The 1,153,433-nt window shown below is 40.7% G+C and overlaps 6 protein-coding genes, 2 long non-coding RNA genes and 1 pseudogene across 19 annotated transcripts; 6 read left to right on the top strand and 3 right to left on the bottom strand.

Annotated features, from left to right (window-relative positions):
* Positions 1-12,433: 12,433 nt before the first annotated feature.
* On the bottom strand, positions 12,434-165,610 carry LRPPRC (leucine rich pentatricopeptide repeat containing). Of its 3 annotated transcripts, none has more exons than XM_020800523.3 (38): positions 165,395-165,610; positions 148,616-148,818; positions 145,787-145,909; positions 141,450-141,571; positions 141,295-141,353; positions 139,261-139,347; positions 137,994-138,120; positions 136,750-136,894; positions 135,970-136,127; positions 135,030-135,135; positions 134,826-134,933; positions 123,807-123,928; positions 121,592-121,685; positions 117,605-117,674; positions 104,450-104,477; positions 101,180-101,237; positions 99,972-100,078; positions 99,683-99,760; positions 98,901-98,939; positions 95,091-95,186; positions 93,123-93,253; positions 86,974-87,059; positions 85,248-85,455; positions 72,985-73,109; positions 72,050-72,156; positions 62,957-63,025; positions 61,870-61,960; positions 49,087-49,229; positions 48,847-48,937; positions 43,510-43,636; positions 38,682-38,770; positions 29,189-29,393; positions 27,250-27,380; positions 26,514-26,629; positions 23,462-23,536; positions 21,902-21,983; positions 14,480-14,622; positions 12,434-13,168 (listed from the first exon to the last, which is right to left on the bottom strand). In XM_020800523.3, exons 1-38 carry the CDS (start codon positions 165,589-165,591, stop codon positions 13,100-13,102), a joined length of 4,215 nt encoding a protein of 1,404 aa, XP_020656182.3. In that variant the 5' UTR covers positions 165,592-165,610; the 3' UTR covers positions 12,434-13,099. The 3 variants fall into 3 exon arrangements, with proteins under 3 accessions (XP_020656182.3, XP_020656183.3, XP_020656181.3); XM_020800524.3 differs by having other exon boundaries at positions 48,847-48,928; XM_020800522.3 differs by having other exon boundaries at positions 48,847-48,953; positions 49,088-49,229.
* An 82,445-nt stretch (positions 165,611-248,055) lies between these two features.
* PPM1B (protein phosphatase, Mg2+/Mn2+ dependent 1B) lies at positions 248,056-314,933 on the top strand. Of its 5 annotated transcripts, none has more exons than XM_020800535.3 (7): positions 248,060-248,405; positions 274,746-274,887; positions 277,419-278,287; positions 280,310-280,427; positions 302,926-303,037; positions 304,388-304,445; positions 311,500-312,506. In XM_020800535.3, exons 3-7 carry the CDS (start codon positions 277,442-277,444, stop codon positions 311,809-311,811), a joined length of 1,446 nt encoding a protein of 481 aa, XP_020656194.2. In that variant the 5' UTR covers positions 248,060-248,405; positions 274,746-274,887; positions 277,419-277,441; the 3' UTR covers positions 311,812-312,506. The 5 variants fall into 5 exon arrangements, with proteins under 5 accessions (XP_020656196.1, XP_020656194.2, XP_020656195.1 ...); XM_020800536.3 differs by lacking the exon at positions 311,500-312,506 and adding an exon at positions 313,076-314,933 and having other exon boundaries at positions 248,070-248,405; XM_078382907.1 differs by lacking the exons at positions 248,060-248,405; positions 311,500-312,506 and adding exons at positions 248,456-248,551; positions 313,076-314,933.
* A 17,160-nt stretch (positions 314,934-332,093) lies between these two features.
* SLC3A1 (solute carrier family 3 member 1) lies at positions 332,094-357,250 on the top strand. The gene is made up of 10 exons (XM_020800525.3): positions 332,094-332,721; positions 336,566-336,745; positions 338,480-338,634; positions 340,210-340,335; positions 341,634-341,753; positions 342,704-342,828; positions 343,097-343,289; positions 347,394-347,540; positions 355,114-355,230; positions 355,993-357,250. Exons 1-10 carry the CDS (start codon positions 332,295-332,297, stop codon positions 356,431-356,433), a joined length of 2,031 nt encoding a protein of 676 aa, XP_020656184.3. The 5' UTR covers positions 332,094-332,294; the 3' UTR covers positions 356,434-357,250.
* Positions 357,251-357,349: 99 nt separating this feature from the next.
* On the bottom strand, positions 357,350-395,501 carry PREPL (prolyl endopeptidase like). Of its 3 annotated transcripts, none has more exons than XM_072989429.2 (15): positions 395,366-395,501; positions 392,923-393,337; positions 388,725-388,853; positions 386,764-386,833; positions 385,801-386,004; positions 384,417-384,537; positions 378,524-378,740; positions 375,645-375,830; positions 372,384-372,680; positions 371,273-371,448; positions 367,424-367,640; positions 365,037-365,186; positions 363,168-363,294; positions 360,193-360,275; positions 357,350-357,632 (listed from the first exon to the last, which is right to left on the bottom strand). In XM_072989429.2, the coding sequence occupies exons 2-15, from the start codon at positions 393,127-393,129 to the stop codon at positions 357,576-357,578; spliced, it is 2,241 nt and encodes a 746-aa protein (XP_072845530.2). In that variant the 5' UTR covers positions 393,130-393,337; positions 395,366-395,501; the 3' UTR covers positions 357,350-357,575. The 3 variants fall into 3 exon arrangements, 2 of the variants coding, with proteins under 2 accessions (XP_072845530.2, XP_020656186.3); XM_020800527.3 differs by having other exon boundaries at positions 372,384-372,587; XR_012083487.2 differs by lacking the exon at positions 357,350-357,632 and having other exon boundaries at positions 360,228-360,275; positions 363,168-363,269.
* Positions 395,502-396,178: 677 nt separating this feature from the next.
* Positions 396,179-791,160, top strand: CAMKMT (calmodulin-lysine N-methyltransferase). Of its 4 annotated transcripts, XM_020800528.3 has the most exons (11): positions 396,179-396,555; positions 414,515-414,690; positions 424,596-424,660; positions 721,769-721,829; positions 738,788-738,842; positions 739,910-739,973; positions 747,024-747,090; positions 767,712-767,786; positions 773,808-773,871; positions 780,780-780,911; positions 788,767-791,160. In XM_020800528.3, exons 1-11 carry the CDS (start codon positions 396,415-396,417, stop codon positions 788,836-788,838), a joined length of 972 nt encoding a protein of 323 aa, XP_020656187.3. In that variant the 5' UTR covers positions 396,179-396,414; the 3' UTR covers positions 788,839-791,160. The 4 variants fall into 4 exon arrangements, with proteins under 4 accessions (XP_020656187.3, XP_020656188.3, XP_072845561.2 ...); XM_020800529.3 differs by lacking the exons at positions 738,788-738,842; positions 739,910-739,973; positions 747,024-747,090; XM_072989460.2 differs by lacking the exons at positions 721,769-721,829; positions 738,788-738,842; positions 739,910-739,973; ... (3 more) ...; positions 780,780-780,911; positions 788,767-791,160 and adding an exon at positions 434,204-440,018 and having other exon boundaries at positions 396,372-396,555.
* LOC140703380 (U1 spliceosomal RNA) lies at positions 426,479-426,633 on the top strand (annotated as a pseudogene).
* Positions 791,161-841,512: 50,352 nt separating the features above from the next.
* LOC140704340 (uncharacterized) lies at positions 841,513-845,101 on the top strand. The gene is made up of 3 exons (XR_012083480.2): positions 841,513-841,675; positions 842,107-842,221; positions 844,857-845,101. It is a non-coding gene; the product is annotated as an uncharacterized LOC140704340 (long non-coding RNA).
* Positions 845,102-992,352: 147,251 nt separating this feature from the next.
* LOC110082719 (uncharacterized) lies at positions 992,353-1,029,702 on the bottom strand. Its single transcript, XR_013540294.1, has 4 exons — positions 1,029,022-1,029,702; positions 999,976-1,000,048; positions 997,516-997,638; positions 992,353-993,185 (listed from the first exon to the last, which is right to left on the bottom strand). It is a non-coding gene; the product is annotated as an uncharacterized LOC110082719 (long non-coding RNA).
* Positions 1,029,703-1,033,227: 3,525 nt separating this feature from the next.
* On the top strand, positions 1,033,228-1,040,146 carry SIX3 (SIX homeobox 3). Its single transcript, XM_020800521.3, has 2 exons — positions 1,033,228-1,034,678; positions 1,038,244-1,040,146. Exons 1-2 carry the CDS (start codon positions 1,033,846-1,033,848, stop codon positions 1,038,434-1,038,436), a joined length of 1,026 nt encoding a protein of 341 aa, XP_020656180.3. The 5' UTR covers positions 1,033,228-1,033,845; the 3' UTR covers positions 1,038,437-1,040,146.
* Positions 1,040,147-1,153,433: the final 113,287 nt, after the last annotated feature.

Below are 1,153,433 nucleotides of genomic sequence, written 5' to 3'. Positions count from 1 at the left end.
TAAATAGTAAAAGAGAATCAAACAAATACCACACTAAAAATGGTAAACAAAATCAACACCAAAAACATTCAAAGCAACCAGGCACAACACTCCATATAAAAATGTCTCTCAAAGAGCCAATCAGTAAAGGAAAGTCTGAAGGAGAAAGGTCTTTGTCTGCTTGTGGAAGGACAGTAAAGATATGGCCAACTAGGCCTCTTGTGGGAGCGAGTTCCAGAGTCTAGATGTAGCAACAGGGAAGGCCCTCTCATGTGTCCCCACCAAACACAGCTGTGAAGGTGGTGGGACTGAGAGAAAGGCCTCCCCCTGATGATCTTGATATCTAGGCAGGCTCATAAAGGGAGATGCGGTCCTTGAGAAAGCTTGGATCCAAGTCTTTTATGGCTTTATAGGTTAAAAGTCCTGAGGACCATTGTGACGTTCAATCTCATGGCCCCTGCTTGTCTCCCCAAACAGATAGCTCACAAAGGCAAACCAAAACCTCTTGACACACTGCCACCAGTTGATCTCCTTATCAACATACTTTACTTAGAAAAGATGAAGGTCCATTCAGTACTAACTTTTTAAAAGAACTTTTTAAAAGGTTTATTGACTACAGTGGGTTTCTGGAACAATTCATAAACGCAATCTTCAAGTTTCATCAAGCTTCAATATTAACCTTCTATAGTTATTGTCACAATTTACACTCAGACTAATCACTCCTCAGACCCCAAACTATCCTTCTCTCTCAGATGCCCAACACCGACTCTGAGTGACTCCCCTCTCAGGCTATGCCTTTTTAACATTTCTTTTGGCTCCGCCTCTCAACCATATTAGCACAGAACATGAATAATACATGACTCATATTACTTAGCAAGGGTGAACGCTACAACCACCAAGCAGATTTAGGTACAAAATAACAGCTTGGTGAGGAGTAGATATGTCCTTCTGCATAAGCAACAGAATGCCACTAAACAAGAGATATATTCAATACTTATTAAAAAATAGTCACACCTCTAGGACAAAGCCAACAATTAGTCAGTGACTACTGTAGTAGTAGTAGTAGTAGTAGTAGTAGTAGTAGTAGTAGTAGTAGTAGTAGTAGTAATAATAATAATAATAATAATAATAATAATAATAATAATAATAATAATAATAATAATAATAATAATAATAATAATAATAATAATAATAATAATAATGGCCCAAGAAATTGGGGACATTAACATCAAAAGAGGAAGATATGAGGGGGATTCTTTGTCACTACTGCTCTTTAACATCTCACTAATCTCCATGTCAATAATTTTAAATAAAACTGTAGTGGTGTGAAGGTGTAGAGAGAGAGAGTGTGCCGTCCGCAGAGAAGAAAGAGGAAAAAGATGATGAAAAGAAAGAACAGCTGAATAGCAGCGAAAGTAATAAAGAAGAGAGGAAAGGGTTAACAGATAGAGAAGGGGAGGTGAAGGTGGAAGTGTGCTTGGCTGAAGGGGAGTGGGAGGAGTCAGGAGTGACAGTTGGAAGTGGAGAGAGAGGGAAGGAGGGAGTAGTGTGGTTTAGTGCGGTGGTGGAGGAATATGAGAGAAAGAAGAGAGATGAAAAAAGACAGGCATTTGAGAAGGTTCGCACCCAAGGTTTAATAAGAGATTTCCCAAACCTACGAGTGGGCGGACTCTTGCCAGATCCCTCGCCTCATCAATATCCACCGGTGCGTACACCAACCCAAGAGTGGAAAGTGACCGTGGCTCCGTGGAAAGAAGAAGAGCAGCGAGAGCACGGTGGGAAAAGAGGGGAGTTCAAGGAGGGTCCGGATGAGAGGGGGTGGATTGGGCACAAATGCTGTGGGACAATCTGTGCCAAGAGGAGTCCCCCACCCCCTCAATGAGGTTACAAGAAACCCTTTGGGGACCATCACCGTTAACCCCTTGGGACTATGCTCAATGTTTGGAACCTGTTGATGAAGCTTTGTTACCAAGTTGTAAATTGTTGGAACCGTTGAAGGAAGTGCTGGAGAGTGGAAGTGGCAATAAAAGTTCTGTTGTTAAAGTTATAAAGACTCAACCTTTATTATTTCCTGCTGACATGGAGGGGCCGCCTGAGGGGAAAGGCGAACCTTTTGACAAGTGGGCTACCATATTTCAGAACAAGCAGGAAAAGTCAATCATCTCTTATACATGGATGACCTAAAACTACATGCAAAAAGTTCCACGGAGATAGAATCATTGCTAAACACAGTGTGGATAATTAGTGAAGATATCCAAATGAAATTTGGAATTGACAAATGTGCAGCTCTGTCTATAAACCCTGGCAAGAACCAAAAACTAGATGGAATACAGATAAAAAATGGCAAAATTATAAAATCACTCTCAAGTGATTAAAATTACAAATACCTCTGAATACTAGAAACAGATGACATTGTGCACACAAAAGTTAAAGAACTGACAGAAAGGGGATATATCAAAAGACTGCGGAAAACCTTAGAACCAGAATTAAATGGTGGAAATATAATCAAATCCATAAACATACAGGCAGTTGTAGCAGCAGCAGCAGCAGCAGCAACAACAATAATAATGTGTTGTCAAGTCAATTCTGACTTACAGTGTTTTCCAGAAGTGGTTCGCCATTCCCCTTCTTTTGGGACACCCTGGCACTGCACAGCTTGCCCAAGGCCACACAGCCTTATCCTACTCACGGGAGGTGCAGTGGTGGATTAAACACCCACCCTATATCTGAACAACTGAGTCATCCAGCAGCAGCTCTAGAATGCTATTCTGTTAAATATCTTTTAAGTATCAGTTAAATACAGATGCAGAATGTATGCAGTTCCTAATACCTGTATTGCCAATTTTTGTAGCTCTGATGGTGGTGTGATTTCTGAGATCTGCAACTGGGTGAAGTTGCTTGATATTATTCCCAAAGCCCCAATGACTACGGGGACCACAATCAGGCATCAAATTGCCCTGAACCTACACAAAGTACTGAGTAACTTCTCAGCGATAATTAGCCGAGTACCAAGAAGTGAGCTCGGGCCTTGGAGATTCCTTTCTCACAGAGATAAGGCACAGCTCGCATGCCTCCCATTAAATGGACAAAAACCACTCTGTTCTGATTCTGAGCCACTTTCTGAACTCATATTACAGTAACTATGTTGGCAATGAAAAAATTACACTGCAAGAAGACTGAAGTTTAATTTTTTAAATTTAATTATTATTACGGCCGGGGTGACCTGTTCATAAAACATATTAATGGCTAAAATAGACAAACTGCAGTTTAAAAATATACAACCAATTCATAAAACATATTATGCGCCTAAAATAACTGAAGTTAAAATAATAATGCAACGTATTTATTTATTTGATTTATATACCACCCATCTGGCAGCCAAGGCCACTCTGGGCGGTTTACAACAAACAAACAAACAAACAAACAAACAAAACAAAACAAAACAAACAAAAAACCAAAATAGCAAATAGCGACATTAATACAGAGGGGTGAAAAATCAAAAATCATAAAGTGAAGTGAGGGGAAAATTATAATGCAATAAATTATTTAAAAGCATAGAAAAATAACAACACGGAGCATGGTAACATGATAGAAGTTATATTATTGGACACTATTGTATCACGGAGTTGTTTGTTCAGGGAAGGCCTGTCTAAATAGCTAGGATTGTAGTGGCTTTTTGAATGTGCCCGGGGCCAGGTGACAGGGCCAGGTGGACTTCGGGCAGAAGAGAGTTCCATAATTGTGGTGCTACCGCCGAGAAGGCCCGATTTCTAATGGTTGTTTTCCGGGCCTCCCTCGGGGTCAGAACTCTCAGCCACCCTGCCTAGGATGATCTTATAGGGTGAGCAGACCTAACTTAGTTTATAATTATTAAAGTTATTATTATACACCTTAGTTCCTATAAAAATTACTTACAAGCTATTCTTATTATTTTAACTATTCCAACTAGCTTAATCTAAGGTGGCTTTATTTGGCCATCGAAATGTAATTAAAAACTGGAAGGTCAACAATCATCCTGTCCAGCTGTTACAGCCACAGGACTTGTCATTACCCGTGTCCTCAAATGCTGTCCACAGACTAGAAGAGTCAGCTTGAAATGTTGCATTAATTGGTGGCACCTTCTCCGAGGATGTGGAAACAATTGCTCGCTCCACTTTTATAGACAATAGCCTTGCAGGGATTTAGCCGTCTGTCCAAAAGCACATGGTTTCTACAGTGGGTTGAAGTACAAGCACAGAGTCATATGACAATCCTTGCATCAGCAAAGCTGCACCACACTGGGAATCCTTGATAATAAAAAGAGACATAAACATAATATACAGAAGGTATAAAATAAGTCATACGGTCCATGTAGAGAGAAACCTCTCTTTCAAACATTTTATTCCTTCTCCACATAAAATACGTAACTCACATAATGGAGCTTTCCTGCTAGTCAATTTTCAGTCATGCTGTAGCTGTTATTCCAGTTTACTTTAAAGCCCTACAGGGGCTATTGGTATGGAGTTGAAGGCACATCTCCTTCCATGCCCACCTGCTCATAAGATGGCGGATCGACCAGTCCCCTTCTCTTGAGGGCTGCTGCTCTCAGAAGGGAAGCAAGGGGTGACAAAGGGAGGCCATTTTGTTCATGAAACCCCATCTTCATGGAAGGCAGACTTGTCTCTCCTTTGTCATCTTCTGTTTGCCAGGTGAAGACTGCGCAAACTGGTCTTTTAGATACAATTGTGTTGAACTGAATCCTTTCTTAATGCTGTCTTATTGTGGTTCCTCTCTTGTGTTTTATGTGTCTGTAAACCACTCTGCAACCAATTACTACAGAACAGGTAAGTGTAACCGTTTGCATGCACTTTTCATGGCACATTGCATGTTTGCCGGTAAACTATCCATAGCTCTTTAAAAGCCCCAACAAATTATACCTGTACAACTCAGTCCACTAACTGATTAGACAGGGAACTTTTAACCTCTTGTAATGTTTCTTTGTCGTCTTGGCTTAGAGCTTAAAAAGCTGTATTATGGTTTCTACAGCAGACTCTTATCTCAGAGCTATCATGTACAATGTAGTAAAAGAGAACTGGCACAAATGCTGATGGCAGGAAAACCTTCCCCTTCACGCAATGTTGATTTAGAGTGAACAGATCACATTTCATAACAGTACAGAATAGCCTGCAGTGACATATTTCAAATAAAGGTGTCACCCACTGAGCTCCATGTTAGAATCTGTGCCGTTGAATGGAAGGAGGTGAAAGTGCTATTCCATGACCACCTTAGCATCTGATGAAGGATTTTATAACGTGCTGGTTCCAGTTCTCCTTTGTGTGTCAGAATTTTTAAATATCTCTTAATTTGTTTGTAGCTTTAAATCTACAGTCAATCAAATTTTGTTGAATAACCCTTTGCTCTGATATTGTCTTCCTTCACAGTATGTATACTAAGTGATCAAAATAAAGTCTGACAACAAGGTTGGAATGACATGGCCCAAAGCTGCCGAGCCCCAACCCCATCCCTTAAATCCCTCCCCCTCAAATTTGGGTGAAAAAAATATAAACCTAGCTTGTGGAAGCTTCCAGGAAAGGCAGTTCTTTAAAGCAAGGGTCCAGATTTTGTTTTAGTGTATGTGTGTGCATGTGTGGGTATTTTCTGGTGTTTTTCCAAAGCTGGAAGTCAACTTAGTTAATTCTGGTCTCCCCCCCCCCCCCGCCCAATCTTTCTATAAGGCAAAAAAGCCAAGTGTACTGCTTATATATTGCCCCATAGTGTTAAAACACTCTCTGGGTAGTTAAAAAAAAACTTATACAAGCTACATATTCCCCCCCCCCCCCCGCCTGCAAGCTGGGTATTAATTTTACCAACTTCAGGGGGATGGAAGCCTGAGTCACCTTGAGCTCGCTGTCAGATCCGTTGGTATCGAACGCTGATCATGAGCAGAGTTTGGGCTGCAATATTACAGTTTAACCACTGCACCACAAGGCTTTCTATATTTTGGGAGTGGGTACAGTTTAGGGAGGATTCCTGGTAGGCAAAATTGCTCCATGGACCGTGTATGCTTTTGTCCTAGAGGAAAAAGTGGAAAGAACTGAGTTTGCTCAGCTTGGGCAGATGATTAGAAGGACATATGATAGCAGCCTCCAAAATTACTGAAGGGCTGGCCGCACAGATGGAACCAAGCTGGTTTCTGTTTGTCCAAGGGCTGTGAACCATCTTGACTCAGTGGGTTCAGTTACTTTATTTCATTATATTCTGGCCTTCCTAAGAAGACCCTGGGATGGTTAAATACAGACCATATTGAAATAATAATTATAATAAATCAGAACAAAGAGATAAATAGTAGGATGCAAATACAATAAAACACGTATATCGCTTTTTTATCCTCTGAAAACTTGCATCACTATATGTGGTCTTAGCTGGTTTATGATGACAAAACTAAGGGGGGCAGATGTGCTCCAATTTTCCCCTCATAGGACATTCTATAGCTGGGGTGCCACCACTGAGAAAATGCTTCTTAAATTTGGGAAATTGGGGAGAACGTCCAGATTTCATAGCAGCAACACCAAAAATTAAATTCAGACTGTAGAGGGCCTGCTCTCTTAAAGAGCCCAAACAGACAATGTCTGGATGGCCACCTAGCAAGAATTTTATATCAGCAAATTTTCTGCACTGGCAGGTTGGAGTAGTTGACCTTTGAGTTCTCTTTCATCTCTACGATTTTATAAATGGGAAGAGATATGGTAGATACAGTCTTCATCGTAACCTTGCACTGGCTATTAGATGCCTTAGGTTTTTTTTAAAAAAGGCCAGTAGGGTCAGAATTGAAGAGGGTGTCCACCTTGCCACTTTGCCTAAAATCAAGCCTTCTCTATTTCTCTCCCCTGATTTAGTCTCTTAGAGGTGGTGTACAGATTTTCTGCATGCTCAATATATCTTGCCTTTGGCGTTTCAAGCAGACCTCTGTTTTGAATTAGCAAAGTTAACGTATTTCATTTTCTGCAACACAGTTCCCTCTGTGGAATAGATCTGCCAGATGACCTTTAGAAATAAGACTGGTGGCCTTACATAAAGTATTTCAAATGTGACATAGTTCAATTATGGTGATATTATACTGAAATATATTTTCTGGAGCTGCAGTTTGGGAAATGAGAAATGCCTCTGGGTTTAAAATAAGATAAAAACTTAAACAAACTTCTTCATAGAGAGGTTGCTCAAGCCTTGCCTCTGCAGCTAGGCAGGAGTTATATTAATAAATATAAACTGCACACAAGTACTTAGAATAAGTTCAGTAACATCTTGATAGAATTTCACCACTTTCTAAGGCTGCTTACAGGATGAATTTTCTGGACAAACAGCCCAGTTTGTCCACTTGGGAAGTTCCAAGACATTCTGCTTGAACAGATGTCTCTTCAGAACTAACTCTAGGAAAAAACATAAACATAAAAATAAAAAAGATGGCCATGTTAGTCAATAAGAACAAAATCAATCCAAAATTCACTGGTGGGCAATACCCTTCTTGTCTGAAGGAGTGGATGCATCTACAAAAGCTCACATTAAAATATAGCAATTTGTCTTCAAGGTGCCACAATTTTTTGTCTTATTATATTTTTGTTTTGTTTTGGCTTGATATGCTACTACAGACTAACACGGCTACAGTACCTCTTCTAAAACTACCCTTGTGGCACAGTGGTTAAACTTCAGTACTGCAGTGAAGACTCTGCTCACAACCTAAATTTAATCCTGTGTTCAGGTAGCCAGCTCAAGGCTGACTCAATCTTTCATCTTTCTGACATCGGGAAATTGAGTACCCAGGTCACTGGGTGGGTGGCATATGTAACCTGCATAGTTAAATTTTAAACTGCCTAAAGAGTGCTTTAAGCACTATGGGGTGGTATATAAGCAGCACACTTTGCTTTTCCCTTGTTGCTGTTATGTGCCTTTAAGTTGGAACAAACTTATAGCAAACCTAATGGGGTTTTCAATAGTATTTAAGGAGTGGTTCCACATCCCCAGTGAGTTTCCATAACTGGGTTGGGAATTTGATCCCAGGCCTCCTGAGTCCTAGTCTGTCACTCTATCTACTATACCACGTTGAATATCCCAATGCCCTTATTAGAGTTAAAGAGTCATTGACGTGTGCAAGCTTTTGAGTTCTCCAGATCTCTTAATCAGGGTAGGTAAAGGTAAAGGTTCCCCTTGACATTTAGTCCAATCGTGTCTGACTCTAGGGCACGGTGCTCATCTCAAGTTTCCAAGACGTAGAGCTAGCATTTTGTCCATAGACAGTTTCTGTGGTCATGTGGCCAGTGCGACTAGACACGGAATGCTGCTACCTTCCCACCGAGGTGGTACCTATTTATCTACTCGCATTTTAACATGCTTTTGAACTGCTAGGTTGGCAGGAGCTGGGACAAGTGACGGGAGCTTACTCTGCTGCATGGATTCAATCTTATGACAGCTGGTTTTCTGACCTTACAGCACAGAGGCTTCTGCGGTTTAACCCACATCACCAGGTTGTATAAAAAGTATGGGTATGGGACAAAAGGAAAGTACAAAAAACAAAACAAAACAAACAAACAAAAAACAGCCAGATATTGTTGTGGCCATTAGAGCTGCTGTTGAACTTACAGTAGTCTCAAGATGAATATCTCAGGCTGCATGAATGACTGGTAAGTGTGCAGGCGTAATCATCAGACCTAGTAATGAATATATGAATAGAGAAGGAACAAGATTTCCTTGTCCAAAGCCCAGAAGTACAAAACCAAAGCTTGTTAAAATCCTAAGAATGTAATTGTTACTTAAGTCACCATGCCATCCTTCATCAAAAGAAATTCCATAAATAACACAGACAAATGTGAAATTGGGAACAAAAGTGTTTAAATGAGGAAAGAGAGAAACAGGAAGAACAAAGGATAGATATTTAGAACCCTTGCTGGAATCTCATGCTGCATTCAGCAAAATACCAGTTTTAATTGTATTCTATATGGCTGTGGGGAAAAAGCTCAAGTAAAGCATACCAGAGGGGAAAAAATTAGCTTTTCAATTAACAGAAGGGTCTTTGGGTAGATAAATTAAAATAATCAACAACCTCTATTTTACGAATGTGGGATATAATGCTTCTATATGCATGATTTTAAAAAACGGCAAGCAGTGGGCTGATATTGCTGCACACGGATGCCAATAAAGGATGCCAAGGTTTACGTAGCCAAGGGTAGATGGAATGTTGACACCACCACTAGCAGAGTCAAGATGCTCTACCGTAGTGGCTCTGAACTTGGAGTACATGTACTCCCAGGGGTTCGTACCAGGACATTTGGAGTACATGAAAAAAAATTGAATGGCCAAGGCAAAAGAGGCATGTACGTCAACATATTTCTTCCTGCATGTGCACAAAAGAGAGTGAACCAATTGATAATCAAGAAGTATGAAGTAAATCAGTGCTTCCCCCACTTGTCCTCCGCAGGTCTCATGCATCCTGTGGGTCAAGGAGGTGGAGCAAACGGGGGGGGGGGGAGGAAGGGTAAAACCTGCAATGCTTGGCAAACACCATTCCATCCTTTTGCAGCTAGTCAGAAAAGGGAGGCAGCGACAGGATTCTTTATGAGTCAACTGAGGCTATCCTACCATGTAGCTATAATGAAATACAGAACTGGTTAAAAGGAAAATATTGCCGGGAAAAGGGTTAGGGGCAGTAGGAAATGAAGAATATCTAACATGAGATGGATTGACTCCACAGAGGAAGCCACAACTGTTAGTTTGCAAGACCTGAACAGAGCTTACTGGAAAAGACAATGTTGCTGTGAATGAGGGGCCAGTAAGAAGAGATAACAACCTAAGAGGAGAAGCTGCTGGTTTGCAAAATCTGAGCAGAGCTATTAATGACATGATATTTTTGAGGTCATTAATTCATACATCACCACAAAGTGACTTGATGGTACATCTTTGGAGTTTTTTCTCCTTAATTACCAGACAATTGTACAATGACATGATAGATGGAAAGAGAGAAACGATGACAGCATACTGTATAGGCACCAAAATTCTGCTAATAAAATAAATATTGAGTAAGACTATTTTACAGCTTAAATGAGTGAGCTTCTGAATATTTGCTATTGTTTTAAAAATATTTTTACAATCAGACATAGAGTTCCTTTGCCAGCTATAACTGCCTGTTTGTCCAGGAAGGAGTTAAAAATACTCCTGCGAGTCAGCTAATTGTGTCCTGAGTGGCAAGGTAAAAAGGTGAGATCTTCCTTCCTGCTCACAGGCTGAAACAATGTTTCTAACTGTGGAATCTTCATGTTTTTAAGCTTGTTCCACAGTTTATAAGAAAGCAACTGTTTTACCCTTCTGAAAGGAATTTTGAGTATCACTATTTCACCCTCTGCAGCCTGAACGCCTCCCAAATAAAAAAAGCAGCTGGGACCAACCATTCTCTTTCAAGATAAGCAAGATTGATCTTTTTCAAATTATCAGATGCTTTAAATCTGCGGACAAAAAAGATTTCCAATGTCTGCACGGGGAGATATATTAAATCTATACTTTAAAAATAATAACTATCACTGTACTTTCATGTAGCAATAATGTACTGTATGGCTCTCTACTGTTGCCCCATGGCTAAAATTATTTCTCGTCTTGATCCTACAGTGGTCATCAATCTGGAGGCCTAAATGCAATGTGATGCTGGTGCATGTCATGGGACTTTCTCCCCCTCCACCATGCCCACTAAACTTCCCCCAAACCAGCTGTAGGAATGTGTGTCCCAGTCCTCTGAACAAGTTTTCTTGTGGTACTTGTGCCTGCAGAGGGGCTACCCATGAAGCTGATACAGAAGCTTCAGCAGGGCCAGAACACGTCGGCTAGACCATTGATTAAACAGATACCATCACATTTCCCACACTCTGGCCAACTTACACTGGTTACCTGTTAGTTTCCATGCTGGGTTCAAGGTGATGACACAAACATGTAAGGCCCTAAACACCTGGCAGAACACCATCTTCCAGTAAGTTCTGCCAGCCCTATTCGTTCCTCCCAGGCAAGGTGGTTGAGGGCATTGACCCAAGGGGAGGTCTAAAAGACCACCAATTGGGCCTTCTTGGCAGTTGCATCACACATGTGGAATCAACTCCCCTTGATCCTCACCTGGCCCCATCATTGGCCACCTTTAAGAGATCAGTGAAAACCTGGTTATTTAGACAGGCCTTTGAGAATGTCAAAAGAATGCAGAGCACTTACCAACTCCTAAGTCAGAGGTTCTGCCATCCTGATTGCTTTTATTATATGATACTTTTGTGCTGTATTTCTAAGTTTATGTTTCTAATTTATAATGTGTAGTGTGCGTTTTTTCTTTTATATTACTTTCATGTTATTTTATTTTAATTTACTCTTGTTGACTATAGTTTCATTTTCTGTTGCAAACTGTCCAGAGTGAATAAACATGCATTCAAAGGAGCTTTCAATGCAAGTGAAACAGGCCATCCTCAGGTCACGAAAAGAAAAGAAAAAAGAAATCCCGGAAAGAAAAGAAAAAAGAAATCCGTCAGAGAGATAGGAAGAACATTAATGGCCAAATCAAAATTCTGAGAGAAAAAAAGCGAACACGTACTGGTGAACTCTGTAACACAAAAAGGCCTGGACATCAATGGAAGACAACAGTGGTAGATGATTGTGGGATCTTTCCATGGTAAACAAAAACCCCTTCACAACATCCAGCCAAGGAAAGAACACTCTCCAGAAGGCAGGCATATTGTTATCCAAGTCTACCATAAAGAGAAGACTTCATAAAAGTAAATACAGAGAATTCACCACAAGATGCAAACTATTCATACGCCTCAAGAATAGAAAGGCCAGATTAGACATTGCCAAAAAAATCTTTAAAAGCCAGCCCAGTTCTGGAACAGCATTTTTTTTAGACAGATGAAGCTAACCTGTACCAGAATGATGGGAAGAAAAAAGTATGGAGAAGGCTTGGAGCAGCTCATGGTCTGAAACATACCACATCATCTGTAAAAAATGGTGGAGGCAGTGTGTTGGCATGGGCATGCATGACTTCCAATGGCACTGTATCACTAATGTTTATCCATGATGTGACAGAAGCAGCCGGATGAATTCTGAAGTGTTTAGGGATATATTGACTGCTCGGATTCACCCAAATTGACTGGATAGTGCTTCACTTTACAGATGAACAATGACCCAAAACATACTCCAAAATCAACCCAGGAGTTTTTTTATGGCAAAGAAGTGAATATTTTGCTATGGCCAAGTCAATCATCTGATCTTAACCTGCTTGAGCACTCACTTTACTTGCTGTAGACAAAACTGAAGCAGAAAGACCCAAGAAAAAACAACAACTGAAGACGGCAGCAGTAAAGGCTTGGTAAAACATCACAAATGAGGAAACCCAGTGTTTGGTGATGTCCATGCATTCCAGACTTTAAGCAGTCATTGCCTGCAAAGAATTCTCGACAAAGTATTTTTTTAAAAAATGAACATTTTATTTATGATGTGTTAATCTGTCCAAGTACATTTGAGCCCCTGAAATAAGGGGACTGTGTAAGAAAATGGTTGAAATACTTATATGTTTCATAAGATATTTTTGTTCAACGCCTTGAATTAAAGAGGAAAATCTGCACTTCAATTGCATCTCGGTTGTTTAATTTCAAATCCACTGTGGTGACGTGCAGAGCCAGAATTATGAAAATTGTTGTCAGTGTCCAATTATTTATGGACCTAACTGTATGCTAGATTCCATGCTCCCTTATCAGATGCCCAATGCTGGATTGAGCTGCAAATGTTCATTTTCTTCCATTTTTTAAATGAAGATATTCTAATTTTAAAACACATAATTCACTTTTCTTTTGTGAACAGAATGCCTGATTGGCACAGAACTGCAGCTACTCATGGGTGGGAATGCGGATGCAGAGGACAGCAACACGGGTGTGTGGACAATTTGCAAATATCCTTATTTGTAATTAAGCCTTTTCAAACTGCTTCAAGAGATAATTTTATACAAGTCAGTTATTTTACAATGAAAAGTCCTATTTTTAATATTATTTTTCTTCTCTCCACAAATAATACAATATGCAAAAGTCTGTTCACAATTACAACAACATTAACAGCATGTAAAGTATCTAAGAAGTTAATCTTCATCTGATGAGTATTCCTTGCGTTCCTTCTTTATCTTTTCTACATAGAATTTGAAGGACTCCTGCAATGAGGCAAAAAGAGAGTGAGAAAGGAAACAAGCTATGACTTTAATAATATGCCAAACAAATTGGTCTAAACCTTCTTAGTTTAGTCCTGGAAGCACAACACACATAGTGTAACATTTGGAAACAAATTGCCGTAAGTTAAGAAATCAGCAGAGACATTATCTGTTGTGCATGAAGTTATGTAACTTGGTGTGCAACATACAATGCTTATGATGGTTTCTTTACTTGCAGCAGTTTGTTTCTGACAGATATGCTATTTATGCTTGCAGGTATACCTAAGAGGATTTTTTTGGCCTCTGTTGGTCAAATCCTTATCTGCAATAACTCTGCTACTGTACCCATGTTTTCTATCAATTTTCAAAGAAGCAAGGTTTGCTGTTTGGCTCAGGAGATACAAATGTCCACACATCTTGAGGGGAGCCCATCTCTGAGTGGAACAATAATTGGAACAACAGTCGAGACATACCCCATAAACATGAATTTCAGGTATGCAATCTTTTCAATAAACTTTGCCTGACTTTTTTGTCAGCGCTGTGGTATATCTAAATGAAAAGTTAGGCTTTCCTGCTGCCACAGAATGTAATGATCCTTCAAGAATATCACAGATAATCCTAGCTTTAACGGCAAAGCAGTACCTATTACATATACATTAACTTGTCAGCACCTGCTTTTGCAGATCCTCATCCCAAGGTAACACACTGAAGAAGTTATTTTGAGATGTCACCACATTTTTAAAATACATTTGTTCTCCTCAATTAGACAGATTTAGAGAGAGGCCAAGGTTTGTGTTTTTGTTGGCAAAATTAGTAAAGGTAAGTCAATCTGCCTGAGAAAATTAGTTCTCATGTTTTTACATTTTTATCCTACAGATGCTATTGGTGGTGGTGGGAATTCTTACATTTAAACAGCAGCAATTAGCTGAGACCTGAAGCTTTCTGAAGTTAGTAGAAATTGGTTAATTTAAATGGTTGAGATAAAACACTATAAAGATGCTTGAAATTCACACCTGAGCATGGATGCTCAATAATGAAGGCATACTTTAAGCATTTTAGACCCCAGAAGGTTTTCTCCCCCCTCTAGTCAATCAAAAAACTAAATTAAAACAGTGCTGATCATATACTCAGCACTTCAGTTGTATCCTTTGAGGGTTTGCTGTTAAAGCTTAATCCTAGTATAATTAATCATGCCACATTTTTAACACACTCAGAATTGCCTACAGAGGTGTTTCTCTAAGAAAAAAAAACCAACCCACTCCCAGTAAACACTCATGGGGGGTTACAAAAGAAACACTCCCAGTAAACACTCACAGGGGGTATATTGAAAGGAACAGGCTCTCCCACTTCCTGTAGCAAAGCTGCGTAACGTTTCAGGAACAACTCATCAGGCTGGAAGTTCTCCTCTTTCATTTTCTCATATAAAGCTTTTGCTGAAGCCACATCCATATCTTTAGCTGAGGGAAAAAAAGAAAAGGAAACAAAACTTTGCAGGGGAAATTTAATTTTTTTTTCCTGTTGATCAGCACAGTTTATGCCAGAAATGTCTGCAACTGCTCACTGGGCCAAAAATGGGTTGCTCCACAGCAACACCTAGTCATATTGGTAAAGCCATTCCAGACTGAGTAGCTCTGAAGTAGGGCTACAGGCTTTAATCAATTAACTGGAATGATTAAATGAACTAAAGCTATGTAGCAGCAAATTACCTTTGCCTCTCGATTAACTATCAAAGCTGACAAACAAGGACATCAAGACTTTGGATTCTACAGGGCCCTCTCTCCCTCAGCGCTAGTTAGACTAGAATTGGCAATAATGTCAATAATGACACTCGGCAACAAATCAATTATTGGCTGAAAATTTTGTTTACCACTCAGAATATTTAACATCATCATATAGGGATGTTCTGGAACGTGGAAATCCTTCATACTGCAACTAGTAGCCAAACTTAGATTTTCATTAGAGTATGTAAGGCACCTTGGTCTGTCTGTAGCAAGAAGCTTATTAAAGCAGAGATTATTTGATCTTTGTTACCAAACAGATATAGGTTTGCTAGGCACTCTAAACGGCCCTGTTCTGTAAGATCATTTCATCTCCGCCTTTAAATCTCATTTCCCTTGTCCCCGGATCGATTTGGAGGAAATTTGTTTCTCCTTCCAGTTATTATCCTAAAATAGCAGACATTCTGTTTTTCAGTGAGAAATATCTATAGCTTTCCTTCCAGTAACAAGCAGCATTGGCAACTAAAGGAGAAAAAGCTGACTCCAGATATTGGTATTTCAAGACCACCTTGTATGGTATACGAGCATGCCTAGAATTGGAGAACACAGAGGTGCTTGCTCCATATCACACTACAAGATGTTAGATTGGTGGGTGATTCCCTTCTAAAGAACCTCAGTCTGACTCTGTCCTTATTATCTGAAAAAAAAAACCTAGGGTGTTATTCAACCTTTTTAAAAAAATGACTTAGGCCCCCCCCCCATCTAGATGGAGTATGTACAGGTCACACACACACCCAAACTCGGACCTCACCATGTATCGATACTGCTTTATGCAAATAACACTGTAATCTTATCTCAGACAAGACAAGGACTTAAACGATTAATCAACAGACGTGCAGAGCACATATTAAATAATAAACTCCAACTGAATTATAGCAAATCTAAAATCATGCTTTTCACCAAAACTTGGAAATTATTCAGTTGGAAGTTTAAGGGAAATAATACTGAACAGATTAAACCATTTAAATATTTAGGTATACAGTTTTACTACAAACATACCTGGCTTCAGCATCGCAAAGCAGTACAGTGGTGCCTCGCTTAGCGATTGCCTCGTGTAACGATGTATTCGCTTAGCGATGAGGCTTTTGGAGCGATTTTGTGCTCCGTTTAGCGATGTTCTCTATGGGGAAATTTCGCATAGCGATGTTCGGGACCTTGCCTCGCTTAGTGTGACAGTTTAGGTCCCCTGTTTCCCTTAGCGATGTTCCATTTTCGCTATTTTTAAAGTGTCTTAAAATGTTCAAAAACTGTTTTAAATGCTTGGGATCATTAGTGCACCTTGTAAAACCTTTGCAAACTTAATTTGGCTTTGTTCTGACTCTTCGTTGATTTTTGGTGAACCCCCCCATTGGAATGCATTGAACTGTCGGTTTGAGTTCAATGCATTTCAATGGGGGGGGAATTCACCAAAAATTAACGAAGAGTCAGAACAAAGCTAAATTAAGTTTGCAAAAGTTTTACAAGGTGCACTAACGATCCCAAGCATTTAAAACAGTTTTTGAATATTGTAAGACACTTTAAAAATAGCGAAAACGGACATCGCAAAACCATTGAAATGCATTGAATAGGCTTTAATGCATTCCAATGGGGGAAACATTGTTTCGCTTAGCGATGTTTCCTATGGCGATTCTCGCTTAAGGATGGTAATCCGTTCCCATTGGAACGGATTAACCGGTTTTAATGCATTCCTATGGGAAATGGTGTTTTCCCATAGCAATGTTTTTTTTTTGGAACCAATAAACATCGTTAAGCGAGTCACCACTGTATTGAATTTTGCTAGCATGACAGCTCAGGCCATTGCCTATTTTCATTTTAACAGAGGCAATTCTTATGTGCCAGAGGATCTTGAAGTGTTCAATGCCAAAATTATACCACAAGTGCTAAATGCTATCCCCATTTGGATGAGTGCTATGGACTGCTCAGTGGAATGGATGCAAGCCTCATTCCTACGGAAAATCCGTGAAGTGTAGAACGCGAGAGCTTTCCTGACATCTATCATGTACGTGAAGGTCCCATTTCCAAGGGTGAGGAAGGGTCTGGAAAAAATGTAGGCAGCACAATAGGTTAAGACAAGTGGTAATGGGAGACCACTTCAGGAAGAAAAGACATCAGGGTATCTAATAACTTTGTCTTTATAAAATTGCAGATATGGAGGATTGTGACAGAGCATACACAACTTGCAGGCCTGGTGAGCTGATGTAACTGCAATGAGAAAGGCTGTCTCGTAAGCTACATGAGGCCATGGGTTCAAAGGTGGGAGGTCTTGCCAGACAAGTGAGAACCAGTTGGAGAACACTGAGGAGAAGCTGCCTTCGGTCTTTTTCAAGGAGAAAGTTGGGTTAAAAATACTTGAATAAATAAATGAATAAATAAGGTAAGTGACGATCAGGGTAAGTATGCTTGAGGCCTCTGAGAAAGAATTTCAGGTGAGGGTGCTTGAAGAATTGGGAAGTTGAGGAACCCTCGGACTGATGTGCAACAATAGTGGCAAGATAGCCTTTAACTGACGATGAAGAGAGACCCTGTTGTTTCAAATGAAAGAGGAAACTGAGAGCTAAGTGAAGAGAGGGTTAGGTATCAAGCAACCCTTGAAGGTGGTGAAGGACTGAAAACAACGCCATTTGTAGGTTTAAGTGTGAATGGTATGTCTCCTACTTGCAGTTAGGATAGGTTAAATCTCCATGGTATCCTTCAGGCCATTAGATTTAGGCAGTTAAGATCTGAGTGTAAGATTATCCTGGGATAACAGATCTGGGCATTTTGGAAGTCTGACATGAGACAATGACATGTAAAGAAGAGGGGAGAATGTCACCAAGGAGTCAGGAGAATGTCGGATCTCGGTGACCATCCTGTGAATCAGAGGCAAGGGAGGGAAGAGGTAGAGGAGACTATGATCCCAATGGAATAAAAAACTGTCTTGTAGAGACTCAGGATTGCTTCCTGCCTGGGAGCAAAAATCTTTGCATTTCCTGTTCCGATTGGAAGCAAAGTCCACCTGCGGCTTTGGCCATTTGTCACATAGAGGAAGATCAGATGATTCTGCTCCCATTTGTGCATCTGTGAGGCCTTCCTGCTGAGATAGGCCACAGTCTCATTGTCCTGTCCAACCAAATGGATTGTGATTGGAAAAATGTGGTACTCCATGCTCCACCCCAGAAACTGAGGGACAGAAGAAGGTGAATAGAATGGGTTCCTCCTTGCTTGTTTATGTAGCGCATAGCAGTCATGTTGTCGGTACTTGTACTCCTCTCTCTGACAGAGGAGGATGGAATGCTCTGAAGGCCTTGAAGATTGCCAAGAGTTCCAACTTGTTTATGTGCAAGAGGAACTTTATGTGCAGGGGTTGCTGGGGTACAGGCACTCTCTGGGCTGCCAGTGCTGATGTGGAAGAAGCCGCAGATGGAACCTGGGTTGCTGGAACTGACACAAAACGGGGAGTATTATGGAGCATTCCTTGAAGATAATGCAGAAGAGAGAACTATGGAGGGGGTACAAACACTCCTGGCTGCTCCTGTTGAAACGCCTATGGATAAGGCATGTGTAAAAGCTGTGTCAGGTACCACAAAGGCTGACTGAAGCCCAACTGGGCTAATTGCTGAGCCACTTTGACTTGGGGGAGGGTCAATGCCCCAGTTGGGGTTGGAGTCAACAGACCGGAGCCAAAGGCTGAAATGCTGAAGATGAGGTTTGCTGGGGCCACCGAAGATGAAGGATTGAAGTCTGAACTCTGTGCCAGTGGGAAGGGGCACTGGAAAACATCAGATTGAGTCAAAACCAGAGAAATGGACTTGGAAGAATAGATATTGAAGGTCATTAGAATCCTTAGGACATGAAGAAAGAGGGAATGGAGAACAGCAGCTGGAATCTTAAGAGGATTGAGAATGCTGTAGAGGAGAGAAGCTTCTCATTAGATCTGGGATTGACTTAGACCATTCCAGAGAATTACTGAAAGCAGGTGAGGCTGAGTGGGGATAACTGAGACAAATCAAGTCGGCTTGAGGAGTCACAGTGGGAGGCAATGGGGTACAAGATTCTCCTTGAAGTCTGGAAGGCTTCGCAGATTTAGGCTTTTTAGGTTTCTAGGTTTCAGAGTTGGCTTTGAAGAGCCTTTCTTCATCTTTTTAAACGAGTTGTCCAGAGGATTGAGTTGGAGCCGAAGGGTTGCTTGACATCAACTGAATCAGTCTTACCAGGTTTGTTGATGACAGGAGCAGGAGGAGGCCTATCAATAGGAGTAGGATCTTGAGACTGCTGGGAAAGTTGAGGATTGTGTGTTCTTGAGGAGGCTGGATGGAAGATTCTCCCAGAGGTGGGTGTTTAGGCAAAACCTGAGTTCGATCCCAACAGGTTCAGATAAATGGCTCAAGGTTGACTCAGCTTTCCAACCTTCTGAGGTCAGTAAAAATGAGTACCCAGCTTGTGGTGGGGGAGTGTTGTTTGCATAATTATGTTGTAAACTGCCCAGAGAGTACTCCAAGTACTATCTGAATTCACCCCCAAAAGTGTTTTAATTGTTTTAAGAACAACAAATCATATTGTGCTACATTAGATCCACCATTTCCTAGATTTCTGTCCATTAAGCCTCCTTCAGCAAAATATTAGAACATTCTTTTAAAAAATTAAAATATTATTTAAGCACCAATTTTAAAATTAGGTTCAAACAGCAAATGCCAATATGAAACAGTATGGTCTTATATGTCCTAAACTCAACAGATTCAGCCTAATTTCCTTAGGAAAGGAATTCCACAATTAAGATATTGCACTACAGAAAAAGCTCTGTTTTGTTTACTCAGTTCTGGCTGACCTACTCAGTATGTCAGCCAGAACTTTTTAATTGGGATATTCAGTTCAACTTCTAAAAGGAAAATGGAAATTGCAGAAACCAGCAGAAAATTATTCACTGCAGATTTTAGAATCAAATGTGAGTTCCCATTTCTATTGCTGTTTCAAATTTTCTTTCTCTTCTTTTGCATATAAAAATGTGCAAGTTGCTTCTCTAAAAACAAAGCATTCATTTTATGTTCATTATAAGAAAAAGTGTGATTATATATTTTATTAACACAGGGTTAACATTTGTATTTTCATAGTCCACTGGTCCATCTAAGTCAGCATTGTCTCTAGTTACCCAACTGCTGCCCTCCAGGGTCTCCCAAACCCACCTGGAGATGCCTAGGATTATATCTGGGACCTTCTGCATAGAAATAATGGGTTCTCTCACTGACATACAGCCTTTCACTTTTCATTCTTTCCTACAGAGTCTGTGGCAGCAAAAAAAGTCACTACACTTACTCTAGCATTGAGTAACAGAGGCAAGAACTACACAGGTCTTTCTGCAGGCCCTTCAAAAACTGCATTCAGCTGATTTGATTTTTAAAAATGTTCTAGATATCTACCCAATGGGAGTTACTTAATGCTATGTGTAGCAAAAAATAGAAAGCCTATATTCTGCAGAGATGTTTGTTTTAGACTCCACCATTCACCTAGCAAAAACGTCCCACTCACAGCTGTAACTGGATGAGTTGTTTTGTAACTGTGGGAGGTTTCAGAACCTGTAAAAAGTGATGGTTTAATGAAGATATAACAGAAATTGTTAACTTCCCATTTCTTTAAAATAGAAGTATCTATTGTATGAAAAACAAAAAATGAATACTGAGATTATGTTTAATAGACTGCACAGTTAAAAGACATTTTCTTGGTAATGTTTAATTCTTGAAAGAATAACAATGTGAAGGACTTTTTCTCCCCCTGCTCTGGACAGAATATCAGAGCTTCACTTCCTTGCTGAGAAACAGAATTAAAATCTAAATATTCATTGGCCTTGGAAGAAGTATTTTTGTGGTTCCTTTTCCTGGAGGTTCTGGATTCTAACACCTTCAACTTTGATACCTTAACAAAAAAGTCTCATAGAAATGCCACAGAAAAAAAGCACAGGGGGAAAATACCCTTCACTCTAGTGGGTTTGATCCTACTAAAATCAATGGGACTTGAACTGTGACTACCATGCCCTATTTATTCCACGGGACCTATATGAGCAACTGCACGTAAGGGAATTAGACATACAAGAACATCAACAGCTTATAATCGTAATAACAGCAGCAATAAGAGCAGTTTATTCTAAAGCTCCACAGTTCAATACCTAAAAGGTATTCAGAAACTACAGTGGTGCCTCGCTTAGCGATTGCCTTGTTTAACAATGTATTCACTTAGCGATGAGGTTTTTGGAGCGATTTTGCGCTCTGTTTAGCGATGTTCCCTATGGGAAAATTTCGCGTAGCGATGTTCGGGACCTTGCCTCGCTTAGCGATGACAGTTTAGGTCCCCCTGTTTCGCTTAGTGATTTCCTTTTTCCCTATTTTTAAAGTGTCTTAAAATGTTCAAAAACTGTTTTAAATGCTTGGGATCATTAGTGCACCTTGTGAAACCTTTGTAAACTTAATTTGGCTTTGTTCTGACTCTTCGTTAATTTTTGGTGAATTTCCCCCCCATTGGAATGCATTGAACTGTAAACCTACTAGTCCAATTAGCTCAGTGTAGTCCACTCTGCCTTGCTGTGGACCAGATAGAAGAAGTCAGTCTAAGCTCTTTCCCTGACAATGAGCTAAGATGGTCTGCATATAAAGCACATCTTCTAAAACGGATCTTTGGCTTCCTTCCCAGTTTGCTCAAACAATGCTTTCTCTCCACATCATCAGGTACGAGGAAAACCGCATCAGTGTTGCTTATGTAACTTGTCAGGGTCAGGACATCCCGATCTCTTAGAACAATGTATGTCAGATTATCCTGAAAACATCTACCTTCCAAAGATTTCTTAGACAACAGTAAAATTTCAAATTCTCACTTTTTAAATACTGCAGTAATCTCACATCTGTTGCTTCTTAAGAGGCTTTGACAGTGTTTACAGAAGGATCACATAAAATTATTTAGAAGTAAATGTAAAATAAAACATACAGTATCTTACCATAGGATTTCAAGAGGTAAAAGGAAACAATGTTCTTATCCAAATCAGGAACACAATCCACTAACGCCTTGATTTTATGAACCTGCATAAATGGGAGGTACAGACATGAACAAAAAATAGATAGATAGATAGATAGATAGATAGATAGATAGATAGATAGATAGATAGATAGATAGATAGATAGATAGATAGACAGACAGACAGACAGACAGACAGACAGACAGACAGACAGACAGACAGACACTTAAGTAGATTAGGAAAGCATCCAAAGGCCTCTAACTTCCGACAACCATTTACTAACATAACCTTGTACATATTTAGAAAGATAGAGACTCCTACAGAAAAGTATCATGGGAATGCACAGCTCCTACTCCTCCAATGAGGCTTACAAAATAGGATTTCTGAGTGGACAGTGTCCTTAGAAACTTGCTACAGGTTTTTTGTTGTTGCTGGCCTTTCTAAAGCAAGCCTTTGGTTTTCAAGTTTCATGAAACTCGTGGAAACAGGGCAATTACTAGCACTTAAGCGGCATACCATTTACCGAATAAATATTTTATGAATGGTTTTCTAAAATGCAAGTCTTATAAATAACAGAAACGTACCATTTGAGTACAATCTCCCTTCCTGTGTCATATTAAAGAATTCAAACCATCATCTTCTTCATTATCCTCTTTCAGAGGTGGCACCCAGAGAAGGCAGGGCAGGGAAGCTAGGACACTGTCTGTGAGTGGGTGCCCACCAGATGGGGGGCATGCCAAACCACTGAACACCTATTGTGGCAGTAAACAAACCGGGATGAACTGCCAAACTGGCAGTTTATGCCCATCTCAACTTCAAACCTTTCGAATTACATGTGTGTGCATTTGTGCAACAATTTATTTATTGTGTAACATGTCCCAACATTATTTACTATTTTATTTTTGTTTCTCAAGATGTACCGTTTACTTCAGGATAGTAATCTAATAAAGTGAAAAGTAAAGCCAAACAAGAACTGAACTGCTCAATGAATATTTTCTGGAAAATACTGTGCTGCCATGTCTGACGTGTGTCACTTGATGTGTTCGCCTTGTTGCTGCTGACAACAACAAAATAAAATAGAGCAACAACTAACTAGCAAGCGAGTCCACTGGAATTTATTCTCCTTTTTGTTCCTTGTACTGAGAAAGAGCCTTGTGGCGCAGTGGTTAAAACGCTGTACTGCAAGCTAAAAAACTGTGCTCACGACCTGGGGTTCAAATCCCAGGTAGCCGGCTCAAGGTTGACTCAGCCTTCCATCCTTCCGAGGTCGGTAAAATGAGTACCCAGCTTTCAGGGGGGGCAATGTGTAGCCTGTATAATTAAAAATTGTAAACCGCCCGGAGAGTGCTTGTAGCGCTATGGGGCGGTATATAAGTCCAATAAATAAATAAATAAATAAATAAAGTGCAGCATGCTAACACCTCTGGTGAACATTAAATATTATGGGCATAGTGATATCAGGGCATGATCATGTGAAAGTCCTGGAAACATATAAATTTGAGAGAGAGAGAGACAGACAGAGACAGAGAGAGGTTGATATACCTGTCCTGCTTTTTTGGCTGCCTCACGAAGGAAACCAATCAGAATGTTCTTTTGTTCACTTATTGCGCTGCATCTCTTGAAAAGAGAGAAACAAGGCCAAGAAAGATTAAATGAGCAAAAGGAACTGTAGGATCCTTATGTCCAATTTAAAAGTTTCACAATAACCAGTAATATATTATTACCCAAGGCCTCAATAGTCCACCATTTATTAAATACCTATAGAAAGGGAAAAAATTGGAGTGCCAAAGCATTTCTCCCTTGTCTTTTTCTGGCAAATGCCGTCCTTGGCACAATAAACATTAGATTTGCTCAAAAGAGGGTGGAAAATGAACAAACATTTTAACATCCCAAAGAAAAGAGATTTAGGACTGTAAAAGAAAGGCGGTGTGGGGGGGGAACTATTTCTCTCCAATTATTCTGCCAAGCATTCACCAGTGAGCTAAGGATCATAAGGTTAATTATACATTTAATAAGGTGTCAGGGAGATAACTGCTCGTTTCTTTATAAAAATTAAAATGTACAAAGCAAGTTCTCTTTAAAGTATAATTACCTACACTTATGCATACAAAAGGACTGATTTCAATCTCTCTATTTTATAAAAGGCTTTCTCTGCCACAGCCTGCCAGTACTCAAGAGACAAAAGTTAAAACTCAAAAAAGTTTCTGTGACAGGCCCAACAAATCAAGTGTGTGTGTCCTATCTTCAGTACCATGTTTTTTAAAAAAGGCCAGACATTATTTTAGTTTATGCTCAGAAATGTTAGCCTTGAAAACTGTGTGGTGATCCCCGCCCCCGGGAGGGAAAAAGCTTAACATGTCTTGTCAATATTAAAGTCTTAAGGATCAGCAGATGCCACTTGGCAGAGCATGTATACACACAGGCACACAATTATTTTACAGGAAGATACTGGAGACATTTAGGAAGAACCCAACATACATAATGCTAGTCAAGTTTTCGTAGAATTCAAATGAAGTTCATCATCAGAGGTGTCTAGTGACCCGCAAAAGGAAGCCAAGTGGAAATTCCTGAACATCATTCATTCATTCATTCATTCATTCATTCATTCATTGTTCTATTTCTAATTTGCCTTTCAAAAATTACAACTTAATTGCTTGAGAAAGGAAAACTAAAAGTCACCCTCTGAAACATATGGTACAACAGAAAAAAGCAATGCCAATTTAATTCTATACCTGGAAGGGAATGATTCATCATACAATGAAAAATGGCAGAGCCATACTTTTTAACAAATAGTCAGCTATGTTAAGATGCTGGAGAATAGTAATTTCAGAGCTCCTCAGTAAAACAAATATTTGAACCAAAGCAGCATGTATCATATGATTCTGGACCAACAGGAAAAAAAATGCAGAGCTGGGCACTGCATCATACATAATACAACCTTCCTAGTTTCATGGATAGACCAAAAGGGGACTGAAAAATATTTCTAGTGATAAAAAGGGTGGAGAAATTTTATGTTCTGCATGATGCTCCAACCTCCTCAGATTAAAATATCTCAAACCTATGCAAAATATATAAATTTCCAACTCTGTGGAATACAGGTTGCCTATGAACATTTTTTAAAAAAATTTTCAGGGGAAATTAGCACAAAATTCTCTTAACTGCGAATTTTAAAGGGAAACAGCAGCAGAGACATAAAACTACAGGCCACTGGAACACCAGCTCTGCCAGTTAAGAAGCTGGCACGGAACTGAACACATGTTGCTTTAAACAGAGCCTTCCACAGTGCCCTGAGAGGAGATCAGCTATTCCAAGATGATGATATTGTTGAGTTGGGCTGGGGAGAGCAAATGGTTTGAAATTAGTTACCAGCAACACTAGTTTTTATCTTTGTAATTTTTGCTCAGGTTTTTTTTAGTAAAAAATTATGCAATTAAATTCCAGTCTAATATTCCATGGTTTACACTTTCCTCATGTCATGCCATGTGACTTGGCTCTGTCTGTCTTGTTCTACAGTGAACTGAAAGTCCTCCTCTTGAGTTTTTCAGCAGATAGAAAATAAGATTTCAAGACACTGTGACATGTATCAAATCATAGACACTAAAAAAAATATACTTACATGGGAGAAAGAAGAATGCACCAGTCACAGGGAGAAAGTCAGCACTATGTTAAGTACACAACCAAGGTACACTGAGCTGTCCAAGACCTTTTCCTATAACAATTCATATCAGGGATCTCCCAAACGGAGTATTCGTTTTCCTGAATGGGCCTGATTCTGCACTAATGTTACTGGCATCTCTGCTGCCATTTTTTCAACATTTTCCTTATTTTTGTTAGAATAATGACATTTTCCATCCCATCCCATGATTTTCTGTCCCTCCTGAAGAATGTATTATTTTCATCGTTTGTTCCAGGAGGGGCCGCGTTTAGTGCTATGGTGTTTGCATCTGAAGTTCACTTAAGTCAGAGATTCCTGGTCAAATTTACATTCAACCAACTGAACAAACAACTCTAGAACAGAAGCTCCATGAAGTCTTAATGAGGTCTTACATATTTTTAAAAGATTTCCTGAAAAGAGCAATTTTTCAGAGAACCGGCATTTTAAAGTGCAGTTTGGTTAAAAATCTTGGTAAACCCTATGTTTCTTTGTGAACAGCCTTGAGAAGAAAACTTACCCCATCTGGAAGAGCCCTTAGACTAATATAAAACTAGTATTTTCACCTGAACGATTCCAAAAAGGAACATTTGCAGTATAAAACATTTTAAAACACTTAAAAATGAACATTTGCACTTTACATCTGGCAACTAAAATACAAATAATATGGCAATTTAAAAGCTCTAGGTCCGGCGGCTACAATCCTGTTCATTACTGAACCATGTAAGAGGAATGTGTGTGTGTGTTTTCCCCCTCCAGCATGTTCTACCTCATGTGGGGGTGGAAACATTGAGCTCAAAAAAGGCTGCTTGGCAAAGGACAAAAACACACAATTTCTCTTGCACACATGTAAAACATGGATTAGATTCCAGCCAACATGTTCTAGACATTACACCTTTTAAGCCCACACACAAAAGTGTATTTTTCCTGATGTATTATTACCTGTAGAAGATATCTGGCATCTTCCATTCTTCTTCCATTTATATACTCAACGAAAAGATCTGTGGCAGGCCTATAAATTCCAAACTGATTGGCCAATCGTTCAGCCATGGCACTCACTGAAAATATATATATTTGAAACAAGTTAGTCAGTAATGATTGATTTAACACCCCCCCCCCCAAAAAAAGGCCTTATATCCACTAGTAAGATCAATTTGGCTGAAAAGTCCAATGAATAGGACCTAATACCTACTGAACATCCTACCAAGAAATATGCACAAGGCTCCCTTACTTCTTTTATGCAGGTCTTAAATACTATAGCTGGCCTTCACAATAATGTGAAATACTGATCTTCATTTTCCAAACTTTTTATGTTGTTATTTTAAATGTGTAATGTTGCTGTTTTAGTTTACTTGACTTTTGTTCACCTTGAAAGGCAGCATAGAAATATTTTAAATAAATAGATTAATATTTGCGAACTAAGGATTTAAACCTATTAGATAAAGTTCCTATTTAAATGAACACAGATACACTTGATGCCAGCCAACTTGAAAACAGCTACTAGTTTGAGCTTCCCTTGTAACAACCAGTGAAGAATGGAAGATTACCGAACTTGCTTCTCTTCCTCCCTCTTTTTCTAACGGTGTAGGTGAGAACCGACCTATAGGTTATAGTTTACACAAATTAATAACGTTTTTAATTAGCGATTCCTGCAAATTTAATTGTCAAATGAACTTACATCTTTCCAAAGCTGTTTCTGATTTGTTGTCAATTAGTCTTCTATATACAAAGGCAATCGAACTTTTTGCCTGTATCTCTCCAGAAGTAAACAGATGTTCAAGGTATTCTACAGCACCATCAACGTTATTACTGGAAAAGGAAGGGGGAAAATGTTGAACTTATTTTGTTCCTGATGTTAGCACTCCTAAACCAAGGAAGCAGTTGCATCAATGTTTTATTTTAGTAGCACGTTAAAAGTACCCATAACTCCATTCATGCAGATACTGTCACAACACGAAGTGAAACAGATTTATGGCTGACTGGATGAGGTCAGTACTAACACCATTTCTTTTAGGACTGAACTCTGACCTGTTGTATAGTTAAATAAGCTTGACATAAATGTTGCCATTTTTAGCAAAACAAAGATGTCTGCTAGTTAGTTACCTCCAAAATAGTACAAGGGCCAAAAAGGAAACCATCCAGGGATAACATCTAAATAATTAATGCAGAAGAAACGAAAGAGTATTTTTGATAATATTTAATTAAATATTTTCTTGAATTTTTCATAGCTGTCTTTTCTGATGCAAACATGGTGATACCATAATGTGAATATGTGTAACAGCATTGTCTACATGCTTTCTTGTCTGAGTGCAACACAGCACGAGATAGCATTGGGTAAGAAAAGTACTACAGTCATAAGAAATACACTTTATTGTAGGACAAAAGGATTAAAAGGATAAAAGGAGTGACACAACATTTTTTTTCCAGAGAGTGGCGGCAAGACCTTTTTCTAAATGGAAAAACATTTTATACAAGTTCCAGTGCTAAAGGTATTGACAGCTGCCATAGCTTCATGATGTGTTCAGAGTCAGTACTCAATTAAAAGAAGTACCTGAACACCAGACACAGCAGGGTTGAGGGTACTCATCAGTATTTGAAATCAGACAGCATGTATTTGGAAACTGGCTGCTTGGGCTCTTTTTCATTCTCCATAATGTTAACAATGTGGTATTTTAAATTATCTTGCAGCTCTTTGGCAAACATACTCTCATTGGTCCTACATGCTTGGAGCACAGATACCTATAACACATATAACTCTCTTGATTTGCTGAAGGAGATAACGTTTTGTAAGGCTGTGCAGAATCAGAATAAAGCAAAGGGTCAGATATTCTGAGAAATAACGGCTAACGTATATATTGTAGGAGCATACAGTATTAAGATGTATTTCAGGACATTTCCCAAGGAGAAAATGGCAGAGCTTCACATGGAAACAAACAGTATGTCCATTCAAATCCTAAGTCAAAAGTAAATGAAATTCCATTAAACTATTTAATCAAGCTAGAAAGGCATAAGCCATTATAGAAAATAGAAACTACATAAGTGGAACACACTTTCTTGTTTCCAATTTGTATTCATATTCTTTTCAATGGAGGGTTCCAAACATTTCTTTAGAAAAGCAGGCCTTTACTTTCAAAGTCAGTGTGGTTTTGCACATCCAACAAACCTCTTTGTAACTGCAAAAAATCACACATGCATTCTGCAAAATCATAAGGATACAGAGCAAACTGAACACATGTTTAAAGCTTAGCGATGCGGACAGTAAGCCTTTTGTTGGCTTTGAGGAGCTGTGCATTGTCCTATGAATTAGAACACTATAAAGGACTACAGACATCAGCCTGAGTCAAGGCTCTATTTAGGCGGGCAGAATTTGATAAATGTGTATGTTTGACATCATTAGCCTACTCAAAGTTCCCTTATAACCTCCCAGTTTCTGCATTTCATTAAATGGACTCAAGTTTTCATTGTTTCCAAGATAAGAAATCTTAACAGCTCGCAATTCCAGCATTCATTTAACTATCAGAAGGAAAGATTATTGTTATACAAGGTAAAAAAGGTCACCATATCAAATTTCTTACTGCTGGTACAATTGAAAATATATCTACTACAGATCTGCTTACCTGTTGATGTGAGCCAACACTGTGTTACTGACGAAAAGCATAGATGGCAGATTTATAGCTTTATGCAAGTTTTTAATCATCTTTTCAACTGTGCGTATGCTCTCCAGATCCCCCTTCTCAGCCAAAGCTTGAACAAGTTGAGTAACTGACAATGAAGTGGGTACCCCACCACTTTCAACCATCTTCTTGAAAGTCAACATTGCATCTATTCAGAAGAATAAGGGAAAAGAGAAGAAAAAGCCCTTATTCAAAAGAAGGAATCTTGGACCTTGACATATATTATGTCACATAGGCATAGATTTAATTGGTAACATGGAAGAAAGTGGAAAATCTCACAATCTTCCTGCTTGAATTTGCTACAGTTCTTTTGTATGACTTCTTTCAGAAAAGCAATCACATTTGTTGCTTCATCTTTTTCATAGAACTGCAAAGTCAGGAGGAATCCAAAGGGTCACTGAGCCCACCCCCCTGCAGAAGCAGACAGGAGGCTGCCCAAACTCCACTTAAAAACTTTTAGTCAAGGTGAATCCATCACCTCCTGAGACAATCCGTTACACTATTGAAGAGCTCTTACTGACTTTCAAACACTGTTTGAAAGTTTGATTAGTGATGAGAAGAATTTCATTCAGTGTGTTTGTGATAATGTTTGAAAAGTCTGCAAATTTCTTCATTACAAATTAAAAAAAACACACGAATGCCAAGAAAGCAAAATTCATTTATCTCAAATGTTCATTGAGCTCTTCAAAGTCTGGCCTTAAAACTTTGCATATTGAGACTCATCATTTAGCTACACGTAAAGCAAGTACAAACCACTTCTCCCCATGTCAGAAATAGATACACATATTAAGTTTGCAAATGGCTCAAAACTTTGTTCAGTTAATTTTTTTAAAGAACATGCCAAAGTCTGTGCCTTTCTCCATAAACAGGAGAAAATGTGAGACAACAGATTCACCCAAACTTGTTTCTAATAAGCTTTCATGTCTACTTTTGGTGTTCCTTTTGAGAAAAAAAAAATTGAGCAAAATTCACTGTGTATATTATAAGGCAGAATGTGGCAAACTGAAGTCTGGGAGCAGCATTTTTTGGGGGTGCTCCCTGAAAACCGCTTCCATTTTTTAAATCGGTATTTTGTGGAAATCAATAAAATTGATATTTTGTGCATGGGAGCCCACACCACATTCAAAGCAGAAGCAGATCTCCTAGAGGGGAGATTCCTGTATGGTTTTTCCCCCTCAAATATTTTTGCACAAAAGAATCCATTGTACTTGGGCACTCTATGGACTGTAAGAATGGAACTGACTGAATGATTTTTTTTAGCAAAAACTGTGCCTTTTTCCTGCCTGTAATATTACTATAAGCAAAATGTAGGATACATCTATGGCTGAGTTAACAGTCATGTCTGCACACAACAGACCAAAGTTATGGCTTATATGAGCACAATGTTAACAAGTAACAGTCTTGTGCTTATAGCCCACCTGCTCCTACTTTACCCTTCCAACCAGGCTGGGATAGCTTAGTGTCATATCCAAACCCAGCACTATGACTTACTGCAACCAGATAAAGTAGTGCTTACAAGTAAGTTGCAACACCTGGTCTGAAGTTGTTTTATGAGTACTGACTTGTTTAAAGCATTCATTGTTTATTGTCCGGGCACAGTGAGCCATAGTACCAGATTTACATGTAAAGTTAAATTATCCATATCTAGTTTGTTCACTGCCTTCCATACTGGCAATGTGTCTCGGCTGTGTGCACTAACACACTGCTTGTTCATACTGAGGTGCAATAAATCAGACTTCACAGCTTAATGTTCAGTGCAAATATGGCCATTCTTATGATCCTATGAATATAATTTGGTCTTCTGGCTTCTCCTCTACCATCCAATATTCTCTCAGAAGAACAATATATTTGCATTCAGTACTCAGCCTTGCTTGAAATTACACATTTTGCATCTCTTCCATATAGTTCATTACTTTATGGGACTTGCACAATACATATTTTTGAGACTCATGTAGTAAACCTACCATTACAGTGGTGCCTCGCTTAACGATTGCCTCATTTAGCGATGTTTTTGCTTAACGATGGTTTTTAAAAAAGAATTCTATGCATCATTTAACGATGTTTCCTATGGGCAATTTTTGCTTAGCGATTTCGGGACCATGTTTCACATAGCGAATGCATTTTTAGGTCCCCTGTTTCGCTTAACGAAGTCCGTTTTTTCAATTTTAAAAGTATCTTAAAATGTTCAAAAATGTTTTAAATGCTTGGAATCGTTAGTGCACGTTCTAAAACGTGTGCAAACTTTATTTGGCTTTGATCTGACTTTTTGTTAATTTTTTGCGAATTTTTTTCTCCCCCATAGGAAAGCATTGAATCCAACTTTTGACAGCTGTCAAAAGTTGGGTTCCATTGTTTCCTATGGGGGAGGAAAAAATTCTCCACAAATTAACAAAAAGTCAGCAACTGTTTTAAATGCTTGGGTTTGTTAGAGCACCTTCTAAATCGTGTGCAAACGTAGTTTGGCTTTGTTCTGAGTCTTTGTTAATTTTTTGTGAATTTTGTTCTCCCCCATAGGAAACAAAGAGCTGTCAAAAGTTGGGCTCCATTGTTTCCTATGGGGGGGGAATAAAATTCAGACTCAGAACGAAGCCAAACTAAGTTTGCACAGGTTTTGTAGGGTGCTCTAACGAATCCAAGCATGTAAAACAGTTTCTGAGTATTCGTTAATCTATTCTGAATTTTTTTTCTCCCCCATAGGAAACAAAGGAGCTGTCAAAAGTTGGACTCCATTGTTTCCTATGGGGGAGGAAAAAAATCACCACAAATTAACGAAAAGTCAGCAACTGTTTTAAATGCTTAGGTTCGTTAGCGCACCTTCTAAATCGTGGGCAAACTTAGTTTGGCTTTGTTCTGAGTCTTTGTTAATTTTTTGTGAATTTTTTTCTCCCCCATAGGAAAGCATGGAGCTGTCAAATTTTGACAGCTGTCAAAAGTTGGTGGGGGAAAAAATTCAGCAAAAATTAACGAAAAGTCAGATCAAAGCCAAATTAAGTTTGCACCCGTTTTAGAAGGTGCACTAACGATTCCAAGCATTTAAAACAGTTTTTGAACCTTTTAAGACACACTTAAATTTGCAAAAATGGACATCGCAAAACCATTGAAATGCATTGAATAGACTTCAATGCATTCCAATGGAGGAAACATTGTATTGCTTAACGATGTTTCCTATGGGTTTTTTCGCTTAAGGACGGCAATCCGTGCCTAGTGGAATGGATTAACCGGTTTTCAATGCATCTGTATGGGAAAACGCGTTTCACTTAACAATGTTTTCCCATAGCGATGTTTTTTTGGAACCAACTAACATCGTTAAGCGAGGCACCACTGTAGTAAAGGAACTGCAGATAAAACTGCCAATGACATTATGCTTTTGCACAAATCTATGGTTCATCCACACTTGGAATACAATGTACAGTTTGCATCAATGCACCTCAAAATGATACGTGAAAGTAGACATGGTGTAGAAGAGACCATGTAAAAGATCAGAGCCATGTTTAAGGAAAGGTGAAAACATTTGGAAAGCTTCAGCTTAAGGGAAAAAGGCTAGTAAGGGAGGCATGATTCAGGAATTTAAAATTGGGCATAATATAGAAGAAAAGGGCAAGGAGAAGTGTTTCTGCCTTTTTCATATTATCTCTCTTAATCCAAAATACCATTTCCCCGAAAATAAGACCTAGTATCGTTTTTCAGGATGCTCATAATATAAGCCCTACACCTAAAATAAGCCCTAGTTAAGTGAAACCATGCCCTCCACCATTGTGCAGCAACTACAAGATGACATGACTGTATTTGAATAAATGTAGACTGTTGTACATGAAAAAAATCCCCTGAAAATAAGCCCTAATGCGTTTTTTGGAGCAAAAATTAATATAAGACCTTGTCTTATTTTTGGAAAAACACGGTAGCTATGTGGTAGGAGATTCACAAGTGATAAAAGGAAATACTTCCAGTCACAACATATAGTTAAATTATGGAATTTGCTTCTGAAAGATATAGTGATGACTGCTAACTAAAATGAGTTCAAAAAGACACCAGACATATTCACAGAAGAGAAAGCTCTCAATAACTGCTAATTGTGATCCCTTTATATTGCTTCTCCAGGATCAACAGCAACAAGCTTCTGAATTCCAGTTGACAGGGAACAATATAGTGAGGCCTACTGTACTTCATTCCTGGCTATGGGTATTACACAGGCATAATTACTGGCCATGGTAAGAACTGAAGGCTGCTAGGCACTGGACTTGCTAGACTTCTGGTTTGATTTGCAACAGTTATTTTACATAGTAGTCCTTCTGCTATTGTGGTTGCTATGTACTGTAAAGTCACTTGTAACTTACGGCCATTCTAATAGGGTTTTTTTTTAAAGGTATGTGAGATGTTCAAGCAGTTTACCACTGCTATCCCCCGAGTGGGTTTCCAGTGGTCAAGTAGGCATTTAAAGCTGGGTCTGCTGAGTCCTAATTTGATACTCTGTCCACTACATCACTCTGGCTCTCTTTTTTCTGGTTTCACATATCAACAAATAAATCTCTTATATTTCCTTAAATAGACTGTCCTTGGGTATGTACACTGTTATCTTCCATTGCGTATTCAGAGTTTTAAGGCTATGGATATTCTTGATTACATTCCTGATGTCTGGTTTTAAAAGCAGTTCTTAAATCAATGAAAATGGAAACCAAGCTTCCGGGGTTCCCCTTCTCCATTTAACTAAGACCTGGCTAAAAGCCAACATCATTTACAAAGCACTAGAGGGGACCACCATGGCACTTAATGAAATTGACATTGACAACTGTATAAAGCAAAGTGGAAAAAAAGTGGATTAGCACAGAAGACAAACAAGATACTGTAAGATACATGAGAGTCAGAACAATATTTTCAAGTATTATGAATGCTTACTTGTTGGAAATTAGTCTCTATATTTGCAATTATCAATTCTGTATGTGCTCGTGGATTATCAAGTCCTTTTGTACAATTTTTCAGGCACAGTGGGTATATAATAATTTTTATTTTTAATGCTTCAGCAACATGAAACACACATAGGATATGTATTTCATAGGTTATCACCCAAATGAAAGATAGTAAGAATAAATGCCACTTTATTCAAGATAAAATTCTCTTTCTTGATCCAATATAAAGCTACCTCTTGTGCTTTGTCAACATTAGTAGTACTCTAACCAATTCATGAAACAATACTCTATTTGGATCAATAATCAATACTCTATTTGGATTCCAGTTTGCTGAAGACAAAATACCAGTACAAGTAGGGTACTGTCATGCATTTCATTTCTTCAGTTTGCCTCACAACTCTCTTGTCTCTCACTTGTTCTTAGGCTGTTCTTTGTGCATTAAAAAAAAGACTACAGGACAACAGAATCTGAAGGATTTAGATGTTAGGCAGGTGTAGGGAGCTGTTACGGGTTCTAAATTATTTCCTGAAGTGAATCTATGTGCGAAAACTATGAATACAAACTCTTTTCAGCATTATGTTTCTAGCTGAAATCATTTTGTTTCATGCTGATGCACCAGCTTGAATTTATATCTCTTGATGAAATGGAGGGGGGCAGCAGCTCAGAACTTCATGTGACATTCTTGAACTGGACAATATCCTTCATGATGTCAATCCAAACACTGCAAGTGGCCCTATTGGAGTTATTTCCAACATGGACACATATGTGTTCAACCTGCTCCTTCATCTGCTGGGCACCTATCCACTCTTGTAAATTACTTCAAGCTTTAAATTCAGGTTTGTCCATCAACAGAACTCAAAAATGGCTAGATAGCTTATGAATCATGATGCATACCAGATGGAAAGAAAAACTAACAAAGACAAGGATGGAAGACTCAAAGATGCACTCTTATGATCTGGTGTGCTGGAAGAGCAAAGCCTTGGAAAATTCCTTTTTTAAAAATTACAAACAACAGAGACTGGTTGGTGGATTCTGGGAGATCTAGTCCTAAAAGGAATTTTTTTTTCCAGAAGTGTACCAGATTTCCTTACAATGAGCATATGAGAAGCCCCCTGTCAGGGGAAAAATCACAGGAAGCTGAGTAGAAGCCAGACGCAAGCAAACTACAGGTGAAATGCAGGACAGATAAAGCCAAACAAAAGACAAAATAATGCTCAGAGCAAGTTTAAGGCTTAGCACATCAGCTCTAAGCAAAAGATTCTGGCCAGCTCACTGGGATCTTTATGATGATATCAGCCATGAAACCAAAGTCAGCAAAATGTTCAAGAGACTTCAGATAGCTGAGATTCTAAGATACTTCTAAGGAACAGTAGAGCTCATGTTTTGTATATGACTATCCCCTTGCAGCTGGAGTTAACGAGGGCTGGACCATCCACTCACATATCTGCTGGTGGTGGCTCTTCTCATCCTTTCAACTGCTCCCTGAGTGCTGTTCTCTTCCCGGTCATCTAGTCACTCCTGGCAGAGGGAGGGAGGATGAGCCTCCCTGCAACACTGCCGAATGGCTAGCCAAGTGATGCTCCAGAGTAATGGAAATAGAGGGGCCGGCTGCAGATGTGTGAGTGGACTCTCGTTAACTCCTACTGTGCGGGGATATTCGTATACGAATACAGTGGTGCCTCGCTTAACGATTGCCTTGTTTAGCGATGAATTCGCATAACAATGTTTTTTTTAGAAAATAATATGCACCGTATAACGATGTTTCCTATGGGCGATTTTCGCTTAGCGAAGTTTGGGACCATGCTTCGCATAACGAATGCGATTTTAGGTCCCCTGCTTCACTTAACGATGTTTCTTTTTTCAATTTAAAAAGTGTCTTAGAAGGGTCAAAAATGGTTCTAAATGCTTGGATTCATTAGAGGACCCCCTAAGTCATGTGCAAACCTGATTTGGCTTTGATCTGACTTTTCGTTAATTTATGGTTAATTTTTTTTTCGGCCCATAGGAACCAATGGACCTGTCAAAATCTGACAGCTCCAGGCTTTCCTATGGGGGAGAAAACAATTCGCCATAAATTAACGAAAGTTCAGATCAAAGCCAAATCAGGTTTGCACACGACTTAGGGGGTCCTCTAACGAATCCAAGCATTTAGAACAGTTGCTGAGTCTTCATTAATTTTTTGTGAATTTTTTCTTCCCCCATAGGAAATAATGGAGCTGTCAGATTTTGACAGCTGTCAAAAGTTGGGGGGGAAAAATTCACCCTAAATTAACGAAAAGTCAGATCTAAGCCAAATTACATTTGCACCCGTTTTAGAAGGTGCAGAAGCTATTGCAAGCATTTAAAACCATTTTTGCCCCTTGTATGACACATTTAAAATTGCAAAACTTGACTTCGCAAAGCCATTGAAATGTATTGAGTCAGCTTCAATACATTCCAATGGAGGAAACATTGTTTCGCTTAGCGATGTTTCCTATGGGTTTTTTCGTTTAATGACGGCAATCCGTTCCAATTGGAACGGATTAACCATTTTCCAATGCATTCCTATGGGAAATGGTGTTTCGCATAGTGATGGTTTCACATAGCGATGTTTTTTTTGGAACGAATTAACATCGCTATGCGAGGCACCACTGTACCCCCATCTCTACTCATTAGCTATTCCCAACTGCCATATCTGGAGCAGCTCTGTTGTTTCAGAGCACACTGTGTAGGTCTTAGAATATAGGTATAGGTCTTGGAAGCTGCTTCAAGGATAGCACCCAGATTTCATCATGAAGTCTTTTCGAAACGGGTCCTTTGGAATGGAAGCTATTTTAATACCTGTTTGGAGGAGGTTAAAAATGAGTATGAGTGGCAATTCTAAGCTTTTAATGACTTCAGCAGGCAGAAAGAGATGCCAAGCACAACAAAAGCCTGTGTGAGTGAAAAATGAAGTGCCTTGTTAATGATAAAAGAATAAAGGAGGAGGAGATGTTGAAACTGGACCATGATCATCTATCGTATATTGAAAAGCCAATGGGACTTGAAAGTACAAAAGGAAATGTGTAAACAAATACAATGTTTTGTGGCAAGTGGAATACCACATCTCTAACCGAGTTTGGTTTTTTTTTTTGGGGGGGGGAGGGGGTTCCAAGTCAAACATTCTAATTACTGGAATTATGTTGTAAAAGGACTGGATTTGAGTTTATGAAAGGATTTTAGAAAAGGTTCCCAATATGATCTTGATTCCAGGCTGCTAGAATAAATGTCTGAAAGGGAGAATGACAACTTAACAACAAGCAGCAAATTGAGCCGATTAAACACAGAGCTGTGGTACAGTTCTGACTCTAGCTGTGTATTTTATATAGATATTAAAAGCCTTCTTGTATGTGAATGAAACTGGCATTAAGAAAATTCCACTGTTTACATTGTAAAAGGTTCATTGAAAAGACATATATGGATGCGGAAGGTCTGGAAAGCAGTCTTGCTTAGAACACTACCATTTTCTAAAAATGGGCTCCCACATGAAACTGAATAATAAAGAACCGTTTAAAACATATAAATCACATAAGTGCCTCAGTGGTAGAAAGAAAGAAAGAAAGAAAGAAAGAAAGAAAGAAAGAAAGAAAGAAAGAAAGAAAGAAAGAAAGAAAGAAAGAAAGAAAGAAAGAAAGAAAGAAAGAAAGAAAGAAAGAAAACACACATTTTCATTAGCAGCCTTCAACGTTTTCAGAATAAAACCCTCTATGAAATGACCAAATTTTGACAAAAGTGAATCTTCTGTATTGGACTTCACCACAGGTGCTTTGTTCTATGAAAACCACTCATTCTGCAAGGACCATGCACAGCCTCAAAGTTGAAGCCAAACAACATGCACAGAAAACATGGAGGTAGTCCACCCACAAAACTATCCACCACTGCATTCTAAGGCATGTATTTTGCTCAGCTAACACTACTGTTGCCATGCAATGTAAGCTTAAAAACAGCACAAAAGCGCAACCCATGTTTCATTATTGTTGGTATTGCAAACTATTAAAAAGTATTAGATTAAGGTTTTTTAAAATCAATATTATAATCATTTAGTGCACAACTATGCACATTTAACACTCAATTTAACTCACTTGATATCTTGTACTACCAACACAATGTGCAGGAAGAAACTGCTGGGAATTGTTTCAGATGCTCTAAGGTATGTTAATTTCCAAAGCAAAATGACTTGTGCTGTGAATTTTAACACACTTGAAAGCCTGTACTTTCTCTCGTTCTGGAGCACAAATTTTGCATGTCTGAAGAGCTGTGATTCATCTTAAGAAAACCCATCTTGTGTTAAATGGAACGGAAACTGGACTAAGTGGTCAAATGACAAGTACATTCATATTCAAGCTGTATTATAAATGCATGTACAGTAATTTACGTCTCTCAGCTACCACAAAAGGCGCTTGATAAGCAGGTAATTTGCTAAATGGACTCCTTTATCCAAGTATTCGAAGGGCGTTACAAGAAAAATCTGCAGAGGCATTAATGTGACGTAAAGGTCAAGCATTGTGACATACCTTTCAAATAATCCCGCCTAACTTGTGCTATGATGAGGCGGCTGCTGGCAACATCGTTCAGCACGAAGCCCTTGATGTGGGTCTCAGCGCTAAAAGAAGCAGACATTTAGAAAGGAATTACTGACATGCTTCTGATACGATAATAAATGGTTGAGCACCAAGGTGAAATTATAAAAACTACTGTTCGTATGTTAAAAATATTGCTGCAAAATATCGACCTGGAGACAGCTTTTGTGTTATCCTGTCAATGGTTATAGAAGGATAATTTTTTGTGCATTCTGACAGATGACAAAGTTGGAAATGAGCAACAAAAGAAACAAAGTACAAGATTTTTTTAAAACAATCGGTTCAGATTCTTGAATGCTGACATATTAGATGACTAAAATAACTGCATGCCCGGTATTGTTCTGCTGTATCCTAAGCAAGATATATTTTTTCTTCTTTTTAAAACAGTCACCATAATTATAAAATGTAAAACTATTCTTTCTGCAATAAAAAAATGAAACATTTATTTTCAGCACAGTATATTTTAAATATAAACTAAAGGGATATTATGAACCAACACCATATCATTTGGTTGATTTAATTTTCAAATTTCTGTCATCTAGATGCATACAGAGGGTTTTTTTTTAACTCAACGTATTGCCATCACTGCCTTAAAACTAAATTTCATCATTCATCAGTTCTGTATTCCTTTTAAGGCAAACATACACATACACTCCTTCAGAGGTCTGTAGCAGCAATGAGAGCTTGGGTTTAATAATATTGGTTAAAGCTTTTCAAGAAACATACATTCTGAAGAGACTAAATTAAAATCCATTTCTTTTTTTTGTGTGTGTATCTTGAAATGGCTTCAACATCCGTAATGACTTTGCTTTTTTAATATCTCAGGATAACATTACAAGGTTCATTTTCTAGGCTAGAAAATTTTTTCTCTGGCCAGAGCGAGTACAGGACAGCCATTTGCCATATCAACAATCAAGATAAACCACCATGATCATCTTGTGGCTAACAACTGAGCAACCTACCTACTTGAACTTATGAGCTGAGAGGATTGGGAGGTAAGCAGGGTCATTGCTAAATTATTCTCATCAATCCCAAGAAAATCCCTCATTGAGTTCACAATATGACTATCTCCTCAGTCACTTTCAGCCTCTGGGCCCCATAAATGCAGTCACTGGACTCAGGATTTTCTTACTCTCCCAACCAATCCCCTTAATCCCTATATAAGTACTCACTGCTCAGTTCTGCTTTTTTTTTTCTTTGTCCCATCTGTCAAAGCCCTTAAGTCAACAATTCATGCATGAGACTGTAAATTACATATAACAAAGGATTTACTTTCTCCAATCTTCCAATCTTTAGTGTGATTAAATAGATGTTAGCCACTATTACAGAACTAATCCCTCATTCCAATACTACTACATTTCTATTTTAGAGCCATATCTAAAATTCATCAAAGTCCTGCACGAAAGATTCTGGAATGACCAAAATTAAGAGGTTCAGAAAACTTAAATGTTCTTATAATGTTTAGTCGTTTGTTGTTGTCATTTTAATTTGGGTATCAATTCATACTGTTAAAAAAAGCGGGGGGGGGGGAGAGAAAAGAAAAAAAACCTCTATTTTTTACTGATGAACAAGAAGAATGATTCACAACTATTTACTCAATCTACATAGTAAACCAGACAAAGTTACTCCAAAACAATCCCACCCTGGAATTTAATCATTCATCTAGACTATATATTTATTTGTTTTATAATCATAATACTTTGTGTATACTAAATTGAAAACAACAACCCAAATGCCTGATAGCACAATCCTGTCCATGTCTCCCTAGAAGTTAAGTATCATCTTGTTCGGTAGAGTTTTACTCTCTCCCCAACATTTTATTTTCCTTTCTGGAAAGAGCATCAACATATTGCATGGCTGTATTCCATGCAGCCATAGCAGAAAACCTTGATCCTCTGAATGTTCACTAATAAGATCTTTATCTTGAAATTCCTTGAATATACACTTTGCTTCTGTACCCCACAAATTATTAACTTGGTATTAAAAACTGCTGGATAGTTCAGTGGTTTAGGTATACGGTAGGGCAGCCAGGAGCTGGGAATTTGATTGCACATTCTGCCTCCTTGACAGGGACTGGAGTTGATCATCTATTGGTTCCCTCTCAGCTCTGCAGTTATAAGATGATTATTGTTCAAAAACACCAGGCGCGGTCATTCTAATAAATTATAAAAACATTCACTTGTGTTATATAACAGACACAAGTTTTAACCAAAACTCGAAGTACAGTGGTGCCTCGCTTAGCGATCGCTCCGTTGAGTGATGAAATCGCTTTGCGATGGACTTTTGGCCATCGCTGAAGTGATCGCTTAGCGATGGCCCCTATGGCTAAAATTCGCTTTGCGATGATCGCGGGGAAGCGATCATGGCAAAGCGAACTTTTTTAAACAGCTGATCGGCAGTTCCAAAATGGCCGCCGCAAAAACAAAATGGCTGCCGCTGTTTTGCCTCGCTTGAGAGGCACCCAAAATGGCCGCCACTATGGAGGAATTTCGCTTTAAGTTTTTAGCCCACAGGAACGTATTAAACACGTTTTAATACGTTCCTATGGGCTTTTTCATATGGCTTAGCGATGAAATCACTTAGCGATGTTTTTTCCGGAACGGATTAACATCGCTAAGTGAGGCACCACTGTATCTGATAAATATTGGGACAGTATGTATGCTGCTCCTAATACTGCAGTTTTTTGTAGCTCTAATTGAGTTATTTCTGAGATCTGCAACTGCTTATACAGTAGGACTCCCTTATCCACAGGATCAGTATCCACTGATTCACTTATCCACAGTGTAAAAATATTAAAAGAAAACAAAATACAGAAACAACAATTTTCTAATGTATTACCAGAACCGGTCACTAGAGACCATGCTATTAATACTTTTTAGTTAAATATACATAGCATAGTCTCTGGAGCTATCTAGTGGCCAGTTCTGGCAATGCATGTGAAAATATTTTTCCTACTGTAATACTGTGTGAAATTTCTTGATATTGTTTCCAAAGGCCTGATGATTATGGAGACCACTGAAGTGTGTTTCATCCATAAGCCTGACGTTTTGATTGTCAGATCTCTGTATTTTGCTAGTTTTTCTAATTGTTTATTTTCAACTATGGCATTTCCTGGAACAGCAATGTAAATGATCCAGATATTTCTTCATTCTGTTACTATGTCTGACGTGTTATGTTCAAGGTGTCTATCAGTCTGGATCTGGAAATATTATTACTACTATTGTTGTTGGTCTTGCTGTTGCTGATGCTGCTACTACTACTATTATACATCTCTTCTGGTTAATGACCAAACTAGTCCAACACATCTAGGTCGGCCTAAGAATGCACAAGACTATAAAGAAAATGTAATAGGGCCCAGCAAATTCTGTAAACACACCATCAATGCTTTTTGTGTAAAGGAGGGCAGTTTTGTGTTTTCCTTTCTACCTAACAGCCCCACAGAATCACACTATTGTAGACCTGAAAGGGGTGCCAGCTGTTGCACAAAGATTTATATTTGTGTATGCTTCTGCACATCCAGACACAAAAGAAAATTGTTCTTTCTTGATTTTGCACCCATCATCTCTGGTATATACGCCACAATTTTTCTTTGGCTCCTTTCTTTTATGCCCTAAAAGTACAACATATCTGTCTTCTTTTTTAAAATATTAATTAAACTCTGGAAATATGACTAGGTTCAGCAGCTTCATGGCACAGTGGTTAAACTGCAGTACCACGGTGAAAATTCTGCTCACAACCTGCATTAAATCCCAGTAGATTCAGGTAGCCGACTCAAGGTTGAGTCAGCCTTCTATCCTTCCAAGTTTGGTAAACTAAGTACTCAGCTCATGGGGGGAGGGATGTGTAGTTTGCATAATTAAACTGTAAACCACCCAGACAGTATTTTAGGCACTATGGGGCAGTATATAAGCAGAACGCAGGAGGAACAGTTTACACAGAAATAGAACTTCCCATTTTTGCTTATGGTACTTCTACTTATGTATATGATTCTGTCTGTGCCTTCAACAAAAAGCTGTATTTGCAACATTTTATTTTCTGGACTTGGGACCCTGAAGATTATCCAGTCATGAGAAGTAAACATGGCTTGGTTGACTGGTCCATTTGGTACACTGTTAAGTGTACTGAGTACAGTGCTGCCTCGCTTAATAATTACCTCGTTAAACGATGAATCCGCTTGACAATGTTTCAAAGGGCTTTTTTCACTTCCCAACGATCGGTTCCCTGCTTCGGGAACCGATTCTTCGCTTTACGACGATCAGAAAACAGCTGATCGGCAGCTTTCAAAATGGCTGCCCGCTGTTTTAAATGGCTCCCTGCTGTGCTTAGGACGGATTCCTTGCATTACAGGCACCAGAAAATGGCCGTCCTATGGAGGATCTTCGCTGGACGATTAGGTATTTAACCCATTGGAACACATTGAGCGGTTTTAAATGCGTTTCAATGGTTTTTTCCCCTCGCTTGATGACGATTTCGCTCTACAGTGATTTCGCTGGAACGGATTAACGTCATCAAGCGAGGCACCACTGTATATGAATGCACTGTGATGCACATTTAGTTTCAAAATGACCTAAGAATGCCAACCTCTTTTAGAGTCATGACAGAAAGCATGGTGGAAAGACCACTGCATTCTGCTGCTGCTCCTAAGCAAGGCCATTTTTTAAAATAAAATAGAAGATTCACCTGAAATAGAAGTGTGCAATCATTTTTATGCCAGTTAACTTATGAATAGATAAAAAAATTAATGCATGCACCAAAAACTTACATCTTTTGAACTTCCATTGCGTTTTCAAGATAACCATTTCCCAGCAATCCTTTTGTAAGATCGGAATAAACATGACTAGGAAACACAATATTATTCTTGTCTGCGTCTAGTAAAATACTGAATGCCTCTGCAAAGAGAATTTTTTAAAAAGATATTAGCTTCTGCTAAAATGCCGTAGAAAAGGGTTTGTCTCTTTCCACTCCTTTTACAGACAGTAATTGTAACAAATCTATCCCTTTTTAAAATATATTTTTACATTTGAATCCATATTTATGAAAATTTCATCTCAAATGCAATCAATGTTTCTCCTCTGTGTCTTCTAAAACACAGAAATCTTTCTCAAACTTCTAGCAAAGTCACATTTGCAGGGACTACCACCCCTGAGAACTGAAAAGTTATGCCTCCTACATCTACAAAATTGGTCATTTCAAGTTCATTAACAATCTGTTATTGTACCCTCGATTTTGAATATGTACTATATATTATTTTTTTAATGCAATCTTTAATTCTCTGAAAGGGAGTTACAGTGTTTGCCACTGTATCATAGCAGCATTCAGCAAATATTGGCAGTGTTTTCAGTATTGTGAGATCAAATTATTTGGCTACAACAAGATTTACAGAGAAACATACAATTTACAAATATACAGATATCTAACAAGTAAACTAAAACTGCATTTATTTGACTGATTAACAGTTTTATTTCACACATTCACAATAACTGTCAGTTAGTGAAAAGACATTAACCAAAAAGAGAGAGAGAGAGAGACAGAGAGAGAGAGAGACAGAAACAGAGAGAAAGGTAACCATACTTTTCAGTCATTTACTTTTCTGAACAAAATTATGCAGCTATAAACATTATATTGAAACATAATTCCATTATATAATGTACTATACAAATTAATGGTATATGCCTCAAAAGCCTCTCTGCTTATTAATTTCATATAAAGAAGCATCATTTAAAATATTTAAATACACTACAATATGAAAAATCCAATGGGCTGCATGCATGTTTAGTGGAATTCAGCAGCAACTGAAAATTTATGAACAAAACAAAAGAATAAATAAGAAACAAACTGGAAGATCATACAACCACTGACACTCTTATACCTGCACTATGGTACACTTAGAAGCCGAGCATATATTGGCATGCATGACATTACGGAAAATTAAGAATTTATTCAACAATATATTCATAACATGTTGTACTGACAAAGAGATATTGTATAAATTTAAACAATCATCACAATATTTCATGCTTTCTGTTTAAAAATGATGTTTTGGCTAGAGTAATTAAAGGCTGTGGTCTCAGGCACTGGCACTATAATGTGTGATGTGAAAGTTCTGTTGGATAAATTGCAACTACAGTGGTGCCTCGCTTAGCGATCGCTCCGTTGTGCGACGAAATCGCTTAGCGACGGAGTTTTTGCGATCGCAAAAGTGATCGCTTTGAGATGGTCCCTATGGGGTTTTTTCGCTTTGCGATGATTGTGGGGAAGCGATCATGGCAAAGCAACCCTTTTTTAACAGTTGATCGGCGGTTTCAAAATGGCCACTGGGAAAACAAAATGGCCACCCGCTGTGTTCCCTCGCTTTAGAGACAACAAAAATGGCCGCCCCTATGGAGGATCTTCACTTAAAGGTTAGTTTTTAGCCCATAGGAACACATTAATCGCGTTTTAATGCCTTTCTATGGGCTTTTAATATCGCTTAGCGATGAAATCGCCTAGCGACGTTTTTTCCAGAACGGATTAACGTTGCTAAGTGAGGCACCACTGTACAGATGGGCATGATCTGTCTTGCCACCTCTGGGTGCTGTCTCTTAAGTGGGCACCCACCAGAGGAGCTGAGCTGGAAAGTGCTGAACACCTGTTTGTTTGAAGGATGAACCTGTGATTCGTGCCCATCTCTAATTGCAACCTACATATGATTCCTTCAATGAGTTTTTAGCTGGAAGAGACTTTTCTGGACTGGGGCTGAATAATAATCAGTACAGCTGTTTCTCCTCAAAGTCAATAGTTCCTTCTCTACCTCAGATTCTTTACCGTTTTTTTTCAGTCAGGGTCTTAGCATTGGAGTCTATCAGAAATGGACATTTAGAATGTTCTGTCAACTATATAAATAGTCAGTAACGAAGCTAGGTAACCAATTAAGCTAAGTGATGTAACCAGACAATATTTTTACAGAATATGAAGTTTGATTTTATCTAAGAAGAAATGTCATTAAATTTCACTAAATGTCATTAAATAACAATTTAACCTTTCTCATTACCAGAATCTCTGAGTAAATGTATAGAGACAATAAGTGCCAGTTGAGGTGAACTAACAAATAAGAGGTAGTCTACTGAGGAAGACCTCAGGCCAATTTACTCTGCAGTTTCCTGTCTGAACCATTTCATCCACTGCATAATTAGAGGAAGTTTATTGTTTTAAGTCACACTGAATTCCTCACATACTTTGCCCCAAGAGATTTCATACATAATCTGATATTTATGAAATATGAGCTTATGTTATGCTAGTCAAGATGACTAAATTAATTTTTGCTTTAAAAAAGAAGTTAATAGTCTACTGATACCAGGTTGTTATTAGAATGCTTAGATTACCTCATAGAAGAAAAAACTATATTCTTTTACCAGTTAAAAGTCAAGAATAAAGTGAAGCCAACAATCTCAACATCTATCAACAGATTGTCAGCATATGTGCTATGAATACTCATGTGCTTTTTTCAGAGGAACTACTCCAAATAGCAGAAGAAATATGCTTTGCACTATTGTATAATTTAGCCCCTCCAGCAAAACTGGATCACTTTATTAACCTTTCAACTTTATTAACCTTTCAACTCCTCTACTACTGATCAGATGGAGAGGATTTCCATAAAAAAGAACATGGAAACCATGTTCTACTTAAAACCATCAGATTCCATCTTGGCACCTTTTAAGGGAAGACTTGTTACGTGGGACACAAACCTCTGGCAGTACCAGACCTATGTTTGGCAATGCATTTCTATAAGAATGTAGGGCTTAATCTCATGCCTATTTATTAGTTTACTTATTTTTATTTCTGTCCATCTTTCTCCAATATATGGACCCAAAATAGTACACAAAACAATTAATCAACTAAAAAAAAGTACCTAAGTTATAATATTAAAAATTGAATTCAACCTATTATAAACTCATTAGAACTTTTAAAAGCATATAAGAAAAAGGAAAAAAAACCAAAACATAGCATTTCTCACTCTGTGCCTCTTCTTAAGAGGGCCATTAAACTGTCCAAAGCCTGCCTGAATGGAAAGATATTTGCTTGGTGGAGGAAGAACAACAGGGCTGAATTCAGTTTGGCCTTCCTTGGAAAGCTGTTTCACAGGATGGAAACCATCACTGAAAGTGTTGTCTCCCATATCCCCATGAAACATGATTGTTAAGATGGCACAATGCACAAGACATGCCCAAAAGACCTAAAACTCAGGGAAGATCATATGGAGAGATGTTGTCCTGCAGATAAAAACAAAGGCTAACAGACACTGTGTGCCACTGGCAAAGAAGGCCAAAGCAGTAACCCTTCTTTAGAAGTATAACTTTGGGAGAGATATTAGAATGGAGGAATGATGCCCTCTTATCTTTTTATTGACAGATTAAAGACTAGTTTGTTAGCAGAGTGCCAACCTTCCCCTTCCTCACCAATCTGGTCCTTTTATGTAGAACTGAAGATATACAGTGGTGCCCCGCATGACGACGATAATCCGCTTCAGGAAAATCGCTGTATAGTGAAATCGTCGTCATGCGAAAAAAAAAATCCCCATTGGAATGCATTGAAAACCGGTTAATGTGATCCAATGGGGAAATACCTCATTGTCCAGCGAAGATCGCCCATAGAGAACCGCCGATCAGCTGTTTCAAATCACTGTCTTCTGAAGCTTCTGTCCGGAAAACAGCCATTTTGTGAAAGGAGGGAAGCCATTTTGTGAAGGGAAGCCATTTTGCGGAACCGGAAAAATCATAGTTTAGCGAACATACAGTTCGCGGAGCAGAGACCTAATCAATGTAAAGCGGATTTCCCCCACAGGAACCATCATTTTGCGATCGCAATAGCGATCACAAAAAGTCATCGTCAAGCGATTTCATCATTTACCAAGGTAAGCGTCTAGCGGGGCACCACTGTACAATGTTAAAAGCAGAATGGTCAATATGCAGCCATTATTTATGGACAACACTATTTTTACTGCTGTAATAACTTAACACTAAAGGCAGAATCAACACTTGCAATATGAGATGCCTCCCAATCTCAATTAAGTCTGAAATGAATATATCTAAAGTTGCTAGTGAATTTTTTATTGGAGTTGTATCATTCCTATTTAAAAGAGTAACACTGGGTTTTGTTCATTTGTTTTGTATCAAATTGTTTAAAAATTATTCCTTGGGAACATAAGGAATAATTTATGGACATTTCATTAGTTTTAAAAAGAAGAGTACTTTCTCCTGTTTCATTATTACTTCAGGATTTCAAATATTGCTATTGTTAGTGCAGTGGTGCCTCGCATAACGATCGCTCCATATAGCAATGAAATCGCTTAGCAATATTGTTTTTGCGATCGCAAAAGCAATCGCTTTGCGATGTTCCCTATGGGGAAATTTCGCTTTGCTATGATCGCAGGGAAGCGATCATCGCAAAGCCCCCATTTTCGGCCAGCTGATCGGCGGTTTCAAAATGGCCACCCGGTAAACCAAATGGCCACCCGCTGTTTTCAGGCAGATTCCTCGCTTTAGAGGCACCGAAAATGGCGACGCTATGGAGGATCTTTGCTTAAAGGTGAATTTTAAGCCCGTAGAAACGCATTAATGGCGTTTTAATGCGTTTCTATGGGCTTTTTATTTTCGCTTAGCGATGTTATCGCTTAGCAGTGATTTTTTTCTGCACGAATTAACATCGATAAGCGAGGCACCACAGTATTGTAAGCTGTTAGGTGCTGTGGCTTCAGCATTATATCAGAGGCCAGAATCCTATTGGTGCTCATGTAAGGTTTGTGTAACTTATTACAACTAACTGCGGCTAATTGACCCAGGTGCTGAGGTGTGTCTCACCCATGTGCCTGGCAATGTGCCTGATGGTAAAACTGAGATCTGCCCTAGAGCCTCATCAATTATCAACAATTAGTTCTTGCAAATTATGTGGACCTCAAGATGATTTCAGCCAGTATAAATCCACTGTTTTTTTAAAAAAACTGAGATTCTGAAGCATTATTTCATGGAACAGTCATAACACTTTGGGGTACACAGGCAGGCGTTGTGGCTTTTCTGGTAAGAGCAAATAATGTTGAAAAAAGGATTTAAAGAACTTCATTTACCTTTCTCTTTCTTATTCCTGATCAACCTAATTAGTTCTGGACAAAGGTCATCAGGTGCTGCAGTAAGTGATGAAGGTGACATCTGGGTAAGCTCATCAAGAGAAGTCGTAAAGGAAAAACAAGTAGTTTATGTTATTTACCATTATACATACATGCATACAAAGTCCCCCTATGTACCCACTAACTATCCAAAATTTAAGATGGTTCTAATGTACCAGAAAGACACTGAGCTTAATTTACCTCAGGCACATCAAATGGAACTTCCTGGTTATTACTTTTAAGAATATCTGCTAGTAGCCTCAGTGTTCGTTCACGTGGAATAATATTTTCATCCTGCATTTTAGTCCAAACAGCATCAGCCTTTTGCCAGTCATTGTTTTCTTCTGAAGGGGAAAAATGGGGTGGGGGATAAAGGAATTGCATTCACTGATGTTTTCCACAGCAAGCTTTTTTATGCACAAGTAACCAAGAGGGTATTTTTAATTTCAAAATCAAGTGATTTTTGTCCCTACTGCAGAGTGGATATTTGAATATATTTAACATCAAATGGTTATAGTCATTTAAATAAAATTATAACACGTTGAACAAATAGTCTCCCCAGCATAGACCTTATATCTCTTTGGTTACAAGCATAAATTTCAAATGAAAGTCTAAAGAGCTGCCAACTAAAATTCAACCCATAGTAAATTCAGGAGGAGCCTCCAACACCTCAGATGGAGACACAATGGGGCGGGGTGAGATGGTGGAAGTCAGGTTCATGCAATGTGCAAAAACACATTTCTAGTATAAGTTAAATCAGAGATTTAATGGTATATACATTTTTACTACACTAAATCCAGTGTTAGAAATTGAAACTTCCATGGCAATTCTTTGGATGCCCTCCCCCCACCGAGCAAATGTACCACAGTACAATGTCACAACTGAACTCACTGTGCTAAATGATATAAATGGATCCAAAGTTGAAGAAAAAATGCAAGCATTCCTTAAATGTTTCTGCATTGTGTTAAACACTCAAACAACAGAACTGTACCAGTTTTTGTGCTTCTGGCTACTCCACCTTCGGTAGGAGCAGGAAAAAACTTTTTAAAATTGTTTTGTTTTTCTCACGGAGATCAAAGGAAAAGTATACAACAGCCCTCCCAAAGGTAGAAGATACCAGTTCAGATTCCAAGTAATGCAAATGACAGCAAACTTATGGAAGCAACTTTCTTATCCTATTTCTTCTTTCTTGTATCTCCAAAGAGGCCTCTCTGAATTTGGGAGACTGACCATAGCAGTGATGGGTAAGATACAGAGGCTTCCCAGAGAAAGCTGACTAAGAGGCTTACAGAATGCTGCAGCTGGAATTTATATCATTATACTTTTATGTTAAGACCCTGCCAGCTAGAGAGAATTTAGCTCATATTATAGAAGCTGGGGGCAGGGGACTTCTTACAATGCATCATTTTATAAGTATACTGAGAGCAAGCCTAGTTGAATTCAATGGGATTTATTCCCAGATATCTAGAAATCTGCACTATGTCAGTAGATGTTTCCCACTGGCAAGTCCAATAAGTTAGAATGATATTGGGGAAAACTACATCATTAAGGGCAATGGTTCTCCTTCTTGACTTGCTGACTGATGTGCAACTGAGTGCATAGCTGTTTCTGTGGTCTGAGGAAGCTGAGGAGTATGATAAATAACAATAGTGTAAGTAGATTTGCCTGTGTGATTGCCTAACTCAGACCTGGGCAAAGTGCGGCCGAGGGCCACATACGGCCCATGAGCTGCTCCTGTCCGGTCCGCAGACAGTTTTGAACATCAAAACCATTTATAGCTTTTTGTCTGAAGTTGATCAGTTGCTTATCTTTAACATTCCGCAAAAAACCTCTTTAGTATTTATGAAGATTAACAAGTTTAAAATAAAAACAATCATAACATTAATATTTCATTTTATTTTAAAGTAAAGTTGGTTCGGCCCTGAACATAGTTCACATTTTTCACGTGCCCCCCCATAGAAATTAATTGCCCACCCCTGGCCTAACTAGACTGCACGAATCTAGTATTATCCATGATGCTGAAAGGGAATACCTAGACTCCTCCTGTTGCCTTCTACACACATGCAACCACCAGTTGGAAGACAAGATGTTCCTCTTTTGTGACTATACAAATAGGCAAGAACCTTACCACCTTGAACAAGTTTAAATCTCCAGGGCCGGATGAACTGCATCTGAAAGTACTGAAGGAACTGGCTGAAAAACTCTCAGAACCACTATCCATTATTTTCTTGAAATCATGGGAAACGGGTGAAGTGCAGAGGATTAGAGGCTAATGTTGTCCCTATCTTCAAAAAGGGCAACTACAAGCCAGTCAGCCTGGCATCAATCCCAGGCAAAATTCTGGAGCAGATCATAAAGTGGTCATTGTGCAAGCACCTAGAAAACAGTGCAGTAATAACTACAAACAAACATGGATTTGTCAAGAACAAATCCTGCCAAACTAATTTGATCTTGTTTTTTGATCAGGTAACTTCCCTAAAAGACAGAGGGAATGCTGTAGATGTAGTATATCTTGACTTCAGCAAAGCTTTTGACAACGTGCCCCATGATATCATGATTAGCAAGCAACAAGGTGTGGGCTGGATAGATCAAGTGTCAGGTGGATACACAATTAGCTACAGAATCGTACTCAGAGGGTGATGATTAATGGGTCCGTCTCTAACTGGGAGGAGGTAACAAGTGGGGTATCCCAAGTCTCAGTCCAGCGGTGCTCTTTTTATCTCAGTGTTCTTCAATATTTTTATTAATGATTTGGATGAGGGACTGCAGGGAATGCTTGTCAAATTTGCAGATGATACAAAAGTGGAGGAAAAGCTAATATCCTAGAAGACAGAAATAAAGATTCAAAATGACCTTGATAGGATGGAACACTGGGCCGAAAGCAACAGAATGAAATTCAACAGGGATAAGTGTAAAGTACTGTACCTCGGAAAAAGAAACCAATTGCACAATTACAAGATGGGAGATACCTGGCTCAGCAAAACGAGTGAGAAGGATCTTGGAATTGTCGCAGATCACAAGCTAAAGATGAGCCAACAGTGTGATATGGCTATAAAAAAGACAAATGCTATTTTAGGCAGCATTAACAGAAGTATAGTTTCCAAATCCCACAATGTGCTAGCCCCCCTCTATTCAGTACTGGTTAGGCCTCACCTTGAGCATTGTGTCCAGTTCTGGACACCACACTTCAAGAAGGATGCTAAAAAATTGGAAGAAGTTCAGAGGAGGGCGACAAGGATGATCTAGGGCCTGGAAACCAAGCCTTATGAGGAAAGGCTGAAAGCATTGGGCATGTTTAGCTTTGAGAAAAGAAGGCCGAGGAGTGATATGATAACACTTTTCAAATATTTGAAAGAACATCATACAGAGGAGGGGCAAGATGTATTCTCGATCGTCCCAGAGTGCAGGACATGCAACAATGGGCTCAAGTTAAAGGAAGCCAGATTTTGGTTGAATATCAGGAAAAACATCCTAACTGTTAGAGCAGTACGACAGTGGAACCGGTAACCTTGGGAGTTGGTGAGTGTTCCAACACAGAGGCATTCCAGAACAACTTAGATAATCACCTGGCAGATATGCTTTGATTGTATTCCTGCATTAAGCAGGGGGTTGGACGTGATGGCCCTGTGGGCCCCTTCCAACTTCACTTTTCTATGATTCTAAGAACCCTTGGAAAGGAATGTTCCTTCTCATGTGCAGGGCTTACATGTGTGTAACTGATTTGTCACTGCTAGGATGAAGAATGCAATGGCCAGGGAGAATGACACTAAGCTTTTCCCTCTAACCACGCTGACAACATTGGCTACCACAGTGTCTGATTAGGTTAACAAATAACTGCTCTGTGAGGAACTGTCCAACTTTTATTTATTCCTACATTTTTGTTAGGCAGAAACTGAGCCAAACAGATAGATATTCCTCAGGATATAATCCCACCAACTCAAAAGCACAACAACAACAACAAAAGATCTCTTGGGACTGCTGAAAGCAGAAGGATGTTAAGCAGTGTCTCTGGTGATGACAACACTTCTGTCAGGTTCTTAAGAGGTGAGTCTCTTTGTATGATATCTTTTTTGTACTATGTTTAGAGCCTTAAAGGTTAAAAAAAAACAGCACCCTCAACTGAAGCTGAAAGCAAACTGACCCAAGGCAGAATAAGTTAGTGGTTTTCTAAGATGATCTTCATGTCCATAAATTAATGGTTTCATAATCTGATCTCCAAGACCAGGTAAACAAGCTATCGGTTACATTTTAAATCAAGGATGAAAAGTCTGTGATTTCCCAGTTGTTGCCAGATAGAAATTCCCACCATCCCTTACCAGTTGATAGGGTGGCAAAGGTTAATAGGAGTTGCAAGAGGAAAGTACAGTGGAACCTCTACTTACGAACGTCCCTACCTACGAATGATCCAACTTATGAACAGCTCCAGTCACAAAATTTTGCTTCTACTTGCAAACAGAGCTTCAAGATACGAATGGAGAAAACCGTAGGGGAGGCAGGGAAAGCATGAAATTTGAACTTTCTGTTAAGCGTTAGCCAGCAAAGAGACTGTTTGTCTGCAACATCGCTTATCCAAGCGGTTAGAGAGTGGATAGGGAGAGAGTCTTCAGACTGCCTGGTACAGTATTGCCTGATACTGCCTGGTACTGTATTGTACACTGTTTTTTTTTTTTTTTTGCTTTTTTAATTTTTGATTTTTGAATGTTTGACTTTTTTTAAACATAGAGACTGCCTGTTCTAGGTGAGTACACTGTATTTACTGTACTGTACAGGGTTTTTTTGTAGCTTGTTGGGGAGGTAGGGCTAGGTGGGCGGTTATGTTTCTGTGCCCTGATGGGTCTTGCAGTGTGGATTTAAAATGTGAAAAGTAGACTGTAATTTTAAAATGTAAATTTTATTTATTTTTGCATTCTGTGGGTTTGTGTACTGTGACCTCTCTGTTGGTTTAAAATGTGTGGGTTTAAAATGTGACTCCAAAGTCTTTTTTTCTTTGGGGATCTGTTTGCTGTAATAATGGTTGCTGGTTGTTGATGCAGGCAGGCTGTAAAATGCAGTTTAGACTCCACAGTCTTTTTTTCTTAAAATCAGAAAATATTCTGTGAGGGGCTGTGCTGACCGTTGATGTAGGCAGGCTGTAAAATGCAGTTTAGACTTTCTGTGATGAGGAGTTCTGTGCTGGAATAATGCTTGCTGGATTCTGTGGCTTTTTTAAAGGTTTTCTCCTGCCCTTTCTTTAAGCTAAAAGGTTCTTGTTTTTAAAGGTGTTCTGTTTAGAAGGTGTTCCCTCCCTCCCTTCCTGCCCTTTTTTTTACCTAAAAGGTCCTTGGCTTGGCTTTGTTTTGTTTAAGAGCTGCTTGTTTTTAAAGGTGTTCTATTTAGAAGGTGTTCCCTCCCCCCTCCCTCCTTTCCTGCCCTTTTTCTGACCTAAGTTCATCTTAGGTCAAAAAAGGAAATATTTCCCCCTAGTGGCAGAGGACGGATTAATCGGCTTCTACTTGCGAACGGCGCCTCTAGATAAGAACGAAAAACAGCTGGAACGGATTAAATGGTTTTCAATGCTTTCCTATGGGAAATTTTGCTTCTACTTACGAACGTTTCAACTAACGAACCTTTTCTGGGACGGATTAAGTTTGTAAGTAGAGGTTCCGCTGTAATGTTTTCCATCCTTGCTTGAGTCCAACACAAACTTCCAAATTGTCTTTAAGGGCAGTCCCAGATGGAGTACTCTACAATAACCTAACCTGGAAGTGAGTGTGGGGTGAATGAATGACTTATCTTGGAAAAGGTATGGGAAAAGCAACTCCCCAGTTGCAAACATTACTCCGCAGGAGGTGCGCAACACCATCTGACAGAGGCAGGACATCTACCCCCAGATCATCAGGATCTCTGAGCAGCAGGGTTTTTTTTTTTTTTTTAACTGCCTTGAATCAAACTTTGTCCATTGCCCCTATTCATATGAATGGCAAAGCAGTTCAAGATATTTACAACCTTTTCATGATCAGGAGGTAGAACTGAGAGATCGACTACCTCTAATTGACTTCTGTTTTGTACAAAGACCCTGAAGTGTACCAGGTCCAATAAGAAGGAAAGTCAAGAGATAGCAAAAGCTCTCTCCCCTTGCTGAAAATCAAAAGGGTGGGGGATGTAACAACTCCTGCCTTTATTCATCATTAGTCTTCTTGCAATTGATAGAATATACATTTGTTTATAATAATTTCATTTTTGTACAAAAGCACCTAAATTGATAAACAGTGGCAAAACTGAATGTTATTATTCTTATCATAATACAGTATAGTGAAATAACTATGTATCTTCTACATAAGTTGTGAAAAATGGGTAAGAACATAGATTTTTTTGTGTTACAGCAAACAAAGCTGTTTTCCCTTCATCTAAGTAGATGAAATTGGTTGTGTCTTTTCTTGCTGACTGGAGAATTTGCGCAGCAGTGTTTGATAAAATTTATCTTCTTAGATTTCTCTTCTCAGCAGACATGCTGTCAGTGTGAGTAACCAATTGGAGGGAGACAGACTGCTGTAGGGAAGGGAAGGACACCCTCCTACTGAAGGAAGATTGTGTTTTGAAACCCAGTTGCTTTATTACGGTGTACCTGTAAACTGAGAACAATTTTTTAAAAATTGCTGAAAAAAAATGAAATGCAAGAATTGAATGAAGCATACAGTGAACTCGTGAGCCACTTCTCTGTTGAAGGTTCTTTCTGCAAGTAAACAAAGTGGGTACTTGATACTCAGGGTAGACTGAAAACGCCATGCTCCCTAATTCACAATGAAATGTGAAGAAGTCCAACCTAGGCTGCCAAATTGCAATGAAAAAAAATCATCTACCTGTAACTATAAACACGATTCCAAAAAGGTGGCTGTGTGTTTACTGTGGAGAATCATACTGCATATTAAAGTTCTAGTGCTCTTCTTTCAGTTTCTTGGCCTGCGTCCCTCCACACTTTCTAAATCTAACTACATTAGGAGATGCTTTGCCACATTGTCTGAACTGGTGATCTACAGTTAATGTGAACCTTCAAAGTTCAGCTTGCAAACACATTGCATACTGTGGGGATCAAAGAATATTCATAATAAATGACTAAGCGAGCAAACACTTTTCAGATTATGAGGAACTACAGGAGGTGCAAACCAAAACAGGTAGGAAGAAACTCAAACATAAAAATGGAGAGGAGGTCATGGGAAGACCTACTTAAATCACCAAATTATGATAAATTTGAGCTATTAGGTTAAAGGTGTAACCAGGGACCAAAGTCTGTTGTTTTCAAATCTATACATGCCCCTGACAACAGAAGAGTATCTTCTAATCATAGAGGGAACCAGGACTTCATTGAAATACAACTCAGGAACAATGAGCAAGATTCCTCTCCAAGTCAGTATGCGGAAATGAACAAAAAACATGCTACCTCCAACCATATATTGATGAAAATATCTGACAGGATAGTAATTTTTTCAGGCTCTCCTTTCTCTCTCATGTTCCCAGCGCGCGCGCGCGCGCGCGCGCACACACACACACACACACACACACACACACACACACACACACACACACACACACACACACACATATTCCAGAGAATTCTTGAACACTTATCAGGAGGAGGAAGTGATGGTCAAAAACAACACTACATCCAGCATGAGCAGAAATTTGCTGATTTAAAATTTGAATTCCACCCAAGATACTGTGTGAAAATGTTTAGGAAGCACAAGTGTTCCTGTCTGGTTCAGAACTGTACTGGAAAGACACAATACAATTTCTTCCCTGATTTGTTAAAAAAAAATTGTTAAAAAAATCAGTGCCTGATCAAAAGCCACACACTCAAGGACAAACTGTGATTGATGGTAGTACAGTGGTGCCTCGCACAGCGATCGCTCCATATAGCGATGAAATCGCTTTGCGATGGACTTTTTGCCATCGCAAGAGCGATCGCTTTGCGATGGTCCCTATGGGGAAATTTCACTTTGCGATGATTGCAGGGAAGCTATCATCGCAAAGCCCCCATTTTCGGCCAGCTGATCGGCGGTTTCAAAATGGCCGCTGGGTAAACAGAATGGCCACCCGCTGTTTTGACTCGCTTTAGAGGCACCGAAAATGGCCGCCCCTATGGAGGATCTTCGCTTTAAGGTTAGTTTTTAGCCCATAGGAACACATTAATCAGGTTTTAATGCGTTTCTATGGGCTTTTTAGTATCGCTTAGCAATGAAATCGCTTAGCAGCAATTTTTGCTGCACGGATTAACATCGCTAAGTGAGGCATCACTGTATTTAGCCAGGCCCGTTTCAAAATCTATTTGCCATATGGCACATGCGGTTGTGATTCAAGATATATAATTTATAAGCTACCGTATTTTTCGCTCCATAAGTCGGAGTTCCCCCTCCAAAAAAGGGGAGGGAAAAGTGTGTGTGTCTTATGGAGCGGATACTGTCCCCCAGCCCCATTGCTGCCTTCCCAGGCCTCCATAGGCTTGAGAAGGCCCCACCCCATCCTCACCGACACCCTCGGAGCCTTCCCTGGCTTACAAAGCACCAGGCAGCCGACCACTTCTCCTTCCTCACGCCCAGTCCACAGAGTTCTTCTGACCTGCACACCCTACCCAGGGATTTCGGTGACACTTACTCATGAGTAGACCTGCATCTCCTGTGGTGCTTACTCATTAGTAGACCCTTGCCTTCGCCAGCCCTTACTCATGAGTAAGCCTGTGCCTTTGTCAGCCATTACTCATGAGTACATCCACACCTTTGGCCCCACCCTCACTAACAGCCTCCTACCTTCATCGTCACTGCTGAGGTCTTTTGGCCTCGGAGCCATGAATATACAAATGGAGACTGCCTGCCCTGTGCAAAGATGGTGGCTGTGGCTTCATTTAGGGTTGGGAAGCTGCAGCTGCCATCTTTGCAAAGGGCAGGGAGTCTCCATTTCTACATGCGAGGCTCCGAGGCCAGAAGACCTCAGCAGCAGCAATTAAGATAAAAATTATGGTGGCAGAGGGACCCCCGCAGTGCCTTCTGAGGCCTCTGGAGGCTTGGGAAGGAAGCGATGGCAGCGGTGGGGGGGACCCCCAGGAGGCTTCAGACCAGTAAGGTGCTGTTTTTACTTTTTAAAAAAATGTTCTGGGTGGGTTTTGGAGGGTAGGTTTGGGTGGGGGGTATGTTTTTATGTTGTTTTGTTTTTTGGTGAGCTTTTTTTTTGCAGTCCCAGTGTGGGACTTGCACTGTTTATTTATTTAATTGCCCACCCCTGATACAAAGGAATATTTTTCCTATTTTCCTCTACTAAAAATAATGTGCGTCTTATAGTCAGGTGCCTCTTATCGAGCGAGAATATGGTATGTAAACCGCCCAGAATGGCCTGGGTTGCCAGTTGGACGGTACAGAAACCAACCAACCAACCAACCAACCAACCAACCAACCAAAACCAACCAAAACCAACCAAAACCAACCAACCAAAACCAACCAACCAACCAACCAACCAACCAACCACACAACCAACCAATCAAATACAAAAATAAATAAATATACAGTGGTACCTCGCTTGACGACGTTAATTCGTTCCAGCAAAATCGCTGTAGAGCGAAAACATAATAAAGCGAAATAAAAAAGCCCATTGAAACACATTGAAAACCGTTCAATGCATTCCAATGGGCTGAATAACTCACTGTCCAGCGAAGATCCCCCATAGGGGCGGCCATTTTCGCTGCCTGCAAAGCGAGGAATCCGTCCAAAAACAGCAGGGAGCCATTTTGAGCAGCCAGCGGCCATTTTGAAAACCCGATGATCAGCTGTTTTGATCACCGTAATGCGAAGAATCGGTTCCCGAAGCAGGGAACCGATTGTCGCAAAGCAAAAAAACCCATTAAAACATCGTTTTGCGATCGCAAAAACACCATCGTGAAGCGGATTTGTCGATATACGGGGTAATGTTAACTGGGGCATGACTGTAAAGACCAACACCTTTACAGACATGCTTATGTAGGACTAGTTGTTTTGAAAAAAACACAACCTACAAACACTATTCAAGCCCACCACAAAAATACAACATATTTTACGGTCAGCAAAGGACAGAAGGGGCCCCCTCACCACTGCAGGAGTATAACAGATACCTTGCAGTTGTGGCCAGGTATATATTGGAACCACAAAACGAAGCATTCACACCAAAATCAAAGAACATGAGAGACAATGCAGACTAAAACAACCAGAAAAATTGGCAGTAGCTGAACATGTCCTAAAACAAGCTGGACATGAAATTCTATTTCAAAATACTGAAATACTGGACAACACCAGCAATCATTACATTAGACTGCACAGGGAAGCCATTGAAATCCACAAACGCCAGCAGAACTTCAACAAAAAAGAAGAAAGTTTAAAACTCAACAAAGCTTGGCTCCCAGCACTGAAAAATACAGTGTGCAAAAGGTCAATAAACTCTACCCAGCCACAAGGACTGGGGATCACTGCACACAAAAGACCAGCTAATGACACCCATCAATCATAGTGACAGATAATCTCTCCTCCTTATCACAACAATACACCTACAACAAAAACACACCATTATGGTCACCATAATCACCCATCTCCTGAAAAGGGCAAAAGCTGATCCCACAGCAATAAATACTAAACTCCCAAACAAACTGCACCAGAGCACAGAGTGCTACTCCTGTTCTCTGAAGATGCTGGCCACAGGGACTGGCGAAATGTTAGGAAGAACAACCTTCAGAACATGGCTAAAGAGCCCGAAAAACCCACAACAACCACTAGTTGTAGAGTTCTTTGATCTCACATCACATGAAATTGTACTTTTCAAGAATGTTTGGTTAAGTGTGGAGTAGCTGAAGTTTGACATACCAGTACCTGTAAAATCTCCTCTCTCTCAAATGCATGCATGCATGCACTCACTGCATGCTATGAGGCTTTCCATTTTAGGTCATTGTTCTCTGATGCCTAAGGAGTTGCCCATGTAATGGTAAAATTATGAAAGGCTTTTGAAATATTCCTTGGAAAACTTCAAACTTACTTGGCTATGTTCTGGTGAAAGCAATTATGTATGCAGCAAAGAGGAACATTTTTTCAAATCCTTTTGCAGACAACAAAACAAGACAGCACTTCAAAGTAAAGGGAGAAATTACACAGAGGATTCTTGAATTCCTGAGACATGGTTTAGTACTACACAATGATGGGAAATGGCAACTTTCTTTAAAGAACTCCTCAAGAGATAAATACCACCTATGCAGAAGCAAATAAGTGGTTTACAAAAACCTTCAATTATCGTTCAACCAAAGTAAGCTAACTGCAGAATGTTTCCCTATTCAAGTTAACACTTTAAAACTGAAAGAAACAGACTAACTGATAAATTGGAATACAGCTCAAGCACAATGATCAGGATTCAGTATGCTCAAATGACTGGGGGGTGGGGATGCTATCCCAAACTACGTATAAATGGAAATATCTGAGTTCTAGCCAGAAAAATTGAGACCTAAACAACCCACAAAGCGTGTGGAGACAGGAAAAAGAGAAAGGATAATGGAGACATATACAGTTGGAGGTATGTGAAGGTCACAATCTTGAGCAGGAAGAAATAGGAGCCCAAGCATTCAGTAACAGAAATATAGTGCCCTTTAACATGGCAGCAACCAGTGATAAGAAAATGGACTTGCTTTGGCAAAAACAAGAAAGGGATGGTGCTAGTGGTGGTGGCATCTTTAAGACAAGCAGGCATATTTCTGGGTCAGCTTTCATTATTACAACTCAACCTTCAAATGTTAGTGGAACAGCAACCGGCACATGCACCTAATCTACAATAATTGCACTGAAAGCCCTTTTCAGCTTCAAAGCACTCAAAGCTGCCACTGCCCCTTAAAGTAATCTTCAGTCCCAGCTATGGCCTTATTATCAGAGCCACTGCTCAAGCTGCAACAAAGGCAACATCATTAGATTAAACATGTCCTCCCCTTGTCCTGGGTTATAATATGGAAATCAACATGTCTGAAAGGCCATGACCTGTCAAGAGTAATGGTGAAAGTTCCCCATTCCCTCTAAACAAACAAACAAACAAACAAACAAACAAAAAAGCAGCAGCAAATACTATCACACTGTGACAGCCTATGTTTGTTAACTCTGCAGGCTACATCTCTTGGATTCCACACCTCTCAACAATACAATGTGCATGGAAAAAAGTGCCCATTTGGGGAAGACTAAAAAATAAAACAGTCTGAAAGAAGAACACATGCTTGTTTGAAAATCAAGTCTGCAACTGTAGTTCTAAAACAGGCCGAAAACTTATGTAGGATTGCCAGAATGGAGACTTCTGGAGCTGTCTTACCCATGTTTAGGATTTACAACAGAAATGCTTCTCAAAGATCTCCCACCTTCAAAAGGAAGTCAGTGGAGACCACAGAGACCTTCTTATGGACACAGGCAGGGAATACATCCCACATCCTCACCATCTTTTCAGTCTTGTCCAGTTTCAGGCACAGAGCCTGAATGCAGATTTAGGGAAGGGGGTAGGTGATCTCAGCAGGGCTGAAGGCCATTTACCAGATGCAGCCTGAATGACGGTCACAATTCCAAGGTGGGGGATGGAGGTGAACAAAGAAACTAATGTACAATCTTTTTCAATTCTTATTATGTAAAGATGCTAAGAATTGTTTTTGTTAACCAAGAAAAAGATTCAACTAACTAAATAAAACTAAGAAGTGCTCTTGTGCCCTCTAATGGCAAATATTTAAAAGGTCTCTGTAAAATTGGGGGGGGGGGTTGAGGGGCTTGGAGCTCCTAAAAATGGCAAAATTGCCCCCCTCCATGCCAGGTCTTTTTCTTTCTTATAGACAAAAATACAACAAAAATATTTACTTTGACCTGCTCAGATTGTGTCTCAGGAATTTCCTGTTAAAGTAGGATTTTTCCCCTCCTTTTTCAATATATTCAAGTATAACTTACAAAACATTTCAGAATGTAAAACACACGCCATTTTACTTACGGCATGATCTCAACAAATAGTAATACATTTCATCTCTATCACAGTCGAATAGATTTTGAGTCAGTTGTACCATGTTTTCCAGACAGTCAACCTTTAAAAGGAATACAAACAAGCACATTTATATCACAACATTTAAAATCTCTGATTTTTAGACTGCCATATAGTTTTTCCATCTGCTAAAAAACATATATCAGGCTTCTAAAGGGGTGGGGGTGGGGGGTGGAACGACCAAGTAGGAACAAGAGTTGTGACTGTTTAGTATCAATGAGTTTTGCAATATACTGTTATTATAAGAATATATTTCACTAAAATATCAAAAGACTGAATTATGTTATTGGAGAAATTAACCAATTAGTCAACATTTCCTATTAGATCTCCATACTATAACAACCATTAAATTTTCATGTACAGTGGTGCCTCACTAGACAGTTACCCCGCATGATAGTTTTTTTGCTAGACATTGACTTTTTGCGATTGCTATAGTGATTCTCAAAACAGTAATTCTTATGGGGGAATTTCGCTGGACAATGTTTGCTTCGCAAACCGATTTTCGCTAGATGACGATTTTGACAGTTCCCTCTGTGCTTGCAAAACAGGTGTTTTCGGGACCTAAGCTTCGCAAGACAGTGATTTAAACAGCTGATTGGCGGTTCGCAAAGTGGCTTTCCTATGGCCGATCTTCGCTAGACAGCGACGATTGTTCCCCATTGGAACGCATTAAACAGGTTTCAATGCATTCCAATGGGGAAATGCTTTTTCACTAGACAATGATTTCGCTAAACAGTGATTTCAGTGGAACGGATTATTGTCTAGCGAGGCACCACTGTACCTTACATTTGTTCTAACTATATGAAAGATTCAACAGTGTATTTCCACAAGCAAAACTAGGAAGGGGTAATGGACTTCTGCTATGTGGACTGAAAATCTTTCCAAGCAGGTTTTCAGTACTACTGAAGGAAGCAGGAGGAAAGTCTGCTAATATAGATGCAACTCAAAAACAGTTTTTTCCTGGTAAACCCACTTTAACAATATGGCTATATTCTTAGGATATATATTTTACATATAGCAAAATCCGCAATATACATACCAGATTATTTGTAATACACTTCTCTGCAAACCACTGCAAACGGGATGGTTGAGCTCTGAGGCCCTGTGTCTGCAAAACAGGATTCTAATATGAATAACTGCGTACTTGCTTATTTAGAACAAGTCCATGATTTTATAACTCAAATTCCTGGGGAGAGAGCATTAACTGAAATTGCCTACCAATTGGTAATTTTCTAAAATACAGACTCACTTTTTACACTTAACAGGGTTAAAGATGTGTTTGGTGGTTACATGGGAGAAGGCCTTCTCTGTTGCTGTTCTCAGATTCTGGAACTTCCTTCCATAGGAGTCTATGCTGGCCTCATCTTTACAAGTCCTTTCACAAGCAAGAGCTGCCTGAGTGGGATTTTTATATTAATTGTTGTACCTTACTGCTTTGAATGTGATTTGGCATAGCGTAGGTTTTTAATATGTTTTTTTTGCTCTTTTTTAGTATATGTATAGTCACTGTATCTAGTTTAAATACTTTTTTAAAAAAAATGTTTTTTCACCCATTTTGGGTTTTTTATTAAAGGAGAAAGGTGGGGTAATAAAAAATAAATATAAACAAATAAAATAAGTTCTAAAGATAACTATTAAAAAGTCAGGGGCAATAGAGATAGAGAGATATTTAAACATAATAAAAAACCCTACTTTTTTAAAAAAAATTAAAACACAATTTCTATTAAACTACCTTCTCAGTATTAGATATAAATATAAACAAAGCCGAATTTGAAGGCTTTGAATCCTTGACATGGATTCATTAGCTACCAAGATGATCTAAATTAAATTGCTGTCGTCATTTCAGTGATGGAGGGCTGTTGGCATGACCTCCCAGCTGCCAACAATATTAGATGTTGAAGCCTGCAATCCTAGACCCAGACCTAACATCAAATTGTAAGCCCCCAAATACAGCCTATCCACTGGAAGAAATCAACACTTCTTAAATCAACACTAGTTCAAATGAGTAAATGAGTCTACTCTATTTGGAATTAACAACTAGAATTAGCCCATTATAGTAGCACAGGTTAAATTAAATTTTATTATCTTACCTTAATTGAATTTTACAGACTAAACTAGGCTGTGTGACCATTAATTTTTTATTAATGGTTTATTTTATTTATTTATTAGATTTATATACCACCCATCTAGAACATGTCTATACTGGGTGGTAGAGTATCTGAAGACAGTTAGAACTATCTGAAAACAGTTCTTCTAACAGTCTGTACTTTTTCTTCAGCACATAAATTCCCCAAGCTGCAGTAACAGTGATTCAAGAGCTAGGTCAATGCTGGGGGTGTATCCTGATAAAAATGAATTTCATTTGCAATTTAACTACAATAAATTATTTTCCTTTTAGCTTGCTTAATTCTCTTCTTTCCATACACTCAGTTCCAATACTTTCTACTAATCCCCAGCTCTAGCCTGCATATGTGGGCAATTACAGCAATCTTTATAAGAACATTTTTACAATGCAAGTTATTTAGCAATAATTCACAAATGAAACTCCAAATCTACTTTTTCTCTCTGCAGAACAACTTTCATGACAGTCACTTCAAAATAGCCACACCAAACCAAATGGTTTTCATAGAATTTATTGCCTTTTCTCTGAGATTAGTCTTCGGAAAAAGGAATTTTATTTGCTATTCCACTGACCAAAAGGTCTATCTGAGCTTTTCTGGTGTTACGAAAATTAGCTCACCCTGAAGCCAATCTCTACTTGTCTTGGCAAAAGAGTAAGGGGTAATGTTACCCTTCTTATTGTTCTGTTCCAATACCACAAAGAAACACCACAAACACATTCATTTAAAATCTAAACATGTTAAAGAATCAAAAAACAAAAACAGACTCGACAATCAAGAATGTGTCAGACATTGACTATCAGGAACCTATTACAAATTGAAAAACTATGCATCATTCACATTGTCTTCAATTGCATTTTAGAGAACTTGTTAAGCAATCAAACGTTTCTCTCTTCCTTACTCTCTCTCTCTTATACATCCTTTCTTCTTCATGTACCTCACTTTGTATGGTGTAAATCCAATGAATTATCAGAGGCTCAAGAAAGTGACATTAGCCTTTTCAGTAGAAAAGTAGAACATAGTTCTTGCTAACCTATACCTAATAGGACTTCCAACATACAGGAGATATTTAAGGAGTGATTTTACCAGTTCTACACCCACAGTGAGTGTCTGCCTGAGTGGGGATCTGATCACAGGCCTCCTGAGTTCTACACCATCTATCTACTACATCATACTGGATAGGAATGTAATTAGTTATAGAATAAAACAAACAGAGGAACAGACTGTCAACACTAAGATTTTTTTAAAAGAAGCACAATCTTAAAAGAATGTTCTCTGTGTTATTTCTGCTGTCTTCTTTATGAATTAAGCAAGTTGATGACATTTGACTTTTTAGGAGGTCTTCAGTTATGATTAAATGTTCATTTCAGACTATAAGATACAGATTAGTTCTACTGGCATGAGGTTTTGCAATAACAAGACAGGTGGAAAACAAAAATGGAGGAAATAGTGAAACAGCAAGAATCAAAATGGCAATTGGTTAATTTCTCGCCATCTCTTCCCTCCCAGCCACTTTCAGCAGAACACCTTCTGACAAATAGAAAGCCTAATCCTAAAAATGCGCTAAGATGCTTTTAAAATAATCTCATTCTGGTTGCACATCAGGACGCTCAAATCAGGATTTTATGCCAAATGCAGGTAAAGATGAAGTGATTTTCCAGCAGATTCATACCATCAACAGAAACTACTATATGATTTTGTAGAACACACAGCATTGGCACGTGAACTCATACTTGCTTAATATGCAACTATTTTTTCTTTCTAATCTGAACATCTTCCAAACAATTTTAGAAAAGCATGTAAAAGGGAGGGGGGGAAGCAACCAGTGCAAACTAAAGAATTAACATCTTATACAACATGTCCATGGAAATTAAAAGAAAAGATATATGTTGTTACTTGAATCTGTAGATAATCCTCTTTGTGACATGATGAAACTCAAATGTGGCATTCACTTCCAACTTTCAATATCATTGCTGCTCCAAATGCCAATGATCTGAACAGCTTTAAATGCTGAAAACTTTATATAGCAAATCCTCATCTCTTAAGAAATGATTGCTTGAGCTCATCACTTACAAGAACAGCTGAGTTATTCTGTGGATATTCTTGTGTTTCATTTTGAAATTGAGAAGTATTTTCACATACAGTAGGTTCTCAATCATCAAAAGAACATCTAGGTCAGATTAACTAAATCTCCAGGGCTTGCACGATAGTCCATATTTGGGGCTTATCTCCAACCATCTTGCTGTATTTTCAACATTGTGGCTGGTATGACACTGAGACATCTATAATACATTATATTGTATATTAAAATAACTGCTGCAACCTGTAATCCTTTAACAAATTGTGTTATTTTAAAAAGTTATAGGTCACTCAATGAAAATATTAACTATATCAGCCATGCTCCTAGTGCATTTATTAAACAAAAAAAAATCATACTTTGGACATTATTATTATTTTTCTGGGTATGGTAATTTTGCTTTTTAACCCTCTGTGCAGTTTTCTAATTAATGTATAATACCTTACAAAGCATCGACCTGTTCTGGGCGGGTTTTGCAGCATGGTTTTGGGCTGGGTGGTTCTGTTTCTGTGCTGTGATGGGTCTTGGGGGGGTTGTTTGTTTTATGGTATTTTCCCCCATTTCCAATGGGTCTTGGGGGGTTGTCTGTTTTTTGGTATTTTCCCCCCATTTCTGATGTGTCTTCCATGCTTCGCTTGCTTTCTGCTTTGCTTTTTCCTCATTTCCGATATGTCTTGCATGCTTCACTTGTTTTCCGCTTTGCTTTCCCCCCATTTCTGATGTGTCCTGCATTCTTGGCTTGCTTTTCTTCCCCCCCTCTTCAGCCGGAACGGACTAATCGTGTTTCCCATCGGTCTTTCAGTGTGGGTTTTTTGGTGATTTTTTTCTTCGGTCAGAAGGGATTAATTGCATTTCAATGGGAAATGGTGCTTCGACTTACGACCATTTCAAGTTACGACCATCTTCCAGAATGGATTAAATTTGTAAATTGAGGCACCGCTGTACTTCAAGGAATTTATGCAGCAATTGGGATATGTTTCGGCTGTAATAGTAGTTATTGTTTTGATTTACCATGCAGGTTTTATTTTTTCCCCTTTGGATATTTTGGGTTTTGGATCTCACTATTCAAGCCTTGTGAGCTGGGTAGCTGTAGTATTGTTTTAAATGTTGTTAGCTGCCCAGAGTAGTGTCTTGGCACTAGATGGGTAGGGTATAAATGAAATGAAATGAAATAAATAAATAATAGAATGATACAAAGCTTCCCCTCATTTCCTTTATTCAATGCTGCAAATGAAACATTGCTACCACTGGAACAAAAAAACCCACCTCTGCTAAATCCCACTTGATCTCTCTTCTTCATTCTATATTGATTCAGCATTTATTTACTCCATTTACTGCTCACAGTATATATTTACATATTAGTCTATATATCTCTTTTGAACACACATACAAATATACACATCATGTTAATAAATATGTTCCAACCACCCTCTACCCAGCAGGTCACATCAATAATCCTGGAAGCTAAATTTCTTTGGAACATCTATATTAAAATGAAGTCAAATCATACTTAACAAATAAAATAACATCTTGCTACAATAGTCTTATCTCCAACACAAAATTGTATTTCATGATCATTTTATACAGATTCATACAGAAAGCAATCTGGATGAAAGGGTGCAGTAATCTCTCAATCTTAGGGCCCAGAAATATTTTCATGGTTTTTATGGTAGATTAAAAACATTCAAAACCAATAGTGACTAGTATCTTGAAAATTGGCTGGCATTGTAATATGTCACAATGGTGTGCTGAAATCAATGTACTGCTACAATTCATCATATATTTTTCCATTTTTTATCACCAGCTTAAAATAGCTTCCTTATCACCTCTGAGTATCTATAGCTGCTTTATTATCAAGTACCTCTTGAATCCCCTGACCAAATGCACGAGGGGAGCATTTAAGTCATACTGTTCTAGTACTAAATAGATAATATTAGATGTCAGTACCATAGGGCCTTAAAGAAAAAAACCATAAAGGCTGGTAGGTTATTATAGTAACAGTTAAACATAACATTTGTTGTTGTTTAGTTGTTAAGTTGTGTCCGACTCTTCGTGAACCCATGGACTAGAGCACACCAGGCCCTCCTGTCTTCCACTGTCTCCCGGAGTTGGGTCAAATTCATGTTGGTCACTTTAATGACACTGTCCAACCATCTCGTCCTCTGTTGTCCCCTTCTCCTCTTGCCTTCACATTTTCCCAACATCAGGGTCTTTTCCAGGGAGTCTTCTCTTCTCATGAGATGGCCAAAGTATTGGAGCCTCAACTTCATGGTTTGTCCTTCCAGTGAGCACTCAGGGTTGATTTCCTTCAAAATGAATAGGTTTGTTCTCCTTGCAGTCCAGGGGACTCTCAAGAGTCTCCTCCAGTACCACAATTCAAAAGCATCAATTCTTCAGCAGTCAGCCTTCTTTATGGTCCAGTTCTCACTTCCATACATCGCTACTGGAAAAACCATAGCTTTGACTCCACGGACCTTTGTCAGCAAGGTGATGTCTCTGCTTTTTTAAGATGCTGTCTAAGTTTGTCATCGCGGTCCTCCCAAGAAGCAGGCGCCTTTTTAATTTTGTGGCTGCTGTCACCATCTGCAGTGATCATGGAGCCCAAGAAAGTAAAATCTGTCACTGCCTACAAATTTTCCTTCTATTCGCCAGGAGGTGATGGAACCAGTGGCCATGATCTTAGTTTTTTTTATGTTGAGCTTCAGACCGTTTTTGGCGCTCTCCTCCCCCTCATTAAGAGGTTATTTAATTCCTCCTCACTTTCTGCCATCAGAGTGATATCATCTGCATATCTGAGGTTGTTGATATCTTTTCTGGTAACTTTGATTCCGGTTTGGGATTCCTCCAGTCCAGCCTTTTGCATTATGTATTCTGCATATAAGTTAAATAAGCAGGGAGACAATATACAGCCTTGTCGTACTCCTTTCCCAATATTGAACCAGTTGTTCCACATCCAGTTCTAACTGTTGCTTCCTGTCCCACATACAGATTTCTCAGGAGATAGATAAGGTGGTCAGGCACTCCCATTTCTTTAAGAACTTGCCATAGTTTGCTGTGGTCCACACAGTCAAAGGCATCTGCATAGCCATGTGTTCCAATTCAATGGGCATTTAATCATCATCATCATAATTATCATCCCCTCCATGGGCCCAGGCCTTGTTGATATGGAGTTGTGCATTTCAGTGAGGTTGAGAACTATGCTGAAGGGTTTCCCAAGCCAAGCAGGTCTCAACTGAGAAGCCAGGCCAAATGTGTCCACCAACCATCAATTATGATGAAAGAAAATAAACAGGAATCCATATCAGATCAGTCATTGCCTTGGTCAACAAGGATCACATCAGATACTATCGCCCTTGCGCATCTGATGACAATTCTGACTTATGGAGACTCTTTCCAGGGTTTTTCAGATACAGAATACTCAGAAATTGCTTACCATTCTCTTCCTCTGGGGCACCCTGGGACTGTATAGCTTGCCCACAGACTGGCTATACTTCACAGGAAGTACAGTGAGGAATCGAACTCCCAGTCTGAGTTTCTGCAGCCAGATACCTAAACCACTGAGTTATCCAACCAGCTACTGTATTATTCCTCTTGGATGAAGTTTATGAATAAACATGTATCACAGTTGACCAGTTAATGTTCACAAACATGAAACTGCTTGTTCATCTATGGCTATAACACAAACCTGAGACTAACTTGATTAGTGAAATATCACATTCTCCCTCAGCACTTTGTATGGACCTCTGAGATCAACTTCAAAGTCTCCTGTTTGTAAGGAACAGGACCTTCATGCCTATTGCACCTCCTTATGGAATGCTGATCCACATCAAACACATAATGCCCCATTTTTCAGGTTTGCAAGTAGTTTCCAAATATCTATTTGTTTTCAACTATCTCATTTCAAATGAGTACCTTCTTGAATTGCTGTATATATGGTGCTGTTAGAATTATTTTACTGTACTGGCCTAAAACCCAGTTCTAGACACACTAGAGTAGATCTATTAAATAAATAGAAACTGGGCAAGTCAAAACTTACTGAAGTTCAATTAATTCAATGGTTTCACTCTAATTCGGACTGAGACTGGAATTTAGGCAAATGTTTTCACTGGTCTGAATGCCATTTGTGAACAGTATTATTGCTAGTTCTTTTTTATACAATTTTAATGATGTTTCATAGTTCTGAATTAGTATTGATTTCACATGGTGAATCTGTACATTAGAAGATGCTTTCACTAGGCTGGACCCTAGAAGACAACCTAAAAATATTTTAAACAAATGAATAATTTCTGTATGAAAGTAAAATTAAAGAGCTGGAAAGTCACTGAAAATGCATAATCCACATTAAAAATCCAAAATGAGATGCTGTTATAGTTAAGCGAGCCTAAAAAGTCATAATCCAGTGAACATACAAAGGCCAAGCAAGAATGCCAAACGTCTACTTTCTTTCCTGGTTTAGAAACAAGAGTGAGTGTTTCTGGAATTTAAGGGATGTGTGTGTTTTTTTTAGTCATTTGTCATCTTTTGTCACTTCATTGCTTATTTTAAAGTCAAAGGAAAAGGGGTGGTCATTTAGCTACAGACAAGAAAGAATGCTAAAAAACTGTTTACTAAATAAGCAAGTAGAAAATAAAAAATAAAAAAATTTTGGTTGCTTGTTTTTTTTCTTTTAAAAAACACAAGTTAAGAAACATCAGGATAAATTTTACATGTACATCACCCAATGCAAACATCTTAAATATTGGGTATACCTGGTCAGGTGAGTAGGTTTTCTGGGAATGTCTGCACAAGCAACGTTCCCATCTAATTTTCTGTACCTCATGAGTGCGACTCTGCCATCCCCTGCATAGTTCCATAGTGACTGGAACTAAAGGGGCTGAAAACCATAGTTGTGGGTGCGGGGCAGAGTTGTGCACACACACATCTTGGAGGGTGCCTTGTGCACAAGGCAAGAAGAAAAAAATCTGTGCACTGCTAAAACTGGTTTCAACCCCACCTTAGTCTTCTTAATAAACATTTTTGTAGTTTAAAACTAACATTTGCCCAATTAACATAAACATAACATTAAACAGAAATCAAACAAAGCTGTCATACTCCTAGGTATTTCCTTTTAAAATTTCCTTAGTTAAGCAATTAAAAATCAATATATGATTACTTAAAGAGAAACTCTTCCTCTGCTTTCACATTTGAAAAGCTAAGCCTCACTTTTCCAAAAAGATTAATTCTTTCTCTTTCCTCTCACGGCTGAAAAACTGGTCAACCAATACTGAGTTGGTGGGTAAGGAGATGCGCAAGATGCCAGAAGAATATAATCACTATCTGGGAAGGCTCTAAGGCTGCCCTTTTGACTTATCAATTTCAGTAAGCAAAATTTCAATCAAGCCTAGATAAAATATACTAATCCTAAATAGACCAAGTTTGTCACCTACCACTTTCTGTAAGCTGCTTACCATACAGGAAGAAAAGAAATGCTAAATTAAATGCCAAACAGTAGCAGACAGCACTTGTTTGGCTGATTAACTTGTAGACAAGCATTACAAACAAATCTGAGCACAGTCTGCAGCAAATTAAATTCCACTGCTGTAAAGAATAAAGAATTTGTTGAGAAGGAGAATTAGCAACTTTACACCCAGGAATGCCTCTTTAATTTAATTGTTCCACACTGCAAAACAGAACATGCAAATACAATTTGGATATTTAATAATGAAATTGGCAAAGCAAGGAAATAATTTCAATATACTATTAACTGCAAATATGCACAATGAAAAAAGTCTGGCCCAAATTCCCTCCCCCAATGCCCCCATCCCCTTTCCTTATTAGGACTGGATTCTGTTAACATTAATCAGAACAAGTCTAATTAAAGGTTACAAGCTTAAAATATATTCTAATTAAAGCTCTAAATAGCAGCACGATTACAGCACTATAGTTTTAGTCCCACCTCAATGATCTTCTTGGCTTCTTTGTATTTGCCAGTGATCAAGAAAGCAAAGAAGAGTTCGTAGAGCATCATCATTTCACCTCTCTCCTGGCTCATGAAGTCCACAGCTAGAGGAATGAAAAAAACAAACAAACACACATTCAAGTTACCTAGTTGTTGTAGGGTTTTCAGGCTCTTTGGCCGTGTTCTGAAGGATGTTCTTCCTAACGTTCCGTCCTCTGAAGATGCCGGCCACAGAGACTGGTGAAACGTTAGGAAGAACAACCTTCAGAACACGGCCAAAGAGCCCGAGAAACCCACAACAACCATCAAATCCTGCACATGAAAGCCTTCAAGAATTCAAGTTACCAGTTTAGATTAGGGAAAGACATGAGTGAATCCAGTGCCACAGCGGTAAATTATGTACCACTAAAGCTATTTGCTGTAATGTTTTTTGCAGTTCTCTTCATGATGATCTGCATGTACCTTCCTGTAGTGCTTAATGTTACCGAGAACTTGTGCAATATCTGGACCATTGGGGAAATGAGGATTTGTGGGTTTTTTTGTAGTGAAGATGTATGGCTGGGGTGGGGATGGGGTTAATTCTCTACTATAGAAAGAACAACATAGGGTTGGAATTTGAACATCACACACTTTTGTCATGATGGTAAGTAATGCAGCAATTCAAAAACAATATAACTCCACAATCATAGTCTTTACTGTTCATCTTGTCCATGACAGAAAGGGATTATGTGACAACACTATCTTTACTTTTGTTCAGAGTCTTAATAAAGTCCATGAGATTTTCTCAATAACCTAACGCCTAATTTTAGAATATTTTTATTATGCAAGTCCTCAAGACTACAGCATGTTATTTGGTTCTGTGATGACAACAGACTCTGAAGCATAAAATGCACAAAAGGCTTAGGAAAATTTAATTAATGTTAACTACCAACCTTTCTGCAACAATTCCGTATGTCCATTCTCTACTAACTTGCACAAGACTAAATGAAATCTAGGGAATACGCCATAATTCTTATAGCAATCCATCACAGCTTCAAGGGCTGCTGACAAGTCATCCCTGGAAAAAAAATCCATAATGAGTTTTCAGAAGGAATTAAAATGCAGAATACCTCCAAACCTTAAACATTAATTTGAACATCATATTCTTACTTACAACTTCACATTTCCATTCAAAACATAATATGAACATGCCATACATTCCATTTGTTTCCTAACAAGTTTCTTCAAGATCTTAAAAAGACATCTTTACTGTTTTGATAATACAGAAGTTTATTAAACTTAAACTTATTTGTCTGGTAATAAATCATTTCAGAGTTTTAAAAAAATCTTAAGGAAATTATTTAACTATGGATATCATCACTGAAAAGGAATTTGTTAGATGTAAGTATTTATGTCCAGGTAGTGCTTATTCATTATATGGAAGTTTCTTGTGAGCCCTCCACACTAGTGACAAACTAATTCAGATTTAAGTTAATCAAAGTAAGGGCTGTCTAGGTTAGATTATGAGGAGCAATTCATACTGATAACACATGGTAGAAAAGTCATCTAACCTATGTATTTGTTGAATAAATAAAACCATTTACGAATGCTTGTGATTACATGTTTTATGTGGGAATTGAAAACTAGAGTCTAGAGGTAAAGCTTAGCATGCTCAGAAAAAGTCTGATAACAATTTACATGTTAATAACAGTATTAATTGTAGAAGATTTTGAGACAGAAGAACTAATATTAGGCCTTGAAAGAATATTTTATCATGAATTGTGTTTAGCATACATTTACAAGGTTCTATCACCCTGTAAATGTGTGCTAAAAAAGAAGCCCACAGTATTATTTATAGTTTTGCACTAAAAAGATCTGCAAATATCCCCCCCCCCCAAATTATAATATTAAATACAGATACAGGGGACATTTTGAGTTTACTGCAACCTATGTAAAACTGCAAAAAGGAGTCTGGCTTGATGGATCTCTACCTTACCCCTTTACCAAGCCCTGTTTACAGTGCATCTTCTGGCACCCCACAGAGTAGTTTGAATTATTGTCATTTGGGGTGAAGACTAAATTACAGGTTAATTTTAAAACTGCAAGTGGATGATGCAGACTAGATTACTGTCATACAAAAGAAATACTATGGTAGCTACCACAGATGGATATAAAGCTTTTTATAATCAATGTTTTCTTCTGTTCTTGATGCAAGTTGAGTTAACACCCATAGAAAGAGCTTGAGAACAACTTCCAATAATTCTACCCAGGGTGCAATCAAATTTATACATTCATGTTCTCTCTGTTTATGTTCAGATTCTGACAGTGACTCTGAAAGGAGCAACAGTATCTTCCCAGCTGCATTCCCACTGCACTAAATTGACTGTTTAGGTCAAAGCTATCTATAAATGAATGAATAATTGGAATGCCAATCAAACAGACACATTAATAGTGTACAAGCTCAAGAAATATAGCTTCTGAAGATACTTAAGTCTGTGTATGCAAAATCAGAAGCCCATGAAAGATATCATATTTTAAAATTAGCATACAAGAAGATGTGATTGAATGTCTAATCATCTGTAAATGTTTCACAAATCATACCCTCATGTCTTGACCTAGTGTTGTGAGATTGCTAGAATACTACCATGGCTCGTGGTGTCTGTTTTGAACAATGTACAACATCTCGTCTCTTTAAAAATTCTATTACACACAATTTTTTTTTAAAAAAACTCATCAATCACAGTGGAGCAATTCAAGAGATGGATTCAATCCATCAAGAATGTTCTAAGATCTTTCCTGCCTTATCTGCTTCCTATGGCTGTTGCTTGAGTTTTCTTCATAACAGGACCCTCTCAAAGTGACATAGCTCAGCATAAGGGACTTCAAACTAAAGCTGTAGGAAAACTGGTAAAATCTCAGTGCACAAGCAAGTGCCTCCATTCACATATGGAGTGTGCAAAATTGGGTCTGCTACTCTGTCATATTTTAAAGACTTTTGAAGACTTTGGTCTGGGTTTGCCCAATCAACTTCACCTTCCACTGCTTTATATAAAGCAGCAGACCATCTCCTTCAAGTATTTCTTACCTAGCTGGTTGGTTATTCATATTATTCACATGAAAGGCAAATGGTGTATCTTTCAGTGCCTTCTAGTTGGCAATGAATGAGTACAGTAGTACCTCAGTTTACGTACGCCTCTGTTTACTTAATTTCCAGTTTACGAACAGAAATCCATTGAAAATAATGCCTCGGTTTATGTTTTTTTGAGTTTGCGAAGGAAGTTTCCCTGTGCTTGGAAGTTTGTAGCGCCTCTGCCATTCCAATGGCAATCTGCGTTTCAGTTTATGTAATTTCTACATTATGTAATGTTCCGGAGAACGTATTAATTTCATAAACCGAGGTACTACTGTACCTGTGCATGCCTTCAAGAATCCCAGCAGCAACTTGTTAAGTGCCAGTTAGAAGCAACTGAATGTTACACGGTTTGCCTTCTGAATGTGTAACAAAGCAACAGGATTTCAGCCACTGGCAATTTAAATAATCAAGAAGGGTTTTTCTCACACTAAGCTGCTAAGTTAAAGTCAGGACCCCGCATCAGAAATTATTGGGCAGGCTGTCCAAATAAAGTAAAGTCTTATTGACCCCTAATCCAATAAAACAGAAGAGAAACACTTATATCTGCAGTTAAATATAATACAATAATGACATGCTGTCAGTTAATTTCCACTCATGGTGAGCCTTCTCAGAGTCTCCTAGGTAGAGAATTCAGAAGAGGTTTATCATTCCATTCTTCTGGACACACTCTAGAACTGTGCAGCTTGTTCAAAGCTATACAAGCTGGCTTTTCTCCCAGGAGATACGGGAGGTGGAGGCAAAACAAAACTCTCAACCTGTAGCTCTGCAGCCAGGCACTCAAATCACTGAGCTATCCAGCCAGCCTGTTAAATATATAGCCTTCTGAAACTTCAAAGTCCCAACTCTCTAATACAGTGGTGCCTCGCTTAACAATTACCTCATTAAACGACGAATCCGCTTTATGATGGTTTTTTTGCGATCACTACTGCGATCGCAAAATGATGTTCCTATGGAGAAAATTCGCTTCACAACGATCTGCTTCGGGAGCCAATTCTTCGCATTACGATGATTTCCAAACAGCTGATTGGCGGGTCGCAAAATGGCCACCACTGTGCAAAATGGCTCCCCGCTGTTTTTAGGACGGATTCCTCGCTATACAGGCACCAGATAATGGCCACCCTATGGAGGACCTTCGCTGCACGATGAGGTATTTTGCCCATTGGAATGCATTGAATCCGCATTCAATGGGTTTTTTGATTTCGCTTGATGACGATTTCGCTTAACAGCGACTTGAACGGAAAGGATTATCGTCATCAAGCGAGGCACCACTGTATAAGGGCAAACAATTATCCTGTTTTGAAAATGATGTGGAGGCTGTCCTATGTGCAAATTTATTGTGTGAAATATTTCTTCACATAGTTTTTGTATACATTTATGGTTTTGGCCACATAGGCATGATAACTGTTGACGAGAGAAGCTGTTTACGACAAGGATGTCACATGAAGTAACCTTAAAGTTGTAATAGTTCAAGAAATTACAGTGTTGCTGACTGCCAGTCTTTTTCAACAATATTACAAACATAGATACTATTATATCTAATCTATATGCAGGATCTTAGTAAACAGGAATTCAATAGTAAAATCTATGGAAGTAACCCAACACGACGTTCTACTATTGATAACCCCTGTTCGAACCACATACAATTTTTTCTTGTGGGCTCACAAAGTAAATCTTCCTACTCAATTGTGTCTTTTGGGTTTTCAACCAAAGGGCACTATTCTAACTTTAGAAACACAGATATAACAAATCCAACATTTTTGCTATTTCAATGAGAAATATCAAATTAAATGAATCCAGATGGGCACAGCTAGAGTAAGATGCTAATAAATTAAAAAAATTAAACAGAGCTGTGCAAACTATATTTAGCATACTTCAATGTAAGCGATTTTATCTACACTACTGCTGAGGTTTAAAACGGCAACTCAGTAAGCCGTATAAAACTGATTCTATGAAAACAGAACAATTCTACCATCAGCTGTGAAATCTTATTACAGATCAACTGATTTCTACTCCCCTCATAATCTAGCAGACACATTTCTGCAATAGCTCTTAATATATTTAATAAAATAGCCCACATTGGTTATTCAGGAGTCATTCTGATTTTTTTTAAAAAAAGGAAAAGGTACATTCTGAGCAGGAATAAAAAAGCTTTGAGATACCTGTGGAGATTTATATTTTTCCAAGATGGAGGACCAAACTTTTCCACCTTCCCTGTTCCCAGAAACCCTATCGCTCCTATGGGTGACATCATGTCACCTAATGTCTGCAGAGCCTTTCAGCTCCGTTATAGCACACTATAGGACTAACATCAAACCTCCAACCCTGATTTTCCCTCTCTTCTGCTTGCTGATATTGTTATATGCCTTCAAGTTAGAACTCACCCACAATGACCTTAACAGGGTTTCAAAGGTAAACAAGATATTTAAGGCATGTTAATACAGGTACCAGTTTCACACCCGGAGCGAACTTCCATGGCTAAGTGGGTATTCAAACCCAGGCCTCCTAAGTCCCAGTCAGACACACTATCCACTGACACCACACTAGGTATCCCCCTCTTCTCCTTATTGATGTAATATTATGTCTCACAAAGAAATCTGGAGATTTCAAAAGCTTCCACACAATTTTGTGTCTTTTGGGTTGGCTTAACAAAGACAAATAGAGATTTTGCGGGGAGGGAGGTTATGCCCAACACAGCTGCCCTGGTTTTTTATTTTAAAATGTTGTCACTTGTATGTCAGGTGTCTCAGCCATTACTGTATTAGTTCCGACCTTCACATAACATCAATATAGCCTTAATTCAACAACACTGCTTAATTTGGGACTTCTTTCTTTGTGAGACAGTTCAGCAGTTTTATGCATGGAAGCATAGAAGATAGCTCCAGACTCAAAACATGTGCTATTTGCTGAAAGCAAGAAGAAAATGTTACCTACCTATCCTAACCTTGCAAGAAAACAATGTGACTATTCACAAAATTACTATGAGATTTTATCTAATTTTATGAATAAGAAATGGATTTAGCTTTTGACCCTGAATAGCAACAGCCTTACTCTTCTCTTTCACTCATTTTAGCTTTAAGTTACAATAAATCTTCTTGCAAAGAGCGTCACTCTCTCAACCTTAGTCTTTTTTCTCACTGTAAACAACTTTTCCACACCACAGAGCCATCTTGATAAAAGAAAGAAGTAAAATAAGACTCTAAATATTGATTTTAATTGGAATGAAGTGCTTCAGTGTTCTGCATAAAGTGTTAGTGAAGTGGCAATTTACCTAAGGGGTTTACTGATTGAAAAGCTCTCAAACTGAAATCACTAGAGAGAAAGAAATAAAAAGAGGGGGAGGGAAAATGGGGGAAAAGGACTCTAGGAAAAAAAAAACAGAGAATGCCTCAAAAACAAATCCCTCTGCAAATCTGAACCAGACATTAGTATGGAGGGAAATCAATTCAGTAAGGCACAATCAGCTTAAAAAATTATTCTGTTAAGAGAACAGGGCTCTTGAAAGAGCTAAATGTTTTTCCCCCTTGTTCATCAGCTATAACGAGGAATCTTCAAGGAGACTGGTGTTGCAATTACAACTAATCCTCCCCAAAAAATTAACTGTGTTGAAGGCTTTGTAATTTCCCTAGGTACAATTTAGCTGTCACTTACTTTAAAATTTACTCAAACATGCGTTCGGAACAGCACTAACTTCACATGTCAAGTGCTTTCCAGCCAATTGAGTCTAAACTGGAAGTCGGTGTTAAACAACTGAATGATTAGACAAGATAGCTCATTTCCCTGCTCTTTTGTTCAGAATAAAATGCCACATTTACATTATCAGGCTCAACAGGATTTTCTGACAGAGGGAGGAAAAAACCCTAGTGAACATTGTCCGCACTAAACACATGAAGCCTGTCATTTACTAATCATCCTTCAAAATGCAATAGCAGTGAATGTAACTTAATTACGACCCAATGATCCTTGACGAAGAATCATCTTATCACTGTCCTGTTTCCTTAGGGCAAAGGAACCACTTTTGTCCTTAGGCATGGATGATGCAAAATTTCTAATTGCAATAATGGAGTAAGGAAACAAGCCTTCTCTGCTTCAGTAAGAAAAAAAAACAATGGAAGTTTTGGAGGGGAAGAAAACAATCCAAAAATATAGTGGGCCTTTAAAATAAAGGTACAGAACTAGCAGACACTGTATGCAGCAGTCCGAATTTCTGCACAGTATTAAAAAAAGCAGTTGGTTTTTAAAAGATAACTTTTAAGTCTATAATGATTAAACCTCCCGTCCAATTTTAAATTCAAACAGTTTCCATAAGTCTAATCAAGACACTGTGACCTTCTTTTCTCACTGCAACCTCCAAGCAACTCCAGAAATGTGTTCCAGAGAGCTGAAACTGTGTTTGATAGAAATTTATTCCGGACTGTCTTTAGTAGCAGAACTGTTATTATATATGTATATATAAAGAGGACCTTTTGATGGTTGTCTCCAAACACTGAAACACAAGGTTCGAAAAGTTTCAATCGGACAATCAGTTTTGGCAGCTGGCTAACACAGGTTTATTTGGCTAGATATTTTTAATGGTCATACTGTCTGTTTTATAGCTTTGCACTTTTATTGCCTTTCAATTCTTTGTTTCCATGAAATGTGTTTTACTGCATTTCATGTGGCATTAAAGTGGTATGAGAATGTAGATGAATGGCAGTTTAGAAATTTTGAAATAAATAAGAACTGCTCAATAGCTCAGTGGTTCAGGTATCTATCTTTCTGTGGAGCAAGAGGTTGGGAGTCTGATTCACTATTATGCCTCATTGACAGGAGCTGGACTTGATGATCCATAGGATCCCTTCCAGGTCTGCAGTTCTCAGATTATAAAAGAGTGGTTTGCATGTCAGATGAAGACTACGTATACTTATGCACAAATCATCAGTACCAATCTAATTATAGAGGGTGAACCTCGCGGTTAATTCTACCTTACAGTATGGATGTGTGGAAAATCTATTAATACCAGAAGAGTTGAAAGGTGGTGGGGAATCAATATAAAAAAAAATCTTAATAATATCCTGACCACCATTCATCAGACTTCAGAAAGTGTGGGAAGCTGAAATAGGGTCTTTATAATTGCAGAAATTCACACATATTGGATAAAGTAGCACCATAGGAATAAATAAGTGAAACCAATTATAGAAAAGAAAGGCTTCTTTTTTTGTGAACTATAACCTTTCTTTAAAAGTAAAAAAAAAAATTCAATTTCTTAGATATCTTTATCCATGAAAGTCTATGAGCAACTTTTATTTACAATATATCAGCATTAAAATGAAAAACAGAGAAACCCAACAAAAATTAGATACAATTTAGATGCCTTTCCCCAAAGAGATCTGCCTGACTTCCATTTTGGAAACCAGTATATGGCATTTATGAACATCATCAGCAAAATGCTTATTGTTAATAGAAGGCAATACACTGCAGAGGCCCGAAGTGTGCTTGTCATGACACCCAGTTCTTTACCCCTTCATGGAGTCCCTGTTAAGCAGCCCAGAGACAGGAGCAGTGGGTAAACTCTGCCCTTCCTGCAACTTCAGTTAAGTCCCATATTTTATATTCTTCTCACAAGAGCAAATGACAGTCAGACAATTATGCCTCCTTGTGGTGAAGTCTGAAACAATATTCCTGAGTGTAGTATATATAGTGGCCTTTTTACATTTTAGCATGTAAACACAATTCATCAGTTGGGAAGAGGCAATGCAACCAGAAATTACACTAGTTATGTTTCTCTCAGATGAAAAATAAATATTATAATTGAGTCCTCACTTGCACAGAAATCGGCAAATATCTTGACAATATTTAAAAATGAAACTCTGTTTCAATGTATTCTCTCATGTTCCCACAATAAAAAGCTGTTTGTAAAATCCCACCCCAGAGTCTCCTTTACTATGCTTGAATACTGACCGCGTTTTACATATCCCACATTCAAAGACCTGCCAGGTGAGCTTTGTGCAACTGAAACTAGTGCGAGTCAAGACCTATCATCCAACCTATTTTCCACCCAACCCAATATCCAGATAGGTCAATCATCTATAGATAAGATTGTTTTTTCTTAAAGAAAATTGAAGCATATTTTATTAAAAACATTTTTCCTGTTAACAAATAAACCCCCCACTATATGCATTCTTACTGGGCAAAATCCTTTTGGCACATTTATGCTGATATAAATTAGATCTGAGCACCAGAATTAATTAATTTATTAACTGAAATTTATTAATTAATCGCAAGCTTAGTTGCATGTGGCCTTGTGCCTGCTGGGATATAAACAAAGTAAATAAATAGATTTACTCATGTTTTAATGGGAAGGATCACGTAACAGTTATACCAGTGCGCTAGATACGGATTCTGGAATTAATTAAATTTATATTCAGTGAAAGCTTCCTATTCCCTTGTTTCAGGTTCTGAGGCTCCCTATGGCTCCCTTTTGCCTTAGCGAAGCCTTTGGGAGTATTAGGATAATGGTGGTGGGCTTCAATGATCCAAAATTGCCACCGGATCACAGCTGTAAAGATCAGGACTGCTGGTGGCAATCTGGTGGCTACTAAAGGGGAGCCTCACCCTCCAACGTTAAAGATACACCAGCTGTAGTGAGTATGGAACAGTCAAAAATCCCTGGTGCTGACACAACCGCTTTTGTGCTGGTTTATCTGAGATCTCCTGGCACAACCTTTGTGCTGGCTGGGATCAGCCAGAGCAAGAGCCAAAAAAGGGGCAGTTATGCCAGGTCCAAACTCCTATCAACCCAGACTTACAACTGCTGTGGCAACACAAAGTTAGGACAAGGTCAGGATCCCTAGGCTGGGCATGGTTTGGATCCAGCACAGCGTCACCTAGCTTAGAGTCAGCTCAGCCAGCCCTCAGCCATCTTGGCAAGTTTGAATTGCAGTCTCACTCTTCTTGTGGAATTGTACCATCAGAAGGACACCAGATAAATATTTTTAATTTATCTGATAGATGGTATATAAAAAAAAACTTTTCTCATTTTATATTTCATTTTCAGAATGGAAAATAGTTTTCAAAGTATTTACCTGCAAACAAGCGCCTTGCTGTTTTAAGAAACAGTAACAATTTTACACATAGGAAAATACTGGCACAAAGTGCCCAGATTTTATTTTAAAATACTTGATTAGACCCAAAGCACTCTTTCTGTTGCAAAAGGCTATCAGGAAGGATGTGGCTGTTGCTAATTCCATCTTCCATCATACTCATAGCACAAGTAAGGTACTCCAGAGTTTCCTACAATCTTCGAGACAGAATTTTAGTGAGACACCAAAAGTTGCAATGGAAGGGAGGAAAATCAAATCTTCCCCTTCTGTTAGTATTCTATAAATAGGATTCTGCTCAAACATTTGTTGATTCAACCCATTAGTCTAAATTTCCTCACACATTTTGCTCTTGAGGCACGTGAGAGCTGCTGTAATACACTTCTCTACTATGCTATGAAAAAGAGGCCCTCGAATAAAGGAAAAGGGCAAAAAGCAGGGCAAGGATATATGTATTTCTGTTTATGTTTTTGTTTTTCTTGTATATAAACTAAATTATTTTTAATAAAAAATGTAAAAAACAGAACAAGAAATCAGGATTCTCTGATATCCTGTTTTTTCAGACTCTTAACTGGGTGGAATATAAGAGCAGGTGACACCAACAAAGGATTTCAGGAGGCAATCTATATGATTTAGTTGTTAAACTAAAAGCTAAACTAAAAGCTAGGCGGATTGTGTGTTGTGTGTGTGTTTAGTCGTTTAGTCGTGTCCGACTCTTCGTGACCCCATGGACCAGAGCACGCCAGGCCCTCCTGTCTTCTACTGCCTCCCGGAGTTGTGTCAGGTTCATGTTGGTTGCTTCGCAGACACTGTCCAACCATCTCATCCTCGGTCGTCCCCTTCTCCTCTTGCCGTCACACCTTCCTAACATCAGGGTCTTTTCCAGGGAGTCTTTTCTTCTCATCAGATGGCCAAAGTACTGGAGCCTCAGCTTCAGGATCTGTCCTTCCAGTGAGCACTCAGGGTTGATTTCCTTTAGAACTGATAGGTTTGTTCTCCTTGCAGTCCAGGGGATTCTCAAGAGCCTCCTCCAGCACCACAATCCTTCATGGATTGCTGCTCCTTCATGGATTGCTGCTCCTTCATGGATTGCTGCCTTGTCGTGGCGAAGGGGCTTGAGTAACTCAGAGAAGCTATGGGCTATGCCGTGCAGGGACACCCAAGACGGACAGGACATAGTGGAGAGTTCCGACTAAACGCAATCCACCTGGAGTAGGAAATGGCAAGCCACTCCAGTATCTTTGCCAAGAACGCCCCATGATCAGAAACAAAAGGCGGATTATACATGTTAAAACATAATGATCCACATTAATCAGTCTAAAATTATAAACTCAAAATCTGAGAATGAAAAAGCAAAATGGACAGGCATAAAAATATTTCAATTAGCTAGAAATCTGCACATCTGAATCTAATGGTAAGAGTTTTGAACATTAACTTTAAAATGCCAGTACAAACAAAAAAGGTTTTCACTGGGAGCTGAGAGGAATATACTGTCAGTGCCAAGTGTTATCTCCTGAGGGAGGAAATGCTGCTGGGCTACCAACAAAGACAAGTGCACTTCTCTCATAGAAGGAACACAGAGGAAGGCATCTTCTGAATATCTTAATTCACAGGCAGTTAAAATAACAGATAAGCATACACAAAAACATTGCTTGGACTGCTGAGAAGAACCAGTACAAACTGGAAGTTGGTGACAGGTTTGGGTACTGGGCCAATTTGTCCCATCACAAAATTTTTAGGGTGGTTTGTCACCATTTGTTTACTCTGTTTTTAACCTGTAAACTGCTCAGAGTAATGTGTCCACTAATAGGGTGGTATATATGTATGTGTGTACCATATGTTTCCGTTTATAACATGTCCACTTATAAGATGCCCCCTTTTTCTAACCCAAAAACCAGCCTCTGGGCTCAGAATGCTTAGACATTAGGAGTCCCTCTTGAATCTGAGCACTGCCTACAGGCTCCACCTCCAACGAGGTGTGTGTTCCAACTGGTTTGTTCAGCATCAGCTGACATCAGTTCCATAAGGATCGTGATTGAAGGAAGCCTGTTTACAGAGGCAAGTTATGTGCTGTTTTGTTCTCTCCTCAGATATCTCAGCTTACTTCCACTATAAGATGCAGCTCAATTTTTAGTATAATATTTTTAGGAAAAAGTAGCATCTTATACACGGAGAAAACCAGTATGTATGAATAAATATCAATCCTGATTTTAGATATTACTTAGACCATAAAATCTAGTGTCCTGAACTTGCTTTCTTCTCCATCCCCATCTCCTTTTCTTCAAATGTCATGCCTATTAGCTTGTAAACATGAAGATGAAGTCTATCTCACCATTGATACTTATAAAACATTCAAGGAGCTCTGTCCTTCCAAAAAGAGCTGGGTAAAAATGATTGGTTGTTTTGTTGTTGTGCACTGTCAAATTACCTCCAACTCTGATGATCCTAACGGTTTTTTGAGGTACAGGAAATGTCCAAAGAGTGCTTTATTACTGCCACTCCCCAATGACATTCCATGGCCAAGTGGGGATTTGAACTTAACTCTCCTGAATCCCGGTCTGACACTACACTGACTTTCTTTAAAGAAATTGGTTCTCTCCTTAAATATATACAGTAGATGTATTTCTACTCTTATATAAGAACTTCATTTGGGCTTACCTGCCAGTAGACACGCGCATGATTGTACTATACTGGCAGGAAGACTAATCTCCCATGATTCTTCAAGAAGCATTCAGGGCCTTTGTGGATACTGAGTCCTGCTCGAGGCATTCTTGTTAAGAACCCTGTCAACTGATATTCTTGATCACTCTGTATCTGAAAGTGCCCTCTGGATGCCAAAAATGCAGGCACATTTTAAAATCAACTATTAACATACACCCAAAGAACAGCTTGTTATATCTACATTCACAGCACAGCTTTAGCTGAATTTGTTTTAACTGCAAGCACCAAACGTGAACACAGAAATATTTATGCCTCTTTTGTTAAATGAAGAGCTCAATCAACTTACTTTTTTAAGTGAACAGTAATAAGGGGACCACACAATTGTGCAGTAGGCTTCGAGAAACCTAGGGATACAATGGTTTCATGTAGTCGAGTCACACTTTCAACTTCTCCTTGTAGGGCTATACCATTAAGGATGTGGAAAAAGGATACGGCAGTTTCATCTTGCATACGGACATCCTTCTCTTTCATCTCCTTTAAAATGTTAATAGCATCTACAATGAATCACCACAAAAGACTCTTAGGTAATTTTATGTACTGAGAAAACAAACTGCTATTAAAAACAGCATTTGAAAAACCAGCAGGAATGTAAATTCTGGTGTATAATGCCAATTTCAAGTTAATTACTACTTGCATTTCTAAATGAGACTACAATTATGAATCCACAATAGCATGGTTTTATCATTTTGATGCAACTTTGACTACAAATTACAGATAGGAACGGTGTGCCCACTCTGCACTACATAACCCTGTAGAGCCTGCCTATAGCAACAAGATCCTACTAAATAGATGCTTTTATCGTTCAGTGCTAACATCTGCTAAATCACACCATTGTTTCTTCAGCAGATGGCTTGTCACGAGGCCAGATAATAAAGATGTGTTTACACTGTATATACAGCCAGACTAATGGTCTGATACCGATAGGGCCTGTTTGCTGTGTCGATACTAATTAGCCAAGGAGAGCCAATGAAAGCTTTTTAAGAGAGTGCATGTTAAAACATTAGGTTTATTAAGCTTCATTAGGAAGGCAGAAACAAACATTTTGGTATACGGAATAAGAGCATTTTTGGTAATGTTCTTAATTATTGCACAGGCAAAATGTTTTGACCACTTTACATAAAAGCAGGCTCATCTTTTGAAAGTGCCTATTGCAGCATGCTGTGTGCTTCAGAAAAGCAACACAATACTACCTTTTCATTGCATAGGTTGCCAGAATCTAATTTCATCATCTTCTGGGGAGAAAGCTCATTCCAACAAATTTTCATCACACCAGGCCAATTAAAGGAATTAACTATGAATCTTGGGTTTAATAGAATACCAAATTATAACCAGCTAGTCAATGTCAGACTCCTTTTTTCTAATTAATAAAAGCAATCTCATGCAGTTTACAAACTTCATCTGTTATGAAATGCATCCCATTTGCAGCAAGATGTATTAAATGCAACCTGGCTACCAGCAAAAAATGTGTAGAAAATTAGTTCATTAATACCACTATAATATACAGCTGTTGACTTAAAACTTAAAAGTTAATAACAGAGAAGATAAACTTAAGATGCTAATATGACAATCTATTTATTAAAAAGTTAGCGGGTGGGATGTCTTTTTGGAGTGCCGAGACCCTTTACAGGGAGGTTATGTTTATAGGCTTTATGCTCAGACTTCAGACCTTCTTAAGCAAAAACAAAGCCATTAGTCTAGGCACATACGCAATTTGTGCCATAAGTCATGATCTTCAAACTCAATCCAAACAGCAATGCTAATAAAAACTAGCTGCAGAAATGCAAAAAGCACTGAGCTGTGCAAATGTAAATGACAAGCTTGCCAATCCATTAAAACTAATGGCCTACACTGTCCGAGCATCTCTGGTTGAATTCACATGCAAATTTGTATGCAAAATGTTCAAGCACTTTGCAGGACATGATATACCATTAATATCAACCCATATTTTTATTCTAGTGGCAAGATACCTTTATTATAAAGCAAATACACATACTGAAAATAAAAGGGCTTACCATCCACTTGGCCACATTTCGCCAAAACTTTCACCAAGGCTAAGTAGCTCTGTGAGGTCATAACTGCAGATGGGTATTTCTGGGAGCTGAAACACACATACACACACACATATATATACAATGAAATTCATTAACTCATTTGTGCTTCTCATATTGGAATTTATAAGCTCACATATAATTCTATGTTTATTTCTTCTATTCCTATACTGATTGTCTACGAGCAAGATATGCTTAATTCAGGGTGTCTTACTTTTAAGCAGACACATTTACTCTGATTGTGCTGCAAGCATGGATCCAACTCAATGTAAACCATTCTTGTGATGGAGCCCATGACTATTGCTTTCTGCTGCTGTTTGCCTTTTTTTTAAAAAAATGCTACATTTTAAATTCATAAAGTCCTTTCACACAAATTACTTATTGGCACTTCACTTCTTCTGTTTACTGAGCATTACTTGACCTACCTTTCAACTGGTTTTGTGTTAATATTCATTACATAAACATTTAGTATTCATTCATTTGATTTATATACCACCCATCTAACCAATGATCACTCTATAGAATGCTGAAAACATTCTTGGTGCCTGTAAGGGGCAGAGAACTCATAATAAAACACAGTATGTACTGAACTATCAAATGGTCAACTTGGAAATTGACAGGTTAACTATCTGTAACTGTTCTTCGAGTGGACCTCTGTGATTCACATTCTAGGTGATTCGCGCCTGTGCGGAGCCTCACCAGAAGATTCTAGAGCATCTGCGGTAGAAATAAACACATTAAAATATGCCCCTCCCTGCCAAGCATCCCCTTTCAGTTGTGTCAACCACTGCTTAATAGTAAGCAAACAATGGTGTGACAGAGGGGAGGACGGGCAGGATGTGTGAACCACAGAGGTCCACTCGAAGAACTACAATTACAGGTGGGTAACATGTTGTTCTTCTTTGTGGCCTCTGTGAATCACACCCTGGGTGACTAATAAGCTGTCTTACCCAGAGGCAGGGTGTCACGCCAAGGAACAGGCTAGAACAGCACATCCAAAGGCCGCATCAGACTTCTTCCGGAGTTCGAGTCTATAATGACGGATAAAAGTGGATGGCTGTGCCCATGTCTAGTCGCACGTAACCACAGAAACTGTCTACGGACAAATGCTCTACAGCTTGGAGACGGGGATGAGCACCGTACCCTAGAGTTGGACACCACTGGACTAAATGTCAAAGGGAACCTTTATCTTTACCAAATGCCCAAGTTGCAGAGGCGCAGACATCCGGAAGAGGTACACCGTGGAGAAAGGCTGTAGAAGGTGCCACTGCCCTGGTGGAGTGAGGGCGAACCACTCTAGGGGCTGGTTGTCAAGCAAGTTGATAAGCCAAATGAATGGTTGAGGCGACCCATCTGGCTATAGATTCGGAAGTCACCTGATGGCTTTAGTAGGTAGTTAATGGCTTATGAAAAGACAAGGTGATTGTCTAAAGGTGATTGAGTACGTTGGAAATAAAAAGCAAGAGTTCTTCTGACATCCAACATATAGGGTATTTTTTCTTGGTTTGAAAAACGTGATGGAAAAAATGAAGGAAGGACAATCAGCTGGGAAAGATGAAATTGCGAGACAATTTTGGGGAGGAAGGAAATAACCATGAATAACCTCACCTTATCGGGAAAAATTGTAGATAAGGGTAGTCATAGCGTAAAGCTGCCAATTCACTAGCTTGTCGAACTGAGGTGATGGCTACGAGAAAAAGCAGTTTTAAAGGTAAGCAGTCTTAAGTCAGTTGTAGCTAATGGCTCAAAAGGAGCTTTGGTAAGCTGTTTTAAAACAATAGTGACCACTGTGGAGAGCGAGGTCGAGTATTGGGGTAGATATGAGAGAGACCTTTCAGAAAACATTTCATTGTTGAATGTTTGAAGAAGTTTGCTGCTGGAGAATTTGGAGGTTGGTATGATATTACTGAGGAAATGTAGACTCCGTTTTGAGATGAAGAGGCCCTTGGATATGAGATATAGGAGGAAGCAGAGAACAGTGGAAAGTGATGGATTGATGGAGGATGATGGGGAAGATTTGGTAAAGGATTGAAATTTCTTCCATTTGTACAGGTAGCTTTCCTTGTGGATGGTTTTTTGGCATGATGAAGGACGTTCATTAACGAGGGAGAATCCTCCACGCTGCCAGGTGCAGAACAGGTAAGTCCGGGTGTAGAACTTGGGAGTTGTTCTGTGTGAGAAGGTGTGGCAGGTGGGGGAAATGGTGGACGTCTGATGAGAGACTGCAGAGAACTGGGTACCAAGTCTGTCTCAGCCACCAAGGGGCTATAGCGATGGCATTGGTTTTGTCTCATTGTAGCCGTCTAGAGTGGTCCGGTGGTCCAGATAGGCGGGGTATAAGGCAAATCAAATCAGATCAAATCAATCAATCAATAAATATGCCAACTTTGTGGAGAGGGAATGGCAGAAAAGGGCAGGTAAGAGTCTTGGGCCAATGGCCAACAAACCCGTCTCCCTGGGAATGTTTTCCTATTCCTGCTCAGGAGCAATACAGCTGGCATTTTCAATTCGCTCGGGAGGCAAAGAGATCGAGCGTCGGTGTGCCCCATTTCTGGCATAGTTGGCGGAATACTGATTGATATAGTTTCAACTCATGAGCTTGGGCATCTGTACGGCTGAGCGAGTCTGCTAGGTCATTATCTTGACCAGTGATGTGTAAGGCTATGAGACAGATGTGATGTTGCAGACACCACTCCCAGAGGTCAACTGCTAGGTAGAGGAGACCTGGGGAGTGGGTGCTGCCTTGTTTTAGGATGTAGTACATCGCCGCAGTGTTGTCAGTGGCCATCTGTACCATTTTTTCCTATAAGATGATTTCTGAAAGCCTTGCAGGCCTTTATGATGTTTATGTGGAGCAGTTTTTCTCTGTGAGATCATTTGGCATGGACTGTGAGGGATTTGCAATGAGCCCCCCAGCCGGTGCAACTGTCATTGGTAGTGACTTGTATTCACAGAACAGAAAGGTTGTTATGGGATAGAAAGGTTGTTATGCGATGTTACTACTGAAGTTGAGAGGCCAATTCTGGAGTGACTCTTAGGAGAGTGTGGGGAGAGTCTGTTAGTGGATCGAGTAGGGCCAGAAACCAGGATTGGAGAGATCTGATTTTGAGATGCACATGTTGTACAACTGATGTCATAGAGGCCTAGAATTCGTTGCACCATTAAGGTAGGTATCAAGGCATGCAGTGTGAAGCCGCGAAGTAAGGTGAAGAGATTTTGTCTCTTTTCTGCAGGGAGCAACGCGCAAGCTCGTGTGGAGTCTATGAGTGTGCCACCTATGTAATGCATAGTCCTTGTACGTTTTAATGTTCATTTTTGTTCATTGATAGTTAGACCAAGATCGTGAAGAAGGGCGAGGGTGAAACGGGTGTCTCACTGAGCTTTGCAACAGGAGTGTGCTACAAGGAGCCAGTCGTTTATATATGGAAAGACGAGAATGTTTTGAAGTCTGAGGTAGACAGCTACTGGCGCCATGCACTTGGTGAATACTTTCTGAATTGTAAGGCTGAATGGAAGTCTTTTGAACTGATATGCTTGTGATCCAAGTTAGAAACGAAGGAATTTTCTGTGTGCGGGATGTATTTAAATATGAAAGTAAGCATCTCTTAGGTGTATGACGGTGAACCAGTCATTTTTTTCGAAGTAAGGGAAGAACTGATTCTAGAGTAACCATGCAGAATTTTGTGGTGACAATGTACAGTAGTTGTTTAATAATCTTAAATCTAGAATAGGGCAAAGACCCTCATCTTTCTTGGGGACGGTGAAATAGCAAGAGAAAAACCCAGTGGTGTTTTGATAGATGGGTTGTGTGGCGGGCGGAAAAGCATTTATTGTTTAGCAACAGAGAGACCTTCTTGTTGGAAGGCTTGAGCTAGTATCTTTTTATCGTCTGGCAGGGATTCAATAAAGGACATGTTGTCCCAGAGGAAGCACTGGTAAGGTCCCATGGTTCCTTGATAATTCACATGGTGAAGGCTGCGGAAGAGTAAAGCCATCTGCCCATGAAGTCTATTCATTGGCTGTCTTTTATTTGGTGGTATGAGAGATTGTCAGTGTCAAGATCTCGATTGAGAGGCTTCGACAAATATAGAATTTGGAGCTGGTTGTTTTTGGAGGAAAATGGCTCCTGGGTCATGGATTCTATAGAGGTTATCAATCCACTTAGACATGGTATGGGAGGGAGCTGGTTTTGTCCAGGATCTCTGCATAATACTAAGGAGAGATGGCAACATTGGTATGTGTACCGGAATGGTTGAATTTTTAGATATTGGATCAAATAGATGATCGGCTGGTTCTGTCGATGGTCAGTGGATTTGCAGATTAAGGGATTTAGCCATGTGAATCATAAGTTGGGCATAGGTCAGGAAATCCTTTGCCGATGACGGCGGGTCAGTATTGACAATGTCCGACTCTCGAGAGGAAAGTAACACAGATTGAGTCTGCAGCTAAGATCCATGGTCAGAGCCATCGAGGTTGCGTCTGGAGTTGACGGATTGTCGCTCGACTTCGGTGTCAAGAGGCTGAGTTTTATAGTATTGTCGGTTAAGAGTAAAAAAAGATGGAGGCGGCATGTCCATGGACATCTGTCGATGTCGAGGATTGTCGACATCGAAAGATGGTGGTTGAGCATCGACGGACCTCGATTGGTAGGGATGGACCTCGGTGTAGACCTTGGTGTCGTAATGGTGCCAGGGTCAATGACTTAGATTTACCGGAGAACAGGAACTGTGCTGATGTAATGGAATGGAGCGTGTGTCCATGGACCAAGATGAATATCGAGGATTGTCGATATCAGAGCCTGTGATATTGAAATGAAGTTTGCTGATGTGATGGCATAGCAGTAGAATAAACGGACGATGGCGATGCTGAGCATGAAGAGTGATTTCCATCATCTATTGTAGTAGGGGTGCTGTGGCCGGAGGCCAAGCAAGGTAGAAAGGAAAACATCTCTGATGATAATGAGTTTGAGCTAATAGTTTAAAGGAAAAAAAGATTGATAACAGGAAGGAATCAAGAATAAGGTTTCTTTCTCTTCTACTCAAAGAAGCAGAATATGAGTCTCTCAATGCGGTGGTTGAAAGAAACTGAACGGGGATGCTTGGCGCTAAGGTACTTATATGGGTGGGGAGGGGCATATTCTAATGTGTTTACTGCTATCACAGAAGCTCTAGAATCTTCCGATGAGGCTCCGCGCAGGCACGAATCACGCAGGGTGTGATTCACTGTGATTCTGTTGCACATTTACTCTAGCATAAGGAAAATGACATAAAATGCACCAGCAAATTAGTGCTAATTAAAAAGTCCCTGTTTAGAGTCCTCATTATGTGCCAGTTGGGTGGATTGGTGTACAACCTAGAATCTAAGTGAGAATTCATTAATTAGTGGCAATATGTCATTGTGAATCATCATTTCACTTCCCCAGGTTTTTACAACAGGATTTTGCCAACAGTGAAGCTGTGTCCACATGTAAAATTCCTTCTTTTATATAGTGGCTCACACAACATTTAGGCAAAAATAAATAAATAAATAAAATACAAAAAATCCAGAAGGGAATTCTAAAATGTCCATTATTTAAGACAATGTATATACCTTAATATTGCAATAACAATATAAAACTAGGGAGGGTACAAGGAGAAAATGAGGATCCGTAAAGTACTTGGCTCCTTGTTCAACAGGGCATTACAGGTTTTAGCTGGGAGCTAATTTTCACAAGCTAGATATTATCTCTGCAAACGAGACTTTAAAAGGTAATGCTTGTAGACAGGTATTAAAATGTAACATCACTTACAAGCACTGTAATGCCACTGTGTTGCACATGCATTACTCTCCTCAGAAACCAAAACTGAATATCAAGGTGGCTGCTAAAACCATACCAGAAATGGATTTATTAAAATACAATATAAAGCACCAGTAACAAACATGTGTGTTCAAAACTGATTACGTAATCATGACAACTTGTTACAACCAATCTTGAATTTCAGCAAAATATTTTTATCAGGGGAAAAGCTAATTAAAAATGTATGAGGGGGGTTTAATATCCAACCTACTTAATTCAATAAGGTCTGTGTATCAGCATAAATCTCTGTGACATCTTTCAGTGCTGGTGTACTTACAGTTCTTCTTTCAGGTTCATTGCTTCCTCTGCCTTATCATGTCGACAGCATAAACGCATTAAGGAGCAATAGCTACCAACATCTAGGTCCGATTTGAATTTGGCTTTCACTTCAAGAGCTTTTTCTAAATCCTAGAAGTAGCAATAAACAAAAAAATATGAACTAGAAAAGGAAAAGGTGCACAACATTTTGAGTTATTGCATTTGCCGTAAAATTGTCTTTAACTGTAAGCTCTACGATGTTTGTAAAATATTGTTTTCTTCACAATTTTTTAAAAATCCAATAAAGTTAACAAGTGTCTTTAGTTTGTCCAGACAAAAACCCTTGTTACACAGCTTATTGTTCTGGTGGATAATATATTATGAATTCTTTCTCAAAAATATTTTAAGGCTTCTGTTTCGTTTACAATGCCATGGTTTTGCTTTAATTTTCTGGGGAAGAGGGAAGGGAAACCAAGCATCAAACATTCAAACCCAAATAGCTGCTTTTATTTATTTTAAATGTCTTTACCCCACCTTTCTTCTTTTAACATGTTCCAATGGCTGAAATCCTGTTAGGAGAAACTGCATGCAGAAAAGGAACCACACATGCAGTTCACCTTTTTGATAGGAGTCCCTGCTGTACGACCATTTTGCAATCAATGGGCAGACACTCCACCAAAACCTCAGGTAATTTTAGGTACTTTTTTTTCCTAGCAAGATTATGGCCAATGCTTTTAATAGAGTTATGTTTAAGGTTCCACCAGCATGATTTCAGTATCAAATAACAAAAAAGCAGCCAAACCCATTTGCCATCCAAACTTTGGGGATCACCAAACACGAACTGGAAGGTTAACATATGCATGTTTCCTAAAACATCAGGGATGTTATGACAACACTGAACACACAAGCAATCGGGCCCAAGTCAGACAATGGACAACAAATTGCAGGCATACATAGAAGTATGGACTATAGCTGGATGCCTCCTGATGAAGGTAAGAGCCTCGTGGCGCAGTGGTTAAACCGCTGTACTGCAGCCAAAACTGTGCTCACGACCTGGGGTTCAATCCCAGGTAGCCTGCTCAAGGTTGACTCAGCCTTCTATCCTTCCGAGGTCACTAAAATGAGTACCCAGCTTGCTGGGGGGGGGGGCAATGTGTAGCCTGCATAATTAACTTGTAAACTGCCTCTAGAGAGGGTTTGAATCACTATGGGGTGGTATATAAGCAGCACACTTTTTTTATATAAGCAGCACGCTTTTTATCTTAGGAAGTCTTCCTCCAGCAGGAAAATGGAATTTCAATCCCCATATTAACCATCTAGCAGTATATAAATTGCAAATGACTAGGCATGTATCAGTTTCTTGACAATCTAGTTGTAAAATGCCAGACCTGTGGCTTGAATTGACCCTTGGAAGGTATGATACACCTCTTGCAGCTATTACTGTAATTCACTTTGCAGGTAACAATTAGAAGGCCAGAGTGACCCCAAAACATATAATTCAAGAGGCAAATAAAATACTATCCTTTCCCCCCTGCCCCTCCCACATTGCTTTTTGGTACTTTGGAATGATTTACAAAGGTCACAACCACAACCCATGAGACTGTGTACTTCTCTCTTCCATTGGTGCCCTATCTCTAGTATGTTGTTTTCATTGTTGTTTCAACTTATATACTACCCCATAGCACTACAGCACTCTCTGGCTGGTTTACAATATAATTATGCAAACAACAACGTGCCTCCCCTCAAATGGGTACTCATTTTGCTTATCTTGGAAGGATAGAAGGTTGAAACCTTGGGCCAGCTATCTGAACCCAATGGTATCAAATGAAGGTTGTGAGCAGATGTTTGACTGTAGTACTGCAGTTTAACAACTGCACCATGGGCTCATATCCCATGCAACTGCATATGTACATGCAGTAATGTGCAAATGATATGGCATTATTCATATTGATTTCTAGCAATACAACAGAAAACTCTTCTTAGTTACCTCTTCTGAAAACAGAGTCCTTATGAACAATTTCAGGTTTTCTTCAATGGGTTTGTCCTGAGCTTTTAGTTCTTCAAGTTTTTTCAATCTATATACCTATAGTCCAACAAAGTGAGGCAAAAAATAAGATGTCAAAAGAATACATGTTGTCTTTTAGACTATTTAAAAGAGGAGCTAAGTAAAAGTTGTGCAAGAAAAATAGTTGCGCTTCCTTTGTATTTCAGTTTTGCACTCTAGATCAGTGCTTCCCAACACTGGATTCCCAAAGAACTCCCAGATATTCTGGCCAGCACAGCTAATGGTGAACACTTCTGGGAGTTTTAGTTCAGGAACTTGTGGGAACTCAAGGTTACCCATCTGTAATTGCAGTTCTTCAAGTGGACCTCCGTGATTCACACTCTGGGTTATCCGCGCTTGTGCGGAGCCTCATCAGAAGGTTCTAGAACTTCTGTGGTAGCAAAAAATACATTAGAGTAGGCCCCTCCCCCCTGTATAAGTACCTTGGCACCAAGCCACTCCCTTCATTTATGTCAACCGCTGCATTTTGAAGCTGCATGGCGTGACAGAGGGGAGGTCGGGTTGGATGTGTGAATCACAGAGGTCCACTCGAAGAACTACGATTACAGGTGGGTAACCTGTCGTTCTTCTTCGTGGCCTCTGTGAATCACACCCTGGGTGGCTAACAAGCTGTCTTACCCAGAGGCAGGGTGTCATACCAAAGCTAGAACAGCATGTCCAAAGGCCGCATCAGACTTCTACCGGAGGTCGAGTCTATAATGACGGATAAAAGTGGACGGCTGTGCTCATGTGGCAGAAGCGCAGACGTCAGGAAGAGGTATGCCGTGAAGAAATGCAGGAGAGGCTGCCATTGCCCTGGTGGAGTGAGGGTGAATCACCAAGGAGTCCTGCGCAGTCTAAACCCATTTGTGTGGATTCACAGAGGCCACAAAGAAGAACGTGATGTTTGGGTTTGCAGTCATTATGTCTGGTGGTGGTTGGAGGTTGGCGAAACTTAGTTCTTTAATTCTTGAAATAAGGTGTGTAAGATGTTTGTCGTTGAGGCTCACATTGCAATTTTGGGTAGGAGTTGTATGGACGCCTCCATTGGCTATGCTGCGGGTGCTGTTGGTAGGATGGGTAGATGCCCCAACACCTGGCAGCTGATCTTTTCTTCTGAACATTTTCTAAAGTGTCATCAGTTTCAGTATTAGAAAGGCCTACCCCATCAAAAGGGAGGTCCACGATGCGCATGTGTGTATCTTTAGCAAGGCCGGCTGTTCCTCACCAGGAGAAACAACGTAATGCTACAGAGGTAGCCATGGACTTAGCTGTAGCATCGACAGAGTGTCAAGCCGAGAGCATTTGTTGTTTGGCAACAGAGAGGCCTTCCTGTTGAAAGGTCTATGCAAGCAACGTCTTGTCATCTGGTAAGGATTCAACAAAAGTAGACATGTTATCTCAGAGGAAACGTTGGTAAGTCCCCATTGCTCCTTGATAATTAGCGACTTGCATGGTGAATGCTGCCGAGGAGTAAAGCCATCTACCCATGGAGTCAATTCTTCTACTGTCCTTGTTTGGTGGTACGGGGGTTTTTCGATGTCGAGATCAAGAAGCCTCGACAAATATAGAATTTGGAGCTGGTTGTTTCTGAAGGAAAAGGGCTCCTGGGTCATGGACACTATAGAGATTGTCAATCCGTTTTGACATGGTATGGGATGCTGGTTTTGTCCATGAACTATACAGTACTGAAAAGAGAAGGAAGCATTGAAATATGCACTGGGGTAGTCATGTCTTTCGATATTGGGTCATAGAGATGATCGGCTGGTTTTGTTGATGGACGGTGGATCTGGAGATCTGGAGATCCAAAGATTTGGCCATACGGACCATTAGTTGGGTGTAAGTTTGAAAATCCTCCGCCGGAGATGGTGGGTAAGCATTTACAAGGTACGACTTGGTTGAAGTAAATAGTATGGACGTTGTTTGAGGTCTGGATCCTTGATCAGAGTACTCAGGATCACATCGAGAATTGATAAACTGTGATCAACACTGGTGTCGAGAAGTGGAGGGTCATAATATTGATGCCGATGGAGGTGGCATGTCCATGGACGTTTGTCAATGTCAAGAATATCGATATCGACTGATGTTAGTTGAGTGTCCATGGACACCGGTTGGTATAACTGATCTTCGGTGTTAAGGTTGACATTATGGTGATATCGGGCTCAAGGTTTAGGAGCCATTGGGCATCGAGGACCAAGAATTGGTGCGAGGACTAAGTGTGTGTCCATGGACCAGGGTGGATATCGAGGATCAACGATATCTGAGCCTGTGTCTCAGTGATGGAAAAATGGAGGCTGTTGCTGTGAAACACTGGAGTATATAGAAGCTGGAAATGCTGAGCGAAAAGAACGGTCTCCGTTGTCCCGATTGGTAGAGAAATAATGAGAAACTGGAGCCATGAATGCCTCTCGGGTCGAAAAATGATGCTTGACTGTCTTGGGCTTTTTAGAAGCCAGGTAGGGAGCTGACATGTGGGTCCTGTCGATATGGTTGTTTCGACATGGATGGTTGTCAAGATCGAGGTACATCATATAGTACTTCCGCCAAACTAGGTAAATTGCCTGGTTGATAAGCAGCTGCGGATTGCCTAGACGAGCACTGGTCGGGGCAAATGGCTGCCCGATGCAAGTGCTGAACACAGGTCTGAGCCACATGTGATGGAATAGGTGCCTCATACAAATGCTGGAGTTGGTGTAGAGCAGGAGGTTGGGGTGGTTGATCTGATACCACTGAATAAGGCACAGTATCTGGCTATTCTGAGTCAACTCTGTCAGGTGAAACAGCAATGGAAGGGTTGCTGGAGTGAACAGAGTGATGGGAGGCTGGGAAGAGAGGATATTAGGCGATCAACTCGTTTGTCCCATTCCGGTGATTGAGAACAGGGTTGATGTGAGGGAAGTCTATCATCATCAGAAGGTGAGGCAACGGAGATCAACTCGCAGGATTCTGGAGGCTCTTGGGAGATAACTGTAGATGATTTATATTTGTGCTGTTTGGATCTCTTAGGAGGTGATTGCTCTGGAGTTGAAGAGGCTATTGTCGTTTAGTAGTGGATTTCAATGTCGAAGGTTTCGATATCAAATGTTTCAGTTTGTGGTTTTTTGAGGTCTTTGGCCTGAGAGGTGGTCTTACAAGCAGGCTGGTTGAAGGGATTGCTCCCAGAGAGGGAGCTGAAACATTGAAAGGCGAGAGCACTCTGTTTAAAATTTTTACAGTGAGGGCAAGAAGATGTTTGGTGTGCCTCACCAAGCAAAAAAGACACTTAGTGTGACCGTTGGAGTGTGGTATTTTGTTATCACAGACCACGTAGTGTTTAAATGGCCCCAATAGGGCCATGAATAATGTGGAAAAGGATTGTAAAGAAAGATGACACAGTCGTTGTTTGGGGGGGGGAGAAAAAAGAAGAGTTGATTAATGTTTTGATTATATATATAACTAAAAAAAGGAACCAAGAACAAAACTGTTTCACTTTTGTAATTGCAGAAGCAGGAACAAGAGCCTCTCAACGCGATGGTTGAAAGAAACTGAAGGGAGTGGCTTGGTGCCACGGTACTTATACGGGGGGGATGGGGCTTACTCTAATGTATTTTTTTGCTACCGCGGAAGCTCTAGAAGGTTCTGATGAGACTCCGCGCATGCACGGATAACCCAGAGTGTGATTCACAGAGGCCACGAAGAGACTAGATACAGGACCTTGTTTAATGTTTCCCATAACAATTAAAAATAAGAACAAATAGTCGCCAGAACACTTACTTTCCAATCGTCTGTTCTGTGGGTCAATGCTGCTACATCCTAAAATATAATAGATGTGTAAAATGTATTAGAAAAAAATTGACAGATATATTAAAATTTAATTACAAAATTGAACAAATGAATGCTGCAATAAGCATGAGAAGACCTTCCCTTATATTAATGTTTAGAGATTTGAAATTCTCAATCCAAAACAAATATGCTTCTAAATTAAATGAATATGTTTTTATCTATCAATGGCTGAAATCTAGTTGATCTCACTCAACCATAGAAATGGAGATGTCATCACCTCAAAATGTTAGCCTTTATTTTTATTTTTTTAAAACTCCCTATTCCACCCTTTCTGCTTCAGAGGCTCCCTAGGGATCCCTTACGCCCTGTGAAAATCTTTGGGGAGCCTCACAATGGTATCAAGTTTCAATACTGGACTTTAATACTGGAAAACTGCTACTGGCAGGCCTGCTGCTGGATTGGGACTGCAGATACCACTCCAGCAGCGATTTTGCAATATTAAAAGTTTTTCCACTACCAATGTTCTGGAAGGCTTCCCCAGGGTAAAAAGGATCCCTAGGGAGTTTCAGAACCTGAAGGAGAAGGATGAGAAGTTTTAAATTACACTAAAATAAAGATTAACTCTCTTGACTGATTATGCTATTTATACTCAATGGAGTTGTGCAACATCATTTCAGACACAAACGTGTATCTCTTAAGGTAAGCATATATAAGGAAAGTGTACAATTTTTTTTTCACATTCATGAAGGAAAATGTAATTGATCACTCCAGACCTTGATTAATGCATGAACATCGTAGCTGATCAGAAGTTTCTGAATACCTCTGAAGATGTTAGGAGTTATTTCAATGTCCTAAATAAAGACATGGGGAGAAAAAATACACAAGTTTTAAAAAACACAAGCAACAGATAATTTCTGTTAGACAAATTTCAGACATAATTTAAGTCTCTAGCACTTGCATGCCATTGAGAAGTGGTCTGGCTGTACTTAAAAGCTGCAATTTCAAATCTAATAGATACATGTCAGGCAGGACAGGCATTATGTAGCAAAAATGAAATGGTACCATCTCCTTCAGCTGATGGAAGTATTGTCTCAACTGCTCCTCCTTGGCCTGTACCTCTGAGTCACTCATGTTGTCAATCAAGTTATAAAGGAAATAGCCAACACTTTCTGTGGGTGGAAAAAAAATACAAGAGAAAGCATTCTACTAAAATTACTGACACTGTCATGTTATCAAGATTAATTTATAAGAAATCATTTTGGTGTGAGATGTCACCCTGATGAGAGGCTCTGAAATGGCAACAATGATCACTGAGGCATAGAGATTATGTGGTTTGGGAGCACACATCTAACTGGTGACTGAAAGGAATATTAATTATTTTCAAACCCAGTGACAGCTTTTCAGTACAGAATCTTTCTTCAATCTATTTTTTCCCACTGCTATGTGACAGAAGCAGTACTGCCCAAGGCCTCTCCTCTACTCTCCAGCCTGCTACCCCTAAATAGTTGCCATAAATATTTTGTCATTTATTCAAAAGGAAGAAAAGAGAGCCTCCCAAAGTGCTGCATACAAAAGCTCTGTACATTTCACATTATTTACAATGCTTACTGCAGCTAATAAGTGAACACCAGCAGAATAAGGAGGACTAAATGATTTTTAACAAGCAAATCCAATAATCCTGTGGAGACTTGCTTATTAGCCAAGGAAAATCAAGATTAACAAAAGATGCTGTATAGTTAACAGCATTAATTTTTTTGGCACACAAGGATAAAATGTATAGGAACATCAAGAAAAGCTAATGAGCTTTTAATAAGAGAGACACATAATGGCATGCACAGTATTTTTTTTATTTTATTTTTTTCCCCGGAGATCATGTCATTTCCCCCTAAAACTGATACACTTGTGACAGTGTTATGTTGCTCTAAAAGTCTAAAACATTTCAAAAAGCTACTGAAATGTTTTCAATATACAGAAATTTGCCTGCGTTTGCAAAGCATTTTATATTATCAGTGCTGCTACTTCGTCTTTTTTATTTAACATATGAAAGTGAAGTGCATTTTTAATTAAAAAGGATGAAAAGCCCTAATAAAATCTCAGAAGCTCCACAGAATATACCATGATCATCTGGATAAAGATTTTACCCAACCTGTTTTCAAATTTCACTTTCAAAAAGAAGTAATCAGTGTTTACGGTTGTAATCCCTCAAGCCCATCATTACACAGAAGAACGGATTTGCGGGTAAGTTACAATCATAGAAATTGAAACTCTACCAGTTGGTCCTGAAGATGTCTGGCAATAACGTCCATCTTTGTACAACAGTTCTGTTATCTGGTAAGACAGAATAATCGTACATTGCAGCCAAGAGAAGCAAGCAAGGGCAAATGATATCTGAAATTGAATTCTACAAATAATAAAGCACCTCTCTACTAAGGTATTATTCTATGCCGCATCATAGTAAATCGTTTTTTTAAAAGGAATGCTTTTTTTGCAAATGGTTTTTTAAACACACACACACACACACACACACACACACACACACAGTGTGTGTGTGTGTGTGTTGTGTGTCTGTAAAATGATTTACTATGATGTGGTGTATGTATGTATGTATAATACACACAAAAATATATACTGAAGTACAAAAATAAAAAAAAAACCCTCCATGATTCTGTCCGTGTGTCTTGCTCATATTCTTGATGATAAAGGAACCACAGCAATTGTTGACCACTGTTGTTTTGGGGGTGAGTGAAATTAAGGGTGTCTAGCGTTTCTCAGTATTATGTTTCTCTGTATTGTATCAAAAGGATGGTGTTTACATAAGTTGTTTTTAAAAATTATTGTGCAATTCCAACTAGGATCAAGGAGAATGAAGCAGTGGATTTGCTGCCTAGTCTCAATCCACACCAACTGATCCAGACCAGGGTGAAATGTGCAGAACGCCAGTTCTGCCATTTTCCTCCACTGCAAAACTTTCTATTTAAAGCCTAATCCACTGGAAGCAATGGGGAAAATTTGCTAGGTCTGTTTTGGACTTCCATAGTTAAAGGAGCTAGTCAGCTTTCTACCTGCAGAACTTTGCATAAGTGGAAGTGAGTCAGTGGAATAGACAAAGTACCCTCCCATCCCAAAAATTCTTCACCAGCAAGAAAGCACCTCTACTTCATCTTAAAATTCCCCACGAGGTGTTCTGAGAGTCTGAGTGGCTCTTTACCACTACAGTCTTAAACACACTTACTTAGACTCAATTGAAAAGTAGTTATTTGCAAGTAAACATGGAAATTAATACATCCCACATAAGCTATCAGACTTCAGTAAAGATATTAGTGCACTGAGCTAAACAGCTAGGGGGTTTTGACAGCAGGTTTGAAATGTACAAATTTAAAAGAACAGACTGTGATTGTGTTTTTGCTGCCACATTTTTCCCCACAGGTTAATTCTTTCCCTAAAAATATTCCCAACTCATGATTTCCCAAATTAATAAGGTCTGAGTAAAAGAGCTGAAATCCTGTTGCCGTAACTCATGCCACATAAGACTGAGGACTTTGATTCCCGCTGCGCCTCATTGATAGGGGCTGGACTCAGTGATCCATAGGGTCCCTTCCAGCTAGTAGCTGTTTTTTTTTAATAATTAAAGACTGCCCATCCTGCCCCATGGCTTGCATCTTCGGAGCTTTGAAACAGAAACTGGAAATGTTTAATTTCTGTAAAATCACTGCTACTGCTGACGTCATCAGCCTTTTGTAGAATAAATGATCCCAACAGTATTTCAGCCACTGTGTAGGAAGGAAGGTGACCTGCAGGTATTCCAAAACTCCATTCAAATGGTCAGCAATGGCACTGAGGATTTTTTTTCCACCACAAATTGGTACTCTGAATCCATTCCTCTGTACCCTTCAATTATATCTGTTAAAAGGGCATGAGTGTCTCAGAACCTGCATGTGCAGTTCTAACTAGAAAAGAACAGCTACCCCCTAAGTTCATTACCCCTGGGGCTTCTCAGTCTTGCGAATGTTTTACTTTGTGTCATGCTACATTTTAAGGAAAGCTTTATAAAAAGGACAACTGTAGATTTATATTCTCAACTGAACAGCTGGGGGGCTGGGGAGAGCCAGGATCAGTTATAAGTTAGGAAAGACAGAATGGATTAAAGGCTCTGATTTTGTGTGCGCAGAACAAGGAAACAAATCCAGGCACCTGCATTTGAGTGGCTTCTTATGATTTCCATTAAAGAAATAATCACCAGGCAGCTAAAATTCTCTCTTCTCACCTCCTTTTCCAGTGAGATAAAAACACGGTTATGTAAAGTATAGTCTTCCTCTACCCAATGAAACTTTTAAAAGTATTAACAAAAGCAGTAATTAAACCAATTAGCTATATCCACTATTATGCTGGTTGAAAGACAACATCTTTCTCTTTTTCCTGCAGCTGAAAAACCAAGCCAAGAGGATTTCCTAGATGTTCATGGGTGCAGTGTGGAGAGGAAAATTGCACCTTTGCCAGGTCTACTGGATCTTGTCATTTTCACTGTTGGTTCCTTCTCAATAATTGCAACGGAGGACATACAATTCACAACCACATAATAGCAAGCTGCATCAAAGCTACTACTGTGAACTAGGCTGCTGATTAAGTGGCAACATCAGTAAATATTTCAGCAATGACAGATGTGGCCCACTTCTAAACTTAACAAAAAGTTTATTTCAGTAAATGCTACATGTGGACTTGCATCCTCCCTTTGGAGAGGAATAGCTGGGTATCATGTAACGTGATTTGGAAGACACTATAATCCAGAATGAATAAAACACTCAGAAAATAAGAACCATAAACAAAAATGTTAAATATTTTGGCAAACATTATCAGCCCCCCCTCCAAAAAAACAACAACACACACATCAGAATCAACCACCTGGAAAAATAATTCCTGCTTTCAAATACCCAACAAAGATTTTGAGAATAAAAATAGCATATGCTGTTAACACACCCAATGTATGGCTAATATGCAGCATCTTAAATGTGTGTTCTAAATCACACCTGGATATTTGGCATTCATAAAGGAGAATGGTCATTTTACTGCTACCATCTCTCCAGTTCATTCTTTTTAAAATATTAAATATGTGACACAGAAATAAATTTTGAATTCTGAAATTTCATCATTTCTTCATTCAAGGAAAAACACTTTCTGCTTCCATGGGATAGGAGCTGGATCTCACTTTCTATAAGGTACTTCTTTGATGACATGTAGCCAGATGCCAAGCCCTTAATTTTGTGTTTATCAATAAACTAAAGATACACTTTAGCCAAAGAAAAACACATTTAAGGTTTGTGAGGTGGGGGAGAGGGAAGAGCATTTAAACATGTGTTTTTGACTTTCACACTGTGGGTCAGTGAAGGTGCTTTGCTGTAAATGAATGATGGCCAAATTAAAAGTGTACCTGACCAGCTGCAGTACAAACACTCCAAATAAATCACTAGAAAATAAGAGATCCTATTTCTCATAACACCCAAAGCACTTCCAGAATTTATTTCATTTTTACTGTCTTCACTTACCTTGCTCCAAAGAGCTACATCATTGGACCTGTAGAGGGCAGCAGAGGATAAAAAATAAAAGACCAGACAATCTACCGTAATTTAGACATTTCTTTCATAAGAACACTGTATAAGTGAATAGGATAGGACATTTGCATAGGTGAGGAATATTAAGAAGAAATTGTTTTATTTATCTTAGCAGAGTCTGAATTTTTTAAATGTTGCATAAATTGCTACAGAAACTAGTGGTTCCGTTAAGACCCTTACTATCTGAACACATTGCACTTGAGTTCTTGCTTGTGTTTATGCAGACAAGCCTGGAAATGAATGAGCACTTGTAACGCCCATACGTTTAAAAAAAAGGGCAAACATTTGGCTCTTCAGTTCTCTTACTACCAACCACTTTTGAAAGCATTATCGGAACAATAATTTAGAACTAGGACGAATATGATGGTTTCCAAACAACTTGAGTAACAGACTAATGACAGAGAAAATACTGTATTTCTTAACATGCTTATAGCCAGTTCCGTAAAAGCAAGGCATATTCCCATTCCCACTGGAGACTAGAGTGTAAATCTTCCATCTTTCAGTTATTTCCAATCTAGCAGCTATTAGCAAAAAGAAAGAGGGGTACTCTTGTTTTGATTTGCAAAAATATTTAAAGTATTCTGGTTTTAAAACTAAATTATGTATTTTTTATTTGACATGTTCCTGTATAATCTTTTCCTTTAAAAATTGCTACTGATGGATAATTACCATCCATGCATATATGCACCTCTTTCAACACACCTCTTTCAGCCTGTTAGTTTATATTAATCATTTTTTACAACATAAGGTAATTTTGTGTGGGTTAAATACCACCTATGCAGAAATTTAATAGCATTTTCCTTGATTCTCTCAGAGAGATCTCTGTAGCAGACAGCTAGATACTGTAATCCATTCTTCACCTGTTAAATTTCTTTTAGTATCTTTTCCCATATCAAGTTTACAAAATGTCCAGAGGTTTTGCCATGTCGTATTTTATAGGAAGAGAAAGTTAGTTTTTAAATTCATTTTTATAAGACAGTATTACCTTCTCAAAAGTCAAAAACAGTATTACCTTCTCAAAAGTCAATGTTCTGGTGTTTTGTTGCACCATTTCAGGGCTGTTTATATAATGTAGCACTTGGTGTACAGAAAACTATAATTATTTTGAACAAATGCTTTCTTAATTTGTTGTCATGTAATCAGTTTATGGTCATAATACAAATCTTTATGTCTGACTAAATCTGCACCTTTCCAGTCTTTAAATTACCCAAATTTGTCAGGATTGTTTTTAAAAAGGACATGTAAAAGAAATGTAGTAAGTGGGGATATTAAGGGTGCAATATTAGGCATTTGTTTATTAATAGCTGTCTTAAGGAATCATAGAATCATGGAGCTGGAAGGGAGCTATAAGATTATCGAGTCCAACCTCTTGCTCAATGCAGACATGTAAATCAAAGTACATCTGACAGATACTTTAATGTTCTCTTGAATGCCTCCAACACTGCACCGCTCACCACCTCCCATGATAATTGATTCCACTGCCGTACTGCTCTAACAGTTTGGACATTTTTGCTGACCTTCAACCGAAATCTGGCTTCCTATAACTTGAGTTCATGAATAGGTTAGCCATCTTCAAAATATCATTAAATTGTGAGATAAAAAAACAACAATCCACACCTTCTAATATAATTTACACCCATGGTTTCTGGAAAGTCTAATTTAACAGGGAAAGGAAATGCCTCACATGAAAGGCATTGTAATTGATGAAGATGTGGCACACCTAATCCCTCTTCATTAGATGGGCTAAATAGTACTTTATGAGACCCTCCAAATCTTCTCTCTATATTATGGAGTTATCAAAACACTTTCCCATGTCATTAACTCTGTATGGAGAATTTCTATAAAAAATGCTTAGAATAAATAAAAAGCTTTGGAACAATTAACATTTTTATGTCACAATCCTTCCAAGCAATGACATTGAATCTTTCGATCATATCAAAAAGTCTTGTTTTGCTTTTATATATAATGGATTGCAGTTTCATTTTTTCAGTGTTGGCAAATTGTTTTTGGAATAAAGATATCAAGGTGTTTCAGGAATCTGGACTGTACAACAAACCCAGAGTCCATTGCTATAGCTGGTTGGATTTTTAAAATTAAGATTAAAACAGAACCGTTCGGATTTTGTACTATTGATTTGTAATCCTATCTTCTGTTGATCTATTTAAATTGTTTTGTCTCTATTCTAAATGCAGAGGAATTGCCAAGGGTTCTTGAGCAACGGGGGGGGGGGAGGAGTGACAAAGGACATCCCAATCTAGTTCCTCTCTCCAATTTTATTCTTTGTTTCATATTTATTGTAACAGAGTCAAAATAATCTTTGTATAGTTGGATAATTATTTTGGGGAAATGAAAAACCCACATGTATTATAATAAGTAATTGTTCCTTTAAACAAACAAACAAAAAGACATTCTAATCTGTCAAAAAAGGCTTTACACGCACCAAGAGAAATCACAGCTAAAAATCATTTCTTAATCTTACAATGATGGACCACATTGAGAATATGTCAGCTATTTTGTCTGCTGAACCAAATCCAGTTGGTCCAGCTGCACATTGGCTGAAATTCTGTTTATAGTGTAGAATAACTTTTTGTTCCTTCTTCCCTGGTAAATAAACTGCCACTGCTATAATTCGGGGGGGGGGGGCATTCAGTCTTGATACATGCCTGTGTGCACCCCTGAGAATTTTGCCAGAGGTGCACTGTTTACCATGGAGGAATTGATAGAAATATATGCTTTGTTTACAATACAAACAGGATTTTAGCCATTATGTGCTACAATACATTTAAACTTTGCAGGTAAAACTACTGCAAATAGTTAGCATCTTGGTTTATTCAAACTTATAGTATGATTAGATTTCTTGAAGGTTTTTTTTTTCTTGGTTTACATATTAGAACAATACATGAGGCCTTCCAAGACTCCAGAATATCTTCTCCTTTCATGATGCTATTAACCAGCTAAGTCTACTCTAGAGCTAACAAATCTTCAAAAATGTTTATAGAAGTTACCAGTAATCCACCAATGCCAGGAGATGTATTTGTTCTGAACCTTGGTTATAGCTTCTTTAATCTCATCTGCAATTGTATGCCCATTCAATAAGTATGTGTATGTCCGGCTAACTTGCTTAATTGGAATTTGGCTTAAATAACAATCTATTTCTTCCTGAGAACAGTTGACTGACTGATAAAGATTGCTACAGACCATCCTAAATTATTCCCAATTTATTTATTACCGAAAATTACTTTATTCTCTTTAGTTGCTATTGATTTAATTATCTTAATTTAGTAGCTAATAACTTAGAAGTGTAATTTCCAAACTCATGTTTTTGTTGAACATAAAACAAATAAGATGAGATTTTTTTTTCCTAGTGCATCCAGGTCTGCTCTTTTCTGAAGTAAAATCCAAAAGGTTTTAGTTTCCAAATTTTTTAATGTTCCATTTCTTAGTAATATCTTACAATAAGGAATCTCATTTTAGTTTACTTTGTTGGTTAATTACAGCTGTTAGGTAGATGCACATCCCTCTTAATACTGCTGTACAGTTGTCCCAGATAAATCCTGAGATAATGTTTATGCATTGTTAGAAAAATACTTAATTTCAAATTTTATTTTCCCTGCATATTTTTGGGACAGCAGTAATATATTCTTCAGTCTTTGTATGAGGGTTACCAGCTGATGCTGATCAAACTGCACTATTATGCAATGACATGGTCTGAATTTAAGATTTTTTCAACATATTTGGCCATTGTACAGTAATCAAAATAGTTCAGTTTTTAATAGGATTTATGCCTTGGGAAATAATATGTATAATATTTAATTCCAAAATTTAAAAGCTATCAACCAACTCATGTTTTTTCAAATAATTTCAGGAGGTATTTTGATTTACAGTTTAAGTGTATTCTGGTTTTCTAATATATAGATATTCCTCGTTAATTAAATTAGGATCTTCTCAAATAATAATTTATTTTGAACTGAACTGATTCAGTTTGGTTAATATTTTATCCAAAAAGTCATCCCCGTCTTATTTGTCCCATAAATAGGTTCCAGGGTGACACAGATCCTGACAACAAATGTTTAACAAAAATGGAACTGCCCCTTAAATTAATCAAAGCAGTTTCCACCTGGCAGATATAAAAATGTTGACAAAGCTCCCCCCTCCCCCAAGCTTCTGAAGAACCTTTGGCCATGTACTGTTAGTTAAACTAAGGATATTCAAGCCGGGTCTTCTTATGCTTCTATTGATGAGGTTTTTTTCAAAAAAGGAAAACAATATGTACTTTATTTATTTTATATCATTTGTAAGCTGCCTTTCTAATTTCCTTCCTAATCATTGCAGTTATTCAACATCTCTTAATAATTTAATCAAAACACATAAAATTTAATGAATAAAACTTCAGATGGCCATTCCTTTAATATTATATGCCACATCCATTGGTTCAACTATCGTTCGTTCGTTCAGTCGTGTCCGACTCTTTGTGACCTCATGGACCAGAGCACGACAGGCCCTCCTGTCTTCCACTGCCTCCCGGAGTTGGGTCAAATTCATGTTGGTTGCTTCGATGACACTGTCCAACCATCTCATCCTCTGTCGTCCCCTTCTCCTCTTGCCTTCACATTTTCCCAACATCAGGGTCTTTTCCAGGGAGTCTTCTCTTCTCATGAGATGGCCAAAGTATTGGAGCCTCAGCTTCAAGATCTGTGTTTCCAGTGAGCACTCAGGGTTGATTTAATTTAGAATTCATAGATTTGTTCTCCGTGCAGTCCAGGGGACTCTCAAGAGCCTCCTCCAGCACCACAGTTCAAAAGCATCAATTCTTCAGCGGTCAGCTTTCTTTATGGTCCCGCTCTCACTTCCATACGTCACTATAGGAAAAACCATAGCTTTGACTATTCGGACTTTTGTTGGCAAGGTGATGTCTCTGCTTTTTAAGATGCTGTTAAGGTTTGTCATCGCTTTCCTCCCAAGAAGCAGGCGTCTTTTAATTTCGTGGCTGCTCTCTCCATCAGCAGCGATCATGGAGCCCAAGAAAGTAAAATCTGTCACTGCCTCCATATCTTCCCCTTCTATTTCCCAGGAGGTGATGGGACCAGTGGCCATGATCTTATTTTTTTATGTTGAGCTTCAGACCGTTTTTTGCACTCACCTCTTTCACCCTCATTACAAGGTTCCTTAAGTCCTCTTCACTTTCTGCCATCAGAGTGGTATCATCTGCATATCGGAGGTTGTTGATATTTCTTCCGGCAATCTTAATTCCAGTTTGGGATTCCTCCAGTCCAGCCTTTCACATGATGTATTCTGCATATAAGTTAAATAAGCAGGGAGACAATATACAGCCTTGTTGTACTCCTTTCCCAATTTTGAACCAATCAGTTGTTCCATATCCAGTTCTAACTGTTGCTTCCTGTCCCACGTATAGGTTTCTCAGGAGATACATAAGGTGGTCAGGCACTCCCATTTCTTTAAGGACTTCCCACAGTTTGCTGTGGTCCACACGGTCAAAGGCTTTTGCACAGTCAATGAAGCAGAAGTATATGTTTTTCTGGAACTCTCTGGCTTTCTCTATAATCCAGTGCATGTTAGCAATTTGGTCTCTAGTTCCTCTGTCCCTTTGAAATCCAGCTTGTACTTCTGGGAGTTCTCGGTCCACATACTGCTGAAGCCTACTTTGTAGGATTTTGCGCATAACCTTGCTAGTGTGTGAAATGAGTGCAATTCTACGGTAGTTGGAGCATTCCTTGGCACTGCCCTTTTTTGGAATTGGGATGTAGACTGATCTTTTCCAGTCCTCTGGCCACTGTTGAGATTTCCAAACTTGCTGGCATATTGAATGTAGCACCTTAACAGCATCATCTTTTAAAATTTTAAATAGCTCCATTGGAATGCCATCACCTCCACTGGCCTTGTTGTTAGCCATGCTTTCTAAGGCCCACTTGACTTCACTCTCCAGGATGTCTGGCTCAAGGTCAGCAACCACATTATCTGGGTTGTCCGGGATATCCAAATCTTTCTGGTATAATTCCTCTGTGTATTCTTGCCACCTCTTCTTGATGTCTTCTGCTTCTGTTAGGTCCCTCCCATTTTTGTCCTTTATCATGTCCATCTTTGCACAAAATGTTCTTTTAATATCTCCAATTTTCCTGAAAAGATCTCTGGTTTTTCCTTTACTATTATTCTCCTCTATTTCTTTGTATTGTTGATTCAAGAAGGCCCTCTTGTCTCTCCTTGCTATTCTTTGGAAGTCTGCATTCAAGTTTCTGTAACTTTCCCTATCTCCCTTGCATTTTGTTTCCCTTCTCCTCTCTGCTATTTCTAAGGCTTCGTTGGACAGCCACTTTGCTTTCTTGCATTTCCTTTTCTTTGGGATGGTTTTTGTTGCTGCCTCCTGTACAATGTTACGAGCCTCTATCCAAAGTTTTTCAGGCACTCTGTCCACCAAATCGAGTTCCTTAAATCTGTTCTTCACTTCCACTGTGTATTCATAAGGGATTTTGTTTACATTATAACTGACTAGCCCAGTGGTTTTTCCTCCTTTCTTCAGTTTAAGCTTGAATTTAGCTATGAGAAGCTGATGATCAGAGCCACAATCAGCTCCAGGTCTTGTTTTTGCTTGTATTGAGCTTCTCCATTTTTGGCTGCAGAGAATATAATCTACCTGATTTCTGTATTGCCCATCTGGTGATTTCCATATATAGAGTCGCCTCTTGTGTTGTTGGAAAAGAGTGTTTGTGATGACCAGCTTGTTCTCTTGACAAAACTCTATCAGCCTTTGCCCTGCTTCGTTTTGAACCCAGGGCAAACTTTCCTGTTGTTCCTTTTATCTCTTGACTCCCTACTTTAGTATTCCAATCCCCTAAAATGACAAGAACATATTTCTTTGGTGTCAGTTCCAGAAGGTGTTGTAATTCTTCATAAAAGTGGTCAATTTCAGTCTCTTCAGCATTGGTGGTTGGTGCATAAACTTGGATAACTGTGATGTTGAAAGGTCTGCCTTGGATTCGTATTGACATCATTCTATCATTTTTGAGATTATGTCCCATTACAGCTTTTCCCACTCTTTTGTTGACTATGAGGGCTACTCCATTCCTTCTACGGGATTCTTGCCCACAATAGTAGATATGATAATCATCTGAATTGAATTCGTCCATTCCTGTCCATTTCAGTTCACTGACGCCCAGGATGCCAATGTTTATTCTTGCCATCTCCTGTTTGACCACATCCAGCTTCCCAGGTTCATAGATCTTACTTTCCAGGTTCCTATGTAGTATTTTTCTTTGCAGCATCGGACTTTCCTTTCACTTCCAGGCACGTCCACAGCTAAGCGTCCTTTCGGCTTTGGCCCAGCTACTTTATTAGCTGTGGAGCTACTTGTACTTGTCCTCCGCTCTTCCTCAGTAACATGTTGGACGCCATCCGACCTGAAGGGCCCATCGTCTAGTGTCATATCTTTTAGCCTTTTGTTTCTGATCATGGGGCATTCTTGGCAAAGATACTGGAGTGGCATTGCCAATTCCTACTCCAGGTGGATTGCGTCTAGTCGGAACTCTCCACTATGACGTTTCCGTCTTGGGTGTCCCTGCATGGCATAGCCCATTGCGTCCCTGAGTTACTCAAGCCCCTTCGCCATGACAAGGCAGCAATCAGCTTCTATTGTACACCTCCATTATTTGGAAGGTGACCAAATTCATTAATACAATATGAAGACATCCGCTGATCATGTGACCTTTTCATAACATGAATTTCTGGTTATAATATACCTAATTTACATAGCATCTCTTCTAACACAGAAATGCTATTGTCAAGCTAAGTCTCAAGAATTTTGGCCATTGTATTCACAAAACCAATTTTGGCCATTCTTAAGTTAAATTACCATTGACTAAAGCCCAATGAGGCTGGGATGGCAGGCTGCATAGAAGTCCCAAAGATATATGGAACAGGTAGTTCTTTGGGAGACATACTCCACAGAGGCTAATGGGCAGCAAGACTACCCATCCCATGATTCACTGGGGCTCTGCCCTTTTCATCAAAGCCTCCACCAGGCAAGTTCCTCTTTCCTGAAAACCAAATATTGGATGGGAAGCCCATGTATAATGGAGACCTCCTCTGAAACTAATACTTTTGGTGGTCATCCCTCAGAATTCTGCCTGGAAGAATTTCAGTTGAATTTAGGAACTGCAGTCAGGAAAACAAAGAACCCCATGTAGATCTTCCATCTTCTCTACATTTTTATGAATGTGTGCTACAAGTTTCCCCTGTTACAGTGCGCAACAACGTAGTTTTTAAATTATCCTTAGAGCTTTTTCACATTTACTTATCTCAGCATATAGTGCCTCCGGCATATTAATTTGAAAGTGAGCCAAGCAGAAGCTCATAGAGAAAACAAACTGTAGCTTCCTCAGTGATTTTCCAGGGCAAGTTCTGCTATGAACTGACACACAGATGATCTGACATATCAATTCAATGATGTCAAAATAGTTTGCAGGCTGATAGCTATATTTTGAGTGCCACCCTTCCATGGCAGTGTTATTTATCCAAGCAAAACAATGCACTTCACTGAGAAGACTACTTCCTCTGACTTTCTATAAGGTTCTGTCAGCTTAAAATTTCAAACCTGCATTCTAGACCATGTAACACTCTTTGTCTTCCCAAAAGGTTTCACTCTACTGCTTCTTCAACTATTGCTCAGTCTGGAGACATGATGAAACAGCCCTAAACATTTTTGCATCTCAAGGTAAATAATAGTCAATTGATGTATCCTGTATGAAATACTTTTATGTAGTAAAATTATCTCTCACACACATGCATTAATATTCGACAACAGTCATCCTCTTTCACCTGCATGACAAATGTTTTTCTTGCAGCCACCAGAGATTACCATTCAATCATGTCTAGGCATGGGGTTTTCGTAATTTGTAGGCTACAGTTCCCGGAAGTCTGCAGGAATTCCCAGGCTAGTCCTCAGAGGCTTTAAGCAACAACTGAACATCCTGACCAATGTTTTTAAGTTCTTAGGCTAAATTGAGACTACAGCAGCCATTTTCATCTTGTAGAGAAGACAAAGTATATGAGTGTGTGGGGCTAAGCTCTATGGGACCTGCAAGGATTATAGGTCTGTTAGTTTATTTGAGAGGCTTTCTGTGCAGAACCTAATGGGCAGAGACTACCATACTCATAATCCCTTGCTACTCAGACAGAATGCTCACCCATTACTTGTGTATTCTCCACAGGATGAAAATTACTTCTGGCATCTGGACTCACTAGCTCAAGAGCTTGAAAACATGTCAAGACGTTCATTTCTTGATCAAAGCCTCCAGAAGACTGGCTGTGGGAATTCCTGCAGACCTCTATCCTTCCAATATTGCTATCCATGGTACTGATGCCAGTACATCACACAAGAGTCAGCTTATGGAAAGGAAACCACTTTGTCATTAAGTTAAGAAGAAAAAATGGTGGTTTCTGTATGTTCTATTTCTGGGGGAAAACCCACAACAGACTAAGAGATCAATCACTTGCTCTTTTCTGAGATGGGTTTTTGTTTCTATCTGCTACTGCAAAAGGTCAACAGAAAACAAAAACAAAAAGATTCCCCCCCCCCTCCGAAATAAGCCATGACTCTTTGCCACAAGGCTGATACTGCACAATAACAGGTGCCTTTCTAGAACAGCCTTCCCAAACATGTTGTCCTCAAGGCATTTCAGATGAGAACTTCCACCATCCCTGATCATGATGGCTGGGGCTGATGCAAACTGTACACTTCAAAACACTTCAAGGACACCAAGTTGAGGAAGGTTGTTCTAAAGTACATGCAAACTTCTCTATCCCAACTTATCACCACAGGAATAGAAAAAATAAAAAAGAAAGGACTCCTTCTCATGAACAAAGCTTCTGCTGGAAGAACAAACACACTCATCAGCCAGGGAACAGAAACTTGTCATTGAATAGGAGGAAAATTAAAATATGGCAGCCTAGCTAGTTCACATGCTATTTGGGGGACTATGGAACTTTCTGTGACCAGACTGTGTAATTGTCATTTCTTACATTAAACGGAACCCATGCAAATCAATCCTGCCCTTGCAAAATGTTTACCTCATCATTATATGTGAACTGACCAAGTTAGTGCTTAAATTATTTGCCTTTTAAAAAAACAACTGCCTTGAGTCGAAGAAATGCAATATTGTTCTCCAAAAAACTCATCAATGTGTCACAGCAACTGAAGTTCTCTTGCAAGAAAAGTAGCACACTGTAGTGAGGGATATGCTCTGAACTATCAAAGGTAAAAAGCTGCACAAGCATCTAGCTACCTGAATGTGCATCGTTAGGTGTACATGTCAGTTCTCTCATGCTTATCCCTTTGAGAGGTGACATTCTGCATTTAGAAAACATCTCTCAAAACTCCTCCAAGATGATTCATGGAATGGGGAAGTATATTACAAATGAAACACAATTTTAACACATCAACTCAGGTTCTGAAATTTCCAGTGTTTTGGTGGACTCATTTTTAAAGAAAAACCAGGTAATCGGTGCCATAAGTGACTTCGTCGTTTAGTTGTTCAGTCGTGTCCGACTCTTCGTGACCCCATGGACCAGAGCACGCCAGGCCCTCCTATCTTCCACTGCCTCCCGTAGTTGTGTCAAGTTCATGTTGGTTGCTTCAATGACACTGTCCAACCATTTCATCCTCTGTCGCCCCCTTCTCCTCTTGCCTTCACACTTTCCCAACATCAAGGTCTTTTCCAAGGAGTCTTCTTGTCTTATTGTTCAGTAAGTCACTCCATCGCATGGATTTGATCTTACGGCTGCTAGTCTTCTGATCTTGCAGCACAGAGGCTTCTGCGGTTTAACCCACAGCACCACCATATCCCTCTTTTTCATGGTATACATTTTACCAAAAGTGATAGGTCAGAAACAGCTGGATCAGGACTGTACATGACCATACCCTTTCCCAATCATATTGAGCAAATCTTTCAGATGCTGGTTAACAGTTTCAAACATGGGAGTTTCTGTTGAAATATGTAGCAACCCAGGATGCTATGTATGGACTAATTACTAACATGATTCCCTTTAGAAGAGAAAACCTCTCTAAGAAAACTAACTTGTTTATTCACTTGTTCTTAAGAAACCAGCTCTCTTTTCTTCTTGGCATAAAGTGCTCAACCTTCTTTACTTTGAGGCACTTTGTTTTTCAGTTAGTTCCTGCTGTTCCTCCTCCATCTTGCGAGGCAGAAGTTACAGTATGTTGAATTCTCTCCTCAACGAGAGAAAAACTATTTTCTAGCAGACCAAATTATTATTTTTACAATTAATGACCCCATGTCTTTATGTCAAGATTTCGATCCCATAATTTTGTAAGCAAATATTGTTTCTTCTTTTTACTACTGTCTGATTATTTTTGGTGTTCTACTTAGATAAGGGGAATTTCTGGCAAACTTGCTTATAACTATATATAGTTATAAGCATGTTTGCCAGAAATTCCCCTTATCTAAGTAGAACACCAAAAATAATCTGTCAGACAATAGTATATACATCCCAAGAATTCCCCTTATCTAAGTAGATCATCAAAAATAATCAGTTGGACAATATATATCTATGTTTATGTGTATATATACTATACATTTAATATAAAGTATTAATAAGAACTGCCCTGTTTTTTGCTGTGCAACCACACAAAACTCAACAGTTACTAGATATCAGAAAGAACAGTGAAGAAATCTAACAGAAGACACATTGGTGAAATTCTGTTGCATAACTTGGCAATGGCGTAACATGGATTGGGCATCAGAAAAATATAATTTAAAGTCTTGGAAAGTTTCTTATTCCCCCATGCCAGATTTCAGAGCTCCATAGGGCTTCCTTTTGCCCTTAGGAGCCTTGGAACACAGGGGCAACATCCTTTAATAGCCAAAAATCACCACCAGATTGGGATCATCAATCCAGCAGGAATTTTTTTACTATTAAAACCATCAATCCTGAGGCTCCAAAACACTTCCCAGGGTAAAAAGGAGACCCAGGGAGCCTCAAAACCTGAAAGAGTATGTGCAGGAAACTTTCTGTGAGCTTAAATTAAATGTTTCTGGTGACTGGTTACACTGTCAAAAATTTATGCAGACAGGATTTTGCCCCCAAATAGCTCCTCTCTACATACCAAATCCTGAAACTCAACATCAAAAAAACTAAGATCATGGCCACTGGTCCCATCACCTCCTGGGAAATTGAAGGGGAAGATATGGAGGCAGTGACAGATTTTATCTTCCTGGGCTCCATGATCACTGCAGATGGAGACAGCAGCCCTGAAATTAAAAGGCGCCTTCTTCTTGGGAGGAAAGCGATGACAAATCTTGACAGCATCTTGAAAAGCAGAGACATCACCTTGCCAACAAAAGTCCGAATAGTCAAAGCTATGGTTTTTCCTGTCATGATGTATGGAAGTGAGAGCTGGACCATAAAGAAAGCAGACCGCCGAAGAATTGATGCCTTTGAATTGTGGTGCTGGAGGAGGCTCTTGAGAATCCCCTGGACTGCAAGGAGAACAAACCTATCAGTTCTAAAGGAAATCAACCCTGAATGCTCACTTGAAGGACAGATCCTGAAGCTGAGGCTCCAGTACTTTGGCCATCTCATGAGAAGAAAAGAGTCCTTGGAAAAAACCTTGATGTTAGGAAGGTGTGATGGCAAGAGGAGAAGGGGACGACCGAGGATGAGATGGCTGGACAGTGTCTGCGAAGCAACCAACATGAACCTGACACAACTCCGGGAGGCAGTAGAAGACAGGAGGGCCTGGCGTGCTCTGGTCCATGGGGTCACGAAGAGTCGGACACGACTAAACGACTAAACACACAAACACACACATACCAAATCAGAATGTCAGAAGATGGTTTTTCACCTAGCTTCTCCCATAGCATCCCAGCTTACTAAGAGTGTTAAGTCCAACTAAATATGTACAGTATATGTGTGTGTGTCTATATGTTATACATATTACACACAGAGAGAGAGAGAGAGAGAAAGAGAGAGAGAGCTATTTGCCTTACCATGGAACTAACAGCTAGGATTGGAAAATAAAAAGACAATTCAAAGTACAGAAACTTTCCAAACACTTACGCCTTGAATCCCAAGATTAGAGATCTTCTGAATTCTGTGCAATCCATAGCTGGCATATTTGGGGAAGACACTGCAGAATACATAAAATGCCTTAGAATGTGTTAACCCTTGTTTTTCTTGAACACATCTATTAAACAATATCAAATGAAAGTTATTTAAATTGTATCTATTTCTCAAAACAGTCTTTGTAAGTCAACACATTATTTTCCAAAAGCATTTTAAAAATCCAACTATCAATTACTTCCATTCATTCATTAAATAGCTTTGGATTGCAGAACTTGGCAGTTTTTGTCAATAACGGAAGGACGCAGTTACTGCAGACTCAGCGTTTCGCAACGGTGTCACCTAGTAAATTGGTGTCAACTGTGTACATCTGTAAACTGTCGATCACCCCTCAGTAATTTATCTAGCAAACTAAATTCATCAAGCCTATGGAGCCCTAACAAGTGTGTGCAAAAGCTTAAGTGTGGCTCGCAGACTGATGAACAGAAGTGTGGGTGAAGAGCATTTTGGGTTAGTTCAAGCTACTAAGGATCAAAGTTGCTCTGCAACAAGGAGATGAGTGCGTAAGACCGATGTTTCTGTCCAGGAAACCATGGATCGTGACTAGAAACGTGCACACACTTCTGGTTCAGTGATTCATGCTAGTTTGTTTAGGTATTCAGGGTTTCCCAGCCTCGCCTCCACCAGCAAGTACCGACTCAGAGGAGAGGGCACTGGGAAGCGCTGAACACCTGTCTGGCCACTAAACAACCTGACATGAACTGTGAAAATCAGTGGTTCATGCCCATCTCTAATTTTGAAGTTTGGAAAAAGTGATCCAAAACTGATATTAAATGGCTCCAGACACCAGCATTTATACAGGACTTCTAGCAGTTCAAATGCTCAGGCTCCTACCTATCCCAAACACAGGTATTTCAACATGAGCACCGCAGCTCACTCCTCCCAGTGTCAATGCTTTCAAAGCACAGACCACAGGCCGTTAAGTTACATAGACATACAACTCTCACATATTTATTGATGTATGCTTATCTGTTACATCTATATCTCACTTTTCTCTAATAAGCTTGTAGCAGTGAACATAGATCTTTTCCTCTTTATCTTCACAACAATCATGTGAGGTAGGTATGTCTAAGAAAGTGCCAAAGACACCAAGTGAGTTTTATGAGCAAGTCGGAGTTGAACCCAGGTCTGCAGAGTCTCAGTCTGACACTCTAAAACACTGCATTACATTGGTGTACAAACATCCAAGAGTAGACATATTTTCCCAATTATATAAAAAGGATGTCAGACATAGCGGAATAAGGAAGTGATTCTCCATGCAAAATAGTCCTACTGTAGAAAAACAGCTTGTTTCCCATCAAATATTGTCTAACTTTTGTTGATCTTTCTTTTTAAAAAAAAAAAACCAAAGTTTTTTTTTTTAAAATATCTGTTTGGAAGTTTTGTTCATTTAAAATAACAAACCAAAAAAAAAATAAAAAAAAAATCAGGCCATAGTTCCTCTTTGTATGCTCAGCTGCTGCTGACAGTCTGCAACCTGGTTTCCTTAGCAACAAACGAAGTCTGAGAAAATCAAAAGCAGATGACAATGAAGTGGAATGGAATGGTATGATAAAGGGGAAACAGCTGCTCTTCTGCATGCTGTCTTATGTGGCCAGATTCCTTAACTGATGCTTCAGTTTCCAGCTTGTCAGTAACAGAAATCTATACATTAGAAGGGATTGGAAAAAGAATCAATAATCCTTGATAGGAGTCTGCATTAACAGGCTGCCTTATTCCTCACCAGCTGCACAACAAAAGCAAGCTTTAATTAAATCTTTTAATATTGCGCCCCTTAAAAAAAAACCTAGAAGCAGCAAACGCAGCAAACTACACATTCAAAAGGTTAATCTAGACACTAACATTTTAGGAGCTGAGGCTCCACTTAGTTTTGCTTTCAAAAGTGCTATGGGAAGTATGCATTAATGCATCTTCAGATGTAAAGGGGTTTGGACCAGGAAAAATACTTCATAAGCACATTTCTCAAATTCAAATGAAATGACAGAGGTCTCTCTCCACAGTTTATAATCAAAAGAGAATTTTCACTTGAAATACAGGCAAAACATCTCTGATAATGGTCCCAAGACTGTCATGCCCTGAAACATAACTGTGTAGACTCTTTCATGTGTCACACTGGTACAAACTGGTACTACAGCTACCTTGATCATCCTGATAGGAACATGTATATTGAGCTCTCAGTTTCAAAATCTGATAATAAAGGAGCAGAACTGGCCCTAACATCAGGCAGAGTGAGGCAGAAGTTAATTATTTAATATCTAATGTCTTTATTCTTTGCTTTCTTATAAGTAAGATGATGAAAAGATGGCTGTAAGATCTTCTGCCTCGTAAGTCCACAGACTTTGCCAGTTTCTAAGTACTATATGCTTACCATGAGGTGGGGCAACATTTGCTGCTGTGCCTCAGGCAGGAAAACGGCTTGAACAACTCCAAAAAAGATTTGAGTAGGGAAAGAATAACTGTGTATCTGTTGTGCAACATACATGACAAACACTAGGTGCTTTTCTTGAAGCAGGAGTTTTGATTCAAGGTAAGGAACAATATAAACATTTTCTATAACAGTTTCAGGAAATTCATCCATTCATTGTTTACCATGGGCAGAAGCTAATGAAAACATAATTGTGCATAATGTGGAATTCAAACATAATAATGTGGAATTCAAAGTTGAAAATCCTGTAAAAGCACTAGAAGGTTAGGATTTACATTGCTGTACTTAGAACAAAAAAGAATGACCTTGAAATCTGTAGCAACCCCAACAGACACTGAAAATGAGGTGTTTTATTTGCTAGCAAAGCAACACTAGCAACAAAGGTGAATTTATACAAGTGAAAAACATGGTCAATTATTAAAGGAACTTAAAAAAAAAGCCCTTGGGATATGGAATGACTATATGGAAAACTAAGTTTAGTTCAAGTAGGGTAAAACCACTGTCTCAACCTCACAGTTTAATCTGAACACTCTAAATGGGATTCCCAGTGTGGTGTATTGGATAGAATGATAGACTAGGACTCTGAAGAACCAGGTTGGAATTCCCACTTAGCCATGGAAACTCATTGGGGAGTGGAACTCATATAATCACTCCTTAAAGATCTCACTTACCTTGAAAGTCCAATTAGGGTTGTTATAAGTCGTTTCTGACTTAACAGCAAACACACATACACACAAGCTTTATCTTGAAAAGAATACAAACTATATGATTTTGTATTAGTTTTTTTCATGGATGCTTCCACAGGTTAGTTAATGCTAGATTTAACCCTTTCAGAACTGGACAAACATAGAAGCAAAAGATCCATGAATTCAGAGAATATTGATTGTATTTAAATTACAGTAAAAGTTTAGTGCAAATTACATACATCAATAGACACCATCACTCTAAATCTCTACTGATTTATGCTATCATACTTTCTTTTCTATCATTCTTACTTTATGAAAGTCTCATATTCATATTGTCAAGGTAGAAAACTAAATATTAAAATAAGAAGTTCAGACTGATTTCCTGTTTCAAGATCTGATCAAATTCTTACTCGGGTGTGGTTTTATATTCCCTTCATTGAAGTTTAAGAACATTTTAAGATAAATTATATCAGCTGTATTTCTAATATTGTAGAGAAATATGAATACTTCTAATGAGTTTTATATGTCTTAGAAAATTTTTGCAGTGTATCTCCTCCATCTTCCCCCAACACTGTCTTTTCTTATGTATTTATTAGATTTACAAATTCACATCCTCCATTTAGCATATGCTCAGGAGTTCTATTTATAATATGACCATGAAATTGTTATTTATTTCAGTAGCCGGGGTAAACTATTGCTTTGTTTGTAATGCACTGAACAGAACCATCCACAGTCCTTAAGACTAACCTCTACAGAATAACAGTCATAAAAATTCAATACTCTCATAAGAAGTGCAACATTAGGAATACTCACATATTGCTAAAACTTTGTCCAAACGTCCTTCAGTACCTTCATACATGATTTGGCCTAGAGAGAGTTCCTTAACGCCAATAGGACAGCCCATTTCCTATGACAAATCACAATGGTGATGAAGCAAAGGAACACCTGATATATGGATGTATATAAAAATCCAGGTTCAAATTTAGGTGTGGCATTAGCACACCAAACAGACTCTGTCTCCCAGGCAAGCTTTAGTCCTCCAACCTTCTTGCATTAATATCAGTTTACACTGTTCAACCTTAGGAAGTTCTTTCTGCCAGAAGTAATATGAAGCACTATTTTTTTAAAAAAGAACTGCCCTCTTTCTAATCCCATTTAATATGTAGCTGAAGCCACAAAACAATTCTTTCAAACAGGAGATCACTTCCAATTTTCTTGGAAATACAGTCCCAATGCAAACTTTCTAGCTCTTCATGTTAGATCACTGAGAAATGTTAAACTGGCAAGGCCACTTCTAAAATTATGCTTAATATCAGTGTAACTTTACAAAGCCTGCATGAAACTGAATTATGAATTTGTTGCTAAAAAGCATATTAAGCTCAAGACAAAAGGTTTTAATAATGCTGTATTCCAAAACAGACTAGCTTTGTTTTCTTCTTTTCAGCCCAATCATTCGCAAAATGTGGTAGGCCTAAACCCACTGAAACCTAAATCAACAGAAATTAGCCTGTTTAGGTATGTCTAACTCAACAGTATGGTGTACCCCTGACAGTATAAATACAATACGAGTAAAAAAAATCAATAATAATAAATAAATGTACAATGGTAAAATCCAGTACTTTAAACATACAAATTCTTCATCAATGAAGTTCAAATTCTGTGATAAATATGAATTACACAAAACAGCAAATGTATTCATTTTGCATTATGTTCTAAATTCAAAGCTGAGAATGCTGTTAAGGGAGTACAGAGCGGAAGGTCAGTCACATACGTGTTCCTGCCTATGTAGGCTTCTGTTTATGTGCAGAGTCTCACACGGTTTACAAGTGGGCCACACCAGAAAGGGAAAAACTGTGGTATGATTGCACACCATTTCTTTATGCAGGAGTCTGGTCAAAGTAACCCATGCTGTTCTTTAAGGAAAGGAATCTATAGCCCAATCAGGAACTACCTTTATTGGAACTACGCTAAATGTCCAAAACTGTGGATAAAGTTTTGAATCTCACAGGCATGATTTCAGTGTATAAAAAAATGAGGTCAGCTCTCAAGGAAATAAAATAGTACATAATTTTGGTATATAAATTTATGTGGACTACATGGCCAAAGATTTCAAATTATATTCCTAGGCTGTATATAAGGACAGAACTAGCTACAAAGCCGTTACATCTGATTATTACAGCAACCAATTAGGATTTATCTATTTTGGGAAATGTTTGATTTTTTGAAATTCACATATATCCAAAGCATGCATGTAAGGTTTCAGAAATCAAAAAGTGGGTTTAAATCCAGCCAACATCAAAGTGGACAGAAGATAGACTGGCAGATCTCCAGGTAATCTGTAACTGAGCAATAGAAGCTCCCTACTCTTAAGAGTTTAATAACAGGCTTCCTCATTCCCATATTATAAAATCAAGGAAGACTGGAGAAACATAACAGTACAGTTATGCACAAAAGGATGTGAGTCTGAACTCCAGTTCTGCTGCTAAAAACAAACTAGAGACCCAAACATGTTCTCAAAGGCATTTTGTTCTACAGTTATGTCTGCCTTCTTTAACCTGTCTTGTACCTGGCTTTGATTGGTGGACTTGGGAGTTCTAGTGAAGATTATAGTACATTTGCTGCACTAAGTTGTCTATATCAGAAAACTGTGCTATACAAAACTTTCAATGCCAGCTTGCAGCATTATTCAAGGTCTTAAAAGGAAATAATGTACATGTAAGTAAGCCACACTACATTAAATGGAGTTTAGTAGATATAAGGATGCAAGCATTTTCAAAACAATGTTTTGCAGAGAATTTGAAGTCTGCCTCAGATCATCTGTTGCTAAAGAAAAAAGAAACTTAGCAACAGAGGTGCACATCATGGCACTGTTTACAGAAAAAGAAAAGAGGCATTTCTGTTGTTAGACTACAATTCCCATAATTTGTTCTGGGAGAAATAGTCCAATAGCACAAAGCTGCACACCTCTCCTTAGTTGCACACTATGTTTAAACCTGGGCTCTAAAGAATTCAGATTGTCTTAACTCACCTGCAGCCGACGGCCTGCAGAGCTGACATCATCATCAAAATGTGATAAAACATAGTTGCTATATGTGTTCTCATCAGCCACTACATCCATTTCATGCATTACTTTGAGAACCTCAACTGCACCTAAAGGGAAAAAACAGATGATAAGCAACTGCAGCTATTCAGAAGCTCAATTTAGTATTCTAATAAAAGAATCGTTCAAACTATAAATTTTTGTCCTGCTTCAAGGAAAAGGGAACTTAATAGTTTTGCCAGAAGTACTTTTATTTATGTTCTATTTAGCCTTTTATTTCTTGTCCCTCAGTAATCAAGTTCTAAGTTAAGAAATCAGAAGTACTTTCTCTACAATATAAACAAAATTGCAAATCATAAACCACTTACAAACTACAGTGGTGCCTCGCATAACGATTTTAATTGGTTCCCAAAAAAAAACGTTATGTGAAACATCGTTATGCGAAACACCATTTTCCATAGGAATGCATTGGAAACCGGTTAATCCGTTCCAATAGGCACGGATTGCCGTCCTTAAGCGAAAAAACCCATAGGAAACATCGTTAAACGATACAATGTTTCCTCCATTGGAATGTATTGTAGCTGACTCAATACATTTCAATGGCTTTGCGAAGTCAATGTTTGCAAAATTAAGTGTGTCATAAAAGGGTCAAAAATGGTTTTAAATGCTTGGATTAGCTTCTGCACCCTCTAAAACGGATGCAAAAGTTAATTTGGCTTTGATCTGACTTTTCGTTAATTAATGGTGAATTTTTTTCCCCCAACTTTTGACAGCTGTCAAAATCTGACAGCTCCATTATTTCCTATGGGGGAAGAAAAAATTCACAAAAAATTAATGAAGACTCAGCAACTGTTCTAAATTCTTGGGTTCGTTAGAGGACCCCCTAAGTTGTGTGCAAACCTGATTTGGCTTTGATCTGAACTTTCGTTAATTTTTTGTAAATTGTTTTCTCCCCCATAGGAAAGCCTGGAGCTGTCAGATTTTGACAGGTCCATTGGTTCCTATGGGCCAAAAAAAAAAAAATTCACAAAAAATTAACGAAACGTCAGATCAAAGCCAAATCAGGTTTGCACATGACTTAAGGGGTCCTCTAACGAATCCAAGCATTTAGAACCGTTTTGACCCTTCTAAGACACTTTTTTAATTGAAAAAAAAAACATCGTTAAGTGAAGCAGGGGACCTAAAATCGCATTCGTTATGCGAAGCATGGTCCCAAACTTCGCTAAGCGAAAATCACCCATAGGAAACATCGTTATACGGTGCATATTATTTTCTAAAAAAACACATCGTTATGCGAATTCATCGCTAAACGAGGCAATCGTTAAGCGAGGCACCACTGTACAAGGGTTAGAGAAGTATTGTTCTTTCCAAATATAATATTGAGTTAAGATTACAAATAAATAACAAGGATGTTAACCTAATATAAGTGAAATCACATTAACTCATTATTAAAAGAGATTATTAAACCAATGCAGAAAGCACCACACCAGAAAAAATTAATCCAACATCAAGGGAGGAGTCAGAATTCAGAAGCACTGAACTCGGAACACAAAGTCTTTATCCAAGCTGAAATGTACCCAACCTTTCAATCATTTAAAACTAGAATTGTGAAAACTCCACTTGAAACACATGGTGGCCTTGGGGAGAGGGATAAAGACTAAGGACACTTGCCAACTTGTGCTACTATTGAAAGAAAAACACAATACTTCAGAGTATCCAAATGAAAATTCTCATTTGCCTCCATACATTTTAAAAATACAGGCACAGTTTGTTGCTACATCAAAGCAGGATGTTCAAGCCCCCTCGCTCCAGTCATATGTTCTGAAGATCTTGAAAAGACCTGGCCTTCAAAAGTTAAAGGAAAGCAAACTGAAGCAATGAAGTATAAGAATGCCAACCCTCACACTTCTCTGGACATACACAAAACATTATTACCAATAAAACATTTATGGGCCACTTTTCAATAAATTAAAAAAAACAATCAGTAAACAAAACCCAACAAATCTGATTAAGAAAAACAAGTGTGTGTGTATGGGGGGGGAAGCAAGTTAAAAATTATAAAAATTCAAAAGATGATCAACAAAATCATATTACAAAACTTCATATTGATGAAAAGCTTTGGTGAATAAGCAGGTTGTCTCTTTTACATGGAGGTATGTTACTTAGCATAGCAAGTTGCACTATACTACAGTGGATCCTCGACTTATGGAATTAATCCATATTGGAACGGTGGCTGCAGGTCGAAAAGTCTGTAGGTTGAGGCTCTATTGACCTACAATGCATTGAAAACCGATTAATCCATAACTGGCCATTTCTGTTCCATTTTGGGTTTTTTTCCCGGTCTGTAGGTCGATTCTCCGGCTGCAAGTCAAACCTAAATTTTGCAGCCAGAGAAGTCTGTAACTCGAAAAATCTGTAAGTGGAGGCCTCTGTAAGTTGAGGGTCCACTGTAGCTCCACTCAATCAGTGGGAATTGTGTGAGACAACTCCTCCCTAAGATCCATTGGTTCAAATAGGCCTACTCTAGCAGTAACTTATTTTAGTGTAGCAAGTCACAACTAGAGTAGACCGAATGAATCAATGAAACTTAGGGAGGAGTTGAGTCATCCAATTTCCACTGCTCTAGTGCAACTTACTTTGCCAAGTACCAAGGATATTGCTCACTAGTCACTTTCGCTTTTTGAAAAAAGGCGCTCCACACTCTTAGGGTGTGCCCAAAGGAACTCTGACCTCTACCCCCCCCCCGATTAATTCAAACCCTGGCTAGTGTGTTGCTGAACCAAGAAGCAAGCAAAAGAAGAAAGAATTTATAATCGAAAGAGGGCGTCTGAGCCCCTCACTGGAAGTCCAAGGTGCTTCTGTAACTTGAGAACACATTCCATCAATTTCAGCTGGTTTGCCAGTTGCAACAGTTTCTAGACAGTATAGGCACCAGTCTTGACTAAAATAACCCATGCTCCACTAACTGTCACCCCCCCCCAGCTGGACAACTGCCATGTGTTATGCTTGGGGCTGCTCTTCCAAGTAACTCAGAGGGTCAACTGATAGAGAGTATCCTGGTAGGCATCCTTCGGTCTCAAAAGACTATGGTATCGTGCTCTGTATGGAGGACTTGGAACAGCGTCTAGTGTGGCTGAGAAGGCCAATTCGAGAGTGACAATCCCTTCCACACTGAAGACAAATACAATCAGTCCCCTCTCCAGCTCCCTGATTTTGCTGGTTTCGGGACTGCCTCTTTGCCTCAGCCTGCTGAACAAGTGTCTCTTCAAATTGGGAGAGGCCATGCTGTATTGCCTGCCTCCAGAATGAGTTTCCCATCTGTTGAGGTCCATTTCTAAGGCCTTCAGATCCCCCTTGCAGGTATCCTTGTATCGCAGCTGTGGTCTCCCTCTGGGGTGCTTTCCCCGCACTAATTCTCCATACAGGAGATCTTTTGGAATCTGACCATCAGCCATTCTCATGACATGCCCCAGATACAGAGTATGCATGCCAGATTTTTGGCTGGAATGGCTAGGTGTATGCATAATGTGCCAGTTTTCAGAACTTCATCAGCTACCAATTCAAAACACTGCATTTGACATTTATAACTTAAATTGATTGGAACCCAAGTACCTCAAGGAGGATCTCTTTCCATCAAGTCTGCTTGCACATTAACATCCTTGGTGAGGTTCCAATACCGCTATCAAAAGGCAAGAGTTTTCTTTGCAATTATCATCAACATCATCAAAGTACAGAGCTGGAAAGGACTCTATCAATCATTAAGTCCAGCTCCTGTCAAGGAGACACAGAGGGGAATCAAACTCCTAAGCTATCCAACGGTTCTCCAGTTCTCCAATTGTTCACCTTGTCATTTAGCAAGTGTGTGGCTTTAAAAATTAAGAATTTTTAGTTGTTACTGGAGCATTTCTGTGAATGAAATATATCTGACTGTTTCTCGACAAGGATTGCTGTTGTTGTTTACTATACTTTCCAAATTCCTCCAGTCAGCATGTCTAGAAATTATAGCGGCTGTGGGATTCCTGGAAGCAACAGTATAAAACAGTGACCTGTTCAAACCTTGATATTAAGCCTGGTTACAATGAAGAACAGGGATTTAAGAGGTTAAGCATAAGCCCTTACACAAAATTTGGATTTTACAGAGGGGTTTGAATGGAGTAGAGGAGACGTGTTCCTGTAAACAAAATCAGGTCTGGACTGTAACATACATAGGACATTTATCAGTAGAAATGCACTGTGCATTATAAAAAAATCAACATCTGTTAATTTACGGTAACTGCATTATTAGAAATAAAATGATAAACTTCTATAACCATTATTTAAAAGTTACCCCCAAGACACTCTGGATAAGCACTTATCTGCAAAATCCACATAACATGCTGAATTTTATTACATCACATCTAGTTAACTAATTCTGGATTCATGTCAAAACCTATGCAGGTACTGTTATTTCTGTTAGCATAAAAATGATTTGTCAGATGCTGCAGGATATCAGATCTAAGTAGCATATGCTTTCTCCTTTTTTTCCCAAGCTGCCTCACATATTTGTTACTAAAAAAAACACAAAGTTTCCTGAAGTCCCTGTCTTTACCCTGGAGTGCCACCTATGGAAAAGTGACACTTCTATGAATATTTTATGCAGTGCACTATGGTGCAAATAATCAAATGTGAATTCCCTTTGAGCACTTAAAAATACATGCCGGCAAGTCAAACTAAATTAAAGTCGCATCATCTACTCAAGTTTGCCTTAAAACAGAACACTGACTGATTTTGGCTGAAAACTGGCAAATTTATCCAGAAAGAAATAATTACAATATAGTTTTGCTCAATACCTTTCAGATTTTGACAGTCAGCTTATGTTTCAAATTTGTAAAGTGTCAATGTTCTGTAATAAAATACATTTCGCTTGTGATTCTACAATTAAAAAAACCTTTCAGATCCACATTAGGAGAAACATTGGGTTTCAGCGCAGTTACCACAGTGAATAAGGTTTGATATATTCAAAAGACAAGAATCCAAAAGATACAGTAGAAAACATCACAAAACTATACCTGCTGGCCTTACTTTTAAGCAGATACTGTAAGAATTCTGATTTAGAATACTAGTAAGGCAAAGTGCATCACTCCAACAGTGCTTAAAGTTCCAATTACAATTTAATTATGCAGGCTACACATTGCCCTCCTCCTCATGATCTGGGAATTCAGTTTATTGACCCTGGAAGGATGGACGGCTGACTCAACCTTGAGCCAGCTACCTGAGCCTCTTGGGACTGAACTAAGGTCATGAGCAGAGTTTTGACTACAGCACCACAAACATAGTTTAAATGCATATGGTACGAAACATATACTGAACCCAGAAGTGCTGGTTATGAACAAACCTCACAGCTCCCACATGCAGTTACTTTGCTTTTCCTCTCACACAAATCAACCAAGCAAGATTATCTTCAATTAATAGCTGCTTCCTCTTACATCAGCACCAGGAAACTATGGTCAACAGATTCTCAACAAGCCTGTACCTAAAGGCACAACGTGACATCCTGGTTTCTTTGGAAACGCCACAGTTCCCCATGGCAGTTTGGATTCAATGGGAAACTACAGTTTCACCATTTCATTATTTAGACTGTACTTTTTCATGCAAGTGCCAAGGACCACAGGAAGCTGCTGATACCAAATCATCCAGCCCAGTACAGTCAACTTTGACTAGCAGCAGCTCTCCTGAGATTTCAGGCAGGAATTCTTTTCCAGCCTTACCTATAGATCCTTATTATTCTTTGGTGGTTCCCTCATCCAAGTATTAACCAGGACTGACTGTCCTTAGCTTCCTGTATCAGACAAGATCTGTGTGTTCAGTGTGTTTTAAATGAGAATTTCCTGGCTTCTTTTCTAATTCACACAAATGGCAGCTCTGCACAAATGTAGAGGGCTTGCTACTTCAGCCAGGTCACAGACAGTAGCATTCCTCTTTCCTAGTGTATATACTGAGGCTAACTTTCTCTTTAAATACTTTAGCTGTCTGCAGTCACAACTGATCATTTATGTTATGACTTTAACTTTTAAATTGATACATCAGTGAACTCATTAACCAACCCAGGCCAATTGTAATCAATAGATTGGAAAGTTAAGGTCGTTTTAGCTGGGTTATATTTTATTTCACAGTAAGGAAAAATACAAATACAGTGGTGCCTCGCATAGCGAGGTTAATCCGTTCCGGATTAACCTTCGCTCTAGCGAAACATCGCTGAACGGGGCAGGAAAAGCCATTGGAATGCATTAAACATCGTTTAATGCGTTCCAAAAGTCTCCTTTACTCACTGTTCAGCGATGTTCCAGGATGGCCGGCAGCCATTTTTGCGCCCTCCCCTTGCTTAACGAGGGTGCGAAAACGCTGTGCGCGGCCATTTTGGGGCTTCCGGCGGCCATTTTGGACCCGCCGAACAGCTGATTGGCAGGTCGCAAAGCGAAGGTCGGTAAGCGAACCGCTTACCGACCTTCGTAGAGCGAGTTTCGCCCTATCTAAAACTCGTTGAGCGAGTCCGTCCAATGCATTTCAATGAGAGAAAAAACAAAAAATCACCAAAAATTAAGGACGCCTCAGAACAACACCAAATTAAGTTTGCATAGGTTTCAAGAGATGGGCTAACGATTGCAAGCATTTAAAACACTTTTCAAACAGTTTAAGGCACTTTTACAGGAGCGAAAAGGGACATCGGAAAGGGCTCTTTGAGCTCAGTTTCCCTGCTTTTGAAACTCTTTCCGATGTTCGTTCCTGTAAAAGTGCCTTAAACTGTTTGAAACCTGTTTTAAATGCATGGCATTGATAGTCCAGCTTGTGAAACGTATGCAAACTTAATTTGGTGTTTTTCTGAGGCGTCCTTAATTTTTGGTGATTTTTTGTTTTCTCCATTGAAAGCCATTGGACGGTCCATCCAATGGCTTTCAATGGAGAAAACAAAAAATCACCAAAAATTAAGGACGCCTCAGAACAACACCAAATTAAGTTTGCATAGGTTTCAGGAGGTGGGCTAACGATAGCAAGCATTTAAAACACTTTTCAAACAGTTTAAGGCACTTTTACAGGAGCGAAAAGGGACATCGGAAAGGGCTCTTTGAGCTCAGTTTCCCTGCTTTTGAAACTCTTTCCGATGTTCGTTCCTGTAAAAGTGCCTTAAACTGTTTGAAACCTGTTTTAAATGCATGGCATTGATAGTCCAGCTTGTGAAACGTATGCAAACTTAATTTGGTGTTTTTCTGAGGCGTCCTTAATTTTTGGTGATTTTTTGTTTTCTCCATTGAAAGCCATTGGACGGTCCATCCAATGGCTTTCAATGGAGAAAACAAAAAATCACCAAAAATTAAGGACGCCTCAGAACAACACCAAATTAAGTTTGCATAGGTTTCAGGAGGTGGGCTAACGATAGCAAGCATTTAAAACACTTTTCAAACAGTTTAAGGCACTTTTACAGGAGCAAAAAGGGACATCGTTGTGCGAAAATTCCCCATAGGAAACATCGTTGTGTGAGGCGGCAAATTTTTCAGGAAAAGCCATCGTTGTGTGAATTTATCGTTGTGTGAGGCACTCGTTGTGCGAGGCACCACTGTACATTGCTGCTGTGGGTACATCCGAATGTTTTTGGAATACCTGGACTACTTCAGTTGACCTTATTCTAGAGGTACAGAAGCTCACAGCAGCTCACTCCAAAGACCATCCAGCCAATATTCTGGACTTTGTTTTACGGTCATGCACAGCCACTCCAAATTCCTATTTATTCCTAATTTAGCAATTCTTTTTCACAGCAAAACTGAACATTTCTTTCCACTGGAAATACAAATGTAAGCTTCATGCTTACTTATTTAAAACTGCAGATGTAAACTTTATTAAATAAATTTATACAAATACAGAAGGATAAAAAGATCTTGTTGCCTCTTTAAGGATAGATTCATGTGACATCTCCAATGCAATTGAAGTAATATTATGACTGCTGATTATATCTACGAAAGCCCCCCCCCCCTTTTATCTATGACTTACCAAGAGATTCCCCAACTGGGTTTAATAAGGGACACAGAACTGTTAAGAGGAGGGCAAAAAGGGAAAGCCCTACATTTTTAATGACTGAACATCTGTTCCTAACCATTAAATACTCACCTAAATGATTTTTTTTTTGTTTTAATCACTATCTGAGAAAGGCCATCAAGGGTCAGAGAGATTAATCCATATCAATCCTTTAACTGTGTGAGTAAAGACAAATTTCTAATTAAAGAGTCTAGCCTTAGAGTCTAGCAAGGCTAGCCCTCCTGGCCTTAGGAAATGTTTCTCATTTTATGCACAAGGGGTCCGCAGTTCACTTTTAGATCAAACTTATGCCACTAAAGAAAACAGTACTTACACAGTCACATTTTTCCATCTTAAAGACCAGTTCAAAAGTCATAATAAAGTCTTATTTTCTGAAGGTACACAAGTCTGTAACTCCCCCTTACTTTGACAGAAGATTGTTTGGGAAACACACAGACATTATTTTTATACTATAATTAGAAACAGGGTCTACAAACCAAGTCCAAGCTTGTTTTTTCAAGAGCTTCTTGCATAAGACACATTATAGAAAAAGAATTACTTTATTTTATGGGAGGCAGCTGTCTAGTAGGGAATAGCACACTTTCAATTAAGAGTTTCTGCTTCGTATAACTAACCATAGCCCATATACCTCAGTCATTTAATAATTTCCTTCAAAAAACTGGAATGAATAAACAAAATGAACTAGACAACCCAAAAGAAATTGTTCTGCGGAGGCATCCCATAACTATGTGGAAAAGAAACATGGCATTATCTGATGAAACAATACTGTAACTTGTTTAGTGTCTTTTACGTTAATTATATCATTTTAATTATATCATTTTCTTAGTATTTACACATACAAAATAGACCCTGTTGGAATTCAAGGTCTAAGTTTTATTGAAAACAAAAAACAAACATTCATGTTGGCATTTAATATAATTTACACAGATAGTTCCTTTATCTCAAACGTTACTGCTACCTCACTAGCCAAGTAAAATAAAAAACTTGCAAAATTCCCCAGCAATATTTTTGTTAATATAGCATGCTACAGATCCTCCCATTTGCCTGATAAAGTCGTGAGTCTTTCCACTTATAAAAAGAAAAATAATACCGTATTTTTCGCTCCATAAGACGCACCTTTCCATAAGACGCACCAATTTTTTAGGAGAAGAAAACAGGAAAATATAATCTGTTTTCTTCGCTCCATAAGATGCACAGACTTTCCACCCCCCTGTTTTGTGGGAAAAAAGTGAGTCTTATGGTGCAAAAAATACAGTAATTATTCTAGTAGCTTCATGCTGAAAGCGAACTTCTCCATGATTGGAAGGAATCTATTACAATGTGCAATGAATACTGGAACAATATAGGAATAAGAATATTGGATGTTTCTAATGCAGATGACTGATGCTTTTGTAGCTAGAGTTCAAAAAGTTTTTTTAAGTTACTCTGGTAAATGTTTCACATGCACACATCCTTCTATTCATCTAGACTTGGAATATGATTTCCCTGTAAGTGGCCAAAACACTTCTGTGTTTCTCCTTACCCCCATTTTCAGTGAACGACGGCTGGAGTCTTCTGCTACTGAAGGACGTCTGAAAGGAGATTCCAGCACTACGGATGCCACAAATCTCACAACTGCTTGTTTACTCACTCCTCATTTGCCCTTTCCAAGACTCATACAAAAAAAACCACACTTGCTGATTCTACTCATTGCAGGAAGCAGACAATCATTCAGGCATGCAATAAAATACGCAACTGGATGAATGCAGTTACAGTACGTGTAAGCCTTTCAATATTCATATCTGGGGGAAACATAACTTCTCTGAAGTCCAAGCTAAAGTTTGTTTTAGTAAATAACACTGGGTTTTTGTAATACATCAGCAACATTCTGAAATTCAGATGGCACACTAGAAGATTTGCCAATAGTCTTAGACACCTTCAGGGACCTAAAGAGTTAACAAGAACAGAATATTGTTCTATAAAGTCTTTTTTTTAAAGGGGATGGGACACTTTTATTGCCAGAAACAACTAGGGAATACTTGTTTCAGCATTTCTGCTAAACTAGAATGTGACTGTATATTTTAAAATAAAATTGCAACATGAACTGCCTGCTAAAAGCACTTTTTTGTTGTTTGTGCATTTTGTTTGTCACCCAGTGTCACACTAACAACTCTGCATCTCATTCTAAAGCACATTATCTGTGAGATAAGATGAAAAAGACAGTTTTTAATTTCCCCAAGGGGAAAGTACTTCTGTTAAAAGCATCTTTTTATCAGACTACTCTTTCTGAATTACCAGTAATGCAAACCAAAGAATTAGATATTGTACTTTAAAATTTAATATTTGTTCAATTTTTATTCATATCCTATAGACACCCCCATGTGTAACAGGGAAAAGTGTGCTAAACGCTTAAACCTACTTAAGAATCCAAAAGATTGAACATTTCAGTCTTTCAGTCAGTATGCTGTCAGCCCATGATCATTCATTCAACAATGGAGGTTTTTGTGCTGTTATTATTGTAACTAAGCCCACATTTCACTTATCACTGCATAGGAAAAAGAAAAAAGGGTCATTTCTTCTCCATTTTGAGCAAAGTCTGCATGATGTAAACTGACCTTTAAAAGCTTGCTAGATTTCAATATAATCTCACCCAAAATCATTAAGAGATAGATTGTAAAGGATATAGTTTCCTGAAATAACAAGAAACATGGCTATAGCCAAACTAATTCAACTCTCCACAAAGTTCCACTCTTAAGCCAATTTATACTGATGCAAAAAATATGAAAAAAATATGCTGAGGAAACTGCTGCTCTACATACATCACTGACCAGTATTACAATAATGTTTCAATAAGGCTACTTGCATCACACAACAGCTCTCCTCCCCTTGTTAAAATTAATTTCTGGCTGTTGTATTAACCTTCGCATTCACAGCAACCAAGGCTTGATCAAATTAGCTAACCTTGAAGATTTTTTTCTTTCTGGTGCCAAGCCAGCAATGGCCAGAAATAATGGAGTCTGATGGGCAAACCTTCTTCTTTCATAGTCTTCAACAGGGAAAAGGCCTGAGCTGAAAAGATTCAGAAAGATAGAGCATGAGCAAACAGAAGTATAAAGAGAATTAGGAAAATTTTTGAACCAAATTAAGGAAAAAAAGAGAAAATACCAGTTTTATTTGTCTGAAGTGCCCACCGAAGACAAGACTGCAGAGGTGCAGAATGGAGGTTGATTTCTTTCACTTTGTCACAAATATATTTCAACTTAGCTATAGGCTGTTAAGAAACAGAAAGTTTAAAGAATTTCTAACTTCTCACAACTACTGACATTTAACTTACCAATGAGTAAACTGGGTACATTGAACAGTCTTGAGAGGAAGACTGTGTTGCCACTGTTTGGAAGAGTGACCATAAAACCAACACATACAATCCTAACAGTGACAGGGGAGCAAAAATAGGCCCAGGTATAATTAAGTTGACCAAATTCAGGTACCTAAAGGGAAGCACATTAAGAATAATAAAGCTGACACCTGGAAGCTACTGACTAATAAGACTGGACAGTTTCAAAGAGAAAGAAACTGACTGATCTCACATGGGGATCTGGAAGCAGAATATTGAATAAAATAAAGATAGGTGCTAGAAGATGACAAAGACTTTTATCTCTTATAAGCTGGGATATGGGCATCGAGCACTATTTCAGTTGCCACTACAATTCAAGGGAAGGATAGGCAAAGGAAGATAAGGAAAGTATATTAAAAAAAGATAGCCAAAAAAGTTAAGTAGTGGTTTTCAATCCTAGGCAACCTCGATCTTCTTGGACTGCAGCTTCCAAAACCTCTCGCCAGCACAACTAATGGTGAAGGCTAATGGAAGTTGCAGTCCAAGAACACCTGGGTTACCTAGTGTTATACTGAAATTTAACCACTGATTTAGGGTGAAGAGTTTGCTTTAGGAAAGAAACAGAATTCAGACTACATCCAAATGCCCACTGACTGCAAAGTACCCTTTAATCTCCCCACTTCGGCATAGACCTTGTCTGACAATTCTATGATCTTATAACAGGACAATTGTTTTTAAGTCTGTTATACAACCTTTTAGGACTTCACTTACCATATCCAAATTTATACAATGCTGTAGTAAGAAGCCACCATGCTCAATGTTAGTTCCATTCTGGGCATCCAATGATAACCGAAAAAATGGTTTCAGAAGTTGAAAAGCTGTATCTTCCAACTGGTGCGTAATTAAATGGAGACTAAGATTCATACAGTCTACATGTTGGGGTAAAAGTGGATAAAAGGAAATAATATTATTAAGATTCTTTTTTAAAAATCAACTCTTTTTTGCATTAATGTGCAGGACAGAATATATCTCAAAGCACTTGCTATTCTTAAAGATTATTATATGAAAAATGATAGTATAATAACAATAACTAATCACAAATAATTAATACAGATAGTAGTCATCCTGCTTTTTCTTAACGCACTTTATTCTATAAGTGCTCATATGACATTATAAAAATCACAAAGCACTGGTGAGAAAAAATAGATTATTGCACTTTAATATTGACAAGACTAGACAAAGTCAAATTGTAAAGATAAGACACAAATGAGACAAGGTTTTGACAGAGCTTATAAACACATGGTTCATCTCTATACAATTTCAGTAAAAGATTAGGGTGCAACACAAAGGAATGTTACTAAAATAATTTTTTAAAGCTATGTTGGGATAGAAATGTTATGTATATTTCTGTTCTGTGGCTATTACTACTACACAGTGCCCAAGTGTGGTGTATTAAATATGGTGAATAAACATCAGCATTTAAAAAAAATCTTTTAAAAAATAAGTACAAACCAGGAAGCCAGAATTCTGGACATTTTTCTAGAACATTACCTGGAATAAAATGCTCATCGCATCTCATATTCTTCAGAATATTTTCTACATATTGAGGATATCCCGCCTTAGCAAGAGTAAAAATGACATCCATCAAGTCTTTGTCTGTAAGGCAACAGCCATCCTTTGAAAGAGTTTCCAAGGTCTGTACACAGCAAGAGAAAAAACATATAATCTGTATGAAACATACAATAGCATCATGTCTATAAAGAAAGTATTGTACTGACTTTCGTAGATGCACAGGTTTTATATGTGAAAATATGCCATCAGAACATGAAAACCACAACGAATGGGATCTAACATAGGTTTGCTTCACAAGACTATACTTGAGCAGAGTGAACCTGTAATGTATTTTGACAGAAAACTGCACATGCAAGGCAATTCCGGAAACCATTCAGAATAATGGTTTATAATATATGATAGCAGTCACTCTTAAATTCAACATAAAGGCTGGTTATTTCTGTTACAGAAGGGGTATTCAAAAGGTTCTAGACATTAAACAGCCCAAATCATTTTTAAGTGCTGTATTAACTTGGCACAAATATATCTTTTCATCTTTATGGACTTCTCCAGACAGAGAGAAAATGATTTGGAAAGCACCAGCATCACTTCATGTCTGCCATCCATTTGCTCTTAATGGAAGCCTAAAGAATACTGGTTCTGTTGTGGATTAAAATGAACAACTGAACCTGCCACTTTGGTTAGTTGAAGTCTGTAGATTTATAACAGGCAGCTCTCATAAAATCCATGGTAGAAAAAAATAGATTAATCATGACTAGAAAATCAAAGTAACTGGGACATACATTTGGCCATTAAATGATGTGATCTGTGAAAATTACAACTCAGTTCTACAATTTCCCATTGTTTCCAACACTATTCCCAATAAACATTGAGTTTTCTTTTACAGTTTATAGATGTCAAAGACAGATACACAGTTTTTCCAGGAGAGATGACTGTAGGCAGGTCCCAGAGAGATTTGTAGCATTTACAATTGCTATAGTGTAGTGAATAAAGATACTTTAAGGCCAAGAATATCAAGTAGGAAGTCTATGCCTCGCGAAATATACTGTATAGGCAACCTCAGGCAAGTTGTTCTCCTCAGCTTACTACTGAATGCCTACTACTCCAGAATAGCAGCACACTAGAATGACATTAGTTATCAGTTTAGAAAAATGCATGCAAAAACAGTGATATTAATTAAAAGAATACATATATTCCTAGGCAAAATTGTGACTCTACATTACCTTTTCAATTTTATCTATGTCACCTTTCCGGGCATAGGCATTCAACAAGGCAACATATGTATCTGGACCAGGTTCAATTCCAGTACTTTTCATAACAGAAATAATATTTTCTGCATTTTGCATATCTCTGAAATAAGATATATGAAAACGCAACAGTTATTTCAATGTATTGATATTTGAAACACAATTTTATATACAGGCTATGGGATCCATTAAATCTTATTTCATGATTAAAGCTAAACCCTAATCCTAAATGTAAACCAAGAGTCACTTCACTGACCTTCTTCATTCACTTTAATTGCTGTGTAAGAGGAAAACATGAAATATGGCACCTTTGGCAAGTAGCTGAAAGGATAAGAGAAGGGAAGAGCCTGCGAAGAATGGCTTGCCCACGGGTATGCATGTTGTTGCCATTAAGACTTCTGCAAAAGACCCCAATTGCCAAGCTACACACAATGTTAAATTGTACCACTGACTAAAGTCTTTCTGCAAATACAGTGGTGCCCCGCTATACGCTTACCGTGCATGACGTTGGAATCGCTTCATGATGAGTTTTTTGTGATCGCTATTGCGATCGCAAAACAATGGTTCTTATGGGGGAAATCCACATTACGTTGATTAGGAGACTGCTTCGTGAACCGTTTGTTCGCTATATGATGTTTTTTCCGGCTCCGCAAAATGGCTTCCCTCTACAAAATGCCTTTCCTCCCTTCTCAAAATGGCTGCTTTCCGGAAGGAAGCTTCGCCTTACAGCGATTTCAAACAGCTCATCGGTGGTTCTCTATGGGCAATCTTCGCTGGATGATGAGATATTTCCCTATTGGAACGCATTGACCGGTTTTCAATGCATTCCAATAGGAGTGGGGTTTTTTTGCTTGACGACGATATCACTTAACAGTGATTTTCCTGGGATGGATTATCGTCATCAAGCAGGGCACCACTGTACAAGAAGCAGCCATAGGGGCAGTTGGGGCAGGAGAGGCTTTCCTTCTTTAAAAGGTCCCAATATAACTTCCTCTACAACTATTCGAATTCAATCTGTGAGATATTTGTTAGGACCAAACCAGGAAAATAAAAGATTAAAACAAAGCACTTTGACACAAGAATAGTAATCCCAACCTTGGGTAAACCAGGTGTTCTTGGATTGCAACTCTCAGAAACCCTGGCCACTGTTCTACTACATTTTTCTTCACAGACATTCAAAACAGTCACAGTAGTAAGATTAAACAACTACACAAACAGAAAAAGACCAGAAAATATAAATTACCCAGCTCTCGAATGGCCCGTCACAAGAGCACTGAATACAGACTCGGTAATTGGGAGGTCTTTACTTTTCATGAAACTAAGAATATTGCTGCAAAATAAAAAACAAAATGAGTTGTATTTTTCTTCGGGGAAAAAGGTGAGAAAATACACTGCATTTAATCACTAAACTCATACTGTACAAGAAAAGTAGCCTCTTAAACAAGAAATTATGGATAAAATACCGTTTCCCCAAAAATAAGACCTAACCTGAAAATAAGCCCTAGTGCAATTTTCAGGACGCTCGTAATATAAGCCCTACCCCAAAATTAAGCCCCAGTTAAGTGAATGCCCACCCTCCACCCTTGTGCAGCAACCAGAATATGACATTACTATATCTGAATAAAATGTAGATTGTTGTACATGAAAAAAAAACATCCCCTGAAAATAAGCCCTAAAGCATTTTTGGGGCAAAAATTAATATGAAACCCTGTCTTATTTTCAGGGAAACACAGTATTTCTTACAAGATGCTCCTTATAGGTTACTGTAGTTTTCAAATATATATGCAATGGCTACAATTGCACATTACAATAAACCAAGGTTTCACATGACATGCATGTGCAACGGTCAGCCTTGAGCTCACATCCTCACCACTTCCCTCCTCTCATACAGCTAAGATGACAAATTTGAAATTTCCCTACCCCACATTTTCCACAGTGTAAAAACTAGCAAAGTTAGTGTTAGTCAGAGTTTGTCAACCTTGATGACACAGTAACTGTGGTAAACAATAAAATAAAAGACTCCAAACTTCTTCCAGCCAAAGAAGACAGGAGGAGAAGGCATAAGCCCACTATTACTGTGAATTGTTCCTGCCCGTGCATGTTGCACTGAAGCACTGGTTCCCAGTCCTGTGTGTGTGTGTGTGTGTGTGCGCGTGCGTGCGTGCGTGCGTGCGTGCGTGCGTGCGTGGGCATGAAGGGGAGCTCTAAGGGGGAAAAGAGATTATAGAATTTCCTACTGAAAACAAAACGTTTATATCAGTTAAAAATCATTTATTTTCAAACGTCACTCCAAAATTAATTTGAATGATTTCATAGGTTTTAAAGTTTAGTTTTGAATTACTTTTATTTGATGCATATATTTTTCTTATTTGTTTTGTTGGGTGCTTGGAGTGATTGTTTATTTTATTGTAAACCACTTAGAGTAACATCCCACATTAAGTCAGCAGTACTGTATATAATCTTATGGAATATACAAGTAAATAAACTACTCTTTGTATTAAAAGGAGGTTAGATGATAGCAAAGAAGGGATGGGATGGTGTAAGGTTTTCTCAAAACTCAAAAAGATGGTGTGATGTCAAAATGTTTGGGAGGGAACCATTACAATACAATCTGGCTTATTATGTGCAAATTTAGCAAGAACAAAAGACTATCCATCTCCACTAATGGTTATTTAGAAAAGCTGACTACCATTTCAGTAATTGTGCTAAAGGTTCCCACACATGTGGGCGAAGTCGTGTGTGCAAGGGGCAGAACCCCACCCAGCTGGGATGAAAATTAGAGGGAACACTGATTACGCTGAATGTGAAATTAAAGGTCTCTTTCACTTCAAATCAGCAAATTGAACAGTTGGCTTAAATTTGATGTTATGCTTAAAGATAGTAAGATGATAATCCTATACAGCTACCTAGAAATAAGGTACAGTGGGGTCTTGACTTGAGAACTTAATCCGTATTGGAAGGCGGTTCTCAAGTCAAAAAGTCTGTAGGTCAAGTCTCCATTGACCTACAGTGCATTGAAAACCGATTAATCCCGTAACAGGCCGTTTTTGTTCCATTTTGGTTTTTTTCAGGTCTGTAAGTCAATTCTCAGGCTGCAAGTCAAACCTAAATTTTGCGGCCAGAGAAGTCTGTAACTCAAAAAGTCTGTAAGTGGAGCCGTCTGTAAGTCAAGGGTCCACTGTACCCATAATTCTTAGTTCTCAGCAGTCATGCATAGGATTGTGTTATCAGACATACAGGAGCGCTGAAAGATTTATACCTGGATGAAAACAATTACCTGGCACTATCGATATCACCCTTATTGCAACAGGCTGCAATCAGTCTCTGATACGTGACCTGTAAAACAGGAAATATAAGTGAAACTCAAAATTGCTTTTTTTTATTTGTGGTGTGTGCTGGGTGTGGAGAGAGATTCCTTCATGAAATACCTACTCGATTGGGTTGAATATTAGCTTCCTCAATTTTTTTTAAGAATTCAGTTGGAGAGAATTCATGTTCATTCTCAAGGTAAACCTTTAGCAATGCATTATAATGGCTTATATCATAGGTGATACCTGAACAAAATAAAACACAACATTCAGTATAATAAACAGGACAATGACATAAAATAATTCAACACAAACACTACTACTACTACTACTGCTACTACTACTACTACTACGGTGCCTCGACTTACAACTATAATCCATTCCAGAAGATGGAACGTAAGTTGAAATGGTCGTAAGTAGAAGCATTAACGCGATTAATCTGTTCCGGCAAAAAACAACAACCAAAAAATGAAATAAAAATAAAACACTGTCCCTGCCGCTGCCTCCCCCCGCCACTGCATCCCTTTCCCTAACTGTTGGGGTGAAAGAGCTACAAAGAAGCAACCTCTTCGCCACCAACGATTATAAATTTGAATTTCCCACCTTTTCCTGGTCATAAGTGGAAGCTGCGGTTGCAAGTTGAAGCAAAATTTTGCGACTGGAGCTGTTTGTAAGTCGAAATGGTCATAAGTATAGGTGTTCATAAGTCGAGGCACCACTGTACTATTATTATTATTATTATTATTATTATTATTATTATTATTATTATTATTATTATTATTATTATTATTATTATTATTATTATTATTATTATTATTATTATTATTACAGTGGTGCCTCACACAACGATGTTAATTGGTTCCAAAACAATCAACGTTGTGTGAAACATCGTTCTGTGAAACACCATTTCCCATAGGAATGCATTGAAAACCGGTTAATCCGTTCCAATTGGAACGGATTGCCGTCTTTAAGTGAAAAAACCCATAGGAAACATCGTTGAGTGAAACAATGTTTCCTCCATTGGAATGTATTGAAGCCAACTCAATACATTTCAATGGCTTTGCGAAGTCCTTTTTTGCTCCTGTAAAAGTGCCTTACAATGTTTGGAACAGGTTTTAAACGGACATCGGAAAGAGCTTCAAAAGCAGGAAAATGGAGATCAAAGAGCCCTTTCCGATGTCAGTTTTCGCTCATTTAAAAGTGCCTTACAATGTTTGGAACAGGTTTTAAATGCTTGCAATCGTTAGCCCACCTCCTGAACCCTATGCAGACTTAATTTGGTGTTGTTCTGAGTCGTCCTTAATTTTTGGTGATTTTTTGTTTTCCCTATTTAAATGCATTGAACTGTCCATTCAATTGATTTAAATGGGGAAAATAAAAAAATCACCAAAAATTAATGAAGACTCAGAACAAAACCAAATTAAGTTTGCACATGTTTCACAAGGTGCACTATGGAATCCAAGCATTTAAAACAGGTTTCAAACATTTTAAGACACTTTTAAATGAGCAAAAAGGGACATCGTTAAGTGAAATTCCCCCATAGAGAACATCGTTAAACGATGGGGGAAATTCCTCAAAAAACCCATCGCTGTGTGAATTCATCGTTGTATGAAGCAATCGTTGTGCGAGGCACCACTGTATTATTATTATTATTATTATTATTATTATTATTATTATTATTATTATTATTATTATTATTATTATTATTATTATTATTATTATTATTATTAAAAAGCGTGCTGCTTATATACCGCTCCATAGCGCTTCAAGCACTCTATCGGTGGTTTACAAGTGAATTATGCAGGCTACACAGTGCCCCCCCCCAAGTGAGCTGGGTACTCATTTTACCGACCTCGGAAGGATAGAAGGCTGAGTCAACCTTGAGCTGGCTACCTGGGATTGAACCCCAGGTCGTGAGCACAGTTTTGGCTGGAGTACAGCCGTTTAACCACTGTTATTACCAGCTCCCAGGTTAGAGAATGCTCTCCCTTGGGAGATCAGGCTGGCCCCCTCCCTTTTATCCTTCCACCAACAGGTGAAGACCATCTTTTCAGGCAAGTTTTTAACAATCATGATTGAGTACCTGAATGCCATTTTAAAGTTAAGACAGTTTTTAATGTTAGCTTGCTTTTAATTATTCAATAGTATTTTAATTAGCATATAGTTTGTTTTGGTTTTTAATGTTTAATTTATGTTTTTAATTCTATTCCTTTTAATACTGTAAGTCAACTTGGGTCCCTTATTGGGAAAAAGGCAGCCTCTAAATAAAACAAAAAATATTACAACAATATGTGGAAAACAGGGAGTCTGGAATACGCAGTCGTCACAACTAAAAGTCTACCATACATGGTACATTGTATCGTGATACAATTTCCAGATAATGCATCATAACTTATTCAATGCTGCTGGGAAGTACAAACCATTAACTGTAAATTGAACACTTTAGACTCAACCCTGCAAAAGAAAATCTGGGAGATGTGCAATAAGCTTACTTAGGAGAAGGTAAGACTTAGAGACAGGCATGAACCATGTTTCAGCCTGCTTGGTGTGGAACCCACCTCCTCCATGTGATCATTTGTCCAGCTTTTCCTGGGCATCAGCCTGAGACCTTCTGTATGCAAAGCATGTGCTCTGTCATAGAGCTCTGGTCCTGCTGACCAGTACATTACAGAAACAGTTGCAACGACACAAAAAGGCCCAGTCATCTGCCTGATCACATGGCTACTCCTGTGACCACTTTCATGCACAGCTATTTAACCAGGGAAGAGACCGGATCTCTCTATTCTGCTGCAATCACTTTTATGTTTGCATTTATAAACAGGGAAAATGGAAGGGATACCAGCCACTGAGTTATTGAGAAGATGGGTTTGCGCATGTGCGTGGTGCAGCTGCTTTGCGCATGCCAGCACTGGCGTGCAGGCACTTTCTGCATGTGCCCGAGTGTCGGCGTGCAGGCATTCCTGCACATGCACGAAGGGGTAGGCTCATGCCGGTGCTGGCACGCGTGTACGCTCCCCCACCGCTCCGCGCATGCACCCGAGAGAGCGTGTGCATGAGCACGGGGGGTACCCCACCTTCCTAAGAGGCTCAGCCAGTCTGCGGTTTCGAAAAGGTTGGGAACTGCTGCTCTAGATGCTGTTTAACTGCAACACTAACAATTTCTTACAGTGACTATGATGGGTAGCTATGAAAGGAGTTGCAGAAAACAGAATGCTGATGGCTGTGTTTTAATTTATGCTATACCCAAATTGATCTACAAATTTTGGAATGGAAAAATGTGGAATAATAAGTTCCCTCAGTAGCAATAAACAACAAATTAAACAACTTAAGTGAACAAAAATAGGCTTGGTTTTACTATCAATACCCCTAGATGTCAGTATAGCTTTCAAAATCTGAAACCACAGACATCAAAGTGTTGTATATTAGCCAAGAACTAACAAATGCCAGCAAGACATAGAACATAGTGGTACCATAATTCTGATTTTACTTCAATAGACAAACACACTACATGCTAAAAAAAGAGAGACACCTATACAGTGGTGCCTCGACTTATAAACGTCCCAACTTACAACCATTTCGCGTTACGACCAGCTCTGGCTGCAAAATTTTGCTTCGACTTGTTGCCAGAGCTTTGAGTTGAGACCAGAAAAACGCAGGGAAAAAAGGTGGGGAATTCAAATCTGCTAGCCGCTGGTAAATGAAGAGGCTGCTTCTTTGTAGTTCTTTCGCCCCAACAGTTAGAGTGAGTGTGATCAGAGAAGGCTTCAGACTACCTGGTAGGGTAAGGGGCTGCTTTCTGATTTTTAAAAAACTGTTCTGGGTTGGTTTTGCAGGGTGGGTTTGGGCTGGGGGGGTTATATTTCTGTGCTGTGTTGTTGCTTTGTTTTTTGGTGTTTTTTTGTTTGTGTGTTTGGTGATTTATTTATATATTTATTTATTTAGCAGCCCCAACACCTTCTGATGGGGCTTGCTCCATTATTTATTTTTGGATTTTTTAAAGCCCCAGTGCCTTCGGGGCTTGCTCTGTTGTTGTTGTTTCTAATAGCCCCGGCACATTCCGATGGGGCTTGCTCCGTTGTTTATTTTTGGTTTGGTTTTGTTTTTAGGCCCCAGCGCCTTCGGGGCTTGCTCTGTTTATTTTTTCTTTTGTTTTGTTTTGTTGCAGCCCCAGTGCCTTCCAATGGGGCTTGCTCCGTTGTTTATTTTTGCGGTTTTGTGCGGGGGTTTTTTGGCAGCACCAGTGCGTTCCTATGGGGCTTGCAGTGTTTTATTTTTATATTTTTTTGGGGGGGGTATTTTTTTCTTCTGGAATGGATTAATCCTGTTCCAATGCATTTCAATGGGAAATGGTGCTTCGACTTACAATCATTTCGAGTTACGTCCATCTTCTGGAACAGATTATGGTTGTAAGTCGAGGCACCACTGTATGTGTATTTTTCTTAAACCAAAGAGCAGACATACCCAGTTCTTTCAGTTTGGTCCATATGGTATGGGCAAGTTCTGTCCTTTCAGCTGGAGTTTGCTCAGGCAATAACAAACCACAGGTTCTCAACAGCAGCAGCGCCTGGTTTCCACTTGGATTACCTGAATTTTTTGAAAAGAGTTTTGAAAAACAACATAAGCAGATTACTAACATACCATATTTTTCCCTTTATAAGACAACCCAATGTATAAGATGACCCCCCCTTTTCTAAAACCAAATTAGAAAATTTGATCCTTGCCTTTCCCTTCCTTTTGCTAAGCTACGGAACTTAGCAAAAGGAAGGGAAAAGCTCCCTTTGACCGCCACTATTCCTTGCCTTTTGCAAAGCTATGGGGCTTAGGAAAAAAGAAGGGAAGGCTCCCTTCAGGTAAAGGCTGCACAATTGCAGCCCTCTGAGCCTGAAGCCCTTTCATGGCTGCTTTATCCACTTCCTAAGCACCACGGGGCTTAGGAAGTGGGTAATGCAGCTGTGAAAGGGCTGCATGATCGCAGCCCTTTGATCCTGAAGCAGCCATGAAAGGGCTTCAGGATCAAAGGGCTGCAATTGTGCAGCCCTTTCACGGCCGCGTTACCTGAAGGCAGCCTTCCCTTCCTTTTTGCTAAGCCCTGTGGCTTCGCAAAAGGCAGGGAAAACAGTTGTCTGCCGTATATAAAACAACCCTCAATTTTTGGTCTAATAATTTAAGGGAAAAGTGTCTTTTTATATACGGAAAAATATAGTAATGTGGAGACACAACTTCTAAAATCCCAATAAATATAATTTCCGGCTTACATCATTTGTTTCATAAAAAGGGTACCCCACAAAATTACTTGATACTCCATAACCGACAGTTCAATGCATTGCAATGGGGGGGGAGAAAAAAATTCACCAAAAATTAACGAAGACTCAGAACAAAGCCAAATTAAGATTGCACAGGTTTTGCAAGGTGCACTAACGATCCCAAGCATTTAAAACTGTTTTTGAACATTGTAAGACACACTTAAAATTGCAAAAACGGACATCATTAAGTGAAACGGGGACCTAAACTGTCATCGCTAAGCGAGGCAAGGTCCCGAACATCGCTATGCGAAATTTCCCCATTAGGAAACATCTCTAAACGGAGCGCAAAATCGCTCAAAAAAACCCATCGGTAAGCGAATACATCATTAAACGAGGCAATTGCTAAGCGAGGCACCACTGTATCTGCTAGCAATATAACTATGTGCTGACAGAAATGGGACAAAAACCCAAAAATCTGTTACCATGGCTCCTGTAAAATAACCTACGTGTAAATAAGTAAAATTTAATCAAATTAAAATATTATGATAATAAAACCTTTTTAAACCGGAAGCGGGCAAGTTCAATAGAATCAACTTGGACATTTGTTAGATTTTCTTTTGCATACATTTTGGGATAATTACATGCACATAAGTGCTGCACTTATGGAATTTCTCCAGTCACAGTTCTGCCTTGGACTTGGCCACTGCAGGTTTAGTGGGAGTCAGAGACTTCACTGAAAACAACAGCCTATCATCCTGGTCTGACATCCCAGAGGAAGGACAGATTAATAGAAAAAGAAATTCAAAAAAGAGTAAAAAGGTTGTCTTTTTTAAGGAATTTGGAAAGAAGTGAGTTAGGAGACAGAAAATGAGCGTTCCAATGAGAAGAAAGGAACTAAAACTGAAAGTCTCTCTCTCTTTGTGCGCGCGCTCTGCTTTTGTACCACCCCACAGAACTCAAGGCACTCTCTTGTCACTTACAATTTAATTATGAAGGTGACACACTGCCCCCACCCCCTGTGATCTGGGTACTTAATTACTGATCTTGGAAGAATGGAAGGCTGACTCAGCTACCTGAGCCCATCGGGATCAAAATCAATACATTTCAATGGCTTTGCGAAGTCAATTTTTGCAAATTTAAGTGTGTCATAAAAGGGTCAAAAATGGTTTTAAATGCTTGGATTAGCTTCTGCACCCTCTAAAACGGATGCAAAAGTTAATTTGGCTTTGATCTGACTTTTCGTTAATTTAGGGTGAATTTTTCCCCCCAACTTTTGACAGCTGTCAAAATCTGACAGCTCCATTGTTTCCTATGGGGGAAGAAAAAATTCACAATAAATTAACGAAGATTCAGCAACTGTTCTAAATGCTTGGGTTCGTTAGAGGACCCCCTAAGTCATGTGCAAACCTGATTTGGCTTTGATCTGAACTTTCGTTAATTTATGGTGAATTGTTTTCTCCCCCATAGGAAAGCATTTTGACAGGTCCATTGGTTCCTATGGGCCGGAAAAAAAAATTCACCATAAATTAACGAAAAGTCAGATCAAAGCCAAATCAGGTTTGCACATGACTTAGGGGGTCCTCTAACGAATCCAAGCATTTAGAACCGTTTTTGACCCTTCTAAGACACTTTTTAAATTGAAAAAAGAAACATCGTTAAGTGAAGCAGGGGACCTAAAATCGCATTCGTTATGCGAAGCATGGTCCCAAACTTTGCTAAGCGAAAATCGCCCATAGGAAACATCGTTATACGGTGCATATTATTTTCTAAAAAAACACATTGTTATGCGGATTCATCGCTAAACGAGGCACTCATTAAGCGAGGCACCACTGTATTTCCTACACGCACTTTCTAACCCACCTCTTATACAGCTGCCACTTATCAGTAGCTAGGGAGTCATACAGCAGAGATAAGCAAGGCCAGAATATATCAATCCCACTCCCAATAAACAGCCCATTATATATTTCTTTTCAGCACAACCTTCCCTTTGCCTCCTCCTCCCAGATTTGCTCTACAAATTGAAAACAGCAATAAATTAATTCTCTACCTGAACTGCACACCTCACGAAATATCCCTAATACAATATGTTTTGTAATACGCCCTGTTCGTCTGATTGAATTTTCCAGTTTATTCAAAGCCCAATCAAATGGCTGTGCTCTGGTCGCTTGAATAGCTGGGACTGGTTGCTCTTGAGTAACTTCCTTCTTTTCGGTTGCAACTGTAAAAAGTCTTGTTTGGTAGAGTAAATGCCTGCCAAAAAAAAAAAAAAAAAAAAAAAAGAGGAAAATGTCACAGCAAGGAGCAATTACTTTTCACATAATTATGAATGAACACAGATTAATACATTCTTAGAACTAGATACGGAATACTTTACTTTTACTTTTATTAGACTTTTACCCCACCCCCCTAGACAAAGTCTACTCGGGGCGGCTTACATAGATAATAAAACACAACAGTATAACACACATAATAAAATCCTTCAAAACTCAAAATAGAACTGTATATGGAAAAAATGACTGGTTCAAAATTGGGAAAGGAGTACGACAAGGCTGTATATTGCCTCCCTGCTTATTTAACTTATATGCAGAATACATAATGTGAAAGGCAGGACTGGAGGGATCCCAAGGCGGAATTAAGATTGCCAGAAGAAATATCAACAACCTCCGATATGCAGATGATAACACTCTGATGGCAGAAAGTGAGAAGGAATTAAAGAACCTCTTAATGAGGGTGAAAGAGGAGAGTGCCAAAAATGGTCTGAAGCTCAACATCAAAAAAACTGAAATCATGGCCACTGGTCCCATCACCGCCTGGCAAATAGAAAGGGAAGATATAGAGGCAGTGACAGATTTTATTTCTTGGGCTCCATGATCACTGCAGATGATGACCACAGTCTGCTTCTTGGGAGGAAAGCGATGACAAACCTTGACAGCATCTTAAAAAGCAGATACATCACCTTGTTGACAAAGGTCCACATAGTCAAAGCTATGGTTTTTCCAGTAGCGATGTATGGAAGTGAGAACTGGACCACAAAGAAGGCTGACTGCTGAAGAATTAATGCTTCTGAATTGTGGTGCTGGAGGAGGCTCTTGAGAGTCCCCTGGAGTGCAAGGAGAACACACCTATCCATTTTGAAGGAAATCAACCCTGAGTGCTCACTGGAAGGACAAACCATGAAGTTGGGGCTCCAATACTCTGGCCATCTCATGAGAAGACTCCCTGGAAAAGACCCTGATGTTGGGAAAGTGTGAGGGCAGGAGAAGGGGACGACAGAGGATGAGATGGTTGGACAGTGTCAACGAAGCAACCAACATGAATTTGACCAAACTCCGAGAGGCAGTGGAAGACAGGAGGGCTTGGCATGCTCTGGTCCATGGGGTCATGAAGAGTCAGACACGACTTAACAACTAAACAAGAAAATACACTCTATTTGCCTTCCTATCTACAGTGTTAACAGGCAGGAAAATCCCAAAATGCCAGATAACAAATATACAATTATCATCTAACAATAATATTTCCAGAAGGCACCACTGTACAGTATTTAAGTCAACATAAAACTTACCCTTCAAAAATAATGAAAAATACTCTGTAAACATAATAAATGCCATTTTAAAAACAACTGCATAAAAACCAATTAAACTCACCAATTCCTATTTTTAAAGTGCCATTTAATATCAAACTAGTGGATATGAAAGTACAGTATATAAAGGTTTGCATGATGTAAATGCACGAATTAGATGAGGGAGTGCTGGGAATACTTATCAAATTTGCAGATGACACAAAATTGGGTGGAATATCTAATACCATGGAAGATGGGGAAATTTTTAAAAGATTTTGATAGGTTTGAGCATGGGGCTGAAAACAACAGAATGAAATTTAACAGGGATAAGTGTGAAGTTCTACATCAGGGGAGGGAGAACCAAATGCACTACTGCAAGATCAGGGATACTTGGCTGAGTAATATTACAAATGAGACAGATCTTGGAGTTGTTGTAGATCACAACCTGAATATGAGCAAACAGTGTGATGTGGCTGAAAAAAAAGGCTAATGCTATTTTAGGATGCATTAACCAAAGTATAGTCTCCAAATCCTGTGAGGTACGAGTCCTCCTCTATTCAGCACTAGTTAGGTCTCATCTAGAGTACTGTGTCCAGTTAAGGCATGTCAAGGGAATCTGGGTCACCCTTTGCAAAGATGGTGGCTGTGGCTTCCCTGCCCTTAGGGAAGCCACAGCTGCCACCTTTGTAAAGGGCAGCCAGTGTCCCTTGTGCCAGGCTGCGGCAGGAGAGGCTGCCGCAGGAGAGGCTGCCGCAGAAGGCAGTTATGGATGGCGGAAGTGGAGGGTAGGAAGGGGAAGAGGGTGGGAAGGTAGGCCATGAGTTCATCTGTCCGCCTGTTTAGCAGTCTCATGGGCAGAGTGGGAAGGCCATAGGCAGAGAGGAAAGGCTAGCCAATAAAAATGAAGAAATATTCATCCCTTTGTATCCACTGCGGTCTCTGGAATTGATGAATATGAGAAGATAAATACAGTATTAAAAGAATGAGTGATTTTTAACTACAGTAATATCACAATTCATTTTTTAATTCATCCCGATGTCTATTCTTAACTGTTAGAGCAGAACAACGGAACCAATTATCTTGGGAGGTGGTGAATGCTCCAATGCTGGAGGCAGTCAAGAGAAAATTGGACAATCATCTACAGTGGGGTCTTGACTTGAGAACTTAATCCATATTGGAAGGCGGTTCTCAAGTCAAAAAGTTCTCAAGTCAAATCTGCATTTCCCATAGGAATGCATTGAAAACCATTTGATCCGTATCTGCTCTTTTCCGTCCATAGAAACTAATGGGAAGCTGCTATTCTGCCTTTGACCACTACAGGGGATATTTTGTTTCTTTTTTTCTTAGGTCAAGAAAGGTTCAGGGAAGGCAGGGAATATACAGTCCAGGCAGTACCGTACCAGGCAGTCTGAAGACTGTCTCCCAATCCACTCTCTAAACGCTGGGAGGAGTGAGGAAGCAGACAGGCACCCTTTTCACTGGCCAACAGTTAACTGAAAGTTCAAATTTTGCACTTTCCCTGCCTCCCATGTGGTTTTTTTCAGTTCTTAACTCAAATCTAAGTATGTAAGTCAAGTCAATATTTTCCTATGAGAGTGGTTCTTAAGTCAAAATGTTCTTAACTCAAGCCGTTCTTAAATCAAGACCCCACTGTATCAGATATGCTTTGATCTGGATTCCTGCATTGAGCAAGGGGTTGGACTCAATAGCTTTATAGGCCCTTCCAACTCAATTATTCAGTTAATCTATGTGTGCAGGTACGAAATGTTTATAGGATCTCTTATACAGATATACATTTCTTTACGTCTGGGCAGAGAGGTTTAATGTAGGACAGACAATAGAACTAAGTAATTATTCACATTTTCAACATCACAAATGACATAGTGATTTGACTACAGTCGCGCCCCGCTTTATGATTGCCCTGCATTACGACGAAACCGCATTACAATGATGTTTTTGTGATCGCTTTTGCGATCGTAAAACAATGGTCTGAATAGGGGTTTTTTGCTTTGCGATGATAGGTTCCCTGCTTCAGGAACCGATTCTTCGCAAAACGACGATTTTCAGACAACTGATCATCAGTTTCAAAATGGCCGCCGGGTAAATAAAATGGCTCTCCGCTGTTTTCTGCGATGGATTCCTCGCTGCACAGGCACCGAAAATGGCTGCCCTATGGAGGATCTTCACTGGACTGTGAGTTTCCAGCCCACTGGAACACACTGAAGGGGTGCTGGAACGAATTAACGTCGTAATGCGAGGCACCACTGTACAAAATTATACTTGCAAAAGAAAAGATGAGAGAAGGTAGGGAAGGGAAGTCCTACAAAGTCAAAAGTGAAAATGCCAAGAAATACATTAAAAGAAAAATATTAAGGACATCATTTTTCCCCAGAAATATCAGGATATCAATCATATAATTTATTTATGATATGAGTAAGTTCTGTATTGAAGAAAAAATTTATAAAGTAAAAAAGCAAGTTTCTCCCCTTACCTGAGATGGATTAAAAGTTAGCTACTTTGGTTGAAGATTCCTATGGATTTTCATGTAAAACAAGCCAATCATATAATCATTGAATCATTAAATTGGAAGGGGGCTATAAGATCAGAGTTCAATCCCCTGCTTAATGCAGAAATACAAATCAAATGACATCTGTAACGCGATTATTCAAATTTCTCTTGAATCCTTCCAGTATTGGAGCACTCATTGCCTTTTGAGGAAATCGGTGCCATTACCATACTACTCTAACAGGAAGTTTTTCCTGATATTCCACCGAAATCTGACTTCCTGTAGTATGAGCAGATGATTATATGTCCTGCACTCTGGGATGATAGAGAACAGATCCTGCCCCTCCTCTGAATGACAACCTTTCAAGTATTTGAAAAATGCTATATTTCCCCTGCATTAGGACGAAACTGCACGAAACATGCCCAGGTCTTACAGTCTTTCTTCAGTGGGCTCAGTTAAATGGCATTTAGTATATGTGGACACCATACAGCCCTTTAGGTTTTTGCATTTGTTTATTTAAAATATGTAAATCCTACTTTTTTCCTCAAGAGGACCCAAAGAGGCTTACAACATTAAAGCAACATTAAAGCAACATTAAAGCAAACTGTACAAAAACTGGAAGGGAGAAAACTGAAAAACAGGAGCTCTCTCTCTCTCTCTCTCTCACACACACACACACACACACACACACACACAAACACACACACAGCCTCTTTAGGCAGCCAGTTACTAAGAAAAGGCCTGCCTGAAGAGAAAGATATTTGCCTGCAAGTACAAGGACAGCCAAGAGGGGCCAGCATGACCTCCTTTGAGAAGAAGTTCCACAGCTTGGGAGCCGTGGCAGAGGCAGCTTTCTTCTCTTGTCCTCAGGGGAGAACAAAATATGCATCTGTGAGGGGGTCTGGGCAGAGAGAAAGGTCTCTCTTCATGATTTAAAAACCTGAGCAGGCTCATATGGGCAGATACCATCTATTATCAGACAACTACTCTCATTCAATGATGAGGAATTTTAGGTTCCATCAGGTTAAATTCTGCCAACCTTCTATATTTAAGAATGAAATTAAGGAAGCATTTTAAAAAGCCTTCCCAATCTTGCTGCCTTCAAGATATTTTAGAGTACAGTGGTGCCTCCACTTACGACCATAATCCATTCCAGAAGATGGACGTAACTCGAAATGGTCGTAAGTCGAAGCATTCCCATAGGAATGCATTGAAATGCAAGTAATCCCTTCTGGCCGAAGAAAAAATCACAAAAAAAGAAAGAAAAGAAAAGAAAAAGAAAAACCCCACAAGACTCATTGGAAACGCGATTAATCCTTCCAGCCGAGGGGAGAGGGGAGAAAAGCAATCAAGCGTGCAAGACTCATGAGAAATGCACAAAAAACAAACGGAGCAGATCGGAAATGCACAGAAAACAAAGGAAAAAGCAAGGGAAGCATGCAGGACCCATTGGAAATAGGGGGAAAAACCCCAAAAGCAACCAAACCCCCCAAGACCCACTAGAAATGAGGGGGGAACCAAAAAACAAACAAGCCCCCCAAGACCCATCAGAAATGGGGGAAAACCCCAAAAAGCAACCAACCCCCCAAGACCTATCACAGCACAGAAACATACCCCCCAGCTCAATACTACGCTGCAAAAACACCCAGAGGTTTTTAAAAAGCAAAAAACAGCACCTTACCTTACAAGGCAGCCCAAAGCCTCCCTGCACACACACACACACACACACAGAAGCAGAAGGAGGCAGTCCCAATCCTCCTCCGACGACACACACTCTCTAACTGCTGGGGCGAAAGAGCTACAAAGCAGCCTCGTCGCCACCTACAGTTAGAATTTTGAATTTCCTGCCTTTTTCCCCTGACCTTCTTATCTTCGTAAGCTGAAGCTCCGGTCGCAAGTAGAAGCAAAATTTTATGGCCGGAGCTGGTTGTAACTCAAAATGGTCATCAGTAGGGACATTCGTAAGTGGAGGCACCACCGTACTATCACTGCAGAACATGGATCATGTGATGACAGTTAAAATCCAATAAAATTTGGAGGGGAAACAGGAATGAAGCCTTGAAGAGTTGTTGTTGTTAGCCAAACCACTTGGCAGCATTTTCTTCCATTTTACATTAAAGAAAGATTGATATATTGTTGGAATCCAAGAAACTATGGTTGGTATTAACTATAGCTAATGGAAACAAGTCACTGCCAAATCAAGATTTCTGAAGGCTGCTTGCTGCCACATAGGGTCGATTAGATTTAAATCAAACTGATTTAAGCAAATTGATGATTTTTATCCACCGTTTCCACAAACAGAGTTAGTTATTTTAAACTTTGATATGCAGTTTTGGAAGAGGTAGCTGTGTTAGTCTATGCAAGTATATCAGACAAAATCCAAAGAAACAAGACAAAAACATATGGCACCTTAAAGATTAACTATTACATGTTCTTGGACTACAACCCCCAGAAGCCTTCACCACCTCTGCTAGCCAGGATTTCTGGGAGTTGAAGTCCAAGAACATCTGGAGGCCCAAAGTTGGGGCCACTGCCCTAAAGGATCACAATGCTCAGGGCTTGAAAAATCCACTTGTCTACTCGTCTCAAACGAGTGAAAAAATGCTGCTTGATGAGCCACAGCTCCCTCCCTGCCTCCTTACCCTCAGTCAGTCTCTCTCTCTGATCCTGCAGTCCTTCCCTCCCCCTTCCCATTGCAAAAGGAAAAACAGCCCTCTTCTCACAAGAAAAGAGTTCGAGCAGAACATAGATATATAGCTTTGCAGGAGAATGTAGAGTAGTCCCATGCTGGAGAATATGGAGATTCCCTGCTCCCAATTTCAACCGAACGACCTGGCTCCTTAAAAGGCCGGGCACTTTTGCTTTCAGTTTTATTTTTTGCTGGAGACATTCAAAAGAAAGACATTCAAAATACAAGCTTCATGATCCCACAGGCATGCAGGTAATAAAGCAGTCCAAGTCTGAGGGTATATTTATTTTGGGTTTGTACGCATTGTTATGTAGAAAGTGCCTAGTTTAAATTTAAGTTTAAGTTTAAACATAAATTGCAAGGCTATAGTTTGGTCATGCTGACTGGTGAACTTTTGATTGACTGGTGAGACATTCTAAAATGTTTCAAGCCCTGACAATGCTTAAACCCATGTCATCTTGTAAGTATTTTATCAACTGCTGGTGAAAGAACCTCACTATACATAGGCTGGATAGCCTATATTTTGATAGACTTCTAGCAAAGATAGACCTCTTAAACTTGGAAACATTGTTCTCAGCCTGTCTGTGCTTAGCTACAGGTACAAGAATCCCAGGAAACCCCTGCTATGCAGCACTTTCCTATGGGGCCTATCCCATACCTGCAGAGGAAGCGACCCACAAAAATGGATAGAAGATAGCTCTGTAACTCAGCTTTGGACTACTCCCCTCAGCCTCAAAGAGGATCAACTACAAACCTATACAGTGGTTAGTACAGCAGACTTCAAACTTACAGACGCACTTAATCTAATTCAAATTAGGTAATCAAATTAATAAACAAGTATTTGTAATGGCCACTCCTCTAGTCCCTTAGTATACATGCCAAATGATTTCCAGAAATAGAATAAAGTTCTACTATGGCTCTAAATAACATTGATTTTTTTAAATCATAAATATCTAAATCTAGATATTTCCAAAAAGAGTCAAAAGATACATACATACAGTACATATCATGAATTCTGACTGTCACAATTACCAACAGGTAACTATGCTCATCTTGACACAAATAAATGTGCTGCAATAATGGACAGAGCTTCTTGATAAATGCATAGGTGCCTACTTCTCCAGTAGAACCCATACTCTTTAGACAGAAATTCTGTACACACTGCATGCTGCAATGTGTTAGAGGAAGGTGGTTTAGAAATCTAAAGATGCATACCAGCTTCAGTTGCCCACCACCATCACATCTTGCTTGCAAACCACCACACAAACTGCCTTCTCTGGAACAAGGGACTGCAGCCCAGGGGTGCTCCACTTACTTTGCACATTAAAGGTCCCAATATCAATCTGCAATTCGCAGATAGGTCTAAGAAAGAATTCTGCTCGATCCCCGGAAGTGCTGCTGACAGCAAATGTTGACTATACTGTACTAGGTTAATGAGCTGAGCTTTCTATGCTTTCAAAGCAACTTCCATGTGTCTGGACTGCAAATAGCTCCTGACCATTTCGGGCTAGGGTTGATGACAGTTGGTCATCAATGAATTAAGAAGCAATTGCTTTGCATTTATATTCCATGTAGCTGTTATCTTACTACTCTCTGAACGTGTTCAACAGTTTTTCATGCTATTGTTATGTGCTTTCCATTCAAGATGAACAAGTGGCCTAAACTTTGTTGGGACTAGATTAGATTACGTACTTCTCCTTCAAAATTTCAAGCAGCTTGAAAAATTTCAAGCAGCTTAAAAAAACTTTAGTCATGCTTACCAAAATTATTTCCAAGTATGAAGGAAATTATTTTACTTTTCTTTTGTTTAATGGTGGGTAGTTTGAAATCTGATACTCAATTATAGCTTTCACCATGATTTCTCTAAATCAGCACTATTATTTTTAGGACACAAATAATTGGATGTGTAAATAAACTTATTTTAACCTACTGATTTAATACCAGACAATTGTAAGTGATTTTGGCTATTAGGTACATCACAGAAAGGAATGTTAAGCTTTTCTCACCATGTTGGGTGGGATTACCTAAACTGATGATGAAATAAGCCCTACACAGGATACTCATTGAGGTGTAATGGATAGATTGATCGATTAGGACTCTGAAAGCCTGGGTCCAAATCCCTCATAAGCCATGGAAGCTCATTGGGAATGCTGAATTGATAAAACCGCTTCCTAAATACCTAGCTTACCTTGAAAGTACTATTAGGGCCACTTTAAGTCAGCTCCAACTTGATGACAAATAACAACAACAACAAAAAACACCCAAGAAGAGATAGACTTACCTTGAAAAAAATGAGGGCTATGCTAGTAATCTAGACTCTAGACCAGGGGTCTCCAAACTATGGCCCGTGGGCCACATCCAGCCCACCTTGCCGTTTTATCTGGCCCATTCCATTCAGCCCGTGCACCGGGGGCGGTCCAGGCATGGGAAGTGGGCATGCATGTGTGGCGTGTGGCTTGGCAGTGCAGGAGGGCAGGGTGCATGTGCATGTGTGGGGCATGCATGTGTGTGGTAGCGCATACGCGCTCACATTCCTGTTCCTTCAACCCTCAAAAATGTTGAAAATATCCAGTGTGGCCCGCATGATCAAAAATTTGGAGAGTCCTGCTCTAGAGGATGATGCCTGCGCCCTGCCAGCCTATTTTTTTTTAATCAAGCAGACTAGAGATGAACTCACACTTCTTTTGCCACTTGAGTAAATTATATGCAGAAGACATGTTAACAGTGAATAACACTCATTTACCAAAAGGACCAAGCTTTTTCTTGGTACATAAAGAAAGGACTAGTTGTCTACTATACTGAAGAAATCTGCTAAGGCATAAATCAGTTCTAGGATTCTCAAGGCTCTTTCATAGGAACATCTCAAAAAACTTCTTGTAAAACTAAGTTATTCTTTTTCACAGTGGCCTTTTACCCAGCACATTCTCAATTTATTTGATTTTAATGTATTTGCGAAGGCTTTCACAGCCAGGATCTAATGGTTGTTGTGGGTTTTTCGGGCTCTTTGGCCGTGTTCTGAAGGTTGTTCTTCCTAACGCGCTGTTCTCTGAAGATGCCAGCCACAGAGACTGGCAAAACATCAGGAAGAACAACCTTCAGAACACGGCCAAAGAGCCCGAAAAACCCACAACTACCACTATTTGATTTTAGTCCGATAAATAATGTTAGGACACTCTGGGAGAGCTATTTTTTTTTCAACTTAATCCAATTAGTTCATTTGTATTAAAACTTTTTCATCATTACTATTTTTCTCTTTGGTGCTATTTGGGTTTTTTGGGGGCAGGTTAGACTTCTAAATTCCAGAATTCTCATTTCTGGGAGTTCTGCCTGCCAGACTCATACGTAATGCATTCACTTGGAGAAAGGTTGGGCTGGAAGGCTACATGGCCTAGGATAGGCAGATTGCTGTCCTAGCTGCCTGTTAGAAAGAAAGGTTACTTACCTGTAACCATAGTTCTCCGAGTGGTCTCTGTGAATCCACACAAATGGGGTTTCACTGCGCCTGCGCAGGACTCCTCGGAATATTCTAGAGCTTTAAAAGGCATGATTAGTAGGACGCTGCCCCATGGCGCGCATGCTCCACCTGCCCAAAATATATCAGTTCTGGAATGTCCGCTGCTGTTAAGGCTCTGACTCCAACAAGGTCAAGACACCAAGTACAGTGGGGTCTTGACATGAGAACTTAATCCATATTGGAAGATGGTTCTCAAGTCAAAAAGTCTGTAAGTCAAGTCTCCATTGACCTACAGTGCATTGAAAACCGATTAATCCCGTAACAGGCCGTTTTTGTTCCATTTTGTTTTTTTTCTGGTCTGTAAGTCAAATCTCAGTCTGCAAGTCAAACCTAAATTTTGCGGCCAGAGAAGTCTGTAACTCAAAAAGTCTGTAAGTCAAGCCGTCTGTAAGTCAAGGGTCCACTGTAATGGACAGTGGGGAGGATGGGCGGGATATGTGGATTCACATACGACCACTCGAAGAACTATGGTTACAGGTAAGTAACCTCTCTTTCTTCTTCGTGGCCTCTGTGAATGCACACAAATGGGTGACTAGTACGCTCACTCACCGGAAGGAGGGCCGTCACGCCAACAACGAAGTCAGCACAACCCTTCCAAAACTTGCTTCCTTCTTGGCACTGACTTCAAGATGATAATGTGTCACAAAAGTCGAGGGTGTAGACCAAATGGCCGCTTGACAGATGTCAGGGACTTCAACGCCACACAACCAAGTTGTAGAAGTTGCCATAGCTCTCATGGAGTGCGCCTTTAGCACCTCTGGCGGAGTCTTGCCTGCCAAGTCATAAGCTAATAGCAGAGACAATCCACCTCAAGACTGTCTGCAAGGAGGCAGAGAGCCCTTTCGTGGGCCATGGAAGCACACAAAGTCTGGGGGAAGTGCAAAATTCCTTAGTCCTAGAAATATAAAATGCTAAGGCACGCCGAACATTGAGGGAGTGGAGCACGCGCTCAACATCAGAAGAGGGACTTGGAATCAACGTCGGAAGGATTAACAATTGATTAACATGAAAATATGAAATCACCTTGGGAAGAAAGGATACATCTGGATATAATACAATCTTGTCTGGGTAAAATTGAATATAAGACTCATCAGCTCAGAGCGGACAGCTCACTTGCTCAACACACAGAATTTATAGCCACAAAGAATAAAGTCTTGATGGAAAGAAGTTTGAGATGCAAAGAGGCCATGGGCTCAAACAGTGGACGAGCAAGTGCACGGAGAACAACTTGGAGAGACCACTGTGGAAGTGGAGACCATGTAGGTCGCTGCATGTTCCATAAACCTCTCAGAAATCTCTTCAAGGTAGGATGAGAAAATAAACGAGAGGCCTCAGACCCCACAGGCTGATACGAAACTATAGCAGAAATATAAACTTTCAACGTTGAATGAGCCAAACCTTGGTCAAAAAGACAATGAAAGAACTCGAGAAGGGTGTCCAAGGAAACTGGAACTATGGGCAAATTCCATGATGCAGCAAATTTTGTAAAAGCGTTCCACTTATACGAATATAATAACTGAGTAGAGGGCTTCCTAGCCCTATCTAGAACTTCAACCACAGTGGGAGAATTCTCCACGCAGTAAGGTGTAGAGAGTCGAGGTCGGGATGACAAAGTCAACCTTCGTCCTGAGTCAGAAGGGACGGCTGAAGAGGTAATCTCAGGAAGTCACAGCCATGGCTCTGAGAGTGGTGAACCACAGTTGTCGAGGCCACCATGGTGCTACTAGAATGGCATTGGAGTTCAGCTGACGGAGCCCAAGTATTGTTCACTGGAGAAGAGTGGGCGGAAAGAGATAAAGAAGGCTCTTGCCCCAGTCCACCATGAAAGCGTCACTGAGAGATCTCTGCTCTTCCTGCCCGAGAGCAATACCTGCTGCATTTGGAGTTGAACTGAGTGGCAAAGACCTGGTGTCTCCCCATCGACTGCAGAGATGAGAAAATGGCATAATTGAGGGTACACTTGTGGGTTTGGGTGGTAAAACAGCTCAGGCGGTCAGCAACCTCATTCTCTGTAGCCACGTGAAGAGCCACAGGAAAGACACGGTGATCGGAACAGCATTCCCACAGCTGAATCGCTAAATATAGAGGATTCAAAGGATGGGTGCCACCCTGTTTGTTGATATAATACACAGTGATCATATTGTCCATGATGACCTGGACGCCACGACCAGCTATGAGAAATTGGAAAGCTTGGAAGGATTTGATGACAACTCTAGGTGACTGATGTGCAGCAATCTCTCTGAGCTTGACCACAAAGCGTGGATCTCTCGATGACTGCAGTGTGCACCCCATCCTATCTCGCTGGCATCTGTCATGACCTGTACCGTGAACTGGAGAGGTCTGAATGGGCGGCCCACCAGGAGGTGAGGGACAGAAGTCCACCAGGTAAGTTGGCGAGTTAACTCCGGGGTCACCAGTAGACGCTTGGAAGGATGGTGTAGCAGAGGGTCGAACTGGGATAGATACCAGGCCTGTAAGGACCGCATCTTCAGTCTCGCATGTTGGAGTACAGACGTAGTTGAAGCCATCAGACCTAGCAGATGCTGTGTATAGTAAGCGGTGACTGTGGTGCAATGCCGAAAGGGGCGAATGGCTCACCTTAGCTTGAGAATTCTCTCTGGTCCAACATGGCTGGGATGAATGCCAAACTCAATGGGGGGATTTACCTTGGTTAATGTCATCAAAGACAAGGTCATGTTTGGGAGGAGATGGTTGTTCGATATCAAGCTCCAATGATTTGGCCGTGCAAAGGATGAGCTGAGAGTTAGACGTAAAGTCCTCAGGTGGGGTTGGGGGGTGAGCATCTGCAACGTTCAAATCAGGAGTTGGTAAATTTGAAGGAGACTCTCTGGACTCCTCAGAAGGAGAATCATGCTTAGAAACTGTCAACACCAAAGAACCTCCAGAGATGGAGAGAGTTGATGAGTCTGAGAAACAGGAACAAGAGGGGTTGATGCTGGGACCTGACAGGCAGAGCAGGATCCAGCTAAAGAAACAGTCGGGCACAACGTCAAAGCCAACAGCACTGCAGAAGAGTGTGGATGCTTGGATGGAACAGGCTTGTGTCGAGAGGGCTTGTGTCAAGATGGAGCTGGATCGTGATGCGGTACTTCAGCGCTAGACAGACGGTGTTTAGCAGACTTCTTAGACACCGGTACCACTGGACTTGCAATAAGTTCGTAATAAGCTTGTAATAAGTTCGGTGTCGACTCCGAAAAGCAGGCAGCGACGGCAACGGAGAGGACTCGGATGAGGCATAAGTGTACCAAACATGTTTGGGGCGCTCATAACAGTCCTGATTGAATCTCAGATTGAATTCGTCAAAACAGTATTGATGGCAACCACCGTGCTGGTTGAAGTCATAAAGAGGATCTCCATATTCAGGAAAGACATGGCGTCGAGATGGACGCAGAACAAAGATTACCTACAGATACTTGGAGGATGGGGAGATGTAACGCCGCTTTGCTGTCTTCTTCCGCGGAAGGGACTGCGAGACCGCTGCCTCCAAGTTTGAAAGATGGATAACAGTTGCCCACCCAGTTGAAACAGGACTAGAATGGGCAAGGCCAGGCTGGATATGACATCAGCCTCAGGGGGGGGAAGGGGGGAGACAAAAGAAGAGATAACTCACAGGGAAATGTCTGTAAATAAAAAACTTCATTAAGTCCGTGATCCAAGAATCAAAAAATGTTAAGCAGTCCGAAGATGAGAAAACTTTAAGATTGGAATCACAAAATCACTTTAGGAGTCACACAGGAGTCCAATTTCAACAGTGGCTAAAAGGAACTGAGGTATTACGAGTGGGCGGAGCATGCACACCATGGAGCAACGTCCTACTAATCCCATCTTTTTAAGCTCTAGAAAATTCTGAGGAGTCCTGTGCAGGCGCAGTAAAACCCCATTTGTGTGCATTCACAGAGGCCACGAAGAAGGAGATTGCCTTAGTGCTTACTGAAAACTCCTAACCAACTCCAGGACAGCATGGTCTTTGATTCTGATCTTCCTATCCAGTTGAGGATCAGCCCAGCAAGAAGACAACAAATCACATGGGCTACATTATGTGGTTTTATAATGTTGTGCTGTGTATCCCAGAAAAAAATTCAACATTCCTAAAACAATTCCAGGGAACTTCTGACCAGATATCATTGGACTTGTTTCCTAAAGCCTTGGCCAGCCTAAATGATGACAAAGGATAGCGCCAGTAGTTCTTCAACATATGAAAGGATGAAATTTCTCCACCTGCTATCCAAAAATAGGTACCCAGTGTGGTTGCCTGGATAGTGTTAGACTAGGATGCAAAAGACCTGGGTTTGAATTCCTGATTAGTAATGGAAACCTATGGCAGCGAAATTGAAACTGGTAAAACCCACTTACTTTGAAAGCCTATTAAGAGTTGCTATAAGTTAGTTCCAACTTGATGCCCTGTAATATCTTAAAATAGGATACCATGGAGAAGAGCACTGAGGCTACAGTCTTAACACAAGTAACCATATAAACCTATGCTGTTCTCACCTACAGCTTGAAGGGGGGCATTCCCAGAGGGTGGAAGAGAAAACTTACCATTTGATTCTATTGAATGTATGAAGAGTCAACATACACTCAGCTGGGAGTAGGCCAAACTGGATTTTTACATGCATATCCCAACTTTCATCCCATGACCCTCAAGCAATATACAGTTCCTCCCATCATTCTGTTCCCATAACAATCCGGACAAAATATTCCAGGTGAGTTCCATCCAAAGCAGAATAGAGTGGTACTATCACTTCCCTTGATCAAGACATTATACTCCTATTGATAGAACCAAGAATTGCATTGGGTTTCTTGGCACTGCACGAAGACTCCTAGATCCCTTTCACAGGTATTGTTGTTTAGCCAGGTGTCTTCCATCCTTTATCTGTGCAGTTCATTTTTTCTGCCTAGCTGTAAGACCTTACAGTTCTCCCTGCTGAAAATCATTTTGTTAATTTTGGCCCAGGACTCTAATCTGTCGAGGTCATTTTGAATTTTAATCCTGTCCTAGGGAATCAGCAACCCCTGTCAATTTGGTAGCATCTGCAAATTTAATCAACATACGCTCTATTCCTTCATCCTTAGGAACACCTTCCATACCCTTAAAGTGGGCCACTCCTGAAAACTTTGAGGAGAAAAGGTTGTAATCCATCTCTTTTCATTCTTTATACTGAAGGTTGTATGTAGCCCTAGTCATACAACAAAATACATGTATAAGGTATCCTAATGTGAAGAATGGCGATGTAATGTAATTTTACATCTCTAGAGAAAACTTAAATACATAATGTTTCAGAGTATCAGAAGTGTTTCATTAAGGTTTTCATGTTATATAGTTTGAACCATGTCATAGTCACACCTCCAGGCATTTAGCCTGAAGGCAGTCGGTGCATCATGGTCTCTCGCATTTTGAAGAGACACTTGTCCAGCAGGCCGAAGCAAAGAGGCAGTCCCGAAACCAGCAAAATCAGGGAGCTGGCCAGGGGACAGATCTTATTTGTCTTCAGTGTGGAAGGGATTGTAACTCGAATTGGCCTTCTCAGCCACAGTAGACGCTGTTCCAAGTCCTCTATTCAGAGCACATTACTGTAGTCTAGTCTAATAGTCACACTATTTATGATTGTCAAAGAACATATTCCACACTCCATATTTTATTTCAATTTTTCTGGAAAAAACAAACAAAAAATAGCTTTGGAAAAAAACGGGGGGGGGACTCCCCACCCAATTTTTCTGGTTTCTCTCCAGGTCAGCACATATCTAGTGGAGAATGGTAGAAGATCAAGAAGAGGCAAAACAAGCAATTCATCAAATAATGCTGAACTGAGTCATAGGACTTACTCCCCTAGAAAGGAGTGATGCTGGCCAACTTAATCAAGGTCAAAGGAAGTGGCCATAGCCAGGTATGATAGGACTACCAGCAGTTATGATAGCAGTATTCCTCTACCCATCAGGTGCTATAGAGCAAAAGCAGGAAAGCCCTGTTACACTCATGTCCTGCTTGGACAGGAAACATGATCACCACAAGAACATAAGGCTTGGGTGGGCCTTTGATCTCATACCACGTGTCTACTTGACCCCTTAAACACTTAAAACAAAAAGATTAATGAACAGCATACACTGCCAATAAAGACTAGAAGTACTGACTTTAATCTTAACTCCAGCGTGGCTGCGAATACAGGAGAGGAACGAAGGAGGAGAAAAGAGAACACGAAACTGGCCTAATATCTCCCTCCTCTTCTCCCGCTCAAACACCAGCCTCGCACTCCAACTCGGCACCCCACAACGTGGTGCCCAACAGACGCCACGCACTACAACTCCCATAATGCCAAGTCTATGAGAAAAGCCTGGGGACGATGTGAACTGTAGTCCAGCATGCCTTGAGGACTTTAGAAGGGAGGAGGGTAATTCTTCACACGAGTTTATGCTTGGCAACGGGACTGAAGCTAGGCATGAAGCACGGAAGGAAGGAAGCAGGAGGCCCTCGCGACCTTCGTTCTCCTTCTCCATGGACCCCGGCGACTCACGCGTGCCAGGCCGGGGAAGGCTGCTCACCTGGTGTTGCCGCCGCGGGAGGCCGCGGCCTGTGACGAGGAAAGCGGCGCCGGCGACCAGGCAGTGGTCCTGAGGCAGCGCCCCGCTCTCACGTGGAGAAGACACGAGCGGAGCCGGAAAGCCGACCTCAAAAGCCCAGCCATGATTTCTTCCTCCTGCACGCGCCACCGCCGCGCACGCCGGTCAAGGGGGAGCATGTGACCGGGCCGGACCCGACCACTATCAGTAAGGGGGGAAGAGGCGTGGCTAGGCGAGCTGTGTAAAGCCCCGGGGGTCGCTTGGACGAAAGGATGGGCGGTGTGTTCTCTATAAACATAAAGTCCGACATTATATTATTAACTTATTCCAAAAGGAATTTATTCTAGGTTTTGTTTTGGCCTTGGGTATTTAATTTTTTTCCGAAAAAAATCTCCCTCTACACAAGGCAAATGGAACGACCCAAAATATCGGATTTCCTTCGAGGGGCTGAAAGGTGAACGAAGAGACGATGAGGGCCAATTAGAAAACGAACCCGAAGTTTTTCATGTGTTTGTTTTATTACTTAGAAATAAAGACGTTATTTCTTTAATAAAAACACTGTGAGTGTCGTGGAAGAGATATAAATATATCAAAGGCAAAGGAAATTTACGGGCGCCCCTCAGAAACGAAATATATCCTGAAACACTTTTTTCTTCGGGAACATTATTAATCGGCCTCTTCGTCAGCCTCTAGGATCTCAGGAGGAAATCACGTGCGAGAAACGTAACGCCATTCGCTCGCGCATGCGCTTTAGCCCTAGGCTGCGTTTATATTTTTGCGCCTGCGCGTTATGCAGCACTCTATCCTTTAGTAACGGGCTTGTAGTTAGACATGTGGTTAGTTCTTGGCGGTTAGTGAAAGTGGGCTGTCGCAATAGAGAATCTATGTAGCGGACTGGGTCGCTGAACTCTAATTCAGGAAGTCCGGAAAGACTGAAGGAGTCACTAGTTCAAATCTCTCCACGCCCATCAACTCACTAATTAGTCTTAGACAAGCTACATTCTCTGAGCATCAGCTTCTTCCGGAACATGGGGTGCAGGATTGGTGCAAAGATTAGTCATAATGTAGATAAAGTTTTGCTTTTCAGCACTTTGTGAGAAATACAATGTATTGAAGATTTAGCTCCGAATGAGTAAATATATCAGTTTAAATTTATGTTTGCATGAGGAAAACCATGTAAGTTGTGGTAGAAAATCACTTTAACATGATGTTTCCGAACCTGCATTTGATTGGGTGCCTGCTCAGGGAAGCAATCAGAACTTTGTTCATGAGCAATTTGTCACCACATTTGCATGATTTCTGTTAGACAAGCATAAATCGCCCTATTGCATAAATCATACTATGGCAGTCATTAAATTGGACCAATATTGGACATGAACAAGCCTTGCTGAGGGGGAATCGGCATGGCTTCTGTAAGGGTAAGTCTTGCCTCACAAACCTCTTAGAATTCGTTGAAAAGGTCAATAGGCATGTGGATGCAGGCGAACCAGTGGATATTATCTATTTGGATTTTTAGAAGGGGTTTGATGCAATCCTTCACCAAAGGCTGCTGAGAAAACTCCACTGTCAGGGGATAAAAGAACATGTCCTCTTATGGATTGAGAATTGATTGAGAACCAGGAAATGGAGAGTGGTTGTTGATAGGTGATGTTCACAATGGAGAGAGGTGAAAAGCAGTCTGCCCCAAGGATCTGTTTTGGGACCGGTGCTTATAAATTACCCGAAGACAAGGATAAGTAGTGAGGTGGCCAAGTTTGCAGATGACACAAAACTTTTTCTGGATGGTGAAGACAAGAAGGGATTGTGAAGAGCTCCAGAAAGCTGTCTTCAAACTGGGAGAATGGGCAGTAAAATGTCAAATGTGTTTCAATATATGAAAATGTAAAGTAATGCACATTGGGGCAAAAGAATCAAAACTTTAGTTATCAGCTAATGGGTTCTGAACTGTCTGTGATGGATTAGGAAAGAGATCTTGGAATGCTAGTGGACAGCTTGATGAAAGCGTCAACCCAGTGTGCAGCAGCAGTGAAAAAATGATGCTAGGTATCATTAAAAATGGGATTGAAAATAAAACAGCCAATATTATAATGCTCTTGTACAAAAGCCGCACCTGGAGTATTGCACACAGTTCTGGTTGCCACACCTCAAAAAAGATATACAGTAGTGGAAGTGGGAAAGGTGCAGAACAGAGCAACTAAAATGATGACTGGACTGGGCTTTCCTCTTATGAGGAAAGGCTACAGCGTTTGGGGCTTTTTAAAGAAAAGGCGCCTGAGTGGAGACATGATTGAGATGTATAAAATTATGCAGGGGATGGATAAAGTGGGAAGCTCTTTTCCCTCTCATGCAATACTAGAACCAGGGGACATCCACTCCAATTGAGTGTTGGGAGAGTGAGAACACACAAAATAAATTTATTTCAGTGTGTTGTTAGTTTGTGAAACTTTTTGCCACTGGATATGGTGGGGGCATCTGACCTAGATGCCTTTAAAAGGGGATTGGACAGATTCCTCGAGGAAAAGTCCATTGCAGTTTACAAGCCATGATGGAGATGTATAATCTCCAGGCTTAAAAGGAAGGTACTTCAAAATGCCAGATGCAGGGGAGGAGTATCAGGAGACCGGTATCTTGTCTTATGTGCTTCCAGAGGCATCTGATGGGGCCACTGTGAAATGCAGGAAGCTGGATTAGATGGGGCCTTGGCCTGATCCAGCAGAGCTCTTATGTTCTCATGACAGTGAGCACTCAATCCAAAAAGGTCAGCAGCTCTTTTAAGTTCTACATCTTTTGCTGATATTTGTCATCCTTTCAACAGAAGAGGCTCAGATTTGGAACATGGATATCTATGGCATTTGTGTGTAGCTAAAGAACATCAGATCCAGTACTTCTTTCTACAGGCTAAAATGCAGGTGGCAGGTAGGGATCTGTTAGGTTCAGAGGTAGTGTTTGTTTAACAGTTAAGTAAAGCTGTCTGTAGATTGCTCATAGGTAGCAAACATTGGACTATGTCCATCATTTACAATATTATGTGGCTACCAATAGTTTTCCAGGCTGAGGTATCATCTGCTGCCTGGTCCTTTCAGTGATGGGAATTGGAGCTTTCTGCCTACAAAGTGTGTACTTTACCACTAAACTGTGTTACATGTCCAGATTCTCCTTTGACCACCTTTGGAGAGATAGAGGTGACAGATTCTTTTCAAGAGGAATCTGATGATGAAGAACCTATAATTTTAGAAAGTGAAGTGAAAGCTACTGTGAAAGTACTTGTGAGATATAAATCACCAGGGAGAGATGGAATAGCTACAGAACTATTCCAAGCTGCAGAGACTGATTCTGTGAACATCCTAACAGGAATATACCAGCAAATGTGGAAAATGGCCCATAGACTGGAAGCATTAAATATTCATTCCAGTCTCCCAAGAAAGAAGATGCCGAGGAGTGCAATGACTATAGGACCATTTCATTAATTTTTCATGCTACCAAAATAATGCTCAAGTTGTTGCTACAAAATCTTTTATCCTATATGAAGCAAGAAATTACTGATGTTCAAGCTAGATTCCAAATATGAAGAGACACTAGAGATCATGTCACAGTTATAAGCTAGGTAGTGGAGTGCACCAAAGAATTTCAGAAGATTAGCCTGTGCTGTATAGAATACAGCAAAGCCCTTGACTGTGGGGATCATAAGAAGCTAGATACTATTCTGGAATAAATTAGTGTGGCTCAGCACTTGGTTGTTTTGATGTATAAAAGCATGCTGCTTATATATTGCCCCATTGTGCTTAAAGAATTATCTTGGAATTCCCTGATTCTCACACAATTAGAAATGGGTGGACATAATGAGGGTCCAGTCCCCTGGAGCCATACTGTCCACTCACCTTCTGCTGTTACCGTGGGCTCCATGCTCCCTTCCTATCGTTCTGGAGCTTGCGGTCTGCGAGCAACTCCTGGCAGGAGGCAGGAGGATTAGCATTGCTGCAAGGTCGAAGAGTGGCTCACAGACTGCAAGCTCAAGAGGAATAGGAAGGGAGCGCAGAGCCTGCAGCAACTGAAAGGTGAGTGGACAGTCCAGCCGCAGGGGGCTGGGCCCTCATGTCCACCTGTGCATGGGTATTCGTATACAAATATGAATATCCCCATCTCTATTTACAATTTAATTATACAGACTACACATTCCATCCACCCCATGAGCTGGGTACTCATTTTACCAACTTTGGAAGGATGGAAGACTGAACCTTGAGCTGGCTGCCAGAATCTGCTGGGATTGAATGCTGACTGTGAGCAGAGTTTTGACTCTAATACTACAGCTTAAGCACTGCACCATGAGTGTTGTAACCAATATTGTGGGCAAGAAGCTATCATTGGCACAGAAAATGGAGAAACAAAATGCTTTCCCTTAACAAAGGTCTCAAACAAGGCTGTATTTTATTTCCATATTTCACAAGGGTGTGAAAGCTGGATTGTGGAGAAAAATGAAAGGGAAAAATGCTTTGTATGAAATGCAGTACTGAAGGAGAGTTTTGGGAGTACCTTTGACTCCCAGAGAGATAAATAAGTGGGCTCTAAATGGAATCAAAAGTGAAACAGAAGTAACAAACCCGAGACTGTTGTACTTTGGGCGCATGATGAGAAGACGGGACTTGTTGGAAAAGGCAATAATGCTACGAAGATTGAAGGCAGCAGGAAAAGAGGAGAACCTAATATGAGATGGATTGATTCCGTAAAGGAAACCACAGCTTATAAGCACTGAGCAGCGCTGTAGACACCTGGACATTTTACATGTCACTCATTAATAGAGTATCCATAAGTAAGATGGCACATAAAAACAAGCCTCCGTTATGTATCCTCATTTTGTGGGAAGAGCTCCATTCACTACTTCAACTCAAGCCAAATGTTTTGGGCTGGCCCTGTGAGGTAGCCATCCCAGTATTTATTAAGCCCAAGCCTGAAGAGGTCAAATCTGCATATGAATTCCAACAACAGGCATGTTGACAGGGAAAAAAGGGGGGGAAATATGGGAGCACAAATGTCATAGCACTTCGAAAGATTAACAATTTCATTTTAGCATGGGCTTTCATCGATCAAGGTCCACTGCTTCAGACCTTGACCCACAAGGTATTACAGTAAAATAAAAATTGATAGTCTTTAAAGTGGTACATTATTTTATCCTCTTCCCCTGCTCCTCACCCCTTTTCTTTCATCTCCCTGTCAGATAAACTGACACAGCCACCTCTGTAGGAGCTCACCAGCTGATGTCCTTATGACAGCTGTTGCTACAGTGAGCAAACTGAATCAGAGCAGTTTCACTGATGCATAGTCAATCAAAGGTTTCAAAAGACATTTTATTCAAGAACCTCTGGAATCTCTGGAATGCATCATCTCCACGATCCTTTTGGGAGAGGTGTCGCCATCCATTCCATTTATGTATTCTATCTGCACTCTCTCCTTTGCTCTTCATTTCTGGTATGGCTTGGATGCACAGGATGAGGCCACCAGCAATACAGTCCTATGCGCTCATCTCTGAATAATTTGCCTGGCACTATACCAGACTGAAGAAACTGGGAATCGTTGTTGCAGATGACAAAATAAAAGGTGAGACATGTCTTCCAAGAACGGGCAAAACTTAAATACGTACTTCTTTTCTCCACCTCCTTAGCTTTTCAAATCTCTGTTCGCCTGGGTTAACGCCTATGTCTCCCTTCCTCTTTTCCTACCTCTTCTGATTAGATTAGGTTACATTACAATTGGCCATGGGAATGTACTCAGAGGCTGAGCTGGAAACTAGGGAATAGCCCGCAGAAAGTCAGAGGAGGAAAGAAGGAATCTTTATGACATTCCTTCCCGTTAAACCAAGTAGCAATTGACCAAAACATGCTGTTACACGAGGGGCGAAAGACCAAGCCTTTGGTTCTGCCCTCTCCCCCCTCATAGTCCTACATTGTTGTCTCCATTCCCCCATGAGACATTGCTTTTCCTTGACAGTCTCTGTCCCTTGAATCAATTAGGGCTGTCAATCTGGCAGTCCCTGAGGCAGGACACTAGCTGGACATCTTCCATTTTATCCTTTCATTGTCTCACCCTGCCTTTCTCTCTGCCCCTCCCTCCTGCTTCTGTTGCTGTGATCATTTACTTTGTCATGCCTGATTAATTTTTTTTTAAAAAACATTAAAATGTATTTGGAAATAAAAGAAGCAAAAATTAAAGGGCCAAACTTAAATTCAGCATGATGTCATCTGTAGTTGCTTTCTGATACATTTTGAAAATGTATTTTTCTATTAAGAACAAATTAGAAAATGTTCTCTTCCCATTTCTGTAGCAATTAGCAAGCAGCCCAAGATAGATTTATACTGTATACTGTAACTACTGATGTCTACATGTTCAAAGCTGCTGATTAACATGGGCTGAATCCCCCCCTTCCATGTACTGTATACAGATCTCCTCCAAGAGTCAATGTGGGATAGTGGATATAATGTCAGACTAGGATATAGAAGTCTTGGGTTCAAATCTTCACTATAGTAACTCACTGGGGAGTGGCAGTAGCAATAAGCCACACCTTGAACATCTGGTGTGCTTCAAAAGCCCTAAACAAGTTTGGGACCTTCTTCCAATGAGAACTGCCCATCCTACTCACTCATCTCAGGCTGGATGTCTGAGGATGCTGACCCTGAGGAAAACCCTGAGGGAGAAAACTAGGAACTGGGCCTTCTCAGTGGTCGCTCCATGACTCTGGAATCAACTTCCTCCGGATATCCACCTGTCGCTTTGTGGGCAATTTTTAAAAACTTTGCTGTTTCGAGAGGCATTTTATTCAAATTCACCAATGGAACCCAGTGGAACCATTAGTGAGATCATAATACAGCCGTTTAAATTGCTTAAATGTTTATATGCTGTTGTGTTTTACAGTATTTTGTTTTGTTTTTATATTAGTATTGATTTTTGATTAATGTGTATAGTTAGATGTTTTGCCTATTGTTTTGTTTTATGTTGTAAACTGCTCAGAGTGGCCTTTGGTTAGATGGACATGTATGTAAATCAGATAAATAAATATAAAAGCACTATTAGGGTCACTACAAGTCTAAGGGACTTGATTGCACAGTGTGTACACATATGTCTGCTAAGCGCAACCGTGCCTAATTAATCTGGAAACAGCCTTATTCTCCATTACAGGTATTGTGCTAAAACTGTAAGAAACTATAGACTGATCTGAGAACTTGGATTTTGAAATTAATTGTGTGAGAGGGTAAAATGGAGGGGGGGCACTGTGAGTCTGGAGACAGTAGTAAAAATTCTTAACTAGTGGAGGGAGTGCGACGGCTTCCTGGGTAATGATGCGAACAGCCTTCTTTCTCCACCTAGTCCTCCATTGAACATTGCTTTGATATTGTAGAGCAGGGGGTTTAAACTCAATTTACCTGGGGGCCGCTGGAGGTAGAGTCTGGGTGAGGCTGGGCCACATCAGATTTTCTGCCAAGCGGAGCAAGAGCCCGAGGAAGCCGCCCAGGAGTTAGACAGGTGGGCTGGCTGGCAGGCTGCAGTTCTGGATGGAGGGTGCAAGAGGTGCTGTCTTGGGAGAGAGCCAGCGAGCGAGGCAAGGCTTTTTTTTAAAAAAACTCTTGACAGCAGAGGATGTGTGGGCGCTTTGGAGGGGCAGGCAAGGCGAGGGCCACAAACTATAATCTGGGGGGCCGCAAATGGCCCCTGGGCTACATGTTTGAGACCCCTGTTGTAGAGCATATCTCCAAAGGGTTGCTCTGCTGAGGACAAGGAGACAGAAGGTTCCTGTCACTGGGTGCCCTGCTGCCCTTCCTAGAAAGCCTTCTCCACGTTGCAAAATTTAGTAAATTAAACCACTAGAATTAAATTCTGCCAAATTTCCCCTCAGGTTTACTGCCAGAGAAGAAGGCGGGAGACTGAGAGTCAGCCATTTTCAGTCAACCTCAGTGTTTTATAAACACCCTTACTCAGCACAACTTGACACTTGCTCCATCCGCTACCTTCTCTTTTGCGGTAGTACGAGGAGATAAGTATTCATTATTAAACACGAAGCCTTTCCTCCGTCCTAGACCCCCATCCTCCTCTAGACGTCCTGTTCAGCCTTTGGAGCCAAGCCAACCTGCTTGTAAAGAGTGAATCAGAAAGCCGCTGGTCTGAGCTGAAGTCTACTGTGATTCCTGCTGGCACGGCAAAGCTCCCTTTAATTCACAGGGGGCTGGAAAAGCACTGAGATGGCAGAGATTGCTGTGGCAGAAGCAACTGGAAAATGTCCTGAGATTGAAACACAGACATATTAACATCACCCTTGTGGACGCTAATGACTTGCACTTTAAAATGCCAGAGGCTCATCCTGTCAGCTAAAACAAAGAAAAAACACATTTTCAGTCTCCAAAGACCTTAGATCTTTCCAAACTCTTCGGGCAAATTCAGCCATAATGTATTTTTGCAGTAGAACAGGGTAGCTCATGCATGCCACTGGGGGAATCATTGGCCAGAATAGCTGTAGGCGGTATAGTCAGTATAGCTAAATAAAACAGCAGTGGAAAACCTTGGAGAGGTTAAACTAGTAATGGTGCATCCTATAATGCAATGCTATGAAATATAAACAATTTCCAAGCAAGAGGGCATCAATTACAGATACAAACCAGGCAATTCCCTTCGTTTTGTTTTTAATCGCAATGTAAGCGGCCCAGCAATCCGACGGACACAGTATCATAATGCATATTGCCCTGATGGTGACAGATGGTAAGAGTGCCAATTGGTTAAATGGGGGCAGTCCTATATTAAGTCTACTCACAAGTAAGTATCTTCATTTTCAGTTGAGTGAATTCCTAGGTAAGTGCATTTCTAGGATTGCAAATTTAATTTTCAACTGTTTCACCGTAGCCCCAACTGCATATATATACTGTGGATGGGTGGATGGCTATATCACACAGATATCATACACCCAGTCACACACCAGATTGTATACTCTGCACACCTCCTCAATTGGTTGCAATTAACCTGTGGCAATTTACTCAATGTGATTCCTTTTGATGGTGCATACAGTCCCTATAGGATTTTGGCCAGTTCAAGTTGTCTGGAGCATATGTGATCAGAGCTTTAAACATTTCATAATTGTGTCTCAGTACTCAATATCTTCCTTTTCTTCTGGGTGGCCTCCATACCTGGCAATTAGGATGAAATGCAAGGTACCATGAAATGGTCTCAGAAAGGAGGCTTAACTTTCTCTTCTCCCCTCAAACACTTTGATATGTCTGAAGGGCTGGTGGAGAATTGCCTGCAGCCAAATCTGCGGATTCAACTGCAGGCAGTTTCTTGACTGGTCCTTTAAGAGAAACCAAATATTGTCTGTCTCTCTCTCTCTGTCTCTCTCAATTTGCCAATATTCTATAAGTAGTTTGCTTATAAAACCACTTCACAATATTGGAAAGAGCCACAACAAATAGAGTCATTTGAGGATCACACCAAATGGCCTATCATATCTCCACCTGACCCCAAGCAACCCTACTTTGCCCATACTGTACCAGCCTCCTCTGAAAGAGCCAGTATAGATGAGCCCTTATTCATTCACTATTACAATTGCATTCCAAGAAAGAGACTCAGGGTGTCTTATAAGATATCTAAAGACCTAAAATAAAATTCACAATATTAAAAATATTTAAAAGTTGCTTTGAAAACAGAGTATACAGTCTATAGAATAAAACAGGAAAATAAACTAATATTTATAAGCCATTGCACCTTGTATGGATCCAAAGAAGGAGTAGAGGATGACTACAAATTAGATAGAAGGATATTAAAGACCTGTAGGATGGGCATGGGTTTGAACAGAAATTCGTGGAAGCAAAAAAGGGGAGGCCAAATCCTTCACTGGGTGTCAGTGGGTTAATGAAGAAGAACTACCAACCTGTAATTTAGTAAGGCCCAATGTCTTCTTTGCTGGCCTGATCACAAAATGTATTTTAGAATAATGATCCTCAAATGTTCTTGGACTAAAACTCCTAGAAGTCTTCACCATTAGCTGTATTGGCCAGGATTTCTGGGACTTATGGTATAGTCCAAGAACATCTGGGGATCCAAGGTTAGGAAGCACTGCCTTAGAAGATTTCTAAAAACTGATCCATTGGAATAGGTAGATTAATGCAGTCCCGTGTTTCTGAGTTATGGAGCACTTCCTTGCTGTTCTTACAACAGTGCACTTCTGCCCTGTATTTCTTGCTAAGCATTGGCACAAACTTAGTCCAAGGACATTAAGCTACAATACTTATTCACAGAGTAATCTACATAAAACAGAGCACTTCTGATTTTTTAAAAAGCCCTTACTTTCGCTGAATTTGATGACTCTTGAAATTCTGCAATTACCAGTGATCTAGGAAATAGGTATCTCAAGGTCTGTGGCAGAATGCTAACAATTTATAAGAGCAAACATTTTCAGATTTTCATCATCAAGCATTTTATTCTGTTTCAGAGTGAAGGATGAACTCTGCAGTCAAAAGTTATTAGTCCATTGTTGCGCTATGTGGGTGTTAGGTTTTTAAAATGGTGTCACTGGGGTTCAGTCTATTTTTCTGTGTGTCTCATTCAGACCCTTCAGCTAAGCAGGCTTGCAAAAAAAAAACCATATTGAGTTTCCAGCGTGATGGTTTCGAAGGTTTGCTTTATGGGTTGTTTTTTTTTCAAAAAATAATTTTCAAGGCACATTTGCAAGCATAATGGGCATGCTCTTCCTCCCCCTTCCTCGTTTCCCCCCAGTGGAGAGTAAACCTAGGGGGCAAATTGCAAGCAAGCTTGTGAGCTTTCTCTGAGTGGCATCTTCGCCAAAGGGGCAAGCAGCTCAGCACAGCTGCGGGGGGGAAGTGCCAGCTTTTTATACTTGCAAATCACATGTATTTCCAATTAGTGTGGAAGAGTGCTTTTTTCAATATTATACTCTGTGTGAGTATGTTTCGCTTGAATAAAAGAAGCAAGTCACTTAGAAGCTATTCTATTCCAGCAGAGGTGGTGTGTGTTTTTTAATCAACACTTCTGCTGCTAAAATGTTTATTTTCCCACAAATCAATGAATAGGAAATAGAAGAGGTGAGATCATTTTGAATCCTTACTGACAGCTCCATTTTAAAAAAACAACAACAATCACTCAAAGTCAGAAAAGTTATTTTGGCGGGGAATTGTAACTCATAGAGTCCTGCAACCATCAGCTTTCCAAAGCTGCCTAAACCTGGGATGACTCCAGATACAGACTTAATCTTGCAATTGTCCTGCCACAAATATGGCATCCAGATGACACCGTCTTCATAACTCTTCCATGTTTTTCCAAAGATCTGTTAAGAAGAAAAAGAGTCCTGTACAATGCTTTTTGACAGATGACACTAGTAGAAGCCTTGTATCTCAAACCCACCCTTGTTTGGTAACATCAGTCACTCTGAAATTCACAGACACAACGAACATTATTCTCAGAGCTTGAAAAGGTTACTTTGAATGGACTTTTCCAGGTACTACATACAGTTGTTCGTGAAACAACTCTCATCCTTTTTTGGTATGCAGAACAAGCTGTGTAGATCTTTTGATTTAAGCCATATGGTTTGCTTTGCAGATAATGGGGTTATATGACTGTATCATATTATTTATACAGGGAAAATCTCTGTGTGAAACATTTGAGAACTGCTGCTGGTTAAAGGAGACAAAATACCACCCCAGATGGATCAGTGGCTTCGCTCTATAGGAAATAGTTTCACATGTTCAAATAACAACAACAGAACTGCGGAGTGGGAAGAGATCTTATGGATCATTGAGTCGCATCCCTGTCAAGGAGGCAAAGTGGGGAATCAAACTTCCAATTGCAGAATCCACAGCCAGAATGCTTGATTTAGACATTGGATTAAATCCTGTTGCTTAGTGTACTAAATCACACTAGAGTAGGCCAACAGAATCAGTGGGGATTTACTCCTGCATAAATTCCATTAATTACAATGGGCTTACTCCAATTCATTGCTTACGCACTGCGCAAGTTAGAAGCGATTAAAAAGAAATAGAAAACTTTTCTCACTTCCCCTCTGCAGGCAAGTAGGAAGGAAGTGTTCCATTTCTCAAGATTGCAAAACAGGGAGTAGGAGACAGGAGGGTTTTCCCCACTTTCTATTTAAAGGGAAACAATATCCATATAGTAGGCATCCTTCAGTCTCGAAAGACTATGGTATCGTGCTCTGTATGGAGGACTTGGAACAGCGTCTAGTGTGGCTGAGGAGGCCAATTCCAGAGTGACAATCCCTTCCACACTGGAGACAAATCCAATCTGTCCCCTGTCCAGCTCCCTGGTTTTGCTTCCTTTGTGACTTCCTCTTTGCCTCAGCCTGCTGGACAAGGGTCTCTTCAAATTGGGAGAGGCCGTGATGTACTGCCTGCCTCCAGGCTGAACGATCAGATGTCAGAGTTTCCCATCTGTTGAGGTCTATTCCTAAGGCCTTCAGATACCGCTTGCAGATATCCTTGTATCGCAGCTGTGGTCTCCCTCTGGGGCGATTTCCCTGCACTAATTCTCCATACAGGAGATCCTTTGGAATCCGACCATCAGCCATTCTCACAACGTGCCCAAGCCAGCGTAGACGTCGCTGTTTCAGTAATGTATGCATGCTGAAAATTCCAGCTCGTTCTAGGACTACTCTATTTGGAACTCTGTCCCGCCAGGTGATACCAAAAATCCGTCGTAGGCAACGCATATGGAAGGTGTTCAGCTTCCTCTCCTGCCGGGCACAAAGGGTCCAGGACTCGCTGCAGTACAGGAGTGTGCTCAGGACACAGGCTCTATAGACCTGGATCTTGGTATGTGTTGTCAATTTCTTATTGAGCCATACTCTCTTTGTGAGTCTAGAGAACATGATGGCTGCTTTCCCAATGTGTTTATCCAGCTTGACATCTAGAGAGAGGGTGTCAGAGATGGTTGAGCCAAGGTACACAAAGTCATGAACAACCTCGAATTCTTGTCTGGAGATGGTAATAGAGGGAGGTGAGTCCACACCCTGGCCCATGACTTGTGTTTTCTTCAGGCTGATTGTTAGTCCAAAGTCTTGGCAGGCCTTGCTGAAACGATTCATGAGTTGTTGGAGGTCTTCAGCAGAGTGGGCAACAATGGCTGCATCGTCTGCAAAGAGGAAGTCCCGCATGCATTTCAGTTGGACTTTGGTCTTCGCTCTCAATCTAGAGAGATTAAAGAGCTTTCCATCTGATCTAGTCCGGAGATAGACACCTTCTGTTGCAGTTCCAAAGGCATGCTTCAGCATGGCAGCAAAAAAGATCCCAAAAAGTGTTGGTGCGAGGACACAGCCCTGTTTCACTCCGCTTCGGATGTCAAAGGGATCTGATGTTGAGCCGTCAAAAACTACAGTGCCTTTCATTCCATCGTGGAAGGACCTGATGATGTTAAGGAGACGAGGTGGACATCCAATCTTGGGAAGTATTTTGAAAAGGCCATCCCTGCTAACCAAGTCAAATGCTTTTGTAAGGTCTGTGAAGGCCACTACGAGTGGCTGTTGTTGTTCCCTGCATTTCTCCTGCAACTGTCGGAGGGAGAATACCATGTCAGTGGTGGATCTATTTGCTTGAAATCCACACTGTGATTCCGGATAGACTCTGTCTGCAAGCACCTGGAGCCTCTTCAGCACAACACGGGCAAGCAGCTTCCCTACAACGCTAAGAAGAGAGATACCACGGTAGTTATTGCAGTCACCCCTGTCACCTTTGTTCTTGTACAACGTGACAATGTTTGCATCCTTCATGTCCTGTGGTACTCCACCTTCCCTCCAGCAGAGACAAAAGATTTCATACAGTTCGGTGATGATGATCTCCTTACCGCATTTCAGCACTTCAACAGGGATGTTGTCCCTTCCAGGTGCCTTGCCAGAGGTGAGGGAATCCAAGGCCGCATTTATTTCTGCTAGGGTTGGTTCGCTGTCCAGCTCTTCCAAGACAGGCAGGCACTCAATGTTATTTAATGCTTCTTCGGTTACTACATTCTTTCTGGAATATAGCTCGGAGTAGTGCTGCACCCAGCGTTCCATCTGCTGTGCTCAGTCTCTATATCCATATAGAGATTGTGCTAAATGGGGGCTTGCATTGCAGTGTGGTTGAACTGACTGAAAAGGAATGGTAACACATAGAAATAATGAGTAAATGCCAGCAGTGTTGTTTTCCTGCTGTAAATTCCGCACTTCTCTATGTGAAATGAATCTCCAAGAAAATGTAAAGGGATGTGTTGAATTATACACGTTTTGCAGTTCAGATAGAATAATACCATATTTTTAACAGGGCTGTAAAACTGAATTACTCATTGTGTGCTATCAGTTCTGACTTTTCAGAGTTTTCTAGGTAAAGAGTACTTGGAAATAGTTTACCATTCCCTTATTGGGGTGCACTGGGACTGTGCAGGGTGCCCAGGACTACACAAGCTGGCTTTTCCTTAGGGGGCACAGTGGAAAGTTGAATTCCCAACCTCTACTTAACTTGTTGAGCTATCCACCCAGCTAAATCTGAATTACGGTATTTACCTTAAATGTCATACTTAGTCAAGATTTCTGCATTAGCATTAACCTTCATTTATGTCATCCAGTAATGTTGCACTTAAAGCAACAACTTTCAATAGTGAATATGCACGTCTTTACAACTAAGGGTGCAACTACACTGCAGTTTGATTCACAGCCTATATTATATTTGAAATCACAGTCAGTGCTCACAAAGGGGCTACAGATTGGTTTACGTATTCACCCTTCATACCAGATGCAATGCAATTCACATTCCAGTGCACAGCCCGCTGTCTTTTCTTCCTTCCTCTGGTTCCACATCTGCTGATCCTTTTATGGGGCATAAATATGGGAAATAATAATGATGATGACCAGCAATAAGATGAGAAGTGCTAATGTCATATACAGTATGTAAGGATTTTTTTCTTAAAAAAAAAAAAGGAGGACGATCAGGGGAGAGGAAATAATTAGAGGGCATGTTTCTTTGGCCACAAACATCAACTCCAACTGCCTACATCACCAAAACATCACCTACAGATACACATGCCCATTTTTACAAGAATGTATCACAACTAACCACATGGGGGAAAGCCGGTTCAAATTGTCCTGGCTTGAAAAAGCTCCCAAGTGGCTGGGGGAGAAAGCCACTTTGGAAGCAAAAAGGACTCCTGATTTGAATCAGCCTTTGTGTCATGTGGTCAGTAAAAATACTTAAGATTCACCCCTTTTATAAGCAGAACAAATCCCAGGTAATATATCAAGGCAGAGCTGAGGGGAGGATGTAATTGGCAGGTACGCAGATGGAAGACTGCACCCAGCAGTTTCAGTGGTTGTTACCACACCCTTCTAGAACTGGATCCTACATGGTTTTCCATGTAGCACATGTGGGGAGCTTTTGCAGGCCCTTTGTGGCTGCTGGGAATATTCACTGCCAGCCACGGGAATTTTTGACCAGGTCCTAGACTGCCGCTGTTAGGACTCATGTAACAAAAAGTCTCAAGAGTCACCATGCTGGTGCTTTACTCCTTGCTTTGCTGCAAGTAATATGATGGAAACAAGTACATGCAATCACTAGCTCTCTTTGCAGTCCTGAATGCTGAGCCATTAAGCCCTAGTGCCAGCTGGAAGTGAGTAGAAGAGGATGTCCAGGCTTTAAAACCATTTTACTGAGAAATATTAAACTTTCTCCTCCTTCTGTCATCCTGCTGTTTGTCTCCCTGTTTAGCAAGGAAACATAGAAATTCCCTGGGCATTCAGCTGATGCCTTGAGACCTGGCAGTCCTACTTAACACTTGTTGTTGTTGTTGTTAAATATCTGTACAGCACCTTCAAGTGTTGAAAGCACTTCTCATGCATCCATTTAGTTATAACCCTTAACATAACCTATGAATTTAGTCAGTGCTTTTATCTCCCATATTTGGACTGAGGCAGAGGTAGCTTACCTAAGGCCATCTGGTGAGTTAATAGCAGTGGCAAAGCTTCAACTGACATCTATACAATAAGAGGGGATGTTTGTACACAGAAACATTCACTTATGTGATTCTGCATCTGTAGGTCAGATATGGTACAATTCTGCCACTGCATTCACTGTTTGTTTCCATCAGAATTCTGAGAATACCTCACAGCTTGAGATGCTAGGCCAGTAAGAGACAACTCCCCAATGTGGCAGATGTGTGTGTGTGTGTGTGTGTGTGTGTGTGTGTGTGTGTGTGTGTGTGTGTGTGTGTGTGTGTGTGTGTGTGTGTGTGTGCGCGCGTGTGCGTGTGTGTGTGTGTGTGTGTGTGTAGAAATAGCAGCTTCATCTATTTCTTCTGAATTCCCCAGCTGTTTCCTGTCTGCTACACTACCCATCCTGAGCGCTTTAAACTGACATTATAGTGGAGTACAATATCCCCTCACATGTCTTGGAATAAGGTTCAGCCATCAGAATGGCTTCCTTCAGTATATGGAATGAGAAGGGGGCACCATCTTGTTTTTCTGTTTAGGCAGCAAAATGTCATAGGACTGACTTGTTGAGATGGGGTGTTGTGTTATAGGTACTTATAGGTACTTAGCTTGTAACCTTAGGAAAATCATGGGCAAGGCAGCTTGGCAGTCAGCATCCTACTGGTGAAGTGCTGGAACCCTAGTCCTCTTATTTCGCTAACACAGCAACATGGGGGGATTCTGGGTATCATCATCCAAATGTGCAGATTTTCCAGGCTTTCCTGCTCCCTTACTCTATCACTCACCAATTTTATTATGGCCTAAGCATTTGTAGATGAGTTGGATAGCTCATCTGGTTGTGGAGCCAGAGGCTGGCAGTTCAATTCTCCACTGTGTCTCCTCAGGCAGGGGTCCCCAACCTTTTTCACCCCGCAGACCAGCTGGGGAAGGCGGGGCACCCCCTGCGCTTGTGCATATGTGTGAACAAGCACTCTCTCTCTCTTGCACGAATGAGTGTGAGTGTGCTCGTGCACATGCACAAATGGTGGCATGGCATTTGTGTAGTTGTGCTCGTGCACATGAGCAAATGGTGGTGTGGTGCTCACTCGGGCACGCTGGAGCGTGTGCGCAGGCACAAACAGGCTGTGTGGGGGTGAGGGCATGTGGGGGGTGGGGCGGGAGGTCTGTCTTTGCGGCCCCGGTCTGGCTCAGGCCACGGACCGGCACCCCCGTGGACCAGGAGTTGGAGACCTCTGTCCTAAGGAAAGAGCCACTCTGTGTAGCTATGGGCAAGGATGCCCACAGAAGAAGGGAATGGTAAACCATTTCTGTGTATTCTCTATCTAGAAAACCCTGAAAACGATTGCCGTACGTCAGGATTGAATTGATGACATGTAAGTATTATTACTAAGCATTTGTCAACAATGGTCAGAATCCTGTTGGTTTTTTTACACTTACATAAGTGAAAACACAGCAACTGCGACACCTAATTGAAGCTCATTAACAAGGTGCCAGACACATCGCTGATCATGTGGCTGGCTATGTGCCTGACCAGCAACCAGCACCTCATCAACTTGTCATCATGATTTCTGTGTTTTAACTTAGATGTACTTAAAATTGAATTGGATGATTCTCGCCACTGTCCCCTTCGTCAGATGCAAGAAGTCTAATACCTGATGGGGAAAGTTCATGTCATCATAAAATGTGGGCCACAATATTCAGCATGGTTTTGCTGCAGTTGACTAAACCAATTGCCATTGCTGAAACTGTGTACACTGAAAAAATTCAGGAGCTGAAACAACAAGGAATCCTGTGGCAGCTTTTAGACGAATAGGTTTTGTTTGACATGGGCTTTTGTTATGTTTGATATTTTTTGCCAGCACTGTCCCCGTCTTATTTTCTATTGCATGAATGGTCTCTATGCAAAAGAATAAATGGACATAAAATTAACATTAGAAATAGAAACCTTTAGAAAACACTTCAGTCTCCCTGGACACTCTGTCTCTACCCACAGGGTTACCATGCTTAAACAAAAGTTCACACATTTCAAAGAGAAACAGCTGAGCAAGGATACACTAAGAGGTTCAACAATCTGTCTCTTGGTTTAAATAAAGATGGGGGCTTCTTATTTTACAATATATATTCATCAGGTTTTTTTTTTTTCTCTCTCTCTTTCAATGGCCCTTAATGGTTGCTGATTGAATATTAAACTTACCAGACTTAAATTTCCATTACCTTTAATCTTCCTTCCGCCCACACCATTTTATGTAAGGGGTCTGATAAGTTCATCATGGACTGTATATGGGCCTACACTCCATGCTGTCTAAAGAAGTGGGATGCAGTCCATAAAACATCTGCCCAATAAAACTTGTTAGTTATAAAGATACTGCAACATAGATACTTTCGTGAAATTGCTTCCAAATTTCTTCCAGAAGTTAGGCAGTTCTACTGGGTAGTACACTGGCAACCAAAATGTATTGAGAAAAAGCTGATCAACGGCTACTCATGGTGATGGCTGCATGCTTCCTCCTGGGTAAAGCGGCAGCATACTTCTGATTTCTGGTTGTGGAGAAAAGGCTGTTGCCATTATATTCTACATAGAACATAGTTACTACTGAGGAGGAAGACATATTTGGAACTACGGTTGACCCAAAAACAAAATGGTATCCCTCCCCAGTCTACATTCAGAAGCTGACTACCTTGGACAGTGAAAAGGAGATAGCATCTCCCAGCATACCTGAAGATACCAGGCTAGCTTTTAGAGCTGTGTGACAAATGGCCAATTTGGCTCACAATAGACTGAGGGGAGGTCACGGCTATGCTCTAGCAGTGTTCACCTGAGGCAGTGACCTTACTCTGTCCAATGAAAGGGCTGGGTGATTACAGTACTATGCTTGCCCAAGAGACAAAACAAATTATACAATGAAATAAAAATATTTTATATGTCAAATTATTTTCTTCCCCCATCTTTTCTTGCAGTGAAAATGTTACAACAAAAATTACATATAAATATTAGACCCACAGATCTGGAAGGGACCCTATGGCTCATCGAGTCCAGCCCCTGTCAAGGAGGCACAAGTGGGGAATCCCACTCCCAGTCTTTCGAATCACAGATAGATATCTAAACCACTGAGCTATCCAGATGTTCATTTTAACAAATGACAATTTGGTGTCTTGAAGGCATTCAAAATCTACCTTCAAGAGCTTAACAGCTTGGCTGGTCTTGACTATGATGTTACCCTTGGTGTAATAGTCTGTCCATTTTAACCTCAGAATGTCTCTTTCTCGGCCATGTATGTGTATGTCCTTGGGATAACACTCTTTCAAGGTTTCACAAAGGTACACAAATGGCAGTCGTGTCCCTGTAGGTTCTTATCACATATCCCAATAGAGTGACATTTTTAGCATGCTTTTCCAACTTGTTACATTAACAAATTTGCACTGATTTCCTGATCCTGTCATCTAAAGACCACCTTGTCGTAAGACAGTGAACTTTTACAGTATTCTGGAGCTGATGTACTGTCTAATGTCACAAGTGTCTGCTCAAATTACCTCACAAAAGCTTGAGAAGATTCTACATTGTGCTTTCCATTTGAGCTTGATTTGACAGAATCAGTCCCTACGCTAGCTCATGGCACTTATCAGTTAGTCAGCCTTCCTCAGGGAAGAGAATTTAGAGTGCACCATATTCCATTTTCAGATCAAGCCCTGTCCCCTTAGGAATCCGGCTGCTGCATTATTAAACAAGGTGCCATCAGCCATACTACCATGCATAAACATTCACTCAGATAAAAGGCTACATCATTATGTTAACTCTTTTTTTTAATCAGATTCATTCATCTTTCAGTGATCTGAAACAGAACTCTGGGGGGCAAAGGAAAAATCCCCTTCAAGAATATTTCTCTTCAGAGGAGGGACAAGAATCTGATGGAACAACAGCACCCCCCTTTACACATTCACAACCCATATACAATGTCCACCTCAAATGTCCATCACATGAAAGCACCAATATAAATAAATGAAGAAAGACTATTTGGGCTGCATAACTCACTTCAACCTGTGCACTAGGAAAACAAACAAACAAAACCAGCCTTTGAACTTTGGGACAACCTCTTCCCCTTTCCTGAATGTTATTCTTTGCAGGAAAACCCTGGATGTTATTCTCTACATGAAATGAGAAGGTTAGAGGAACCCCCAGGGCTAATCCCTAGGAAAAGGTCTGAGAAAAAAATGGGAACATGAAACCGGGTAAAGTAAAAGAAACAGTTGTGGAACAAGCTTGCCTCCAATGTTAGTGGGGTGATACATCTACTCCAGGTTTTATTCCAGATATCAGAAGTGTGAAACCTATTCTTGGGACATATTTCAGCACTTGGACAGCTCCTGCAAAATTCTAATTAAAGTCTGGAACAGATTAACTACCACACTGGCATTGCAGCCACTAGCTTCCCACTGGTCACAACTAAACAGAAATGCATCATATCCAGAAAGGTCTTTTTCAGGCAAGGTGTGTAACTCACCATATACAGTAGGATAGATTACCCACAGCTCCAAAGATGTCTCTTCCTGGTCTTGCAGATGGTTTCAGATCTATGGGTCAAAAAGCACACCTCCAAATGTCTCTGGGCATAGTGGACCTGGTAGTCCCTCTGTGTGTTTGGAATTGAGAGATTAGTTCCAATATGGTGGAGTGATTAGGTCGCAGTAGATATCAATTCTAGTCTTCACTGAGCTATGAAACTCCCTTGATGAACCTGGGCAAGTCTCTCTCTCTCTCTCTCTGCTTTACCTTACCTACCTCACAAAGCTGTTGTGAGCATATGGAGAGGAGGAGAACCATGCATGCTGCCTTTCTTTCACTGGAAGAAAAGCAGGATATAAATATAATTAATGCATTTTGTATAAGAATATTGATATTGTGTTATCAAAGATTTAATTACGGATAATGTACATATGCATGTATATCATTTGATAGATTATTACTCAGCTGATTGGTTGATGAATATACTGAGGCTCTAGTTTCCAGTCTGTCATTACTGCTTCTCACACACGTATCATGGATTTGAAGTTCCTGTCCTTAAATATTGAACAAGAACTACATTATATCTCTGAGAACTTACTCATAATACCCAAGGCTACCATTAATTTCTTCTGTCCCTTTATTCATTACGTTTATTTCCCTATTTATTGTGTTTATTTCCAATGAATTGACACTGGTTTGTTGGCTTGCTCTTGCTTTATAAGGCAAAGCAAGACATTTAGAAGAACAATCAAACGTAGAATATGTAAAAATTGCTCTTAGGTTCCTCTGGTTTTGAAGAGGGCACAGGCAGATGTCTACTGAGTATACTTACTTACTTTTGTGGGCTGTGGTTCCCAGAATACCTCAATGGCCATGATGACTGTAGTGTTCTAGGACTTACCTTCCCCAAAATAACTTCTTCCACCTTCCCCAGAAGGAGCCCTGCAAACTGTTCTCCTGCCAGCGATCATGCAGTCCTGCAGCTTCTGGCAGCAGCTGCAAGATCACCGTTTGTATTGCATGGTGACTGTAACATAGATGACTGTAACAATGGATTGCAGGCTGGATAACTGCTGCAAGATGGCGGACTACTTCGTGTATCTGGTAGGATGCATCCATTGACGTTGCAATAGCATATGTACTGCCTCTTTCATAGCATTCCTGTTTCATAGCATGAAGCCACAAATGGAGGGACTGAACATCAGTAAAATGGGTCCTTTATTCTACCCTTTCAGTTGCATAAAAGCCACCAGATGAGTTCCTGCTTCACACCTCAAAGGATTCTTAGTAAAATTATTCTCCCCTTCCCCATCTTCTCTGGGTCTACCTGGATCATCTTCGCTTTCATACTCAACAGTGGACTGTAGTCTAGGCAGACCACCCCCATCCTCTTAGGCCACGGGCCACACCAAGCTGGGCTTCAGTCCCTTCTCTGTTTTTGAACCCGAACTTGATATTTTCCCCCTCATAAAATTCCATGTTGGTATAAATATGAAAATGGATTAAATTTTGCTTCCAATTTCCAAACATGTGTACTTCAATGAATATTAAATTGTAGACCCATATCATCATCATTATTTATTTACTCTGTAGAGGGTGGTTTTTTTAATAAATAAATAAATAAATAAATAAAGGGGGGGACTGGAGTTTGCTTTGGAGCGTGAAACTCCAGTGTAATTGAGTTTAGAGTGGTAAAACCACTAAAGAGGCCATGGCCCTAGAGAGTTCCCTGAAACCCACCTGTCAACTGATGTTACATCACAGCTCAAACAAGCCATGCCTTCCTGTTCTTGCACAAGCCTTCTGTGATGGGGGGGGGGGGCAGGGAACTGGAAAAAAAAAGAATAGAAGTTGCTGCAAAGGGTTGGAGGGAGAGGGGGGGGGAAAGAACTCGACAACAGCTGCATGGTGTCAGCAAGAATAATTATCTGAAATTCAGCCTCTGGGGTGCCTGGCTGACTCTTAATTCTGTAAGGTGTCTTTTTTTTATTTTATTTCATTGCATTGTGATGCTGTTAAGCAGAAGAGTAATGGGCTGGATGAAAACTATTTCCCATTGAACCAGAATGAATAGATGAATGAATGAAAGGAAAGGAAAAGGCTTGGTAGAAAAATATGGACGTTGGCAGTATATAAATACAATGGAGGCTATATAGAGAAAAAAAATATTTTATCACAAAAATCTTAATAAAGAGAAAGTGTTAAAAAATGGAACTAATATAGACTGAATTATTTAGTTGCTTGAATTAAATGATTGTTCTGGAAAGACACAAATGGCTTAGGGAATTGGTAGTAATAACCTACAAAGCCTTTTAGATTCAGAAAGCAGATGTGATCCAGTTGTTCTAACCCAGTTAGTTTCAATTCAGTAACTTCTGCTGATGTGATCAGACTTGTAGGTAATCTAGCAATCTGATAACCAGAGATTTTTGCTGTTTTCTGGCAGTGGCTGAATGGAGCACTTAGTGATCTTTTCCTAACACTTGGATCAGGCATGGTCTTAATATAAAGCTGCAATGCTTTAGAGACAGAATCAACTGCCTTGTTTGTTTTGGTTGTAGTTTTATTGATTACATTCTGCTTTCATGCTGGCAACACACAGGGTAGTATATAAATTGAATTAATAAAGAAAATGCTCAAGGCAATCACAGCTTTGACAGAGAGAGCTAAGAGGCTATTGAACAGTACCAAGAGAGCTAATCTCCTTGTTGTATGGTGGTGGGACCTTGAGCTTGCAAGGGTTTTGAGCCAAAGTTGCAGAGGTTTCACCCTCAGCTGGCCTTTCCCTGGAGTCTAGTAGAGAGAATAGAATCTTTGCCATTATCGCCAGTCACTGAACAGAGATAACAGGTGTGTGGGTGGTGATTCTGTTTGCATGATGATTGCTGTTCCAATTAAGACAATGCCTAAAGTGCAGCATGCACTCAGCCAGTGTTTCCAGGAGCTGCTTGAGTGCATGGATAACGTCACTCTGCCTATCTCCTTCCCTGCAAATGAGGAGGAGGAGTCTTTGAATAAAGAACTAACTGGCACTTAACCTGGGACCCATGGTCTAATGTCATCCGGTCCCAAACAGATCCATGTGTGGTTCTATTAAGCCATGGGCGACGGGGTGATTATGGTGATCAGTGTGTTTTTTCTTGTGGGTGTATTGTTGTGAAAAGGGGGAGAAGATCTGTCGCTGTGATTGATGGGTGTTGTTAACTGACCAATCTCCTGAATAGCACAAAAAGTTGATCCCACAGCTATAAATACTCAACTAACCCACAAACTGTACCAGAGCACAGACAGAGTTCTGACTCCTGTCCTCTGAAGATGCCGCCCGCAGAGACTGGCAAAACGTTAGGAAGAAAAACCTTAAGAACATGGCCAAACAGCCCAAAAAACCTACAACGACCAGGAGATTAGTAACTTTAACAGAGCTGAGGCTCTTCACTTGGAAACAGATAGATCTAGGATGTCCCTGTCCATGGTTGTGATTCCCTGTGTCTATGGCTGCTTCCAATGCTAGTACAGTACAGCCATGCCTCTTTACTTTTTCCCCCTTACCAGGTGGCTGTTTTCATTGTCGTTGGTCAAACATGTACAGGATGATGATTCCCTTGTGAATTTTTGCAGCATTTGACTCAGCTGGCCAAGAATAAGACTGTTTCAGCACACCATTGACTAATCCAAGCAAAAGGAAGCCTGGTCTCATGTTAAATTCCAGGACTGCATCGGTGCTAACTAGCAATGGCAGTACTCCTAGTTACACAAACCTTAAGCAAACCCCACCCGTCCAATTTGGCCCATTATAGAGCATGTGCAAAGCAGCAGACCTAGCAAATGAATGGATGACCTGCTCAGACTTTTTCCCTGCTATAATGAGAAATACTGTCTTTTCATTTCATTTCAATAATTATTTCTAAATTTGTATCAGTACATCTGAATTAACATATACTTTTTCTTCTTTGCAAAGCAGGTCCAAGTCTCAAGTCTGAGTCTGAATCTTCAGGTTTGAGTCCCAAGTACAAATATGAATCTTTGGGTCCAAGTGTCAAAGCCCAAGTCTTGAGTTTGAGTCTCGAGTCGTTTGCACCCTGTCAGGAGCTGCATGTGCAGAGAAAGTGGGCCTGGAAGAGAACCTGGGGAGATGCATGCGCATGCGCAGAGACAGCGGGCTGACTTCCCTTCCCAGAGCCAGCCCCTGCCTCTGCACATGCGCCAGCCTATCAGCTGGGTGGTGTATTTGTGGGCAGAGGCAGCAAATGGCTCCTGGAAGGGAAGACGGGTCTGCAGCCTCTGAGGATGGTGATGATGGCAGCAGTGGCAGGGGCAGGTAAGAGGTTCGTCTCTAAAAGGGAATCAAAAACGTAACTCGGAAAAATCAGTCTAAGTCACGAATCGAGTTCGAGTCTTCCCCAAAAATACCCAGATCAGCTTCGAGTCCAGTCGGTGGTGCAACTTAAGTCAGACTCAACAGCAAGTTGTGACTCATGAGTCCTCATCCCTGCAAAGCAGTGCCCTTACTTATCTTTGGTTTGAGGGTGGGTCGGTGGGTGGGTGGGTAGGATGTCCTCTTCTGTGGCCACCCTATCCCAATGGCTCAACACACAGAATGTTAGCCTCCAGATGTGAGGAATGCTACAGTAGGTCTATGCCCAATTGCTCTCAACAAACTATTCTGTTCATCCTGGCAAACTGTGAGATTGTCTGAAGATTTTTCCCCAAAAACTTATTGTTCTTGCAAGTCGCAGCTCAGAGGTGACAAGCTGCCTGCCTAGTCAACTGAAGGAAGCCATTTGATTAGATTTGGCTTCTTTCAAAGCTCTTACCCTGGGGGCCATATTGTTCAGAAAATTGCTCTGACCAGTACGTATCCATCACATTTCTGTTATTATTGTGTGCAAATGAGTCTTCTCCCTTTTTTGATTCTTTTTTTTTAATGTTTAAGTATACTTTGAATTGTTTTGGTAATTACCAGTGGCATGATGAGAAGAAGTGATTATAACATTTACAGCTTTCATGAGGTCGGTTCGCTCAAGGCTACAAAGCTGCTACCTGCCTACAGGAGTTTTTCTGTTGAAGGGCCATCCTGCTGTCCCTCGCTTTGGAATTATGTTGGTCCCAAGTCGCTTGCCAATTGCTCGGAAATGCCAGTGTGACCGTGGAATTCAAGCTTATTGAAAGAACTGAAATGCCCAACAAGGCAACTGCTGAGAGATGAATACACACAACTTCAGTCTGCTCAGGAACTCATTTGAGCTTCCTGCCTTCTCCAAGAAGGGAATGGTGGTTTGTATCTCAATTAGCATCATTGCCTCCCCAGCTTATTTTTGAGAGTCAAGAGACTTACATTGCATACAGCCTGCAGCATCCAATTACGTCTGTCTTCAGGTGCAATCTCAGGAGTGGGTTAGGAGCAATCTTAAATTTTTAAAAAAGTTAAATTTGGGGTTGTTAGTGGTCATTTTAGAGTTCCTACACTTTTTTCTCAGAAAAAAAATCAAGCTGGTATTTCATTACTGCCAGAGATGATAAAAATACAGGCACATACACTTTGCAGGCATTGAAGGGAAAATTGCTCATACATCAAAAGGATCACAGCTACCAGCCTTCTAGAGGGAAATAAGACATTTTTACTTTGAATTCAGTTAGTTTTGAGGTGGGCTTTTTCCCCTTCTAAAGACAAATACTTGTTTGCTCAAAATGTTGATTTGCAGTCCGCGAAAGCTCGGGCTGAAATAAATCTGATAGTTTTTAAAGTGCCCCTACTTCTTTGTTTTTATTTTTGTTATTTAAGCTTGAGAATATCAATCAAAGTTAGCACAGGAACAGGGCCAAGATGATAAGGGGACATATCACTGGACCCGAACTCCTTGATTGTATCTTCTAGAGGCACAGAATACTGTACTTTTGTTACTGTGGTTGCACATTTCTACATATCTAACATTTCTGGGCCCGTTTCAAAATACTGATTTTGGTGTGAGAAGTCCACAATTATTTGGGGCTGGGTTATTTTACTGTCAGCGCCTATGTGAATCTGCCTGTGGTTTGAGATCAGCATATGATGTCCTGCCTCTTGGTCCTCTTTCAGATTTGGTAGACTGCTGTACTAGGTATTACAGGAAGGCTGTTCCCAGTGTTGTTCCCTCTCAAGAGGCATATGGCTGGCCCGTCAGTCTTGCTCCTTGAAAAACGTACTGGTTCCAAAGGGCTTTTAACAGCCAACATTCTATTGCAAAATGTAAGGAGTGTGTGGTGACTGAAGAAGGCACCTCTAGTGGGCTATCTGCCCCCATCCCTTCTCCAGGGGCAAGTGGTGTGGCTTCTGCCTCAGCTGTCATTGGGGATCAAAGAGATCAGAGATCACGATGCACAGGCCCAGGTAGAGGCAGAGATCCAAAAGGAAGGCAGGGGATGAATGCTACCCCTAGAAGGAAGTGGAGAGGACAAGGTGGGGTCTCCTAGGAGAGAACAGGGGATGGGAAACAACCTTGGATGTGGGGATTAAGAAAAGAGCCCTAGAGGAGGTAATATTTGTCATACTGGGATGAAGAAGGGGCCTGGGGCAATGCACACAAGGAGCTGGAGGAGGCATATAATACCGAAGACACCCCTGAACCTGAGGGTGATTGGGAATATTTGCACACAGAGGACCTTTGGATGAGGGTTATAGTAGAGTTGACAGTGTCCAAAGGGGAGGATAAGAGGTTTCAGTGCTTCAGTGTGTGTCGCTGCATGAAGTACGATGGGGATTACAACTAGTGCCAGGTGAACCAGCGCCAACCTGGGTCAGACGCTGGGGAACCTACTCCAACTCAATTGCAAAGCTGGAAAGGAAAAGGCCAAAAGAGCACCAGCATTCTTCCAGCCACTACCAGTGTCACCACCACAGGCATGTAGCCAGCCAGCCAGGTCGGCATCACTGAGTACTGCGCTGTGCCTGCCTCACGGGCGTACTGCCTCACTCCTCCAGGCTTCCAGTTTTGGCTCTTTGTGGCAGTTGCCAGTAAGAGAAACCAAAGACTTTCCCATTCCAGTGCTGTTAACTAGAGGTGTGGAGTGGACAGAGTCTATTTTAGAGTCACTACACCCTCAATTATCAGTTTGAGGTTGCAGAATTTGTTGAGTCCCTCTCGCAAGTTCTAATAAACCCCTTTTTACTTAAACCACCATATGTTGAGCGCATGGATCTGGGCAGAAACGGAAGAGGGGCCACCCATCAACCTTGGCCATATCAGTGGTGCTCACACAAAGTTATGCCTGCAGGAGACAAATGACTTACCTCACAGAACTTTTCACTGTTGATCAACTCATCCGTATGTGGATTTTCGATCATACACCATTCCAATGATTTGGCACACTCCTCAAAATCCAAGTGGGGGGGGGGGTTGTTACTTGCCGGAAAGAAGGTGCAGTGCGTTGTGCTGTTTTCCTTCTTTCTACAGGTATAACTACGCAACAGGATTTTGGACAAAATATACTTTTACTGAACACATTGCTGATTTATGGCTGTGTTGTTGGTGTGAGTCTCCAAAGTATTTTTGCACAAGCCAAATTATATTTTAAAGTGTTTTGTATAGTGAAATTTGAAGTTCTTAATATATTGGCCGGCATCCTTCTGCTAGTCCCAATAAAAAGTAACCCCATTACATTAACTGCTGAATGGTAAGTCACCACTTATGCAAAGCCCATTAAGTCAATGTGTCTACTCTAGCTGTGACCCTCAATTTGTGTAGGCATCATTCAGTTTTGAGAGAGTATGGTAATGTGCTCTGAATAGAGGTCTTGGAACAATGTCTGGTGTGGCTGAGAAGGCCAATTCGAGAGTGACAATCCCTTCCACACTGAAGACAAATACAATCTGTCCCCTGTCCAGCTCCCTGATTTTGCTGGTTTCGGGACTGCCTCTTTGCCTCTGCCTGCTGAACAAGTGTCTCTTCAAATTGGGAGAGGCCATGATGCACCGCTTGCCTCCAGGCTGAATGCTCAGATGTCAAAGTTTCCCATCTGTTGAGGTCCATTCCTAAGGCCTTCAGATCCCGCTTGCAGATATCCTTGTATTGCAGCTGTGATCTCCCTCTGGGGCGCTTTCCCTGCACTAATTCTCCCATACAGGAGATCCTTTGGAATCTGACCGTTCTCACGACGTGCCCAAGCCAACATAGACGTTGCTATTTCAGTAATGTATGCATGCTAAAAAATTCCAGCTCATTCTAGGACTACTCTATTTGGAACTTTGTCCTGCCAGGTGATACCAAAAATGTTTCGGAGACAGCACACATGGAATGTGTTTAGCTTCCTCTCCTGCCATGCACAAAGGGTCCAGGACTCACTGCAGTACAGGAGTGATGCACAATAAGATAATAATTAATAAGTATCTGGTATCAAATAAATTCTACCTCATGGCGCTGCTTGCCAGGATTTTCTAGGCACAATCCCTTTATTCTCTCTGGGAATGTGCAACTTTCCCAAGACTACACAGGCTGGCTCATCTCCTGCAAAGCACAATGAGGAATCAAACTCCTGACTCCACAGTCAGGCATCCAACTGACTGAGCCAGCCAGCCAGCAATAGCAGACTGGCCATTAGATCCTGTTGTAATTCTACATCGTTGCTTACTGTGTTCTGTGGACTTAGCATAAGAAAGCAATATATTTTACATGTATTTTAGTGAGTAAATGAATGCATGGATCTGATATGACATATATGTGAATGCATTGTTTTAATAACATGCACTACTACAGATACAAGTGCCAGAGGCTGGGGTTGGCCCTTGTTTGCTGTGTGGAAGTTGAATGGAAAACATACAGCTGCCAATATGTCATGTGTGAATCATACTATTCAAGGGGCTTCAAAATAGGTACACTTGTCTTTCATTTCTCACATGTCAGGATCTCTTCTGCACCAATGTTCTGAAAACTGGTTTAGGCTGTAGCCCACTGTAGCCCAGCTGTATGTATGTATGTATGTATGTATGTATGTATGTATGTATGTATGTATGTATGTATGTATGTATGTATGTATGTATGTATGTATGTATGTATGTATGTATGTATGTATGTATGTATGTAATTTCTGTGTTGCCTTTCTCCCACTAAAGGTCTCATGAAAGCCCACAATAATGAAAATAAAAGTAAGGTTAAAAGTGCAATAATTGATTAAATAAAACAAAACAAAATTAATGATGTAAAAATCTAGCAAGAACCTTAAAAAACACTCTTAAGTGTGAAATAACCAAGATCTCAAGGGCAGCCTAGCTTTGAAGCCCAGTGAAACATTTTCTAGGATTTGGGGGAAGTCGTGATTGGTTGAGGGGGTATCACCTTCCCCGTTTCATCTGCTTTGTGTGCTAAAGATCCCAAGTTCAGTTCCCAGTGTCTCCAGGAAATATTATTACCTGGCAGCCTGGGAGAGCTGCAGCTGCCAGCCAAGGTGGACAATATTGGGCTAGGTGGGTCAAGGCTCTGACCTGTATAAGGCAATTCCCTTCTGTGTCTTACATTACCTATAAAAATGGATTCCAACAACAAAGGGTTCTGAGATATACATGTACTTCGAAACATATGTACGAGTGTAAGGACAGTGTATGAAAATGTCATGAAATTATAAGAAAAGAGTAAAATATCGAAGTCTCTCTCCCCAACACACACATTCTATCCCTGTACAACAAAATCTACCACTAGATGGCACACTTATCCTCAGAATTACAACTTGGTCCCTTCAAGGCTTTGGATCTGTCTGCTGTTTGCTTTCCTTTTTATACAGTTTTAAGGTGGATGGCAAATGTAGTGTTTGAGCTCGGATGTAGTGTCAAGGTTATGCTGGTTATACTCATTCAAGTCTACATGCATACCAAAAGGTCATTTTGCTGAGGAAGGCACATTGCATGCAAAAACTATAGATTTCACAAGTGCCGCTTAAAAGCACTTTTGTTTCTCTCTCCCACTGTTGGTGTGCATATGTGGAAGGTGCACATGCCATTCTATAGGTGCTTGTATTCAGTTTTTTTAAATTCAACTAAAAACCTTGCAGGAAAGTGAATTTACAAGTGCTTCTCAGTGTTCTTACACCGTCAGTATCACCTATAAACAGATATGCTGTCCATTAAAAACATAGAGTTGTACATTTGCCAACCTAGCAGTTCGAAAGCATGTAAAAATGTGAGTAGATAAATAGGTACCACCAGTGCGCAAAGGATGAATGAAAGAGGGGAGTGGGGTGCTGGAAAGGAAAGAGTGGGATCCTGTGGCTGAAATCCTGTCGCACAACTACACATCCATAACACAAAGCAGAGCACATGTAATATTGACTTAATACCTCAGCAGATGTGTAGTGTTTTCATTAACAATATTACAACTAAATGATTGTGGTAGTTTTTGTACATTTGCTATACTCATTTTATTTATATTTTCTGTCTGTTTATTGTTTATTTGTTTATTGTTAATTGCTTGTTGCCTTCTTTTGGTGTTTATGCAAAGAATTCCCAGATTGGCTACTGTGCAATAACTTGGAGAAAGTCATTGACAGGAACTAAGGTGCTGCAGCCATCAGACTACACTACCTATTGTCTGAACAGGTGTCTTGGACTTGGCTTTGGCTTGTTGAGGCTTGCTGTGTCCCAGATTGCCCTTTCTCTTTATGGATGGTGACTATCATGTTGGCTTGGGCTCAGTACTGGTGCTGCAAGCTCTCATTGTTTTAACCTTTAAATATTGTCTTACAATGTTGTAAGCTGCCTTTGGCCTCAGGGAGAAAGGTGGGGCAAACATCTTTTAAATAAAATAAATAAAAGAATAAACTGACCTTCTGCCTCTGCTCTGGCCACCTCTACTCAAAGTCCTCATCATCTTCTTGCTGGGCTTTGATCCTACAGGAATGTTTGACTGGCTTACGGATGAGGCCAGGTTGATCTGTATTCAAGGAAATGTGTAGGGAGCCATTTTGGTGAGCATGACTCATGGACAGACCACAAGAGAGCAAATCTGGGGGCTTTTATTTTTATTTTTTACAATTGTTACATATTGATCCAGCTTTTCTTCCATATAAGTACAGGGAACATACATGGTTCTCCTCCTTGACTTTAATCTTACAATAGTCATGTAAGGTGAGTTCAACATCTTTGAAGTATTACTTCCTGGGACTATAATTCCCAGAATTCCCCAGCCAGCATGGCCACCAAAAAGTCTGGGTAGATTACACTGAGAGATAGTAGCTAGTCCGAAGTCACTCAATGAGCTGTAAACTCTTTGTTAACCTTTGATTTCTATGAGTCAAACATTACTTGCCCATTCACTGTGATTAACTCTTTCCCTCCTCCTTTGATTTTGCACATGCCGTTACCTTGATGGGTGTCTTTAAAGGGACACAGCAGGCAAATTCATGCTCATGGCTGCTGTAGGTTTCCTGCCCCTTGTGCTTGAAAAAGTTGGATTTTGTTGCAAATGCAACAAAACCAGGACTCTAAACAGCAGAGCAAATGGGAGACAGACAGCCAAATATATATATAATCTATAGATAGATAGATAGATAGATAGATAGATAGATAGATAGATAGATAGATAGATAGATAGATAGATAGATAGATAGATAGATAGATAGATAGATAGATAGATAGATAGATAGATAGATAGATAGATCTCTGAAGCACATCATCACAGCTGACAAGAGAAGACACCCACTGACAGGGTGTACAATAGGAAGTAGTTAGTCACACTAGTTCTTCTCAGTTTAATCGTGGCTTTCCAAAAAACACAGCTTATGGCAATATGTTGAGAAACCGTCTGTCAAATGGAAACACTTTGCAAACCCAAAAAGTAATGAGTGGGCATAATGGCGATTAGATAATCTCAGAATAAAACAGTGCTAGTAATCAAGACTATTGAGACTAGAATTCTCCAGGCTGGGTTGTTCCGTATGTGATGCAGTACAACTCCCATCAGACTGAGCCATTATGACCCAGGGAGGCAGGGAATTAAAAGCACCTGGAAATCACACCTTTGGAAAGACTGATCCAGGGTTTAGATCGCTTCCCTCATTGGATTAGAACTCCCCAGAATCCACTAGCTAGCATGAACAGTTCACTGGAGGATTCTGGGCTTCTACAGTGCAATTTTCTTTCTCTTTTTCCTCAAGCTCTGGGCAGATTTATGCAATAGAAGGGGTTCCCTGGCTTTCCCAACAAAACATTACCTCCACTTTCTGCTTCCTGTAACCACTGATTAGCTTCTGAACTGTGAACCTTTATTTGGTTCTCAACACAAATACTGTACTGTCTTTGTTTGACTAGGACTTCTGCATGCTCGTAATTCTAAACAACTGATCACATCTCAGTTGCCTGAAGCTCTATAGCAGGATCACCTCTAGAAATAGCAGATTGCTCTCTGACTAGTTTCCATTTCTTGAAATAGCTAGTACACAATCGACAAAGAAAAAACACTTAGTAGGCCAGGTTGGTGCTATTCTAAGCAAACTGAACAGACTCCTGTGTTGGCTTTAGGCCGCCATCACTTACTTTTGCCTGCCTTTACCAGCGGCCGTGATTGCTAGGATTGCTTTCACAAGAGGCGTTACAATTGGCTTTGCCTCTTGAGTACATTTAAAAATAACATTTGAGTAAACATAATTTGGCACTTAACGGCATATAACAGTTGATTCAGAAATAAAGGCTGAAATCCTGTTGCTGTGTAATAAGTTGCACTAGAATAGGCATGCTGGGGGTTTGGTGAGTCAGCTCCTTGGCAGGTAAAGGTAAAGGTTCCCCTGACATTTAGTTCAGTTGTGTCCAACTCCAGTAGGAACCAATCAATTCAAATGGGCCCATTCCAGTTGTCACGTCCTTTAGTGTAGTAAATGGCAGTGGCAGCTGGAATAGGCCCATGTGAAGTAATAGTTCTTACCAAGGAGCTGACTCACCAAATCCTTATTGAATCAAGGGACCTACTCTAGTGCTTCTTAGGATTTCAGCCGTTGCTGTTGAACCATATCCACTCTGCAATACCAGCTATTAATCAATGGCCATACAAATACTGTATTTAAATTTATGATTGTGCATGAGGAGGTCCATGTTTCTAGGAAAGTTACTGGGCTGGATGAGACATTGGACTTTGACTGGAAAGATCAGGACCAATATCTTTCCTGGTTCACAAAAAAAACACACATCTTGGCCTGTTTTACATGGGTTTTGTAAGGAAAGGGTAATTCCTACATGCTGTCCTGGAATGTTTGGTGGATCTTGAGGTCTGTTCTAATCTGCAGCATTTTTGATTAGGATGTTTGTGACGGACATGTGATGATATGTCTGTCCACCCTCAAACCTCAGAGAGTGGTTGTTACTTTACTTTAAAACTCAGCTGCCACCAACTTATCCTTAAAAATAATCATAAATGGACAAGTATATCTTTTAAAAACAAAAACTGGTTTATTGATTACAAAAATAAAAATAGTAAATCACTGGTAAAGAATCAGGTAATCAATCACTGTTAAAAAACACTGGCTCACACAGACTATTTCACACTGACAGGCTCTCTAACTCACTAAAACTAACTCTCACTTTAAACTCTCAGCTCAGGCTCTCATTCCAATCTCTCCTCACACACTCTTCACCCTCCTTTTTATACTAGCTCCTCCCCTTAAGTTCCACCCTCTGTCTCACCATAGGCTGATGACTCACTGCCCACATGTGATGATATGTCTGTCCGTTACAATGTTTAACATGGTGGTATGCACTATGTGAGAGCCATTGTAGTGAGATGGATAATGTGTAGGATTAGCACTCAGGAAACCTGGATTCAAATCCCCATTCAGCCATGGAAACTTACTGAGCAGTGGCACTGGTAAAACCACTCTTAAATATCTTAAATGCCTTAAAAATCATACTACTGTAGATAAATCAAAATTGACTTGACAGGATGCAACAAAAATGAACCCCACTATGTAGGAATTCTTCCCCTCTGACAATAGATATGCTGCAATGCCACATGCTGAGGATTTTCTTGTTTTTGCAGGCCTTCAGCAATGTTGTCCAACCTACATTGTATTTCGCCAATACCATGCATTTTGTTTGTTGGTTGTATTTATTGCTTTGTACTGAATACTTGGTCATCATCATATGTACGTGGTGTATAAATATTTGTAAACAAATGAATGATCTAAATAATAACACTTCCAAACGTGATAGCATGTTTCATTGATAGCTGATGTAGCTATACGATTATATATTACTAAACTAGCCTTTCAGCTAGGTTCTTTGTCCTTCCATCCATAGCAGATGAAAATATTGGTTACCATTGCATTTGATATCCCATTGGGCGAGGCTTCCTATTTGAAAACATATGTTTCTTGTACTTTCAGAATTATCTTTCCATTCTGTAGATCTGTCACTTTGTCATTGTTCTGAAACTACAAAGTGGGCCTAGCAACTAATGTTATTTCAGGACCAGAAGGGTACATTTACATCCATTGTCTGGGAAAGTGAAGAGGAGTGTTTATACTTTTTCTTCCGTTATAAATGGAATGTGGAAATGTTGGGGGCAGTAGGTGGAGTATGTAGCTGGAGCTCTAAACCTCTGCTTGTTTTCTGAAAAGTTCAGTTAAATACTAGAGTTTGAGAGGATTTGCTTCTTAAGCTGTTGAAAGAATCTTTCTAACTGCCAATAACCTTCGTTCTTTCATCAACCTATGAATACCGTTGGATGCGTGGCTTAAAAAACCCCTATGCATCAGAGACTGGAACAATTACTTTTTGGGGTAACAACATCCAGAATCTCTGACTATACTGGCTGTTTCTGATATAAGATTTCCAGTAGTCTTTTTATGTTTAAAAAATTTCATGGAAACTAAACATGGAATTTGCCTGACTAATTTGGTAGTGTGAGCCTTGCTACTTTTAATACTTTTAATACTAGAACTAGAATTGTTACTCTACAATAGACTTCCTGGTCCTTCTTATGTTCTAACCCTTACAGGATGAAGAGCCAGGTGGATCTGCTCCATTAAAGCAATGAAGAATCCTGTGGCAACATAAAAAGGAGCAGGTGTGTTAGAGCAGTGGTCCCCAACCTCGGGCCTCCAGATGTTCTTAGACTACAACTCCCAGAAGCCTTCACCTCCACCTCTGCTGGTCAGGATTTCTGGGAGTTGAAGTCCAAGAACATCTGGAGGCCCAAGGTTGGGGACCACTGTATTAGAGCATCGTCAGATATAGCAGGTTAGAATTCACAAAAACTGATTCTTGGTCTTTATGTTGCTCTTGCTCCATTTTTAGCAATATTCTGATTTTAAAATACTGCCTTTAAAAAAATTAGCAAGAAGAAATTAGAGGATAATTACATTCACACACCCCGACACATTTAACCTTGTGTCCGGTGTTGATGGGCAGGCAACGTCTAGACCTCAATGACCCTGCTGTCACTTTTTGTGGCTTTCTATCTTCAACATGACTTGAACAATGTTTCAAACAAAGGAATGTCCTCTCTAAAGTAGGACACCAGACCACTTTCCACTTAGCATGTTCGTATGTACCTTTACCTTACCGGACCAAGTTCAAGGTGATGATGTTGACATTCAAAAACCCTAAAATGGTTTAGGGCCTTGCTACTTGTCTGGTCACCTCTGTCTTAGAATGACCTCCTGTCTGATCTGCACCTCCGAATCCATGATGTTATGGGTGATCACGCCGATGAAAGCTTGGAAATCAACAACTAGGAACTGGGCCCTCTCAGTGGTGGCCACCTCATTGTGGAAGTCTCTCCCAGTTTAAGGTGCAACAAGACCCTTCCTTCCTTGGCTTTAGAAAACAAGTGAAGACATGTGTGTTCACACAGGCATTCCACAGTCTTACTGCTGATTTATTTTATTTCCTTTAATTATGGTGATCCCATTATTTTGGAGTTAATTGTCTATGTTTCGCCACCATCTTCTGTAGCAATTTTTTTGCATAAAGTTAGTATAAAGTTAGTAAAAACAGTTCAGGGCAGGAAAAAATGTCCCAGCCAAAGTAGAGTATTCAAAATCTTTTAAAGGACATCATTGACATAACCAATTATCATCAACTGTATATTTATTCATTTACAATGTCTAAGTTGGCTTGGGTATGTTGTGAGAATGGCCGACAGTTGGATTCCAAAGGATCTCCTATATGGGAGAATTAGTGCAGGGAAATCGCCCCAGAGGGAGACCACGGCTGCGATACAAGGACATCTGCAAGCGGGATCTGAAGGCCTTAGGAATGGACCTCAACAGATGGGAAACCTTGACATCTGAGCATTCAGCCTGGAGCCAGGTGGTGCGGCATGGCATCTCCCATTTCGAAGAGACACTTGTTCAGCAGGCTGAGGCAAAGAGGCAGTCACAAAACCAGCAAAATCAGGGAGCTGGACAGAGGACAGATCGTATTTGTCCTCAGTATGGAAGGGATTGTCACTTTTGAATTGGCCTTCTCAGCCACACCAGACATTGTTCCAAGACCTCTATTCAGAGCTCATTTCCATAGTCTCTTGAGATTGAAGGATGCCTGCACATATTCATTGAAAGGAAGTGCCATAGAGGAGGGCCCACCAATGACAAGGTCCAGTCCCATGCCTATCCATCTAAACAATCTTCATAGCAAGTTCATACGCTGAGGGGCCATGCTGGCTCGGATATTCTGTGAGCTGTGATCTGAAAAAGGGCAAGATTTCTTGTCTTGTTTTAGGGTCCAGATCAAAGTGGTCTACAATGGGCCCAAATTGCCTGGATCTAGCAAAGGGGTACACAAAGTCTGGCCTTTCAGATTTTTTCAGACTGCAGCTCTAGTCAGCTCTAGCTACTATAGCTAGGGGTGAGAAATGTGGGGAGCTGGAGTACAACAACATCTGTAATGGATGGAGTGATGGACTTGGAGATCTGGGTTTGAATCACTGCTCCATCATGGAAACTTGGCGGGGTGGATTTAGAACTGGTAAAACCTCTCCTTAAATATCTTACCTACATTGGAAGGTCCATTAAGGTCACTCTAAGTTAGTTCCAACTTGATGGCACGTAACACAACAGTCTAGTGTCTGAAATAATACCTTACAGTATTAGATACTTTCTCCTTGTATTTTCCAGTGGCTCTTAAAGAAGCTCAGCTTTCCTTTCTAAAAGAGGATGCAGCATGACTTTATATACGGACTCTTTTCTGCCATTCAGAGGTCATATGAAGACCTTTCACTTCATGAACGTCTTTGAATGCTGATGATAAATCTGGTTTTATTTCAGTTTCCTGTGACCTGCCTACTTAGGCCATTGTTCTCAGCTTGTAAGTATATTTTAGATTAACTTGTAAATTAGTTTTAAGTGTCTGATAATGCATCAGTAGTGTTGTAAGTCCCTTCAAGAGCTGCATGGAGCTAGTTTCAGCAGGGGAAAATGTTAAATAAAATAGCACTCTTATGTCCTTGAAAAATTATCCTCTGTATTTCTTACCCATTTCACAAGATAATTTGATTTCTGATGGTTGGATTGTATTGGCGGAGCTTATTCAAAATAAAGAAAAGAAAAATAATTTCAGTGCACCCTATAATTATGACTATAAATGTATTTACTTATAACTGCAATTCTATTTACTTACTTATTTAATCGCTTCGCACTGTCAATGTACACAATGATTCTTCAGGAGCATTATATGGTTCAATACTGTTAAATCCCCCTTCACGGATTGCTGCCTTGTCATGGCAAAGGGGCTTGAGTAATTCAGAGAAGCTATGGGCTACACCGTGCAGGGCCACCCAAGATGGAGAGGTCATAGTGGAGAAATCCGACTAAACGCGATCCATCTGGAGCAGGAACTGGCAAGCCACTCCAGTATCTTTGCCAAGAAAACTCCATAGAAAGAAACAAAAGGCTAAAAGATATGATGCTGGAAGATGAATCCCTCAGGTCAAAAGGTGTCCAACATGCTACTAAGGAAGAGTGGAGGACAAGTACAAGTAGCTCCAGAACTAATGAAGTGGTTGGGCCAAAGTCGAAGGGACGCTCTGCTGCAGACATGCATGGAAGTGAAAGGAAAGTCTGATGCTGCAAAGAAAAATACTGCATAGGAACCTGGAATGTAAGATCTATGAACCTTGGTAAGCTGGATGTGGTCAGACAGGAGATGGCAAGAATAAACATTGACATGGAATAGCCCTCATAGTCACCAAAAGAGTGGGAAAAACTGTACTGGAATGCAATCTCAAAAATGATAAAATGATTTTAATATGAATACAAGGCAGACCTTTCAACATCACAATAATCCATGTTTATGCACCAACCATCGATGCTTGAAGAGGCTGAAATTGACCAATTCTATGAAGACTTACAACGCCTTCTAGAACTGACACCAAGGAAAGATGTTCTTGTCATTACAGGGGACTGGAATACTAAAGTAGGGAGTCAAGAGCTACAAAGAACAACAGGTAAATTTGGCCTTGGAGTTCAAAACGAAGCAGGGCAAAGGCTAATAGAGTTTTCTCAAGAGAACAAGCTGGTCATCACAAACACTCTTTTCCAACAACACAACAGGCAACTCTACACATGGACATCACCAGATGGGCAATACCAAAATCAGATTGATTATGTTCTCTGCAGCAAAGATGAAGAAGCTGTATACAGTCAGCAAAAACAAGACCTGGAGCAGATTGTGGCTCTGATCATCAGCTTCTTATAGCAAAACTCAAGCTTAAACTGAAGAAAGGAGGAAAAACCACTGGGCCACTCAGGTATAATCTAAACAAAATCCCTTATGAATACACAATGGAAGTGAAGAACAGATTTAAGGAACTCAATTGGTGGAAAGAGTGCCTGAAGAATTATGGATGGAGGCCCATAATATTGTACAGGAGGCAGCAACAAAAATCATCCCAAAGAAAAGGAAATGCAAGAAAGCAAAGTGGCTGTCCAACAAGGCCTTAGAAATAGCAGAGAAGAGAAGGGAAGCAAAATGCAAGGGAGATAGGGAAAGTTACAGAAAATTGAATGCAGACTTCCAAAGAATAGCAAGGAGAGACAAGAGGGCCTTCTTAAATGAACAATGCAAAGAAATAGAGGGAAATAACAGAAAAGGAAAAACCAGAGATCTGTTCAGGAAAATTGGAGATATTCGAGGAACATTTCGTGCAAAGATGAACATGATAAAGGACAAAAATGGAAGGGACCTTACAGAAGAAGAAGACATCAAGAAGAGGTGGCAATAATACACAGAGGAATTATAGCAGAAACATCTGGATGTCCCGGACAACCCTAACAATGTAGTTGCTGACCTTGAGCCAGACATCCTGGAGAGTGAAGTCAAGTGGGCCTTAGAAAGCCTGGCTAACAACAAGGCCAGTAGAGGTGATGGCATTCCAATGGAACTATTTAAAATCTTAAAAGATGATACTGTTAAGATGCTACACCCAATAGGCCAAAAAGTCTGGAAAACTTAGCAGTGGCCAGAGGTTTGGAAAAGATCAGTCTACATCCCAATCCCAAAGAATACTCCAACTACTGTACACTTGCACTCATTTCACACCCTAGCAAGGTTATGCTCAAAATCCTACAAGGTAGGCGTCAGCAGTATGTGGACCGAGAACTCCCAGAAGTACAAGCGGGATTCCGAAGGGGCAGAGGAACTCGAGACCAAATTGCTAACAAGCGCTGGATTATGGAGAAAGCCAGAGAGTTCCAGAAAAACATCTACTTCTGCTTCATTGACTATGCAAAAGCCTTTGACTGTGTGGACCACAGCAAACTATGACAAGTCCTTAAAGAAATGGGAGGGCCAGACCACCTTATCTATCTCCTGAGAAACCTATAAGTGGGACAGGAAGCAACGGTTAGAACTGGATATGGAACAACTGATTGGTTCAAAATTGGGAAAGGAGTACAACAAGGCTGTGTATTGTCCCCCAGCTTATTTAACTTATATGCAGAATACATCATGTGAAAGGCTGGACTGGAGGAATCCGAAACCGGAACTAAGATTGCTGGAAGAAATAGCAACAACCTCTGATATGGAGATGATATCACTCTGATGGCAGAAAGTGAGGAAGAACCTCTTAATGAGTGTGAAAGAGGAGAGCACCAAAAATGGTCTCAAGCTTGATATAAAAAAAACCCAAGATCATGGCCACTGGTCCCATCACCTCCTGGCAAATAGAACGGGAAGATATGGAAGCAGTGACAGATTTTACTTTCTTGGGCTCCATGATCACTGCAGATGGTGACAGCAGCCACAGAATTAGAAGATGCCTGCTTCTTGGGAGGAAAGCAGTGAGAAACCTCGACAGCATCTTTAAAAGCAGAGACATCACCTTACTGACAAAGGTCCGCATTGTAAAAGCTGTGGTTTTTTCCAGTAGCGACTTATGGAAGTGAGAGCTGGACCATAAAAAAAGCTGACCACCAAAGAATTGATGCTTTTGGGTTGTGGTGCTGGAGGAGCGTCTTGAGAGTCCCATGGACTGCAAGGAGATCAAACCTATCCATTCTGAAGGGAATCAACCCTGTGTGCTCACTGGAAGGACAGATCCCAAAGCTGAGGCTCCAATATTTTAGCCATCTCATGAGAAGAAAAGACTCCCTGGAAAAGACCCTGATGTTGGGGAAGTGTGGAGGCAAGAGGAGAAGGGGACGACAGAGGACGAGATGGCTAGACAGTATCATTGAAGCTACCAACATGAATTTAACCCAACTCCGGGAGGCAGTGGAAGACAGGAGGGCCTGGCGTGCTCTGGTCCATGGGGTCACAAAGAGTTGGACATGACTTAAAGACTAAACAACAACTGTTAAATAACTCAAATTATGAGTCAAATGTGTTCAGTCATTTGACAGTGTGAAGTGCCATTCACTTTGTAATTAACAGTCAGACCAGGTATTGGTTGTGTTACATTAAATCTTAGTTTTTCTAAATAATAGAACTTGGTTAATAGCGTCCATGTTTGAAGGGACTTTAGAGCTTCTGATTACTCTACACAGGATTATGAATTCTTGTGACCTTAAACCCTCCATTCATGTGATTTCTTTATAATCTGCTAGGGATGTAACTAGCGAATCAAGCAAAACAGGGGGTGGGGGTGGGAACCTAACACCATTGGCACTTCTAAGCTGCACACTTTGTCCTTCAGAGGGATTGTAGCTTTCTTCCAGTACTTCTGGCTGAGGCAGCAGGTTTTTACTACTCAGTCCTTGGTCCCTTATTTCTATATTTAGCCTTGAGGTGAAACTAAGTTGAAAGAGTGGAAATTCAAGGCTTGCAAGTTTATTTCTTTGATCATTTTTGGCTATCCATAGTATTGTTAAACCCAGCAAGGAGCTAGTAAACCTGGCTGAATATCTCTAATGAATGATATACGTGTACAATGCTCTATAACAGTGGTCCCCAACTTTGGGCCTCCAGGTGTTCTTGGATTTCAACTCCCAGAAATTCTGGTCAGCAGAGATTGTGGTGAAGGCTTCTGGGAGTTGTAGTCCAAGAATATCTTGAGGCCCAACATTGAGGACCCATGTTCTATAAGCCTTCCATAGAATCATAGACTTGTGGAGATGTAGAGCTAGAAGGGACCCCAATGGTCATTATGCTGAACCTCCTGCTTAAGCAAGAAGCCTATGGCTAAAGCATCCCTGAGAGGTGGCCATTGAACCTCCGTTTAAAAATCTCCCATAGTCTACCAACTTCTCCTCAAGAGGGGGACGACCTTTTGGAACAGCCCACGAAAAATACCGCCCAGCCTTGCCCCATACATGTTTACAGCGCCGTGAAATCCAGGGAGGCCATGACCTGCCTGTGCATTATAGTAAACCCTATAAACATCAACATCTCTGTAGTCTTTTAACACAACCATTTTAATGTTTTTCTTTTCTCTTCCTATGCACAAACTTTTCTGGGGCAAATATACAACTGTCAGGATTTGTTCCTTTAACTGAACAAGAGGTTGAATTTAATATTGTAGTGAAAATACAAAGTCATGCCTGTAATGTCAAGTCAGTGGATGACTGATAGCATACAGATGGGACAAGCTTAGGTAATGTTTGTCAACCACGTTCAGCTGCTATGTCTGCAGTGATAGGCTGCTCTCACTATTTCAGTAATTGAGTGAGAACAGCACTTGCCGCTCAGTTGTGAGTCTATTGGTCATTACTTTATTTATGTGAATTTTGTGTTGCTCTGAGATATCCATGCCAATATATATATTGCCATGTATATATGTCTGACGAAGTCTAATATATTATGTTATAAGTCTTATTAGAACTCTTTCCATGTGTTTTTCTCATATGTCCATGTATTTGCTCTGCTTATAAAGGGGAGGATTTGAAGCAACCAGATAACAGACTCTGTGTAACTTGTTATCTTGGGCTCCAAGGTTTGTTTTTCCCTAACAGAGTGCTCTTGGAAGGTTCATTATCCAAATCTGACTCCAAGCTTTTGGAGAGGCAAACACCTTATCAAGCCTCTGGAGTTGGATACCCACACCAACAGCAACCTCACAACAACTTCCCCCAAAGTGAATGGCACATCTTGGTTCTGATTCATCTTTATTTCAATGGTGATCGATTGATGTGGTTCTTACTCATCAATACGTAATGTGGCTTGTCATAGGTAAATGTAATACATTCATAGGTATTTCCCCTGATGGAAATACAGCACAACAGAGGTACAGAGTGGTTTCCCATGGTTTGGTGCTCTATGATACAGTGGTGCCTCGCTTAGCGATGTTAATTCATTCCAAAAATATAGCTGCTAAACGAAAACATTGCTAAGCAAAATAAAAAGCCCATAGAAATGCATTAAAACGTGATTAATGCGTTCCTATGGGCTTAAAACTCACCTTTAAGTGGAGATCCTCCATAGCACCGCCATTTCTGGTGCCTCTAAAGCAGGGAATCCATCCCAGAAAACAGCGGGGCAGCCATTTTGTTTATTCGGCGGCCATTTTGAAACCACCGATCAGCTGTGCAAAAATGGGGGCTTTGCGATGATCGCTTCCCTGCGATCATCGCAAAGTGAAAATACCCCACAGGGACCATCGCAAAGTGATCGCTTTTGCGATTGCAAAAAATGCGTTGCAAAGCGATTTCATTGCTATATGGAGCAATCGCTATGCGAGGCACCACTGTATCCGTATAGACGTACAAAGAGCTGAAACCTCCAGTAAGGTCTGCAGCATGAGGTATTTTTCTGACGGGTTCATCTGAAGGAACCCCAAAATGCGGGCTAACTCAGCACCAGCTGAAAAGAAGTAACTTTCAGGGCCTGTGAATCTAACTTTTCCCATGACTGGGTCATAGGTCAGCCATGCTTGTTGCAGATCTATATCTTGTTTTATAGTATCATTCATATTGTTCTTGATCCTTCGTCTCGCATCGCATCGGCGGCGCACCTGTCAAAAGTTATTTTGATAAATGCTAGATATTCTAACTATTCTCTGATTCTGGTATTGTGTGAGAGGGAAGAGAGCTTCTCTCTATCACCTTTATCCACCCCCTGCATAATTTTATATCTCTCAGTCATGTCCCCCCTCAGATGCCTTTTCTCTAAAGAGCTCCAAATGCTGTAGCCTTTTCTCATAAGAGAGGAAAGCCCAGCCCAGTTATGATTTTAGTCACTCTCTTCTGAACCTTTTCCAGTTCCACTATGTCTTTTTTGAGGTGTGGCAACCAAAACTGTACGCATGAATACTTGCAAGTGCAGTCTTCGGAGGAGCAAGAGGTGATCTCCCTGCTTCTGTTTAGGATGGATTTAGCTGTTGTACAAACAGATATTCAGATAGAGCATCATTTCTTAACTTGTGGTCCTCTGGGGGTTGTGATGTCCTCACAGAGGGTCTGCAAAGATTTGAAGAAATGTTATGATCTTTTGCAGTTAAAATTGAGTAAATTGATTAATTAAAGGTATCATAGAACAAAATCTTATTTCCCTTGTTCGTGTAAAACTTAGCTTTTCTCACCTACCACACCCTGTAAAAACAAAAAAAGAGTAAAAATTGATTATGAAAATAACAATTTGATAGCCAATAACTGTTTAATATTTCTGCATGCGGCGAGAACATGCAAGTGAATAATGCTGAGTGGCTGAGAGATGGGATGGGACATTTCTTGATTCTGTGCAGACAGTCAGAAGCATGGAAAGAAAGTCGGAGTCAGTGTCAGCGTGAGTGAGCGTTCGGACAGACTTTATTATTGTGTTTCTTCTTCGATTTCTGCTAGTAAAACCATTTGGCTATTGTCGGGTAAAGTGACTTTTCAATATTATCACAGTGAATTTCATAAAAATAAATTTTGGCTAAGCTTCCAAATGGATTGCTGGCTGAATCTGGAACATAAAAAACCTGATGTTGTTCATAAGAATGCATGCATCATGTTCAAAGCAAAATGAAGCTTCTTCCAGTCATCTTAAAAAGTGTTGCTGTTATAACATGGAATATCTATCAATGAGTCCCTTCATGAGAAACTTTAAATAAATATTTGGTGTACTTTAGGGTTTTAACTCTTAAGTCTCGTTGGTCCGTTGCAACAGAAGATATTTAAAGGGGGCCATGGTAAACAAAAGGTTTAAGAACCACTGAGATAGAGCATAAGGCTATCTTTAGTCAGCATTTTAGCTATGAATCTTGCAGTTCCAGTGACTCATTCATTAGATCCTTCACTGCTCAAGTATTTTATGGGTTATTTAATGCAAGTTGATATTTTTAGCTGTCACATTTATTTTCTTCAAAATTCAAATTGTTTCCTACCATATGCCGTATGCTCAGTGTCCTTTTTAGCCTGTTTCTTTTTAAATAAAGACTGCTGAACCCATGGTTCATGCTGTAGAAGACAGTGCATCAGAAGTACACCCAACATCTGTCTTTGGCAGGCAATGTGAGCAGCTGGCAGCAATGTTCCTTGTTCTCTTTCTGTGTAAATGATACTTGCTGATGCTTGCTTGATCTGTCTCTCACATAGAATTAAAGGAAGGACAAAGTCACTTTCAAATAACAAGTTTGGTCGCAGGGAAGCTCAAAAGCTAACCCCATAAAGCAGTGGTTTCCAACCTTGGGTCCCCAGATGTTCTTCGATTACAACTCCCAGAAATCCTGGCTAGCATGGCTAGTGGTGAAGGCTTCTGGGAATTTTAATCCAAGAACATCTGGGGATCCAAGGTTGGGAGCAACTGCAAAGCCACTTAGAAATTTGCTGTTGGCTGCAATAGGAACAAGAATGGGCATGCCAGAGAGAAATTCCAGTTATAGAACAAGGTGTCTGGGGTTGGGGGAGGATGGCACTTGCCCCAGGCCTGTCCACTGATCTGATAGTCAGGTAGATAGAACTGCAGAGATCTCACAACCATGCAGTCTTGTCTAGGTGCTCTGTTTAGCACTACCAGGCTTTGAATAGGTGTCCTAATGATGGGTACTGAAGACAGAGTAAGATGTACTTCTGGTGTACCATCCATATTTCTGCTCAATAGTTTTCTTGCCTGACCTGATGGGGGTGGTCTGAAAGACTGAAGACTGATGGTTCTGGGGGATTTTCAAGCGCCCACGGTGAAACTCCGTATCTGGAACAGTTCAAGATTTCATGACAACCATAGATCTCAGCTGAGTCCCACACACTACAGAGCACATCTTTGATATGATATTTTATGATGGGTAGAATGACAATAAATTGAACTCTCTTGCCATATTCAGAAAGAATGGAAAGGATGGTGGAGTCATACTATATGCCCAAAAAACATAACCTTCCACAGAAATACAGGAGGATGAGCTTCGTTGCCCCATCGAGAGCATCTGAATTAATATATTGGGGTGAAAAATAAAGGGGATGTGGTAGCTGGAGTCTACTACTGACTGCCCAATCAAGGAGAAGATGAGGATGAAACCTTTGAAAAACAAATAGCAAGAATTTCAAAGAGACACAACGTAGTATTAATGGGCGATTTGAATTATCCTGATATTTGTTGGGAGGCAAATTCTGTCAAATATGGCCCTTCCAAGAAATTCCTGGCTTGCGTTGCTGATAATTTTTCCTACAAAAATGGAGGAATAAATTAGAGGATTAGCTATCCTGGACTTGATTCTAACCAATAGAGATGACTTGGTGGATGCAGTGGCACTAAGTGGAACTGCTGTACTGGAGTTATTAATTTAAAAGGAAGCAAAAGCAGAGTGCAGTCACACATGTATGGTGGATTTTAGGAAAGCTAATTTTGATAAACTCAGGACAATGATAAGTAAGGTCCCATGGCAAGAGATCCTAATAATAAAAGGAGTCCAAGGGTGGGAGTTACTAAAAATGGAAATTCTAAAAGCACAACTACAAACAATTCTGACATGAAAAGAGTGGAAGACAGCAAAGAAAGAAAAAGATCAATGTGGCTTCACAAAAAGCTCAGAGAAGACCTGAAGACAAAAAAAAGGAAACCCAGGGGGAGCAAAAGGAAGGTCAGGTTACAAAGGAACAGTACTGGCAAGCATCAAAGAATTGCTGCAATGGCATTAGGAAGGCAAAAGCTCAGAATGAGCTGTGGTTAGAAAAAGACACAGGTAACATCAAGGGAATATATGACAGTATCAAGCAGACTTTAGGTCCAATACAGAAGAAATCTGCTCCCTTGAAGTGTGCTGCAGGCGTGATCATCCAGGACCAAGCACAGCAGATGGACCGCTGGGTGCAGCACTACTCTGAGCTATATTCTAGAGGGAACAATAGTAACCAAAGAGGCATTAAATAACATTGAGTGCCTGGCTGTCTTGGAAGAGTTGGACAGCAAATCAACTTTAGCAGAAATAAATGTGGCCTTGGATTCCCTGGCCTCCGGCAAGGCACCTGGGAAGGATAACATCCCTGTTGAAATGCTGAAGTGCTGTAAAGACACCATCACCACCGAACCGTATGAAATCTTTCATCTTTGCTGGAAGGAAGGTGGAGTACCACAGGACATGAAGGATGCAAACATCGTCACATTGTATAAGAACAAAGGAGACAGGGGCAACTGCAATAACTACCGTGGCATCTCTCTTCTCAGCATTGTAGGGAAGCTGCTTGCCCGTGTTGTACTGAAGAGACTCCAGGTGCTTGCAGACAGAGTCTATCCAGAATCACAGTGTGGATTTCAGGCTAATAGATCCACCACTGACATGGTATTCTCCCTCAGACATCATCTTTGATGATGCAGCTGTTGTTGCCCACTCTGCTGAAGACCTCCAACAACTCATGAATTGTTTTAGCAAGGCCTGCCAAGACTTTGGACTAACAATCAGCCTGAAGAAAACACAAGCCGTGGGCCAGGGCATGGACTCACCTCCCTCTATTACCTTCTCCACACAACATTGGAGGTTGTTCATGACTTTGTGTACCTTGGCTCAATGATCTCTGACACTCTCTCCCTAGATGTTGAGCTGGATAAACGCATAGGCAAAGCAGCTACCATGTTCTCTAGATTCACAAAGAGAGTATGGCTCAATAAGAAGCTGACGGCATATACCAAGATCCAGGTCTATAGAGCCTGTGTCCTGAGTACACTCCTGTATTGCAGTGAGTCCTGGACCCTTCGTGCATGACAGGAGAGAAAGTTTAACACATTTCATATGCGTTGTCTCCTACGCATTTTTTGTATCACCTGGCAGGACAAAATTCCAAATAGAGTAGTCCTAGAACGAGCTGGAATTTTTAGCATGTATATATTACTGAAACAGTGACGTCTATGTTGGCTTGGGCATGTCGTGAAAATGGCTGACGGTTGGATTCCAAAATATCTCCTGAATGGGAGAATTAGTGCAGGGAATTCGCCCTGGAGGGAGACCACAGCTGCGATACAAGGATATCTGCAAGCGGGATCTGAAGGCCTTAGGAATGGACCTCAACAGATGGGAAACCTTGACATCTGAGCATTCAGCCTGGAGGCAGGCGGTGCATCACGGCCTCTCCCAATTTGAAGAGACACTTGTTCAGCAGGCCGAGGCAAAGAGGCAGTCCCAAAACCAGCCAAATCAGGGAAATGGACAGGGGACATATTGTATTTGGCTTGAGTGTGGAAGGGATTGTCACTCTCGAATTGGCCTTCTCAGCCACACTAGACACTCTTCCAAGTCCTCCATACAGAGCACGTTACCATAGTCTCTTGAGACTGAAGGATGCCTAAACTAGCAAGAGATGCTAAAAACAACAAAAAAGCATTCTTCAGGTAGTAAATGGAAACTGATAACAACAACAAAAGCAGAAGTGCTCAATTCTTCCTTTAGTTCAGTCTCCCCCCCCCCCCAAAAAAAACAGTCTATGACTCTCCGGCAAATGTAAAGTACAAGTGGAGGGGACAAGATTGTAGCTTGAAATTGGTAAAGAAATAGTCAAGGAATATCTTATTATTTTGAATGAGTTCAAATCTCAAGATGAATTTCATCTGAAAGTATTGAAGGAACTGGCATTAGAACTCTCAGAACTCACTGCCTATTTTTCTTTAATTGTGGAGAATGGGTGAAGGAGGATGACTGGAGGAGGGTTAGTATTGGCCCTATCTTCAAAAAAGGAGGCAACTGGGAACTACAAACCAGTCAGCCTGACATCAATCCTAGGGAGAATTCTGAAGCAGATTATAAAGCGATCACTACAAGCACCTTGACAACAATGCAGTAATAACCAGAAGCCAACATGGGTTTGTCATAAACAAATCCTAAACTTATCTCATGTTTGGGTTAAAATTAGTTAACCTCCCTGGTAGAAGGTGGGAATGCTATATGTGTAATATAGATGGATATCAGCAAAACTTTTGCCAAAGTGCTCCATGATGTTCTGATTAGCAAGCTAACAAGGTGCAGGCTGCGTAGAACAACTGTCAGGTGGATACACAGTTGGTTACAGAGTAATTCTCAGAGAGTCCTTATCAATGATTCCATAATGCTAGAAGCAGGAGAGAGTGCACCATATTGCAGTGGCTAGAAGCAGATTCCCTCTTCCTTGAACTACATGCTGTTGCCGCTTTCCCTGATTTTCTGGGAGAGCAGAGGTAATGAAATAGTTATGACTACTGCTTCTATAGCTGCTTGCTTCTTCTTCTGTAGTTAGTACAGCAGCTCCTGCTTCCCTCCATTTTGGTGCTGTGTGTGTCAGTGGAGAGAATGGACTGAATTACTTTGGAGGGAGTCACAGCTCCATAAAGGAACTAGCTCCAGACGTTAGCTTCTTTTGAGGGTACTCCTTTGCCGCACCGCTCTCTTTGTTGCATAAACTTGTGCACCCAGCTTTGATCTGTGAAAAAGTTGGGACCTGGTCCATCTAGAAATACTAAAGCCATCCTGCCAGGTGTTCTCTACCTGACCAACCCAACTCTCCAGAAAGTATCAAGTCTGAAAAGAAAGTAAGTACATTGTGTAATCTGGCTGTAATTCAATGCTCCATGCCCTTTCCAGCAAACAAGGAGAGATCCTGCCCAGTTTGTTGCTTGTTTTGCAAGCCCCAAAGACAGACCTCTCAGTTACCCGTCTTGGCTTGATTCCTAACATTTCCTCTGACTTGGCCAGGAACTGGTCCCTAGCCTAGATTCATAATCCTCCTTTGGTCAGGTGGTGCAATTCATGACCTTGCTTCAGCTAGATGGTGTTATTGGTATGCCCTGCTCCCATCTGTCTTGGTTTCTTTGGGACTTTCCATGTTCGCTAAACCTTATCCTGATTAAGCTATGCAGGTTGGATGCTGACAAGCTGATTCCTTTCACCATATTCGTGTTATGTTAGATGATCTCATGCCTGTTTTCAAGTGCTGTTGGTTCAAATATTTTCCCCACAAACACTTCTTCTGGAGAGTTAGCAGCATTGTTGGTTGATTTGTTTAATGAAAAAGTACAATTTTTGGAATTCACATTTTACAATGGAGAGCATGTCCAGCGATGCAATCAATGTACATAACTCTTGGGACAGGCATCTTTCCAGACCAGCCATCTTCAACCTTATGCCTTCCAACTATGTTAGACTACAACTCCCATGATCTCCAAACAGCATGCCGCCTATCAGGTAAACAGCTGGTTGGATAAGACGTGGCAGCTGAAATAAAGTTCTAAATATCCCATCAGAGGTTAAAACCAGTGCTAGTCCCCAAAGGGGAAGGACCCACTGACATGAATGGGCATTACTAAGAAGCAGCTCTGCAAGTGCCACTCATTTCAGTGGGTCTACTTTAGTTGGGATTAGCATTGGATTGCTTCCCAAGAATTTACAGCCATTAAGAATAAATATTCTGAATCTGGGTCTAGAGTTTGTATTTACCCTACTTAGAGGTGCACTTTCAAATGAACTACTCTTAATGAGCCTGGAACATGTTTGTTTGCTTGTTATTGTAAAAGGATACTTAGATCTCATTAAGAGCTATATTCTGCCAGGTGCTAAGTAGCCTTCCATGGAAAGCACTTCACCCAGACCAAAGTGTGCTCAGGTTTGGGCCCTCAGCTTGTTTGCAGCAATTAGTTCATCTCTTTGATTGAAGTGCTGCTAATTCCCTTCTCTGCTTTGCTGTGTGGGGGGTGCAAGTGGTGCAGTTCCGTATGTGTGCCAGGTTTATGCTCCTAATCATTTCAGTGGCGGCTGCTTCCACCTTTTTACCTTGCCATTCTCCTCTTAAAGCCATTTCAAAAGTATGCTGAACAATGGCAGGAAAACATGCTGGGCTGACTGTTGTGGGAAAGGAGGAAAGAATGCGCCGGAGGACAGTAGGACACTGAACGATGTGTGAAAACGAGAATATGACTAAGTGACTTACTGTTCAAATAGGCTTTCTCCAAATGTGAGTAATCAATTCTGGCACAGTGGGGACGGTTAATGTTACAAAGGGTCTAATCAGAGATTTGTCCAATATCAACTTTCCCACTCAGTAGCTGCCCGAGCCTGAAAAGCATATGCATGAATTTAGTCACAAAGAGTTGAGGTTGGACCACTTTGCGTTTATAGAATGATGTGTGTTCCACATTCACGGTGTCCCTGCCGTGGTGATTGGCCGCGTGGGGAGCAAGTGACTTCTCACTTCTTACAAAGCGCCGCCTGTGAATTTGACCGAATGCGATAGTTTGCCACAGCTGAGATAACGATACTAAATGAATTTCATATTTTATCACACTCTCATTTTGTGTGGAATGTAAAACAATGGTACCTTGTATGTGTTTGCCACAGGGAAAATAAGGCATTCAGGAAAGTCACTTGATTGCTTTCCAAACGAATTCATCTCTCTCATCAAAGTGAGGGAGTGGGGGGGAGAGGGAAAAAGCCAATTGGTTAAATTACTACCAAGGGAGCGAAATTCTGAAGTCTTCAGACTGCCATCCTGGGAATGTTCCACTCCATTGGATATACAGCCAGAGTTTTAATGCTGATGAGCGTTTGCCGCTTCTGTTAACTTTAAAGGAAATCATTAGTGCTTGGCAAGGCTAGAAATCTAAGCTTTTCTTCTGTGGTATTTGAATGGTTATCTTCCAGATTTCTACTCTTCTATTTGGTCATCGCGGCAAAATAATATTTGCTTTGCAATGGCAGAGCTCTGCCCTATGTGAAAGCCCTTGAAATTCCTTGAGTCTTAGTTCTCAGACTGGCAAAGAAGGCTTTGTGATGTGTTCAGCAACATGGGTTTACCCAGAGGTCAGATCGCTTCCTTGTACAGTATTCATTTATTTAATTATGGCTCTCTATCACTTCTTTCACAAGTAATGTCTCCCCGAGGGGCTGTTAGTGAGAGCAAGTGAGCAAGTACCCATTACAGCTCAGCTCAATCTTTGTGGTTGAGGTGAAGGAAGGAGGATTCCTTCAGCTGCCCCATCTCTAGTCAGTGGGACTAAACAGATCTCTTGCTGGTGACCTTACTTCCATGGAAGTGCTGCAAGAATCTTAGCCGCGTGCTTCTCCTAGTTCCTAATTCTTCTATGGCTAGCAGGGGCAGGCTGGACTGATCTTCCCTTTGCCTGATGTTTTTTCTTGAGAAGCAAAGGAGTACAGCGTCCCCTCAGCTGGCCTCTGGCTGATGGCAGTGTGGGTGTTTCTTTTCTTTAATGTTTCCTTCATTTTAAAAAGAACAGAAGTATACATACGCACACGCACACGCACAGAGAGAGAGAGAGAGAGAAGCAAATGCTCTGCAGACTCCTATGCACCCTGGATAGATAATCAGCAAGTGTTTCATTTTTCCCCCTTATTTATTAGTTTCATTTATATCGCACCTTTCTCCCAATGAACTGAAGATAACATGCAGGGTTTCCCATTCCCTATAAGAGCCATGTGAAGTAGATTAGACTGAGAGAGAATGCCTGGTTGAAGGTCATCTTGTGAGTTTCATGACTCAGCAGACCGTAGAGCCTAGATCTCCCAAGCCCCTAGTCCAGTGGTCCCCAACCTTGGGCCTCCAGATGTTCTTGGACTACAACTCCCAGAAGCCTTCACCACCACCTCTGCTGGCCAGGATTTCTGGGAGTTAAAGTTCCAAGAAAATCTGGAGGCCCAAGGTTGGGGACCACTGCCCTAGTCAAAACACTAACCACCGCACCACACTGGGCTCCGATTTACTCTTTATCTGTGGTTGACGTTTCTGCAGTATCAGTAGTCAGGTTTGAATTCTCTGAGAGATGTTTTACAAGTGTATTTTAAAAATTGCCTCTAGTAGTTTATGACCTGTTTCCACAGCAATTGCCTTTCTATAGTTTAGCTGATGGAATCAAGTCCATCCAAGTAGTATCACCATCATTAATTTTTTTAAATTTGAGCATAACTATCTTGAGTACTTGTCAGCACTTTAGAAACATGCAGTTGGAAAGAGTTCTTTCCCCCTTTTGTTGTAACTCTACTGCATTTAACCCTGTAGAAATGTCACCTCCTGACAAAGCTGCTGGTTCTTTCAATTTGTGGTATTCCAGCGCATGTTAGCACTGCCCACACTTGTGTGGTTTGTGGACCACACATTCGGCTATTGGTTCCAGTTACATCAAGTTTTAAAGAGCTTTGCAGGTGTGTGAAGACATGCCCTACACCAGTGGTCCCCAACCTTGCACCTCCAGATGTTCTTGGACTTCAACTCCCAGAAATCCTGGCCAGCAGAGGTGGTGGTGAAGGCTTCTGGGAGTTGTGGCCCAAGAACATCTGGAGGCCCAAGGTTGGGGACCACTGCCCTACATATTTAATTGCTTCATGGACAAATATTCATTTTTGCTGATTGCATTTCAGATTCTTCTCACAACAGCCATCCAGAATTTACTTTAGCTTCTTATTTTGTTCTTACAGACTCCTTTCCAGGACATCATCTGTACATGTCTAATACCACCAAATCAAAAACGTTCATTAGATTACTTTCTGTATGCCCCTTGAATCAAAGAGTTGGCAATTTGAAAATTTGTACCAAAGGAGGATGACAAAGACAGTTGGGGGTCTGGAGCAATAGTTGAGGGAACTGCAAAAGAAAAACCTGAGATATGATTTTATTTATTTAAAATATTTTCCCCTGACTTTCTTCTTAAAATGTACCCATCATTGAAACACAAGCTAAAAACAGTACATATGCAAATGTTGTAAAAAGAATCAAACAAATACCACATTAAAAATGGCAAACAAAATCAACATCAAAAATGCATTCAAAGCAACAAGGCATAACATTCAATTTAAAAACTCCTCCCAGCCATCCAGCCACTAAGGGGAAGCCTGTCTGAAGAGAAAGGTCTTCGTCTGGTTACAATGATGGTGCCAAACTGGCCTCCTATGGGACGGAGTTCCAGAGTTTGGGAGCAGAGACAAAGAATACCCTCTTCTCTGTCCCCACCAAAGGAGCCTGTTAAGGTGATGGGACAGGAGAAAGACCTCCCTTGATGGTCTTTACACCTGGGCAGGTTCAGGGTGAGATACCTTGGACATCTTCAAAAATTTGAGAGACTGTCATATAGAAGATGGAGTAAGTTTGTGTTTTCTGCTCTAGAGAGCAGGATTTAATAGAGTGGTGGTGAACCTTTTTGGGATTGTGTGCCCAAACAGGAAAAAAACAAAACAAAACGGGGGAGTGGCAGAACTGGAAGTGGTGGCGGAAGGGGGAATTCCGGGCATGGAGGTGCCTCGAGACCCCACTCTGGATCAGCTGCCAGCACCAGCTGCTCTGGATCCTGACCTGCCGCCTGTCCAGGTACAAGCACCATGGTTGTAGCACTTGCTCAGGTATGGCTGCAGGGGGGAAGGGGGGAGTAACAATCCAGCGACTTATGGCTCGCGTGCCGGCAGAAAGGGCTCCGTGTGCCAGCTGTGGCATGCGTGCCATAGGTTTGCCATCACTGATCTAATGGGCTCAAATTACAGGAAATGAGATTTCAACTAAACGTTACAAACTCCATGGCGGTAAGAATGATCATGCAATAGAACAGACTGCTTCAGAAGGCAGTAGGCTTGTCTTGGGAAGATTTTAAACCAAGGTTATGCTGCATTGGCAGAGGGATGGGCCACATGACCCTAGAAGTGCTGTCAATTCTGATTCTGAAAAAATTGCATTACAGTGGTGCCTCGCATAGCAACGTTAATCCATGCAGCAAAAATCGCTACTAAGCGATTTTGTCGCTATGCGATTTTAAAAAGCCCATAGAAACACATTAAAACCTGTTTAATGCATTCCTTTGGGTAAAAAACTGACCTTAAAGCGAAGATCCTCCATACGGCAGCCATTTTCGCTGCCTAAGCGAGGAATCCGTGCAAAAACACAGCGGGTGGTCATTTTTTTAACCCGGCTGCCATTTTGGAACTGCCGATCAGCTGTTAAAAAATCATTGCTTTGCGATGATTGGTAAGCGAAACAGGGAACCGATCATCGCAATGCGAAAAAAACCATTTAAAACATCGCAATGCAATTGCTTTTGCGATCGCAAAATCTTCGTCGCTATGCGGTTTCGTCGCTAAACAGAGCGCCCGTTAAGCAAGGCACCACTGTATATGTATACAGCATGGAATATTGGAAATCCATCTGAATTCCTTAAGGGAGTCCACAGGCTTGAGTTTGCAAGAGCTGAGCAAGGCTCTTGAGGACAAGGACATTTTGGAAATCACTCATTCATGAGGTCATCATAAGTCAAGGGAGACTTGATGGCATCCAGCATTAAAATAGTGTGCATGAAACTAAAGCTAATAGACTATAAACGAGTCTTCAAATCAGAATTAATTTTGGCTTTATACATCCAGCTACACCTCTGGATTCCACAGCACCATAAAGCCAAGGATAAAAATTCTGCTACATCCATTAAGACCACTGGTTTTCATTCACTCACCAGCTGGAGATCTCAAGTCCCTCTTGTATAATCCTGAAGCCACACCCCTCTTCCAGTTGCCACAACCCTTCTGCTTCCTCTTGATGAGCCACAAAAGAAAATCTCTTAGGACTGCTCACAGTTGACTACTCCTTTTATTTGAAGATGCACTCAGTGACTTATTCACATGCCTTTTTTTCCTTTTCTTCCTCTTTTGCCCAAGCAAAATGCTTTTATAGAGTCTCAGTGAACTTGATAGCGAGGGCCGAAAAGCAGGGCTGCATGGGGTCATTTCAGAGCTTAGTGGGAAGCGCCAAGTCTAAGAAAGAGAGACGGAAAAAAGATAGCTGCCAGCAGCAGAAAACCAGAATAGTTTGTGCTTCAGCTTCGCCTTGAGGGAGCATCTCACAGGCACCGAAATCCTTTCCACTGCAGTAATCTGTCTTTGTATAATATACTTTTTGATTATGGTCATCAAGTAGTGCATACACAGCCCTCCCGCTTTAGCCTCAGGACTAGCTTATTTTTCTTATCTCCAGATAGGATAATAAGAAAGAGAATACATACACAGAGCTCTCTGGCAAGTTTATTGTACTGAGCCCACTGATATGTCAATCATGCCAGTTGGTTTTGTTATCATTATTTTATTTGTTTAGCTTCCTCACCTAAGGCTATGATCTCATCAGTCTCTCACCCACTGAAGAGGCTTAGACCAGGTCAAGTGTTGGGATGGGAAATTGGCAAGGAAAGTTGAGCAGTGGAGAATGTGGTAGTACTTTTAACAGGAGCGACCCCAACTGCAGCTTGCCTGGCACAGAGAAGGAGCCAGAAGCTCAGATCAGATCAACTATCCCTTGTTCCCACAGTGGGAATAAATATGGAAAAATAATATAAAACTTACTTAAGTCAGTAGCTTTTAAAGAAAAAAATATTAAAAAGTTTTATAAATGATATATAACTCCTACAAAACTAGCCATAATGGATGTTAGGTGAACAAAAAGAATGTTCTTTTTATCGTATGTGGTGATCATGTGGGAAAGCCCAAAAATATTGGGAAAGGGTTGAAATGCTTTTACAAGAGATTTTAGAGATTCCGATAACTGTAACCCCTGTATTTTTTCTTTTAAATATAATTCCGGATTAAGTACACTCAATGGGAAAATATTTAGTTATACGTATTCTGATAGCTGCAAGAATTCTTTTTGCTAAACATTGGAAAGACACGGAGAATCCATCTTAAGAGGAGTTAATATCAAAAATCCTGGATACGGCGGGAAAGGATAAACTATCAGTATGGCTAGACTCAACAAGAAAGATAAAGTATGGAGATCGTTGGCATAAAATCTATGATTAGTTTAGAAATAGAATGCAAATTAATATTTGATATTTGAAAGCCTAAGATTAATTTGGAAATAGAATATGTATTATAAATTAGTTACACTGGAAACTTATGTATCTTTGAAATGTAATAGATAAGAATGAATATTGTAAAATGTTCATGTTGATTTACAACCCCTGTTCAGTCCTCTGTCCCCTATCCCTAACCTATAAAAAAACCCTGTCCCTTCAGAGACAAAATAGAGGCAATGCGATAAAGGAACTAGAGGTGAAGTACAGGTAAAAGGAGATGTTGGCACGTGGTTGGTAAGAAGAGTCACTCTGACTTAGTGGAATAAGTCCAGAAAGTATGCACATGGACTGGGTCTCCTAATTCGTGAGTTCAGCATCTTCTGAAGAATGCAGCCCTATCCTATGTTAGAGGTGGCAAGAATACACAGAGGAATTGTATCAGAAAGATTTGGATATCCCGGACAACCCAGACAATGTAGTTGCTGACCTTGAGCCAGACATCCTGGAGAGTGAAGTCAAGTGGGCCTTAGAAAGCCTGGTTAACAACAAGGCCAGTGGAGGTGATGGCATTCCAGTTGAACTATTTAAAATCTTAAAAGATGATGCTGTTAAGGTGCTACATTCAATATGCCAGCAAGTTTGGAAAACTCAACAGTGGCCAGAGAATTGGAAAAGATAAGTCTACATCCCAATCCCTAAGAAAGGCAGTGCCAAAGAATGCTCCATCTACCGTACAATTGCACTCATTTCACACGCTAGCAAGGTTATGCTCAAAATCCTCCAAGGTAGGCTTCAGCACTATGTGGACCGAGAACTCCCAGAAGTACAAGCTGGATTCCGAAGAGGCAGAGGAACTAGAGACCAAATTGCTAACATGCGCTGGATTATGGAGAAAGCCAGAGAGTTCCAGAAAAATATCTACTTCTGTTTCATTGATTATGCAAAAGCCTTTGACTGTGTGGACCACAGCAAACTATGGCAAGTCCTTAAAGAAATGGGAGTGCCTGACCACCTTATCTATATCCTGAGAAATCTATATGTGGGACAGGAAGCAACAGTTAGAACTGGATATCGAATAACTGATTGGTTCAAAATTGGGAAAGGAGTACGACAAGGCTGTATATTGTCCCCCAGCTTATTTAACGTATATGCAGACTACATCATGCAGAAGCCTGGACTGGAGGAGTCCCAAGCCAGAATTAAGATTGCTGAAAGAAATATCAACAACCTCCGATATGCAGATGATACCACTCTGGTGGCAGAAAGTGAGGAGGAATTAAAGAACCTTGTAATGAGGGTGAAAAAGGAGAGTGCAAAAAATGGCCTGAAACTCAACATCAAAAAACCTAATATCATGGCCACTGGTCCCATCACCTCCTGGCAAATAGAAGGGGAAGATATGGAGGCAGTGACAGATTTTATTTTCTTGGGCTCCATGATTACTGCAGATGGAGACAGCAGCCCCGAAATTAAAAGATGCCTGCTTCTTGGGAGGAAAGCGATGACAAACCTTGACAGCATCCTAAAAAGCAGAGACATCACCTTGCCAACAAAAGTCCGAATAGTCAAAGCTATGGTTTTTCCAGTCGTGATGTATGGAAGTGAGAGCTGGACCGTAAAGAAAGCAGATCGCCGAAGAATTGATGCCTTTGAATTGTGGTGCTCGAGGAGGCTCTTGAGAGTCCCCTGGACTGCAAGGAGAACAAATCCATCGATTTTGAAGGAAATCTACCCTGAGTGCTCACTGGAAGGACAGATCCTGAAGCTGAGGCTCCAGTATTTTGGCCATATCATGAGAAGAGAAGACTCCTTGAAAAAGTCCTTGATGTTAGGAAATGTGACGGCAAGAGGAAAAGGGAACGACAGAGGATGAGATGGCTGGACAGTGTCTGTGAAGCAACCAACATGAATTTGACCAACTCCGGGAGGCAGTGGAAGACAGGAGGGCCTGGCGTGCTCTGGTCCATGGGGTCACGAAGAGTTGGACACGACTAAATGACTAAACGATGAGCACTCTTTGTGTTCATGGAGATTCATGCCCATCAGTATACCTTTCAGGATTTATAGGAATACAGCCCATGTAGTTTCCTGTTACAGTGGACCCTCTACTTAAGGAATTAATCCGTATTGGAATGGTGGCTGCAAGTCGAAAAGTCTGTAAGTCGAATCTCCATTGACCTACAATGCACTGAAAACCGATTAATTCCATAACCAGTGGTTTTTATTCTATTTTTATTCCATTTTGGTTTTTTTCTGGTCTGTAAGTCGATTCTCTGGCTGCAAGTCGAATCTAAATTTTGCAGCCAGAGAAGTCTGTAACTCGAAAAGTCTGTAAGTCGCGCCGTCTGTAAGTCGAGGGTCCACTGTACTAACTTAAAGGTCAGGACAAAGCCGCATGGTCCTCAAAACAATACAAATGCAGGAAGGTATCACTTGTTCCTGCATTTATATTACCCTGAGGATTAAACTTCTCTGCAGCCATTTCAAGAAGGCATATACTGTACTGCATAGGGCCTGGAATAAAAAAAAATATTCTGGAAATTTTAGAATATTTTAAATTTATTTATCTATTTTAAAATATTTTTATCCTGCCTTTCTTCTTAGAAAACACCCAAGGCGGCTTACACCATTAGAAAGACAATATGTAGAAGTTAAAACAGTAGCTATAAGGTAACGGTTCCCCTTAACATTTAGTCCAGTCGTGTCTGACTCTAGGGGGCAGTGCTCATCCCTGTTTCCAAGTCGTAGAGCCAGTGTTTGTCTGAAGACAGTTTCTGTGGTCACGTGGCCAGCGCAACTAGACACAGAACACCGCTACTTTCCCATCGTGGTGGTACCTATTTATCTACTCACATTTGCATGCTTTCGAACTGCTAGGTTGGCAGGAGCTGGGACAAGTGACGGGAGCTCACTCCGTTGCGTGGATTCAGTCTTACAATGGCTGGTCTTCCGACCTTGCAGCACAGAGGCTTCTGCAGTTTAGCCCGCAGCATCACCACATCTGCATTACCGATAGTTAGTTGGGCAGGGACTCATTCCAGGATCAGAACTGGGTTCATCTCCAATCTTGGGTGTAGGCCAACCCAACCCAACATCTTATGATGTTGTACTGATGCAAAAGGAAAACAATTCCTGCCCCCAACACAATGTTTCTCATTTTGATTTCTTCCTACCATGTAGCTGTCACAGGCAAAATCCATTTGTCTGTTTCAAAAAAAGACAGACAGACGTTAAAAAAAGAGATAGTACCGAACGTCTCTATAGATTATATTCCCCAGAATGTGACTGTCATGAAACAGAAGCACTTCTTAGCATCAGCTATACACAGCATGAGAGCCTGATGTGACAAGTGGCAGTCACGAAATTGCACCTGCAGTCAGATTATTATATGCTGGGACACATTTCTGGATACATCCTATTTTTCCGTTTGACCCTCTCTTTAAACCTCACTTTGAATCTGACTCTCCTATAATTGTAGCTCATCCCTTTATCATCGTAATTGAACTGTCCTCTGTCACCTTTCTCTTTCCTCCACATCACCTTACCATGCTGTAACCACTTATCTGCCTGGTGTTTTGAAGGAAAAAGTGGAGGAGGTGTTCTTAGCCTGAAGGGTCCTGATACAGGTGAATGATTAGTTGCTAGGTGAGCAACTTGGTTCCCAACACATAGCTGCCAGTTATCAAAAGTATCACATCCCTTTATCTTCTGGGACTTAATCCGATCAGCAACCAAGATGGCTGAGTCCCAAAGGACAACGTTTTCTCAATTAGTTTTTATCATCCAGGCCCATGTTTGAAAACACTCTTGCAATATGTCCCTTCAAAGCCAACTGGAAGAAAGCTTTTTAGGAAAAAAGTGAGCTACTTCTATAGCCCTATACTGTTTTGTTTTGATTAGACTGAAAGTTTTTAAAAACTAGGCCCCCGTGTGGGCAGCCAAAAAGACATGACAATTCCTTATCTTGAATGAATTCCATAGTTTGAGTGACTGGGAGGGACTTTTCTGAACTGGGATGATTGTCTATCCAGCACTAAGCTTCCAGCCTTTCAATTCAAAGAGAGCCCCACTCTTTGCTGCGTGTCTCTTTTCCTTCTCTTTCATCTGTTGGAGGCAGTTGCTTGTTTGCTATTGATCTGTTCTATTGGTTGCTAAGATGTGTGCAATAAAGGAAGCAGTATACAGTACATACAAAAGTCTATAATTTCAAGCAAGTGTAAGTAAAAATGTTTTTTATTTTTTTCTCCTACAAGTATCTCGGAGTGAGTTATTGAGACTTTAAGTGCCAGTTAATGAGAAAGGGGTGAACTAGCTGGGGAACTTGTAGCTATTCTCCTCTGTAGAGCTCTGTATTTCTACTGGAAGGAAGGAAGGAAAGAAAGAGAGGAAAGAAAATAATTTTACCAAAAGTTCAAAACTGTAAATTGCAACACATAGGTTCTGCTACTAAGCTGTACAAGACATGTAGTTTGCATGACAACCCACATCTGGAACTGTTCTGTGCACAAACACCTGGAAAAGTGCATGTTGGCGTGCCTTATAAGTGAACACCATGGAAAATGGCACTGTGGAGAGACAAGGTGTTCTGTTGCTGTGCTTTGTGCAGATTTCTGCAGGTTCTGTGTATATATACAGCAGTTTGATGTCCTTTAATGTCAAATCCCCAAACGGCTTCTTTACCAACCTCCCTAGTTTCTCCCTAATCCCAGCCCTGCCTGGCTGCCTTGTTATCCAAGCATGTTCAAAAGCCTATCTAACAATGAGCGGTCCCACTCTTATTCCAAATATATCTTTCCACTTTGATTGGCAGTGGTACCTTTTAGCACTTAGGGAATTCCTGCTTGTAGCTACATGTTCTTGGCCTTGTCTGATTCTGAGGCTGAATAACCATGAACAAGCCGGGGCTGCATCTCCTCAAATTTTTATTCCAGGGACTGATTTCGAAAGAGTGTGAAACTGTGCTGATTTTACAGACCTCAAGATGGCACTGCTGGTGAAGGGCTGTCCATTCCACTTGCACATTACATAATCTTGTTTATACAATGACTGGGGTCATTTGAAAGCTAAGATCACACAATGCTAATTTGGCCAATGACTTTCAGCTTCTTCTTCTTCTCCTTCTCCTCCTCCTCCTCCCCACCACTTTTTTTGGCAAATTGCCTCTTTTATGTCCTGATGGAGACTTCTAAAGGAAATGTTTGTGTGTGGATGTGCTGCCAGGGAAGTCTTGCAGTCCGGGAGCGCTCCCTGCAAAATAGCTGGGATTAATATTTGGACTAGTCTCAAATCATGCCTCCCTAGGAATCTGTTGTTTTATTTTCCTGTTCCAGGAGACAATGATATGGGAACACTTGGCCTCAACTCTCCTGTTTTGTCAGTGGGGATTCTTGGCCCAGAACCATCTGATGGATTTTTCCATTCTAAAAGGTCTCTCTCTTGCCCTTGATCCACCTCTCCCATTCATACCAAGGCAGTGTAAGTGAACTGCTTGCTCCTTCTCTGCTGGAGACGAGTTTGCAAAGGAGATAAGATCACACCCAAGTGACTTTGTGCCTCAGCACAATGCATGCGAAAATAAAAAGTTCAGAGTGGTGGAGGCATTGCTACATAATTCATCCCAGTTCTATTTATAACCATTTAAGAAGGAAATGTTTGGACAGTTTGCTTGCAGGAGAAAAACAGTTCTAGAAACAGTTACTTATTAACAGAAACATTGAGACTGACGAGCTTGGATCAGTTCCCTTTTGTGACAACAGCTCCCAGAATTCCTCAGGCAGCATGGCCAGTTGTTGTCCAAACAGGATAAAATGTTTGCAATGCTCATGCGCCAGGAACATTCGGTGGTTGAGACCGAAGTCCTACCACTAGTCTATTATCCAATTCCCCCCTGCGCTTGGTCAGACACCTGTGGCAAGCTCATGAGCACAAACTGAGTGCAACAGCACCTTGTTTCATGTTATTCAGTGACTGGTATAATGAGGCATGTGTGTTGCCTGCCATCAAGTCACATTTGACTTTTAGTGACCCTACCGGGGTTTCCAAAGTAAGGGCGAATTCAGACTGGCACATAGATCAGTATATGGACTGATGTTGGTACAAGTTGGTATGAAAGCAAAGCAAAGTGTACTGCTTACATACCACCCTAAAGCACTCTCTGGACAGTTTACAATTTAATTATGCAGACAACACATTGCTCTCCCCCCCCCCCCCCCGCATTAGCTGGATACTCAATTTACCAACCTTGGAAGGGTGGAAAGCCGAGTCAACCTTGGGCTAACTATCTAGGATAGACCCTAGGTTGTGAGCAGAGTTTGGGCTGCAATACTGCAGTTTAATCACTGTGCCACGAGGTGTCATTTAGCTCGAGGCAAACTAAATGATAGTGTTCACATGGGTTTCTATTTAGATCGATCCATCCAGCTCCTTTAGGAGCTGTCCTTCTCCTTTTCAGGCACATTGCTAAGGCATGTATTGTTTTTGGTACAATTTGGCACAATGTTAATGAGCTCATCATGTAGCCTATGTGGATGGTTAGTTCACACACAAATGGAGCTTTAGGTGGCATTATCAGCGGTGACAACCCTGTGACATAATAGGTGAGCTGTGATACTAAAAGGGATGATGGAGAATGCCCGTCCTCTGTTTTCATCTTTTAAAACACCATTTCCTTAGCTGAGGCAGCACAATTCAATATGCCATTTACTTTGTCAATCAATCAATTAAGGAAAGGCACTGTGTGAATGATGGCCATGAGAAAAGGCAGGGAAGGGGACTATGTCAAGTACAGTATCAACACCGCCTCAGCTGAGGAAAAAGCCTGGGAAAGTGGGGGTTACTACACTTCTGTCTCCCAAAACTTCACTCCAATGTTTCCCCACCAGAAAAACTGCCATGAGCTTGTCCCATCACCACTGTCCTCAGCTGCTGCCTCCTTCTTTGTGAATGAACTGGTTACACCTACCTATAGGCAAACCAAAGTGATCCAAAGACTTGTGTGGAACCTTCTTACAGGAGAATATATCTGTGAAGATTCTGAGTCATCTGGTTGAGTCCTGGCAACCGGACTTCTTTCTTATTAGGTTGAAACATTTCACTACTCATCCAAGTCACTTCTTTAGATTGAGGAAAGTTTGTAGGAGATCCCTGATATATCCTCCCACTTGGTTTCACTTCCCCCTGGTCTGAATAGGCTTGTTAGAGGAGAATAAGCATCTCCAGTGTGAACAGAAGGATCCCTCAAGTGAGAGATAAAATAGATCACACTCAAGATAAGAACCTTTTAAGTGAGAACCAGACAGCTCTAAATTCCTCTGTCTGGATGGGCCCTAAGTGAGATATTTAAGGAGTGGTTTCACCTGTGCCCCCCCCTCCTGACAGTGAGTTTCCATGGCCAGGCAGGGATTCAAACCCCGGTCTCTCAAGTCGTAGTCCCTCACTACATCACAGTGACTACCGCTATTAAGTGGTATACTTTCTCTTGTGTCGGAAAAAATATGCAACTCACCTGATTAGTAGCCACTGATAACCTTTTTCGTTTGTGAAATTTTCTAACCTCTTAAACGTTGGTCATACTAGTAGTCGTCAGTACAGTTTGTGGTACTTAATTTGATAGTTTGTTTTCACTGTATGAAGAATATACAGTGTATATATTTTAAAAACTGTCCTGCATTTCCCACCAATCAGTTTCACTAAATAATCCCAATAAATTAATCAAAGACTATTTTGCCTTCTCTCCTTTATCAAGACCTCACATAATATTATGTATATGGCAGTAGGTGCCAGCCTTGGGTCCTCAGTTAGACTACAATTCCCAAAAATCCTGGCCAACACAGCTAGTGATGAAGGCTTCTAGGACTTTTAGTCCAAGAACATCTGAAGACCCAAGGTTGGAAACCACTGTTATATAGGGGGGAAGAAGAAGAGGGTTGGGGTTCTGAAGAAATGACTGGAGAGGTCTGCAGCAAATCAAAAGGCAGCCTAAGAAGCTCAGCTGCAAGGATGTTTAGTGGAAGTGTTCCAATAACCCTTTCGAACCTACCCCAAGCCCCAATTCCAACCCCAATTCTTATTCCTTGTCTTCTGGGTCTTTTGATTTTTGAGAGGAAAGGTAGCAGCAGACTTGGTGAGAACTCAAACCATCAGGAGAACATTGACTGGGATGTCTGAATGCTCTCAGGAGCAGAGAGATGAACAGGAGGGAGATCTGCCTGGAAGGACAGGAAACAGCCCAGCAGGGAGCAATAAACCAGTGGGAGCCAGAATTGGTAGTGTGTATACAAAACACTCCTCTAGAGCAGTGGTTCTTAACCTTTGTTACTCGGATGCTTTTGAACTGCAACTCCCAGAAACCCCAGTCAGGACAGCTGGTGGTGAAGGCTTCTGGGAGTTGCAGTCCAAAAACACCTGAATAACCCAAGGTTAAGAACCAGTGCTCTAGAGCATGAATGAACAGAGTGCATCCTTCAAGATGTCCCTGGACTGTAATTCCCATTGACCAACATAGCCAATGGTGAAGAATACTGGAAGTTCATCTAGGCCCTTCCTGAACTAGCAGCTTCCTTTGAGACTACTGTTTCGTTGCACTTGTTCTCAGCAGTAGTGACTTCAGTTCTGCCTTCCTTAGTAGTTGTGGGATATTGTGAATAAACATCCACCATTCACGTTTCCTCTTTCTGTTAGATACTCCTTTTGTTTTTCCATATGCAACATATTTTCCAGTTTTTCTGCCCAACAATGGTGCACCATTGCTGAACACAAATTTTCTTTGTTACTGCCAGAATTTGCCTTAAAAAAAAAAAAACCCACCCAAACACAAAACCTCTCTCTTAAATATGGGAAGAACTAGAATTAGACAAACCACCACAGTGAGTGAGCCAGGTATGCTTTTCTTTGTGATAGGCGTCAGAAGATAAACAACAGGAAATACAGTACACATATTTGCACCACCTTTTGGTCTCCTGAGCATTGCAGAATTTAGTACAGAATGTGAGCAGAATGAACTCCAGAGTGGTAGAGAAAATAAAGGCATCGTGACACAAATGTGCTACCATGGGATGGATATATGTGATATTGCTGAAATGCCATCTATGTCTTAAGTGCAATGACCATATTTCTGTGTTTGAGTGCCTTGGAGGGGAAGCTATGCAAGTAAACTCTTTAGCTTTCTGCAGAAAGCATTCAGCTGCAGCACTGGGTGGAATCCGACTGATGCAAGTCCACTTATGAAGAAGGCTTGGCAACAGCTCACAACAGCTGAAATGTAGCAGATGGCTAGATCGGATGATGTAAACAAAAGTTGATTAACCAAGCAATGTACTCTGGTGAATGTCAGAACTTTGGAGGGTGGAAAAAGCTTTTGCTTGGAAGCGTCATGGGAAGTTTAGAGGACACACAAATTAGGAAGGTAGGTGAGAACACGACTGTCTGTCCTAAACAAGACCAGAATAGCAAAAGGAAATTCCTGCCTCCAACCAAATTTAACCAAGTTCAATGATACTTGGTGACTAAACTGGATGGAGATCCTATTTACATAACTCGTGATCTGCCTTGGGTTCCTTAATCAGGGAAGGCAGTGTAGAAATGTAAATAAATAAAAGAAAGAAATAAAACAAATTTCTTATTTTGTTTAAAAACAAGGATGGGTAATAGTGGCCCTTTATAAGATTTTGGTCTTTAGCTTCCATTGACCCTAAGAAGTATACTGATGGTGAGACAATAAGAAAATTGCCATTCAAGAACATCTGAAAGGTTCAAATTGCCCATCTAAGGTTTAAAGCAGTCATGGGGAAACAACTTCAGACTTCCAGCTAGACTGGACTCCAGTTCCCAGAAGCCCCATCTAACACAGTCCAAGGTCAGAGAAAGCAATGCAAAACATTAAGAGAGTAAAAGGTATCAGAGAGAAGGGGCATAGATGAAGGGCGAAACTCTGAGAGTCTGGCTGAAACCCACCAAATTCAGCCCCAAGAACTAATGGTCCCCAATCTTGTTCTATTTCTTTTCTTCTTTTTGCAGAAGTTACTTTCATCGTTGCTTCTAGCTTGCCTTTGCTCTTTGTTCTGAGTTTTGATCAGCTCAGATGGTTTCCCCATCTCAAGATAGAAATGTACTGTATGTTGTAGACAGACCATGTCTGGAAGAGAAAAAAATCATTCAATAATAAAAGTGTCAGGATGGAGTGTAACAGCTGAAGCTTTCCCCCACCTTCCAATGTGCAAATTAGTTTACTCTGGCCAAATTCCTGTTACTTAGCATAGTAAGTCACACTAGAGTGGACTTATTGCATCAAATGGGATTTGGTGAGTCAACTCCTCCAAAGGTTCCATGGATTCAAATGGGCCTATTCCAACCACAACTTACTATGCTAATGTAAGTTGCAGTTAGAGTAGGCCCATTTGAATCCATGGAACTTACAGAGGAGTTGATTTAACAAATCCCTTTTGATCACTTTGTGTTTCTTGAGAATACTCATAAGCAGATACTATTCATCTTTCTTTGGCTTATCCATCTATGGTCATGTGACTTGAAACACCACTCATTTTGATGAGAGGGCAGAAGGTTGGTGAAATATTTTTCCACCTACAAGGCAACGTTATCCACCTTCTAGGCATGTCAGAAAGAGTTCCGTGTTGTAAATATCGATGTACTCACAAGAGAGCAAATGATCACTGTGGCGATCCCCTCTAAAGCCCCTATCCCCTCAGGTCTTCACGAGGTTCTCGCCCTTCTTCTTTCTTCGCTGCCACCAGGTATTGCTGCTTCAATACCATTTAATCAAGGAGACAAGTGTGCTTTTAAAACTTAACTCATTTATTAGATCAGGGACGTTCATATAGGATTATTACTCAATAGGTAAATCACAGGTCACTAATCACTTGCATCTAAGTCAATCCTGCTTTAACTTTAAAACTCTATCAACTCTCTGTTCCATTCAGTGGTCTTACAGGCCTCTGACTCACTCTAAGATTTCTCTTAAGTTCCACACTGTCTCTCACTCACAGAATCTCTCTCCTCATACACCAGCCTTTATATCCAGCCCCCTCCCCCTTGGCACCGCCTTCCATCCACTCATTGGCTCCTTCTCCACTGCTCAGCTGTGATGGACAGGTGAGGGCAGGGCTGTTCGCTACAATCACTTTTAAGGAACAGTACACACCCACTACCACAGTTGTCGGATCACTAAACAGAATCTCATAAATTCTAGACACTTCTAAAGATGTTTCAAGTCACGTGATCATAGATATATAAGTCAAAGAAGGACTCCTTTTTTCATCAGTTAATCACTTCTCAACCAGACACAAAGCAATGGTCAGGGCTGTTTATCAGCAAGTGTGAATGGTAGTGAGCACAAGAGGGCATCCTGTAGCCAGCGGTCCCCAACGTTTTTCAGTCCAGGGACTGGCTGGGGAAGGCGAGGCACCCTCGCGCTTGTTCGCGCATGTGCAAATGAGTGTGCATGTGCATGCTTGCGCTCATGTGCATGCGCAAATGGCAGCGTGACGGTTGTGCAGGCACACACGTACTCATGCACATGCGCAAATGGCAGCGCCAGTGTTTGTGCATGTGCATGAGAGTGCACGCCCGCACAAGCGCCGCACCACCATTTGTGTATGTGCACATGCGCACGTGCAGACGCAAACAACCTTTGCGGGGGTGAGTGCGTGGGCGTGGGTGGGGCAGGAGGTCTGTCTTCGCGGCCTGGTCAGGCGCAGAGTTGACAACCTCTGCTGTAGACCATCTTGACTACTGCCAAAAGTGTTGTCAACATTCTGGCTGCCTTTTGATATGTAACCCTTGCCATCCTTTTTCCTGCTGGCCATACGGACATCATATTGTGCAGCAATATTGGGCCATTTCCTGGCTTTCTGAATCATGGATACAAAAGCACAATATTCCACATTCATAAATGGGAGGGTTTTTTTAAAAAAATAACTGTAAAGGTGGTGATGGGAGGCAAGTGGAACATACTATTCTCCTCCGTTATGCTTCCTAATTTGCATAGCCTTGCTTGAAGGATGTAGTGATCATGCTAGCTGTGTGACAGGAGTGGTGGTATAATGCATCTGGAGGACACCAGATTGTAGAAAACTGCCTCGGAGGATGAGATTTAGCACAGTAAACTTGTCAGTATTACAGGCCTAATAGACAATTTGGCATAAATTGAATTGCATACAGCTTTGAACTATGGGGAGAAGAGAATTTATTTTCTTTTAATCTACAAAAGTAAGAGTTGGATTCAGTGGGCCTGCTCTTGTTGGAAACAGTCTACAGTTTATATAATCTCAGCAGAACTATGAAATGATGTGTGTGAGAAAAAGCCTTGCTATTTTTGAGATGTATAGTTCCACTTGGTTGGCTTCAGCATGCTTAGGGAAACAGCTTGTTTTGGAGCTGTGAATGCAGATTCTGCCTGAGCGGGTGAAGTGTTGCAGAGTTTTGAATTTCTGTTGAAATTCCATTTTTGACACAGTCGAAGTACAAAGACACAGAGAAGAGAATAGCTACAAGTTCCCCAGAGTCCATCCCTTTCTCATTAACTGGTACTTACAGTCTCGATCATTCATTCTGAGACATTTGTAAGAGAAAGAATAACAACCATTTCTTTACAGACTTGTGTATACTGCTTTCTTTACACGTATTTTGCAATCAACGAGACAGATCAACAGCAAACAAACAACTGCCTCCAGTTGATGAAAAAGGGGGGAAGAAATATTCAACAGAGAGACAGGGCCCTCTTTGAGTTCAAAGGCTAGAAGGAATGATTTGTTAGTGCTGGACAAATAAACAATCACCTCATTCCAGAAAAGTTCATCCCAATCAAACAAACTACAGACAGCATGTGAGGCTGCAAATAAAACTCCAATATGAAGTTCTGCAGAAAGGATGTTGTTACAAGTGCTCCTGCTATCTGAGGTAAAAATGGATGTAAGAATCTTCAGGAGAGTTTCTCTTGAGCTTACCATCATCTATGGAGGCCCACTGAGGGGCATGTGAGATAGGGTTTCTCTCATGTTGCTTGCAGATGATGGAATATGAGTACTTAAGAGGTTCTGGAAGTGAAAACAATGTAACTTCTGATTTGGGAACAGAAAAAAATAAAGGTAACTTCCCCCCCTCAAAGGGGAGCTAGAGGGAAGGTGACACAACCTTAAGATAAAGAATAGCAGAGTAAGGTGGCCACCTCAGATATGAGATGTTGGGTAGTGGCAACAACATTTTGATGGAGAAGAACGTTCTCCTCTCAAAACTGAGCAGATGGGGCAGTTATCTGTCTCTTAAAGTCCTATTGTCTTCATGTGTGTTAGAAGGAGCTGCCTTAGTGGGAGAATTAAAGAAAGCTTCCACTGCCTGTCTGGCCAGTTTTTATACATGAAGCATTGCGCTTCACTTTATGGGGGAAAATGTCCAGAGCTGACCCTGTCACTTGCACAATGGCAACTGACCGGACAATTGATACAGTGAGTATTGCCAGAGGCAATAGCAAGTTAATGAGCTCTGTAAGGAATGACGTACAGTATTTATCTTGCACTAATAAATGGCAGGAATAAAATTTGAACAAAATCTGAAAACCAAGACTGCTCATTGTACAACAATCAAAGGTTTAGTCTCTTTCCTCCACCAGTAAAGAGTCTAATTCTTGGATTGTTATACAATGTGCAAAGTGAGAAATATGATGTTCCATGACTGTTACTGGGATTTCTAGCGTGGAATAATGGGCAGAGTAATGAACTAGGACTCTGGAGAAGAGAATTTGAATCTTCATTTAGCCATGGAAACTCCCTGGGGAGTGCAACTGGTAAACCCACTTCTTAAATATTTCACTTACCTTGAAAGCCCTATTACGAAAGCCCTATTAAGTTAGTTCCAGGATGCCTAATTAGGGTCAGCTCCAACTTGCAGGACAGAACACAAACAAACAAAACTGTTATTTTTGTAAGCCATTTCGAGAGCCTTTGGGGCTAAAGAAAAACTAAGAGCATCTATGTCTTAAAAATACTGAGAAATTGTGGAAAGATTGCCATGTTTGAACTGGTTAAAGTTTAGGTGCTGATGCTGCCAGCCTCATGTCGCTTCCTCTTTATACCACCCTGAAGATATTGTTTCCCCAAAATACAAGAGAAAATCTCATGTTTCTGATACATACGGTAGTACAGTATATGTTGGTCCATAGCATGTCAGCTATTTGCTTTCTCTGGTAGCTAAATGTGATTTGTTTCTCCTTACTGTTTACCTGCTCAGAAATTGGTTCAGAATGGAGTTCCAGAGGAAGCATTCCCCCTTGATGTTCTTTTTAGCCTGAATAGTTTTACAGACAAACTAGACAAAAAACTAATTTCACAATGAGAAAGTGATTTCCCCCTAAAATACAGTCCTTCAAAGTTACCATGCTGCACAGTCAACTTGCAGGTAGAGCCCATACTTATTTACCAGTGATCAATCACCACATGAAAACAAGCTAATTTGCAACTTTCAATGCTGGGGATTCTTGGGTTAGGATAAACAAATGAACTTAACTTCTCAAGGGGGGGGATCTGCCTCTGCAGGTGGTCTCACTATATTGCTTGTTTTGATCCATCACAACCACATATAATATTTTTTAAATAATCAGTAATTATTATTCTGATTTTATTTTTTAAGTAATCAGATAATTATTATTCTGATCTCCTTTTTTTTAAAAAAAAAGCATGGTGCATATGTACTTGCACAGTGCCATGCAAAAATAAACCAGGTTTTGCCATTAATTACTGGTCAAATCAACTATTAGCTACTCTGTCCTGCATACAGTTCCTTACACAACTTAATTGTTCTGAGTAAGTGAAGAGATCATTTTAAGTTGAATCTAAATATAAATGATGTTGAGGAGGGGCTCAGAAAAACTTGAGATAAAGGCATTTATGATGATTAGGACAAATGGAGCTTAGTGTAGTGGCTTGGCTTAGTCAAGACTAACTTGAAGACATGGCTATATAAGCAGGCCTTCCCTATAGCCATTACCTAGCCTATCTCTCCTTTTATTTTTTCTCTCTTCCTTTCTTCCTTTCCCATCTTGGACTCTGTGATTAATCTGGATTTTACCTTAGTTTATTTTTATGTCATATGTAGACCGCCCAGAAGTGCTGGTTCATGTGCTGGTGATCTCAAAGAGTGACTACTGTAACACTCTCTACATGGGGCTTTCCTTGAAGATGACTCAGATATGTAGCAGGTGAAGAATGTAGCCGCCAGGCTGGTGTTGGGTGTGAACAAGTTTGATTACATCTCCTTAGTCCTGGCTTGCCTGCATTAGTTTCCTGTTTCTTTCCGGGCCAGGTTTGAGGTTTTGGCTCTTGCCTATAAAGCCCTTAACAGTTTGGGATCTTGTTACTTATCAGAGTGCCTTTCCCTAAGAACATAATGATAATCTTAGAACTGCAGAGCTGGAAGGGATCATTGAGATCCGACCCTGTCAAGGAAGCACAGTGGGAACCTGAACTCCCAACCTCTGGCTCCCCAGTCAGATGCTGAAACCACTGAGCTATCCAGCCGTTCTTCATCAGTCCGCACCAACCAGTCCTCAAAGGCCATGCTCTTATGGGGTGCCACAATGAAAGAGACCAAGAAGACAATATTCAAGTCTTCTTGGTTGTGGCATCATCCTTATGGGCTCCTGGCAGAGCTGTGCCAGGCACCCTTCCTCCCAGCTTTCAAGATGATGCTCAAGACAAGGCTCTTTACAGAAGCTTTTAAGGGCATCCTCTCTTGAGCCACAACACATTTATGTTGCCTGTTTAATTTTAGATTTCAGTTCAATGTTAAATTTATTAGATTAGATTTTTAAAAAAATATATTACTGAAGATCTGTTATTCTAATGTTTGGATTTCTTATTGATTGTAGAGCACCCAGAGTAGTGCCTGGCACTCATCCCAGAGTGCCAGACACGTAATAATGGGCTTAAGCTCCAGGAAACCAGATTTAGGTTGAGTACCAGGGAAAACTTCTTAACTGTTAGAGCAATACAGCAATGGAACCAATTACCTTGGGAGATGGTGAGCGCTCCAACGCTGGAGGCGTTCAAGAGAAAATTAAACAATCATCTCTCAGGTCTCCTTTGATTTGCATTGAGTGGGGAGTTGGACTTGATGGCCTTATAGGGCCTTTCCAACTCAATGATTCCTTGATTCTGTACGAAATGAAATATGAAATAAATAAAAACACAAGTATTTCAGGGTTTTGTGATAGGAATCCATGTGATTGGCCATGCTGACTTGGAGATCTCAACAGATAAATGTATTCATAGTTTTTCAAGCTGTTTTAACATTATACTGTACTTTCATTGGATGTTTCCAAATGCTAGCACTATGTGAAAAGGAGAAAATAAACCCTTCTCTATGAGCTTTCTCAATTTTAGGCACACAATAGAGATTTGTTAAATTATCAGTGGAGAAAGTGAGTACAGACGTTCCCCCCTCCCTTTCATAATTTTAGGACTGGAATACACCCATGAAACAGATTTATTGGCAGAAGACTTTTTCAGGGAGGGAGGGAGGGAGGTACTGGGTCCCTTACTGGGAGAAAGGCAGCCTATAAATAAAATAAACAAACAAGTAAATATATTGGTTTCAATATTCAATATATTGGTTTCATTCAGATATGGTTTAACATAAAATCGTACATGTTCCCCATTATGACTTGCACAAACTTACCTACATTATATTCTAAAAGGTAGGAGAACATACGTAACACTAATTAAGGAGAAAACAAAATAAAGGATGTGGGTTTCTTTCCCCATCTGCTAATACTTATCTGAAATGGTTTTTTTTTGGTTCACTGCACAATATTTGAAGTATGAGCTGGTTGGACCCAAAATAGACTGGACCACCAAAGGGAGGTGTTATGAAATGACATTTTGTAAAAGCCATTCGCTGTTCCATTGCACAGTACCCTGTTGTGTCCTTCATGCCAGTTATTGATCAGAATGTCATACAATGTAGAAAGCCTCTCTTTGAGCCTGAGCTTGGGATGTAATAATAAAGTAGGTCATTGATTACTTGGAAAGTTGACATAGAACTCCTTCAATCAGATCCTGGTGCACTAGCACAGCTTCGCATGGTGGTGGAGAGAAAGAACAGATAACAAATCAGTGATGTGAAAAAAATCCACAAGCACCCAAACATGATTTTCTTAAAAGGTTAGTCTCAATAAAATAACTAGATAAAGGAGAGTGAATGTCATATGAAACTTAACAAGGAAGGGCTTCTGGGTAAAATTGTAAATACAGTAGTACTGAATTGCATACCACTGAAAACTTAGAAGTTATCTTCCCTTGGAAACAGTAATTCTGAAGCATATTTCTTTGGAAGTACATCCCACAGATTTAAGGGTTGTGTGTCTTTCCCTACTTTTGCTTCTTCCAATGGTGTTATAGGGAGACCAACATTTCCATTTCCGTTTTAGATTAATTGGCTTGGGTATAAATCCAAACCCTAAATTTTATTTAATCCCAACTATGGTTAGTATGAATAAATCCATTTTCATCAACTTAGGTTCAAAGTTTGTTTCCTCCCACTAAGGAAAATCAGTGACTCCAACTTTGGGAAGGCTATGAATCCATTTCAAGTTTTAGCCTGGAATGGAAGATGAAATTGTGAAGGATTGCATGGTAAAGTGGGCTCAAAATATAGGTCATAATATAGAATTAAGTGCTTGGTCACAAATTTGGGAACGAAATATTAAAATAACTAAATCTATAAACCTAAAAGAAAAGATATACAAAATGTTTTATAGATGGTATGTAACACGAGAGAAATTAACAAAAATGTATTAAAATGTTTCTAATAAGTGCTGGAAATGTGAAAAGAATGTAGACAGCTTCTATCATATGTGGTGGACATGCAATAGAGCCAAGGACTTTTGGAAAATGATTCATGAAATGATAGAAAAAAATTTAGGGGTTAAAATTGCTTTAACACTAGAAAGCTTCTTACTGAATATATTACCAGATACACTGGAAAAAAACAAGACGTACTTGACCTTACACCTGATAACGGCAGCTAGAATTGTATATGCCAGTAAGTGGAAGATGACAAAGGTGCTGACAAAGAAGGAATTTATTGAGAAGATTTTGGAATTAGCAGAAATTTTGACAGATACACTAAATGACAGACTGGATAATAATAAATGGGAACCTCTTTATACCTGGATGAAATCTACATCAACTTAAGTAGAATATATTAGATTAATACTATGTTAGAGAGTATAAGATAAGATTAAATGAATGGAACATATTGTAATAAATCACTCTGGCTGCAATGGATAGAAACAGAAAAATACAAAATATTTTTTTAAAAAGAAAAGAGAAGAAGATGAACTGAGCGAGGAAGAGGAGGAGAGATGCAGTCAATACACAGGGTATAGACCTCTGCCTGGTGGAGGTGGAAAGACCAACAAGTTGAGGAACCACTGGAGGAGTGGGCATACATACTAAAGGAGGATCTGTGAACTGGAGGGTCCTGAAAGCAGAAGCCAAATGCCTCCACAATGCTGTAGCTCCTTGAAAACCTTTTTGGGGAGAAAGAGAGAGGAGGGAGAAGTGGCGACAAATGCAAGAAAGGAAGAGACTGAAGATGTCTGGTAAGACTGATGCAACCTGGCCCAGTACCCAGCAGAAGACGTGTCAGACTCTTCGTCGTTTAGAGAGGAGAAGGGAAAGGGCAGAGGGAGAGTCATCATGCTTCTCACCATTGTCATTATACAGTATAGACCCTTCTTCCTGTGATCATCCCAGACCAGTTGAGCCACTGGAGCGAGGGTGAAGAAAGTGCCAGGTGAACATTTATCAGGAGCAGGGCTTTGTAAATAGCTAGGAAGGTCCCAGAAAAAGTTGTGAGTTGTTTGAAATTGCCCCAGCTGTTAATCTACTTTTAATTTCAATAAACCCTGTTGCATTTGATAAGAATATGACTCATGTTATGGAACAGAATGTGGACTCCCAGTAAGGCCCGCAGCAAGAGTTGGTGCTCAAAATTTTAGAAGAGTTACTAGAGTGCTGAACCTGAAAGTGGATTCATATCCCCACCCTAACCCTGGACCCTTTAGTCATCAGTCACTACTGCTGCTAACTGTTGTGAAATAAAGTTGTAATGTCTTGACTTTCCATGGATTCAATTAACCAATGTCACTCTCAACTGCTTTCTACAGGAACTCCTTCTACCTTTTGTCCTTCTCTTGGCCAAACATATTTCTCTTCGGCCACACTTGCAGGAAATAAATTGGATGCAGATAAAGGAAGCTTTCAGTGGGAGACGCTGCACTTCTTCTTTCATTTCAATATTATGAAATATTATTAAGTATTTTATGTCATTACTAGCCTATGGATTTTTTAAAATTTCACTTATCTAAACTTGGGTCTCTGCATTGGGTGCGAATGGGGTATATAAACAAAATAAATAAATAATATGTAGCCTCTGTCATAACATTAGTTTTCTGGGTGTAAGAAGGGTACTTAATGACTGCAATGCTACATCACCATATCTATTGCAATAGGTAATTAGCTTAATGGAGCTTATATCTGCATAAACAAGCATGATACCATTATGGGCCAAATTTCATTGTCAGTTTCAACTAAAGCTGACTCATAGAATCAATGGGGCGTACCTAAAGGATGGCTTAACAGGATCCATTCATTCAATAGGTCTGCTCTAGCTAGGATTAACAATTTGCTTTAACCAACCCAAAATAGTATAGAGGACAACTCTATGCAAATCCATGTCTTTGTTGTTGTTGTTGTTGTTGTTGTTGTTGTTGTTGTTGTTGTTGTCAACCTGTCAGTGACTGCTATGAGTAGAGCGTACATTTTGAAAAATATTTTTTAAACAATTCGGTACATAAAATTTGCTTTCATTCCACTGTCTATATCCCATTCTCAGCTGTACAGTACGTATAGCCTATGTTTCACCCCAGCCACTCATGACCAGGATGGGGGCGGGGGTTGTCCCTCTCTGCAATTTTGGGAGGAACCACCCTCATTTCAGTCTATGAGTTGCCCGTGACCCCAGATGTATGTCTGGATTCCTAAATCTTCCCTCCAAGCATTTGAAGAAGTGGACTTTGTGTCCATGAATGTTCATGCTATAATCAGTGTCTATATCTTAGACGTCCCACATGCATCTTTGTTACTTTCTCACATCTCTATTTCTTAAATGTTTCTCAAAATTACAAACATAGGTATCTTTCAGTTACCTAAAATAAACACCTCTAATGCTGTTAGTATGTAGTACTAACCACATTTTATTCCCATCCACCTCAGTGTTGCCTCAACACACCCCAAATAGCATAAGGTACAGCATGAGTCAGCACCTGAAGCAGGCTATATTCCTCATTCACTGTAAAATAGAAGAGGGTATTCTATTTTTATTATCTTACAAAGTCACATAATATGCAGTTAGAACTAGAAGCCAACATAATTTGTCAAGAATAAATCTCGTTTTTTGATTAGGCAAACTCCCTGATAGATGGTGGGAATGCTCTGGATGTAACATATGTTGACTTCAGCAAACCCTTTTACAAAGTGTCCCGTTATATTTTGATTAGCAAGCTAACTAGGTATGAGTTGGAGAGAACAACTATCATGTGAATGCACAGATGGCTACAGAATTGTACTCAAGAGTGCTTATCTATGGCTCCTTCTCAAGCTGGAAAGAGGTAACAAGGGGGGTACCACAAGGCTCAGTTCTGGGTCTGGGTCTGGTACTCGTCAACATTTTCATTAATGACTTGGATGAGGGGGTGCAGAGAATGCTTATCAGATTTGTGGATTACACAAAATTGGGTGGAACAGCTAATACCCTGGAAGACAGAAACAAAATTAGCCGCCCCGAGTGGATGTTGTCTAGAGGGGCGGGGTAGAAATCAAATAAATAAATAAATAAAATTCAAAAAGATTTTAACAGGCTTGAGCACTGGGCTGGAAAAAACAGAATGACATTTAACAGGGATAAGTGCAAAGTCCTACATCTAGGGAAAAAGCACCAAACACTCAATTATGAGGTGGAGGATAATTGGCCCAGTAGTGCTTTGAGTGAGAAGGATCTTGGAAGAGTTGTATAAGCTGAACAGGAGCCAATTGTGTGATGTGGCTGCAAAAAAGGCCATTGCTATTTTAGGCTATATTAATAGAAGTATATCCTCCAAATCCTATAAAGTACTAGTTCGTCTGTATTTGGCCCTGGTTAGGTTTCATCTTGACTACTGTGTCCAGTTTTGGGCATCAAACTTTAAGAAGGATTCTGGCAAACTAGACCAGTTTCAAAGAAGAGCAACAAAGATGATCAGGAGACTGGAAACCAAGCCCCATGAAGAAAGACTGAAAGAACTGGTCATGCTAAGGCTTTAGAAAGAAGATTTGGGGGAGATATGATAGCACTTTTCAACTAACTGAATTATAATCATATAGGGGAGGAACAGGATCTGTTCTCGATCATCCCAAAGTGCAGGACACGTAATAATGGGCTCAAGCCGCAGGAAGTTAGATTTTGGATTAATATCAAGGAAAACCTTTTAATTATTAGAGCAGTATGACAATGGAATGAATTACCTTGGGAGGTGGTGAGCACTCCAATGCTGGAGCCATCTGCCAGATCTGCTTTGATTTGCATTGAGCAAGGGGTTGGAGTTGATGGGTTTATAGGCCCCTTCCAATTCATTTATTCTATGATGTTATGAATATACTATTGTTGTTCTTAAAATGATTTAAGTAAAGTAATAAGTTCCTTTTAATTACTTAATTATAAGTTCATTTTAATTACTTGATTATAAGTTTCTTTTAATTATAAGTAATTTTAATTACTTAATTATAAGTAGTGCATAATAAGTATACACTATTTCAAGCAGGGTATACCATGAACGCAAGATTTTAGTCAAATCATGCAATTAGAACTCTTTTAAAAACACCTTCAATAACAATTAACAGTACAAGTTGTGAGTTACCTACAAACAGCTTCTTCCAAGTTCTCACTCTTTTGTTACTGCTGTTTTTTTTTGTTAGTGTGAGAAAAAGTTTCTCTTTCCAGTGATAGCTGCTGATGGATCTCTTTGAAGATTACATCTGCTTGTGCTCAAATCAACGATCTGTGAAATGCATCTTGACAAAATAACATCAGTAACTGAAGGAAGATAGTGGCGTTGACAATATTTTCACATTATTATCTCACCTTTTACCTTTGGTTTTTGAGCTCTGAAAATGTTCAGCTGATGCGTCTATCTTGCATGTGTCAAATGGACTGCGTATTTGGTTCACTGAAAGGAGCAGCATATGCTGTAGTTTTACAGCATAATGTTATCAGTTGTTTTTGTTGTAGCCTTCCCTATTGATGGAGAACTTCCTTAGGACTTTCTGTTTATTTTAGGTATAAATATGAATTACATTTCTATAGCACAGCTTAAAGCAATCACCATTTTGAAATGCCTTTACAGAGCAGTGCTAAAACACTAGCCTCACTTTTTTCATTACGTTCTTGAAATGTTTTTAATGTTTTAAAATTAATTTACTATGTTCATATCCCACCTTTCTTCATCTTTCTTTAAACTTAGGTATGTATGAGATTTAGAAAAGTGCTTCCACTCCTTGCCTCAGCAGGGGTAGTCGTGCCATTAGACAAAGTACAGTGGGGTCTTGACTTGAGAACTTAATCCGTATTGGAAGGCGGTTCTCAAGTCAAAAAGTTCGCAGGTCAAATCTGCATTTTCCATAGGAATGCATTGAAAACCATTTGATCCGTATCTGCTCTTTTCCGTCCATAGAAACTAATGGGAAGCTGCTATTCCGCCTTCGACCACTAGAGGGGGATATTTTGTTTCTTTTTTTCTTAGGTCAAGAAAGGTTCAGGGAAGGCAGGGAAAATACAGTCCAGGCAGGACAGTACCAGGCAGTCCGAAGACTGTCTCCCAATCTACTCTCTAAACGCTGGGAGGAGTGAGGAAGCAGACAGGCACTCTTTTCACTGGCCAACAGTTAACTGAAAGTTCAAATTTTGCACTTTCCCTGCCTCCCACATGTTTTTTTTTCAGTTCTTAACTCAAATCTAAGTATGTAAGTCAAGTCAATATTTTCCTATGAGAGCAGTTCTTAAGTCAAAATGTTCTTAACTCAAGCCGTTCTTAAGTCAAGACCCCACTGTAAAGCCGCCACCTCAGCACGCCATGACGGTCATGAAAGTGAAGGCAAGAAGCACTCATGGGATTTTCTGCCACAAGTCCCAAAATAACTTGACTTTGGATACTCTGACTTGGCTTAACCTTGACTGGGGTGGGTTATGGGAATGCCATTTGTTGTTATTCCTCAGGCAGCTAAATTGCTTGGACTGGACCTGTATCGGAGCTAAATTTGCTTAGCTTTAGCAAGGGATACATCATGTGCCCTCAGAGTCAGACCATGTTCTGGAAACCTTTTGGCTTAGTCCCTGCGCAAAATGACACAGGAGAGCAATACAAATATCCTGCATTTGTGGGGTGGAGCAAAGGAAAAAAGTGGTGAACAGTGCAGAATTCAGAGGTGACATCCTAGGGCACTCAATTTTAACCCAACACTTTTCAGACTACAACCACCCTCAGACATATCCAACTGGCTAAAGATGATAGGACCTTTAGTGCAATACATCTGTAAGGTACCAAGTTGTGGAAGAGCATACTGTATCCAAAAAGGATAAATCCTGTGCTTGAAATAAGATCACACCTTAGACCATCTTTGTAAAGGGCTCTGAGAAGTATTGTACCTTGACATCAAAACTGAGGATTGCAAAACAGGTGTCTGCTCTGAGCCATATTTCGCAAGACGGTTGGCAGAGCACTCTGCAACAGTGGGAACCTAATAACATGGAAAAGCCTTACTGAAGAGGCCTCACCTAATGGCAGTATGCGCTCTATGGAGGCAGCCTCTGACAGAACTCATTCCCCCATGCACCTTTGTGAGTCACAGAGAATCAGCCTAACTCCCATGCTGCAGAGGGGCACTTTCCGAAATGAAGAAGTGGCACAGGGACACTATGGAGGTAAAGAGGGCTGATTTACCTCCTGCTGGTTTGAGTGCTCCTGACCTAGACACATAATTTGCCCTGGGGGTTCCTCCTACCTACTACATGCCTGGTAGTCCTTGAATTCTGAAAATCCCATCCCTACTCAATAACATAAAAGTTGGGCCAGGGCACACATTGAGATGGGCTCTGCCTTGATGCTGTCCCTGAAAATGCTGTCTTAGAAACTCAGGGTGGACTGGGCGCTTCTCATGGCAATGGGATTTATTTTTGAGAAAGCATGCATAGGGCTGCATCTGAAGTTGGCTTCAGCTCAGAAAAAAAGCATGTGCCAAACAAAAACCTGTCGAAGATGCCATAGGGTTTTGCTTTGCTGCAACCCATTGATAGATTCACACCATGCATAGAGCCTTTTTTTGTTGTTCTGCTGTGCACAAAAACAGCGCAACTCTGATTTCCCTTTCTTACTCGCCTTCCCAATGACAAACATCTGTGTGTCACCTTGAGTCTATGGGCATCTCTACAGATTTTACGTAGTCCTTGGCTCCCGCCTTATTCTTGGGAAGCCCAGAAACGGGATTTCTGTAAGGTCTGAGACACACGCCTATAAAGTGAGAGAAACGACTGAGACGTAACATTTCATCACGCCTCCTTCTTTGACGAAGTGGACTAATCTGTGTCATAATAAGGCTGCAATCTTAGCGGCGGTTAAGTCTCCTTAAACTTGGGAAGCTTATTTCTGAGTAAACAAGCTGAAGAGTAGAGAATGCCACAGGGCGTTTGGAAGCGTTTCCTGGAACGGATTAATACTCGTCGCCTTCCTCTTCGAAATGCACAGGATCAGACCCGCCAGCCAAAGAAACCTCTACCTCCTAAAACACCTTATCTGTCCTAAAGGTAAACAGAGGCCTTTCGTACTTTCCTATTGGTTGCCGATGATGTCATACAGCATAATATACGGGTTTTTTTTCCGCCCACTACCCCCTCTTTCCCGTTCTTGGTAAGTACTTGAGAGAAGGCTGCTCCAATAATTAGCCAATCACAGGGCAGAGAGCTTAGTCTCTTTTTCGGGGAGGGGGGGACGAGTGGTGAGAGCTAGGAGCTCAGTGCTTTTTAAGCACCGCCCTCGTCCTCTTTTATCCTCCCCCCACTTCCCTTAGTTCCTACCAATCGACGTACAAGAGTGACGCCTGCGTCCTTGGCAATTTGAGAATCTAAGGCTGAAGGACGCGGAAGTTGGCGAAGATTGGCAACTTTCTTAACCAATGCTAGGGACAGGGCCGGAGATGGGGATAAGAGGAAGTCTATGCCTGGTAAAAGAAAAAAAAGGAGGGAATAAAGAGGAGGGGAGAAATAAAGTGACATCGAATTCGACCAATTAGGTTCTAAGCTGCATAGCTGCTTTTTTTAAAAAAAATGCGCAGAGGTGAGGAAGGAAACCAGGGTACGTTGGAGTGACAGTTTTATCGACCAATAGAAGTGAAATGTGCACCCAACGGACATTGAGGGGAAACAAGGTGTTCTGTAAGTGGCAAGTAGAAGAGCCAATTGTAATTTAAGAAGCAAGACACTGACATAGAGGGAAGCCAATGGGAAAAATAATTAGGGAGCGAAGCTTTGAATGACTAAGATATTGACCAATGGTTGAAGGCCTTCTTTTTTATGCCGGTAAGACTCGATCTTTAGAGGTTCGAGGAGGGAGGGGGCTATCTTCCCCTCCTCCCACCCGGTGCATTCTGACGTTGCGCGGCAGGGAAGGAGGGAGGGCCCAGTAGCGGCCGCTGGGACGGGGGCTCCCAACATGTCCGTGCTGTTAGCTGCGCTCGGACTGCGAGAGCCGAGGACCGCGAAGGGAAAGGCCGCTGTGTGAGAAGGGGAAGGAGAAGCGGCGGCCGCGGCGGCTCCTTCAGCTTTAGCCTCACCAGGCCCGGCTCCTCAGTGGGGGCTGCCTATCCTGCCTGCCCGGGCACGGGTCTTCTACGCGAGCGAGGGAGTCCTACGGCGCCAGGTACGGGCTCGGGCCGCCTTTTCCGCCTGAGGAAAAGCGCGAGGCGGGGGTTGGGGTGGAGGTGGGGGTGGAGAGGCTGGCGGTGAGGAGGGAGAAGGAGGCCTCCTCAGGCAGGAGGCCTCGAGTGCCTTGAAGGGAGATTTAAGGTGCGGGGAGAAGAGGGCGGGCTGGGTTTGGGCCTGTATTGGCGTTTCGGGCAACGGCGGCGGGGGCTTCGACTTGCTGCGTAGTTTGAATCACCACCATCATCAGCAGGAATGGCTGGATTGGTGCCTGCGTTATAAGAGTTGGAGGGGGAGAGAGAGAGGGAGGGAGGGAGGGAGGGAAGGAAGGAGGGCGGGCGGCGCCGGCACTCTGGCGGCTGGCCGTCGAGGTGGAGGGATGGAAACGGGATGGCCGGGCCGGCTGGTCGTGGGGGGGGGCTTTGGTCTCCTGTCTTAGGGATGATTGCATGGAGTGGAAGGAGGGCCTGCGCTTTGCGGGGGCCTTGGCGTGAGAGATCTGGATGTGGGATGGGCGGCTGAAAGGCAGTCCTAAGGCGGGGGTGGAAAGGAGATTGAGAGGGTAGCAGGAGAATGGGGAGGACAGTAATTATCCGGGTTACTGACGCGGAGGGAGGCCTGACCCGAGGGATGTTTTTTGCACCCAAACACACGCACACCCCTCACCACCACCCCGAGTATTGGGGGCCGGATGTTTTGTCCTTGGCCGCGATCCAAAACTTCTGTGTTGTTTTTTAAGTCTGGCGCTCCCCGTTGTTCTTTTTTAAAGCGATCGTAATAGGTTTGTTACTATCTCAGAACGCCTGACATTTGTGGCTCCTTTGCTGATAAGCTGAAATGGGCAGTTTTCGTGTCCTGTGCTTACTAGAGACTCCAGTGTTTCGTCGGAATAGAGTTCTCCCTTTAGGGCTGATACTGTAACAGTAGTAATCATCATCCTTATCGTCTTAGAATTGTGGACCCTAAGAAACTGTATGTTGAATAACGGCAGTAATGCTGATAGTGATATTGTTTGTGTCGTCTGGAAGTATATCTGGGGACACACAGGACTTCTAGGGGTTTATTGGGTCAGCCATCTCACAATATTGTTGGTATAGAAAGCTTGTACATTTGTGACAAGGGAATTTGCGTTGTGCATGCACACCTGAGTATTCAGCAGAAAAGTTTGAGGATGTAACTTTTATAGGTTAAGTTGATTGTATGCTACGATATCAAGATAGGAATGTGCTTTGTGAATCTTAGGTTTCTTTCCATGAATCTGTGTGTGTCTGCTATGTGGAGTAATGAACTCCACATATATAAGAGCCCTCTTCATTTATCTAGTGAAAGTTCTTACGAGAACAAACTAGTAAGTTTCTTATGTCGCTGTTTATCTTACCCGTGTATGAATGTAAGTTTAACCAGGGACATAGGGCTGAATAAAAGCATGTCAGTGGTGAGCTCCTATTGCCAAAGAGTTGAGTCTGATTAGAATGTATTGGATTTGCTACAGGAAGGCTGAACTAAATAGGTGCAGATTATTTTTTTAAATACTGAGGGGGATCTTCATATGTAGTCTGGTTTCAATGTTGCCCTATGTAAGACCAATAATAGAGATGGAACATCTTGTGACACATGGCTAGTTTCCTGTGATAAATTGTTACTTAACCTGTTTTCCCCCAAATAAAACCTAACCTGAAAATAAGCTCTAGTATGATTTTTCAGGATGCTCATAATATAAGCCCTACCCCAAAAATAAGCCCCAGTTAAGTGAAACCCCGCCCTCCACCATTATGCAGCAACCAGAAGAAGATGACATGACTGTAAAATAAAACATCCCCTGAAAATAAGCCCTAATGCATTTTTGGAGCAAAAATTGATATAAGACCCTGTATTATTTTCAGGGAAACATGGTAGAGGCAAAAAGAAGCATCCTTAATAGTCAACACAAAACTTATCCTAGCATTTACAGAGAATTTGGTTGCATGGGCAGCTTTTTTTTTGTTTGTTTATTTATATTTTGGGGGTGGGGGAGGCCTATTATGAACTCTGGATGGACAGAGCCTCTCTGGCAACACATTCCTTTAAAACAGATGAGCAAGTATGGTCTCATCTTGGAACATTACTCCCATAATTCCTCACCACTGGTTTTGCTTAGCAAAGATGGTCGAGAGTTTCAGGATGAAAATATTTGGAGGGCCCTTTTTCAAGGCACTGACTACTCATTTTACTTGCACATTTTTCTGTAGTGCTGGCAGTTGTGCCATCTCCTACTGCTTGCAGGGGGGCTCTGTTCATACCTATTATGCTATTTTTTAAAAGGGCAGGCTTTGAAATTTCTTGCCATGTGCTATTCAGTATGTGGGGAAATTGTAATTTATCACACATGATCAGCTACTGCTTAAACAGAAACCAGGAGACAAGGCATGGTTTACTTTGCCATGTTGAATTGTCTGTGCTTCCTCGGTGGTCCTATCTCTGTTAACCTGTGTTTTGGAGGCTGTACATAAGTGTGAATCTGGGGAGTGTGAAGTGGCTGGTTGTATGCAGGCAGTAATGCTTTCTACAACTTATCAGCCAAGTTTTAAGAATGGTCTCCCTATTTATCACATAGTTGAATGAAGAGGTTTTGTGGGCTGGTTACATGTCTCAAATCTGCATTCAGATGTGCATGTACAAAACGGTCTTAAACATCTAGGGAACAGATATTTGGTAATGTAACTGATTTAATTTTTCCACAGGTGGACAGAGTGATGCAGCTGATAGCTAAAGTCATTGTGCTGTTATAAAGTAATGGACATGAAAGGTCAGATCCAAACTCATCTCGGATGGTTTTGTGAAAGACTTATTTTCACAGCCTTGTGCTACCTCAGAGGGTTTTTTGTTTTGTTTTGTTTTAAACAGCTTAATCAAATATACTATGGAAATGTCCCATATAGTTTATGTGTAGTTAGGGGCTGTAGAAAATCAGTATTACATTCCTGGTGTATCTGCTACTACTTTTCCCTCAGAGTGGTATAAATATACCAGATGGGCAGGATATAAATCAAATAAATAAATAAATAAATAAATAAATAAATAAATAAATAAATAAATAGATAGTCTTCTATCAGCTGAAATTGGGTGATATTACTGGGTTCATTCATATTTAAGCAGCTGCTTGCTGCAAGCTGCTTATTTCCCCCTTCACTGTCTGTCACTACCGTATTTCCCCGAAAATAAGACAGGGTCTTATATTAAATTTTACTCCAAAAACACATTAGGGCTTATTTTCAGGGGATGTTTTATTTTAAAATCATGTCATCTTCTGGTTGCTGCACAATGGCGAAGGGTGGGGTTTCACTTAACTGCGGCTTATTTTTGGGGTAGGGCTTATATTACGAGCATCCTGAAAAATCATACTAGAGCTTATTTTCAGGTTAGGTCTTATTTTTGGGGAAACAGGGTAGTACTCTGGATTCTAGTCTTAAGGGGACAGGAGAAGCAGTGCATACAGTCATTGCAGTATTGTTCCTTTCTAGAGTGAAAGCAGGACTGCAGAAATATTGTGGGCACCTCAAGTTTCTGAGGAGTGAGCAGTGACTGCAGTGGAAAGGGGAAGAAGGTACTGACATTTGTACCTGGGAAACAGCTGTTGGTAAAAGAAAAATTGTATACTCAATAATCATGTGCTGCCAAGTCAACTCACATGCGTATCATTGCACATGCTCAAAAGTCAAAAATTCACTACAGTCCCCTCCTTTTCCTTTCTGCCCATAAGGTAGAAAGTGTGTAACCCAGTTCTGTATTTATTTAGACCACACTTCCAAGCCCTACATTCCCTTCTCAATACAGTATAGAGCTCAGAGTTCCTGGCTTTCCACCTAATAGTCAGAGACAGACAGAAAGGATCTGTGATGGATTTTTAGTTCATCATTAGGTATGTGTGGTTAACTTGGTTAACATGGTTAACTTAAAACTTCTTGGCTTTTCTTGCTGGGTTGACTACTGCAAAATTGTTGTAAAATATGTGAATGAAATACAATCATAGGTGTATGACATGAGGAACAAAGCCTTTAGATATACAGATGCTCTACAGAAGAAACACTGCTTTCTTGTAATTACAGAGTCATGGTGCTGGTTCTTACCTGTGAAATCCTGAATAGCTTAGGCCCTATTTTAGAAATCTAACTTCTCTTCAATAAGTCCTATGTATGTCTGTTTGTTAAACTAATAAGTACAATAATATGGATATCATTGGAGTATGTGTTTCCCCCCCCTTTGTCTACTCTCTGTATAGCACTTCATTGCTCTGGAGTTCTGGCAAAAGTCAAATACTATGATAATTTGACATTTATACACGTTTTATCTTTAAGTAGGGAGAGACTTAAAATAATTGAAAAGTCTGTGCTTTTTGCCATGAACAAGAATTTTCCCTTAAACTCCCTAAACCTCTGCTCTGGACTGTAGCCTGCAATTATCTCTTCCACCTCATTTTTTTCTTTATTTAGTGGTCAGTGTTAAAGATTAAGCTATTTTAGTTCTGCTTTTGATAAATTTTATGTTAGATATGTATCGTTAAAAAGTACTGTGATTTTTCCAGATCTTTAAAGGCTATGGAAGATATTTATAGTAATCATCAATCTTACCCACTGAAAGCCAGTAAAAGCAGATGGTCAATCACTTGTAAGCATCCCTTGCTTCCTTGGCCTCTCTAGTCCTTTTTTGTCTTTTTTCTTCCTGCTAAACTTGAGTTTGCAGTCTCCTTGATGCAGAGGCTATCTCTTGTTCATATTATTCCAGAATACACAGTATACTTTAGTAGCTTACAGACAACGGTAAATTTTGCAGTGGTTTGAAAAGAAATGAGTCTGTTGGAGGGAAGTTGTATAATTACTGCATGGCATGATACAAGGTAATACTGATAATGAATCTACCAGTGGACAACTTTTTTGTTGTTAATAGTAACTTCACGTCTCTTCTGACTTTCAGCAACCCTTTAAATTAGTGACCTTGAAAAGGCTATCATTTTGTTTATTTAGACAGTTCAACTCTTATTTGGTCTTCCTCCTTTCCTGCTGCCTTCAGCATTTCCCAATATTGTTGTCTTTTCCAGAGAACTTACATGAAGAATTAAATACATCAATTTCGCTCAGTAGTTTCAGGTGACCATTTGTGCTATGGTTAGTAGATGATAAAACTATTGTGTGGTGTCTGTAATCATATGGAACATTTATCTAGGTAGTACAGTGCAGACCTTTTTGTGGTTTGCATTGTTTTGGATCTGTTATTCCAGGTTTCCATGTCTTAATTGTCCCTTCGCCGCTTGGCCAAAGGGAAAACCTAGTTTTCTATATAGTTGCAGACATTCATAACGTGTTTATAAGCAGCCACCCAACAGGAAATTGTCAAGAAGGCTACTTTAAGTGTAGTAGATAGGATGCAAAATGAGATCTGTTGAGAGACATTATTGAAGTGAAATTTGGAAGGTTAGAAAGTACAAGTTGTTCTTCTCTCATTCAGAAAAAAAATTGGATACATCTCAAGAAGCATTTTCAAATCATACGCATAAGCACATAGAAATACTGTATGGCAGAGAAAATTACAGCAAGCATTGTTAGTTACTATTTCATTGATTGTTCTGTTTGAGCTTTTGCAGCATGCTTACAAAGAGGAGTCATGTACAGCTAACTTTACTTACTCCCTTGTTATCAAGATTAACTCCCTTCTCCCACCCCCACTTCCCCACTGTCTTTAGAATTTCATCAATTGTCTTGACAGAAATACTCAACTTGGTCTTAATGAAATTCAAACCTTGTCACTCAGGCAATGTATCCTCTAATTTTGAGCCCCACTGGGCAGGGCTCTGCCTCTCTCACAGCTTCACCACTGCGTGCATGTGCTACTTGCCCCCCCCCCCCCATGCGCTGGGTTCCATTGTGATTGGAACCTAACATGATCACTGCATGGAGGAGGAATACAGCTGTGTGGAGGGAAGCTGAGTCATGCCCTTGTTCATGCGCCTAGCTTATCAGGAACCTTGCACACAGGTATGATACATTTTGCTAACTCCATTGAAATGGAGCTGTGTGGCCACTACAAAATACAAATGCAAGAGCAGGTTATAACTTTAAAGACAATTTAAAAAATGATAACTTTTGGACTTTAAGTTCTGCACACCGGTACATGCCTGACAAAGTGAATGGTCCTGATCCACAAAAGCTAGCAGATTGTATGATTTTTTTAGTGTTCTATTAAAGTGTTGCCTACTCTTGTATTTTTATTTAGGAATTCGAGATTTCCTTAACATAGAAGTTATTGGTATATGTTCAGTGGTTGTAATGTACTTGCAACAGGAGTGGGGGATGTCTAGTCATCCGTATGTAGCTTGGTTAGAATTCCCGTGAGCACTGACTGATATAGGCAAGGGCCTTATAGTGATAATTTGGGAAAGTTGTGTCTAAAAGGTGCTTAGATAAAGTGGAGAGAAAAGAACTGTTGAAAGTTGTGTTGCAGTGGACTGTAACTTAGAATCATAGTAAAGTGAGGTTGTAAGGGGCCTACAAGGCCATCAAGTCTAACCCCCTGCTCTACACAGGAATACAATCAAAGCATATCTGCCAGGTGATTATCCAAGTTTTTCTTGAATGCCTCCAGTGTTGGAGCACTCATCAACTCCCAAGGTAACTGGTTCCACTATCCTACTGCTCTAAACAGTTCGGAAGTTTCCCCTGATATTCAACCAAAATCTGGTTTCCTTTAATTTGAGTCCATTGTTGCATGTCCTGCACTCTGTGATGATGAAGGACAGATCTCGTCCCTCCTCTGTATCACAGCCTTTCAAATATTTGAAAAGTGGTATCATATCACCCCTCGGCCTTCTTTTCTCAAGGCTAAACATGCCCAATTCTTTCAACCTTTCCTCGAAAGGCTTGGTTTCCAGCCCCCAGATCATCCTTGCTGCCCTCCTCTGCACTTGTTCCAGTTTGTTAGCATCCTTCTTGAAGTGTGGTGTCTAGAACTGGACACAGTATTCAAGATGAGGCCTAACCAGTGCTGAATAGAGTGGGGCTAGCATATTGTGGGATTTGGAAACTATACTTAATGCTACCTAAAATAACATTTGCCTTTTATGTAGCCACATCACACTATTAGCTCATATTTAGCTTGTGATTTACAACAGTTCGAAGATTGTTCTCTCCCGTAGTTTTGCTGAGCTAGATATCCCCCATCTTGTAACTGTGCAGTTGGTTTCTTTTTCTGAGGTGCACTAACATGCACTTATCCCTTGTGGCACAGTGGTTAAACTGCTGTACTGCAGCCAAAACTGTGCTCACAACCTGGGGTTCAATCCCAGGTAGCCGGCTCAAGGTTGACTGAGCCTTCTATCCTTGCGAGGTCGGTAAAATGAATACCCAGCTTGCTGGGGAGGCAATGTGTAGCTATTCCACCCAATTTGGTATCTGCAGATTTGACAAGCATTCCCTGCTGTCCCTCATCCAAGTCATTAATAAAAATAATGAAGAGCACCGGGCCCAGGACTGAGGCTTGGGGTACCCTACTTGTTACCTCCTCCCAGTTAGAGAAGGACTCATTAATCACCCTCTGAATATGATTTTGTAGCCAATTGTGTATCCACCTGACACTTGATTTATCCAGCCCACAGCTACCATATTTTTGTGTGTAAAAAACACTTTTTCCTTAAATTATTAGACAAATAAATTGAGGGTTGTTTTATACATGGAAGGCAGCCGCTTTTCCCTCCCTTTTGCAAATGCAAGGGGCTTAGGAAAAAAGGAGGCCTCCCTTCAGGTAAAGCAGCAATGAAAGGCTGCATGATCACAGCCCTTTGATCCTTAAGCCCTTTCATGGCTGCTTTACTCACTTCCTAAGCCCCTTCACTTCGCAAAAGGCAAGGAAAAGTGGTGGTCAAAGGGAGTCCTTTGATCCCTGCATTTCCCTTCCGTTTGCTAAGCTCTGTGGTTTAGCAAAAGGACAGGAAAAGCAGGGATCAAATTTTCTAATTTGCGTTTAGAAAAGGGGGGTGTCGTCTTATACATTGGGTCATCTTATAAATGGAAAAATACGGTAGTTAGCTTGCTAATCAGTATATCCTGGGGCACTTTGTCAAAAGCTTTGCTGAACAAGATGTACTATGTCTACATCATTCCCTCTGTCAGGGAGGTTACACTTTCCTCTGCGCAGCTTTCTTCCTTCTCTATGCATTGATTGTGTTAGGTTCCTGTTGCAACAGAACCCAGCGTGGGATTGGGCGGAGTTGCGCATGCACACTGGGATGAAGCTGAGAGAGAGAGGCGGAGCCCTGCCCAGCGGGGCTGAAAATTAGAGGGGACATTGGAGACAGAGATTGGGTGGCCTCCCTACATCCCCCGAAAATGGGTAAGACTGAGCACACTCAGTGGGCAAAATCATGCTGTATAACTTTCACTGGCATAAACCAGATTGGGCACTGGAAACAGTTACATTAATTCAAAGCTTTCTATCAACCAGGAGTAGCAGCTGCAGTTCTCAGAAATTTAAAACTTCTCTGCTGCCCCTAAAGGTTTCCCTAGGACCAAAGGAATTCCAAGGGAGCCCAAGAACCATCTGGGTGATAATAGGAATTGTTTAATTAACAAAATACAGACACAGCTGATGACATTATCAGGCTTGTGCAGTGTAATTTTAAGTTACTGGATTTCAGCCGATATCGTCTTAGTTGTAGCGCAGAGTATAATGTTCAGCCATCAGTTTGCTAATATGTCTATTATGTATTACATTGAAAGTACAGTGGTACCTCGGTTTACGAACGCCTTGCTTAACGTAATTTTCAGTTTACGAAAATCTGTTGAAAATAATGCCTAGGTTTATGATTTTTTTTCCCGCACTACAAAGCAAGTTTGTATTACGCCTGGGAGGTTTATAGCACCACCCCATGCATGCATTCCTATGGGAAACTGCATTTCAGTTTGCAAATTTTCTCATTATGAAATGTCCTGGAGAATGCATTAAATTCGTAAACCGAGGTACGCCTGTACAACTGTTGCATCCCAAGCCATGGGACCAGTTCAAAGATCTAAAATTTTTCACGTTGCTGCAAACTTTGCTGTCTATGTTGCCAAATAGCTAAATACTATGTATAATTATCCAAGAAGCAAGTACTGCTTAACCCAGTGGTTCTTAACCTTTTTGAAAGAAACGCCCCCTTGAGCCATTGAGGAAGTTATCGCCCCCCTCTTATTTCTTATTATATCTTATTTGTTTGTTTGTTTGTTTATTTAAGACACTTAAATCCAATGACTCCTGAAAACAAAATTCAATTCCAAGATAATGAAATGCCCCCAAAAATTAACATTTAATGATTTACTTGCAAGCGAATTTTAAGACTCAAAAAGAAATATAAAAAGGGCATAAAATGCAGGAACTAAAAATTTCAAGACGAAAACTCTGAAACTAAATTAAGATAGGAGGAAAATACATATTCATGCACATTGTAAAAAGGCTGCAGCCATCTTGACAGGTTTGGCTTGCTCCAGCGCCCCCTACCGCCCCCTTCTGCTCCAGCACCCCCACGCCACCCCTTTTCGTTCTACCGCCCCCCTGAAAAATGAAATCGCCCCCTGGGGGGCATTATCGCCCAGGTTAAGAACCACTGGCTTAACCTATATGTCAGAAATGTGAAAAAAGGAGTTTCTTTTATTTATTCTCTTTGCAAATAACACAAACAATTTTTTTCTAAACAGGTACAAAATATTTGCTGAATTTGTAGCCGAATAGGGTTTTAATTTATAGCCTTTTAAATTATACTTGGAAGTTGTTGATTTACTACTAGGTGCCTCATGTTTCTTTGCTTGAGATTTCAGCAGAGCAAGTCTTTCTTCCAGTCAGAGTGGATTAAAAACCAATGATTTTTAAAAATTACCTTGATTTAAATCACTGTTTTAAAAATGTAGATTGTTAAAAAATTCATTTACATTTTTTAAAAATTGTTTCAAATCCTCCGTGCTTTTGATGGATTGCAGCTGGTTTGGTCTATGTTAACTTAGTGAAAATTTGGCTTCGGGGCCATTTTTCCCTCATGAAGGAATTCTTAAACTTGGTAGTGAAGATCTTGTTGTGATTTCAGCTCAAGACGTTAATGCTGCAAATATGTCAGTAGAACTTGCTTTCTCACCTCTTTGATGTCAGCTCAGTTTGCCATCAGGTGCAATTTCCACACTTCTTGTAGTAGTTGTTTAATGCTATAACTTTAAGCAGCATACTGTATGTTGGTAGCTCTGAGAAGTTGCAAGAGAATCCTTCCTGTTTTGTTACATTTGGCTTCATCATTGCAGTCAGAGTTAGGATGAGTAATGTAAATTAAGTATGTTTCCCTTCTTTAGTTTTAATACATCTAAAGGTCTAGGTTCTGGCCATAACAGTTTTCTCAACCAAGGTTCCCTCTAAGGCAGACTCGACTCCGCCTCCCTTTGTGCTTCTTTCCTCCTCCTCTGCACAGTGATTGTTTTCAGCTCATTTGTTTCCTCTTGCAAGGGAACCCCATGCGAGGGGAAGAGTCATATGAGAGAGAGGCAGAGCCCACCCAGTGGGGCTGAAAATTAGAGGGTACATTGTCCTGAGCTATTCTTACATTTCAAGAACTATTGATGTACATGAGAATAAACCCTACCTGGGTATGCCCATTAGCTCTCCTGGTAATATTTATAGAAAATGTATTCTGTGACTGGGCTTTGAAATTAAAATTGATTCTGAATCTGAGAAAGTTGAAAATAGCTGCTGTGAGTTCTGTATACAGTGTCTTGTTTTCATATCTGGTTGGTTACAGTTTGGGGCCTGTTTTCAGGGGTCTGTAGTAGATCTGTGTTATCTCTTTAATACCCATTTTGAGATGAGTGTTTGGTGGTTTTTTAGGTGTTAACTTCTGAACTAAGGAGCTGTTGTAGTAAAAATGGGTATGATTAATAGCCTAGATGTGGAGAGTGGGTCAAAGTCATTCATGGCCTTGTTGAATTAGAAGGAACATTCTTATTTGTGTTACTGGTTGCTCTCTGTCGGCTGTACTGTATATTGCCCACAGAGCATTTTTTTTAAATTTCAGCATCCCTACCAAATTTAAATGTTTTAAAAGGTTATCAAAATGGCTAGGTTTTCTGATCTAGACATTTTGAACAATTATTCACTGTTTAAAATTGGCTAGGGTTGTTGGGGACCAAGCAAAATTGCACTGTTGAATCCGCAGGTACCAAATAATGGGGGGAGGAGCCTATCTCATGCTTTCCAGCTCCATGAGGTTGTTCCTGCCACAGACTTCAGATATGTGGCCATAGACAAGATCGAAGTTTTAATGATCCCATCACATGCTTATATTTTGTCACTTACTCATCAACTATTTAATGGGACTTGTATCATTGGTTTGTTCCTAAGAGGATAACATTCAGCTTCAGCTGCCTTGTAATTTGATTCCAGCCAGTTTGGATCATGCCATGACTGTGATATCACAGTATCAAAGTGAAGTCCGGAAGCATTGCCATCATTTCGAATTTGGCTTTTAATTCAGGGAGCAAGCTTCAAAAACAGAAACTTGAAAAACTGTCATTTACTTACTTTGTCATTGCATGAAGTACTCAAAGAAATAATGTATGTGCATTGTAACAGAAGTACCACACTGCTTATTGCTAGCTTATCATACTACATAATTACTGTTTGCTGCTATCTATAAATCTTGATTCACTTTTTGGATAAAATAATCAGTGATGTATGCTTTTACTTTCCAATCTGTTTCAAGTTTTATAAAGTACTTTCTCACGAGATGATACAACAGTTGTTTATAGTCAGTGTAGCCCACCCTCTAGCAAAAGCATGAAAGTCTTAATTTGATCAGTAGTCAACAATAACAACCATTAGCAGTCTGAAGTAAAACAATACAGGACTAGTGGTTTAGTGCTGAGTACGTACTCCATACTAACTCTCACTCCCAACATTAGTATAGTAAGAGTGTAGTAGCAGAGACTATCAGAAGTTAGTTTGAAGGATATAAATTCAAGGTTTTCTTTATCTGTGAAACTTTTCCAGTGATCTCAGGCTAGTTATAATTCTTAGCTTAATGTTAGGATATAAGGCATATTGGTGCTATCATGATTCTTGGAGCAAAGCTGAAACGCTGGTAAGACAAACGAGTTCAGCAAAAATACATATTGTGTATATTTAGTTTTCATGAAACATTAAATCTAAGTCCTTGCACGTGCTACCTTATGTGTAAATAAAACTGAAAGCAACTCTTGACTTTTTAAAAAGAGCCTTACATCATTTCTTTATTACAGTGCCAATCTTTGGAGAACTTACTCCATTTAAGGAAGGGATAGGGGAGTGTGTGATGCTTCTGGTGTTGTTGGGGGTGCAGCTCCATGTACTGACTAGGACCTGAGGATAGCTTCTGTCCAGGAACAGTTGGAAGGCTGCTGTGTTTCCACTGTTCCATTAAGCAACAAATACTGTACTAGAAAATAAAAGAGTGCTTCATGTAATTCCTTGACAAAGTGTTGTCTAGGTTTAGTACTTTATTTTTGAGGGGGGTAGAGTGGTTGACAAGTACATGAATGATAACTTTATAAACCTATAAGTTTAACTAATTGTATCATTCCTGTATTGAAGATGAAAGATTGAAGCTAAAGGAGTATGGCTTGCCCGTGGCCCATCTTGTCAGTTCATGGCAGAAAACAGATTTGATCAGCGTTCTTTTGACGTGATGTCATTGAGCTCCTGTGGTACATATCAGAATGTTTCCCTTTCCATAGTGTGTTTTCAGATTGGATAAAAATTAGCATATTGTAGTCATAGGAAAATATAGCAGCCTTTTGGACTGAGCCAGAGCTCTGGTGCATGTACTGTAGTCTTGTTGATATTGACAAGCAATGGTTTCAGATAGTAATTTTTCTGCCTTACTTGAAGATGGCAAGGATTAAATCTAGGTTCATCTGCATTCAAAGCAGGTGTCCTATCACTCAGCTGCAGCCCTACCTGTAGACCAGGGGTCTAGCCAAAGGTCTCTGGGCAGCTTACAACAATTAAAATACAATAAAAAGATAAAACAATTAAAATACAATTTAAAAAGATACTCTAAAAATTGCCATCAGGACCCTCAGTTGATATTATTTCAATTAAAAGCCTTCTGGAACAGTGAAGTTTTGACCTGGTGCCTAAATGTCATCAGCGCCAGATGAATCTCAGTCAAGAGGGCATTCCATAGTTTGGGGGCAGCTGCCGAAAAGGCCCTTTGTCTACAAGCCATCCCTCTTACCTCCTTGAGGGACGGCTCTTTTAAAAGGGCCACCTGGCTAGATCTTAACTGCCAGGTAGGTTCATATGGAAAGAGGCGGTCCTTCAGGTATCCAGGCCCCATGCCATTTAGACTTAATGACTAAACAACAATTTCTACATCTGAAACCCTTAGACAAAATGTATAGCATCTCTTTTTGCTACATTAGTTGCGTGTAGAAGAACTGACCACATTGAACAATATCCGGTTATATTACCATATTTTACCGTGTATACAACCCTCCAATGTATAAAATGACCCCTTAATTTTGACCCTTGATGGAGGCGGAGCAGTTAAGGGCAACTGCCCCTCCACCTCCATCTCCTGCTGCTGCTGTCTCTGCCGCCCGCCCGATTACCTCCTCCAGTGTAACTGCTGACTGCCGGGGCTCACGTCGCTGCCTTGTCCCCTGCCCTAAGGAGATTGTGGGAGGAGGTGGCAGCAGAAAGAGGCGCCTGAGCTCACGCGAATGCCTCTTTGCCTCCACCTTTGCCTCCTCCACCGGAGGGGACAAGGCGGGCGACATGAGCTGGAGGTGAGCCTTGGCAGTCATGTTGGAGGAGGTAATCGGGTGGGCGGGGAAGGTAGCAGCAAGAGGTGGTCCGAGCGCGTGTGAATGCTCCTTTGCCTCCTCCTCGGGGCCACCAGAGGGGACAAGCCATGAGCTCTGGAAGAGGCAATTTGGGCAGCGGCGGCAGGAAGATGTGCTCGAGTGCACCTGCAACTGCTTCTTTCCATGTATAAAATGACACTCAATTTTTCCTCTAATTATTTCAGGAAAAAGTGTCATTTTATACACAGAAAAATATGGTATGTCCCTGATAACATTTCAGCAAACAAGGCTTATAGCATCTTGGCAATATTTCACTTAAAAAGGTTTTCATAAACAGATGTGGTACAGGTCATACTTCAATATGAAAAGAGAATGGAATCCAGTGCCAAGATATGAGAATAATATTCTCCTCTGATTAATCATCACAAACAACTTTCAAACATGTCTTTTTGTTACCTTGCCTTTATTGTAGGGTGGGTAAAAAGAAATGATTTAAAAAAAATTAAATGGATTTAAATCACAATTTAAATAAAAAGAATTGATAAATTTAATTCAAATCATATCTATCCTTTATTGTATTATAGTTCTACTTCTTGGCTGCTGTTGACTGCCACGCTTGTTTCAGTACTCTGTCTAAACTGTAGATACACACTTACCTACTGAGGTTCCATGGAACTTTACATCTGAGTACATATGTCACGTGTTGTGCTGTCTTGGTTTTTTATTCTCTGGTTACTTCCCTAATTTGCTTTCTGTTCAGCTTTCTGCCTGAGAACAAGAAGAGTCCTGCTGGATCAGAACAAAGACGTTTCTTGTTCACAATCCTCTTTCCCACAGTAGCTAACAAGGTGTATATGAGAAACTCACAAGAAAGACATGAGGAAAATAGTCTTTCCTTGCTGTTGCCATATAACTGTTACTCAGAGCCATATTGCTTCTGATATTGAAATAGTATATGGTTGTCATGTATAGGAATCATAGATAACTTCACTCTTCATGAGTTTGCTTAACTTACATTTAGTTCTATCTAATCTAATGGCCCTTACTGCATCTTTCTGTAGCAGATTCTGCAGTAACTGTGCTGTGTAGAAAAATATTTTGCTTTGTCTTTACAGAAGAAAAACAGTACTGGTATAACCCCATTGGGTTAAATTTTAAATATGAATTCCTGAAAGTTAAATATGTTAGGTGTTGTTGTGTGCCAGGTTATATAACTTGTATGTACTGTAGTAGTAAATACTTAGCACATTTTAAAATTTGCAGCAACTCAGAGCTGAAATTCACACCAGTCGGGTTATGCCAGTTGAATCAAGGCACTAGACTGGTGTAACAAGTACACCATAGTGTGAGGGTTCGATTTTTAGCTCTTCGTTCAAATAAATAAGGAAATCTCTTCATTTTAGAAACAGGAGTAAGGTTTATTGGAGTGTTTAACAAATAACCAGTGTCAACAGAGTTATCCCAACATCTTTCTCCTTCTGACAACGGGTCAGTCAGGGGCTTCCATTCTTCATCTAAGAACGGGTCCTTTTCAGCTACTTTCCAGAGACCCAGCCAGTCTATAGACAAATTCAGGTCTACCGCTGGTCCCGCAGGGACATGGTGTCTTCGTCCCAGTCGTCCACCCACCCGGTCTTCCAGGGTGCTCCTGGTAGTCCTTCTGCATTTCCCTCACTCTCCATGTCAACCTCTTTCCTCTCTCTTTCTATCTTCTCCTTTTCCTCTCTCAGTCTTCATCTCCACTCCTTGGCTTCTGCTTTTCCCCAATATGATGGTCTAGGGCAGTGATGGCGAACCTTTTTGAGCTCGAGTGCCCAAACGGAGAAACAAAACCAAATTATTTCTTTCGAAGTTCCAACACTGCAATTAAATCTGAATACTGATGTTTTATTTTAGAAAAAAAAAACAATTCATACAGTTGTCTGAACTGATCATCACCTTTTGTCCTCAAAGAAAAACATAACAGAACTTTCAATGATACAAATATTTCTTTGTTGAAAAATAACAATTAACTCTAGTAAATGGAAACTGAGTAATACAAGCCAGATAATTTATACAAACTTTTAAAATAATTATATGTATGGGTTTTTGATAAGGATACTCGGCATGTTTTTGCACAGTGTGATTTTTGATGTTGTATGCATGCTGATAATTTGCCAAACCTTGGCCCATATGCTGTTAGTTTGAGAGCAACATATGCAGCACCCAGACAACCCAGATAGTGTGGTTGCTGCCCTTGAGACAGAGATCCTGGAGAGTGAAGTGGGCCTTAGAAAGCACAGCTAACAATAAGGCCAGTGGAGGTGATGGCTTTCCAGTTGAACTATTTAAAATCTTAAAAGATGATGCTGTTAAGGTGCTACACTCAATAAACCAACAAGTTTGGAAAACTCAGCAGTGGCCACAGGATAGGAAAAGATTAGTCTGCATCCCAATCCCAAAGAAGGGCAATGCCAAAGAATGCTCCAACTACTGTACAATTGCACTCATTTCCCACGCTAGAAAGGTTATGCTCAAAATCCTCCAAGGTACACTTCAGCAGTATGTGGACCAAGAACTCCCAGAAGTACAAGCTGGATTTCAAAGGGGCAGAGGAACTACAGACCAGATTGCTAACATGCGCTGGATTATGGAGAAAGCCAAAGAATTCCAGAAAAACATCTACTTCTGCTTCATTGACTACGCAAAAGCCTTTGACTGTGTGGACCACAGCAAACTATGGCAAGTTCTTAAAGAAACGAGAGTGCCTGACCACCTTATCCCTCTCCTGAATAATCTATATGTGGGACAGGAAGCAACAGTGAGAACTAGATATAGAAAAATTGATAAGTTCAAAATGGGGAAAGGAGTATGACGAGGCTGTATATTCCCCCCCCCCCCCGGCTTATTTACCTTATATGCATAATACATCATGCAAAAGGCCAGACTGGAGGAATCCCAAGGTGGAATTAAGATTGCCAGAAGAAATATCAGTAACCTCAGATATGCAGACGATGCTGCTCTGATGGCAGAAAGTGAGGAGGAATTAAAGAACCTCTTAACGAGTGTGAAAGAGGAGAGCGCCAAAAATGGTCTGAAGCTTGACATAAAAAAAAACACCTAAGATCGTGGCCACTGGTCCCATCAGCTCCTGGCAAATAGAAGGGGAAGATATGGAGGCAGTGACAGATTTTACCTTCTTGGGCTCCATGATCACTGCAGATGGTGACAGCAGCCATGAAATTAAAAGATGTCTGCTTCTTGGGAGGAAAGCAATGACAGACCTAGACAGCATCTTAAAAAGCAGAGATATCACCTTGCCAACAAAAGTCCGCCTAGTCAAAGCTATGGTTTTTCCAGTAGCGATGTATGGAAGTGAGCGCTGGACCATAAAGAAGGCTGACTGCCGAAGAATTGATGCCTTTGAATTGTGGTGCTGGAGGAGACTCTTGAGAGTCCCCTGGACTGCAAAGAGAACAAATCTATCCATTTTGAAGGAAATCTACCCTGAGCGCTTACTGGAAGGACAGATCCTGAAGATGAGGCTCCAATACTTTGGCCATCTCACGAGAAGAGAAGACTCCCTGGAAAAGACCCTGATGTTGGGAAAGTGTGAAGGCAAGATGAGAAGGGGATGACAGAGGATGAGATGGATGGACAGTGTCATCGAAGCTACCAACATGAATTTAACCCAACTCCGTGAGGCAGTGGAAGACAGGAGGGCCTGGCGTGCTCTGGTCCATGGGGTCACGAAGAGTCGGACACGACTTAGCGGCTAAACAGCAACATTTATAAAGCTTATCAAGTACATTGAAATCCTGGACTAATTTCCTCCAAAGTAAACCACCTCAGAAAAGTGTCTATATATAGGAGTGCAGACTTTTAATGCACATTTTATACACTACATAAAGTGTATACACACATTTTACTTATTTGAATGTAGTGTTGGAAAAGAGTTTTACAGATAGCATGACTTGTCAGAAAAATAAGTAAAGCAAATTAAGTGTGGACTTTCACTACAAGCTAAAGTAACCAAACAATGGTTACTGTACTACAGTGGCATCATAAGAAGACAAGCTCACTCGAAAAGGCAGCAATGCAGGAAAAAGTGCAAAGCAGTAGGAGAAAAAGAAGACTGCACAGGAGATGGATTGATGAACTCAATAAAGAAACCCAGTCTTTTGTTTGTAAGACCTTTTGTTTGGTGTCTCAGTCAAAGTAGGACCAGGAGCAGAAAGACTGGGATTCAGATTTTGGGAATAAACTGTGATACTAATGGTTGTTTTGCGTTTTTCGGGCTATTTGGCTGTGTTCTGAAGGTTGTTCTTCCTAACGCCAGTGATGACGAACCTATTTTCCTACAGCTGATCGGTGGTTTCAAAATGGCCGCCGGGTAAAAAAAAAATGGCTCCCCGCTGTTTTCTGTAGATTTTTCCCTTATAGTGACGTTCTTTCTTACAATTAAGGTTTTTACATTGTTATCCAGCTAAAACAAGCCTTAAAAGTGGCATACTGGTAAAATATATTTTGCCTACAACATATCCTATGGGCTAAATTTGCTGTTGTACAATTTAAAGTATACCCATTTGAATGAATGGTGTTTGTTGTGCATGACAAACTCAAGTGTCATTGCATCTGACAGTTTGGTTTTAGTTAGCTCTGTTGTTGAATTTAGTACTTTGTGATGCATAAATATTTGTTCAGTATTAATGCTAATCAGAATGGTAAATGGCTCTGCTTTCCACTCTGCCTTTCCTATCTTTGATCTTTTAATTTCTGCATTATTTTTCTTGACATTCAGATCATATTGCTGAGTTTTCGCTGGTTCTCTGTTTAGTCTCATATCCCATTTAAATGTAACTAATTTTGGCTTCTCTTTATCTTTCCTTTCTACTTTCCTATTATGTTTCAATCTAAGCTCCTTATTAATGCAGATGTTATCTTGCTGTTATGACCAGTATATTTTGTATGAAAAATGCTTTTCTTCTTACTAGAGTGTTCTACTTGAACATAACTTCTTTTCCATGCTTGCTATTTGTCATTTTAAATCTTAAGCAGGCTAGATTTAAGCCCTTTAACTTATCAACACATTTGTGCTTTATCATTTGGCTAAAATCTGCTTCTGATGTCTTTTGAATTTTGGTGAATAATTGCCACATGAACTTTCTTGATCTTAACACCCAGATAAAGTTTTATCTGGACATGTGTATTTGGCCTAAGCCAAAATACATGCTATTTTCCTATGGGTATAGTGATGTTTAGGAGATTTAAGTCCTTTTCTTTTGTAGTAGTAGTTTTTAGTAGGTTTTATTTATTAGTCTATTTTTTTCACTGCTGCTTTTGTGACTTTTGATCATTGTACATATATGTGTGTGTTAGCATGCTGGTTAGTTGACTCCCTATTTGACTTCTATACCGTCGGGCAATACTGTTCTGGGGATGACAGATTACTTTCTAATTTCCATATGAAGTCATATGTCAGCAAAGTTGTAGTGAGGACAGCTTAGATTAATAACCAAAGACAAACCAAACAGTGTAAGAAATCTTCTTTATATCATTATTTGCTATGCTGGGAGGCACGTACAAAAATTATTTATTTTATTTTATTTTATTTATACCCCGCCTATCTGGTCGATATGACCACTTTAGGCGGCTAGAGCTAAACAACAGAGGCAACCATCAGTGGCAAGGACCATTGTCTGATATGTAATGTAATGTATGTACAAGAATCAGTTTCAAGATGATATCTTTCTTATTTATTTATTTATTTATTTATTTATTTATTTATTTATTTATTTAAGACACTTACATCCAATGACCCCTGAAAATAAAATTCAATTCCAAAAAAATGAAGTGCCCCCAAAAAGTAACATTTAATGATTTAGTTGCAAGCGAATTTTAAGACGCAAAAAGAAATTAAAAAGGGCATAAAAACAAACCGCAATGCAGGAACTAAAAATTTCAAGATGAAAACTCTGAAACTAAATTTTTAGAATATATATTTTAATTGCATTTTAATTATTTTTGCCCTTTTATTTTGCCTTTTTATTGTATTTTAAATGCTGTAAGCCACCCAGAGACCTTCGGGTAGTATGGGCGGCATATAAGTTAAATAAATAAATGAATATAAATAAATTAATTAATTAAGATTGGAGGAAAATATATATTCATGCACATTGTAAAAAGGCTGCAGCCATCTTCACAGGTTTGGCTTGCTCCAGCGCCCCCCTACCGCCCCCTTCTGCTCCAGTGCCCCCACACCGCCCCTTTTCGTTCTACCGCCCCCCTGAAAAATGAAATCGCCCCCTGGGGGCATTATCGTCCACGTTAAGAACCACTGATATACAGCACGAATAAAGATAATCATACATTTTACAATAATGTGTGTGTGTGTGCGTGTGTGTGTGTAGAGGGAGACAGGGATAAATTATTGTAAAACTTTTGAATTATCTTTATTTCTGTAACGTTTAAGTTTTTAAAAACTTCACCTAATGTTTTTGGTCAAACTGCCAAATGTTAATATTAACAGGCTTACCTCTTTTTGGTCAAGTTCAATGTATTTATACTCACATGTAAAGCCCTACACGATTTGGCACCCTGTTACTTAGCAAATTGCCTTTTTCCAAGATGATTCACCCACACCACCAGATCCATTCAGGCAATGCTCCTCGGTCATGCCAAAGGAGGTCAAGAAAACATAAGCTAGAAGCTGAGCCTTCTTGGTGGTGGTGCCTATTCTCTAGAATCAACTCCTGGTTGAGCTGTGTCTGGCCCCCTCCCTGGCCACATTTAAGAGGCTGCTGAAAACAGTGCTCTTTAGAGATGCATTTGAGGGTAGCCTCCTATTATTCTTTTTGTTTCTGCCCTGCTATTCTATTCTTCTCCTTTTTAAGTGCCAAAAAGATGCATTTGATGTGCCCTTCCTTTTTTGGTTTTTACATTATTGTTTAGTTTATTGTTCTGGTTGTTTCTTGGGTTTAATTTTCTTTCACCACCCAGAATAGTGATTATGTACTAATGGGGCAGCATAGAAATACAATGAAATGCAATAATGTACAGTGTTACCTTGGTTTATGAATTTTTCACAATATGAAACATCCCAGAGGACGCATTACATTCATAAACAGAGGCATTATTTTCAATGGGTTTTCATTCGTAAACCGAAAATTACGTTTACCAAGGCATTTGTAAACTGAGGTACTACTGTATGCTTAATTTTTTTGTTAGCTTCTCTGAGGTAAATGTGGGAGGTGGACTACAAACCATTATGTAAATCTGTTCTTTTTCACTCTTTTTAAAAACTAGCATAAGTGACTTGAAAGTTTCCTCTTCTACAGTGCTAATGTAACTTACAATTATTTGTGGAAAATACTCTGTGTATCAGTGAGATGTGATAGAGGAAGGCATTGTACCGGTATGCTCACTGATCTGCGGGACCACAATTTTGTTTCCTTTTAGTTTCTCTTATTTCTATAATTAGAAGTTTGAAGTCCTGGTATTTGGGGACAAGTGTGAAGGAAAAGGTCCTACAATACATTTTATAGCACAGTTAACTTGGCCAGTCTCATGGGATATTATGCTGACTGGTTGCTGTTACCAGGGATACCTAGGATGCAGATTCTAGAAGCCCCTAGAGAGAATAAAAAGACAGTTGTTTAGTTTGGAACATCATTTGCAGAGAGTATAGAAAAAGTTTGGCTCTTCTAACGAGTGAAATGTAGGCAGAATACCATTCCTAGATTAAGTTTTGTTTCCTAGAGAGGAAATAGGAAAAGTTTGTTTCCCCGTAAGACTTGCTTAAAACTGTTGAATAAATGGAAAATGGTGACTCTAGAAAGGAATATAATCTTCTCTTTCCCAGAATTGGATATTAGGGTAAAGAATACTGTACACACACAATTAATCTTAAAGGCAGGGTTGTATATTTGTGTATGTATGCAAGATCTTGGGTGCACAGATGACAGTCAAGAGTTGCTTTGCCTTTTGATTCCACTGATCAGCCTATTTACAGTTTGGCCCTATGTTTTCAGCACAGTAGACAGAGGCAAAACCTAATAGCTAAAATGAAAATCCAGTAGCATATATTGGCAATGTGATCCCCTCCTAATATAGTTATATGAACAATTGATACTTCTTTGTAATATTGAGAATATGTGAAAATTAAAAAACTGCAGTTTTTGTTGTAATAACATTTATAACTTCCTTTAAGATTATAGCTTGCTTGAATTGAATTGTAGAGTAGTAGATTTCAGTTGATAATTACTAAAGTAGTACTACACTGTATTTAATATGTATGGCACCTGTGCTTAGAGAGCAAGTCATAGACCATATTGGGCCACTGAAGATGCCTTGACTGTCTCTTCCAGTGGCAGATTGCAACAGAAGTGGAATGTTGCCATGGTTGCCAGTATCCAGCTCCTCTGTGTAGTTGCCCTCCAGTAAAACTGACTGTAGTTTTAATGTTCAGTTGCTCACATTGGATAGACAGGCAATAAGCCAAAACTCTGACCTTTCGGGTTGGACTTTTGTCAGTTCTGCCAGTGCCTCAAACTTCTGGTGTTGCTTTATGGATCAGCTTATCACTTCTGTGAATCCTAGCAGCTGGAATGGTGTATACAGATTGTTGGGGTATATCAGGAGCACCTAACTTTGGGAACACCTACTTATTTATTTGTTACACTTCTCTCCTTGCTTTGTATTTGGTGAACCCAAAGTAGTGTGCATATCAGTGTGCCTTTCCATTTCCTCAAGACAATCCTATGAGGGGGGTTAGGCAGGAAGAACATAACTCAACCAAGGTTGCCTAGTCAGTTGCATGATGAGACAAGGATTTGAACCTAGGACACCTGATTCCTAATTGTTGTTTAGTCGTGTCCGACTCTTTGTGACCCCATGGACCAGACCACACCAGGCCCTCCTGTCTTCCACTGCATCCAGGAGTTGGGTCAAATTTATGTTGGTAGCTTCAATGACACTGTCCAACCATCTCGTCCTCTGTCGTCCCCTTCTCCTCCTGCCTTCACATTTTCCCAACATCAGGGGTTTTTCCAGGGAATCTTCTCTTCTCATGAGATGGCCAAAGTATTGGAGCCTCATCTTCAGGATCTGTCCTTCCAGTGAGCACTCAGGGTTGATTTCCTTTAGAATGAATTGGTCTGTTCTCCTTGCAGTCCAGGGGATTCTCAAGCGCCTCCTCCAGCACCACAATTCAAAAGCATCAATTCTTCGGCGGTCAGCTTTCTTTATGGTCCAGCTCTCACTTCCATACATCACTACAGGAAAAACCATAGCTTTGACTTTTGTTGGCAAGGTGATGTCTCTGCTTTTTAAGAGGCTGTCGAGGTTTGTCATTGCTTTCCTCCGAAGAAGCAGGTGTCTTTCAGTTTCGTGGCTGCTGTCACCATCTGCAGTGATCATGGAGCCCAGGAAGGTAAAATCTGTCACACTGCCTCTTACTTAATTTTCACACTTCCTGAACTGCAACGAATAGTGAAAAAGCCTTGAGTAGCATTCTTATCTTGAGAAGTACATGTTTATCACAGTTGTAAAGTGTACATGTAAGGAAAGAGGCAATGTGAATGGAAGAATAAGCATATTAATTTTTTGTTAGTTGCAACAGTTGAGTTTTTAAAATAGTAAAATGGAACTGTAATTGGACTGTAATGAAGAATGTAATCCATCATCTTCAGTGTTCAGGATTTTTTAAAGTCTCCAGTCTTTTCAGTACATCCAAATGCGGCAGCATCAATGCTAGTTCAACTTTAAGATGTTAAAGGAACTACAGTAGTACAGTAGCTTATGAATAACCTGCTTTTCTGAACACAGACAACCCTTTGATATTCTTTTGCTAAATATAGAATCTTTAATTTTGTAAATTAATTCTTCTAAGTATCTTGTAGCCTGAGAATACTTTTCTCTGATTTTAGCAGTAATTTATATCATCTTTCACATCGGCTAAGTTAATTTCTCAGTGCTTCAATTGTGTTTCTTATTCTGAAATATAAATTAATTTAAAATACATTTAAGTGCAAGTACAACACAGTCTTATGAAAAATATACATTTAATTCAAAATGTTTGAGATGGCCCTAGTGTAGCATGGCCTAGCTTGTTATGTGTATAATTGTCATTTTGTACAATTGTCAGTCCAGCTCTGTTCATAACACAGCTGCAGAAATACTGTTCTGTGAAAATGAATGTTCTGGTGAGACAAGAGTAGAAAAAAATCATCTCACTGAACTTGATCAGTGGTCAAAATTGCTACATTTGACAAGAGAAAGTGCATAGTTTCCATATTCTTTGTTTTACACTTGTGATTGACTACTTTGAACCTTTGTTTTCATCTTCTTAACAAAACATCTCCTTTTTAAAATAAATATTTGCTTTACTACATACTTTGAACTCTTAAGACTTGCTACTTATTGCTGTTTCTTCACAGTGGGCAGTAGAAGCAGTACTTTATGGAATAATATATGCAAAAACACATTCCTTATCCTGATTAGCTTACAGTTCAAAAATGGAGAAATATGAAAGTCTGGCCAGTTGAGTAAGTCACTTAACTTCAGTATGAGTAAAGAGGATTTGCTTACCCTTGTTTTTTGTTTTGGAAGTTGAGGGACTTTTATAGTATCTAATTGAAAAAGTGGAGTTGAAAAGAAAGTGAGTTTATATTGATCTGGAAAAGTTATTTTAGGAAATTTATTAGCAGTCTTCGTTATTGCATCACTCTATATAGTTACAATAAACCCTACTGTTGTGGCTTATTTTAATTCTCTGACCAGTATCCCTCCCACATAATCATAGTGTAATGGAGTTGGAAAGGGTCTGTAAGGCCACTGGGTTGAACCCCCTGCTCAATGCAGTAATCCAAGTTAAAGTACTGTATACTTGAGAGATGGCTGTCTAACTTCCTCTTGAATTCCTCCAGTGTTGGAGTGCTCACCACCTCCCAAGATAATTGGTTCCAAAGTTGTTCCTGATAATCAGCATAAATCTGGCTTCCTGTAATTTGAGCCTATTTATTATATGTCCTCCACTCTGTAATGATTCAGAATAGATCTTGCCTTTGCTCTGTATGACAACCTTTTAAGTATTTGAATAGCCTTTTCTCATAAGCCTTGGTTTCCTGTCATCCATCCTAGTTGCCTTCTGAACATGTTCTTTCCTATCTTGCTTTCCTTTATGGTAGGATTCCTATATCCACTAGGGATAGATTCCATGATCTGTGGATGCCTGAAACCACAGATATAAGGAAACCCTATATACAGCATACAAGGGCATAGGTCACATGGGGGTTCCCTTGTATGTTGTATTTAGGACTGTGGCAAATCACAGAAAAGTAAAACCATGGATACTGATCCCATAGATACAGGGACCCTACTGTATATCCTTAGGGCCATAGCATTGTTGCCACCTTAGGTATCTCATTTTTTTCTTGTGCCCAATTCATGAAGTACTTTTCCTCCCCTGTCATCCTCTTGGGTGCCCAAGGAGACAAGTCTTAAATCAGTGGTCCCAACCTTGGGCCTCCAGATGTTCTTGGACTACAACTCCCAGAAACCTTCACCACCACCTCTGCTGGCCAGGATTTCTGGGAGTTGAAATGAATAACATTTCCCAGTGACTTCCAGGAGATAGAGGAAAGGTAAGACTCACTAGCTCATGTTCATGCTCACTGTCCGTCCAATGGTTTTCAATGAGAGAAAAAACAAAAAATCACCAAAAATTAACGAAGACTCAGAACAAAGCCAAACTAAGTGTGCATAGGTTTCACAAGGTAGACTAACTATTCCAAGCATTTAAAACTGGTTTCAAACATTTTAAGACACTTTTAAATGAGCAAAACCGGACATCGTTAAGTGACATTCCCCCATAGAGAACATCGTTAAACGATGGGGGAAATTCCTCAAAGAAACCCATCGCAAAGCGAATACATTGTTAAACGAAGCAATCGCTAAGCGAGGCACCACTGTATTTAAAGCTGCCTTTAATAACTATTTCTTTAAAATTTTTATCAATCAATTTTGGATTATTTTACAGGATTATTTATATCTGTGGTTTAATTATTGTCTGTTGAACCGTAGTTTTTATCATATTTTTGTTGTGATGTTGTGACTTTTAACTTTGTGTAAATTGCTCAGAGTAGTGCTTTTAATTAATGGGGCAGTATATAAATTGATTGTTTGAATGAATGAATGAAAATATAAATATATAAACAAGTAAATAAAAATTAGACAGCAAAATTGCTTTATAATGTTGGTTAATTTGTTGAACATAGAGTTCTAGTTATCTCAATGTTTTGTTAACAATAATTTAAAAGCATAAACATTCATATGTGTTTAGGTGGGTGGGTGTGTTTGGGAATATACATAAGAAATATATTATGTTAATATAGTTATAATTTCAATAAATTTGTAGTACAAGAAATTGTATTAATTTGTAAGCATAGAGTGAAAAAAAGTTACCATATTTAATGCTATATTTCTAATCTGCAAATTCCTATGTATTATCTAATTACTACTATTTCTTCTCTTAGGATATTCAAAATCAGAACAAATGTTGCGTCCTGCATTTTCTGAAGACATTCAGACCTAATCTATTCTGAACCTGTGGGCTGAAGGAATGTAAACCCTAAGGTTTTAGATCTGTTCAAAAATTTGCAGACGTGCAGTTGACAGGTAAATACTGCCTATTTGTTAAAGCACTACATAATTGCTCTTTCTTCAAGTGTTTTAATCAAGTGATTTAATCAACTGTAGTTTAAAAGAGATACACAGGAGAAAAGTTGCATTTCCTAAACATTGTAACTGTGTCTATAAACCTTAATCTTCAAGTACTTAAATCATGATAATTGTGGTGCTATTTTTATCGTTTCTGTTGTCACTACAGTCATTAATAAGTCAACAACACAGTTAGTTGGCCTATATATATGCATTAGAATATTGCCCAGCCCTGCTTGGGGGGATATTATGTTAGCCAGGAATAGCTCCCAGTTCTTTCCCAATCTCAAATTGCTTCACAATAAAAATAACAACACGAAGGCATTTCTTGCTTTGTTCTGTGCAGTACGCCTCAGAGCTAGTTGGCAACACATGAGCCTCATTTTCATAATTCCAAAATACAGTTTGTATTTATATGTGAATAAACGTATTGTTTCTAATTTGAATTTTCCAATTGAAAGTAATGCCCAACCTCACAGAGCGATTATGTAAGAGGTCAAATTAAATCGTATGGATTTTTTACATCAGCAGTCTTATCACATGCACATTAATATAACTCACTTATTTAGCAAGCTTTTTGCATTATATCTAAATGATTGACTCTTTTTCCATTACTGATCACAAACCTGCCTCTTAACTGAAGTGGAATTATGGAATTTTGCATTATTTGAGGACCCTTTTTGTAACTACTCTGGTGAACCTCTGGTTTGTAATGGAATCTATTTTATCCTTGGGTTGATCTGGAATAGTTCTGTAACATCCATTATATACCTGAGGATGTTTTTGCACAGGTACCACTTGCATTGTATTGTAGTGATGAATTATACTTATCGCTGTTCTTAAAGGTGACCAGGAATTTTAAACCAGTGCAGAATGTGGCAGCTGTAACTGTAATCAGTACAGTGGTGCCCCGCATAGCGAGGTTAATCCGTTCTGGATTAACCTTCACTATGCGAAAACATCGCTGTACGGGCAAGGAAAGCCTATTGGAACGCATTAAACTTAGTTTAATGCGTTCCAATAAGCGTCCAAACTTACCCCTCCAGCGATGTTTTCGCGTCCGGCGGCCATTTTGGAGCCGCCGATCAGCTGTTCGGCGGCTCCAATCGGCGGCTCCAAAATGGCCACCGGACGCCCCAATCGTCGCAAAGCGAGTGCGGCGATTGGGGCAGATCCGTATAGCGATCCCCAAAAAGGGATCGCTATACGGATTCTTCGTTAAACGGTGCGCTCGTTAAGCGAGGCACCACTGTATCACCATGTAAAATCATATTACACAGATTTGAAGGAGCTACATTGGCCGTCTCCAATGCTTCCAAGTCCAGTTTGAGTTGTTGTTTTTAATGCCATAAATGATTTTGGATACAGGCAACATTTGCTCTTATTTTCTAGAGCACTGTGTGAGAGCTCCGCCCATTGCGTGTGTGGTTCTGCAGTAACTGGAAACAAATGGGTGTTAACACTCGTTCAGCTGCACACACCTGATGGAGTGGCATGTGCCTGCATGGCTTAGAGGGAATGTTGGACACATGTGTTTGATGGAGTGTAGTTCCCCAGAACCCAGTGTCCATTACTGACAGGGGAAATCTCTTCTCCAGGCAAGGACATAAGCCCTCTTAGGTGTGTCTCTTTGCCTGTGGAATGCCTTCCTCCTGAAGCTTTTAGTGGTACCAACATTGCAATTATTTTGGTGCCAACTTCCAACCAATTTGTTTCCCAGGGCATTTTAAAATCGGCTGAGTTGACATGTTTTACTGTTTTTGAGGCTTTACTTTGTTTTGAATATTTTTTTCAAGTTTCATTGCCTTAATTGTTTGCATAGTGTGCTGGTAGCTGTTACCACATTTGAATACTGTTCTGGTAGCTGTAAAGATGAGTTATGGTTTAATTTTTTTAAAACAAAACTTGGTGTTTACATAATGCATTGATCTTTTGGGAAAACAGGTGTTGTCATCGCTGTGTTAACTTGCCCCCCCCCCATAGAAACTTGTTAAAACTGGACATGGAATAACTGTTTTAGACTGCCAGAAGTATAATTTTTAATCCATTATTACTGTACACTCAGATTTGTGTTTGAATCATAGTTCAGTTTGAATGAGACAATTTAAGCATTCAAAAGAATCAAATAGAGTAATCTATGACTATAAGACTATACACCTTGTCTGAAAGTAAGACAAAACATCTTCACCTTTCATATGAAAATTGCCATGAGGAAAAAGAGGTATAAACCTGTTAGCTTTCAATGGTATATGAATTTACTGGGAAAATATCTCTCCTACAATGAGACTAGGTTTCTGAATAGTTACATAATATTATTTTCATATTCTCACAGAGAGGGTGATGACACTTCACATAACAAATCTCTTGGTTATATTATGATACCAAGCCAAGGGAACTCATTGTTTTGGCTGCCTTGAAGCATAGTATTGATTAACTGCTTAGGTTGTTCTTTGCATAGTTTATACTGACCTTCAATTTTTGTTTTGCAGATTTCTGTGTAAATCAAGCAAACATGGGTGCATTTTTGGATAAACCAAAAACTGAGAAGCATAATGCTCATGGGGCAGGAAATGGGTTGCGTTATGGCCTCAGTAGTATGCAAGGATGGAGAGTGGAAATGGAAGATGCTCACACAGCTGTTGTAGGAATTCCCCATGGTTTGGAGGACTGGTCCTTTTTTGCTGTTTATGACGGTCATGCAGGATCTCGTGTGGCAAATTACTGCTCAAACCACTTACTAGAACACATCACTAGCAATGAAGACTTCAGGGGAACAGAACAGCCCGGCTCTGCTCTGGAACCTTCAGTGGAAAATGTAAAGAGTGGAATCAGAACTGGCTTTTTGAAAATTGATGAGTACATGCGCAATTTTTCAGACCTCAGAAATGGCATGGACAGGAGTGGCTCAACAGCAGTGGGAGTTATGATCTCACCTGAACATATTTACTTTATTAACTGTGGAGACTCACGTGCTGTTCTCTATAGGAATGGACAAGTCTGCTTTTCAACACAAGATCACAAGCCTTGTAATCCCAGGGAGAAGGAGAGAATCCAGAATGCAGGAGGGAGTGTCATGATTCGGCGTGTTAATGGCTCGTTAGCAGTTTCCCGGGCTCTAGGGGACTATGACTACAAATGTGTTGATGGCAAAGGCCCAACAGAACAACTTGTTTCTCCAGAACCTGAGGTTTATGAAATTGTAAGAGCAGAAGAGGATGAGTTTATTGTCCTGGCTTGTGATGGAATTTGGGATGTTATGAGCAATGAGGAGCTTTGTGAATTTGTTAAGTCTAGACTTGAAGTATCGGATGATCTGGAAAAAGTGTGCAATTGGGTTGTGGATACTTGTTTACACAAGGTATGTGATTTATTCCATCCAAAAGATGACTGCATATTCTTTAATACTGGCAAAAACTCCATTCTTATGGAATAGTTCTTAATAGAGGAATTAGCTTTTCTCCATTTGTTGCTTCTCTAAAAGAACTTAATAAACAATTAATCTGTCCAAATTTATTCAGTTGCAAACTTGTTAGGAACTCATGCTGCTGTTGAATTTAAGACTGTACATTCTATAAAATTTTTTAAAGAATTTTAGATTTCTAGATCTAATCGTTATTCTCTTGGAAGCTGACTTTGTTCACTAATTTGAAAAAACTTTTAAAAAACTCAAAATCTTAAGTTTGTCTGAAAAGGACAAACTTGCCTGTACCGAAATCCTTTTGTTTAATGTAGTAAGTTGCACTAGACTGGGCCTATGAATCGGTGGGGATTTGAGAGGTAGTGCCTCCATATGTTGTATTTAAATCTCCACTGATTCAGTGGGCCTACTCTAAATATGACTTACTATAACAAGCAACAGGATTTCAGCTTTTGTTTACAGCTAGTAGTTAACTACAGTGATGCCTCGCTTAGCGATGTTAATTGGTTAAAAAAAACATCGCTATGGGGAAACATTGCTAAGCGAAACACCATTTCCCATAGGAATGCATTGAAAACCGGATAATACATTCCAATAGGAACGGATTACCGTCCTTAAGCGAAAATTGCCATAGGAAACATTGCTAAGCGAAACGCGGTTGAATAGGTTTCAATGCATTTCAATGGTTTTAACAGGTCCGTTTTCACTATTTTTAAAGTGTCTTAAAATGTTGAAAAACTATTTAAAATGCTTGGGATCATTAGTGCACCTTGTAAAACCTTTGCAAACTTAATTTGGCTTTGTTCTGAGTCTTCGTTAATTTTTGGTGAATTCCCCCCCCCATTGGAATGCACTGAACTGTAGGTTTGACAGTCTGACAGCACCAAAGGTTTGACAGCACCAAAAACGGACATCGCTAAGCGAAACAGGGACCTAAACTGTCATCGCTAACCGAAGCGAGGTCCTGATCATCGCTATGCGAAATTTCCCCATTGGAAACATCGCTAAACGGAGCGCAAGATCCTAAAAACCTCATCGCTAAGCGAATACATCGTTAAACAAGGCACTCGCTAAGCACCACTGTATTTGCAAATCTAATATTGGTGATTCTGGGTTTTCCCAGAATTTTAACTTCTCAGAAATAGATTTCTCAGTTCAAGATTACTGTTGTTAGTGTCCATGTCTTGCTTTAAAGATGAAGACCTACAGTCGAATTAGTATATTACATAAGCATATAAAAACTGTCATGAGTTTATTTTCAAGCTTTCATCCATTTCCAAGGTAGTGATGAAAATATTATTGCTGGTAAAGCATAAATGTTACAGTGTTTGGCAACAAAATGCTATACTTCAAGTTATGACGTCACTGTAGATATCTGTTGCATACTGAGCCATACAACCCAGCATGCAATAGTGTCCACACTGACTTTGTAACTCACTGTTAGAGGTTGCACCATTTGAATTACGCCAGCAGTCAGATTTGAACCAGTATGTTTAGATCTGTGGTATGGAAGATTGTTGCTGAAAACTTAAATTTTGAATAGGCTAGTGGATTAAAACCAACTTCAGTAATGTGAAGTTTCACATTCTAAAAGATTTTTCCAAACTGAATGCAGAAATATTATGTAGCTATAAAGTTACAAGTTATACTTTGTTTTTTCTTGAAATTTAAACTTTCAAAATACTTTTTAAAAAACAACAATGGGTTGAAGAGCACTTTTAAAAATTCGTGACAGTTAATTGAAGTATATGTTTAGTGCATTAAGTTTTTCCTTTCAGTAAATCATGGGGGCAATGCCTGTTTAGGACCAGTTAGATACTTATGTGATGTCTAATTGTAAAGATCATCTGACCACTACTATGTAGGTTTTGAATATTTGACATTGAGTAACCATGTCGTCTGAGATTGTGGAAAAGAGATACTAAATCTCAAATATGTACTTTTTTTCCTCCCAAAATATAGGGAAGTCGTGATAACATGAGTATTGTTCTAGTTTGCTTTTCAAATGCTCCTAAGGTCTCAGATGAGGCAGTGAAAAGAGATGCAGAATTGGATAAGCACTTGGAATCACGGGTAGAAGGTAAGAGATCGCATTCTGTATTGGATTTTTTTCCCCTAGTTTTACTTGGTCCTCACTCGCTGAGCTGTTACAAAAAATATAAATACATTTAGGCAAAATTAGCACAGAACATTCAGAAACTAAGGGAAATAATATTATTTTTATACTTCATAGTATATCAGTGTATGTGTGCACATGTATGTGTTTATTAGCTGTGGTTCTGATTCTGTGCTATAGGAGCCCGATGCAGCTTAGTGAAATTGGTAATGTCTTTGTCTTCTGAGCACTAAACGTAATGTCTCATTTACACATACTGATGACCTTGTAATGTGCATCTAGACTGATTTGTAATGCAGTATAACCAAGCAAGCAGTCTTCTTATTGCAGTCAGCAATCAGTAGTTGGCACATAAATAATAATTTAAAAGATAATATCCAAACTAGTATGAGATAGCAAAAGATAAAACAGAACACACACACACCAGAATAACATTCTTTGACAGCATTCATGAATAGTTGTACTGTACTAAAATGCCAGCCATGAGAACTAGAGTATAAATAATAAAAGAGTTCTTTGGAAGATTTTGCTTGATACACTGCAAAATTTTGCCATGTACAATAAAGTGCCTGCGTATCTGAGAGAAGATAGAGAACATGGGATGCATCTGATTGTCCAGGGATTATCAACAGAAAAGATTCAATAATTTTTTTCTGTTGTAGTTGTTTAGTCATTAAGTCATGTCTGACTCTTTGTGACCCCATGGACGAGAGCACTTCAGGCCCTCCTGTCTTTCACTGCCTCCCAGAGTTGGGTTAAATTCATGTTGGTAGCTTCGATGACACTATTCAACCATCTGGTCCTCTGTCATCCCCTTCTCATATTGCCTTCACACTTTCCCGACATCAGGGTCTTTTCCAGGGAGTCTTCTTTTCTCATGAGATGGCCAAAGTATTGGAGCCTCAGCTTCAGAATCTGTCCTTCCAGTGAGCGGATAGGTTTGATCTCCTTACAGTCCAGGGGACTCTCAAGAGCCTCCTCCGACACCACAGTTCAAAACCGTGAATTCTTCAGTGGTCAGCCTTCTTTATGGTCCAGCTCTCACATCCATACATCACTACTGGAAAAACCATAGCTTTGACTAGGCGGACCTTTGTCGGCAAGGTGATGTCTGCTTCTTGAGATGTTGTCTACCTTTATCATTGCTTTCCTCCCAAGAATAAGGTGTCTTAATTTCATGGCTGCTGTCACCGTCTGCAGTGGTCATGGAGCCCAAGAAAGTAAAATCTGTCACTGTCTCCATATCTTCCCATTCTATTTGCCAGGAGGTGATGGGACCAGTGGCCATGATCTTGGTTTTTTTTATGTCAAGCTTGAGACCATTTTTGGCTCTCTCCTCTTTCACACTCATTAAGATGTTTCTCCTCACTTTCTGCCATCAGAGTGGTATCATCTCCATATCTGAGGTTGTTGATATTTCTTCTGGCAATCTTAATTCCAGTTTGGGATTCCTCTAATCCAGCCTTTCACATGATGTCTTCTGCATAGGTTAAATAAGCAGGGGGACAATATACACCCTTGTCGTACTCTTTTCCCAATTTTGATCCAGTCAGTTGTTCCATATCCAGTTTTCACTGTTGCTTCCTGTCCCACATACAGATTTCTCAGGATTTCTCCTCCTTATATAGGTAGATAAGATGGTCAGGCACTCCCATTTCTTTAAGAACTCGCCATAGTTTGCTGTGGTCCACACAGTCAAAGGCTTTTGCATAGTCAATGCAGCAGAAGTAGATATTTTTCTGGAACTCTTTGGCTTTCTCCATAATCCAGCGTACGTTAGCACTTTGGTCTCTAGTTCCTCTGCCCCTTTGAAATCTAGCTTGTACTTCTGGGAGTTCTCGGTCCACATACTGCTGAAGCCTACCTTGGAGGATTTTGAGCATAACGTTGCTAGTATGTGAAATGAGTGCAATTGTATGCTTTGGGATTGGGATGTAGACTGAGCTTTTCCAATCCTCTAGCCACTGCTGAGTTTTCCAAATGTGTTGGCATATTGAGTGTAGCACCTTAATGGCATCATATTTTAAGATTTTAAATAGTTCCACTGGAATGCCATCACCTCCACTGGCCTTGTTGTTAGCCATGGCTTCTAAGGCCCACTTGACGTCACTTTCCAGGATGTCTGGCTCAAGGTCAGCAACCACACTATCTGGGTTGTCCAAGACATCCAGATCTTTCTGGTATAATTCCTCTGTGTATTCTTGCTACCTCTTCTTGATATCTTCTGCTTCTGTGAGGTCCCTACCATTTTCCTTTTATCATGTCCATCTTTGCAGAAAAAGGTTCCTTAGTTTAATGTCTCCAATTTCTTGACGAGATCTCTGTTTTTTCCCTTTCTATTCTTTTCCACTATTTCTTTGTACTGTTCATTGAAGAAGGCCCTCTTGTCATTCCTTGCTATTCTTTGGAGGTCTGCATTCCGTTTTCTGTAACCTTCCCTATCTCCCTTGCATTTTGTTTCCCTTCTCTTCTCTGCTATTTGTAAGGCCTTGTTGGACAGCCGCTTTGCTTTCTTTCACTTCCTTTTCTTTGGGATTGTTTTTGTTGCTGCTTCCTGTACAATGTTGCAAACCTCCATCCGTAGTTTTTCAGGCACTCTGTCCACCAAATGTAGTTCCTTAAATCTGTTCTTCACTTCCACTATGTATTCATAACGGATTTGGTTTAGATTATACCTGACTAGCCCAGTGGTTTGCCTCCTTTCTTCAGTTGAGTTTTGTTATAAGAAGCTGATGATCAAAGCCACAATCAGATCCAGGTGTTGTTTTTGCTGACTGTATACAGCTTCTCTGTCCATGTGTAGAGTCGCCTGTTATGTTTTTGGAAAAGAGTTTTTCTGATGACCAGCTTGTTCTCTTGACAAAACTCTATTAGCCTTTGCCCTGCGTCATTTTGAACTCTAAGGCCAAACTTTTCCTGTTTTTCCTTTTATCTATTGACTCCCTACTTTAGCACACTGGTTCTTAACCTTGGGTTACTCAGGAGTTTTGGACTGCAACTCCCAGAAGCCTTAACCACCAGCTGTCTTGACTGGGGTTTCTGGGAGTTGCAGTTCAAAAGCATCCAAGTAACAAAGGTTAGGAACCACTGCTTTAGCATCTTTCTTTGGTGTCAGTTCTAGAAGGTGTAAGTCTTCATAGAATTGGTCAATTTCAGTCTCTTCAGCATCTTTGGTTGGTGCATAAACGTGGATGACTGCGATGTTGAACGGTCTGCATTGGATTCGTATTGAAATCATTCTATCATTTTTGAGATTGTATCTCAGTACAGCTTTTCCCGCTCTTTTGTTGACTATGAGGGCTACTCCATTTCTTTTACAGGATTCTTGCCCACAATAGTAGGTATTATAATTGTCTGGACTGAATTTGCCCATTCCCATCCATTTTAGTTCACTGATGCCCAGGATGTCAATGTTTATTCTTGCCATTTCCTGTTGGATCACATCCAGTTTACCAAGGTTCATAGATCTTACATTCCAGGTTCCTGTGCAGTATTCTTCTTTGCAGCATCAAACTTTCCTTTCACTTCCAGGCGTGTCCACAGCTGAGCGTCCTTTCAGCTTTGGCCGAACCACTTTATTAACTCTGGAGCTACATGTCCTTGTCCTCCACTCTAGTTCAGTAGCGTGTTGGACACCTTCTGACCCGAGGGGCTTATCTTCCAGCGTCATATCTTTTAGCCTTTTGTTTCTTTCCATGGAGTTTTCTTGGCAAAGATACAGTACTGGAGTGGCTTGCCAGTTCCTGCTCCAGGTAGATTGTGTTTAGTCAGAACTCTCCACTATGACGTTTCCGTCTTGGGTGTCCCTGCACAGCATAGCCCATAGCTTCTCTGAAGTACTCAAGCCCCTTCACCACGACAAGGCAGCAATCTGTGAAGGGGATTTATTTTCCTGTACATAGTGATAAAAGAGTCAGTACTTAAGAATGTGGGTTATCCATTCTACCTTTCGAAAGTCATAAAAGTAGTGAAAGCAGATTTTGGGGGTTTTGTTGTTTGTTTTAACCTTATCTCCAAAAGTATAGATGGGAGAGCATTCAAGTGGGCCAGAGAAAAGACCGTTGTGGTGATGTAGAATAGTGTTTGCGTAAGAGTGGTTCTCTTTACAGTATGCAAAATCAAGTAGAGTGTTATTTAAGGCTGTTTCAAAGTCCAATTGGCACTCAGCGTCTAGGATACATTTCTTGAGAACCATGCTGGGTATTTTATATTCGAAAGGGATAAGATAACTCATAGAAAATCCATACTATTAGCATTTCATGCAAAGAGATTACTTCCAGGTGGACTGGTTATCATCCTGTAGGGTTAAGTAATCTAGGCCATTTTGGAGCAAGATTAGCTTCAGCTAAAGATGTAAACCTAGGTTTCAGCTGGAGAGCTGTCCTTGGCACAGAGCAGAATACATTTGGGTTAACTTAGGCATTTACCACATTTTGTCTTGACTACTTGTGCTTGTTACTGATTGAAAACCAAGAGCTTTTGTGAAGTAGAAACTAGCTTAGCAGTGCATTCATTTGTTAACCTGTTGAAAACATATGTAAGATGCGTAAGCTATTCTAGCCCTATTGAGAAACTGCACTGTGTACAAGAAGAGGCTGTCACATGTTATTTTCCAGTTCCTTTATGGGCAGAGCTGTGCGCTAGGGTTTGTCAGTGCTTGTTTCCTTGGAAAAATAAGAATTCATGTTTGTATCTTGCTTTTAGCCCATTTGACATGATTAATTGCAGTACAACTGTGCAGTCAACAATGGATAAAATGTATGGTATAGAAAATTTTCCACAGAAAAATATAGCATCAGAAAATTTTACAGAATCTGCTTTTAGCATTCTTAATCTAGGTTTAAATTTCCCTTTGATTTCCTGGATCTTGTGGAATAGTTTCCGTTTTCTCCTTTTTTGTTGTTTTATTCTGTTTCTTTGTGTTTATCATTTTAGTACTTCTCTTTGTCTCCGCATGATGCATTCTGAAATGGTACATTGTGGATTCTGACCCTATTTTTGTCACCTTTTGCTTTTTTCCTGTCTAGTAATTTCAGATGTTTCTTCCTTCATCTATCTAGTTTGTTTTCTTTTTTAAATAGGAATTTTCTTTTTGCATTTTTCCCTAATAATATCTCTAGTTTCAGTCCACAGTTCTGCTAGTTTGAAATCTGCTAGTAAGAAATATTCATTAGTGGTTTACCATTGCCTTCTTCTGAGCAGAACTTAGAAAAGTTAGCTTGTGTGTCACAGCCAGTGTCTGTGAAAGGTCCTCCACCAATGTCAGCTTCCATTTCTATTGCTGCCCAGTAGCTGCCCTCCAGGAGTTTCTCTGCCTATGTCATCAGTGAAATGATCCATTCTCTTCTCCCAATGGGGCTGTTAATTATGAAGGGGATGGCTGTGCCTTAGACCGGTGTCTCAGCTTTAACTGTTCCACCTTGAGTGACCTTGTTAGGAGTCTAGACTCTATCCTGTGGATAGCATTGCTTTCAGCTTCCCTCACACAAACAAGCCCCTCACCATTTTAATGTGTGCATCCAAGAGAGATTCAACAATTTGCATTTGTTAAGATACTTTAAATTTAGTATTTTTATGCCATCTCTGCTGAAAGCAGATTCTTCTGGAGAACAAGCAAATTTGATCATTACTCATTTTAGCTCTTTTTGATAATTAACATCAAGCAGTATGCCAGTAATATTTTGTGAGTTCTAGCTCTGTGAATAGTTAGCTGAAAGATTAAGAAAGAAAAATGGTACTGTAAAGATTCCTGCGGACAGGGTTACAGAGATGTTACCAGATTTTACACCTTTTGGAGTAGCTTTCTGGAAGATGACGAAGACATTTGCAGTAGATCATGTTTGTTGCAAGGAAGAAGGCAGCACCCACTGCCTGGAATTTCTTGATATGCAGATCCCAGCTCTGCCTGTAGAGGCAGCTCAATTTAATTGTCTGGAGCAGTGGTTCTTAACCTTTTTGAAAGAAACGCCCCCTTGAGCCATTGAGGAAGTTATCATCGCCCCCTCCCTGAGCTGATATCTTACCTACCCACCTACCTACCTACCTTGTCTCCCTCCCCACCCGGGTGCGAGGCAGCGCTTCATGGGGTGAGGATGAGGACCCAAGAGACCTTTTCCTTCCACCCGATCCACACTCAGTGCTCCCATAAAGGAGAAAGGCGAGATGTGGCAGGTAGAAAGAGCTGGATCATCTGACGGCAGCAGCAGCACCAGATCTACTGCCAGCACTGCGGCTGCAGTCACCTTCTCCAGTGCCCCCCTACTGCCCCCTTCTGTTCTTTTGCCCCCACACCACCCCTTTTTGTTCTACCGCCCCCTGAAAAATGAAATCGCCCCCTGGGGGGCATTATTGCCCACGTTAAGAACCACTGGTCTGGAGCATTGAAGTGGAGTTTGTATACAGTGGGGTCTTGACTTACAAACGGTTCTACGTACGAACTTTTCGACTTACGAACCCGCCCGATAGGGAAATATCAGCTCAACATACGAACTTCCCTCGAGTTACGAACAGGAAAAAAGTGCCCCCTCCCTCCCCTTAGAGGCTTCTGGAGGGGAAAAGAGCAGATACGGATTAAATTGTTTTCAATGCATTCCTATGGGAAATGCAGATTCGGCCTACGAACTTTTCGACCTACGAACTGCCTTCCAATACGGATTAAGTTTGTAAGTCGAGACCCCACTGTAATTGTCCTGCTTAGTTTCTTAGAGAATGTATTTTCTGTTTTAGACTAAGCCTTTTTTGATTTATTTCCAATAAAGATAAATTCTTCTTTAAACTGTCCATTGTGGTGTGGAATGCAAAGCTCTTTTTCAAATCTAAGTCCAAAGTGTCTCACTGCTCTCAGCCCAATCTGCCAAGGTGTTTGTACATGCAACATGTACAGCATACCCAGTAACCGTAAACAGTAGAGGGATGGTGACAGAATCCTATCGACAAAGTTCAGGAAGAAATTATCTTCAAAACTGACTTAATTAAGAAAGGGGTCACTGAGTGTTCCCTCTTCCCAGCTTTAATTTGCTTGGAATTTACCAACAAAATCATGACATGGTGGCATAGCGGTGTGTGAAACAGAACTAGGAAGAATTTTGACATTTTGGCTTTTTTTTTCTTTTCTTTTCTTTTTTTCTTTTCTTTCTTTTTTTTTTTGAGGGACCTGTTTGTTCAGCTTTAAATCTATGCTTTTCTTTTTCCTCATTGGGGACAGTGATTCCCTATGTGTGCCCCAGGGGTAAGCATTTTTCAGATGCACATTAGTGGGGGTGGAAGCTTTTGTTGAGGGGCAAGCCCTTTCACAAAAGGGTCCCAGGGATAGTTGTTTTCAGATAAGCCCTGAGGGATGGTTTTGTTTTCCTTTGCCCAAAGCAGCATGTCTAGTGGAGGTTACTCTGCAGGAAAAAGGCTTTGGAATGTTTTGTGCCCTGGTGAGGAGGCTTGCAACACCATTTCACAGGACAGAAGCACCCTTTTGAGTCCTCCTCGGTCCCCGGTAGCTGAGAACTGTTGGAAAGGATAGGGATCTCCCTGTTCAGTTCTTCTTGGTTCCGGGCAACATGAGGTTCCTGGGGGGGGGGGGAAGAGAAGGTATGTTTTTACATTTTTTTTCCCTCTGGAAGAGAGAGAAGGATTTTCATTTTTTGAATTCTCCTTAGTCCCAAGCGTATGTATGTCCTGGAAGGGAAAAAGGGGCTTGCTTTTGATTCCTAGTTCCAAGAGTGTGTTAGCTCTGGCAGGGAGAGAAATCTAAGTCAGAATGCTAGGGACAGCATCAAAATCATGACAGGCACAAGTTTATATCTGTGTAAGGCACTTTGGAATCTAAAATTCTCTTGGCAGCTTAACTTAGTTGCAGAAATTCCGTGTATTTAGTGCCTTCAAGTTATTCTGAAGTTAAAATGGAGTTATAAAGAGCCTGAAACTTGGTTAGCAGCATGATAAATTTTTGTACCACTGCCTTAAAAAGTAAAAATTGAAAATACATTCCTAAACTCCTTAAATATTCAATGAAATTTGCAATATCACATATGAGACGAGCTTGAAAAAATTTAGAGCGTCTCACCAGTCAGTCAAAAATTTCACAAGTCAGCACGACCGGACTATAGCCTTGCAATTTTTGTTTAAACTTAAATTAAAATTTAAACTAGGCGCTTTCTACATAACAAACCCAAAATAAATATACCCTCCGACTTGGGTTGCTTTATTACCTGTGTGCCCGTGGGGTCATGACGCTTGTATTTTGAATGCCTTTCTTTTGAATGCTTCCAGCAAAAATAAAACTGAAAGCAAATGCGCCCAGCCTCTTAAGAAGCCAGGTCGTTTGGTTGAAATTGGGAGCCAGGAATCTCCATATTCTCCAGCATGGACTACTCTACATTCTCCTGCAGAGCTAAATATTTGTGTGCTGCTCAAACTCTCTTCTCACGAGAAGAGGGCTGTTTTCCCTTTTGCAATGGGAAGGGGGAGGGGAGGAATGCAGGATCAGAGGGCGGGGGCTGAGGATAAGGAGGGAGGGATGGAAGCAGCCGTGGTTCCTCAAGCAGTGTTTTTTCACTAGTCACAGACGAGTGGACAGTGGATGTTTCAAGCCTTCATATGACAGAATAATAAAGTCTGTAAATGTGACAGAAAGGATTGACAGAATAGTTCCCTTTTGAAATTAACATGACACATTAACTTCAAAACAATTATGTGCAGGCTCACTTGAGGCAAACATGCACAGGATTTGTTGTTATGTGTGATCAGGTTGCATCTGAATTCCAGCGATCCTATTAGGTATTTGATGTTTTTATGAATGGCTTAGCACTCCTCTCCCATTGAGTTTTCATGAGTAAGTAGGGGTTTTAACCCAGGGCTCCTGTGTCCTAGTCTTGTACTATGTTCAGTATTTTAAACTGGCTTAGTGCATGGAATTCAAGCCCCGAAATGTAGAAACTAAGCAGTCTGTGTTCCAAGATATTAAAGAAGTGTGTATATACCATCCCATTGTTCTGGATCCTTAGATAGTTTCAATAAAACTATTCTTAGGTGGCGTGTGTGTGTTTGTGCTGTCAAGTCAATCCTGACTTCAAGGTTTTGTAGGTGGAGAGTACTCTGAAGTGGTTTACCATTCCCTGGGACTGTGCAGCTTTCCTAAGACCACACAGGCTGGCTCTACTTGCAGGAGGCACAGTACAGTGTGGTCTCGACTTACGAACGGCTCGACATACGAACATTTCGACTTACGAACCGCTCTCATAGGAATATATGGACTCGACTTACGAACTTAGATTCGAGTTATGAACTCTTTTTCCCCGTTTTTTAAAAGCTAAGTCATCTTAGGTCAAAAGGAAAAAAAGAAAAAAATTATCCCCCTCTAGTGGCAGAAGGCGGAATAGCAGCTTCCCATTAGTTTCTAATAGCAGATATGGATTAAATGGTTTTCAGTGCATTCCTATGGGAAATGCAGAGTCGACTTAAGAACTTTTCAACCTGAGAACTGCCTTCCAATACGGATTAAGTTCGTAAATCGAGACCCCACTGTAGAGAATTGAATGCCCAGCCTGTGACTGATACCTAACTTACCAAACTACCTAGCCAGCTGGGTGATTTCTTAGTTTCCCCCCAATTTTTTAACAGTTCTCCAGGCAAAAACTGTATTCTCAAAATAGTTTTTCTTTTAAGGAGCTACATATACTCAGATCTTGGGAATTATATTCAAAGCTTCAGGGGAAAAAGTTGCAGAAAAATGTAGCTAGGAGTTCTCTAACTGAAAGAGTAAAACTGCATTTTTCTCTGTCTGCTCTCCTAAGGCAGGAGACCTAAAGCCTTAGAATGGTGAGAGCATACAGCAAACGCCCAATAATCCAATCAAAGCACTTCAAGAGAGAAGGAATGCTTATTCTCATTGTTCTTTCGCAGTGTTTATAGTCTGTACATGATTTGGATTTTCCTTGCAGTTTCATTGTCTGTTCTTTGAAATTGTTAGATGTGTTAAGAGTTTAAAGTCTGGTTTTGTATTGAATTAAAAGCTTTAATCACTTCTTTGTTCTGTCATTTTAAAAATGGGACCTGTATTTGTTACTGAAAGTTGAAAGTCGTAACAATAAACATATCCTAAAATCAGCTGATATAATTGTAAATTTGTTTCTGTTCAAAAATTTAACTTGCTGCTAAAATGTTTTAAATTATGGTGATAAATGGAACTCTACAGGAAGAGCATTTTCTAAAGTAGTGATTGCCATTGCTAAAAAGACTCATGGGGTTCCTCTTCTGTATTTATTGCCTACTTGGGAATTAAAAAATGGGGCAGAGTTTTGTCATTCACTTGTCGGACGATAGTATATAGATGATATTTTAACTGTCTTTGATTTAGAATGTTTGGGCTTGTGTAGTTTAATTTAGCCAGGTAAGATGGAAAAGGTTAGTGATGCAAATGATTTGATGGAAGAGTGAAAAGATGTAAGGAATATTTTCAGTTTTGCTTCTTCTTTGAAAAAATTGGACTAGGGGTTTGTCTGGATTCTCCTGAAGAAGCTGTTACCCATGGCTATCTGTCCTGTTTAATCCTTGTGTTGGAATGGGGAGAGATTATACAGTGGTGCCTCGCTTAACGTTTGCTTCGTTTAACGTTTTTTTCGCTTAACGTTTATTTTTTCAGAGGCAGATTGTGCTTTGTATAACGTTTTTCCCTATGGGCGATTTTTGCATAGCGTTTTTGGGACCATGCTTCGCTTAACGTTTTTGGTTTTAGGTCCCCTGCTTCGCTTAACGTGTTTTTTGTTTTCAATTTAAAAAGTGTCTTAGAAGGGTCCAAAACGGTTCTAAATGCTTGGATTCGTTATAGGACCCCTTAAGTCATGTGCAAACCTGATTTGGCTTTGATCTGACGTTTCGTTAATTTTTTGTGAATTTTTGTTTTTTGGCCCATAGGAACCAATGGACCTGTCAAAATCTGACAGCTCCATGCTTTCCTATGGGGGAGAAAACAATTTACAAAAAATTAACGAAAGTTCAGATCAAAGCCAAATCAGGTTTGCACACAACTTAGGGGGTCCTCTAACGAACCCAAGAATTTAGAACAGTTGCTGAGTCTTCATTAATTTTTTGTGAATTTTTCTTCCCCCATAGGAAATAATGGAGCTGTCAGATTTTGACAACTGTCAAAAGTTGGGGGAAAAAAATTCACCATTAATTAACGAAAAGTCAGATCAAAGCCAAATTAACTTTTGCATCCGTTTTAGAGGGTGCAGAAGCTAATCCAAGCATTTAAAACCATTTTTGACCCTTTTATGACACACTTAATTTTGCAAAAATTGACTTCGCAAAGCCATTGAAACCTATTGAGTCAGCTACAATACATTCCAATGGAGGATACATTGTATCGTTTAACAATGTTTCCTATGGGTTTTTTCGCTTAAGGACGGCAATCCGTGCCTATTGGAACGGATTAACCGGTTTCCAATGCATCTCTATGGGAAATGGTGTTTCGCATAAAGTTTTTTTCGCATAAGGTTTTTTTTTTTTGGAACCAATTAAAAACGTTATGCGAGGCACCACTGTATTAGCCTGCATTAGGCAGGGCAGTTATTCCCAATTTATTAATCTGAAGGATAGACTCAGGTGATCTCTGATCTTGTGACATAATGTGTGTGTTCAGGACTGGTATGGATTATGTCTTGACTTTATCCACCTACCACCATTATGAAGATACCTCTTTTGCAGTGTAAGATAACATGGTGATGTACACCCTTTGAAGTAAAATGGTCATTTGTGGGCAGTCTAATAGTTTGGATTGTCTGTGCCTGGAGTTTTCAGTTTCTTTTGCTTTTCTTGTTTTCCTGATTGCATGATTGTCAGATCATCACATAAAATTTTAGATTAGGCTTCTTTTAAATGGTCATTGAATCTTCTAAACTAGAAATTCTCAATGCTGTCCTTGCCATTGTCTGAGTTAGCAGTCTTTTGTTATAGTTGTGCTTTTTAATTATCTTTGGGAGGTTCCTGAATTCTCACTGAGTACAAAATAATGTATTTGTTAACTTCATCAATGTGATACCAGAGTTCTGCTCTTTCCTAAGGAATAAGATGAATGGCCATTTCTCCTGATGAACTAGCTCTGTGATGGCGAACCTATGGCACGCGTGCCACATCTGGCACACAAAGCCCTTTCTTCTGGCACGCGTGTGAGTGGTCCACCCACCTCCCTTGTGGAAATAAACCTTTTGAAGTGGCTGTAGCTGGGATTCCCCCTTTCTCTTCCTATTCTGGGTCCTTTAACTTCCTGTCCGTCCCCACGATTCCCCCTGAAACTGCCACTTCCTCTTCCGGTTCTGGTCTTCCGGGCAGCACAGCAGCCACTGGTTTCTTCCCCACCCCCTCATTTTGGGCACTCAAGCCGAAAAAGGTTTGCCTCCACTGAACTAGCTCTTCATGGCAGTTCCCAATTCATGGATTAATTATGATATTTCCTTTAGTATGAATATTGTCTATAGGTTTCAGAACACTGTCTGCATGGCTTTTTAGGTCTGCTGCTATATGAATCATTTAAGCTTTTTATGCAGTTCCCAAACTATAAAACTGTATTAATGCAATGGCTTTTAGTTTTTTTAAGGGCCATGAGTGTCTTGACAGAATCAGCAACAGAAATATCATAAGAAAAAATTCCACTAGAACCAACAGAAAGCTCGAAGTGTAGGAAGTGATGCCCTCTGTGAAGCTTTCTCTATGTTGCATTTCCAGTTTTTTATGAGCTCAGTCAGCAGTCAAGTAGCAATCTTAAATACATCCATTAAGAACAGCAGCAGAAAACTGCTCTGTCATAGGTTAGGTCTGGATACACGGTACATTTCATGCATGGGTCCCCACAGTGTCTAGGCGTTTGCATTACTTCGTCATGCTCTACAGCTGTCCAGGTCCTCTTAATTTTTATTAACCATTTCCTTAAGAAATATCTGTCTGTTGTTAATTACGTTCTGTTCCCTGAGATATTGCTGCTCTTTGTTCAGTTCACTTCAAGCCATGTGATGCTTTTTAAAAGCACCACACATATCCTCGAAGGCTTTCATGGCAGGGATCCGATGGTTGTTGTAGGTTTTTTGTGCTTTTGGCCAAGTTCTGGAGGTTTTTCTTCCTAACGTTTCGCCAGTCTCTGTGGCTGGCATCTTCAGAGGACAGGAGTTAGAACTTTGTCTGTGTTCTGGTGTAGTGTGGGATAGTTTAGTATTTGTAGCTGTGGGATCAGCTTTATCTCCTGAAAAAACAAAAAGCGACCATTCAGTTTTTCTGTTTCCTGTGACAATTGTTTGAGATGTAACATTAACCAAAGAGGCAGTCCCAAAACCATTAACATCAGAGAACTGGACAGGGGACAGATTGTATTTGTCTTCAGTGTGGAAGGGATTGTCACTCTCGAATTGGCCTTCTCAGCCACACTAGACGCTGTTCCAAGACCTCTACTCAGAGCATATTACCATAGCCTCTTGAGACTGAAATATGCCTACAGTGAACATTGGCCTTCTTTAAAGTAAGGGGTGATAGGAGTGAGTGAAGGACACAATTTAGGAGTAAATTATTTTTTGTGTTTGTCTATCCCATGTCTACTATAGTATTATTTTCTTATTATATCCTGTTCGTATATAAAGATTGCATCAGAAATTACTTGAACTTTCTTCCCAAATGTTGCACATGCACAGCTCCCAAAACTGTTCTTTAAATACCTCATATTTTAAAAGTGTGTAGATTCAAAAGGAACATAACTCTGCATGTGTCTACTGTATGTACTCTTAGTATTTTCTTTTAAATTATTTGCTTGCTTTTTCATGTGTGTAGCATCTTCTGAGAGAAGGATATTAAAAAAATAAGATTCAGGATATGCTTTCTCCTTTTGATTGAATCTTAAGGGTTAGTAAGAGTAGTGCATGTCTGATTATAATGCCATTTTACTTAGGCTAAGGCCAAACCTTCAAAATAAATTTTTGCAATTAAGTAATAAGTTAATTCTTTCCCCCAGTGATAGTTATGACTGTTACATTAGTGCTAGGGGGATAATATCATTCCTTCTGAATTGTAAATGTAGCATTTAAGTATATGCAGTTAGGTCCAGGAATAATTGGATACTGACATGTGTTTTGTTATTTCAGCTGTTTTCCAAAATAAATTCAATTTCAGGTAAATAATGAATATGGGCTTAAAGTGCAATCTCTCAGCTTTAATTTGAGGGTGTTCACATCCAAATTGGAGGAAGGGTTTAGGAATAAGAGCTCTTTAATATATAGCTCCCTCTTTTTCAAGGGACCAAAAGTAATTGGACAGATGACTCAAGAGCTGTTTCATGGACAGGGGTGAGCTATTCCTTTTTTATATTCCATTATCATTCAAGCAGTTGATTCCGGGTGTGGCATTCACATTTGGAAGCTGTTGCTGTGAACCCACAACATGCATTCAAAGAACCTCTTGATGCAAGTAAAATGAGCCATCCTTAGGCCACAAAAAGAGAAGGAAAGAAATCCATCAGAGAGACAGGAGGAACAGAAGGAGTGGCCAGATCAACCGTTTGGTACATTCTGAGAAAAAAAGAATACATTGGTGAGCGCTGCAACACAAAAAGGCCTGGATGTCCATGGAAAATAATAGTGGTGGATGATCATAGGATCCTTTCCATGGTAAAGAAAAACCCCTTCACAACATCCAGCCAAGGAAAGAACACTCTCCAGAAGGCAGGCATATTGTTATCCAAGTCTACCATAAAGAGAAGACTTCATAAAAGTAAATACAGAGAGTTCATCACAAGATTCAAACTATTCATAAGCCTCAAGAATAGAAAGGCCACATTAGACTTTGCCAAAAAATGTCTTTAAAAACCAGCCCATTTCTGGAACAGCATTCTTTGGACAGCTGAAACTGTACTAGAACGATGGGAAGAAAAAAAGGATTGAGAAGGCTTGGAACAGCTGATCTGAAGCATACCACATCTGTAAAACACGGTGGAGGCAGTGTGTTGGCATGGGCATGCATGGCTTCCAATGGCACTGTATCACTAATGTTTATTGATGATGTAATAGAAGTCAAAGGCAGCTGGATGAATTCTGAAGTGTATAGGGATATATTGTCTGCTCAGATTCAGCGAAATTCAGCAAAGTTGATTGAGCAGAATGTCACTTTACAGATGGACAATGACTCAAAATATAGTGCAAAAGCAAGTCAGGAGTTTTTTTAAAGCAAAGTATTGAATATTCTGCAATGGCTGAATCAATCACCTGATCTCAATCCAATCGAGCATGCATTTCACTTTCTGAAGACAAAACTTAAGGCAAAAAGATCCACAAACAAACAACAACTGAAGACAGCTGCAGTAAAGACCTGGCAAAGCATCACAAAGAAGGAAACCCAGTGTTTGATTATGTCAGAGTTCCAGACCTCAAGCAGTCATCGCCTGCAAAAAATTCTTGACAAAGTATTAAAAATGAACATTTTATTTATGATTGTGTTAATTTGTCCAGTTACATTTGACCCCCTGAAATAGGGGAGCTGTGTATGAAAATGGTTGCAATTCCTAAATGGTTCATATGATATTTTTGTTCAACACCCTGCATTAAAGATGAAAGTCTGCACTTCAGTTGCATCTTGCTTGTTTCATTTCGAAGCCATGGTAGTGTTGTACAGAATCAGAATTGAAAATCATGTCAGTGTCCAATTATTTCCAGACCTCTCTGTGTGTGTGTGTGTGTGTGTGTGTGTGTGTGTGTGTGTGTGTGTGTGTGTGTGTGTGTGTGTGTTACTAATTTAAAATTGATTATGTACTTAAGTAATTTTCATGTCTATATCACCATGAACAATCCTTTTTCTTGGAGAGAAAAGGATTTGCTGAAGGACTGCACTTGTAAGGAAGGACTGAATTGGAGTTTAAGATACTTCACTCACTCAGAAGTAATTTCTCCTCTTCCAAGTACCATGTTTCCTTGAAAATAAGACCTAGTACAATTTTTCAGGATGCTTGTAATATAACCCCTTCCTGCAAAATAAGCCCCAGTTAAGTGAAACCCCGCCCTCCACCATTGTGTAGAAACCAGAAGAAGATAACATGGCTGTATTTGAATAAATGTAGATTGTTATACATGAAAAAAAAATTAAAACAACCCCCTGAAAACAAGCTCTAATGCGGTTTTGGAGCAAAAATTAATATAAGACCCTGTCTTATTTTTGGGAAAACATTTTTGTAGTAATTACAGTGGTTTAACAGGACTGATACATTGAATACAGTGGTGCCTCGCATTACGTTAATTCGTTCCAGTGAAACCGCTTTAGAACGAAAACGTCGTAATGTGAAAAGAAAAACCCATTGAAACACATTAAAACCCGTTTAATGTGTTCCAAAGGGCTGTAAACTCACCATCCAGCGAAGATCCTCCATAGGGCGGCCATTTTCGCTGCCTGTGCAGCGAGGAATCCGTCCCAGAAAACAGCGGGGGGGGCATTTTGTTTACCCGGTGGCCATTTTGAAACCGCCGATCAGCTGTTGGAAAATCATCATTTTGCGAAGAATCAGTTCCCGAAGCAGGGAACCGATCATCGCAAAGTGAAATTCCCCCATAGGAAACATCGTTTTGCAATCGCAAAAAGTTCATCATAATGCGGTTTCATCGTTAAACGGGGCAATCGTAAAGCGAGGCACCACTGTATAGGGCATGTGGCCAAGGCCTGTTGCCATTCCAAGAGCAAAATAACAATTTAAAACGTGCAAAAAAATTAAAAATAGCATAGCTGTTATATGAGGAAAATTGATATCCACAAAGATCTTGTTTCCAGGCGTCATCCTTTAAACATGGGAAGAATGGAAGATGCTCTATAGTACCTTGCCAACAGATGTTGTCACATACTAGCTAATATTTCCTGCACTAGATGCTAAGTTTTATTGTGTATAATTAAATTTACAGGTGAAGTTTAGACAGAATGCTTTGTGTAGTACACATAATTCAGAAGGAACTGTACATAGGGTAAATTTGGTTACAGCTTTGGGGAAGTAACTTATCTGAGGACAATAGTGTTCAAAATTTAAATGCTAATTAAAAAAAGATAGGTGGAAAACAAAGCTAACGCCACTTTTTAGGTTAGTTCTCCATGACTATTTCAAAAAGCTTGGTTTCCTTCAAGAATGCTTTGACCATATGCTTGCAAGAAGGCAGGTGGGGATTTTATCTACTATTTATCAATACCTGTTCTTAAGTTAGCTTTTAATTTTTGATAGTTTGATATCCTCATTTAATTGTTGAAGTGCATAAATAAGCTGAATGTTTGCAACCACTTTATCTCTGAACTAGTGCAATTGTGTTGGCAGGGGGAGTTGTTTTAGTACTAGCTAACTAAAAATAGGTTCATTAAGGCTTATGGCATGTACATGCCTAAATACATGGACTGGAGCCCTATTGATAATTCACATAAGGTTTTTGTAATTTGCTGTGGTAATTGTGGCTAATTGTTCAGGTGGATCTTGGTTCTGCAGTTGAGTGTGTGGCCAGGCATCTCATCAATTAAACACAGTTACCTGTGACAAATTACGTAAAATTTATGTGGACATCAATATGTTTCTGGCCATGACTAGCTATTTCATATCTTTGCTGTATTGAAGGCCTAACCATGATCAACACAACACTGCATTAGAAACAGTTGTTTCTGTCTAATCATGCTTTGCTTAGTTCTTTGGACTTGTGGCCATATAGGTGATGCTGGTGAACTTGTTACAAAAATCATTTTATAAAGTCTTCTGTACAGTTGTACCTTGACTTACGAACATACCCTCTTACAACCATTTCAAGTTACTACCAGCTCCGGCTGCAAAATTTTGCTTCTATTTGTGAACAGAAAAAGGCAAGGAAAAAAGGTGGGAAATTCAAATTTCTAACTGTAGGTGGCGACGAGGCTGCTTCTTTGTAGCTCTTTCGCCCCACCATTTAGAGAGAGTGTGTCGGAGGAGGCTTGGGACTGCCTCCTTCCGCTTCTGTGTGAGCGTGTGTGTGGGAGGCTTCAGGCTGCCTGTGTTTTGCTTTTTAAAAACTGTTCTGGGTGTTTTTGCAGTGTGATTTTGGGCTGGGGGGTTATGTTTCTGTCCTGTGATGGGTCTTGTGGTTTGTTGGGTTTTTCCCCCATTTCCGCTGGGTCTTAGGGGGTTTGTTTGTTTTTTGGTTCCCCCGCCCCATTTCCGATGGATTTTGGGGGGGGGGTTGGTTGCTTTTTTGTTTTTTCCCCCATTTCCGATGGGTCTTGGGAGGGTTTTTTTAGCTTTCCCCCCATTTTCGATGGGTCTTGGAGGGTTGGGTTGCTTTTTTGGGGGGGCTCCCCATTTCCGATGGGTCCTGCATGCTTCCCTTGCTTTTTACTTTGTTTTCTTTGCATTTCCAACCTGCCCCCTTTGTTCTCTGTGCATTTCCAATCTGCTCCGTTTTTCTGTGCATTTCCAGTGGGTCTTGCATGCTTGAATGCTTTTCTTCCCCCGCACCCTTTAGCCAGAAGGGATTAATTACGTTTCCAATGAGTCTTGCAGTGATTTTTTTTTTTTGGTGATTTTTTTCTTCGGCCGGAACAGATTAATTGCATTCCAGTGCATTCCTATAGGAAATGGTGCTTCGATTTACGACCATTTCGAGTTACATCCATCTTCTGGAACGGATTATGGTCATAGGTCGAGGCACCACTGTATTATATTGTGCCAAAGACATCATTTAGAGAACTCTATTGCGCGTCGTGGAATAATGAACTTTTTACCTCCATGTCTGTGCTGTGCTGTATTTCATACCATAATCCCCACACTGCATTACAAGCAGCAGTTTACTTCAGGAGCTTAAAAGCTTAGTCCATGATGTTGGCTGGGAACTACCATGTTTCCCCGAAAATAAGACAGGGTCTTATATTAATTTTAGCTCGAAAAAATGCATTACAGCTTATTTTCAGGGAGTATTTTTTCCCCTGTACAACCATTACATTTATTCAGGTACAGTCATGCCATCTTCTTGTTGCTGCATAATGGTGGAGGGCGGGGTTTCACTTAACTGGGGTTCCAGTTAAGAGCACCCTGAAAAATTATACTAGGGCTTATTTTCAGGTTAGGTCTTATTTTAGGAGAAACTGGGTATAATAAAATGTACTGTTTGCATCAGTGGAATTCCTTTCTAAGAGGTAACATGTTGAGAAAGTACTATGGGATTCTGTACAGTAGACTGATAAAGGGTCCAAAAATCATTCATTCTTCTGGCAATTTTATATATAGGAGAGGTCATGTATAATGTTATACATTCAGCAAAATAAGTTGCCCATCTTTTTTTTCAATACTATGTGTGCTGCTTTTGATTTTTCCCCCTACAGGAATTACTCAAGTCATTCAATGTCCTGTACGTTGGATGAACTGTAACAACTTTAAATGACACATACATGACAAGAAATGAGAGTTAGAATATTGAAAGAATTTTATTTCAAGAATAGAAGAATATAAAGAAAACAGAAGAGAATGCCGAAGGATACAGCTTTATTTTTCCTTACTCCTTTATTTCATTTTCAGATTTTTCCTGACTCCAATAAATACTCTCACTCTGCCCTTTGATAGATGTCTATTGTTTCCTTAATTAAACAGCTCGAACTTCGGTTAAAAAAAGAGAACAAATTGTGATTTTGCATCATTTTTTACAAGACCGCAAAACATGCTTGTGGGGCAGTATGACTGTTCAGGTTTTCTCTTAATGAGAAATATATAAGAAAACTTATTTAGTGCTCTTGGTTTTTTGCCTAGAAACAAAGTTAGCTGTTAGGAGTTTAAATTTATCCAGCATGTTGAATAAGGAATTCATGTTAGGAAACTTGGAGAGGAAAAGACTGAGTTTTAAAAATCTGAGCACTTACTCTTGGAGAATGTTGGGTAAATGGTATATTCATCCAGATGAAAAACTTAAGTAGAAAATGGTGTAGTATCTCATGCAGAGCAGACAAGCATAATTGGTACATTAGCTCTGCTTGTGGGAGAAGGCTGGTTGACTGGCCCATTTTTAATTTAAATTAGTGTGAGTTGTTTTTTTTTTGTTTTTTTACTTCTCCCATTGTGTACATGAGTGGTTCTTAACCTTTGTTACTCGGATGCTTTTGAACTGCAACTCCCAGAAACCCCAGTCAGGACAGCTGGTGGTGAAGGCTTCTGGGAGTTGCAGTCCAAAACTCCTGAGTAACCCAAGGTTAAGAACCAGTGGTGTTCATAAGCATGTTAACTGCTCTTATTTTCTCTCCCCCCCCCCCCCAGTTTTGAATATACAGATGAGGATTGTAGGGAGAAAACATGACAGTAGAAATGAACAGTTCTTGTTTGATAACACGATTTGTTCCTCTCCTCCCCTTCTGACTTTTAAAGGTTAAGTTGAGCAGAGGTTGATCATGGGAATGGCTATAAAGAAGATGGTTGTTTTACAGAGTCTGTTATGTGATATAACAGGTGTTCCTAGATTCAGAGAAGTGACAGATAGTTTAAGACTTGAAAGGCAATTCTAAAACATATTCTTACACTGAATATATGGAAACTGCCTGAAGCTGTCAGGAACATTGTTAAAGCTTTCTTTTTAGAGCTGATGCAAGATTAGTAACTTTGTTATGTTACAGAAGGAGGTTCCTTTGGAAGGTTAGAGGGGCTTACAGAGATCTAGATGGGTATCATAATGATGCAAATACTTAGATCAAAATAAAGTATGGAAGAGTCACACTATTTGATGAGAAAATAAACTCTGAGAGAAGACTGAAGAAAGAGGGAAAAGAAGAGAAAACATTACTGTATCTGAAAACGTTATGGGGAAGCCTCATTCATCCTGATTGAATTAAATGTCAGGAAAGTTCTCAGGAGGCCACACTCTGTTCGATGGATATAGCCAAAAGTACATATATAGGAACTAGAATGCCAGCATATTGTGCTTTAAACTTTTATTGCTAGTACCTTAAACCATCATGTACAAGCTGAGAAGCCACCACATAAAAGTATCATGAGGAGCGGATGTTTTCATGTGGGCAGGATTCTGCCCCAGACCTGAATGGTCCCTCCCTTTGGTCTAAAAGGATTAAACTATGGAGAACATTCAAGACTGATGAAATTTCAGAGATCAAAAATTCAGAGGTGGAATGAATTCACATGGCAAAATCAAGGTCTGAGAAGTCTCACTGAGTGGGTAACAGCACCAGAAGCTGTGGAAAATTAAAGAACATTATGACAAGTAATTGCTTCAGAAGTGCAGATTTGAAAACATTATAATGCCACATAATTTTAATTTGTGAATGCACCATGTTTTGAGCTGTTAACTTACTAGTATCAGTAATAGAAATACGTTGTTTGTTCATTGGGGAATTAAAATATTAATTTGTGTTTTATATATCAACTTAGACTTCAATTCTAAATGCCTTAAAAAAGAGGGATCCTTGAGAAACACAGTAGGATTTACTTCTGATTTAATATGTGGAATTGTCATTTATCCAATAAGCAATTTCATGTGTCAAATAAAATGGACCTATATGAGGATCAGAATAACTGTAGAATTGATTCTTTATCAACAGTTTGTGACAAATACCTTCCATAAAGAGGTGTTAAAAAGAACATTTTTTACTAATTTTGTTTTATTGCACCAAATATGCATATGTGTATGATAGAGTTTGGGACACAGAATTGCATTACAACTAAATCCTCCATACAGAGCACGTTACCATAGTCTTTAGAGACTGAAGGATGCCTAATGTTCTAAAAATTGTAAAGCTGAATTCTCCAAATGAATCATGGGATGTGACAGTCTTGAAGCTATCCACTTGTGGTCACTCAGTTTCTGTAGCCAGCCATTTTCTAATTTTTAATGTTGCAGAATTATGCTGATTTTGTCTCTCCCCTAAGAACAGTAAAACAAGAATATTTTTTAAATTCTTGTGTCCCTGCTGTCACCAAATATTTTTATATTTGTGATCATGCAATAATATATCTGTGGGTTTGGACATGAGAATCCAGCCTTTCCTTTAGATTAGTGGATCTCTGGCAACTCATTTTAATTTCTAGTAATTTTTTAAGGCTGAGCTTTTCTCACATATATATGAGGCTTATTAAATGCCAAGAGCTGAAAGCAAGGCATGCACAAGTACAATTTCCCAGTAAAGACTGACCCTGTAGAAGTCTTGCTCTTCTCATACTTGTGGTTTAGTGCAAAAACGGTCTTTGCTAGATAATGCTAATATGAGAGGCTGTCTGTCCTTTGTGGGGGAAAAGGGTAATTAAGAGCAATAATGCCTGTTTCAAAACACTGTAAAGAGTGCATCTGTAATTTGTCATCTTGAGACACTGTTATACAAGTAGCGTTTATTGTATGAAATAGGGTGTCTTTTCAGTTTGGGTGCAGGTGTTTTTGTGCCTGATATTCACTTGAAATATGAAATGTGGGGATTTCTTTGATTGCTATTTTTTAAAGTAATTTGAGGGTTTTCTTTTAATTAGAAATTATGGAGAAGTCAGGAGAAGAAGGAATGCCCGATCTTGCTCATGTCATGCGCATTTTGTCTGCAGAGAATATCCCAAACTTACCACCAGGAGGTGGTCTAGCTGGCAAGTAAGTGCAGAACATTAATAAAGCTCTTCATTATAGCTTTGAACAAATGTGCCTTAAGTTTTAACTAAAGCCCTTTCTGTTTTGGGTGAAACATTTATATACAGTGGTGCCTCGCTTAACGATTGCTTTGTACAATGAAAAATTCACTTAACGATGGCTTTTTCAGAGCAATCTTGTGCTTCACTTAACGATTTTCCCTATGGGCGATTTTTGCTTAACGATTTCGGGACCATGCTTCACTTAACAATGACAGTTTTAGGTCGCCTTGTTTCGCTTAACGTTTTTTTTTACAGCCCCGTTTTTGCTATTTTTAAAATATTCTAAAATGTTTAAAAATGTTTAAAATGCTTGGAATCATTAGTGCACCTAATAAAATCTTCGTTAACTTAATTTGGCTTTGTTCTGAGTCTTTTTGAATTTTTTGTGAATTTTTTTCCCCCATTGAAATAGGCTTCAATGATTTCAATGGGTTTCGCTTAATGTTTTTTCCTATGGGGATTTTCGCTTAAGGATGGTAATCCGTTCCAATTGGAACAGATTATCCGGTTTTCAATGCACCTCTATGGGAAATGGTGTTTCGCTTAACGATGTTTTCACATAGCGATGTTTTTTTTGGAACCAATTAAAATTGTTAAGCGAGGCACCACTGTACAGGATTAAATCATGCCTAGCTAAATTATTCAAATGTCTAACTATTGTGCATTTTTCATATTAAAAAGTTAAGCTATCCATGATGCACATATATCTAAATGGATGGTTGGGGGCATGGAACCAGGCTGTGTTTTTTTTCCTTTGCAACTAGTTTCAATCTATAGCATTGGTTGGTAGCTATTGCTGCATCTTATTATTTCTAGCAACTATGCATGCCAGTTGTTGTTTTATCCTGCCCTTTCTCCAAGGAGTCAGAACTGCACTTTAGCTTTATAACTCTATTTAGTGGGTGGAATAAGAGGCAAGAGTGTGAGTACTGAGGCCACCCGGGGAGCTGAAGACTCATTTGGTTCATTCAGCAGAGGGTTTTGATATGTCCTTCCTTTGGAGTGAGTGGCATCACCAGCAGCAACAGATAGACTCTAATTGCTAGGTTTGTGGGTGGTGCTGATTTTGAATTCATAAGGATGATGAGACCAAAGTCCCATCTAGTCCACCATTATACATTCAGGAGATCTACAGGCTGAACAGAATGGCCATAGATGTCTTTTGCTGTTCTTTCTTAAGAGCTGGTTTTAAGTTCTAAGTTTGAAATATGAAGGATCCATGTAGCCCAACTTGACTATATTTAGAATATTAATGTTGATTTAATATATGAAAAGTAGCCTAAAGTACAATTATAATGTTGTCTTTGTTTAGGCGAAATATTATTGAAGCTGTTTATAACAGACTGAACCCACACAGAGAGAATGATGGGGTAAGTTCTACCTTTGATAACTAGCTTTCATAGACAGTGAACATATGTATGCTAATGACAATAGCAGATGCTGTATTTGTGTGTTTGTTTACAAATGGCCTGACCACTTCCACCAATGAAATATTTTAAGGATTAATAAGTCCCTTTTAGATGTCTTTTTCTGGAGACAGTATTAGTATAAGAAATTCTTTTGTTCTTTTTTAAAAACTTAAATGGTAGGAATATGTACCTTTCTTAATCACCTTTATTTGCTTACAATGACATAATTAGATGAAAGTAATAAGCATATTTGTGTGTGTTCTGTCACAGTGGATAAAGAACTTGCAGCCTTTAGGCTGTATGCAACCCACTAGGTAATTGTTTGTGATCTCTGACTCCCTTCCTCCACAACATCCACAGAAATATTTCTGCTTTTGTGAACTGTGAGAGTTTTCCCCCCATGTTTTGCAAGGGCTCCTGTGCTCTTGGAGACTTGCTGTAGCCCTATTATTTGTTTGTTTGTTTGTTTGTTTGTTTGTTTGTTTGTTTGTTTGTTTATTTATTTATTTATTTATTTATTTAACGCTGGCTGCTAGAGGGTACTCAGGGCTTTTTTATTTTCAAAAATCCTTTTCTCTTTCAAACTATTTTAAAAATAAAAAGAGCTAATTCCTCTCCTGGTTCAACCTCTCCTTTGGAAGGTGCAGCCCAGAGGCTTCTGGCAAACTTAACAAATGGCCTTTCACTCCACAGCAATCAGCTACAACCTCTGCACATAGTTTTCGTGCTTGAGTTGCTCCAGTTGTTAGCCCTTTTACGAGATACTCTTCTAATCTTTTATTTCAGTTTTCTGTGTTGTGGGATTTTTTAAGCTTGTCTAACTTGTTAGACAAACAGTATGATATATCTTAATAAAGGAGCCAATGATATAATAAACAGTACTTTTGACTAAAGAAAGTACTCAGGGAAGAGATCTGGGCAAAATATGGCACTACGTTCAATCTCTGAAGTTTGTATAGATACTTAACTTCAGTGTAATGTTTTGATCCAGCTATTTTTATTACTAATATTTTATAGCATATAAAATCTATCCTAAGTATAAGCTATAGCCTATTGCTAGTAGAATTTTAAACATTGTTCTAAAATATCCCTCTTAGATTTTACTGATCATATAACTAGAATACTCTTAGAGACAAGAAGGCAAGTATGTATGTTTTCAAGAAACTACAGGTTTCTTAGTGCTTGAAGCAAAAACAAATTGCATTAAAAACCATAAAATCGATGAGGTTATAATGGAAATCTGCATAGTTCATAATGATTTCCTGCAGCATTGTAAAACATGGGCCTTCAGCTTTGATACATTGTGTAAAATTTGTTGTGGTAGCTGTTTTGATTGGGTTGCATTTTTTTCTTGGATGTTGAGCTAAATTAGACTCTGTATGTATATCCTCCATCAGTTTCATGCTATGTTGTTATAGGAAGTTAAGTTTGACATGTGATAGAAAGTGAACTATGCTTTGAGCTGCAAGTGTTCCATCCCAGAAACTAATCTGCATCAGAGTTGACTTCATCATACTGAATGTTATTTTATTATCAGATTTCATAGGTCTGTTAAACTGTTCCCTGTGTAGAAATGAATGTCAAATTCCTATAAATGCAGAATAGGTTATTAATTAATGAAATGTGTAAAGGGTATACAGTGGTACCTCTACTTATGAACTTAATCCATCCCAGAAGATGTTCGTTAGTTGAAACATTCGTAAGTAGAAGCTCCATTTCCCATAGGAATGCATGGAAAGCCATTTAATCTGTTCTGGCCAAAGGAAAAAATGCCCCCCCCCCCAAAAAAAAGAACACAGCAAGTGCGGTCGGAAGGCACTGAGGCTTTAAGAAGGGGGAAAACACTCCAACGATAAATAGTAAATCCTGCTCCGTTGCTGAGTCATTAAGAAAACAAGCCACCAACAACACAGCAAAGAACCATATCCACCCCAGCCAAAACTCACCAGGAACAGTTTTTTAAAAGGAGAAAACAGCAGCGTACCTCCATGCAGACACACACTCCAAAGCAGGAGGCTCTCCCAAGCCTCCAACTGCAACACACCCTATAACTACCGAAAGAGCTAGAGCACAAAGAAGCAGCCTCGGTGCCACCTACAGTTAGAAATTTGAATTGCCCGCCTTTTTCCCCTGCCTTTTTCTGTTCGTATCTTGAAGCTCCATTCGCAAGTAGAAGCAAAATTTTGCGGCCGGAGCTATTCGTAAGTTGGATTGTTCATAGGTAGGGATGTTCATAAGTAGAGGTTCCACTGTATATAGGCCAGATGGGCGGGGTATAAATCAAATAAATAAATAAATAAATAAATAAATAGATAGATAGATAGATAGATAGATAGATAGATAAATAAATAACGTTTTGGAATTTATGTTCATGTGACCAACTTAATCAAAATGTGAGAAGAATACATGAGCATTAGTTTGTTGCAAAAAGTTCCTAATTATTCAGGAAGGTGCAAGCTGCACAGTCCCAGGGTGACCCCAGAAGAAAGGAGTGGTAAACCATTTCTGAGTATTCTCCTGGAAAACCCTGAAAAAGGGTCTCCATAAGAATTGACTTGAGAGCATGTGGTTATCATTATCTCTTAGTTCTACAGCATTCTTGTTAGAAACACAGAATATAACATATCTGCTCAGAGTTCTCTGGGTTTGTCCTGGTCATTTCCTGCTCTCACATATGTAAGTTGGAGATTACTCCTTTACACTTGCATGAAGGGTTTATTATTTACTCCTTGTGCAAGCAGCATGAAAAGGGTAATTGCACATGGAATTGACTGTTCTCTGTGTAGCTCAGGGTATGTAGAATTCTGGTTTGTGTTTTAAATGGATTTGGAATCTCATATTTTAGTATTAAATAAATTCACTTAAAATCAAATCCCATCATTTCAACTGCACTTTTGAAGGAGCTTTTTAGATTCTTTGCCTTAGTCTTTCTTTTAAATTTTTTTTATTTTCTATAACTATAACATAAAGAAAAACATATACATAAAACATATAAACTCAAATACAATAACTGTGTTCCCCACCACCATGTAAGGGACCTCTTGCCTTCTTCTTCTTCTTCTTTTTCTTCTTCTCCTTCTTCTCCTTCTCCTTCTCCTCCTCCTCCTTCTTCTCCTTCTCCTCCTCCTCCTGCTGCTTAGCACATATTCCAAAAATTTGCCCCATATTTCATAAAAAATATTCTTTTTCAACTCTCCTTTCTTAATCTTTAAATTGCAAGTTAATTTATCATTTATTGCTATATTCCATATTTCTTTGTACCATTCTTCTATTTGCATTCCAGTTTTTAATTTCCTTGCCTAGCAATAATCAGTCTAGCTGCTGTTAATAAATTACTTATCAATTCTTTAGTCATTTAGTCATATTCTACATTCTCATATATTGATAACAAAGCAATCTCAGCATTACATTCTATATCTTTCCCACACATATAGCTTAATTCTTTGAAAATTTGTTTCCAAAATCTTTGCACTTTTTCACATTCCCACCACATATGAAAGTATGTACCAACTTCTTTCTCACATTTCCAACAGACATTCGGATGATTGGCATTAATCTTGTTTAATTTTAACGGTGTTAAATACCTTCTTAAACTAAGTTTAAATTTTTTTCCCTTATTCTTACCAACATAAATCTTGACACCCTCATTTTCCATATCTTCCTCCATTCTTCTTCATTTACTCTTTTTCCAGTGTCTTTGCCTTAGTCTTGAACTGGTGTAGGCAAGAGTTTTCCATTCAATTTTTCAGGTGATGAGGAGTGTTCTGTCATTTTACATCTGTAGTGACACATATTCATGTGAATTGATTTTACCACATTTAGAATGTATGCCTGTATGTTTTGTGTTCGGATAGATACGGAATCCATCAGAAGTGCCAGTTTGTTTGTGCTGTTAGAGGCAAAAGCAACATAGGAGCTATATAGAACCTTCTTTATTTTTATATATTTTTTTTCTAAGCCCAAAAGACCACTGTAAGGCCAATGGTTCATTATTTCTGCAGTGACTGGTGTTGTTTCTTTGAGGGGTTCAAATAGGGTTTTCCTGCCCCCAGAAGATGCTAAAAATTGAACCTAAGATATTCTGCATGCAGAACAAGTGCTCTGTCACTGCAGGGCATATATAACATTTCCTTCTTCTAATGTAGTCTCTGATTTACAAAACAATTTAATGAACCCGTCCAGGCATCCCTGATGCCATATTAGATTGTCTGTTCCAATAAATGGTGTAAACCCAAATTTGAGACATTTATTTCTAATTCATGGAAGCTTGAATTTATAGGTGACATTGTTGTATTCTAACTTTTCTCCCAGTTATTGTAATCAGTGTTCATATGAATACAGTATAATTTGTTCTATAAGCTAAGTTAGAAAACTGGGAGAATGTAAGAGACACAATAAAGGTAAATAAATAGTTTTTTGTAGATCATTCATGTTGAGGAGGTACTTCAGTCTTGTACTGTATTTCTAACTTCAGGGATTCAGGTGAGGAGGTAGTAGCAATATCTTGCTTGTCCTTAGTGGATCAGCTATAGTTTGCCAAGGGAGTCAGCTGTTAAAAGAGCCTAGAATACAGTTGAAACCAAATGCTGTAAGCATTATGTTGTTGTGTTTGCTTTTTCTTCATTCTGTTTTATATCCCTATGGAACAGAGAATATTCCTTTATATTGAGTCAAGTTATTGTACCATATGGTTTCCCAATGTCTCCTTGGAGTGGCTGCAGTTATCCAGAATCTCGCATGACAGTTTTCCTCACTTTTCACCTGGGAACTCCAGGAGTTTATTTTATTTTTTTTTATTTATTTATATACCACCCATCTGGCAGCCCAGGCGGTTTATGTGGTATAATAAAACAGAATATAAAATAAAACAATACAATAACAGGACAAAGTATAAATTAATACAAAATTAAACAATTAAGAATAATATCAGTGAACATTAACATGAAAAATGGAAAAGGAAACGATGGTGGGGTTGAACAATAACTGTTAAATCAATATAAAGTAGAGTCGAATTTTGGGATGTTCTGTCTGCAAAACATATGCTTTATCCCTGTGTTATTGCTTGTTTTGGGCATAATCAGTGTAAGGCTTATATCAGGAGGGAGATAGTGTATAATTAAGTCCCCTAAAATAGGGTACTATAGTGTTTAATGTGCCACTTCCACTGGTTCCACCTGTGGTGGTGGTGGTGGTGGGGGCCCAATGCCAGTTTTCTTTTTAAAAAAATAGTTTTATTTTTAATACTTGAATTAATTGTCAAAATGGTTTTTGAGATACATGGCATATTTTAGGATTTCCCCCTCTACATCCCCCTTCAGAGGCTTCTGAAGGCCAAAGAACACAATTTCAGGTGAGAATTGAAAGCAAGAATGTTACATGGGTGAAGAGTTCAGAATCTTCCCTGTTTTGTTTCCTCCTTAGGGTTTTTTCTCTTCAGCACAGCTATAATACTTCTAACTGCACATTCCTTCTTGCCTTTAAACTCAGTTCTTGGTCTTTTTTGTGGTTTAGTTAGTTTCATGGTGTAACTGCTCATACTATGACTTATCATTGTATTGTTTGCTCCTGATCAGTTTCTATTGTGTTTGTTGTAGGTAGATAGATTTGAAGAGCTAGGTTCAAATCCCTGCTCGGCCTTGGAAGCTCATGGGGGGGGGGGCAGTGGTAAAACTACTTCTGAAATGTCCAATATATCTTAAAAGCCTTGTTGAGGTTACTGTAAATCAGATATGACGTTGCAGCATAAAACACGCACAGCAACATGAATTTCATAGGACATTTAAGCCAGTGTGGAATATCAGCGACTCTGAAGTGGGTCTAGTTTCTGTGGATTGAACCAGTTTATATATTCAATTATTTTAAACTAGGAGTTTAGTGAAAAGCCAGGAAGTTTATATTTAAGCATTTTATTGTGTATCTGACCAAGGAAAGTATAATTCTTATAAAAATACTTCACAGGTTGCCTGTATTTGGTCTCTGCAAAATTACACACGCACCCCATTGTCTCATAATATAATTATATTTAGAGTTCCAGATAAGCAAATATAACATATGAGGAGAGTCATCATTGACCAGAGGCCCTGTCTAGGTCAGCAACTTAGATGCACAGTAACCAGCCATATTTATTAGGAATCTTGCAAGCAAGCTAAAAAGTCATAACCTTTAGCTGTTCTTCTTCCTCAATATCTGGTATATGGTAGTGTACTGCTTCTGTTCTGAAGCTGGTATATTGCCACTGATACATCTATCCCCATAAACATGCCTCATACCCTTTAAAAGCAATCTTGAAGTGTTGTCTGTCGTATGTGGTAGCAAGGTTCCAGTTTCATGTATTGTTTGAAATACTTCCTTTTTTTGTACTGTACCACTTGCCTTTCAGCTTTGTTGGGGCATCTTAAAATCATAATCTGCAGCAAACTGAAATTTAAATGTATCTCCTGGATTCTAGGGATATTGTCTGAAGAGGCTGTATTCACAGTGAAAAGCTTTTTCAGTGACTTCTTATGTATTCTGGATACGCTTCTGTTTGTGGGGAATATTAGCTTGGAATTTGCTGTGAAAGAAATGCCTAGTACTCCTATTAATTAATCTAATTGACAATTTTTCCCATAAAACAGCTGAACAATCAATCATTTTATTTAAGCTTTTCATGGGTTTCTAAAATTGTGTTTTGCTATATACATTATTAATGATCCATAATATAGTTTTACAGACCCAAATTATAAATCATATCCAGTTATCTACATGTAACTATAATAAACACAATTGAGGACCAGCAGTTGGCAGAATATAAAGATCTCGTTCCATATTTTTATTTTTTTCAATGTTTGAAAATGTCCTTTGATTGTTACTGGAGCACTCAAACTCATGTAAAATATTCTTGCAAAGACTCACAAAGATTGGTTGAATTTTTATTTCTAAGTCACAGACTTTTTTTTTCATAACTTGTCGAATGTATTAAATATTTTAGAAATACATTAGTTTACTGATTTTGGGGTCTTGAATTTTAAATAAGGACCCCAACGAAGGCGTGGAAGGTGGAACACAGGGAAAGTTGGTGGAAGCTCTGAGACAAGTGAGAATTACTCATAGGGGGAACTACCGCCACCTTCTGGAGGACATGCTGATTAGTTACAGGCTAGCTAAAATGCAGGGAGAAGGTTGCTCTAATGCTGGCGCAGCTACAGCCTCAACGTCAGACTCCAGTGAAGGAACCAGTGATCAAGTGACAGACTCCAAAGCAGAATGTATGGACCAGCTTGCTGAAATGCAGAATGCTAATGAAGATTCAGAGATGAGAGATGAACATTACGATGAAAAGATGTAACTCCACTTTTTTGCAAAGTTGATTTGATGCTTTATTCATTATGTCTTGGGTCTGTTCATATTTGTTACATCTTACAAGGTTAACTTTTTTCACTTTTATATGTACTGCTATATGCATAAAAGGCATTTTATGTATATATGTGTGCCCGCATGGGAGCTCTTTCTGAGAATATTAGTATTACAATCTCTGACCTGAATAGAATTATCGTTGCTTTTTCTCTGTCCTAGGTATTGGTCAAGATGTTTGAATGCATTTGAGTCACAATGGCATTTGGGTTGGAATGTCATATTGTAAACAGTGATCAGTGACAGTTTTTTTTCTATTGCTTTCATCGTATTTTGCTAGAGCCTAACATTGTCATCCTATTCCAGCATTTACAATTTATTGATTATAACTCACTTTGTTTGATTTAAAATGGTGGTATAAATGCTGCATGTTTGTGTTTGACTTGTGCATAGGTCATATCAGTAACATGTTAGTCTTTTTAGTTAAGATGTGTTAATTTAGTCATTACATATGTGGTACTCATGTTAGATTGTAATTTGGACTATAAAAAAGTTGATTGTACCCAGTTTTCCCAGACTGTATTCAGGATGCATGTATAGCACTATGTATCCAGTGGATGAAATGTACTGACAATTAGTGTTTAGTTCATGAGTTCTTGTTTAAGACCAAATAAAAAAAGTGTGGAATAATCTCAATGCATATTGACTTTATTTGAAGCAGTTTTGGTATTATAAGTGGCCATCAATCAGAGCTGTGATAAATTATTTTAGGAATAATATACATGAATTTTATAACATAATAGTGATCGGAATCTGATAATCAAGTTTGAATTTAGTGCAAAAATTTAATGTATGCAGTCAACATTTAATATCTTTAATAGCTTTTTTACCTTTCAAAGAGCACCATATAAAGAATGAACTATAAGTTTGTAAGCTACAAAAATATGAATAGTTCATGTGTTAACTGTGCCTCTGTGTATGATTGTCACCTCGGTTTCTTTGGTTTTAAATATTTTAAATGATTGGTCAACAGACATGTTTATCAACTTCCTTTGTTTCTGTTTCAGGTTATCTGTATTGTTGTTGGGATGGGAGAGGGAAGTGCTGCTTCTTTTAAGAAAGTGGCCATATGTGGATAGGAATACATTTTTTCATCCCTTTCTGTGCATGTCTCCCCTATGCTGCAATTCAGGACAATATAGATTTTTACTTCTTTAGGTCAGTAGAACACTAACAATTTCTCTCTTCTTTTCCTGTAGGGTGCTGGCGATCTAGAAGATCCGTGGTAGCCTTACAGATCTACTAAAATGCTTTTGAATCTGAAAAATGGGGGAAAAACTTTTAATCAGTTTTCTTCAATACAAGGGAAAAATTCTGGTGGATTTTCAACATTTTGTGAAAAGGGCGGAAAGAAATTATTGGGATTTTCCATCATTTGTTCATATTTGTGTTTTCTGATATTGCCACTCTTAGCATTGCCTGTACTACAGTATTTTTACCAGCCTTGGGCATATTGGTTCCCTCTTTACAGAGCCTGAGCCCTAAAAACCTGAGGAAGGAATAATGCTGGGAGTACATCACTAAATGTACATAAAGTACCATGGGATTCTAGTTGTACTCTGAAGACACACTATGGTTTAACAAAACTTACAGTACCTGCACAGCTGAGTGCAAATAATTGTTATGAGACACTTACTTCACCTTAACAAGATGGAAGGCTTTTGCAGCTCTGGGCTTGAAAGCCATTTCAGTTGGGCAACATGCTATAGGATGTGTATTTTTTTTTTAATTTTCCAGTTTTACCTTTATTACCAGACTGTTAGGTTTTCCCCTGCAGTGTGCAAATTGTGATATGTTGCCTAGTGCTTGCTTAAGATAAAAAGTGTATTTGGCAATAATATAAGGAGATTTTAGTCATCTAAAACCAATAAGAATTTTACGCATGTGTATAAAACACATCCTTAAACTCTTGCTAGAAAAAAAAATCTTTTAAAACCAAACAACTTAATTTATGGTTAGTTGTAATTTGCTTTGACATCTGACACATCGCTGCAAGTTTTTTTAAATGCTGAATATTTGCCTTTATTATAATGTAAATTGTGATTTTGTTCTAAATGTGGTTTTCTATAGATTTTTTCCTTTGATTTCTATCGGCTTAAAAGAGAGGTCTTGTGTAATATGGGTATAATTTTTAATTGTTTGCATTATTTACAAAGTTCAAATTATCACTTTGAGATTACTATAAATACAGCTAAAATTATCTATTTTAAAATTTAAGAAAATATTAGAGATATTTTCATGGGTTCAGTGACCTTTCATTTTATAAGCAATGGGCATGGTACAGAGTGGTACAGAGTGGCCGTCATGTAAGGTACTTGAAGATTCTTAGTTTAATTCTATTTTTGCAATAACCTTATTTTTTTCTTAATTCTTTTGAGTTGTGCATGTATTGAGTCCAGTTAATGCTGAAAGTGGAGAAGAGTAAAGTATTTATCTAAAAAATAAATAAATAAAAGCTATTGGGGAGGGAAACAATGAATGTATCCATCTGTACATGATCTACATGCTGTGGATGCCTTGTAAACATTTTCCTATTTGTTTAAACTGTGTTTCAACCAGGATGTATTTGCCCTTGTGTGTAGTTTAAGCTAACGACAGTCATCAACTGGTTTTGTGTGAAATAAAAGTCATAGTATTTTTCTGTAAGCTCCATCCCACCCCAACACACACACTTGAGTGTAGATCCATGTACACTCTTATGACCTGGTGCTTATAGCCAGTGTTCCCAATCATTTGGTTCATTGTGTATCTGATTTGGGGGGGGGGGAGTCTAGAGAGGATTATTGCCACAATATATTTTATTTATTCATTAGATTTTAGCCTTGTAAGTTAAAAGTGTTTAAATGATAATGTTAACAGGTATTTGTCCCTACTGGGTTTTTCTTTGGGGTTGTTAAATGCTAGGGAATGAAGAATGCAAAATGGTTTATTGTTCAGACTGTCTGCTCTGGTCCAATCCTGTACTGATAGTACCTTCCCAGTATGATATTGTGATGTTTCATACAATACAGTGAACATAACCAACTTGTTATCTTCAATAAAGGATTGCTAAAACAGTGAGAAGCACTATTTTGTGGGAAAGGAGTTAGTGGCAAAATTACTATTTGTTTTTGTAATTGTAAGTGCTGTATTTTGGAATGTATATTCATGTGGTATCTGACCTTAAAGAACTTGGGTCTTTATTGCATTCTTTGATTTCTGATAAGGATTATAGATTGGTAATGCAGTATGTATAAATGGGGAAGGCCTTAAGATTTTTCACTTTAAAATTCACTTGTTCTGGGTCTGTAAAAGAGAAATGCAGGTGTAATAATGAGGTTGTAATCCTTCATAATATGTTGATGCAAGGTGGTAACCCATGACATTCTATAAAATTGCTGTGAATTTTTTCTTTAAATACTGTGGTGTTCTTTAAACTACAGTCTATAAGATTTGTTCTACCCTCAGCAACGTATTTGAAATGAAGAGTTTCTAAATTAGGAGGAGGAAAAAGAGAACTTAATGATTGCCACTACCTGCAGAGTGTTACTGTATACCTTTCACAGAAGATGTGATTGAAAACCTGATTAATGGATCTGGATCCTTTACATCAACATCAAAGTGCAAGTGCCTATATTCATGGTCTAAACTATTGGATGCCAAAGTTAGTCTTTTATGCCTGATGGAAAGCATTGCTTAGCATTCATTCTTGTATATCCTATATCACATGCTACACCTGAAACCATATCTTGTTCCTTTTTTCAAACCACATTAAATAAGTGCTAACATTCTAGCATAACCCCTCTATCTGAAGAAGGTTAGATTATGTTTTGTAACTGTAGGTAATGGCTCAGATCTGTACCATCACATGTGAATATTTTCCCCCCCACTGGGACAAGGTGGTACTGAAGTATGACCTTTGCTGATTCATCCTTCTAAGCTGTTCTGTATAGTCGGAGAATTCTCCTGAACAGAATGGAAAGGATTTACCGGGGCAGGAGCAGAATGGATGAAGATCAACTTTCCCTTCTTCCAGTTGAGGACCTCTGCTGCATCGTCAATGAAGAGAGCCCTTCCTTTTGTAGAAGAGATTTTGGAGCCAATCTAGTAGACTTTAAAGGATGTTGTCAGGATTTATTTGTTCACAAGATACGCAGTATCAAATATTTACCATATTGAAATTGAGCTTCTTTGCCATAATCTTACAACAAGAATGGTCAGAAGACAGGGCATGCAACCTAAATAATGAACAAAGCGAGCTTTGTCTTTCACTGGCTACTGAATGATTTCTAGTTCAAACAATTTAAAATCTTATGCTTAAGTACCATATTGGTTCTAATCCATTAATAATGATTCATAATGGTTCCCCTTAAACTCTTTCTGATAACGCCGCGTAATGCCTAGTTCTGCTTATTTCACACAAAATACTGCCCTATTCCAGGAAGGGGATTCCATTAGACACTTTGATGCGTCTTGGTTTTTCTCTACATATATAAGAGTAAAGTTTGGCTTCCTTTTTGCTGGAATAGCTTTTAACTAGTTTACATCCTGAGAGTAGCTTTCTTGCCACATCAGGGGTTTGTCTTCATCTTATTGGCAGACCGACCCACTGAAACATGATCTTAAGCTAAACTTTAGTTTACTTCCAAAACAGACTTGCCTTCTTAATGCCTGCTACCACTACTGCTTGCTGCATTTGGTTTTAAGCTGCTGCTAACTTGAAGCAGAGACTTGAGGCATAATGAGTCCCTTGATCAAGATTAAGACTGACAAAAAGACCAAAAAAAAAAAAACAAACTTGGTTGGGATAGAGCTTGTTTGTGTTTTACTTGGAAGTAAGGCCCACTGTTTGCAAAAGACAAACTCTTGGAAGTTCTTTAATTTCTATTCTGATTCAAGGTACAGCCACCACACAGGTGTTGCAATGTGATGGCAGATTCAGATACAGACTGGCCAGCATACGCAGTGTTCAGTATCTAGCACCTCACTGTGCAAGTACGGTAGCTTGCTTTTTTCCACCATTCCCATTCATGCAACCCTTTCCTCTTCCCAGGTAACTGCTTTTTGACAACATGGAGATTCATGTGATGCGTTGCCAGTGATTTGGTTTGCCATGAGGAATTGCCTGCAGGGCAGTTTCAGGCAGTGGTAACAGCTGATTGGGATGAAGCCTTCACTTTAAAGTGCTTGCTAACTTCATCCTCTCAGTGGTCTCTGCCCTGCTGCCTTGATTTCCTTCATGTGTTAATAGTGACCAGTACAGGAAACACTGATGAGTAGAGTTGTAGAAAACATTTGGATTGGCTATAGCTTTTTGCATTCTTTAAATTTCAACATCCCTACCATACCTTTCATTTTAAAAGGATAAAAATAAGAATAAACGATGTTATGTCTTTAAGTGACAAGGAAGATTAATGTGAGGTCAATTTTCACATTTAATCTATGTTAATCCTTAAATATAAGGAATTCTATTGACCCAAAGGGATGAGAAATGAGGGCTCGATTTTTAAAAATGTCATGCTGCTTTGTCTGAGTATGTTTCATTTTAGCCTTGTAGAAAACTCATTTATCCCCATCAGTGTTACATTCCCTAACTACTAGCACTGTTTAGCTTCTTCATAGTGTTTACAGCTGCTTTCCTATCTTGTGCTTTTTATGATTGTAAGCACCACCTGAACATCCAGTCTATTTAGTTCTTTTTAAGATCCTGCTTAATTACAAACCCTGTACCCTTCAACATTTAATGAAGCTGTAACATTCTCTGTGATGCTTGGGTTGTCTGTAAATTTTGTGAAACTGGTGCATGTCAGTCTGTTCATAAGTATAAACATTACTTGTATCATAATTGATCCTACTTGGTTTTTATTCATGGTGTTAATTATAAAATGGTTGCATTTTAAGGCTTCTGAAAATTGAAAAGAAAGCAATAGTTGTTTGTCTAACACAATCCCAAGGATCTTACATTTCAGTGTCTGAATTTTACTCAAGTTTCACAGCGTTAAAATGGAATAAAGCTTTTGGCTATTTGGGGTTTCTTGACTTGTTTCAACCATGGAATATATGGTGCTGAATTAAATAGCATCAGGCTATTTAAAAATCCCAGATACCTATTAAATTCAGAATGTTTATAGTGATTTGAAAAAATAAATAATATGACATAGTTCCACTACTTCTGGTTTTCCTTAATGCTGGGAATTATTGCCTCTTTCAAGGTTTTTTTAACTAATTAATGAAAGTGATCAGTATTTGAGGATTGACTGATGTGGGTATTTTTTGTGTGCATTTATCTTGATTAATGACAAATGTTGAGCAAGAGTTGGGCCTACTGTATCTAGGAACTTCATAACTTCTCTGTGAAGAAGTAGGTAGTCCTTTGATCATTGATAAAAAAAATCCTGCTTAATCTAGTTACACTTAAAACATTCTTCAAAGCACCTAACAGTCACTCAAGGTATGTAGTCTAGCATAGTTGGAAACATAAACATAAACAAAATTTATGTCATGTGCATTGACTTTTCCCAGAAATGAACTACAAAAACTTTATATGCATGCTAACACACAAAACTAGGACTGTAAGTATGGTGGTATGGCAATAATTTTAGGAACAGATATGTGAAAACAAGGCTGGGTTCCTTTCTGGATGTCATGGATCTGGAATGCATTTTGGTGTGTTAAAATTTATCAAGAGAAGTATTATTTGAGTACATAGAAGATGAGGTGGCAGCTACATTTGACAGTTTTGGATCAGTGCAGTAGTTTTAATTTGTTATTAAGCTAATGTAGATTTTATAAACTTCTGTGAAATACTTTGTTTGCTGTCATTCCTAAATAAGTATTAGGTGGTAATAGCTATTAACCATAGATATTTTGAACTTCAGATGTAGAAGGGGGTGGGGGGAACCTGCTGTGTAGCAAATTGTGCTGCAGCATCCCTTTTACCTATCAGGTGCAATCTATTCATCTTGTTTTTCAATGGGAAACCCTATAGTCAGACAAATAAAATAAAGTCCTATGTAATTTCAGTACAGTAATAAAAATGCAACTCAATCTTTGGTTCATGATCTACAAACAGTTGCCTAAATGTTTAAATTTCAAGTCAGTATGACAGTTGCAGCGTGTAGGATTGGTACAAAACAAGCTTAAAGGGAGGAAAGGATTGTTTGGGAATAGCATCTGACTAAATTGACGCTAAAACTTGTTGGACCTTGTGTGTAAAGCAAGGCAAGCTAGAACAAAATTCGTGGCATCCATTGTTCAGTATACGCCATCATATAATAGTATATCCTTAGCAAGAATACAAGGAGACTTGAACTACTGTTTATAAAAGGAGTTAATCAATGAAAAAATGGGAAAGAAAGAAAGGCGAAGCAAATCTGTATTAGTCCTAGTGTAATGGATTTTAAGTCTCACCCACCACGTTGCTTTCCACAATCGTATTGGAAAAACTACTAGGATTGAAAAAAAAAAACAGTTGCTATGAATAGTTCATAATTTTAAGCACAAAACAGCTACAACATTAGATCTCATTCACCTAAAATCTTGAATTTGAAATTCTAGCTTTTCTAAAATGAACTACACAAAAAAGATTAGAGGGAAACAAATCTGCTGTCAAAAATGTTTATTTGTTTTAAAAAGCTTGCCATTGTTATTCAGCAAATTCCAGCCTCAATCCCATTTAAGGGTAGAATTTGTCAGACGCTCAGAAGCTTTCTTGAGTGGAAATTGATGTGGGCTTTGCCAAAAAAATAGTGTTGCTTTGTTAATTTGAGATCATTCCTTGAAGTTGGTAAGCATGTTGGGAGTGCTCCAGTTGTCATCATGCGCTGAGGTTCCCAGGAACATCTTATCAAAGTTCCTAACTTTTTGTTTCACCAGTTCTTTTAATGATAAAACATTTAGAATTATTATGGCACAACTGTTGACTATAGTGTGGCCAGACAAGCCCTGTACCCCTCATGAGATGAGTGATGAGCAGATTCTTTCAGTCTATGTATTCAATGTAAAGCGATGCACACCGTAAGATGCTCTTTGATTTGGCTGTGCAATAAAATGTTGGTTGTGACACCTAAGAGAGTAAGTTTAGGTTAAAAACTTGTTGACCAGAATCCTATTGGTGTTCCCTTTTGGCTTAAAGGAAAAGCAGTCTTCTTTGCTTCCTATGGTTTGTTTGTTGTTTTTTTGTTGTTTTGAGAAAATGAGGAATTGGTGGTCTTCCACGATTTCAGCTGGTGCTTTTCAGAACCAGCCATCTCCCAACCTCAGGACCCAGTTGGTTTCTGAAACTACCAGTTGAGAGCACTTTGTTCTGCAAAAGTAGTGGAGGAGTAAAGTTAGGTTGCTGGATAGTGAATCTTCACCAGAAGGCCTGGAGATAACCAGGAATTTCAGCCACACATGTCTGAAGTTCATGTCTGTATCCCATGATGTGACCTGTTGGATGGAGAATTGATGCACACACCCCATGTGATTTCCCACCCCACTATAAAAGAGCTAAACTACTTTTGGAATGCTGATGTGACACCATCCACACCCAAGAGGGAAGCAGTAGATGGCCTTTGGAACCCTGAAGCTTGCAGAAGTATACACAAGCTACAGGAGCAAATTATTTAAGTAGTGTCTTAGTGGGGAAGAAACCTTTGAAAAAAACTAGAACTTTATGTGCTGAATGCCACGCTGAATTTCAGTTTGGTTGTTGGAAGGGGACAAAAATTGAAAACTGGGAGAGGAAGAGGGGGATAGAATATAAGTATGCGGGCCATGAGTAAGTTGGCTGGAACTTTGAACAGGAGCACTTCACACTGCAACATTTTATTGTAGGTTCTACTTCGGTTTCCGATTGCCAAATGCTGCGGAGCAAAAAGTATATGACTACCATCGTTATCGCCTCCTATTTATGAGGTTCCTGAAGGCACCCTACTGCCCACATTTGGAGGACAGCTGGTGGATTAGGTGGAATCAATACAGGCAATGGTTAAGTTCTTTGTTAGTCTTTGTTTTATGTGGCACAACAATTGGTTCTGGAGTGTTTGCAATTATGCAAAAAATTTCCCATAACACCCAGTGTCTTAATCCTGACGCCAGTCTCCAGGCATGTTAAAAATAAATAATACCACTCTTGCACAGTAGTAGATGTTTATGTTTTAGACTGAAAAAGGCACAGTAAAAAAAAGACAAATTCAGCACAATGCTAATCCTTAAAATATATATATTTTAAAAATACAGTTTTGCTTAGTGCCAAAGGAAATCAAAGTAGGCCTTTTCAGAGCAGTCTGGAAACTTGTTCAAAAGTTTGTTAAAATCCCAGTTCCACAATTAGGGTGTGGCTGTTATGATTGAACTATCTTTCCAGTTCCCATCTACTATATTTATAGTGGTGTGAAAGCAATCTACCTTGTCACACTGTGGGGTCATCTGTCTTTATCTACCCAAAGATGAACCGGTGTCAAGATTCCAAGGAAGAAAACCTGTAGCCCAAATACAACTTCTGATGACTCGAGCAAGGGGAGAATTGTGCTAATTGTTGCCTCTTCAGATCTGCTAAGAAAGGCCATTCCAACCCTGTAAAGCTGGAATTGGGTTAAAACTGGTCATAAACAAACCCATACCATTTGATCTTTGTTGCATTATTTGGAAGAGAAATATCATGCTGCTACTTCTCTCAGTTGAGTGGACTCTACACTGTGGTTTGTTGGTGTAGCAGTTGGTTGGAAAGCCCCCAGCTCACAAAGCAGCCGGGTCAGTGAAGAAAGAAAAGAGAAATGAACAACTGTCTATGGGCTTTTATTCTATTCCTCCCCAGAAAAGGGAAGCAGAAGCAGAATGATCTAGGCCAGAAGTGGGCAACTAACTCTAAATTTGGGGGGGGGGCTCCCCTTTACATAAGCCTTTACTATTACCTCTGCTGGCTAGGGTTGATGGACGTTTTAAGTTGAAATATCTGGAGAGCACAGCCTATGGAAAGAGAAAGAAAGCCATCCAGGAGGTTAGGGAAGAAGGAAGTGGAAGCTTGAACATTGCTTACATTTATGGGACTTGCAACAATGTAATGTAGAAGGTTCTTTATTACACACACACACACACACACACACACCGTTTGTCAATCCCACCACTTCACCATGCAAAAGTATTGCCATTTCATGTCTGTGATGATGCTTAATCACCAGTGGGTTGGTATTTTCTACTTCTGCAATCTGGGGTTTCCTGAAGGCTAATGACAGCCATTATTTGTTTGTTTGTTTATTTATGTTTCTATTTTTACCCTGCCCCTCTAGACTCATTTGGGTGGTGTTTTTGCCACATAAGCAATGGCAGCCAAAGCTTGAATGAGAGGAAGGAAGTCCCTGTCCACACAGCAGAGTGCTGCTGTCAGTCTCTGCTGTGCATTTGTTACCTGAGATTCTGGTTTTGATGATTAACCCCCCACAGCTAACATTAAAGTCTATGCTCGAATTTGGTTTTTGATGTGCAGTTATTTGACATAACATTAACAAATGTGTTTATGATAATGTGATAAGCCAACTGAGTATTAGACACAGCCCCTAGAGCTCTCTAAAAATAGTTTCTAAGTAGATGACAGTAAATTACTTACCTAGACAACGGGATACATCTGTCTATATTTTCCTTTGTGTCTCTTCCTTCTCCTTTCCAGCCACACAGTTTTTATATATCTGTGGGCTAGCTTTGATTCAAACATTGGGCTAAATGACCCTTGGGATTTCTTCCATCTTTACACAAGAAGCAAGTTTACCTTAGATCCTAAATTCTCAAATCTTAGGTATCCCCTAACAACTAGTGCAAGCTCCTCTTGTGTATGGGTGCTGCTATTTTAGTGGCATGGTGATGGCCACTTCCAAATCTTGGAAGTAGGACATATAGTATCCTTCCCACCCCTTATGAATGGCACACATGTTTCTCCCTGTTATGATTTTATGTCTGCAACAATCACAACCCTCCATAATTGTTTACGCAGAAGAGAGATTGTAGGTTGTCCAAGGTCACGTAGTGAGTTGATACACCTAGGTATCCCTATTCATAGTCTGGCTATTCCCTGGAGGGCATATCAGGCAGAGGAATAGTTTTTTATATATAGGCAGATAATAGCTTGTGTGTGTGTGATAGAGAGAGAGAGCGATTTTCATTTGAAGTGTTTGTGCTCTGCTGCAACAGAATCAGATACTGCTCCTCTTTGGATAGAGTCTGCAGGCAGCATGAACTGTGGATGTGAGAGAAGTAAGCTCTTGGAGAAGGGTGCAGGAATGCTGCCTGCACCCACTGCAGCACCTTCTACTGAGAAGAGTGGGAGAGGTAGAGGGGGAAAAGGCAGCCTGTTAGGGTTTTGGCAACAGTAAAATATGCAGAGTTATTGAAGACACTTTACCAGTTCTTCTTGTGTTGCAAGACAGTTGTATTTACATGTATTTACAGTTATATACAGGCAGGTATCTTAACAGCACAGCAGGAACTCTTTATACAATCTGACAGCATGCGTGGCAGCAAGTGATAGTGGAGGAAGAGAAAGATACAAAGACACAGTCCACTTATATACATGTACATGGCATATTTTGTCCAATCAGAAAACAGATGACTTCATGCTTTGCACCTGGTCTTCTCCTGGTTTCAAGTCATTACATCATGTCCAGAGTGATTCAGCACTCTCACATCTGTGCACAATGGCAGCTCGTTAATGAAACACATATACAGGTTCAGGCTTATAAAATTTCTATACTCTGACACTAATTTTTTATGCCTGAACATAATACAATCCCAACACATTTACACATTTCTCATGCTTCTGTGTTTTACTCTTTCTGTTTCAGCCATGTAGTGTTGTCTTGCATTACCTTTTATTGCACCATTTGTTTTATTAAAGAACCATATATTTTCTAACTTTCATTTAAACACACATTTATTACCTGTAACCTCTGTGTTCTGTATGCAGCTTTATTTCTGTAAACACCTTGTGTTTTTCCATGTACTCCATTTTCTCATCCAAGGCACCTAGCCATTTTCTCTTTTCAAAAGCAGGAAGTTCCATAACTTCTTTGTAATTTCTGGGTTCAACATAAACATGACAGACTCTCACACCACCCACTACAAATCTCTTGTTTGTCCTTTCAGACCTTCTAGGACCTTGTGTTTCTGTCTCTATCTCTGACTCACTAATCTCACTAATGTGTTTTTCTTCATGTTCTTCGTGTCCTTCATCATCTTCATCTTCACCAGCAGAGGACTTCATGTCTTGCTCATGTGTTTCTGTCTGTCTAAAATGACTTCTTTTTCTGTCATTCAATGGGATATATATTTGTGAATTTGCATGTACCTTGTCCCAGTTCTCTCCCTCATTGAAACTGGCAGACCTGGAAATTACAATGTTTCTGTCACCATCCACAAATCTATACGCTTTTGATCCAGGCTCATAACCCAGGAACCTCATTTTCTTTTTCGCTTTACCTTTTCTCCTTAGCTGCTTTGGCACATGTACCCAAGCGGTACATCCAAACACTCTTAAGTGCTTTAAAGAAGGTTCCTTCCCAAATAACATGAAATATGGGGTCTGATCTATGGTGGATGACCAAATTCTGTTAACTAAAAAATTCGATGTCTTCAACGCCTCCGCCCAGAACCCATGATGCATCCCTGCGTCCGCTAGCAGTGCATCCTTCATTTCCTGGAGCACCCCATTTCTCCTTTCGGCCAAACCATTCTGAAATGGACTATATGGGCTTGTTTTTCTGTGTCTGATTCCTATGCATTCTAGCCACCTTTGGAATTGTGTATTCATGAACTCTGAACCTCTGTCAGACTGCAGTTGCGCCACCTGGTGGCCAAAGCACCGTTCAACTGATTTCAGCCAATTCCTAAATGTCTGGAAGACCTCTGTTTTTGATTTCAGTGTAAAACAATAAAAAAACGTGTATAATCATCCACAATCACCAGTGCAAATTTTGCCCCTCCTAATGAGGGTGGAAATGGCCCTATCAGATCAGCATGTACCAACTCAAATGGCCTGCTTGTCTCTCTGACACTCTGTCTCCCTTTTGTAGCAACATGCGTTTTGCTTTGTTTACAAACTTGGCAATCCAAGTAATTTTTACAATCCTTTATGTTCACACCTCTAGCCATGTTCTGCATTCTCTGCACAGTTTTAAAGTTTACATGACCCAGTCTCCTGTGTAGTAAGTGGATGCAACTGTCATGTTGGGGTTCATTTTTATGTACCATGTGTGTGTCTCTCTGTGTTCTGCTTTTTAACACATATAAATTGTCTTCTTGCTTTGTTCTTGCAATTACTCTGTTATTTTTCTTAATTATACATTCCCCTTTTTCAAACATCACACAAAACCCCTGTCTGTCGAGGGCTGAGACGCTTAAAATATGATAATCGATTGTGGGTGTCAGTAAAACATTACTTATCTCTTCCTTCAGACTGGGAACATACACTTTCCCTTCTGCTTCAACGTCTGCTTTCTGTCCATTTGCCAGCGTCACGCTCCTCAGCTCCATCTTTCCTAGAAAAGAAAACATCTCTACATCATTAGTGAGGTGATTTACGGCTCCCGAGTCTATCAACCACTCAGCTGTGCTTGCTACCTTGGACGCCTTATCTCTTGTTTTGCTAACAAGAGAAATGCCACTCCTGCTGCTTTCAAAGCGTCTGTAAACTGCTGCTTCTCTGCTGTTTGGAAACGTCTCTCCTTTCAAACAGCCTTGTTTCTCTTCACAGTTTTTCAAAAGATGACTCCTGGATCCCCATCGAAAACAGGCTTTGATCATCATGGCACGCCCACGCTGCTCTCTGTCTGTAGCCGGCATCCTTTTTTCCATGCTGCCTTCTGGAACCTGTCTCCGTCTCTCCTGGTCAGCTCCCACGTGGCTTCCTTCAGCAGTTTGGAATCTTTCCTTCCAGTGATCCTCCTCTTGCAAAATTCTACATGTAACATACTCAAGAGACAATTGTGTGTCAGGCAGACTTTCCAAACTTGTAATAAGCATACTAAATTCAGGAGATAAGCTACTCAAAATCAGGTAGACTTTCTGCTCCTCTGGGAAAATAACATTCATTAACTGCAGTTCATTGAACAGTCCCTTAATGGTTTGTAGATGCTTTGAAGCACTCTCCCCAGACTTCATCTGACACTTATACAGCCTTCTGGTTAGGGAAATCTTGGTGCCTGCTGTTTCTCTTAAGTAAATGCTTCTCAATCTGTCCCAGACTGCCTTGGCTGTGGTCAGTCCTTGCACATGCACTAACTGTTCATCTTCAAGGGACAAAATAAGGGTACTCAGAGCCCTCTCATGTTCTTTCTCTTGCTCCTCTGTTAATTGGGCTGGAGGATTATTCACGTAAGACCACAGAGATTCTCTACGTAACAGCATCTCCGCTTTCACTGCCCATGTTCTATAGTTTCTGTCATTCAGCCTGTTTATTGCTAATCCTCCAATGCTTCCTGTGCTGTACGCCATCCTGCCTTCTCTAGCAGTTCTCTGTTTCCTTTCCCCTCCTGGGCTAACAGACGAACTGTCTTCTCCCAAATCTTCTATATCACTGCCACTTTCTCTCTCTTCTTTCATTTATATACTTCACCCACGTTACTCACCTGACTTTATCTGGCTTGCGCAGCACACGTTGCTGGGCCCATAACCTCTGTTAGGGTTTTGGCAACAGTAAAATATGCAGAGTTATTGAAGACACTTTACCAGTTCTTCTTGTGTTGCAAGACAGTTGTATTTACATGTATTTACAGTTATATACAGGCAGGTATCTTAACAGCACAGCAGGAACTCTTTATACAATCTGACAGCATGCGTGGCAGCAAGTGATAGTGGAGGAAGAGAAAGATACAAAGACACAGTCCACTTATATACATGTACATGGCATATTTTGTCCAATCAGAAAACAGATGACTTCATGCTTTGCACCTGGTCTTCTCCTGGTTTCAAGTCATTACATCATGTCCAGAGTGATTCAGCACTCTCACATCTGTGCACAATGGCAGCTCGTTAATGAAACACATATACAGGTTCAGGCTTATAAAATTTCTATACTCTGACACAGCCTACAGCTGTTATGATGAACCCTCAAACAACATCTGTCACCTAGCTGCCTTGCTCAGCACCGACACTGGGAGAGAGTAGCAGACAGCAGTACAGGGTGTGTGTGTGTGTGTGTGCAAAGGAGGTGACAATGGAATCTCTAGTTCAAGGTGGGACATATACGAGTGCACCTCAGACATCTGTTAACGTCTTTGTGTCATCTGGCTAGGGCAGGGAACAAAAAAAGATGGTTGTGACGGACAGATCAGTAACCACTCCTGTCCATCACAATGGGACCCTGATTTATCAGCCAATGGTTGAACAGAAGAGGCGGAACCAAGGAAATATAAGAGAATGGAAGACAGTTAAAGTTCAGTTAGGGATATGAGTTAGACAGATCAGGGACTTCAGTTAGGGATATCAGATAAAGATTTCAGTTAGGGGTGTGTTAGAATTAGAGTTAGAATTTCAGACATTAGAGAAAGAGCTAGATAGTCAAAGTTAGAAGTGTGAATAGTAACAAGTAAATACACAAGTTGATTAAATAGCAAATAAATAAAAAGACATTTCAATGATTGTGATTCTGGGTAAATAAAACACATCTGTAACATTAATAAAAAACATTCAATGGTTGGCAGCTAGTGTCTGAGTGAAATAATTTACATTGTGGATGAAAGAAATCCACTGGTGGCAGTGGAAAAGAGTGAAAATTAAATGTCATGCCTGAAAGGGAACCTGGGTGTGTAGAAGAACAAACAGGGGAACTGGGTGTGTGTGATAATGGTGAAGAAGGAGCTTTTCACACAAAGTGCCAAAGAAGGACATGGATGGCACCAGCACTCAGACTGACACTGTCAGCTTGGGCTTTTGTGGTTGGGAAAGAGATTTATGAAGAGCACCAGACATTGTCTTCCATATCCATCCCATACAACTCCATCATATGCAATGAAGGATTTACCTCGAGGCCCCTTTCTCAGCAAATCTCTCATGTTCAAAGCAGCATTGTGGTTGGTGGGAACTCTCAAGTGCATACTCATATGGCATGGGGGAGGGGGAGGCTGAGGGGGACTCAGGTTGGCATTGTTTCAGTAGCTCCTCCAGCTACACTTTCCCCACCAGTTGCCCAAACTAGTAGTGATGGCATTTTAGCAATTCCTATTAGGAACATGTAGCCAAAATTGGAGCTCCCAGTAAGTCAACAATCTGGAAGTAATTTTAATAGTGTGCAACAGATTCTTGCATGTCTGAGTGCCTGCACTGCAAGAAGGTGATCAAGCATTGGCAGGACATGGACCAACTGCCCAATAGTAGCTTGCTAAGCCACCTGAACAGGGCATTACCGCTGGCAAATGAAGTGGGTACTGTGGGAGCAAGTGGCTTCATTATTATGAAGGATATGAGTCATCAGAGAGCAGATACTGAACCCCCAGCCCAGGGAAGCAGGGAGGTAGATGGACAAACGGCAAGCGACGCGAGGCAGCAAATGCCAGAACCAAATCTCAAGAATAACTTCCAGGCTTCCCTGGAGGAGTTTGGAGAGGTGCAGGAAAAGGCCTTATGCAAATGTAAAAATGCCAGGTTTACTTATTGCCTAGGATAGATGACACCCCTGGGTGACCAGCCGTTCTCTCTGGTGGAGAACTCTGGTTTCCTTAGGTTTGAGGCAGAACTGGCACCTAATTACAAATTGCCATCCTGAGTGACCTTTAATGGTCACTACGGGCGGTGCCAAATTTATATTGGGGTGTTAAGTAACTGGTATAGCAGCAGTTGGCCAGGCACAGGAGGTACATTTTACAAGTGACATCTGGATCAGCCAGGGTGCAAGCCATGCATATGACTCCCTGGCAGGACACTGGTGGGAGGTGGAGGCACCAGGCATAGGACAACAGATGATAGGATACAGGTGGACTCTGAGGCACCTGCTGCAGCAGTGGAGTCTAGCGACAGAGAGAGACAGTGTGTCAGAGACAAAGGGGCAAACATGGTGGCAGCACTGCAGGCTAGGAATATGAAAAGGGTGCAGTGTATGGTCCAAACTGTCAACCTAGTACTTCAGAGTGCTTCGCAAGGTATGGACGACAAACGCATACCTAATATAATTGAGTGTGCCATGAAGGTGGCAAGAGTATTTTCACCATTGCGTCCAGGGCAGGTTGCTCTTGCAAGCAGAGGCAAGAAAAATTGGAATGCACCCCCTAACACAAGATGTGTTGACTCGGTGGATCTCCAGTTTATATCTGTTTGAAAGAGTGGTGAGGCACCATAGGACACTCCTTGATCAGGTACTAGAAACCTCTCTGGGCAGAGAAGAATGGGACACTATGGGCCAAGTGATCTGTGTCCTCTGAATCTTTGAGGGTGCAACGCAGGTCCTTAGCAGCAAGTCAGCCATTCTTAGTCCACAGCTTGGTTGGCACAATGGAAGGCATAATGAGGGGGCAGCCTAGGTGGATGGGGGATTCCATAAAGGGAGAACAGCATTTCCAGCCTGAAGCAGTGGCCCTGGTTAGCAGGCTAAAGGACCTGTTCCACTTTAGATCTGCCTCCTTGTGGAAGAAAGAGGAATATGTTCTAACAAGCCTTTTGTATCCCTGGATTAAACCATCGATGATGGATATTAAGCAGATGCAAGAGTGGAGGAAATGCCAGCCAACTTTTCATCACATGGAGAGCAGCTAGTGAAGCCCTGGCTAGCACTAAGAAGTCACACAGAGCAGCAAGAAACTAGCAATGTTCATAGCACCACAAACAACAGTATCAGCAGTTATATTCCAGAGTCCCAAGTCCTTCAACCATGCAACAACAGGCCAAGCTTTCTGGGGTACTGTCTTGACAGGCATGGCAGGGGTCTGTCCTCCAGAGACAGCACCCCAGAGGAAGGAAATGGCAGAGGCAGAAGTAGAGCCATACATGCAGGCTCCTTGCAAGCCAAAAGAAATTATTTGAAAAGAAGTATTGGAAGAGTGTTCAGGCGATGTAGAGCAGTAGTTCCCAACATAGACTGAACTCCCATCACTTCATCTCTAGCTGTGCTGGCCAGGATTTTGTAGTCCAAGAACATCTGGGGACCCAAGATTGGGCAACACTGGTCTAGAGCTTACTTATTTGCCTTTCTGGTGGTTCATGGTATCCACAAAGCTCTCCTTCCACATCACATTTCAATGAATCATTTTTTTCCTGCTAACTTTCTTATCTGACTAGCTTTCACATTTGTACATTGTAATTGGGAATATCATAGTGCAGATGGCCTTCACCTTGGTCTCCAGTGACGCATTCCAGTGGCACTTTTTCTTAGTTTTTTGTTTGTTTCTTTGTTTTTGCTAATTCCTTCTTGGGCACCCTTTCAAGTCATAATCTGCAGTCCTTTGCTACCCACAAACACCAAATCCACCTTTTACTGGAAATTACTAGGTAGCAACTGGTGGACAACACCTCTTCTCAAGATCTTCAGAAACTCTTGCCAATTCTGGGCTTTCTTGGATAAATAATCTGAGCTCGTAAAGTTTTCTGTGAATCTCTGAAGGCATCTGGTTAGTTAAAATATATAAAAAAAGTATATCTCTGTTTGTAGTAAGCTAACAAATCAATGAACAATCTCTGCCATATTAGATTATTGATGCAGGGAGCCTTTGACAGAGAAGAACATTCAAAAATCTGACACATCTTGCAGTTTTAAGCAGCCCAGTCTGGAATACCACCGCCTCACCTGGTGTCACGTGCACAGCAGTTCTAATTTTCTATTGTGTTTATTACTCAGACCGTGCAAAGGTTGTTTATGTCCTTGAACATTCTGACTGATGTATTAGATCTTTTATGGGTAGCATAAAAACTCACCTGCCAGCAAATGGCTGTTCCTATCTTGCTGATTCTACTTCCCCAAGAAATCCATAACCCTTTGTCTGCCGGAAATGTAAAGCCAATGGACTCAGAGGCCATAATTCTGCACTTACTTAATGGAACCTAAATTCTGCTCCATACCTGGAGCAGATTACTGTTGCAGAATTCTGAGACTAGAAAGGGGGATGTACCACTCCAGGCTGTGAGCAGTTGATTACAGTTTTGAAACCTTTCCATCTATAATTAGTTAATTTAACAAATCCCCAAAATTAGCATGCCAGGAAGTAAGCCAGATACAGCAACATTTATTTGACCTTTATCAGCAGAAGGTTAGATGAGATAACTTTTCAGGTCCTTTGACTCTACCTCCCAGTTTCAACTTGGGTGTGGGGACTAACTCTACTTAAACCACTTTCCTTTGGGGCAAATACTCACGTTGCTGGCCACACTGATCGAACCTAAAGTTCACAGGGAATGGAATAAAAATGATGGGTGGGAGAGATTCATAGATGTGAAGGTACTTCCTGGTTTAACAGTAACCCAGGCCAAATTTGTTTTGAAATGAAATAACTGATTATAGTAACTTCTCTCCTATGCTGAGCTGTATTGTGCCCTTATTTCATCATCATCATTTTGGAACAGTAGGGCTGGAAGAAACTCTATGGATCATTGAGTCCAGCCACTGTCAAGGAGGCACAGTGGGGATTTGAACTCTCAACCTCTGGCTCCACACTCCAGACACCTAAGCTACTGAGCTATCTGTCAGGTATTTAAATATAATCATTTTTTTCTAAGATTGTATTTATGCATATGAATTGGCCTGTGCACCTTTTGTGCTGGCTCAGGTCCTCTTTGTTCATGATCTTTAGCCGCCTAGAGTGGTCCTCACCGACCAGATAGGCGGAGTATAAATAAAATAAAATAAAATAAAATAAAATAAAATAAAATAAAATAAAATAAAATTAAATAAAATTAAATAAATAAATAAATAAATAAATAAATAAATAAATAAATAAATAAATAAATAAATCTTTTCTTTGGAAGGGGTTATGTGCAAGTAGGTACCTTGAGCCAATCATCATCATTGTCTAGCATAATTTTACAACCACAAACATTCAATAGGTGCCAGCTTTGCTTTCTAGGGAGATACAAGAATTGACAGAGGTATTACTTATTGAACCTGTGCCTGCCATAAAAGTGTTAAATATGCAGACAACCTGAGTGGGGGGGGGGGGGGTCAGGCAGCAGGAGAAGCAGTCTTCTCCCACACTCTCCATTCCTGTAGAGCTGTACTTTTTCTTTTGAAGTCTACTCGGAATGAGGTGGATGTTTGTTCTCTTGCAACATTTTGCCTCTCTGCGAAGGGAAGTCTTTTCTTCAAAGGGAATGAAGCACTTGAGACTCCTCACCTCAGTCAGACTTTGGACTGGTTGGTCGGGTTTATTTATAAACCAGGGATTAATGATACCGACTGTAGGCATTTCACTAACCAGGAAGGTATTCTTCCCACCTTCTCCAAGCAGCAGCAACCTTTCTCGAGAGGGAACGAGGCGAGACTGATTGAAAATGGTTGAGAAGGACGATAAAGCTGTCTCTGTGGAGATGAGGGAGAAGGAGGGTCTAGAGAACAATGGTTTTGTTCAGACCGAGGACTCGGATGAAAAGGGAGTGGATGCTACAAGCCAAGAGGAGTTGGCCAAAGCACCTGCTCTTGGCGTGAATCTCGGAACTGTGGAAGAGCTAACTCTACGGCCTTATGCAGGAATGCCCAAAGAGGTCCTACTTCAGTTTTCCAGTCAGGCGCGCTACAAAGTGACGAGAGAGATCCTCTTTTGGCTGATCATTGCCTCCTCTCTGGTGCTTGTGGCAGCCACAGCTGCTATCATCGCCATGTCCCCCAAATGCCTCAGCTGGTGGCAAGCGAGTCCCATTTATCAGATCTATCCTCGGTCATTCAAGGACAGCAACAAGGATGGGAATGGTGACCTCAAAGGTGGGTGTGTGCTTACAACTTTTCCACTGTGATCAGAGTTATTTAGGATTAAGCTTCCTCGCCAGCATTGCCTGAAACAAAATGTGCTAAAAAAAAAAAAAGAAAGAGGCACAATAAAGAGCTTCATGGCACCCTCAAGGCTAACAGGTCTTATTTGGCATTGGCTTCTGTAGGCAGCAGCCCCCATCCTCCGGAGTGCCTCCGATTCTAGCTTTCAGTATACAAAGGTTTATGCCAAATAACACTTGTTAATCTTGCCATTTTTAAAAATGGCATAGACTAACATAGCCACCATCTGGAAAGAGAAGGTATTTTGAAGCTCTCTTGGCTGAAATAAGGGACAAATGTCTCATTCTGCAAGATTCAGTCACCTAGAATAAGACCTTGCAGGAAATGTGATTTAAAATAAGGATAAATAAAACTAAAGATAATTGGGAAAATTCTAGATTTCAATTCTGTCATTAAGCTGTCAACCAGTTATGTAGCAGGCATTGTCAAATGCTGGAAGCAGAAGTCCTGAAATCCTGTGAATGATAATTACCTGACCATTTTTTGGGGTATTATTGGTACTTTTAATTTTGCATGATTCAATAAACAGTTCTGAAATTTGCTTAGATTTACATTCAGGAACAAATTTAACCTTTATTGTAATCTGAGGGGTAGCCCTATAGAAGTAGATAACAATGATGGAAAGAATTTTTAAGATGGAACTAGAGAGGCATGAGTCCTTTCGGCAACTTCAGAAAAGTTAGCTTGTAGTTCCCACCATCCCCAGCCAACCCTCTGAGGATGATGGGAGGTATCGTCCAAAAATCTTCTGGTGAGTGCTGGTTTAGGCAAAGCTTCCTATAAGAATAGAGACACTTGAAGTGGAGTGTTCAAGAAAAGAAAGGGGAACAGGAAAAAACGCTGCCTGAGATTCAGTTATTCTGAGATTCATAATTTTCTTTTACACAATATACCCAAGAAGTAGTGCCTGAGAAAACCATTACGGTGATGTGGATCAGGCAAGAAAACAGGTGAGATTTTGCCCCAAGCAAATCTTTCAATTCTTACCGTATTTCAGTTTTTCAGATTGTTGTGAAAAGCTTCTTCCTGAGCTTTTCGTTCTGGGTGTGAAAGCAAATTTATTTTGAAAAGCATACACTACTTTTCATTCCCAAAATTCCAATGCAATTTACCACACTGAAAGTTCAGACACCTACAATACCATACAATTCAAAATTCTAGTGGGATCGGCTAAACAATGATGAGCAGAGAAACATGTCAGTATAGGTTTTGGTTCACTGTAGTCAATAACCTTCTTTGAGGAATATGTGGATTGGTTGTTGTGGGTTTTTCGGGCTCTTTGGCAGTGTTCTGAAGGTTGTTCTTCCTAACGTTTCGCCAGTCTCTGTGGCCGGCATCTTCAGAGGACAGCACTCTGTGGATGTGGATTTCCCTGTTGTTTGTACAGTAGAATTTAGTCACTCATTGATATATACTCCCCAGTGCAAACCCAATACTGTGCAATAAGTTACAACTAATCCAACTAATCCATGCTGGGGGATGTTCATTCATGGAGCTTTCTGAGACAAGATTTTATTTAAAAAAAAACACATTTGAAAAAAACAGGGAAGAAAAACTGTAAATTGAAGACTATCAGCAAAGCTCTGTTGTTATGTGCCATCAAGAGGCCTCTGACATATGGTGACCTTATGAATGCATGACCTCCAAAATGGGCTGTCATTAACAGACATACCCACCTCTTGTAAACTCAAGGACACGATTTCCTTTCTTAGGTCAATTCATCACATGTTTGGTCTCTTTGCCTGCTGCTTTCAACTTTTCCCAGCATTACTGTCTTTTCCAGCACAGCTCTAGCAAGTTACGTTGGGAACAAAAGAAGTTGCCTTCTCTCTGGCCTATTTAGTTCAGTAAAGCCCATCCTGACAGGCAGTGGCTCTGTAGGATTACAGCTCGGGCTTAGAAATCATGCCTTTTTGATTAGATGGCCCAGAAAACCCCAGCTGCAGTGCAATTCAGTAGCTGAAAACTTTTTCAAGGTTACAGTGCCAGCAAAGGTAAATTATCTGTGTAGCTGTAAATTATGGGGGGGCGGGAATGGCTATCATTTAAATACAAAAGCAGTTTACCTTACCATAGTTGGGAAAACTGTGATCAAGTGACCTGGGCCTGTTCAGACTACTGCCAGATGTTGATAAGCAACATCATGTTCTCTATTCCCCATGAGAAAGAGGAAAAGTGAGTGAGCAAGAGCGAGTGAGTATCTGTTCATTGTTTTTCTATCCACCAGGGCTCCCCGAAACATACAATTGTTAACTTTTTACTACGATAGGATATTTTAGTCTCAAAGAGTCACGTTTTATTGCAGGATTCACAAAGATATGAGTCTCAGACGCAGGGAATTCTGCAACATTGCAAACAGCAGAACTGTGGACTGTGTGCCCAAACTTAGTCCACTGGCCATGTGCAGAGGCATGTCCACTCTGTTTTTCTTCTGTAATTAAAAATGGAGTTTAAAAGCCCTCAACAGCCAGCAAATCTATTGATTTTTACCATGGGATACCTAAGCCAGCAGAACCAAAAAGTTTCCCATGACACTTTTGAGGGTCACCTGGTCTGGTTGGACCAACTCAATGGCCCAATTTCCTTTTGTTTTGTATTTAATTTAATTTATTTATTATGACAAACAAAATAAAAAAAACATAACACATATATAAATATATTAAGAAGAAAAAGACCCCACACAATTATTTATTTATTTATTTATTTACAATATTTTTTAGCCGCACCATTGCCAGTGGCTTCTGGCAATTATAGCCTGTCTAAATCCTTGTGCTCCCCTCACCCCTTAGGACTGTTTACCTTATTCATTTATCAGTTTATATTAAATTACTGAAATTTCCTCCACAGGAAGACATTGGAACTCACTGGGACTAGATATATGCCACAACGTAGGAAATGTGTATTTTGGTGTTTTTTGTTTGTTCTGTTTTACAAACAAAGCATGCTTGGCTTTGGGTGCTCGAATGGATCATAATTACCACCGTGCACACAAACACTGATGTAGGTGTGGGGCATTTTTATGCTCCACAATATGCTGTAGTTTTCTCTGGGGTCAGAAAGTATCCCACAGTTCACACAACTAAAGTCTTCCCACCTAGTGCATGAGGCTTAACATCCAGTTTAAATTGGATTCTGGCGGCATATCTGTTAAAAAAAGAATATGCCTTAAAATATAAGCCTGTGCGTTCTAAAACTGAGCAGACAATTTTGCGGTTGCCCCTTTGTGGAATGGGACCTAATCTATTACTCATTAGTTCCAACCTTGGGTAACCCACATGTTCCTGAACTGCAGTCTCCACAAGCCTTCACTACAAGTCGTGCTGGCTGGGGTTTCTGAGAATTGCAGTCTAAGAACCCCTGGGTTTCCCAAGGTTGGGAACCACTGTCTTAGGTGAACTGTGATCAGAGCAGCTTACTCCACTGGAATATTTGTATTAGTTTCTGAAGAATATATGAGTAGCTCTGGATGAAACAAGGACAACTGGAAGAATAATAGATGGCAGTGATAGAAGATGCAGTCATACAAGCACGAGCAGTTGACATAAAAGAAACTTGAAAAAAGGAGTTTGGTCCTAAAATAAGTCTCCAAAGTTACCGATATATCAAAAGGTAAATGGGCTGAGAAACAAGGTGTTGTTCAAGATCACCATAATGAGCCTCATAAGAAGGGTTTGAATATGGCTTTCGCTCATCTAGTTCTTCTGCTGAATGACATGGACTTTCACACTAGTTTGCTTCTTGCCCCAAACTGTATTTTCCCACCTTTCCTGTCCAGGTATCCAAGAAAAACTGGATCATATCCAATATCTAAACATAAAAACAGTCTGGATTACATCCTTCTACAAATCTGCCTTAAAAGACTTTGGATACGGAATAGAAGATTTTCAAGAAATAGATCCCATGTTTGGAACAATGAAGGATTTTGAAAACCTGGTGGCATCAATCCATGAGAAAGGTTGGCTTTCCTCTAATGGAGCAGGGCCTATCTTTTTATTCATTTATTCATTTATTCATTTATTCGTTTAATCGTTTATTCATTTATTCATTTATTCGTTTATTCGTTCATTCGTTCATTCGTTCGTTTGTTCGTTTGTTTGTTTGTTTGTTTGTTTGTTTATTTATTTATTTATTTATTTATTTATTTATTTATTTATTTATTTATTTATTTATTTATTTATTTATTTATTTATTTATTTATTTATTTTCCAATGTTTGCCCTGCCCATCTAGATTCAGTGAATCTACTCTGGTGGCTTAGAAACAAAATGTAAAACAAACAATATCAAACAACATATCAATGAACAAGATGATAAGACGTAAGGAATTAAGAAATGAAAGAGGGAAAGGCTTGCCTGAAGAACCAAGTCTTCAGCTTGTTCTTAAAAACTCCCAGCAAGGGAGCCAGGCGAATCTCAAGGGGCAAGATGTTCCAGAGGTGAGGGGCCACCGCCGAGAAGGCCCGGCTCCTAGTTCTCTCCTTCTGGGCCTCTCTTGCGGTCAAGCCCCTCAGCTGCCCAGCCTGGCTAGATTGAGTGAATTAGTAGAATAGGTGGCAGCAGGCACTCTTTCAGGTATCGAGATCCTAAACCATTTAGGGCTTTATATGTAACCATTAGTACCTTGAAGTCAATGCGGAAACGAATGGGCAACCAATGTAAGGCCGCCAGAGTGGCGGAAATGTGATGGTATTTTTTCACCCCAGTAAATAATCTGGCGGTCATATTCTGGACCATTTGTAGTTTCCACATCAGTCTAAAGGGTAGCCCCATGTAGAGCGCATTACAGTACTCTAATCTCGAGATTACGAGTGTATGGACCCACGGACCAGAGTGGTGAGTGTCCCAACATCAAGATAGGAGCGAAACTGAACAATCCACTCCATGGTAAGTGCCGGGTGAAGTTGGACCCCCCAAGCTGCGGACCTCACTCTTTGTGGTGAGAGTCACCCCCCCCAAAAAAAGACAGGGAGCTTCCCAAGCCACTGATAGGAGGGGTGCCCACCCTCAGAACCTCCATCTTGTCCAGGTTCAGCCTCAGTCCATTCTCCTGCATCCATTGCAGTACAGTCCCCAGGCAGCACTCAAGGGACGCAATGATATCCACTGCTGTTGGGGGGAAAAGGAGATGTAGAGCTTCTTGTTCCAGTGCTTATGTATATCGTGATGTAGCCTGGGTTGAACCACAATATACTTTCTCCCTATGTTTCCTAAGGGGGTCCTACCACAAATGAAGCGGACTTCCATTCACATGAGTTCTGGGGTGTCCATAATTGTACCTTCGAGACCAGCTTTTCAGAAAGTGTAGCCCAAAGGGATTGGGAAATTCCCTTTTTGCAACCCATGACTTTTCTGGTTGCACAAAATATTTCATTACTAGAAAACTCCATTTGCCGTCAAGGTTTGTATCTTTACAGGTCCTTTCAACAGGACATCTAACAAGTCATGGTGACAAACCTTAATATTGCAATTTGCTCCACCCCCCACCTCCATGTCATTTCAAATGCTTCACATACTTCAGCAAAAAGTAATCTTTGCAACAAAACTCTCTGATAGAGAAGCATTATTATCTCCCTTTTGCTCTTGTACATTGGCCCTTTTAATATTAAATCTCAACAGCTGCCTAGTTCTCTTTGAGGAATGGCACATGTGATTTCTGTCTGACATGCTTTTCTTTGCATCTTGACTTGTAAGGTTTGAAAGTGATAATGGATCTAATACCTAACCATACCAGTGACAAACACAAGTGGTTTCAGCTCAGTCGCAATCGTACAGGAAAATACACAGATTATTATATCTGGCATGACTGCACACATGTCAATGGGAGCACTATACCACCAAATAATTGGGTAAGTATCGGATGCTGGCAACAAGAGATGGAGAGAGTTAGCATGAGATACCCCTTTTCCTCTTCTTGGTGTCCTCCAGATGTATTTGGATTACAGCTCCCATCATCCACAGCAAATGGGTATGCTCAATGGAGTGATTGGTGTTATCACCCACTCATGTTTGGAGGGTGTGAGTTGAGAAAAGACTGAATTATTTTAATTGCTTCAACCACAAGTATTTGGGGTTGCCAGGATGGTGCACGGCACCCAGGCTTTTCCTGCAGAATTGTTCTTTCTGACTTACATTCTGTCTTAAAGTGAGATGGCTTGCAATACAAGGAAGGAGGCTACAGCTTAACTTAATAGGAAGAACCTATTGCTGGAAAGAACTGTTGGCAGTCAAATGGAGGCTCTCAGAAGGTGGTGTATTTTCCTTCACCAGAGGTTTCAAGAGGTCAGATCGCCGTTTGTCTGTAATGCTTTAACTGTGGGATTTTGGACTAAATGGTCTTTGAAGTCCCTTCCAACTCTACAGCTCTAAGATTCTGTGAATCTTCTTATGTTTTATCAGTTCACTTTTAACTTTTCTTTGTGGGAAAAACAAGGGATTGTAAAATTTTAAAGCAAGCCAACCAAGAATTAGAGAGAAGTCCTTGGTTATTGTCAAGCGAACGGATATACTTAAATAATTTATGGATGGATTTGACATAGTCACTAAATGGAAGAATATCAACATTTGTTAATTGAATGTTGGGCAGGGAAAGCAAGTATTGCAGTTAAACTGATCTAGCTTACTAATGTAAAATGTATAATGGGAAACAACATTCTTTTCTTCAATTAACTATGATAATTGTGAGCTTAGTTCTTCCAAAGGATCTCTGCTTTGATTGTAGCGGCATAGATTTATGCCAAATTTATCTTAAATGCCGATCATGCTTCAAATATTCTTAAGTAAGGAATACTTATGTAGTGATTTCATTTCAGTTGTATCTAATCTTCAGATCATTGTGAAGCACAAAATCCATAGACAACTATGCAACATCAAATTGTCTAAATCATTTTTTAAAAAGGCATATATTATATCATTAAAAAAGTCAAATGTTATGCAAAACCAACACTGAGAAAGTCATCCGGAGAAGGAACAGCTTTGTTATTTAAGAACTTCCTTCTAGCACATATTAATACAGATACAAAATATGCAGCCTTCATAGTTACATTTCTACCACATCCATAATAATAATAAAAATTATGTGCCATCAAGTTCATTTTTCCCTGCATATGATGATGATGATGCCACATTTCTCTCAATAAAGGGACCCAAGGCAGCTCACAGCATTACAATTCACACAATTAAAACACAATAAGTTAAATATTAAAAGCCAAATTAAGCATGATTAATACATGATTTAAAATAAAATAAAAATAAATTAAAAGATGAAAACATGGAAACATGGAAGAATAACATTATCATCAGGATTTTAGCCAATGTGTTTGACATATATGAACATGGTAAAATGTGTTTCATTGTTTGGCATTGTAATAAGTATTGTTCTAAATAACCTCATCAAAGGGATATTGTCCTTCTTGTGCAATTAGGTGAGCATAGTAGGGAATTCCAGTTGGGAGTATGATGCTGTAAGAAACCAGTGCTATTTTCATCAGTTTGGAAAAGAGCAGCCAGATTTAAACTTTCGTAACCAAGACGTTAAAGATGAAATTCATGTGAGTATCAAAGGAATTCTTCTTATTAAGAAAGGTAAATAGTCCTTCCATCAAGCAATATGGTTTGAAGCAGCTAATGATTATGTAATCATTATTATGATTATGATAAATTTGGGAAGAGGGAATAATGAGAATTTATTTTGAATATGACCAGTTATATTATGTCAGTGTTGCCAACTGAGATGAGAATGCAGTAAGATGTCAGGGATTTAGAAATGTATAGTAGCATGCAATAAAGCAGATCTTGGCATGGTAGGTGAGTTGCAGGTTTGAATACTCCCACAGGAAAAAGAATATCTGCCCATAGAAAAGTGGTGTGTTAGGATATGATGAAGTTTCCCCCTGATTCACACATTTTCTATGGGCACAAACTTTCTATTTTGCAACTTGAAGTGTCACAGTCTAAGAGAAGCTTTAGCATTCTACTTATGGTGTCGCATGAGCTGGTGGTGGGAAGGAATTTCAGTGGTGAGAGGGTCTGATCAGAGAAAGGGATGATCAGTGACTGAACATATACACCAGAACTGGATGCACCTCTGTGAAACATAAGGGCGTGAGTCAGGGATGCATCGGAATCAGAATGTGGGGTTCCTTAGTGGTGGTACAGCAAGATCAACCACATCATCACTGGAGTGGCATTTTCAGAGCTTGGAAAGCCCCCTTTTTGGACTACAACTGCAATGAGCCTCTCCCTAGCTAGGCTAGATGGGGGTTTTCTAGGACAGTGGTTCTTAACCTTTGTTACTCTGATGTTTTTGAACTGCAACTCTCAGAAACCCCAGCCAGCACAGTTGGTGGTGAAGGCTTCTGGGAGTTGCAGTCCAAAACTCCTGAGTAACCCAAGGTTAAGAACCAGTGTTCTAGGAGATGTAGTCCATAGTGGCTTTTCTAAGACCTGGGTATTTGCCAATGTTGTAAGCTGATGGGACAGAGGTCAAGTCTAGACCGGCATGTGATCCAGCCATGTTTGCTGGCCTAGGTTTGAACAGCAAGCAGTCCAAAGTCACCCAGTGTGCTTCATGATTGATTAGGGATGAACCCAGGATTCCTGAGTCGTACATATACCAACTCAGATACTTGTTCTTTTCAACTCTCCTTTGGAAGCCATGGCTGTTCCATTTCAAAGTGTAACCGAACTTTGAATGGAAAAGCAGCAAAGCTATGGTACCATTTGCCCAGTCTGCTGTATGTTTTTGACCTAAATTACAGAATCAGCTTGTAACACTGTGTGAAATATAGTCACTGTAGGTTTAGATATGGAGAAACAAACCCCTTCATTTTCTCTTTCCTATATTCAGGATGTTATTAGGTTTTGGCTCGGTAAAGGTATTGATGGATTTAGCATTCGTACTGCTAAATTCCTCCTGGAAGCAACACACCTGAGAGATGAGCCACAAGTGAATAAATCCCAAAATCCGGTAAGAGTTTTTCTGCATTCTTCTCTCAGGGAAGACGGACACATAGAACAAGTCACGTTTTACAGCACTTGCCAGTGGTATTGCATTGTTTCTGATAATTGCTAAAGTTGGTAGGCATGTGGGCGACCTGTGTACCCACACGTCCACATGAATGTTGCAGTGGAGCCAAAGCTTGAAGGGTTAAAGTGTATGTATGTATGTATGTATGTATGTATGTATGTATGTATGTATGTATGTATGTATGTATGTATGTATGTATGTATGTATGTATGTATGTATGTATGTATGTATGTATGTATGTAGTCAGTCTCATTTGAGACTCAAGGTGGCTCACAATGTTAAAAAAAGTAAAAACACAATAAATTACACATAAAAAATTAAACAATAATAACAATAATGTATCAAGTGATCACAAAGATTTAAAACTTCAAAAACAAACCTAATTAGTGAAAACCCAGCATCCAGGGACTCAGTTATGGGTGGGTCTTCACCTGGGGGTGGAAGGATAAAAGAGATGGGCTAATCTATTCTCCCAAGGAGAGAGCAGTCCACAACCTGGGAGCAAGCACAGAGAAGGCCCTATGCAGTATTTTCTGATTTGAGGAGATGGTAATGTCATCTTCCATCCTCTCTGTTTTTCTTGTTCTGCAATCTGGCAATGGCTATCTGACAATGGTTTGAATGGTTTGAATGGATGATTAAGAACCCTTAACTTTATAAAAGACCTCTCCTGGTGGAAATAAAAGTGCCAGGATTGATTTGTTGATATGAATGACCAGTTTCCTGCATGTTGGGATCTTCCTTGGAGACCTGACTATAGTAACATTGCACACAGGGGTCTCCAAAGTCTCAAAGGAAACAAGAAAAACTGGCAGATTTATTTCTGGGGAGGGCAACAGAAATTGCAATTAATTAGTGCATTAATGACAAACATCTCATTGCTCTTCAAGGACAGCATCACAGCTTATTCCGACCTATATCATGATTATACCACCACCCAGGTTGGTATGCATGACATTGTCCGCAGTTTTCGGCACACCATGGATAAGTTCAGCACTGAACCTGGGAGATACAGGTACGAGTTCAGCAACGTTAATTTTTCAGATGATCACTTTTAGCATTCTGGGAGGGGTAGTCCCCCCCCAAAAAAGATGTTTCCAGACTTGAACCACACTGAACAACTTTACAGCTGCCAGGATCAAAAGTGACGTTCGATGATGAACCCCAGTTTCACAGTCGCTTCTCTGGATGACTTTGGTTTTGACATAAAAAAAAACACTTATGTAAAACTTTTTTTAAAAAAAATCCCACATGCATGCAAAAATGTTATCTTGCTTTTAAAGGTTTATGGGCACAGATGCTGATGACAACATTGAAGGAACTATGATGTATTATGGGACATCTTTTATTCAAGAAGCTGACTTTCCTTTTAACCGCTACCTTCTAAAGATGGAAGAAATCTCAGGAAACAGCATTTTTGAAATGGTGGCTTTGTGGATGAAGAACATGCCAAGAGCGAAATGGCCGAACTGGGCGGTAAGCTTCTCCTGATGAGGGCTCATGCCTTTTTTTTTTCTTTACAATTTGCAACGTAAACATTTAGAACTTCCATCAAAAATAGTTGAACAACTGCTTATTTTATTTATTGGTACTGCAGTGTATCCACTTGTAAGAACTTGCCTTGTACTGAATCTAGCCCAGTATTGTCAGCTGTGGCTGACAAGATTTTTTCCTAGTCATACTTGGAAATCCCCACTCTGATCTGATATTAACTAGACCAGATAAGATGCATACCTACACAGAAGAAAAACTATTGAAATCAATGGGAGTGATTTCCTAGTACGTTTGTGTCCGGAGGAGGGACTAAGTCTTATTGAAGTCAATGCAACTTACTTGCAGGTTTGGAAATTTACTCTTTGTGGACATTTCCCAGAATTCCCAACAGGCTGGGGGGGATATGGGAGTTGTAATCGAACTAAAATGACGGTTCCACACAGTCCCTTTGTTTCTGAGCAGGAAATTAAAAGTTGCAGTGTTTTGAATCGTGATTGTTACCTCCCTTCCAAAGTGCAGATGGCAGCACTGAGGGAAGTAGTAAGCGGCCCAAGATTACCTTTCCAGTTCATGGCTGAGCTGGGGCTTCGTATTTGCCTTCACTCTCAAAAAAAGGTTGTTTTTAACTGGCCACATTTCAAAAGGAGTCTTATAAAGGTTAGGGGCTGCAAAGAAAAGTCTTAAAAACAACTCTGATGCTCTAATGGGAATTGGGTGTTAGTCACATGGTTTCCTGAACCATGAAAGAAACGAGGGCGACTCTCCAAAATAACAAGATGCAGAAATTATCAAAATGATGACACTGTTTGTCTGCTTGCGCTGCCTTTTGTGCCTTTGTATAATAAAATGGGATACCCTGCTGTTTAAATTTAATATTTTGTAGCACTGAGGAGTTTTTTTTATCTTTGATAATTAGGCTTCCTTTGACAAGACCGTTCCTTTGTGTTTAATCACCTCAGAACAATTTATTTCCTCTGCTCGGCATGGAGCAAAATCTCTTTTAGCGGAAAACAATATTAAACCAGTTTATTGTGACTATTGAGCGACATGATTAAAAAACATGTGAGCACTCAGTCAATATAATAAAATTATGAATGAGAATTTTTCATAGGTGGTATAATCTATCCAAGTACTTCATCAGATAGGCCATTTCTGAAAATAATGATTACCTCATTGGAAATGCTAACTTCATTTGTTTAAATCTCAAAAGTTGCATATATATTGTTCTAGTGAGAACAGGATATGACCTTTATGAATGTTACGGGAAAATCAGAGCTGGATCAAGAGAATTTGCTGCCTGATGCAAAGATTAAGATAAAAATAAAGATAACACATAAAAATTGTGTCCAGCATAGTGATAGCAGAGACAGTATTCTTCTGCTAGGGGCTGCATGTGCTTCTAGTCATTGCATATAAGTAACACTCCTGAGTTCTATGGGGCTGAATATTTAGTTTAAGCAAGTGTTGCTTAAACACACACACAGAGAGAGAGAGAGAGAGAGAGAGAGAGAGAGAGACCCAGAGGAGGAGTTTCACGAAGAAACAAATATATGTCCCAGATATATTTATCAACAAGATAGGAGATCCACAACATAAAGCAAAGAGCTCCAAATATACAGTCTTTTAAACCCTTAATTACAATGCAGATGCAAATGCAAATACAAAAAAAAGCTGGATCTTCTGGCTTGACGCTGCAATGAGACAGCAGGAGGAGGACAGAGGTCCATCCCCTGGGCTGAATTCCGACCTTTTTGGGACCCCCCAGGGGGTTAAAACCACCCCAAAGAGGTGGTGAAATGAGGGAGAAGCCTGATCATTGCGAGGATGGTGGTTACCCACATTGGATCCAGGAAACTCCCCAATCAACCAGGGGGCAGAAACAAGCAGCTGAATTAGCTTGCTTGCAAGTTGTCGGCAGCCAGCAAAAGAAGTGATAAATCAGCTAATTTAACATTTTCATTACCACTGGGTGATGTACAAAATCTTAATTATACTACTCTTTGACTATCTCTGGATGGAATAATCCATTTAACAGGGAAAAAAAATCTCTTAGCCCCACTACTAAATTGAGCAGCGATGGGTCTGGAGAAGGGGAAAGAGACGACGCAAAGAAATACAAAGAAAATAAATTGGACATTATTTAAACACTTAATTATACTTCAAGGAAGGGTGTTTGGTATTATTTTGGTGTTATGACCTTGAATACTCAAACTTGGAACTCTGTTTTGACTTTCCTTTCCCCCCCTAAGAACTGACTAAAACATAGACAATTAACTTCGGAAACTCTAATATAAACATTGAGTGAATGCGGCTGTCAACCTGCGTCAGAGACTGGATTCAAATTAACTCTAAAGTTGATCAAATTTACTGATCAATTTACTAAAGTGGACTTATTGAAACAATTATTAATGGCATTGGACTGACTGCTCTAAGCTACTGGACATCTTTTATTTGAAATACAAGTACTTGGCATCTTGAGACATAATGCTACGTCAAGGGAAATTTTGGGATCAAACAAAATCTATCCTTCAAGCAATCTTAAAAATAGTGAGATCCCATAACGAAGAGGTGAAATCATTCAAGGAGCAACTAAAGAAGGACTATATTGAACAGGAGACAGGGAATAATGAACAAGGAAATGTGAGGGTGGTGGACGATGTATACCAACCAAAAGAAGGGCTGAAGGAAATCAGAGGGAAAAATTTAGATGATTTAATTCTAACCCTAGATACTGATATAGACATGATAGAAAAGGTGGAGACAGAAATGGCTAAACAATTATATAAAGAAAATCTGTATAAAATGCTTTAGATAACACCTACAGTATTATGTGCTAGGAACTACTCAGTTATTATTGGTATAAAATATAAAGTTTGTTGGTTAAATCACCTCAAAATTATATAGATTTGGAACTGGAATTAGTTTTATTAGGTATATTTCTAGAGGATTTTGAGAGCATTGTATACTCAGAGAGCAATATTATGATAGCCAGTATTGTATACTAAAATACACACATGAATGGTTCAAATGTTTAAAAAATGTATAGATTTTGAAGAGACTACTAAGAAGACACCAAGACACAAAAATCCAAATAATTATAAGCAACTCATGTAACACAATGTTTAACAAGCACGAATTGAATGTAGATAGATTGAAAAACTAATTTTTTTTAAAAAAACTTACTATAAGTATTCACCCTTCCAGTGCTCATCCTGCACAAACATATTCAGATTCTGCAGTAAGTGCCTTATCATCCTCCAGGAGAACAGCAGCTCGTGCCTTGCCAACTCTCCTGCTCTTTCTCAATTCAAATCTTGAATCTATGCCCCTTGTTAAGATTTCTCCACCCATTCAGCTGAATCAAATAGTCCATAGGGGTTGCATGTGCACCAGTGCAGAGGAGGGCAAATGGTCAGAGTCCCCTCTTTCTCCAGGGAAAAAAAGGTGAATCACCCTGAGTTGTTGGGGTTAGCAATTCCATTTCTCAATAGGTTTCAGCACAAGACATACCAATTTTTCAAAACTGGAAGTGAACTTATAACTAGTTCTGGTGGTGGTGGTTCCTCCTCCTCCTCCTCTTCACATTTTGATGGTCTGTGCTCCCACTTAGACAGTTCCAGAGGCAGAAGATTGACCCCTTCCCCCCTCAAACCCACCAATGTTGGCCATCTGCACTAGCAGAATGACTAATGCATGGAGTCATAATGGTAATAGTGCTTGGGCCAATCCTTGCATGAGCTGGATCAAAGTACAGGATGGGACACTCAAACATGGATGAAAATGGGTTTCTGCAAGCAGAGCCTTGTGGTGCAGCAGTTAAACTGCAGTACTGCAGTGTAGACTCTGCTCATGGCCAGAGTTGTATCCCGGGCTCAGGTAGCCAGCTTGAGGTTGACTCAGCCTTCTATCCTTCCAAAGTTGGTAAATTGATTACTCAGAGAGTACGGGGGGGGAGGGTAATGTATAGCCTGCAAACCACCCATAGAGAGCTTTAAGCACCAAGGACTGGTATATAAACAGCACACTTTGCTTTTGTTTTGCTTTAGCGTTAATAGAACTGAGCACCAGAGTTTATTTTCATTTTAGGTCGGCGACCCCAACAGTGCTCGAGTCTCCTCTCGGATTGGGAAGGAATACATAAATGTGATAAACATGCTTCTTTTAACCCTTCCTGGAACAGCTACAACATACTACGGTGAAGAAATTGGGATGGAAGATACCCTGTCAGAAACTGTGAGTTTAAAATTCTGAAATTCCAACCTTAAATCAGTAAGTGTATTACAAAGGAAACCAAAACCTCGTGTTGAAAAAGGACTTTTCCTGCATGTAGCAAATCTTGCCAAATGCAGTTTATCAGCAATCTTTTTTTTTGGGGGGGGGTATTTGTAAATTACAGATTGCATATTTACAAATAATTCCAAAATAAAGAAAACACTTCAAATTCTTTATGTTAAATGAGCCCAGGAGTGGCCTCGTCATCATAAAGGCCTCTGCTGTATTCTTGAGAGAGAGCACTTCTGATACAAGCCAAGTTTGTTTGCAGATTTCCTGCTATAGCTGATTTGTTTTCTTATTGCTTGCATCTGACGTACTAAATGCTGAATATAAATATCCATGGTTTAGTGGATGGTGACACACTAGTGCTCAGGAAGCCTCAGTCCGAATCCCTGCTCTGCTCAGCCATGAAAACTCACTGGGTGTGTGGAACTGGTAAAAGCACTCCTTAAATATCTCACTTACCATGAAAGCTCTATTAGCATCGCTGTCAGTCAGTTCCAATTTGATAGCATATAACATGAAATAAACTCTACACATGGGTTTGCTTCTTCTTCGTGGTCTCTGTGAATACACACTATAGGGTTTAATCTGCGCTTGTGCAGAGGTTTCCGGAATATTCTAGAGCTTTATCATGCGTTCGCCAGGACCGCCCCCTTTGTACATGTGGTCCGCCCATCCTGGCGACCGCCTCAGTTCCTTTTTGCCACCAGTGAGGTTTCATCTCTCGTTGAGCTCTCTGTTTGCCACTGCTCTCAATTTCTTCCTAAAATAAAAATACAGAGGGAAAATTGTAAGGGACTTTTCAAGCTATTTCTCCCTCTTTTGATTGCCCCCCCTTTCCCTCCCTTCCTGCTGTTTATGGCCCTTGTAGCACTGCTTGAATGGTGCACCTCATGCCCCAACAAGTTCTCCCTCTCAGACGGACACGATCTTTGTCTCTTCTGCCTCTGGGAATCTCACCAACCATCTTTGTGCCAGTTTTGTAAAAACTTTACTAAACAAGCCCTCAAGCTCCAACAGCAACATCTCAAATCTTTTCTCTGGGAACATACTCTATGCCCAGCACAAACTATGGAGGCTTTCCAAACTTCTCAACCCCACAAAGGCTCCCCTGAGGTTCCCACCGCTTCTCCGACATCGAGGCTACCAAGTTCTAAAACCAAATCTTAATCCACTTCTAAATCTAAGTCTTCAGCATCAACGACTAAGTCGATACCAACACCGAACCTTCCTTCAGTACTGGAACACTCCAAACCTAAGAAGACCAAGAAATCCTCTTCGGATTCCCAATCCTCTAAAGGATCTATGATAACTGATAAAACTACTCTAATAATTCCTCTATAGGATCAGCCAACTGTTTGCCTTGACTCTCCGCTTGATGATTTCATGCCACCACCTTCTGGTCAACCACCGTGTCCACTCCTTGCTCAGTCTCCATCTTGGGCCAACACCTCAGCTGAGGTGACAGTTATCTCCCAATCAGCACATTCAAGTCCCAAATCCATGGGTTACTCAGTCTCTGTGTGTGATTCGGCGTCGGTATCTGCTTTACCTCTGCGTAAGTGATCCAGGAAGACTCACCATACACCAGAGGCTTGCCGATCCAATGCCGATCTTGCACCACCTCCGACTTCTACGGGGCTGTTGGCATCACATGATTCTTTGACTCAATATTGACACCCAAAGTGAGTCACGCTCTACAAACCACCAACTTATTATGAGCCTCCATCGAAACACTATTGACATCAGGTGTATCGATATTGGCAACCTAGTACTGAACTACACATTGAGCCTAAACGTTCACAGTATGGATACTACTATCCATCTGATGTATCGGATTCACCATCTCCTCCTTGGTAGCGATTGCGGTCCCATGAATACTACAAAACCTCATCCAAGGATGACTCCACACCTCTACCGATGATACCGAAGCCACATAGGTCCTCTCGCAAGAGGAGTCATATTCCTGAACCTTTCATAGGTCAACCACCGATGGTACCCAAGTAATCTTAGTCATCAGTTAAGGTTCCACCTTTGTCTACTGAGCCCACTACACTTTCCCAGGTCCATGCTTCTTCCTTACAAGTAACAGCCACGTATACTGGACCCCCACCTGTGCCTTTTGATACTGCTCAACAGCATCAAAAGAAACACCCAAAACCTCATTAACTCACCCCGTACTGCCTAAACATACTCTTGGCAAACCTACACAGTACATACCAGAGCCTCGTCCCAACATCTCTGCTTCTCCGTATGTTGAAGTTAATTAAAGTCATGGTCCTAACCATCCTCGGTACCACAAATGTCTCGGAGGGTGGAAAATTTATACAAAACGCATAGAAAGCTTTCTTTTGAAACATCCACCTCCAAATTCTATTGTTGTGGATGCTACACAAAACAGAGCACGAAATTGCTCTAATGCCACTCCTAACAACAGGGAAAGTAGAAAATTGGACATTATCGGCCACAGAGTTTATTCTCTTGCCTCTTTTACCCTACATGCCGCTAATTATCTTGCAGCCACGGGAGCCTATCGTCATTTCCTCTGGAATAAGGCCCTTCCAACACTCCAGTCAGCAACAGATGAGTATAAAGCTCGTGGCCTCACCTTTCACCAAGAAGCTATGGCCCTTGCACGTCAAGAGTGCATCACCGCACGACACATCATTGAAGCCGCATCAAAACACATGGCTACTGCTGTAGCCCTTCGTAGACATGCTTGGCTTTGCTCACAACATCAGCACCCCAAACAATCCTTCAGATGTCCTGAGAAGAAAACAAAACAGAGCCTTCGCCCGTCGCTCAGATCTGCTTACCCCATCTCTCTCTACCTAGCACCACCTGTCTTTTAGCTCATCTTCCATCTTGGGCATCTATCACCACCAATTCCTGGGTCCTCACTATCATCGCCACTGGCTATGCAATAGAATTTGCACTCTCACCACCACCAAGGACCGTTCTAATGGCACCATCAGAGGTCCTGAAACAAGAGATGCAATCCCTTCTCATGAAGGATGCGATATCACCTGTCAACCTGCCAGAAAACGATCCTGGGTTCTTCTCCCGTTACTTTACTGTCCCAAAATGCAATGGAGGTTTGCATCCCATTCTCAACGTCCAAGATCTCAAAGCTCACACTCCATGTATTTGAACCACTTGCAACTACGTCTGAATGTTTCCTCTCCCTTAAGACTCTGTTCTTAGTGGCTATTACTTTGTCAGGGTGGAAGACATAAGACATAAGAAATTTATTTGTCATTACACTCACAAATGGGTGCAACGAAATGAGGTGCTCTTCCCCAAGGTAAAACTGGACAACACCACTACAAAAAAAAGTTAAAAATATACACAACACTCACCATACAAATATAAATACCCCGTTTCTCCCAGCAATTAAAATTCCACCAAAAACTTATGACCCCGCATTTAAACTCAATACTGCACTTGGGTAAAAGCTGTTCTTGAATCTGCTTGTCCTTGCTTTCAATACCCTAAATCTCCTTCCCGATGGTAATAATTTAAAGAGCTGATGTCCCGGATGAGAGGAGTCTTTCAGTATGTTAGATATCTTCCTCTTACATCTGTTCTTATACAATTCTTCCAAAGAGGGGAGTGAACAGCCAATGATGTTTTGGGCCATCTTAATCACCCTTTGAATTGCCTTTTTCTCTGCCACTGTGCAGCTCGTGAACCATACACAGAGACAGTAGGATAATATGCTCTCAATCGAACTCCGATAGAAGGTAGTTAACAAACTCTCAGTCAATTGCTGCTTTCTAAGAGTCCTTAGGAAATACAACCGTTGTTGCGCCTTCCTGATTAACGCAGCGGTGTTTGCACTCCAAGTCAGGTCATTTGTTATGATGGTCCCAAGAAACTTACATTCAACCACCTGTTCCACACAAACTCCATCTATATACAGTGGCTGAATGTCTGCTCTTTTTTTCCTATAGTCCACTATAAATTCCTTGGTTTTTTGGATGTTAAATAGAAGATTGTTTTTTTTTTGCACCAGCGGGATAGCTGTAATACCTCATCCCGATACGCAGACTCATCATCCCCAGAAATAAGTCCTACTAGTGTAGTGTCGTCTGCAAATTTGATAATTCTATTACTGGGATGGTTATTGGTGCAATCCGATGAATAAATGGAGAACAGTAGTGGACTAAGGACACAACCTTGTGGAGTGCCAGTGCTGAGTATCTTGTCAGTAGAGATGTAATCATTCAATTTAACCCTTTGTGGACGATTTGTTAAAAAATCCAAAATCCACAGACAGATAGAATCTGGAAAATCTAGATCTTTCAGTTTGACTATTAATCTGTGGGGTATAATGGTATTAAAAGCAGAGCTAAAGTCCGCAAACAGCATTCTTACATAATTCCCTTGTGTTTCCAAGTGGGATAAAGCCATATAAAGCACAGTATTAATCGCATCCTCAGTTGATCTATTTTCTTTATAAGCAAACTGAAGCCCATCAAAGGAATCAGGAAGGCAGGAAATAATATATTTCTGAACTAACTGCTCAAAGCACTTCATTAAGATTGAAGTTAGTGCCACCGGCCTATAGTCACTCGGACTGTTTGTAGGCAACTTTTTAGGCAGTGGAACGATGATGGAAGCCTTGAGACAGACAGGAACTGCACATAGTGCCAGGGATCAATTAAAAATTACAGTCCATATCCCGGCTAGCTGATCAGCACAGCCTTTAACCACCCGACCAGGAATTAAGTCGGGTCCAGCTGCTTTTCTGGAGTTAACCACCTTCATAGTCTGTCTCACATCCTGCTCATTCACAATGAAGGGGGGACTGTGCTGAGTAAATGATGGCAAACAAACAGTTTCAGTTTGATCGATCTCGAATCGAGCAAAAAAGTTGTTCAACTCCTCAGCCACCTCCACGCCTCCGCCCGAGGAAACCTTTTTTGCTTTGTAGTTTGTTAGTTGTTAAACCCCCTGCCAAACTTGCCTCATGTTATTACTGAGAAAGCAGTCTTCAATTCTCCTCTTGTATTCGGCCTTAGCTTGCTTAATGCCTCTCCTCAAGTTCGTTCTTGCTGCACTGTAGTCTAGATCATCCCCAGACTTAAAAGCCTTATTTCTAGCATACAACAGGCGTCTAACCTTCCCGGTCATCCAAGGTTTTTGATTGGGATAAACGCGGATACGTTTATCCACTGTGACAGTATCAATACAGTGTGCCATATACCCTAACACTGCAGCTGTATGTTCTTCCAAATCAGGATGGTCAAAAACTTCCCAATTCGTCTGTTCAAAACAGTCCTTTAACTGCTCCATTGCTCCCTCCGGCCAGCTTTTCACTGTCTTGACTACTGGCCCTGACTGTTTTCTCAGAGGAATATACTCCGGAGCTAGAAACAGGGACATATGGTCAGACTGGCCCAAATGTGGCAATTGTAATGTCCTGTATCCATTTGCAATATTCGTGTAGACCTTATCTAAGGTGTTCAACCCCCTAGTAGCACACTTTACATGTTGATGGAATTTAGGGAGGACTGCACGTAGGTCTACATGATTGAAGTCTCCTGCAATAATGTATACAGCATCCGGAAATTTACTTTGGAAGTTGGCAATTTCATCGCCCAGATGACCCAGCACCAAATCTGCGTTTGCATCCGGCGGAATATAAACAACAATAATAATAACAACGCTGAATTCCCGTGGAAGATAGAAAGGTCTGCATTTAACAGACAGATATTCCAGCTCCAAAGAGCAATGACGTGTTATAATCTCTGAGTTTGTGCACCAGCTCTCTCTAACAAACACGCACAATCCTCCTCCTCTGCACTTCCCCACATTCCTGTCCCTGTCCAAACGATGTAATAAAAAACCTTCCATATCAATAACAGTATTTGGAATAGTGGGGTTCAGCCAGGTTTCAGTGATTAACAACACGCAACAGTTTTTCACAAACTTACTTGAGGAGACCTGTAACCTTAAGTCATCCATCTTGTTTGCCACTGATCTGGCATTAGTCAGAAAGAGACTTGGGAGTGGTAGCCGCTTCGTTTGTTTTTGCAGCCTATACAAAACACCAGCCCTGCAGCCCCTTTTCTTCTTCCTCTCCTTTCGTTTTCTTTTCCTTCTCACTCTCATTCTTGCCGGAATTACAGTCCACAGAGAGCCGGGAGACCTTGCAATCTCTGATGGTATGCCATGTTTCCAAATAAACTTAGCTGTTATCTCTTGTTTACATTGCAGTCCAATCCTCATAAGTTCACAATTGCTGCAGAGTATATTCACTCCGCCGGAGGTATTCGCAACACAAGATAATACACACAAAAACATCCATAAAGAACGCCAAGTCGAAGAGCACTGAGCTGCAGCACCTGAATGCGCGGCCATCTTGGGAAAAAAAAAATAGAGATGGAGGTGGAATTGAAGGAATGGAGAGTCTACGCTCACAGAGCTTCAGAACTTGCCGCCCTTCGTGTAGACTCTCCATTCCTTCAATTCCACCCTGACAAAGTTATACTTTATCCTTATGTCTCCTTTCTTCCGAAGGTTGTCTTGGATTTCCATATTAAACAACCTATTATTTTACCAACCTTTTTTCCATCACCAACAACCGACCTTGAACACTCTTTCCATATGTTGAATGTTAAATGAGCCACCGCGTTTTATGTTTCTCGAACTTCCTCCTTCTGCAAGTCAAAGAAGCTTTTTATTTATTTTGTTTATTTAACTTATATGCCGCCCACACTACCCAAAGGTCTCTGGGCTCTCTTTATCATGCCACACTTGCTGCACAGAGGCTCTCATGTCTCTCCTCAGACCGTGATGGGTTGTCGCAACTATACGACTGGCATACCAACTCGCCAAGAAGCCTCTGCCTGTAGGTATTAAGGCTCAATCCACCAGAGCTGTTGTACCTCCATAGCTTTCTTGTATCTCTCCCAGACATCTGCAAGGCTCCTACCTGAGCAACCCCTTCCATATTTGCCACTCATTACCGCCTAATTGTCAGAGCTAAGACTTATGCAGTCTTCGGCAGAGCTGTGCTCTCTTCTAGCCTTCTGTGATGTCCCTCCTCCACTAAGTCAGCTTTTTAATCACCCTGTAGCATTCACAGAGACCATGAAGGAGAAAGAGAGGTTACCTACCTGTAACTCTGGTTCTTCAAGTGGTCATCTGTGAATTCACACTTTCTGCCCGTCTTCCCCTCTGTCCGTCATGTCTATCTCACCTTTGATGCAGTGGTGGACTGTTCCTAGGAGTTGCCAGGAGGGGCAGATCACGTTTATTGGGGTGGGGGCTCTGGCGAATGCATGATAAAGCTCTAGAATATTCCAGAAACCTCTGTGCAAGCGCAGATTGAACCCTATAGTGTGAATTCAGATGACCACTCAAAGAACCAGAGTTACAGGTAGGTAACCTCTCTTTCTAAGTATAACTTCTTGACACTTAGAATCTTCTGGTTCTGGAGCTATTTTATAAGGAATCCTTTTTTTCAGCAACAGTGATCATGGTATTTTGTTTAACAGTGAATACCATTTTCTCTTGTTAGACAACCTTTCCAGAAAAGACACCCATGCAATGGGATGATAGTCCTCATGCAGGCTTTAGTGATGGCAACACAACCTGGATATCTGTGAATCATGACTACCTAAATATTAATGTGAAAGTAAGTATGAAAGCAGAAGCTAATTAATATAAACAAATGAACAAACAAAATTATTAAAGATTGCTTTCTTTTGCCACACAGACTTCGGCAGCACGCTCCATCTTTAAAGAAAACAAATTAAAAAAATAAGTAGGGTCATTCAACTCTGGTTAAGGTCTATCCTCCCAGACACATAGCAGGGCAACGCAAGCACACGCTCATACCAGTAGCCTTCTTCTCAGATTCACAGAATGGATGGGAAACATGAGATTGTTTTCTAATTTAGTTATAGCTAGAACCACCCTAAGAGAGTGGTGATTCTGGAAGACTCTGTTAGAGGTGCCATCACATCATCAATTCAAATGGCTCGTGTGTTCTTTAGAACTTGGTGGGTGATGGATCTTTTACACTTGTCTCTTTACTTGTCATTTAAAATGTTTTTCTCTTCCATCTAGTCGATGAGGAGATCTTTCCTGACATACTCACCCCCTCCTTTGGCCCTACCACCCATAACACAGCTGATACAGCAATGGAATTTTACCACTAAAGTACTGGGGCATTTCCATATTTCTAATTTGTTAATTTTTGGTGCAAACCGGAAGAAATATCAGCTACCTTGTCATAATAAGGCAATCACTCACCATTATTAAAAAAAAGATGGAGTGGCAAGGGAGAAAGTGTTTTGATTTGTTGAGTGTGGCAGAATTAGAGTGGCGGTTGCACACCAAGAAACAAGTGTTTTTTTGCATCTAAGAAATTACTTGCTGCACAATTATGTTACAGGTTCAACAGACTCAACAGAATTCTACCCTTAACTTGTATCGAGAACTCAGTTCCCTTCGTACCAATGAACTTCCCATTCATAGGGGATGGATGTGTTACATCTGGAATGACAGCAATGTCTTTGCATATGTGAGAGAGCTGGATGGATTGAACCGAGTATTCATGATGGTCCTGAATTTTGGACTGAAGGCCACCACAGATCTTCAAGCTGCAGTTCCTGACCTTCCTTCAGAAGCTTTAATAAAGCTAAGCACCAACTTTAACAATAATGACAAGGTTGTAAGTACTAAAGCAATCAACACTGAAAAAGGTGAAGGACTTATCTTGGAATACAGAACCACCAAGCCAATCCACAAAATGGAGACTTTCAAAGATAAGTGCTTTGTTGCAGAAAAGGCATGCTATTCTAGTGCTTTCAATATACTTCACATGTATTGCTAAGCCATATGTTTAGTCTAAATCCAAGAGTTAATTGTCATATGTGATTTTGTTACAAAGGTGGCCAATATATCAGGAATTTAGACAGATTTGCTATCATTCCGCTGTGTATAAAATTATGATAGCTCATATAGTTGTAGTAATTTAGAGTCATAGTCACTCTGGGTCACCCCAGCCTGGGCAATATCTCTGATCAAAAATAATTTAAAAGAAAATAATGACACCATTACCACAATCCGCTTGCTGTTCTAAAATTCTATGGGATATCAATGTTTCTAACATACATGTTGTTAAGTTTCATTCCCTACCTCATGAAGACAAAGAAAAACGTATTATTGGGGATTAACTTCCACATTAATGCAAAGCAATGTTGTGCCAAACATCTCCAATGTGGGCTCCGCAAGGCTGTCTATGTGGTCCTGAAGTCTTGAAGTCAGTCTGGAAGCTTGGTCCAAAATGAGGCCACCAACATTCTGGCAGGGGCCATGACATCAGCACATAGCACCTCCGATGCGTTAATAATTGCATGGGTTAATAGTTAGTTTGAAGACTGAACTTATGTGTTTGGATGTGTACAGCTCTTACGTGTCCTTGAGCCAACCTCTTCTTTTGCATTTTTCTGAGAACTCCCTTTGAATATTGAGTAATTTCCTTTGCTTAAAAATGCCTTGCTTAAAAATGCCTTGCTTAAAAAGACTGCACTTGGCTCCCTCACTGTCTGTTTTTGATAATGGTAAAGATGATTCCATATATTTTCAACAAGTATTCTTCTGAACTGGTTTCTGATGGATTAAATAGTTTTTTTTTGTTATGGTCACTATTTTATTCTTGATTTGTATTTTGTGATTTTTATTTATTATCTGTGAACTACTTTGAGTGCATTTAGGATTACAAAGAATAAGAAGCTAACAAACAAGTATACAAACAAATAATGGTTTTATTCAATTAAAAAACACAAAATGTGGAGGAATATAAATGCAAGACTGATCTGTTCTTTTTCTGCAAGAAAACATAATGTTGTACATTAGTGGTATTTTTAAAGTTGTCCATTTCTAAAATAATCAGTGATAAAATAGTTTCTCATTCGGCCGAAACCGCTTCTTCTGGTTTTAGCAGCTGGTGCACAAACCTCAAGCACTGGTGATTCACCCCTGCTTATCAAGTCCAAGTTCTTTGTACAGAAATGCTAGTTGTGTTGCAACCTAAAACAAATTTGAAGAAGTTTAGTCGTTAAAGAATGACAGACTCATTCTTTGTAGTATTTTGCACACTTCAGAGGTATTACCAGCTCTTTGAACTCCATTGCCGGTCCCCTCCCAAAGCTATTCGTGCTCTTCTAACACTGGGGATAATAATGTGGGTTCTCCTGCAGTCTGAAGAGTAATCAGAGTTCTTCCTGCTCAATTCTCTTTAGAAAACGGCAGCTGCTGTAATAGGCTTTTCACTGAGATCAGAAAAGCTTCCTGTGAATTGAGCATTACTGTCAGGTAGAACACAGCTTGTGACCAGAATGGCAGCAGCAGCTCTGAAGCTGGTGTCACAAAATGCTTTCAAAATTGCTTTGTTTCCTTCCACCACAGCCAGAGGATGAAGGAAGTATCTTGTTTGTGTGTATGCATTCTTATGCTAAGTAGAAAATTTCATATGTGTTCTTTCAAAATAGCTGAATACCAGAGAACTGCATACAAAAAGCAATGGTTTATGTTCTCATATTTATCTATATATCCACTATATCTATATCCACTTTTCCATTGGCAGGAACTTTCTGAATAGGGATTCCTCTCAGGAAATAGAGCCACTTGCAGAAAAGAAGCAGAATCGAAGCTATGGTTTTGTGGACAGGCAACTTTCAATCAGAAGGAGATTCTAGACCCAGCCCCAGATGAAGAGTGGGGTGGGAAATCTTTGGCTTTCTTGATGTCTTGGACTTTGAGAAGCCCAATATGCAAGTCCAATGAAAAGAAATTATGGGAGTTCCAGTCTAAAACATCTGGAGGAACAGAGGTTTCCCTATGCCTGGAGTCTAGTGTGGTACAGATAAATATATCAAGAAGCACATATGAACAGTGCTGCTTATCGATGTTGGGGATATGGGGATATGAGGGGAAAGCCTTCACTGACAGGTTAGCTATGTGACCTAGGAAACCCAGTATATATGCAGGAGCCTGGTGAACTGTCCTCCATACCCAGTCAACTATAAGGGCGTAAAGAAGATGACTAAATCCAACCTTTTGCCAAGCACAGTTCATGCGCAGCTTTGGATTGTGCCACAGGCTTTCCAGCTTGAGGATGCATATGAATAGGACCTGTAGATTTCCATCTTGTCTGGCTATGAACAAGTACTTATTCTCAGAGACCTGGATGCTGATTTAGGTATGTGCTACAGGCCTATTGGAAGGGGCTTCTTCACTTTTTCTTCCCAGAACAGCTCCACCAACCCCCTGAAAATGCTTCAAAAAGAGTTGGGAAAGTCTGCTGAATGGGGTGAGTGTAGGAGGGAATAGGAGAGCCCTGGAAATCAGGTAGAGGCATCTTCTGTTAGTGGAAACCTTTTGCTGGCACTAGGCAGGACGTGGATCCAACACAAATACAGTAAGTATTTTTATTGGTGATATCTAATATTTTTGGTCAATGAACTGAAGGAACTTCTGTTCACAGAAAGAGAACTGCACAGCCAATGAGAAAATTGGATGCAGTAGGACTCCATGGTGTGAAAATATTAAAAGACTAACCCTAGAAATATGTATTTCTAAAGATGAAGTTACCACAACTGATAGCTAGAGGGAGCCAGAGACTATGCTATGTATAGCATTCACTATTAAAATAGTGTTTGCTATAAGCTGCATTTTTAAAGCATCAGTGGGATCTTGGAATTGATCCTCCATGGATACTGGGGTCCCACTGTACCACCTATTGGGCTTTGTTGTCAAGTTGTTCTGTACTCCTCTTCATAAACAAACAACAAGTACTTCTATGTAGATTTTTTCAGCCTGTGCCACTCTGAAGCCGGAGAGCAATACAATTACATTTTATTGACACATGATAAAGAATAACAAGCAATATTTTAGCGAAAACACAACCAAGCTATTTCAATAGCTTACTTACACTAGGTGTGAAAATCACGCTGTGTCTCCCACCACCTTGCCCAAAGTGACTCTGAGGCATTTATCCAGTTATGCAGATCCACAAAATATTGATGCACATGTTCAGCCTATGTCTATAACAATGTGCTCAGTACACATATTTTCTTTAGCCTTCCAAGAGTTTGGTGACAGGGTGTCAGGGCACTTAGTACCTGGGGTAGGAACTGGCAATTCCACTCCAGTATCTTTGCCAAGAATGCCCCATGATCAGAAACAAAAGGCACTTAGTACACCCACCCACATAAATGAACCCCACTTCGAGATTTACATTCTGCATTGTCACTGTGTAGGTAAGGATGTAGTAAGCCTTTCTGAACAAAACTGGGAGCAAGGTTTTTCACCTGATGCTACTGGATCTCCAGGGAAAGGAAGGAGAGGGATGCATGGAGAATTGTTTCAAGGGACAGGCAGCAAATAGATGAATGAATAAGAAGTTTGAGAGTAGCTTACAAGGCTACAAGGCTGGTGGGAATCACAAACATTCCAAGTTTCCATATATTATTCTCCAGATATAGATGGCCCTGAAGCTTCCCTTACAAGATAGCAAATACATCCAAGGTATGTTTAACTGAACTATGCGTTTTCTTATCAATAGCAAAAAAGTTCACAACAAGGATACCTGTTCTAAAGAAGCATCCCATGATGGAGCACAATGGCTGCCTCCTGATCGAACATCTAAGATGATATTAGATGCCTGAGGTTCTGAAAAAATATGAAAGGCCAAACAAATCCATTAATGGAAGAGAATATGTACTGTTGTATAGCAATGGTTCACGATTGTGGATCCCCAGATGTTCTTGGACAAGAACTCCCAGAAACCTTCACTACTAACTGTGCTGAGCAGGATTTCTAGGAATTGCAGTCAAAGAATACCTGGGGTCCGAAGGTTTGGAATCACTATTCTATATTCATACTTTCTGTTGGTGATCAATGAAAATTAAGCATTTCCCCATAAACCTTTAAAGCAGAGAAGACAACTTTGAAGGATGCATTGGCCAACCTTCCAGGATCCACTAGAGGCTGTGCTAGTCCCAGAAAAAAGCAAACAATTTGAAAAATAAAAACAAATATGCTGAAATTTGCTGTTTTCATTTTTATGAGTTGGTGAAGGAGTTGGAGGGCTGGCTTATATTTTTCTCCAAATATATAACTTAGCTATATGTCTGACAAAGTGGGCTAAGAAGGTCTACGAAAGCTTACATTGAAATGTTACATTTAGTCTTTAAGGTGCCACGACACTTTCCTATTTTTTAAATTTTTCTTTTGTTTTTGCCTGACATCCAGAGTATGTTTCATTGGTCAATGCTTTTTCTTATTAATCACAAGACCATTGCTCCTGGATCTCTCCAAGAGCAGAGAATCACTTTTTTTCTATGCTCTTTTGTCACGGGAGCATCTAGCTTCTGAAAAAAACAAACAAACAAAAAAACACCAACCCACCAACCCTTGGAGGCGGTATGTGTCCCCTAAGCTTTAAACTAAGGTTGATGGCTGGTGCTGGTGAAATGTTCTTTAGATGTTCATTTTTTGTTTATTCCAAACTATTTTCTTATGAAGACAACATTTTGCTCCTGTTCCAAACTAAAGCACATGATTCATATGTGGGTATTTACCATGAGAAGGACCCTTTCACATGGTACACTGTAAGTCAGAAGAATGTACTTGAAATACTAAATCCCCTCCCTCTCCACCCCATTTTTGCCATCTGCAACAAATGGGTGTATCTTGCTCAGTCACCTGTCCTCCTAGGATGCAGATGTGGAATTGAACCCGAGCATTTCGACATTTCTGGCTTAAGGCAGTTTTTGCTTCAACTGCTTGTAATGGGAAAGTAAGGGCAGCAAATGGGAAGCAAATGACTATAAAGGAAAAATGACCATACAAGAAAGAATTTTTTTTTAAAAAGTGCTATGAAGACATACTTACTAAAACTGTCCAGTGTGTGAAGCACAACTATAAGTTAATAGCTAGAATCCTGTTGCTTGACATACTAAGTCACAATTAGAGAAAGCCCATCTCAATGAATGGAGCTTACAGAGCAGTTGATTCACTCAATTCCCAATGATCTAATGGGCCTACTCTAGTGTGACTTACTATGCTAAGCAATAGGATTCCAGACATTCTTTGGCAAAATAATGCTTCTAACGCACTCAAACCTAAGCATATATTTATTCTTCTGTTGGTTTTAATGCTTTGAAAGCACATACTACGACATATCTTACAGCTGTGCCTGGTACATTGGGCAACTTAATAAATACGTTTCCTAAAGGGATACTTAAGGAATGCTCTTGCTCTGCAAGGGCATTCCTTAAGTATCCCTTTCCCAAAACCTGCCATAGAGCAGAACGTCTCATCCCATGTCCTGCTTTGGATGGAGTAATTAAGCCACGGTTTTGTGGTTCATACAGGAAACTGTTCTTGAGAATCTGGATTTTGTCACCAAAGCCAGGCACTGTTGCACTAATCTTTTCCAGTAGCTTATAGCCTGAGAATGTGATAAGTAGCACAAGACCACTGTAGTGGGATAATCTGGTGTCAAGTTTACTCTCGGCCATGAAACTCACTGGGGGACCCAGAACCAGGCATTACCTCTCAGCTTGCTCAATGTTGCAGGAAGAGCTATGTGTAAGAAAGGCAGGATAAAAAAATTGACTCTTAATCAAGTAAAAGATGTACAGAGACAGTTACTAGAGCTTTGTGAAAACAGTTTTTGTTCCTAGCCTGGAATGTGGGTTCTTCTTGACCGTCTCTATTATATCTTGTCTAACATCACTCTCTTTAGTGACGATAGATATTCATATAGCACAAGGTCTAGTTCAGACCAAAGGTCACTGGCCATGCTGGCTGGTTTCGGGGTTTTGTACTCCCAAAAACAGGAAGCATGGCTCTATCCACTATAACCAGGAGGTATATGCAATCAACATTTTAATCCGTTTCCTGTGCTTTTCCAGTATATAATCTGTGGTTTTGCTTCCCTCTCATATGTCTGAAGAACTGGATCCATCACAAAAGCTTACATTTAGTTTGGTTTGGGTATTTTTTTGTCCGGGCAGTTAAACAACTTTTCCAATCTCTGATCTAGTTCACCATATGTAATCTTCACTAAGCATTTCAGTTCTCACAATCCATTGAGCCATGCTTCTTGCCACTTTCCATATTAAGAACTGCAGCTCCCTCGCACTTGAAGCTGAAACTGGTTTTTACTTTAAGAAGCATAAAGCAAAAAAGAGATAACAATTTCCTGTATGTACCACAAAACTACAGCTTAAAGACTCAATCCAAAGCAGGACATGGGACCAGACATTCTGCTCTATGGCAGGTTTTGGAAAAGGGATACTTAAGGAATGCCCATGCCCCCTGCCTCTTTCTTTACCTGGAAGAAATGCAACTGCAAAGCTTCCCACTTCGGGTTTGCATACACAATTCTTGCTCCTAGGCTGAACTTTCCAGCTTGTGCGAAATGGACTTAAAAGTGCCTATTTGCATATACAATATGTATTATTTTGCTGGGCTGGAGCAAAGGTCCTTCAATTGTATTGTTTTTTACACAATAATTTAGACAACCGTAATCTAACCAAGGATGTCTAATATTACCTTTCTCGTACGTGCTGTTGGCATGATCTTGCACAGCTTTTCTTAGTTTACAGATGTATCTTAACAATCCTGCCAAAGGTACTCGCTGATCATTTTCAGAGACTGTGATGAAAAGAGAAGGATACTTCTAGAAAGAGAGGGGTGGCATGGGAGGGAGATGGGGAAGGAAATGTCTGAGTTAACAGGATGGAGTTACTGATGCCAATCTGTTCAGTCATTAAATTTTAACCTCATGGAAGCTCTTCTGCAAATGTCAGCAGGAAAAAAAAATACACAGATTTAATTACATAGATTAAAAAACACCTTCACCACAGCTACACTTGAGAAATATGGGAAGATTTTATCTGTGACTTAATAAATACTTGCACTTGGTAAACACCTGGACTTTCTATTAAAACCTCTCTAAACATCCTCTGTGATTAAGACTGGACAGAAACTAAAAGAAAAACTTGTCAGCTCTTTGTTGCTGTTACTCCACCACCTATTTTCTCATAACATAGCCGAGAGGAGTAGAATTTAAGGGCTCGTTTCATTTTTTTAAAACCACCATTTAAATCCTTGGTCTGTCTTTCTTTCTTTTTGGCTAGTCAGAGAATAATATTGGGCCACTTTACTACCTTATAAGGAAGCCTAGATAATTTACCGTCAACCACGGTATCCTCCTGGGGAGGCTCTCCGAGTTGGGAATCAGTGGCCTGGCCCTTGCCTGGCTCTGATCCTTCTTGGAGGACTGCCCCCAGAGAGTACAGCTTGGGGAGACTGTCTTGGCCCCGTGGAGCCTCAATTGTGGGGTTCCTAATAAATATAATAAAATAAAAATAAGAATTGCCCTTAAATGTTTTTGTTTCCCTTTCAAGTTTTGTTTTGGTAAGCCACAATACGAGGCAGGTTAAGTTGCATTTATTCATTCCACCTCAATCTTGTTTAATTTCCAGGACTGGACAAGGGGTGAAACGAGGCAGTCTTCAGAAAGATGAGAAGTACCTTGAAATCACCATTTGAATTAACCAGGGCTAATCGGCAGGACCAGTAATTTGCAGGCACCATTTTTTAAATCATCATTCTAGGAGACCATTAAAAAACCTGGTTACTTTACTAAAAAATTAATTTCCCTGCCCAGGGGAGGATATGTATGGTATTTCTGGTCTACACAGCTTATGTGTCACATAATTCCTGGATAACAAAAATAATGACCGCTAGGGAACAAGAGAAGTGCAGTTTCCACTTCTGCTGGTTAGGTGTCACCATATTTTGTTCCCCCTCCTAAAAATCACCCTTCCCCACAACTTTCCATCAAACAGTGGCTGGCATGTACTATTTGACTAGTGATCAGAGGTGAGTAACTAGTGGAATCTCTTCCTAATCTACAAGAAGACTCTTTCCAGAGAGAAAAAGCTGAGAACATTTGCCAACATACTGTTGGGTAGTGAATGCTAGTGAAAGGGAAATGGTGTAATTTGTAGTGACAAATTGCTACCATGGATGTGCCATTTGATTTTTTTTGGATTACAAATCCCAGAAATCTCTATTCTGTAAGGTCCATCTGAAAGATACACTCCTACAGTCACCTAAATACAACTCACCTGAACAGAGACCTAGCTGTAACCTTGCATAGACCTAGCTTCTCTCTAGCTTCCTGTTCAGAAAGGAAGCTGCCCTGTTAAGTCTGGATGGCCCTGAAGTCTAAAGCATCTACATTGCAATCTCCTATTGAAGTCAATGTGTTTTGATGTTCTAACCTTTGCTACATCACATTTGTTGAAAAAATTGCTTGAACTTTTAAAAACTGCTTTTCAAATACAGTGTTTTAATAGTTTCGGTTGTGTGAAATGTAGTTTTTGGTACTTTTTTTAAAAGGTGAGATGGTACCTGTGCCTTAATATTTTGATAGGGACAGTAGCTTTTAATATATTCCTTGCATGTCTCATCAACCAGTGGATTTCCCCATTCTTCTTGTTCTTCAATAGTCAGGGGGAGATGAGGATTCAACATTGTGTTTAAAACATCTAGGAAAGGGGCCTAGGAATAAAATGCACATTTTTTAAACTTCAGAGAAAAAGAGCAAACCAAATATAGTCATGCCCCGCTGGACGATTACCCCGCTCTACGACAAATCCGCATTACGTTGACATTTTTGCGATTGCTTTTGCGATTGCAAAACGATGGTTTAAATGGGGAAATTTCGCTTAGCCATGATTGGTTCCCTGCTTCAGGAACCAAATTTTCACTTTATGACAATCAGCAAACAGCTGATCGTCGGCTTTCAAAATGGCTGCCGGCTTTCAAAATGGCTCCCTGCTGTTTTCTAGGATGGATTCCTCGCTATACAGGTACCGAAAATGGCCGCCATATGGAGGATCTTCACTGGACGAGCAGGTATTCAGCCCATTGGAACGCATTGTGTTTCAATGGGTTTTTTCGTTTCGTTTGCCGATGTTTTCGCTCTACAGCGATTTCGCTGGAACGAATTAACATTGTCAAGTGAGGCACCACTGTATCAGATAGAAGCCTGCTTGTATTTCGCCAACATTCTTAACCTGGATCTATAATTAGATGTTCAGAAGAAATGAACAATCCAAGTGTCAATTTAACAAGTGCTATTCATTCAAGAAGTCTACTGTAACTGGGACTAGCAACTAGCTTCGACCCAGATTTTCATCCATATTGTAGGTTAAAACTATTGACAAAACAAATTGTTGCCCTGAAACTGTGGAAATGTTCCATCTGTGAGAATTTTTCCCCAATTTTAGATAGGCACCATTCTGACACCCGCTGCCCCATCAGCTTCATGCTAACCTCACCAGTGGCCATTCCTCTTTTCTCAAGCGCAGACGTGCTTTCTCCTCCAGAAACATGGGCTTCTCTCGTTAGTTCCCAAAAGCACTGACCTCAGCAATGGGTGTGTGCCTCACCCAAATCTTTGGCAGTGAGAGCCCCTCTGTTCAAACCAGGAAAACGCTGACTTTAACTTTTTTTTGTGCTATCGGACAAGAGATACTTTAAGAGGCTCTGGTTTGCTACATGGACCCATTCCCCCAATGGCACTGTTGCCAGTTTGACTGGCCTTTTCTTATTGGTTGGGTCTACTCCACAGTTCAGAAGGAAAGGTTAGGACAAGCAGAGGCACCTGCTTGCTTGTACAGTGGACCCTCGACTTACAGACGACACCACTCGCAGACTTTTTGAGTTACAGACGTCTCTGGCCGCAAAATTCAGGTTCAACTTGCAGCTGGAGAATCAACCTACAAACCGGAAACAAACCCCAAAATGGAACAAAAACGGCCGGTTATGGATTAATTGATTTTCAATGCATTGTAGGTCGATGGAGCCTCGACCTACGGACTTTTCGACCTGCAGCCACGGTTCCAATACAGATTAATTCTGTAAGTCAAGGGTCCACTGTATTGCTGCTAAGTTTGTCTGAGGTGAACAAGCAGGCACAGCAAAAAAGATCAGCCACACTGGTCCTAATCTAGGATGTAAGCAAGGAAGAAAATGGCAGCTCAAGCAGAATGCAGCCATCCCACGGCTTCAGTCCTTTTCATCCAGGATTTTGGATGGCCTGAGAGCCAACTGCAGTTGTGGAGCCCTATGAGTAAAGACTAAAAGAACTGGGCATGTTGAGAAAAGAAGACTGAGGTGGGGAGATCTGATGCACTTTTCAAATACTTTAAAGATAGTCATACAAAGGAGGGACAGGATCTGTTCTTAATCATCGCAGAGTACAGGGGACACATAATAATGGGCTCAAGCTACAGGGAGCCAGATTTAGGCTAAATATCAAGAAAAACATCAAGTGTTAAAGCAGGATGACAATGGAACCGAACACCTAGGGAGGTGCTGAGGCATTCAAGAGAAAATAAGACAACCATTTGTCAGAACTACTTTGATCTGGATTCCTGCATTGAGCAGGGGTTGGACTCGATGGCCTTATATAAAGACCCCATCCAACTCAATTATTCTATGATTCTATGAAACATTGGCTAAAATGCCTTTGGGTGTGATTTAGAAGCTGAGATAAGAGGCTCAACGAAACATTTTAGACTCGGGATGTCATAAGAGTTTGGTGGGAGTTTGTCCTGTGCTGTTTTGATTGATATTGTCACTGCTTGTGGACCCACAATTCATTCTTGAGCTTAAACAGATTTTTAGAAAGATGTTCCACATTATGAGATCACACTCTCTTTGAAAGTGACCCTGAAAAGAGATTTTCCTGATAGTTGGAGTGAAATGAAATGGAATTCTGATGACCTCACCTGCAAGGCCATAGCTCTGATAATATGGGGATCATTATTGTAGAGGGCTCCTGCAAGAACTCCTCCGGCACTTAGGCTCATGAGAGCTGTATGTGCTGGCTGAGAGTATCCGAGTTCATGTAAAAACCTTATGCAGGCCTGGAGGTCTTGAATACCGTTGTGTTTCTTCATCATGCAGCCACCTTGATGCCACTCCAGGCCTAACTCTCCTCCACCTCTAATAATTAAAAAAAATCTTTATGAAAAATCCCAAGAAATGTGACACATATATTAAAAAAGCACTATTTCATAGATTGGCCAGTGCATGTGTTTTGATGTACAAATGCTTGTTTAAAGCTCCCATAGATTTCTTAAATGTTATAGCAAAATAATTAGGTATGGATCCTAAGATATTTAAGGAGAAAACTGCTCGTGGAACAGGTTGGGCTAAAAATTGCCTTTTCAATGTGAAAAGGCAATTTTTGCATTTTTCTCCTATGCCCCCTTGAAGTCTGCTCTAGAGGCTTGGGAACCATTTTACAGCAGCGTGGGACTGCTATATGGCTCTTGGTTCTTCTAACATGAATTCATGAAACATTAAGACAGCAGTTTCCAGCCAGGCTTTATTTAATTTCAGACTAACTGTGACTAATTGACAAGGTGATGAGTTCATGTGCCCAACTGCACAACTGAGATGTACCCCAGTGCCTTGTCAAATTATTGCAATTAACCATGACTAGTTAAGTAAACCTTACATGAATACCAACAGGATTCTGGACATTATTTATTTATTTGTAGCATGCATTTATTTGTTTCTTATTATCTTGCCTTTTCCCAATGAGACTGAGACAGCCTACGTAGCTCTCTTCGTCCTCAATCTAGCCCTACATCAACAAGAACAATAAAAATATAGAAAACTATAAGCAGCAATTTTTAAAGCCAAATTAAAGATGTATAACCTCTTTCTTAACATAGGGCAGGGGTTCCCAACCCCTGGTCCACAGCTGGTCTGTGGCCTTCGCAGGACCGGGCCACAAAGACAGATTTCCTGCCCCTCCCCACGCATTCCCCCCATGCACACCCACATGCACGCACAGCCCGCCCACCCACACAGGCACCCCCCGCAAGTGCATGCCACGTCCCCACGAGCGCACCACACACATCCGATGCGCACAGACCCCACCCCGCCCCCACCAGTCCGCGGTTTGGAAAAGGTTGGGGACCAGTGACGTAGGGGACAGGACAAAATTCTATGCCTATGGATGAATAGTTGCCCTCTACCACTACCTTCTGGACATGGCCTGAAAGGAAGAACTAAAACTCCTGCAGTACAGCCTCCTCAAGGCCCAGCTCCACTAGGTGGTCCAGAATGGTAACTGGTATTAAAAGCCACAGAGAGATTTATAGGGAAGACCTAAGCTTAGTGGCAGGGCTTAATGGTATAGCACATTCTTTATATGCAGAAAGTTGATATCTCCATGTAGGAGCTTTTGTCTGTAACCCGGGAGAATTACTGTTGGCCTGTATCAACAATGTTGGGCTGGATGGATCAATGGAGTACAATACCATGTCTGTGTGAATTTTGTTGTATGTGTATACTCTGTATAGACTTACAATGATAATAAATTTATTTATTATTTTATTTATTTACAAGGCAGTTTGTATTGAATTAATAAGGCAGCACTTCTTACTTAGTTCTTGGTCCAGGCAGGAACTCAACTGAAATGGGCCTACATAATCCATATCATTCAAATGCACCTAGAGTTGTGAACAGATCACTGAAGTAATGAGCAGAATCATGTTGGCAGAACACTCATGAAGGAGTTCCCTTCTAATAAAATAAAGGGGCGGCAATTTGCTTTTTTTTTACCATCCAAAAGGGCAGCCAGTAATACATATAAATATTTTGAAGAAATTTTATTTGTCTATCCACTTGATTTTGCATATTTTTTATTTATTTATTTATTTATTTATTTATTTATTTATTTATTTATTTATTTATTTATTTATTTATTTATTTATTTATTTATTTATTTATATCCCACCTGGATATACTGTAAAACATCACAAAAATTAAAAGCAACATTTTATTAATTATCTAGTATTCAAGGCAAATAGGCTACATCTCAGTGGTAGAACAAGATGGAGCCCCCAGGTATTTAATAGGATATGACTGGCTGATGTTTTAAAGGCTGAAAATATAGAAATTATTTACTTTTATGATTTGTTGTTCTTTGGCGGTCAACATCACAGATATCTCATTTTTATAGGGTTTTTTGTTTCGGTATATTTTAATATTTTAAGACTGTTTACAATATTTTAAATTTTAAACTATTTACGTGGTTTCAAATATTTTATGGCATCTTTTAAGATAAATTCATATAATAGATCAAAGTACTACGATTGTTATCACGACTACTACTGATAATAACAAATATGGTTTGCATGAAGCAGACCCCTGCCAGCTCCAAGTAGGACTGGGAAAGATCTCCATTTGACTCCCCCAAGAGTTGCTGTCTGTCAGTGTTTGATGGACCAGTGTCAGAAATAAAGTAAGAAAAGAGGCCAAATGCCCTCCAAAAACATTGGATTCACCAATTTTGTATTTATCTATCTAATTTATATACTGCTCCATTAGTGCAAGTACTATTCTGGGTGGTTTACAAGTTAAAACTAAAACTGCACAAGACCTCTATAACAACATACAATATGGTGATTCACAACTATAAGGGCTAAAATTCTGAGCAAAAATAAAATAAAATAAAGATAAAAATATTCAGCATGCTACAGAATGTTTTCTTCCTGTTAAACACCAAGAAGAGCCTAAGGGCTCTTTCTTTTATTACTGCTAAGTTGGGGGTGATATCCCCTCTTTTCACGCCATATACATACAAAGGACATATACAAAAAATAAATAACATTGTAACAAATGGTGCCTATTCCCATGTGGTGCATTTAGGAGGTCTAATCTTATTTTTTGTATATGTATTCACCATATTTGTAAATCCCATTTTTTCAACTAAACTGGTAGAGGAACCAATACTGCTTATATATTACTTTAATCCATATATTAATTGATTTTACAAAACCAATCAGCAATACTAGTTAAAGTAAAATATTTTGTTTATCTTTCATTTAAAACTACAAATACTTTTTTCCTGTTTTGAATTTTGAATTATTTTTATCTGGAACTCTAGTTATTTATCTGGAACTCTAGTTATTTAGAAACACATGGAACAGCTGAAATTTACATGCTGCCACAAAAAGGCAGAATTAATTAATCCTGCAAAGTGATTAAGGTGTTAGATAAATGAAGTTAATATTTGTATTATTCATATGTTTTTATTTGTATGCTTCACGGTCTCTCTTTTTAGGTAAAGGTGTAGGTATCCTTCAGTCTCAAGAGACTATGATAACATGCTCTGAATAGAGGTCTTGGAACCTCTAAAGGTAAATTCTTACAATATCATCTAACATCAGAATATTTTATCTGATGTAAAAAAATGAAAGCGTTGTGGTAGGAACTGTTACTACAATAGTATCAGAGATCTAAAACAGTCTTAAAAACTGAATCCCATCATTGGTTCTATCATTCTAAAGATTTGATTCCAATGCATTCTTAGCCTGTTAATTTAACTGAGTTTACTCAATGATTAGACCTTTAATAAAATGTTAGCAATGTATTTAGTACCACAGCAATGGCAAAACAATACATAAAACTATACATGATATACATGGCAACAACAAATTGTGAATGAAATGGAAGACTATAAAAGCTGGGGGAAAAAAGACTTGGACACTCGGATTATCCATATGATGATGCACAATTAATAAAAAACAGAAGGCAGTATTGCAATATATAAGGCTTACCTAACATGACAGAATGCTAATATCCACCCATCTTTGATTAACATTTGATTTTCTGCTTTAAAGCTCATGTTCAAGTCTATGCCATAAGCTCCATATACATGAATCAGAAGTGGCCTCCTGTGTAGCTGTGTATTATTGGCTGCATAAAAAACTGTAATTGGTACCCAAGTTCCATCCTGCAAATGAGGGAGTATTTTCCATTAAAGGATGTTTCAGAGTTCATGAGGGATACACAGGAACAAAAGCTTCAATTATATATTTTAAACATGTTTTTCTTATTACAGTAATTCCTTGGCACTTTGACTGTACAAAAGCGCTCTTGAAAAATAAAACTGGAGATTGGCTTGCCACTGGGTTCGTTTACCAACGTGGAGCATAAAAACTCATTTAAGTGTAACACCTGAGAAGCCTATAAAACATGAAAGCAACCAGCTCCTCCTGCACTCTCTAATGATACCCATCTGCATTATGACCTGAGTAGCCCAGCACTTAGTGCAGCAGCAAACCTTTTCTTAGAAACTTAACATTATATATATTTATTTTAAAGCTCCTATGTTCTGTGTGACTAAAATGAACACTAGGGCACATCAAGCCAGAACAAGTTTTTACCTCCTTCTTTTGCAACTCATGAACATTTATTAAACATGTAAAATATTATGGAATATAGAGATATTTAAAAATTGTTTGAATATTTTCCTTTACACTCTCTCTCTCTCTCTCTCTCTCTCTCTCTCTCTCTCTCTCTCTCTCTCTCTCTCTCCTTTTTGTGTTGTTTCATTTTGTTTTAGGGGGCAGCTCCTCATGCGGTTCTAAAATGTCCATCTCTTATAGCAGAATAAGCCAGGTATTAATATAAAAAAATAACTCAACAAACTTTTTTTGTTGCACGGATTTCTTTCTTAACAGAGGAAGTAACACCTTGCTGTCAGGAGTCTCAAAAGCAAACAACAGAAAAGAAATGCTAAGCCTCCTAAACCCCTTCTCCTTACAAAGCTGCAGACACCAGCTAATCTACTAAATGAGGCATCTGGTGGCCTCTATATGGTGTCAATTCCTATTTTCCTTCTAGAAGCTATTTAAAAGAGGGCAAAAAGAGAATCAAAAGTCTTACCTTGCTCTTAGCTTCTAAACGGATGGTGTGACAATTCATAGTGATTGGTGCCTCTTGCTCAATGTGTTCAATAACCCTGTTTTCCACCAGTGAATATGCAAAACGTACTTGAGGTTGAATTGGGGAGGCAAGCCAAAAATAGCAAATGTCGCTGGTATACTCTGGATGAGGGTCCAGTTCGAATGAACAGGCCCAGGCAGGAAGCTGGGAGTGGGTGGATGAAATCCAACAAACATTAGTACTCCCCAAGACTTTGATTTCTCCCCTTCTTTCTACAGAACTGTAAACCATGGTCTCCTGTCCAATGAAAGGATTTAAACTTCAGGCTTAATTAACTCTGCTGTGTATGTCTGCCAGGAGGTGCTTTTCCTCCCTCCCTTTAAACTAAAAAAAAATGTTGAAAGAAACACAACAAGGAGGGCAACAATTTAGCTATTTCCCGCCTTTTCCTAAAAGCTACTTAATGAGTCTCAACAAGTAACACAAACGGAAAACAAAATCTGTGCTGCTTTGAAATGGAGATCAGTCAGCAAAACCATGACCATATGCCTTTAAAAATGATGATTTCAACCTTTGGAACCACTCTAACACACATGTAATCTTTTAAGAGTTGTTTTTTAAAGCAAGTTGCATGCCTGTGCATCATTAGAAAGTTTTAAAAATCTTTCTCCCTTTCCCCCCGCCTTCTCTCTTGCTCTGCCCAACTTGAAACACAGCAAGTCAACGTCCGTCATAGCGCTAAGGCCCTGCGCTGGCTTTGGCGCTCTCAGCCACTTACAATCCTCGCCTCTGACTTGTTCCCAGTGCTAGCCATTGTGAAGAACAAAATCATTTTTTTGGCACAGCTACACTCAGAAACTCAGGGCTATTATGTTTTAAGACTTAACACTCCTAGAAATGAAAGGAATCAAGATTCATTCTCTGGAAGCAGCAGGGTCTCTTACCCACTGCTTACTTTCTTTTAAGGAGTTCTGGTTAGTAGGTTGATAAAGGCTTTGGGAATTGTGGCAGTCAGAGTCAAAAAGCTTTACACAGAAAAACCGCACTCTGTGTAATTGATTAAAACTTGAAGAGGATCAATCTAAAAAGTCTAGAAAATCCTACAGAATGGGTACTATATTTAACTTGAATGCTACAATTAGGACACTGGCTGGAGAGTGTATACGTTTACCCCATTTATTACAAGTATTCTAAGAGAAATGTTAAAATATTTTCAGATATCTGAGTTTTAAGGCAGGAGTTACTCTGGGCTTTTATGAAACAGCTGTTCCTCCTTGATTTTTAAAAGATAAAAAGAAAAAAAATCAGCTAGATAAAAGTGATTATCTAAGTAAGGAAATATAGTAAACTTTCATTGCTCCAGGTATGCTATAAAAGGAAAGCTTTTGTTTAATTAAAAGGGTTAGTTGACACAGGAATTCCCCAATATTATATGCAGCATAAATCAAAACAGTCAAGGTCCACTAAATAGGCTTATTCTGTATTTTATATACGTAAACAGTACGGGACCCCAAGAGTCCCACCCACTGCCAAAGCATTCCTGTCAGGTGAGCATCCAACCTTTGTTTAAAAACCTTCAGCAAAGGAGTTTCTACCAACTTCCGTGGTAGTTCATTTCATTTTTCAACAGCTCTTAGTGTCCGGAAATTCTTCCAAATGTTTACTCGCAATTTCTGTTCTTGGATTTTGAATCTAGCTGGATGGATGGCTCAGTGGTTTAAGGTATCTGGTTGTGGGGCCAGAGGTTGGGAGTTCGCTTCCCCACTGTGCCTCCTGTGAGTACAGCCAGCCTGGGTGCCCTTGGGCAAGCTGCACAGTTCCAGGGGACCCCCAGAAGAAAGAAATAGTAAACCACTTCTGAGTATTCTTTATCTGGAAAACCCGGAAAAGAGCCACCATAAGTCAGAACTGACAGCACATTGTTGTTGTTGTTGTTGCTGTTGTTGTTGTTGTTGTTGTTGTTGTTGTTGCTGTTGTTGTTGTTGCTGTTGCTGTTGCTGTTGTTATTATTATTATTATATTTTATTTTGAACCTATTAGTCTGGTTTCTATCTTCTGGAGCTGTAGAAAATAAGCTTGGTCCATTTCCATGTGAAAGCCCTTCAAACGTTTCAAGGTCGCTTTCATAGCTCATATCTATGCTCTCTTCTCTGGGCTAAACGTACCAAACTCTTTCAAGTGTTTCTTACAGGGTTTGGCCTCCAGACCTTTATTTTTTTATTTAAAACATTTAAATTCTGCCCTACATCCTAATAGGCTGGACTACATCAATAAAAACAACATAAAATGATTTATTATTTTAAAACTTTTTAAAAACATTAGAAAAATTAAAAAGTAGATAATACATTAAACTCAATAACAATAAAGAAGCCTCCACAGCCTATTAAAGCCATGACCCTTAATCACTAAAAGCCTTGGTGATCATCCACATTTTAACTTGACATTCACATGAGGTTAGTGTTGGTGCTAGTCAAGCCTCAAAGGGGACAGCATTCTATAAATCCTTTCCATTGTAGGAAACAGAGGAGCTCCTCCCCTTAGTGACTGGACAGGAGATTGTTTACAAGGAGATGTGTTCCCTCAATTACCCATGTCCCAAGCTGTTCAGTGCTTATACATTATCATCAAAACTTGAATGCTGGCTAGAATTGTATTGGCAGTCAGCGAAATTCTTACAGAACTGTAGTTTCTTCTAGAATAGACTGGCTCATGTTGCACTTGTTGTAACATCGGTGTTGTTTTCAAGGGAAGCCCTACATAAAGTTCATTGCAGTAACTAACTAGGAGGTTACAAGTGCACAAACTACTGTACCCAGGTTGTCCCTGTCTAGAAATAGTTGTGTTCACCTGCACCATTCACAAAGCATGAGGCTTTGTAAAACAAATAGAGTGGGATGCTTTATACAATGGACATAGTGTGAGTGGGCTGACTTTTACATTGTTTGTGCCAAATATCCAGGAACTTCTTGTGCAAGTGAAAGCCAGCTATTCAGAGCAGGGATCCTGCAGTTGTGTAACTACAGTGCCTGCAAAAGCAGAAGATCTGCATTACTTGTCAGAGGAATTTCATGCACTTTGAGGTGCCCAACAGGATCCTGGCCTTAATTATTCGTGTTAATTGGATTATACAGAAATTCTGTATATTTGTGAGAACATATCTGGATTAAAAAAAGCTTAATCTGCCACCTACATTAATCCTGCAAGATACAGTATAAAAACAAAATCTTAAAAAGCGACAAGAATTTTAGAGAAAACATTTACCTTCACACTGTGAACTGAATTTGATGGAAGAGAAATAATATCCAAATACAGGTGACCACAGAACTTCAGAAAGACAACACAGTGGTCTTTGAACATCTCTAAGTCAACTAATTTTGTCTTTTCTTTTACTGAATAAATGGAAATCCAATTCCTCAAACCACATGAACTGATCGGTGCCTTCATTAGCTAAAAACACAAGAAACAAACAAATAAAAACAAAAAATCCTACATATTTAAATTTTAAAAAGTTGTAATCACAAATTGTATAAGCATTCTCAGAGAACAGACACTTATTTTGAGTTCCTAATACAGGTATACTATAGCAACAGGTAAGTTTTCAGTAACCAGTTTTAACATTACCCCTCATAATTCAGAATATACTAGACAGATGGTTAGGATGGCTCAGTCTCATGACATCTGAAAGAAAACGACTGTTATATCTTGCTTATATTTAGAGAAAATGATGATGAGAATCTCCCACAGTGTCCTCTGAGGCACGCGCGCACGCACACACACTACATCCTACTGTATCTGGATGCAAAATTTAGATAAATGTTAAGGTAATGCAATGGAAGAATAACCAACCACATAACACACATTTCCAGCTTCTGCTCAAGTACCAGTCATAAATCAAGAAAGTACCCAGCTGCGCACACTTTATTTTTCTTCTCAAGGGTTTGCAATGTTTTCTACACATCTCAGCAGGAAACAAAAAGATGAAATGGAGTCCACGAGGGCACCAAAGCTAAGTGGAAGCAGACAGAATTATATTTCTAGAACAGTGTATACAGAAGAAGTGAATTGAATAATAACTCTGATAGATCTAGAACGTGGAAGCCTAGAATTCTTCTTTTAATGAGAAGGACAGGAAACCGTAGCATTAAGTACATTCAAAGTGGAATACTGAAACGTCTTTCCCAAATAATAACAAAAAACTGCTTCAAGGCTCTGTGTTTGAACTTAGTACTAGCCTTGCACCAAGTGAGCAATAAACAAGTAGCAAATTCATCTGCTTACATTTGCTGCAGGCAGGATAGCCAGTCGCTATACAGTGGTGCCTCGCTTAACGAGCGCACCGTACAATGACGAAATCGCATAGCGATCCCTTTTTTGGGATCGCTAATGCGATCGCTCAACGACTTTTAGATAGGGCGAAACTCGCTTTGCGAAGATCGGTAAGCATTTCGCTTACCGATCTTTGCAAAACGAAGCCCCGACGATCAGCTGTTCGGTGGACAAAATGGCCGCCAGAAGCCCCAAAATGGCCGCGCACAGCGTTTTCGCGCCCACCCCCCGCTTACTGAGGGCGCGAAAATGGCTGCCAGCCATAGGAAACTTCGCTGAACGGTAAAGGAGCCTTTTGGAACGCATTAAACGATGTTTAATGCGTTCCAATGGCTTTCCCTGTCCTGTTCAGCGATGTTTCGCTATAGCAAAGGTTAATCTGGAACGGATTAACATCGCTATGCGAGGCACCACTGTATTTAAAAATCAATCGGTCAGTCAATCAAGCAATCAGTAGAGATATATTCTCTAGCACTGAATAGGAAGTGTGCACACATTCAAAGAAGTGAATGAAATGAAGTAAAGTGTTAATGAAATGGTGAATCCTTGCTTCACAGGAATTATATAACTTTATATTTGATACTTCAAACTGAAAGGGCTAGGTGAAACTCTTACACCGAAATAGCCGTTATTGGAGGCAGACTGCTCAGATCTTAATAAGTGAAACCAAAATAAAAAATTAGAATAATAGTAAAAACATAGGTGGGGAAATTAATTCTCATTTTGTAATTGGTAATAATGCGCATGTAGACATGTGTACTTACGTAGTTGACCTGTAAGTATAATTAAAGATGCAGATGCAAAAATAAATATGGATACTGTCAATCTCTGTGAGATTGTTCAATAAAATGTATGTTCTATTGAAAACACCCAATTCACTTTATGGTCCTCTTTTTTTTAAAGAGGGGACTCTTTAAATCAATCTGTAATAATAAAAACTGTGAAAAGAGTATCATTAATCCAATTAATTTTTCAGGTGTTGTAACCTGACTTTTGGTTATTCCCTCTTACACTTCTAAGTATCTACCACTGTGAAGGTATAGGGGAATGTGTCAACCCAATCTCTTCATCTCATCCCACCTTTATAATAATCATGAGTTCCAGAAAACTACACTACACTATTCAAAATTCAAGCTGGATTCAATATAATGTGTATGTTTATTTCAGCAAAGGATTTCTCCTTCGGACGTTTGCTTCTGTCACCTTTTTATTGATTGATTGATTGACTGACTGACTGATTGATTGATCTGATTTGTATCCCGCCCATCTGGTCTATGCGACCACTCTGAACAGCTTCCAATATAATACAAACAATGAATAAAAACACAAAGTTACGTAATTTTAGTGCCTGTGTTGAGAGGATATGTCTCAGAAACTAGGATCAGGCCACTGAAAGCCCTATATAGGATACCTTGGTGGTTCAGGCATCTGACTGCAGAGCCAGAGGTTGGAAGTTTGATTCTTTAACAGAGGCTGGAGTCGTTGACCACAGGATCTCTTCCAGCTCTGCAGTTCTGAGATTATTATTTATGAAATCTTACTGAGTGGGAAAACACTGGGTTGTACAAAATGTTTTTATTCTGGTACTCTAAAACTCCTATTGCTTACAAAACCTAATTTCCATCCATGTACAAGAGTCAATACAATACATGGATTCTACTTGAGACATTTCTGAAGCCATTCTACAATATATTGCAAACAGGCATTCCACAAGTGTCTTCATAATGCTTTGCACAATCCAATGCATCTTCATTCAGCTATATACTGCCAAGTTAAACACTTAATATCATGTATATCATGTCTGCATCCCCTACCTTGTATCCCACTGGTTCACCATATGTAGTAAGAATGTACAATTCATTGTTTCTGTGCTCAACATGATAAATGACTCCTTCTGTACGTTGTTGCACAAGCACAGGTGATTTGAGAGGATGATAGCAGTCAACCAACCACACTTCAGAGGTAGTTTTGCTATTACTGTTTATAGTAAGAAAATGCTTATCTTTTGTGCGATAGAGATCCACAAAATACCTATAGGGAAAACAACAAATAAAGTAATAATTCTATTACAATATCATCTGCAATATGTGTGTGTGTGTGTGTGTGTGTGTGTGTGTGTGTGTGTGTGTGTGTGTGTGTGTGTATGTGTGTGTGTGTGTGTGTGTGTGTGTGTGAGAGAGAGAGAGAGAGAGAGAGAGAGAAATCCCAGTCACTGTAATTGTAGTAGTTTGCATAAAGAGGGTAATGGTATCTGCAGCCAGATTCATTAAGACTGACAATGTACACAGAAAGCTGCCTTACTAAGTCAGAATATTTTCTGTCTGTTTATTATAGTTTTGAACTACAGTACACTACATTCCACAAGGTGATAAGTCAACTTTGACTGACAATGAATCTTCTCGGTCTCAGGCAAAGGTGGTCTTCTCCATGATGTGGAATTTTAAACTGGAAATGCCTGAAAGGGATTGAATGTGAGATCTTCTACATCAGCTGTCACTGATGTATGGTCCCTCTCCTATCATGACTACATAGATGTACATACATTTGTGAATGTGCGTAAGTTGCACTACAGTTCAACATGTGCTACTTGGACAGAACAAAATATTCTTTGGTGCCACTCACTGAGGAATGCAGAATACTAAATCCTTACCTAATGATTCATGAATGCTTAATATGAACATCATAATGGGCTGGTTTCAGAAAAAGCTACTTAAACTTGGTTCTCATTGAAATCAATGGGATAATACAATCTTGAGTTCAGTCCCTCAAATGGTTAATTCCCCATGTCATGTTGGCAATATGACAATGGACTATAGCAGTGAAGGCGAACCTATGGCACGAGTGCCACAGCTGGCACACAGAGCCCTCTCCGTTGGCACGCGAGCCGTAAGTCGCCGGATCGCTACCACACTTCCCCCCCCAACAGGCAAACCTGAGAAGGCAGCTGCAGCCGCGGTCCTGGTGCCCCAACAAGCAGGGGTCAGGATCCGAAGCAGCTGGTGCTGGCGGCGGATCCGGAGTGGGGTCTTGAGGCCAATAGTGACCCTATTGAGGCTTTCAAGGTGAGATATTTAAGAACAGGTTTTACCAGTTTAACTCCCTGAGTGAATTTCCATGACCAAGTGGGTATAAGAATCCTGTTCTCCAGAGTCCTACTCCTGTCCACCATATCACACTGGAGATCCCATTTATTGATTAGCTACATTTATATCCATCCTTTATTTTATTTATATTTATTTATTTAAAAATATTTTATCCGACTTAAAAAGGATCCAAGATGGCTTACGTCACTAAAAGATAATATTTAAAGATAAAAAATGAGTATACGAAGGTGACACACATCATTGAAAGACAACATTTAAAGCTAAACACAATGACTATCGAAAAGCAGCTGAAATCATTAAAAGGCTATGTTTGAAGCTGAAAACACTAAGTATAGACATATTAAAAAGGAACAAACAAGTACCACTCTGAGAAATGAGAAACACAGTCAAAGCAATAATGCGTAACAATCCATTTTAAACACAACCTCTCAGGCTGCCAGTTAGTAAGGAAAAGCCTGCCTGAAGAGAAAGGTCTTTGTCCACTTGTGGAAAGGCAGTAAAGATGGAGCCAACCTGGCTTCCTGTGGGAGGGCGTTCCAGAGCTTTGGTGCAGCGACAGAGAAGGTCCTTCTCTGTGTTTCCACCAATGCAGTTGTGAAGGTCGTGGAACAGAGACAAAGGCCTCTCCTGATTATCTTAATACCCGAGGAGGCTCATAATGGGAGACATGGTCTTGGGAGTGCAGTTTATCCTCAGAACAAGCTTATGAGGTAGGTCAGTCCTCAGTGAGATTCATGGCTTAGTAGGGATTTGAATTTGGACCTCTGAAGTCCCAATCCAATACTCCTAACCACTGGTGTGAGTCCTGATATATGTAAATCAGTGCTAAAAATACTGTGTTTCCTTAAAAATAAGAAAAGGTCTTATATTACTTTTTACTCCAAAAATGCATTAGGGCTTATTTTCAGAAGATGTTCTGTTTTTTTCATGTACAACAATCTACATTTATTCAACTATAGTCATGTCATCTTCTTTTGGTTGCTGCACAATGGTGGAGGGTGGGGTTTCACTTAACTGGGGCTTATTCTTGGGGTAGGGCTTATATTATGGGCATCCCGAAAAATCATACTAGGGCTTATTTTCAGGTTAGGTTTTATTTTCGGGGAAACATTACCACAAAACAATTCTACTGAGAGTGTATAAAAACTTAATTACAATGAACCCCACAATGGAATTATGTACCTACTTATGTCCAAAACTAGGCTCAGCTGAAATATCTTTTGTGTGAGGATATGAAGCTGGTTCAGCTTTAATGCTTAATGAAACAGTTGACCTAGAAGGATCTTTGCTTTGAACCACCACAGCAATTTTGTGTTTATAGACATTGAACCTGCTATATTCTTGCACCCCGACCCAAAGGTGACCTTGACATTTCCAAAATTATCTCTCCTAGCTTATATTTATTTTAAAAAGAGCAAATGACAGCAGCACAGGATGAAAACACGCTCCTTTACTCTAGTGTTTTCTACTGGACTTGTTTCTCTGGAATGTAATCTCTCTTACCAGAGAGTTGATAATACTCATTCGTTTCAACTTTTAGAAAGTACCATATATGTATTCATGAAACAGAAAATAGATGAAGCACCATCTTTTATTAAGAGGAGCTTCTATTTGTATGGGAATATGCTAGTATTACTAGTTAAAGGATACAGTCAAAGGAAAGAGGTCTGCTCCTGTTATATTGAAGTACCCTAAAATTTAAGCATTTAAGTGTGAGGTTAAAATCTATTGCTACCAACTGGAGAAATTTCAAGCAACACTATTACGTAGCATATAACTAAGGAAGGATTTTAAGGACGGCAATCTGGTTTTCAAGGCATCTCTATGGGAAAACGTGTTTCGCTTAGCGATGTTTTCCCATAGCGATGTGTGGTTTTTTTGAACCAATTAAAATCGTAAAGCGAGGCACCACTGTACAACTTATGGAACAACCCAGAAATTATGAGTTGACAGAATAGCAAACAGCACTGAGGGGAAAAATAGTAACCCATATTAGCCAGACAGAAAGACAAAGGTTACCCAATTTGCACCAATTACAAAGTAAACTGGTAAAAGATCTACTGAATGATGTAAATGTTGTCATCACAACAATCCCAATCAACATGCTAAAGGAAATAAACCAGCTCATTTATAGCACAGCTACCATAGTAACCATGGAACTTGGTTACAAGCTGCAAAAACCCCAGAAAACTTAAGGCATCCCAAAATGGAAAATTCAGCTGGAAAGAAATATAAACAGATTACGTGCATACATTAGCAACTTAAAACACTTGAAAGATTCAAAATCTGAAAATGAAAAAATAAAAGCCAGACAATGCAAAATATATGACCTAGAAAGGAAAATGACCGTTGAAACTATGGAATAATTAAAACAGCGGATAACAACAACCGCAAAAAAAATTGACAGATATGATGGACGCTTGAAACAATATAGAGAAAACACGCAATTTCAAAATAACCAACAATTATTCTATACACCATTAGGAGAAAACGCAGAGAAATAAGGCCCTTGTAAAGATGATGCTCTTAAATTTTGGAAAGAAATGTGGGAAAGCCCAACTGGACATAACAAAACGCCTCCTGGATTAAAGATGTTTGTAAAGAAGCTCAAGGAAAACAAATGGATGATATTTTGATAACAACTGAAATGATTAATTAATTAATAGGAAAGTCAAGGATGTGAAAAATTGGAATGCACCTGGTCCAGATGAGATGCACGGATTTTGGTTAAAGTATCTAACAAGTCTCCATCAACGTATAGCAGTGCAATTTTACCACAATTCTACAACTGAAGACTGGATGACAACAGGCAACACATTTCTGATAACAGAATATTATCCAAAGGGCAATGAACCCAGTAATAATTGACCAATTACATGCCTTCCAACAATGTTCAAGCTCCTCACAGGAGCACTTGCAAGATCTATATATAAATGCTTAACTGAAAACTCCTTATATCCAACTGAACAGAAAGGGAACTTTAAAAGGTCAAGAGGCACAAAAGATCAGCTGCTTATTGATAAAATGATCCTGAGGAGTGCAAAAAGACAAAAAACAAATCTTAATATGGCCTGGTTAGACTATAAAAAGGCATTTGACTCATTGCCGCACAGCTGGATTAATATATGCCTAAAATGTTTGGGATTAGTAAAAACATTCAGAAGTTCCTCAAGAAAAACATGGAAAAATGGAAAACCATCTTAATAGCCCATGGTGAAGAAATTGGGGAAGTTAACATCAAAGGAGGAAAATATCAGGGGGATTCTTTGTCACCACTGCTGTTTAACATCTCACTAATCCCCATGTCAATAATTTAAAATAAAACTCTACTGGGCTACCATATTTCAGAACAAGCAGGAAATATCAATCATCTCTTATACATGGATGGCCTAAAACTATATGCAAATAGTTCCACAGAGATAGAATCACTGCTAAACACATGGCTAATATTTAGTGGAAGATATCCAAATGAAATTTGGAATTGACAAATGTGCAGCTTTGTCTATACACCATGGTAAGATTCAAAAACTAGGTGGAACAGAGTTTAAAAACGGCAATATTATAAAATCACTCTCAAGTGATGAAAATTATAAATACCTTGGAATACTAGAAGCAGAAAACATTGTGCACACAAAAGCTAAAGAACTGACAGAAACAGACTATATCAAAGACTGCGGAAAATCTTAAAATCAAAATTAAATGGGGGAAATACAATCAAAGCCATAAACAAATGGGCCATTCAAGTACTCGGATACCCAACTGGAATAATAGATTGGACTCAAAACAAAATAAAGAATTGGAACGAAAAACATGGAAACTAATGAAAATGCATCACAAGCTTCATCCAAAAAGCGACGTGGACAGATTATATTTACTACAACCCCCCCCCCCGCCACCACCACAGCATTCTGATGGGGCTGGAAAAAACCAACCACCCCACAGCCAGCCCCATTGGAACGTGATGGGGTTGAAAAAAAAATCAACCTAACACACAGCCAGCCCCATCGGAATGCGATGGGGATGAAAACCCAAAACAAACAAAACAAAGAAAAAACCAGACCAAGCCCCACTGGAACGCGATGGGGCTGAAAAAAACACCACACGAGAAACATCACAGGACAGAAACATAACACCCCCCAAACCCAAACCCACCCTGCAAAACAAAGTAAATGTACTTGGGAGCAGAAAGCAGCACCAGGCACTCTGAAGCCTCCTCCAATGCACAAACTCTAACCGTTGGGGCAAAAAAGCTACTAAGAAGCTCTTCGCTGACCAACAGTTAGTCCTCTAATTTGAATTCCCCGCCTTTTCCCCTGCCTCTTTTGTTTGCAACTTGAAGCTCCAGCTGCAAGTCGAAGCAAAATTTTGTGGCCAGAGCTGGTTGCAACTCAAAATGGTCATATGTTGGGATGGTCATAAGTTGAGGCACCACTGGCATGCATGCTTTATGGAGAAAGTGTCTCTGTTCAGTTCTCTTTTAGATACCAACTTTAAAAAGCTGTTTTGAGGCTTTTTCTTTCTTTCCAAACAATCTTGTCTTGATACATATGTCTGTTTTTATATAAACCACACATAGAGAAATTAGTTTAATGTAGCCAATTACCTTGCATCATGTTCTGCATAAACCAATTTAGAACATTTTTTCCTAAAATCTGCCAAATGTACATCATGACACTGAAGGTTCTTCTGAACTGTATAGAAAAGAATCTCTTCTGTTGCCCATTCTGTGGAAAGGAGGGAAGAAAAGTTTTTTTCCCCACAGTTATAGATGGAATCATAATTTTTAATAACTGGATATGTGAAGCAAATTGCATTTAATAAAGCTAATTTGAAAATTGTAAAAATTGTGAAAATAAAATCATCCATACAGGTGTACAGTGATGCTTCGCAAGACAAAAATAATTCGTTCCGTGAGTTATTTCATATTGCGAAGCGCCATTTCCCATAAGAATGCATTGAAATTTAATTAATGCGTTTCTATTCGTCCTGCGAAGCATGGCCATAGAAAAATTTGTCTTGCGAGTCACCAAATAAGTGCAAAACGCTTTCGTCTTGCGAGTTTTTTTGTTGTGCGAGGCATTTGTCTTGCGAGGCATCAATGTAATCATTTAGATCTCAAATACTGATCATTTAGATCTCACATACTATCAGATGTTGCCAGACTACAATAACCCCACCATTTCTGACCATTGACTGGGGTTACCCGGGTTGGATTGCTACAATATTAGAGGATCATGGGTTCACCACCGCTGATTTCTACTAACTGTCACAGCCTATACTTTTTGCATTTAATTTCCCTATAAGTCCTGTGCTTATAATGCCTTCTGCCCACAACTATGAATATCTATGACCACTAACTCAGGACAATGCATCAACTATCTGATGAAGTGGAGTCTGAGCCATAAAAACTTTTGCCATAGGATGTTTGTTATTTTTTAAAGTTGCCACACATCTCTGTTGTTTTGTTTCAATCAAACTGCACGGCTACCTCTCTGAAACATTTTAGAAGCTTTATCTTATTTTATTCATCCTTCCGAATGGAATGCAGCCTATTTTAGAGGCTGAATACAACAATGGTTGATATAGTAAAATGGTGGCAATAGGGGGGGAAGGACAGTTATTGTCCACCTCAGTAGTAACACTCTGTCATATTTTGGACACTTAAACAGGAAATGTAGTCCTATCAACCTTCCAATGGGAATAAAATACTGATTGAAATATAGTAGCAAATCACAACTAGAGTATGCCTATTGAATTAATGAATATCTGGTGAATTAATACCTGTAATTCCACTAATTCAATGGGCATACTCTGGTTGTGATTCACTACTGGATTTCAGTCTTTATCTTAGCTATTCACTCAATTATTCTTAATTACACAAACAATACGTTGAATATGAATCAGATATCAACCAGATGATAAAGTTTTGAATTTCATTCAGTATATTACATCATAAATCAAAACATTTCATGCTAATTATTACTTACCAAAGCTAAACGCATTTGGGATTACACATTCCACTTTTGGTAAAGTATTTAATTTCACAATGATACAAGCTGACTCTTCAGAATTTGCATTTTTAATTCCAGTAGCCATGTATCCATGATTTGGAGAAATTCTGATGCGTTGAATTAAGGAATCATGGAATGGTAGAGCTTCTGTACTTAGTAATGACTCACTGTCTCCTTCAGCTACAATACAAGAAAAAGAAACTAATTTGAACAGGAAAACTAATGCGAAGAACCACCTAATATCCCTGATGTAATAGCCTGTTCTCCCTGAAAATTTATGGCATTAAAACCGGTTACCAATAAAAGGCTGATGATTTTGTTCCAACAGAGTAACATGGTGGCACCATTAGCAATTACTTTGGCATAGTGTGGGTGGGAAGGGACTTGTATTCAAACTAGCACAAATAGACTTCCCCACCATGTATTTTCAGCATGCTTTTCATTATACCTCCAGATGTACTCCTGGGAGTCACAGGATGCTCTTGTGCAAGATGTGGCTTAGTAGTTTGCAGTTCGGGATGGGAATGGGAAGGGAGAGATCTGGTAAAAACTGTGGACTTCCCATTGCATAAACAAACATGCCTCCCACCCTGAAATGGCTTCTCTGGTTCCCACATAAACTTTCTGGACAAAAGGAAAACAAATATAGACATGCAAAGCTGTACTACTGTACTTACAACCAAATTTTCTTAAGATTTTAGCCAGTTAGGTACTAAGGCTATTTCACATTTATTGTGCTATAGTATCCAGCTCTTACAGTAGATATGAACAGCTTCACTTTTTCATTTGTGGAAAATGATGAGTCAATAACAGTCAATAAGAGTAAAGCTACTGTGTATTGTTTTGTCTTACTGTATTTCTTCTTGTTTATAAAAGCTGCATATGCAAAAATTTCAAATGTGTAAAAACATTTTATAATAACACGCAAGATACTCATACCAGTGTCTCCCAGCTTTGAACGAAATATGCAGCCATTTTCTTCAAAGTAAATGTACTCTCCAAATTTAATCTGTTTAAAAGGAGATTCAACAGAAAAGGTCAAATTAGGTCATCATTAGGAATCTAATTTTCCCCTTGAATTTCAGTGTTAACTAACTGAGTTTTCTTAAGTTATGGAATATATACAGACTAAGAAACAAAACCAGCATTACAAAGGGGCATGAAAATAAGATAAGTAATAATTAGTACTTATTATGCTTCAGTTTATAACAGCTTTTCTAGAATAGACTATATTTTTGTTTCTAAAGATTTGATTTGATTTATGAAAACTGATATAAGTATTACAAAGATCATGCTTTATTAAATATCAATGTCAAAATCAATTGTGAGTATAAAGAAGCTAAAAGATGGAGGATAAATCCATGTATTTTTCAATACAAAAATATAGTAGATAAAAGAGAAAAAGACATGAAGGAAATATGAGAGATTAGTGACGGAGGAGATTGCAACAAGAGTATTATTTGTGATACGTTGAAAGATGTGATGGGATCAATTGGTGTAAGGGAATCAGAAGCTTAAAAAGAAAAAAGAACATTTGAGAAAGGTTGAAATTGAAGTAAGATTGCTAGAGGTGAAATATATGTCAGAGACAAATTAATTTTAGTAGAAATATAAGCAAAAGGGAAAGAATTAGAAATTACTGAAATGGAAAAAAATTCTGAGAAATTTAATGTATTTGAAAAGAGAATTTTTTGAGATTGGTAACAAGAATTTAAAAACATTTACTACAGCTCCTCAAACTAAAAAAAGCTAAGTTATGAGTTTGCTTGGAGTAATTAAGGATGAGATAGGGAGAAGATGTAATTTGATAAAGAAAAATATTGAAGTCTTTTGCAATTAATTTCAGAAATTATATACTGGTGGAAAGCTTTCTTTAGAGGAGGTTGGAGAATATATTGAGAAAAACAGAAGCTCTAAACTACAAGAGATGGATAGAGATTTGATGGAACAACTGACTAGAGAAAAAGATATAGAAGCTATTAAATTAAAAGTAGGTAAAACTCCAAGAACTGATGGATTGGGACTGAAGTATTACAAGGGTTTTAAGATCATGTTGATACCAAAACTAAAGTAATTTTTTAATGAAATAATGGAAGAGGAAGAAATTTTATTATTTTGCAAACATTTATTAATTATATTAATTCCAAAAGCAAAAATACTCAATTGATCTTAGAGGCTTATAGGCCTGTTTCTTTAATACGATATTTGGAGCAATATTAGCAAAGAGAATAAATACTTTTATTATTAAATATATAAAAAGAGATCAAATAAATGGCAGATTTGACTAAGAGAGTTTTAAATGTAAAAATGTTATTTAAAAAAGGGTGAAGGCAAGAATAATTTCCTTAGATATATCTGTGAAGATTCTCAGTCATTCAGGTGATGTTAACTGGAGGTTGGGTCATGGCAACTGGACTTCTAATCACTTAAGATAGCAATATATCAAAAGTTGCATTAACATAGTAGTCAAGGTTACAATCCTACCCCATCTACCTGGGAGTATTTCCATTGAATGAAACTTTTAAGAGACACAAATAGCACTACAGGAGACTGAACTACTAATTTAAAAAGTATTCACTTTGAATGTCACTGTTTCAGTGAATCCCTCTGTAAGCTTAGCCAACCTCAGTCTTTGCATATGCAAAATGGGAGTAATGACATTTCCCTTACAAATTCATGACAGAAATTATAAGACAGTACATGTGAAGCACTTTAAACACTCAAAAGTACCATACAACTGCAAAGGATGACAATCAAATTAAATGTTATCAGATAACTTATTAAATATTCCTTAGATTATTTTTAGTATCAATCTAATGATAATGATCAAGCAAGTTAACATGTTTTAATAATGCCAGTGTCTTTAATTATTTCTAAATGTACAGTATTTTCTTACTTACCACTAGGCTGCTCAAACTGGATGAATACTTGTCACAATCCGCTTCTAATCTTTGTTTTATTCTTTCTGTCAAATCTTTGTAATATGCTGAACAAGCCCTCCAGTTTGCCTGTTCTGATTTCAGAAGATCCTAGCACAAAAAAATTCACTGAAAGTCAACCACAGACATTTAATCTCTCTCTCATGATATGACACAATACTCATCAGAAGTGTCCTTTCAGTAATGCGGCGAAGGATAGTTGATTTCTGTATGTTAGGAGAATTAAATCAAAGTCATACTGACCACAGGAAAATAATGGGAACTATTTTAGTCGACAATGTTTGGGGAAAACAGACCCCTGCTTCCTAAGGCTTTTTTCATAACAAGATGGTGCACATTAATTGCCTTCACACAATTAAAGAAAACTGTCTGATATCTGTAGACTATTCATGGCATGCAGTCAGGGATTCTAGGACTAATTTTGAATGTGTTCATAAAGCATCTCCTAAAGCAACAGCCTTAGGGGAGATTTATCTTGCCTGTAGAAATGACATAACACATTTGATTGTCCCTTCAAGGAGTCTACAACACGTTTTACTTTTATTACCAGTGGGAACCAAAGTACCAGGGAATGTTGTGTACTGGGATTTATAGACCACTTCCACCACCACCCGTATGTGGAAATTAGTGGACTCCCAACAAATACTCTGATAGGTTTTCACAGATTTGCTCAATGCTATGGGTGGATTATGTTTTTGAGATTTTTAGCCAAGAAATGCTATAAATGTAAAACACCATCAGTCGGTAGCTTCCATTATTAGCCCATCAAGGAAGCCCTACCCATTCTGCTAGAAATTGTTGCATTGTTGTACAAATGCCATGGTGGCACAAGCCTGACTATGCATATAGTAGTCCACCACGACTAGATAGGCGGGATATAAATTAAATAAATAAATAAATATGCTTGTATACACATTACAATTCAATAGCAGCTCCTTGATCAAGGAGGGGCAGCTCCCCATTCATGAGCCATCTATGCTACAACTGATCTCTCTGATGTTATACTCAGTAACACAACATACAGCGACTTTTATTGTATACAGTATTGCTATGTCAGCACCAATCTAATGTGAATTTTCAGACTGAATATTTACATGTAAAATAATTTATCTCAAGATAAGCTGAACCTAACTTTACGTCTTTTCTGACTGATGAAGTCATTTATTTAAGAGCATCTTATTCAGTTATTATTAATAAAAATAAAACAAAATTAAAGAATTTACTTATAAAATAGATATAACACTGTATTTTACACTGTGTTTTATACCATAACTATACATTTGTTTATCAAAAAGCAAGCCAAATGTATTACCATAACACTTATTACTATATATGTATAAAACTGAAGCCTCAGTGGTTTCCCTTCTATTTATTTATTTATTTATTTATTTATTTATTTATTTATTGCACTTATATGCCACCCATCTAGCACTGTCTACTCTGGGCAGCTCACAACAGACAAGTTAATATATAGTAACAATTTTACAGCAATATACAATGATAACAATAGTTCAAGATGGGAATAAAAATAAATTAAGTAGTGCCTGGAGGGAAGGCCTGTCTGAATAACCAGGTCTTAGGTTGTTTTTAAAAAAATCCCCAGCATGGGGGCCAAATGGATCTGAGGGGAGTTTGTTCCAAAGAGAAGGAGCCACTGCCAAGAAAGCCCAGTGTCTCATTTTTTTCTTTCCAGACCTCTCTCGGCGTTAGGGTCCTCAGTCGCCCCTCGTGACTGGATCGAGTGGTACGGGTAGATCTAGGTGGGAGGAGGCGTTCTGCCAGGCATCGAGGTCCTAAACCATTTAGGGCTTTGTATGTAATCATTAAAACTTTGAAATCACCACAGAAGCATTTGGGCAACCAATGCAAGGCGGACAGGGTGGGAGTAATATGTTGGTGTTTCCTCACTCCACTGAGAAATCTGGCCGCTGCATTCTGCACCATTTGGAGCTTCCACATCAGTCTCAAAGGTAGCCCCATACAGAACGCATTACAGTGGTCTAATCTCGAGATTACGAGCGCGTGGACCAGAGTGGTGAGTGCCCCAACATCAAGATAGGGATGCAGCTTGGCAATCCACCAAAGCTGGAAATATGCGGAACAAACCACTGGCACCACCTAAGTTTCCATGGTGAGTGCTGGGTCCAGATGTATCCCCAAGCTGTGAACCTCACTCTTCACAGTAAGAGTCACTGCCTCAAAAGAGAGGGAGTTTCCCAAACTGCTGATGGTGGGGCCACCCTCTCTCAGGACCTCTGTCTTGTCTGGGTTCAGCCTCAGCCATTTTACTGCATCCAAGCAGTACAGTCTCCAAGCAGTGCTGAAGGGACAGAATGGCATCCACTGTGGTTGGAGAAAAGGAGATGTAGAGCCGAGTGTCATGAGCTTACTGATGGCACAATGCCCCACACCCCCTGATGACCCCACCCAGACTCATATAGATATTAAACAGCATTGGGGAGAGGGTCGAGCCCTGCGGAACTCCACAATTGAGGCTCCACGGGGTTGAGTCCCCCTCCCCAAGCTGAACTCTCTGAGGATGGTCCTCCAAGTAGGATCAGAGCCAGGCAAACACCAGGCCACCAATTTCCAACTCGGAAAGACTCCTCAGGAGGATACCATGGTCGACGGTATCAAAGGTGGCTAAGATATCGAGGAGGACCAACAGGGACTTTTTCCCTCTGTTGGTCTCCCTCAATAGGTCATCTAACAGGGTGACCAATGCTGTTTCTGTACCATGGTGTAGCCTGAAGCCCGACTGGAACGGATCCAGGGCATTTGTTTCATCCAAATGCACCTGAAGCTGATCGGCCACCACACTCTCGACTACTTTACTAATGAAAGAAACATTGGCAACAGGCCTATAGTTGCCAATATTGTCTGCCGCCAAATTTGGTTTCTTTCTAATGGGCCTAATAAGTGTCTCCTTGAGGGCGAGGGGAACCCTGCCCTCAAGGAAAGACCCATTAATTATCACTGTGGCCCATTCAGTTGTTATAGGGCTGGCTGCTTTGATTATCCTGGCCGGACAAGGGTCAAGAGATGAGGTGGTGGTCCAACAGTGGTCTAGCGCTTTGTCCATGACATCTGGCGTCACAGGCTGAAAGAGATCAAGACTCAAAGGGCAAGGCAGAGCACTGGACATCTCTGCTCGATCTACTGTATCCAAAAAAGGAGAAAGCTCCTGGCAGATAGCCTCTACTTTTGATTTAAAAAATGCTACAAATTGGTCGGGTGAGATACTAGGAGGCCCATCATATAGACCACTGGTTCTTAAGCTTTGTTACTCAGATGTTTTTGGACTGCAACTCCCAGAAGCCTTCACCATCAGCTCTGCTGGCTGGGGTTTCTGGGAGTTGCAGTTCAAAAACACCTGAGTAACAAAGGTTAAGAACCACTGACACAGACCAATTCCAGATAGGTCGCAAACTATACAGAAAAGTTCCGCCTGCTGATTTGAACCCTCACTTATCCGGTCAGCGAGATGAGCTCAACTAGCAGCCCTTATCTTGGCAAGGTAAAGGTTAGTCGTGACCCTGACAGCTTCCTTATTATATTCCGTCAGTTTCCTTCTCCACTTGCACTCTAGCCTTCTCCTGATTTGCTTCATCACTCTGCCAGTATCCTGTTCTGGATTAACATGTGTGCCACTAAAACTGTGGAGGCAGTCCTAGTCATGTAGTAAATTGCCTAGCCATGGAATGGGCACCTCACCAATAGCACAACTTTAGTTCTGTGTATTGCAATCTCCAACAGGATGCCGGCACTAGTTCCTAATTCATGTTTTCTAATTCCATCAAAACCTAGACATTACTATTTGGATTAGTGCTGCTATTTATGGAACCTAGAAACTGTGTTGAGTAGAAAGGCAGATACATTACATGTAAATTTCTCTTTTGATACAGCCTGTTAATAGATTTCTAGTGGCTATAAAATAATAATTGGAATAAAAAAGCATATGTGATGCAGCTGCCATTAGATATTCAGTAAGAATGGAAGACAAAGAATTTAACTGTATTGTTATTTAACTGTAAATATCTTTCTGAATTACTCCTCATTGACCTTTAGTGGCTTATTGACAGCTGAAAGAAGATAGTTGTATTTTATTATCCAAGGGTTAAGAGGTTGTTGGCCTGAAAGATTTATTTGAATGGCGTACCTTATAGGAGAAGAACCTCCAGGGATGAATGCCTCCTTGGGAACAAGGAACAATGTAGGCATTTCTAAAGCACTTTGCAAACATGCACTCATGTAGCTTTGTTTGATGATAAGATCTTATTGAAATGAGGCAATATTTAGAACAGTTCCTGGAGCAACCAATACTGTACTTCAGAATATGAAAAAAAGATTTTGTATGTAAATACATAATGATGAAATATTTGTTTTCCTTGATACTTTATCCTCATTTTCCCTTGGTTCTTTGTTCTTTTTTCTTATGTTTCTGTAAGTTCAAAGTGAAGTCAAGCACAATTAACCTAGACACTAACATCATAACACAGTATGAATGGAAGACAAGATTTCCTCCTGCTACAGAAGTGCACGATCTTCAGATCCACAGGAATCAAGAGTGAAAACTGGTGGAGACAAAAGAAAAGTGTAATTTAAATGACAGAGAATTTGAAATTATTTTCCTTTACCAGGCTTCCCCAAAATATTATTCTTGCAGAGTCCTTATAAGAACTTCATAATAATTATTGATGTTTTCTATTGCCAGTATCAACATAGTCACATAAATTAGATAAACAATAACTCATTTATATTTTATAACATAAGACCACAAAGGTATCACCTTATAAGGTACCAGGAGACTCTTATTAGGGATCTTAACTACCCAGATATGCTTATAGTTAGCCTGCATATGGAAGATCATGCAGTGCAGACTAGTTATTCCTTTATAATTCTTGGATTGAGAAGGGGTTGAACTCTATGGCCCCTTCCAATTCCATTGTTTTCTGACTCCATGTACTACTGAGGGACCACACAGGCTGAAGGACTGCTATCCTAACTTCTCCTGTACTCAAGATCAGTTCCTATAATGACAAGAGATGGCACTGAAGCTCATCAGTTTGGCTAGATCATCTGACTGAAGGAACCAGTTAGGGCCTGGCTGGTTCTACATACTGTAATTGCTGCTGGGCAATTCAGTCTCTGCAACTGTGATTTGTTGCCTACCAGCTTATATCTAGTTATGTTTTCTGACATTGTTCTAGTGTTCTGGATGAGGATTAAGTATCAAAGTTTGGGCAGAGCATGATCTTAACTCAAGTTCCTTCCCCTAGTATCAATAATCATCTGCTTGTTCTCTCTCTGCAAGTTCCCACTTGCAAACAAGATGGACAGATGAGCAAACAGTGGCAACCATTATTCTTTCCTGTGCATCAGCTGTGCGAGCTAATCAGATAGAGGGGTTAAAATCGTGATAATAACAGTGACAAGAGGAATAGCCAGCAGCACTGCGTCTTTGATCGTCACTAATGATTTACCTAATAAGATACAGGCTTCGTCAGACGCTTCACAACACTGAACCTGATAGAGGAACTGGTTTAGATCTTCGTTTGCCTGTGTCAAAACTGATTACAAGTCTCAGAGCTTGGTCAAGGTCTAATACTTCCTCCTTGGCTTCTTTTCCCCCCCTTCTTTCCACACCTTTCCTCTTATCCAATAATAAAAAAGGCAATGTGAGGGATACAGACCCAACTGCTAAAAGATGAGACATAAAATCACCTGTTAAGTAATGGACCCTATCTTTCAGCCTGGCACTTGAATATCAGATGTGCCACTGGCTGTCCTAATAAAGAAGTTAGATGGGTTCTACTATTACATTTGCTTTTGAGCAAATGTTCACTTGGATCAGTCTCATAATGTGGAAATAGTATTGTTGGTCCTCTGCCCTATGAAAGGAATAACAGGATATTTAGCCTCCATGAAGAAACGATTCAAAAAATAGTACTGCGCCACTAGCAACATGGATAAAAAAATAAATGATTTCTAATCAAATTGATTAAATCACAATTTAAAGCAATAAAATGAATTTTTTTCATTAAATTGTAAAAAAAATATATTTTGAAAACATAAACTGTGATTTAAATCAATTTTATTTAAATCAAATCCACCCTCTTAGCTAGGATAATAAGCTTGGTTGTTGAAAATTAACCCCACAGAATTCAATGTTGAAAATTAACCCCACAGAATTCAATGGGACTTTATCCCTAGTAATGCAGTCTGATAAAACATACTCAAAAGTATGACCCATGGAGTTCAATGAGGCTTCCTCCCATTCAAGCAGGGAAGGATTGTGGCTTTGGTGTGCCTAGATGCTAATTTTCATAGCAATAGTTTGATTAATTGCAATAGCAGGACTGCATTATTAGTGTTACAAACTAAGTAGCGGCAGTTGTATATGTATTTGGAGGGCTGACTTTCGAGATTTTAGTAAATAATAACGTTTAATCCCTATAAATGGGCAGGGGCATTTGGGGAAAAGCTTGGCTTAAGTTTCCATCGAATCTCTGCTCCAAGTTATTTCTACAGCAGAAAAACGCTAAACTTTCATCACTACATTTTATCAATAAAAGAAGAAGAAACAGCGCATTAGGACCCACCTTTTTATTCGTCTTTAACTAGAAAAGTACTATTCCGACTGAGTGAGCGAAACTCAGCAACTGCGCAGAGTACCTCAGAACGGCTAGCTCTCTGACAAGAAGCAGCATGGCGAGGCGATTACTGATGATATCATACCTAACCGACGCGGTCTCTCAGCCGCCTACATGGGATATGCTGGTTATGCTTGCCCATAGTCAACATGGCAGGGGAGGACAACTCTTCATAGTCATGGGCTTGCCCTCACCCAAAATGGCACCCTATAAGGTTCCCTGGTCTTTTATTTGCCCATAGAAAAAATGCCGGTGAATCCGGATCCTCTAGTCACCATCTTGGTTTTGGGCATAGCCAAGGATTTGTTTACCAAGTTTTTCCCCGTCCCGAAGTTAACCGTCTTTCGGATATTTTGTCCTTTCTGGCGCCGAGGGACAGGTTTAGACGGCTAACTCGTCACGGAGTTGTTGCCAGTGTTTAAAATGAAGCCAAGAACTCCGTTGTTTAATTTAAGGCGATGGAGGGGGTCCAATCAACAAGTGTCATCCGTCCCAGAGATGAAGGGACGAGAAAGGCTTTTACGTACTCAAGTTCCCTCAGCCAGAGACATGTGAAGAGGCGCAATACCTTGGCAAGAAGGGAAATGTTGCCAGCCCGTATGCCTTATTTTGTAGAAAATTAACGTTAACCCCAAAGTAATAAAGCACTTGTTATGAGGTAAAGTGAGATGCTCTTTATCCCTTCGCGTCTCATAAACGTCCTCAGTCTTTTCCACAAGTCAAAGAGAAAGCCCCTTGCCCTTAGCAAATATGGCTGCTATAGTTTCAATTCTCTCTCCCGGCGAAAGGGGAGGTTCTCGCTGCTGCTGTGAGGATTTCGGTGAAAGCCATACAGTTCTGAGGACTGTTTTATGTGCTTTCGCGTGAGGCGGTGGGCTACCGAGCCACTCACTCTAGAACTACCGATTCTTCCCCTCAAGTCACTCTGCGGTCTCCGTTTCACAGAGCATTTTTTATTTTCTCCTTCAAGCTAAAGCGAAAGAACAAGTGCTCTTAGCATGACTACAGAGTCAGCCACGAGCATTTCTCCTTCTCCAGCTGACAAGTGTCAGGCAGAAACAGAAGAGGATGCCAGGGGGGAAGCCTGCAAGGCAAGCAAGCAGGCAGCCGCTAAAGCCCGCTGGAAGCTTCTGAGACAGGTATATACGGACCGCAGTAATGTTTTGCTTTCCCTTCAGGAACTTCAGTTACCAATTATTTAGAACCCTTTCAGGGGGAAAAGTGCTTAACTCCCTCTCCCCACCAACAAAACGTTGCCAGGGTTACAGTTTCTTGTCACCGTGACTATAACGCAAGTTATTATTAATATTCCCATTTCTCTGATAGGGAGAGGAGGCGACAGGGAACGGTGTCTAAAGGCTCGATTGTGAATTAATGACTGAGTCCGAATGCGCCCTTCTTCCCTGGCTCATTATCCTTATAACACCCCTGTGAGGTAGGCTAGGCTGAGGGATAGCGACTGGCCTACAGCTACCCTGTAAGCTTCATGGCACATATTTTCTCATCTCTCTGATCCCTGCACTCAACTGGCTACCTGCAATGTCCTTTTTTTTTTTTTTTTTTAACTTTGTAAGGTATTAGTATTTTTGCTTTGGTAGAGTGTTGCTCTACCAAATGTATGGGGGAAAGGTAATGAGCTTTGTTTGTCCAAGTGCTTCACGACACAAATGTGTCTGAGTCAAAATTGTATGGGAAACCTTTGTGCTGTAGCTTCTTGTGAACCATAATTTGTTACAAACATCCAGGCTTAAGAATAATTGAATCTATATGTTGTGAATTTGCGTATGTTAATAAACCATTTGTGGTTCCCAGTGTGATCTACTGGACCGAGGGATGGAATAGGACTCTGGAGAACAGTGTTTAAATCCCCGCTCAGCCATGGAGACTCACTGGGGGAGTGAACCTGGTAAAACCATTCCATAGCAATACCTATACTGAAGGATTTCCTCCCCAAAGATGGCTGGTTGGGTCCATCCTTAATTGAGTTTTAGGGAGACAATGGCAATTGCACAGTGTGCCCAAGCATTTTGCTTTTAAAGTTTGTTTGCCATGTTGTAAAATATTGTTCTGTGTTGTGGAGTTTTATTTTCATTTTGTTTTGATTATTTATTTATTTATTTATTTATTTATTTATTTATTTATTTATTTAACATCCCATCTATCTGGTCTTGCAACCACTCTAGGTGGCTTCCAGACAGATAAAAACAACATATAAGTATAACAAAAAAGAGAGAGAGAAAAGAATTTTACATCAATAAAAAAGATGTTCTTCTCATTCTAGGGAATTGGAATGCTAAAGTAGGGAGTTGAGAGATAAAAGGAACAACAGGAAAGTTTGGCCTTGGAGTTCAAAACGAAGCAGGGCAAAGGTTAATAGAGTTTTGTCAAGAGAACAAGCTGGTCATCACAAACACTCTTTTCCAGCAACACAAGAGGCGACTCTACACATGGAAATCACCAGATGGGCAATACCAAAGCCAGAATGATTATATTCTCTGCAGCCAAAGATGGAGAAGCTCAATACGGTCAGCAATAGCAAGACCTGGAGCTGATTGTGGCTCTGATCATCAGCTTCTCATAGCAAAATTCAAGCTTAAACTGAAGAGAGTAGAAAAAACCACTGGGCTAGTCAGGTATAATCTAAACCAAATCCCTTATGAATACACAGTGGAAGTGAAGAACAGACTTAAGGAACTTGACTTGGTGGACAGAGTGCCTAAAGAACTTTGGATAGAGGCTTGTAACATTGTACAGGAGGCAGCAACAAGAACCATCCCAAAGAAAAGGAAATGCAAGAAAGCAAAGTGGCTGTCCAACGAGGCCTTAGAAATAGTAGAGAGAAGGAAAACAAAATGCAAGGGAGATAGGGAAAGTTACAGAAAATTGAACGCATACTCCCAAAGAACAGCAAGGAGAGACAAAAGGGCCTTCTTAAATGAATAATGTAAAGAAATAGAGGAAAATAATAGAAAAGGAAAAACCAGAGATCAGGAAAATTGGAGATATTAGAGGAACATTTTGTGCAAAGATAGACATGATAAAGGACAAAAATGGGAGGGACCTAATAGAAGCAGAAGATATCAAGAAGAGGTGGCAAGAATACACAGAGGAATTATACCAGAGAGATTTGGATATCCCGGACAACCCAGATAACTTGGTTGCTGACCTTGAGCCAGACATCCTGGAGAGTGAAGTCAAGTGGGCCTTAGAAAGCTTGGCTGACAACAAGGCCAATGGAGGTGATGACATTCCAGTGGAACTATTTAAAATCTTAAAAGATGACGCTGTTAAGGTGCTACATTCAATATGCCAGCCAGTTTGGAAAACTCAACAGTGGCCAGAGGACTGGAGAAGATCAGTCTACATCCCAATCCCAAAGAAAGGCAGTGCCAAAGAATGCTCCAACTACTGTACAATTGCACTCATTTCACACGCTGGCAAGGTTATGCTCAAAATCCTCCAAGGTAGGCTTCAGCAGTATGTGGACTGAGAACTCCCAGAAGTACAAGCTGGATTCCAAAGAGGCAGAGGAACTAGAGACCAAATTGCTAACATGCACTGGATTATAGAGAAAGCCAGAGAGTTCTAGAAAAACATCTACTTCTGCTTCATTGACTATGCAAAAGCCTTTGACTGTGTGGACCACAGCAAACTATGACAAGTCCTTAAAGAAATGGGAGTGCCTGACCACCTTATCTATCTCTTGAGAAACCTATACATGGGACAGGAAGCATCAGTCACAACTGGATATGGAACAACTGATTGGTTCAAAATTGGGAAAGGAGTACAACAAGGCTGTATATTGTCCCTCTGCTTATTCAACTTATCTGCAGAATACATCATGCGAAAGGTTGGACTGGAGAAATCCCAAGCCAGAATCAAGATTGCCGGAACAAATATCAACAGCCTCCGATATGCAGATGATACCACTCTGAAGGCAGAAAGTGAGGAGGAATTAAAGAACCTCTTAATGAGGGTGAAAGAGGAAGGCGCAAAAAATCGTTTGAAGCTCAACATCAAAAAAACTAAGATCATGGCCACTGGTCCCATCACCTCCTGGGAAATAGAAGGGGAAGATATAGAGGCAGTGGCAGATTTTACTTTCTTGGGCTCCATATCCCTGCAGATGGTGACAGCAGCCACGAAATTAAAAGACGCCTGCTTCTTGGGAGGAAAGCAATGGCAAACCTTGACAGCATCTTAAAGAGCAGAGACATCACCTTGCCAACAAAAGTCCCAATAGTCAAAGCTATGGTTTTTCCTGTCGTGATGTATGGAAGTGAGTGCTGGACCATAAAGGAAGCCGACCACCGAAGAAGTGATGTCTTAGAATTGTGGTGCTGGAGGGAGCTCGTGAGAATTTCCTGGGTTGCAAGGAGAACAAACCTATCCATTCTAAAGGAAATCAATCCTGAGTGCTCACTGGAAGAACAGATCCTGAAGCTAAGGCTCCAATACTTTGGGCATCTCATGAGAAGAGAAGACTCCCTGGAAAAGACCCTGATGTTAGGAAAGTGTGAAGGCAAGAGGAGAAGGGGACGACGGAGGATGAGATGGTTGGACAGTGTCATCGAAGCAACCAAAATGAATTTGACACAACTCCGGGAGGCAGTGGAAGATAGGAGGGCCTGGTGTACTCTGGTCCACGGGGTCAGAAAGAGTCAGACACAAGTAAATGACTAAACAACAACGACGAAACCGTTTAGGGCTTTATACGTTAACATCAAAACAATGTGGAACTGGATGGGCAGCCAGTGCAATGCGGCCAGAATAGAAGAAATATGATATTTTCTCACTCCGCTGAGGAGTCTGGCTGACACATTCTGCACCCCTTGGAGTTTCCGCATCAGCCTCAAAGGTAGCCCCACGTAGAGTGCATTACAGTGGTCTAATCTTGAGATTATGAGTGCATGTACCAAGGTAGTGAGCACCCCGACATCGAGATACGGTCGCAGTACAGACCACCAACGCCACCTGAGTTTCCATGGCGCTGGGTCCAGATGGATACCCAAGCTACGAACCCCACTCTTGGCGGCTAGAGTCACCCCCCCCAAACAAGAGAGAGTTTCCCGAACCACCTACATTGGGGGTGCCCACCCTCAAGACCTTTGTCTTGTCCGGGTTTTATTGGATTTTATGTAATTGGATATTGGTTTGAGAGTCCTGGTTAATCAAACTCTATAAAAAATTAAAGTGTTAGTATTAAAAAATAGGAAAAGTAAAAAGCCTTTGACAAAGTGCCCCATTATACAGTATTCTGATTAGCAAGCTAACTAGGTGTGGACAGAACAAGCATCAGGTGGATACACAGTTGGCTACAGAATGGTATTAATAGAGTGCTTGTCAATGGCTCCTTCTCAAACTGGAAGCTAACAAGTGGGGTACCACAACGCTCAATGCTCTTCAATATTTTTATTAATGAGTTGGTTGAGGGAGTGCAAGGAATACTTATCAGATTTGCAGATGACACAAAAGTGGGTGGAATAGCTAATATGTTGGAAGACAGGAACAAAATTCAAAAAGATCTTCATAGGTTTGAGCACTGGGCTAAAAACAACAGAATTAAATTTAACAGGGATAAGTGCTAAGTTTTATATGGGCGGAGTCAAATGCACACTTACAAGATGGAGGATATTTGACTCAGTAATACTACAAACAATCTTGGAATTGTTGTAGATCAAAAGCTGAATATGAGCCAACAGTGCAATGTGGTTGCAAAAAAGGCCAATGCTATTTAAGGATTCATTAACAGAAGTATAGTCTCCAAATTCTCTGAGGTACTACAGTGGACCCTTGACTTACAGACAGCTTGATTTACAGACTTTTTGAGTTACAGACTTCTCTGGCTGCAAAATTTAGGTTTGACTTGCAGCCTGAGAATTGACTTACAGACCAGAAAAAAACCAAAATGGAACAAAAACGGCCTGTTACGGGATTAATCGGTTTTCAATGCACTGTAGGCCAATGGAGACTTGACCTACAGACTTTTTGACTTGAGAACCACCTTCCAACCACCTTCTCAAGTCAAGACCCCACTGTACCCTGTTTCCCCAGAAATAAAACAACCTGAAAATAAGACCTAGTTTGATTTTTCAGGGTGCTCGTGATTTAAGCCCTACCTCAAAATAAGCCCTAGTTAAGTGAAACCCCGCCCTCCACCATTGTGCAGAATTGTGTAGCAACCAGAAGATAACATGATTGTATTTGAATAAATGTAGATTGTTGTACATGGAAAAAATTAAAACATCCCCTGAAAATAAGGCCTACTGCATTTTTGGAGCAAAAATTAATATAAGACCCTGTCTTATTTTTGGGGAAACACAGTAGTTCCCCTTTATTTTGCATTGATTAGGCCTAATCTAGAGTACTGTCTCCAGTTCTGGACACCACACTTTAAGAGGGATGCCAGCTGACTGGAGCAACTTCAGAGGAAGGCAACAAGGTTGATCAGGGGACTGGGAAACCAAGCCCTATGAAGAAAGACTGAAGGAACTGGGCATGTTTAACCTTGAGAAAAGAAGACTGAGGGGAGATACTGTATGATAGCACTTTTCAAATACATGAAAGGTATTCATACAGAGGAGGGGCAGGATCTAGTTGTAACCAAGGAAGAAAATGGCAGCTCACATAGACTGCAGCCATTTCATGGCTTCAATCCAACTTTTAACATAGTGAACCAGGAATTTTGCATGGTGTGAAGCCAACTGCAGTTGTGCAAAAGCCAACTACAGTTCTGGAGCCTTATGAGAAAAGACTGAAAAAAACTGGACATGTTGAGAAAAGAAGACTAAGGGGATATATGATAACACTTTTCAAATACAGAGGAGGGGCAGGATCTCTTCTCAATCATGCTAGAGTGCAGGGCATGTAGTAATGGGCTCAAGCTATGAGAAGACAGATTTAGGATCTGATTACCGTATTTGCGGGCATATAAGACGACTGAGCGTATAAGACCACCCCCGAACATTTCCACTCAAAATATAGAGTTTGTTATATACTCGCCGTATAAGATTACCCCCTCTTCTGCACAACTTCCACACACCAAATAAAAGGTGCTATTCATTGTCACCATTGTACGGCCGCAGCGCAACCGCAGCACCTTCGGCCCGGCCCTGCATCTCCCTGTGACCAGCACTAGTGCGCATGTGTGAGCTTTGCATAGACAAGAGGCGGGCTGGAGCGCCGCTGCTTCCCACTGAGCAGAATGGGCTGGTCACGTCGAAAAGGCTGGCACCCCTGTCTCACTGCTGATGCTCGCCGTGGCCGCGCTGGATACTGCGCGATACTGGATGGTATGTAGAATGAGGTGGGCAGGCATCGGGAGGTTACTATGGGCACCGAGCAAGCATCGAAAGGCCACTATGGGCAGCTATCCCAACTCAAGTGCACCCGGCGTATAAGACAAACCCCCCCACTTGGAGGCATGTTTTTCAGGACAAAAAAGTAGTCTTATACGCCAGCAAATACTACCTCAGAAAGTGGTAAGTGCTCCAATGCTGGAGGTATTCAAGAGAAAATTGGACAACCATCTGTCAGATCTGCTTTGATTTGTATTCCTGCTTTGAGTGGGGGGTTGGATTCAATCGCTTTGTAGGCCTCTGCCAACTCAATTATTCTATGATTTAACAACAACAACAACAACGAAACTAATGGGTTTCAATGGGTGGCTTATTTTCAACAGGAAGACTTCCAGTATAATCCTATATATCGATGTTCAATGATGGATTCCATTGTATTTAGGTACATAAAACTGGGTCATGAATGGGCAGCTCAGAACTTGTGAACTTTGGTTGAATTATTAGGATTTAAAAACTACTACTACTACTACTACTACTACTACTACTACTACTACTACTACTAATAATAATAATAATAATAATAATAATAATAATAAAATGAATAAATGAATAAATAAATAATAAATAATAATAAAAATAATAATAATTTATTGTCATTGTAAGTATATACACAGTATACTCACGCAATGAAATTCACAGACACCCAGAGACCAGACACATGCACACACATAAAATTCCCCAAACACTCCCCACCCACTAAAAAATCCCCCACTAAAAATACAAACATCTACACCGCAGGCCAAGTAACACAGTCCAACTAATTATTCACTACTGGTGGTCTTTAAGCTCATTATTAATTGCAATTATAGCTCTGGGATAAAAACTATTTAGAAAACGTGTGATTAATAATAATAATAATAATTAATATAATAAGGCAGTAAATTCTAGTATTCTGTAAGTTGTCGGTGCATTGATCAGTCTTTCCTTTGACCTTGATAATAAAAGAATGAACTATAATTCTTATACTTAGAGCAGGGATATTAAATATTGTCAATAAAAGGATTGACTGGTGAACTGATAGGAGTGAAGATGCTATCAAGTATCTCTGCATCAGCTAAGTTTACAGTATGTATCTTGTGTGTCTGCTGCAGTGCAGCAATTTGCTAAAACAAATACCACTTATTGAGACCCAGATTTTTAGTGTCTTATAGTTTAGCATGTAGCTATAGATGTATATTATAACAAATGCCGCAACTGCATGACAGTATGGAGGTTTGCAAGTGCAGGTTTTTTCATCTTGCCATGGTCAGCAGCAGCAGTATTGTAATCTTTGTTTTTTTCCTTTCTTTCTTATGAACTGCTTGTTGTAGCTTCCTTCTAATTGCAGAAGTAGTCTTGTATATTCTGTGAAAATATTTAGTTAGTTAGACATCCTTCAGTCTCGAAAGACTATGGTAACGTGCTCTGTATGGAGGACTTGGAACAGCGTCTAGTGTGGCTGAGGAGGCCAATTCGAGAGTGACAATTCCTTCCACACTGAAGACAAATCCAATCTGTCCCCTGTCCAGCTCCCTGGTTTTGCTGCTTTTGTGACTTCCTCTTTGCCTCAGCCTGCTGGGCAAGGGTCTCTTCAAATCGGGAGAGGCCGTGATGCAGTGCTTGCCTCCAGGCTGAACGCTCAGATGTCAAGGTTTCCCATCTGTTGAGGTCTATTCCTAAGACCTTCAGATCTCGCTTACAGATGTCCTTGTATCGCAGCTGTGGTCTCCCTCTGGGGCGATTTCCCTGCACTAATTCTCCATACAGGAGATCCTTTGGAATCCGACCATCAGCCATTCTCACGACGTGCCCAAGTCAACGTAGATGTCGCTGTTTCAGTAATGTATTCATGCTGAAAATTCCAGCTCGTTCTAGGACTACTCTGTTTGGAACTTTGTCCTGCCAGGTGATACCAAAAATCCGTCGGAGGCAACGCATATGGAACGTGTTCAGCTTCCTCTCCTGCCGTGCACAAAGGGTCCAGGACTCACTGCAGTACAGGAGTGTGCTTAGGACACAGGCTCTATAGACCTGGATCTTTGTATGTGTTGTCAGCTTCTTATTGAGCCATACTCTCTTTGTGAGTCTAGAGAACATGGTGGCTGCTTTGCCAATGCGTTTATCCAGCTCAACATCCAGAGAGAGGGTGTCAGAGATGGTTGAGCCAAGGTACACAAAGTCATGAACAACCTTCAATTCTTGTGTAGAGATGGTAATAGAAGGAGGTGAATCCACGCCCTGGCCCATGACTTGTGTTTTCTTCAGGCTGATTGTTAGTCCAAAGTCTTGGCAGGCCTTGCTGAAACGATTCATGAGTTGTTGGAGGTCTTCAGCAGAGTGACAACAATGGCTGCATCATCTGCAAAGAGGAAGTCCCGCATGCATTTCAGTTGGACTTTGGTCTTCGCTCTCAATCTAGAGAGATTGAAGAGCTTTCCGTCTGATCTAGTCCGGAGATAGACACCCTTGGTTGCAGTTCCAAAGGCATGCTTCAGCATGACAGCAAAAAAGATCCCAAAAAGTGTTGGTGCAAGGACACAGCCCTGTTTCACTCCGCTTAGGATGTCAAGGGGTCTGATGTTGAGCCGTCAAAAACTACAGTGCCTTTCATTCCCTCATGGAAAGATCTGATGATGTTAAGGAGATGAGGTGGACATCCAATCTTGGGAAGTATTTTAAAAAGGCCATCCCTGCTAACGAGATCAAATGCTTTTGTAAGGTCTATGAAGGCCACTAAGAGTGGCTGTTGTTGTTCCCTGCATTTCTCCTGCAGCTGTCGGAGGGAGAATGCCATGTCAGTGGTGGATCTATTAGCTCGAAAACCGCACTGTGATTCTGGATAAACTCTGTCTGCAAGCACCTAGAGCCTCTTCAGCACAACACGGGCAAGCAGCTTCCCTACAACGCTAAGAAGAGAGATGCCACGGTAGTTATTGCAGTCGCCCCGTCTCCTTTGTTCTTGTACAATGTGACGATGTTTGCATCCTTCATGTCCTGTGGTACTCCATCTTCCCTCCAGCAGAGACAAAAGACTTCATACAGTTCAGTGGTGATGATCTCCTTACAGCATTTCAGCACTTCAGCAGGGATGTTATCCTTTCCAGGTGCCTTGCCGGAGGCGAGGGAGTCCAAGGCCGCTTTTATTTCTGCTATGGTTGTTTCGCTGTCCAGCTCTTCCAAGACAGGCAGGCACTCAATGTTATTTAATGCTTCTTCGGTTACTACATTCTCTCTGGAATATAGCTCAGAGTAGTGCTGTACCCAGTGTTCCATCTGCTGTGCTTGGTCCTGGATGAGCACACCTGTAGCAGACTTCAAGGGAGCAGATTTCTTCTGTATAGGACCTAAGGCCTGCTTGATACCATCATACATTCCTTTGATGTTACCTGTGTCCGCTGCTAACTGTATATGAGAGCAGAGCTGGAGCCAATAGTCGTTGGAGCATCTCCTGGCAGCCTGTTGGACTTGGCTGCGAGCAGCTCGAAGAGCTTGCGAGTTGTACTCGCTAGGACAGGCTTTGTATGCTGCTAGATCTCTTCTCTTAACCACGATGGCTGGCATTAACTCCTCTGAATGGGCTTCGAACCAGTCAGCCATCTTTTGGGTCTTCTTACCAAAGGTGGACAAGGCGGTGTTATAGACAGTGTTCTTGAAGTGTTCCCATCATTCAAGTGCATTTGCATTAGCCGGACCTGGAAGGGCTTCCTCAAGTGCTTGGGCAAATTCCTTCACTTTTCTTTGATCGCAAGTCTTGCTGATGTCAATACGTGGTCTTCCATCCTTTTTCATGTGATATACTCTCTTTGTTCGGAGTTTTACTCTACTACACACCAGGGAGTGATTAGTATCACAATCAGCACTCTGGTAACTGTGTGTGATCGTAATACTAGGAAGGCTGGAACGTCTAGTGAGGATTAGATCGAGCTGATGCCAATGCTTGGATCTTGGATGTCTCCAGGAAACTCTGTGTTGCAGCTTCGTGTTAAAGAATGTGTTGCTGACGCAAAGACCATAATGGCAGCAAAGCTCCAGCAAGCGTTGGCCATTTTCATTCATCTTTCCAATGCCAAAACGGCCTAGACAAGTGGGCCAAGAATTATGATCAGCACCAACTCTGGCATTAAAGTCTCCAAGAATGAACAGTGCCTCTCTTTCAGGGACTTTTTTGATAGTAGCTGCCAGATCGTCATAGAATTTGTCTTTCACTTCTGGAGTGGATGACAGTGTTGGTGCATATGCACTAATGAGGGTTACTGGTCCTGCTGATGAGTGGAGCTGCAGAGACAGGATTCTTTCACTCCTCAGAGTAGGTGGAACGATGGATCTCAGCAGAGTATTTCTGACTGCAAAGCCAACACCATATTCCCTGGTCTCATTCGATGGGTTTCCCTGCCAGAAGAATGAGAAGTTTTTTTCTTTGACAGATCCCGAGTCTGGCAGTCTTGTCTCTTGCAGGGCAACAATGTCCATCTGCAGTCTACTCAGTTCCATGTCAATGACAGCTGTCTTGTGCACATCGTCTATTTCTTGCAGGTCGTTAGGAAAGCCGTAGTCAGGAAAGCCAGGGGTCATTGTCCGTACATTCCAGGTGCCCAGCTTTAGGGCAGAAGTTTTCTTACGATTGTTGCATGGTGCACAGTTATCGATCTGCTTGTCGGGTTTGACCCTAAACCCCACACACCCCGTGAAGTTAACAGACCGTGGCGAGGTAGCACCTTACTGGCTGGGGGCTGCCCAGCTTAAAGCGGGCGGTATCTACCTAGTGAGGTGCAATGACCTCTCCCACCGTCAGAAGTAGCCCCTGGTGTCCTGCTCTACGCCAATTGAGCAAAGACTTACAACCGGTAACTGCTACTTCCCGTGTTGTTTCGACGCTGTATGCGAAGCTGGAGTATCCTCTCCAGAGCACGAAGCCTGGGTAAAATAATATGGAGGATAGGTTGTTACCCAAGCAGCAAATCCCCCCTCTCCACGTCGCTGAAATAGTCCAGTGGAAAGGCAAGAGCCAATACAACTGGTTCCAGTGACGTCGCAGGAGTTGGCGGAATGACATAAACTGCCTCCAGGACTCCGGCTCCGGATTTTGCCTCGAGGTTATCTCCTGAAGCCCTTTCCATAAGTGGATATAGCCACAAGGCAGTGGAGGTTTAAAGTCGGAGTTTTCCTTCTCCTAGATGGGCTGCCTTCCAGGGCTGACGAGCCCCACCTACCCAGCTGAGCAACACTACCAGTCAATGAAAAGCTACAAGTCAAAGTTTGTATCTCTTTAACATGCTCCTATTGTTTCGTGGAACCAGAGAATATTATTTAGGAAGACTGTGGTGCTGCTGAAGTCATTTATTGCTGTGTTAGTTCTGTCTGAGCCTGGATATGTGAGATCTGTAGAACTGGCAGCAGCAGTTGGAAAGCATCTTGGATATAAGAAGTGCTGTTTGAAGCCTCCAAAATATATATGAAATATGAAAATATATACCACTTGAATTTTTCTGTTCTCATCCATGTCTTTATACACACTTCCATATTTATCCATTCTAATATTAGATTTTTTTTCCGTATAGTCTATGGCAGCCTTCCCTGTCCTGGTGTCCTTAAAATACTTGGAATTATAGTATAATCTCTGTTAGCACACACAGCATGATCTATTGTTTGGTAATGGTGGAAATTAACAGAGTTGTTTAACATTACATAAGGAAAGACTGATCAATAGGGTAGGCACTTCTGTCATCCTCCAATTGGTTGAAATCCTTGTTGCTTAACATAGTAAATTGCAACTAGATGAGGCCCGTTGAATCAGTGGGAATTTGGTGAGTCAACTTCTCTGTACATTCCAATGATTTGAAGGATTTACTATCAGGATTTCAGCTATTGCTTGTCATAGTGTTCCACATAGGATGCATAGAGAGGATGCCATCTCTCTCTTCTTCCTGTCCCTATTTTACCCATCAGAAGCTGCTTTCAACCCAGGTGTGGACATTTTTAGTTGCTGTATGAGGATGTCTGTGTATATTACAGGCATCATTTTAAAACAAAACACCATGAAAATATAAATATTACATTGAAAATATAAGTACATTTATTTATATATGCATGCGTGCATGCATGTTTAAACCACCCACTAAATACTTAAGTAGTGGCAGTGTACAGATTGCAATCTAATGCATACAATTTTGTAAACCATTTCAGAGGTTTTAAAGGTGCAATGGATTATGATACTGACAGGTATCTTACGTGGCATATAATATCCTTGTGTAGAAACCAAAAACATCTTCCTGAGACTTCTATTACAAACAAAATCTAATGACTGATAATTTGGCTGTAATCTTTTTCTTTTGTCTTCAAATTTTAGAGGGAGGGTAGGAATTCTCTTCTATTCTACAGTATCAGAACTGATACAGAATTTTGTCCCATTGAATTGGTTACAGAATAGTCTATTAATTCTTCTACTAATAATTAATTGATTGTGTGCCATCAACTTCATTCTGACCTATGGCAACTGTTACCTGGGTTTCCTAGGAGTAAAGTACTTGGGGATGGTTTACCTGTCTTTTTTTTTTTCTGGCTGTGATTTGGGACCAGGCAGCTTGCCAAAGGCCAGCCAGGTTGGCTCTTCTCCTGGGAGGATCAGTCAGGAATTGAACACCTGATCCCTGCCAGGTTCTCCAATTCACTGAGCTATTTAGATTCTTTCATTGAGCAGGAGTTTGGACTTGGCCTTATAGGCCCCTTTCAACTCAGTTATTCTGTGATTCAGCCAACTACTTCAACTATCACAGCACTTTTATTTCTGCAGTCAGTGTTTGCTGCTTTTGTCTTAGTCTGTGATGTATTTGAAAGTTACTTTGCTGGTTTTTCTATTGTTGTTTTTAAACAGGTGCTCAGATGAAGCATGCCAAATTCTGCCCCAGTTTGAATCCATGAAATATATCAGATCAGTGTTTCAGCTGGGTACATATATTTAGGAGCAAAATGCTCACAAGTACTTTACAATCTGAACCTGTACGTATATCCTAGGATACACCGTTGATTTCATTGAGGTTAGATGTATCTAACTGTAAATAGGATGGAGCTATTAGAATGTTTAAGCAGTATATTAATCCTATTTATATTACTTTCCTGTTTGCATCTGTATGTTGGTAAGTAGCTTTAACAGTTTTTGTAAGTTTTATACAATAATTATAAAAGTTTGTAACTTTTAGCAAGATTTACAGTTTTAACAAAGCAGGCACTATGTACGACAACCTGCTTTTATTCAAAATTCTTCTCAGTGTGCTTGTTGCATCCTTGACTTTTAATAGGATACAAATGGTTCACTTTTTTTTACCCATGAGTGGCTGTTAGTGAGTTAAAAAGTGAAGATAAAGTTAGAAGTAATTTTAAATGAAAAGGAGATGAAAATTCAGTGAGTTATTATACACTCAACCCAGCTTTTATTTTGGGTGCTAAGGCAGCAGAATGCTAGGAATGAAGTGGCTTTCCCTTCCCCATTTCAATACAATTAAATAAAACACTTCATTATTAAATATTAATTATTTTACTCATTTTCTAAAGTTGTAACTATTTAAGAATTTAGTCTTTCTTTCTTTCTTTCTTTCTTTCTTTCTTTCTTTCTTTCTTTCTTTCTTTCTTTCTTTCTTTCTTTCTTTCTTTCTTTCTTTCTTTCGCTTGCCTGTTTCCTTAGTGACCATTCTCATTTGCTTTTCTGGATCATATACTTGTTATATTGGTCCCTGGGGCACATTCATTTAAAATGGCTGTATAAGGTAAGCTAGTGATCCTTGAAGTTCACTTAGAGGGCATCATGCAAGCAAAGAAGACTGTCTCTCAACCTTTTCAAAGTATTATTGGAGGTACTCCTGAATAGGTTTGTCACCTTTTGCTTTTGTCCTTGCTTCTCAAATAGCTAAACAGCATATATCAGAACATTTGAAAATATAGATTTATAAATGCTGTCAAAAGGTTACTGAAAGGGGCACAGAATGTTAATGGCTTTTCATACAATTAATTTGTGTGACATAGTAGGTCCTGTCTTCTCTCGAGTTGAAATATGGGTTACAAATCTTTCTAAAGCTAGATATCCAACTTGACTCCACAGTAGAGCTAGACATTTTTGTGGACCATTTAGTATGGACATCACTGTATTGGAACTTAAATTGGCACATTCATCACCTTGCCAACAAAGGTCCACATAATCAAAGCTATGGTTTTTCCAGTAGTGATGCATGGAAGTGAGAGCTGGACCATAAAGAAGGCTTAGCACCGAAGAATTGATGCTTTTAATTGCGGAGCTGAAGGAGACTCTTGAGAATCCCCTGGACTGCAAGGAGACCAAACCTATCCATTCTGAAGGAAATCAACCCTGAGTGCTCACTGGAAGGACAGATCGTGAAGCTGAGGTTTTGGCCATCTCATGAGAAGATAAATTTTCCTGGAAAAGACCCTGATATTAGGAAAGTGTGAAGGCAAGAGGAGAAGGGGACAACAAGGGACGAGATTGTTGGACAGTGTCATTGAAGTAACCAACATGAATTTGACCAAACTCCAGTAGGCAATGGAAGACAGGAGGGCCTGGCGTGCTCTGGTCCATGGGATCATGAAGAGTTGGACACAACTTAACGACCAAACAACAACAAATGTTCTCCAAAGGGCAGTAGTGAAGAAGTAAAAGTGAGGGGAAATGACTTTTTGAACAACTCCCAGAATCTCTCAGGTGGCATGATCAGTGTTTCTGCTGATTAAGAAATTCTGGGAGTTATAGTCAAAATAAATAAATAAATAAATCATATTTCCAATTTCTGGTTAAAAGTTATATCACAGTGGTAGGGGGAAAATGGCAATACTGCAGTTGTTGTCACTGTGCATGACTACCATCTTATGTAGGAGCTGAAGCTCAGTAGAGAGTTGTTATCCTTGAAAAGGTCCATGGAAGACTGAAAGGCTCTTATCGTAATCACTAACTCTTCTTCCTACTGGTCATTTGCGAGGTTATTGTTCAGTTATGTAACATTGATGAAGTCAGCTGAAAGTCTGTTATCACCTTTTCTGAACAGAACAGATGGGAAAGGGATACTTAAGTGTTTAAGTAAACTAGACAATCATCAATCCAAATGTTTATGTTTTATTGGGGATTGTCTGGTCAATTGCCAGTTCTCCTTGATAATTGTTCATCTTTATTTATATCAAGAGGAAGTTAAACTAGATTTTGTTCTCTTTCTGTTAAAGTGGGACATAGATGGGGCTGTTCAGTGTATGCTACACTGTATCCTGGAGGCTCACTGTTTGAATTGCTCACTATTTATTATTATTATTTATTTAATTTATATCCCGCCTATCTAGTCGTGGTGGACTACTCTAGGCGGCTACACTAGATGTAGCTGCCGCTGTAACTACGATTGGGAGTTGAATTCCTCACTGTGTCTTATATGAGGAGATCCAGTCAGTGTTGTCTTAGGCAAACTACACAGTTCTAGAGTGCTACTAGAAGAAGGGAATGATAAACCACTTCTGAGTACTCTGTATCCAGAAAACCCTGGAAAGAATCAACTCAACAGCCTGTAATTATCAATTATTATTATCATTATCCTAGAAGCTCAGAATAAGTAATAGTAAATCTAATCTGCAAAGATAAAAACTAACAGTATATTAAATTGAAACAGATAACAGGGCACATAAATGTCCTAAATTTCTACATTTTCATGGATATGGTGATTAGCTTGTTTTATAGGCAATAGGTTGAGGTCCAGAAATGTATTCTGCTGTGTACACTTAATTCTCTTTTAAGTGACCAGCTTCTGACATGGCCTTGACATCACCTAGCATTAGGGGATTCATGGGTTGTTAGCCCATATGTTCAGGCAGATCATTACTTACTAATATGTGTGAAATCATGATTATGTACAAGATCCAAAAGACGAAAGAAAATGTGGAATATTTTTCTATGTCTCAAACATGGGAGTAAGTCATTTTCATGGAGGATGACAACTAGACATAATTGCTGTTACTAGGTGTGTGTCTGCAGATGCCAGAAACTGAGGTATATCAGCAGGAAAGTGCTATTGCCATTAATGTCTTGCTTGTTGGCTTCTTAGAAGCCTGTCATTTGCTGCTCTGGAAAATGGAATACTCTACAAAATGGCCTTTTCTGTGACTCAGAAAGTCACTTCTTACATCCTTCATGATTGGAAAACTTTTTAACATACCTGAATTACAATTTGATGGATCCTCTGACCTAATGAACAACAAATTGGCTGTGTCTGTTAAAATACTGTCATGTCCTCCTAAGGCCAATCCACTGAGAAAGATTTTGTGAAATATATGTTTTTGTGTGTTTTGCTGAGATTCCAGGAAGATATGGTCTGATAATTTTTAGTGTAGTTTTGATATTCTGGCACATTGCATAAGTTATATTCACCAATTTCTGTCATTGATCTTCAAGAGTATAATGGGAAAAGATAATTCTGTGTACAGCTGTGATCAGACTGATGTGCTTTATAGATCACAACCAACCTCTTTGATTGTGTTTTAGGAAGTGATAGGAAGTAGTACAGATGCAAGAATGCCCAATGACCCTCTCATTTTGGGTACATTTCATCAGATTACAGCTGATTTTCTCATTGGCTGGAAAGGCTTCAGTCAAGTGTGTTATAATAGTCTACTCTTGAATTTGTAAAACTTTGGACACTGGTCTCTAGGGCACAGTTTACTTGGTGACTTTTCACTTGAAGTACAGTGGTGCCTCGCACAACGATTGCTTCATACAACGACGAATTCACACAGCGATGGGTTTCTTTGAGGAATTTCCCCCATCGTTTAACGATGTTCTATATGGGGGAATTTCACTTAACGATGTCCCTTTTTCGCTCCTGTAAAAGTGCCTTAAACTGTTTGAAACCTGTTTTAAATGCTTGCAATTGTTAGCCCACCTCCTGAACCCTATGCAAACTTAATTTGGTGTTGTTCTGAGTCGTCATTAATTTTTGGTGATTTTTTTAATTCTCCATTGAAAGCCTTTGAACGGTCCGTTCAAAGGCTTTCAATGGAGAATAAAAAAATTCACCAAAAATTAATGACGACTCAGAACAACACCAAATTAAGTTTGCGTAGGGTTCAGGAGGTGGGCTAACGATTGCAAGCATTTAAAACAGGTTCCAAACATTGTAAGACACTTAAAAATGAGCGAAAACGGAGGTCGGAAAGGACTTCAAAAGCACTGAAGCCGGCTTCAGTGCTTTTGAAGGTCTTCCGTTTTCACTCATTTTTAAGTGTCTTACAATGTTTGGAACATGTTTTAAATGCTTGCAATTGTTAGCCCACCTCCTGAACCCTATGCAAACTTAATTTGGTGTTGTTCTGAGTCGTCAATTTTTGGTGATTTTTTTGTTTTTTCTCTCATTGAAATGCATTGGACGGACAGTTCAATAGAGTTCAATGAGAGAAAAAACAGGAGCAAAAAAGGACTTTGCAAAGCCATTGAAATGCATTGAGTCGGCTTCAATGCATTTCAATTGGGGAACCGGGTTTCACTCAACGATGTTTCCTGTGGCGATTTTCGCTTAAGGACGGCAATCCGTTCCAATTGGAACAGATTAACCAGTTTTCAATGCATTCCTATGGGAAATGGTGTTTCGCAGAACGATGGTTTCACACAGCGATGAATTTTTTGGAACCAGTTAACATTGTTGTGTGAGGCACCACTGTATTTGCTTATAAGCATTCCAACTCTGTGATATGCAGTTCAATTTTAATGCCTTTTTTGTTATTAAAGGTTCTGAAACAAAAACAGTTGGAGGATGTCCACCTTCAGGAAGTATCAGTAAGGAGATTTGCATCATTCAGTCTCTTCTCAGTCACAGAAGATGACAAGAAGCTAACAGAAGATGAATCTGGGACTTGGGTTCAGTATAAAAGCAACTGTTATCCAGAATATAGTATATTATTAAAGTAAGTATCACTCTTGTTCTGTGCAAGTACTTTCCATATCTGGAATGTGTTATTTTTAATTCCACTTTCTCCTGTTTTGTGGTGAATAATTTAAAGAACTCTATCTCATTTTAACAGCTTTTGAATTCATGGTCTCAATTAAATTTTCCATTGAATTGATCTTTGTGTAATTTGATATACATTGTCTACCACTAGATGTGTTCTCATACATGCCCCTAAATTGTAAGAGTTTCTTGTTTTCTGGGTCATACATTAATATTGTTCATATGGAAGAGAATTTGGAAAAGTTTATTTTCTCATTGGTTTGTTTTATTTACAGTGGGGTCTTGACTTAAGAACGGCTTGAGTTAAGAACATTTTGCCTTAAGGACCGCTCTCATAGGAAAATATTGACTTGACTTACATACTTAGATTTGAGTTAAGAACTGAAAAAAACCCACGTGGGAGGCAGGGAAAGTGCAAAATTTGAACTTTCAGTTAACTGTTGGCCAGTGAAAAGGGTGCCTGTCTGCTTCCTCACTCCTCCCAGCGTTTAGAGAGTGGATTGGGAGACAGTCTTCAGACTGCCTGGTACTTGTACTGCCTGGACTGTATTTTCCCTGCCTTCCCTGAACCTTTCTTGACCTAAGAAAAAAAGAAACAAAATATCCCCCTCTCGTGGTCGAAGGCGGAATAGCAGCTTCCCATTAGTTTCTATGGACGGAAAAGAGCAGATACGGATCAAATGGTTTTCAATGCATTCCTATGGGAAATGCAGATTTGACCTGAGAACTTTTTGACTTGAGAACCGCCTTCCAATACGGATTAAGTTCTCAAGTCAAGACCCCACTGTATTGGCTTTCTCTCAATAAGGGGATTTGATTGGTTTTACATTTTTACATTTATGCAGGGACTAGAACTGGTTTAAAATTAAGCTACATCTAGTTTAATGTGGAAAAAAAATCTTCATGCAGCCCAAAGCTGTACATCCGTATGTCCTTGGAGATCAGCCCCACCAAGTTCTGTGGGGCTTGCTCATTGAACTTACTTGCATATTACACTTAAGTTTCTTTGGCCTTACAGTTTATTAATGGGAAAAGTTCTTCAGTCAGGTCTGTATATAATGGGCTGGGTTTGGTTTGGGAGGAGTGTGCCACATAGTAGAACTGCACTGTGACCAGAGTTTTAGCCTTCCCCATATCCATACTGTTCTTGTTGTCTCTATGCCTTCAAGGTCTTGGCACCTGCTGCAGACTACCCCACACTACCATTTAAAGCATACAGTGGAACACAGTGTATTGGGAGTAGGAGAAACCAGAAACAGTACCTAGTTTTGCCTACATGGGTCCAGAATAACTGAGTCTGTTTCTTGTGCAGATTTGGATGTTTCCGTGATAGATGCAAATATTACTTGCACGTCCTCTGTCCTTCAATCCGTGGTATTTTTCTTGAAGTGCTCTTGGAAATACAAAAGGAAAGTGGCTTGGAGGGAGGGAATGGGTCAAAGCAGAGAATTGGCTGCAGGAAAAGGCACTAAATATTCCTCCTGTCAATTTTCTGCACCAAATTATCCTTCAAAAGGTAAGGCTAACCTTTGGGATATTGTTACAAGAGTATAAATATAAAGCATTCTCAGACCCAAAGGATAGAAGCAGATGTGATTATAGCAGATTCATATCTTCAAATGGAGATTGTTACCCATCACTTGTGAAGTACAGTAGATGTTTTCAAGCAGAAAAACAACTGGCTTGAGAATGGTGTTGAACTTTATTCCTTCTTACTAATATGCCTCCTGCAAGATCTCCCATATGCTGCTCCCTCAACATTACATTTTGGACTTTGAGCCTTGACTGGAGAAAAGTAGCTTGAAAAGAGGAGCTGTGGAAGGAAAAGCAGTGAGTATCGGAAGAACTCAGTACTCCTGCCCACTTCTTGCTTTTTTTGTGTATGAAATATGCCCCCCTCTATGCACTTCATAGGTGTTTAATGGCAGTCTGCTTTTGAACATGCTGGTCTGCTGCAGTCATGTATAATTCTGCCATTAGGTACTACAAGGGTTGTGATCAGCTCCTTGATTTTAGCTTCATTGTTATTTTTATAATCTTGTATTCTTCCATAGTCTAGCTTTCAGTCATAATAAACTGGCTATCGAAAATGTCTGAGTACATTTGTTGGCCAAATAGAGTGATGTTTCGAGTAAGGAGAATTTGAGCATGCTGTGGAGTCCCACTGAAATCTCTGATACAACAGTCACCGGCATGAAGCAGCTATAAAACCCTGCAGAAACCATTACAAGATTTTGACAGTCTCAGCAAACCACTGTAATGAGTTGCCAAAGTTAGATTTATAGCCTTCTTTCTATCCTTTATTTGATTTCATACAGTTTTGAAGCTTGTGCTTTCTAGCAGGAGAGCAGTAGCTTAAACATCCTAAAGGTTATACTTTTTCTAAAGCCCCTTATTAGACCTGCTGTGAATGTTGACTTTTATATTTCCTGCTTAGAACAGAGTATTCTGGAGGATCTGTTGTACTGAATTCACACAACATAGCAATTACTGAATTGCACTGATTCTTAGTGGATGTGCAATTTATGTTTGATTAATGTTAATCAACCACAATTTATCATTAATTATGGTGACCATTTTAAAATTACAAGTAGGTCATTGTAGTTCTGAAACTAACTAGTATTGTCTTACATGAAAAAAATGCTTGTTTTTTTTGTTTTTTGTTTTTAAATTTTATAGTACCAAACATGTTTTTGAGGGTAAAAAAAGCCCAGCACATTCTTGTGGCATTTGAAAGAATAACAAATTTGTGATGGCAGAAACCTTTGTGGGCTGCAGGTTATGTCATCTGTTTTTGCCACAATAAATGTTGCATCCTTTTAAGGTTCCATAAGCAAGAGACTAATATTGTTACTCCCACTAATAAAATTATTTACTAGTGCATATACATTTTCTTGCTAAACAACAACTTTTTATTTTAATGGAAGGGATTCTTAGGGTCTAGCTCATACCATATGGTATATGCTTTGGCTCAATAATCCAGTTCTTCACACTGGACTTATGGTAGTTTGTTTCTACATGTTCATAGGCTCTGTCCATGCAAGTAGTTTAAAAGATCTCATAATATGAAAGTCCTGGAAATGAAAACTAGCCAAGCAATGGTGCATGCACTTATACCTAGATTTGGGCTTATAGCAAAACCCTCCTATTGTCCATTTGTTCTTGTATAGACTCAGCACATCGGATCCTCCAGAATAGTGCTTCACGCTAATGGAGTGGTATGATTGATAGATAGATAGATAGATAGATAGATAGATAGATAGATAGATAGATAGATAGATAGATAGATAGATAGATAGATAGATAGATAGATAGATAGATAGATAGATAGATAGATAGATAGATAATGAAAAGGCTGGAAAAGACATTTTTTGGGGTTATACAGCTCCCAGAATCCGCTAACCATTATGGTTGTTTTTAATAAGGTTAAGTGGTCCCACTCTCAGTGGGGCCAACTAATTTCTTCAATTAAAAATGTTATTAGTACTGTTATTTAGGTAGTGCCATTAATGTATATGGAATGTCACAAAGCAAGAACAACAATAAGAATTCCTGCCTTTGTGAATATTTTGGATAAGATCATTTTTCTTTCAAAAATACTGTACCGGTCTTTGGCCCTGTTTCTGTCATGCATATTAAAAGTTTTGTTACATGCTGCGTATTTGTAAAGTGTAGATATTTTGCCTCAACATCTTTTTTCTTGTACTAGGCAATATTCTGTAATTTGGAAGGAGTGTCCTTTTAAACAAAAAAAATGCAGTCACTTAGCATTTGAGGGAAATTGAGAGATTAATGCAAGTGTCGCTTCTCTGTCAACATTATTTTGCCTGAGAAAACAGTACTATTTCTTTCTTTAGTCCTCTGTGAAAGGGTGGGTTGGTGATGACTGAAGTTAATGGCTGAGCCCACTCAAAGCAGAAATATTTGTTCACTGGATTGAAATTTTAGTAGAATTTAGTAGAATTAACACCTATCTCTTTGCCTGTGTTTTTAAAACAGTATACATTATGGCATTTTTCTTGAAATTTTCAATGGAAGATTTGTTTCTCATAATAATTCTTATATTTGGATGATGTTCTTTCTTTATAATAATTACCAATACTTGGGTTTAAATTAAAGCAGCTTTGAATTTTCCCATGTCCCAAGATTATTTCTCAGAAAGCCTATTGAGCATTTTAGGGCTGACAGGTATTATCCTGACAAGACTAAATACTGCATAAAGTTCACAAGGTTGTCTGTGGCTCATGGCAAAAAGTCTAAAGGCCAAGCTATATCCATTCAAAGGCTATCAACATGGATCAAATTGTGTATTCAGATATGCTATGAACCAAGCTGGAGCTGCTGCACTAGAGGACTTGAAGACCGTTTTGCAGGCAAGTGGCATCTTTTTTGTGTGCTGATTGTCATGACCTTCCAAATATCTAACTCAGTAGTTAATACTGAAGACAATGGTGGTGTACCGATTTAAGGCAATATCTGTATTATAGTTCAGTAAGTGATGACACTAATTCAGGGATTATTTTCCCCTTCTAAACTGTAAGTAGCTCCACATTTTGGGGAAAAAATAAATCCATTTTTATAAATCTGATCAGGCTTTATTCACACTAGATCCCAGTGAACACAGGTAAGATATTACAGCTTCCACATATACGGAAATTGTGTTTAGATGATAACAAAAGAAGACTGTTCTCTTGCTCAGGCCATTCTGTTTTATATGTGCGAGTGAAGTTAATTTGTGTAATCTATATGTATTATTGTTCTTTCAGTAGCTCTGTGTGAAGTTTTATGTCTGGATTTTATTTTTATTCAGCTTCTTTAAAATCTATTGCTTAAATATTATAATAGTAAGGATTGTGCTACAGTCTCCTCCACAATTATTCCATAACATAGCCATGTTAATTTTAAGACTCCAGGACAGTCAATGTGTGTCTGCTGTATAGGAAACCCCTGTTTTATGTATAATAAACCAGTGTCTGCTTTTTTGTCTTACCCTATTTTCTGAGTGAAAGATATAGTGCTTGTCAGGGATAACACAATGACATCTTTCTGATATAAATTGCTAATAATAGTGTGTAATATACCATAAGAAGCAGAATTGAAACCAACACATCCTGTCCACAGGTTAACTGTCTAGAAAGGACATACAGAAGAGTAGGGAAAGAGAGAAACTGGAGGAATAGGTTCAGTATTAAAAAATAAGACTTCAGTTTGAAAAAGCATTGGCAAACAAGATAACAGTGGTGCCTCGCAAGACGATTTCAATTCGTTCCGCAAAAATCGTTGTCTTGTGAAAAAATTGTCTTGCGAGGTTCCCTATGCATTGGTCTAAAAAAAAGTCTTGCAAAGCATCCGTTTGAAAAAAAAGTCTTGCATAGCATTGGTAAAAAAAGAAATCTTGTGAAGCACGGTTATAGAAAAAAAGTCTTGTGAGGCACCATAGTGATCGCAAAAACCAATCGTCTTGCGGGTTTTTCATCCCATGAGGCAGTCTAGCGAGGCACCACTGTACTGGATTTAGCCTGAAATGTTTGATTAATATGTGTCTTTATTTTTTAAATGGGATGTTCTGGGGCAGTTGCCTTTGAATGCTGGTCTTCAGTTGGTAAATTGAATTGATATTATCTGAAGATAGTACTCTAGCCCATGTTGTGTCCAGAAGTTGTAAAAGTTACTGTTTTAGATGATTGGCAGAGGCATTCTGAGAGCAGTCCAAAAAAGTAACTAAAAACCCTAGTTATACTTGTGTCATTCTCTTTTGGCACTGTCACTGTTTTTTGGTGGTAAGGGGAGAGGTTGGATTTCTGACTGAGGGACAGCAAGAGATGGAAAGAGCTCAGATGCTAACATAATAGGTATCTTCAGTCATTGTGTAAAATAATAAAGTTTAGACAATTGCCTTTTATAATAAGCTGCAATTTTCTGCATAACTATTAAAATATATAAAGCACTTCTGCTTCTTTTAGAGAGAAAATGAAAAATAAGCATATGTTGTAAAATATTTTTAGTGTGTCCCATGTTAGCTGAAATCCTGCTGCTTAGTGTAATAAGTTCCAACTAAGTTCAGTCCTTTGAATCAATGGAATTTCTGGAGGCGTTGACTTACCAAATCCCCATTGATTGAGCCAACTCTAGTTGCAACAAGATTTCCGGAATTGCATTGGAAGTGTAATGTGTAATCGTAATTATCTCTATAAAGACATTGAATTCAGTGGGCTTTACATTGTTATAGCACAGTGAAAAATTGAGATACTTTGTTTTGGAAGACTCTGAGACCATGATCTCTCTTTCTATTCTGGGCTGTAGAATTTTTAAATTAGTAGATTTAATATTATTGGTTTTGCAGTTGCTTTTTATCTATTGATTTACTGTAAAATTACAGGTTGATTTTACATAATTAGAGTGCAAATAGAGTTCCATTGATCAGTTAATTTGATGCTAAAATGTGGAAAGAATGCTCTTGGTTGTTTACAGCAAACATTCAATCTTGGCAAAGTGTTAAAAGATGTATGACAATTATAAAAGATAATAGATCTGTTCTAAATGTTTACAACTGTTGTAGAAAGCAATTATCAAAGTCCAGTGCTATGGTTTTGTGGGAAGGCAATGGGAGAAATAAAGAGTAAAGGCTAAAAATTTTTTAAAACGTGTGGATATTATTAGAATGAATTGTCAATTCAAATTAAATGCAGTGTCCAGATCAACGTATTATGGAAAATTAACCCATAGATAGTGAGGATATATATAATAAGTTTCATTGCAAATATGTGTATTTAAAAGATGGTATATCTAAGAAAAGGGACGTGGTGGCGCTGTGAGCTAAACTCAGAAGCCTGTGCTGCAGGGTCAGAAAACCAGCAGTCGTAAGATCGAATCCACGTGATGGAGTGAGCTCCTGTCGCTTTGTCCCAGCTTCTCGCCAACCTAGCAGTTCCAAAGCATGTAAATGCGAGTAGATAAATAGGTACCATCTCAGTGCGAAGGTAAAACAGCGTTCCCTAGTCACGCTGGCCACATGACAATGGAAACTGTCTTCAGACAAGCGCTGGCTCTATGGCTTGAAAAACGGAATGAGCACCGCTCCCTAGAGTCGAACACGACTGGACTAAAAAATGTCAATGGGTACCTTTACCTATATCTAAGAAAACCACAGATTATCTAAATGCATTGGTCTACGAAAACAAAATAAAACTGAAATCCATAGGCAGTTAAGAAACAAATATATTTCACCTAAGGCAAGACTGCAACCAGCCTTGTAGATGCAGATGCACCTTTTGTTCTTTGTTCCAGTATAAATTACCAGATAATAGTCTGGTCCATGCACATGTACCAGTGACCCATTCAGTCTGAAATATCCATCTTGAGACACTAGAGCAGGAGTCCCCAATCCCAGGCTGAGTCCATAGCCTTGGCAGGACCGGGCCATGGAGACAGATCTCCAGCATGCACAGATGCATGCATGCCCCCCCGCACAGATGCACACATCCCCACGCACGTACAGATGCATGCACGCCCCCCACATGCATGGACGCACACACAGTCCCCCCATGCACGCACGCACACACACACACACACACACTGATGCATGCACACCCTTCCCCCGCATGCATGCAGGGACGCTAAACCGGTCCGTGGTGTCAAAACCGTTGGGGGCCACTGTGCTAGAGGAACAAACCAGAGCTGTATTTGCCCAAATGTTTGGAATTCTCTGTTTTCTTTACCTCCGTTTCCTGTGACACCTAGTGACAAAATCCTGGAGAACCTGAAAACTTACATACTTTCATGGAATTTTATTTGGTCTTGTTAACATGTTGCCTGCCTGCCTGTATTTTTAATACACCTGATCTAGAAATCTCTTCCTTGAAGGCTCAAAATATATTTTCTTCATTTGTATATTCCTAGATGAAGTTTTGGAATGAGTTTATTGTTGACAAAAACCTCTTTTGTCTTTAACATATTTGTCTATCACAAAAAAGATACACAGGTGTGAATTTACAAAGTAAGGACAATCTAGTTAGTTACCAAAGTACAGTATATATAGCCCTTAGGGGAAAAGAAGTAACATTTGAAGTGTCAGTAATAAGGTATAAAATTTCCATAAATGTTGAATCCATGGTATAAGGGGTAGTAGAATTTAGGGTTTCTAAGCTTCATTTTGAGGGACATGGTGACGCTGCAGGCTAAACCGCAGAAGCCTGTGCTACAGGGTCAGAAGACCAAGCAGTCGTAAGATCGAATCCACGCGACGGAGTGAGCTCCCGTCGCTTGTCCCAGCTCCCGCCAACCTAGCGGTTTGAAAGCATGCAAATGCAAATATATAAATAGGGACCACTTCGGTGGGAAGGTAACAGCGTTCTGTGTCTAAGTTGCACTGGCCATGTGACCACGGAGGATTGTCTTCGGACAAAACGCTGGCTCTATGGCTTGGAAACGGGGATGAGCACCGCCCCCTAGAGTCGAACACGACTGGACAAAAATTGTCAAGGGGAACCTTTACCTTTACCTTTAAGCTTCATTTTGGGAATAAAGTTTCATTTTGGAAAGAAACAGAATGTCTGTGGAAAACTGAAAACATATACATTTATTAGTTTCTTATCTGTTCTAAATGTACTTTACTATTTTATTGTACAGTATTTTAAATGTTTAATATTTATGCTTTTTACTGGGTCCTCACATCTCTTGTTGGCAGAATAAAGGTGGGGAACATTGGTGGTGACCTTTCTGGAAGACATTTTATACCAAGGATATCATTTCAAAGATACCTTAGGGTCTGTTGATTGTGTGCTAAGCCAGATAGTAATTTAATTAACTTTTTCGGTGCAGTCTTTTTATGTCTATAGATCACATGTTGTTCAAGGTTTAAAATACTAGCATCGCTTCTTAATTCCACCTGTGCTCCATTTTGTTTCCTGATTTTGTTTTTTCTGTGTTATTATGCCAAGCTGCTAGATATCCCAGCAGCTGTATGTATGGCTCCATTATCTTCAATGGATTCTTTACTTCTGTGTCTTTGTTTAATGTTAAGGTCCTTTATGCCTGCCTTTGCATTCTTCTTAAAACCTAAAGAATATATACTGAGAGAGATATTTGGCCATCTTTTCAGTTGATTGTTTGGAAAGGCACATTTGGATTAAATAACCTTGGTAGACATCATACTATTCACAGGAAGAGCTGAGTAGTGCATGCTTCTTATTCATTGACACATATATATATCTCAGAGAGAGATGAAGGTTGGACCATCCTCTGTTTGTGTGTATTTGTTGTTGCTATGGTGACTGTTATATTGGTGAATGTATATTCTTGATCTTGCCCTAAGAGTGGAGAGTCAAGAATGAATATAGCCCTTGGCTGTCACCCCACCATACAACGAGAACTTCCATAATATTTCTGAACATTACAAAGATTTAGATGTGTGCTTTCTATATTTTGCTTGTTAATATGTTTTAGGTTTTAGAGGAAAACTAGAATTTATTTATTTATTTATTTATCTATCTATCTATCTATCTATCTATCTATCTATCTATCTATCTATCTATCTATCTATCTATCTATCTATCTATTTATTTATTTATTTATTTATTTATTTAACTTATATGCCGCCCACACTACCTGAAGGTCTCTGGGCGGCTTACAGCATTTAAAATACAATAAAAAGGCAAAATAAAAGGGCAAAATAATTAAAATGCAATTAAAATATATATTCTAAAAATTAGGGCAATTAGCTTCTTTCTCCCCTCTAGTGGTGATATTTTTAAAAAGTTTTCATTGGAAACTATATCATATAAAAGGTAAAATAAAAATAAAATAGGAAATAAATAATAATTATGATTATATGGTGTTGATGATGACAATTGTATTTCCTAGGTGTAACAGTGGACAATTAAATGTTGAAGATGTTCTGTCAAGTTTTGACAACACAGGAAATGTTTGTAAGTACAGTAATACGTTTTTCCTTAATTCTGCATTCTTGAAGAAAGTGTAGCTTATATCCTAATACTAAACATCTGTGCCAATGTACCATGTATTAGAGTTGGTGTGAGTTATATTTTATCTGAAATAACTGTCTCTTGGCATATTGCTTTCAGCATCAGGCCACTTAATATTATAAACAGAGCTGTGTTATAGTGAAGTACCGTATTTTTTGCTCCATAAGACACACCTGACCTTAAGACGCACCTAATTTTTAGAGGAGGAAAGCAGGAAAAATATATTCTGAACCAAATAGTGTAATAAAATATTTAAACTATAACAGAATAACATTTGAACCATGTAAAGTGAACAGCAGTCAACAGTGGCATTAAGAACCATTACCACTGTCATTAACAAATGGAGAGACTTAAAGCTTTGTGTACTCTAGTTTATGTACCATAAATTTGTGTACCATAAATGTTAGTCAAATACATATAGACCATTATCAGCCAGTGATAAGACATATACCACTCTACCTATATTTTACATTTCCTTTCATCCACCTCCTCCCCATGCTTATAGAAATGTCTCAATGAGAGATGAGATAGTTGTGCAACTCTGCCCAGCTACAGATCAAGCCTATATTAAGTTAGAAATGGTTTGTCTGATTTGGCACTGCATTGAGAGGTCCCTTTTAGTTGTGTGGAGGATAAGTTGTGGAATTAAACTATTTAACAGCTGGTTTTCCTTATTTACTTTAGATTATGCAAAAGAACAGCAACACAAAGCTTAACCTGATCCCATTCACCAGCAGTAGCACATGCTCAGCATAAGACCAAATCTCCATTTTCTGACATAACTGAATGTTTATAGCATGCAAGGCACAACAGGTTAGGCCACACAAAGCCATGAACAATGTTCTTGAGGAGCCTAAAAAACTGAATACAGTAGTAGCTGAAATCAGGAAGCAGGTGCTGTAATCTAGTTAGAAGTCACGAGGCACAGTTAGTTTCCTTGCTGCAACACCCTTTGGAAATACATTCTCTATTAGATGCCCAGAATAGTTGAAATAATGCATTTTTAAGGGGGGGGGGAGGTCAGAAACTTTAAAAATCTTAAATGAAAGTCACTTACCAGGCACTGTAGACTGAGCCTGTTTCTTCACAGTGCCTTAGTAGACCCCAGAACAGCCGAAAAAGAGCCCCAAAAAGCTAAAAACCAGCAGGCAGCCGGCAGCCATTTTGTGCTCTTCTCGGCTCCTGCCCCCTCCCCTCTCCCCACCTAACAGCTGACCAGTGCTATCTAAACAGCTTTCTAGGCAGCTTTTAAAGCAAGTACTGGTCTGCACGTTTCTACACAAGCAGGTTTCAACACAAATGGAGCACCTTTTCACCCAAGCACTAAACCCAAACAAACAGCTTTTAAACTAAATTTTACATTTCAAAACGACAATACCAGGCAGTCCCAGGTCTCTCTCCCAGCTCTCTAACTGCTTGGATTAGCAAGGCAGCAGACAAGCAGCCTCTTCACTAACTGAAAGTTTGAATTTCCCCGCTTTCCCTGCCTTCCCCGCATATTAGGCATGCTAATATCTGTGCACTGGAGGATTGTGGGAGTCACTATTGACTAGATAGGCGGGGTATAAATGAAATAATAATAATAAAAAAACACCTGGCCCCTGATGGGGTTCCTGTGGGGCACCCCAAAACACTGAGTAGCTCTCTTGGCCTCTTTCAGGACTGGGGCTGTGCAGCCCTGTTCTGATCAGGAGGTGCAGCCGGGGGGTCACCATGCCTTTGGGGGACAGGGCACAGAAAGGGGCAGGAGGTTCAGGGGCCATTCATACCTGGCAGGGGAGATACCATGATAATCAAAGTGGTTTTCCCAGGGTGAGGCTCAACTATTGCACTTTGGATGTTCTGGTCCCTGTGATTTCTCCAGATGTGGGAAAATCAACTGCCTAAGTGGGGGACTGTGTTTGTGGTTTCCCCTGGTCTTTCTAGAATCACTCTTTTCCCCTTTGGTCCTTGGCTGTTTTTGCTGCCATAGGCCTGTTGGCCTTGCTGGTTTTCCAGGTGGGCTCCAGGAAGCAGATCCTGGAAAGACAGCAGTGCAGAATGGTGAGGTCCAAACAGCAAGCAGTCTCTGGTGCCAATTCAGAGGCCTCCCAGCATGGTAGTGGGAGGCTTCTGGGTGGTGGTGGTTGAACCCTATTTTACTATATTTGCTCTGTAAGACGCACATACTTTCTCCCTCACTATTTGGGGGGGGAAGTGTATCTTATGGAGCGAAAAATACGGGACATTTTCATACTGAAGCTGTAAATCTACATGTTTGTCTCTCCAAAGAAATATTGAATTTTTAAAATCTAGCATTTTGGGGAGGAAATAAATCAGAGTAGTAGCTGCATCCCATTCGAATGGCAGTGCACAAACCATGATGTGAACCAATATGATGTGTTTAGGTGCTGCATCTGCAGATCAGAACATTCAAGCAAGGTTCCCCAGCATGCTGCTTGAAGCAAATAAGCCAGGATTCCTGATGATCTCTGACTTTTCATGTCATGTGATATGACCCCAAAGCAAGATGTTAAAATATACAGAATACATTTTAGCATAACATACTCCCCCTGGTTTATGGATGAGCTTCAGGTGATGAAGTTGGGAAGAAGAAGGCTATGGAGCAGATGGAGGAAACTCCCTTGGATTTCAATCTAGCTGCAGTTATAAAAATATCCTTGTCGTCATTTAGTCATTTAGTCGTGTCCAACTCTTCGTGACCCCATGAACCAGAGCACGCCAGGCCCTCCTATCCTCCACTGCTTCCCGTAGTTGTGTCAATTTCATGCTGGTTGCTTCGCAGACACTCATCCTCTGTCGTCCCCTTCTCTTCTTGCCGTCACACTTTCTTAACATCAAGGTCTTTTCCAGGGAGTCTTCTCTTCTCATGAGATGGCCAAAGTATTGGAGCCTCAGCTTCAGGATCTGTCCTTCCAGTGAGCACTCAGGGTTGATTTCCTTTAGAATGTATAGGTTTGTTCTCCTTGCAGTCCAGGGGACCCTGAAGAGCCTCCTCCAGCACCACAATTCAAAGGCATCAATTCTTCAGTGGTCTGCTTTCTTTATGGTCCAGCTCTCACTTCCATACGTCATGACAGGAAAAACCATGGCTTTGACTATTCGGACTTTTGTTGGCAAGGTGATGTCTCTGCTCTTTAAGATGCTGTGAAGGTTTGCCATTGCTTTCCTCCCAAGAAGCAGGTGTCTTTTAATGATGTTGAGTTTCAGGCCGTTTTTTGCACTCTCCTCTTTCACCCTCATTACAAGGTTCTTTAATTCCTCCTCACTTTCTGCCATCATAGTGGTATCATCTGCATATCGGAGGTTGTTTATAGTTCTTCCGGCAATCTTAATTCCGGCTCGGGATTCCTCCAGTCCAGCCTTCCACATGATGTATTCTGCATATAAGTTAAATAAGCTGGGGGACAATATACAGCCTTGTTGTACTCCTTTCCCAATTGTGAACCAATCAGTTGTTCCATATCCAGTTCTAACTGTTGCTTCCTGTCCCACATATATGTTTCTCAGGAGATAGACAAGGTGGTCAGGCACTCCCATTTCTTTAAAGACTTGCCAAAGTTTGCTGTGGTCCACACAGTCAAAGGCTTTTGCATAGTCAATGAAGCAAAAGTAGATATTTTTCTAGAACTCTCTGGCTTTTTCCATAATCCAGCGCATGTTAGCAATTTGGTCTCTGGTTCCTCTTCCCCTTCGGAATCCAGCTTGTACTTCTGGGAGTTCTCAGTCCACATACTGCTGAAGCCTACCTTGTAGTATTTTGAGCATAACCTTGTTAGCGTGTGAAATAAGTGCAATTGTATGGTAGTTGGAGCATTCTTTGGCACTGCCGTTCTTTGGGATTGGGATGTAGACTGATCTTTTCCAATCCTCTGGCCACTGTTGAGTTTTCCAAACTGGCTGGCATATTGAATGTAGCACCTTAACAGCATCATCCTTTAAGATTTAAAATAGTTCAACTGGAATGTCATCACCTCCACTGGCCTTGTTGTTAGCCAGGCTTTCTAAGGCCCACTTGACTTCACTCTCCAGGATGTCTGGCTCAAGGTCAGCAACTACATTGTCTGGGTTGTCCGGGATATCCAAATCTTTCTGATATAATTCCTCCGTGTATTCTTGCCACCTCTTCTTGATGCCTTCTGCTTCTGTTAGGTCCCTCCCATTTTTGTCCTTTATCATGTTCATCTTTGCACAAAATGTTCCTCTAATATCTCCAATTTTCCTGAACAGATCTCTGGTTTTTCCTTTTCTGTTATTTTCCTCTATTTTCTTGCATTGTTCATTTAAGAAGTCCCTCTTGTCTCTCCTTGCTATTCTTTGGAAGTCTGCATTCAATTTTTTGTAGCTTTCCCTTTCTCCCTTGCATTTTGTTTCCCTTCTCCTCTCTGCTATTTCTAAGGCCTCGTTGGACAGCCACTTTGCTTTCTTGCATTTCCTTTTCTTTGGGATGGTTTTCGTTGCTGCCTCCTGTACAATGTTACAAGCCTCTATCCAAAGTTCTTCAGACACTCTGTCCACCAAATCGAGTTCCTTAAATCTGTTCTTTACTTCCACTGTGTATTCAAAAGGGATTTGGTTTAGATTATACCTGAGTAGCCCAGTGGTTTTTCCTACTTTCTTCATTTTTAGCTTGAATTTTGCTATGAGAAGCTGATGCTCAGAGCCGCAGTCAGCTCCAGGTCTTGTTTTTGCTGACTGTATAGAGCTTCTCCATCTTTGGCTGCAGAGAATATAATCAATCTGATTTCGATATTGCCCATCTGGTGATTTCCATGTACAGTGGTGCCCTGCATAGTGACGATAATCCGTTCCGGAAAAATCGTTGCTATACGGATTTGTCACTATGCGGAACAAAAAAGCCCATAGGAATGCATTAAAACACGTTTAATGCGTTCCTATGGGCAAAAACCTCACAGTTATATGAAAATCCTCCATACGGCTGCCATTTTCGCTGCCCGGTAAGTGAGGAAAGGGCGCAAAAACACTGCGGGCGGCCATTTTTTTACCCAGCGGCCATTTGGGAACCGCCAATCTGCTGTTAGAAAAAACATCGGTATGCAAAAATCGGTAAGCGAAACAGCTTACCGATCGTCGCAAAGCGATGTTTTACCATTTGAAACATCGTAATGCGATCGTTTTTGCGATCACAAAAAAGCCATTGCTATGCGGATTCTTCGTTAAACGGGGTGCCCATCATGCAGGGCACCACTGCATAGAGTCGCCTCTTGTGTTGTTGGAAAAGAGTGTTTGTTCTCTTGACAAAACTCTGTTAGCCTTTGCCCTGCTTCATTTTGAACTTCAAGGCCAAACTTTCCTGTTGTTCCTTTTATCTCTTGACTCCCTATATCCTTATATATGCTATTATATACTAATGCAGTAAGAGCGGTAAAAAAAAGAATTTAAGAGTAAGGTAATAAGTGAGGCTTTTAAACCAGCAAGTGGAAATCTATCAGGTCATTTACAGCTTCAACCTGATGTTTCCACCTATTATCAATTTGTAGCATCTTTTAGATTGGAGCCATCTGACGGGACCTTGACCTCTCTTGTGGAGCAGTAGATTGTACTGAGATGTCCAGCGAACCACCTCGTCCTAGTATACTGGATCAATTTCCACCTATTACATCTGAAGATGTTGATAATCATGTGCACTACAAATGCACTACTTCCTCCCTTGATCCTTGCCCTTCCTGACTTTTGAAAGCTGCCAAAGAGATAATGATAGAATGGACTATGCACATCATTCATTCTTGTAATGAACATTGATCTCTGTTTTAAAAAGACCATTATTCAGCCCATTTTAAAAAGATCTAACTTAGTGACAGATAATTTAAATAATTATAGGTCTCTTGCAAATAATCTATCCACAGGCAGGATGATCAAGAGGATGGTGGCAGAGCAGCTGCAGGTGTTCTTGGAGGACATGGAGTGCTAATCAGGGGTTTAGGCTGCACCACAGTATTGAGATCACACTGGTCATGCTGCATGATGTCCTATTAAGGGAGGCCAACTGTGGGGTGAGGCTACAACCTATTGGTTGTCCTCGATTTCTCAGTAGATTTTGCAACCATAAACTGTGGTATCCTCCTGGGCAGGCTGTCGGGTTTAGGGATTGGAGATCAGGCACTTTGCTGGTTTTGGTCCTTCCTAGATGGCCGGGTCCAGAGGATACAACTTCGGTAGGCTATTTTCACCCTGTGAGTCTTATGCTGTATAGTTCCGTAGGGATTGATAATCTCACCAATGCTTTTTAATATTTATGTGATGCACGAAGATCTTTTGCAAAGTTTGATTGTTGGTCTTCCCAGGACTTGTTGTTGTGGGTGGCAATGGTGAGAGAAGCAAGAAAGTCTGAAGTTAGGAATTGGGCCTTTTTGGTAGTGGCTCCTTTACTTTGGAATGTTCTATCCCTCAACACTTTCAAGAAATTATTAAAAATGGCTTTGTATGAAGAGGCCTTCAGGGATATTCTTCCCCTCACATAGCAATTTGACCCTTGGTTTAGTTCTGTTACAGAGAGTTGTTGCCACTACTTATATTTTATTCAGTTATTTAATTATTTAGGTTATTGTTTCAGTTCGTTATATGCTCATGTCTTTTTATATGGGAGGCATGGTGGTTTGTGAAGGCTTGCTTTTTGGCTTTTTTGGCTTTGTCTGTTAATTATTTATGATTTTATATATTACTGCCCAGAGTAGTGGATTTTCATTAAGTGGAGAGGCTCAGAGACATGTTTTCTTCCTTTGTTTTCTTTGGCACTGTGGTGGAGATGACCCTCCCTCCTGTATCCCAGAACAGCTTTGATTGGAGGACCTACCCCTAATTACTGAGGCTGGAGAGAAAGATTGAACTGCTAATGTTACTTGCCTCAAGGCATTGTTTGTTACCTTAAACACTTGTTTTGACTGGTGACTGTGAGAATACTTTGGCTGTGAGAACATTTCGATGAGAGAGAGGTGCTGACCTATGTTTTGGACGGGCTAGGTAAACAGTGTTGTTTGAATGAAAGATGGGGCAGCAGTGACACTTACTAGGAAAGAAACCAGATAGCATTGTAAAAAAAAAGCGGAAGATCTATCATAAGAAATAAATAAATTGGAAGATGACAGCGAAAGGAGGAAAGGAAAAGGCCCCAAGAAGCTCACCTGCGCAGGAACAAAATCTGAAATTATTGGGGCAAGACACGTGAGGATTGGCAACAGAACATTTAAAATATGTTATCTACAGAATTACAGTAGATACAAGGAGGAATGGCACAGCTATCTGAACAAATTTAAAGGTCAGGGTTGCAAATGACTTATCATTGTTGTTTAGGCGTTAAGTCGTGTCCAACTTTTTTGACCTCATGGACCAGAGCACGCCAGGCCCTCCTGTCTTCCACTGACTCCCGGAGTTGGGTCAAATTCATGTTGCTAGCTTCGATGACACTGTCCAACCATCTTGTCCTCTGTCGTCCCCTTCTCCTCCTGCCTTCACGCTTTCCCAACATCAGGGTCTTTTCCAGGGAGTCTTCTCTTCACATTAGATGGCCAAAGTACTGGAGCCTCAGCTTCAGGATCTGTCCTTCCAGTTGAGCACTCAGGGTTGATTTCCTTTAGAATGGATAGGTTTGTTCTCCTTGCAGTCCAGGGAATTCTCAAGAGTCTCCTCCAGCACCACAATTCAAAAGCATCAATTCTTTGGCAGTCAGCCTTCTTTATGGTCCAGCTCTCACTTCCATACATTGCTAATGGAAAAACCCGTAACTTTGACTATTCGGACTTTTGTTGGCAAGGTGATGTCTCTGCTTTTTAAGATGCTGTCTAGGTTTGTCATCGCTTTCCTCCCAAGAAGCAAGTGTCTTTTAATTTCGTTTCTGCTGTCACCATCTGAAAATGACTGATATCAAACACCAAATTATAGAAAATAAGAAATAGCCAAAATACAAGAAACCTCAAGAAAAACAGAAAAAATGGAGATTATGAATGCAGAGCTGGTAGTGATGAAATATGAAGAAAAAACCAAGATGCAATCAACCTGCTAAAGTTACAAATTGAGAGAGCCTCCTTCATACTTAAATTCCAGAATCTTCCAGAACAGAAAGGTCCAATTGGTAACTAATCTTCTAGCCCCACTTATGGAAATGTGACCAGAAGAAATGCAGCAAAATATAGATACAATATGAAGGATTAATACAGCATATACCAGAAATAACAAACACCCCAGAGAAATTCATGTTAAATTCATGAGAATGGTATCTGGAGAAAAAGCTGTAAGAAATATGCAAGATAAAGGATCCACTATAAAAGGAAAAGAAATTAAGATTTTGAAACATGGTAAATAAGACAGAAAAGGACACGATACACATGTGACTGTGTGATTGGGTTCCAGGCTAGACTCTGCAACAAGGACTCATAAAGAAAATGGAGAATTACAATTGCATTTTAGGAATGGAGACGTGCACCAGTAAAGCCATGGAAAAAGCTGAAGTAAGCAGAATGAGAAAAAGGAGTAAACAAGCTAAGGATGTGAACCATTGAGAGGCCTGAGAACATGTAGATAAGATCTGTTTTGGGCGGGGACATGGTGATCTTAAGGAAAAACCAGGAACTGGAAAATGACTCATCCACTGTCAACATGTTTACTTCCTATTATAAAAGGAGTTTTTCCATGGCTAGTGGGTTCCCAAACAGCGCTGCAACGGACATCCATGCTTTTTGTGTCTATGGCTGATCACCAGGAGACAGTGAAGCACACACCTTCCATCAACTGAGAGACTTCAGGGTCGGTATGAGTATTGGATGAATATGTCTGTGATAGAGGCCTCTTGGTATCTGCTATACCATTATATGCATTGGAATTATAATAAATGTTACATAAATAGTGGGAAAACTACAAATGGTTGTTCAGTCTCTTTTTATGGGGCAGCCTCTTGGGAACTCAGATCTCTCTCTCCATTAAAGTAAAGGACTATACCCTAAGTGTGATAACACATGGAATTGACATATTTCCTGAGAAAAACTCAATTACAGTGGTGCCCCGCAAGACGGGCGCTCTGTTTGACAACGAAATTGCATCACAACGAACTTTTTGTGATTGCAAAAGCGATCGCAAAACGATGTTCCCTACGGGGGAATTTCGCTTTGTGATGATCTGTTCCCTGCTTCGGGAACCAATCATCGCAAAGCGATGATTTTTTAAACAGCTGATCGGTGGTTTCAAAATGGCCACCGGGTAAACAAAATGGCCGCCTGCTGTGTTTTCGCATGGATTCCTCGCTGCACAGGCAGCGGAAATGGCCGCACTATGGAGGATCTTCGCTGGATGGAGAGTTTGAAGCCCCTAGGAACACATTAATCTGGTTTTAATGCGTTTCTATGGGCTTTTAAAAATCAGATCACGATGTCTTCATTCTACAGCGATTTCATCGGAATGAGTTAACGTTGTGATGCGAGGCACCACTGTACATATAAATGGTTGATACCTAAATGTGTCTTTTTCTAATTCCAGTCACAGAGATATTCTATTAACTCAACAGTGAAGACTTTATGAAAAAAAGGGAAATGGCTGGATAGGAAAGAAGAGAAAAAGACAGATGAGAAACAGGAAGAGTCTGGAGTCACGGTGAAGAAAAATTGGAAGAATTTCTCAACCATCTCAACAGCATCCACCCAAATATACAATTCACCATGGAAAAAGAAAGAGAGGGCCAACTCCCGTTCCTAGATGTCATGGTCCTACGCAAAACTGACCTCCGACTGGGACACAAGGTCTACAGAAAACCCACCCACACAGACAGGTACCTACACAAAAACTCCAACCACCACCCATGGCAAAAAAGAGGCATAATCAAAACACTGGTAGACCGTGCAAATCGGAACTGTGAAGCTCAGTTTCTCAACACTGAACTCGATCACCTGAATTGGGCCCTACAGGCAAATGGCTACTCCAAAAATGAAATCACAAGAGCCATCAAACCAAGAAAACAACACCGAACTGAAGAAGAAAAACAGTCACCCACAAACAAAGTATTTCTGCCATACATCAAAGGGGTCACAGACCGCATGGGGAAACTTCTGGAAAAACACAACTTACAAACAGTATTCAAGCCCACCACAAAAATACAACAAATGTTACGGTCAGCAAAGGACAGAAGGGACCCCCTCACCACTGCAGGAGTATACCGGATACCTTGCAGTTGTGGCCAGGTATACATTGGAACCACAAAACGAAGCATCCACACCAGAATCAAAGAACATGAGAGACACTGCAGACTAAAACAACCAGAAAAATCTGCAGTAGCTGAACATGCCATAAAACAAACTGGACATGAAATTCTATTTCATAATACTGAAATACTGGACAACACCAGCAATCATTACGTCAGACTGCACAGGGAAGCCATTGAAATCCACAAGCATCAACAAAACTTCAACCAGAAGGAGGAATGTCTGAAACTCAACAAAACCTGGCTCGCAGCTCTCAAAAACACAGAGTGCAAAAGGTCAACGAACTCCACCCAGCCACAAGGTCAGGGGATTACTGCACACAAAAGACCAGTTAATGAAACCCATCAACCACAGGGAAAGATAATCTCCCATCCTTATCAAAACAATACATCCACAACAAAACACATTAATCAACCATCTCCTGATTAGGACAATAGCCTACCTCACAAACTAGCCTTCTCACAGCCATAAATACTCCACCCACTCTCAAGCCTACCCAGAGCACAGTTTGCTGTCCTCTGAAGATGCCAGCCACAGAGACTGGTGAAACGTTAGGAAGAACCACTTTCAGAACATGGCCAAGAAGCCCAAAAAACCCACAACAACCAATCAAGTGGATCATTAGGACCAAACTCAGAAGGAAGTTCAGAATTTTGTCTACAAAACCAAATGGGAGGTGCCAAAGGAGAGCATACCATGGAAAAAAGAGGATCTAAGAAGAGGAAAGAAAACCTTAATGACAAAGAAGGATAAAATGAGCCTCCAAGAAACTCATATGAAAAGAATAGAGTAACATTAGCCGTAAAAGAATTTACAATCAAATATAGAAATTAAAATTGGACACTGTCTTCAGAACTTATAGTATGAAAATCAAGAACCACTTTATGAAACGTTTTAATAGGTGTTGGAAATGTAAAATACAGGAGGGTAATTTTAACCATATTGAATGGACAGGTAGGGAAGCAGAACATTTTTGGAGATTACTGCAGATTAGTATATGAAATGTTGGAAAAATGTTTTGGTATTTTGTGAGATTCAGTTAAACTGGAATCATGTTAATTGAGTATTATGTCTGAGATTGTAGATAAAGAAATGAAACATTTGATAATACATTCTCTGGAATTTTACTCTTCCCCTACCCATATCTAGCCCCCCCAGCTCTCTATCCCCAATCCTATCCCTATTGAAAATGAATTTTAAAAATTAAACAATATTGAGATGGTATTAAAATAAAATATAATAAAACAACTTCTGTATCTGTTTGTAAGTATCAGAAGCCCTTTGATTTTCTAGGCAACTATTAGCAATTTATCCTTCAAGCTGAAGGATAATTTATTCTTTGTTTTATGTAGGAAATGTTTTGTTGTGTCAGATCAGAAACAGACATAGATGTTCATGAGTTTTCTCTCAGTGCAGTGAGGTGTTTTTACTGCTGGCATTGAAATTGATGTGAAAATGATGGCTGATACTGTGTTGCAACACACAAAGCACTTTACTTTCACTGGAACACTTTATGCCTATACCCAACATGGGATGCATTGACATCTTGATGGAATCATGCCTGGCTATCTTGCTTCCATGCATTTGATGAAAACTTTAAGAAATCTGAAAACACTTTATCAATCAGTCAATCAGTCAATCAATCAATCAATCAATCAATCAATCAAACAAACAAACAAACAAACAAACAAACAAACAAACAAACGTTCAGCCCTGCCCTCACCTGTCCGTCACAGCTGAGCAAGGGAAAAGGAGCCAATGAGTGAACGGAAAGTGGTGCTGAAGGGGGAGGGGCTGGGATATAAAGGGGGGGTGTATGGAGTATAAGAGTTAGTTTAGGAGTTTTAGAGATTTGTGAGTCTGTGAGTTAGTGAGCCAGAAAGTCAGTGAGAGTAGGGTTCTGTGTGTCAGTGAGTTCAGTGAGTAAGAGAAATTGATTAGCAACTTGTGATTTACCTATTATATATTACTGATCAAATAAACAAGTTTAAGTTTCAGAGCAACACATGTCTTAGTAAATAATTGGTACTGAATTGGTATTGGTGGCAGCAACTAAGGAAGAAGAGTGAGCACCTCCTGAAGACCTGAGACAATAGAGGCTTCAGCGCGCTCGCAAAACAAACAAACAAACAAACAAACAAACAAACAAACAAATGATGTTTTGCACAACCAGGCTCCCAGGTTCTTCATGAAATAAATTATCTTTCTCTCACTTCTTTCTCTGATTATTTTGTCTTGTAACAGTCTATACTTTTTGCTTCTCATTGCATGACTTATACAGTATATCACAGAAGTTATATGCTCACATTTCATAAATATTTTTGTATATCTTTTTAGGTGACAACGCTGAAGAAATGACACTTGGCTACAATGTAAAGAAGTGAGTATACAGCTTGTATAATGGTGTAAATGTGCTGTCCCCTCAAAATAACGCACAACACACATCCATTAATGTCTAAACTGCTGGCAACAAAAGTGAGTACACGCCTAAGTAACAATGTCCAAATTGGGCCCAAGTAGCCGCTTTCCCTCCCTAGTGTCATGAGACCAGTTAGTGTCACAAGTCTCAGGTGTGAAGAGGGAGCAGGTGTTATTGCTCTCACTCTCTCAGACTGGTCACTGGACGTTTCACATGGCACCTCATGGTAATGAACAATCTGAGGATCTGAAAAAAATGAATTGTTGCTCTACATAAAGATGGCCTAGGTTATAAGAAGATTGTCAAAACCCAGAAACTGAGCTGCAGCACGGTGGCCAAGACCATACAGCGGTTTAACAGGACAGGTTACACTCAGAACAGGCCTCGCCATGGTCGACCAAAGAAGTTGAGTGCCCATGCTCAGCATCATATCCAGAGGTTGGCTTTGGGAAAGAGACATATGAGTGCTTCCAGCATTGCTGCAGAGGTTGAAGGGGTGGTGGGTCAGCCTGTTAGTGCTCAGACCATATGCCGCACACTGCATCAAATTGGTCTCCAGGGCTCTTTTAAAGATGAAGCCTCTTTTAAAGATGATGCACAAGAAAGCCCGCATACGGTTTGCTGCAGACTAAGGACATGGATTTCTGGAACCATGTCCTGTGGTCCGATGAGACCAAGATAAACTTATTTGGTTCAGATAGTGTCAAGTGTGTGTGGCGGCAACCAGGTGAGGAGTACAAAGACAAGTGTATTGTGCCTACAGTCAAGCATGGTGGTCGGAGTATCATGATCTGGGGATGCATGAGTACTGCTGGCACTGGGGAGCTACAGTTCATTGAGGGAACCATGAATGCCAACATGTACTGTGACATACTGAAGCAGAGTGTGATCCCCTCCCTTTAGAGACTGGGCCGCAGGGCAGTATTCCAACATGATAACGACCCCAAACACACCTTCAAAATGACCACTGCCTTGCTAAAGAAGCTGAGGGTAAAGGTGATGGACCGGCCAAGCATGTCTCCAGACCTAAACCCTATTGAGCATCTGTGGAGCATCCTAAAATGAAAGGTGGAGATGTGCAAGGTCTCGGAGGAGTGGAAGAGGACTCCAGTGGCAACCTGTGAGGCTCTGGTGAACTCTGTGCCCAAGAGAGTTAAGGCAGTGCTGGAAAACAATGGTGGCCACACAAAATATTGACACTTTGTGCCCAATTTGGACATTGTCACTTAGGGGTATACTCACTTTTGTTGCTAGCGGTTTAGACATTAATGGCTGTGTATTGCGTTATTTTGAGGGGACAGCACATTTACACTGTTATACAAGCTGTATACTCACTCCTTTACATTGTAGCCAAATGTTATTTCTTCAGTGTTGTCACATGAAAAGATATACAAAAATATTTATGAAATGTGAGGGGGTGTGCCCACTTCTGTGATATACTCTGCATTCTGTGTTGTATTTTATGATTTCTTCATTTTTATGCATTGGCTTTCAAAACATTGGTCAACAATTTTACCCCAGAAATTCTTATTATCCTGTGCTAAACGATAATTTTGTGTGAATTTGTGCTTTTTATAGTAAAGGTAAAGGTTCCCCTTGACAATTTGTCCAGTCGTGTCCGACTCTAGGGGGCGATGCTCATCTCGGTTTCCAACCCATAGAACTAGCGTTTGTCTGAAGACAATCTGCCATGGTCACGTGGCTAGTGCGACTAGACACGGAACGCTGTTACCTTCCCAGCGTGGTGGTACCTATTTATATACAGTGGTGCCTCGCATAACGTTTTTAATTGGTTCCAAAAAAAAACACCTTATGCGAAAAAAACTTTATGCGAAACACCATTTCCCATAGAGATGCATTGGAAACCGGTTAATCCGTTCCAATAGGCACGGATTGCCGTCCTTAAGCGAAAAAACCCATAGGAAACATCGTTAAACGATACAATGTATCCTCCATTGGAATGTATTGTAGCTGACTCAATAGGTTTCAATGGCTTTGCGAAGTCAATTTTTGCAAAATTAAGTGTGTCATAAAAGGGTCAAAAATGGTTTTAAATGCTTGGATTAGCTTCTGCACCCTCTAAAACGGATGCAAAAGTTAATTTGGCTTTGATCTGACTTTTCGTTAATTAATGGTGAATTTTTTTCCCCCAACTTTTGACAGCTGTCAAAATCTGACAGCTCCATTATTTCCTATGGGGGAAGAAAAAAATTCACAAAAAATTAATGAAGACTCAGCAACTGTTCTAAATTCTTGGGTTCGTTAGAGGACCCTCTAAGTTGTGTGCAAACCTGATTTGGCTTTGATCTGAACTTTCGTTAATTTTTTGTAAATTGTTTTCTCCCCCATAGGAAAGCATGGAGCTGTCAGATTTTGACAGGTCCATTGGTTCCTATGGGCCAAAAAACAAAAATTCACAAAAAATTAACGAAACGTCAGATCAAAGCCAAATCAGGTTTGCACATGACTTAAGGGGTCCTCTAACGAATCCAAGCATTTAGAACCGTTTTGGACCCTTCTAAGACACTTTTTAAATTGAAAACAAAAAAAACGTTAAGCGAAGCAGGGGACCTAAAACCAAAAACGTTAAGCGAAGCATGGTCCCAAAAACGCTATGCGAAAATCGCCCATAGGGAAAAACGTTATACGAAGCACAATCTGCCTCTGAAAAAATAAACGTTAAGCGAAAAAAACGTTAAACGAAGCAAACGTTAAGCGAGGCACCACTGTACTCGCATTTTTGGATTTTGCATGCTTTCGAACCGCTAGGTTGGCGGGAGCTGGGGCAAGCGACGGGGGCTCACTCTGTCGCATAGATTCGATCTTACGGCTGCATGTCTTCTGACGTTGCAGCACAGAGGCTTCTGCGGTTTAACCCGCAGCGCCACCACGTCCCTTTTTTAAAATAGTAGTCTGTATTAAATTCTATGACTCCATTCTATGCAATAGATCTGGAAAACAAAGCAGCGTACAATGCACTATGTTAATTTTTTGTTTCACTCATCTCTGTTCTGACTTCCATGAGTATGATTCTGTTCAAACAAATTCTGGTGAATTTGTTTTAAATAAAATTGATTTAAATCACAATTTAAATTTTAAAAATAATATTTTTGATGGTGTAGTGGTGATTTAAATCAGTTTAATTATTTTTTGAATCACTGATTTTTATTCACCCTTGCACTTACATTTTTCAGCATGTTCCACCACACTTTCCTTTTTATCTTTAACAACATTTCTTGGGTTGCTGTGCCTTTTGCTGTTTACCATGAATTTGGTTTTCTTAACATCTGCTTTTGGTCATGTTCAGTAATTAGTCAATTAGCGTTATTGGGTAACATGTACCATATTTTTCACTCCATAAGACTCACCTGACCTTAAGACGCACCTAATTTTTAGAGGAGGAAAAAAGGAAAAAATATTCTGAACCAAATACTGTAATAAAATATTTAATAAACTATAACAGAATAACATTTGAACCATGTAAAGTGAACAGCAGTCAACAGTGGCATTAAGAACCATTACCACTGTCATTAACAAATGGAGAGACTTAAAGCTTTGTGTACTCTAGTTTATGTACCATAAATTTGTGTACCATAAATTTTAGTCAAATACATATAGACCATTATCAGCCAGTGATAAGACATATACCACTCTACCTATATTTTACATTTCCTTTCATCCACCTCCTCCCCATGCTTATAGAAATGTCTCAATGAGAGATGAGATAGTTGTGCAACTCTGCCCAGCTACAGATCAAGCCTATATTAAGTTAGAAATGGTTTGTCTGATTTGGCACTGCATTGAGAGGTCCCTTTTAGTTGTGTGGAGGATAAGTTGTGGAATTAAACTATTTAACAGCTGGTTTTCCTTATTTACTTTAGGTTATGCAAAAGAACAGCAACACAAAGCTTAACCTGATCCCATTCACCAGCAGTAGCACATGCTCAGCATAAGACCAAATCTCCATTTTCTGACATAACTGAATGTTTATAGCATGCAAGGCACAACAGGTTAGGCCACACAAAGCCATGAACAATGTTCTTGAGGAGCCTAAAAAACTGAATACAGTAGTAGCTGAAATCAGGAAGCAGGTGCTGTAATCTAGTTAGAAGTCACGAGGCACAGTTAGTTTCCTTGCTGCAACACCCTTTGGAAATACATTCTCTATTAGATGCCCAGAATAGTTGAAATAATGCATTTTTAAGGGGGGGGAGGTCAGAAACTTTAAAAAACTTAAATGAAAGTCACTTACCAGGCACTGTAGACTGAGCCTGTTTCTTCACAGTGCCTTAGTAGACCCCAGAACAGCCGAAAAAGAGCCCCAAAAAGCTAAAAACCAGCATGCAGCCGGCAGCCATTTTGTGCTCTTCTCGGCTCCTGCCCCCTCCCCTCTCCCCACCTAACAGCTGACCAGTGCTATCTAAACAGCTTTCTAGGCAGCTTTTAAAGCAAGTACTGGTATGCACGTTTCTACACAAGCAGGTTTCAACACAAATGGAGCACCTTTTCACCCAAGCACTAAACCCAAACAAACAGCTTTTAAACTAAATTTTACATTTCAAAACGACAATACCAGGCAGTCCCAGGTCTCTCTCCCAGCTCTCTAACTGCTTGGATTAGCAAGGAAGCAGACAAGCATCCTCTTCGCTAACTGAAAGTTTGAATTTCCCGCTCTTCCTGCCTTCTCCACATGTTAGGTATGCTAATATCTGTGCACTGGAGGATTGTGGGATGAACACCCGGCCCCTGATGGGGGTCCCGTGGGGCACCCCAAACGCTGAAGAGCTCTCTTGGCCTCTTTCAAGACTGGGGCTGTGCAGCCCTGTTCTGAGTGGGAGGTGCAGCTGGGGGGATCACCATGCCTGGGAGGGCAGGGCACAGAAGGGGGCAGGAGGTCCAAAAGAAGAGTGGTCCAAAATTGCAGTAGAGTGATGTAAGAAACTCATTCATGGTTACAGGAATTGATTGGTTTCAGTTATTTTTTCCAAAGGGGGTGCTACCAAATATTAAGTTAAGAGTGCCAATAATTTTGACCAGTGCATTTTTGAGTTTCTGTGTGGGATTGTATCAGATTTGGTTTTTCTTATCTGTTTTTTGTGTTGTTCCAACAGAAACCAAAGAAATGAACATGTGAGTATCACAAAATTTGCAACTGCAATACTTTTCTGAGAGAAGGGTTGCATTTTCTGACAGAATTGCTAGGGTGCCAATATTTTTGGCCATGACTGTAGCTTAGCCTCTTCCACTCCAAACTCTTATCTGTCTTATTCCCAGCTGTTGAAGATTTGTGAGTGTACATCCTATAAAATGGACATATCATTTCCTTTTGCTAAAAATTAACCTAACAGTAGTGACTCTGCCAGCAAGATTTTCTTTATCAACATAATAAAAGTTGAAAAAAACAGGGTAATTCATTTACAGGGAATAATGTGAAACTTCTTAAATGTGTCTGATACACAAAATAGGTACAGTATGTCTACTTTTATTGCTTTTAAATTTGAGATTATACTTCAAACTTGATGAATGAACAGTATAGGTGTGTACCTTGGATTTTAATAAGTGACACAAACAAATTACATAATGTATCTGGGTTTGAGATATTACAGTTTTCTTTAGTGACCCCTAAGCATATTAAGATTATATTATTATTATTTATTTTATTTACATCCCGTCTATCTGGTCAGTCATGACCACTCTAGGCGGCTTACAACATGAATGAAATACACATAAAATACACAGATAAATATACAATTATTACATAGTGAACAATAAACAAAATACAACAAAACGGAAAACAAACAGTAGAAAAGGAGAGGGAAGGAAAACTTCAGGAATTAACTGGAGGGAAGGCCTGCCAAAACATCCATGTTTTTAGTTGATTTTTGAATATACCCAGCGAGGGAGCCGGTTCCAGAGGCGAGGAGCCACTGCCAAGAAGGCCCGGTTTCTTGTTTTTTCCTTCTGGGCCTCCCTCAGCGTCAGGCTCCTCAGCCTGACCTCCTGACTCGATCGAGTGATACGGGTAGTTCTTGGTGGGAGTAGGCGTTTTGCCAGGTATCAAAGCCCTAAACCGTTAAGGGCTTTGTACGTAAGCATCAACACTTTGAAGTCGATGCGAAACCGAATGGGCAGCCAATGCAATGCGGCCAGAGTGGGTGAGATGTGTTGGAATTTTTTCACTCCACTAAGGAGTCCGGCCGCTGCATTCTGCACCATCTGGAGTCTCCGCAACAGCCTCAAAGGCAGCCCCACGAAGAGCGCATTACAGTAGTCTAATCTTGAGATTACAAGTGCAAGCACCAAGGTAGTGAGCGCCCCAACATTGAGATAGGACTGCAGCTGGGCTATCCGCTGAAGGTGAATGAAGGCGGTATGGACCACCGAAGCCACCTGAGTTTCCATGGTGAGCGCCAGGTCCAGATGGATCCCCAAGCTGCGGACCCCATCCTTGGCGGCAAGAGTCACCCCCTGAAAAGAGAGGGAGTTTCTCAGGCCACCAACTGTGGGGGCACCCACCCTCAGTACCTCTGTCTTGTCCGGGTTCAGCCTCAGCCCGTTCTCCTGCATCCATTTCAGTACGGCCTCCAGGCAGCGCTGAAGGGACAGAACGGCATCTCCTGCAGTTGGTGAAAAGGATATGTAGAGCTGAGTGTCATCAGCGTACTGACGGCACGATGCTCCACACCCCCTGATGACCCCACCCAGCGGCCTCATATAGATGTTAAACAGCATTGGGGAGATAATCAACCCCTGTGTAACCCCACAATTGAGACTCCACAGGGCCGAAACACTCTCCCCAAGCTGTACTCTCTGGGGGCGGTCCCCCAAGAAGGAACGAAGCCAGGCCAGTGCCAGGCCACCTATTCCCAGATCAGATAGCCTCCCCAGGAGAATACCATGGTCAGTGGTATCAAAGGCCACTGAGATGTCGAGGAGGACCAACAGAGACACTTTGCCCCTGTCAGCCTCCCTCAACAGGTCATCACACAGGGCGACCAATGCCGTTTCTGTGCCATGGCGTGGCCTGAAGCCCGACTGAAATGGATCCAGGGCATCTGTTTCATTCAAGTGTGCCTGGAGCTGGTCGGCCATCACCCTCTTGACCACTTTGCTTAAGAAAGAAACATTGTTGACAGGCCTATAGTTGCCAATTTGATCCGCTGCCAAACTGGGTTTCTTCCTAATGGGCCTAATGAGTGTCTCCTTGAAGGCAGATGGAAACCTGCCCTCAAGGAAAGACTCATTGATTATTACAGTGGCCCATTCCGTTGTTGTAGGCCTGGCTGCTTTCATTAGCCAGGCCGGGCAAGGGTCACGGGAGGAGGTGGTGGAGGAGTATCTGTATTGCAAGAACTTTGGCACTGAAAATGCCAATCTGACCGGTCTATCAAAACCAGTAGACAAGTGAAAATGTAATTTAGATAATCTAAATCCCTCTGACTTTACTGTAAGTAAAATATACTTATGTAGCTATTTATCTGTTTACAAATCTTTGCTTTTGCCATTTTTAAATCAAAAACTCCCAGCACCCCATTAAAAATAAATTAAAAGATATTGCTGCAGGTAATTAAATTTTAAAAAGTAAACACTTCCCTTTTATTTGTGGTAACATGAAACGATTCTTAAATATAACTAATTCACCTCAGAAGGTTCCTCTTCCTTTCTTATGAACTTGAAATTACACTTCATTGCACACTGACATTTCAGGAGCAGAAAAATGTCAATTTCACAAAGGTACATTTGGCCTCAGAAGAAGAAGAAGAATAACATAATCTACAAGATAGGTAATTGGGTAGGGAAAATGTTTGATACAATTCATTTTCAACGTTGAAGCTTTCACCCTTTTTGAATTCCTCAGTCTTTACTGTGAATCCAGGCCGAAGGATGTGTAGAAAATGTGTTGTTGAAGTACTGCCAGGTGGTCAAAGTAATTCACAATTTCTCAGGAGAAGGTCCCTGAGATTTACATGTTGCCAAGGGACTAATATGAAGAATCCAAACCGTATGTATGTGCGGTATCAGTGGAATTGGAAACTGGAGACCAAACCAACTGTAGGAACTGAGAGTACTGTGGATTAAAATGACAAACCTTATGATTATTAATTATTGAGAAAGTATTATTTCAATTCAAAATATACATTTCATTGGTAGTTCTAAATGTTTGAAAATGCTTAATAATATTCATCTTGTGGGTGGCTGAATAGCTCAGTGGTTTAGATATCTGGCTGTGTAGCCAGAGGTTGGGAGTTCAATTCTACACTGTGTGTCCTGTGAACAGAACCAGCCTGTGTGGCCTTGGGCAAACTGCGGAGTCCCTGAGTTTCCCCAGAAAGGAATAATAAACTGTTTTTTAGTCTTATCTACCTAGAAAATCCTGGAAAGTGTCGCCGTAAGTCAGAATTGACTTGATGGCACGTGATTATTATTAGTTTTAGAATTTACATAATTTGCTAGAGCAGACAAAATTACTTGCCACTCTTGAGTGAATATGGCTTGCACAGGAAATTAATAAAGGTTCAAGTTCTTTAAAAATACATGTAAGTATGTTTGAGCGTTTATGTTAAATGCTTTTGGATCCTTGCCCTATGGTTGATATTGTTATGGAAGAAATAACATGATTCTAATCACAAAATACCATGGGCTTTCGCACACACTTTTTTTACCCTGACTGTCTGTTTCAACAGAGCAGCCTTTCTAATGGAGACAATACATGTTGCACTAGTATATTTTACCATATATGCATCTTATTCTCAAACTTCCCAGTTACCCAACAAGACTGGTGGCAAATCGCCCAGGTTAAATTATACGATAGTTCAGAGTAAGATACTGCCACTAGCTGGCAGCATTATATTAAATATGAATAAACTTCTTTTAGGCAGTGTTTGTAACATTAACAGTGGCCTTTGTGTACACCTTATAAAACAAAATCATACTGAATTTACCCAGATTGCCACTAGAGGGAGAGCCCATGGAAAGATCTACTGTGACCTACGAGTTCTGAAACCTACTATATTATAGAGTTTTTTCCTCTCACAAAGCTTACTAGAATATAGAATTAAAAGGGAAATAGTGAATCCTTTCTTTTTAAAGAAAGAAATTAAAAATATTCTACATACTTGCTTTATAGCCTTAACTAAAACAAAATGAAACAATATTGTCCTGTGGCATTTTTCTATGAATTTCTCCTCTTTCTGAAACAGAGTGCATAGATATACACACACACACTATGCTGAAGTACTCCATATATGTGGACTAAAATGAAAGTGCCGTATTTTTATTAAGGGACAGGTTTCTTGCTTGTGGGTGATCTTAAAATCAGTACTGCTTCTAAAAGGTGAGGTAGCTGCTGTGGCCAGGAGTGCGTTTGCTCAGCTTCAGTTGCCGTGACTATTGTACCTATTCCAAAGAGTGGTAGATTTGGCCACAGTGACTCATGCATTAATTACTTCTTGATTAAGCTATTTGATTTTACTTTGTGTGGTGCTTTCCTAAATGGAAGTGACAGCTTTTGTAAAATATGGTGGCTTGGCTGTTGTCTCATATATCACAGCTCTACACTTGCAACTACATTTGCTTCTAAGCTCAATTCAAGGAAACTGAAAATTCTTTTCATAAATAAAAAACGGTAGTGGTTGTTGTGGGTTTTTCAGGCTCTTTGGTCATGTTCTGAAGATTGTTCTTCCTGACGTTTCATCAGTCTCTGGTAGCTTTCTGCATTATTACTAGGGTCCAGTGTTCTACGACATCATGGCTGTCTTCCTTGACATGTTACTTGTTCACAGAGCAGTGAAAGGGGATATTCTCTCTCTCTCTCTCTCTCTCTCTCTTTTTTAAAGATAGCTTGTGGAATAAGTTCTTGAATGTGTGTCTTTCTTTTGTGAGAAAATGCAGAGGATCTGCAACAGCTGATGTTCTTTTTATAACTGTATGTGCAAGTGTGTGTGAGAACTGTACTATCCATATTCTTTTATGATATGGGATTGGATGGTGGTGTCCAACCCGGTACCAGTACTCATGCTAGGTGTATCAGGTGCTTGCAGGATTAGTTTCTACCAGCAGTGTGTATGCCAGTGACATGTGGGGGAGCTGATTGTGATGATTTTCATGCTTCACAAGTCTGGCTTAGTAGGGCCATCACCTGTATGGTTTAAAATTAACCAGGCCATTCTGTTGCCCAGCTGAGTTTTTCATATTTCCCCCCAAAGCTTCAATGCTAAACAAATTTGAAATGTGCACATGCTTAAATGAAATAATACAGTGGTGCCTGGCATAACGAGCGCACCGTTTAACGATGAATCCACATACTGATGCGGATTTTGCGATCGCTAATGCGATCGCATACCGATGTTCCTTCGCATTGCGAGGGGGAACAGCTGTCCGGCGGTTCAAAAATGGCCGCCGGAACACCCAAAATGGCCACCAGAGCCACCCAAAATGGCCACCACAGCCACCCAAAATGGCCGCTGGAACACCCAAAATGGCCGCCGGAACATGGGGAAACATCGCAGAACGGTGAGTTTTGGACCCATTTGGAATGGTTTTTTTTGATCCGTATAGCGATGTTTCCCCATAGCGAAAGTTATTCCGGAACGGATTAACCTCGCTATGCGGGGCACCACTGTACATGCAAATCACCTATGGCTATCTATCTGTAATAAAGAAAATGTATCTGTATGTCTTCTGGGAGAAGTAGCACTCATTATTGTGCTGCTAATGTGCCAAAGATAGTTCTAACTCATAACGGGTCAGGTGTTCAAGTAATCCAAAACCTTACAACTGCTTTGGTTCATTCAGGGAAGGCTATTCAAGTGTGTGCATGCGTGTGTGATAGAGAAAAAAAACCCTAAAATTGCTGCCAACAATAACACAGTTGGAGATGCTTGTAGTTTGGGGAAGAGCAAGAAAATCTGTGATATTTTTCAGGGATTGCAAAAATAAAAGCATGCAGTGCCTTGAATCTAAATACTTTTCCCAAGTATAGTAGAGCCATTAAATCAGTAGAATTTGCATAAGTATTAACTTACAATTCAGCTATTGAGTCAATGGGTCTAATATATTGTAGACTAATAATTGGCCTTAGGCCAATATTTGTATGCACTTAGACAGACTCTTACTGCCCAGGTGATAACTTAGTGTGATGCCTGTGTGTTTGTGTGTGTTTAGTCGTTTAGTCGTGTCCGACTGTTCGTGACCCCATGGACCAGAGCACGCCACACCCTCCTGTCTTCTACTGCCTCCCGGAGTTGTGTCAGGTTCATGTTGGTTGCTTCGCAGACACTGTCCAGCCATCTCATCCTCGGTCGTCCCCTTCTCCTCTTGCCGTCACACCTTCCTAACATCAGGGTTTTTCCCAAGGATTCTTTTCTTCTCATGAGATGGCCAAAGTACTGGAGCCTCAGCTTCAGGATCTGTCCTTCCAGTGAGCACTCAGGGTTGATTTCCTTTAGAATTGATAGGTTTGTTCTCCTTGCAGTCCAGGGGATTCTCAAGAGCCTCCTCCAGCACCACAATTCAAAGGCCTAAGTATATGTAATATAGTTGACAAATATATTGATGAATGTGTTCATGTATGGAAGAACAAAAGATCATAATATTTATTATCAAATTAATTCAATGCTTATATTATTATTCAGAAATACCAAGCACAGTCAAAATTATAGAAACGTTGACTGGTATTGTATAATAAAATAATAAATACAAATTTAAACCAAAAACTAAGTATCAGTTAAATATTGACTGAGTATATTATTATTGTTATTATTATTATTATTATTATTATTATTATTATTATTATTATTATTATTATTATTATTATTATTATTATTATTATTATTATTATTATTATTATTATTATTATTATTAAAAAACACCAGGACAGTCAAAATTATAAAAACATTGACTGGCATTATAGAACAGATACAAATTTAAACCAAAACCTAAGTATTTGTTAAATATTGGTGCAGTATGTATGCTGTATTGTCATTTTTTGTAGCTCTGATGGTGGTGTGATTTCTGACATCTGCAAGTGCTTATAGTACTGCGAAAAGTTTCTTGATATTGTTCCAAAAGCCCAAATGACTATGGGGACCACTGAAGTGTGTTTCTTCCAGAGGCAGAATGTTTCGATTGCCAGGTCTCGATATTTTGTTAGTTTCTCCAGTTCTATATATTCAACTCTGGCATCTCCCAGAGTTGCAATGTCAATAATCCAGACATTTCTTCATTCTATTACTACTACTGTATGTTGCGTTCAAGGTGTCTTTCTGTATGGATCCAGAAATCCCACAAGATCTTGACTTCCTTATTTTCTGACACCTTCTCTACCTGATGTGTTCCCACAAGTTTTTGGAAGCCAGAAGTTATATTTTTTGCATAACTTTGCCACTCTGTCATGCCTAACTTCGTAATCTGTTTGTGCAATCTTTGGACATTCACTGATGAGGTGAGGTTTCATCTTTTTCTTGGCGGAGTCCACATTTGCTGTTAGCACTAATTCCATGGAGGGGGAAAGCAGGAATCATCAAAGCGCTTTGATATCTCCCCTTTTCTTACTTCTGTGTATAAGATGACCCTCAATTTTTAATCTAAATATTTTAGACAAAAGTATTGTGTTATACATGGAAAAATACTGTAGTTTTCCATTTTTCTATATTTTCTTGAGAAAATTCTGAATGTTTTTAGTAATCCCAAACATTTTTAGGCAGGTGTTAACCCGCTGTGTGGCAATGAGTCAAATGCCTTTTTATAGTCTATCCAGGTCATGTTAAAGTTTTTTTCCTGTCTTTTTGCATTCTTCAGTATCATTTTATCAATAAACAACTGATCTTTCATGCCTCTTGTGTTTTCAAAGTTCCCTTCCGGTTCAGTTGGGTATAGGGAGTTTTGAGTTAAGTAATTATATATTTATCTTGCCAGTACTCCTGTGAAGAGCTTGAACATTATTTATTTATTTATTTATTTATTTATTTATTTATTTATTTATTTATTTATTTATTTATTTATTTATTGGACTTATATACCGCCCCATAGCGCTACAAGCACTCTCCGGGCGGTTTACAATTTAATTATACAGGCTACACATTGCCCCCCCCAGCAAGCTGGGTACTCATTTTACCGACCTCGGAAGGATAAGAACAAAAGAAGAAACCTGCTGGATAAGGCAAAGGGCCCATCTAGTCCAGCTTCCTGTATTTCACAGTGGCCCTACCAGATGCCTCTGGGAGTACATGAGACAACGAGATGCCTGTCTCCCGATACCCCTCTCCTGCATCTGGCAATTATACATCCCTATCATGGCTTGTAATTTGCGGTTGACTTTTTCTCCCAGAATCTGTCTAATCCTCTTTTATAGGCATCTAGGCCAGATGCCATCACCACATCCTGTGACAAGGAGTTCCACAGACTAACAACACACTGGGTAAAGAAATATTTTATTTTTTCTGTTCTCACTCTCCCAACACTCAATTGGATGTCCCCTGCTTCTAGTATTGCATGAGAGTATTTCCTCCCTTCTAGTATCTCTCTACCCACTTTATCCACCCCCTGCATAATTTTATAGGTCTCAATCATGTCCCCCCTCAGGTGCCTTTTCTCTAGATTAAAGAGCCCCAAATGCTGTAGCCTTTCCTCATAAGAGAGGTGCCCCAGTACAGTAATCATTTGAGTAGCTCTCTTTTGCACCGTTTCCAGTTCCACTGTGTCTTTTTTGAGGTACAGCAACCAGAACTGTACCCAATGCTTCAGGTGCGGCCTTACCAATGTTTTGTACAAGGGTATTATAATGTTGGCTGTTTTATTTCAATCCCCCTTTTAATGACACCTAGCATGGAATTGGCCTTATTTGCTGCCACCGCACACTGAGTTGACAATTTCTTTCCTGATCTGTCACGGACAGCTCAGAACCTATCAGCTGATAACTAAAGTTTTAATCCCCCCCCAATGTGCATTACTTTACATTTTCTTACACTGAAACACATTTGCCATTTTACTGCCCATTCTCCCAGTTTGGAGAGATCCTTCTGGAGCTCTTCATAATCCCTTCTGGTCTTCACCACCCGATAATGTTTTGTGTCATCTGCTAACTTGGCCACCTCACTGCTTATCCCTGTCTCCAGGTCATTGATGAACAGGCTGAAAAGCATTGGGCCCGGGACAGATCCCTGGAGCACACGGCCCTTCACCTCTCTCCATTGTGAAAACTGCCCATTGACACCTACTCTCTGTTTCCTGGTTCTCAACTAGTTCTCTATCCATAAGGGGACCTGTCCTTTTATCCTTTGATTGTGGAATTTTCACAGCAGCCTTTGGTGAGGGACAGCATCATATACCTTCTGAAAATGCAGATAGACAATACCCACTGGTTTGCCTCCATCCACATGCCTGCTGACCTTTTCAAATAATTCTAAAAGATATGTGAGGCAAGACTTACCAGAAGCCATGTTGATTTTCTCCCAGCAAGGCTTGTTCTTCTATGTGTTTTAAGATTTTGTCTTGGATGAGGCTTTCCACCATCTTCCCTGGAACAGACATTAAGTTAACTGGCCTGTAGTTTCCCAGGTCCCCCCTCCTTTCCTTTTTAAAGATTGGCATGACATGTGCTATCCTCCAGTCTCTGGTACTGTGGCCATTTTAAGGGAAAAATTGTATATTTTGGTTAAGAGATCAGCAACTTCATTCCTCAGTTCCTTAATAAACCTTGGGTGGATGACATTTGATCCAGTGACTTATTGATCTTAAATTTATCAATTAGGTCTAAAACGTCCTCTCTTTTAACCTGTATCTGATTTAGTTCATTAGTCAGGAGGGGCCATTCGGTCAGTGGAATCTGCCCAAAGTCTTCTGTCGTGAAGACAGATGTGAAGAACTCATAATTTCTCTGCAATTTCAAAGTTCCCTTTTACCTCCCCTTTACCTCCCTCACCATCCAGACGGCCAGCCACTTCTCTGACAGGTTTCCTGTTTCTAACATATTTAAAGAAGCTTTTATTATTGCCCTTTGTATTGCTGGTCATACGTTCCTCAAAGTCTTTCTTTGCCTTCCATATCGTCTTCTTACATTTCTTTTGCCAGAGTTTGTATTCCTTTCGATTTTCCTCATCTGGGAATGATTTCCATTTATGGAAGGACCCCTCCTTGCCCTTCAGAGCCTCTCTGACTCTGCACATGAACCATGCTGGCACTCTCTTGGACTTAGTTGGGCCCTTCTTTCTTCGCAGTATACCCTTCCACTGGACCTCTACTACCATTGTTTTAAACAGGCTCCATGCACTCTGGAGAGATTGAATCGTTTTTATCTTCCTCTTTCAGCTCTTTCTAACTAGTTTCTTCTTTATATTTATATCATCTTTACTTGGGCCTAATTTCTTTTGCTCTGCATTTTCTCCTAGTGATGTATAGAATAATTGTTGGTTATTCTGGAATTGCATGTTTTCTATATATTGTTTCAAGCGTCTGTCATATCTTTCAGTTTTCTTTGCTGTAGCTGTTACCCACTGTTTTAATTCTTCCATAGTTTCAACAACTGTTTTCCTTTCTAGGTCATACATTTTGTATAGTCTGGCTTTTACTTTTTCATTTTTAAATTTTGAATCTGTCAAGTGTTTTAATTTGCTAATGCCTGCACATAATGCGTTTATTTTTCTTTCCAGCTAAATTTTAAATTTGGGGTGCCATGTGTTTTCTGGGTTTTTTTTGCAGTTTGTAACCAAGTTCTATGGTTATTATGTTAGCTGTGTATTACATGAGCTGGTTTGTTTACTTTAGTGTGTTGGTTGGGATTGTTCTGATGACTACATTTGCATCTTTCAATAGATCTTTTACTGGTTTACTTTGTAATTGGCACAAATTGGGGAGCCTTTGTATTTCTGTGTTCTGGCTAATATGGTGTGATGATTGCCCCAGGTCACTCCTGTCACTCATAGTCAGGATCTCATTTGCATGAGCCTATGAGAGGATTGGAGGGGCGGAGTCAGTGGATATAAAATGGTTTGGCAGGATAAGATAAGAGAGATAGAATTTGCAGATAGAGAGTCAGATAGAGAGATTGTGAGAGAAGAGAGAGAAGGAACAGATACTAATAGAGATAAGCTAGTCAAGATAAATAGATAAGCAGGTGGTTAATAGGCAAGATATATGGTACAGTATTTTAATGATTTGATTGTGTACAATGAATATCTGAAGAACATCTGTGATTATGATTACATTTGATACACTTCAATAAATAAGTTCTGTTGGCGTTACCAGACAAGTGTTTGACTAAAGTCTTTTTATATTGTGGATAAAGGAAATCCACCGGTGACACTGAGGAAAAGAGAAGACTGAATCCTTTGTGAGGACACAACACATAGTTGCATCAAAGGAGGGAACGTCACAATTGGTGTCAGCTGGTGGGATGACATAGCGTGAGCTCTTTGTTTGGTGAAACAAGCAGGGGCCACGTGGTAAATGTCACATATGGGTTAGTATTTTTCCCTTCAGTTATGTTTGCCATTCTGTCAACTCATAATTCCTGAGTTTTTCATAAGTTGTTCCTCTACTGATATGTTTTATTCCACTATTGTGTCTATCTGTATACTCTATCTGTCTTCTGTATTATGATTGTTGTTCCATATTATGGTCATTGTTATTATTAAGCTGCAAGGTACCAAGGGAGCAGCTTTACTATCTTGCCACCTTTTCTAGTTCTTTCAATTCCAGTTCTGAAAACGCTTTACTCCGGATGATAAACCTTCTCTGGTTCATTAATCGTTGTTCCGTTATGTCACTATTTGGGTGTTTCCTTTTCCAAATTTCCATCATTCTTTTTTGAAATCCACGAGCTGATGGGTTTGCCTTGTAATAACATTTCATAATTTCTGGATTTTCAACAAGAGTCCAAGTTTTGTGCTTATGATGTTCTAGTAGCTTTGCAGCAGCCGGTCCTGGTTCCTCAACAGGGTCTGCTGAGCCCTGTAGCCCATTGGTCATCAGATACCCAGGGGCTATAGCAACTGACACGGTCCTAGTTGACCCAGGTGACGACTGATCTGATATGGATTTCTGTTTATTCCCTCTCATCATAATTGATGGTTGGTGGACACAGTTGGTTTGGCTCCTCAGCTGAGACCTGTCTGGCCTGGGAGACCCTTCAGCATAGTTCTCAACCTCACTGAAGCACACAGGCCCTCCATTTCAAAAAGGCCTGTGCCCATGGAGGGGATGATGATGATGATGATGATGATGATTATTATTATTATTATTATTATTATTATTATTATTATTATTATTATTATTATTATTATTATTATTATTATTATTATTATTATTATTGAAGGGAATGAAAACCACTTCTGAGCATGCTTCACCTGGAGAACCCTGAAAAAGGTTGCCATAAACCAGTATTGACTTGACAGCACATGATGATAATGATAGCATTTTAGAATGCTACATACATACATACATACATACATACATACATACATACATACATACATACATACATACATACATACATACATACATACATACATACATACATACATACATACTCTTACTGTGTTGTACTTTGTAGGGGTGAAGCTGGGAGATACTGGCTTATTGATGACCCCCAAGAGAACCCATTGCTTATTCATGGGTTGTACTTATTTTGTGTTCTTAGTTTACACTTTCAGAAGGGAAATCATGTAAGCCTTAGCAACAAAAGCCACTCATTACCAGGGTGCTGGTTGCATTCCGGAGTGCATGCCCACATGTGTGATCATACATGCATTCAGGAAAACAACTAACACCTATTTCATAGCCAGCAATTTGCCATCAATCTTTACACAATTTCCCTTACACAGGCATTAATTTACAAGAGGAGGTTTGCTGTTTTACTGTAGATAGAAAGTTTCTTCCCCCCTTTTAACTGTTGCTTATTAGTAGTAATTGAATGGTCAGACAGAATGTAAATGCAAGTGCAGTCAAGGTGAACAAAGCATCAGTGAGATAAAAGTAAGCATTTGTAAAATTGATCCAGAAAAATATATAGAAGCTTGTTTATCTTGCAGTCGTATCCGTTTGCTAAGTTTAATTCAGAGCAAACATATACAGGACTTAATCTCTAGTGAATGTGAATAGTACTGCAGCCCTCAGTTTCATAAATCAGGTGTGAAGCATTTTAAGATTTACATTCCTTGTCTCAGTTATCCAGAAAAACGAAGCTTGAAATGAATGGCGAAGTCCTGCCTTTAAAAAGTACAGATTATTACATGTGAGGAGCAGCAGGGGGCGCTACAGTTACAGAACAGTTAATGTGTGTATTCTGTTTCAGAAACAGTTCAATAGCTGAGTGAAATTTCAGACCTTGTAGTGACCAGTACTGAAGATCTATACAGTATATGTATTCAACAATTTCTTTCTCTCTCTCTCTCTTGTGTGGTATTGTATATCTGGTATTAAATACTACATGACATGGAAATATGTTTGTACTTCATATATGAATTTATTGGGACCATATATTAGATGATTTATAACTGTCTCACATGTTATTATCATATTTATAATTATTTTCCGTATTAAAAATGTGCTGAACAGTAACATAACTACTATGCTGGGAGTAACTTGATAAATTGGACAGACTGAAATGAAAATATTCTGATTTGTATGCCTTCCCCCTTCCCCCCCCAAAAGTGAATTGTTCTTTTAAATCGCTCATAAATACAAAGCAAGACATTTCAAACATCTAGTGATTTTTGGTAACATCAGGTACTATAACATATCTTCATAATGTTGGAATGGATAGCTTAATCAAAGATAAAACTTGGACAAAATTAAGCTACACAAACCCATCAAGGGCCAATGTGTTATCTAGTTATTGCTACAGAATAAGTCTGTGTATGCTGGGCAAGTGTGAATTTAAACAATTGTGGTGCTGGAACTCCCTGTTTAGATTTCTGGTTACTTGGCTGCATATTATTGATAATAAATTCCATTCACATTCTTTCAGTCAACTACGTTCCACAATACTTTCTAATTTTTACAGAAGAGCAAAGATATGAGGGGGGAAATCAAAATCTTTATTATTTTTATCAAATCGTTATTAAGCCAACTTACAATTTGTTTACTTATTTATTTATTTAAAATATTTCTATCCCTCCTTTCTCCCCAAAAGGACCCAAGGCAGCGTACATCATTAAAACAATATTTAAAAGCTAAAACAGTAAGTATACAAATTTTAATAAAGAATTAAACAATTATTATTTTAAAATGGCAACTAAGGTCAACATTTAAAACGAGCACAACAATCAATTTAAAATCCCTCTCACACTACCAGTCATTAAGGAAAAGCCTTAATATGCAAGCTTTTGAGTTAATAATAATGGCATTTCCCCACTAAAAGTTTGGATTTTTTTTCTAATTCTAACTGATTTATTTTTTAAAATATAACTCCCTAGTTTCCAAAGTGCACATACACACACATTACTATTCTCTTCCACTGCCACTATTAACAAATGATTTATCTGAATTTTTGTAGAAAAATTAGCATTAGGCAGTTGTTAATCTCTTCACATATTTGCACACAAGCAGATACAATCTGCCTTTCTAAATTCAGATTTCCTTTCAAAACATAATTGTGGAATAATCCTCTGAGCATTTGGCAAGGTAGAATTGGAGCTCTTTCCCGCACTTGTCTTCCCCTATATCAATCAAATGGGTAAAGACTGTTTTCTACCTTCTTTTTTAACCCCCCCCCCTTCCTCTGGTTTGAAGTGTGGAGTTCTGCGCAAAGGTCTACAGGTTTCTTCATAGGTCTCCCTGGATGGTTCCAAGATACCTGAGCTGCTCTATGGAAAGAAACTGGCAGCTACTGATCTATCACGCTTGGAAGGAGATGCCATCAAGCTACCTAGGGAAAAGGATAGGATGACATCCTTTTACAGGAAGAGAGGCACACACAGTTTCTATATTTCATGTAATATGTCACTCAGTTAGATGCAGTGGTAACAAGGGAGTGATCTGTAAGCACTACTTCATAATCTCCTTCTGTTGCTGGTTTTGGGTGGGCAACTTTCTATGCAGCACATTACATGCCTTACTGATTATGAAATTGTGCTACTTCCTTTTGTTTCTTTTATATTATGTGTTGGACATAATTCCAGATCAAATATTAGGAATGCTGTTGGAAAATAATATATAGTTCATTAGAATTTCAATCTGTGAATAAAACAAGGTACTCATCCTTTTTTGTAATTAAATTTATATAAATCCATACCTTGAAAATTATTATACTTTACCCATTCAGTAATATAATTAATTAGTTTAATTTTTTTATAACACATATAGACATACAAAACCAACAAAAACACACACAAAACAAGCAAAAATATATGGGGGGGGGAGGCATTTTCATACAATGTTTTCCATTATATAAATCTGACTGCATCAACCTTATTGCTCTTAAAAATTTAGTTCAATATAAACAATCCTAAAGTTATAATAATTCTAGTGATTGATTTTTAATAGATTCTTTCTCTTGCATCCTTAGCTAAACAATTATATCTCAGGATATCAATGCTTTACAATCATAAGAAATCAACATTCCAAAAAACCAAAAGGGATCTGATGGTTGACCACAGACAGAGTTCTGACTCTTGTCCTTTGAAGATGCCAGGCACAGAGACTGGTGAAACGTTAGGAAGAACAACCTTCAGAACACGGCCAAAGAACCCGAAAACCCACAACAACCAATAATAGTAACACTTGGCATTTTCCTTACCTACAGTATATTACTTATTAGGACTGCAGGTTAATTGTAGGATCATACCTTTGCCAGAAAGTGGCTATGAGGAAGCAGCATAACTGCAATTCTGTTTGTAGAGCTAGAAGTATAATGCACTGTTTGAAGTCCCATTTCATGCCTCTTGAAGTATTCGTGTCCATGTTCTGCCTGTGTTCCACTACTAGAGGGAAGGTTTGGCAAAATTTGGTTTGTTCGACTGGTAGGATGATACCACATCCTAAGCAACTTCATTTCATGGGTATTGATGCTTCTGGGAACTAGTGCAATTTTGTGCTGGCTCTAGGCTTGGCATGTCAAATTTTCACCTGTCACAGTTGGGGGGTGGGGTTGAATCTCACTTCTTTTGACCAGAGTGGAATGGGAAGATTGTAGCTATGGCATGTGCACTGTTACATACAAGATATCATTTGTTAGTCTTAAGAATACAGTGGTGACTCGCTTAACGAGCGCACCGTATAACGAAGAATCCGTATAGCGATCCCTTTTTGGGGATCGCTATACGGAGCTGCCCCAATCGCCGCACTCGCTTTGCGACGATTGGGGCGTCCGGCAGCCATTTTGGAGCCGCCGAACAGCTGTTCGGCGGCTCCAAAATGGCCACCGGATGACCCAAAATGGCCCCCTGTCAGTGTTTTCGCGCCCTCCCCTTGCTTACCGAGGTCGCAAAAACGCTGCGGGGGGGCATTTCGGGTCGTCCGCGGCCGCCGGACCAGCGAAAACATCGCTGGAGGGGTAAGTTTTGGCGTCTATTGGAACGCATTAAACTAAGTTTAATGCCTTCCAATAGGCTTTTCCTGCCCCGTACAGCGATGTTTTCGCATGGCGAAGGTTAATCCGGAACGGATTAACCTCGCTATGCGGGGCACCACTGTATATAGATCAATGTCATTCTTATATCACTTCTGTGGGACTGAATGGTTGGGGATTAGCTTGCCTATGGAAAAGCTAATAAATTCAAAACAAGACATACATCAGTTTTAAAACAGAGACTTCTTGGTCCACAATTAAGTCTTTTAGCCACTGTAGTAAAGTAGGTGATTTTTGAATCTAGAATCATTTTTGAAAAGGTTTTCAGAATTGTCACATTTATTTCATTTAATTTCTGTGCTGCTTTCTCCCAGCGAGGGGACTCAAGGCACTTCATAGTGATTAAAACAAGTTAGACTAAAAACATAATAAAGTGGTGCCTTGCAAGACGAATGCCTCATGGGACAAAAAACTCGCAAGATGAATGGTTTTGGCGATGGGGTTGATGACCCGCAAGCTGAATGTTCCTATGGTCTTGCTTCGCAAGACGAATGTTTTCCATTTTTTTTGTTTCTGCACAATATGTATGGCTTTATAGAGCACTTAATAAACCCTTTGTAAACCAAATTTGACTTTGTTCTGACTTTTTTGCCCATTAATTAGATTTCAATGCATTCCTATGGGAAAACGTGTTTCACAAGACGAATTTTTCACAAGATAACATTAACTATGGAATGAATTAAATTCATCTTGCGAGGCACCACTGTAAATAGAGTTAAAAACAATTAAACACATAATAATAATTTATAAGATTATCAAGCATTTAAAAACTTTTAAAGCACTTTTAAAAAGAACACATATGGCATACTGCTTGATTTTTCTTTCCATTTTTTATCTTTAGGGAGGCCAAAGAGCATACACAGAATGAGAAATCAAGCAATTCACTAATAACTAAGTTTTCCTTGAGTGAATGGCAACTGAGTGGGTTTTTTTTTAAAGTGGATTGTTGTACCTTAGTGCATTGAATGTGTGTTGGTGTTGCTTATATTTTTTGGTTTGTATTCATTGATCCTTGTATACTTACTGTTACTAACTTAAATACTTTTTGGTAATTGCTGTAAGCCTTCTTTTTAAGGAGAAAGGCAAATTTAAAAATATTTTGAATAAATAAATAAGAATATAGTCTTTGGTGGTAACATACAGGATGAAGAGCCAAAAATTCAGCTCCTTTTCACCTTGATTTTCTTCCTTTTCTTCACTTTTTTAGTCTCTATTCTGCTCTTGCTAAGCAACAGGCACATTAGCTGATTTATTAAACAAATTATACTAAGAAAGTTTAAGGACTTTAAATAAGAGACGGAAAAAACTATTTTAATTAATTAATTGTTGTTGTTTAGTCATTAAGTCATGTCCAACTCTTCATGACCCCATGGACCAGAGCACGCCAGGTCCTCCTGTCTTTCACTGCCTCCCAGAGTTTGGTCAATCATGTTGGTAGCTTCGGTGACACTGTCCAACCATCTTGTCCTCTGTCGTCCCCTTCTCCTCTTGCCTTCACACTTTCCCAACATCAGGGTCTTTTCCACGGAGTCTTCTCTTCTCACAAGAAGAGCTGGGAGGGACCCTATAGAATAGATCATCAAGTCCAGCCCCTATCAAGGAGGTACGGTGGGAAATATAAATCCCAACCTAAAACAATGAGCTATCTAGCAGTTCTGTTCATATTAATACATAGAAATTGTCCTACCTGCTTATCTGGAATTAGAATGGCTTACAAATATAAATATATATTTAATCGACACAGAATGTTGACTATATTCACCATTTTTTCTGATATAAAGCACTGGAAATTGAGAACAGGGAAGTGTTACCTTTATCAGTATAGAATAATTAGCTATATTTTTTCCTCTTTCTTAAAGGCAGAAATGAAATGTTTGGGATTCTTGAGAGAAAATGCTCCGTTTTTGTAAAAGTTGTAAATTTATAATTGGTTGTTTTGACTTAAACCCTGTTAATTTTGGTTGAAATCAATTGTGTCAATGATTTCCTTCAACTTTGCAGGTGAGATTTTGAAAAGCATACTTCAAATTATATATTTGAAGATTAAAATGTTTGCTGCTGATTTATATTGAAAATATTCCAATACTAAACTGAAACAGAAGTATTTCTCTAAAATGTGGAGAAAAGCTACAAATGTATTATGTTTTTTATGTATGTCGTTCTGCCTTCCCTTGGGGAGAATTTAGTCGTGTCAAAAATTAGTTGTCTTCTGTTTTATAACCGAACACAGCTATCTAGAATTGTTTGGTTTTATAACACTTGCACCTTGACTAAGATCTCAGAATAAAGATGTTTTTTAAAATATTGTTTTCTCAAGCTGCCATATGTTTTCTCTTTTTAATTTATTGTCAGTTGTAGTTACTTAAAATTAAATTTTAAAAAAATATGAGTATGCAACTAAAGGTAAACCTTTAGCTCTCCTTGGTCCAAGTATGAGAGCTATATCTGAAAGAAACTTGGTTTTTCTAAAATCTAAACATTCTGCATTCAAATTGAATGCAGACTTCCAAAGAATAACAAGGAGAGACAAGAGGGCCTTCTTAAATGAACAATGCAAAGAAATAGAGGAAAATAACAGAAAAGGAAAAACCAGAGATCTGTTCAGGAAAATTGGAGATATTAGAGGAAAATTTTGTGCAAAGATGAGCATGATAAAAGACAAAAATGGAAGGGACCTCACAGAAGCAGAAGACATCAAGAAGAGGTGGCAAGAATACACAGAGGAATTATATCAGAAAGTTTTGGATATCCCAGACAACCCAGACAATATAGTTGCTGACCTAGAGCCAGACATCCTGGAGAGTGAGGTCAAGTGGGCCTTAGAAAGCCTGGCTAACAACAAGGCCAGTGGAGGTGATGGCATTCCAGTGGAACTATTTAAAATCTTAAAGGATGATGCTGTTAAGGTGCTACATTCAATATGCCAACAAGTTTGGAAAACTCAACAGTGGCCAGAGGACTGGAAAAGATCAGTCTACATCCCAATCCCAAAGAAGGGCAGTGCCAAAGAATGCTCCAACTACCGTACAATTGCACTCATCTCACACGCCAGCAAGGTTATGCTCAAAATCATACAAGGTAGGCTTCAGCAGTATGTGGACCGGGAACTCCCAGAAGTACAAGCGGGATTCCGAAGGGGCAGAGGAACTCGAGACCAAATTGCCAACATGCGCTGGATTATGGAGAAAGCCAGAGAGTTCCAGAAAAACATCTACTTCTGCTTCATTGACTATGCAAAAGCCTTTGACTGTGTGGACCACAGCAAACTATGGCAAGTCCTTAAAGAAATGGGCGTGCCTGACCACCTTATCCATCTTCTGAGAAACCTATATGTGGGACAGGAAGCAACAGTTAGAACTGGATATGGAACAACGGATTGGTTCAAAATTGGGAAAGGAGTACGACAAGGCTGTATATTGTCACCCTGCTTATTTAACTTATATGCAGAATACATCATGCAGAAGGCTGGACTGGAGGAATCCCAAGCTGGAATTAAGATTGCCGGAAGAAATATCAACAACCTCCGATATGCAGATGATACCACTCTGATGGCGGAAAGTGAGGAGGAACTAAAGAACCTTGTGTGTTTAGTCGTTTAGTCGTGTCCGACTCTTCGTGACCCCATGGACCAGAGCACGCCAGGCCCTCCTGTCTTCTACTGCCTCCCGGAGTTGTGTCAGGTTCATGTTGGTTGCTTCGCAGAACCTTGTAATGAGGGTGAAAGACGAGAGTGCAAAAAACGGTCTGAAACTCAACATCAAAAAAACTAAGATCATGGCCACTGGTCCCATCACCTCCTGGGAAATAGAAGGGGAAGATATGGAGGCAGTGACAGATTTTACTTTCTTGGGCTCCATGATCACTGCAGATGGAGACAGCAGCCCCGAAATTAAAAGACGCCTGCTTCTTGGGAGGAAAGCAATGACAAACCTTGACAGCATCTTAAAAAGCAGAGACATCACCTTGCCAACAAAAGTCCGAATAGTCAAAGCTATGGTTTTTCCTGTAGTGTTGTATGGAAGTGAGAGCTGGACCATAAAGAAAGCTGACCGCCAAAGAATTGATGCCTTTGAATTGTGGTGCTGGAGGAGACTTTTGAGAGTTCCCTGGCCTGCAAAGAGAACAAACCTATCAATTCTAAAGGAAATCAACCCCGAATGCTCATTGGAAGGACAGATCCTGAAGCTGAGGCTCCAGTACTTTGGCCATCTCATGAGAAGAGAAGACTCCTTGGAAAAGACTTTGATGTTGGGAAAGTGTGAAGGCAAGAGGAGAAGGGGACGACCGAGGATGAGATGGTTGGACAGTGTCATCGAAGCAACCAACATGAATTTGACACAACTCCGGGAGGCGGTGGAAGATAGGAGGGCCTGGCGTGCTCTGGTCCATGGGGTCACGAAGAGTCGGACACGACTAAACGACTGAACAAAAACATTCATTGAAAACAGGTTTTGAGTATCATCTGCCGATAATATTTTCTCCTTTTGTATTTGATTAAATTATGCTGTTTTCCATCTAACAACTGCTCAGAGGTAGAGCATATGCTTTGTATGTGGAAGATTCTCAAGTCAGTTTCTAGCATCTCTGTGGAGGACTAGGAGAGAACCATATCAAATTTGTTGAAGAACTGCTAGCACAGTATAGAGTTGATGGATGTTGTGGTTCAAAACTTGCCTATTCTTGGGCTAATTAATATTGTATGTGTTAGCCTTGAACCACAAAAAAGTATCTCCAAAGCCTCCATGAGTCATGGTACTTATTGAGTCAGCCATGCTCTCTTAGGCTAACCTCCCTCACATACTGTTACAAGGATTTAAATTTGGAGGGAATTATATACATCCTGTCCAGCATCTGATTTATTACCCCTGTTGTGGATATTGCCTTGATAGGGACTCAGGAAAGGGCCTTCTCTGCTGCTGCTTCCAGCTTCAGGAACTCTCTTCCACTGGAGGTCATGCTAGCCCGATCTTTGCTGTCCTTCTCTCACAAGCAAAGATCTTTCCCTTCAGGCAAGCTTTCCTTTTCTGACTGGCTGTCTGAGAGGGGTTTTAAAATGGGTTGTTGTGCCTTGCTGCTTTGAATGTGTTTTTGATGAATTTTGTTTACTGTTTAATGTGGTATTTGTTGGCCTCTTTTGTAATATTTCTAGGCTTACTGTTTTTAGCTTTTGAACATTGTCTTCTACTGATGTAAGCCACTTTGAGTCCTTTTTAAGGAGAAAGGTGGGGTAAAATAATTTAAATAAATATAGATGGAAGTGTGACGACATTATCAGCCAGGTGAGTTTTTTTGGTAATTAAAGTCTTCTTCTCTGTGGTTTGTCTAACTTACACATAACTGTTTCATCATGTAGAAGGTTTTGGAGGCACAGAATGGAAGAAGGAAGTTACTGGCAAAGGGAGATTTTTAGTTATTAAGGATTTCTTCCTCCTGTCTCATGGCTCCCACTGTTTCCATGTGATGAAATGGATAGTCAGATAAGCCACACTAGAGAAGAGGGTGAGACTCCCTGGAAAAGACCCTGATGTTGGGAAAGTGTGAAGGCAAGCGGAGAAGGGGATGACAGAGGATGAGATGGTCGGACAGTGTCACCGAAGCTACCAACATGAATTTGACCCAACTCCGGGAGGCAGTGGAAGACAGGAGGGCTTGGCATGCTCTGGTCCATGGGGTCACGAAGAGTCGGACATGACTTAATGACTAAGCAAGAACAACAGAGAAGAGGGAAGTATTTATTTATCAAAAAAACCTCACTCTTCTGGTGACTTCAGATGTTCTTGGACTTCAACTCCCAGAAATCCTGGCCAGCAGAAGTGGTGGTGAAGGCTTCTGGGAGTTGTAGTGCAAGAACATCTGGAGGCCCAAGGTTGGGGACCACTGCTCTAAGCCATATACAATGATATATTTAAGAGTCAGTTCACACGTCATGATGTTTCCATATGTTAAATATGTGTAAGGTCTATATGTGTATCTATACTGTATCTGTCATAGTTTGAGTACCTACTGTATATGTGTGATGGGAAATTAAGTATAGATCATCAAAATGTATCTGTTTTGCTAATTCTGTCCAAATATGTAATAATTTTTTATTTTTCAATATGTTCAGATGTAGTGCTGTGGTTCCTTGTTTTATTGCTGTGTTTTGTGAATGCTCCTTTAAAACAGTACCAGTACTGTATTGAAGAATTTTCCTTTTGTAGCACTGAATGTTGTGCCTTAACTGGAAAATATTCACAATTTACAGAGGGAGTATATAACTTTAAATGTTAGGGGAAAAAAATACCAGCATTTACTGAATCAGACTGCTGGAGCTATTCTGTCCTTAAAAACTGCACGGCTTTGATGGCTCAGACTGAAGTGCCTACAGGAAGCAAAAAGAATCCTTGAAATTATGAGCCCAACAGTATCCTGGGGGACTCCTTGATGGACCAGAGTGTAATCGGATTCATGTGAAGCATACATTGGAAAATGTTTCCATTTTCACAAACAAACTGAGCACCCGGCAAATACTCTACAGGAACCAAGATCTTACCAGACTCTCCAATCAGTGTAAAAAGTACTCCTGGTTTAGCGTTGCTTGATGACACTACTTACTATAGTTAGTGGTAGCCTCCCGCAGAAAGAGATTGTTGTAGATATTCAGTGATTTAAGCTTGCCTGAACCAAGTCTGATGTTGCAAATACTTGTCTTTATCCCCTCCCCCCCATTTTCTTGCAAAGGCTTTCAGGCATGCTGCATGTCTATATTCTTATAGCTCTCAGGAATTTTCATAGCCCCCAGTAGTTTTAAGCAGTGATGTTCTTATCCCATGTTTTACCCAAAGCTCTCTGTATTTGATCTGCTCACCCCCATACTGAGGAACACAATCTCATCATTGTTTCTTTCAATCACCTCTTTTCTTAGGTTTACTGTTTCTAGCGCAACAAATCAAGAATAACAAAATAGGCTTTATGTTTTCATATTTTTAAAGAGATTGTTAACTGATGACTGAAATCCTGTTGGCATTGCCATAGTTGTGGAAGGGTGATGACATTATCAGCCGGGTGAGATTTATTAGTAATTAAAGGCTTCTTCTCTCCTGTGGTTTGTCTAACTTACAAATAACTGTTTCATCATGTAGAAGGTTTTGGAGGCACAGAATGGAAGAAGGAAGTTACTGGGAAATGAGATTTTTAGATATTAAAGATTTCTTCCTTCCGTCTCATGGCTCCCACTGTTTCCATGTGATGAAATGGATTTTTACATGTCAGATAAGCCACACTAGAGAAGAGGGAAGTATTTATTTATCAAAAAACCACCCTTTTGGTGACCTCATCACCCTTACACATGTGTATGCCAATAGAATTTCAGCCTATGTTTCTTTTAAATTTGTAAGGGAGATGCTCTGATGATATCCCGGACAAGTTTCTTTATCTGTTTCATGAAGGCTTCTTCATCCTCTCATGCTCCAGATGTATTTAACTACTGTTCCCATCTTCTTTCTGTTGACCATTAACCATGCTGGCTAAGGATGATGGGAGTTGTGGTCATATTTCTGGAGAGTGCCAGGTGCAGCAGGCTGGTTTAGTGTTTTGCCTGGCTGTTGCCCCAGGCTCTTGGAATAGGCTTCTTTTTAGTCTCGTACACTTACGTGGTAAGGGCGTGTAGTGAAGTATCTTCTCTCCGTCCACTCTTTGGCAAGAGGAATTGACTTCTGATAGTTTGCTAGATCTTAGCCATATAACCCAGATATAGCTGGGTTTGGATATAGCTGTATTTGGATTTCTAATTACAGTTTTAAAGCTTAAGGCATATTAAAAATGCAGATGCATTTTGGTGATACATGTCTTCTGAAATTTAAAGCTGTGACTAGAATATATTTGCCTGTCAACCTTGTTTTATCTTACGGTTTCAGGAGTTTCTCAACATGAGACAGTAATTGGTCCTCTAATACTAAACATAAGACTCCGTAAAAATGATTGCTCCTTTTAATAATGGCATACTCAGATTGTGCCATAGTAATTCATTTAACTGGGATGAATAAAGCAAGCTGTTAACACTGTTGCTCTGCATCCTTGTTTCCACACACATGTATGAGAATAAGGGGAATGTTTCCAGAGTGCACAACCACTTTATATCCTATGCTTCAGCAAGGTGGGAAATGTTTCTAAACTGGAGGAAAATAACTTGAACAACTATTTACATTCACAGTTAACGTCAATCTTTTTTTAACTAACTCTGTTGTTAACACTTAAGTGCAGACACATAACATAGAAAAGTGGTGTGGTTACTATACCAACCCTTTACCACATGGACTAGAATACTGCTTCTAATAACAATAGAGAAGAATCAACGTTGGAGGAGTTAGTTTGCTAATTAATGAGTGGCAGGAGGCACTACGGTGGTGCAAGGAATTTTTTTGCTGTCACCTGGTCAGCTAGGCAGATACAGTGCCAACTGTCTGCAATATGATAGAAACTGTCTTTAATGACAGTTTGAAATCCTATACAAATTGTTGTGAAGCATTAGTGACAGAATGGCTTGGAGAGTTTAGTAGTAGACATAGGGACCGCTCCACTTCTCATAGAACACCCATTTAGGGTCTAGATAAGCATTTAGTAGTTATACTGTATTTAACTTACAAAGAGAAGGGGGAAATTGGCTGTGCGTTGTGTCATTCATGGTGCTAGAATTTCATGGTTCCTTCCTCTTATTGTAGTGTAAATGTTTCCACAACCTTGCTCAAAAGCAAGACCTTAGAGAAATTTCTGCACAATTAATTTCCAAAGGAATAATACAACATGTAAATGTCTTGAATATAGTTGTGTATGAAAGAAAAGAAACCTTAACAGGTTTTAGGACTATTTGCATTGTAGGAGTGCAAAAATTTAGTGAACGTGCGAGGAAATCTTCCTGTTAACTTGGATAAAATTTTGTGTCTAAAATATGTTCTTTTAAAATATAGTTCCTTGATATGTTTTCAAATATTTGCACTAGTAATGAGAATGGAATTGAAATATTAATTTAAGACAAATGGAAGGAAACTTCAGGTGCTAAGCCTGGTGTCTGAAAGGCTTTACATGGTAACCTTTAACCCTGACATGACGCTTGAATAAACCTTTGCTTGTTTTCTAAGTGAACATGCCTGAATAACTAAGGCTGTGGTTTCACATAACAGAGAGATACATTTTTTAGATCCTTTGCTGATTATATAGTGCTAAGGTCAATCTTGTGCCCCTTCGTGAAACCTGGGTCAGAAAAAAGACTTGAGGGTCACTTCTTCAGGTGCCCAGCCCATTGACCATGTGCTAATAGGCCTTGATAGCTCATTTTATAAGTCTTCAGATTTAAGCTAGGACATTGTTTGGACTAATTTCAGATCCTGCATTTACTCTGTGAGGTTAATTAACATCTGCTAAATGTTTCTTGTTGGAGGCTTGGAAGGAAACACTTGTATTTGTTTTACTGTGCTAGCTTAGTCATTGTGAATACATTCTAGAGATAATAGCCTTGCAGACCTGAAATTGCAATAAATTTTCAGCTAAATTGTGGTTATCAGTGTCATTTGACACAGGCTAAAATGTTGCTGAGTTTTGAGAATGTAGTGAACGATTGTAGTGAATTTATATTTAAAAGACATTGAGAATCAGGAGATCATTTAATTTAATTTAATTTTTATGTTTTCACATTGAAATTTTAAGTCCAAATTAGGCCCCCAGTTAAGAGTATGATCTAGAAAAATTCCATTGCATTTTTTCTTCTTCCTTTCCTTTGGTTTAATTAAGATTCTAAAATAAATTTAGCTAAAGTTTGGGTTCCTTTAACAACAGTTAATGATGATCAGTTGTAAAGTGATGCAAGAGAAAAAGTAATGAGGAGGATTTGCACATTAGAAGGGAAGGGTGGGGTGGTAGCACTCAAAACTTTGCATATCCTTGATATCTTCATCTGAGTTAACTCTTCACTGGCCAAATTAAATTGAAATCTGGAATCCTACTGGTGTTCACATAAGATTTAAGTAACAGAATATGGTTAATTGTGGCTAATAGACAAGGTGCCAGGCATATCCTGATTGTGTGCCTACCCAAGTGCCTGATAGCACAACCAAGATATGCTCCAGCACAATTAGCCATGGTAGGTTATGGAAAATCTATGCAAACACTAGTAGGATTCTGGTCAAAGAAAACAAATATGCATGTTTAAATACTAGAAGAAACACATTCCAAAGGCAAAATATGTGACTTCTTAGTATAATGGAATCCTAGCATCTCTGTTTTCAAAAGTTATCTAGCTATCTAAAATATTAATTTATTGTATTTTTGTTTTGAAAACTGTGGAGCCAGAGACCTGGGTCAAGAAGTCCTAGTGGGAGTGCCATCTATCCCCAAGGCGTCTAAGGGGATGCAGACCACTCCGCCTCCTACCCCACCTAGAATGATGCACTGAGGAGTAGAGACCCGGGATTTAGAGACGGCTATGAAGGGGTTAACAATCTCTACCCAGACGGAACCCGAGTTGGCGGGAAAGGAAGAAAAGAAGCGGTCTGTGGTGGAGGCGGGAGCGGGGGATATAAATATTGACCGGGACAATGTACCGGGGGGGGCCTGGGAAACAATATGGTTACAAGACCCTTGGACAGGACGTTGGGAACAAGTCAAGGTGCCTAAGCAGGAAGCTGAAAATAGAAGAAGAAAGGGGTTGCCCCAACGCCCGTTTTATTGGGGTGAGTCAGAGACGTGCGAGTGGCGGCGTCGCCTACGAGAGGAGAAAGAAGCTGCAGAAAGAGAGAAGGAAGCTCGCCGAGCATGGCATATGGAGGAGCTGAGGAAGATGGGATGTTACCTGGACTGTGGGACACCCAGCTGGGAGAGGGATCCCCGGTATGGGGATGGACAGGGGATGAGGAAATCCTCACGTTACCGATAACTGAGGGAACTGAAGTAGGAACCCAAGAGCCTGAGCCGGTCTTGGCGGGACCATGGGAACTTAAGTCTTTGAACCCTTTCAAAACTGACACGTGGTTACCCTTGCGAGAGCCGTTAATCTCGCAAGAGAAGTTCATGACTAAGCCTGTTGATGTTACAGTTCAGTTATCAGAGTTAATAAATAGAGACAATGGTTTATTTTAAGACAAGGAGGCCCCACGATCTGAACCCTCACGAAAACATCATAGTTGTCGTTCTTTTCATCATCATAGAACTGGAAAGCTGGAAGGGACCCTATGGATCATCAGATTTAGCCCCTGTCAAGGGGGCACGTTCCAGAAAAACATCTACTCCTGCTTCATTGATTATGCAAAAACCTTTGACTGTGTGGACCACAGCAAACTATGGCAAGTCCTTAAAGAAATGGGCGTGCCTGACCACCTTATCCATCTTCTGAGAAACCTATATGTGGGACAGGAAGCAACAGTTAGAACTGGATATGGAACAACTGATTGGTTCACAATTGGGAAAGGAGTACGACAAGGCTGTATATTGTCCCCCGGCTTATTTAATTTATATGCAGAATACATCATGTGGAAGGCTGGACTGGAGGAATCCCAAGTCGGAATTAAGATTGCCGGAAGAAATATCAACAACCTCCGATATGCAGATGATACCACTCTGATGGCAGAAAGTGAGGAGGAACTAAAGAACCTTGTAATGAGGGTGAAAGAGGAGAGTGCAAAAAACGGTCTGAAACTCAACATCAAAAAAACTAAGATCATGGCCACTGACCCCATCACGTCCTGGCAAATAGAAGGGGAAGATATGGAGGCAGTGACAGATTTTACCTTCTTGGGCTCCATAATCACTGCAGATGGAGACAGCAGCCACGAAATTAAAAGACGCCTGCTTCTTGGGATGACAAACCTTGACAGCATCTTAAAAAGCAGAGATATCACCTTGCCAACAAAAGTCCGAATAGTCAAAGCTATGGTTTTTCCTGTAGTGATGTATGGAAGTGAGAGCTGGACCATAAAGAAAGCTGACCACCGAAGAATTGATGCCTTTGAATTGTGGTGCTGGAGGAGGCTCTTGAGAGTCCCCTGGACTGCAAGGAGAACAAACCTATCCATTTTGAAGGAAATCAACCCTGATTGCTCACTGGAAGGACACATCCTGAAGCTGAGGCTCCAATACTTTGGCCATCTCATGAGAAGAGACAACTCCCTGGAAAAGACCTTAATGTTGGGAAAGTGTGAAGGCAAGAGGAGAAGGGGACGACAGAGGATGAGATGGTTGGACAGTGTCACCGAAGCAGCCAACATGAATCTGACCCAACTCCGGGAGGCAGTGGAAGATAGGAGGGCCTGGCGTGCTCTGGTCCATGGGGTCACGAAGAGTCGGACACAACTAAACGACTAAACGAACGAACGAAAGGGGGCACGATGGGGAATTGAACTCCAACTCTGATGCCGCAGTCAGAAACCTAAACCACTGAGCTGTCTGGTTTCGAGTAGGCCCACAGAGCTCCTGGTGAGAGACCTCTTCCCAAAAACTGAGTGTGGCTTTTGAAAGAAAAAAGAGGGACTATTTACATGATCTTTGCCATCCAACCGTTGCAAGAAGAGTGTCAAGAACAGTGTGTCAACCTCTGCATAACATTCAGAGATAAAACTAAAGCTTTTTTAAATTAACAACTTGGGATATGGTAAGGGATACAAAAGGCAAAGGGGGATATGAGGAAAGAAAAAAGAAGGAGGAGGAGAACACAAAATGTACTGACATCCAATCTATTCATGTTGCAATATCAACTCGACTTTCCGCTTTTCTTCTATTTGATTGCCCTCCAAGTTTTAACTTACATTTGCATCCTAGTTTTAATCTATGTTATTCAATTGCTATCTGGTGACTCAAGCCATTTATATAATAAATCCCATCATTCAGTTGATACAACTAAAGCTTTTGACACACTGTGCAGAGAAAGTATTTGTAGATGTCCTGAGAAGTTCATACATTTCATTCAAGAATTGCTTGATGCTGTGCTTCAGCAATGATCTCCTTTCTGAAGCCTTTCTTTTTTAACTCCAACTCTTTTCAGTCTCATGTTTTTCACAATATTCTGGGATGTTTACAAGGTATAAGACCCTGGTGTTGACCTTTGATATAGCACTGATGAGGAACTATTCAGACTCTGGCATCTGCATAATTTAACAGAATTCTCAATTTCCGCGGTGTTTGAGCTCTTGTTTGCTCATTGTTCTGCTTTTAATGCAACCACGCTTCTGGATATGCAAAGAAGTCTTGATCTGTTATCTACCACCTGTACCATTTTTGGCCCAAAGATCAATACTAATAAGATGGATGTGATGTACAAACCTGTTCTAGGTGTATCTTATGACAGTGGTTCCCAATCTTTGGAAACTCAGGTGTACTTGAACTGCACTTCCCAGAAACCTTCACTACCAGCTGTGCTGGCCAGGGTTTCTGAGAACTGCAGTCCAAGAATACCTCCCAAAGTTGGGAACCACTGCTTATGACAATCTAGTTACCCCCTTTCTGCAGTGGATAAGTTGTGTATCTTGGCAGCACTGTCTCTCACTATGTTCTCACTGATGATTGGAGAGACCTCATGAATCTGTAAATCTAGCACTACTTTCAGAAGACTTCAATCCTCTGTGTTGAGTTGATGTGGGCTCAATCTTTCTATTATGTGTGGATGTATAAAGCAATTATTCTTTGCTTTAGGAATCAGACATGAACCATCTATCAATGCCATGCAAGAAAGCTCAGTCACTTTCATCTTATCTCTCTTATGAGAATTCTCAGTATCAAATGACAGGATAAATTTCCTGACACCAAAGTTGTGGAGAAAGCATAGAACACTAGCATTTTTATGGTTTTAAAAGAATGACAACTTCAGTGAGTTGGCTGTGACAGGTTGTGAGATGATTGTCTTCTAAAGCAGAGGTCATCAACCCCCCCGGTCCACAGCCCGGTGCCAGTCTGTGGCCTGAGCCGGACCGAGCTGCGAAGACAGACCTCCCACCCCACCTCCCCACACACACTAACCCTCACAAATGCTGTTGGTGCCTGTGCGTGCCCTCATGCACATGAGCAAGCGGCACCACTATTGTATGCACATGAGCACGGGCATGCCTGCACAATTGCCATGCCACCATTTGCGCATGTGCATGATTGCGGGTGCACCTGCACAAGCACTGCACAGCCGTTCATGCATGCACATGAGCATGGGGAGTGCCCCACCTTCTCCAGACGTTCCACAGGGTGAAAAAGGTTGGGGACCCCTGTTCTAAAGCATGCTTTCTATCGAGAGCTTGTTGGAGGTGCTTGATTGTGTGGTGAATAAAAGAAATTATTTAAGGATGCATTGAAGACAACATTTAATATTGACATGTAAGCTGGGAAGCTCTCACTCAAGGCCAAAATATCTGGTGAAAAAATTGTCAAACAAGCAGCAGGACCTTTCAAAATAAACTGGATCAGTCATGCAGAAAGTAAGAGAAGATGTGATAGCAAGGATGTAGCATCTCAAGAGCTCAGTGAGTCCAGGATTGGCTAACTTGATTCTCCTGTTCAATATTTTAGGTTGTATATCCAGACTGTGTTAAACCTTAAATGCTCATTTTTTTCTTCTTATCTCAAAATGGTGAATCTCATGGAAATGGTCATCTTTGAAAATGAAGGACAAACTGCTATTAGGTAAACAAATTAGGATTACATATAATTATTTGTCAGGGGACATATCTATTACTGATAAGATCTTTTGGAGGTCATTAGTTCATAAGGAATTGAAAATAGCATATAATGACAAGTTAGCTTCCAGTTTCATAGCTTTTGTGTTGCTTGGGATAGCTCTAACTTTGAGCTTAAACCATTTTTCATCAATGATACCTGTTTTTGTTTTATTTTTAGCCACTTTTTTCAGCACCAAAGTGAGATAGAAATTGATCAATGAATGAACAATAGTGAGAATAAAAAATGTTTCCTTTGTGCTAAGTAAAAGTGTCTGTTTAGAAGTGTCTGACTTCAGTCAATATGTTTGTGAATCCCTTTCTATTATCTGGTACTGCACTTTTTAAAGACTGAAAAATTAAAAATTAGTTAAAAAGATGGTCAACAGATTAAAATGGCACCATAAAATAATCCATAATATGTAGTAGTGGAAATGTGTGGATAAGAAACAGCCGAGGAGATATTTCCACTAACTGTTAGAAGGAAGTAGAGGAAGACATTTATTTGAGGATACCAATTTAGACTTCAGGCAATAAATCTCTTGACTCTTTACTCCTCAAAATACACACACAATTGTCTAGCTGCTCTCAGTTAAAGGAGTGGCTCCAACCATCATGGTCTGATATCCAAATGAAATGCTGGTATTCTGCATAGCAGACCTGTCTTAAGAGAGCAGATATCTAATATTTCTTTTGTTCTACTAGTTCCAGTTAAGGATATTTGAATGTGGTATTTCCCCCTATATAGGAGTACTGTTTGCATGAGCAACCTGAATCACCATTCATTAATAAGTTAGTAAAGGTAAAGGTAAAGGTTCCCCTTGACAATTTTTGTCCAGTCGTGTCCGACTCTAGGGGGCGGCGCTCATCCCGCTCTTCAAGCCATAGAGCCAGCGTTTGTCCGAAGACAGTCTTTCCGTGGTCACATGGCCAGTGTGATTTAGACACGGAACGCTGTTTACCTTCCCACTGAGATGGTACCTATTTATCTACTCACATTTGCATGCTTTCGAACCGGTAGGTTGGCGGGAGCTGGGACAAGCAACGGGCGCTCACTCCGTCGCGTGGATTCGATCTTACGACTGCTTGGTCTTCTGACCCTGCAGCACAGGCTTCTGCGGTTTAGCCCACAGCGCCACCACGTCCTTCAATAAGTTAGTAAATGAGTGCATAATATGAATACAGTATTCTTAATTATGCTTGCTATTTTTAATTTTTTTCTAGAAATACCTTTTGGAAGAAGCCATGCTGTTAACCATAAGACATAAAAAAACTAATGTAGGAAGTGGTTAGTTATATTTTCATAGATGTAGAGTGCCAGTTCTGCATTTAATACTATTTAAGATCATTTTAGATTTGTATGATAATGTGGACCTAGCATTGTTGAAGATAATAACACAATATAGAATAAACAGAGTATCTTTTAAACACAAATCAAGGCCAACCAATGTGAAAAAAAATCCATTATTTACTTTTCAGATTGAAACAGTATATAGTGGTGCCTCGCCTAGAGTGGTCGTAACTGACTAGATAGGCGGGATATAAATTCAATAAATAAAATAAATAATAAAATAATTAGCGATGTTAATCCGTTCCGGAAAAAACGTTGCTAAGCAATTTCATCGCTAAGCGAAATTTAAAAGCCCATAGAAATAGAGTATCTTTTAAGGTGAGGTTTTAAGCCCATAGGAACGCATTAATTACGTATAAAAACTGTTCAGTTTCAAGAATATATATGAAATAATGTAAAAATAACATGTTGTGTATGCATAATTTTAAACTGTATTGCAGTGTATTGGATGTATGTTATTTCTGTGTCTATGTGTGTGCATACATATAAATAAATATAAATAAATGCATACAGTGAAGAAACAACTTTTTATTATTACCGTGTTTCTCCGATAATAAGACCTATCCCGAAAGTAAGCCCTCCCCTTAATTTGTAGGATTCCTCTAAAGTAAGCCCTCCCCCGAAAATAAGCCCTGTTGCCCTACTTGCGCCCTGGGTAAGCTTACCGAGGGCGCGAAAAAACATCCCTTCAGCAGAGCAGAATGCAGTAGGGAGAAAGCAGAGCTTCGCCCTTCATGGCAGTGCTTTCGTCTCAGGGCGCACCGAACGGGATCCCGGGAGCCAACAGCCGCGCAAGCTCCTCCTCCGCCTGGAACTCCCCTGCCCGGCGCGCGAGGGAGAGAGAGGCACGAGCCCCGCGGGCGCCGCGCGGGCGCTCCTGCCCCCAGACCAGAGAGGAGGAGAACAAAAGCTTCAAGGCGGAGGGGAGGAGGCGACCAAGGCAGCATAGCGAGGAGCATCGCCTGCAAGCCGAGCAGGCACGCTCGCTCGCTGTGTTTTCCCCCTTCCCGGCAAAGCCCGCCTTTTTGGCTCCCCTTCCTCCTCGTTTCGCTTCCACAGTGGTGAGGGCTTCGCAGAGAGCCAGAAAGCGAGAGGAGCCAAGCAGGAAAGCAGGAAAGCAGGAAGGAGAAGCCCAGTTCTTCTCAGCCGCTGCCTTTCCCCAGCCTCTGTCTCCTCCCTGGCCGAGCCCAAGTAGTCGCCGCCGCCGCCGCCACTGCTGGTGCGGCTGTCGCCAGCTTTCGGGGGGAAAATGCTCTGGTTTCTCTTCAGATCGCATTTTTGGGGGAGGGCTTATTTTAATGACGGGTCATTAAAATAAGCCCTCCCCCGAAAATAAGCCCTCTGCCCTTTTCTTTCCCCCAAAAGATAATAAGACAGTGTCTTATTATCAGAGAAACACGGTAATAGCCAGAACCAAAATACGTTGTGAGAAAAGTTCTATGTAGCAAACATAAATTTTTGTCCTTGATTTTATCAGACTTCCAGAAGCAATATTCTTGGACAAAACGGCTATTGAAATCTGACTTTAAGACAATGGGCTGTGGGAAGTCTCAGGTTCCTATTTTATGTGTCCATGGAACACACTGTGATATTGTCTGCAATGAGAGAATTGTTTTGGGCTTTTTAAAGGAGATTATTTTAAAGATAACTACAGTGATCCTCTGAAACACTTTAAAGGTGAGACTACATATTATTATAACTGTAAATAGATGCAATGGGAATTCAAAATGACATAGTGGTACACTGGTGCCTCGTATAACGAGTGCCCCGTTTAACGACAAATCCGCATACCGATGCGGATTTTGCGATCGCAAAAGCATAGGCCCCATTTCCCCCCAGCTGGGCGGCACTTGCCTCCAAGCGCCGGGGGTGGACGCTTCCCTGGAGGTTGCTCTGAAGTCAGCGCCGCCCATCTGGGTGGTGCTGCCTTCAAAGCAACCTCCGGGAAAGTGTCCACCGCCAGCGCTCTGAACCTTCTCCCTCCAGCTGGGCGGCGCAGTTTGGGGAAGCGTCCACAGCTGAAGCAAGCACCGCCCAGCTGGGGGGAAATGGCCGCCCGCAGCGTTTTTGCGCCTCGCTTACCGAGGCGGCGAAAATGGCGGCCGGATGGGGGATTCTTCGCTTACCGGTGAGTTTTCCCCCAATAGGAACGCATTAAATGGAGTTTAATGCATTCCTATGGGTTTTCCCCTCCCGCATAGCGAAGAATCTGGATAGCGACGTTAATCCTGGAACGGATTAACGTCGCTATGCGGGGCACCACTGTATTTTGCACACAGGTCTAACATCTCTAGATCATAATTACTACAAATCTTTGATCCCTAACCTGTCGGTGAACGGTCACACCATAACCCAAGATCCACGCACCCTACCCCTTCACTTGAAGAGCCCATTATGAGGGTTCGTGCTCAAGAACCTGTGGAGGAAACACTGCTACTACAGTAGTTACTCCTGAGAAAATGAACCAAGGCTGAGGCATATGTCATACATGGGGGATTGGAGATTAGGGAGAAGTAAGTGGTGCTTTACCCTCGGTGGTTAGTCAGTATGAAAGAGAGGAAGTAAAGGAGAAATGAATAGGAGGAGGTTGTCAAGCAGGGCCCATAGGAAAACGGGAACAAAGACAAAGATCCAGGGAATCTGAAGACAGTAACTCGGAAATTGAAAGAAGAAGACTCAGTAGTCCTGGGGGCCCCAAACAGAACTTCAGGAATGCTCAGAGAAGAGATTTGGGGCAAAGTCCTAGATGAGTGGAATGGGACCTATTGGACCGAAAACTCCTCTGAGTAAGAGGTACAACCCTGAGGGGAGTGGAACTATATATACTGTATAAAGATCTTTGGTGGTGTGGTGTTAGTGCAGCTACAAGTCCCCAAGGGTGAAGGGGACAAACATGAATACCCGAAACCTCCTTACTGCTATTCTTATTGAGAAGAGCAAGAATATAGGAACTGCAAGAAGGCCAAGGGAGATGATAATAAGAAAACCCAACTCAATGGAGACTGGAGGATATAACCTGGGAGACATGAAGCCAACTAGAAAAGAGGTTATTCCTCCGATTGCCCTTACTTGTGGGTGTGTAGACTCTTTTTGAAGAAATCTATGACCCTAGGATATTTAGAATGCAGGACTTTGCCTCACTCTGATGGCAAGAAACCCGTGGAGTGAAGTGTGAATTTTAGATGATTGCTTTTACTGGATTTTCAGTACTACTTGTATTTTCCATTTTTGTGTTTTCCATTTCTCAGAGTGGCAATTTAAAAATATTTGTATAGTTATTGTTCTTAGCTTTAAATATTATCTTTTAAGGATGTTAACCCCAATTGTATTCTCATTGTTTTCAACTTTAAATATTGTCTTTCAGTGTTGTAAGCTGACTTGCGTCTTTTTCAAGGAGAAAGGTGGGGTAAAAATATTTCAAATAAATAAATAAATAAATAAATAAATAAATAAATAAAGATGGTCCTCCCATCTTGCAAATCTACATCTTGGTGAGCGGAATCTGGGGAGCCTCTTCTTTAAAGCTGGACTTTAGGCCAGTGGAGTTAACTAGACTTGAAGAGCTAGGACTGAGGTCTTCCTCTTTCTTTACTAAACCTTAAGTTCAGTAAAACTTGTTGAAAGTTCAACTGTTGGTCTTGATATTTGCAGTTTAATACAGAAGAAATACCTTATTGATTGGAAGGGGCTGGTGGGACTCCCAAGATGGCAATACAGTCATGCCCCGCTTAACGATTATCCCGTATAACGACGAATGATCTCAATTGCGATTGCAATACGATGTTTTAATGTTTTTTTTCGCTTTGTGACGATCGGTTCCTTGCTTCGGGAACCGATTCTTTGCATTACGACGATCAAAAAAACTGATCGTCAGGTTTTCAAAATGGCTCCCCGCTGTTTTTAGGAGGCATTTTTCGCACTACAGGCACTGAAAATGGCCACCTCTATGGAGGATCTTCGCTTGACAAGCAGGTATTCAGCCCATTGGAATGCATTGAACGGTTTTCAATGCATTTCAATGGGCTTTTTTTATTTTGCTTGACGACGTTTTTGCTCTACAGCGATTTCGCTGGAACAAATTAACGTCGTCAAACGAGGCACCACTGTACTAATTTTCTAAAGGGGACAGAAATTGGTGAAAGCGTAAGCTGACAAGTGTTCTGTGAGGTTGAAAAGTATTTGCACTTATATTTTCGTCTCCATAATAAAACAATGTGTACACCTGAATAAGTGCAGTGCCTACTTAGAGATAACAGTCACACAATGTGTCACCATTTTTTATGATGATGCCACATTTCTCCCAACAAGGGACCCAAAAAGTGGCTCACACCATTAAAATTCACACAGTTTAAAAAATAAGTTTAATATTAAGAAATAAATTAAGCAATATATGATTTAAAATACAATTAAAAGATTAAAACATGAAAACATAAAAAAGGTTTAAAATTATCTGCTAAAATGGGGTTCAGGGATTCAGTTATAACTCTTAAAAGCCTGCCTGAAGATATGGATCTTTAGCTTTTTTCGAAAAGGTAAAGGGAAGAGGCCATCCTGATCTCCCGAGGGACAGCATTCCATAGTCTGTGAGCTGCCACAGAGAAGGCCCTCTCCTGTATCCCCATCAGCTGTGCTTGTGCTGGCAGTGGGACCAAAAGGAGGGCCTCCTCTGCTGATCTTAATTGCTGAGAAGGCACATCGAGGGAGATACGGTCCTTCAGGTAACCTGGACCCAAGCTGTATAGGGCTTTATAGGTAATGACCAGCACTTTGAATTGGGTTCAGAAATGGACTGGCAGCCGGTGCAGTTCTTGTAACAGGTGTGTTATAGGCTCCCTGTAAATGGCCCCAGTTAGTAGTCTGGCTGCAGAGTTTTGCACCAGCTGAAGTTTCCGAACCGTCTTCAAAGGCTGCCCCACATAGAGCATGTTACAGTAATCCAAATGGGATGTAACTAAGCCATGTGTCACTGTAGCCAGATCCAACATCTCAAAGAATGGACGCAGCTGGCACACCAGCTTTAGCTGTGCAAATGCACTCCTGGCCAGCACCAAAACCTGGGCATCCAAACTTAGAGATGAATTTGGAGTATACCCAAGCTGCGGACTTGAGTTTTCGGGGGAGTGTAACCCCATCCAACACAGTTAATATCCTTGTTAGTATCCTTCTTACTGTTTGCACTTTGGATAATAAATATTGACAAATAGGTGCAAAGACTTATCAGAGAAGTCATGCAAGTAGAGATAGATGTTTAGATGGTATTATCCACATGAAGCAATATCTCCCCCTCCCTGGCACACTTCACAGCCTCAAAGAAAAAAAAAATGAAGCACAGGCTACTCCCTAATGTGTTGGTTTATTTATATGCATGATGACCTTTATATGGACAAGCATTTAAGAAATGCGCCTTCTACTTGAAATCGGAAATGAACTGATAAAATTCGACATGCACTGGAATGTCACAATAGGATCCTGTAGTGGTAGCCTTTCTTCAGAGTCTCGTGGTGCAGTGGTTAAACTGCTGTACTGCAGCCAAAACTGTGTTCATGACCCGGGGTTCAATCACAGGTAGCGACTCAAGGTTGACTCAGCCTTCGGTCTTTCTGAGGTCAATAGAATGAGTACCCAGCTTGCGGGGGGGGGGGAATGTGTAGCCTGCATAATTAACTTGTAAACCGCCTAGAGAGTGTCACTATGGGACAGCATATAAGCAGCACACTTTGCTTTTGCTTTTTGCTTTGCTAAAAATCACTCTGGCTAAAATCCCAGTAAGAAAAACTGTATGCATAAATGTTTCCCTTATTTTTCCTCAAGATTCATCATTCATTGCACGACTGGGCATACCATTGTTCGTTTTACCTATAGTTGCTGGGGCCTGTTAATCAGGTAGAATCATGTGCATGTGCTGTTTTGGAATCACTTGGGGCAATAGGATTCTGTCTGTTTTTTGCAAGTGGCAACCTGTCTCTGTTTTAAAGAAAAATCTTGCAGAGTGGGTAGCACAGATATATAGTCTGAAGCAGTTTAGTCCAATCTCCAGTTGTTGGGATTATATTCTTGGTGTTGTTTCCCACTAGGTGTCATAGAACAGTTCTTGAGCATCAGTGGCAGCCTGTGGTCCCAGATGAGTTCTAACACAGCTTTACCAAACGTGAATATGATGGCTTCACAGTTTCTGGTGGCTCAGGAACAAGATATACTTCAGTTAACTACTGTACATACAACCTCATGCAGTTGTGCTCCTAAATTGTATCTTTTCCCTTTGTGACACAAATGAACTTTAGTTTAAGTCCTTTCAAATAAGAAAATATATGGGCTAGGAAAGAATGGACATATTATTGTAGAACCTGAGATTTGCCCATATAGTTTTTTCACAAAGACATTTTTATTGCTATGTATACTCTCTTCTTTGAACAATGGCTCAAACAGTATTATGGAATTATTATACTCATGTTCAGCAGCTATTTTTCAAACATAACTATCTTGGCTATTTCATTTCTTTAAGCCACCAGGGCACAATAAGCACTGATTGCCTATAAAAATTCATTTTATAACTTCAACCTTTTAGTTGGAGCTGCTGAAGGGAAAAGTGATTTAAAAACCATTGCAATCTATTTTTATGCATTTGTGTGACCAGAAAGAGAGAAAAAAAGCTTCCAACTAATTTGTACTTTAAAAAAAATACACTTTATTTCTAGGGTAGTAGCATGAAAACAAGTTCAGTCTTGGAGTTATTTGGAAATAGTGACATTTTCAAGCCCTTTGGAAGTCCGGCACTCTTGTGTTTCCAGAATATATAGTGTTGTCACCTTCTGAATAGTGCTTCACTGGCTTGTAGAAGAAGAGGTTATTTATAAGATGCATACTACGGTATATTTTATTGCTAAATATGTAGAAAATTTCCATCAATTTTTATTTTATTTTAAAATTTCAGTTTCTGTATTCTTTGCTGGCTTCAAAAAGCATTTGCTGTACTATCAGTATGCTGGTATTAAAGACATAGTGTAGTCAGCTTTCATTTTAAACTAATTTAAAATTTAATAGCTAATGTGTTCTTTTTGGCTCTCTTAGATTTGCTGAGAGTATATCTTGTCAAAATGAATACTGCACTTTGGGAAAAGGTGTAGAAAAGAGCAAGCAGAACCATTAAGAGGCTGGAGAAGCACCCAAGTGAGGAAAGGTTACGGCGTTTTAGGCAGTATAGCTTACACAGATATTCAGTGATAGAGATGCATAAAATTATATATGCTGTTGAGAAAGTGGAAATGGATATGATACAACTGTGTACAGGTACAATTGTGCATGATGGAAAGAAAATTCTCACTATTTCACCCCTCCTCCTGTAATTCTGTTTTCCCCCCCAATGAATCTAAATCTTAGGAGATTGAAATGAAATACAATAAGGCTTGTCAAAAGACTGGAAAAATGAAGAATTATGGACTTTGTAGCTCTTCTAGAAAATCAGCTGTTGTAATTCATGTGTAGATTGTGCTGACAGAAAGGTAGGTGGGGATGCTGTACAGCATTGTAGCTTATCTCTGTGAGAAAGAACTTCAAGACTGGGATGAGGTTACTCCTTAGTACTGAGTTCATTAGGAAAATAGTTTTGGCTGAGTTGAAGGAAGGGAGAAGTTATTTTTTTCTTCATGAAAGTTCTGGGCAACTTGACACCTGACTGGCAGAGTTTCTGGAAGTCTGGAAACTGGAACTTTGAGTATAAAAACAGGGACCAAAGTTATTTTGCTTAGTCTATCTCTTAGGATGCAACAAGACATGCACTCCATTTACCGTATGCTCTGAAACTATGCTGAAGCTATGTCAGGATATATTAGTATAGAGTGCCTAGCTTTCTTATTTTTCTTATTTTGCTGCTTTTGATTTTTTTACTACCTTTAATAAAATATAATTTTTTACAATTGTTTGGTTCTTTTGGAGTAAGAAGATTGTTGATACTTAAAACAGGCTTTGACTTGACTTTTAAGGCAAAGAAACCTGTGGGTTTGTGGGTATATTAGTGTTCCTACCTTACAGAGTTGCTGTAAGAGCCAAAGTTTTTAACCTTATGAATTTTTGGTAACTCCCTGGAAGCACTGCTTGTTCAGGATGGACTAATGCAAGGGTCCCCAACCCCTGGGCCATGGCCTTGGCAGGACCAGGCTGCAGAAACAAATGTCCCATTCCTCCCCATGCATGCCCCCCATGCACGTATGCATGTATCCCCCCACATACATGCATGGATGCACACATGCCCCGCCCACGGATGCACACACACTTCGCCCATGGACAGATGCACACATGCACACTTCCATGCATGCACGGAGGCCCCGCCCGCCCATGCATGGTTGCACTGACTCCCTGCCCCTGCATGCACAGATAACATGCCCCCCCGGATGCCCACACACATCACCCAAACACGCATGTGATGCCCCCCCGCCTGCATGCTAAACCAGTCAACAGTGTGAAAAAGGTTGGGGACCACTGCATATTGGGAGGGTATTAGGCAGGAAGATTTTCAAAGGCAACAACACATTTGGCCTTTTATCGACACCAGGACAATCATGGAATTGTGGCCAAGTGGTTAGTGTGGGGTTCTCTATCCCACACTAACCACTTGACAAGGCTCTTCACACAGCAAAGTTAAGTTACGGAAGTCACTACCAGAATTGCAGAATGCAGTACATGACAATTACTAGCCAGGGTGATTTTAGAATGAGAAAATACATAGAGCAAATGTTTGATCAATTGATACTAGTCATAATGGTAATATACAGTGGTGCCTCACTTAGCGATGTTAATCCGTTCCAGGAAAAATGTTGCTAAGCGATTTCATCGCTAAATGGAATAAGAAAGCCCATAGAAACGCATTAAAATGTGTTTAATGCGTTCCTATGGGCTTAGAAACTGGCCTTATGTGAAGATCCTCCGTAGGGGCGGCCATTTTTCGTGCCTCTAAAGCGAGGCAAAACAGCGGGTGGCCATTTTGTTTTTCCAGCAGCCATCTTGGAACCGCCGATCAGCTGGCCAAAAATGGGGGCTTTGCGATGATAGCTTCCCTGCGATCATCGCAAAGTGATTTTTCCCCATGGGGCCATCGCTAAGCGATCGCTCTGGCAATGGCCAAAACCCCATTGCTAAGCGATTTCATCACTCAATGGAGCAATTGCTAAGCGAGGCACCACTGTATTGTGTTATCACACTATCAAGAGACAATATGCCTATTTGTATCAATTGCTTAGGTCACAAATGGGTGGGTGCTGTTGGGTTTATGTCTGCTTGTGAACTTTCCATAGGCATCTGAGTTGTGACAAAATACAGTGCTGGAGTAGAAAGACATTTGGTAGGATCAAGCATGGCTCTGTTGTATTCTTAAGTAACTGATAGCTTTCTCTCTCCTTTTAATTGAAAGTGGCAAGGATGTTGAGAAAAATATACACAGATTAAAAGCTTTCTCTCTCCTTTTAATTGAAAGTGGCAAGGATGTTGAGAAAAATATACTCAGATTAAACTATGATTTAGATGTCAACTCTTACTATCAGTATGGCAGTATGGACTTCCTAGGATCTCGCTTATGGATATATATATTTATCTGCATATGAAAATTTCAGGACTCTGTTTTTAAACGTGGTATTACAATGGTATTACAATTTCCTTGTCCCTCCGTCATACCACATCTGAATAGAAGTTATGTAAATGTTGGATGTGTTTGCTTTGCTTCAGGAGGAACTGTTCATTTTAGTAGGAAATTTTCTTATGTCACAAAATGAAAACAGAGAGAAACATTCTCTCATCAATTGACAAACAATGCCTTCAAATTTAGCTAATGGCCCCCTTCAGTGCGGAGATTAATGCTAACAATTGTAGTTTCAGACTAATGAAATACTGCATATTTGGCTGTTAGGTGTTAATGTGAATTCATTCTTCAGCTCATTCAAGCCTAGGGCTTATAGACACTGACTTAATTACATGTAATTAGTTACATTGCTGTTCTTGGGCCCCTGAGGTGTATTTGTTTATGAGTTACCTTCCATATAATGCTTCAGTTCAAAGCACAAAACCCAGAATAAATAAGAGTGTGTTTTTTATTCTATGCTAGACTTAGATAGTTTTACTTTGCTATTAAAAAGAAATGTCAAGTGAAATAAACTCACTCAGTGGTATATCTAGAAGCAAAGAGTTAAGGAGGGCAAATTATATGAGATTAGAATAGGGAATGGCAGTTGCTTTGCTGAATTGGTAGAGGATTGCAAACGGTGTGGCAAGAGCTATTGACACTTAAATGAGTTCAATGGTGACTGATTGATCTAAATTTTAAAACCTAGTTATGAAAAATTAATTCTTTTAATCATGTATCTTTGTATATGTGTGTTTCAGAAGTTAACTGATGTTAACAATAGACTATGAAGGCATATTAGTACCTCAAGTTATCAGCATTAACTTCAGATAATTAAAAGCTTCAATTTTTTTCATTAAAAAAAGCATAATACTAGGATCTGTTCAATTTAAATGCTTCAGATCTCAAATATGAAATAGCTCTAATAAAAGATACCATCTTTTATTGAAGACCATTGTTTCTCCACTACATCACGTGGAAACATTTGGTTTTATATTTTGACAATCTTTGCTATCAATCTTATGTTCATTCTCAGAAAGCGTTGCAAGGAATCCTGCTTTGATTCAGTCAGCTTATTCAGCTTGACACTTCCATTCAGCTTTTAGCACCAACACGTCTTGATCTTATCATCCTCATTTTGCATATTAATCTAGTTGAATGTCCACTTAAAAGCTTCCTGTATTATATATTGAATGTTCACAGTCCCTGTCATATTCCTCTTCACCTGTAATTTTGTTCTGCCTTGCTTTCACAGTCACTTTCTTTTTAAATGTCCCTCCAAAATGGACTTTAAATTTCACACAATGTTTGCAAGGCAGATGCTGTTCTTGGAAGGAAGAGAGAGTATTAATATAAATATTAGCGTATTATTAAAAATTATTTCCAAATCAATAACCAGTCATCTATAATGGAAATACTAAACTTCGGGGACAATGTACTATATATACTAATCCTCATTAGATCATGTCTAAAGTCACTCCTTCATGGATTGCTGCCTTGTCGTGGCGAAGGGGCTTGAGTAACTCAGAGAAGCTATGGGCTATGCCGTGCAGGGACACCCAAGACGGACAGGACATAGTGGAGAGTTCCGACTAAACGCAATCCACCTGGAGTAGGAAATGGCAAGCCACTCCAGTATCTTTGCCAAGAACGCCCCATGATCAGAAACAAAAGGCTAAAAGATATGACGCTGGAAGATGGGCCCCTCAGGTCGGAAGGCGTCCAACATGCTACTGAGGAAGAGTGGAGGACAAGTACAAGTAGCTCCAGAGCTAATGAAGTGGTTGGGCCAAAGCCGAAAGGACGCTCAGCTGTGGACGTGCCTGGAAGTGAAAGGAAAGTCCAATGCTGTAAAGAAAAATACTGCATAGGAACCTGGAATGTAAGATCTATGAACCTTGGGAAGCTGGAGGTGGTCAAACAGGAGATGGCAAGAATAAACATCGACAACCTGGGCATCAGTGAACTAAAATGGACAGAAATGGGCGAATTCAGCTCAGATGATTATCATACCTACTATTGTGGGCAAGAATGCCGTAGAAGGAATGGAGTAGCCCTCAGAGTGAACAAAAGAGTGGGAAAAGCTGTAATGGGATACAATCTCAAAAATGATAGAATGATGTCAATACGAATCCAAGGCAGACTATTCAACATCACAATAATCCAAGTTTATGCACCAACCAGCATTGCTGAGGAGACTGAAATTGAACAATTCTATGAAGATTTACAACACCTTCTAGAACTGACACCAAAGAAAGATGTTCTTCTCATTCTAGGGGACTGGAATGCTAAAGTAGGGAGCCAAGAGATAAAAGGAACAACAGGGGAGTTTGGCCTTGGAGTTCAGAACGAAGCAGGACAAAGGCTAATAGAGTTTTGTCAAGAGAATAAGCTGGTCATCACAAACACTCTTTTCCAACAACACAAGAGGCGACTCTATACATGGAAATCACCAGATGGGCAATATCAAAATCAGATTGATTATATTCTCTGCAGCCAAAGATGGAGAAGCTCTATACAGTCAGCAAAAACAAGACCTGGAGCTGACTGCGGCTCTGATCATCAGCTTCTCATAGCAAAATTCAAGCTTAGACTGAAGAGAGTAGGAAAAACCACTGGGCCACTCAGGTATAATCTAAACCAAATCCCTTTTGAATACACAGTGGAAGTAAAGAACAGATTTAAGGAACTAGATTTGGTGGACAGAGTGCCTGAAGAACTTTGGATAGAGGCTCGTAACATTGTCCAGGAGGCAGCAACGAAAACCATCCCAAAGAAAAGGAAATGCAAGAAAGCAAAGTGGCTGTCCAACGAGGCCTTAGAAATAGCAGAGAGGAGAAGGGAAGCAAAATGCAAGGGAGATAGGGAAAGTTACAGAAAATTGAATGCCGACTTCCAAAGAATAGCAAGGAGAGACAAGAGGGCCTTCTTAAATGAACAATGCAAAGAAATAGAGGAAGATAACAGAAAAGGAAAGACCAGAGATCTGTTCAGGAAAATTGGAGATATTAGAGGAACATTTTGCGCAAAGATGAACATGATAAAAGACAAAAATGGGAGGGACCTAACAGAAGCAGAAGAAGTCAAGAAGAGGTGGCAAGAATACACAGAAAAGATCAGTCTACATCCCAATCCCAAAGAAAGGCAGTGCCAAAGAATGCTCCAACTACCGTACAATTGCACTCATTTCGCACGCTAGCAAGGTTATGCTCAAAATCCTGCAAGGTAGGCTTCAGCAGTATGTGGACCGAGAATTCCCAGAAGTACAAGCTGGATTCCGAAGAGGCAGAGGAACTCGAGACCAAATTGCTAACTTGCACTGGATTATGGAGAAAGCCAGAGAGTTCCAGAAATATCTACTTCTGCTTCATTGACTATGTGAAAGCCTTTGACTGTGTGGACCACAGCAAACTATGGCAAGTCCTTAAAGAAATGGGAGTGCCTGACCACTTTATCTGTCTCCTGAGAAACCTATATGTGGGACAGGAAGCAACAGTTAGAACTGGTCATGGAACAACTGAGTGGTTCAAAATTGGGAAAGGAGTACGGCAAGGCTGCATATTGTCCCCCAGTTTATTTAACTTGTATGCAGAATACATCATGCGGAAGGCTGGACTGGAAGAAACCCAAGCCGGAATTAAGATTGCCGGAAGAAATATTAACAACCTCCGATATGCAGATGATACTACTCTGATGGCAGAAAGTGAGGAGGAATTAAAGAACTTTGTAATGAGAGTGAAAGAGGAGAGTGCAAAAAACGGTCCGAAACTCAATATCAAAAAAACTAAGATCATGGCCACTGGTCCCATTACCTCCTGGGAAATAGAAGGGGAAGATGTGGAGGCAGTGTCAAATTTTATCTTCCTGGGCTCCATGATCACTGCAGATGGAGACAGCAGCCCTGAAATTAAAAGACGCCTTCTTCTTAGGAGGAAAGCGATGACAAATCTTGACAGCATCTTGAAAAGCAGAGACATCACCTTGCCAAGTCCGAATAGTCAAAGCTATGGTTTTTCCTGTCGTGATGTATGGAAGTGAGAGCTGGACCATAAAGAAAGCTGACTGCCGAAGAATTGATGCCTTTGAATTGTGGTGCTGGAGGAGGCTCTTGAGAGTCCCCTGGACTGCAACGAGAACAAACCTATCAATTCTAAAGGAAATCAAACTAGAGTGCTCACTGGAAGGACAGATCCTGAAGCTGAGGCTCCTGTACTTTGGCCATCTAATGAGAAGAGAAGACCTTGATGTTGGGAAAGTGTGAAGGCAAGAGGAGAAGGGCACGACAGAGGATGAGATGGTTGAACAGTGTCATCGAAGCAACCGAGATGAATTTGACACAACTCTGGGAGGCAGTGGAAGACAGGAGGGCCTGGCGTGCTCTGGTCCATGGGGTCACGAAGAGTCGGACACGATTAAACGACTAAACACACACACACAAAGTCACTCAGTTCCACAGGTCTTATGATGATAGAATCAAATTTCAAAAGTTAACATTGCCACTAAAATAAAACCTTTTACCTCAGTGTTCCCAAAGCTTTTTCGGACCGGGGAGCAGTTGGGGCGTGCGGGCTCTGTGTGCGGACTGGTTGGGGGGGCATGCTCACAGGTGGGTGTGTTGTGCTTGCAGAGGGGCATGTCAAGATTATGTGCAAACATGACACGCCCTTCGTGTACATGCATGACACGCCTACCTCTTGGGCGAGCCCAGCCTTGAGCGGAGGGGAGGCAGCTTTGCCATGGCGGCCCGCACGATCCTGGAGGACCTCGGCCTGACAGGCAGTGCGTCTGAGCCAGGCGTTCTGGGACTAGGGCTTCTGCACCCTTTTCGCCCAGTATGCCGCCGAAGTGGCGGCCCTGGAGCGCTGGCGGGATGTCAAGGCCTGCTTCCTCCTCCTGGCTGGACAGGTGGCCAGCCCATCACAGGAGTGGCTGCGCGGGCTTACCAGAAAAGGTTTCATGTCCTTCATCACACTGACTGTACTGTGGCAAAGGGATGGGGCAAGGAGAACAAACCATTTCTCCATTACTGGCTCTATCTCCTTTGCTGCTCTCTTTGCCCGAGCTCCTTCTTTCCCTCCTCCTCCCTTGCAGAGATGGCAGCAAAAAAAAAAAAAAAAAAGCAATCACACGAGACTCAAGGAAAGGAGACAGCTCACTTCCCCTGGCAGCCCCCAGAGCACTCTGACAAGCCTCATCTGGCATGTATGAAAAGGCTATCTGGGAGCAACTGGGAAGGAAAGGAGAGCACCTTTTTCCTTCAGTAAAGACCAGGTTCTAGGAAAACAAGATGCAAATGCTTCTCCGTGAACCTTGTCATCCTTGAGACCTGGAATCCAGAAGAACCACAACCCCTGCCAGGCACTGTCCATTACTGTGGCAGGCAGATATTTCAACCCTTCCCTTGCAGCCCTGTTCCATGTATGTTTCTGCAGAAGACAGGTCTTTCTTGAACAGCACTTTTTCTTAGGCAGGTATGCACAGAACTGCAGCCATAGGAATTTCAGGTCATTTTAAAGAGTTATTTATCACAATGTAGAATTATATTCCTATATGGAAAGGCAAGTCCTTAAAGAAATGGGAGTGCCTGGCCACCTTATCTATCTACTGAGAAACCTACATATATGTGAGACAGGAAGCAATAGTTAGAACTGGAATTGTAAGAACTGATTGGTTCAAAATTGGGAAAGGAGCACAACAAGGCTGTATATTGTCTTCATGCTTATTTAACTTATATGCAGAATAAATCATGCAAAAGACCAGACTGGAGGAATCCTAAAACGGAATTAAGATTGCCGGAAGAAATATCAACAGCCTCCGATATGCAGATGATACCACTCTGATGGCAGAAAGTGAGGAGGAATTAAAGAACCTCTTAATGAGGGTGAAAGAGGAGAGTGCAAAAAACAGTCTGAAACTCAACATAAAAAAAACCTAAGATCATAGCTACTGGTCCCATCACTTCCTGGCAAATAGAAGGGCAAAGTATTGAGGTAGTGACAGATTTTACTTTCTTGGGCTCCATGATCACTGCAGATGGTGACAGCAGCCCCAAAATTAAAAGACACCTGCTTCTTGGGAGGAAAGCGATGACAAACCTCGACAACATCTTAAAAAGGAGAGACATCACCTTGCCAACAAAAGTCCGAATAATCAAAGCTATGGTTTTTCCAGTAGTGATGTATGGAAGTGAGAGCTGGCCCATAAGGAAGGCTGACTGCTGAAGAATTGATGCTTTTGAATTGTGGTGCTGGAGGAGATTCTTGGGAGTCCCCTGGACTGCAACGAGAACAAACCTATGCATTTTGAAAGAAATCAACCCTGAGTGGTCACTGGAAGGACAGATCCTGAAGCTGACGCTCCAATAATTTGGCCATCTCATGAGAAGAGAAGACTCCCTGGAAAAGACCTTGATGTTGGGAAATTGTGAAGGCAGGAGCAGAAGGAGATGACAGAGGATCAGATGGTTGGACAGTGTCATCGAAGTGACCAGCATGAATTTAACCAAACTCCGGGTGTCAGTGGAAGACAGAAGTGCCTGGCGTGCTCTGGTCCATGGGGTCACAAAGAGTCGGACAAGACTAAACAACAACAACAACAATGGAATGGAAAGAACTTCAGATTTTAAAAATCCAAATATAAGGGAAACCAAAAGGTCCAGACCCTTCCATGCTTTAAATGTGACTCCAGTCCCTTTGTATTCAATCATGCAGAATTAAGGTTTACACTGCTTTTTTTCCGTTCTGTTGTCTTTTTTACTCTTGTGCTTCTTTAAAACTTTTGTGGCAGGGAGATTGAACATTTCCATGCTAGGAACAGATGTTACTTGTTGCACTTGTCGAGTGCAAATGTTTTAAAACATTACATTAGTTCATTTCTGAAGAATTTACCAAACTCCACTTTTTAAAAATATCTAAGAGGAAGAATCTGAGGTTTAAAAAAGATTACCATGCCCCCTCAGCATACCGTAGTTACATGGGATTGCCGGGGAGATGGCAGCTGCATCTTCCTCTTCGCATTATCAGCAGCAGCTCCAACACCTGCCGCCGCTGCCTCTGGCTGAAGTCTCCTCCCCTTCTCACGTTCAGAGGCTGGGTTGATCCTGGTCCCTCCCCCCGCTCGGGGCTGCCCCGCGGTTGCTCCAGGCTCCGACGGGGCAGCCCAGGAAGAAAGAGGGGGAGGCGGGAGGCAGGCAAAGCTGCAGCTTTGCTGGAGGAAAGCAGCTCCCCATCCTTATCCCCCACTTCTTGCTCTACCCTCTGCAATTATTAAAAGGATGGCTGAAGAAATTGGCACAGATGTTTGGAAAGGAAATGAAACTGATGGGAAGAAGGGGCCAGAAAAGTTCTTCCCTTGCCTGGACCATTGATGAGGGCGAGGGGTCTTGGCGGGGTGGGGCTTGCGGAGAAGGTGGGAGGAAAAGAGGCCTTCCGTGTTTTCCCAGGTGCCTTGCATAGAGGTGGGAAAAGGGACCTTTTGCATTAAAAAGAGCCAGGAAAAGGCCTGCAGGGTTCAAGATTACACCAGTGCAAACACAGGTGGATCCCACAGATGCTTCTGATGGGCCCTAAAGTGGATTCAGACTTCTGGGGACCCCCTGCCCAAGAAGTAATTTTAGGAGGTTTACCAGCCCTTCCATCTTTGGGGGGGGCTGCTGGGACCCTTCCTCCTTCTGCCGCTTGCCCTGGCTGCTCAGGCAGGGCCCTTCTCCTGGAAGGCACCGCCACGAAGGCAAAGCCAGAGCCACCCAGCCAGCTCAGGGGAGAAAGGCGGAGCCTCAAACACAGGCGTGGAGGCAGACAGGAGCAACGGTTCACTTCCAGCCGGCGTGGGGGGGTGTTGTTTCTTGCTTCTACTAAGGGGGGGGTCGTGGCCAGGAACCAATGTCTTCCACCTGTCAGAGGGTCTGCCAATCCCTTCCTCAGATGCCTCTGTTGGAGGGGCTTTGCTCCAGGTAGCCCTCTTCCCATTGCCTCGTGGGCCAGCCCACTTGAGAAGAGGCGGGTGACGGAGCGTGCAGCTGCCACCGTCTCTTTGCAGGAAGCTCCCCCCACTGCCTCCTCACGTGCGCCAAGAGTCCCCGCCTGCCCTCTGACCACATCAGGGAAGCCCATTCCCCTCTTCGCGGCTGCCGCTAGCACAGCACAGTGAAATCATGGGAGGACTTGGATGGGTATGCCTCCTTCAAGGCTGAGCCAAGTCCCAAGACAGAGGGCACCCCACCCTCCTCCTTCGGGGGCCAGAGGCGCCTCCTGGACGCAGCCCCCCGCTTCACCCTGCCAAATCAGCACACAGCAGCGGCACCAAGAACAGCAGCGGGGGCAGGAGACTGGAGGCGGACTAACAAGCCGGCTGGAGCAGCTCCCTGAGTTAAGAGCTGGCAGCAGCGCCTTGGTGGGAAGCAGCGGCTTCTGCTCCAACTGCCTCTCTTCCCCAGGGCCTGGGCAGACCCTCCGTGGCAATCAACGAGCCTGGACTCCTCGCCTTCCCTGCAACCGGCGGCAGCTCAGCTCCTTGCGGCTGGGGGCCTGGCAGTGTGGCAGGGAACAGCGGCTGCTGCCAGGCGCACTCAGGCCACTCCACCTGCTGGTAGGCACAGAGGCTGAGCTGCCGCCGGTTGTAGGGAAGGCAAGGAGTCAAGGCTAGTGACCACCGCTGCCTCCACCAGATCTCGACTTGCCCCTCTAAAAGCGCGACACGCCCCCTGGGCACGTGAGCGGGGGGGCAAGACCCGTGTCCGTGGCCCAGTTCTGGCTAGCCCACGGACCGGCACGGGGCCGCGGACCGGGGGTTGATGACCCCTATTTTACCTTATAGAGTAAAAATGGCAATGGTGACTGTTGAAAGAATGAATCTAACGCATATTACACAGTGGAGTTATTTTGAAAAGGTACAAAAGGTACTTAAAACTTTACTGATAGGAAGGCAGTCCAAAAAAATGGTTAGAATTTTTGAATGGGTTCTTGAATTAGGACTACTTGGCAGTTTTGGCCTGCTGTGTGCCAAATTTGGGGAGGATTGGACAAAGTTAGAAGGATTCTCTTTTGCTGTTGGTTTATGAATGGTAGTGCACACAAGAGTGGATTCTGAAGGCTGTCTTGACTGCTGACATTGTTGTTAACATTCAGGTTGGCCTTTTTTATGTAAAGCTTGGCATCCTTTTTCTTGCAGACAAGATAGGCACAATATTGCACAGCAATGTTGACATTTTCAAACATGAACAAAGATGCAATATTCAAAATTCATAAATCAGAGGAAGTTTTTTTTTGAAGGATTGAATTCTTTTACTGTAGCCTGCTATGTAGTCAAAACTTTTCATTTTATAAATGTAGTATCCCAACAATCACTTGCTCCACACATTTAGCTGGCCACACTTTAGACCTGGTGTTCTTAATTGCACAGATGGAGAGTTATCTGAAGGTGTGGAACATGAGCTCTCCGGCTCTGTTGTGGACAGGCCACTTCCTATTGAGATTTAATCTGTCTATGGCAATTCTCCTCCACAGGGAGAATGGACCAGTGAAATGTGACTGCTTTTGCAGACTTCTCAACCAAGAACAGTTTCAGGAGGCTTTGGGAGGTTATCTGGCTGACATGGCAGACAATCCTGTTGAAGCCCAGTTCAATAGATAGTATCATGAGTCCATCCAGGCAGCTGACACGATCACCCCTGAAAGCCCTCTCCGCTTCAGAGCTTGCCATTTCCCCTGGTATACTGAGGAGCTGCGGGCTATGAAGTTAGCAAGCAGATTACTAGAGAACAGGTGGGGGAGGGATCAATTGTTTTATAATCTGGCTGCTGTTAAAGTCATGGCTGGAAAGTACGCCAGTGCTCTAAAAATGGCAAAGAGGGTGCTTACATTAGGATCATAGAAGAGGCCACAAACTGAGAAGCAGAATTGTTCTGGGTGGTACATGACCTGACTAACTCTAGTCAGTTAGGGACTCATTCTGATTTTTCCAGCAGTTTGCAGCCTTTTTCAAATAAAAAAATTGAGGCCGTCCATACTGACCTTGACTCCACCAGCAGACTAGTTGACCCGGAGTTAGCCACCACTGTACCACTTCTCTCTGACCAGTTGGCTCACTTTGACCCAGTGTCAGCATGCTGCCCCATAGCAGTCGAAGCACACTCTGGGTGGTTTACAAGTTAATTATTCAGGCTACACACTGCCCCCCCGGCTACTCATTTTACCAACCTCAGCAGAATGCTCATTGAAATATTTGGAAATACTCAATACATTAACAGGGACGTGGTGACGCTGTGGGCTAAACCGCAGAAGCCTGTGCTGCAGGGTCAGAAGACCAAGCAGTCGTAAGATCGAATCCACGCGACGGAATGAGCTCCCATCGCTTGTCCCAGCTCCAATTAGAATTGCATACACCTGGGAAGCGGGAAAGTTTCAAGGGTCAGATCATACTTCTGCACCCTTATTTAAAGTAGAAAGCAGGCCAGGTAGGTGGGGCTCGTTAGCCATGGAAGGCAGCCCATCTAGGAGAAGGAAAACTCTGATTTCAAACCTTCACTGCCCTGTGGCTATATCCACTCATGGAAAAGGCTTCAGGAGTTAACCTAGAGCAAAATCCAGAGCTGGAGTCCTGAAGGCAGTTCGTGTCATTCTGCCAACTCCTGCGATGTTGCTGGAACCAGTTGTATTGGCTCTTGCCTCTCCTTTGGATCATTTCAGCAACATGGAGAGGGGGGATCTGCTGCTTGGGTAACAGCCTATCCTCCATATTACTTTACCCAGGCTTTATGCTCTGGAGAGGACACTCCTTGATACAGAGCACGTTACCATGGTCTCTCGAGACTGAAGGACGCCTATGATGATGATGGTAATGTAGCCAGTCACAAAATGGTGGCTGTAGGGGCCTGAATTTGACATAACCAACTGCCATTCATTAATACCATTATTCATTCATTCATTCATTCATTCATTCGTGTGTTTTTTGGCACAGTGATTTCCTTCTAGCAGAAAATCTCATAGTTCAGCTCCCTTTGAGTGAAAAGCTCCATATTTTTTGAATCTGCTGTTCTACACATTTTAATCATAGAATATTTTTATCTTATTTTGCTTTTCTTCCCTTCTCCATCAACATGCCATTTGAAAGTAAATTTATTCATCTCATGTCATTTCTTCTCCCATTGTTTTTTTTACACTTTCCCAGTCCCAAACTGCCTGTTTCTTTTTTCATACTGCTTTTAGATTCACTCCCTTCTGGAGCAATTTCTCTCTATTCTTATTTTTTTAATTATGTAAAATTTTAGCTTTTAATCTCTTTTTGCAATTCCTTCCAAGATCCTTCTGGCCTGTCTCTCTCCTGCCACCTTTTTGGCACTACTAGTGATACGTTAATCCAGTTTCACCTTGTTCTCCTCTCTCTATCATGAGGTGTACACATCACATAGGCTCTCCATTTTCAGCAGAAATTGGGAAATTTTCATTTTTGAACTTCTAGAATACCTTCACCAGCACAGTCAATTTTATGAAAATTGTAGTCCAAAAGGTAACTCTTCCCATTACTGGTTCCCAGCACCACTCTCCATTGCCCTGTTGTCTTTTTCATTTTGAGGATGTGGCTGTCACCCTGGTCAGAAGGCATAATAGCAGCCCCAGGTGCTTCTTCTTTTTGTTGACCTCCATCCAACTCTCTTTTGTTTGCTTTTTCAAAAACTGATACTGTTTTCTTAGGTAAATCTGTCCGAAGGCATTTTACAAAACATCAGTAAAGTATAAAGTATGATTAACAATTAACTTTCTCTTCCTCTATTCCTTTTCTCTCTCTTCAGTTCCTAACATGTGGCTAAACACATTGTTGTTCATATCATCTGTTGCTTCATACTTTGGAATGGTAGTTCTAAAAATTAATTTGCTGTTAAATTTTAGCAATGGGAAAATAATTTGTTATTATTACTGTTTGAAAACCGTTTTTTTTTGCTGAATAGCATTATTTGTTTATTAAATAGTTCTGAAAGTAAACTTGGTGTTTAGAATGTAGGCTGCCACCCGTACTAGCATATACTTGTATATTATTGGCCTGTTGAAAAATGCACTTCCCCCCTTTTTATATGTTTTAGAATTTCTTTCTCAAGTCTGCGTTTTTATCATATGGCCTACAAATGTCACTATACCATTATCAAGGTGATGGAGGTGATTCCAATGAACATATGTTATACCTATTAAGCTGGGAAGACATCTACATTCTGAAACATAGGAGTTTATCTTTCCATCTTTAGAAAAAGAGATAACCATACACCTCCAACTAGAATAACTTGCATAATGCCAGTCAAAATTTCTTACTACTTCCAAATGCACTTATTTAGCAGAAACTTTGCCTAAATGTATAGACATAACATAAATCTTCTCCAGTTTTACTGTCCTGTTAGCTATAGAGTGGCCAGTTTCAACTACATGCAAAACTTCTACAGAACACCACACAATTAACTACTATTTTCCTGTCTTCCATGGATATTTTAATTTGACAGACACTTAAAAATTATATTTGGAGCAAAACTAGCAAGTGGAGGAAAAAGTAAGCTGGGAAAATTTCCTAGCTCCTCCCATAAAAGTCTCTATAGACCCCATAGCTCTGGTACCTAGGAGCTGTAGTACGTAGATGAGACAGTAGTTGTATGGGGGAATATACACCCACAGGAGGTAGTTGTATTATTTCTCCTTTTCCTGTTACCTTTTTCTTCACTGGCCTTAATATGGTAAATAGGAAAGCCAATGAGATTTGCATAAGCCGGGTAGTCAGGAAAGTTTTAAGGATCAGATCATACTTTTGCACTATTAAAGAGCAGGCCGGGTAGGTGGGGCTCGTCAGCCATGGAAGGCAGCCCATCCAGGAGAAGGAAAACTCCAATTTCAAACCTCCACTGCCTTGTGGCTATATCTACTCATGGAAAAGGCTTCAGGAGTTAACCTCGAGGCAAAATCCGGAGCTGGAGTCCCGAAGGCAGCATGTGTCGTTCTGCCAACTCCTGCGACATTGCTGGAACCAGTTGTATTGGCTCTTGCCTTTCCATTGGACCATTTCAGCAATGTGGAGAGGGGGGATCTGCTGCTTGGGTAACAGCCTATCCTCCATATTACCTTACCCGGGCTTCATGCTCTGGAGAGGACACTCCTTGATTCAGAGCATGTTACCATAGTCTCTCGAGACTGAAGGATGCTATGATGATGAACAGCCCCATTACTACCACTATCTCATCTCTCTATAATTATGCTGACATTGTTTTAATCATGAAACAAGGGGAAACTCAACCTGTGAATACTCAAAAATATAGACTTAGCAATTTTAGTATTTAATCCTTGCCTTGTTTCTTGTTGTTTTTTCATAATATTTCTCCTAGATTTGAAAAATACACTTACGTGGATATTATCGGAAGGTCATTTTAAAAGACAAATTTGCCCCTCATTATCTGTGTTTTTATCCACTTACATAGTAAATACACATTTAAGTTGAAAGGCTGTACTTAAAATTGTCACAATTTAGTATCTGTCTTGTACATTGTAAAACATACTGTTACTAGGTGAAATGCATACATATGAATAAAATATAGAGGAATCATTGTGTATTGAAAGTCTATTCAGGAAAGGCCTTCAAATTTCTATAGTAGGTCAAAACACTTACTGCACCAGTGGGAATGGGACATAAGCAATATTTCTATACTGTATACTGTTTAATATTTCATCATTGGTGCTAATGGCAAGCACTCCAAGTACCAATCCTTATGTATCCAAAATGGCATCACCTTTGCACAAGAGGAAATTTTTAAAGAAGATGGGGGGCCATAAATCTTTCTTTATTTGAAGTGGTTGTGATGTGTATAAAATAATTTTTATGAATAAATGTTTGTAATTGTATTGCTTTCCTGTGCTGTTCATTTATAAAATAAAAATCAGTAAGCTTGGGGAAACTGAAAGGTTTGCAGAAATACAAAATAACTTTCTTGGGGAGGATTAAAAGGCCAGCTCTGTCTCTAAACACCATAATGATGACTAAGTGTTATAAAGTGCACTGGAAAATGGATTTTCTTTGTATTCTAAAGTTAAGTAAACTCTTGATGAAAGCTACATTCATATGGTATAATTAAACAAATACATTGGCACAATTAGTAGCACTTACTTTTGCCTTAAGTTTATACACTTCATCTACTTTTTTCCTCCCTTGGCTGCCTATTAGGAATAGAACATAAATTTCTGTTCACTTTTTTATTGACCACAATTTAGTGTTATGTCTGAATCCTGACAAAGTATGGTTAGCTTTAAAAAAATAACTTTTTTTAATTTTTACCAAAATAACCGAGAGCAGCTAATTGAAAATGGAAGCTGAAATTGATATATTATGCAACACTAAATTATAGTTTAGCCAAAACATCTGGATAGGAGAAAGAAATAATACAGTATAGTAATATTTCATCTATTGTTGCTTCTCATATCTTTCATTGTATTTCTCCAGGTGAGGGAATTGGCCCTTTATATATACAGTTATTGATTTTCCCCTTGGCATCTTTATTTATTAAACAGTTTAAAACGAAGCTGTAATTCCCTCAACAGTGCTTCACATTGACTCTTCACCTATTTATAAAATCAAGGCTAGCAGTAGCAGAAATACTTAAATGTCTAATGGAGTTGTATAGACTACATTGGATTTTTGCATCATTATTTCTGAAACACTGGTTACAAAAACATAAATAATAATTTTGCTCACACAATCAGTGTGCGTGTGTGCATGAATATATTGAAATCATGTTAGTCTGCACAAGATATCAGACAAGCATCATAGTCAGGAAACAAAACAATACAAAAACAAAAGGAGAGGCAAAAACCTTGTGGCACCTTAAAGACTAACTGCTATATTTTAATATGAGCTTTCATGGATCAAAATGACAAAGTGACAATGGATGGTTAGTATATTAGATACAAGTTGCAAATTGTGTGAGTCAATGTGGCATATCACACTTTGTAATAACCTAACATCTCTCATTTATATTCAGTTCTTTTACATGAGCTTCTTTCCCTTTCCTTTGTTATAATTTGTTGTTGTTGTTTAGTCATTAAGTCATGTCCAACTCTTCGTAACCTCATAGACCAGAGCACGCCAGGGCCTCCTGTCTTCCACTGCCTCCCGGAGTTGGGTCAAATTCATGTTGGTCGCTTCGATGACACTGTCCAACCATCTCATCCTCTGCCGTCCCCTTCTCCTCTTGCCCTCACACTTTCCAAACATCAGGGTCTTTTCCAGGAAGTCTTCTCTTTATTATTATTTTTTATTTTTTATTATAATACACAAACTTAAAAACATTAACAACCTAACATATAATTAACAAGACAAACAGACAAAAAAGAAAACTACCACCTAATAAAATGTAACCTCACAGTGGCTCTCTCCCCTCGCAGGGAGCAGGGACCTATTTCTATGGTCCGCCCTTGAAGACTACTGGATCCGGTCGGCTTCCAGGACGTCATGAGAGGGGTGACAGCTGACCTGGCTAGCGCTCCTGTTGACGCTCTGGTTGACAACTGGTCTGCCGCTGCCACCAGGGCCATAGACGCGATCGCGCCTAAACGCCCTCTCCGTCGTAGAGCTCGGCCAGCATCCTGGTTTAACCAGCAGCTTCGAGTGATGAAGCGAATAAGGAGAAGGCTAGAGTGTAGATGGAGGAAGAACCAGACAGACCATAACTGGATAGCTGTTAAGGTCGCAACTAACCTTTACCTGAATGAGGTAAAGGCTGCATGTCGATCATTCTTCGCTAACCGGATAAGCGAAGTGTCCAACCAGCAGGCAGAGTTATTCCGTATAGTGCGCGACCTATCCGGAACTGGTTCAGATGATAGGCCTCCCCCTAGTTTCTCACCTGACCAGTTTGCAGCCTTTTAAAAATCTAAAGTGGAGGCCATCCGCCGGGAGCTCTCTCCTTTTTTAAATACAATGAGTCGAACAGAGATGTCCAGCGCTCCGTCTTGCCTGGTGATTTTCAACTCCTTTCACCCTGTGACGCCTGATTCTGTGGACAAGGTGCTTCATCGCTGTCGAGCCACCACCTCCTCTCTTGACCCTTGCCCAGCCTGGCTAATCAAAGCAGCCAGGCCAAAAACAACAGAATGGGCCACGACAATAATAAATAGGTCTTTCCTTGAGGGCAGGTTTCCATCTGCCATCAAGGAGACATTCATTAGGCCCATTAGAAAGAAACTTAATATGACAGCAGATGAGATTGGCAATTATAGGCCCGTCGCCAATATTCCTTTCATGAGCAAAGTGGTTGAGAGGGTGGTTGCTGATCAGCTTCAGGCCCACTTAGATGAGACAGATGCCCTGGATCCATTCTAGTCGGGCTTCAGGCCACGTCACGGTACAGAGACGGCATTGGTCGCCCTGTACAATGACCTGTTGAGGGAGGCTGACAGGGGGAAAGTGTCTCTGTTGGTTCTCCTCGACATCTCGGTGGCCTTTGATACCATCGACCATGGTATCCTCCTGGGGAGGCTCTCCGAGTTGGGAATAGGTGGCTTGCTGTTAGCCTGGCTCCATTCCTTCCGACCGACCCCAGAGAGTACAGCTTGGGGAGAGTGTCTCGGCCCCGTGGAGCCTCACTTGTGGGGTCCCAAAGGGGTTGATTATCTCCCCAATGCTGTTTAACATCTATATGAGGCCGCTGGGTGGGGTCATCAGGGGGTGTGGAGCCTCATGTCACCAGTATGCTGATGACACCCAGCTCTACATCTCCTTTTCACCAACTGCAGGTGATGCCGTCCTGTCCCTCCAGCGCTGCCTGGGGGCCGTCCTGCAATGGATGTAGGAAAATGGACTGAGGCTGAACCCAGACAAGACAGAAGTTCTGAGGGTGGACGCCCTTGGAGTTGGTGGCCTGGGTGGCTCTCTCACATGGGGGGGGTGACCCTGGCTGCTAAGAGTGGGGTTCGCAGCCTGGGGGTACACCTGGACCCGACACTCACCATGGAAACCCAGGTGGCGTCGGTAGTTCGCACCACCTTTTCCCATCTTTGGTGGATTGCCCGGCTGCGACCCTACCTTGACATGGGGGCACTCACTACCTTGGTACATGCACTCATAATCTCAAGATCAGACCACTGTAACACACTCTACGTGGGCTGCCTTTGAGGCTGATGTGGAAACTTCAAGTGGTGCAGAATGCAGCGGCCAGACTCCTTACAGGAGTGAGAAAACACCAACATATTTCTCCTGTTCTGGCCGTGCTGCACTGGCTACCCATCCATTTCTGCATTGAATTCAAAGTTCTAATGCTTTCCTATAAGGCCCTAAACGGTTTAGGACCGCGATACTTGGTGGAGCGCCTGCTCCCACCAAGATCTACTCGGATCACCTGCACGAGTCAGGAGGTGAGGCTGAGGAGCCTGACGCCGAAGGAGGCCCAGAGGGAAAAGACTCGAAGCCGGGCCTTCTCGGCGGTGGCTCCTTGCCTTTGGGACAACCTTCCTCCAGAGATTCGCGAGGCCCCTGCGCTGGGCACTTTCAAATGCCAGCTGAAAACATGGATGTACATCCAGGCCTTCCCTCCTGTCAACTACTGATTTCTTTTGCTTTACTATTTATTATTTATTTATTCCTGCATTATTTGTTATTGTTGTATGCTAATGTTTTTATGTTTTTTAATTGTTTTGATATTTTGTAAGGCCGCCCAGAGTGGTAGAATATACCAGATGGACGGGATATAAATCGAATAAATAAATAAATAAATAAATAAATAAATAAATAAATAAATAAATAAATAAATAAATAAATAAATAAATAAATAAATACATACATACATACATACATACATACATACATACATACATACATACATACATACATACATACATACATACATACATACATGCCAACTAAACAGCCTTCCCTCCGTTATGGATTAGAGGTTTCACCATCGTCTGGACCTCAAATGTCTTCAAGAGGATTCCGGTGAGCACTGAGTTCGCTATAGACTACGTTTTCCCCTAAGCTCCTGTCTTTTTCTGAGCCCAATTATGTATCAGCCTCCAGCTTTGCTTTACAAAGTCTCTTGGGTGATCGAATAGTGCCTCTGAAAGCATGTCTAGTTCTGCAATGTCCAGTAGCTTTTTTGATAGCTCATCCATCGCTGGTGTCTCTTCATTCTTCCATTTTTGCGCCCAGAGTAACCTAGCTGCTGTGAATATATACAGTAGACTATATTTTATTTTCTTGTCAATAATTTCTGGCATTATATTCAATAATAACATTTCAGGGTTAAAATTCAAATTTTGTTGAACAATTTCTTTTGCCATTTCCCAAACCTTTATTCTTTTTTTTTTTCTTTTTCACATGACCACCAGATATGATAGTAAGTCCCTGGATTTTTTTTACACTTCCAACAAACATTACTGTTACCCTCTGACATTTTTGCCAGTCTTACAGGGGTAAAATGCCATCTATGAAACATTTAAGGATGATTTCTCTAAGATTCACTGGCTTAATCATTTTATGATTTTCTTTCCACATCTTTGTCCATTCATCAATATCAATATTGTACCCCAAATTTTGTTCCCATTTTACCATCCTCTCCTTCACCCTCTCATCCTCCAAATCATATTCCAATCAGTATGTATACATTTTTGGATCATTTTCTCATTAGTGTAGATCCATAATTCGTCCACCTGGACTCCCCCCCCAAAAAGCCCATAATTTTATCCTTTTTATATCGCAATTCTAATTTCAACATTGACCATCAATCTGTAGCTAGCCCTAGTTTCTCCAGATCTTGTTTGTTTTTTATATTCTGATCTTTAGTTAATAAATCTTTATATGTGAGTAATGCTCCCTTCTCATTCAATATTTTCAAAGTGAATGCTCCTATTGGAGCTACACATATTGAAATTTTCTTGTAAGTTTGTGTTTGAAATTTCTGCCATACTAGGGGCGTGTCCTGGATCCTGATGGCCGCGGCTTGAAAATCCCGAGGCTCTCACTTCGAAATAACTATAATAAAATAACAGGGAAGCTACGTCTGTGGGAGGAGGAGGAAACAGCTATCTCAGCGGGGGACCCTGTGGACGAGATTTCCCACCAAGGCTTCCAAGAAAGCTTTTTAAACTGCTTAAATGAACAGGCTGTATTTTTGAAAGCATTAGCTGAAAACTTTTATCAAGTGGCCGGGGGGAACTATCTTGAGCTAAGCTGGGAGTCGATTTCAGAGACCTGCCAGGAGGAAAAAAAAACAATCCAATAGAGAAGAAAGAATGAGTGAAATAAGAAAATAGAAAGAATTTAACAGTCTGAGAAATAATTTACGTATTTGGTACTTTGAATAACAAAACTAAAAAATAAACTCTTACTAAGTTTCACTTTCGTTACATATCCAGAAGAGAAGAAGAAAAACGAAAGTTAAACCCTTAACTCTCAACACAACTAGTAAGCTCCATCTGCTGGTAATAGTAAAAATAGCAGTTAAAAGTCCAGGAAATTACTGAATTCTTACTGAAATATATGAGGAAAGCAAGGTCTGAACAGCAAGAAAGTATTAAAGAAAAGGGATTATTCAGCACAATCAAGAAGTCAGATACACATTTGGAGAGATTGTTAAAAGTGGCAGCAGAAACAGAGGGAACAGGAATGGCTCAAAAAGGTGAGAAGTCAGAGATGAAGTTGGTGTTGGAAGCGATTACAAAGGTGAACAAAAGTATTTTGCAACTGAGGCAACAAATGGAAGTCATGGGAAGGGATATTAAGGCCAATCAAGAGCAGTATAAAGAACTGAGTAAGAAATTTGACTCTCATTTTAAACAAACTGAACAACATCTTCAACAGTTGCAGACTCAAGCTAATCGAAATTTTACCAGAATAATGGACAACGAAATGGCCACAACAGATCTACAGCAGCAGATGCTTTTAACACAGGATTATAATCAGCGTCATAATATTAGAATAAAGGGAATTCCAGATTTGGGTCTAAAGAGAAGAATTTAATGGAACTAGTACTGGCCTGGCTGAAAAAGACGGCACCAAAAATAGACTGGACTGTTTACGATTTGGATAAAATACATAGAGTTGGTTCGAGATGCAAAGGTCAACCTCGTCACATTTTGATTAGATTTTCAAGCCTTAGAAAAAAAGAGGAACTGATGAAAGTTTTACGGGAGAACCCAGGGAGCTTGGTATTTGAGCATCATGCTATGCAGGTCTATAATGATTATTGCCATGAAACTATGTAATTTAGAAGAAAAATGAGGGTCGTTACATCTATCCTTCAAAAAAAGAGTGTGAAATATAGCTGGGGGTATCCAGTGTTTCTAAAGGTTCATCATGATGGAAAATTCAACAAAGTTACATCAGTTCCAATGGCTTTGGATTTTTAAAAGGACTCTGGAATATTTACAAAAAAAGAATGGGAGGAGCAAATGAAGTTGCTGAAGTTGCTCCAGGGCCAAGTCAAGAGTCGGAGGAAGAGGAAACAATGGAGCGAGATTCGATTGAGAGTGACAAGGGGGAAGGAAAACAAGAAGAACAACAAGATCAAGACGAACAGGAACAACAGGATGAAGAAGAATAGGAAAAAGAAAAACAAGGAGCAATTCCAAAACAATCAAGGAAGACTAGGGAACCCAGAAAATCAAGAGAGTAAAAGTTAATATATTTAATGTAAGACATTATTCGATGTAAATGGATATTATCTGGTATGAGCAAGCTACAGTATAATGAGATAAAGTAATAATGGGTAAACCAGAAAAAAAATTGAGAATTGAGTGGTATTATATGAAGAAGATAATAATGAGTTACCCAGTGTTGGCAAGAATACACAGAGGAATTATATCAGAAAGTTTTGGATATCCCGGACAACCCAGACAATATAGTTGCTGACCTAGAGCCAGACATCCTGGAGAGTGAGGTCAAGTGGGCCTTAGAAAGCCTGGCTAACAACAAGGCCAGTGGAGGTGATGGCATTCCAGTTGAACTATTTAAAATCTTAAAGGATGATGCTGTTAAGGTGCTACATTCAATATGCCAAGTTTGGAAAACTCAACAGTGGCCAGAGGACTGGAAAAGATCAATCTACATCCCAATACCAAAGAAGGGCAGTGCCAAAGAATGCTCCAACTACTGGACAATTTCACTCATCTCACATGCCAGCAAGGTTATGGTCAAAATCATACAAGGTAGGCTTCAGCACTATGTGGACCGAGAACTCCCAGAAGTACAAGCTGGATTCCGAAGGGGCAGAGGAACCAGAGACCAAATTGCTAACATGCGCTGGATTATGGAGAAAGCCAGAGAGTTCCAGAAAAACATCTACTTCTGCTTCATTGACTATGCAAAAGCCTTTGACTGTGTGGACCACAGCAAACTATGGCAAGTCCTAAAAGAAATGGGCGTGCCTGACCACCTTATCCATCTCCTGAGAAACCTATATGTGGGACAGGAAGCAACAGTTAGAACTGGATATGGAACAACGGATTGGTTCAAAATTGGGAAAGGAGTACGACAAGGCTGTATATTGTCACCCTGCTTATTTAACTTATATGCAGAATACATCATGCGGAAGGCTGGACTGGAGGAATCCCAAACTGGAATTAAGATTGCAGGAAGAAATATCAACAACCTCCGATATGCAGATGATACCACTCTGATGGCCGAAAGTCAGGAGGAACTAAAGAACCTTGTAATGAGGGTGAAAGAGGAGAGCTCAAAAAACAGTCTGAAACTCAACATCAAAAAAATTAAGATCATGGCCACTGGTCCCATCACCTCCTGGGAAATAGAAGGGGAAGATATGGAGGCAGTGACAGATTTTACTTTTCTGGGCTCCATGATCACTGCAGATGGAGACAGCAGCCCCGAAATTAAAAGTCGCCTGCTTCTTGGGAGGAAAGCAATGACAAACCTTGACAGCATCTTAAAAAGCAGAGACATCACCTTGCCAGCAAAAGTCCGAATAGTCAAAGCTATGGTTTTTCCTGTAGTGTTGTATGGAAGTGAGAGCTGGACCATAAAGAAAGCTGGCTGCCGAAGAATTGATGCCTTTGAATTGTGGTGCTGGAGGAGACTCTTGAGAGTTCCCTGGACTGCAAAGAGAACAAACCTATCAATTCTAAAGGAAATCAACCTCATTGGAAGGACAGATCCTGAAGCTGAGGCTCCAGTACTTTGGCCATCTCATGAGAAGAGAAGACTCCTTGGAAAAGGCTTTGATGTTGGGAAAGTGTGAAGGCAAGAGGAGAAGGGGACGACCGAGGATGAGATGGTTGGACAGTGTCATCGAAGCAACCAACATGAATTTGACACAACTCCGGGAGGCGGTGGAAGATAGGAGGGCCTGGCGTGTTCTGGTCCATGGGGTCACGAAGAGTCGGACACGACTAAACGACTGAACAAACAAGTGTTGGTTAATTATATTGGGTGGAGGGAAAAAAGGGGAGGAATAAAGAGGAATAAATTGAAGTAAATGGAATATAAAAAGGGGGAGACCAGGAATAGAGGAACAAATTAGAATCAATCAATCAATCAATCAGTCAGTCAGTCAGTCAGTCAGTCAGTCAGTCAGTCAGTCAGTCAGTCAGTCTGTCTGTCTGTCTGTCTGTCTGTCTGTCTGTCTATCTATCTATCTATCTATCGAGATAGATAGATAGATAGATAGATAGATAGATAGATAGATAGATAGATAGATAGATAGATAGATAGATAGATAGATAGATAGATAGATAGATAGATAGATAGATAGATAGATAGATATAGATTGATCGATCCATCCATCCATCCATCCATCCATCCATCCATCCATCCATCCATCCATCCATCCATCCATACATACATACATACATACATACATACAGTGGTGCCCCGCATAGCAACGTTAATCCATTCCGGATTAATCGTCGCTATCCAGAAAATCGCAATGTGGGAGGGAAAACCCCATAGAAACGCATTAAAGTTCGTTCAATGCGGTCCTATGGGGTGAAAACTCACTGTTATGCGAAGATCCTCCGTAGCGGCCATTTTGGAACTGCCAATCAGCTGTATGAAAATGGGCCCTTTGGGAGGACCGCGGGGGAGGGCTCCCCTGCGGTCCTCTCAAAGACCCCATTTTCACACAGCCAGGTGAAGCGCCGGCCGGCCGAAGTGCTTCGGAATGGGGGCGGGGGAGCTCTCACCCGCCGCCGCTCCAAAGCGCCCGCCGCGAAATTAACGGCCAACGCTTCAGAGCGGCGGTGGGGGAGGGCTCCCCCGCTGCCTTTCCGAAGTACCGGCCGGCCAAAGTGCTTGAGAACGGTGGCGGGGGAGCCCTCCCCCGCTGCCACTCTGAAGCCCCCACCGCGATAATGCCGGCCATGCTTCGGAGCGGCCACGGGGGAGGGCTCCCCTGCTGCCATTCCGAAGTGCCGGCTGGCCGAAGGTCAAGATTTGTCATCGCTTTCCTCCCAAGAAGCAGACATCTTTTAATTTTGTGGCTGCTGTCACCATCTGCAGTGAGCATGGAGCCCAAGAAAGTAAAATCTGTCACTGTCTCCATATCTTCCCTTTCTATTTGCCAGGAGGTGATGGGGCCAGTGGCCATGAACTTAGGTTTTTTTTTATGTTGAGCTTCAGACCATTTTTGGTGCTCTCCTCTTTCATCCTCATTAAGATGTTCTTTAATTCCTCCTCACTTTCTGCCATCAGAGTTGTATCATTTGCATATCTGAGGTTGTTGAGGTTGCTGTTCACTTCCTTTGTCATAATGACTTGCACAATTTCCAGCTTTTGTCTACTATATTAACCATCTGTTGCCATTTTGTCCACCTGTTCATGGGGCCATGTATAAATGATTATCATATAGTCTTACTCTTATGTCAGAGGAAGTGAACTTGATCCACAAACGCTCTCATTAAAATCTAGCAGTTAGTCTCTAAGGTGTCACTTTTTTGTTTTGTTTCTTGTTTGAAATCAAATAACATCTTTTCTTGTTTCATTACTTCATTAGAAGTCTTTGTGGGTTGAACACTGGAAGCTTCCAGTACCAATTCCAAAACCACTCCCTGGAGGATTGTGAGCCCTGGTATAGTATGAAACTGTAATAGGGAGGCAGGTGAAATAACCGTAAATTATTAAAAAGGATCTGCTCGGGACTAGTCAGCAATTGGCAAGGGGAAGGGAAAGACTAGCTTCATGGAGCTTCACTCCTTTACATGGGTACTTGAGAATAAAATTTAGTGGATTTGATGTGATTTATTTCTAAGTAAACCTGCACAGGATTACATTGTGAAAGCAATATTGAATTTAGCCTTTAAAAATGTAATCATATAAACAGATCTAACTTTTGTCCTGTTTCTGTAGATGCCCTGTTTCCCTGAAAATAAGACCTAACCTGAAAATAAGCCCTAGTATGATTTTTCAGGTTGCTCGTAATACAGTGGTGCCTATACTTATGAACTTAATCTGTCCCAGAAGATGTTCTTAAGTCGAAATGTTTGTAAGTCGAATCAGGATTTCCCATAGGAATGCATTGAAAACCAATTAATCCATCCTCTACCACTAGGGGGAGAATTTTTATTAACCTAAGATTCTTCTGCGTGGTCTTCTGTGAATGCACACAATAAGGGGTTAAGTCAGCACCTGCGCTGGTCTTCTCGGAATATTCCAGAGCTCTGCAAAAGAAACATTGTCAACATTATCTATACTGCGCATGCTCCGCCCGCCCAATCCTCAGTTCCATTTCTCCGCCGTGTGGAATGGTTCTTCTCGGTAGAGCTCCTCTACTCTCGCCCTTTTTAGTGCCAATTTTCGTCAGGATTTCCCGGTTTTTCGACCATTGCGTGTCTAACGACTTCGTCTGTTGCCATTTGGACTTGTTTTTCCTCAGCGGCTGCTCCGTTTACCGCTTGTGAGTCTCGCCCCTTTTCCCGCCCTTTTCAACGGCTGCGGCGAGTACTCGATCCTCCTATGCCCCCTCCACCCTCGGGCCCCTTTAGTCGCTGTGTCATTTGCTCGGGTAAAATCCCTTTCCAGGACGGGCACGACACTTGTCTTTTTTGCCTGGGGGAATCCCATTCGGCCCAGAACTGTGAACACTGCCAAGCGTTTACCAAGGCAGCTCTGAAGGCTCGCCAACAGAGGCTAAAGTTACACCTGTGGAATTCAGCCCTGGCTGCCTCCCAACCATCGCCTATGGAGATTCCCTCCACCTCCTCAGCCCCCCATTCTGAGGGTGCTCCGGGCCTTACAGTAGCCAGTAAGTCTTCGGACTTACCTGAAAAGTCTAAGAAGCCTTCTAAGAAATCTTCGGCGTCCAAGGTCGCGCTGCCCGCAAAACCCGCGAAATCTACAAAACAGGCAAAAACTAAGGCTTCTACAAAGGCCAAGGACGCTGTATCCCAAGCTTTGCCGGGATCTGCCGACCTTCTCTCGCCTTTATTGGAGGATTTGTCGAGAGACAAGGACTCGACGTCGGGGGCGGCTACCCCCCTTCCTCCTCGTCAGCCTGAGCCGGCTATACCCCTTGGCGCTCCCTCACCGACGCCAAGCCAGCTTGTTCGAGCAACGACAAGCTTGGGTTCTGCCCTGATTAGCCCCGTGTCTTCCGGGCGGGCTTCTCCGGCTCCATCTGTATCGCCGCTACCTCCTCATCCTCCCTCGCCACCGAGGAAGAAGACAGCAAAGAGGAAGCATTGCTCCAGGGATCGCTCTATCTCACCTCATAGAGACAGCAGAGACAGCCACAAACGCTCTCGACGTCGCCATAGGTCGACGTCGGTTGACTCCTCCTCGTCCGGCTCCCATCGTCGCCGCCACAAGCGTCGCTACAGGCACCGATCCTATTCCTCCTCGACGTCGACATCGACCGACCGCCGTCATCGCCGTCGGAGGGTCAGATACATTTATCTCTCCCCCTCTTCTTCTTCCTCTCCATCGTCGACCCCCCCTAGAAAGCATCGACGTCGACATAAGAAGAGAGTAAGGGACGTCGTCCAACCTCCTCCATTACCAGCTCCTCCCAATGCTCCGCCTTCTGCGGTCCCGTCGATGCCGACCGCGCCGCCTCCCCCCCCACCTCCTCCTCCTCAACCCGTCCCTCCAGTCATGCCTCAGCCCCCACCTCCACGTCGAACGAGAGGGCATGAGCCTTCATCTGAGGATGATGAGGCTTCCTTTTCTTCGCAAGAATCCCAGTCAGAGGAAGAACCACCTCCTCAACCCACGCCTCACGATCTACCAGTGGGAGAGACGGTTGATTCGGATACGGGCAATCCTCACGATTCCTCACCCTCAGAAGATTTTTCCTCTTACTCACAAATGCTGGCAAGACTAGCCAAGACACTTAAGCTGCGCGTCGACGAACCCGCTCCACCAGAAGAAGACCTCATCTTTGGGGATATTAATAAGGAGCGGTCACCACCTCCTAGCCTTTGCTTTCTTCCCACCTTATTGAAGATCATTCAAGAATTTTGGGAGCACCCTTCAGCAGCGGTGCCATTACCCAAAAGGACAGAGAACATGTATAAGATTGCTGGGGAGGATGCTAAGTTCCTTTTAAAGCACCCTATCCCAAATTCTCTTATAGTGGAGACCAGCTGCACCAAACCATCAGGAAGGGCACATGTGATCCCCACAAACAAGGAGGGAAAAAAGCTTGAGTTGATTGGTAGAAGAATCTACTCTTTAATCGCCTTTATTCTCAGAGTCGCTAATTATCAGACCGCTCTAGGAGCATATCAAAAACAACTGTGGGTAAAAATCCTGCCAGCTTTGCACATGCTGCCAGCAGATGCACGACAAGCCTTTTTAAACACCTATGAGGAAACCCAGACGGTTTCCAAGCACCAGAGGATTGCAACGAGGCATTCAGTGGAAGCATCAGCTAGAATCCTCGTCACTGCTATCAACCTGCGTCGACATGCTTGGTTACGTGCTGCTAACATCCTTGAGGATGTAAAGGCTAAGGTGGAGGATTTACCATTTGATTCTACTGGTCTTTTCAGCGAAAAGACCGATAACCACCTTGAGGATTTACACAAGGCAAAGAAGACTGCTAAATCCTATTACATTCAGCCACAACCAAAGTTCAACAGATACCAATGGAAACGTTCTTCCGATCAATATAGTCAACCTTCCCAACAGTTCAGGCAGTTCAAAGAGACCTCCCGGTCCGCTTTACCTCAAAATTCTTCCGCTCAATCTACTTACCGTGCTCACCACACGTCGCAGCGTCGTCAGACCTTCAAGCCACCTGCCAAGAAGCACAAACAATATCTTTGACTGGTTAGCATACCCCTCAGCTGTCATCACAGACATAAGACTTCAGCCATATTATCGAAATTGGTCAGTTATTACAAGCGATTCCTGGGTTTTAAGAATTGTTTCCTCCGGCTACCGCCTAGAGTTTACAGAATATCCCCCTTTAGGAAGGGTACAGTATACTGCATCAAACCCTATCCTAGAGGAGGAGGTTCACTCTCTGCTTCAAAAAGGAGCCATTCAAGCAGTACCAACAGCAGATATGCCCAACGGCTTCTATTCAAGATACTTTGCCGTCACCAAAAAGGATGGCGACATGTGACCCATCTTGGACTTAAGATACCTAAATACTTACCTGCTCCCTCGTTGATTTCGCATGGTGACGTTGGAGTCCATCACACACCTCCTGAAAAGAAAACACTGGTTTGTTCTCATAGATCTGAAGGACGCCTACTTTCACATTACCATCCATCCAGATCACCGAAGGTTCCTCAGATTCGTCTTCCAGAACACAATTTACCAGTACCTCGCTCTTCCATTCGGCCTCACCACAGCGCCTCGCACATTCACAAAATGCATGGCTCCTGTGGAGGCTTACCTCAGACTCAATGGCATTCACGTATTCCCATACATCGACGATTGGTTAGTCGTCTCTCCATCCAGGCGCAGGGCTTTCAGAGATACCAAGTTCATCCTACGTCTCCTCAAGGGCTTAGGACTCACAGTAAATTACAAGAAATCACGTCTTTTTCCGTCCAAGGTAGTACACTACATTGGTGCCAAGATAGATGCGCGGAGGGGGCGCATCTTTCTTCCACGTCAACGATTACACAAGATTCGCACCGCCATCCGGAAGTTCCACCCGGGTCGTTCCGTATCGGCGAGACATGCCCAACATCTTCTAGGGCTGATGTCCTCCACGACTTCCGCAGTCTCCCACGCTCGTCTAAAACTCAGGTCCTTACAGATATGGCTGTTATCCCTTTTCAATCCTCTCCAGGATCACCAAGGGAAGAAGCTGCTGGTGTCCAAGGAGTTAGTACAACAACTCCAGTGGTGGGTTTTCCCTCCACATCTACAGGTGGGTCGTCCATTTCGCCCTCTACGGCTCACGGCTCAGATTACCACGGATGCGAGCCCCACGGGCTGGGGAGCGCATTGCGGCCACCGTCGTGTCCACGCTGTATGGTCTCATCAGGAGAGGTCGTTTCACATCAATCACCTCGAGATTCTAGCAATCTTCAAAGCACTGAAAGCCTTTTTTCCCCTAGTACGTGGCCGTGGTGTTCAAGTAGTCACCGACAACACCACGGCCATGTACTATATCAACAAGCAAGGGGGCACTCACTCTCCATCTCTGCTGTTTCTCACGGTCACGCTCTGGGAATGGTGCTATCAGAACCACATATTCCCAGTAGCAGTTCATCTATCCACGGAGGACAATTTTCTTGCAGACCAGCTCAGTCGTCGTCTAGACCAGATGCACGAATGGGAGCTGGACATGTCGGTGTACAACCAACTCTGTCGACGCTGGGGCAGACCTCTTATAGATCTCTTTGCCACGCACCAGAATGCGAAGTGTCCTCTCTACGCATCCAGAGCGGGGTTAGGCCGCAGCTCACTGGGAGACGCATTCATGCTATCTTGGAAGAAAGGCCTGCTTTACGCCTTTCCTCCGTTCCCGCTAATACAGAGAACCTTAGTACAACTCCATCATCAGTCAGCGGAAGCCATACTTGTAACTCCCTTCTGGCCTCGGCAGCCTTGGTTTCCAACGTTGGTAGACATGGCAGTGGACTCAGTGCGACTCCCCAGCTTCCCAGCCCTCATCACACAGGATGCGGGAACGGTGTTCCATCCCGATCTCCACACTCTCCGCCTCACAGCGTGGAGGATCTCCCGCAGATCAAGGAGATCCTAGATCAGTCCAAAAAGGCCTCTACTTCTACGCTATATGCCTATAAGTGGAGGAGTTTCATCAAGTTCACTGACTCGAAAGGTTTATCACCTGTCCCGGCTTCACTTTCTACAGTGCTTCAGTTCCTTCGTTACTTGTTTGACCTTAAGCTATCTGTTGCCACCTTAAAGGTTTACCTCGCTGCAATTGTATCCTTTCAACCCAGAGAATCACCGTCGTCACGCCTGTTCTCTCATCCCACAGTCAAGGCCTTCCTTAAAGGACTCTCTCACATTAGACCACCAATCAAACCCTTGATACCCCAGTGGTCTTTGAACTTGGTCCTCAGGGCGCTCATGTGCCCTCCCTTTGAACCTCTAGCTACCTGCTCTCTAAAGTTACTGTCGTTAAAAGTTTTATTTCTTGTAGCCATTACCTCGGCCCGTCGTGCTAGTGAACTGGCTGCATTGCGAGCAGATCAACCTTTCCTACAATTCTTTAATGATAAGGTTATTCTTCATACGGATGTATCCTTCCTTCCCAAGGTCGTCTCGGAGTTTCATCTGAATCAACCACTGGTTCTACCTACCTTCTTCTCACAACCCACCAACGAAACAGAACGCATGCTCCACTCTCTAGATGTAAGGAGGGCACTCTCTTTCTATGTCGCACGTACCAAGGACTTCAGGTTATCCCCTAAACTTTTTCTATGCTATTTTGGAAACAAAAAAGGTTTACCAGCCTCCTCCTCATCTATCTCTCGCTGGCTGGTTTCAGCAATCTCCTTGGCATACGAGTTACAACACAAGCCTCCTCCGGAAGGTTTGCGTGCCCACTCCACCAGGGCAGTGGCCTCCTCTACAGCACTTCTGCGTGGCGTTGATCTTCCGGATATATGCAGAACTGCTACGTGGTCAAGTGTCTCCACATTCATCTCTCACTATAGACTTGACATGAGAGCGAAAAAGGAGACAAGATTTGGGAGAGCTGTCCTTGCATCTGCCCTCCAGTGACGGCCCTCCAACCGGTAAGCCAGCTTGTTAATCACCCCTTATTGTGTGCATTCACAGAAGACCACGCAGAAGAAAGACAGGTTACTTACCTGTAACCATGGTTCTTCCAGTGGTCATTCTGTGAATTCACACAAACCCGCCCGTCCTCCCCACTATCCGTCACTGTATATTGCAGATCTCTTGCACATAGTATATGGCGGATAAATGGAACTGAGGATTGGGCGGGCGGAGCATGCGCAGTATAGATAATGTTGACAATGTTTCTTTTGCAGAGCTCTGGAATATTCCGAGAAGACCAGCGCAGGCGCTGACTTAACCCCTTATTGTGTGAATTCACAGAATGACCACTGGAAGAACCATGGTTACAGGTAAGTAACCTGTCTTTACTTAGGTTAAAAAAAGAGCAGGAAAGGAGGGAGGGAGGGAACAATGGGGAACAATTTTACACCAACACATTTTAAACCAAACACCTTTTAAACCAAACCAATCACTTTTTAAATCCATCACCTTTTAAATCAAACCAAGCACCTTTTAGACAAAACACATTTTAAACCAAACAAGCACCTGGGGAGCATAGAAAGAGAGAGAAGACAAAACTCCATTTTAGAGCAAACCAGTCAGTACAGACCCTTCCAGAAAGGGTCTGCAAGACCCATCAGAGCAAAGAAAGATACCCCCCCACCTAGCCCAAACCCAATCTGCAAGGGAAGCATGCAGGAACCATTGCAAATGCATAGAAAACAACCGGAGCAGATCAGACATGCACAAAGGGACAGGGTCGGAAATGCACAGAAATCAAAGGAAAAAGCAAGGGAAGCATGCAGCAACCATTGCAAAAAAGAAACAGAGCAGATCAGAAATGCAAAGAGAACAAAGCAAAAAGCATGCAAGACATTGAAAATGGGGAAACCCCCCCAAGACCCATCACAGCACAGAAACAACCCCCTCAGCTGAAAACCATGCTGCAAAAATACCCAGCAGCACCTTACCTTAGTAGGCAGCCTCCTTGGATCCCACACTCTCTAACTGCCAGGGCAAAAGAGCTACAAAGAAGCAGCCTCGCCGCCACCTACAATTAGCAATTTGAATTTTCCGCCCTTTCCCTCTGCCTTTTTGTGTTCGTAAGTGGAAGCTCTGTTCGCAAGTAGAAGCAAAATTTTGCGACTGGAGCTGTTTGTAAGTCAAAATGTTCGTATGTAGGGGCATTTGTAAGTAGAGGCACCACTGTATAAGCCCTGCCCAAAAATAAGCCCCAGTTAAGTGAAACCCTGCCCTCCACCATTGTGCAGCAACCAGAAGAAGATGGCATGACTGCCTTTGAATAAATGTAGATTGTTGTACTGTACATGAAATAAAATCCCCTGAAAATAAGCCCTAATGCTTTTTTGGAGCAGCAATTAATATAAGACCCTGTCTTATTTTCAGAGAAACACTCTAGTTCTAAAATATGTATATCCCAATACTGTATATCTTGATGATTTTATTGCATAATTTGAAACACCATTAGTTTTGAACATGTTGACATTTTGTACAGATAAAATCTGTTGCTGAACACTGGTCCATTATATTGCATTTCACTGCTATTTGCCAACATGCTTTCAAGTCAACAGACACTTCTATAATCTAGGTTTTGTTAAACCACTACTATTTTTTTATCCCTAGCAACCATTTGCCATGTAAATTAGGTTTTCTCAGGCTTAATGTTCTTCATTTGTATAAAACAAACACATCATTAATCTGATTATATTCTTGGATGGGAGTGTTGTCCTCTAATCACTGTGGATCATTTTATTATTAGGCATACGTCCAAAATAAGATTGAAACATGGCACTTACTGTCTGGCAAATGATTTTTGGTTTGTAAGATTTTGAAAAACATTTTTAGAAGAACAGAAAAAGCGTACTTAACTGCAACCATTGCTCAATACGTCAGAGCATTTCTTATCTGTAAGTGCAGCTGAATGATAATTATTTAATGCATAAGAATTATGGTGCATTGCATTTGATGATAGAAGATGCAATAACAACTCAATTTTTGAGCCAAGAATTTTGAGATAATTCCATCCTTGCCACAGTAATGCATAGTATACTTAGAAGTTTAATTGAAAATAGAGATTGGCCCACATTTCTGAACTGGGAATTTCATTGTGACATTTGACTTGTCCTTGAATGCTACCATGGTGTACAAAACAAACAAGTACTAAGGGCACTAATGGGGACGCTCTTGGGGATTGTATACCTTTAGAGTTCTTTTAGAGTTTTGATCTTGAATTTCTCCTTGTAAAAGCTGAATGGTGGGCCAAACTGCATGCTATGGGGCAGATAGGTGCCTGGGGTGAAATCTCAGTTTGAAAAACAAACATGTAAAGAGTCAAAAGGAGCCATAGGGAGAGTTGTTACCACTGTAGTGTTCAACAGGAGATTTCTTTTGCCATGATAGTGGTTCTCATTTTCCTGTTTGCTGTCAGCTGTTCTATTCCTGTCTCCTAACAGTAGGACTATGTGCTATGCCAACCTCCCATCTTTCCAGGCAGACCTAATAGCAGCCTATTGAAGAGCATACAGTTTTGGGTGAGAAACTCCCCACTGTGTCCTCAGTCCTAATAAATTGTAAGATAAAGGTAAAGGTTCCCCTTGACAATTTTTGTCCAGTCATGTTCGACTCTAGGGGGCCGTGCTCATCTCCGTTTCCAAGCCATAGAACCAGCGTTTTGTCCGAAGACAATCTTCTGTGGTCACATGGCCAGTGTAACTTAGACACGGAACGCTGTTACCTTCCCACCGAAGTGGTCCCTATTTATCTACTTGCATTTGCATGCTTTCGAACCGCTAGGTTGGCGGGAGCTGGGACAAGCGACAGGAGCTCACTCTGACGCGTGGATTTGATCTTACGACTGCTGGTCTTCTGACCCTGCAGCACAGGCTTCTGCGGTTTAGCCCGCAGTGCCACCATGTCCTTTTTGAATAAAATTGTACCCACTAATAAAAATCAGTCGAAAAGCAAATCAAGGGATGCAACCGGTACTGGATGAGATTACACTCTCATTGAAAAAAAAAATAGGTGCACAGCTTATGGGTGCTCCTGGATTCATCCCCGAACCTGGATACCCAGGTCTTGGCGGTGGCCAGGAGTGAAGTTTGTTTACTTATTTACTTAGATCAGTCACATATGTATGAAAACGTATAAAATCTTATAATTTCTAACTTTCAGTATTCTATTAGAACATGTTAGCATGCTTACAGCTGGGAGCTACTACCTAGTTGGAATTTGGCTTCTGCAATCGATGTATTGCTGCACAGAATTTCACAACTTGACAGGTATCAACATCTGAGAGTAGGAACTCGAGTCTATTTCCCTTTGAACGTCCTGGAATTCTTTCCATTAAGGGGGTAATAGTCTCTTTTCATGCTACGTCATACAGTGGGCAGGTGAAAAAATCTGCTGTATGGTCTCGACCTCTCTCAGGTGGCAGGAACATACTCTTTCAGCAAAAGGAGTTTTTTTTAATATAATTTCCTTCTAGTACAGCAGAGGGGAGGGCCAAACACCTTCGCAAGATAAAGGCTATTCTAGTTCCTTTAATTTCCAGAGATGTTAAGTAATTGGCTGGTTCCATACAGTTTTTGATGTAACTGCTTACTGCCATGTTTTGAATGCTAGAGAGGTCTGTTTGATATTCATTGTCCTCTATGTTTTGCTTGACTGTTTGTTTTGCCTGCGCTATTCCAGAGGATAGAAGTGCCTGGGGTGAGAGGCAAATTTGTCCCAAGCAACCCTGGACAGTTTTGACCCACTTGGATTGATAATTATAATATCAAAGAAAATAGGCCTTTTGGGTTTAACTGTCCCTTTAGCCACATACATATAGATTGGATATAAAAAACCCACAGATTACTATTCTTATATAAGATTTGACAGTTCTTATCCTAGACCTTTAAGAGACAACCTTCCATATGGGCAATTCCTTAGAATCAAAAGGAATTGTACCAAGAGAAAAGATTTCATACAAGAATGCCATCAATTAAAAAAACAACTGTCAGCAAAAGGCTACCCAGAACATGTCATTAACAAAACCTTTACTAAAGCTATTCAGATCAGAAGGAATGATCTTCTCCATTAACAAAATAGAAATCCAGAGAATTGTATTACAGTAATTGTGTCCTCACATACAACCATGTCACTAACAAACTACAAAACTGTATCAAAACCCACTGGCACATCCTGAACAATATACTGTACCAGGTTGTTTCCAGAAACCACAAATCTCTATCAAAAGAACAAAAATCTTGTTGATATTTTGGTTAGCTGAGTTTAAAGAGAAACAACAAAAACCAGGTTATATCTTTAAGGACACTCCCCTCCAACAGGACACCATTAATGTGGCCATTGTGTCAGAAAGAGATCTGAAGTTCTGGATCCTAGAAGTTGTCCCCACACATCATGTTAAGGCTCTTCTTAAAAAAGAAATAGACTGGATTTTAAGGTTAAAATCTTTATCTCCTTCTGGTCTCAACAAAGAGATAAACTATACAGTATTCCCTTGCTGTAGTTTCATATTATTTCCCTCAAATACTTTTTTGAAGGGTAATTAGCCAAGGCAGGCTAACAAACTAGTTCATCCTTGTACACAGTGTGAATTCCTTTGTTTATAAAACTGTCCTTCTTCTGCCACCATGGCACTATTTATTTGAAAAGGAGTGAGAAATTGTCCACAAAAATATCCTTAGAGACAGATTCTACATAAGCATAACATCAGCGGTATGTAAGTTCTCATGTTTACTTATAAATATGACTTCTCATGTTTACCTATAAATAGTTGTTAGTCTTCCTGTAAATCACTTTTAATACTTAATGTAAACTTTGACATTTATATTAATGTCATTTATATTAATTTATATTAATTTATATTAATGCTAGCACAATTTTTTTAAAATGTCTTATAGGTTGTCCCAGTCAAATGAGTAGCTCATATATGTGCTCTTTCTGTTTTATTTATTAAATTATAGCCCCTGAAGAAGGCTAAAAGTGCAATAGCTGAAGCGCATTGGGCTTATCTTTGAATAAAGGATTGATACCCATTTTTACATCCTGGGACCACTGTCTCTCTTTGGTTGACAGCTTCAGTGGATGTACCAGTCCTTTTTGTTCTTGTTTCTTCTTGGCCCCATGAATTAACCGTAGAACAGCAGAGCTAAAGCCTTTGCTTTGTAGAGTTTGGGCTGCTGGTATAAAGGACCCTCCTTGGGAGAAACAGAATTTTACTATATTATTTGCCGATTTTTCTCCCTGATCTGCCACATATTTACTATGCTGAAGCCTAGATCCCGAGGCCTGTAGAACTACTGCCAGATATTTAAAGTTGTTCACTTGCTCGATACTGTGTCTATTTATTTACCATGACTGAATCTTGGGTCTACATCCAAAGGCAACTATCTTGGTCTTCTGATAGTTAATAGTCAGGGATTTGTTTTCACAGTATGAGGTGAACTTCTTAAGAGCCTTCCTCAACCCTACAGGGGTTCTTGATAGAATTACTGTGTCATCAATATAGAGTGCCAGAAGTGCATTTGCACAATTAAAATTAGTGTGCCAGCTATGTCTGTTTCTTGAGAGATCTCATCTGGCCACTGTGATACATGCCCTAATTATTTCCTTGCTGGATTATTGTAATGCTGTCTATGTGGGGCTGCTGATGGAAAGTGTCAGGAAATTGCAGTGGGTCCAAAATGCAACAGTCAGATTGCTGAATGGGGCTGGTTACAGGGATCACATAACCCCCTATTACAGCAGCTGCACTGGCTCCCATTAAGTTACTGGCCACAATTTAAAGTGTTGGTTTTACTTTAGAAAATGATAGATTACTTAGCTTGGAAGGACATAATTTGCAACTAGGCTGGCATGCTTATTTATGGTATAAAAAGGACAAAGAACAAAAAAATTTTAATTCACATATGATAAGGAAAGCTTTGTTGGTAATATGGAGAAAAATTGCATAACAAGTTTATTATAAAATACCTGCATGGGTGTCACCCATAGAAGCCTTCACACAATCCAATCTTATGACAAAAGCAAACCTTCTAAGATATCAAGAGCTATTAAAAAAGGACAGTGAATTAAGATCTAAAGAGGAATTAGAGTCGCAGAATGTTTATTTAGACTGCTGGCCTAGAATTCAGCTAGAATCCAGATATACAAAAGATAAAATAGAGGGTTCCTACTTCGAACAAACTATCTTTGATAAACTGTTATTGGGTTCAAAAGAACAAATTGTTAAGAAAATGTATAATTATATGTTGGAAATGCAAATGCAAGAGGAAATGGTTAAAGAACCTATGATTAAGTGGGCACAAAATATAGGGCACAACATTGATATTGATCAATGGCTGAAAATATGGCAAAATAACATAAAGCTCACAAGATCGGTTAATTTTAAGGAGAATATATATAAGATGTTCTATAGGTGGCATATGACCCCTGAAAAACTGTCAAAGATGTATACTGATGTATCAAATAAGTGTTGGAAATGTGAAACACAAATGGGAAGTTATTATCATATGTGATGGTCGTGTGGGGTAGCGAAAAAATACTGGAAAAGAGTGCATGTTATGTTACAACAAATTCTGCTTTGTAAAGTACCCACTAACCACAGAATTGTTTCTATTAAGCATGATACCCGATAACATAGATAGGCCAAAGGAACATATAGTCATATATATTATTACAGCAGCCAGAATTATGTATGCTAGAAATTTGAAAAGGCCGGCGATGCCGGAACAAGAAGATCTGATGGAAAAGATACGGGAAATAGCCGAAATGGACATCTTATCGGAAGTTATGAAGGACTAATCCTTGCAAAGGGCAACAGAAAGATGGGACTTATTTTATAAATGGACTGAATTAACAGGTAGTAGCTGAATATATATAGTGAAATGAGAACCTTATACATAAGGCAGAAAAGAGTAAATAGAATGATTTTGGATTTGATATGGCAATAGGTATAGATTGGATATTAGTATGCTATGATTTCCCCTCTCCCTGACAAATCCCCTTCCCTCACAAACCCTAACCCTCATGTTCCTATGTCACCCTTTATGTAAAAAATAAAATAAAATTTAAAAAAGTGTTGGTTTTAATCTCCTCCTCGTCTAGTCGTTTAGTCGTGTCTGACTCTTCGTGACCCCATGGACCAGAGCACACCAGGCCCTCCTATCTTCCACTGCCTCCCAGAGTTGTGTCAAATTCATCTCGGTTGCTTCGATGACACTGTTCAATCATCTCATCCTCTGTCGTGCCCTTCTCCTCTTGCCTTCACACTTTCCCAACATCAAGCTCTTCTCTTCCCAGGAGATGGCCAAAGTACTGGAGCCTCAGCTTCAGGATCTCTCCTTCCAGTGAGCACTCTGGTTTGATTTCCTTTAGAATTGATAGGTTTGTTCTCGTTGCAGTCCAGGGGACTCTCAAGAGCCTCCTCCAGCACCACAATTCAAAGGCATCAATTCTTTGGTGGTCAGCTTTCTTTATAGTCCAGCTCTCACTTCCATACATCACGACAGGAAAAACCATAGCTTTGATTATTTGGACTTTTGCTGGCAAGGTGATGTCTCTGCTTTTTAAGATGCTGTCAAGGTTTGTCATCGCTTTCCTCCCAAGAAGCAGGCGTCTTTTAATTTTGTGGCTGCTGTCTCCATCTGCAGTGATCGTGGAGCCCAAGAAAGTAAAATCTGTCACTGCCTCCATATCTTCCCCTTCTATTTCCCAGGAGATGATGGGACCAGTGGCCATGATCTTAGTTTTTTTGATGTTGAGTTTCAGACCGTTTTTTGCGCTCTCCTCTTTCACCCTCATTACAAGGTTCTTTAATTCCTCCTCACTTTCTGCCATCCGAGTGGTATCATCTGCATATCGGAGGTTGTTGATATTCTTCTGGCAATCTTAATTCCAGCCTTCCGCATGATACATTCTGCATATAAGTTAAATAAGCAGGGAGACAATATACAGCCTTGTTGTACTCCTTTCCCAATTTTGAACCAATCAGTTGTTCCATATTCTGTTCTAACTGTTGCTTCCTGTCCCACATATAGGTTTCTCAGTAGATAGATAAGGTGGTCAGGCACTCCCATTTCTTTAAGGACTTGCCATAGTTTGCTGTGGTCAACACAGTCAAAGGCTTTCGCATAGTCAATGAAGCAGAAGTAGATATTTCTGGAACTCTCTGGCTTTCTCCATAATCCAGCTCATGTTAGCAATTTGGTCTCTGGTTCCTCTGCCCCTTCGGAATCCAGCTTGTACTTCTGGGTGTTCTCGGTCCACATACTGCTGAAGCCTACCTTGGAGGATTTTGAGCATAACCTAGCTAGTATGTGAAATGAGTGCAATTGTATGGTAGTTGGAGCATTCTTTGGCACTGCCCTTCTTTAGGATTGGGATATAGACTAATCTTTTCCAGTCCTCTGGCCACTGTTGAGTTTTCCAAACTTGCTGGCATATTGAATGTAGCACCTTAACAGCATCATCTTTTAAGATTTTAAATAGTTCCACTGGAATGCCATCACCTCCACTGGCCTTGTTGTTATCCAGGCTTTCTAAGGCCCACTTGACTTCACTCTCCAGGATGTCTGGCTCAAGGTCAGCAACTACATTGTCTGGGTTGTCCAGGATATCTAAATCTTTCTGATATAATTCCTCTGTGTATTCTTGCCACCTCTTTTTGATGTCTTCTGCTTCTGTTAGGTCCCTCCCATTTTTGTCCTTTATCATGTTCATCTTTGCTCAAAATGTTCCTCTAATATCTCCAATTTTCCTGAACAGATCTCTGGTTTTTCCTTTTCTGTTATTTTCCCTCTATTTCTTTGCATTGTTCGTTTAAGAAGGCCCTCTTGTCTCTCCTTGCTATTCTTTGGAAGTCTACATTCAGTTTTCTGTAACTTTCCCTATCTCCCTTGCATTTTGTTTCCCTTCTCCTCTCTGGTATTTCTAAGGCCTCGTTGGACAGCCACTTTGCTTTCTTGCATTTCCTTTTCTTTGGTGGCTGCCTCCTGTACAATGTTACGAGCCTCTATCCAAAGTTCTTCATGTACTCTGTTCACCAAATCGAGTTCCTTAAATCTGTTCTTTACTTCCACTGTGTATTCATAAGGGATTTGGTTTAGATTATACCTGAGTAGCCCAGTGGTTTTTCCTACTCTCTTCAGTTTAAGCTTGAATTTTGCCATGAGAAGCTGATGATCAGAGCCGCAGTCAGCTCCAGATCTTGTTTTTGCTGACTGTATAGAGCTTCTCCATCTTTGGCTGCAGAGAATATAATCAATCTAATTTCGATATTGCCCATCTGGTGATTTCCATGTATAGAGTCACCTCTTGTGTTGTTGGAAAAGAATGTTTGTGATGACCAGCTTGTTTTCTTGACAAAACTCTATTAGCCTTTGCCCTGTTTTGTTCTGAACTCCAAGGCCAAACTTCCCTGTTGTTCCTTTTATCTCTTGGCTCCCTACTTTAGCATTCCAGTCCCCTAGAATGAGAAGAACATCTTTCTTTGGTGTCAGTTCTAGAAGGTGTTGTAAATCTTCATAAAATTGTTAAATTTTAGTCTCCTCAGCAATGGTGGTTGGTGCATAAACTTGGATTATTGTGATGTTGAACGGTCTGCCTTGGATTCGTATTGTCATCATTCTATCATTTTTGAGATTATGTCCCATTACAGCTTTTCTCACTCTTTTGTAGACTATGAGGGCTACTCCATTCCTTCTACGGGATTCTTGCCCACAATAGTAGATATAATAATCATCTGTCCATTTTAGTTCACTGATGCCCAGGATGTCGATGTTTATTCTTGCCATCTGCTGTTTGACCACCTCCAGCTTCCCAAGGTTCATAGATCTTACATTCCAGGTTCCTATGCAATATTTTTCTTTGCAGCATTGGACTTTCCTTTCACTTCCAGGCACGTCCACAGCTGAGCGTCCTTTCGGCTTTGGCCCAACCACTTCATTAGCTCTGGAGCTACTTGTACTTATCCTGTGCTCTTCCTCAGTAGCATGTTGGACGCCTTTCGACCTGAGGGGCCCATCTTCCAGCGTCATATCTTTTAGCTTTTTGTTTCTGATCATGGGGTGTTCTTAGCAAAGATACTGGAGTGGCATTGCCAGTTCCTACTCCAGGTGGATTGCATTTAGTCGGAACTCTCCACTATGACCTGTCCATCTTGGGTGTCCCTGCACAGCATAGCCCATAGCTTCTCTGAGTTACTCAAGCCCCTTCGCCATGACAAGGCAGCAATCCATGAAGGAGGGTTTTAATCTATGAAGCTCTAAATTGCCTGGGTCCAAGCTATCTCAAAGACTGTATCTCATATTATGAGCCGGCCTGGGTGTCCACATCATCAGGAGAGGTCTTTCTCTCAGTCTTCACAGGTGCATCTGATGGGGACACAGGAGATAGCCTTCTCTGTTGCTGTACCCAGACTTTGGAACTCCTTAGTACTGTAGGCCAGATTGGCCTCATATTTGCTATCTTTCTGCAAGCAGGCAAAGACCTTTCTCTTCAGGGAAACCTTCCCTCAGTAACCAGCTATCTGTGAGTGATTTTTAGATAGATTGTTATGCATTACTGCTTTGATGGGATTTTTAGTACTACTTGTGTTTTCCAGTTTTGTTTTCCATTTCTCAAAGTTAATTTTTGTATACTCATTTTTGTATACTCCTTGATCTTTGCCTCAATATTGCCTGTTAATGATGTAATAATGCCTCCTTACTCATTGTTTGTAGTTTTAATGATGTCAACCACCATTGTATACTCATTATTTTCAACTTTAAATATTTTCTTTCATTGTTGTAAGCCACCTTGGGTTTTTTTCAAGGAGAAAGGTGTGATAAAATGAATGAATGAATGAATGAACGAACGAATGAATGAATGAATGAATGAATGAATGAATGAATGAATGAATGAATGAAGAAGGAGAATTTTAACCATGGTTTCTTTTTTGAACCAGAATCATGAGCATAGCTTTATTTGTGGTCAAGGCGTTACCTTTTGGGTCCCTTGTTGGGAGAAATGTGGCATATAAATAAAACTAATAATAATAATAATAATAATCTGAAGTCAACATCATATTTTCCCATCCCTTGTCTGTTCTGTTTTTCTTTATGAGGAATCTTTTTAAGGCAGTGGAAACTGTTCATGGAAGATTTTCACTTTGTAGTGAATGTCTTCAAAGATCTGTTTCTCTTCCTGTCCTGAGTAACTTAAAAGGGACAAATGAAAAGCTTGGAGGCAGATGCAAACAAGATAATTATTTATTTATTTATTTATTTATTTATTTTATTTATATCCCGCCTATCTAGTCGCGAAGACTACTCTAGGCGGCTTACAACAACGTTAAAATACAATAAGAATACACAACAAATACAAAAACAGATAAAAGAAAAGACAATAAAGAGATAAAAAATCAAAAAACTATTAACTACAGTTAGTTCCTTTTTGGGGTGTGTGTGAACTATAATGTAACTAGTAGTTACAAAGTAAAAGGTATAAATAAAACCTAGGTACTTTCAAAATTACTTCAAAAGGGCATTTTACAGTTTTTTAAAAAATTATTATTATATTTTACAGTATATAAATATTTTCAAAATATGGTATTGGCCACTAGAGGGAATTGGCCACTAGAGGGAACTAAAAATATTTGGTTGTTGTGGGTTTTTCAGGCTCTTTGGCCATGTTCTGAAGGTTGTTCTTCCTAACGTTTCGCCAGTCTCTGTGGCCAGCATCTTCAGAGGACAGCACTTGGTGTTCTGAAGATGCCGGCCACAGAGACTGACGAAACGTTAGGAAGAACAAACTTCAGAACATGGCCAAAGAGCCCAAAAAACCCCACAACAACCATTAGATCCCAGCCATGAAAGCCTTCGCGAACGCACTAAAAATATTTCCTTGTATTTATCAGTCTTCTTGTTAAGAACAGTGCAGTGTGTTCATAAGGAATTACTTGCACAGTTGGAACAATTATAACAATAACTGGTTGCATAAATATAAACTATCTTGTTGTTTTTTTTAGTGTAATGTTCTGAGCTTTGTATAAGGAGAAATCCTTTCCTCTTAAACGATACTGTTGCGATAAATGTGTGGAAATTAATGTTCTGGGGCCAATCCTGACTTCTTCTGTAACAGAGATATTTGCCCTCTGACCTGGATCATGTGAGTGTGGAAACAGCTCTTAAAACATGACTGAACATGCTGAGAGAGTTTGGGGGGGGCAAATATGTGTCCCCAACCCCTGCTGCAGTTCTATGGCAAGAAATGACAGAACATAGGCTTTGGTCACTGGACAGTTTCAGGAAGGTGTTTCCCTGAGTTCTTGGTAGTTCTTTAATTTGCTGGATCTTGAGCCTTACAATATTTGCCCATCATGTTAGTGGAGCTTTCTTCAAAAAAAAAAGTACTCACAGTCTCACCATCCAAGTAGGTAAAGCTTCCCCTTGACATTTAGTCCAGTCGTGTCTGACTCTAGGGCGCGGTGCTCATCTCCGTCTCCAAGCCATAGAGCCAGTGTTTGTCTGAAGACAGTTTCTGTGGTCACGTGGCCAGCGTAACTAGACACGGAATGCCATTACCTTCCCACCATGGTGGTACCTATTTATCTACTCACATTTACATGCTTTCGAACTGCTAGGTTGACAGGAGCTGGGACAAGCGAAGGGAGCTCACTACATCGTGTGGATTCAGTCTTATGACTGCTGGTCTTCTGACCTTGCAGCACAGAGATTTCTGTGGTTTAACCTGCAGCGCCACCACGTCCCAAGTAGCTTTGTTAATATTGAGACTATTGGTTTAGAAGTAATTAAAGGAATCAACAATTAAACCCTGTGATGCTTTAAGATTCGGTGTATATAACTGAGAACAGAGTCATGTGAGTAGTTTACAGAGGAGCATTGTTAGCAGCACCCTTGCAGGAGATCCTAATAATCAACTCACATTTTCTGTAAAGGTGTCAAATGGGTGGGCTTTGACAGTGGTCAGGAGTCAGGGCTGAAGGCAAAAATATAAAGGGATCATTCAATGAATGTTATTTTAAATGTGAGAGGAGTTCCATCTCTGGCTGCCGAGCATAAATCTTTTAATCATGGTAGGTGGAAAATGAGAGTGGTATTCCTGCTTGCCTTTTGTTTACATAATTGTCTAGGAAGGAACTACAGTATTCTGGGGAGAAACTTTATAGATCGTACAGATTGGTGTGTTAGAACCAAATGCTCACATACTTGAAGTTCTGAGATGTTCTGAGCAGCAAGGGCTATAAAATCACTTTCTCAACTGCCCAGGACTTCCTGTTCCTGCTGAGCTTAGCTGCAAACCTAACGGAAGATGGGAGACAAACTAATTTTCCCAGGAGCAGTATTTTGTTGCAAGGTATTCCTCTTGAAATGCAAATTAGTTTAAACTGGTCTTGACGAACACCATTCATTTTGCAGAAGAGCTGCTCCTTAGTTGTTCATGTGCACCTATTCAGCTCCCTGCATGTTTGGACTTTCCTTGAAAGTGTGCATAGCAGTGAAGACTGCCACAATAAGCACTGCACTTCCAAATTTACCACTACACTGCTGGCTGTACATTAACAATATACTCCATAGCATGACATCAAGAAATGACAAGATCACATTCTAGAGTAGTGGTTCCCAAAGGTTTCCTACTCATGGCTCCTTTGAACAGCAGTGGTGCAGGAGGAACAGCAAGGGGGTGCTGTGCGGAGCAGGAAACAAAAAAGCAGGAAGATGCTGGACCCAGCTGGGAGAGCAGCAGTGCCGGCATGGGGTCTGCCAAAAGACAAAAGAAAAGCTTCCTTGTTGCTCCTGGCTGGTTTGGCGGCACCCCAGGGAGCTGCGGAGTGCCATGAGGGGCTCTATGGCGCACAATTTTGGAAGTACAGTTCTAGAGAATAGTCCATGTCTCCTGTTCAGTTGCTTCCACTTGGCTCTTCCTGCAAGCAGGAATAGATAAACAAACTGTGGATCTTCTATCCGTGGTTTGTTTGTTGTGATGTGTGAACCAGAAACTGTGGCTTGTTTTTGCCCAAGCATGTAACAGTTATAAGCCATAGTTTGTGGTATGCAGTCAAAGTGATGCTCAGCATGCACCAGCCATAGCATTCTGGTTGATCATGTTATGTGGATACTGCCATTGCCTTGTAATGCTTTTATTATAGCAGATGAAGCAGGGAACCATTAGTGAAATTTACAGTCTGTAAGTTCGACACCCTCTTTTTAACCAAACCATGTCTGTTCCAAATAAGTTTTTATAAGCAGGCAAATACAGAAGGCTGACTTCCCTGCCCCACTATAATTTGTCAACTTTACAAAGTTAGTCTAGCCCTTTACTTTGCTGTATGACATTAAAAAAGTAAAATTTTGCTGGTTTGTAAATGTATGCAGATATGCAATTACAAAACACAGTAATTTGAAAGAAATCTCGCTATACATATTGGAATTATTTATATTAGAAAAAGTATAAGGGTTATGAATGTTTAAACATTTGCTTTAAAATGCCCTTTATATATTTGTTAGATTATAAAATGCACTGTGCTGGTTTTAGCTATGCTCAAAGTACCAATTTCATTAACTAGAGAGCTTTTATAAAAATACACCTGTCTTGTAAGTATTGTCATTGAAATAGCTCAGTTTTGTAAGAGTAATTTTTCATTCTGTTAATCTTTTAAGAACAGGTTAAGGTGACATTTGATATTTTAATTTGTTGGGGTGTTGTGTTAATGAATGTAGTTTTAAAATCTAGCGCTTGGGCTTTTATTTATAATATTTTAAGCACTATTATGATATTAAATACTTTCCAGCAAGGTAGGTGCAGTGCTACAGATAATGAAATGTCACAATGTCACCCTAGATTAGGGTTTTATTTGGTTCATTTATTTTTAATGCTGCTAAATACTTCATTTTTAACTATAGTGTATAATACTGATAGAGTTCTCTAATCTTTATTACGTGAGACTTAACTAAAGAGATTACATTTTAAAGAATGCAATGCTTGGCGTTTAATGAATGTGATTTGTTTGATTAAAAACAGGAAATAAAAGAAAACACATTGCTTTGTATATCTGTAGAACCTAACTATTGTTTAGTCATCAGATAATATATTACCCCAGTACTTTTCTCCTTCACTCTTCTTTTCTGCTTTTCACTTTGTATTATTTTGTCTTTCTATTTCCTTCTTCTGACCTAATTTTTCCTTAATCGATTATAATTTCCTATTTTTCCAAGTTCAAAAGAAGTTACTGGTTTAATTATTATCCCTATATGTATTGCATATACAAAAATTAATAATGCAATAGGGTTCACCCAAACATTACTAATCATGTATCATTTTGCAGTGGTGATAAGGATCTTGGAGGTTATCTAGTCAAACACGCAGCACAATGCAAGAGCCTTACAAGTATATTGAACTAATGGTCGGCAATAACAAGTAGCAAAGACCATATCTTGCAAAGGATTAATGGCATAATAAGTGATCAGAAATATTGTTGTTCTTGTGTCATAGCCACCCAAGGGCAAGTACCAGTGGGAAGCCACACTAGATCACTTACCACTGAGTGACAGGCTTGGGTAGATATTCCAGGACTAAAAGCAACTGGAGATGGGCGCAAACTGCCATTCTGCAGTTCAGCGCGGCTTGACATTTTGACCGTACAACTTCTTCCATGGGTGCCCTAACTTCCCAGCCCTGCCTCTTCCAGGTGCTCCCTCTGAGTGGGTACCTGCCAGATCAGGCAGGGCTGGGAAGCAGACACACCCGCAGAAGAAGCTGTGTGGCTGAACCGTGAAAAGCAATTTGTGCCCATCGCTAAAACCAATCCAACAGAGTAGGAAGGCTGCTGTCACCTCTGTACTAGCATAACAACCAAAGAGACCTTGTGTTTATCAGAGCTGCGAACTGAAGGAAAACCTGAAAGGATTTCACAGCAACAGCATAGTCTCTGCACACAATGCAAGCTCTAGTGTGGTTTTAAAATGGCACAGTGCACACTTCTTAAAACCATATGAGTGCTTCTGTAACTGGCTGGTCAGTGCTGAGAGGTTTTACAGTGGACCCTTGACTTACAGACGGCTTGACTTACAGACTTTTTGAGTTACAGACTTCTCTGGCCGCAAAATTTAGGTTTGACTTGCAGACTGAGATTTCACTTACAGACCAGAAAAAAAAAAAAAAAGGAACAAAAACGGCCTGTTACGGGATTAATCAGTTTTCAATGCACTGTAGGTCAATGGAGACTTGACTTACAGACTTTTTGACTTGAGAACCGCCTTCCAATACGGATTAAGTTCTCAAGTCAAGACCCCACTGTATAACTACTGACATCCCTGGGGTTGGGACTGTAGAGTCTTCATCTGTTCAACATTCTGCAAGAATGCAACTACTTTTCAGGCAAAAACGTTGCCTCTGCCCAGCTATTGCTGGGAAGCTCCCTTGCTATCTTGGCACTGGTCAGGTTACAACGTTATTCTTGCCAGTTGGGGAGGCAGTTCTTGTGGCTCCATTTTCACTATCTGTCAAGTGAGTGAGCTGCTGCTGGACCCTAGCACTATCTGTAGCTGGAAAGCCTCCCAGCACTGAATGGCCAATGGGCCAGCAGCTCTTCTTCATCCTGCTGTATTAAGGGGAATTGCATTAAAATAGGGCATGCATTTCCAGCAATTTTGCACCTGCCTGAAAAAAACCCCAAAATAAAAAATAGTGGTTTGTCTGCAAATATGTTACTTATGCTTGTGACTGCCAGAAAGAGAAGACCGCAAACCCTGAGCTTCCTGCGTTCCCCAAATCACAAGTAGAAACCAATTATCCAGCAGCTATAATGAAGGAAGAAAGACTGGATTTAGTGCCAGGAATCCCTCATCCTAAACATATGGACACAGGCTGTGGAGAAGAATTGTTCATTTTAAAATTGATAGGCCACATTTACAAACTCTGTCTGGATTATACAGGCTTTACAAAATAAGAAAGCTGGCTTCCTAACTGACATTTATGTAACCATTGTGCCTCAGAGATCAGAACAGCAATGAAACTGAGCATGTATGGAGTTCATCTCCTGAAACTATCCAACAGAGTAAAATTCAGGACCTTATCTGAGAGGGATTGCTTGTTTCTATGCACTTGAAGAAATAAAACATGTATTCTAACAGCTAAACAGAACTCTAAAGGCACAACTACAAACCCAACAAGAAAAAAAGGAAGACTGCAAAAGACCAATGTGGCTTCACAAAAAGCTCAGTGAGGATGTGAAAACAAAAAAGGGATACCTATAGGAAATGGATGGAAGGCTGGTCTACAAAGGAAGATTACAGACAAGTAGCACAGAATTGCAGGGATGGCGTTAGGAGGGCAAAAGTTGAGAATGAGCTGAGGTTAGCAAGAGAAACTAAAAGCAACAAAAAGCATTCTTCAGGTGTGTACCTAGCAAAAGAGAGAGACAAGAGGGTCAGCTATTCAGTACAGTTGGGAAAATGACAATAGACAACAAAGAGAAGGCAGAAGTACTCAATTCCTACTTCAGCCCAGTCTTATCCCAAAAACAGTGTATACTCCAGGCAGATGTGAAGTACAAAGCGAGGGGATAGGATTGCAGCTTGAGATTGATAGACTAATAGTCAAGGAGTACCTGACTACTTTTAATGAGTTCAGATACCCAGGGTGAGATGAACTGCATCCAAGGATATTGAAGGGACTGGCTGAAGAAATCACAGAACCACTGTGTATTATTTTCCTGAAATCATGGAGCATGGGTCAACTATCAGATGACTTGAGGAGAGCTAACATTATCCCAATCTTCAAAAAGGGGGAGAGAAAAAAAGGAACCAAGGAACTACAGACTGACATCAATCCCAGGAAAAAATTCTGGAGCAGATTATAAACCAGTCACTCTGCAAGCACCTTGAAAACAATGCAGTAATAACTAGAAGCCAACATGGATTTGTCATAAACAAATCCTGGCAGACTAATCTTATCTCATTCTTTGATTGGGTAGCTACCCTAGTAGACAGAAGGAGTGCTGTAGATGAAATATATCTTGACATCAGCAAAGTCTTTGACAAAATGCCTCATGATACTCTGATTAGCAGGCTAATGAGGTGTGAGCTGGATAGAACAAGTGTCAGATAGTACAAATTCTGGGTTACAGAATCATACTCGGAGAGTGCTTATAAATGGCTCCTTCTCAAACTGGTAACAAATGGGGTAACACAAGGCTTAGTTCTGGGCCAGGTGATCTTCAACATTTATATTAAAGATTTGGATGAGGGAGTGCAGGGAATACCTACCAGATTTACAGATGAAACAAAATTGGGTGAAATAACTAATACCTTAGAAGATAGGAATAAATCCAAAAATTTCTTGATAGAATTGAGCACTGGGCTCAAAACAACATAATGAAATTTAACAGGGATAAGTGCAAAGTTCTAAACCTAGTGGAAATAAACTGAATTCACAATTATAATATGAGGGTACTTGGCTGAATCACACTATGAGTGAGGAGGATCTTGGAATTGTTGTAGGTCAAAAGCTGGACATGAGCAAACAATGCTATGTGGCCGCAAAAAAGGCAAAGGTGATTTTTGGATGCATTAGTGGAAGTATAGTCTTCAAATCCAATGAGATACTAGACTTACATTTTTCAGCACTGGTAACGCCTTATCTAGAGTACTATGTCCAGTTCTGGACACTGTGGTTTAAGAAGGAAACCAACGAACTGGAGAATGTTCAGAGAAGGGCAACAAGGATGATCAGGGGATTGGAAACTAATACCTATGAGGAAAAACTGAAAGAACTGGGCAGCTTTAGCCTTGAGAAAAGAAGAATGAAGGGACAGATGATAGCATTACTTTAAAGACTGAGCGGAGATACGATAGCACTTTTCAAATACTTGAAATGCTGTCATACAGAGAAGGGGCAGGATCTGTTTTCAGTCATCCCAGAGTGAAGGAAATGTAATAATGGGCTGAAGCTACAGGAAGCCAGATTTAGGCTGAATATCAGAAAAAATAAAACTTCTGAGCTGTTAGAGCAGTATGACAATTACCTAAGGTGGTGGTGAGCGCTCCAGTGGTGGATGCATTCAAGAGAAATTAGACAACCATCAGTCAGATATACTTTGATTTGGATTCCTACATTGAGTAGGGGGGTGAACTTATAGGCCCCTTCCAATTCAATTATTTTATGATTCTGTGATTCTTTGACTCAAAAAAGATAACATTAGTATGGAAAAGTTCTTATGAAAATGCCTTGCTAGTTTGCTTTGGAAGCCATAACAATTGATAACCAAGTGAGCTGCCTTCAGAACTTGCCTCCTGTGCTATCACGGTGGGAACTCTGCTGAGACACACAATTTAGATCTACAAAACAATAGCTTAGCGACGTTAATCCGTTCCAGGAAAAATGTTGCTAAGCGATTTCATCGCTAAACGGAATAAAAAAGCCCATAGAAATGCATTAAAGACGTTTTAATGCATTTCTATGGGCTTCAAAACTGACTTTATGCGAAGATCCTCCATAGGGGCAGCCATTTTCAGTCCCTCTAAAGCGAGGCAAAACAGTGGGTGGCCATTTTGTTTTTCTGGTGGCCATTTTAGAACCGCCAATCAGCTGGCCGAAAATGGGGGGCTTTGCGATGATCGCTTCCCCGCGATCATCGCAAAGCAATTTTTCCCTATAGGGGCCATCGCTAAGCGATCGCTCTGGCGATGGCCAAAACCCCATCGCTAAGCGATTTCATCACTCAACAGAGCGATCGCTAAGCGAGGCACCACTGTAATCTACTTCATATCAGTTATTTGAGTTTAAAGGAGATCTACACTTCTATGATGTTGGCATGAAGATCAAATATGTTATTGAATTATCCAAGGTATATATAGGTCCCTATAAACCAGTTACAGAGCATTCATTGTTGTTGTTTAGTCGTTAAGTCATGTCCTACTCTTCGTGACCCCATGGACCAGAGCACGCCAAGCCCTCGTGTCTTCCATTGCCTCCCGGAGTTGGGTCAAATTCATGTTGGTAGTTTTGATGACACTGTCTATCCATCTTATCCTCTGTCGTCCCTTCTCCTCTTGCCTTCACACCTTCAGAGCATTAGTTTAACCTAATTAAGTATCTTTTGACTGAATCATAGAAAATGTACACATGTTGCCTGTGTCTGTTTCAGAATTATTTGGCATGCCCACCCACCCACTAGTGATGCTGTTCTGTGATTTATGCAGTTTAGACAAATAACAGTGCTGTTTCTTTTTCTATGCTCACCTCCTTCTGTAGAATGCATTCATATTTTACGCTCGTATAGAAGAGCCAGGGCAGAGATCATTCCATTACATGATGGAACTTCTTGAATTCCTATCCCACTGGGAATTTGCTGTTCAGTCAGTTCAAGTGGAGTCATGTGGACTATCACTTGAAAAATGAAATGTTGTCCACCTTACAGTAATTTATCTACTTTGAGCAGCATTATCCACATGACTCCAGCGATCCACTTTTCTCCTGTTGCAGACTCTTTTGTCTCAAATAATGGGAGAACAGGAGGTAAATCAATGCCTGCAGTGTCTTCTTTACTTTTGTAGCAGGGCTTCTAAGAGTGTGATGCATGTAGAAGAGATGCTGCTGTTTAAACCACTCTATCTGTAACATATAGTACTTGTCTATATCTCAGTGAAGGTCACATTTAAACTTTGTATGGACTTGGAAACTCCACATTTCCCTTTGTCCGCCACCTGTCAGCAGGAGGGAGGAGAACAGTGAAAGAACAAACAATACAGTGAGACACAACAATAAAACATGAAGAAATTGCACTGATTTTCTCCCATTTGAAATTGCTTCAAATGATATTGCTCAAGATTCATATTATTTAATATTCAAGGTATAAATTACAATCTAGTGATGTTTATAGTTTAACCCAGCTCACCAGACACTAATAGAGGCAGATGGCCAACATGAGACTTAAACCACCAAAGACTTCTGTGGTGATGTGCAAATTGCCGAAGGGAAGAGGAGTGTTTATGAAAATGGTGGAAAATTGGTGCCCCACCACACAAAATGACAGGCTGCCATTGGCTTTAACATCCAACTTTAATATGACTGGGTGAGCAGAAGAGAGATTATATGTAAATGAAGCCTCTTGGTGTTTTGTTAGAAAAGGACTGATATATTTAATGGCCAAAATCCCATTGCTTAGCATAGTAAGTTGCACTAGAGTAAACTCACTACTTGGGAGGAGGCAGGGTGGGGTGCTGCTGCCAGATGGATGCCCACTGGAGGGGATGGGGCACTGACCATGGATCAGCTATTGCCAGGAAACAAACTATGCTGAACCACCAAACTAATGGTTCATGCCAATCTCTATTGGTATATTAACTCCATAAAAGCCATTGATTCAAATGGGCCTGTTTTAACTGACTGACTATACTAAAGTAAGAACTGTTAAGAACTGGATATAGATAATGTAGAACGATGAACTGCAACCTTGTCTTTATTAATTGTTTTCATTTTGTCTTTTTATTAAGTCGATTGATACGTTTAATTTGATTTCTGTATTATTATTATGTTGTGAATTTATTTAAAGTGTTATTTGTTGTTTTATTTTGTTATGAACTGCCCAGAGTGGCCTTGTAGTGAGATCGTTAGCCTGTGCTGTTGTTCTGGTGCTGCGGTTAACTCCTCCTAAGAGTCCACCTCTTTTATTTATAGTGGGTGTCACTATGACACTTTTATTCCTGATAAAATGAAGATATATTTTTGAGTGGCTGCTGTCAGCACTGTGTTTTGTACAGCATAGTACACTCAAAGGTTCTGAATGTTCTGGTTCATAAAAGTCTATCTTTCCTAATAAGTATGGCAAGGGGACACGGGTTGTGCTGTGGGTTAAACCTTTGAGCCACTGGGCTGTAGATCGAAAGGTCGGCAGTTTGCATCTGCGTCATGGGGTGAGCTCCCATTGCTTTTCCCAGCTCCTGCCAATCAAAGCAGTTCGACAGCATACAGATGCGAATAAATGAATAGGTACCACCTTGGTGGGAAGGCAACAGTTTTCCATGTCTAGACATGCTGGCCACATGACCATGGAAAGTGTCTGTGAACAAATGCCGCCTTATAAACAGAGACGAGCATTGGTTCCTAGAGTCGGACAACACTGGACGTAATTGTAAAGGGGACCCTTTACCCTTAATAAGTATTAGTCTATTTAACTTATGTAAATATTTCTTAAAATTGCATTTTTGTGTATTATACATCTAATTATAATTCAAAATTAGTAATTTTCATAAAGGGCAATGAAATTATTCTACATTCTATTTTTCCCCGAACAAAGTGCCTTTATGGACATAACCAAATTGATGAAGCAATGGATAATTCAGTGTTCATATAAATAATGTTACTAATTAATTTTTATTTATACTTCTCACATTCTGTATTCCAATTATATGTGTAATACAGCATTGGATTTTTCTTTCACATCTGTGCACATAAGTAGCTGAAAATCCTTTCAGCTATAATCTATCAGCAATAGCACTATGTGCACTTATTATTTGCTGTACCTCAGCAGCTAGTTGAATGCCTTCTTGGAGTCTCATTTTCCAGCATTACCTCTCAACATATTTTAGATTCCTTATAAGTAAATATAAATATTGGGAAGTGGTTTACCACAGCCTTCTTCTGCGCAATATTAACAAGAATTAGCTTGATCGTTGCCACCATTCTGTATTTAATATTGTGGCAGTTTATCTGCAGAAAACTATGGCAACTAACCTGATGTCTTATAGATGCTATAAGCTGGAGTCAAAGTGAACATTGCAACCTGGAGTGGTCTGCAAATCAAGCTTGAGAAGCCTGATGAGGAGTTTTCAGAGCACTGGTAGAGAACAGCTGCATGCACTGCATTCTGCTATAAGAGAACTGGATGAAAGCATGCATGTATATTCATTTGATACCACAGATTGGAGCTTCCTCAGTTCCAAATCAAACACGAAAGCCTGGTCGAACATTAAAGACTAAGACCCAGGAATAGGGACTAAAGTCACAGGACTCGCTGTTGAGTCGGACTTAAGTTACATTGGTGGCTCAACTTGGTCTTGACATTTTCCCCCCAGTGACTTGGACTTGACTCACAACTTGGAATCCACTCACCCCCTCTTTTATGGGGGGGGAAAAGCTTATTTTTAATAGGGACTCAGACGTGGAATTTGGAACTTGGTACCAAAGACCTGGACTCGGAATTGGTACTTGGTGACAAAGACTAGGACTTGGATTATGACTCAAAGTCTTTGCAACATATTTACTAAGACCCGGAATTGGTACTTGGTGACAAAGACTAGGACTTGGACTAGGACTCAAAGACTTTGCAACATATTTACTAAGACCCATACCCTACTGAGCTCTTCATGTGTGGAAAGGCCTTTCATCCTGGTAGCACAGAATTGTACAGCTTGTGCAAGCATTGCCATTGTGTTATTGGAAGACAAGTTCACTGCTTGCACAATAACAACATTTACACAGACAGTGTGTCACGATTCCACGTGGCCCCTGATTGTTTCACCAAACTAGGAGCTCATGCTATGTGCCTTTCAGCTGCCACCAGCTGATTTCATCAGCAATACCTATTAATAATAGATGTCCAGACCATATGTCATTTTAAAAGAAGCAAATAGAAATTGTTTATTGATACAGATATTGACAGAACAAGCAATGTTGTTAACTCTTAAACAAGCATTTTTCTTTTTCTACCCTCAACCACCATTCTCCCACCCAAATTCCCAAACTCTCTCAACTCTCTCTCTAATTCTCCATCTCAAAACCCTATCTATGTCTATCTAAACTCCTCCTCCTCCAGCTGAGTCTCTTATGCCTCGTGACTCGGCCCCTCCAGCACTTCCATTGGTCTATGCAAATAGCATATGAATATTCATGACCTGGGCAAACACCACAGTGTGATTTTGCTGTGGTGGTGGAACTTTCTGCTTATGAGAATTTCAACAGGAAGATGGCACAACATTTTTTTTACTTGATGAGCTTTCATGGAGTGTAGTTCATCAATAAAATTCATGGATTGTGAATCCAGAATTTCACCTCCACTACAATATAGCTGGATTATCTACAGTCTCATCCCCAACTATATGCATGGTGCATATACAGTATGCCTGATATTCTGGATGACACTCCATGCATGTGCTGAAGTAAGCTATATTGTATGATGGATCATACTGTAATTAGATCTGTTATTTATTATAACACTAAAGATCAGTTTTCCCCCCAAAAGATTAAAATATGTAAGTGTGTTAAGTTTATTGACCATAGCCTTGTAAACTGAATAATAAAGTCTGCTAGCTTTTTAAACATTTAAAATATGGATGTTAGACATTTTTCTGGAAAATCACCAGTATTACTTTAATGCTGAATTTTCCTCAGTAGGGTAGGAGATAGTAGATTTATAGGACAAGATCAAGTACTCGATGTGTCACAATAACCCAGGAAATTGGTCAAATCACAGCTATTTTGCTAGTATATTATTTTAAATATTTTAAAGTGCTGTCAGTGAATACTGCATTACACAACTAGAAACGTTCTGGGCTCTGAAAACTTAGCAAGAAGCAAAGTAGGAGAGAATATTAACCTGAAAATATTAATTTGGTTTGTGAACATTTAATCACATTTATACAGTCATGGCCAAAAATATTGGCACCTTTGCAATTCTATCAGAAAATGCAACTCTTCTCTCAGAAAATTGTTGCAATTGCAAATATTGTGATACTCACATATTCATTTCTTTCGCTTGCGTTGGAACAACACAAAAAACAGAGAAGAAAAGTCAAATCTGATACAGTCTGACTCAGAAACCCAAAAATGCACTGGTCAAAATTATTGGAACCCTTAACTTAATATTTGTTAGCACCCCCTTTGGAAAAAAATAACTGAAATCAATTGCTTCCTATAACCATGAATGACTTTCTTATGCTACTCTACTGCAATTTTGGACCACTCATCTTTTGCAAACTGCTCCAGGGCCTTCAGATTTGAAGGATGCCTTCTCCCAACTGCTGTTATTAGATCTCTCCACAGGTGTTCTATGGGATTCAGATCTGGATTCACTGCTAGCCATTTCAGAACTCTCCAGCACTTTGTTTCTAACCATTTCTGAGTGCTTTTTGAAGTGTGTTTTGGGTCATTGTCCTGCTGGAAGACCCATGAACTCTGGAGACAGAGCTTTTGCGCCTCAAAATTCTTTGGTAATCCTCAGATTTCATGATACCGTTCACATAGTCAAGGCATCCAGTGCCAGAAGCAACAAGGGAACCCCAAAACATATTTGAACCTCCACCATGTTTGACTGTAAGGACTGTGTTCTTTTCTTTGAATGCCTCATTTCTTTTTCTGTAAACAGTGCCATGATGTCATTGACCAAAAAGCTCTACTTTTGTCTCATCTGTCCACAGTACGTTCTTCCAGAAGGATTGTGGTTTTGCCACATAGGTTTTGTCATACAGTCTTGCTTTTTAATGCCTTTGTATCAGCAGTGGTGCCCTCCTGGGTTTCCTTCCCTTTTCATTCAGATGGCGACGGATAGTACGAGCTGACACTGTTGTACCCTGTGTCTGCAGATCAGCTTGAATTTGTTGGGAAGTTAATCTGGGTTCTGTGTCCATCATTTGAACAACACTTTGTTGTAATTTTCAGTAATTTTGTTCTTCCATCCATGTCCAGGGAGGTTAGCTACAGTGCCATGGGCTGTAAATTTCTTGATGATGTTGCGCACAGTGGACACAGGAACATTAAGATCTCTGGAGATGGACTTGTAACCTTGAAATTGTCGATGTTTTTCCACAGTTTTTCTCCAAAATCCACAGACAACTCTTTACACTTCATTCTTTTCTCCATATTCAGTGTCACACACAACACAAAGGTTGAGTCAACCTTTCTCCATCTTAACTGGTTGCAAATGTGACTACTGTATTGCCCACACCTCTTACTTACGACAGGTGTGTCTAAATACAAATTAAAGGAGCATCACATGCTTGAAAAGCAATTATTTCTTACAATTTAGACCGGGTGCCAATAATTTTGGCCAGTTCATTTTTGGGTTTCTTTGTGGGATTGTATCAGATTTGACTTTTCTTCTGTTTTTTGTGTTATTCGAATGCAAACAAAAAAACTGAACATGTGAGTACCACAACATTTGCAACTGCAACAATTTTCTGAGAGAAGGGTTGCATTTTCTGATTGAATTGCAAGGGTGCCAGTATTTTTGACCATGACTGTATAAACAATAAAAATAGTATTTGGAAGAATTTGCAATTATACTGAGATATGAAGCAATATATGGAAAAAGAACAAAACAAATGTTTTCACTAGAATCTTTCCAATGTAGTTTATATAATGTAATTAATATTTGGTATTTGATTGAAAAATAACCCAGAAAAAACCCCAATCAACATATCCCTCAATTTTGTCACTCTTGAATCTCATGAATAGCTAGAGCCCAGTTGTCTCTCTTCATGTTTTTGACAAGAGCTACTGATTTTTCTCCCAAAATTAGGTTAAAAAGTTCCATTTTATTTTAAGGAACTTCTGATGTGTGTACAGTATGTGCTTTTCTTTGAGTTGAAATTATAGTTAGCTTCATATATTTGTTTTAATATCCTTTTATATACCTGTTCTCCAAAATATTCCTGTACATAAAATCCTGTTCAGTTTGGTCAATCAGTGAAGTCTTTTAAGCTAAGGAATGTAGGCATGGAGAGATGGTGGCTTTTAAAGAAAAAAAATAGAGACCTGTGATAAGCAGGGGTGTACTCAAGTGGCATGAATACCTCAGTTCCAGATGGGTCAGCTTTAGGGGTCAAGTTGTGAAGAGAAAGCCATCACACACACTTCATCAACACTGTGGAATGAGAGACCAGTGCATTTACTGAGCAATGGATTTCCAGTGAACATATAAACTAATTGGCGGATGAACATGCCCCAGGAGCAATGATTTTAAGGTCATAGCAGGCTCAGTGAATTGTGCTGACTTACACTTGTGCCTCACTGATAGCTGATCTTACCAATGAGCGGTTTAGAGGCATTCAAGCCTGAACTCTCTTCCATGCGCCTTGAATGGCATGTCAGCGGTCACTGTTTCTGACATCTTTTATATTTGTCCAGTCAGCTCTAAATCTTTAGGTTGGGCTTCAGTGTGCTCAGGAAAGAAAAGAGAGAAGCAATTATTTTCAGTCATTGAGTTCTGAAGACCTTTGTGTTAATTATGCCAAACACAGCCAGTTCATCAACAAACGAAAAACGGTAAAATAAGGGGAGTGAAAGGGAAGTTGAATTTAGATATTAAAATAATAGATGTTTTTACTCTGATTGTAAGTTAGCTTCTCAAAAGAATATTTTCCTTTAATAGTTTTGATTCCTTGGTTAAAGGGGTTTCCACTTAAACCAAGACTTATTTTTCAACATGGTACTGTGTAGAAAAATGTACCTATATTTTCATGCATCAGCATATATTCTAAACAATCTGTTTCAGTTGCACATGCAGTCTTACCAGGTGTCCAGTATGCTAACACTGCACATAAAGACATATGCTTTAAGTGATGTATGATACATGCAGTATCTTATGGTTAAGAATGTTATGAATATCCAGTATCACTTTTAAACTGGGCCTACGCTTTTATATAAACATGTTCATATTTATATCTGTTGCATTGTGAAATATATTGACTCATTAATATTTGCATTCAGATTTGATAATTTTTTATAGGAAGCAACTTTTTATTCTAATCATTTGTGTGTGTGGTGTATAGGTATTAGAAGCAATGCAGGGAAGCGAGAGGGGCTTCAAACCTAGGGCTTGGATTCTAAGATTGGTGAGTCTGTATAAGCAGTGATCTTGCTGGTGGAACAGAGGAAGTAGGTTTTTGTTGTAGTTTTGCTCCTTTCCTCTCCAATATCTTATGCCCAACAGCGCAATTAAGAAGTGATTTTAGAATTAAGGTCTTCATAGTCTTTGAGGGATCACCCATTGAGATTCTTTTGCTTTAACTTACACTGTGTAAAGCTGATGACATCATCAACCATGGTGATTTTTCAGAATGTACATTCTGATTCTCCTGAACTTCCATGAGATCTCTTTCGTTGTGGGGAAGCAGTTGCAGGATAGGGGAAATCTTTAATTTTTTAAATTTTGCTGCTGCCAGGCTGATATTCATAAATTAACATCCCCTCTGCCTCATGGCCCCCAGTTGCTGATGAAAGGTATCCCAAAGGTGGGCAAAAAAAAATCTAATTTCTGAAAAAAATCAGCACATATGATGATGTCAGCAACCTTACATGCTGTGCAACAGGATTTCAGCCAGTGTGTGTTAACCATGTCACTTTTGTCAACATGAGCAAGCCAGACTATATTGTTTGGGGATCCTGTTGCTTTGTTGATCAGGCCCTGGATTTCTGCGCCCTCCCCCCAATCCTGTTGTGGTGGCACCTTTATAATTTCTAATATCTTCTGCAAAGAGGTGGAGAAACCTCCAAAACGCTGTAGGAGATAATATTGTACGGGTGGGCAAAGTGTAGACTTTTGAGCTGCTTATGGCCTCTTGGTCACTATTGTGGGCGCCTTGGCAAATAAGGGTTCTTCATTTTTTTAGTTTTGGATGGAAAGATACTTATTGTTTTTGTTGTTGTTGCTGTTTAGTCGCTAAGTCGTGTCTGGCTCTTCGTGATCCCATGGACCAAAGCACACCAGGCCCTCCTGTCTTCTACTGCCTCCTGGAGTTTGGTCAAAATTGTTTTTTAACTGGTCCTAAAGCTTTTGAAATTGTTCATTTTTAATGGTGATTTCACACCATCTGAATATTCTTAAATGAATAAAAATTCTGCAGGATGTCCCATCATAAGTGAGATAATCCACAAAACATTCTCCTACATATTCTAAAACACTGATAGAAAAAAAGATGCTTCGAACTATTGACTGAAATTCTGTTGTGCAATTTTGCAAATTGTGTAAGTTTTAGTCTCAGTTTCCAGACGTAAATTGGCGTAAGTTAAGAAATCTGTGCAGACATTATTTGTTGGATGCCAAGATGCACAACTCAGATTGCAACGGGTAATGCCTATATAATTTTCTTTCCTTATGGTATTTCACGTATAAAATTATGCCATTTGTATAAATGCACAAGATGATTTCAACCAGTATGTACATTTTTGGTTAATGAAAATCTAATTCAATATACAGTGCTCATATTTTTATGCAATTAGTAATGATTAGGGCTATTAAAACCTTTAGTAGCTCTAGTAATCTATGCATCAAGACAGCTATCTTTAGTTACAAATGCAAAATTGCCTAAAATATTTCAGAATATAGTTCATTTCTGGTTTTCCAGCATCCAAATTGCATGAGAGGAGGCTATACAGTACTTCTTAGATCATCATTCATATCAGGAGATAGATGGAAAGGGTGATCTGGGGGCAGGGCTAGTGTCCATCAGTCATTCTCTGTTCACTTAGAGCAGTGGTCCCCAACCTTGGGCCTCCAGATGTTCTAGGACTTCAACTCCCAGAAATCCTGGCCAGCAGAGGTGGTGGTGAAGGCTTCTGGGAGTTTTAGTCCAAGAACATCTGGAGGCCCAAGGTTGGGGACCACAGACTTAGAGCACATTTAGAAATACCTGACGAGAGTTCTAGGTAATCTTGACCATTAGCAATTTCTAAGTCTCATAGAATTTGTTCCCTAATATCAGTAAGAGGTGAAGTTTGGTCAAAGTCTCTTATATTGCTTTCTCAGTGTACATTTACACTGTTGAAATAAATTGGATGATGGACTGGGGTTTTTGAAGTTGAATTAAAATAATGTGGTAGTCACTTGGTTGGGTTACTGTGTGTGCATCCTCTTGGGACCACTTTTAATCTGTTTTTAAACTGTGTTGTATATTGGTTGGGGGGGGGATACATGGGTTTTTAATATCTTTGCATTTGAGACTTTATTCTGCACCCATCCTTGCATTGGATGCGTGCTTGGCTGTGTGGAGTTTGTGAATTGATGGATGCCAGGATTACAGGTTTCAGACTGTAGTGAAAACTTGCAGTCAAATCTGTTATATTTTTTCTGTAATACTGAACTAGCACTATTGCAGTTTAAAAGAAATAAAAAAAACCACAAATGTTGAAAATAACACTGGTGGCAGCAGCAACAAGCAGCTGTGAGTGGCAAGCAGTGCAAGGGTTAGTGGGTGCTGCAAGCTTATTGAGGATTTGTTCTGCCCTTGTGCAGGTTGCATATCACAACCATTCGTTGCTGCCATCAATAGTACAATTTTTGCATATTGTGTAAATGGATGCTGTATTTTAAAATCGATTTAAAGTGTGCTAAATCTGATGCAAATCAACGAGTATTTTGGTGTATAACTATACCCTCAGTTTGGTATCTGGAATGTTCTCACAGATCAGGTCTGCTATTTTATTTGTTCAGATTAAACCATGAAAAGCCCCAATTACATTACTAGGATTTAAACAATTGGATGGATATTTATGTAATTGAATAGGATTCTACATGGATCCATTATCACAATCAATGCTCATTTGAAGACATATTAATCTTATTCCTGTTAATTCTGAAAAATGACGTCTGTAATATTCTTTTTTATTCTCTTCCCCAATTAATCAAGCATAATCATAAACCAGATCAAATATGAAATGAATTACACTATTGTTATAAGTACAAGAAAAAGGAATATTGTAATTAAAATGGGGTAGTAATCAAGAAATTTAATGACTATCATAAACAGGATCTCTGCTATTATATGATTTTCCTGCATATTTATCCATGGTTTTTCAAAATGCAACAGTAATCCAAACTGGACCCATTTTCATTGAGGATTTCATAATTTCAAAGCTGGCTTTTAAAAAAAGTGTTAATTGACAAAGGCAAGTATATGAAAATAATGGTCCCAGTTCGTTAGTTTGCGGAAAACAACCTAATTGTGATCAAACAAAAATAGTGAAAAATCTAAAACTCCTCCCTGTGGCCACACTGAAGATGGAGTAGCAACACTGGATCTCAAATTCACTGTAGGCTTGTTATTTGTCTTGCTGAACTGTAGCTTGGTGTGATCTTTAAATGTGGTCAGTATTTCTGGATTGATTAGAATTTTAGTAGAAACACAATCCAGTTCTTTTGAAACTAATTTGTAATAACAGAAACAAGTAGTTAAATGTACCCACTCCAGTTTTGGTACACTTTGATCCTTTCTGCAGACTTCAGGGTCTCTTAGGAAGTGTTTACTTTCATATACAGTACAGTATTCTATGCTTAGTGCAGCCGATAAGAATCTGAAACATTGCAAATGCTGTATGTTGAATAATTATTGTTTAATGTTTGTATGACCCACAATGAGGTGGCATAATTTTCACAGTGATATTAAATTTTGAAAATAGCAGGGCTTTTTAAAAAACACCTTTTGATTCATGTTTAATGTTCTCCAGATATAAGTGTAAATTACTTCTTGGCACTACAGTGTTAAAAGCCCCTGTTTCCACTTGATGCTGTGACTAGCACACCTTACACAATTTATCATTCCATCTTCTCATTCTCTCAAGGCAAAACATAGCCAGCTAATCCATCAGAAATCCCTATCCTTATCAGACACTCATGAATGCTTATACTATGGGGTATGACAGCACAGAGATCATTTTTACTTTTATAAACTGGAGGCTACTGAGAAGAAAATGCGTTTCTATTTTCAGACATGCCCCTGGTTTTGTAGATGTTACATTCACTCTCTTTTACTCTGTGTTTGCCTTTGTAGAAAACCAAAACGTTTTAGAAGAAAAGTACTCAGAATTCATTTTTAAAAAATAGCACAGTGTCCTTGCAATTCTACAGTCTAGTATTTTTCTGCACAAACTCTCTGTCTGCCTTTCCCCTTTAGAGCTTTATACTTCATTCAGAACACAATGGTATATATCTGAAAAAGGTAACATAAAGACCAGTTGTTGTATTTTTCCTTTCTTTTTCAGCTTTCCTCTTTCAAGGTATTTTTATGGTATCAGTGTCGCCAAGTACAGAGGTCTCAGCAAATCTTGATATCTCCTCTAAGAATACAGTGGAATTGAGTTTTTGAATCTCTTGATGCTCTCGATCATAGCTGCCTCTCTGGGAGTTCTATGATGTATTGTGTTAGATTCTAATGCAGAATAGTTAACAGATCAGATATTGTACTGGGTATCATGGCAATATTTGCTATCACAAGCACCTTTTGAGTCACCAAAGAAATGTATCACATGAGCTTGTGAAAGTCCTTGCTGTTATTATGACAATCATGTTACTGTACTCGTTTGCAGAGTTGTCAGATACAGTATGTTGGCTGTTCTAAGAGCATTACTAAAGTACTGCACAGTACAAATGAGAGAAATAATCAGGTAGTAATATCTTGTTGCTTATTGCACCATTTTATCTGGAGGTTTGTTTTAACAGTAGGCAGCTGTTACATCATTTACCCCACACTTTCACTAGGCAATTTAGGATAGTCTCTACATGATCTCTCAGCCATTTTCCCCCATGAGGTTGAAGAAAAAAAAAAAGAAAAAGGCTGTGTGGTCCTTAAGATAATTCAAATGCAAGAGCAGATGATACCAATATGAGAGAGTCCTCTCTCTCTCTCTCTCTCTCTCTCTCTGTGTGTGTGTGTGTGTATTCTAAGACTTCATTCTTATGAAAATAGACTTCATCACAAATGTGACAGATTGAGGAAAAAGTTGGTAAAATGATATCTGGGATTACATAAATATGTAAGTTTTTTTATCAGAAGGAGCCCAAGTTTAAGTCACTGTACTGTACTAATTTTATGTTGTTTTGCATCTTACTCCTGCATGTGAATGGGAAGAAAGGAAGGAAAACTTTAATTTCCTTCTAGAATGTGTGAGTAGTACTGTTCATAATTTACTATAAATAAATTTAAGCCCTGTGAGAACAAAAATTCTGCACAGTAAACATCATTCCTTCAGAGAGAACAGTTTCTTTTCTGAGGGCTAACATAAGTACCGGTACTTATTGCTCCAAGAGCATTTATTGTTGTTATGGACTATCCAATTGCTTCTGATCTATGGTAAACCTGATAGGGTTTTTGAGGTATGTGATATGATCAACAAATGGCACACCATTATTGCCCTCCCAAGCCTCTGTGATGAGTGGCAATTTCTCCTTAGTACTAATATGACACGTTGTCCATTACTTGATGCTAGGTCTCATTGTTAGGGTGGCTAGACTGTAAAAATGCATTAGAGCAGTCGTTCCTAATCTTAGGTAACCCAGGTGTTGTTGGACTGCAATTCTCAGAAGCCTTCTCCACCAACTGTGCTGGCCAGAGTTGTGGTTCAAGAACACCTGGGTTAGAGCATGCGGTGAACCAAATTGTTGGCTACAAAGAACAGAAAGAGATCTCATGGAAGAGGTTTGCTGTATAATGTTTATCAGTCGTCTCTAAATATTTAAGCTATTTTCTTTTCTTTGGGATTGAACATAAAGATTGTGTTTTCAAGGACTTGCATGGTACCTCAAGGCATATTAAGACTCCTCTGCTTGAATATTCCACAGACAGCATGCTTATTTAGTGTATTCATCAGGGTTCCTCCAATAGTGGTTAAACTGGTTTAGATATGTGTTTCAGTAAAAGGTTTCAAACCCAATGCTCTGGTTTTATTTATTAAACTGCTAATTTTTAAATCTTATGTTGGGTTGTGGTTTTAATGACTTTGCATTGCACTATTGGACATGATGGCCCAGTACTTATCATCTAGACAGCGAAGCGGGCAAAGTGTGAGCTCCTGCATTTTTGGCAGATTGCAGAGAACTACTTCATTTTATGGAGGTGGGGAGACCAGCTTCCAAAGGGATGATGTTCAATGTCTTCCTTTCCACAAGTGAGGAAAGGAAACAATGGCCAAATCCATGTTGTTTAGGCTAGCAAATAACACTAGAGTGAGTCCATTAAATCATGGGTATTAATGAGACAACTTTTCTAAGTTCCATTGATTCAAATAGGCCTACTCAAATTGTGACATACTTTGGTACAATAAATCACAGAGTGCCCATTTTAATTAATAAAATTTACAAAGGAGTTGGCTCACCTAATCCCCATTGATTAAATGGGTCTGTTCTAGTGCAATTTACTGTGCTAAGTGACAGGATTTTGGTCACTGACTCTCCTGGATGGGTCTGTTCTTTGCCCTTTTTGCCTTGTGCAGTAACATCAACTATGTTAATGAAATAAAACTAACTGCAAGTAAGAAAGTCAATAATCTGGTCCTGGAATTCATTAGACAAATTTGTGAGTCATCTGTGATCATTTTGGTAACTATGGCTCTTTGATATCCCTAAGCTATTCTGGCATGTCATTGCGCTTGTGATACCCTGCTGTGTAAGGATGCTACAGCTGCAGGTTTTAAATGCCTTTTGGTAGTTAATCACAACATTCAACACTAAATGTTACAGTGACTTAATTCAGATTATTTATTATTTTATAAATTGTCTAATTGATTTGCCACACTTATATCAGTGTGTATGTGCTTTTGGCATGATTCCCACCTTTAATGCTCTATTACGTATTCATAGAGATAATACTTGGTCATACTCTTGAGAATATTATTCAATTTGGCATCTTTCATTATATATGTGTGTGTGTGTGTATGCGTGCATGCACGCACACACATGCATACACATGTATACAGTATATATATATGTGAGAGCAGAACACAAGCTTTAGAAATACTCTGTGCATGCATTTAGTGACTCTCCATTCTTCTACTAATGATCAAATTAATTGGGCACAAATATGTACTAACTGTAAAGTAAAAGAAAATGGGGTTCAATTTAGTTGAGGGCAACTGTCTTATTTAAAATTAGCCCAGGGGTCTTGTAAATAATGCTAGTAATCTAAATGTAATAATGCACATTGCCCAATTGTTTCTGTATATGATACAGGTTCAGTGCTCTACTGCTTTGACAGCCTATTACTGAATGTAATGAACAGCCATTTTTAAATAGAAGAAATTCAACTTGACAGCTTGGCAATGGAATTCAGCTAGTGGCATAATTTTTTCTGTCTTCAGTGCACAGAATGGGTTTCAGTTTGGTTTATATAAATGTGTATCATATACTTTATAGAGCAAATGTAGATTTCAGAGGGGGAGGGCTCTGCCTTTTTTACTACTCAGTTTCTGCAGTAATGTTCCTAAAACTGCCTTTTCATACAGAGACAGTGGTACTTACTTTGGAATATTTATTTGGTGAAAAACTAATGCTTAGTAAAGTCTATTCAGAACCTTTGGTCAGCAATATTTCTGAAAGAGGCAACCTTGAGCAAATTTTGTTGAATGCTTATCACAGACACAGTTCTCCTTCTGTTTTTCACACTATATTTAGTTAAGACAATTGTAGCTTATAAATTACAATTACTTTTAGTCCTTACACTGATCCTTAGGCAACATACAGTCAATCAGTACAGCCAGCATTATATAGGCCAGTAAGTGTATACTCTCAGAATCCAAATATATTATTAACTAAAAATGTTGAAAAAGCTACCCATAAGAGTAGTAATAAATATTATGAGACAACGGTTGTTACAGTAGATTGCTGTAGTTACCGTATTTTTCGCTCCATAAGACGCACCTTTCCATAAGACGCACCAATTTTTAGGAGAAGAAAACAGGAAAATATAATCTGTTTTCTTCGCTCCATAAGACGCACAGACTTTCCACCCCCCTGTTTTGTGGGGAAAAAGTGCATCTTATGGTGCGAAAAATACGGTAATTATCCAGTGGCTATATACTGATAAATATTTAGATTTTTTTAAAAAACCAGAAACTTGAATTTATTCATATTGGAAGATAAAATAATGGAGTAACTTGAAGCATCTTAGTAGAAATTCCATAAACTGATAGAATAAAGGCTAAAAGTATGTAAGGCTGGTTACAGTGGAGGAGTCCAACATTAGTATTTACCGGTATTTGGATTATAACTTATGGATTTTTGAGCAGTTGCATCAGAATACTTACTTGAGAAATATTTTGGCTTTTGTTAACCTTAAAACTTAACAAGTTAAAAAAAAACCAACCTTTTCTAATGTTGTCAGGTAGCACGTGTAAGAGACTGTTTTGACAAAGGCAGCCCATTTTGTCCTGTTCAGCTGTCATTCAGAATTCGAAGGTTCAAGTTGAGATTTGTGTCCAGTAAACCATTTACCTCATCAAACAGTGAGTAAAAAGCCACATGGGTGTCAGTCACTCTGGAGTTCCAAGTAATCTAGGGAGGCAGGAGAAAATGCTGGACATTGGCCAATCAATCAATTAAGACTGATTGCATTTGGCACTCAATGCAACTCCTAATCATCCACCTATTTCCAATCAGTTATCAGTACCTGCTTAACCTTGGAACACTATTTGTATTTCTGCTCTAAAAGCCAGTAGTCCCTCCTTCGACCAAATAGCCAACACAGTGGCCAGGCTCCCATTGTTCTTCATGTTCTCTTCCCTCCTTTCCTTATTCTCTGAGAGGGTACTACTGGTGAGGTTATCATATTTCTGTTCTGTCTGACTTCCTTCAGCTGAGACAGATTCTCTTTCTTGTACTCCGAAAATAACTGAACTGGGCAAGGCATGACAATCTTCTTTCATTTGCCTGGGCAAATGATATTGCTAGTTCTTCAAGTCCTCCTAGATCAGAGGTCTCAAACTCAATTTACCTGGGGGCCACTGGAGGCAGAATCTGGGTGAGGCTGGGCCGCATCAGATTTCCCGCCAAGTGGAGCAAGAGCCCGAGGAGGCCGCCCAGGAGTTTCCTTAGCCCCCCTTCAGCTCCTTTTTCACTAACACCACCACCAGCAGCAGTGGGGTGAAGAAGCGGAGAAGGGAGGGAGCGCTGGCAACCGCCTAGCTGGGGGGGGGAGGAGGGCACTACATAAAATTTTAAAAACCCTCACAGAATTCGCCTTGCCAAAGGAGAAAAGCCCCCACCGGTACCTGCGAAATTAAACAGAACGGGACGGGGGCCCCACAGGTGCACGCGCACACACACGGAGGTCTGGCAACCTTCCTCTGAGGGCCCCCCTCAAAAAAGGTGCAGTGGGCAGCAGCAGCTACCCCCACCACAACAGAGGAGCAAACTTTGCGAGGCGAGCCTAGGCAGCTTCCAGATCCAAGGCAGCTGAGACAGGATGAAAAGGAGGAGGAGGAGGAAGCACTGCCGGGCGCTGAGGCGGCCACTGGCCGGGTTGGTGCTGGGGGTGCCAGGAGAGAAAGAGAGCCAGAGAGCCGCTTCCCTGGAAGAGGCGGCAGTGGCGACAGCTGCTGTTGGCGGCTTGGGAGGTGCTCTTTGAGGATGGGCCGGGAGCAAGGTCCACTCTCAGGCCTCACTCGGTGGTGGCTCAGGTGCTCGGGGAAGAGGGACGGCAGCATGCCTTGCTTGCTGGCTCTCCCCCAGAACAGCGCCTCTTGCACCCTCAATATGGAAGTGAAGCCTGCCAACTGGCAGACAGGTGGGCTGGCTGGCAGGTTGCAGTTCCAGAGGGAGGGTGCAAGAGGCGCTGTCTTGGGAGAGAGCTGGTGAGCGAGGAGAGGCTTTTTTTGACTCTTGACAGCAGAGGACACGTGGGCACCTTGGGGGGGGAGGCAAGTCGGGGGCCACAAACTATCATCCGACGGGCCGCAAATGGCCCCCGGGCCGCATGTTTGAGACCCCTGTCCTAGATCGTGATTTTATGCATTCAGAATTATGGCAAGGATATGATGCATGATTGAATACAATTGCTGCAATTTCCCAAATATATTATGAATCTTTATACAAGGCAAGCCTGGGAATGCTGGCTTATCATTGATATGCATTCTGCTTGGTTAGGCTTACACCAGGAGCAGCTAAACCTCATGTGTTGTGAATCAAGATTCAGCTGGTGATTAGCAGTAGGGTGTGAGTTAGTTTGAGAAAGGTTGGGCTTGATTAGAATGTCTGTTCCAATTTCACATGGAAATGTCACCAACCAATATCATGAAGAAGCTTAATAAGCAAGCCACTTTAGGTTATTGGCAAATTAATAATTTCCCCTGCTTGGCAGAAGGCAAAGAAAGTGAAAAAAAACCTTTTCATATGATTGTATATAGATTATTGCTGGTGCATTGCTTCACTTATTTAAAAAAAATCTTTTCTTTGCCTTCTCTTAAATGGCTGGTTAAGAAACTGCCCGCAGCCAAATCCAGTTTCTTGAGCAGCGCTTTAATGTGAGGCAAAGAAAAGATATTTAATTTTTTGTAAATGATTTTATAAACAGGTTACAAGCTGTCAAAATGATTTTTAAAATTTCCTTGCCCTCTATTGAGCAGGGGAAGTGATTAATTTGCGAATATTCTGAAGCAGCTTGCTTATTAAGTCACTTCATAATACTGGCAAATTGAAAAAATAAGGTTTGCTTTGGATCGGTTCCAGCGAGCACATGTTCTGGAACTGATCCAAACCAGAGTGATCCTAACTGCTCATGAAAAGTAGAAGGCTCTTCACAAGGGCCAGACGGGTGTGGGTAGGAATGCTTTCAGGGTGAGCAGATGTACTCTAGAAAAGACACTGGTTGCTGTCTTTCACAGTGCACCAGCCAGTCCCTATAGGGTTTCAAACATTGGTCTAAATAGCCCCTGTAGTCAGGTTCTAAGCATCCCAAGTAGAGAAGGCACCCTATCCCAAAAATTTCAAGGTGAGACTCTCCCCATGAGGTGACTACAAGTCAACTATGCCTCTCAATATGATGTCTCTTGAAATCTCCTAAATACAGTGGTGCCTCGCATAACGAGCGCACCATTTAACGATGAATCCGCATACCGATGCAGATTTTGTGATCGCTAATGCGATCGCATACCGATGTTTCTTCGCATTGCGAGGGGGAACAGCTGTTCGGCGGTGGCCGGAACACCCAAAATGGCCGCCGGAATACCCAAAATGGCCACCGGAGCATCCAAAATGGCCACCGGAACATGGGGGAACATCACAGAATGGTGAGTTTTGGGCCCATTTGGAACACATTAAACGATGTTTAATGCGTTTTAATGGGCTTACCAATGGGTTTTTTGATCCATATAGCAATGTTTCCCCATAGCGAAGGTTAATCCAGAAAAGATTAACCTCGCTATGCAGGGCACCACTGTATATTGTTTGAAGGTAATAGCTTTCCTTGCTGTTGTTCGTTAACTTGTATTCAGTATCATACTATCTCTTAAGATGGCATCTTCAGTTAGCCATCATATCATGTATTATGATAGTGAGACCTATAAATTAATTATGTATTCCTTACACTATCCTAAATTTACTGGCTCAGTATACTATTGCTAGTCTCAATTAGAGTAGCCGTTGACACACTGGAACATATGTAAATGTTGATTTACTACTCAGCAAGTGATTGGTTTAGTGGTTTTGGCCACTGTTGATTTTCTCTCTCTGGGTAATCCTGAAGTCTGTCACTAGGTTTATATCAGTATCTGTCTGCTTTCTTCATGTCATGCAAAATGTTATAAAATCTATCACATCTTCATTTGTCATCTTCTTTGAATACAGTAACTCCTATATTTTTTCCTGCAGCTTTCTCAGGTTATGCATAAACCTTTGGATGGTCTCTGAAGTGCATTATTATTTTAGAAAGTGATAGTCTTGTTTGTTTAGTTGATATTCTTACTGGGAGATTTCATGGTGTATAGAAGTATATGGCCCTTGTCATGCGTCTGGGGGAACCACAAAAAAGCTTGCCCTCTGGTTTGGGGATTTGAGGTTTAGGTAGTAAGAATGTTGCAGAATGTCAATAAAAAGTGAGAGATACTTTACTCATTTTTCTCACAGGTGGAATTCTTATCCATTAGTCAGCCTGACAGAGATTTAAGTAATTGCCCATAATATTCTTAAATAAAGAATATTTATACACATATTTTCTGTGTATAAGACACCCCATGTATAAGACACCCCCACTATTCCTACTCCAAATTAAGAAATCAATATTTTAAACATAAAACAGAATACATTTTTATTTAGTAATTAGGTAACATTTACATGCCAGTATTGTTATATTATGCATCACACTTAGCATTGAGCACATAACTTTATTCAGCCTCTGGGCCCAGAAAGCTTGGACTTAACCAGTCCCTGTTGAATCTGAGCAGTGTCTACATGTTCCACTTCCAATAAGGTGAGTTTCAATTAGTTTGTCCAGTATTAGCTGACGTCAGTTATGTAAGTCTCGTGACTGGAAGAAGTTTAGTTTCCTGACTGTAGGAAGCTAAGCCTCATTATTGAAGGAAGCCTGTTTACAGAGGCAAGGTATGGGCAGTTTTGCAATTGTGTGGTTCTCTCCTCGGCTTACTTCCATCTATAAGACAAATCTCAATTTGTACTCTAAAGATTTTAGACAAAAGAATTGTCTTCTACACGGAAAAACATAGTATTTGAAGCATATTTGTGCTTCAAGCTGTTGAATAAACTCAGGTAAAAGTCCCACTCTTTGACAGAAGGATCTCAACTTTATATTCTGGAAGCATTTAATGTTTAAATTGTTTAAAATTTCTGCTGAGGACTTGGCTGCCAATGTTGTGAAGTAGTCTTTGCCAACTGCAGTAGATGTGGTGATACTGAGCTTGAAAACAAAGAAAGAAATACTCCTCAATTCAATTGTGTTTGATCATCAGAAAATAGTTTGAAGAAGGGACTTTGGCAATATGCTTTGTGGAGGTCTGAGTGATACTTTTGGATCATAATTCTGCTCTTTCTTCCTTCCTTTCTTAGGACTGGAACAGTTGCTTTATATCCACTCTTGCATTAATGCTTCTGTTCATGGAAGTGTGAACTATAGTTTTGTCTCCCTTTTTGAAGTAGCTTCCCAATAATTCTTTTAAGCATTCTTTCTAGTTCTAGCACAAAGAACTATGATGATGGCCATGTAGCCGTCTCTATCTTTCTGAAGATCAAATACCAGCTCCACTTGAAAGTTCAGTTAGCAAGAATTGCAGAGAGAGAGGCTGCTGTCACTTTGCCCTACAGCATGCTTAGCTGGTACCAATCTATTACATAACACTATCGCTTGACTTGGCTTTTGTAGCTAATAGAACAAAAGCAGAGTGTGTTTCCAGAAGACGAAAGCAATGGAGGGTTGTTTTGTAAAGAACCTAATAGTGTGTGTATATGTAATACAGTATGTGTTTAAAAGTCATACAATTAGGTTATGCTTAACAGTAAGCACAAGCAGAGACACGTATACTCCGACACTGAAGCAACTATTTATTCACACAATAGTATAACAAATGGTCTAAAAAGAAATGTAATCTAGAAAGTATTAAATACATATGCAAAAAACAAAACTATTTTTAAATAATGTTGTTGGACTAGAAATGATATCACACTGCGTGTGATATCTAATGTATACCAAGCCTCTTTCTTTTATTGTGGTTGTAAATTTCCTCTTGATTTTCTTTGGCAGAAATAATAGGATACATTTGTGAACTGGTTGATGGCACCAGATGAGTTTGGTAAAAGCCAAGGTCACTGATTCACTCAAAGGGGGTTCCTCAGCTCTTTGCACTGCAGTTCAAAATTTACACTGAAGCAGCATCTCTTAGCATTGACATACCAGGCCTTGTGGGAAAAGGTCCTATTCCATTTGGAATCAGAGCTCAAGGGTGTTTTTGAGAGTCACAGCAGGTGACAGGGTATCTTAAAATGTAAGGTAGTCTTTTCTCTGATGATTTATTGATGAGAAATAATTCAAGATAAGCAATAGTTTAGGGACATTTATTTTTATTCAGGTGTTCAATGAAATAAAGTATACTGAAGACAATGGAATAGCTACAATTACTTCCTCCTTACATATAAATTAATTTCAGACAGAAACATGAGCAGCATTCTAAAGCTATCATATGCAAAATAAATAAATAAAGCAGCAGTATTCTGAACAAAGAGTCCTAAGTGATTTTTTTTCTCTCCCTATCCCTACTTACAGCCATTGTTCACATTCTTGCTAAGTGGACCTAACACAGTACTAGTATATTTTATGTTAGCAAGCCAGGATAGAAAAGTGCTTGAAGTTCAGGGGCCATTTGTCTCCTTTCTCTCAAATTCATTTAAGTACCAGTCTTGCCATAGCTTTAACTGGGGCAGACAACCATACAAATGACTTGAGATAAAATGAAAATAATGGATTGAGCTGGGTGCCGGAGGTGGTAGTTACACTGCATGCACATCAATAAGCATCGAGTGTTATTCTATGCTAATGTAAGCCTGATGGATCAGCTTTCGCTTTTAGCCTAGAGGACCATTAAGCACTGGAAGCTGGGTCAAACTGATATAGTAAGGCAGATGTACCCCAATGGTTGGCAACAGTAGTTAACAAGCAGTAATTCAGTGTGCAAGACTAATACTGCTGAAAATCTTTGTGATGAGGACGGATCAGAGAAAAGATAATACGGTTTGCTTATTAGAAGCGTTTTGATTTTGCAGAACATAATTAGCATGCAAAATGGAACTAACCATCAACCCAGTAATGCTCAGTGCTGCTGAATATTCTCATTTTTCCCCAGATACTGAATCGTTGCAAAATGGATTCCATAAAAATGTAAATAAATTGTTCTTGCAGAATAATGTTTAATTGAGAGATCTCTCATGTAATCACAACTGGAATTAAATGCTACATGTGGATACTAAGGTTATTTAATGGCTGTGAGAGTATAGCAGGAAAATGGAAAGTAATATGATACGAAGTCAGCTTAGAAAAATATAGCATCATATAAAGCTTTGAAATTGACTTCTGGATATTGATTTTGACAGTTTATTGTTTTTCTTCATGTACACATAGTCATTATTAGATACATTCAGAACTATAGGGATTTCAGATGTGTGTACATGGCCCTTGGTCTTTGAGCACATCAGAGCACAATGGAGATCCTATGTGAGTGAGCACCATTATTTATTCCAATGAAGTGTTTAATTCTATGTGCCCCTTCCCTTTTGTGTCTGGTCAACTGCTCTTTTAGTGAAACTGAATGAAGAAATATTGCATGTGAATTAGGGAGGCCTGTGGGCCAGGATGGGGGTGAGCATCCCAAAATCTTGCGTGCACCTGCTCTCTCATCATAAGCCATCATTCATATTCATTATTTATATTCGTATGTGAATATGCACTGTTCCACACACAGAAAGCCCAACTTTTCCATGGCTATTTTGCTACTATATGGAATGTGAATGTAATATGCCTAAAATACTATCTACTACAGCCCAAAGCACTTGGTACCAAAATGTTAACTGAATTATTATGGCGATCTCCCCACATACATGAACTTTATCACAAATCTATCAGAGAACACGGTGGATAAAAATGAATGATTTTAAAAATCAAATTGATTTAAATCATAATTCAAGTCACAATTTAAGTTTTACAAAATTGATTTTTTATTTAAGTGGTCAAAATATCAATTTTTAAAATTTTAAATCAAATCAGAGCGTGGCACTGTATGTTTGCCACCTGAGTCATACATATTTTTCAATTAATTTTTCTGTAAATTAAAACAGTGTAAGAAATAACTGTAGAGTATTAACAGGTTATTTCTCCTGCTTTTAACATTTCATATAGATTCACTTTTTAATCTATTTATTAAATAGTAGACAGTAGTACACTAATATAAGAAATAAATGCTGAGAAGTGGTAAGTTATTCATCAGACTAACTGATCATCCAGATCAATTCCACTGTGAAGCAACAACATTTTTTAAAAAGTGTGGAAACCTTGAGTTGTGATTGGAAAAGAAGCCAAAAGTAAACGTTTGAGTTTTGTTGTTCAGGTTGATGCACAATAGACTCTACAGCCAATTCTTGTTGAAGAAGCTTGGAAATCTAGTAGGTCCCATAGATTCCACAGTTGCAGTTGAACTAAATCTTCTTTATTATCACTAGAAGGAGACTGCAATGGTCAGTGCACATGGAAAAAATTGTCTGAACCAACCCTAGAATAGATTAAAATTCACGAGCAACTTTTTATTTTGTACTTGTTTTCTTGATTATTATTAGGATGTTCTTTTATAAATGGGAATTATTTGAGACAGAATATTGACCAAATGTGGACCACAACCACAAGTGAGTACCTATAACAGGCATGTATGTGATGGTCACATAGCCTGTAGTGTCTATAATTCAACATGTATATGTTCTAAAGCTGTTCATTCTGCAAGGAGCATGTGGGGTTTGGCATAGCCTGGTGTGATGTCACTGTCACCTTTAGCATGCAAAATGGCAAATGTTGTTTCCCTTTCCTCTGCTGCAGAATGAGCATTTGAGAGGAAATTTAAAATTTTGGATGTCAGGAACCTCATACTTATCTATTTTCCCCATGGTAAAAATGTCAGATTAGCAAGGTTCTGTCAAAGGCTAATAGTTGTTATGGTTAATAAATAAAGAGAAACAAGATTTTTTTTAACAATAGCTAGTGATGTGGTCTACTGTGCATGTATGGAAGATTTTTAAACTCTTTCTAATAAAGTTCCGTTTGTACCAGAAAAATTACTGAGATAAAGTTTGGCATTTTATCAGGGTATAAAGGGACGTGGTGGCGCTGCGGGCTAAACCGCAGAAGCCTATGCTGCAGGGTCAGAAGACCAAGCAGTCGTAAGATCGAATCCACGCAACGGAGTGAGCTCCCGTCGCTTGTCCCAGCTCCCACCAGCCTAGCATTTCGAAAGCATGCAAATGCAAGTAGATAAATAGGGACCACTTCGGTGGGAAGGTAACAGCGTTCCGTGTCTAAGTCACACTAAGTGACCACGGAAGATTGTCTTCGGACAAACGCTGGCTCTATGGCTTGGAAACGGGGATGAGCACCGCCCCCTAGAGTCGAACATGACTGGACAAAAATTGTCATGGGGAACCTTTACATTTACCAGGGTATAAAAATCTATGGATGTAAATAATGCCTTAAACACATACAAGAACCTCTTTGGGTTCCGCTGAAATGGCTATTCCTCACAAGAAAGTTGAAGCTTTGTAAATCTGGAATCTTATATTTACTTAAAATATTTCCCTACCATTTTCTCAAATGTATTCAAAGAGGTTTACAACAGAAGAGCTGAAAAACAAAACATTAAAGTAGTTCACTTCCACAGGAAAGGGGCCTGTCTTAATTAGTATATTCCAATCAACTGTACAGTGGTGCCTTGGCTCATGACCTTAATCCATTCCGGAAGGATGATTGGAACTCGAAATGATTGTAAATTGAAGCACCATTTCTCATAGGAATGCATTGGAATGTGATTAATCCATTCTGGCTGGAAAAAATTTACAAAAAAACCCACAAAAGCCCCACTGCAAGCCCTATCGGAACATATCGGGGCCAAAAAAAATAATCAGAAAACAAACAAACAAATAGAGCAAGCCCATCGGGACACGCTGGGGCCAAAAAACAAACACACACACACACAAAATACAAGCCCCATCAGAACGTGCTGGGGCTGAAAAAAAATAACAAAACAACAAAAAACAACAACACAGCAAGCCCCCAGTGGAAGGCATTGGGGCAAAAGAAGAAGAAGAAGAAGAAGAAGAAGAAGAAGAAGAAGAAGAAGAAGAAGAAGAAGAAGAAGAAGAAGAAGAAGAAGAAGAAGAAGAAGAAGAAGAAGAAGAAGAAGAAGAAGAAGAAGAAGAAGAAGAAGAAGAAGAAGAAGAAGAAGAAGAAGAAGAAGAAGAAGAAGAAGAAGAAGAAGAAGAAGAAGAAGAAGAAGAAGAAGAAGAAGCAAAAAAGCACCAAACACAACAAGAAAAATCACAGGACAGAAACATAACCCCTGCAGCCTGAACCCACCCTGCAAAACCCTGTAAATGTACTTACTCAGAAGCAGAAAGCAGCACCAGGCAGATCCAAGCCTCCTCCGATGCACACACTCTAACGTAACCATTGGGGCGAAAAAGCTATAAAGAAGCAGCCTCTTCGCCGACCAATGGTTAGTACATTTGAATTCTCCGCCTTTTCCCCCAGCTTTTTTTCCTGTCGTAACTCAACAGTCTGGTCACAAGTCGAAGCAAAATTCTGCAGCTGGAGCTGGTCGTAACTCAAAATAGTTGTAAGTTGGGGTGGTCGAGGCACCACTTTACCTCTTATGGGATCTGAAGGCCTTAGGAATGGACCTCAACAGATGGGAAACCTTGACATTTGACCGTTCAGCCTGAAGGCAGGTGGTGCATCATGGCCTCTCCCAATTTGAAGAGGCACTTGTCCAGCAAGCAGAGTCAAAGAGGCAGTCCTGAAACCAGCAAAATCAGGGAGCTGGACAGGGGACAGATTGTATTTGTTTTCCATGTGGAAGGGATTATCACTTTCGAATTCGCCTCCTCAGCCACACTAGACGCTGTTCCAAATCCTCCGTACAGAGCATGTTACTGCAGTCTCTCAGGACTGAAGGATGCCTAATCTAATCTGTACATCTTGGATATACATGAAGACATTAGAAGATGATGGCAACTTGTAGGCAGATTTGAATGGGAGGATGTAATGTTTCAGTTTGTTATTATTTAAAGCTAGGGATAGGGTAAGGTCTACAGAAGGTAAGGGGAATGGACAAAAAGGGAGGGGGAAGGAGAAAATAAAATATAGTGTCATTAAATCCTGTTGTTTGTGTTACAATATCAAGTCCATTTTTCACCTTTCTACAGTTTGATTGTACTTCCAGATTTCTACTTGCAATTATCTCTTAGTTTAATTCTATGTTAATCAAGCTCTATCTGCTGACTCAAGCCATTTATATAATACAGTGGTGCCCCGCATAGCGAGGTTAATCCATTCCGGATTAACCATCGCTATGGGGAAACATCGCTATACGGAACTGAAAACGCCATAGAAACGCATTAAACTTAGTTTAATGCGTTCCTATGGCTCCAAAACTCACCGTTATGCGATGTTTCCCCATCCGGCCGCCATTTTCGCGCCCTCAGTAAGTGAGGAAATCCGGCAAAAATGGTTGCAGCGGCCATTTTGGAACCGCCGATCAGCTGGCTGAAAATGGGGCGGGCGCTGGGGCAGGAGGGCGGGGGAAGGCTCCCCTGCCCTCCTCCCGAGCGCACACCAGCTTTTCCAGCCAGCGCTTGGCCAGGAGGGTGGAGGAAGGCTCCCCCTCCCTCCTCCCAAGCGCATCCAGCTTTTTCAGCCGGCTGACCGGCGGGCTATCGGGCAGGAGGGGGCCAGAAGGCTCCCACCCCCTCCTCCCGAGCGCACACAGCCTTTTTCAGCCAGCTGACAGGCCGGCGATCGGGCAGGAGGGGGTGGGAAGCTTCCCCCACCCCCTCCCGAGCGCACGCCTGCTTTTTCAGCCAGCTGACCGGCCGGCAATCGGGCAGGAGGGTGGAGGAAGGCTCCTCCTCTCAAGCGCACGCCTGCTTTTTCGGCCGGCTGACTGGCCGGCCAGGTGAGGGGTCGGGAGGAGGGCCACGGGGAACACCCGGGTCTTGCCCTGCCTCTCGGCTTTCCCCGAGCCACCCCTCACCCCCGTGTCCCAGTGGCGGCAACGGAGACAGGTGAGGGGTGGCTCGGGGAAAGCCGGGAGGCAAGGCATGGCCTGGGTGTTCCCAGCGGCCCTCCTCCCAGCTGAGGCTCCCGCCCAGCTGAGCAGCAAGCCCCCGCCGCTGCTCAGCTGGGCAAAAATGCCGGTGGTGGCTTCAGAAGGACCACGGGGGAGGGCTCCCCGGTGGTCCTTCCGAAGACACCACCGGCATTTTCGTGCGGCTGGGGTGGATGAAGGGGAATCCCTCCTCCCCCCCATCCACCCGAAGCCGGCATTTTCGCGCGCCTCGGGTGGATGAAGGGGGAATCCCTCCTCCCCCCCATCCACCCGAAGCTGGCATTTTCGCGCGGCTCGGGTGGATGAAGGGGGAATCCCTCCTCCCCCCCATCCACCGAAGCCGACATTTTTGCGTGACTCGGGTGGATGGGGGGGAATTTCCCCCAGCTGAGTGGCGGTGGCTTCTGAAGGACCGTGGGGGAGCCCTCCCCCGCAGTCCTTCGGAAACCACTGCCTGCATTTCCCCCCAGCTGGGCGGCGCTGGCTTCAGAGGGGTCGCGGGAGAGGTCTCCCCCGCGATCGCTCTGAAGTGCCCGCTGGTCAGCTGGGGGGAAATGGTGCCTATGGGGAAACGTCGTTCAACGGGGCGCTCGTTATACGAGGCACCACTGTAAATCCCATTGTTCAGTTGCCTTTTATATTGGACAGTCTTTCAAAACTTCTGATAATATATCCATCTCTGCCGCTTCCCAAGTCTTCTCCAGGAGCTCCTCTTGCTTCAGTATCTCTGATTTCTTCCAATTCTTATCATAAAGAATTCTGGCTGTAGTAACTATATGTATAACTAGATAACTCTTTGTCTTATCTATATTATCCGGTATAATATTCAGTAAAATTTTTCTGGGTTTAGTGGAACATTACAGAGCAATATTTTTTGTAACAAAGTATGTACTACTATCCAGTATTGTTTTGCCTCTTCAAGTCCACCACATATGCTAAAAGCTTCCCTCTTGTGCTTTGTAGTTCCAGCACACCTCAGTAGGGAGGATGTAATTTTTCAAACATACAGTATATTTAAAAAACACAGCGCTTGGAATTGTAGCTGGGAAGAAATTGGAAGCCAGTGTACATGTTTGAGTAAAACTGGAAGGCAGTGCAGTCAATTACCTCACGAGGTGGTGAGTGCTCCAACACTGGAGGCATTCAAGAGAAATTTAGACAACCACCTGGCAAATATATTTTGATTTGTATTCCTGCATTTAGAAGGGACGTGGTTGCACTGCGGGCTAAACCGCAGAAGCCTGTGCTGCAGGGTCAGAAGACCAGCAGTCGTAAGACTGAATCCACGTGACGGAGTGAGCTCCAGTCACTTTGTCCCAGCTGCTCTCCAACGTAGCAGTTCGAAAGCATGTACAGTCGTGCCCCGCTTAACGATTACCCCGCATTATGATAAATCCACTTCATGACAATAATCTAAATGGGGTTTTTTTGCTTTGCAAAGATCAGTTCCCTGCTTTGGGAACCGATTCTTCGCATTACAACGATCAAAACAGCTGATAGTCGGGTTTTCAGAATGGCCGCCGGGTGCTCAAAATGGCTCCCCGCTGTGCTTAGGGACAGATTCCTGCCTATACGGGCTTCAAAAATGGCCACCGTATGGAGGATCTTCGCTGGACGGTGAGTTTTTAGCCCATTGGGTTTTAATGCGTTTCAATGGGTTTTTAAATTGCGCTTTACAATGTTTTCGCTCTACAGCGATTTCACTGGAATGAATTAATGTCATTAAGCGAGGCACCACTGTAAATGCAAGTAGATGAATAGGTACCATCTCAGTGGGAAGGTAAAACAGTGTTCCCTAGGCACGCTGGCCACGTGACAATGGAAATTGTCTTCCGACAAGCCCTGGCTCTACGGCTTGAAAAACGGGATGAGCACCGCCCCCTAGAGTTGGACACAACTGGACTAAAAAAATGTCAAGAGGAAGCTGGACTCTAAGGAAAAGGCTTCAGGAGTTAACCTCTAAGCAAAATCTGGAGCCGGAGTCCCGGAGGCAGTTCGTGTCGTTCTGTCAACTCCTGCAATGTCGTTGTATGGGCTCTTGCCTTTCCATTGGACGATTTCAGCAACATGGAGAGGGGGTATTTGCTGCTTGGGTAACAGCCTATCCTCCATATGACTTTACCCAGGCTTCGTGCTCTGGAGAGGACACTCCAGCTCAGAGCACGTTACCATAGTCTCTTGAGACTGAAGGATGCCTAAGAAGAAGGACTCTATGGCCTTATAGGCCCCTTCCAACTTAATTAGTTTATGATTCTATGAAAATTAAGTTATCTATGTGTGAAGATAAGCACATATACATTTCCGTTTGCCATTTCCATCATACTTTCCTCCTCATACTGGGAGGAAACACTCCTGTACTGGGAAAACCAGCATAGCATACAGTGGTGCCTCGCTTTATGATTGCCCCGCATTATGATGAATCTGCTTTACAATGATCTTTTTGCGATCGCAATTGTGATTGCAAAATGATGGTCTAAATGGGGGAATTTTGCTTTGCGATGATCGCTTCCCTGCTTCGGGAACCGATTCTTCGCAAAACGATATTTTTCTAACAGCTGATCGGCGATTTCAAAATGGCCGCCGGGTAATTAAAATGGCTCCCCGATGTGTTTAGGGACAGATTCCTCGCTATACAGGCAGCGAAAATGGCCACCGTATGGAGGATATTCGCTGGGCTGTGAGTTTTTACCCCATTGGGGTTTTTTAGTTTGCTTTACGATGTTTTCGCTTAACGGCGATTTTCCTGGAATGTATTATTGTTGTTAAGTGAGCCACCACTGTATATAAGACTGGCTCAGTTGCAGTGCAGATATGCCAAAGAAGTACAGTATGTTGGAAAGCAAAAGAGTAGAAAAGGCTGTGATTTACTATTTTGTTTTTGTTTGAGTTACTAGTCAAACCTATTTGGTTGCTTAGCTCAATGCAATGAATATGAAGGTTCATGCCAGCAATATCGGAAATCCACATAATTGTAGTGCTCTACAGCATTTTGTTTGATCAGTAGATTATATAAATGCTCTTTGAAAGTGAATTTCTGTCCTTTATTTTCATTTTTCAAATATCACCATTTCGAAAACATTTTTCTAATAAATCAAAAGAGCTTGGTTATTGTTTTGTTTGTTGCTAAGTATTTCAGTATTTCTCTTTGGAGAAAATACATGAGTGGGAGGACAGGGTTCTTTAAACTGCAAACTCTGGCATATTATTTATGTTCAGAATAGAACAATAAATAAAAAACTGTATAACCAGACATTCCATTGTGGCTTAGAAAGAGAAAATATTTTTTCTCGATACACTTAATGATATTTAAAATACATTCTGTCTTTAGTGCAGTACTGAACCTTTGCAGTTATTTAGTAGATGTAATTCAACATTAGATTTACAAAGAAAATCATAGTTTTAAAACAGTTTATACTGTTTATGATTTCAAGTGAAGACACTATAAAATTCTAAAATATCTTGTTTAACTGAAGTAGGGATTTTAATAATACATTGTAGGTCAAGAATCTTGCAAATGCAAATGATCCTCAACTTAGCCAATAAGTGGTCCTTGTTCAGCTTTTCATATGTTAATATTATTTGAAGAGATCTGCATTAGGAAGTGGTCATGTTAGTAACATGTATTTTCAATAGATTTTGGCTATTTTTGGCTGCACAAGTTGGCTTTTTTCCTTGAAGGCTTCTCTACAGCTAGGCGCTTGATCCCAATGAATAAAGCAGCAATCTCAATTTAGTCAGAGGAAAACTGTGGTCACTACTCAATTGTTGTTGTTGTTTAGTCATTAAATCGTGTCTGACTCTTCGTGACCCCATGGACCAGAGCACGCCAGGCCTTCCTGTCTTCCACTGCTTCCCAGAGTTTGGTCAAATTCATGTCAGTAGCTTCGGTGACACTGTCCAGCCATCTCATCCTCCGTCGTCCCCTTCTCCTCTTGCCTTCACACTTTCCCAACATCAGGGTCTTTTCTAGGGAGTCTTCTCTTCTCATGAGATGGCCAAAGTACTGGGGTCTCAGCTTCAGGATCTGACCTTCCAGTGAGCACTCAGGGTTGATTTCAATAGATTTAGTGTTCTGTTAATTTTCAGTGCTAGAGGAATTTCCCCTTTTAAAACCCTGTATATAAGGCTGCTGTTAAAATATAATGGTAATTGTTTTTACAGATTTTTAAAGGTCCAGTATATATAATAACTTCTGAATATTGATGGGGGCCTTGTAAATAAATTAAATAATTTATATTCTTTAATTATGCAATTCTTAAACAAGACTCTCATTGTTGTTAGGTGAACGTCACAGAATGGGCTGCACAGTTACTGCTTCTGAGAAGTAGCAATTAGGTTGAGTATAAGCAAAGAGTAATCTGGTAGTTTGGACTGAAATGTTGCCTAATTGCACACAGTGATATAGTCATAGAACCCTGTGAGATGTTTGAAGCACCAGCATTTTTTTGCAATCAGGGTCACCATAGTTCCAGCTAAGTCATAATTTGAAACATATGAATGTGTATGCTCTTGTGTTTAGGAAGAATAATATGTTCGTGTGTCTGGGGCTCTGCTCTTCTGAATTTGTGACTGCACTACTGGTGCACACTATTGTGCAGCAGTTTTCTGAGGCACAGAATGCCTGTCCACTAGTGGTACCCATACCATCTTAAAAACACTCGGGAAGCACTTTAGAGGGTTCTTAAATTACCCGTATTTTTCACACCATAAGACACACTTTTTTCCCACAAAACAGGGGGGTGGAAAGTCTGTGCGTCTTATGGAGCGAAGAAAACAGATTATATTTTCCTGTTTTCTTCTCCTAAAAATTGGTGCGTCTTATGGAATGGTGCGTCTTATGGAGCGAAAAATACGGTAGGTGTTTGATCATTTGGAGAGTAACTCTGTATAAAATTGGCTGCAAATTTTATGAAGAATCTTGTAACAGCATCTCATAGAGAATCTCATAATTCTAAATATAATTGAACTTCCTCACACTTCCACATCTTGATGTTTTCAAAGTTTGTTTTTTTTAATGAGGCTTTTATATATCCCTTGTATTTTATCTTTAGCTGTTTTTGATAGTGCACGCTCCAGACTAATCCTGTACTTACAGGCTTCAGTGAAGTCCAAGTGAGTGTAATAGAGATTGCTTCCTACTAAGTGTGTAACAGTTTCTTGAGCAAGCAAGATGCATATTTAATACCATATGTAAACCATAACCATTTGATACGTGTTTAGCTTTTTCTGCTAACACATGAAAAATGAGCACTAGGAACGGGGCCGTCTTGGTGGAGGCTGCAATGCTTTGGAATGTATTGACTATGGATATACATGAGGCTCCTCCCTCCTGACCTTTAGGAAGCTTTTCAGGAGGACTTTGAGAGCATCCTTCCCCTTATGAATGTTTTGGTGACCCATTATTTTTAATTCTTTGTCCATCTGTTATCTCTGGGGGTTTCTTTGTTGGATTGATTTCCTTGTTTTAAGATTCCCCAAAATGAGATGAAGTTGTTTAAGATGCTTGCATTGTGGAGCAACCTTGTATGGGGTGCTCACCAAGTTCTTCTTTCTCTCATGTGCCCTATACATATATATAGGGCTTACTGCCAAGTAAGTACAGTAAATGACTCTAGAAGAGCACTGGTGTGTTTGACACTTGTTCCATACCTGTTTCCATCTATACATTCTCTGTTGACAATAACTGAGCTTTTGAGTGAGCATGTGTGGTATTAGGCAGCAAGTATGCAACCCTAGAGAATGAACTACTTGTTTTCTGATAGCTACTGACTATGGTATAGGTGGAGATTGTGGGGGAGACAGCTTTTGAGCCAGAAACACCAGCATAATACGAAACAAATGAAATAAACAAATAGAAAAATGTAGACATTGCTGCTGAGAAGGAAAATGTTAGAAATTCTGTGAGTCGGGTTCCCCAATTTTATTTGTTTAATTAGAATTTTTATCCAAACATCAGTGGAGTGCATTCATATGGTTTATATAACCAGAGATGTTCGTATTTGTTTCATTTTATTTTGTTTACTCTTTGCTGCTGCATTTCTTCCATAATGTATTGCTGTAATAATGGTTGGTGGACTGAAACGTGCTGTTTGCTGCGTGCTGCTATTGAACTCAAGCCTCCCATCTCACAGCATAATTTTTTTTAAATAGTAAGAGTGCTACTTGACTTTAGCTAAATGGGCTTCTGTTACGAGATTCTCCATGGCGAATGACTACTTTACCTTGGCTTACAAATACATTAAAGCCCTGTAAATCTGCACTTTGTTTTAACATCCTTTCTCTGCAACATTTGCAACAATCTGTTGTACCTCACATATAAAGCAGAAATGAAGGCAATATGTAGTCAAACTTAACTAACAGCTTTGTAATAAAATTCAGTGGGAGTAAAAACAATTGTGCCACAATATCTGACAATGTATCGTGGAAGAGGTGACGAAGTTAAATGGTATCACTTGTTTATATTTTTCAGGTAGAAAAATATATTGCTGTTTCACATATGAAGGAAAATAAATATAAAAATACTGTATAGGTTACATGTGTCTTGGTGCTAACAGTTGAAAAAGGAAAGATCTGTACTTTATACTTAATCTAGAAACACCTTAACAAAATGTGCTAGCTTTTTATGTACGGTGCCAACAAACATTTCGCTGTCCCATACAACAGATTATTTATTTCAGTGGAACTATACGTCAAAGTAAATGTGTTTAAAAATTCACTTATTGTTTCCTGCTACTTGACAATATTGGGAAAATAAACTCTACATGTATATTTATTTTTAATTGTACATTCCTATTAGTATTTTTGACTGCTTGATTTAAGTTGAGCAAGTTTGTCCCAGTTCATTGTCTCTCACTCTCCATCTGTTTTTGTTTTAATAATGTCTTGTTAGAAAAAAAAATATCCTTTTTAGTTATACAGTTCTTCAAGTAACATTGTTATGAGATGAAATTGTACCATGAAATGGGCAAATCTTTGCTCTTCGGCAAAATTGTGTTTATTGAACTGAATTAGAAGAGTTCAAGGCCTGATACTTTTTTCCCCAGGCCAGCCTTCATACTCTACCTATGAGCAGAAGTTGGATTTTGTTTTATAAGACATGGAAAAGCTTTTAAACTAATGTGTTTAAGGGAAATTGGCAGCAAATATGGGGACACCTGCTGTTAAGAAAAGTGCCTGCACATCCAGCATACTTAGGTCCCCAATAGAGGGAACTGCTGAGTAAAATGATGGCCACTATTGTTCAAATCCTATAGGTGGCAGCAGTTACTACAATTTAAGATCATAACAATGAAATGATTTGTGGGTGTGAGAATAAAACTGTCATGAGTTAAACTAATGGGATCTTTATTCTGTAAAGTGTTCTTCTTTGAAATATGATACCTGAGAAAAATACCATTAGTTTTCTAGTTTCCCTTTTAAGATTTAAGAAGCTTATCTTGCTTTTAAGTTCTATTTATACTTTCAATCTTGTCCCCAGCCATGTTTCAAAAGAGCCATAATTTTATGGTGTCACATTATGAAGTACCTGTCTCTAAGTAACCTAAGAGAAAAGACCCTATGACAAGCTATTTTAAAATCATATAATGGTCTGTAGTTCTGAATGCAGCTACCTGTGTTGCAAAATATTGAATAAGTCTTTGTCAAGAGCTTGAGTTCTCACGTATAAAGCAATCTCTCGCTCTGTTTTGAAAATTTAGCTTAGATCTAGCGGCTATTATTCCACAGGAAATTTTGCTAGTTGCCCTATCCTTTCTGAACATCTCCCATCGAAAATCTCATACTTCCTTGCAAGTATAACAACAAACTTCATGCATTGTATTTGCTCATTAACTTTCCATGTTTAGGGAGAATAGGATAACTTTCTCATTTAATTGTTCTGTGGTTATATTTTTGCTGACAAAAGAGAAGAAGTTTGATCTAGACTTAGTTGTACTTAGAATAGACCCATTGAAAATGGCACTTGAGTTAACAATGACTCCCGTCCTATTAATGTTCATGGACCAGTCTCAATTATGACTAATTCTGGGGCCATCCTTATCTTGATATTAATAGTGCACCATCAAATTCCAACTTATGGCAACCCTTTTTGAAGTTGTGAGTACTCAGAAGTGGTTTATCATTCCTTTCTTCTGGGGACACCCTGGGACTACACAGCTTGTCCATGGCTATGCAGGCTGGCTCTTTTCCTAGGAAGCACAGTGGAGAATCACACTCCCAATCTCTGGCCCCATAGCCAGATATCTAAATCACTGAGCCATCCATTCAGTATTTTTATATTACTCCAATATAAATCCCTTGGACAAACTTGCTTTTAAGAGCACACCATGGAATGATCCTTTCAGGCATAATCTAATGTGATTTTTATGTCCTTGTCTGATGCACCTTTACTTTTGGAGTATGGATGTGTGCCCAAATTATTGAGCTAATCTTTTCAACTTTAGTTTCTGTGCTATATATCTGGGAACCAAAAGGAACTATTGAAATGGGTTATGATGGTATTTTTCCAGAAATGTTTACAGGTATGACCTGAATGCAGAAAGACATTAACTGATTTAACTACCTTTTCTGAATACAGTAATATTATATTTATATTTGTGTATACAAAATAATTGTTTCTTCATGTGACAACTTACTGTACCACAGGGAGCCTTGTGGTGTGGTGGTTAAAGTGCTGTACTGCAGCCAAAACTGTGGTCATGACCCAGGGTTCAATCCCAGGTAGCCGGCTCAAGGTTGCTCAGCCTTCTATCCTTCCACAGTCAGTAAAATGAGTACCCAGCTTGCTGGAGGGGCAGTGGGCCTGCATAATTAATGTGCAACCACCCAGAGTGATTTAAGCTCTATAGGGCAGTATATAAGCAGCACACTTTTTTTCTTTTTCTTTTTTTGCTTTTGCTCAGAAGGAGAGCTCTAGATCAGACTGGGTATATATGTAATATGTAATAGGAAGTGTTAAGAAACCAGGACCAACTAGCATTTTACATTTTGGAATAATGTTTTGATTTGCACAGCATGCTCAGAGTGGCAACAAGAGTGAAGAGAGATAGAGAAATAGTACATTGTTACATTGGTCCAGTTTTTCAGGAGAAATGAATGGGACTGAAGACACAGGACTAAAGTAGACCATAATGATATGGTTTCAAATTACAAGAAGTTTCCTTGTGAATAAGTGTAGGAAATTATAAATGCATGTTCCCTTCCTGAAAGAGAGAACTCAATCTGGTCTGTACTTCTCTGTTAAGACTGTACAGAACACATGAAAGAGAGAAATCACAGAAGGAAACTGGAGATTTTTAGAATCATGGGTGATGCAAGTCCTAGGTACTACATCCAAAAATTAAATGGTACATTAAAATAATTTTTAATATGTTATTTTCCTTAGGTTGCCATAATATTAGATGTGCATTATGGATTAATTAGTGATGCGGCATTATTTGGGGGTTGGTGTAGTAGAAAATGTTTTATGTATGCTGTGTTACTTGGCCTGCATCTCATAAAGATGGAGGAAGAAGTAGAGGTCACTGAAGTATAGTCTATAAAGTGCAAAATCACCCTTGATACACAATAAATGAATGCAGCATTCATAAAGAACAACAGCACCATTTTCTCCTCTACTATATGAAGGTTTATTAATGTGGCTGCACACTGGACAACCAGTTGATGCCATACAGTACCTTGATTCCAAATACAACCTGTCTCCTATTTCCAAAGGATGCTTTTCCGATTAAAAATGTGTACCTACCAAATGCGCTCTCTCTCTCTCTCTCTCTCTCTCTCTCTCTCTCTCTCTCTCTCTCTCTATTTCTCATAGCACGCTGATGGGAAGGAGTACATTGTTTCTGTTGAACACGGACCTGACCACTTGCATAAGGTTTTTGAAATTATGGTTGTTCTGGGTTTTTCAGGCTCTTTGACCGTGTTCTGAAGGTTGTTCTTCCTGACGTTTCGCCAGTCTCTGTGCTGGCATCTTCAGAGGACAGCAACCTGTACTCTGAATATGCCAGCCACAGAGACTGGCGACACGTCAGGAAGAACAACCCTCAGAACACGGCCAAAGAGCCCAAAAAACCCAGAATAACCATAGATACTGGCCGTGAGAGCCTTCGCGCATATATTTTTGAAATTAGTTTTAAGGGCCATGTGAGATGAAGCTTACAGCAGCAAGTTGCTGATTTCTGCTTTAACCACTTCAGGATGATGATGTGTCTTCAAGTCAATTCTGATTTATAATGACTCTTTCCAGGTTTCCCTAGGTAGAGAATGCCTAGAGGCAGTTTACCGTTCTCTTCTTCCGGGAGGGGTGTGTGTGCTCTGGGACTGTGCAGCTTCCCCAAGGTCACACAGGCTCGCTATATTCATAGGAGGCACAGTGGAGATTCAAACTTCTAACCTCTGACTCCACAACCAGATACCTAAACCATTGAGTTATCCAGCCAGCTCATAATAATGTTACGTGTTGTCAAGTCAATTCTGATGGAGGCAACCCTTTTCAGTGTTTTCAAGGTGGAATGTATTCAGAAACTGTTTACCATTCAATTCTTCTGGTGGTACCCTGAGACTGTGCAGCTTGTTCAAAGCCACACAGGCTGGCTCTACTTGCAGGAGGCACAGTGGAGGATTGAACTCCTAACCTCTCATTCTGCAGCCAGATAACTAAACCACTGAACTATCCAACAGCCAGCTCATAGGCCACCTTAAATTCAATAATTCAGTTAATAGGGTTTTTTTTACAGCTGAGTGGGATTGGGGAATCTATCCCCTATTTACATTTTAGAATGAGCAGTGTAGAAGAATGCTCCTCAAGCATTTCATTGAGTTTCTCATAAACTTATTTTCTTTTTCATTCTTTCTCTCCCCAGTATAGTTCAGAATCCTATGGGATGTGTAATCTGAGAATGTTAACTGTAACTTTACAAACAATTGTTTGTAAGCTGTAAGATTCATTCATGTGAACATTTTCAGAGATAAGCCTTGTAACTATTTCTCAGTCTGCCTCTTTTCATAGCTGAAAGAAGTGTGACATTGTTTTTGAAGCAGTCAAAAGAGAATTCTGGGTCTCAGCTATCTTTACATGGTTTCATTTCACATGATTCTCCTGGTGTGGAAAAGAAGAGGAATACATCCTGTATGGGGAGATTTCTTTTTTTTAAAGAACTCTGCTGGAGAACATAGAAAAAATAGAGGAAGAATAGTAAGCCAAATCATAGTGTACTTAGTGACAACATCCCCCTAAGAAAAGAATGTGTCAACTGTTATTTCTTGTTTAATATATTTTCATTTTGACTATTAGATGGCTTGACAAGCAACCTAAACTTTCTGAGATAATGATCTGAAGCTACCTCTGAGCCTCTATGTTGAGTAATCCAGTGAATCTTGCCCTGCCTACACGAGATCCACCAAGAAGCTATGAAGTATGGCAGTAATGCAGATCTGGACATCAGATTGTTAGTTCTTTAATGATATTTTACTTATCCCTGAGAGTGAAGCTTGGGCAACACCAGGTCACAAAAGTACTAAGAGCCTGATTACATGAGCAAAACATGTGGGTTTGGGGTGAGCTGATTTGCATTTTCCCCCTATTGATCACATGCTGCAGTGGGAAATGTGAATCAGCCCAGAGTCCCACAGCCCCAGTCCATAGTGGTTTCTCCCCACTAAAGACTGTTCTGTTTTCAAAAAGTCAAATCCTTTCACTTTAGTTCAAAGCGTGTGACTGCTTTGAACTGATACAGAAAGGAAAGCCCCAATGAGCACCTGTCCAGTTGTCTCTTGCCTCATGAGCTCTCCCTTCTAACAAGCAGCATACAGAGAGCAAAACCTTTTTTTGGGGGGTACTATACCTCTTCTTCAAAACACAGCCTCCTCTGTTAGCAACACTCCTGGGGTTTGCTCGATAGGGTTTTGTTCGATAGGTTGAGAAACAGAGTTTGCCTCTGAGGGTGAGAGGGTCTCTTTTTTTTAGCTAACAAGATAACAGATGAGGGAATTGAAGTAGGAAGCCTTCTACTAATTGTGAAGCAGTTCTTTGCAACAGCATCTCCGGCAGGGCTATTCGCAGAACTGCAAGTAAATGGCAAAACAAAAAAGCTCTCCTATTTTCTTCATGGCCACTCAATTCACACTGACCTGAATTTCCTGGTGCAACTTCATAGTGAGTGAATGCAAGTGCATTTGGATTTCCCTTGCAGTGCAATTGCTTCCTTAACTGAGTTATGCCTATTGTGGAAGCTTTTGCTTTCTGCTCTGGGGCTGCCTCTCATCTTCCAGATCATTCTTCCATTGTATGTCTTGTGTTTCCTTGTGCAGCAATGAACCTTTCTCCCAGTTTATCCATTACCAGCTCCTTGCTTTTCTTATAATTTACTAGTTATTGTTAACTCACCATCAATGACTGTCCATTATCTTTCTTCTAACCAGCACTTTCAGAATCACTGTATCATTCTACATGATCTCATATATTTTGCTGTTCCACAATGATGAGCAGTTCTGGTAGAAGGAAGGATAAAGAGCAACTGGGAAATGACATTGGCATCTCCAAGCTGCCCAATAATACTTGTCTTATTTATGTGTGTTAGTCCAACTACAATTGTTGAAGAAGCTTTTATGCAACCTTCTAGGAAGAAATTGATCACACACATAAAAAGAGAGAGAGATGCCTGTAATTATAGGTTACTGGAATACAAACGTAGGAAACAAAGCAGAACCAAATGTTGTTGGAAGATTTGGTGTAGGAGTCAGAAACAAAGCAGGATATTGATTCCTAGTTCTGCAAAGTCAGCATTCTGTTTATTGCAAATACCTGCTTCATGAAATAGAACAGACAACTGTACACATGAACTATTTCAAGCCACAGAGATTGAATCTGTTAAAATCCTAACAAGTATGTGATAACAAAGATGGAAAACAAAACAATGACCAACAGACTGGGAATATTCAATGTACATTCTAATCTCTGGAGAAAGGAGATGCCAAAGAGTGCAGGGACTATAGGAACATTGCTCTGATTTCCCATGCAAGCAAAGCGATGCTCATGAAGTTGCAACAAGGGCTTTTATCTTTACATGGAATGAGAAATGCCTAATCTTCAAGCTGTATTCTAACAAGGAAGAAGCACATGAAATCATATAGCAAATGCCTGCTGGCTACTGGAATGCACCAAATAATTTCAGAAAATGATTGGTTTGTGCTTTATAGACTATAGCAAAGTCTGACTGAAAATCACGAGAAAAGGTGGGTTGTTTTGGCAGAAATTGGTATTTTTGGATGCATAACCTGATAGTCCTCATTTACTGTATAACCTATTCTGTAGACAAGAAGCTACTGTTAGGACAGAATATGGAGAAACAGAATGGTTTTTTACAGGCAAAAGTTCCAGACACAGGTGCATTTTATCTCCTTATCTGTTCAATCTATATGCAGAAAATGTCATATGGAAAGTTGGACTAGATTCAGATGACAGAGGACTGAAAATTGGTGGATGAAACATCAGTAATTTAAGATATGCAGGTGATACCATGTTACTGGCAGAAAGCAGCAGTGACTTGAAATGACTTTTGGTGAAAGTGAAAGAAGAAAGTGCCAAAGCAGGACTGCAGTTCAACATTAAGAAGGCAAGAATCATGAATACAGAAGAACTATACAGCTTTAATATTGACAATGAAGAAATTGAAATAGTGAATGATGCCTTGGTTCAACCATCAATCCAAATGGTGACTGCAGCCAATAAATCAGAAAACTGATCCTCTGAAACGAAGGGAATGAGGAAGATCACCAAGTAGAAGGATATGTCACTCGAGACAAAGATTAAGATCATCCACACTCTTGCATTTCCAATCACCATGTACAAGTGTGAAAGCTGGAGAGTAAAAAAAAAGCTGACAGGAAAAAATTGATGCATTTTAAATGTATGCAGGAGGAGACTTTTGTGGATACCCCGGACTGCCATCCTACTTTCGACACAGCATGAGAAAGAAAGATTTTCTGGAAAAGACTATGCTGGGAAAGAAACAGAAAAATAGGAAAACCAAATACAGGATGGATGGACTCCATCAAGGAAGCCACAGCCTTGGGTTTTCAAGAGCTGAACTGGTTTGTTGAGGACAGGACATTTTGGAGATCACCCTTTCTTTGGGTCACCAGACTTGTTGACACATAACAACTACAACAAGTATATAAGATTATTTTGTGTTGCCTTTGACCCCAAAAGGTCTCTTAGGACCACTTCCAGGTTAAGACTTTAAATCAAAAGCAAAATCAGTGGGAGAAAAACAGTATTTTAAACAGAGAAGGCACAGCTAATACATTTAAATAACTCAAAAGCTGTACAAAATGAAGTTTTTAATAGCCAATTTAAAATTATGGGAGAGTTCCCGAACTTGCCTGTGCCCTCATATTGTTTATATTGACAATAGTGAGTTAGATCAGTGGTTCTTAACTTTGGGTTACTCAGGTGTTTTTGAACTGCAGTTCCCAGAAACCCCAGCCAGCACAGCTGGTAGTGAAGGCTTCTGGGAGTTGCAGTCCAAAAACACCTGAGTAACCCAAGGTTAAGAACCACTGGGTTAGATGAACCAGTGGTCTGACTCATTCATCGAGTCCACTAAAGCAGCTTTTCTTTCTCTCCTTGATTCTTATGAAACCTATCTCTGACAATACTCATTTGGTCTTGCTGACTTTGAAACTCTAGGCTTCTCCAGAGAAATGAATCAAATACCACCAGGGAATTCTCCCACCCCACCCGCAAGAATTATTATAGAACTTCCATGGGTAGGTCCCTGGTGATGTTTGGTGCATTGAAAGGTTCATCCAGTAAAACATGGCCTCAGTGACTGCTTTATTAAACCCATTGTTTTGAATTTTTCTCCTGTGGTTTTTGTGAGTTATAGAAAGCAAAATAAAACCCCCACAAATTCTTATATAACAGCATTTGAACATTTATAATTAAAGCAACACCTATCTCTTCATGAATAGAATCATCCTGTCCTCTTGTTTCTAAGTGGTTACAGAGTTGCAGCAATCTTTCTTGTGTGCTGTATTTTTCAAAATACATTTGCTTCACAAAATTTCCACGTCATGTGTTTTATAAAGTTCAAATTTTGAGCTAACTATTATTCAGAATTTCTAAATATAAGGGCTCTCAACATCATACTGTACAGATCAGCCTCAATCCTGTTCACCATCTTGATGCTGGAGATAACCACTTGAAGAATAAAAATTACAGATAAGCAACCTGTTTGTTGGATCCTGAACCTAAGGCTCCAATACTTTAGCCATCTCATGAGAAAAGAAGACTCCCTGGAAAATACCCTGATGTTGGGAAAGTGTGAGGACAAGAGGAGAAAGTGTGAGGGCAAGGGGAGAAGGGGACGGCAGAGGGCAAGGTGGTTGGACAGCGTCATCAAAGCTACCGACATAAATTTGACCAAACTCCAGGAGGCAGTGGAAGACAGGAGGGCCTGGCGTGCTCTGGTCCATGGGGTCACGAAGAGTCAGACACGACTTAATGACTAAGCAACAACAAATCTGTTTGTTGGGGTTTTGTTTGATAACAAGAACATAACAATATGCTATAGTAGTGAGAGTGATATAATACTATGACAATCATGTATTATGACAATCATGGGCAAGCTGCCCAATTGAGATCATCCCGAGAACAAAGGAATGGGAAATCATTTCTGAATAATCTAAATCTAGAAAATCCTGAAAGGTGTTGCCATAAATTAGAATTAACTTGCTGTTATTTTGTAAATAATCCATAGTCTTTCGGATAGGACTAGTGTGAGACTGGTGCCCAGGAAGACAGGATCCGTGTTGACTTATGACATTAAACTTGCCTGTTGATTTGGGAGAAGCTCTAAGCATCTGAGAAGAAATAACAAAGGAGGGAAAGCCTGGCAAAGAATGTGGATCATTTTCTAGTGGAGCGGAGAGCAATAATGAAGAACAGCCCCTAGAGCAGCGATGGCAAACCTATGGAACGCGTGCCACGGGTGGCATGTAGAGCCCTTTCTGCAGGCACGGAAACCATAAGTCGCCAGGTTGCTACTGTCACGTTCCTGGGGATTTCAACAGGCAAAAGTCCAATAAACCAGTCCAATATCAGAAGTCCAGAAGATGCAAAGATACCAAAATGACAAAGCCAAAACACAAACCGTAGTCAGAAGTCAGAGTCCAAAGCCAAGGGTCCAGAAAACAAGGTCCAAGATAAGCAGGAGCATGGATGTGAGCCAGGGTGTTGATTTGTTGCTTCCAAGCCTCTGGGTGCAGATTTTATAGCAGCAGCAGTCATCTAAACACTTAATCCCGCTAAAACTCAGGGCTGGTCAACCTGATGTTCCTATGGGAAGTATTCATACGAGCCTCGGACCTTTGTGTCATAAGTCCTTGCTGAAGCTTATCCCTCACTCTGGCTACTGGGGGAGGAGAATCTGGTGGTCATTCAGTTGTCTGGGATTCTGATTGCCCAGCATTTTCCTCAGCTGTAATTAACCCCTCAGATTCCAGATCTTCTTTGGCTGAACTCATGACAGTTACTCCCCTCCCCCGCAGCCAAACTTGAGAAGGCGGCTGCAGCCACAATGCTGGTGGCCGGACACGTAGCACAGTTTCGGCACTCGGGCCCAAAAAAGTTCGCCGTCATTGCTGTTGAGGATGAAAAAGAAAATGTAGAGGAGAAGCTAAAAGGAGTGGGAAAAGAGACAAAAGGAAATAGAATTGATGAAGGAAAGGTCTGGAAAGATGCAGTAGAAGAGCAAGTGAGTGAAGCTAATACAGGAACGCTGGAGGAAAGTAAACTGATGGGAGGAAGTAGTTAAGGAAGATCCATGGACTGGGGGATTTGTCTTATTTAGCGATAGAAGCTGAAAGGATCAGGTCAATTCAACCTCCTCATAAGCCCTCTTGTTGGGGGGGGGGAGAGAAGATGCTGGGCCCAGGAAGCTAGTTCCCAAGAGAAGAGTGGGGGAGTAACAATACCCAAATTGAGACTTCAGTTGATCTAGAACCCATTTATTTGTATTTCTGGTGATCTATAGTATTCATAAAGCTCTCCTACAACACCTTCCTGTTACTTTTCTCCATTATCCAACATTCGTATCCAGAAATTGTGTATAGTAATTGGGAGTACCATAGTATGGCAATCTTGGCCATAGTTGCCAGTAAAATATCCTTGCATTTAAAGATCACACACAAAGATTTAAAAAAATAGACCTTTGCACAGGAAACTAATACAGTAGTTCTTAAATGATCAGCTTAAATAGGCCAGTATGCAAAATTATATACCAGAGGAGAGTAATAGTGGTCTTCCCTTTTCAACCTGATAGATTGTGTAGCATGTCCATTCTTTGCAGGTTTTGGATTTGATCTGAATCTCTCTAATGCAGCGTTCTGTTTTCAGCATCACACACCTGGAGGCCTCTAGAAAATCATGAAGTGAATGTGATGGTAATGACAAAACCTATTATTTCCCTCTAGTATTTGCTAGTTGGAGATATTGTCTGGCCTCAGAATATAGTGGTTTAACCTTCATGCACAGAAACAAAGGAGGGGAAAAACACATCAAGCCAGTGATTGTATGTTTTATTTCTTATTATTTTAAGGAGCCAAACACATTTTGAATTTGCTCAGCCCTTGTATTTTGGTGGAAGATCCTAAAGATAGTTTCAGGACTGAAACATGTCAAGCACTTTGAAATAATTAAAATGAAAAAAAAAATTACTATCACTGGCATTTTGATTTCTTTTTTCCCCTTCTCAGTTTCTGCTTATAAGTTATAGTTATTGACCTTTGTGCACCAAAGAATGGGACATTTTAGTCCTTCAAATTCAATTAATAAATAAATGAATGAATCCATACAGAACTAGACCTAAAAGTTTACAGTTGATGATACTGTCACCTGAAACTCTTCCCAGGTGTACTAGCTGTAAATTATTTAGAAGTGGTTTACCAGACCATCCTTCTGGAGGCTCACTGGGACCATGCAACGTGCCCATGACTGCACAAGTTGGCTCTTTTCCTTGAAGGCTTCTCTACAGCCAGGTGCTTCATCCCACTGAATAAAGCAGCCATCTCAATTTAGTCACAGGAAAACTGTGATCAGTGCTCCATTAAGGGGACCAAAAGTCTGGTTGTGATAAGCATGGCCCAATTCAGAGCTGGACATAGGATTTCTCAATGAATTCAGGAAATACAACCTGAGTAGATCAAACTACCAATAACTACAGTTCTAGCACTATTCCAGTTATTCTCCTAATCATCAATACATTGGAATTCTCAAGGAATCATAAAGTAATACTTTACTTACTCAATGCAACTTTTAAAGATGTTCTGGTGGATGAGGGTTATGTTTCACTTGTCCTCAACCTACTGCAAGTCTTTCTAATTAGATAGCCACAGATTCTTGTATTTTGAATAATAATTTTAGTATTATTCTGCCTTTCTGTGGGAACCTGATTCTAAATAGCTTATCTAGTGTTGTAAGTGAACCAGGCAGTCTAGCATTAAAATAATGTGGGCTAACATAACTTCATGCTAATCTGTGGCATAATTAGTAACATAGTGGAAAAGCACATGCTTAGAGTGAAGAGGGTCCTAAGGTTCATTCTCCTGTCATATTCAGGTGAGTATTTTCAGAGATCAGGGACCGAAAAGTTGACATTGTAAGGTGGTTTTATCTGTTTATGCGACAATTAACAGTTGAATATATCTTTTCCCCAATGCATTTTTTTGCAGCATCAGAGAGCTTCACAAGATTCTCCCATCTGAAAGCTAGAGTGATATCTCTTTGCAACCATCAAAAGAAAGATGACAAACTTATGTTATTGGTAGCATTTCCCACATTAAAATTTCTCAAAAATTGGCAGTTTGTTTTAACTGGGATAGAAAAGATTTGTGTGCAGTGTCTGTCTTCTTCCATAGGAAGTTTGCTTTCTGGTGCATTTAGTTTTTTTCCAGTTTCTGTTTTTGACTTTGTTTATTTAAAGTATGTGGCATTGTTGTTGCTAGGCGTCTTTTATTGTGACATATTCTTTTCTTATAAAACAAACATGTTTTTAAATCTGTGGACAGGGAACATAATTGTAGGATACAGTTAACTACAGAAATAATTAACTACAGAAGATTGCTGGAAATAGAAAATAGTATTCAGAGTAAGGGGGTGATCAGACGGTGAGAAATGCTCATGTCTGATTGCATGGAAAAGTCACTTTGCTGAGAGCAGTTTATTTTAAAGCAACTCTTCTATCCATGTGAGAGTTGCTCCAGCCCAGCCCACAAAAGGAGTAACCCTGTCGCTGGACCAAAAAAGGTCCAGCATGGGCATGAGTTGGGGTTGGCCTGAACTGCTACTGCATGTACATTGTGTGATCACCAGGAAATAGTTTGCACCAGACCATGCCCCAAGAGGTTCAAAATACAAGCTGTTTCCATCTCTGATCACACTTTGTCCAACAAGTGGGAACAATGCTACTGTATTGTAATACATGTATTTGTATCCTAGGAGAAAGTTCTTCATAACGCTTTGTATCTGTTTCTTAGATGAAGATCTTTTCTTTACTACTGTGCTTTTCTTTACCACGGCTGCCTCGGTTGCAGAGAACCTATAATTCTGATTAATATATTTCCATCTAAATAATGCCTGACTCTTAAAGTTCACATATAGTTTAAAATGAAGAATGTCCACTACTGTTTTGCGGAGAAATACTTTACTTCAGCCTGAACCCTGGACTTTTCATAGATACGTCTAAAGTTGCACTTGGCACAAACCTTTTAACTAGTTGACAAAAAGCTCTCTGAATCACTATCTTGAGAGGAGTACGTATGGGAGGGAGTGATTCTTGACTCACATCCAGTTTAAAGAAGAGTGCAATAAAACTCATCTGCTAGCTCACTGTTCTGTGACTTTCAGTTGGTCCTGATAAACTTTATCAAATAAAAATATTGTCCTCCTGCTGCTTGTATTTGCAGTTAAACATATCACCATTTTAACAAAAGCCTCAATACAATTATCAGTCCCTGCTCACATAGTTTTACTAAATGAATAGTATTTGCTAAGTTAATGCTACCATACCTCCAGTTGATTCCATGGCTGAAATCCTGCTGCTTACCATAAGCCAAAAGGTATATTTTGTTCTGTTTCTCCCTGGTAAACAAACCATTCTGCTGCAGTTCTCTTGGACAAGCATATATGCTAGCTTGGTGCATGCATTCTGTGATAATTGTGGCACGTGTGCTTGGTTTACTAGGGAGGAGTGGAGTGAAAGGTACAATTTGACTTACATTCAGCAGCAGGATTTTAGCCAGTGGGGCTAGTCTCCTTCTCACTTTTCTGTTGAAGACTGGACACTATGATACCTGTCTTGATCTGTAATCAAGTTGTGTTGTATCCAAGTCAGTCTCCTAGGCTCTTTGGCCAACAAATTCTTCTCCTTGCTGCTGTTCTTAATTTTATCCTGAATGTTCATCTGCAGTAATCAGTACTTTTGGTGTTTACTCTGGTAGGGACTAATTGTCTTTAACCCATAATGCTTCAAGCTTATCTGGATACAAAATCAGAGAATTATGTCTCACATTCATACCCTATGGAAGAGTAACAGTCATGAATGATGTGCATGTATTCAATTAATTCCTGTCATGCACGTGTGTTCCCTCTATTTCTGTATTATACAAAACAATCTGATATATATCAACATGCCAAAGCTGCACTCCTATGTATGGTTACAAAGTAACTATAGTTAGGATTATATTGTTTGTCCATTTTTTTGTAAATTAAGAGAGATGATGTTATGTGAAAATAGTATGAGCAATTTTGTTAGCAGAATAGGTGGCAGATGTGCCACAGTAAAAAGAAAACACCTCTGGTTCTAGTGAAACAGGTTGCTTACCATGTCTAGTAGTTCTTTAGTAAACATTATGACAAAACTTTTGGAAAAAATATATTCTGGAATATGCTGTTTCCATCATGAGTTAAATGTCTTTCTGTGTTTTATCAGTCCATTTTGGGAATGAAACCTGGTAAATGAAAATCATTGTATTAAGAATGCATTGAAATAATATAGTAAAAACAATATAAATTCCAAATAATTCCAAATGAATAAGGCCAAAAGGAGAGAACACACTAAGTCAACAGGTGTGAGCAGATAAACTCATTTTTAACTGACACTAGAATCTATTTAAAATATTTTTACCTCACCTTTCTCCTTCAAAAGACTCAGGGAAATTTATAGCATTAAAAGACAATATTTAAAGCTAAAAACCATCAGTATACATATACTAAAAAGGATCAAACAGATACCATTCTAAAGAACTGTAAACAAAAACAATACTAAAACAACATTCAAATTAGTAAGGCAAAGCCATTCAGGGAAAGATTGCCTGAAGAGAATGTCTTTGCCTGCTTGTGGAAAGTCAGCAAAGATGGGGCCAGCCTGTCCTCATGTGGGAGGGAGTTCAGAAGTCTGGGAGCAGCAACAGAGAAGGCCCTCTCCCATGTTCCCACTAAACCTATCTGTTGGAACTGAGAGAAAGGCCTCTCCTAATGATCTTAACGCTCAAGGAGTCTCATAATGGGAGACACGGTCCTTGAGATAGCTTGGACCCAAGATGTTTAGGGCTTTATAGGTTAGAACCAGCACTTTGAATTGTGCCCGGAAACAGATCAGCAGCCAGTGGAGCTGCTGTAACAGAGGGGTTATGTGATCCCTGTAACCATCTCTAGTCAGCATTCTGGCTGCTGCGTTTTGGAACCTCTGAAGTTTCCAGGCACTATGTAGAAGCAGCCCTACGTAGAGCACATTACAGTAATCCAGCCAGGATGTAACTAAGGCATGTGCACCATGGCCAGATCAGACCTCTCCAGGATCAGATGCAGTTGGAGCACTAGTTTTAATTGTGCAAAGGTACTCCTGCTCACCACTGAAACCTGCACTAGTTTTAATTGTGCAAAGGTACTCCTGCTCACCACTGAAACCTGGGCATCCAGGCTCAGGGACAAATCCTGGAACACACTCAAGCTGCACACCTGTGTTTTCAGAGTGGGTATGACCTCATATAGTACAGGCTGTATCCCTGTTCCTTGACCTACCTTTCAGCTGACCTGGAGCATCTCTGTCAGTGAGAAATGATAGTGTATCAGTTCAGATACAGATATACCAAACCATAGAGGCAGATCACACAAATTCTGAAACCAGAGTGAGAAATGAATAATGGTGATTTGGTGGGAAGGTTAGAGGCCCTGTGGGTGAGAGGCAAGATGGTAGGAGAATAGGAATGTGACTTTGTGCCATGGATGTATGGTTCCAGTATCGCTTTGTATTGGTGGAAAGTTTCTCCACTTGAACTTGTTGGATCATGTGACTTTAACAACTGTCTTACATACTTTTGTCCTCTCTACCATAACCCAGTCTGTTCCAGAAGGCTCTTTAGCCCAGTAAATGGTTTTTGGAATAAACAACAGGGTTGAACTACATGTGAGAGACTGAAATAAAATGGGTTCCTGTGAGGGTTCGCTTTTCTTCACCTCCCCCGTACCAAATAAACTCGGAGACTCTTTTAAACCAAACCATTTGTCTTCGTTTATTAAAGGGGGTAAGGGTATAGAAGTGTCAATCAAGTCAGCACAAAACTTCTCCTGTTTGAACAACGGTTCTCTCAGGGGTGTCCAATCTTCAACAAAAGGGTTACTGGTCCTCATCGCCCCTAGACCTGGTGGTCTTGATGAGGTGCCTTCAGGTAAGAGGTCGTCTCCTTCCCTCGTCAGAAGTGGGATTGTTTCCTCATGCCCTGTGTATCCCCAGGGTACGTGGTCCTCCCCCTCGGGGTAGCCCCAGGGTCCGGGTAGCCACCCAGTTTCCTCAGCTCCTCCAAAAGCCATTGGCGCTTTTCCTCTCTCTCTCTTTCTACCCGTCTCTTTTCCTCAGCTAACTTCCGACGCCACTCACGGGTTTCTCTTTCTCCCCAGTAAGAGGGTCGTATGGACATTTCTCTTCTTCTCTTCTCCTCAGCCTCTTTACGGGTGAGACGCACCGTCTCCCATTTACCCCTCCAGGGGTCTTGTATCGACACCCATTCCCATCCGTCTTCCCCTCTGTCTTTTACCTGACTGACCTCCCCCACAGCTCCCTCTTCTGGTTCCTTTCTCTCTTTTCCCGCCCAAACTGCAGGAGTCTGGGTGGCTACACTTAACCCTTTCAGCTCCCGGGTTAGATCCTCAGTATCCACGGCCTGATGGAGCATCCGTGGAGGGAACGGTCTGGGAGCAGTTTGTGTACCCGCGGTTGCCTTAGGACGAGACGGCACTCCTAACATCACCTCGCGACCCGGGGCTCGGGTATTACAGTTCCTCAAATTTCAAAAGTAGAATAACTTTTTGCAAAGGTAAAACTGTCACTTCATGTAGACCAGAATGTTTTATTTTCTAATTTTACATCTATGCTAAACAAGGGGAAGCCTTATTAAAATGTAATAGTTCTCAGATATCATTATTTAAAAGAATCCCCTACAGGCTCGTGGAATCTGTGAGCTGCAGTCCTGAAAATGTAACTTTCCCAAGTTCTGTAAAAGCTCTGTTAAAATTCATGTAGTTTGAAGATACAGTTGTTCTCTGAAAAAGATTTCTATAGACTATAATGAAATTGAACAAAATGATGTACAGTATATACGTTTTAACCTGAAAGATTTGGGTAATAAAAGTCAAACCACTAAATAAATAAATAAATTATTTAGTAATTTGACTTCATTTTTAACACAAAATAACAGCTTTTCAAACATTTCATACGAAGTTCAAACTATGTATGTTTTAACACTGCCAAATAAGAAGAAATGTGTTGCATTAAAGTGCATGCTGTTTGTGCATTTAGAAATACCAATCATTTTACAGCAATTTTGAGTTATTTTTCTGTCACTTTACATTCCCATTCAGAGACACACACAAAAAACCTCACTCAGAACAAGTCCCTTAAGGTTTACTCATGGATGTCAACAGCCACGAGCAGGAGGTGTAGCACACAACAAACGAAGGACACAAGAATGTTAACTTTGAGTGACTTGCAGGGATTATTGTTCTCTCTGTATTATGTTGGCTTGTTAATCCTGGAAGTGCAATTTGGTTCCACTTTGGGGTGTAGAAAATGGTTTAGCAGGTATAAGAGACAGGTTCCCCCCCCCTCTTTTTTCTTTCTTGGGATTCTAAAAAACTCTATACTCCAACATGCTTATGTGATGTTACATTTACCAGATGAATGTGTAATATATTTGATAAAATTATTACTAATCAGAAAAAGGGATCTGTGCATGCACGTGTATTTCCCTTCCAGAAATCTTTAATTTGGTTGGTATTTATATCTCCCATCAGTTACTTTGACAAATTGCAGTCAGCAGAAAAAGATGTTTTCCAGAGTGCAGTGAGCAGAGAAAAAGACTGCTACACTATATAAGTTAACATGCCTTTATTTGGACTCGAAACAGAACGTACATTTTGCAGGTTTTGGACATGCTTTGCCTATCTGTGATATGCAGTCCTATTCTCTGTTGTGAACAGATTTCTGACTTTCCATGCTTCCCATACTTCACAATATTTTGACCCACAATTCTGAAGGCTCTGTGCAGGGTACAAAAATAAAACATTTCAGAAACAAATTGTGAATTCAGCTAATTCAATGGAATGGCAATTCATTTGCAACTTAACAAGTAAGCACACAATGCTTTCGAAAGTGAGCAAATAGTGCACCAGTGAGGGATTATTCTATATAAAACCATTGGTTGACAAATGTCATGGGAATTGTTACAGAATGAGGCTTTTTCATTTTTTTTCCATTCCACTCCAGCCCCATGAATCTCTAAAAAAAAGGTGCTCTTAGAAGTTTGGAGGATTTCCATAACCATGTTTGGTATGGTGCAGTTGCACAGGGGATTAAAGAACTGCACATTTAAATTATTTTCATAGGTGCACACTCTAACCAGGACAACAGCCTTCTTAGCAGGACCACCTTCAGCACCTGGAACTAGTAGAGCCTACTACAGTTGCCTTCCTGAGCTCCCCTTTAATATTTAGTTTTTCTAGCTCAGTGCTCTAAACAGTACCAGATGGTCAAGTATAGCTTCCATTTAAATTCCTTACAATGATCTGGATGTAATAGTATGGGAAATGCAAATGGCGGCCCTCAGCCAACCACAGATATGAAGTAGGCTTACAGGTACCACCAAAGGGGCCCACAGACTGTACTTTGTATAGAGCTTCTCAAACATGTCTGTTTTAAACAGTAATAATAATTTAGTTGCTCTAGTTTTGAGGAGGGGCAGGTCAAGGAAACCAAGAGATTTGAGTTAGGTATTGTGGCATTCAGCTCTGCTCTCACCTGTCCGTCACAGCTGAGCAGGGGAACCTCAGCCAATGAGAGGACAGAGGGTGGTGCAGATAGGAAGGGAAGTCTGGAATATGTATTTGAAATGCGTAGAATTTTCTTCCAAAGGATCTCTAGAGTGCTAAATAAACATTATGTTTTGGTAATATTGGACTGCTTAAGTAAATTATTTTGATAAGTTGCTTTGAGATTCTTCAGATTTCTGGAGTAGTACATGTGTAAACAATCAAAAGACGCATGCTGCTGGATTCTTTTATTTCCAGGTCCACGCAGAAAAATCTGCACACCTTATGACAGTTTTTATTCCCCCTTCCCCTTTTTAGGAATCTTCAGAATTAATCTGATTAGTTAAATGGTGCATAAATTATCATTTGCACACTAGAGCAGCTTCTTTTAGACAATTAGTTAGGGGGTTGGTCATTCTGAGGAGCATAGAGTGTGTCACTCTTATCAACAGAAAATATCCCAACAGTGTACTGTTTGATGTCTCTTAGTACAGGATACTTGGAACAAGTAGGATTTAATTGCAGAATTTTCACTTTTGTTTCCGCAGGGAAAACATAACAGCATATGATAATATAAAGTGAAAATAGTTATATGACCCTTTTTAAGAATATGAATCTCCCCCAAAAGCTTCCCACTCATGTCCTTCCACTAGATTGCAGAAGGCTCATATATAACAATTCATACCTATAATAAAAAGCATGAAACTTTTAATAGAGTTTTTGTTTAATTGTTATCATATTAAAATTGAAAACATGTTCACAAAAACTGTTTGTATACAACTGAGGACCACTTTGAGCATACCTCATGATCACTACAAGTAATGTCTGTTGCTACTACATGCAGATTGCCTCCAGATTATGGTGACCCTGTGAATTTTTCAGAATGACTTCCTATCATTAACAGTCATTACTCTTGTAAATTTAAGGCCATGGCTTCTTTTATTTAATGAGTCTCTCATATTTGGTCTTTCTCTTTTCCTCTTGCTTTCCACTTTTCCTATTGCGCTTTTCAGGAAGTCTTATCTTCTCATGATTGGACTAAAGTCAGATGCCTCAGTTTCATCATTTTTGTGTTTAGAAAGTTTAGGCTTGATTTAACCAAAAAACAAAACAAAACCAATTTGTATGTCTTTCTGGCAGTCCAGGGACACCAATTTTCATTCTCTCTAATCCAGCTTTCTGTATGATGTGTTTTGCATATGGATTGAACAGATGCTTTGCCTATGAAAACCATTCTGTTTCTCCATATTCTGTCCAAATAGTATATTCTTGTCTAGTTTATAGGTTTGTGTGAGTTCCCTCTTGTAGCTGTATTGGCTGTGTTTCCCATATCTGTATAACTGTCAAACTTGGAAGTCCAATGTATGTGAAACAACCTCAATTTTTATTGAACAATCCAATTCTTAACAGTCAAACATCAAAACAATAGTGAAATCACAATAAAAATATTTTTCTTAAACTCTTATTATTTGTTCATTCTTCTCTGGTTACCCTTTCCTTCAATTTTTTTTTGCAAGGTTACCTCTCAGGACACTCTTATTTCTTTCAGAACGAACCATAGCTTCTCATGATAGCGTTGTTGCAGTCTATAAAGCACAGGATCATCTTTTTAAAAAAGATGTTACTCACCTGTAACTCTGGTTCTTCAAGTAGTCATTTGTGAATTCACACTATGATTGACCACTCGAAGAACTGGAGTTACAGGTGAGTAACCTCTTTTTCTTCTTCGTTGTCTCTGTGAATGCACACTAATGGGTAACTAGCAAGCTGACTTACCAGGCAGAGGAACATCACAAAAGAACAGATGCCAAGATAGCATGGCCAACAGCAGACTCTGCTTTGGCCCAGGCGATAATGGGCTGCGAAGGTGGATGGTGTGGTCCACGTAGCAGCCTTGCAAATATCTGCCAATCAGCTCCTCTGAGTAAGGCTATGGAGGAAGCAACAGCCCTAGTGGAATTGGCCCATACCATGCCTGGCAAAGGTGCATTGGCCAGCTCGTATGCTAGGCAGATTGTAGCAACTATCCACTGGGAAATTGTTTGTGATGTCACTGGAAAGCCCTTTGACTGGCCTTGGAAGGAGACAAACAGATGGCATGAGGAGCGAAAGGATGCAGAATGGGAGACATAATATGAATGGGTTCTCTTAACATCCAGGGAGTGAAGAGCCTTTTCCAGTTTCGATGTAGGAGTTGGAGAAAAGGTTGGTAATACTATAGGCTGATTCAGGTGGAAAGCCATGGCCACTTTTGGCATGAAGGAAAGATCTGGGAAGAGAGTCACCTTATTGGGGTGAAACTGGAGGAAGGGCGGGTCAACCCGAAGGGCTGCCAGTTTTCCAGCACATTGTGCTGAGGTAATGGCAAGGAGGAAGGCGGTCTTAAGTGTAAGGAGTTTGAGTGACGCCATAGCCAATAGCTCAAATAGTGTGCCCATGAGCTTGTTGAGTACACTAACTGAAGGCACCATTGAGGCGTGGGAGGTTTGTAGGCCAGGTACAATTTCTTCAGACCCTTCAAGAATTGTTTCAGAGTTGGATGGAATAGACCCGCAGTCTCAGAGGAAGGTGGTTGATGAGCCACTATTGCGGCCATGTGCACCTTAAGAGTGGAGTGTGTGAGAGGCCCTGGCGAAAGAGGAGAAGGAACTGCAGAACTGCGTCCAGCAAATTAGGTCTTGTGGGGAAGTGATTTGTGGTGGCGAAGTCAGAGAACACCTTCCACTTATAAGTATACGTGATGGTTGTGGAATGCCTACGCACATGGCCCAAGACATCAGCTACTGTGGGAGCAGTCTCCAAGCTGTTAGGTGTAAAGACTCCAAATCTGGGTGCAGCGTCTTGCCCTCATGTAGAGATAGGAGGTTAAGCAGTGATGGAAGCTGAACATGGTCCACCAAGTCCTGATGTAGGGTGTAGAACCACGTCTGGCGAGGCCCCCATGGGGCGACAAAGATAACCGTTGCTTTCTCCTGGCGAGCAGAGGAATAGGAGGGAACATGTAGAGAAGCCCCTTAGCCCCTTAGTGTCACCCATCAAGTGACGGACGATCCCTGCTCTGGAGCAATAATGGTCGCACTTCCTGTTGGCAAAGGAAGCGAAAATGTCCACTTGTGGTGTGTCCCAGCAGTTGCAAAGTGAAAGGATCACTTCCCTGTCCAACAACCACTCGTGGCTGCAATCCTGGAGCCTGCTCAACCACTCTGCCAGAACATTGTTCCCTGAAGCCATGTGCACTGCCACCTGATAGATGTGGCAGGAGTAGCACCATTTCCAAAGCTGAACCAGCAGGTACAGCAGTTGAAGGGAGTGTGTGGCACCTTGCTTGTTCAGGTAGGCTTTTCTTCTGACAATCAGAGTCAGTGTGCCGTCAATCGTTTGCATCTGTGGTTACTTGTATCTCCTGTGTCAGAAGATCAAACAATCTCACTAGCAGATTCGGTTGGAAGGCCCACCAGGTCAGCTGTGCTGCCAGTTCTGTTGTAACCATCAGCAGTTTGGAAGGCAGGTCCAGCAGTGGATCGTATAGCGACAGGTACCAGGCCTGTAGGGACCTCATTTTGAGTCTGGCATGCTGAACCACAGCCATGGTGGAGGCCATCAAGCCAAACAGCCGCTGCACCAGAAGGGCCTGCACCCTGGCTCCTGGGATGAAATATGCCATCGACAACTGGATCTCTAAAATCCTGTCTTCAGGAAGGAATGCCCGGCCCAAGGAAGCATCCAGAAGTGCCCCATTACAGTAGTGCCTCGCTTAACAGCGATAATCCGTTCCAGGAAAATCACCGTTAAGCGTAAACATCGTAATGCAAAAAAACTCCCCATTGAAACGCATTGAAACCCCTTCAATTCGTTCCAATGGGGTCAAAACTCACCGTCCAGCGAAGATCCTCCATAGGGCAGCCATTTTCGCTGCCTGTCTTGCGAGGAATCCGTCCCAGAATTACCTGGCGGCCATTTTGAAACTGCCAATCAGCTGTTTAAAAAACGTCGTTTTGCGAAGAATCGGTTCCTGAAGCAGGGAAGTGATCATCGCAAAGCGAAAAAAATCCATTTAGACCATTGTTTTAAAAGTTCGTCGTAATGCAGTTTCGTCATAATGCAGGGCAATCGTAAAGCGAGGCACCACTGTATACGATACTCCTTGAGTGGGATATAGAGTGGGTTTTTCTTGGTTCACCTGGAGCCCAAGAGCAGATAAAAGGGATAGGGTAAATGGAATATCCTTAAACAACTGGATGCGTGAAGGCATCACCAGCAACCAATCATCTAGATACGGGAACACCGTAAGGTCATGCAAACAAAGATGAGCTGCCACCAGGGCTAAGCAGTTCGTGAACACCCATGGTGCAGTGCATAACCCAAAGGGAAGAGCCTTGAATTCATAGATCACTCCCTTGAGTGAGAACCTCAGATAACGATGATTCTCAGGTCACATGCTGATATGGAAATAGGCATCCTTGAGGTCTATGACTGCAAACCAGTCTCCTTGTCTCAACATCTGGATAGTATCATCCAGGGAGACCATCTTGAAACATTGAGGTATGATATAGGAATTCAAGGGACGGAGATGAAGGATCGGATGCAGCCCTCCATCCTTCATGGGGGTAATAAAGTAGCGGGTGAAAAAACTATGTGCAAGATCCAGGTTGTGAACCAGGGTAATGGCATCTTTCTGAAGTAACACAGCCACCTCTTTCTCCAATGGAGGAGAGGGAGCAGTGTCCCTGAGCAGCCCCATGCAAGGTGGAGAATTAAATTCAATAGCATATCCTGTGGCTATAATGGTGAGAACCCATGAGTCAGAGGTGATTGACTCCCAAGTGTGTAGGAAGGGTGCTAAACGAATTGTGCTTTGAGTTCTTGTTGGTGGGACGACATGGTTAAAGGCAGCGGGCCTGCTGACAGGGCCGCTGTCTGCCAGACTGTTGCCAGGACGAAACTGAAAAGAAGCCAGATGCCTCTGATGGTCAGGATAAGGCCGGTAGGCAAAGGGTCAAGGCCAGGAATTTCTGGGGGGGGGGGAGTTTGAGAGCTGTAAGAATTGGTCATCTTGTGTAGCTTTAAGAGGTTGCCCAGAATTTAACTGGCCTTCTCATCGAAGAGACCTACCCCGTCAAAGGGTAGGTCCTCAATTCTGGACCTGACATCAGAAATGCCAGCGGAGTGCAACCACGCATGCCTACAAAGAGTTACCGCTGTGGTAATCTGCTTGGAGGCCTCATCCATGATGTGCCGGGCAGCAATCCTTTCCTGCCTAGCCAGAGTCATAGTGTCCTGATGACAAGTGAAGCTTGATGTTTTCAGCTCTTCTGAAGCAGCTTGTAGCGCTGGTAAGACAGTATTCCACAAATGGTGGTGGTACACTCCCATTGCTGCAGCGTAGTTCGCCACCCAAAGTACGAAAGATGCCAGAGAGTAAACTCTATGTCCAAGAACATCTAACTTTCTCCCCTCCTTATTATTGGGTGTGGATCCTGATTTGTTTCTGGCCCTATTCTGTGTGGCATCCATGATGAAGGAATTGAGCAGGGGATGTTTGGAGAGAAAGTCCATGTCCTTGCTGTGTATCTTCTAAAGGTTTTTTACCCTTCTAGGAATTGGGTGAGATGTGGAAGGCTTATCCCATGGTTCTTTCACCAATTTGAGTAGTGAGGAGATGAACGCTAGGCAAAGAGGAGGAGCCTAGTCATTGGTGATATCCTTGTATACCTTGTCCACCTCTTCAGCTGCGGGCTGTACTACTGCGAGGTCCATGACCTCCGCAATCTTGTGAATGATTGGGGATGGCAGGTGGCTCTCCACCACATCGGGACCTGGCATAGGAATGTTGATGGTGAATCTTCATAAACCTCCCCATCTGAAGCCTCCGAATCAGACTCAAACTCAACCTCCTGGTCTGGAGACTGGGAGAGGGTTTGCTGGGCTCCAACCAACCAATATCAGTGGAGATGGACATCTTGGGCCTCTGTTGTTTCCTCCTTCAGCTCCTGTGAAGCCCTTTCTGGTGATCTCAGAGGTGCAGGAGCCAGATCCGGCTGGGGCGGAAGGGTTGAGGCCGGAGCCAGTCTATGGCCTTCGGGTATGCAGGCAGCAGAGGTTCTTGAAGAGCCGACTGCTTTACCGCGCCGCGAGGGGGTAGTTGATGCCTGAAGTCATCCGCAAGATAAGGGTAGTCATCAGGATGTCTCCGATACTGTGGTGGTGACAGCGATGGAAGGTATTGCTCATAATACAGTGGCCATTGGTGATGTCGAAACTACATGCCAGGCTTGTAAGGTGCTGGGTACCTATGGCCATTGAGGAAAGTGAAAACCGGAAGCTCCGATTTGAGAAGCTGCAGCAGTGGTGGCAGAAACGGAACTGAGGCGCTTGGTGCCGGGGTGGGATTATAACCTGCATGTGGGAGATTCCGGCCTGAGCTCTAGAAGATTCCAAGGCTGCTCTGTGCAGGCACAGATTAACCCATTAGTGTGCATTCACAGAGACCACAAAGAAGAATTATTTGGTACACTTCAGTTGCAAATGTATGCTTGCAATATGATCTCTAGTGCGATTTCCTCCCTTTTCCTGTAGTCTACCATATATATGGACCTTGTCTTGAAAACATGATCTGCTTCATGAGACTATCCAGCTGTTCTACAGAAGCAGGTATAGGCAACTTCCAGAGGTCTGGGGTCAACACAGTTTCATGGTTGGACCTAGAGCTTAGCAACACACACGTTTTGAAAACATTGCCTTTGTATTGCACTACATTGCTTTGGACTATAGCGCAGAATTCCACAGCCACCATGTCCGTGCTGGTTGTGATATTCTGGGAGTCCAAAATGAATCTTGGAGTAACTTTTGGCTTGGGGGGGGGGGGAAATGCCTAAAATAGTTTCGGGGGAGAAGCATCATGGAATTGTCACCCCTGTGACCTAAAGGGTGAATGTTATCTTTTTGAGTTTTTTTTAAAAAAATCTAGGCCAGATGATGTGCACTATCTTCTTAGCAACATCTGAATGGCCCTATCCTTCTCTGCAGTACTTCAGAAAGGTTCATTCTGTCACTAGAGGAGGCAGCTCTGATTACCATCTGGCCAGGGGATAATTTACCCTCTTCTTAGTAACACCTGGGATTGACAACTGACCTTGCCTTCATCTAAAGCACTTTAAAGGAACAGTCTCTTCTCTTATTGCTGCTAGCAATCGGAGCCAAAAGATGTTCTATTTTGTGTTACTTGTTAATGAAATGATTAATTCATTCATTCATTGTTTTGTTATAGATGCTCGGTTTATGCATCAGAAAACTTCCAATTTTTCTTCATTATGAAAATCCTATTGTTATATGCCTATCATTCTTGTGCACTGCTTCGAGCCTACTGTTTATAAACAAATTGATGAAACAAAGCACTTTGTTTTCCTCCTGTCCCTCTGAAACCTTTCCCTGTGTTGCTGTGCAATCCTTTTTGATATATAGTCCTAGAGAGTTTTGGAGGATGGAAAAAAAGAAAGGGTATCTTTTCCTTTCCTTTCCTCCCTATACTTTGAGTAAGGTGAGTTTTAAAAAAAAGTTCTACAACTCTTATGCCCTTTCATCCTTCTCATTATAAGCTACTAGGGGTTTGAGTTGGAAAAATTCTTCTCTACCTCTGACCTCCATTTTTTCATCCCCATCCCTGCCATTGCATTAATTGTCTGTGACTCAACGGATCTCCAGCGGTGCACTTAATAGATAAATTATGACTGATTTTTTGTTCTTTTAAGTCATTTTTAAATATTTCATTTATAATCTGCTTCTTCACATTCTTTAAATCATGCACACAGACTGATCTCTGGTTCCTTTAAATCATTTCTCCCCTCCTGGAATTAAACAATAGCTGCCTACAGAATAAATATACAGTGGTGCCTCGCTTAATGAGTGCAACGTTTAGCGATGAATTCGCATAACGATGTGTTTTTTTTAGAAAATAATATGCACCATATAACGATGTTTCCTATGGGCGATTTTCGCTTAGCGAAGTTTGGGACCATGCTTCGCATAACGAATGCGATTTTAGGTCCCCTGCTTCACTTAACGATGTTTCTTTTTTCAATTTAAAAAGTGTCTTAGAAGGGTCAAAAACGGTTCTAAATGCTTGGATTCGTTAGAGGACCCCCTAAGTCATGTGCAAACCTGATTTGGCTTTGATCTGACGTTTCGTTAATTTATGGTGAATTTTTTTTTCGGCCCATAGGAACCAATGGACCTGTCAAAATCTGACAGCTCCATGCTTTCCTATGGGGGAGAAAACAATTCACCATAAATTAACGAAAATTCAGATCAAAGCCAAATCAGGTTTGCACACGACTTAGGGGGTCCTCTAACGAACCCAAGCATTTAGAACAGTTGCTGAGTCTTCGTTAATTTTTTGTGAATTTTTTCTTCCCCCATAGGAAACAATGGAGCTGTCAGATTTTGACAGCTGTCAAAAGTTGGGGGGAAAAATTCACCCTAAATTAACGAAAAGTCAGATCAAAGCCAAATTAACTTTTGCATCCGTTTTAGAGGGTGCAGAAGCTAATCCAAGCATTTAAAACCATTTTTGACCCTTTTATGACACACTTAAATTTGCAAAAATTGACCTCGCAAAGCCATTGAAATGTATTGAGTCGGCTTCAATACATTCCAATGGAGGAAACATTGTATCGTTTAACGATGTTTCCTATGGGTTTTTTCGCTTAAGGACGGCAATCCGTGCCTATTGGAACGGATTAACCGGTTTCCAATGCGTTCCTATGGAAAATGGTGTTTCACATAACGATGTTTCACATAACTTTTTTTTTTAACCAATTAAAATCATTATGCGAGGCACCACTGTATCAGGGAAATCTGGATTCCAGCATAGCTCTGACTGAATAGCAACATATTCACATAGCAGCAAAGATTAAGGTTACCTGTCATTCTTTCTGCATATCATGGAAGCTCCAACTGATTTGACTGTTTGGATGATATGGGTTAAAATGTGTGCCTTTTAAAAAAAGGAGTGTATATCCTTCTGTGTACTTAGGTAGCCCCCCACAAGCACATAAAAATACTATGCTAATTTAGAGGAGCTGTCTGGATCACTCAGTGGTTCGGGTATCTTGCTGCAGAGCCAGAGGTTGGGAGTTTAATTCCCCACTGTGCCTCCTGTGAGTAGAGCCATCCTGTATGGCCTTGGGCAAGCTGCACAATCCCAGGACGCCTCCTAGAAGAAGGGAGACTGCTTTTGAGTACTCTCTACCTGGAAAACCTTTAAAAATTGTTTTATCTTTTTTATTGTACAGTATTTTAATTGTTGTAAGCCATCCAGAGACCTTTGCTAGAGTGGGCGGCATATAAGTTAAAGAAAGAAAGAAAGAAAGAAAGAAAGAAAGAAAGAAATAAATAAATAAATAAATAAATAAATAAATAAATAAATAAATAAATAAATAAATACAAGCTTCATGACCCCACAGGCACACAGGTAATAAAGCACCTCAAGTCTGAGGGTATAAATCAGTGATTCCCAATCCCAATAAATTGCCAGGCTGGTCATGCTGACTGGTGAAATTTTTGACTGGTGAAACATTCTAAAAATTTTCAAGCCCTGAAATAAGACATCTGGAGCCTGGAGCATGAGAACTTTGGGCAGTGATCAGAGTGCTCTGAGTTACACTCACTTGGACTTAATTGAGTGTCAGCTTGAAAGTGTAATGAAGAAGGAGGTCCTAAAGAGTTGTAAAATGAGGGAATTTGTGTATGTGTAAAACTGTCCATGAATGCTGTGAAATGTGAGACAGAGAGGCTCGTTTTTCTTTCCAGCTTCTAGATGCCAACATGTAGGACAGAGAGCAAAGATGATTACCTAGCTTTTTTATTTTAATTAGGAATTGTAAGGTTATTTAAACATTGTAGTAGTCTGGAGATGCTCAGTGCTTATGCTCTAACTACAACTGTACTCTAATGAATCTATTTTATTTTGTTAATAAAACAAATATAATTCTTCAACAGAGGACTAGTCTTTTGCTATAGCAGGACTATATCTAAATCTAGTGCAGATGAAAGAAAGGTAATAGTTGCCACTGTAAGTTAAGAGGTCCTACTGTCCTACTTGGTAAGGCTGCTGTGCATTCTAAGGAAACATAAAGCCTTTTTTTTTTTTTTTTTTTTTTGCTTTGGAAGCAATCAAAGGTTACTTTTAAGGTTACTTTTAAGGTTCAGGCTTGTCTGTGGAGCTTACTACACACTTCTGATTCCTAGAGGACCTACCTTAGGAAATAAAAGTGGTAGTTTTGCGCCTAGAGGGTCTCTTTAGGGAGACAGGGTTGTTACAGTTTCCTTCATGGATATCAAATCAGAAATACTCAACATCAAAAAAAGTTGGTACCGAGAAAACCTTTGATACCAGATATGCTTCCCCTATATTTGCATCAAAAAAGACTTACTCTCGATCTTTGTCTTTGAAGTTGACTCAGCATCAAGCATCCAAAAAGTAAAGGAACATGTCTGCAGTCAGTTCAGATGTTTCTGACTTTGAGGAACAATCTTGGAACTGATCAAAACTGAAGAAAGACCAATTGCTTTCAGGACAGAAAGAGACGATTTAAAAAAGAAGTTGAACTTGAATCAGGTGAAATCAAACTTGAAAAGTGCTGAATTAGTTTCAGCTAAGTCAAAAGGATACTGACATATATTGGTCCACAATGGTTCCCAGTCTTGAGTCCCAAGATGGTTTTGGACTATAACTCCCATAAATCCTGGCCAACACAGGTAGTAGTGAAGGTTTCTGGGAGTTTTAGTCCAAGAACATATTTTTGAAAAAGGATCCAATTGCAGGACATTTGCAAGAGTGCAACTTGATCCCAGCCAATGACTCTAAATTATTACAGGCTGAATGTTAGAGCCAAGCAGTCAAAATGCAAGTTTTCTTTGAAGAGTCAAAATACAGACTTGCTTTAAAGAAAATAATGGAATGGCAGTCTGCCAGAAAGGGGGATATTTCGTCATCTTTCTCCGGGAAATTAGCATAAAATTTTGTAAGGCGTATTCAGAGTATTTCTGTATTACATTTGGAAGGAATTCAGGCTGTAGGGGCTGAAACATTGATTCTCCAAAAAGGCCTTTCAAAAGGGAAGAACAACCACTTTATTTCCAGACTGAGCATACATAGAACAGGCTTATCAGCAAGAGCATCTCAGAGTAGATACATTGTTGGAGCTTCATGGCCTGGGGAGGAAGATATTTGGAGGATAGTGAAAGGTCACAGGAAACAGTCAAAAGACAGACTTTCTTTAAAGAAAGTACTGTAATGGTGTGACAGTTCTTCAGAAAGGGACATTTTGCAGTGCATCTCCAGGAAATTAGCAGACAATTTTGTAAGGCATATTCAAGGTATTAAATGTATTTATGCATTACAGAAGCACAGAGCAGTTATGTTTATCGCAGCCAATAGTGTTTTCAGTAAATATTGTCCCAGGAATTTTGAGACCATGGTCCTAATAAAAGTCTTCAAAGGGGAAATCAGCTCCAGGTCTGAGGCAGTCTGAGCTTTTGACCCTTTCATTTAGGACCCAATTAGCTTATTCTGAAGAGGTGAACTTTTTAACTCCTCCTTGGCCAAACAGGTATTGGTGCTTGCAAAGGCATTCTGTGTCTGATTGTAAAAATATTTTAAAAGATACTCTAAAGATGTTATGTGCCATGACAACACTTCTGAGTGATGTGGTGATTATATGAGTTGATGACCTCCAAAATATCCTATTATTAACAACACTGCTCAGATCTTGCAAACCAACAGCATTTCCTATTAGGATGTTCTCTCTTCCTACTGCCCACCTCCAGCAATATTTTTTTCCAGCACATTTTGCTTAAGACTTGCAAACTAACAGCTGTGAGTTCCTCTATGAAGTCAGTCCATCTCATGTTAGATCTTCTCCTTTTCTTACTCCCTCCCCCTTTTCCCAGCGATATTTTCTCTTCCAGTCAGGTCTGTATTTTCATTTTATGTGCATGGTAGGAGAACATCAGTTTACTTATTTTTGCTCTAGTGAGAGTTCAGTCTTGACTTGACTGAGCACCAACTTTTCTGCTTTTCTGTGGTATATGTAAGGCTTTCCTCCAATACTACATTTCAAATAAGTTGATTTTTGTCTCTGTCTTTCTTCACTGTCTTACTTTTACATAGTATAAATGATTTTGCCTTTTGTTTCCAGTGACAATCTTTGCTAACTCTCAGTTTCTGTCCTTTTTTTTAATTTCAAAAGGTGAAGAGCCATCTTCTGGAAAAAGATGCACACAATATTTTTAGAGCTTTCGTTCCAGTATAGCTTTTCTTCCTCAGGTTTCAAAACCCTTACCCTAAGGAAAGGGTTTTGAAACTGGAACATAATTTTTCTAGTCTGCATTCTGTGGAGTTGAAGTGGCAAAATTAGTTTATCTGAGAGGTGAAATGGTTTCTCAATTGTATGTTGTACCTACTCACTCCTTTGCTTCGTTCTGGAATCCTGCAGCAGGGTATATCTCTATGAGGAAATTTATGTTGAAATCTGTGTGTGGTGTATGTATATTTAAACTTCCATTTAAAAAAGCAATGAAATTCAATTCCTCAACAAAAACAAAAACCAAACCCTCCATTGGCTATTGTGCTTTTGTATCCAGAATTAAAGACTCTAGGAAATGCCAACAAGAAGAAGGGTGCCAAGCTTTACAGAGCAAAGGGCAGCATGTATGTTGACAACACCAATAGCAGCAGTCAAGATGGTCTACTGGACACCCTGTTGTGCTCACTACCATTCATATTTGTCAAAAAAGAGCCCTGATAATTGCTTTGTGTTTGAGTGAGAAATAGTCAGCTTCTGGAATTTCCCCTTGCTTGGTGTTACTTTATAAATGGTGAACCAGAGATTATTTTTTTTTGAAGACTTAAATTAGCTAATGTGAGGCAGACCTTTCAACATCACAATAATCCAAATTTATGCACCAACCACCAATGCTGAAGAGGCTGAAGTTGACCAATTCTATGAAGACTTGCAACACCTTCTAGAACTGACACCAAAGAAAGATGTTCTTCTCATTATAGGGGACCGAAATGCTAAAGTAGGGAGTCAAGAGATAAAAGGAACAACAGGTTAAGTTTGGCCTTGGAGTTCAAAATCCAGTATGGTTAATATAGTATGGTTAATATCCACATTTTAAGAGTGGGAAAGGGATTAGTTGCCTTATGATGCTCAACTTCAACTTAGATTTTTAAAGCGCTCTTCTTTATAGAATTTCATGCAGATAGTAGTCCACGTTTTCATTTTCTATATTGCTTTCCCACTTTGAATGCAATATTCTCTCTCCTTAGATTTCCATCAGTAAATATACAGATAGGTCTGTAAAATGCTTTTCTTTCTGTCCTATCTAGCTTCAAATTTACTATAGCATTTGTTGCTGTTGTCAATTTTACTAGATTAAGAGAAACTGCACCATAGTACTTTTTCTTAATAAATATCCCTTATTCAATCCAGGTTCTTTGTACAGAAATTTGGTAGGTGGGCACATGTCTATGTATGAAAATCTAGGCAATTCCAGTATAGATGAGAATTGCTGTTTGCTTTAGTAGTGCAATAAAGGTGCTTTTTGCTAAAGTGAATATTCCAGTCAACTTTTCTCCCTTAAGGCGGCTTTCCTTCTTCCTGAACACTAGCTAGTGAGAGAGTTCTTAGTTTCTTGATGGTGTTAAAAATTAATAAATGAATGAACAGGACTGAGGGAGAGGGCAGTACTATTTTGCATCATCTAAACCACTGGTTCTTAACCTTGGGTTACTCAGGAGTTTTGGACTGCAACTCCCAGAAGCCCTCACCACCAACTGTGCTGGCTGGGGTTTCTGGGAGTTGCAGTTCAAAAACATCCGAGTAACAAAGGTTAAGAACCACTGATCTAAACAATAACAATTACAGTTTTCTGTTTTAAAATATTGTCACCTTATTCTGTTCTTACGGTTATAATGACTGCATGTGGATCTGAATCCTTGATAGATTTGTATGCCATTTGAAGAAATGGCTGCACCCTATCTGATTTCTGCCAAAGATATGGCACTTTCAAATGGGACTGCACTAAGTATTTTTGGTAAGAACTAGGAAAAATATCTAGCATTTACAGAGCTGCTTTCACAGGAAGGATACCACTGATACTGAAAATGTAGTATCTAGGCATAGCAAGAGACTCCTGTTCACAACCACTCCTTTCCCAAACCTTGAAGATGGATGGAAATACTTATTCATTCATAATAATACATAGAATGCCAAAGTAAGTGATATGCAGTACCTTTTGGAGTGCAAGTGTCCTTAACTGTGTGATTAACCTGTATATGTTTGATGGATGGAGCTTAGCTTGGCGTGATGTATCCAGATGAAATGTATCAAGTGTGTGTATTGGTGACAAATATGAGTGGGAAAATGTCTTTGAACTGGTCATGGTTAAATAAACAAAGTTTTCTTTATAATGCCACACAAGACTGTAAATATAGCTGATTGCGAGAAAAAAAATATAACAATGTAAAAATGTAATACAACAATCACATCTTAAATTATTTCACATTAAATGTTGTCATTGTCTATAATGTGTCACTTCATTACATACCAGAGCGTGCCCCTTTACACTTCTTTATTACATTATTTCCTCTTGCATTTTTATTGTAATGTGTCCATCAGTTACAGAATAATACCAATAAGATCTCTTAAAGATTTCTTGTACTTCCATTACTAAATTAATTGCATTCTGTTGTGATACAGGCTTTGTAAACATACTTATGCAGATCAAAGCAAAGCATGCTGATTATATACCGCTGCATAACGCTTTAAAGCACTCTTTAATTATGCAGGCTACACATTGTCTCCCACCCCAGTGTGGTGGGTATTCAATTTACCAACCATGGAAAGATGAGTCAACCTTGAGCCAGCTACCTAAGCCCATCAGGATCAAAGTCACATTGTGATTAGAGTCTTGACTGCAGCACTGCAGTTTAAGCAATGCACCAATTTTTGCATTTTACAACTGAAAACAAATGGCAATCACAAATGGCTAGAGATATTATTTTGCATATTTGATCAAAATGTGGTGCAGGCTATATGGTTGTGGTCCATAGAACAGGATATAGAGGATATAAACTGTTGTATTGAAATTAAGGACAATAAAAACAGTGTTCTCAGTTGTAAGCAGTCACGTCAGTTCTGATTTATGGCAACACTTCCCATGGTTTTCTAGCTACGAAGTACTTCCCTTCTTTATTCATGTCAGAAGCTCCACAATGCAATTGATAAATATATCAGATAATTATTGCTTAATAAGGTAAGAGCATTTGGGACAGGTAGCATCATATCCTCCAAGGATCACATTGGGGGGGCACAGACTACAGAGACATAGATATAAAGTTGTTGCTTTGATTTGCCATACTCACAAAGAACTTTGTCGGTGTCAAACTTTGTCAGAAGTCAATTAACAGGCTACAGTCTGTAGCCTGTTAATTGACTTCCTGGTGACCAATTCTCCATGTGAGTAGAGGCTAGATTTTCCTGGGTTTCCATCCAAGTTAAGAAATGGGTAATTCTTCCTTTCCACATTGTAATCCTGACCTTCTGTGCTGGTTTCTTTTCTTTTCCTTTCCTTTCCTTTACTCCAACTCACTGAGATATCTGGACAACTCCAAAGGATAAAAAATAATGAAAAACAAACCACGGCAGTTCATAGTTCTATGATTGTTAGTCTGTTTCGGCAGCAACAAAAACATAAACAAAATAAAACTAAAAGTAGCATCTATAAGACTAAGCCATTTATTTCAGAGGGCAGTAACTTGCTTCTAGTCCCAAATGAGAATAAAATCAGAAGTTCAGTTGCTCTATGGTAAGTTAACAGTTATGGAAATCATGTTGGATCAATGGGTCTATGTAGTAGGAACTTGTAGTAGGGTTCTGGTCAATATCATCATTTTTGTAAAGCAGACGGAACCCACCTAAGAGGGTTTGGCCAGCATAAGTATAGTGTGGTCTTGGGACCAAATGTGAGGATCGGACCAAGTGGAATGGCCGTTGCATATTACTGCCATTTGCAGCTGCTTTCTCTTTTTGTTATTGTGGCAACCCCAGACCTACTGGAATATGCCACCCTATAGTTATGCTGCCACCAACCATTCCCTATAAGGAGTCACACAGACCAGGAATGGATTTTACTAAACAAAAGAACAAGGTTTATTGAATTAACAAACAGGGTAAATAAAAGAATCAGGTAAATAGGATAATGTAACGTGGCATAACCCCAATCACACACATACAACAGCTTGGTTCCCACTGAACCCTTTAAGGTAACGCACAGACCCTGAACCTATCAGTTCTGGCTACCTAAATAGAAACCTGAACCTATCAGGTATGTACTAACTGACACACAGTTGTACCCAGTCTGACACACAGACTCCAACTCCTCACTCTCCACACCAGCTCCAAATATATATACAGTACAGCTCCTCCCCCCTGATGTCCCGCCTTCCACTCCCCATAGGATGGAACTTTCCCTCCAAACCCATGACAGACAGGTACCATCAGTGCTGTATGTGACACCTCCCCTCTTTATAAGTTGTTTTGCGGGGGAAAAGCTAAAGTGCTTTTCTCCAAAAAAACAACCAGGATCAAAACACAAAACAGTTATACATCATACACAATCCCATACTTACTCACTCTAGGTCAAACATATCAATTATGCATTTAAACATTAATATTTGCCATACATTAAGTTACCTTTATTAATACAAACCAAGCCTGTTCAATAAACAGGTACATTTAACTTTTGGTCACCAAAATATACATAGTCCATGGTTTCTTCGCCGTCTTCACTCGTCGGGTCTTCTTGACAAGGCGTCAGCAACACAGTTCATTGACCCTCTGACCACCTTCACTTCAAAGTCAAAATCTTGCAGGTTTAAAGCCCACCTCATAAGTTTACTATTATGGGTTTTCATTGTCTTTAACCACTGCAGTGGTGAGTGGTCAGTGCACAGAACAAAATGTCTTCCCCAGATGTAAGGTTTGGCCTTCTGAATCGCGTATACTATGGCCAGGCACTCCTTTTCCACGGTTGCCAAATGTCCCTCACCTTTCTGGAGTTTCCTACTCAGGTAGGACACTGGATGCTGGTCACCATTTTCATCCTCCTGGCAAAGAACTGCTCCTACCCCGCTGTTAGACGCATCGGTGTAGATGATATACTCCCGGTCGAAGTTGGGAGCACGCAGCACTGGATAATGGATGAGCGCCTCCTTCAACCTCTGGAACGCATCCTCACAGTCGCTGGTCCACGGGATGCGGTCATCAGTCTTCTTCCGCGTCAGATCGGTCAGCGGAGTCGCCATCTCGCTAAACCTCGGGATGAACTTTCTGTAGTAGCCCACCAACCCAAGAAATGATTTGACTTTTTTCTTGGTGTTGGGTCTGGGCCAATCACGAATGGCTTCTATCTTGGCCTCTAGGGGTTTGATCACTCCCTTCACTATCCCCGGCTTAATTGAAAAACCCTTATGATATTTAGTGAGCAGCACTTTTAGTTCTTGCTGCTGGTCTTGGGTGAGTGCAGGACTGACCTTCACCTCATCTGGGTTGTATTTCACTTCCCCTCTACCCTCCCAGAAAGGTAATTCAGCTTCCTCACTCTTAGCTGCTTTTATCGCAAATAAAACCCTCTGTTCCCCTCTGTAGTAGGGTTTCAGGGCATTCACATGTACCACCCTTCGTGTTTGGTGTTCCTCCTGTTCTATAAGGTAGTTCAGGTCCGACATCTTGGAAATGACCCTGTATGGTCCTGCCCATTTGAGCTGCAGTTTGTTCTTTTTGCAGGGCCTAAGCCAAAGCACTTCCTCCCCTGGGTTAAAGTGCCTCTCCCTGGCTTTCTGGTCATACCAGGTTTTCTGTCTGACCTTCTGAGCTTGCAGGTTTTCTGCTGCTAGCTCTAGGTTTCTCTTCAGGTCATTCATTAAAGTGTCTATGTACGTCACAACATCTTGTGGGTCATCCTGGGTGGTCTGCTCCCAATTTTGTTTGATTAAATCAAGTGGACCTCTTACTTTTCTCCCAAACAAAAGTTCAAACGGACTGAACCCGGTACTGGCTTGTGGCACTGATCGATAAGCGAACAAAAGGGATTGCAGCTTCTGGTCCCAATTGTTTGGATTCTCTGCCAAGTAAGCCCTAATCATGCGCATCAGAGTCCCATTGAACTTCTCTGTTAACCCATTACTTTCGGGGTGATAGGCAGTGGTTTCCTTGTGTTTAATTCCACAGATTTGCCATAACCGTTTCATGAGCTTTGATGTAAACGATGTGCCCAAATCTGTGATTATTTCTGAGGCAAATCCCATCCTGGACATATACCCCACCAAGGCATCTGCCACTGTGTTAGTTTCGATATTAGTCAAGGGTATGGCTTCGGGGTACCTCATGGCATGGTCCACAATGGTGAGAATGAACCGGTTCCCCCTCTTTGTGGCCTTGGGCAAAGGTCCCACAATATCCACTCCTATACATTTGAACGGGGTGTCAATCACAGGCAAAGGGCACAACTTCGCTTTGGTCCTGTCACGGTTATTCCCCTGCCTCTGACACACATCACATTGTTTACAGAACTCCTTGATCTGCTTCCCTATTTCAGGCCAGTAAAAATTTTGTGTGATTCTCTGCTGTGTTTTGTTCACCCCTAAGTGCGCAGCAAACATGTCAGAGTGCCCCCTTTGTAAGATCATGGGGCGATACTTTTCAGGTACCACTAGCTGACTTCTGATCCCATCTCCCCCTTTTGAGATATTCATCAGGGTCTCTCTATATAAAATTCCCTTTTTCTCACGAAATCTCGCTGGGGTTTCAGGTGTTAGCTGGGTGTCTGTCACCTTTTCAAAACACTTTCGGAGAGTGGCGTCTGCCTTTTGCTCTTGGCCAAATTTGCTGTCCGTGGCTAAGGTTTCCACCACGGCTTCGGGACTACCCTCATCTGCTTCAACCTCGGGCTCTTCAGTACCCCCCTGAACTGTCCCCGTGGTAGCTTGTGAGTGTGTAATCACTAGCACCCGTTTCACATGTTCAGCCAGGTCATTTCCCACAAGCACGGCTGCTGGCAGAGTCGATGAAATCGCTAGCCGCCAAACTCCCCTCCAGCCTTGAAAGCTCACAGGTACCTCAGCTACTGGCAGTGAGATCACCTGCCCCTCAATCCCTGCCACCTTCAGGCTCTCATTTGGGATTATATACTCCCTAGGAATAATGTCTGGATGGCACAGGGTCACCTGAGAACAAGTATCCCTTAGCCCCCTATACTGATGGTCAAATATTCCTACGTCCACCCCTGCGGTCTCAAACAATTGCGAATCTGTCCTAACTAGTAAGCAGCGCTTGACCTCCACAAGAGGACCATTTTCCCCAGCCTGATCAGCAGATGTAACTGGTCCAGATTGAGTAACCATGGGAACAGGCTCCCTCAGTGGCAAGGAGCTTTGCTCTGTCTGGACACAGAACACAGCTTTTGGCTTGGTTCCACTCAAATCATGAGGCAAATTTCCTTTTAGCTGCTTTAATTTCTCACACTCTGAGATTAGATGGCCCTTTCCTTGACAGAAATAACATTTTCTGCTGTACTTGGAGTCTTTCTCATCTGGTTTTGGTTTTCCCTCCAAAATCTGAGGTCTTGGTGGTTTCATGTCTGAGGGCTTCCCTTCAACATGGGCCCCTCCCCCTTGCTGGTTTTTCCCTGGTCCCTGAGAGTACCTGCTGTAGGTTTCTTTGGGCTTACCCACAGATTTCCCCTCAGCACCTAAGGGCTTCCTTATTTGTGAAATAAAATCTGCGATCTCTGCCGCTTCTGCCACCGATTTAGGTTTCCTCTCCCTCACATGGAACTTTAGTTCCCCATGCAGGACTGAATAAAACTGTTCCAGCGCTATCAGGTCTTTGAGCTGCTGGAAGGTCTCTGTCCCCTCCTGAGACAGCCATTTCTCTAGCAACCTCACCAGTTGGGCCCCCACTTGGGTAAAAGTCTGCTCTGGCTTTTTTGTGAGTGACCTGAATCTTTGCCTCAGCTGTTCCGCATTTATCCCATGTCGGGCAAACACCAGTTTTTTAAACTCAGCGAAGTCCTTCAGCCGTTCCACTGGCATCTCTGCATAGACTTCTGCCAGGCTGCCACTGATTAAAGATCGCATAATGGTCATCTTCTCAGTTTCCCTTACTGAGAAGTCCACAAACGCTCTTTCCACGAGGGAAAAGAACACCTCAGGGCAATCTCCCTTGTGGTACACAGGGAATTTCTTCAGGTCAGTTTTAGACAATTGGCCCACCTCAGAATCTCTATTGTTATTATTGTTCTGATTCATCATTTCCAATTTTCTTAACTCAAACGCCATCCTCTCTCTCTCCAATCTTTCTTCTCTTTCCATTCTCTCTCTCTCTATCTCAAATTGTCTCTGTTTCTCTCTTTCCCTTTACTGTTTCTCTTCCCTTTCCATTTCAAGTTGTCTCATCCTAAATTCATGCTGTTGGGCTAGGAGCATTTTTCTGAGTTCTGAGGTCAGTTCTCCCGTGCTCTCTTCCTGCACTGAGCCAAATTCCTCCTCAGAACCTTGGTCTCCCTGTGGTTCTCTCAATTTCCCCATTTCTGCCATTTGGCTTCTAGTCAAGGGCATAATCCCCCCAGAACAGGCTGCCTTCAAAAGTCAAGCCTCAGAATAAAACGACGACTTTTTTCCTTTTGCCTCAGAAACAGCCTTCTATAGACTGCTGCTGTTCCTTCAGCACCAACTTGCAACTGTTGCCAGGCAGAATCCACCCCCTCTGCTAGGCCTCTCAGCAGACAGGCTAGATCACTGTTACTTCACACAGTTTTGCCTCAGCTCTTTCCCGCCAAAACAGGTTGCCTCAGAGCTCCCTAATCTAGTCCCCCCAATCTGAGTGTGCACGTTCTTCCACTAGCCTACCTCCCCGTGAGGTAAGCCTAGAAGATTACCTACGCACCCTCAGATTGTCCCTGACTAGACCCCCCTTGCTCTGGGCACACTTGCCAAGGCTTTGCTGGACCACTGGACAACTGGACTAGTCGTATCCCACACGCTGGACACCAATCAATGTGGCAACCCCAGACCTACTGGAATATGCCACCCTATAGTTATGCTGCCACCAACCATTCCCTATAAGGAGTCACACAGACCAGGAATGGATTTTACTAAACAAAAGAACAAGGTTTATTGAATTAATAAACAGGGTAAATAAAAGAATCAGGTAAATAGGATAATGTAACGTGGCATAACCCCAATCACACACATACAACAGCTTGGTTCCCACTGAACCCTTTAAGGTAACGCACAGACCCTGAACCTATCAGTCTGGCTACCTAAATAGAAACCTGAACCTATCAGGTATGTACTAACTAACATACAGTTGTACCCAGTCTGACACACAGACTCCAACTCCTCACTCTCCACACCAGCTCCAAATATATATACAGTACAGCTCCTCCCCCCTGATGTCCCACCTTCCACTCCCCATAGGATGGAACTTTCCCTCCAAACCCATGACAGACAGGTACCATCAGTGCTGTATGTGACAGTTATTAACCCTCATGTACCATGGAATGCTTTCTGATCCAAATGAGAATTACATTGTATTGAGTGTTATTGTTAGAATTATGGTAATACTTAGGTTATCATAAGAGTTATCAGATGCTTGAAAATTCCAGTCTCTCTGATTGGGGCACTTTATCACAACTGGAGTATAAATCCCTCCTGGATGCTGGGCATATGTTCTTTTTAAAAGTGCTTTTAAAGTTTTTAAATGCTTGATAATCTTATAAATTCTTATTATATGTTTAATTGTTTTTAACTCTATTATGTTTTTAGTCTAACTTGTTTTAATCATTGTGAAGTGCCTTGAGTCTCCTCACTGGGAGAAAGCAGCACAGAAATGAAATGAAATAAAATCAATAAAATGTCACTTGTCTTCTCTGCATCGTGGTTCAAGAAAAAGTAGCATGGAACTTCCTCTGCCATTCATTCCATTGGCTGAGAAAAAAAAGACAATGACAAAATGCAGCTGATTGATTGGAGTTGTTTTTGTTTTTGGCTCATGGCGTTCTTTTTGTTTTTTCTCTTTAAAAAAAATGCTTAGTAGCTAAAGCCTGGGACATTCTTTACAGCCTCATCTCATTACGTATATTTGTGGGTAGCAGTTCTCTCACTTTTCCAGGTAGCTGACTGATGGTAACTATGCTGACTGTCTCTTTGGCCTTGTTCATTGTTTTGTTTTCCATGCTTCTGTTCAATATTTTGAGCACACAATTGCTAATCCAGCAAGGCATTAATAAAGAGTTATTTGAATGTTATTGACATATGTAGCACAGTATGTACATTGTGAGAGGAAGTGTAGTGTAATGGACAAAGTGCTAGACTAGAACTCAGAAGACCTGAGTTCAAATGCCTGGTTGACTATGGACATTCATTGGGGTGTAAAAATGGTCTTTGAACATACCATATACCTTAAAAGCACTCTTAGTGTTACCAAAAGTTGGAAATAAAATGATGGCACATAACAACAAATTAAAAAGGAGAGAAGAGAATCACAGAAATGTTCTTACTTTTGAGTACAGACAATTACAGATTGTGTCTGTTGTCCTAATTTCACTAGAATATCTTTGTCCCTCATCTCTTCAAGAAATCAGCTTTTGCATTTCTGAATTTTTGGATCAAGAGTTATAGTATGACACAACTTTTTTTATCATTTGCAATTTTTTGGAAATCCAGTTAAGTTTTCTGAGCTTCTGAACTCGTTTCTGATTTTGCCTCACAATCACATTCTCATGAATACATATGAAATACAATGTGAAACAGTAAGACAAAATTTAAGTATTTTCAAAAGAGAGATTGTGGGCTCATGACATTAACTGTTTTATCTAGGTAAGGTAAAGGTAAAGGTTCCCCTTGACAATTTTTGTCCAGTCGTGTCCGACTCTAGGGGGCGGCGCTCATCCCGCTCTTCAAGCCATAGAGCCAGCGTTTGTCCGAAGACAATCTTTCCGTGGTCACATGGCCAGTGTGATTTAGACACGGAACGCTGTTTACCTTCCCACCGAGATGGTACCTATTTATCTACTCGCATTTGCATGCTTTCGAACCGCTAGGTTGGCGGGAGCTGGGACAAGCAACGGGCGCTCACTCCGTCGCGTGGATTCGATCTTACGACTGCTTGGTCTTCTGACCCTGCAGCACAGGCTTCTGCGGTTTAGCCCACAGCTAGAGCAATTAGTATATGAATTAATTAATCCAAAGTAATATGTTCAGAAAGGAAGGAAAGTAGATTACAGAAATGAATTGGAAAGAATTGGTTGCTTATTTTTGTACTTATGGTACTACATCAAGCTTGTGGTAGTTGGTTTGAACTCCTTATGGCTACAGGTTCAATGTTTTTTTCTGATCTTATATAGTTAGGACAATATCTAAGGGTGGAATTCTACTGATAGAATGGCAGGATCCCGTGGAATCTGATCACTGCAAACTCATGCAGTCACACTGGCTCTAGGAAATCTTCTGATACCAGATTCTTTGAGCAGCATGGATGGCTGAACAAGAGGAGGGGAAGAAAGGGAAAATGTTTGGCAACAATTGCAAGTGGGAGCATAGGATTTCTCCCATAGGAAACAGCCTCATGAAATTATCAGACACATTACTTTCCCTTTTTTCTCCATGGTATTTATATCAAATAAATTGTCCTAAGTGTTAGAAATAAAGATCAAATGACTGAAAAGTCTCATGGAGATTTGTGTTGTGTTTATATATATATATATACGTATATATAGTGAAAATTGCCATGTATGAGTACTTTGAAAAATTTAAGCCATTTGAGGCATAGTGATCTAGAAATTGAATGTGTTGAAAACACAATATTGCAGCACTGTGCTGCATATATAATAAATGTGCAGCATATGCTGAGGTTTTTTCAAAACATTTACATTAAACCTGTCAGGTATTTATGAATAGCAAAAATTAATTTTCCCCACTTCTGTCATCAGTTACAGAAATGGATTTCAGCACTGATGAGTGTCACTGTTTCCTGCATACCAACACAGCCCACTTCAGTGTCATAGAATTACACCAGGTGGCCTGCTAAGAGTCAGCTTAATGTGATTTCAAATGATAGGGTAGGGAATGTGAAGGAAATTAAAATAGTATCATACTTATGATTTAAAAGCAAGTTAATTACAAGGTCTTGTTAATAAACAGAGACGATTTCAGGCTGTATTATCTGTTGTATAGTGTATCAATAATGAATATGATACTACTTTCCCCCTTTTCCTCCTTTCCAGATTTAAGGCTACATGTTTGTTGATTTAGCTCAGAAATATTGAATTAAATTATTGGCAGATGTTACTAGCTGAAGCCTTTTTGTGGTTCAAAAGTTGTTAAATGTTGTTTTTATGCTTCTAAATTGTTAGTAAAAGGGCCTAGTTTAACTGACAAAATTAGCACATTAAAAAGAGACATGTTAGTGATTTTGCTAATGCAAATCAAGTGTCTTTAGCTAACCCATTTGATGTGGTAGACTAAATAAATGAAAATATTTTGGATTTAAGTTGTTTCCATGTTGTTTTTGGCAGTCTGTCCTGATGTCTGGGTTGGTGCTTGTTTTTACGAGGTCATTGGTAACTTTCAGTTTAGTATTGGTAGCGGTAATTTAATTTATTAATGTTGAATGCACTTAAACCGCCTAATAAGGGAGATCCATACATGTAAATAGTTTGGATGTTCATCTGAATGACATTTTGATGTCTATCTGATCAATTTTGAAATTTTCTGATGAAAATGACAATATATATCTTCATGTAGGGCTTATAACTGCAGTAGGGGCAGGGCATTACTCCAATTGGGTTTACTGTCAAAGGACTCTACATTGTTCACTTGCATCATGGTATACAGTGACTGGGGGGAAAAACCTGACAGTCACATCATTGTTTTGAATTGCTGTTTGCATTCATAGGCAGGGCTGATCATCAGCTGATCAGTGCTGCCCAGGAAATTAGAGAAGCAACAGAGCTGAATCCCTCAGCTTCTCGTGGCTTCCTGGCGTGACATCGATCAGTTGATGGTTGGCCTTCCAGCTTCTTGGAAGAAGCTGCACAAGGAACCCCTCAGCTGAAAGGAGGCCCCTGCTGCCACCATTGCCACCGCCACCCACAACACGTGGCGAAACAAGGTTAGTCACGGGCAGTGGGCAATTGGGGACATACTGTTTGTGGGATCGAAGCCTTACTGTGCTAAACTAACTAGCAGTTAGAGTTGGTCCATTTGATCAATGGAATTTATGCAGCAGTTGACTCACCAAAGGGGACGTGGTGGTGCTGCGGGCTAAACCGCAGAAGCCTGTGCTGCAGGGTCAGAAGACCAAGCAGTCGTAAGATCGAATCCACGTGATGGAGTGAGCGCCCGTCGCTTGTCCCAGCTCCCGCCAACCTAGCGGTTCGAAAGCATGCAAATGCAAGTAGATAAATAGGGACCACTTCGGTGGGAAGGTAACAGCGTTCCGTGTCTAAGTCGCACTGGCCATGTGACCACGGAAGATTGTCTTCGGACAAAATGCTGGCTCTATGGCTTGGAAACGGGGATGAGCATCGCCCCCTAGAGTCGAACACGACTGGACAAAAATTGTCAAGGGGAACCTTTACCTTTACCTGACTCACCAAAGTTATGTTGATTCAGTGGGCTTACTCCAGTGCTATTAACTGTGTTAAGCAACAGGATTTTCGTCATTATGGGTTGCACAGAGCAGTGTACAATAGATAATGTCTATGGAGATTTCTTAACTTGAGATAATTTATAACTAAAAGTCACACCTCCTGCATAACTGTGCAGCAGGTTTTCAGTCAATTGTGTGTTACTCTCTATATACTGGAGGGATCCTGACAGGGAAGAAAAGTTTTTGAATAATGATGATTTTTCATTGCCACTTTAATAGGTCATGGGGAGGAGTTTGGATTAGCATAGCTTTTGAACTTTGATCATAGTTCATTAACTAACTGAACTAAATGAGATGAAATCTTGCCTTTTTTAATGTTAGAGTTTTACCCATGAGACATTCTTTCACAACAGTAAGATATTTTAGGCGGCTTGAATGCACTTCCCCAGTCCTGATGCTTTAAAGAAAATTAAAGTATCTGCAAAAAAAGAGAAGAGCAGGGATCTATGAAAAATAAAGTGAATAGACTTTGTTTTCCAGTCACACTACATTAAAATATCAAAAAGCTAGTTAAGAGAAAACCATAAATTTAATCTCAGAACATTTTGCTAACATGAGAGTTGGTTCTTTTTAAATGTATGATAATAAAATTAAAAATATAATTTATGTGACTCTTATTCACAAGGTAATGGATCTGAAGCAATATGGAGATGTTAAAACAGCTAAAATGCTAGAATTACAAAAATAAATTAAAATAAGATAAACAGAGACATTAAACAACTGACCAAAATTAGTTAGCATTTAGGCACCAGCTTTGTTTTTTAAAGAATGAATTGAGTGAGTTCTATGGTGCTTTTTACTCCACTGGAATTCTAGTGTACTGAGAGTAGCTTTAGGTTTAGCAGTGTCATTTTGGGTTATAGTTAGGGCTAGGTCTTACATTTATACTCTGCCTTTGCACTAAAATATAGTGTTCAAGGTAGCCTACAAAGTTTGAAAATAATAAAAAAAGATAAAAATAGTTTTAGCTAAAAAATAATTAAATCATGTAAACTAGCCATGCCTTTAGAAAACCTGTTAAGAGTTAAAAATATTTAAATCATTCAAATCAGCAAAAGATACCAAATCAACACAGCAGGACATATTAGATAGTGTATGGCAGTCTTTTAAAAATTGTTTTTAATCCCTTCTTAACATCAGTGGATACTCATTGCAACTCATAGAAGCAGCACAGGAGAAAGCCCTTTCCAACATGCTTGTTAGGCAGGCTTCTACAATTTATATATTTATTTAAAATATTTTCACCTTTCTCCCTAAGAGGACTCTGTTGGTATCATTAAGGGGGACACTCTTGATCATCTTAACATCCGGATAGTCTGATGTTGAGATAGGCAGTCCCTTAGATAGCCAAGACCCAATCTGCTTAGGGATTTAAAGGTTAAAAAAAACGCGTTGAATTGGGCCCAGTAAGTAATTGGTGACCAGTGCAGGTCTTCTAGTATTGTGGGTCTTATTGATGGATGGATGGACTGCCTGACTAGGACTTACAGTGGTGTCCCTACTTATGACCATTTCGACGTATGACAGCTCCGGCTGCAAAATTTTACTTCAACTCGCGGCCGGAGCTTCAATTTGGAACCAGGAAAGGCGGGGGGGGGGGGGAAGCAGGAAATTCAAACTGCTGGTGGTGAAGAGGCGGCTTCTTTGTAGCTCTTTCGCCCTAACGGTTAGGGAAAGGGATGCAGCGATGGGGGGAGGCGGGGGCGGGGGCGTTACACACCTGGTAACGGTGGGATCCCGGTCCTTGGCCTCGGCATGGGGGCAGAGGGCCCCCTGATCCTGGCTCCTAGAGGAAGGGTCCTCCCACCCCTCCTCCTTCCTGGCGGGGCCCCAACGGGTTTCTATGGCGGCGGCAGCGGCAGCCCAGTGCCAGGAGGCTGAGCCTGGCTGGGATGCTCCAGCTGCTTGCCCCGCCCTCGCCCTCCACCATGGGAATGAGTGCAATCAGAGGAGGCTTCGGACGGGTAAGGTAAGCTTGCAGTGTTTTATTTCTTTGTTTATTGGTATTTTTTTTAAATGCTGGAACGGATTAATCACGGTCCCATGCATTTCAATGGGAAATGATGCTTCGAATTATGACCACTTCGACTTACGTCCATCTTCTGGAACGGATTATGGTCTTAAGTCAAGGCACCACTGTACTTAAAATATTTTTACCCTGCCTTTCTGCTTGAAAAGGACCTAAGGCATCTTAGAACACTGAAAGAAAATGAAGTTGAAAACAATGAGTATACAGTGGTGGTTAACATGATTAAGAGACAATATTTTAAAACTAAGAATAATAAGGATACAGTACAAATGTTGAAAAAAATGCTACTCTGAGAAATGGAAAACACAAATAGTACTAAAAATCCAGTCAAAGCAGTAATGTGTAACAATTTATCTAAAAATCACTCACAGGTATAGTAATTGGTTACTGAAGGAAGGTTAGCCTGAAGAGAAAGGTCTTTGCCTGCTTGTGGATGAATAGCAAAGATGGACCAGTCTGGCCTCCTCTGGGAAGGAGTTCTGAAACCTGGGAGAAGCAACAGAGAAGGCCCTCTCCTGTATCCCAAGCAGATGCACAATATCATGTTCATATGATCATGATATCATGCATGTGTGTGGCCAGTTACTAATTGGAACAGAACAGTGGTTCTCATGGTGGTCATGAAATTCTGAGCTTCTGAATTAATAACCTCAGTTTAAATGTTGAAGTTCCCTCAGAATGAGAAGTTGTGGACAATTGCCATAGATAGTTCAGAAGGGGAGATTGTTGGGTAGTGGGGTGGATGATACACCAACAGAGTCCCAACACCATCTCGGCCATCTAGCCGCAGCAGAATACATTCAGAATTGGCTGGCTGCTGGATGGAGCATCTGGTTTGTGAATGTTTATAGACGAAAGCCATTTTTGCTCCCTGCCCTCCAGCCTTGGCCTGCTATACCACAGAGTAGCCTGATGGATAGAGTTCGGTGAAACAAACTCCTCTCTCTTCTCTCAACCAGATGTCTGTGATACTGGGCAAATCAGCATCTTCCTGCAATTAACTTGACATTAAAAAAGAGGATTTTTAGGCTAGAAGATGTGCCTTCATCATGAATGCATTTTCGTTTAGAAAATATTAATTTAAAATCTCTTCACTTTGGATGCAACATATCTGCAGGCACAAAAGTGGGAGATGAGAGGATCTATGCAAAAGTGGAAATATATTTTCAGGCAAAGGTATCTGTGTAAGTTGTGCACATGATGCTATCACAGAAAGAGGCAGTGGTTTCTTTGTCTCTTCCAAAGTACAGTATACAGATGCATTAGATCTTCAACCAAATTATTGATTGTTAGCATCAGCTGGTGTGACCTGAGAAACAGTAATAATAATTTAAAGTCCCTTAGGATCAGATATTGTGACACTATTGCATTGAAGCTATAGATGCATGACTTTGGACAATTGGATGTTCAATCTGATGTTTAACCCTGACACAATAGTTTACGAGCCCGCCAGTAACAGTTGCCCTTGTAACTGTACTGCCCAGCCTTTAACATTTATTTACACTGGTCAACACTTTTGTGTGATGTTTCTTTTCCAAGACTTAAATCAAGCTGGCCTCAGCCTCATTCTGCCATGACCATTTCCATCAACACAAGTACTTGATCTGTTTTCACGTTTTATGAAATCGATAAATCTTATCCCTAAAGAGTCCAGCAGGCCTTTGATTCCAGACCTGACATTTGCTAATGCTATTGCTGATGACCTGCCACTACAGATCTTCAGAACTGCAGTCTGTGTTTGACAACACTCATAATATGAATCAATATTCAGCATTCACTGAGTGAGTTAGGGAGTCATTTTATTGCTCCAAAAGACTGCACTGCCCCTGGGCAGCTGTCAGAAATGGGTAGTTATTAATAGTTCTCTCTTTTCACTTAGCATAGTCAGTAGGGGTCAAACATGAAGCGATTTAATCAGTTTATGATATCCGTGACAAAGAACACTTAAAACGTAATCAGAAAATTTAGGAAGAATTGTCCCTAGGCTGTTGTAATTATTTCTTCTGCCCACCTTCCAAGATCATTACAATGATTGGGGGATGATCCTGTGTTAAAGGCATGCTTAAACACCTCTCAGTTCTGCAGTAATTTCATGAAAACTTTCTATAGTCAACTTTTATTTTTGCTTGAATTCCCCCTCCACCTTTTTCATTCTGCTATATGTGACTTGAAATAAGGAGATGGAGTTGCTTTTGTGTCATTACTGTTTTTGTTTGGAATGCTTGCTGTGTTGTTGTTTTTCTTCCCAAAGTTCTAGAACGACTACAGGAGTTGTGTCTTTAAATCTAGCCTTGGGCATCTTTATACTATGTGACTGTATTTTACAAAGAAGATCACTGTAGGTGTCACTGACCCTGGCAGTGTTACAACGGTTAGATTTTCACATGGGTGGATAAACTACTCTTGAACATTTTTTTCAGTCTGTCAACTACAAGAAAAACTTGAAAATCAGATTCAATTTCTTCAGATTCTGCTCAGCGTGGACTTTGAGGAGAATGAAATGAAAATACCATTTCCCATCCATGTGTGAAAATTCCAATGATTTCCCAAGGCACTTTAACATGTGCATTTTATTCTTCATCTGGCTTCTGTTTTTAAGGGATTTTTTTTCTTAAAAAACAAAACAAAACAGATTTCCTCTTAGTGTTAGCCCTGATTCTAGTATGGCTAATACAACATTTTGTCTTTAAGTAATGAATTAGGTAGGGGAGGGAAGCAGAGGTACCTTTACTCCAGGGAAAACAACCTTGTTTCTGTTCAGAATGCTTTCTTACTGAAAATATGGTTGGTTTTGCAACAAAGAATATATTACATCCAGTAAAAATATGTTTTTGTTTGTTCCATTCCTAAAAACATCTAGAACAATGGGACAGTGTAGAGGATATTTGTAAGTCTGGGGAGTAACCATGTGCACATTACTCATATTCTTCCGGCACCTGGTAGATTTGGTCCTTTGTATAGTTTCACACAAATATATTGACATTTTAACATAGGGAGCTCAGTTTTAGAAAAAGAGAATAACATGAAATTAAAAATATACAATCTCATACAGGCAAGAGGGGAGAATGTTGCATGCTACTTTTGTAGTTCTGTGGAAGTGCATTATTGGTGTGGATAGCTGCTATACGATCTCAAGAATCTGTGTAATCTGTACCATGCTGAAATGGGCATTGTCAGTGGAATGTGGTGGCTGTCCGTAGGAAGTATCTATCAGTTTATAAGGGTACATGTAAACAAGATATCACTTTCTCTTCAAGCTTATATAGAACTTTCAAAAGTGGTCCTTAATGGAGTGTCTCTCCTTAATATTGTCTACTTGGGCCAGCCAGGCTTTGTGGTTGCAGGTGATCACCCCTAGAAAGACCCAGAAAACTACTACCAGGAACCAGGCCTTCTCAGTGGTGGCCACAATGCTATGGAATGTGTTGCTTGTTGATATATGTCAAGCTTCCCTTCTGTCCTTCAGGAAACGTGAACATTAGGAACATTCTCCCCCTTTGACATCCTCATGGATCTATGATTCAGATGTTGGCTTTGATTTACCATCACCTCTGGACTTTTTAAAAATTTAATTGTTGCTGTTATTATTTGGTGTTATTACTCATGCATTTGTGGGTGTTAGCCATTAGCCCCCTGCAATCCTCTTTTCTGTGGGAGAGAGCAGAGAACATTCATTTCCCCTTTTCTCCCAGAAAGGAACAGGCTGTCTACATGAGGATCTCTGGAGAAGGGGATGAACAGAGCATTCATGTCCATTCTTTCTCTCAGAGAGCTCTAGTGACCTCAGTGAAGTCTTTTCACTACATTCCCAAACAATCCTGATATACATTATTTATTCTCCAGTCATAGCAGCAGTGTGAATGTAACAATTTTGTATGAAGTCAAGTGAGAAACTGGGAGGGGGTGTATTGGGATGGTATACCATGAGAGCTTCATTTAAGGAGTTGGGAGACGACAGATTATATAAAGGTAAAGGTTAAGGTTCCCCTTGAAAATTTGTCCAGTCGTGTCTGACTCTAGGGGGCGGTGCTCATCTCTGTTTCCAACCCATAGAGCTAGCGTTCTGTCCGAAGACAATCTTCTGTGGTCACATGGCCAGTGCGACTAGACACGAAACACCGTTACCTTCCCACCGTGGTGGTACCTATTTATCTACTTGCATTTTTGCATTTTGCATGCTTTTGAACCACTAGGTTGGCGGGATCTGGGACTATATACCTCCGACCAAAATTATTTGGGACCTGGGTATTTATTGTACTGTCAGAATTGGTTTCATTTTCTTGTTTTTTTTAATATTTTGATCAAGTCTTTACATCCAACCCTTTTATTATTGGTAAGATGCTTTGGAAGCTCTGGAAAGCAAGATATAAATGCATTAGATGGATACATGGTTATGTCTAAGTCCAGTTGTTAATACCTACTGGAATAGACCTATTAAGACAATGTGATTTACATAAGTGTTGACTTAGCCTTCAGCAGTTAATTCAGTGGGTCTAGTCTTGCTGACACTAGCAAATTGGACTCAGGCTACTCTTTTAATTATGGTTTATTACCAATTGTTTCATGTATTTTTTTAAAAAAATCACTGCTACTTTTGTTTCATTTTTGTTTTTTTGTGGTTGATGTTTTTGATAATAACAGCTTCTGATACATATTTTGTATAAGAGCAACACAGAAGTATTCTACATGAATTAATATACTAATTGATGTTTTATGCTGGAGCAGGCACAATTATTTTCTCTGGGAAATCTAGATGAAAAATTGCTGTGTTAAAGCCCCCTTTGATAGCTGACCAAATTGATGACAAATATGTTGGGTGATCAACATATTGGAACACTATTTAAATAGTTATCTGTGATTTCTTTCAGTAGAACCTAAGCCACACACGAGTATATGTAACCATTTACTATTTATCCTGTCGTATCACATCTGTCTTATTTTCTGGTACAACTAGTGCTGCCAGCCAAAATATTTCTTTGCCGGAAACCCTTGAGGGGGGAAAATCCCCCTGTGGAACACAGTGCCTGAATACTTTAGACAGATGCTGTAATTTTGAAATGCCATATTGAAGTCTTTGTTGAAAAGTCTGAGACATCTTCAGTAAGTGGCAGGCACTATATTCAAGTGCCTGTAATTGACCAGTACAGCAGTTGACATCTGACATTCAGTTGACTGAATGACCCAGGAGGTTATGTAGTTTAGTAACAGAAAATCTCCACTTCAGCCATTCTCTGGTAAGTTAGAATGACTGTGACAAGGGACTGAACTACTCATAACTGACTTCTTAAAAAACAGATTATGAAATGCAACCCTCTGGAAAATTCAGCTGTTGTATACAGTGACTCTGAGATTAGCTTTCTCCTTTATTCAATATAAAGCATTATTATGCTTACTGAAACATACAAGTACATCAACTCAAGTTGTTTTACTTGATGTAAATTTACTGCCCAGGTTGAAAGGGGTAGGAAGAGAGAGCTTAGAGAGCTGGCCTTTGGGTGGAACAGAAGATTGCAGTAGGGAAGGAAGAGGAAGGTAAGTCCATTGTACTGGCTGTTGAGCAGCAGCACAATTTTTTTTTTTAGTTTTTGGTAAGTAACTTATTCTGGATCTAACCCTTTGTTGCATAGGACTGATATTCAGATCTGTTTCCCCTCCCAAGAGGTTCTAATGCTGGTTTTCTTGCTTACCTGTTAAAAGAATATTATGTTTCACATATACCAATGTCTAAAGCAAGACTGTGAAGAATATTCAGGAATCAAAGTGAATCAATACCAATGTGTTGTTTGAATGTTATATTTTTGGAAAAATCCTCTTAATTTGTGGACTAGTACTGTCAAACAGTTTATTAGCTCGAACCATAAGCATGATCCAACCAAACTGAAAGAATTTGATTTCATTGGGAAAATAAAGCAGTTCCTTTCCATTTTTCTCATATAAGCATGAAGGCAGTAAATCTGCAGAAATATGTGTTTACATTTCTAAGCATCAGCTGTGTCTGAAGGAGTAGCAAACTTTTTGTGTGAAAGAAATACTCAGTAAGGGAAAGCTACAAAATCTTTTGATAAATTATAACTGTATATTTTTAAATGTTATCTCTCTTATACAATGGTGTGAAAGTCTCTTAGACTGACATGAAATATTTTAGCTTGAGCAGCTGACAGTCAAGTAAAATAATCTTTCTTTATATGTGTATTTGATGGCAGCTTCTGGAATAAGGGAATAGTGGGCTGTGATCTAAAAGGCACCCACAACAGATTATTTTGAATTTAGTGCTGGAAGAGAGACCTTTCTCTTCTCCATTTTGTATGGGAAGCATAGGAAGGAACAGAATTGGCTCAAATGTGTATTTGCCACAAGAGAATGCATTCAAATACCTGTTAGAATAACCTTGACAAGCATGAAAGGAAAAGTAGATCTCTTAGCTGACGGTGATCAATTGCAGTATTGTTGACAGATAGTCATAGAGAACACTGCCCTGTGGTGCTCACTTTCTATTCCTCAAGTGCATTTTAACATCAGTCATTAATATGTATTCCATGTATATTACTGGCCCTGTACAGACTCAGAGAGGTATCTATTTTCATGTTCTACTGTAATTTATGGTCTGTGAGCTAATACACCTAGAGGTGGTTTAATAACTGTTTAGTTTGACAAAATGTACTATCTAGATGTCTTAAACTTCTAATATTTTAGTATTCAGTAGTAGTAAAATATCTTAAGCTCTGTCTTGGTGACAGTCTATTTAAAGGCGTCTGCCTGCATTTATTTATGAAAAGAAAAGAAAATACCTTCCAGTGTATCTGTCCTTCCAGGGTGACTCACAGCTGGTCAGTGACAAGTTACAAGGGTAAAGAAACCATTCTCAGTGCTGTAATCAGAGCAGCCCATGTAGAAGCCCCACTCTGCATTTTAAAAAAGAAGTAGAAACCCTACTTTAATCACACGTATAAGGCAAAAGGAAAGCGATGACAAACCTAGACAGCATCTTAAAAAGCAGAGATATCACCTTGCCAACAAAGGTCCGCATAGTCAAAGCTATGGTTTTCACAATAGCAATGTATGGAAATGAGAGCTGGACCATAAAGAAGGCTGACTGCCAAAGAATTGGTGCTTTTGAATAGTGGTGCTGGAGGAGACTTTTGAGAGTCCCCTGGACTGCAAGGAGAACAAACCTATCCATTCTGAAGGAAATCAACCCTGAGTGCTCACTGGAAGGACAGATCCTGAAGATGAGGCTCCAATACTTTGGCCATCTCATTAGAAAAGAAGACACGCTGGAAAAGACCCTGCTATACTTACAATGACAATAAATTATATTATATTATATTATTATTATTATTATTATTATTATTATTATTATTATTATTATTATTATTATTATTATTATTATTATTATTATTATTATTATTATTATTATTATTATTATTATTATTATTATTATTATTATTATTATTATTATTAATAAACTTTGTTTGATGTTGGGAGAGTGTGAAGGCAAGAGAAGAAGGGGATGACAGAGGAAAAGATGGCTGGACAATGTCATTGAAGCTAGCAACATGAATTTGACCCAACTCCGGGAGGCAGTGGAAGACAGGAAGGCCTGCCGTGCTCTGGTCCATGGGGTCACAAAGAGTCGGACATGACTAAACAACAACATAAGGCAAAAATCACCATATTCCTCTCAGTTTATTAAATGAGCTGTGCTACGTAGTTTATTGAATGAACTGTACCATGTAGAAAATAAATGAAATCTTACTTGCATCAGTTCCTTTCTGGGTGCAGGCCTAGTCTGTGCAGCCTTGGTTACCTTGATGGATGACCTTAGTTGGGAGCTGGAAACGGGGAGTTGAGATATCCTTCTCATGCTGTTATACAAGGTTAGCTAGAGTTTTGGAATTTGGTCTCACCACTGTGCTGTCTCTTTCTTAACTGATCCCCAGAAGGTTATGGAAGTCCTGGAATTGTCTAGATGCAATGTATCTGAGTGAACAAATTGAGCCTAAATCTAGATAAGGTAGAAGTTCTGATATTCAGCGGAAGAGGCAGCCTCTGATTGGGAATGTAACCAATCGTGGATAGGGTTGCACTTCCTTTGAAGTCCAGGTCCACAGCTTGTGGTTGCTCTGGGATCATGCATTGTTCCTGGAAGGCCATGTAACTGCTATGGTTAAGAGTGCTTTTACCCAGCTGCTGCTGGTGTGCCAGTGTCACTCTTCCTAGCAGTGGTTCGTTGGTCAAAGTGATACATCTTGTAATGCATTCCATATGTAGTTGTATTTTAAAAACTGAAGCGATATACAGTGTAAAATGAAATGGCTAGACTGTTGTCTGCTATGTGTTTTAGAGAGTAGATATCACCAATCTCGAAGGCAACTGCACTGGCCTCCAATTGTGAGCTCCATCCCACATACTGTCCTTCACCTGAAAACCCCTATTGACCCTAAATCTACTAGACCTAGTTATCTAATAAATCAATTTGCTAAGACATGTATGTTGATGTTAGCAAAGAGAATGAATACTTTTGTTACGAAATATATTAAAAAAAGATCAAAGTCATTTTACGTCAAGAAGGCAAATGGCAAACCTGACTAGGAGAAAGCTAAATGTAATTTCATTAGATATTTTAAGACATTTGATTGTGTGGAGTGGCCAACATTAAAAATGATAATTAAAGTATGAGGTTTTGCTAAAAAATAAATAAATAAAAGGAATAATAGATAAATTATATTTAGAAAATACTGCAGCAGTACTAATAAATGATGGGGTAATGGAACAAATATATCTAGGCCTAGATACTAAACAAGGATGCCCCTTTTCCCCAATATTATTTGCTTTAGTTATAGAACTAGCAGTGAATGCTGCTGGAGAATAACAACAACCCCCCTCCGAGGGCACAGGCCTTGTTGAGGCAAAGGGGCTTGCGTGCTTTGGGGAGGTTGAGAGCTATGCTGAAGGGTCTCCCAAGCTAGACAGGTCTCAACTGAGAAGCCAGACCAACTGTGTCCACTAACCATCAATTATGATAAGAGGAAGTAAACAGAAATCCATACTGGAACGGTTGTCACCCGGAGCAACAAGGACCGCATCAGATTCTATGGCCCCTGGGCATCTGGTGTCAAATGGGCTACAGGGCTCAGCAGACCCTGTTGAGGGACCAGGACAGATTGCTGCAAAGCTCCTGGAACAACATAAATACAAAACTTGGACTCCTCACCAAAAATTGAGAAATTATGAAATGTTATTAGGAGGCAGACCCAACAGCCCATGGTTTTCAAAAAGAATGATGGAAATTTGGAAAAGGAAACAACGATTAATGAACCAGAGAAGGTTTAACATCTGGAATAAAGTGTTTTCAAAACTGGAATTGCAAGAACTAGAAAAGGAGGCAAAATCAACACAGGATAATGGCCATAATATGGAAGACAAATGAAGGGTAGAGGTAGACACAATGGTAGAAACAAAGCATATCAATAGAGGAACAACTTATGGAACAATCCAGAAAATTATAAGCTGACAGAATGGCAAACAGCATTGAGGGAAAAAATAGTAACCCATATTAGCCAGAACACACAAAGACAAAGGCTACCCAATTTGCTCCAATTACAAAGTAAACTAGTAAAAGATCTATTGAATGATGCAAATGTTGTCATCAGAACAATCCCAAGCAACACGCTAAAGGAAACAAACCAACTCATGTATAGCACAGCTACCATAGTAACCATGGAACTTGTTACAAGCTGTAAAACCTCCAGAAAACTCATGGCACCCCAAAATGGAAAATACAGCTGGAAAGAAAAATAACCAGATTACGTGCAGATATTAGCAACTTAAAACACTTGAAAGATTCAAAACTTAAAAATGAAAAAGTGAAAAACAGACAGTGCAAAATATATGACCTAGAAAGGAAAAACGATTGTTGAAACTATGGAAGAATTAAAACAGCAGGTAACAGCTACAGCAAAGAAAATTGAAAGATATGATGGACGTTTGAAACAAAATGGAGAAAACACCCAATTTCAAAATGACCAACGATTATTCTATATGTCACTAGGAGAAAACGCAGAGCAAAAGAAATAAGGCCCACGTAAAGATTATGCTCTAAAATTTTGGAAAGAAATGTGGGAAAGCCCAATTGGACACAACAAAAACGCCTCATGGATTAAAGATATTTGTAAAGAAACTCAAGGAAAACAAATGGATGATGTTGTGAGAACAACTGAAATAGCTAATTAATAGGAAAGTAAAGGATGTGAAAAATTGGAGTGCACCTGGTCCAGATGAGATGTACGGATTTTGGTTAAAGCATCTAACAAGTCTCCATCAATGTATAGTAGTGCAATTTAACTACAGTTCTACAACTGAAGACTGGATGACAACAGGCCACACATTTCTGATAATGGAAGATCATCAAAAGGGCAATGAACCCAGTAATTATCAACCAAAACATGCCTTCCAACAATGTTCAAGCTCCTCACAGGAGCACTTGCAAGATTTATATATAAATACTTAACTGAAAACTCCTTATATTCAACTGAATATAACTAAAGGGAACTTTAAAAGGTCAAGAGGCACAAAAGATTAGCTGCTTGTTGATAAAATGATCCTGAAGAGTGCAAAACGACAAAAAACACACCTTAACATGGTCTGGTTAGACTATAAAAAGGCATTTGACTCATTGCCACACAGCTGGATTAACATCTGCCTAAAGATATTTGGGATGAATAAAAACATTCAGAAGTTCCTCAAGAAAAACATGGAAAACCGTCTCAATAGCCCATGGTGAAGAAATTGGGGAAGTTAACCTAAAAAGAAGAAAATATCAGGGGGATTCTTTGTCACCACTGCTGTTTAACATCTCACTAATCTCCATGTCAATAATTTTAAATAAAACTATAGTGGGCTACCATATTTCAGAACAAGCAGTTAAAATCAATCATCTCTTATACATGGTGGACCCAGAACTATATGCAAACAGTTCAGTGGAGATAGAACCACTGCTAAACACAGTGTACTGTAAATATTTTTCCATAGTTTCAACAATTGTTTTCTTTTCTAGGTCATATATTTTTCATAGTCTCGCTTTTACTTTTTCATTTTTAAATTTTGAATATTTTGAGTATTTTAAGTTGATAATGTCTGCACATAATTTGTTTATTTTTCTTTCCAGGGGATGCCAGAGTTTAAAAAAAAAAGAACTGGAAAAACTAAGAAAGTGGAGAGACCTGGCAATCTCGCCTCTGGAAGAAATACCATTCAGTGGTCCCTGTAGTCATTGGGGATTATGAAGAAATTTCACACAGTACTATAAGCAGTTGAAGATCTCAGAAATCACACCATCAGAGCTACAAAAAACGGCAATATTAGGAACAGCATACATACTGCACTGATATTTAACAGATCCTTGGTGGTTGGTTAAAACTTGTATCTGTTATATAATACCAGTCAATGTTTTTATAATTTTGGCTGTGCCTGGTGTTTTTGAATCATTATCATCATCATCTTAGAACTGCAGAGGTGGAAGAGACCTTTTGGTTCTTCTTTGTGGCCTCTGTGAATCACACTCTGGGTGCTCCACGCCTGCGCGGAGCCTCATTGGAAGATTCTAGAGCTTCTGCGGTAGCAAAAAGCACATTAGAATAAGTCCCTGCCCCATATAAGTACCTTGGCGCCGAGACTCTCCCTTCAGTTTCTTTCAACCACCGCGTTGAGAGCCTCTTATTCTTGCTTCTGTGAGTCGAAAGTGAAAGTTTTACTCTTGATTCCTTTTTCTTTTATAATAATTTTATTTTATTGATAGATCTTATATATATACGTATATATATCAAACGCTATTGTTTCTTTCCTTCATTTTCTTGCTCTGCCTTTGACTGTAGCACCCCCGCTCTGTTTTTCTCTCAAACTGTTTTTCCCCTATTCATGACCCCCTTGGGTCTGTTTAAACACTGCATGGTCTATGATAACAAAATACGACTCTCTGATGGCCACGCTGTGTCTTTTTTGCTTGGGTGAGGCACACCAAACATCCTCTTGCTCCCACTGTAAGACTTCAAACGTGGAGTCCTCCGCTCTCGCCTTTCAAGACTTAAACTCTGGGAACAATCACTCCAACCAGAAAAAATGGCTGAACCTCCTTGTAAGCCCACTTCTCAGGCCAAAGGTATGAAAAAAGCCATTTCAGAATCATCAAAACAAGTCCATCAGCCACACTATCTCACTCCGATGCCCCATCCACTTCATCAAAGACTTCTAAAAGCCACAAACTGAAACATTCAAAGCCTTCAACATTGAAATCCTCTGCTAATCGGCAATTGTACACTGAAGCTTCTTCGGCTCTGGAACCGTCACCAACTAAGAGATCCAAACAACACAAATTTAAATCATCCACAGTTATTTCTCAACAGCCTCTGGAATCCTGTGATTGAATCTCTGTTGGTTCACCTTCTAATGACGATGGACTCCCCTCACATTAACACTGTTCTCAATCACTGGAATGGGATGAATGAGTGGATCGTTTAACATCCTCTGCTCCCAGCCTCTGACACTCTGTTACCTTGAACAACCCTTCCATAGTTAATTCACCCAGCAGAGTCGACTCCGAACTACAACGGGAGACTGTGCCCTATTCGGTGGCATCAGACTGACCACCACGGCCTCCTGCATGACATTTATTGCCGCATTTGTATGAGGCACCTGTTCCATCATGTGTGGCCCAGACCCTCATTCAGCACTTCTATCAGATTGCCATTTGCCCTGATCAATATTCATCTAGACAATCTGTGGTCACCGATCAACTGGTCAATCTGCCTGGTTTGACGGTAGTATTGCATAACATACCTCGATCTCGACAGCTATTGGTGTCAAAATGATCATATCATCAAGGCCCACATGGGTTTCAGACAACTGCCTATCCAGCATCTAAAAAGCCCAGGACAGTCAAGCACCATTGTCGATCAACCTTGGTATCGAGAGGTTGAGGGTCATAATATTGACGCCTATGGCCTGATGTCGATGGAGGTGGCATGTCCATTTGTTGATGTTGAGAATCATCAATGTCTAATGATGTTAGTTGAGTGTCCATGGACACTGGTTGGTAAGACTGATCCTCAGTCTCAAAATCGGCGTCATAGTTCTGTCGGTTTCAAGGTTTAGGAGCCAGTGGGCGTCGAGGACCATCTATCGATGCGGGGACCGGGTGTGTTTCCGTGGACCAGGATGGATATCGAGATTCATCGATATCAGAGCCTGTGTCTCAATGATGGTGAAATGGAGGTTGTTGCTGAGTTTGTGGAGCATTGGAGTATATAGATACCAGGGATGCCGAGCAAGAAGAACGATCTCTGTCATCTTGGTTGGTTGAGAAATAACGAGAGGCTGGAGCTGTAAATGCCTCGATACCGAGGTTGATCGGCAATCCGTCGATTCTTGACATGATCCCAAAGATTCAGAACAGGGATCCAGACTTCAAATGCCTTCCATACTACTCACTTCACCCGAGTCAGATCTTGCAACTGCCGACCCACCATCTCCGGCAGAAGACTTCCAAACTTCTGCCCAGCTTATGTTTGTATGGAGTACAAAATGTCAGATATTCAGGATAAATTCAGAAAAGGAAGAAAACTAGAGATCATATTGCAAATTTGCATTCGTTTCTGCATCATACTAGTGAATTTCAGCAGAAAATCATTCTGTGATTCATAAATTATAGCTAAACCTGTGACTGTGTGGAACATGGAAAGCTATGGGTCGGTCTGGTTATGCCTTAACATTTTATTGTCCTGATGCATATATGGGAGAAGAAGCTATTGTTAGAACAGAAGAAGAAGCAGAGTGTATCCCCACAGGTAAAGCAGCCTGTTTCTTCAGGTGTGTGCAGAACATACCATACAGAAAGCTAGATTAAATTCTGGTTGAAAGATGAGTGAAAAAATGATGGCAGAAATACCACTTTATAGAGGTACCATATTATTGGCAAAAGCAGTAATGATTTGAATTGCCTCCTGATGAAAGTGAAAGAAGAAAATGAAAAAAAAAACCAGATTGCAGTTGAATATAAAACAAAAATTATTCATATATAAGAATTACACAACAAATCTTCCATGTGGACAATAAAGAAACATTGTTTGAGTTTTTCTCTACCTTTGTTCAAATGATGACTGCTGTCAAGAAATCAGAAGACTGAGACTTGGAAGGGTGAAGGAACTAGAAGATATCTCCAAGTGAAAGAATATATCATTACGAACCAGATCTGCGCTGTGTTATTTCTCTTCCTCATGTGAGAACAGAAGAGGGGAGCATGTGGGTCTGGTGCTTTGTGTGAGCTCTTTTCTTCTCATGTACTGTATATAACACTAAATTATAGTTTAGTCTTATGTGCAGATCCCGTCATTGATAGCTGTGCATGTTTAAATTACGTTTAAAAATCTTTTAAAAGTTCCAGTATAGTACAAAAAGTTCTCATTTCTTTCTGGAGATTATTCTTTTTTGAGATATTTCAGAAAGGTTTTGCTTTATTGTGATGAGCTTCAAATTGGTTTCATGGTTAATTTTATTTTTACTGGATTATTCTCCAATCAGGTATTTAGTAGAGATCACTGTAAATGCATTTAGATACAAATATCCTCCTCACAAGTAATAGCTTTTTCCCAATAAAATGAAATCCATTCAAATAAACACCTGATATGAAAATAATCATGTTACACTAGAAAAATATATTCTAGGCAAACTTTAAAAACAATTGAACTTGTGCAATCCTGATAAATGAATCATCATGTTAAAGGGATGAATTCTTTTTCTTCAGATGAGAAGTTACGCCACAATCATGATCAGACTTGTTATAGAAAATTTAAATGCAAATAAATCTTTTCTGTGATTAATTTGTGACAAAATAATGATGAAATCCTGCCCCCGTTTTTCACAAAACAGGCTTTTATAGAATAGATTTACTGATTGCTTTAGCAAACATAAAAGGTTTTTGAGATCTAATATCCGCCTCCCATGCTCGCCCTTAATTTCAGTTCAATTATGAACAAGAAAAAAACAAACAAACTCAAAAACCTATAAACCCAAACCAAATACAGATACTGGGGAACGGGGACTCAATGTTTTTGCTCAACCATTGTGAGCACTGTCCACTTATTTGTACTCTGCTTCTTGTTTTTATTTAACATCTTTCAGATACACAAGTGGATTTCTTTGATTATCCATCCCATGATTGTTAGATTTGACTAAAAGTCTTTGATGAAGGGCTTTGACAAAAGCCTTTTGCAATTCAGAGTATGTTGTTGTTGTTTCAACTTATATACCCACTCCATAGTGCTAAAGTACATAATGTATACCAGATTATCTCTGTCCCATGCAAAGTCAAAGTATGTAATGTTTAACGGGTCATCTTATCCATGTGCTACCTGATGCTTTCAAAGACCTCTAAAGGGTTAGTGAGCAACCATTTCTCCCTGCAGAAGTCACGTTGGTCTTTTTTACCAAGAGTTGTCATTCTGTATGATTTATTGCTTTGTACTTGACAACACTTCAGTATCAATTTGCCCAGAACAGAAATTCTGAAGCAGACTGTCTCCACACAGCATTCATTGGAACTTTCCCTTCTTTGCAGTGGCAGGGAATCCTTACTCTCATAATGCGGTGGGGTGCTTTTCTTCTTGCTCAACAGAGAAGTGGCAGGGGAGCAGCAAGGAGATGAGAGGGCTGTTCTACCTCCTGCTGCTTTGAATTTGGACAGGGTGGTGGTGATGGTGGTCTTGACAAATTATGGGAGTGCAAGTCCTTCAGATCCAAAAATCCTATGCCTAATATCTTGTGTATAAAATCTCTTTAAAAATAGGTTGCACTTCTTACTAACGAGACCAAAATATTCTACACTAGTTTTGAACATTCTTTCTAAAATAATTATGGGCTGCTACAGATGGAAAGGCAGTATGGATGTTTATCCTCCATAATTTTTTGGCTGAAAGGAAGATGCTGGCACATGTGAAAAGGAATTGATGCTTTTGTTATATTTGCTGTGTGTTGGTTTTAAAAATATCATTGCAGAAAGGAAATGCTAGCAATAATTTTTAGTGTGAAAATACAATATACAATTTCAGTTCTCTGTTCGTTGGATCACACATTACCATATTTTTGCTGACTATCCACACTGTAGTTCAACTCTTGGGAACTTTGAACTTGTCCACATCAAAGGATAGGACAAAACTTACCTTCATATTTTAGCTGAAAGCTCTTACTCCCTATTACTGAGTATTAACAGGAACATTGTAGCCTTTTATAATGAGGAAAAACTACAAAAGCCTAGACACCACCAGATGATGTTAAGAGGAAGCTCAGAAGACTGAATTTCAGGTGGACAAAGATCCCCAGGGTCTTTGGTTCCCCACCGCTACTTTAAACTTTCCTCTCATCAATAAATATATCATAATAGCTGTGGAGCTGAAAATGTTTTTTTTTTTAACTTTACCTGGGTTAATAAAATATTAATGTCAACTTGGCTGGCTTCATATGTAACTATTGTATGAGTTGAAAATGCAGGTTTTAAACCTTAAAGCTGGCACTGATAATAGCATTATTATATATCTGTAAAGGCAACCCCCCGTACCAATATGGAGACTTGAATTAGCCCTTTTACAATATGTTTAATGTTGCAGTTCATGAAACTTTGTCACAATGCACCCAGCCAAGTGCCTTACTGAGATTGTTCAATTTTATTATAAAGTAGGTTCATGCATATTGTACATCATAATTTAGTTATGACACTGTTACATTCTAAGCTTGAATTATGTCTCATTCATCTTGCTGCTTCTCAGCAAATTATAGCACTCTTTTTCTTTCCTCACCCATCTTTATGAGCCTTACTATGACGGTGTGACAGAAGTGTATTGTACTGTCAGTTGCCAAACCCTAGGAGTAGAACTAAATCCCCCAGACTCAAAGGTAATTGTTGACTGTGTCACAGAGAAGCTGAATGTTCATTGAGGGAAAGCCAAGTTGGAGTTACTAGTCATGAAGCTGAGGAGTGTTCTGCCCTGCTCTTCCAGCTGGAGGTAAGTCACTATGATGATAGTAGCTATTAAGGAGGGATTGAAACACCTTTTCAGAAAGTAAGTTAAATCTGGTAATTGGGTGTCATTCACAATGCACGGATCTAAGGGGTCTGTACCAAATATGCACAAATATTCTAGAATCTGTGAGAAAAGCTGAGTAAAAAAAAAACCAAAAAAACAAAACAAAAGAAGAGCCCTAATGAAATTATAAACTGCACAATTCAGCTGTACACTGGCAGTGAGCAAATGTGAAGCTTTCAACCCATATTTGCTCAAAATCTGGTGACTTCTAAAGGATGTTTTATTACCTGCCATCTCAATGCATGCAAATATCATACTCTCTTGTATGCTTATGCTGAATTATGTGTAGGCAGCAGTATTGCAGCTGGCAGTGTAGCATAAATGAAACTGTGTGCAACATGCTGAAACAAAGCATAAGTGGAAATTTAAAAATACGTAATGGCATTCAGTATCATGACTAAAGACACTCACAAATTGAAATGACTGTATGGCTGTAGTGTTTTGAACCAAGATGCGTTTCTATGATATCTTTTCTCTGCTGGATTGTGTTTGTTTATTTTGACAATATCAGCTACTATTTAGACATTTACAGGCTTTGGACAGATTAGTATAGAAGGTTGTAAGATGCAAGTGTGCACAACAGCCTAATAACGTTTTATTCTTTTTGGAACAAATTTGTTGCACAAAATGTCAGAAGAGTCATTTTGTTCATGTCAGTTATTTGAAAGTAATGGAAAGATGCCAAAGTGAAAGGCCCAGTAATTCATGCACTGGTGTAATGGAGCAAATGAAATGCAAAGCTCTTGTACAGGTCCAATTTCAGCACCAAATGCTTACCTGTCAGTCAGCAAAATTGTCCCTGAATGAAAATGAACCCATCTGAGAGGGAAAGGTTTTTAATATACATCACATTCTTTGCATCTGTCGCAAGGCAGAAGAGCTTCTGAGAGGGAGAAAAATGCTGAAAAGGAAATATTAACAGTGAGTTGGCATTCAACCATGTATCATTCAGTAGAAAAGTCTTGTATTTGTGTGCTTGTGTTTGAGTGCACATATTCTCTCTCTCTCTCCCTCGTGTTGCACCTGTTTGGTATCTTTTATCTTTCTCAAGGGACAGGTGATTTCCCTTAGGCTATGATAGACGTGACCAATCAGTGATTTGAAGGGGAAGCTTTAGACAGGTAGCTATTGACTTTTGGTTGCAGCTGTGGATTCTATTTGTGATTGATGACAAGTGTTAAGTCATGAAATGCTGATTACCTTTGAAAATTTTCTTTCTTTCTTTCTTTCTTTGGCCCAAGGTGCCTGATTTCTCTATGGATTTCATTAGAATTGATACTCAATGCTGAGAAATCAACTTTCAGTAAATACTGAAAACCATAACAGTATGCTGAATTCTAGAATCATGTATCTGGAAGATATCTGATTTAGAACATCATCTTATTCAGAGTTGGGAAGCAAATCAATTGCAGCTGACTGCTTGTGGAGTGAATTCAAGTTGGCTACAGCCATCCCGCTAATCATTGCTGCCATGAATGCTGTGTTCTGGTAGGAATAGGAGTGATGGTTTAGTGTAGAACCTATACATGGAAGACAGCATGGTGTGATGCTGATAACTTTTTACAAAACCCAGCCACTTTCTTTTAGGGCTACCTCTCCATATGTTGAGGCCCACATATGCTAGTTTATGCTATTGCATCTCCTTTGTTGCGTTGACCCACTTCCCATGCTGTCACAGAACAGGGTGGAGAGAAGGGATAGCATTGAGTCCCCAGTTTCTTTGCCAACATAGCAGGACATAGCTCAAGATTCAAAAGTGTGTGTGTGTGTGTGTGTGAGAGAGAGAGAGAGAGAGAGAAATGCATGTGTGTACATATGCAGTTTTATTGAGAGACCTGCAAGTGTTCCTGTCTTGCGTTCTCAGCTCAGTTTTTTTTTCTTGCAATGCTTTCCCTTCTGTTTTGTTTCTGACTTGTTTTTTGGCTCTGTGCATGTGGGGTGTGTTGTTGCTGCCATAAATATGAATGTTGCTTGTGCACATGTACACATCCTCAAGATATTGTATGTGTTCCCTACAGTGTCCAAGGTGACTTTTTCTGTGCCTGCCATTTTCTTATTATGTCACTTTTTCCCTCTGGTCATCCAAACTGTAGTAGTTGCTTAAAGGGAGATAAATAAAGTTACAGAGCAAAAATATGGTTTGAGAGCTTTGTTCATATTAAATTGGTCAATTGCCGGCTTTATCATGAGTGTCTTTTACATTTCTAACTACTTTTAAACTGACTTACAATCAATGTTATTTATTTATTTAAAATATTTTTACCCCACCTTTCTCTTTAAAAAGGATCCAAGGCAGCTTCCATAATTAAAAACACAATAATTAAAAGCTAAAAATAGTAAATTATTCAAATATCTAGAAAGAATTTATAGCTTTATATTAAAAATGTTAGACAAAAGCATTACTAAAACCAGATTAAGAGGCAACAAAATATAAATCATTTTATTTATTGTCTCATAGACAGTCAGTCAGTAAGCAAAAACCTGCCTGAAGAGAAAAGTGTTTGCCTTCTTGCAGAAGGAAGCGAAGATGGGCCAGATTAGGCTCCTGTGGGAGGGAGTTCCAGAGTACAGGAACAGCGACAGCAAAGGCCCTCTCCTCTGTCCCCACCAAGTACACCTGTGAGGTTGGCGGGACTGATTAAAGGGCCTCCCTTGAGAGTCTTAACATCCAAACAGGCTTGTAAAAGAAGACACTTTTTTTTGAGAGTATTGTAATTATTAGTATTAGCACTAGTATTGGTATTACATAATAACAGCAATACGAGCATATAACAAACCTGCCCATATCCAGCCTGCTGGATTCAGTGCAGTCACCTGCAAAATAGGTGCTGAATGCCTCTCCGCTTTCCAGAGTTTTCTCCATTTGTCCTTTGGTTGACAAGTCTATGAACAAACAACTACTTTAAATTTGTAATTGCCACTTTATCTCAGTGTTAAGCAAAGAGAAGGAGAGGTAGGAATCCAGCTTCCAAAAGCAAAGCTTGCAATGTTAAAAGCAGCTCTGTAATTTTGAACTAAATTGCCTATATGCAGTGAGATTCCAATAATACGATTTTAGAGAACATTTAGATGAAACCTCTCAAGAAGCGGATATGAAAAGAGAGAGAGAGGAGAGGTGGAAATCCCTTGGCTCTGCTGTACTGGATTTATTTTAATCCTCTGACTCAAGTGGCTATTCCTTGTCTTGTAGGTCTGGAAATAATCATACTTGTATCAATCTATATTCCATGACTTTTGTAAGCTGTGAAAATGGTGTTTTTCACCAAATTGTCACTTATTATCATTCATTTAGGGCCACTAACATAGAAAAATGTTTTGGCTACAATGTCAAAAGAATAGGGACAATTTGATGTTTTCTTTTGATGCTGTTTGTTGATATCTAGACCACTGCAGTTTGATTGCCTAACATTAAACCTATAATAACAGTGCAATCATAGCAGTATCATCATGAATGTTGTTACAATAGAAACAACATTTACACTGCTTCAAAATAGTAATTATCAAACTTTTTGTCATGAAGCGCTTATTTGCTAGCATTGATCTGCCCCGGTCAGTTGTTCACTCTTCTCATCTGAGGTGCGTATTGATTGTATAATCAGTAGATAGAGGCTGCGGGCAGATGAAATTCAGTGTTGTTGGCCAAATTATTGGCTGCTTGCCTGTTGACCTGGGCCCCGCTGCTTGTATTTTAGACACTGTTGGGATTATGACTCATTTTAGTGACCCTGCCTTCACAGAGAAAAAGTATTGTTAGAAAGGAAAAGCACCATCCTGCTTTGCTGCAGCTGTGGATGAATACATTGCAGCTTGTTGATCAGTGCAAATCTTACACATATGTCAACATGAGGCAGCTTCCAAAAAAGCTGAAACCCTCCACTGATATCCTACCCCATCAAGTGTTTTGCATCTCAGGGTAAGAGAATTTGGGTAACTGCTCACTTGGTGCTGCAGATGTGTGGGCTGTATACTCATGTTTAAATATCACACCGCTGTTTCTCCCTGCAGATATGTAACATTTAGGGCACAAACAGATGTTGCAGAAGGAATGAGGGAAAATATGCTCATGTCAGAGAATGGTTATTGATGCAATCTTTCAGGTTGCAAAATCGGACTTCAGGAAATGATCAGGCAGAGCAAACTCCTAGTGAGTATGTCCCTGCTGTGACACTCATATCCTTTCATTCATTAAAGATTACAGGACTCAGTTGGAGAGTTATATCTAAGTAACATGAACCTATAGATAGTACTGAAAGCCATGGGATTTCTAAAGGAATAGTCATGTTACTCTGGTGTATTATAAGCAATAAAAATGGTATCTTAATAGTAAATTCAATAAATTACTGTGGCTTAAGCCTTCATCAAATGCATGAGTCTTATCCTCAGTTTTATATTTGTCCACTTATATTTAAAATGCATCTTCCCCTTCCAAAGAAAGATGATGTGGAGAGAGACAGCCTTTAGCCTCCCCCCCTTGCATGACAGTATTAAGGATGTTGTCCCTTGTTGTTAAAGAATGAATGAATTGACAGGTGATGATGGTTCACCATTCCACAAAACATCTGTCCAGGTATTGTGGACAAGTTCAGGACATCTTCTTTGGATGTCCTTGCCTTCTGAGATGAAACTAGTATTGACCACAAAAATAGCCTTTCCAGTGGTGACACTTCATCGTGCAACTTTTTCCTCAGAGAAGTATGTCTGGCACCAAATCTGTTGTCCTTTTGTGACCAAGCAATGACTTTTACCCACATCTTTTCCCCATCTTCTTTAGGAGGAAAATAGCCATACAGTAGTTAAAATAGCCATTCATTTTCCTTTTTAGTTCTTACTGTATGTTTTTGTTTTTATTTCTTTTGAAGCAAATCTAGAAGGTCACTTTCTGATGCATATTTTTGATTTTAAAATGTATACAGTAAATGAATAAATTGTGTATTGATAAATTAAGGAAGTAAGAAACAAGTTAAAGACTGTTACATTTTACACTAAAAAGACCATCTATGATTTTAGAGAAGACAGTTTTGATTACTAGCAGGCAAGGTACATTTAACAAATTTCTCCACACATATATACAGAAAATGCTATGGGACATTCATTTCTCTCTCCTGCCTCAGCCAAGACAATTGATGGAAGTGAAATTGAGATAAGGACTTGCTTTGGTAAAAGAAAGATCTTTCCGCCTTATCCAGTGATGCCTGGCATTTCAGCCACTGTGTTTTGACAAGCCAAAAACCACGTTGTTTACAGTGGCTTCTCCTTGGTCCTAAGAATCATTGCAGTAGTTGTGCTCAGATACTATTTTCTGTGTCCAGGACAAATGTATAATGTGCTTCTATCCTACCATTAGTTACTTTAATGGTTTGATTCTGTTGATATTTTAATATATAGTGTAAGCCAAGTAGTAATTTTTTTTTGTTCCTCCATGGTAAACAAATGTCCTTGTTATGATTCTTGAGGCACTATTGGTGTGTGCGCATGGATGTCCTGAGTATCATGGCAGTAAGGCTTTGCTTACTAGGTAGGAATGGAAAGAGAATTACTAACAGAATTTTTAAAATTTTTTAGCATGCTTTTAATCTGTCCTGATGTTTCCAAGTAGCCTCAAGTGTTGTTTCTTAAGAGAAAGGCAGCACAGAACGGTAATTAGTAATAGTACTGTAACAGTAATCAGTCATTTCTGTTTCAAAACATAGGCAACAAATTGTAGTGTTAGTCTCTTTAGTTCTCTGTATTTAAGCTGCTTATCTTTCTCATTACCTGCTTTTATTTATAGCCATACATGGTCATATAGGATGTATTGAGCATTCATGATAAATGCCTTTTAAACACCCTTGCTCTGGGATCCAGTATAAGTTTTATATACCCAGGAGACTTGATTCATTTATTTAGCTGTGTTCTGGGACCTGGAAATCCTATCAACAACATTACTCCATGATTAGGATCTAAGTGTCCCTGATCACCTTAGAATCATAGAATAATGAAGTTGGAAGGGGCCTATAAGGTAATCAAATCCAACCCCCTGCTCAGTGCAGGAATACTGTACAAATCAAACAATATCTGCCAGATGGTTGTCTAAATTTCTTGAATGCCTACGTTTTTGGAGCACTCACCACCTCTCAAGGTAATTTGATTCCATTGCTGTAGTGCTCTAACAGTTAGGAAGTTTTTCCTTATACAGTGGTGCCTCAACTTATGACCATAATCCATTCCAGAAGATGGGTGTAACTCGAAATGGTTGTAAGTCAAAGCACCATTTCCCATAGGAATGCATTGGAACATGAATAATCCGTGCCAGAAGGAAAAAAACCCAAAAATAAAATAAAATAAAAACAAAACACTGCAAGCCCCATAGGAACGTGCTGGGGCCAAAAAACAAACATACCAAAACACACACACAAAAACACTGCAAGCCCCATAGGAACGCATCAGGGCCAGAAAAAAAATTACCAAAAGACCCCCCCCCCCCCAAAAAAATGCAAGCTCCGTCGGAATGCGTTGGGGCCAGGAAAAAAATTACTCAAACCAAGAAGACATAGCCAGCCCCATCGGAATGTGATGGGGCTGGGGAAAAAACACACAAAAACAACCCACACACACAGCCAGCCCCATTGGAACGCAATGGGGCTGGGAAAAACAACACACCAAAACGCAAAAAAACATCACAGCACAGAAACATAACCCCCCCAATCCCAAATGCACCCTGGAAAACAAAGTAAATGTATTTAATCAGTAGCAGAAAGCAGCTCCAGGCAGTCCAAAGCCTCCTCCGACGCACTCATTCTAACTGTTGGGGCAAAAGAGCTACAAAGAAGCAGCCTCTTTCCCTACCAACAGTTAGCAAATTTGAATTCTCCACCTTTTTCCACTGCCTTTTTTCAGTTGCAACTCGAAGCTCTGGCTGCAAGTCGAAGCAAAATTTTGCGGCCAGAGCTGGTCGCAACTCACAATGGTTGTATGTCAGGACGTTTATAAGTCAAGGCACCACTGTATTCAACTGAAATCTAGCTTGAGCCCATTGTTGCGTGTCCTGCATCCTGATATGATTGAGAACAGATCCTGCCCCTCCTCTGTATGACAGCCTTTCAGGTATTTGAAAAGCGCTCTCATATTTCCTCTCAGTCTTTTTTTCCCCCTCAAGGCTAAACATGGTGAGTTTTTTCCGTGTTTCCTGATAGGGCTTGGTTTCCAGCCCCTTGATCATCCTTGCTGCCCTTCTCTGAACTTGTTCCAACACACAAGTTCAGCAACATTTGTCAGCTTCCTTCTTGAAGCTGACAATTGTCCAATTGTACAAAATGGCTGTTCAATTTATCCTTCCTGCCTGTCAATAACAATATTTCATGGCTCCTCCTTGCTAGACAAAAGTGCCAATGGAATGAAGAAATCAAGCAATTCAAGGCTGTTCCATAACATTTTGGATTGTTGTACCTTATTGCTTTGAATCTCTTTAGGTGTTGCCTATATTTTTGGTATGGTATTTGTTTGATCCTTTTAAATATTTCTATACTCACGGTTAGCTTTTATCATGCCTTTTAATTATGTAAGTCACCTTGAGAAAGGTGGGGGAAAACATGTTTTAAATGCATGCATGCATGCATGCATGCATAAAGCAAGCAAGCAAGCAAGCAAGCAAGCAAGCAAGCAAGCAAGCAAGCAAGCAAGGGTGAGACTCCTGCGGCTTCTGCACTAATAGTAGACTGCTACTCATCACAAAAATAGGTGAGAATAAGGAGAACTGCCACTTCTAGAAGTCCCATTGAATTGTTGTGATTCTCCATTCAAACAAAGTTAATCTTCCATGGATATTTTAAAAATGAAAAATAGCGTTTTTGCAAAACCAGAAATCAATCATTCTGTAGTCTGTACAGTTTTGCCCTAGTTCTCTCTAACTCTCTGTTAGAGGATGAGAGCCAATAGCTTTCAGTTCAGATAGTCATTGTCTCTAACAAATTTCACAAGATCTTATAACATCTGGATGCCAGAGAGAGAGGGAGGGAGGGAGGGAAGGAGAGAGAGAGGGAGGGAGATTATTGTCTGCATAAAGAATTTAGAGGTATGCATTGGAGAGTACATTTTAATATCTCCCCTGGGGTGGAAATGACAGCTATTTAAAGGAAACAATGAATAAATCTAAGGTTTCATTTTGTCATGGTTTTCACAAGGGACAAATTGATGGAGCAGGAACGAGAAGTGTTTATTTTATGCAAAAAAAGAACAAATAATTATGTTTAGTTTTAAAACACTTAAACATGTGCCAATACTAATTCAATTACAAAAAAAAAATTCATCTCTGACACATTACACAGTAGGAATGGCTATGAACCCTCACAGAAGAGTAAATCTACTGTTAATATTGCTGGTCAGAGAAACATGTCCCACATAAAATAGGACTTGAATTAGAAGAAGCAAAAATTTCCATATTTGTTATTATTTTTTCATTTGTAGGTTGGTAGGGGACAACAACTAGTCAGTTACAGTTATAGTTGAATTTTGGATTTCTCCATTGAGTTTTATGGACAATTTTCACTACCACTCTTGGGGCCAGAAGGTAGGCAGCTATTAAAATGTGACATTTAGGCTGAAAGCATGCATCGCCTGCAATTTTGCTACACCCCCACCCCATTTTAATAGCCAGTGCAAAGAAATAGAACAACAAAAGAGGAAAAACAAGATATCTTTTTCAAAAGATCCAAGAAATCAACAAGAAATTTAAGCCTAGAATGCAGAAAAGCCAACAAGAAAGCATACAATCTGACCAGGAAAAATAAAATAAAAAGAAGGTGGAATAGTATACTGAAGACTTGTGCAAAAGAGATGAAAGGGTGACAGATTCCTTTGAAAAGGAATCCTCTGATGAAGAACCTGTAATTCTAGAAAGTGACATGGAAACTTCTATTAAAGCCCTGGGAAGAAATAAATCATCAGGAGTAGATGTGATACCAATAGAAGTATTTCAAGCCATAGACAAAGTATCTATCAAAATCCTAACAAGAATATGCCAACAAATATGAACTACATAACAATGGCTTACAGACTGGCAATGTTCAAGATACATTCCAATCCCCAAGAAAGGAGATACCAAGGAGTGCAGTAAATATAGAACCAATGGTTGTTGTAGGTTTTTCAGGCTGTTTGGCTGTGTTCTGGAGATTTTTCTTCCTAAAATTTTGCCAGTTTCTGTGGCCAGCATCTTCAGAGGACAGGGGCTAGAACTCTGTCTGTGTTCTGGTGTAGTGTGTGGGATTGTTGAGTATTCATAGCTGTGGGATCAGGTTTTGTTCTTTTCAGGAGATTGGGTGATAAGGGTGTGATGAGGGTGTTTTCTGTTTTGTGTGTATTGTTGTGATAAGGGGAGAGAGGATCTGTCACTGTGATTGATGGGTGTCGTTAGCTAGTCTTTTGTGTGCAGTGATCACCGGTCCTTGTGGCTGGGTAAAGTTCATTGACCTTTTTGCAGGCTGTATTTTTCAGTGCTGGGAGCCAGGCTTTGTTGAGTTTTAGTCTTTCTACTTTTTTTATTTTTTTATTTTTATTTTATTTTATTTTTTTATTTTCGGGGAAACAGAGTATTTCTCTTTCATGTTGCTAGTGCTATACCAAAGCAAAGTAAGTGGCGTTTCTTCTTTCTTGGTAACTATGAAATCCTAAAGTGTACATATTAATGCTTATCAGGAAGTGCATGTATACTTCACAACATTCTTGCTTTATTAATGAGGCTTTCTTGTTATGGTGCTTCAGGTCATCTTCCTCTTAGGGTTTCTGAAATCTCCAGAGGAAATGTAGTCCTGTGATAGCTTCTCTCTGGAGTGCAGTGGATTATGTTTTGAAAATAAAACTTGCTCCCAGTAACATTTTTGTGTGTGAAAGAGAATAAAATGAGGGCTTAGCCACTGCCGAGTGTCTTTCTATGGCAACATGCCCTAATTTCTGATTAATTTCATTTTATTAGATGTTCAAGATTTAGAAGTGTTAGATTTTTATCAGAGTGCTGTATAGCTGATCTATTGTCATTAATATTTAGTATTAGGCATAAGCACTGTCTTTGGAGAAATATAGAAATAGAAACTAAATCAGTGCATTCGTTCATATCCACAGTGACCACAGGGCAGAACAAAGAGCTGCTGACCAACTATGGAGAGGACCCTCCCCCCAGATCTCTCCTGCTAAATCTGGCATTCATGTGTTACATTTAGAACTGGTGGGAAAGAAAGAACTGAGGAAGAATATGTACTTTATTTACTTCTTTACATTTCTATACCATCCCATTAGTGATGCCACTCTCTGGGAAGTTTACAATACACAATAAAACATAAAAACACAATGTAATAAACACAACACAATACAATAAAATGCAATTAAACCGTATAACTAGCTGAAACTACTTTTAAATAAAATACACAGATTAAAATGTATTTGAACACCTCGGGACTAATTTACATTAGTAGGAGGCAGCTTTATACAATTCAGTCTTAATATATTCGCGAAGGCTTTCACGGCCAGGATCTAATGGTTGTTCTGGGTTTTTCAGGCTCTTTGGCCGTGTTCTGAAGGTTGTTCTTCCTGACGTTTCGCCAGTCTCTGTGGCCGGCATCTTCAGGGGACAGCAAGAGCAGGTTGCTGTCCTCTGAAGATGCCGGCCACAGAGACTGGCGAAACGTCAGGAAGAACAATCTTCAGAACACGGCCAAAGAGCCCGAAAAACCCAGAACAACCAATTCAGTCTTAATTAGCTTCCAAAAACAGAGAGGGATGGTGCCTGAGAAATCTCTATAGGAAGCTTCTTCCAAAGGAAAGGGGCCATGAGTGAGAAAGCTCAATTCCTTGTGCTGGCAGATTTTGGTCTCCTAGGTGTTTTTGGTATGCTTTTGCTGCATGGACAGATTATGCATGCAGCCAGTATGCAAACAGACCATTCATAGTTATTGATCAAAACAAAGGCAGAGAACGCTGCAATCCTTTCCTCCCTACACCACCACTGTTCCTCCTCTTGAATACATCAGAGCTAGCTGTTATAACAGAGGTATTTCATACAGATGCACCATATCACCAGCAGAAAATAACAATGAGTTGAAACTGCTACTGATGACATTTAAAGAAGACAGTGAAAAAGCAACATTATGGCTGAATGTTACAAATATTGTGATGGCAAATAAATTGCATAACTATAATACTGACAACAATGAAATCAAAGTAATTAGAAGATTTTCTATGCGTGTCTTCTTCTGAAGTCTTCTTCTGATTTCTTGGTTATATTTTCCACCTGGCCTGGTGTTTCAGTCACCAAGCCAGGTGGAAAATATAACCAAGAAATCAGAAGAAGACTTAGACATGGAAATACAGCTATGAAGCAACTAGAAAAGACCCTTTTAAGTGTAACAATGTGATCGAGGTCAAAATAATCCATGCTGAATTCTCAACTACTATATATAGATGTAAATTCTGGGTAGTGAATAAAGCAGGCAGGAAACAAATGAATCTATCTGACACAAGATGTTGAAGGAGAACTTTACATACAGTGGGGTCTCTACTTAAGAACTTAATCCGTATTGGAAGGTGGTTCTCAAGTGGAAAAGTTCTTATGTAGAATCTGCATTTCCCATAGGAATGCATTGAAAACCATTTAATCCGTATCTGCTCTTTTCCGTCCATAGAAACTAATGGGAAGCTGCTATTCCGCCTTCTACCACTAGAGGGGGATTTTTTTCTTTTTTTCCCCTTAGGTCAGGGAACAGTGTTAAAAGCACTTCTGACGACGCTAATTTTGAAGCAATGGACTGAAAACCAATTAATCCGTTCTGGCTGTTTTTTTTATGTAGAGGTGCGTTCGTACATTGAAGCATTAGTTCCCATAGGAACTAATGCAAAGCTGATTAATACGTACTCTACCACTAGGGGAGAACTTTTTTTTAACCTAAGATGACCTAAGGTTAAAAAAAGAGCAGGAAAGTTTTTTTTCCTGTTCTTATCTGGATTTTTGTTCTCAACTAGAAGCAAAATTTAGCAAATGGAGCTGTTCTTAAGTGGAATTGTTCTTAAGTAGGGACGTTCTTAAGTAGAGACCCCACTGTACTGTACATCACAAGCCACCAGAAAGACAAATATGTGGGTTCTTCATCAAATCAAGTCTGAACTCTCACTAGATGCTATAATGCTGTAAACATATCATGAGATGACAAGATTCACTGGAAAACATGATAATCCTAGGAAAAGTGGAACACAGTGGAACAGTGGTTCCCAACTTTGGGTTCCCAGATGTTCTTGGATTAAAACTCCCAGAAGCATTCACACTACCTATGGTGGCCAGGATTACTGAGAATTGTAGTGCAAGGACATCTGGAGACCAAAGATTGTGAACCACTTCAGTAGAAAAAGATACAGTATATCACAGAAGTGACTATACCCCCTCATATTTCATAAATATTTTAGTATATCTTTTCATAGACAACACTGAAGAAATGACACTTCGCTACTTAAAGCAGTGAGTATACAGCTTGTATAACAGTGTAAATTTATTGTCCCCTTAAAATAACACAACACATAGCCATTAATGTCTAAACCACTGGCAAGAAAAGGGAGTACACCCCTAAGTGACAATGTCCAAATAGAGCCCAAGTAGCCGTTTTCCCTCCCTGGTGTCATGAAACTTGTTAGTGTCACAAGTCGCAGGTGTGCAGGGGGAGCAGGTGTTATCCCTCTCACTCCCTCAGACTGATCACTGGAAGTTGCACATGGCACCTCATGACAATGAACTATCTGAGGATCTAAAAAAAAGTTGCTCTACATAAAGATGGCCTAGGCTATAAGAAGATTGCCAAAACTATGAAACAGAGCTGCAGCACGGTGGCCAAGACCATACAGTGGTTTAACAGGACAGGTTACACTCAGAACAGGCCCTGCCATGGTTGACCAAAGAAGTTGAGTGCCTGTGCTCAGCGTCATATCCAGAGGATGGCTTTGGGAAAGAGATGAATGAATGCTGTCAGCATTGCTGCAGAGATTGAAGGGTTGGAGGGTCAGCCTGTCAGTGCTCAGACCATAAGCCGCACACTGCACCAAATTGGTCTCCAGGGCTATCGTCCCAGAAAGAAACCTCTTCTAAAGATGATGCACAAGAAAGCCTGCATATGGTTTGTTCTGGACAAGCAGACTAAGGACATGGATTTCTGGAACCATGTCCTGTGGTCCGATGAGACCAAGATAAACTTATTTGGTTCAGATGGTGTCAAGTGTGTATGGCGGCAACCTGGTGAGGAGTACAAAGACAAGTGTGTTGTGCCTACAGTCAAGCACGGTGGTAAGAGTGTCATGGTCTGAGGATGCATGAGTGCTGCCAGTACTGGGGAGCTACAGTTCATTGAGGGAACCATAAATGCCAACATGTGCTGCTTTTGTTGCTAGCGGTTTAGACATTAATGGCCGTGTGTTGCGTTATTTTGAGGGAACAGCATATTTACACTGTTATACAAACCGTATACTCACTGCTTTACATTGTAGCCAAGTGATGTTCTTCAGTGTTGTCACAGGAAAAGATATATTAAAATATTTATGAAATGTGAGGGAGTGTGCTCACTTCTGTGATATATTGTAAAGACATGAGATGGATTGACGTAATGAGTAAGCCCTGGCCTTGAATTTGCCTTGCTTAGGTCTGCCTCCATTTCTTCTCAAAGAGAACAAAAAATGTACAACCATCAGATACCTGGATAAGGATCGGATAAGAGTGTCACCAAAAGGGCATGAGTTCAATAACCCCCAATCTGTGTGTCCTTGGATCCTGCACATCCCTATCTGTAGTAATAAATGACAATACATATTGAAATGTATGGATATATCCATGGATCCTGGCATGCTACTGGGAATATTTTTTTTGTAGTGAATTAATTCAAAATCTGAGTGCTCACTGAGTGCTCACTGGAAGGATAGATCCTGAAGCTGAGGCTCCAGTACTTTGGCCATCTCATGAGAAGAGAGGACTCCCTGGAAAAGACCTTAATGTTGGGAAAGTGTGAAGGCAAGAGGAGAAGGGGACGACAGAGGATGAGATGTTTGGACAGTGTCACCAAAGCAACCAACATGAATCTGACCCAACTCCGGGAGGCAGTGGAAGATAGGAGGGCCTGGCATGCTCTGGTCCATGGGGTCACGAAGAGTCGGACACGACTAAACGACTAAACGAATGAATTCAAAATCTGTGTCCTGCAATATTATTTTCAGCTGCTTTCTTTAACCAAAACAGGTAATGTTTGTTTGTTTGTTACATTTTTATACCATCCCACGGTGAAAATCCACTACTTTGGGTAGTAGTATGAACAGAAACCATCCCGTCACTACCCATCCTCCAGAAATAAAGAGAAAAAAACAAACAACCAAAGAAAGAAGAAAAACTCAGATAAAACCACTACGCGAACTACATGACCATAATTGCAACCAACTTCTTCACTATTCAGTTCTGAATAGTTTCCGAAAATGTTCTGTGAAGTTGCTCTCTTTTTCACAGCAACTTTATAGGAGGAAAGAGGAAACAAAACTCCCAACTCTTTCTTCTTTGCACTAATGGACAGCAGAACAGATGTTGCTGTCTTACTCTTGCACATTTGTGTGCATACATGCACACAAGTGCACACACATACACTTGTACATGCACACAAAGAAAGTGATCATCTCCTTGCCTCTATCTCACTCCCAGTGATGAAGGAATTTGCCCCTGAATTTATGAGTAGTACCAGCCCAGTAATACTGATACTCCCAACTTCCGGTTCCACAGCCAGATACCTAAAGCACTGAGATGAGGTCACTCACTATGAGGAAGAAAGGCTTCTACCCAGTATATGTAAACCTCACTTTTTGGAGTTGAGCTGCCCTCAGTCTCATGCTGCAGTCTTAGAAATATGTGAACAAAAATCATTGACTGCTCTGAAACTAGTATTTAAATGACCTGTATATAGTTTTGGGTTTTGTCCAACCATCATTGAAGATAAATCAGCTGGGGCAAACACTTGCTCGCTGCCTTCCATTCTTTGTTGGCAGCTGTTCTGTATGGTCAACAGGACTTGTACTAAACTAGAAGACCCACTAAGGTTTGCTAGGACAGATGGGAATTTCGTATTGAATTTCCCAGGTGACAACCAGTTGCTGCCTAACGTTCTGTCAGAATGTATTGTGTTTGCTTGAGGCAGATATATTCCACAATCGATCTTGCCTATATTATGTTTCGCCATATATTGTGTGCATTTTTAACATTTGCATCTGTGTTTCAATTTCCCTGCATAACATATGATCATGAAATCTAAATTGTGCTCCTTGTATCAGCATTCTTATCTTCAGGCTTGATTCTACTGCAGACTGTTTCCTTTGCTGCTTCTTTCCTTTTCAGTGGCATATCCGAGTAAACCCACAATTTATCTCTCATGTTTCCACTCTTTCATTATTTCTTCATTTATATGTCTTTTCTCTATTGTTATTCTCAATTCTCCAGTCCTTTTTAAAGATCACATTTTCCTATTAAAGTCAAATTGATATTTCTGAAATGCTAATAGTCCCAGAATACCAAATTCCTTGTTATTATGAAGGAATGAATGTCTGGGATTTAGTGGAAATTTGAGAGGAAATGCTTGTACAATAGTAAATTCTCTTCCATTAAAAGCTAAATGTCTAGTCCTCAAGGTTATAGATAACGTCTTCTTTAGAAAAAAGTGTGCAAGCAACTGCGTGTACACCATGGTAGCCAAGGGAAATGTTCATTTCCAGTGATCTTTACTTTCTACATGATGGAGTTCTAACTACTTTAAAAAGGAACCAAGTAGATTGAGTTCAGTTTAGGATCAACTATAAATGGCTTTTAATGGGAGATTCCCTTCCACCTTCCCACTAAATTTTGGGTACATATTTGATATCTATACTTAGTATCTTTCCTTCAACCCTTCTGTAGGATTTGGAGAATGTTACAAACTCACTGAAAATCACCTGGTTTAGCAGTTCCAATTTATGCACAAGAGAGTTACTGTTATCTGAAACCCCTAGTTATCTGACCTAAATGGAGTCTTGGTTTTCATATCAAAGACAGGAGTTACAGGGGGCGGTGGGGATTTGCTTTGCTTTTTTTAAGATTACAAAAGTCAGGTCAAATAGTATTTTGATCTCCTGTGAATTCGTTCATAATTTATTATGTATATTAGTCTACAGTTGCCCTTTAATAGGGTTAATCCATGTATAGTAATTTTCGGTTTTGAGTCATCTTGGTCACATTTTCAACTGAAGCAACTTATTGGTTGCAGAAAGCATTTCAAACATAAGGCCAGATGTTTAGAAATTAACTTCATAGACTTCTAGGATTCCAGTCCATTTTCTCTCTGTGTTTCTATATGTCTGTTTTCACACATGAAGACAGGCAGCAAGAGACAGGATTATATGGTTGAATGGGAATTTAAAGTTAAGCTAGATGTTTCAGTTTGTCAGATGGAAAAGAAAAAGTGGGAGGATGCATGGGAAATCAGAGTTACATTTTTAAAGGCCTTTCAAACAATATGTAGATCAAAAACCAAACCTACATATTCAGATGTAAACCTAACTCATTGTTCTTCCTGTAAATGGAATGCTTCTTCCTAACCTTATTTCATCTTTCTGGCATGTAATATTTATACACACTTGTAATAGTTAAACTGCTTTTAATGGATGAATTTTAATTTAAAAGTAAGAAAGATGTTCTCTGCTTCAAGCAGCAGGTGTGTTTTTAATCTTTAATAGGTCACCTTCCCAAGTGCAAGCAGGCAAGCTGTTATTGATCAAAGAGGTTTTGTTGGGTAGCTCTCAGATTATTGAGTGACAAACTTTATTGAATTTGACTTAACAGAAGTCAGAAGACAGCTGAAGCATAAGAGCTTGCACTACCATCAGAGTCATTTGACAACAGCCAGGGAGCATGGCTCAGCGATGGATACTGAGCTCTTTGCTAGCCCTTGGAGATTAACTGAGCAGCCTTCCTACCAATTCCCAAGCCTGTCAGCAGAACCAATTAGATTTTCAACCAGTAGACAAGAAGGGTGGCACTTGGGGACCTTTTTGCTTTAGGTCGAAGGCTTTTCAGACTGCGATGAGATGACATTGATGATGACACGTTGAGCATTGGTTGGTTTTAAGACAAGTTAAATTAGCAGTCTTGAAATGATTCCAACTGTCTCCTGACTTCTCACTGTTGCCATATTCAGTGGATCCTGTCAGGAGCAGGTTGATGACTTAATAGTCTTTCTTGAGTGGATTTGAGCACTTTGGCTGTGTGTTTATATGTAGTTGTCATGCTTAAAATATTCATATGAAGGCTTGAAATATTTATTTGAAGGAGCCTTCTGTAGAGTTCAGCAGCGAGGCTTTCTGTGAGTCTGCCTACTCTCCCCCACCCCCGCTCAGCTTTTTTTTTTTGCTGCTTTAAGCAGATATTTCTTTAAAAAGAGAAACAGCCTTTGACTATATCAGATGACTTTTTAAAATGCCTATTGAGAATTTTGCACCTTTAAGAAGGTTCTAGGTGGTTCTGACATTTTATTTTCAGAGCCTCAATCTGTAATTTTCAGGTTCCTCTTATTTAAACATTTAAAGGACTGATTGACTATATAAGTATATTACAGCAGCCCTGGGGACTGCTGTGAGTTAAGGATAGGTGTATTTTCCTTGTGCTGTTTCACAATCCAAGCAGGTAGAGAAAGCGATCCTACAAAGTGGTAAGATACAAGTGAAGAGGGACCTGAAGAGGATGCCTTCGTACAAATTGCCTTAGGGGGCTGAAGCTGTTAGACATGGTATCACTGAGAATAATTTCTTTTGAATTTTAATTGATTAATCTACAATATTCCCTCCACTGCCACCCCTGAAAGCATTTAACCTATTTTCCAATTACATTCTTCATTTTCCTTTAGATCTTTGCGTCCTATAAGCTACCTCTATTGTGTTTCATTTCTTTACTAAATGTGTATGTTAAATATTTATACACATGTAGCGTTTAGATGAGATTGAAAAAGACCCAATAACCCATGGAGACACTTCAGTCTCAATAACATGGCCTTCTCTAAATGTACATCCTCATGCTGCAATCCACTGCCAACATTTCTCCGAAGTTTTGCTGTTGTGGGGGGCTCTAGTTCTAAATGGGGAAACGGGGATGAGCACCGCCCCCTAGAGTCAAACACGACTGGACAAAAATTGTCAAGGGGAACCTTTACCTTTACCTTTACTTAGTTCTAAAACAACGTCATAGTCCTGTGGAGTTTGGTTGACTAGAGAAAAACAAAATATACAGATTTCACAGTACAATACAAACCAAACAAACTCTGTAAAAGAATTCCACAGGTTTGAGATTTTAAAAAAATACCAGGGTTCTTGTGTTTAACTTCTTGAGGTTGCAAAACTTGTCCTTTTGGCCATGTTCAGTCTGTCTTTAGGCCAAGCCTTGAGACAGAAACAATCTTGATCACCCTCATGCATGACCTTTGCCAGAAGAAAAATAGCATTTGCTTTATCCTTCTTGATGTCTTCTTGGATTTTGATACAATGTGCCTTGTTGGATTGACTGTGCATTGTGGGTGGGGGCTGTGGTGAACCAGTGGTTTCTCTCACACCTTTGATTTCAGATTGTTTGACACCATGGCATTTGAACTGTGAATTCCCAAATGGTCCTCATCTTCCATGCTTGTTGACATCTATATGAAGTCACTGTGTGAGATCATCTGAGCATTTGGAGTGTTGTCATTACAGTATCATCTTGCTGTGTATTTGTTATCTGAATCAAGTGAGGCTATGGAGATACAGAACTACCATTAGGATGGTTTGAATGATGGTGAATAAGATGATGACAGGGCAAAAGGAGAAAGGCACAGTAGTGTGGATGATTAAAAGTGAAAGTAGCTTGTTTGTTTGGATTTTTTTCTGCCAAACTAAGAAGCCTTTTGGGGTAGCTTATATATAATCAAAAAATCAGAGTTCTTTTCTACAGGTTAACAATAGATATATCACAAAGGGGGAATGCAAAGGGAAAACAGTGCTTGGAAAAAAAATTATCTTTCACTTGAGCCCTGCTACCTGCCTCATCTCTGATAGTAAGAAAACTGTCAGTGGCCTAAAAAGCTAAGAAGATTTGACCTAGGTTGTGCAATATTGACAGAAGAAATAGACAGGCAAATGTTAGAGACTGTGGGCTAGGGAACCAAAGCAAGATAAGACTCTATAGCTATAATTTTCAGTGTGCCAATGAATTTCTGCCAGCTGCACTTTCTGCTACTACTGCATGTTTTGTAAGCTAGCCATTTTGGATAACAAGAAGGATGAAGAAGCAAGCAAGCAAAATAGGTTTATTGCCTGGTACACAGTCCATTGTACCACTCCTGGTACACATCAGATAAAACATGCAATAAAACAATATAAACAATATAATACAGTCCATTACAATATAGTACGATAAAATATTAAAAGCCATTTCGAATCAAATCAAGTTGATTTCTATTATGGCACAAAGTTTTAACATCTAAGGAGGGGACAAAGGTGAATGGAAGACATTAACCAATGCCAGCAGCAAGCACTTACCGTGAGGGGAATAAACCCAAATATACAGTTACTTAAATATTAACTTAATTATTAATAGAGGCGGGGAATACAGATTTCATTTTTAACAATGTAGAGATAAACTGTGCCATTCGGAAAGTGACAATTTTGTCTCTGTCGAAAAGTAGACTCTTGAGCTTTTCTTGTTCAGAATTACTAGAAGAATTTTGTAAAATAGGGTTGAGAAGTCTTTCGCAATAGGTCTCTAATAGTGCATAGTACAGCGCTACATGTGCCAAATTCTTCACTGATTTTTGATCTTGTGATATGGAACTGTTGTGTAGCGTCCTAATAAACTGGCTAGTGGTAACATATCAAAACATGCCCGAATAAAAGCTTTTCTATAATCAAAACTCATTAAATCAGCAAAATAAGATGGAAGATTTAAAGGCGAGGGTAAAATGTACTTATATAAAGGGGCCGTTTTTAGGGTGCCTAACAAACCTAAATCGATTTGAACCCTGTGGTCAGACAATCTCTGTTTCACTAAATGTTTTACAGTGGGTAGGCCAAGGTGTCTCACATACTCTTCAGAGTATCCACTAGTTGCAGTGCAAAAAGTTTCTACGATCGAAAATTCATCTCTCCATATGATGCTATTAAAAATTCTGACTGAGTGAACAAAATTTTCAGCCAGTAATTAATTATTAACTTATAGACTAATGTCATTATTGACATTAGTATCAGTTTTAGTCTAAGAAACATTGAGGGGGTTGAAGGGGGGACTGTCAGGAGTAATCGAGCAAATTTATTTTGGATTATTTCTAGGGAAGTTAGGTTTTCAGTTGCCCATATTTCAGCACCATACAGGATCTGGGGAAATAGCTTGATTTTGTAAATTTCATGGATGGATCGTACCAAATGCCCTCCTTTAGTTCTATAGAAGCTAAGTACTGTATACCAAACATAGCTTTTTCAAATTTATGCTTTGCAAAGTCAATCTGAGCCGTCCAGGAACCTGACTGGTGGAACATCACACTCAAATATTTATAATGAGTTACTTGTTCTGATATTCTCCCATCCATTGACCATTTATGAGCCTGAGGTCTTCTGTTGAAAACCATAATTTTGGTTTTCTCACAGTTGATATTAAGGGAATTTTCCTTATAATAGTTACTAAATTGTTTCAATAATCTTCTAAGTCCTATTTCAGTATGAGATATTAACTGGGTATCATCTGCATAAAGTAATATTGAAATAGCCTTTCCACCTACTCTTGTGAGGAAGAAATATTGTCCTGTTAATCTATCCACCATGTCGTTGACATGTAAGTTAAAGAGCAATGGACCAGCAACCTTGGCAGACACCCTTAAATGTTTTAACTATAGTTGGCTGGAAACGCGGACTCTGACCTTTAGAGAAGAGTCAGTGCGCAGATCCTTAATTCTTGCTAGCAATCGAGGATCTATTCCAAGGTTTATAAGTTTTTCCCATAGTGGTCCTCTTGGAATGGAATCAAAAGCAGCTTTGAGGTTGATAAAGGCCACATATAATTGTCCAGAGGATACTATAGTATATTTGTTAATCAGATGATTTATCAAAAAAAAAAAAAAAGATCCAATGTGGAGTGACGCTCCCTGAAACCAATCTATTCAGGAGATAGAAGATTATTTTCTATTATCCAGACATCCAGTTTTATTTATGTATGTATGTATGTATGTATGTATGTATGTATGTATGTATGTATGTATGTATGTATGTATGTATGTATTTATTTATTTATTTATTTATTTATTTATTTATTTATTTATTTATTTATTTATTTATTTATTTATTTATTTATTTATTTATTTATATCCCGCCTATCTAGTTGATTAAGACCACTCTAGGCAGCTTACAAAAAACATACAACAATATATATAAAAACAATTTTACATAGAGAGAAAACTTTCAACAAGGAAGACAGAGAATAGGGAGAGGAAAAAAGGGACGTCAGGAATTAACTGAGGGGAAGGAGAAGATGCCATGCGTAAGGTTTGCCTCTGACATCAAGTAAACTTATAGGTCTATAATTAGCTGGATCCTTTCACTCTCCTTTCTGAAAAATAGGCACAACAATTGAGGAGGTCCATTCCTTTGGGACACTACCCTCCATATCTATATAGGTGAAGAGAGTGGCTGAAATCGGGGCCCACCAGTCCTGAAAAGATTTAAGTAAATCGGGAGGGATGTAATTTTCCCCAGGAGCTTTGTTGCTCTTGATTGATGAAATCAGCGATATTATTTCTTTAGTTGTAACTGGTGACCAACTAGTTGAATCACAGGGAAATGATATTAAAGGTAGAACATTTTCACTAGTAGGGGTTGTATCATTGAAAAGTTTTAAGTAATACTCTTCCCAGCATTCAGCAGGAATGTAAAGTCAAGAAGCAATGCATGGTACTAGTTGGGCAGAATTTCACATATCCATGGAATGAAAAGATTACAGACTTGTAGAGCTAGAAGGAAAGGAAATATTGGTTAACCCCCTTTAACCCTCTGACAGAGCAGGAAATCCATATCTGAAGTGTCATTAACATAAGGCTACCCACCCTGTCTTTATGAACTTCCACTGAAAGAGAATCTGCCACCTATGGTGATAGTCTAGCTTACTTTTGAACAGAGCTTACCATCAAGAATCCCCTCCCCAATATTTAGCAAGAATATCCTTTCCTGTAATTCAAACCCATTGCTTTGGGTCCAACTCTTTGGAGCTGTAAGAAATAAGTGACAGTCTTCAGAAAATTAAAGATGGCTCTCATATCACCTCCACATTTACTCTTCTTTGGCTTAAACCAACTTTTCCAGTTGTTCCTATAGGCCTTTGTTTCCAGCTCCTTCATCCTCTTGGTTATCTTCTGTATACATTCCAGCTTCTTGGTAGCCTCCAAGCTTCTTGTTTCTACCTAATATTGTTCCTGATGAAAATAGTAATATCCCTGTAACATATGATATGGACCACCACTGTTGCACCTCTTTGTGCTGGTAAAGGAAAAACAAAAACAAAAACAGAGATGGGGCATCCTGAAACCGGGACCTGATTTCTTCAGTTTTTCCTTTTAGAAATTAGGAAAGTCATGCAGATGAATGGCATAATGGAGTTGGGTGAAATATGGTAGATATACAGTAATTTTTAAGCAGCTTTTAGAAAATCACATGGCATGGCACACTGGATGTTGGACAGGATGATGAAAGAATGGGAGGGGGTCCTCTTTACTATCTTTGCTGCTTTTGTACCTTGTATAGAACCATGGGAAGAAAGACCACTTGAAATGGAAGGACATAGGCAAAGAAGGTGTGAGAGAGTGACACAGAGGACTCTGGACTTTTCTAAGTATTCAGATTTCAAACATTGGGGAAGTTATTAGAAGACATCCTTAGTAAAAAGACATTTTAAAGGTTGCTAATAAAAGATGTTCAAGATACCTTGAAGGCTTACTAAGTTTCTGACTTTCTAATTGTTGCTCCATGCGGCAACACTGAAGATTCTGCAGTTGCTTTACCCAAACTGTACCGTGTAATCACATGGCCTATAACAACCACAGTTATATCAATTCTGCCATTATTTAAATCATTTTATAAATTTCTGCTCACATGACATACAGGTGAAATCGATTCATTTAGCCAATCAAGGAGTTTTTTTCAACCTTGCCGACATGAGCTTTTAAAACTGATTCAGACCCTGAATCATTTTTATCCACATTGGTTTGGCGTTTTTGAATGTTGCTGTTGACTTAATTTGTACTCACTTGTGTTTTTGGCTCCATGAGCCCTACATGGCCACCACACTTTTTCCCTTTTTAATTTTTTTTTCAAATATTAAGCATAGTATTTCCGCCCCCAAAAGTTTACCATTGCATCACTTCCTTGTAATGTTCATAGCCACTCATTCCTTCCTTTGTCAATATGGAGAAATACCCCACCTAGTGTCTTTTGAGAAAGACACTGTCCTAAAACCAAAGAACTGCCAAAGGAAAACTTGTGTTATGAAACATCATCCAATATTGCCTTCTAAAGTTTTTCACGTGAATTTAGATTCCGCTTTAGCAACATATCAATAAGTTGATTTCATTGGGATGGCACGTGAAGCCTACAAAACTTATTCAAAGTTCAAGAAATGTATTGAAAGACAGCCATGTGAACACACCTAATAATGATTTATTTACCTTGTATAAATGAAGTAGGAAATTAAAACTATTAAAATGTCCCATGTGATTAGGCCCTGAGTAAACAAATATAATACTTGTTAATTAGCTCTTTTAAAAACATTTTAATTATCTCAACCATAATATGTAGCTATCAAATAGTTATTGGTGTTTTTTTGGGGGGGGGTTGTTCCATCTGAAAAAGAATGCTGTGCTTCTAGATATTCTTGCAAAGAGGCTCTTATTAGTGCTGGGAAAAAAAAGAATCCCTCTGTCTCATTGCTTATAAAGGATTTGGGATAAAGGAGAAAACGTGTTTGCAACTGAACATGTTGGAATTTGGAAGCTGTGACGACAGTGAGAAGATGTCTTTTTTAAAGTAAGGAAAGCCCTTTGCACATTCTGTGCAATACTGTGTAACATAAAATGTCACAATCTAGAGCATCACCAGTTCAGAGATGTTACATAAAGAAGAGAACAAACCTTACTGTGTCAACATCTAACAAGCTTCTTGAGCCAAAGGCAATTAACCCTGAAGTGGAACTTGTAGGTCAGGAAACTGAAACAGGAGAAATAACAATGTCAAGAATGCCAAATAATCACCACCATTAGAAGTATGAGGGGGATGTTAGATTCCAAACAGCAAGTGGCTGGGAAAATGCCAAGGTAACAATGATAACATTCATGCGTGGGTCAAATGTCATTACCAACCTTTGGTTAGTTCTACAACAGAAAGAAAAAGAAACACAACAAATGTACAGTATTCACTCTGTTTTGTGAGCACGTATGAGATTCTTTTGCTTTTTACGGCACAGAATTTTAGTGTGCTGCATTTAAAAGTAAAACAGAATCTGGATCAAATAACAGCTGAACCAGAATAAGTTTTGATTTTTGTGAACAAGCTAATTCAGTAAGAAACAGTATGGAGAATTGAGAAGCTAAAACTATGTCTGGGTTATGGAGATAGTAAGTAGAAACTGATGGCAGAACAATTGGAATCATGTAACTTAGACTGATCTCCAGATGAATAACTTTTAGGGCTGATTTACGATTTATCCATTTTTGAATCGAATGTTTTTAATGTGTAAATAATAGAAGCACATCAGGCGTTAGTGGTGTCTACACCTACAGCCCCACCTCTGTAAATTCTAACCCTCAATGTAGTGTTCAAACATTATTGGAATAGGATAATATCCAAGTACAGTGAAGCAGTGCACCCCACCCATCCTCACTCTGTTCTAGTAACAAATCAAGCTATTTACTTGGAAATAATTACTGTTTATCGGGGTAGATCTATAAGATTGTAGGATTAAGGCCTAAATCTTTATCTTATAATCATCAATTTATATGGAATGGTTTAGTGTTGTATGCATTATTATTTTTTGTTGTGTACTGTTCTGGGTCTCTTTGGAGAGAGCAGCAGCATATGAATGAAAACAATAAATAAATAATCTAGCTACAAATTCCAAATAGGAAACAGTGGTTCCAATCCTTCTTAGACAGTTGACCTCAGAAGGTGGCATGGGGGATTACTGTTCAATACCCTGGCCATTGGCCTGTGGTGTCTCCCAGGATTCAATTTTTTCTTGGTTCTATTAAGCATCTACATGACACCGCTGGAAGAAACTATTTTATGTTGTGAGTTGGGCACCATCAGCACCCAACTTTTGCACGCTGTATTTTGCACACTCCCAGCTCTCAAAAATACAGTGTGCAAAAGGTCAACAAACTCTACCCAGCCACAAGGACCGGGGATCACTACACACAAAAAACCAGCTAATGACACCCATCAACTACAGTGACAGATAATCTCTCCTTCTTATCACAACAATACACCCACAACGAGATACACTAATCACCCATCTACAGAAAAAGACAAAAGCCCATCTCACAGCCATAAATACTCCATTCCCAAGCCAACAACATCAGAGCACAGAGTGCTGTCCTCTGAAGATGCCGGCCACAGAGACTGGCAAAACTTTAGGAAGAACAACCTTCAGAAAATAGCCAAAGAGCCCAAAAACCCCACAACAACCATTTATTATTTTTATTTAATAATTTTGTCAGTCATTTTTCACCTGTTATAACTGCATAATTTTAATTATTGTGAACTGCTTGGGTCCCCATGGGGAGAAGAGCGGCATTAAATGAATGAATGAATGAATGAATGAATGAATGAATGAATGAATGAATGAATGAATAAATAAATAAATAAATAAATAAATAAATAAATAAATAAATAAATAAATAAATAAAAATTGATTAATTGATTGATTGATTCTAGCAGTTGACTTACCACCTGGCAATTAAATTCAATGCATCTGCTCAGTCTGGGACTAGCAATGGGATTTAGGTCTAAATTCCTTTGTCATGGTAGACCAGGAGTGGGCACGTTGTGTCCTTCTTTACATGCCGTTCAACTTCATTTCCCAGCACTCTTACCCAGCATAATGAGTAATGAACAATACAGTTGTCTCTGAAAATAAGACAGGGATTTATATTAATTTTGTGATGTCCACCCTTGTGCCCCTTGCTTGACCTTCAAGCCTCTGAGCACACGAAGGCAGACACTCGCTTCTTTTATACTTGCTGCCACCAGGTGACTTCTAAATCACCATTTACTTCAGAAAAATTCAGGTCCACACCTCAACTTCCTTAACATAAAACTGGTTTATTGATTACATACATTTCAGTATTTTATCATTCCTCAGAAGTTCCCAAACTACACATTCTATTACTCTGTCAGGCTTTTCTCTCTCTGCCTGACTCTTACATTTCTCTCAGTCACTTAAACTTCTTAATCTCACACTCTGACTTAAACTCTCTGACTCTCACTCTGCCTTAAACTCACACACTCTGACTCTGACTGAAATATTGACTCTGGCTCTGCCTCTTATAGTATCTCTCCCAGCTTTATATTAATTAATCGACCAGACCAGATGGGCAGGATATAAATCAAAATAAATAAATAAATAAATAAAATTTTCCTCCAAAAAGCACATTAGGACATATTTTCAGGGTGTGTTTTGTTTAAAAAAATACAACAATCTACATTTATTCAAATACAGTACAGTCATGTCATCTTCTTCTGGTTGCTGCACAATGGTGGAGGATGGGGTTTCACTTAACTGGGGCTTATTTTCGGGGTAGGGCTTATATTATGAGCATCCTGAAAAACCATACTAGGACTTATATTCAGGTTAGGTCTTATTTTCGGGGAAATAGGCAGTAGGAGTTATAACACAACAACCTCTGAAGGGTCAAAAAATGCCGACCCCTACATTAGGTTGGTGATGTGGGCAACACTGCAGTATGGTTCCTTCTTGTACCATCAAGATGATTTAAGAAGCCATGTGGAAAGATGTGGTATAAGTTTGTTTGAGGTAGGAATTTGATACTATCAATGTCTTACAAAGAAGACAATAGAGTTACTAGCACAGGCTTGAGTCTGATCTTTCAGATGAGTCTGTTAAGGGTAAAATGTGATATACTGGAATGGTGTAGGACAGCTTCACACTTACACATCAGTGGTAGAAAATAAAATTCACAAACTTTTCATGTGTTAATTCTGAGCACTGGCAAAGGCATCAAATGCAGTATGTTTTACATGCTTTAGCAACTATGTGCAGTAGCTGCCAGGGAGTAGGAAATGACACATCTATGGCCTCTGGCAGATAACAAGCAATTAGGGAGTTCAGTATTTGATTACACTGTCTTAACTGGAGATTCATTGTGACTGACCGATGTTCATGTAGCAGATGTTTAAGCATTGCTCTTTTATCAACACTGTGTGAAAAAAAATAAATCTTGCTATTAAAATTCATTAAGTGCTACTCTGCAAATTCCATATATGGGAAATTATCAAGATATTTAGTTGAAATGCTTTAACCTTTTAAAATTGGATTTATATTGTAATTTATGTTCTCCATTTACTTAATTCCATGATCATTTCCTATAGAGTATAAAATAACTGTACATTTTGTATTCCCAGTTCCATATACATATATGTATCTTCTCAGGATTAGTCCCCTTCTTGTTAAACCTTTGAATTATTTTCCTTTATACTTTGGAACTTTGACTAGGCTTTCTTGCTTAATTAAATTCAGTTCATTAATTTCTGGCTACAAATCACATGTTTTTACCCACATTGAACATGACCTGTGCTATCATCCCTGATAGTACCATGAACATTTCAGAAGAGAGAAAAGAGCCCTTTCAGTTTCCAAACAGTTTAAGCCAGCCATTTTAGGGAATGGATACCACTCTATGTGAACTTCAAAAGGTAACACTAATATTATTAAACAGGACCATCTTTGAGTTTAGGGGGTATGATTTTTTTTTAAATTCCATTAGCAGTAGTTTTAGCTCTTGTTTTTAATGTCATATAATATGGAATACTATTTAATCTTATTGTGATACCAGCTTGGAACGTTTCATTTTGGAGTGGAAAGGGACATGAAAAGTCGCAGAATACCAAAGGTAAAAAGCAGAAATCCAGCACAGCTCCACTTTGGGATTCAAGGTCCCTCCTCTGCTCCGGCATCATAAGAATACTGATTATTTCTATAGCACTTCCATTAAGCAAAATGCTTTCCACCGATTTTCATTCACCCCCCATTATATTCCTGCATGAGCTTTATTTTCTTGCTTTTCATATGTGAAAGTGGAGCAAAGAGAAGTAGTGAAGTGTTCAAAATCACTGAGAGTATGGTTTATACTATAGCACTTACACTTTGTTCAGTTTCTAAAGCTTCAATTCTGATGTTTTCTAAAGACATTTTTGAAATGTATTTGCCTGGTCAAGTACAATTCTGAAATTTTCACTGGCTGTTCAGGACTTTTACTTAGAATTTTAGCTTTGTATTTGTTTTGTTTTAAGTAGGTTTCTAGCTCACTAAACTGAAATGGAGATCTTGGACGTCTCGCCAGAATGCGTACAATAAAGGTAGTTTCAGAGCTGCTGTAGTTGTGCCTGGAAATGGTTGTCAGTGTGTTGTTCCTGTAGCAACAGCACATTACTCTGTGAGCACTTTGTTTTTCTATGAAGGCAAAGAAGAGGTGGAGTGAAGGAGGGAGAGTGACAGGCTAAAGCACCCAACAAAAAGTTGTCAGATGAAGAGATTTACTGGAATGGCGAAAGGAATGACAGAATATATTCTGGATTTGACTGTAGTTTGAAGAAACATGCATGTCTGTGGAGCTAGCTTGGTCATATTGTGGGCAAGGAGTTAGATTTTTTTAATCTGGATGATAATGTTATTATTAATGTTTCTCTTTCTGATAACAAATGAGATCCGTTCTTTTGTCTATCACATACCTACTCTGTTGCATATTGGAAGAAGCACATATATTGGAACAAAGACTTAAGATCAGTCTGCTCCCCCGTCCAGTTCTCCTTCTCCCCTCTCCAACAGTACTCACTGTTAACATCTCAGCTAATGAAGGAAAAATGTTCTTGAAAGCCTATATATGTTTGTGCAGCTCTGAACATTTTTGTGTCTTTTTAGTTAACCTAAAAAGGTACCTGACTTCACGACACATGATTATTATTATTATAAAGGTATCACCACAATAAAGAATTTGGAATGTTTTTGATAAATTACCCATGGCTGATAAAACAGAAAGAAGTCTTGTGGCACATTTAATTACATTTACAAGTAACAGATCTAATATAACATGAGCTTTTGTAGATTACAATCAATTTTTTCAGATGCATGGAGTATAATATTGAAGTCATGCATCTGGAAAGGTGGATTGTAATCTATCCCATTTTTCTATTTTTCTCTTTTTATATATTGAAGTGGACTAACACGGCTATCTCTATCTTGCTTGTTTGTTTGGCAATTACCGTTTTTGAGATGCATTTTAAAAATTATTTTGGAAGGCCTTTTATCCTACTGCTCAACCTCACTTTATATGCCATTTACGGGTCCTTTAGGACAGAAAAATGACTTTATATATACTTAAAATAAATAATAAATAGTGCATAACAAATGAAAAACAGTCCAGCAGGAGTTGGCACCGGGTTATCTTGCTCTCTGTGTTTCCCCCTCTTCTTCTTCTTTTCTTCTGATGTTTCAGAAAGCATGACTTGAGAGTCTGTCTCATTAGTGCCTGAATATGAGATTGCTGAGAGCTCCCAGAAACAACGAGCCTTCTGCCATTTTAAAGAGTAGCAGATTTATATGACATAAGCTTTCATACAGTCCACAAAAGGTTACGTGTCCTGTTCTCAATCTATAAGTGCAAACAAGACAGAGGTTGCAAAACAGTAAGTCTAAAAATCAGGCCAGATCCATACACTAGAGAGACATTGTTAAAAAGATGAAGGAGCAAGCAGAATAGTTAACCAAGTTTGAATCTGAAATCACACAGTAAATCAAAGCTCTACTAGATCATTATTCTGATCAACAGAGTTAGAGGAACAAAATCAGTGGGGAGTCTAATTTGTGGGATCAGGCAATCAGGCAGGAATCTATCAATGCTAAAGCGCAACAAATAACAGAAATACAAACTGAAACATTCATTGAGTATCAAGTTTGGAAGAGAGAATTTTTCGCGATATACTTATTGAAAATGTTACCAGTAGTTTCCTTAGTCTAAAACTGAACCTCTTATAGTTGAGCCAACCTACATCATCCCCAATGACTGAACTATTTCTGCATCTCCCCCCCTCCCAAAAAAATAAGGCCTGTCTTCTCAAGAAGACCATTTCTTCATATGGAATAATCTGCTCTCAAGGAGACATCTCTTGCAGTCAAGCATTATACTGGGTTGCCCCCAGCTCTGCATTGCTTTCTTGGACTGGGAAAAGACCCCTTCTTTTTCTTGGATGCCAGCCCTGGTTTTTCTGCTTCTGCACAGTTGTCAGAGTAGTGCCATCTGATCCTGGGGCAGCTGGGTCTTCATCTGAGGAGGCTTCCTCGGGGGGGTGGGTTATGTCGTCATGCCAAATGTCATCATACCAAATAAGCTTCATTAGTCCTTAAGCTGTCAGAAGATTTCCTTGGCTTTGCTACAGTAGACTAAGGACTTGTTTACATGTGGCATTGGGAGTGGGATGGAGCAGGCTAAATAGGGGCACTAGGAGACTTGATGTGACATTTGAAGTACCCCTCGCATCCAAATGGCATACAGATCTCAAATGACCCTATTTGGTCCACAGCAGCCTTCTGCCAATTTGCTGATACCATGAAATAGCTTCCAAAGACAGACACTTCACAATATAGGCAAATTAATCACTTCCTCTGCTCCATGGAGAGGATGAGGAAGTGAAAAAATACATGTATATTAGGGCAGCAGATATTCACTGCATCATACTAAAAACTTAAAAGACTAATGGAAAGCAAATGTGTATTTTGACAACAGGCAAATTGAAAGAAGGCTGCATTACGTTAATGCGCATTTGCTTTCAATGAATCTTTTATGTCTTTAAAGTGATGCAGTGAATATTCCGTGTCCTAATACATACAGTAGTTTTTTTTAAAAAAATTCCCTTCTTCAGCCCCTCCATAGAACCACACACTTGAAACACACTGGAAATGGACTAAACCAAAAAAGTAGAAGCCCCTGACAGAAAGGTGCAAATGGGATTGCTCTGGGCATATTTGATTCTCTCCAGTGATTATCTTACGTAACTGCTGTCAAAAAGATTGAACCAACCCATCCCCACCATGGGCCAAACAGTGGGCTATCTGTTCTCACCCTAACCCCTCAGAAGCAAGAGCGCCGTGTAATGTATTGTAAGATTTCTTTAAAAGGAAGAATGGAATATACAAGTAGATAATCATTTTTTCACCCCAAGCACCTTAAAAGTATTGTGTAAATTAGTTCCAGCACACAGTATGTTATTCTGACATCCAGTATATTTTATTTTCAGGATATGGTAACTTTATCCTTCAGATTTTCAAAGTTAGGAGGAAATCTGCAATCAGGCTTTGAATGCTAAATGTTCCCATTTATAGATTTTAATTTCCTTACATTGTGTTTTGGCTCTTCAGATTTAGGTGGCACTGTGTGTGTTCAAGAAAAAAAAAGGAAGTTTGTTCTCAGAAAATGCATTGGTGATGTTGGTGCGTCTGAATTCTTTGTGATGCTTGAGCAATAACATCTTATAAAAGTCTGAGTAGATAAGATGTCAGTGTCATTTCAGTGATCACCTAGCACTCCTGTATTGAACTGATATTACTGATAGTAATACAATATGATAAGAAGGGAAAACTGCAAATCATGATAAGGTCACCTTGTGGTGGTGAAGGGAAATACCATATCTCCCCTCCCCTTCCTTTTTTTTTGCTCAGTAGCCTTTTCAATAGCATGATGTCTTTCCCATTGCTATCCATGTTTCACACAATTCTAATCAGCTCCATTATGTGGGTGGTTGTCATTGGGCATGAATTATCAGTTAGCTTTGTGTTGCTCATTTAATATTTTGCACTTTGTTCAAACTGGCAACATGGGGCAGGCATTTTTCTTTACTGTATTAACCTCTCTTCTCCATTAGTGGTATCACTGATCCCTAAAGGGGGAGTAGGTCAAGGGAAAGATGACCTCACCTGTTTCTATGTTTGTCCCACTCACACTGCCTTTGTCCAGTTGCCCCATCCAGAGAGAGCAAGAATTGGAAACAATTGGGCCCAAAAATATGAGGTACAAAAATTTTTTTTGTCATAGATTGTACTTCCAGAACTTTTTTACTTTCATTGATAAGATAAAACTTTATTACAGTCAAAAGACCAACCACAAATAAAACATCAGAATATATAAATATACAGAAGTATACAAAAATACTGGGATCGAATGCAAACCAGTAAGTGGTTCTGAGGTGAATAACCACAGCATCAAAACATCTCCCCTAAAGCAATTCCAAAATGTCTAGCAAACCATGCTCTAACTGTTCGGCCTTTTGGCTAAGATCAAATGTACTTCCATTGTTTGTTCCTATATCCACAGAACTATGTATGTTCTTACCTTTAAGTTGAAGCTAACAGTAAATCAGGCAAAGTTCACAAAAGCTTATGCCACAAGAAGTCTGTGTCTTTAAGGTGCCACAAGTTTCTTTGACAAACAAGCAAACAAATGCCCACTTACAGTATTTATTTAAACATTTCCCCCAGAATGTTTGATTGCAAAATGGCTATGGATAATAGTAACAGGACACTCCCTCTTCTCAGACATACAATCTAGAAGACAATAAAGAGCCTATAAGCACTTCAATTAATTTTGTGCTGCCAAGCAGACTCCAGTTTATGGCAATACTTGCTAAGGTTTCTAGATATAAAGTATTGAGAGGAGCTGTACCACTTCCTTCTTCTACTAGCATTCTAGGATGGTGTAGCTTGCTCAAAACTACAGAGACTGCCTCTTCTCTTAGATGACATAGTGTGGAATTGTAGTCCCAGCTGGTAGCTCTGCAGCCAGTTATTTTTATTTCCCATACACTTTGGGAATTTCAGCTTATTTCATCAGCTGCATAAGATGCGTCCCTGAATGGGCAGGTCTTTACACACATGCTTGGATGTGAGTGGGTTGTTGGGGAATGGAAAGGCTAAAATGTACATATAACAACTAATGGTTTTCTAAAGAATGGTTATGGTATTTAACAAACAATAGTTGGGAGGTCAGAAGGACATTGTAGCATAGACAAGCAGATTCACACGTATATAGTAATAAAGCAAAAAAGCAAAGCATGCTGCTTATATACCGCCCCATAGTGCTTCAAGCACTCTCTGGGCGGTTTACAATGTAATTATGCAGGCTACACATTGCCTCCTCAGCAAGCTGCATACTCATTTTACCGACCTTTGAAGGGTGGAAGGCTGAGTCAACCATGAGCCGGCTACCTGGGATTGAACCCCAGGTCGTGAGCACAGTTTTAGCTGCAGTACAGCGGTTTAACCACTGCACCACGAGGTTCTTCTAATAAAAAGTCTCTGTCCAATCCAGCAGAGAGAGTGTATGAAAATTTGTGTAGGGCCAATTGTGTTCAGAAGGGCCAAAATGAATAGAAGTGAGTTAGAAGAGACATCAAGAATTGTCTAAACAATTATCATTAAACAAATAAGTGTTGAGTTATAAAGCAGACATCTTTGCTTAAATGAGCTGGTTAAGTTATACTGGCCAAAATCCTGTTGGTGTTTGAGCAAGTTGCTGCAGCTAATTGCATCTCCTTGATGAAGTGCTGAGACACATCTCAGCTTTATACCTGGTTACCCACTTGAATGCACAAATGAGATGTGCTTTGCTACCTCGTGAATTGGCTGCAGTCAACTGCAGCAAGTTACACCAGCCTTACACACATGAACTAGTAGATTTCTGACCATATTGAGTTTAAAAGACCCATTCCTATTTAGATAACAAGAGACAAGAAACGTCTTGATAACTGGAGGAGGAGGAAATGCTTTGAGCACTCTGTCCCAAGAAACCAAAGCTCCAGCTCTTGTAGGGCATCTTAAAAGAAATGTTCGCAGGGTGGCTTACAATGCAGAGTAAAAACCATTAAAATTCAATAGCAGTAAAACACATGACAATAAAAATAGAGCACAGCAGACCATGCAACAGAGTGTAAGGACACCTTAGGGTTAAAAGAAATTAAAAAGACTTGGGAAGTAAAACATTTTAATTTGGTGGCAGAATAATCTCTCTTGAGAAAACATTCTGCAGTGGAAAATGCCATTTTGTGCAGGCACCTGCCACACGTTATCTAGTGGACGTATGTGGAGAAGGGCTTCCAAAGACAATCTCAAACTACTGTATCTTGTTTCTTAAAAATCATCATATACATGATCTCCTCCAGTAAGAAATCACAGAGACGGAGCACATTCACATCCAGCAATTTGAGTGATTTCTGAGTTCAGTGCTACTGCAGAAGGGTATGTACAATAATAGTAAAATAATGCAATATAAGTGTAAAATAAGGCAAAAACAAGAAGATATCACCTTAGTATATCTCCCACTCAAGTATCTTGTTCTTATTTTTTTTCTCTTTCACTTTCCCCATTCTTGTCCTGATGTGTGAATGTGGTATGAGAGTTATGAATAAAGGTGTCTGTACTACTTCAAATGCTACATCTGCTTCTGTCTCTGAACGTGTATGTATGTTAGTATGTTGTACCATTATTGAACATGCATTTTACTGTAGACTGGGGGAGGTGGTTCAGTGGAAGAATACTAATAAATAACAGAAATCTCATTGTTATCCTGTATGAATAGTTAGCTATGGCTGAGATTTTAACAATAGCTCTGCCTCTTCCATCACAGAGCAGAGCCAATAATTATTTTGGGAGCATACTATGTACAATTAAGCTGGGGATTTCAAGAAATACACTGAGGGGAAAATGTGACATGACATGAAGTGCAACATAAAGTTGTTCAATGAAACATAATTGCACCAATTACATTTAAAATATTTATTTACTTGCCAAGAAAGAAACAAGATTTTAAAAGGCTGATTATCTAAAGTGACACCACAAAACAATTCAACTTGATCTTACTGAAAAAAGAATTACAAGGAATTTACATTACGGGTAGTTTAAAAAGAGTTTTAATTAAAATAGTGGCTAGAGGAAACATAAAATTCTCATAGGCTTTGCTCTTCATATATACAGCAATAATATTTAAACACCACATTAAACCTTGTGAGTATGCCTGACTGTCCACTTAAGATTTACATTGTGTAGGAAGCAGCAATTCGATTTCTGAAGCAAGATTTCTTTGTTTCTTTCAATCTAAGGAATGAGAAATTTGGGATGTCCAGCCTCCCACTACTTGACGTAAAATATATTCAAATACCACAGGATAGAGAAGAAGGCATAATGCAGTGCTTTGCATGGAAACAAACCTAGGTGCTTCTGGTAGGTAGGGCAGAGAAAGAAAACTTATTTGAAATGCCAGAAAATCAGTGGCAAACAGTGAGGAAAGATCCAGTGTTGTGTAACTGTTGGACTGGGACTTGGTGAGTCAAGGTTCAAGGCTCCACTGAACAAGGAAACTGCACTTAACCAGTCACTCTCTCTCAGCTCACCCCAAGTGGTTGTGATGATAACCTGAAGATAAAGAGAGCAATGTCCTATATCTTGAGTTCTTTGGAGGGAAGGCAATACATAAATGTAATTAAATAGCATCAAATAATATGTGATATAGGGCTAGATGGATTAATGGTCAGACTCAGTATACAGTGGTGCCTTGCTAGACGATTGCCTCGCGGGATGAAAAACCCACAAGATGATTGGTTTTTGCGATCACTATGGTGCCTCGTAAAACTTTTTTTCTATGACCGTGCTTCGCAAGACTTTTTTTTTTTTTTGAGACCGATGCATAGGGAACTTCGCAAGACGATTTTTTCACAAGATGACGATTTTCGCGAAATGAATTAAAATCATCTTGCGAGGCACCACTGTAAATTAGTTCTCTTGTTCCTAATAGGAAAAATAATGAGAGCACTCCAAGTTTCCAAATTGCCAGTCACTAGGGAAGAAGATCATTTTTCTCCAGAATCTTCTTAATGTCTCTGACTTCACTGAAGTTCAAAATCTTGTTCAGAAAAGTTCATCAAATCCTTGGTAAAGTCCAGTCAATCTTCAGTGAGCTTCAGGACCATAGAAGAAGCTCCTTGTTGAGAATATTACAGAATCTGCATAATTCTTCCAAGTTGGATGGAATTTTCTTTAAGTAGATGGATAGAAGGAAACACATTAGCTGACCAAGGCAAGGGCTTTGAGTGCTTAGTTCTTAAACATCTGGCTTGGAGTCTATATGAATTTAACCATGTTTATGGGGCTGAATTACAGAGTAGTGGAATCAGCTGTATCATTTCAGATTACAGGTAGAGGAACAGTGTTTTGGAATGCTCCCTTGTGACCAAAAAGAAGGAATAAGAGTAAGGCGTGTAAATGTAAATCAAGAAAAGCAAAAACACAAACATGGCAGAAACATTTTAACCAAGCTATGTTGCAGCTATTGATTGATTGATTGATTGATTTTATTTATTTTATTTATTTGATTGATTTTATTTATACCCCGCCTATCTGGGCTACCAGTCCCCACTCTATGATAGCTATGCTATCTTTAGAAGGATTTGTGTTTCTTTTGCATAAAAGCAGAACTGACGTGCCAACAATATGAAGTGGAATATCAATTCTACCACCTCAGGAATGTAAACTGCTTGGAAAAGTTAACTCTCCACATCCCTTAGCTAGCACAGCTCCAGCTTTCCTTGAAATGTAATCCAGAAAAGTATATTTTCAAATCTTTAGTCTGAGAGTATCACTTCATACTGTGCATGCATTTTGTGCATATGTAAAATCAGACCACTGCTCATGCAACAAAGGCCGTACTGCTAATATCACTCTTTGCCTTGCAGGTTCTTACTTTAATACTGTATCTGTCTTTCCAAGACTTTCCTTGGTTAGTTGCCCTCCTTTTCACCTCACTACCTATTTCACTGCCCTCATTATCCATCAGCCTTGTACCGTATGTCTTGCATTTCATCAGATACTGCACTACTACTAAATTTTGTAAAAATCTTGCTTCTTTTCCATAAGACAGTGGTTCCCAGCTTTGGGGTAACCCATGTGTTCTTAGACTACAATTCCCAGAAGCCTTCACCACCAGCTGTGCTGCCCAGGGCTTCTGGATATTGCAGTACAAGAACACCTGAGAATCACTGCCTTAAGAGAACATTGAGCAAGGAGTCTGCAGTAAGTAGCAGATTGGGCCTTATAGGCCTCTTGGAATTCTCTTATTCTGTGATTTTATGACATATTGGACTAGAGCCAAAGTGCTTGACATAGTGGGAACAATACACGTACAGTACTTGAAAGATAATAATGTTACACAAGAAATGCACAGGTAGTGAGAACTACAAGAGACCAAGAAGGATGGTAGGAATATACCAGGAGCTCCAGCTGAAGGAGAAGAATGATAAAAAAATTTGGGTTAGCATACATTTGGATCTGTCTTTATGAGATAGTTGGATTTTTTTATTAAGAATCATCTATTCAAATTCCATTGAGATGTTTATAATTTCCTGAATGTAAAAAGATGATGAAAATTCCCAGGGACAAATGACTGACCTATCCTTAAATTATTAAAATGTAATTTTAACTCCAGAAAACATACAACCATATTTTGAAGAAAAATGTTTATGCTGGGTCTGAGGAACATTTGCCATATTCATAAATTACAGAGAGTCTTTTCTATTGTTACAGTTACATTCCTATTTGTTTTATCAATGGGCTGTGGATTTATTTTGGTAATTCCTATTAATGTTAGCGTAAATCCCCTGCTCACTGTTGGAAGACTAAACCCTTTCATCTTCAGAATGTAAATTTTCATGCTTATAATTTTGAAAAATATCCAGACTTTCTCCCCTCATGACAGAGTGAAATGCTGTCTGGTGTTGTAGCCATACCTCCGTGCACTTTTGCTCTTTATTAATTACACAGTCCTAAAATGAAATGGTCACAGACAATTCACAGGAAAGTGCTGGAATTTTTGCTCTCACTTATAATTTAAGCAATGTAATTAAATCCCACTTTTTCATGGTTTGAGAAATCAGTTATCTTTGGTCTGAAATGATAGCAAATGTTTGGTACATCGAACTCAGAAGAACCTTTAATTTTTTTTGTAAATAATTTTTTTATGGTAAGAAACCACAGTAATTATGTATGGTTCTTTATAAAACATAATTATTTAGAATATAGTCCAGTTCTACGGAATACTAAAGATATGTGCTTTGACATAATTATATCCTATAAATGCCTTTCTTCTACATTATAGCAAGATTTCATCTACACCATAATTTTCCCTCTCATGTAAATAGTTTCTTTCCGCCACATTCTCCTTTCATGCACAGTGTGAAGCTGGAGTAACACTATTAACTTCTGTGAAAGCACCCTTTCTTTATATTGTAAATTCTGTATAGTGTCAACTTGGGATGAAGCAAAAGTGTATAAGCACTGAGTTTCAGCTCAGGACATGTAGCTCCGAAACCTTTTTAATCTACTGTATTCTGAACTGTGGTTCAAAAATTTGCAGACACTGGGGATCACAGGAGAACAACTGCTGCTTAGGTTTCTTGGGATCTGGTTTCTTCAGCAGATTTTATTTGCTAGCAGACAGTTGCACCCTTAGATGTGTTTTGCCAAAGAATGATTACTTAATGGTTGCTTAAACATTTTAGAGGTTGTGTTGCTATCTCCTTGAAATATGAATATGAGCACCTTCTATCACTGTCTGGCTCCCCACCCACAATCCTGTGGGAGTTTTGTTTTTGCTTTCCTTGAAGCACTACTGATCACTTTCAAATCTTCTTGAAAAGCACCTTCTTTCATAGATAGCTTTTAATAAGGGCTTGCCTGAAAACATTGCACAGAATAGAGAATTGTATTTCTTCGTTAAAAATGTACTCTTGCTTACAGAGAGTAGGCTGATTGCTCTCACAAAAGGTATGTGTACTGCTTGTTGTTATCGAGCTGCTTTTTGCTGGAGTATCTTCATTTTCTGGAGTATCTTCATTTTCTCATGCAGTTGAAGAATGGACTGTTTAATAAAAAACATTAAAATTATGGCCAGTTAACATTTTCACAACCAGACTTGGACTAAAACACCTTTTTTCCAATAAATTATCAAAAGCTATAAATTAGGAAAATAAAATTAATATATTGAACAATTAGCAATGACAGACTGACATAAATACATGAAAGCTAGATTCAGAATACCAAGTATGTGAAAACAATGGCTATCCACTTTTGGAAAACAGCAACATTTTACTATAGTACCAGCCAGTAAATTCTAGGTTCTAAATTTATTATTACTTTACCTTAGCAGGGTTAAGTAGCATTTTATTTTTTTACCCATGCATTTTTCCTGTGTTTTCTCTAATTGTAGAAAGGGCAAGTGGTATACAAATGCCTTGGTGGGGTAGAATTAAGGAAGGAAGGAAGGAAGGAAGGAAGGAAGGAAGGAAGGAAGGAAGGAAGGAAGGAAGCGGGCAGGTGGAGTATTGAAATATATTAAGAGCCAAAAGATGGGGCTAAACCATAACTGTTGAAGCCATGAATCAGGCTTGCATAATCATTGACCATCTAATCTGAACCCAGTATACCATTCAGCTACAGTGGCCTACAATGCACTTAACAACCATATGTCTGAGAAAAGATTTCATACAAGTGTTGATACAACCAATGTTCATACATAACTAAAGTGGTGAGGTCCTTTGGCCATTGAATAAAGTTTTATGGCAGATTCTTGTAGAGGCAACTGATAGGAAAGCTTATCAGACCTCTGGTGGACTGCCATGTATGGCTTTACATTTCATCCCAAGTTGTCTAGACCTGCTAGAGAGATTTTACTTTGCTGGCAAAAAATCTTAGTTTTGAATAATATATTACTTATGGATCTAGGACAAGATCCCAAACCTATGCATATACAGTATATAGCTGTAAATTGTCTGTGTGACTATAGTTGTATCCTAGGCAAGCCCATTTTGTAGTCTTGTTTCTCAATTGAAATCTGACTGCATCCAGTTTCTATTGTGGAGTTGTCAACCAAATACTATGAGGAGACTATTAAACATTAGGCAATATGTTTAATGTATTTATTTGCTAATTTTTTTTAAAAAAATCCTGGGAATATTTTTCACTTTTAATAATGAGTTGTTTCTTTGTTTCCTTTAAGATACATACTCTTGACAGATACCGTATTTTTCGCACCATAAGACGCACTTTTCCCCCACAAAACATGGGGGTGGAAAGTCTGTGCGTCTTATGGAGCGAAGAAAACAGATTATATTTTCCTGTTTTCTTCTCCTAAAAAATTGGTGTATCTTATGGAAAGGTGCGTCTTCTGGAGCGAAAAATACGGTATTTCATTCTTGGTATTGCCAAGGAGTTCACACTCATCTTAGATTAATCGCTTACCTTAATTTCCCACTGAACGTTCATGAGCAGATGCTTGGTATGCTTGTATACTACATTTTAAAAACATACACATAAAACATTTTAGAGGTGTAGCTTAAACATGAGTATTCCAAAGGATTTTGAAGGTATTTATTCTTTATCCCACCCTGTCTCTTTCCTATTTGCAGTTCTCCCACAGGAGACCTACTGTGCATATTTGGTGTGTTTATATATATTTATTTTAATATTTTAAAACCATACTTCATGCTTGCGGTTGCTAGGATGCTGCACAAACACAATTAAAAGATGAAACAATCTAAAGGAAAAAACCCTCAAAATACGACATCAGAAAAACAGCAAAAACAATAGAAGAGTCAGCTAATTTTAAATGCCTCGGCAAACAAAAAAAATTGATCTGATGCCTAAACAATTCCAGTATTGTAGCCAGTTTCATCTCCATAGGGAGAATGTTCCATAGTTCTTGGGGTGGTGGCAGCAAAACTGAGAACACTCTCTCCCTACATACGTTTACCCAAGATATGTGCAGAAGTGGTTTTCCTGATTATCTTAGGTCACGGGTAAGCTGAGAGATGCTTCTGCAGAGTTTTGGATCTGAAAAGATAAATGCCGACAGACTGAATAAGGCTGGGTTGTATAGAGGCAACCAGTTTAGAATCAGTGTGATATGATTCTGCCTAGCCATTCCTGTTAGAATGACCTCTATGTCAGCACCAGCAGAGAAGATCAGTTGTATAATAGCACTAGCCATCACTGTCAAGATTATTCAGCATTCTTGGTAGGTAACATTGTTGTAAAATCAAACATTGTGATGTGCCAGACAGTGGTCCTTGGATCCTACTTCATGCACTGCTGGATTATTGTAACAGGTGGTGTGGTGGTGGGTCTTACAGCTTTCACCCAACACAGCTCATCTTATATTAATCAAGCCATTTGTCCAAAGCCAAGTTTTGACTAAATTGCTCATGGAAGGAATATGTTATGCTATGTGTGTGTGTTTAGTCGTTTAGTCGTGTCCGACTCTTCGTGACCCCATGGACCAGAGCACGCCAGGCCCTCCTGTCTTCCACTGCCTCCCGGAGTTGTGTCAGGTTCATGTTGGTTGCTTCGCAGACACTGTCCAGCCATCTCATCCTCGGTCGTCCCCTTCTCCTCTTGCCATCACACTTTCCCAACATTAGGGTCTTTTCCAGGGAGTCTTTTCTTCTCATTAGATGGCCAAAGTACTGGAGCCTCAGCTTCAGGATCTGTCCTTCCAGTGAGCACTCAGGGTTGATTTCCTTTAGAACTGATAGGTTTGTTCTCCTTGCAGTCCAGGGGATTCTCAAGAGCCTCCTCCAGCACCACAATTCAAAGGCATCAATTCTTCGGCGGTCTGCTTTCTTTATGGTCCAGCTCTCACTTCCATACATCACGAGAGGAAAAACCATAGCTTTGACTATTCGGACTTTTGTTGGCAAGGTGATGTCTCTGCTTTTCAAGATGCTGTCCAGATTTGTCATCGCTTTCCTCCCAAGAAGAAGGTGCCTTTTAATTTCAGGGCTGCTGTCTCCATCTGCAGTGATCATGGAGCCCAGGAAGATAAAATTTGACACTGCCTCCATATCTTCCCCTTCTATTTCCCAGGAGGTGATGGGACCAGTGGCCATGATCTTAGTTTTTTTGATGTTGAGTTTCAGACCGTTTTTTGCACTCTCCTCTTTCACTCTCATTACAAGGTTCTTTAATTCCTCCTCACTTTCTGCCATCAGAGTGGTATCATCTGCATATCGGAGGTTGTTGATATTTCTTCCGGCAATCTTAATTCCGGCTTGGGTTTCTTCCAGTCCAGCCTTCCGCATGATGTATTCTGCATATAAGTTAAATAAGCTGGGGGACAATATACAGCCTTGCCGTACTCCTTTCCCAATTTTGAACCACTCAGTTGTTCCATGACCAGTTCTAACTGTTGCTTCCTGTCCCACATATAGGTTTCTCAGGAGACAGATAAAGTGGTCAGGCACTCCCATTTCTTTTAGGACTTGCCATAGTTTGCTGTGGTCCACACAGTCAAAGGCTTTCGCATAGTCAATGAAGCAGAAGTAGATATTTTTCTGGAACTCTCTGGCTTTCTCCATAATCCAGCGCAAGTTAGCAATTTGGTCTCGAGTTCCTCTGCCTCTTCGGAATCCAGCTTGTACTTCTGGGAGTTCTCGGTCCACATACTGCTGAAGCCTACCTTGTAGGATTTTGAGCATAACCTTGCTAGCGTGCGACATGAGTGCAATTGTACGGTAGTTGGAGCATTCTTTGGCACTGCCTTTCTTTGGGATTGGGATGTAGACTGATCTTTTCCAATCCTCTGGCCACTGTTGAGTTTTCCAAACTTGCTGGCATATTGAATGTAGCACCTTAACAGCATCATCTTTCAAGATTTTAAATAGTTCAACTGGAATGCCATCACCTCCACTGGCCTTGTTGTTAGCCAGGCTTTCTAAGGCCCACTTGACTTCGCTCTCCAGGATGTCTGGCTCAAGGTCAGCAACTACATTGTCTGGGTTGTCCGGGATATCCAAATCTTTCTGATATAATTCCTCTGTGTATTCTTGCCACCTCTTCTTGACGTCTTCTGCTTCTGTTAGGTCCCTCCCATTTTTGTCTTTTATCATGTTCATCTTTGCGCAAAATGTTCCTCTAATATCTCCAATTTTCCTGAACAGATCTCTGGTCTTTCCTTTTCTGTTATCTTCCTCTATTTCTTTGCATTGTTCATTTAAGAGGGCCCTCTTGTCTCTCCTTGCTATTCTTTGGAAGTCTGAATTCAAGTTTCTGTAACTTTCCCTATCTCCCTTGCATTTTGCTTCCCTTCTCCTCTCTGCTATTTCTAAGGCCTCGTTGGACAGCCACTTTGCTTTCTTGCATTTCCTTTTCTTTGGGATGGTTTTCATTGCTGCCTCCTGGACAATGTTACGAGCCTCTATCCAAAGTTCTTCAGGCACTCTGTCCATCAAATCTAGTTCCATAAATCTGTTCTTTACTTTCACTGTGTATTCATAAGGGATTTGATTTAGATTATACCTGAGTGCCCCAGTGGTTTTTCCTACTCTCTTCAGTCTAAGCTTGAATTTTGCTATGAGAAGCTGATGATCAGAACCGCAGTCAGCTCCAGGTCTTGTTTTTGCTGACTGTATAGAGCTTCTCCATCTTTGGCTGCAGAGAATATAATCAATCTGATTTCGATATTGCCCATCTGGTGATTTCCATGTATAGAGTCGCCTCTTGTGTTGTTGGAAAAGAGTGTTTGTGATGACCAGCTTATTCTCTTGACAAAACTCTATTAGCCTTTGTCCTGCTTCGTTCTGAACTCCAAGGCCAAACTTCCCTGTTGTTCCTTTTATCTCTTGGCTCCCTACTTTAGCGTTCCAGTCCCCTAGAATGAGAAGAACATCTTTCTTTGGTGTCAGTTCTAGAAGGTGTTGTAAATCTTCATAGAATTGTTCAATTTCAGTCTCCTCAGAAATGCTGGTTGGTGCATAAACTTGGATTATTGTGATGTTGAATGGTCTGCCTTGGATTCGTATTGACATCATTCTATCATTTTTGAGATTGTATCCCATTACAGCTTTTCCCACTCTTTTGTTGACTATGAGGGCTACTCCATTCCTTCTACGGGATTCTTGTCCACAATAGTAGATATGATAATCATCTGAGCTGAATTCGCCCATTCCTGTCCATTTTAGTTCACTGATGCCCAGGATGTCGATGTTTATTCTTGCCATCTCCTGTTTGACCACCTCCAGCTTCCCAATGTTCATAGATCTTACATTCCAGGTTCCTATGCAGTATTTTTCTTTGCAGCATTGGATTTTCCTTTCACTTCCAGGCACGTCCACAGCTGAGCGTCCTTTCGGCTTTGGCCCAACCACTTCATTAGCTCTGGAGCTACTTGTACTTGTCCTCCGCTCTTCCTCAGTAGCATGTTGGACGCCTTCCGACCTGAGGGGCCCATCTTCCAGCGTCATATCTTTTAGCCTTTTGTTTCTGATCATGGGGCGTTCTTGGCAAAGATACTGGAGTGGCTTGCCATTTCCTACTCCAGGTGGATTGCGTTTAGTCGGAACTCTCCACTATGTCCTGTCTGTCTTGGGTGTCCCTGCACGGCATAGCCCATAGTTTCTCTGAGTTACTCAAGCCCCTTCGCCACGACAAGGCAGCAATCCATGAAGAAGATGTTATGCTATACAGAGCATCTTTAGGTGAAAATCTATACAGTATCTACTTTTTTAAATATAAGTAAACTGATCAAATTATTCCGGATTTTACAGCTGCTCAGGGCAGAATGTAGAGTAAAATCATGATTCTAGGGTCTTGCATTCATTGATAACTACTTGACACATATAGGTGATTTAGTCAAATTTGATTTAAAAAAACATTTTTCATGACAGTGTTTTTTAGAGTACCATTTAGTTCTAAATGGAGAACTGTTTCAGGCTACTCTACAGTGGCATCTGCAAAAGCGGTGCTAATGATAGACTCAGGATTTGTCCATATGTTTTATTTATTTTTCCATAACAGTGTTGTGTTTTGCCATACTAGATTAGAACAACAGTCTATCAGACTAAAAGCCTTGCCTCCAGCACTGCCCAACACCTGATTCTATGAAGAAAATCAGAAACCTTTGTTATATGCAGACAGTTGTGCAATGCTTACATACAGGTAATATCTTCTTTACCTCTGCAACACATTGTTTATGCTCCGAGGCATAGGACTTGATCTCTTCTTACAGCATGGAGATCCACAAATGTTATTGGATAAAGGACTTTGATTTAAAACATTAATTCAGAAGAGATCATTCCTACCATATTTTGAAAATATGGAAAAGATATTTTAGTCAAGCTGTACTTATTGATCCTTATATTCTCTGTCTCCTTATAAAAATAGTGCATAATGTTTTATTTTCCTAGTGAATGTTTATGTTGTTGTTGTTTAGTTGTTAAGTCGTGTTCGATACTTCGTGACCCCATGGACTAGAGCACGCCAGGCCCTCCTGTCTTCCACTGCCTTCCGGAGTTTGGTCAAATTCATGTTGGTTGCTTCGTTGACACTATCCAACCATCTCGTCCTCTCTCGTCCCCTTCTCCTCCTGCCCTCACACTTTCCCAACATCAGGGTCTTTTCCAGAGAGTCTTCTTTTCTAATGAGATGGCCAAAGTATTGGAGCCTCAACTTCAGGATCTGTCCTTCCAGGGAGCACTCCGGGATGATTTCCTTCAAAATGGATAGGTTTGTTCTCCTTGCAGTCCAGGGGACTCTCAAGAGTCTCCTCCAGCACCACAACTCAAAAGCATCAATTCTTCGGCGATCAGTCTTCTTTATGGTCCAGCTCTCATTTCCATACATTGCTACTGGAAAAACCATAGCTTTGACTAAGCATACTTTTGTTGGTAAGGAGATCTCTCTGATTTTTAAGATGCTGTCTAGGTTTGTCATCGCTTTCCTCCCAAGAAGCATGTGTCTTTTAATTTCATGACTGCTATCACCATCTGCAGGGACGTGGTAGCGCTGTGGGCTAAACCGCAGAAGCCTGTGCTGCAGGGTCAGAAGACCAAGCAGTCATAAGATCGAATCCACGTGATGGAGTGAGCGCCCGTCGCTTGTCCCAGCTCCCGCCAACCTAGCGGTTTGAAAGCATGCAAATGCGAGTAGATAAATAGGGACCACCTCGGTGGGAAGGTAACAGCGTTCCGTGTCTAAGTCGCACTGGCCATGTGACCACGGAAGATTGTCTTCGGACAAAATGCTGGCTCTATGGCTTGGAAATGGGGATGAGCACCGCCCCCTAGAGTCGAACACGACTGGACAAAAATTGTCAAGGGGAACCTTTACCTTTACCTTTATCACCAGCTGCAGTGATCATGGAGCCCAAGAAAGTAAAATATGTCACTGCCTCCATATTTTCCCTTCTATTTGCCAGGAAGTGACGGGACCAGTGGCCATGATCTTAGTTTTTTTTTTTATGTTGAGTTTCAGACCATTTTTTGCACTCTCATCTTTCACCCTCATTAAGAGGTTCTTTAATTCCTCTTCACTTTCTGCCATCAAAGTGGTATCATCTGCATATCTGAGGTTGTTGATATTTCTTCTGGCAATCTTAATTCCATTTTGGGATTCCTCCAGTCCTGCTTTTCGCATGATGTATTCTGCATATATGTTTAATAAGTAGGCAGACAATATACAGCTTTGTCGTACTCCTTTCCCAATTTTGAACCAAACAGTTGTTCCATATCCACTTCTCACTGTTGCTTCCTGTCCCACGTATAGGTTTCTCAAGAAATAGATAAGGTGGTCAGGCACTCCCATTTCTTTAAGGACTTGCCATAGTTTGCTGTGTTTGACAAAGTCAAAGGCTTATGCGTAAGCAATGAAGCAGAATTAGATATTTTCTTGAACTCTCTGGCATTCTCCATAATCCAGCGCATGTTAGCAATTTGGTCTCTAGTTCCTCTGCCCCTTCGAAATCCAGTTTCTACTTCTGGGAGTATTTTAATATATTTTATATATGTTTATGTAGTTCAAATTCAATTGTATTGAAGCTATATATTTCAATATCTATTTTTTCCTGCAAGAGTTGTTTTTATGGCTAATTTTGGGTAACTGGCATAGAAGAAGTGTGGAACTGGTTTTGCTCAGCTGCATTAGAATATGTATGCAAGCTTAATAAATTTGTTTCACCATAAAATGCAGCCCTGAAAAAAATACAGTGCACAATCTGTGTGTACATTTTTATTTCAGCATTCTATTGACAAAATGAGCTACACTATTAATTGCTGTTTTTAACATTGAGGAATGACTTCACACAATTACTTTGGGCTGGTATTTTTTAAAAATGTGATTGAAATAAATTATTACAATCATCGAAACCTCTTGTGAAAAAAGGAAGGAACCAGCAAAGGGGGATTTGTTCGTGTACTGTTTGAATCGATTATGATTGCATTAAGCATTATTTTTATTTGTATGTGTTTCTTGTTATATCAGTTCCATAGCATTTGATAACTATACAGTAAAACAAATTGATTTCTTTGGTTCCCGCTGTGAGGGGGCTCATAATGAAATGCAGGTGACTCAGCTAATTGACAGGATTCTTCACAGAGTGTTTTGCTACAATACAACATTCAGCCATCCTTCCTTCCTTCCTTCCTTCCTTCCTTCCTTCCTACCTACCTACCTACATAATTTGTCACTTTGACAGTAAAATATTGCATTTCCCAACAATCCAGCAGCTAAATGAGGTGTTATATTTAGCTTTTCCTATACAGACTGAATCTTTATTTTCCCCCTTTAATTTTTATGCTTTCAGAGTCTCTGCTATCTCCCAGGGTTATGAGACTCATATTATCTTCATAACTGCCCATACAGTGAAAGTCACTATATTCCAAGTAAATTAAGTGAATTTGGAATGCATGACTAGTTTCATCCCTCTTTTTGAGGCAGTTCTAAAATAATAGGGGAAAGGGGAGGGAATGTTACTAACTTTTTCATTGCTGCCCACCTCCAGTATTAAAGAAGCTCTACTGTTTCTACAACAGGATATATAGCAGTGAATTGAGCCACTACTAATCAAAGGTTTCTTCCTCACCTGGGCAAAAGAATCTGATTCTCAGCAGGGTCCCTGCTGGAAATATATTGGACAGGGAATTACAACTCCCACAATCCAAGGTTTCTTGCCCACTGGCCATGCTGGTTGAAGATTCTAGAGCTGTAGTTTTTAAAAAAAGAACTGTTCTAATATTTGTTATTGATGATCTCCCATTTCACAAATATTCCACACAATCTTTTAATCCCATAAGCATTATATAGTTATATAGTTCCATAAACATTATATAGAAAATGATGCAAGCATGTTCAGCAACTCTCATTAGCTGAACTTTGTAGATGGTTGCCATTCACAGTTCCATTTAAAGCCCAGTACTAAGCTTCTTTAATTCAGAGGTAAGAGTATGTTTGTGTCATGTTATATGAAGTTACATCTGACTTATTGAAACCCTAATAGACTTTTCAAGGTATATGAGATATTTAAGGAGAAATTTTAGCAGTGTTACCATTCCATTCCATGAGTTTCCATGGATGAACAGAGATTTGAATCCAGGTCTCTCGAGTCCTAGTCTGTCACTCTGTCCAGTACAACACAATCATTGAATATAATCCTTTGGATAGAATCCTGTTTCATATAAAAGAATTTTCCGTTTCTCTTAACATGTTATCTAGTATCTCACACATTTTATTCTATGAATATAATAATTTGGGGAAAATTCCAAATTCATAAGAAACCAGGTCTATGAATTAAGAATGCTTTATAGTTTGAACCCCTCCACGGATTGCTGTTTTGTCATGGTGAAGGGGCTTGAGTAATTCAGAGAAGCTATGGGCTATGCCATGTAGGGACACCCAAAACAGACAGGTCATAGTGGAGAGTTCTGACTAAATGTGATCCACCTGGAGCAGGAACTGGCGAGCTACTCCAGTATCTGTGCCAAGAAAACTCCATGAACAGAAACAAAAGGCTAAAAGATATGACGCTGCAAGATAAGTCCCTCAGGTCAGAAGGTGTCCAGCATGCTACTGAGGAAGAGTGGAGGACAAGTACAAGTAGCTCTAGAGCTAATGAAGTGGTTGGGCCAAAGCCGAAAGAACACTCAGCTGAGGACATGCATGGAAGTGAAAGGAAAGTCCAATGCTGCAAAGAAAAATACTGCATAGGAACCTGGAATGTAAGATCTATGAAGCCTGGTAAGATGGATCTGGTCAAACAGGAGAGGGCAAGAATAAACATTGACATCCTGGGCATCAGTGAACTAAAATGGACAGGAATGGGCGAATTCAGTTCAGCCGATTATCCTGTCTACTACTGTGGGCAAAAATCCCATAGAAGAAATGGACTAGCCCCCATGGTCATCAAAAGAGTGGGAAAAGTTGTACTGGGATACAATCTCAAAAATGATAGAATGATTTCAATACGAATCCAAGGCAGACCTTTCAACATCACAGTAATCCAAGTTTATGCACCAACCACCGATGCTGAAGAGGCTGAAATTGACCAATTCTATGTGAAGACATACAACACTTTCTAGAACTGACACCAAAGAAAGATGTTCTTCTCATTCTAGGGGACTGGAGTGCTAAAGTAGGGAGTCAAGAGATAAAAGGAACAACAGGTAAGTTTGGCCTTGGAGTTCAAAACAAAGCAGGGCAAAGGCTAATAGAGTTTTGTCAAGAGAACAAGCTGGTCATCACAAACACCCTTTTCCAACAACACAAGAGGCAACTCTACACATGGACATCAACAGATAGGCAATACTGAAATCAGATTGATTATATTCTCTGCAGCCAAAGATGGAGAAGCTGTATACAGTCAGCAAAAACAAGACCAGGAGCTGATTGTGGCTCTGATAATCAGGTTCTTATAGCAAAATTCAAGTTTAAATTGAAGAAAGTAGGAAAAACCACTGGGCTAGTCAGGTATAATCTAAACCAAATCCCTTATGAATACACAGTGGAAGTGAAGAACAGATTTAAGGAATTAGATTTGGTGGACAGAGTACATGAAGAACTATGGATGGAGGCCCGTAACATTGTACATGAGGCAGCAACAAAAACCATCTCAAAGAAAAGGAAATGCAAGAAAGCAAAGTGGCTGCCCAACGAGGCCTTACAAATAGCAGAAAAGAGAAGGGAAACAAAATGCTAAGGGAGATAGGGAAAGTTACAGAAAATTGAATGCAGATTTCCAAATAATAGCAAGGAGAGACAAGAGGGCCTTCTTAAATTAACAGTGCAAAGATATAGAGGAAAATAATAAAAAGGGAAAAACCAGAGATCTGTTCAAGAAAATTGGACATAAAGGACAAAAATGGGAGGGACCTCACAGAAGCAAAAGACAGAATGGATAGAGGAACTAAATCTGGATGTCCCGGACAACCCAGAGAGTATGGTTGCTGACCTTGAGGTAGACATCCTGGAGAGTGAAATCAAGTGGGCCTTATAAAGCATGGCTAACAACAAGGCCAGTGGAGGTGATGGCATTCCAGTGGAACTATTTAAATCTTAAAAGATAATGCTGTTAAGGTGCTACACTCAATATGCCAGCAAGTTTGGAAAACTCAGCAATGGCCAGAGGATTGGAAAAGATCAGTCTACATCCCAATCCCAAAGAAGGGCAGTGCCAAAGAATGTTCCAGCTACCATACAATTGCACTCATTTCACACACTAGCAAGGTTATACTCAAAATCCTCCAAGGTAGACTTCAGCAGTATGTGGACCGAGAACTCCCAGAAATACAAGCTGGATTTCAAAGGGGCAGAGGAACTAGAGACCAAATTGCTAACATGCGCTAGATTATGGAGAAAGCCAGAGAGTTCCAGAAAAACATCTACTTCTGCTTCATTGACTTTGCAAAAGCCTTTGATTGTGTGGACCACAACAAACTATGGCAAGTCCTTAAAGAAATGGGAGTGCCTGACCTGCATATATATCTCTGGAGAAATCTATACGTGGGACAGGAAGCAACAGTTAGAACTGGATATGGAACAACTGATTGGTTCAATATTGGGAAAGGATTGCGACAAGGCTGTATATTGTCTGTCTGCTTATTTAACTTATATGCAGAATACATCATGTGAAAGGCAGGACTGGAGGAATTCCAAGCTGGTATGAAGATTGCCAGAATAAATATCAGCAACCTCAGATATGCAGATGATACCACTCTGATGGCAGAAAGTGAGGAGGAGTTAAACAACGTCTTAATGAGGGTGAACGAGGAGAATGCAAAAAATGGTCTAAAGCTCAACATCAAAAAAACTAAGATCATGGTCACTGGTCCCATCACCTCCTGGCAAATAGAAGGGGAAGATATGGAGACAGTGACATACTTTACTTTCTTGGGCTCCATGATCACTGCAAATGGGGACAGCAGCCACGAAATTAAAAGACTACTGCTTCTTGAGAGGAAAGCGATGACAAACGTAGACAGCATTTTAAAAAGCACATACATCACCTTGCCGACAAAAGTCCGCATAGTCAAAGCTATGGTTTTTCCAATAGCGATGTATAGAAGTGAGAGCTGGACCATAAACAAGGCTGACCGCCGAAGAATTGATGCTTTTGAATTGTGGTGCTGGAGGAGACTCTTGAGAGTCCCCTGGACTGAAGGGGAGAACAGACCTATCCATTTTGAAGGAAACCATCCTTCAGTGCTCACTGGAAGAACAGCTCCTGAAGCTGAGGCTCCAATACTTTGGCCATCTCATGAGAAGAGAAGACTCCCTGGAAAAGACCCTGATGGTGGGAAAGTGTGAAGGCAAGAGGAGAAGGGGATGACAGAGGACGAGATGGCTGGACAGTGTCATAAAATCTATCAACATGAATTTGACCCAGCTCTGGGAGGCAGTGTAAGATAGGAGGGCCTGGCGTGCTCTGGTCCATCAGGTCACGAAGAATCGGACATGACTTAACGACTAAACAACAACAACAACAACAACAACAACATAGTTTAAACACCTCTGATACACTTTTCAAATGGAATAATTTTTAGTAAAATACTTTGCACCATAGGTTAGGGCGGGATCTAGTTTTATTCTTACATCGGTTAGACCCTTGAGGTTAATAGGTCATGGTTTCCACAATTAACTCATTTATTTCATTGGGTGAATTTTAAATACAACTGATATAAATTAAATCCGAAGTATTTCTTGGTTTTGTCTAAGTTCATATTACATATAAAGCTGTTTTAATGTGTTAAATTATAGTGTTAATTATTCATCTTAATTCTTGCCATTTAATATTTTAGAGCCACTTAGAAGGAAGAAAATAAATGCATTATACTAGGCTATTTGAAGGAGTGCAGTCTCTTTGTAGACCTTGACATGTGTTGCATGTCTTTTTCACTGTAGGCACAAAGATTTGAGTGATACTTCATCCTTGTTGGATGATGCAGGGGAGAAATGATTTGCAAAATAGTCCTTAAGCAAACATAGGACTCATCAAACATATTTAATCTTGATCCATGCTGTTTTTCACTCTGGTGGAGCTGTCCATGGTAGCTAGACAAGACATTAAGCAAAGAAAATTACTGAGAAGTGAATATCTATTTGCTTGGTTTCCACATCATCACAATGTTGTGGTATCCCACATTGCTGAAAATATCTTCATTTAATCCTCGAAGAAACTATCTGTGCACATGGTTAATGGTATACCTTGTAAATAGAACTACACCTGATTTTGCCTATGTGAATAAATGCAAATTTTGATCTCCACAATAAATGAGAGGCATTTGAGTATTTTTACTTTATTATATTTGCATACCAGTAGTCATTGCAGAACTTGAATAGTTTTCTTCGGATGCCCAGGGGTCTCTTGTTAAGGATACAATGTTGAAAAAGCCTGTTGGCTAGTCTCCATAAGAAAAAATATTGTTTGCATATTTTATTAATTTGGGAAGTAAGAAATTTTAGTTTGTTATGGAGGATCTTACTTTGATCCCTGGCAATTACAGTTAAAGGATCTTGAGTGACTTGGCTTGTAAAGACCTTCAACTTTTAGATCTGACATTACACAAGTCTGGCTTAATATTGAACCATGTAACTACTGCCAAGGATCAGTACATGTTACAACCTGAACCTTCTTCAGTTGATCTTGGAATTGGTGGCTTATATGAGGTCAAAACAAGATACATTCTGGTCAGAACAAGAGACGTCAAGCCAACCAGTCAGTTACACCATTCCAGGAAGCCTTGGTACATTGATGTGAGGCAATGGAGTATCTGGTCTTATGGTGTAGTGGATACCTGTTGCAGACCAGCTATACTTTTACCTTGTCCCATTTCAGTTTCATAGGAGCTAGGTGGGGCGTGTTGCTTATCAGTTTCTGAATTTGTCAGTACAGTATATACGTTCAGATCTGGCCTAAGCAGAAACTTAAACAGTGTATGTGTGTAGTTACTTACTGAAAGATAAAATAGCTTACTGAAAATAGCTTACTGAAAGAGAAAATAACACCAGAACACAGACAGAGTTCTAACCCCTGTCCTCTGAAGATGCTGGCCACAGAGACTGGTGAAAAGTTAGGAAGAACAACCTCCAGAACATGGTCAAACAGCCTGAAAAACCTACAACAACCATCAGAAAATAGCTTTGTTACATGTTTTAGCTTCTGTAATGTGAGCTGAGCTGAGAGCGAATAATCAGCTCTGAGAAGGGCAATAAGGATGATCAGGGGACTGGAAAACAAGCCCTATGAGGAAAGACTGAACAAACTGGGCATATTTAGCCTTGAGAAAAGAAGTTGGAGATATGACAGCATTTTTCAAATACTTGAAACACTGACATACAAAGGAGGTGCAGGGTCTGTTCTTGTTCATCCCAAAGTGCAGGAGATGTAATAATGGTCTCAAGTTACAGGAAGCCAGATCTCAGCTGAATATCAACAAAATCCCTCCTGTCTGATGGTTGTTGTAGTTTTTTCAGGCTCTCTGGCCATGTTCTGAAGGTTGTTCTTCCTGATGTTTTGCCAGTCTCCAGACTCCAGTCTGTGGCTGGCATCTTCAGAGGACTGGAGTAGGAACTCCTGTCTGTTCAAGCAATATAACAATGGAACCAATTACCTCAGGAAGTGGTGAGTACAGCAACTCTTGAGGCATTCAAGACAAAATTGGTCGCCCTGTACGATGACCTTTGCCGGGAGAGAGACAGGGGGAGTGTGACCCTGTTGATACTCCTGGACCTCTCAGCGGCTTTCGACACCATCGACCATGGTGTCCTTCTAGATAGGCTGGATGGGTTGGGAGTTGGGGGCACTGTTTTACAGTGGTTCCGCTCCTTCCTGGCTGACCGTGTCCAGAGGGTGGTGCTGGGGGACAGTTGCTCTGCCCCATGGCAGTTATGTCATGGGGTTCCTCAGGGCTCAATACTGTCCCCCATGCTGTTCAACATCTACATGAAACCGCTGGGAGAGGTCATCAGGAGGTTTGGGCTGAGGAGTCAGCAATATGCTGACGATACTCAGCTCTACCTCTCGTTTTCCACCAATCCAGGTGAGGCAGTTTCTGTGCTGAACTCGTGTCTGGACCTGATAATGGACTGGATGAGGGTTAATAAATTGAAACTCAATCCAGACAAGACGGAAGTGCTGTTAGTGGGTGCTTCACCGGACAGGCTGGAGGGCCATTTCCCCGCCCTGAATGGGGTTACACTCCCCCTAAGGGACAGGGTCCGCAGCTTGGGGGTGCTCCTGGACCCCAGTCTAACACTGGAAGCCCAGGTGGACTCGGTGGCCAGGGGCGCCTTCCTTCAGCTGCGGAAATTATACCAGCTACGGCCCTACCTGGACGAGCGGAGTCTCATGACAGTCACACATGCACTGGTAACATCCCGCATAGATTACTGCAATGCGCTTTACGTGGGGCTGCCTTTGAAGACGGTCCGGCGATTGCAACTGGTCCAGAATCGAGCTGCGCGGCTGGTGAGTGGTGGAGCTGCCATGGAACATATCAAGCCGATTCTGTATAAGTTACATTGGCTACCAGTTGCTGCCCGGGCCCAATTCAAAGTGCTTGTTTTGACATATAAAGCCCTAAACGGCTTGGGCCCTGGATACCTGAAGGACCGCCTCCTTCCATATGAACCTACCCGGCAGTTAAGATCTAGCCAGGGGGCCCTTTTGAAAGAGCCGTCCCTTAAGGAGGTAAGAGGGACGGCTTGTAGACAAAGGGCCTTTTCGGCAGCTGCCCCCAGACTATGGAATGCCCTCCCGACTGAGATTCGTCTGGCGCCGACGCTGATGACATTTCGGCGCCAGGTCAAAACCTTCCTGTTCCAGAAGGCTTTTAATTGAAATAATATTAGCTGTGGGTCTGATGGCAATTTTAATTGTATTTTAATTGTATTTTAATTATTTTATCTTTTGCTGTATTGAATTTTAATTATTGTAAGCCGCCCAGAGACCTCTGGGTAGTTTGGGCGGCATATAAATTGAATAAATAAATAAATAAATAAATAAATAAAATAAAATTAGATAACCACCTGTCACATATACTTTTATTTGGATTCCTGCATTGATTGGGGGGTTTGGACTCGATGGCTTTATAAGTCCCTTCCAACTCCATTATTCTATGAATCTATGATCAGATATCATTGTTAGCAAGAGGTATCTCACAACAGGTACAGTACAAATGTTTCTACCATTCATTTAAAGATGATACAGTGGTGCCTCGGTTTACGAATGCCTCGGTTATCGTAATTTTCGGTGTATGAAGCAAAATCCATTGAAAATAATGCCTCGGTTTACATTTTTTCCAGAGTATGAAGAAAGTTTCCCCATGATGCATAGTGCCTGGAGGTTTATAGCACTGCCCCATTCCTATGGCAATCCGCGTTTCGGTTTATGAAAATTTCACATTACGTAACATCCCGTAGAACACATTGAATTCGTAAACCTAGGTATGCCTGTACAATGCTTGTCACAGATAACGGGTTTTTGGTTTTTAAAGGAAAAGCATGACAACTCTTGGTGTTTCACTTTAGCTTGCTACCAAATAGGTCAGACCACAGAAAGATGACTGTTCTGTCCAAACATAAAGGTTGAATGTTTTGAATGCTTTGTTACATGTTTTAGCTTCTGTAATGTGAGCTGAGCTGAGAGCGAATAATCAGCTCTGAGAAGGGCAATAAGGATGATCAGGGGACTGGAAAACAAGCCCTATGAGGAAAGACTGAACAAACTGGGCATATTTAGCCTTGAGAAAAGAAGTTGGAGATATGACAGCATTTTTCAAATACTTGAAACACTGACATACAAAGGAGGTGCAGGGTCTGTTCTTGTTCATCCCAAAGTGCAGGAGATGTAATAATGGTCTCAAGTTACAGGAAGCCAGATCTCAGCTGAATATCAACAAAATCCCTCCTGTCTGATGGTTGTTGTAGTTTTTTCAGGCTCTCTGGCCATGTTCTGAAGGTTGTTCTTCCTGATGTTTTGCCAGTCTCCAGACTCCAGTCTGTGGCTGGCATCTTCAGAGGACTGGAGTAGGAACTCCTGTCTGTTCAAGCAATATAACAATGGAACCAATTACCTCAGGAAGTGGTGAGTACAGCAACTCTTGAGGCATTCAAGACAAAATTGGTCGCCCTGTACGATGACCTTTGCCGGGAGAGAGACAGGGGGAGTGTGACCCTGTTGATACTCCTGGACCTCTCAGCGGCTTTCGACACCATCGACCATGGTGTCCTTCTAGATAGGCTGGATGGGTTGGGAGTTGGGGGCACTGTTTTACAGTGGTTCCGCTCCTTCCTGGCTGACCGTGTCCAGAGGGTGGTGCTGGGGGACAGTTGCTCTGCCCCATGGCAGTTATGTCATGGGGTTCCTCAGGGCTCAATACTGTCCCCCATGCTGTTCAACATCTACATGAAACCGCTGGGAGAGGTCATCAGGAGGTTTGGGCTGAGGAGTCAGCAATATGCTGACGATACTCAGCTCTACCTCTCGTTTTCCACCAATCCAGGTGAGGCAGTTTCTGTGCTGAACTCGTGTCTGGACCTGATAATGGACTGGATGAGGGTTAATAAATTGAAACTCAATCCAGACAAGACGGAAGTGCTGTTAGTGGGTGCTTCACCGGACAGGCTGGAGGGCCATTTCCCCGCCCTGAATGGGGTTACACTCCCCCTAAGGGACAGGGTCCGCAGCTTGGGGGTGCTCCTGGACCCCAGTCTAACACTGGAAGCCCAGGTGGACTCGGTGGCCAGGGGCGCCTTCCTTCAGCTGCGGAAATTATACCAGCTACGGCCCTACCTGGACGAGCGGAGTCTCATGACAGTCACACATGCACTGGTAACATCCCGCATAGATTACTGCAATGCGCTTTACGTGGGGCTGCCTTTGAAGACGGTCCGGCGATTGCAACTGGTCCAGAATCGAGCTGCGCGGCTGGTGAGTGGTGGAGCTGCCATGGAACATATCAAGCCGATTCTGTATAAGTTACATTGGCTACCAGTTGCTGCCCGGGCCCAATTCAAAGTGCTTGTTTTGACATATAAAGCCCTAAACGGCTTGGGCCCTGGATACCTGAAGGACCGCCTCCTTCCATATGAACCTACCCGGCAGTTAAGATCTAGCCAGGGGGCCCTTTTGAAAGAGCCGTCCCTTAAGGAGGTAAGAGGGACGGCTTGTAGACAAAGGGCCTTTTCGGCAGCTGCCCCCAGACTATGGAATGCCCTCCCGACTGAGATTCGTCTGGCGCCGACGCTGATGACATTTCGGCGCCAGGTCAAAACCTTCCTGTTCCAGAAGGCTTTTAATTGAAATAATATTAGCTGTGGGTCTGATGGCAATTTTAATTGTATTTTAATTGTATTTTAATTATTTTATCTTTTGCTGTATTGAATTTTAATTATTGTAAGCCGCCCAGAGACCTCTGGGTAGTTTGGGCGGCATATAAATTGAATAAATAAATAAATAAATAAATAAATAAAATAAAATTAGATAACCACCTGTCACATATACTTTTATTTGGATTCCTGCATTGATTGGGGGGTTTGGACTCGATGGCTTTATAAGTCCCTTCCAACTCCATTATTCTATGAATCTATGATCAGATATCATTGTTAGCAAGAGGTATCTCACAACAGGTACAGTACAAATGTTTCTACCATTCATTTAAAGATGATACAGTGGTGCCTCGGTTTACGAATGCCTCGGTTATCGTAATTTTCGGTGTATGAAGCAAAATCCATTGAAAATAATGCCTCGGTTTACATTTTTTCCAGAGTATGAAGAAAGTTTCCCCATGATGCATAGTGCCTGGAGGTTTATAGCACTGCCCCATTCCTATGGCAATCCGCGTTTCGGTTTATGAAAATTTCACATTACGTAACATCCCGTAGAACACATTGAATTCGTAAACCTAGGTATGCCTGTACAATGCTTGTCACAGATAACGGGTTTTTGGTTTTTAAAGGAAAAGCATGACAACTCTTGGTGTTTCACTTTAGCTTGCTACCAAATAGGTCAGACCACAGAAAGATGACTGTTCTGTCCAAACATAAAGGTTGAATGTATTGCCTCTCTTTACCTGACTGTATAATCAAGTTCTAAAGGTGATCTTGCTGGATGCCAGTATTTACAGCTTCAGTGGGTGAAACATAACTAAGGGATAGATTATCAGATACCATCGGATTTTGCTTAGTAGTTTAACAGTCTGTTTCATTTTTAATATCCTTCTTCATTATTTTACTAATTTTATTCATCATTCTTGAAGGAGCGCCATGGCGCAGTGGTTAAACTGCTGTAGTGCAGACAAAACTGCTCACAACCTGGGTTCAATCCCAGGTAGCTGGCTTAAGATTCACTCAGCCTTCCATCCTTCTGAGGATAAATTGAGTACCCAACGTGCTGAGGGTGGTGGTATGGAGAATGTGTATTCTGCATAATTAAATTATAAACCACCCAGAGAGTGCTTTAAGTGCTATGGAATGGTATATAAGCAGCACACTTTTCTTCATTTATTCTATTCATTTGTTTTTAATATTGCTTCCTTTTTCATATGATCTCCATAAGATGTGTTTGCAAGAGCCTATGAGCAGTCAGAAACAAAGCTTTATCAAGGGGACTTGTGAACCTAAGTCTTATGGGAGAGCATGACTCCTATCTAGACCAGATGACATCCGAATCCTCAATTTAACCTTCATCCATTATTACTACTTAGCAAGGCTAAGGTATTGTAAGTTGTCAAGGCCACCCATTTAATTTCATTCTTTCAGTTAAGATTTACCTAAATCTTTAGCAGCAAGTTTCTTAAAAATCAGATGTCTGCATATCAGCAACATGTATTTCCCTATATTTATTCATTTAAAAGTGTATATTTTAGCGGAGACTTTCCTGCTTGTTATGATTTTTAGGGCTGGTATTGGGGCAGGTCTGCTACCAGCTGTGTCACTACGAAATCTAAGTTGTCTGGTTTGATTAAACTGATTGTGTGTGGAAATCCATTTGAACCCATTTAGAAAAGAATTTCAGGATGGTTCATTTAGGGTTAGCATTACTAATTTGAGGAACTAAGGAACTGCTTTTTCTTCATGTGTAATAGATAATCTGGTTGGCTCAATGTACAGATTAAATAAATTCTTAATTATTTTCTACTTGAGATGGCCCTCTGCTTCTCCATCTTCTCCATCAGCCTAATTAAAAATATTTTTCTGTGAAAGGAGAGGAGGGTGAGCAGAATAGCTCCAGAACAGAAGCTCCAAGGATTTACAGGTGAGGTGATCTGACCACCTTCCAGTTTCACCAATAGACTAACTAAGAACCATTTTGTCCTGAGAGTGGAGGTGAGCACACAGGGCAGTCTCTTGGCAAATAACCTGACTAGAGAGAGCAGTGTTACAAGATCAGACATGATAATACATTTTAATGACCAAGTAGTCTGTGACAAGAATAAAGAGAGCCTACTCTTGCAATTGAAATTTTTTGAACTTCCAGTTGTAAGAGTCTGTGTATTTTAGTTTGTTCTACTCTGTTCGTAGAAATGAAATGCATGAATACTTTTATGTTGTATTTGATTTACATCATTACAGTATGACCCCCGTATCTGCAGGATATTGGTTCCACAATCTACAATTGATGCTTGAAACCACAAATACGAAGGTACCCTTTATACAACATATAAGTGGGCAGCAGAAAGGCCACAAGGTGGTGACCTTGTATGTTGTATAAAGGGCTGCAAAAAACTGCAGATAAGAGAAATTGTGGATACCACTTCTGGGGGGTCCTACTGTATTTCATATGTTACATATATTATCATTCTGCATATTAAAGCTGTATTGAGCCTAGAATGCCGAGATTATTGTAACAAACTGTGATAATACTAATAAAACAACTTTATATATATAAAATTATTAGAAAGAAAAGCCAATTTTTTAAATAAACTATGAAAAAAGCAGCACCATTTCAGTCCTGATTGCTTTTAACAGGTAAGGGATGGGAAATCTACCAGGTAGCATATGCCAGCCTATTCTGATGAAATTTAGCATTGTGCATGTATTAACAACATTCACAGTTGGTTCATAGCGTTCTTGTCTGTCAATAAACAGAGCTTTGACTGTGCAGGATGGTAATTGCTCTGCCTGCACTTTCTTTGGCACCTACCAATCGCTGCAAAACTGTTAGGAAAACACATTTTTCTTGTGTTTTTTTCTCCCTTCGTGTCAGCCGCTTCAAAATCCGAGTGAACTTTAGCATCCTTTTGTATTCATTTTGAGGAACATTCATGCCAAACCGGATAGTGTTGTCATTTTGTCTGCTTTTACTTCCTGAAAAGTCTTACCCCACCCCACCCCCCTCCACTGCTGCCTTTCTCTTTCAATGATAGCTATCTGTTTGAAACAGGAAAATCTTTGTTTGCTTTTTAGGAATGACACAGCAGAACTGGACTGAAGAGATCCAGTAATTGGGTTTCCAGCTAAAGCCAAATTCAGCCAATCATCATCATCAGCTCTCAGGATATAGTTTTTTAAATTCTCCCTCCCCTCCTCCACTGCATATGTAAAACTGACTACCAAAGTGTTTAGTGGATAATGGACCATGTAGGGTCAGTACTAGTCATAGCTATTATGGCTATTATTTCCCCGTTTCATGCGAGGGGACGCAGCAAAATAAGATTGTTACACTCTGTGTCTGTGTGTTGTGGGGTATGTGTGTGTGTGTGTGTGTGTGTGTGTGAGAGAGAGAGAGAGAGAGAGAGAGAGAGAGAGAGAGAGAGAGAGAGAAAAGACAGCGACAGACAGTTAAAAGCCTCTTCATGTAAGGATGTTATTTCATAAAGACACCAGCGCTGGATTATCCCCTTCCCTTTAAACTTCTGCCAGCTTGTACAAAGAGATAAAACAAAATAGCCCCGGTCCCAGGGGTGGAGGAGCGCTGGCCATATCTGCCTGTGTCCACAGCTTTCATTCTGATTAGTCACATGTGAGGAAAATTCACTTAGGCTGAGAGGTAAATTTAATACCAGTTATGCCCATGCTGTTCATATCACAACCATTTTCACATGATGCCACTTAATTCCCTAAGAAGCAGAAAGGTAAATCGGTGGCTGGCCAGCTAAGGTGTCATAATGCATTAGGACCAGGGCTCGCTGCAGGGGATAATGGTTCTGATTGCTGTTGACTCATGTCTCCACCAACTGCCTCATGTAAAATAAGTGACATTTAAAAGGCATCAAAATGTGAGAAGAGGTAAAAAAAAAAAAAGGCAAGTACTGTTCTAAACTTGCCACCTGAACGCTAAGTCCCTTTTTCACCCTAAGTGGTATAAAATGATAACTCAACATGCCATGGGTGACCTGCACTAAGCTTTTAACTTCCTGTCTTGTGTTTTTAGAGAAATCTGTAAAATTGCTTCTGGGAACTGCTCCAACATGTTATCATTTATTTTCTTTTTTTTCCCGCCCCCTTTTTTGTCTCCTTCCCCCCCCTTTGCTTTTCTACTTTTGCCCTTGGATATCAGACTATTCATCTTTTGAAAGGCTTAAGACAGAATCGAGTTAGGCAGCAGTCTACAACAAGAGGCAGCCTGGTCTCTGAAGGCCCATTTAAGTCTATTTTTATAAGGAGAATCAAATTCCAGTTTACAGTCAGCATATGCTTCAGTTGACATCTTTTTCGAAGACTTGGATGCTTTGTTTGCATAACAGGCACCAATAAATGGCTGTGTTAAGTCTGCTCACTCAGATGTATTTGGGTTGTTCAGCTGGGGATTTGAGTTGCAGCTGATCCCCTACCGCTCATAGCAGATAGCGAAAGGAAGGGGGTGGGCACAAAACTCTGAGAAGCCCAGTTCTATTTTTTAATGCAGATTTTAACATTCTCGATGAACTACTTAGCCCATATTAGATGACAACCAAATGCTTCTTTAGCCAGGCAGAGGATGAGGACATGCTTCAATGTCATAGAACTAAAGATTCAAAAAGTTGTTTTTATTTTTCCTTAATTCCACCCGTGTTCTATTTAGCAATGCATAATTGAGACTGGGCAAATTATTTAACACACAATCAGAAAAAAATAATATTGAATGGGAATATATAAGTGGACAATATGATATTTATAGTTGTATTTGGTGAGGGAGCAGATAGGAAAACAAGCTCATTTTTTAAAGTACAGTACATGTAACAAATATACATGGAAACTAGTTCAGAAATATGGACAAAAATGGCTTGAAAGAAATATGTTTAATTGTGCCCTGGTTCTACTAGAAAAATTCATAGGCATATGCCTATGTATATATTATTAAATACAAACATATATTTAATTGTACATGAGAATGTATGTGTGAAATAATGATAAATATGAGATATATACAGTTATCTGTGAGAGGTTAATGTTTCATACTATTATATACCTTTCTGTATCTGCTACATTGTGATTTATATTTTTGTATTCTTGAAGCTTCTCTCAATTGCTTATTCTTGTTCATACCAGTAGACTTCTTCTCTCTCAGAGAGAGAGCAAGGTATCCAATTTTTGCTGATAGCTATTGACCCCCATGATATATGCTTTTTTTTTTTACAGTTTTCAAATCTTCAGGAATAGTTTTTCAAGGAATCAATCAGATTAGATTCCTAAAGTTACATGTGTTGAAGTGTTTTTTAGTTGTGGAATACCACTGCAGGATGCAAACCATTGCTTTTACTTAGGTTTGCAGCTGGACACTGAAGCACTTGGTAATATGACTTCTTTTAATGAAGTCTTGCACATAGATATCTGGTATGCTTCAACCTTCCTAATACAATAACAGCACTACTACTGGAAAGTATCAGTACTAAGGGTAGTAATGCAAACAATAGGGCTGCCACTCAAAAAGATAGTTTTATGGTGAGTGTCTCCTTCTGTAGTGCAAAATTGAAGACGGTTTGTATCCTGACACCAGCACAGTAGGCTTTTCCTCCTCTCCTCTGATGATTTGTAGTACAGACAGGGTAATACGCATTGCAGTGACATTGGAACATATGTAAGTGGGTTCAAATTCCTGCTTAGCCTTGAAACCTTGCTGGGGAGGAGGTAGCATTGGCAAAATCACTGCTTAAATATCTAACTTTCCTTGAAATCTTAATTAGAGTTGCAGTGTGTCAAATACGACTTGGTAGCGCATAATGTACAAGTTGAACTAAGCAGCATTGAGGTTGAGGGAGGAGAAATGAAGAACAGTAGTGGAGAGAACAGGCTAGTAAGTTGTACAATGTTTAGCACAGAAATCCTGAGAGAAACTTCTATTGGATCTGTGCTGTTATGTCACAGCCCTACTAATTTGCAGATGTCTTGTCTAGCAGGAATCTGCACTGGGCATGACCTGGTTCTGTTGTCTATAAGTGTTAGGTGCATTGAATTAGCCTGTTTGACAGTCCCTGGCAATTCCTCTGTCAACATACTTGTCCTTGGCATATGGCACCTCCTTTCCTTGCTCCTATTTGAATGCTGTCTCCAAGAAGGTTATATAGGGTCCTTATATAACAGTATATAATGGTTTACTGGGTGTGGGAGGTGTTGTTGTTTTTCAAGTGGATTTACTTATCAGCTTTTTCTAGTGGTAGCAACCACAGTAGTGGGAAATATATCTCTCCCCATTTACTCTTATCCAGTACTCCTACTTTCTTTTTCCCCTTTAATTTTTATATATGGTAAAAATTTCATTGAAGAGAGGTTTTAGATGACAGGGCTGTAATTTTAAACCCAATAGAAGAGGTGTAAGCAATTTGAGCTTAGCTGAAGCATAATCTTAGGTTGTCAAGAAGAAACCCATTCTCCCTATGCTAATCAATCAGTATATCAAGCGACCAATCATCTCTTCAGCTTAGCATATATCCTAAGGTTTGATATATCTATTAACTGCCCATCATGTAGCTGGTCTCTGGATGATGAGATTCCCCTATCTTGGCATTTTGGAGGCAGACAACTGAGCTATCACAGCCGCAGAGAAATACCAAAGGGGAGATTTCATTCCTATTCCAGAGAGCAGGCAGCCCAGGAATATAGAGCATGGTCTGAGAAAAGAATGAATATACAGTATAGTAAATTACCTTTTCCAGTATCATGTTGTATATTGGTAGACTGTATACATTTTGTGTGATATTTTTTCTTCCTCTAGGAAACAAGAGGAATTTCATCTTCTGTTGTAGTTGGATCTCTAGCAGAAAACAAGTGCATAGGCTGCTAAATGCAAGAAATGTGAACCAAATAAAGTGCCAGAATTCATACAAAAATGATATTTCACCTATTATTAGAAGGAGATCAAATCATTGACAGAGAAGGGCTTTATGACAAGGCTATAGAGAGGTCTATTAAATCCAGGAGAAAAGAACCTGCTTTTCAGAAGATTGCATGTGTACTTTTTCATTTTATAAATAAATATTCAGATCACATTTGAGAAACACAGCCAAACTTCCACATAACCTTGTCTGCTAAATATTTGAGGCATACAACCATATCATAATATTTCAAGACCTTATGAAGATGAGATCTGCATGAAATGAGTCATTCACATTGCTGTCACTAGAGTTCAGATTGTGTTTCTTAGAGACTACAAGTAACTCAAAAACCTGATTCTACAAAATGCATTATACATAAACACCATGGAAAAGAACATAGGTTAAATTCTCACATTGAACATTTTGTTGATGATTTAGTTAGTGTAACTGCAATGCAACCAAGAGACTGTTTAGCTAAATATTAGAGTCTCATTTAGGTACTAGCTTTTAGGAATTTACCATTAATTTTTAAATGTAGAGAACTTTGCCTTTGCTAACATCTATGTTGTTCAGTAAATTGTTTTATTATTCTGGCATTTTAAATGATAGTAAGTTTTTTTTAATGACTGAAACTGAAACTACATATTAAGGTGGAGTTCTGCATTTTTCTTTTCTTTTCCATGTTTGACTAGTGGCCTGACAGTGCAATCTTATGGATGTAAGACCAATTGATTTGAATACGCCTCACTTCCAAGTAGGTCTAAACAGTTTTTCAGCCTAAGCTGCTTAATTCTTTTCCTTTTGAATACCAGTTGCTGGTAACATCAGTAGGATGTCTTCTTTTGGAATTTTCCATGTATGTCTGATTGGGGGCTGCAGAAGGAGAATGCTGAGATAGTGTAATGGAAGAATAATATAAGATAACTGTGTCTTCTATATCCTTCCCCCCAACCAGCATACATCAAAAAAGCAGTATAAAATAATTCTGAATTAAAATTACTTCAGTCAAAGTACAGTTTGGGATAAATGCACTTTAGCTTTGCATGTTTAAAAACAAAAACACTTTTAAATAATGACTAGCAGGCAGAGGAACAGTCAGGATCAGGAGTGTAGTTCAGGTAAAGCTTTTTTGGCCAACGTTGACTTCCTGACTAAAATTGCTACACTAAACTGCCATTTCCAGTTGGAGGGAACCTGCTGTCAAATTCAATGGCAATTTTCCCCACAAGTAATATTCAATTTGACCCTTTTGTTTTAATTACCTAGACTAGGTAAAGGTAAAGGTTCCCCTTGACAATTTTTGTCCAGTCGTGTTCGACTCTAGGGGGCGGTGCTCATCCCCGTTTCCAAGCCATAGAGCCAGCGTTTGTCCGAAGACAATCTTCGTGGTCACATGGCCAGTGCGACTTAGACACGGAACACTGTTACCTTCCCACCAAGGTGGTCCCTATTTATCTACTTGCATTTGCATGCTTTCGAACCGCTAGGTTGGCGGGACCTAGACTACTTTGGGTTAAAAATAGAGGGTGGAAATTTAAACTCCATGGCCAGAATCCTGTATGTCACCACATAATGTAAAGTTATACAGCTTTGCTGGACCCAGACAACAATTGATTGCATACCCTGTTTCCCCAAAAATAAGACCTAACCGGAAAATAAGACCTAGTATGATTTCTCAGGATGCTCATAATATAAGCCCTACCCCAAAAATAAGCCCCAGTGAAATGAAACCCCGCCCTCCACCCCTGTGCAGCAAACAGAAGAAGAAGACATGACTGTATTTGAATAAACGTAGATGGTTGTACATGAAAAAAACAAAACATCCCCTGAAAATAAGCCCTATGGTATTTTTGGAGCAAAACTTAATATAAGATCGTGCCTTGTTTTCTGGGAAACATGGTAGTTTCTCTCATGACCCCATTACACAATGCACCTGCAGAAGTGGTTTGTGTATAGCACTTCCTTCTTAATGTTATTACACCTACTATTTGCATAATATCAATTTAGACAAGCATAGTTACTCAATAGGATTTCAGCTCATGCATAGTTTAGGTCATGTATTTCTTTTTTCATATTTTCAAATTCAGTGGCTGGTCCCAGTCTTTTCATCATCATTTGCTATACAGTGGTGCCCTGCTTGATGACGGTAATCCATTCCAGGAAAATCGCTGTTAAGCGAAATCATCGTAAACAAAAACAACAACCAACCAACCAAACAAAAACCATTTGGAATGCATTGAAACCCGGTTAATGCATTCCACTGGGGAAATACTTCATCGTCCAGTGAAGATTGCCCATAGATAACTGCCAATCAGCTGTTTAAAATCGCTGTCTTCCGAAGTAGGGGTCTGGAAATCAGCCATTTTGCGAAGGGAGGGAAGCCATTTTGCAGAGGGAAGCCATTCTGCGGAACCGGAAAAAAATAACCGTTTAGCGAACAAACGGTTCGCGAAGCAGGCTCCTAATCAGCGTAATGCGAAAAATCCCTTTGGAACCATCATTATGCGATTGCAATAGCGATAGAAAAAAACTCATTGTCAAGCCATTTCATCGTCAAGTGTGGCACCACTGTATATTGTTCAACAGCCAAAATAATAGCTGTAACAGCCAAAATCTAGTTGGAAATACCCTGTCAAATGGCAGTTGCATAGCAGTTTTTCTCATCTTACTGGCTCCTTGCCATATGACTGGTTGCACAACTGACAAATTTTGCAGCCAGTGTGAGATAGAGCATGTGAAGAGAGAGGCAAAATGCTGACATTGTCATGCAAGCAGAAAGGATTCTCATCATTAAGATAGCAAATGTGTGTTTAGGGTAATTCAAATGATGTAAGAAACATGATTCTAAGGAGTGTATGTGAGAACCTAGTGTGATGTGGTGAACAAAATAGACATAATACATAGTACATTTTACCTAATTTCAGGCTAACTGAAGAACTTCTGTGCAAGTAGGATTGGGTAGCATCCAAGCATAGTTTAGCTCAGTGAGTAAACTCTAGGAGTCACAAGACAAACACTTTGTTATAAATTTAGTAAATTAATTAAATTCCCTATGGCCTGAAACTATTAAGTTGGTGTTTTTCCCTAGGACCATGTTGGATGATTAAACTATGTCTGTATCAAATTTTGTTTGATGACCGCAGCTGCTTACTCATACCCATTGTGAAATTTACGTTCACTTAAAGTAAGAAGTACAGAAACACATTGTGAGAAGAATGTTTACTTTGGAAAACAGTCCCTTTGGAGGAGAAAAAGTGAAACATTGAGTGATAACATCTTTTGTAAATTGTCAACCACTACTGATTTGAGATGCCTGCTCCTGCTGTGCATATGGCTCACTTTACTTGCCAGTACGAAAGATTGACTCCTTTTGTGGATTTACCTCATTTATGTTTCATATAGAAATTTCATGGAGAAGAGCAAACAAGGTTCATGAATGCATATTCAGTATGAATTAATGAAATGCTTTAGAGATTATTCAACTTTAACAAACATCACATTATATACAATGGATTTTAACTGAAATATGAATGAATCACATTTTTGCATAATTTCTTGTGCTTGTTGTTGTTAAGTGCTGTCAAGTCACCTCTGACTTATAGCAATCTTATGAATGAGTGATCTCCAAAATTGTCCTCAACAGTCCTGCTCAGCTCTCGTAAACTCAAGCCTGTGGTTCTTGGATAGGCTCAATCTATCTCATATTTGGTCCTCCTCTTTTCCTGCTGACTTCAACTTTTCCTATCGTTATTGTCTTTTCCACAGAATCTTGCCTTCTCATGATGTGCCCAAAGTACAACAGCTCCAGTCTTGTCATTTTTGGCTTCAGAGAAAGTTGAGGCTTGATTTGGTCTGAGACCCACCTGTTTGTCTTTTTGGCAATCCAGGGTATCTACAAAGCTCTCCTCCAGTACCATATTTCAAACAAATCAATATTCTTCTTGTCATTTCCCTTCACTGTCCAGCTTTCACACCAGTATATAGTAATCAAAATATAATAGTGTGAATTATCTTGGCCTTGCTCTCCATTGACACGTTCATATACTTGATGATCGTTTTCTAATTCTTCTTATTGATGCTGCTCTTCCAAGTCTCCACCTTATTTCTTGGTTGCAGTCTCCATTTGGATTGATGACTGAACCGAGGTATAAAAATGTTTAACAATTTCAGTTTCTTCATTATCTACGTTAAAGTTGTGTAGTTTTTCTGTAGTTATAATTTTTTCTTCTTAATGTTCAACTGCAGTCCGGCTTTGGCACTTTCTTCGTTCACTTTCTTCAGAAGCCGTTTCAAGTCATTGCTGCATTCTGCCTTCTTTGATGCATATCTTAACCTGGTGATGTGGTTTGAATGTGTCAGAGAAACTGATAACAATGCCATCAGGAGGCCTGAACCGCATGCAGGGTCACAGGATGTTCACAGCTGAGGCACCAGACTAAGATGCATCCACCCTCGTCAGGAGTAAGGGCTGTATCAGCAGAAGAGACTGGATCATTCCAATGGTGATAGAGGCAGACTTCTGGAAGGCATCTGCTGAGCAGCTGCAGTAGTTAAAGGTGATGCTGGTGGAAAATCTTTCACAGCCAGTGACAGTGATGCTCAAACTAACTTTGGTTAGTACTGCGCAGAAGAAGGCAGTGGTGAACGACTTAAATTATCTTACATTGAAAGCCCTATGATGAGACAGTCCAAATATACTTCTTATGTGACACACCATCTTCATGACTGATAAAGAATAATATTGGGATAAAATATGGAAAGTGCCACTTAACTCTAATTATTTCAAATATATTGGTTAAGTGGAGAACCTAAAAGAGGAGGCTGTGTATGTTGTTGTTTTTGCTTAACGGTGGGATAGCCCTACATTAAACATGGTGATAAGAGTACAGTATTCTGATATAATTTGTAATAGAGCTTTTTCTTAATGGGAAGAAAGGCATGAATAATTAGCAATATGAACCAGTTCATAACATATTGCATGATCTGTATGTACAAAGTCTCAGAATACATCACCAGCATTTTCAGGTAAAATATCTCACATAGAAAATCTGGGAAGCATTCGCTTCTAAAGCCCTGGAGTATCCTGTAGTACTTCCCTAAGCTGGACATGTTGGACCCGTGATTTATCTACGTGAAAGGTAGCTTTATATTAATATTTTTTATCAGGGCACATGACTTAATGTGCACGGTTTGTCCTAAAATGATAATCCCAGTGTCTGTGCTACCAAATGAATAAAAAGACTGGTAGCATTGCATTCTGTACTGCTGTCATTTCTTAAAAACTAAATGTTTAAAAGGCACATTAATGACCATGGATTATTTGGTACTTTTATTTTCCTCGATTAGGAACAACACGAAATGCATAACACTAAGAGAGAGATGTAGTAGTAAATTAACATAGGCAACTGGTCACCCCTTTATAGAGGGAAAGGACTTCGGTATTTGGCAGATCGCCTTCTCCCACCCAGATCTACCCGAATTACTCGGCATAGCCAGGAGGGTCGGTTGAGGGGCCTAAAGCCGAGAGAGGCCTGGAAAGAAAGAACAAGAAACCGGGCCTTCTCGGCAGTGGCCCCTCGACTATGGAACAGCATTCCATCAGAGATCCGCCTGGCTCCCTCACTGGGTGTTTTTAAGAGCCATTTAAAAACTTGGCTCTTCAGGCAGGCTTTCCCTCATGTCAGTTCTTGAATTCTATCTTTTCTGTTCTTTTATTCCCCATCTTGATCACGCTATATTAATGTGCAAATGTTTTTATGATTATGAATGTTGTTTATTTTGGTTGTGCTGTTTTTATTGTTATTTAATGATATTTTATGATTTTGTAAGCCGCCCTGAGTAGACGCTGTCTAGGGGGGCGGGGTATAAATCGAATGAATGAATGAATGAATGAATGAATGAATGAATGAATGAATGAATGAATAAATAAATAAATAAATAAATAAATAAATAAAGCCTACATTAAAACCACTTTAGGAGCTGAGAGGTACTATAGAACGAGATACAGATGCCATAAATGGAAGAAATAGGTAAATAGATGGATGTTTTTTTCCCCTTTTCCAATACTTAGAACATAGGAAGCAGCTGTGTAGTGTGTCAGACCCTCGGAACCATTAGGCTTAGTACTGGTGGCACAGATGGGCAGTTGTTCTCAAGGGATTCCGGGAGAACATTTCCTGCCCTATTTGGAGATGCTGGGGATTCAGCCAGGAACGTTCTGCATACAAACCATGTTTTCTATCCTAGAGCTATGGCCCCTCCATGATTTTGGAAGAGGCAAATTCAGTAAAGACAGGGAGACCACTAAATTTTGGATTAAATACCCCCTGAATCCTCCCAGGTAGTGGGACCTTCTGTTATCCAAAAAACAAAACAATACCTCTTTCCGAGCGTTGGATGAAATTGGAGTTTGTTTTGCATTCATCATTCTGTGTGAGGTAATATCATTCCTTGTCAAGAGAACATGTGGCAGAAGATTACATGCTTATTGTAGCACAACATGTGATTTAATTATTATGTAACTACAGTGGTGCCTCGCATAACGTTTTTAATTGGTTCCAAAAAAAACGTTATGCGAAACATCATTATGCGAAACACCATTTCCCATAGAGATGCATTGGAAACCGGTTAATCCGTTCCAATAGGCACGGATTGCCGTCCTTAAGCGAAAAAACCCATAGGAAACATCGTTAAACGATACAATGTATCCTCCATTGGAATGTATTGTAGCTGACTCAATACGTTTCAATGGCTTTGCGAAGTCAATTTTTGCAAAATTAAGTGTGTCATAAAAGGGTCAAAAATGGTTTTAAATGCTTGGATTAGCTTCTGCACCCTCTAAAACGGATGCAAAAGTTAATTTGGCTTTGATCTGACTTTTCGTTAATTAATGGTGAATTTTTTCCCCCCAACTTTTGACAGCTGTCAAAATCTGACAGCTCCATTATTTCCTATGGGGGAAGAAAAAATTCACAAAAAATTAATGAAGACTCAGCAACTGTTCTAAATTCTTGGGTTCGTTAGAGGACCGCCTAAGTTGTGTGCAAACCTGATTTGGCTTTGATCTGAACTTTCGTTAATTTTTTGTAAATTGTTTTCTCCCCCATAGGAAAGCATGGAGCTGTCAGATTTTGACAGGTCCATTGGTTCCTATGGGCCAAAAAACAAAAATTCACAAAAAATTAATGAAGACTCAGCAACTGTTCTAAATTCTTGGGTTCGTTAGAGGACCCCCTAAGTTGTGTGCAAACCTGATTTGGCTTTGATCTGAACTTTCGTTAATTTTTTGTAAATTGTTTTCTCCCCCATAGGAAAGCATGGAGCTGTCAGATTTTGACAGGTCCATTGGTTCCTATGGGCCAAAAAACAAAAATTCACAAAAAATTAACGAAACGTCAGATCAAAGCCAAATCAGGTTTGCACATGACTTAAGGGGTCCTCTAACGAATCCAAGCATTTAGAACCGTTTTGGACCCTTCTAAGACACTTTTTTAATTGGAAAAAAAAACATCGTTAAGTGAAGCAGGGGACCTAAAACAAAAAACGTTAAGCGAAGCATGGTCCCAAAAACGCTATGCGAAAATCGCCCATAGGGAAAAACGTTATACGAAGCACAATCTGACTCTGAAAAAATAAACGTTAAGCGAAAAAAACGTTAAACGAAGCAAACGTTATGCGAGGCACCACTGTATATATTCGCGAAGGCTTTCACGGCCGGGATCTAATGGTTGCTGTGGGTTTTTTGGGCTCTTTGGCGTGTTCTGAAGGTTGTTCTTCCTAACATTTCACCAGTCTCTGTGGCTGGCATCTTCAGAGGACAGCACTCTGTGCTCTGGTGCAGAGCACAGCGTACTGTCCTCTGAAAATGCCAACCACAAAGACTGGTGAAATGTTAGGAAGAACAATCTTCAGAACACTGCCAAAGAGCCCGAAAAACCCACAACAACTATTATGTAACTATTGCTGTAAAAGCAATAGAGTTGGACAATGTGTCTCTTAGGATGACAGGAGAACACTGAAACTGCTCCCTATTCACTCAAGGGCCTTGATGGTGTCTAGCCCCATGTTGCTAATTTATTGTGAAGTTGCACTGAAAGCTGCCATTGTATATCCACCGTATCAGGAATGCAAAAAGTTCTCTGGATATGAAGCACTTCCTGCAACCGCAATGTAAATGATTCAGGATCAGAATTTTATCTCTGTCTATCTCTAATTTCTAGATCTGGCTAAACAGAAATGCTTCATTATACTTCACAAAGATTGAATTATAGTGCAATTCCATAGAAAGTAAGGTAACACATGACAATGTGATTTACTATCTGACTAAACTGAGTATCCAGTATCTGACAAATTGTTTCTATTGGCAACGGTTTAGATAACTATATAACTATAACTATATATATAGTTTTATATATATATATATATAAAACTATATAACTATATAACTATATAACTATACATACATATATGTATGTATGTATTCAGATTCCATATCAGGATGATACTGTTGTTATTCAGACTTATAAAGTCACTTTAAAAGAAAAGTGGGCTTAATAAAGGGATTACCATGATAGGAATTTGGACTTTGGACTTTGTTTTTTTGGTAAAGACAGCCAACTTTGTGTTCTTAATATATTGAAACTACTGATGATAAAGGCAGAAATATAAGTCAATCCACCAAGACGGCTTCTTGCATTTGCCACAGTGAATCTTAGTTTAAGTAATAGACTTCTTGCATTTTATGTGAACAAATCTCTGTAGGAATCATGGCTGCATGATTAAATGGAAACAATATCAGTGTAACTATCATGGAGAATGTTCCCTGCTCACTTTTCAAAATGAGTGCTCATTTAAATCAGATATTACGAAAAACCAATGGCTAATCCTAAATTCAGGTATACCACCACTCTAGCTAGGCAGATTGCTAGTTGATCATGCTAAGATGCTTCCTTATCCATTATTGGATCTGAAAAAAAGAGGAGGATTAAGAATTATCTGACTTCTCCGTTAATGTGCAAATCATCTAAAAGCTCAGCTTAGAAAGGTCTTAGAATGCTGCACAGCACCAAAATAATAACATCTCAGAATTTTAATAGCTTAAATGTACAGCATAACAATCCTAAAAGAAATTTAAGTTGGCAGACAATGGGAAAGGTAAAATATACATGTGAGTGCTCCATTGATGGTCTTTTTGCATGGCTGTTTCAGAACTATGTACTGTGTTGTATTTCTTTAATTTTACTGTTAAATTTTACTATTTAAGGCATTTCTTTCTTTCTTTTTTCCTTTTGCTCAAATGTAGGAATTAAAATTACAAATATATTTGGGAAACAGGAGTCACAGAATAGCTAATTAAAACAAAAGAACCAGAGCAAAGTGTGTGAAAACCGTCCATTTTGTGTGTGTATTTTCATCCTTTCATAGTATTATGCTTTCCCGTCTCCTTCTGCATATGTTGAATAAACAATATCAATAGGCTAAAAGACTCCTCCCCCACCCCATATATATTGAAGAGTAGGAAAGGAAATGCGAAAGAGCAGGCAAGCTCTTAATGTTCCATCTTTGCATTTTTAGACCTGTATTGGAGATTGCTACTGCAGTGTCATTTATCATTTCCATCACTCAGATACATACGCTTCCCTTTTCAGAAATCTGTGGAAAGTATTTAAAAAGAAAAGAGAAATTGCTAGTATTTCAAAAAAACACACCCTATTATAATGCATTTTTCAAATATGTCAGACACATCTTTGTTAAAATTAAACCAAGGATTGGTTTTGAGCGAATAGCCCTATATCCTTACAGATGCTGTGGATGGATGCATCTAAGCTGCTTATTATATTGATGGGTTTTGCTGCTCTGCAGCAAATGAAAACAGGCAGCTGCTTCCTCCATCAAAGCAAAAGGCAGCCTGAGTTTTTATTAAACGAGTGTTCATTTCTTCTATTGCCAAAATTCTTCCACAAAACAAAAGAGCAGTTTTAGCACATTATTGCTTAACTAGACATGAACAACTGACAGCAAGTGATAAGCCTGTCTGCTTTTCACAACTGGTAATCATTTTTTGGAATAGATGTTTTAATATAGTTGAATGTAAAATTTTGCAATTTACATTTACAATAGTACCTAAATTTATAGATCCAGCTTGTTGCTGAAGAGTGGAGGCTATAATCACAAAGGACTTGTTCCAGTGTTGTTTAATTTTTAATGATTATTTGAAAACTGGTAAAGAAAACGAAATCAAAATTCATTCAGTTGACACACAAAAAGGTAAAGACAATCATACAAGCAGCCCATATGATTTGACAGCTCTGCCAACAAATCCAGACTTCATAGCATTGTCCTTTTTAAAAAATAAACTTGCAACTGTATTTTCATCACAGTCCACCAGCCCTCTTAAGTTTTTGTAGTAAAAGAAATTTGCAGATTGCAAACCAACATGTTTTCCTCTGTGTGTGTGTGTGTGTGTACACGCACATGCATGCATGCATTTGTGTGTGTGTGTGTGTGTGTGTGTGTGTGTGTGTGTGTGTGTGTGAGAGAGAGAGAGAGAGAGAGAGAGAGAGAGAGAGAGAGCACTCATGCCTTTTTGACCAAGTGAAGATCTCGTCAATCCATATAAATACTGTACTTTTCAATGATCTAAATATCATAAATTCAACTTTAGATTGAGAACTGAAAAGGATTTGTATAAAATATGATCACAGAAGGAAGTGATGAAAAGTACGTGATCTATATAGTTTCAATTCTTCTAGCTTGCTTACTGTGTGACACCTGTATCTGTTGCTGTGGAACAATAAAGTGACAGTTCTCTTAACTCTTATTCCCCCTCCCAAAGGACGTACTTTTAAAAAAGTAAAACAAGAACAATATGTAGAAATATCATTTCCATATACATAATTTATTTTATTTATTTATTTATTTTATTTCTATCCCGCCTATCTGATCAAATTAGACCACTCTGGGCGGCTTGTTCACAGCATAATGGGAAGTACTGTTGTCGCTGTGTACCATCAAGTCACTTCCAATTTATGGCACCCTTATGAAATAATGACCTCGAAAAGGTTCTAATATTAACAGCCTTGTTCAGGCCTTGCAAATTAAAGACCATGACTTACTTTACTGAGTCTATTTAATACTGCCTGCTTCCTTTTCTTATCATTATGTCTTTTCTGTTGAGTCTTCTTGTGATATTCCAAAGTCATATTCCAAAGTCATAAGCTAACAATATTGACTCAATTATTTGATTATGCTTCTAGTGAGAATTCAGACTTGGTTTGTTTGTTTATTTATTTAATTTAATTAATTTAATTTAAAATATTTTTACCCCACCTTTTTTCTTAAAAGAATCTCTTAAACTCCATTTATCTTTCTCATGGTCTATAGTCTCCATAAAGCTTTTTTTGCAACTCCAAACTGTGAATGGATCAATTTTTCCTGACAATTTTTACATTCATATGGCAGTTAGGAATACCAAAGTATGAATGATCTTGACTTTGATCACCAGCAAAATCCTTACACTCAGCCATCTTTTCTAGTTTGTTCATATCTGTCCTTCCAAGTCTGTTTCTTGATTGCAGTCTCCATTTTGATTTATTATTGAACCTGGTATGGAAAATCTTTAATTTCAATTTCTTAATTGGAAACATTAAAATTATGTAGACTCATAGAATCATGAAGTTGGAAGGGGCCTATAAGGCCATCAAGTCCAACACCCTGATCAGTGTAGGAATACAAATCAGAGATCTGCCAGATACTTATCTAAATTTCTCTTACATGCCTCTAGTGTTGGAGCACTAATAACCTCTCAAGGTAATTGGTGTCATTGCCATACTGCTCTAACAGTTAGGGAGTTTTTCCTGATATTCAACCAAAATCTGGCTTTCTGTAATTTCAGCCCATTGTTGCATCTACTACAATCTGGGATGATTGAGAAGACATCCTTCCCCTCCTCTGTATGACAGACTTTCAAGTATTTGAAAAGTGTATCAATGACAATCTGGCACCTACTATCAAGAAAATCTCCGAGAAAGAGCCACTGTTCATTCTTGGAGATTTTAACACAAGAGTTGGTGCTGATCAAAATTCTTGGCCCACTTGTTTAGGCTGGTTAGGCATTGGGAAGATGAACGAAAATGGCCAATGCTTGCTGAAGTTTTGTTGTTATTATGGTCTTTGTGTCAGCAACACGTTCTTTAATGTGAAGCTTCAGCACAGAGTCTCTTGGAGAAATCCAAGATGAAAGCATTGGCATTAGCTCAATCTGATCATCACTAGACCCTCTAGTTTTCCTAGTATAACAACCACACACAGTTATTAGGGTGTTGATTGCAATACTGATCACTTCCTGATGTGTAGCAGAGTAAAACTGCGAATAAAGAGATTGTATCATACAAAAAAAGAAGGAAGAGCACAGACTGACATCAGCAAGATTCATGATCAGGGGAAACTCTTCCAGGCCCAGCAAACACACCTGAACGATGGGAACATTTCAAGAATGCTGTTTATAACATTGCCTTGTCCACATTTGGCAAGAAGACCAAAAGGATGGCAGACTGGTTCGAAGCCCATTCGGAGGAATTGATGCCACTGAGGAAAAGAGGCGAGCTCTAGCAGCATATAAAGCCTGTCCTAGTGAGTACAACTTGCTGGTTCTTTGAGTTTGCTCATAGCAAAGTCCAACAGACTGCCAGGAGACGTTCTAATGATTATTGGCTTCAGCTCTGCTCTCAGATACAGACAGCAGTGGACATCAAGGGAATATATGATGGTATCAAGCAGGCTTTAGGTCCAGTACAGAATAAATCTGCCTCTTTGAAGTCTGCTACAGGTATTATCACCCAGAACCAAGTACAGCAGATGGAACGCTGGGTGCAGCACTACTCTGAGCTATATTCTAGAGCAGGGGTGTCCAACCTTTCACCTTCCCTGGGCCACATTAGAAGATGAAAATTAGGTTTGGGCCACACATAAATTTGGTTTGGGCCGCATGGGGGGCAGCCCTAGCCATGCTCCGCAACCCCGCTCCAAGCACGCTTACCGGCAGCTGCGATCTCAGATAGCAGAGGCTGCCAGCTTTGACTCCGGTGGCTTTATGGGGCCGGGAGGGGGTCCACCTATTGACGGGGATGGCGCAATGCAGTCACACAGCCCCCCTCTAGCCTCCCCTCCCCTCCCCTCCCACTCCTTCCTTCCTTCCCTCTCCCCCCCCCCAATGTTGTGACGTGCCCTAGCCGCATTCTGGCCGCAAGCGCCGGCAGTGTAACTTGAAACTTTGGAATTTCTTTAAAAATAAAAAATTGCACTGGGCCGCATTATGAGCTGACCTGGGCTGCAGGCGGCCCTCGGGCCGCAGGTTGGACAAGCCTGTTCTAGAGGGAACATAGTAACATTAAATAACATTGAGTGCCTGCCTGTTTTGGAAGAGTTGGACAGCGAACCAACTTTAGCAGAAATAAAAGCAGACTTGGATTCCCTCACCTCTGCCAAGGCACCTAGGAAGGATAACATCCCTGTTGAAGTGCTGAAGTGCTGTAAAGAGATCATCACCACTGAGCTGTATGAAATCTTTTGTCTTTGCTGGAGGGAAGGTGGAGTACCACAGGACATGAAGGATGCAAACTGTTACATACAGCACTGATGTTACCTGTCTGTCATGGGTTTGGAGGGAAAGTTCCATCCTATGGGGAGTGGAAGGCGGGACATCAGGAGGAGGGGCTGTACTGTATATATATGTGGAGCGTGTGTGGAGAAGCTTAGTAGAAGGAGCAGCTGGGAAGAAGAAGCTGGTGTGGGAGTCTGTGTGTCAGACAGGGTACTACTGTGTGTCAGTCAGTACCAACCTGATAGGTTCAGGTGTCTGTATGGATAGCCAGAACTGATAGGTTCAGGGTCTGTGCTTTATCTAAAGGTGTTCTGTGTGAACCAAACTGGTGTATGTATGACTGAGACTAAGCCACGTTACTGTATCTTATTCACTTGATCATTTTATTTTCCCTGTGTGTTATTTAAATAAACCTTATTCCTTTATTTGTTAAAAATCCATTCCTGGTCTGTGTGACTCCTTACAGGGAATGGTTGGTGGCAGCTTAGTGAAAGTGTGGCATCCTCCAGTAGGTCTGGGTTTGTCACACAAACATTGTCACATTGTACAAGAACAAAGGTGACAGGGGCAACTGCAATAACTACCATGGTATCTCTCTTCTCAGCATTGTAGGGAAGCTGCTTGCCTGTGTTGTGCTGAAGAGGCTCCAGGTGCTTGCAGAGAGAGTCTATGCAGAATCACAGTATGGATTTCGAGCTAGTAGAGCCACCATTGACATGGGATTTTCCTTCAGACAGTTGCAGGAGAAATGTAGGGAATGACAGCCACTCTTTGTGACCTTCATAGATCTTACAAAGGCCTTTGATTTGGTTAGGAGGGATGGCCTTTTTAAAATACTTCCCAAGATTGTATGTCCACTTCGGCTCCTTAACATCATCAGGTCCTTTTATGAGGAAATGAAGGGCACTGTAGTTTTTGATGGCTCAACATCATATCTATTTGACATTTGAAGTGGAGTGAAACAGGGCTGTGTCCACGCTTCAAATCTGTTTGGGGTCTTTTTTGCTGTCGTGCTGAAGCACGCTTTTGGAACCACTACAGAAGGTGTCTATCTCCGGACTAGATTAGATGGAAAACTCTTTAATCTCTCTAGATTGAGAGCGAAGACCAAAGTCCAGCTGAAATGCATGCAGGACTTCCTCTTTGACGATGATGCAGCTGTTGTTGCCTATTCTGCCAAAGACCTCCAACAACTTATGAATCGTTTTAGCAGGGCCTGCCAAGATTTTGGATTAACAATCAGCCTGAAGAAAACACAAGTCATGGGCCAGGGTGTGGACTCAGCTCCCTCTACACAGGAACTGAAGGTTGTTCATGATTTCATGTAACTTGGCTCAACAATCTCTGACACAATCTCTCTAGATGTCGAGCTGGATAAAAACATTGGCAAAGCAGCTACCATGTTCTCTAGACTCACAAGGAGAGTATGGCTTAAGAAAAAGCTGACAGCATATACCAAGATCCAGGTCTATAGAGCTTGTGTCCTGAGTACTGTACTGCAGTGAGTCCTTTGTGCACGGCAGGAGAGGAAGTTGAACACATTTCACATATGTGGTCTCTGACACATTTTTGGCATCACGTGGCAGGACAATGTTTCAAATAGTGTAGTCCTGGAACAAGCTGGAATTGTTAGCATGTATACATTACTGAAACAGCGACATCTACGCTGTCTTGGGCATGTCGTGAGAATAGCTGATGGCCAGATTCAAAAATATCTCCTGTATGGAGAATTCCCTCTGGAAATTGCCCCAGAGGGAGACCACAGCTGCGATACAAGGATATCTGCAAGCGGGATCCGAAAGCCTTAGGAATGGACCTCAACAGATGGGAAACTTTGACATCTGAGTGTTCAGCTTGGAGGCAGGCGTTGCATCACAGCCTCTCCCAATTTGAAGAGATTCTTGCTAAGCAGGCCAAGGCAAAGAGGCAGTCCCCAAACCAGCAAAATCAGGGAGCTGAATAGGGGACAGGTTGTATTTCAATGTGGAAGGGATTGTCACTCTCGAATTGGCCTTCTCAGCCACACTAGACACTGTTCCAAGACTTCTATTCAGAGCACGCTACCATAGTCTCTTGAGGCTGAAGGATGCCTACTTAATCTGTGAAGATTCTCAGTCAACTAGATGAGGTTATCTGCAAGTTGAATCATGGCAACTTGACTTCTTTCTTAGGTTGAAACGTTTCGCTACTCATCCAAGTAGCTTCTTCAGTCTTCAGTCTTTCTTTGAAAAGTCCTTTCGTATCTCCGCTCCTTCTTCTTTTCTCAAGGCTAAACATGGCCAGTACTTTCAGTCTTTCTTGATAGGGCTTGATAAATAAAACTATACAACATGGTAATTGAACTGATGAAGCTGCTTCTATCAGTGGACTTAGGAGGAGGTGAAGTCTGCTTTCTAATGCAGTCCCCCTGGAGTCAGTTTTAGGGAGGTAGCAAGGTCTTTAATGGCAAGGCAAGAGAATGTTAGCATTCTGAAGCGTAATGTTGGATTTAGGTCATTGCTAATTATTGGTTAGAGATAGGCATGAACCTTGGCTTGAAGGTTCATGCTGGTTCGTGCATGCATTCCCTTTCCCCGCCTCTGGCAAATGACCCACTCACCAGTCAGAGCACGTTCCTCTCCTCCTCCTTGTTGGCTGTTTGACCAGTCCCCGGCAAGAGCACGGGGTTGCCTGTCCTGCCTCCTTGTCTGAGTGGGTGATCAGCCAAGGAAGTGGGGTAGGGAAGTCCGTGCTCCTTTCAGAGACTGGTTGAACAGCCAAAGAGGAGGAAGAGAGGAGCATGCATCAGCTGGTGAGTGGAGGATCCAGCCAGTGAAGCAAGAGAAGGGAACATGTGGCACAAACCTCCAAACTGAGGTTTGTGCTCATCTCTATTTTTGTCCTAAGCTACTTCTTAAAGCCAGAGGACCCTCATTAGTTGTATTTTTCTGATTGTTTGGATGCATGTTTGAAAACAGAAATCAAAATTTTCTATGGACATATGAAGTACGGGATTCTTGATGTTGCCATGGTGAACCTAATGTGAAGCTTTAACATTGAAAACTAATATAATTGTGTGTTCTTTAAATATTCTTTTCATACTGTGCAATATTGCTTATCAAAATACACTTGATGTCAAGTATCAAAATATTTTGACTTCTTTTGAGTGGACATTTAGAATGTAGTCTCATCTTGTTCAATGTCATGTTTATGGAATGCTTAGGTATGAATTCATCTGTGTATAAAATCCAAGGCAAACAGTACCATTGCATGTCAGCAGTGGTTCATTATAGTTTACCCAGTCAAGTCAAATGCTACAGTTGTAATGAGTCAGTACTGTTTTTGTTCATCTCAGAAGCACCACAGTGCCTTTAATAAATATGTAGGACAATTTTTGCCCAATGAAGGGCAATATCAATAGTATTTGGGGCAGCTAGCGTCAAATCTTCCATAGTACATGGAGTTTCAGTCATTTATGAGATGAGTAGTTTTTTTCTTTCACACTATAGTCCTGGCATTCTTTGTAAATTTCTTCAGGATTCATTCATTCATTCATTCATTCATTCATTCATTCATTCATTCATTCATTTATTTATTTATTTATTTATTTATTTATTTATTTATTTATTTATTTAATATCCCGCCTATCTGGTCGGTTACATATGTTCTGAAAAAAACCATTTTCTTGATTTAATCTATGAAGAATGTGATGGTAGCCAAGAAATGGACATGCATTTGAGGTAAAAGCATTTAGTATTTCATTATTAGCTGCTACCTCTCTTTGTATGTCACTAGGTGCAATGTCTGCTAGATGGGGATTGGCTTAAGGCATCTAGTAATATTTCTACAGCTTTCATTTGGTGCTATGTCTTCTTGTTTGCTGGGCTAAACTATACCACACCAGACTGTGTATTTGTGGCAGTAGTTTTTATTATTTGTGGTTGTGTCCCCCAACTGGTTCCTTATAACTTTAAGAATATTATTGTTTGTGGACACCTTTTACTTTATATTTTGGCAGTGTTACCTAGAGGTAAACAAAAGATCCAAAGTAATGTCTATGTATTTGGGAACAACAACAACAACAACAACAACAACAACAACAACAACAACAACAACAACAACAACAACAACAACAACAACAACAACAACAACAACAAAAGAGCTAGTTACCTTCCATGTAACTTGAGTTTCATATTAAAAACACTTGAGTCTTAGCAGGGTTGGGTTTTGAAGTAGTTTCTCTAATAATATAACACATCTCTTAGAAAATGTTCTACTGTCTGAAAAGTATCTGACTGAGCAGCAATACAAAGCTGTCAGCATAAATAAAACTTCTGATGCCTTGAGGGTCTGAATGATTTTTAATGTACAGGCTTTTGGTTCTGGGAACTAATTTATGCTTTCTTTGAATCCAGGAACAACTTAAACTAGAATTCATGAGCCATGTGGTAGTTCTGAATGTCACATGAAAGTGAACATTTTTTCTCAGATGTTGTTATATGTTCTTCATATTGGAGACTTCCTATTTATACATGTAATTCAGGGTGAGTAACCTCTGTCTTTCCAAATGTGCCAGACTGAAGTTCTCATCACTATAATGATGAGAACTATAACAACATCTGTTAGAGAACTGTTGTTCCTTCCAGATAAAATATTCATTTTTCAATTATATACCATTAACTGAGCAAACTGCATTTGATGAGAATTTCCCTTACAACCTAAATGTTTTGGGTAGAATCCTGTTGTGTAGTGTAAATACTGTTTTGCAAGCAGTTGTATTTGTGGGGGAAATTGTAGGAGTGTCATATATGCAACGGAATTGTACAAGTGGTATTTCAAATGTGGAACATTGATCAAGCAATTGTGCTTTCTGAGAAAAGGCCCAGTTAGCCAACACTGAGTGCTTTAAAGCCCCACTGATTTAAACAGGAAGGAACATTTCTTAATTCTGAGAACTCTTTGATTCTGAGCTGAGCATTCCTTAGTTCTCCCAATGATTTCAGTGGCATTTTCAAATGCTTAATGTGGACAGAATTGCACACTGTATATGGTGGAAGAGGAAAGGTGTTCATCCTGGCAAAATCTAGATACATAGCTATACAGTATTACAGTTCTACATATTACAAAATATAGGTCAGTACAAGGGAATAGAAGTCAAAGTGCAAACTCCTCCACATGGATTGTTAAGCTTATCCGTAGTTTGAAAGCCATCAAAGAGGATTACCTACCTGTTCAGGCAAGAGGAGCTTTTCCTTTTACTAAAATTAACAAAGGTATTCTTACTGCTGGCTTAATGCTTTAGTGAGTAGCACTGCGTACTTCCATACTTCAGACCTCAGCTTGTGACAGAGCTTTCTGTTCTTTTTTAGTTGCCAGTCTTTGGAATTAATACTGATGTAGTCCGAAAGGACAGCAGAAAACTGCAATGTTTATAGTTGGTGGCTGATTGAGTTTTGGCAAGTCACATGGGCCTGTTCACAGTCTTCCCACTGCTAGTATAAACAGTTGCTACTGTAACTCCGTATTACAATCAGAGCAAGAAATAATGCTTTCCAGTATATATATGTCACCTTTTATGCAAATAAAATATCAAATGCACCTTAATTTAAAAAGAGGAGGAAAAATTCAGAATCATAAGGCACCACCCTCAAATATTACTATTGCAGACCTTAACTGAGGAAAGGATATAGGTTTAGGGAGTTTCAACTTAATAAAGAAATCCTTTGTGTGTGTGTGGGGGGGGGAATGGCAGTTGGTTCTAAATTAGCTAGGTTTTCATTAAAAATCAAGAATCCCATTGATGAGTAGGATCAGGAAAAATTCTGGCCTAAAGAGACAATTGCAAAATGATGAGCTGATGCTTACATCGATCCTGTTAATTCAATAGGATACTCTAGCTGGGGCTGCCAGTTAGCTTAAGGCTGCTGCTTTAAAATCCTTAGGTTATGCTCCTAAAAACTGTCCCTTTCCATCAATGTGTGACCCTTTTCTGCAAAGCTATAGCCAGCCAAGCTTGGATGGATCAGGCAGACCTGAGAAATAGAGGTCTCATGGCCCCATACATTTGCAGCTAGTGCTATCATGTTTTGATCCTGTCTGGAAATTTTTGGCATTTACTTCAGCCAGGTGTGAAACAACCCATGAAACCTACCAGCCAGGAGTGGGAATGAGTTGCTTGTACTGATAAGAGGAAAACTACATCCATACACCAGAGCCAGTTTTACTGATGCAGCATTATGTGTACAGTATTCCTTTTATAAATTTGAATATTCCAGCATTGCTCATAAGGAAAAATGTACCATGGATTGAATCCGGTGCAGCATTCATTGTAGCTACTGAGTGTTCCCCCCTTCCGTAAAGCTAATGCCTTTACTGAATATCTCCTCTGGATTTTTGGGATACCCTTTGAAACATGTTTTCAGGCTACTTGAGGGTGTAAGAAGGTTTGGGGTTCGATTTAGGCTGTTCCTCTTCTTGTAACACAAAAGATGAGTCTGGATTCTGAATAAATGAACTTTTATTAACAAAACCAACGGTGTCTTCTTTATTTAACTCATTTGAACAACAGACAGATAACTGAGGAGGTGAGTTCTCCCATAACCACAACGATTTTTCATTATTAACGTCCCTTAATAATAGGTTCTTGCTTCCTTCTCTTGTTTGGTCGGGTCTCTCAAACAACGGCTGCGTACAGCACACAGAGTTCCACAGCATGGGTGGTGAGCCCACTCTCCTTCTAACGGCTTATCCTTCATCATCCTCTGGTCTATTGGATAAACTGGCTGCTCCAGACCTCGACCCTTTAGATAAACTAAAACTGTCCATTCTTCCAGACTTAGCCCAGGAATTATTGGCTTCACTTTGTCTTTCACTGATGTTCCTTCTCTTTCTTCATCTACACTTTCAGTCGCTCTCTTTCGGGGTACTGAGAAGACCTGTACACTTTTGTCGGCTTTCTTTCTTCTGCTCTCTTTAAACACAGTGATCTTCTCAGTCTCTTTAGACTCCTCGCCCACCTCAGTCGTGAGGAATACATCAGTTCTCTCCCTGTCCAAATCAGATCCCTTTTCCTCCTCCCTCTCTTCACCGACTAACTGTCCCAACCATTCCCCTCTCTCACGCCTCTCCTTCCCTCGAGACAACCCTAGTCCTTCCGTGCGACTGTCCTCCTCCACTTTCTCCGCGCACATTTCAGTTGCTTGCTATTTCACTCATTTTACTTCTCCTTCCTTTCCTGTTTTCGTGAGCTCACTTGCTTGATCTATGCTAGATTCATGAGAAGACGGCTCACTCCTGGTCCTCTCCTCACAGAGGGGCTGCAGAATGGAGGGACAATTGACCCCCCCTTCCGCTGGTGAAGCAGATGTTGCCAGTGGAAGCACTGATCTGGATAATGGGCCATGTTTCAAGTAGACAAAGAAAAGGGATGTCATATATAAAGTGAATGGTTCTTAACCTTCCCAGATGCTAGGAGCAGGGAGGCAGCAGCTGCCATCAAAGCTTTTTTCTTGAAAGATAAAGTAAAAGTGGCATTATTTCTCTCATCCCATGTTGGTGTGCCTCATGGAACAGTGGTTCAGCCTTCCATCCTTTTAAGGTTGGTAAATTGAGTACCCAGCTCAAATGGAGGAGGAGGGGGAATGTGTAGCCTGCATAATTACATTGTAAACTTCCCAGAGAGTGCTTTAAGCATTATGGAGCAGGATATAAGACACAAACTTTTCTTTTCTTTTCTTTGCTTGCATACAGATGCACAGAGACGTGCACAGGCAAAGGCACAGAGGCCTAGTCAGCTCCCTTAATAAATGGGAGTGGGGAAAAGAGCACTTTGGGACAATATTTTCTCCATATAAGAATTTAAGCTACTGGTTGGCACCCATTATAGTGGGAAGGATTGAAGTAATACCAGCCAATGGAAGGCAGAGCCAAAGGTGACAAGCAGAACCAGAAGCAAAAGTGGTACCTACACACATCATACACAGTCAGGCCAGAAAGCATTCACTCATGGACACAGAGAAAGAGAAGACAAACAGGCATTCAACTTTGATGCCCCTTATCCACAGTGCACCTGAGGAGCAAAAAGTACACATGGCCAAAACAGCAAATGAAGACTCTCCCTTCCTGCTCTGTGCCTTATTTCAAAAGTGAACAGTTGAAATTTATTCACATTCACTCATTCATTTCCCCCCCCCCCACTACTCTGCTGAGTGTGATGATGCCAAGAGTTCAGTACAAGGACAACATAGACAGGACCTTGATCTTCCAACTCTGACAAAGAGGCAGGCAGGAATGGGCTAGCGGGTCAGGGAGGAGAGAACGTTGCCTATGCCTGGTGTGGGGGCAATGCCCCACAGTGGACGAATGTCTAGTGGCTGAAATTGTCCCACCAACTTTGCCACTGCAGAAAGGACTCATTCTTTCCCTTGAATGGAACCATATTCAGAAGCCCCCATGTGTACTGTAAACTAATGGAAGTTTACTTTTCTGGAATTTCTACAAAGCATAACCATTATGTGACTCTGATCTAACATAGTGCAGTAGTATGTATAGATTATCTCTTCCTACTGGCTGTAGGCCATAGAGGATATAATTTAAATCCTAATGATACCACAGCTAATGAAGATTGCCCTTTAGCTAACAAATGCTCATTGTTAGCACCACCCTTTGGATGCACAAGAATGAATGTCTCGTTGTGCTCACCCATGCAAACAAAAAGATCCAGTAGGCTCCCTAGTTTATCCAGTGGTTTGCCATCAGTGAATAGCATAGACATATAGTTTGTTTTATATAAGGATTCTTATTGCTGCTGCTATGTTAACTATTTAATATGCTTTTGGTCTTAAGAGTGGCTTAGACACTGTATAGAACAAAAGAGTAGTGAAATCCTGTACTATTATCATCTTAATGTCATGGCTAGATAGCTCAGTGATCTAGGCCTCTGGGTGCAGAACCTGAAATTGGGAGTTTGATTCCCCATTGGGACACCTAAGAATCGAATCAGCCTGTGTGGCCTTGGGCAAGCTGAACAGTCCCAGGATGTCCCCAGAAGAAGGGAAGGGTCAACCACTTCTGTGTATTCTCTATCTGGGAAACCCTGAAAAGGGTTGTCATAAGTCAGAATTGACTTGATGACACATGATTATTGTAATGTTGTGGAATGAGCTAAGCACTATGTCTTCCTTAAAGTTTATTTGGTGAATGAAACCTTGGCTGAGATGAGATTTGAAATATGCACTGTGTTGTTGTTTAGTCGTTTAGTCGTGTCCGAATCTTCGTGGCCCCATGGACCGGAGTACGCCAAGCCTTCCTGTCTTCCACTTCCTCCCAGAGTTGGGTCAAATCCATGTTGGCTTCTTCGATGACACTGTCCAACCGTCTCATCCTCTGTCGTCCCCTTCTCCTCCTGCCTTCACAGTTTCCCAACATCAGCGAAATATGCACTAACCTGATTCATAACTCACATTCTCAGCCTTTCTGATGCACCATCTCTGGAGACTTCATTTCTACTTTCAGATTATCTTCATTTTCATTTAAAAATGTCAAAATGTGCTGTCAGCATTTCTTCACTAGATACAAATATTAAGCCTTTTACACAAATGAAATGTTTGTGAGTTTAGGAGAGAATAGTGGTAATGTATTATTGCCAGAAATTTTGAATGCATCAGAGAGAAAAAAATCCTCCTTTTTTCTTTTCCGAAAAAGGTGATGTTTTGGGAATAAATGAAGTATATTTAACATGTTTTTTTCATATAAAACTTAAACTTATTTTACTCCTTCAGCAAAATACAATATTTCACTGATAGCATAGTATATAAAATTAAAGTAGTTGGCATAATGTGAAATTTTAAAAAATTTGTTCAATAAAAATTGTGAATATTTCTGAAACAAAAGAGGGGGTTCCAGACTACTACTGCATCATAGGCTGATTAAGCATATGGATCTTAATTTTTATCATCTGAGAAGTATAATGTTGGGGGGGGGAGGGGATATCAGACACCACAAATTTTCCAGTACACAAAATAACATATATTATTTGAAAACAAAAACCACCAATTTTGTTTCTACTTTGACTAGCTCACTTCACTGCATTGTAAGTGAAGCATTGTAGACTGAAACCATGCTAAGTACCTGAGGACGTATTTCACATTTTCCCCCCCTTCTTATGAGAATTTTGAATTTACTAATTTTATTTCCAAAGCTGAAGTGATACATTGAGAGGGCCCCCACTCATCTGTTTTGTGTTGTTCGTTCCACATCCTATACATGCAGTTACACAACTTCCTTCCTTTAGTTCATTGTTATGCTCTTTACAGTAAAACAACTGTCAAACAGGATTATTATTGTCCATATCATTTTATCGAGATTTGTCTGTCTGATGTTTAAACAATATGCATGAGTAGCTATGTAAAACAGCAATCTAGATGTGAATTGTATGTTGTATGATTTCAACATCTTTTTAAACTAATATTTTCTTACTGGTGCACAGAAATACACATGTGCATTAGTAATAGTGCGTAAGAATGATGACAGTCATACATATTATTTCTCTTTTTTTGTTGGACTTTTTTTTATCAATGTACCTGTGTACATTGGTAATATATAGAGGGATAAGAGAGTGAAATAAGTCTTGTAGGTAATTAATTTATATTTATATGTGCAACGAAAGACTACTTTCAGCGAATCTGAAAATGTATCTTCAAATGTAAAAAATGGATTGTTCTGTACAAGTGACTGCTGCTATTTTGTTTTGTTTTTAAATAGGTATCTGGCCATCTGAAGAGGTACTAGCCTACTACTGCCTCAAGCACTGTGAAATGTTCAGGTACAAAACAACCCATAAAAGGCCCTTTCCAATCCATTAGTTATATTATATTTGCATAGTAAAGATTGCTATGATTTAAGGCATCAGATTGAGTTTTTTAAAGTTCAAGGTGAAAGCATGTTGTTCTTAACAAAGAATTTGGAGCTGCCTTTGGGTACTAATATTGCACAGCAAGCTTTCTGCTATATGTCAAAGACTTTTGATTTCCACTCAAGGCGTTTTATTTCACTTTGATTTTTGGGAAACAAAAGTGAGGCGCCAATCGATCAGCACTGATTGTGAAGGTCAGAGGAAAAAAAAAGGCATCCTTTACTTTGACTTTTATTCTGAAAGTCATCAAAGTGTTGTTTGGAAAGGAGGTCATATTTTTACAAGCAGAACTTTGGCTGCAGAGTATTTCTAGCATTCCCTGCATATTTTTCTGTCATTGTGCTTTTATGCACTTTTCATACTTATTCACCAGGCTCCCCATCTAGACATGCTGATACTATACAGAAAGCATAAAAGAACATGTTTCTTGGCTGTGGTAGGCTGAAGAAATTTGCACTTGGTGGATTCCAAGGGAAACAGTTGCTGAGGGACTATGAGAATGAATTGAGATGTAGGTTGGGCTGAGCGAAAGCTAAAGCAGCAGGGCAATTCTTCCAGCCGTTTCTAAGACATGACCTCTCTCGGTGGTGGTATTTCCAGGGAGCTTCAAAAGGTTGGAAAGGTATTCATGCTGAGGGGCAGTACATCTCTGTTGCCACAGCAACCAGTGCTCCCTATCTTGTTGAGCTACATTGAGCTGAATGCAATTCACTGCCCCAGTCACAGGTAGAATATTTAGGGTTGTATCTGTTTGTATGTGTTTTGATTTTTTTGTTGGTTTGTTTTGGTTTGCTTCTTAGATTTTGGTTGGAAATGTGTGATGACAGCAGAAAGAGTTAGATGCTTACTCTATGGTAATGTCAACAGATACTATATTTTCTTCTTAACGAAAAAAATCTTCAGCCCAAAACCCAGCTGCAAAATTATTCTCCTTGCCCCATGTTATGTTATGTACCATAAGGAGTGGTCTTAACATTGACACTCTCCAGTATGTGTCCATGACTGAGCAGAGATTTGAATTCAGGTCTCCTGGGTCTTACATGTCACTCTGTCCACTTCGCCACCATCCCATGAAATTCTCAATAAGAGAAGAGAACAAAAAAATGGTGGCTCTCAGCAAGCAACTCCCAAGAGGCACTCTCTTGCTCTCATTGCCATAGGTGACTGATAAACAATTAAAGGAAAGACCATTGCATCTCTGACCATAGCAAGCTGCCCAATCTTTCAAGTGACATATTCTGAAGCGACCTTCCACAATTTCAGGGATTCTAAACTTCTTTTCACCTAAACGTTCTTTAGTGAAAATCTGACTCAGCACTATATGGGGATGCAGTAGAGTGCTAGTGGAACAGCTGCAAAGCATCAATGTAAGGATCATCCTTATGGACAGTACAAGGGGGAGGAGTGTGCCCTGTCCTTTGTGGGCCACTGTCTAGCAATTAGTTTTTGAAGCTAATGTATGCAGATCAGTTTATCATCCCTGTTACTATATATATCCTTTAGGTCCTTTTGAGGAGAAAGGTGGGGTAAATATATTTTAAATAAACAATAAATAAATGTCCCCTTTTTCTGACAGCCAGAGAATTGGCACCTTGAGGACTGAAGCCGTTCATGGCTTGGCTGCACAAGATTGTTGAGCCTCAATCTTTTGGAAGTGTGAGAGTTGAATAACAACTATGTTTGGTTTTCATATACACCACCTCCTCTAACACCAAGTGCAAGTGGCTCAAGGAACTTGGGAAGCAGTCTCCTTCTACATAAGACCATTGGCTGATCCTTCTATCTTGGTATTCACCATAGTGCCTCACAGTGGGTCTATACCATTTCAGATTAAAGTCTATCCCATACTTTCCTGAAAGCATCAAAAGCAGCACCTAGAACCTCTTGAATGTAATCTCTTGAGGCTGATTGGTTGGTAGCTGATCAGTTGCAGATGTTCTTGGAGGAAACTGGTAATCTGGATCCATTTCAGTCAGGGTTTAGGCCACAGTATGGTACTGAACAGCATTGGTTACCTTACAAAACAATCTTCTAAGGGAAGCAGAACATTAAAATCTTTCTGTGGCCATGGAGACCAGTGTGACCTTCAGGGAAGGCTATCAAGTTTAGTGATTGGGGCCTCCGCTCTTTGCTGGTTCTGGTTCTTCCTTGATGGCTGATCCCAGATGGTACAACTTGGAGATGTTGTCTCCACCCCATGGGACCTCTCTGTGGTGTCCCACAGAGGTTGACCAGCTCCCCAATGCTCTTTAACATCTACATGAAGCCACTGAGAGAAGTCATTCAGAGATTTTGAGTTTGCTGTCATCAGTATGCTTATTTTTTATTTATTATCTATCTAAATAATTTGTATGCCACATTTCTCCCCATAGGGAACAGGAAAAATAAGAAATTGTAAAACATTATATAAATGTCACGATTTTTTTTAAAAAAATTAAATCTGTAAGTTTAAAACCAGCATATCTGCTTACTGATTAAAGGCCTGCCTAAAGAGGAAGGTCTTTGCCTGATGACAGAAGAACAAGAGAGAGAGGGCTAATCTGGCTTTTCCGGGCAGAGCATTCCAAAGCCTGGGAGCAGCCACTGAGAAGGCCCTCTCATATTCTCACCAGTTGTTAGGAATATGGTGGAACTGACAGAAGGGCCTCCCCAGAGGATCTTAAAAGCTGAGAATCCTCATATGGAGTGATATGATCCTTCAAACCTTTAATACGGCATGGACTCAAGCCATATAGGATTTGTAGGTAATAACCAGCACTTTGAATTGGACCCAGAAACAGACTGGCAGCCAGTGAAGCTGTTGTAGTAAAGGAGTTACCTGCTCCCTATAGCCAGAACCAGTCAACAGTCTGGCTGCAGCAATTTAAACCAGCTGAAATTGCAAAATACTCTTCAAAGGCAACCCAAGCAGAGCACATTGCAATAGTCCAAACAGGGTGTAACTAAGCACGTTGCAGTAGTCCGAACAGGGTGTAATTAAAGTATGTGTCACCATGGCCAAATCAGAGATATCAAGGAACAGGATGATGTTCTTCTTTGTCTTCTTTGCATCATCTTCAGGGGATGCTGCCTGACATTGATAATGGACTGGATGAGGGCTAATAAACTGAAACTGAATCCAGACAAGACAGAGATCTAATTGTTATGAGGATTGTTAGACTGGTTAGAGGGAAATGTACTTGTGAGGTTACACTCCTCCTGAAGGAGTAGGTAATTTTTGTTCTTGTGCTTTTTTTGGGTTTTGTTTTAATTATAGATCTAGATTGTTGACCTGCTGTATTGATGTATCACTAGTGGTGTCATGTGGGTTTCAGAGTTTTTAATTTGTAAATGCCCAGAGTACTGTTTCTACTAGAGAGGTGGTATAGCTAGCAATCAATCAATCAATTAATCAGTCAATCAATCAATCAATCAATCAATCAAAATAAACAAATAAATAACATGCTCTACAAATAGGCTACAGCCCACCTCAGCTATAGCATTTTTACAACTTGTCCTGAAAATGCTGAGCATCTTACAAGACTGCAATCACTAAAGCAAACTGCGTGTTCACCAGGCACCTGGTGGTGTGTACACACACGTGTGCACCCACCTATTTCCAAGCATGCTTGGTGCAGTTAAACTTCGCTCCTGGACAGAGGACAAGATGGGTGAGGTGCTAGGAGTGCCAGGTCCCTTCGCAGAGCTCTAGAAAGTTCTAAAATGTCCTGCCCATGTTCTAAACATATGACTACTCAAGGTGCATCAATCTCAGGTTATCATCCATCTTTTCTAAAAATATTTAGTTCATTTTCCCTTGATACATTTGGGAGTTCATATTTCTTGGCCTTTTCCTAGGGAATTTATCCTGGCCGCAGCAGCCTGGTAGCTATGAGGACTGCTGAATCAACATTCACAATACTAAATGTTACCTGATACCAGAAAAATGGTTCCTCAAAGTTTCCTTCAGAATGCAGGAAGTTGACTTAAAATTGCATCTGTTCTCTGTTTTTTGAGTCTATTCTCTGTATTTGAGTGGTAGTGCCAAGGATTGAACCCCAGGCATTCTGTAGGCAAAACTTGTATTCCTTTGCTGGATACCACAGTGGTTTAAGTATCTGGCTATGGAGCCGGAAGTTGGGAGTTTGATTCCCCATTGTGCCTTCGTGACAGAAACTGGACTCAGTGATCCGTAGGGTTCCTTCCATCTCTGCAGGTCTAAGATAACTATGCACTTGAGAGAGTTTACACTACATAGTCACACAGCCTGACTTCTTCCTCTACCCTTGAAGTCACTCATCACTCATTTCTGTGCTTGTGAAGATAGAACTTAGCAGGAACACACACACACCTACTTCCAAGCATGCTCGGTGCAGTTAAATGTCACTCCTGCACAGAGGACGAGATGGGTGAAGTGCTAGGAGTGCCTGGTCCCTTAACAGAGCTCTAGAAAGTTCTAAAACATCCTGCCCATGTTCTAAACATATGAATGCTCAAGGTGTATCAATATCAGGTGAGCAATCAGATTTTAATGTGAAGTATAAAACAGTAATCGCAATCATAACTTAATTAAATAATAACATATAAGGGGGGGGAACCCTTTGAATCTTATTGGGAAAGTTTTCTGCAAATGATTCCTTGATTTCCACTTATCTAAATTGACATCCCTGAGGATAATCCAAAAATTCACAGTGCTTCTGGAAAAGTGTCTCCAACCAGGACAAGACTCTAGCTGGATCATTTGGAAGTCACTTAATAAACCTCGAAGTGAAGTAGGTAGATCAAAGAATAATCATCTAAAATGGGGCTACCTGAATACTTTTCAGTGACTGCAGAAAAATGCAATCAATGCAGCTCTGATACAATTAAAGAAAGATTGAAATTTCACATATGCAGAACTTTGCAGAGAGAGGAGATGCTTGCTCTTTGAGAAATACATGTAGATTTTCTGGTTATACTTGGTATTTCAAAAGAGAGTTTTGAACAATTAACAATTGCTGCTATGCCTATTTTGCAGATGAGAGATTGAGGCCAAGAGTAATATATCTGAGACCTGCCAATGATGTCGTCTTTCGAAATGTAGCTCATAGTACTTTTCTTATTATATCACTTTGCACTTAGTCAAAATACTCATGAAAAACCAAGGTTTCTATTGGCTATAGCAGGCATTAATTGCTGCTGTGTGCTTAAGGATGTGGCCTGCCTAGTTTTCAGTTAGTGAGGACTTTCATATATTTAATTCTTATTTTTTAAAGATCGCCAAATTGCATACTTACTGAAAAGACTAGTGGCTTCCAAAGAGTTGTGTATGGTAATAGGGCACATTTTAACAAGCTCTTTTATCAGTAAATATATACTTGTTTACATCATGATTTTCAATAGTATGCTTTAAAAAACATAACCTCATTGGAAATCTATAGTGCTTAAAGACCAAGTAATATTTACATGTATTTGTACTTCCTAAAGAATAAGCAATATTTACATGGAAATGTGCAATTGAGGGTTTTTGCATAACCACTCATTTTCTGTTTTTAAAAAATGTAAACACAAAAACAAGAATTTAAGTAGCAAATTTACTTTAAAGGCATCTATAGATTTATTTGAGGACTTGAAATCATCCTAGCATTTAAAGGATAAAGTTGTATTCTTTCTGAGATGATCATAGTAAACAAGCCATATGTCAGGGATGTCATTTCAGGTTTTCTGTGTTGTTAGTGATGGGCATTCAGCAGGATTGCATGGGCATGATTAACAGCAACATTCAAAAGCCTGCTTTTTGATATATGCAAAATTACAATTCAGAACAGCAGTGTACTCTAGGAGCATTTGATATGGCTACATTTTTATGAGCCATAACAGCCAGAAATATAGGTGTTCCTGACAAACAATTACATGCCAGCTGCACTTAGACACACACAACAGTAAACTATGGTCTAGGACAGTGATGGCAAACCTTTTTGAGCCCAAGTGCCCAAACAGCAACACAAAACCAAATTATTTATTTCGAAGTGCCAACACTGCAATTAAACCTGAATATTGAGGTTTTAGTTTAGAAAAAAAAACTCATTTCATGTACACATTTTGTCTCTCTGGTTCTTTATTGATTCCTCCAACTGACAGCTCTTTTAGAAAAAAGCCAAGTGCAAAATGCTACACTACCCTATTTATAAAGCTTATTAAGTACATTAAAATCCAAGAACTTGTTTCCTCCAAAGTAAGCTACCCTCAGAAAAGCAGCTATATATAGGAGTGCAAATTTTTAAAGCGTATACCTACATTTTATACACTACATAAAGTGTATACACACATTTCACTTATTTGAAATGTAGTGTTAGAAAAGAGATTTACTGTATAGGTATCATGACTTGTCAGAAAGAGAAGTAAAGCAAATTAAGTGTAGACTCTTATTAGAAGCTAAAATAACCAAGCAAAGGGTATTGTACTACAGTGGCATCATGAGAAGACAAGCTCACTGGAAAAGGCAACAATTCATGAAAAAGTGCAATTCAGTAGGAAAAGAGGAAGACTGCACATGAGATGGATTGACTCAATAAAGAAAGCCACAGTCTTTTGTTTGTAAGACCTTTTGTTTGGTGTTGCAGTCAAAGCAGGACCAGGGGCAGAGAAACTGGGATTCAGATTTTGGGAATAAACTATGATACTTCTGCCTGCCTTGGGGATGAGAAACAGAGAAATGTGATTGTTACACACTTCAGAAATCTAGTTCCAGGTGTGTTGGTTGTCTTTTACTAGGTGTTTGCTGTTAGTGAGACTCTGCTAAATATTCCAGTTCGGCCCAGTTCAATTTAGAGTCTAAACAGAATATTGAAATACTCTACTTGCTGTTCTCAGCAAAAATTACAGAGCTAAATGCAGTGGAGATGAACTTTGGAAAGTTCCTTTTTCATGATTCTATTTATATTTATTTATATTTCATTTATATACCACCCATTAGTCCCAAGGCACTATTCTGGCCGGCTTATAGACAATTACAAACCAGGACAAACGAACTATGGATACTAAAATGTAACAGAAACAGCAATGACAAATCAAAACCATAAAAGCCAATGGCACAAAAAAATTTTCACAATAAAGAGGGCCAGATGGGAGGCGCTCAGACAGGGTTGGATTGAAAAGCCTCCCTGAAGAGTAGTGTTTTTTAAAGCTCAACCCCCATCTCTGTTGTATGCTTTTCTTAGAAAAGCAATTTTTGTTTTCACTTTACCAGTTTGTTTTGTAGAGTATTCCGTGACTGGTCACTTCTGTCATGGCAGTGTTTCTCAATGTTCCCAGTTTGGGGACACTGGAAATCAAAAACAGAATCTTCGGACTTTGCTGAAGCCTCAGATGATCGGGATATAACTAGTATCTTAATGACAATCACCTAAGGAACCATAACTGAATTCAATTAAAGATAGGTGGAGGCATTCTGAATGTTATATTTAACCTATGAATGGATTAAGTACTCATACTTTGTCCTTTAAAAATCCAGAAAGATTAATGAATAATCATTTATCAAGCCTGTCTTCCTATAAACACCCTAGGAATAAGCACCATTGACTACAAGGGACCTACACCTCCCACACATGGACCCATCCCCCAAGCGGTCTGTGACTCAGGAAAAGTTGGGGACCACTGGTTTACAGGATACAATCTTCTGATCACTACCATTATGAAAATTATATCATGCAAGGGAAAATCCTAGAAGCTGACTCCTTTTTTCATCAATTAACCAGTTCTCACAAAAACATAAAACAATTGTTAGGGCCATTTTTCAACAATTGTGGAAATTTAGGCAGTGGATTTGTTAATGGATGCATTTTCCTATTCACAGTTTTCTCAGAAGTGTCTTTCACATTGGATAAGATTACACTGTTACACAAGCTGTATACTCACTGTTTACATTGTAGCCAAGTGTCATTTCTTCAGTGTTGTACATGAAAAGATATACTAAAATATTTATGAAATATGAGGGGGGGTCGCTCACTTCTGTGGTATGCTGTATATAATACTCGGAAGTGGTTTGCCATTTCCTTCTTCTGGGGGCACTTTGGAAATGTCTACTTTGCCCATGGCCACACAGCTGGCATTTCTCTGAGGAGAAACAGTCAAGAATCAAACTCTCAGCCTCTAGCAATTCAGACATATATCAAACTCACTGAGGGTTCCAGCCATCTAATACTCCGTATCTCTACTTTAAACTAAAAGGAAGGGGTAATTGTTCCTATTGGCTGCTCCTTATCTGTGCCATTTTTTTCATCTAGAAGTTCACAAAATCTGAACCCCAAGTGTTTTCTACAATAATATAACTTCATGAGTGCGTAATAGTAGTAGTAGTAGTAGTAGTAGTAGTAGTAGTAGTAGTAGTAGTAGTAGTAGTCATGGTGGTGGGAGGGGTTAGGGGTAGGAGCAGTAGGGGCAGTAGTAGTAGTAGAAGAAACAAGTTTCATATATATTTATCTAAATATTGTTTTTATAGTAAGGTAAAGGAAAAGGTAAAGGTTCCCCTTGACAATTTTTGTCCAGTCGTGTTCGACTCTAGGGGGTGGTGCTCATCCCCGTTTCCAAGCTATAGAGCCAGCGTTTTGTCCAAAGACAATCTTCCGTGGTCACATGGCCAGTGCGACTTAGACACGGAACGCTGTTACCTTCCCACCGAAGTGGTCCCTATTTATCTACTTGCATTTGCATGCTTTCAAACCGCTAGGTTGGCGGGAGCTGGGACAAGCGACGGGAGCTCACTCCGTCACGTAGATTCGATCTTACGACTGCTTGGTCTTCTGACCCTGCAGCACAGGTTTCTGCAGTTTAGCCCGCAGCGCCACCACATCCCTTTTTATAGTACATTCAGTTAATTTTGTTTGCCTTCTTTGTCATTCTTATTTGTTACTCTCCAGTATAATCCCTCTCCTTCTATCCATACCCAGAGACAATGTCTTTCCACAAGGAAAGGGATGTAATTTCCCTCCTGGAAAAAGGCCTGCCTCTTTTGATGAGCTGTTTTGCCAACTGTAAAAGATTTTTAAAAACTTTTTGAGAACCTTTATAAGTGTTTTTTATAGATTATAAGAAGGGTGGAAAGGAAAAAGGCTTACACCCATTGTAAAAAGCGTTGATATTATGGCGAGGCCTTAATACACTTTTTAGCCTACTAAGCCTGCCACAGTATGACAGGGTTTCTCCAAACCAAGTGGTCCTGCTTCTGAGATCCTAGCAGGAAATAAAATAGTGCTTTCAGTTTGACATCACGTGGGGAATGTTCTTCTTTGTTCTTCTATCTATCACCTTTGGAAGAAAAAAATCCAAACTCCAAATGACCTCTTCCAGGAATTCTTGGCCAAAAAGAAAACATCTGCGGTGAATTCCTGTTTTCTAGGATTCCTAGATAATATTCTTCCCACTTCTTTTTTTTTAATAAACACTTTATTAGTTTTTCAATCTATCTACAGTACATTGGTTTGTGCTTGTCAAACATCGTGTTACATGTTTTGCTTACAATTATTTGTTTTTTACATCTCAGTGTCTTCCCGGTTATCCCCCCAAATTCCAAACATCTTTCAAACATTCAAACCACTCATATACAAATTTTAGTATATAATATGACTACTATCATAGTATTACTCTCATATTATATAAAATTCTCAAGGTGTTCTAATAACATTCTTATTGAAAGTGGTTCCAGATCCATTACCCAGCTTTATATCTAGTTTAGTTTACCTAAAATAAAAAACCACCATATTACATCTTTACCCTGATTAGGGCTCCCTTATTTCAATTTAGTTCTCCTTTTTAATATACAGAATATACCCTTTTACAGTTCCAGATGATAAATATAAACATGTTTTTAATATTAAGGGGCCCTTCCTTGTTTTCCATTTTTTCATCTTTCTAGGTAATTCCCTCTCTAATTTTCCTTTTCTCATTTAACATTTCTGTGTCTCTAAGCATTCTGTCATCTTTCATGTCCTCTGAAAACATTTTGTAGATCTGATTTATGTCCACTAACTCTTTATGTACTTGGTCTATCTTCAATGAGTCTTCCAGGCTTTTTTTTTTTGGTTAATTTTGCTGTTTTTTCCCCTTTGTCTTCCCCTGGTACTCTCCTCTGGTCCAAGACTGATGTTTCTCTTAGATTAACTTCCTCCAACTGCTGCTTTGATTGGCATACATCATCTGAGATACTCCCATTTCCTTCTTTGTTGTTCCCTGTTGCTTGCGGACTATAGTTCTTCTGATGTTGATTAGATAATTTTGTCTCTTGATAATGAGATCTCACTGTTTCTAATATTGTTTGAAGGGTAGATTTTGTTTCATTCCAAAATTGTCCTTGTTGTGCCATTCTGTTTCAGCTGCCCAAATGGTTATAAACAGATATTCAAAGTTTCCAGAGTCATTTCAAAAAGTCCGCTTTGGCTAAATAGGCCTGAACCAAATTTGAACCCTCAAAATACCAGGGTAGGGTGCAATATTTGTATCCGTGGCCTGATGGCCTTAAAGGTCCACTTTAGGGTTAATTTTCCAGCCAGGCTCAAAGAAAGTCAAAAGGAAATAACAGCAAGGTCACCGCTGCTAGGCTCCATGCCAAAAGATTTCAGGTAGTCAAAACAGAGTCCAGATTTATCAAGTATAACTCACAGGAATGTTTCTCAAGCTTCACAACGCCAAACTGTAATATTCTTAAAGTGTATTTTTAAAAGTTATTTTCTTTCCATCAGATATCCCTCTCACCAGATTTTTTGGCGCTTTATAGTTTCTGAGGTGAGATAGCAATTCTTTTTTCCATATATAGGTATTATTTCCTCCAGGGGTATAAGCAATTAGTTGTAAAAATCTCACCCGGTAAACAGCGATGCCAGAAAGCTGATATTCTTGCTTCTTTTAGCCGGCTGCCGACAACTTGCAAGCGAGCCGAGGCTGCTTGTTTCTGCCCGTTGGCTGATTAGGGAGTTTCTTGGATCGAACGGGGGTGGCCGCCACCCCCCCGTGATCAACAGGCTTCCCCCCAGTTCACCACCCTCCAGAGTTGTTCCGACACCCTATGGTGTCCCAAACAAGGTCAGAATTCAGCCCAGGGGACAGAGCTCTGTCCTCCTGCTGCTGTCTCGTCGTGACGTCAAGCCGGAATCTATATTCTTCCCACTTCTGTTATCCTCTGAGCCAATATTTTTGTGGAAATGGTTTAAGGTAATGGACAGAGTTCCTACTCCTGTTCCTCCGAAGATGCTGGCCACAGAGACTGGCGAAATGTCAGGAAGAACAACCTTCAGAACATGGCCAAAGAGCCTGAAAAACCCACAACAACCATGTTTGAACTGCCTTATGGGCTGAAATGTAGGTTGCAGAGAAAATGTGAAATGTCATAGAAATCCTCCCCTTACTAAGGTCCCATGGCAGGAGACCCTAATAGGAAAAGGAGTTCAATATGGGTGAGAGTTTCTAATAAAGGAGATTCTAAAGGCACAACTACAAACAATTCCAAAAAGAAAAAAAGATGGAAGATAGAAAAAAAAAAACACCCAATGTGGCTTCACAAAAAACTCAGAAAATATCTCAAAATAAAAAAGGATAGATATAGGAAATGGGAGAAAGGCCAGGCCAGGCCACAAAGGAAGAGTATGAACAAGCAACAAAGACTTTTAAGGATGGTGTTAGAAAGCCGAAAACTGAGAATGAGCTGAGGTTAGCAAGAGACACTAAAAGCAACAAAAAGCATTTAACAAAAGACAGAAAAAAAATACCGTGTTTCCCCAAAAATAAGACAGGGTCTTATATTAAGTTTTGCTCCAGAAAAGCCACATTAGGGCATATTTTCAGGGGATGTTTAATTTTTTTCATGTACAACAAACTGCATTTAATCAAATACAGTCATGTCATCTTCTGCTTGCGGAAACTTCAGGTGGTACAGAATGCAGCAGCCAGACTCCTCACTGGAGTGAGAAAATACCAACATATCTCTCCTACTCTGCCCATGTTGCATTGGTTGCCCATCCATTTCCGCATTGACTTCAAAGTGTTAATGCTTACATATAAGGCCCTAAATGGTTTAGGACCTCGATACTAGACGGAACGCCTGCTTCCACGTAAATCTACTCGGATCACCCGCATGAGCCAGGAGGTGAGGCTGAGGAGCCTAACAACGAGGGAGGCCCGGAAAGGAAGGACACGAAACCGGGCCTTCTCGGCGGTGGCTCCTCGCCTCTGGAACAATCTCCCTCCTGAGATCCGCACAGCCCCCACCTTGGGCACTTTTAAAAGTCAATTAAAAACATGGCTATACATTCAGGCTTTCCCTTCAGTTAATATCTGACTTTTCTGTTTATTCTCTCCTTATGTATTTTCTATTCTATTGTTGTATTTTGTTTATTACAATTGATTTATGTAATTGTTTGTGGGGTTTTTTGTATTATTTCACTGTTTTTACTATATTGGAAGCCGCCTACAGTGGTCTTTTAGACCAGATGGGCAGGGTATAAATTAAATAAATAAATAAATAAATAAATAAATAAATAAATAAATAAATAAATAAATAAATAAATATCTTGACTTCAGCTAAACTTTTGACAAAGTGTCCCATGATATTCTGATTAGCAAGCTAACTAGATGTGGCAGGATACAACAGCTGTCAGGTGGATACACAATCAGAGAGTAATTGTCAATTACTTCTCCTCAAAGTGGGAAAGGGGTTCTAAAAGGTACCCATCAGGTTCCGCATCGACTTCAAAGTGTTAACGCTTACATATAAAGCCCTAAACGGTTTAGGGCCTCGATACCTGGCGGAACGCCTTCTCCCACCAAGTTCTACCCGGGTCACACGGGTGAGCCAGGAGGTGAGGCTGAGGAGCTTAACGCCGAGGGAGGCCCGAAAAGAGAAAACAAGAAATAGGGCCTTCTGGGCGGTGGCTCCTCGCCTGTGGAATAATTTACCTCCTGGTATTCGCGGAGCTCCCTCGCTGGGCACCTTTAAGAATCTACTAAAGACTTGGATGTTTCGGCAGGCCTTCTCACCAGGTTACTTTTGATTTTCTTTTCTCTTATTGTCTTTTCACCTTTAATTGTTTTGTAATTTGTTGTTTTATTTTTATAGTATTTTATCTCTGTTGTAAGCCGCCTAGAGTAGTCCTCCGCGACTAGATAGGCGGGATATAAATAAAATAAATAAATAAATAAATAAAAGTGGGAAAAGTGGGGTACTAAAAAGCTCAGTACTGGGCCATGTATTCTTCAACATTTTTCATTCATGATTTGGATGAGGGATGCATAAACACTTATCAGATATGGAAATGGCACAAAGTTGGATGGCTAATACCCTGGAAGACAGAAACAAAATTTAAAAAGATAATGATAGGTTCAAGTAGGGGGCTGAAAACTACAGATTGTACAAAACGTGGGTAAGGCCGCACCCGGAGTATTGAATACAGTTCTGGTCGACGCACCTCAAAAAAGCCATAGTGGAAGTGGAAAAGGTGCAGAAGAGAGCGACTCAAATGATGACTGGGCGGCAACAATGATTATCAGGGAACTGGAAACCAAACCAATGAGGAAAAACTGAAAAAAATTGGTAAATTGGTAATGTTTAGTATTGAGAAAAGAAGACTGAGAGGATATATGATAGCACTCTTCAAATACTTGAAAGATTGTCATACTGTGGAGGGGCAGGATCTGTTCTCAATCATCTCAGAGTTCAGGAGACATAATGGTGGGCTCAAGTAACAAGAAATCAGATCTCGACTGAATATCAGGAAAAACATCCTACCTGCTGGAGCAGTACAACAATGGAACAAATTACCTCAGGAGGGGGTGAGTACCGCAGTGCTGGAGGCATTCAAGAGAAAATTCGACAACCATCTGTGAGATATACTTTGATTTGTATTCCAGCACTGAGCAAGTGGTTGGACTCTATGGCCTTATAAAACCCTTCCAGCTCTGTTATTCTATCATTCTATGGATATTTTCTGCTGAAGTGGTGGGTTCCCCCCTCCATCCCTGGGTCATGAATATTTTGCTTCATGGATCTTTTCATTTGCTTTTCCAATCAGTATGGTGGGGAGGAAATCGGTCCCTTTTTTCTTGTTGGAAGACTTTGGCCTTGCTCACTGATCCATGGGGAAGGAATATCCTGAAGAATAGCAAGTCAGAATCTCCTTGGGGAGACTTGGAGCTGACCAATTCATTGTAAAAATGTGTTTTTTGTTTTGTTTTGTTTAATGGTGTAAGAAAATAAAAATTAAAGGGTGATACTGGTTTAAAGAATAACAGACTTATTTCAGTGTGAGTTTTCATGGGTTATGGTCAGTGGTGGGATTCAAATAAATTAACAACAGGTTCTATGCCCGAATGGCAAATAAATAAATAAATAAATAAATAAATAAATAAATAAATAAATAAATAAATAAATAAATAAATAAATAAATAAATAAATAAATAAATGCCCAGGACAGTGGGATCCGATGAGAGTTTCTTCTACAGTGGTCTCCCTACTGCCTATCATCACAACTACCTCTCACATGATTAAGATATCTGGATAAGCGTATCTGTTTGGGCATGCCGCTGCTGTTAACCTCACCATGGGCATGTGCCAAACACACACACACAAACAAACACACACCTCACAGTGGGTGCTTATGACCAGGTTTGACAGAGAACTGACACATCTCTCCTTCCCTTTACCTCCTATTTCACCCTATAGCTCACCAGTAAAAATTGCTTCCATCCCCTTTCCTGCTCCTGAAATGACTGATAGCCCTGCTTGTTGTTACCTGGTGGCTGCCTTTGTACACCTGTTGAGGAGTTCTTCTCTCCCCCCCGCTTCCTTCTGGCTTGGAAGGTATGGTCTCTTTTCAATCTGTTGCCACTCCACCTCAACTCCACCACCTCAATCGGTCCAGAACACTGCCAAAGAGCCCGAAAAACCCACAACAGCCAATATCAACAAATGCTTGATTAGTATGCTCTCATGTATGTCTTTTCTGGAGAATGCTGCCTTCTCATGATGGTCCCTCCCCCTCGGAGTCCCTCCGGTCCCCCCCCCCATGTTAACCTGTGGTCAAGATGCCTCTGAATGTCTGGAGAGAAGAGTTTCAATTCCCCTTATCTATTGATATGTTTATGTGTTTTCCTTTCTTGGCCCTGGATATATGGCCTTCAAGAATAGTAAGTCTTACTAGTGTTAAAATACTGATAGCTGTCTTCCTCCTTCTAACAGAGTGGGCCATCTCTGTGTGCCATTTGTCTCCCGAAATTGTCAGTTTTGGGGCAGGATGAAGAGTTCTTTGTTATTCTAAATGAGGCTTGGAGGTTTCATCTCTTTGTGGTGTGAGTGACTTTTCTATTGCATACCTTGCTTGTGTGGGTCAGTGAGACTTTCACTGGTTCATGCATTGGATATTCTCTGGGATTTAAAAAAAACTGTTTCTAGGCAGAGCAACAGTCTTATGTGGTACCTTTAACTTGAAAAAAATCATAGTAAAACGAGGACGGTTGTTTGTTTGACTGAAGCGGTCTCACCCCAAAACTTTTTCTCTCTGTGTCCTGCCCTCATGCCTTGTCAATCACCCCCCCCGCCTCGAGGCCATGGGCTTTCCTCCAGTGACATCAAGGACTCATCCTCCCCCCTCTTTCCGCCAGTGACACCTCTGCTCTTTCCTGGGCTTTATCTCTCTCACCCATATCCCACCTCATACGGCTCAGTGTGGAGTGGGAAGGGAGGCAGTTAATTGTGCCCCCTCCCCCTCGCTCATCGCTGGTCACCTGGCCCCTCCTCCTTCATTCATCTCAGGCCAACAAACGGTTCTAAGAACCAATAGTACATTTAGGAAGCGGTTCTATAGAATAGGTGAGAACCTGCTGAATCCCACCTCTGGTTATGGTGTCTTGAATGATTTTATCCATCAGCAACCTTAAATATCCCAGGAAAGACCCATGGGTGCCTTGTAAATGGAGGAGGGGGCACCCTGTACCCAAAGTTTGGGGTAAGCTCCCATGCATATTCACAAACTCCCAGCAAAGACTTATTTAGAAATAGTATTTCATTGAATAAATATCTGATAGATTGTTACTGCTTAGAAATCTCAGACAAAGTTAAGAACACTAGATATACCAGATGCAGGGCATACCATTTTCACTTGTCATTTTAACAGTTGATGTTGTACTTAGGTTTTAAGTTGTTGAACTTTACTCTGCTAGTATCATTGTGGGTCGTACTTACTCTTGAACAATCTCACTGAGATCAACACGACTTTTATTTCCAAAGCATTTTTACTAGCAAAGCAGTTGTGCCAAGAAATTTTTATAATGCGAATATTTTATAAGCCGTTTTCAATTTCAGTGCTGATTGATGAGCTAAATAGGTATATGTTGAAGTATGGAGCTTATTGAAAATGTTTCAGTTTATGTTGCAAATTAAATATTGCATCCTATAGTGCACCTAAGGGCGGGAGTGAGAAAAAGAGAGGGAGAGGGAGAGAGAAATTATATTAATCTCTTCATTTATTTGCCTAACTGTTTTTGAAGGAATGAATGTGAATTAACAGTGTTATCCTTTCCTAACAATTATTTTTCGCTACTCTAGCTAGTTTAGTTCTAAAAGACAGTGCCATTGACAAGGGGGGAAAAAAGAACCTTCTCAGATTTTTTTTTTCCAGCTCAGCGGTGGTAACATTGCACTGAACATTAATGAGGGAACCCCCACTGGTTTGCCTGCTTTGTGACTTTTCTATTTCATAATTATTTTTAAAACACAAAACGACATGAGGTAGCCCCGTCATGCCTCTGCTACTTCCTGGTACCGCAACGCTCACTACAGATGGCAACTTGTTCTTGTAACATATATGTCTCTCTGGCCATTTTCATCTAATTTGTATGGGTTCTACCATTTCCTTTCTCTCTTTCAGGGGCCTTGCTGTGTGTGAGCTAGGGGGTGGCATGACATGCTTGGCTGGGCTTATGGTAGGTCTTTTCTCAATTCCAATTCTATTCAGAGGGAGGAACAAAAGAGAAAAAATGTTCCAGTGCCTCCAACTGCTGGGTCAGAGAACTGTCAACAGAATCAGCTGCGGTCAAGCTGCAGAGTCTTGAGAGACCTTCTAGATTGACTTGCTTTCGTATCATATTGATTTTAAGGTTGCCTCGATGAGCAGAAACATTTTACCTCAGTGTAGTCAATATCTCTTGTTGTGACATTCCAGGCCACGTACGGTCTGTCTTTCATTGCCATCGCTGAAGCTCCCCCCCCTCCTTTCAGATTATAGTCCCCCATTTGCTAAGATACAGGAATAGCCTGGCAAATCACAGTTGGAGCACCATGATATAGCTGCTAATGTTTTGCCTGCATTATTACACCAACAAACATGATCCAGAGCTCTCGGTAATTAGATTCTTTTGAATTAGATTGGCCATTCAGGAGCGTCATTCACCATTCTCTGGGTTCTGAGTCATGTATTCAGGAGATATTATGTAGCAGTGCAGTGCATTAGACAAGTTTTTATGTCTCTACAAATAAAAGCATATTGTTACACTGATTGGCATTTGACAAACCTGTCGTTCTTACACAATGTGTCGAGGTTACAGCCCAATGTGCGAGCATGTCAAAGCTCACAAAAAAATTACCCTTACAAAGCCATCTGCCTGCAATGCAAAGTTATATGAAGGGCATCAGGCAGTCAGACAGAAGCAAGCTGAAAGGCAGAGTGACAGCCTCGTATGATGGCTCTACTAGATAAACAGAAGCCCGCAAATGAAAGCCTCTCAGAATACCATCATCCGCTGTCACAATGCAATTACGGAACAGAATGATAGCAAGATAGAGGCTCCCGCAAATGGAATGATAAAAGTATTGACTGATTTGATTGAATGATTAAAATAATGCAGACATAAAATGAAAAAAGATTGAAGACTGTTACAGAGAAATAGGTGAGGAAGCATGATACTGAAGGCTTGTCACTCCTGTCTTCACTTCCACACAGACAAGCATATTTGCTCATTGTTTGCTGTGCTCTTTTTCCCCCCCTTTCCAGGTTGCTATTTCTGCAGATGTCAAAGAAGTTCTGTTAACTGATGGAAATGAAAAGGCCATCAAAAGTATCCTTATTCAGATAGAAAACTGGTTTGCTGGGCTCTTTCCTTTTTCGCTGGGTGAGCAACAATTGATATTAAAAGACAGCAAAAGATGTATAGGATGATGATGGTGATTTTTTTGTGTAGTGTGTGGACCTGCTTGTGTATACATACATATGTACATATATACATACATATTTACTATATATAATGAAAACATGTAACATTCTTGAATAGATATTTGGTGCTATTTAAAATAAATGTACATGTTCTTTAATGTCAAAAAAGGAAAGTTTATGCTTAGACAGAAAGCACAATGCAACCTCACAGAAATACTGAACACACATTATGCAAAATTTGTTCACGGAAGTTCTGTCACATATGTGTGTGAGTTCACACAGACATCATCAGAGCCCCTTTTAATTTTATAAGACTCCAATTGCATTATGTACTTTTTCTAAATGTACAGTACATAATTTAGAACATTTAGTACATTTGCCTAATTTTGACATTTTGTTAATATTTAGGCCATGTACATATAATACAATTCCTATTACCCTCTCCCTACCTTCATACAAAATACATAATCGTTTACTTAATTAGAAGTTGTTCAATCTTGTACAGTTAATTTATTATTGTATTTGAATGCCTTCTATTTAATCATATTAGTACATATGCAGGTAAACAAATTTGCAGTTTAATATGGCAAATTATTCCCTTTCAGTTAACTAAGTGTCTACAGTAGTGCCAGAGCTAAGTCCCATAGTGAATACTAATGGCTGTTAGAAACTGAGAAGGAAACACAGAAGATATGTTTGCTTTGCTTCTTGATGATAATGATATTCACATGTTAAGGGCCTTCAGCTGTGAAAGTTATGGAGAGATCTCTTTGTTAATATTATCAAAGCAGATTGTTTTCTCAATTTTTCTTAAGCTTTGCTATGAGATTATAAAAAAAGAAAAAAAGAAAACATACACACCTGCAACATTCGTGCAATGCAAAGCATGAATATTACTGGGCAGACACTGAACATACAATTTTTTTGCAGGACCTCAAGATAGCAGTATCTGTTTCAGATCCTTGGAGAAATCAGGGACAAAAGCATTCCTAGACACTTACCACATCCTTTAAACATGTGACATACTGAACTTTAGGATGAGAGGCAGGAGGGAAATATTTTTATACCATTTAGCCAGAAAAAATCTAGTTGATTTTTAAAATTTCCTTCAAAGAGACCATCATAGTTTTTCAGTGGATTGTCATGGCTATATGCCGTGCTATACTTGAACTTGCCCTATACCTTATGAAAAAGTGTTTTTACCCCAAAGAGCACAAGTTATATGTTTTTTAGAAAGCAGTATTGTTAAATCAGAAGATATTCTAACAAAATGTATTTGATTATGTTGCAATCCTGTGCAACTTGCTTAGAGAGAGAGACTTTTATCTCATGGCTATTGGAAGGCCTAATTTCTGAGTAAACACCTATCAGATTGTGCTTTTAATATAGATCCTATTTTACATACACCCTAGGGCACCAGACAGATTTCCCATGCATCTACTGTAAAGTTTTATTATCTCATATATTGCCCTGTTTTGCTTCATGGTAACTAAGTAATAAATACTAGCACTTCAAAGCAAATTTCAGGACTTTGGGACTTTACTTATAATTATGTTAGTTTAGATTTTGGAATATTCTAACGGAAGATGCCGGCCACAGAGACTGGTGAAACATTAGGAAGAACAACCTTCAGAACACGGCCAAAGAGCCCGAAAAACCCACAACAACCAATATTCTAACTGTTATAAATAGCACAAAAACTTATGATCAAACACAACTTAGGCAAATGTCTGCCTGTTTTGACCCTTCTAAAATTCAAAACCGAATCAAAGGTCAGAAAATACATAAAATATAATTGATTTTATATCTTTATAGAAACCATTTCAGCGGAATTATTTCAAGTTAAGTGTTTTTGTATTATCTTATTTGATAAAAATATGCTGCCCAGTAACCACCAACATTCTTTGCCTTTACTGTGTCATTATTAGGATGCTTAAAGAACAGATAATATTCAACTAGCATCCTCCGCAAGAGAACATGTTTCAAATATTGTTTCCCTGAATTCCACACTGGAGGATTACTAAGTGCTTAGTGTCGTGCTCTGCTCTTCAGCTATTAAACTGAAAATACCATTCTTGTTTAAAATTAGAGTTTACTTTTGTCCTCTAAATTTCTTTGGAACACTAAATTATATGCCAGTTACACTATAATATCAAAAAATCTCTGTCTAAAAAGTCAAAATGGTGTCAACCCAAGAGGAGAGAAAATCAGTCAGAAGCCAGAAAATCACTGAGCAAGCCTGCTAATTATTCTTAATGGGCAAGATGAACACATTAAGAAACAAATGAATACATCAGTGAAATGTAATTGAAAATCGACCTGGCAATAGTGCTTTGCATCTGAGCATCCACTTTTATATTATCATCATTGTCATACTTATTATTGTTGCTGTTATTAGCATTATTCACAGAGGATACCTAGGGGTCCTGCCTTTGTGAAGTCTTGAATGGGTGGGTGGAATTTTTTTTTAAGGAAACCCACTGAGTGTATTGTGTCCTATCAGCCTTTGATGGGTTTATTGTCAGTTCATTTGCGAGAGTAATAATTTCATTTCCTATAGGGATGTCAAAGCATGTGCTCTCTTAATACAAAATCAATATATATCAGGTATGTGGAACACACGTCTGCTATTTTTATTAACTATTTAAGGTTTTCAAGCAGTGTCTCTTCATACCAGATGCCTTTTATGACAACTTTTAACATCTCTGAATGGAGGTGTTTCACATGCAAACAGGAATGTATTTTGTTTAACTCTGGCACTACTTATACAATCACCTGTAGCACCATCCTGTAGTCTGGGTGGCTCTACCATATGGTTGCATAATCTTACTAGCACTAAACTTAATTTGTACCTGTTAATCACCTGCATTGCAGAGTAACAAAAGATTTTTGCCAGTTTAAAATAGATTCTTCTCTTTACTTTGTTGTTGTTTGCTTTTGTTTTGGATAGTCTTGTAGTCTTACTAAACACATAGAGCGCCAAAGGAAAAATTAACATATATTTGTGGAAAAAGTAAAAATGAATTTGAACATCAGATTTGCATCTTCTGGCTTTGAAGAAACAGAGATCTGAATGTCATGCTTTGGGCCATTCCGTAAGAGTCATAGCTAGATCTCAGTGAGAAAGTCCTGTGTTTTACCATGCACTATCTTTTAAAAATTCAGATGTTTAAATGTAGCTGAAAACTGCAACTAGGAAGGTATGTTTATAAATTGAAATATCATGCCCAGATTTATGAGACAAGCTTGCATGTGAAAGAATTACATAATAAGCTTACATTATAATATAGCTATTGAGCATATGGTATATGATCTCTGAATAATCTAGGAAAAAATAGGTTGATTTTAGTTCTGGAAGTATATGGATTTAGTAATAACACACATGGCTACAATTTTGCATCCATTTATAAACATCTGTCATGCATTTATTCTGTTGATTTCAGTAAACAGGTTTTGTACGTGTGGCCATATAACTGGGCACAGGATTGAAGTGTTGCTGGTTGCACAACTAAATCAAAATTATAGAAAGGAAGTTTATTTTAAAAGTAGATGATTTGGCTTTACTGTATTTTATTACCACATTTGCTCAGTTAAGGAAATCATGTTGTCACTTATGAAATTAGTCATGCCTTTTCTTTTCTCTATGGTTCAAATAATGTTATTATATATATAACAAAATAAAATTATATCTATAATAAAATGACACTGAAACATAGAACCATTTCAAAAGACAAATCTAATGTCTTTTACAGAGAAGATTTAAAAACATTATCATTGTCATGACCATGATGATCATCAGCACATTATTTCACCTTTTTGCAATCATCTACTATCTGATACATTCACCAACTTTATAATTACTGTTCTGATATTCTATTGCTTTCAGCTGTGATGTATTACAGCATTACCATTCTCTTTGTAAATTCTGTTTCCATGTTTTGCAACCCAATGTTATGTCCAGTAAATCCGTGGTACTACAATAAACACTGCAATAGTGGGATCACTTACATATCACTTATAGCAGTTGGGCTTAAACCAAGGATGGGTGCAAATTTTATTTTGTTCAAATTTATTCACACACTCACATTTTCTTTACAATTGGAATGGTAAGAACATTTTAAAAATTAAGGTGTAGGGGAAAGTCAAACTATCCAATCTCTTCACCTAGGATGAGGACTTTTCTTTATGAAGAAAGTATCTAATCTGGTTGTATCAAAAATGAACCCAATGAAATGTTTAGCCTTCTGTACATCTAAATTCAATAGCTACATCTGTTTCAAGCATAGAGGGGAGCATTCAGTACTTTATTTTCATGTTAAAGGCATGCGAGGAGAGGGTTTCCTCCTCCAGTGTGGCTCTCAGTCTGTGGAATGTACTCCCTACAGAGATGCAGCCTGTTTCCATACTTATTGCTTGTAGGAAGGGTGTGAAAACACGTAAAACTGGCATATAATGTACTGTAATGTTTTTAACTGTACACTTAATTGATTTTAATAGTTTTATAGAAGTGCTGGTTTCATTTGATTGTAATGATTTTAATTATTTTATGGTTAAATTTATTTTACTAGTTTCTATTGTTTCAAGATGATTGTAAACTGTAAGATTAACAACAGCAGCAGCAAATTAAGGAGTCTGAATCCTAATTCAGCACCATGAATATGGTTCAATGCACAGGGATTCAAGTTGAGAGGTTTTTTATATGATGCAGTTTTTTGCCAGGATGGATAAGTCTGTCAGTTTCTGTTTCTGCCTCATGGATTTTAATAATCTGAAGTTCTGTGTGACATGTGTTTGAGGAAATCTGCACAGTTTAGATCATTATTAACCAAAATATGAAGCAAATAAAATGCTTGTGGTACCATTTGTTTTTATCCAGGGCAGAAATATTGGTGGCTATATAAAACTTTAGCAGCATAGGCTGAAGAAGAGGCATAAAGCATGTCAGAATGCTTATTTGAGTGTGAACACATTTCAGAATTGTTCTCAATATAATGCATATGTTGATATACATTTTTAAACATGGCTAGTCAACATGCACTGGCCTCCATAATAATATGCATGAATGTGCGTAACTGCGTTTTCAGCTGTGAAACACAAGAATCCTACACATACTAGTAGGGAAATCCTGAGATTTTTCACAATTTCTCACTCATCTCTAATTTAAAAGTATTTAAGTCACTAATTCAACAAAATTATAATGACTTAAATGGTACATAGACCTAAATGATGTGCATATTACCTGAGAATAATTTGTTGCTTTTAATAGCCGCCTAGAGTGGTCGGAATGACTAGATAGGCAGGGTATAAATAAATAAATAAATAAATAAATAAATAAATAAATAAATAAATAAATAAATAAATAAATAAATAAATAAATAAATAAAGTCTGAAAGGAAAGTAAGACTACATAACATGTATTGTAACCACATGATACATTGGGCGTGCCGTTATCTATATGTACATAATATGCTTTGTCTTCAAATCATGTAATGTCAGTATTATTTCCTGTAATTTTTAATGATGTTCTGAAGTTAACATTAAATAAAAAAGGTGTGGTGATTTTATCAAACCTATTTATATACAGTACATACATATGATTATAGCATTTCAAATTTAGTTTTTAGAACTTAAAAGTCCTTTTAAGGGGGAAGGGTTATAATCACAGATTTTTTTAAAAAAATTCAAATTTGGAAGCAATGATCTGTGAAACAGCCTCTGAAAAATCCATCTAATGATAGGAACATAAAAATAAGTAAATCATACTGAAGTGTTGTAATTACAGTACGTAATAATATCATAGATATCCAGATAGATAGTATGAGGCTGCATCAATTTAAAATTATTTTAAATAATAAAAATGCTTTAATGTAACCAAGAGTATGTTTCCATTGCAAGAATTAATTTTGCTTTTGTTGTGTTAAAATATAGCTAAATATTTTACTGTGCATTTAAGATGTGATATACTAGTATAAGAGTACTAGTAGATTTCAATATTGTTACAGTTAAAGGTGTTCCCAACTGAACAAAAGGAAGATTTTTACAAAACTTATTTTCGGTACAAAATATTTTGTTTAAAAGAATCTGCGGATAGCTAGCTCATCTTAAAAGTGCTATTCTCCCTGGTTTGAAAAAGAAGAGGTTCGATATCTAAGATGATATTGGCACATCATCTAAATGTTTTAAATAATTTGTCATGTAAGTTTTTACAAAGATGAAGCTTCTTGCCAATAAGATTCTCCCTCCTTTCACTTGTTACTTTTGTGTTCCTTTTTGATGAAAAGAGTCCATCTTAAGCAATAAGAATATGGCCTAAAATTTCTAGCATTTGTTTACAGGAGGAAAGCAATGGCATTATCTACTCTCAATAGTAGATAATGCTATCCTGCTTTTGTTACCCACCCAAAAAATAATATGTAACACTATTACTTGCAACACATTACTGCCTCCAATCCCATGATGGGGCACAAGCCAGCCTCCTATCCCAGCACTTCTCCAGAACTAGATACGCCTACCTTGAGCAATCTCATGGGATCATAGCTCTGGCAGATATAATTGACAAATTAATGGGAGAGATTAATAAAGCAATCCGTTTAGCAAGTAAAACTCGTATAATTAATATACTGTGATTTCGTTTCTCAGATGACAGCCTATTTGTGGGTGCACACATGCATGTATACATGTGTATGTATGTGTGTGTTTGCATGTGGATGTATTCTTAATTGCTATAAGAGGGGCAGGTTGCAGTTGTACAACCCACAAGTATTGTAAGACTGTGGGTCTTATGAGCCCCAGTATAGCAAGTTGTTAAAGACTCTGGGAATTATAAGTGAACATCATCTACAGGGCCAGTTTCCCATCATTGAACTAAAGAATTTATTGGAATATCTCCCATGAAAAAGCATGTTGCAGTTTGTACTTTTAAATGTATGAAAAATTCTTAACACCTATATAATAGATGTAAGTGACATCATCAGAAGAAACCAGAAGGCAGGAATGTTCAGAGCTAAAGTGGTTTCAAGCTGGTAAGGAACTTTCTCTGTTTCTTTTATACCTTTTCTGTATGAAATTTTCCCTGTATGTTTCCTTAGTGCTTTTTTGATGTTAATCAAATATCTGTGTGTCTATAGAGCGGTATGTATTGGCTACATATGAAATTCTATGTTAATCTATATACCTTTTTTTTTCAGTTCTGAAAAGTATGCTTATTTAAACACTTGTTCTGTTAACTTAATAGTTTCTCTTATGTAAATTGTGTGGACAGTCATTTTGTTGTTGTTGTTTAGTCGTTTAGTCGTGTCCGACTGTTCGTGACCCCATGGACCAGAGCACGTCAGGCCCTCCTGTCTTCCACTGCCTCACAGAGTTGGGTCAAATTCATGTTGGTAGATTCAATGACACTGTCCAGCCATCTTGTCCTCTGTCGTCCCCTTCTCCTCTTGCCTTCACACTTTCCCAACATCAGGGTCTTTTCCAGGGAGTCTTCTCATCAGACAGCCAAAGTATTGGAGCCTCAGCTTCAGGATCTGTCCTTCCAATGAGCACTCAGGGTTGATTTCCTTTAGAATTGATAGGTTTGTTCTCCTTGCAGTCCAGGGGACTCTCAAGAGTCTCCTCCATTACCACAATTCAAAAGCATCAGTTCTTTGGGAGTCAGCCTTCTTTATGGTCCAGCTCTCATTTCCATACATCGCTACTGGAAAAACCATAGCTTTGACTATGCAGATCTTTGTGAGCAAGGTGATGTCTCTGCTTTTTAAGACACTGTCTAGGTTTGCCATCGCTTTCCTCCCAAGAAGCAGGTGTCTTTTAATTTCATGGATGCTGTCACCATCTGCAGTGATCATGGAGCCCAAGAAAGTAAAATCTGTCAATGCCTCCATATCTTCCCCTTCTATTTGCCAGGAGGTGATGGGACCAGTGGCCATAATCTTTGTTTTTTTTTATGTTGAGCTTCAGACCGTTTTTTGCGCTCTCCTCTTTCACTCTCATTAAGAGGTTCTTTAATTCTTCCTCACTTTCTGCCATCAGAGTGGTATCATCTGCATATCTGAGGTTGCTGATATTTCTTCCAGCAATCTTAATTCTAGTTTGGGATTCCTCCAGTCCAGCCTTTCGCATGACATATTCTGCATATAAGTTAAATAAGCAGGAAGACAATATACAGCCATGTTGCATTCCTTTCCCAATTTTGAACCAATCAGTTGTTCCATATCCAGGTCTAACTGTTGCTTCCTGTCCCACATAAAGATTTCTCAGGAGATGGATAAGGTGGTCAGGCACTCCCATTTCTTTAAGAATTTGCCATAATTTGCTGTGGTCCACACAGTCAAAGGTTTTTGCGTAGTCAATGAAGCAGAAGTCAGTCATTTTAGCAATATGCAAAAAAGTTATTTTTAATATTGTACACGATCATGCCAGTTTTTACTCAATAGCTCTCCCAGAGAAAGATACCTGTTAAAGGATCATATCACTCCCCTATGAACCTTCTCTGCTTTTAAGATCTTCTGGAGAAGCCTTTCTCTTGGTTCCACTACTTTCCCAAGCTCGCCTGATAAGGACATGAGAGAGGGCAATTGCAGTGGCTGTTCTCAGGCTTTGGAAGGCTCTTTGGCCCTCCCTCTTGTCCTTCCATCTGACGAAGACCTTCATCTTTAAACAAGTTACAGTGGTGCATTGCATAGCGATGTTAATCGGTGCGGCAAAAATCGCCGCTAACCGAAAACATCACTATGCGATTTTTAAAAACCCATTGAAATGCCTTGAAACCCCTTCAATGCGTTCCAATGGGGGAAAAACTTACCTTTAAGCGAAAATCCTCCTTACGGCAGCCATTTTTGCTGCCCGGTAAGCAAGGAAACCATCCCAAAAAAGAGCGGGCAGCCTTTTTTTTTTTAACCCAGCAACCATTTTGGAACCGCCAATCAGCTGTTGGAAAAAACAGCTTACCGATCATCGCAAAGCAATTTTTTACCATTCAAAACATTGTTATGCAATCGCTTTTGCGATTTTAAAAACCTAATCGCTATCTGGATTTGTCGTTAAACGGGGCGCTCGTTAAGCAAGGCACCACTGTATCTCAAATGCTGGTTTTTAATTTGTTTTCAATTGTTTTTATACTTGATTGTTTTAATCTTAAGGTATGTTTAATTGGTTTTCAATGTGATATTTATATAATGTTTTAAATTTTCTTATTTGTGAGCTGCCTTGGGTCCCTTATAGGGAGAAAGATGGCATATAAATAATTTAAAATAAAATAAAATAAATCCGGTCAATTAAATTCCTAAAAGATGCTCTGCATGGAAACTGCTCCATATCTGAGGATCCACCTGATACCATGTCTGAAGCTGAGAAGTAGGTTTTCTTTGCCTAAAATTTGACTCTTCTTATTTGGGGGTAAGACTGTAACTCAATCAGAAAGCACATGCACAGGATACTGAAGGTTGCAAGACCCTATCTTTTGAATAAGGTTAGAAATGCCTGTCTGAAATCCAAGAGAATGATCTGCCCAGCAGCACAGAAGGTACTCAGCTGAGTATGCCAGTACTAAAGGTTCTTCCAGATGTTTTCCTGCTTGTGCGCATCTTGTGGGCACTTTGTTGTACACAGTGGCAAACAAGATGCAGCACTAAGATAGTCTGGGATCTAATCCAGCTGGGTGTTTGTTAGATTTGCTGTGATCAAAGAGAATAAATGACAGCAACTTTCAGAACCTGATCAAGTAGGCGTCAAGAAGCATCAGTGGTATGAAATCAGCCCAACTGATCTCTTTGTATATGTCAGAAGTAACGAATGGCAAAACCAGTTCTTGTTATATCCATTTATAGCTTAGCCTACTTTCCTTAAGAAAGGAAAAATGTTAAACTTTCATGGTTTTTTCCACCAATTGGAGCGAGTGTGGTCTGGTGGTGACTGACCTCGTGTCGGTCCCCTTGTCATGGTCAGATCACCACCTAATAAAATGCAACCTCTCAGTGGCACTCCCCCCTCGCAGGGAGCAAGGACCTATTTCTATGGTTCGACCTCGAAGGCTACTGGACCCTGTTGGATTCCAGGAGGCCATGAGAGGTGTTCCAGCTGACCTGGCTGGTGCTCCTGTCAAGGCTCTGGTTGACAGCTGGTCCATCGCTGCCACTAGGGCTATAGACACGATCGCACCTAAACGCCCTCTCCGGCTCAGAGCTCAGCCTGCCAGGAGCTCCGAGCGATGAAGCGACATAGGAGAAGGCTTGAGCGTAGGTGGAGGAAGAACCCGATGGACTACAATTGGATAGCTGTCAGGGTCGCAACTAACCTTTACCTGACTAAGGTAAAGGCTGCATGTAGATCATTCTTCGCTAACCGGATAAGCGAAGCGTCCAACCAGCAGGCGCTCCGTCTTACCTGGCGACTTTCGATTCTTTTCAGCCTGTAACGCCTGATTCCGTCTCCAGGGTGCTTGACCGCTGCCGAGCCACCACCTCCTCCTTGGACCCTTGCCCGGCCTGGCTAATCAAAGCAGCCAGGCCGATAACAACAGAATGGGCCACAGTAATAATAAATGAGTCTTTCCTTGAGGGTAGATTTCCATCCGCCCTCAAGGAGACACTCATTAGGCCCATAAGAAAGAAACCTAGTCTGGCGGCGGACGAAATTGGCAATTATAGGCCCGTCGCCAATGTTTCTTTCATGAGCAAAGTGGTCGAGAGGGTGGTGGCCGATCAGCTCCAGGCTCACCTGGATGAAACAGATGCCCTGGATCCATTTCAGTCAGGCTTCAGGCCGCGCCATGGTACAGAGACAGCATTGGTCGCCCTGTACGATGACCTGTTGAGGGAGGCCGACAGGGGCAAAATCGCCCTGCTGGTCCTCCTCAACATCTTGGCAGCCTTTGATACCGTCGACCACGGTATCCTCCTGGGGAGGCTCTCTGAGTTGGGAATTGGTGGCTCGGCACTTGCCTGGCTCCGTTCCTTCTTGGGGGACCATCCCCAGAGAGTTCAGCTTGGGGAGAGCGTCTCGGCCCCGTGGAGTCTCAATTGTGGGGTTCCACAGGGGTCGATTATCTCCCCAATGCTGTTTAACATCTCTATGAGGCCGCTGGGTGGGGTCATTAGGGGATGTGGGGCTTCGTGTCATCAATATGCCGATGACAACCAGCTCTACATCTCCTTTTCACCCACTGCAGGTGATGCTGTCCTTTCCCTTCAGCGTTGCCTGGGGGCCGTACTGCAATGGATGCAGGAGAACGGACTGAGGCTGAATCCAGATAAGACGGAAGTTCTGAGGGTGGGTGCCCCCGTGGTAGGTGGCTTGGGTGGCTCTCTCACATTTGGGGGGACCACCTTGGCCGCGAAGAGTGGGGTCCGCAGCCTCGGCATATATTTGGACCCGACGCTCACCATGGAAATTCAGGTGGCGTCAGTAGTCCACACCGCATTTTTCCATCTTTGGCGGATTGCCCGGCTGCGACCCTATCTTGACATGGGGGCGCTCACTACCTTGGTGCATGCGCTCGTAATCTCAAGATAACGCGCTCTACGTGGGGCTGCCTTTGAGGCTGACACGGAAACTTCAGGTGGTGTAGAATGCGGCGGCCAGGCTCCTTACAGGAGTGAGAAAATATCAACACATCTCTCCAACGCTGGCCGCATTGCATTGGCTGCCCATCTGTTTCCGTGTCAACTTTAAAGTTTTAATGCTTACTTATAAGGCCCTAAACGGTTTAGGACCTCGATATTTGGCGGAACGCCTCCTCCCAACAAGGTCTACCCGGATCACCCGCGCGAGTCAGGAGGTGAGGCTGAGCAGCCTGACGCTGAGAGAGGCCCGGAAGGAGAAGACACGAAACCGGGCCTTCTCGGCGGTGGCTCCTCACCTCTGGAACAATCTCCCTCCAGAGATTCGCACGGCCCCCACGCTGGGCACCTTTAAAACCCAATTAAAAACATGGCTGTCTATTCAGGCCTTCCCTCCAGCCAACTCTTGATTTTTTTCTTACTTTTCCTTTTTATTTTTACTGCTGTTCTTGTTTGATTATTATGTATTTGTCTATGTTTTATTATTTGATTTTATATTTGGAAGCCGCCTAGAGTGGTCCGGTGGGCCAGATAAGCGGGGTATAAATTAAATAAAATAAAATAATAAACAAACAAACAAACAAACAAACAAACAAACAAACAAATAAATAAATGTGTGGAATTATCAGAGACTTGTTTGGTGTTTGTCAAAGAATTTGTACTTTTACCTATAACAAATTCCCAGTGGTCTCAGTTTTGCGAAAACTGCAATCTTCTCCCATATCCTTGTCCTGATTCTCAACAATTTGCTCATCATGTGGTTTTATCCAATGGAATATCATTTTGTGTGTGCTGAGTGGTTGAGTACTGGGGGGATCCCAGTTTGAATCTGTACTCATTCAATCCTAGAGGAATGTGGTTGAAATCAGATTTCTGCTTATCTGAAATTTAAGGTCTAAGCCTTAAATAAAATAGCCAAAAGACAGTGGGTTGGATTTAGATTTTGTGCTTGTCCAGGAAGAGTATTTGTTCCTGCAAAAGTATGAGGTTAATTGCAGATAGTTTTACTATATTTTCCACCATCCAGATGATGCAAGGCTTGATCTGCTATAATCAGTACTCTTTTGTGTGACTTTCTGGGGTTTTCTGTTTCTTTGTTATTGTGTTCTGGGAGGGGGGTGCACATTTTAGCAGGAAGGAAGGAAGAATGGGAGGGAGGGAGGGGATAAATTTATTATCAGCACTACTCAGTGTGAACAGATTGTCACTCTCAAATTGGCCTTCTCAGCCACGCTAGACGCTGTTCCAAGTCCTCTATTCAGACCATGTTGCCATAGTCTCTCGAGACTGAAGGATGCCTAATCAACCACAGACAAAGAGCTGTGGTTGATTATTAAGTAAATCCATCTCACATTATGACTTTATCTTTTCTTACTATCTTCCATTTGTCCTACCATTATTGTCTTATCCAAAAACCCTTGTCTTCTCATCATGTATCCAAAGTATAAAAGTTAGTCATTTTAGGTTATATTGAGTCTTGAAGTTTGATTTGCTCTAGACCCCATTTGTTTTACTTTCTATGGTATTCATAAATCTCCTTCAACCCCACATTTAGAATGATTATTTTTCTAGTTACAGTATATTGATATCCTATTTCCTCTAATGACATCAATTGTGATTTTTTCCGAGCATCTCTGCTTTTTTTCCTGACAGCCTTATGTGGTAGTCTAGCTAGAGACTATGACACTAGAAGACCATTTTTCTTTTTTCTGCTAAACCATTTGTTAAATGCTTATTCTTTGGGGTTGAAATAAGTTTTTGAAATCCTTCAAGTATGTTAATGTAATGACATAAATTTCCAAACTGTGTGCCTTTTTGAATATTCTGAACATCTCATATTTCAGCTTATTGTGACCAAGACTCTGTTTTGTTTCATGTATGCCCATATATTATGAAGGTTTCAAATTGTCACGTACAGTGTGTGCAGGACCTCATCTTTTGTCAAGATTTCCAACCTGGTCTTTTAGATATCAATCAAAAGCACATTTTCAATGATGTCCTCATTTACATTTATCTAATGTTTAAGGTCATTTGTGATCATTTGAGTGTATTTCAGCATATGGAATCAGTGAATAATAGATTTCAGCTCCATGCTGTGAGGAAAGATTGTGTTTTTACAAGACATAATGTTGTTTACTGGGTGTTAATAATCACTAATTAATAAACATATCTGGATTTCTGAAATGTTGCATTTTATGTCCTGAAAATGTCAAGTGTTTAACTTACTGAGTTCAACATTTTTTTGCTTTTTTGCATGAAATAATTTAATTACAGAAAGAAGTGCATTGCAACAATGTAATACAAGGCCTACACATTTTACCACATATAAAGTCTCACTCAAATATTTATGTATATGTATAACTTTTTAAATAATATGCAATAAATATAGAACAAATTCCAGTATTTGCATATAGCATCAATTTTGAATAGCGCTTCAATTTGTTCTCCTTTGTTTTTGGATCATAGTCCAGTGCTGCCATCTGATATGTATTTGTATATAGGTAATTTCCATTAAAATTAATAGGACCCATTTATCACTTAAATTTATCACTTGAACTTATTCTGTAAACATTTTGATTTAAGTTGCATAACTGGACCAAAGTTCCTGTGCAAAATAGGTTTTGACTATATTTTAAAATCACCACTGCATACACTTGTTTCTCAAAGAGGCCTTTTGAGTGGAATTCTGTGTCCAGAAATGTTAGCTTGTTAGACTGTTCAATGTTTAAGCCCTTGGAATTCTGAGTTGGAATTCTGTTTCAATAAAGTTTTGCTATCATAGGTGTCTGCTGTACTAAGAATTTGGAAATGTTGTTTGAGGTCTGTCTGACGGATTGCACCTCCTCAAGAAACAGTTTTGTATGTGGTGTGGCATGGAGCATGTTTTTCCCTTCTTTTTTATACTTATAGCTATAGAGCTATAGTTAGAGATTTTGTGTAAATCAGTTCAAACATGTGTTCGAATGGAGACTGTAGCCAAGAAATCAGAAGAAGATTAGGAAGGGAAGTAATGAAGGAACTAGAAAAGATCATCAAGTGTAAGAGTGCATCACCAAGACCAAGATCATCCACACTCTTGTATTTTTGATCACCATATATGGATGAAAAACTGGACAGTTAAAAAAGCTGACAGGAAAAGACTTGATTAGTTTGAAATATGGTGCAGGATGAGAACTTTGTGAATACTCTGGATCACCAGAAAGTGAAACAGGTGGATCCTAGATCAAATCAAACCTGAACTATTTCTGGAGGCAAAAATGTTGAAATAGACTTTTACTTTGGGCACATCATGAGAAGACAAGATTCTCTGCAAAAGACAATAATGAGGGGAAATGTAGAAGGTAGCAGAAAAGGAACAAGCCCAAATATGAAATGGGCTGACTCCCTAAAAGAGCTTGATGCTACAAGAGCTGAGCAGGGCAGCTGAGGACAAGACATTTTGGAGAGTGCTCATTCATAAAACAAGATAAAGAGCAAGGATACATGTGATTAACAAAATACAGGGGGGTTTTGACTTGAGAATTTAATCCGTATTGGAAGGCGGTTCTCAAGTCAAAAAGTCTGTAGGTCAAGTCTCCATTGACCTACAGTGCATTGAAAACCGATTAATCCCATAACAGGCCGTTTTTGTTCCATTTTGGTTTTTTTTCTGGTCTGTAAATCAATTCTCAGGCCGCAAGTCAAACCTAAATTTTGCGGCCAGAGAAGTCTGTAACTCAAAAAGTCTGTAAGTCAAGCCGTCTGTAAGTCAAGGGTCCACTGTAACTAAATGTTCCACTAATGGGAGCTTTCTCTCTGTGCTGGGTCTATTACTGTAGTAGATTTCACCCGTTAGATTTTATTTCTGACTTCTGAAATATCATCTCTCTCTCTTCCTCACTTCTGTGTCATCTGTAAATTTAATGAAGATTCCCTCTACCATTCCATATAAGTGAAAACACTGAAGAATACCTATGTGCTCCTTTATGGCAGTTAAAGGAATTCTGTCTTATAGCATTCTACTGTGCCCTCTTGCTGTCATTTTAAATAGGTACAGCAATTTTTATTTGCAGCCCCCAAAAACCTATGATGGAAGTGCCTGGAGTTCTTAACCTTAATGGCATCACATCATGCTTGATTTCACAAAAATGTAGAAAAGAGAGGCTGTGTTTAGTTTCACAGCCAGTTTTGTCTCACTCTTTCACAAAGGTCTTTACTGCAACCTTTTCAGAGGATAGGCTAGATTTCACAACTCTACTGGAAATGTGTCAGCACTGTGAGTTTTCCAGCAGCAAAGTGACCCATGATGACTTGAATACCATCCATGGGAACTGACAGTCAAGGCACAATACTCAGACTACCTGAGGCTGAACAGTTTTTTAGTAGCCCTGAGTGTAATACAGGTGCTAATATTAAGGTCAGAGTAAGTCACAGACTGTCAAAAAACCAACCAACCAACTGACAGTACTGTACCTGATACGAATTATTCAGCCAAATCAATTACTTGGGAAATTGTACTGTACTGATTTCCTTTTTTAGACCATTACTGGAATATTTATGATTTCTTGCTCATGCTAACTGAACATCTATAGAAATGACACTTGAAGTTTTTCAACAGTTTTAGGGGAAAAATCAGTACTACATTCATGGCAAATAGTGTATACGTGCTAGCTATCAAGAATGAGGACTGGTGATAGATAAGCTGCATTGACACATTGCAGCATTTGTGTTAGTCAACATGTCTAGAGAGAAGTGCTGAGCCCTTTCCCCTCCACTATTGCTTTTATCATGCAATCAGCAAGAATCCTTATGTGCAAATAAGCTCTATGTACAGTATGAGCAAGACCTCTGAAAAAAATCACAGAAAACCTTGCTCATGTGTAGAGCCTCTGTGCAGTCAGGAACTTCTCTTCAGATTCATGACTGATCATGTGAATAAAGCAACAATAGAAAACAGTGGAGCTAGGTACTTCCCTTTAAGCATGTTGATACATCCGTATACTGTAACTCCTGAACAGAGCTGTAAGCTTTTATCTCCAGGTCAAAGGTACAGTTGATGCTTTGCATGCAAAAAGTCCCATATTATAAGAAGTGAAAAGGAAAAACAAAACCCAAAAACCTGGTATCATTATTTCTACTTTGGCATTGGACACTGCTATCTTTCTTTTCTTTTCTTTTTGATCCAGAAGGCTCCTCCAAGAATATAGTGTGACTCTCTATCTTTGTTCAGAGGCGGGTGGGGTTGGAGTAGGAAGGTAGGCCACTAGAGAGTAGAGTCATGATACCAGTGAATTTGTTCGCAATTATACCCTGTTTTCCCGAAAATAAGACCTAACCTGAAAATAAGCCCTAGTATAATTTTTCAGGATGGTCGTAATATAAGCCCTAGTTGAGTGAAACCCCGCCCTCCACCATTGTGCATCACTGTGCAGCAACCAGAAGATGACATGACTGTATTTGAATAAATGTAGATTGTTGTCCGTGAAAAAAATAAAACATCCCCTGAAAATAAGCCCTACTGCATTTTTGGAGCAAAAATTAATAACACCATGTCTTATTTTTGGGGAAACATGATACTTCCCATTCCAGAAGAATGGCAGGGGTTTACCCCCACCCATTAAGCTCCCTCCCTGCATTTGACCTGTATGTTCTCAGCTGAAAACATGTTTCAGCTATACCTAATTTCATTCAAGATTCTAGCTACCTACCAAGGGAATGCAGTTTTTGACAAAAGATCCTTGCATGAAATCTAGATAACTTATTCTGAAACTTGTTGCCTATCCTAGCTTTGTCATAATTTTTATTTTTGTCATAATTTTTATTTTAACATATATGTTCTGCCTTTCCACAACATGATCAAGATGATATTATGTCAATAGCACATCAGTTACAGATTAAGATATTTTATATGCTTACAAGATGAATTGTGTTGGTTCAGATTCAACCCAATTAATTTGCATCAAATTAAACTACACTAACATACTTCAGTAATGTTATGAAATCTGCAGTGTAATAGCACTGCATAATAATGATGATTTCAAAAACTAGTGCAGAACCCCCTTTGTCTCCCTCAGCTCATGCAAGGACTGTAATGTGAGCAGTTAGGCTCTTTCAGAGCCCACACCAGTAGGTATCTGGTACCTCCTTCAGCAATTGTATTTCTTTCTTTTTTTAATTATTTACATCCCACCCATTTAGACCGAAGTTTACTCTGGACAGCCAACAGCAATATTAAAATAAAATAAAACAACAATATTATTTCAGCAATATTATTTCAACATTATGATTTCAGCAAGCATACACCCCATTTGTTTCAATAGAACAAACCCCACCTGGCATAACAGCAAGACTGGCCCTAGTATTTGGTTTTTATTGTATTTTATTTTGTTATGCTAGCAAGGCAGAATTCTGAATTTTTAAGCTTTTAGGAGAGTGAAGGAGGGGGTAGGAGAACAGAATTGAGAGTAGGTGATGAGGGGCAGGCTGTCAAACTGAATAATATATTTAGAAATGTGTTTGTGGGTCTTCTTTGTTTGTTTCAGAAGCACCTTGGTACAATTAATAAATCTACCAGTAATTTTCTGATATAGGCAGCATCTAAAGCATTGGGGCAGGTAGTATCAAATCTTCTATAGTTCATGCTGAGGGGCATAGAGAGCACCAACACAGGTGTGAAACTGCTTGTTGTTCTCCTTACCCTCCAAGAACTGCAAAGCCCCATTTTCTTAGGTGACTTCCAAGCAACCAGTTCTCCACGTGTCTGGGGCCTAAACAATCCTGGGGGGGGCCATCCATTTTAAGAGGAAGACAGTTTCCACATTGCAGTCCTGGCATTCTCTGCTGTTTCTTCAAGATACACAGATGTTTTGAAAAAAAATCTTTTGCTTGCTTTTCATCTAGAACAGGGGTCTCAAACATGCGGCCCTGGGGCCATTTGCGGCCTGCCAGATGATAGTTTGTGGCCCCTGCCTTGCCTGCCCCCCCAAGCGCCCATGCGTCCTCTGCTGTCAAGAGTAAAAAAAAGCCTTGCCTCACTCACCGGCTCTCTCCCAAGACAGTGCCTCTTGCACCCTCCATCCGTAACTGCAGCCTGCCAGCCGGCCCGCCTGTCTGCCGGCTGGCAGGCTGCAGTTCCGGATGGAGGGTGCAAGAGGTGCTGTCTTAGGGGAGATCTGGCGAGCAAGGCGCGCTGCCAGCCCTTTTCCCCGAGTGCCTGAGCCACCGCCGAGCAATGCCTGAGAGCGGAGCTCACTCCTGGCCCGTCCTCGAAGAGCGCCTCCAAGCCGCCAACAGAAGGTGTCGCCGCTGCCGCCTCTTCCAGGGAAGTGGTTCTCTGGCTCTTTCTTTCTCTCTCAGCACCCTCAGCACCAGCCTGGCCAGTGGCTGCCTCAGTGCCCAGCGGTGCTTCCTCCTCCTCCTCTTCCTCCTCCTCCAGCCGCCTCGGCTCTGGGGGCTGCCCGGGCTTGGCTCGCAAAGTTTACTCCCCTGTCGTGGTGGGGGCAGCTGCTGCTGAGTGCACCTTTTTTTGATGGGGGGCTTCAGAGGAAGGTTGCCGGACCTCCGTGTGTGTATGTGTGTTTGTGTGTGCATGAGTGTGCGCGCACCTGTGGGGGCGTGCCCTGTTCTGTTTAATTTTGCAGGCACCAATGGGTTTTTTTCTCCTTTGGCAAGGTGATTCTGTGAGGTTTTTTTTTTTAATTTTATGTCGTGCCCTCCCCCCGCTAGGCAGTCACTGCCGCTCCCTCCTTTCTCCACTTCTTCGCCCTGCTGCTGCTGTTGGTGGTAGTGAAGAAGGAGCTGGAGGGGGTTGTGGCTGGCACCCCTACCCTTCCTCATCCTCTGAGCCCCAGCCGGGCTAAGGAAACTCCTGGGCGGCTTCCTCGGGCTCTTGCTCTGATTGAGATGCACCCCAGCCTCACCCAGACCTGCCTCCAGCGGCCCCCAAGTAAATTGAGTTTGAGACCCCTAATCTAGAAGGAGCAAGATGGTAAAGAACACTAGTAGCATTTATTTTGTATTTTCTTTATGCTGCTTGTTCAGAGACAATGGCGTGGCTGCCAACTAGCAAATGCTATTCTCCCCACCTCCTGATGCCAGAGTTGCAGTATTTTAGAGCATTCTGGGAGAAAAATGGCAGCACTAGTGGCAGCACCTATCCTGTCAACAGTATTTTGCACGAAAATTGTCTGCAAGAGTATGACCATTCTGGTAAGAAAATGTCTGTTGCTAAACTCCCCATAGAACACTATGTAGATGTCCCACACCAACAATTTAGTCTTTATCCAAAAATCTGATAAAGTCTTCTCTATTTCATTCTGTATGTGTGGAGCAGCAAAACTTGAGGGGCAATTTACTTATCCCTGTTTCGTAGTGAACTGAGCTCTTACTGGAGACAGCCTTCTCAGGTGCACCATCTACTGTACCTTTAAACCACTTTACCAAGTGAAGCTTACTTGACACTTTTTTTTTCATGCCATAAAATTATTATATTTTAATTGACAGAACTTCAAAAGCACGGTTCTTTTTGTTGCTTTGATTTTTATGCTTTTACTGCCTTGTTTTTTTAACCGGAGCAGTTGCTATAAATTAATTATCGCTCTTATTTTTTATTTTTTTTATTGGTTTCTATTTTTCTAGTCTGTCTGGGAGCAGAAAACATTGGAGGGTGAGACAGACATGTTCAAAATAAATGTGTGCTTAAACTAATGTGGTGTATTATATCCTGGAGTAATGAATAATAATTAAATTGCCGTGATATGTGAACTCCTATTAGCTCTCTTTTTGTCTTCTGGTTTTTGAAGTCTTTGAAGCCTTTCTGTGCAAAAGGATCCCCCTGATCTTTTTTTCCTGATCTTTTCAGTGATTGCAAAAATGGTGTGAATGAAAAAGTTCATTCCAACCCTCCCCTTGTAGCTATAACTGATGGAATGTGGCACCGGGTGCTCATTGAGAACAACTGATTAAAATGGAACATTCTGCCCAAATGCTATTCTATGTTAACTTTTTACTTTAGGAAAGCTCCCTATTCTTCTCTTGATGTGGGGATCCACCTGTTAGGGAAAATAATCCTGTCATTCAGATTACAGTACCGTAAAAGTATTCAATGAAAGGAACTATAATGGAAAACTCTCCTGAGTTAGATTGCCATACAGTTTGACTGTAACAATGCAAGGAACAAGGAGTTGGGAATCTTTTACCTGCATTTCCCAGAGATGGAGTGCAATGTTTGGTGTTTAAAACTTAAGGTTAGTTCTGCCTCCACAGTCTTTCCCAGTGCAAAAGGATCCCCCTGATCTTTTTTTGGTGGTGGTAGCTTACATGTAAAGGGGACACATCCATTTTATGTAGACTTCATATTGTCTTCGTCCTCTGTGTAGGTGGGGCTAATAAAATCAGTAGAACCAAGCTTTTTAAAAACATGCTTGGGTCTTTTACAAAGATTCAGGAGAGAATGTAAGGTAGACCTGTTTCAAGGAAGCATTTGGATACTCCTATTTTTATCTATGTTTCCGCTACTTTGTAGTGGTGTAGTTTCTGGTTTTTTTTTTTATTATGCCTGCTACTGCATGAATATGTTTTATTGTTTTAATTTTGTTGTACAACATTCTGGGTGTTTTTGGAATATGGATTGCATATAACTGAAACTGATTGATTGGTTTAAAAAAGATGGGAGATCTAGTCATGAGTTACTCTTTCATCTAGTTAAGCTTGAACAGGATATAGAGGGTGAACTCTGAATTGTGAAAGAAACTGGAATGACTTGGGATATTTTAAAGATAGCCCTAATGTGAATGGTTTGCCTCTTCCTTTTAAAAAACCTCTAAATACAGTACTTAAACTCATTTTTCTTTTCTTATGGTCAGTTACCTTGTTAGTAAAGGATTGTAAAGTTATTCCAAGAATAAACCGTTCCACTCTGAAGAGGAACACATGTTCCCTCATATTTAATATTACTTCATATTTTTTAAAAAAAAACTTTTAAAAATGCAGTCAAAATAATTGTCTATGAAACCAGGAAGGAAAGACTTTAGCTTATTGGGAGACCATATTAAGTGCATGCAAATACCCTAGGTTCAATCCTTGGCATCACCAGCTAGGGATTGGGGAGAAACTCTGGTGTTCACACTCAGTGAATATTGTCAGTGTGGACAATATTGAAGTAGATCAGGGATTCTACATGCAGAGAGGTCTCCATTGGATGATGTGATCCTGCTCCTTTAGCTAAGATGTACAGGCAATGTGCTCTTTCTGCACATTATGTAGATAAAGAAGGCATTATGTAGATAAAGAAGATCCATCTGAAATAATAGATTATGCAACTAGATTAAAGCTGAAAAGACATCTGACGCCTAAAATGTGCAGAAGTGAAATGAAAGGCCAGTGTTGCACAGCACATACATCTGGAACATGGAACATGAGAAGTATGAATCAAAGTAAACTAGAAACTATAAAGCAAGAAATGGAATGTATAAACATTGCAGTTCTTAGTGTCAGTGAAATAAAGTGGACTAAAGTCAAACAACTACAAAGTGTTCTACTCTGGACACGACTAACTTAGAAGGAATGGATATTGGACAAAAACAAAATAATAATAGAAAATAAAAAAGTTAAAGACTAACTGCTGTATTTTAATGAGAGATTTCATGGACAGCTCCACTTCTTCAGACAGAAATGATTGGCTCTAATACTAAAGCAAGATGTAGAACAGGTAGTTAGGAACTATAATGTTAGGTATGACCAAATTATACTAGTCAGACTCCATGTAGAAACTATCAACATAATTGTCATTCAAATCTATGCTTCAGCTACTGATGCTGAAGAAGATGAAATTGAAAGCTTTTATGCAAGCATTCAGGAGAAACTTGATCACACAGCAACGCAAGACAAAATCATAGGTCACTAGAATGCAAATATAGGGGGTAAAGGTTAAGGTTCCCCTTGACATTTAGTCCAGTCATGTCCGACTCTAGGGTATGGTGCTCATCCCCATCTCCAAGCTGTAGAGCCAGCGTTTTGTCCATAGACAGTTTCCGTGGTCACATGGCCAGCGCGACTAGACACGGAACACTGTTATCTTCCCACCAAGGTACCTATTTATCTACTCGCATTTACATGCTTTCGAACTGCTAGGTTGGCAGGAGCTAGGAGAAGCAACGGGAGCTCACTCTGTCATGTAGATTCGATCTTATGACTGCTGGTCTTCTGACCTTGCAGCACAGAGGCTTCTGCAGTTTAACCCACAGCACCACCACATCCCGACTAGGGGATAAAGAAGAACCAAATGTTGTTAGAAAATTTGCCCTAGGTGACTGAAATGGAGTAGGAGAATGACTCGTAGAGTTCTGGGAAGCCAACAATCAGTTTATCATAAATACATGCTTCAAACAACCAACCATATGGCTGTACACAGGGACATCACTAGATGGTGAGTATAGATATCAAACATATCTATACTATACTATATGAAAACAGAAGAAGTTGTATTCTGTCTGCCAAAAGAACAGAAGCAGATTATGCTACTGATCATGAACTGTTAATACCCAACATTAGAGCAAAGCTGAAAAAGAGCCCTAAAAGAATCCTACGTACAAAATATAATTTAAAAAAACATTTCTGATGAATTTAAAATCCACATAAGGAACAGAGTTGCATTACTAAATTCAACTGACCATGAACCAGAAGAACTGTAGATTGAATCCAGACATACTATTAGAGAATAAATGCAAAGATACAATTCCTATAGTAAAAAGAAAAAAGAAAAACCTAGATGGATGATAGAAGAAACACCTAAAATTGTAAAGGACAGGTGTAAAGCAAAACTAAAAGGTCACAGAAACAGGGTCAGAATCCTGCATCCAGTTTTTCAGTGACTGTCACGTGGAGACAAAGAGAACTATTGCAATAACCAGAAACAGAGAACAACAAAGGGCAAAAGAGAGAGATCTTTTTCAGAAGATCAAAAAAAAAAAATCTAAGGGAAATTTGAGCTTCAATTAAGAATGCTGGATGACCAACAGGGAAGCACACTATCACATCAGAAGAAAATAAAGAGAAGGTGGAAACAGTATGCTGAAGACCTTGTACAGAGGAGAAAAAAAGGATGACAAAGAACATACCATTCTAAAAAGTGAAAGCTACTCTGAAACCACTAGGAAGAAACAAATCATCATGCATAGATGGAATACTGATAGAACTGTTTCAAGCCACAGAGAATGAATCTGTCAAAATCGTAACAAGAATATGCCAACAAATACGGAAAACAATATAATGTCCCACGGACTGGAAACACTCGATATTCATTCCAATCCCCAAGAAAGGAGATGCCAAGGAATGTCGTAGCTATAGGACCATTGTTTTAATTTCCCATGCAAGCAAAGTGATGCTCAAGGTGTTGCAACAAAAGCTTTTACCTTATATAGAATAAGAAATGCCTGGTGTTCAGCCTGAATTCTGAAAAGGAAGAGGCACAGAGATCATATTGAAAATATCCATTGGCTACAGGAGCATACCAAATAATTTCAGAAGAAGATCAGTCTGTTTTTCAAAAGCAACTGCAATTCCTTTGCGTGGATCATGATAAACTATGCATTGTTCTGTAAGAAATGGATGTGCCTTATTTTGATGCATAACCTACGAGAAGCTCTATTAGGACAGAGTATGGAAGGAGAATAGTTTCCTATAGGCCAAGTTGTCAGACAAGGGTGCATTTTATCTCCTTCCCTGTTCAATTTGTGTGCAGAACATATTATATAGAAAGCCGGACTTAGATTCATATGAAGAAGTGAAAACTGGTAGAACAAACATTAAGATATACAGATGATGCCATCTTACTTGCAGAAATCAGCAATGAGTTGAAATGACTTCTGATGAAATTGAAGGAAGAAAGTGCCAAAAAAGGACTGCAGCTGAATGTTAAGAAGACAAAAATCATGACTGCAGAAGAAGTACACAATTTAATGTTGACAAGGAATTTGTTTACCTTGTATATACTTTGCTTGAACCATCAAATCAAATGGAGACTTCAGCCAAGAAATCAGGAGACTGGGACTCCAAAGGGCAACAATGAAGGAATTAGAAAAGATAACATGTAAGGATGTGTTATCAAGGCCTAGATCATACAGACCATTGTATTTCTGATCACTATGCATGGGTGTGAAAGCTGGACAGTAAAGAAAGCTGACAGGAAAAAAGTTCATTTGAAATCTGGTCCAGGCGGAGAGCTTTGCAAATACGCAAAAAGACAAAGAGGTGGATGCCAGAGCAAATCAACTCTCAACTATCTCTTGAGGTACAAAGGTTAACATTGAGACTGTCCTACTTTGGGCACATCATGATAAGACAGGATTCTCTGGAAAAGACAAAAATGCTGATAAAAGTTGAAGGCAGCAGGAAAAGAGGAAGACCAAATAAGAGATGGTTTGACTCCCTAAAGGAAGACAGAGGCTTGCCTTTACAAGAACTGGACAGGTCTATTGAGTACAAGACATTTTGGAGATTGCTCAGTCAGGTCACCATTAATTGGAGGCAATTTGATGGCAAGTAACAACAAAAAATGACAATGTTTGGAATAAATGATCTGCCCTGTACTGCCACCAGGAAAAGTTTCTATGTTAATATTGCTAACCTGTTACTAGAGTTCAAGATGGGAAGGGCTACAAATCAAATAAACACAAAAATTTTGTTTTCTCAAACTATTTTTTCTTAATGGCTAGTGCTGCACTAAGAATCTGGTTTTATCCAGTTGATATTTTACTGGAGGGTGATTTTGAATTTTGTAAAATAATTTAACAGTGTTATATATATTATTGAATAACCAGATCAAGGCTGAGAAATTGTATGTATGTATGTATGTATGTATGTATGTATGTATGTATGTATGTATGTATGTATGTATGTATGTATGTATGTATGTATGTATGTATGTATGTATGTATGTATAGGTTTATATATATATGAAACAAAGGTTTAATTGATTTTTAAAAAATCAATTAAATTATATTGCTCATACCTTGGAAGAATAACCAGATCAAGGATAGGGTATAACAGGGAAACAGTCAGTATAAGGAATCAAAGAGAGAAAGTGCAGTATTCAAATCATGAAAACGCCTCATATCATTTAAGCCACAGTTAGCCCTTTTTAAAGAGTATTCTTTATATTTGGACATTAAGGTAGATGTAGGTGTAAAGAAAAATTACAGAACAAAATAATAAACTAATTTCAAGTATTTCATTATAATTTGTAAGTTTTCTCCCTAGCTTTTAATTATTCTCAGAATCAAGATCCCAGCAGATTGTTTAGGTGTGCTTCACTGTTTTTAAAATAGTATAGGCACAAGAGTCAACAAGCACACAGAATGTAGCAGGTAAATGGCAATTATCAAGTCATCTTCAATATATTGAGTATAGGTAGGAACAAACAGCCTGGGCCTCCAATTTATAGTCCTTATTTTGTCATGGAATCTCTTTCAGTAGAATGAAGGACTAGTGATAGCCTTTAATGCTCACAACTCACCTGCTAGCTGCCATTGCTGTTTCAGGATTCTTTTTTTAAAAAATCAAAATCAAATGAAAAGCAAAGAACCCCACCAACTTACCTTTACCTAATTTTCACCGTTGTAACCTAAGTTTCCACGGAAACAGGGTTGAAAAAGCCGCCAGTAGCCAGCAGGCAGCCCGCAGCTGAGAGTGAGAACTCTCCTTTGTCACTTTCCACTAGTGGATGCATGCTGAGTCCTGAAAGTGCCAGTTTGCAAAGCCACCTAGGTTCCTAAACTGTGCGTCCCCCCCCCCCTTTATAGTTTAAATGGGGAAGACTCTGTCTGTGTATGTGTGTGTGTGTCGGGGTGTGTGGAGGTGATTAAATTAAACTACTGTTTTTCTCCCTTGGATTGACACAATACATTCCAGGAGGGTAAATTGGCAAATGAGTTCTGCTTTATTATTTTGTTAGTCAAATATTCTACACAGTCACAAATATCAGTAGCTAAACAAATTCCCCCCCCCAAAGTTCTATAGTTATATAGACTTTCTTGAATATTTATGTATATTTATACGAAAAAGTACATTCTTTCTGCTTTCCAAGACTATTGTCATCCTCTTTTTGCCTTCCAAATGTACGAGACATATTGCAGAACACTGCTCCCATCAAAGAAAATATAACAAGTCAATCACATAAACCACTTTGCATTACTTTTGCAAACAACTTTTAACCAGGAACAGCTCATTGTCAGTGGAGAAACGAACAGTCACCAAATGGGGATATGTATGCACAAAGCAACAAATAGCTCCCTGTCCTCTCTTCAGGCATTGGCTACAGCTGCAAGTGAACCTAAGTTACTTTCACAAGGAACCAAATAGTGAAAACAGAAGAAGATTATTTTAAAAAAGAAAGAAAGAAATTGACAACATGCGTTTTGAATTTTTAAAAATATAATTTCAGCTTTTGGTTATACATTATTTATTTTGAAACCAAAAGCTATAGTTTAATACCATTTCATGTTGCAAATTTTGGATTTAGAATTAACACCACTTGGATGAGAACAAGCGTTGACAGTGTCAGCAGTGGTTTGTTTTCTAGATCGTCTAAGGCAAGATAGTTGGCATGGGAGTTAAGCTTGGGTATTATTTCACCCTTTCTCTCCCCGCTCCAAGCAAAAGGAGAAGGGAGAAACTCCAGCTGACTTGCTTGCCAGATGCAACAGAGAAGCAAGAAAGTAATGCCCTTTCAATTCGTAAATGTGTATTGCAGTTTGATCAACCACACTTTGATTGCCCTATATTCCTGTTTGATTAATATGCAGGTGTAAAGGGCCAAAACCTGTAGGTCATTTTGTATGCTTTAATGATCCACTTATGTGGATCTTTTTAGCAGCCTTTGTCTATATAAACATATACAGTATGTTTCTTGCTTCAAGATCTAGACCATAAAGATGTAGCATAATCAAAAATAATACTTTATCTGTGTCTTTAAAATAATTATCTGCATGTACTTTTAACAAGACAGTTCTTCACATGCTATGCCAAAAAGTGCAAATGCTTTTCTTTTTTAAAAAAAGGCAGAAGATGAAAACATGTACGCCTAATTTTAAAAATCTTTTCTCTCTCTCTAGCATTTTACGATGGGATAATGAGACAGATGTCTCTCAACTGGAAGGACATTTTGACATTGTTATGTGTGCTGACTGGTAAGTACATAAAAATTATAAAACTCATGTTAGGGAAAAAATAGCTTTGCTGGAGTAATTGTGTTGTGCTGCTTGCTGATGGCTAAGCAAAGTCAACAAATGAAGCACAAAGCCACCTTAACCTCAACAAATTAATATTCATCTCCATGTGACAGTTATAAGGTAGTCTTCTATCACACAGTAACTTCTACCACATTATTTCCCAAAGATTGATTTTGAGAAGCATTTCCATTTTCTGGAATTGCCTCTGTTTCATGCTTGACGTATCAGTAAATGGACGACTTAGGCAAATTGCAAATAATTATGGCTCAGTGAGGAACAGTCTGGAGAAAAGGGAGTTTATCAACACAAACAGCTCAATTAGCTTACTTCTTAGGAAAGATCTGACTATTGATATAAGAAGATATATATTCTATGCTCCCCAGTAAATCTTTGGGGGATATTTCCCCCCATTTCTTAAGTACAGCAAACAAAGGTAACAGTATTAATCACATGAGTGACATTGAGATATTAGAATGAATGGTAAATTAATTACAATAAAAAGAAATCAAAGAAAAACATACACTTTTGATTGACTGACAAGTTACAGAATAATGTTCTGCTGTGTATATTCTAGTAAATAGATTTGGCTGCTGGTATAAATGACGTTTTAATTTTGCTGACTCATTTAATTGTGTAAATTGTGCAGTGATTTCCATGTGGTGTTGTTCCTTAAAATATTGTTTCATATAAAGACACATGCTCAGCTTTGTTTTGCTGTTTATTATCATGTAAGGGTTATGATTCAGCTCTGTGACAATCAATGGGAGTTTGGCTGTTGATTTCAGTAGGATGCAGATAAGATGCAATATTAGAGAAAGTATACATAACCATTCTGTTAGCCTTTATTAAAAAATAACAGTTCCACTGGATGTTTAATTGAAGAAGGAATGATTACCCAGTGTTAATAAGCTACTGGTTTTATTATTTGAAAATACTTATTTTAATGTAATTTCCAGATTCTGTCTAGTGCCTCCAAAGAAGTATTTCTTTGTCCTTTCTTTTCTTGTTTACGACTTACCAATGAATGAAACAGAGTTTCTATTGCCATCACACTGCTTTTCAGAAAACTTCTTTGTTCCCAAAAAGGACAGACATGGGTTTCTAACTAATCGCTGATAATGTGCCTCAGAGATGCATCATCTGATTAAAATAAGGAGCTAAACAACACCATATGATTTCAGCAAGTAATTTAGTAAATGCCTTCCTCACCAAATATTAGAATGGATACTCTGGGTTTCATTGCACGGATGAAGTTAATGCTGGACAGGATTAGATCAGATTAAGTATGAAAGTCAGATCAGAGTGCTGGCGGACATGAGCAGGAGGGCAGCAGTCTTCTCGGAGGCTTAGACAAGGCTCGCATATGGATGTTCTTCAGATTATGTGGGTGAAGCAAGGTCTTGCCAAGAGATTTAGAGTTAAATTTGTTCTTCACACAAATATCAAAACAACCTGGTCCTGCCATTGCTTATATTCCTAACACTCACACCATGTCATCCTATTTGTATTGTACAGGATAGCAGAAGAAGCAAGATTTAACTCACATATCCGCATCCCCCCCCACCCCAGTATTACTGTTGCCTAATATTCTATCCATTATATGGGCAAATTGCTGGAAATACATATAAGTTCATTCATTCTTGTCTTATTGGAAAACAAAGGATTGTGCTAAATACACATTCACTTACTACACATGAATTAAGCTCACTGGTCAGGCAGTACATGCACTGTATTGGTTCTGCTTATGCTGAATAATATAAGTAGAAAGCAAATCTATAAAGCATTTTCAATTAAAAACCAAATTATGGTAAAGTCCAGCATAATTTTCTACAAATACACAGAGTAGTATTAATATTTTGTTTTCCTGTGCTGAAATGCAGGCTTTTCTGCAGCTTGTCTAATAAGCAGAATTCACATTTTGTTTTCTTTTTTAAAATGACTTGCAAGTTGTTTTATGTGATGTACTATATGTTTTGGACTGTTTGGCTACATTACAATATATTTTGCAATTTTTTCCACATGCACTTTCATTCTAAATTGAGAATCATGTTTGGTGATACCTTAGTCTGAATATGTGTAACATTATTTTCAAAGTTCCATACATGCGTTGAGATGAAAACAAAATATTATCTGCATCATTTGATTACCAAATTTCCATATCATTTGCAATCATTAAAATCTGGAACCACAGCAAAACAGAAATGTGTGGTCAAATGTTAAGAAAAGTAGCAAACTCTTATTGCACTCTTTCCAATAAAGATGATATTGTATGATTCTCTGAGGAACTAACCACTACTTGACTCCATTTACAGGAAAGCAAAATCCATTCATAAACATATTCCAAACTCATATTGAGATTCAGCTGAAAATATACATAATTACAAAGAGTAATGCAATGTTAAAAATTCAAAAATCATCAATATATTTGCATTCTATTATTCAAGTACCTTGTGTCTATGGGTGGAAAAAAAATTAGTGCAGAGCATTACTACATAGCTAAATAAATAGTTCAGTTGCATTTTAAAATAGATAAGAGAAGCTGAAATAGCTGGTCATCAGTTAGCTATTGGACATTGGACAGTAATTATTAATATTTTCATGATGGAGCAGTGCCTGAACACAGAATTTTAATGCCAGTGTAAATAAATGTTAAAGACTAGATGAAAGCATATGGGCAAGTATTGTGTACTCATTGTACAGTAAAAATCAGAATAGGCTGAAAGAATTACTAACATCTAGGAAAATTTCAAATGTTCAATTTTCAAGAGAGGAAAGACCAGAAAGATATACATTTCTCTACCTGTTAGATAAGAAATGGCAACTAAAAGTAAATTATTAATGTTTACAGTTTTGCATGATTCGTTTATCTTGTTGTAGCCTCCGTCATTCCTTGGCAAACCTCAACTTAACGTGTAAATGTAACCTTAACCGTCAACTGATAAATCAACTCAACTGTAGCAGCCCAACCTTTATATCAATGAAGCTAAAATGTTGTTAGATGCCTGAGAGTTGGGAAAATGTTGACTGATTTTCTCTGATAATCAAAGATCCCCATTGTAGCAAGTGATGTTGACACCAGCCCCTGCAACTTTTATGAGCCACAGAGACTTGAAAAATCTCTATCTTGGGGAGTACAGAGATCACAGCAGCCTTTCTGGATCGGAGCTACACCATGCAGTCTCAACAGTGGGAAGCCGTTTTGCCATTCCTGGGGACTACCACAATGCCATCCAAAGGATCAGGCGCTGGGAGTTACTGTTAACATATTTGTGCAAGATGTGCCTTCTAAACAGCTATCCACAGCAGCACATTATAAATCCTGATTCCATGTAATGCTTAAAGTGCTGGCTTCTGAAAATGGAATTGTAACCATCTTCATGATTGTGATGGGTGTGAGTGTTTTTTTAAAACATAGAGTACCACTGGGCAACAATAGATGTAAGCCTTTGATTTGAGGATATTGCAAGCAAAAAAATAATAATAATAATATTCTGTTTTTAAAAGATCAAAACCATCTTGGTGGCAAGGATGAATTTGGGCAGGGTGGGAAGGCAATTGGATTTTACTGAAGAAAGTATCTCTGTCTCTTTGATTTTTGTATGGATGGCAGGCATACATTTATTTCAGGCATCAGTCCATCTATTTATAGATAGGTGTAGCTTCAGTCCTTGCACATTTGAATCCCAGTTCTCTTTTTCTTTCAAAGCTTTCACAAATCAGCATCAAATAAATGTATTGTATATTTTCTAAGTATGTGTGACAAATAACAGCATCAGGAATATATGCTTGAGCTTGTTGAGTTTTACAGTAATGACTTATTGTTCATTTAGATCTAGTTTTCCCCACTCATTTTCAGTTTGTCGGGAAATCTGATGGTCTGGAAGGAAGGGCTTCTCCCCATAATAAATGTCTTTCAGTGCATGACAGCTTTGCTGTTTACTGAAGCTGTGCAAAGCTGTAAATGACGATGAAGAGTGCACAACTGGAAATCATGTCTGAAGCGCCAGCCATAAACTGTGATACTTGGCTGTCACATTACATGCAAAATAAAGAGATCTGACATGATAGCTTATAAAATATAAACATGTATTCATGCTCCAGAGATGCTTGTAATAGTTCACAGACAATGGTACAAAATATGTTGGATTCAACAGAGAGTGTCATATTTTCCTCCCATCACTGCCTTTTCTGGAATGCCTGCCTTTACAATTCAAGTGGATACAACATACAGTACCTGCATGCCTACAGAAAGTAGTAATTCTTGCTCCCATCAACTGCTAACTCAGAGGAGCTTTTCTCAGTTTTCACTGCATCCCTTCTGTGAAGCATGTCACCAACTTGTGAATGTATGTAGATCAAAGAAAAAAGAACCTTTATGTCTTTGCAAATTAATACACTGAAGCAAAGTAGTATACTTAACAAAAACAGAGTGTAAGATACTGCAAGTTAAAAATCCCCCAGTGTGTGGTAACATGGTTGCTGGTTTGAACTATATCATCTCACTAGTAATCTACTTGTACATTGAGTTAGAAGGGATCAGTGTCAAGCATATGTGTAGTTTACACTGTCAAGCATATGTTGTGTCTGTTGGTTGAGAAAGTCTATATTCAAACACTGCTCAGGTTGTTGATGACGAAGGGTGAGGGAACTTCCCTGACAATATAAGTTATTTACTGCCTCAACCTGTTCCCAATAAGACTTATGTCTACATCTCAAAAGTCTAGTGTTAATAAGTTGCTTGAAGAGATGCCCTGGTTGATAGTTACATCATATTGATTAAAGAAAAAATAAAAATAACTTAAATGTGCCATTAAGTTGATTTCAATGTATGGTGGCCCCTTCCAGGATTTTCCAAGTACACAGTTATTCCAAAGTAGTTTACGTATTTAATTGCCATGCTTGATGAAGATCCAATTCTGCCTTACCTAAAGTCCCACAACAGCAGTACTATAGCAAGTGGATAATCTAGGCAGAATTTGATCTGCTGCTAATCTTGATGTGCTTTTTTAGGAAACTAAACTAAATTCAATGCCAAGGAGTAAGATTACAATAAAGCTACAAGAATGAACCCATTTCCTCCAATGCCAATTGTGATGGTCACAAGGAACAGATCAGTAATGGTACCCCACATTATAAAACTCTTTTAATAAGCAACGTGTGTGACTAAAAAGGCTAAAATTAAGGCAATTGTGACACACCCTATCAGAAGTTTAATCTGTAGGTCTTTTGAGAAGGTTGGCTAAACAGTGTGTTCTGAAGTTACTGAATTTGTTTTTATCTGTTGAAGTTTTATAATATCATATTTGGTTTCAACTGTGGTTTAATTGGCAATGAAACCAATTACCTTGAGAGGTGATTAGTGTTCCAACACTGGCGGCATTCAAAAGAAATTTAGACAACCACCTGACAGATATCTTCTGATTTATATTCTTGCATTGAGCAGGAGGTTGATTTCAGTGGCCTTATAGGCCCCTTCCAACTTCATGATTCTATGATAATTCTATTTTTATAGTCAGCATTTATTGAGGATCCTTTAAACAGTTAAAATGAACAAGTTAAAAAAATAAATCAGCAAAGCCCACTAAAATGAACTCTGAAGGGGATGGGATCTGTTCTGCTGTCAATTTGTCCTCCAGAAAGAACATGTGAGTTGATCCCCTTGCACACTATATTAATCGTGATTTCTGATATCCCAGCTACTTAAACAAAAGCTGCTAACTGTTGACCATTCATTCTTGTGCAGAGAAACATTTGCACCTGACCTTTCTGGCTTGAGTTTGAGACAAAAGTGATTACAAGCTTCAGTGTCGATTTGGCTTTGTTTGTTTTAAAGTACATGAAATGCAAGGAATGCAGACCTTAATTTCTCCTTCACAGCAATGTGTAAACATATGTAATTAGCCTTGTACTTATCTGCATTAGTATCATTAGAACTGAAACCCCTTTTTAATCTGGATTCTGCTCTCTTCTCAATGTCAGCCTGTTTCTGGACCAGTACAGAGCTAGCCTTGTGGATGCAATAAAGAGATTACTCCAACCCAGTGTAAGTATGTTTCTATTTTCTCCTGAACACGGGCTTCAGAATAATTAGTCTGTGCACAATGATTGAGAGAGTAATGGAATGGCAGGATTAATGTCATGTAATACTTTAATACTTATTATGTCCAACTTCAATTGAGTCTTCTAATCTATCAGATTCCTTCCTAATCATAAACTAGGAAACTTCTTATACTTGGCCTTCTGATAAGGAACACAGTGGGTAGTAAAATAAATGAAACCGCTTCAAAGATAGTGTGAGATTATTTTTATCAAAGCGTTTCTTGAGTATTTTCCTTTGATAACAATGTCTTCATATTAAAGTAAAATTCTGATATTGAAAGTTTTTATGTTGGCTTCTGTCATTTGTAATCCCTTCAATGGTAACCTTTGTCATTGTATATTTATTTATTGCAAAGTACCACTATTTATGTCTTTCATTCCTGCTTATATTAAGTGAATAAAATCCTTAGATTGATCCATAGCCTTAAACGCTGCTTGTTTATGTTCTTTTCTCCCTTCCTCCCTCTTTTTTAACCAAATACACTGTGTATTTACATATTCTAAATAACAGGACACAATAAATGCAGCAGTGTATTAAAATCTTTCTAGATGTGAGTTGGATGGGAACACATAATATGATGTTTTATACTGCTACTCATTATAAACATAACATTCCTGGCATAAAAAAAGGCTTTCAGTCCAAAAAATAAACTTATCTTCATATATCTCTATAGGTATATAATTCAAAATGTTAACCCGGGTGGTAACAATAAAAGACAGCTTAAGAAACAACCCAAGTAAATAAATTGCATAGGAAATATTCCAAAAGCAATCTGCCCATAAAAGAATGTCTGGCTCACCCTTGACCACCAAATACTTGCCACAATAAAAACAACTTAACATTGACAAAAAAACAGGATTTGGAAGAGAAGCCAAATAAGCACCAATTAAACCCCTGCTTTTTGTGAAGAGAGGCGCTGGCAATCTCAACCAGCAGCATGCCTAGTTTCTTGTACTTGACCTTCATCAGCCAAGGATGGGCATGGGTCCAGCTTACCTGAGTAAGCTGCTGGTGGACTGCTTGTTTTCAGGGAAAGGGAAGATATGGGGAAATACTGGAAGGACATGCGCCTGACCAAGCAGTACATTCCCAGGGTGGGCTGGGGGTTCATGCTGTTGTATTTCTTGTTTCGTTTTCCTGTCTGAATGGGAGACTTCTTCTTGTGCCCAGCTCTGTGTATTATGGCAACCACTCTCTGAAACACATAGGGTATATCCATGGATCCACAGAACTGGGCTGCAGTCCTGTGTATACTTATCAGGGAGTAAACCCCATTGACCTCGGTGGCACTTAATGTCTTGACTAGATATGGAGAAGATTGCACTGTTAATCTGTTTTCTTGGCAACATAATATATATCTCATAGCTCCTGAGATTCTTTAGAAGAGGAATCCATTTATATTAAAGATAGGGCTTTCAATGTAGCATTTTATTATATAAACCCAGCTTTATATCTGGATTGCAGAGTTCTATATCTGAACCCATCAGTAGCTTGGGTAATCCCCCAAACAGTAAATTCTTGATATGTGAGTAGTGAGCCCTTCCAGGGCCTTCCTAGCACGTTATCCATCCTTACACTGAATCTTAATGCTACATTTTGTGCCCTGAGAAAGAATGTAGCCCCAGTGCTGCATTCCTTTCTGGCATTTGGGTAACTCTTTGCCAAATACGTCTTACCACTACCTGAGCAAAGTTGATGCCAGAACAAAGAGACAGGGGACCATAGAGTGATTTTTCCTAGCATTTAAATTCTAACTTGAACTTGTTTTGGCTTTCTCTGTACATGATGTTGTTTTCCTACCTATTTAGGGGATGTAGCAAAACAAAAAACAAAAAACCCTCATTAGCTGCACTGCATTGTGAGCTTATCTTTAATTCATATTATACAGTTGCCACAAAGATCTCTTCAAATATTCTGGCCTTCCAGCATTGTCATTTATACATGAATCTTTTTCTTGCCCTGCCGTTCTGATAATTAGTATTCCTATTTTTCCAAAATTATTTTGTGTTTTTTTTCTTCGCTTTTTTTCCTTTTTGTCTCTTTGCAGAATTTATTTTAAGGGTACCTTTTCGATATGTAGGTGGATGCTCTAGTCATGCCGTAGACTGCTCGGATGGTCTGCTGGTGGTATTTAGATCATAGCCTCATTTCAGGCTAGGAATCCTTCCATTCATGTTCACACATCCCTTTCCAATTTCATATATTTTTTTCCTAAGAAAGAGGAAGGAAAAGGGAGCCAGCCAGAAACCAGATGCAGATAGCATGGCCAAAGCAAAATTATTGTTACAGAGTAGTAACAATACATTACCAACAATTGGATGAAACTTTCCACATGGATTTTTTCCAACCTTGCAACAGAACCAAGGGGCTTTTGAAAAGGACGGGTGGGGGCATTCATAGTATGACCTAAGATAAGGCGTGGAGATACATTTATGAGACAACTAAAATATTAAAAAGTAAGCTACCTTTCAAGTCTGCACAACTTCTTATCAGGCTGAGCATTAGAGAGCTGAAGGTTCAGCGGGGGGGGGGGGGAATGAACATTCCAAAATCCACGGCCAGATGTGGGTGGCATGTTCCTTGTTTCAAGCACATTCCAAAATGAACTCTGCATAATCTGCTTAAAGCTGGTAGCTTTCAGATTTTACCTCTGGTGATGTGCATCAGAATGTCCCAAACTTGTTAGACAAAGAGTTGCCAGTCACGAAATATCTCTCACACACTCCCATACCTTACCTTGAACAACATGATTCCTTTTAGGATGGGGGACAGAGGCATACAGAATCACAACAAATACCATATTGTAGAGGTTGATATAACATTTAGTTTACAATTGAAGTAAGCCAAATTAAAAGTGCTACCTAGTAACTGGAGGAAGGAGGTGTCTTCCATTCACAGTCCTCCAAGAAGGAACACAGCTTAAGAACACAGCCAGAAACTTTCTGTGGTTGGGCATACTGTTATTAAACTGTATTTCTGGATACTTACTAATTTTCTCATTGAGCATTCTAGGATCTTTGGATCACAGTTTGGAAAATCACTACTTCTTCAAAGAGGAGGACGTTTTCATCACTAACATAGCTATATTTCTCTGTTGAAATGTGTTTGTCTGGTTTTCTCTGTTGAAATGTGTTTATCTGGAGTATTCCTCACTTTCCCATAGCAGAATCTCACAGTGAAGAACATTCAAAATAAATTCAATGAAAAGTCTGTTTGAGATACTAGAAAAAAATTAGTTGTCCCGTGAAAGGCGATCAGCACTGCAAAGTATACTACAGCAGTATATTTGTGTGAAATGACAGACTGCTCACTGTCGTGAGGTCAGACTCAAGTGTAAAGGAGGAAAAGGAGGCTGAGGCTATTGTGCCAATGGTTGGGGATCTGGGCCACATTTTTGATGTGGAACCTGAAGCCACAGAGGTGGAGCAGAAGCCCATGCTGGTGGAGCCTGCAAGTCTAGACCAAAAACCCTCACAAACTCCATCCCACTGAGCTGGGGGGGGGGGGGTCAAGTGCATCCTTTTCCTATTGCACTGAGTATGCAAGGTGAGAGGCTACAAAGAAAAATGAAGTTTCCAGTTGGCCAAAGGGTTGGCCCTTTAAAGGTCTGTGTCCTTCAAAGACTCAGAGCTTAGAAATATTGAATTAGAGGCAGATGCTCCAAAGGCAAGTTGCTCATTAGGATCTGTCCTTAGTGCTGCAACAGTCAGCCTTGGTGTCTCACCAGGTCAGTTCCACTGCTTTGCCTGTCTCTGTATCTCACCAGCTGGGTCTCCCATGCTGTCTTGCCATTTTGCCTACTTTTGTGTCTCATGGATACCAGTTATGTAGACGTAAGAATGCTGCCTAAGTATGAACTTCCCCATTCTGATTTTTGAAAAATGAATGTCTGAAGACCCTGGGGATAGAAATGAACTCTGGCAAATCAAAACACCAGCAACTCATGTTCAAAATTTTAACAAGGTGTCAGCAAATTTTAAAAACAAAGTCAGGGTTTTATCAGAGACCAGTATCAGAAAATAGGAAGTGACCTTGGCAAATAGGTATTGTTGGGCCATGTGATGGCATAACATAAGCTATAATGTAGCTTCCTTGCAAGGAATTCTGAGAACTCCCAACAACAAAATTTGCAATATATTTGGCAAGATGTCGCCATGTCTGGCTTAATTACAGCCTGACTGGATTACTGCAATGCACTCTACCTGGGGCTGCATTCAAAAGTATTTGTTTGTTTGTTTGTTTGTCTTATATACTGCCTATCTAGAACATGACTACTCTGGGCGGTTTCTACAAAAAACAAAAATACAGATATAATAAATGAAAACATAAATACATTAAAAGATGGGACCCAATTTTACTACAAGAGTAAAAAAAAAAACCCAAAATCTAAGTGACAGCTGTTGGGAAGGCTTGCCTGTAGTTTGTTCTTGATGGCCCTCAGCGAGGGGGCCAGGTGGATTTCTGTTGGGCCTTCTCGGGTGTTGCCCCCCAACTTTGGAACACCCTCCCTAGAGAGATCCGCCTGGCTCCGACACTCTTGGCCTTTCGGCACCAGGCAAAGACATTTCTGTTCACCCAGCATTTTAATTAATTAATTTTAATGTTTTAAGAAATATTTTAATATATGCTATTTTATACTGTCTCTTAAAATGTTTTTAATGTTTTTAAGTTTTAATGTTGTACGCCGCCCAGAAGCCACTGGCAATGGTGCGGCTAAAAAATATTGTAAATAAATAAAATAAATAAATAAGTTGTTCCAGAGACGAGGGGCCACTGCCGAGACGGCCTGGTTTTTAGTGTAACCAGTGTAAGGCGGCCAGGATGGGGGAAATATGATGGAATCTTTTCACCCCTGTTAAAAGTACACAGAAGCTTCTGCAGAGACAATGGCCAGATATTGGACATGATGAAGAAGCCTCACATTTCACATAATTGCACTACTTTTGAATTGTTTCTGGGCCAATTCAAAGTGCTATTTATTTATTTGAATCATTTGTCCATTTCGCCCCTGCCCTTCAGGGCACCAGAGGCAATTAAAATATTCAAAGCAGGTTAAAATCATCCAGAATAAATTAAAAACATTAAAACAGATTAAAAACAAATTGAAAACATTCCCCAAAAGCCAACTTTAAAAACCAGGCCTGGAGATAAAAAAAACTCTTCTGAATAGTAGTTTTAACTGCCTGTCAGAGGCCCAGTTAAGGTGTAGTTAACTTAGTTTCTCTTTGTAAGGAAAGGATTCCACAGTTGAGGGCTGTTGCTGCAGACATCCTGTTTTATGTACACAATCAACCTAAGGTTATAAAAATTAATACCTTAGAATCAGGATATCTGAAGCACTTCATTTTCCATCAGTAGGGTCATTCTCAGAGGCTTTCCCATTTGCATCTCCATGCATAGGAAAATCTGACTTGCCTTCTCTTCTCATTGTCCTTCCATTGCAGCAGCAAGACCCTACTTCTAGGATGGTCTATTTAGATTTGACTATACTGTAATAACCTTATTATGCTTGTATAATCTGATCTATTCTTCACTGTCTTGAATTATATTATTACTGTTGTTTTTCTTTTAAATTGCTTTTACTTTTATATATTGTTGTTAGCCACCCAGAGTAGACTTTGGTCTAGATGGGCGGGGTATAAATTGAACAAATAAAATAAAATAAAATAAATAAATAAATAAATAAATAAATAATCCTTCAGTAGAGTGAATTGCTCCCCTAGCTCTCTATCATATTTGAATTTCTGCTGTTTTTAATTCTCTTTACCTACATGCTTGTTCCTCTTGTTGAGTTGGTGGTACGGGTGGCAGCTGCTAATTTTTATTGTGTTTTATTTTACTTTGTGTATAATTTTTATATTATACACAATATTGTGCAAAAAGAGGGTATACATCACTATTTTAAATTAATCAAGTAAAATAACTCAATGAAACTGTCTGGTATCATGTGGATCTCCCTGACCTTTAGACTCATTTTAATACCCGTCAAATATGTAAAATACATTGCCCATGAAAGATAATTGTATAGCTTAAGACTGAAACCACCGTCCAAGTGTTGGTTGCATAGCCAAAATAGGAGAGCATTTAGACAAAAGGGGGTAGGTCTCAGGAACTGTGGGGAAAGTCAATGAGTTGCAGAGACCTTTAGAACAAAATCCAAAGAGAGAGTAAGGAACAGACAGACAGAAACAATCACAGCATAGAGAGTACTAATAGCATTCAGTGAACTCAAAACGATTGTTGGGGAGGGGTTATAGAAAACCAGCATAAAGGAGAGAATGAAACTGGTTGTCCTAAAAAAGAATATGCCAGACTGGCTCAGACCCTGAATATGATACTCTGTCAAGAAGTAGCTTGTTGCAAGAATATAAACCTTTACCACATCTCAGCCTTTTTCCTTTGGATGCATTTTTCAAGGGGGCGCAGAAGATATAATGGGCAAGAAAGCCCACTGATCACATGGCCTTCCGTTTCTACAACTTTGGGATATAGTGGGGTGTATGCTTATCTTCAGGTCTGCATGTGATGATGATTAATTTGGCTGAATTTTCTTTGTAACATGCAGCAACCATGCTTATGTTACATTTAGAACATATAAGAATATTTTTTTAATGTATGGACAATATAAAAATAAGCTTGATCGTATTTAAGTGCAAATATTCATGACATGTTTTGTAGTCTATGTAGTCAAGCTGAATATTCTGATCTGTTTTTCTCGTGTTGTGAGTACTTTCCCAACAAAATGATAACTGCTTTAAGAAACATCTTGAATTTTTGATCAGTTTTATGCTATAGCTGATTTATTTGGAATTTTAAATAAAATGTGTTAATGTTTTTCCTCAACATTCTAGGGCAAAGCGATGATTTTTGCTCCGCTGAGAGGGAATACTCTAAACCAGTTTTGCAATCTAGCTGAAAAAGCTGGTTTCTCTATCCAAAGACATGAAAATTATGATGAACACATTTCAAACTTCCACTCCAAGGTTAGTTTTCTGCTTGTGTTAGATAACACTTTAATCCGCATTGCATTTTGAAGAGATCATGGTCCTTTTGGCAGGTAACCTAAATGTTTGATTAAAGTACTCTTAGGTATGCTGCTTCTAAATAGCTATTTTTTTGTATCTGATTATTCTGTGTGGAAGAACTATACTTTATCTTTGCATGTCTAGAAGAGCTTTATAGAAGCTTCTTCTGTTTATCATTTTCTCAGAACTAATCTGTTCATTCATAAGGGTCTAATTCAAAACATTCAGGGGTGTTTAATTTAGCTCATCTCATACACATCTATCACAAGCAAGTACATGCATTTTAAACGAAAAGCTTGCCAGTATTAACTCCATTAAATAGGAAAATATATGAAAATAAATAGGAGGTGAATGTCTAATTGTATCATACCATGGTTTAAATCCTTATCTAACTGCTCTGTGGCTGGGTCAGTTGGCAGCTTCAAGCTTCTAAATCTCATACAGAATTTTACATTTGTGGGGTTATACATCAGATCTAGGCACTACAAGATTTAGGTCAAAGGCACTTATCTGAGTGATTTCTAAGCTTGCTTACATAAAGCGACTTATCACTTTCGTCTTTTATTACACACAGGTGTAGAGTAATATAGGACAGAGGAAAACCTTTGAAGACAAATTTTGAGAAACACCTTTAGTTTTCTATATGTATCAGCCCTACTGATCAAAGTCAAATTTATTACTTGGAGAAAGGTTTAGTTCACTACACAGCTGACACTGAGAACTGGACTCCACCAAAGCCATCTCCTTCCATTTTCTTTTTCCTTGTTCATTCCTATGAAGGAGCTGGCCTGAGCTTCCCAACGCTTGAATACTGTAGCCCAGTGGTTCTTAACCTTGGGTTACTCAGGTGTTTTTGGACTGCAACTCCCAGAAGCCTTCACCACCAGCTGTCCTGACTGGGGTTTCTGGGAGTTGCAGTTCAAAACACCTGAGTAACCCAAGGTTAGAACCACTGCTGTAGCCCACTGGTTCTTAACCTTGGGTTACTCAGGAGTTTTGGACTGCAACTCCCAGAAGCCTTCACCACCAGCTGTCTTGACTGGGGTTTCTGGGAGTTGCAGTTCAAAAGCATCCGAGTAACAAAGGTTAAGAACCACTGCTGTAGCCCATCAGCAGGAGCTAGGATGTCCATCAAGTTCTAAACAAAAACTAGAGATTGATGCTCTGATGCATAGGTCCATAACCATTTGTACCTAACTCCATGTCATGCTAAGCCTTGAAGAGAGAGAGAGATGTATGAAAAAACCTTCACAGTTCTGCAAGCATGGAATGTCACCACAGTGCGAACAGGATTGGTTTCTTTCATGGCTTTCTCTCTGCCATCTGGTCTCAAACCAGAAGGGATAGCTGTAGCTGAAATGGCATGCTGTGTCTTCATGGTTTTGCATTAATTTGGCTGCCCTTGTAGTTGAGGACAGGTCAGTTTCTGAGACCCCATACACCTGTGACAGAGCTGTTGTGTAACTTCCTTTTGAGCAAGGCTATAGTATGTGCAGTTTTACTTTAAAAGGAAGCTGAAGAGAAGTCTGATTAAAAACATAGAGGGTTATCCAATAAAATAGTTTAGCGACTGGTTCAGAACAAATAAAAGAGAAATAACTTCTGTACTGAATGTAATTCATTTGTGAACTCTACTGCCTCAAAATGAATTGAGGACCACTAGTTTACATGCATCTAAATGGGAATTAAACCAGCTAGGACTATTGGTAGCTATCGCATAGAATACCTCCAGGTTCAGAAGCAGTATGCTGTTGAATACGAGTTGCTGTGCAGCCTTTTTGAAAGCAGAGCAGCAAATTAAACAGTGTTGCCTAGTGGTTGGAGGAAGATATTGTCTTCCATTCACAGTCCTCCTAGAAGGATGTTTACACATCTGGCCATGGGGACTTTATATATAATATATATATACAGTCCCCATTGGACTTTATTTCTATACTTCTCCCAGCTCTGTAATGCCCAGATGACCAGGACTCACATAGAGTCAAAGGCTTCTACTTCTCATTTTTGTGGTCTCGTAAAAGCATCACCCACCCTTGTTTTCAGATTGGGTACAAGGACCACCCAGCTTTTTCCTTCCTTGCATCATCTTAGACTGTGCTTTAGAATACAGCCAGCAACTTTCTGTGGCTGTACATACCGCTATCAAACTGTATTCCTGGATGCTTGCTAGTTCCAGAACTGAGCATTCCTAGGATCCTTTGGGCCACAGTTTGGAAAACCACTGCTTCTTCAAAGAGGAAAAAGTGTTCATTAGTTTGATTCTTTGGGACTCAAGTCATGTTCAGTGTTACATTCAGTAGTCAGTTGGAATACAGGACTACTACAGGAATGGCTTTCTGGTGTTATCCTTTCCTCCGCTTTAATAGCATCTTAGAGGGTTGGAGTTTGAGCTTTCATGGCTATACAGTACTTCACTGTTCTTGCATAAGTTTAGCTTGGGCCTGTTTGTCACATGTATCCTGTTGCTGTACTGAAATGGGATGCTCTACAGCTTCAGGTCTTCAGAAGTTGTCAGACTGCAACTCTCATGATCTTTCGCTATTGTTTAGTGAAAGATGATGAGAACATTTGCAATCCAGAAGTATCTGGATGACTATCCATTCCCCACTACTTGCTGAGATTCTTCTTGAGGTGGAAGAAGTCAGACAAGGCTTCAGGAGTTCTCCCCCCCCCCCCCAAGTGATCAGTCCAGGATTGCTGGTATACTTGATCAAGAAAGGGAAACTTCTGAGACACCAAGTGAAACACAGCCGACCAGTTACATGTGACAGCCATCTGGAGACCTAGTAGACTCCTAGTGTTGCTGCTCGTTTGAGATAGCAAAAGTGTGTTAGATAGGGCGCTGTCAGGCAGGATAAATTATATAAAGACTAATGGACTGCCTTTGGCTTGGCATCAGTTTGCCATCATGGTCAGCCTGCACTGGGATGGAAACTCTGTTGACTTGTCAGAGCTACATAGATATTTTCACACATAGTGCTAATGAAATGAGGGAAATTAGCAATGAAATGTTGGAATAACAGAGTTACTCTTCAATTGTGTGACTCAGCCACACTGGGAACACCAGAGAAACAATGGTGAGAGAGCAAAACTGCACAAGCAAGAAATGTTCTTATTTTTGCAGCAGCCCACCAGAAAATTCTTTAATACTAGCATTTCTTGCATATTTGGAGCAGTTTTTTTCACATTTGCCACCAAATTTCTGTAGTTTAGCGAATGGAAATGCAACTCAAGAGGGCTTCCAGGATGCAAACTGTCCAATTGACTATCTGAGATGTCATAGAACATCATCAAAGAAATAGTAATGATCACAACTTTAGACTCTATAGGTAGTTTTATACCATGAACTTTAAGGACAGAAATCCTTCTAAACTTCTGGTTTGTAATCTAGACCTGGAAATGTATGTATTTATTTATTATCCGACACTTCCCCCCCCTCCAATGAGACTAAATAAAATGAATAAAACAAATACCACTTAAAAACAGAAAACTGAGTAATTAAAAAAACCCCTCAAAAACATTTAAAGAAATTATGTTTAAAAAGCACATGAAAACTCATATAGTCTAGCAGTCTCAGATTACTTAAAACAGTCATTGTGTGTTCTGGATTATTTCTTTGATTACTCATCTTGCAGCCTTGCTCACACTTTGAGCTATTCAGGCATCTCCTTAAAATTATACTAGTTTTGCTATTTTTCAGGATTTGATTCTGACCTGAGGGCAATAGGTCCCTTTTGTGCTTGTGATTGCATAAGAACATTAACAGCACAATTCTGTGTGTGTATGTTGGAACTAATTCCAATTCACATGTAGGATTGCACTCTGAATCATTATGCATTGCATTGTCCACTGCCTCACACAAATTGGGTTATATTTTGCATTAATAGCCGCCTTGGGTCCTTTCGGGTAGAAAGGCCAGATAGAAATATTTTAAATAAATAAATAAAATAAAGGAATAGGATTATATTTTGATATGCTGATAACATATAACATATGTTATCATAATAGGACAACTATGTTTTTCAACTATTTTGAAAAACATTAATTAATTAATTAATTAAATCACCTGGTTGTGTTTAAGAAAAAGCAGTATTGATCATGGTAGAGTAAGTGAATTCAGCATGCAACTAGTGTAGTGCATCTTTCAGTCATGTGCAATAAGGGGAGGCAGTATATACCCAGATCCTTGGAATGAGAATTGGGGTGTTAAGAACTATATTTAGCATGAAACATTGAAAGATATGCTCTCTTCCCAAATTCAGATCCAAATAGCCCTAAGGATGCCAATGTGTTATTTAATGTTTTCCTAAATGACATCAGCCAATATAGTCTCCTTTAGGAATTTTCTTCCCCCTCTGCCCTCTGTAGCACAAAACAAAACAAAACAAAACAAAACAAAACAACAACAACAACAACAACAACAACAGATCATTTAGTTTTCCAGAGTGACAATTGCCACAGTGTGGTTTTTCGTATAACTGTATTGTTCTTTTTGTTTTGCAGTTGTAAATTCCAGTGTTAAAAGTTTGTGTACAGAGTAAGACCCTGTTTTCTTGTTGTATATGCCTTCCCGTGCCTCATCTTTCCCTAGGATGAGTTTGCTCCCAAATGAAGGAGAGGCGTTTTCCTTTTGGCTTCATGTTATCCTCTTATCCCTACTGTTTTGGAATAGAGCGTAACCAGCTGGAGAACTGTAAGAAGCCTGATAATGCAGCTATTTTCTGCTGTCCCGTCTTAATCTTGTTACACAAATGGTCGTGAAGAGATTCATGAATTTTAATTTTGCCCTCTGCATTAGTGCTTCATGTCACTCATACACAGCTGCCTTCTATGGGGAGTTGTTCACCCCTCCTCTTACAACGGGGGAAAAATTAGTTACAATCTTGGCAGTAGTGCAAGTAACAAAAAAAAAAAAAATCCACAGATTTAGGCAACCACCCATGAAGCTGATTAACAGTCAGTGATCAGGAGGAACAGCTTTGCCTCTTAAACTTTTCACCTCTCATTGTTAGCTGTGAAATTTTATTTCCGTTAAAAAGCAAGCCTGTAATCAAAACTGGGCCTTCCTACACTATATGCCAGTGCTTTTGTTTAAAATTGCACCCACATCATGAAATCGGCCTGTTCAGAAGCCAAACAGCAGAAGGTAGGGATATTTATATATATATATATATATATATAGTGGTACTGCTTGTTTCTTTTCTTTTCCATAACATAGTTGTTTCTCAACAGCAATATTAAGGTTGTCCTTGTTACGCTCTTAAAAACAGTAGCAGATAAACATTAACAAACCAGATTTACACCTCTGTGTAAATATACGTCAGAATATATGTTTGCATGACATAAATTGTGTGGGTTTCACTAGAGGCTGAATGCTTTACTTCCCCCCCCCTTTCCCTTTGAAATAATTATAAAACGTGCATTCAATTTTTAAATAATAATAAAACAAAGCAGAGGTGGCTTTAAAAACAAAAGCAAAACCACGGTTATGAGCTCTGGATGTGATGTCAAAAGAATGGTTGGATTGCCTTTCTCGTTATCTGTTTGAAATGCCACATTATGAGTGTCTGGTGCTTATAATCTGTATGGTGTGCTGTTGATAATTGTGGCTACTGTAAAGGGTAAACAGTATGAATTCCTCTCCTGCTGCTGCTGTTCACCCTGTGGGTCTGAGTGTGTTACATCCAATTAGGAGGTAAAGCATAATGCTACTAAGAGCAGCCATATAATTTATTTCAGTCCTCATAGGCCTCTCTCACTCTCCATCCGCCCCCCTCTCCTCTCTCTTCCTTGCAAAATTGAAAAATTGTTTTATTCACAATTTGCTTTTAGTTGTTCATGGGTTTCAAAAGACAGGTTTATGAGGGTTTTTTTCATTTCATAAAATTACAATCATTAATTGGGCTCAGAAGTGCAACCATGATGTGCGCAATAACACTCTACATAATATTCCCAGACTCGAACATATGCACTGTTTGCAAATGGGTCTATATGCATATACAAGTACAATAATGTTATGTTTCGGATGCACTTATGGCTGGATAACAGGTTGCAGTAATACATGGCTTTGTGGCATTTCTTTATTTGTTTAACATCCCCCTGCTAATCTGGAATGGTGGAGCTAGGTCTGGATTGTGGTTAAACTCTGTAATGGATACTTCATGCTGGCCACCAGAGGTCACTAGAGAATTCAGGTTAAAAGAGACATGGGGGCATATCAGACCCACCAGGTCCCTAAACAAGAGCATTTTTTCCCTTGTGAGTTTACTGTAGAGGTTTTGCAATTTACTATTTCTGCATGTAAGCTAGTGAGGCTGCTGAACTAAACAGCATCTAAAGGGAGAGGATTAAGTGCAGTAGGACTGTCCATTGGAAGTTTATTTCTCCAGGAGATAATTTCCTTCAACAATAGTTATATGTATTTGTTGCTTGTTGGTTTCCATCCCAGCAAACCAACTTCAAAATACAACTTTGACTGGAAGTGGCTTTAAATCCAGTCCGTCCCCCCACAAACAGGGAAGTTTTCAAAATTCATTTTTTTCAAAAACCTCAGAGTGGCCTCAGCTGAAGAAACAGAAAGGTTGTTTGGTTCTTCAAGAATAAGTAGTTTATTCTGGGCAAAGATCCGATAAAAGTTCAAGCTATAATAAATCAGTTAATATCTGAGATAGTGGAGCACTCTCCGTCATTCTAAAACAGAATGGTTTGGCTGCTGAACAGTTAGTCAGAGATCTACTTCACCACCCAAAATGCTGCCGGATTACCATAAAACCAATTGACTCCTCTTATGCAAACAGAAAGAAGAATCTGTGTTAAAGTTCACAAAATCAGGAAGACAATTTTCATATTATCGTAATACGGATAAAATTTTAAAGGAAAGGCTAATGTCTGTGACAGTAGCATTCTTTTTCTATGGGATAAAGTCTTATTTAGTTTCTTTAGATTAAAATATGGGAATTGCTCATTAATCATCATTATGCCTCAAACAGGCTGGAATCTATAGCTCTCACCATAAATGGAGAACTTTATTCACATGGAAAACCAACAATGCCCCATGGCTTTCTGAGTTTTATCGGCTGGTCTGTCTGTCTGTCCATCTAATTTTAGAGAGGTAGTTTATTAAGACTGCTACATTTTGCAGGACTCTTCAGATTGATCCAGTTTGCTGTATGTATTAAATTTGTGCCTATAGAAAATATATCCCAAATTTACTTTTTTGATAAATAAGCTATTTTAACCCCTGTGTAAGGAAATATTTCTTTTAAAATGAATCCATTTTCTATCACATTGGACTGCTGAGGTTCATATAACCTTAATTCGTATTGCCAAGAATAAGTTGAATAAGAGAGGAAATTTTGATTTGCATGTTATTAATATAAAACTACATTCTAATATTTGAAGCAATTTAGGCTTATTTGAAATGCTCTTCTGTATGAAGGTATTAAAGAAGTCCTGAGGTCACTAGTTAGTTGAAATACTGTATCTGTTAGGAACCCAAAGTTACATATTCTAATGTGTAGTTTTAGCCTTCGTGTATTTCTAATTGCAGTTAGATTAACTGTAATGTGCTTAAATCAACTGAGTGAATCAATTATTTGTGTTTTTCAAGTATGTTGTTTTCTTATGAGCACTTTTTGCTATGCAGTTGCAAAAATAAACTTGTAAATTGTGCTAGAAGCTATTAACTATGTCATAATTCTGGGTGTAATCTTTAATATAAATATACATTGGCTTGAAGAATCAGGCTCAGAGAAAAAGATTTCTGTCCATGTCATTAAAATTAATCTTGTTCTCTGTTTTTTTTTAATTACAGTTGAAAAAGAAAGAAAAGGGTATCTATGATGAAAATCTCCACTATCCATTTCTTCTTATTTTAAAGAAGTAGCATATGTGGTAGATATATTTGGATTACAGGGGAGGGGAATAGCTACATGAATGTGCCATTTTAAGAATAATCAAAGTGATCAAGAGTTACCATCAATTATTTCAAGAGGAAAAACTGTGAGCTGTGTTCTGTAAATCATTCGTAGAACTTCTGCATTGTTTTGTTAAAGCAAGTCTGTAAGACCTGAAGCCTTAAGAGTTACATTTTCCTCCCCTTGCAACTGTCATCATGCACATGATTTCTTCAACTTGAGAAAAACGGCTACATTTGAAAGGGTATGTTCTGTGGCTGTAAAATGCTAAAGAATGCATTGTTCTAGGAGGTAAGAAAGCGATACTGATAATTGTTCGGCACTCATTTTCTATATGTGCTTCATGCTATATTTTGATTTACTCTCCTTCATCCTTCATGCTATTCTTGAAAATTGCCTTATGGGTTTTTCTCCCTTTTCAGAGTAAAATGCTTCAAACTTGCTTTGCTTGATTACTTAATGTTTTTTGACAACAGGATTTTTTTTTTGGTCCTTTCCTTGTAGATGTATAAGAAATTACTGCCTCAAACCAAAGCCTCATAAACTGACCATTTGTCCTCTGGACACAATGGGTTGGCCAGCCCTCTGCTCCTCCTCTCCAATTATGTGTGATTAGTCTCAGTGTGTTGTGTCAAGAAGGGGGAGTGTGCTGAGTACTTATTATCTGTTTAGGTACAAGAAGAGTGCTCTGGCTATGAATGAAAAGTGAGCCTTTATCAGTAGTGAAATCTAACTGCAACTGTTCCCCAGACCTTCTGTTAAAAATAGATCCTTGTCTGAGAAACTCAGAATGCTCTAGCAATTGTCTTTTTTTTTTTACTCCCTACTCTCCAGAAGGAACACAAACATCTGTTTTAAAGTGAGCATAATTCACAGATTTTGTTTTGCCCCCTCTTCTGGAAAAAGCAACAATTCCTACTTTCAAAGCAGAAGCCAGAACTGATTGGGATTGGTTTTCTCACTGGTTTAAAGAGAATTTTTGGCACTTTCAGAAAGCTCCCAGCCTGAATTTGCAAAGTGCTCATAAATATCCCCTTCTTCACTCCTCCACCTCAGTTTTAAAAAGCAGTCCTGGCAATATCAAACGTGAATGCAATTCGTTGTGCAATTTATGGGGGAAGTACATTAAAATAATTACCGTTGGTTTATTGCTTTTCCTCTCCGGATTTAACAAACGGAATTGTGCACAAAAGTCCTGTTCCCTTTCCTGCTCTCCTCAAATGCATTTCTTCTCCACCAGTTTGCATGTCCTTGTATTCAATACTTTTTATGCTCCATTAGAGCACCTATATGGATCTCAGAAGGCACAGGTCAAGTCGCAGTTAGATCATACATTTCTTTCTCACAAAAACCTGAATTGCGATGCCAAGTGATGGGCTAACATCACAATAACAGCAATTTATTCCTCTTTTGATAAAACAGCAGTCTATTCTCAGTGTTGGATAAAGACCAGGGGCAATGCAAACCAGCCATTTATCCTAGTATTTCAGTGGTAGATCTCGTTTTATGGATTTTATGGATTTCACATTGAGACTCTTACTGGGTGGAATTTCTGCTAAGAAATGATAAGAATTTAGAGATGACTGGGTTTGTCATAGAGGAAGCTCTCCCTCAGTCAGGAACTGTCCTGCAGATATATATGCCAAGAAGGTATGTGTTCAGGAGAAATCTCACGAGGGAGGACATGCAAAAATCAACCAAAATATAAGCTTGCTGTGTCTCTGCAAAAGTGCTTAAGAATAGACATGTACATAAACTTACCAGCTTTTATCTAAGGACCCTGGAAATTATTATTCTAATTCTTTTTTTCTCTGCCTCTGAGGAGATAACAAGTATATCAAAATGAACAACTAATTATTGTTGTTTGTTTCTTTTCCGAGCCTGTCATGTCAGTACAAGCCTGTGTCTCAAATGCAGGCTATTATCCCGTAAGGATTTAATTGAAGGGGTCTTAAGAACACGATCCTGCAAACATTTACGCATTGAGGCTGAATGGTGCAGCTAAATTACTCATGCATATAATCGATGAAAGGACTGGGGGCCATAGACTGTAGTATTTGCTGTTTAGGATCATTGTATAACAGGAACATTTGCCTTTGGTTCTTTCTAGTCTGTACTGTAAGAAGAATTATAGGGGTCGTCTTTTTGTAACTTGTGCTTTATTAGGGAAATGCCTCTTCTGATTTATTTTTGTATATTAGATTAGCTAAGCACATAATTGGTCATTGACAAATAATATGGTTTGTGTTTCTACTTGAAAATATGTTAATAAAGTTTTTTAATGTCAAAAACTTGTGAAGTCTATATGTGAAAGTATGTCCCCAAATCACAACATGGTCTTTATTGAAAGTAAATGTAATCATAACCCTGAATACATCAAATCTTATTTTTTAACTACAATCTATACAATTAGTCTCATGCATGTGTGTTTCAGGGTGGTGTGTATTGTTTGTAAGTTTAAAATGAGTGAGTATATTAAAAAATATTCTGAAGATGTGAGCCAGTGGCTGAAATCCTGTTGTTTAGCAGTTACTGGTAGTTACAATGAGATTAGGACCATTGAATCAGTGGAACGTGTAGAGGAGCTGACTCGCCAATCCCCACTAATTCAATATGCTTACTCTAGTTGTGACTTACTATGCTAAGCAACAGGATTTAGCTGCTATTTAAAGGCTGACAACCAGCAGCAACAATGCTCTGGTCCATAGTTTTCTCATGGCTTGCAGGCAGCTGAGGAAGTGTTTCATTCATATTGAAATGGCAGAAACCTCTTCTTGCTATAAAATGTGGCAGAAAGGATTCTGACCTCACTAGCTAAACAGACATGCGAAAGACACAGGAAAAAAACATAAGTATTTACACGCATATGATCACTAAAATGCACTTTATGACAGTTTCCAAGAGGTTATTATTTTAACAATCATCCCTACTCCCTACACCTCATTTAAGATTGTGGGTAGAGTGCAGATTACTCTAAATAACAGCAGACTTTAAAATGAGGCAGAGGAGGTGATGTTGGGAGATGTCACCCCTATTACTAACAAATAATATGAAGGGTGTGTGCATTTTGTTGGTGATAATTAGGCATACACAGAGATACAATAAAGACTAAAAAGCTTTTCTTTCATTTTTGAAACATTTTAGCTTCTGTTCTACATGTCCAGTGTCCTCTCAAATGTTTTTGCCCCCTTCTGAAGTCACATAAATGAAAAAAGGCACTCTGCAACACGGACAATAAGTCAGGTTTTCAGATGAAGAGTCCTTATATTCTAGGGTGATGCTTGTACAGAGATAGATGGAGGGCAAGGTCTAGTTCCAGTGAAATCAATTGAGATAAAGGCAGGAGGGAAGGAAGCAGACAAAAGGCAAAAGCTAGATGGGGTGGGGTGGGGCAAAGGGGAGAGAGAGTTGGGCCAGACAGGATCAAAAGCCATGAAGATGACAGGAGGTCTCTTGTTATTCAAGACGAAAAGGCTAGATAAATTTGAAGAAAGTTTTTATAAGACCTGTCATGTGGCTACCCCAAGAAATCAAATGCTATAGGAACAATGTGAACAGCCTTTTCTATGCTGCAGTTCTATCCTTAGCATGAGAATGGTGTAAAAGCACAGGTATGGCCAAGGACGTCCAGAGACTCTAGATCATATACCCTTGTGTACTTCAAAACATTTCAATACAGCCAAATGAATACATGAAGAATATAAGGAGAAATATGGAATATTTCCAGCTGGGTTTCATGCAAAAGAAATCACCCACTAAGATTCCTGCTGCCTCTTGTAATTTCAAGAGATATTATAAACAAATAGATAAATAAATAAATAAAATGTCACCAACAACAGCAAAGGGGAGTTTGTCTGGGACATACCAAAGTGTCATCTTGTTGTGTCTCAGTGGTAGCCCTGAGACTACTTTTTGGGATCACAGACTAAGTCTTTAAGGTTGCTGTCCTCTGAAGATGCCGGCCACAGAGACTGACGAAACGTCAGGAAGAACAACCTTCAGAACACGGCCAAAGAGCCCGAAAAACCCAGAACAACCATTAGATCCCGGCCGTGAAAGCCTTCGCAAATATATTAAGTCTTTAAGCTTTGGACGTGAAATCAAAGAGAATGGGATACTGCTGATCTGGAAACTCCGTTCTACTGGCCTATGACAGCACAAAAGGGCATTCCCTGTGACATCCCAAGGGCATGGGGCTGGGTCTTAGTTTTGGGCCCTGATGTCATAGGCTTGTTGACCTGGCAGACTTGGCCAGGTAGAATTCTTGACAATTTAGAGCTGTTCAAAAGATTGGGCTATGTCAAAGGATGGTGGACTTCCCTTCATTAAAGGTTTTTTGAACATAGTAGATGGATTTTCTTTTGTGGAAGGGGTTGGATTCTTGAGGTCCCTTTCAGCTTTACAATTATTTGATTCTACGGCAACTTGAGTGCCCCCCCCACAGATGTTCTTAGCAAACAAAAATGCCAGACAGCTGCTGCCCGGGGGGGGGATCCATGGGAAACTAAAAGGGTGGTGGTGGAGGTGGGGTAGAGTATAGGAACTATTCTTAGCAGTGGCTAAGGTGGTACTGAGGAGCATTGTAGGGAGGAAGAGGAACCCAGGCAGTGTTTTGCTTGGGGTCTGTGTACATATTTTGCTTGTTCAGAGCATATTGACTTGTTTACTCACTCATCAGAGAAGTATTGAATTAGAAGGGAAATTAAGGGTTCATCTAATCCTATCCCCTGCTCTATGCAGGATCAGCAATGGAAGATACAATTATAGCAAACTTAACAAATATCCATTTGGCTTCTGCTTGAATGGTTCTAGCAAACAAACCATTTCCTCCTGAAGCAACCTGTTCCTTATGAGCCCTTATCATTAGGAAATGTCTCCTAATACATTTATCTGAAACCTGCTTCCCAGCACCCATTGGTTCTAGTCTTGCCTTCTGGAGCAACAGAGATGTACTCCACTCCACCTTCTGCAGGTCAATCCATCCAATATTTGAAGGCTGTTATTATGTCTTCCTTTCATTCTCTTCTCCAGGCTAAACATATCTTGGAGATACCTTTCTCATGTTCCTTTCTTCCGGTGTAAACTTCCCCCGGCTTATCAGATGAGCATGGGTGCCAGTCGGCCCACAGATGAATCACTTACTCAAATATAGGTCCTATGTGATAAGTTATCCTTAGCCGCCTTTTTAATGATTTCTGGCTTATGACTTTCCTACTGAAGTCATAAACTGGCTTGCAGCCAAAGAGAATGCCTGGCCGTTTCTTATGTGTATCCATGAAAGTCTTTGGATAGGATAGCTACTTCATGACTATCCAGTATGCAAAGAGATATACTAGGAAAGAGAGTTTCAGAGTGGTAGACCAGATGGCAATCCACAGCCAGAGAAGATACAATTTTGACCCGTATCTCTGATTTAAACTCAACAGATGCCAAGCTTTAAAAACCCAATTATGGCACCAACTTGTGAAATTCTGAGTTATCTCCCCCAAGAACATTAATCTATGGGGTCAAAAATAGCTGCCAACATCCAAATTCAAAACCATGCTGTTCTGTTTTTCATGGAAATAAATTTGATAACATTATTGGGCAGGGATTATTTTCAAGGGGTTTTAACCTAGAAAGCCTGTAGCCAGAAGCTGAGCAAAGAATTCCCCTTCTGCCATGTGAATGTGCACAGTAAATGGCTCTTAGCCTTCTCTCCCACTCTCCACCCCCTCCCCACCTTCAATTAATTTAGTTTTTAAATGATTAAACATATCATGCTGTGACATCCAAAATGTCAACAAGCCCATAAACCTGGAAGACAGAAATGTAATAAAATAGGTAATAGGAGATTCAGGAGTTAATAGAGGCCCTGATGGGTGAGTGTATACAGTAGCTATATACTGGAAACAGTGCAAGTGAAGATGGCTTAGCATTGCAAACTGAGGAAGAAAATTGTTTTTAATTAGCACCTTCATAAGAACTGCTGATTAATACTGTTTGGTTTGGTGAAAAGCTTTCAGCTGAGTAATTTGTACAGCCATTACAACAGTTTTGTTAGACCAGGGACTCCTGTTGTTAAACACAAACAGCAGATGATAATGGTGGAAGATGAGTTTGTCATGGAACAATTCACCTTATTGGAGGGGGGGAACCCTTTATATAAAACTCAATACAGTAGTTGGTATCAGCAGAAATCCATGTTTTAAATCTTGCCCAAATTGCAGTGTGCCATGTAAGTGTGAGTACTTTCCCCCCATTTCTCTCCTTACACTCTAGAAAGAGATTTTATATCATTTATAAAATTATAGATACATTTTGAAGGTATTCAGTAAGGACTGGGCACTTGAATAGCAAAGCTATATATCGGGACATTCAAATGTTGGTACCATGTATTCAAATTTTTTAAAAAAACTAGACTGAAGTAGATTTAAGCAACTGGCATGTCATTAATATTTGTTCCTTGGAGTGGGATGGGGGGGGGGGGAAACCCTAGCAGTTCCTTAGTCTGTAAAATTATGTTCTGCATTTCTATAAAGTGCACCATTTAGACCCAAGATATTTCTCTTGGATGTGCATTATTCCGAATGGTATTATTATTGACTGCCTCGGCGTAAGGTTTTTTCCATCCATTTGACAATTAAGATTCCAAGTCCTCACTCCCATTTCATCTAATAGGGTAACATGCATATTTCATTTCCACCCAATTGGATGTTTAGTGCAGTGTACAGAAAACAGGAGAACTTCCCCCCCTCCTTTTTTAAAAAGAAGAAATATGATAACAATGAAGGAATATGTGCATTAAATTATTACACTAACCAAAGAATTGCCTGATTGGGGTGCCATAATAGAACATGAGAGGGTTTCTCTCCCCCCCCCCCGCCTCTTTAGACAGGCCTTCGGGGTAATAACAAGGGTTGAGGCTCACGACAGTGCCAAATAAGCGTTAGACAGCATAATAGTCTGCAAAGAAAAGCCACTGAGCACTAATGTGAAAGAAGAGCTGTCCACCACATGCAGCAAAAATCACCAAAGGTCATTTTATGGTAGCAATTGTGACACAAAATTGGTGGTCATGCTACATGTCTAATACTCAGTGCAGCTTTATAAATGATGGGCCCGTAGCGATGGCTGTCATTAAGTGCTTTCATCATAATAAAGTTTAAACTGTTGGCTTTATGAATCACCAGCCAGCTTCAGCTGTTCGGTGGATGGCGCTTGCAGCGCCTTAAGTGTGACAAGACCTATTAGGAACTGCAACCATGCTTCAAGCATACTTGGCTTTCCCACTCCTGGGGTGATTGCAGCCTATTAAACGGCATCTGGGAAGATTTTCCTCCAGCAATCTCTGATCAAGAGCTTTTTTGGGCTTTGACCTGCATTTCCTTCAAGACTTTCTCCAAGGAGTTTTATAAGAGCAAAAACTCCAGAGGATTTATAGCCACTTCTGATTAATACCTTTTCAGGGTGGTGTTTTTTTTTCTTCTTCTTCTTCTCCCCCTCCTCTTTCCCTCTGCAACTCTCCCACTGCTACATGGAGAAAAGCTTTCATTGTTCCTAAGGTGCTTATTTGTGACCTTTTCTCTGCTTTTTCTGATTCCCTCTAACATGTTCTCAGTGAAATCTTGGTGTGTAACCAAGACAGTTGTTGAGTTGTTACAGCTTTAGAGAGAAAGTGGCTTTTAGGTGTGCGTCCGTGTGTGTGTGTGTGTGTGTGTGTGTGTGTGTGTGTGTGTGTGTGTGTGTACACATACACATATTTACATATATGTGCCTCCCATTTAAATTGCCTTTCACACAAGCCATTTGCAACATAAATAGTACTAGCAATCCTAGCTCCACACCATAATGCAAACATATATTTGTTGACTGTACCCTGCCCTGAGATTTGGGAAAGACAGAAATACCTAAATAAATACATAACATAAAAAATTAAATTTGAACTGTAATAGAGTTCCATTTACTTACGGGGGGGGGGGAAGGAAACAAATAACCAGCTCCTATTATTTCTATATCAAGAGGTAACATCTAACAGAGAGCTCATTCCCATTAACATGTCTACATGCAAATCTGCTTTCTGCAAACAAGTTGTGGGTTCATCTACTCCTACTATTCCATGTTTCTTAATCTTGCTTTCTGAGATCTTTTGATTCAAGATGCTTGGGATCAAATTAAAACCTTCAGAACGGAAAGCATGTTGCATACCAGTACCCTGTGGCCATTCTTTGGGTGCATTTCAGTGATGTTTTGGGTGCGTTCCAATCAAAGACTTCTTTAAAAAGAAATGGGCAGGTAAGACCAGTTTCACCTATATAGCTTCCCACCCCTACCCCAAATACATTCTAAAAGCTTGGGAAGTCCTCTATGGAATAGATGTGGTAGGGTCTGCAGGGGCAAGAGAGAAAGGGAAAGTTATGCTATATAGGTAGAAGTCCACAGTTTGGTGTAATCCTCAGGATTTAGTTTTTTACATGTTGAATTTTTTTTTCTTGTCTTACCTGGTGAATTCACATATGAATTTGTTCAGATGGTCTTTTAGAACTCTCCTCCCCCCCCTTTCTCTAATTTTATGTCCCTAACGTACCTGTCCAGTCGCTTGCATTTACACACAATTTCTATATTTTGAAATAACAAGCCCTGTCTTGCGAGGGCTGTGATTTCAAATCTTGACCTATAAGACTGTAAGTCCTATTGGATCAGACTCAAACCTGTGTTATGTTCTGCATTCTTTCAAACAATGGGTAGTCAGGATATCAAAAGAAACCACCACCCTGGAAACAAAAGACCTCAACACTAAACTAGTCTTGGGAACATTACATTTTGAGACTTCAATTCTCTGCCTCTCTCATCAGCACAGCTACTTCCGGTTGGGCCATTTTGGGAGACGTAATCCCCTCAAAAGTAACTTTTCCAAGTTCTGTGTTGCAGTGAGCTTCTGCTGGTGGTAAACCTACCTACTCCATGAATTTGTCTAATTTGCTTTATAAAGTCATTTAGCTATTCTTGTGCCAGCCGATCCCATATAATTGTGCCAAGGAAGTAAAAGCCTGCTTGCAAATTTAGAACACTTTGCTAGCGTTCCAATAGCTCTACCACAATCTTTTAAAAATCTGTTTTCCATGTTACAGATAATTTTACAAATAAGCTACCATAGGACAAAGAGTACAGCAATGTTACTTTTTTTGGACTGAAAATTCCAGCATTCCACCCCCACCCCCATCTCTCCTGCTCTTTCTGAGGAATTCTGGGAAGAACCATCTAAAAAAAGAGAGGAATGTTTCCATCTAAGCTCTGTGTATGCTCTTTCAAATCTCCCCACCTCAAACTAAATAAAAAACCCAGCTTAGAAAGGTTACTTTTTGGATTAGAGCTGGCTGAGGGCTTCTGGAATTGGAGCAGAAAAGGTAAATTTCCAAAGCTCTGTTTCAATGCACTCATAACATAATAGCATGATGAGATTCATCATGATTTTTTTTCACTCTTAAAGAAATGTCTTGTACAAATATTTTTGTAGAAAGTTCTAGTGGAATCAAGCTACTGGAAAAGAGGCAATTCTTTAAGCAACCTGTGATACTTCCGAATGGGACCATTATAGGTACGGGTCTACAAGCAGAAACCCAGCAGCAGAGTGAACCTAACGCTACATGGTGGTTCAGAAAATGTCACCCAAATTTTCCTTAAGGTTGATTATCCCAAGTGGCCTCAGGCTGCAACCCAAAGGTGGCATGAATATGGTCTTTAAAGATGTCCATTACAGCTCTGCTGCTAAATATAAAGTTCGACATAAAGATTTGATGAGCCAGATTACATGTTCACTCTCTCTCCACTCATGCAAAGTCTTTTAATTTCGATAAATCTTACAGTAGTTTCAAGCGAAACCATATTAGCTTGAATAATACATGTTTAGGGATCACTCATCTATGAAGATGTAGTATTTAATTTACAAGGCATTTACATTTCCAGATCTCTTTGAAACAAGAAGATTAATCACTTTGTATCTACATTGGTGTAGCAGGGCTCTCTTCTTAAAAACAAAAATACGACACCACCAAACAAAACAACACCAAATCACACCCCACAAACTTAGCTGGGCAGCGCACCTTTTTCCCACCTCAAGAAGCCTTTTGCCTTTTCTGACTTACTCAGGTGGTGGTGTCGTAATGCTAAAAGCTTTAAATGTGTAAAAAAAACCTTCCTAATACTCCTATTAGCGACTCTTCTAATCCATGAAATGTAATAGCAGAAGTTTTAGATGAATGTCTCAGAGGTGGACCATTAAAAATAAATTGCCCAACCTTGGGGAGATTAGAATTAGTCTCCAACCCGAAGCACCTTGGGGTGGTTGGGTGTGGAGAGCCAATTCTGAAAGCCTACATTCCTATCAGGAACAGCATCAGCCTTTGCCTTCTTACTAATGAAGAGACAATAGCCTCAGTCATTAGACTTAGCTGTGGATTTGTTTCCTCTAGGAAGCAAATATGCAAAGTGTGTGTGTGCGGGGGGGAGGAGTGGAATTAATCATGGCAGTAGGATTCCTGATTTGAAATGCTTTTGATTTTGAAACAGAACTAGGAGGGAGGAGGGAGCCATAGTAAACAGTAAACAAAGTACATCAAAGTCGGAGGAAACCGTGAGGAGCAATTATGGTGTGTTTTAATTAACTGTAATAATGCACAGAACATTCACAATGTTGCACCTTTTCATGTTCAAAGGGCTTTGCAAGCTAGCTAATTAATGCCCACAACAGTCTTATGAGATAAGTCCTTGTGGTCTCGGTCTCTCTCTCTCTCTCTCTCTCTCTCTCTCTCTCTCTCTCTCTCTCCCACCTCCTTCTCTTCTTTTTTTGGTGTGAACCAGTGAGGTACAGAAATAAGTGACATGGTCAAGGCCATAGGAGTAGGTAGTTGGCATTAGAATGCCACAATGACTTATGGGCCTAATCCTAAAAAAAGTACAGGAAGGGAATCTCTAGCTTGACAGCTGTTAATTCAGATAACAGTTATAGCTGAAGCCTATTAATCAGATGGGAATATTTACTTTTCTGGAATATCTAGCCTTTCAGAATAATCTGACCAGTATGACCATCATTAAACTCGTGGGAGTATTCTGGAACTTGTGCTCCCTCCCTCCCTCCCTCTCTCACACACACACTTTCTACTCTTTGCAATGAACTAGTCTAGTCATGCAAACAGCTATGAATATTCACATTCAGACATACTCAGGCTGCATTCTGGGAGAATATATTTAATGGTTCCACCTTCTGAGATCTGTGGGGTTATTGAAGATCTGTCTTCCTTCCAGGGTTGCCAGCTTTTTGGATCCTGTACCTCTGTCAGTGGATTGTTATTATCTTGTGCTGTTAAAAAATCTCCAACCTATGGAAATCCTAATAGGGTTTCCAATTTATGTGAGATATTCAGGGAGTGGGCTTCCATTGTCACCCACTTCCCCAGCGAGTCTCCACGGCTTAGCAGGCACTTGAACCTACCTCTTCTGAACTCTGGTCCAACACGCCATCCGATACACCACGCTGGCTCTCAAAAGGTGGGTCCGCAAGAATTGCCAAAGAAAGCTTCACACAGCACAGAAGCTATGAGGTGTTCCCTCTGAGTTGCTGCAGATTGAATCCTTGTGAAAGGCACAGCTACAGAAGCCACTGAAAAGCCGCCCACTTATCCAATCTTTCCTCCAGCCCAGCTTACAGGAAAGACAGTCCGTCCCTGAAGAGAAACAGACTCAGACTCAGAAACAGGGTTCGGACAGTTAAGCAGTGTAACGCTTACCAGATTTTTAAATGATGATCAAAATGTTGTAGTATGACCACATGTGTTATGTGCTGTCCAAGTCACATCTGACTTACAGTGACACCAATAGGATTTTCAAGGAATGTAAGATATTTAAGAGGTGGGTTCTACCAGTGCTACACATGTCCGTCAGTGACTTCCCATGGCTGAGTGGGCTTTTTTAAAGTCCAGATCTCCTCCTCCCGAGTCCTAATTTGTCGCTTTGCCCACTACCACAGGGGAGGAGAACTTTTCTTAAAAGGGAGGCATCAACTTTATTAGATCTTTACAATTCATCTGCTTTTAATATTTTAGTAGTCCAATTAAGGTGTCACCCATTCTTGTTTTGATCAGAAGCTCTTGATTGGATGCGGGGCAGGGTGCAAGGTAGGGGTTATTTTCAAAAAACTAATTTAAGCATATTTACACTTTGGCTTTTATTTTGTACAGTTCATGTAAATTCATTTCCTTTACTCCTTTGCTTTGTCTGGAGGAACAAAGGCTTACATTCTGTTCACACAGCAACACCACATAAATCTTTTGATGTCACCAGCTCCTGCAACTGTTTAAAAAAATTAAAAATTTCTGTTTCCTCCCAAAGGAAAGAAATAAAATCGTGTCATTGTAGGAAAGCCGCTAGGGGCTGCAGGATGGGAGTGTTCAATTCCAGAAATTGCAACCAGCTCAAATATCATTTGGATGGTGGCCATTATCAGAAACAAAAGACTTCCTTCATCCTTCAACACCCCCCCCACTGTTTCCCCACAGCGAAAGGGGTCCCAAGATTTGGGGGATAAAAATGAAAAAAAATTCAAATAAGTCACTACAGCTAATGGCATCATCTGCCTTATACGGTGTAGGTTGAGCAACAGGATTTCAGTTGTTTTTTTTTTTTGCCTTTCCTTCCTATTAAAGATAGTGAGTGCTCAAGATAGGTAACAAATTTCACAGATCATCTTAGGGATTAATAAACCTCAAAAGGCAGAGAGTGTACACACTCATGGAGTGGTTTAGAAGTGGAATGAATAAATGAATTTATTTACAGGTGTGTTTTGTGGGGAGGACCTTCTCTGGAATTCCCTCCCACAGGAGGCCAGGCTGGCCCCATCTTTGCTGTCCTTCCATGGGCAAAGAACTTTCTCTTCAGGCAAGCTTCTCCTTAGTGACTATCTATTTGAGATAGGTTTTTTAATGGTTTGTAGTGCCTTCTTAAGAAAGAAAGAAAGAAAGAAAGAAAGAAAGAAAGAAAGAAAGAAAGAAAGAAAGAAAGAAAGAAAGAAAGAAAGAAAGAAAGAAAGAAAGAAAGAAAAAGAAAATGGGACACAGTAGTCAGTAATAAACAGTTATTGCAGGTGGGATGGGGAAATTCATTTGGAATCAAGAAGGACAAGTACGATTTCAAAACCACCACCATTGCAACACAGTCTAGCGTTCAAGGCTTTTCACATACATTCTTTCAAGAAACCTTCCAACAGTCCTGTTGTTATTCTTCCTATATTGCTGATGGGGTGCTCCAACACAAGGTCCCACCAAATATTACCTAGGAAATTCCTAGCAGAGGCAAGGTGTCTCGGTTCACAGTTCAGTCTCTTAAAGCTGCAGGGAGGTCTAAAATCTTGACAGGTGTGCTAGTTATGTGATTAAGGGTAAATTAAAAGAACACATGTGACAGGCAACCAGTGTCATTAGTGGACTGAGTGTCAGAATCGGAACTAGGAGATCAAGTACAAATCCTTGATCAGCTACAAAAGAAATCATTAGGACAGCGGTTTTCAAATTTTGGTCCTCCAGTAGTTTTGGATTTCAACTTCATGAATTCCTGACTGGAGCTTTGCGCAATAGAAGTAGAAAATAGCTGGAAGACCAATGGATGAAAAGGGTTGCCCAGAGGTAGTAGTAAACCATTCCTTTAACATCTCACATACTGTTAGCCTACCCGTACATAAGAAACAACTTGAGTCACACAAAGTGTTAACAGAGAAGGCTGAAGCAGTACCAAATGTTTGAGGACCCAAGCTACTAAAACAGAATACATACCTAAGCTATGTTTGGGCACCAATACTCCTTATGATAATGCACATCCCACCTCTTTCATCATTGTATCCAAACTCTGCTCATTGGCTGAAGACCATTTTGCTTTTGAAAGTGGAGGTGCATCTGAATGTGAGGATCCCAGTTGTTACTGGATTAATTTCCTCTGAGCTGGTGGAAAAATCATTACTTTTCACATTTTTTCATTTAAGTATCTTTTCACATTTCTTCATTTAAGTCCCAAAAGGGGAGCACAGTTAGTTTGTAGTCTTTTGCAGCAAATACAAGAAGGATTCTTCTGACACATCGAGCCTAATGAGCTTTATTTGATATAAGCATTCGTGGACTGGTGTTCACTTCTTCAGATGCACCTGATCAGGTGGCCTACAATCCAGAAAAGCATCTGCCAAGTAAAACTTCTTAGTTTTGCACAAACAGTGCAAAATGTGAGCTATTTCCCCAAGTGATCACACCCTGAATCCTTTACTAAATGGTAAATCAACATTCATGTTAACTCCACTGAGTCAAAGAGTCTACTCTAGCTGAAACTACAATACCCTTTATATTACAAGACAAGTGGCCAAATTCTGTGCTGCAGCAACAGTTATTCGTAAACAGATGTTTGGGTGGGTGATTTTAGATGGACAATATAATGTTTTTAATATAAAACTGCCTGAGGTTTTACCTATATTAAGGATATATTATGTTATTACTTGGAAAGAAGGGGTTGTTTTATCATGTTTTAATGGAATTTTATTACCCTGCCCAACTTTACCAAACAATAATTATATGTATCTATTTTATATTGATTTGGTTTTACTGGTCTTTGACCGTAAAAAAGTATACTACTATCTAGCTGGAACTAGGATACTGGCCTTTGTCTTTCCACAATTTTTGGGAATGCGAGCACCGTTCAGGCTGTCTGGGCTATCTTGCAGTTGTTTGCCTCCCGTCTCCATGCCCATGCCTTGTGAGATGATCATAAAAGGAGAGAACAATTACCTTTTTTTCTGCTGCTTCTCAGTGTTCCCCTCCTCCCCCAGTGTGACTTCTCCTCACATCATAGATCCTGACAGGCACTGTACCAATATGGGTAACAGCTCAAGTTTCACCAGGGGGAGATTTTAGCCCTCCTGCAGGCACCCCTTCTTTCCACCCCATCAGCCTTTAATAGCATTCTTTGTTTCTACCCCATGGGAGGAAAATAATCTCTACATCCTTTCCACACCTGGCTTGGGAAACAGCAAACTTCCATCTCCATTCTGACACCTTGAAAAATGGACCAATTTGCTGACACTTTTCCCCCTGCAAGGGCTAAAGCCGGTGTGAATAGGCTAAAGCTGGTGGCCTTAATTAGTTTGCAAGTTATCAAGCACAAAGCCCACCTGTGGCAAAAGGAAAACAAAACCTTGGTGAGATGAACTGTGGATGCAGCCAGTGACAGACAGTTGTCAGTCCCAGACAGGAGATACAGCGGAGGTCGGCTTCCTGGGATAGAGGATGCTGTGTGGTCTGAGGGAGAGGCTATTGGGTGGGGCTGATAAGCAAAGAAAGATCAAGAAATCATAAACACAATGCAGAAAAGCCCAGATCTTCACAGCTGATCATTCAAGGTAAAATGAATGGGGAAAGAAGTGCAGGAAGGAGTTGTATTGGCTGAAGTACAAGGGGAACAAAATTGGATGCAACACAGCATTGTTGTTTATAGAGTTATCAGATTTAAAATTGTCCAGCTTTCAGTAGAAGAGGAACAAGGACAAAAAGGCCCGGAAGTGTTAAGAGAAAACTGTGTTTATCAGTACAGTAAAGTCATAGCAATGAGGTCATAGGCTATGACTTCACAACATAACTGAAAGGCAGAATGAAAGATACCCTGCAGACCCCTTTCATTATGTATGTATGTATGTATGTATGTATGTATGTATGTATGTATGTATGTATGTATGTATGTATGTATGTATGTATGTATGTATGTATGTATGTATGTATGTATGTATGTATGTATGTATGTATGTATGTATGTAAAATACTTTTACTCTGTCTTTCTCCTATTAAAGGGCCAAAGGGAGTTTACATGTAATTAAAAGATATTATTTAAAGCTAGAAACAATGACATACAAAGGTGGTTTACGTCATTAAAAGCCAATATTTAAAGCTAAAAACATTGAGTATAGAAATATTTAAAAGGAACAACAAATACCATTCTTAGAAATGGTAAGCATAAGCAGTACTAGAAACACATTCAAAGCAATAATGTCTACCTAAAAATCCCACTCAGGCAGCCAGTCACTGAGGGAAAGCTTACCTGAAGTCTTTGCCTGCTTTCAGAAGGACACCAAAGATGGAACCAGTGTGGCCTCTTGTGGTAGGGAGTTCCAAAGTCTGGCAGCAGCAACAGAGAAGGCCCTGACCTATATCACCATCAGACACGCCTGTGAAAGTGATGGGACTGAGAGAAAGGCCTCTCCTGATGATCTTAATAACCAAACTGGCATATATTGGGAGACGCGGTCTTTGAGATAGCTTGGAACCAGTCAATTTAGGGCTTCATAGGTTAAAAACCAGCACTTTGAATTGTGCCCAGAAATCAGTCAGCAGCCAGTGGAGCTGCTGTAACGGGGGGGGGGGGGGTGTTATGTGATTCCCTAGTCAGCAATCTGGTTGCTGTGTTTTGGACCCGCTGAATTTTCCTGACACTTTCCAGAGGCAGCCCCACATAGAGTGTGTTACAGTAATCCAGCTGAGATGTAACTAAAGCATGTGTCGCTGTGGCCAGATTAAAAACAAAGGGAGAACCATTCCAGATCAGAATAAAGGCTAGCATCTTGCTTACACATCTTGTCCAGCAAGATGCCTGCAGGAAACCAATCAGAAGGACATGAGTGCTTGTTTTCCCCATTACTGTATCTGGTGTTGAAATTCTGAAGCCTAACATGTCAGTTTCCAACAAAAATTCTCTTTTCCCCTCTTCCATCTCCTCCCTGTGCTATCCAAATGTGACAATCTGTCAGTTACTCTCTGGTGTCAATGCTTTTTAATTTTACCTTTGTGGAGGGAGCACCATTGAGCAAGGGTAGCTCATGAGTGGGGCAGGGGTCACCACCTCCTGGAGTTGTGTGGAGGCACCTCTTTGCCCTGGTCCGCTAGCTACCTCTACCCACTGAACTCACCCAGATGATGTGCTGATAGGATGGTAAAATCAAGGGACAGGAAAGTGTCCTCTGACCACAATAGTATCTTTTCCCACAACTACCTGCCCAGTCCCTAAGGTGCCCATCCAAGACCCTGTTAATTGAGAAGAGGCAGGTGGTTATGAGAGAAGGCCTTTTAAAAACAGTGGTATCTCATCTGTAAGGGACGTGGTGGCGCTGCAGGTTAAACCGCAGAAGCCTCTGTGCTTCAAGGTCAGACGTCCTGCAGTCGTAAGCTCGAATGCACGCGATCGAGTGAGCTCCCGTCACTTGTCTCAGGTCCTGCCAATCTAGCAGCAAAAGCATGTAAATGCGATAAATAGATACCATCTTGGTGGGAAGGTAACAGCGTTCCGTGTCTAGTCGTGCTGGACACGTGACCACAGAAACTGTCTTCGGACGAATGCTGGCTCTATGGCTTGGAAACGGGGATGAGCATTGCGCCCTATGCGTGCTATGGAGGATCTTCGCTGAACGGTGAGTTTTAAGCCCATAGGAATGCATTAATCGTGTTTTAATGCGTTTCTATGGGTTTTTTTATTTCACATTGCGACATTTTCGTTCAACAGCGATTTCGCTGGAACGAATTAACGTCGCAATGCAAGGCACCACTGTATATCATTCTCTGCAGCATGTTAAGAAGCACATTTTCGTGCTTTTAGGTATTTCTACTTCACAGTCTGTCTCAGAGAGCTCTCTGAAAAACGGAGTACTATTCCATTTCTGAATAATGTACAGTGGGGTCTTGACTTGAGAACTTAATCCGTATTGGAAGGTGGTTCTCAAGTCAAAAAGTCTGTAGGTCAAGTCTCCATTGACCTACAGTGCATTGAAAACCGATTAATCCCGTAACAGGCCGTTTTTGTTCCATTTTGTTTTTTTTCTGGTCTGTAAGTCAAATCTCAGTCTGCAAGTCAAACCTAAATTTTGCGGCCAGAGAAGTCTGTAACTCAAAAAGTCTGTAAGTCAAGCCGTCTGTAAGTTAAGGGTCCACTGTATACCTAGAAAAACCATGAAAAGAAGAGCTTCTGAGATGTTATGCCTCAGGTAACAAAATTACTTGGCTATGATACACCTTCATATGGGTGCCATTTCCTGGTCTGCGTCAGGCAGCAAATAAAGTTAAAGATTTTTTAATAATTGAGCTTTACAGAGTTTCCAATAATATATAAACAGTTTCAACTGGTGTTGCCCCCCTCCCCCTGATTCTGACAGCTTTTGTTCTTATGAGTCGTGAAGTCACTTCTGACTTAGGGTGACCCTAACTATTCATTCATTCATTCATTCATTCATTCATTCATTCATTCATTCATTCATTCATTCATTCATTCATTCATTCTGCTTCAATTGGTGAGAAAAGGACATCTCATTAACAGATCAGCTCAGTTTTTGGAAACTAAAGGCAGTGGCTTCTTTTATTGGGTTATTTAATCTCATGTGAAGTCTTCCTCCTTTCCTACAATCTTTCACTTTTTGCACCATTATTGTCTTTTCCAGCAAGTCCTGATTTTTGTGATAAATCCAAAGTAGACATATTTCACCAAAATCAGGTATTCCTGGGAAAACTTTACATGGCTGCCAGAGTGTGAAATTGATGTGTTACTCTCCCTCGGTATTAATACCTCAGTACAGTGACCTCCCTTTTGAGGCTTTTCTGAGATCAGACATTCTAGATACTTAGCACATCGAAGCTGCCAGCCTAAATACAATTACTGGCAGGTGAGTCTCCTATAATACAGTAGGACTTATTTCCAAGGAGACATGAATTGCTCATCTTGATTAAGAAGAACAACACTTCGAAGCTAGTCTTTTAAGCTTTAGGATGCCAAGTCATTTCCCCCGAAGATTAAAAAATGATAGATGGTTGCTAATACAATAAAAACTTAAGTTGTCATTTGTTCCAGGAAATATATCTACTCTACACTCACCACTCTTGTCGTCATTAGATAAAAATAGAAGCCTGAGTCATGAAGACAGGAGTATTTACTTTCTTCCTGATGCTAGCATATTTCCTATCGGGGAAGCCTATTAATAGGAGATGGATTTGAGAAAGCATTTTTTAAAAAGAAAATCCTCCTAATTTTAAAGAATTATATCTGTTAATTTTTTAAAAACCTGTTGAAGGCCCAACCTGTAAATTTATTACAAATCTTGTCCATAACATTTTGAATGAGAATTACCTATGGTGAGCTTGTAAACTTTTTAAGGCATTTGTGGGCTATAGGTCTAGAAGAAACAATTGCAAGGACAGTCTATCCTCCGTAATCCCCCTCTTCAGACGTCTGTGCACAAAAGACTCTAAATACTGAAGATGTTGTGTGGGAGGAGAAACATTTTCCAAACAAGTAGTTTTCTTCATGCCAGCCCAGGTAACAAAGAGTCTCTGGAATTTTCTGTGGGCCTCCTCAGAGCCTGGCCTCTGGAACCTATAGCCACCTGCTGCTTAAGCCATCGGTCAATCGATTAACTGCAGCTATTACTAAGTGCTTAGGAAAGCAGGTGATGGGGCAGAGCAAACAAAATCAACCTGCATTTAGCGCATTTTAATTCAAAATTTAATAAATGAAAGAGTGTGGAGGAGGGGCAGGAGGGAATGCTGAGAACTGCAGAAACAGAAATAAAAAGAAAAGGAAGCATACCCGTGCACAATTAAAAAAAAACACAAAACAAGCAAAGTAAACATTCTTGGTTAAATGATTTCTTGATTTTGCCACTGTCTTGTTATTGTTTAGGTTTATTTAGTCTTATGCACAGTTGTATTGTTTTTTATTTCTTGATTTCTATTTTTATTCGATGATTTATGTCTTTCATTTGTTATATTATTATTATTTCATTGATTGTTCCCTTTTGATGTAAACCACCCAGAGTACTGCCTAGCACCAACTGGGCAGTAAACAAGTATTTTTAATAAGTAAGTAAGTAAGTAAGTAAGTAAGTAAGTAAGTAAGTAAGTAAGTAAGTAAGTAAGTAAGTAAGTAAGTAAGTAAGTAAGTAAGTAAGTAAGTAAGTAAGTAAGTAAGTAAGTAAGTAAGTAAGTAAGTGTTCATGACTATGGATAGGCAAATAATAATAATTCATTGCTCTCCCCCGGCCCTGCTTGCTTTAACTTTTGCAAGGATACAGTAGGATCGTTCCCCTGTCTTTCTCTTAGTCCTTGAATGCACATGTCTTGACCATACTGAAACCCCATTTAGCTGAAACACAAAACAACTATAAACTGCTTTCTGGGATAACAACAATGGAAGGTTGCTTTGAGTGCATACATATATAGCAAAGATCTTAAAGTGTTCTTATTTGTTGGTCCAACATTGCAATGTTGTTTTGTTCTTGTTTTTTAATTTCTGCTTACCGCTTCTGGTCAGAAGATTTTCTCCTCCAACTTCTCACTGATGTCATTATGGGGGTGGTGTTTCCCTGAATTTCTCTCACAGAATTCGGGTAAGGAGAAATTTATAGATTCCATAAAGTTGAACAAAGAAAATGAACTTAGTTTGAATGCTTTACCCTCTGGCTGGGTAGAAGCGAAAAAGGAAAAACCTGTGACTGTAAATGAAAGAGGAAAATAATAATGAACATCAATAGATACTCACCATTACATATTCTAGTTATTTATGCTAGCTATGGCCAACTCTCTAAATTAAAGCTTGGGGAAAGTAATTTTTGAGAGCTCATACAACAGCACCCAGAAGCATCTTAAAGATGAACATGTTTTATATGTTATACACATATGTGGACTGTATCTGCAAATAGATGGAATGCTACTTGAGATGGATGCAATACTGGTGGAGAGAAGGGCACATTGCAAAACATGCCAACATATGGATGACTATCATAATGATGGTCTTTTAATTCTCAATAATCAGGTGTCTCAATAATCATACATTTTCTCCCCCAGTCATGTAAGCGTGTATATGCTTCTCCATGCATGTAATTAAAAGGCTGGGCAGCCTATGAAAATGTGTGCCAAATAAAATCTCTTAGGCCGATATCTTGTTTGGATCACCATGTGTATAACAGAAGCTACAGAAATGGCTGCAACTGTTGGAAGCTTTTTGTCTGGCAGGTTTTGCAACCAAGCACAAAATGGCCACCTGACATGCACCTTTGCAAACAGCTATGGCTGCTTTCATGATTTCCATTCCATGACCCGTAATCTGAACAGAACATGAGAGTCTTCACTGTTTTTGCTGTAACAGACTGATACGGCCACCTTCCAATGTTTTTCCAAGCTGTGGCCTAAATACATAAAAATGGGGAAAAGCAGCCAGACAGGCCTATAGGCCTCATGTCTGCTTTGGGGCTTCCCGTGGGCTCCTTCTTGACCAACAACACCATAGTCTGGATAAGCCTTTGGTCTCAGCCAGTAAGGTTCTTCTTATATTCTCTTGATCACAGATGTGCCTATTTGTGGTTTTGGACTACAGCTCCCAGAATCTCCCAGGCCGCTCTGATGTTCATGAGGAACAGCATCTAGTCAAAGAGTTAGTCTCTGCACTACAATAGCAAAAACAGATGGTATGCCAATGTTTCCTACAAGGGGGCTACAGTGCCTAGATGTTCATTGTTTCAGACCGTGTCTTAAATACTGGTTTGCATGGATCTAGTAAAGTTGGTGGTTTCAAAATTCCCAAACATATGCTCATTGTATTTACAAACACACTATTTACTCATTGACTGCTTTGCAGCTGAAAGAGTCCTTTTGCCATTTTAATGCTGTACAGTGGTGCCCTGCTTAACTATTACCTCGTTAAATGACGAGTCTGCTTGACGATGGGTTTTTTGCAATCGCTTTTGCGATCGCAAAACGATGTTTTAATGGTAAAAATTTGCTTTACGATGATTGGTTCCCTGCTTCGGGAACCGATTTTTCGCTTTACGATGATCAGAAAACAGCTGATCGTCAGGTTTCAAAATGGCAGCCCGCTGTGCAAAATGGCTCCCCCCTGTTTTCAGGACTTAATTTTTGCTATACAGGCACCGGAAAATGGCCGCCCTATGGAGGATCTTTGCTGGACGATTAGGTATTTAGCCCATTGGAACGCATTAACCGGTTTTTAATGAGTTTCAATGGGTTTTTTTCCCTGCTTGATGACGATTCCACTCTACAGCGATTTCGCTGGAACAGATTAACGTCGTCAACCGAGGCACCACTGTATATTGAAAAACAAGTTGCAGTCACAATAGTTAAGCTTTTTTTTTTTAAAAAAAGTTGCATGTAATTAAAAATCACACAAGAGGATACAATACAGCTTCCACGGTTTGCTTTTAAAAGAAGATGAGTTTGCAGTTGCTGCATTATGAATATTAATCTACACTGGTGGATTTTATTGAAGATATGTAAAAGGGAGTGGTGGCTTGGACTGCAGAATGAGAAGCAACAATCCAGCAAGCTAGCCTGAGCTGTCACTGTTGTGATGATCTGGGATGGACGGAACCAATCCTAGTTGCATATGCTTTTCCCTTTTGTGACAGTGTGAAAAATCTCCTCAGGTCCACTGTTGGCAGTTTTCTTTTCTTTTCTCTCTTTCTTTTTTTTAATCAGGTTCTGTTTCTCTTATTGACAAAGACAAATTTGAACAGGCCATGGCAAGTAGGTCAGCAAATTATATCATGTCGCTCAAGGTGAATGTGTTGGATCAAGTTGTCTAGAAAACTAGAACAAATGCATGGAGAAATCGGAAGAGTAGAGTTCGGCAAGTGGTGGGCTAACAGCATCCAGGGAATAGACAAAGATTGTCAAGCCTTGCTCAGACTTTGAAGGAGGACAGTGCAGTTGTCCAGCCTCGTGCTCTCTCATTTCATGGAATCAGGACGTTACAAGTAAGCATGGAATTAAACAACATTATCAAACTAAGATATTTCAACTTGTTGTTGTTCCAGTTATTAGCCTTGCACCCAGATGGCAAAACTGTGACTGGATAGGGAACATGGATGCAGAAGAAAGGCTAGTGGTTGTTTATGAGGTCTTATGGCTACATAAAGATAAGATAAAAATAAAGGCTGCAAAGAAAGCTTATTTCGCTGTCTGGATAAGCGAAGCTTCCAACCATCAGGCGGAATTATTCTGCACAGTACGTGATCTATCCGGAATTGGTCACAGTGATTGACCTCCCCTTAGTTCTATTACTGCATGTATCACACTTGGTTTGTTAAATTTTATGGTTTATTGTATACTCTTCGTTGTAAGCCGCCCAGAGTGGTCGACCAGACCAGATGGGCGGGATATAAATCGAATAAATAAATAAATAAATAAATAAATAAATAAATAAATAAATAAATAAATAAATAAATGAATAAATGAATAAATGAATAAATGAATAAATGAATAAATAAATAAATAAATAAATAAATAAATAAATAAATAAATAAATAAATAAATAAATAAAATTAGTATCTCACCTGACCAATTTGTAGCATTTAAAAAAGCTAAAGTGGAAGCCATCTGCCGGGACCTAACCCCCTATTTGAAATCAGTAGATTGAGCCGAGACATCCAGAGCACTGTCTTGTCCGATGAGAATTACTCACTTTCAGCTGGTGACGTCACTTGAGTACTCGATCGCTGTAATGCCACCACCTCCTCCCTTGATCCTTGCTAATCAAAGCAGCCAGGCCAGTGACAGCTGAACTGGCCACTGCAATAATCAATGGGTCTCTCCAGGAGGGCAGGGTTCCCCTTGCCTTCAAGGAGAAGACTCATTAGGCCCACTAGGAAGAAACCAAGCTTGGCGGCGGACAACATTGGCAGTTATAGACATGTCACCAATATTTCCTTCCTTAGCAAGGTTGTAGAGAGGGTGGTGGTGGCCGATCAGCTTCAGGCTCTCTTGGATGAAACCAATGTCCTGGATCCCTTCCAGTTGGCCTTCAGGCTGCATCACGGTATGGAAATGGCATTGGTCACCCTACTTGATGACTTATTGAGGGAGGCCAATAGGGGCAAAATGTCCTTGTTGGTTCTCTTTGATATCTCAGCCACCTTTGGTACCATTGACCACGGTATACTCCTGGGACGGCTTTCCAAGTTGGGGATCGGTGACCTGGCTCTTGCCTGGCTCCGGTCCTTCTTGGAGGACCATTCCCAGAGAGTCCAGCTTGGAGAGAATGTATTGGCTGCTCAACTGCCGGGTGCCGCAGGGCTCAATCATCTCTCCAATGCTTTTTAATATCTATATGAGGCTGCTGGGAGGGGGGTCATCCAGGGGTGTGGTGCTTTGTGTCATCAGTACATGGATGACATGCAGCTCTACATCTTTTTTCCAACAGCAGTGGATGCCGTTGAGTCCCTTGAGCGCTGCCTGTGGCCTATACTGCAATGGATGCAGGAGAATGGATTGAGGCTGAACCTGGACAAGACTGAGGTCTTGAGGGTGGGTGCCCCTCCTATCAGTAGTTTGAGAAGCTCCCTCTCTTTTGGGGGAGCCACTCTCACCACAAAGAGTATGGTCTGCAGCCCAGCGCTTACCTTGGAGTCCCAGGTAGCATATGTGGTCTGTACCACCCATCTTCATCTTTGGTGGAGTGCCCAGCTTCACTCCTATCTTGATGTTGGGGGGCTCACCACTCTGGTCGATGTACTCACAGTCTTGAGATTAGACTACTGTAATGCGCTCTATGAGGGGCTGCCCTTGAGATTGATGCAGAAACTACAAATAGTCCAGAATATGGCTACCAGACTACTAACTGGGGTGAAAAAAATATCATCACATTTCCCCCACTCTGGCAGCCTTACACTGGTTGCCCATTCATTTCTGCATTGACTTCAAGGTATTAATGCTTACATATAAAGCCCTAAATGGTTTAGGACCTCAATACCTGGCAGGGCGCCTGCTCCCACCTAGCTCTAATTGTGTCACTTGATCTAGCCAGGCTGGGTGGCTGAGGGGTTTAAACCCCGAGAGAGAGAACTAGAAGCCGGGCCTTCTTGGCGGTGGCCCCTTGCCTTTCAAACGTCTTGCCCCCTGAGAGTCGCCTGGCACCCTCGCTGGGAGTTTTCAAGCACAAGCTGAGGACTTGGTTCTTCAAACAGGCCTTCCCCCCTTCCATCATTTAGTTTCTTGTGTTTTATCATCTTGACTTTGCTCATTTCTCTTTTTTGTTTGTTTTAATTTTTGGTTTTATATTGCTCAGACTGCAAGCTGCCCAGAGTAGATTCCCTTAGAATCTAGATGGGTGGGGTAAAAGCCAAATGAATGAATGAATGAATGAATGAATGAATGAATGAATGAATGAATGAATGAACGAATACCATAACATGATGCAACATGACCACAATGAAAACATGCATTTGCAAATATAATAGACCTTTCACTGACGTGAGCAATTGGCAGGATTGAAAAAAAATTGCAGCGCAAATGGTTATGGTTCAAATTTAAATAGGCAGGTGGATGGATTGCAAAAATCACCCATTGTAAGCAGAGCAATCCCTGGAAATTTAAATTAAATATTTCTCCCCATTTCTTCCAGATCCTGTTCCACTTTGAAAGTGATTGGCTGTTTTCAACACATTTGATAATGAGTCACATTTACATGAACAAGCATTGAGTAGTCTCATGTTCCTTTCGTGCTATTGCATTCCATAATATTTCATGATGTCAAATCTCCTTTTGAATTAATAGGCGTGTGAAGCAAACCAATCGTATTGCTGCAACACTTATTCATGCATTATTTCTTTGCAAACATGACCAGTGGATGTGCCAGAAATCCGGCTGTTTTAGGCAATGACAAGGCTGCAAAACCCATAGTGTATCTTCAGGGCCCTCTAACTGGAGGGAATAATGGCTGATGTTGAAGAATATTGCAGCACATATGGGGCTGTCTAATACTCATACCGATTGGTGGATTTCAGTATTCGGAAAAACATTGCTTAAACCCAGGAAAGCAATTAAAAATCTGTCTGTGTGTTTCACAGACAGCCTGGAAAAGTAACTTCGGTCTCACTGTTGGGGGGAATTCTCGGAGCAGAATTTACGGCCCAAAAGGTAATTTTAAAAAAAGAATTCTGCTCCCAGGTAACTAAGTTGAGTCAAATGGAAACGATTTTGGGGTATTGGGTGAGAGTGGAGGTGACTAAAAGTGTATCTACACAACAACATTAATGGAAGTGACATACCAGTTTAACAATCAGGACTCTATGCTATGCAGTTTTAGGATCTGCAATTTAGTGAGCTAGTTAAACATCTCTGCTAGTAAATTCAGCTCCACTCCCCTGAACTAATGTTATCACTAGCGCTCTCTAGCAAAGAATTCTAAATGCCTTGTTATCTGGATGCTGAGTCATGACAACTGGACTTCTTTCTTGGTAGGTTGAAACATTTCACTACTCATCCAAGTAGCTTCTTCAGTCTGAGGAGAGGAGGTAGGAAATCCCTGATATAGCCTCCTCCTTGGTTTCACTTCTCCCTGGTCTGAATAGGCTCCTTAGAAGGACAAAGGACTAGGGATGAGGGATAATCCCACTTCTGCAGTCCTTCTCCACCCATTGTCATGGGTTGTTAATGGTCGTTAGCAGTGGTCTTTCTGTTGTGTGTGGTCCTAATCTTTCTGGGACGAATGACTGATGCCTTGTTGTTATGTGACATCAACTCGCCTCCAACTTATGGTGACCCTATGAATGAGCATTATCCAAAATACCCTGTTCTCAATAGCCCTGTTCAGCTCCTGCCAACTCAGACCTTTAGAGAGCCAGTCCATCTCATATTCGGTCTTCCTCTGTTCCTGCTGCCTTCAACCTCTCCAAGCATTATTCTCTTTTCCAGATAATCTTGACTTTTCATAATGTGCTCAAAGTAGGGCAGCCTCAGTTTCAACATTTTTGCCTCCAGAGATAATTCAGGCTCTAGGATTCATGCATTCACCTTTCGGGGCAGTCCAGGGTCTCTGCAAAGGTGTCCATCAGCACAGTATTTCGAATATTTCATATTTCTAAGTATCTTACAAGAATACAAGTCCCAGGATTCCACAGGAGGGAGCCAGGACAGTTGGAGATTGGCATCAAACTCCTTTAACTATGTCATACAAGTACACTCATGAAGCCACACATACGTATACCTTCCCTTGGTTATTGGCTTTGCTTGATCCAGGCAGTTTCTTTTTCACCACAAACGTCCTCTTAGCTTTGGTGTCTGAAGCAAATTTAAGCCAGGGGGCTTCGGGGCTTTCAAGACACTTGATAAATTGTTCTTACAAAGTCCCACTGATACACCCTCCACAGCACTGGGCTTTGAGGCTGATGAATTGTTTAGACACTAGGCAACATCCAATGCCACCTGAGTGGACATCCTCTCATGCCATGGGACTTCTCATTGCCTTCCTCTCCCCTGCATTTTCCCCATCCTTCATCCTGCAGACAGTCCCCTCTCTATTTGATTTTGCAGTTCTAAGTTTATTATGATTTGCTGGGGTAGCTCCTTGTGTTAGTTCTCTGACTGTGGAACCAGAGGTTGGGAGTTTGATTCCCCTCTGTGCCTCTTGGAGGAGACACTGGGGTCGGTGATCCATAGGGTCCCCTCCAGGTCTGCAGTGCTACGATTATTATATTATTATAAAAAGGAAGCAAATGCAGAAAGCACCCAATAGCTGTCATGAGAACCATAGAACCTTCCAAAATTCATGGCTAATAGTACCGCCCTTTCCTTCCTGTTTCCTTAAATATATTATAAAAGAAATAAAGTAACATAGGTAGCTCATAGTCAAGCAGAGCGGACGCCTTCTGGCATTTTGGGCAGAGAAATGAGTTGTTAGGTGCACAAGCTCCCTTGGGACAACTCTGCCTGGAAAGGCAGCTTCAAACACCCCACCTTAGTAAATAAAGAATTGTGAAGTTCCCAGAGGATGCATGTGTAGCTTTTCAATTTTAAAAAAACCAGTTTTTGTTTTTTTGTCAGGCACCATAGGTATATAAAAGGAAAACAAATAAATACCATGTCTTGAGAAAGTCATTGCCATCCCTACCGCACACTCCACAAAGACACTGCCAAGCAGTTTCTCTTAGCTCCCCCATGGTTTTTGACACAGTAGGGCAGCATTTAGCCTTATAAAAACACAGATAAGATAAATGGTTTATTGTCGCACAGTAGGTATTGCTACTCTATCAGCCACCATCCTGAAGCCTGAGCTGATAGCTGCAGCAAGATACTTTAATGCCACTGATATCTCCTGTTCCTTTTTTCTTACTTTCCCCTTTCCATTTTTTTTTGTAAAAAGGCATTTATTTTGGAGTCACAAGATGGGTCAAAGTAGCCATGCTGCCTCCAATATTTCGTGCCTGTTATCTAGGATCAGAAGAGAGAAGATGGAGGTTGCTAAGAAGCAGTCTTGTCCATTTGTTCCAGACTCTTTAAGCCAGAATTATAGAGAGATTTTTTTTTTTTAAAAAAAGAAAAATACTGTGTGGATGGGTTGGTGAGCTGGACTTCATCCATGATCAAAAGAGAAACTACCTTTCTATTTAAGTTCCAAACTATTTCCTTCTCTTCACAGAGATATTGCAATGTTAAAAGGGGCGAAAGGATGAGGAGTTGCAAAAGAAGTAGCCGGTGCTGAATTTCTGAACTTGGAAAAACAAACTCGGTGAATGTTTGTCACTTTTGTGATTCTAAGGTGAAGGCACAACCCGCTAATACAGATGGACTGCATTTCCCATCATGCATTACCCTTAGCAATGCTGGCTCAAGCTAATGGGAGTTGTGATCGAACAAAATATGGAGGACAGTATGTTCTTCACCCTCCTAAAGGCAGAGGGGTGATGCGAAAGCGAAAGCTCTCTCTGTGTGCTCAGAAACAGCCATATTTGATGGAGAGACTCTGTGCTCAATATGTGACCTGGTCATTCAAATACTGCTTTGTTATTACACTAGGGGCTTAACAATTCAACTAGCTTCAAGTTACATTTTCTTTTGTCACTTCTATTATCACTGTCAGGTCATTAAGCCATAAGAATGATGGCACAAAAAAGTGCAGTAGTACAGGAGGAACAATTCCACGGCTGTCGGACAATGGCCAAAATCCTGTTGTGCAACTACCTGTGTGCAACTCAAGGTGGCCCCTCCACAGTTGTTCTGCAATGGCGGAGACAGAAATACACTCCCTGAAACACTTCTGCTGGCACGCTGCACAGCTGGTCATGCTCAGGATGTGTGCGTGGCAGAGCAATTGCTTGGAGCAATCCTTGGTGCCCAGCCACAATGCCCAGCGCATCTACTTCAGCATGACTTTGTGCTATGCTGACATGAACAGGATACTGGCCAACATGTGGAAATAGGTGTGTACGCACTGAGGCACACAAGCATGGCCCTGTCCTATAGGAGGGTTGCTTATTCCCTGTTCCGCCAAAGAGAAAGTGCGTTACTAGAAAAGGACAGCAAACGAGGAAAAGGTGTGCATAACATTTGCATGCACTAATTTACAGGAAGAGACGCAAACATAATTACTATCCATAGAAAGAATATATCTCAGTAAAACAGGAAAGACTCTGAGAGGGGACCCTGTATGCCAGCTCAGTCTGTAGTCTGCTAGCTGTTGCTGGACAATTTAAGTACACTCTTTGCATAAATCCAGTATTATGCCTGCAGTGCAACACCTTTAAAATGGAACTTGCCTCCTTTCTTCTATCCTCCCTTCTACAACCATAAATGTCTCCAGAAATGTCCTAACCCTTCAGAGCAAGCTATTGGGTCCATGGAAGGCTGGAGCTTCTTTCTCCTTCTACTGGACTTCACAGTCATGTCTGAAGAAGGTTTAGCCTTGATTCTGTTCTCTCTTTTTATAGAATGGAGCTGGACCATAGAACAATTCAAATAAGTGGATGTCCTCCGTAAGGTAAGACCCTTGGCCACTTTGCTGAGCTTGTAAAACAGAGTGCTCATGGAATCTGGATATACCATTCATCCGTTATTTAGAGCCAAGATATAGAAAAATCTTCATAGAATCAAAAAAAATCACAGAATCATAGAATAATGAAGTTGGAAGTGACATATAAGGCCAAACGCCTGCTCAATGCAGGGATATAAATCAAAGGCTATCTGTCAGGTAGTTGTCTAAATTTCTCTTGAATGCCTCCCACTTGTTGGAACACTCACGTGTTCTGTGTACAGGTTGAACAGATAGGAAGATAAAATAACCCTTGTCTGACACCTTTGCCTATAGGAAACCATTCCATCTCTCCATATCCTGTCGTAACGAGCAGCTTCTTATCCACAGTACAAGATCATCAGGACAATCAAGTGCTGAGGCAAACCCATTCCCCCCCCAAACAACCCATAGTTTCTCATGATCCACACAGTCAAAAACTTTGCTGTAGTCTATAAAACACAGGCTGATCTTCTGAAATTTCAGTGGACATTAAATTAATTTTGCAATATAGTCCCTAACTTCCTGTGCAATATCATGCCTCAATATTAGACCAACTCTATTTCTTCTGAGTTTATAATTTCCAGAGCAAGTACATCACGGTTGTCTGGCTGAAAATGCCCATTCCAGTCCACTTTACTTCACTTACACCAAGCATTGTAATGCTTTTACACTCAATTTCTTGCTTTACAGTTTCCAAAAAGAAAAGGAAAGAAATGAAGCGAAAGTAGACACATTAGCATCATCTCTTTTAGCTTCTTGAGCATATGAATAATGTTCACATGCAAATAGACATTAAATGTTGGATGTGGTTGCTGTGTAGCTGTGGATTCCATTCTTGCCAGTCTTCATTTGTCTTCTTTCTCTCCAATATTTAGTTAAAAATGCATCATGAGGTTGGTAATCTAAAAAAAATCAGGCCCCTAAAATGAGAGTGCTGTTGTTTGCACAGAAGTCTCCTCATTTTCTATTATTCACTTTCTCCTAGAAGATGTCAGAAGTTAACTTATATTGAAGGACATATATACTCTCTTTCCCCATCCCTCTCTCTGTGTTATAGAAATCGGTTTGAATTCTGGTTTCATCTGCATAGTCTACAGGAAAGCAAGGGCAGCTAGTGATGTAATATTCTGCTATCATCCTGATGTTGTGGTTCTGCAACTTCAGAGATCGATCTTTGTGGTATAAAAGAAATTTGCCAGATTCTTCAGTGAAGGAGGCCATGCTCTGTGCTTCCCAGCCTGGGCTAACCCAGGTGTTCTTGGATGGTAACTCCCAGAGATATTGGTCAGCACAGCTAGCGGCAAAGGCTTCTGGGAACTGCAGTCCTAGATTACCCAAGGTTGGGAACCACTGTTCTAGAGGCGCCACTATGTTAATGATAGGTATCCCCTCCACAAAACTAAATGAACAAGCCAGTTGGAAGATATGTTAGAAGAGATGTTGGGTTCCTAAGACATTTTATATTGTTGTTACCTGACCGTGAGTCATTCTCAACTTGTGGTAACCCTTCCAAAAGGTCATTTCATTAGGCCTTGCAAACTTAGGCCTCATAAACCAAAGGCTGTGGCTTTCTTTATAAAGACAATCCCCATCTCATGTTAAGCCTTGCTCTTTTCTTCTTGCGTTCTGCTTCTCCTTGTCTTTTCAAGTGAATCTTATCTTCTTGTGATATCCCAAAAGAACATTGTTTCAGTTTAATCATGTTTGTTTCCAGTGACAGTCCATACTTCATTTGACTGGAACCCAATTTTTGGGGTACACATAAAATTCTGCTCCAACATTACTTTGTAAATGAACCCTCCCTCCCACCCCCAGACAGCTTTCTTTTACATCTGTGCATTTTAACCTAAAAGACCCTTAGATGAATGAGCTTTGCCTTGGTCTCCTTATACCTAAGGATCTTTTATAGTCTTCTTAGCTTCCCTTCCAAGTCTCAGTCTCCTGATTCCTCCACTGCATTCTCTTCTTTCAATTACTGAATTATTGTACAGAAAATCCATAATAATTTTGATTTCTTGATCACCAATATTAAAGTTATTTACTACTTTAAGAATTTTTGTCCTCTTAATATTCAGCTGTAACTCTGCTTTTGCATTGCCTTCTTCAACCTTCTTCAGCAGCTATTTACTGGTGACACCAGCAGATATCTTAAATTACTGATGTTATTCCACTAATTTTCACTCCTCCTTCACCTGAATCTGATTCAGATTTTCTTATGACATGTTCTGCATATAGACTGAGCAGACAAGTGAAATATGAAGCACTGTTTGTCCATATTACGTTCATATTTTCTGTATTTTGTCCTAAACATAGCCCTTTGTGTAGAATATAAGCTATACATCAGGACAGTCAAGTGTTGTGCCACACTAATTTCTTTTAACACGATCCATAGCTTTTCATGATCCACAAAATCAAAGATGTTACCATAATCTGTAAAAAGCAAAGCGTGCTGCTTATATACCGCCCCATAGTGCTTCAAGCACTCTCTGGGCGGTTTACAAGTTAATTATGCAGGCTACACATTGCCCCCCCCCCAGCGAGCTGAGTACTCATTTTACCGACCTTGGAAGGATAGAAGCCTGAGTCAACCTTGAGGCAGCTACCTGGGATTGAACCCCAGGTCATGAGCACAGTTTTGGCTGCAGTACAGCAGTTTAACCACTGCACCACGAGGCTCTCAGTGGCTGATTTTATTCTGAAATTCTTTGATATCATCCTAAATATACAGTGGTGCCCCGCATAGCGACGATAATCCGTGCAGCAAAAATCGTCGCTATACGGATTCGTCGCTATGCGGATTTAAAAAGCCCATAGGAATGCATTGAAACCCCTTCAATGCGTTCCTATGGGCTTAAAACTTACCTTTTAAGTGAAAATCCTCCATACGGCGGCCATTTTGGGCGCCTGGTAAGCAAGGAATCTGTCCCTGTTTTACCCGGCGGCCATTTTGGAACTGCCGATCAGCTGGGGAAAAAACATTGTTATGCAAAAATCGGTAAGCAAAACAGCTTACCGATCATCGCAAAGTGATTTCCCCCATAGAAAACATCGTTATGTGATCGCAAAAGCGATTGCAAAAACATCGTCGTTATGCGGATTCGTCGTTAAACGGGGCACCCGTTATGCGAGGCACCACTGTATTTGCAATGAGATTGCTAGTACTTTTTTCTTCTATTTCCGCCTTGTTTCTTTTATCCTGATTAGAGTATATATCCTCCTTTTGATCCTTCAGCATCCCTAATTTTGTGTTACATTTCACTTTGATTTCTTGAATCTTCGGGAAGAGATCTCATTTCTCCATTTTGGTTGCTGTCTTCTACTTCTTTGAAATAATTCTTCTAACAATCTTTCTCTTTCAGTGCAAGGATCCATAACAGAATCAAACCTCCTGAAAGGATTGCTCTTGGCTTCCCTAACAACCTTTAAACCCCTTCATCATATTAAGATGCGTATCCCAGAGGGGAGAGTCACTTTATAGAACTGTATTTGCTTTCAGATATTGTTAGCTCAGACAGCGGTCGAGGATGATGGGAACATTAGTACAATGACAGATGGCATGCTGGAAGTTTCCCATTCTTGACCAAGAGCCAAAAGACCCAGCAGAGTTGGGCTGGCTAGTAGCGCTGAAGGAACCTTCACCCTTCACAGGTTAATTTCTTCCCCCTCGCACTAGTCTGAACAAAAGGTTTCCTTACAGAGAACTACTATTAGCTCCATAGAGGCTTATGGGAGGACTGGAATGACTTCTATTGTCCTGTTGTCTTTTTCTCCAGCAAGGCTAGCAGTGGTCCAGGGAGACTTTGAGTGGCAAAATGGCTCATGGACCCAAGTTCATCTATTCTTATAATCAAATCTGGATCCAACCACATCTCCACCAGCACTTCAAGATAGGAATATTAATGTCAATAAATCTTCAGTTACAGATTCCAAGACTTTGAGCTCTTATTTACAATGCTTTAAAGTGAATGACACAGGATCCCCCTCTGGCCCTTCCTGTCTGTTCACAAGATCAGTAAAAGCATGCACATTAATGCCTCGACGAGATCCTAACCTAGACATCATGTTTAACAAATTAGCCACTTTGTGCCAGAGGAAGGAACTGCAATATGCTGGTTCTGTCATTTTAAACTGCTGCATGTTTCACCTGGAAGACACTCAGGGCTAAATCCAAGTCAATGCTGGCAGAGTAAAAGCATCGGCATCAGCTCGAACTGTTGCACAAGTGGCAGCGCAACCAACAATACGAGGAAGAGAGCTACCTCACACCATGTTGAGCAAATGCAAAATCCTTGTGTGCAACAAGGCACTTGGTGAAAATATGCAACTGGTTGTGTAACAGAAGATGCACTAATTGTAGGACACACTTGGATTCCTGGCTGCAAGTCCATATTTTTGAAGAAGTTGTCTAAGAAAGGGAAAGTATCAGTGATACCAAATGACAACCATAATGGTTTTATTTTAATGTTAGAACCTTTTAAAAGGCACTTGTACCGTCCATTGCAAAAGCCCCCCTGGGCGGACCGTTTTAAAGATCAGAAGTGTCAAGCCACATAAGTCTTTTCCGTCAACTCAATGGTCCTTCCTTCAAGACAAGTGAGCGTAGGACTGCAGTCAAAGCCTCTTCTGTTTAAGATCACATCTCCTGCTCCAATGCACCAAATGAAAATGTTTCAAAAATTATTTCAGCAGCTTCCTGCTTTTTCAAAAGTGAGAGAAACTGGTATGCCTTTAGGTGGTAGCACCAATTTGCATCCTGGAGGTCCTTGGTCACTGGTTCAGGTTGTGATTCAAAATCCATTCTGCATTCGCACACACAGACACACAAAAGGAAACAGAGAAAGGAAGGGGAGGCACAAATGGAGGGAGGAAAAGGAAGGAGAAAAGGAGAGGGCGAGAAATCCCAATTGATGACTGTCTTTCTCTAAGCCTTTCCAATCACAGGCTAGCAGTTAAAATAATCCTCACCTACTGGGCATCCAGTGGAGTTGATCTACCTTTTCTGTTGGGAGGTTCATGTCCAGTCAAGCTTGATTAATTTGGTGTGAGCCCTGAATGATCGCAAATATAACGCGGAGCAGCTACACCTGTTTATCAAGTCAGTTCATTTCCCCTTACCAGCTCCTTGCTGAAAAGGAGCATTAATTAAAATGGTAAACAAATGAGCTCCTGTTCTAAATCAGAGCTGCAGGCAACGGAGAGATAACTTAGACTCTTGAGAAGAGGGATTTTCACTTAATTTATGGAATCGACTGCCATTCTTGGGGCAAGGAGACTGTGCTTATTCGGGGAATTGAAGCAAACAGTCTGTGCCTAAACCTTTACTTTTTCACAAAATATCTTCATTTCCCCACACACATCTCCCCTGTTTCAGCTGGTAATCAATTTAGCTTTGACTTTTTAATAGGAGGGAACAGCTTGACTTGTCTATAATGTCTTCCTCCCCACAAAATTCTCTAAACATAATGTCTGCACGCGTGTGCTAGTTGCCAATGACTATTACATTGATGTCTTGGTGGCTCACCATACATGGAACCATGAGTTCAGATTGGGTTGGCTTGTTTTGAAAAGGTCAGTGGGCCAACTGAGTACAATTGCTGGTTAAACTTCCTTCCTGAAGTCAATCCTCCTTCTTTGTCAGCACCCAAAAAGTATTCTAGAGCAGTGGTCCTCAACCTTGGGCCTCCAGATGTTCTTGGACTTCAACTCCCAGAAATCCTGGCCAGCCGAGGTGGTGGTGGTGAAGGCTTCTGGGAGTTGTAGTTCAACAACATCTGAAGGCCCAACGTTGAGGACCACTGTTCTAGAGAATCAGGAAACCTTCTGGAGATGGTTTTCAGCACCACAGAAGATGGAGATGAAAAAGAAAGGCCTCGGACTAGCTCTGGTGTGTTGCCCAAATCCCTTTGACTTCTAGTTCGTGGGGCAAGGGGTAGCTCTATAAGGCAGATGTATTTTTATTGTTCTTGTTTTTAACTTCTGTATATTCTAATAACGTTAAAATGCTTTGGGCCTTTTTTGAAGAAGGCGTCTAACAAACTGACTTAAATCCTATTGCTACGATGCTTGCATAAGAGGAAGCCCTGTTGCTATGAAGTGGGTCATCTATGACTTTTGAAATTGGAAGCTAGAGCTTAAGTAGTGTATGCAGAGTGCTCTGTCTATGGAGCCTTTCACTCCAGGCTTACTCATAGGATTTGGTGCCAGTTGGGAAACATATGGCCCTCTGGATGGTTTCAGCTGGGTTGCAACTCCCATCATCTCCTGCCATTGGTTAGGCTGACTCAGGCTGATGGTAATCACTATCCAGCAATATTTTGGGTGCATCACAATCAGTGCTCCTGGTTTATGCAACATGCACAGTTTCACATCTGATGTATGCAGTTGCATATATTTTATATTTAATTGTTATTTTCTGTGAAAACACACAAGCAACATACTGGGCACGAAGCACCCTCAAGGGTAATTGGGAAGGAACAGAAGGATGAGCTCATTCACTTTGTTCAGAGATCTTTGTTGGCTGTCCTGAAGTAATCCTGGATCAACTCAAGGACGTCCACATGATCTTTACTGTGATTAATGCTTTGGATGAGATGGAACAAATAAAGGTTGCTCAGAATAGAGTGGGGAAACTGGTGACGTGATTAAAATTTGATATCCTGTATGCGTGAGTGCCAGAGAAGGGATGCACTGTATTTAGAAATCAATTCTCAAAGGAGAAAGTCTACTTAGTATAGGTTATAGATCTTAGACAACTTACTGTGGGACAATGCACACATAAATGCTCCATCATTTGGAACACTCAAAGCTGAATGTTTCAGCTGAGGCTTTGAGGAGCATTGGGTTTAAGATCATCTGAAACATCAGTATTGTGATACTTCTATTTACTCATGCAGATTTCTACTTATAACTTGAATAAATAAATGAATGAATGAATGAATGAATGAATGAATGAATGAATGAATGAATGAATGAATGAATGAATGAAATACTTGATTCTTCAACCCACAAATGCATGGATAATCTAGCCCTACTGCTTGGCCTTATTTTCCCCATCAGTAAAATTACAACAATCCTCATTTGGAAAAATGTGTCACCTCTCAAGACTTACTCCTGCTTTGCACTTAGAAATTCAACAATAATTAGCAAGTGACAGCTTACGCATAAATTGCAAAATTTGAATTGCTAAATATGGACACCAAGTCTACACCAAGGTTGTGAACAGTTCAAACTGTTGACCTAGAACATCAGTAGATATCCAATGTCACTCTGAATATTTTGGACCAAAATTCCTACTGTCTCTGACTGGTACTTTTGCAGATAGACGTCTCAAACAATTGGAAGGCCAACAGTTCCCTACTCTTGGACTAGAAGATGGTTTGAATTCCCGAAGACAAGTAAGTTGTCACTCTTCCATCTTCCCTCTGAGATTGTTTTGCAACTCACATTTCTGTTGGGACTCTCTAACTTAGGTAATTAATAGATTAGATGGATGGTTTATTTTTATTTCAGTCTCGGATTTAAGATTCTTCCGTTTGCAAAATCACAATCAAATTGTAGTTTTCATAAAATTATAGACAGTCCCCAGGCAGAAAAACAAATTTCTTCTCCAAATCTTTGTCACTTCACCCTCCTCAAGAGAACGAGAAATGTCTGGTACATATTTCAAGTCATCCTGCTCTACATGTGGCATATCCAGTAATCATGTTGACAAATTAATGGTAGAGAATTAGTTGTACATTAAAGATTGAAACTGTATTATGCAGTACATTGTCATAAAGAGATATAAAACAATAGGAAAATAAATGTAAATGAATTCAAGCTGGTGACATGTAAAAAGCTGAGACTGACATCTGTACACTTAACAAGTTCTCAAACTGCTGCGCTTTCTTACATGTGAAGTATAAGAGTAGGAGAAAGAAGACCGGGTGGGGGTGCGGGATTCATCCTTTGTTCAGCTCTAGAAAGGTCTTGAAAGACAGTGATAGCAGAGTGTCTCAATCCTAGGACTGCACAGCGATAACTGAAACTTGGTAGGATGGCTTCCATGACTGAAATATAGCAATTTGAGGATATAAATTGTTTAAAAAGGGAACAGAAAGCGTGGTAGATTCACATTATATATCAATAATTGGGGTGAAAAATAAAATGAATGTGGTAGTTGGAGTCTACTACCAACCACCCAATCAAGGAAAAAAGGATAAAATCTTTGAAAAACAAATCGCAAGAATTTCAGAGACATGCTAGGATAGTAATGAGAGATTTCAATTATCCTGATATCTGTTGAGAGGCACTACTCAGGGCAATTTACAATCAGAGGAAATACAAACAGTATAATGTAATAAAATAAAAACAAGTCATCAGTTATAAACAAGAAATACTCAAAATATAATTTAATCAATCTAACATAGGCCAAAAGGCTAAACGTAAATGATGGCAGGATAGGCAACACGGCTCTTCCACGAAATTCCCGGCTTCGGTTGCTGATAATTCTTTCCTACAATGAGTGGAGGAAGAAACTAGAGGATTAGCTATCCTAGACTTGATTTTAACCAATAGAGATGACTTGGTGGAAGAGGTGGCAGTAAGGGGAACTTTGGGGGAAAGTGAGCAAGTTCTACTGAGTTCTTGATTTCAAAGAAAGCAAAAGCATAGTGTAGCCCCATGTATGTGCTAGATTTTAGGAAAGCCAATTTTAGGAAAAACAAACAAACACCACTGCCTGTTTTCCCCCCTGAAATCATGGAAGATGGGTGAAGTGCCAGATGACTGAAGGAGAGCTAACATTGTCCCTATCTTCAAAAAGAGCAAAAATGGGAATGTGGGAACTACAGACCAGTCAGTCTGACATCAACATCTACCCGAATCACCCGACATAGCCAGCAGGGACAGCTGAGGGGATCTGACGCCGAGGGAGGCCCGTAAAGAAAAAAACAAGAAACCGGGCCTTCTTGGCGGTGGCCCCTCGGCTGTGGAACACCCTCCCTACTGAAATTCGGCTGGCACCCTCGCTGGGCGTCTTCAAAAGCCAACTGAAAACTTGGCTATTCAAGCAGGCCTTCCCTCCAGTCAATTAAGTGATGCTTATTTCTTATTTCTTTCCTTTTAACTCATGCCATCTTGGGACTGTTTGCTTTAAATTAATTGTAAATGTACGATATTATTTTTATATCGTTTTGTTTTGTTTTAAATGTAAAACTGTGTATATTTTAAATTGTTTTTATCTTGTATGTTGTGAGCCGCCCAGAGTAGACTGTGTCTAGATGGGCCGCATATAAATGCAATGAATGAATGAATGAATGAATGAATGAATGAATGAATGAATGAATGAATAAATAAATAAATAAATAAATAAATAAATAAATAAATAAAAATCCTAGGAAGAATTCCAGAGTGGTGAAGCAAACTCTTTGCAAGTACCTTAAAAATATTTCAGTAATAACCAAAAGCCAGCCTGGATTTGTGAAGAACAAATTCTGCCAGACTAACCTTTCTGGTTGATACCGGGGATGCTGTAGACGTAATGTAGCTTGATTTCAACAGTGCTTTTGGCAAAGCGACCCATTATATTCTGATTAGTGACCTAACTATGTGTAGGCTAGCTAGAACAACTATCAGGTGAAACCAAAAAAGAATGCTATGCCATAACAGGGATAGGATGATTACGTATGCCTTCTTCTAGAAGAGAATTGCTTATCCTGGAGGTTTCCATGAACAGAACTCAATTTTTTAAAAAACAAAACTGTATATTTTGGAGGAAGGAAAGCTTGAGGGCAACAAAAACACCCTTGAGGGCCTGAAGCGTGAATGACTAATAAAGACACCTTCCAGAAACCTCTCTTTCAACAAAAGAGGAACAAAATGCTCTCCATTAGGTATTCTATGGTAATTAGCAGCAGAACTGTAGACTGCAGGAGTGTGATTCCTTAGTCGAATGTTAAGTCTTATTTGTACAGAAGTTAAAACACAAGTTTGTTGAATGCTGTAAATTTGAAGATCACAGAGGATAGTTCTTGACCAGCTTTCCTCCTGATATACTTCTTTCCTATACTTACATGGCTTGCCCCTTTTTAAAAAAAAGTTAAAGGTAAAGGTAAAGGTTCCCCTTGACATTTAGTCAGTCATGTTCGACTCTAGGGGGCGGTGCTCATCCCCGTTTCCAAGCCGTAGAGCCAGCGTTTGTCCGAAGACAGTTTCCGTTGTCACATGGCCAGTGCGACTTAGACCTGGAATGCTGTTTACCTTCCCACCGAGATGGTACCTATTTATCTACTTGCATTTATATGCTTTCGAACTGCTAGGTTGGCGAGGTGCTGGGACAAAGCGACGGGAGCTCACTCCGTCGCGTGGATTCGATCTTACGACTGCTGGTCTTCTGACCTTGCAGCATACAAAGGCTTCTGTGGTTTAACCCGCAGTGCCACCATGTTAGAGAGCATTAAATCATGCCACCTCCAAGGATGTGACATCTTTGCACTTCATCCCTTTCTCACCTCCATGTCTGGTCCATGTCTCTGTACTCCTGTAAAATTAGCTTCTTCCATGACTTAGAAGTAGTGCAACAATTTGCAAGTATGCTAAGTATCCCAGATACATGAATGTCTCATTTTCAGGCTTTTCTTGAAATCTGGATATTTTGGTCTGCATCTACTAGGGCTCTCTAGTTCCTGTTTCAAGAAAAATACTTATAAAACTGATTTCTGATCAATGCATGAGTAAGGACTGAAGATCTGTATTTTAAAAAGGCATTTAGCAGTATATAGCTCCAGCTAACATGGTGGGGGGCGGGGAAGAAAGGAGACATTTAGGAAGTGAAGGGAAGGGAAAGGTTGCTCTCACAGGGCTAACTGTGTGACTTTATATTGCCCCACCATAATTATGTGTTGATTCATTCATTTAATCCATTTGTATCTAGCTTTGGTGGCTGGAAGCTAGCTGGATAGCTCAGTGGTTTAGGTATCTGACTACACAGTCAGAGGTTGGGCGTTTGATTCCCCACTTGGCCTCCTGCAAGTACAGCCAGCCTATGTGGCCTTGGGCAAGCTGCACAGTCCCAAGCCACTCCCAGAAGAAGGGAATGACAGACCACATCTGAGTACAGGTATTCCCTGTCTGGAAAACCCTGAAAAGAATGGCGATCGATCAGAATTGACTTGACTGCACATGATGATGATTATTCTTGGCTGGATAACTCACTGAGTTGGGCCAGCTGGTTTAGGAGTTCAGTTTCCCACTGTGCCTTTGCTTCTAGAACAAGAGCTAGCCTGTGTAGCTTTGGGCAAGCTATATGATCCCAGAGTGCCCTCAGGTTGACAGAATGGTAATCCAGTTCTGAGTACTCCATACCTAGAAAACCTTGGAAAAGGTCACTGTTAAGTTTAAGTCAGAATTGACTTGATGACACACAATTATTATTTCCCTCTGAGTGAGAGATACATGACAAATTTACAGAATAATCATAACCAATGGGACTCCAATAATTCTAAGTTGGGGTGGAATGTGAAATTTTCCTACAGGACTAACGAGGCACCCATTCCCCCCTTTCTGCCTTGTAACTTAGCCAAAAATGTACACAAAGTTCCTAAATCGGACCATAGTTTTTCACACACAAAAAAAGTGAAAACGAGAAGAGAGTGAATTTTGTGTTATCTTACCCCCAGCCCGTCTCATAAATATCAATGTGTCATTGTTTCCAGGGGCCACATCCCTTCGAATTTAAAAGAGAGTGGGCACACCACTGTGCAAGCTAATTATAAGGATTCTGTTTCCTGGTATGAAGGAATGTAGTACCTGCCACAAAGGAGGCATGAGTGATCAGGAACCAGAGAGGATCTGGGGAGGAAGCCTAACCGAAGCCCAACCCCGAGGTTTATACCCACAATCCTGGCTCCTGCTGGGAGACTAATCACTTGGCTATTCTCATTGCCCTTGTCGAATCAATTCCTGAATAGCAAAACTCCACAATACAGAGTATGAATTAGAAGAAGAGGTGGGGGTGGGTGAGGTGGATGGGATAGTGGAAATAGATGTGGGTGCAGATTTTTTTTCTCTCTCCCCCCCCCCCCCCCCGCAACAATACCAAACTGAGCCTTTGAGACAGAACAATCAACAGACAAAGGAACGGCGGAAATAGGAGTAACTTTTGGAGGCCCCGGGAGCTCTCAGTCAATAAGAGTTAGTGCCTCTTTTGTATTACGGAGTCATTGTTCGCAAGTTGTTGGTTGCTGGATTTGTGTTTTTTAAAGTTGTAAAATGGAACGTTTACTTGTTTTTCTTGCCTAGAAAATGCAGGTGATCACTCTGAATTGAGCAAACACTACTTCTTGTGTGTTGGTTTAGAATTTATTTGTGTGATCCCTACATCGCCCCCATGTTAAGTACTTATATTTTGCTCACCCTCCCCTCTCCAAAGAATAGGCAGGCATCTCGAGCCCCACAAATGTCAGCTCTCTGTTTTAAAATTTAGCTTTGTTTACCCAACAGAATGGAATTCATTACAATGCAAAAAAATGGCCCAATTTCCTGACCTTTTTTTTATAACTCAAAAGTGTCGGGAATATCAGAAAGCTCATTCGAAGGTCACAGGTTTATGTATCCATTCTTTTAAGTGTTTCAGAAAATTCATACAGAGAATGCCAGCAGTGGAATACATACAAACATATTCCTCATTGTTTACCCTAACCTTGCAATTGTTATTAGATAGAGAGTTTGTAGCAAAAAGCGTTAAAAGCTATTCTGAGCTATGATTTTTTTCCCTCCCCTTACTAGAAGACTTTGCATTTTAGCCCCTAATCTGCAAAGGTCACTTTCTCCTCTTTTTCTTGCTTGTTTTTCTAACTTCTATATTGCAAGTCTAGAAAAAAGCTTTGATGAGACTTTTTTTCCCCCCATCTCGGCAAGTAGTAATTTATTTCATTACATCTGAATGTTTTACATATAATTCAGAAGGACAATGCAATGATATTGTCAGCTTTAAAAGCTAGGGGTGGGTGGAGGAGAAAATGGCCTGTTTATTTTAAACCAAGAAGATCTGTTCTGTCTGGATAATTTAAAATTAGTAGTGTTAGTAAGCCAGGAATGGCTCTAAAGTGCAATATTTCATCTTTATATCTGCAAGCGGTTTGAAAGACCATTTCCACTTGTTATCTGCAGCTAATATTTAACTGTTACTTAATTCTGTTAATTCTCTGCCTTTTGTTGAGAGAAGTTTCTTAGCTGGATCTTGTTGCTCCGTTCCATGCTAATTGCAGCTTACATTATATAAATGGCTTTGTAAAGAAAACTATACCCTAAACCTGGAAAGTTGCATGTTTCTATTTGCTCAAACTTGATGCACTTATTTTGAGAGGGTCATTCCAAGGAAAGCTGTATAGGCTGTAAGAATGTCCCATATAATAAGCTTAAACAGAACCTTTTGTTAAGCCTACTATTCTCAGGCCTGAAAATTAGGCCTCTTTTTTCCTAACTGCAAACTGAAGTGGTTCATTACCGCTGCTTCCTCCTGTAGGCCTTGGCCCAGGCATTCCCAGTACTCAAGCTCTGTAACTTCCTTAAAAAGGAAGAAGGAAAACATGCCACACAAAGGTCTTGTTAGCACTTCCTATGCGAAATTAGCAGCTTTCTAAAAGGTACAACTCCAATTACCTCACATAGTGGAGACGCACACAAACCTAACAAAGACTCCAGTCTTGCAAGTGACATTCTGTCTTTCTAGAGTTACTTCCCTAATTAGGAGTGAAGACGCTCTTTTCTAGTGAGTGCATCTATTTACAGTGGGGCACAATGGTTTAACTTGAGCGTCCTTCTGAAAGACCAGTGTTAAAAAACACAAGTGCTCTTTTGGCAAAGCTGTCTATGCAGAAGCACCGCATTCCTAACGGTTACACCCTCTAAAAAGAGAAAGAAAGAGACAAGAAAAGAAGAAGAAAAGAAAAGATAGGGTGGAAAAGGAGAGCGGGGGGGGGGGAAAGTGTAGCGCCCTCCCCTCCTCCTCTTCCCCAAGTATTGTTCACACTTCAAGATTCATTTTAGACAATAACGCTTCTGCCCAGTGAGCTCTGGGAATTACAGTGGACAATCGAGAGCCATTCTGAAGAGTGTCTAATGATGGGGAGGGGGAAAGAAAAATATTTATTGCTTCTGACAGTTTCACAAGGGGCAAAAATCCTTGTCATGGTTTAAAGTTTCCACAGCTGTTGGAGGAAAGGGTGGCTCGGGCTTATATGGACTAAAACAGGGCAGCCCCTTTTGTTGAGGAGGCCAAGCAAAAGGGCCAAGCTGTGAAATTAAAGATTAAGCTCATTAAGGTAAGAGAACTGCACCAGCATTATTGTTGATACAGGTGTAACTATAGGATCAGACTATCTCCCCATCCTGTTTACATGTAGCATGCTTGATATGAATAAACATACATGTAGAGGACAAATGAACCTATTTATCATATATATATTTGTCACACACACATATGTATATGTATATAGTCACACACACGAAAACACATATTGATATAGATTTCAATATATTTTCATATCAGTATGTGTATGTGAATACATCTCTCATGCACATAAATATCACTATGTATATAATCTGCTGTGAAAACAGAACATACAGTATCAGCGGTTGTCAACTATAGACACAGAGATAATGACCAATGTGATCTACTGTTACAGTCCTTTTGGTTAAGTGCCCAGAGTAAAACAGGTTTACAGCTTTCAACAGTAGCTAAGTATAAGAGCGTCTGTATTTACTCAGTTTCAGATTCATGCTTCTCTTTCAGACCTACCCTTTCTCGTTTCTGCTGTTGACTCATTTTGTTTATAAGTTTCTTGGAAAAGGAAACCTGCTGGATGTTTTTTGACTGCTTATGAAATTTTAAAGTGCCACGTGCAAGTGATGGAACTGAGAAAATAATAAATTAGGTGTGGCTGAAGACAATAATGGAATAAACACAGTTGTACACACATGCACACAAGTCTGCCTGCCTGTACAGTACCTGTTTTTGTACAAATGTGTTTGTGTGTGTGTATGTAAAATCAAAGCAAAAGTCTACATTTGTGTATGTTCATGTGTGTTCTGTGTGATTTTTATCACAGGCTTGACTGTGAGAGAAAGGCAGGTTTGAAAAGGCAGAGTTCTTACTGCAGGTGAACTAAAATTATTAACAATTATTCCCAGTGACTTTCGACATCCACCTGTTGCAGTTTGAGGTCCAGTTCCTCTCCATTGCGTTTGTAATTTGTAATATGTGATATTTTCTTACAAAGTTAATAGACCACTCAGAGAGGAAAGAAAGCCACCGTATCCCTTGGTTAAATCATGTTGGCTTGTGGCCTGTACCAGCTACATAGGAGTTAAAATATGCACAGATGCTTATCCAAGGAATAGAGTGGAAGCACACTTACCTGAAAATAAATCCCATTGATAGCAATGGAGCATATGTCAGAATAGCCACAGAGATGCCTGCAATAAGAGGTCTGATACTGAGGTTGCAGTTCTTCTGCATGCGGTGATGGTTTGGCATTTAATGTCTCTAGCAACTGGGCCATACAATTACTGAAAGTGTTAAAACTAGTTTACAAATGAGGCGAGAGAGGGATTAGCATTATGACTTAAGAGTTTTCCTTTGATTTGTGTATGTAGCGTTCTGCATGCAGCAATGAGCCTATATATCTCATTTCATCCGTTTGCATGGTTGGGGTGTAAAAGATAAAACAACATTTTGTGCACAATTGCTCTGTAAAGGTAAAGGTCAATTTTTCAACGATTGTTCCCCTTTGTACCTGAGAAGAGCCTGCCGTTTGAAGCTGATGGGGTACTTTGCTGCAATTGCACCCATTTTGTGGTGCCGCATTACTTTTGATAGAAAGAAATAGCTGTCTTGAGACAGTGGCATAGCATGCCTGGAACAGGAATGTCCACATCTCTGTTCACACTCACCATCAATTCTTAAAGCCTGCCAGAAGCTCCAAAAGGCAGTCTTCTCTGTCGTTAGGTTTTCCTGATTTCAACAGGCTGAGCCAGTATTTTAGAGCTGGTTTGGGGTTTCATTTGCCTCACATTTTATCTCGGGCAGAATACTTAAATATTTCTCTTTGGCTGAGATCTAATTCTATTCAGCAGACATCGCTTCCAAAATTCTTAATGACTTGGCCCGCCGGTTGATCTTTTCTGATGTTTGCTTTATTTTCTGTTCATATTTCATTTCCGTGTAACCAGTTGCCACCAGAGAAAAGATGAATAAGCTTCAGGAAGCGTGAGGAACAACTAGCGAGAAAGGTTTTTTTTTGTTTGTTTGTTTAGACACAAAATGATTCTACTTCCCTTCCCCATCCCAAAGAGATTTTACAAAACAAAACAAAAACACCAAAACAGAGTTCCTCTCTTTGCAAAAAGGGAACTAGGTGCTTGTAATCCTGCCAGTTCAATTTTTAAAAGGTAGTCTGATCACCTTCTTTTCCATATATAATGAATAATAGATTCTGCATTTCAGGCAAAAATAAAAGGAATTTTTAAAAAAGAAGACAGAAACTTTGTGGCAAAACTAAAGATGAATTTCTTTATTTTAATGGGAGCTTCTGTGGATAAGTACACTTCCTAAATTTGGCATTGTTATAAAGAATGATGTGACGCAGCTCAGCTGAGACAAAGCATACCTTTGTTTAAAATCAATTTAGCATTCTCAATTAGAAATATTTTAAATACCCCATGTTTTGTGTGGCTTTCCACTCTTGTTAAGTAAAGAGAGGAGAGTTTTCCAGTGATCATTTAGGTGCCTTTGAAAATATGGCTATAAAACTCTTGTACCTGTATTTCCCAGCTTTCTTTCTCAACAGATAATTCTGTGGATTATTAACATTTCATATTTTCTATATCTGCAGTTTCTCCTTTCATGGTTCAAACAGTTGTGTTTGAAAAATTGCAAGAGTAAATGGAAGAATTAATTGTCAATTCTACCGTGTTTCCCCGAAAATAAGACAGGGTCTTATATTAATTTTTTGCTCCAAAAAACGCAGTAGGGCTTATTTTCACAGGATGTTTCATTTTTTCCATGTACAACAATCTACATTTATTCAAATACTGTACTGTCATGTTATCTTCTGGTTGCTGCACAATGCTGCACAATATTGGAGGGTGGGGTTTCATTTAACTAGGGTTTATTTTTGGGGTAGGGCTTATATTACAAGCATCCTGAAAAATCATACTAGGGCTTATTTTCAGGTTAGGTCTTATTTTTGGGGAAACAGGATAGTCAAAGGTTTGGATATGGACTTTTAAAATTTTTGTGGAGATATAAATTTGTTCTTTTTCAAGGAGAGAGGCGGGGTAAAGATATTTTAAATAAATAAATAAATGACTAGAGTCAACTTAATAGCAAATGCCACCAAAAACGACTGCGTTAAATACTAATTAAAAATTTGCATGCAAGTAGAAGTGGAACTATCACAATACATTGTACTTATGCATTGTAGAAAAGGCTCCATCCAAAGAGAAAATTTGCAATGTCTATTAAACTCTCCTTGCACAAAATGTATTTATTCTGGAAAGAGACTGACTCACTTTCCCTGCACATGGAGTTCGGGAGGGGAGAGCTAATTTCATCAACCTTCTATGCAGGGTTCACACTCAAAGGAAAATTTGTCTGAAGCACTGAAACGTTGGAGCATGTTACAGTTTAAGATTCTTCCAACTAAAATATAAATATGGACTATTCCTTTGCCTAACCTATGTGTGTCTACTCAAAAGTAAGTGCTATCAATTGGATATGCATCCAGGTAGATATCAGTGGGGCCGGAGGTGTTGTTGTTGCTGCTTTAAATTAATGCTAGGTACTGTGACTCTACCTATATTTTATTCTCTGTTTTCAGACAGATACAAAGAGTGAGATAGAATGAGTGCACATACTCATATACAGAATACGGTATTTACTCCTGCAGAGAATTTCTTACCATGTAATTTTGGAAATATTTGTTTCAATACCTGTGAGGGTTTAGATTTAACAAACATGCTGCTTCTAAAATTATTACACCTAGAAATACCCTCCCCCCCATTTCAGCAAAATTCAGGGTCAAAACAAACTAAGTTTGGGGTGGCATAAAAGTTGTAGTGTAATGACTTTGTAAAATAGCAAACGTTTTTGGCAATTTCATTGTTCTTAAAATATTGCACTGTTAAAAATAAGCAACTTGATTTTAACTTCTTTTGTCCTACTGTTACCCTTAAAAATGAACTGTAATTCTCTTGGGAAAAAAGTGTGTGGTGCATTTTTCTTTCCAATCCTTGGGACCTGATTTGTGGCAGTTAACAAAATTTTGTTGCCTTAGAAAGTCTGAATCTCACTTGCAGGTCAGTCTTATGTATTTTTAACGGGAAGAAAGAACTGTGTCTTCAGTGGGGCTTCTCTCAAATAACCATGTGTAAGATTGGCTTGTTTCTTTGTTTTTGCTAAATAGACAGGCTGTTCCATGCATAGGGCCACAAGGGCAGATTTGCACTGAAGTCCTGAGTTCCCCATAACAGTGAATAATTATGAAAACTCAAGAACATAAAACTCTTTTGTGAATGTTAAACATTATTGGGAAATGGTCTCATTAAGGGGATGAGTTCTAAATCTGATGATGTTTAAGTGTAACATGCAAAACTAAAATGCACTTCCAGGCAAATAAAACTGAGAAATGTCGCTAGAAATTCTACTGCACTACATTTTTTTTCCTGCCCTCTGCAGTCTTGAATTTTTCCTGTTCCTATTCTGAGGATTAGCAGTTTAACTTATGTATTAACATATCTGGCAAGCTTAATCTATGAGTCATTATATGTCTTTTAATGGCCAAAGTAAGACGTTGCCAGACACAATTTTATATTTTAAGATATGGTACTCTCTCATAATAGCATGATTAGCAACTTTACTTCAGCAAATTGAGAGTAGTTTTAAGCTATTATATTGTGGACAGCAAAATAAATATTCAAGACACTTTTCTTTCTTTCTTTCTTTCTTTCTTTCTTTCTTTCTTTCTTTCTTTCTTTCTTTCTTTCTTTCTTTCTTTCTTTCTTTCTTTCTTTCTTTTAGTTCATCCATTATTTCTGGAAATCAGTTTGCTTAGAATTATTGCTAAGAATAAGCACAAAAGCTTTCAAGCAAATATTGTTTTCATCTCCTGATTTGAAGAACTGGGATAGAGCATGGCAACCTGGAACACTCTGCTACTACACATAAGAAAAACATATTTGTTTTGCCATTACTAAATTAAGGTTTCATAGGGAGCATAGCAAATGTCACTTCTGTTTGGTGTCAGGCCCCATCCCATTAAAAATGTGAACATACTAACTTCAGAACGTTGAGTACTTCTTTTCCAAGGTACAACTCACAACACAGACCTTTGACTCTAAAGGATGCAACAGCAAAAGGGGACTTTGGTTAAAACTGTGTTTTGTGTCAAAATCTGTCAGGAACATGCAGGGAAATTTGTATGGTTTGATATCCTCAGGTTGCCTGCTTCTCTGCCCCTGGTAGCCACGTCTACTTTCCTGTGTGGATGCTATGCTATGTTATGAGAAAATATGATGGGTGAAGAGAGAGAATGTCATTCAGAAAATACTTTTTTCAGGCGCATCCATATAGTACGTATAATATGTTGTTCTAATGACGGTTGTAGATTCATTGACATGCCTTCTTTCACTATCTCATTTTCAACATCTCATCTAGTGGGGTCTAAAACAGGAACATTGATGTCTCCAGCAAATCGAAGGAGAAGATCTATGATAAGGAAGCAGTACGGCAGTCTTCATAGTTGTCTTAGATATTAGAGAAAGGAGGGCTTTTTCTTTTCCAAAAGTAGCAAATCTGGTTTTTCGTCATCTGAGGAAGTATTTAGATAAGTCTGATCTTCACAGCTTTACGACCAATCTTCTCCTTTTTGTTCTCTTCTTCTTGAGACTTGGGCATCATTGTGGCTATCCTCCCTTTTGAAGTAGCTTCTACACAATGTAGTAACTGTTGGTTAGCTCAGTGGTTTAGGTCTCTGGCTGTAGAGCCAGAAGTTAGAAGTTCAATTCCCCATTGCATCCCCTTGACAGGGGCAGGACTCAACAATCCATTGGGTCCCTCCCAGTTCTGGAGTTCTATAATCATGATGATGATTAAATCACAGACAGATCCCACATTGAGTTGTGCTTATCCAAACATAGGATTAATACATCTTAAATTTTAATATACAGCCTGAATTTTCAAAAAGAACGGCAATCCTGAGGACTTCAAGGATGGCACGTTTGATGGGATGTGAATTTTATAGGCTTGCTATTAATTATATAATTGATGGCAGGCCTTTGCCAATTGCATATAGTATGTGTAAGGCAGGCAACAATGTCCTGAAGCACTAAAGAAATCATCAAATGAGGATACAGAGTTCATTCGAATGGAGTACCAATTATACTAGATGTACACATATGAACACCATAGTAACTAGATAATTGACACTGTCAGTATTCCAGAATATGCATTACTTCTATGGTCACACCTCTTTATTCTATGACAGGACTGTTTATTCCTATGTTTCAGGATTACACCTTGCTCATGTCATAGATGTGTGAACTTTATTGGAGTTAATTCGTGGGTTCACGAAAGATGAAATGCTCATTTGTAATCAATATACAATTAATTTCCAGGCTGTACTGATTTCCTGTAAAGATTCAGCATTCCAAATCATTCTTCCTCTTGCAGCTGAAATATTGACTTTAGGTAATCCAAATGAGCTGATGTTTTCTGCAGGTTTGACCATATCCTAGAAGAATGAACTTGTGATGATAACACCCTCTCCCTCCCTCCTTATTTACTAATCATCTGTCTAAATCACACAGAGAACCCTCCACAGATACAGCCTCCACCATACAGAGACATCTTCTGCATGTACAGACAGGTAGTGATGGAATTAGTGTACTTAGGCCCTTTTACCTACTCCTCAGTTACAGAGGCTCCATGCTTTGAAATCTCTCTGTCTCTCCTCCATCCCAAAGTATTAGTGATCATTCTGGATCTGCCTTAAATCAAGAAATCTATATAGTTCCTGAACATCAAATTACATCTTAATGCAGTTCATGCTAGTAAATGTGTCACATCTAGATTCATAGTAAGATGAATAGTAATTTACAATTCAAAGGAGGAACAACTGCTGTGTTAGCACCAATGTTAGGTGCATATTTTTTAGTTTACAGCAGTGGTTCCTAACCATTTTCAAGTCATAAAAGCCCTTTTATGATAGACAAGTAACCTTTCTATTCTATTTTTCTCTTCATCTGTTTGTGTTGTATCCTTGTTTGACAGGGGGGCCTGGAATCGGAGAAGTGGCTGTGGCCAAAAAATGGAAGAAAAATGAAAGAAAGAAAGATTGAAAATTGTTGATGTGGAGTACTTCTTACTCCCGCCACGTATCTGATAATGTGGGCTGTAATATGGTAGGCCTTTGGCTTGACAATTGACCAACAATACTGCCAAATCCTAGACATGAACTTCAATGCTCTTTAGAACAACAAAGTTATGAGAACAACCATCTTACGTGTCCTTAGAACAGTGTTATGGCAACAACAATGTTATGAAAACAACAAGAACAGTAACTGTCAAGTTTGAGAGTTTGGCTAATTAAAAAAAAGCTCAGAAAATTAATTTAAAGAAAAATGAAAAAATGACCTGTCAAAGCCATTGATAACTGAGCAATAGCAGGATGATGCTAAAGGATTTGGAGTATCTTCCCATCACTGTTCGGTTCCAGATGTCTTCAGCTTCTTATATTCCTATAGTTCCCTACCTTGGGTCTGCAGATCTTGGACTAAAACTCTGAGAAGCCTTCACCACTCACTGTACTAACCAGGACTTCTGGGAGTTGTAGTACAAACATATTTGAGAACCAAAGTTGGGAAGCACTGTTAGAGTCATAGATTTTCAAAAAGCTTTCAAAGCTCTGATAAAATATTTTGTTATTATTGTAGAACCATAGCATGAATCCTGAAACTTTGCAATGAATGAATACAGTTCACCTTTTCCTCAAAGTTGTAAACTCTTCCCTTCACCCCATCCCCTGAGAGGCTCCTCACTTTTAATACTTCAATGCAGGTACAGCATAGACCTTTCCATGCTGGGAATAATTGCAGCAACCAAACTTGGCTTGTACAATTATGTTTTAGTTTGTTTTCATAAGGATATAATCACATTCACACATTTCTTCATATTTGCGATAGAATAAACTTGACATTTAAACAGTTTGAATACAAGAGAAAGCCAAACTGGCAGATGTTTTCATATCTTTCCACCTATGAAGCAAGTTAGTAGGGTGTGACAATATTAACTAAGAGCTCAGAAGGCAGGAATAAAATTTAAATGCCTATACTGTAATAAAAATAGGAATTTGAGCTGAAACTAATGAAACAAAATTTAGCAGAGACAAATGCATATTCGATATTTAAGCAAAGTAAAATAAGAATTAACAAGACACATAAAAGATGGGGAGAGGGGGAATACCTGGTTCAGCAGCAGAAAATATGATTGTAACCAACAATAAGATGAATATGAGTCAGCAGTGTGATGCAGCTTCATAAGAGGCTAATGTAGTTCTAAACTTCATTAAGAGAATCATGCTCGCCTAGTAATATGGAGCAAATATGCCATATTATTCTCTGCTAGTCAGACTGCTTCTGGGTTACTTGTCTAGTTTTCAATACCACTCTTTAAGGAAGAGGTAAATAAACTTGGACTAGTTTGGAGGAAGACAAGATGGCAGCTCCTATGTGATATTATAACATAACACTCTCTCTTTGTGCTGCAGGTTGCTCTCCTTTGGAAGAAGCAGGTACTACGTTTTGTGGAACGTGTCACCTTGTTATGAAACACAGCAATCTATCGCTATGACATTTCAACCCAAGTTAATGAACACTCTTTCACAGAATGACGTTAATTATATTTATTATGTGGTAACAGAGGTACCTGTGGTATGTATTGTGCCTGTCTACCATCACAGAATTTGATCTTTGGGACATCTTTAAAGGAGTAGCCTTGATCCAAATCTGTGGCCCCCACCTTACTGTAATTTAAGATTTATTTAGTACATGTTTGTTTCTTTATAATATTTTGAAGTTTATGTTGATATAATTTAATGTTGTTTCATTATAATTGTTGGTTATAGCTTTATTCTGTTGTAAACTACCCAGAGTGGCCCCCAGCCAGATGGGCAGTACATTACTACGACGACGACGACGACGACTACTACTACTACTACTACTATTAATAATAATAATAATAATAATAATAATAATAATAATAATAATAATAATAATAATAATAATAATAATAATAATAATAATAATAATAAATGGGCAGACTCCATGTCAAATGGTTTTCCAGATTTTGGACTCTATTACAGGTCAGCGTGGCAGTTTGTATTCTCTACTGCTTGACAGATTCCAAATCTCACCATCCAGCTGTGAGGCTGAAAAGGAGGACAACACACTGCTAGAAACTCCCGTATTCATCACTAGGTAATACTACACAATTTAGCGTATTGACTTTTTCTGCCTAGTATGACATATCAAACAGTTTTCAGACCGAGTTGTGCAGTCTGCCTGGTGAATGCCTGAGTTCTCCACTTTACAGGGAGGCTATAAATTTCAAAAAGATAGTAGACCAAAATTAACAGCTAGACTTTACTTCCGAACACTGGAGGATCTATATTTTCCTCACTTCTTTCTTCTCAGCTGGAAGAGGCTCCACTTCCTCTTATAATTTAACAGCAGCTGTAAGTCATCTAAAAGAGTCATCTTTTAATATCTGCTTTTTCTTTCCCCTCCCTCAAAACTGAGAAGGGATGACAATATAAATACTAAGAGATCCAGTCTCTTTTGGCACTTCTGCCCTTCTCTTCCCCTCTCTTTTATAATGTTATGCCCCAGGGCAGGGTGCCAACTGTGAAGGCTTGCACTCCATTTGTATCTTCCTAAAGAGGGTCTAAAGAACAAACTGCACCATCTTGACAAAAGTTTAGATTTTCCCTCTGAGTTCTAAATAGGAATCTTCCATTTTGCGATAGAGCAGGAGCAGCAGTAATAATATAACATAGCATTTACTTGTGGTGTGTTTAAGCATGCATAGGACCTTCCGTACATATTCTCTACAATTTTTATTATAACCCCATAAGATATGACACTTTCATCTTCTCTGGACTGATGATTAAATAGGCTTTAGCTATGAAAATAATGGATTTTGCAGACCAGAGGAAGGTACTCAGAGTTTAGAAAGTTCCTTTAAATAATATCTATTGCAGTTCTACTGCAGGGGACATGGTGGCGCTGTGGGCTAAACCGCAGAAGCCTGTGCTGCAGGGTCAGAAGACCAGCAGTCATAAGATCGAATCCACACGATGGAGTGAGCTCCCGTCACTTTGTTCCAGCTCCTCGCCAACCTAGCAGTTTGAAAGCATGCAAATGCAAGTAGATAAATAGGTACCACCTCGGTGGGAAGGTAAAACGGCATTCCCTAGTCACGCTGGCAACGTGGCAATGGAAACTGTCTTCGGACAAGCGCTGGCTCTACGGCTTGAAAATGGGATGAGCACCGTAGAGTTGGACATGACTGAACTAAAAATGTCAAGTGGAACCTTTACCTTTACCTATTGCAGTTCCAAAGGCTCTAAACGTATTTGAATTACCATTAAAAATACTATCTTTAAAAAGTAATCTTCACCTATCTGCTTCTCAGAAGTAAATAATAATAACTTTTAGAGATTTTAAAACAACAGTAATAAAATCTGAAAGTTTCCGGATACTAGCCTCTGGTGTGAAACATCCTTTCCTCTCATCCACTTTGTTGCTCAGACTCAGCACCCAAAATATGACACATATTTCTCTTCCACTCTTTAGCTATAACAATATCTTTAGAATAGTGAAAGTAACTTTGTTGCAAAAAAGGATGGCATTCAGTTATAGTTATAGTTTGGATTCTCAGTGTGGTGTACTGGATAGAGTGGAAGCCAGGGTTCAAATCCTTTCTCCACCATGGAAATTCACTGGGGATGTGGAACTGGTAAAACCACTCTTTAAATATCTCAGTTACCTTGCAAACACTGTTAGGGTCTCTGTAAGTCGGCTCTGATTGACAGCACAGAACACACACGTAAGTTGCTGATGTAGTTTAATCAAGCCTTTGTAAGTACAAAAAGAGAGAATTCATTGCATATAACTCATTAGTTGAATACTTTATTATAGAATCATAGAATAATGGAGTTGGAAGGGACGTATAAGGCTATCAAGTCCAACCTCTCTCAATGTAGGAATCCATATTTCACGGAAAAACTTTTCTCACCCAGAGCTTTTAAAATTTCCATTTTTTTTCCTTACAAATCTGGAATGCCCCAGCTAGTGCTACTGTATTTGCCAAGGGAATCTGGGAGCTGTGGGCCAAAAATGTAGGCCACTAGTCCCAGTTCTGATCTTGTAGCAAAGACGGGGCCCTACAGATGATTGACCCTTTTCCTTCTGCTCTGATTTCATAGTTACTGCCATATGGTGAAGAGTCATCAGTGTCTAGCCACAGCGCCTTTAATGGTGCAAGATTTCCTACTTTCTGAGCTCTTTCTACTGCTGGTCTGAAGTACCGGTGGCCCTTGATCATATGGAAATAGCCTGTACAGGCTTACATTCATGGAATGTTGATTTTGGCATGCAGATCTGGACTGCCAAGGCTACAAGTAAGATGGCATGCTTGGTTTTAATATATATAATGGGGTGGCAGCAAGACCACCTGTACAGAGGACAGCTCTCTTTTTTTAAAGGTTTGTCCAGTACAAATCTGGTCTAAAGATAAAGAATCACAAGAAAAGAAATCAGGGGCCTTGGCCTTATCTACTTCAGCAGACTGAATAGGTGCACAAATCAACTGGTCACAGGCTACCCTGGTATAGTGTGTTTTTATTGAAGTTAGCATTATTTTTTCTAAGTTTGCAGCTATAAATAACAGTTAGTGCCTTCTTTCATCCTCCTTCTTTTCCACCTCCACCTCTTCCTCTTCTTCTTCTGAAGCCTAAGTAGCCATTCTTCATAGACATGCGTGTGAAACCCAAGGGCACCGAGGAGAGAAACTTCTCACAATCCATTCAAACTTTTTTATTTCTTTGCCTAGGCTTCCGGGGGGGAAATGGATTCCTTTGAAATGTGGTGCTGGAGGAGAGAGTTGCAGATACCCTGGTCTGCCCAAATGTCAAATAAATGGGTCCTAGATAAAATCAGGCCTGAACTACCTCTAGAGGCAAAAATGGGAAAGGCGGAAAGCAGCAGGAAAAGGAGACCAAATACAAGACGGACTGATTCCTGAAAGCAGTAGTTCCCAACCTTGGGTCCCCAGATGTTCTTGGACTAAAACTCCCAAAAGTCTTCATCATTAGTTCTGCTGGCCAGGATTTCTGGGAACGGTATTCTACAGGCTTAAGAGCTGACTACAGGACATTGTTCAGAGTCAACATAAGTCGGAGGTAACTTGATGGCACATAACAGGCTTCCATGCATAAGTGAGCTATAAATCACAAGTGTGCTTGGTAGGGACATGGGAGAGGGCCTTCTCTGTTGTTACTCCCAGACTTTGGAACTCACTCCCACAGAAGGCCAGACTGGCCCCATCTTTGCTGTCCTTCTGCAAGAAGGCGAAACCCTTTTTCTCCAGGCAGCCTTTCCCTTAATGACTGGTTGCCTGAGTGGGGTTTTAAATGGATTGTTGTGCTCTGTTGCTTTAAATGCATTTTAATATTGGTCTTAGTTTAGTTCCTTTCAAATGTTTGCACACTTACTGTATTTAGCTTTTAAATAGCTTTTTAAATGTTTTAGTGATGTGAGCCGCCTTGGGTCCTTTTGGGGAGAAAGGCAGGATAGAAATATTTTAAATAAATAAAATATCAAATAATAATAAATACATAATAATGTAATACTTTATGTTATTTTTATTAGTTGTTTACGTTATATTGGAAGCCGCTTAGAGTGGTCGCATAGACCAGATGGGCGGGATACAAATCAAACAAACAAACAAACAAACAAACAAACAAACAAACAAACAAACAAACAAACAAATAAATAAATAAATAAATAAATAAATAAATAAATAAATTTTGATATTATTGATGTGGCAAAATATATATAACATGTGAGTATGTCACTGCCTTACATACTCTTGACTTCGGCACAAAAAATAGCCAGAAAGGATCCCCTTCATGATGTTGTCCTGTTTTGCTGCATTAAACACTGGCTTATATACATGAGTTCCAAAAATCTGCAATCAAGGAAGAAACTATCCTTCAGTTAAGGAGATGAAAAGGCATTTGGGGAAAAGGGAACTTAAAGGGAACACACACACACAAAGGGAAGAACAGAAATCGAAAGCTGCCAGTCTCCTCTAAGTCTGTAGTTTGGGCACCAAGTTAAGACACAAAAGCATTTGCAACAACATTGGGGGAAGAGAGAATAAAAGAGAGGCTGTACAGCCATTAAGGCAATTAAGGAAAGATTAAGGTTGCTTTTTGCTGAAAGACCCATTAATCAATAGGCCAGAAATCACAGCATGTTGCAAAACATAAGTCTCAAAAAAAAAAAAAAAAAGAGAGAGAGAAGGGAGGGAGAACCAGTCACACCACCATCACCATTCAGAGTTCCTCGAGAGAAACAGCAGTGGACTGCTTATATGCTGTTGCGCACAACACTATAGCATGGTTTGTGGGGGTGGGGAGCAGGTAAACCTGAAACCTGGCGCCCCCCCCCCATTCCAAGATACAAGGGTTGGTAGCGGCAATAATACAAGCAACTGATATGAAGCGTGTTTCAGTCTGCATCCTGCTAATTAAGTCAACACATGATTAACATTAAGTCTTAACTGATTTCAGTCAGTTTAATCCAAACACAACTAAAACCCTACTCCAGCATTTAAAAACATGGGGACTACATATGCTTAGAGAGGAGCATTTTAGCTTGACCACACCTTGTTTCTCCATAGTTTCATCACATTCCTACCTAGGGAAGCCAATGAGGTCTGTCCACTTGAACCAGGACCCTGGTTTTGCTCCGTGGTTAGCCCTAATGAGCGCGGTAACTGGAAACCTGTTGCCTAGTAACAAGGTAATGATGTATTGAATCAGGGCAGATTTGAGTTCCATTTATTCATCTATTCTAATTAAAACTTACTAGACTAAGTAACAGGATTTCAGCCAAAGAGACTTACTTCTGACTATGCGTGTTTAGGATTGGTCTACATATCTTAAGCCAAGGTATTCAAGGAAATTTAATAACATTGTGTGTTTGCACGCAGATATGGAATTGCTGACAATGCTGTCCTCTGTCAGTGTACTGTAGCCAAGTTTTTTTTCATCTAATGGACATAAGGGAAGAGGTTAAACAAGAAAGGAGGAAGTAAGCCTTACATTTAAGATGTAATATTGAATATTGGGCTTGCCATATGCCATCTGGCCTCCAATCTGAATGTAGATGAATCTTCCTTTGATAACTTAAGATTTTTAGGTAATACCTCTAGAAAACTTATGCTATTCCAGTTTTCTTGAGTCTGGCACTACAAGTTACATCATTACCAGCCAGCATGGCCAGTGGTGAGCATTGCATACAACATATCTAGATGGCACCAGGTTGGGATAGCTGTTCTAATTGTATCAAAAGGCAATCAATAATATTTTGTTTATTAAGTATTGCTGTTTTGACTTCCAGCAAGCCACGCCAGTATCTTTGCCAAGAAAACTCCAGGAACAGAAACAAATGGCTAAAAAGATATGACGCTGGAAGATGAACCCTTCAGCTTGGAAGGCGTCCAACATGCTACTGAAGACTCCCTGGAAAAGGCCCTTATGTTGGGAAAGAGGAGAAGGGGATGACAGAGGATGAGATGGTTGGACAGTGTCATGGACGCTACCAACATGAATTTGACCCAACTCCGGGAGGCAGTGGAAGACAGGAGGGCCTGATGCGCTGTTGAGATCAAACTCAAGTCATGAGTAGATGCAGCCCTGCAGTTTAACAACTGTGCCACAGGGCTCAACAACAACAACAATATACAATTTTTTCAATTTTTCAAACACCTTGTATGCATCATCTATGTTATCTTTTTTTAACAACAACAACAACAACAACAACAACCTTTATTGGCATAAAGAAAGGAACAGATTAAAACATACAGTTAAGTAAATAATTAAAATAGTAAGGAGGGGGGGGGAATGAGACCGCAGATGCTTAGGGGAGTCAAGTTAGTTTTTTGAGGACTGGGAAGTGAGAACCTGTGCAAGGAACTCAGCTACTAAAATCGTTGTTTCTTGAGAGAAATCATGAAGGAGAAAGCCTGTCAGAAACTGTGGGGGACCCGGAAAGTCTGAAATGATTGGTCCTAGAGTACGGTCTCGGAGATCTCTTAGCTCTGGACAATGACATAGAATATGCGTAACTGAATCAGGTTCTAAACCACAGAGGTTACAAGTTCTTTCTTCGAAGGGTATTCTGGCATACCGTCCCTTGAGAACTTCGGAAGGGAAGATATTCAACCGCGCTAACATAAAAGCCCTCCTGGTTAGAGGGTTCAGCAGGGACTGCATATAAAGATTTCCGGAGCCAAAGATGGGGAAGATACCGAAGTAAATTGGGGAGCATGTTTGATTAATACTGGAAACTAGATAAATATACTCAGATTCCCATAGTTTCTCCTTAATAATAGAAAGCGCCTGTTCGAAGTTGCTGTTAAAGATGGAGCTTAGAGATATACCAATCGATTCAAGTTTGGATTCACAAAGTGTAAACCACTTAGATTGGTAATGATCTTTAAGTAGGTGCACAAGGAGAGAGTCTGGGTTTGATTTAAAGAAAAGACGGAGCCAGAATTTAAAGGTAAGTGCCCACGCTGACGTTGAGGGTAAATGCGTGCCTAGCTCTAGGGCAATGGTCGATAATTTAATTGAGTTTGGAATCCCTAGAATCCGGCGGTAGAAAGAGGCAGCCAATAGGTCAACTTTGTTATCCATCGCATTAATCCATATTGGGGCTCCATAGAGTAGGCGATTGATCAGTTTTACCTGGAAAATTTGGGTGGCAGCTGGGATAAACTGGTTCCCAGCTTTATAATGGAATTTGGTTATAGCTCCTAGAAAATATGAAGCGGATGCAGTTGCAGAGTCTCTATGTACCGTCCACTTGAGTTGAAAGTGGAAAAGTAAGCCTAAGTACTTAAAGGATCTCACCTGTTCAATCGGTTGGCTATTAATTTTCCAGTGAAAGAGCTTCCAGGATTTTGAGAAGACCATAATCTTGGTTTTCTCAGCGTTAATTACAAGATCATTACGTGAGCAGTAAGATTGAAACAAGGAGAGAAGTTGTCTTAGACCAAGACTAGATATAGAGAGGAGAGCAGCATCATCCGCGTATAATAGAAGGGGTACAGGTATCTTATTTAGGAACGGGGCAAACTTTTCGGCTGGTGCCAGCTGGGAACGGAGATCGGCTAGAAAGAGATTAAATAGAGACGGAGCTAAGATGCATCCCTGTCTCACTCCTCTGTTGATTGGAATCTTCTCAGAGACGGAACCACTATGATTATAACGAACCTGGCAGGAGTTAGCGTGATGCAATTTGCGTATTAAAAAAAGGAGAGGCGGGGGTCTATGTTATCTTAATAATATTATGTCAGAATTTTTTATCTCCATACTGCACTTGCAGAGTGATAGTTGAGGCTGACCAGTCCGATGCGATTGTTCAGCATTCTAAAAGATGGGACAGGAGACCTCTAAAAAAAGAGACAATATAAATAAAAAGAGAGATTATGGCTCAGGTAAGATTTGAAGGGCTTTGCCCGTTCTTAACCACTGCACAGTGCAGCTGAGTGAAATCAGCTCACCTATATCTTCCACCCCAATGGGCTGCCCAAACACAAAGATCTCCAGCTGCTTTTGAAATGTGCTCAAGCTAGGTTTCTGGAGATCTCCCGAAGGAGGAAGGTTTCACAGAATGGGAGCCGGTCGCAAAGACCACTTCTTAGTTTGAACAGCTGTAATTTCTGTTGCTAATCCTAGTGCCTCTGTTCCTCCAGCTGCTAGCAATCAACCTGTTACGTGCCACAGGCTGAGTTTTGCCGTGTGGCCTTCTTGTGTATTTTGCTTCTTAACTAGTTAACAATGAAGCTGCCCTTTCCAAAGAGAATTATCTCTAAAACTGCAATTTGGGGAGCATTTGCATGAAAGTAAAGCCCCACTAGACTCCATGTAACACTTTAGAGAAGAAAAAAAAATTAATTGCATGAAAGATGTGAGCTGGAAGGAACCTTTTTTTAAAAAAAATTTAAAATCCTACTCTCAGGAACGGCCATCAATATACTGGTCTGCTATAAAACAGCCGGTGTTAAGCAGAACAGATTGTGCTTCTCCGTCAAAAAGAGCCATTTTTTAAAAACAGGTTTGCAAAAAAAATGCTAGTCCAGAAAACATTTTTTAGATGATAACACCCACAAACCTGAAGGCATCATGGCGACTGGAAATAAATGCTGGTTCAGTAGTTCTGAGAATTCTGTGCAAAAAGTAACATTTCTAAGCTTTGCCCTAGACTGATGATGATGGAATTTGTTGGAGTTTTATTTGCAGCCTTTCATACTATCTGTAGTATATGTGACTGGGACAGACTTTTCTGGGCTGAGATGATTGTCTATCAGCAGTAACCAATTGTTCCTTCCAGCCTTTAACTTCAAAGAGAGCCCCACCTTTCTGCTATTTTTCCGCTGTTTCTTGAGTTGGTGACCGGTATAAAAAGGGAACTTCTAGCTAATTCTACCCAACCGGCTGGCACTTCTTGCTGTGTGTTTTACTGGAATTCACACGAGTTTCAGTACAATCTCTCAACAGAATTTGGGAGTTCGATTCCCCAGTGTGCCTCCGTGACCAGGGCTGGACTTGATGATCCATAGGGTCCCCTCCAGCTTTGCAGTTCTAAGTTGTTGTTGTTTTCATGAACAAGGGCAAAAGTGCATTCCTTCTGAAAAACAAACAAACTAAAAACCTGTTTTTCCAAAACTCCTTATACTTTTTGATATGGAACTTGGCAGATTTAATCTGCTCTGAAGGGGCTACAATGCTTGCAAAATTTGTCCAGTTCCACCAAAAAACAGCAGGTTATAACCAGTTCCCTCATGCTTTTTTAAAGGAAAGGTATGCACTGTAGACTGTATATAAAGTTATAATTTTAGACTGAAATGCATATCCATACTATGAATATTTGAATATATACAATATATATTGTTGTAAGCCGCCCAGAGACCTTTGGGTAGAGTGGGCGGCATATAAATTAAATAAATAAATAACTAAATAAATTATCAGCTTGTACCAAAAGATCTGTATAAGAATGTGTTGTTAGGAGGTCAGATCACCAACCCAGCTCAGATTTGGTTTATCCAAGATGCACACTGTTTGAAATGCCTGTCTGAATCAAGTGGCATTCCTCTGCTGATGCAAAAAATGATAAATAAGGTGCTTATTTATAAATAAATGAACCAAAAAGAAAAAAAAATCTAAATTCACAAAAATTAGATATTTGTTTTGGGTTTTCTCAGCATATCACCTAGTAATCTCCTTATCTCCTTTGTTTAGAACCAAGTTCTCTTTATTTTGTGCTGGAGGAAGTTGGGTCTGAAAAGGAAAGCTTTCCTTTTTGCTAAAATATGACTTATGTCAGAGTCACACACATATATGTATTTACATAGTGTAGTTATATGGAATCACAGAATTCACTTTAGCCTGTACAAGGCATAGTTGATGACATGACTCAGGGACTCAGGAAGAGGAGGCAATAGCTGATAGGTCAGAAGAATGTAATCAACAGGCCTTCACATATTCTTCTCCTTTCAACTGCTTTAAATACATTTTATGAATTTCCAAATACTATATAGCTTTGTAGCCAATCAGGCTGTATACAATAGCGAAGACTAAACCAGTCTTTAAAATAGTATTTGGCATCTAATGTAAGTATAGTACAGTACATAAAAACAAGCATAAAAAGCATAAAATAATAAAATAATAAAAATAAAATAATAAAATTAGCATTCTCAAAAGAGTATCAAGTTGTGAGATTAACTTGAAGAACTTGTGAAGCAGGTAATAAGTTACATCTTTTCATGGTTCGTTTAACAAATTTAGTGGTCCTATAAAATAAATAGTAGTCTGTACCAGCTAGCAGAAATTAAACTGTACAAGAAGGGGAATTATTTTTTAAAATCATTTTTATGATACATGCATTTTATTCCCTATTCAGTTTTAACAGAATGACCAAACTGTTGCTTATGTTCAATAAAATATCTAACCTGCAGTATTTTACTTTGTGCTAAATGTCTTCCAAACACATGGCAAAGACAAGAATTTAATTTTAATATATGTGAGAAAGAGAAAGAACTTTGGGAAAGCTCCCAGGAGGTCCTAGACTCAATTTTTGACTTTTCCAGTGGTTCCCCCCCTTCCAAATGATTATGTGGGAAATGATGGGGAAATGATGTGAAAAAGCCACAGCCCGTCAAACAGAATGTTGTGCTGGATATACAAATAGTTTGAGTTTGTCTAAAACAGCTTCCTATGTTTGTCCTCTACCATTTCCAGGTGAGAAGTCCCCAGATAATACAAAGATGTTTTGCTTGTCCCTCAGTACATGGAGTTGCACTTTGTCCTATTGAATTTTAGTCCATGTCTGTCACTTTGGTTCATGAGGTTGTTGTCCAAGTCATTCTTTCTAATACCTCCACCCTTCCTTGTACAGTACTTGCAGCAGCTTCTTACACTGCAAATTGAACCCCCCTGCTCACATTTCCTTCTCTGAAAGTCATGAGGGCAAATCCTGAGCAAAACAAGTCCCTCGAGAAACTCCACTGGTCACTTATCTGCAATCTGAAATTTTGCCATTTAGGAGAACACTTTAGCTTGGCGTCTAGATTACTTTTCCATTTGTGCAAGGGAACTAGATGGGATTTTTGCTGTTGTATTCTCTAAAGCTTGGAAGAGCAGACCTTTTTTTTTTTTTTGTCTACAACTCCCAGAATCCTGAATCAACAATGGCTAGTTTTCCTAATTCTAGCCTCCTCCTCCATCTATAGACACCTACATCATATCTGAAGCAACATTCATAGATCCCTCAAACTTAGGAAGCACTGTGGTTCTTGCAGGGGAGTAACGGTGATGGAAGGAGGGACAGAGGAGGATGCAGACCTCTTTTCATTCACAGTATATAGGACCTAAAGCTTTTATTCCCTTTATTTCATTATTTTCACCCATCCATCTGTGAGGCAAAGAGTCACCTCAACCAGGATCAGGACAGTGTACCTTCTGACTCTCAAACAAAGACAGAAGAGCAAGAGACGGGAGTTATAGAAAGGGAATTAAGTAAATTAGAAATAAAGGAATAGACTGAAGGGGGCGCAAATCAGGCTGGAAAAGAGAAAAAATAAAAAGGGGGAAGAAGGAGGGGGTGAGGTAGAATCATGTTGGGGAAGAGAGGAGAAAGTAGAGGAAAAAGAAGAGCTTGTAGAGTTGATCCAAGAAGACCCCTGGACAGGAGAGTGGGTTGAATTCAAAGTGAGAAAGCCACCTTATTGGGGGGAGACAGAGGAGAGAAAGCAAAGGAAAGAGTAGAAAGCTTGGGTAAAAAGGGAAGAACAGAGAAGAGAAAGGCAGAGATGTATAGTGAGTGGGGAATCAAACTCCCAACCTTTGGGTCCAAAGCAAGATAGATAAACCATTTAGCTACTTGGCCTGCTGGAACGCTACTACATCAAATTCTCTGTTAGGTAAAGTTATGCTAAGCATTTCCTGTGCATGTCTCTGGAAGCAAGACCTGCATATTGCTGCTCTGCTCTTGAACAACAAATGGAAAGAACTTGCAAACAGCCATGTCTGTCTGTCTCTCTGTTTATCTGTCTGTCTATCTCTATCTGGGCATACACTTTCAAGGAAGACTTCATGGCTGTGAATAAGATGTTGTAATTGAGAATCATCAGCTTTGCAAAATGCCTTGGGGCTCCTAAATTTGGAGGAGGGGGAGGTCTTCCTATGCTAATGACGAAAGGGAACAGAGTGGGAGGGCAAGCTGCACATGTTAAAACCTGCACCTGAAATAATTGGAAATGGGCTTAAAGTGGAGGCGTGTAACTTGATTGATTTGCCAGCTCCGGGGCATGTTACTTCATCCTCAGTGTCGGGGGTCATCAGGCAATCCCTAATGTACAAATGTAGTTGAGGGAACCGTCACTGATGGGATGGAGCAGACAACTGAAGGATTTGTGGAGATGCCTGGAACCTGAGCAAGGGACAATTATTTGGAAATTCCTTTGGGTCTGTGATTTTTATACACAGAAGAACACATTCTGTGCTCTGCTCAGGGGAACCAGGAGATCATTTGAAGGAATTGTTATGGATTTTTAAAAAAGAAGGATGGGTCAAACTTAGAGGAAGGGCTTATCAGTAAGGCAGCAAATGCTACCAAAATACCACACAAAAGTCTAAGGAAGAGAAAGACCAAGATTGTCCACATTCTTGTATTTTTAATCACCGTGCTGGGTGCGAAAGGTGAACAGTAAAGAAAGCTGAGAGGGGGGAAATGTTTTGTTTGTTTTTTTTTAATTGTGCTGGAGGATAGTTTTGAGGACACCTTGAACTGTAAGAAAGACAAACGTGGGTCTTAGACCAAATTAAGCCAGAACTATCTCTGGAGGCAGAAATGTCGAAACTGAGGCTGCCCTTTTTTGGGCACATCATGAGAAGACAGGATTCTCAGGAAAAGATAGTAATGCTTGGAAAGGTGGAAGGCCCCATGAAAAGAGGAAGATATGAGATGGATTGAGTCCCTAAAGGAAGGCACAGGCTTGAGTATGCAGTTTAATTTCCTTTGTGGAAGGAATTCTTCTTTAGTGCTGAATGGATGGGTCAGGAATTGTGGGAGTTGTGGTTTTAAAAAAAGGGGGAGGAGCTTTTCTAAATGTTGTCTGGCTCTGATGAAAGATGACTATTTAATCTTGTATTTAAAAAACTTGGAAGAAGGGTGCTATCATAACCTCTGTAGGCACATTGCACTCTGACAGAACATATACCTATGTGTACATGTGGATGTAGGAATGTAAAGGAGACAACACCACAAATAATTGTCATGTTGTCAAGTCAATTCCAAATTATGGTGACCCTTTCCAGGGTTTTCTAGGTAGAGAACATTCAGACGTGATTGATCATTCCCTTCTTCTAGGATTGCCCTGGGACTTTTCTAATCACATCGTCTGTTTCCTTGAGGACTACTCTGCTTGCCTATTTGGTAAATGTGCAGGCCAATGTGTGGCACAAACCATCTATGGTGAAGAATGAAATGGTTAAACACCGGTTCTCTGGCATGCTTTTCATGATGCATCCGCATAATTCCGTAGATCCACAATTCAGCTATCTACAAAGCATCTGGAAATGTTTGGGATTGTTTTAAGCAGAGAAAAGGTATATCTGGGAAAGGCATAACATAGAGGATGCAGTAACTGACAGGCAAGGCCATAACTAGCCATTTTTGGCAACTAGAGCCATCCTTACCATCTACCACCCATCCAAAAAAAAAAAAGAAAACGTTTATGCGTCTTCAAACAGGAACATGAATTGGATGAGGAGGCATTTATGTTTCTTTTCTAGCATTCATCTGTAGATTCCTCTCTCGATTTTGGTGCTCTCTAAATTGAGGAACCCTGGGGCAAAGGCTTTGTTGCTCCATTCTAGTTATGGCCCTGCCGATAGGGGGTTTCTCCCAGGCTCCACCTACCCTTAGAGTTACACCCTACACTAGCTCTTTGCTTTCCCATCTGTAGTGCAAAATGGTTGCATTTAAAGAGCGCAGAATTGAAATCTGTTTGGAACAAAATAATAGAAGTGTAATACTGACCCACCATTAAAAGGCCCTTCCTCATTAGTAGCCAAAGACCTTTCTGAACAATAATAATTAAAAAAGCAAAATGCAAAATGTGCTTTTTGCACTGTCTGGGCAGTTTACAATTTAATTATGCAAGCTAAAGTACATCTCCCCCCCCCCCCCCCGGTTAGCTGAGCACTCAGTCTACAACCCTTGGAAGGAATGGAAAGCTGAGGCAACCTCGAGTCAGCCACCTGAACCTGTTGTGATCCAACTCAGGTTGTGAGAGGTCCTGGTTACAGTATTGCAGTTTAACCACTGTGCTAGGAGGAACATCAATAAAAAAAATGTCTTTGCCTAATGGCAGGATAACAAATGTCTTTGTTTTTCTTATGGATGAAGCTTCACATCTGACTCAGACACAGGTTTTGGAAAAGTTACTGCAGCTCTCAGAATTCCCCAGGTAACATGGCCAACTTTTCCAAAGTTTGCTCCTTTAAGGCTGCTTTAAAAAAAAATTAAGAGCAATAAATAAATAATCTTGCTTTAACTTCTTAAGAGTAGCAATAGCCACCTAATTATGTACTTCAAATCACTGTAGGCAACCTTCAGTCTCGAGAGACTATGGTAACGTGCTATTAATAGAAGGAACAGCGTCTAGTGTAGCTGAGAAGGCCAATTCGAGAGTGACAATAGGAGTGTGCTTAGGACACAGGCTCTATAGATTTTGGTATATGCCGTCAGCTTCTTATTAAGCCATACTCTTTTTGTGAGTCTTGAGAACATGGTAGCTGCTTTGTCATTGTGTTTATCCAGCTCAACATCTAGGGAGAGAGTGTCAGAGATCGTTGAGCCAAAGTACACAAAGTCATGAACAACCTCCAATTCTTGTGTGGAGATGGTAATAGAGGGAGGTGAGTCCACGCCCTGGCCCATGACTTGTGTTTTCTTCAGGCTGATTGTTAATTTAAAATCTTGGCGGGCCTTGCTAAAACAATTCATAAGTTTTTGGAGGTTTTCCGCAGAATGGGCAGCAACAGCTGCATCATCGGCGAAGAGGAAGTCCCACATGCATTTCAGCTGGACTTTGGTCTTCGCTCTCAATCTAGAGAGATTAAAGGGCTTTCCATCTGATCTCCTCCAGAGATAGACACCTTTTGTTTCAGTTCCAAAAGTGTGCTTCGGAATGACAGCAAAAAAAGATCCCAGAGTCTGCACGAGGACACAGCCCTGTTTCATTCCGCTTCAGATGGCGAAGGGATCTGATGCTGAGCCATCAAAAACTACAATGCCCTTCATTTCCTCATGAAAGGACCTGATGATGTTAAGTAGTCAAGGTGGACATCCAATCTTGGGAAGTATTTTTAAAAGGCCATCCCTGCTAACCAAATCAAAGGCCCTTGTGAGATCTATGAAGGCCACAAAAAGTGGCTGTCGTTGTTCCCTACATTTCTCCTGCAACTGTCTAAGGGAAAATACCATGTTAATGATGAATCTGTATTATATGTACTCCAAATAATAAAAGAAAATTGGTCCTCTTTTGTGGCTGACCCACAATCAGCTGAGTGTGACATAGCAGCAAATTTTTTGGCATTGTGTTGTGACTCCCAGGTATGATGCTGTATGGGCTGTGCTGCTTATATGCACACCAAACATGATACAGAAAAGTGGGTGAATTCTTGCCAGCCAGCCTGGGACTTCAACAGTTATATCCCATGAAGCCTATGGAGAACATCAGATAGCTTTAGAAAACAACAGGAAAGAAACCCGCAACATTGCGTACACATATATTTATATGTGTGTTGTGTGCCATCAAGTTGGAACCGACTTCTAGCGACTCTATTACAGCTTTCAAGTCCTATACTCTGGAGAACAGGCTTTGAATCCCCGTTTGGTCATGGAAACTCACTAGGGGAGTGGAACTGGTAAAACCAACTCTCAAATATCTCACCTTGAACACTGTATTAGGGTCGCTATAAGTCGGTTCCAACTTGATAGCACACAACACACATACATACGAAACAAACTTCTCGTTTACTTTCATCATGCAATGGGAGGCAGTTGAGGTGTTCCGATCTCAAGCAACTTGTACGCAGGGCAATTTCTTTTCATTCTGGCTCTCAAAGCACTGCTGATGATGGATAGTAAAACTTTGCCCTTGATAGAAAGTACCTTCCTTGTATTCCATCCTGGGCAACTTAATCACATACTACTTGTTTCCCAAGAAATTGAAGTTGGAAATAAGCCACGTAAAGCATCAGGTAAATGGACTTCAGCTTGCACAATGAGACTTCACGTTGGTCTCCTTCCTCTACCCCTCCCATAATCCTCATATTGGTTGTAGAAAGTTCCCCAAGTCTCCAGATGAGTTTGGTGGGGGTGTAGAGGGGCAGGCAAAGTTCATTTACTCAGAAATGTCCTCTTCACTGGGGATACGCTTCTTTGGGTACAACCCTGTAATACAGCTAACCAGCCTGGCAGGGAGAATCAGAGAGGTGATATATCAGTGATGTGTGTAATCCCACAGTTCTATGAAAATGCTTTGTGCGCTCTTTCCATATTTTACCCTCAATCTATGGCACAGCCCCTTTCTTTTTGCATGCCGAGAACCTCTTAGCTTCTCTCTTCATAACCATGTGGTCTGATTCCTAGAAACCGCATGTGTAATTCTTGCTTCTCTGCAGAAACACAGTGTGCAAAAGGAAACCAGTAGCTGACTATGGGTTCCAGCAGCACTTGCCTTTACAGAGTGGTCTTCCCTTACTAGTGCCCATCAGATTTCTTGGACGGGAACTAGATAAAGAAAGTTGGTGTGTTGGATGGGAAATTTGCTACATTTATACTGTACGTGTGAGAGTATTTGCATCTGGAATTTCCCTTTGCTAATTGTACCATGCTGGACCTCTGTGAACTATCTACAGTATACAACTTCCTAAGGCACTTGTGGTACATACATGTGTATGCAATCTTTGGAACACACACAGACACAGACACAGACACAGACACAGACACACACACACACACACACATACACACACACACAGAGTTTGAAAAAGAAAAGCAGTTTACTTTTGTAAAAATGAACAAAAGATCAAAAAAAGAGAGAAGAGAAAGGAAAGAAAAAAGAAGAAGTACAGCAATTGAATGTTCCAGTTAAGGTACAAGGTTTACAATGGTAAAATTTGCAATCACACTGGGAGCATGCTTGATGTCAATGGGCACATCATTCTGCAGGGTGGATGTTTCAGCGGAGAAGTTCTTCACCAGTGTTATAGTCAACTGAATCTCTTTAAGTGCAATTCCAGCTCAGTGGTATCATAAACAAAGCCTTCATCTCAGAACATAAGTCTGTGACACTCTCTACAGAAGAAGGCAGTCTCTCAGATTGTCTGGTTCTGAACTGTTTTATGTCTTTTGATCCCTCACAGTTTGCAATGCTAGGTAGGGGCCAGTAATATTTGCAGAACCCTTAATCGCTCACCCTTGATTTACACCAAACCTGTGCATCCTGTGGTGTACACTAAAACACTTATATTGTAATCATTAACTATTCTGCGTTGCACTTTTCTGCTCATGCCACAGGGAAGACTGATAGCAGGGGTTGGGGTCTGTATGTTCAGCAAGATCCCAACAGAGGCACAACAACCCATATTTAGTTAGCTTGTGAATCTGAATATAATGGGGCACTTTGTCAGATGCTTTGTTGAAGTCAAGGTATATTATGTCCACAGCCTTCCCACTGTCTACCAGGGAGGTTACCTGATCAAGATTAGATTAGTCTGCTAGTATTTGTTCTTGACAAATCCACGTTGGCTTCTTGTTACCACTGCATTGCCTTCAAGTTGCTTACACATTGACCACTTTATAATTTGCTCTAGAAATTTCCCTGGAATTGATGTCTGGTTGACTGATCTGTATTTTCAGATTTCTCCTTTTTGTCCTTTCTGAAGATGAGGCAAAATTAACCCTCCTCCAATAATCTGAATTTGGCACCTCACCCATCCTTCATGATTTAAAGAAAATAATAGACACTGATTCTGAGAGTTTTTCAGCCAGTTCTTTCAATCCTCTTGGATGCAGTTCATCAGGCCCCAGAGATTTAAAGTCATTCAAAGTAATGAGATATTCTTTGACTATTTGTCTATCAATCTGAAGCTATCTATCAATCTTGTGTGTGTGTGTGATGTTTTGTCAAGTTGCATCTGATTTATAGTGACCCTAGTATGTTTTCAAGCAAATGAGATATTTAACAAGTCATTTTAACAGTACCGCCTCCTCCCTCCCCTTGAGTTTCCATGGTCAAATGTGGATTCAAACCCAGGCCTCCTGAGTCCTAGGCCATCGCTCTGTGCATTGCACCACATTGGGTATATGATAGGCAGTTATATGTGTGTGCGCACACACACACACACACACACACACACACACACACAAACACATATATACAAATACACACGCACAGATATACACATGTCTTTCTTAGCATCTTTCATGTCTGCATGAGTGTTAGAATATGGGGCCAGTATCACCAGAACAGGAAAATTACAGCTATTAGCATCCGCTGACAGGATTACTTTATCATTTTGCATTCATCTTATGATTTTCTATGCACACTCTTCTGTTTTTCTGCAGTTCTGTGGGACAGCATTACCTTAATAATAACAAAAAAGCAACCCGTCAAGGCTTATGTCAATATATTGTAATTTAAGAAATAAGTGGTTCGTGTTTATGGGCCTTTCCTCATCTCTCATTTGTTCTGTTCTGTCGTCTGCATAACAGAGGAAACGAGAGAGAGAAAGGTCCCTTCTCAGCCTGCCTTTGGCTGAAGCCAAGGAATTGCATGGCCAATTCTGAAGCGCATCTATATTTAAATACTGTATAGCATGACGATTTGCATATCTTAGTAAATTTTCTCTGCACGGAATACATTTCAAAATCATCAGGGTTGCCGGGCGTTTGGGTCTGTGGTTAGAGGATCTGTTGATAATTTGGAATATGTAAAATACCTCTCCCTTTCCATTCCGCTTTCGCATTCCCTCCCTCCTTCCAGCCCACCTTGCTTTCTTCTTTTCTATCACCAGTGCTTTAGATTGCATTAGCTGTAAACAAAGATGTATTTGCGGGGCAGTCGGTCTGAGTTTATTGTTTATGTAAATCTCTCTGAATGTGACATCGCCAGATAGCTTCCTGTGTTGTGCTGATCCACGTTTTAGGCCTGCAGCCAAAAGTATTTTATCTTTTTTACTTCATTATAGTGATCTTCCAATTAGCTGTGGTCTGTAATACCCTGATTTTGGTGGCAGTGGTTTGGGGGGAGGGAGTGTTTGATAGTTCTGCTCGAGAGGCAAAACGAGGGGGCCTTATTATGAAAAGTGCAGAGGTTGTGCAGTAGCCGAGTTCTGTTGCAAAGTTTGCCGATAAGGGAAAACTGGCCCTTGAGCATCCATTCTATTCTGTATATTAACACTTCTAATCTGCACTGCTGATAAAACTGCAAGCCATTTGCCTTTGGAGGAATTAGTTCTGCCTCACTTGTGTAACCAGGCGATGGTGATTAACCTTTAAACTGTCCAATATTCTCAGCAGACTCCTGCTCCAGATTAGAAACTATTTAGTTATGACCAACTAAATTAACAACATTCCCGCCTCTGAAGAATAAGATTTGGAAGGTATGCATTTTAAGGTGGAATTGGATTTGAAAACAGGGAGATGTGCTTGTTTGCTCCCAATTTAAGGCACAACACACTTTGGGAGCTGCTTAAGGAAAGGTCTATGACTTTTTGAAGAAAAGGGGAGGAGAGGGAAAAATTAAAATAGACGAGACTGAGAATCTTGCTCTTTAGAATGAAGGAGGTTGTGGTTATAGATGCACATCATGGTGTGACTGAAAACTATCTGTACATATGTGATTATAGGTAGGTATGTTTCAGAAATGTGGCAGATGAATGGTTTTAAAAGGGCAGATGATGAGTGGTTTTAAAAATACATGGTATTTCATTAAGGGGTCCTACATTTGAGCCAGAACAAACTTCTCTCTGTGGAAGGAAGTCTTGTCAATCTGAATAGAATTTACTTCTGTGTCAATCTGCCTGACATCAAGGTGGAATTTAAAAGATTGGGGCAACAAACTTGAATCAATATGTGGATTACTCAGCTGCAGCTCTAGTTATGGAATCCGTGAGAACTATTTTAGACTTTGGGTCTAAAACTGGAGGACCACTGATTGATTTTTGTATTAAAATAATATTGGCTTTGGTGTGTCATAGCAATGAAGAACAAGGAGGGCAATTTTAAATACGGCCTTTCCCTTTAATAATAAAAATTGCACTGTTTATTGAACTATAAGTGATCTCCCAGGCCTGTTAATATGCTATGAAAAGGACACCTTTCTTGAGATCTGTGGCTTGGCAATTTCGTTTTTAGATAATTAATTGATTCATTAATTATCTGCTCAAAAGCTGGGTGATTAATACAGAGGGCTTTCTGCAAAATACATTTTTTAAAAGGTTGTGATCTGAAACATAATCATCTGGAACCAAGTTCTGCTGAGGTCACTGGGGCTTTAAATCCAAGTAGAAGTATTTTAATATATTGGAGTGCAGCTGTCTCAGACTTGGGATTTTTAGTAGTGTAAGATGACAAAGAAACTGTGATAAGGAGCAAGTGAACAATATGAGTCTGGGCTGATGGGGGAGGGATGTTTGGATCACTTCCTTTTAGGGAAAACCCGTCCCTTCCAAATTTTTCTCAGGATGACACAGAATGACACAATAAATGTTACAAATGCCCATAACATTTCATTGTGTCCAACAGAGGGGAGCTGCTGGGTAACTTTGCACTGTGCTATTGTATCTACCCATTTTTTTAAATTTAAAACTTATCAGTGTGAAATGTACCCTCCAACTCACATGGCATAAAGACAAAAGCAAGGGCATTTCTGCAATAAATTGTATGGTGCTTGTCCGACATGCATGAAATGACCGTTATTGTTCTCCCTCACTGGAGAACAAAACCTAAATCCCCGTTAGCAATGTTTTTCTGTTTTACCAGTTTTTATATTTGCTGCCTCCTTAAAAATTGCTAATCTAGATACTACATTAGTAGGATGTCAGTCAAACTGCAATCCACAGTGAAGCCTTCTTCACATACCAATTTAAATCATTCATGGTCCTTTCTTTGGCATTATTCAAAAGATCATAATAATTTTCTTGTGCCCACAGCACAAAAAAATCAATTATTTCCCCACAAAGACTTGAAAGTACTTAGCGAGTGCTGCAAGAAAAGCTGAGGGTTATATCAAATTGAAATTGCACTCATTACGCACAACACAATTAGTTGCCACTAGTCTGGCCGGTCCTTTAATTCTGAATGGCATATCTTTATTATTACAGAAACAAGCATGCAAATGGCATTGTTCAGGATTTGCAGAAATCAATAGGATATAGTGCTGTGTGTTTGGTGGCCACTGTCACTCAATCGGCTGTGGATTTGAGATAATGTGTGTATTTGAATTAATGAAGGGAACGTGAGACATCATAAGTGACACCCAAATAAAAGAAATGGGTACATGATATTTGTAATTATTCTACTTGTGTTTTTGTTGTAAATACTTGTGCTTTTTGTTTTTTAATCAAAGGATTAATTGCATTTTAATAAGGCATTATGATTTTCAGAGCTTTAGTTAATTAAAACTTGTAGTATATAATTATGAAGTGATGCTGAGATTTTTCTAAAGATCACCCATATGTTTTGAATGTGTACATTTTCCCCTCTTTTTCTTATGCAGTTGAGAAATGATTCCCCCCTCCCTTTCAGTTTAATAAATTATGTTTAAAAGATGACGGGTTCGAATTTCGGGCAAATTTTGTAAGTGGCAGCTAAAGTACAGAAACGTTCATGATCTTAGGACTGACAACTCTTATTTTATGTTTCCTTCAGGCTTTCAGGGATAAAGGAATCAGACCTAGATTTGTACCATGCAAGAAAAACATATCACCAAAATGGTAAGACATATTATTGACCCACGGAACTGTGAGCTGGTTTGAGCTGGTTGTTACCTGCTTGAAACGGACATAGCCTGAAACAAGAATTTTAGCTGTAAAACAAACCCCCAAAAATGACCCCAGAGGAAAATTTTGAGACTGCCAAAATAATTGGATTGACTAAAACTGTAGGCTATTGGTGGTTGTTCCATAATGGGCAGGACCTGTTTCTGTAATAGCAACTGTCTCTCCTTGGTGAATGGGCGATTTTCTCCTGATAAATCTGGTGGTATCAAGTCAGTCTGGGCTCTTCCAAATGGAGCATTTATTCCACTTCCCTTTCTATTGCTCAGTAATGAAGGGGCACAGATTTACAGGGTTCACCTCTGCACTTCTCTTTTAAAATTAACCTCCATTCTCTTTAAGTAAGATCCTTCTTTTAATGTAATTGTGAATGGAGCCTTAAGAAATATTTCATAAATATATTTTAGAAATATTCAAAGATTTAATTTCTCTTCGGGAGCTTGTCTGCTAGAGCATTTTTAGGGTTTTTGTGTTTTGGGTGAAGGTACTAATTGAAAGCTTCTGACTGGAAAGGTTTTGCTGTCAGGGGGGGAACACAAATCACTGTACTAAGCAAGAGAGGAAGCATGTTGTATGGATGGTAAGGGGAAATGCTAATAATATCAGTGCACAATCTGCTACTTTTAAGAGAATAGAAGCTTCATCTGGAAGAGCATTTGTTTCTGCAGCAAGTCCTAACTGCTATGTTGCTGTTCAGTACCCTCATCCCTGTATATCAAACAAAGTTTTGAAGGCATCCTGTTTACTGTTTTTCTTTAGCCTTAAGGCAGACCAGTTGTTACCCATCTCACACAGTGAGTTTTGGCACAATAAGTATGGCTTGCTCTATTGACATGAATAGCTTGTACTGAACAGGAGCTCCGTGTATGGACATAAGTCTCCTCTAAGCAGGACATGTATTTTTTAATCCCTTATTATTCAGAATTCTTACAGGGGGATGGCAATGATATTATATACCAATCTTCATCCAGTTCTCTTGTAATATAATGTGGAACGTAATGTCAGTACAACAAAACTGTGAGTAGAGCCAGCCTGTGTAGCCTTGGGCAAGCTGAACAGTCAGAGGACACCCCCAGAAGAAGGGAAGGGTAAACCACTTCTGAATATTTTCTACCTGGAAAACCTTGAAAAGGGTCATCATAAGTCAGAATTGATGGCACGTGGTTATTTATTAGGTGTTCTTTCATTTATGTGGGGGCTAGGTTGGCTCAGGTGAGCAGCATCCCATTTTGTGAGATTCAAGGCCCAAAAACTGAAAGCAAGAAAGTAGAAGTCTGATGTCACAAAGTTAAGGCAGGCAGGGTTTCAGGAGAGGAACTGGCATCCCTTTTGGGACAGCCATCTGTAGAAATCGATGTAAAGGAAATCTGTGTTAATGAACTCAGAACCTAGATAAAAGCAGGCTAACCAACCACAATCCAGAGGAAGGAGGAAAAATTCCTTTGATTGCTCATAAAGCAAAATGTGTCCAGCAGTTGCAGTGGTTGCTGCCATTCCTGGTTAGGTTTGCATTGCTCACAACCTTTACCTGCACCGTGCATATGACATGGAGAGTTTTCCCAAGTCCTGTGCTATTGATGGGATTTGTGGAAAGCTCAACATTAGCCACTGGGAGATCACACACACGCTCTGCAGCATTGCTACCGGGATCTCTGCAACAAGAAGGCTCATGAGTCACTCCACTCCCTGCCTGGTTTCAAATGGCACAATGAACCCAACTGCATGAACTCAGGAGGTCTCTCAAACAATCCCTTCCCCACATGCCTGGCTTCTTGGTATGCCAATGTTGTGCAGAAACACATTTACACTGAGCCAAATGGACGGTGGTGTTAGCTGAAAATAGGTGGAGATGAATACTCAAGACATTAAAGCCATTTCACATGCAAAAATCAGACTTTTCTTCTCTTGCAGCGTCACTTAGACTTGTCTCCTGCCTTGAAACTTAGAGAAGCATAGCAATTCTCAGCTGGTAGAGATCTAGCAGCCCAAGTAAACTAGGCCTTCATCTTTACATATACAGTAGTTTGTATTTTTCAGACTTGCCTTTGTGCAATGCATTTACTGAAGGCACCTCTCACTTTTTATTTTTTGTGGTTGCTTCATTCTGTTTTCTGAACAATCCAAGAAGATTCCATGTTCTCATGAAGTACCTATCTTCACAACAGAATATAAAATCCAGAGAAAAGAGATGCCTGCTGAGTAGTGGCACAGTCCATATTTTGCATGGAGATGGTTCTAAGTTGATGCCTTAGCATCTTCATGAATATTAGGGAAAGACCTTTGAATAAAACCAGCCATTATAGGCCATACCTAGTTAGACAGAACCAACAACCTGACTTGATCTAAGGCCATTTCATATGTTCATGACCAAGAGATCCACCGTTTGTTTATTTGTTTCTTCTAAACGGGTGTGTGCCATGTCCTTCCATTGTACAGTGCTGAAGGTGGCTTACAAAAGAGCCCCCTCCTGATGTCACTGTTGTCTTACTAGATGTCTCAGTGCCCCTAGAGCAACTCAGAACTTGGTGAAATTACCCTAAATGGAAGGAGCTTGGCAAGCTGCAAAGAGGGCAAGAAACCTGTTCTCATTCATTTGCTTAAGATAAAACTCCCTCTGCGTTACTGCAGATCATGACCATAATAGAACAGTGTTTCCTTTATATCTGTTTTCCTATGGAATACAGGAAACAACTAGCAATTAAACTACAGTTGCAGTTTTATGTATTTTATATAAATCCTGCCTACATTGGGACTCAAGGCAGCTTTAGCTTTCATTAAGCACAGATTTTTCTCCGTTTTGGGTTCTCAAATAGACTACAATTCTTACCAGCCCTTATCCTCAGCCATGCAGTGTGGGAATGATAGGAGGTGTGATGCACTGTGGTGATTTCATTGCCTGCTGTCACAGGAATGTGCATCAAAATGGCAGATGGGCCTGCCCAGCAACCTGTAATGGTTACTACTTTTCTGTGTGATGCTGCATGGAAACACCAGGAACTTTTGTCCTGGTTCTCTCAGCAACAGAAAGTGGCCTTCTCTACGCCCACCTGGCACAGCAGCTGAGATATGTTTGCTCATTTAATTCCCCTGACAAACAGCTTAAAGGGGCCCAAAAGCTTAAATAAAAAGCAGCCTCTTTCATTCCCTTCCTTACTAGAGGTAGGAAATGTTTGATTATTATTTTTTGGACTACAACTCTCAGCATCCTGCAGTGGGGCGATGGGAGCTGTGGTCCAAAAACAAATCTTCCCCATCTCCTTTGCTCCTTCCCTCCTTTAAATTTATTTCCTGCCTTTCTGTCAAAAAATTCCACTTGAGGTCACTAACAATAAAATTCAAATCAAAATACAGTAGGAATATAATTAAAACATAGAAAGAGATTTTAAAAAGCACAATTAAAACACAGCATAGAAAAGAAATAGCAGTATCCGGCCAGTTGAAAAATTTCCAACAGCACCTCAGCTTAATCGTAGCAACTCAGCTTAAACGTCAAAGGCCTCTATGAATTAAAAATGCCTTTGTCTGCCAGTGGAAGGAAGCCAGTCTCGGTCTCCTTGCCAGGAAGTTCCAGGACTTGGGAGTGGCTACTCAAAAGGCCCTCCCTCCCATCCCTATGAAACATAACTCTCTGATAGGGATGTGGAATTTTTTTTCAGTCTTTATTTCTTTGTACTCCCTGCATCCCACTTGTGTTCTTATCTTTTGTTCACATAGTGCTGTGAGGTTCTTGGTCTTTTCTTCCCACATGGAAATGTGTATGCATTCCCCTAAGGTATTTATATGAAAAAAAATTAATACACATAGTTTGGTATACCTCTTTCTGTGAGACAGGGGGTGAGAGCAGTAACCCTCTCGCCGGAGACCGGAACTCATCTATAGACTGGCTAGGTCCATGGAATGAGGGTGAAAAGAACCCGTTCCCGGATGAAGAATGGAAGCCCCTGACTGACCCGTTGTCGGAAGGAGAAAGATGTTGGGATAACTCTGTTGACACTGGTTATTTGTTAAACACTCCAATAAACCTTACTCCTTTTCCCAAAGTGCAGAAATTTCCTGATTTATTTAAACAAAGAAAGGAGTCAAAAATCGAACCCTCAAACTTTCCCAATATCTAAAACAAGCTTGTGCGTATTTTTTTCCATTGGCCATATTGTAGCTGTTTCCTTTTTTAAAAAAAAACCACATATGCATTGGTTTGTACTTGCTTAGTTTTCTCAAATGTGAATGTTTGTGATTCAAGACTTGGTTTATCTCACAACGTGTCTCTGGAAGAGCAAAATGGATACCGTACAAAAATCTCAATGCCAATTACATTATTTATTTTCCTTTCTAGCCTCTAGGGGGTGACATGACTGAAATAAGTCCTTACCACCAAAGATCATTACATTTTGACAGAATCCTATACAGGAAAAAGTAGAATTTTGTTTGTCTTGCCTTCTGTGTCAGTGGGTATTAACCTTTGCCACTGTTAAGTCCCACCAAGATAGAAATAAAAACCCTACTTTTTTGAGAGGGATATTTAGGCACCTACAGGCATTGTGTTGTTATATTTATCAGTTGCAGTCAGCTGGTGAGCAGGGGGCTCCAAGGATCAGAAGAAAGACTTAGTGTCCAAATTTACTACTAATAAGCCAAAGGATCGATCCATGGAAGCAATGTTGGTTGGAAACAGCACATCGCACTTGTAGAAATACATGGAGGTTGAAGAATGATAAATTCTTAGAGTTGTGAAAGCCATGTGCCTACCTGGACTATACCTTGTGTTCCACCAACAGTGTGTAACTAGAGGTGGTTACAGGGAGCACATAGCTCTCCTGTTACAAAAGTGCCGCTGGTTGCCAGTCTATTTCTCGGCTGAACTCAGAGTGCTGATCACGACCTCTAATGCTCTAAATGACTTGGTTCCAAGACAAATGTGAAAAACGGCAGCTCCAAGTATGAGCCTGCCTGGGTTTTAAGATCATTGGAGAGGCCTTTCTCTCGGGTGCATCTGGGTGCAGCAAGAAGGCAAGGGCTTTTTCTGTTGCTGTTGCCAAGCTGTGCAATGCCTTCCCGAGGGAGGTCAGGCTGGTCCCCTCTTTGCCGTCCTTCTGCAAGCAGGCAAAGAGCTTTCCCTTCAGGTAGGTTTTTCCCCACTACCTGGCCAGCTTGAGGATTTTAGTTGAAAGAGGGTGTTTTTTTTCTCTCTTAAATATGTTTTAAAATTGTTTGAGATTTTAAATACTACGGGCCTGTTTACTTGCTAGTTTATATTGAATCATTTATTGCATTTTTAGCTTTTGTATTGATGATATTAATGTTGTAAGCCGCCTCGGGTCCTCTTCTCAGAAAGAATAATAAAATGAAATGAAACAAAATGTGTTTCACTGTTTGGTGTTTTGACTTAAAGCATTGATGGCTCTTCCAGGAGAGGTCAAAAAGAGTACCCTGGGTGCTCCAGCAGTGGTCTGAGCATTTGTCAATTAGCAGTTGCCTCACTGTAGAACCTGGGAATGACTATCGATTGACTGACCATAAAGAAAGCTGACTGCCGAAGAATTGATGCTTTTGAATTGTGGTGTTGGAGGAGACTCTTGAGAGTCCCCTGGACTGCAAGGAGAACAAACCTATCCATTTTAAAGGAAATCAACCCTGAGTGCTCACTGGAAGGACAGATCCTGAAGCAGAGGCTCCAGTACTTTGGCCATCTGATGAGAAGAGAAGACTCCCTGGAAAAGACCCTGATGTTGGGAAAGTGTGAAGGCAGGAGGAGAAGGGGACAGCAGAAGACGAGATGGTTGGACAGTATCATCGAAGCGACCAACATGAATTTAACCCAACTCTGGGAGACAGTGGAAGACAGGATGGCCTGGCGTGCCCTGGTCCATGGGGTCACAAAGAGTCGGACAAGACTAAACGACTAAACAACAACAAGAACCTGGGGTGGACTGATTGATTGATTGACTGATTTACAGTACTTACTTAAATTTTGCCCTGGCCATCTAGTGGTTAGGCAGCTATTATCTATCCTGTACACACATTCTTGCCCCTTCATGGATTGCTGCCTTGTCATGGAGAAGGGGCTTGAGTAATTCAGAGAAACTATGGGCTATGCCGTGCAGGGACACCCAAGACGGACAGGTCATAGTGGAGAGTTCCGACTAAACGCAATCCACCTGGAGCAGGAACTGGCAAGCCACTCCAGTATCTTTGCCAAGAAAACCCCATGATCAGAAACAAAAGGCTAAAAGATATGACGCTGGAAGATGGGACCCTCAGGTCGGAAGGCGTCCAACATGCTACTGAGGAAGAGCGGAGGACAAGTACAAATAGTTCCAGAGCTAATGAAGTGGTTGGGCCAAAGCCGAAAGTACGCTCAGCTGTGGACGTGCCTGGAAGTGAAAGGAAAGTCCGATGCTGCAAAGAAAAATACTGCATAGGAACCTGGAATGTAAGATCTATTAACCTTAGTATGCTAAAGTAGGGCGTTGAGAGATAAAAGGAACAACAGGGAAGTTTGGCCTTGGAGTTCAAAATGAAGCAAGGCAAAGGCTAATAGAGTTTTGTCAAGAGAACAAGCTGGTCATCAGAAACACTCTTTTCCAACAACACAAGAGGCGACTCTACACATGGAAATCATCAGATGGGCAATACCGTAATCAGATTGATTATATTCTCTGCAGCTAAAGATGGAGAAGCTCTATACAGTCAGCAAAAACAAGACCTGGAGCTGATTGTGGCTCTGATCATCAGCTTCTCATAGCAAAATTCAAGCTTAAAATGAAGAGAGTAGGAAAAACCACTGGGCTAGTCAGGTATAATCTAAACCAAATCCCTTATGAATACACAGTGGAAGTGAAGAACAGATTTAAGGAACTGGATTTGGTGGACAGAGTGCCTGAAGAGCTTTGGAAAGAGGCTCGTAACATTGTACAGGAGATAGCAACAAAAACCATCCCAAAGAAAAGGAAATGCAAGAAAGCAAAGTGGCTGTCCAATGGGGCCTTAAAAATAGCAGAGAAGAGAAGGGAAACAAAATGCAAGGGAGACAGGGAAAGCTACAGAAAATTGAATGCAGACTTCCAAAGAATAGCAAGGAGAGACAAGAGGGCCTTCTTAAATAAACAGTGCAAAGAAATAGAGGAAAGAATATAAAAGGAAAAACCAGAGAACTGTTCAAGAAAATTGGAGATATTAAAGAAACATTTTGTGCAAAGATGAACATGATAAAGGACAAAAATGGGAGAGATCTCACAGAAGCAGAAGACATCAAGAAGAGGTGGCAAGAATACACAGAGGAACTATACCAGAAAGATTTGGATATCCCGGACAACCCAGATAGTGTGGTTGCTGACCTTGAGCCAAACATCCTGGAGAGTGAAGTCAAGTGGGCCTTAGAAAGCTTGTCTAACAACAAGGCCAGTGGAGGTGATGGCATTCCAGTGGAACTATTTAAAATCTTAAAAGATGACGCTGTTAAGGTGCTACATTCAATATGCCAGCAATTTTTGAAAACTCAACAGTGGCCAGAGGACTGGAAAAGATCAGTCTACATAGCAATCCCAAAGAAGGGCAGTGCCAAAGAATGCTCCAACTACCGTACAATTGCACTCATTTCACACGCTAGCAAGGTTATGCTCAAAATCCTCCAAGGTAGGCTTCAACAGTATGTGGACCGAGAACTCCCAGAAGTGCAAGCTGGATTTTGAAGAAGCAGAGGAACTCGAGACCAAATTGCTAACATGCGCTGGATTATGGAAAAAGCCAGAGAGTTCCAGAAAAACATCTACTTCTGCTTCATTGACTATGCAAAAGCCTTTGACTGTGTGGACCACAGCAAACTATGGCAAGTCCTTAAAGAAATGGGAGTGCCTGACCACCTTATCTATCTCCTGAGAAATCTATACGTGGGACAGGAAGCATCAGTTAGAACTGGATACGGAAACACTGATTGGTTCAAAATTGGGAAAGGAGTACAACAAGGCTGTATATTGTCTCCCTGCTTATTTAACTTACAGTGGACCCTCGACTTACAGACGGCTCGACTTACAGACTTTTCAAGTTACAGACTTCTCTGGCTGCAAAATTTAGATTCAACTTGTAGCCGGAGAATCGACTTACAGACCAGAAAAAACCCAAAATGGAACAAAAATAGAATAAAACCCGCCGGTTATGGGATTAATCGGTTTTCAATGCATTGTAGGTCAATGGAGATTCGACCTACAGACTTTTCGACTTGCAGACACCATTCCAATACGGATCAATTCCGTAAGTAGAGGGTCCACTGTATATGCAGAATACATCATGCGAAAGGCCGGACTGGAGGAATCCCAAGCTGGAATTAAGACTGCCGGAAGAAATATCAACAATCTCAGATATGCAGATGATACCACTCTGATGGCAGAAAGTGAGGAGGAATTAAGGAACCTTGTAATGAGGGTGAAAAAGGAGAGCGCAAAAAACGGTCTGAAGCTCAACAACAAAAAAACTAAGATCATGGCCACTGGTCCCATCACCTCGTGGCAAATAGAAGGGTAGTGACAGATATGGAGGTAGTGACAGATTTTACTTTCTTGGGCTCCATGATCACTGCAGATGGTGACAGCAGCCCCGAAATTAAAAGACTCCTTCTTCTTGGGAGGAAAGTGATGACAAACCTCGACAGCATCTTAAAAAGCAGAGACATCACCTTGCCAACAAAAGTCCGAATAGTCAAAGCTATGGTTTTTCCTGTAGCGATGTACGGAAGTGAGAGCTGGACCATAAAGAAAGCTGACCGCCGAAGAATTGATGCTTTTGAATTGTGGTGCTGGAGGAGACTCTTGAGAGTCCCCTGGACTGCAAGGAGAACAAACCGATCCATTTTAAAGGAAATCAACCCTGAGTGCTCACTGGAAGGACAGATCCTGAAGCTGAGGCTCTAATACTTTGGCCATCTCATGAGAAGAGAAGACTCCCTGGAAAAGCCCCTGATGTTAGGAAAGTGTGAGGTTAAGAGGAGAAGGGGACGACAGAGGATGAGATGGTTGGACAGTGTCACCGAAGTGACCAACATGAATTTGGCCCAGCTCCGGGAGGCAGTGGAAGACAGGATGGCCTGGCGTGCTCTGGTCCATGGGGTCATGAAGAGTTGGACACGACTAAACGACTAAACAACAACAACAACACACATTCTTGAAATTGGTTCTAACACTTCATAATTACTTCTGCGCTTGTTTGCCTGCTTTCTGCTTCTTATAGGTAGAGGACTTGTTCCAGGTGTCTGAGAGGCCGGCTCTGCTATTAGGTAGAGAAGGTCAGCTGACTGCCTGAGGCAGCAGGTTTGGAATGCCATGGAGGATAAGCAAATTGTTAGCTGTTTACTTTGTTGTTCTGTTATTTCCTCATTGTTGCATTTTTACTGACAGGAATAGAAATGTGCTTGCGGCAGAATCAATGGCTCACCTTAGGTCCTCAGGAAAGAGAAAAAAAAATTCCCCTTTAAAGAGCTTTTCCAGTCTAAGCCAGCACTGTTCTGGGCCTGGATGACACTACATTATGGTTTTGTTTGTTTGTTTGTTTGTTTGTTTATACAAACTGGTCATCTTTAGCTATTTGGAGGACTGCCAGATAGAAGACGCAGCAGTCTTGTTTTCTGTGGCTCCAGAGGACAGGACTAGAATGAGTAGATTCAAATTACAAAAGAAATTTCAACTAAACATTAGGAAGAATTTCCTGATGGTAAGAGATGTTTGACCGTGGAACAGATTACCTCAGAAGGTATGGATGGGCATCTGTCAGGGATGCTTAGATGTGGGTTTTCTGCTTTGGCAGGGCTGGATGAGATGACTATTGGATGCTTGAAACTCTCTAGTTCTGAGATCCTCCACCTTTTGTTCTTGTGCTGCTCTTCTGTTTTAAATTGAACTTTAAGACAGAGATCTTAAAGATTATTCTCAGCTAAAATCCTGCACCCACTTACCTAGACGTAAGCGGCTCTCGGTTCTATGGAGATTTGTATTTCCAATATGTCAATAGTAGATGTACTTCCAGTATGTTAATCTACAATGCTGTACAAACATCCCTGGAAGTCAAATCAGCTGGAGTCAGTGGGGCTTACTTTTAAGTATATATACGTAGGACTGTGCTGTTAAGTGATCAATGTATCAGTGGTAAAATAAAGGAGCACCATTTATAACACAGGTCTTAATACAGTAAACTATAGCTTAAACTCAGTGGGAAGGTGTTGCTACTCACATGTTGCAAAAATACAATTTGTTCTTCTGTAAACATTCACCATCATCTGAATTTTCTTATGTGAGCTTTAAATCTGTAAGTTCACAAACGTGACACTGGCCATATTTGAACTAGCTGCAGCTGAACCTCTCTGAGATTCAGTTTGGGATTATTCCTGTTGTCTTTTGATAAGACTCTTCATAAACTTCTGTATATGAGGCAGCTTGATGACTGAAAGAAAGTATGGGTAAATCTTTAAAAAAAAGAAAAAAAAGAACCCAAAACCATAAATTTCACTTTATTTAGGTGTATCTCCAAAGAATGTGGTTTAAGTAGGATTTGCTGATGTTCCCCCTTTCCTTCTCCAAACTGATTTAAAATCTAATGTTATTAAGTTGGCCACAGCCTTCATATTTTAACTGTCAAACCCAGAGCCCAAGAGGCGATGCATTCAAAGCTTGCTAAAATATTTGCTCAGCAGCACAATTGTGTGTGATGGGAAATAAACTCCACCGGAACATCTCACCCTATCAGCCATGGCCTGCAGCAGGCAAAGAATGAGGGAAGGTCAGTCAATTATGTGTGGTAATCACCGTAAGCATATTATCTGAGACACAGATGTCTTTCCTGACCCCACACGACATAGCTATTAACCCCATAGCAATATAAAAATGGGATGGGGGGGGAGGTGCCTGGTCCCTTAGGTAAACCAGACCTTTTAGTCTGGACATGTCCAGCAGATCAGGGGGGGAAAAAGAAGTTGCAAGACACGAAGACTATTTTTCAGGAAAACTGTCCAACAAGCTGACCTTTTCGTCACTGTTGTCGATGAGGTGGTTCTCCTCTTTGGGGACGTTTCTATAGGCCTAGTCATGTGAGATAAACAGTTACTTCATCTGAAAACGAGACAGACAAATTGACTTGTAAGATATCACTGCTGAATAATAGCTTTGGAATGTCACTTTTTGTTTTGTTTGTAGGGGGAAGGGGAGCAACCATGACAGATAAGCCACCATTCATGTGTTCCTCCTGCCTACATTTGTAAGTTGTCCCTCCGTTAATATGAACTGCGCCGCTATCATGCAACTCCTAAGGCAAGGAACTAGATGAATGCCTTGGCCCATTACCTGAGATACTTAGGACAATTACTTGCCTTCATAATTGCTTTCAACCCAGAGCTTGCTTCAATAATTATGAAGTTTTCACAGAGAGCACTGAATTAGAAAAAAAGAAAAGCTGTCCTTCATATATAAATCAACTCAAAGAATATGAGAGAGAGAGGGGGGTGCTTTTTTAAAAAAAAAAACTGCCTTAAAAACTGTTTCGTTGAAAGGTGGCTTATAAATGAGAAAAATAACAGTAACCCTAAATCACAACAACAAAACTTCCCATTGCTGCCACAGATACATTTTTAATTTGGCTGTTGAGCAGTTCTGGCTAATACATTTTCATTATGCTGTTTCTCCAAGTATCTGAGGGTAGTCCACTCCCCTTCTCAGTTCATTCGCCTAACAACCCTTTGAGGTAGTTAAGGCTGAGAATGAGCATCTGGAATCCTAGGTAAGGTAAAGGTAAAGGTTCCCCATGATAATTTGTCCCATTGTGTCTGACTCTAGGGGGTGGTGCTCATCTCCGTTCCCAACCCATAGAGCTAGTGTTTGTCCAAAGACAATCTTCTATGGTCACGTGGCCAGCATGACTAGACACGGAACACCATTACCTTCCCACCGTAGTGGTACCTATTTATCTACTCGTATTTTGCATGCTTTCGAACCGCTAGGTTGGCTTGAGCTGGGACAAGCGACGGGGGCTCACTCCGTTGCATGGATTCAATCTTACGACTGCTGGTATTCTGACCTTGCAGCACAGAGGCTTCTGTGGTATAACCCACAGCGCCACCACGCCCCTATCATCTGGAATCCTAGTAGCAATTTATTCATGAGTAGGTGACATTGTTTGAAATCCCAGCAGCAAATAGCTTCTAATTAATGAGATGGTGCCAGTTGTATTCCTGATAACATGTCTATTGCATACTAATCGTGTGGCCAGGAATGCACACAAGACCTCCTTAATTACAGTCAATTTGTTGTTTCACATATGTACATTCAAATTAGCAATAGGATTCTGCTCAGTGATTTGTCTAATGCCACCCAGTGGTCACCATGTCACAATCGTGGATTTTAAATGACAGCTCTCATTTCTATGTCCAGCATTCCAGCTCAGCCTTTCCCAGCTCTGGGGCTTTCCAGATGTTCTGGACTACAACCCCTATCATCCCTGCATCTCCCCCCCACACACACCCACAAAAGTTGGAAAGGTTATTCTTATCTTTAGGAGAGTTGATGGATGATTTATCCACCATCAGGATGGGTCGGATTAAGACATTTTGGTCCCTTAGACCAGTGGTCCCCAACCTTGGGCCTCCAGATGTTCTTGGACTTCAACTCCCAGAAATCCTGGCCAGCAGAGATGGTGGTGAAGGCTTCTGGGAGTTGTGTTCCAAGAACATCTGGAGGCCCAAGGTTGGGGACCACTGCCTTAGACAAAGCAACCCATGATGCATTCCCCTGCCACACCATACCTGCCAAACTGAAAATGCACCTAAACCCAACTATTATGAAACATGCACAAAAATGCCTTTGCATAGCTAGCTATGCAAGATAGATAGATAGATAGATAGATAGATAGGTAGATAGATAGATAGATAGATAGATAGATAGATAGATAGATAGATAGATAGATAGATAGATAGATAGATAGATAGATAGATAGATAGACAGATAGACAGATAGACAGATAGACAGATAGACAGATAGATGCAGATCTGCTTCCTGACTGTACTGAATGGAAGGGTGCTCCCTAGCTAGCCCTGTCCCAGACCGCTAAGACTCACCTTTGTGACACATCAACAACTTGTGGAAAATCTGGAGCTGGATCTCACCTGTGCCCTTCCTTCCTTAGACTCAGAGAGAGAAACTCCTAAATTTCTTTCTCTCCAGGCTTCCTCTTCTTGTACTCCTCACATATAGCTCCTCAAGCTGCACCCATTTTAGTTTCCTCCCCCGATTGTCCTGCTCAGAAAACTACGTATGGAAGAGTTTATCAGTTGACCAAGGAAATGACGAAACACTCCCTGTTTTTAGGATTAGCAGCAACCAGGCTGGATTGCTACTACCTGTGTGTTTCACCCCTTGCCTCTCCTATCTCCTCTATGGGATCAGAGCACAACAGTCCTACCACGCTAGCTGTGGAATTCTGGGGACCAAGTTGTGACCCCAAACCCAGGTTATGCTCTTTGCTATCTTCAAACTTCTTTAGCTTGGCCTTGGTGATTGTCTTTCCCTGACATTCTCCCCCCTGAAATTGTTCTGCATTATTCACTATCACACACATTACTCCAGACTTGCTAAGACTCCCTCTTTTCAAAATGTCTTCTCATTTGAAGAATAAGTATTCTACCCTCTTTACTGCTTCCTTCCAGAATGAATTTGAATGAAAATGGTAAATGAGATATTTGTTTGCCACAGTGCGTGCTGCGTGCTGTTCATTCCATTTTTGTGAGAGCAGTGTTGCGAGCATCTAACATGGGAACAAAAGTATGATTTTAATATAACAAAAGGGGGGTGTTTTTGTTTATCCCCTGCTGATCTGTAATCAAATGCACTAAGTATATGTGTGTGTGTTTGGTCTTGAACCTCCCGTGACGTCTACTGCAGTTTCGATTGTGAATCAAACATAAAGCAGGCAAGTCTTTTTTTCTGCTTAAGTATAGTTCTACTTGGAGTATATAATCCATTTGAAATGAAGTGAGTCCCAAAGCTTGCTTCACTATTGAAGAAGATCAAGTCAATTTTGTGGCAGGATTCATTTGGACTTCAACAAAACATTGACAAAATAAATTATAATATTTCGCTCACTAAGCAATGAAGATTTCTGCAAGCAACCAGAAGAATAGCAGAATTCATATATTACAGTCATTTGTTTCGTTATCAGATGCACAAAAAAATGGCTTTAAAAAGATGGTGCTGTTCGGAAGCATTAGAATTCGAGGCTTGCCAGGGATGGGTCAGAGGCTGATGGGATGACAACGATGACGACAACAACTACTACTACTAATACATGATAGATACACACCTGAACACCTCCATTTTTCCAGGGATATTCCTTCTCAGAAGATACCCATAAACAGCTTCATAAACCTCCATAGAGTTCTCAGAGCAATTTGCAGATTTTCTATGGTGACCTTTAAATTGATGGCGAACACCCCCATGTATGCATGTATGTACAAAAGTATACTCGTCCTCCCTGATTTCCCTATTTTATATTGTACTTTGACGTCCTACCAGTGAGGTCAAAGCAGCATACAGGCCTTGCTTCTCCAGGTTACTACAGTATGCCTGGAATTGTGGAATTGTTCCTTCTTGGTCATGGCCCCTCCTTCCCGTCCTTTCAGAGGGTGCTGAAAGCATTATTGTTTTGTGAAGCATTTCAGAGCATCCTTTTTTAAGTGTACAGTATTTTATTTGTTTTTGGAGACTGCCATCACTTGGAATGTTATGCATTCGTTGTATATGTTCACCTAGGATGTTTGTTGGTTGCTTGGGTGGTTGGCAAGGTTCGATCTAAGGTGCGTGCCTGTGCATGCATGACTCCACCTCACTCTGAGCAGGGCTCCTCCTCCGTAAACCTACAGTGATTATTTTCAGCCCCTTCGGTTGCAATTATGATGGAACTCTGTGCAGGGGTCACATGTACAGGGGCAGAGCTTCTGCCAGCGGGGCTGAAAATTAGACTGTTACGTTGGTATTTGCACATATACTTAGTGCATTTGTAAACTGCTTTGAGTTGTGCATGGACTAAGTCAGCAGTACAGAATATATGTCTACAACATTAGATAGGTGTCCCGAGGTCATCCTGTGGTTCAGTGCCAAGTAGGGGCTGGCTCTCCTATTTTTAAAACCTTAAACACTTGCCTTAATCACTCCTTTATGCTGCTTCTTGGTGGCTCTTTAAGCACTCATGTAGGCAGGATTTTTAATTAAAAAAAAACTCTCGCTAAGTTCTGGAATATTTTCTGACCCTGTTCCTATATACTGAGGAGTAAAGGTGGGTTGAGGGTTGGGGTTTTACACATCCAACTTGTATTTCCCGAATCCACTGAGAATTTCAGCGTAATAGGGCTAACTTACTAATAATCAGAATATCTCAGCTTTCCTTTTCGGTATCATGGTTCACATAAAAATAGCATGGGGCGAATTTTGTCCAAAGCCTTGGATATTAAACATCGAAGTGGTAAAAAGTGATAGATTTGTTGAGACTATTTGGCTCTAACATTTGTGTGTTTGTGTGTGCGCATACAGGCCTTGCTTCTCCAAGTTACAACAGTATGCCTGGAATTGTTCCTTCTTGGTCATGGCCCCTCACGACCAAGAAGGAACACAGACACAGACACAGACACAGACACAGACACAGAGAGAGAGAGAGAGAGAAAGAGAGAGAGAGAGAGAGAGATTGATTCTCTTAACTTTGTGGACACTATTCAAAATGGCTACCATTTGTCTTGCCTCCAACTGCCCTTTTTCTTGTGTCTAATAGACCTCTTCTGAGTGATGGTATCTTGGTGTTCTCTCCACTCAAAACAACTGAAGTTACTGAAATCTTATGATGTCATGATCGTTGTTGCAAGAGGAGATGAAAGTACTGTATCATCAGGATATGTGGGAGTGATCTCTTCTATTTATGGTCTTGGAAATACCTGGGAGTTTTGTGGGAACATAATCATTGAAAGAATATCTGTGCCCTCTGGATCATTGGGAAAAATTATCCTGTTACTTTAAAAGGAACTCAAAAAGTCAAATTTTAAACTAAGTCCATTGTGCCTTGGGTTCATTTTAAAGAAAAAATTGGGGTAAAAATATTTTAAATAAACAAATAAATATATAATGCATAGATACTGAGGTAAACTACCAGCGGTGAGACAGTGTCCTCCATGGCATTCCAGGCTAGTCATATAGTGAGGGGTTGAGACCAGGTCATGCAACACATGCAGCCAATGTGGTCAGTTTTTTGGAAACACAAGAGAGGTCCCTACTAGAGATGGGGATATTCGTATTTGTAAATGAGTACAAATATCCCCATCCCAACTGGACCTAACTCAGTAGCTGTGCGGGGAGACTTGTCCTCCCACCCCTTGCCTTGAGTGGGCAGCTAAGCAGGGAGACAGCAGAGTGCCTGGCACCATTGGCTGGAAGAGCAGCACCTTTGTGGTACCGGGATGCATGAGTGGACGCTCCAGTCCCAGGTCCGGACCCTCATTAGGGCCAGCTTGGACAAGGATGTTCATATTCATTTACAAATATGAATATCCCCATCTCTAGTCCCTACTCCTATATGTACAGTAAATGGGTCACTGAATAACACAGTACTATACAGTATAGCACCAATTGCTGCTACTCTCTCTACCTGTGTAGTAGTGCAAAATACCTGTGTGTCTCCTACTGTGATTGTTGGAGATGAGTCTGTATGTAGTTTCAGCACCATACAGTATCTCTTTATGGCAGTGTGTAATTAAAACCACAAGAGCCTGAGCACACTGATGAAATAAATCAGGAGAGGGATCGCTTACCCCCACCCCAGTTTGGTGTAAAATCATGTAATACGTGACTTTAGGGTCATCCTCACTGCTGCGTGTGCCGCCAACTTTGCCTTCATTTTTGCTGCCTCTGCCTCCCTCGCCTTCATCGTTGCCTTTATCACCTAGCAGTGGTGTCGAACTGTGGCCCTCCAGATGTTCTTGGCCTTCAACTCCCAGAAATCCTGGCCAGCAGAGGTGGTGGTGAAGGCTTCTGGGAGTTGAAGTCCAAGAACATCTGGAGGGCCACAGTTCGACACCACTGAAGGCATGTGTCCTTTTTGGATACAATTCAGCTTGATCTGAATTAGCTAATTGTGTAGTCTGTGTGGATGGTTAGGTTACACCCAGATGGAGTTGTTGGCAGTGTTTGTGATGTAATAGGTGGATTGGACGTGACAAGTTTGTGATGAAAGAGGTGGGTTGTGGCATTAAAAGAAAGGTCAAAGGAACCCCCTCCTCTATTTTCATCTTCTTTTTCAATCTTCCTATACAGTCAGGCTGATCAATGCCTCTTTTGATATTCCACTTACTTAATTTTTTAAAGTAAAGTAGTGCCACAGCTGAGAAGTAAAGTAGGAAAGGACATGTTCTTCCCTCCCTTTCGTCTCCTTCACTTTTATCCCAACATTTTATACTCACTGGTACCACCACCAGTGCTTCCTTACCTGTGGGTAAACTTACACATGAGTGAACCAGTAATCCAAAGTCTTCTGTGGACCCTTCTCACAGTGTGAACAGACAGATCACTCAAGTGAGAGATAAAATAGATCTCACTGAAGATAAGAACCTCTTCTACATTTCTTTACATCCATTCTTTTTTAAAGGAATATCCTGAGATTCTTGACTCATCCATTATTTCAAAATGAAATATTTGTAACGAAGACCCATTCTTGGTATTTGGCATGAGAGACAAAACAACATTCTGCAACATATTCTTAGAGGGGAAAAGTAAAATGTAAATCACTCATCTGTTTTTTCATGTGAGGAGCCCACACTCACCTAAGCTGCCCTCCCTCCAATGTTTTTGAATGGACTGATTGATTGTGTGATTACTTTATAATGATATTTTACAAGCGGCGTGTGTTAATACAGCAGTTTATTTACAGCAGGCATTAGATAATGTTATAAACACAGAAATACTTCATGAACGATTGTGATCTGGGATAAAGGAATAAATAATAGAGTGCATTTTGCCTGTATATAATACATAGGCAATGTAGTAAAACATCATGTTCTACTAGACTTGTATATCCTTCTAGTTTTCATTCTTCTACTGTCAGAGGTTGATTGTCATCATGATTATATTAATTTTGCATACATGGGCTCTGAGACCCCATGGCTCAGTGGTTAAATTGCATTACTGCAGGGGAGACTCTGTTCAAGTTTGATCCCAATGGATTCAGATAGCTGGCTTGAGGTTGACTCAACCTTCCTTCCTTCTGAATTTGATAAACTGAGTACCCAGCTCACTGGAGGGGTGGGGGAGGACAGCATGTAGCCTGTGTAATTGTAAACTGCCCAGAGAGAGCTTTAAGCATTATGGGGCGATATATAAACAGCACACATTTTGCTTTGAGCTCTGATGAATTGCATCCACCCCATTCTTCATGTTTTATCAGCCAATAAGTTCTCCTTCCCACAATTCTTTGCCCCATTTGTTTTACCCAAAATGATCAACTCTAACAATCTGTATGTTTCTGTTCTCACTACAAGACAGACATATTCTAGCTTTCTTTATTTTATGAGTTTCATGACTTCTTGGTCTTTATTTATTTGGTTTAGTACTGCTTCATTGGTCAACCCCAATGCTTTCCAGTGCTTCTATCTTGTGTACATTAGCCAGTGTTAACAGTCCGCAATTCTATGCCATACAATAGAATGGAGAATACACTCCCATAAAATCTTCATTTTCAAAGCCAGTGCTAAGTTTGTGTGCTAAGTTTCCTTATCTTAAGGAAGGGACATCCTAGTAGAATGATATGCTAAATTTTAACTTGACAGCTGAGCTAAAGGCAGAGCCTGAAAAGTGTCTTTCTTTCTTTCTTTCTTTCTTTCTTTCTTTCTTTCTTTCTTTCTTTCTTTCTTTCTTTCTTTCTTTCTTTCTTTCTTTCTTTCTTTCTTTCTTTCTTTCTTTCTTTCTTTCTTTCTTTCTTTCTTTCTTTCTTTCTTTCTTTCTTTATTACAGCTCCTGGAATCCCTGAACCAGCACAGCTCCTGACTGGGGGATTCTGGGAGTTGTAGTGGCTACAGGTCATAAGGAGTAATACTGACTTAGTCCCTTGGAGCCTTTCAAACTAAAATATAAAGGCTACCTTAATCCTGGTGTATGTGTGTATTCATCTGTGCTCCTTGCAGTATTGTTGCTAGATGTTATCTTGACTGATAATGGGGCCAGTTAAAACTAGAAAGAGCTATTTTGCTTGCCTATTAGTGCTTCCACTTTAGAATAATCCCTCTAGCATGATTCCGTAGTATTTACAATTTTTGTAAGTACCGATTATATTTTCAAAGTCAAAGTGGAATAAAATTAGCACATTGTAGACGGTCATTGTGCTTTCTTCAGTAGTCAGCCTTACACATATTTGAATAACGCTTTATGAATGTAATTTGAGAGGTAAGAGCTTGATTTCCCCCCCCTTTTTTTAAAAAATACACTTACATGGACAGTGTGAGCTCTTGCTGAGGATCTTCAGTGTATGGCTATTGTGTCCTTGGAGAGTTAATAAAGAAAAACTTGGTTACATGGATACACAGTGGCATGTGGGTGGAATTCAGGTAAATGACTATTTATGTACATTCTTCTAGCAGGCAAGGGGGGAAACCCTTATTTTGATCATGCCACTTACACAGCCAGCTTCAACTTGAGAAAATGAACTGTATAAGTATCTCATTCACAAGTGTTTAAAAAAGGGGACTTTATTTGGGTCCATCAGCAATGACAGGCATTAGTGGAAGGAGTGTTCCAAAGTCCTTAGTGGTCCATCCAGGAGTTTTGAAAGGATGTCTCAGAAATGACAGAGGAAAGAATATCAGAAGTTGCATCCTACTAATCAACTATTTGTCTACCTAGCCCTGCTTTGCCTGTTAACAACCATCAGCAGCACTTCAGGCTGATGGTATTTCTAGATGAGTGTTCCTAGCCTTGAGTTCCCAGATGTTCTTGGACTAAAACTCCCAGAAGCCTTCATCATTAGTTCTGATGGCCAGGATTTCTTTGGAGCTATAGACTAAGAACATCTGAGGACCCAAGGTTGGGAATTACAGTTCTAGGTGATTGGAGAGTGAGGTAGCATACCTCTGTATGCAAAATGAGAAGTCAGGAAAAATATCCCTCTTTTGGTGGAGTACAACCTCAAGAAGCAACATCAATGGCCATGCTAGTTGGGGGATTCTGGAAGCTGTAGTATAAATACAGGAACTTTACCATATCCTCTATGACAGAGCTAGAGCCCCTCTCAATTAGGAAGCCGTAAAGAACTTTCCATGCCTGTGTCCCATACAAGATTTATGGCCACTATCATTATCTTTCACTTTCCTGGCTTCAATAGACTTTTGATACTCCCTGTCTCCAACCATGCTGTGTGTTGGGGAGGGGAGGTAGGAATTAACAAGCAATGTCATCGCTCCTTGTAGATAAACACCTGTGTGGAGTGTCAGGCATAAGTAGGAGATTACAGAACACATCTTCCTAAGTGCCACTTATAAATACAACACGTGCTCCTTGTGGGAAACTGTCATCTGAAGAGAAAAGGCAAGACTTTGCGACCACTGTGGATTATATCATTAGCCAAATTGGAAAGTAATCGCTTCTCGTGGCTGCCAGGATCTGTCACTACCCTGGAGCCTCCAGCCTCCTGAACAGAAAAACAAATCACCAAGTTTAAATTGAAATGCCAAAGAGCAAGTAACAAGTGCCACGAAAGGAATGGGCAAATTAGAAAAGCTGTCGGCAGGATAATTTGGGCATGGAATGTGGCTCAGGAAAGCCAAGGCAAATACACAAAATGTGACAGATTCTTTAAAAAATTCTTTGCAAAGTTTTGGAGTAGTGGGAGATACACATTTAAAAAACGATGGTCAAATTTCTTGCAGCCTGACCTTTATGCATATTATTCATCTTTACTCATGAATCGTTTCAGCAAGGCCTGCCAAGACTTTGGACTAACAATCAGCCTGAAGAAAACACAAGTCATGGGCCAAAGCGTGGGCTCACCTCCTTCTATTACCATCTCCACACAAGAACTGGAGGTTGTTCATGACTTTGTGTACCTTGGCTCAACCATCTCTTACACCCTCTCTCTGGATGTCAAGCTGGATAAACGCATTGGCAAAGCAGCCACCATGTTCTCTAGACTCACAAAGAGAGTATGGCTCAATAAGAAGCTGATGACACATACGAAGATCCAGGTCTATAGATCCTGTGTCCTAAGCACACTCCTGTACTGCAGTGAGTCCTGGACCCTTTGTGCACGGCAGGAGAGGAAGCTGAACACCTTCCATATGCGTTGCCTCCGATGGATTTTTGGTATCACCTGGCAGGACAAAGTTCCAAACAGAGTAGTCCTAGAACGAGCTGGAATTTTCAGCATGAACACATTACTTAAACAGTGATGTCTATGTTGGCTTGGGCACGTCGTGAGAATGGCTGATGGTCGGATTCCAAAGGATCTCCTGTATGGAGAATTAGTGCAGGGAAATCGCCCCAGAGGGAGACCACGGCTGTGATACAAGGATATCTGCAAGCGAGATCTGAAGGCCTTAGGAATAGGCCTCAAGAGATGGGAAACCCTGACATCTGAGCATTCAGCCTGGAGGCAGGCGTTGCATCATGGCTTCTCCCAATTTGAAGAGACCCTTGCCCAGCAGGCTGAGGCAAAGAGGAAGTCACAAAAACAGCAAAACCAGGGAGCTGGACAGGGGACATATTGGATTTGTCTTCAGTGTGGAAGAGATTGTCATTCTCGAATTGGCTTCCTCAGCCACACTAGACGCTGTTCCAAGTCCTCCATACAGAGCATGTTACCATAGTCATTTGAGACTGAAGGATGCCTAACCTAACCTAAACCATCTTTACACAGACCCCTAACAGAAATTAGGAAGCTGTGACTTTGGCCCAAGGTAATGAAATATGGAGGACATGAAACTAATAATGAGAATAATAATGATTAATAGTGGCTGCAGGAAAAGAGGAAGACCAAATATGAGGTAGATTGACTCCCTCAAGGAAGCCACAGGCTTGAGTTTGCTGAAACTGAACAGAGTTGTTGAGGACAAGACGTTTTGGAGATGGCTCCTTCATAGGGTTGTCATAAGTCAAAGGCAACTTGACAGCTCATAAAAACAACATCTTTTGTTCCAGTTCAGGGTAAAACTCGGCAGCATGTTTGCTGGGAAAATATGTCACTCCCAGCACCAGTTTACTCCAGACACAAACCACAATCCTAATTAATGGCTGCACTCTATGGGTCTTTAACTTCTAAAAATGAGCCATATGAAATACTTTGGTACATTATATGCACACAGAACTTGTTGGCCTTATTGGTTTTAAACATGTTTTTATTATTGATTTTGTTTACTATATTTAATATAATATCTTTAATTATTTTGAAATATTTTTATATTTACTGTTTTTTGCTTCTACATATTGTCTTTTTAATGATATGGTGGGTTAAAACCATTGTACTGCTTTAGTTGTTATCAGCCACCTTGGGTCCCCTGCGGAGAGAAAGGCAGCATATATAATAAATAATATAACATTATATTATATAAATAATAAATAAATAAAATACTTTAAATAAATAAAATGTAGGGGGAAAAATCATACAACAATAGTTAACAATTTCCAGAATGCCCCAAAGTTATTGCCTGAAACAGTTGCCTCACTTTACCTCATGGAAGGACCAAACTTGGGGGTTGTACAGTACTCCCAAAACCAACTCTTTGCCTATGCTATGAGAGAGAATACTTCCAAATAACGAGATACAGTACTAGAAACATCTTCAGTGGTCAGGACCCGGGAAAGTGTGGTGTGACACACTAATCATTCTCACATTGTATCAAAATCTTTAGGAAAAGTCCATTTGGGATGACATCATCATAATCCTTTACTTACTTGCTTACTTACAGTATTTATGTTATCCATTGGTGGTGGGTTGTCCCCTTTCTGCCTAAATCAAGTGATAACTGAGGCCATAAAATACAAAACTGTTGTCTTTTAACATAGTCAGTGACAGTTGTGACAATTCCTGTCATGTTCTGTACTCAGAGAACACAGAGAAACTGTCTGTTGGATTCAAACCATCCCCAGTTACACCAGGCTGGGAACTGCCTGTCTGAGGTCTGTTTAGGTGCCACGTCAGCATTGTGTCAATGTCTCTTCATATCTCCCTTTCAAAAAATCTTTCACTTTAGAAGTGATGCTGCTTTAGTTGTGATGAAGGTGATACATCAGAACTTGATTGAGATGACACTCTGTCAGCTTTTGGGCTGTCATGGAATCATGCAAAATGGCCACACAGCTACATGCTGAAAGGAAAATTCAAGTGCTTTCCCCATTTCTAATAAAGTACAGCGGTAAGCAAAGGCATACTGGTATTAAAAAAGAAAACGAGAGGGAGGACAACCAAGATTTGTGTGGTTAGGAGTAGTCAGTATATGAAATTCAGCCTGTGAGTCACAGTGCCTGCTCTATCGTAGACTCTGGCTTAAAAGAGGCCGGCTCCACCACAGGTACTGCCAGAAACACATCATGAGGCTTTCATTTTCTCTTAGGAACAGCTTTGCTGTCGGGCAGCGGGTCTTTCATTTCCCTCGGTGAAGCAAAATTGATTATCAGTATTCAGTGGCTGAAGACATTTCCCTCAGAATTTGTAATATTTATGAACATTCCATGTGTTTGGGTAACTGAACTTATTTCTACAGAAAATTCAAATGTTGTTAGGCAGACATTATTCCCAATTTTCAGCTTGGTATATTATCTATAACTAGCTGCCTCCTGTCTGTCTCCATGTGTGACCATTTGAACTTGAAGAACTTCATCTGGTAAGATGTGAAGGGTTAGGTTTTTTTCAGTGGTGACACCAGAACTCTGGGCATCTCTCCTCAGAGAGATTCATCCAGTGCCCAACTTGTTATTTTGATGCTAGACAAGGTCCTTGTTAGCACTAGAGATCATAATCTGTTTTAGCTTTTTACTTTTTAAAAAGAGATTCTGCCATTAAGGATTAATGTTTAATAATTGCTTAATTGTTAATATTTTATATGTTTAGTTATTAATCCTTGTTCCTTTTAGTATTTGTGTTTTAATGTAACAGAATATTTTCATGGTGTAAGCTGCCATTAGAACTCTGCTCAGGAGTCAGGTATAAATGCTATAACAAATAAATAAACAACAATATTTAATAGCTGAGCACTCATGTCTCCTGCAACAGTAGCAACAAATACGCAAGTTCAATTCCTGGCAAGTAAACTTGTGAGAAGGTTTCTATCTAGAGATGGGCATAACCTGCCAGTTTGGTGATTTGACCTGGTTCATCTACTGCCACAACAAGTTTTTCGGTAGCTTGGTAGGTGTCCACTTAAAAGCAGTGCCCAGAGGAGGCAGGACAGGGAACCTGGGACACTGAGTGCCGAACTGCCGAACACCTGTTGTGGTGGTAAACAAATTGTGCCAAACTGCCAAAATTGTGTCCATCTCTATTCCTATCTGCAAATCTTGACAGTTGTCAAGATGCGGCACACCATACTCAGAGGTGGGATTCAGCAGGTTCTCACCTATTCTATAGAACCGCTTCCTAAATGTACTATTGGTTCTTAGAACCATTTGTTGGCCTGAGATGATTGAAGGAGGAGGGGCCAGGTGACCAGCGATGAGCGAGGGGGAGGGGGCACAATTAACTGCCTCCCTTCCCACTCCACACTGAGCCGTATGAGGTGAGATATGGGTGAGAGAGATAAAGCCCAGGAAAGAGCAGAGGTGTCACTGGCGGAAAGAGGGGGGAGGATGAGTCCTTGATGTCACTGGAGGAAAGCCCATGGCCTCGAGGCAGGGGGGGGTGATTGACAAGGCATGAGGGCAGGACACAGAGAGAAAAAGTTTTGGGGTGAGACCGCTTCAGTCAAACAAACAACCGTCCTCGTTTTACTATGATTTTTTTCAAGTTAAAGGTACCACATAAGACTGTTGCTCTGCCTAGAAACAGTTTTTTTTTAAATCCCAGAGAATATCCAATGCATGAACCAGTGAAAGTCTCACTGATCCACGCAAGCAAGGTATGCAATAGAAAAGTCACTCACACCACAAAGAGATGAAACCTCCAAGCCTCATTTAGAATAACAAAGAACTCTTCATCCTGCCCCAAAACTGACAATTTCGGGAGACAAATGGCACACAGAGATGGCCCACTCTGTTAGAAGGAGGAAGACAGCTATCAGTATTTTAACACTAGTAAGACTTACTATTCTTGAAGGCCATATATCCAGGGTCAAGAAAGGAAAACACATAAACATATCAATAGATAAGGGGAATTGAAACTCTTCTCTCCAGACATTCAGAAGCATCTTGACCACAGGTTAACATGGGGGTGGGGTGGGGACCGGAGGGACTCCGAGGGGGAGGGACCATCATGAGAAGGCAGCATTCTCCAGAAAAGACATACATGAGAGCATACTAATCAAGCATTTGTTGATATTGGCTGTTGTGGGCTTTTCGGGCTCTTTGGCAGTGTTCTGGACCGATTGAGGTGGTGGAGTTGAGGTGGAGTGGCAACAGATTGAAAAGAGACCATACCTTCCAAGCCAGAAGGAAGCGGGGGGGGGGGGAGAGAAGAACTCCTCAACAGGTGTACAAAGGCAGCCACCAGGTAACAACAAGCAGGGCTATCAGTCATTTCAGGAGCAGGAAAGGGGATGGAAGCAATTTTTACTGGTGAGCTATAGGGTGAAATAGGAGGTAAAGGGAAGGAGAGATGTGTCAGTTCTCTGTCAAACCTGGTCATAAGCACCCACTGTGAGGTGTGTGTTTGTTTGTGTGTGTGTGTTTGGCACATGCCCATGGTGAGGTTAACAGCAGCGGCATGCCCAAACAGATACGCTTATCCAGATATCTTAATCACGTGAGAGGTAGTTGTGATGATAGGCAGTAGGGAGACCACTGTAGAAGAAACTCTCATCGGATCCCACTGTCCTGGGCATTTATTTATTTATTTATTTATTTATTTATTTATTTATTTATTTATTTATTTATTTATTTATTTATTTATTTGTTTGTTTGTTTGTTTGTTTGTTTGTTTGTTTGTTTGTTTGTTTATTTATTTATTTATTTATTTATTTATTTATTTATTTATTTATTTATTTATTTATTTATTTATTTATTTATTTATTTATTTATTTATTTATTTGCCATTCGGGCATAGAACCTGTTGTTAATTTATTTGAATCCCACCACTGACCATACTGTATTATCAAGACACACTTTGGCTGTATGTATGTGCAAACATTTGAAGGCATGGTTGTTGTGGGTTTTTCGGGCTCTTTGGCCGTGTTCTGAAGGTTGTTCTTCCTAACGTTTCGCTAGTCTCTATGGCCGGCATCTTCAGAGGACAGCACTCTGAGCCAAATAGGCCCGAAAAACCCACAACAACCATTAGATCCCGGCTGTGAAAGCCTTCGCAAATACATTTGAAGGCAGTTCAGATTCTTGAATACTGGAAGAATTTAGCCTGAATGTGAAACATTAGATTAATAACTAGATGAGCCAATTATGATTTCTGGCAGCTTAAGGCGTTTCATGGGTAATATTCACCTTTTTTGCATATAAATACTATTGTCTGGAGAGGAAAATCCAACAACATCCAGATTCCACAGCTTTCCCACTCCTGATTTAAAAGATATTTATTCCAAGAAAATAATGGGTATAATGAGTGGTACAGGACAAAGAACTTTTAAAATGCATTTATTATGTTTAAGGCAGCTTAATTCCATAAATGTGTATTTGATTCTTGCTACATTGTGCAAGGCCAGTGCAAAGATATACTGGCCACAGTCAGCTTGGAATAGGCAGAAGCTCTTTATACAACTGCCCTTGTGCTGGCCCAGTCCTTTCGTGCTAGCTGATCTTATATCTGTTGACCATGTGGACCCACCAGCACAACCACTGTGCGACAAAGAGGAAGAGAAGGGAAGGAGCAAGGGAAGACCTGAGCTCCTCTGCCAGTTCCACTGATTCAAATATGCCTACTCTAGATGTGACTCACGACACTACAGTACATCATAAGTGTAGGCCCATTTGAATCAGTGGAATGTATGGATGAGTTGGGTCACCAAATCCCTACTAATTCAGTGCAACTTTCTACACTATGTGACAGGTCTTCAACCACCATGTGATCTTCTGTGACTACAGCAAGGCTGTCGTCTTTCTACAATTATATTGTCTCTTGTTGTTTTTTTAGATTTCAAGTGGATGCCCATAAACTAGTCAAGGAAAGTGTCCTAGGAACCTACATGAATATCTGGGTGATTTTAAAAAGTATTTAAATGTTTTCAGTTAATCAATTAATGGGCAGATTATCAATGAACCAAAAATTCTTCAATTGGCTGATAGCCCCAGTAATTTGGGGACAGACATTCTGTCTGGTGGTTATCTCTCAACTGTGCAGCAGTCAATGTATCCATGGTTAATTATACTTCTTCAGTTTCAAATGAGAACATAGACCTTTACAAGGCCATGTGACAATGGTTACCTAAGCAACAAACAGCCAGAGTCACAAAATTTTAATGTAAACTCTCAAAGGGAAGGGTATCTGGACGTGTGGCTATTTTTAAGCTCCATCTGAAGCACCATTATTTTTGTAAATGGTGACCATGGCACAAGGAAGAGGCATTTGTGATTGGTTGGGATGCTGTTTCAGAAACCCAGCAGAGCCTGGGAGGTCAAAATATTCAACACTTTCCAACTGCAGTTAATCAAACACAGGTTTCAGTTTTTCTACTAAAGGATGATGGTGATGATACTGCTCAGCTGTTCATGGCTATCAGGGACATGTAATGACCTCCTCTAGCTCTAAATAATTTCTCCACATTCCATTTCACTTAGTCTTCACATACTGGGGTGACCAAGAAACGGAAACCAGGATGGGGTAATGCAGGCTTCATTCATTCATGTAAAGTATTGTATTCATCCATTTTGTACTGTAATGCAGATTTTTCTGCTGTGAGATAGAAAAATGAAGTGCACAACGAAAAGGTAAAAGGTTTTAAAAATTTGCATATGATAGCTTTAAAATCATAGTTTTAAAATCCAAAGGGTCAAATAATATAATACAGTCTTTGTTACCTGATGAAAGCTGAACAGGAATTTGAGCAGTCTTAATTCCAGGGTGTGAGAAAGTATCTGTCAGTTGATTGACCAATCAATTGGGCAAGGAGTTGTATCCACCATGTCATGGCGTCTTTCAACTTTTCCATAAGGAGAAGGTTGAAATACCATCTGCTTCCAATAAGGGCACTGTTAACATACAGGTGAAAAGGATCTCTAAGCTCCAGATTTCTGAAGGGCCTTGAGTGAGATACCTTCAGAGTGGAACCCCTCTTTGAATTCACACAGTTCCAACTGCCTATTGGTTTATTTGGTCCTGGAGACCCTAAATGACACCAATGCCCAATGACTGAGTAAGGAGACCATAGATTGCTCATTCCTTGCTTTGTTTTATTCCTTTTACATGAAGAGGCACAAAACCCCACGCAAAGACATCTGAAGTAGGGCTAACTTTACTCTTCATATTTTAAGGATCCCTTGTTTGAGCACTTGATTTATTCATTTTTGGCTCCTGACTAGCATCCTTGTGGGATACATCATTTAAACCTTATTCCACACGGGGGGGGGGGGGGGACTTGACTCCAAGAACAAAGTGACTTGGGAATTCCAAGGATCTGGAAGATATACTTTTACTTTTCAGAATACAGTTCCAAGAACTTCCTAGTGGGTGTGCTGGCGGGGGGATTCTGGAAGCTGTAACCCCCAAAAAGTAAAATTTCTAAGTAGGAGTCTACCGTTTGTCTGTTAGTTTGCTTGCTTGCTTGCTTTTCGCACTCCCTTCTAGAATTCTCCAATAATTTCTCAGCAGAATTATGCAGGTTCTAGCCCACAGACACACAGCTATAGACACGTACAGTATATTTCACTCATCTGGAAAAACGGCTGTCTTCCAGGCTGCTTGGCTATCTTAGGCGTCCTTCGGCCTAATATTGTAAATGTACAAAAAAGAATCTGCCCTTGCGCTTCCTGGGAGGATTAGGTCGTTCTAGGAGTTGCAGCTCTTTGGTAGAGCCCTGTAACGCAGCCTAATGTGTAGCCAGAGTACAGGTCCCATCAAGAGTCCAAAGAAAAGTTTTCAGGCCTTTTCCTTTCTTGAATTACTTTTTCTGCTATGTGAGCCTGCCCTGACTCTTGCCACCTACTGGACTCAAGGAAAAGAAGAAAAGGCAATAGTGGGAGAGAAATCTGTCTATATTCCATTAATTTTGGCTTGGAGGTGTCTTGATTATTTTTCCCTCCCTTTTATTTCTTTACTTGCTCTTCTTAGTTCTTGTAGAAGAGGTTCTTTGTGTGTATTTTATTTTGCTGATTTTTATGTGTGTGTTTTGTAAGCATGCTGTTTATATATTTTTTCCCTGCTTTGGAAGTAGATTGATTCTCTGTTACCTTGCTTCTGCCTTTTTGAAGTAGTTTTAAAGGATTCTTCAGGGCTTTTGGAATGCCAGAAAAAAAGGAATGGGGAAACACAAAACAAACGACTGAAAAGAGATCTTCTTCAAAAATGACAGGACTGGTGCACAACAAAAATGAAAGAGATATTCAAAAATCAAAATCAAAACAAAAATGAAAAGTTTTGCTGTGCAGTACTGTTGCAATAATGAATCACTAGGATTATAGGTTATAACACCATGACCTGAGTAGTAAAGTTGTCTAGTGCCACAGGGACTCCATGAGAAGACAACTGACTCTCTGTCATGAGGAAGGAATTTAAAGCCATCCTGTTCTGACTGGGATCTTCCCCAATCAACAGTGGTACTTCTTGGCTCTGATTTATGTCTTCTGATTCCTGGCTTGTGATGCTTGGCTCCATGCCTGTGAGTTCTGGCACCCATTTCTTGCTGTGTAGCTCTGGCTCGGTGCACTGTGTTCCATCTGTCAAGCCTTTTTTTTTTTTAAAAAAAAATGATGACCTAACAAAGATAGCTTTGGGGATGGCATCAGACAAAGTGTTCTGTCTGCTGGGGCTGAGCTTATGGAGAAACAATAACATTTCAGAAATGTTGCATTGTTTCAAAATTTAAATAGCAATTAAGTACTGGTATTGTTTATTTATTCTTTTTTGTTACATTTATGCATCGTCTTTCCACTAAACAATAACCTTTTTTAAATAATAAAAACAGATAAAACCTTATTTAGCTGAAAAAAAATGTAAAATCATGAAAACCAGGCTCACCATAAAACCATTGCAATCAAACAAAACCATTGCAATTAAATTAAAACCATTTAAATCAACAAGGTTATGATTCCTGGCTTGAGGGGGTGATATGATAGTACTTCAAATATTTGAAAGTCTGTGATAAAGAGGAGGGGCAAGATTTGTTCTTGATTATCCCAGAGTGCAGGACACGCAACAATGGGTTCAGGTTAAAGGAAGCCTGATTTTAGCTGAATATCAGGAAAAACTTCCTAACTGTTAGAGCAGTATGATGGTGGAACCAGTTACCTTGGGAGTTGATGAGTGCTCCAACACTGGAGGCATTCCAGAAAAACTTAGATAATCACCTGGCAGATATGCTTTGATTGTATTTGTGCATTGAGCAGGGGGTTGGACTTGATGGCCTTGTAGGCCCCTTCCAACTTCACTTTTCTATGATTCTATGATGCTGTGATTTAAAACAACACAGCAAGGAAAGTTAGTAGAAAGACGAGGGGAAATCGCATGAATCTTTTTTGAAAGTTTTACATTTTCAAGGAATGATTAATCCAGAAGTGAGCCTTACTTTCTCTTATAGAGTCTGTGATACATCACACTGGGTATCACAATGCTCCTACCTGCTAATTTTGTGATGAGTTAGTCTTAACTGATTGCAATGAGTGTGTTCAGCCAAAATCCAAGTAAGCTGCATGCTATGGAAGTGGAGAGATAAAATCCAAACCATACAGAAGGTCATAATATTTGTGCAGTAAAATGGTTCCATAAACCACTTCTAACAGTGGCAGAGACTACAATGATGCTTGAGATTATAGTATCTCATTTCTAGATATACTGAAGGGAATTTCTCTTTGAAAAGCTCTCTGTTATCATAGAGTTATTGAACAGGTAGGAGCTTTGAGCAGAATGTCAAAACTAACTTGTCTAAATTAATGTAAGTGTGAAATAACTTATGGGAAGAAAAATCACTATGTCGCCTAGTCTCACCTGTGAGTGCACCCATGGACATCTTCTAAAGCCATCTGGGTGGAATGGAGAGAAATAATCTTATATCACAATAGACAAGGCACCACCCAAGAGCCTACCGAGATATGATCTGCAATGCCCACTAGAGCTAAAAGAAGCAACACATCCTACTCTTACATCTTGATTCTGAGCACATTACATGGAAAATTCTAACTGGTTATAGATATCATAGACTAAATAGGTTTTAAGATCTGTTACAGAGAAGTAGAGGCAAAAAACCCCCAAAACTCTGTCAACACTCTGCCAAGTACTAAAAGAACACCTGCCTTATTAAAGACATTATGATACAGTGGTGCCCGGAAAAATCGTCACTATGTGGATTCGTCGCTATATGAAATAAAAAAGCCCATAGGAATGCATTAAAACCCGTTTAATGCGTTCATATAGGCAAAAAACTCACCGTTATGTGAAAATCCTCCATACGGCCGCCATTTTCGCTGCCCGGTAAGCGAGGAATGGGCATGAAAACACAGCGGGCGGCCATTTTTTTTAACCCGGCGGCCATTTTGGATCCGCCGATCAGCTGTTAGGAAAACATCGCTATGCGAAAATCGGTAAGCGAAACAGCTTACCGATCGTCGCAAAGCGATATTTTCCTATCTAAATCATCGCTATGTGGATTCGTCGTTAAACGCAGCGCCCGTTAAGCGAGGCACCACTGTATGTTGATGGTCAAAGGCACAAAAGAAACAAAAACATAAATTTAGACGCTGATGCAGAACATAGTACCTAAGTGAAAAAGTCTGTAGATAACTTAAACTGTGAAAAAAATCCAGCAGAGTCTTACAGTACTTTAAAGATTCGTAGGTTTTAATTGACAATACATTTTTTTGTTCTGTAGATGCCTTCATCAGACAGAGACAGTTATGAGTTGGTGCAGTTAATTTTGATAATAGCATTTTGAAAAGGCTGTTTTGAAATTTATAACTGTAGCATAGAGCTTGGAAAAGTTACTTTTCCCTGATTCCAGGTAATTGGCCATGCTGTTTAGGGAATTGTGGAAGCTATAGTTCAAAAATAACTTTTCCAGTCTCTATTCTAATAGTAGCTAATTATTTTTAGTTGATAGTAATTTTTTTTTTTAAAAAATAGTTTTCTAAGTTCTACCAAAGGCTTGCTACTCCTTGTGCGTGTGTGTCAAAAGTGGGAAACTTTCACTTTCTCTGGAGAGCAAGAAGATTACAGTAGCCATTAGCAAAAATGGCTTAATCAGGCAAAACACACAGGAGAAGAAATTACCAACTCTTTGTCAATCTTAGTTGAATTGTGGAATTATTACATATCACTGAATCAAAGCCTGGGCTTATTCTTTATGCAGGACTTATGACCTTGGTATATTTTACTTAGAAACTTAGCACTTCTGAGTTTCAGTGGCATTCCAAGTGAATATACATTGAAAGGAAGCATAAAAGCAACCGTCTGTGATAATTAGAGACGAGATTTGATTGAACTGAGTCTCTTGCTCAGTGGAAGGCAGCCGGTTATGTCCATGATGAAGAAAGGCCAGATTTTGATGGAGGATAAGAAGCAGATATGGAGTCAAGATGTGGCTAGAAGGGGACGTGGTACACTTGTCAGAACCTCACTTTAGAGGCTCCTTGTTCCATTCAAATGAAACCTTTCTGTACCCTTATTTTATATAGCATTATATACAAACATGTACATACACATGCACACACAAGCATCAAAGGTTAAAGAAATGCTAATGGACTCATTGTATTGCCATCATGCATAAATGAGTATCGTGCGCTTGAAATCCTGGCAGTTCTTTTGTTCATTGCATGTTAACAATCATAATAAAAAGCCTGGGAAAGAAATGATACAGCATCAGATCACAGAATATTTTATTGAAGGAAAATTTATTTATTTTTGCTTCCATCCACAAACTCTCCATCAGCACAAAATAGTCATGCAGCTGTCCTTTTCCCCACCTCGCCCCTCCCCACATATTCAGAATACAGCCATTTCTAACCTGCTGTGTATTGTTGGAAAAACAGTACGTCTCCAGCTGAGAAGCACAGACGTGCTGGAAAACAACTGTATTCTTCCTTAATTTGCAGTTTAGCATCAATTAATATGTTGTGATGTCGTTTGTGTTCCAAAGGGAAACAGAAGCCAGTTATCCCATAAAGAATGTCACAATCACAGTCATGATTACCTATTTTTACACATACGGAAACGCATGCAAGTACAGAGTAATACTTTCCTTCCTTTTATGAAAAAGGCAATCTGTAGGAAGCTCAGATAGTTACTTTCAATTATAAAATGTGTTTATTCATATTAAATATTAACACACATTGTGACTTAATATACAAGAGAAGGCTGGCACTTTAATCTTTTGCATTGCATTCATGTATGGATTGTTTTCCTATAGCCCAGCTATGATATTTGGTATGCAGCCGCTTTTTCTGCATGCCTGACAGTCTGGAACTAAAAATTGAGATGGTGCTGTGAGCAATTCTAATGGATCTTAATCTATTCCCTGGATTGTGGTTATAGCTCAAAATGTGCTAGATAGCGAGAAAGAAAGTCCATCTTGTTGCTTTTGAGTGACCTCTTGCAATCCAGAAGATAGGTCTTATCTCCTCAGGGTGCTGGAGAAATGAAATGAAGTGTGCAATCTTCTTTATCCGAATGGCCTGAGGGACATCCAATCCATTCCAGCCTTTGGAGTAAACAGGGGCACAATTTACATAAGGATACATCAGTTTGGCACTATCTACCAGGCACTCAGTATGCAACTAGGAATGGGATCGTCTGGGTAACCAGGTTTAATGACATAGTTATTCCTAGAATGGAAATTTCCTTGGTAGGTGTCACTGTGCAAAAGGAAACAAAATTGATAAAAGGCAAGCAAACACGTAACAGTTAAACAGCAATGTAGGCATAAATGTAATAAAGACCTAAAACTAACAGTGGTGGGTGTGGAGTTGAGTCAGCAGCAAAATATACAATTCATGCCAAATCCTGAAATATATGCTGAAGACTGAAATTTTCACCAATTATCTGAAACTTAAGCATACTGAACATTTGTGTAGCATGTTCTATATCCATTATCAGTAGTTAATTGGTTCATGTGTTCTTAGCTGTGGTGGGATCTGTCCTTAGATGGACTTAAAGTTCTAGAAACTCTAAGCATTGACCATCCTGCCTAGGATTTCTGAAAGTTGTAGTCAAACAGCATCCAGGGACTGGGAACCTCTAACCCGAGTGCAGTCCTTGCAATAACTCTGTTTGTTAAAAGTTGTTCATTAAGACAGTGTCACTGAGGCCCATCTTGAAGATGCGATAATTTACTTTGGGCCACCTGGTGTGAAATTCAACTCAGGGTCTTCCAGACCCATAGCTCCGTTCTTAGAAGCAGAGTTCTGCTAGGTTAAAAGGTGTCTCTCTGAGTCCTAACATGCATATGTTTGTCACCTCTTTAGCAATTTTCACTTGTTTTGTTTTGCAATCTATCACCAGTAAGTAAACAAAAGCTTGTTTGTAAGTCTAATTCCTCATGGCTTTGAGGAATTCCTTCACTAGAGGCCAAACCTGGCTGTTAGCTTCTAATTACAAACACCGTGTCCATCAGGAATGGGGTCTCAAGTTGCGGGATTCGTTGTCAAGTCAGACTTAGGTTGCACTCGACTCAGTCTCCCCCCCCCCCCCCCGTGAATTAGATGCTACTTGGGACTTGGAACCCATCCACCCCTCCCTCTTTTTTTCTGGGGGAAAAAGCTTGTTTTGAAAAGGGACTCAGACTTGGGATTTGTTACCGTAGTCTCAGACTTGGGACTCAGACCTAAAGCCTTGCCAACATCCCTGGTTTCCATATACTGTAGTTTGGCTCTTAGCAACTATGCTAGAACATCACCTGTCTGTAGAGTGATGTATTGGAATTAGATGGATGTCATGTCTGAGTCAGCACTCACTATTGATCTTAACCTGCAGCACACGACCAGCTTGTAAATTTCGCCCTCGTTGTGCATTTTTTCTTGTTGGCATTATTGTTTACATTTATTCTGTCCTTCTTTCTGTCTAGAATACCTCTCTTTCCTTTCCTTTAGGTTAATTCAACCATTCGGCACAGGAATGTTACAGTAGTTGCTTCAGGCAGCATGGATGGTGTGATGGGGATAGCAGCCGCCACATGTTTCAAGGCAGCCAACTTTCTGTTTTTGAACATAGTAGAGGAAGTTGGCCCTCATTCGTGTTGAAGGAAGAGTCAGCTGCTTCTGAAGAGATTGCCACCTTGTCCTTTGCCTCAGACACCACAACGTCTTGACCCAGCTCTCTATCTCCCTCTTTCTCCCTCTTTCCCAAAGGGCTGTCCCAAGATGTTGTCCCTTCTCCTCCAAAGCCATGTACCCCTAAGGTACACAGTATCCAGTTCCAACCAAATTATTTTGATATCTGAGAAGCATTAAGAAAATGTGCATTTCTCTCCATGTCCCTGACAGTAAAAATACAAGGATAATCAATACATTTATTACTAACAATTTGCTTCCCTTTGATGATTTTTCCAAATCTGCTACTGGACATGGCTGCTCATTCTTCCTAGAAAGTCTGGCCTGGCTCTTCCTCTTTCCCTTTCCTTCTCTCTCTCTCTCCCCTATGCTGCCACATTTGTTTGTTTGTTTGTTTGTTTACAATTTTTTAGCCGCCCCATTGCCAGTGGTCTCTGAGCAGCATACAACAATATTAAAATTTTAAAAACATTAAAACCATTAAAAATAGGCTATATTATAATAATATCCTATATTAAAAACAATCATTAAAACATTAATATGCTGCTCACATGGCCAGCTAAAGAATACTATTTAATTAAAATGCTGGCTAAACAGAAAGGTCTTTACCTGGTGCTGAAGAGCCAATAGTGTTGGAGTCAGGCAGATCTCTATAGGGAGGCTGTTCCAAAGTTGCGGAGCAACCACCAAGAAGGCCCTATTTCGGCATGCCATCCCCCTCACCTCTTTCATGGATGGGACCTTCAGAAGGGCCTCCTGGCCTGATCTTAAATGATAGTCAGGCTCGTATGGAAGAAGGCGGTCCTATGTGTCAAAGTAAGCACTTTGAATTGGGCCTGAGCAGCAACCGGCAGCCAGTGTAAATTTTTCAGAACCGGCGTGATATGAGTCCATGAGGTAGCACCACTTACCAGCCATGCAGCCCGGTTCTGTGCCAGTTGCAGTCACCGGACCGTCTTCAAAGGCTGCCCCACATATATCACATTGCAGTAGTCCATTCTGGTTGTTACCAGTGTATGTGTGACTGTTGCCAGGCTCCACTCATCCAGGTAAAGGCAAAGTTGATATATTCTCCGCAGCTGTAAGAAGGCACCCCTGGGCTTCCAAGGTCAGACCTGGGTCAAGGAGCACCCCCAAGCTGTGGACCCTGTCCTTTAGGGATAACCCCGTCTACATGCAGTACATTTCTCTTTAGACCACATCATAACTTAAGAAGTTGTTCTGTCTACCAGCTGAAATCAAAATATAAATCAAAAGAGGAAAGGGCAGTATCTTCCACTTAGGGTAGACATATTAATGAGCTAACAACACAAAGGAAAATGATTAGACATGTAGCAAGTCATGCAGACTTTGGGTGACAAAGTACAGAGGGAGCGGCCAAACAGATAATTGTCCTGTTGTTTGTGCCGTTTTCCTCACTGTTCCCTTCAATATTTATTCCGTGTACTATACAATGTTAGCCCTAATTTGGAGCAGAATTATCTTTTGGCATGAGTCGTTGGTACATTTTGCTTGGCTGGCAGCATCTCTGTTTTTTGTAGGCTTTCCACTTGCATGATTTTCATTTGCTTCAGGATTGTACGCACAACTATACTTGTCCTTTAGGAAAGTTGTTGGGCATGTCTGGATGACACCATTGTTGATGTACAAAGTGCGGTGGCATGCTGATTTGAACCCTACTCCTTCTACCTGTCTTCTCACACCATCAAGAACTATAACAACAATATAATTTGTAAATTTCATTGTAAAAATATTTTCCTTCCAGTTTAGCGCTATAGCAAGCACTGCTTCAATGCTTACCATGTATTTTCAGTTCAGCACTATTTTATTTGGCAAGCATTAAGAAAAATGGAATATGGGGCCCAGTGAAAAGCGTAAGTAAGACAGGGGTGACAGTGACAGAGAAGAGTCAAGGGGAGAGGAGGCTGGGTGACGTATGGAAATTTGAAGCCATCTTTCTAGGACAATTAAACATTTTTGTGAAATGTTTCCAACAATTTAAGTGTCAGGATATGGTATAGAGAACTTCATGTCAGCCCAGGATAACCTTCCATGTGGTCACACTCCAGGGTCTTTGTTGTGCCTATGAACCAATGGTGGCTGTGCCTGTTCTTACTGGTGGACTAAACGGGAGAAGCAGAACAGAGGTATTTGTGGGTATTAGCACACCCAGAAAGAAATGTACAGAAGTGTTCTTTTTCTCCCATAAACAGGCAGCCAGGCATTCACAAGTATAAAAAAAGGGGAGGTCTCTGTCTCGGGCTGAGCTTCAAGCAGGGGAAGTGTCCACTTGCTTGTACGGGCCAGACCACTGCTGTAATCATATATGCACATCGGCACACTTTAGATTTCAGAGTACTTTGTACAAGATTGTTCGCTTTAACTCCAAAATGCTTCGCAAACATGTTTCCTCCAGATATTAATGAAATATCCCCGGAACAGCTAGCAGGAAGAGGGAGTTTGATTTCCCCCCCCCACTTTAGACAAGATTATTCCTACTGGCCTAATGTCATTGCCCTAACGACAATATTTAGTGCCACCAATGCAGCTCTCCTAGCTTTTATTTTTTGTTTTTGCACATTTACAATGTTAATTACTAACACAGAGCAATATTATTTTGCAAGAAATCATGGTAGGTTATTTAACGCCATGTTGATTTATATGGCACGGTATAACAGGAGATGACGTGAAGTGGGACAAGCAAGAATGTAATTGTTCATGAGCTGTGTGGGGTCAGGAGGAATTTAATTAGTTTATCATAAGAAAGCCATGTGTATAATGACAGATGTTTTCCCAGAACTTTGACATTTTTACTTTTCCTTGCACAAGATGCACCCTCTAAGAATATCCTCTATGGAAAAAACAAAGAACTTAAGGACCATGAGTTAAAGGAGCCTGTGTGTATATATTTGTATGTGTTCGCACATACTGTATATGTGTGTGTAAATGTATATGTACATGTGTACGTCTATATGTGTATATGTGTATACACGGACACATATGGAAAATGGAACCTAAAATATTTCATTATATATTTAGCTAATTGAAGAAAATTCTCTTTTCCCTACGCTTTCTCTTTCTCTTGATTAAGACTGTTAGAACAAGTGTACTCATCCAGTGCAAGCGGATTTAGTGTTCTAATTAAACACTCTTCTTTCCTGTAAAATAAAGATTTAAATATTTTCTTTTAACAGTTATTCTGGAGATAATTTCCCCCTGTACTGGAGGAGCTGCTTCTCCCTTGTTGTGCAAGCCAACTACACTGTTGGCAAAGACCCCTTCTTTCCCAAGTTTGTTATGACATGGATACACAAGTGAATTTGTGGGCTGGGGATGAGTGAGGAGTGGTAGTGTTGGTAAATAAGTGTATGGTTCCCCCCCCCCCATTTCTTTGTGACTGGATACAGATAGTAATTGAGGTGTTGTTGGTTCCACTTCACTGTCATAGTTAATAGTCCACAATAGACTTGAGTGTTGTTAATTTAACTCATACTCTTTAATAATAATAATAATAATAATAATAATAATAATAATAATAATAATAATAATAATAATAATAATAATAATAATAATAATAATAACCATCATCATCATCATCATCATCATCATCATCATCAGCAGCAGCAGCAGCAGCAGCAGCAGCAGCAGCAGCAGCAGCACCGACATCCTTCAGTCTCGAGAAACTATGGTAACATGCTCTGTATGGAGGACTTGGAACAGCATCTAGTGTTTTGACATTGTATGCGAAGCTGGAGTGTTGTCTCCAGTGCACAAAGCCTGGGCAAAATAATATGGAGGATAGGCTGTTACCCAAGCAGCAAATCCCCGCTCTGAAATAGTCCAATGGAAAGGCAAGAGCCAATACAACTGGTTTCAGCAACATTGCAGGAGTTGACAGAATGACACGAACTCCCTCCGGGACTCCGGCTCCGGATTTTGCCTCGAGGTTAACTCCTGAAACCTTTTCCAGGTTAACTCCTGATATAGCCACAAGGCAGTGGAGGTCTGAAGTCTGAGTTTTCCTTCTCCTAGATGGACTGCCTTCCAGGGCTGAACGAGTCCCACCTACCCGGCCTGTTCCCTCATGGCATGGACGGTGATGGCGGCGCCTCAGTGGGGGTTTGAAATCGGAGTTTTCCTTCTCCTAGATGGGCTGCCTTCCAGGGCTGAACGAGTCCCACCTATTATTATTATTAATAATTGACAGTTATTAATTATTATTAATAATAATAGTTAATAATAATAATTAATTACTACTACTACTACTACTACTACTACTACTACTAATAATAATAATAATAATACTACTACTAATACTACTACTACTACTACTAATACTAATACTAATACTAATAATACTAATAATACTAATAATACTAATAATACTAATACTAATACTAATACTAATACTAATACTAATACTAATACTAATACTAATACTAATAATAATAATAATAATAATAATAATAATAATAATAATAATAATAATAATAATAATAATAATAATAATGTTGGACTTATGGTGACCCTTCTCTGGGTTTTCTAGCTAGAGAGTACTCAGAAGTAGTTTACCATTCCCTTCTTCTGGGGGTATCCTAGGAGTATGAACAGTGGGGAACTGAACACCCAACCTCTGGCTTTGCGATTAGATACCTAACTGAGCTAACCAGCCAGCACATCCTCCTTTAAAACCACCCTAAATTAATAGCTAACAACCTGTCTTTCCTCAGTTCTGCTCCCCAACCCCAACAGCAGAGCTTGGAAACATTAGTTTTTTAGATAACAGCATGGCTAGCTGGGGGAATTCTGGGACCTGTAATCTAAGGAAATTAAGTTTTCCAAGGTCATCATGTTTATTCTTCAAAAGCCTGCAGCGCTTTTACCAACACATTTGATTTTGTGGGAAGGGCTGGATTGTGTGAGGAGTCATTTATTTATTTACATCTTTCTCCATTGATTTTCATATACAGTTATCAGTTCTTTTCCTGGGAATGCTTTAAAAACCCCAAAACGTCTCTGTGTGACTTAGGAAATGAACTGTCCAGAATACCGGATGCTTCTTTCTGTTTCATTGTTCTATGCGTATCTTCCTTCTTTCTCCCTTTCCCGCCATACCATTTCATTCCCCCTCTGACGTGTTTATTTGTTTGTTTACCTATGGGCCTTTTGGGGGGCCATCTCCCCCAGTTGTTCTTTGCCCACAAAAGGTCATTCCAATATCAGCAAGTCTGGGGTTGGCTTCCTCTTGTGCATGGATCAAATAAGGTGGCTGATAACAACAATAAAAGCAAAAGAAGACACCAAAGACATATTTGCAGTTGTCGTTGGGCTGGTGCAGTTAACAGCCATCAGGAGATGTCTTCTCCATGAATTTGTGTCACCTTCCTTTTAGAACTACTTAATCTAGTCTCCATCACTATGTCTTAGGACAATGATCACACACAGCAGAGGCAGGAGGAGCTTTTAGTTCTGAGAACAGGTTGTCCTCCTCCCATGATGCCATCCATCCGTTCCAGGACACCAGTTTTGAGTTTTTCCACTCTATCCTCACAGGAAAATGGGTTCTGATGGTTCCTGCAAGAACATCTTCAAAGGGTCAGCTGGGTCTATTCACAAGCCATGTCCCATTCTATTTGAGATGGTATATAGCGCTTGAGGGGAATACATTTATTATTTCTGATCGTTGGTATCAGGAATTGCCCCATGCACCATCCCTTTGCTATGTGGAGTTAATGGTTGGAGTGAAGAGAAAGTTTTCTTCATGTGCTGCCCACTTTTCCAGTTGGCGTCAAGAGCCGGACTTCAGTTTTACTATTCCACTATAACTGACTGATTGGTTCAAAATTGGGAAAGGAGTACGACAAGGCTGTATATTGTCCCCCAGCTTATTCAACTTATACGCAGAATACATCACGCGGAAGGCTGGACTGGAGGAATCCCAAGCCGGAATTAAGACTGCCGGAAGAAATATCAACAACCTCCGATATGCAGATGACACCACTCTGATGGCAGAAAGTGAGGAGGAATTAAAGAACCTTGTAATGAGGGTGAAAGAGGAGAGTGCAAAAAACGGTCTGAAACTCAACATCAAAAAAACTAAGATCATGGCCACTGGTCCCATCACCTCCTGGGAAATAGAAGGGGAAGATATGGAGGCAGTGACAGATTTTATTTTCCTGGGCTCCATGATCACTGCAGATGGAGACAGCAGCCCTGAAATTAAAAGACGCCTGCTTCTTGGGAGGAAAGTGATGACAAATCTTGACAGCATCTTAAAAAGCAGAGACATCACCTTGCCAACAAAAATCCGCATAGTCAAAGCTATGGTTTTTCCTGTCATGATGTATGGAAGTGAGAGCTGGACCATAAAGAAAGCAGACCACCGAAGAATTGATGCCTTTGAATTGTGGTGCTGGAGGAGACTCTTGAGAATCCCCTGGACTGCAAGGAGAACAAACCTATCAATTCTAAAGGAAATCAAGCCTGAGTGCTCACTGGAAGGACAGATCCTGAAGCTGAGGCTCCAGTACTTTGGCCATCTAATGAGAAGAAAAGACTCCCTGGAAAAGACCCTGATGTTGGGAAAGTGTGATGGCAAGAGGAGAAGGGGACGACCGAGGATGAGATGGCTGGACAGTGTCTGCGAAGCAACCAACATGAATTTGACACAACTCCGGGAGGCATTAGAAGATAGGAGGGCCTGGCGTGCTCTGGTCCATGGGGTCACGAAGAGTCGGACACGACTAAACGAAAAAATTCCACTATAACAGCGATGGCGAACCTATGGCACGCGTGCCACATCTGGCATGCGGAGCCCTTTCTGCCAACACACGAGCCATAAGTCACCAGATCACTACTCCCCCCCTCCCCCCCTGCAGCCAAACCTGAGCAGGCAACTGGTGCCCTGACAGGTAGCGGGTCAGGATCTGGAGCAGCTGTGCTGGTGGCAGATCTGGAGTGGAGTCTTGAGGCACCTCCGTGCCCAGGATTCCTCCTTCTGCCACCACTTCCAGTTCCGCTGCTGCAATGGCACACCGCCCCCTGTTTTTTTTTTTCAAGTTTGGGCACGGGGGCCCAAAAAGGTTCACCACCACTGCACTATGATATCATTCAGAACTGGAGAAAGAGGGCAGGAGTCCAGACTGAAATCAGCTGTGAAGAGACATGTATTTGGAACGCCCCTGGCTACACTTAATTGTAGAACATCCCTGGGTGGCTTGATGGGCTATTTCCTACTGCATTGCAAGTGAAGTCTTGACAGAGTTTGAAAAGGTTAGATCTTCGGACCACCCCTCCCAGAATCCATCAGTCAGCATGGTTGAAGAGTTTCGATCTGCAGTTTCTCCTGTCATCAAGCCAGCCAGAACAGTCCTTTGCTCTGTATTCAACCCACCCTTCTGCTCTGAACAATGGAAAATTATACACAGATAGGTCTAACATCCTCCAACGAAGATTCAAAGATTTTTTTTACAGAGTCCCTTTTTGTTTCATAGATAAGCATTTTCTAAAGGGAGGATAAAGACACATGAAGACCCCATTCTCAAGAGTAGTGAACTTTGATGACATTCAGTGTTAAAAATGAAATACAAGAGGATGCCTTCTGGGCATGCTATCAATTAAATAGCCATTTTATGCCACTTGGTTAGAAATCTCAAACTTCACAGCAAAATTCAATCGCTGAAAAAATAATTTGCTTTTGGTTGAAGAAAAGGGTCAGGAATAAAACAGTCCTCTATGTATTCAAGAGAGAGAGAGAGAGCCAACTGGATTTCTTTATAATAATATTATTTGGTGTAGCGAGGAACATACTGTGGCTGAATGTAAAAAAGTATATTTTTGATGAGTTAAAGAGATTAAGAAAAATCAGGCAGATTTTGACAGAGAATGGTGTGTAAATGAGAGGCGTTATCAACCCGAATCTGGCAGCTCCATTTTTGTTATGGTGAAAAATATCAGTATTATTTACTAAGAAGATTAGGCTTGAATTGGAAGAGAGGCTGGTTGTTGTGTGGAGATTGAGATAAGATAAAGGATTTTACCTTCTATGCCCAAGCCAAATGCAATCCACACAGGACTGTTATCTCCAGCTCAGGCCTAGCAGAGGTATATTAAGATGTACATTGTAATTACCAGTGGCAGGAGTAGATTTCATAAAGACTGTTTTAAAACCCTAAGAAAACTCAGCTCTTTAATTATATGGCTTTAGGAGAAAAAGAGAGAGAGAGAGAGAAAAAATCTTAGTTAATTGCAATGAGGGGGAAAAAACACAAAAAAAACCATGATATTTGAAAATGACTCTTACAGAAAAAGCTCATATAGCTGAAGACAGCTTTGGCTGGATCTGTACTTGTTTTACGGTTCATCTTCGGTTGGCAACGGAACCGCAGACAATTGAAGCTGCTAAATGCTTCCCTCTCCCCCCCCCCCCCGCTATCCAGAATGCAAGATTAGCAAGGATTGAGGGGAAAGTAGGGGGTAAATCCTCTTTCCATGACATAATTAATTAGTTCCAAAAATGAGCTGCAAGCTCACAATTCACTCATGTACGCCGGAGATGGTTCCGACTCCCTCGCGTGCTATGGCGGCGGATGGTGAGGGAATTGTTCTTAGATACTTCAGAAATATGTCCTGTTGAAAAGGCCAATCTCAAAAGTGTGCATGAATGGGTACTTAAATGGAAGCTTACCCACTGAGTTCCTGGACTATATAAAAAGTCTAAGATGGAGGTTGCTAAGACTTTTCTCCTGAGTATGCTTACCTGCAATAAGTCCTATTGAAAGAGAAAGGGTTTTTTTTTTTACTGAGATAGAAATCAAGCAGTGCCACTACTCTCTCTTTTCTTGTGAGCTGCCATATTGAGATATATTGGCATTCTGGAAGCTGCATTATTTCTCCAGCTGAGGCCAAAGAGAATGAGGACTTTAATCTTGTGGCAAGATATACTAATGACTTAGTAGAAGATGGCTTCCTGCATCCCTGTATACCTTGTCTGCCTATCTTACCGCTCAGACTTCTAGTGCGATAGCATACTTTTTGTGGTTTCCCATAATGCCCAATTTCCCCCATCCCGGCTTTTCTTAAGCATACAACACATGGCAATTCTCCCTGTGTCAATTTCTTACCTGGTCTTTTTCTGCCCGAGTGCCCTTGGTGGCCAATAGATTAGTATTAATTGATAGACTTATTTGGCAAAATGAGTACTAAAAATGCTTCGTTTGTGGGGCAGAATAGTGTTGTGTCTCTTGAGTTTGTCTTCTTACATAATTTGATTAAAGCTGTAGTTCCCATCCTTGGGTCCCTGCAGGTTCAAGGAAGAAAACTCCCAGGAGCCTTCACCACTAGTTCTGCTGGTCAGGATTTATGGGAGTTGTAATTCAAGAACATCTGGGTATCCAAAGCAGGGAGCTACTGGATCAAAGGTACAAATTCACCTATGCACCACCTGTATGATGAAAGATGCACAGAGGGTATTGTTATAAGAACATTAGACTCGTGCCCTGGTACATACAATAATCATGCCCTCCTTCTCCTGCCATTTGGTAAATTGCTTTGGTGTCAAATAGTTGTTAGAGGGTAGAGAATTATTAACCCCTTCACATATTGCTGCCTTGTCATGCCTTAAGTAGTTCAGGGAAGCTATGGGCTATGCCATGCAGGGACATCCAAGACGGACAGGTCAAAGTGGAGAGTTCTGACTAAATGCGATCCACCTGGAGCAGGAACTGGCAAGCCACTCCAGTATCTTTGCCAAGAAAACCACATGAATAGAAACAAAAGGATAAAAGAGAAGACTCCCTAGAAAAGACCCTGATGTTGGGAAAGTGTGAAGGCAAGAGGAGAAGGGGATGACAGAGGACAAGATGGTTGGATAGTGTCATTGAAGCTGCCAACGTGAATTTGACCCAACTCGGGGAGGCAGTGGAAGACAGGAGGGCCTGGCATGCTCTGGTCCATGGGGTCATGAAGAGTCAGACATGATTTAACAACCAAACAACAACAGAGAATTATTCCTGGAAGTGTAACATGTAGTTCAGTGCCAACACATGCAACAAAAGGTGAATAGAACCATGCAGGAACAGTCATGGCCTTTTAATGGGCTGTTCTCATTACTTAAGTAGGGAGAGTTTGGTAATGGTGTGGTTTGCCTAGTCAGAGTTGTTCTTGGTTACAGTAGGACTTCATATCAAGATGGTCACTTTGTCCTTATGAAAAAAGAAGAAATTCAAAATTCAACAGAATACAGATTTGCATTCAGTCTGCATTTGCTACTCTATATGTGTACATGTAATTTTGAAATCATGGCTATAATTTCAATTATTTAAGGGCTATAATTTAAACTTAGTACCATTCACCACAGTGTAAGAAAGTGATGTCTATGCCTGTTAGCCTGCTGTACAGATGCTGAGTGGAGGTGAGAAGCAACGTCAAGGGGGCGCTCTTCTCCATGTCTTCCCCACTAAACTCCATGTCACAGATGCGGATAGGAGAAGAACTTGTTGAACAACACGTCTTTGTTGGTGGTGAGGACTAGTGATCCCCCCTTATTTTACACATTTAATGCAATCCTGCTTTTATATGGTCAATGATTTTTAAAACAGTTTGGTTGTTGCGAAGAGACCTAATGTACCAGCTCATTTTTCTATAATACAACATGCAAGATGTAAAATTATTCTGAAATGTCCCAGGGATTTATGTGATAATTAAATGACAATAATTATGAGGCCATTCATTAGCTTTGGAGGGTGGATTATTTATTAATGTTTCGCTTTACCGAGAATGCCGTTTCATTAGGAATCTTTGGTTTCAAATGTTTTTCAATTTAAAGAAATCCTTCAGGTGTGAGATTTCCCATGCATATCCCATACACAGAGACACCGGTTGGCATATGAACGTTTGATTAAAACGTCATTAAGTCTTTTCTGATGTTTTTAGTTTAATACAATTATGTTTTTAATTGTTTTCTTTGCCCTCTGGTAACCTATTTAGGTATCAGGTCCAGTCAGAATATCAGCCAGGACATTCAGTCTGTGTTACTGAAATCGTTGGTCAATATAAATCAATCTACTGTAAAGGTAAAAGGTAAAGGTTCCCCTTGACAATTTTTGTCCAGTCATGTTCGACTCTAGGGGGCGGTGCTCATCCCCGTTTCCAAGCCATAGAGCCAGGGTTTGTCCGAAGACAATCTTCCGTGGTCACATGGCCAGTGCGACTTAGACATGGAACGCTGTTACCTTCCCACCAAAGTGGTCCCTATTTATCTACTTGCATTTGCATGCTTTCGAACCGCTAGGTTGGCGGGAGCTGGGACAAGCGACGGGCGCTCACTCCGTTGCGTGGATTCGATCTTACGACTGCTTGGTCTTCTGACCCTGCAGCACAGGCTTCTGCGGTTTAGCCCGCAGCGCCACCACATCCCTGTACTACTGTACTACTGTACTACATGCATATCCAATAAGTCCTTATGTTTCCTTGTTTCAGTTCCTTGGGAGTAAATATTCTACATTTTCCACAATCCCATGCCCTTTGGACCGGGTAGGTGGGGCTCATCAGCCTTGGAAGGCAGCCCATCTAGGAGAAGGAAAACTCTGATTTCAAACCTCCACTGCCTTGTGGCTATATCCACAAGGAAAGGCTTCAGGAGTAAACCTTGAGGCAAAATCCGGAGCTGAAGTCCCGGAGGCAGTTCATGTCATTCTGCCAACTCCTGTGACATCGCTGGAAACAGTTGTATTGGCTCTTGCCTTTCCATTGGACTATTTCAGCGACATGGAGAGGGGAGATTTGCTGCTTGGGTAACAGCCTATCCTCCATATTATTCTACCCAGGCTTCCTGTTCTGGAGAGGACACTCATACAGAGCGCATTATCATGGTTTTTCGAGACTGAAGCGTGCCTAGGAATATGCCTTTTGGTCAGAGGGAGGTTAGCTAGTGGCATTTACACCTATGTAAAGAATCACTGGGACTGCAGAACATATCCATTTGATTTCAGTGAGGTGTATGTATGTATGTAGTGAGGTGTATATATGTAGATGGTCCATTCTTTCACTGAAATCAAGAAGACGTATTTGTTCAGTCGTTTAGTCGTGTCCGACTCTTCGTGACCCCATGGACCAGAGCACGCCAGGCCCTCCTATCTTCCACCGCCTCCCGGAGTTGTGCCAAATTCATGTTGGTTGCTTCGATGACACTGTCCAACCATCTCATCCTCGGTCGTCCCCTTCTCCTCTTGCCTTCACACTTTCCCAACATCAAAGTCTTTTCCAAGGAGACTTCTCTTCTCATGAGATGGCCAAAGTACTGGAGCCTCAGCTTCAGGATCTGTCCTTCCAATGAGCACTCGGGGTTGATTTCCTTTAGAATTGATAGGTTTGTTCTCTTTGCAGTCCAGGGAACTCTCAAGAGTCTCCTCCAGCACCACAATTCAAAGGCATCAATTCTTCGGCGGTCAGCTTTCTTTATGGTCCAGCTCTCACTTCCATACAACACTACAGGAAAACCATAGCTTTGACTATTCGGACTTTTGTTGGCAAAGTGATGTCTCTGCTTTTTAAGATGCTGTCAAGGTTTGTCATTGCTTTCCTCCCAAGAAGCAGGCGTCTTTTAATTTCGGGGCTGTTGTCTTCATCTGCAGTGATCATGGAGCCCAAGAAAGTAAAATCTGTCACTGCCTCCATATCTTCCCCTTCTATTTCCCAGGAGGTGATGGGACCAGTGGCCATGATCTTAGTTTTTTTGATGTTGAGTTTCAGACCGTTTTTTGCACTCTCCTCTTTCACTCTCATTACAAGTTTCTTTAGTTCCTCCTCACTTTCTGCCATCAGAGTGGTATCATCTGCATATCGGAGGTTGTTGATATTTCTTCCGGCAATCTTAATTCCGGTTTGGGATTCCTCCAGTCCAGCCTTCCGCATGATGTATTCTGCATACAAGTTAAATAAGCAGGGTGACAATATACAGCCTTGTCGTACCCCTTTCCCAATTTTGAACCAATCCGTTGTTCCATATCCAGTTCTAACTGTTGCTTCCTGTCCCACATATAGGTTTCTCAGGAGATGGATAAGGTGGTCAGGCACGCCCATTTCTTTTAGGACTTGCCATAGTTTGCTATGGTCCACACAGTCAAAGGCTTTTGCATAGTCAATGAAGCAGAAGTAGATGTTTTTCTGGAACTCTCTGGCTTTCTCCATAATCCAGCGCATGTTGGCAATTTGGTCTCGAGTTCCTCTGCCCCTTCGGAATCCCGCTTGTACTTCTGGGAGTTCTCGGTCCACATACTGCTGAAGCCTACCTTGGAGGATTTTGAGCATAACCTTGCTGGCGTGTGAGATGAGTGCAATTGTCCGGTAGTTGGAGCACTCTTTGGCACTGCCCTTCTTTGGTATTGGTATGTAGACTGATCTTTTCCAGTCCTCTGGCCACTGTTGAGTTTTCCAAACTTGTTGGCATATTGAATGTAGTACCTTAACAGCATCATCCTTTACGATTTTAAATAGTTCAACTGGAATGCCATCACCTCCACTGGCCTTGTTGTTAGCCAGGCTTTCTAAGGCCCACTTGACTTCACTCTCCAGGATGTCTGGCTCTAGGTCAGCAACTATATTGTCTGGGTTGTCCGGGATATCCAAAACTTTCTGATATAATTCCTCTGTGTATTCTTGCCACCTCTTCTTGACGTCTTCTGCTTCTGTGAGGTCCCTTCCATTTTTGTCTTTTATCATGTTCATCTTTGAACAAAATGTTCCTCTAATATCTCTAATTTTCCTGAACAGATCTCTGGTTTTTCCTTTTCTGTTATTTTCCTCTATTTCTTTGCATTGTTCATTTAAGAAGGCCCTCTTGTCTCTCCTTGCTATTCTTTGGAAGTCTGCATTCAATTTTCTGTAACTTTCCCTATCTCCCCTGCATTTTGTTTCCTTCTCTTTTCTGCTATTTGTAAGGCCTCGTTGGACAGCCACTTTGCTTTCTTGCATTTCCTTTTCTTTGGGATGGTTTTTGTTGCTGCCTCCTGTACAATGTTACGAGCCTCTATACAAAGTTCTTCAGGCACTCTGTCCACCAAATCCAGTTCCTTAAATCTGTTCTTCACTTCTACTGTGTATTTGTAAGGGATTTGGTTTAGATTATACCTGAGTGGCCCAATGGTTTTTCCTACTCTCTTCAGTTTAAGCTTGAATTTTGCTATGAGAAGCTGATGATCAGAGCCACAATCAGCTCCAGGTCTTGTTTTTGCTGACTGTATAGAGCTTCTCCATCTTTGGCTGCAGAGAATATAGTCAATCTGATTTCGATGTTGCCCATCTGGTGATTTCCATGTGTAGAGTCGCCTCTTGTGTTGTTGGAAAAGGGTGTTTGTGATGACCAGCTTGTTCTCTTGACAAAACTCTATTAGCCTTTGCCCTGCTTCATTTTGAACTCCAAGGCCAAACTTCCCTGTTGTTCCTTTTATCTCTTGACTCCCTACCTTAGCATTCCAGTCCTGGGGTAGGAACCGGCAATTCCACTCCAGTATCTTTGCCAAGAATGCCCCATGATCAGAAACAAAAGAAGACGTAACAGTGTGTTTAACTTTGTCTGCATCATAACCACCCACCCATCCATCCATGAATGGAAAGGTATTGAATAGAATAATATAATTTCTACTTTTTTGGACTGGGACGTACATATTGTACTCAAGTTAATGTCAGATAAAGGAAAGACTAGCTGCTTTGGAGCTGAGAATATCTTTAGCCACCAACAGACATTCTGGTGAAAAAAAATTAATTTTTCAACAAAGGAGACATGGGGGCAAATCATTCATTTGAAAGAGTTTTTAAAAGGTTAATTGACTAATGGGCAAATAGGATTAAATATTAACATGTGCACTACTTTCACAGGTTTATAATACTGGAGAGTTTAAATGAAGTGATGACATGGGAGGGGGTAAATGAGAGTGGAAGCAAAAGGATAAAAATGAAATTACAGCTGAAAAAGAGAGGGAATGTGATGGCATATAAATATCAACACAAGAAGGACTGTAGACTGAATTTTCTAACATGAAAGACAAAAGAGCTATGATAGGTTCATTGTTTCTTGTGGTGTGTATTGTTATCTGACCGGGAGTTCAGAAACCTAAAAATGTGTTTGATCAGAGATTCTCTTAGAACAAGTGAAAATCAGTGTGCTTTTTGTAAAACATGGAAAAATCAATCAAATGAACTCAGTCTGGTCCAGTTTTCAAAAGAAATGGAGTCATGAATGGGTACAAATGGAACCAATTTTTGCTATCACAATTGTTTCTTTTTGAGGGTGGGATTTACCTTCACCAATGGCAGCAGAGATTATTTCATGGCTGCCATTTTATTTGCACAGGATTCCGTGTCGTGCTGTCGACACAAAAACGTATCTTTCAAGAAAAGAGGAAAAGCAGCTTCTAGGAAAGGTTGCCATTTCTCTCACCAAAATGTCCTAAAATAGGGAAGTATTCAAGGCATTCTGGTGGGGGGGGGGAATGGTGGCCACAGAGAGACAATCCATGAACAAGTCAGCATGTTGTCCCCCTGATGAAGTAAGCTGCTCTTAGAACAAGGAGTCTGTGAATAAAAGATATGACAGGTGGATTCTTTCTGTGCTCATGGCTTCCACTGAAGTGATGAGATGACATTCATGAAACTCTATATATTTTATACAGCAAATTTCCCATCCAATAAAGATCTTTTGAATTCATTGGAGGACAAGTTGGAAATGAATGCAGTTGGCAAGTAATAGATATAAATCATCATTAACCAGCATGACCAATGATTATAGTCATACATTACTGTATTATTAGGTTAGGAAAGGCTGATGTATACATATGTAGCAATAGATAATCTGTGTGCCCTGTTGAGTCAATACTCTTGTGGAAACTGTGTGTCTTGACAAAGTTTTAATATTAAATGTATCATTGCCATGATAGTTTGCTGTTGTAAATACAGTGGTGCCTCATGATTGTTGTGGGTTTTTCGGGCTTCTTGGCCGTGTTCTGAAAGTGGTTCTTCCTAACATTTCGCCAGTCTCTGTGGCCGGCATCTTCAGAGGACAGCAAACTGTGCTCTGGGTAGGCTTCAGAGTGGGTGGAGTATTTATGGCTGTGAAAAGGCTAGTTTGTGAGATAGGCTATTGTCCTGATCAGGAGATGATTGATTAGTGTGTTTTGTTGTGGTGGTGCCTCACTTAGCAATGTTAATTCGTGCAGAAAAAATCATTGCTAAGTGATAACATCGCTAAGCAAAAATAAAAAGCCCATAGAAACGCATTAAAATGCGATTAATGCATTCCTATGGGCTTAAAACTCACCTTTAAGCAAAGATGCTCCATAGCGCCACCATTTTTGGTGCCTCTAAAGCGAGGAATCCGTGCCTGAAAACAGTGGGCGGCCATTATGAAACAGCCAATCAGCTGGTTGAAAATGGGGGCTTCGCAATGATCATTTCCCTGCGATCATCGCAAAGCGAAATTTCTCCATAGGGAACATTGCAAAGCGATGGCAAAAGCAGCATCGCTAAGTGATTTCATTGCTATATGGAGTGATTGCTATGCGAGGCACCACTGTATCAGACAAAAAGTAACCAAGGTTGTTCATGCTTCTGCTTAGGTTTTTATATAACAAATTGCAAGGTATTTCTTTATATTCTCTCCCCAATCAAAGTACAGTATTTTCAACATGGATGTGTGTAGGGGGAACTGCTTAAGATGTAGTTATCCATCCTTGACAGAAGGAATCTTACTGGCTGGAATCTTACTGGTGTTTCCATAAGATTTGTGTGACTCACTGTGACTAATTGTGGTTAACTTGATAAGGAGCTGCAGCAGGTTGCGCTAACACACTCATACCAGGAATGCAACCTGAGACTTATCCCATCTCCTTGTCAATGAGGCATAATTAGCCACAGCATGGAAAATTTCTACCATTTTCAATACTGTCTCTTAAATATTATTTACCTGTCAGTTATGAATGGCTAGGTTTGCAATTTCAACACTTTCTAGTGTCCATTTATGGACCATCAGCCTTGAGCTCTTTGGCATCTCCTCTGTTGTTAGGAAACCAGTTAGCTTTTTAGAGAAACCTAAACCTGCAAAAAAAATTGTTTATAAAAGTCTGTTGGGATGTAATAAATCTGATGTTTCAGTGTTTAGAATTGTGCAGAACAAGAAATTAGAATAAATCTGTGCAAGGCTTTCCCACTGCCTTCATGCCTCAATCTGGCAGGGCACAATTTTGCTTCTGTGTGGGAAGGAAGCAATAAAGTATTTATGTTTTAATATTGATATACCCTTTTCCATTCAACAACACCAGGATTAGGGGTGCCAGATCCCCATGTAGTTCAAAATCCATGTATAATTCTTATGCCCCCAAAAATGTAACTACAAAGCATAAAATTTATTAACACACAAACACAAACATGCACAGACATACAGACCTCCCTGACCTATTAATAGCTTTGCTCAGATTTAGAAGCTCAAAGGTGTTGCTTTCTTTGTGGAGTCAATTCACCTCCTACTTAGTCTTCTTTTTCTGCTGCCTCCAACTGTTCTCAGCCATTATTGTCTTTGCCAGTGAATCTTATCTTCTCATGATGAGCCCAAGGTACGATAGATTCAACTTAGTCATTTTTGTGTCCTGCACCACAAAGAGTTCCCAAAGTTGATGCTGCATTTTAGGAGAAGCCCACAAATGACTGGTGGTGGCCCAGTTTCCCTGGGTTTAAGTGGGTTCCACTGTGGTCAACCAAACCCCAGTATCTGCCCATACTTGCTCTATTGGTCATAGAAAACCAGTATGATATAACTGAATGTGGGCTTGTTGCGGAGTTTTGAATTTTTTAAAAATTCTTCTAGCTATACAGCAGAAGTGCAGGTATTCACAGAGCAAAGTAGCTTCAAATTCCTCAAACTATATCACCCGTTTTACTCATTAACTGGCCGTCACAGTCTCAAAGATCAATCAGCAAACTAAATTACAGGACTGCTTTGAGCAACAGACTTCAACAGACTCCAGAGAGGGAAAAAGACACAGAGCAGAGAGGCGGAGCTTTCTTTGAATTCAGAGTCATGGAAGGAATTATCGGTTCATGTTGGATAGATTGATATTCAGCCCAGCCCAGAAAGGCCCCTCCCAGACATAGCTTCTCCAGGTAGTATGTGAGATTGTAAAATCTCCAACAAGACTAAGACTCGAGAGACTCAGTTTCAAACCTGTGCTGAGCCATGAAATTCACTTTGGTGACCATGGACTGGTAGAAATCTCTCTGTCTGTCCTACCTCATAGGATTGTTGGGAGGTTGAATTGTGATGCTGGAGAGCCATATGCCCTGTTTGGGACTCACTGGAATAAAGTCGAAATAAATGCATCATAATTCTGAAGAAATATATATAAAGTGATGAAAAAAAGCAAATAATGCCTGAGGAGCAATGAAGCTCACTAGCTGACCTTGGATCAGTCACACAGAAACAAACAAACAAACAAACCCCAAAGAAATGTGCTACGGAAGATCTAGAAAGAAAATGTGTGATTAACATCTTTTTTTACCTTGAGAATCACTGAATTTTTTTCTCCTTTAAAGCCAAGGTTTCCTGATCCGCCACTCCATTTCCAGAGAATCTTCTCTGATATCTTGAGAACTTTGTCAGATAATCACCAGGCTTCTTGTTATTAGCTCTTCATCAGATGGTATCTCTCTGCATGCTTCAGAGATACCAATCCTCAATCATCTGAGAGAGTGTATTTTGCCACTAGCACTGCAAAACTCCCGAAGTGCTGCTATTGCTAAAGCGAACCCTCCTCTTGGTTGTGTGTGACAGATTGTTTCAAATCCTTAACACCCTGTTGTGTCATTAAGCTGTCAATTCTCCGCACTGTGCGTTGCAGTTGCATGTCTGATATTAGATGGGCTGCTTTTGTTCAATATATTGCAACCTTTGAGACTTTTTGTCTTGGCAGAACATTTCTGGACTGGGGTGGATGTCAGTAAACTCAGTAGCAGCTAATAGTTCCTTCTCTGCCTCAGATCCTTTTTCCCAACCTTTTCCCAGTTAGGGTTCTGTTACTATTAGCAATGAGTCTGTCAGAAGTGGGCAGTTAAGAGTGAAGTGTTCTCTCAACAATGTAACCAGAGTTAGTTAGTAATAAAGCTGGTTAACCAGTTAAGCTCAGTGATGTAACCATTTAATAACATTTTTACACAATATGACATTTTTTTATCTATGAAGAACTGTAAGTAAATGGAAACATTTTATTTATTATTATTATTTGCTTATTACCAGAGTCTCTGAGTGAATAGTTGGGAAAACAAGTGCCAGTTGAGGTAAACTAACAAATAAGGGGTGGTCTACTGAGGGAGACTTGAAGTTGGTTTAGGTTTGCCTGAACCATTTTATCTACTGTGTAACCAGAGGAAGTTTATTTTAATTTTTGAGCCACACTCAGTTCCTCACACATTTTGCTCTCAAGAGCTTTCACACATTTTCAACAGGACATGAGCACTTGGGATATGTGAGTGTGTGTGATTGTGGAAGGATGATTATTGGACAGGCTTTGAGTGTGTAGGCTGCACAATTAGAACAACATACAGCATAATGAGGTGAACTTTTCTTCACTGAATGTTTTTAAACTGAGGTTGGTTGGCCATTTGCCAGTAATATAAATCCTATGGATTTAGCTGTGGATTATTGTACTAGCAGTGGGTTATACTTAGTGGTTCTCAAACTGGAGTTCCCAGATGTTCTTGGACTACAATTCCCAGAAGCCTTCAGCACTTGCTGTGCTGGCCAGGATTTCTAGGAGTTGCAGTCCAAGAACATCTGAGGACCCAAATTTGAGAACCACTGGACCAGATGATCATTGCGTCACTTTCAAATCCATAGTTGTAATAAATAGATTATTCTGGGAAGCCCACAGACAGGTTGGAGTGATTTCTACCCTCCAAATCTCTAAATATATTATGGCCAGAATCCTGTTGGAAAGCTGGCTGGATATCTCAATGAGTTAGGAATCTGGCTGTGGGTCCAGAAGTTGGAACTTCAGTTCCACACTGCCTCCTGGGAGTACAGCCAGCGTGTGTGGTCTTGGACAAGCTGCACAGACCCAAGACACCCCTAGAAGAAGGGAATGATAAACCACTTCTGAGTATTCTCTACTTGGGAATCTCTAAAGAGGATCACTACAAGTCAGAATTGACTTGATGTCACGCAATTATCATCGTCATCGTTCTCTTGAAGATATCCATGTGCACAGCAAACATTGAGCAAGCATTTCTACTATTTGGTAACGTCATCCACAATGAAGAGCCAACGTGATATACTGAATAATGTACAGGAGATGTGGGTTCAAATCCCTTCTCAGCCATAGCTACTCACTGAGGGAGTGGCAGTGGTAAATCCCTCCTTAAACATCTCACATGTTCTGAAATCCTGTTAGGGATTTCAGAGGTGACTTGATAGCAAACAACATACACTTCCATAACTCACCATGACTGGCTGTACAACCATTACAAAAGAGAACTCCTTGCCCAATAGCACGTCTGTTTGGGCAATATTATTTGCACATGAACAAACCCTCAACAAGATGTTGTCCTATGTAACTGGCAAAGCTTGGAAAAGTTGCTGTTGTGGATTGTAATTCCTAAAATCTCTGATCCAGTATTATATGGCCAGAAATCTTCAAATAGCATGCTATATGATCTGGTATAGTCATCAAGATTCCTAAGCAGTGACTTCATCTACATCAAATGACACATTAAGGGTGCCATTCAGACAAACAAAAGCACATAAAGATCTCACAGAATTCAGTAGGAGAGATGTACAAAGCATTCCTAAACAGATTTTCTGAGAAACAAGTCTCATCAAGTTCATCAGTGCTTTCTTATTAAGTATGCATGTGACTGTAGCCTCATGAACATATTTAAGATTCTCACTGAATCTTACTGAAATTGAGAGTGAGATAAAAACTAAAAACCTGGTGGATTGTGTCCTCAATATTTAAGCCATCCAGGTTTCTTTAAAAGATATAAAAAGAGGAAGACAGGCTTTACCTAAAACAAAAATTCAGTCGCCAGTCAAATCAGAAAGGAGTAGATTTTGAGTACCATAAAACATTGTTATAGTCATATGTTTATATGTCCTTTCCTTTCTTTTGGCCCTTGACAGCCAGTCATTTTGGTTAGGCCTTTGCCTCAGCCATCCACTAGCCTGAGGGGTGGCTGTGTGGATTGACACTACCTGGGAACGATGCACATTTCACTAGGAAGCAGACAATTATTGACATGAGGCATGGCCTACTGTCAACACGTTCCAGGATATTATTGTGTGGTGAACCTCTTGTAGCAGGTTACTAGCCCTGGAACCAATTCTGCTTTCACAATATATGTTGGCATCTGCCAGAGTAGATTACACTGATACCAATATCAGCAAATGGATAATGCTGATTAAGAAGCCTGCTCTAAGAGTCTCGGTGACTGTTATTTGGTCCCTGAAAACTGCCTTTAACATTGATGCACATTTAATGATAATAATAATAACCTTAGAACTGCAGAGCTGGAAGGGACCCTTTGGATCACGGAATCCAGTGCGTGTCCAGGAAGCTCAGTGGGGAATCCATCTCCCAGACTCTGGCTCCACAGCCAGAGACCTAGACCACTGAGCTATCCTTTGTGTGTGCCCATTCACACAAATATACACACAGCTGAACATGCCATTTTCTGCAAGTGTTATTATTAACTACTAGCAATTAATTTCATGTTTTGTTTTCACCAGCAAATAATGAAAATTCTGCATTAAACAACAACAATAAAGAGTCTTAAAACCTAGTAATTTTATTGGGCTGCAATCCACTAAAACCTTTATGGTGCCACAAGATCTTTGTTGTTTTGGTAGCCATAGACTGACATGGATATCTCACTGAAGTATTAGACAATTCGATCAAAGTTTGAATGTCAGAATTTCTTACTTCATTGATTAGAAATATCAAATGCCATGAACATGATTCTTCCCCATGAGGGTACTCTGCCCATCGGCAGGGAGATATCTGTGGAATCCAGTAAAGCTTAATTTTTCTCTTTCTCCTACACAATAGATGGACATAGACACTCACAACCCAGAGCTTGGAAAAGTTACTTATCTGGATTGCTGCTCCCAGAATTCTCTAGCTAGCATGACCAGGAAGGAGTGGAGTGTCTGTTACTGTTGGGTACTCCTCTTAGATTCAAGACTTTGTTATTATTATTTAATTGAAAAACATTAACAATAGGGCAAAATTCAGTGGTGGTAGACAAAGGAATTTCCTCTTTCCCAGAATTCTCTTCACTGTGGCCATTCCAGCTAATAACCAACTAGTACCTCAATTGACCTATGTTTCTTCCCCTTTCCAATTCCTTTTTCTCTTTGCATTACATCCAGGCCCAGTAGAAGCAAGGCCAAGGACTTACCTAGAAATGGGCGCTTATCTCGGTTTGCTGCTTTAGCGCAGTTTGGGCCCACAGGTGTTGTCTGGGTGCTAGAGCTCCCATGCCCCACCTCCTCCTGCAGGTGCCCACTCAGAGGAGAAAGTGGGCAGGGAAACCCACAGTACTGCTTCTGATGGGGTGCCTGCAGGAGGAGGCAGGGCAGGGAAACCACAGCACCTGCACAACACTGTGGGCCCGATCTGCCAAAGCATGCTGATGCACCAAGCCTTGGTAAATGCCTATTTCTACCACCACTGACTTTAGCCCTATTTTTAAAGAGGAAATTCCTTTGTCTGGGGCCACACTTTGCTTTCTCTTCAGCATGACTTACAAAAATAAGCTTCTTTAAGTTATACGTAAGAATTAGCAAACCTATTTGCTCAAATTGTCCTGATGAATGAATTCATTAGTTGGGTGAGGTATTTTTTGTGTGTTTTGCAGTGACAATGACTGACACCCATTAGTGAGGAAGAGTAGTGCTGCGGCACCTGACGGGTGCAGCATACTAAATTGAAATAATAATAAATAAATATTTTTTAAAAGCGTCAGAGGAACTAACGTTGCAATTTGGGGGTATAATGAAGAAATATTCATCATTATGCAGTTCTTCAAAATGTTACTTTGGGGAGGTTCTTTGTGGCTCCTTGGCCAATTTTTTCCATTTCGAAAAAATAAATTTCATTATAAAATGTTTAATATTGAACATAGTAGCACATTACCCATGAAGAATGTTCTGCCATTTTGCAAATCATGAGCAATGAGGAGTAAGGGCCTTCTCAGCAGTGGCCCCTTGCCTCTGGAACAACTTGCCCCTAGAGATCCGCCTGGCTCCCTCTCTGGGTGTCTTTAGAAGTAAACTAAAGACATGGCTATTTAGACAGGCTTTCCCTCCTGCTGTATTTTAATATCTATATTTTTACATCTTGGATTTTTCTTTGTTATTGGTTTTATTGTTTTTAAACTTTGTGATGCCGCCCAGAGTAGACTATCTGTCTAGATGGGCGGGGTATAAATCTAATAAATAAATACATAAATGAATGAATGAATGAATAATAAAAAGTGTTAAAGTTGCAGAGCTAGCTGGATAGCTCAGTGGTTTTGTTATCTGGCTGTGGAGGCAGAGGTTAGGAATTCAATTCCTCACTGTGCCTCTTGTGAATAGAACCAGCCTGTGCAGCCTTGGGCAAGCTGCACAGTCCCAGGTCGCCCCCAGAAGAAGGGAATGGTAAACCACTTCTGAGTATTTTCTACATGAAAAGGGTTGCAGTAAGTCAGAATTGATTTGATGGCATGTTGTTGTTGTTGTTGTTCAAAAAGACCAGGTATAGTCAATCAAAATTGTAAAAACATTGACTGTTATTATATAACAGATACAAGTTTTAACCAAAAACCTAAGTATCTGTTAAATATTGGATGATGATGATGATAGCCTCCTTGGGTCCTCTTGTAAAGAAAGGCAGAATAGAACTGTTGCTGTTGCTGTTGTTATCGATACCAATAAATGCTAATTTCCCAAAAAATTGTTTTCAAGCTGATTCTCCCTTCCGGGCCCCATGTGTTGTATTTTATTTCTATTTTATACTTAGGGAGTAAGGAATTAAACTACTCCTTCTGAAAAAACGTTGCAAAGTGAGTTTAACACTATATACAATAACATAATACTCAATACAATACACATATTAAATGTGTCTAACAAGAAGAATGCAATTGTTTATAATGCCACCACCTCACAATATATAGCAAATAGTACAGAAGAATTGTAAAAAGCATGGTATACATATCAACTAATACATATATAACTCACTAGGAATCCAAGATTGACAATGAAGCATCCATGGTGTGTAATATCTTAAGTCTGTGTTTAGATCCTGATCGTGCTTGAAACACTGGCAGTCTCAAGAAGTTCTGAGCTTCTTATTTTATTTCTAGCATTTTTATTTATGCATTTTTTTGAGGGAAGAGATGGCAACCATTCTGTTCTACCACGATTAATTATACATAGAAAGAGCAAATTAAAAGTATTGTACTTGCAGTTTCCTTTGCTTCCCTCTGAAGTCTGAGTGGGGGGAATGGGAGGAATTTTTTCCCCTTGTTCCTGGCTGAAGATTCTGCTCTTCTATCATTCAATTTTATTTTATTTTTAAAGTTTCTTGCTATGGAGATACAGGCTCAAAATGCACAAGCAGTACTGCATTTTTGTTTGCCTGAGAGAAAAGCTATGACCAATAGTATTGGTTGAAGACACCATCAACAACATAAACGGAATGTATCTTTTTTTAAGAAGAAATCGATTGCCTTAATAATAAAAGAGTCAATAATTTCAGAATATAGTTTCAATGGAATAAGAGCTTACAGAATGTGTTCTATTCTAAAGAAAATTATTTTTAAATGATTTAAGTGGGCCTGATGTGTTTCATCCTCGGGGAACCACTTCCAAGATACAAAGGCTGCTCTTTTTGATATCAATAAATACATTTCCATTGACATTCTTCTGGAGCAGGATCAACATTTATAGAAGGATTCTTACATTTTCCATAACTCAGAAGGTCAACGCCTGACATTGTACCTGGGATAGGAACTCAGTGTGTTTGAATTTTATTTAGAGTTGTAACAAAGCTTGCTTTTTTATATACATATCAAAAGATTGTAACCAATAGATGAAATGCCCTAGGGTCATATAGTAAAATTGGTGTCCTTGAAAGTTGGGATGATGCAATGGTCCCTTTAAACTTCCAGCACACAGTCAAACAGAGAGCATTATCTGTGCAAGATGGGCAAGGACCAGCTGGTCAGAGGAAGTTGTGCTGAATTCAAACCCTTCTCCAACTAGGGATCCTTTGCCTATCATTGTGCTAGCATTGCGCTAGCAGAGTGGTGGTATCTCTGGCCTACAAGGGTTTAACAAAATAAAATGTTGGGCAAATAAAACTGTTCTTCTTCTCTGCCCCCCTTTTTTGTCTCTTATGTTGAGAGATTTTAGCCAGCAGAACCGTTCCACTGGCAGATCCCTCTGTTGGCAGGAATCTGGTGGTTATTTCTATCGAAGGCTCCCCATCCTATCCTGAGGTTCCCAAAGTCTTCCTCAGGGCAAAACAGATTTCTCCCCCAACATCAGAGCCCTGCAAATTGAAACACACATACACACACAATTTTGGGGAAGCTGAGCAAAAAAAAAGTATAAGGGGAAAAAAGGAGCTACAGGTTTCTTTATGAGCTGTGGAAAGATCAATCAAGGCACCTCTGCTAAACAAGACTGGAAGTGGCTATCGATTCACTTCTTGTTTGTTTGTTTTCTCTTAAATGGCAGACATTTCCAAACTTGGTGCATACTATGGTGGCAGCTGGAGGCTTGAATCTGGCCATGAAGCCCTCAGACCTTGTCCTGCCCAATCGCGTAAGGGCTGTCATCATGCAAGCTGCTTTATCTGGTCGGCAGGCTGTCCATCTATTTGGGTTGGCTGCAGGGTGGACAGTGAGCAAAATGGTAAGCAAGCTTACTTGACTGCCCCAACTTTTTCTCGGTAGGACTGCAGCCTCAGTGCCTAGACAGGAGTCCTCCTGGGAAGCTCTGTGTGTGTCACCTTTCATTTCCTAGAGTAAAGATGAAATATTAATTTAATAAATAATAGCTGCTGTAAATAACATAGCTGGAATCCTAGATACCAGTTGAGATTTGCGTGGACACAGATGGCTCACTATGCGCAGTGGGTTTTTTTCTGGTTCGTGGTTCAGCTTGTCCCCATCTCCACTCTTAGACTTTCCAATGGTGAAGTATTCTAAATCCTTTAGAATGCCTTGTTTACACAATATGTTGTTTTATAACATGTAAGTAATATTTTTAGAAGAAAAGAAGAAACAGGAGATGAGAAGACGGGATTCTCTGGAAAAGACAATAATGCTGCGAAGGTTTGAAGGCAGCAAGAAAAGAGGAAGACCAAATACGAGATGGACTGATTCCCTAAACGAAGCCCCAGGGTTGGGTTTGCAAGAGTTGAGCAGGGCTACCAAGGACAGAATATTTTGGAGACTGTTCATTCATGGAGTCTCCAGAAGGTAGGGATGATATGATGGCACAAAACAACAAATGTACTGCTAAGTTGCTTCTAAAATATGCGTTTAAAGAGTATGGGAGTTGTGAAAAATAATCTATTATACCACCTTTTTACATTTCTAAATGCATGCCTGTGTTTTCTATTTTCATGTGATAATGATAAACTATTCCACATGCATTGGGAGTGTGCCCACATATATACATTTGTGTATACAGTATCTATTTTCCACTTAATGTACTGTTCTTTCTGTGTACTGTATGTTCTTTTTATTCATATTCTTCAAGCTCAGGAATAATTTGTGGGACAGATTGCATGCCAGATAGTCCTCATTCTTTTTTCCTATTAGTTAATAATGATGATTATTTTTATATAACCCTGCCTATGAAGGCTTCTTTCTTTCCTCTCCTCCCCCCATTTGTATGCTCCAATAAAATTGTATAAAAAAAGGGATGGTAACTTAGGAAGATGTTATATGCAAAATCCATTGCAAGGTCGAATCCAGCCTCACCTTCCTCTTCCCTTTTCATTAATGTTTTGGGAAGAAGTCTCCCAAGTCAGAGGTGCTGGTGTGCTGGGATTTGATATGAAGATGTGACACTTCGTCTTATATTTCTGAACCACATTTCCTAAGTTGACAGGAATGTCAGGAAGTGTCCCTGATAAAGCTTGCTGTCCTCTCCCAGCTGACTTAATCATACATGAAGCCTTGGCAACAGATAACCAGGTTACAGGAGAACCAAAATGACATCGCATCAACTCCATTTCATAACCTGTAGACACCATTGCCTATCACCACTCCAGGTTGCTAACATCCTTGACACACAAATGGCATTTTCAGTCTCGGACGTCCCCTTTTAACTCTGTATCTGTCAGGATGAGGTAAATCAGAGGCACATTTGTCACTAAATGTAAAGAACCATTAACTCTCCATACTTCGCCGTCCACATTAGGGTAGGCCTGGGTAGGCCGCTCACTGAGTCCCTCCATCCCACCCCTTGTATTCGGGCTATTTGCATAACTGTTTGGTGACATGAAAAACCAGTGATCTAGGGATAATGCCAAAGAAGTTGTTCACAATTCCATGCTAAACTCTGTGGGGTAGGTGGGTGGGGGGGTGGGGGTAACGAAATGAAGGAGAAAAGAAAGAACATGGACTCGTGCTTTAAATCTTGAAGAGTTGTTCACATCAATAATGAATTTCAAATAATTTATTCACTTCAGGAGTAAGTGGTTGGCATACAGTCCTAGCAGCTGGTTTGGTGAGATAATTGATTTCCATATAGTTTAAAGATGGGAGGGGGTGAGGAAGGGGGGAAATGTATGACGACCACTGTGAGTTTTTGATGGAAGCCACGAATGGTGTATCGGTTTAATTATAGCTCCCTCTTTAGCTGACATGGGCTCTTTCCTATTGGCATTAAAATATCCCAGCAACTTGAAATGGAAGAGCAATGAATTTTTAATGTCCTTTTACCTAGCTTGTATGCTAGCTTAGGGCACCGTTACAAGTCCACTCAGAGCTTTTATCCTACTAGATAGTTAACATGACATGCGAGACTGGTCTGCATGACATAGATAACTCAGGGGAACAAGAACAAAGTAGATGAGTGATATTAGTGTTTCGATGCAAACCGAGGGGTGGGGAAGGAAAGACAGAAATTCTTAGAACTTCTTGTTTGATCTCTAGAATTGGTCCCAGCCCCCAGCCCCAGCCCTATGTGTGAACATTTTGAAAGAGTATTCAGACTGTGAAAAGATGTTCCCTTTTCAGTTTCTAAGAGGGATATGTAAGAAAAAATTTGAAAAATCATTAAGAAAATATATTACTCAGCGAGGGCGCCATGCATCAACAAGCTAACCTAGGTGAGAAAACATGATTTTAAGCAGATGTACAGATACCACCCATGGGAATGATGGAAAAGTTGTTTTTATGTATGTATGAAAGATTAACAACAACAACAACAACAACAACAGTAATAAATAAATAAATAAATAAATAAATAAATAAATAAATAAATAAATAAATAATGATGATGATGGTGGTGGTGATGATGATGATGATGATGATGATAACAACAACAACAACAACAACAACAGCAACAACAACAACAACAACAACAGATTACACAAACAGATTGCAAAGTTAGCATGATAGAGTGGCAAAGTTAGTGCACTGGTCATTGTGCAAAAAATATAAGTTGCCAGTCTCCAAAAACTCATGGGAACATCAGGCAGAAAAGGTGTCAGAAAATGAGGAAGTCAAGATATTGTGGGATTTCTGGATCCAAACTGACAGACACCTTTAACATAACACACCAGACGTAGTAGTAATAGAATGAAGAAATGCCTAGATCATTGACATTGCAATTCCAGGGGATGCCAGAGTTGAAAATAAAGAATTGGAAAAACTAACAAAGTACAGAAACCTGGCAATCGCAACATCCCACCTCTGGAAGAAACATACTTTAGTGGTCCCTGTAGTCATTGGGGGTTTGGAAACCATATCAAGAAATTTCACACAGTACTATAAGCAGTTGCAGATCTCAGCAAACACCATCAGAGCTACAAAAAAACAGCAATATTAGGAACAGCATACATACTGTGTTGATATTTAACAGATACTTAGGTTTTTGGTTAAAACTTGTATCTGTTATATCAGTGGTCCCCAACTTTGGGCCTCCAGATGTTCTTGGACTTCAACTCCCAGAAATCCTGCCCAGCAGAGGTGGTGGTGAAGGCTTCTGGGAGTTGTAGTCCAAGAGCATCTGGAGGCCCAAGGTTGTTGACCACTGTGTTATATAATACCGGTCAAGGTTTTTATAATTTTGATTGTGCCTGGAGTTTTTGAATAATAATAATGGAGAAGAAGATCAGCTGATCCTAAAGAATGCAAAAAGATAAAATGATCCTGAAGAATGCAAAAAGATTAAAAAACGAACCTTCACCAGAGCACAGAGCGCTGTCTTCTGAAGATGCCGGCCACAGAGACTGGTGAAACGTTAGGAAGAACAACCTTCAGAACACGGCCAAAGAGCCTGAAAAACCCACAACAAACCTTGACATGGCTTGAATAGACTATAAAAAGGCATTTGACTCATTGCCACACAGCTGGATTGATACCTAAAAATGTTTGGGATTAGTTGAAAGATTCAGAAGTTCCTCAAGAAAAACATGGAAAAATGGGAAACTGTCTTAATGGCACATGGTGAAGACACTGGGGAAGTTAGCATCAATGTCAATAACTTTAAATAAAACTGGATTGGACTACCATATTTCACAACAAGCAAGAAAAATCAATCATCTCTTATACATGGATGACCTAAAACTATATGCAAAAAGTTCTACGGAGATAGAATCATTGCTAAACACACGTGCAGCTCTGTCTATACACCGTGGCAAGAACTAAAAACTGGATGGAATAGAGTTTAAAAATGGCAAAATTATAAAATCACTCTCAAGTGATTAAAATACCTTGGAATACTAGAAACAGATGGCATTGTGCACACAAAAGTTAAAGACAGAAAGTGTATATATCAAAAGACTGCGGAATCAGAATTAAATGGTGGAAATATAATCAAAGCCATAAACACACAGGCAGTTCCAGCAGCAGCAGCAGCAACAACAATAATAATGTGCTGTCAAGGCAATTCTGACCTACAGTGACTCTTTTCAGGGTTTTCCAGGTAGAGGATAACCAGAAGTAGTCCACCATTCCCCTTCTTCTGGGGCACCATGGAACTGCACAGCTTGCCCAAGGCCACACGGGCTGACCCTAATCACAGGAGGTGCAGTGGGGGATTGAACACCCATCCTCCATCTAAACAACTGAGCCATCCAGCAGCAGCTCTAGAATGCTATTTATCCTGCCTAATACAAATTGAGTCCTCCAGGATTCCCTGTGAAGCCACTGACTTTAAGAAGAGCCCTACTATCAAGCACAGGTTCTATAACTGGTTTGATAAGGAGGGTATTGATGCAAACAAACAAACAAACAAACAAACCCTGGCAATTTCAAAATTTAAACAAAATAAAAATAAAAATCCATCATCAAAGAAGAGGAGGAATTGCTGCAACTTAAGAAAAGGCTATAAGAAATTAATTAAAGAAAAAAAGTAGAGCTCAACAGATAGAATGGGAAAAACTCATCAAAGCAGTCAAGGAGAAAATATGAAATAATTTTGGGAATCCCTAACATTAATTACCAATAATCTATCGGTTACGAGGGACTGCTTTATTAATGCTCCAGTTTGGGAGGCCCACTTCCATGAGTTTTATGCCAAAAGAAACAATACCTCATTTCATGTGAGTCATTTATATATGAATGTACCATAATGGCACCCTGTATCAATCTCTGAAATAAATGACCTTGTGAACCAACTGAAAATTGGCAAGGCCCTGGGCTGTGATGGTATTCCTCCCAAACTTTGCAGATGAACAACCTGGATTTAGATCTGGTAGATCTACATAGGATCATGCCCTGATTTTAAGGCACCTAGTAGATAAGTACTCTAAGAAACCCCAGGGGTCCCTGTTTGTTGCCTTTATTGATCTTAGATCGGCTTTTGATTTAATTTCACTAGATAGGCTCTGGAGTAAGTTAGAATCTTCCACAATACATTGATGCCTTCTGCTGCTTATGAATATGCTGGATGAAAATGCAAACCTCAGAATTAGATGCAACAAGGATGGACACCTGTCTGATAAAGTTCCTGCCTATAATGGTGTGAAGCAAGGGTGTATATTAGCTGCATTGTTATTTAATTTGTTTTTAATTTGTACCATTACTCAATAGTAACAGCGCTCAGCCAGCCAGAGTTCCATCCCGCCAAACTAGTGAATATGCATGTATCCCTTCTTGTTATATGCAGATGATGCAGTCCTAATTTCACAGACATCAACACAACTAAAGAGAGCATTATGTGCTCTCGCGCAATACAGTGGGGTCTCGACTTACGAACTTAATCCGTATTGGAAGGCAGTTCTCAGGTCGAAAAGTTCTTAAGTCGAATCTGCATTTCCCATAGGAATGCATTGAAAACCATTTAATCCGTATCTGCTCTTTTCGTCCAAGAAACTAATGGGAAGCTGCTATTCCACCTTCTGCCACTAGAGGGGGATATTTTTTCTTTTTTTCCTTTTAACCTAAGATGACTTAGCTTTTAAAAAAAAGGGAAAAAAAGAGTTCATAACTCGAATCTAAGTTCGTAAGTCGAGTCCATATATTCCTATGAGAGCGGTTTGTAAGTCGAAACGTTCGTATGTCGAGCTGTTTGTAAGTCAAGACCCCACTGTACTGTAAAGAGGAAATGCTACAAATAAATTACTTGAAGACCAAAGTTTTAGTGTTCGCTCAGAGGCCCAGGATCTAAAAGTGGTTAATTGATGAGCATGAGATAGAACAAATTAAGGCTTACAAATATTTGGGTGTCGTCTTTCGATATGAAGGAAACCACAAGGATCATGTTGACAATGTGATACAAGCAGCACAAAAAACTAGCCTTGCTATATTAAAATTGTTATACACAAAGGGAGGTCAGTATGTACCACCGCACTAAGATTGTTTCAGGCCAAATCCCTTAGTCAGCTCTTGTATGGGGCACAATTGGGCTCCTAGTCTTCATTTATCCCTTACAAGTCTCAAGAGGGGTGTCCAATGCAGCCCTTAGGCTTGAAGTGAGCTACCTGAAGGTTGAAGCCAGAGCTTGGCTGGCAATTTTTAACTTTTAGCTAAAAGTAACCTTTCAACCTCCTTCATGGATTGCTGCCTTGTCGTGGCGAAGGGGCTTGAGTAACTCAGAGAAGCTATGGGCTATGCCATGCAGGGACACCCAAGACGGACAGGACATAGTGGAGAGTTACGACTAAACGCAATCCACCTGGAGTAGGAAATGGCAAGCCACTCCAGTATCTTTGCCAAGAACGCCCCATGATCAGAAACAAAAGGCTAAAAGATATGACGCTGGAAGATGGGCCCCTCAGGTCGGAAGGCGTCCAACATGCTACTGAGGAAGAGTGGAGGACAAGTACAAGTAGCTCCAGAGCTAATGAAGTGGTTGGGCCAAAGCCGAAAGGACGCTCAGCTGTGGACGTGCCTGGAAGTGAAAGGAAAATCCAATGCTGCAAAGAAGAATACTGCATAGGAACCTGGAATGTAAGATCTATGAACGTTGGGAAGCTGGAGGTGGTCAAACAGGAGATGGCAAGAATAAACATCGACATCCTGGGCATCAGTGAACTAAAATGGACAGGAATGGGCGAATTCAGCTCAGATGATTATCATATCTACTATTGTGGGCAAGAATCCTGTAGAAGGAATGGAGTAGCCCTCATAGTCAACAAAAGAGTGGGAAAAGCTGTAATGGGATACAATCTCAAAAATGATAGAATGATGTCAATACGAATCCAAGGCAGACCATTCAACATCACAATAATCCAAGTTTATGCACCAACCAGCATTGCTGAGGAGACTGAAATTGAACAATTCTATGAAGATTTACAACACCTTCTAGAACTGACACCAAAGAAAGATGTTCTTCTCATTCTAGGGGACTGGAATGCTAAAGTAGGGAGCCAAGAGATAAAAGGAACAACAGGGAAGTTTGGCCTTGGAGTTCAGAACGAAGCAGGTCAAAGGCTAATAGAGTTTTGTCAAGAGAATAAGCTGGTCATCACAAACACTCTTTTCCAACAACACAAGAGGCGACTCTATACATGGAAATCACCAGATGGGCAATATCGAAATCAGATTGATTATATTCTCTGCAGCCAAAGATGGAGAAGCTCTATACAGTCAGCAAAAACAAGACCTGGAGCTGACTGCGGTTCTGATCATCAGCTTCTCATAGCAAAATTCAAGCTTAGACTGAAGAGATTAGGAAAAACCACTGGGCCACTCAGGTATAATCTAAACCAAATCCCTTATGAATACACAGTGGAAGTAAAGAACAGATTTAAGGAACTAGATTTGGTGGACAGAGTGCCTGAAGAACTTTGGATAGAGGCTCGTAACATTGTCCAGGAGGCAGCAACGAAAACCATCCCAAAGAAAAGGAAATGCAAGAAAGCAAAGTGGCTGTCCAACGAGGCCTTAGAAATAGCAGAGAGGAGAAGGGAAGCAAAATGCAAGGGAGATAGGGAAAGTTACAGAAACTTGAATGCAGACTTCCAAAGAATAGCAAGGAGAGACAAGAGGGCCTTCTTAAATGAACAATGCAAAGAAATAGAGGAAGATAACAGAAAAGGAAAGACCAGAGATCTGTTCAGGAAAATTGGACATATTAGAGGAACATTTTGCGCAAAGATGAACATGATAAAAGACAAAAATGGGAAGGACCTAACAGAAGCAGAAGACGTCAAGACGAGGTGGAAAGAATACACAGAGGAATTATATCAGAAAGATTTGGATATCCCGGACAACCCAGACAATGTAGTTGCTGACCTTGAGCCAGACATCCTGGAGAGCGAAGTCAAGTGGGCCTTAGAAAGCCTGGCTAACAACAAGGCCAGTGGAGGTGATGGCATTCCAGTTGAACTATTTAAAATCTTGAAAGATGATGCTGTTAAGGTGCTACACTCAATATGCCAGCAAGTTTGGAAAACTCAACAGTGGCCAGAGGATTGGAAAAGATCAGTCTACATCCCAATCCCAAAGAAAGGCAGTGCCAAAGAATGCTCCAACTACCGTACAATTGCACTCATTTCGCACGCTAGCAAGGTTATGCTCAAAATCCTACAAGGTAGGCTTCAGCAGTATGTGGACCGAGAACTCCCAGAAGTACAAGCTGGATTCCGAAGAGGCAGAGGAACTCGAGACCAAATTGCTAACTTGCGCTGGATCATGGAGAAAGCCAGAGAGTTCCAGAAAAATATCTACTTCTGCTTCATTGACTATGCGAAAGCCTTTGACTGTGTGGATCACAGCAAACTATGGCAAGTCCTTAAAGAAATGGGAGTGCCTGACCACTTTATCTGTCTCCTGAGAAACCTATATGTGGGACAGGAAGCAACAGTTAGAACTGGTCATGGAACAACTGAGTGGTTCAAAATTGGGAAAGGAGTACGGCAAGGCTGTATATTGTCCCCCAGCTTATTTAACTTATATGCAGAATACATCATGCGGAAGGCTGGACTGGAAGAAACCCAAGCCGGAATTAAGATTGCCGGAAGAAATATCAACAACCTCCGATATGCAGATGATACCACTCTGATGGCAGAAAGTGAGGAGGAATTAAAGAACCTTGTAATGAGAGTGAAAGAGGAGAGTGCAAAAAACGGTCTGAAACTCAACATCAAAAAAACTAAGATCATGGCCACTGGTCCCATCACCTCCTGGGAAATAGAAGGGGAAGATATGGAGGCAGTGTCAAATTTTATCTTCCTGGGCTCCATGATCACTGCAGATGGAGACAGCAGCCCTGAAATTAAAAGGCGCCTTCTTCTTGGGAGGAAAGCGATGACAAATCTTGACAGCATCTTGAAAAGCAGAGACATCACCTTGCCAACAAAAGTCCGAATAGTCAAAGCTATGGTTTTTCCTGTCGTGATGTATGGAAGTGAGAGCTGGACCATAAAGAAAGCAGACCACCGAAGAATTGATGCCTTTGAATTGTGGTGCTGGAGGAGGCTCTTGAGAATCCCCTGGACTGCAAGGAGAACAAACCTATCAGTTCTAAAGGAAATCAACCCTGAATGCTCACTTGAAGGACAGATCCTGAAGCTGAGGCTCCAGTACTTTGGCCATCTCATGAGAAGAAAAGAGTCCTTGGAAAAAACCTTGATGTTAGGAAGGTGTGATGGCAAGAGGAGAAGGGGACGACCGAGGATGAGATGGCTGGACAGTGTCTGCGAAGCAACCAACATGAACCTGACACAACTCCGGGAGGCAGTAGAAGACAGGAGGGCCTGGCGTGCTCTGGTCCATGGGGTCACGAAGAGTCGGACACGACTAAACGACTAAACACACACACAACCTTTCAACCAATTGGACTGAGTTCACTGGTATTACAAGATAACCATCAGTCACCTTGGAAGAGGGCAATACAGTGGGGTCTCTACTTAAGAACGTCCCTAATTAAGAACAATCCAACTTAAGAACAGCTCCATTTGCTAAATTTTGCTTCTACTTGAGAACAGAAATCCAAGATAAGAACAGGAAAAAAAACCTTTCCTGCTCTTTTTTTAACCTTAGGTCATCTTAGGTTAAACAAAATTCTCCCCCTAGTGGTAGAGTATGTATTAACCAGCTTTGCATTAGTTCCTATGGGAACTAATGCTTCAATGTACGAACGCACCTCTACATAACAAAAAAACAGCCAGAACGGATTAATTGGTTTTCAGTCCATTCCTATGGGAAATTTTGCTTCAACTTAAGAACATTTCAACTTAAGAACACCATTCCAAAACCGATTAAGTTCTTAAGTAGAGGTTCCACTGTAGTTTCTATGGACGGAAAAGAGCAGATACGGATTAAATGGTTTTCAATGCATTCCTATGGGAAATGCAGATTCAACATAAGAACTTTTCAACTTGAGAACCACCTTCCAATATGGATTAAGTTCTTAAGTAGAGACCCCACTGTATGCAATAAAATCAACAGATACGGCTATTTGATAGAAAGTATACAACAAGTGGGATATGTTAAGGCCAAGAGTAATCGTAAGCAGCATATTATTGAGACAGAAAGGCAGCAGGACCTTAGTATCATCATAAATAGGCTTATACTTGACAATGCACTGGTTCCACCCAAACCAGCTAAATATCTCTACTTACCCTTAACACCTAAACAATATAAAACCCTTACTGTGGCCTGCTTCAATGCACTTCCATCAGCAGTTCAGGAAGGGAAGTATAACAACACCCCTTACACTCAGCGTATATGCCCTTGTAACTCTGATGAGACTGGAACCATCTCCCATGTGTTACTCATTGTGCTTTTTATTCTGGCATTCGAGAAGTCCTCGTTAACCCATACATTTCCTGGACGATCGGAGGTGTATTACACACTGCTCTTGCTGGCAGGGCGATGCCCTGACAGATATACTGGGCTAAACCAAAATTCAGGTATGTTGACAAAAGTAAGTTCTGTTGCTGCTGCAATCAAAATCCATGAAGGAAAGGTTACACCCAAAGTGCAGCTGTAGTATCTGTAAATTGGTGTATACATGTAGAGGCCTTAATGATCATATGGGCTCTATGAGCTTCTAGGTAACAATTATGTCATTCTATGCAAGCTACAATAGCCCATAGACAAGGCCTATGATAGAGAGGCAGGAGATATCTAATAAGATGTATGCATCTAGTTATATATATGTATATAGGTGTTTTAGTGCTTTTAGATTGATTTTATATTTCCTAATTTAAATAATGCTGTAATAAAACATTGTATTTTAAGAAGGGCCCCATTAATGTGCTGCATATTGAGGGCTCCCTCATACTTGGCATTGAGCCTGTAGAGGGAACCCTTAAGGGTCTGTTTTGTGGATATAAATCCTGAGTAAGCCTTTGCTCTTCACCCAACCTTTTGGATGAAAGGCCACATGACTACAATGTATACTACACAGTATGGTAGACGACTTCTTCACTGCTGTATCTCACTAAAGTGTTCAAAACATTTTATGTTTGTTTAATGTTCTTCTGTTGTCTGTACTCACTCTGAAATCCCACATAAGTGTGCAGGTTTGTGAGTCTGGAAGGCATTACCAATCCTAGAATTTCCCAGACAGCATAGCCACTGACCATGTTTCCTGGGGAAATGTGGAATTTGTAGTTTAAAAACAGAAGACTACATACATATAAAATGGGAAACAAAGAAATAAACAAATAAACAAACAAATAAATAAAAGCTCTGCATTCCTTTTATATCCATTCAGAATAAACTTCAACTCACAGCTGGATGTGTGAACTGACACCATTGAAAAATATTGTGCCCGAGCTCTAGCCATGCTTTAAAAGAGAGCTTATAAGTAACTTGTGAACTAGCATGGAAGGTGCATTTGGATTCAAAATGATGTAGCATCTCTGTCACACCTTTGAACACACTGCCTGGAGTTTGTCTTCCAGTGAGTATGATGTGGACACAGAAGCCCACTTACATGAATGGATCTTCTGAGCTAAATTTTGATCCAGTGCTCCACCTGTCATCAGTTGATGGACATGCATTCATCAACTGATGAACATGTATTTCTGCATCAGCACTCAGCACCTGATGAGCAAAGTGCGAAGGGAGGTCCAGAGTCAAGGGGCAATCACTAGTAGTGCCTCTCCACATGCTCCTTCTGTTGTTATGTGATGGACTCAGAGAGTTCTTTTGGCTGGCCGTTGAAGTCATCTTGGAACATATAGGAGAGGCTTATTGTTTCTCAGGTAGTGTATTGATTAAAATCTGCTAAAGGAATGTGCAAAACCCAGCGTTTGAAAACATGGCCATGCAGGTTGGGGGATTTGTAATCCAAAAACTAACTTTTTTCATACTCCTGGGAAACTTTCAAGCAACTGGAGTGGTCCCATCATTAGGTAGAGAGAAATGATCATCTCAGGCACCATTTCTTTATAAAAGAGGGAAAAGGATGCTCTCAGTCTTGGTCCCAATATTTTAAACTGTCTGAAAAATTGTCAAGGTCTTTGGTGCATGTTTGGAGGTATTAGGGGCTCTTGGGACTTAAACTAGAAAACTTCAGATCTCTGTGCATGCGCACTGGGAAGTTTCAAATGTGCCCCACATGTGATTGCAGTGTCTGCTTAGGCCTGGACCAACCCACCCCACAAAAACTGATCATTGTATCCTTCTGGACATGAAACAGTATTCCAGTTATGCCTCCTAGAGTAACAATGTTCTCCTGCATCCTCTGGTTATTCTTCGGTCTTGCTTGCTTATCACTCCTGTCCTCTGGCTTGTTCTTCAGGCTGTGATGACTGTGTTCGTCCCATGGGAGCTGGTCATTCTTGGGAAAGCCCTTCAAAAATAACTGTAGCAAAGCCTGTAACTCCCAGAAGCCTTCACCATTAGCTGTGCTGGCCAGGATTTCTGGGAGTTGTAGTCCAAGAACATATGAGGACCCAAGGTTGGGAACCATTCATCTAATCAGAAACACATGTGGAAACCATAATTTGGTTTCTACTAAATTTTGACAACGGCAATTCCAACAGCAATTTATTTATTTATTTATTTATTTATTTATTTATTTATTTATTTATTTATTTATTTATTTATTTATTTATTTATTTATTTATTTATTTATTTATTTATTTATTTATTTATTTATTTATCTATCTATCTATCTATCTATCATTTATTTATTTATTTATTTATTTATTTATTTATTTATTTATTTATTTATTTATTTATACCCCACCTATCTGGTCAATACGACCACACTAGACGGCTTCCAGACAGGTAAAAATATGATAATATATATACATATAACAAAAAATAAAAATGTACAAAAATAGAATTAAACAATAAACAATGAACAGTAAGAAATAAACAATAAGCAATCTATGTAAAGCAAAATATGCTGCTCATATACCATTCCACAGTGTTTAATTATGCAAACCACACATTGCCCTCCATGCCTACGAGCGGGGTGCTCAGTTTACAGACTTCAGAAGGATGGAAGGCTGAGTCAACCTTGAGCTGGCTACCTGAGTCCATCAGGATTAAACTCAGCTAATGAGGAGAGACCTGACTGCAGTACTGCAGTTTAACCACTGCACCACAATGCTCCTATAAACTCATATGGACAGGCCCTTAGTCAGGAAAAGGAAGAAGCAGCAGCAGTAAGGAAAGATAAAGAAGTACAGCAGTTGTAATAGCTGATATACAGTGGTGCCTTGCTTAACGACGTTAAGTCGTTCCAGAGAAATAGTTGTAGAGCGAAAACGTCATAAAGCAAAATAAAAAATCCAATTGAAACACATTGAAAACTGTTCAGTGCGTTCCAGTGGGCTGAAAACTCACTGTCCAGCGAAGATCCTCCATGGGGCGGCCATTTTCGGTGCCTGTAGAGCGAGGAATCCATCCAAAAACACAGTGGGGAGCCATTTTGAGCACCTGGTGGCCATTTTGAATACCCGACGATCAGCTGTTTTGATCGTTGTAATGCGAAGAATTGGTTCCCGAAGCAGGGAACCAATCTTCGCAAAGTGAAAAAACCCCATTTAAAACATTGTTTTGCGATCGCAATTGCAATTGCAAAAACATCGTCGTGAAGCAGATTCATCGTTATACGGGGTAATCGTTAAGCGGGGCACGACTGTAAATTGTTTATTTTATTTCCTGCTGTGTTCACAGAGATTGGTAAGTTATTTGCACAGCTGTACACTCTCATTGCCTTCCATTGATGATCCCAGTCTAGATATGGCCACAATAAGACCAAGAGAGTGGACAGAGATGAACATTTGAATCTGCATTAAAAAGCACTTTCAGATACCCAGACTGCAACATGACTAAGATCCAAGATCCAGAGCCAATATAATCTTTATCAAGATCCATCTTCTTCTGGTCTTCAGAATCTGTGACATCATTTGTGCATCGTATCCCCAATGCTGCCATGAGAGACAACCATATAGTCAGATCTTCTTGTATGATTAGGATTGCAAGGTGAAGTCACAGCCATGTGGAAGATTATACATCTCTCCCTTCAGCACCAGGAGAGCTGGACACCATGTAGTTGAAAATCCATGTTTAACTTTTATGCCCCCCACAAAATGTAACTACATAGCGTAACCAGTTGATTCACACACACACACATCACATCTCCCCTCACCCACAACTGCCTCCTGGCATAGCCTAGCACCCTCCCTGCCCACCACGTGGAGCTGTCATGACAAGAGAGGGGGCCGGCCGGGCTACCACCCGCCATGAGAACAGGGGCTACCTCAGTGTCAACAACAGAGTCCTAGGTAAGCCGGAGACTCATCTTTCTCAGGCCACTTCCTGGGGACAAAGAGCAGCACAGTATTTACTGAATATTTATTTATTGAAGTATTTATTTATTGAAAAAAAGAATGTATAACCAAATCATGCCGCTCAGATCCATAGAAATAAAGGGAAAAGTGTAGATCCTACAGCACACTACTGTAGCCAGGTGAGATATGAATGGGAATTAACCAGTGTCTTATAGTTTTTATCCCTAAACTTCAGATTTTGAATGTTTAATGAAATTACAATATAATCCCTATCTTCTTGTTTCCTGACCCATTCTTCAGTTGCTTTGACCATCCACATGTGCAGATAGTATTTATTTTCAGTAAGCTCTTACTGGTTTCCCGTGATTCTTTGCAACTGAGACCCTACAACAGGCGTGTTAATGAACCCCACTTGTATTATTTGTTCATACAACATTTTTCTCCTGTGCCTTTCTAAATGGGGAACATTTCTTGAAATTAGAATGCAGAACTTGATCAATACAGTGACGAAAGGCTAATGCACTGAGAACTAGCTGAAATGTTCGTTGGTTGATATAATCCTCCAGGGAGTGCTACAAATCCATGCAATGTTTGTGAGTGAGTGCTCAGTGTTGCATTTCAAGCACCTGATTTCACTGATATCTGTGTGTGTGTGTGTGTGTGCGTGTGTGGAAAAATAAAATCCTTCAAGTAGGGAGACAGGCAGCTCTTTTGCAGTTGCCTGCCTGCCTGCCAAGGTTTGGTAAGAGAAAAGCACAGATCTGGAATAAATTATGTGTAATAAACTAGCTCCAATAAATCTATTATACCAACACTGTGAGATCAGTTAAGAACGCAAAAGTTGCCAAATCAGCAGTCCGTGTAGCTCAACATTCTCTTGACGGTTGGTGATCAGCCAGGATGTTAAAGAAAGGTTCACAAGCTGAGCACAGAGGTAGTATCTGCTCCCTGTTGTTAATCCCCATCATCTGTCATCCAGAGATAGGCTTTCTCATAATATGGAGGTGTTGCTCTTGTCTTTATCATGACTTCTATGCAACAATAGACCTATCCTCCTGTGCCCCAATTCAGACTGATTAGTGTACACATACATATATATTTCTACATATGGATCACTTTTCTAGATAATGTTGAGCACGAGCAAAAGCAGTGGTGGCTTGTCTATAAGAGCAAATGGGGTGTTGCCCTAGCTTAGTCTTGGGCTTCCCCCCAGCCAACTTATACTTGCCTGTCTCCTCACCAGAAATACAGAGCTTTTCCCCTTGTCTTATGCGTGAATGCTTGTCTGTCTCTGTGTATATGAGAGAGAGAATATTTGTACGTGTGCTCAGATATAAGGGGACGTGGTGGCACTGCAGACTAAACCGCAGAAGCCTGTGCTGCAGGGTCAGAAGACCAAGCAGTCGTAAGATCGAATCCACGCAACAGAGTGAGCTCCCGTCGCTTGTCCCAGCTCCCGCCAACCTAGCGGTTCGAAAGCATGCAAATGTAAGTAGATAAATAGGGACCACCTCAGTGGGAAGGTAACAGCGTTCCGTGTCTAATTCGCACTGGCCATGTGACCACAGAAGATTGTCCTCGGACAAAACGCTGGCTCTATGGCTTGGAAACGGGGATGAGCACCACCCCCTAGAGTCGAACACGACTGGACAAAAATTGTCAAGGGGAACCTTTACCTTTACCTTTTACCTCAGATATAAGCATAAGTGCCAGCTTTTACCCCTGTCTCCACCCATTTCTGTCTCAACCACCGTGGCTGCCAGTTATCCACTATTGGGTAAAGGTTTGCTGGCAAATGTAGGTATTCCTTTTAGATGGCCAACATTTCTTGTCAAATGCCTGACTCTGAGAGTAGCAACATACAATTCCAGTGTAGCCAACGGTTCTTTAGGATAGCAGAGAAATGAACAAACAAAAACATGAGGCAAAAATGTTGTGGTATCTGAAAGTCTGAGTGCTATATTTTAATGTGAGCTTTGTGGACCAAGTCCACTTCCTCAGACATGAGAGTGAGGCTATATGTCTGTGATATTTATACATGACCCCATAACTAGGTGGGGATATAGAAAATGGGGCAAAGCAACAATGGTTCATTTGTAAAGGAAAAGGGCTATTAGGCAGTGAGTAATTTCACCTTGCCAACAAAAGTCCGAATACTCAAAGCTATGGTTTTTCCTGTCGTGATGTATGGAAGTGAGAGCTGGACCATAAAGAAAGCAGACCGCGGAAGAATTAATGCCTTTGAATTGTGGTGCTGGAGGAGACTCTTGGGAGTCCCCTGGACTGCAAGGAGAACAAACTGATCCATTCTAAAGGAAATCAACCCTGAGTGCTCACTAGAAGGACAGATCCTGAAGCTGAGGCTCCAGTACTTTGGCCATCTCATGAGAAGAGAAGATTCCTTGGAAAAGACCTTGATGTTAGGAAAGTGTGACGGCAGGAGGAGAAGGGGACGACAGAGGATGAGATAGCTGGACAGTGTCTGCGAAGCAACCAACATGAAATTGACAGAACTCTGGGAGGCAGTGGAAGATAGGAGGGCCTGGCGTGCTGGCCCTGGGGTCACGAAGAGTCGGACATGACTAAACGACTAAACGACTATGAATTTCATTTATCAGTCTGTGAGTCTACAAGATAACAATAGCATTGTTGACGCAAGTGGCAAATTGTGGAAATCAGTGTAGAATTTCACACTTGGTAATGAGTTAGGAACCTTTGCTTGCTGTTTAATCCTTTTGAGAAAGGTAGAGAGGTTACAGTTCTTCTGCCTCCAGCTTCCATCTCTTCCTAACTATTCCAACTCAGAGCTTTGTGTGTGTGCGTGAGCATGATTTTGATCATTTGCCAAAGTTACAACATGTTGAAGGTTGGCAGGCACTAAGGACATTCCTTACATCAGGTTAAGCTGGTTCAGTAACCAAATCTACTCCAACCTAGCGACTTCTACACTAGCTGAACAACAGTACACCATTGCCCATAGGTGCTTTGGATGATGGAAGTTGTATTCCAGCATCCCTGGGGGTGGGGTGGGGTACCAAAATAGAAGAGGCAAATCTGGCTGGTGCTGATGTAGTCCATTCTATTGAAATGTCACAATATTTAAAACATCTAACACTGTAAAAGTAGAGGTTTCATCGCTTCATGGTGGCCAGCAATTCTGGCACCAAAGCAGACCAGAAATAGGAATAGAGATGTTTCAGCTGGAAACAGGCAGAGGGAAAGAAAAGGAAATACCCACCAACTTATATCATTCATGATAATGCACAGTTAGAAATCCCACATACTGGTGAAGACAGAAGAAGATGCAATCAGAGATCTTAACATGCAATTTCAAAACAGGTCCATCTATACATTGTCTTGATGTTTTAATTCCACTTTGAAAAGTATTTTCCCCTTAAGACAATCACTTTTCAAAGTCATTCAAAAGGTTTTCAGATGAACTGAAATGTTCTGAAACAGATTTTCGTGTGTTGCCATTTCTGATGTCAGGTTTTCATTCCTTCTGTTGCATAGAGTTTATCCTGTTCGTCCTAGGTAGAGGGCAAAAGGGCATGACTGGCAAGGTAAAGGTAAAGGTAAAAGTTCCCCTTGACATTTAGTCCAGTCGTGTCTGATTCTAGAGCATGGTGCTCATCCCCGTTTCCAAGCTGTAGAGCCAGCGTTTGTCTGTAGACAGTTTCAGCGGTCACGTGGCCAGCGTGACTAGACAACGGAACGTTACCTTCCCACCGAGGTGGTACCTATTTACTCACATTTTTACATGCTTTTGAACTGCTAGATGGGCAGGAGCTGGGACAAGCGACGGGGGCTCACTCCGTCGCATGGATCCGATCTTATGATGGCTGGTCTTCTGACCTTACAGCACAGAGGCGTATGCGGTTTAACCCGCAGTGCCACCATGTCCCTACTGGCAAAGGATGGCATAAATGAAGATAAATCGGTCATCAGGAATGGCGACACAGAAAACACTGTTCCAGATCATTTCAGTTGATCTGGTCACTTTTTGAATGTCTTTGAAAAGGGGTAGCTCAGCCAAGGGCAATTGTTTCTCCTGTGACTAATGATGACTAATGAACTTTGAGCATGATGTGCATCTTGAAAACAACAGTGAAAGGTAATGCCACCAGTCAACAGGGGAATTGGTATAAAGCCTTGTGATGATTCTCTCACAGATGTTCCTGGAGAAAAATCACGTGTGGTCAGATACACCAGCGAGAAGACACCTGTTTCCCTCATTCCTTCTAGAGGTGAGCAGATTTGTGATTTTGTACTATTATTTTGGATTTGAGTATTGTAGTCCAAAACACAACTTGGTACATCTCTAATTCCTTCACTAAACAATGATCTTGGTGGCATAAACACATTTATAAATCTTGCTGCTTATGCATATTAAGCTTTCTTTTTTAAAAAAAGAAGGTTTTACAATAATATTCAATCAAACATTAGCCTTCATTACTTCCTTTTCCCCCCAGAAAACAAAGACGGCATATGTGACTTTAAAACATGAATGATGATGAAATTTCCACCCAAAGCTGAGAGCTACACTACAAAGGGGGGACGAAGGGGGGACACTTCATCCCTCTCTTTGTGAGCAACAATGGAAAGTGTGTGTATATCAACAGTTTACTACAGGGGACTCGTGAATTTCCCTTACAATCAGCGACATACAGCGTGGATAATACAAGGAGTGTCTCATCTCCTTTGGAACACAATAGCTGCTTCTGATGTGACAGTTTCTCCAGTGACAAAAGGTCTTATTGTCTGAATGTTAGTTGTATTAAAGAGTTAAAAATGCGGAGAGTTAGAAATCTTCAACTGTGGCTGCGGGGCAGCAGGCTGCACTTTAATGTATCAATATTATAATAACATAATCACTGTGGTGCCTTTAGAGTCTGACCCATCAAACGTTTAATGTGACGAGATAGCTTCAGGGAATGAAAACAGATTTGCTTATTTATTTAGCAATTGCCAGGTACCATGGAGCTTAGATTCTGGGCAGAGAGGAAGGAAGCTGCATTCTTTGGCTGCGGTGCCAGACAGGGCCAAGGGTGTGGGTGATATTATATTTAGTCTGTCACATAGCCCATAAACCTTGTATCAGAAGATGACGGATCTGGTGATCTCTGTGAAGACCTCCAGATACTATTGAGTTGCTGCTTTCATCGTTTCTGTACCACTGGTGATGCTCACTGGCAAGGTCTGATGGAAATTGCCATTGAAGTATGTGGAAGGCTAGCGGTTGAGAAGGTTACTTTTTTGGACGGTAATTTCCCAAATATTGCAGGCAGCATGGCCAATTGTCTCAAAAAATAAAATAAAACAAACTTCCACATATTCTGGCTTATACAGCAATTGTGAGTTGGGAATCCAAATAAAACTTCTTTTCAAATCTTGAGAAACGTTTGCATTTGGCTGTTTAGCCACGGTTGCAGAAATTGACTATCTGGTAGATTTTTATATATGACTATGGAAAAGCTTCTCATATTTTACCAGCAAAACACAGATATGGTGCTTTCAACACCCATATTTTGACCATCAAGGAAGTACTCTAGCTAAAAGATCTTTGGTATGTGTATTTGTTCTTTCTCACTAAAGTGACATCTCATTTTTTTTTTCAAAGCATTCATTTTATATTGTTGCTGTTGTGTGCTGTAAAGTTGCTTCTGACTCATGATGACCCAGGGCTCCAACTCCATCGCTTATTTTGTCTTCCTCTTTTCCTGTTGCCTCCATTTTTTCCTAGCATTATTGTCTTTTCCAGAGAGTTTTGTCTTCTTATGATGTGTTGAAAGTATGATAGCCTCAGTTGAGCTTCTAAGAAAAGTTCAGACTTGATTCAATCTAGAATCCATTTACTTGTCTTTCTTGTGGTCTCAACCATCTCTGACACCCTCTCTCTAGATGTCGAGCTGGATAAACGCATTGGGAAAGCAGCTACCATGTTCTCTAGACTCACAAAGAGAGTATGGCTCAATAAGAAGCTGATGACACATACGAAGATCCAGGTCTATAGAGCCTGTGTCCTAAGCACACTCTTGTACTGCAGTGAGTCCTGGACCCTTTGTGCACGGCAGGAGAGGAAGCTGAACACCTTCCATATACGTTGCCTCCGATGGATTTTTAGTATCACCTGGCAGGACAAAGTTCCAAATTGAGTAGTCCTAGAACGAGCTGGAATTTTCAGCATGAACACATTACTGAAACAGTGACATCTATGTTGGTTTGGGCACGTTGTGAGAATGGCTGATGGTCGGATTCCAAAGGATCTCCTATATGGAGAATTAGTGCAGGGAAATCGCCCCAGAGGGAGACCACAGCTGCGATACAAGGATATCTGCAAGCGGGATCTGAAGACCTTAGGAATAGACCTCAACAGATGGGAAACTCTGACATCTGATCGTTCAGCCTGGAGGCAGACGGTACATCAGGGCCTCTCCCAATTTGAAGAGACCCTTGTCCAGCAGGCCGAGGCAAAGAGGAAGTTACAAAGGAAGCAAAACCAGGGAGCTGGACAGGGGACAGATTGGATTTGTCTTCAGTGTGGAAGGGATTGTCACTCTCGAATTGGCCTCCTCAGCCACACTAGACGCTGTTCCAAGTCCTCCATACAGAGCACGCTACCATAGTCTTTCGAGACTGAAGGATGCCTACTATTGTGGTCTGCAGAGCTCTCCTCTACAGGCCACATTCAAATGCATCAGTTTTTCCTGTCACTTTATTCACTGTCCAGCTTTCAGATGCCTACTTAGTAACTGGGAATACCATAATACAAATGATCATCACTTTGTCCTGGACAGACACATCGTTGCACTTGAGGATCTTTTCTATTGTCTTCATAGCTGCCTTTACTAGTCTCATCCTTCTTATTTCTTGGCTCCAGTCTCCGTTTGGATTGATGATTAAAAGACATAGTGAAGGGGCTTGAGTGTGTCAGGGAAGCCAAGAGCAATGCCATCTGGAGGCTAGGCTTCTAGCAGGGTCACCCAAGGTGGAATGATAAAAGCTGAGAACCAGACTAAAGCACAGCCAGCCTCTTCAAGATTAAGGGCCACATCACCAGAAGAGAATGGATAATTCCAGTAGTGATGGGGGCAGAAAAACTACTGGAGTACATCTTCTGGGCTGCAGCAGTGGTGTGAGGTGACAATGGAGCATCTTTCACAGTCAATGTCAGTGACACTCAAACTAACTCTTGTTAGTACCGTGAAGAAGAAAGTAATGGTAAACCACTGCTGAATATTTTGTACCATGGAAATCCTATGATGAGATAATCTATTTTATATTAACCTAAAGTAATTAAAATCCTAAACACAGAAATGCAATAAATAGGTAGGCTGGACTATCCTCTGAAATATCTAGGTAGCCCTTTTCCAATTCCATCCCTAGTCTATCCCAAATAAATAAATAAAAACCAGCTGAGGCATACATTGTCTTGGTGAGTCACAAAATGGATTGCCCAGAAGAGAACCCTAGCTACTCTAAAATGAATGTAAACCACACATAAGCACTTTGAAGTGAGCCACAAAAGTTTTCTATGAAATAAACCCAACTGAGTGCAGTGCACCATTATGATCCTTCAGTGGTATGAGATTGATTAGGGTATTTTATGCTCCCTCTTTGTTTACTTTGTAAAAAGTATACTTGGATAGCATGCCATTTTATGCCAGCCTTGCTTTGCATTTTTACAGTCTGCTAATTAGACCATTTTAACTAATTTGTTTGCATTTTGCATGAGCAAGTTAGGCTTTTGGATTGACTAATGTAATTGCAGCCAGTTTCTGCCAAATACAAATTACTCTTTCTAGTGTGAGCTAGAGAGAAAAGTAAATATTTAATAGACATCAATACCCTTGTAGCATTTTTAGAGTGTGGCTCTTCCCCCCCCTCTCCTATGGAAAGTTTAAATAATTTCTGTGGTGCTTGATTGCCCTTTAATGTTCAAAAATTATTTTTTAATCTTTTTTCTAAAATAATAATGAATTGCACATTTTAGCAATTCCATGAGGGTTTGCTTCTGTACAATTTACAATTTTAAAATCCTGCAATGCTTGGAGATCGGGGTTATTCCACATTTAATGTTAATGGACACAACTTTTAAAGCTGAGTGCTGTTTCCTTGGAACTGTTTCCGTAGATTTGATTTGTTTGCAACATTTATAGAACTAATGTGAGACTGAAGCGTTTTTAAAAACATAGAGACATGGACACAAACTTTCTTCTCTTAAGCTTAGATATCTACAAATAGAACATTCCAAGAGCAAGTTATTTAATATAGGAGAAGGATGCAGAGGTGAACTTCCTCAGTGAATCTGCTCTAGGTATTACTCCAGACTTTATCCAGTGTGCCAACCCCAGTTCTGGGGGAACCCATTTCAGCTTCTTGGATAATTCCCATAAAGTTCAAATTAAAATCCAGCACGGATTCACTATCCCACCGATGTTGCCATACTCATGCTCCCTGGCTCTACAACCAGGTGTTCCAATTCCTGTGTAAAAACTCCACCTCCATCAGCTCTGGAGGTCTGTGAAACTGCTGGAGATAAGTTTTGCATGGCATAAAAGGCTGCAGGATGGGAAAGGTCCCAAGTCTTTGGTTAGCAGAATGTTGGATTTTACCCTATGGGAACAATCCTCCAGGAAACATAATCATTATATTGTGTAGTTTCCATTCATGCCAATGGGGCAAAAGAACTTCCTATAGGTCAGGCCAGTTAAAAAAAATCAGTAATGGTGAATCAGAGCTATCACTTGATATCCGCCCCCCCCCCCCCCCCAACATTTCATTGAACTAGTGATGGGAAAGAATATTGTTTCCATTCATTTTTTTTATCAGAACATCCAAACACACAAAACTCTTCTTTGTCTGAATCGATAGAATTTGAGTGCATTAAAAATTAAGCAAAATGTGGGAGACGAAACTGCCAAATTTTTGCATTCTGACATTTTAGTGATCCACAGAGTTGTTGGTTTTTTTAAAACACACTGATAAACTTACCAACAGAATGCATGAAAAAAGGCAGAGTCAAAACAAAGGCTTCATTTCGCTGGGCAAATAAGAGATTATTAGGCAAACTCTGCTTTATAGAAGCAACACTCTGCTTTATAGAAGAGTCAATATTTTCTAGCAAATGGGAAAATCATCATGTTTGCAAATTGCAAATTGAATGGATTTTTTAGTTTCTCAGGAAACTGATCAGTAAGGCAGCCTGGTTGACACAATTCAGAAGTGCAAACTCTTGCCAGTTCCATGGGAAATACTGTATTGTACAGTTTCTGAGTTAAATGAAATGGAACTCTAAATAATATTAGTGAAGCTTCAGGGGGAAGAATGCCCTGTGAACCACATTCTGACATACTGATCCTGTGCATGTTTACTCAGAAGTAAGCAATAGTCCCAAGCAAGCATGCAAATGTTTGCAGCATAAATTTTTCCAAAAACTGCAACATATTTTTTTTATATACAAAAACTAATTTGTCTGTCTCAGTATTTCATTGTTCAATATTCACCCTTATCACATCTCTTTGAAAAACTTGCCTTATGATGTTAAGGCAATTTGGGGTTTCATTTCACCTGTGCAGTGAAGATAAAATGGCTAAGCACTAAACCTACATAGATCAAGAATGTAAGAACATAAGAAGAGCCCTATTGGATCAGGCCAGGGGCCCATCTAGTCCAACTCCCTGTATCTCACAGTGGCCCCACCAGATGCCTCTGGGAGCAGACGAGACAACTAGATACCTGTCTCCTGATCCCCCCCCCCTGCATCTGGCATTTGGAGGTACCTTCCTTTTAAATCTGGAGATTATACATCCCCATCATGGTTTGTAACCTGCAATGAACATTTCCTCCAGAAATCTGTCCAATCCCCTTTTAAAGTCATCTAGGCCAGATGCCATCACCACATCCTGTGGCAAGAAGTTCCACAGACTAACAACCTGCTGGGTAAAGAAATATTTTCTTTTGTCTGTTCTCACTCTCCCAGCACTCAATTGGAGTGGATGTCCCCATCTTTTCACTTGAACATCTGATATGCCAGAATTCATTTCCTCCTCATATATGGTGAGGCTTCAGTTGTCATGAATTCATACACAATTATAAGCTAATAGAATGATTTCCCATAATCATGGCGAAATGACCACAGTGGTGTATGTCATCAGCAGGACATCTTGTCAGGGATATGAAATTCACCAGCTAACCATGCCAATCACAACCAAATTGGCCGCATTGCTTCCACAGCTAATGGGACATGATGTCCTTGTACTCCAAGTGGATGCCTTATGCTCCATCCGCCTGCTTATAAAGACAGAGTTTCAAATTGTCAAGGTATTAGGCTTTGGCACTGAATTTCTCACAATGGATACAGGAGCCAGCCTCTAGGGCAGCACTTGTCATCCCCAAACCAATAAAGCTATTCTTAATACCAAACATTTATTAGTATATAGAGAACAAAGTGGGTCTGCATAAGACACAGTGCTACATTGTGGCTACTCATAGATTTCGGTAACACTTCGATAATGACTATGAGAGAGATTGAGAAGGTTACTTTTTTTATATCTCCCAAAGAAGACTGTAAGTTCTAGAGGCAACAACAACAACAACTTTCCCAAACACTAATTGCTGGTGCAGTCATACAACGAATACAATTCTATTCTTCAAAAACCATCACTTTATGAATGTGGAATATTGCACTTCTGAATCCATGATTCAAAATGCCAGGAAATGGCCTGATAATGCTGCACAATATCATGTGCATCAGGAAAAACGATGCTAAGCTTTAAATAGCAAAGGGCAGCTGGAATGTTGACAATACCAATGGCAGTAGTCAGGTTGGTATACCCTTTTGTGCTCACTACCACACTACCATTTCTTGTTGTTGTTAAGTCGTTAACTTGTGTCCAACTCTTCATGACCCCATGGACCAGAGACACGCCAGGCCCTCCTGTCTTCCACTGCCTCCCAGAGTTGGGTCAAATTCATGTTGGTCACTTCAGTGACACTGTCCAACCATCTCGTCCTCTGTCAGCCCCTTCTCCTCTTGCTTTCACACTTTCCCAACATCAGGGTCTTTTCCAGGGAGTATTCTCTTCTCATGAGATGGCCAAAGTATTGAAGCCTCAGTTTCAAGATCTGTCCTCCAAACTCCCAACCTCTGGCTCTCCAGCCAGATACCGAAACAAGTCTCATATTTTTGCGCCAGGCTCATAATAAAGAGTCATCTAATGAAAGTGACTGGCAAAAGATTCAGTGGCAATATCTGTTTTGAATCCTTAGCTCACTCAGTTTCAATTTCCTCTTGTTTCAATTGTCCCCTTCCAATATACACCTATTTACACTTCCGCTCTTTTTCCTATTATGTTAAACATAAGCTTTTGTTCATCTTCAAGTGACATCATAGTATTCTCTGTCTCTCGTTCCTGTTTTCCCTCCACCCTCCTCTTCCACTCTCCTAATACTAATCTGTTTTTTTTTAAAAAAACCTCACCTCTCAAATACTGCTTTTCCGCTTCATCCCTTTACCGTGCAGTTCCATATGCTCAGAATACTCCTCCACCAATGATCTTTGTGGCTTCTTCTATCACCTTATTTAAAAAGTTGTGGAAAGTTGTTAAAATTCACCTTTTTAAAACAAACAGTCCTTCTCTTTTTCCTTGATTGACTTTTGGCACCTTTCCTCTAGTCTCTCCCAATTCCTTTTCCTTTGTGTGTCATGTTTTGTTACACTGCAAGCCTGGGGGCAAAGCCCTGTCTCTTTTAATCCTTTGACGGTGTCAGATATATAGGTGCGGTATAAGTAATCACTGGCAGTGGCAGATAATGAAACAAGAGGCAAGGGACAATGGCACAGCTATTACATTGTCAGACGTACTTCAAACATTGCAGGATATAACCATCCACTTGTTCATCCATGACCAACTATGCTATTTCTCATTTTCTTGGAGCCAGAGAATTGAGGGGCACCATGGAAGACACTGGAGATCATCTATGGTATTCTTCTGTTCAGTGCAAGGCGTTCAGTTTTTGGACTACAACTTCCAGACTGCCTGTCCAGCACAGCTAGTGGTGAAGGCTTTTGGGAGTTTTAATCCAAGAACGCCTGGGGACGCAAGGTTGGGAACCACTGGATTAGCTCATACAGTGGTGCCTCGCATAGCAAGGTTAATCCGTTCCGGATTAACCTTCGCTATGGCGAAACATCGCTGAATGGGACAGAAAAGCCCATAGGAACGCACTAAACATCGTTTAATGTGTTCCAAATGGGCCAAAAACTCACCGTTCAGCGATGCTTCCCGGGTCCAGCAGCCATTTTCGTGCCCTCATTAAGCGAGGGCAGGGTGCGAAAACGCTGCGCGTGGCCATTTCGGGGCTTCCGGCGGCCAGTTTGGAGCCGCCGAACAGCTGATCGTCGGGCTTCGTTTTGCGAAGATCGGTAAGCGAAATGCTTCCCGATCTTCGCAAAGCGAGTTTTGCCCATAGGGCCATCGGTGTGCGATCGCATTTGCGATCGCTGAGACCCCATCGCTATGCGATTTCGTCATTATACGGTGCGCTCGTTAAGCAAGGCACCACTGTACTGCTAATAACTAAGCTTTGGGAGAGAGGAATGTTGACTTCTCAGAATGGGGAAGCTCTGTTCAGAAACTGGGAAGCCACTGAACAATGGTGTTATGAGGGTGGGGAAGCCCATTAGTGAAAAATTAGGATCCAAAACTTAGGTCTGTCCCTCCCATAGTGTAGATAATAATTACCTAAATGATATTGAGGTAGGTTGGCCAGTTACCAAAGCTGGGAAACTATGATGGGGAAAGGCACATAATGGTCTGAAACCGAGTTTCCCACCATCGTGTCTACAGTATTCCTGCTAAATGGCTGGCCCCTCAGCTTAAATTCCACGAGTGACTGAGAGCCCACCACTTTCCTGAGGCAGAGTGTTCCACAGTTAAACAATTTTTACTGTTAAATTTTGCCTAATGGTTCACCCCAATGAATTTTTCTGCCATCTCCACCTTTTAGTTCTAGTCCTGCCTCTTGGAGAAGCAGAGAAACAAGTTTCCTCCCTTTTTGGCATAAAAGCCTTGCTTCCACATGTCACACACTAACGCCGAGGGAGGCCTGGAAGGAAAAAAAACAAGAAACTGTGCCTTCTCGCTCCTCGCCTTTGGAATAAACTCCCTCCTGAGATTTGTATGGCCCCTTTGCTGGGCATTTTCAAAGGCCAACTGAAAACCTGGCTATTTAGGCAAGCCTTCCCTCCAGCCACTTCTTGATTTATTTTGTTCCTCCATCTTGAGTTTTTGTCTTTATAGGCATTACTTGTTCTTATATTTTAAATTGTTTATTTTATATGTTGTTAGCCGCCCAGAGTAGTCAGTTGACTAAATGGGCGGGGTATAAATAAATAAATAAATTCCATGTCAGCTTTTTCGGCTCTTTCTTTCTGACAAGTAGATTGCAATATAGGCATGTGAGGCTGCATTCCCAGTCCTCTCTACTCTTTTTAATAAAATAAAAGTGTGTGTGTGTGTGTGTGTGTGTGTGTGTGTGTGTGTGTGTGTGTGTGTGTGTGTGTGTGTGTGTGTGTGTGTGTGTGTGTGTGTGTGTGTGTGTGTGATCAGATGGCAAGTTAAATAGAGTGGAAGTACCTAATCGGGGGGGGGGAGGGGAGCAAAGTTAGAATGAGACGCGTCTCAGTCAGCGGCTGAGGACCCCTTGCCCCCACCCTCCTGCTGCCTCTCAGTCACACCCAAGTTCGTTGTCCTTATTAATTGCAGCTTTAATCCACCCATCCTTTTCTTGAGCTCAGATGGCAGACAGGTCATGTTAGGAGCAGATGGTTACCTCACCGCACAGGGGGATTGGATTACATGTGTGACATGTGCGGCACATACTTCGATTTTGTGAGATGTCAGCTTGTCTATGGAGGTATTTTTAAATAAAGGAAAACAGACAATGCCAGAAATGTCATTCACCCGAGGCAACCAATTTGTACAAAGTTCTTCCTGCTTTTATCATCCTCTCTCCCTTTCCAGATTTTGATTGCACTTATCCCTCAGGACATTTGCAAGTAAACTCCTATAAATTACTAGACACCAAAGTGGTAGGTATATTTAGATTTTGTATTGTTTTTATTTGCCTCCTGCCATATGAGTCCCTGAGTGCTCACTGGAAGGACAGATCCTGAAGCTGAGGCTCCAATACTTTGGCCATCTCATGAGATGAGCAGACTCCCTGATGTTGGGAAAGTGTGAAGGCAAGAGGAGAAGGGGACGACAGAGGAAGCGATGGATGGACAGTGTCATTGAAGCTACCAGCATGAATTTGACCCAACTCCAGGAGGCAGTAGAAGACAGGAGGGCCTGGCGTGCTCTGGTCCATGGGGTCACGAAGAGTCAGACATGACTTAACGACTAAACAACAACAACAAGTTACAACTAGCCTGTAATGCTAGTAAGATAATTAAAACTATGTATACTTTTAAGAAATTACTTTTCCTTGCTCTGGCCAGCTTCCTCTGATCTGAGAAGTCAAATAGTGGTGGACAGAACGGCAGTCCTTGCTACTGCATCTGCTGAGTAGGCTGTCTATTGAATCTTAGTTCTGCAATGAAGGCAGAGTTTTATTCTTCACCATAACAGAGGCAGCCGGCTTGTTTAGAAGAACTAGTGCAGACTGGGTTGCATATGTAGCTTTATCCTCCAAGTGAGCCCAGAAGAAAAGGGTGAAGGCTGCCATTGCAGTTCTCTCAGTTTGCCCTGCCTTCACCCTCACAGAAATCCCTGCCATTTCCTCCCAGCATATCTGCCCTCCTTCTGCTGGTAGACCCTACATTTTTAAGTATCAATCACCATTCTTCCATTTGTCATTCTTCTAACTGAGCTATAAAGGGCTTGAAGTTTAAGATTGGGTGTAAATTATCATGGGATCTTGTACAGTTCAGTCTCCTTGTACAGATGATTGTCCAATATAAATACTGTATACTAAATTAAACAGTGGATAATAACTCTTCCATATTACTACTAGAAAACTCCAATTTCTTTAGAGCTTGTGGCTGGCCCCAAATTAGAGGGGATAAGAAATACTTTGTGGGCAGAGTTTCTTGTTGGATCTTGTAGTTAAAAGAAAAAAAAGATTATAATGCATCAGAGTTGGCACCCAGGAAAGAATTCTTGATCCTCAGAGAGGAAGAAAAAGATAAGCTTGCTTCAGAAATTGAGTGTTGTGGTGTGGAAATATCCCTTGAATCTCACAGATGAGTTTACAGGTGAAATTTCTGTGAAATCAAACAGCAGTGATTGTCTTTTCTTGAAGTCTACTTTGCCACTTCATTGCTGTTTGGAGATAAATGACACATTTAAAAGGGCATAAAACTCATTCAGTTGTGCAAGACAACTTGGTGTGATGGCCATCCAACAAAAACTTCATAACTTGCTGAAGTGTGATTTCAAGATGTCCCGAGGCATGGGTAACCTGTACACCTTCCTAATGTGCAATTTTTAAAAGTTGCATTCTTCTCTTATAAGTGATACTGTGCTCCGTGTAACCTACAAATGACTTTTAGGTATGTTATTTTAAGGAAAGAAGCTAGATAAGATGTATATGAGGGCACATATGAAGCTACTTTCTGCTGAGATCAAATGATTACCCAAACTATAATATCATCTATACTACAAGTGCAGCACCTCAGGATCTAGGGTCCAATCCAGCCCTATGCGGTTCCTTGAATGGTCACACTCCATTCCCAGTGTGGCGGCAGGGTAGTGGCAGCAGCGATGGGGTGGGGGTGGGGATGGGGGATGGGGTCAGGTGGTTTTCAATTAATAAATTCGTGCTTCGTCAGTTCATGGGGGGAGCTTCATGCTTCATCAATTTTCATTTAATCACTAAATAGGATGAATCACCAAAATGGCTATTCACCAAAATGGCTATTTGTCCTCGTCTCTACAGCCATTTTCGCTTCAGAGCCACTTCTGCTTGTCAGAATACCCATTGTGCCTCTGAACCAAGTTAGGTAAGATCTCCCTTGTCAGGCAACCTGTCTCTCTCTCCACCTCCTGATGACCCCACAACAATGTCTGCACCTCAGACCTCTGATGTGGCATTGTCCATGGGTTTTCGGGAAAGGGTCTTGTCCCGCCCCAGTCCAAATCCTGATGAGCAACACCCTGTGTCAGATTCCCTGTATTTCCTCCAAGCCAGCTGTAAAGGGCACTTTCTCAGGGGGACCGATTTGAGGGTGTATAACCCAGACATCCGAAATTCAAACTTCACCAAACTTGGAGGAGGTGTAGAGGAGAGGCAGGGGAAGCTTCTCTGTGATTTTGGTGTCTCTAGGTGGCTGGGGTGTGTTTTCTAGGGCTCCCAAACCTCTAAACAAAAATGAACTGATTTGTGGTTCATTTTATATATATATATATATATGGGAAGTTTGTGGTTTGTGGACTTCAGTGACTCACAACAAACCACCATTTTGCTGGTTCATGCCCATCTCTAGTTGAAATACTTCCCCTAAGGTTTAGTAATGGACTAGGGTGTGTGCCATTTTTTCCTCTTCTTCCCCCACCCCTTTTTCTTTTGGACTCTAATTTCTAGTCTTCGTGCAAGCCATAGACAAAGCCTAGTGAGCAGCAAGAGTACACCTTCCACAAAGAGCTATGTCTCTAAAGAAACACTGGGACAGTTTCCCCCCCCCCCCCAAGTTTCCTTTCTGTATATGAAGTAGCCTTCAGACAACCTGGAAAAGAGGGCTTGTTCCAGACAAGTGAAATATGGGGGTGTCTCTGTGGGCAGGAACTCCAACAATTCTGCCTGGCAAATTCTTGGAAAATGCTGGGAGCTTGAGTTCAAAACAACCGCAGTGGCACACACACCTTGGTTTTTGAGGTAACAAGAGGGTGACTCGATTTACATTGCTTAAACTATGCATTAATTATTAGAAATAACATGGAACTGAAACTTGATACCCCAATTATTACTTTATTACTGCTGAAGAAAGATCTAAGAAGTTGCATTTTCCCCACTACTGTACAGTCTTCACTGGCTCTCAACCCCACCTCATCCTTCTTCTGAAGGAAGAACACAGTTTTTAATGGATGAAGTGAAGATTAAAGTCATTTAAAGCTAATTCTCTCAAATGTCTGGTCAGAAGTAAGGTCTGCTGGGTTTAGTATTCCACTGGGTCCAGTGTTCCAGTAGAGCTTACTCCCAGGTAAGTGGACATAGCAGGCTTTATTATGAACACGTAACAAGGGTCAGGAAACACAATACACCCTAATGAAGCAGGCCCAGTTTCTATTGTTTAAAAAGGTGCATCTATGCACTTTATTCAGAAGTAAGACCCACTACATCTAATGGGATTTACTTTCATGAAGGTAAAGCTTGGTGCACCTACAGGATGCAGAACTTTAAATGAATGTGTGAAAATCTGGTAATTTTCATTGGCTAGGATCCTACTAGTTGCATACAGTTATGTACTTGCCATGGCTAATTGCAGTTAATTGATGAAGTGCTGGAGTGCATCTTGGCTGTACAGGACCAGGGATACAATTACATCTGATTGTACAGCCTTCCAGTGCAAACTTAAAGGTACTAAACCAACAGATAATAAGGACTGTGTGGGAGGGGTATCTTTACATGAAGATGGTGGTCCACTGGTTTTCTAGGTAATAGATAATACATCCTCTTCTCGGTTTTAACCTTGCTGTGACTACTGCTGGGACCACTTGGGAAGGAAGGGAAGGAGATTATAAGGGAGAGAGGAAAACAAGAGAAAAGGCAAGAACAAAACAGAACAAAACAAAAAGATAAAAATGTTATCTGAAGAAGTGGACTAGTCCATGAAAGCTCATATTAAAATATATCCGTTAGTCTTTAAAGTGCAACAACATTTTTGTCTTCTTTATTTATTTGTTTGTTTTGCTTTGTTCTTGCCTGACATGATAGGACAGACTCACAGGGCTATCTCTTCTAAAACAACACGAAAAAGTTTTCTGGGGAAAAAAATGGAATTTTGGTATGCTGTTTAAAAATATGTAGCTCTTCCTTTTTTGACCAAAGATCCAAACAGGAACGGCAAGGTGAGATTTAAATTAATGGATGATATTTTTCTAATTTCACTGGTAAGGCTTTATTGTAATTCCCTAACATAAACGTAAGTGGCAATTTAACATCCACTGAACTGTTAAAATATTTCCCACCTCCAAATGCAACTGAATCAGGTTTCAGGGCATGTTAACAATTGACTAAACTGTTAACATTTTTTCCTACTTATTTCCTCATCCTTGCACCCACCACTGGAATATAGAACTTTGTTACTATTTTGTGCCACCATGTTGTATCCAACCTTTGGCAATCCTAATAGGTTTTCAGTATACGCAAGCTATTTAAGAAGTGCTTTACCCTTGCCCCTCCCCCCAGTTTGTTTTCATGACTGAGTGGGGATCTGAACCCAGGTCTCTTGAGTGTCGTTTGTCATTCTGTCCACTACACCACCTTGACTCCACATTGCCTGAGAGCTTTACTGAAATTTAATGTGACCCCTGAGCTGAAAACGTTTCCCATCCTCAGTCTACCTTGATCATGACCAGCTTACCACTAGCCAAAGCAAGATGGCTGCCTCAGTCTATGCTAAATAATGTTGAACTGTGGAGATGTGTGTTCCAGATGGCCTGCACTTTGCCTCTTCTTGCCTTTGATTTTGGTGGAGAATGCTGTCCTATCATGGGGGATAAATTGTAATCAAACTGACAATCATGCCAGGTGTGCCAATAATAATCAAAGGACTGTGACATTTCCGCACAGCCAGGACCAATAGGATATCAGAGCAGATCAGCCATCTAGAGAGAGCCATAGAGGCTAAGCAAGCTAGGGAGCTCAACGCCAGATAGTGAGCAGGTGGAGAAGGTTGCATTATGGCTCATTGTCAGTCATTTATCTGAATATAAAATTAGCATAGCATGCTGACATTACTATGTGAAATTTATTCCAGTTGTGACTTTTCTAAGCACACACTTCAGCAGATTTTGACATAGAAATTAGATTCATTTCCTAGTACAGACCTGACATGCTTCCTTTATTCATATGGTGGGCCAGAACTATTGTTTTATTTATTTTTATTCATTTATTGCTGTTTTATGCTGCCTTTCTCCTGGTGGTGATACTCAACTACCCGCCGCAGACAGGATAGGAATGCACCACTGATATTTTTCCTGAACACTTTGTGATTGATTATTTACTAGATGCTTCCTTCCGTCTCTTTCTAATACACACTTATGTCATGTAAAAAAAGGAAAACCCAGTTTGCTGCAAATGACAGCTATTCATGCCACTGATGCTTTTTTATTAGGGATCTGCCACGGTAAGCATGATATGAGTCATAAGAATGCATCTGTTTTATGAGAAATTCTGGCACATTAAAGCCTAAGCATGAGGAGACATCCACACGGAGATCTGCTTATGTTATATGTAATGAGAAACTGCTGTATTGCTTGTGGGCATGATGGGCCCCTGTGGTTATCATACTCCTCAAACACTCAGTCTGAATTAGGTGGAGGAGATGTACACATACGCTTTCACCAGGGAAAAAGGGCAAATGTGTATACTGTGCTTAATGCAAGTGGCTACTGAGATCTGTAACATTGATTGAAAAAGTAGTATTTTGCCTAAAGGCCTTTTATGAATGGATGTTTCCTATTGACTTCAAGGGGACTGGAGCATGCAGAGGAGAGAGAGTTTCTAGCATGCATCGGCTAACACTTATTTTTTTAAGGCAACTTGGGAAAGCGCACTAAAGCTGAAGGTTCATTTTCCCCTATAAAACATGGGGAAAGATAAAATTAGAGAGGTAGCTTTACTTGAGAAAAAAAAACCAAAGCAAGATAGTATATTTAACTTGATTGGGAGTGGAGATGCAACCAGACCATTTCTCTTCTCAAATTGCATGAAATTCTGCTGGGGAAGAATTTTAATTTTTTGCACATGAACCTGCAAACTGCCGAGCACTTGGTCTGGTTGGCGTTGGTGGCAGAAATTTAAGGTATTCAATAGGGTTTGGATACATGTGAAGCCCAAGAGGATTTGGGTAGGTGTGAGATGGAAGGCGAGAGAAAGAAGCCTCTCGCTGGAGTGCCGTCCCTTCCATCAACTGCAGAAAGGGAGATACAGACCTTGCCCACTCCATCCCCTGTTATAAAAGAACAGAGGGGTACCGATACCCAGGATCTAGAAGTTAAAATGTGTGGGTTAGCAGTTAACAATTCAAACTGAGGACCATTTGGCGGGAATGGGTAGGGGAAAGAGGGTGGAGATTGAGGCAGGAACAGCAGAGATAAAAAGGGAGGAGAAAGGATTGCATCCGAGTTGGGAGTGGATGTGGACACAAGACCCTTGGAGTGGGAATGACTCGGGGTGCCCAGAGAAGAGGCAGACTACTGCTGGAGACAAGAGATTCCCCCATGTCCGTCTTACTGGTGCGAAGCCAAGGCTCGCAAGTGGCGGAGGCGGCTAAGACATGAGAAAAAAAAGGTAGAGAGGGAAAAACAGGAAAGTTTGAGATGGAGAGTGTAGAAGGTGAGGAGGAGGGATTCCCAAGGAGACCCTGGACCTTATTCACCAACACCCGGGATGCTGAGTGGGTCAGAACCGGTGAGGACGAGACCATTCCCTTACTGGAAGGAGAGGACGTCGAGATATTAAAAGATGATCCCCTCCATGGATGGCCAGGACCCTGGAATCCAGAATAAATGAACCCGTCCCTGAATGATGTGAAGATGCCCCTGCTGGTGGCAGGAGAAGTGTTATGGGACAATTTTATAGGCAAAGATTTCTTGTTAAATACTCCAATAAACCTTTTCCCTGTTGCAAAGTTACCAAAGACTAAGGATGTTTTTGTGGAGACCCAGGTTCAAAAACCAGAACCCTCACATAAGGAAAGTGCCAGTTAAATTTACCTACAGAAGTTAGATTAGGCAGTGAGGCTATCTTCTATATTTTTCCTGACATGTTAAAAAAAATCAAAAACCCTAGAAAAGTCTAGGATTTATTTATTTATTTATTTATTTATTTATTTATTTATTTATTTATTCATTCATTCATTCATTCATTCATTCATTCATTCATTCATTCATAAATAAATAAATAAATAAATAAATAAATAAATAAATAAATAAATAAATAAATAAATAAATAAAGTTTTACCCTGCTTGTTGCCTTGAAAAAGATCCAAGGCAGCTTACAACAATGAAAGACAATATTTAAAGTTGAAAACAATAAATATACAACAGTGGTTAACATAATTAAAATATGATATTTAAAACTATGAACAATCAATAAGCAGGCATCTTAGATCATTAACAGGCAATATTAAGGAAAATATCAAAAAGTATACAAAAAATTCATCTGAGAAATGGAAAAAGTAGTACTAGTAGTACTAAAAATGCAGTCAAAGCAGTAGTGCATAACAATCTACCTAAAAATCACACACAGGTAACTGGTTACTGAGGGAAGGCTTGCCTGAAGAGAAAGGTCTTTGCCTGCTTGTGGGAGAAGGACAGCAAAGATGGGGCCAGTCTGGCCTCCTATGGGAAGGGGACCCAAAGTCTATAAGAAGGAACAGAGAAGGCTCTCTCCTGATGTTCTTAACATCTAAGCTGTCTCATAATGGGAGAGTTAATAAAAACAGCCTAACCAGAAGGAACTGACATTTTAGTGAGCTGTTCCCCCTCTTGGATGCATACTTTAACACAGTGAGGTGGTTTGAGTATGTCAGATAACCCAGGAGCAGTGCTGTTGGAGTCCAGATTCTATAATTCTAAAGTGGAATGGTGAAGGCTGAAGCACTATATTAAGATTCCTGCACCCTTTTTAGGATTAACAGTCACATCAGCAGAATGGTTAGTTCCAATGGTTATGAGAGCAGAGAAGTTTCTAGAGGGCAGCTAGTGGACCACACTGGCAGAGGATCTTTCACAGAAAATGGCAGTAAATCCCAAACTGATGTTTGTTAGTACTGCAGGGATGGCAATGGTAAACCACAGCTGAACCCTTCTTACCTTGATTTTAAATCTGTTAAAAGTGCAAAAAGAGGGAAATGGCAAGTGCATGTTATTAATGTTAACTGTTATTCTCCTTTATTTTATGGTTCTCACAGAATCATGGAAAGAATGCTATTGTTGATATTAATACTGTATTGCTATATTAATTATTAACAGTGAATCTGGCCTGCAATCATCTAGAATGACTGAAATATTTGGTCTTTTATTCTCCTAGACTAGCTGGCAAAATAGCCCAGTGAGTTAGGTATTTGGCTGCTGAGCCAGAGCGAATGTACCTCCAGGCAGAAAAGCCAGCCTATGTGGCCTTGGGCAAGCTGCACAGACCTAGAATGCCCCAGAAGAATGGAATTGTAAAGCACTTCTGAGTACTCTGTACTTAGAAAACCTTGGAGTGAGGGCATTTATTATTATTATTATTATTTATTTATTTATTTATTTATTTAATTTATATGCCGCCCACTCTACCCAAAGGTCTCTGGGCGGCTTACAACAATTAAAATTCAATGCAATAAAATAAAATGATTAAAATACAATTAAAATACAATTAAAATACAATTAAAATTGCCATCATTAAGACCCACAGTTAATGTTATTTCAATTAAAAGCCTTCTGGAACAGGAAGGTTTTGACCTGGCGCCGAAATATCATCAGTGTCGGCGCCAGGCGAATTTCAGTTGGGAGGGCGTTCCATAGTCTGGGGGCAGCTGCCGAGAAGGCCCTTTGTCTACAAGCCATCCCTCTTACCTCCTTGAGGGATGGCTCTTTCAAAAGGGCCCCCTGGCTAGATCTTAACAGCCGGGTAGGCTCATATGGAAGGAGGCGGTCCTTCAAGTATCCAGGGCCCAAGCCGTTTAGGGCTTTATATGTCAAAACAAGCACTTTGAATTGGGCCCGGACAGCAACTGGTAACCAGTGTAAATTATACAGAATCGGCTTGATGTGCTCTCTGGCGGCCCCACCACTCACCAGCCGCGCAGCTCGATTCTGAACCAGTTGCAGTCGCCGGACCGTCTTCAAAGGCAGCCCCACGTAGAGCGCATTCAGTGGTGGGATTCAAATAAATTAACAACCGGTTCTATGTCCTAATGATTGATCGATAAATAAATAAGTAAGTAAGTAAGTAAGTAAGTAAGTAAGTAAGTAAGTAAGTAAGTAAGTAAGTAAGTAAGTAAGTAAGTAAGTAAGTAAATAAATAAATAAATAAATAAATAAATAAATGAATAAATAAATAAATAAATAAATAAATAAATGCCCAGGACAGTGGGATCTGATGAGGGTTTCTTCCATAGTGGTCTCCCTACTGCCTATTATCACAACTACCTCTCACATGATTAAGACATCTGGATAACTGTACTGTATCTCTTTGGGCATACCACTGCTGTTACCCTCACCATGGGCTTGTGCCAAAAACGCACACACAAACACACACACCTCACAGTGAGTGCTTATGACCAAGTTTGACAGAGAACTGACACATCTTTCCTTTACCTCCAATTTCGCCCTATAGCTCACCAGTAAAAATTACTTCCCTCCCCTTTCCTGCTCCTGAAATGACTGATAGCTCAGTTTGTTGTTAACTGGAGGCCAGCTTTGCACACCTGCAGAAGTTGCTGCTGACAAATCCATTAAAGCTGTTAATCAAATTTCTATTCCAAAGAACTCGACCTCTCCATTTCTCCCCATATCAAAAATCAAGGAACTGTCATACCCTAGTGACAAACCCTGTCACATCTGCTCTGTGGATCTCTGTACTTCTACTGCAACACACAAAGGAATTTGACCAGAAATTTAAAACTTCAGAAGATTCCTGGTGAAAAGAATGTGAACAACTGCTCTTCCAGGTGTAGGGATTTACTTTTATTTTATTTATTTATTTATTTATTTATTTATTCAATTTCTACCCCGCCCCTCTAGACAACGTCTACTCGGGGCGGCTTACAAACATTACCTTACAAAATATCTACAGGGCCCTTTGGCATTACTGAGCATGCGCGCGCGCACACACACACACACAAAATAACTCTTTTTGAAAACCAGAATTAGAATTCTAGCCGCTTTGGGAAGAAGAAGGAGGTGGAATTTGCAACTTACAGACTTTGCGGCAAAAATTGAGACCAGGGGCAACAGACGTTGCTCACCCCTGCTGTACATAGATATTATATTTAAATTATTCAAGAGAATTATGCTTCTCATAAGTTTCCTTAAACTGCTGTTGTGCTACACAAAACTTTAATTTGCTAAAACCCAGTCTGTGTCTAAAATATAGAAAATTAGACACATTTTTCTCCCCATATCTGCACACATGGGAAAATAGTAAAAGCGCATAAGAACCTAAGAGGAGCCCTGCTGGATTAGGCCAAGGGCCCATCTCAGTCCAGCATCCTGGATCTCTCAGTGGCCCCATCAGATGCCTCTGGGAGCAAAGAGACAACTAGACGCCTGTCTCCTGATCCCCCTTCCCTGCATCTGGAATTTGAAGGGACCTTCCTTTTAAGCCTGGAGACCTCAGCAACCACTGCCTCAGGGTCAAGCCTGTAGTTATGCAGAGTGTGACAACTACCTCATGTCATGAAATGGCAGGAAATTATTAGTAACTTAGGGTTACTTGTTGTATTTTTACTGACAGAATTGGGGAGAGGTGCTTGCAGGATTTTCTGCTTCACACTACTTCACGAATTGTCTTTGGGTGGCCCTGAATGATTTCACATACCTTCATCAGTACATTATTATCTACTACAGCACTATCTAGTTATGGAAATATACAGATTGAACAAGGAACAAGACAGGGATGTAAAAGCATGTTGACTCAGCAGTAGGCTGCCAGACACTTCCTCCCCCCGCCCCCCGCCCCCCAATTCACCAACAATGTGGTTGTCGAAGTTCCTCTGGCTTTTGTTCTCTTAACTGCAGTTTAACATTATCAATGACTTGTTTCCATAAATGTTTACTGGAAGCTACCTCTAGACTGCTCCTATTTCATGCCCCAAAGCTACCACATTTGTAACGAAATTGTAGGCTGGTAGTATTAATGATGACAGTGAAGTAGAATTCTCTCCAGAGAAATTTTTCAAGAGAAATCAAATTTTTCACAGAGACAAAATAGGACATGCTTATATGCTTGCAAATAATAACATCCTGCCTTTCACAACAACCCTTAACATTAAGTAATGCAATTCAGAGAGGGACAGACTGGGACTCCAGAGTCCTGCATTCGAATTCCCATTCAGGCGTGGAAACTCACTGAGGGCGTGGAACTGGTAAAACGTAAAGCCACTCCTTAGATATCTCAAATATCTTTAAATATCTCACTTGCCTTGAAAGGCCCATTAGGGTCATCTTGAATGGCACATAACACACATGTAAAGCAAAGATGAACTTGAGAATAACTCTCAAATTCTCTGACCCCTTCTGAAGAAAAAGTTCTTACCACAAAGCAACAGTAACAAAGCTTTTTCTGTAGCACAAGCAAGAGAGGGCTGCCACCCTGGGATTTGGAACTGGTCTCTGAACAACGTCACAATCATTTAATCCCTCCCCATTCCAGGTTCTGCAGAAAAGCTGGAGGCAACAGGAAAAGAGGAAAACCAAATGTGAGATGGATTGACACCATCAGAGAACCCACAGGGTTGAGTTTGCAGCAGCTGTGCAGGGCTGTTGAGGACAGCACAAAGGGGCAATGTTGATAGCATGTAACAACAACAGAAGCTTAAAACAGCTTGCTGACACAAAGAGGACTGTCCCAATTAACAAAATTACGATCATCTTTGCAGACACCCTTGGCCTGATCAGATCGTATGGCAGATACTCTGGACTGCCAAAAAAGATGAGTAAGTGGGTTCTCGATCCAATTAAGCCTAAATTATCTCCAGAGGCAAAAAGAAAAAAACACACAAACAAACAAACAAACCTGAGGCTGTCCTACTTCGGGCACATCATGAGAAGGCAGGCATAGATTGAAAAAGACCATAATATTTGGAAAGGTGGAAGGCAGCAGGAAAAGAGAAAGGCTAAATGCAAGATAGACCTACTCCCTAAGGAAACCACAAGCTTGAGTTTGCAACAGATGGGCAGGGCTGTTGAGGCCAGGCCATGTTGGAGATTGCTCATTCCTGGGGTCACCCTAAGTAGAAATCACAGGCTTTGTATGGATTCCCTGCATCTAACTGCCAATTCCAAAAAAGTTGAAAGGTTATTCCCTTAATTGGTTGTTGTGAGTTTTTCGGGCTCTTTGGCCATGTTCTGAAGGTTGCTCTTCCCGAAAAACCCACAACAACCATCAGATCCCGGCCATGAAAGCCTTTGCAAATAAATGTCCTTACCAGCTTTTAAATTTTTTAATCATCATCATAATAAAATATAATACCATCCCCTCCTCCTGACCAAGCCTGGTTCCCCATTAGTTTTTCCATAGATCCTAAATACTAGATTTCTGCATACCAATGAAAAAAGTGGCATGTTATGCCCTCCCTCCCTGAAAATCTAAACATAGTGGCCTATATCATAAATGTTCATTTTCCCTTGAAAGGACATCACTGGAGGGAGGCAAATTAACTTCATGTTAAAAAGCATTAACTCATGGTGGCAAAATTTGGTTATGTTTCTTGGGGCACCTGATGAACACAATTAAACTTAAGCATGTGTTAATCACAAATACAGGAATAGTCTGGCATATTAGGACTCTGGAGACCAGGGTTCAAATCCTCACTCAGCCATGGAAATTCACTAGGAGTGGAAATTGTAAAATCACTCTTTAAAAACATATACTTTCTTTGAAAACCTAGTTGCTGTAAGTTAATTTTGCATAACTAATTAATCACCAACAGGCTTCTGAGCGTTTTTCTCCAAAGTTCAGGTATTTATTTATTTCAAAAAATAGAAGTATCAAATTTTCTAAACTCAAACACAATAACAATTACATAAATGCTAAAAGGTCCTAAAGGGAATCCTGTTGAAATAATTTTCAAAATATATTTTACATGATAAAATACCATTTCATTTTCCTCCTTCCATTTCTCAAGACTGCATGGCAAACAGCTAAGGCAGGGAAATATTTAATGAAAAGCGGCTTTATGCTCAGACATAGAAATGTATTATACTTACCTACTTACTTGAATAATCTTAAAAATGAAAGCTTGTGAAAGCAAGTTTGAACAGTCCTCTGAAGATGCTGGTCACAGAGACAAATGCAGCATGCATGCTTGAATTAACATGCTCTGTGTGCCCTTTCCTCCTCTTCCTCTCAGTCCCTCCGGCCCCCACCCCCACCCCCACCCCCAGCCTGAAGGTCTGGATCTGGATAGTTCAGATTTCCCTTTGATATGTTGATCTGCTCTGCTTTAACCCTGGCCTGGTGGTAAATCTTACTAGTGTTAAAAAGCTGATAGCTGTCTTCCTGTTTTTGAGTGAGGATCAATGTGTGCCATTTGTCTCCACAAATTGTCAGAGCAACAGCCTTAGTTACGTTTAACTTGGGAAAAAAAAACATAGCCCCCCTCCCCCCCTCCTCGCTGGTCACCTGGCCCTCCTTCATTCATCAGTTTAGGAAACGGTTCGGCGAACTATTATTAGATTTAGGAAACGGATCGTGGGAACCGGTGCGAACCTGCTGAATCCCACCTCTGAGCGCATTGCAATAATCAATACGAGATGTTACCAGTGCATGTGTAACTGTCATGAGACTCCACTCGTCCAGGTAGGGCCGTAGCTGGTATAATTTCCGCAGCTGAAGGAAGGCACCCCTGGCCACCGAGTCCACCTGAGCTTCCAAAGTTAGACTGGGGTCCAGGAGCACCCCCAGGCTGCGGACCCTGTCCCTTAGGGGGAGTGTAACCCCATTCAGGACAGGGAAGTGGCCCTCCAACCTGTCCGGCGAAGCACCCACTAACAGCACTTCCGTCTTGTCTGGATTGAGTTTCAATTTATTAACCCTCATCCAGTCCATTATCAGGTCCAGACACGAGTTAAGCACAGAAACCGCCTCACCTGGATTGGTGGAAAACGAGAGGTAGAGCTGAGTGTCGTCAGCATATTGCTGACTCCTCAGCCCAAACCTCCTGATGACCTCTCCCAGCGGTTTCATGTAGATGTTAAACAGCATGGGGGACAGTATCGAGCCCTGAGGAACCCCATGACATAAATGCCATGGGGCAGAGCAACTGTCCCCCAGCACCACCCTCTGGATACGGTCAGCTAGGAAGGAGCGGAACCACCGTAAAACAGTGCCCCCAACTCCTAACCCAGCCAGCCTATCCAGAAGGACACCATGGTCGATGGTGTCGAAAGCCGCTGAGAGGTCCAGGAGTATCAACAGGGTCACACTCCCCCTGTCTCTCTCCCGGCAAAGGTCATCATACAGGGCGACCAAGGCTGTCTCTGTACCAAAACCCGGCCTGAAACCCGACTGAAATGGATCCAGAAAATCCGTTTCATCCAGCAGCGCCTGGAGTTGCCCGGCCACAACCCGCTCCAACACCTTGCCCAAATAAGGGAGGTTCGCCACTGGTCGGTAGTTGACCACCAGCCTTGGGTCCAGGTTAGGCTTTTTAAGGAGTGGTCGAATTACCGCCTCTTTCAAGGCGGTAGGGACCACTCCCTCTCTCAGAGAGGCGTTCACGGCCTCCTGGACCCAAGTGCGAACCCCCCTGGCAGATCTTCCAATTAGCCAAGATGGGCAAGGGTCGAGCGGCGTGGTGGTAGAACGGACAGATCCAAGCACCCTGTCCACATCCTCGGGTCTCAACAATTGAAACTCATCCATTAAAGTTTGACCTAAGCACGGCACACTGGACACATCTTCCGATTTTGCAGTAACAGTGGAGTCCAGCCCACTGCGAATCTGAGCGATTTTTTCCTCAAAATGAATAGCAAACTCATCACAGTGAGCTGATGAGCAGTCCGGGACCTCCACCGGGTTTCCCGGTTGAAGAAGATCCCGGACCACCCGAAACAGCTCTGCTGGACGACATTCTGAGGAAGCAATGCGGCTGGAGAAATATTGCCGTTTCGCTAGCCGTATTGCCACGAAATAGGCCCGATAATGGGCTCTAAGTCGTGTTCGATCGGATTCCCAGCGGGACTTCCTCCACCTGCGCTCTAGCCGTCTCCCCTCTCGCTTCATCGCCCGCAGTTCAGAAGTATACCAAGGAGCTGTCTGGGCTCGGCGAGCAGGGAGAGGGCGCTTAGGCGCAATCGTGTCAACCGCCCGGGTCATCTCCCTATTCCATAGGGTGACCTGAGCTTCGACAGGAGCGCCAACCATATCAGACGGATACTCCCCCAGAGCATTCAGGAATCCATCTGGATCCATAAGTCTCCGAGGGCGGATCATCTTAATAGATCCCCCACCCTTGCAGAGGGAAGAAGAAGCTAATAGACTAAACTTGACCAGGAAGTGGTCTGACCATGACAATGGGGTCACAACCAGCCCCTCCACATCCAAACCACCATCTTCCAGTCCCGTTGTGAAAACCAGGTCCAAGGTGTGGCCCTTCTCATGTGTCGGGCCGATGACACATTGAGACAGTCCCATGGTTGTCATGGCGGCCATGAAGTCCTGAGCCGCCCCAGTCAAAGCAGCCTCAGCATGGATGTTGAGGTCCCCCAGCACCAGCAGCCTGGGAGTCCTCAACACCAGGTCCAAGACTGCCTCCGTCAGCTCAGGTAGGGAGACTGTTGGTACGCAGCAGGGTGGGCGGTACACCAACAGAATCCCTAATCTGTCTCGTGAGCCCAACACACAATACAGGCCCTCAAGACCCTGTTGCTACTGCTCCTGCTGCCTCAGGCCACCCCACCCCCTTCCATAACATCAGCCACCTGGCTGGGAGGGAGGGAGGCCATAAAAGCCAGAAGCTTGTGCCAGGGCCCTCATAGATCAGCGTTCCTGACGTCGGGGGAGTTGCCTGCAATATCTGCCGTCCCCAGGCACGGGTGAGAGACGTGTCTGGGAGACTTTCTGGCCTGCGCTCCCTCGGCCTTCTTCAGGACTGGGACCCTGTTGCTACTGCTCCTGCTGCTTCAGGCCAATAATAATAATAATAATAATAATAATAATAATAATAATAATAATAATAATAATAATAATAATAATAATAATAATAATAATAATAATAATAATAATAATAAAGAAATACCAGGCACCGCCAATCAAAATCATAAAACCATTGACTGGTATTATGTAACAGATACAAATTTTAAGCAAAATCCTAAATATCTGTTAAATATTGGCACAGTGTGTATGCTGTTCCTAGTATTGCTGTTTTTTGTAGCTCTGAGAGTGTGATTTCTGAGATCTGCAACTGCTTGGGGTACTGTGTGAAACTCCTTGTTATATTGTTCTCAAAGCCCCAATGACTTTGAGAGGGCCACTGAAGTATGTTTCATCTGTAAGCGAGATGTTTCACTTGCCAGATCTCTGTACTTCGTTAATTTCTCCACTTCTTTATTTACAACTCTGGCATCCCTTGGAATTGCAATATCAATGATCCAGACCTTTCTTCATTCTAATACTGTACTAGTATGTCTGGTGTGTTATGTTCAAGGTGTCTATCAGTTTGGATCGGGAAATTCCACAATATCTTGACTTCGTCTTTTTCTGACACCTTCCCTACATGATGTTCCCATGGGTTTTTGGAGGCTGGCAAGTCATATTTTTTGCATAATGACCAGTGCACTAATTTTTCCATTCTGTCATGCCTAACATTGTAATCTGTTTGTGCAGTCTTTGGACATTCACAGATGAAGTGTGACACGGTTTCATCTTTTTCTTGGCAAAGTTAAGATTTGCTGTTAGCACTAATTCCTTGGATCTTAGCATTCATCACGTTGGTTTGGAGTGCTTGTTCTTGTGCAGCAAAAAACAAGCCTTTGGTTTTTTTCCTAAAAGTCCCCAGTTTTAGCCATGCCCATGTTGAATTATGATCATGCTTTCTATCAATATTTCTCAGGTGTTGTCCATGAAGGGGTTTACTTTTCCAGCTGTTAAGAGGTTTTAGCAGTACAGGTATATTTCTTCCATCATTTCCAGAACAATGCTGAATCTGTTTTATTATTATTGTTCCTCATCCCTTGCCAGTCTCTGCTTTGCCCTTCAGTCAGGAAACAGCAGAAGCTATTTGAGCATCAGGAAGAGTTGATTTGAGCTGATTTTCAGGAATGCAGTTAATAAATTCAAACTCTGAGCTGAATAGGTTAACTGGAGTTTGTGTCTTTAAATTAGTGTGGACACGCTCTGGGTCCCAGAGGCCATTTTTCAGTCCCAGTGACTTTCCAGGGGCCACGTCAAAGATCAAAAATGACTTGAAAGGTCAATTCCATTTGGGGGGGGAGGGAATCACTTCTAGTTTTGAAAAGAACCATGAATTATTATTATTATGTTTCCTAGAACAAAGTACAGTATTGGGGTTTATGCTTTGTTTCAGAGTTGCAAACAACACATTGCACATACACCTTTTTTTGTTTGTTCCCCGGTGGCTACCAAATGACCTTGAGTGATATCATTCTTACCCCTACTTTAAATAGTAACAATAATTATTTCACTTACTTCACAATGTAGTAAACCCAGCCTTTTGTGTGTATTGTACTGAATTAGGGCTCAGTCATCTGCCCTCAAAATCGTGTCCCTATGCCATCATTACTTAATCATCATCCTCTTAGAAGTTCAGAGCTGGAAGGGATCCTACAGATCATTGAGTCCAGGCCCTGTCAAGAAGGCACAGTGGGGAATCAAACTCCCAACCTCTGGCTCTTCAACCAGAGACTTAAACCACTGATCTATCTGTAGCCTAAAACACACCAAGATAGGAATTCCACTGTGGTTCAATACCAAGTCCACTTCTAAAATGGAAGGATAAAATTTCTGAGCATTCTGCACAGGACGTTTGGATATCTTGTCTCCACTTTCGGCTGTGTTTTCACCTTGATTTTTAATCTTGTTTTGATAAAGACAGAGCAAACTGGGTTAATGCCACATATGAGGAATAAAGGGGACAATCCAAGACTGAGGAGGGTGCTTTGACCTTTCTAGTCAGCAAAAACATCTAATGAGCACACACGTTAATGGAGAAATCAAATAAAATGGCTCCAGCCACTTTTAAAAAGTCCACAGGGGAAGGTCTACACATGTAACATGCTTTTCATTTCCACATCCCAAACAGCATCAACAGAAAAACGGCTCAAGGGAAACAATCATCTTCTCCCAAACAGTTGTTTTTCTTGACTGCAGCATCTGAATCTTTTTGCACTTTTTAGCTTGTAAGAGGAACGAAATGGAAGTCTCCAGAATTTGGAAAAAGCTAAGAAAGGACAAGCATGAACACATAAGTGAAAGCAGCATATAGGTAAAGCAGCCTCCCCCAACTTGGCACCCTCCACATGTTTTGGACTACAGCTCCCATTGTGCTGGCTCGAAATGATAGCAGTTGTAGTCCAACATGTCAAGAGGGCTTTGGGATGGGGAAGTCTTCAAAATCTTACCTTTCACTGCTTAACAAGGGTGCTGATTCTGGCCTGTATTCAAAAACAGTGTCTATATTCTCTTTCCTAAGCTGAATGTGCATGTTTCCAATCTGCTTTCCCCCCCCCCTATGGAATTGTCAAGGTTTTGAAATATTTATCTGACTAGATCGAGGAATTTGGAATGATCCAGGTTTTGTTTAAAAGGTTCTTATTTTCAGTGTGATTGATTTTATCTCACTCTTGAGTGATCCTTCCATTCACACAGGAGATATTTTTTCTCCTGTGAGAAGGATCCGGGCAGCACTTCAGATCACTCCAATTTCTGCCCACTTCGATTATGAATGGTCCTTCTCTTGCCCTCTCTCTACCTTTTGTTGTGACTATCATTCTTCACCACTGTGCTAACTAGGGTTGATGTGCATTACAATTCAGTAACGTATAGAGCAGGGGTCAGGGAACATTTTTACCTTTTACCCCCCCCCCCAAAAAAAGTGATATAAGCTGACAGTACCCCCTTGATGTAAAAGGAAGAATCTCGGTCATGAGCGTATTGGCCATTTGCGGCCAGTCAAGCGCCGCTGCCGAAGTCTAGCCGCCCACGCCCAGACCACTGCCGCTGCCTCCTCCTCTGCCTGGTGGGGCCATGCTCAGTCCTTGGCCCCACAGGGGTGGTTCCCTTCTCTGCCAGCGGGTGACTCCTGGGCAGCCATCGAAGAGCAGCAGGTGGCTTGCCTGCCAGGGGTGCCCGACGCTGCCTCCCACTCTGGCACTGGCTCTGGTGGCTGCTCGCTGGGGTAGCTGCATTGGGCCTTGCCATCAGGGCTCCTGCAGGCCTCGCCATCAAAGAGCTGTGACAGCTGCTGCATGGAGGGCAAGAGGCTCCGCCTGGCCCGGCTGGCGCTGAAGGAAGCCGCATGATCAGGTTTCCGCGATTTGGAAAAGGTTGGGGTATAATGGTTTGGTCCTTAACCACATAACCCAGTGCTCACATTTGCCACCAACTGCTTCCAACCCCAAGGGGTCTCTCCAATACCCTATCTCAATGCAGAAGTGACTCTCAGGGAAGAAGAGGCAGTTGTAGCAGCGTTGAATCAAATGGGTATGGTCTCAGACGCCTGAGCCTAACTTAGCAAGCCCCAAATTGGCAACCCAAGACTGTCTCCTGTCTTCAGGAGTTTTGAATTCCTAGTAAAATTCTCTTTTTGCTACCCAGCAGAGGTTCAGATAGTCCCCTAGACTGCAAGGAGAACAAACCTATCCATTCTGAAGGAAATCAACCCTGAGTGCTCACTGGAAGGACAGATCCTGAAGCTGAGGCTCCAGTACTTTGGCCATCTCATAAGACTCCCTAGAAAAGACCCTGATGTTGGGAAGGTGTGAGGGCAAGAGGAGAAGAGGACAACAGAGGACGAAATGGTTGGACAGTGTCATCAAAGTTACCTACATGAATTTGACCCCAACTCCGGGAGGCAGTGGAAGACATGAGGGCCTGGCGTGCTCTGGTCGATGGGGTCACGAAGAGTCGGTCACGACTTAACAACTAAACAACAACAAAAGGTTCAGAGATCCAGAGAAGAAAATAGGTATAGGCTTCCCAGAGTCCACCCTTTTCTCATTAACTGGCACTTAAATTTTCAGCAACTCACTCTGAGACATTTGTAGGAGAAAGAATATTTACAGTTGCTTGAAGTATATTAGCAATGAATCTGAACGTATAAGCAGGAAGAAAACAATTGACTGGCACCAAGAGACGAAAGAGAGGGAAAGAACACCCAGCAGACAGGTGGGGCTCTCTTTGAATTTCAAGAGCTGGAAGGAACAGTTGGGTAGGGCTGAATAGACAGACAATCACTGCAGCCCAGAAAACTCCCTCCCAGTCACTCGACCTACAAACAGCATGCAAGGCTGTAAATAACACTCTTAGATTCTGTCCCTAAGTGGAATGAACTTGGGACACATTTATGCAATTATAGGAGGGTGACATGAACTGTTCCCCAGAATGGATTTGGTGGACTATGGTGCAAAGCATAAGGAGTGTGTGTGAATTTGGCAGCATATTCACCATGTGTAAGTAGACTTCGTGCCATTCCCTTAGCACTCTTGGATACTCCCTCATACATGACGGTTTTGAGAAATATTCACGAAGGCTTTCACGGCCGGGATCTAACGGTTGTTGTGGGTTTTTCGGGCTCTTTGGCCATGTTCTGAAGGTTGTTCTTCCTAACATTTCACCAGTCTCTGTGGCCAGCATCTTCAGAGGACAGCACTCAGAGTCCTCTGAAGATGCCGGCCACAGAGACTGGCGAAACGTTAGGGAGAACAACCTTCAGAACAGGGCCAAAGAGCCCGAAAAACCCACAACAACCGTTTTGAGAAATACTTTGATCAGTTTTCCCATCAGTAAAATGGGAGAACTGAATAGTTATTTGGTTGAGAAAAAGATGAATAACATTCAGATTGCTAATCCACTTAGGCTTCACACTTTAATTTTTTTCCCCCACAGAATGCTTTTTTTGCTTTTGAGTAGACATGCAGAGGCACTCTTCGCATTAGCCTCATGAAGAGCTGTAGAGAATCCCAAAGCTTGAGTTTATGATGGAATAAAAGTTATATTTCATTGTTGATAACAATAACTCTCAACTGTGAAATGAATTGGTCACTTCTACAAATGAAGCACTAAGAAGTTCAGGACCTCTGCTCTGGAGTCTTCTCTCTTTAATCCATTTCTATGGTAAGGTAACGCACAATGCAGGTGACTGTGGCTGATGATGCATTTGGACTGGGCATAGAATAATGGGGCCCATTTTGCATTCAGGCCTCCAGGCACATTGGTTAGAAGAAAAGAATAACAATAATTAGTGAAAGCAATGAAGGCAGGTTTGGTGATAATTGTAAGCAAAGTAATTAAGAGTCAAATAAACTCTGTATACATATATAATTAGAACACAGGTAAACACATTGGGCATTTGTAACATTGGGGAATGAAGTCACGGAGTGTTGAAAATACAGAGATTGAAATATAAAATTAGCCACCGTGAAATGTTTTCCACCTAGTTTATGCTTGTCCAGCTATGACTGGTGTAACTTATAATTAGCCTCTCTGCCTACACTAGTGTGGTTCCAAAGAACTGTGGATTAAGAAGAAACTCTAGAATTTCTCAGCACCTTGACAAGTTACAACCTGAAATGCTACACTTAGTCCATTAAAGATTTTTCCCCCTCTTTCCTCTTTCATGGTGACATTTTAGTACAGCTAGGGAAATTTGCCATCTCGCCATTTATCATTTTCAGGGCATGGATAAAAAAAAGAGGGTTGCTATGAAGAACACAAATAAAATGGATTGCATGTATAGAGGTGAGCTGAAGAAAGCTGATAAATACACTCCCCTGAATGTCAGCAAATGTCACTTGAGAAGCCATTTGCTGCTACTGTAAGAGCCTCGTGAACCAACAAAGAAGAGTAGCGAAAACCAGGCAGAACAGGCTGGGCGTCCTCACTTCCACATGAATAAGCAATGAGTGTGCTCAGAAGTTACACCAGAGAAGTTGTTAAACTTGATAGATGAAGCTTTTCATTCAAACTTCCGTCTTATGAACCATATCCTTAGAGGCGTCAGGGAACAAAAGAGACTTCTTTGCCATGCACTGGAAGATTTAAACATTTTCTCCATTCCATTTTGTTCCCTCTTGTTTAAAGAAATAGCTTTAATGTAAGCTACCCTAGTAGAAAACATATAAGAATGTGGCTAACCTCTATTACTGTCAGAATCACGAGGACAGGACACTAAGCAGTAAGTAAATAGCACATTGCCACCTAGTGCCTGGAGGTGCCTCACACACATCCTGTCAGTTGACCATTGTCCTCATGTTTCATTTTTCCGTTGCAAGAACATATCTTGGACTCTGCAACATTTTTCCTATGAGTGCAGTCTTAGATCCATTAAATTCCTTGGATATTTTTGCCATCAACGATTTGATTTGATTTACTATTGCCTATCTTTCAATAATAGGGACGTGGTGGCGCTGTGGGCTAAACTGCAGAAGCCTGTGCTGCAGGGTCAGAAGACCAGCAGTCGTAAGATCGAATCCATGTGACGGAGTCCCAGCTCCTAGCGGTTCGAAAGCATGCAAATGCAAGTAGATAAACAGGGACCGCCTCGGTGGGAAGGTAACAGCGTTCCGTGTCTAAGTCGCACTGGCCATGTGACCACGGAAGATTGTCTTTGGACAAAACGCTGGCTCTATGGCTTGGAAACGGGGATGAGCACCGACTCCTAGAGTCTAACGCAACTGGACAAAAATTGTCAAGGGGAACATTTTCCTTTACCTATCTTTCAATAAAGGCAGTCAGGGTGGTTTGCAAAATATTTAAAAGGCAAATGCAGCTAAAACACCATAAATTGCAATGTTAAAAAAGGTATTAAAATTTTCATCATATTAAAACTACATTTTTTTTAAAGAAACAATCTAAAACTATACTTTATAAAAGTACAGTGAAGCATTAAAGCCCCTTTCTTGGCAAACACTCACATGTCAAAATCTTGCCTGGATAGAAAGACTTCACCTACTGACAGAGGAATAACAGGAAGGGGTCCCTCATGATCTCCCTTGGCAGGCAGTTATGCAGCCTGGGAGCAGCCGCCAAAAAGGCACTGTCTCATGTTCTCACACAATGTGCCTGTTGCCATCTGCAGTGAGAGATGAATCTTTCATTGTCTCAGTGAAAGAGTTTTCAGATTTTTGCTTTATTTATTTATTTAAAATGTTTTGCTTGCCTTTGTCTTTTAAAAGAACCCTAGTCAGCTTACATCATTAAAATACAATATTTAAAGATAAAACAGGAAATATACAAATACTAAAAGGGTTCAACACCACACTACAACACAGTAAACAAAACAACACCAAAAACACATTGAAAGCAGAAAAGCACAAAAATCCATTGAACAACCCTGGTCAGGTAGCCAGTCACTGAGGGAAAGCTTGCTTGAAGAGAAAGGTTTTCCTCTGATTGTGGAAGGACTGCAAAGATGAAACCTGTCTGGCCTCTTGTAGAGGGGAGTTCCAAAGTCTAGGAGCAGCCAAAAAAAAAAAAGGCCCTTTTCTGTGTCCCCATCAAGCGCACCTGTGAAGGTGGTGGGACCAAGAGAAAACCTCTTTCGATTATCTTAACACCTGAGCAGCCTGATAAAGGAGACACAGCCCTTGAGATCGCTTAGACCCAAACCATTTAGTGCTTTATAGGTTAGAACCAGCACTTTGAATTGTGCCTGGAAAGGGATCAACAGCCAGTGGAGCTGCTGTAACAGGCGAATTATGTGATCCCTTTTACCAGAGTTGTCTGGTCAATTAACAGCATGATCACAAATCAGGGGGAGATGAATCACAATTTGGACGTCTTGTGGAGCAGTCCAGTGTGATCTGTTTTCCATAGATCACATGACATATGGGGAACTGCTCTCTGGCCCAAACCCAATCTATGTCCATGACCTTTTTGTTCAATCTGTAGGGCTTCCACTTCTGGGGGCCTGGCTGGAGCGATTCCCCAGAAGACAAAAGAGACACTTAAAGGCAGCTCACTCCTATTAATGTGACCTTCAATTACCGATACATGTCCGAAGGCTGCAAAGATATTTATATTACTGACATAGACATTCCTAATAGCCAATATTCTGAGCTGAACTTGATTAACAGATTAACATGGTGCCCATGAAAACATTCTTATCATCATGTGGGGTGGGGAGAAAGAACATGTTTTGAAAGATAAAAGAGCTTCACAGTAAACCTTACAAGCACCATGTCAGATAGGCCAGCATTAGTATTTCTATTTTGCAGGCAGTGCATACATGTTGAGACAGAGGAAACTAGTCTAAAGCCATGAGCTCATGACTGAGATGAGTTTCTAAGCCACTATATTAGACTATGAAAATGCCTCCATAGATATTATGTTGCTTTTTTACAATCTTATGAGCTGTTCACTTGGCTTCTTTGGTTGTTCAACAACTTCAAAGGAAATGTGCCACTTCTTCACCCTTCTTGTCAGCTGGTAGTGTGTCTTCAAGTTTTAATGTGGACTGTATTGATTGCTGCGCTGGTGTAATACTGGAAACAAGGACATTTCATCACTGGACAGAAAAAAATTCTCATATACAAGGGAAATACACTAATGATACTTAGACCTATCGAAAGTCACAAAGCCTTTGGGCTAGGCTTCACTCCAGATGAGTGAAATTTAGGTTTGGACTACATGGAGAATCCTGGGATTGGCACATCTCTAGAGATTGGTCCAAAGCCAATCAAAAAGATGCGAAAGCAAACATTCCAAAACCCAATCCAAGTATCCCAAAGGAAGGGGAAATACTATTTATCTTGGTTCTTATCAGTATTTATGGTCTATCCCACTTTGGTTTTCCCAGCAATTTTGGTCTATCCTTCCTGGACCTGTTAGAAATGTATCCCAATTAAATATTGGCTCTGTATTGGTTAATTATTAAATCAAAAGCTTTGTTTCTTTCTTTGATCTCTCTTGTCTTAACTGGGAGCTATCTTTCGTAACTAAATTCGAACCACAAATTTCAGGGTCCCCCAAATTCATTCCTCATACCAAGCAAAGCCAGTAACTAGAAATTTGTCATCTCACCTTTTGTTGGTGTAATGAAAATGAGAAGATAAAGTATTTTTTTAAATTACATTTTATTATTTTTATAACATACATAACTACAACAAACAAACAACAGGAATACCTACAAAGCAATAACATGTAAAACTAAAAAGACATACACAAGTGACAAAACTAACATATAAGCGGGGAGGTGTTTCTCATACCAGCTTATCTATTATGTAAGTTCTGACTACAGAGATAATATATCCATGTGCATCTGCACATGTTATATTCCACATTGCTATTACATATATATAATTATCTAACATCTTAAATTTATAATAATTTTTTGAATTCTCTCATCTACATTTCCATCTATCTGTCTCTTATCATTTACCTTTCTCATGCATCACATTCTCATGTTCTCTTTAAATTTTCTTATCCAGCATAAAATCCACCCAGGCCTATTCATTCCTTGATAATCTCCATTCTTATATACAGTAAACTATGTATCTAATATTTTCAGCATAGTCATTCTTATTGTTCTTGTATGCTTGTATGCATATATATGCCTTAAAACCAACATCCAACATTATTATTCATCATCATTTCTAAGATCTATAAACCACATACACTTATCTAATCTTAAATTTCATATTTGGCCAAATTTGCTTATAGTATATTGATCATCTTGCTTTATTAATTATATCTATCTTCAAACATTTTTCTATTATTTATTCAGCAAGTACCTTCCCCCTTTCTAGTTTCTATTTGTCAGCTCCAGTGTCATCCAGCCGGAATTGGCCTCATAATCACATATATTTAATATTTCCCTATACATGCCACCACCAAACAAAATATTTCCCAGTTTTAAAATGCCATCTGTAAAAAAATTTTAAAGCAATTTCTATGCGGTTGATTGATTTGATCCCAATATAGTCAGTGTTTAGATTTTGGAGCGAGATAGCATGTGACCTCTGATTGTAAATAGTTGCCCTGAGCTTTGCCCATCTCTCCCTTACATTTTTTCTTTTCAACACAGTCTTAAGATAAATTCTCCCTTTCCTGCCCCCTCCCCGTTTGTCTTTTTTGCTCATCCCTTGAGAAAAATGAGTCTTTTTCTTCTTTCTCTCTGACTCTGAGTTGTCTTCGCATCGTGCCAGTTGCTGTTTCTCCACAATTAAAGACTGTTCATTAATTATCTGGAATTCCCCCTTGCTTTCGATTTTTTCGTCCATAGCCGAAAAGATTCCTTTCAGGTCCAGTCTGCACTCCTCAATTTGTTTTCCCAAATGTCCAATTATATAGTTTTGAAATTCTTGTAGAAGTTCCTTGATATCATGCATTGCCAGTTGCGACGATAGCTCACCCCCACCTTCCATGGTCGTACCAGTCAACAGATTAATTACTCAGAATCTCCACATGATTTATTGGCAAGTCCGATCTTAAGGTCTTGTAAGGGGGGACTTCATAAACATTGTAGCCAGAAACAGAGTCATTGCAAAGTTATTTAAAGTTCTTAAGTCCTGACTTTACAGATTAATGGAAGGCCAGTTCTCTAGAAGGGAGGGTTGAGAGGAAAGGGGATAAGTTGGTTTTGTTTTCGTGCTGTGGCGTAGTAAAAAAAAAAAACCTCCAGTATTAAGGCATTAACGATGTTATGCCGCTCTGAGGTCTCCTTTTCAAACGGCTTTCACATAGCAGATTTGATCTTTACTTGCTGTAGCTTGTCAGCAGATTAGATTAATTTCTATTCTGTAGTCAAGTAGAATTTTCCTCCCCTTTGCCGAGCAGCTAACTCACCAATCATGGCGACTTCACGAGACGAACTGCGTGCAGGAAGGGAACCTCTTCCAAAAATCAGACTGCCATCTGAAATTCGGCGGTTCCGAAGCTCCCACTTGCTGACAAGTCCACGCTCCTGTGGAACTTGCCCCCTCCTTCTCCGGGGGGGGGTCGTCTGTCTCGGAGTAGACCCAGGAGAATCCAGAGCACTAGGATTCCCCTGTTCTCGCTGCTCGTGGCTCCCAGAAGATAAAGTATTAACAGCTTGTCAGATATATGAATAGGAAGACCCATGTCATTTGGCATGGATTCAAAAATAAGGTAAAATAAAATAGTAAATTCAGGGATGTGGTGGCGCTGTGGGCTAAACCACAGAAGCCTGTGCTGCAGGGTCAGAAGACCAAGCAGTCGTAAGATTGAATCCATGTGACGGAGTGAGCACCCGTCGCTCCCGCCAACCTAGCGGTTCGAAAGCATGCAAATGTGAGTAGATAAATAGGGACCACCTCACTGGGAAGGTAACAGCGTTCCGTGCCTAAGTCACACTGGCCATGTGATCATGGAAGATTGTCTTCGGACAAACGCTAGCTCTATGGCTTGGAAACGGGGATGAGCACCGCCCCCTAGAGTTGAACACGACTGGACAAAAATTGTCAAGGGGAACCTTTACCTTTACCTAAAATAGTAAAGAATAAAAAAGAAAAGCAAGTGTGTCAGTAATTTGAATATTTGGGGGCTTATAAAGAATGTTTTATTAGAATTTCTTACAGAGAGCAGACAATAAAGGAAATACTATGTAAATGTAAAATATATCAACACTAAAATGAATGCTTTGCCCCACTATGAAATAATACACAGGTTAGCTAATTAATGATTTATAATATTGAAAATAATAGCTTTTCATTGCTATGCATTATTTCATGGCCAGACAATTTTTTTTTAAAAAAAACCCTCTAATTTTAGTATTTTGTAATTGGGACTTTCCAATGCCAGATAACACAGGTGTTGTCATACCTCCAAAGAGTTTTCATTGATTCCAGCCGATGGAATAGCACTGTTATCATGTTGTTCACTATGTCTCTCCTTTGATTATATTATACTTTTCTTTGTGTGCATGCAGTTGTATGAGAGGTTCAGTAAAACCAACAAAATCCATTCTTGAACGAGGCTGAAGGATTTCAGTGAAAGCATCCCTTTCATTATTACCATCCTTATCCTCATCAGCACCAGTACCAATAACAGCAACAGCAACACCAGCATTGTAGTAATAGTAGCTGTAACAACAACAACAACAACAACAACAACAACAACAACGATTTGGCCAGCATGCTGCTTCATCTCTACTTTTTAGGACTTCTAATTTTTAAGCTGGACCATTGTGTGCAGCCCCTGCACCAGTAATGCTGAGAAACAAGGAGTGTTTTTTTTACCAACATCAATAACAATTGTTATAATGTCATAAATAAAAATTGTGTGTTTTATGCATAAAACACAAAACCATTTAGTCTTTTAATTTGAAACTAAATGTCAAATCAAAATCCTGATCTTGTGGTTGAAATCAGATTTTACACATTGATATCTTAAGAAGAATGTCACCAATTGTATTTTGGGGTTATTTTAGATTCTGGGCTGGAAAGGTTCTTTAGATGGATAGGTGTACTTCATTTCCTTCACATTGTAAGAGTTTAGAAAGTGAGAAGCCAGTTTTGCTCTGTTAGGTGATCATCTTCTCAAGTGAAGCCTTGGGCCTCTGCCCTTTAAAAAAAGTCCTGCTCTAAAAAGATCATTGAATAGGGTGTCTATTCACAGAACCCTTCAATGCATGATGCACTTCGAGGCAAAACCACTCAATTGTTTTAAAGGGTTTTTTTTTGCTGCTGTTTGCATCCCTTGGGTGACTACTGCTACACTGCCAGTTGAAACGAATGAATGACTACTAATATCTTTGAGATGGAGAAGTTATCACAAGCAGATGGCATCGGAGAAGGCAATCAAAAGCCAATAAGAGTAATGGACTGGTCAGAATCTTAGCTAGTCCTTTGTCCCCATCTGCTTCTAGTGAGAAAGTCAAGGTAAAAATGTTTTAAATTTTAAAAAAGTAATTCTGATTGACTGTGACCTCACCTTCTTCCTAGGATTCAAGAATGAGTGTGATATAATGGAGACACAGCTTTCAATTTGGACCACTTGTGGCACAGTCCTGTGCTACCTATTTTCCAGTGATCAGATGATGTACAGGAGATGGTGAACCAGCCCAGCTCTTCTCCATGCCCAATCTACACCTTTTTCATCCACTGGTAGGACTACTCTTTTTGGAGCTGGGCTACAGCAATTCCTATATACAGTGGTGCCTTGCTAGACAATGATAATCTGTTCCACTGAAATCGCAGTTTAGCGAAATCATTGTCTAGCAAAAAGCATTTCCCCATTGGAATGCATTGAGTGGTCGGAAGACCAGATGGGCAGGGTATAAATAAAATAAAATAAAATAAAATAAAATAAAATATAAATAAATAAATAAATAAATAAATAAATAAATAAATAAATAAATAAATAAATAAATAAATAAATAAATAAACAAACAAACAAACAAATAAACAAATAAACAAACCAACCTGTTTAATGCATTCCAATGGGGAAGAATCGTCGTTGTCTAGCGAAGATCGGTCATAGGAAAGCCGCTTTACGAACTGCCAATCATCTGTTTAAATCACTGTCTTGCGAAGCTTAGGTCCCAAAAACACCTGTTTGCAAGCGTGAAGGGAGCTGTTAAAATTGTCGTCTAGCAAAAATCAGTTTGCGAAGCAGGGACCAAACATTGTCCAGTGAAATTCCCCCATAGGAATCACTGTTTTGCGAATTGCTATAGCGATTGCAAAAAGCCAATGTCTAGCGAAAAAACTGTCATGTGGGGTAACTGTCTAGCGAGGCACCACTGTACACAGAGCAATTGCTTTGATGGGGAAAACTCCCAATGAATCAACATCTGAGCATATCTTGATTTTCAAAAATGCTCTGACATAGTAGCTGAGGAGGGTTTTAGAACGCACAAGCTTTAAAAAGTATGTGGGGAGGGGACAATTTACCAGTGATACTTGCCTGGGCAGGGAGAATACTTTCACTTCCTTTTGCTTTAATATTTGAACAATGCAGGGGATGCACTGACAGGCAATGTTCACAAAAGATGCCCTAATTCACCAGGGCTCCTAATTACGCTGGTCACGGTCTCCACAAGGTTAGCTTTGTTTTAATCCGAGTGATTTCAAGAGTTGCACAAAACATATCTGTCAGTATCATCCCCTCCTCAACCCAGTAAGGCTTACACTGTAATCCCTTTCAATTTTTCTCAGAAGTAGTTTTGACTGTCAAATAAATGTCTTCAGGAGTATGGTTTTAAAAGCTGTTTGTTTTGGCTCAGATGTGCTAACTTATTCCACAGCAATCAAAATGGACCCATTGATTGGTGTGTAGGTGTGGGTGGGTGTGGAATAGAATTGTAGATCGCTTCATTTCCACATTCTTAAATGCTAGACCATAGGAGTGAGAAGACTCGAAAATAATTTATAATTATTAGTACAAGATCTTCCAATGTAGGACTGGACTGACATTGGAGAAAATCCAAGGCACAGCCTCACGTCCCAAAATTATTGGGTACATCTCTGAGTGATGGCCTGAAGAGAGAACTACTTGTGCTTTGGATTTATATACTCTCCCTAATGCATGTGTTCAGGTGGAATAACAGAGTTCGTCTCCATTACTGCTGAACGTGTGTATCCTACTGAGCTGTCCAACTTAATGTAGCCTAAATGACCTCAGTGGAAAGAAAATCTCCACTAGCTCAGTTGTGGTGAAATACATAACTGCACCAGGGTTGTGCATCTGGTAGTACAACTCCATGCACAGTCACTTACTTGGCAAAAACTGTATTGGATACTATGCTTGTCTAAATTTGCAAAATGTGCAACTACTACTGGATAGGTTGGAAGTCCAATTCCCCGCTGTGTCTCCTTGATAGGGCTGGACTTGATGATCCATAGGGTTCCTTCCAGCTCTGCAGTTCTAACATGATGATGACGACAATCATGATGATGATGATAACGATACTAGCACAACAGGTCTTGCACTAGCACAATAACAAATACAAACAAATAGTTGGGGTCATCAATAAAATAAGTGAAAGCTAAGTAATTGCAAGAGATCAAGAAAAAGAGAGGGGGTGGGGAAAGACCAAACTAAAAACAAAAAGGTAGGATACTTTTTTAAAAAATGGGAGTGGAGAGAAAAGGAGGAGAAAGGAGATCAGTTTTTCAAGGACAGAAAAGTTTAGTGAGCTATGAATGGACATTTATACCCAGTTCAGAGCAGGTTTATTTTTTAAATTTTTTTTATTAACGCTACTATATCATACACACATAACATAAGAAAATCCAAAAAGAAAAATACACATGTCTTAATGCAAGTTTAAAAATTATTTAAAATTAGTACACCCATGACTGGGACCAGTAGGGACACACTGCATTTTCTTGAAAGTTTTATTTATGATGTCCCATATCTTTTTTTTAAAAAAACAACATTATTTCTTATTTGGGTAGCTGGCTTTCTCCTTTCAATAATACAAAGTTCAAAACCTTTCTATATTTCAACAAACGTACTTTCTTTTAACAAACCCTTTTTAAATTTTACGTTGTTGATTTTAGTCATTAAGTCGTGTCCGACTCTTCCTAACCCAGAGCATGCCAGGCCCTCCTGTCTTCCACTGTCTCCCGGAGTTGGGTCAAATTCATGCTGGTAGCTTCAGTGACACTGTCCAATCATCTCGTCCTCTGTCATCCCCTTCTTCTCTTGCCTTCACACTCTCCCAACATCAGGGTCTTTTCCAGGGACTCTTCTCTTTTTATTGAGATGGCCAAAGTATTGGAGCCTCAGCTTCAGGATCTGTCCTTCCAGTGAGCACTCATGGTTGATTTCCTTCAGAACAGATAGGTTTGATATCCTTGCAGTCCAGGGGACTCTGAGTCTCCTCCAGCACCACAATTCAAAAGCATCAATTCTTTGGCAGTCAGCCTTGCTTATGGTCCAGCTCTCACTTCCATACATATACTGGTTTTTCCATATACTGGAAAAACCATAGCTTTGACTATGCAGACTTTTGTCAGTAAGGTGATGTCTCTGCTTTTTGAGATGTTGTCTAGGTTTGCCATCACTTTCCTTCCAGGAAGCAGGAGTCTTTTAATTTTGTGGCTGCTGTCACCAAGTGCCGTGATAATGGAGCCCAGGAAAGAAAAATCTGTCACTACCTCCATATCTTCCCCTTCTATTTGCCAGGAGGTGATGGGGCCAGTGGCCATGATCTTAGTTTTTTAATAAATATATTGAGCTTCAGACCATTTTTGACGCTCTCCTCTTTCACCCTCATTATGAGGTTCTTTAGTTCCTCCTCACTTTCCGCCATCAGAGTGGTATCATCTGCATATTGGAGGTTGTTGATATTTCTTCCAGCAATCTTAATTCCAGTTTGGGATTCCTCCAGTCCTTCCTTTCGCATAATGTATTCTGCATGTAAGTTAAATAAGCAGGGGGACAATATACAGCCTTGTCATACTCTTTTTCCAATTTTGAACCAATCAGTTGTTCCATGTCCAGTTCTGTCTCCCTTTATTAATACCGGTAACATCCAAAATAAAAAGTTTAGCTTTGGTAAAATTTTCATTTTACGCAACACAATTTGATTACACCAGGATAACCTGGTCTTCCTATACTCCTCGACATTATTTTTCATTTCTAGTATCAATTTCTCAATTTTTTTCTCTTTTACAACCTGTAAATTTCTCAGAGCTGGCTCATCTTCCCATGCTGGATTTCTTATTTGAATAGCAATTGGTGATGCTTGTCCATGAGCTTATGGAAGGACTGTAGTTTTCCTCTGCATTTTCTGTCTCAGGGCAACAGGTAGGTGGAACTGAAGGGGGCTTTTGCTCTACTCCTACTCCTTCTCTGTCTGACAGATGGAGCAATGTTTATTTGCTTCTACCCCATGCCTTGAGGTTCATCTCTGGAAATGAGGGAGCACCTTTCTGGTGGCTAGGGGTCCCCTGGATGATTACAAAAGCTAAAGGGATGCTTCTTAGCCTTTTGAATTTTTCTTTTCTCAGGCATTTGCTGAGATGTGATTGGCCAATATTAACACCAATGGATTGTTACTTTGATTGTCATTTTTGGAGGGTGTGAAGGCTTATCTCAGAGTTTAATAGGCTGAACTTGAAGGTTAGTCCAAGCTAAAGAAGACCTATGAAATGAACAGACCACGTTAAACCAACAGTTATGTAAATCCTGTTGATTCTACTCTAGTCAGTGCCAAAAATTGGATTTATCTCTTGGACTCCCTTGTTTTCAGTTGTACATGTTTTAATTTCTGCCTTGAGTCTTTTTTTAATTATTATTATTTTAATAAAAAGATATCAACTTTTGATGGTGGTGATGGTGATGATATGGAAAGAATGTGAAGTAGATTTTTAGAGCCTCATGGCACAGTGGTTAAACTGTGGTACTGCAGTGAAGACTCTGCTCATGATCTGAGTTTGATGCTGGGCTCAGGTAGACGGCTTGAGGTTGACTCAACCCTCTGTCCTTCTGAGGTTGGCAAACTGAGTACCCATCTTACTGGTAAGGAGGAGGGAAATGAGTAACCTGCATGATTAAATTGTAAACCACTCAGCAAGTGCTTTAAGCAGCATATTTTGTTTTTGCTTTTCTTTAATTTGTGCCATAAGTTAGATTTGAACCTGTAACTGTAACGGGCAGCCATGACCTCACCTGTCCGTCACAGCTGGGCAGTGAGTCATCAGCCTATGGTGTGACGGAGGGTGGAACTTAAGGGGAGGAGCTAGTATAAAAAGGGGGGTGAAGAGTGTGTGAGGAGAGATTGGAGATGAGAGTTTGAGCTGAGAGTTTAAAGTGATTAGTTGTAAGAGTGAGTGAGTGAGCCTGTCAGTGGAGAAATAGTCTGTGAGAGCCAGTGTTTTTATTAACAGTGATTGACTAATTGATTTTTACCAGTGATTTACCATTCTTATTTTTGTAATCAATAAGCCCGTTTTTGTTTTTCAAAGTTACACTTGTCCTTCGCTTGATTTTCAAGGATAAGTTGGTAGCAGCAGAGATTTTATAGTAAAGTAGCAACCACTCTGTGAAGTGTGAGGGTGGCTGTTACAGTAACATTCACCCAATTCTCCAAGTATAGCATGGTGCTTTGCATGCCCTGAAGGAGATCCTTGTTTGGAACAGTTTCATTAATTGGTTCAAAAGCTGCTATCATTTAGCACATGCATTCCTTTGCATGATTGAAGCCTCTTCATGTATGTCAGGCCACCACATGTGTGGATTATGCCAGGATGTTGGGAACTGGAGGTTGTGTTCTTTTGCCAGTACGTTATTGCATATATTTCCATTTCGAGATAAGGGAACAAGTTGCACTGTGGGGGTGTTGGAGACAAAAACCACACTCTCCACCAAATATTGTAATGTTACCTAAGTAGACATTCCTGTACATCATTTGGCTCCCTTGGTTTGAGAAATGTGCAAATAATAATGACTAGAATTTGGTATTTGGTATGAGCTGAATTTTTTTTAATGTTTTCTTTCTTTAGGCTTCATTGGCATTCAATATGGCAGACTTCCTTTGAATCATATTTATAAAATAAACTACAGTATAATTAAGCCAACAAAGCCAATCTTTTAAAGAAGCTTAATAGCTCCATTTTTCACTCTGTAAATTTGTTTTATTTTAAAAGATGGGAGGACATTGTTCTGCCTCCGTTCGGTTGTTCTGTTTCCTTTGCTTTTCTAATACTTCTTTGCATCTTAAATCTGTGCATATCTAGTTTTTTGACAACTATTGATTATTAATAAAGTGCTCATGAAAGATATGCTTCATAGCGTCTTCAACAAGAATAATGTTTTTGTTAATGGGAAGTGTAACATATCTTGACAGATACAATACATAAAACATACTTCTCTTTCCCCTCCTCCGGTTCGCATAATTGCTAATGTTGTGGTACTTACTACTGAATACACACGAAGTGGCTCAACAGATATGGCAGGTAATAATCAGAGTGGATGCTATTTTATAAAATGTAACTAAAAATATTTTAATGATATAAAAGCAATAGATAAATAAAAGCAATTACATTTAATTTGGCTTTCAGCTTGTGAGCAATTTTTTGTTAGCTTTAATAATGGAGAAAGCTCATGCAGAAGGGCTAATGGTAGATTTGGTGTTAGCACTATTCATCATGGTTTCTAAGTAGTACTTAGCTTGGGATATTTCCCAAGTAAAGGTAAAAATATTCTCAGGGAGGGAACCTAGGACAATAATGGATTTGCAAATATTTCTCAGAAAAGTGCAACTTGATGGCTTTCTTCTCAGGAGTTTGCAAATGTTACCTTTGATTAAAATAATGTGCAGGCTTTGTAAAGATAAACAAAGATGGAATTTGCATGAACAAGAGCAGGCTGCATTAGGGACTTCTATCGGAGTTGTTCAGGAGTTCATTCACTTTTTATGCTCAGGAGCAGATTTCCAAGCATCCGCCCCCCCCCCCCGCCCCAAAGCAAAGCAGAACCATTGTTCACAGAAGTCATGGGAAGGTATCCTAAAAAGATTTTTTTCCAGTTTTTTTTCCTGTGCTATCCCAGGGTACTTTCTTGACTACTTCAAAGAACAGGAAGGCACCCTTTCTCCAATCCACATATGGAAGCCAGCTGGCAGGTGAATCTTCCATCCACAAGAGTGATAAAAAGAATCATCATAGAGATGGAAGGGGCCAAAAAGGCCATTGAGTCCAACTCCTGTTCAATGCAGGAATCCAAATAACCGTATATCTGAGAGATGCCTGTCTAACTTTCTCTTGAATGCCTCCGGTGTTGGAGAGCTCACCACCTCCTGGGGTAATTGGTTCCATTGTCATACAGTTAGAGCGTTTTTCCTGATATTCAACCAAGACTTTTTGTAACTTGAGCCCATTATTACATGTCCTGCACTCTAAGATGATTTGAGAACAGTTCCTGCCCCTCTTCTGTATAAAAGTTTTTCAAGTACTTGAACAGTGATATCATATTTCGCCTTGGTCTTCTTTTCTGAAGCCTAAACATGCCCACTTCTTCCAGTCTTTCTTCATGGGGCTTGGATTCTAGTCTCCTGATCATCCCTATTGCCCTTCTCTGAACTTATTCCAGTTTGTTGGCATCCTTCTTAAAGTGCAGTGTCCAGAACTAGACACAGTACTCAAGATGAGGCTTAACTGGTGCCAAATACAGGGGAACTAGCACTTCACATGATTTGAAAACAAGATTTCTGTTAATACAGCCTAAAATAGCATTTACCTTTTTTGCAGCCACATCACACTATTGACTCTTATTCAGCTGATGTCCTACAGCTATTCCAAGAATCTTTTTGCATATAGTATGCAAGTATTCCCTCCAATCCTTTAACTATGCATTAGGTGTCTTTCCCTAGGTGTACAAGTTTGCACTTATCCCAGTGAAGTTTCATTCTGTTGTTTTCAGCTCAGCATTGAAGCCTCTCAAGATGTTTTTGAATTTTGATCCCTGTCTTTCAAGATATTAGCTATCCCACCCAATTTTGTATCATACACAGATTTGATCAACATTCCCTGCAGCCCCCACCCATAAATATGCTGAAGAGCACTGGGCGCAGGTTTGAGCCTTGTGGTATACCTCCTGATTACCTCCTCCCAGTTTGATAACGAGTTTGTAATAAACTTTCTGCTAGCCAATAGTTCCCTCATATTTCTCAGGCCTGCTTTGCTTTTAGAGCAGCAGTCTTAATGAGGAAGGCTTGGTATAATGAAAAAATTGGGTGTAGTTGTTGCTTTTCTGCATAGTGGTTAAACTGCAGTACTGCAGCCAAGACTGCTCAAGACCTTAGTCTAATCCCGATGAGGCTTAGGTAGCCAGCTCAAGGTTGACTCGGGCTTCCATCCTTTTGAAGTTGTACCCGGCTTGTTGTGTGTAGCCTGCCTAATTAAATTGTAAAAACCCCAGAGAATACTTTAAACACTATGGGATGGTATATAAGCAGAATGCTTTTCTTTTCTTTCTTTCTTTTAAATGAGCCATTTTACTTGATAGAATTCTGGTTGTAGTTAATATTTAACCAACTCATGTATTTTATCTATTTCATTCAATTGCTTTTACGATGGCTGGGGCTACAAAAATAAACTTGTTTTCAGTTCTTCACCAGGTTTCCCCAACCAATTTCCTGGCAAAATCCTGTCACCCCTTGACCCTATTCTATGGGATGCCATCCTGCAGAAGACTTACCATCAATGGAAGGGCTCCTTTGTGTTAGGCATATAGATCTAGTGAAGGCTTCCTTTACAGAAAGGTGGGTGTGTGGATGATCGTTTCCCAGTTTCTTCTCCCTCTCTACAGTCACTGCATTTTACACTGCTGTGCAGCAGGAAGATCCAGAGCAGCTTTTCCACATGCATGTGCTTTGGAAGGAGGAATCGCAAATGTTATTTTCCTGCATACTTTCTCCTGGGCAAGCAGAACTCACTGGCCAGAATTCTGTTGCACAACTCTGCATGCATAAAGTCTGGTGACATCAGCCACAAATTCTTAATTTAAACTTTCCTACCCTGCCCCAACTTCCAACCCAGGTGCCAAGGCTTCTTAGGGATCCCTTTCACCCTGAGTAAACCTTTGGTAGCCCCAGGATGGGAGAGGGAGAGCCTGTAATATCTAAAAATAAGAATCAGGATTGGAATCAGTGATGAATTTAGGATCCCCCTTCTCCAATCCAAGGTTTGCAAAGACTTCCTCAGGTCGAAAGGGATCTTTAGGGAGTTAGTTCTGATACCTGGAGAGGAGAGAATAGGAAAGTTTAAATTAAAGATTGGAGTCCCTGGCTTTTACACACACAGAATTGCACAAAAGAATTCTAGCCACTGAGCCATAATTTAGATCCACTCCAGTGAAAAACATGAGAGCAGTGCATGATCACAGCTATATGTAGCTCATTTAATTCACTGGTTCTTGCACTGATTGGTATCCTAATGGTTTGGGATCATAACAATGTTGATCACTGGGGGTGGAGAGAGGGCACCAAAACTAGGTACCTCCTTATCAGTTCTCCTGAACAGATGGCCCATAGGAACAAGGGAAATTTGGAAAAATTGGTAGTAGCATAGTAGTACTAGTATGTTGGAAGATAACTCCCAGGATCTCCCAACCAGCATACCCACTAGATGAGTGGCTCCCAACTTTGGGTCTCCAGATGTTCTTGGACTAAAACCCCTAGCAGCATGCTAGATCATTAGTCACAGAACAAAAAAAAAGACACAGACCACCTATGGTTTTTTGTGTCTTTCAAATACTTTCTGTAATTTATTTCTTCAGTTTCTGTCCTGCCTTCTCATAGAACACCAGCACAAAACATAATTACAAAGGACATGCAAATAAAGATGCCACAAGATATCTTATTAAAACAGAGTTAGGCTGTGACTATAATGGAATGCTGAATCACCCTGATTCAGCTTTGCTGCAATTTTATTTGCAGCCTGTGTTACGGTTGAATTCACCATCAGTGATAACACACTGCAGACTGATTTGGGAGTTCACTGTTCACACTGGATGCTATGCAATTGGCATTTCATCCCACAGCCCCACCCCCTTCTTTCTTTCCTTCCTCTGGTCCCACCTCTGCCTAACCTTTTATTGTTCACTGTCAAGCCACTTGGTTTTGAAAGGGTTATATAGTGTTCCATAAAAGGTTTCAAAGTTCTTCTTAACAGTACAGAAATACCACACACTACAGGCATGTATTTTATTTTATCCAGGTTGTTTCTCTTGTTCATAATATTTTTTAAAAAGAACATTCTTGTATGGAAGCGATCTAGTGCTACACTAGTATATCAATATTAGTGATAAGGTGATCTATATACATTTTTTTTAATTGGAGGATGATCAGGGGAAAGAACATGGAAGCTCATGTTCCTGCAGTCCTTAACATCATGTCTCAACTGCCTACATCACCGAAACACAAAACCATCTTTACAAGTACAAATCAAGTTATTTCATGGCGAAAAGTCTGTCCAAATTGTTCTGGCTTGAAAGAAGTAAAAGTACCCAGAAGCCAAGGGGAAAGAAAGCTATGTTGGAAGCAAAGAGGGCTGGACTGATTCAAACTGGCCTTGGTGTTGTGTGATCAATAAAATATAAATTCGTCTGTTTCAAAAGCAGAGCAAATCCCACAGTATTTGACCGTGTAGTCACAGCTTTACAAAGTTATAAAATTAAATAATAATTAAACATTAGAACACAATTGAATAGACAGCAATTTAAAAGTATAGCAGTAAGGAAATACAACAGCTACCCAGTAAGGAAGTACAACCCACCAACATAAAGAAATTATGGCTTGACAACGGAAGGGCAATAGAAAGGGGTCAGGGAGGGCAAGTCAGGAGGCAGCCTAGCTTCCCTTAGAAGACAACACTGTAGCCTGGCAGCTGCCACCAGAAAGGCCCAGTCTTCTATGGACACAGTCAGTCATCTCCCCAAACTTCATTGAAGGCCTCATAGCTTCACCCTTGTCTCTCAAACTCTTGTGCTGCTTCTCTGATCCTTAAGGCTATCAAAGAAGAACCTATAAATGGGAGGGAGAAAAAGAAAATCAGGTCTCCTGTTACTCATTTCAAATATTTTCTGTATTTATAGTACTAATTTTATTAGCAAACACAAACATCCTCATGATGAACAGCTTGATTTACTCAAGGGAAGCCAGGCGATGAAATAAACCAACTTCCATTCACTGGCAAACCCTTAAAATAATTTTTTTAATGAAATTCTGTCTACTCAAAATGTTAAACCTGGCCTTATCGTCTCCCTCAATTCATTCTGTGACAGAGGAAATAATCCTTAGGCTCCTCCCTACTGTAGAAATACAGTAGACATCATTGTTAGATTCATTATTTAAAAGTGTTACCAAGGTTACAAATTACCATGACTGTGAGCAACAGGTCCCTCTGAAGTGGTATCATTACAGATTAACTGTAATGTGTAGGATTATAATAAAAGGCATAAGGGATTAGGTGTAAGGGGGAGAAATGTTAATAATAACTCAGATACAACTGGTGTATATTGTATGGCAGTTGGCTAAGGGTATCTTTCTAGCACTTATGATGCACTGTCTTATGTGGATGTGTGTAGCTTGTATGCTTCCAAAAGACTGCCATATAGCATGCAGAATTCATGAAAAATAAAACAAAGTGTTAATAATGTCTGTTCAAACATTCTGAATATGGAATCTTTGGGTTTTTATGAGAATTATCTGACTGATAGCAAAATATGTCCCAGTCACATGACAGTGGGCTAATCTCTTTAGGCTGGCAGGTTTGTGAAAACAGAAAACAGAATTAAGATGGAGCTATATGTAGGTAATGTTCAATTTTTGGTCAGAATTAGAACCTGGGGTGGGGAAATACCACAATTGTTGTGGGTTTTTTTAAACTTCAGATCCTAGAAACTGCAAGTCAGCTTGTCTAAGTTTTAATTAGCAACAAAAATGCAATAATGCAATATAGAATTTAGTTATTCAGTTACATTTTGTTTAAACGGCCCCCAACATGCATAAAATATAGATGAAGGAAATAAAACTGAAATCACAGAAAACTGAAGAACCATCATTGTCAATTTTGATCAGTAACTTAAGGGGACTAGAAATGTCTATTGATGGCTTTCTTTCTGATGTAATGTACAAAAAAGGGGGATTATGTCTCCCTTTCAAGTTCTGATGCTTGAGTTCTCCCTGCATTTGGTGCCTGTGCATCTCAGCACACCTCATGCATGAAGGGAGGTGCCACTTTTTCCTTCCATGAAAGACCAAAAAACAGGATGGGTGGGTGTGCAAGCCACTGGTCTGTCTCCATCACTTCCTGTCACATGCCATGCCATGTAATATGTGGAGCAACAAAAAAAAGGATGACATAGGTACTGATTTAACATGGTGAGGTTTTTTTTCTCAGCAAGAATGGGCATCAGATTCCATAGGAGGCATTGAAAGAACCCTAAGGGATCAAATTAATAATTTGTAACTACAGAGCTGGCAGGGACCCTATGGATCATCAAGTCCAGCTCTTGTCAAGGAGCAACAGCGGGGAACTGAACTCTCAACCTCTGGCTCAGCAGCCAGATGCCTAAGCCACTGAGTTAAGTGAACAAACTATCTAGGATCAGGGATACTAATCTTATTTAATCCAAGTGCTTTTGCTTAATTGGGCTGTGGATAATGCATGTATTTGTACCTCTCCAAAAAAAAAAAAAGCAGTATGTGATAACATCAGTGCAACTACCTCCAAAAATATAGCACTTTGCTTTTGCTTACTGCAGCTCATATATTCCAGGTGCTTCTCTAATACTTTACTGGGTCCTTATAACCACAGTTTTTAGACTAACTCAACATCTGATGAAGTAGATATGGAGGACATTTGGCACTCCATATATTTTGGTTTATAACACTTACATCAGCCACCCTGCATGGTTAAGGGTAAGGGGTTATGGTCTATATCCTAAAACATCTGGTCTGTTAAAGGTTCTTCATTCCTGTGATAGAAGATAATTAGAGTAGTTGCAGCCATATCCTGCATCTCATCTTAACACTGTAAGTCAAGAGTGGGCAAAGTGAAGCCTTCAGGATGTTGCTAGATGCTAGGGTAGGAGTCCAACACCATATGGATGTCTGTGCTTTGGCACCCTGTTAGAAATAAATGCAGATTTAATGTTTTGAACACTCCATTTCTCCAGCTTTTTTTTTTTTAAAAAAAACCCTGTCATATCTGACAAAAAGTTTCAGAAAACTTAGAGAAGTTTGCATGCAGTTTGTGAAATCTGGTTGGCATAATAAAGGTATAGCTTAATAAAGATATTGCCATAATATTATAAGTAAAGGTTCCCCTTGACATCTAATCCAGTCGTGTCCGACTCTAGGGCGCGGTGCTCATCCCCGTCTCCAAGCCATAGAGCCAACGTTTGTCCGAAGACAGTTTCTGTGGTCATATGGAGCACCGTTACCTTCCCACCAAGGTGGTACCAATTTATCTGCTCGCATTTTTACATGCTTTTGAACTGCTAGGTTGGCAGGAGCTGGGGCAAGCAACGGGAGCTCACTCCGTCGCGTGGATTCGATCTTATGTCTGCTGGTCTTCCGACCTTGCAGCACAGAGGTTTCTGTGGTTTATCCTACAGCGCCACTATGTCCCTTCATAAAATTATAGTAGCATTCAAATTTGACCCAGAACCAAATCCATCTGGTCCAGTATAGTAGACACTACAGCACTAGTACAATGCAGTTGTTAAAGGCCAATGTTGGTTGGAGGCCAGTTAGGAAGACAGTTTTCAAATGCCATCTCATGTCAGAACTGAATCACAGGTTTGTTGTGAAGAAGTATCTATATGTACATATGTGCAAGAATTGAGTTAAACAATGCATGTCACTCTTTAATGGATCATCAGCAACAATGAATAATAAATTATTCTGCCCACAATTCTTTCGCTGTGTATGTACACTGTGTTTCTCACAGAATGGTTTTAGACGCAGGTATCCTGAATTGGAGAAGACTCCCTGCAAAAGACCCTGATGTTGGGAAAGTGTGAAGGCAAGAGGAGAAGGGGATGACAGAGGATGAGATGGAAGGACAGTGTCATTGAAGCGACCAGCATGAATTTGACCCAACTCCGGGTGGCAGTGGAAGACAGGAGGGTCTGGCGTTCTCTGGTCCATGAGGTCACGAAGAGTCGGACATGACTTAACGTCTAAACAACAACAACAATCCTGAATTGGATGTATGTTGTCCATTCAGTAACATTTGGCTCCAGGCCTAAGTCTAAGAGGAAAACTCTGGCATGAATAGGTTGTATCTGGATTGAATATAAGAAGGTAGTTACTGGATTAGGCCAAAGATCGGTTTGATCCAGCAACCCACAGTGGCTAACTGAAGCCCTCAAGAAAGGTTTGAAGGTAGTAAAACTCTCCTACTGTTGCTTCCCTGCAGTGGGAATTCAATGGTATACACTGGACCCTTGACTTACAGACGGCTCCACTTACAGACTTTTTGAATTACCGACTTCTCTGGCCGCAAAATTTAGGTTCGACTTGCAGCCAGAGAATTGACCTACAGACCAGAAAAAAACCCCAAATGGAACAAAAATGGCCAGTTATAAATTAATCAGTTTTCAATGCATTGTAGGTCAATGGAGCCTGGACCTACAGACTTTTCGATCTGCAGCCACCATTCCAATACGGATTAATTCTGTAAGTCGAGGGTCCACTGTATTGTTTCAGGAATATGGATCTTCTGCCAGATGGATATCTCAGTGAATTGGGTACCTGGCTGCAGAGCCCAAGGAGAGGAATTTCAGTTCTTCATTATGCCTCCCAAGAGAAGAGCCAGCCTGTGTAACCTTGGACAAGCTGCAGAGTCCCACAGTGCCCCTAGAACAAGGGAATGTTAAATGGTATCTAGAAAACACCAGCAAGGCTTGCCATTAAAGGTGGAATCTGTGGCCCTGCAGATGTTGGATTCCAAATCGGATCAATCTCAAACTGCAGCCAAATTTGTGCAGGGTCCCAATCACGACCACAAATCTCCCTCTGAAATCCATGGAAACTAGGTATCATTTAAGCCCACCGTTTCCATAACATCTGGAAACAAACTATAGGACAGGGGGTCTCAACTGTGAATCCAGACAAGTAGGAAGCTTGGGCCATTATGGGAAATGCACAGGCGTTTGGGGAGTTATAGTCAAAGGATCTTTTCCAAGTCTTGGAAGCAATGACTTTTCCTTATTCCCTTTTTTTTTTTTTAAAGAACACAATAAAATCAAATTCGATTTTAAGATATAAAACATGTCACTATTTTATTTGTTTTATTCGTCACAGTCCCGTCCTGGTCGGAGGCCCTCAAGTGCCAGCCGCTTACCGTTTGCATTCCTCTGCCGGGGTTTATTTTTTCCTTTTCGGACGGCGTGTTTGCTTCTTCGGCTTCACCATCGCCTCTTCCTCCTCCCTTCTCTTCCGGCGTCCCCTTCCGTCTGGAGGGCATCTAAGAACAGAAAGAGCAGGGAGGAATGACCCCCCCCCCCAAACGACGCTTCCTTCGGCCGCTGCTCTAAAGAAAGCCCAGGCCTGGAAGGGACGTGTCCTGTGAGAAAGGGAGCGAGAGAGGACTGACCGACCGCCCGGCTTGGTCATGAACTCCGGAGGGGGGGGAGCCGTTGTTTGTTGTTGTTCCCCTTCAAAGGTCGGGACGGGCTACTTTTAGATGAACTTGGGCCGGGCAAGTCCGGCTCCATCCTCCCCAAACAATCCCCGGCCACGAGGAGGGAAGGCGGCGGTTGTCTCTCCCACATCCCAGCTCCCCCCCCCCCCGACCCCCGGCGCGCCTTCCCACAGCCCTCTCGCCTCAGCCCTCCTTCTTTCCCCCTCGCCGCTCGGGGCGAAGGAAGGACTCGACTCCGGGGATGGCCGCCTCGGTGACGCACCAGGGCCCCGTTGTTTTCTTCTTCGGGACGGTCGGGGGGAAACTGGAAAAACAAACAAGGCGGCCTTGCGTGCGACGGGCGTGGAGGGGAAGAAAGCCCGGGCATATCCTTTGGGAGGAAGGAACCAGGGTCTCCGGAGGGAACAGACAAAAGAGGTCGGGGAGTGAGGCGGGCGAGGCGGCTCCTCCTTCACCCCCCTGTGAACCCACGGCCTCCTGGTGGACTTCGCGCCCTAAGCTAGTGAAGGACGCGCCGGTGAAACGCTGGACACCCATCCATTCTTGATTCTCAGCTCGGGGAAACCTTAATGTGTTGGAATAACAACTCCCCGAATCTCCCTGAGGCAGCCTCATGCTTTTGCCTGAGTAGTGGTGGTGGTGGTGGTGTTTCTGGGATCTGTAGGCTTCAAAAGCAGCTTTTCAGTTCCTGTTTGTTTTTTTTTTAAATAGTTTTTCTCGGCCTCCACCACCCAGCGTGACATCTTCGAGACCAACCGGTTTTTGTTCGACCGAAGGTTTCAGAGATTACAACCGACCCAAGACAGTGGATTTTGATGAAAGATGAATAGGAGCACAAACCCACAGGATTTTACCCTGTCCTAATAAGGAATTTTTGATTTCTAAATTGAGCTGGAAGGAAGGTCTGTCCCCTCCCTCCAGTTTTCTGATGGGGAGAGCAGTTCTAACCCCTCTAGAGGTTGTTGACTTCTAGTCCCATCAGCACATTTGGTGGCAACAGATCCTATGAATTTCAGACTTTACAACATCTGATGGCCAGAACTGTCCATCCGCACTTACTCCGTTTCCCCAAATTATATCCAAATAGGTGGAAAGTTGCTTTATTTCCACTTCACCCCTTTTTCTCCTTATGTCTTTAAAGGGCAGCTATTATCTTCCTGTTGATTTTATGAGGCTTTCTGGGAGTCCCTTGCTGCTAAAGGGTGGGGTGAAAAAAGTAAAAGAAGTAAGTTGCCTGGCTCTCATTGAATATAACCCCAACTAATCTTGACAAATTGGAATTAGAAGACAAGGCTTCTAAATCAGTAGGCATGAAACAGACACAAGGAAAAAAAATCTGATGTCCCTGGGTGTAGCTGTGTACACTAAGGGACATTTTATCATTTGAATGAACAGTTGCTACTCACAAACGGTGGTACAGGTAAATCACAGCACTTCATGTGTTTTTTAACTGAGGACAACACCTGGGTTACTCTTCCCTCAATCATCACCACTTCCCACCCCCCACCCCTTGTGATGTGCAAGTCTTTCTCCAAACATGTATACAGGAACATAGTCTCAACTCTGATCTAACAGACTGAAAACATTGCCTGGACTGATAGGATCTGCTAAGTGTTTAATAGCCAGATTTGTTGCAGTTACATGCCATCCAAGTGGATTCCAACAAATGGTGATTCTAACAGGTTTTCAAGATATCTGCAATATTCAGGAAATGGCTTACTATTGCCATCTCCCTGTGGTATTCCCTGGATAAGCTGAAGAGCCAGCGTGATCTGCAGCCTGGCACTCTTTCTGGTACACCACACTGGTGCTTTGTGATACCTAGATAGTTTGCAAAAATAAATTATCGCAGATCACACCTGATGTCATCTGATTTTGGAAGCTAATCAATATAAGGTAGTACTTGGATGACACACTATGAGGTAATACTAGAATCCTGCTGGGAACCTCAGTGGGCCACTGCTAGTCATCTGTTGGGCTAGATGGAGCAATGGTCTGATTCAGTATAAAGTAGCTTCCTATTTTGCTATATTAACGTGCCAAGAGGCAAAGATGCAAAGCACAGGAGATCTTTGTGGAAGAGAGAGGACATAGCAACCTACATGAGATGCAGTGCAAAGAATACTGTTTATATATGCCATTGCCGAAGTTTTTCCTCACCTGCAGTAGGTGCTCTCCCATATATCCAATGTTGGCAGTAATTGTAACATGAAGGTTCAGACCAGCCATACTCCTAAATGGACAAAAGGAAATGATAGGTCAGGGGAAATGTTTCATAAGTGCATTGTGTGCACATGGTGGGTCCCCCCCCACTTGGATTTTGGCCACTGAATAACTAAACACTGTTAGGATAAAACTGAATAATTGTCAGCACTGTCCTGTAGGTATCTACTGAGAAGTCAGTAACACTTAGTTCAGTTGGCCTGACTTTCCATTAAATATCATTCCAGCAATCTTAACCAGCATAGTCAGTGATGATGAATTTTGGGAGTAGCAGTCCAATAAACATCTGCAGTTTATTACAAGCTGCAGTTTTCCACTCCTGAACTGAAATCAGCTGGTAGGTCATGGTTAAGTCCCATCTCCATTGGCTTCCCCCTTGAATCTATTTCCACAAACAGATCAAAACGTCTCTTCCCTGCATTTTCCTGTCTAGAAAGCATTTGGAAAGCTTGATCCTCGGGTTCTGCGGAGAATATGCTTCAGCTTGGCTGGTTCTGCTGCCGGGAGAGATCAAGTTATCCATCAGCCTCTCTCTCGGCGGATCCCAAAGAGCATCCCAAGTGATTAACAGGCCGGTTTAATGGCGAAAGATTGTGTAAAGTTAATGCAGCCACGGGAGGTGCCTCTTTCAAACAGCTGTTCCTCATACATATTTCATCACACAATCAGATAATGCGTCCCACCACCTTCTCAATTATTCCCAGATAAACATTTTCGGGACGTTTTGACATCTGTCTTAGTGCCTGCTATTAATTTAGTAATCACAGAGAGTTATAAGCATAAATGGAGAATGTGTGTGTCTGAAAGAGTGAGAGGGAGCGGAGTGGCTTCTTAAACCACATAAAGTACTTAAAGATACAATCCTATACGAGTCTTCTCAGGAGTAAGTCCCATTAAGTTCAGTAGGATTTGAACACACATCCTATTGAACTTGCTCTACGGCTTAAAATGAATCTTACTCCCTGAGTAAATAGGCATAGGATCAGGCGATTATAATCAGAAAGAACTAAGAGCAACAAATCCTGAACGCAGTTACCAGGGTGGACAGGGTGGGACTCATTTCCAAGAAAATAGAAATACAATCGTGGAACGTGTTTCCCTTAAGGCTGAGATCCTTCCCGCATTTAGGAGTGGTATCAGCAGCACGATTTGGTCGTTTTGGACTCTTGACCTTCCCAGCCTGCTTTTCCTCCAGTGACTTCAAAGCAGTGTCCCTGGCTCACCTCTTCAATACAACCCTGTGAAATGGGTCTGCCAGAGAGTGATTGACCTAAGGTCACCCAGTGAGCTTCAAAGGCTCTGGGAGGACTTGAACTCGGCTCTCCCAAGGTCCACTGCCCCCACTATATCAAGACTTAGTGGCTTCATGGGATGTGGTGTGTTTTATTTTCCTTCTTCTATCGGCGATCCCGTTGTGGGATCCTTAAGACTTCTGTCCCCCAAAAATCCTATCCTGATGACACCACTACAGCTTTCAGTGGACGGTTCTGGGTAGGATCGGGCTGCGCAGAGATGAGGCTGGTCCGGCTGCAATCCTCGCGCAACTACTTGAGAGCTACTTCCGAGTAGACCTGACTAGGGTAGAGCAGGGCAGGAGTACTGTATTCCTTTGCCTACTAACGTGACAAGAAGAGTCAGGGAAGTCAGCGGGGGCTACGTCGGTGCCCTTAGGATCTCTCTGGGAGAGTCAAACTGGACCTCATTCTCGCTAAATCATTGCATCCTCAAAACCAGAACGAGATGTTCAGGGCAAGCTGTGTTTTAAACCCTTCGTACTTGCATTTTAACCTTTGCCAGACGCCATGAGTTCCTTTAGGGCAGAAAGGTGGCATAGAAATGATATAAATAAAGCAAAATAAATAAAAGGAAGTTGGTAGACGAACATTGGAGTGCGGGGAGCGGACAAGTCCCCTCTCTTACATTCCTCGTTGCTCCAAAATGGTGCCTCCAAAATGGTGGCAGGAGGCAATTCGGTGGAACGAAACAGCAAACAAGAAACCCAAAGCGAACGTGAGTCCTGCCTACCTTCTCCTTTCCCGGTGCCGATCTCTGGAAAAAAAAAATCTAAGGCCGTCTCCAGAGCATGTGACGTTGAAAGGACGACCCATTCATCCAGTTCAATGGCTGCTGGTTGACCTGCTGAGATGCTCAACACGTGGAAACCCCTTTCCTGGGGGCCGGAAGGGGGGCTGTTTAGTGGACCTTTCAGGTGTCCGAGATCAGGATGGAAAGTCGAAATCGGCCTGGGCTCTACGGCTTAGCAACCCGATCCTATGCTCCCTGGGATGTAAACAATATATAAGACTACAGGAATTGCCTGAAGCTTTTGCACTTTATAATCCAGTACATCAGGATTGTAGAAGGGATTTACGCAGGAAATACAGAAAGCATTACGAGTCCTCGTTTTCTTCATCGATGTCCATCCATTCATCTTGGGGGGGGGGGGCTTTTTATCAAATGATTTGGAAAGCAGTTTAAAACTACGTAATTGAATTGAGATTCCTTATAGTGTGCTCCAGATCTGTTCGGAAGAAAGTCCTGCTGAACTGGGTGGGTGGGGGGAGCATATACTGATGAGCAGCCCCTTGCTAATTTCCTTTGGAGAGCAGATTCATTGAGCCAACTAGTTAACGGTAAATCAGCACTTTGCTAAATCCCATTGCCTCAGCAGGTCTACTTTAGCTGGGAATGCAACAGATTGCATTATATAAGAGGTGCTCTTTAAGGCCTCCAGTAAGTTCACTGGTCTAAAAGTACCCATCTGAGGAAGAATTCAAGGGAATTAGTTCCCCACAGCCTGTGGGGCATCTATCCTGTGGGCAGTCAAAGCGAAAGTCTATGTAGGTCTAGAAAGCAGATTCGGGTTAATTCACTCAGGAGAAAATCCCACTGAATTCTGAGTAAACAGAATAATTTTGAGCTGTTGTCGATTTCTCCGTTGCACTGTTAAAATTGCACCTTCACCATTATGGGTCTTTTAAAATGAAAGAAAACAGGAGATGCTCGGGGACCCCTGAGGGGGAAACAATAATAATGCAGAATGTCTAAAGAACGTGAGAGGGGCTGCCCCACAAAAACTAAGCCCCCACCCACCCAGCCTTTGTTCGGCCTACAGAAGAAACGATTTGTAAGAAAGGAGTTCGGAGTCGAGTACAGTATTTATTACTTTTGCCGAATCCCTTAAAGGCTACAAACTTACTGAGAGTTTTCGAGTCATACAGAACTCTTTGAAAGTGGTGGAAAATATGAGGGCAGGGTGAGAGGCATTCAGACCTCAACACTGAACCAGGTGTGAAACCCATAATTCTGGGAAAGAGGAGACTGGATGGACACTTTTTGTCTCGCACAGAATCTGCGAACTCCGTCAGCACCCTGTCTTCAAGAACAGCGGGCATCGCATCCCGCTCAGTTTGAAGGACTTCGCTTGCCTCTTCTTCTGTTCCCAAGTTTCATACCGTCTTCGCTTGACTTGAGAGTTGCGGAGAATTGGAACGTTACTCGTGTCGGTAATTTTTACAATTACTCAGTCCAGAACGTCGTGATTGGACCACAATAGCTAAATTACTTTTCATTTTTTATTTTCTGTTTCTAAAAGAAGCCTGAGCAGCTCAACTCAACCCGTTCTCGGAAATGTGAAAAGGACACGGGAGTAACTCTGTGAATTAAAAAAATGAATTCAAACATCGCGTGAAACATGTGGCATTTGAACCGCGAAGTGCTATCCGCTGATGCGGGAGAAGCTGCGAGGAATTTTGCTCAGTAGCGTGCTCGCGTCAGTGGCTTTTCGTGACAGCCTAGACGGCTACTACCGAGATCTCCCTTTCTAGGCAACTATTAAATGTGCTGAAGCCCGACACTCTTTCTGCATCTGGCTACACCTGCGTGGTAAGTGGCCTTTTAAGCAAAATATACACAAAGTCGTTACTGTGGAACGGGATAGCTCAGTGGTATAGACATCTGACTGCGGGGGCCAAGGTTGGGAGTTCGATTCCCCACTGTGCCTCCTTGACAACGGCTGGACTCGATGATCTATAGGAGTTCTGTAGTTCTAAGATTATGATGATTTGTTATGGTAGCTTTCCGCAGGGAAACGAGTCCCTTTCTCGACTTTGACCTCTTCCATTAAATATATATTTATATACCTTCCAACTTCTGAACTATCAGCTGTTGACCATCCTCCCTCCCTTGGCAACATGTCCAAGGGAGGGAGGAAAATAAAGATAAGCCTGTGTCTCCTCCGCTATTTCTACCTTTTCCCTTTTCTTAAATATGTCCTTCACCAAGCATCTCACCCTCTCCGCACGTTTGTTTTGGGGAAGGGGATACCTGAACACCTGAAAATAGAATATGTCCACTTACCTGAGAGTAATCCTCCTTGAACTCAGTGGGTCTTACTTCTGCGGAAGCCATTGCCCTGATGGTCCTACCTGTGTCGGGACATTTGTCCTTAAATGTGCGCTGATTCAAAAACATTTACTGATGCTTTTTAAAATATGAGAGGTTCTTGCCAGGAAAGGGGGGGAAAAGAGTGGGAGTTTGCTTTGCAAAAAGGCTTAGGCAACATTTCAAATAAATAGCAAAACAAGTCTGCAAACCTCTGCTGAATAGGAAAATAATGCGCTCTTGCTAACACTCATATTAGCATTCAGAACGCTGTCCCGTCACACTCAGAATCCGTGTTTGCACATATAGGAAAGTAACAATAAAGTCTTTTCAGTCAAGTAGGTTCGGAAGGAAGAGCCCCTGATTTCAACAAAAATTGGGACAGACCAGCCAAACTTTTAAAACCGATTGATTTCAAAGCAAAATACCTACTGCAGTTACTTAGAGTTGGAAGTACAATTTTAAGACTATATACTCGGAAGTGAAGGCCACTGATTTTTGTTTGATTTACTCCCTAGAAAACAGGTTTAGGGCTGAACCATTAAAATGCATTCATTTGGACTGGATTCTGCCCTTTGATATTTGTCCATAAATATTGAGACGTATTTTCCTTCCAGTTACAAATCTACAGCTGTTTTGAGACATATTTTCCATTGCATCAATGGATGTTGGGGACATTTAGTATGGGATAGAGAGCCAGCCAGTTGAAACAGACAAGCTTACACTTGAACTGAACTCCTTGTTTTATTCTCCTAACTGCTCAAATCCTGTTCTTGACTGCAATCTTCAGTCATTCTGATCTTCATTCTTTCTAACTTGCCCATTATGTTTTGCCTTGTCTCTGTGCTCCCGGATTCTCTAGGGACCTTACTGAGCTCTTCATTTTAAAAACAGAAGGCCTACATGGAAAAAAGTTCTTTAGAAAAGTTTATAAAGACTTTGAAAAGTTTAAAAAGTTTAAAAAGATTCTATAATGTTCAACAGGTCATCCAAAAATATATCAGGGAGTTGGAGCACCTGCTCCATTTGATTTTGATTTTCTTTCTTAGTTTAGAAACTCATGACAAATACAGCAGTTTTCTCTATGCATCAGTTCAGAAGTAAGTCCCCTGTGAGCTCACTGGGGCTTTTTCTCATGTGAATAAGTATAGGGTTGAAGCCGAATGAGTAACAGGTTTACAAAATTATACGTATACGTATATGTAGAAACTGCTTTCATACAGTTTGACTGTGGCTTGGGGCAAACGCTCGAGGCTTCTTCATACAAATGCATATTCCTGTGGAATTCCATGCCACAAGAAGTTATAATGCCCATAAGTCAGGATCAGGACCATATAAATTTCGCCCTCCCCTGCTCACTATTGTTGGGTTGAAATTCCCGTCACCCCAGCTAGCATAGCCAGTTATGTGGATCATGGGAAGTGGGGTTCAGTAACATCTGGCAGGGCACAAGTTCCCCACCCCTGGTGTGGATAGATTACCCTAAAGGAAGATTAGATCAATGGGTGGAGTATAGGACCTTTTTCTCTGCTGCTTCTGATACCTAAATTGAACCTTTCTATGTGGAGCAGAACATGGGGGGGGGGGTCAAGTAGAAGTGGAGGCTTTTTGACCTCATGATCTCCTGGGAAGGCTTTTTGGGACATTTGTCTCACTACTGTCACAAATGGGATGCTGGGCTAATGATGCAGTTGTATGTTTGTCACCTCAAAAGTAAACTGCTGTTAATTCACTGGGGCTTATTTCCAGGTGTGTAGGGGACTGCAGCACGCATGGGCTGTCAATCAAATCTGGTTCAGAACTCTGCAAAGGTGAAGAAAGTTTTTTGGGGGAGGGGGACTATCTCTTTCAAAATCACTGAGCCAGCATGGCCTTGAGAGTTGTAGTACAAAAGAATAACATTTCCCAGGCTCTGGGTTTTTTTCTTTTTTTCTTTTTCTTTTTTGGTACTTAACTTTTTTTCCCCCTTAAGTTTTGGTCTTAATTTACAGGACTGGGTTTAAGATCCACAAAGATTCTTGTGGCATCCAGAAATCTAAAATAGATTATGGCACTCCCTTCATAGGTTACAGGTCACTTCATCAGACTAAGAAGGCCCTGTTAAGGTTAAAAGGAGATAAAAGGAGAATTCTGCACCCACTCTTTGTGAAAAATCAGTTAGACAGGAAGGGAAATGGGTAGCCCAGGGATTGTGCAACAAACCTAAAAAGGTTTGTTGTCTTTTCTCCAATCAGAAGCACAGCAAACCTTGTATATAATTGTATACAAACTACTTACAAGGAAGTCCATAAGTATGTAAAAGAGGGGGATTGATCCTCTGTTACGTTAAATGAAATTAAAGGATGTATGTGCAGTTCCAGTAGTATTATACTCTGAATGGCTCATGGTTTTCTTTATTTATTAGATTTATCTCTCCCTTTCTTTCAAGGAATCCACAGTGATTTACATACTTTCTGTCTTCACAACAACTCTGTAAAGTAGCCAAGTATAAGAGACTGTGCATCAGTTCTCATGTGTCATGTGACTTAGTGAACGGTGTGCCAGGACAAGACTGGCAGCTTTCTAGCCACATTCTTTTACCTGTTATGGCAAACTTCTATGCATGGAAAAGAATCAGAGGAGGAAGAGAAATCCCATTTTTAGAAAAAGTCCACCTTCTGAAAGTGATGAAGAAAATATGTGCAATAAAGGGGCATAAAAGGTAAAGGTAAAGGTTCCCCTTGACAATTTTTGTCCAGTCATGTTCGACTCTAGGGGGCGGTGCTCATCCCCGTTTCCAAGCCATAGAGCCAGCATTTGTCCGAAGACAATTTTCCGTGGTCACATGGCCAGTGCGACTTAGACACGGAGCGCTGTTACCTTCCCACCGAGGTGGTCCCTATTTATCTACTTGCATTTGCATGCTTTTGAACCGCTAGGTTGGTGGGAAATAAAGGGGCATACTTTCTAGTATTTTGAAAGAGTCTTAAAACACACCCTCACAGACATATACAGAGCTTTTAATAAAATAATACTTACATTTGCATAAAATTGTAGCAATAACATGTAACATTTATAGACACACTGATGTTAATACCTATCAATTAATCAATGGACTTTACTTCCAAATAAGGCTGTAGTTGTACACACAGCTACTTGAGAATGAGCAGGCTGCCACTGGGGATGGGGTGGAATTTGCTTTTGTGTAAAGAAACATAAGGATGGGCTACACATGCATTTAACATCATTGTTAGGTACCTGCGATGCTATGTGCTGAAAGATTGGACACAGAGAGAACTCAACACTTGATCAGTCAGAAGATTTTTGGAATGAAATACATTTCCTGCATTCTCTTATTTAAGTGTATTGGTTTGCATGCAGTGGTAATAACCCCCCCCCCAACACTGTGTTTGTTGATCAGGAGTCTCCTGACCATTGACTCTGCTGGCTGAGGTTCATGGGAACTATAGTCTAAAATATAGATTTGGCATTAGGTTGCCAAACCCTAATACATATATGGTAGAAATATCACTTAAAGCGAGGACAGAGAATTCACTTCAATATGTAGTTAGGTGACAACTCCCATCATTATTAACCCTTGACTTGGTGCTGATGAGAATTAGAGTCCAACACTATCCCATGTTACAAATGCCACAACGTGGACACCCAAACCTCCTCACTATTTGGCAAGTTTTACCCCAACGTGACTCAAAATATAGCCCCACTGTTTTTCTTTCAATGGACCAACAGGGTTTTTTGAGATATACTGTACACATGAAATGTATTGTGTTTCAGTGTTTATAGAAAGGGGATAACTGTGATAAATGTTACGGGTTATTGGAAGTTAAAGTGTTGATATGTAGAAAGATAGGAGAAGAGAAAGTGAACAAAAATATGTCAGGTTTCATGAAGACACTGGAAGATCATCTCCATAAGAAAATCTGTGTCCGATTACATGTTCCTTCTGTGAAGTTGAGAATGGTTTCTTTCTGTATTTATAAAGCATTTTGATGTTCTAAGAAAAACATGTATGGGAAAGAACAATGTTCTAACACTCTTAGGAAACAACACACCTTAATGCTCTATAGCAGTGGTTCCTAAGCTTAGGTTACCCAGGTATTCTTGGGCTGCAACTCCCAGAATCCTTCATCACTAGCTGTGCTGGCCAGGGTTTCTGGGAGTTGCAGTCCAAGAACACCTCAGTTGTCAAAGGCTGAAAAACACTGCTCTATAGGAAAAGCAGCTATATGATCCATTCATAGACATAATGTTCTAGGTTGGGCAATACCTTGCATCACTAAGAATCACCAAAATGAAGCCAGCAGGCAACAATCATACAAAATTTGGGGTTAAAGCAAATAGTTAAAGGCTAAGTCAGATATGATGTTGGTGGCACCTGGAGCCAGATTGCCAGCAAAGCAAAATGGAGCTCTGGGTTTCATATGAGATGAGGTGACAAAGGCACACACTTTCCTGTCTTTGGAGATAAAAGCTTGGTTTGCCCCCCCCCCCATCTGCCACTTGTCTTGGGTGAGTCCATAAACTACTTCATGGTTTTAAACAAAGGAAGCCATCAACACAGGAGTATAAGTTTGGGTATTGCACTAGGTTAAAAAATAAATTGTAGCCAAATTGGTATTTATACCTAGTGGTTGGAGAAGATGGGATCCTCACTGAAGTTCAGCCTGCTGTTAAAGCTGTTCTTATGCCAGAAATATTTCTCCCAGGCAACCTATCATGGTATCTTAAACAGTAAATACAAAAAGTAGCCAAGTGATCGATTCATAGAAGCAATGTCCAGGGTTGGACGACCACTATACCTTTCCTGGATCACTAACAACCTACAAATGAGGTAGATTTTTGAGTTCTCCAGAACACTTCAGGAGGCAAAGATGGTATGAAAGTCTAGAATGACATGAATACTTCAAAACCCAGGCCACGTTAGATGCCAAACTGCCAACAAAACAAATGGAGTTTGCAACTCCCTCTCTAAGGCAAGGACAGACAAGTGTCTTGCAGGGCTGCATGAAGGCACCCTGAAGTTGTTTCTGTGGCTCCTGGCTCCGTCAGATTCTCAAAGGGCCCCTAAATATTTTCCCTGGGGTGGGAAGGTGAACAGGGGATCCTAATGCCTAGAGGAGCAGGGTTCCAGCTTTTAAACACTTCAGGGAGGAGGGGCTGCTGTGTTTTATGCCCCAAATATCAGTTTCTCAAGACTAGAAGTGGACTTCCAGCCAATTCCAGTTTCCTTGTATTTTGTTGTGTTGCATTTTTTGTAGTCTGTACAGACTTCAGAGGAGCTCATATATCTAAACAAAGCCCTTGAGGTTGCCCACCTGTGCTCTAAGAAGATGCTGTTGGGGTCCAGCACAATCCTCAGTGATTTTCCTAAGCTATAAGCCTCACTGAGTGTGATGGGACTTACTCCCAGGTAATTGGCCTGTGGGATCACAATCTCAAATTAGCCACTTGCCCCTCCTTGACAGACTCTGTTCCTTCTTATTCAAATTGCACAAACCTTACTTTAAAGTGAGTTTTCCTGGTAGTAGGTAAAAGGACTCCCAAAGAGTGCCTTTGGGTTCTATATTTAGGGCAGGGTCTGAATTGAGCACCTTTGACAGCTCAGTTTTGTCCTCTCCATTACAAAGGACCCCAGCTATCCACCAACTGAAAAATCAATCCCAGCAGGGAACCCCTTCCTTTTTTTATTTCCAAACAGACCATGGGGAAAAGTTGTGGTTCCAAGGAATTAAACACATTTGTGCCATGCAGTTATCCAAAAACTAACTTTTCCCAAGTTGTGGTTTCAGGGAAGAGGACACAGAAAAGACAATTTCCAAGGGTTTTATAAAGCCTAAAAGAATCTCAGTTTTAAACACACACACACACACACACACACACACACACACAGAGAGAGAGAGAGAGAGAGAGAGAGAGAGAGAGAGAGAGAGAGAGAGAGAGAGAGAGAGAGAGAGAGAGAGAGAGAGAGAGAGCTGTAACTTCCAGTTGGTATCACGCTTGTGTTTTCTTTCAGCTCATCAACAAAACATAAATTGAGGAAATTTAAACTGCTCCGAAAAAGAAAATCCTGTGTTCGTGATAACATATTTCCCTCTCCCTCCCTCCAGTGTCTTGGGTGTTTTAAAAATGCAAATAGATCTGCAATGCAGGCCCAAATCTATTTACTTGAAAGATTTCACCCAATCTTAGCCTTGAAATAAGTGCCCAATGAGACTTACTCTACAGTCAGTGCATGGTTAGCAGTTTGTGGTGGAAACATTGGGGCTGAATTTCTCCAATTCAAAACAAAACAAAACAGGAAAACTAATATCAACCAAACCATAATTCCCTAACTGGTAAACCCTAATAAACTCAGTTTACTTCTCCTGTGTTGACATGCATAAGACTGCATGGCAAGTTTTTATAATGCTACCAGTCCCTTGATTTGTATATTTTAAAACTGGAAAAGACTTGTCAGTTTTATTAATTATAATTCTCATTGTTAGTTGCATTTATAGGCCACCTTTCCTCTAATAAATGCAAAGTGGCATACAAGATCCTCCTCCAACAACAGCCGTGTGAGGTAGCTCCATCTATAAAAGTGTGGTCCAAGGTTACCACATGAATTTCATGGCTCAGTGGTGACTAGGCTCTGAATATCCCATGTTCTAGTCCAATACCATTTGCTTGCTTCCATGAGATGAACTGCTCATAGGGGTATGGAGGTAGTCCCTATTTTACTGACTCTGTGGAAATGGATGGATAATGGCTTGGTGTTTTTCTGACTACTAGAACACAACAGACTTTGTATACAGAAGGTTCCAGGTTCCATTCCAGACATTTCTTGTTGGCAAGGAATGTCAGGTTGTGAATGGGATGTGTCTGTAATTCTTCAGTCAGAAACTGAGTTGCTGCTGGTCAGAGCAGACAATACTAACCACCAAAAACAGATGGCCTGAATTGGTGTAGCACAGCGTCCTACTGAAAGAATATAACTCCATCCAGAACAAGAACAGCTCACCATCAGCAAGCCGAGGGTGTCCTGTTTAACTTTTCATGCCAGTCCTTCTCAACCTGCCACCTTCGGCAGGTGTGTTGGACTACAAAACCCATAATGCACAGCCACATTAGCTGGGAAACCTACGTAGGACGTTCAGTCCCAATACCTCTGAAGAGCAACACAAATGGAGGAAAGGCATCTTTAAGCTGGTGGCCTCCTTTCTCTTGCAAAAGGTCAAACATTTGGACTATACTGTAATCCTCAGCGAGGATTCTGGGAGTTGTAGTCCAAAAATCTCCAGTGTTCTAAGTTCTTCCTACACTTGCCTTGACCTAAAACTGTCTCTTGATAATTTCAGTACTGGATCTGGCCCTGGGCTGTACAACAGTCCTTCTCCCCCCACCTCCCCAATCTCCCCCTCCATGTCATATCTCCTCATTTCCTTCTCCCTATTGATTGCGCTCTATCCAAACAGGGTGAAGAGATGAGAATTGTATTGGGACAGTTGCTGCTCACTCGTGAATAACAGGTTCAATGCCTGTGCTGGCTCTCGCCATTATCTGGTAAGTTAATATTGAGTAGCAATAGCTGTCTAAATAGTAAGATCTTTCCTGTGTGCTTGGGTGGGGAGTGCAGCTACGACCCTCTCTGGATGACCTTCAGAAATTGCACTCTGGAAAGGAGGACAGACGTGGGGGGTGTGAGGAGAGACTGAGAAGTAGAGGAGGCAGTGGGAAACTCCGACTTGTTTCTTTGCAAGTCTTTATTCCATTGAGATGCAAGAGACTTACTCCCCTGTCACTGTGCTTTGGACTACAGTGTCAGCTAAAGTCAGTTGTTCCAGCCCATTGAATCAATGGGACTTTTCTTAATCAACATTTATGTAAGCCCCATTGAATCAAGAGAAGTACTTTGTTTGGGACTGACTCCACTCTTCCTTCCAAAAGCTCATCCCTGGCCCCTTCCCAGGGGCCTAATTGCTTTTAAGTTTTGTTCAGAAATATATAAATTTAAACAAGCATACTGTATGGTCAAGCTTTAGAAGATATAAATACAGATGCATCCAAAGATCATGTATAGAGCAAGGATGACGAAACAAATCCAACTTTAAAGCCTAATGCTGGGAGGATAAAACTTTAGGACTGGGATCTAGGGTGAGCAGTACCCTGGGGTACCCTGAAATTTTGCATGAGAACATAAGAACATAAGAAGAGCCCTGCTGGATCAGGCCAAGGGCCCATACAGTTCAGCTCCCTATATCTCATAGTGGCCCCACCAGATGCCTCTGGCAGGACACCAGATGACTAGATACCTGTCTCCTGATACTCCTCCCCTGCATCTGGCATTTGGAGGTGCCTTTCACTGAGTTCAATGGGGGGGGGGTTTACTCTAGGTCTGTGGGTGGAATAATATACAGTACCTGAAGAAATCTAGCTGGGAGTAAGGTCCTTTGGCCTCAGTGACACTGACTTCTGGGTAGATGGATACAAAATTGTGCAGTTAGGTTGAAAGGAATGGCTCGAGTCCCTTTAGATAGTAGCTTCCCTTCTCCCAAGCCCCCACCATTTCTTGAAAACAAAGACAAATCTAGACAGCATTCACATGATTTCCTGGTAGCTCCAAATTAACAATAAAGTGGAGGGAATCTGTCCCAAATGTCTTGTAAGGCAAACTATGGGTTTGCTACTTCTGCTCTGCCCGTTGCATGACAACAAGGACTTAGGAAGTTGCAAAGGAAGGTGGGACGTGAACTGGCTCGCACATCATCAGGGGAAGGGTGTAGCCCAATCCCAAAGGAAGTGCCCAGCGCAGCTGCCATCCAAAGTAGGAAAACAAAACTGAGCTTGGAAACTTTACCCCCCCCACACACACACACCTTTTTGGGAGGGACTACAATTCCCAACTGTAGTTCAAATGACGTAAAATTCCCAAACACTGAGAACACCGTCAAAGATTGTATGGGGATGGGTTGAGCTATTACTCTTTGCAGATTCCAGAGCACTTCCCCAGTTTGGCAGCCACCCTGCAGTTATGCCAGATTTTGTTCTTCCTGGTACAGCCTTCTCCAGTCTGCTGCTCTGACTTCTACCACACCTGATTTCTAGGTTCTGGTGCCATGCAATATGGGCTCTGCCCCCTCACCTTTAAGACCAGGATTCGTAATCCCTCTCTCAACTATGTTGCAAACCAAGACAAATGCACCGCGTGGGAAAGGAATATTTTAGACTACAAATCCCATCCCATCATGGCCAGTGTAATCCAAGCCTAAATCCTCTTCTAATTTTGGAGTTTTGTGACTGATTATTTGTAAGGGGGTCCCTTTGAGTAGCACAGTAGCTGCAGCCACGTTTCCTGTAGGCATTTAAACCCACTTTGGCACTCCTTAAACAGTTCATATACCTATTGGGTTGCCTTAATTTAGGAGTGTGGTGATGTATGGAAGTGAGAGCTTGACCGTAAAGAAAGCTGACCACCGAAGAATTGATGCTTTTGAACTGTGGTGCTGGAGAAGGCTCTTGAGAGTCCCCTGGACTGCAAGGAGAACAAACCTATCAATTCTAAAGGAAATCAACCCTGAGTGCTCACTGGAAGGACAGATCCTGGAGCTGAGGCTCCAATACTTTGGACATCTCATGAGAAGAAAAGACTCCCTGGAAAAGACCCTCATGTTGGGAAAGTGTGAAGGCAAGAGGAGAAGGGGACGACAGAGGATGAGATGGTTGGACAGTGTCATTGAAGCTACCAGAATGAATTTGACACAACTCCGGGAGACAGTGGAAGATAGGAGGGCCTGGTGTTTTCTGGTCCATGGGGTCACGAAGAGTCAGGCACGACTAAACAATGAATTTAGTAGTCAAATATTAAAGGGTCCTATCATTAACAGGATGTGCTAACTAGCACTGTAGCTCCCTTTACTGAGTTAGTCCACCTCATGTTCCACCTTTTTCCTTTTTCTGCTACCTTCAACTTTTCATGTTATTCCCATGAATCTTGTTTTCTCATGAAATTGGATTTAACTTCTCCAAATTAATGTTTTCCCAGCTCTGGGTTTATATTATGACAAATGGTCCACCCATCATCTTTATTTAGTTATAGTAGATGTCCTCGCGGCTGGATTTTTTTTTTTTTTTGCCTAAATCAAACCAGTCTACATGGCAATAAGGGGAGGAGGATTGTCTTGGCATTTATATGCAGGAATTTTTATTATTAAAAGTTTGTGGAAATTAGCTTTTGCCTACTCATGTGCAAAAAACAACAAAAAAACAGAGCCTTCAGGTTAAACACAGTTTGTAGGCATTCTTGAGTAGTACAGGTCCTCTTTTATGTTCAGAAGATTCAAAATTCAGTCCCTAGTATCTCCCCTTAGATGGCTGCTGGCATTAGAAAGGATCAGTTTCTCGTGTTATTTATTGGCTACATTTCTACTCTGCATTCCTTCCAGAGAGCTTGAGGCAGGATAAAGGCAGCAAACTGGCTAAGGAACTGAGATGAGCTTGTTTGAATCAGTCCGAAGGTCCATCAGTGACAAATTTGTTGTCAGAGAACCACTGGACGCATTACTCAAAAATGGTCTTTTTTTGTGTGGACTATAACTCTAAAAAGTCACTTTTCCAAAGTTTGTTGTATGCCTCTGGAAGCCGCCTTGCTCCCCAACCCTATCCCACCAATTGGTATTCAAATGTTCCAAACCAAGAGATGTTCCAATCATCTAGTCCAGCTGAACATCTTGGAGAACCCGCCCAGTGTAGCCATGATGTCTTCGGGATTCTGGGAGTTCCCCCCCCCCTTGAAATCGATTTGTGGATTGGGCCACCGAACTAGTTGCAACTGGCAGAGGTCCAGAAAATATGCTTTTAGTCTGTGATGGCCAAACGCTCCCTCCGTCCTGCAGATCATTTGAGGACACCTTCTAGAGAGGCTGATTGTAGCAGGGATTTCCCATTAACCCAAGGAAATTTACTCCAACCTGGTGCCTTCCGGATGTGCAGGGGCCCCCCTCCTAGCATACAGGGTCATCCAAACCCTTTTGGCTGCAGATGATGGGACCCGCAGTGCAGCACATCTGGAAGGCTCCCAGTTGAAGGAAGCTAATCCAAGGATGAAAACTGAATTGTGGATCCAGCTTTTTTGCTCAAATCCTCCCCTGTTTCCACCTGGTCTCCTCCCCCCCCCCCCCCGGCGCACGCATACACACACCTTGCGGAAGCAGGCATTCATCGCCATCTGAATGGAGGTTTCCCATTTAGGGGAGACAAATCAGAAACAATCCCCCCTGGCCTTCTAACTACTGTATTAGAGAAGTTGATACTGTTCAGTGCATTCGCTTGGAAATCCACGGAACAGATTTCAGTAAACTTGCAAAGTTGGCATGATTAGGCTACGGGTTTCTTTGGGCTGAGATCGACAGGAGGGGAACGCGTCCATCTAAAATATCTTTAAGCGGAAATGAAAGCTTTTTGGGACCAGAAGTATGGGAAGCCGGGATCCTAAACCCGCGATGTCCTTGGACTTCACCTCCTATCAGCCTGGGCAAAAACATGATGGGTGGTGGGAGATCAGTCCAACAGCACCCGAAACGCGGGGAAGTCTTTGCCCCAATCTTCTAAAGTTTAGAGCAAGGGACATTAAGATCCGTCCAGATTCTTAAGAAAGGATGGAGTTGAAATACTCGTCCTGCATCTAGAAAGTGGATCCGATTCGTACAAAACGGGGGAGGGGAAAATCCTGACGTGGCAAGAAGTCGTTATAGAAATGAACTAGATACGGTCCGAATGCTCTTATTTTTTTTTTATAGGCGGGAGAAGCTCTACTTGATTCACTTGCGTGGGAATAAGCTTAACGTTAAAGGGCTGAGTCTAACTGTCAGCCAGAACTACTGTAGACTCATTGAATCAATGGGGCTAAGTAACTAGAGTACGAAAGCGTGCGGAGCAAGGGAATAAGTCCTGTAGGTTTTCCTAGGATCGAAATCTTGTATGCGCAACAGGATTGCCTTGTTAATTATCTTCTTCGGCTGGTTCCTTTAGGTGAGTTCCTTCTCGACCCTTAGTGCTTAAAGCTCTCTCTGGGAGGTTTACAATTCAATCAGGTAAGCTACGCATTCCCGCCACCCACCCACCCCAGTGAACAGGGTACTCAATTTACAGATCCCGGAAGGATGGAAGGCTGAGTCGGTCTCCAGCCAGCTACCTGAGCCCGGGATAGAACTGAAGTCGTGAGCAAAGTACACCCATTGATTCCATGGGACTTACTTAAGCATTGATTTAACAAGTCCCTTCCATTCAGTGAGTTCTGATCTAGGTGGAATTGGCATCCGAATCTAGCTCAAAGTCTCAGCCTTCACAACTCAGACTTCCCAAGAAGAGCATCGATAGAGGCCAGTGGGTGAGAAGCAAAGCTGCCCCCCATGAACACCAGCCCTGATATTTCAGTTTATACACCTCCAAATCCCTCCTTCGTCCCCATACCCTACTGTAGCTAAGTCAGTGTTTGTAAGCCGAATCAATGCGCATTTTTCGCCCTTAGCTATGACTGTTATGTTTGCAAGCGCTTCGGGGCAAAGAATAGGGACGCGTTTCGTCCTGATATTCTCTGCAGAGCGAAACGTGGCTGTCTAGAGACGAATTTTTTTTATTTGCGCTTTCCTATGAAAGTCACTAAGCTGTGAACTACCTTCGCTGCTGTGTTTTCGGGGGTGGGTGGGAGGAGAGAACTGGTTTAAGGAAGTAACCCCTTCCACCCCTGCTCCAGCCCAGCATCAGCTGCCAGCAAAGTGCGCTTTAGGATCGCTGCCTTAGTCTATTAAAAAGCACTCAAATGCATGCTGTCTTCTCCAGGTATCGATTTCTGATCTCTCCTCTTGTGTGATATCAAAAATAATATAGGTTTCTCTGTGTACCAGATCGACGTAACTGCACTTCCAAAATCCAATTTTGCATTTACTTAAGTAGCTACCTGTAAAGAGATGTCGTACACGCAAGCTCTATACAGTATTTGTTTGTAAATAAACTTCTGGGGTGGTGTAGAAATGTTTAAATAGGATCATATGCTCGCTCAGTACCTATTTTATGCGACCTATATCCACTTACCTCTGAGTAGACATGGCTAGGACCGAACTGTTGGTTTATAATACCCAGCCGAACTCGGGCAGATGCAAACAGCCGTAGGATGGCGTGACTTCAGGGACCCTTAGAGAAAGGCTGATGTGGAAGCGTTTGGGAAAGCGCCCACGCAGATGCCAAGGTGACTTTAAAAAAACTTTTAAAACTACTTGGATTTGCTGGTGCCAGGAATTGGCCCAACAGCATCATGCGGGAGGGGGAGGCGGGAGAAGCCCGTGAAGACGCTTAAACTTCTTCGTGAAGTAAAAACGTCTTCAGCCCCCCCCCCCCCAAAATCGGTTGTCTTGGGCTATTTCCTGGCATCAGTAAATAAATTTTTAGGTTTTGTGTCTGTAGGTATATTCATAAAGCTCCCCTCCCCAATCGACATGAATGAGGTCGGGTACTCTGAATAGGTATGTGGAAAGTCTCTGTACAGGAACGGGTTTCCACTCCAGAATGCCTTTAGTCCAGAGTAGGCCCATAAAATGCGACAGAGCGGGTTACTCCGTGCCTGTCAATGGGGCTCCTCTCTGGGCGCTCGCTGTACAATAGCCTCACTGACAGGCACTGGGTCAGCTCCGTCACAACGCAATGAGCGAAGGGCACCCACCTTTGTCTTTCTTGGCAGACAGATATAGGATCTCTGAGATCCAAAGCACATCGCAGGAAGACCCACTGAAAAGCCCATCGAAAGTGCTTTTTCCTGATGTTCTAAGGGAGAAGGAGAGAAGCGTTGGTTCTGGTGAAACCATGCCGAAATTGATACTTAGATATTTCACTGACACTTTCAACCAGATCTTAAGTCAAGCATCCCAATAAATGGGATAAGGCTCTCCCCACCCCCCAAGTCCTGCCAGTTGAAGTCCCGAACTAATCACGCCCTGTGTTGTGCATAGGATTGAGCTGAGGTGAATGAGACTTATTGCCTAGGAAAGGTGCGTACGAGCTCCCAATGATGCAGTCTGGATCTAGGGCTGCCCGTTAATACCGTTCCTAAAAACAAGTTTCAAAGCACGTTTACCCAAAAGTAGGCCCAGAAAAGGAAGCCGATGCGACTTTACTGCCTAAGAGTTGCAGGTGGCATGAGCCCGCTTATTACCATCTGGACAGTTAAGCCCTATTTCTTGCCTGGGTGTAGGTTACGGGACTCAAAGACCGATCTGGAAAGGGGGACCTTTTAGGCTAGTCTTCCTCCAATAAAGGGCCCCCACATGGCCGACCACAAGTCCCATCCTCCCCTGCTGGCTGGCTGGCTGGAGGATTATGGGAGTTGCAGTCCAACGTCCCTGGAAGGCCCTGGGTTGGGAAGGGCGGCTGTCAGTGCGTCAGTGGAGTCCAGCTCCGAAACACCCACAGATTACCCCAATGCGCGCAATACTGTAAATTCGGTGCCTAAATGGGGAAGAAATGACCTCGGGATTTGCGGAGGGGCGTTGTTGAAGAGAAAAGGGGGCCGGTATAGAACACTCTGTGTAACCCATTAGGAAAAATAAGGGTGGCTTTAAAAGAAAATGCAGAACAAATTTTGGGGGGGGGGTTGTTCTTGCGGCTCTCCGCCTTGCAGCCTGGGCGGGTGGGTTGGGAGAGAGAAGGCGACGAGGTGCGGAAACGTTGGAGCCAGAGCAGGGGGTGAGGGGACCTTTTGCCTTGAACGGCTGGGGCGTTGTTGTCGTTGTTGCTGTTGTTGTGTTTTTCCTTTCTGTGCCCGATCGAGCGGCCTGAGCAACCTGCACCTGCGGAGCGCAACTTCGCCGCCTTCTCTACCCTTCCCCATCTCCGCACCAGCCAGTCTTGATCGCGGGGAGGATCCCGGCGCGCGGGGGGGGGGGGCATAGTTCGGCTTAGTCGACTTGGTTTTGTTCCCCAGCTTTGTCTTCTCTGCCGACGGAGCCCCTCATATTAAGCTGCTCCCACCCCCTTGCTCGGCAACTCTGATAAAGTCAAGGGTATTTCTCGCCTGCCTGGCCTTTCGTGGCCTCCGTTTGTTAGTCGCTGACACTTGCCTCTAAAGTTGAACTCCGAAAGCCGGGAAACATTTCGCCTCTCAACAGCCGCTTATAGATTTAAAGCATCCCTTGCGCCTACCACGTAGTAAATGAATGTATATATGACCCTCCACCAAAGGTACTGTCACTTAGGGCGACTTTACCATCGTTTCTGATTTATTGGGTAAATTTGGGATGAAATTAAAAACTTTACTTGCATTCATTTAGAATTGCATCTATTTTATGTTTCATTTGGAGTCCAGAGAAAACTCCACTTGGGTCTTTTCTACAATCTAAACAAAGATCGCAGGGTGTTGTATTAACAAAACTTTCCTGCAGCATCTCGGTGGCCGGAGATTCCTTTTGTTTCCAAGGATAAGGATCAAAACTATTGTTTCACAAAGAGCTTGCTTTCATTTCTTTGTGCCGTTTCTTCTCTTGTCCTTACTTCTTCCAAATTCTAGATTATTTGCAACCTCTCTCTCTGCCATGTTGGAGATGGTTTTAGAGCAATTCATATGTTAAGTGGGGGGGGGGGGGGGAAGTAGCAATTCTGCAAGCAGAAATAATGATTTTTAATGAAATGCACAAAAATGCAGGTGTGAATGCAGACATCACTGTTTAAGGTATTGTGTACAGATGCAGCTTTATGTGCACAATAGTGCTTTATATAAGCACTGCTTTTTTCCCCTAGGCAGTAACTGCCCTGAGGTGTGCTCCCATTGTTATGATTTTCATGGAGGCTCTGAGCAGCCACTCCAGTCTTCAGGGAGGAAATTTCACAAAAAACAAAAAATCAATGCTGTCTGAAATCAGTTTGTATCCTGCTATTTCTGTTGAGCAATGTTGTGTGTACACACTCTCACACATCTGTATCAATCACACCTATCATATAGATGTCAATTGTACATGCACAGATCAATCATATCTTGCAGACACAGATGTAGCCCTGATACACTCACAAGCATTGTATGCACACCTGCATTTCCTGACCTCTTTCTGTGTCTTTCACTCAGCCACTTGGGTACCAAAAATCCCTTCCGGGAAAATTGTCCAGCTAGGTATAATAAGCCCAATAGTTAAAAAGTTTTATTGAACTAATATTATGGATTGATAGCTGGGATTAACACTTGTGTGGTTGTATTTTTGTCATCTACACACATAGGCACACAGTCTTCAGCCCACCTGCTTGGACTGATGTTCTTGTTCTTCTCTCCAGACCCTGAGACGTGTTAAGAGTAAGCCTTGATGGCCTTATAGGGCCCTTCCAACTTCACTATTCTACGATTCTATAATATCTTGAATACCAGGAAGAGTGTAGATGGATACAGTCAATGTGAATCTGGATTCATCTTCACTGAATTTAGTGAGAGAAGCTAAATAAAAATAGTGAGTCAACACAATTTCGGCCCTGCTTTATGGCCGTAAATATTCGTTTAAATCCACGTAAGCATTTGAAAAGTCTGTTAAAGATTTCTTGGCCCGCTAGTTTATAAACAGAGAATAGCAGGCATGGCCAAGCTGGCAGAAAACAAAAGCCAGAATCTAACACTGTCATTATGCCTTTTATTCATCTAATCGAAAAGACCCAGAAAGTCCCCAATGGCACAACATTTCCTGCTTTAGGACAGTTTATTGTGCGTCTTTTGGGTTAGGCTAATGAGGGGATGGCCTCGGTATGGGTTGTGCATCGGTTTGCATACGGAGAAGGGAAGGCTGCTTTCCTCTGGTAAGATCGCAGAATGATCCCAGGCTCACTTGAAGTGATGCTAAGTTGATCTCTTTCCCTGACTTCAAGGGGCTCCCGTTACAGTTCTTTCCGAGTCAGACGAGTGCGTTTTACGCCAACTTCTTAAAGAGAGGTTTGCACACAGGACAAGGAAGGCGCGAGAGGCGACCTAAGGCATGTTTACTCAGAGACAATCCCACCGCTGTGTTCAGGGCAGCTTGTCCCCTAACAAGTAGCTTTAGGGTTGATTGCCGCCTTGACTGGAGTTGTGGGATCTCTGCAGGTCTCTAAAATCTGCTTTGGACTTTCGTGGAACTAGTCTTTTAAATAAAAATAAAATAGAGTCGGGGGCGGAGGAAGAGGTGACCTCTAAGTGTTCGTGGCATTGTTCTGAAGTTCTCAAGCCGTTCACACGTTTAGTCCTAGAGAGCTACCCAGTTGCCTTCTATAATTCTATTTTGGAAGACTTCACAAGCCGCTTGCTCCGGCCTCCTCCAGCAAACATCCAGTGTTTCTTTCCTGCAGAGATTGCGGTCTAGAAGGGCCTTGACATCACCCCTCAAGACAGAGTCAGAGACTTCCTTGCGACGACCCTCCTGCCCCCGACAGGCACTGCTCCGAAGGGCGGGAAGGAACCTAAAGGAGCCAGCCGGAGAAGATAAGGAGCAAGGCAATCCTGTTGCGCATACAGGATTTCGATCCTACCGAAACCAACTTATTTCCTTGCTCTGCACAGTTTTGTCCACGGGGGCACACGTCTGTCTGCAAACGGGTTTTGGAACCATCTCTTTCTTTCATGCTCCCCTATCCATCTTGCTTAGAGTCTTTCCCCTTTCTATTAAGGTCTGATGCCAAAGGAATTCCATTTATTTTTGCTCTGCTCAGGATCGCAGTTTCTTCCGTCTGCGCCTTTAGGGGCGGCGACAAAAGACGGAAACCTCTTCCTGAATTGGTTCCTCTTTTTTGGTATTTCCACCCAAGAAAAAACTTGGGTCTGTGTGTAGCCTGACTAATTCTTCCAACTGGGACTCCTCTGAGGTTGCAAGATTCCTGGGGGGGCAATAAACTGACTTCTCCGGTGACCTCCAGATGTATGGGTCTACCATCCCCAAGTAACACAGGATGATGAGGGTTGTAGTCCAACCCAACTGGAAGGCGGCAGGATGACAAGAGGTCAAGCCAGGCTTCCTGACAAGGCCGACAGCAAGTACTGTACTGCTAGTTCGCTTATCTTTGAGTGGGGTTTGCAAGCCTCACGGAAACTGATAGAAAATTAGGCAGGGCGAAGCAGGTGCACAACTTGAGGGACTTCTGATCTCTTCCTCCCCTCCCCCGCCTCGCTTTATTTCCCAAACTACTCACCATAATTCCTCCCCCGCAAATTACTGCTGCTACTGCTAAGAACAAGTAACGAAGGAGCTTCAACGGAAGAGGAACGCGTCCTGCGTTTGCCTGAGATCCCGACTCTCCTTTTAGTAACTCTAGTATTAACTCTTCCGAATGCTTGATTTCTCTGACAAAGGCTGCAGCCTTTCTCTCTCTCTCTCTCTCTCTCTCTCTCCCCACTCGGGTTTCGACCCGAGGGGACTGCAGTTCGGTTTCCGGAAGGCAGCTTTTGCTTTTTCAAATTCCAAAGGCATGAAGCCGTGGATATGGAAATCAATATATAGACAGCGTGGCGAGCAAATAATGGACCGGGATCAGTGATTGTCGTAATTTGCATTTAGGCTTGGCCATTGTTTAGATCGAACCCCCTTCCCCCTCCTCCCTCACCACTTGCTGCTTTTTCTGATCTGGATGGTAGGTGCTTTGTTTGTGTGCTTGCCTGCTTGCTCGCTTGCGCGCGCTTTGGCAATCCCAGGGCCCTCGACCTGAAGAAACGCGAGCCCTCCCCAAGATGGGCGTCCTTAAGGGCGAAGAAGCTAATGACTTGCGTTTAATTGGCCTGGTTCTCCCTTCTAGCTGCTTGGAAGTCCCTGCCTTTTGTTGCTTTTGGGGGAGAAAGAGAGGGATGTGTGTGTGTGTGTGCGCGCGCGCGTGTATTGGAGGAGGGGGCTGGGGGTGTAAAGGGGGAGGAGGAGGTAATCAGGCTAATCAAACCTTTTGTCATGGCCAAATTCTCCCTCGGGGTCTTTCCAAACATTTGTTTGAATAATTTACCTACAGAATAGAAAAATACTAATTGATTTTAAAGTGCCGGCCCAGAGGGAGGGAAAGCGGGGAAATCAGAAAGCAAACAGGAAGAAAAGGGGGCGGGGGGGGGAGAGAGAGAAGGAAAGAGAAAACAAAAATATGTAACCCTGATAAGAACGAAGCCTTCATAGCTTGGTTGGAACTGTTGAAAAGAAAGAAAGAAAAGGACTAAAAAAATCTGTACATCCGACCTGCGGAGAAAGCGAAAAAGAAAAAAAAAGGGGGGGTATGCGCAGAGACTCAAACTGCCGCAAACTTCCTTTTGGAATGCTGGCGCCCCCCCCCCCTCATTTTTAAAGGGGCCACGTCCCTTTTCTTTCCCAGCGGCTGGAGAGACCACTCTTTCTGTCCCACACCTCCTCATAGACACCTTGATCCCTGCCCAGCTAAAGCCAGAGGGCAGGGACCTACGGCACGATTTTCTCCACTTCTCTACTCAGAAGTCAGCCCCATTGTGCTCAATGGGTGTACACCTAGGGGAACTTATAGAGGAGCGCATCCCTTAAGCCCCAATCCTTCGGGCACATATTCGGCAGTCGGGTCATTTGAAACGGAGCCGGGGGAAGGGGAGGTTTTAACTAGTTTGTGACGCAACACTGCTTTGCTCCGAATGAACTGGAAAACGTCACCACACCCAAATCGGTACCCCCCACAAATCTGACTGAAAAAAAATGGAAGCCAGGGCTCCCCTTCCGACTGAAAAAGCCAGGATACTATCGTGGGAGCCAGAGTTATGGCTGAAAAAGATGCGGTTTTTAGTCCCTGCCCATTCATAAAACTCACTGGAAGACCTGAACCCAGGCGCCCTCTCTAAGCCTACCTCCTAAGGCTGTTGGAAGGTTATGTCTACGTCCCGAAGCCCTTTGACGGAGAATAGTATTAAAATACAGTATGTAACAATGGTGGGGGCAATAGCATTTTTCAACGGTCTGCAGTTGTAAGTAAGAAAATGTTAAATAAAAATACATATTAAATAATAATAAAATAATATTTTGTATTTATTTGATCATGTGTCACGTTTATATCCCGCCTTTCCTCAGTGAACTCAAAGTGATTTACCAGCTCTCCTCCTCTTCACTTTATCATTACGAGCATCCTATAGGATAGACTAGTTTCAGAAAGTTTGACTGGTTCAAAGTGTGTTCCATCATCACCATCATCATAAAAATAGAACTGCAGAGCTGCAAGGGACCCTATGTGAAGGCGGCACAAGGAGGAATCGAACTCCCAGCGTCTAGACGTCTAAATTACTGAACTATCTAGCAGTTTTAAATTCATGGCCCACAAATAATTTAACAGAACAGATGGAACTGGTACATTCACTGGTGGCAAAAGTAGAAATAGGAGACTGAAGTCTCAAGATGTATAAAAATGTTGGCAAAGCAGATTTTATTCTTACCAAAAGAGCTCAGTCTCTTTCTAAACTGTTTGCAATACAGATTTTGTTCTTATCTGAAACGCTCAATAATATCCACCGCCATCACCACAATAGAGCGGGATAACATTCTTTGGGTGGGTTTGTTTTGAGCAAATGAGGCGAGGCTTGTGGAGGAGGCAAGATAAAGTTTACTGGAGATAGACCGGAGCCACGGAGTGTCCACAACAAGCTGAGAGTTGCATCGTCTTTCCTCTTTTACGGGAAATAACTAAGGAGTTGTGAGGGGGAGAGAGCGAGAGAGCAAAGCACCGTGGGGTTATGGTGGGAGGGGGGGAAGACGCAGAGTCTCAAACTACTCTAGCTTCCCATTCAGGGCAGGATTTTGATGCGATTCATTAGAAGTAACCAGTTGACATAAGGTAAACCGGCATTGGGAGTTGAGGTGGGGGCTTTCTTCGGGGGAATGGCAAAGCTTCATTAACAATGTCTAACAAGGCGTGCAATCGCTCTGATTGGGCAGCTTTGTTCCAACGGCGGGGCCTTAAGCAGGATGCCCCCCTAATGAGGGTCACTACCAGAGTTTGAGAAGATATTCCCTCCCATCCCCAGCGCGCTAAAAACAAAAACAAAGCAAGAACGAAAAACAACCCCCCCTCCCCCCCAAAAAAATACTGTCGCCAGGAATTCGGGAATTGAAAGAGAAAAGTTTCTGGAAATCACCTACTTGGTTGGGTGTGTTGTTGTTTTGTTGTTAAATCTGGAGAAAGTGCGTGTCGTAATATGGGGCGAGAGGGAGAAGACGTCCTAGAGACGTCCTAACTTTCTCTCCAACCTTCATCACTGCCTTTATTCACGAGCCTCGGAAAGAAAAAGGGCGACTGGGCGGGTTGCCCTTCCTGGAGGCCTTTATTCGGGAGTAAGGGCCGCTGAAGCCCGAAGAACTAGGGACCACCAGCTTCTGTTCTTTGCACTTTGGACGTAGGACGTCAATGCCGCACCCACGGCCAAATAACACCTTAATCAATTGCTCTCCTATCTCGCTTCGCAGAACCCAAACGCGACTTTCCGTGAAAGCCAGCTAAAACCCTTTACACTCAGGTGTGGGTTCCACGCCGATCTCAGCATGGGCCTTTTCTGAACATAGCTAAATTACCTCTCCTAAATTCGATTAAAGACCTACCTGCCTCACATGGATTGCTGCTGGGTGTAACACTGACTTTCTCCAATGGGACTGCTATTTCTTTGGGTAGCACGACAATAACACCTTAACATTTGGATCTGTGTCCACTTATAGGTGCGTATCTTCACGCGCAGCCCCTATACATGCCAATTTCAAACATATTTCAGTGTGTGTGTTGAAGGGGCCCGATTTCCAGAATTAAGCTGCATTTCCGAATACGTTCATTAAGGAGGAACTTCTATTTATGCAGTGGGGCTTATTTCCGCGTACTTATGATTGAGGCGGAGGTCTCCGCAACATTTTCTTTTCATAAAAGCTTTGGCCACTAAGTGAACAGGTGAAACTCAAATTCCATGTATCGTTTTTTGGAAGACTCCCGTTTCCAAAGAAGTGTAGGTAAGACTGTAGCTTTTATTGTTCCCTGAAACCCTTAAAAGTATCTGATTCTCCCTTCCATAAGATGTCTGTGTCTAAAACACACCGCGGCAGACACAGTTATATTAAATCATATATGAAACTCTTCTGAACACAATGGGGCTTACTTATGAGCAAACACATGCAAGATCTGGTTGCACAGCTGAAATTCTATCCAAGCCTCTGTATGCTCCTCTGCCTTGGATGGGGTTTCAAGGCTGAGTGAAACCGCTTGGAACTTAACTTCTTCACAGATTTATTTAGCCGGAAAAGGAAAGGTGCTGCTAAATTTGAGATCTAGTCTCCTGAAATCCGTCGAACTTCTTTGGAAGCACATTTTGAAGGGATCCAGAATCCCATGCATAAAGCTTGGACTTTGCAACAACGATGCCCAGTTCCTTGGCTGGGGCAGAGGAAATACTCCAAAACTCTTGGCGACCAAGCCTGTTTACCTGGACTTTAAATTCTACTTGGGTGGGACGCCATTGAAACAAAGCGCAGAACAGCCAGAACATCAGGAATGGAGGGTTGTTGTTGTTGTTGTTGTTGTTGTTGTTGTTGTTGTTGTTTACAAAAGGATGCTATTCCCAACCCGACACAAGCCCTCTGCATGTTTTGGACTACAGCACCCGTCATCCCGCCCACTGGCTGGAGATGATAGGCATTGCAGTCAGACACATGAGGAAGTCGCAAAGTTAGAAAAGACCAAGGCAGCTCTACAGAAAGGAGCGGAAAAGAACTTCAATGTATTCAGAATGGCTTTATATGTAATTAGATTCATGTATTACTTTACTCTACTTTGAACAATTTCCCACTCTTCCAGCCTTAAATCAAAGCGGACTCTTAATCCATTGTATAATGTTTATATTTGCAGACATGGTGTTGTGTTGTGTTTTGTTTTTTAAAGTCTCACCTTGAACCTTTAGGGTGACTTTGAATTAATTAACATAAATCATCCTTCTCTTCCCTCTCTCGCCCCCACCCCACCGACAAAACTCATTTGACTTGGGTTCCTAGTCCCGCTTGTACCTCACACCCTTCACATCAAGAGGATTGAATTACATTTGCCGAATGGGTCAGACTTAAGAGGGCGTCCGCAGTATGGATGCCTTTCAATAGGCAAACCTGCTCTGCACATGGGTGCGTGTGTGTGTGAGAGAAAGGCCCTTTTGTTTGTGATGGTGTGTTTGCTGTTTTAAAGGAACACAACTGCACCAGGACAGAACTGCTTGCCACCGAGCAGGTCAATTTAAACACCAAGTTTTAAAAAGTCTCCCTGGAGTTTTCTTTTTTTTTCTTTTTTTCTTCCTGTTTCTCGTCTTCTGATTTTCCTTTCCAACTCCTCCCTGCCCTCCACAACCCTTCAAAACCTTCAGAGGAAGCCCAAAATTGAACACAGCCTGTCTCAATAACAACAACAGCAACAGCAACAGCAGCAACAAGAATTCAAAACAGGGGATGGGGTGGGGTGGAAGAGAAATTTAACTCGGCCCGCCCGACCAGCTCATTGCGAAGAGAGTCCGGCTTAAAAGAAGGATGAGATTAGGGGAACTGAGCATGAATTGACGATTCTGGAAAGGAGCAAGCAGGAAAACAGGAAGAGTCCAGTTCCTGCACTTGACCCAAAGAGATTCGTAGTTCCAAGGCTCGGCTCGGTGGGAAGGCTTAGCACTTTCCACTGAAAGCTCTCCCCTTGGAATAAGCCCCTCTCTTTTAAAATGGAATTTGCTTCTTCGTAATGCAAGATCACGTCCTCATAGTTACTCAACGGGGCTCAAGATACCGGCACTTCCCCTCCCCCCGCCCTTCTTATTTGGAAACAAACCCTTGGTTTCAAATGCAAAAGACCGTCGCCTCCTACCGGGACCCTGGACGCATTTACCTGGATGCAAGGACTATTGAAACCGACGGAACTTATCAACTCCTAGCAAGAAACTTGCACGGCAGCCAGCTTTTCACCCAACTCACTACCATTGCCACCTCTGTTCCCTAACACGTTTTCCGGTCAGTTTCACAACACTGCCATGATCGCCGCCGAGAGCACACATTTACACAATTCTTTCGAAACGTGGCGCAGAGCAAAAGCAGTCGGAGCTTCCCCCCCCCTTTCCTTCCACCCCTACACCACACCACCCCCACCTCTACGCCCTCGTGTCCAAAGCGAAAGCTCCATTCATCTCTCTGGAACTTGACTTCCGCCTGGAGATCTGGCCACCAGACGCCATCCGTTAAAAACTGAGAACCCCAAGAAAGGAGCCAGCTTGTTGCCTGGAAGGGGATCCCTCCGAATCCCCTAAACCTAAAGCTCCTCTTTACCCTCCCCCCCGGCCCCCGGGCCGTGCCTTCCTCTCCCCTCGCCGGCCTTTTAAGGGAAGGAGACCTATTAAGAATAGATCGTACTTTTGCGGACTTTCGGGCAACCCTTCAGCCGCCTGAGCGCGGGGTGGGGTGGCGACAAGAAGGAAGGGGGGGAGGGGGGAAGCTACACTGCATAATCCAAAATAAAGTAAAAGACGACAAAAACAAAACAAAAAAAACAAGAGTATAGAGGAACATCATCCTAAACAAAATCCCACAGCACATCTTACGGGATTCTGAGCCTCTGAATTAAAACAGAAACAAAAACCCACAAACTTACAGGAGCCGGAAAAGATTTTTCTAGGGCAGAAAGACTTGTTTTCCTTCGCCCTGGTGCAGAGGCGGAAGAGCGGGTGGCTTGGTCGCTGCGATCTTTCCTCCAATCTCTCCCTCTCCCTCTCCCCCCCCCCAATCCACCCGCGCTCTTTTTCTTCTTCTTTCTGTCTGTCTGCCTGTCTGCCTGTCTCTTTCTCGCCCTCTCCAGCCTCCCTCTTCGGCTCCAACGGCGCTCAGGCTCAGCAGCTCCCTCGCAAAAGCCCCCTTTTTTTCCCCCTCTCCCCCTTTTCCGGGGGCTCTGCATTAGCCAATTCCATTGACAGTTTTCAGCCAGCAGCTGCAGTCATTAAAAGGCATTTACACCCTGGCCTCCTTCGCACAAAGATAGAGCGCCAACAATTATCTGCTTGTACGTTTAAGGACATGAGAATGTGTCCCTAACAGGCTTAGAGGGAAGATGGAGAGCTCAGTCGCCCTGTTAGGCAAAACCCCTGCGCCTTCCTGTCCACCCGTCCTCTTCATCCCCCACCTACCCTCCGGACCCCCATTAACAATGCCTTATTTATTTATTCATTCGTTTACTTCTTGGCTGACCCTAGACGGGGCTACGGCCAGAAAATTTCCCGAAATCAGCCCGCAGCGTTGGCAGGGCATAACCGATCGGGCTAAGGGAAGGGAAGCGCGTGCTCGCGGGCGCGTGTGTGGAGTTGTCTTCAGAAAGTCCCAGGGCAGCTTTGCTGCGGCCGAACTGTTCGGCTGGGAATCAAGCCGTCTTGAACCAGAAGAATATCTCCAGGTAGCTCTTGCAGGAAAAAGCGACAGCAGGGTAACGCATTCCTCCTGGCCGGAGGCAAAAACCTGCTTTGTCAGATGCAGTGACTGAGATAGAAGCCAGACTTTTGCAAGGCTAATTCTTCTTCTTCTTCTTTAACAAATCGAAAGTGTTTTAAGAGAGATCCCGCTCAGAGCCTAGACATCTCTTGCTGAAAAGGGCGTCGTACGTCTGACCTTTACAGAGAGCCTGTCGATCGGACACCCTTCAGACAGCAAAACTCGTACTTTGTGTGCGGGAGGCAGAGAAAGAGGAGAGGAGAGAAATTCAACTTTCTGGTCCTTTCCTCTTAAACATTTTAATTAGAAGTCTAGCCCACCCGAGAAACTGGCAGTCTAAAGTGTACTTAGAATTTGGGCAAAGCCGCTAAGAGGACTAGTGCCGTCCGGACACCCTCTTCCTCCGGTTCCGACCCGTTCCCCTGAAAGGAAATCTCGTGGATCTTGACTAGAATTCTTTCCAAACAAACTTCTTCAGAACTGGGCTCTCGAAAATCATTGCACGGGGTCTACGCAAAAGTGGGCAGAGAGGGTACGCTGCGGAAGGAGATGTCGGAGGAAGGAGGTTCGGTCGACGGGCCTGGGGAGGGCTGGTTTCGAATGATTTGTTCTGACTGTGTAATTCCACCCTTAAGATAAGCACCCTAAAAACAGAGGCACCTCCACTCTTTTTCCTTTCCCGTGCCCCTGATTTTTTCCTCCCTTCTTCTTCTGCGCCCTTGTCTGTCCTCATTCTAGAAGAGAGTGAAACGGCTGAAAGGGCTTTGGATCCCCAATCTTTTAGATGGATCCCGTGGCCAGCGATAATCGTGGCTCCCCAGTGATAATTGTCGATAAGGTCTTTTCACCGCCTAGGTGGACCTTAAGAGTTGGGACGAAGTCTAGTGGGGATTGATCGGCGAGTGGCTGGGAGGAATTCCCCGCGCACCTCGCCTCCCACTCTGCTCCTCCCGGCAAATCTGTTAACAGAAGTATTTAAGTACATCACTAGAAATTAAAAAAAGGGCGAGTTGTTTTTACCGGGAATATGAACCCATGTAGCACACCCTCGTTGACAGTTTGCTTTAAAAAGTGATTAATACCTAATCCAGCCAGGATCTTCCAGTCCAGTAGCTTTCCCAACTGGACCTATTCATCTGCCACTTGACATTTATTTCATGGGGGCTACTCGGTGAAAAGATCTCAACCAGTTTGGAGCCGAGTTAAAGACTCCCTTTCCCTCCCTCTCTCCCACTGCAGCATTTCGAATTATGATGATGATTATCCCTCAAAGAGGCCAAGTCACGCGATGTTTCCCTTTTTTAATTTTGAATCTGCCCCCACCTCTTCTCTCTCCCTCTTTCCTCCCATTGATGTGTACAAGGAGTTAGGGGGCTCCGCATCTAACCCATCCCTCTCTTCCCCTCACCCTTCTAGATCTGCATCGGAATGCAGTGCAAAGTTGTTGCTGGTTTTTTTTTTTTAAGTTTTGAATTCCTCAATGATTTTTTCCCCCTCTGCTTCTAGAAAGGCGGCTTAGGATAATTATTTCAGCTTTATTGAGGGCAGATTAGGAGAAGTCTGGATGCTGCGTTTCAATACGCGTTCTACATGCCTGGACAATGTCCCTATTGTTTGCTACTGTGTGTGAACTCTTTTAAAATATACACTTTTTAACACCAACCAAAGTCCTGTCTAAATATACACAGTAAGGCTGGAAAGACATCCATGACCCGTACAAATCTCTGTAAATCACACTTCCATAGCCGGAGAAACGAAACAAAGGGGTTACCAGCTCAAGATGCCGGTTAAAATCGCCTTAAAAGCAACGCACCTAAAGATAAGCGAAGGCGGACGGCGGCAGAGAAGGCCAGCTAAGCTACTGCGGAGCGAACCATTTAGTTATTTGTTTACCTCTTTTTATCTACATATTTTTCTAGACGCGTGTCCATACGCAGGCGAGGTTTATAATTTTTTTCCTGAAGTATTTTGACTGCATTTCAGTTTTCTTTGAAAAAATAAACATGGAGAAATGAAACAAGGTAGAGATGCGATTAATCGCAGAAAGAAATAATAAAAGGACAAGCTTCAGATAGATTGATGCAGGTTCAATCTAGAGCATTGCATAAAGGTGAAAAAAAGATTTACGGCTGCAAATTTTGAACATACTGTACCAGATGGGAGTGAATTATTGGGGGGGGGGGAGAGAATTGTTTCCGGCCCTATGCTACGCTTCCCAACCTCAAATATAATTTACTCAAAAGTAATGCTAGTTCACTTTTGAAAGACAAGTGCACGCTGGCGCACACGCACGCACCAACAGGATGGGCTGCCTTATCCTCCAGCTCCTAGAACAAGGTCTTATGTATGTTTACTTGGACAATAAATCCTTCAAGGAGGACACGGCGGGGGGGGGGGCTGTCGGCGACCGTCTTTGCCTTCCTTACAGCGAAGTCGCCTTGATTTCAGCTCCCAGGTTCGTCTCGAAGGAGGTAGAACCTCTTCAGGTCCAGATCCCGGAGAGCCGATACTTTTGTAAAGTTTCCATTGGAAGCTGAACGCCTTGGAGCAACTCGGGGAGGCGCTGGGATGGATAGGAAAGTAAACCTCTTCTCTTCCTGGCCCCCTTCCCCCAGCCAGCACCGCATTTAGCGAGGCTGATCCTGGCCGGGTCAGCGGCCTGAGGATGGGCCTCATGATCTCATCTAGCTTTTCTTCCCCGGCGCTATTAGTGCTCAGATAGGCAGAATGAAGCGCAACTACGTGCAAATCATGTGTAAATTGTCTCCGTTTGGAGCCCTTTTATTCCCAGGTTGGGCCAGGGTCCTCCGATTTGTAGTCTTCTTTTTTTTCAGCTCCCGTTCTATTTTTTAACTTTCCACTCCTTTCCTGCCTTCCTGAAGCAACACAGGCCCTGGTTAAAGACAGCGATGATATTTTGAGTCTGAGTGATCTTCCGCAAACGAGTACCTTTACGCATTATCTTGAGCATTTATATAGATATATACATACATACACACACAGACACAAATACTGGTAGGGGGAGAAATGTTGGTGGGGGGGCTTTCGGTGGGGAGAAAGAGACTGGGAGAGAAGTGGAAGTACTAAGATTAGGAGTTACGAAGATTAAACATACACAAGCTCTGCCTGCCCCCCTCGTCTTCCTCCTCCTCCTCCTCCTCCTGGCTGGCTGGCTGGCTGGCTGGCTCTCTCCTCCTCCTCCTCCTCCTCCTCCTCCTCCTCCTCGGCCCCCCTCCCCTTCGCCTTTGGGCGCAGCGGTAAGAGCCCTTTTTCTTACGTAGTCCCCGATGATTGGCAGGGCTGACAGTGATTGGCAGGGCGCTGCCATGGCGACGCCACAACGACACCCGGCAGGCCAATAGAAAAGCGAAACAAAATGCTTCGGCGCTGCACTCACTGTGGATTTAGGAGAGATATTATGAGGCTGTTGTCATTAGGGCGATCGCGGCCGAATCCCTGAATCGTTTTTTCGCCTCGGCGGCGGCGGCGGCGGCAGCGGGACTGGGACCGGGTCGGGAGGTGTGTGTGTGAGAGAGTGTGCGTGCGCGCGCGTTTGTGTGCGTGCGCACGCGAGTGTGTGTGTGTATGTGTGTGTGTAAGTGAGCCAGGGCTGCGCGGATGCCTGTCTTGTATGTCCGTGCGTGTGCGCGGGCGCGTGTGTGAGTGTGTGTATGTGTGTGTGTATGTAAGGAGGTGGGTGGGTGGGAGTGTGCGAGTGGGTGTGCGCGCGCGGGGGTCTGTGTGTGGGTTTGAATGAGGGTCTCTATGTGGCTGCGGGAGCGTGTGCGGGTGTGGATGTGCGTGGGGTGCGTGAGCCCCCTTTCCCTCCCCTCTTCCTCCTCTTTTTCTTCTTCTTTTTCATCTCCGTCCGCTTGCTTTCCTTTCTTTTCGCCTTGATCCAGCTTCTCTCTCCTTCTCTCTCTCTCTCTCCGTCTCTCTCTCTCTCTCTCCTTCTTGTTTGCCGGCCCCCCTCCCCACGTCCGCCAGGCTGGGTCCCATGGTGTTCAGATCCCCTTTAGAGCTTTATCCCACCCATTTCTTTCTGCCAAACTTCCCCAGCGACCCGCACCACCATCACCGCTCGCTCCTTCTGGCCAGCGGGGGTGGCAGCAGCTCGGGAGCTGGAGGCGGCGGCGGCGGCGGCGGTGGCGGCGGCGGCAGCAGCAGCAGCGCTGCCACCGGTTGTAGCGCCGGAGCAGCCGGTGGCGGCGGCGGTGGCGGAGGAGGCGCCTCGCGAGGAGCCCCGGAAGAACTGTCCATGTTCCAGCTGCCCACGCTCAACTTTTCCCCGGAGCAAGTGGCCAGTGTCTGCGAGACGCTGGAGGAGACGGGCGACATCGAGAGGCTGGGCCGGTTCCTGTGGTCCCTGCCGGTAGCGCCCGGGGCATGCGAGGCCATCAACAAGCACGAGTCCATCCTCCGAGCCCGGGCGGTGGTGGCCTTCCACACGGGCAACTTCCGAGACCTCTACCACATCCTGGAGAACCACAAGTTCACCAAGGAGTCACACGGCAAGCTCCAGGCCATGTGGCTCGAAGCTCACTACCAGGAAGCCGAGAAGCTCCGGGGACGCCCCTTGGGACCCGTCGACAAGTACCGCGTCCGCAAGAAGTTCCCGCTGCCCCGGACCATCTGGGACGGCGAGCAGAAGACGCACTGCTTCAAGGAGCGGACTCGCAGCCTCCTGCGGGAGTGGTACCTCCAGGACCCCTATCCCAACCCCAGCAAGAAAAGGGAACTGGCCCAGGCCACCGGCCTCACCCCCACGCAAGTGGGCAACTGGTTCAAGAACCGACGGCAGAGAGACCGGGCGGCGGCGGCCAAGAACAGGTGAGTGGAGAACCGGGTCTGGCTCGGCCACCAGGCCGGGGACGGGGGTGGGTGGCTGGGTGGCTGGGGCGCCGGAGAGAACGCGCAGTGGACCCAGCGGACATGCCCGTAGACACGCGCGCAGGGCCTGGGTTGCCTGTCCGCTGGGAATCCCTTCTTCCTCAGGCCTCTGAGGTCCTCTACCTCGGAGGAGTTCCTTGCGATCTCCTGGGGGGAGGTTTGCGCGGGTGAGCCCGGATCTGTGCTCCAGGGTTCCTCCAACTCCAGGAATGTTCTGGGTGCGAAACACTGGGGTTTTTAAAAAGTCGTGGAAGAATCGAGGCTTTGAACAGGGAATCCCTGGGGAGGAACAACTCCTTGGGATTTTCTCTGAGATAACCGCCCTACTCCTCTCGCCCAGGCCGAGAGAATCGACCCTCGATACCCACGGCAGGGTCCCTTTTCATACCTGACGGTGTTCTCCGCAGAGAAAGCCGCTTTACGCCACCTCTTTCTGCCACTTTCAAAGTTTGGTATTCTTCCCAAACTCAGGCCATCCCAGATATCTCAGTAGAGAAGCCATTTCCCGAGTCATTTCCCTCTCTATTTTTTCTGAACCCATGATTGCATGCGTGTGTATGGCTGGCTCTAACCAAAGACCAATAATAATAAAACAGAAAGATTCGCGCGGAAGCCGATCCCGCCGCCCCCCTCCTGCCCAGTGCAATCAGCAGGAGAAATGGGTGTTAAATCTTCCACCTCTCGGACACTCGAACTGAGTTCTTATTTTTATTGTTTCATTTTCCTTGGCCATTAAAAAAAATCACCAACAACTCGCCTCGCCCTTTTATTCAGGGATTGGCCCGTGACTGTCGGCCACAGCAACAAGAACAAGAACAGCGACAACTCACCGAGCACCGCTCCCTCTGCTGCAGGGAGGGTTTGGTGTTATTTCTTTCTTTGTGCCATGAAAACTGTATTTGGCAACTCTTAACTTTTTTTTCTCCCTTCCGCCTCGGCTTACCTCATTAAATAGTTTAAACAAACATCAGAATGCAAAGCGTTCTTTTGAAAGGAGAGCCAGCGAGACCGAGCGAGCGAGCGAGAAAGCTGCTCCTCCATTGTTCTTATTAATTATAAAAAGCAAACAGACATGTTCATTTGTCTAAAAAGAAAAGAAAAAGAAGGCAATGACACAAGAAAGGAAAGGAAAATGTTGTGAACTAGTAAAAGTTGCTTTCCCCTCCCCCCCCCCAAGTTTCCCTTTTTAGGTGTGGGTAGCTTAATATATGCGCATTTGTTTTATGCGTGTATAAATAAACAAACATGGACTTGTAGGAGAAATTAGGGCAGCCATAAAACTAGATTTTTATTGTGCCGCTGTAGCCAACAGAGACTCTTCTTCCATTCACTTATCGTTCTCTGTGGCTCAAAATAATTTTATGTCCAAACATGTAGGGATCCCATGAAATAATGCGGAGCAAAACGGCCACCCTCTCTCTTTCATGCTCATGGTGGACTTAAGCAGTTCCCTGTAATGAATGTAGTTTGTGTGTGTGTGTGTGCGTGCGTGTGTAATGAATGCAGCGACTAAATTTTTTCGGATTCTGGAGGAGCGGAGTAAAAAAAGATAATTTAAAAACGCTCTTCCAGTTCTGCCGATGGCGAGGCGGGCTGAAACATCCACCCCCCCCACACACACACCCTTAAAGCGTGAAAGTTGCTAATGATTGACTCACTGAGATGACCATAGAGAGGACTCATTATGAACTCCAACCGTCAGAGACGAGAGTAAGTAAATACTCGGAAAATAAAACGCTTAGATTCCTGGAAAATTACAATGTTTCTGAAAAATCAGATCCCTAAGGTAGCTGAGGCAAGGGATTTAAATTATTCTTAAATCCATTTGTCTCAAGATTATCCTGCAAAACATTTTATAAAGATGCAAGTATACATTTATCTGGGCTTTGTTTTTATTTTACTTTGGGGGATAGGGAGAGACATGATTTTTCGCCTCTGATCCGCCACTTTTCTAAGCTTGATATTTCCTTTAGTCTTTCTGCTAAAAAGTGGGGTGTGGGGGGAATGGAAAGAGAAGTTAAATCTGTTCCCCAAAACCTTTATTGATCTGGAGAATCTGCACCCACCTATTCTCCAGTAACATGCAGGAATTCGGCGACGCTTACACATTATTATAACGGCGTGAGCTAAATCTGGCACTAAAGCGATCTACTTAGTTGTTGACAATTATAAGGATCAGTGGCCGGTCTCCCTTTGTCTCTCCCTCTCTTTCTCTCTCTCTGTGTTTCCCATCCGAGAATCAGAACCGTCGAGGCTGCAAACCAGAAAATGCATGGAGGATACTGAGATTCTGTGCGTGTTTATACATGTATGCGTGTGTTGAGTGAGCCCAGCAACTTGGAAATGTTGCTCTTTTGTTGTTGTTGTTGTTGTTGTTGCTGCTGCTGCTGCTGCTCTTGGTTCTGGTGCCCCCCCCCCAAAAAAAACGGTCAAGTAGCTTCATCTGTTTGTTGTGGTGTTTGTTGATCTTCCCAACGTGATTTCTGTTCTAGTGGAATCCCAGCGCAGGACTTCCCTCTCCGGCTTAAATAAACCATCTTTTTGTGACTCTCCGGGGCTGTTGTGTGAACTGGACTGTCACTAGTTGCGGAGGGGGGGGGCAGCCGTAACAGTGACGAATGGATTTCAACTTAGGGGAAGGCCCAGCGCTTTCCTGAAACAAAACCGGTAGCAAAAAGAGAGGGACAAGGAGCTCAGAAATGTTGCCTAGATATGAATATTTGGAAATAATAGAGAGTGAGGGCTTGTGTAAGTGTGTGAGGGCGTTCCAGTTATTTTCCCTGTGCAAGTCGGTCGCCTCCCGACCACACACTTTACGGAACGCTTCAAAAGGAAGGCGCTTCTTTACTTCTGTTTCTTCCAGCAAACCTTTCCTGTCTGAAAAAAATAGCTCTCCATCCATGGCTTCCTCCCCCCTCCCCGCCCCGGCTCCCAGCCTTCGGTGATTGGGAATACTCTTGGAGAAAAGAGTGAAGGGGTCGGGAGGATGTTGGCGAAGGGGTTCGTGGGGGTGAGGATGGGAGGAAAGGTGGCTGGGAGCCGCTGCGCTGGGGCCGGATCCTTAACGAAACAAGACTGGAAGGAGATTGGGGTGCAGGCAGGCAGGCAGGCAGGCAGGCAGGCAGGCAGGCAGGCAGGCAGGCAGGCAGGCAGGCAGGCAGGCAGGAAGGAAGGAAGGAAGGAAGGAAGGAAGGAAGGAAGGAAGGAAGGAAGGAAGGAAGGAAGGAATAATTCTCTCAATGGGCCAAGCTTTTGGGAAAGGGTCTTGTGAAGAAGGAAGGGGTGTGTCTCCAGCTCGATGGAGACCTTTGGTCTGTGTTACAATTCTGCTAGAATCCCGGCCGGTGTGAATAAACGCATTTATTATGTGTTTGCGTGGAGGGCAGATTCCCTCCTTCAGCGTGGTCCCCCCTCCCTCCTCTTGTTCTTGCTGCTCTTTCTCTCTCTGTGGCTCTGCTTCTGAGAAAGGTTTTGTGCTGTTGGTTTGTCTCCCCGCCTCCTATAGGCTCCAGCACCAGGCGATCGGACAGAGCGGCATGCGCTCTTTGTCGGAACCGGGATGTCCTACTCACAGTTCGGCGGAGTCTCCGTCCACGGCGGCCAGCCCGACGACCAGCGTCTCCAGTTTGACAGAACGAGCCGAGACGGGCACCTCCATCCTCTCGGTAACCTCCAGCGACTCAGAATGTGATGTATGATAACGGAAAGGAAAGCAAAACAAAACAAAACAAAACAAAAAAACCCCGAGGAGGAAATAAACAGTCAGAAAAAAAGGCAAAATAAGCCCCTTTCCCCCAGCAAGCAAGCAAGCAAGCAAGCAAGCACCCGCCCTCCCCCCGTCCGACCCGCCTCAGCCCTCCGAGAGAACAACAACAATGAGAAACCCTCAGAACACACATGTAGACGCAGAAGCGAAAACAAAACAGAAATTGAAAGAATAAACGAACAGACATTTAAAAGATTTTTTTTTAATTGACAATCCCAAACGTTACCTAGCAAACAAAACAAATGAACGAGCAATCCCTCGAGGGGGAAAAAAACAGAACAGAAATAAGACAAACAAAAACAAAAACAAAAACACACCACACAACTTTGACAGTTGGTGACGCTGCAGTGGGGAATATAATAATAATGATAATACCGTGCTATTATGAATATTATTATTATTAGAAAGAAAGAAAGAAAGAAAGAAAGAAAGAAAGAAAGAAAGAAAGAAAGAAAGAAAGAAAGAAAGAAAGAAAGAAAGAAAGAAAGAAAGGTGACATTTGTATTCTTTGTAGGACAAAAGCACGTTCCAGCTCTCTTTTCTTCTTTCATTTTTATTTCATTGTTTGGGCTTTCCCATGAACTGCATTTCACCCATTTTGCATGATGGTGATGATGATTCAGTTTGTAGGGGGTGGGTGGGGAAATATAATATGCTCTATAATAAATGAACAATAATAATAATAATAATGATAATAATAATAATAAAGACTACAGGGGGAAGAAAGGAAAACGCCGATCAAATTTGTACAAAGAGAGAGAGAGAATCATTTTTTAAAAAAAATTTAAAGGAACTCTTTGAAGAGGGAAATAACAGATGTCTATCGCCTTTTTTGTTGGGTTTTTATCAATCTTCGTCTCTACTGATCTGTATTTTCCTCCCTCCGCCCCCCCCTCCGCCCCAAGTCCAAGCTATGGTTTAAACTAGAGGCAATTTTTCCACCTCCTCTTCCTCCTTCCTCTGTCGTTTTTTAAAATTTGTTTTATTTTTATTCTTTCGTTCAACAGACAATCATTTTCTTCGTAAGCACCTTTTTTTCTACACTTCTGTCACTGCCTGTGTGGGTACTGGTTATAAATGTGGAAAAAGAATAGTTATGACTGTAACAGATTTTTATTTTTATTTCAAGATTTTATATGAATTATGTATATCTTAATGATGCGGTCATTTTTCCCAGTTTGTAATATATGTGTAGAAAATGCTTGTATATGAAATTTGCGCTTCTCTTCCTTGTCTCCCTTCTCCGTTCCTGGCCCTCTTTCTTTCTGACCCTCCTTATTTTTCTTTCTGTTTATCCTCTTCCACCTTTCTTCTTCTTGTTCTTCTTATTTTTTAAACAACATCTTCCCTGACCTGAGTTCCTTGCACAAACTTGGCTGTCAAGAGAGGACGAGCTAAGTTTTCCAAGGGATCTCAGTAATAGACGGAATGAGGCGTAGGGTGCCACTGTAGTTTTCTTATGCAAAAGCATTTTTGAGTATTTAAATAGCAGCTTTTGGGGTGGGGGGGGTGTCTCTTCTTAAACTCCACATAGGACGCTTATGCCACTGTTTCCTTTACTGCGTGTTTATCTATATGTACAAACTTTCTTAAAAAAAAAAACCAACAACAATCAAATACAGTATTCCATTTTTCTTATCTATTCAGTGACGTTGGTGTTTTTCCTCTATCGCGAAGTACATTTTCTGCCACCTCTCCTTCCCTTTGGCGGAGGTGGAGCCGTGACTACCATTTTTATATATTTATTCCATTCTTTCCTTTGGGCTTGCCTTGATGAATACATTACTTGCAGAGTTTCCCCTTCCAGCAGAAGGTTCAGCTACTTTTGTCTCCCTTCTTGATCCACAGAAAGTCCCCCATTAACTCCAATAGGATTTCTCTGGACGGCCAAGGTTAGGCTCCAGGGCCCGATTCGCTGGGATTCCCAAAGACTTCTGGTTTGGATCGGGCTGAAAGAGTTGTCTGAAGGGAATGCCTCGAGCATATTTACTGGGCGGCTGGTCCCATTGTATTCCAAAAGAATGACCTCCAACTAAGTTTGCACTTTAGGATCGGGTGCCGGGCTTGCGAGGGTAGTGCCATTTCTTACCAGTAAGTTCCACTGATGTCCATTAGACTTCTGTTCTGATCTGGGGAAGAATAAAAAGCCAGACAATCTGATGCCAGGCTGTGTGAAGCTGGGTGGATTGAACAGAGAAGCGGCTGACTGAGGGCATTATGGGGTGGATGGTGGGAGGGTTTCTGACTCGAATATTTTTTCTTGCCTCTGATCCGCCACATCTTCTCTGACCAAGAGTGTCTGACATAGGTTCAGAGAAAATTCGGAACCTATGTCAAGACGCTCTTGGTCAGAAAAGAAGAAAACCGAGGTATCTTGTGGATGCCGGAGCGTGTGTGTGTGTGTGTGTCTGTGTGTCTGGATGTGGAATTGCTACGAATATACACTTCTAACTTAGTTTTGTGAGTTACATATGAAGGCGGCTCTTCTATCTGACCATAAACCCGTAGAAAAGTGTTCTGCGACCCTGTTTACTTGCGAGTAAGAGAGTTGAAACAGAAGGTCCTGGGAACTGAGCGCGCCGCGAGGCCGCTCTGCTCTCTACGGCCAGACAAGGCCGCCCGCCGAGCAGCGGCTTACCTCCTTTTCAAAACCTCGGCTAAAACATCCCGAGCCGGGGAAGAGACGACTGGGAGCGTTTTGCCCTTCTAGCGCAGTTTCCCCATCGTTTCTTAAATGCCCACTTATTTTCTTATCCCGTTCTTTTCCCCCCCCCCACCAGCCGAAAGGACCCTGATGTATAAGTGTGTTAGTTAGTTTAGAGGAACGCCGAAGAGCAACGGAAGACACTTCGAGATTTGAGTTGCGTGTGTTTTTCCACTATCCTTTTCTTCCCTCCCTCCCGCCCCAGCGCTGTAGTTTGAAATACAAACATGACAACCGATCAGCTCTTCCAAAAGCGCCGAACAAACTCCTTTTTCCTTAATCAGTTTACGGCTCCTCCCCTCCAGCCCTAAGTAGATGGTTAATGTGTTGAAAAGAGCCTTTCTTTGCCCTGAGGAACGGGGGTCCCGCGTCACCTTTGGCGCATTCAGAAGTCTTTTTTGCTTGGCCCGGGGCAGGTTAGTCAAGCGTGGATTAAGGAGAGGTGAATTCTAAACTTGTTTTTACTTGAAAATACAATTTTGAAACTTTGATTGGGATTAAGGAACAACGTGTTTGGAATTTTTCTTGACCATTTCGAAACTTGTTTGGGATTTCCGAATTCCCTTCCACTGATTTTTTTTTTTTTTTGGTGGTGGTTGGGGGTGGGGAGGGGAGGAAAGAGATGGAGGGAGATTTATGGGGAAGGGTTGAAGCTTTTGATTCAAATGTCAAGCTGAATTCGGGTGTGTTTTTCAATGAAATGTTAATGCATTTCCACTGGGTCCCGGCACCATACCTTGAATCCATGGGGTCCACTTGCTCGGGAAGAAGTGATTTTTTAAAAAAACCTAGTTACAGGATCAGATTAGAGCTCTGCATAAGGCAGGATCCGTCCCAAGCTGAACTCTCTAAAGTCCCACTGATTTCTGGTGGAATCGAGACGGAGCTGCCTGTTTCTTTCACTCCTGGAATGATCCCTGGGAATTAGAAGCTTCCCGCCGTGTCCCTGTTTTCTGCAGCTTTTCTGGAAATGTTTTGCTCCACTTGGAGTAGCCTACAGAGAGACAGATCGAGAGAAAAAGAGACAGACTTCAGATATGGGAGAAGAAAACCTACTTAATTTTGATTGATTTATCCACGTTTGAGAATATCAGGACCCGAGTTTGTGAAAGAATGGGGGGGGGAGGTTTTTAAGAGACAGCAAAAGCTTCAAGCTTGAGGAGGAGTAAAATTAATTGAGGGGAGATTGAACTTTCCTTCTGAGAAAGCTGCAGCCAAGAAAAATGAAAAGTGAGGGAAAGCTTTGGACGGTTTGGAACGCTGAACTCAAAAGACGTTAAAGCTTTCCCCAACTTAAAGTGTCCTTTCCAAATCCACAAGCACCCATTAGTTGTTCAGACAGACTGGTACTCCGTTATGAAACTGGTTTAGATCTATTCTTGTTTTAGGGTTGTTTGTGTTACACCACAAAAGCCAACTTCTTCTTTCAGCTAAATCAAATCAACTGCTTTCCAAGCGGCTTTTTTTTTTTTTTAAAGAAACAGTAAAATAGAATAAGGCCTGGAAGGAGAGCAGTAAACTAGAACTTTTGGCACTACAGCTAATGGCAGCATCTCCCCCTCATTTAGCCCCACCCCCAGACAACAGCATGAGATCCCACCAAGAAAAAAAAGAAGCAGGATGTGGTGCCCCCCCCCCAGAAAGGGAAAAGTTCTGCTGGGAGGGGGGAGAAAAGTGAGTGGGGGTTGGGAGGCCTTGCCCTTTATTTCCCTGACATACTCCAGTAGATTCACCTCTAGATTTTGGTACGCTTTAGAATGCGGTAACCTTGGGCAAAACCCTATCTGGAAGCCCCTGATCGTAAATACTTACCCATAGAAGGACATTCTCTCCCCTGATTCTTAGATCGGCTCAGATCCAAGCTTTCTGGCTTAATTTTGTGGAGAGAGGCAATAATAAGCAAAGGAGAAGAAGCCCTCTCCCCTTTAAACCAGCCATGGCTCCCGCCAGCCCTTGGCTTCAAGGAGGAAGGCTCCGATCTCACACTCCAGAAAGTCCCGGAGTGGCGAGTTCAATTCTAACTCCTGTGCTTGCCTTCTTGCCACAGGGTTGAATGGGACTAGCTGTCTGGTAAATAAGCAAAAGCTAGCCTAGGAAAACAAGCTCCGGTGCATCGGAAGTAGGGCCTGTTGTGCCTGATGGGGCTGACTACTTTCAAAAAAGTACAGCATCAGTAAACTTCTGCCTCCCGCTCAGTTCAGTGAGACTGAATGTGTTGAAAGGGAACTGCTGGCCTTTAACTGATGTCTTGAACTGGGAGGAAAAGGAGAAATAGTATGTAAGATCAGAATTACTTTCCACTTTCTCGAGACCCCTCAGTTCCTTCGCAGGCAAAGGGGCTAGAAGTGGACGGTAAGGTATAACATATGGATCCCGCTAAGAACACAGATTTGGTCCAGTTTGTTAACCTAAAGGGAATTAGCGAAGAAAGCCAGGAGTTCCTTCCCCCGATTCCCCGCTGTCCAGGAACTGGAACCCATAGAAGTCAGACGAGGGACCCGATTTGTCCCTCAAACAGAGTGGAGAAAATAAGGGCGATGAATCTTCGAGACCTGTGTTGCACTGAAGAAGAGGCTGCAAGTAATTCGAATTCTGGCTCCCACTGCTTGTAATCATCACGGGGAACCCGTTGTTGATCTTCGGGTTGTTTCTGGAATCCACCTGGTTTATCACTAGCCCTTGTCTTACTTCCTGTCGGAGTTGGGACGAGCTGTGAGAGACTTCGCTTTTACCTTGTGGAAGGTTAAACGCAGCGAGGATGAAATCGGCTTATATATAAGCACTCGGTCTTAATTAGAGGTTATTGCCCGCGTTGACAGAAATTCTTTTGGAAGTCGCGTTTCGGAGATAATTTTATTAAGTAGCACATTGAGATAAAATAAGAATGGTATTCGCCCCTCTTTTTTTTTAATACAAGCTCGGAAGCGCGTCCTCTTGCTAGCAGGGCCACTGGGGCCCAAGTAACGCCCTTCGGCATGTTGTGTAAATGGTTCTTCTGGACACTGTGAGCCGCCTTATAAGCAAGCGGAATATAAGTCTTTAATTATAAATAATAAGAAATATCCCATGCGCTAAGAAATAATCTATCTTCTTGGCAGTGTAAACAAAGTTCAATAGCATACCCTTTGGGAACGCAGTTCCACTAACAGAAGCTTCTTAAATTTGATATCTGAGTAGTTTTCTGGGCAGATGTTCATCTCTGATTCTGCCTTCTTTGTGCCCTGGGATATGGAGACTGTGAGCCTTCTCGCCCTCTCCCGATCTTGTACGAGTTTCCTAGGGAGCAAAGCCCCCTTATTTCTGGCTTTTTCCAGAGAGAGACAAAGATCCTGGGGGCAGGATCGCAGCCCTGCCCCGGCACTGCAGTGAAGCAAAGGCTGTTGAAATCAAAGGGATTTACTTCCAGGTAAAAGCACGTCGAGCTGTATTGCTCGGTGTTTCTTGGCTAGTTTTTCTTCCCCCTCTCCCCCCCTTGCTAGCAAGGTATCGCTTCTCTTCAAGCGTTGGTCCTTGAGACCTTTTACTTCCGAGTAGCACTATGAAGTGCGACTTGGAGGATTTGATAGCTTTTTACGCCTCAGCCTCAGACAACAGGAAAGCTAATGAGCATTCTCCCTTGCCAGTGCGGTTCCCCACCACCACCAAGCAGATAAACGAAGTTGCTTTAGGATTTGCATTAGAAACCTAAGTGGTTGATTGAGGTGTAAATCTATGAAAATCTGCATTTAAGCCTTCTCTCTCTTGCTCGCTCCCTCGCTCTCCCCTGCGCGCCACCAAAGCCATCTGCCCTGGGAAGATAGGGCCTATCGAAGACCACCAAACTGGGGGGGGGGGGCTTACCTCTTCTCCCTCCCTTGCTTCGGCCGATCGTTATCGACAGGCCCCTTCTCCTGTATTAGTTTATTATCCGGGACAAGCTGGACTGTTGATTAAGATGAAATTACTCGGAAGCTGAAGTGCGTTTGATCAATAGGGAAGAGAAAAGCCACAGGACGTAGTAGGAGGCCAGATGGCAAACAAGGCGGAGGGGCCAGAGAGAGACCCAGTGGGGCAAGGCAACAAACAGGCGGCAGAGGGAGCTGGGGGGGAGTCGGGGAACTTCCAGAGGGAAGTCCAGGCTTCGGGGATTTGGGAGGCTTGAACTGGGAGGGATCTTTTCAAAGTGTCCTCCTTTCAAAACCAACCGAGCCACAAAAGGACGAAGTCTGGGAACTGGAGCGACCTCTCCTTGGTCCGGAAACCAGCCGAAGGGATTCCGATTTCACCTTTACCAGTATACAGAGTTACACAGGCTGGCTTGAACGGGTCCCATTGACTTCAACAGAATGTACTTCTGAGTGAACTAGAGGCTTTGACTTCCCGTACAATTGGACTGTAGCGCTTCCAGATTCCCCCCTCTTGCTCTCCAAACCCGACGCAGCGGCGAATGAAGGGCAGGCAGCTGGGACTAAATCGACGTGCTCCCTTTGCCATGTCGAGCTCACTCTTTCCATGGATCTGAGTCCCAGGTGCTCGCGTTCGGCTTCTAAACAACACGGTCCCCCTACAGTGAATGAATGGGCCGCAGTTTGGGGCAAGCTTAGTCCTGAATCGCACCACCCCTTTGCCTCCCCCACCCCGCCCCAATGTTGCTTGAAATCTCTGCCTATTTTTCCAACCTAAATCGGACAACTCATTCTGGGACCTTGTTGTGGATTTAGTTTCCTGCTTCAGTGCAATGCGGATCATTGCAAGACCGAATCTGAAGTGGTGCTTACAAGTGAAGCAATAAAAGCCGCGAACCTCCGGTGACACGGTAAAGGGATCACAAAGGGGCTGGTCTTCAGCCTCTAAGAGAAATATACCCACTTCATCTCCAAACGTGTTCCCCCCCCTTTTTTTCCTCCCCAATTTTTCCTCCCCCCCCCCTTTGTAGGGAGAGCTGTTTGAATTTTACGGGTGAGGAGTTCATTCCGGAGCCACTTCGATGGTCTCTCTCTCTCTTCCTGGCGCGTTTCCTCCGTGTAGTTCTGCGCGTGAGTGCGCGCGCGCGCCCGGCAACCCTCTTGATCATTAAAATCAATGAGAGCTTTTCCCCCAGACATCGGTTGGCTCTGCATATTGGCTTCTCTGAAAGTACTGTATATGCTTATGCAGGGAAATGACTACGGGTCCGTGTAGCTCTGTGTGTACCGAGGTAGGTGTGCAAAGCCCTTTGTCTGGCAAGCAAGGAAGTCACCTGCGAGCACCTCCTCCTTCTTTTAAGTCCCTCCAGCAATGCTGGGCGTTCTTTGTGCGCCTCTTTCCTCTCTCGCCTCCCTCCTTCTCCATTGATCGGGGAGCGGGTAATGTTTTATTTATTTATTTATTTATTTATTTATTTATTTATTTATTTATTTATTTATTTATTTATTTAAAGAGGGGGTTGGTGGAGAACACGTCCTGCCCAGGATCGGTTTTCGATCCTAGCTCCAGCCGCCTCGACGTGATCGGTTACAGGGGGCTTTTTGCGGAAGAGCTGCCTCGCCTGGCCCGTTTTGGCCCCTCTCCTCTTCAGCCTCGCCCAAGAGGGTGAGCGCCCCGGCCTGCCATGAAAAGAAACGGGGACGTTGGTGCCCTGGCATGGCTCTGATTTCCCTCGGTTAGCTGAGCACAACTTTTCTATTCGTGTTTATTCATGCAGCTCCTTATTGAGCTCTGTGCCGGGCCGCGGCGCTGTCCTGGATTCAGCGTGTGGGGAAGGACGGGGAGACTCAGCCTCTGTCAGAGAGAAAAAGGGAGGGAGAGGAAGAGCAAGAGGCTGAATCACACACATATTCTTCTTACACTGTGTCCCTTTTTCCGAGCCTCTCTCTCTCTCTCTCTCTCTCTCTCTCTCTCTCTCTCTCTCACACACACACACACACACACACACACACACACACACACACACAACCTTGTATGACACCCCACCGTAGTATCTTACACACACACACACACACACACACACACACACACACACACACACACACACACACACACACACGTGTTAAACCACCTTTCCTACACAATGATCACCGCTTTCTCTCCTTGTATACCACACAGAGACACAAAACATCACTCCAGGTTCTCGTACAAAATCACCCCTTTCTCTGTCGTTCTCTCTCACATACACACGCCTTGTATCCTTCGATTCCCTTACAGGTCTCGCGCGCGCGCCCGCACAATACACAGTGTAGTCTCTCTCCACCTCTGGCAGACACACAGTTATTATTCTCCTTTCTCTGTTTCTCTCTTTCTGCGTTTCTGTCGCGCACATCCGTTTCACCCCACTCGGATAGGCACACGGACTGGGCCACCTCTCTCTCGCTCGCTCGCTCGCTCGCTCTCGCTCTCTCGTTCTTTTTCGCGAGCGCGCGCGCACAAAATCACCCCTTCCAGCACCCCCTAGAGGCTATTTTCCTAGAACCCTCACCCAGCCCCTAACCTCCTTCTCTTCCACACATCATTACAGAAGAGGGAAGACCTCCGCTCTCTTTCCCTTCCCAGACTTATCACACATCCTTAGCCCCGTCTCCGCCATACCAAGTACCATCTCTTCTTCTCCCTTTCCGCCCTCTCCTTCCCGGTAATAAAACTATCAGGTAGGCCATAAGAACCCGTGGCACTTTCTCTGGCCTTGAGACACAGGCGGAAGGAGGCAGCCCTGTTATTCACACAGGCGAGCCTTACCAGCATCCCACTGGCAAATACACGGGGGTCCATCGCACGTTGGAAGCCCCAGCCTTCCCCGGCGTCTTTCGTGTTCTGCTTTGTTTCGGTTTTTTCCCCAAAAAAGATCAATGAGAAAGGCGTTAAAAATGGAGAAATGGAGAAAGAGGAGGCCCAGCCACTCAGCAAAGTAGTTTGGCAGAGGTGCTCCGAAATGGCCAGCAGCAAAATGGTAGGGGGGGGGGGCTGAAGCGCAAATGGGATCCGGTGCGGGGGATCGGTCAAGGATCAGCGTTCTCCTCCCCCAGAGCAAAATAGGAAACAGGTCCTTGGAAGCTGGACCAAAAGAGGCAGTCTGTTCAGAGTTCAAGTCGTCGAACTGAAGAGCCATTGGGACTGTGGCTCTTAACTTCTGACCCCACCCCGAGTTTTAAATCCCAGAAGCCTCAACGAGCATAGTCAATGGTCACCGATTGCCGGAGCTGAGCCACCAAACACCTGGAGGGTCAAAACCGAAAGCCATCATATATAAAGGAACTTAGCAAGATATATATAGTAAGGGGAACCTGTTCCTTTAAGCAGCTACCTCAGGCGACAGACGGAGACTGTCAGGAAACGGAAGCAAATGGTTATTTGCTATTACTGTATTTTATATTGTTTTTTCACTGCCAGCAAACAAGAGGGATGCTAGAAATTTTCGTTTTCGGTTCTCTCCCCCCCCTTATAAAAATAAACAGGAAATATTAGATTGTGGTAAAACCAAAAGAGGTAGCCTAGGATGGAGTGCCATTGGCTAATGCACCTCTGGCAGCAAAATATCTTGGGCGGCCCGTGACCGTCTTTATCTATTTCTTCCATTCCTTCCTATAGTGAACCGAGGGAACTGTTCAAGATGTTTTCCTAACAAAGTTTACTTGCATTGTAACAATAGTCCTCAATCCAACCGACGACCTCAATGAGGAAATAATCAAACACAGGGGCAAGCTGGGGCAAAACCTATTTTTTTTGGATTTTCAGCGAGTGCTCCTTCACTGTCTAGTTTGGCCACTGCCCTCTAACAGCTTTGCTGCTCACTCTGTGTGTGTGTGTGTGTGTGTGTGTGTGTGTAGATCAACCAAGAGCAAGAGCGACCAACGGCCTCTTTGCTCCTTTCCTACTAAAGCTGGGATGGTTTCTTTGCCATCTTGTGTGGGGCCCAACCAGCGCCCGTGCGTGCTCATTGTCTCTTGCGAAGATTAAAAAAGTACGTCTTGTAACATCTTGTTTGAACACCAAACATTCTTTTGAAAGTCGAAACTGGGTCAAATCGAATAGTTTAATAACATTGAAGGTGCCCCTGTACATTCTCTTCTCAGTCTGTGCGATAAAAAAGAAAATTCTTTTAAGACTATTGGGATTTAAAACTGTAATTCTATTAAATAGTAATTGAAGGGTCGCGAGAGGCTATGATACAGGATCAGCAGCATGTAAGCCGGCCGTTTGAACTTTAATTTGGAATCATAGGCAGATGGGATCACGGCCTCTTTATGTGATGCTTGCAGATTTAAAACTAGCCGGCCCGGGAAAGGGAGGGAGGGGGAAAAGAGAGAGAGACTGCAATGCAGATTCATTCATTAAACATGAAAGGTTAGCGCAGAAGAGGAGAAACGTTTAGACGTTTAGGTAGAAGCTAGAATATTTGTATCTCTCTCCCCTTCCCCAACCTCGACACCAGCCCTCCAACTGTCTCGCTCGTTGCTTTTCAGCTGTTATTATAAATAAGCTGGGTTGAGGTCTCCACGGAGCTGATTTATACCTTCCTCCTCTCCTCCCCCCCCCCCCCAAAAAATCCCCTCTACGTTTCATTTCACGCTGCATTTCCTTGGCCAAAATAATCTGACGAGATCATCGACCATCTCGGAGGCTAGAGTACTTGAATCTCGACCTCGCCTCTAACTCCTTATTTGGAAGGAAATAGCACTGGTTTACATGTGGCGTTGATGTACCGGAAAAGGAGTAGATCAATTCATGGAAAGCATGCCTGTGTGAATTTAGGGATGATTTTGCTGTTTGGGCACTACCTACTTAACCCCACTCCTCCTACACTCCAGAAGGGCTTGAGTGTGTATATGTGTCTGTTTGGAGTATTAAGGCCACAACAGTGCAGGTTGATATCGTCATATTTAGCTTCTATGGGAATCTGGCAAGGAGTCCTAGTAGTTAAATTAAGATTGGCAACACCTGGGTTCAGGTCGACACAAAGACCATGGTGATTGGTTGGTCATGCTCTCAGTCCTACCTCATAGGGTTATTGTGAGGATACAAGTGTAGAAGAAGAGCATGCCCCGGCTATAAGCTTTATGATATTTGGTGTGGAGTAGCTAATGAAGCAGAGGTTGAGAAAGCTGGGGCTTTCCTCAGAATGCTAGAGAGGGGCTGATAAGCACCGGAGTCCACGAATATCTGGAAGACCAGAGGTTTTCCACCCTGGAATGAGGTGTCTAATGACGGATGGTTTTATTCCAGCAACGCTGTCCTTAGGTTTTCACTGCCAAGTCTAATCCATGGGACAGTTCTTTGCTCAAACCCCAAAGGGTAGCCGAGCCAGAGCGGAGCTTGGATTCCAGGAGGAGAAACAGGGAATTTGAAACATTTGCGCAGTTTGTGTTCGTTTTGCCGGATTTGCGCAACACGGTCCTCTGGAAGGGGAATGGAATTCTGAGCATCCGGCTGACGTTCGCCTAGACAGGAAGTCTTGAACTCCTAAACAGAGGAGCAGGATGCCACTCCCATATCTTCTTTGCCGCTGACCTTTCCCCATGGCAGAAATACTGTGATCGGATAGCCTTCAACTCCCAGAATCCTCAGTGATGTGGCAGAGGCTTGTGGGAGTTGTAGTCCATCATCTCTGGATATCCGCCCACTCCTGGCTTACAGCGAAGGTGTCTCTTCTTTACCTTGCAACTCGCTTCTAAAATCTAAGCCCGATTATCTTTATGTTTCTCTCTATGCCAGTTTGTACTCATGGTACTTCTTTTTTTATATAAGGAGGTGAAGGTTGCGGAGAATCGCTGGCTGGGTGGGTGGGTGGAGAGCAGCGGCCAAAATAATCGGATGTTACGGTTCCTCTCAACGCTACGCGTGGAGGCGGAGGAGTTGTAGCAGCAAGCCTTTCCAAGTGCGGAGGAGAGTTAACAACGTTAACATTGTTTTTCTTCAAGAACCCAATCCCTGGACGAAGAAACTTCCTTGGTTACATGCCAGGCCTTCTATATCCGATGTTCAGCTTATGAATGCCATCTGAAACAAGCAAACAAATAAACCACACACGTGCCATTCATAAGAAGGGGGAGCCTGGAGACTTGGGAGATCCGCAGAAATACAAACGATCTATATTTGAGGGGGGGGGGAGTGCAGGATCCTTGGGCTTCTTCCCTCACCTCAGGAAGAACTAATCCTGTGGTAGGTGAGGAAGGCATGGAAGGCCTCCTGAAAGAGGCAGAGTTTCAAGAAGTTCTTTTTTTTAAGTTGGGGGGAGGTGAAATATAGTTTTTTGGGGAGAAAACACCAGGCATCTTGCTCACTGGCGGCGGGTGGGGGCGGCGGGTCTAAAACGGTACAACCCCGATGCGGATTTGTCATACGAGGGAGATTGAACCAGTAAAGAAGTGTGAACCGTGGGCCCTTCCCCATGGAAGCACAACACATTCCTCTCCACACCGGTTACACCCGGGGCCTCAACCAATGCAAGCTGAGAGACACGCCGAGTTCAGCCATGAGGGGGAGTTCTCCTCCTGGACGGTGGAAGCCCTCTTCTCTGAAATCCTACAGCCATCAGGGCCAAGGAAAACAAACCCTGCACATGCTCAGAGGGTGTGTGTGTATGTGTGTGTGTGGTGTTGTAGTTTTTTAAACTGATCTCAGGATTGAATGCTATCGGTAATGAAGCCCTACCAGACCACCCAGCTGTCTTCTTGCTGGAAAGACAGTTACATGGCCGCCTTGAATCCTACTGCCGGGAGAAAAGCCAGATAGAAATGCAATATCCAGAGCGATGGATTAATGGATCAATATTTCCCTTCCCAGTGACAAGAAAGCAAATGCTCCTCGCAAGATTTTGATGCCTTTAGTTCCGGCCCAGCCCTCGACTCTCCGCCCTTTGTCGCCTCCCTTTAACATCTCTCTTCCGCAGTCCTCGCCCGAACGCCTGTTCCCTTCTAAATATTTGCTAAAGCAGCCGATCTGAAGGCTAACCTAATTAACACCCCCCGCCCCGCCCGTGTCGTCTGCGCAATTCTTGTCCTTTAAAAAAAAAGAGGGAGAGAGGCAGAGCGCGCTTGACTTCTTTAAAAAAAAAATATGCTCCGCTTTGGGGTCGCTGGTGGGTTCCAAGAGATTACAGGCTGTGCTGGAGCCTTTCCAGATCGTAGATGGTTTTAGATGTTGAATTTTCTGATGAGTATTTACCATCATAACTAATTTAAGGCCATTATTAAATAGAAATTCTCAGCAGGGCTCCTTAATGATGGAACACGTTGCTAATTAGAGAGTTTACGCTCTGTTTTGGCGAGGCGGTCTAGAGGGATGAGGTTGCGTTGTGCATGCAAAGGCAGGATTACCGATCAGGAAAGGAGAGAGAGAGAGAGAGAAGGAAGGAGCAAAAGCTGGCTTGCGCATTTCAGTCTTGTAATGTTCATTCCGTTCAGTCGGCCTTCTTTGCGGCAGCAGCCGCTCAGCCGCAGCATCACTAGGTCTTTCTCGCTAGATCCCCACGATTACACGACAGGGAACTGCAGAGAAGGAGCTGGTGCTACTCTCCTTTATTCCCTGGCTCCCTCCCGAGCACCAGTCCCTCCACATTGGATGGGCATCACAGTGTTTAGGGGGCATGCCTTGGCCACGATCAGGCTGGAAGCCTGCTGGTGTCCTTCCTTGGCTTCTTCTTTGAGAAAATGGGATGGCTTCATCAGGGGAACTGCTGGATACTCAGTGGTTTGGGTCTCTGGAGCCAGAGGTTGGGAGTTCGATTCCCCAAGGCGCCTCCTTAACAGGAGCTGGACTCATGATCCGTAGGGTCCCTTCTAGCTTTGCAGTTCCAAGATGATGAAGATGATGAAGGCTGTAAATAGGATGGAGCAACTGCCACGTTGCTCCAGGGCAGCAAAATCTAAAGGTGAATCTGCTGGAGAGTGTGGAAAATAAATGCCAACAATTCATTTTTCCTTTTTCAGAAAAGTGTATATTTTCTCTTTCTTTTGGAGGACACCATATTTTCTTCCTCCTTTTTTTGGTCAGGGGACGACGACATGCACCTGGGGCCCAAGGCATAGTGAATGGGAGATGGTACTGTTTGCTCCTGGTGCTAAAATTGCTAGTTAGGACTCTGTGCTCTAGGGATGTGCAGTTCAGATTATTATTATTATTTTTGACCCAACTGCCAGAATTCTTCAGACAATGTTTTGAGAATTCCAGCCCACAGACCCACATCTACATATACCTTCAGACACCTATATTTCATTCACTTTGGAGCATGGCCTGTCTTAGAGTCTCCATGTCTGTCTTAGACCTACTTCCTGTTGTTAATGGACAAAAATGGAAGCTGCTGCAGTGTTTTCCGGTAGTTCTTCAGGAAGTGTCCACTGTAGAACTTAGAGAAGAGTGACGCTTCACCTTCCAGAGAGCACCACAGCAGATTCAAAGACAGACACGGAGTCTCCAGGACAGCCCCTGCTCTAGATGAATGAATTATAGATGTCTGGAGGTGTGGGTTTATGGACTGCAACTCCCAGAATTCTGCTTGAGCAATTCCTGGAGAAATCTGGGAGTTTGGTGCACAAAGGATCAAAACGACACATCCCTACTGGGCTACATACTGCAAGTTTCTTCCTTGAGGTTCACAGAGATGCAGTAGAATTAGGTAGTAGAGTGGACCCTACCATTTCAGAACAGAGGTGAACCTTTACCTTTAATAAAAATGTTTGTGCATTTCAAAACAAAAGAATAATTCTTTGTAAGCAGATAGCACAGCAGTGAGAAGGTTAAGGTACAGAACCTTTCCCCTTGATATAATAAAGGTACTTCCTGGGAAAAGTTTGGAAGTGAAAAGAAAAAGGGGTTCCTCCTAAAATTTGAAGTGGTGTAGTCCCTTCTTTCATCTCTTTCAGCAGTCATGTGAATGTGTACATCAAGCTTTGTGACTTGCAGCATCAAGGAGGCATTCTAAAGAATCAGGCCACAGCATGGACTGCACCATTTCAGAAGAAGGTGGGGGAAAATACTATTTTGGAATGAGCTGTTATATGAAAGTTCCCTGCAAATACATGGCTGGGAGAACTTGGGGGTGACAGCCTTCCCTCCCTATCATTCTACTCATATAAAATTTGTGCAGTGACAGAGGTTTTAAAAAATGAATGGCCCTTAAACTCATAGAAATTACATGGCACGATCCTCTCGAAGCAAACCTCAGAAATGAGAAGGCTCAATCCAGCTCACACATTGGCCCTCAAATGCTGATAAATTTGAGTGATGGGATATGAAGACAGATGTAAACCTAGAGGAGAAAGAACCTATGAACATTATTCAAGGTAAAAAACAACAACCCTATGCTGTCTTTAAATTCATGCCTAAAAGCTTCAGATTTTTATTCTGCATTTCCCCCCCCCCTTTTGCAGCGGACTAAAGAGGCGCTAGCTAACCCATTACCCAGGACGACAACCTCCATAATGCATTTAGATTGGCCACACTCATGGATCCTCCCCATGTACAGAAGCTGAATGGACTGGCAGTTGAGTTTCACTTCAACATTGTCAATGGGATTGGTTCCTCCACTAATGTTTAGGGGACCAGGCTAGCTTGGGGGGGGGTAGGGCAGGCTTTGTGGCACAACCCAGGTTTGGCCAGTGAAGAAAAGCCAGGGGCTTGGAAGAAACCACTGCAAGGTTCCCTCTGCTCTCTGACAACATCTGCCACCTGAGGTGATTTCCTCGCACTGCTTAAGGATAGGGTCAATCCTGGCTAGAAATCATGGCCTGCTTTTGAGTCCCAGTATACTGAGCTGTGACTAACTAACTCTTCACTCTAAAAGCTTCCATCTAGTGATCAAGTCTACAACATCTGGCTTACATTTTGGATTTTATCTCTTGTTTTGGATTTATCAAATAAATCAGCCTAGTAACAAAAGGTTAGCATTTTGTTCAGTAACACCAATGATCAAGATAAAAGCCAGGACCCTGATGTCAAGGATGACTCTCTTGGGAAGATCTTCCATAGATATGACTACTAACAACCCTCATTCTAGGTTACCTCTGCTGTGGAACTTGTAACTGCCTATATGTGCCCAACTTTTCCTTCTCTGCCGAATCTCACTGGGAATGTGGTAAACCACTGTTTCAAAATCCAGAACCCTTTTGATCTGTTTTGAAACTCCCGTCATTGCCAGACACCATAATTATGCTAGGTGTGTATTTAAGGATTTGTAATCTGAAGGTATCAGGTGTGATGTAATGGATATAGTAATGGACTAGAACTTGGGAGACCTGGCTTCAAATCCCTGCTCAGCCATTGAAAATCATTAGGTGGGGGATGAAACTGCAAAACCATTCCTTAAATACAGATTTAAATTACTGTGAAGGCCCTATTAGGATTGCTGTAAGTCACTTATCACTTGATGGCACATAATGTAGTCCAGAGACCTTTGGGTTCAGGAAAGATTAATTGTACGAAAAATAAATGAAACAAACAAGCCAACAAATAAAATCAGCTGGTCCAATATATCTGCTCAGCTTAGTATTTAAGTGACTATGGGCATAAAGTTAAATGAAGTGTGTATAGTATATATTTTTTTGCTTAAAAGAAAAAAAAATGATGTTTTGATTTCTGTTCATAACCTTGTTCTTATGATAATTCCTAGGTAGCCATGTTAGTCTTTTATAGCAGAAATAAGAAAAAGCTCTGTGAAGCCTTGAAAGCTAAACTAATGAATCACAACATGGAGCTTTTTGCAAAATTGCACCCACTTCATCAGATGCATGGCACATTATCCTCAAGACATAGGGATGTGTATATGCTTACATTTACACTGTAATATGTGTGTAACAGTTTTTTTAAAGCATTTCATATTTTGTTGTATGTATATATTTTTTGTCAACATTTAGCAAAATATTAAAATCTCTTACTCTGTACCAGAGAAGGTGATGCATAGATATGTGAATGATCAGTCCTGCTGCAGACCCACACTAAAGCAGTAACTACATTTTTAAATGTGACTACATTTTTATTGAGAGAGTTACGTTTTAGACGGGTAGAGCCAAAACCCTAATCCTGGCTAGATAGACACATGTTCCAGACAGTACATGGCAGAGGAGACACAGTATGTCTGATCTTTACAGAAATACAAAAGGTTAAAGACTGATAGGTGGGTGCTGAGAACATCAGCCTTAAAAATGCATGAAGAAGTAAAAGTCAGAGAGTCCAAGGACAGACAAGCCTTCCTGGCATCTACTTCCAAATCTTCCTCCTGGTTAAGTGCTCTAGAGAGGTGATATGAGGCAATGCTTGGGAGACAGCAGGCTAATATGTTTCTCCCCGACTCCATTGCTTAGCATCCCTCTACAACTCCCATCAGCACCTTAGTATCTGTGCCTGAAAACTGCTGTGTATCCATGTATCTGAAATAAATACTCCCAACAACCGCATGAAATGAATTCTATTCTATGAAGATTTTGTACCAGCCTTCTCTGATTTGGTGTTCTCCAGTGTGGTGTAGTAGACAGTAAGGGACTAGGACTTAGGACTCAAGAGACCTGGGTTCAGATCCCCAATTAGCCATGGAAACTCACTGGGGGCGTGGACCTGGTAAAATCACTCCTTAAATATCTCCCTTATCTTGGAAGCCCGATTAAGGTTGCTGTAAGTCAGTTCTGAAATAGTGACACATAACAACGACCGTGTATTAGACCACAACTTCTTCCAGCCTCAGCTGGAAAAGGCCACTGATCAAAAATGGAAGCTGAGGTCCAGCCCACCCAAGTTGTGGTTTGCATAGTTATGTTGTAAGCCTCCCAGAGACTGCTCTAGCACGACGGGGTGGTATGTAAGTCAAAACCACCACTGCCAGCATCACCACCATCACAACCTGCCCCGAGTAGACATGGTCTAGAGGGGCAGGGTAAAAATCAAATAAATAAATAAATAAATAAATAAATAAATAAATAAATAAATAAATAAATAAATAAATAAATAAATAAATAAATAAATAAATAAGCATGCTCATTTTTAAAATACCATGTGACTATTCATCTCTATTGATATGAAAATATATATAAGTACTTACAGTTGCAAACAAGCATCCAAGTAAGTAGAACTCGGTGGCAGCTGGTATTGTTAATCTAATTTGCTTTGTACGAGGTCTAGATTGAAGTGGGATATCCAGAATTGCTTCTGGGGTGAAAACAAATAAAATCATAAATCAATTCAGATCCTATTGGACCACACTGAAACAGCTGGCACACCAACAACCCCTGACTGAACTGGGAGCCATTCAGAAGTCCCAGACTGGCCTGTCTTGTGAATTGGAGGACCTGAGTCTGGCCTTGAACAAAGCTATGGCAACTGTACTCAAAACACACAGCTTTTTTCTTTCCAAAATGTATCTAAGAAGACATTTTCTCAACTGAAATCTCTTCACTGTACTTTCACTGTTCACCTCTTGTGAAAGAGGAATGTAACCAACGTGCTGGTGGTTTTCTCCACTTGAACATATGTTATCTGGACATAGTTAATTCATATATAATATATTACCCAACATTTGTTAAACATCAGACAGTAGATAATTCATAGTGTCACATACTGCAAAGAACAAAACAAAACCCAGTGGCTTATTACCAAGTAATGGTTAAAGTCCTGCTGCTTATGTAGTGAACTACACTAGAGAGTAGGTCAATTAAATCAGTGGAGATTTGGTGAGTCGATTCCTCTATATGTCCTATTGATTCAAATGGGCATATACTGTAATTACTACTTATTTTAGCTTACTGCATTCTTTACTAGTTTGTCTTACTAATACCTGATTGTTATTGTTGCTTGCATTCACATGTTCCATTTTGAGTTGACATCTTAACAACTCAAACCATCTTGGTTTGGTAGGTGAGAAATCATGCAAGGCCTAACCTAACATAATGACTAAAGATTTTGGAACCCTATTCACCTTGAAGCCTCCTGGATCACCTTGGGTTAGACATCCAGTGTGCAAGGTTACCCTCAAAGATAGAGCTGCTCCAAGAAAGACAGAGTTTTCCCATGCTAGTTCACCAACAACCTGTACGTGGTCTTGACCACAGAGGACCAAGTTGAGTTATGGATTTCCTAGCTTGTATCTACTTCCATGTTACATTAGGGATTGTTTTGTTAAATAACACAGTATGCCATTGGGAAGACATCTGGCCTATTTTCTCTGGAGTCTTTCTCTCCCCCCCCCCCAGCCTTTGAAGTGTCATGCAACTTCCTCTTGTTTGCCCATTATGTTTCGCTCACAACCTGTTTACAGTGTGAACAGAGGGGGAGTGCTCACTCCTTGTTAGTGTACCATGTGCATTTGGGCGTTAGGGTAAAGCAGTATGCTCTTCTTTTCTTTCTTCTGGGCCTTGGGTTTCCCAAATCTCTTAAGTGTCAGTGAGGAACACAATAGAATACAGATACACACACAAACAAGAGTGTATCTTTTTAAAAAATGGTTCTTCCAAGACATCAGTCATCAAACTTCTGCCTTGCCTTGCATTCATAAACAGGACAGTTAAAATGTGACAACAGCAGAAGCCCAACAAAAATGAAGACACAAGCAGGCCCTCCAGGCAAACCTTTTACTGAAAAGAAGAAACAGAAACAAATAGTGTATACTTTATTTTTTACAGAAATTCTGGGCCTCATATCAATGTGAAAGCCTTGTTTTTCAGTCTAAATGGGAAGACATTGTCTGACAGAGGAAAGGATCTCTATGCATGATCAGGAAGACTTCTTAGCTTCCTTTGTTATGCCACCAGTTTCTGTAGGCATGGTCTATTGTAGTCATCCTATTTCACATAGCTTTGGAAGTAGAAGGTACTCCAAGCAAACCCCAGAACAAAATAGAAAATTCTATCTGTTTCAGTATAATTAATAGGCATGGAAAGAAGTTAGTTATCAACAATCATTCATGTTCTATAATAGTTATGGACATTACTATTTTTTATTCGAGTTTTAACCATAGTTCTTTGGGCTACTAATAGTCTCTTATAAGTATCTAGCTGCCTGAGACAGCAAAGAATCCAGGACAAAGAGACAATTTGGGTGGTAGCCCAAGGCCACTTATGCAAAAAAAAATTGTTATTGTATGCTAAGAGAGTGGATTAATATAGAACTTCTGGATATTAATAAAGGAAGACTACTATGAAAACTCCGAATTATTTTTTTATAGGGGGGAGGGACATTTCTTGCTTCAGGAAATCTATTCAGGTATGTTTCAGGAGACATAACCATACACTTGAATACAGAAGCCTTTAAAGTTGGCTTCCATACATAGGATCTGCTGGTGACCATTATAGAGAAGATGTTCCTCTTATGGAAGAAAACAATGAATTGGCTTCCAGGAAGAATGAATAATAATGGCATACCTTCAAGTTGATTCAAACTTATTGTGACCCTTTCCAGGGTTTTCTAGGTATGAAGTACTCAGAAGTGGTCTAATATTCCTTTCTTCTGGTGGTGGTCATGCTACCCAAGACCACATAGGCTGGCTCTTCTCCTACAGGACATACCAAGGAATCAAACTCTTGACCTCTGGCTCCCTAGCCAGGTAGGTACCAGTCTCAAAGAGCTATCTGATCAGCTTATTTATTTATTTATTTGATTTATATCCCGCCCATCTGGTATATCATACCACTCTTATCCAACAAGAAGGAAAAAGTTAATCTCACCTGCAGAAGGTGAAAGTCTAGTGAAAGACAATAGCTACACAGATGGCTGTCTATGTATTGCTCACCCCCATTGGTCTTTTAGTTTAGGTTACTACTCTGTGCATTTGTATTTTTGCTATTCAGAATTCAGTCTACGCTCCTTAGGATCATTCACAGATCAGCCCAGCCACCAAGTCTGGACTTATGTAGTCCTGGTACAGGAGGGAGGCGCACCGTGGAACTTACATATTCCTATAATTCACAGAATCCCTGGTCATTGGCCATACTGGCAGAGGCTTCTGGGAGCTGAAGTCCAACCACCTCTGAGGAATCATGACTGGGAGCCATTGCTCTAGCATGGGTGTCAACACCATGACATAATATGGAAGAGACGCAAATCTCATCAATGTCAGTCTAGAGAATGGGACATCCCTTTTTCTGTTATTTATCTTTCAGTCACCTTATAGTATATGAACAATACTAACTGTACCATCTCTGGGGCAGCAAATTCAATGCTTACATCCTTTGACAGGACTAAATTAACGAATGAAATTTTAAAATGCACTTCCTTCTGGATTTGATTCAACGCATGTGGGGTGAGACTCACCCTATTGAACAGCATCTGGATATCAGATTTTGAATTATTATTTTTAAAATGACTTAATCTGAATAATTTGCTTCTTCATTACAGTGCATTCACATATGTATGTATTCTTGCACCTTGTGCATCCCACAGAAGCTTCTACCAAATTGCTGCAACAAACTAACATGACTAACCTTCTGGAAAATACCGCATCCTTTGTGTCCATTCCTTATGTACTGCCTTCCCTAACTGAGCAAAGAGTTTTGCTCTTCTCTATGTGTTGTGAAGTCAGAACTGATGCATAATGACCCAAATAGGGCTTTTAAGGTAAGTGAGATATTCAAGAAGTGGTTTTACCAGTTCCACACCCCCAGTGAGTTTCTATAACTGAGTGGGGATTCAAACTCTGGCCTCCTAGTTCTAGTCCATCATACCATCCACTATACCACATTCGGTATTGTGGCATCTCAACAATAAAAAGGTAAAGGTAAAGGTTCCCCTTGACAATTTTTGTCCAGTCGTGTCTGACTCTAGGGGGTGGCGCTCATCCCGCTCTTCAAGCCATAGGGCCAGCGTTTGTCCGAAGACAATCTTTCCGTGGTCACATGGCCAGTGTGATTTAGACACGGAACGCTGTTTACCTTCCCACCGAGATGGTACCTATTTATCTACTTGCATTTGCATGCTTTCGAACAATACAGTGGCAAAAATATAGATATCTTCAGATATACCTCATGGGAAACAAAAGTTGATTGCTTGTAGCTTTGCAGGACCACCTGGTTTTGCAGCTTCTCTGAGCTGAGATTTGAAGCTATATAGAACAGGCAATCTGATACCCTCCATTGTTTTGTGTGATGTTCTGGACAGCAGTTCCTTAGCTGTTAGCCGTGCTATCTGGGGCTTATATCAATTGTAGTACAAAATATACAGGGGACATAAGACTACCCATGGCTATGTGACACTCTTCTTCTCTAGGTTAGCTTGTGTTGTTTTAATTCAGAGTTGTTTTACTTCAGAATTAAGGCACCTGCGCCTTCTTAGACTATGGGCTGCCTATGGGTTTCATGCATCTGTTAATCTTGTCTCATGACAAGATGCTCATGACACTTCTCAGAACTTTGGGGACCACATACTATCTGAAGGATTTTAAGAGTTGTAGCCCAAAACACAAGCTTTATGAGTATCTGGGAGTATGATGGTATAACCTGGTCTTGCAGGTCTTTTTTTCTCAGATGGATTTTGTATAAGATTTTAAAATCTCTAACTACCAACAGCACATATCAAATCCCAGTGGTTTTAACACTGAGTGGTGTAAAATGAGGATAATAATTCCTTGAAAATAAAATGCCTGCATCTCATTTTGAGTCCTAAGAGATCAGACTTATAAAAAGTGTTATAAAAACACTCTTTCAATTGTCTTTGGACTTATAACAGTGGTTTTAATTTCAGTATTAATACCAGTAGGAATTATTAAATGTGGATTAATACTCAATGGGTTGTATTTATTCCAAGATTTTTGGTTATGTAGTAATGGCTAAAATCCAGCAGTACATTGTAAGTAGAGTAGGTTCATTGAATCAATGGAACTTACAGAGGAGTTGACTCATCATATCCCCACTGATTCAATGTACAGTATCAACTTTAGTTGTGACTTTCTACCAGATTTCAGCCAATCTCTCTCTCCTTATTCCCCAGCCACTAAAAGCCACACAGTATATGCTTGAAACAAACTTTACATTTATATTTTAAGTTATTAAATGTTAAGGGCTGAAAATCAATTATTAACCCCAGCCTCAGCAGACCCAGTGAATTAATGGAACATATATATATATGCTGATTTAGAAAATTCACATTGATTCAGTGGGTCTATTCTAACTGAGAGTATCAATGTAGTTTGTGTGTGTGATGTACCATCAAGTCAACACCCACTTATATCCTCTCTAATAGGGCTTTGAGATAAGTGCTATATCTAAGGAGTGGTTTTACCAGTTCCACACTCCCAGTGAGCTTCAATCGTTGAGTGAGATTCAAACACAGGTCTCTTGAATTCTAGTCCATCACTCTGTCCACCACACTACGTTGGGAATCACCTAACATGATTTAACATATGCATAGCATTAATTGCAGATCTCTTCCCTTAGTTTCCAATGGGGAAAAAAATAACATTTCTTATAGAATGTCTTTCATAATCTTGCAAAGTAAAATTAAAATTGCAGTTAACTATGTCAATCCATTGTTGGGAGAGTAATGTCTTAACTATAACCATTAAACATTCTTTGGTGGTCTCAGTGATAGTATTACTTTAGGTTTGTAATAGTGGTCAGTGAATTTAACAAAGAATTTAACAGGAAACTCTTCTTGACAACTCTATTCTGGCAGATACATTGGTGAGATCAGGTGAATTATTGTTCAAGCTACACAGGGTAAAGACAACAGTCCAAAAGAGGAGCCAAATAAAGACACTGATCACTTCTAATGTATATTCATACTTCTGCAAGTTGGCTGTCCTTTCCAGCTCAGCAGAATTGGATTTATCTCTAGGAAGGTTTAAAACATGTAATCATCCATATGATAGTAGACTAGAACTCCCATCACTTTTAGTCACCAGGGTTGATGAGAAAAAGAGATGGGAATTACATTCCATTTTCTGGAGATCTTCATATTACTTTTTCCAGGTTTATAGTGTACGGATGGTTCTCTTATTACAGAAATTAAGAGACTAACAATGCAGACATTTTCAACCAATGGTTGGCTCTCTAGAAGGAGGACATATAGACAAGGACATGGGACATGGGACTTTGATTGAGAAAGCACAGGCTGTCTTTCAAAGAGAAAGCTGGTCTCTCAGGACCAACAACAGCAAAGAGGGGAGATAAGAAGGACTTGTCTGGAAGTTGAGTTATGGCAACTGGACTTCTTTCTTGTTCAGTTGAAACATTTTGCTACTCATCTAAGTAGCTTCTTCAGTCTAAAAAAGTACAAGCTGCCACTGCACTATCACATCCAGAAGGTGCCAGACTGAAGAAGCTACTTGGATGAGTAGCAAAACATTTTAACCGAACAAGAAAGAAGTCCAGTTGCCATGACTCAACTTCCAGATAACCTCACCTGGATGACTGAGAATCTTCACAGATATGCCCTGTTTCCCTGAAAATAAGACCTAGCCTGAAAATAAGCCCTAGAATGATTTTTCAGGATGCTGGTAATATAAATCCTACCCCCCAAAATAAGCCCCAGTTAAGTGAAACCCCGCCCTCCACCACTGTGCAGCAACCAGAAGAAGATGACATGACTGTATTTGAATAAATGTAGATTGTTCTGCATAGAAAAGATAAAACATCCCCTGAAAATAAGTCCTAATGTTTTTTGGAGCAAAAATTAATATAAGAACCCTGTCTTATTTATGGGGAAACACGGTAAGAAGAACTTGGTTGAAAAATTGTGAGATATTTGCCCTCAGAAGCTGTGATGGTTTAAAAAGGTAACAGGACAAGCCAGAAGACCAACAGTAAATGTTTAACTCCAGCAGGTTCAGTGCCTGTAGTCAACACCACTAGCTCCCATGCAAAAGCATTCCGGCCTCCTCAGTTGCATGCTTAACAGCAAAATACAGCTCAGTTTCATCCAACAGCTTTCCTGCTAACAAATTTCAGCTCATCATTCTGCAGGTATGTAAAGTTTAAATACCTTGAAACATCCTAACAGAAAACAAACAGAAAACAGGGGTCCTTGTATACAATCTAAAGGCAAAGTGGGGGATACATTTATTAAATATCTCAAACACTAGCCAGCTTTCAACTCCAAGCAGCTCTTCATCATTGCCAAGCTGTGGATGGTGCAAAAAAACACACAAAACACCTCAAAATCAAAACAGAAACAATCCCCAAAATACAGAAGTTCCGAGAATCAAGTGTGTTGCATGCCAAGTTTCTCTGTTAAAATAAAGTTTCAAAATGGGGGCTGCAGACTGTGCATCTCTATTCCCAGCCCAAGATAAACTTTGTGTTCTAATGCAGGGTGAGGGTGGGATGGGGTGTGGTGTGGAGGATGCTGAATGCCTGGCAACCCTTTGTCTAACAAGATTGGGAGAGGCATCCATAGCACCAGAGGAGGAATCTGAAGTCTACACCTCTGACCTTATCCATGGGGGTCAGAGCCAGGTGCAAAAGGGGCCCTTCACTTAGACATATGTCTGGCACCCACACTCAGACACACACAGAGACAGGCATGAAAGAAAGCATTCTCTTTTTCTGTCATACACAAACGTGCACCTACACAAAGGAATTCTGCTTCCAGTAAGGGAGCCGGCTAGAGTAGGATGACTGGAGGACAGCCAGAGGCTAAGGGGGTCCAGCTGCACTGAACCTAATGGACAAGCTGCCACTGTACTGCCTCATCCAGCCGTTGCCAGGTCCAGGAAACCTAGATGAGGGAACACAGGCTTTGGACCTGTAGTGGACATCAAGATCACACTGAGACAGGGAGAAGCTCTGGGAGAAAGAGCTTTTGATCTTGGAGGAGACAGTAGGGTGCCAGCATCCCAAGGCTGGATTGCATCTTAATGAGCAACCTACTTCTCCTTGTGGGGCATTCACACTTCTCCACCTACCTTTCTTTGATAGCATCTTGCTTGAATCCATTGCCATGGCCAACCCCAAAACTATGAAAAAATGGAAACCAATAGCTGTCATTCATGTCACTAGACCTCAGGCAAACTCTCCTTCAAGACCTGGCAAGCAGTTTGGGGTTTCCTAAGTATACTTTGGCCATCTCATGAGAAGAGAAGACTCCCTAGAAATTGATGTTAGGAAAGTGTGAAGGCAAGAGGAGAAGGGGATGACAGAGAATGGGATGGTTGGACAGTGTCACTGAAGCACCAACATGAATTTGACCCAACTCCGGGAGGCAGCGGAAGACAGGAGGGCCTGGCGTGCTCTGGTCCATGGGGTCACGAAGAGTCGGACATGATTAAATGACTAAACAACAACAAACATATATCTATGATATTCCAAAATCAAAGTATAGGAAGCAAGCAAGGTGTTGGGGTAGAGGTGGAGAAGAGTGAGGAGCAAGGGGAAAGACATAAAAACAAAGGCACGCAGATTTGTGTTTCAGGGAATCCTGGGCACTGTAGTCAGAAACTGAAATCTGCACATAAAACGTCTTCCTGTTTTTATCTGGAGCCTTATCAGCATTTAAATCCCCATTCTGATTCCTCAGGTATTCTGCTCTCCAATTCTGCCCTGGAGCTACTGTCAGGAAGCATTTTTCCTACCTCACCTCAGTGCCCCTCCTCACCCAATTCAGAAACCCTCCAGCTCCAGTCTGGCCACTCTCAGGGCTGAGAGTGCATCAAGGAGAGATGCATTGCCCTGTGGGTCTGCAGCCTGGCCAAGCAGGGTAAAGCAGTGGTCCTCAACCTTGGGCCTCCAGATGTTCCTGGACTTCAACTCCCAGAAATCCTGGCCAGCAGAGGTGGTGGTGAAGGCTTCTGGGAGTTGTAGTCCAAGAACATCTGGAGCACCAACATTGGGGACCTCTGGGGTAAAGGAAAGAGAAGTGCCTCCTCTGAGAAGGAACCTCGAGTCTTCCAAGCTGAGTCCTGCTCAGCAGCTTTTCCATTCAAGGCGAGCGTCTGGCCCTCCAGATAGGGTTGAGCTCCAGTTCCCATCAACGCTCACCAGTGTCGCGGTAGCCAGGAAGGGTTGGGGGTTTGCAGCAGAACAACATGAGCCAATGGGCCAAGCGTTTGGTCAGCACTCCCTCTCGCCATAGGAAGGAGAAGACGGCCTTGCCTTCTTACTCCGACCGGGGGTGCTCTTCAGAGACATCGGGCTTGGAAGTTCAGTCCTTCGTAGTCAGCATCGCGGTTCCGGCCTAGAGATGTTGTACTCTTAAGAAGTACGAAGTGCCTCGGGCTGTGTTCTGCTCTACTGATTGGGAATGATGGGGTCTGCAGTCCAACTGCTTCATTGGAAGGCTGAGCTTTGCCTACGCATCTCGAGTGACCTGAGAGAATCCCGTGTCTCAGGCCTCAGAATTTAACCCCGGAAGGAGAGGCAGAATAAAGACAGAGGGTCTCTGAGAACACGCAGCGTTCCTTTCCCCAGGCTGTTAGTCGTGCCCAAGGCCTTGTGTAGCCTTCTCAATGTCTACGGCAAAGGCTTCCAGCTTTCACGTTACAGTTGCCAGGTGAGGTCCTCACCGCTCTCATGTTAAGAATCCTGCGATGTGGGTCAGTTCAAAACACAGCGCTTGAGCCCAGATTGTGCAATAAGCTTCATCGTGGCCGAGCAAGAAACTCAGCCTGGTTTCCCTTGGAGTAAAGGGTCGTTCCAGAGTTACTCTTCAAGAGTAGACTTACTGAATGAATGGGCATTGGCAGGTGAATAAGTGGATCAAGTCCCATTGAGCCAAAGATCTTTGGTTGGGACTAACAAATGGATTTAGTCCCATTTCCCGGAGGAATTTAAGCACTGCATGCCGAGACCCTAAAGTTCAGAGCCTCTAAAACATAGGTCGGGGAACAGGGATAAATTACCCCAAATGGGGTAAAAGTGAAAATCCTGGGGGTAATGAGCAGAGTGCTACCCCCTCCCTCTGCAGCCAAACCTCAAATTGTAAGCACCTCTCTCTGTTACTTCCTTCGTTGCAGCAGGGCACTTCTAAATGCTCCGTTCTGTTAGAGAGATCGGAGAGATAAGCCTCCCTAATTGGTTACAGCTGGGGATTAGCCCCGGGCAATCAATCAATCCGGGGCTTCTGAATGACTGCTTCCTCCGGAAATGAATGCGAGCAAGCAGAAGGCGGGAAAGGAGCAAGCAAGGGAAGGAGGGAAGAAAGAAAGGTGCGAGAGACTGAGGACTTCATCAGGCTTATTTAAATGTATGTAATTGTAGAAAATGGAGGGAGGGAGGAAATGGATTGTGTGTGTGTGTGTGTGTGTGTGTGTGTGTGTGTGTGTGTGTGAGAGAGAGAGAGAGAGAGAGACTGACTCAAAACTGCAAATGAACAGGCAGTCAAGCAAAAGAGGGAAACTGAATTAAGGCGGGGGAAGGGTGGCTTTTTAAGGTGCTGTCTGGGTTTATCATTGCTTTGCTTCCAAGAAGCAGGCATCTTTGAATTTTGTGGCTGCTGTCACCCTCTGCAGTGATCATGCAGCCCAAGAAAGTAAAATCTGTCACTGCCTCCATATCTTCCCCTTCTATTTGCCAGGAGGTGATAGGACCAGTGGCCATGATCTTGGGGGTTTTTTTATGTTGAGCTTCAGACCATTTTTTGCATTCTCCTCTTTCACCCTTATTAAGAGGTTCTTTAAGTCCTCCTCACTTTCTGCCATGCTTTTGCACAGTCAATGAAGCAGAAGTAGATGTTTTTCTGGAACTCTCTGGCTTTCTCCATAATCCAGCGCATGTTAGCCACTTGGTCTCTAGTTCCTCTGCCCCTTCAAAATCCAGCTGGTACTTCTGGGAGTTCTTGGTCCACGTACTGCTGAAGCCCGCCTTGTAGGATTTTGAAATGAGTGCAATTGTATGGTAGTTGGAGCATTCTTTGGCACTGCCCTTCTTTGGGATTGGGATGTAGATTGATCTTTTCCAAGCATCTGGCAACTGCTCAGTTTTCCATTGATGATGATAAAAAAAGCACACTGGTCCTTTGATATTGGGCTGTGGCACCAGGGTGGGTGACATGACTTTTAACCTGGTTTGTTCCTTTTTGCACACCACACATAGAATGATTAAAGTGACAGGGAAAGCCCCCCCCCCCAATTCTGCATTGGCTGTCTCTAGCAAGCATGTCATCGCTAGCACCACTCTGGCAACCACTGTTGATTATTAAATCCTCTGCAAGCTAGCAAAAATTTAATGCAACTTTCTAGGCATGTTGAACACCTTACTACTCCCTATACCACACCATGGCTGGAGTGCAATGTGTTCCAGCAAAAATAGTGCACATCTTTATCAAATTTGGTGCATCCTGCTAGTTTGGTACACCGCCTGTGTAGATTCAATAATATTTTTAATTCAAATAATGTATGATTTCCTTCATTTCAAATCAAGGGGGTAATGTAGGTGTATATACATTTTTTAGGGGGTAAAAGGTAAAAAAAGTTCCCTGACCCCTGCTCTAAAACATTAACTGCGGCCCAAGTAAGTTATTGCAACAGAAAGCAGGAATCAAGCAAAAATTAGCATGGAAAAATACATTTCCTGTTTTATTATTCCAGCTTTTATTATTCTTGTGATGATAAGGGTGATGGTGATGGTGTGGTACTCGGAGGCTTCTAATTAAATGAGAGCCAGTTCGGTGTAGTGGCTAGAGTGCTGGGCAGGCTAGCGAAGAGCCTTTGTTGGTGCAAAACCCCAGGATTTGCTGTTTCCAGCGCCTGAGGTCCAGGAATCCGGGCGGCCAGTTGTACTTCTGAGCACAAACAGAGCACTCTTCTCGCTCCAGTCTGGACAGCCTGCCCCATCCTTTCATCTTGAAAAGGGCTGTTGTTGATCTCCAGTGGGGGGAGACGTAGCTTTTTACCGAAGAACGGGGCAGATTCGGTGGTGGCACAGGTGGAAACGAAAGTGTTGTCGGAGTAGGGGCTGTGGACGTTCTCGGTTCGAATCTGGCGCTGAGCTTCCTCGAGGTCGAGGCAGCCCTAGAGGGGGCATCTGGAAAGTATGTTTGACCTTAAATAACGCCTGCCCCTCTGGAGATCAAGCCCTCCCAGCAGCCGTGAAGACCATCTTAGGTGCCTAGAACACGGGTACGCACCCAGCCACTGAGCACTCCTGCATCGTCATCACCGTTACCATCCCTACTGCCATCTTGCCTCTTCCTCCTGGTCGTGTATTGCTTATCTTATGTGTATACAAGGAGCTCAGGGCGACCCACAATCTGAGGTGAGCAGCAAGGCTGGGAGAGGCTGCGGTTTCATTGGGGGGAAGGTTCGCCTCGGATCTCGGGATCTCTGTCCAGCGGTTGAGCCAAAGGGGGCTTCTAAGTTAGACGCCACCCTAGACATCAGAGGTTTTCCGTTCCCAAACCTCCCTCCCCCCAGGCAGCATGGCCAGTGGACCGGCCTTTGGGCAACCTCTCGCCCAGCAGGACCCCGGAGTCAGATTAAGAACCTTTGCCGTAGGCCAGCCCTTCCGCCCACGTGTCCCTAAAGCAGAGAATGGGAGGCAGCAACGAAGTCTTAGGAAACAGGTTCGTCTAAAGCCGTAGTTCGTTCCCGACCTCAGGTCCCCAGACGTTCTGGGACTGCCATTCCCAGAAGCCCTGGCCAGCACAGCTAGAGGCGGAGTCTTCTGGGAGTTGCAGTCCAAGAACGTTTGGAGACTCCAGGTTGGGAACCACTGCTCTAAGGTCTGCTAGGCCTTGGGCTTCAGGGGCCGCAGCCCTTGTCAGGGCTAAAGGAAGAGTCGACAGCTTTTGGAATGGGATGGGGGTGTGTGTGTGTGCTGTCATCTTCTTCTTTGCCTCAGGCAGCAAAAAGTCATAGATCTGCTATTCTGGGACCACACCCAAACAGAGTGACAGAGGAGGGCTCAGGAGACCTGGGTTCGAATCTCTGCTTAGCCCTGGAAAATCATTGGGGTAGGAGTGGAACTGAGAAAACCACCCTTGGCATATTTCACTTGCCTTGAAAGCTCTATTAGGGCATCTATAAGTCTGATGCGACATGGCAGTAACCCCACCCCACCCCCGCTGTACTCTTTTTCCTATATAGATCATTAGCTCAACCATGGGCTTCCTTCGTTCCCCGGGGGATAAAAACCCTCGTGGGGAAGGACCTCTCCTTGGGGTTGGGAAGAAAAGGTGCGAGGGGAAAAAAAGACCACTTTGCCAGCCAAGTGCAAGCGCGGAGGCGGCGGCAGATGTCAGCCTGCCCGGGAGGCCATCAGGAGACGAGGAAAGAGAGGCTGAGCAGCGCCGAGACGCCTCGCTTTGCTCTCCCTCCTGGACCCCCGGAGCGAGGAAAGAGCAGCCCGGGCGGCGGGGGAGCGAGAGGAGAAGAAGCCGACCGCGGCGGGCTCCCGAGGCAGCGGATCCAGAACTTGGAGGGCAACCAAGGCAGAGATGGAGAAAGCCCAATAAAACAGCGCGGACAAACTCTCGCCTCGCGTCCGCATTCGTTGCTCTCTCCCACTCTCTATGGCTCCGCAACGGACGGGATTGTCTTTTAAAACCCTGAGTTCAGGCTCTCAGGATTTCGGGTCCATTCGCGTCTTCCTGATCATCTCGGAATCCGAATGCCACCGCTGCCTTTTGGCAGGGGGAAGGGAAGAAGAGTGCTTAGTACATGATCTGTCCAAGGGCCACGTGCTCAGGCGCCGGGATCTAGGTGTGTATATCCCACATACAGGCAAATTGATGTTTCTCTCACTGTCTGTCTGAATTGGACTCGGATACAAAACCAGTTTTCTGGGAGGTGTCACACTGATTTCAGCAGCATTTGCCCCCCCACTCCCACGGTGAGGTATGGCAGGATCGAGGGCACCAGAAAGAACCCATAATTTAATCATTAATTAACGGGTAGTACATCATTTCCGATCGCCTCTCTTCCTCCTTTCTTAGAAGTGGTTTAAGGCGGCCCGTAGGAAGGAAGGAAGGAAGGAAGGAAGGAAGGAAGGAAGGAAGGAAGGAAGGAAGGAAGGAATCTTAAAGGCTGGTGGTTCAATCGGTAGAGTTTTGCTTTCAGTGCTACTAACAAATCAAAGCTGATCTCGTCTGTTGGGATAATAAACAAAAATCCTTAGATGGGCTCTGCACACTTACCCCAAAGTTCATGTTTGTTTGGTGAGGGAGGGAAACATTTACTTATTTCGGAGCAAAAGTGCTTTCAGGATCGGATTTGCTGTTATCCTGCCCGTGAATTAGCAACCCTGGGGTTCGCTTGCCGGTGGATGTCCTTTCCTTTCTTCCAAGTCAGTCATTCGAAATCAACTGGCTACATAAAACACACCGACCCAGGGACTACCTTACATCAAATTAGGGTGTGCCCATGTGAATGTGAAGTTAGAGCTCAGGAGAGAACTTCCTCCTGTACAATACGGTACTCCTTTCCGAAGGAGTCAGTTCTTACATCCAGCTGCCAGTCGACAGCATTCAAGGAATGAGAATGCACGTGTGAACTGAAGTTTAGAAATGTCCCCCGGAACGACCTACTTTTCGGTAGCTCCTAGAAATTACGTAGGAGTTACTCTCCTCGCCTGTTCCAAAGGAGCTGGAAAAATGCACCACGAAGATATATTAATACCCCCCTCCCCGGCAGATGGAGAATCGTGGGGGGGGGGGGACTAAGATGAAGAAATGGGCGTTGCTCAAGGTTACAAAGGAGGACGACGGCAGAGGCGTGACTTGAGATTTCCACCCACGGATAGCACTGGCCGGTTTAAGGTCAGGTAGTTTTAATGGAACCCGCACATCTGAGTCTCATAGTCTCCACTCCGTCCCGCCCCGTCCAGCCCCTCTGAACCGCACAGCCTTGCCTCGAATTTCTGAGCCGCTTCCAAATTAGGCACCCAACCGTTTTGCGGTCGCTCAGGGAGGCGGGCCGGTCGCGTCTCCTTACATGAAATGCCAGCACCCCTCTGATAGCGGGGTCACGAGGAATAGACCCCAGCACCCCTCATCCAGGCAAGACTGGGGGGCCCCAGCGATGAACGACGCAGAAGCGGAAAACAAACGGTGCGCGCCCAGAACGAGGAGCAGATCCTCACCGGCGTAACCATAAAGTCGTTATCTTTAACTTCGAAAATGCCAATTCTAATCCAAGTAATAATCCTTTAGCCATCTTTACCTCGCTGGTTTCAGTGCATTTATGGAGCACATGGCTTGAGGCACGTGGTAATCTCTGTCCCAAGGAAATGATAATTATTAACTTGTATAATAATGAATTCACTCTACTGCTACTGCTCTTACAAAATTACAGCTCAACCAGTGCGATTCTTAAGGCAGCGGGCGTGGATTATCCCCTTCAACTTTGTTTCCCAAGCCCATTATAAACAGTGCTAATTAGTGAAGAGGAACGCGCTCCTCCCCCAAATTGGCATATTTGAGAGGTTTCGCTCCTTTTGGCGTTGCAATGATGTTCTGATTCTGAGCTGGGTAAAAATCCCTTCAAATCATTCACCACGCCCGCCTCTACCTATATCCTCACATAACAGCCTTCAAGATACTTCCTTTGTAACAAAACTAGTGATGTTACTGTTTTGGTCCCGTTAAACCTAGTGGGCCAGCAATGGAAGTGACAGAGATACCAGCAGAAATTAAAAAACAAAAGCAATTAATGTTATTTATTAGCCTTTTAATTAGGGTCGCCACTTCAATTTCCGGAACAAATCCTTTATTTTAAACAGGGGCATTTTTATTTCACATTTCCAGGCAGTTCAGAGCTGCTGGATTTTTATGCAGTGAAGATAAAAGGTAAGAGAGTCTTCCCTCCTTTCCTTTCTCTTCCCTGTCTCTCCTTCTTCTTGTTACCTCCGCCCACAACACCCCGGGGAAAAGCATCTCCCTAGTTTGGAAAGACTTTATGCAAGCCGTGATCCGGGATTGGGAAACACAGAGCTGACACCGGTGTAAACAGACCCGCGGCAACCACGCGACGGGAGCGGGAGACGAAGCGCCTTTCCGTGGGCGGAAATAACCCGCTTTTAATTGTTCTTCGGCTTCCTTTTCGCAGTTCAGTGGTTGCTCCAAGGTTGCGGGGGTGGGGTGGGGGGGAGAGACCTGGGAGGACGAGCAAAAAGAAAAGTGCCGGACCCGCTTTCCCCAGAGCTTGGGAATGGTCCTTTTGGGACTACAACTCCCACAATCTACACTGGCTGGGGCATTCTGGGAATTGTAGTCCAAAAAGAGAGCGCAACGTTCCCAAAGCTCTGCCTTTGCCTGGATAACTTCTCTGCCAAGAGAGGAGCGAGCGACATCCACGCCGAAGCGCACCCAAGGCGAGGCAGGGGCTGGGCGCCAGGCTGAAACCCTTGAAATCCAGGGAAAAACAGAGAAGCTTCAGTCAAGCAGCCTCGCGAACCAGGCGTGGCTGAGCCTCTCGACTCCCCCCCCCCCCCCGCAAGCTGGACACCTCTCTTCTTAGGCTGGGTCTCCCGATCTTCTTCGTCCTTCTCGGGATCTGTCCAAGCCCGCGAGGCGCTGCTGCAGGAGACCCGTCGCTTCCCTCCCCGAAGGTGCCCACTTGACGGAAAAGGCCAGGGCTACGAAGGCGGACGACTTCATTGGGAAGCCAAACTCGCGGAGATGAGCCGCCAAACAAGGATTCCGAGCTGATTTTTGGGAACAAGAAGGCCTATTGAAAGCAACGTTGGTTTGCTTTCGTGGGAGTCGAGTGATGCCTGCCTTCTTCCGAGTTGCCTCGTCTACACGTGCAGGAGACCTTTGGGAGCTTTGGGACCGGATGTCTTTTCAACCCCGCCTTTGGGGGCGCCCGCAATGGACTTCCTTGTGCGCAGACCCTATGCTCTGGCACTGGACGGCCCAATTGAGTGGGCTCCGAAAAGGGCCTCTTATTCACAGGCCTACGCAAGTCTTGCAAACTCAAGGCCGTGGCTTCCTTTATTCAGGGAGTCCATCTCAGGTGCAAGCGTCCTCTTTCCCTGCTGCCTTCCTGTTTTCCCAGTATTGTTGTCATTCCCAGTCATCTCCTCATGTTATGCTCCAAGTACTGCAGCCTCAGTCTGGTCCCTCCAGAGAGCGAGCTCAGGCTTGGTTTAGAACTAGCACTGAGTTTTTGCCCTCCGAGACCTATGTTGGTTGTGCACTCATTGTTTGCAGCTTTGAATATCGTCTTTCAATGATGTAAGCCGGCTTGGGTCGTTTTTAAGGCGGGGTAAAAATGTTTTAAATAAATAAATTGGAGCTTACTTCTGAGTCAGGATGCATACTTTTAATGTATGGCAAACTTAGCCAGGTTCTAAAGAATAGAGTTGGGATAGTTCTTGGAAAAGTTAGTTTTCTGGGATACTGGATACGGGATTCTGGGAGCTGTCGTTCCAAACCTAGTTTTGTCCGAGCTCTGGGCGGGGATGAGCGATCTTGCAGGGGATGCGAGGGGCCGGCAAGCGGGCAGAACCGTGCTCTCAGAGTCCTGATCTGTCTGCCTAAGGGCGGTTCCGCCGGGATCGAGCGCCTGACCCGCCCTCCTCGAGGCAGCCGCGCCGTCCCTTGAAAGCGGGCCCCTTCTTGGGAGGCAGGAAGGAGACTCAACGCCCGCCCCGCCCGGAGCGAGCAGCGCCGAACTTCTCCAGCTGGACGCCGAGCCGCCTGGAAGTCATCACCTTCGACCCGGAAGTCCTTGTCCCTAAGCCATGATGATGATTGACAGGGAGGCGAGGCAGGTGCCTGGGGAGACTTTTCCTACATGGTGGGACACAGTTATGTTAGCCGAATCGCGAGCTGATATTGCAGCCTTGGGTTTTCTGCCATCCTTTCTAGTGGATACGAAATGTGAACAATGTCTCTATATACTATATCTTAGCTGTGTAGGTAGTTGACCCTCTGTCTATCTGCCTGGCTGTCTGCATGACAACAAAACTGATCTTTCTTTCTTTCTTTCTTTCTTTCTTTCTTTCTTTCTTTCTTTCTTTCTTTCTTTCTTTCTTTCTTTCTTTCTTTCTTTCTTTCTTTCTTTCTTTCTTTCTTTCTTTCTTTCTTTTCCACGCGCAGCCTAACGAAACAAAAGCATTACGCAAAGGTCAGTTCCCGCAGCTGCTCTCCAGCCGAATAGGGCTGAGCAAAATATTTATGTGTAAATCGGTGTTTCCTGTGAAAAGCTAGCCAGCGACCGCCTCGCTGGAACGGCTTGCCCTTTGGGGGTAGAGTACTTTTGCCGGCAGGACCCGGTGAATCAGAAACGGTCCTCGGCCATCTTGACATCTCTCCATCATCCAGCCTTCGCTGGCGTGTAGGCTGCGCCTGGTTTCCTTTTGAGGCGCCTGGGAAAGGCGAGAGGGTCTAGCCCCTTCGTGATTAAAATCGGGTGGAAAGTTCTCTCCCCAGAGGCGAGGAGACGAGTCGTCACTTTAGCAGAGAGCAGAGGAGCTGTAGTTGAGATCTGGAGAAGCGCCCGTGAGAACGTGCCCCATCAGCCGGGATTTTATTTAATTTATTTATTTTATTTATTTATTTGATTTATACTCCGCCTATCTGGACTACTCGTCCACTTATACAGAACTTTCTTCTCGTGCTAAATGCAATGTATTTCAAAGAGGCCACTTTGCATACGCAGCCCTGCGTCCTCATGAGTCTGTGATCCAGTGATCGAGAAACCTAGCTGAGCATACCCGCGTGAATGACCACGTTACTTGATCACTTTGTACAATGCCTATCCCAAAGCGGGCCATTCCGTAACTCAAGGATGCGTGCTCTGGGTAGACATCAGCGAAGAGGATTTTACATTGACACTTCTACTCTGAGTTTTTATCTCGCATTTAGGAAGTTACAGCCCAATTCTATGCAAGATCTTTGGGAGAAAATCTTCCAGTGCTATTTGCCCCGAACAAGGGTGCAAGGGAAGGCTGTCTCAATGTTCCTTCAAGTACCGAAAACTTTTTGCTTCAAGTATTGAAAACTTTTTGCTTCGCCTCTTCCAGACAGTTCTTCTCCCTCTTAACAGGATGCAACCCACTGCCGCCTGGATACGGAGAGAAGTCCAGATGGAATGAAGTGCTAAAGCACGTATCGTAAAAAAACCAGAAACACAGTATTGTGGCACCTAATCTTAAAGGTGGTACAATGTGTTTGTTCTCTTTGTTATACATGCTGAATCAAGTCAAGCCGGCTACCCTCTCTGGAAACGCATCCATCCAGATTCACATTTAATCTGATGGGGAACTGAGTTGACTCTGTTACTATTGATTCTCACGGAATAGTAGCTCAGAGGAGAGTTTCCCGATGCCTTATTTATTTATTCTTGCAAATCCAGCCGAACCTTCCAACTCTGTTTGCGGAGTACTGGGGGAAAAAGCACAGCTTGTACCTGCAGAAAAATTTCGGCGGCGGCTTTAAAATGTTATTTTTCCTTGTTTATACGGAGAGCCTGCATTACCCTCTAGTTGGGTTCTGCATTTCTCCTTCTGAAAACAAGAATGGTAAAGATCAGACCTGGTCAAAGTTCTTAGGACTTCGTAGTTCCACCGCACCGTGGACTGAAACCTATTCCGCGTGTTTTTGCTGCCATCTACTGGTCACAAATACGGAGTTAAGTTTGTTGTCAAGCTGTGCCAGCTAGAATCCTCCAGGCAACATTGCCCAGGGTCGTTCTGTAAGCAGAGGGCGTTTTATTTAAAGACTGAAGAAAACTTTGACTTTTATTGTTAACGTCTAAGAACCTGGCTTCAGCGACGTTTTTGCTCCAGCAAGGAAGGGCCAAGACTTTTTTTGCTACCTGAAGCAAAGAACCAGGTGGTGGCCCCTTCTATTCCACGTTCTTAAGGCAACCTGATCGACAATAGAATTGTCTTCAGTTCTGATAATTAGACAAAATCCTTTACCACCCATGAAGGGAGAGGGCTGGTTTGCGGGGCAAAAGGCACAAGAGTTCGCTGCCGCAGCACCTGTATGCCAGCACCTGTCATTAGAGGCAGCCACCCCACTCTACCTAATAGTTAGGGCTGGCCCTGGGCTTCGGCCAATCCCCCATGCATGAATGCATTTAGTATTGAAGGGTACAAAACCTTTCTTTCTGGGAAATCAATGGGATTTATTTGATGCGTTATGCATGCTACTTTCGGGGCATGATCTCTCAGAGTCTGCTGAGGCACAGGACCATTTGGAGAGCACCCTGATTGCCAATTTTTGCTTGCACTTGCCAAATACCCACTAAATCTATTTTGAGCCACCACATATACTTGCTGCAGGGGATTTTATTTATTTCAACACTACGTGCTTTAAACAAAGGGCTTCCTGCTTCTTTTACGGGTGGAATAAATAGCTGGCTGTTCCTTAATATTAATAGGGAAATATTTCTCTCTCCCTTCCCATTTCTTAAAGATGGAGTCCCACATAAAACGTGGGGTCTTGTGGGGATGATGGGCTTTTGAAACGCAAGCATGGAGCCCTTGTCTTCTAGAAAGAAGCAGATGTGATTTCCATGGAAGCCATCATCCCCAAGGACAACCATTCCCAATCCCTTTTTTTTTGGCCACAGCCATAAACACAATAAAAAGAAATATAGGCCGAATCAGGATTGTACAAGTTGCATAGTGAACTTTATAAGCTGGTGGTGTAAAGCATTGTTTCCACTTTGTGCCCCCTCTTCAAATGTGCCAGGGGCCCCCAGGGGCCCTATGGCCCCCATTGAGGATGACTGCTCTAGGTGGCCGTTAGGGAAGTGTAAAGGAGCTGACATCACTTCCAGAGAAGCATCTTCACGTTGCAGCTGAGACAGTATGATAGCTCCGACAGGAGCCAGGTGAGAGTGTTCTATTACAAGTCTACATCTGGCAGAAGCAGCAGGAGAGTTCTATAGTCTGGAGACTTTAGAGGCAGCACTTTGTCAGCAATGCGTCTATATAAGATATGCAAAGATGTTGACAGGAGTGGTTGAATTGTGACATTTGCAAAGCCTCATAAAGAAAAGCTTCCACTTCTCTCTCTCTCTCTCTCTCTCTCTCTCTCTCTCTCTCTGTGTGTGTGTGTGTGTGTGTGTGTGTATGTGTGTGTGTGTGTGTGAAGATGGGCAGGGCTACAAGGATCTTTTCCTTGCTCTGTCTGTCTACAAATTTAATAGTCCTTCCTGATGAGAACAATGCTGCAGCGGAATGGAAACTCACTCATCTTCAGCATTTAACTTTGGGAAACATGAATAACAAGTTGTTTGTGAAGGGTCTATCCTGTCCTACAGAAATCTCTCTCTCTCTCTCTCTCTCTGTGTGTGTGTGTGTGTGTGTGTGTGTGTGTGTGAAGATGGGCAGGGCTACATATTGCGTTCACCATGAGGAACAAGCCTGGCCCTGTCATGAGACAGATGAAGCAATTACAATACATCAAGCACTCAATTCCTGGCGCCCAGTGTATTGCTGGTTATTTATTTTGCCATCACTGCATTTTCCCAGTGTAATTATGAGAATCCTGTCCCATTGCTTCAGATCTGAGTAACACGACCCATTTACTTAGAATGACTACTCTTGCACAGGAGGAGAGCAACTGAGGCTCAACAGTATGTCCTTTCCACAAGACCTAAGACGATGCTCATGTCTGATCAGGCTTCTCTTCTTGTACCATTTCTCTCTCAGCCTCCTAATAGAGAGCTTGGAAGGGTTCAAATTGTTTTTGGACTACAATTCCCAGAATGTCCAGCCAGCATGGCCACCCTAATCCCATCCATGGAGGAACAATCATCTCCTCATCATTGCTCACTGAGGCTTGTTCACAGGATGCTTGGCTTAAAACTCCGTACATGTGAACAATAAATATTAAATGCCATGGCCATATCATCATGCTAACCATGCATGTCCATGTGCATTTATGAGTTGGGGAGGTGCCCTAATATTTCCAAACCCATCCTCTAGAAGGGTGTAAATATTGTGGGAGTTGAGACATGGGTCTGAATATCTGTGTGCATGCCTTACGTTGTGTATCACACATGTAAATAGGGCATAGTGTGGTCTCATATCTTACCTCATGTACAAGATTTTTATGTAGCAATTGTGGGAGCAGGCCTGTATTGTACAGTATTTCTCTTTTATCCTTTAGTCATCCTTCCTGATGTGTTGGATTAAAACTCGCATCACCCTCTCTGTCCATAGGGTGATGGGAGTTGGCAGACATGTCTGGAAGACTCCAGGTTGGGAGAGACTGTGGGAAGCCCTATCAAAAGGGGAGAATGCAATGCTTGTAGGTAGCTTTTCAGAGATCCTTTCCGATGAATCTCCAGCATTTGATCTCTGCTACATTTTCTGACATTCCACAGTGTTTCTGAAGTCTTCACTTTCAGGTCATTCTGCTTTCCTTGCTATTTCAGAGCCCCTGCCACTTGGCTGAAGAAAGGTTCAAGGAAACAATAAAAGGGAGGTGGTGCCCTTCCCTGTGGGATCAGATCGGCTTCATCTCATGCTGGATATGTCCAACTCAAGAGATGGATTCTGAAATCTCCGCAATCCCAGATCCATTTGTAAGAAGTGCTTCAGGCATCCTTTCCTCTTTGAAAGATGTAAATCAGCATCTTGTCTGGCCTCCTGGCTGGTGATAATCTATTCCTACAGAAACGAAATAGCATGCAAAATGCTACTTATCGCAGCAAAGGTACATGAGTGCCATGCAAAAGCAGATTGCTTGGAACAATTTGCATGATGGAGGATTTTGTTTTGTTTTGTTTAAGTTTCCAAATGCCCCTGTCTCAGCATAAGAAGCCCATAAATATTTAGCACAGAGATTTTTATAGGGCCTATTCATGCTTATCTCACCACTTCCCCTCTATTGAGCTTGGATATTCAACATTTTTTGCTGCAGCATTTTCCGTTCTTATGCAAACTCTCGGCCCCCTCCACCACCCCTGGCCCCAGCATCTATACAGCCATTGGTTTCTCATGTCCCTGGCTTAATCATTCATCCAATTTCCATTTCACACTCTCCAAAATTTCTGAAATAAAGCTTAGCTTACTCTAGATTGCCAGGAAACAGAAAAGAAAAGAACAACGGAGGGCAGGCTAGTGCTGAGAATTATTCCCCGTGTTTTTAAATGCTCGTTAAAGGCTTTTGCTGTATCTCACTTCAATAAACATCATGCTCCAGTTACTACTTCAAACCATAGGGGCATTATCCTGTGCAGCACTTATCAATATTTTAACATGTGAAAGTCAAATGATGTTGAAACATTGAACTATATTTCCATCTGTGCAAGCTAAAATGGTACAAATGCATCTCCTGTAATGGAATCCCACATCCCTAGCTACTTTCTCACAAGTGATACCTGATTCCTTGGTATTTCATGCAGCTGTCTTCGTTGACTCCTGGAGGGACCTGGGAAGAATTTTTTTAAAAAAAGTCTAAAATGTTAAAACAGCTTTAATTTGAATAAGCAAGGAGGGAAAATATCCTCATAGTATCTTGGCATCATGTTAGTTTTCGACATGGCTCATTTCAAGAATAGCTTGACCCAGGTCCTGTAAGGGCACTTACAATACAGCTGGAGACTGGTATGTGTTTTGAAAGGGAATCACTGGAATTTATAGTGTTAAATAACTGTATCCAATAGGGGGCAGTGCAGAGGAACACTATAATAGTAGATTCTTGGCCTGGATGGCTATTGGCTCAAATATCTCCATACTGTTTAGAGCAGATCCTCCCAACCCAGTGTCCTTGATATGCTAGACTTTAACTCCAATTGTTTTCTTTCTGCATAACTAAGGGTCCTTTCACCTATAGATTATGGGGTTTTAACCCAACATGCCTGGAAGACATGGATTTGGGGGACATGGCTTTGGGTCAAAGTGTGCTGGTGACTCCAATGCCAGATCCATAATTAATTTGGGCCTCCTGGCGTTTTTTTTCTTGCTTTATCAAATTGTAATTGAGGGACATTACATTTTAATTGTGTCTTTGTGTGTACTGTATAATAAAAGAGAATGCTTGTCTGTAACTCTGTGTGGATCTCTGTCTTTCTCTCCTATATCAGTTTAGACACGAGAGGTCTCAGCACTGGCATCCATACTAGAGGTACAGATCTTGAGTGTTTTTTTTAAAAAATAGTTTAATTAATTTTGGTTCATCAAATTTGCCTGCAGGTTGCAGTAACATCCACTTGGTGTCAAATTTCCCCAACCTTCTCTAACAGCAAGATGCTCATTCCTAGGATATTCATTCCTCTACAGAGCCTATTGGTATCTTCATGTAGTAATTCCTTCTGTGGAGTCCTGACCTCTTTGAGCAGTCAGAAGGAAGGAAGGAAGGAAGGAAGGAAGGAGGGAAGGAAGGAAGGAAGGAAGGAAGGAAGGAAGGAAGGCAGGCAGGCAGGCAGGCAGGCAGGCAGGCAGGCAGGCAGGCAGGCAGGCAGGCAGGCAGGCAGGCAGGCAGGCAGGCAGGCAGGCAGGCAGGCAGGCAGGCAGGCACCTGGCAAGGCAAAGGGTGGAGCAAGAACAGAAGACACAGGGAAGGGCTAAATGATTAGTAAGGTGGAGGAAGAAAAAGACCAGGAAGAAAGAAAAGGGTTTGGGGCAGATGGAGGGGACAAGAGAAAGAATAGAGGGAAAGAGAGTGAAGGACAGAGGGGATTTCAAACCTTATGAACTGGTACTTTTCCAAATGTATGTGTACATGTGTGTATACACATTTGTACACCACACATTTCATTTAATTTGTGGATACTGAGCCTCACCACTACTGCTGGAGGTTTTCATTTCTATCTCATTGCATGGCAGAAGGTATGAAAAGATGAAATTCATGTAGTTGTAACCAATGGCTCAAAACTTTAATCTATTATAGGAGAATGCAAATTTTCCTTTTCTCCTCCAGAACTTCCTGCATTTCGTAGTTGCTGTTCTGGAGTCTCAGCTGCTTTGCATGCAGCCTTTCCTACTCTGTCTGTTGTTCTGTGGCCAAAGTTACTCTTGCTGCAGCTTGTGCTAGTAACTTTTTGGCAAGCTGGCTTCATATGAAAACTGTGTGTGTGTGTGTGTGTGTGTGTGTGTGTGTGTGTGTGTGTGATGTGCTGTTCAAGCTGCATCCAATTTATGGTGATCTTAATACTAGCCACTGTCCTGAATAATAACTATGTCTTGATTAAGTAAGTGTCCCACCTAGTGAATGGAAATGGTACTGTAGGCTACAGATAGTTTAAATGAACTGATGTCAATCAATCCATTATGAAAACTAAAAAACCCTGAGGCACCCCACTGCTGACTCTTCCTCAAGTATGTATGCCAGGTTTCAGGTTTCTCAATTTTATGCTGTTGGGTGGAGACAGACAGACATATTCTCTTTTATTACTATGCAACTATACCAGATGTGTGTATATATAGTATATATTATGTGTGTATATATATATATACTATACTAGATCTCACAATCCAAGTAGGAAACCGCCCTCCTGAAATGTTGTGGTGAGGACATGAATAATCTCTCTATAGCTATAAATGACCATTACAATCTTCTGAATATTAAAATAATCGGATGAAAATCAAATACAAGCATGCATACATTCATATGGCAAAATATGTCCATAGTTTTCATTTATGGAGAAATAACCATGGCTTCAAATTGCAAGAAATGGTTGCAAGGGCTCATAGGAAACAAGTTTGCCATATCCCAGCACTCCACTGGTCAACTTTGCTTTTGTTAAAGAATGTCCACTAGGGGGTGCAAGTAGCATTTTTGAGCTTTAAAAGCCCCACCCGCTTTTGTAAGAAAACAGTGGGGGAGGAGGTTGGGGGAACACAAGCGCCCCTCCAAGTCCAGAGATGAGCATGTGCAGTTTCCAGACCTCCGATTTTGGCCGGTCCTGCTTTACATGGTCAATTGCCTTGTGAGAAGGAAACACTAGAAGCTTTTAGTATTTGCGCAGAAACTCTTTATGTATAAAGTAGACCAAGTGGAACACATGGAGGTAGTGCTAAAGCTAAAAGCAGTGCCAGTTACCGGTCCTCAAAGGCAATAGATATATATTTTTCTTCTTCTACATAAAGGTGCTGTTTGCCAGACACATCCAACAGTGATTGGATTCTCCCTGGGAACACATGAAATCACACCCTCCGATTAAAGCTCTGTTGGACGCACCTGAGTAGGGAGGTGCAACATCTCTAGTTGGCCTCAGTTGCCCCTTAGTATGCACTCTTCTTGAACAAACCTCTCCAAAAGAAAAAGGCAAATGACAACAGGGGTTAGAATTCTTGGATTTTCTGGACTACAAATGGCATAATTCTCTGTTCTGGGAGTTCTATCTCACAAATGACACCTTACAGACACCTAAATGTGCCTCACCTGGGAGAAAGGCCTCAACTGGAAGTCTCTGAGATCTGTTCCACTCAGCTTCCTGTTCCTGCCTCAGTGCTAGCTGGGAGCTTTCTTTCTGAGCAGGAAGCTTGAAGAGAGCTGGGTCTAGCTAAGCTTCAAAGCCTTCCAGTTTAGGCCTTCCTCCCAGATGCATCACATTGAGGTGTTTGTAAGGTATCTGGAAGGGAGGTAGAACTCCCAGAATGGAGGACTGTGGCATCCATAGTCTAGAAAACTCCAACAATCCAATCCCTAATGACAGTATGTCACTACTGCTGAGGTCCATTGTGCTGGGATTACACAGCACATTGCAAAGAGGAGCATGAGCTGCACACAAGATTTGTACTGATCTCACAGAGTTTGTGGTTGTGTGTTTGTTCACCAGTATTAGTTCCCAGGGCCAGAGGCAGGGGTGAGAAGTTGATGTTTGCTCACTGTGGGAGGAAGGAAATACACACAGTCTTCTCCAGTCACAATAAGGGCTTTCACAGAAGTTGGTAGTAATTGCTTCTCTACCTCTCTAGAATGAGCTGGAGTTCTCGTTAGGAGTTAGTTCACCAAACAAGGGACATACAGTAGTCATTCCCTGCATGGTTACTCTTTGCTGTGCTAGCAGAAAGAATCCTCCTGAGCACAGTCACTGATAAGGAAGAATGAACTGCCAAACATGCATGGTGTGGTTCAAATGAATAAAATCCTTGCTGGGAACCATGAAAACTGTGCACAAATCTAACACAATTAGGTATCTGGAAGCAGGGACAGTGACGGAGTTTTAGACTCTCCCCTAGACCTGTTATGTCTCGTGAATGCTACATTAGAATTGTACATGACCCTAGTCCTCAAAGAATGCACATTTCATTAAGACAGAAGATGAGGACTACTTTCATGAAAAATTATGTGAGAAAGGGTCTTGCTGGGTTCCTCAAAGACTTCAAACCTAGCTCACTGGACACAAATCCGAATAAAAGTTGCATATGCCACAATTTGCTCTAACTATATTCATAGGAATCTACAGCAATGGAGAAAAGTTGTTTTTTGGATTGCAACTGACAGCAAAACACAGCCAACATATCCAGTGGTTATAGCTTCCATCCAGTGGTCATGATGATCATGGTATAGTGAAAGTTGTAGTCTTAAAAAAAGCAACCTTTTCCATCTGTGGGAATCAATTTGAGGTGCCATGGGTCTAGATCCTGTAACATCTACGTAAGTTTTCTAGTATTCCATAAAGGGGGGAAGGGGTGGTGGTATTTCCAGGAAGTACTCAACATGCAATTTCCAACATGGGAGGTCATCAGAGCCTACACAAAACCTTTCTGAGCAGAAGAATTGACACAGCATAGCAATCAAATGAGTTGTCAGTGGAGGGGAAAGAAGCCTAACTGAAACAGTTTGAAGATTCTTTCAGATACAAAATGATCCAGGTCAAGGACAAATCGTTGAGCTGGGAGAAGTGCGAAATCTCGCTAGATGCATCATTTATGATGAGGTCCTTGGAGAGCAGCTTGGAAATTATGAATTCAAAATTGCACTCAGGACCTTCTTCAATTCAGGGAGAAACACGCAATGCCAGGGGCAGACAACAGGAGTGGGCAATATTTTTTCACCCCAAGGACTGGATGCATGGTGGGGCCCCATAAGGATCTGTGCATCCCTCTGCACACACATGCCTGCACCTACTTTCAGAGCACCAGGATGGAGGCTTGGCTCAGGTGGAAGTTCCAGCCTTTGCCCATCCCAGTGATCTCGCTAAATATTGCTGGCGCTGGCAGTGAGATGGGATGCATCTCATCTCAGAAATCCTGGACAGGGAGGGATGTGTTTTGGGGTCACGGACTGTGAGGGAGCTCAAAGGATTTCTCCTTAGCAGCCCCACTTGGGATACCCGTTTCCTTGCCACCATTCCTGGTGCAGCATCAGCAGACACAGTTGCTCTGGGGTAAGTGAGAAAGGGGAAGATTTACTGGAGTTTCTTTAGCAAGTTAACATGCAAGTCAGTGCATGATCACCTGAGAGGAAGGACACACTTGTTTATTAACATACCAGGTAGTTAGGCTGACCCCCATCCTCTTCTTGGCCAATTAGCCAATACTTCTTCTTGGTGGGCAAAAGTAATCCCTCCTCCATCCTTTCAATTCCATTACAGCCTTTGTTTTAACCTGGAGGGGGAGTTTGGGGACAAGATAGGGAAAGGATCTCCTTCTTGGAATCCACCATGATTGCTCCCTCAACCATGCGGTCTGAGAGAACATAGCTTTGCATTTTGCTGCTTTAACCTTTCTTTTCTTCATCCTTGTTGCTATCCTCTGAGAGAGCCTATTCACTACTGTGTCTTTTACTGCAACTAGAATCCAGGTTGGGCTTGCAACTTGCAAATTTTCAGTGAGTAAAGATCTGTTTTCCTCTATCTGGAAAGCAGTACCCGAGTAATTAATCCAGCTGGTTAAATGCGATGGGGTGTGTGTATATTTTTATTGGGGACTTGCTAATCAATCTTACTGCCAAACATTGCTAGCCTTTATCATTGTGCAAGGTGAAAGAATTAAGGATATTCCCCTCTGATGGGACTACAAGGCCCATCACACATCCACACCTTTAAGAAGATTAAAGTCTCTGTATCCCTCCAGTGATCCAACAGGATAGTATGTTTATTTTATTTATTTAAAATATTTTTACCCTGCCAATCTAGAGGTGATAAAAAGGTAAAGGTAAAGGTTCCCCTTGACAATTTTTGTCCAGTCGTGTACGACTCTAGGGGGCGGTGCTCATCCCCGTTTCCAAGCCATAGAGCCAGTGTTTTGTCCGAAGACAATCTTTCATGGTCACATGGCCAGTGCGACTTAGACACAGAACGCTGTTACCTTCCCACCAAGGTGGTCCCTATTTATCTACTTGCATTTGCATGCTTTCGAACCGCTAGGTTGGCGGGAGCTGGGACAAGCGACGGGCGCTCACTCCGTCGCGTGAATTCGATCTTACAACTGCTTGGTCTTCTGACCCTGCAGCACAGGCTTCTGCGGTTTAGCCCGCAGCGCCACCACGTCCCTTCTAGAGGTGATACAGCTTCCTTAAATCTATATGGCAAGGAGAGATAGAGTTGGGTGTCATCCACATTCTGGTGGCACCAAACACCAAAACTCTGGATGAGCTCTCCCAGCAGTTTCATGTAGATGTGGAATAACCCAAGAAATGAAACAGAACCATGAGGGACTCCACAGGCCAGCAGCCAGGGTGTCGAACAGGAATCCCCCAATACCATCTTCTGAGTTCTCTCCTCTGGGAATGACCAGAGCCACTGTAAAAAAAATTGCCTCCAAGTCCCATCTCAGAGAGATGGAGCAGAAGAAAACCATGACAGTTATCTCCACAGGAGCATAAATGGCATGGGAATAGCAATCCTATTGCTCCAGGACCAATGAGGACAGCTAAAGCCATCCCTCCTTGGTAATCTTGATTAGGATTCTCATCCTGGCATTGTTAATAGTGGAGCCAGCAAAGTAGTATGTTTCCCACTGGCACATGGGCTATGGGGAAAAGTGGGTGGATGTTCCTTAGCCTCCTGTGGAATGCAAGTAAAGAGGCCAAGCACATGTGGCCAGCAGACTATCAGCTACTCCCCACATAGAAGAACTGGTATAAAGCTACCTACTGATCAGCAAATTGCCCCCACATCTCATATTTTTCAGAAAAATATATATCATATATATATATAAGTACATGAAAAAGAATTATGTGAAATTGTGAAAGGACTTTGCAGGGAATGTTCTCATTTAATTTTATTAAATTTTATTTTTTATTTATTTACATTTGATCTTTCAGCTAAAACAGGGACTCAAGGCCATGCTATTAAAAGTATAATGGTCAACAACCTTCCACTAAAGCAGTTTCTGGGTCCCACTGAAATGGACATGGAACTAAAGAAGGATTTGGTGAAAATGCCTCTACCATAGTTTTCAAAACACAGTGCCAAAGCATCTGTGTATGGATCAGTTATGAGAGCACATTGCAAACCCTGGCAGGTTGAGCATCTTCATCAGAATGTTCTAGAGGGCAACGAGACAATACTAATTCCTCATGCCACAGATACCAGTAAAATCCATTCTTGAGAGGGTTGGTCTCACTAGATGATACCAATGTCTCCCTGCTTCTCAGGCACTGGCGCTAACAGATCTGTCGAAACAGCGAGTTCATCACATGAGAAAGCTCTTCATAGATCATCAAGTAGTTTGGTCCCTGGGTGAGGCCAAATTTTCAAAGCCAATTTTGGGTTTCAATTCATGCATTCACTGGACAAAAGTTCTGGAACAGGCAAATGCATACTCACAGAATCATATCTGATCTCTCAACCACATATTCTGATGAGCTGACAAAACAGAAACACATATTCTTTGCGCTGCAAGAGTCACAAAGCACCAAATGTTCTTTGAAGTTAACAACTTGTTCTTGCATTCTCCTGGCCACACCATAGACACATAATATACCCTAAATTACAAAGGCTGCAATCCAAAAGTGGGGTCGGCAGAGAAGTGGGCTCTCTAACATGTCTGAAGATCCGGTAGGCTTTTGCTGGTAGTGTAGAATTAGTGGCAGGGCTGGTTTCCATTCCCTTTTCTACACCGGCCGATGTATACAGCCTCCTGCGAAAACATTGTTGTTTTCAGCTTCGTTTTGTTCAAAGCTTCCAGAAGTGGTGATTTTTTCAAAAATAAGGGATGCAGCTCCTTCCCTTTTCCCATTACCCAAATCCACAACAATGAAATCAAGTGGACTTCTGGTGATATTTGTGTTTTGTTTTTCATATCTCTTGGTGTGGTTCCCAGTGTTTCTGAAGGAGGAAAATTGTTCCGCAAACTCTCTAAAGCTGCCTGCCTAAGACTGAATTCTCCAAATGCAAGCTATGTTCTCTGCAGGGGCAATACAGCTATTAGGACGAAGAGGATGCTGCTCCACCTCAGGCTACACGAGCACTCACTTTGCCCTAGCTCCTCCTAGTTGGTGAGGAGCAATGGATTCCAACACAGTCACATTCTCTCTGTCAAGCCCATTTATTATGTTCAGGATAGCATACAGAGTAAAACAAAACCACTCTTTTAACCTTCACCTACCAAGATTTAAAATAAAAAACAAAAATAAAGCAGCAGCCAACTCTCCTTGTGAAGAACTGAAATGCTAAAATCCATCTCTGTGGAAGAAGTCCAAGAACTAAAGAATGCCAATCTTCTCAAGGAGAACCAATGAACACGGAAAGATGGGAAACATTCAAGGCAAATGTTATGGCCAGTTTTGCCAGTCTGTTATACTTCTATACAGTTTGCTTGTAATTTTACATTCCTAGATCCTCTTGTTCTAATTTAAGCAAAGCTAAAACCCAAGATGAAGCTGTTGGACCCCTTTTGAGGCATTGGCCAAAGCTGATGCCCTTCTTCTGTGAGATGAGGAGGCTGAACTCCTGGCAGCTGTAATCAGCCTGGGAAGGTCTAAAGAATGTATGCAAGGACTTCTATGTTAGATAACTATAACCAACATCCCATGCCCCTTTTTCATATCTTCCTAATCTATTCAATATGTTACATGTTTTATTTCACATTTGTAGCTTGGGGTTCATCAGATCCATTGGGTGGAGAAGACTCTTTCTGACGTGATGGCTGGGAGCAGTCATGATGTAATGCTGCATAAGGACTTGTGACCAGATGTGCAGGCTGCTTTTTTCTTTCTTTCTAATCCCTTTCTCTTTCCGTAATTTTCCCCTTATCTTGCTGCCTGCTTCTCTGTAATGTTTGCTACACTCTGAATAAATTTATTGACCAGTCTGCATTTTTTGCATCTATCTTTCTGATCCCACTAGGCCACAAAACTGTAGTGGTTGACTGTAACCACAACAGCAAACCAGGCCAGCGAGCATCCTGACAACAATAAAAATATCTAAATGACCTCTGCCAAACCAGGTACCTTTGTCAGATCTTTGTTCTCTGGCTGGACAAGCCTTTGCGGGTATTATTATCTTCAGGCAACAATATTATTGCATATGTGCACTATATGTTTCTGGATCAAGCAGCAAAGCATGACTCAGAAAGTCTAAAATAGCCTGTCCTGGGGCAGAAGGGTTAATTTTAACATTTCATGCATACCAAATTACACAACAGCCTTCACAAAATGGTCTAAGAAGAACTCTGCTATCAAAAGCGTCCTTTTCATAGAGATATTTATAGACTACATTTCAAGTTTCTTAGGTGTGTCAGCAATGAATCAGCACTTATGTCACTATTGCAGAACAAGTAAAAAGCCATTTGAGGCTGCATGACTGGGCGAATTGCTTCGTACTGCATCAGAAGTTATACTGACAGGGTGCTTTGTTTTGCTGTGTCTGGCGGTGTGCAGGGCAGCACCGCCCAAAAGATGCATCAATTATTTCCCAAAATAGGATTTGGCTTCCCTGTTTTTCCTAATCCCTCATTTCCCCTGCCCACTGACTTGCCATAAAGGATAGACCGAACAGAAAACTAATAAATGAATAAACATTCTTCTTTGAAAATGAAGGCCTTTTTAATTGTGGTGGGAAACCAATTCTTGGCTAAAGCAATTAGTGGAACACGATGTGCAAGACTGAGAACCGACACCCTTAAAAACCTCGTAGCTGGCACGACTGCCCCATTCAGACCAATGAAAGAGAAAGCTTCATGGTGGTACTTTTTGGTATCTATCAGTGGCAAAGCAGGGATCAAATTGAAACAACTCTTCGGGAGGGCAAGTAATGCAAGGGATTTCTCTAAGGCTGCTGCTTATACATCCACACATCCATGAAATGATGATGATAAGAATAAGAATAGTGTACCATCAAAGCGATTCTGACTTATGGTGAACTTTCCCAAGAGTTTTCTCGGTACAAAGTACTCAGAAGTGGTTTAATAGACCGAACAGAAAACTAATAAATGAATAAACATGCTTCTTTGAAAATGAAGGCCTTTTTAATTGTGGTTGGAAATCAATTCTTGGCTAGAGCAATTAGTGGAACACGATGTGCAAGACTGAGAACCGATATCCTTAAAAACCTCGTAGCAGTTTCAGGATTGTGCATCTTCGCTGTGGCTACACAGGCTGGTTCTTCTCCTGGGATACAAGTGGGAGAATCTAACTCCCAACTCCGGGTGCTCTTACTGGTTGAAATATCCAGCCAGCTTCCAGGGGATGATGATGTATCTTTTTCCTGGACAAGACTACTGATCTAAATAATGCCATGAAATCTATTAGAACCCAGCTTGGATCATGATTATTCTATTCCCCTCTGGTTTATTGCTGTGCTGTTCTTTACTGTGGAGCATCACGTAAGATGGCAAAGCCAAGCTGACCCTATGGGGGCGATGCTAAAAAAAGAACCTGGTTTTCTGTACACCATATGGCTTCTGACCTCTTCCATAATGAATGCTTGGCAAGCAAATGCTGAGGATTTGATTTAGATGGCAAAAGTTGTATGGTTTCCAGATGCTTTGTTTTGGAGGCAAGCCATTGTGCAGAAATTCATACTGTATAAACAGTAGATAATTAATTATTGATTCTAATGTATAGCTATTCTACTTAGAAATTGTAACTATAAAATAATCAGAAGTCATTTACCAGTCCTTCCTTCTGCTTGTGTTCTGAGACAGTGCAGCTTGCCCCAAGATGTACAGGTGGCAAGGTAGGTAACTCCATCAGCCGTACGTACACATCCAGGTATGTGGCTTTTAGGTATCTGGCTTTTGTTTGTGGGAGAGGCAGTGGAGACCCTACCACTAGGCACTTCAGTCCACTTGGCTATGCCACCGCAAAAAACTGTGTACTATCCTCCAAAGTAGTTCACTAATCTCTTCCGCTGGTAGTGTTGGGATTACGCAGGTTAAGGTTTGGTGGCAGGGCACGTAACTGCATCATGGCATACTCTTGGCAATCTTCACGGCCCTTTAGGTAGGCACAGCGGGGATTCAAACTCTCAGCCCTTTGGGTCTGCAGCTGTGTGCTCCAAGCCAGTGAGCTATACCAGGCTACATCCTCCTCCTCCTCCTCCTCCTCCTCCTCCTCCTCCTCCTCCTCCTTCTCCTCCTCTTCTTTTTCATCATCATCATCATCATCATCATCATCATCATCAAACTAAAAACAGATCCAAAAACTAGATGGAATAGACTTATAAAATGGCAATATTATGAAATCATGCTCAAGTGATGAAAATTGTAAATACCTTGGAGTACGAGAAGCAGATAATATTGTGCACACAAAAGTTAAAGAAGTGACAGAAAGGGAATATATTAAAAGACAGTGAAAAATCGTAAAATCAAAATTAAATGGTGGAAATACAATCAAAGCCAAAAACATGTGGGCAGTTCCAGTAATTAGATACCCAGCTCGAATAATATATTGGACTCAAAACGAATTAGAAGAATTGAATCAAAAAACACTGATCTCCTGATATTGCCATCTTTTGTAGCTCAGCTGGTATGATTTCTCAGATCTTCTGCAAACGACTACACGATGTATGCAATAATATCATACATATTCTTCCTAGCACTGGGCACCAGCTCACGTATTTCTGAAATGATTCAGTTTAGGTAGTTTTAGATCCCACTGCGTGCACCTGTGGGAGGCACCTTTCACAGGTATCCTGAGAAGAACATTCTTTCCAGAAGGCCGGGCTGCATTTTCAGAGAGGATGGCTGCCCTCCGTGGCAGGCAGCATGCCTTGCAGTGAAGCCGGAGTCCTCTCACAGGCTGACTTTTCAGCCTCCACACCCAAACTGAATGAGTCTGCACTTGGGCCTCTTTAGTGCAGCAAATAACAATACTTACTCTGCTGAATGAAGGGGGTGTTTTAAAGTTTCAATGTATTTTATGTTTTTAAGAATAGCAAGCATCACCTGGGGTACTAAAATAATGTTTTACTGGCTATAAGGAGCTTAAGAAATTTGCTTTTTGGACTACAACACCCCGAATGTAATCCAAAAACCTAACTTTTCTCAGAGTATGAAGAAGTGTGGTATCCTCAGGGGAATGTACTTTCTCACTGTTTCCACCCTCTAGTGAGCTAAATACACACGGGGTACCCACAAAGCACTTCTATGGCACCTGCAGTTGAAAAACCTAGCTTTCTCTTCTTAATGCTACTAGGTTAGGTTTTATCCTTAAAAAACCAAACAAACAAAAAAACAGCCACACTCAAGCCTGTTCAAAGTGTTTGAGTTGCCCCTTTAATATGCCAACCACCATAAACGTTCATCCCCCATATGGGATTATTATTCTTATTTAATTGTCAAGTTAAATGGTTCTTTCTATAAGCTTTGTCTTATTATTCAAGTCATGGTATTGCATTGCCTGAACTGACATGGATGTTATACACTCTCTGTTTTCCCTGACTGTTAAATATCTTTAGTACTACTGATAAAATATAATGAGGAGAGTTTTTCTAAGGATCAAACAAAAGGAATTTATTAGGGGAAAACAGGTGTAACGAAGAAATGGAAGGATGAATTGTCAGGCAGTCAAAACTCGAACAGAAAAAAACAATTATAATGTAAATAATATTTGATAATGTTCTCTCTCGCTTCGTTATCACCTTCTCACTTATCGTTTAACTTTACAATTAGCTGTCTCAACAGACTTCACATAACAAACAATTTCCTTAAGTCTCTTTTCCTCATTAACTCTAGACAGACACTCTAACCAACTCTCTCAGATTCTTCAAAACAGACTTTCCTAAACAGAGTGTTTTAAATTATTATTGCAGTTTAATTGCTTTTTAATCTGTGAGTTGTCATCTTTTTAGCATTGTGAGCTGCCTTGGGTCTCTTATGGGTAGAAAGCCAGCAAAGAAATGGTACCATACAAAATAAAATAGAACTCTTGAATTGTCACCTCCCATGGTATCCACCGATTATACCAGGGTTCAACCTATGTAAATATATTATTCAGGCATCCATATTAATTCTTATACAGTGGTGCCTCGCATAGCAAGGTTAATCCGTTCCGGATTAACCCTCGCTATGTGAAAACATCGCTAAACGGAACATAAAAACCCATTGGAACGCATTAAACATCGTTTAATGCGTTCCAATGGGCCCTAAAGTTACCGTTCAGCGAAGTTTCCTCCATAGCGGCAGCCATTTTCGCGCCCTCGGTAAGCGAGGGGAGGGTGCGAAAATGCTGCGTGCAGCCATTTCAGGCATCCGGCGGCCATTTTAGAACCACCAAACAGCTGATCCGCGGGCATCGCAAAGCGAAGATCGGTAAGCGAAACGCTTACCGATCGTCGCTATGCGAGTTTTGCCCATTGGAATGATCGGTATGCCTCCGCATTAGCAATCCCGAAAAGGGGATCGCTATGCGGATTCGTCGTTGTACGGTGTGCTCATTAAGCGAGGCACCACTGTACAAACGTGTTCTCCCTGTATGTAGAAATACATACATACTTAGCTGTCCAGAATGGTGGAATCACCACAGAAGTTTAGGGAACCTCTTTCAGCCTCAGAGCCAAATTTGGTTTCCAGAGAAGTTCTAGGGACCTGCATTCCCCTGAGGGCAAAAGCAGAAGGATGGAACCAAAAATAGTTTGTATTGCCAGTACTTAAACCTCAAGAGAGGCATGTCAATTTTTTTTGAGAGAGAGGATTCTAGGAATGAGCATTTGGGAAGGAAGGAGGGAAGCTAGACTTTGTTTAGGGAAATGACATCGATGTCTGGCTTCAGAATATAGAATCATAGAATAATGAAGTTGGAAGGAGTCTATAAGGCCGTCAAATCCAACCCCCTGCTTGATGCAGGAATACATCAAAGGATATCTGCCAGCTGGTTGTCTAACTTTCTCTTGAATGCCTCCAGTGTTGGAGCACTCACCACATCTCAAAGGACTTGGTTCCATTGTCTTACTGCTCTAAGTTAGGATGTTTTTCCTGATAGTCAACTGAAATCTGGCTTCCTTTAACTTGAGCCCATTGTTGCGTGTCCTGGACTCGGCGATGATCAAGAACAGGTCCCGCCCCTCCTCTGCATGATAGCCTTTCAAATATTTGAAAAGTGTTATCGTATCACTCCTCTTTCTTCTTTTCTCAGTGCTAAACATGCCCAATTCTTCCAGTCTTTCCTCACAGGGCTTGGTTTCCAGCCCCCTGATTATCCTTGTTGCCCTCCTCTGAACTTATTCTAATTTGTCAGCATCCTCTTTGAAACATGGTGTCCAGAGCTGGCCACAATACTCAAGGGGCGGCCTAACCAGTACTGAATAGAGGGGAACTAGCTCCTTGTGGGATTTGGAAACTAAAGCAAAGCAAAAGCAAAACGTGCTGCTTATATACTGCCCCATAGCGCTTCAAGCACTCTCTGGGCAGTTTACAAATTAATTATGCAGGCTACACATTGGCCCCCCCCCCCCAGCGAGATGGGTACTCATTTTACCGACCTCGGAAGGATAGAAGGCTGAGTCAGCCATGAGCCGGCTACCTGGGATTGAACCCCAGGTCATGAGCACAGTTTTGGCTGCAGTACAGCGGTTTAACCACTGCGCCACGAGGCTCCTATACTTCAGTTAATGCAGCCTAAAATACCATTTGCCTTTTTTGTAACTATGTCACACTGTTGGCTCATATTCACCTTGTGATCTACGATGATTCCAAGATCCTTCTTGCTTGTAGCATTGCTAAGCCAGGCATCCCCCAAATTGTAACTGTGCATTTGGTTTCTTTTTCTGAGGTACAATACTTTGCGCTTATCCCTGTTGAATTTCATCCTGTTGTTTTCAGCCCAGTGCTCCAGCCTATCAAGATCATTTTGAATTTTGTTTCTGTCTTCCAGGGTATTAACTATTCCACCCGATTTTGTGTCATCTGCAAATATGACAAGCATTCCCTCCTCCAAGCTATTAATAAAAATGCTGAAGAGCACCAGACCCAGGACTAATTCTTGGAGTACCCCACTTGTTACCTCTTCCCAGTTGAAGAAGAAGCCATTAATCATCACCCTCTGAGTATGATTCTGTAAATTGTGTATTCACCTGAAACACGATCTATCCAGCCCAAACTTAGCTTGCTAATCAGGATATCATGGGACACTTTGTGAAAAGCTTTGCTGAAGTCAAGATATACTATGTCTACATCATTCCCAATTAAAAAATGAGATCACATTAATCTGGCAGGATTCGTTCCTGACAAATCCATGTTGGTTTCTAGTTATTACTGCATTGTTTTCTAGGTGCTCGCATAGTGAACGTTTTATAATTTGTTCCAAACTTTTCCCTGGAATTGATATTGGGCTGACTGGTCTGTAGTTCCCAGGTTCCTCTCTCTTTTTTTGGCCATTTTTGAAGATAGGGACAACATTAGCCCTCCTCCGATCATCTGGCACCTACTCATTTCCCATGATTTCAAGAAAATAATGGACAGAGGTTCTGAGAGCTCTTTGGCCAATGGCAGATTCTACGATGTACTATAGATAGTAGGTGCTGGAATAATAGTTGTACCTGTTTCCACCTCAAAATGGCTGAAAAATTGATTTAACTGCTCAGCCAAAAAATCACTGCTGCTAAACAGACTGTTTTTGTTATTCTGCCCCAAGATTTGTCGCAGGCCATGCCATACCCGACGAGTATAAGAGCTCTCAAAATGTTGCTCAATCCTCCGGCTGTACATAGCTTTGGCGTCCCTAATGCCCTTTTTCAATTTAGCTCTGGCCTCTCTATACTGTAACACATCACCAGAATGAAAAGCAGCATTTCCGGCTTTTAATAAAAGGCAGACTTCTCTAGTTAGCCAAGGCTTGTTATTAGAAAACACTCATACTTGTCTGCTGGTAGTAACAACATCGATACAGCTTTTGATATAAAACAGTACTGTCGAGGTATAAGTGTCAACATTGTCCTCCTTAAACAGTGCCCGTTCAGTGCTCCTGAAGCAATCTTGAAGTTGCTCGGATACACCCACTGGCTACACTTGTATTTCTCTAGTTGATGGTCTGATTCTATTAACGAGAAGTCTGTATGATGGAATCAAAAAGAGAGATATATGATCTGACTGTCCCAAACCAGGCAATGGCTTCATCTTATATCCATGCATGAATTACTATATACCTGATCCAAGGTATTTTCCCCTCTAGTGGGACAGTCTACATACTGATAAAACATAGGGAGGACAGTCTTTAAATTGGCTTGATTGAAATCACCTGCTACCACCAGCACTCCCTCTGGGTAGGCCTGCTGCTGTTTGCTGATAGCAGTTAACAAACAGCTCATAGCTGTGATTATGTTAGCATCAGGAGGCATATATATTGTAGTTATTATAACATTAAACTCAGTCAAGTAAAAGGGGCAGCATTTCACTGCCAAATACTGTACTCCAAATCAGGAGACCAGTGAATGTCCATTATTTTAATATCTGTGGTCCAGTTATTGTTTGTGTAAATACAACCCCTTCCATCTCTGCTCTTCCCAGATTCAGTAGTTCTGTCTGCTCGATGTACTCTGTGTCCTTGTAGTTCTATAACCTCCCCTGGTATGGAAGAGTCAAGCCATGTTTCTGTAAGGATCATAACACAGTACTTCTGGTTGCAGTTCATCTGGCCTTGGAGATCTGAACTCATTCAAGGTGGTAAGGTATTCCTTGACTATTTGTTTATCATTGTGCAATGTCAACACCATTGATCGTTGTACTGTGCAATCTGAGGACAGAAGTCAATTTTCAATCATGGTGTTTGCAGTGATCAAACTTTGAAAATGATCAATATCTTCAAAGTTTCACAACCTCCTGAAGCCAGCTGCCTCAAATTTGGCAGATTTGAGTATGTTGTTGTTATGTGTCATCGCATCAGAACCAACTAATAGGGCTTTCAAGACAATTGAGATATAAAGGGAGCAGTTTCCCCAGTTCCAACCTCCTCCATGAGTTTCGATAGCCAAGCAGGGATTCAAACCCAGATCTACTGAGTCTAGCCCACTGCACCACATTGGGTATCCCACATCCACTTATATCAGTACAAAATAAATGGTGCTAAAGCCATTTTGATTTTCCACAACAAATCAGTGAAAGGGTGCCAGTGATTTGAATTTACAAATCAGCCCAGATCCAAAACATAAATTGAATTGGGTGAGATCACTAGATCATCAGAAACCAAATTGGGATCCACTCTGAAGTGCCTGATTGGCTTCCAGACCAAATCGAAATACTCCGTGCACAACCCTACACATTTATTTTATTTCATTTCATTTCTACGTCTCCTTTTTTCCGGTGAGGTACTCAAAACACCCCATAATGATTAAAATAAATTAGGCTAAACACACAATAAATTACAGAGTTAAAAAAAAGCAACAACTAAACATATAATAGTAATTTTAAAAAATTAACATTAAAAAGCTTTTAAAAAACACACATAAAATGAACGTATGCCCAATTATTTGTTCAAAAGCCTGCATTAAAAAAAAACCCAGGCTGTCAAGAGAAAGACCAACTTAACCTCACAAGAGAGGGCATGAACTGCTGGATAGCTCAATGGTTTAGACATCTGGGTTGGGCATTCAATTCCCCACTCTGCCTCCTTGACAGGGGGTGGACTCATTGATCCGTAGGGTCCCTTCCAGCTCCGCAGTTCGAAGATTATGGTTTTCCCACTGCCTAGGAGCAACCACAAAGAAGGCCCTCTTTCAGATCCCCATCAAATGCATCTGTTCTCATTTTCATTCTCATTCTTATTCTCTCTGTCTCACATACACACATGCAGAAAGAGAGACAAAACACACAGAGTATTGCTTATAGGATGTTAAAATCCCATATAACCTCTCAGCCTGGTGCCTCATAGAGACTCATTCCAGATGATTGTCACCTACAGTTTCCTCTGCTATTTCATAAATGCTCTTGACTTGTATGCATTTTGTGGCAGGCTAGCCATTATTGAATTCCCAGCCGTGTTCGGTGCCATGTTTAATACAATCCGTTTTCTTAGTGTCAAAAGCATTTTTGCTGCATCCATCACTACATTTCTTTCTTAGCACTTGATGTTTTCCAGACATACATGGCACATTCATGCCATAGCAGGCCTACTCCTTTCTACTTTGCTTTATATTTTCTAAGAGAAGACTCCCTGGAAAAGACCCTGATGTTGGGAAAGTTTGAAGGCAAGAGGAGAAGGTGATGACAGAGGATGAGATGGCTGGACAGTGTCATCAAAGCTACCAGCATGAATTTGACCCAACTCTGGGAGGCCATGGAAGACAGGAGGGCCTGGCATGCTCTGGTCCATGGGGTCATGAAGAGTTGGACATGACTTAACGACTAAACCACAACAAGAGCAGCTGGATGGAATGTTACTTGTTTGCCCTGCACAGTTCTGAAAGGAAAAACAAAATGAATAGTCAGAAGTACAGTATTCCAAATGATTCAGCTCATGAGTGTGTTACAGTGTGCCAGGTTTCATTCGAATGCAAAGCTAAGGAAAATATTCTCTATTCTTGCCCCCTCCCCCACTTTGTTAAAGTTCCCTTGATTCAAATTTTATGCCTTTTCTTTGGTTCAAGGGAGAGTGGAAGCCACATTTACGCAACAGCAAGTTACCACGTCCTTTCCCACTGCGAAACACACAAAAATCAGAAGAATAAACACCCATTCTTTTTGTGGCAAAACTGGTGGCCCACAAAAGCTATTGTCCTACAGACTCCATTATCCCTGGCCATTGGCTATGTTGAAAAGAGCCAGTGATGAATGGAAGGCCCCAGGTTCCTCACCCGAATTCTACTATTTGCTGAATATCTTGGATCCTCAAATGGATTCCAATGATTCGTCCGTTCCTTTTGCATTTTCAGAGAGGTGAACGTTGCATAACAGAGTCATCATTCTGTGTGGGTGATTGTCAGTACAGCCAGCAACAGGTTACTTACATTGTAGATTCTTCTGTTCTGAGATATTGGCATAAGTTTCTGAGTCAAGCATTTTAACTTGAGCCATATTGGGTACCCATTCGTGGCACAGTTCATCCAGCATCTTGTTTGTTACTTTAATTTCATGGTTGGTCACTATACACCTTGAAAAAAGTCAACATTGTTTGCATCGGGCCACAAGCATCACTCTAGGGCAGGGGTCAGGGAACTTTTTTACCTCCCCCCCCCCCAAATTTTTTATATATGCCAACATTACCCCCTTGATTTGAAAGGAAGGAAATCATACATTATTTAAATTCAAACTATTATTGAATCTACACAGGCTGTGTACCGAACTAGTGGGATATATCATCAGTATCAATGGGTGCCAGGCTATGTACTGAACTAGCAGGATGCACCAAATTTAATAAAGATGTGCACTATTTTTGCTGGAACATATTGCACTCCAACCATGGGGTAGTACAGGGAATAGTAAGATGTCCAATGTGCCTAGCAAGTTGCATTAAATTTTTGCTAGCTCACAGAGGATTTAATCATCATCAGTGAATGCCAGAGTAGTGCTAGCAATGACATGCTTGCTAGAGACAGCCAATGCAGAGTTGGGGGGGGGGCTTTTCCTACCACTTTAATCATTCTGCAGTTTGAGGTTCAGCTGCAGGGGGTGGGAGTGGGTGGATGGGGGGTAGCACTCTGCTCATTATCCACAGGATTTTCATTTTTACCCCATTTGGGGTAATTTACCCCTGTTCCCAGACCATTGCTCTAGGGCCAGCTGGACAGCTCCATGCATTAGGGGAGCCAGGGTGCAGGGGTTCAATTCCTCACTGCGCCTCTCCAGGGTAGAAGCAGCCTATGTGCCCTTGGGCATGTTGCCTATGCCCAGAGCACTCCAATATACCTTGAAAACCTTGAGTCACTATTGAAAGTAAAGGGACATTATGAGGACTATGGAGAAAGATGGTCAGAATTTTATAAATTCCTAGGCCAACATTAAAAGTTTAAAGATCCACCTTGCATATCGGAATTTGAAAGATGAAAATCTAAAGTTATATAATTCTGTGAAAAGATAAAGAATTTTGTTTGAGACTGTTATAATCATACCTTTCTTTTACCTTTATAGTTGAAACTTAGTAAAAAAAATTAAAAAGAAAAAGAAAACCTTGGGTCAAAAATGTACCATAAGCTTGAATCAACTTGAAGGGAAGTAATTATTATTTACCCTTTTATTCCCTTGACTCTGCTTTGAAAATGTAGGTCTGAGGACTATTGGCTTTAATGCAACATGTACATTTGTCTTCTGCTTTGCTGGGTGCAATTTTCATGCCTTTAGTTTACTTGCCTTTTAAGAGAGTAGATCCTTTAGTTCAACAAGTCACTCTGTGGCCCCATCTGCAATGTCATAAATGCATGCATTCATTGCTGGTACAACCTTTTTACTGCATTGCCTCTTTCAATTCTGCATTGTAGTTTATGTACATACTTTGTTTCGGCAGTGATCCAGCATATTGCCCCTTCATGTGTTGTCATATCTTGATTTCCTTCATATTAAACATCTTCAGTTTGTAACTTGACTCACTGATATGACACCTAGCTGCCTTTGGGATTATTTAGGGTTCCAGTGATAAAAACACCTTAACCAGCTCCTTGTACCTTTGGTTCTGTGTCAAGTACCACATGTCAATTTCTACTTGGCTCCAGGTGTATTCAAAAGTCTTTCCTCATGAATGTTTTGATGCCCCAAATCAAGTCTGCTTCATTCCCTCTGTAACACACCACTTCCAAATTTCCATCAGTAGAACTACATGTGCATCTTTAATGCACTGACTGGATTTTTAAAACAAATTTATTTATTGCTTGTCTGTTTGCACTTTTTGGAAATTCCTTTTCCACTTGACAATTTTTTTGGATATTTTTAGGTTTAATACTTCCTTGTCTCCCATGAGCCTCTTTGTATTTTTTCCTATCTGAGCTCATTTTGCAGCTAACTGCCTGTCCCAACAGAGACAAAAATCAGCTCTTGTATCTCCAACTTCTGCTTGTCTCTTTAAAAGCTCTGGTTTTATAGCAGCTATTAATATCCATCATGTTCCATCAGAATGGCTTCCTTTAGGCAAAGGTGTCAGACAAGGGTGAATTTTATCCCTTTATCAGTGAAAATCAGTGGAAGAAACATCAATAATTTAAGGTATGTAGATGACATCATCTTACTGTTAGAAAAATACAGCAATGATTTGAAACAACTTTTAGGGAAAGTATAAAAAAGAAAGTACCAAAGCAATATGTGCTGCTTGTTTATTCATTTTATTTAAATAAATGTTAAGAAGACAGCAATCATAACTACAGAAGAACTACATAACTTTAACACTGACAAGGAAGAAATCCAACCCTAACATTTATGACAAGGCAGTATATTGTTCCCCGGCTTGTTTAACTTATATGCAGAATTCATGATGCAAAAGGCCGGACTGGAGGAATCCCAAGCCGGAATTAAGAGTGGCAGAAGAAATATCAACAACCTCTGATATGCAGATGATACCACTCTGATGGCAGAAAATGAGGAGGAATTAAAAAACCTCGTAATCAGGGTGAAAGAGGAGAGTGCAAAAAAAGGTCTGAAGCTCAACATAAAAAAAAAAACTAAGATCATGGCCACTAGTCCCATCACAGCAGCTAGGAAATTAAAAGATGCCTGCTTCCTGGGAGGAAAGTGATGACAAACCTGAACAGCATCTTAAAAACCAGAGACACCACCTTGCCAACAAGGGTCCGCATAGTCAAAGCTATGGTTTTTACTGTAGTGATGTATGGAAGTGAGAGCTGGACCATAAAGAAGGCTGACTGCCAGAGAATTGATGCTTTTGAATTGTGGTGCTGGAGGAGGATTTTGAGAGTCCCCTGGACTGCAAAGAGAAAAAAACCTATCCATTCTTAAAGAAATCAACCCTGAGTGCTCATTGGAAGGACAGATCCTGAAGCTGAAGCTTCAATACTTTGGCCATCTCATGAGAAGAGAAGACTCCCTGGAAAAGACGCTGATGTTGGGAAAGTGTGAAGGCAAGAGAAGAAGGGGACGACAGAGGACGAGATGGCTGGACAGTGTCATTGAAGCAACCAACATGAATTTGACACAACTCCGGGAGGCAGTGGAAGACAGGAGGGCCTGGCGTGCTCTGGTCCATGGGGTCGCAACGAGTCGGACACAACTAAACGACTAAACAACAACGTATTAGTAGCTTAACAGTGTGTATTTTATTATTGTTGTAAGCTGCCCTGCACTGACGGGGCAACAAACAAACAAACACAATTCCCTTCTTCTGGGGGCACCCTGGGACTGTGCAGCTTTCCCAAAGCCACCCAGGTTGGCTCTACTCACCAGAGACACAGCTATTAGCCGACTGAAATTTTGTGACACTTCCTAGGCTTCTGTGATGGAAACAAATGTTTCTAGGGATATTAGAAGAGATCCACAGAAAGCTGCTACTTTCTAAACATCCAAAATGACTCATTTTGGATTGGCCTCAGAAACATTAAGGCAGAAAATGTAGCTGATACAAAGTTGAAGTTATATATTCAGATCTTCTGGGTAGCTGGGGTTTCTACCAGTTGTAGCTTCTATGGACCAAACGCTCTCAACTGAAGGTAGAGTGTGCTAAAATTATTTTGAAAACCACAGCACTCCGAATTTTCCAAGCTCTGATACAAGTTGACTTTTTATGTTCCTTAACAGATAAGGAACATAAGGAGCCATTGCTTGGCTCTGGTCCTTCTTGGAGAGCTGCCCCCAGAGAGTTCAGCTTGGGGAGAACGTATCAGCCCCCGGTCCCTCATTTGTGGGGTCCCACCCAGTTTGATCATCTCCCCAATGCTGTTTAACATCTATTTGAGGCCGTTGTGGGGGGGGGTCATCCGGGGATGTGGAGCTTCATGTCACCAATATGCTGATGACACCCAGCTCTTCATTTCCTTTTTCCCCATCTGCAGTGGATGTCATTCTGTCCCTTGGGTGCTGCCTGGAGGCCATTCTAGATGCAGGGGTGCTCACCATGCTGTTCCATGCACTCATAGTCTGAAGAATAGACTACTGTAACACTCTCTACATGGGTCTTCCTTTGAGACTGATGCAGAAGCTCCAGATGGTCCAGAACACAGCAGCCAGGCTATTAACAGGGGTGGCAAGATTTCACCATATTTCTCCCACCCTGGCCACCTTGCACTGGCTACCTATCTGCTTCCTGATTGGTTTCAAGGTGCTCACAATTACATAACCATTACACACAAAGCCTTTAACTGTTTAGGCTCTTGATACCTGGCAAAGTGCTTTCTTCTGCCCAGTTCTACCCGTATCACTCGCTCTAGTCAGGCTGCTTGGCTAAGGGGCCTAACACCAAGAGAGGTCTGGCAGGAAAAAACTAAAAATTGGGCCTTTTCGGCAGTGCCCCTTCGCCTATGGAACAACCTACCTGTAGGGATCCACCTGGCTCCCTCATTGAGGGCCTTCAAGACTAACTGAAGACATGACTATACAGACAAGTCTTCCCTACAGCTATTATCTAGCTTATCTCCCCTTTTCTTTTCTCTCTGTTTCTTCTTCTCCTCTTGCTTTCCCCATCTTGGACTCTGTGATTAACTTGGATTTTACCTTAGTTTATTTTTTTATGTTTTATGTAAACCGCTTAGAGTAGACACGTTCTAGATGGACAGTATAGAATGCTCATAAACAAACAAACAAACAAACAAACAAACAAACAAACAAACAAATAAATAAATAAATAAATAAATAAATAAATAAATAAATAAATAAATAAATAAGAAAGATCTGGGTAATTTGCTGAGCTCTGATAAATGTGCTGCTGACCGAATAGTTCAGTGACTTTGAAGTCTGATTCCCTGTTGTGCCTCCTGAGAAAAGAAGGAGCCTCCTGTACAGTGGTTAAACTGCTGTACTGCTACCAAAACTGTGCTCACAACCTGGAGTTCAATTCTAGGTAGTTGGCTCAAGGTTGACTCAGCCTTCTATCCTTCCGAGGTCGGCAAAATGAGCGCCCAGCTTGCTGGGGGGGGGGCAATGTGTAGCCTGCATAATTAATTTGTAAACCCACCAGAGAGTACTTTAAGTAAGGGTGGTATATAAGCAGCACACTTTTCACTTTGCTTTGCCTGTTTAGCCTTGGGCAAAATGCAGGGTCTCAGAGGTTCTGCCACCCAAAAGAGGGGATGATAAACCACTTCAGAGTACTCTATAAGCAGAAAACCCTGGAAAGTTCAAAATCAACTTGATGGCATGTAATTACTGGTTATTATTAATTAATAATAATATTTAAAAAGGGAAGTAGGGGGGACCTGGGAAACTATAGGCTGGTTAGCCTAACATCTGTTCCAGGGAAGATGGTGGAAAGCCTCATCCAAGATAAAATCTTAAAACACATAGAAGAACAGGCCTTACTGAGGGAAAATCATCATGGCTTTTATAAAGGTAAGTCTTGTCTCACAAACCTTTAAGAATTTTTTGGAAAGGTCAACAGGCATGTGGATGCAGGTGAACCAGTGGATCCTGTCTATCTCAGTTTTCAGAAGGTGTTTGACACAATCCCTCGCCAAAGGCTGTTGAGAAAAATCCACAGTCAAGGGATAAGAGGGGAGGTCCTCTTTTAGACTGAGAATTGGTTGAGAACCAGGAAACAGAGAGTAGGTGTCAATGGGCAATTTTCACAATGGAGAGAGGTGAAGAGCGGCGTGCTCCAGGGATCTGTCCTGAGACTGCTGCTTTTCAACCTGTTCATCTATGACCTGGAGACAGGGATAAGCAGTGACATGACTAAGTTTACAGATGATGCAAAACTTTTCCAGGTGGTGAAGACCAGAAGGGATTGTTAAGAACTCCAGAAGGATCTCTCCAGACTGGGAGAATGGGAGACAAAGTGGCAATTGTGTTTCAATATAAGAATCCGTAATGTACTGCACATTGGGGCAAAAAGAATAAAATAAAATCAAAACTTTAGTTATCAGTTAATGGGTTCTGGGCTGTCTGTGATGGATCAGGAAAGATGGTGTCCTGGTGAACAGCTCAATGATAGTGTCAACCCAGAGTGCAGCAGCAGTAAAGAAGGCCAACTCCACATTATGTATCATTAAAAAAATCACCTCAAAAAAATAAACGCAAAAACATCACCTCAAAAAAGACATAGTGGAGCTGGAAAAGGTGCAGAAGGGAGTGACTCAGATGGCAACTGGGCTGGGGCAGCTCCCTTATGAGGAAAGGCTACAGCATATGTGACTCTTTAATCTAGAGAAAAGGCGCCTGAGGTCGGACATGACTGAGACATATAATATTATGCAGGGGATATATTAAGTGGATAGAGGGAAGCTCTTTTCCCTCTCACACAATAGCAGAACCAGGGAACATCCACTCAAATTGAGTGTTGGGAGAGTGAGAAGAGACAAAAGAAAATATTTCTTTACCCAGCATGTTCATAGTCTGTGGAACTCCTTGCCACAGGATGTGGTGATGGCATCTGGCCTAGATGCCTTTAAAAGGGGATTGGAGAGATTTCTGGAGGAAAACTCCATCGCAGGTTACAAGCAATGATGGGGATGTATAATCTCTAGGATTAAAAGGAAGGTACCTCCAAATGCCAGATGCAGGGGATGCATATCAGGAGACAGGTATCTAGTTGTCTCATGTGCTCCCAGAGGCATCTGCTGGGGCCACTGTGAGACACAGGAAGCTGGACTAGATGGGCCCTTGGCCTGATCCAGCAGGGCTCTTCTTATGTTCTTATGTAATGTGCCAATACTGAAAGATATACTACTAATAATAATCATGTACTGTCAAGTCAATCCTGGCTTATGGAGATACCTCCCAGGGTTTTCCAGGTAGAGACTACTCAGAAGCAATTTGCCATTCCCTTCTTCCGGAGCCACCCTAGGACTGTACAGCTTGTCCAAGGCTACACATGCTGGCTCTTCTGACAGGAGACATATCGGGGAATCACTTTCCCAACCTCTGGCTCTGCAGCCAAACCTAGAACACTGAGCTATTCAGACAGCATATATAAGGATATACTAGGATTAGTATATGCGGATGACCTTCATCAACAAAACCACATTCTTGCATAAAGAAAGTTGGTACTGGGTTGTTACACAGTCCCTGCAGTAAGCTTAATTATGAAGCTAATATCTTTCTCCTTCATACCTCCCTTTGAAATGAAACTTCTGATTCCACTGAGAACTGTATTTTGATATGCTGTGTATGACTTCAAGAGATGTGCTGGACTATGTGGTTTTTTTTTTTTAATCATTGGGATTAATTTCATCTGTGGTGAGAAGGGAATATTTATTATTTAGGTTACCCTGGCCTCTCATGCCGTTTCTATTGTGCATAAATGTCTTTACTCTATTAGCCTCATACCGTCATGCTTCGTTAGTGAATCTGTTCTTACCATTTTGACCAGCTGCTTATTCTCTCTATTGTGCAATCTGCTCTGTTTATGCTTCATTGTGTTGTGCTGTACACATCAGGGATTATTTTCCATGTACGCCAACAGCATTTGTGCTCATACAGCGTATTGTAATAAGAGCTCTCATGAATACATTGTCCTTTTCCCACTTGAAAATGAAGCAAAGTCAAAATCACCTTCTAGTATTGAGGATTATCTGGCAGCCGTAGCCTCTGTATAGTTATAGTTGATGACAGGTTTCCGTCTTATCTCTCCCATTAAAAAATGAACAGTGAAAACTACTTTTTTTTCTTTTTAGCAACTTTTTTTTATTAAGGCTGTATTATTAAGGTTGTCCAGTTCACTCACCGATCCGCCGCAGACGCAGACAGCACAATTCTACCCATGGCTTCACAGTGCGCGATCCACTCGCCAGTTCTGGCAGGAGGTGGGAGGACAAGCCTCACTGCAAAGTCGAAGAGTGGCGAGCGGATTGTGCGCTGAGGAGCCATTCATAGAATCGCGCCGTCTGTGTCCGCGGTACGATTATACAAATACGAATACCCCCATCTCTATTCATTGCTCACATTTGTTTTGAGAAAATGATCGTATTATAATAGCGCACGCTGTGCTATGTGTAGCCTGTATCTTTGTTTAAAGTATATGAGTTTAAAGTATATATTGTGTTGAATTGATTGAGTGCAGCTTAAAAGTGCTTAAAGGAGATCATGCACCCTTCCTTCTGTCTGTGACACCCCTTGCTTTTGGCTTTTGGATCACTGCAATATCTTTGTAGCCACCTGTCTTTGATTGGGTCTAGTTGCCCTGAACATACATTATCTTAGCTCAGGGAGATGACAACTCTACTCCCATGTCTTCACTTCCATGGGTCAATCAGGGCATAAAATTCAACTAGGCATCGCACAGATGATCCATGTTCAGCTATACGGTATCATGCTTCTAGGCCTCCCTTCTGGAGCTAGTAGCAGCAGCTGGGAGAGGGATAGAGAAATATTTTGCTCCAGGCTATGGGAGGGGAGGGGAAAGTTTACACGCTCCATGCCAGCCTTCAAGTCGAAATCCTCATGTCTCCTGCCACATTTAGAAAGGGAAAAATGCATTGGAAAAAACAGAGAGTCAACATATGTGATACATTTTTTTTCACAGGGGTGTGGGTTATTAAAAAAAATATTGTTCTATTCATTTTCATTATGAAAGTCTTTTGCCCGTGACTGACAGATAAGGTTCAAGGTGGAATAAACGATGGCTGAACCCAGTTTGTTTCGATTTCAGATTTGTTCTAAAAATGAAACACGCCTCTTGTTTCAAAGTCTCTTTTTGGATACTAGGATTTAGGATGTTTAGGGCTTCTCCCCTATTTTCAGTTGTCAAAACACATATGCCAACTGCATTTCAGGCTGTGATATAATGCACTTTCACCTGAGAGTGGGTCCTTCTGAATTTAGTGGGACTTGCTTCTAAGGAAATAAATAGATAACAGACACATTGTATTACAGGCGGAAATAATAATATAATGATAATCTTAGAATTGCAGAGCTGGAAGGGATTCTATGAATCATCTCCAGCTCCTATCAAGGAGGTAAAGTGAGGGAGCAGATTCCCAATCTCAGCCAGATACCAAAACCAGTGTGCTATCCAGCAGTTCACAAATTAGTGTAGGAAAGACGTGATTGAGGCAGTCTTCATGTCTGGGAAATCATCAGATTTGAAAGAAGTCCTGCACAATTCCTGAAGACTAATCACAAAGGATGTTAATTTGCAAACTGTGTGAGGTCAATAAAATTATGCTGTACTCAGACAATTTCAGCAGTTAAAGGGTTGCTTCTTCTAATGACATATTCTGTAATGTCTGTTTCTGCCCTAAACTGAGATGCATCGAATTGAGCTTTTGGAAGCTCAGGACAGAAGCTGCTTTTGAGAACACTGCAAAATAACCCGGATGTGGAAGAACCAATAGTATACGTATGACTACTGGATTGGGTCCATTTTGTCTCAAAATTAGCAGGCTTGTACGGTAAGCATCACATGCCTCTTCAAATAGTGAATAATTTGGGACTAAGGATACAGACAGAGATTTCAGAGACTTTGACTGGAATTTCTGACAAACTCTAAGGGAGAGACGTGTTTCAACACACACTCAAGTTAAATAGGATTATTAAAGCGTATTCCTCATTGAGTTGCTATTCTTTCTGACACTTGTGTGTGTGTGTGTGTGTGTGTGTGTGTGTGTGTGTGTGTGTGTGTGTGTGTGTGTGTGTGTGTGTGTGTGTGTGTGTGTTTAGGACTCTTGGCTCAGCTTGGATAAAATAATATTTCAGGATTACACACTCATCCATTTCTTTGGAAGATTCACTTTGTGTCACTTCTGATTTGCTTCTCTAAATAAAGAGCACAAAAATAAAGGCATAGTAATTTTTCTGCAAATTTCTGCAAATCGTGGCTTTCGTAAAGCCTTTTGTGCAACCTGACGCCATTGCCCATGCCCCCCCCCACATACCAAGATCCCTTCTGCTGATGGCAGTAAAAGTGCACTGCAGGAGAAGGGATATGAGGACAGGCATCCCCACAGTCACAGTGGCATACTGGTAAATATGGAAGTACAGTGGTGCCTTGCTTGACGACGTTAATTCGTTCCAGCGAAATCACTGTAGAGTGAAAACGCCATAAAGTGAAATTAAAAAGCCCATTGAAATGCATTGAAAACCGTTCAATGCGTTCCAATGGGCTGAAAACTCACCGTCCAGCGAAGATCCTCCATGGGGCGGCCATTTTCCATGCCCGTGCAGTGAGGAATCTGTCCCTAAGCACAGCGGGGGGCCATTTTCTTCAGCCAGCGGCCATTTTGAAACCCAGTGATCAGCTGTTTTTGATCATCGTAAAGCGAAAACCGGTTCCCGAAGCAGGGAACCGATCACCGCAAAGTGGAAAAACCCCATTCAAACCATCATTTTGCAATTGCAAAAGTGATCGCAAAAACCTCACCGTCAAGAGGATTCGTTGTTAAACGGGGTAATCGTAAAGCGGGGCACGACTGTACAGGTGCTCATCATAAAAAATACCATAGACAATCTCCACAGAGTTCAAAACGAAGCCAGCTGGATTGCTTCGTTTCAACAAATGAGGAGCAGGGGGGGGGGTTTGTAAAGTGAATGACTCTTCATTATCTGTTCTAGACCAAACCACCACTGAATTCTTTGCACTGCAATAATACACAATTCCTGGCAAAATCCACATCTCTTCCCCACCCAATTGTGAGGCCTGCGTCTAAGTTCATAAGTGGGAAGATGGAGATGGGTTGTGGCAGCAGATGCTGTCATCATCCTTAATCAGATACTCCTGGAACTGTAAACCTGTGTGATCCGGCTCTAGGAGCCACCAAGGTGCCTCTTCCCACCCACCCTGCACAATCACATGCTTGATAACCCACCAAACATTATGTATGGTTATAACTCCTGGCTGCATGTTGTCTTTGGGGGCAATAAAATTGGCATTCCACTGTAAAGCATGCTGCTTGCTGCTTATATACCATCCCATAGCACTTTAAAAACTCTCTGGGCATTTTACATGACCATTATGTATGCTGCACATTGCCTTCCCACAGCAAGCTGGATACTCATTTTACTGACCTTGGAAGGATGGAAGGCTGAGTCAACCTTGAGCTGGAAACCTGAGATTGAACCCCAGGTTGTAAGCAGATTTTGACTGCAGTACAGCAGTTTAACCACTGCACCACGAGGTTCTTGAGAAAATGAGTAGACCTCATTAATCCCCAGGTTCATCTGCCATGTCTAGTTTGGCACAGGATGATAACCCTTGAAGAGAATTGCTATATCAAGGATGGAATGTTCTAGGCCAACCATTCTCACCCTTTTTTTGGCCAAAGCCATAAACACAATATGAAAGAAATATAGGCAGAATTAGGATTGCATAAATTGCATAATGAACCTTATAAGTGGCATGTGAAGAATTATTTCCAGTCTGTGGCCCCCTTCAAATGTGCCTCAGCCCCTTAGGGGCCATATGGCCCTTGTTGAGAGTGGCTGCTCCAAGTGATTGAGGCAGGCAAGTGAAAATTGATCAAGAGTGAAACAGACAAGAATGCAGCAAATAAAGACCTTATGATAAGGCCTGGTCGGAACATCTCATGTGTATATCATTAATATTTGCTTTATCTAAGTTGGTAAATAAATCATTTTTGAATCAAAAACTACGGAACCTTTGTTTGACAAACCATCACATAGATCACAGGCTAATCTGGAAAGAAAACAACAACTCTTCCTTCATGAACAGTGGACTGTAGTTTATTTCTACATAACTAGAACATTTCCATTTGTCGTTACGTCAGCTTGTCATCGTGGCTGGGCTCCACGGAGCAGGCTGAGTAAGCATGACTAACTGATTTGTGATGGATTGGATGAAGATTCATCAAGATGATCTCATCAAGCTGAAACACCACATAAGGCACCATGCAAAATGCCCCATCCTGAAATCTGGGGGATGGGGTCCATGCCCATAAGCTGGTGCATCCATTTAATCCCTGCATTCCAACAGGTATCTGATCACAGTGTGACACATCCGTGTTGATGTGCCCAATGAATTCAGCTCAGCAAGGGTGTTGGCTGTGTTCCTGCATTAGGCACCTCACATCTCACATAACCCAGATGATTATTGTGTTAGTGTGAGGTCTGAACAAGCATTCAGTTCACCCATATGGGCTAATTACCATGCCAAATGGTCCTACATGACTTGGCAAGTGCCTACCCAACAAGGTTGCAGTGTTGGGGCAGAAGGGTCAGTTGACTCGTTGTTTCTCCCCAGTTTTGCAACAAAAGCTTCTGTTGAGACACTGGTTTTGTGACAGAACACATACTCCAGGTTGAGTATTGCAAAAGCTATGGCAAGATCTACCCATGGCATCATCAGTAAAAAGAACAGAAAAGACCATGTTTGAGAATTTAGAACACTGATCCCAGTGCAATCCAGATACATTGGATTAAAGCTTCCTTCACCCATACACTGGAAATGATAGGAGCTTAAATGCTCCTCTGAAAGGCCCCGGGCCTGGAAATTCAATCCAGTACAGCTGAGAGTAGACAGTGCTGGAAAGGAGAGAACCATGCATACATCTTGGTGCTCTTAGGAGGAAAGATAGATTATAAATGCAGTAAATGAAATATACTTTGCAACATCTTTAAATAAATATCCCCACATATCTGGGAACCCTGACTTTTGTACCTGTATTTTTTATCTGGTCCCTTTGCTCCAGAAAACACTGCCTTTACTCAAGCCCTGCTAGGCCTTTATGAATCTAGATTTCAAAAGATGGTAGTCACAATGAAGCCATGTTTCCCCCCCACAAAAAAATAGATGGGTGACATTGGGTGGGGTAGAGCCAAAACAATGAATAAGACCAGTTCTACCATTACGCATGGTGAGACAATTCCATCAAGTTGATTGCAGAGAGATAGCAGATCCTAGATGTTCTTCAAGAACTCTCTGCTCCTTTCTGTTGGAAAAAGAAACATGTCACACAAGATGTCCTGCTATTACCAGTACCGAAGAAAGAGTCAGCTCAGGCTTCAACCAACTTTTGTATGGGGATGGGAGAAAGGTGCCACTTTGCATTTCACTTTGGGCAGCAAAAAGTTTTAGGACATCCCCAGTGTTAGTACATAATAAAAGTTATCTCCATCGGCAGAACTAGGAAAAGTTCTTTTCCAAGCACTGTAGATCCCCCAGTCAGCATGCCCATGGACCATGCTGGCTCGGACATTTTGGGAAACTGTAATCCAAAATAGGATCTTTTCCTTGCTCTGTCTGCCTACAAATTTGATAGCCCTTCCTGATGAGAACAATGCTGCAGTGGAATGGAAGCTCACTCATCTTCAGCATTTAACTTTGGGAAACATGAATAACAAGTTGTTTGTGAAGGGTCTGTCCTGTCCTACAGAAATCTCTCTGTGTGTGTGAGAGAGAGAGGGGGGGGGGGGAGAGAGAGAGAAGGGGGGAGGAGAGAGAGAGGAAGGGGGAAAGAAACAATACAGCCCAGCTCCAATCTATTTAAGTTGTTTAAGTGAGGTGTTGACAGCTAAATTGAAATACTGGCAGGCATTTCTTGCTGACTCTGGAGAGAACACAACTTGTTTCGGGTTTTCAAAACATTTATCAGAGATAATAATTACAAAAACTGCATAGTTCAAGGATGACTTTCATTTGTCAGGAGACATATGAACTCCAGGAAGAGTGAGAGCCAAAGAGAAATGCTCAAGTGTTTCTGCCAAGGGTAACCTAACAAATTTGTGTGATAAAAAGACAAGGTTCTTATATAGGTTGGATGCTGACCCTTCTCAGAGAAGGAGAGATGGCACCCTTTCTTGGACCAGCAACTTCTTAATGTATGGGTATTCAAATTCTTGAAGCTCATGAGATGTTTTGAGGAACTCTAAACCTCGCGTATCTGGAAACAGAAGTGTTCTGTTTAAGACAGAAGTGGAGAGAAGCATCGTATTAAGTGGTTGGACCAATTGGAGGTACTTCTTTATCTTCTTATCTCATAGAGCATAGTGTGACTTAGATATGGTTCTAAACCAGGTTAGTTGTTTGATTCCATCACTACAGCCCTTTAGTGTTACTAGCTATTTCGAAAAGGAGAGATAGCAGAGCCTGTTAAGTCCAGTTTTGAAGTGGCCTACATCGCCTCTGGGTTCTGATTGAACTTTATAGGATCTGCCTTAGATGCTGAACTATGTCCTCAAAATATGTCCAATGCTTTGGAAAGCTCCTTTATCTTAGGTACATCCCCCCCCCCGGCATTGGAGAGGATATTAGGGATCACTTTGTTTAGCAAAGGATGGCTACAGCAGCACTTCCTGTAATCATTTAAGAATCTTTGTTTTATCTGCTTTCTGGAGCAAGAAAAAAAGGCACAGATTGGGTTCAAATGAAAATACTTTCTAGGAAGTATTTAGAAAATACATTTGATAGGAAAGTCTATTCTAAACTGGATAGCCAACCTTGGGTCAAAATGGAACACATGGCTGGGGAGGGACATAGTCCCCCTTCAAGAGAGATATTAAAAGGGTGCTGCTTATATACCAAAACAAAGTATGCTTCTTATAGTGCTTCAAGCACTTTCTGGGCAGCTTACAATGTAATTATGCAGGCTACACATTGCCCCCCTCAGCAAGCTGGGTACTCATTTTACCGACCTCAGAAGGACAGAAGGCTAAGTGAACCTCAAGCTGGCTCCCTGGGATTGAACCCTGGGTCGTGAGCACAGTTTTGGCTGCAGTATAGCAGTATAACCACTGCGCTACGAGGCTCTTCTTAACAGCCTGAAGGTTAAAAAAGACTGACTTGAGAGGGCAGGAAGTGGTAAATAGGTAGGAAAATTGCAGCTGATTCTACTACCAAACACTCCATTAGGCATTTGTGACAAGAGAGTTACAAAAGAGAGATGCTTTCAGAAAAGTCTTCTAGCACTTTAAAGTTCAGACTAAAAGACAGAGTAGATTCTCTCTGTACCTGCAAAATGTGAGTCATCAGCCTCACATTTTGGAAAAAGGCATGATTTAGCCACAAAGAGGAAGAACAATTTTTAGGTGTAGAATGAGCAAACACTGTAGTCCATCTGATAGCATTATTTTGGTCCTGACTAAATAACAAACTCTGATGTTCAACCAGCTGCTGCATTGTAACCACCACTTCATTGTTACTGATTCCTCTCTGTTTTCTTTGTGGGCTGCCTTGCTTATATTTTTGATAAAACGGCAAATAGAAATAATGAGATGCCTACAATAAGGTGTAATGTCTGATATGATCTGGATACTCTTTCCCTATTATCAGATCTATGACAGCCCATTCCCCAACCAACTCACCAGATTGTGAGGGAATCTAAATAGAAGGCAAAAAATAAAAGTAAAAATAATTCTAACTTTTAAACTTGATATAATTGTTTTTTTAAAAAAGTAAACAAAACAAATTCTGGAATTATTTGTGATCACATGTTTAGAAACCTGTAGAGAAATAAGTTTACTTTATACAAAAAACATTCAGGTGTCTAAAAGCTGTCAGACAGTGTTGGGATCTGGTGATGGGAGGTTATAGAAAGTATATGAGACAATGTGTATGTGAAAACACAAGTCATGGGCCAGGGCGTGGACTCACCTCCCTCTATTAACATCTCCACACAAGAATTGGGGGTTGTTCATGACTTTGTGTACCTTGGCTCAACGATCTCTGACACTCTTTCCCTGGATGTGGAGCTGGATAAACACATTGGCAAAGCAGCTCTCTAGCATGTTCTCTAGACTCACAAAGAGAGTATGGCTTAACAAGAAGCTGACAGCATATACCAAGATCCAGGTCTATAGAGCCTGTGTCCTGAGCACACTCCTGTACTGCAGTGAGTCCTGGACCCTTTGTGCATGGCAGGAGAGGATGCTGAACACGCTCCATATGCGTTGTCTCCTATGCATTTTTTGTATCACCTGGCAGGACAAAGTTCCAAATAGAGTAGTCCTAAAACGAGCTGGAATTTTTAGCATGTATACATTACTGAAACATCAACGTCTATGTTGGCTTGGGCATGTTGTGAGAATGGCTGATGGTCAGATTCCAAAAGATCTCCTGTATGGAGATTTAGTGCAGGGAAAGCGCCCCAGAGGGAGACCACAGGTGTGATACAAGGATATCTGCAAGCGGGATCTGAAGGCCTTAAGAATGGACCTCAACAGATGGGAAACCTTGACATCTGAGGGCTCAGCCTGGAGGCAGGCAGTGCAGCATGGCCTCTCCCAATTTGAAGAGACACTTGTCCAGCAAGCCGAGGCAAAGAGGTAGTCCCGAAACCAGCAACATCAGGGAGCTGGACAGGGGACAGATTGTATTTGCCTTCAGTGTGGAAGGGATTGTCACTCTCGAATTAGCCTTCTCAGCCACACTAGATGCTGTTCCAAGTCCTCCATTCAGAGCATAATACCATAGTCTCTTGAGACTGAAGGATGCCTAATCTAAATGAGACAAATTGCATGATCACCTACATGCTGTTATATATGCAAATATTAAACTTCATTTTCTCTATTTTTATTGTCTTTTTAAAAAGAGCAATGCACTTTTTGGAAATGAAGGTTCCAGCTGACCTTGTTCAGAAGCAGAAACTATCTTAATCCTGCTTGGCCATTGCTCTCTCATGGAACACTGTAAAGTTATTATGCTTTATGCTTTCTTAACTTCTATACCTACTGGCATAATAAATACCACGATGGTTTGGTATATCTTTCCTACTGTAGGTACATTGATTGCTTTAACTTAACAACCTGGAGCTCCACCTGCTTCAGGTGGGGTTCCTGTGAGAACCAACATGCACTCAAGAGTTTGGGAAAATGCTACTCTAAAATGCCTTTTAGTTGATGAGTTGCACCCACGTTGCAACGGATTAATATTATAAAATAGACCAAGCCCCATTGTTTTTGTTCTCACATTTTATCCTTACTTTGGCTTTAGCACTTGTTTTTGTTTTCTTTTTCACTTTGGGTCATGACTGTTTCTTTCATGCTATTGTAACCATACCTCGGGAAGCTAGTTTTCTTATTTTGCTTCACTGTTTTGTTGTTGTTTAGTTGTTAAGTCATGTCTGATTCTTCATGTCCCCATGGACCAGAGCATGCCAGGCCCTCCTGTCTTCCACTGCCTCCCGGAGTTTGGTCAAATTCCTGTTGGTAGCTTCAATGACACTGTCAAACCATCTTGTCCTCTCTTGTCCCCTTCTCCTCTTGCCTTCACACTTTCCCAACATCAGGGTCTTTTCCAGGGAGTCTTCCCTTCTCATGAGATGGCCAAAGTATTTATTCAAAAGGAGATCCTTTGATTTGTATTTTATATCAAGAATGCACATTCCTGCACACACAAACTCTCCAGAGGTGGTGTGCATGCATTCGTGTGGCGTCTCTGACTTGCAAGTCCAGAATCTTGCTGTTTGATCACTACCTCATGTTCTTTGATATTTTTTCCCTATGCTTCTGGGAACAGCAGAAGAGACTGAACATGAAAGACTCATCCAGTTACTAATCCAAACTATTGTAGACCCACTGAATCCATGGGGTTGGCGTACCTTTCAGTACCTGATATAACATGCCTATTTTGGTTGGGATTTGATATAGGATTTAAGCCAAGGATTCTGCAGTGTCAACATGAGAAGGCTTCCTTGGTGTCTACCCTCAAGCTCTGGAACTCCTCTCTTGGCTAAGCTGTCCCACTTTTCCTCTTGTCCCTTGGTCACAAGGCAAAGGCTTTAAATTATTACTGTATTTAAGAAAGGCTTTTAACCATTTTTCATTTGTCGAGGATGCAGCTTGTTACCTTTGCCTTTTCAATTATATTTTTAATTGGATTGTAATATGTATATAAATATAAATCTGCAATAAAACATATGAACATTTAATTACATTTACGTAATTGCAGGACCATATATGAACTACCTGCTCCCAAGTGGATTTCAACTGATGGCTGCCCTTCCCAAGTTTTTTAAGTAAAAAAAAAAATACTCAGAAGTGGTGGCACTTTCTGGTGACGCTCTGAGATCATGCAGCTTACTAAAAGCCACACTGAGGGTGCACTGGGCAATTTTGTCAGGCCCAGGAGTCACAGTAAGGATTTGAATGAAACTCCAACCCACTGAGCTATGCCAACACACATATATGTGTTGTCTATAGAATTCCATATGTGCAATACAAAATGTGCAATTCATCAGGTGCAGTAATTGTTTGCAACTGGGCTTTTAATTTAATGCCTTAATAACAGATCCTACTTCGTGTTTTAACTATATTCATTGTTGTTTAATATTATTCCGACCTGCCATGAGGTGCATTTGAGGGAGGAGTTGGGATATAAATCCAATAAATAAATATAAATAAATACAGAATTGTGGTTAGGATTCCAGGTCTGGTTCAAGTCTGTGCTTAATTCTTGCCCTGAAACATTGGCTTTCTCCATTTCGCTTTGTGTCATCTTCTGTCTTGCTTGTTTAGACAGCAGGCGCCTCTGTCTGTCACTGTGTGTTTGTGCTGTCTGTATTCATATCATAAGCAAAGACAGTCTTTGAATATGTATTTGCAAAGCAACTGGCATAAAGAAGACCTGATTTTATCTGAAGTCAATTTGGCTATGACTGGAATATATTACGGTGAAGAGCAGTGACCCAGACTCTTAAGGCTTTGATTGAGGGTATCTGAATCCATTCGTTTACTTCAAATGCTTGATGGGTTTTGCAATCAGCTAGTGAGGGCAATCCAGTGGAGCGAAACTGTGTGAAATTGTCACGTGATGGCAATCTATGAAAGGTGCTAAATACTTGGCTAGCAGAGTCTGTGGTGACTGCCATTGACATTCAGGGCTTTGCAGGTAATACAGTTCTGCTGGATTTTGACTTTTCACAGTTTCAGGTCTTAGGTTGTCCTTAAGTCAACTTATTTTAGGAAGCAAGCCAACATCATTTTCTGTGGAAGGGTGACACAAAACATAAAGAAACCTGAATTAAGGCATCCAACGGTATTTCACTGAAGTTTCTCTCAATTCTTTGTTTAACAAGCAGGTAACGAGGAGGTGTAAATCGTTAAGCGTTAATGTCATCATAAGCAGCAAACAATTGCAGACTAAAAGCTTCCTTTGGCAATTTTGGGGTACGCAAGACTTCGTTGCATTACATGTAAATTGCATGCTCCCTGAATTTACCTTTAATCACTGGCAGTTGTCCTTTAATCTATGGTGATTTACCATTGATGATGATGGGGCATTGCCATTTCACATGTGGAACTACACAACAGGATTTTAGTCTATCTGGAAACCAATTCATCTCTTGTATGGCTGCTCCTGGACATTATATATATATATATATTTGCTCCTACTGATTTTTGATGGGTGTCTACTCACAGTTTGGGGCCTTTGCTCTCCCTTTCTGATCTTTAAATCAGCCTTGGGTTGGCTTTCAAAAAGAGGAAGAATAGAGAACTCACCTCTGCAAATATGGATACACAGAGGCATTCCTTTACAACATAATTTCCCTGACTCTGTAATTTTTTCAGTATACTTCCTTATGATTAGCACAGACAAAATGGCACCATCTGTGGGGCTAGCCTTACACCTGGTTCAAAAGCTTCAACTGCAGCTCAGAATAGAGCAATGTAGAACAGAAAATGCAGACTTCTCTAGAAAGGATAGAATAGACCTCAGCATGTTCAGTAGGCACCAAGTTATGCAAAGATTAGATCTGCTTTGAGGAACAGTACTGGCTGCATTTTATATACTGAGGCACAGGCAAAGTTTTGTGGTTGACATGTTGTTGTGCCCCATCAAGTCAAAACCGACTTATGCCAACCGTAGTAGGGCTTTCAAGGTAAGTGAGATATTTAAGGAGTGGCCTTAGGAATTCCACACACCCAGTAAGCTTCTATGTCTGAACAGGGATTCAAACCCAGGCCTCCTGAGTCCTGGGTTCAAATTTTATTTATTTAATTTATTTTATTTATTTTATTTATTTAATTTAAATCCCTGCTCAGCTATGGAAGCTCACATCCTAAACACCTTGGGGCCAGAATATCCTAGAATCATAGAACAATCAAGTTGGAAGGGGCCTCTAAGGCCATCAAGTCCAACCTCAATGCAGGAACCCAAATCAAAGAAGATCTGACAGACAGTTGTCCAAAGTTCTCTTGAATGCCTATAAACAGTATTCCTATATATGTGTTCAGTCATCTGCAGAAATCTTCAACAAAGGTTTTATTGGTTGCTCACAACCCACAGAATGTTGTCCAGTAACAACACAAGGGTGGGGCTTGTGTTTTAGAATCCTCGTATCTCAAGACTCAGCTTCAATCTATACAGTGTTTTGATATTTATATTGACAAAGTATGGAGGTTTAGTTCTGAGTTGTTCAGTCTAATTCTGCTTAGCATAATAGCTGTGACTACTGAAATGAAGAAAGACTCTGGGAACATCTAAGGCGGAAAAAAACCCCCAGATTTTATTCAGGAAACTCATTGAAGTATACAGCTGGAGAAAAATCTTGAGCCACTTACCAAGATTCCTAGAGCCGCTTCTATGCCTTCTCCCTTCCCTTCCCTCATTCCTTGTGTGACATGTAACTACAAATTAAAATTATATTATAAGCCCAAGTGGGAAGACTGTCATGCCGCTTACCATTATGAGTCCCTTATAAACAGCAAATGGATATAAAGAATGAAGATTTTAAATAAATACATGTGGCAAACATAACATAGAAATCAGCACTTAGTGCATTATTTGTATCACACATGCAACACTGAATAGCTACAACTTAACTGTGAAGCTCGGAGTTTAGAGAAGTTACTTGCTGAATTGCAATCCGCAAAGCAGCAAAGCCACCATGTATTGCTGCCAGGAAATATCAAGGATTTGAGAAGAAAGAAGAAAGTGCAAAAGCAGGATTGCAGCTGAACATTAAGAAAAGCAAAATTCATGACTACAGAAGATGACATGACTTTAATGTTTTCAGTGAAGCAGAAATTGTTATAGATTTTCTCTACCTTGGTTCAGTCTATAAAGGGAGAATGCAACCAAGATATCAGTAAAAGACCAAGATCTCTGAAGGTAACAATGAAGGAACAAGAAAATGAACTGCAACTTGTAAGGATATGGTGTTAGAATACAATGATATGGTTATGATGTACAGATATTAAATTCAGAGAATGAAGAAAACTCACAGGAAAAAAAAATAGATTCTCAAAATGTAGTGCTAGAGGAGAGCTTTAAGGATAACATGGACTACTAAAAATTCAAATTAATGGGTTCTAGGTGAAATCAATCTTGAACTCTTGCTAGAAGCTAAACTAACTGAACTGAGGCTATTGTATTTTGGAAATGATGACAATGCATTTGCAAGTTTCAATGGAAGAGAGAGAGAGTGGGAAAAGTGGAAATCAGTAGGAAAAGAGGTAGGCAGAACATGAGATTGATTAACTCAGGAAAGGAAAACATGGTTAGACTTGATCAAGGCTGTTAAGAATATGAGCCTTTGGAGATCATTAATTCATACAGTTGCCATAAACCAGAGATGGCTTCATCATATATAACCACAATAGTTTAAAAAAAAAGTAACCTCAAGTTCTGAAAAAGCTAAAGTAGCAATCTTTCATTTTCACTGATGTGAAAATCACGTTGTCTCATCCAAACTATTTATCTCACCACTGCCTTCCGGTTTTGCTGATATGTCTGCAGGCTTTGAGAGAAATAAATTCCCCATTTAATTTCATATCACGATAATATCAGGAAAGGGACTCCCTAGGTTTGCATAGAAATAATTGATGCTATTTACACTTCACATTCTTAATGGATTCATAACAAGCTCTCTGAAGATTTGCCCTGAAATTGTTTTCCTGCTGAAGTCTCAAAACACAGCAGCAGTATAATGACATTTTAATGGGGTCCCCATAGACTTAACGATGCAATTGTCAGGAGAAAATGGTGGCAATGTTAATTGAATTGGGAACACACATTGTTGATATAAAATGTGAACAGGAATAGGAACAGTCACTTCTTGAGAAAAAGGAATGCAAAAAAACAGGAGGATGAAGAAAGTTTCTCTGGAGGCCGGGTGAGGTAGTCGCAATGTGAAATTTTGTATTTAGGAAATACTGCAGAATTTGATATTGACAGCAAAATAGATCATCCTGGAAAACTGACCATTCCAAAACAGAGCAAAATTCTAGATCACATAATGCCAAGACAAACTTTGAATTACATTAACAGGTGACAGATTATTAGGGCAAACAAGAATTCATCAGCAAATTTGATTTTACTCATTTAGACCTCAATATATACTAGAGTCTCTTCTTCCAAATTAAGTAATAAATTAGCAAGTAAGATTGCTGTTACTGATCCTATAAATATCCACTGTGGACATCCTATAGATTTACACTGTATATAGAACAGTCACAGATTTTACTTCTTATATTTTATGGCCATTTTGTTGCATTTTTTTCTGATATCTTTCTCTGTGCCTGTGGGGTGCTTGTTTGGCATTAACTCAGATATGAATGCACAATGGCTCTGATCAAAGAGGAGGTGATCTACTCTTGTTTAGGCTATAGCACTTTTAGCGGTATTACAGTATTCTTCCTTGATCTTGTTAAAATTTGAGCTACACTTCGCTCCTCCAAAAAACGGTACACAGATTTCCAGTTGGAGTGATCCTGTTTGGAAATGAATGGTTGAAAAAGGCATGAATCAGGAAAAGGATTGTTGACCTTTTTCTTCATGTTCTGAGCCAAGCCCTTAGCTAGAAGGCACATAGATCAATGAAGTAAACAAACAAATTGGTTCCTGGCCTGGTAAGCCTTTTTTCCCCCTTCTCTTCTCCTTCACAAAAGCCTGAGAATTATTGATCTACCATGGAATCTATGTCATTCAACTTCTTTGACAATTGCAAGGCTTCACAATAACTCACACTGTAGGGGCTTGATAAATCAGGAGATTAGGAAAGAGAGATAATACAAAGGACTTGAAACATCTTAGTTGTCAAGACTGAAGTGGATATTCTGGGGCGGGCAAGGCAGCTGCACTTCACAGCCACTCTACACTCCTATTAAGACGATATCTTCTTGACCATGGCCTACACATTGAAAAGAAATCCTCTTCTGTTGCAACTCAGCCTTGCAGGATGAAGTCAAATCAAGCCAAGCCAAATTCAGTGCAGGTCACTCTATATCAGGATCAGGACCCTGGGAAGCTCCCATGATGGATATGTTGTTACTGGGATTTGGGAGTAGATGTCAGGAAAGGCTTGTCTATACTTTTGACTCTTTGACCTCTACTTCCTGCCACACTTATTGCTTGACTGGTACCCTCAGCCTTCCCACTTTCATTTTCTTTCATTCTATTGTAAGGAGCAGACATCATGCCTCTCTTCCTGTCGTGTGCTCTCCTGAAGCACATGTCTATATAGTTAGGATTAGGATTATAGCCTTTCCTACCTGAAATGTAACTTTCTCAGTAAAATTTAGTTCCTTTTGAACTGCTTCTTCTGTCTTTAATGCAGGTCTGCAATGGGACTGACTGCCAAAACATCTACACTGTAACTGTTCTATTACTGAGGAAAAAACATTAACATTTCCCTCTGTGAATATTCACGACAAAATGTGCACAACATGTGGAGGATCCAATGCTTTATTGAAGAGGTCCTTGTCTAATTCTGAATCCGTTGCTTCCAAGAGGCCTAGAAGACAGAGACAATGCTGGAACATCATTTTCAGAGTCTAAAGATAATGGCGAACAATATCCTCTGACTGAAAAAGTGTGGAAGAAGCTCCTGGTTCTCCAGATAGGGAAATTGCATGAACATAACTCTTATCCAAATCTTATTCACAGGACTTTGGGACTCTGAGAGGGAATGTTAACTTGCAGATAAACATTCCCTCCCATTGGTTACTGGAGCATAGCTTCTGCCACCTTAATAGCCTGGCTTTGAAATAGTATTGCTTTGAAAAAACAGCTCCCACTGTTTTTCAGAGTGGATTGCGGTCAAGCCAGTATATAAGACAAATCAGGCAGGCAAAGTTGAAGCCATGAAAGCTTAGATCCTTGGCCCTACTTAGAGCTGAGTTCTACTAAGTTCAGTCAGCTTACTCCTGAGTAGAAGCTCTCAGGACCTCGCACTGCTTGCAATGCAATCTTTTCCATGTTTGCTTAGATTGCATTGAATAATTTGTTGCACTCAGTCAAATCTGTGTCCAGTTTTCTGGTTTCAGTCCAGTTTTTCATGAAAGAAGAATATATTACAATTATTTTTAGAATAAAACGTATTTTTAAAGCATTTACATTTACAAGGTAAGAAACAAGGATATTATACAAATCTATGTTGTCTTTTGTGCTATTATTTTGGCCATTTGTTAAGGCCCACCTAGGCCCTATTAAAAAAAACACCAAACACTACCATGTTTCCCTGAAAATAAGATAGGATCTTATATTAACTTTTGCATTGGGGCTAATTTTCAGGGATGTTCTAATTTTTTATGTACAACAATCTACATTCATTAAAACACAGTTACGTCATCTTCTTCTGCTTGCAGCACAATGGTGGAGACCAGGCTAGGGCTTATTTTCTGGGTAGGGCTTATATTATGAGCATCCTGAAAAATCATAATAGGGCTTATTTTCAGGTTAGGTCTTGTTTTCGGGAAAATAGGGTAATATTTCAGAGAATTGATTAAAACCCTTCCTTTCTAACATCTCTTTTCTGGTTGCAACATTATTTCATACATTCAGTCATGCCATCTTCAATGTGTGGTACATGGTAATATAGTCCAAGAAGTTAAATCTTTTCACCTGCTAGTGCCATTGTGGGATTACTGTGACCTGTCCAGTGTGTTCCCCTACAATTCCTGTCTGTCCTCTCAGCATGGCCAGTGGGAAGGGATGGTGCGAGCTGTAGTCTAAAATATTTGAAAAGTTTCCAGGACTTGTGCTTGGACTTAACTCTCCAGTAAATGTGCAAAAGCTTAACAAAGCATCTCTGAGTATGTCTACTCAAAAGAACATCCCACTGAGTTTTATGAGTCTTACTCCTGTGTAAATATGGACAGGACCAAAGATTTAACTTGTACATTTCATCATATCTCTAAAATCCAAGTTCTTTTGAAGTTCCTCTGTTGAATACAATTCTGATTGAACTATACAGTATTGCAGGGGCAAAAAGCAAAATGATCTACTTGTAGAGGGCTATTAATGGATAATGAACCGCACTCCATTTGTACGGCCCATTCTAAGCCTTGCTGAAATCAATGAGAGGCCTTCTATTGACTTCCTATGGAATTGGAGCAGATCCTATAGCTGTAGGCGCCAGCGAAAAGGTCACTTCATTTAATTCCTGGCCCCTTTTTATTGCAATTGTTGCTAAAAGGAAAAGAAATGATTTTTAATCAATGTCCTGTGTTCTCTCCCTTCCCATGTGGCATACTCAAGAGGCTTTTCATAGTAAAGAAGGCAAGGAGAAGTCATTCTCTTATTGCTTTTCTTGTTAAAGCTGCTAACTGACCAGAGTGGGAGGGAAATGGCCTGGCCAGGTTTTTGATCCTTTGCCAGTCTTTCTTGTGTGAAAGACTTCGAAACCAGACTTATTTTAAGAGAAAAGTTAGCAATGCTTTTCAACCCCAGGGCATACGAATCTAAAGGAAACCATGCTGAATTAGACCAAAGGCCTACAGTAGAGCATTATTTCCCCCCACTGGCCAATCAAATGCTTCTGGGAAATCCCCACAAGCAGGGCTGAAACAGTCATGCTCCCCGCCAGAGGATATAGAAAAACATAGGGCTTGTCGACATGGGCACTGTAGGAGAAGCTCAGCATCTTCTCCTGCAGATTCCCTCTAAAAGGCTTTTTCGAAGAGAAGATTGATGAAGAAAGCCATAGTCTTCAGTCTGAGTGGAGCTCTTAACCACTTGACCTTCTGGAGGTCATTTGTCCATAAGGTTGCAATAAATCAGAAATGACTCGTGGCACAAGACAATAATGACATTTTGGTGGGTCTCAACATTCTTTTTAAAAAACAACAACAACAACAAAGGAGATCCTACAAACCTAAAGTTTTCAAACCACTGGTCTACAGGATTTGGTAACAATTCAGCTGGATAAACAAGTAGATAATGGAATGACCCACCAGCATTTTCCCACCAACACCTGGAATCAAGGGATGAGCGCCAAAAAGGATCACACTTGACCTCTGAGTTTGATGGAGCTGTTTCAGGTGGTGGTTGACTGAACCTGTTCTAAATCCTGACTGCCTGGCAAAATCCCTACCCCTTCTCCCTTCTTTTTTTCTCTCTTTTGATTGCAAAAACAACCCACAGGGGAGAAAAGTATTATTATGTAAAGGATGAATTGCCTTCAGATTCAATCATCATTCCAACCAGGACATGGCATCCTACTACCTAATGACAAGCCCTGAGGATTTAGAAAGGAGTGCAGCAACAAATAATACATTGATGCTTTAACCTAAACCTGTATTTGATTCAAATTACTCATGCTGTGGTAGTTTAGTTATGCATCCCTCTTTAGATGTGCTTGATCAAAACTGGCAGGCAAAATGCAGTGAGTGGTGACAATTAATTTCTTTGAGTGGAGAAGAAGCATGCATTGTAATCTTGCAGATTCTTCCCCTCCCCCCCCAGCAACGAGGGCCAACACATCACCCCAAAGGATTTGCACAGGTAATAAGAATGCGACCTTTGAAAGTTGTGAACGGAGAACCAGAAGAAGTGAGTTTGTCTTCCCAGGAGAAATGACAATCAAATGCCAGTAAAATGCTGACATGCCTTCTTTAAAAGCCATTTGTTTACTTTAGCAATAGTTTGGCTGGTCTTGCACCTTAAATTGTTTTCTTTTTCAAAGCAAGGGGAAAGTGCTTGCAGGCATCACAGTAATGGCAGGGGAGAACATGTCAGGATCAAAGCCAGAAAATGTTACTTTTTCAGACTAAAATTCCCAGCATGCCTTAGACAGCATTGAAATAGAGGTTACTTCTCCTGCTTTGAATGAACAAGTTAATGAGTCAACATATTCTCAAAGGCTTTCACAGCCAGGATCTGATGGTTGTTGTAGGTTTCTGAGCTGTTTGGCTGTGTTCTGGAGGTTAATGTGTCCCTTATAATTAATTCTTTTGTGCAATAATTGTTATTTCTACCTTGCTCAACACTGAAAAATGGCATTAAGTAAGATGCATTAAAAGTGACAAGGAAGTCTAGGAGGTCCTTTCAACATCAACAGGACTTATTTGGCATCAGCTTTCGTGGACTTCCAAAGGCCAGTCAAATGCAGCATTAAAGCAGGGGTGATCGAAATGTGCCCCTAGGGCAACCCTCAGCCTTCCAAGGATGGGTTTGTGGCCCTCAGCCCCATCAAGCTCCTTGGCTCCCACAAGAAAAAAAGCTTTTGTAGGGAAAGGGGAGGGGGAAATCACTGCTTCTCTAGAAGTCGCAATTTGTATTTTAAATAAATAAATTGCAGAGTCTTCTTGCAATATTTAAAACTAGAAATTACCTTTTTTAGAAACAGGAAATGGGTTTACTGCCATTTCTGGTTAAACTTTTTTTGCATTCTTGCTCTGCAGCCTATGAAAGATCCTCAGAATAGAAACTTGGTCTCCGGAGATACTTAAGTTGATAAACCTTGCTTTAAAATCACCAAAAGGGTCTATTTCAGCAGTGCATGAAGGATGAGAAAGTATAGAGTTACTTTTTAAAAATTTGGGCTCTAATGATAAGCACCTTTTGGGGACATCACACTGTAATGGCAACTAATTACCTTTGAAAAAGTAACTTTCCAAGCTCTGGTTTAGATTTTAATGCACATATTAAATAGTTTGTTCTGTAATCATGCTTGGCAATTAGTCACATGGATGAAGGCAAAGACATATTCTGTGCTGTCTCAGAGGGGAGGATGGTGTCTAATGGTTTTTCATTTGCTAGAAGGAAGATTTTGGCTGAAGAATAGGAAATACCCAAGGGATGGTAGGCTTTTCCTAATGGACTAAGCAGCATATGATGAAACAAGAAATGGACTTATACAAAGTCAAAGCTATCTAGGCCAATATCATCAGTTATGAGCACCAGCAGTTGTCCAGGGTTCCAGGCAAGATTCTGACCACTCCTACCTGGAGGTCCATAGTATTTATTGCTAGCCTCCTACCTAAGCACTAAGCCTGATCCTGCTTAATTTCTAAAAGGAGATGAAATCAGTGTGTTTAGAATGGCATCTTCATTGCTTCTTTATTTGTGTCAGAAGGACCATGGCACAATTAATAGCATGTAGTATAAACTTAGACAATAGTCTATCTATTTACTATATATTTATTTAAAATATTTTTACCCCACCCTTTTCCTTAAAAAGGACCCAAGGTGGCTTAAATAACTGAAAGACAAGATTTAAAGCTGAAAACAATGAGTATAAAATAGTGGTTTACATCATTAAAAGACAATATTTAAAACTAAGGATAGTGAATAAAATAGAGGCATTTTACGTCATTAAAAACAATATTAAAGCTAAAACAATACGTTTTATTGTTAAGGAATATTAAAAAGGAACAAACAAATACCACTCTGAGAGATGGTAAACACAAGTAGTACTTAAGACTCAGTCAGAGCAGTAATGCATAACAATCTATCTAAAAGTCACACTCATGTAAGCAGTCACAGAGGGAAAGCTTACCTGAAGAGAAAGGTCTTTCCCTGCTCATGGAAGAAGGACAGCAAAGATGGGGCCAGTCGGGCCTCCTGTGGGAGGGTGTTCCTGAGTCTGGGAGCAGCCAGAGAGAAGGCCTTCTCCTGTGTCTCCATCAGACACATCTGTGAAGGTTTTTCCTGATGACCTTAACACCCGAGCCAGCTCATAATGGGAGACACAGTGTTTGAGATAGAATGGACCCAGGCCTTTCGGGTTTTATAAGTTAAAACCAGCACTTTGAATTGTGTCCAGAAGCAGATCATCAGCCAGTGGAGCTGCTGTAACAGGAGAGTTATGTGATCCCTGTAACCAGCCCCAGTCAGCATTCTGGCTGCTGCATTTTGCACCTGCTGAAGTTTCCTGACACTTTCCATCAGCAGGCCCACATACAACATGTTACAATGATCCAGCTAGGAAGTAACTAGGGCGTGTGTCACATATAAACACATATAAACAAAAAATGTAAAACGTAGATAAGTAGATAATTTTTGCCCAGAAACACAATCAAAAGCATTTGGGGCAGCTAGCATCAGCTGCATGTTGAGATGCATAGAGCATGTTTAAAGAATGTAATAAGATAATCATGAGATTTATATGGCAAGGCAAAAAACCAAGAATTAAAATCAAGGCAATGCAAGATGCTAAGCAGAGGGGCGGCCTTGGACTTCTAGATTGGGTTCTGTATTATAGAGCTCGTATTTTAGATTGGATAAAAGAATGGATAACCCTAGAAAATGATAGATTACTCATCTTGGAAGGACACGATTTGCAATTAGGTTGGCATGCTTATCTATGGTATAAAAAGGATAAAGAACAAAAGAACTTTAATTCACACATGATAAGAAAAGCTTTACTGGGAATGTGGAGAAAGACTATAAAACAAATTTATTATAAAATACCTGTATGGGTGTCACCGATAGAGGCCTTTACACAACCTAACCTTATGACAAAAGCAAATCTTTTAAGATATCAAGATTTATTTAAAAAAGGATGGTGAATTAAGGTCTAAAGAGGAGCTAGAGTCATAGAATGTCTATATAGATTGGTGGCCTAGAGCACAGCTAGAATCTAGATATACAAAAGATAAAATAGAAGGTTTCTACTCAGAGTAAATGATTTTTGATAAACTTTTACTGGGTTCAAAAGAACAAATTGTTAAGAAAATGTATAATTATATGCTGGAAATTAAAATGCAAGATGAAACGGTTAAGGAATGTATGATTAAGTGGGCACAAAACATAGGGCATAATATTGATATTGATCAATGGCTGAAAATATGGCAAAATAACATAAAGCTTACAAGATCGATTAACTTTAAAGAGAATATATATAAGATGTTTTATATGTGGCACATGACCCCCAGAGAAATTGTCAAAGATGTATACAGATGTATCAAATAAGTGTTGGAAATGTGAAACGCAAGTGGGAAGTTATTATCATATGTGGTGGTCATGTGGAGTAGCGAAAAAATACTGGAAAAGAGTACATGCTATGTTACAACAAATATTGCTCTGTAAGGTGCCATTAACCACAGAATTGTTTTTACTGTATGATACCCGATAATATAGATAAGTCAAAGGAATACATAGTTATATATATTGTTACGGCAGCTAGAATTATATATGCTAGAAATTGGAAAAGTCCGACGGTACCAAAACGAGAAGATCTTATTGAAAAGATACGGGAAATAGCCGAAATGGATATCTTATCAGAAGTCATGAAAGATCATCCCCTGCAAAAGGCAATAGAAAGATGGGATCTATTTAACAGATGGACTGAATCAACAGGCAGCGTCTGAATAACATATATTGAAATGAGAACATTATCTATAAGACAGAAAAGAGTAAACAGTATAACTTAAAATCTTGTTATGGCAATAGGTATAGATTGGATATCAGTCTCCCCTCTTCCTCATTAATTCCAATTCCCCTTTTCCTTTTTGTTACCCCTTATGTTAAAAAAAAAAATTGAAAAAAAAAGAGATGCATAGAGCATGCATAGGTGTGAAGTTACCAGTTCTTCTGTGCACTCACAAAGGATGGCAAATCTCATTTTCTTTGGTTCTGCTTGGTTTTGCCTATTAAGTGACTTCCATGTAACCTAGTTCTCCATGTGGGGCAGACTTTCCTGAGGCTTCATCCATTTAAAGAGGTTGATAGTTCCTTGTTTTCATTTCATAGTGCCAGTATTCTCCACTGTTTCTTCAGGATTCACAGATATTGTGAAAAAAACTGCATATTGGTCCCTCTAGACTACAATGACTCCCTCCAGCTCAGCATCCAGGAGATACTAGAGGTTCTAGACCTCTCCACAGACTCACCTACATGATTAAGAAAAGAGGACAGCCCTTCAAGTAGAGAAGCTATTCAAAAAGACAACGGTCCTCTATTAGGTCTTCAAATGGAGGACAGTCCTCTGTAAAAGATGACACGTGGGCCACTCTTCTCACCAGGGATGGAAATATTGTGGAAGTCTACAGAATTAGCCTACAAAATGAAATATATATTTTTTTCCTGTTTCTTTTTCTTTTCCTCTACTTCAGTGCCAAACAAATCCATATGACCTCTATGTTTACAGAGTCATAGAATTGTAGGGGTAGAAGCCAGCCTGGCCTAGCCGTTAGGTTAACTCAGGCTGCTGTCCCAGGTGGCACAGCACAGTGGGTGGGGCAGGGGCAGAGCCTCGCTCCATTCCCATCAGTCTCTTTCTTACCCCTTACCCCTCTTTCTGTCCCTCACCTCCATAACCCAGCTGTTCCCTGGGAGAAAGCTATGCGGGGCCATTTTGGGGAGCCGTCCCTCTCCATAATGCCTTATCCCAAGGACCCTGGGGTTGAGGCATTACTACCAGAGCCATGAGAGGATTCATACCTAGATTTTCTGAGTCCTAGTCCATCATACTCTCCACTACATCACATTGGTCGTTAGTAGGTAGTCCTATTCACGCGCCAGGGCATTGGGATTCTCAGTAGGTTCAAGGAATTAGAAGATACATACATGAAACCCTAGCCATAGTGCTAACTGTCAAAACATTAACATTCTCATGGGATCTGAAAGCACTCCACAAGTCAATGATGATGATTATTTAGAATCCTGGCACATAATATGGTTAGCTCCCCAAAATGGCCCTTAGGCCGCAAGTGCCATTTGCCTGAAAGGGCTCGGAATGAGAAACACTGAAAAGGTTCAACATTGCAAATATGCTTCATTTTGCCATGTGATTGCTAGCTACTTGTGCATGGGCACAGCGCAATTTACACGCGGGATTTAGGCTGCAACTCCTATACGCAGTTATTTTGGGGAATGGCCCATTGAACTGAATAAGAATGACTTCTGCTTAGGCAATGTGGGATTATGTAGAAGACAACCATACACTGAACTACAGTTTGGGTTCTACTTTACTGTGTCCAATATCGTAATCTCCTCTTTCCTTGAACTGTTTCCCTAAACACGTCATCACAGAAGGAACTGCCAAACCCTTTCAGGCAAATGGCAGCCAGCCTACTGCATCTTTCCAATACAGCCTCCAGGGTCTTGTTTGCTCAGATTCATCACTCTCCACTGTTGAGCTACCTAAGATAAAAGTAGGGGAATGCAATCGGTGTTCTTGGTTATTTTTTATTATTATTATAAAAGTGTAGGAGATAGCTAATGTTACCTGTTGAAGGAAAAAAGTTGTGCAACACAGTTTTTTTGTTTTTGTTTTTTGGTGTGTGTGTGTGTGTGTTGTTGTTTTTTTAGTCAAGAAGATTTGAACGGTTCTGAAAAGAAAAAAATGGATGGAAAACTAAGAACGTTCGGGCCATTGTGGGATGGTACTGGTAGGTGAGCCAAAAATTAGGGCACTGGTTCTTAACCTTGGTTTACTCAGGAGTTTTGGACTGCAACTCCCAGAAGCCTTCACCACCAGCTGTCCTGACTGGGGTTTCTGGGAGTTGCAGTTCAAAAGCATCCGAGTAACAAAGGTTAAGAACCACTGAATTAGGGTTTAGGAAAGCTTTAATATAGCTTTTCCCTTGGCCTGACGGGACTCTCCAACTTGATTGCATTACAATTTTCATCCTCCCCAGGAAACCTGGGTGAATACTTGATAATGATGGGGAACATAGTCCAACACAGCTGGAGGGCACATTAGGTTAGGGACCATTCCCTTAAGAAGAGAGAGCATATCTCACCCCTTGTTATGCTGTAATATGTGTTTGTGTGGTGGGGGGTGGGGGAGCAATCTCCAGGAATCCATGCATTGTACATACCCATCCTTAATCCCTCCCCACCAACATTTCTTTCCAATTTTTTTTAAACACAAAGGGCCTCCTTGCACCCTCTAGTGGCCTTTATTTTTAAAACAGCAAAAATAAAGAGCTCCACAGTGCTGTACTGTAGTTAAGATGCAGTAGCACAGTCCAGCCACTGCTCAGGACCTGAGTTCAAAGCCAGCACAGATTGAGACGGGCTCAGGTAGCTGGCTTATGGTTAATTCAGTCTTCCATCCTTCTAAGATTGGTAAAATGAATACCCAGCTTGCTGAGGGGCAAAGTTTTGTTTGTACAATTGTGAACCACCCAGAGAGTGCCCTGGCACTGTGGAGCAATACTGTATGTAGGCCAAAAGAACAAACAAACTTGGAGGATGGGTTTTGAGGTGATGATGGGCCACTTATTGGCCCAATGGGGCCATATGTTGCCTACCTCTGCCCTAAGACTACCATGGGTACCCTTCTGCATCATAGACCTCAAAGCCATGCTGGTCTGCAATTAAATATATTTACTTGCTAGGATTTCAGCCCTTGTTTCCTGGCAGTTGGCATGACAAGGGGTGTTGCCACCTGCAGGACTCTTTTAAATGCCTTCATCCAAACCTCTAGAGAAGGGTGCATGGTTGCCCCTTGCTGAATGCCTTAGCTAGACAGGCTAACAACAACAACAACAAAAGTCTTTATTTAAACAAGTAACCATGAAAAAACTAGGGAATTTCTTTGAAACACTTATTTGAAGCATTTAATGTATTCATATGACTTATTTTTAAAAAATTCATGCTATTTAATGTTGCATTTAATGTTGAAGCCATTAAATGGAGAACCTTTTTAGGCATCTAGAAGTATCAGATGGTTCCACAGAATCACATCACATAAGGTTTTCTTCTTCTAGTGTCTCATTTTTCTCCTAGATGTTCCAGACAACAGAGACAAATTTGTAGCCCCACCCATTTTATTTTTACAATAACCTTGTAAGATTGATGAGTCCTTATGAATGACTGTGCTGGCTGGGGGCATCTGGGACTTCTTCCAAGCTCCATTAGAAACTGACAGCAAGTCTGGACTTTGGAGACAGCACTACTGACCAATGCCTATACCTTGTCTGGGCAGCTTCTCCTAACCGTGAAATCAGACTGCATGTATATAACACTCAGGAAGAGGAGAGACTATGCAGATGATGGAAGGACAATGTGCAGATTAAGGAAAGCTCAGTTCTCATTGGTTTCCATCAGATTCCATGGAACAAAATGAATAGATTGAGAGACAGTTTAAGGTTTATCTATATGCATGTGTCATGTTGGACTGCCTATCACGTAATCTGAAATGCACTTCTACCCCACATGTCTAATAAATGTGACACATTGACCTGGGTGCAGCAGCACACGAGCACAGATACCTTGCAAAACCTTGTGACCCTCTTTATGCAGCTAAGGTCCATCACAATTAAGATGGAATCCTAAATGGTCAAGGTAGCTCATGGTACCACATCATGCTTAAATTGCTCACTTTTGTGTAAGAGTGCTCCACAATTTCATTTAAAATGTTAGACAAAGGAGATAATGAAGATGACCTTCTTACAGTCTGTTCTAGAAACAACACAATTACCCCAAGATAACAATGATAAGAGCTAAGGGCTCTTTGATAAGAGTTTTGGGCTCTTTCGGGTCAATATTAGGAGGAGAAACAGAGCGAAGAGTGAGACTTACTACTGGCAGGCACAAATGGTATCACAACTGACTGGAAGAACTCTGTGTTTGCAAAATTCTGCAGGAATACAGAACAATTCTCACATATGGTACTATAGATACAGAATTATTTCCTGAGGATTTCTTCATCTCCTCTATACTGAAATTCTTATCTACTGTACTGTGGTTTCTGACTGGTTTGGAAATGTATGGGGAATGCTTCCTGACTTGTCCAGAAATCTTGGGAAGAGCTTCATTAACTTACAAAGCACATTGCCCATCTCTATGTTCAGCAAGGTCAATAGAAGAAAATATGTAATTATGCAGTGTTATCAAACTTGCACAAGACATAATATTCCATTTACCAGGAAGCAGTGTGAATCTTGCTTGGATGCAAAATTCTTGTATGTTTTTGTATATGCGGTGCCCTCAGTCCACGACTTTTGGCTCAGATGTCAATTCAGTCAAATAAACAGGAAAACCCTGGAATGTGGAAGGACTGGGTTAGAATGCTTGAAAATCATCTGATTTAGTCAGTAGTGGTTCTAAGTAGAGGGAGGCAGTGGATCCACACTGCTTGTTAATCTGAACTGTAGGAGGAATTGAAGAGACAAAGCCCCAACCACAAAAAGAGGTTCAGCACCTTGGATAGTTCCTTTAAAGCATGGACTCAAACGGGTCTCCAAACCTTTGAGCTTGGGGGCCACATCATATATTTTTCACATTTTTTGAGGGCCAAAGGAACATGCTAACATGTACGCACAGTCACATACCCCCCTGCCTGTATGGATGTCCGCATGGATGTTTGCCCACCCGTGCATGCATGTCTACCTGCCCGCACACGCACACACATATGCCCCCCGGATACCCCCCCACATGCACATGGGTTGAAAGGAATAGCGCAGATAAAATGGCAAGGTGGGACAGATGTGGACCACAGGCCATAGTTTGGAGACCCCTGGTCTAAAAGATGGAGCACATCCGCTATTATTGATGTGCCATTCATGTTTTTGTACTTCATCTCCCAGAATTTTCCAGGCAAGATTTTTTGGAGCTCCAGCCTATAAACATCTACATTTTATTCACCAAGACCAGGGCCTAGCTCCAAGGCTATATGGCGTCCTGTTGTTAATATATTAAAAAGCCCCACTTCCATAGTGTTTCTTGGCAGTCATAGTTCTTTGAGAGGCATCTTCCATACTGCAACTACCAGAAATCATTGTAGCAGCTTCCTTTTTTGTACATTAGCAACAGGGAGCAAAGCCTGGAACAGCCATGCAGTCCCAGAGATAGATCCTGGTCCAGGTGGGAAAAATGTAGATATGGGTCTATAGGCTGGAACTCTGACTGGAGAATTCTAGGAGCTACAGTCCAAAAAATATGAATTGCATCACAGCTGGACAGTTAAGAAAGCTGACAGGGATAAAATGATTTGTTTGAAATCTGGTGCTGGAGGAGAGCTTTGCAGATGCCTTGGATTGCCAGAAAGACAAACAAGTGGGTCCTAGATGAAATCAAGCCTAAACTATCTCTGAAGGCAAAAATTCTGAAACTGAGGCTGTCTTACTTTGGGCACATCATGAGAATACAGGATTCCCTGGAAAAAACGATAATGCTGGGAAAGGTGGAAAGCAGCAGGAAAAAGGAAAGTCCAATTGTGAGATGGACTGACCTCCTAAAAGAAACCGTGGGCTTGACTCAGCAAGAGCTGAACATTATGAGTGTATTGCACCATGCTACCTAAATGTACATTATTCATATGCACCTAAAACATGGGATGTTTATTCCCTCCCTCCCTCCCTCTCTCCCCCCCACAAAAACACACACTAGATAGATAGATAGATAGATAGATAGATAGATAGATAGATAGATAGATAGATAGATAGATAGATAGATAGATAGATAGATAGATAGATAGATAGATAGATAGATAGATAGATAGATAGATAGATAGATAGATAGATAGATAGATGGATGGATGGATGGATGGATGGATGGATGGATGGATGGATGGATGGATGGATGGATGGATGGATGGATGGATGGATGGATGGATAGAGAGAGAGAGGGGGGGGGGAGGGAGAGGGAGAGGGAGAGGGAGAGGGAGAGGGAGAGGGAGATGGACGGACAGACAGACAGACAGACAGACAGACAGACTGTACACTGTGATTCCATGGCTATTTCATGAATGTTGTGAAATAAGAGCTCGTTGTATTGGATTCAAAAATGTTTCCTCTGCTTCATTGGCTCAAGAGCCTAATCATGCTGCAGGCACAGACAGCATGCGGCACACAGCTGCTTGGTTTTCCTAGCGAATACTCTGGCAAAATTGTGTTGAAAGAGGCCTGTTGCTGCTTTTGCAACATTTAGTATTATTTCACTGACCTACTTATCAATAAAAGGAGAGAGCCAGGAGTTTAGCGGTGGCTTCAAGCCAAGTGCTGTGGAGCAGATTTCAGCATGATAGCAGACGAGTGGCCAACAAACCCTCATTAGAGACGAGAGAGAGAGAGAGAGAGAGAGAGAGAGAGAGAGAGAGAGAGAGAGAGAGAGTTGTCTTTTTTCGAGAGCCTCTGCTCTGTCTTATTGGAGAAGGCAACAATAGAACCACACAGTTACGGCAAACTGAAATTTCTAATCATTCCCACCCACCCCCTGGTTTGTTAAGAAATCCCCCTGGTTAAAAACCTGAACTGATTCCTTGAACGGTTGAGGACAAGCAGTGGCTTCAGAGATCACTGTCTGCCATCTCCTCATCAGTTAAGCAGGTAAATAGATAATTTGGATACAGTACTTAAAGCCACCGCTAATGTGTCAACTCCTTTGGAGGTGGAGAAGTCAACTGGCAACTTTGCTTTCACAGATTATTTGCAAGATTTCAGCAGTTGTCACGTTGGCCGCATCCTCATTGGGGAGCAGCTGTTTTGTCCCAAACAATTGGGATCATTGCGCCGGAGAATGCAAAGAGGCCGCTGGCAGTGTGGAGGACATGCCAGGAATCTGTGGACAAAGGCAGTCGGAAGCTGCATCAGGCCTTGCCTGGGCTCATCAAGATGGGCTCGGCATGAAAGATAAATGAGCAGACATCTGTTTCAGCTTTTAAGAGCACCATATGCATGGCAAAACATCAGCTCTTGGATGGGAATTGGGTGACAGTAGGAGGAGTGGGCACTTTAGGGAATCATGGGTTGGAAGGAACCTTTCCCCGGAATCAGAAAGAGCAAAACGAGAGGGGAAAGGGTTGTGGCTACAAATGACAAGAAAACATATTTACTGGATCTCTCTCCATCAACAAGGCCCATTTTTAGAACTGGAAAATGGGTTCTATGAAGAGTATGTGTGCAGGTGTGAGGTGCGGAGTTCAAACCTGCATTATAATCAGTGTAAATCTTGAAAAGTGTAAATCTTGGGGGGGGGGTAATCCTTTAGACCATAATACACATACCCTCTTCCCCAGCCATGGAACTCTGGGGCTTTTCATTCAATAAAAAGTCATTTTTCTAAGCTCTGCATGAATGTCCGGTATACTGTAGGTTTTTTTCTCTTCACCACTCAGTTTATATGACTACCCCTTTACACATGTTTTCTGTTACCTGACAAAAAGTGTGCTGGAAAAAAAAGTAAAATGCAAGGTAAAACAACAACAAGAAGAAACTAATTAATTTTTTTATCTACATGCAATACTAACATTGGGTGACAGTAGGGGGAGAAGGAACATTATCCTAGACATAACTAGTTGCATACTAAATCACTCCAGATTACCACCTCCAATTCCAGCCCCCAACTTAGAAGGAGACACTGTGTTGTGTAGCCATCAGAATCTTTCAGCTTCACTTGAGCCTGATAAAAAGCAGAAATAGAAATAGATGCCAACTGATGCCACTTCATAGGAAATCTAGAACTGGGGGGTGGGTAGGAGAAAGAGATGACAGTCCTTTGCATAAAGCATAATTCCCCCACTGAGCATTGTCTGTATGTGCTGCAGTTCCTATTATCCACAGCCATAGCCCTTGCTGGGTGGCAAATGATGGGAAATATAGTCCAAAACATCTGGAGGTTGTCAGATTCAGAAAGCCTGTCTTAAATGATTCCTGTAAAATATTGTGAAGGAACAACATTTCTAGATTGATTAGCAATAAAAATAATCAACGCATTAACTAAGTATTCTTTTCACCCAATACTAGCAATCACAGCCAACTTTAGTCATAGGAGTCATGAAGAGGCCGTTTGCCATTTCAAGCACAGGTCGGTAGGCAAGTTCCTAACATCTGTTCTTGAACGAGGCAAAGCCTATGAAGATGGGCACAACGGTGGTTTGGGACAAAACAGCTTCACTCCCTACCTACCTTCCCTGCCCCTTTCGTTGGCCTAAAAATCAAAGAATCCTCTGACACCTTAAAAATGGCCAGTCTTTAATTTAATGATGGAATACGTTTTTGTGAAATATCATCCATTTTGTAAGATTCACAATGTGTTCTGTTGACTAGCACGGTGTAACTCGTGGTCTGTAGGGGACCAATTTGTAAGCAAGTGGGCAGGTGTTGATTAGAGTTGATATTCCAGATGGCTTCGTATGGGAGGTGCCCAACTTCCCTACATGAGCTGCTGGAGAAGAAAAGAGAGAGGCTGAAGCTGTACTTTTGGCTTACTGGTAGCACCCCTGTGCCACAATTGCCCCCTGTCCAAATGTTGGACTAGATCGTCTTATTCAGCACCACTCCTTTTATTTTCTTATGACTTAGGCCATAATTTTCACCAATGGCGTCACATCTTCCAGGTTCTCAGGTTCAGATCTGAGCAAGGCTCGGACAAATTCCTGCAATATCCATACTGGCTATGAGTTTGATGTAGGCAAGGCAGTAGTCATAGCAGCTCAAAGTCATGCACTTCTTCTGTCATTAACTCAGATAGTCTTTGCAGAGTGGGCAATGCGTGAATCTTATCCCTTCTGCCGTGCTAGCTGGGTGTTCATCTCTCAGCTATTGCCTGCAGGAATGGAGTGGCTGAATGTTTCAGATTTGATGATCGTAGACCATTTGAGGACACACATGAGCACGGAAAGAGAGAGAGAGAGAGAGACTAGAGAAACTGCTAGGTTGCATTCACACATTGGCACTTTAAGTGGCTTATAACATTGTAACAGCAGTAAGGGTCCACAGCACTTAGGGTTTTTAAAAATGGTTTAGCACCATTTAAAGTATTTTACCCTGGGTCATCTCCCAAGGTGGTCTAGCATAAAGAGCATTAACCTAATGCAGTGTAAACATAGTGTAAATGCATAAAGCACTTTAAACGGCCACCCTCTGGGTTCCAGTCATCCCAGCATGCCTCCGGACCAGACAGTCAGAAGGCAAACAGCTCAGATTGTTACCTTTATTTCCTCCTGACAACAGGATGGAGACCTTAACAGCTACCTGACAGGCAGAAACTGAACAAACGGGACTCTCCCTTTCTTGCATTTCCTTGCCATAAAAAGAAGCACCTAGAAAATGTCTGAGGCTGGATCTACATGTCCTTTTAAATCCTTTTTTAGGTCTGCAGTCATTCTTCTTCTTTCAGAAGAAGTCATTTCCACCCCACACTGGAATATAGTGAGGTCACTCCACGCCTCCCTAGCCACTGTTTTGGGTTTTATTTTCTCTGCAGCTGCATTGGCTTCTGTTTTCACTGGAGAGAAAAATGCTTTTCTTCAAGTTGTTTCCAACTTATGGAGACTTTTACAGGGTTTTCAAGAATAGAGTACTCAGTAAAATACTTAGAACTGATGTACCCTTCTCTCCTTTTGGTAGCACGATGGGACCGAGCAGCTTGCCCAAGGCTAGACAGTGGCAAGCCATGTAACCCCATCAGCTACACATGTTTCAGGCAATATCAGCTGGGGCCCCTTGCCAGGAGCCAGAGTGAGAATTCAAACTCTTGTTTCCTGGCTGTGCAGCCAGGTACTCCAATCCACTGAGTTAGACTAGCCCATTTTTACTGTCTATTGCAAGACAACAAAGGGAAATACATATGTGTGCGGTGCCACATCATTTTAACCTCTTAATCTGCTCTGGTGTGGCATTTTTCTAACATGTAAATGCAGGTTAGGGTACCATCCTGCTGTTGAAACCATGTGGTATATCAGCCAGGAAAACAGTAATAAATTGCTTAGGCAAGGTAGTACTGGCGTTGGCAATGAATGCTTTACACTTCTTGGATTTTGCCCCACCTCCCAAAAATGCACCCCAAAACAAAATAAAACCAAGACATCTTACAGTTAAAATGTACAAGCATTAAAAACATATACAATAAGCAAATATAGAGCATAAAGCATTGAAACACACTCTCCACTAGAACAAAAGAAAGAAATAATTAAGCCTTTTGTTGTTTAGTCATGTCTGACTCTTCATGACCCCATGGACCAGAGCACGCCAGGCCCTCCTGTCTTCCACTGCCTCCCGGAGTTTGGTCAAATTCATGTTGGTCGCTTCGATGACACTGTCCAACCATCTCATCCTCTGTCGTTCCCTTCTTCTCTTGCCTTCACATTTTCCCAACATCAGGGGCTTTTCCAGGGAGTCTTCTCTTCTCATGAGATAGCCAAAGTATTGGAGCCTAAGTTTTAGGATCTGTCCTTCCAGTGGGCGCTCAGGGTTGATTTCCTTTAGAATGGATAGGTTTGTTCAATTTGCTGTCCAGGGGACTCTCAAGAGCCTCCTCTAGCACCACAATTCAAAAGCATCAGTTCTTTGCTGGTCAGCTTTCTTTATGGTCCAGCTCTCACTTCCATACATCACTACTGGAAAAACCATAGCTTTGACTATGCGGACTTTTGTTGGCAAGGTGATGTCTCTGCTTTTTAAGATGCTGTCGAGGTTTCTCATCACTTTCCTCCCAAGAAGCAGGCATCTTTTAATTTCGTGGCTGCTGTAACCATCTGCAGTGATCATGGAGGCCAAGAAGGTAAAATCTGCCACTGCCTCCATATCTTCGCCTTCTATTTGCCAGGAGGTGATGGGGCCAGTGGCCATGATCTTAGTTTTTTTTTTTATGTTGAGCTTCAGACTATTTTTGCACTCTCCTCTTTCACTCTCATTAAGAGGTTCTTTAATTCCTTCTCACTTTCTGCCATCAGAGTGGTATCATCTGCATATCGGAGGTTGTTGATATTTATTCCGGCTTGGGATTCCTCCAGTCCGGCCTTTCGCATGATGTATTCTGCATATAAGTTAAATAAGCCGGGGGACAATATACAGCCTTGTTGTACTTGTTTCCCAATTTTGAACCAATCCGTTGTTCCATATCCAGTTCTAACTGTTGCTTCCTATCCCACATATAGGTTTCTCAGGAGATAGATAAGGTGGTCAGGCACTCCCATTTCTTTAAGGATTTGCCATAGTTTGCTGTGGTCGACACAGTCAAAGGCTTTTGCGTAGTCAATGAAGCAGAAGTAGATGGTTTTCTGTATTAAGGCTTAATACAATACAAATATAAAAGAGGATGCCTTCTGAATCTTTGGCTGGAATCCTGTGGAACAGTTTCACAAACAGCGTAACTTTTAGAAGAAAATTGCTGTTAAAAATCTCTATAGACGTTATCTTTTGCATACTGAGTCACATGAGTCACGCAAGTACAGAGAAGAGAAACAAGAATGATGAGGGGACTGGAAACGAAGTCAAACAGAGGAGGGGCAGGATCTGTTCTCAATCATGCCAGAGCGCAGGACACATAATAATGGGCTCAAGCCTTAGGAAGCCAGATTTAGGCTGAATATCAGGCAAAACATCTTAACTGTTAGAGCAGTACAACAAAGGAACCAAGTATCTCAGGAAATGGTGCTGGAGGCATTCAAGCGAGAATTGGACAGCTATGTATCTGATCTGTTTTGACTTGGATTTTTGCACTGAGCATGGGATTGGACTCAATGGCCTTATAGGCTCCTTCCCATTCAATTATTCTATAATTCTATGATGACTTCTCTGCAGCAGAGAAACTTAAGGCAATTTGCCTTTAAAAGTTACACTCTTTGCATAAGTGCACAACTGGATTTGAGCCGGAATATAGTTCATGTTTATTCTCTCCCCCTTCTCTCACAACTCTATGAACGGTTTTTCTCCTGCTCCATTTTGTTCTTTAATAGACTCCTTTAAGTGAGGCAAGGCTGAAAGGTTGTACCCAGCCCGGGGTTAGCCACAGAAATTTGCTTGCTTGCTTGCTCGCTCGTGACATTGGTATCTCTTTTCGTAATGTAAAAGTCCTCCAAGCAGCTTTGTCCAAAGCAGTGAACAAAACAAAAAGAGATACAAACTACAGCTCACAATCATGGCGTCGAAAGAAAGGTAAAATAAAAAAAAAGTGTTGCAGGCCCAAAACAAGTAAACTTCACCAAGCTTCATAGATTAAACAGGCAACTTAAATGGGGTCCAGAAATGGAAGGGGAGCTTGTGCAGCTGAGAAAGGGATGCTTTGCTTCTATCAAGGATGAGTAGTATGTCAAAAATAAAATAAAACAGAATGAAAGGTTTTGCCACACAAAGTCAGCATACGAAACAAGCAAAGGTTGAACTGAAATTTTTGAAATTTCATGGCCTGTGTCCTGCAGGCAAAGCAAAACAATGAGCCCATAGAACACCCCCCCCCCCGCAATGATCTCCAGTTTCTTTTGTGCAAGCTGAAGACCACCCCACCACCATCTTAAAACTGCAGAACTGGAAAGGATCCTATCGAATCCAGCCCCTGTCAAGGAGGCACAGTGGGGAATTGAACCCCCAACTTCTGGCTCCACAGCCAGATACTTAAACCACTGAGCTATCTAGCAGTTCTCACACGTGTTCATTTTGATGGGGTTTACAGTCAGTTAGGAAATGTTGGATATCTCTTTGCATGAGCTCCAGAAAAGCCCTATTATGCCCACATAATTATGGAACACGGTTCTGCTGCTTAAATTTCATTCTTAAAATTTAACTTACAGAAATGGTTTTTAAGTCTTTCCTTTAAAATGCTCACTATAAAGGAACATCTACTCCTTAAGAGGATTTTTTTTTTCAGATGGAGGGGGACTGTGTTGCAGTATATTAGCATACCTAGCACATGCTGCTACAATGTAATACATCTCTGTGTGTACAGAGTATCTGTGGCAGATCTGTTCCAAGGCCACAGATGCTGGAAGATGGAAATTACAGTACTGTGAACACGTTACATAGAATGGTCTCTGATGCCATCTAGTGGCCAGTTCTGATAACTTTATATTTCTAGGATTTGTCTTTTAATGTTTTTAATATTTTCAGACCATGGATAAGTGAATCAGCAGATACTGATCCTGAAGATATGGAGATCATATTATACATTAAAATAATAAATAAATATAGGATAATGGGATGCATCAATGCACCCCATGCTTCTGGTTATTTTCTGGTTATAATCTTTAATTCTATAAATCGACAGTGTTATTATATTCCCATACTACAGATGAGAGTCTGGAGCCCCTGCTCCCCCAAATCTGTAGGTTTTTTCCACTGCTACTGGGGTGTTTCCTTTTTCTCACAGTGGATCCATTTGCATCCATTTAGGTGGTATGATCACTTGAACTGATGCAGAAAAATGTGATCCTGCATGGACTCAGTCTCCACTGATCTCCTCCAGGCAGAATAATGCAATTTCTTTCTTTTTCTTTGGTTTTTTTTAAAGCTCAGAACAAATGTTGTTGTGCTAGGGCACATAGACCATAACAAGTGGGGGGGGGGGAGAGAAAAAAGAAAGAAAAATAAATAGAGAGTGAGAGGAGGAAATTGTCATAGTCCTTGTTCATAGCTTATTAAGGTAGTTCTCCTGCAGCTGTGCCTCCTGCAAGTCAGGAGGGTTACAGGAGAGCTATATTAACAAGTTGCAAACAAGGCTGTTTAGTCAGTTTCCTCCTCTCTCCCTCTGTGGCCAGTTAACTCAGATTTACCTGGAGAAACCCAGATTCCTGGGTGTGACTTGGCAGTGAGTGAATTTGCATTTTTCTCACTGTGTAGTCACACCTTCACTCAGCTTAATTCATTGAATTTTACTACAAGATTATCATACTACAAGGAATGTGTGTGTGTCTGTGTCTGTGTTTACTGTGGATTGATGGCTGTTTTATGAGCTTTGAATATCATATTTAGGTCACTGTTTAGCCCCCTTCAGATCATAGCAGCTGTTCTGGATTTCCCTTTCATTTATGGGAATATTTTGCTTTGAGCTTTTAAAAAATATATAGAAATTCAGAAATGCCCAGATAATGTCTTGGACCCAAAGTCCGAACAAGTCAAAATGTATCTTAGAGAATCCAGGATAGTTTGCCCCTAATCTGCATGTCTTTTATTCAGGTACAGAGTGTTTGAACTTTTGCAGCTTCACATTCTGAATTGAAGGATGGGCCCACCTGTTTGTTCAGGGTTTCTTTCCTCTCAGGAGTCTTTCAGAAGCTGACAGATAGTCTGTTGAAGTCTGTTACTGAAAGCAGTCATGTTTGTCACTTTGCTATTTGATCTGTTCAATTGTAAGAAAGGGTGTGGTTTTTTAAAAATTCTTTCTTTTTACAAGTACTTCAGAGTGAGCTGTTGAGACTGTAAGTGCCAGTTGATGAGGAAAAGGGTTGGCTGATTCTGGGGAACCTGAAGGTTTTCGGCTCTGTGAATCCCTGCACTTATGCTGCACAGGTAAAAGAATTTAAGTAAAAGTATTCAAAACTCGGCAACACAGAGAGGACTGTGGATGGAGGGCGCCCGGGCTTCTGCACACTTCTAAATGTTCTCTAAAGAGAAGGACACAACAGAGATTTTGTTACATTTTAAATGGCTGGATACAGGTTGAAAAAGCGGGTCTATGCAAAGCAGTTCCTTTGCATAACAAACAAAGAAAAATATATTTTTGCACGAAATAGCAAGCTTTGAGTGTTCAACTGCTGTGCTGGGTATCACCGCTACGTTATACAATAACTAGTCCCAGCAGGGCACAGACCTAATAAATATGTATTTAAATCAGGTAAAAAGTAAGCTTCCAGGTAAGCATTCATCAATATGCAATGAAACATGTAATTATACATAGCGCTAGATAAGCACGGGCTTCTGTTCGTCCTTTGCCAGGCAGCTTCTATATATACCGATGAAAACGCCCGCTGGGAAATGGTTCGGTTTTCTGTCTCTCCCTGCTGATGATGCCTAGCGGGGTCCTGGAGAGCAATTTCCCAATTTTACCAGCAGATGGCGGTGAAACTTTATCTTCAACGGACGGTGTCGGAAAGATGGCTGCAGGGCTGCTCAAAGTCTGCCCGGGCAGACCGGGCATAAGTGCCCCGCGAGGGCAGCTCGCTCGCTCCCTGTCCCTCCGACGGGCAAGTTGGTTGGGGAGGAAGGTGCCGTTTCTAGGAAGGCTCAAGGTGTGTGTGTGTGTGTGTGAGTCAACCCTTTTCACCGTTTGTTTTTTTCTCAGACTGGAAAGCAAAGCCAAACGTTTCAAGGCAGGGCAATGCAAACAGGGTGACGTAAAAGGGGGCGAGCAGAAGCAGCCCAAGCCATTCGGCGGCCCGAGGCAAAGCGCAAGGCTCTGTGCCCATATTCCACTTGCTGAATTTGCAAGGGCTGGCATGTGGATCTTACTTCGACATTGCCAATGAGGCAACTCCCGTTTCTTCCAGAGGCAGAAAACTAGCTTCCCAAGGAGGGCAGGGATGGGTTGGTAAAGGTTCCCCTTGACAATTTTTTGTCCAGTCGTGTTTGACTCTAGGGGGCGGTGCTCATCCCCGTTTCCAAGCCATAGAGCCAGCATTTTTGTCCGAAGACAATCTTCCGTGATCACATGGCCAGTGCGACTTAGACACGGAACACTGTTACCTTCCCACCGAGGTGGTCCCTATTGATCTACTTGCATTTGCATGCTTTCGAACCGCTAGGTTGGCGGGAGCTGGGACAAGCGACGGGCGCTCACTCCATCACGTGGATTCGATCTTACGACTGCTTGATCTTCTGACCCTGCAGCACAGGCTTCTGCAGTTTAGCCCGCAGCGCCACCACATCCTTTAGGGATGGGTTGAAGGGCATACAAAGCTTTGCCCTCCAGTGGAGGGGAAGGGCTGGCCAGGGAGCTACTGTGGCTGCTCCCTCGTCCCGTTGATCAGGTGTCTACAAGGTTGACCCCCAGCCTAGGGCAGAGCGAAGGGTTTACCCCAGGCAGGATGTGGTGAGGGATGTGGAATCGATTGTGCAGTGTTGGACCGGTGGCTGAGCAGACTCTGGCCTGGAGGTTCAAAGCCAAGGAACTATCTCATTTGCAGGGATGATGATATTTTCTATTGTCTCTACCCACCCCGGTTTCTTTCTTCCCTCTGAGCTTCCTTGTAATTCTCAAAGAAGCTGAGGACAACACTGATTTGTGCAAGCTGTCCCAGTTGTATAAGAGGGTGGTTTGGTCTTTGGAATGGGCCATTAAGAGTCTTCAACTTTACAAAAGACCTTCTTGTTTCTTGTTATGGAGCAATCCAGATTCCAAACTCTTGGCCTTTCCAGATCTGAATGTGTTGCTTTGGGGAGCACTTACTCTTCTAAATTTACTATTACACCATTGCCCATTACTTCCATGGTGTCTCCCAGCTGTCATCTCCCCCCCACCTCCCACCTTCAGGATAGACAATTTTGGTAGACTTAGAAGCAAGTATTCACCACCAGCCCCTCAGCATGGCCCACACCAGGCCCCCAAATGCTGGAAATTTCTTAAAATAATTACAAAAACCCAAACCAGGAGATTGTGGGGCTCTGTGCTTCATTTGTGTCAAAACTGCTACTCCAGGAGGCTTCAGGAATGAAACTGGGGGGCTTTGGGAGGGCTTTGTAGGGGTCTGAGCTGCACATATATTTATACCAGAAAGCATGCATTTGTTTCTGTGAAAATGCTCAAGATAAGGAAGAGGAGTGAGTGGGGCTGAGTTACTGACAAATCCATCTTCTAACCCTAGGACATGTTTTTTTGGGGGGGGATGGATTTGTTTCCTCCTTTCTTTTGGTTGCTATGTTATTCTGTATCCATCAGGTGTTTCAAATATTCATTGTTGGACTGGGAGGTAAGGTGAATAATGACTTAAAATTCTATTTGTTCAAAATCCTTTCCTTATTTTTTTTCCAGACTCCTTTGCTTTTTCCTTTTCCAGATAATGTTTTCTGGGATGTTGATGGTACAGTACACCCTCTGGTTTTGAAGAAAGCTGACTGCAATAAGCTTTTAAAAATACTGTGAGAGATCCCACTGTCAGATAAACTCAAAAAGAGAATTCACAATAAATGGAGTGTCTTGAATGTAAGGTACTGAAATTGTCAGCAGAGAAGGATTCTCATGAGAAACAAAAATACTGTATGAGCCATCTAAAGAAACATGGGTAGACCTTAAGCAGCTCCCAGATCAGTTGAAATTTAAAAGGGACAGATATTGAACCACTGGACAGCTCAGTGGTTTAGGTATCTAGCTCCTGAGCCAGAGGTTGGGCGTTTGACTCCCTATTATGCCTTCTTGAAGCTGGACCTGATAATCCATAAGGTCCTTCTAGTTCTGCAGTTCTAAGATTTATTTTAATTAAAACAGAACAAAGAGTAGATCACTATGAAAGAGTACAGATAACTAACCAGTAGTTGCATGGAGAAGGTCAGGAGGGCTAATGTTCCGAATGATGTGCAAGAGAAAGGGAAGGGTTTTTTAAAAAATGTTTTAAGATGTTTTGCTATGTTTTTATGTATGTAAGCCGCCCCGAGTAGACTTTGTCTAGGATTGGGGTGGGGTATAAATCAAATAAAAGTAAAGTAAAAGGGTTGGTTTTCAGCTATGCTCAGAGAAAGAAGATGATGAAGGAAGTGGCATGTCCACCTGGAAAGAGGATAAAGAAATGCTAGTAGACAACAAAGGGGAGGCAGAATTGCACAACATGGACTATGCCTCCGTTTCTCACTAAAGAAGAACCATGTTTATTCTATTGCAGGTACAGTAAAGAAGGTAGCGGGTGGTCTGATGCTGAAGAGGGAGGTAGGGAGAGAGCTGAAGAGGAGGTAGGGCAACATTTAATCCCTCTACTTGAGTAGAGAAATGATCCCTGAAGACTACAAGGGGGCATATGTTGTCCCCTTCTTTGAGAAGTGGAGGAAGAGGATCCGGACAACTGCTGATCAATCAGTTTGGCAATAAGACCAAGAGAGGTTTTAGATCATTAAACATTTGGTCTATATTTCCATTTAAATTTTATTTTATTATGTTTTTACTGTGTATTTGTTACTGTTATTCATTTTGTGTTTTTAATATTTTATTTGGTCTATTGTTTACATCCTTGTCACTTTTGTTATTGTTTACTTTGTTGTAAACTGCTCAGAGTGGCCTTGGCTGCCAGATGTGTGGTACAAAAATCAAATAAATAAACAAAATAAATAAATATGAGTACTTGGGAAAGAATGTAATTGCAGTATTATGAAATAGCATGGTTTTTTTTTCAAATGCAAGACATGGAAGACTGTTCTCTCTCTCTCTCTCTCTCTCTCTCTCTCTCTCTCTCTATATATATATATATATATATATATATATATATATATATAGAGAGAGAGAGAGAGAGAGAGAGAGAGAGAGAGAGAGAGAGAGAGAGAGAGATCAAATAGAACTACAAGTTTAGTCGATTAAGGGAATGCTGTTGATGGAGAGTCTCTTGGTTTCAATAAAGCTTCAACAAGGTTTCCCATGGTTTTGTTGCTATTGTTTTGTAGACAAGTTGGTGAAACGTGAGTTTGTTGTTGCTACTTTTAGGTGCCTTTGTAGCTGCTTAATGGGTCCTGGCCAAAGAGTACTCGTAAATGGTTCCTCATCACCCTGGAGAAAAGTGATGTGCTATATGTTTCTGTTCTGGGCCCAGAGTTTTTCAACATCTTCACCAAAAAAAGGAAAAATTAGATGAAATAATAGAGGAGATGCTTGCCAAATCTGCATCCTCTCTAATAGTAGGGGCAGCTAATACCTCAGAAGGCAGATTCAAGATGACCTTAACAGATTGGAGAACTGGGCCAAAAGAAACAGAATGGGTTTCCACAAGGAAAATGTGAAAGTCTACATTTAGGATGAAAAAAACAACAACCAGATGTACAAATACAGGAAGGCTGACAGATGATCTGTCATGTGAAAAAGTTGAGAGAGTCTCAGTAGGCCACAAGTTAAACATGAGACAATGGTGTGATGAAATGCTTTAAAAAGCTAATGCAGCTGCATCAAAAAGTAAGTTTCCAAATCAAGGGAAATAATAGTACCACTCTGTTCTACTTTGGTTAGACATACCTCCAAGAGTGCTGTCCTCATTTCTGGACAGTGGAATTTAGAATTATGTCAGCATGCTGGCATGTGTCCAGAGGAACGTGATCAAGACTATAAAGGGTCTAGATAAGAATTTTTGTTGTTTAGTCGTTTAGTCGTATCCGACTCTTCGTGACCCCATGGACCAGAGCACGCCAGGCCCTCCTGTCTTCCACTGCCTCCCGGAGTTGGGTCAAATTCATGTTGGTAGCTTCGATGACACTGTCCTTCCATCTCGTCCTTTGTTGTCCCCTTCTCCTCTTGCCTTCATGCTTTCCCAACATCAGGGTCTTTTCCAGGGAGTCTTCTCTTCTCATGAGATGGCCAAAGTATTGGAGCCTCAGCTTCAGGATCTGTCCTTCCAGTGAGCACTCAGGGCTGATAAGAAAGCCATCTTTAAACATTTGGAAGATGAAGTGAGCCTGTTTTCAGAAGTTCCAGAGGATAGCCCTTGAAGTAATGTTTTCATATTTTTTTTTTAAAAATGTAGACTTCTGTGAAACTTTAGGAAGAACTTCCTGGTGGTTACAGCTGTTCAATGGTGAAATAGACTGCCTCAGAAAGTTGTCGTTTCTCTTCCACTGGAGGTTTTTAGCAATGGTTTGACTGCCTTTTGTGAGGAATGCTTTAGCTGTGAATTTCCTGCTTCAGCAGAAAGCTGGACTTGATGGAACCCTTTCCAGCTCTAATATTTTATGATTGTCTGATTCCCAATTTTCATTTTCAGAAAACCTGTCTTTTGTTCATGGCTGGAAGACATACCCAGTTTTGCCAGATATTAACACCCATCAGTCTCCTCCATCCTTATGGTCTTTCTCTTTTCCTTTGTTTTTTTCCTGCTTCCACTCTCTTGATTTATCACTCCAACTTAGTGCTCTTTCACTCTTTTCTTTTCATAGTCCTTCCACTTACCAGGCAGTAACACCCTGTTAGGGTGGAAGGAAGCATTATATTCATCTTCCTAGAGGCTTTCTGGAAAAGTGAGTGTCCCATGCCTGACTATATTGTCCTCTCTTATAGTTATGAAAGACTAGGATCTTCAGTCAATCTAGAGGGTATGAAGAGCTTCAGTTACTTAAAATTAATTATTATTTATTTATTCTGAAATTATTTAGCCAATATAAGAAACAAAATAATTCTGACATGCTCTCTGCTGTTGTTTTAGTTTCCCAGCTGCTGTCTGTCTTAGGTATGTATTGGATAGACTTTATACAATAAATCCCTGGTTAGAAGAAAGAGATTATATATGAATTCACTTGATTCAAATTGTGCAAAACACCACAGTGGAAGAGAGAAAAATTGAGGCAATCTTGCTTTCCAAATATGTGAGGCCTCGCTTTTCCCAAAAACCTGTGAACTTGATTTCAAGTCATAACCAATTTACAACAACCCCAGTAGAGTTTTCAAGGTAAGTGATATGTTTAAGGAGTGGTTTTACCAACCCCAATGCCCTTGTTAGCTTCCATTGTCAAATGGGGATTCAAACCCAGCTCTCCTGAGTTCTAATCCATCACTCTATCCACTACACCACATAGGAAACAACACCTTTCAGGTCTAATGTATTCTTGAAGGCTGTCACAGTGACAGATCACCTCCCCCTTATCACAACGATACACCCATAACAAAAATACCCTGATCACCATAATCACCCAGTCTCCTGAAAAGGACAAAAAGCTGATCCCACAGCTACAAATACTCAGCTATCCCACACACTACACCAAAACACAGACAGAGTTCTAACTCCTGTCCTCTGAAGATGCCGGCTACAGAAACTGGTGAAATGTTAGGAAGAAAAACACCCAGAACATGGCCATACAGCCCAAAAAACCTACAACAACCACCTTTCAGGTCTCTTTGCATTTGTATTTTGAACAACGCTGACAAACAAAGCTAGGGATATTAGTGCATACTTTTAAAAAATAACCTCCAAATGGAAAGGTTACTCTTGCACTAATTTGTATTCTTATGAAATTTGACAGACTTTTTTCCCATGAAAGAAACAAGTAGCATAATCTCACAAAATTTCTTCCAGTTCTGCCAATAAATGTAAAAGTTATTGTCAATTTCTTTCCTTTTTAAAATCGCACTTAAAATCCCAGTCAAAGATCCCTTGTGTTTATTTATCAGCAGTATGGCAGGCATAATGCACTCTGAAGTACAGTAGTTGCTATGCCTATGGATGTCATACAACTCTTACACAGACATAAAAACAGCTTTTTGGAGCTCTGAATTTTGACTCTGGTTTGAGATACTAGCGCGAGAGGTCTGATTCTGGATTGGTCTAAGACAAAGTTGCCCATTTTCTGATGTGGCAAACTGGAGTCTGACCCAGACTGTGGTTGATGTATATCTCTAGTACCTAAGCTTTTGGCGGTACTGGAAGTTGTCCCAAAATAGTGGGACAACTATTCATAATAAATCTTGAACAGGGAGTCAGGAAACCTGAGTTCAAATCTCCACTCAGACATCAAGACTCACAGGATGGGCAGTTGTCAATGATAAACCATTCCTTGAATATCTCACATGCATCGAAAACCTTGTTAGAGTTACTATTAAGTCTGAAGCAACTGGACAGCAGAGCATGAGCACTCCCATGACTGCAGCAACTACACCATGGAAGATTTTGTGAGAGAAAGGATCTTTCTTTCTTTTAAATACGCACAGAGTAGGGGAAGGCCAACCTTTTCTGTGTAATCTGTGTATTTTTCACACTGCAGCTGCATTTGTAAACTAGTTTATTTACTGATACAATCTTCCTAGGAAATGCTGATTGAGGCCTCCACCTACCTTCAGGTATTCTTGGTGTTTCAGCCAGCAGTATTGCTCTGTTTGCCGTACAGTGTGTTACATGTCTCAGGTAACAGAAATGGTGCCATGTAATGTGCTGTAAGAGGAGATGCTTATAAACACCGGATTTAAAGGCCTATGCTTCTGGCCTTCGAACAGATGAAAGCAAAATTGGTTAATTAATTGCCCTATCACCATAACCATTTGCTTTCTATAATCAGAAGCTGAATGTAAGGAAAAGGGTATAGGGTAGACTGGCCTGATGTATAGCGGGCAGAGGGCAAGCCGCTCTCCACAACAAAAATAAGTGGAATTGTACCTGGTGATTTCATGTATGTGCTGCTGTGAATCTTTTGAAAACACGGAAGTTTGTTCGTTGGATACTGCATCATAATGTTTGCTGAGTATATGCAATTAAAACAGAGTTGGGGAACCATGTGTCTCTGCTGATGTTGCTGGAATGCCACTCCCTGTCAGCACAATCAGCATAGCCAGAGGTCAAGGATAATGGGACCGATAGTTCTGCAACATTGAGCAAGGCTTTAGATTCTCCAGCCCTGATTTAAAAGCTTCTGCCTATCTCCAAACTTTTGGAGGACACTCAGTGTTGAGCTAATTATGAATGATTTCTTGTTGTTGTTTAGTCGTTTAGTCGTGTCTGACTTTTCGTGACTTCATGGACCAGAGCACACCAGGCTCTCCTGTTTTCCACTGCCTGCTGGAGTTGAGTCAAATTCATGTTGGTTGCTTCAATGACACTGTCCAACCATCTCATCCTCTGTCGTCCTCTTTCCTTCACACTTTCCCAACATCAGGGGTTTTTCCAGGGAATCTTCTCTTCTCATGAGATGGCTGAAGTATTGGAGCTTCACCTTCAGGATCTGTCCTTCCAGTGAGCACTCAGGGTTGATTTCCTTCAGAATGGATAGGTTTGATCTCCTTGCAGTTCAGGGGACTCTCAAGAGTGTCCCCCAGCACCACAATTCAAAAGCATCAATTCTTCAGTGGTCAGCTTTCTTTATGGTCCAGCTCTCACTTCCATACATCACTACAAGAAAAACCATAGCTTTGACTATGCATACTTTTGTTGGCAAGGTGATGTCTCTGCTTTTTAAGATGCTGTCAAGGTTTGTTATTGCTTTCCTCCCAAGCAGCAGGCGTCTTTTAATTTTGTGGCTGCTGTCACTGTCTGCAGTGATCATGGAGCACAAGAAAGTAAAATCTGTTACTAGTTGAGAAATAAGCATCAGGATATATTTTTTAAGTCATAAACAGTGTGTTGCAACTTACTCGCTTTTCAGGTTTTCCTTTGTTGTCCTGAATATTTCTTGAAAGATAGGAGCCCTTCAGAACAGCATGTGATTATGTGTAGTAAGGGTTGTATGCATGCATGCATACATGCATATGCAAGTATGCATGCACACACGTTTTGTCTTCCCTTGCTGGAAGCAGAATGTATAATTTTTCATTTGTAACAACATCCAACATTTAGTGATAATGTACAATT

This window comes from Pogona vitticeps, chromosome 1, assembly GCF_051106095.1.
Source record: "Pogona vitticeps strain Pit_001003342236 chromosome 1, PviZW2.1, whole genome shotgun sequence".
Taxonomy (NCBI): Eukaryota; Metazoa; Chordata; class Lepidosauria; order Squamata; family Agamidae; genus Pogona; species Pogona vitticeps.
The sequence above is the reverse complement of the archived record's forward strand: the minus strand, read 5'-3'. Positions and strand labels throughout refer to the sequence as shown.

Excerpts from the sequence above, each read along its gene's own strand:
- LRPPRC (XM_020800522.3), bottom strand. The coding sequence starts at position 165,591 with ATGCTCCCCCTTGACCGGCGTGCGCGGCGGTGGCGCGTGCAGGAGGAA. Across the intron at positions 145,910-148,615 it reads TCGTGAGGTGTGCAGTTCAG|GTAATCCAAGTGGAAACCAG; the intron begins GTAGAGAATTAA and ends CAAAAAATTCAG. Across the intron at positions 99,761-99,971 it reads TCCATCAGCTGAAGGAGATG|GACATTGAAATAACTCCTAA; the intron begins GTACCATTTCAT and ends GTCTTTATTTAG.
- PPM1B (XM_020800535.3), top strand. The coding sequence starts at position 277,442 with ATGGGTGCATTTTTGGATAAACCAAAAACTGAGAAGCATAATGCTCAT. Across the intron at positions 278,288-280,309 it reads TGGATACTTGTTTACACAAG|GGAAGTCGTGATAACATGAG; the intron begins GTATGTGATTTA and ends CCCAAAATATAG. Across the intron at positions 303,038-304,387 it reads GGAGGTGGTCTAGCTGGCAA|GCGAAATATTATTGAAGCTG; the intron begins GTAAGTGCAGAA and ends GTCTTTGTTTAG.
- CAMKMT (XM_078382908.1), top strand. The coding sequence starts at position 461,339 with ATGAGAGCTATATCTGAAAGAAACTTGGTTTTTCTAAAATCTAAACAT.
- SLC3A1 (XM_020800525.3), top strand. The coding sequence starts at position 332,295 with ATGGTTGAGAAGGACGATAAAGCTGTCTCTGTGGAGATGAGGGAGAAG. Across the intron at positions 332,722-336,565 it reads TGGGAATGGTGACCTCAAAG|GTATCCAAGAAAAACTGGAT; the intron begins GTGGGTGTGTGC and ends TTTCCTGTCCAG. Across the intron at positions 355,231-355,992 it reads ACCTAAATATTAATGTGAAA|GTTCAACAGACTCAACAGAA; the intron begins GTAAGTATGAAA and ends ATTATGTTACAG.
- PREPL (XM_072989429.2), bottom strand. The coding sequence starts at position 393,129 with ATGTATTTACATACAAAATCTTTTTTTCATATTCTGAAGTACAGTATT. Across the intron at positions 363,295-365,036 it reads ATCAAAATATTAAGGCACAG|AAGTATCCTTCTCTTTTCAT; the intron begins GTACCATCTCAC and ends CTCTCTTTCTAG. Across the intron at positions 360,276-363,167 it reads CAACAGCACGTACGAGAAAG|AACCTCAGGCATCTAATATC; the intron begins GTAATATTAGAC and ends ATATTTTTTCAG.
- SIX3 (XM_020800521.3), top strand. The coding sequence starts at position 1,033,846 with ATGGTGTTCAGATCCCCTTTAGAGCTTTATCCCACCCATTTCTTTCTG. Across the intron at positions 1,034,679-1,038,243 it reads GCGGCGGCGGCCAAGAACAG|GCTCCAGCACCAGGCGATCG; the intron begins GTGAGTGGAGAA and ends CGCCTCCTATAG.